Below are 1127657 nucleotides of genomic sequence, written 5' to 3'. Positions count from 1 at the left end.
TTGATCTTCTGGAAACAAACCGCCTTTGTCAGCTAAGCTTTTAATGTTTTAGTGTGAAGCATAGCAGTGTGGCTTTCTACATTATTTTTCTACCAAATAACAGTATGGACAATATGAAAATGATGAGAATGCCTCTGCCAAGTAGTGACCGTGTGACAGTAGCAGTACGAGTGCGGCCATTTAGTCAGGTTAGTGGTAAATGTCACATTGCCTTGTTGAAAATTTAACTGATTTTGATTTTATTAATTTTTTAATGATAATTATAAAACTTGTATTTAAGCTGCTTGTCATTTATGGAATATTAATCTTATTTAAATGAATTTGTTAATAAAGATCTAAATATAATTTAGTAAGCACTTAATTTTATTCCTTGGCACAAGTAGCACAATAAAAAAATTGATAAAAAGATAACACTGTCAAGTTAGTGTTTTTTTATACCAGTGCAATTTGGTAAATATAGGCATGTGATACTCTTTAATGTACCCCCCCCATAAAAGATCAGACAAATAGCCAATTCTAAATGAACTCTGTGTTGTAATGAATTCGTGAATAAGTGTATTTTTATATTGCTTTTCAACACTGTTAAAATATTTTTAGGATAGTTCATCAATTGTACTCTAGAACTTTATAGCAACCATATATCCATATCAGTCATTGGTAAAATTCTGAACTACTGACCCATTCAGCAAACTTTTTAACCAGCTGCTATGGATCAAACAAGATACTGAGAACACAAAGGAAAATGTTTTTATTCACTAGCAGCCTTAGTCTTACATAAATAAATTTGCTAAATAATCTTGTATTCAGTAGTAAGGAAATAATATACTCAGAAAAAGATCAGGTTTAGTGAATTCTGCCTGGACAGATCTTAAAGGTTTCTTAGATCTCAATAGAAACATTTGAGAGAGAATACTATAAAGAATAAATAAAATTTGGATCAGGACAGTGGTAGACAGAACACACAAAGACTTGACAAAAACTTCCTGATTGGGATACTATGTCGTGCTGATCCTGTGATGTGGGTCTTTCCCACTTTTATAACTTGCCTTTTCTTGTTCATCAGTATACTTTGGTTGCTATCAGATCTATCCTTTGCCTTCATAGTCATCCATGTTGTGGAAAATATTTCAGTAGTCAAGTAGTAATATAATTAGATGACTTCTAAGTGTAACAACTGTTGACAGCTTCTGAAGTAGCATGGTTTCTTAGGCAACTGATCAAAGACATGCCAAAGAATTAATGACCAGTAAATTTAAATGCCATCCCACTCCCCCAGAAAAGAAGAAAACATTTTCTAAGCTACTTAAACCAAAAGCAGTGTTCTCACAAGTCTTTCACTGGCCTCTAGTATTGCTAGAGTAACCACTTGCAGGTTTTAAATAAATAATGAAAAGGATTTGGAGGAGTAGGTGCTAAAATGTTTCTTTTCTAACTTGTTTCTCTTTGGAGAATGCAGGACATAGAATCCAGGACTTGCCACATTCCAGGTTAAATGCTCTGCCGCTGATCCCATCCTACTCAGTTGTTAGGTATTTACAGAAATTTTAAAAAGGTGGCTGTAAGTTTTGCTATCTTATCCAAATTCACCACTGGAGGTGGTTAGCTGAGGTTGGAACCATAGCAAAGACAAGAGGATGAATTCAAGGCAATTTGAAGGAAAATAGTTAAAGTCTCATACTTGGAAAACTGCAATACCTCCTATGTGAACTTGGAACTCCCAATTAATTACCTGGCAATAAGAAAACTGAAAATCAGTGTCTTGTAACTCCTTGCTCAAAACCTTCCAGTTGCTTAAAAATTCAGTTTTACAGTTTACAAGGGCCGGGGTGACATATGCTGCCCAATTTTCTAATTCCATATTTAGTCTTCATTCAGAGAACCAATTTGATCTTTAAAAAAATTTTGTTTGTTCTATTTAGTTATATGTGACAGCAGAATGCATTCTGATTTTATACAAATGGAGTACACCTTTTCATTTCTCTGATTGTACACCATGTAGAGTCACGCCATTCGTGTATTGATGTCTGTCTCATTCCACCATCTTTCTTTCCCCCACCTCCTACCTCACCTCATTTCCAACTACACAATTCAACATTCCTCTATTTGAAAACCAACTTTATGAAGCCATCTTTCAAATACTCTGGCAATTCGATGATTTTTAGTATAGTCAGATAAAATGCAACCATCACCTCAGTTCTAGAACATTCCATCATCTCCAAAAAGAACCTATGAACCTATGAAATCTACTAGTTCCCCACCTGTAAGCAACTACTAAACTACTCTTTGGTCAATTTCTTTGTGCTGGATATTTCCTTTGGGATCATACGTAATCTTTTGTGACTGAATACCTCACTTTTTTTGAGATGGGGTCTGGCTAAGTTAAACAGATTGATCTTAACTCCTGAACCCAAGTGATCTTCCTACTCCAGCCTCCTGTGTAGCTGGGAATGAAGGTGTGTGCTACCATACCCCACTCAAAATTGCATTCTTTTTTTTTTTTTTTTTTTAATTCATTTCATTGTAAACAAATGGGATACATCTTGTTTCTCTGTACATGAAGTAGAGGCATACCATTTGTGTAATCATACATTTACCTAGGGTAATAGTTTTTTATTCATTCTGTTATTTTTTTCTTCCCCTTCACCCCTCCCACCCCTCATCCTTCTATACAGTCCCTCCTTCCTCCATTCTTGCCCCCCTCCCACCCCCCATTATGTGTTATCATCCGCTTATCAGTGAGATCATTCATCCTTTGGTTTTTTGAGATTGGCTTATCTCACTTAGCATGATATTCTCCAATTTCATCCATTTGCCTGCAAATGCCATAATTTTATTATTCTTTATGGCTGAGTAATATTCCATTGTGTGTGTGTGTATATATATACCACAGTTTCTTTATCCATTCATCAATTGAAGGGCATCTAGGTTGGTTCCACAATCTGGCTATTGAGAATTGAGCGGCTATGAACATTATTGTGGCAAAATTGCATTCTTTATAAAAATATTTTGTCATACAGATATATCAAGTTTTGCTTATCCATTTATCAGTTGCTATACTAAATTGTTTTCACCTTTTGACTATTGTAAATAGTCCTCTAAGAAACTTTTCTGTAACGTTTTTGTGTGGATCTATGTTTTTATTTCTTTTGGTTTTATACCTAGGCATGGAATTGGTGAGCCATCGAGTAACAGTTTAATTAGTTGAGATCCTGCCTGGTTGTTTTCTAGAGCAGCTACATCTGTTTACATTCCCACCAGTTGTGCTTGAGGGTTCCATTTCTTCACCTCTTTGCCATACTTGTCGTCTGTCTTTTTGATTATATTCATCCAAGTCAATGTGAAGTGGCATTCCATGGCTTTTATTTGCATTTCCCTAGTAACCAATTATGTCAAGCATTTTTTTCATGTGTTTAATGTCCATTTGTTTATCACTCTTGGACAAATTGTCTATTCAGAGAGACTTTGCTTATTTTTTATTGGGTTATCTATCATTCACTCATTTATTCATTAATTCATTCAGACACACCTGTGTTGCCCACAGTGCTGACCTCAAACTCTTAGGCTCACATGATCCTCCTGCCTCAGCCTTCTGAGTAATGGAGGAAATAGGGGCATAGCTCCCATAACTGGCTCTTTTATTAACTGACCCTATAGATTCTGGATACAATTCCTTATCAAATAAATGATTTGAAAATTGTCTGCTTTCTGTTAGTTGTTTTTATTTTTTCCATATTTTTGGTGGTGCCCATGGAAGCATTGGTGGCTACATTGCCACCCCTTATTTTTTATTTTGAAACAGCCTTGATAAAATTGCTGAGGCTGACATTGAACTTGTGATCCTCTTGTCTCAGCCTCCCAAGTACCTGGGATTACAGCCTGCACTCCTGGGAGAAACAATTTGACAAGGTTCAATTTATTTTAGGGTTTGTGCCTTGTTGGAATTTTGAATCCTTCACCCCATCCAAGGTCATGAAACTTTGCTTCTATTTTCCTATAAGGGTTTTGTAGTTTTAACTCATTTAGGTCCTTGATCCATTGGGAGGTAATTTTTGTATATAGTTCAAGTTCATTCTTTTGCACATGAATATCTAGTTCTGGTACTATGTCTTGAGAAGGCTATTCTTTCACTATTGGATGGCTTGGGTAGACTTATTGAAAATCGGTTGATCACAAATATCTGGGTTTATTTCTGGACTCATTCCAGATAAACTGTGTTCCAATGTAGTGAAGGACCAGCTTAAAATCCAAGAAAAGGGCAGATCCTTAGATCCTAATTGCAGAGTAAAATGCATGATCCTGGGCAGCAATAAGACAAGTGGATCCTCTAATTTGGTTCAGAGAAAGGTGTTTATCAAGCGGTCAAGACAAATATGACTTCATCAGAGCTCGAATGTACCTGGTTTATCTTAAACTAATATCAAAAACCTCAAGCAAATTCTTGGCACCAAGGGCACAGGGTCCTACATACCCATGCTGGGAAACCTGACCAAGTTTGCTCAAGGGCAATCATGGTGATTACAAATGGTTTTGATTATAGTATGCTCAGAAACTAGGGACAACTAACCAGTTTTGCTCAAGTGAGATCATATTGGTTATAAAGTGATTTTGTTTAGGATATGCTGGGAAACTAGGAAAAACTAACAAGTTGCTCACTAAATCCCTACATCCAACTCTTCAACCAGCAATTACAGTTTCATCCCCCACCTTTCCACAGTGTGCCCTGAGTCTTTAGTTATTAAGTATTAATTTGGTGGTATGCCATAAGACCATTTACCCAATTTGTAAGCAAAGTCCACAGCAATGGTAGAGGCACATGCACAAAGAGACAATAATTATGCAAATGATTATTTTTTCCACCATGAGTTCCAAGAACCAACGAATAACCTACTATGTTTCCTGGGGACAGGATCAGTTTGGTTTTCATGTGACATGAGGTGTATGACAGGGTATACAGATTTTTGTCTTGATAATAGCATGCACTCCAGGGGAAACAAAAAAGACATAGCTATGGCAAAAGAAAAAATGTTTACTGGGGTCTTACAAGGGTAAATCTGTACTGTCCATCAAGATAATCCTGGTGGCATCACTTCTGGTAGACAACAGGGCAGCAGGCAGCAGCTGGGGTTGGTGTGCTGATCAATAGGACAGGGTCTGATTCTTAAAACTAACAGCAAAATGGCACACCAGACCATGAGGCCAACTCTAGTGCCCAGAGCTGTTTTCTTTAGCCAACTCAGGACATAAGTCTGACCACAGTTGGAGAGTCCAGAAGGATCAACAAGAATCTAGTTGGGAGGGCCAGATATCCTTCATACTGTGGTAAGAAATAACTGACCCCTGCAGGGGAGGTCAAACCACTCGTGTTGCACACTTGTTCCCTCCCCCAGATTTAATGGTTACCGTGTACAAAATGGAAGTGCTTTCTGTCAATCCTGGCTGGCAATATAGCGTCTGAATATACAGCTTGGACATGGGTAGTTTTGGGGCAGGGTCTGGAGCTTCTAGGTGCTAATAAACAGCAGAAATGCCAGCTGTATAGGCATTAAAACTTATTAACGCTTCTCCAAAGGACTTAAGCAAGCAAGGTGACTTTGCCTAATATGGTCCATATCTGTGTTTTAACAAGCTATTTCTTTCCAACCAACTTTGCTGCCTAAGCACTTTGACCCCAGTAACACTTTACCACTGGGCTACCTCCCCAGTTCTTTCTAAATTTTATGTTAAGACAGAGTCTTGCTGTTGCTGAAGGTCTCACTCAGTTGTGGAGGCTAGTCTTGAACTTTTGATCCTCCTGCCTCTGTAATCCCAGGTTGCTGGAATTACAGGTGTGTGCCATTGCACCCGATTCAGGGCCTATACCTTAAAGCATTCACCTCCATTGTGGGAGTTCAGTCACGTCTGGTGTGGATGAAGGAAGGGATAACTGTCTGAGGATGGCACTGGCTATAAATTAATTACTAATAAACTTATTTAATCAATAAACACAAGAGCCAATACTCTTTTCAAATGGAAGGGGGTGTGGCAGATTGGGCCATGCCAGGTCTGGCCTCTAACAAGATGGAGAACCCCACCTTCACCTTTATTTAAAGTCACACAGGTAAAGGGGCCCAAACTGGGAGGGGCTTCTTCTGTGAGGGACAGAATGGGGTGGAGTTAGGGAAGCCATTTGCTTAGGGAATTAGCACATCCTCAGATGGTGAGCCACTCCATACAAGGCCACTGACTCCCCAGCGATCTGAAACAGTCTCCCATGACTGCTAATTCCTGGGAGTCAGACCTCTGTATCTCATGGCTCAGCCAAGTCTGATTCTGCTAGACATGGATGGTTCCCCACACTCCATATTTCCAGAAGTCCCAGGTTTTTTTGTTTGTTTTGTTTTGTTTTGTTTTTGTACCTGGGATTGAACTCAGGGGCTCTTGGCCACTGAGCCACATCCCCAGCCCTATTTTATATTTTATATAGAGATAGGGTCTTACCACGTTGCTTAGTGCCTTACTGTTGCTGAGACTGGCTTTGAACTCATGATCCTCCTGCCTCAGCCTCCCAAGCTGCTGGGATTACAGGTGTGCGCCACTGCACTTGGCAACAAGTGCCTGTCTTGATGTGGATACATGATAGAAAGTCAGTTGTGCCCTGGTTCGTGTGACTATTTCCCACATTTGTTGCCATATCATGGCTCCCCAGGGAGGTTTTCCCAGTATAGACTTGTCATTGTGACACCCTTATATAAGGAAGGCCTCAGTGAGAGCAGGAGACAGAAATGTATTAGGTAGACAGGATGAAGGGTCACCCCTCAGGTGTTTAGAAATGGGGTAGATAGCTCATGACCAGTGACTCCATTGGAGCCTGAAGGTATGCACTGGAACCCTGAACCAGTTCCTGAAGTGAAACAACACATAATCAATACCCTGATTGGACAAGGGATACATAAAACACCAGGTGCCCTGGTATGACTGGACTGGAAAACCTCACTTCTTTAAAATCTCTGACCTATAGTCTTCAAGGCCACCTAATTCCCCTGTAACATTATCAGATAAATCCCCAATCACCACCTGTTGGCAATCCTTGGGACCTCTCTCCCAAGAAAGAGATCTTTTCAGAGATCCCAACTCATGCCATCGGCTAAGAAGATGACATCTAATTGCCTCAAAATGCCTGATAAGAGCTCTTTCTTTCTATTGTTTTAATAAATCCTGTTACTTCACTCACCCTTCATGTCTGTGGATCTCATTTTTCAAATTCACAAGACAAAGAACAAACAAATCCTCGTGTCTCATCAGTATGCTGCATAATTGTCTGTACAAACCACCAGCAACTGTGGCTCAGAGTTGCTACCAGCCCAGGGCTCAGTCCATTGGGTGCTCTGAATTTGTATTGATACTCAAACCAGTATCAGTGGCAGGTTGCACCTGCAGCAGCAGTCCAGACTCAGACCAGCCTCTCGCTGCTGGATCCATCTGTACAGCAAACATTTTCAGGTATGGTCCAAACCCTACTGAAGAGATTTATAGGTACTGGGTGGCCACCTGGAGTGGGGAGGTGGTTTCAAAAGTAACTGAGCCCAATGCTATCCACCACTCAGGAGTTTATAAAAACTTTTGGAGAGGACACTATGTTGAAGATACACATGCACCATACACATGTTGAAGATCTGCACCGTTGAGGCTGATGAAAAAGGCCATCCATCCACCCCTTTATAGGTAGGTCAGGTCTCACTGGGACTGGGAGAGTCTTAGTCAGTGGCACCACCTGTAGTAAGTCTCTCTACACTGCTAGAAATTGCTTTGCTTTTCTAATGAGGGTTATCTAGTTTCAGCTCCCTTCCAGAGCTGTGACCAAAAATATAGAGGTGACTTTTGTCCTTGTTCTTTTCAGAGATCCCAACTCATGCCATCGGCTAAGAAGATGACATCTAATTGCCTCAAAATGCCTGATAAGAGGGTGCATGGGCTGTCAGTCTTTGCTTTCACAAATGCTTCTTGCTGAGGAGCATGCCACTCCCTCCCATGTGGCTCCATTCTTAATCTGCTGGTGCTGGAGTGTAGGCTTCGAGTTATATGAGTAATGAAAGACGTCCCATAACTCAGGAGTCCCATAAAAGCCTCTACATCCCTTACCATATGGGGACTTGGAAGATTTACACCTTCTTCCACCATGCCCAAAACCAAATGGTTCTTTTCCTACCTAACCACCCCCAGGGACTTCTCAGGCAGTTCAAGTCCCTAAATCTGGTTGGATTGACAGCCTACCCTTCATGTGGATATGAGTACAGGTGTTCTATTCTGTCCTCTATGAGATTTTAATTTTCACCATTAGTATGGTAGCATCAATAGAATGGAAGCAGCACTGTCAGCAGGGAATGAGAGTGAGCCCTGAGTCACCACATCACAGCAAATAGTTGACCAAGTGGAATGTCCATTGTTTGCCAATTGAAGACAAACTGGCTCTGGCATCAGATTGTAAGGGAATGCTGAAAAAGGCATTAGCTAAGTCCAAGACACCATGTGCAGGGCCAAGGAAGGATGTGATTTTTTTCCAGTACCCAAGTAACAGGTGCAGCAGCATAGATAGGAAATACTTTAATTCCCTACAGTTGACAGTCTTTCTTCAAGTCCCATCTGTCTCCTTCCCACCCAAATAGGGTTAATCTCAGCATGTCCACCTGGCAGCTTGTATGGCCTTGTATTTACTATTCTAATAGGGGTGGGAAGGCTCAATATTGACTTTACTACCCAAATTTTGTGTATGAATTCCTACACAGAGACAAATCTGTAATGTCTCTCCTCATAGAATGTCCACCCCTAAAATGTTTGGGGGGAACAGGGAGATCAGTACCAAAACGGAATGTTGGGTACCCTCCCACTATCTAGATGTAACAAATATGTGTTTTACTCTGGAGATCTTACCCCAGATCTAACAATAACTTTTTCAACCCAAAAGCATTCTGGGTTGCAATGTATTCATTTATAGTGTCCATATCTATCAGAACGATGGCCTCATCCTTGTTCCCAGAGGGCCAGTAAATAGTTGGTTCCACGTATGGCCCCTGATTATCCCTCATATCCCTCACTCTGGGGAAAACTTGGCCCCACCCCTAATGACGAGAGGTGGGAGGAATCCATCCTAAATTTTTATCTTTTTGTTGTTGTTGTTGTTCTTGTTGTTGCCAGGGATTAAACCCTGGAGCACTTAACCACTGAGCCACATCCCCAGCACTTTTTGTATTTTATTTTGAGACAGGGTCTCACTGAGTTGCGAGACAGGGTCTCAATGAGTTGCTTAGAGCCTAGCTAAGTTGCTGAGGCTGGCTTTGAACTTGCGATCCTCCTGCCTCAGCCTCCCAAGCTGCTGGGATTACAGGCATGCACCACTGCGCCTGGTCCATTTATCTTTTTCCTAAGGGTGCTGGCATGAAGTTAATCATGCCACATCTGCTTTCTAGTTATTTTGATTTTTTTCCTCCCATTTTTATTTGTCCTTTTTGTCAGGTTTTATGACAAGTGTACCTGTACCATCCACATTGAGTCTCTCCTGGGTCAGTGATAGCTTCTTCACATCATAAACATCCAGTCTAAGAAACAGGTTGAAGAAGAAAAAAAGAGGACTATACTGTCCTTAAGGGACATTTTAAAACAGTTTGGTTTTCATTCTGGCCATAAAAACAATTGTATTGGGTCCTTGAAACCTGGGTGTGTAGATGGCATCTCACATGTCCTATTCCCATGGAATACTTTGCATTTACTCAAAGCATTTCCATGTGGTGGGGGGGGGGTAGTTCTGGCAGATCTCTCTCAAGCCCAAAACGATCCAATCAATAAGGCAATAAATTTCCTTGGATCTGGTGGCATTATGTAGACTCTGCCTACATAATGGGGCAGGTGAGTGGTAATACTACTTTTTCTCAGCTTCATTTTCCACCAGAGAAGTGCCATAGACTCCCATGTCTCAGGGTGTCACCATCTAGGCAGTCACTCTCATGGGACAGTTATTTAAGTTTTTGACACATCCAGCAAATCTGCAGCAGTATGATCCTCAGTACTCATAGTTTCTTGAATGGGAGTTAGATCTCCTGCATCTGCATATTTTGTGCTTTTGCTTTGTATGTGTTAATTATAATAGAAAAGCGAGGCTCATGGTTGTTGGGTGGGGGCGGTCCATCCGCTATCATTTAAATCGAAGGTCCTTCTTCACTACGCTCCAATTTTTTGCATCCCATTCTGATTGCAAGATAGTAGCTCACATCTGTTTCCTCTTCCAGTTCTCCTCCCACCTGCCCAAGCTAGGGTTTCTATCTTGGATCCTGATCTTCCATTTTCTCAGCCAGGTTAGAGGCAAAGAGAGAGGTAGAGAGATGCATATCTCTTTCAAGATGTAACTCTTCTAAATTTTTATCCTCTTTTCCACAGCCATCTGGGTATTGGCTCACCAAACAGCCCACATCAGCAGCTGCCCCCTGGCAGTGGCATGATACCATCCTTCCTTGCAAATGGGATAAGTGGCATTCCGCAAACTGCTGCTCCAAACCCAGGGCACAGGTACTCATGTGGAAGCAAGCACCTACCATATAGACCACCTCTTCCCACACAGAATTAGATGGCCCACCTGAGACGTCCCCCACAGAAACTTCCTTTCCCTTGCCCATTTCCTTAGTCTCCTGGATGGCTTGCCAATTTTTCCAGAAAACTCCAATCCTAGTCCATGAGAATTGTCCGCAAGGTTCCAGGAGACCAAAGAAAGAAGACAAATCCAGGATTGTACAGAACGAAAATTATTTGTCCAGGGTAGCAGCAAGACCAGGGGGCCCCTCAATTTAGGTCAGAGGAAGGGAGCTATAAAGTAGTCAGGATGAAATTGACTCCATCCAAACTGGGAAGAATGGGATATACCCAGTTTATTTTGAGCTAATGTCAAAAATGGCAGGCATGTTCCTGGCCCTGATAGCACCAGGGACTGGTCATAAAGCTCCACACACTACTTTAATAATTCTGTTTATTTTCAGTATGCTTGAAAAATTTGTAGGAAAACTCCACTAGGATTACTCAAGGGCAATCATGGCCATTACATCTCAAGATGACTGTAGTCATGTCAAGCTGACTCCCTACGATTCTCACTTACACTACATTAATAGGATTACATTGTCGTTTGTTGTTGTTGTTATTGTTTTCAGTGCTGTTGACCAAACACAGAATCTCACACATGCTAAATAAGCACTCTACCTCTGAACCACATCCCCATCCCTATTACATTAGCCTGTATATCTACCCTTGAGCCATTACCATACTGCATTAATTACTATTGATTGGTAGTAAGCTGTGACATCAGAAAATGTGAATTCTTTTTCTTCTTTCAAGATTGTGTTGCCTATTCTGGGTCGCTCACAATTCCATATGATTTTAGAATTATCTTGTCAATTTTTACAAAGTTATCAGTTGGAGTTCTGATAGGAATTATACTGAATCTGTACATCCATTTGGAGAGTATTGACATCTAAACAATGTTGTCTTCTGATCCATGAACAAAAAAAAATTTTTTTCCAGTTTGTAGAGCATGAATTTCTTTCAACAATGTGTTTCAGTTTTCAGAATGTTTTACACTTCTTTTGTTAAACTTATTCCAAAGTATTTTATTTTGATGATAGTGAAAATGGAATTGTTTAAATTTTTTAGATTATTTAGAAATACAGTTAATTTTTTTGTATAGAAAATAAGACATTATTACTGTTTTTGTTCTACAGTTGCTTTTTGTATATTGATTTTTTGTGTGTGTGTGTGTGTGTGTGTTTGTATATTGATTTTGTATCCTGAAATTTTACTGAATTCATTTATTAATTCAAAGTTTTCTTTAGTGGATTCCTTAGGATTTTCTATCTATGAGAACATATCATCTACAGAGATAGTTTACCTCTTCCTTTCCTATTGATGCCTTTTATTTCTTTTTCTTATGTAATTGTGCTGGCTAGAATCTATAGTATAATGTTGAAAAGTCAAGAATAGAAATCCTTGCTGGGTTCAGTGGCACATGCCTATAATCCCAGCCATTTGGAAGACTGAGGCAGGAGAATGGCAAGTTTGAGGCCAGTCTTAACAACTGAGTGAGACCCTGTTTCAAAATAAAAAAATAAAAAGGGCTGAGGAGGTAGCTCAATCACCCATATCACCATGGGGTGGAAGAATAAAAATCCTTTCTTGTTCCTGATCTGCAAGGGGTAACATTCAGTCTTGACAATTTTGCATGATGTTAGTGTGACTTTTTCATTGATGCCTTTTATCAGATTGAGGGAAGTTCATTTTGTTCCTAGTTTGTTGAGCATTTATGTCATGGAAAGGTATTGGATTTTGCCAAGTGCATCTATTGAGATGATAGGTGACTTTCACTTTTTTATTCTTTTGATATATTACATTAAATCATTATTTCAGAACATACTTAGGATTTATTTTAATCAGGTGTGCTAAGGTGATAGGCACAACTGCTTTACAATTCTCTAGACTTCAGAAGTGGACATGCCAAGTCAAGTGTCAGACAGAAAGAGCAAAGGAGGAATCATTACCCAGAGCCTTTACTGTGGTTTCCTTGGGAAGAATCAAGCAAGGCAAGGCATAATAGGCAAAAATGAACAAGTTTAGGATTAGATAGTATGAATAGTTTGATGGGTCCTGGGCTACAGTGTGGTCTCAAAAAGAGTTCGAGAGCCTGGAGGTCCCTAGAGATTCCATTTAGGTATTTCAGAGAAATAAGGTAAAAGAATTGAGGGTGAGTAGGACATACAGAGTTATTGGGAGTAGCCTGAGCACCAGGGTGTGCATATGGCAGAGGCATTTCTGTGAGATGGAGAGAGACAGTTTGGCTCATGTTCTGAGGTCTTTTCCCCAAAGACCTCAGATCGAACCAACTTCATCTCAAGATCCAAGATTTATCAGGTGAGGGCATCCTCCATCATTGGCCAAGTCAGTCAGAAACAGAAAGACAGATGGTGGTTGGTATTTGGAACCCCTGAGGGCTGTTGGGGTCAGACTCTGGACATGAGACCTTGTGCAGCAGCAGGGAGTCACCCAGTCTTCAGCCTTCAATTGTCTCAAGCCTTCCTCTGTCCCATGCACCAATTCTCTCCCACAGAAAGGAAACTGAAGCAAGTCAAGACTCACATTCCCAGTGCCACTTGCTGCCTGCCCCAGGAAGTCTGTCACCTGAATCTTAAGACTGGCAGCTGTGGTAGACATTTTTAACTACTGACAGGTGCCTGGTATTTAAAGACAGTTTGTCCACTAAGAAAGGCCAGAGAAGAGAAATGAGAGCTCCCTTGTCTGTATTACTCACCCTTCTGTAGATCCCAGATGGGCCCCCACCAAGGTAATACAGCGGGTGGATGGGTGGGCTCTCTGTCTTATGAATTTGAAGAATGAAGTTCATGGACATAAGAGTGAGAGAGAGAGCAAAGTTACAGGATTTATTAGAGTAATAGAAAGAAAGAAGAGCTCTTGAGGAGAGAGGAATTTTTTACTGAGGAGAAGAATGTGAAAGGTTGAGCAGTTTTGTCAGAGAGGAGGTCTGGAACAGAGGTTCTGGCCCGGAACAGGGGCTTGGACACGGGGAACCTCAGACCATTTGCCATTGTGGTTTTCAAGGTCTTGGAGAACTTGGAAGTCAAATGTGCTGTTTTCAGGCCAGTGACTGTTATTGTCCAGCTTGTATTGGGACCAGGCAGCATTACAGAACACCAGTCTTTCAGATTCTACTGAGTCTTAGAGACCCAGGGCCTGAATGCTTTGGGGAGGGTACCCCAAGGGAGTGGCTCATGAAGGTTTTGATGGGGTCTGGACCATGCTGGAAGAAAATGGATTGAAGAGTCCTCAAGGACTCTGGAAGAGAGAAAAGTCAAAATCAAGGGACATCCCCACAAGAATTTGATTTCTTTAAGGTCAACAGGCAATCCATGGGCATCCCCAAAGAAAGCAAGTCATTGCCACCCAGTGGTGCAGGGGTTTTTCGTACCCAGCACTGGGATTGCTTAGAGGAACAGTATCTGCAGAGAGAAACCATGGCAGAGATTTCTGGAATCCAGAAGTCAGAGGGGGGTCACTCACCAAATTGGTGATGGCAGGTGGTGGATGAGAAGTCCAGCAATAGGAGTGGTCCTTACTGGAGCCACAGGAGGGTGAGGTGGTAGAAAGAGGAAAGAGACTGGATGGAGGCCAAGGGAAGGCCCAGAGGGGCCACCCGTGTGGGAAGCTCAAACACCAGTCCCAGGTTTTGGCAGCAAATGTAAGAAAAGAACCGAATGAAGGAAAGCAAGAGAGGACAGGCAGCTCAACAGAAACACAGGTTTATTTGGGACAAACCTGCGGAGGGGGGCCCATACTGAGACCTGTTTTCTGTTTATAGCCTGGGGTAGATACGGGGGCATGAGGCAGTGGGGGGATTTTTTGCAGTTAGGCCGTTGCTAGGGGGTTGTCAGGGAAGGGTCCTTTTGGTTGTCACTGCCATTCTTTGAGGTGGTCACTGTTCCATGTTGAGGCAGGTGTTTTCAGAATTCCAGTCCCAGGTAACAAGTTCCTTTCTTTGCAGGATGATGGAGTTTTTGGGGTTTAAGGTCAGGCTGAGTCAGGGTGACTGTGAAGTGCCTCCTGTTCTAAGAGGATACGGTATTGCCTGTGTCAAGTCCTCCTAACAGGTATATGAAAATTAGTTGGGGATACATGGGTTTTGTATTTGATTGAAAGGGATTGAACCCCCAAGTGCTTAAGCAGTGAGCCACATCCCCAGCTCTCTTTATATTTTATTTAGGGTCTTGCTGAGTTGCTGATGGCCTTGCAAAGTTGCTGAGGCTGGCTTTGAACTTGCGATCCTCCTGCCTTAGCCTTCTCAGCTGCTGGGATTACAGATTTGCACCACCATGCCCAGTTCGAATACAGTTTTTTTAAAAAAATATATTTTTAGTTATAGATGGACACAATACCTTTATTTTATTTGTTTATTTTTTATATGGTGCTGAGGATTGAGCCCAGTGCCTCATGCATGCTAGGCAAGCACTCTGCCACTGAGCCACAAGCACAGTCCTCAAATAGAGTTTTTGTTGCTTATTTTTCTCCCCAGTGTATGGAATTATACTTTCCCATTACTTACACACCTCAATTTCTTTGAAACTGAAAATTTTAGATATTATATTGTAGCAACTCTGGTATCCAGAGTCTCCTCCCTCCCCTCTATGGCTTGTTATTTTTGTTTGCTTATTTATTTGTTTAATCACTGGCTGTGCTATTTTAACAAAGAGTCTATTAACCCCTCTCCAACTCTGCCAGTCATTTCTCCCTGGGCAGACACATTTTTGGGATAACAATGCTTTGGGTAGGGCTCTTTCTTTCCGGGACATGGTGTCTCATCCACAGCCCAGTGATGCCAAGGCAGTGGGTAGTTTACAGACAGGACAAAGGAAGTGCCTGGAGGTAGTAGGGGAGACATTATTTCTTGGGAAAAGCTTACAAGAGATCAGTGACTGCTCCAAGAGGAGTTCAATTCAGGCTGACAGACAGCATTTCTGTCCCTCATGGTGCTTTGCCAAGCGGTGCCTCTTTTCCCTCACAGTGTTTTGTACGGTGGCGGCTGGCTGGATGGGTGACACATCTCCTTTCCAAGGTATCTTCATCAATCCCCACTCAAAGAGGAATTTTATATCTTAGACTGCAGAAGCAGTGACATCATCTGCATTATCTTGTTTAGTTAGCTTGTATGGTCAGCATCCCAAGGAACCACTGTCCTGAAGTACATGCAAGAAAGTCACTTTCTACAGATAACACTAACTTGCCCTAGTTCCCAGCATGCATACAGAGAGCCAGTGTCTTTCAAGAGAATATTTATCTGGACTTTCTGGTTCAGGCTTGCTCTCACCATTCCCTTAATTTGTCTAGGCTTTTGGGAATAGAAAGGGGGCATTCAGGGACATGGTGTTTTACTGTCCCTTTTTTCAGGAACGATATGCATACCCAGCTGTTATACTTCACTACTGACTATTTACTCGGTTGTTTTCAACAATGCCCTGGAACATAAATTGCTTTACAAACTAATCAAATTCTGCTTCCTTTGAAGGAACAGTTTCTGAGAACAGTGTTAGATATTTTTTTTGAACTCTCAGGAGGCAACTTTCTAGCTATCTTCTTCTCCAGTTTTCCCCTGAAAATTAGAGGGCATATACTTTTACCAGTATCTTGCCTCTCTTCCAAGTTGTCTTTCATCACAAAGATGTGTTCTCATCACAAAGGGGTGTTCTCGAGAGCACCCCTAAGTTTGAACTTCTCCAAGTTTCCTTACCCCACAACTTATTTTGGGAAGAAATGTTAGCCTGTTTATCCTCCCAGGCAAAATCTCCAAAGCAGGGCTCTGTGGCATAGAGAGTTGCTCCCTGCCTAACACCTGTGCCCCGAAGCTGAGCACGTGGTGGAGGGTTAGAGGTCAAATGATTGGGTCACGAGAGCTTTCACCTAATCATGGCAATAATCCACCTGATTGAGTTAACTGGGTGGTGACTGTGGGCAGGAGGGTATGGCTGGAGGAGGTGGGTCATGGCGGGTCAGAGGGTGGGCATACCTTTGGGGTGTATATATTTTGTCCTTGATGAGCAGAACTTGGTCTCTCTGCTCCCTTGTTGTCATGTACTGAGCTGCTCTCCTCTCCTGTCACACTTGATGTTCTGCCTCACCTTGGCCCAGAGCAGTGAGTTGGTCATCTATGGACTGAGACCTCTGAAACTGAGCCAAATAAACTTTTTCTTCTTCTAAGATAGTTAGTGTCAGGTCTTTTGGTCACAGTGGCAAAAAAGCTGACTCAAACAGAACAGAAGCGGGGCCTTGGCTATGATTAACCTGATCATGTGGTTCAGAAGCTTGTGGAAATGAGGAATAAAACTTTCCTCTTCTAAAATTGTTCTTGTCAGGTCTTTAGGTCACAGTGACACAAAAGCTGACTAAAACATGAATTTGGGTAGATTTTGTTGAATACATGCTTATTCATTTATTGTTTACCCTTAGGACCATTTCCAAAGACTTTAAGTGGTAGTTTTTTCATTTGATTTTTCAATAGCTTAAACTATGTTAGAAGTTGATCTCTCCAATGCTGTAGTCATTGCTATTAATATAGCTAGGTGTTAAAGATCCAGCTATTCTCAGAAAGATAAATATAACCAGAGACAAGCCTTTCAAATCTTTGGAGGGAGCACAGGAACAACTGTTTGTCCTTAGAGCTGCTAAGAATAACACATTTAGAGAAAGAAACTGAATGAATGTTAAGTTACTGGCTTATCAAGACTCACAAAGTGAGTAATGTGGCTAACAAAAATTATCATTGATTCTGAATTTGTAATTTGATTATAGAGAGAGAAGAACTCTGGCAGCAAATGTGTGATTTCCATGCATTCCAGGACCACCACCACTATCCAAGACCCTAAGAACCCAGAACATGTGAAGACATTTACTTTTGACTTGGCATATTGGTCTCACAGTGGATTTCAAAAGGATAAAGATGGTGTCCTCATTTCAGCTGATCCTACTAGTAAATTTGCAGGCCAGGTAAACTGCTTTAAAATAATTTCAATGGCAGAGTTTTTTTTTTTTTTTTTAATTTTGTTTTGTTTTGCTTTCTGATGTGCTGTTATACTGTGAGCACTACAATAATTTTTATGAAAATGTAAATAAGTGATTCTGTATGAGATCTTCATTTTAAAATTCATTCCTTTTTTTCAAGATTAACATGACATGGGCTGGGATGTAGCTCAGTGGCAAAGTGTCTGCCTTGCATTCGTAAAGCCCTGGGTTCAACCCCCAGTTCCAAAAAAGATAAAAAGATTAACACAAGGGCCAGAAAATGCACCTATCGCATAACTATTTTTTAGACATTCAAATCTGTTGTCAATATATTGATATATTTTTAAGAAATTCTATTTCGCCTCCCTGAGCTAAGCAAAATAAGGAAAACCTGTGAGGCACTCAGCATCTGAGAACCTGTTTTTTTGTTTTGTTTTGGTGCCAGGGATTGAATCCAGGGGTGCTTAACCACTGAGTACCTATTTATTTTATTTTATTTAAAAAAAATTTTTTTTGAGACAGGGTCTTACTAAGTTCCTGAGACTGGCTTTGAATTCACAATACTCCTGCCTCAGCCTCCTGAGCTGCAAGGATTACAGGCGTGCACCACCATGCCCAGTCTGAGAACCTGTTTTATTGAGCATATATTATGTGTCATGCACTGTTTTGTCACAGAGGTGCTCACATTTTCACTTTGGAGCAGGCAAATAAGTTCATTCAAATATTATAGGATCTGTGATAAGAATATGTATATGGAGGGTTGGGGGTGTGGCTCAGTGGTAGAGTGCTCACCTAGCACATGTGAGGCACTGGTTCAATCCTCAGCACCACATAAAAATAAGTAAATAAAATACATTTTTTTAAAAAAAGAATGTATATATGAGATATAATAGGGTTCAAAGGTGAGATGGTTCTTTCTGGCAGAGGGTATTGGGGAGGTTATTAAAATTATGTTTGGGATCTGGGGTCGTGGCTCAGTGGTAGAGTGCTTGCCTAGCATGTGTGAGGCACTGGGTTTGATTCTCAGCACTGCATATAAATAAATGAATAAAATAAAGGTTTATCAACATCTAAAAAAAAAGTATGTTTGGACTGAGTTTTGAAAGACACATAGATAAGAGGAATGCTCAGAAAAAATGAGAAGGGAAATGACAGAGCTTTGGTGAACTGTGGGGACTATCTCAAGCATACGGGTAGTTGGAGTTATATAAAGAACAAGGGGGGCCCTCCCTCCAAACCTTATCATCATATCAACAGGGATTCAAAACCCCACTTATAACCATATTTTAATACAATTTAAAATTAAAAATTCCTCACTTCTCACTTGGCTTACCATTCCATATTGAACCAGTTTTATTCTTTCTAGAATATAAAACCCTGTATTAAACTATCTTTAAGAAAGAAATAGTATGTCACCTAAAATAATCTGCTAATAAAATCTACATATATATCATAAAAAAATAATATAGGGGAACAAAAAATACTTAAAGAAATGATGACTGAAGCCAGGTGCGGTAACACATGCCTATAATCCCAGTGACTTGGGAGGCTGAGGCAGGAGGATGTTAAGTTCAAAGCCAGCCTCAGCAACTTAATGAGGACCTAAGCAAGTCAGTGAGACCCAGTCTCTAATAAAATAAGAAAAAGGGCAGGGGATTGGCTCAGTGGTTAAGCACCTCTGGGTTCAATCCCTGGTACAAAAAAAAAAAAAAAAAAAAAGAAAGAAAGAAAGAAATGATGACTGAGGTTTTTGTCAAATTTGATGGAAGCTATAAACCACAGATCCACAAAGTTTAATGAGTCCTGAGTAGAATAGGATGTGGAAAAGCATAATGAGTTCTATTTTAATTAAATTGCTATAATCAGTGATAAAGAGAAAAATCTTCAGAACAAGAGAAAAAAGAGGAAGAGGAAGAATGACAGCAACTATATCATCAGAATGAGGCAAGCCAGAAGTCAGTCAGGGACATAGTCAAGTACTAAAACAAATGAACAAACAGCTCTGGACCTGGAATTCTCTACTCAACAAAATTATGTTTTTTTCTAATTTTTAATTTATTTAAAAGACAACTGACAGTTGAGTGTGGTGGTGCACACTTGTAATCCCAGCCGCTCAGGAGGCTGAGACAGGAGGATTGCAAGTTCAAGCCTAGCCTCAGCAAGTTAGCAAGCCCTAGCTCGAAATAAAAAATAAAAAGGACCATGGATATAGCTCAGTGGTAGAGCATCTCTGGGTTCATTGCAATCAATTGATCACTCAATCAATCAGCAACACAAAATAATAGCAATGTCTATGGGGTTTATAACATATATAAAGATAAGCTATGACAATTATACCCAAAAATTGAGAGGTAGTAGACTATATTGTTTAAGATTCTGTCCTATATGTGGGGTGATAGAGTATCTGAAGATAGGATATTTTAAGTTAAAGAAATACATCATGACCCTAAAGCACAGGGTCTTAAACTTTTTGGTTCATGATTCCTTTTTACAATTTTTAAATGATTAAGGACTCCCAAAGAGCCTTTCTCTTTGTGGGTTATATCTATCACCATTTACAGTATCTGGGTGGAATGTTATCTCACAAAAGCCATATCTCTCCAAAACCTCAGAATGTGACCTTATCAGGATACAGGGTCAGAGCAGATGTGTACATAATGATTGGGGTGGGCCCCTAATGCAGTATGACTGGTGTCCTTAAAAGGACAAATGGGTGACTTGGGCACATAAATAGAGTACCACGTGAAGAAGGGATTGGAGCTGCGCAGGCAGGGGAGGGGAGGTGGTGGACAGCAAAGGCTCCACCAAAAACTTACAAGGGAGGCTCGGAACAGCTCCTCCCTAAGACATTCTAGAAGGAACAAACCCTTTCAACATTTGGATTTCAGTCTTCCAGCTTCCAGAACTTGAGAGAATAAATTTTGTTATTTTAAGTCACCCAGTTGAGCCACTTTGTTACAGAAGTCCTTGCATAGGAATACATGGAGAAATTATTAAAAATATCTATTAATCAAAATATATAAAAATTCCATTATTAGTTAACATAAATCATGTAAAATAACATTTTTGTAAGAAACTTTTTTTTTATCCAAAACCATGCAGAAGAGGACAGCATTGCTTTACATTTTTCCAAATGTCTATAATGCCTGGCTTCATAAAAGACAGCTGGATTCCCCATCCTACATGTGATCTCTTACAACACTGCATCATGCAGCCTCTGGAAAGTTTCATTGTACACTCCATTCTACATTCATGAGAGAATGCCAACATGAATATCATTACAAAATCTCAGTTCACAAACTCCCTAAGAGGATCTCATACATCCCAGGATATTCTTTGAGATCTGCTGCCCTAATCAATAAAAAATAAAAACAAAAATATAACTAACTAATGAGTCAACTGTTGGGAAATGTAATTATGAAACATTCTCAATCTAAAGCATGGCAGGAAAAGAGTGGGGGTGGGTGGGAGAGAATATGGGGTGAGTAGAATATATGTAACAAGACAGTAGATTTAACACCAACCATATAAATTATTATAATAAAAATAAATAGTCCAAACATGCCAATTAGGAGGCAAGGATTGTTAGATCAGATAGAAAAACCAGGATCCAACAACACCTGTCTACAAGAAACCTGATTTAAATATAAAAAAAGAAAGAGATACATGCCATGCAAACACAAAGAAAAACAAAATAAGGCTCTCTTCCTCTGGAGATAACCTCCTTTCTCCCTAATACAGAGGTATTAGTCAGGGTTCTCTAGAGGAACAGAATCAACAGGAAGTATGATTACAGAAAGGGGATTTATTAGATTGGCTTACACGACCAGAAGCTGGATGGTCCACAATGACAGTCTGCAGCTCGAGAGATGGAAGAACCAGCAGATGCAAAGTCCAAGAGGCGGAAGCCCCAGAATAAGAAGGATCAACAGTGCTACCCTATCCCGAGACCAAGGCTTCTAGAAACTACCTGGAGAATCGCTGACAGAGTCCACTTGGGAAGAATGAAGAAGTGAGAGGCGATATCCTCAGATGATTGAAGCAGCAATCAAGAACCCATTCAAGAAAAGTTGAGCTTGCATCTGCATCTGCTTCCTTGTCCTTCCAACTTGTATTTCATCCAAGCCACCATCCTACTGGGTGGTGCTGCCCATGCTTAGGAAGGGTCTCCACTTCAGTTCACTATCCCACATGCCAATCATTCCTAGACACGCCCTCATGGACACACCCAGAAGCCTCTTAATCATCAGCATCTCTTAATCCAATCAAGTCAACAATTCAAATTAACCACTGCAACCTCTTGTTTTAGAGCAAAGGCATCTCTCTTGAGATTGCTCCCATTCTCCCTTGAATATGTATCTACTTTCCTAAATAAATCTCTGTTTATCCTTTGACTGGAGTATGCTGAAATTCTTTTCTATCATATATGCCAAGAACCCTACTGGTCCTGAGTCAAATTTCCCCTTCTCTCTGGAAATGCCTTGGACCCTTCTTCAGAGACGTCTTCTCCTGTGACACTACACTGGTTCTGTTGATTGTGGAGATATAGATGAGAGGATTCACATATGAAAGAAACCATGCATTTCTTATTTTCTGAGTCTGTTTTTTTATGATCTCCAGTTCCATCTATTTTCCTGCAAATGACATGATTTTGTTCTTTGTAACTGAATAATACTCCATTGTGTATATATACCACATTTTCTTAATTTATCAATCCATAATTGGGCACCTGGCTTGATTCTATGTCTTGACTATTGTAAATTGTCCCACAAGAAACATGGTATGTAACAGGGTCCACTTCATACTTTGAATATAACACTGCTGCTCTGGGCTTATTTGAAAACTGACATTTTTCCCCCTTCCTCTTCTCCCTCTCCCTCTCTCCTTTTCTAGCCATGGGAGAAGGAAGATTAATCTTCTTCCCATCCTAACTTATCTATCCTTTGACTCATGGGCCACAGGGGTGAAGGAATCCAGCCTTCAGGGTTCACCTGGGGGTCTGAGAAATGGCTCTCTCTCAAGGCTACAAATGAGTTATGACTCCAGTCATGGCATAGCAGGAATATAGCCTTTGAATGCCTTCTGTAAAAGTCTCTGTTTCTGCTGGCAGTTAGAATTATAGCTTTTGGCATAGGAGTCCCCTGTGTTTTTCCTTTGCTAGCAAAACAATAAAATTTCTTTTTCCTTTTTCTTAAAAAGAAAAGAAAGAAAGAAAGAAAGAAAGAAAGAAATAGGAAAGGCTACATTTACCTCACACCAAAGGAACTGCAGAACAAGAAATATTTCATAATGAAGAAACCATCTTCTTAAGAAGACGAAACGACTCTGAAGGGGTGGGCACCTAATAACTGAACTTCAAAGTACGTGAAGCAAAAACTGATAGAAGTGGAAAAAGGAATAGACAAATCTATGATGGTGCTTGGTGATTTCATACTCCCATCTTAGTAATTGATTTTTTAAAAACCAAAGTCAGTAAAATTAGGGAGGACTGGAACAATACTATAAACCTACTGGACGATTACATCCCACTCCTGACACACCCCTTTATGGAACTTTACATGTCCCTCCTTCCTTCCTTTCTGTACTGGGGATTGAACCTAGGGGTGTTTTACCACTGAACTACATGTCTAGTCTTTTTTCATTTTCATTTTTATTCCTGGGGCCTAGAACTTGGGATCCTCTTGCCTCCGTCTTCCAAATCACCAGGGTTACAGGTGTGTGTCACTACACCCAACTATACGCACTCTTTAAGCACACATGCAGCTTTTATCACGATAGGTCATATTCTGGATCATAAAACTAGTCTCAATAAAAGATAACTGAAATCACAAAATATATTCTCTGACCATGGTAGAATTAAATGAGAAAGAGACAACAGAAATATATTTGGAAAATTCACAATTACTTGGAAAATGACAGTCTTCTAAATAATCAAGGAAGAAATCACAAGGGAAATTTCTGTGGGTTGAATGTGTCTCCCAAAGTTCACAGGTTGGCAATGTTATCCCCAATCCCAAGTGTAGAGAGGTGGGACCTTTAAGAAGTGAGTGGTCATGAGGCTTTGCCCTCAAGAATGGGTTATCATCATTATTGTGAGAGTGGGTTCCTGATAAAGGGGTAAGCTTGACCCACTTTCCTCTCTGACCTTCCACCATAAGATAATGCATCAAGAAGGCTCTTGCCAGATGCATTGATCATGGACTTCCCAACCTCAGAACTGTGAGTCAATAAATGTCTGTTCATTAGAAATTACCCAGTCTGTGATATTCTGTTATAGTATCACAAAACAAACTAAGACAGAAATTAGAAAATATGAATGAAAATGATGAATGAAAATCAGAACATCAGAACATCTGTCATTGGGATGCATCTAAAACAGAACTTAGAGGAAACCGGATAGATTAAAACTTTTATTAGAGGGCTGGGGTTGTGGCTCAGTGGAAGAGCACTTGTCTTGCATGTGTGAGGCACTGGGTTTGATCCTTAGCACCACATAATTAAATAATATAAAGCTATTTTGTCCATCTACAACTAAAAAAAATTATAAAAAAACTTTTATTAAAGAAGAATATCACAAATTAATATTGTAAGCTTCCACCTAAGAATTTAGAAAAAAAAGAGTAAACACAAAATAAGCAGAGAAAGTAAAAAGATAAAAGCAATAATTAATGCAATGTAAAACAATAGAGAAAAAAATCAGTGAAATAGAAATCTGCTTCAAAAGATCAACTGATAAAACTTTAGCCAAACTTATCCAAAAAATATATAAAGAGTGAAGAGGAAATGAAAGCAGGACTTTACTATAGATCTTACAGATATTGAAAGAACAACTAGGGAATATTATGTACAATTTAATGCCCATACATTCATCGACATAGATAAAATGGATACAAGACACTCAAGTTCACTCAAGTGACCCTATATCTATAAAAAAAATTAAATTTATAGTTAAAAACTCGCCAAAGAAAACTCTAAACTCAGATGCCTTTGCTGGGAAATTCTACCAGAGAAATGATGGATTGTGGTTGTTGTTTTTAATCTTGCAGATGATTAAAAAAAAAAAGAAAAAAGGAACCCTTTCCATCTCACTTTTGAAGCCAGTATTATACTAAAACACCCAATGATATTATAAAAACACTACAGACCAATATTTTTTTTTGAATATAGATACAAAAACCATTAATGCAATTTTAGCCAAGGAATTCAATAATATATCTGAAAGATAAAACATGAACTACCAAGTGGGGTTTTCCTTAGAATAGGAAATTGAATTAACACTTGAAAGTCAGTGTAATTCATCATACAATCAACACAGGAGAAAAAAAAATACATGATCATATACAGAAAATCACTTTACAAAATTCAACACCCAATCATGATTTTTTAAAAAACCCAGCAAACTTAAAAATAGGAGAAATCTTCCAAGAAATAGAACTTCCATGAAAAATATGGGTTATGTCACATTTGATTGAGAAACAATGTATTCTCCCCAAGGCTGGGAACAAGGAGAGGATATTCATTCTCTTCATTTTTATTTTCCATTGGTTTTAAGTAATTTATAGATCAGATCTTTTGCCATTAAAATTTGACTTATTTTTCTTTTTAAAATAAAGTTGTAAGAATTTGTTATATATTTGGAATACTTAATCAGATATTTGTTTTGTGAATGTTTTCTTTATTGGTGGCTTGCCTTTTCATTTGTTGTTTTCATAACAAAGCCTTATTTATCAAAATATTTCTCTGTGCTTTATGCTTTTTGTGCCCTAATATATTTTTGTCAGTTCTGAGATCACAATAATTTTTCTTATTCTTTCTATAGAGGTTTTGTAATTTTAGCTCTAACAGTGATGTCTATGAACCATTTTAAGCTGATTTTATATGGTATGAAGAAATAATTAATGTTTCTCTGGTTCCCCCATATGAATATCCAGTATCTTTGGCATTATTTATTGAAAAGTACCTTATCACCTGTATTAGTTTGCTAGGGCTGTCATAACAAATCATAGTAATGTATTGCTTAACAACAGGGATATTCTCTAAACAAGGTGTCATTAGGTGATTTTTTTCATTGTGCAAACAGCATAGAGTGTATTTACCCAAACCTAGATAGTCAGTTACTATAGTGTAATTTTTTTTTTTTTTTTTCTGTTCTGGGGATTGAACCCAGGGCTTGCACATGCTAGGCAAGTGTTCTACTACTGAGCTACATTCCTTGAATCTTTCTAAGTTTTATTTTGAGATAGGGTCTCAAAATATTCCACTTCATTAGCACTTAGGGAAATGTAAACTAATACATCCATGAGAATGACAAAAATTAAAAACTGACAATACTAAGTGTTGACACACATGTTGAACACCTGGAACTCTCCTACAGTGCTCATGGAAATGCAAAATGGTTTAATGGTTTTGGAAAATAAGGTGTTTCCAAATTTAAGCACTTAACCACACAATGGTAGGAGAAATAAAAATGTATTTCCTCACGTATAACTGTATACAAATGTCCATGGCAGCTTTATATATAATTATTACAAACTGAAAACAACTCTAATTTCACCAACTTGTGAGTGAATAAGATCGTGATTTTTTTTTTTTTTGGTACCAGGGGTGCTCAGCCATTGAGCCACATCCCTAGCCCTTTTTTGTATTTTATTTAGAGACAGGGTCTCACTGAGCAGCTTAGGGCCTTGCTAAGTTTCTGAGGTTGGCTTTGAACTCATGATCCTCCTGCCTCAGCCTCCAAAGCTGCTGGGATTACAGGCATGTGTCACCCAGCATCAGGATGTATTTATAAAGTAGATTACAATTTAGCAATAAAAAGGAAAACACTGATTAGGTACAACAACCTGGGTGAATCTCAGAAGTAACATACTTAGTGAAAGAAATCAAATACACAAGACTGTCCACTGTACAACTCTACTTCTCTGGCAATTACAAACAAAAAACAAACAAAACTATAATTTCAGAAAGTAAATCAGTAGTGGTCAGTGGCCTCTGGTGGGAGAAGGGGCCTGACTGCAGAGTAACACAAGGGAACTTCTTGGAATGATGAAAACGAACAAAAATGTGTAGATCGCAGTGGTGGTCACATGGCCCACTACCTATGTTAAAACTGATCAAACTGTATACTTAAAATGAATGACTTAGTGAATATTAACTTTACTTCAGTGAAGACCTTAAGAATTATAAGGAAACCTCTTTGTCAACAACTTATCCAACCCAAAGTGAGTTTTTGTTGACCACTGACTAAGACATTGTAGAATTTTTGTTTCGTGTGTCTATTGGAAATTTCTCCAGAGGCCCATGTGTTGGACAGTTGGTCCCCAGCCTGTGGAGCTATTGGGAAGTAGTGGAACCTTCAGAGGTGGGGTCTAGTGAAAGTAAGTTGGGACATTAGGGATACTGGAATCCCAGAACCTTCTTCTCTCCCTGTTTGCTTCTTGGTTGCCATAAAGTGAACAGCCCTCTTCTGCCATACACTCCTGCCATGGGCCCAAAGAATAATGCCAACTGACCATGGTCTGAAACTGAGAAAACAAACCTTTTCCTCCTTATAAGTTGGTTATCTCAGGTATTTTGTGGCATTGATGGAAAACTAACATAATGAAATATAGTATAGGAAAATATTTTCTTTATTTGATTATAGAATGATGAATGGGAAGAAATTAGAAATGTAGTGCTGAGAAGGAAAGACAGCAAGCCAGTTACTAAGCTTAGTAATCACTCCTTAGTTTTGGTTAAAGTAGACATCCATTATGAAAACACATTTTTTCTGATGAAAGTATGGCACAGCATTCTGGTGAACGATAGCTGAAATTCCACATTTCAGGCCTGAAGCTCCACTAATTTTTCTATTTCTTTCTCATGAAAAACAAATATTATAAGAAAACTGGCTATTTTCTATTGTCCTAATGAAAAGCACACCAAGTTGATATGTACATATTTCTCAGAAATAAAAGTTATATAAATTTTTTTCTAGTAAAAATTTTAACAAATGGAGCATATGATTCTTTTTTTTTTTTTTTTGGAGCATATGATTCTTCCTGTTTTATTTTTGATATTAGATGGTATGGAGAAATGTACCTAAGATAAGAAAATAAAGAACCTAAAATAACTATTGCTGGCAATGGATATAGCCCAGATAACCAAAGAAGCTAGACCACATCCCCTGTTGCAAGCAATTGTGACACAGGTATCTATCTCCCACTTAAAAAAAATTTTAAAGATCCATACATTAGTCAGTTTTCTGCACTATAATAAACACCCAAGTTATCAACTCATAAAGAAAAAAATATTTATTTTGACTTATAATTTTAGAGATTTCAGTCCACTGGTCAGTTGGGCCCATTACTCTTGGATCTATGGCCAAGAGTAATGGGCCATAGATCAGGGCCCATCATGGCAGGGAGCAAGTGACAGAACAAAGCCACTCACCTCACAGCCAGAATGCAAAAGAGAGAAAGAGATCAAGCTCCTACAATTCCTTTAGAGGACATTCCCTAATGTCCTGAAACTTCCCATTAGGCTTGACCTTGTTTTTTACTTTTTATTCTTTTGCATTGTTGGAGACTGAACCCAGGGCCTCACATATGCAAGGCAAGTGCTCTTCCACTGAGCTACATGCCCAGCTCTAGGCTCCACCCCTTAAAGGTTCCGGACCTCCCAATAGCACCAAGCTGGAAACCAAGCCTTTAGCACATGGATCTTTGGGAGACATCCAAGACCCAAACTACAGTGTGTGTGCATGCACACACATGCTGGAGAAATGCTTCAGAACCACTGGGTCTGATGCAAAAAGAGTTCACCCATAGAAGGCTAAAATTAGTGTAGGTTACTTTGTGATATTATTATTTGGGTTACAGAATAAAGAAATAGAAAATGCTTTGATGGGTCTGGGTCCCTTGAAATTTTTTGTTTAATTGCTCAATTTCAGAGACCTAGTCTATCTCTTGTAAAGGCTACAAAATAGACAAATTCATTACTGATGGATACTACAAGCCAGTTCAAGGTATCCATGATGTGGCCCATGCATGTGAATGTGCAGTGTCTTCCAAACTGACAAGGCTCTTTTTCCAAGTTTGCTTTGCTAGCTCTAAGCATCTGAGTTGTGTTTCAGCAGATCATATACTAATTAAGGTGGAGTTGCTTAAAACAAGAATATTTATTAGACATTAAGAGCACTGTCAAAGTAGGAACATGTAAGTAAACATGCCACAAGCCCGTGCTGACATGACACCTGTGATCCTCTTTCTAGAGAGACGTTTTCCATGACATCGGGAGGGGAATCCTGGACAGTGCATGGCAAGGCTACAATGCTACTCTCCTGGCCTATGGTCAGACTGGCTCTGGAAAAAGCTACTCCATGATTGGGTTTGGTGCAAACAAGGGTATTATTCCAAGTGTGTGTGAAGAGCTCTTTCAAGCAATTGAGAATCAGGGGAGGAATCAAGAGTATCAGGTATGCATTATTCTAGAATACCTCCTTCAAAGAATGACACTTTTTCTTTTGTCATTTTGAACCTCTCCCCCAAATAGAAGTTATTAGCATCTCTGTTTTAGAATCATTTTAGAACATTTTAGAACAATTTATGTGTGTGTGCTGGGGTTTAAATTCAGCTACATAGTTCTACAACTGAGTTATATACCCATCTCCAAGGACATGTATTTAAAAAACAATGGGTATTCTAGAAGCAGACAGAACTGATAACACTAATAACGGGTTACTCTTTTTTGGGGAGTGGGTACCAGGGATTGAACTCAGGGGCACTTGACCACTGAGCCACATTCCCAGCCCTATTTTGTATTTTATTTAGAGACAGGGTCTTGCTGAGTTGCTTAGCATCTCAGATTTTGCTGAGACTGGCTTTGAACTCCCTGAGCCACTGGGATTACAGGCGTGTGCAACCATGCCCGGCAAGGGGGTTACTCTTGAGGTTGAATCAACCTTAGCTGATTCAAGTCTATAGTTTCCTTTGCTCCTCTCTTCTACCACGGTTGTGGCTGTGTTCTCATCTTATTTGCTTTATTATTTATTTTGATGCTGGGATGGAACCCAGAGTCTCATGCATGTTAAGCACTTGCTCTACCACTAAGCTACACTTCCAGTCCCCCAAATGTGACTTTGTTGATTACTTGTGCCATGTAAGTTCTTACTTGCCCTGGCATGGAAGACCCAAGACTAAATTTTAGGTTCACTGAAGCTTGGTGGCATTTTCAAGATGCAGTGTAACTGGTAGCATGCTCAAATTTAGAACATGACAGCAAAATGTCAACAAATACCTATCTGCATAGTCTGTGTCTCTGCTTTGTGTAACGGCAGAAGAGATTTAATTGGTGTTATGAAGATTCAATATTGCATTCTTTTTTGTCTTAATTACGTTCTGATTTTGAAGGTAATATGTTCAAGTTAGAAATTACATAATCTCTTCAACCTAACTAAATAGCATTAACATTTCAGTGTCTCTAATTCTTTTAATTAAAAGTATTTCCAAGGAATGCAAGTAGAGTTTAATTTATTTATTTATTTATGGTACTGGGGATTGAACTCAGGGCCTAGTGCTTGCGAGGCAAGCACTCTACCAGCTGAGCTATCTCCCCAGCCCATAAATAGTTTAAGAACTTAAATACTCAAGAGAAAGGAAAGTATATGTCCACATAATTTTTTTTTATATCAGGATTGAACCCAGTGGTGCTTAACCACTGATCCACATCCCCAATACCTGCTTTTTTTATTTTTTGTTTTGAGACAGGATCTTGCTAAGTTGCTTAGGGCCTAAGTTGCTAAGGCTGACTTCGAACTTTTGATCCTCCTGCCTCAGCCTCCCAAGCTGCTGGGATTATAGGTGTTCACCACCACACCCAGCTCCAAACAAAATTTGAACATGAATATTCCATAGCAGTATATTCACAATCACCCAAAAGTGGAAATAACCCAAATGTTCATCAAATGATGAGTAGATGAATAAAGTGTATCCCCACACAATGGAATATTATCCAACCTTAAAAAAAAGGACATTCTAATGCTTTTACAACATGGACAACTCTGGAAATATTATGCTAAGGGAAAGAAGACACAAAAGGTCAAATAGTGTTTGATTATATTTTTATGAAATGGCGACAGAAAGAAGACTAGTGGTTTCTATGGCTGGTGGGGGAGGGGAGACAGCAGAAAATGGGAAGTGATGGTGATGGACTTCATTGTTTATATTCTAAATATAGGTTGTGGTGATGCTTGCACAACTCTGCATTCCCGGATTGGTTCCTAGACCACCACCACCACCACTTCCCTGGATACCAAAATCTGTGGATATTCAATAACATATAAAATAGCACAGTATTCACAGATAACCTTTGTGCATCATCCCAGATACTTTAAATTATCTCTAAATTACTTATAATACCTAATACAATGTAAATAGTTGTTATACTTTATTGTTTCAGGAATAAGAGGGGAAAGTCTGTACATGTTCAGTAAAGATATTTTAAAAACTGTTTTCAACCTACAATTGGCTGAACCAGCAGATACAGAATCTGAGTTTGGCATGTCAGCTATATCCTAAAAACCACTGGATCATACACTTCATTTATTTATTATTATTTTTTTGTTGGGGGGTGCTGGTGATTGAACCCAGAGCACTGAGCTTCTTTCCAGCCTTCTTTAAAAAATTTTGAGACAGGGTCTTGTTAAGCTGCTGAGGCTAACCTTGAATCCTCCTGCCTCAGCTTCCTGAATTGCTGGAATTATAGATGTGCACCACTGTACCCAGAGGATTATATACTTTATTTTTATTAGAGCTTTATACAGTAGTTGGATTCATCCCAACAAAATCATACAAGCATGGAATTCAATTTCAGTTCATGATACCCACCTTTTTCTTCCCATTCTCCTTCCTCTACTCAGCTAAACTTTTTTTTGCTCATCTATTTATTTATATTTGATTGGTTCTTTTTCTTTATATATAAAGGTTAAACTCCCCATGGAATATTTATATGTGCATATGATTTTTTTTTTTTATTGTAAACAAATGGGATACATGTTGTTTCTCTGTTTGTACATGGCGTAAAGGCATACCATTTGTGTAATCATAAATTTACATAGAGCAATGTTGTTTGATTCATTCTGTTATTTTTTTCCCTTCCCCCCACCCCTCCCACCCCTCTCTACCCTCTATACAGTAGTTCCTTCCTCCATACTTGCCCCCCTCCCTAACCCTAACTCTAACCCTTCCCTCCCCCCCATTATGTGTCAACCTCCACTTATTAGCGATATCATTCGTCCTTTGGCTTTTTGAGATTGGCTTATCTCACTTAGCATGATATTCTCCAATTTCATCCATTTGCCTGCAAATGTCATAATTTTATCATTCTTTATGGCTGAGTAATATTCCATAGTATATATATACCACAGTTTCTTTATCCACTCATCAATTGAAGGGCATCTAGGTTGGTTCCACAGTCTGGCTATTGTGAATTGAGCAGCTATGAACATTGATGTGGCTGTATTTCTGTAGTATGCAGATTTTAAGTCCTTTGGGTATAGGCCAAGGAGTGGGATAGCTGGGTCAAATGGTGGTTCCATTCCAAGTTTTCTAAGGAATCTCCACACTGCTTTCCATAGTGGCTGCACTAATTTGCAGCCCCACCAGCAGTGTATGAGTGTACCTTTCTCCCCACATCCTCGCCAACACCTGTTGTTGCTCGTATTCTTGATAATCGCCATTCTAATTGGGGTGAGATGGAACCTTAGGGTGGTTTTGATTTGCATTTCTCTTATTACTAGAGATGTTGAACATTTTTCCATATGTTTGTTGATTGCTTGTAGATCTTCTTCTGTGAAGTGTCTATTCATTTCCTTAGCCCATTTGTTGACTGGACTGTTTGAATTCTTGGAGTAGAGTTTTTTGAGTTCTTTATAGATTCTGGAGATTAGTGCTCTATCTGAAGTATGATTGGCAAAGATATTCTCCCACTCTGTAGGCTCTTTCTTCGCATTACTGATAGTTTCCTTTGCTGAGAGAAAGCTTTTTAGTTTGAATCTATCCCAGTGGTTGATTCTAGCTTTTATTTCTTGTGCTATGGGAGTCCTGTTAAGGAAGTCTGGTCCTAGACCAACAAGATGAAGATTTGGACCTACTTTTTCTTCTATAATCTGCAGGGTCTCTGGTCTGATTCCGAGGTCCTTAATCCATTTTGAGTTTAGTTTCGTGCATGGTGAGAGATATGGGTTTAGTTTCATTCTGTTGCATATGGATTTCCAATTCTCCCAGCACCATTTGTTGAAGAGGCTATCTTTTCTCCATTGCATATTTTTGGCCCCTTTGTCTAGTATGAGAAAATTGTACTTATTTGGGTTTGTGTCCGTGTCCTCTATTCTGTACCATTGATCTACCTTTCTATTTTGGTACCAATACCATGCCGTTTTTGTTACTATTGCTTTGTAGTAGAGTTGAAGATCTGGTATTGCAATACCCCCTGTTTCACTCTTCCTGCTAAGGATTGCTTTAGCTATTCTGGGTTTCTTATTCTTCCAGATGAATTTCATAATTGCCTGCTCTATTTCTGTAAGGTACGTCATTGGGATTTTAATTGGAATTGCATTGAATTTGTATAGCACTTTAGGTAGTATGGCCATTTTGACAATATTAATTCTTCCTATCCAAGAACATGGAAGATCTTTCCATCTTCTAAGGTGTTCTTTAATTTCTTTCTTTAGTGTTGTATAGTTCTCATTGTAGAGGTCTTTCACCTCTTTTGTGAGATTGATTCCCAAGTATTTTATTTTTTTCGAGGCTATTGTGAATGGGGTAGTTTTCCTAATTTCTCTTTCTGAAGATTCATCACTTATGTATAAAAATGCGTTGGATTTATGGGCATTGATCTTGTAACCTGCTACTTTACTGAAATCACTTATGAGTTCTAAGAGTTTTCTGGTGGAATTTCCAGATTCCTCTAAATATATAATCATGTCATCAGCGAACAGGGATAGTTTGAGTTCTTCTTTTCCAATTCGTATCCCTTTAATTTCTTTGGTTTGTCTAATTGCTCTGGCCAGAGTCTCAAGAATGATGTTGAATAGAAGTGGTGAAAGAGGGCATCCCTGCCTTGTTCCAGTTTTTAGGGGGAATGCTTTCAGTTTTTCACCATTTAGAATGATATTAGCCATGGGCTTAGCATAAATGGCCTTTACAATATTAAGGAATGTTCCCACTATCCCTATTTTTTCTAGTGTTTTGAGCATGAAGGGGTGCTGTATTTTATCAAATGCTTTTTCTGCATCTATTGAAATAATCATGTGATTCTTGACTTTAAGTCTATTAATATGGTGAATTACGTTTATTGATTTCCTGATGTTGAACCAACCTTGCATCCCTGGGATGAAACCCACTTGATCATGGTGCACTATCTTTTTAATATGTTTTTGTATGCGATTTGCTAAAATTTTGTTGAGAATTTTTGCGTCGATGTTCATTAAGGATATTGGTCTGAAATTTTCTTTCCTTGATGAGTCTCTGTCTGGTTTAGGTATCAGTGTGATATTGGCTTCATAGAATGAGTTTGGGAGGGTTCCCTCCTCTTCTATTTTATGGAATACTTTGAGAAGTATTGGAATGAGCTCTTCCTTAAAGGTTTTGTAGAACTCGGCTGAGAACCCATCTGGTCCCGGACTTTTCTTTGTTGGTAGGCTTTTGATGACTTCTTCTATTTCAGTACTTGAAATTGGTCTATTTAAATTGTTTATGTCCTCCTCATTCAGTTTAGGCAATTCATATGTCTCTAGAAACCTGTTGATGTCTTCGAAATTTTCTATTTTGTTGGAGTATAGATTTTCAAAATAGCTTCTAATTATGTTTTGTATTTCCATCCTGTCTGTAGTGATATTTCCTTGTTCATTCCGAATTTTAGTGATTTGGGTTTTCTCTCGTCTTCTCTTTGTTAGTGTGGCTAAAGGTTTATCAATTTTGTTTATTTTTTCGAAGAACCAACTATTTATTTTGTCAATTTTTTGTATTGTTTCTTTTGTTTCAATTTCATTGATTTCAGCTCTGAGTTTAACAATTTCCTGTCTTCTACTACTTTTGGTGCTGTTCTGTTCTTCTTTTTCTAAGGCTTTGAGCTGTAGTGTTAGGTTGTTTATTTGTTGAGTTTTACTTCTTTTATTAAATGCGCTCCATGAAATAAATTTCCCTCTAAGTACTGCTTTCATAGTGTCCCAGAGGTTTTGCTATGATGTTTCTTTGTTCTCATTTACCTCTAAGAATTTTTTAATTTCCTTCCTAATATCTTCTGTTATCCATTCATCATATAATAGCATATTGTTTAATCTCCAGATGTTGGAATAGTTTCTGTGTTTTACTCTTTCATTTATTTCTAACTTCAATCCATTATGATCTGATAGAATACATGCTAGTGTCTCTATCTTCTTGTATTTGCTAACATTAGCTTTGTGGCATAATATATGGTCTATTTTAGAGAAGGATCCATGTGCTGCTGAGAAGAAAGTGTATTCACTCTTGATTGGATGGAATATTCTATAAATGTCCGTTAAGTCTAAATTATTGATTGTGTTGTTGAGATCTATGGTTTCTTTGCTCAATTTTTGTCTGGAAGATCTGTCCAGTGGTGAGAGCGGCGTGTTAAAATCACCTAGTATTATTGTGTTGTGGTCTATTTGGCTTCTGAAATTGAGAAGGATTTGTTTGACATACATAGATGAGCCACTGTTTGGGGCATAGATGTTTATGATTGTTATATCTTGCTGATTTATGCTTCCCTTAAGCAGTATGAAATGACCTTCTTTATCCCTTCTGACTAACTTTGGCTTGAAGTCCACATTATCGGAAATGAGGATGGATACTCCAGCTTTTTTGCTGAGTCCATGTGCATGGTCTGTTTTTCCCCATCCTTTCACCTTTAATCTATGGGTATCTTTTTCTATGAGGTGAGTCTCTTGCAGGCAACATATTGTTGGATCTTTCTTTTTAATCCAGTCTGCCAGTCTATGTCTTTTGATTGATGAATTCAGGCCATTAACGTTCAGGGTTATTATAGAGAAATGATTTGGTTTCCCGGTCATTTGGTTCATTTTTAAAATTTTGTTTATTTATTTGTTTGACACAACTTGTTTCCTCCTTTATTTGACAATTCCTTTAGGATAATTCCTCCCTTTGCTGATTTGCTTCTTTGTTTTTCATCTCTTCCTCATGGAATATTTTGTTGAGAATGTTCTGTAATGCTGGCTTTCTTTTTGTAAATTCTTTTAGCTTTTGTTTATCATGGAAGGATTTTATTTCATCGTCAAATTTGAAGGTAAGTTTTGCTGGGTATAAGATTCTTGGTTGGCATCCATTTTCTTTCAGGGCTTGAAAAATGTTGTTCCAGGACCTTCTAGCTTTTAGGGTCTGGATTGAAAAATCTGCTGATATGCGTATTGGTTTCCCCCTGAATGTAATTTGGTTCTTTTCTCTCACAGCCTTTAAAATTCTGTCTTTATTTTGTATGTTAGGTATTTTCATTATAATGTGCCTTGGTGTGGGTCTGTTGTAATTTTGTGTATTTGGAGTCCTGTAAGCCTCTTGAACTTGATTTTCCATTTCATTCTTCAGATTTGGGAAATTTTCTGATATTATTTCATTGAATAGGTTGTTCATTCCTTTGGCTTGTTTCTCTAGGCCTTCCTCAATCCCAATAATTCTTAAATTTGGCCTTTTCATGATATCCCATAGTTCTTGTAGATTCTGTTCATGATTTCTTACCATCTTCTCTGTTTGTTCAGCTTTGTTTTCAAGGTTAAATATTTTGTCTTCAATGTCTGAGGTTCTGTCTTCCAGGTGTTCTATCCTATTGGATATGCTTTCTATGGAGTTCTTAATTTGGTTTATTGTTTCCTTCATGTCAAGGATTTCTGTTTGGTTTTTTTTCAATATCTCTAACTCTTTATTGAAATGATCTTTTGCTTCCTGTATTTGCTCTTTTAACTGTCGATTGGTGCGATCAATCAATGCTTGCATTTGCTCTTTCATCTCATCATTCAATGCTTGCATTTGCTCTTTCATCTCCTCGTTTGCTTCTCTGATCATTTTAATTATGTACATTCTGAACTCCTTTTCTGTCATTTCTTCTGCCATGCTGTCATTGGGTTTTATTGATGTAACATCTAGATTTGTTTGCAGCATTTTCTTTCCTTGTTTTCTCATGTTGTTCAGATATCAGTGGACCGCTGAGATATTGCAGATTTCCTCTGTTGATTTACAATGACCCTGAAGATTTCTATATATATCCTCTCTTAGCCTTCAGTAGGCTGAAGTCTTGGAGGAGGTTGATAATGCGGTGCTCCACAAGGAAGCTGCCTCTCTAGGAGTGGTGGCCTTCAGGTGGGGTATATTCCCTGCTAGTGGGCAGAGGTGCCTCCACTTGTTGACCAATGGTCATCCAAAGGGGACCTAGGCTGTGGGCTGAGGCAAGGCCTGTTTGGGCCTGAGTCTCTGGTTTTACCGTCCTTGTGGGAAACCTCACCCAGCAGGGAAGACTCACCCGGTGGGGAGGTCTCGCTGGTCAGTTTCCTCCTAGAGGTTCCCCTCAATTTACAGCTACTGCCTGGGCTGGGCTGCCTTCCTCTGCAAAGTTTCCAGGGGCCCGGCCCTACCTCCTGGGCCTGGGAGCCTCACCCTTCGCAGATGAATCTCCTTAGGCTGCCCCTCCTCAGAGAATTTGCCCATAGGCCTGGAACCTTCGCTCCGCCCTAAGCCTGTCTCTGTGCGGCTCTTCCACCCAGAAGCCTCCTAGATCCTGGGACCCTGTTCTGCACCTAATCGCCTGGCTGCGTGGCCCCTCCTCTGAGCAGCCACCTGTGGCCCCGAACAATCGCTCTGAGTCCCAGAGACCCGCCACAGGCCTCTTCCTCCAGACAGCCGCCCAGTATGCCAGTGCGGTCACTAGGAGTCCAAGAAACTCACTTCGTGCCTCCTCCTCCCACCAACCACCCGTAGCCCGGGGCAATCAATCACTCCGAGTCGAAGTGACCCTGCCCGTTCCTCCTCCTTCTCCAGATAACCCCCCGGGTGTTCAGGAGCAGTCCCTCTGAGTGGCTCTGAATCCACGTGACCCGCTGCACGGGTCCTCTGGGCAACCGCCCGGAGCTCTGGTGTGGTCCCTCAAGACCAAGCGTCCCACCACGCTTCTCCTCCAGGCAGCCCCCCTGTGTTCAGGAGCTGTCACTTTAAGACCAAACAACTCACCACTCGCCTTCTCCTCTGAGCAGCCGCCTGGAGCGCTAATGCAGTCACTGCGAGTCCAAAGGACCCGCCGCGCTCCTTCTCCTCCTTCTCCTACTCCTCCGGGCAGGCCCCGGGGTTCAGAAGTGGTCAGGGTCCAAACAGCTCGCCACGCAGCCCCTTCTCTGGCAACCGCCTGTAGTTCCCGTATAGTCACCCGAATCCAAGCGGCTGCTCCTCTTCCTCCTTGTCCTCAGGGCAGGCCCCGGGGTTCAGAAGCGTCGTTCTGATTCCAAACAGCTCGCCGCGCGGCTTCTCCTCTGGCAACCGCCTGCAGCTCTGGCGCAGTCTCTCGGAATCCAAGTGGCCACGCTCCTCTCCTCCTCCTCAGGGCAGGCCCCGGTGTCCTGAGTCCACACAGTTCTCCCCGCCACTCCTCCCCCGGGCAGCCGCCGGAGCCCCAGTGGCTGCTCCGGGTCCCAGCGCTGTGCCGAGCGGCCTCCTCTATGGCGCTCCAGCGGGGGGAGGGGCGTCTCGCCGGCAGTTCTACTTCACAAAGTTTCCTGCGTTCCGGGACCCCCGTCCCATCCGGGATGCCCCCCCAGGGGGTGAGAGTCACCCGGCTACTTTGAGTTGGTCCCAAGCGTCTCAATATCTCCTCTCTTGAATCCTGAGTTCTGGAGCAACACGTAATGCAGCCACCCTCTAGGCCGCCATCTTGAAAACCCTCTGCATATGATTTTTTAAGAAGTGATTCCACATTGGCTCCCCTCTCCTAACCCTGTGCTCTGCCTCTCAATCTCCTTCTATATTACTGATCTTCCCTATATATTTATGATACCCTATCCTTCCCTCCTCCTTTCTTTTATTCTATTCTAGTTTCCACATATGAGAGAAAATATTTGGCTTTTGAGTTTCTAAGCCTAATTTAATTTCACTTAGCATAATTTTCTCCATTTCCATTCTTTATGGCTAAATAGAACTCCATTGTGTATGTGTGTGTGTGTGTGTGTAAATTATAATTTCTTAATCTATTTATCTATTAACAGGCATCTGGGTTGATTCTACTGTGAATTGTGCTGCTATAAACATTGAGGTGGCTGTATTGCTGCAGCAGGCTGATTTAGTTCTGTTGAGAAAATACCAAGGAGTAGATAGCTGGGTCGTATGGTAGTTCCATCCTTAGTTTTTTGAGGAATATCCATACTACTTTCCAGAGTGGTTGCACTGATTTGCAGGCCCACCAACAATGTACAAGTGTACCCTTTTATCCACATCCTTGCCAGTATTTATTATTGTTTGTATATCTTGGTCATTCTGACTAGAGTGAGATAAAATCTTAGTGTGGTTTTGATTTGCATTTGCCTGATTGCTAGAGATGTTGAACATTTTTTCATATATTTGTTGGCCATTTGTGTTTTTTCTTTTGAGAAGTTTCTGTTTAGTTCTTCTCCACATTTATTGACTGGGCTTTTTGTTCTGGTGTTAAGTTTTTTGAGTTCTTTATATATTCAGAACATTAGTCCCCTATCAGAGGAGTAGCTGGCAAAGACTCTCTCCCATTCTGCAGGCTCTCTTTACATTCTTAATTGTTTCCTTTGCTGTGCAGAACCTTTTTTAACTTATCTCATTTTTTGATTCTCTGTTTTATATCTTGTGCTTTGGGGATTTTGTTAAGGAAATCAGTGCCAACACCAACATGATTGTTGATCCTATGTTTTCTTCTAGCATTTGCAAGCTTTCTGGTCTAATTCCTAAGTCTTTGATCCATTTCAATTTGATTTTTGTGCAGGGTAAGAGATAGGGATCTAGTTTCATTTTTCTACATATAGCTATCCAGTTTTTTTTAGCACCATTTGTTAAAAAGGCTGTCTTTTCTCCAAAATATATTTTTGGCACCTTTGTCAAGTATCAGATAGCCGTAAGTGTGTGGATTTGTCTCTGTGTCTTCTATTCTGCTCCATTGGCCTTCATGTCTATTTTGATGCCAATGTCATGCTGTTTTTGTTACTACAGCTCTGTAGTATACTTTGAGGTCGGGTATTGTGATGCCTCCTGCATCACTTTTCTTACTTAGTATTGCTTTGGCTGTTCTGGGTCTCTTATTCTTCAAATGAATTTAAGGATTTTTTTTTTCTAGTTCTGTGAAGAAGGGTTATATACTTCAAATGGGTGAATTGTACAGTGTGAATTATATTTCAATAAAACAGTTGTTCAAAACTCCTAAATAGTACTGAGCAACTTATCATGGGAAACACCATCCTCCTGCCATCCCCTAACCCCCCTTCCCTATTCCTTCCCCAGTACCCATCTCCAACTCCTTATCTGTGTGCCCTACTATCATTATATTTTAAAATAATGGTGGTTCTGCTCTTCTTTGATATCAATTGGGACAATATCTAACATTTTTCTACTATAGTAGTGCAGAATTTAACTTTGCCACACCAATGGCCACCACCGTGATCTTTTTTCTCCCACATATTTTTATATAGTTGTTATACTATATGGTTAAATCCATAGTAATTAACATTTTAACAGTGTAAATATTGTCTACTGTTTATCCAAGTAATGCATACATCTTTTCTACACTTCACTTTTCTTGGAGTTTTTAAATGCCTTTGCCTTTTTAAAAATTATGTCTAGTTTTCCATAAATATTTGTCTCAGAGATCCAAATTAGTGTCATGGGCCTAGTAACAATATTTTCCATATACTCAATTTATTGGTTCTCTTATTTTCCTTAGGTCTCCTTCATTGGAAGGATTCTGTTCTCCTGCTAAAATTTGGAGCAGTACTTCTCCAGGTCTGCTGTGAATCTGCAATTCTGGAACTTCAACATTCTCCTTTGCTGGCCCTTGTGCCTCCTACATACACTATATTCCCCTTTCTTGGTTTATTTATCATTTTCCTCAGAAAAGATGGACCAGAGGTACATTTTTTGCATCCTTGGCATAGCTGAAAGTATCTTTTCTGACCTCCATGCTTGGTTCAAGTTTACACCAAATAGCATTCTTGCCAAGGATACTGAAAACATCTTTCCATTGTCTTTTAAGTTTCAATGTTGTGGCTTAGAAGTCTGCTGCCACTCTGATTTCATTCTTTGTTGATCTTTTTGGTGGTCAGTTTCCAAAAGTCTTGAGGATCTTCTTTTTATTCTTATTCTTCATGTTGGACACTCATGGGACCCTTTTCAATGTGAAGATTCTTATCTTTCGGGAAGCTTCTCTAATTTTTTTCTCTTTATTTCCTCCAGTGTTTCTTCCTCTTTTTTTTTTTTTTTTTTTTTTTTTTTAGTGTCAATGGAACTTTATTTTATTTATTTATATGTGGTGCTGAGGATCAAATCCAGTACCTTACACATGCTAGGCAAGTACTTTTCCACTGAGCCACAATCCCAGTCCTCCACTGTTTCTTCTGTCTTGTTTCTAGAAGTTCTACTTTGGCTTTTAATCTCTTGCATTCTAGTCTCATTATCTTTTACCACCTATTTTCCACTTCTTGGCCTTTTGTTCTGCATTCACCTTGACCCTTTTCTTTTGGGGAAGTGGGCAGGGCTGCAGATTGAACTTAGGACGCAGGATGGTCAACTTTTTTTGTGTGTGTGGTGCTGAGGATTGAACCCAGAGCCTTGTGCTTGTGAGGCAAGCACTCTACCAACTGAGTTATCTCCCCAGCCTACCAACTTTTTAATGAATAAGGGTGGTAAACTTCAGACCTTTTCTCTAGACTAGAGCTATTCTGATTCCTTCAATCCTGCTGAAGAAGTTAAAGTTTGGCTAGCAATATCCAGTAGGGTCCATGTATTCAGATTGAGGGTACACAATTGAGACAGACCCACATATATATTTTTTGAATCTGTTTTAAATTTATATTATATTAAGAGCCTCTCTAATATCATTAAATTATTTGATAACCCATTGCATGTTGCAATAGAGCTTTACAATATTTAATATTATTTTTTCTTTGTTGGACATTATTAGACATTTGAGATATTTGTGTGTATAAATATGTATGTGTGTGTGTATATATATATATATATAGTACATATGTAGATTCCCCCACTCACACATCCCAAAGATTATGGTTTCAAGAGAACATTTACTTGTGCTCTTCTCTATGCAGGTTACTTTCAGTATGCTGGAAATTTACAATGAACAGGTAATACAGATTATGTTTTTTCTTTTTCTACTCTATTTCCCCTTGGTTCTGGGGCCTTGTGCATGCTGAGCCCTTGTTTTACCACTAAGCTACATACTCAGCCTTACAGATTATATTTTCTCACATACAAACCTTAGTGATTCTTCTTCCCATCAGCCCTTCCTTCTGGTATTGACTACCCAGCTCTACCCACCTCTCCAGCTTCATCCTAAGCTTTATCTTCATATGCACAATTCTTCAGTCACCCAGAATTATTCCTCCTTTCCAGAACACGTCCTTCTAGACATCTAGCCTTTCTATGACTGCAATACTCTTCCTGCTTTTTCTGTCCCCAAAGAAACCACTCAACTTCAAGGTCCAGCTTGAATGCCAGCTGCTCTGTATATACTGAGGTCATTAGTGTCAATCCACATGATGTTGTGTGGGGTCAGCAGACTTTATCTGCAAAGATCCAGAGAGTAAATCCTTCGGGCTTTCAGTATCTTACTGTCTCTTGAAATTATTCAACTCCGTTGTTGTAGAACAATGAGAACCATAACAACACAGAAAAGATGCAGCTGTACTCCACTGAAACTATTTATAGACACTACAATTTGAATTTCATGCCATTCTCATGTGTCACAAATATTATTTTTCTTTCAGTTTTCCCAACAATTTAAAAATGTGAAACACCAAAAACAGTTGGTGGCCTGAGTTTGCCTCAAACTGTACAAAGCTTGCTCCCTACTGGAGCAGTATACAGAACGTGTTTTCAAATCCCAGCTTTCTCATCTTCTAGCTGGGTGACTTTGGAAAGTGACCTTATTTCCAAATTCAGTTTGCTCATTTACAGATTATGTAAGAAATACTAAATTTTAAATTTCCCTCTGGTTGTTGTTGGTGGTGCTGGGACTGGAACCCAGGGTCTTATACATGCTAAGCATGTGCTCTATCACTGAGTCATACCTCCAGCTTCTAAATATCCAGAAAAAACTAAATCTTTAGTTTTGCATTCAAGTGTTTTTTTGTTTTGTTTATGCTTTTGTTGCTGTTGTTAATCCTGCTTTTTTCTTTCAGACTCGTTGCATGCAAATATGTAAACAAATTTCTTTTTAAAATTTAACCTTTATTTTAGTCACTTATTTTTATGTGGTGCTGAGGATTGAACCCAGTGCCTCACCCATGCTAGGCAAGTGCTCTACACTGAGGTACAGTCCCAGCCCTGTAAACAAATTTTTATGATTTTTGGATAACAATTTCCCTATGAGCATATTTCTATCCCATTGCAGGACTTAGCTTTTGTGTGTGTGTGTGCTGAGGATTGAACCTGGGGCCTCACACATGCTAGTATGATACGCAAGTGCTCTATCACTGAGCTACTTCCCCAACCCAACCCAATTTTTTGTCTAGAATGGTGCTCCCAAGCTGTTTGCTGAAAGGATTGTTGGGGGCTGTGCTATGTGGGCTGCGTTGGGATGGCGCCTGGCGGCCAGCCGGAGGTTGTTTTGATCACATCAACAGTGAGGAGGTTGAGTAATATAAGCACACCCAGGTGATTTATCATTGGCTGTATTTAATTAAGTCCATGCACACAACGTGTGCACAGATGTTCTCGAGTGCTCCTGATCCTTCCTGCTCGTTTTAACCTTTGCCGTGATAGGGCAGCTGGCTCCTCGCCTGATCTCAACTGGCATGGCCCCGCCCTCCGCCTCCTGGAGGGAATATAAGCGGGCAGTAGGCAGAAGGCAAGAAGCAGCAGCTAGCAGTAAGAAGAAGCAGTAAGCAAAAGAAGCAGTTAGCAGAGAGAGTAAGCAGCAAGCAATAAGAAGCAGTGGCAGAAGGCAGATCGTAGAACAGAGAACTGAGAACACACCTCTAGGTCATAGATCACAGATCGCAGTACGCGGGACGCACCTCTAAGAAGCACCTCAGATAGTATGCACCTTTAGTTCACAGGATGCAGGACGCACCTCTAAGAAGAAGCAGCAGAACTCTAAGAAGAAACAGATCTCTGATAAGTGTAGCAAGCCTGTCTTTCTCTAAAAACTTCCTCTAAGCAAAGTTTCTCTTCCTCTAAGCAAAGACTATCTTCCTCTAAAATCAAGCTCTTTTTCCTCAATAAGCTAGGGAATAAGCAAACAAGCAAGGAAGCAGCACAGGAATAGAAGTAGTTTATTTCCAGTCCACCTCCAATAAATACCCGCGCAATTGTTGTTGCAGGCGGTGACAAAGGATAATTGACAAATATATCTATAATTGTATACTTGTTACAGGCAGAGACCATATCTTAATAGTTTTTGTGTAACCTCCCAAACTACCCAAAGGCCTCACCTATTTCCTTTATTTCCAAGCTCATAGGGGAAGAATGGAGAAAACAGCATCTCCCCAGGTTGCTCCCCCTACTGAGTCTTATTTATGATATAATCTCTTTGGAATTCCATTTTCTTATCTCTAAAATAATAAAATTGGACATTCATAGAATTTGAGACCTGAGGACATCCTAGAATGTTCAATTTTCTTATTTTAGAGGTCTCATATTCTATGACTCTTTGGTACTTTTCCATTAGGTATTTCAATAACCAAAGAAAGTTTATTAAATATCTTTCATGTTTCATATAACATAGTATACTCTGAAGACAAATAAAACCTATGACATGGTCCTTACCATGGAGAAATTGAGTGTAATACCTTATACCTACCTAGAAAGTAACACATGTGCTGTGTGGGTATGAAAAGAGAGGGGCATAGGAGGATAACTACTATCCCCTTTTGGTTTGGTGGTGTCAACAGAGGAGTTAGCCTGAGTTTTGAAGGATATTTATGAGTTTGGTGAGGCAGAGAAGTGAGAGGATGGGAGGGGTGCAGAGAGGGGCACGTTAGGCTCAGGGATCAGCATTTAATCATCTACTCATAGTATAGATCAGTGGTAGAACACTGGGCTAGCATGCATGAGGCCCTGGGTTTTATCCCCAGCACCTCAAAAAGGGGGGAAAAAATCCCACAAAAATTAATATGTGAAAGTGCATGGAATTCAAGGGAACAGAGTGTCTCATGTAGACAGAGTGAGCTGCATGGTAGGCGAGAATGGGGGAGTTTCCTAGAATGAAGCTAGAGATAGTTGCCAAAAAGTCAAGTGCTTGGTCTAATAGGTCATGGAGAGTCAACAGATGTTGTTTGTTTTAGTTTTTGTTTTTGTTGTAGATGGACACAATACCTTTATTTTATTTATTTATTTTATGTAGTGCTGAGGATGGAACCCAGTGCCTCACCCATGCTAGGTTAGCGCTCTAGCACTGAGCCACAACCCCAGCTCCTCAAAGGAGGTTTTCAATAGGGAAATAAGCCAGTCGGGTTTAAGCAGAATGTAGTTGGATATAAGGGAATGCCGAGTAGAGCAGCGAGGGGATTTAGGGAGCCCTCAGATGCCTGCGTGACAAGTATCGTCAGTTCTTATCTCCCTCAACTGGAGGGTGCTGGGGCCAGGATCCACCCTGTTTCTGGGTCCCGGTACTTTCATCAAGATAAGCCTATCTTTTTTGCTAGTAAACTTTAGTCATTCACATCTTAACCCTGAGATGCCACTTCCAAGAATTTACAGTATTTGATGGAAATGATGGAAAAGGCTTCCTGGCTAAGGCAGAAGTTGTCTCCATGGTGATGTTTCGTTATCTGGCAACTTCTGTCCACTGTTTTGCTGGCCCACACTTCAGTCTGTGATGCTGCCTTGACTTTAGGACTTTGAACCACAGACGCCACTGCTGGGGAACAGTTTAGAGAGGATGTAATATGTCTCTCTCATATGAAGAGGGAAAACTGGGAAGATGAGGGACAGTCCAAGGATCTTGCAGTTTGGGAGCAAAACCAGGACTGTGAACCCGGATGCTTCTGATTTCCAGCCCGGCTCTCTCTGCACCTTGACTCTACTTCCTCTGGGCTCTGGCTCCACCTGGCTCCCACAGCAGACCATGCTTTGCTTTCCAGCTGCAGCTGTTTGGAGAGACAGGTGACGTGAGCATTGATCTGAGGCCACGTCAACAGATGGCACCACACAAATCTCCAGTAATAAGATTCCCCCAAATTATCCATAGTCTCTTGTCTGGCTCAGCTGTGGCGAATACTGTTTGGATTGAATAAACTTCCCTCATTAAGGAGAGGGTTCGGGGTGGTGGTGTTGAGGGTAGTGTGACTAATCTGCTCTTCTGCTCTATCGGGTACTGCCTTGCATGTTACTAGCTTCCGAGGGTTTTTAATTTCATGTATTGCTGTTCTTGTTCAGGTAAGACTTCAGTACTTTTTTAGTACTGGGGATTGAACCCAGGGGTGCTTACCCACTGAGTCACATCCCCAGCACTTTTTTGTATTTTATTTAGAGATAGGGTCTCACTGAGTTGCTCAGAGTCTTACTAAGTTGCTGAGACTGGCTTTGAACTTGCAATCCTCCTGCCTCAGCCTCCAGAGTCGCTGGGATTATAGGTGTGCACCACTGTGCCTGGTGACTTCAGTACTTTGTAGTACAGAATTTGTGATAATTCAGAAAGAGACTAGAATTCTTTTTAGCCTTTTTGTTTTAAAACTGGGAATTAAACACAGGGGCCACCTCCCCAGTCATTTTTAATTTTTTATTATTTTATTTTTTGGTACCAGGGATTGAACCCAGGGGCCCTTAACCACTGAGTTACATCCCCAGTCCTTTTTAATTTTTTAAGAAAATTTTTTTAGTTGTTGATGGGCCTTTATTTATATGTGATGCTAAGAATCAAACCCAGTGCCTCATGCATAAGAGTCAGCACTGTACCACTGAGCCGCAACCCCAGCCTAAATTTTTGATTTTGAGACAGGTTCTCACTAAGTGGCTTAGGCCTCACCAAATTGCTTTGGCTGGCTTTGAACTCAAAATCCCCTGCCTCAGCCTCCCGAGCTACTGGGAAGTCACAGCACCCAGCTTTATTTTATATTTTATATTTTATATTTTGAGACCGACTCTTGCTAAGTTGCTTAAGGTTTCACTACATTGCTGAGGCTGGCCTTGAACTTGCAGTCCTGCCTCAGTCTCCTGAGTTGCTGGGATTACAGGTGAGCACCACAGTGCCCAGCATATGGTTTGTTTTTGTGTTACCCATAAAGGAACTGCTAATCAAATACAAGAGTAAGCAAGATTTGTAGGAAAGGATTGCTTGCTTAGCATGCATGAAGCCCTGGGTTCTATCCCTAGCACCACAAAAGAAAAAATTATATTTTTAGGAGAATATTCATTCTAATAAATGTGTTCAAGTATAGAATTTTAAAAAGCACCTACTTATATCAGACAACTATGGATATTTAATGTCTATTTCTGCTACAGAAGCCATTCCTAGGCCCTTCTGCGTATGCATTAAACATTACTTATCAGCCCAGTTACACTGCACTCAATGAGCATTCCCTGAGTGCTCACTGAGATCTGTTTATAAAACGATACGACTCCACCCTGAGGAATTTGCAGTCTGGTTGGAGTGCTTAGATACTTGAAAACAATATGACTTTCTAAAATTTTTAAAAAAATATAATTGTAAAAATTAGGCTTCTGAGCTGGGCACAGTGGTACACACCTGTAATCCCAGTGACGCAGAGGCAGGAGGATCACAGGTTTGAGACCACCCTCAGTAATGTAGTGAGGCCCTAAGTAACTTAACGAGACTCTGTCTCAAAATAAAAAATTAAAAGGACTGGGGATGGGACTCAGTGGTAAAGTGCTTCTGGGTTCAATCACTAGTACAAAAAAAAAAAAAAAAAAAAAACCAGACTTCTGATTTCACTAATTACAAGCAGGAAGGTTTTTCTCTCTTTTTGCTTTCCCATTTCTCGATTTCTTACTTAGTTCAATTATGAGGTTCTCTGGTACCTACAGAATTTTTCCCCCTGTGTTAGGGATTGAACCCAGGGACTCTACACATGCTCGGCAAGCATTCTAGCACTGAGCTGCACCCCATCAACACCGTACAGAAATTTAATATTAAATTTATTCATTTATTTATTGAGTCCTTACAACATGTAGGCATAAATACAACAATGAAGTAAATAAAGATTCCTGATTTCTTGAATTTTACATTCTTTCTCTCCTCGCCCCCACCCCCCCAGATAAGAGATTTGCTGTCTAGAACCAAAAAACCTGGTGGGTTAAAAGTCAGGGAAGACCAACAGCTGGGCTTTTATGTGGAAGGCCTGAAGACTGTGCCATGTGAGAATTATGCACAAATTGAAAAGCTGATGGAACAGGGAACAAAAATCAGGACCACAGCTTCGACCAACATGAACGCCAGCAGCAGCAGATCCCACATGGTCATCACTGTTCAGCTCAAGCAGGTGAGGTTCAGGAGAACACTCCTGGTCTTGACCTCCCAGCAATGGTGACCCGGGGAGGGTTGCCAGTGGCATCATAGGCTGGTGGATATTATGGGATTCTTCCAGATTTGACCTGTGGATTCAAGTGACAGCTTCCAACCCCAGAATATAGGGTCAGAAGCAGGAAAAAGTGAGGACCTGTTCTTCTCCTGCCCACCCCTCACCTCCATTCCCATGCCCCACCCTGCCCTAGGTGAACCTAATACTCATGGTGGAGCAGTCCTCCACCTACCAGATGCCCACAGTGCCCAGAGGACACTGCTAGCTGGTGTCCTGCAATTAAATCTCATGCTCTGAGGAATTAATTTTGACCCCAAGTTGATCGAGGAGTAAATTGTGAAGATATGGCCATGACTCTAGTTTGTCATGGAGAATTATGTTAGTAGCAGGTCTATACCTCCCAATAAAAGGACCAGCCTTTAGATCCATGAGCCGAGGGCGTAGCCACATACTGAAGTACTTTCTGATACTTGGATTAATTCTTTGAAACCAGGTAATCCACATACCAGGTAACTCTCTACTTACTAAAGTCTTTGATCAACTAGAATGGACTTTTCTCCTCTGTACTCCTAGCTGGGTATCAGGGACTGATCTCTACAATATCCCATTTGATCTAGGAATGCCAATTCCCAAGTCCCCAGGGAACATTATAGTTAGTTATGATTGTACCAATTCTATCCTCAAGTCACAGTACCAGCAATAGATAAAGTAGGCATCAATGAAAATTATCTTGCTCTTAGCCATGAATGGTGGACAAACCATGGATTGTGCATAAGTCTGACTCTTACTGACCAACTCTAAGACTTGGAGAAAACATCTCCCTAACCTCAGTTTCCTCATCTTTAAAAGGGGATGAATCTCTCTCTTCCCACAGAAGTTGGGAGACTCGAATGAGATACTATTTTTTTAAAGAACTTCATAAAATTTTAAGTGCTAGTCACTTGATTTTACAATGTTCATAAAATTCATAAAGTTCTCATATGGTTTGCCATGCTAATTTATTTAACTTCATATTTTAGGAGCAAGAGAAGAAATCAGTCACAAAAAAAAACAAGAGAAGAGATTTAGAGCCATGCTGTTCAGTGGGGTCAGCAGTACCAGGAACACCTCACGGTCCATGCCAGGCATGTGCTAGGACCTTTGCATCTATTACCTTGAATCCCTGTGACAGCTCAATAATGGGCTACTGTCACCATTTTACAGGTTAAGTTCATGTCACCAGCAAGAGACTCTGTAGGATTCTAAAATGTGTGTTCTTTCCACGATAGGACCACACAATCCTAAACAGTGACTTACTTTGCAATTTTCCCAGTATTTTGCATTTTAAAAGATCAGTGACCGTAGATATATCAGAGCAAACATTGACGTCTAGTATTTCCTCAGGAACAGATTTGCAGAAATGGGAAGGGGCAGGTGAGATGCTTGGGCCTGGTAATGCAGTACTGCAAAATGCCACAGTAAAGAGGATGGCCTTGTAAATGGCTAATTTCATTTTTTGGTTGGCGTTGCTTTCTTCGCCTCCCCCTCCTCCCCTCCCCTCCCCCTCCCCCTCCTTTGTGTGAATACAATTACAAGAACCGTTTCAGCAGGTGGACAGGGTTGACTTCCCCGCCGGCACTCTTAACAGCACGGCCTGTGTGTGTCCCTACAGGTTTTCCTAGACAAAGCCCTCACCAAGCAGTCCAGTATTCATTTGGTGGATTTAGCTGGAAGTGAAAGGCAGAAATCTTCAGGATCTGAAGGAGACAGACTGAAAGAAGGATCACGGGTTAATTTAAGTTTAACCAGTTTAGGAAATGTTATCAGGTACGTAACCAGAGGACAGGGGTTTGTGCCATAAAAATGACCTCATGTATAAAACGCGGGGGCTGGCGTGTGGCTCAGGGGTAGAGCCCGCTTAGCAGGGGCACGCCCTGGGTTCAGTCCCAGCCGAGAACAAATACATGAACAGAATGAAAGATCAGTTACAGCCCTGGTTCATGATTCAGTGTTTTAGTCAGCTTTTTGGCTGCTGTGAACAAAGGACCTGATAAGGAGGATTTTAGAGAAAGGAAAGTTTCTTTGGTGCTCATGTTTCAGAGGTCTCAGTGCATAGATAGCTGACTCCATTGCTCTGGGCCTGAGAGCAATTATGGCAGAAGACTGTGGAAGAGGACAGCAGCTCAGGACACGGCACCTGGAAGCAGAGAGAGCAAGCTCTGCTCACCAGGGATACAATATAAACCCAAAAGGCACACCCCTAGGCACAATTGCCTAACCACCCAGTTAATCCATACTAATGGATTAAGCCATTGGTTAGGCCACACCCCATAACCTAATCACTTTGCCTCTGAATGTTCTTGCATTGTCTCACACATGAGCTTTTGGGGGACACCTCATATCTAACCCATGTACTTAATGTCATCACTTATGCCTGGCCCTATTGTATGTAACAAAAATAATAACAGCACTACCAACCTCAAGAACTAATTGGCACAGGATTCTTCTCCTGATCTCCCCTTGTAAGTATCCACTACTTGAATTTTATGTTCTGTCCCATTCTTCCTCTTTTCTTATTATATGTAAATACTATGACTTAGTGACCAAAGCAGTGTGATAAATAACCAAGAGCCACATAAACCTTTCCTGCTTTATTTTTCTCAGGTATTTTGTTACAGTAATGGAAAACTAACAGAACCACCCAGGTAGAAATGCAAAGTATTTCAAAACCCTAAAGTCTTCTTTATACCCACCTCTCCTTCCAGCAGAAATTGATCTTTGTCATCAGATTAGTTTTGCCTAATTTTCTTGATTTTTATATAAATGAGATGATTTATGAGGTACCTGACTTAGGTATCTGACTTCTTTTACTAAGGATTGTGTTTCTGAGATTATTCAAAGTTGCTGCATGGAGTAATTATTCTTTTCATTGCTCTGTAGTGTTCCATTGTGCAAATATATCACAATTTATCCATTCTCTTATTGATGGATAGTTTGTTTCCAGGTTTGGGCTATTTTTAATAAAGTTGCTATGAACATTCTTGTACACAGTACTTTGGAAAAGTAATCACTCATTCTTCTTGAATATGTACTCTTGGATATGTGCTGAGGAGAATTGCATGGACTTGCTTTTAGACTCATCTTTTTGGAGGGCAGTGGTTCTGGGGATAAACTCAAGGTATCATACATACTAAGTACACACTCTACTATTGAACTATAGCCCCAGCCCTAGACTCAACATTATTAATAATACCTAACCATATCATGTGTAACTAATTTTTTCCTATTCTTTCATGAAACTTCATGAGATTCATTCATGTTATTGCATGTAGCAATTATTTTTTTATTGCTGTATAGTAGTCCACTATGGGAATATGCCACGATCTATTTATTTAGTCTCCTACTGATTGGCATTTTGATCATTTTCAGTTTTTTTTTTTTTTTTTTTTTTTGCTATGATAACCAGTGCTACCATGACCATTACTGTACAAATTATTAGTTACTAATAAGTTCAAATTTCTTTTGAGTATAGACAAAGAATTGAAATTGTTGGGTTATAAGGTGTGCAAATACCTAATTTTACAAGATGATGACAAATAGTTTTCTAAAGTGGTTGGACCAATTTATATGTCAACAGGAATGTATAATATATCCTGTTGATTCACATCTTTTCTAAGGCTTGACATCATCATATATCCTGATATTTACCAATTAAGTTGGTGTAAATATATCTTATTGTGGTCTTGATGTTTTGGGCAACTAGTAAGTTTGGGCATCTCTTGATATGTTTATTAATAATATGCTTCCTCTTGAAATGCCTATTATTTTTGCCATTATTTTATTGAATTATTGTCTTTTTATTGATTTGCATTCATTCTTTTCATATTTTATTACCTTTTCTTTCAGGCCCCCCAAAACAAAATTTTAGATGGGTAGAATTTTCTTTCAGATCGTTAAGGATGTCATTCTACTTTTTTCTTTTTAAACTGGTTGTCTAATGGCTGTTACCCTCAATATGATCTGTATTTTTTCCCTCTAGCTGCATTGAAACTATTTTTGGTGATATCCAACTTGACCATGTTGTATCTGAGTGAAAATTCCATCCTCCTTGGAATACTTACCTCTGTAGATTCGCGATTTTCTTCAGTTGTGGAAAATTCTCAGCCATTAACTCGTGGACTTGCTCTGCCCATTTCTTTCCCCTTTTCTCTTTCAGAACTTCAGTTAACTGTTTGGACCTCCTCACTCTTTGCCCCTGGTTCTTAACCGTTCTCTTATTTATCACTGAAGCACTGGGCTGCAATCTGGATTGTTTCTTCTGAACTCTAATTCACTAATTCCAACTATAGCATTTCTAATTTGCTATTAAACAAATCCATGATTTTTTTTTTGTTTTTGTTTTTTAAAGATTTTTTTTGTGTGGTTGTAGATGGACAGTATGCCTTCATTTGTTTATTCTTATGTGGTGCTGAGGATCAAACCCAGTGCCTCACACACGCTAGCCAAGCGCTCTACCACTGAGCCACAGCCCCAGTCCTCCATGGCATTTTTAATTTTGAGTGTTTTTTCTTTTCAAAAAGATCTGTTTGTTTCTTTTCCAACTCTGCTGTGTTGATTTCCTTCCTTCCTTCCCTCCCTCCCAACCTCCTTCCTTCCTTCCTTTCTTTTCTCTTTTCTTTTTTTGTTCTTTCTTCCTGTTCTTTTCTTTCTCTCCTTTTTCTTTCTCTCCTTCCTTCCTCCTCCTCTTTTTCTTTCTCTCACTTTCTCTCTCCCTTTCTCTCTCTCTTCTCTCCCTCCCTCCCTCCCTCCCTCCTTTCTTTTCTTTTCTTTTCTTTTCATTTCTTTCTTACTCTCTTTCGGAACAGGGTCTTGTTTTGTTGCCCCAGGCTGAACTTGAACTCTGGATCCTCTAGCCTCAGCCTCTCAGGTAGCTTTGTGTTATATTAATTTCATAGATTTCTTTTTCCCTTCTTGTGATTTTAATTTCTTACAAATGGGATTTCCTCCCTCCTCTTTTCATTCCGCTCGATGCCAACACTGCCTCCCCCTCCCCCTTGACACAGGGTCTCACAATGTTGCCCAGGCTGGCTTTGAACTCTGAGCTCAAGTGATCCCCTCAACCACCTGAGCAGGTATGCACCACCACACTGGCTCAACACTGCTTCCTTTGTAGTCCCCTGGAGCGGAGTGAGGACTTGTCATTCCCTCTCACCCTAAGGCTGCAGTCATAGGAGGACCTGATTCAAGGCTTTTAAGGCAGTAGGAGAAAAAGATGAGAAGAGGACTTCAAACCGCTTCCCAAACCTGTCCTCCCCTTGCCTGGCTGCCCCATTTTCCTTCTCTATACACAGATTGACAATAAAAGCCTGCGGTCTCTTCAGGCGTTAGTGGGTTGGTTTCTCAGGTCTGGGCTTCCCATTCTCTGCTAGGGTTTCTGCAAGGCTGACTCTGGACGGTCAGTGGCCCCTGCATGTTAGCTCTCTTGCTCTGGCATCTTTGTACATGAGGTGTCTGTCTTAGGTATTATCATCAGATTTATGGAGCCAAAGGGGATTTGAGGGCTTTTCTGAATTATCCTCAGGATAACTTTTTTGATCTCTTCTTGATACCTTTTTTTTAATTCACCGTCTTATATTTTCTTTTGCATTCAGTGCTCTGGCTGATGCGGCCATGGGGAAGAAAGTCTTGCACATTCCCTACAGAGATTCTGTCCTGACCAAATTACTCCAGTCTGCTCTGGGTGGGAACAGCAGAACTACTTTGGTAAAATTACTTTCCTACCACATTTTAATCTGATCAACTTTACTGTTATCATTGTTATTTGTGGGGGTCCTCTCTGCCACGTTCTGCGTGGAGGAGAAAAGGGATAACTGCTGGAGGAGGGTGTGGTGGTTTTTCTAGCTATTACCCTCAAAAAACTTATCTACTCAATAAACATACAAGAGCCAAATATCTTTTCATATGAGAGGGGCGTTTGATGGGTCTGGCCATACCCGCTCTGGCCTCTCAGAGTCAGCCAACTCTCCTTTATTTATAATATACAGGTAAAGGGGACAAGGACCAGGAGGAGCTTCTGTGATAGGATAGGGTGGAGTTAGGGAAGCCATTCTCTTAGGGGAAAATTCCAGAAGACAGCGCCACATGCTTCCCTGCAGTTCCTAGAAGCCAGGCCTCTGCATCCCATGGCTCAACCTAGTCTGTCTCTGCTAAATAAGGACGGCTTCCCACAGTTATTGATGTTGTTATTGTGATAAAAATTATGCTCAATACATCCATAATACAGCACTTGACCCACAGAATGGCCTTACATATTACCTCATGACTCCTGGTGCCCTTTCTACTGCAATGTTCAATAAAGCTTCTATGTTACTAATTTTATTTATTTATTTACTTTTGGCACCAGGGATTGAACCCAAGGGCACTTAGCCACTGATTCACATCCCCAGCCCCTTTTTATTTTTTAAGACAGGGTCTCACTAAGTTGCTTAGGGCCTTTGCTAAATTGCGGAGGCTGACTTTGAATTTGCGATCCTCCTGCCTCAGCCTCCCGAGCTGCTGGCATGTGCCACCACACCTGGCTGTCCTAACTTTAATTTTTTATTTAATCTTTTCTGTAGTTTTCAGGTTTTCTATAAGGAACGTACATTATTTTTTGTTTTGTTGTTTTGTACTTGCTAAGAAAGAGCTCTACCACAGAGCTACGCCCCTAGCCCAGGACATGTATTACTTCTACTATCAGAAAAAAACCAATGAATACAATTTGGAAAGGAACACACTAGTGACGCCATGATATTCTCAAGGAGCCGTCATTGTGTGGCGAGGTTGGGAATGAATTTGTGATAGTCACAGGGCAGACTCACAATCTGGAAAGCAGCTGAATCTGTCATGTTAGCAAAGGTGCCAGACAGCGCAATATGTTTGCCATGTGGGTGGGACAAGAAGCCAGGGCTCGATGCTCTTCTGCTGCAGAGAGGGACAAGACTAGGTGAGCTCTGCCTCCAGCAGGGTCCTGCTTAGGAAAGAAATGCTCCCTGCCGGGACCTGTGACCAAACCAAAGTTGTCGTGTAAACATCCTTATTTTTTATCACTTAATCTGGCCTATTTTTATTATTTACTTACCCATTATTTGCAGGGCTGGGAAGTAGAACCCAGGATCTCTCATATGCTAGGCAAGTGCTGCTCCCTCAGCCCTTAACTAATTTTAAATATTTCATTTTAATGATTTTCTGGATACCAGTTCCTGTGGGCCTCAATGGGACATCCCCCGAGAACCTGGAGGAAGACCATGTACATATAAGCCAGGGATGTTGCTCAGGGGAAGAGCGCTTGCCTAGCAAGCTCAAGACCCTGCGTTCAGTTCACTCAAAAATACCAAACAGAACAAAAACAAGGCACATAAGGCATCCTCTGAATGCTAGACTGCAAACTGAAATCCAACAGGTCTGAGCAGGTGTGTCTAAAGTCACGACAGGACAACAGCTACGTGTGCAGATCTTCAAGGCTCGAGCTGCAGGGTTGATAAGGACACGAGGACAGTCTGAAGGCATCACAGTGGGGTTTGTGTTGTTTCAGTGTTGGGGATGGAACCCTGGCCTCCTGCCACAGGCATGACCACCGAGCCACACTTACTTTCTCTGTTGTAGTATTTTAACTAAAAACTGGGGGGTGCGGGGGGGGGGTAGGCCAGAAGTAGTCATGGATCATTTCAGGAAGCAACACAGAATCTGCAAGACCCACTTCTGAGCTCTAATGTCACCACGGTACTAGTCCCAGTTGCAGTGTGGATATCCTAAAACCTAATTTCCTTCCTGTCTAAAGTGGAGTTAATAGCCACAGAGCACATGGCTGTGATGATTAAATGAGGGGATGCAAATGAACAAGTTTTAAAAGCTGTGACTTTTCCAGGTGCACACCTGTAATCCCAGAGACTCAGGAGGCTGAGGCAGGAGGATCACAAATTAAGGCCAACCTGAACAACCTAAGGACACTCTGTCTCAAACTAAAAAATTAAGAAGTCTGGGGATGTAGCTTAGTGGTAAAGCACCCCTGGGTTCAATGCCCAGTACCAAAAATAAATAAATAAATATTTTTAAAAATAGAAAAGACTGGGGATGAGGCTCAGTGGTAAAGCGTCCCTGAGCTCAATCCCAAGTACCAAAAAAAAGAAAAGAAAAGAAGAGAAAAGAAAGAAAGAAAGAAAGAAAGGAAGGAAGGAAGGAAGGAAGGAAGGAAGGAAGGAAGGAAGAAAAATTGGTCCTTGAGGGCTGGGGATATACTCAGTTGGTAAAGTGCTTGCCTTACAAGCACAGGGCCCTGGGTTCAATCCCCAGCACTGCAAAAAAAAAAAAAAAAAAAAAAAAAAAAAAAAAAAAAAAAGAAAGAAAGAAATTGATCCTTGAGTTAATACCCCATGTGACTTTGCAAGACCCTGTTTCAAATCAAAAATAAAAAGGGCTGGGAAAGTAGCTCAGCAGTAGAACACTTGCCCTACATGTGCAAGACCCTGGGCTTAATCTCCAGTAACATACACACACAAGCTGTAAACTATATGGGATTATTCACCAGCCTCTTAATGCTCTGGATCCTGAGCTGCCAGGTCCACAGGCTACGTTCTGTCTCCATCACCCTCGGTGATGACACCTATCTCCATGTCCTCAAAACTTTTGTTTTTTGATTTGAAAAGTCTTTTCTGAATTCTAGAACAATTAATCCAAAATCAATAGTCAGACTTGAAATCATATAAATGGCGGTTTGGGTGATGCCACATGCTGGGAATTCTGTCTTGATAGCAAAAGAAATGAAACTGAGCCACGCGTGTGAATATGTAGGCAAAGTGCTTTTGAGGCCTCCGCTTAGGAAGGGAGACACAGTTCCAGTTCCAACAAGAAAATGTCAGAGTGGCTCCCTGAAACAGAAGCAGGAGCCAGTTCTGGGAGGCTGCTTGCAGGAATGGGCTGGGGTTTAGGAACGTGAACTGGCTTTAGGTGCACTTGGCCTTTTCTCTTAGTACCATTGCCCTGATGAGTTCAGTGAAAGCACCCTGGCTCCAGTGAGCCCCCTTGCACATCAGTGCACCTTCAGGATGGATAAATGGGGATCCATCAAACTGTGAATGTGGGAACTCTTAATGGCTGTCTGGCTGTGAGCCAAGACCCAGGAGTACATTAGCCGTTTGTCCCTATTATCTCACAGGGACAAACAAATCCTATTGATCTCTGCAATGCTAACTTTCAACAATCATTCAAACCTTGAGAAAACTATTGGGGATTCAATGCTGAGAGCAGTGTGGTTCTGAGGTCGGCAGCACAGGTGTCAGTCAGTCATGGATGGGTTCAAACCCCAGTCCAGCTTGGCTGTATTAGTTTTCTCAAAGCCTAGTTTTTAGCGTTGTCAAGTTTGAACAATAATGTAAACTACAAGATGCAAAACTGTTCTGTGAATGTTAGCTGTTTTAATAATATCAATAATAATAAACCTTGGTATAAATAACAAAATCTGCAAGGAATGTTTTTACAGATTGCAGCCATAAGTCCAGCTGACATCTGTTATGAAGAAACTCTATCCACATTAAGATATGCTGAAAGGTATGCTTATGAATATTTATTAGTCATAGTGGTTCTAGATCCTAAATCTGGTAACTTCTTCCAGTCCTCTTTTTTTAAAATCTTTTTTGTTTTTTTAGTTGTAGATGGACACAATACCTTTATTTATTTATTTGTGTAGTGCTGAGGATCAAACCCAGTGCCTCACGCATGCAAGGCAAGTGCTCAACCATTGAGCTACAACCCCAGCCCTCCAGTCCTCTTTTAACTGATGGGTTGGCCTTTGGGGGTAGGTCTCCAGGGAAATAACGACTTGTGAATAAACGATTTGTGAGAGAGGGATGAAAAGAAATAAAACAAATGATGAGAGAATTGGGTACTGAAGTCCAGAGTGTCATTATGTCACTGAAGTCAGGATGGGAGAGGCATGAGTGCCAATCCTGATGTGATCAGGCATTTGTCTCCCTGTAATTTCCTGCCAGACATGGCTGTTCACAGATTCCTCCTACAGGGGGAGAAAACAGCGCCAGGCTGGGGATTTTTGTGCTATTAATAAATGAGGATGAGCTCTGTAAGAGACGACTCTGTGGGTTTGGAACCACTTGAATGCATCCACACTCCTTAGTGTGGGGGTGAAGACCACAGGTGATCATGTATGAACCTTTCCTGGCAAAGCTCTTCCTGGCATATGAGCGACACTCAAAAACTATAATTATAGCTGGCTGTGACAGTGCATATCTGAAATTCCAGTGACTCAGGAGGTTGAGGCAGGAGAATTGCAAGTTCAAGACCAGACTGGGCAACTTAGACCCTGTCTCAAAATAAAACATAAAAAAGGTTGGGAATGTAGCTCATTGGTAGAGTACCTTTGGGTTCAGTTTCCAGTACTGCCAAAACAAACAAACAAAACTACTTAAAACTATAATTATGATTGTGCCACCAAGTAATTTCCTCTCCTAGATTTGAATGACACTTTTTTTTTTTTTTTTTTTTGCATTACTGGGGATCAAACTCAGGGCCTTGTGCTTGCAAGGCAGGCACTCTTCCAGCTGAGCTATCTCCCCAGCCCTGAATGACAAACACTTTCATTCCCATTCTTCATTGCTGGGCCTTGATATCAATTTACACCATTAGACGTTTTCTTCCAGTATCTGCAAACGGTCTCAGATCTTTGACTAAATTTTGGCTTCAGCAGCATCTAGAATGTTCTCTCTATCAGTTGCCAGCAGTTTTTATGTGAGAGGATACAGGGTGCAGAAGAGAGAAAAATGGTAGCCAGAGGCCTGAACTCTGATCCCACACAGATTCTGTGACTTGGGCAAGTCTAGTTATAACTCTGTATTTCCATTACTATTGTGTAAAATGAAAGAAGTAAGACTGCCAGATTAAGTAAATAAAAATACAAGATGCTGGCTGGGGGCATAGCTCTGTGGTAAAGCGTAAGCTTTGCATGCACAGGCCCTGGGTTTGAGCCACAGGGTGTGAGCATACACAATACAAGATACTCAGTTGAAGTTGAATTTCAGATAAAGAACAAAGGCATATTTGAGTGTAAATATGACCCATGCAATATTTGAAGCATTTCCTGTTTTCTCTGGTGGCACTGGAGGGGAATGAACCAGAAAACCTAAGTCCCCCCTAGCCCGGGGCACAAGGCAGAGCAGTCACTGACAGCCTCCAGGGTTTCAGTTATTTCAGCAGCAGTGACCTTAATGGAACAGATTCTTAAATTAACCAAGTGTGTTCAGGCTCCACAACACTCAAGGACCGAGCACCCAGCCATGACTCAGCTGTACATGTTTACTGAAACCATTCAGGTTACTGAAGTCACTTTTGGTCTTAATGGTTTAGTGGAACAGAACATGGTGAAATCTATAGTCACCAGGGGGTGAAAATCTCCCACTGGGGGATCTGAGCACACCTGGTGGTGCAGCTCAGGTGCAAAGGGGCCTGAAAGTGTGTTCATCTTTACACAAAAGGGCTAAAAAGGTCCGGAACAATGCTGTGGTCAACACCTGGTCAAGAGCAGAGAACAAGACGCTGCTTGGATGTGGAAACTCTGGAGCAGCAGGTAAACTGAGTGAGGAGGCAAGCTTAGTCCACACCTGGAGCAAGAAGGAAGGATCTGAGCAGACCGGGTCCAAGGGTTGGGGCTGAAGGGAGGGAGAGGCGGGCCTGCGCGCTGGGCCTGGGGATGAACTCTTGGGTTAGAATCTAAGGGGAGACCCGGGCAGGTGGAGAGCAGCCCTCTAGGACTTTATTCAGGATATTTTGGTTCAACCTTTAAAAATACCATGACTATGTTTTGAGATCAATGTAGACTCAAATAATGGCCCTGCCTTTTAAAATTGTAATTTTGAGTTCTTAATTTCTGCCAGGATACTATTTTCCTTACCGGGTTTAGAAGGTGGCCACTTGACATTGCATGCAGTTAAGTGAGGCCAGAAGCCCAGGAAGCATTAGCAGCAGCCACCTCTTCTGATTCAGTGTCTAGCCCCAACTGCTACACACCCGTCACCAGTGGGTGGCTCGGTCTGACTTGCTCCTCCCAAACAAAGTCCGAGTCCTGGGAGGCGGGTGGGGGAGCAGTCCGTTTTAAAGTGCCCCAGGTGATTCTAATGTGCAGTTATCAAGAACCACTGCTGTAAGTTCTCAGTTTTCAGTTTGGCATCATAATATATATCATATTATGCCCATTCGTGATTTAAAATATGATGGATAATATAAAGATAAAATAGAAATCTGGAGCAGTACAATCAGTAAGGTGTTCAGCATCAACCCAGCAATATCAAAAAGTTCAAAACTTTCTGTGCTCAGTACTCCCAAAGAGTCACCATCCTGCTCTGGGCACTTCATCCCTGCCCCTGCGGATCTCTCTGGTAGCGACAGTGCTTTTTCCCACCACACATCCCCACCACACAGCTCAAGATCTGGCACAGACAGCTCCACTGGGCACCTCTCCAGGCTTCCATGGGATGGCTCACTTATGGATTCCACTTCAACAAAAGTCCTTTCTAGAGTGAAGTCATTACATATGGCTGGTTCACGTGTGGCCATAAATCACTAAAACAAAAAATGGATGAGCTTACCTCTGGCATCTAATTCCCATTATTCATAAGCACAAACAGAAAAATACATGGAAAACAACAAAAGATAAATCTACGATCTTCCTCAGTCCTTGGCCTTGTGGGAACTTGCTGCCTTGATAGTATAGAAGGCCTATATAAAGAGCAGATAGACTCCTGAGCCTCATGCCTCCCTTGAGGGGACCTTCTTGCTCTGTGGCACTACACATTGTAGGACTTACCAAATGAGCTCTTCACACATAAGTGCAGCTCCGCTTTCTACTCTTGCTCTCCATTCACTGAGAGCCCAGTGAGACTTACTGTAGCTCTTCTGTGCCTCACCTTTGACACTGGACACCTGGTGCTTAAAATCCCTCCCTCCTTCCAGAGCAGTCAGCCTGTTTCCTGGCAGATCACCAGCTGGGGACCTACGCTATTCAGGAAACCTGGGCACACCTGTTGGAGCAGGCGCGGAGAGAATGGGAGCAGCAGTATGCAGCCATTGCCCAGGTGAGGCCCAGCTCTGCCCTACCCTGGATATTGTGTGGATATTGTCAGCCCCAGATTGGGGTGGGGGACAGTGAATTAGTGATTCAGTGAATGTGTAAGATGTAACATGTGACATATGACCTCTCGTATCATCCTTGACCAAGCTGGCGGGAAGTGGCAGGGCATGAAAGGAAGGGAGGCAGAGAGGCCTTGGTGCCTATTGAGTGAGGCTGGGGATGGAATTTAAGGCTGTTGGTAATTAGAATTTGGGGGGACTTTGAGGGATATGAGTTGTCCTTTAGGGACGGTATGGCATGACCTGAGCTGTGAGTCTCCCTCCTGGCATTCACTGCCAATATCAGATCATAATGGCTATGAAGCAATATAGTTTTTGTTATTTTTCTCTGTTGTGGTTTGTGTGTGTGTGTGTGTGTGTGTGTGCGCGCGTGCACATGCGTATGCTCGTGTGTGCTAGGGATTGGAGCCCGGGTCTTGCAAATACTGGGCAAGTGCCCTCCAGTTGAGCTACACCTCAGCCCCTAGGCTGTGGTGCTGTGATACCAGTCTCGTTCATGGCGAGGGATGCCTTTGCCACCCCCACTCCCCAGCACCACCTCCGCCACGACCTTGTTCTCCACAGCCACGAGGCTCTGGGCAGATCCCAAAGACATGAATCAGACCTGGAACACCTGGAAGTGGAGGGAGAGCCCAGCCAGACAGTGGAAGTGGAGTTGGGTGGGGCTCTGTGACTTCAGGAGGCCAGATCAAGCTCAGGACCAAGGATTCTTAAGGTGCCAGCATAACTGGGGCACAGCCAGAAGCCCTATTAAAGTCACATCCTGTGTAAGGGGTGGCAGGGCAGGTAACTCTTAGGTCTAGTAGGATCTAGAGTTCAGGAATACAGGATTTTGTGTTCTGTCTGAAGAGTAACAATTGGAAGGATTTTTTATTCTCTCTACTCTTAATCAGAAAGGATTTTGAAATTTGAAAGTTTTCTTTGTGCGGGCTGAGTTGATTTCACTTCTGCCTGATAGTCAATCTTCAGTCACCTTAACAGTAATCAATACTTGTATTAAATAATAAAATGCAAAAAAAAAAAAAAAGGATGAAATGCACTGAGGTAACCAGGGGAGGGTTAATGCAACATGCCTTTTTTTTTTGCCGTGGACAGCTGATGATCGATTCGCTAGCCAGCTGGACTTAGGAGAATGAGAGGTTTAATGGAGACTCAGGGAAGGGTCACCACCCTGGAAACAGGGAGTTGGGGGATTTCAGGGACCTGAAGAAATAAGGCGGGGCAGAAGTCAAGGTGGGAGGGGGCTGGTGTGGGGAGGACAGGGTCCGAGACCAGCTGTGCCTTGGAACACCCCTGTCCAGAAGCATTCAGGCTGACAGCTGACCTCACTCCTGCAGTCGGCAATGCGCCACCTGGCTCAGCCTTCCTCCCTTATGAGTCAGTGTGACAAGCTAGGAAGACGTGAGAATTGCATAGAAAAGGAGCATTGCTCTCTCAAGTGGCTGGCCCTGTCTGGTGATGGGGAACCTCTCCATACCTCCTCCAGGAGCGGCAGATGGTGAAGACCCTCCCTCACCTTCTCAACGTCAATGAGGACCCACAGCTCACGGGGGTCCTCAAGCACTTCATTCACACGGGTAAGCGCTCTCCACCTGCCCTGGCCTGCTCCTGCTTCGTGCCCCATGGCAAGTTTCCCTTCCGTCTCTTTTCTTATTTTCTTCCTCTACTTTGATTTTTCAATTTTGGAACAATATAGATAACATATAATTCACCATTTTAAGCTGCTCCAGGCAGGTTCTTATCACCACATTTTTATTTAGTGGTTTCCGAGGAGATGGCAACCCTTGAAATGTCTTTGACCCAAACACTGAATAATTGGAATACCACACCCAAGGTTGGAGTCCCCCTGACTTTCTTCTCCCTGGCTGCTATGCACACCCAAGATAGGTGTGCAGGCTCCATGCAGAATGTGGTGGGGGGCTGAGGCCAGGCTACTCAGAAGCTGGAGGTGACATCTTCTGCTTGGCCCATAGGATCGACCAATCACTAGACGGAAACAAGAGCTTGATGCCAGGCTTCAGTGCATCTTCTAAGACCAAGATTTAATGATCCTGGAAAGGTGAAACTTTCAAAAAGTCAGGAATCCCATCCAAAAAAAAAAAGGAAGAAAGTAAAACAACTATCCATAAAACAAGGTCATGTCCAATGTCCAAGTACCATTGTGATTAACAACCCTGGTTGAAAAATCCTTTCACATTATCCTACTGGAGAGAAAATGTCATGGGCAAAACATCAAATATGTTAGGGTCAAATCCAGACCATTTTGCAAATGAGCTATCCTCTTCTTAGGTTCATGTGTCGCTGGTCAGGCTGCTTCAAATGCTATCATTCTTCAAGGCTTGGGGTAAGTTTCTGTGCATTGTGCAGTTAAACATCAAAGATTAAAGAATCTGGACCTCTAAATCCAGAGGAGATTCCTGAAGGTCTTCTGATCATGGGCAGGCCAGGTCCCCATCCTACTGGATAAGCAGGAACAAGGAATTTCCCCAGACCTCTCTGTAGAAATACTCCAACACCTACGTAAGAAAGTCGTTGGGAGTTTGTATTTTTTCGCTGCAATCCACTGTGCTGTGCTCTGTTTCCCTGGCTCCAATCTTGAGAAAAAAGGAGGATGTCAGTGGCTAGATCTTGTATAATAATTCTTCACAAACAGAAATAAGATCTGACCAGGAAACAGAGTCAGAAGTCCAAGTCCAAGGTCTTACCTCCACAGATAAACACATCTTCAGATCTCAGTGTTTAGAGCCCTCACCTACTGGAAAATGGAAAGCTGGACTTTGGGGTGCCCCTCTCCCTAAGGACTCCCTCAGGAACCTCCTGCTGAAGCCTGTGTGTGTGAAACCCTAGGGCAGGTTTATATAGTCAGCTGCCCCCATAGCTGTCGCCTCTCTGGTTGGGACATCACACTGGGGTTCTGTCTCCTGCTTCTAGAACCACTGTGTCCCAACTGCCCACAGGCCTTAGCCAGGAGAAAAAGAGGACTCCCTGGTCATTTCTTCCAAAGTCCCTCACCCCTCCTGAGCAAAGCACAGGGACCCTATGAGACGAGTGTAGGGGGTGCTGACCAAGGGCCTGTTGGCACCACCTCACTGCACCACCAGCCTTCTCAGGGCTTCTTCCTAGGGATTCCCCTCTCCTCTCTTTGCAGACCTCTTCCTTAGTCCAATACACAGGTCTGAAATTGGCTGAATTCCATTGATGAGCTGAAATCAAAATCTTCCCCACAAGACTCCTGGGCCTCATGCAAACAAGGGATGTGGATTGGACCTGTGTCTCTGCATCGAGAACATTCAGCCTCAGATACCCAGCCCCAAGTCTTGTAACATAAAGTCCAAATATGTATGGATAAAGACCCAGAATCAGAACTAAACTTACCTGTATATATGTAAGGCTCATTTTGAAGTCACTCTCCCAAGTGTCTCTTCTGCAATTTCTTAAAAAAAAATTTTAATATTTTTTTTCAGCTGTAAGTGGACACAATACCTTTATTTTATTTTTATGTGGTGTTGAGGATCAAACCCAGTCCTTATTGAGTACAGTGTGACATTGCAATACTTGTATATAAAGGCTAATTGATATAGCCTTCACCTCATCCATATATTCCTTTGTGTTGCAAACATTAAAATTCCTCTTTTCTAGATATTTTGAAATTAGTTGCTGTCACCTTCATTATCGTCCTGGGCTATAGGCCATTAGAGTTATTCCTCTTGTCACACTGGGCCCCACTAACCATCTCCCTCCCTCCCTCCCTCCCTGGCACCCCTCCCAGGCTCTGATAACCACTATTTCACTCTTTTTTGAGATCAGTTTTTTAGCTTCCACATAAGTGAGAGAGGATATGATATTTGTCTTTCTGTGCCTGTCCTATTTCTCTAAGTAGAATGTCCTCCAGTTCCATCCACATTACTGCAAATAATGCAATTTCATTCTTTTTCTATGGTTGAATAATAATCCCTCATATGTATTTACCACTTTTTCTTTTCTCTTAACCTTTATTTTATTTATTTATTTTATTTGGTGCTGAGGATCGAAGCCAGTGCCTCAACCACTGAGCCACAACCCCAGCCCCCCTTTTTCTTAATCTGTTATTTGTTGATGGGTACCTAGGATGATTCCATATCTTGGCTACTGAAACATTTCTGTTTTCAATCCTCCCCCCACCTCCCTTTCCCCCACACTGACCTGTGAGCTTTTGAGGACTGGTGATCTCTGTGTCTGTAGGCTCCTTGCAGCTCTAGGCCCTCAGCTGGGACTTGTTTCTGTTAATAAAAAAAAAAAAACTGCTTTGCTGTCTGCCACTCCCCACATCCTTAAGTCAGGGCCCTTCCCTCTATTCCCACTTCCCTTGGGCCACAGCACTCAGGAGGCCTAGACAAATATTTGGGTATTGTGCAAATGAGAGAGAACAAGCTCAACTGTTTACAATAGAAATTCACTGGATGACTGAGACTCACTCTTGTCTTCATAGAATTTCAGATAAACACGCTTCCTTTACGAATATGGATGGTAAAGTGACAGTCACTCCACACAGCAAATGCAAGGTCATCGTTAATGGGGTGCCCATCACTTCCAAGACAAAGCTGCAGCATTTGGTAAATTTCCTTCCGGGCCACAGAAGTTCCTAAGTCCTGCCTGAGAGCTGGCTGAGGGGCTCTGGACAGAGCGGGGTGTGTCCCACCTTGTGGGCTTCTGTCACTGCCTCATGGCAATGACTTGGGCATAGTTTCCAGAGCGATAGATTGGTCCTACCTCACTATGTGTTCTTGGATAAGTCACTTCAACTTCTCTGGATTTCATCTATAAAACAAGGGCTGAGCTGAACAATTCCCAAGATCCCTTACAATTCTGACATTTGAGATTTTTTAACCGCCTAGAGGGGACCAGACAATCTCTTGAAAACGTTGGTCCCTCTTCATCTCCGCCCCACCACTCTGGTCAGAGGCTCTGCTACCACCATGGCACCACGGAGGCTCCTATAGCCTCTCCAAAGCCCTCTCCCCACTCCAATCCATCCTCTACCAATAGCCACAGACCCTTTTAGATCGGTAGATTGAGTTTGGTCACTTCCTTCTGGAAATCCTCAGCCTCCTCAAGCCTCGGTGTCCTGCACATGTGCCCTGCTCATGCTGACCTGCTTTTGGTTGGCTCTGGAGTATCCTTATCTGCCTCACTCAAACTGCCCACATGTAAAGTCTCAACTTTAAAATTCTACCTTCTGAGAGGACTTCTATAATCCCCAGTCTGAATTAGGGCCCTTAGACACTGTGTAGAAGCCCCTGCCCCCACTTTTTTTTTTCTAAACAGGTTATGAGTACACAGTTTTTCCATAAATCTTACAAAAGGGTTGAGTCTTTTTGGTCTTCACTGACTCCCCTATGCCTGGTGGGAGGCAGTACTCTTGCTGTGGATGAAAGCAAGATGGCACCCTACCTCCTCCAATATAAGGCTTTTTCCTGTATGGGGAATTTTCAAGGTCATCATGTTCTTAGATTCCTCTAGCACAAGGGGCATGGGGCCATGGCTCCTCCTGGAGCAGGCTGACTCACACCTTGCAGCCTCAGGTGAGGAGAAGGCACACCCTCCCCCTGAGCCTCTGTCTCCTCCCTAGGATCGCGTTATTTTGGGGTCCAACAGTGCCTACCTCTACATTGGATTCCCTTCAGAGCGAGGCAGTGAGGACTTGAACAGATTTGACTATGACTTTTTCCAGTTGGAGAGGGCAGCTGCAGAGGGAGTGAGCATGGACAAGCTGGGTAAGTGGCCCCTGGATTTTTTGTGAGTTGATCTGAAAGCAACTCTTTTCACTGTGTGCTCTCCTGCTTTCCTTAAGAAAATCATATTTTATCTTGTCAGAGTAATGTACTGTACAGAGTTAAAATATCATTTCCATATAAATATAGAGTGAGTCTGTGTCAAAGATGTCATTAAACTCTCAGGAATAAGGGTACAGACCACTCAAAGGGTGATAAAGAGAGTGGTATATATAGAAAAGGACAAAAGAAAGCTGAAATGAAATTTCTGGTTACCTACAGCCAACTAATGATGTTTAGCCCCAACCAGGGGCCTGCTGGGACTATAGAACTTGTGCCCCAGTAGTTAGGGATCTTAATTGGGACCCTTCATCTGAATATATGGTGAGGAACAAAATTCAGGTCCTGGCTTTGAGGAAATAATAGCTGTAGGTTTCTGAGTCAAAGATCTCCTAGGGTTGGGGTGTGGCTCAGTGTAGAGCATTTGCCCAGTATACACAAGGCCCTAGGCTCCATCTCCAACACAGCAAAACCAAACAAACAACAATTTCCCTTTCCCCAGCTCACCCTACCCTTTGTTGCCCTGCAATAATCAGATTCCTCATACATGAATGCATTCAGAAGCTCTGCTTTCTGCCTGCTCCTCTCTCAACAGGCCTCAGATGGAAGCTCTTGAGCACCTGCCTGTGCCTCCCTCTCCAGTCCCTTCACTGTGTTCAGGGTAGGCTGGACCCACTGAGGTCTTCATAATGTGCTGGCTTCCCAGAGGAATCACCTATGCTTTGATCACCTTAATGAACAGCAGATGGAGAGTAGTGGGCTACAGCTGTACCTATGCAAAAGTTCCTCCCTTTTCCCCACACCAATGTGTTTTAATTAGAATTTTAGCAAAACAAATTGATTTGAGATTCACCTCTTTGTTCTTCTTTTGCTGAAATTCTTGTCCAAAATCAAACCAACAAGGCCTGGACAATCCACCTATTCACTGGTTTGTTCACAATAACTGTGCAGTTGCCTTCCCAGCACAGGGCTGGTGACACGGTGAAGTTAAAACAAACCACCCAAATATAACAGAAGCAAAAACAACTTACTTGCTGTATGCTGAAGCTTTGGGATAAATCCCCAGACCTTCCTTCTAGCCAACCAGATTTTACCCCCGCCCTTGCCCCTGCCTGGATAGTTTGGAGTCACCTTGGGTCAAGGGCCTTGAGATCAGCAATGGGAACTAGAGGCAGAGTGCTCCTGTCATGGTGCAGCCAAGATCCCTGGGTTGAGATCAACTCTGTGAATGGATGAATGAAAATACAAATTTATCCACAGTTGGAAAATTATCACAGAAAAGTGACATTTTCTTTTCCATTCTGGCTTTCGCTAGGTGCAGGGAGCAATAGAGATGGCCAAGTAGACCCTAGTGTCCTGGCTGTATTCCAAGACTACATCAAACTCATGCCACTGGTTGCAGAAGCGAATCAAATGAGTGAAGAACTGAAGAAGGTAATTTATCTAAAGCCCAAACACAGCACTGTGTCAGGTCCCGAGAGGACCTTGAGGTCTGCAGAGATGGGGGGTTTCCCCAAGATCACACAGAGAGCTGGTAACAAAAACTGGACTAACATCCAAGCCTTCCCACCAGCCTGAGCACCATTCCTGCCACACCTGTCCTACGAGGGCCACCAGCACCCAGACCAACATGCTGGCTATAACCACCCTACTTCTGATTGTCCTGGTACCTCTTTTGGCACCTTGATGACTGCTGTGCCACAGAGAGGACCTGGCCGGGCTAGCTCCAGTGACAGATGCCAGTCATGGGAACCTTGTAAAAGCTTTAATCACATTAGTAAGTATTATAAGTGTTAGTTCCAGGATGTGGTTGAGAAATCCCAGTGTTCTGTCACTTCTCTTAGTAGGAATTTTAAGCAGCAAGAGTTGAACCATGTTCTTTTAAAACACCCAAGTGGGGGAAGAATGAAAAGAAAATTGCAAAGAGGGTGTGGGCTGATAAATGAAGGATTATTTAGTGAGAATGTTTCTTTTACTAGGAACTTAAAATGGAATTGAAGGTGAAGAACCTAGCATCATCAGATTCCATGGGGTATGAGCTACAAAAAGAGGTCATGGTGAAGGTGACCAACCAAAGGACTCATGAGGTGAGGCTGCATCTGTGGGCGGCTGTGAGCCTCCACAGGGTTTCTGAAGAGCTTTTCTAGGGACACAGGTGGTTTTTGTTTTTGTTTTTGTTTTTAACCAACAGCAACCAGTAGAGACCCCAGTGAAGGGGCAAGCTGTGTTCCAAGTATAAGTGGGGTTCTGAGGGACCCTCTTCCATGTTCCCTCACCTGGGTCTCTCTCCCACACAGTGTCAATTCCCAGGATCTTTTCTAACCAGCACCTCTGAACATTCTCCATTCTTGCTTAGCATGACTCAAAAGCTTTAGTGCCTTAGGGAGCCTGAAAGTTCATCCAGCTGGTAATGGGGTCCATGTCTCTGTGTATGTGTGCAAGTGTGTACGTTCGTGTGTGTGCAAGTGCACGTAAGAGAGATTTACCATCCTGAAGCAATGATAAAATTCACACTTTCCTAAGACTCTGGAAAAGTCTATTTCACCTATTCCAGTGACTGATCCATTCCCATGTTTGACACTGCTGTCAGGTAGGTCTTTTTTAGGAACTTGAGATTTTCTTTCCTCTCCCTCCTGCTGTGGAGCCACCTCTAGGCTTTTCTCCAGACTAAACATCCCTGTCCTTATCTTCCATTAATGGTATAATAAATTTTCACAAACCCAAATGTATTACTTTATTGTTCCCTCACCTAGAAGTCCAACAGGGGTCTCACTGGATTAAAAGCAAGGTGTGGGCAGGGGCATTTTGCTCTTGAGGTTCAATGGGAAAATGTGTTTGCTTTTTCTAGTTTCTAGAGACCACCAACATTCCTTGGTTCATGACTTCAAAATCAACACATCAAGTCTCTCTGACCCTCTCTTCTGCCTCCCTTTTCCACATTTAAGGCCCTTGTGCGTACACTGGGCCCATCTGGGTTCCAGACTAAACTCATTTTAATTCAGATGATAAGCAGACTTAATTCCATCCGCAACCTTGGTTCCCCTTTCCCATGGGTGGTAACACATTCACAGGTTCCAGGGATTAGGATGTGGGCATTTTGAAGGCCACTCTGTACCACAAACCCCAAACTTTCATTTTTCTTGGGAGGGTCTATTTTCTGATTCCATCATTTCCTCTATATCATTTCCTGGGCTCAAGTGACTCAAGCAATGCGTAAGTAATGGATCCAGCATGGATGTGATGTTTTTGAAGGACCTTACCAAAGCTAAGTTTGATGGAGTGGTATGTGGTCTTGGGTACCCAAAGTCAGTGCACTGGAGGGAGCATGCTGGGAAAAATCAAGCAGATGAACTGTTGGAGCAGCAGATAAAACTAAATATTGGTGACCTACCTTGTGTTTGCAGGTGTGGATTTGGTCAAAATCCAAGTTTATCAATAGGAAATTCCTAATGGAGGAACTTTACCAGCGCTTTCTAGATAGAGAAGACAGCCATGTGGCTCAGGAAGATGACCCCTTCTGGGATCCTGTGGAGGTCATCCACTTGGGCTCAGCCCACGTCTGGCTCCAGTCACTTGCTTACTGCATGAAGTTCGAGGAGCAAGTGGAGTTTCTCAACTGTGATGGACTGGAGGAAGCAGTATTACACATCCACATCGCCCCCTGCTCCCCAACAGGACAGTGGGTGTCTCTTCCCCTACTCTAGTTCTGTCTGAGTCAGTCACAGAAAATTCAGAGCAAGTCTGAGTTCTCCTGAGAGGGTGGTCAACTTGGTTCCTGAAGGGGTCATTCATGAGACAATGAATGAGTTCATGAATTTATGATTTGGCCTCAAGGAATATGATTTTTGCCTTGGAAGCCAAATCAACTTCCCTAAAATGCCAGCTGCATTTGAGACAACTCAGCACTGCCCTGGGGAAGCAAAGGAATGAGGAAGATATCCCACAAAGAGGCGGGTGTAAAAGGAGACTTGGACAAAAATCAAGACCTTTGTTGACCCTCAGAGGAGAAAAGCCATTGTGCTGTGGGATGTTCTCACCCACAGCCCTCTCCTGGCACCTGTGAGGTCTGGCATCCACCACACACAGGATGCTTCTCCTATGCTGTAGGCCCATCCTATTGATGAGCCCCTAGAGTCAGAAGTAGAGAGGTGATCTTCCAGCATACTCCTCCTTCTCCTTGGTAGAGGTCTATTTCTTTGGTCCTTTTCTCAAGGTGGGAAGTAAGATGTCTGGCCTTCTGTGCTATTTTCTAAACTTCTATGGGTACAAGTTTGCTTTAGACAATCAGTTCTGTACTAAACTCTGCTATGCTTTTACTCTTAGGACATCTCATCTGTTTTTTATCTTTAGGTCTTAGGCAGTTTATACAAAAGCTGTAGTCTTTTAAGTAATCCTAATCAGAGGCTGGCAGAGGGGCGTGGCCTGGATGCCAATGCCCTCAGAGCATCCAGAGTAATTGCTGAAGAGGAAACTAGCTCAAGAAGGGAGTAAAATAACCTCAAGGTTCTGTGGCCAAGAGACCAGGCTGACCAACTCAGAGTCCTCTGGGACTCCAAGCAACTTTCTGGTCATTTGGTTACCTTGACCTTCTAGGCTGCCTTATGGTTATATTGCAAATCAATAAAGTGACATTCTAGTTTATAGATCTAGTTTATAGTTTACAGACTTTGTAAACTTAGCTGATATGAGAAGTCCCTGTTAGAAAGTTGTCCATATTAGTTTCAGACCTTGTAGGCTTGAGGTGGACTCTAGACTACAAGAAATTCACCAGTGCCAAAGGCTGCATCTGTGCTTTTTCCTTCTTCCCATTGGGGACCTACCTGAATTTTCAATTAAGTTTAGTACTGAAATCTGTATATCCCCATTTCATGAAGTGGTTGGTTTTGTGGTGCTGAAGCATAGAACCCAGAGCTTCGTGTGTGCTGGGCAAGTGCGGAAGCACTGAGCTACACCTCCAGCCCTGTGACCTCCTTGAAATCGTCCATATCTTACCTTAAAGCATCAGTATAGAGTTGACTCCTGTGTCTCTTGAATGAATTCTACAACTGGTAATATTACCTAGCCTTCCTTAAATGAAATTAGCTATCTCCTAAGGTTTCTATTTCACTCCCTGTACTTAACAGTGCCAACTTGCTTGGACCCAGCTTAACCTGAGATCAATGTCCACCTCTTCTGTTTGTAGAGTATATGGCGAGGAAGACATGATTATTGATCCTTTTGAGCTGCTGGGCAAGAGGATGGATTTCCAGATTCACATTGTCCAATGCCTTGGTGTCAAGTGGCTAAAGGAAGATGCAAAGCGAGGCATTCAAATAGGGTACTAGCCTGTGCCATAGAACTTCTTGCATAAGCCACCTGTGTGGCTTCTGGAGGGAGGGAGTGTTTTCTCAAGTTTTAAAACTGAGTTAATCATGTAATTTACTTAACTTTGCTGCATTACAAAATGACTACTTTCTCCCACCTATTAAACAGAGAAGTCAGCCATACATCCCTCCAGGTCACTGAGCTGTGGTCATTAGGTACTAAACCTTTTATGTGACTGAAACAGTTGAGTCAGAAATTTTATTTATCAGCAGGAATATCCTGCAAACCTGTATTATTTAAGTAAAATGTTTTTGTTAGAAACAAAAGAACTGTGTCTTGGTATGGCAAAGGCATCAGATATGATCAAACTAGGTGAAAAGGATATTAAAAGATGAGGTAATAAAGGGTTACTCTGAGGAACAAAAACCAACAAACCACCCTGCATGGAAAATTAGCAATTTTAGAGTCTCTAAGTAGAAAATATTTATTGAAATTACTTTTCCTTTTTATTAGTCACATTGTGAAAATACCCACATAGAACAACTGAGATGTTGGAGGCAGCAATCATGAGGCTCGATTATAGTTCATCTTTCTATCTAACTCATGCATGGGTTATGTCTGGGTTCATCTGACTCTTTCCTTTACAAATGTGTCCCTTCTGGTTTTAAATTATGTTTTATATTCTTTTTTTCAGGTATAGAATTTATGATCTTCCAAACACTTTATATACCAAACCCATATGGAAAATTGTGAATCCCCAAATTGAAGAGATTGTACAATTTGCAGCCTTAAATGCATCTCAGGAGTTTCTGAATTATTTACAGACAAATGCTCTCATTGTTGATTTGTGGGGCCTTCAAGGTACCGTGTTTACTTCCTCTTTTGCATGTGCACTGTTCAATCAGACATAATATCAGTATGCCCAGTGCTGCAGAAGAGGTAAAAAAGGGAGGCCGTCAGGGTCTTTATAGCAGTGGGCAGGTGTCATCTTCCCCCCTGGGCATCTGGGTCCTAGTCCAGCAGGTAAGTGCATGGTTTAGCATCTCACTCAACACTAGGACTGGACAACTTAGATTTCCTTTCTTTGATGGTGTCTGTACCACACTACAGAAGGCTGTGCTGAACTGAGCTGCTCTCAGCTGGACTTCATAGTCACAGGTGAAGGCCACATCGTGGTAGATACCAAGAAAATTTCCAATGTGAAGAATACGAGCCAGGTGTGTACGTGTGAATTGCAATGGGCATCAAAGGTGACTAGAAAAATCTCAGGAGATGGCCATCTAAGGATCATTAATATTCTTCCTCAACAAAATTTTTCCTGGTATACTTGGGTACCTTCCTTTAAGGGGCTTACAAACCCTGCTCACCACCTCCCCATCCCATTTGTTTTATCTGCCGTAGTAAAAATTGCCAGTCTCAAAGGATCTGCAGGTAATTCAGCTGAACTGACATGTCTTTTGTAGACACCATCAGATCAGATGTCAGAACTTTATCTGAAGGTGCTCAAGTTAGAACAAGAGACGGAATTGCTCAGAAACATTAACAGAGCCCTGAGAGAGGAAAACGTATTTCTCAAGGAATCGCTGGAGAAAATTGGTTCTGGTCAACAAGGTGACAGACTGGTCCAGTTGTGGTTGTTGAGCTTATCCCCAAACTCCAACACTTGTGTGTTTGGTCTTTCTAAGACATGGCCTTTGTTGTCAGGGTGCTGGGGATGGAACCCAGGGTCTCCCATGTGGTAGGCAAGTACTCTACCACTGAGCTATACCCCCAGACCCATCTCCACTTTTAAATTTTCAGGCAGAGTCTCAAAATAAAAATTTGCTAAGGCTGGCCTAAAACTTGTGATCCTCCTGCCTTAGCCTCTTGAGTAGCTGGGATTACAGGTGCCTACCACTTTGCCCAGTTAGACACAAACTTTTTCATTTTTTTTTATTAATATATATATATATATATATATATATATATTTTTTTTTTTTTTTTTTTTTTTTTTTAGTTGTCCATGGACCTTTATTGATTTATATGCGGTGCTGAGTATTGAACCCAATGCCTCACACATGCCAGGCAAGCACTCTATCACTGAGCCACAACTCCAGCCCTCATGTTTTAATTCATATTTTGTACCATAAACAAAAAACACAGGACATTTTTTCTTCTGTTTTGTGAGATTTCTTTGCATGGGTTCAGATTGGTGCCACGGATATGCTGATAAATGCAGATATGGAAGAATGCCACCAAAATAAGTAAGTGTAGATATCTGTATAAGTAAATTAATAAATACTTTTCTTCCTCAAGTCCACAAGCCTTCCAATACCCTGAAGGTAACTAGGATGACATCACAATTGCCATCAGCCAGAGAGATTAATCAAATGTGCACTCAGCAAGACAGCTGCGACAAAGAGTTTGCCAAAGCTCTTAAGGTGTTTTACCAAAGCATGAACACAGCAAGAGGACAGTTTCTCAGACTTAGGCAGTATAAGCCTCCTGTAAGTAGCCAGAACCATGGGAGTAAAAGAACTATCTTTCCATTAAATTATACATTTGCTTTAAATGCATTTCCTCAACCTGAGGACGAGTGTGTGTAAGCAGAGAAAGTAGAGGCCTTAAAAGTGTGGACCTCCACTCTCTCAGGTCTCCATCCACCTTTGCTCTGGCCTTTATTTTACTGCACATCTGGCTGGTTCCAGGCAGCTATGGTCACTGTAAGACTGCTATTCATTCACTTTACAATATATAGAATCCCAGAAATGCAAGTTTGGTTTATAATTATGAAACCAATGTAACTCATCACATAAAGAGATTACAATAGAAAAACAATCTGATTATTTCAACAGATGGAGAAGCATGTGAAAAATATTCAGCATCCTATGAAGATAAAAATTCTTGTCAAACTCAGAATAAACTGGACATTTCTCAGTTTGATATAGACAACCTCAGGCAAGCACATAGCCTGATACTCAGTGGTGAATTACTGATAGCTTCCCCTGTCAGATCAGGAAGAAGTCAGGGATGCTGGCCAATGCATGTCTGTACTTCTAAGTTCTAGCCAGTGTACTGAAGCAAGAAATAGAGAGTATAAAGACTGGGAGGAGAAAAAAGGATTTTCAATAGGAGCATACATTTATGTAACACTTTCTAAGCATTTTACATTTACTGAGTGGAGTCTCATAGTCACTCTGAGGTAGATATTATTAGCCTTAGTTAAGACACTAGAAAGGTTATGTAACTTGTTTAAGGATACACTTACAGCAAATAGCAGGGCCTAGATGCCAACCCAGCCAGTGCTGCTCCAGTCTTCTCCTTGCACTACCCAGTGCCGCCTCCATTATTACTCCCAGATGGCATGCTCGTTTAAATAGAAAACCCCACAGAATTTATACATAAATTAACAAAATTACTCAATTGCTTGTTATGAAATCAATATTAAGTGTATTTGAATAAAATAGTATCAGCCAGAAAAAACATTTTAAATAAATGATGCCATTTATAATTGTATTAAATATATGAAATATTTAGGCTCCTTCCTAACATAAAATATGCAGGACTTCTATGGAGAAAATTTTAAAACTCTCCCCAAAAAATGGAGAAATAGGCCATGTCTCCATGGTTTGGAAGATCTGCTACTGTAAATCTGTAATTCTCAAGATTCAAATGTAATCCCAAGCAAATGTAATGGAACCTGACAAAATGATCTATAATTTACATGGAATTGCCAAAGCAAAGAAAAGCCAAGACAAGACAAAGAGCTGAGAAAAGGGTGGAAAGACATGCCTTGCCTGATAACACCTTATTTTATAGTCACTTAACCAGACAGTGAGGTGTTGGTAAAATACAGATAACAAAAGAAAATAACAGAGGCCCATTCTGTACCAGAGATCTGACACAGACTGAGGTGGAGCTGAAAGATGTGTGTGGCAGCATGGATCTTTCCATTAGATAGTGCTTGGAGAATTAGGAATTTAGGTGGTATTATGGTTTGGATCTGGGTTGTTCCCCAACCCAGATGCTAAGTGCATGGGTGCTGTTGGGAGGTGGTGAAACCCTTAGAAGGTGGGACTAATGGACGGAAGTTGGGTCCCTGGGAGAGTGCCTTTGAAGTGAATATTGGGACTTTGGCCCCTTCTTCTCTCCCTCTTCCCAACTACCATGAGGTGAATAGTCTTCTGCCACATGCTTCTTTTGCCATGATGTACTGTGCCACCATTGGCCCAAAGCAACAGAGCCAAGTGACATGGACTGAAGCCATGAGCCAAAATAAACCTTTCCTCCTTTCAAGCTGTTTATCTCTGACATACAGAATGCCAGTGCCAGAAAGTCAGATGAAGAAGTGAAACTCAATGCAGTTCTAAAGCTACACTCAGAAATCAATTTTAGGTGCAACTAAAGACACAAATGTGAAAAGCCCAATGCTAACACTTTAGAAGACACTTTGGGAGACTCTTCAGGATCTCACAGTGGAAAAGGATTTCTTAACATGACAAAACCACCTAGTTTTAAAGAGAGGCTGACAGATTCACTACATTGTAAACTCTGCCATCAAAAGAACACCAAAATGAAAGCCAAAAGGGGTGGAAAAAGTTATTTAAAACACACTTAATGTACAATGAACTAATATCCAAAATAAAGAACTACTACAAAACAAAAACAGATCTAGTCAACCCAACAGAAAAAAATGGTCAAAAGACTTAAACAGGAACTTCACAAATGAGGAAATCAAAGGCCAATGAATATATGAAAAAGTACTTATGCTCATTAATATACTGGGAAATACTATAACCATGATGAAGTACCATTATAAACTATTCATACTAGTAAAAGTTGAACTAGCAAAAAATCTGCATCAAGATTTGGTAGATATGAAGCAACAGAAACTCAGGCATGGCTGGAGGTGTATAATCAGTACAACCACTTAAAAATTATTTGGTACTAGCCTAATAAGTAGAAGATACTATGCCCAAGAAACCTGTAATTTGACTCTTCCTTTTTCTATGAAAGAAACTGGATCTACAGAGAAGCAAGCCCTAATTCTCGGGCAGAGATTCTGAGTATGGTCCCCTAACTAGCAGCTTCAGCATCACCTGGACTCTTGTTAAAAATGCAGATTCCAGTACCCACCCCAGATGTACTGAATTATAATCTCTGGGTGTGGGCCTAGTAACCTGTTTTAACACCCCCCCCCCAAGAGATTGGATTAAACTACAGTTTGAGAACCTACCACAGTAAGTCATTTGATAGACGTAAGAAATTAACTCTGTGCATCTAAAGAGGCACTATTTATATACCCTTCTTGAAAGAATTGATAGTTATTCAAATTTTTGTTCTGTGTTTCAGATGAGGGCCCATTTGTGAAAAGTGACAGGAACCCTTGCATACATGTACTGGCTCCTCTTAACACCATCTTCCATAATAGCACCAACCAGACACATCCTTAACGTATACTCACAGAAAATGGGTAAATTATGGCACCATCTATTCTGTGAAAATAAACCATAGCCACATGCAACAAGGACGAATCTCAACCACCAATAAGGGATAGATACCTTCAAGTCACAAAAGATGACATCCAGCATGATTCCAAAAATGTTTAAAGATAAGTAAAACATACTTTTTAGGGATGCATTCTAGGTGGTGAAAGTTTTCAGAAAGGCAAGAAAATGATAAATGATTGTCACAAAAATCAGGTTGGGATTGTTTCTGGGGGAAGGGAAGTAAGCGTGAAAGGACCACAGCAGGCCTGCCTGAGCAGGTGTGCTCACTGTGACTCGACATGGACATACATTTCAGGTCCTCTTTTATATGTATAGCTCAGAAGAAAAAGGAAACAACTGGCGAGATGAACAATGCCATAGACAAATTTAAAATGAAGCCCCAGCCTGAGAGAAACAACTTGTATTACAGTTTGAATATTCCTTATCCGAAATGGTGGGGACCTGAATTACTTCAGAATTCAGCGTTTTTAGAATTTTGGAATATTTGTATATTCTTTACCAGTTAAGCACCCTGAATCTGAAAACTCAAAATCTGAAATGCTCCCAAATCCAAATTTGAGTATCAATCCTTACTTGTTTATTTAGTTATTTATCTTTTGGTACTAGGGATTGAACCCAGGGATGATTTACCACTGAGCTACGTCCCCAGTCTTTTTATTTTTTTTAATTTTGAATCAGTCTCTAAATGAGTTGCTAAGGGTTTTGTTAAGTTGCTGAGGTTGGCTTTGAAATTGTAATATTCCAGTTTCAGCCAGCTAAATTGCTGGGACTAGTAGGCCTGTGCTACCATGCTGGCAAAGCCATATTTATCAAACATTAGTATTCAGAATATCTAAATAATTACTTTTAAAATAAGACAAAGACAATATGGAATACTCATTAGAAAAAAATGGGAAAATCTTAACAGGCATTTTACTAATCAGTTAAAAAAAGAAAAACTAAGAGAAAATGCCATATTACAGACGACCTTCTGCACGTTTCCATGTTCAGAAGTCTGACCCCATCATTTGTCACTGACACTGTAGCTCACAGCTAATCCAGACTCCCATTTCAGTAGTACCTGCTTATTTAGGGTGGGGGATACATCAGCAAACCTCTACAAGTGGGAGAACCTCTTATACCTATTACTTCCTTTGCAAAACCTCAGAACTTCCATAGTATTAAAATAATATAGAGCATTCCAATCTGAAATGTTGGAATTGTCTCATCAGTTTTCCCTATTGGCAGTTAACTACAGGGTCATTCAGGCAGTCTTCCCTAAAGCAGGTTGCTCCTACCTAGGTAACTTACCGCCTCTCCAAGCTACTTTCAAATGCAGTTTTCCAGCCCAAAGGGAGAAGCTGCTGGGCACCCAATCAGATGCAAATTTTTTTATTCTAATGATATGAAGTCTACTATCATTTTTTTCCTTTCACTTATTTTTTAGGAAGATGATCAAATGCTTCGACCATTTGTACACCAACAGTCACAGATGTTAAAGGATCTGGGGGACCTGCTTGAATCCAGCATGTGGAAACTGAAAAATGATGTTGCTCTTATAGTGAAAAAGAAGAGAGAATATTTATTATATATTAAACAGTGAAGATACATCAACTGAAAACTGTGAACATTTAAGCTTGGTAAAGATAATTTGTGTAGCTAATGAACTTAACCCATGTATTTCCCACTTAACTTTTATCATTTTTAAGAAAAACTCCTTTCAGTTGGATTCTTTTTTGGTACTTGAGATTGAACCCAGGGGCACTTAACTACTGAGCCATATCCTTACTCCTTTTAATTTTTTATTTTGAGACAAGGTCTAAGTTACCTAGGGCCTTGCTTAGTTGCTGATTTTGAACTTGTGATCTTCCTGCCTCAGCCTCCCAAGCTGCTGAAATTATAGGCATGCCCCACTGTAACCGGCAAGTGGAGTTTAAGTAATGTAAAAATGAACCCATTTGCAGGAAGAAGGTGAAATGGAAGAGACCTGAAGTGAATGGTGATACTCTTGACCATTCTGGGGTACTGGAAACTCCTGATAACAACAGTATGAGGATGGTGACTGAACAGTGCTTACTGTTTGCCATGTACTAATCTAAGTACTAAACATCTCTTAGCTCATTTAATTCTCAAAATAATTCTATGAGTTAGGGTAGAAAGTATTACTCCCAAGAATTTGTCCCTTTCCTTGGTGTGAATGTAAATTGGAACAGCCATTTTTGAAAACAGTATGGAGGTTCCTCAGAAAACCAAAAACAGAATTACCATATGATCCATCAATCCCACTACTGACTGTGTATCAGTATGAAATCAGTATGTTGAAGAGCTAGCTATCTGCATGCCCATGTTTACTGCAGCATTATTCATTACAGCCAGAATATGGAAAGAACTTAAATGTTCATCCATCCACTGATGGAGTTTTAAAATGTGTTACAAATACACAATGGAATACTATTCAGCCTTAAAGAAAAGGGAGATTCTGTCATTTGTGACAACATGGATGAATCTAGGACATTATGTTAAGTGAACTCAGGTAGACATAGACAGATAACATGATCTCCTATGTGGAATAAAAAAAACTGATAGAAGCAGAAAGTAGAATGGTGGCTACCAGAGGCTTGGGGGAAAAGAGTGGGTGGGGAAAGGGGGACAGACCTTGGTCAATGGATAAAAAGTTAGAAGAAATAAGTGACTGTTCTATCCCACAGCAAACCAACTATAGTTAATGGTAATGTGTATTTCAAAATAGCTAAAAGAAAGGGTCTTCAAATATTCTCCCCACAAAGAAATGATAAATATTTCAGATGATGGACATGCTAATTCCTGATTTGATGATTCCACAATGTATACCATGAACCCCATAAATATATAATTGTCAATTAAAAACAAAAATTAAAATTTTAAAATTAAATTAAAAAAAAAGAATCTCCCTTTACAAGTTAGATACCCTCCCTTTTGTAAAAACAGCACAGAAGAGTCTCCTAACATGAGGAATAGTTCTATATATTTTATGCTTCTTAATAAAGAGTAGAAATTCCATAAAGGGGTGGCTGTTTCCATAACATAATAAACAACATGAACTATGTGTGTTTATTATATGATTATTATTTTTACTGTCTTTTTTATTGGTGCATTATAATTATACATAATAGTGGAATTCAATATACCATGTTTACATATGCACATAACATAATTTGATCCATCTCATTCCCTAGTACTTTCCCTTCCTCTACGAGATTACTATAAAAGGAAAAATTCTTTGCCTTATTTTAGGGCTTCAATGCAAAACCTAGTTAAAATACAAAAAGTAAATTAGAGTAAAGTTTAAATAGTGAAGATCAGTAGAAACTTACAAGTTGTATTCTTAAAACTCACCACAAGTATAGACCCAGGGAAAGAACGACAAACCCAATTATTGGCAGTAAACAAGTCAGACCTTGTTAAGTAGCACATACACAAATAAACTGGCAGGTCCAAACAAAAAAAAACATCATTCAATTGAAAACCCTTTATTATTCAACTTAGGTAAACAGTTCAAAATCAGTGTAGATGGGTGAAAAACTATGCTAAAATAGAAAAAAGTGCAGTTTCATTTAGCAAAAGCTCACACAATATGCAGAGAAACTCACTAGAGGGTGAGATTCTATTCAACACCATGGCAAGCAAGGCAGCAGTTACTGCCCTGGCTGAAAGCCAGCCCTAGCATCCTCTCTAGGAATGCAGTCAGCAACACAGACAAAGATACCTCCTCCACCATCTGACCTGCCAGTGAATTCATAAAATTTACCAGGAACATTTCAATGAAAAAGTCAGTCAAATGTTCGTTTTTTTCTCACATGCAAGAAAATCATAAACATCAGCTGAGATTTGAAATTTAGAGTAGGCTAGTACAATTTCCTGCTTTTAATGTGTAGGTATTTTAGATTTGACAATCTTTTCCACATATAGTCAGATAGGTTTATAGAAGAATTTCAAATATCAAATACAGAAGCCATTAATTCATGCATTTTATGACATCAGCTAATTCTTCAAATGTTTAGACTTCGGAGCTGCTAATGACACTAAATTCAATACCATGCTGGCCAAGTCTGTCGATCAACTTTGTTCTGGAGAAAGCTGCTCCAGGTGTGAAGACACCGCCCCTGTAAAACAATAACAAGAGAAAATAGTGCAGATAGCTCCTTTTCAGCCCTCTGCTCTATAGGACCAGCTAGCCAATCACTACAGAACTCCTAAAAAGACTGAGTCTCCATTCTATCCTGGCTACTTTTGGTTTCACTCCGAAAATCAGCAGAATAAGCTAACAGCTATCATTCAAGAGAAACTAATGGCCACAGTCAGTCCTGTGGAGACAGGTTCAGTTCCTGTTTACTGTTTCAATGCTACTTCTGTGCTCGAGGGGCATAAGGCGAAGCTTTATCAACCTGTGTAACTGCTGCTGTTTATAGTCTTCAGACCCAAGAGAATTAAATATAGACCTCAATGGAATAAATTTAGATAAACAATTATTATAAAAGTATAAACAGGACTTAAACTGGATAAAAAAGTTTCTTTAAATATAATGGCTAACATTTTAAAAAGTACCACATATTTTCAAAGGGAACACAGTATTTGAAAAAATTTAATAGGTTTTACTATATACAATATTAAGTAATAAAAATCAAATTCATATATAATAAAAACCTAATTACTTAATATTGTTTTAGGTTATGCCCAATTTACCTCTTAGCTGCAGGCCTATCCTCACTTGTAAAGTTAGCCTAACTGAAGATAAAAGCTAAATGCTCCAGTAAGAGTACATCTGATAACCATCTAGCCAGGATCCATGACTCACACAATCACACCTGGCCTCAGTCAGGGCTCCTGCAGCCTGCCAGCTGGGTATTACTCAACACTGATGAGAAGCTCCTATTTACACTATTTAACAATAGGAACCTTTTCTGAGTGGCTAACTTTGGACTTGAGCTATGTTTATAAGGAACTAAAGCCAACCCACATGGCTCTCAGACTTTTCAGTCTCCTCTCATTTATCTCTGCAGTTATTCCCAGAGACTGGTAAGAAACTGTCCTATTTTAATTAACCTTTATCTTTGTAGACCCAAAGCCTGAAAATCAAAGCAAAATGAGCTAAAACATAATACAGATTAAAAAGATATCTTCTAACTAGAAAACCAAACTTACGCCTTGGGAAGATCAGAGGCATCGTTTAGAAGAGTCATGGCTGCCTGAACCATGGCTATGGGGGTAGTCACATAGCCAGCCTCTGCAGAAAAGGGTTGATCAAGAAAAAAAGAAAGGAAAAAAAGTGTTCATGAAGTCCGCATTCAACAACACCCCAAAATCAGATATTTTATATCTAATTCTAGGTACACTGAATTTTTTCAAAAGATACTCTTAAACACTTACAACAAAAATAACATTTACTGTACAGGTTGGAGATCCCTTATTCAAAATGCTTAAGACTTTGTGTTTTAGGTTTTATATTTTTTCAGATTTTAGAATATTTGCATATACATAATGAGCTATCTTGGGGGTAAGACCCAAGTACAATCACAAAAATAAAGATATAACCTAAAGGTAATTTTAAACAATATTTTTAGAACGTCTGCATTTTGATCACAACCCATCACATGAGATCAGGTGTGGAGTTTTCCACTTCTGGTGTCATGCTAGCACTCACAAAATTTCAGATTTTGGATCATTTCAAATTTCAGATTTTCAGATTAGGGAATTCCAACCTGTATTTATTTTTTATTTTTTGGCAGTTCTGGGGATTGAACCCAGGAGTACTCTACTACTGAGCTATATCACTGCTCTTTAGTTTTTTAAGTTTTGAGACAAAGTCTAGTATATTCAGTTGCTGAAGCTGGTCTCAAATTTGTAACTGTCCTACCTCAGTCTCCTGAGTAACTAGGGTTACAGGCTCAACCGTCTTATTAATTGTATTAAATGTTAGAAAGTGTATGTACTAGGTGCTTTTTTATTCTATTAAACTCAATTTTCGCAACAATTATATGGAGTTAGTACTATTTTTGTGTATGTGTGTGATACTGTGGATTGAACCCAAGGCCTCACACATTCTAGGCAAATGCTCTACTACTGGGCATTAGTACTATTTTTATCCCTATTTTACAGATGAAAAAAATTGAGGCTTGGTCACTTAACCTTGTCCCAACTCACAAAGTTAGGCAATGGCTGAGCCAGAAAAACCCCCAGGTAGCTAGTTCCAAAGTCTTCACTCTTGCTCATTACAATATACTGCTTCTTGACAGTCATAGAAATCATGATCACAGATTTTTTTTTATTCACTCTATTAATATATCAAACTGATCCCCATCTGCATTCATAGTCCATTAACAAAAACAAAACAAAAAAACTCTCAATATCTTAAAGAAAAACAACTGACTACAAACTGGATTACTTAAAAAGAAGTCTATAAGTTAAATGGGACATTAGTATTTACATTTTTGTCAAATAATAAAAACAGTTAACTTTAAAACCAAGTGGGAATTTGAAAAGGGGGCAAAATACAAACACACTGATGTCTGGCTTAATTAAAATCCCCTGTAATCTATCAGAGACAATGGTAATTGAATTTATACTACAATTCATAAACAGGACATTTCTGTATAGTCCTCTAAAATTTACAGTAAAAGTTCTTTGATTGGGGGGGAATAGATCCTTTTAATAATCTATTAAAAGCCAAAACCCTTCTTTGAAAAGTGCTCACATGCACACATTTTCCAGAAAATATATGTGTTCAAAGACTCCAAAAAAACCTGGGATCACAGATTTGACATGTTAGATTGCGTAATTATGAGGCTAAAACAAGCAAAACATCAAGTAGCATCTTTTCTTGTTACTAATTTAAATTTGCTATCCTGAATTATTGAATGGTAATAAAATAAAAACAGGGAAGAATATACTAATAAAATTGGCTTATACTAATTTCAATCCTTCCATTAACAGAATAATTCTAAATTACTTAAATACTTTGTACAAATGGATTTCTAAAACAACTAAGCTTTAAAATAAAGAAGAGATTGTAATACATATCACTTTATAGATTAAGACAATGTAAAACACCTAAGCATTATTAAGTCATATGTGAAATACCTGGTCCTTTCACCTGAGTACAAATTTTGATATTTGGTTTGGTCTTATCAGTACTAATGCCTTGTTTGTATCCTTGACCAAAGAACGTCAATGTAAATGATGAGCCATCGATCTGCACAAGAGAAGGCAAAAGACTCGTTTAATAAAGGAAATGTCATTTCCTTCTGGACCATAATAAAACCTACTATTCTACTTCATATGAGACATTTTCAATAGATTTAAAATAAATAAATATTTTATCTACCACACTATCTTGCAATCCTTTAAGCACTGGCAAACATGAACTCTTTGAAGTTGTAAGTTTTGATGACTGGTATGAAGTGGGGTGGGAGAGGTGATGAGCAACAGGGATGAGATAAAGATGACTCTTAGGTTGCAGCTTGAAGAATGAGTGCACCATCAACATAGATGGTTCAAGAGGAACCGTGGGAGGAGATTTTTATGGAAGTGTGTGGAACTTGGTTTCAGGTATCTCAGGTAACAAGACAAAATATCAAGGAGGTAATGAAAGTATGAGCCTGAGGCCCAGATATACCATTGCACCACTTATATATAAAAATTTGATTCAAAAAATTAAATTCTAGAGCACTTATCCTAGTGCACTTATCCTAACATCTTTTACAATCACTAAATTTAGGAATAAGGTATAATGAATTCAGTCATAAGCAAATGATTTTTATTAAATATCAATTAAACGTGAGATACTACATATATTAGACCCTGAGATGTAAATAAACTATGGTCTTTGCCTTTCCTGGAATTTACAATTCATTGAGCAAAGAAATACATAAGCAAATTTTTAAAAATATATATTTTTTTAGCCAGTGCAGTGGCACATGCCTGTAATCCAAGTGGCTTAGGAGGCTGAGGCAGGAGGATCTTGAGTTCAAAGCCAGTCTCAGCAAAAGTGAGGTGAGGGCTGGTGATGTGGCTCAGTGGTCGAGTGTCCCTGAATTCAAACCCGTGTAACCCCCTCCAAGTTGTCGATAGACCTTTATTTTATTTTATTTATTAATTTATATGTGGTGCTGAGAATCGAACCCAGTGCCTCACACATGCCAGGCAAGCACTCTACCACTGAGCCGCAACCCCAGGCCCTAAGCAAATTTAATAATATGAGACATGAACTAACAAATGCAGTAAAAGTTCAAAACAGGGCCTTATTAAATCTCCTTTTGCTGAGGGCAGAGTTTTAAAATATATGCACACACAAGTTTATTACACAGAAAAGTAGGGTATATTTTAGAAAAGAGAAATCATTATTTAAAGGCAAGAAGGGATCCAGTAGCATGGTGATCTAGAACCTACAATTTAAGAGGTGCAGACAAGACCAGATGGCCACTCAAAGATTAGAAACTATAGAAAAGCTATGAAGCATCAGTCCAGAAATCAGGACCTGAGCTATCCAAAGAATGAAAAAGCAACTCACAGAACAAGAGAAAATATTTGTGACCCTTATATCTCATAAGGGACATATAGAAAAGACCAAGAACTCCTAAAACTAAACAACAACAAATAATTTAAAAATGGGCAAAAGGATTTGAATAGACATTTCTCCAAAGAAGATAAACAAATAGTCTATAAACACATGAAAATATGGTCAACATTACTAATAATTAGGGAAATACAAATTAAAACCACCATAAGACCCTTACCTATAAGACCTCACACCCACTAGATGGACTATTATCAAGTGAGAGAAGAATGGAGGAACTTTAGATTATGTAGAAGGAAATGAGAAGGAGCGGGGATATGAAAGACAGTGAATGAGACAGACATCATTACCCTATGTACATGTATGATTACACGAATGGTTGTGAATCTACATTGTGTACAACCATAGAAATGAAATGATGCACCCCATTTGTGTACAATGAATCAAAATGCAGTCTGTAAAAAATTCAAAAATAAATAATTAAATTTAAAAAAAGGAAGGGCTATTATAAAAAAAAAAAAAAAACCCAAAACATATGTTGGTGGAGAAATTGGAACTCTGGTATACTGTTGGTAGCCACTACAAAAAAGAGTTTAGTGGTTCCTCAAAAAATTAAAAACAGAATTAATATATGATCCTGCAATTCCATTTCTGCATATACACCTAAAAGAATTTAGACCAGGGCATTGAAAAGACTGATGTATACCCATGTTCACAAGCAGCACGATTCACAATAGCCAAATACTGGAAGCAACCTAAGTATCCATCCACAGATGAATGAACCAACAAAATGTGGTATATACCTAAAATGGAGTATCATTCAGCCTTAAAAAGGAAGGAGATTCTGACACATGCTACAACATGGATGAACTCAGAGGACATTAAGCTAAGTGAAATAAGCCAGACACAAAAGGACAAATACTTTATGATTCCATTTATATGAGGTACCTGGAGTCATCAATGGCAAGTTGAATGGTGGTTGTCAGGGGCTAGGGAGTCAGGGTGATGGGAGATATTATTTGATGAGTATAGTGTTTCAGTTTTGCAAGATAAAAATAGTTATGAAGTTGGATGTAATGATGGTTGCACAAAAATATGAATGTATTTAATGCCACTGAACACCTAAAATATTTAAAATGATAATTTTATGTTTTGTGTATTTCACCACAATTAGAAGAAAAAGAGGGATAAGGGGCTGAACCAAGTCAATTGTGATGGGTTTAGATAAAAATCTAGAATGCCTATGTTTCTGGTTGGCAGATGCTGCTGCCAGATGGAAAATATAGGAAAAAGGCAGTGTGGGGGAAAGAAGTTCAGATTTGGGATTGTTGAAGTGCCCATGGGAAATCCGTCTAGTAAAACAGACGGCTGTGTCAATCAGGAAATGTAAATGTGTTTGTTAAGAGCTCTGCTGAGGGCTGGAGTTGAGGTTCAGTGGTAGAGCACTTGCCTGGCATGTGTGAGGCCCTGGGTTCAATCCTCAGCACCGCACATGAATAAATAAAATAAAAGATCCATTGGCAACCAAATATATATATATTTAAAAAAATATATATATATTTAAAAAAAAAAGAATTCTGCTGAGATCACCTAGAGTGAGAGAGAAGTGGGCCAAGGATGGAGCCCTGGGATGATCAATATTTAAGGAGTAGAAAGGAGATGAGGATATAGCATAGCAAAGGAGGAGGAAGAGAAAGGAAACTTAAAAGGACAATTAACTCGCAAGCCAAAGGAAGTAAGTATTCTAAGATTTCAAAGAAGGACAATAATTATGTCAAAAATAATACACATTAAATAAGGACTAAAAGCATTCAATGCATTTAGCAGATATAAAGTCAATGATGGGAGAAAGTAAGAATAGGAAAAGGGAGAATGAAATTGACCAAATTATGCTATATATATGTACATACACCACAGTGAATTTCAGCTTTATGTATCTCTATAAAGCACCAATGAAAATAATGATAAATAAATAGAAGGAAGGCAAGGAGAGGAGAGGAAAGGGTACAGTGGAAGGGAGGAGGGAAGGGAAAGAGGAAGTACTGGGGACAGAAATGGAGCAAATTATATTCCATTCATGTATGATTATGTCAAAATGAACCCCACTATTACAACTACAGTGCACAATAAAATGCACAACTACAATAAAAGCATTTTTTAAGAAGTCAATGGTAACTTTAGTAAGAGGATCACAAAGGGTGAAGGAAAGGCCCAGGGCTCTCTTAGGATGGAAAAGACATTGACATGTTTTCAGAATGAGAAGAAAGAACCTGTAGAGTGGCAGGAAGTAGAATCTAGAGGAAAGAAAAGGACAATCAACTGATGAAGTCAGGAGGGAATTTGATCAAAAGTAGTCATGGCTAAGACTCAGGAATTTAGGATCCACCACATTCTAAGTGGGTGAACTTAGACAAATAACACCCTCTGTTTATTTCTTCAACTATAAAAGTGATGATAATAATACCTCTACCCCAATGGCTGCTGGAGAACTAAATGAGATAAAGAGCTGTAGCCCAGTGGCTGCAGCACAGTTAATGCTTACACTGTTATAAGAAAGGTGTACAGGAAAATACTTCTTCCAGAAAAAGTGAAGGTGATGATGGGAACAATGATGACAGGTCTGAGGGCAGAATTCAAGAACACAAGAGATGCTCTCAATTCTTTTAGTGAAGTGGGACAGGGTAGAGGTTTAAGAGTTGGGCAGACTTCTGAAAAATGCCACCAATGAAAAGTACAAGAATCAGCAAGTGATGCTAGAATTCCACAAGAGGGTAAAATGAGAATTTATGGTGGGACCATCTGCTTGGCAGTGGCATTTCTCCCCAGAAATGCCCAGAGTAAAGGAGATGAAAGATAAAGGACCCACAGCCTAACTCAGGGTTGAAATTTGTTACACTAAAGGTAAAAAAAAACAGGCAGTTGTACTGTTGAGGATGTTGGACACATGATAATTCACTTTATCTGCCTTGGGAGTTCAGGGCATATGGAAAAGGAAGTGAAATATGGAGACAAGAAATAAAGGAAAAATGGAGAGTAAAAATATTTCGGATCTCTATGAAGTAAAGATAATACACATTCTGGAGTCAGCTGACTGGGTTCTCATCCCAGCCTGGCTATTTACTAGCTATAGGACCATGGGCAAGATTCTCAACCTCTATGTACCTTAGTTTCCTCATCTGTAAAATGGGGAAAATAATAATAAAACCCACTTACAAGGTGAGTATAAGATTAGGTGATCTATAAGAATTTAAGGGGCTAGGGCTGTAGCTCAATGGCAAAGTGCTTGCCTAGCACATGAGAGACACTGGGTTTGATCCTTAGCACCACATAAAGATAAACACATAAAATAAAGGAATTCTGTCCATATACAACTACAAAAAAAATTTAAAAGAATATCTGAAACATAGTAAGTCCCCCACCAAGTCTTACATATTGCTGTCACTGTGCTGAGGAAGAGTAAAAACAAAATAACATGACAACTTTTTTTTTTGTTTGTTATGGTGCTGGGGTTTGAACTTGGAGCTTCTTGTGCTAGGTGTTATGGTTTGAATGTGAGGTGTCTCCCAAAGCTCACGTGTGAGACAATGCAAGAAGGTTCAGAGAAGAAATGATTGGGTTATGGGCTCCTTAACCCATTCTGTGAGATTAATTGAGTGGTAACTGAAGGCAGGTATGATGCGACTGGAGGAGGTAGGGTATTGGGGGTGAGGCTACGGGGTATATATTTTGTATCTGGTGCACGGAGATCTCTCTCTCTCTCTGCTTTCTGATCATCATGTGAGCTGCTTTCCTCCACCATACTCTTTTGCCATGTTGTTCTGCCTCACCTCAGGCCCCAATGAATGGAGCCAGCTGTCTATGGACTGAGACCTCTGAAACAGTGAGGCCTTAAACTTTTCCTCCTCTACAGTTGTTTTGGTTGGGTCTTTTTAGTCACAGCAGCTAAAAAGCTGACTAAAACACTAGGGAAGTGCTCTACTACTAAGTTACATCCCAAACCCAAAAACAGAATAAAGAAAAATATTATTTTTGAGACCTAGATACAAAAGAAAGGATTACCTGTTTTTGTGTTGGACCTTGTTTGGAAAAATAACCAAAGGAGAAGAGCCATGGGAACTAAAGGAAAAAGAAAAAACAAACCCTCAGTGATATTTTTAAAAACTCATGAGAAATACTTCTAAAGATTTAATTTCATAAAATTTTACTTACTTTTATGAGAAGTTGTCTTCCAATGCCAAACCTCACAAAAAATAAAAAGAAAAGTCCTGCAAACATCAGCTTAATAACAGAGGTGATGCCTCCCACCGTTACATAAGCAGCATACTGAACCTAGTTTGAGAGCAAAGTTAGAATGTTACCCCTACATTTTAGATCAAGTACTGTAAGAATATTAGCTACTTTCCAAGTATTCTCAGTCACAAATATGGAAAAAGCAGTTTCCACTTTATCAGTGCATTAAGTTCTGAAAGCTTGTTCAGAAACCAGACACCAGGAGCACTTTTTCCCCCTGATTCTGGGGATTGAACCCAGGGTCTCATGCATGCTGGGGGTTGGGGAGATTTTTGAAAAAAGTCATTAATGAAAAGTAAAAGAATCAGAAAGTGATGCTGAAATTCCAATAAGGAGTAAAATGTAAATTTGTGGTATGACCACCTACTGCTGAGATATACCCTTAGTCCTCAGTGCCTATTTCTTAAAGAAACTGTCACAAGTGGTAATTAGCATCCCCTACTTAAAGAAAAAATCCACATAATTCATAATCTATCTGGGTTTAGCAATGATATGTTCCAGAATGGAAACTCCACTTACAACTCCTATGAGAAAATAACCTCCACTTTTTAACCTGAGATACAGTTTCCTCTTGAAGTCTCAGCAGTAGGAGCCATTACTTCTCTCACCAAAAGGAATATAAAGGTACTCCACAGAAAGCAAGGAGAGGACAGTGAGGGGGCGGTCCTGGATACCTTCACAAGCCATTGTTGAATGTGATCTAGCAGCTGAAACACTGAGCAGGGACTGTTATATGTTTATGATGCCAGAATTTTCTGTGCTGAATTTGCTGCTGTTATATTACATTAAATGGTATTTAATAAGCTAGATTTGAATCAGGGGGCAAGGTTATGACCACACCCATAAAATGCAAAATGCTCAACCTTGCAATTTTGTATATTTCTAGAAGGTGAAACATGCATTATTTAGCTCTCTTTTTTTCTTTATAAACGTAAAAACCTTACATTAAATAGATAGGGGAACTATAACAAACACAGAATACTCTTTATTAATAAATAATCCATATTTACTTACTGGTGATTCCTCTAAAACTTCATGCAAGTAACGCTGAGTCCGCTTCACAACGGACATATCAGATCCCAAGAAAGGAATGGAATATGTGTTGAGTTCTCTACAATAAGAAATTGGCCACCTGCAAAGTAAGGCACACGAATATTTTGCATTTCCTCCAACTACAGTGACCACAAAGTCAGCTGGTAATTTTTTTCAATAAAAATATTAATAACTTTCCTTGAGGCAATTAATAACAATAAAGATAGCAGGTGTGCTTTTAATTAAAATTACTTTTGTAGTTTCCCCCTTGTTTTCTACACCTATAATGAAACAAGTAACAAGTGAAACTGTACCATGTACATGTAAGTGCAGTTTGAACTTTTAATACACCAGTCTCCCTAGACATTGATTTAGAAAGCTTTCTTTTTAACAGTGTAACCCTAAATTCTTATCTGGTAACATTCTTACATATGAGTACATCTAAGTGCTAGGTATGACATTGATTAATTTACATTAAGATCATCACACTTAAAGAAGTGCTGAATAAAACTTAACTGACATTTAATTTTGATATTGATAGTGAGATGGCATCAGAAAATTCATTTTTAAAAGTATTATTACATGTAAAGTACTTAAGCTTAGGATAATGTGTTAATTACATTTTATCTTTGAAAAGAATCCTGAACTTAAATACAAAATAATCTCCAAGCTTTTTTTAATAACGCATTTTATTAATGGCTAACCCCAAAACAATATACTTATACTAAATAAAGAAGAGAATTTGAATTAACATACCTTTTTTTCAATTTTGGACCAATGAGTGGGACAGGTTTCAGATTTAACGAATTTCGTAGTTTTCTCAAACTACTCTGAGCTCCAAAACCATAAACTGCTGATTTCCAGGTACCATCATGAACACACAATCCCTAATAAAATATTTCAAGAGTTAAATATATCTTAAGGGGTAATTACTGAAAGATAAAAACAAGTGACTTAAAACTGTTATAAACAACATTTCACTTCTAATTGTGCAAGACAATTCCTTATTTTGATCATCTTGAGGTGGATTTTCATGACCAGCTAAGCAGCAGTAACACTCATTAGCTTGCTCATATTCAAAATTTACATCAGAACTTTCTTCTTTCCTCCTACTACTATTCTTGCTCTTGTAAATAAGTAATTTAGTTTCACTTTGTCAGTTTTACTCAGCTAAAAATCTCTACTTTTTTGAAATAGCCTCTCCAATCTTATCCCTATCCTATGCTGATCCCTCAAAATTTCAAGATACATTCACATGTATATTTATGCAACATATGCAACATACTGTCCATCTATCCATCCTCAGTTCTCCATCTACCTCCATCACCTTATTGCAACCCTAAGTTATACACCTGTCTTCTCACAGAACTCTTTTTAAAGTAAGTTTCTTAAAAAATTTGAAGTTCACTAATGGGATTTATATTTCAGGATATTTCCTCAATTCTTTGGTTTATTTTTGATATAGAATCCTTAGTATGTGCTTGATCTTACCCAGACTCTGAATCACTCACTTGTTATCTCTTTCCTGACACTCTTAGTTCTCAGTGCCCTTTACTCTTCAAATATAACTATGCCTTCCTTAACCTCCCCCCTCTGACTGCAATGAGAAATGAGTGGAAGAAAGGAAAGTACATCATGAATGGATACTACATTTTAACAAATACTTTTTCTCTTTTGAGATGATGTTATGGTTCCCCCTTTAGCTTACTAATGAGGTGAATTAGAGAGACTAGATAAACCAACTTGGTCAAAATGTATTATTCTTTTTATATATTACTGCTTTTAATTCACTAATATTTTTGGTTAGGGTTCCACTTCTATGTTCCTATGGGATGGACTGAACTTTTTTTCTGTTCCAGAATTCAAGCCTAACCTAGAACTGAGCCATATCCTTACTCCTTTTTAAATGTAGTACTTAACTACAAGTTAGGCACCTAATAAAAATACACTAACTTGTACTAAGGTAATAGTTTTCTTGACCAACAGCAATAAATGAAAAATGCTTTAATGTGGGAATCATTCTAACACAATAAATTATGCAGATTTTTTTTTTAATATGTAGGTTTTAGCCAGGCATAGTGGTGCATGCATGTAATCCCAGTGGCTCAGGAGGCTGAGGTAGGAAGATTGCAAGTTCAAAGACAGCCTCAGCAACTTAGCAAGGCCCTAAGTAACTCAGTGAGACCCTGTCTCTAAATAAAATATAAAAAAGGGTTGGGGATATGGCTCAGTGGTTAAGTGCCCCTGTGTTCAATCTCTAGTACCAAATAAATAAATAAATAAAAAATAAAATAAATATATTTTAAATACATATTTTAAGTCAAAATAATTTAGTGTCTTTACTTTTTAAAATTAAATATAGTGACAAAAAGTAAAAATTACAATTAATCTAAATCTAAAGATTTAATTAATCTAAATCTAAAAATTATATACAACAAATCTAAAAATTTAATTAATCTAAATCTTTTTTTTTAAGAGACATGCATCATTTCTAAAATGTTTTTAATATTATCTTGAAAAAAACACTTGACAAACAGAAAAACTAACCTCAGGTCCTGAATGTATAGTAAGGAAACTTTCCACAGCAGTCAAAGTACCTAAAAGAATAGGAAAATGGTAAAACTAAAATCAAACAAAATCTAAATTATTCTGCAAGGATAAGTAATAAATTATTCATTTAGGGGCCAACTTTTACTATGCCTATAGCTAAGATAGTCAGAAAATCTGCACAGATATCAGTTTTATGATTTTATTATATGCATAATTAAGAAGCGGTTAAGACCAGGTTAAAACTGTCAGAAAGAGTGTTGAACATAAAACTAACTGCTAGTACTGACAAAAATCTTTTTCATTATTTAAACTGACAATGCTAAGAAACTTCCCTAATAAGCAACAACTTAACTCACTCATTTTGAAAAGCTCATCACACAGTTCTCAAAATCAGATCTATGGAAATTATTCCGTATTCAAATAAGCATTCAAGGGCTCATTAGTAGTGGTTTGCAACAAATGTTTAGCAAAACTATTAGAGCACCCTTGGTGATGGCTTATAAAATATTTAAAAATAAGGTTGTGAAAACAAAATATATATAAAATAAGTATAAAATAAAAACTAAAAACCAAAGCCAAAAAAGGTAAGAAATCAACTATATTAATGAGAAGACAAATACACAAGTATAGTGTTTAAGTATCTGAGTTTCTTGAGTTTAATGCAAAACCAAAACAAAACAAAATCGGAGAGCTAATTCTCAGAAATTGGCAAAATAAAAAATATCATCCCTTAAGAAACAGTTCCTGGTTTTAATTCCAAGAGAAAACTTTATAATTCAGGCCTTACAAAATGAACACTGAGCAAGGTAACAAACACATTATCAACAAAGATGTTTAAGATGTTACAGCAGAGCAGAACTATGGCCACAAAAACGATCACTGACAAAAATCAATAACAGATTATTAAAGTATAACTCACTGAAGATGTTTCTGAGGGCTGCTAAGAGAAAGCAGCCCAGGTATTTGGCTGTGTTATCTAACCCTAGCCACAGAAAGTACACAAACCGCCTATGGCATGTGTAATAAAATGTGCACCACCGTATCAAACGTCACCTCACGTACTTGTTAAAATGCTCACTTCTAGGTTTTTAGAATCTGAAAGTTTGTTTAAACAACCTCAGAGTACTATTTCTCTCTTCAGAAGAAAAAAAAAACCTATTCAAAATTAAAACTATTACATAATTAGAATAATCTCAATAACAAACATATAAGATAATCATGAAGAAAATTTCTGACCTTCAGACTTCAAATTTTTTTTTTCTTTTTCTTATAGTGCTGGGGATTAAACCCAAGGACTCATGAATGCTAGGCTACATTCCCAATGTATCTATTGCTTTCTGATCTTTATTATGTAAAAAAGTATTCTTTTCCTAAATTCCTAAAAATCCGAAATCAAAAAAGGCATGAATTTTTAAATTCCAAATCACATACTGAAATGGGCTTTTCTCCTCTAATCCTCTGATGTGATGACTATTGCTTCCTTCATGTCCTGACCTTGACATATCATTCTTTTTAAAATGACCACTGGGGCTGGGCACAGCGGCCCACACCTGTAATCCCAGAGGCTCGGGAGGCTGAGGCAGGAGGATTGAAAGTTCAAAGTCAGACTCAGCAAAAGCAAGGTGCTAAAAGCAACTCGATCAGACCCTGTCTCTAAATAAAATACGAAATAGGGCTGGGCGTGTGGCTCAGTAGTTGACTGCCCCTAAATTCAATCTCCAGTACCAAAAAAAAACTATTTATAGCATAGCATATTCTTTTTTTTCTTTTCTTTTTTTTGCAGTGCTGGGGATTGAACCCAGGGCCTTGTACTTGTGAGACAAGCACTCTACCAACTGAGCTATATCCCCAGCCCCAGCATATTCTTTTTGATTCTAATTTCACAACAGTGATTTTTAACTTTTCCTTGTATGTGCTATCTCTGTTGGGCTTTGGTTTCTTGTTAACTTTTTAAATATAAACCAGAACATTTTCCTTCTATTTTAAGTTCTAGAACAGTTTATATAGCTCTAAAGTTATCAGTTTCATGTCATTTTCTAAATGAACACCTTTAAAATATGCATGACATTACTATAATATTGACGATTCTCTCCCATCTTAAATAATTGTCAACAGTTTGTAACAGGATTTAAAAGGTACCAAACTCTATGTTCAATGCTGGGTATTGAACCCAGGGTCTTACACGCATTAGAAAAGCACTCTACCACTGAACTGCACCATCAGCCCAAAACCTTTTAATCATAATATTATATGTAAACTGTATTAATTTATACACAAGACTGAACTTACAGTAACAAAAAAATTTTAACAGACATTTTACAGAACTATAACTGAATTTTGAGAAGGGATAATTCCTCATTTTTGAACACTTAAATTACTATCCACACCTCAAATAATAGTGTCAAAAGGATTTTATTGAAAGTGTGGCTATATTAAAAACAAAGCATGTATTTTAATATTGCCCATTTATAGCTATGTTTCTTCTCCCAAGTAGATTTTAGTTTATCACAACTATAAACTTGAAGCTCTTCTCTTGTTAAATTCAAGTACTGCTTATTGATCAATAATTACCGTTCATTTGATTTCTGGTATATATTACTCCCAGATCTGCTGGAATGGAATCAAAGCCACTGCTGCCAATGATATAAACCCCCTTTTCAGCAGCTTTTTCATGATACTTCCAATACATTAGTTCCAGAAACTAAAAAATCCAGGACAAGAATTTGAATCAGTTTATAGAAACACCAAGACAAATATTAAATGATTCATCCTTAAAGACAAAGAAATTAAACTGAAAATGCTAACCTATAGGGCTTGGTAGCAACATATTAAAGTTCATACTTAATTCAGATTTTCTTAGTTGTTACCTAATATCTTTTTTCCATTCCAGGATCCCATCCCAGATGCCACATTACATTTAGTTGTCACATCACCTTGGGCTCCTCTTGATTATGACAGTTTCTCAACACTTTCCTTGTTTTTGATGACATTAATTTTTAATTTTATTTTTAATAGACACAATTATTATACATATTCATGGGATGCAGTGTGGCATATTGACACATTTATACAAGAAACAATGATAAAATCAGGGTTAATAGTTTATCATTGCCTCAAACAATGAGTACTAGTTAGATATTTTGCTGAATGGATTTTCTAAGGGAACTTACCTCTTGCTTTTCTTGCAATTAAACAGGGGTTATGGGTTTTGGAGAAAGACCACAGGGCTAAGATGCAATTCTTACCATGTGTCAAGGCTATATCCTATAGACATGATTTACTAGTGTTGATATCGACCTTGAAAACCTACCTAAGGTAGTGTTTGCCAGGTTTTTCCACTGTAAAACTATTTACTTGTCCTGAGGGCAAAGTAGCTACATAAATCATTTAAAATTCTTCTATCTCTTCTTATCACTCTGCCCATTTTTAAACTAGGTTATTTGTATATCCATTATTGACTTGTAAAAGTTCTCTCTATATTCTGGATTTTTATTATGTTTGGTGGAGTGGGGGGGTTGTTTTTGTTTTTTGCAGTGCTAGAGATTGAAGCAAGATCTCACACATACTATGCAAGCATTCTATCACTGAGTGCCCCCCAGTCCTATTAGGTTTTGATATTACTTTTATGGTAGTTTATAAGACAACAGAAGTTTTTCACTATTTTCTATGCTCTGAGTTATTTTAAATAACATAGGAATTGGTTTTTTAATTCATGTTTCCTACTTCTTCCTGAATCAATTTTGGTAATTTACAGTTTCCTAGTATTTTCTAATATATATTATCAATTGATAATCTCTAAGTACAGATTATATTGGCATATTAATGACAATAATCAGCAGAGACTACAGAGACATGTGAAGTTACCATCTTAAAGATGATAGTATAGCTTAGTGCCAGTTAGCATTTGGCATCCTGTAGTTAGGTAAACCTAAAGTCCTAGTTCTTCAGAGTTATGTGACTTTGAGCAAATTACTTAACCTTTTAAGCTTTAATTTCTTCATCTATAAAAGAGAAATGAAGATAAAAACTACTTTATAGCTAAGTTATGAAAAATATACCTAACATTTTTAGCACAGGGTTGGGTGTCTGTAATGACTGTGAATATTTATTTATTCATTTGGTACCGGGGATTGAAACCAGGGCTTCTTGCATGGTAATCACATGACCAACAACTCTAGCCCCTTATTTTCAATTTTTAGGTTGAGGGGGTTTTACATTTATTTTTCTATAACACTGTAAAGGTACCTAATTTTAAAAAAGAAATTCATAATGAAGAAGTTTAAAAAAGTAAGATTCTGAGAAACACATATAGCACACTATTTTAATTAACTCAGCTTACAGCATTCATTAACTAAAAAAAAAAAATCAGCATATCCATATACAAATGAAATAACTGAGGTGGTCAAGGAAAAGAAAAAAATTCAAGAAAATTAAAGCTAAGACCTTACCATCAGTGCTCTCCTTTAAGCTATCAATGGAATACTATCTATAATACTAGAAAGGAATCAATGACTTCAAAATATCACAAAATTATACTAAATATTCTCTACTGCATTAAACAGAAAATCACAAGAATTTATTTCTACTTTTTCCTTTTCATTTTACATACCTCAGGTTCCCCAGAGATGTCGATACAGCTAGTTCCATTTTCAATACATGCTTTTACTACAGGTTCTCCATAAAATCGATACTGGGGGAATAAAGAAAAACAACAGGTTACTCTTACTTGGCAAGCTTTAACTGAAGCAAAGGCCATTTAATCTTGAAAGTAGTTTTGATAATCACAAAATCAAATGTGAATAAAAGAACCTAAAAATAAATTGAAAAAATAAAACAACAGCACTATACCACAACTATGAGTATAAATAAATATAGGCATGATGGAATTACACAGGAATGTATGCTTACCTCTAATTGAATTTTTTTAAATATATTTTTTAGTTGCAGGTGGACACAATACCTTTATTTTTATGTTGTGCTGAGGAATGAACCCAGGGCCTCACACATGCTAGGCAAGGGCTCTAACACTGAGCTACAACCCCAGTCCTCCTGGAGGATTTTAAACAGAAGAGTGGAGTAAGAATTAAAGTACAGACACACCTTAGTTACCCTGCCTGCAGCATTACAAAACAAAACTGGAGACAAAGAGGAAAGGATAAAGGAATGAAAGGATGAAGCATGAGAAGACAAACTGGAGGCAGGTATGAAAGGATGAAGGGTACAAGAAGCATAAACTCCTCTTTTTTTCTCACTCTTGGCATCCAAAGATGGAGGAAGACCATTTTTTACATCTAGCCATTGAGAAACAAGGGACACTTAAAAGATAGGGTGCTGCAAGGTTTTTACCTAATTCTTTAGCTCACTTCCACAGCTCCCATCTGCTTATTAGTAATGGCAGATAACACTGAAATTACTGGACTGGAAGAAGCATACTCCATTCCAGGTCCTCCTCTGCCACTTACCAAGGATGTGAAACTCTTTGAAAAACTTAACTTCTGAGAAAATGTGGTATAATGAAACAAATGAGGGTTTTAAGGGCAGCAAGACTCAAGGGGTTACACCCTGAATTCATCATCTACTCACTATGTGAATTTACAGATCATTTACATGGACTATTACATTAGTAAATATACATTTTAAACATACATAAAGTAGATTTTAAAAACAGATTTTTAAGAAAGTCAACACTCTATTTTATTTCTTTATCCAATGGAATGTCTTGGGTAATCCTCAATTTTTACCCATATCCACTTTAAAACTCATTTAGAGCTATCTTTGGTCTGTGCTCAGTTATTTCACCCCGAAGTTCCTCAAGTTGGCCACTAATCCACCTATCCTAGATCACTGGGTCACACGCTGGTTACTCAGTCCCACCACAGGCCTCCTCAACCAGGTTGAAGTGGATTGCAATAACTTACATTTTAAATAAGCCTTACAGGTGATTTTTACATATTTTATCACTGCCCTAGATATGCTCCTGGAGAATTTCACTAATTCACCTGACTTAAATGACAACGGGTATTATGGTTTGGATATGAGGAATCCCCCAAATGTTCCTGTATTAACGCAGGAGGTGAAATTATTAGATTATGAGAGCCATAACCTAATCAGTCCAACCTAGTATGAATGGACTAAATGGGCAGTAACAATAGGCAAGTGGAGCATGGCTGGAGGAGGTGTGGGTCACTGGGAGTGTGACATCGAAGGGTTCTTCTTCCCTGCTGCTCCCTCAACTTATACTCTCTCTGCTTCCTGGCTGTCATGAATAGAGAAGTGCTCCTCTACGTGCCATGATGTTCTGTCTTACCATGGGCCCAGAGCAATGGAGTTGACCCATCAGCCTAAACCTCTAAAACCATGAGCCAAAATAAACTTTTCCTCCTCTAAGGTGTTCTGATCAGGTTTTTTTTTTTTTTTTTTTGGAGGTTTTTCTGTGAAGGTATTTATTTTTTATTTTTTATTTTTGTTTTTATTGTAAACAAATGGGATACATGTTGTTTCTGTTTGTACATGGAGTAACAGCATACTATTTGCGTGATCATACATTTACATAGGATAATGATGTTTGATTCATTCCATTATTTTTTCCTTCCCCCCAGCCCTCCCACTCCTCTTTTCCCTCTATACAGTCCCTCCTTCCTCCATTCTTGCCCCCCTCCCACCCCCCATTATGTGTCATCATCCGCTTATCAGTGAGATCATTCGTCTTTTGGATTTTTGAGATTGGCTTATCTCACTTAGCATGATATTCTCCAATTTCATCCATTTGCCTGCAAATGCCATAATTTTATTATTCTTTATAGCTCAGTAATATTCCATTGTATATATATATATATATATATATACCACAGTTTCTTTATCCATTCCTGATCAGGTATTTTGATCACAACAACAAAAAGTAGACTAACAAAACAGGTGTGCTGGTGATTTCAACACTCTAGAGCTGCTCACAGATGAGGTTTTCTTATTTAAGATCAGGACCAGCCAGAGCATGGGACATGTGGCATGATTCATACTAAAACTAGTTTCACACTGAATACATTTTCCCCTCCTTCATTTTCTGTTTGCCTTGATTTACTCACTTACTTAAAGAAACACAATAGCCTGGCACGGTGGTGCACACCTGTAATCTCAGCGGCTCAGGAGGCTGAGACAGGAGGATTGCAAGTTCAAAGCTAGCCTCAGCAATGGTGAGGTGCTAAGCAACTCAGTGAGACCCTGTCTCTAAATAAAATACAAAAATAGGGCTGAGGATGTGGCTCAGTGGTAAAGTGCCCCTGAGTTCAATCCCCAGTACCAAAAAAAAAAGAAACACTCTTATAGTACAGTTTCCTATCTTAATGCAAGGTATCTATACATACCTTAGTTTCAACAAGCTTAAAACCAAATCCATTATTTTTCCTTAAACAGGTTTATCCTCCTCCACTACCTACCTAGTACATGCTTCAGAGTGGAGTGGAGCTCTAGTTCAGTCTGCCTGGGTCCCTCTCCTAACATCTCATGTGCAGAATGAAGGAAGATCCAAGATGAAATTTTTCAAATGGCTGAATAGCACAGTGATCTAGAGCATGAACTTTAAAATCAGACCAGATTTAAATCCAGAATCTGCACTCACTAGTTGTGTGACCCTGGGTAAGTCATTTTAACTCTCTGAACATGGAGCTCATCATAAAAAAATAAAAATAATAACAACACCTACTTCACTGAGTTGTTCAGATGATGACATAAAAGCATACAAAGAGCTTAGCATAGTGCCAGGAGCATAGCAATCAGATTTTTGTTGTTGTTGTTGTTGTTGTTGCTATTAATGGCATTCACTCTGCATACAATTCTCAGGTTAGAAACCTGGAAGCTGTCTTTCAAGTTAACTTTTCTGGAAGTCAGCAAATTTTACCAAATCAGTTTCCTAAAAATATCTTAAATCAGTCATGTCCTTCTCAACATCCAAATCTTAGTCTAGACTGTCACCTTTCATCTAATTTGTTAAAAAGAGCCCTTAGCTGGTTTCTCTATAGCCAATCTAGTCTCACTTCCAATGATATACCAAAGTGGTTTTAAAATCAGATGTCACTTTTTCTTTTGTCCCCCATAATATATTCATTCTTCACTAGGCCAAGTACAGTGGCACATGCCTTTGTAATCCCAGGATTCAGTAGACTGAGGCAGAAGGATCTCAAGTTTTAGCCAGCCTCAGCAACTTAGCAAGACCCTGTCTCAAAATTTAAGAGATAAAATAAAAAGGGCTAAGGATGTAGCTCAGTGGTAAAGAACCCCTGGGGTCACAATCTGAGTACCCTCCCATACACACACAAAAAAATTCCCACTAGCTCTCAGGTGCCTATATTATATAGTGTAAGTCTAATCTTCTCAACATTTTGTGAAGTTCTCATGATGTCACACCACAGCCCCTTAATTCCACGTTACAACAATCCTAAACTTTTAATTCCCTACATGCTGCTGCTTCAAACCTAGTATTTACTTCTACTACTTAGAACATTTTCCCTCTGCTAAACATCTGCCTAACTCTCAACCCCTGCAGGCTCAGTCTTAAAGACTCAGTTTCACTTCTCAAGTCTCAACTAGTGAGCCAGTCTTTCAGCTAGTCAGTTTCTCTACAAGTACTGGCAAGCTGCAGTGAAGCATTAATAAGCCTTTAAAAGTAGCAGCAGTTCCTTACAGAAACAGTACATATTTTCCCATTTGCTACAATCCACCCATTCCTTTCACTGTATTTTGTCATACCTTGCCCACTTCTCCACTGGATAATCTGAGGCTGAGACTTCCCACTATCTTATCCCTATTTTATTATATCGTTATATTTTTCTTTACTTAGTGCCTTGTGCTTGTATGGGGCAAGGGGAGAAAGAATAACAATCCTTGATCTCAGCAGACATCTGTTACTATGAAGCCAACTATCTTACAGCAATCCTGCTCCCAACATTTCATATTCCAACCCAGAGGTTCTCCAGGGCGTGCACAAAATGATCAACTGAGTGTGGAAGTAAATATCAGAACTTTAATTCATGCTAATTTTTACAGGAAACACAAAGAAAAAATAAGTTTTCATTAATAGTTAATATTTGAACTGACAATAGCACATTCTCTGTTGTCAAGTGTTGAATGTAGGATACAAGGGGCATCATGAGAAGCCTGGAGAGGTTCACAACACTTAGGGGGCCACAATGGTACCCCCATTCATTTATTCATTTTCAGCATATTACAACCTACTGTGTGTTTACTCATAACCTGCAGAGAAGAGTTTCTAAGATTTGAGCTCTGAAACCTCAGACCTTTAGAGGTAGGAAGACAAAAAGGTCCAAAAGAGAAGAGAGGTGAAGCTGGTAGACAGGAGGAAAACTAGGTGAGAATCCATAAATCCAAGTAAAGAAAGGAGGAAATGATCAACTGGCTCATATGCCAAGAGGTTTAAGAAGAAGGCTGAGAACTGACGATTGGATTTGACAGGGTGGGACTCCCTACTCGCTCAAGTAGGGAGGATAAAGCTGCTAGAGTAGTTTAAAATAAACTAGGAGGCAAGAAAGTGGACATAGTGAGTAATGAAAATTCTTTTAAGGAGTTTTGCTCTATAAAATACACAACAAAATGGAGTAGTTGGAAGGGTTTATGGAATCATGGAATATTTTTAAAGATGAAAGATGTAATTACATATTTAAATGCTGATAGAAATAATCCAATACAGATGAAAAATGTGATAAGTAATCCAATAAAGAAGAAAGAAAATTATAAACATAAAGCCTTGGAATACTGAGCCCAATAGGGATAGGAGCAGTTTGGGTACAAAACAGGTAGATGGGTAGACAGGTATGCAGATTTAGTGGGATAAAGATGAAGAAATTCTGTCCTGACAGTTTCTGTTCTCACAATAGAGAGAGAGAGAGAGAGAGAGAGAGAGAGAGAGAGAGAGAGAGAGAGAGACACACACACACACAAGAGTCAGTCATTAAATAAAAATGAGGGGAAAGAAGATATGCTCCAAGCATGAGGGAAAAGAAGTTATAAACCTGCTGCTACATAGAGTAGGAGAGAGAACAGCCACAGAAATGTAGAACTGCTGGGGTGCAGAGTCCCACAAAAGGCTTCTAACCACACATTTGAAGCAAGACCAGTCAACATGGGGATGTGTTTTTATCCATCCACATTGGATTACTCATGTTAAGGTAAAGAGTCAGAGAGTTAGAATAATCAAGGTTGGGGCTTTTTAAGAATAGTGAAGAAAGAAGAGCAAGGGAGCTGGCTGAAGGTGTATATTACAGAGTAATTCCAGCAATGGACCTAAAGGGCATAATCCAAGCTAGTTATAAAAAAAAATCTAAATAAACACTATTTCAAATACATATTTATTTAATAACAATACAAAAACCCTTTTTGCTTTCAATTAAAAAATTATTAATGGTATTAGGTGTGGAAGCACATGCCTATAATCCCAGCAATTTGGGAGGCTGAAGCAAGAGGATGACAAGTTCAAGGCTAGCCTTAGCAACTTAGCAAAACCCTGTCTTAAAAAAGAGACGGGGGAGCTGGGAAAATAATTCAGTTGGTAGAGTGCTTGCCTCCATGCACAAGGCCCTGATTTCAATCCCCAGCACCATTTATAAAAAAAAAAAAAAAAAAAAAAAAAAGGCTGGGGATGTAGCTCAGTGGTAAAGCACCCCTGGGTTCAATTCCCATTACACAAAAAAGAAAGTTTTCACAGTCGAAATGCTTAGTTTTCAAATGTCTTGCCAATTGTGATGGCTTATTCAGATCAATCAATAAATGTCATCATCACTCACCTTGATACAGGCCAAAAATCTAGAAGTCATCTTGATGCCTCTTTCATATCTAGCACAATAGCACAAGATAGTCTCTTTTCAAAATATACCGTGAATTCAAGCACTTCTTATCACTTCTATTGCTACCCTGGAGCTTAGACCATTTCACTGATTGTCCCTATCTATTTTTCCTCTCAGATGCCAAGGAACTTCAAAATTAAATCAGATCATGTCCTTGCTTTCAACAAGGACTTTCAATGACTCCTGGTCATACTTAAGAGGAAAATCCCAATCCTGGGAGCTATAAGACCATTCAACCTAATTCTCTGATATACCACTTCAATCTACCTTCACCTCTCTGCCCTACTCCAGGGGGCCCAGCCTATATCTTCTCTTACATGCCTCAGTTTAACTAGGCACATTCTCATCTCAGGACCTTTGTACTTGCTCTCCCCAGAATATGCTTCTTCTTGAATACTGTTTAACCTTTTACTTCATTCCAATTTTTACACAAATGTCATTTTTCAGAGATCTTTCCTGACTATCCACCGAAAAGAAATTGATGAGTCAATCTCTCTTTTTTTTTTGGGGGGGTGGGGCACGGTTTACCAGGGATTGAACTCAGGGGCACTCAATTACTGAGCCATATTCCCAGCCCTATTTTATATTTTATTTAGAGACAGGTCTCACTCAGTTGTCAGACTAGCTCAAACTTGCAATTCTCCCATCTCAACCTCCTGAGCTGCTGGGATGCATCACCATACCCAGTTCACTATTATAATCTTATTTTTCTGTCTGCCCAACAAGAATGTAAGTTCAACAAAAGATTTTATCTTGTTTACCATTATATAACCATTGCCTAAAATAGTGCATTTTACATACATTGAGCATTCAATAAATATTTCTGAATAAATAAACATCTTTTTTAGTTTCTATTTTGTATGTTTCTTAACAAATTTCTATACAAAAATATAGTAATATAAAAATAAATTTGGGGATATACACATTTACTGAAGAGGCATATTAAATAAAAAAAAAAAGGGGGTGGGGGTGGGGAGTCTAGCCAATGTAGCTGTAACCAATGAACAAAGCAGCACATACTCCCTGAGTACATGCCACTGAAAGCTTGTCACTCCCTCTCCCATGGTGCTCCTGTCAGGTCCATTTGCTCCTCACAAGAAGAAAAAACTCCCCGTAGTGGGTTAAGACCTTGACCAATTTTGTCCTCTGACCTTATGTTCCTCTGGAATATAAAATACCAGCTTTTGCTAGAAATGAATGGATTGTTTGTTCCAATACAAAGGGTTGATTACTTACAGGTCCTACGCAATTGAGGACAACTGTTGCCTGTTTAGCCATTTCATCAAGTGAGGCTGGGTTAGTGATATCACAAATTATTATCCCAACTTCAGATGACAGTGTCGGTCTTCCTAAAATAAAAAACAAATCATTTAGAGCACATCATAGTATAATAATAGATTTTAATATTAATAGCAAAATTGCTAAATATACTAATATGCTGAAAGCTAAATCTCCCTCTCAAACTAAAGATAATTTTTTTTTTCAATCAGGTAATTTAAAAGGGTAAAGGCTATAAGGAAAAGCAGAGTTAATACTAAGGATTACTAAATAAAATTACTAATCTTTTAAAAAAGCATATAACAGCAATGTATAAATGAAAACTGTGTAACATGGCAATTTTATAATCAAATTTGGGTGCTAAGTAGATGACTGTCCTGACTCTCCACCAAGAAATTTATATTATAAAAATAGTTGCCCATCAATTACTGAACAATTATAATATGATCAATTACAGGGAGTAGGAGCCTATCAATCAACACCATAAGAACAAAAGAGGACTCTGAGTATATATACTTTCTAAAAATTCAGTCTCTATAAAAGCACCCAGATGCATAAAAATAACTGGAATTAGCTGAACCAATAAAGCAATGCAGGTTTTGACAGGTCTAGGTGTATTCCCTATGATAAATTGATTTGGGCATTGTAAATGGTAGGCTAGGCTGTACCTGCATCATCTTGTTAAGCAGGAAAAAAAAAAAAAATGGAAAGAAACATTTTAATAGTGAAATTATCTCTTGGAAAAATAAAGCCCAAAAGCTCTTTGCTGAAGATCTGGGTGTTGATACTAGCAACACTAACAGTTGTAGGAGAATTTAGCCTACTTGCTCTCTTCTATATATAACCACGACCAAAATATTCTATATTCCTACTAAAAGCAGGTTCTGTGTGGATTATAAGATCAAACAGAAAGAATGTAGTATACCCAAAACTCTACAGGTGCTATTTGACTGAATAAAGTGAGTCTAGAGTAGAGAATTAAAGGCCAAATTTCAAGGTTATCAAGTCCTAAGTTAGGTGTCTCCCCCAACTACAAAGACAGGGTCTGAGTGTCCCTGTCTCCTCTCTCCAACCAGGTATCCACCGCACCTGTGACAGGATCTAGCATGGGAACGATCACTCAAGAATATAAATTGAATGGGCTGAAAGAGTAAATAAATGTCCAAATCAGAAATACAAAAAAAAAAAAAAAAAAAAAAGTATTTTAAAGAAGAATATAAGATTGCTGGACAATTCTTACAAGCAAAAAATACATTTAAAAACAGCAGCAACTTTATGAGACTGTCTCAAAACACACAAACAAAAAATAATGAAAAGGCCTGGGGATGTAGTTCAATGGTTAAAGCACCCCTGGGTTCAATCCCCAGCACCAAACCAAACCACCAAACAACCAAAAGCACAAAAAATAAAAATAAGGGGCTGTGGGTGTAGCTCAGTAACACAAAGGGTGCTTAGCATGCACAGTGCCAAAATAAAAAATAATAATAATAAACAGAAGCACAACAATCATATCAGTAAAATTCTTAAGCTTTTTCGCCCATAACGAAAACATAAAGCAGATGAGAAAAATCAATCTTAAAGAAATCAGTGCCCTGTCTACCAATCAACCAGGTGTCAAGAAACCTCCAGACCCACCAGGTACCCCCGGCTGTAGAATGGGGTGAAGCAGAGTAAGGAACAACTAAAGTTCTTGACTATTTTGACAGTGATTCCCCAAACTGTGGGAGAGATCCAGAAGTGATGGGGAATGAAATTTTTAAATTGTCTCTTTAATTTAAGGCTGGTGGAAAGCCAGGACAATATATGAAACATTCCTCTCCCACTCCTGTCCTCAAGCAGGGCTTGGGGTAGATGCAGGGAGCATCCCTGGAGAAAAGCTCCGTTCAGACGACTGAAAGTCCTCGGCCCTGCTTCCGGGCCGGGCTTCGGGAGCTCCGAGGTGAGGCCGAGCCCCGGGGCCGCGCAGCCCGGTCCCATCTCGCCCCTTTACCCAGCTTCAGTGCAGCCCTCTCCAGCACTCGTTGCAGCTTCTCCCGGGAGCGGCCCGCCACCGCCCACGGCAGGCGGGAGCTCCGCTCTGGGGACGCCTGCTCCCGGGCCACCTCCTCGGTTACGAACTGGCCGGTGAAGCCAGAGGCGCCGAACACCACCAGGTGGAAAGGCCTTTGCTCAGTCGCCATGACGAGTCCACAGCGAGCCGAGGCCCGGGGCGGGCTGAGTCCACCGCGCCTGCGCTTCAAGCCACGACCCCAGTACCGGGCGCAGCAACCGCCGCGGTCGTGGCCGCCGTCGCCGCCGCCGCCGCCGCCGTCGTCGCCAGCGCGCTGCTCCTCCTGCCTGCCGCGCGCGGGCCACGCCCACGGCCACGCCCACTCCGCCTCGAGCCGGGCGCGCAGTAGCTGGGCCTCCTCTCGCCCTCTCACGGCTGCCTCCGGCTGCGGCTCTGGTGGAGGATCGTCTTCTGGGGCTGACAGGAGTGGACGGCGGCCCATGGCTGCGTCCCGTCGTTTGTCCAGCACTGCTCTGACTGCCCGGGGCGCCGCATCTCGCCTTCCCGGAGGCTGGGGGCGGCGGCGTCCGGTTATTCTCGTTGCACTAGGGGGTTGCATAAAGAGAGTTCGAGAAACCCGGGTGAATGGAGGGCATCGCCCACGTCAGGAACGTTTAAGCTTTGAAGAAAGCACGTTTGCGGGGGGATGTCTGCGAAGCCCGAGCGGAGGTGGAGGGCGAAGGCAAATAAATAATAGGAACGCTACTGGCGGTACAAGGAATGCTCAATATTACCTCCACTTTTCTGTTATTAAATAACACATGGAAGGAGCCCGTTGATTAGGTTTCTATTCCGGGTCCGACAGACCAAACCGATATGAAGTCATTCCTCCTGAGGAAGTTAATTTGGGAGTATACCCAGAGAGTTTCAGTGGATTAGACTTTGTTCAATGTTAGGCTGGCAGTCAACCAATTCAGCTGTGGGTTTTGCCTCATTTCCATTTCCTATCCATACTGCCAGATTATCTTACAGCTCTGCACTTCTTAGAACCAATTCTTTTTCTGAGGCTGCCCGATTTGTTGTTGGGTTGGCTTGTGTTTTGTTGTTATTTGTTTTTGCTTGAATTTAAGTTTTTTCCCCCCCCTGCTTTAATACTGTTATTCTTCCATCATATCATGAAATACCTGACATACTTAGAAAAGGTTTATTTTGGCTCAGTTTTGGCGGTTCCAATTAAACTTACGGTGGACCCATTCTTTGGACCTCTAGTGGGTGTGCTTGATGTCAATGGAGGAAGTTCCTGGGGAGCAAACTGTTCATGGCCAGGAAACAATAGAGGAAGGGGCTAGAGTCCTATATCCCCTTTTGAGGCCAGCCTCCTCCAATGACCTAAGAACTTCCCATTAGGCCCCACCTATTAAATAATGCCACCCTGGAGACCAAACTTTTAACACATGGGCCTTTATAGGATATTTGGCATCCAAACTGTAGCACACTGTAAGTATAAAACTATTCTAAAAATTTAAATTTATTATTTTATTTTGGTACTAGAGGAACCCAGGGGTGCTCTACCATTAAGCCACATACCCAGCCCAGCCTATAGTCTGGCCTAGAATTTACCATTCTCCTGCCTCAGCTTCCCTGGTAGCTGGGATTACAGGTGTGCACAACTACTCTTTTGGCAGGCTAAAAATAGTCTGTGTGCATTTGTATCAGGTACATGTAAATAAGTCATTTCATTTAATGACATTCAACAAGCATTTCCAGGGAGCCTACTATGTGTTAGGTCCTGAAGTGGACACAAGGAAGATAACGATTAAAACAAGGTCATTGCTCTCCCTAAGAGGGGGTTAAATAGCTGCATTGCAGTACATGTAGCAAATGAAGAAAGGAAAGAAGATCCTTGTCTCAGGCTACACTCTCTTCATGGTACCCAATACTATGATCCTTTGCATGTGTGGTAATTGATATTGTTCACTGAAGGGGGAAGTATTCCGAGAAGAACTTGGAATTAATAGGACTTAGATATAGAAGAATTGAGAGAGGGATAAATATTCATTTGTTTGAAAAATATTTATTAGGTATATCTTATATTCTGAACCAGGTATAGAAAACAGGGCCAGATTTTGAAATAAAATGATATGTTAATAAACACTGTCAAGGCATTAGATAAAAAAAGCATCCATTGCTCATTTAAAAAATTCTCATTAAAAGAGGAATATATGGTTGCTTTTTTAAATTACAAAATTTCCTAGTCAAACAAAAGAGGTAAAGCAAAAACCAAATATGTATCCACCACATAGCTTAAAAAAATATTCCAGATAGGCTTTCAGTGCCCAGCCTTGAACACGTTTCCTTCCTTATCCCCCAGGAAGCCCACTTGCCCAAACATGGTGTTTATCATTCATGTTCCTTTCTTTCTACTTCTGCTATACATGTGTGTATTTCTAAACATGATAATACAGTTTTGAATATTTTGGATGTGTTATAAATACTAATCCTTCTGCAGCTTTTTTATTTGGTCATGATGCTTTTAACTTATTCCCAAATGGTTCAGACCAAAAAAAAAAAAAAAAAAAAAAAAAAGATGTGTGTGGTATGTATGTAGAGAAAGGGTATAATACACACATTCTAATAGTGCATTCATATAATACAAGGAATGCTACTATAAAATTTGTGTACATTTCTCCTTGTGCACATGTGCAGTAACATACTAGTATGTATTAGGAATGAAAATAGTTGGTCCTAGAATATGCACTTTTGAGATATTATCAAATTGCTCTCCAACAAAATGTACTAATATGCACTCTTAGCAAGATACAAAAATTCTGTTACTTTACGTCCTTGCCAATAATTGGTATTGTCAGACTAAATTTTTGTCTGTCCAATAGGTATAAAAATGGTAGGTATGTCCAGAGTTAATTGGTAGGTACTAGGAATAAAATACTGGAGATATGCAAAAAACAAACTAAATCCCCTGCCTTCATGAAGTTTACATTCTTATCTGACATTTCTTCTAACATACTGTCATTGGATTCTATTACTATAGAATCTAGATTTGTTTGGATCATTTTCTTCCCTTGTTTTTTCATGTTGTTCATGTATCTTCCCCTCTAGCGCTGCAGATCTGAGGTATTGCAGATTTCCCCCTATAGGCTTATAGTGGCCCTATAGGTTTCCAAAACCCTTTCTTTAAGGGGAGATCAATATTAGCAGTGCCCAATTCAGACACTATGCAATCCTAGACCAAATAGCCCCTATGGGGACAATAACATCATGTAAATAAGGGAGAAAACGCCTCTGAGGGAACAGGTAAACAGAAGAAAAGAAAGCAAGAAACGTAAAGAAATAAAAACTTAAATTTTTTTTTTTAAAAAAGGAGAAAAAAGAAAATCTACTGTATAATAGTCATATACTAATGAAACCTCCCAGTGTTCAATAGCCTGATGAATAAGAGGTACCTGACAATGAGCTTTAAGCCTCCAGCAGGCTTCTTAGGATGGAATTTGCCCCACCCGAAGATCGGAGCTACGGCTTCCAGGATTATCCAAGATGGCTGCTCTGGCCTCCAAATGTGTTGGCAAATGGGGAGCTGCAGCTCAGGGGTGGACGGTGGTCAGCTGGAGGTCCTGGAGACAGGATGCAGTTGGTCCGGCAGTGGTCCTGGAGGTCGGGTATGTTTGGTGTGGTTGTGGGATCCAGGAGGCCGGGTGCAATCAGTTGGTCTGGGTTCCCGGTGATAGGGCACAGTCAGTTGGTCTGGGGGTCCTGGCGGCAGGGAGCAGTCAGTTGATGTGAGGGCCCCAGAGGCAGGGAGTGATCGGTTGGGCTGAGGGATCCTGGAGACGGGACTCAGTCAGTCCGGCCAGGGGTCCTACAGGGCCTGGCTGTTCAGTTTACATTCTTATACAGTAAACATCCAATTAAAAAAACTTACAGATATGCATGTTTGTTAAAATATTTATGCAAGAATGTTCATTGCAGCATTCTTACAAAATACTAGAAACAACCAACATGTCCTTAATCAGAGCGTGTATGAAATAAATTATGATATCCTGTCTATTCAATAGAAACTATACAACTATAAAAAATAAGGTTGTATTACTACATAAGGGCCACAGATAATGCAGCCACCAAGATCATCAATGAGGTAACCAAACCCCTGGCCCACCACATCCCTGTGGAGAAGATATGTGAGAAGTAAAGAAGGATTGCCAGATCTGTGAACTAAAGTATGACAAGCAGATCAACCTGAGCACAGTGGACCTGAAGAAGCTCTGAGTGATAGAGCTGAAGATCTTGGATGACTTGCAAAGGTTGTGCAGAGAAGTCTGACTACATCCGGAAGATGAAGGAACTGATGCCTAAATGTGCCCCCAAGGCAGCTAGTGCTTGGACTGATTTGTAGTCTGCCCCATCCCTGCCACACCTGAGGGGGAAAAAACAGTTCAGATGTAGCTTCCCAAAACAGCCTTTTTGAAATTTATTTTTTTAAGTGGGCTCCTGACAATATCAGAGTGAAGCTTGGAGCTTTCCTAATGATGCTAGCCCTGTGGGGAGATTCACTTCCTTCTATTGATGGTTTACTTTAGGACTTCAAAGTGTGTCTGGAATTTTTTTATTAAAGGAAAAAAAAAAGAATAAAAATGAATAAGGTATGTCTGTGTATAGTGAAATGGGAAAGCATCCAAAATACGTTGTAAGTGAAAATAAGTTTCCCATGAGCCAAATGAAACTCATTACTTATAAAGTAAAAAAAAAAAAAAAAAAAAAAAAAAAAAAAAAAATCCTAACAATAAAGGGGTATAAATATGTTAAGGTGAAAAGAATGTGCATGTAAACACACAAAATGTTGAGATATATAATAAATGTTAAAAAATAATAGCTGTAAAATACTTAGAAACATGGCTTGCAATAGTAACTGCTCAATAAACATTAGCTATTATTAGTAGTAATAGCAATTACTACTAGTGGTTTTGTATAATTTATGCAAAAGAAAGAAAACTCACCCTTTTACCTTTCTGTACTATTTGAACTTCTGGGGTCTTTTATATACAATAAGTATATATTACCTTTATAATAATTTTTGAAAAGGAGTAGGGGCTGATTTTACAGGAGGTGAAAATTAGCTGTGGGAATTATTCCTCAATATCTATAGTCCAGCCATTGAGGTCATGTTCCTGTTACCACCAGGGAACATTTTTTTTTTTGGTCTATTTAACAATATGAATGAATTTCATAAACATGAATCGGAACTGATCTGAGCAAAGAAAGTCACTGTGTTAATTTTCCATCACTGTAACAAAATATCTTCAATAATCAACTTATAAAGAGAAAATGGTTATTTTGGCTCAGTGTTTTAGAGGTTCCAGTTCCAGTTAGTTCCACTACTTTTGGGCCTGTGATGCAACAGCACATCATAGAGTAGCACATGGCAGAGAACACATATCATGAACCAGAGGGCAAAGAGAAAGCAAGGGGAAAAACCCTCTATCCTCTCCAAGGGTACACACCGAATGACCTAACTTCCTCCAACTAGGCTCTTCCTCTTAAAGGTTCTACCACCTTCCAAGCATCATTCTGGGGACCAGGCCTTTTTGTTGTGGTGGTGGTGGTGCTTGGGAATGAATCCATGTCTCACAAATACTAAATATGCTATACCACTGAGCTACAACACAACCCCATAACCAAATGTTTAAGTCACTTTTCCACTGCTGCGACTAAAAGAACTGACAAGAACAATTTTAGAAGAGGAAAAGTTTATTTGGGGGCTCATAGTTTCAGAGGTCTCAATTCTTAGGCAAGACATCATAGTGGAAGAGTATAGCAGAGGGAAGCAGCTCACATGATCAGGAAGCAGAATGAGAGTGAGAGATTCCACTCATCAGATACAAAACATACACCAAGCTGGGTGTGGTGGTACACACCTGTAATCTCAGTGACTCCGGAGGCTGAGGCAGGACAATAGCGATTTTGAAGCCAGTCTCAGCAACTTAGCGGGATCCTAAGCAACTCAGGGAGACCCTGCCTCTAAAAATATAAAAAAGGGTTGGGGAGGTGGCTCAGTGGTTAATCACCCCTGGGTTCAATCCCCAGGACGAAAAGGAAAACAAAACAAAACAAAACACAAAATATACTCCAAGCACACCCACGATGATCCACCCCCATCAGCTGCATCCTAGCTGTCTTCAGTTACCAATCAGTGAATCCCATGAGGGGGGTTAATTCACTGATTGTGTTAAGGCTTCATGATCTGATCATTTCCTTCTAAACCTTCTTACATTTTTTCACACATGAACTTTTGGGGGATACCTAACATCCAAACCATAACACCATACTTGACCCTGAGAGGACATTTAAGACCCAAACTATAGCAGACAGATAGCGTACACCCATATGATTCCATTTATTTAAAGCTCAAAGCAGGCAAAGCCAACTCATGGTGAAAGGAATATTGGGAGGTGTGTTAGTTTGTTTTGTATTCTGTAACAAAATACTTGAGGTTGATATTTTATAAAGAAAATAGATTTGTTTAACTCACAGTTCTGGAGATTCAAAAACATAGTACCAGAATCTGCCACATCTACCAATGTTCTCATGAAGGATGGCATCACAATTCGAGACTGCACGTGGAAAAGGGATCGTGTAGTGAGAAGGAAACAAGAGAGATTAAGGGGAGGTGCCCAGACTGCTCTCAAGAATAAGAATGCACTCCCATTTGAAGGCGTTAATCTTTCTGCAAGGCCTGTCACATCCCACTAGTCCCCACCTCTTTAAGTGCCTACAACTCAACACCCTGGGGACTAAACTTCCAGCATATGAACCTTTGGGGGATAAACCATAGCAGAAGGACCTGCTTTTGGGTTGAGCAGTTCCAGAGGGTCTGGCTCTTCTTAAAGTAATTCTCCATCTGGAGAACTTCCAAGAATTTGTTCTCTCCAAGGATCACATACATAGAGGTTTGTGTCAGCAGCAAAGCTAGTGCCAAGGTGACAGACCCCTTTTCCTATAAAAGAAGACAGAGTTGGTTCATGGCCAAGGTTGTTAACTGCCATCTTCACAGAGTCACAAACTGAAGCTCCAGAGTTAAGGGTGGGATGAGGGGCTTGAGAAGAGGGAATGCCTGGAACAACAGCTGTGAACGTTGGATAGTGGACAAGGTTCTCTCCCTGACCAAACTCCAGCCAGGCTCAGAGGAGCCCTCTTCTTCACTGGGCCTCATCCTTGGCCTATAAAAGCTTGAACAAACACTAACATAGTTTTTTTGTTTGTTGATTTGTTTGGGGTGTTGGTTTTGGCAGTACTAAGGATTGAACACAGGGACTTATTCATGCTAGGCAAGCTGTTCATCCACAGTACCCCCATCCCCACTCTTTTAATTTAATTTTGAAACAAGGTCTTGCTAAATCTAAGTTGCCCAGACTGGCCTTGGATTTCTAATCCTCCTGCTTCAGCCTCCTGAACAGTGGGAATTACAAGTGTGCACCACTATGTCCAGCTCCTAACATAGTTTCTAAAAATGAAGTCCCCTTCCTTAGGATAATCCTGTCCACCCCCCCTAAAGTGGCTGCCTGAGAAAACTCAAGGTTACCCAAAGAATTTACTTTTTTTTTCCAACCAAGAACTGAAGCTAGGGTTTCTGTCTCCCAGCCTCTGTGGGGAATGTAGGGGCCTCACTTTTGGTGGAGTGAGGTACTTGTGATTGAACTCAGTGGCACACAACCACTGAGCCACAGCCTCAGACCTATTTTGTATTTTATTTAGAGACAGGGTCTCACCAAGTTGCTTAGTGACTCATTGTTGCTCAGGTTGGCTTTGAACTCAAGATCCTCCTGCCACAGTCTCCCGAGCCACTGTGATTATAAGCATAAGCCACTGCGCCTGGCAGCTTCAAATGAACTCTTGGAGCTAGATGGATCTTCTTTTCACCTCTCTGATTTCCTATGTCAAAGACTGACAGAGCTGGACACTAAGTGGTAAGGACAGAATTTAAAAATTTTTTTTGTTGTTGCTTGGGGCCAAATCTAGGGCCTTGTGTATGATGTGCACTCTACCACTGAATTACACCCCCAGCCCATAAAGATGGATTTTAATCAGTATTATACTATTATAACAGTATGATAAAAGAGTCTAGCCTGAACTGAGTGGAATGTGGAAAAATTATAAGAAAAAATTAAAAAAAGGGTGGGGGGAGGAATCCGTCCATGTGGTTCCAAACTATTGCAAGGTCAAGGTCCTGGTCCACCAGTACTGACTGGTGCTTATGAAAGTGAGGCTCCTGGGAGACCAAGATGGTGGACTAGCGGGTGACTGCATCTCATGTCGCTCCAGAACTCAGGATTCAAGAAGAGGAGGTATTAAGAGAATCGGGACCAACTCAGAGCTTCCAGGTGAGTCTCTCCCACTGGACAAGGCTACCCCGGACCAGGGGGCAGGCCCAGGCCGCAGGCAGCTTCTCAGAGCAGGGTCGCCCAGCGAGAGACTTCCATGCACAGCTAGGCTCCCGCCAGGCCAGGCTTTCCCACTGAGGTGGTAGAACCAGAGACCCAGGCCATGACCAGCTGTGTCCCAGCTTGTAGTCTAGCCCCCTTTGGCTGACCATCAGTCAACAAGTGGAGGTGCCTCTGCCCACTAGCAGGGAATATAACCCACATGAAGTCCGACACCCCTAGAGGGGCTGCTTCCTTGTGGATCACTGCATTATCAAGTTCCTCCAAGAATTAAGGCTACTGAAGGCTAGGAGGTGAGTTATTGGAAATCTACAGGGACACTATAAGTCACCAGGGGAAATCTGCAATATTTCAGAGTTTCACTACTAGAGGGGAAGATAACTGAGCAATATGAGAAAACAAGGGAAGAAAATGTCCCAAACAAACCTAGATGCTACATCAATAAAATCCAATGACATCATGGCAGAAGAAATGTCAGAAATGGAGTTCAGAATGTACATAATTAAAATGATCAGAGAAACAAACGATGAGATGAAAGAGCAAATGCAGGCTTTGAATGATTGCACCAACCAACAGTTAAAAGAGCAAATGTGGGAAGCAAAAGATCATTTCAAAAAAGAGTTAGAGATACTGAAAAAAAAAAAAATCCTTGAAATGAAGGAAACAATAAACCAAATTAAAAACTCCATAGAGGGGCTGGGGAGATAGCTCAGTCGATAGAGTCCTTGCCTTGTAAGCACAAGGCCCTGGGTTCGATCCCCAGCACCCAAAAAAAAAAAAAAAAAAAAAAAACTCCATAGAACAAAGTTGACCAGAGAAGATGGTAAGAAATCATGAACAGAGTCTATAAGAATTATGGGATATCCTGAAAAGGACAAATTTAAGAATTATTGGGATTGAGGAAAGAACAGAGAAACAAACAAAGGAATGAACAATCTATTCAATGAAATAATAACAGAAAATTTCCCAAATCTGAAGAATTTGGAATCTGAAGAAATGGAAAATCAAGTACAAGAGGCTTATAGGACTCCAAATACACAAAATTACAACAGACCCACATCAAGGCACATTATAATGAAAATACCTAACATACAAAATAAAGACAGAATTTTAAAGGCTGTGAGAGAAAAGAACCAAATTACATTCAGGGGGAAACCAATACAGATATCAGCAGATTTTTCAACCCAGACCCTAAAAGCTAGAAGGGCCTGGAACAACATTTTTCAAGCTCTGAAAGAAAACGGATGCCAACCAAGAATCTCATACAAAACTTACCTTCAGATTTGACGATGAAAAAAATACTTCCATGATAAATGAAAGCTAAAAGAATTTACAAAAAGAAAGCCAGTACTATAGAACATTCTCAGCAAAATATTCCAGTAGGAAGAGATGAAAAACAATTATGTAAATCAGCAAAGGGAGGAACTACCCTAAAGGAATAGCCAAATAAGGGAGAAACCAAGTTGTGTCAAAAAAAAAATGAGCCAAATGACCGGGAATACAAATCATATCTCAATAATAACCCTGAATGTTAATGGCCTGAACTCATCAATCAAAAGACAGACTGGCAGATTGATTTAAAAATAAAGATCCAACAATATGCTGCCTGCAAGAGATTCATCTCATAGAAAGAGACACCCACAGACTAAAGGTGAAAGGATGGGAAAAATGATATCATGCACTTGGACTCAGCAAAAAAGCCAGAGTATCCATCCTCATATCGATAATGTGGACTTCAAGCCCAAGTTAGTCAGAAGGGATAAAGAAGGACATTTCATACTGCTTAAGGGAAGCATAAATCAGCAAGACTTAACAATCATAAATATCTATGCCCCAAACAGTGGCTCATCCATGTATGTCAAACAAATCCTTCTCAATTCCAGGAATCAAATAGACTACAACACAATAATACTATGTGACTTTAACACACCTCTCTCCCCACTGGACAGATCTTCCAAACAAAAATTGAAAAAAGAAACCATAGATCTTAAAACACAATCAATAATTTAGACTTAACAGACATTCATAGAATATACCATCCAACAAAGAGCAAATACACTTTCTTCTCAGCAGCACATGGATACTTCTCTAAAATAAATCATATGCCACAAAGCTAATGTTAGCTAACACAAGAAGATAGAGATGCTACCTTGTATTCTATCAGATCATAATGATTGAAATTAGAAATAAATGACAGAATAAAACCAGAAACTACTCCAACACCTGGAGATTAAATAATATGCTATTGAATGATGAATGGATAACAGAAGACATCAGGGGGGAAATAAAAAAATTCTTAGAGGTAAACGAGAACAAAGATACATCATATCAAAATCTCTGGGACATTATGAAAGCAGTACTTAGAGGAAAATTTATTTCATGGAGCGCATTCAATAAAAGAAGAAAAAAATCAACAAATAAACAACCTAACACTACAGCTCAAAGCCCTAGAAAAAGAAGAACAGAGAACCACTAAAAGTAGTAGAAGACAGGAAATAGTTCAATCAGAGCTAAAATCTATGAAATTAAAACAAAAGAAAAAAATTGAAAAAATTGACAAAATAAAAAGTTGGTTCTTTGAAAAAATAAACAAAATTGATAAACCCTTAGCCACACTAACAAAGAGAAGGAGAAGGAAAACTCAAATTACTAAAATTCGGAATGAACAAGGAAATATCACAACAGACAAGAGTGAAACATAATTAGAAGCTAATTAGAAGCTAAAACATAATTAGAAGCTAAAACATAATTAGAAGCTATTTTGAAAATCTATACTCCAACAAAATAGAAAATCTTGAAGATATCAACAGCTTTCTAGAGACATATGAATTGCCTAAACTGAAAGGAGGACATGCACAATTTAAATAGATCAATTTCAAGTAATGAAATAGAAGAAGTCATCAAAAGCCTACCGACAAAGAAAGTCAAGGAGCAGATGGGTTCTCAGCCGAGTTACACAAAACCATTAAAGAAGAGCTCATTCCAATACTTCTCAAAGTATTCCATGAAATAGAAGAGGAGGGAACCCTTCCAAACTCATTCTATGAAGACAATATCACCCTTTTACCTAAACCAGACAGAAACACATGGAGGAAAGAAAATTTCAGAGCAATATCCTTAATGAACATCGATGCAAAAATTCTCAACAAAATGTTAGCAAATTGCATACAAAAATATATCAAAAAGATAGTGCACCACGATCAAGTGGGTTTTATCCCAGGGATGCAAGGTTGGTTCAACATCTGGAAATCAATAAATGTAATTCACCATATCAACAGACTTAAAGTCAAGAATCACATGATTATTTCAATAGATGCAGAAAAGCATTTGATAAAATACAGCACCCCTTCATGCTCAAAACACTAGAAAAAATAGGGATAGTGGGAACATTCCTTAACATTGTAAAGGCCATTTATGCTAAGCCCATGGCTAATATCATTCTAAATGGTGAAAAACTGAAAGCATTCCTCCTGAAAACTGGAACAAGGCAGCCCTCTTTCACCACTTCTATTCACTTCTGGCTAGAGTCCTTGAAACTCTAGCCAGAGCAATTAGACAGACCAAAGAAATTAAAGGGATACGAATAGGAAAAGAAGAACTCAAAGTATCCCTATTTGCTGATGATATGATTATATACTTAGAGAAACCAGGAAATTCCACCAGAAAACTTTTAGAACTCATAAGTGAATTCAGTAAAGTAGTGGGATATAAGATCAATGCACATAAATCTAATGCATTTTTATACATAAGTGATGAATCTTTGGAAAGAATAATTAGGAAAACTACCCCATTCACAATAGCATTGAAAAAACTAAAATACTTGGGAATCAATCTCACAAAAGAGGTGAAAGACCTCTACAATGAGAACTACAGAACACTAAAGAAAGAAATTAAAGAAAACCTTGGAAGATGAAAAGATCTCCCATGATCTTGATAGGAAGAATTAATATTGTCAAAATGGCCATATTACCTAAAGTGCTATACAGATTCAGTGCAATCCCAATTAAAATCCCAATGACATACCTTACAGAAATAGAGCAAGCAATTATGAAATTCATCTGGAAGAACAAGAAACTCAGAATAGCTAAAGCAATCCTTAGCAGGAAGAGTGAAACAGGGGGTATTGCAATACCAGATCTTCAACTCTACTACAAAGCAATAGTAACAAAAACGGCATGGTATTGGTACCAAAATAGAAAGGTAGATCAATGGTACAGAATAGAGGACACGGACACAAACCCAAATAAATACAATTTTCTCATACTAGACAAAGGGGCCAAAAATATGCAATGGAGAAAAGATAGCCTCTTCAACAAATGGTGCTGGGAGATATGGAAATCCATATGCAACAGAATGAAACTAAACCCATGTCTCTCGCCATGCACGAAACTAAACTCAAAATGGATTAAGGACCTTGGAATCAGACCAGAGACCCTGCAGATTATAGAAGAAAAAGTCGGTCCAGATCTTCAACATGTCGGCTTAGGACCAGACTTCCTCAACAGGACTCCCGTAGCACAAGAAATAAAAGCAAGAATCAAAAACTGGGATAGATTCAAACTAAAAAGCTTTCTCTCAGCAAAGGAAACTATCAGCAATGCGAAGAAAGAGCCTACAGAGTGGGAGAAAATCTTTGCCAATCATACTTCAGATAGAGCACTAATCTCCAGAATCTATAAAGAACTCAAAAAACTCTACACCAAGAATGCAAATAATCCAATCGACAAATGGGCTAAGGAAATGAACAGATGCTTCACAGAAAAGATCTACAAGCAATCAACAAACATATGGAAAAATGTTCAACATCTCTGGTAATAAGAGAAATGCAAATCAAAACCACCCTAAGATTCCATCTCACCCCAATTAGAATGGCGATTATCAAGAATACAAGCAACCATAGGTGTTGGCGAGGATGTGGGGAGAAAGGTACACTCATACATTGCTGGTGGAGCTGCAAATTAGTGCAGGCACTCTGGAAAGCAGTGTGGAGATTCCTTAGAAAACTTGGAATGGAACCACCATTTGACCCAGCTACCCCACTCCTCGGCCTATACCCAAAGGACTTAAAATCAGCATACTACAGAGATACAGCCACATCAATGTTCATAGCTGCTCAATTCACAATAGCCAGACTGTGAAGCCAACCTAGATGTCCTTCAATTGATGAATGGATAAAGAAACTGTGGTATATATATACAATGGAATATTACTCAGCCATAAGAATGATGAAATTATGGCATTTGCAGGCAAATGGATGAAATTGGAGAATATCATGCTAAGTGAGATAAGCCAATCTCAAAATACCAAAGGACAAATGATCTCGCTAATAAGTGGATGATGACACATAATGGGGTGGGAGGGATTAGTGTTAGGGTTAGAGTTAGGGTTAGGGAGGGGGGCAAGAATGGAGGAAGAAAGGACTGTATAGAGGGAAAAGAGGGGTGGGAGGGGTGGGGGGAAGGGAAAAAATAACAGAATGAATGAATCAAAATTACCCTATGTAAATTTATGATTACACAAATGGTATGCCTTTACACCATGTACAAACAGACAAACAACATGTATCCCATTTGTTTACAAAAAAAAAAAAAAAAATTAACACCAAAAAATAAAAATAAAAAAAACCCCAAGGAACTGAACTGACACTTCACTTCATAGAAGAAGAAACACAAGGAAACACAATCAACAAACATATGAGGAGGATCCAAGATGGCGGACTAGAGGGAGGCTGTGTTCCTTGTCGCTCCTTAACGCCTGTTTCAAGCAGAGGATATCTGTTTCTTGGTGAGGCAGTTCTTGCTGCTTATCGATTCCCTGGTGTTTACCCCATTTGTCCGCTGTGATCACCTGCAGTCTGCTAGCATATCGACGCCTTTTTTGAGTGCAGATTGCTCACTGTCAGGCGCCTATCATCCCCCATTTGCCTGCCTCTTCCCTATCCATCGCCTGCCCTACTTCTATCCATCACCCAATGCACGAGGTTCACCTCCCGATCGTCCGAAAACAGTCAGCAAACTGATCGCTGACCACCAGTGAAGCACCAGCTGCCTGATGTTGCCTGGAAGTTCACTGTTACAGTACCTGCAGGTTTGGTTACACGTGGCTGCCGTCATTTTGAGACAACAGCCAGGCCCCATAGGACCCCTGGCCAGACTGACTGACCCCGTCTCCAGGATCCCTCAGCCCGACCAATCACTCCCTGCCTCACATCGACTGACTGCTCCCTGCCGCCAGGACCCCAAGACCAACTGACTGCACCCTATCACTGGGACCCCAGACCGACTGATTGCACCCGGCCTCCAGGATCCCACAACTACACCAAACACACCCGACCTCCAGGACCCCTGCCTGACCAACCGCATCCCGCCTCCAGGACCTCCAGCTGACCACATCAACACCCTGAGCTGCAGCTCCCCATTTGCCAACACATTTGGAAGCCAGAGCAGCCATCTTGGATACCCTGGAAGCCATAGTTCCAATCTTTAGGTGGGGCAAATCCCATCCTGAGACGCCTGCTGGAGGCTTGAAGCTCATTGTCAGGTACCTCTCCTGCATCAGGCTACTGAACACTGGGAGGTTTCACTACTATATGACTGTTATACTGTAGATTTTCTCTTTTCTCCTCATAGAAAAAATTTAAGTTTTTATTTCTTTACTTTTCTTGCTTTCTTTTCCTTTGTTTACCTGTTCCCTCAGAGTCTCTTTCTCCCTTTTTCTCATGCTAATATCCAATTTCTTTCGATTACACTCTCATCCTTTCTACTATCTAGAACTTCTGTATAATATTTTCTTATCCCTTTAACAGCCACATTCTACATCCCTCTGCATCCTCTTTGTCCTCCATTAGAAACTGCAGACCTTATTGCAAATCTGTTTGTTTTACTGAATATTTCAACTCATTCTGTTTATTATGACAACTTTGTTATTGTCCTCATAGGGGCTATTTGGTCTAGGATTGCATAGTGTCTGAATTGGGCACTGCTAATATTGACCTCCCCTTAAAGAAAGGATTTTAGAAACCTATAGGGCCACTATAAACCTATAGGGGGAAATCTGCAATACCCCAGATCTGCACTGCTAGAGGGGAAGATACATGAACAACTTGAAAAAACAAGGGAAGAAAATGATCCAAACAAATCTAGATTCTATAGTAATAGAATCCAATGACAGTATGTTAGAAGAAATGTCAGAAAAGGACTTCAGATTATACATGATTAAGATGATTCGTGAAGCAAAGGATGAGATAAGAGAGAAAATGCAGGCAATGAATGATAATACCAATAAGCTGAAAGAGCACCTGCAGGAAGCAAAAGATCATTTCAACAAAGAGAGATTCTCAAAAAAAAAAAAAAAAAAAATCGGAAATCCTTGAAATGAAGGAAACAATAAACCAAATAAAAAACTCAATGGAAAGCATCACCAAAAGACTAGACCACTTGGAAGACAGAACCTCAGACAATGAAGACAAAATATTTAATCTTGAAAATAAAGTTGCCCAAACAGAGAAGATGGTAAGAAATCATGAACAGAATCTCCAAGAACTATGGAACATCATGAAAAGACCAAATTTAAGAATTATTGGGATTGAGGAAGGCACAGAGATACAAACCAAAAGAATGAACAACCTATTCAATGAAATAATATCAGAAAATTTCCCAAGCCTGAAGAATGAAATGAAAAATCAAATATAAGAGGCTTACAGAACACCAAATGTACAAAATCACAACAGATCCACCAAGGCACATTATAATGAAAATGCCTAACATTCAACATAAAGATAGGATTTTGAAGGCCATGAGAGAAAAGCATCAGATTACATACAGGGGGAGACCAATACGGATAGCAGTCGACTTCTCTTTTTTGCAGTGCTGGGGATCGAACCCAGGGCCTTGTGCTTGCAAGGCAAGCACTGTATCAACTGAGCTATCTCCCCAGCCCTCAGCTGACTTCTCAACCCAGACTCTAAAAGCTAGAAGGGCCTGGAACAACATATTTCAAGCTCTGAGAGAACATGGTTGTCAATCAAGAATCCTATACCCAGCAAAACTAACCTTCAGATTTGGAGATGAAATAAAATCCTTTCATGATAAACAAAAGTTAAAAGAATTTACAAATAGAAAGCCTGCACTACAGAATGTTCTCAACAAAATATTCCATGAGGAGGAAATGAAAAACAACAATGTAGGTCAGCAAAGGGAGGAACTACCTTAGAAAAAAAAGCCACTCAAAGGAGAAACCAAGCCAACTTAAAAACCAAAAATAAGCAAAATGACTGGGAATACAAATCATATCTTAATAATAACCCTAAATGTTAATGGCTTGAACTCATCAATCAAAAGACATAGACTGGCAGAATGGATTAAAAAGAAAGACCCAGCAATATGCTGCCTGGAAGAGACTCATCTCATAGAAAAAGACATCCACAGACTAAAGGTGAAAGGATGGGAAAAAAACCTACCATGCACATGGACTCAGTAAAAAAGTGGAGGTTTCCATCCTTATATCAGATAAAGTGGACTTCAAGCCAAAGTTAGTCAGAAGGGATAAAGAAGGACATTTCATACTGTTTAAGGGAACCATAAATCAGGAAGACGTAATGATAGTAAATATTTATGCCCCAAACAATGGTGCATCCCTGTACATTAAACAAATCCTTCTCAATTTCAGGAATCGCATAGACCACAACACAATAATTCTGGGTGACTTTAACGCACCACTGTCACCACTAGATAGATCTTCCAAACAAAAACCGAACAAAGAAACCATAGAACTCAATAACACAATCAATAACCTAGACTTAATAGACATATATAGAATATTCCATCCATCAACGAGTGGATTCACTTTCTTCTCAGCAGCACATGAAACCTTCTCAAAAATAGACCATATGTTATGCCACAAAGCAGCCCTTAAGAAATGAAAAAAAAAAAAAAATAGAGATACTGCCTTGTGTTCTATCAGATCATAATGGAATGAGAATAGAAATCAATGACAAAATAAAAAACAGAAATTACTCCAACACCTGAAGACTAAATAATATGCTATTGAATGAAACATGGATAACAGAAAACATCAGGGAGGAGATAAAAAAATTCTTAGAGGTCAATGAGAATGACGATACAACATATCAAAATCTCTGGGACACTGTGAAAGTGGTACTAAGAGGAAAATTCATTGCATGGAGTGCATTCCAGAAAAGAGTGAAAAGTCAACAACTAAATGATGTAACATTACAGCTCAAAGCCCTAGAAAAAAGAAGAACAGAATAACAGCAAAAGTAGTAGAAGACAGGAAATAATTAAAATCAGAGCTGAAATCAATGAAATTGAAACAAAAGAAACAATTCCAAAAATTGACAAAACAAAAAGTTGGTTCTTTGAGAAAGTAAACAGAATAGACAAACCCTTAGCCACACTAACAAAGAGAAGGAGAGAGAGAACTCAAATTTCTAAAATTCGTGATGAAAAAGGAAATATCACGACAGACACCACTGAGATACATAACATAATTAGAAGCTACTTTGAAAATCTGTATTCCAACAAAATAGAATCTACTGAAGACATTGACAAATTTCTAGAGACATATGCTCCTCCCAAACTGAACCAGGAGGACATACACAATTTAAACAGATCAATATCAAGCAATGAAATAGAAGAAGCCATTAAAAACCTACCATCCAAGAAAAGCCCAGGACCAGACGGATTCTCGGCCAAATTGTACAAGACCTTCAAAGAAGATCTCATTCCAATACTTCTCAAAGTATTCCAGGAAATAGAAAAAGAGGGTACCCTACCAAACTCATTCTATGAAGCTAATATCACCCTCATAACCAAACCAGGCAAAGACACATCAAGGAAAGAAAATTTTAGACCAAAATTCTTGATGAATATAGATGCAAAGATCCTTAACAAAATATTGGCAAACCGTATCCAAAAGCATATTAAGAAAATCGTGGGTGGGGGGATGAGAAAGTATGCATAGAGAAACACTCTGTGCCTTTAGATTAGTTCCGATTGTCTAGACATTGTTATATGTGCATTTTAGTTAGTATTGTTGGGTATTAAAGGATAAGTCCTAATGCCCAAAGTTTGTTAGAAGTAGCAAAATAATCCCTATATAAATATTCTTGTTAGTTTTTAGGAAGAACTGTCTTCTGGGAATGACCCTTGTTAATCCACCTCTTGGAGTTAGGGGTAGTCCTGAATTTAGTCACTGAAATGGTGCTGAGGGAGAAGAGGAAGGGTGAGGGGATGTGCTCTTTGCTAGTAGCTCCATATCTGGAAGGCAGTTTTAGATTATAACCATAGATCTATATGCATTTTTGGTAAAGTCCTTGTGTTTATTGTGCACAAAGTTCATACTTTATTTCACAACATCTAAGCTTTCTAGCTGTCCTGAGGGTAACAGTGAATCATATAAAGTAGAGCTAGTGAATTATAATTGATAGAAAAGATGCATCTGGGACATGGAATTGCTTAGTCTCTGGGTTATGTGTATCAGGACTTGCTCGTTAGGCTGGCAGCAAAGGGGCACAGGGGCGCACACAGGGAAAGACAGGAGCAAGTGCTCAAGGATTGACATTTCCATGTGAGCCACTGGTGTGTGCATCTTCTGGCTGTACTATAGGAATACTTTAATTCACTGGGAACATGCATTCTTGCTAATACTTTAGTAGGAATCTGGTAATGAAACAAGCTTGGTGTATCCTGTTGCTTTGTCTCATTTTAAATTGAGCATTAAGGGAATGCATTATTTTAGTTGTAACTCTGCAAATATGTCTATCCTAGAGGCCTGTTGCCATTTCTTCTTCAGTGAAATTTTTGTCCCCAAGAAAGGATAACAGATTGAGTTGGTATAGTGTATTCTTGGTTATCAAAAATATTCATGTAGTTTTGGGATTTTGAATTGGTGAATATTCATGATGTGTGGAAAAGCATGATACACACTACAATCTCAATCACAAAATGGGATATTGTGTATGTATATGTACGACCTGGAGGGACACGTCCAACTAAGCTGCTTGTGACTGGATGACTTTGTTCTTTGCTTGTGTTTTTGCTTTTCCTGTAATGCACACATTAACATTTTAAAAATAAATGCTATTTTAAAAAGAAAAGAAAAGAAAAGAAAATCATGCACCATGATCAAGTGGGGTTCATTCCTGGAATGCAAGGATGGTTTAACATCCGTAAATCAACAAACTTAATCCATCATGTCAATAGACTTAAGGATAAGAATCATATGGTTATTTCAAGTGACACAGAAAAAGCGTTTGACAAAATACAACACCTCTTCATGCTCAAAATGCTAGAAAAAATAGGGATAGTAGGAACATACCTCAACATTTTAAATGCTATTTATGCTAAGCCCATGGCCAAATCATTCTTAGTGGAGAAAAACTGAAACCGTTCCCTTTAAAAACGGGAACAAGACAGGGATGTCCTCTTTCTCCACTTCTATTCAACATTGTCCTTGAAACTCTAGCCAGAGCAATTAGGCAGACTAAAGAAATTAAAGGGATACAAATAGGAAAAGAGGAACTTAAGCTGTCACTATTTGCTGATGACATGATTCTATATTTAGAGGATCCAAAAAACTCCTCCAGAAAACTTCTAGACCTCATCAATGAATTCAGCAAAATAGCAGGCTATAACATCAACACGCATAAATCTAAAGCATTTTTATACCCAAGCGACGAAACAGCTGAAAGGGAATTGAGGAAAACAACTCCATTTGCAATAGCCGCAAAAAAAAAATAAAATACTTGGGCATCAATCTAACCAAAGAGGTGAAAGATCTCTACAATGAAAACTACAAAACATTGAAGAAAGAAATTGAGGAAGACCTTAGAAAATGGAAAGATCTCCCATGTTCTTGGATAGGCAGAATCAATATTGTCAAAATGGCCATACTATCAAAAGCTCTATACAGATTCAATGCAATTCTAATTAAAATCCCAATGATGTACCTTACAGAAATAGAGCAAGCAATCATGAAATTCATTTGGAAGAATAAGAAATCCAGATTTGCTAAAGCAATCCTTAGGAGGAAGAATGAAGCAGGGGGTATCAGAATACCAGAACTTCAACTATACTACAAAGCAATAGTAACAAAAATGGCATGGTATTGGCACCAAAATAGATTGGTAGATCAATGGTACAGAATAGAGGACATGGACACAAACCCAAATAAATACAATTTTCTCATATTAGACAAAGGGGCCAAAAATATGCAATGGAGAAAAGATAGCCTCTTCAACAAATGGTGCTGGGAATACTGGAAATCCATATGCAACAGATGAAACTAAACCCCTATCTCTCACCCTGCACAAAAATCAACTCACAATGGATCAAGGACCTCGAAATCAGACCAGAGACCTTGCACCTTATAGAAGAAAAAGTAGGTCCAAATCTTCACCTTGTTGGCTTAGGATCAGACTTCCTTAACAGGACTCCCATAGCCCAAGAAATAAAAGCAAGAATCAATAACTGGGATAGATTCAAACTAAATAGCTTTCTCTCAGCAAAGGAAACTATCAGCGATGCGAAGAGAGAGCCTACAGAGTGAGAGAATATTTTTGCCACTCATACTTCAGATAGAGCACTAATTTCCAGAATATATAAAGAACTCAAAAAACTCTACACCAAGAATACAAATAACCCAATCAACAAATGGGCTAAGGATATGAACAGACACTTCACAGAAGAAGATGTACAAGAAATCAACAAACATATGAAAAAATGTTTACCATCTTTAGTAATAAGAGAAATGCAAATCAAAACTACACTAAGATTCCATCTCACTCCAATTAGAATGGCAATTATCAAGAATACAAGCAACCATAGGTGTTGGTGAGGATATGGGGAAACATTGCTGTTGAGGTTGCAAATTAGAGCAGCCACTCTGGAAAGCAGTGTGGAGATTCCTTAGAAAACCTGGAATGGAACCACCATTTGACCCAGCAATCCCACTCCTTGGCCTATACCCAAAGGACTTCAAATCAGTATACTACAGAGATATAGCTACATCAATGTTCATAGCTGCTCAATTCACAATAGTCAGACTGTGGAACCAACATAGATGTCCTTCAATTGATGAATGGATAAAGAAACTGTGGTATATATATATATATATATATATATATATACAATGGAATAATACTCAGCTATAAAGAATAATAAAATTATGGCATTTGCAGGCAAATGGATGAAATTGGAGAATATCATGCTAAGTGAGATAAGCCAATCTCAAAAATCCAAAAGACAAATGATCTCACTGATAAGCGGATGATGACACATAATGGGGGGTGGGAAGTGCAAGAATGGAGGAAGGAGGGACTGTATAGAGGGAAAAGAGGGATGGAAGGGGTGGGGGGGGGAGGAAAAAATAAAAGAATGAATCAAACATCATTACCCTATGTAAATGTATGATTACGCAAATGGTATGCTGTTACTCCATGTAGAAACAGAAACAACATGTATCCCATTTGTTTACAATAAAAATGAATTTTAAAAAAACAACAAACATATGAAAAAATGTTAATCGGCTCTAGCAATTAGAGAAATGCAAATTGAAACTACTCTAAAATTTCATTTCACTCTAGTCAGAATGGCAATTATCAAGAATACAAGCAATAATAAATGTTGGCAAGGATGTGGGGGATAAGGCACATTCATACAATGCTGGTGGGACTGCAAATTTGTGTAACCACTATGAAAAACAGTATGGTTATTCCTCAGAAAACTTGGAATGGAACCACCATTTAACCCAGCTATCCCACCCCTCAGTTTATACCCAAAGGATTTAAAATCAGCATAGTATAATGACATGGCCACTTCAATGTTTATAGCAGCTCAATTCACAATAGCTAAACTATGGAACCAACCTAGATGCCCCTCAACAGATGAATGGATAAAGAAAATGTGGTATATAGACAAAATGGTATATTACTTAGCCTTAAAGAAGAATGAAATTATGGCATTTGCAGGTTAATGGATAAAACTAGAGAATATCCTGCTAAGTGAAATAAGCTGAATATTTTCTCTGATAAGCAAATGCTGATCCATAGTAGGGTTGGGTAGGGAAGAAGAAGGAACTTTGGATTTGGCAGAGGGGAGAGAGGAGAGTAGAGGGGGCGTGGGGGTGGGAAGGTTGGTGGAATGAGACAGACATTATTACCTTACGTTTGATTATGCTGGTGTGACTCTGCACCATATACAGCCAGAGGAATGAGCAGTTATGCTCCATTTGTGTACAATGTGTCAAAATGCATTCTACTGTCATGTATAACTAATTAGAAAAAATAAAAAACATAAATCAACCGCAGGTGGGTAGCTCAGTGGTACAGCACTTGCCTGCTACCATGCTTGAGGCTGTAGGTTCCATTCCCAGCACCACGAAAAACAAACAAGCAGTCATAGAAGACTCCAAGATATTTGGCTGAGCAACGGCAAGATTGGAGTTGTCGTTAACTAAGTTGGGAAGGCCAAAAAAAGACTCAAGGTTTCTGGTGGCTGGGAGTGTGGAGTGAACATTGGTCAGGTTATATCTGGGTGTCATAAAACCATTTGTCATAGTTTGGATCTGGGATGTCCCCCAAGGATCGTGTAGGCAGTGAATTATTGGGAGGTGGTGAAAACTTTGAGAGGTCACTCTTAAATAGGATGTCTGAAGGACGTATTTAGTAAGCAAGCTATGCTACATACAGCAAACACATTTATGTCTTTCCATAATGTCAGAATTTATTGAATAACAATAAATTCATAGGCTACACCATTTTCAGCAGTGATGATTCACCAAATACTTGTGGGTTACTGATAGTCATAAGCTGGACAGTCACAAGTTCTTTTATTCCAATCTCAACTACTAATATCGAAAAACAAGTCACACATCACATTTTACACAATTACACATGTAAGTTACAGAAAGACTCAGAAGGCGTTAAGGCCATAGGGGTTCAGGAGGGTGAACTGAAAGCAAAGGCAGACAGTAGATATGAATGTGAAGAGTTACTGTAGGTGGTCGAATAAGATTGTGAAGAACTTGTTCAGGGTGTAGAAAGCTCAGGAACCTATTCTAGGCCAGGGGCCAAACAGATAGCAGTTTCAGAGTGTCAGCTTGAGATGACAGTTTGGAGTAGGCCGTGCATGGCTGTCATGGAAAGGAGAAACTGTGCTCTCCTGATGCCCAAAGACAGAGATTCAGATGTTCATTGCTGTGATGATTTTCCTGAACAAGACCTTTGAAGAATGACCAAGCAATAAGGTCAGGATACGGCCATGTCCAGACTCAGGGTGCTCCTCCTTTTATGGGCTTTATTTGTTGATCTGATATGTTTGATAAACTCATGGGCCTGGATTTTCCTATAGGAGTTTGATATGCCTATGCATCCATGTGCTTTTGATTAATTCAGTACATTCACAGGTGGTCATTCTTATTAGTATAACATTTATCAGTTTGTGCCTTATGATTGTGCTAGGCAGATGGTTGTTATTTACTCGTACAAACATGGTGTAGAGTTGTTCTACCTCAACACTTATACTCAAATGGAGTAACTCATGGCAAACTACTGCTTTATAAAATGGAGTAATGCAGGGTTAGGCACAGTCTGAGAACTACTGTTTTATTCATCATGGAGTAACTCAGAGCACAGCCTGCGCTCCACAGTATATCTTGTCCCTAGATCCTTCCTCTCTCTGCTTCCTGGCCACCATGTGGTGAGTAGCCTTCTCTGCTACACAGTCCTACCACCATGATATTTAGCCTCACCTCAGGCCCAAAGCCATGGAGCCAGCCAACATGGACTGGAATGTCTGAAACCATGAGCCAAAATGAATCTTTCCTCCTCTTAGCTGATTTTCTCAGGTGTTGTGTCACAGTGATGGAAAGCTGTCTAACATGCCTTCCAAGTAGGAATTGCCAAGCAAGCAGTTTGGAATTCTTCTGTCTCACCCACAGTCCAGTTGTGCCAGGACAGTGGGGTAAATTGCAGGAAAGTCAAAGAAAGTGTCCAGAGACAGCATGGAAGACATACAATTTATTGGGGAAAGCTTACAAGAGATCAGTGGCTTCTCCAAGATCTGTGATGATAAGCTGACAGCACCTCTGTCCCTCATAGTGCTTGGTGCAGTGGCAGATAACTAAACAAGTGAGACTTATCCTTTCCATGGTGCCCTTAGTTTTGTGCCTGTCCCCACTCAGAAAAGGGTTTAATATGTTAGGCTGTAGAAATAGAGACATCATCTGCACTAACTTGCTTGTGTAATCAACATCCCAAGGAACAACTGTCCTGGTATACATGCAAAAAATTAGCTTTTCTCAAATAACATTAACTTGCCCTAGTTCCCATAAGAGAAAGTCATTGTTCTTTAAGAGAATATGTATCTGGATGGACATTCTGTTCCAGACTTATTCTCGTTGTTCTTTTAACTTAGCTAGGTTTTTAGGAACAGAAAGAGGACATTCAAGGACATGGTCTTTTACTGTCCCCCTTTTCTTTGGGAATGATACATCAGTGATACACCAGTCTGAGAGACTGAAGATTTGAGCTTTCCTGGCCAGGGAGGTCCTTCAGGAGCTTAGTAAAGGACTTATCAATCTGCTTCAAAGCACAGAACTCTGGCCCGGGGTGTAGCTCTGTGGTAGAGTGTGTGTTTAGTGAGCACAAGGCCCTGGGTTCCACCCCAGTACAAATAAACAAACAAACAATAAATTAATAAAACACAGATTTTAAGTCATTTACATAAAGAATAACAGGAGCAGAGATGCCTGAGCTGCTGGTGAAGATGAATGAACAGGTACAATCAACTGCATATTTGGAAAAATAAAACTTTATTAAATTAAAAAAAAATTAAAACAAGACTGATTGGACATGGCTGCATTTCTTTAGCCACCTTCAACTGCACAGGTTTGGCACTGAGTTACCAGAGAGCTTGATTCAAGCAGGATTAGGCTTAAGCCCATGGTGTGGTGCAACAAGAGGTGCTATTTCTGGATGCACTTGTCTCCCTGATGAACAGAGGATTCGTGTTTTGTTTCATTGACATTTTTTGTTGCTTCCTTTCTACCACCTCTTATGTTGCCTATAGATCCAAACAGTAAACACAGAGAAATTTTATTCTCATTTAGTTGGGAACAAGTAAAATATCAAAACCTAATGTGTAAATTCAAAATAGTGCAAAAGTGAGCAGCTGCTATATCATGTATTTGGAAAAAAAAATGTATGTGCCAAGAAAATAACAGAGGTGCTCAGGGCTCCAGCTCTTTGAGAGGAAAGAGATAAAAATGGCATCATCAAGCAAAGTAAATTCAGTTTGTTTTAGAGCATCGACTATGTATAGATTCTTTTAAGTCTATGATCAGATTTCTCAACCTTGTCATGACTGACATTTGGGGTCAGATATTTCTTTGCTGTGTAGAGCATTGTAGGATACATAGCTGCATCCCAGACTTTTACCCGCTACATACAACGGCAGTCCCCAGCTGTGACAACCAAAAATTTATCCGGACTTTGAAAAATGTCCCTGGGAATGGAGGAGAGAAACACTGCCCCCTTTGAGAAACACTTTGGCCACCCAACCCTTGTTAATGCTTAGCAAGACAAGGAGTGAAAGGGTTTGGTAAACCCACTCACTGGTTCTCATTAGCAGTATCAACTCAGGTTTAGCCCCAGGAAGGAATGGGAAATCAAATTCATTGGAAGTTTATCATCCTGGTATATTTGCTGAACCCATGTTCTTTACCATATGGCACTCCAAATAAAATGTGAATACTTTTCAGGATAGGAAAAAATACACTAGGAAATTAATTAATTAATTTTGCAATGCCGGGGATCAAACCCAGGGCCATGCCCACTCAAAGTGAGCATTCTACCATGGAGCCACATCCTCAGTACTATCTCCCTTGTCTGAATAGACCTTTCTATGTGGGGCTTGTTCCGCTCTGCTCCCTGCTATGTCTGGCCGCCAGTGCCTGCATGGCAGTCTGTTTAGTTCAAGGGTGCAGGCTTAGAAAGCCCACTGTGGCCACACATCCTGCCTTCCTCGGGGATTAAGCTGGTTCTTTTGATTTCTGTGTGCCTGATTCCATTACTGACCTCCACATTAGAGTCCCGTTTGGGCTAGGAAGAGAAAGTTACCTATTGGGTTTCTTTAGCACCAACATAAATCATACCATCTTATCAGGCCATTATACATCTGTTAAGCCCATTAAGTCTTATTCATTTTTATGCCTTCATTCAAGAAAATGTATTGAGCATCTACTCTATGCCAAGCCCTGTTTCAGGCACGGAGACTACTGTCCTGAACAAAACTCCCAACAATCTGTGCCTAATAAAGCTTTTTTTCAGTTAGTAATGAGAGAAACAGAAAAAAAATAAGATATATAATACAGATGATGGAGGCAAATGGTATAGGGGGAAATTAAGTGGGTAAGAGAGACAGAAAGTTCCAGGAGGAAGACTTATTGTGTGTTAAATAGGGTAGAAGTCAGGGTAGAGTTCACTGATAAGGTGATATCTGGGCAAAGTCCTGGAGAGGGTGAAAGAACAGAGTTCTGAGGTTGGGCCTCATTGATGGTGTTTCAGAAACAACAAGCACCAGGGTGGTAGGACAAAGTGAGCCATGAAGAGGGAAGAAGAAAATGAAGTCAGAGGGAGGTAATGGAGGTCAGAGGGAGGATTTCAGCTGTTACACTGGGGATCCTGGAGGGAGATTTTGCATGGCAAAAGTAAAAGATTTTATTTTCAGGACCAAAGTTAGGGACATTATGAACATTTTCAGAACATTAACATGGTGTTTTCCTTGTTCTAAAACTTACGAAGTATCCTAATCTGCTAAGAAAACAACCTTTTCTATAATGTCACTTAACTCTAAAACACTTAATTCATTCATTCATTCGTTTTTTCATTCCTTTGTTAATTTCTTGCTAGGTTCATGTATTGGAGGCCTGGTCCTCAGTGTGGCAATGGGAAGGTGGTAGGACCTTAAAGAGGTGGAGTCTAGTGAAAGGTGCTTAGATCATTGGGGGAGATGCACTCAGAAGGGATTAGGGAGCCCAAGTAGAACCCCTGAGCTCTCAGGGATTCCTAAGCTCTCAAAAGATCACATTGTTTTAAAAAGCAAGCCAATCTCCAAATTGCTTCCTGGTTTCCTATTTCAAAATGCAATCTTTACCTTCCTATATGCTTCTGCCATTATACTGTTAGGCTCTTACCATAGGCTGAACTGCTGGAACCACCCAATCTTAGACTTTTAGCCTCCAAAACTGTAAACTTAATAAACCTCTTGTCTCTACAAAATTAGCCTACCTTGGGTAGTTCATTACAAGCAATGCAAAACTGACTGGTACTTTCCTTAAATCAATGTCTTGCACCTTGTGGTAGGCCCCAGGATTGCAAAGAAGAAAAGTCAGACCTAGTTCTTGATCTCATGGATTTCTAGTCTAATGGAAGAAACAATATTAGTAAAATTTTAAACTGTCAAAAGAATTATGTGCCAGTTGTGGTGATGCACACCTGTAATCCCAGCTACTCTAGAGACTGAGGCAGGAGGATCACAAGTTCAAGACCAGCCTGAGCAACTTAGTGAGACCCTGTCTCAAAATAAAAAATAAAAAGGACTAAGGATGTAGTTCAGCGCTTGCTTGGTATGCAAGAGGCGCTGGGTTCAATCCTTAGTGCTGGCACGGGGAGAGGGGGCAGGAGAGGAAGAATTACACCCATGTCCCCGACCAAGATTTATACCAAGTTTTTGGTCCCTTCTGATCCTTATAAACATACACCCATGGTTTGTACATGATTAAAATGACAATGCAGGTGCTGGGCACAGAGGTGCACACCTATAATTCCATTGATTTGGCAGGAGAATCACAAGTTCAAGGTTAGCCTCAGAAACTTACTGAGACCCTGTCTCAAAATATTTAAAAAATAAAAAGAACTGAGAATATAGATCAATTGTAAATCACTCCAGGTTCAATCTTGAGGACTAAAAAAAATTATAATGTAAGTACAATTTTTGTGCTCTACATCTTTCTCCTTAACCTTGTTAAGAATATATTTAAATCTTTGCAACATGATGTTTTAATATACACATACATATCCTTAACATTTTTGATGACTACCACATTTTATTCCAGTGTATTAAAAAAATCATATACTAATTATAGAACTTAAATACTAACCTATAAACCTACATTTATTTCTACTAAAACAATGTCATCACATGTGTTTTTTATAAAATGTTTTATAAAGTGTTTTTATAAAATGTTGTTAGGGTAAATTTCCAGGCCTGAGATTACTGAATTAAAAGCTCTTGATATGTGTCTTATATCTGCAGTGTGTTTTTCAAGGATGCCTAATGGGTACGGCTTAGACTGGTCTCTGTATATCAGTACATGAACCTGAAATGCTCTTCTAGTCATTGCAAAGGTAGAGGTCTGACAAAGAAAAATTCTGGTGAGAAAATATGGTTTTCAGAATTTACAATCAGATCCTGTTTTGATAAGGAGGGAGAGAAAGTAGCGTATTTCTTCACAGATAAATTGTAGCAAAAAGCAATCTTTTGAGATCCTAAACAAAAAATAAATTTTGACTCTTACGTCTATGTGGTAGAAAAGATTTCCCACAAGATATTTGGGTATTGTTTGAAATTACTCAGCCTGCCTGCAGCAATCTGTCACAAATGCCTCACTATAGAAAGAGCTTTGTGTGTGTGTGTGTGTGTGTGTGTGTTGTTGGGAAATGAACCCAAGGCCTTGCACATGCTAAGTGTATGCTCTACCACTGAGATATGCCACCTCTGATCCAAAAGAGCTGATTTTAAATAAATCTTTTAGAGAGAGGGTGTTATGGTTTGAATGTGAAGTGTACCCCCAGAATCTTTCGTGTTACTGCAGAAATATCCAGAGGTAAAATGATTAGATTGTGAGAGTTGTAACCAAATCAGTCAGTTCTAGTTTGAATGGACTAACTGGGTGGTAACTATAGGCAGAGGGGCATGGCTGGAGGGTCAATGGGAGGAGGGTAATCTGGAAAGGAGTATCTTCCCTTTGGTCACTTCTCTCTCCCTCTCTGTTGCTCCGCAAGCATGAGGTGAACATCTTTCCTCCAACATGACCTCCCACTGATGTGCAGCCTCACCTTGGACCTAGAGCAATGGAGATGGCTCACCATGGACTAAACCTCTGAAACTGTGAGCCAAAATAAACTTGTGCTCCTCTAAGTTGTTCTTGTCAGATACTTTGTTCACAGCGATGCAAAGCTGACTAATACAGAGGGAAAACAATCTTACCATTATGATGTTGTAACATTACATTCTTCTTCTTTTTTTTTTTTTTTTTTTTTTTTGTTTGACAGGTTTTCTTTATTTTGGTTTTTTTTTTTTATTGTAAACAAATGGGATACATGTTGCCTCTCTGTTTGTACATGGCGCAAAGGCATACCATTTGTGTAATCATAAATCCACATACAGTAATGTTGTTTGATTCATTCTGTTATTTTTTTCCCCTTCCCCCCACGCCTCCCACCCCTCTTTACCCTCTATACAGTACTTTCTTCCTCCATACTTGCCCCCCTCCCTAACCCTAACTCTAACCCTAACACTAACCCTTCCCTCCCCCCCATTATGTGTCATCCTCCACTTATTAGCGATATCATTCGTCCCTTGTCTTTTTGAGATTGGCTTATCTCACTTAGCATGATATTCTCCAATTTCATCCATTTGCCTGCAAATGCCATAATTTTGTCATTCTTTATGGCTGAGTAATATTCCATTGTGTATATATACCACAGTTTCTTTATCCACTCGTCAATTGAAGGGCATCTAGGTTGGTTCCATAGTCTGGCTATTGTGAATTGAGCAGCTATGAACATTGATGTGGCTGTATCTCTGTAGTATGCTGATTTTAGATCCTTTGGGTATAGGCCAAGGAGTGGGATAGCTGGGTCAAATGGAGGGTCCATTCCCAGTTTTCTAAGGAATCTCCACACTGCTTTCCAGAGTGCCTGCACTAATTTGCAGCCCCACCAGCAATGTATGAGTGTACCTTTCTCCCCACATCCTCGCCAACACCTGTTGCTTGTATTTTTGATAATCGCCATTCTAATTGGGGTGAGATGGAATCTTAGGGTGGTTTTGATTTGCATTTCTCTTATTACTAGAGATGTTGAACATTTTTTCATATGTTTATTGATTGCTTGTACATCTTCTTCTGTGAAGCGTCTGTTCATTTCCTTAGCCCATTTGTCGATTGGATTATTTGTATTCTTGGTGTAGAGTTTTTTGAGTTCTTTATAGATTCTGGAGATTAGCGCTCTATCTGAAGTATGATTGGCAAAGATATTCTCCCACTCTGTAGGCTCTTTCTTCACATTACTGATAGTTTCCTTTGCTGAGAGAAAGCTTTTTAGTTTGAATCTATCCCAGTTATTGATTCTTGCTTTTATTTCTTGTGCTATGGGAGTCCTGTTGAGGAAGTCTGGTCCTAGGCCGACATGTTGAAGATCGGGACCTACTTTTTCTTCTATAATCTGCAGAGTCTCTGGTCTGATTCCAAGGTCCTTAATCCATTTTGAGTTGAGTTTTGTGCAGGGTGAGAGATATGGGTTTAGTTTCATTCTGTTGCATATGGATTTCCAATTCTCCCAGCACCATTTGTTGAAGAGGCTATCTTTTCTCCATTGCATATTTTTGGCGCCTTTGTCTAGTATTAGAAAGTTGTATTTATTTGGGTTTGTGTCCGTGTCCTCTATTCTGTACCATTGATCTACCTGTCTATTTTGGTACCAGTACCATGCCATCTTTGTTACTATTGCTTTGTAATAAAGTTGAAGTTCGGGTATTGCGATACCCCCTGCTTCATTTTTCCTGCGAAGGATTGCTTTAGCTATTCTGGGTTTCTTATTCTTCCAGATGAATTTCATGATTGCTTGCTCTATTTCTGTAAGGTACGTCATTGGGATTTTAATTGGGATTGCATTGAATCTGTATAGCACTTTTGGTAGTATGGCCATTTTGACAATATTAATTCGGCCTATCCAAGAACATGGGAGATCTTTCCATCTTCTAAGGTTTTCTTCGATTTCTTTCTTTAGTGTTCTGTAGTTCTCATTGTAGAGGTCTTTTACCTCTTTTGTGAGATTGATTCCCAAGTATTTTATTTTTTTCGATGCTATGGTGAATGGGGTAGTTTTCATAATTTCTCTTTCTGAGGATTCCTCACTTATGTATAAAAATGCATTGGATTTATGAGCATTGATCTTGTAACCTGCCACTTTACTGAATTCACTTATGAGTTCTAACAGTTTTCTGGTGGAATTTCCTGGTTCCTCTAAGTAAATAATCATATCATCCGCAAATAGGGATAGTTTGAGTTCTTCTTTTCCTATTCATATTCCTTTAATTTTACATTCTTCTTCTTCCTCATGTTTATTTTCTGAAAATGTTCAACCCCATAGACAGATTGACCAAGAAGAATATAACGAACAAACATGTACTTTTCTTGGTTCACCACTGAGCCACTTTTTTTTTTTTTTAATATTTGCAGTTGTAGATGACATGATATCTTTATTTTTTTATATGGTGCTGAGAATTGAACCCAGTGCCTCACCCATGCTAGGCAAGTGCTCTACCACTGAGCCACAGCCCCAGCTCCATAGCCACTTTTATTTTCTATCTCCATATGGAGATTTTTGTTGAAGCATTTGCAAGTAACTTGTGGACATAATGACCTTAACCCCTAAAACTTCCCGCATTTATTTCCTGGAAACAAAGACATTCTCCTAGATGACCATGACACCATTCCCATATCTAAGCATTATTATAATAATATTAGCAAATATTTGGGACACATTCAGATTTCAAATTGTCTCTAAGGTAACTCATAGGATTTTTAAAACTCAAGGATGCAGTCTGGGGTTGTGGCTCTGGTAGAGAGCTTATCTAGCAAATGTGAGGCACTGGGTTCACCACCACATAAGTAAAATAAAGTTATAAGAAAAATCGATGCAATGAAGGGTCATGCATTGCTTTTGGTTGTCATATCTCTTAAACCTACCTTTTTAAAATTTTTTTCATGACATTGATATTTTGAAGAGATTATACCAGTTGTTATGTAGAATGTTACACAATCTGGATTTGTCTAATTGTATCCTTGGGATTAGATTCAAGTTAAACACTTTTGGTGAGAATACCACCACATCAGTGACTTAGAATTCTAAGATGATCCTAAAATGACCTTTGATCTTGTGTAATCTCCTTCCCTTGAAAGTGGGAATAACCTGTAGATATGATGAGCTATCAAAATTCCTCTGATTATGTTACCTCAGGTGAAAAGTGGGACTTTACAGATGTACTTAAGGTCCAAATCAATTGGCATTAACTTGGGGAGATTGTTCAAGTGACTTTTAAATCCTAGAGGTCTAGGGATCAGAGATGGGAGAAGCCAGAGCACTGAATCCCAAGAAGGGTTCATGCGTTGTTGCTGGCTTGAAGACAGAGGAATCCACGTGACCGAGAACTCTAGGAGTTGAAAGCCAGCAGAGAAACAGGTTGACCTCAGACCTGTTGGATTCTGTCAATAAAAACGAGTTTCAAAGCGAATTTCCCACAGAACTTCCAGATGAGAACACAGCCTGATCCACACTTTGATTTAGGCCTTGTGCTCCCCTGAGCAGAGCAACCAGGTATTTTGGGCCAGACTTCTGACCTGAGAACTCTGAGCTGATAGATGGGTGTTGTCTGAAGGGGCTAGGTTTGTGGACATGTGTCATAAAGCAATAAAAAGAATCATACTCTAGTCAGTGATGCCATATGCTTTTCATTGTCATTCTGGCACACAGAAAGGAACCTGCTGTCAGTTTGACTCATTATGTATGATGCTAAGTTATGTCTTAGTTATGGAAAACTTTTTTCTTTGTAATGAAAAGATCATCTGTCACAAAGAATTTAGTGGTTGGGCAATGACTTTCTGTTCATAACACCCGTTAATGATTCTTACTTGAGTCAATTATTACATTAGTATTTGCAAAAAATGATTTTTAATGACTTTCTTGTTCTATCTTTCCTTTTACCTTAGCTAGCATTTTTCTATAGAGATATACATTCTTCCATTTTAAAAAAATTACTAAAGATTTGTGAGTTACTTTTTAATTAATATACCATAATCCATTATAATCCTTTTTAAATGCTCAAATTATCCCAAATTTGGCCAAAGTCAAGTCTTTTAAAATTATATCGGTTTACTTATATTAATGAGATAAATTTTGTATACAATGAAGTGCACTAAACTATACAAGGGAAATTTTTTAAATTCAAAAATATGTGTAACTGATCCAAACAAGACATAGAATATTGCCATTATACCAGAAACGTCTGTATTGTCCTTTGTTAGTCAATCCCTCACTCAATGGGGAAACTCCAATTTCTCTTACCATAAATTAATTGTGCTTGCTCTTCCCAGGTCCTTCTCTTGTGTCCCATTAGCCTTTGAGCATTCCCTTCCTTTCAGGTGCAGACAGGTAGTTCAGGTTCACCTTGCTTTTTCTCATCTGCAGCCACAGAATTGGCCATTTCTTTAAGGACCGTCCATTCCTTTTAATGAGAAATGGCATTTAGAATCCAAGAGTTGAATGTCCTTTTTTTGATTAATCAATACTTTTAAGACTTTTCAATGGATATAGAAAACTGACAGAAAATTTAGAAGTACCTTAAAAGACCAAATGAAAATAAGTCGTTTACCTGATGCTACATTACCCTGATAGTGTTTATTTTCCACAAAAATATTTTCCTAAATAACCCCAATAAAACTATCAAAAATCAGGAAATTGACAATGATACATCATTACTATCTGATCCTAGACTCCATGCAAGTTTGACTGATTGTCTCAATAATGTCTGAATCCAAAAGGCTCAAGTTTCAATCACACATTGCATTCAATTGTCCTGAATCTTTGGTTTCCTTCGTCTAAAATAGTTTCTCAGTTTTTTATTGACTGTCAGAACCTTGACACTATTGAAAATTGGAGACTGATTGGTTTCCCTCAGTACTGATTTGTCTGATGTGTCATTAGGGTTAGATTCAGAATCTCAGGTGATGTCAGTGAAAACTGAGAAATGAGAATTTCCAAAAATTCTCTCCTCCATAAAAGCATCAAGAAGGTTGCCAAAACTGTCAGAATATACTTTTTCTTGAGTCTTTTTGTTTTCTTTTTTTTTCTTTTTTTTTTTAGTGGCAGGGGCGGGTAGCAGGGATTGAACTCAGGGGCACACAACTACTGAGCCACATCCCCAGCCCTATTTTGTAATTTATTTAGAGACCAAGTCTCACTGAGTTGCTTAGCACCTTGCTTTTGCTGAGGCTGGCTTTGAACTCGTGATCCTACCTCAGCCTCCCAAGCCGTTGGGATTACAGGTGTGCGCCACTGTGCCTGGCTTTCCTGAACCTTTGAAAACAATCAAATACTTGCAGCAACCAACAGATTGTTTATTCAGGAAAAATGGTGGAATCTATATAAGTACTGTAAAATCTGTGGCATTTTAACTTATCCTATTCCAATTCCCTCCTTTCCAGCTGCCAATAAACTGGAGTGACAGTGAAAGTCAGCAGTGCGGCAGTCACTAGAAAAGGCAGAATGGGATTGAAACTTCTGCAAAGGCTTCTTCTCAGAGAATTGTCATTATTTTACCTGTGTGGTGTGGGAATACCTCACTTACAAGGCTGCTTTTCTTTGAAAGACTAGGAGCTCACCTACTGGGAAATGACTCTGGAACAGTCTGAAGGTGGTGGATAATGATTTAAGAAAACGAAGTGTAACTGAAAAGGTTAAAAGGAGAAGTTGGACAATGAGATGCCTGAGGGGGACTTTGAAAGCTTTGACCTCTTCTAGAAGGCCACACACATGCACAGGGCAGTGCACATGCCCAGAGAAGTCCCTAGATCTCACCTCAGACTGACTTTGAAGCTCCATGCCAGCAGAAAGTGAATGTTAAGGTAGAATTATAAACTGTCATGCTGAATGTTCAAGTTAAGTCCCAAAGTCCCAACATACACATCGTAGCCCTCAACAAAGACTGGAGGGTTTATCCATTCCAGGCATGCAAGAAATCTCTGTCTATTCAGTAGCTGACCACTAAGCTAAAAAACAGAGACTTCTGATAGTCACACTCAACAGAATATAGACCTTACAGAATTAATTCAGAAAAACTACTAAATAAACAAGAACAAAGAGCAACCACAAAAAGCCCTGGGGAGGGACAAGAGTCTGATTTCCAGAAAGGCCAAAATATATTATTTTAAAACTCCAGATTTCTGCCAAAAATTATGAGACATAAAAAATTATGAGACATCAGGAAATTTAGTGCATACATGGGAGGGAGAAAGCCATCAATTGAAACCATCTAGAGAAACCCAGATACTGGACTTAGTAGACAAGGAATTTAAATCACTTCAAATAGTTCAAAGAACTAAAGGAAACCATTTCTAAAGAACTGGAAGAAATGATGAAAAAGATGTCTCACCAAAGAGAGAATAGCAATAGAGGTCATAAGTATTTTATTATTTTATTTTTTTTTTTTTTTGCAGTACTGGAGATTGAACCCAGGGGTGCTTTACCACTGAGCTACATCTCTAGTCATTTTTATTTATTTTATTTTGAGACCGGGTCTTACTAAATTGCTGAGGCCTCAAACTTGCAATCCTTTTGCCTCAGCCTCCCAAGTCAGTGAGATTACATTCATGTACCACTGTTACTGGCTAAGAGACAAAAATTATTTTGAAACAACCAAATAAAAATTCTAGAGTTGAAAAATACAGTAACTGAAATGAAGAATTCAATAGAAGAGCAAAGAAAATAAAATCAAGTATCACAAGTACATTTTATTGTCATGGCTCTTTGGTCTTCCCTCATTTTGAACAGTTCCTCAGTCTTTGTTTTCAGTAAGATTCACAATGACTACAAGCAAATTACTTTGTAGACCATCCATCAAATAGGTTTTTCTCATATTCGCTCATGAATAGTTTTAGGTTATGTAATTTGCCAAAAGAAATACCAGAAAGATGTTTTCTTCTCCATGCTTCATTTTAGAGGCACCTGAAATTAATTTGTCCCATTAATGGTAACATTAGCTTTGATCACTTGGTTAAGGTAGTATCTGCCAAGCTTCTTCACTTTTCCATTTTCCTTTTGTTAATAAATACTTTGAGGGCTGGTACTGTGACTCAGTGGTAGAATGATTGCTTAGCACACATGAGACCCTGGTTAGAGCCCCAGAACTGCAATATAATAATAACAACAACAACAACAACAAAAATTTCAAAGCTATGTAAATATCTCAATGCTCCTCAAACTTTCTCCCACTAGTTTCAGCATCCTCTGATGGTTCATGCCTGAATTCATCATGCCTGCAAAGGTTGCTAAATGGTACTTTTCTAATTTCATCATTCTATCTCCGTGCATTAGTTGTGTTTCTTCCATAATACACACACATACATATGTTGCTTACATTATTGAGGCAGGGGCAAAGTTAGGCAGTCAGCGAAGGTAATCAATGATGGGGGGCAGGAGGGTGGTGTCTGGTTATCAAAGAGAAAAAAATGAGTTGCTAATGGTTAACCTCTATGCTTGTGCTCCTAGTCATGTAGAGGGAAAAGAATGAGAAGACAATGATTGGAGCAGGGGCTTCTGGGGTCTATAAGAATGCAAGTCCCACTCTTCCCTTGGGCCTTTGGCTCTGATGCCCCCTTCTCTTGGAGAAGTCTGCCTCTATCACTGTCTTAAATAAACCGTGCTTGATATGCTGCCTCCTTGTTTCTCAGGTGTTCATTCAGGGAACAAGAGCTCATTTCTGATCTCAACTGGACCAGTATCAGCACCATTATCAATCTGGATTTATAACTTTATATTTATTCAATGGGTTATAATTTTTTACTGGCATTATTCATTTTGATATTAAAATTGTCCCAGATTTAGCCAGTGGGAACATCTTCAGACCGGCTTCTGTGTTAATAAGGATATTTTTTGTTTTGTTCTGTTTTTTTTTTTTCACTGTTCAAAGTTTATTTGATATTTCAGTTGATATGACACATGGATAGCTGGTTGCATTGTTCATTTGTAGATCTTTCTTTTTACATTATGTAGAAATGTACACTACAAATACATATAATACACAAAATAAAATCCTTTAGAACAGTTATACACAAGACATGCAATATTGAATTTAACATTGGATCCCAGGATGTGATTGAATGAAAAAATAAAAAGTTGGACTAGGTTATGGTTGATGAAGTTATATATACACATCGGGTTTAAAGGGTAACTGGAGTCTGTGCAACATTGGCAGTGGTATCTCAGAGATGGTGGAACTATTTTACTATCTTACACTATTTTAGGGCTACACAAGTTAAGTACCATCCAGCGTCAGGATATCTGTAGGGTTTTATAAGCCATTCCTATTTCTAACTTTAGGAAATCGATGTTTTTCCCAAGCCATCTGCTTTAATCACAGATCAGATAAAAAGGACAACATGCACAATCTCCAAATAAAATCCTGTTGTATCCTAGACAGTGAAGTGGTATGACATTAGAAGCCTTTAAAATTGTAGCTCTTTTTGAATCCCCCAAATTGTATCTGCGCTCTTCTTCAAACGAGCCTCTTCCTCAAGAGTCAAATTCACCTTCACAATATCTGAGATTCCATTTTGTCCCAAGATGCAAGGCACATTTAGAAAAACATCATCCTTTATTCCATAGAGACCCTTAATCATGGTGGAAATTGGATGCACCTGCCTAAGATTCTTCATTATACTTTCTGCCAAATCTGCCACCATCAGTCCAATGACCCAGGATGGCCTTTTAGTTTGATCATCTCATAAGCACTATCAACCACCTGCTTATGAACCGCTTTCCAATGCTCTTTATCTGCATCAGTGCCTAAAGCTGGGTGCAGATTCTTCGAGGAGACACCAGCAACATTCACTCCACTCCATACAGGTACACTAGAGTCTCCATGCTCCCCAAGAACCCACCCATGACAGCTTAATGGGTGAACTCTCCACCTTTCCCCCATCAGATAACGGAACCGGGCTGAATCCAGATTGCAACCACTTCCAATAACATGGTTTTTGAGAAAGCCACTTATCTTCCAAGCCACATAGGTCAAGATATCCACTGGATTGGAAACAACAAGCAATACTAGGAATGATGAATTTAAAGATGTTCACATTATGCTGTTCCAAACTGAGACGGCTTTCTCCCTCTTGCTGACATGCCCCAGCTGTGATAATAACAAACTTGGAGTTTGCAGTCACACTATAGTCTTTGCCAGAGACAATGTTTGGTGTTCTAAGGAAAAGGCTGCCATGCTGGAGATCCATCATCTCTCCCTTCAATTCATCTTCCATGACATCAACAAGAACAAGTTCATCTGCCAAGTCCTTCATTAAGATACTGATGGCACAGGCCATGCCAACAGCACCAACCCCAACAACTGTAATCTTATTCTGGGGAACCTGTTCTTCCTTAAGAAGATTCACAATCAGCTGATCCTTGAGACTTGCCATCTTGAACTTGGAACCAAAAGGAATTGGGAGTGCACGTTGAGAAGGCGTCTGGGGCACGCAGCAATGGAATCCATACTCAGCAGCAGCATCTCCAGCTGTTTTGTTCTGTTTTTAAGAATCTTTAGCCCTGAAGTATCACCACAATTAATATTAACAATAATTCCTTAATATAATCTCATGCCTACTTCATGTTCAAATTTCACAGTTGTCTCAAAATGTCTTTTTAAAAATTATTTTGTTTAAATCAGGATCAAAATGTGTGTTTATCTTGTAAGCCTCTTTCTTTAAAATATTTTTTTTAATTATCCATGGACCTTTATTTATTTATATGAGGTGCTGAGACTCAAACCCAGTGCTTCACACATGCTAAGCAAGCACTCCGCCATTGACCTTTGACCCCAGGCCCTTTTAAGTCTCTTTAATCTACAAAATTCTTTCTACCCTAACTTATTTTCATGCCATTTATTTGTTAAGGAAATCACATGTGAGCTAAATAATTTTCTCTTCCTTATAAAGTATCCTACCACAAGTATTTTGTTATAGCAACAGAAAACGGACTAAGATACTCTGTTAAAAAATCACTAAATAGGGGGCTGGGGCTGGGGCTCAGTGGTAGAGCACTTGCCTTGCACCTGTGCAGTACTGAGTTCAATCCTCAGCACCACATAAAAATAAAGAAAGAAAGGTATTGTGTCCATCTATAATTTTCTTTATAGAAAGAAAATTCTAAAAAAATTCTATAAAATTCTTTTAAAGAAAAATTTTTTAAAAATCACTAAACAGCCAGGAGTGATGGTGCACAGTTGTAACCTCAATGACTCAGGAAGCTGAGGCAGGAGCATCACAAGTTCAACGCCAGCCTTGGCAATTTAGTGAGACTCTGTCTTAAAATGAAAAATAAAAAGAAGTGGGGATGCAGCTCAGTGGTAAAGCCCCTCTGTGTTCTTTGGGAAGTCATGCTTATCTAGCAGAATCAGACAGTTCCCTGTCTAGTTTCCCTTTGAAAATGGCACCCCTAACTCCAACCTACCCTGTCCATCACAGAAGCAGCTCCTCCTATTCTGGGCCCCTTTACCTGTGTGTCTATAAATAAAAGAGAGTTGGGCTACTCCATGTTGTCAGAGTCCAGAGCTGATATGGCCAGACTCGTCATGCCCCCTCTCATTTAAAAAGAGTATTAGCTCTTGTGTGTTTATCGAGTAGATAAGTTTATGGGTAATTGATTGATAAATAGCTAAAATCATCCTCCAGCAGTTAACCCTTTTCTCATCCACACGGGATGTGACTGAGAGACTCCCACAGTGTTCAATTCCTACTGGGAAAAAAGAAAGAAAAGAAAAGAAATCACATCTTCTGTCCCAAAGAATTTCTCACATTCTGAATTTGATTGATTACATCCTCGGTATGTCATCTAATGTTTTCCTTTATTCTCCTTATTTCCTGTAAACTGGCTATATTCAGTTCATACCTTTCAATGTGAATACTTTATACATGGTGCTGTGGGACTCCCATTTTATCACATCATCTGGCACATTATGTCAGACTATTCCACACGCTGTGATGCTCAGGCTGATCATTGGATTGGGGTGAGGCCAATTTGATACCTCCATTATGAAGTTTCTTATTAGCTTTTTGCCTGATTAAAAAGCACTGATATTTGTTGCCTAAAACCTGTATTTCATTAGCATTGTGGAATGACATTTTAATAATTCCATTGTTCCTTCTGCATTTATTGGCTGAATTTTTTGTACAGTGAACAAAATTTCTTCATCAATTATTTACTTTGAATTATGGCTGATAAGCAACAACAGGAGAATTGCTAAATCCCCTCCTTTTCTCAAACATTAGGATAATGATGTCCAATGAATAGTTTTAGAATTATTGTAATCTCATTTTTCTTGTTTTACTACATCACAATCAAAATCTTTTTCTTTTTTTTGCAGTACTAGGAATTGAACACAGACCACTGTGCATGTTAGACAAGCACTGAGCTACATCCCCAACCTCACTTTTCACTTTATTTTAAAATTTTGAGACAGTATCTCTCAAAGCTGCCCTTGAACTTGTGATCCTCCTGCCTTGACTTCCCAAGTAGCTGGAATTACAGCAGTGTACCAACACTCCTGATTATTTAGTGATTTTTTTTTTAAGCAGAGTATCCTAGTCTGTTTTTTGTTACTATAACAAAATACTCAAGACTGGATGCTTTATAAGAATAGAAAAATTATTTAGCTCACAATCTAAGAGATTTAAAGCTCAAGATTAAGCAGCTCCAAGTGTTCAGCTTCAGGTGCAGGCCTCTCTATCTTTGTCACAACCTAGCAGGGAAACAGAAAGGGAAACAGCCACATGCAGAAAAAAGCCAAGTACACAGGGTTACCTTGTTTTATTACAACCCATTGACATAAGAATTAACTGCATGGACTACATTAATTTCTTCCAAGGGTAATCCTCCAATGACCTAATTACCTCCCACTATGCTGCACTTCTCTCTCTCTCTCTCTCTCTCTCTCTCTCTCTCTTTGGTCTTCCTGAGTTACTTAGGACCTTGCTAAGTTACTGAGGTTGGCTTGAACTCACGATCCTCCTGCCTCAGCCTCCAAAGCTGCTGGGATTACAGGCATGTGCCACTGTGCCCTGTTAGGCTCCACTTCTTAATCTCTCTTATTGCCACAATGGGAACCAAGCTTCCAGCACATAAACCCTTATATCCAAACCACAGCACAGATAATGATACGATGTCTGGGATTGCTTCAAAATAATCCAAGACATATATTAGCATCAAAAGTTAAGACAACTTTGCATACCCTTTTTTTTATAAGCTGGAAAAAATTTTATGAAAATTAAAATATTCCCAAGATGAACAAGGAGCATAAATATATGACATCTAATAAAACATACTTATTTAATCATGTATTGACTCCATCTAATTATACACCCACATCTAACCGTCAGACACACTATTTCTGCAGTTGCCATCTGTTGCCTGCACATGCGAGTTGCCAAATTCCATAAGTGGTGTGACTCAGAGTCACTGGGGAAGACCTCATTTGGGTTGCCTGACAATGACCCCATCTTTGCCTTCCAGGAGTATGTGCAGGAGTCCAGCTTCCCTCACCAGACCTAGGTTTGCTCTCCTGTGGACAGAACTTCAGCCTATCTATCGTTTATGACTAATCCAGTAAGTGTGGGGTGTCACTGGAGTTAAGCCTTCCTCTGTCCTGTTTCTTTCCTTTCTTTTGTTTTTTCCTTTACTTCTTTTTTAAAAATTTATTTATTTTTAATATTTTTAGTAGTTGTTGATGGGCCTTTATTTTATTTACTTATTCAGTGCTGAGGATTGAACCCAGTGCCTCATACATGCTAGGAAAGTGCTGTACCACTGAGCTACAACCCCAGGCCCTCCTTTTCTCTCTTCTTCCCTCCCTCCTCCGCCTCTTCCTTCCTTCCTTCTTTTCTTCCTCCCTCCCTTCCCTCCCTTTCTTCCTCTCTTCCTTCCCTTCTCCCTCCCTCCCTCCCCCTCTTCCTTCCTTCCTGTGCTGGTCTAACCCAGATCCTTGCTCATACTAAACACTCACTTCACCACTGAGCCCCAGCCCCAGCCCCAGTTTCTCCTATTTCTTGTATCTTTGGTCTCCCTGTCTCTCTGGCACATATACAAATGTAAATTTTATTTCCAAATTAGTTCTTTATTCATTTTTTTCTTATATTTTATCTAAACCCATTAACATTGATGCATACAAAATTCCAAATTCTAGTAGGGAAAAAAAAAAAAAACCCCACAAATTACTGCAAACCAGAACACTTGAAATTCTGTCATCACACAGATAACACAACCTGTGAAACAAAATGATAAACACAATGTGTGACTTAGGAAATTCATGGGACTCTGGAATTCATGAAGATTATTTAGTTGCCATTTTTGTTTTGAACATAAAACATTTCAAGTCAAAAGGAAATCTTTAATTACAACCTCCTGGGGTTGGTAGTCAGCCCCTGTTTTGCAGGATGGAGGCTCTAGCTGCTGTTTGGAACTTGGTGTTTGATTTGAAAGGTCTCTTCTTGCTTCTCCCTTTCTGTGAAGGGCGGGGCTTGGTTTCAAGGTACTGAGTAATCCCATCAGAACAGGAATTTGGGAAAGTCACTAGATGGAGCTCGTCGGGTTCCTCCTGCCCAAAGGCTGTATGTTTGTTTTTTTTTGTTTTGTTTTGTTTTTTTTCAGTACTGGGGATTGAACTCAGGGCCTTGTGCTTGCAAGGCAAGCACTCTACCAGCTGAGCTATCTCCCCAGCTGTATGTTTTGATTGGCTTGCAGGTACTCTCCAGATGAAAGCCCCCCCTGGGTATTCTCATAATAACTCTTCCCACTGTTTTGGCTATTATTAGTGACTTTGTCCCCCACAGCGTCCTTAGCCTGAGCCCTGTTTGAAGCCTGGTTTGTCTCGCTCAGCCCAACAAACCGCGTCTGTGTTTCACTGTCTTCCTGAGGTCATCCTCATAAACTAAGCATATTTTAGACCCACCGAAACATTTACCAAACACAAGAGTCTGGTTAATCTTTGCCTCACTTATAAATGTGCTACCATGAAAGGAACATTGTGGGACCTGGGAAAGCCACCGTTGCCATTTTTCTTCTTCCCAGCTCATCCACACAACATTTTATGTGTGTGTTAAAGGAGGAACCTGTGGGGAGCAGGTCGTCTGGCATTGTAAACACTTATTAATACCTATCAATCAGTATTATACGAAAGGGTTTGCCCTCCTGGGGCTCCTCTCTGAAGTACCTGGGTGTCCAAGGCAAATAGAAGTGTCCACTAAAATGGGTGCATTGCAAGAGGTAGTGAGAGGCAAAACTGGAAAGGTAGAGAGTGAGTAGGAAAGGAAGAGATGCCCATCCATGGTGGTGTGAGCCTCGAGTGAAAGATTACATAAAGGAAATAGTAAAGAAATATTTTACCATCATCTAGCCCACGAGGGTCATTGGTCATTGATGGGTGTTCTAGTCAACTTTCCATGACTATGACAAAATACATGAGATGATCAACTTATGAAGAGAAAAATGTTTATTTTGGCTCGTGGTTTTAGAGATTCAGTCCATGCTTGGTTGGCCCCATTGCTTTTCAGCCTGTGATGCAGCAGCACAACACAGTGGGAGAATGTGGTGGAACAAATCTATTTACATCACAAGCCAGGGAGCAAAGGAAAGTGAGAAGGAGGTCCCACAGTTCCTTTCAAGGGCACACCCCCACTAGGCCTCACCTCTTAGTGCCAAGCTAAGGACCAAATCTTTAACAAAGGCCTTAGGGGAACATTTCAGATCCAAACCATGGCAATGGGTGAGAATGAGTTCCAAGCAAGAATGAATGCCCAGCAAGAATAGGCATGATAATGATTAGGGATGATTACTATTCTCTTCTGTCCTTGGCTCATGCAAATCTACCAGATCCCACCTACTCCCATCAGAATCAACAAGAAACTGGTGGTAAGTTTCATGGCTATATTTAAGTGAGCCCCTGTTACATTTTCTGGTTATCTTAAAACTTAAATCACAAAATAGGCCACAAACATCTATTGCTATATGAAAATATATAAGAATAAGAATAAACATATGATTTGCTTCCTGGATTGTGAATAATGACTAGATTTGGATGGGGTTGAGGGGGCAGCCCTGGCACAAGGACTGACTTTGGGACTGGGCTTCCCTTGTGACTTCCTGAGCCACGTTCTCAGACAGAAGGTGGCTTATTTCTGCTGGGTGACATCCTTGCCTCTGGCTGCAGGTCTATCTTCTGCCTGCCCAGGGGCCCTCCTCCTTTCTGATTCTGAGGGATGTGGTCCAAGCAAGTTTCCTGGGTATTGTGACCATCACTATGAATGTGTTCATTCATGTTAGATGGCAGGTGCAGGAGTTTTGCCTCCGTTCTTTAACAATCAGCTGATGAAAACGGGTCCAGAGAATCTCTTGCCTTTCTCCAATGACAGTAAGAATTCCTGGTTGTATAAATTCCATTCAGATTTTTGACAGGATTTTTCCACATCCCCGAAGGGAGTGGGGGAATCCTTTTCACCAGCATTATTTTCCTCCAGTGAGGCTAGGCATCCATAAATTTGAGACTGTTCACCCCGACACACACATACATACACCCCTACTTTTAGCCACTTGACCTTCCCGTCAAGTTTTCGGCCCGAGGCCAGCCTGGTGCATTTCTCATTAATAACCACGAGGTGGCGCTGCTGGGCTCAAGGCCGGAGCCGACGCTTTCGATTCCCCCAGGCTCTGGGCACCAGGCCCCCGACCGTATCCTCACCTGGCGGTTAGTGCTCCGATTTAGTCATCATTTTTTCCATCTGTTCAACAAACATTTCCTGATTGCTACCAGGAACCAAGAATGGAAAATGATTAAAACGGACATCGATGAGTGTAGTTGTTGACCATCTACCAGCGCTTTCTCTATAGCTTCCAGGCCCCTAGGTGGAGCAGGAGAGGGGGGCGGGAAACTAGGTCTTGACGGATGGGTGGGGCTTACCGTGAGTTGGAATTTGGAGAGGTTTGCAGGTGGGAGCAGCCCAGCCAAGTCAAAGGGTGGGGGAGTAGCGGGGAATGAGTTTTTCTGGACCTCAGCCTCTTCTCTCTGTAAGGCAGGGCTGGCTTTCCTCCGCATCCCCCTGCAGCTCTATAAGGGCCTCTGTGGCACAGGTGTGGCCCATGCCACCGGCTTCACCAGACTGTAAGCAACAGCCAGGATGCCCGCTTCTTCATGGGCGCCACAAGTTTTTGCCCTCTTTTGGCTGCAAGGTGCAAAGTGAATGCTAGAGACCACGTGACGGACAGACCTGCATTTAAAACCCAACTCCACCAGAAGCTGTTTCAGTGACCTTGGACAAGTCACCTCTTCTGGAAGATGGAATTCATGATACGTGCTTCTACCTGGGAGGATATATTCTGCAGAGTTTAAGGACCAGGCCACCTCTGTTGAAGTTCAACCTTGGCCACTTACTAATGGTGTGTCCTCAGGAAATCACTAGATTCCACTGAGTCCATTTCTTCAGCTCTCCTACCAGATATACAACCTCATGGAATTAATGGAAATTTAAATAAGGTGGCATTTTTAATCCAGGACCTGGAGCACAGTGAGGCTGGTTATTGTTACTCCCACCCCTTACCTCTCACAGCATTTGCTAATACAGCTTAGCGTTGTAGCCTGTCTCCTACTGCTTAGGGATGTTATGTTTGTTGGCCCCGTCTCCACAACAAGTTTTAAACTTCATAAGGTCATGGATCACGTTGCCTAGCACCATGCCCAGCACACAGTAAGCACAGAATAAACAACTTTCTATGCCAAACACGAAGACCGAAATACACAGACCTTTGATCCAGTCAATATTTTAGAAGCTACTTTGTTCTTACTTACAAATTCTGGAACTTTTGCTTTGCAAGATTTAAACTTTCTATACAATGTTCTGCACATGAATAGAACAATGTTCTATACAATGTTCCTGGGGTTAGTGATCCTTTGGATAATTAAAATAGTTAATCTTTATTGAATGTTTACTATGTGACAACATGATTTACAAATATTACCTTATTTAATCTGTATAACAGCCACCAGAGGTGATATATCATTATTCTCACTTTGCAGACAAGGAAACTGAGGCTCAGGGAGGTTAAGTAATACAACTCGGAAGTGGGAGAACTAAGATTTAAGTTGGAGACTTTCTGATATTGGATCTCTTACCCATGGTCACCTTATACTGCCTCTCAAGTAATGACATGCATGCAAACACTGAGTGCTTGGCACACAGTAGGTACTCAGTAAAAGTTGACTCTCTTCCTTCAATCAAGAGGTGTATGAAGAAGGGAGTCTAGGCTGAAGCAGGCACTTGAATGGGTGAGTAGGATGGATATATAATCTTACCCCTGCCCTCAGGTACTAGACTATCCAGTCATAAGTTCTATGTGCTGTGGAAAGCCACTGATGCTTGGGAATTTTCAAGCTAAGCATCTGTAAAAGTTTTTCCTCAGGAAAGATGTGAGAAAGGGGGCTTTGCAGTTCCTTATCCAAGCAGGCAGTGCCATATGCACTGATGTCCTTGCAAGGCACAACATTCCTAAGAGGTCATTTCCCAGGGGAGGACATAGAAAGATCTTATGGTTTGGATATGAGGTGCCCCCCAAAAGCTCCCGTGTTAATGCAGGTGTATTCAGAGGTGCAATCATTGAATCGTGAGAGCTGAACCTCAGTCAGCTCCGAGTCCATCCTAGATTGAATGGACTAACTGGGTGGTAACTATAGGCAGGTAGGACATGGCTGGAGGAAGTGGGTCACTGGGGCCAGGTCTTCAAAGGGTGCATCTTCCTTGCAGCCTCTTCTACTTGCTCTCTCTGCTTCCTGGCTGTTGTGAGGCAAGCGGGTTTCCTCTGCTGCTACCCTTCCACCCTGAAGTTCTGCCTCACCTTGGACTAGGAAGAGGAGTCAGCTGAACCTCTGAAACTGTGAACCCAGGTAAACTTTTCTTCTTTAGGTTGTTCTTGTCAGGTATTTTTGTCAGAATGATGAAAAGCTGATTGTCATTGTGGGCAAGGAGAAGGCAGAAGTCCTTGAAGGATTTAGGAACTAACCAGGAAATCCCAAGAGACAAATCTGTGTCCCTAACACTGAAACCCACAACCTATGATATGTATGTGCAGGAGCAAACTCACAGTCAAGAATTGGTCTTTGGAATTTCTTCTTTGGGGTGGGGGGTTGGGAAACCACATGAGCCTGCAAAGGGAACCTATTTGTGAAACAAAGATGCAGAGCTATTTTGAGCCACCATCCTCAGGAATCATGATAGCTCAACTTGTGTAACTGGAACTAGGTCACCAAGTAATCTCATCAGAGTCACAAGAAATGCATCTGGGAAGAACACCAACTCAGGAAGAAGAGAGAGGACACACTGCTTTGCCTCTTGTTAATCCGCCCACATTACCGCGGAGAATTGAAAATACCAGAGATACAGGTTAAGTGGACTATGCCTTTCATTTTTATAAATTGGCTATAATCTGGTCACCAAAAAAAAAAGTAAAATTACCAAGTCCCCTGATTCTTGTTTTGGCATTATCATAGCTGCTGATGGTAGTCATGGAAACCAGCAGAGGTGTCAAATCTCGGCTCTCACAGTCAGAGGAGGACCTGGTGTGATTCTGATCTGAGCTTTTTTAAAATAGAAACTATCTAGAACCTGGATAAACAGGCCTCAAAGTTCTTCCTCAAAGTTTTGCCTGGCTTGGAGATGGTATTTCTGTTTGTCATTTCTGGTTACACAGAAACTAATAATGCATCAAGAATTAGTTCTGCTGAAGTCCATAAAATGTTACATTAGTTCTCTTTTCAGTTGCCAGAGGCAGAAACTTAAATCAAAATAGGTTAGGTAAGAGAAGGAAACAAACAAACGATTGGGAGAAATAGTCATTGGCTTATATGGGTGGAAGGAACTGAAACTGGGCTGCCAATATTTAGGGGCTCAGCCACAGTTTGGATCTGAAGTGTCCCCAGAAGGCCCATGCATTAAAGGCTTGGTCCCCAGACACATGCTATTGTGAGGTGGTGGAACCTTTAAGAGATGGGGCCTAACGGGAGGTCTGCAGGTTATTGGGGGTGTGTCCTTGAAAGGGACCCCCACCCCTTCCTCTTCCTCTCTCTTTCACACTGGGCCATGAGGTGAGCAGACCTCTGCCACCACACATGTTCCCCAGGATATACTTTGCCTCCCCAGGCCCAAAGCAATGGGCCCAACTGATCATGGACTGAAGTCTCCAAAAATTGTGAGCCAAAATAAACCTTTCCTCTTTTCAAGTTGATTATCTTGGGGATTTGTTATAGTAACAGACAGCTGAGGAACAGACTCAAACATGGCCCTAGGGGTCTCCCTGTTTGGCCACCTCTCATCTTGGTATGCATCACACTCTCAGGCTCTTTCTTGGCATAGTTTTCCACAACACTGTTCTTCAGTCTCACAGTCTCACAGTCTTCCTGCTTTAGTTCAGGGTAGAGAGGCTGCCTTCGAGAGGAAAACATCCCAGGTGGCTTCTGATCACCTCAGCTTGGAAGAGCTGCCTGCGCCTGGCCCAGGAGGGAGTACGTGAGGAAGGTGGCCAAGTCCTGAGATGAGATGAGCCGGCCACCCATAATCACCTGAGTGGAGTGGGGAAGGGTCGCTCCCTTCATGCTCAAGACTTCTGCCCAAGGCTCGTCCACTTCATCCAAATTTGCTCTCAGGTAGCCAAGTGTTGTAAACGATCTAAAATCAAATTCCAGGGCTGGGACTATAGCTCAGTGGCAGAGCACTTGCCTGGCACGTTTGAGGCACTAGGTTTGTTCCTTAGCACCACATAAAAATGAATAAATAAATAAATAAATGAAATAAAGGCATGATGTCCATCTGCATCTATAAAAAAGTAAATAAACAAAAAATCCTGACTGTATATACAGACAATAGCTAAATACATTATTCTTTCCCAGGAGCACGCATGTATATAAGTCTGAGTTCAATCAGGACAGAGAAGGCACATAGTAATAGGAATAAAGTTTAATATGAAGAATTTATTTTTATACTAAAAAAAAAATTTTTATAGTGCTAGGGCTCAAACCCAGAGCCTTGCACATGAAAGGTAAATACTCTCTCACTGAGCCATAACCCAGCCCTGAGGAATCACTGGCTATAATAGAGGGTTACAGTTATGAGGGATTGGCTACTAAGAAAGAGAACTCTGATATGGAAACAGCAGATGTAAGAGCACCCAAGCACCACGCCCACCCATGGTGGAGAGCCGGACCTGTGCAGATGTGATTCACTAAATGGTAAAGAATTTGTGGTGCCACGTGGTAGAACTTTCTGGAAATCTGCTTCTGAAGTGACCAGGATAGTGGGCAGTTGCTTCCATCTTCAGAAGTGCTCTGCTGTGTAAAACAGCACCAGGGGTGAAGAGGCTTCCAGCTGGAACAGGGGAGGTGCTGTCTCCTGGGCGCTGCTGGCTGCCATTACTGTAGGCACAGGCTGGTGCCAGAGGAACTAACCAGTGAACATACTGCAACTAAGAAGCAAGTAAATCTCTTTTTTCTTCTGTGGCATCTTTCCTCTCCCTCCGTTGACAAATATCTCAATGCCAGCTAACACAGGGTGGGGGGCAGGGGACATTTAAAGTACCAGATCCATTTTCACAGGGTAGTCCAAAAAGGTGAATTTGGAGCTGAGTTTGTAAATTGATACGCTGAACAATATCTAAGACTAATACTCTCTGTTGGAGAATCCAGATTTAGATGCTACAAAACAGCCAACAGGGATTTATCATCTATTATGTGTTACGTTTAGATTTTAATATAATGGGAATAGGGAATCATAGCCCATTTTTTGAGCAGTAGTGTAATGTGATGGGCAGAATTCTACAGCATAGAGAGATTCCTTTTTAGATACTTAAAATCACTTTGTACACCAGGTGTATTGTTGTGCATCTGTATTTACAGCTACTCCAGAAGTGGAGGCAGATCTCCTCAGGTGCAGGAGTTTGAGGCCAGCCTGGGCAACATAGTGAGTCTCCTTCTCAAAACCAATAAAACAAAACAAAAAATAATAAACAAACTCATGGTAGAGGAGATTATGCTTCCTCTCTAGTAATGTGTTGGCAAAAACTAAATAAGAATGAAATTCAGGGCTTGCCAGGTGTTGGGAACAGATGTTTGCAAACACAGCTCTCACCTTCAGTGCAGGAATTCAGTCTTTATAAAGAAAAATAATAAAACAAGAGACTTCTGATGGCATCCTTTAGTCAGTAACCCAAAACCTCTGAATATATTGTTCAAGAAATAAAGAACCATCTATTCAGTAATATTTATGGTAGTATGAAAGAGAATTATAGCTGGGCATGGTGGTGCACACCTGTAATCCCAGCAGCTCAGGAGGCTGAGGCAGGAGGATCTCAAGTTCAACCCAGCCTCAGCAAAAGCGAGGTACTAAGCAACTCAGTGAGACCCTGTCTCTAAATAAAATACAAAATAGGGCTGGGGGTGTGGCTCAGTGGTTGAGTGCCCCTGAGTTCAATCCCTGGTATCCCTCCCGCAAAAAGACAATTATAAAAAGGTAGAAATCCTAATCATCTAGTGAATAGAGAACAGTTACATAAGCAGAGATACATTGACACGATATCATATTATCCCACAATTTACAATGATAAATGTGGGGCTGGGGATGAGGTTCAGTGGTAGAAAACTCGGCTAGCACAGTGGTGGAAAATTGGCCTTTACACTTGGGTTCCATCCCTAGCACCTCAAAAAATAAGTAAAATAAAATAATAAATGTGGCAGCTATATGGAAACAGAAACGTGAAAACGGATTAGGCAAAATGAAGAAAACAAAACAGAAAAGTATTTACATACCATGATTATAACTATGAACAAAACCCTTTATACACAGGCAAGTGAATATACTAAAAAAAAAAAAAAAAAAACACTCAATTATATGCTTTAAATTGGTAAATTTTATGGTATATGAAATTATTTCAAAGTTTTGAAAAAGACTAAACGACTCTGTAGAAATATATAAAACATTTCTTTACTTATGTGTTCCTTCAGAGTTGTCTAAACCTGAATAAATTTTTTAAAATTTTTGTTTTAGTTGTAGGTGGACACAATATCTTTATTTTATTTTTAGGTGGTGCTGAGGATTGAACCCAGGACCTCATGCATGCTAGGCAAGCACTCTACCACTGAGCCACAACCCCAGCCCTAAATTTTAAATTAAAATTAAAAAAAGAAAAAGTTTGATTCTGTAGTCTCTACCCTAACTTACTGAGATGTTCTCACCATACAGCACTCAATGGGGTCACTCTGAGTTTACAAGGGGTCTTCCACTCCCATCGGGTGAGAAGCCAGGCTGCAACACCAAGTCCAGAACCCTGCTGTGAGAAGAATTCTCTGAGGCACTTGGATGAGCAATGGTGCTTTGAACCTTTAAGGGTTCATTTCACTCATGGTCTGTCCATCAAGTGTAGTGAGGAGCCTGGAATTCACACACATGCAGAGTTTCGACCTCCATGCTAAGATAAGTCAGCGATCAGGCTTCCAACCCACCCAGGATGAACCTATCCCCAAGTGCACACCTGTGCTTGGACGCAAGTCGGGAGGTCTACTACATACATTTTTTCTGGATGTCCTCTGGAGACTGGGACACCTTTTGTTGGAAAGTACCATTCTCTAAAGTTGTCCTGGGCAGGGAGAAGGGGACAGGGAAGAGGGTGGTGGGGTAGGAGTGGGGGACACAAATTAACTGCCGAAGTCAAATTTCAGAGTTTCTACCTCCCTCAAAACTTCATTTTCTTTCTTCCAGAATGTTGGCCCCATTAGTAGGGTAACCATACATCCAAGTTTGTCTGAGACACCCCTTTTTAAACCTACAGTGTCCTTGCATAATTATAATAGCGTCCTTAGTGACTCTCCAAAGCTCTTGGTGGTAAGATAAATTAAAGGTCATCTGACCCTCTGGTGGTAACTATGGCTCAAGTTAAGTCTGCCCTCTAGTGGTAAGAAAGGCTCATTGCCCTTCTCCCAGTCAGCCCTGGAGCAGGTGGCTTTGGGGACCCCAAGCTTGAAGGGGTAATAACTGTGATTACCTGTAGGGTGTGAGGGGGAGGAGAGGAGATGCTACCCTGGGATATGGAGCTGGAGCCTACTTCTGGCAAATGTCTCTGTCTTAGAGCCCCTCAATCCCCAGGGGGGGCTGTCAGGATTATTAATAGACATCCCCCAGGAAGGAAGAGAGCTAGTTACAAAAACAAAACAACCAATCCTCCAGAAATGTCTAATTTAGTCAGGACCTAGAAACATAAATGACAGTGCAACATAGTATATACCAAGTCCATGTAGGCATATATTCATTGAATCATTAATTCTTTCAACATGCATTGAAATATCCCAGGCTAGTGCTGGGGATAGACGGGTCAGTGCTATATACAGGAGGAATGGTACATGATAAACCAGAGTGATGGGTGGCTCACTGGGTCCGTGTTAGTCAGTTTTCCATTACCATAACAAATACTTGAGATAAATCAACTTGAAAAAGGAAAAGGTTCATTTTGTCTCATGTTTTTAGAGTTTTCAATCCATGACCTATTGGCCCTATTGCTTTGGGCCTAGAGTGGCACAGTACTTCCTGGTGTGAGCCTATGGAGAAAGAGGCCTGTTTACCTCAAGGCAGTCAGGAAGCCAAGAGAGGGGAAGAGGAGGGGATTGGGGAAGACCCTTGATAACATGCTTATCTCTCACCAGCCTTAAAGGTTCTTCCACCTCTAGATAGCACCAGGCTGTGGACTGAGCCTTTAACAGATGAGCCTTTGGTGGGGGGGTGGCTTTCCAGATCCAAACTCCAGTAGGATCTAATTCCAAACTTGCTTGAAATGCTTTTACAAGCCCTCTTCATTATTTTTAAATAAGAGTATATAGCATTTGCCTCAAGGTTCTGACCAGGGTGCTGGAGAGGGTTGAGTCCTTACTAGTTTGCAATGAAAGAGGAGACTCTGGGAGAAGTGGTGTGGGAGTGAGAAGAAGGGACCCAGCTGGATGGGGAGCTCATGTTACCAGGAAAGCCTGCCTTGTAAAATTCTTAAGGGCACTCCTGATCTTAGAGCTCTCTGAGTGTCTAACATGCCAAATATACAGTAATAATATCTGAGGAAATGAACAAATGAAAGAATATTCCTGCAAGGCCAAAATATTAACTAAACCCGACTTACGCCAACTGTGAGATTTAGGAAGTGAGGGGGCTGGGAAAGGGGTCCCCATCTAGCTACTAAGACATTCTGAGGTCTCTCCTAGGCATTTACTCCTCCTGGAGAACAAAAATCCTGCCCACAAAAGATGTGTTGGAAACTGGTGGTCACTGCCACATAGGGGCCAAGGTCATGTTTGAGTTCCAATTCTGCACTCCTGGCATAGGAAGCAGTCAGTGTCTCTGTGCTGAACTAGACAGAGAAGAGTCTCCCCCAAGAGGCCCAACTTAAGAAGGCCAAACTTAATGAGAAATAATGCTCCATGAATAAAAAAGATCTACTCTAAGTGGTTCAGATGGAATTACAAGAATCTTTACCCAACTTTAATGCTGATTAATGAGTTCCCTGGGCTGGCCAATAAATGGATAAAATTCAAAGACCAAAGCTACTACCTTGGGGTGACCTTTCTCCAGGGGACAGTCTCAGGTTTTACATTTGCATGATGGTGTCTGCTGTCTTTTATAGGAGTCACTGTTTGAGAGCTCCTTACAAGTCCTCTGAGCCAGGTCTTATCCACTCCCACGTTCCACCTACTTCTTTTCCCAGTGATGCGTTCAGCTTTGCCCTAGATGGAGATCTCCGTCACTCAGCATGACCTCAGGCATCATCTGACTTCTTCTGGGGAAGGACCTCTCCTCTCTGCCAAGATCAGTGCCTCTTCCTCATCCTTCTTCTCTGGGAATCATGCTCCATCACCACCTCCTCTCTTCCCCTCAAGCCCTTCCCACACTCCTCCTCGAATCCCCAACTCCAGTTAACCTGTGAGTCCCACCAGTTACCATCCCCTTTCTTTTTTCATTCCAAACTCCTTAAAAAAAAAAAAAAAAAAAAAAAAAAAAAAAAAAAAAAAGTATCTTGTTTGATGGGAAAATTAAAAAAAACAAAAAGATATAAAAAGGAAAAAAATCGAATGTTCCACTACTGTGAGACAGACACTGTTAACTACCACTAAGCTACAGCCTCAGATCTTTTTATTTTTTATTTTGAGAAAAGGTCTTGCTAAGTTGCTGAGGCTGGCCTCAAACTTGCTTGTAGCAACTTGTCCAGGATTACACGGCAGGCACAGAAAGGAGTGAGGCCTTGAGCTGGATCCTTGTGATGACAGCCCATGATTTATGACATGATCATTGCCGTGCAAGCTTACATATCCTACCTAAATCCTCCCGCACTGGAGGTGGGATTTTGAGGTTCTGTTCTGCCCAAGTCAATTAGCATAGCTCTTTCCATGTAATTGGGAAACTAACAAATATTGTTTGAAGGATTAAAAATGAATATTGAATGAATAAAAGAGACAAAGCAATCATAATAGACTACTTATTTCTGTACTAACATATTATCCCCAGAAAATCCAGTTATCCTATTATCTCTAGAAAATCCCCTTTTCCCTTGGGTATGTGAACATACCTTATTGTGAACATTCATGGTTTAAATGCATGTGTACACGTGCACATGCTTTGACTGTTCAGTTCAATATTAAGGTTACTTGGATTAAGCAAAGTATATACAATAATATCCGTAGTTACTGGATTTAGGACAGAATTACTTTATTTTTTAAATTTTATTTTAGGTATTGGAGATTGAACCCAGGGTCTCATGTGTGCTAAACAGACATTCTACCACTGAGTTACATTCCCAGCCCTGGCAGTATGATTTTGAAAAGGTTACTAATTGGCTTCTTATTTAGTAGTTAAAATTCTGTAACTCTATGATTCTCCTTTGATTTAACCTTATCTTATGTAGTTAAATGTTGGGAGCAGTGAATTGAATCCGTCTTTGAACTGACTGGTGACAGGATCATGCCTGAGCTGGGAACTCCTGGTGCAAAGGCACAGTTGAGACTGCTCAGTTACTGTGGTGATGCCCTGCTTGCCAGGGGACTATCAGTCTTGACTCTGAGTTCATGCCACCAGCCGCCAGGAGTAAAGAATTATAAGCACAACATTGATAATTGTAATTGAGCTGCCCAGAAGTCCATCCTTAACCCTGTTTGCTTTGAAGACTTTCACACACACACACACACACACACACACACACACACACACAAAAACAAAACAAAACAAAACAAAAAAAAAACCTTTGATGTTAAAACCTAAATAATAAATAGCTAGCTAGCTAGCTCTGGGTTGTTCATCCCACACAGGGGATGGAGAACCACCAGGCCCCAGCTTTTTCTCTATGTATGTCTTTTTGCCTTTTCTCCATCCCAGATTGCCCCTTGCTGGTATTCTGAATTAACAGCTATGCAGGTTGTGGCAGTTAAATGTTGAATTTGGTCTTTTATAATAACATGGGGATGGATGTGTGCTAAAGGATACTGAATGCCTGGGGTACAGGAAACCTTGGGATGTTAAGATCTTGATGTAGATTGGGACTCTGGAGGGCATCCAGTCCTTCTGATCTTAGGGTCAGAAGTGATTAGATGTGGATGGACTCAATACCTTTATTTTATTTATTTATTTTAATGTGGTGCCGAGGATTGAACCCAGTGCCTCACGTGTGCTAGGCAGGCTCTCTACCACTCAGCCACAACCCCAGTCCCATGACCTTAGGGCTCTTGATTTCACTCCTTCACTCATCCCTCATCTTGCCAACAGTTTTTCTTTGAACATCCATTCTTTGAAGATGGCCTCATCTTCAGAGGATGCCTATTCCACTTCAGGCTGCTTTGCCCAATTGATGAAAGCTATGTAGATTAGCCAAAATATTTGTCCAAATTCTGAAGGCAGATTTGCAAGTCCAACATGACTAGCCCAGAGAACTGGCATGTTTTCTGTGCATCTGGGGCGCTGCCCCTGAGCTGGAGTTTAGTGTGCAGGGTGTTGATAAAGTGTACCTCTGGTATCCACACCCTTGACAAAGGGGACAGAAGCAGGACTGGGCAAAGGAAAAACTGGACTGCTGTGCAGGCCCCAGGACAGCTTCAGCCAGTTCACAGAGATCTTAGAGCTTGAAATCTCTTAGAGTTGTTCTGATTTGGGCTCAGATGGCTAGGCCTTGTGACCCCTTATTGGTGTGGGCTTCTCTGAGAGTGGTGTGGCCTTGGAGAGACAGCTCTCAGAAACTGGGGCAATGCCCAAATCCTCTAGCCAGAAGGCACTGCAGCCTCGTCTTTGAAATCTCTTATTTGGGGAAAAACAATGTGAGCTTGCCATAGAGCTTATTTATGAACCTAACTCACAGAAGGTCTATCTCCAGGAATTATTACAGGCAAATGATTACAGATCTAGGTCACCAGCTACCCTCACCAAAGCAGGAATTGTGATTGCTGACAACACCTTGAAGGGAGCTGGGCAGCCCATCACTGTGTCACCACACCATTCTGGTTTATACGTGTTAAATTAGTGCAATCTAAGTCATCTTATTAGCATATGGAGTCACATGTCACTATTGGCTTGTGATGACTGCACTCTAAATCCCTTAATTCTTTTTCACATATGCAGAAATTTTTTCAAGATTTCTAGAGAAGAAGCGACCTGGACTTTGCCTGGACAGAGGTCCTAGAAGTCCACTCTAGCTTAGGATAAAAATAAAAATTTTCTTTGTCATCCATACATAGTTCTACACTGATCTTCATCAAGTTCCTTTAAAATAAAGTAATAAAGAGTATTTTTTAGGTAATTTATTGGAGACTCTGAAGGGGAAGCTGCACTAGATTTCCCTTTAGAGATTCCCCCCACCCCCCTCCAAGGTGAAATAAATTCCACTCACTGAATGGGATTAGGAGCAATTTTCTTTTACCTGCTATGCTGGCATTCCATGAATAATTGAATTAAAGAGAAATCATTTTTCAAGTTATTCCTGTGATATTTAAGACATTTATTAGTGCTGAACTGCCTGATGGGCCCTCCATCAACCTGGTTTTATGGGAACAGAATCTGAAAGACAATATTCCTGCAGTAGTAGGATTGGAGCCAAGTCAAATGCTCCCAAACAGCATCAATCCAATGAACTGGAAGAAAACAAGAGGAATAAGATATGCTGAGCATCGGGCCCAGAGTACAGACCATGCAGGGAAGCAAAAGTCCAGAGAATCTGGGTCTTTCAGATAGTGTGCTTACAACCACATAGGCAGGAGGGAAGAAGAGTTCCCACCTGCCTCTCTTCTAACTTGCACTTTGTTTTTGAGTTTCACATAAAAAATATTTTTTTAAGCCTCTATTAAAATTAAATCCTAAAGATTAAACAACCATGCCTCATTCTCCCCTCTTCCCTCTTTCCTTTCTCCTTCCTTCTCTAAATGATAGCAACATAGCAACAAAGACCCAGACACCCAGCTTTCCATGCAGACTTACCTTCAAGCTAAAAAGCTAAAGGATCGAGGGTGGATGCATGTAAGTTTTGATGATGTGATTTTTTTGTTTTGTTTTGTCCTCAACCCTGACTGGTGGAGAGAGCAGGGGTGCCTAGCTCTGACTGGTAGAGAAGATGGGGATGGGGAAGGGCCCTGATTGGTGGACAGAGGAGGTCAGGCTCCGATGGGCAGGGAGTTTCCCTGGTACAAATTAGGTTCATTTCTGCAATTCAGTTTAATAATTCTTGTTGCCCTTTCCAAGCCTCTTTGGGCCCCTACTGTCTTCCAGTCTGATCATATCCATAGTATAAGCGGGCTGAGTGCCAGTCTCTCCCTACACAGCTGGTTCTTGCTGAACCTCACCTGTGATAGGTCAGTCCCTTCAAGGCAAAGGATGAGGGGAGACTCCTGGATTTGGGGGCTTGGTAATGTAAGGCTCACTGGCTCCAGAATATAGGCACCTTGTTGGAAAGTGGGGCCTAGCTGGCCCTCAATAACCAACTGCAGCCTGCTCCAGGTAACTTGGTGAACATAGAAAAGATGATATATTAAAAATCATGTCCAACTGTCTTGAAATATTAGGAAATATGGAAAATAATGCTCACTCCCTTATCACTGTCTGCAGATTTAAGGAATGTTGCTAAAGAAGACTAAAGATCCACTCTCCAATCCCTTGTTTCCAATTGGTTTAAGTGTCTTTTAGAAATTTCAGAAGTAATTGTTGAAGACAGACTCTGTGCTCTTTCCAGCCCTGGCTTCCAGTCCCTTCTCTGTAGGTGTCCCCAGATTGGTATACCCACAAAAACCCCTCCTTGTAATTAAGTGAGGTAAGAGTTATGGTTTCAGAAAAGCATATAGAGTAGAAAGACTGAGGTTGCTCTCTTGTTGAGGTCTTCTGAGGCCCTGACTGTATACTTGTCCTTATTGGATTTAAAAAGTGATTCATTTTTACCATAGAAATCCATAGATGAACTGAAAATACTGCTGGAAAAAAACCAATACCATTAGAAATATGACTTGGACTAGGTAAGGAGGGAACCCCAAGAGCATCTATCTCATGAGGAGCTGCAGAAACACCAGTGACTGCAGGTTGCACATTCACTCTTGAAGCTGAGACAGTCAGCACATGAGGTCACAGAAGGCCTGCTGTGCAGCGTTCCCTGAATACCTGCCTCTGGGCAGCTGGGAGGGAAATGCAGGCCCTGGGAAAAGGTCTGTTGAGGAAGGTAGGGCCCATTGTCCCCAAGATTCTGCCCTCTCCCAGGCCTGTTTTGGACTTTGAGAATTTTTGTTCTTTTTGCCTTTTCAACATTTTCCTCTTGTGCTAATTTTTTTTCTTTTTCTTTTTCTTTTTTTTTTTTTTTTTTTTTTTTGGTACAGGAGATTGAACTCAGCTCTACCACCAAGATCTATCCCTGATCCTTTTTGTTTTTGTTTTTGTTTCTTTGTGGTGCTGGGGACTGAAACCCAGGGCCTTGTGCATGCAAGGCAAACACTCTACCAGCTGAGCTATATCCCCAGCCCTATCCCTGATCTTTTAAAACATTTTTTTAAAAAATTTGAAACAGGGTCTGGCTAAATTGCCCAGACTGACTTTGAACTTGTGATCCTCCTACCTTAGCCTCCCTGGTCACTGGGATTATAGGCATGTGCCACCACATGTGCCTGGCTCAATGTTAAGTTATTTCAATTACTGATTCCATAAGTGTTTAGGCCCTGCCAGAATGGTAACTAGCAAAAAGAAAAAAATACTCACACCCATATACTCATCAGATTTCTAAATTTCTGTGTCCTTCTTTGCTTTTCCCTCTGTTTTTACTTACTTGCTTTTTTTCCTCTGACACACCCAGGATGCTTTGCAGACGTGCAGGTAAATGTGACAGGCTGTATTCTCCATTGAAACCTGCTTTTCCTTCACACAATGGCCAAAGAGCTCCCGGGGTGGGCACTTCCAGGTGACACAGCACATTCTTCAGCAGGAGCCCTGTGTCATGCCCTCTCATTGCCTGCTCCCCGCTTCCCTTCCCTTCCTGCCCTTTACCAGTTCATCACTCTTTGCTGAAGGGAAGAGACCAGATGGGGTTTGGCTACGGCTAAGACTAATGCACTTCTATTTATGAGTAATGATTTTAGTACAAAATGGGATTTGCTGCCCTGAAGAGAAGGTCAGACAGGCAAGTCCAGAACTCACATGAAGAGCTCATCTCACCCAGTGAAAACAGAAGGGCAGAGGGGCTCAGTTGATGGTCAAAACAGTGAGGACAGAAAGCTACCCCTGGGAATACAGTGAACTGAAAAGTCATCTTTTATCCACCACGAGAGATTGAGTGTCAGCTGGCTGGGTGCAGCCAGCAATCTCATATCTGGAACAAGTTCTGAATAAAAACAAGATGACCTAAGAGTTTAAACAAAATGGGCATGGCAGGCTATTTCTCATATTTGTGCTTTTAGTTGGTGCTGCCTGAAATCCGGGAGCAAATTACACAATTTTGTGGATTTTGACCCGTGAGTCTGCCGGGTACTATAGGACAAATGGCACACAGAACCACATCTGAAAGGTTTTTAAAATTTCCAGTACCCCAGCACCACAAAAAAAAAAAAAAAAAATTCCAGTACTCAGTTATTTGCATTACATTCCAGGCGGTGATTAATTTTTCATTTTTGTGAAAGATTAAAAAGAGTTTACATTCTACAGAGCTTGGAGTACCACAAATAACAACCTGTTCTGACACTGTCTTACCCCTTGGCAGACTATTGTTCTCACTGCTGTGTGGATGCCATGTCTTCTGTATGCAGACCACGACAGTGGCAGGAAATCCGGAAAGAGGAGCTGGAAGCTGCTTCCCAGAGCTGTGACTGATCCCCTCTGCTTCTCTGGCCCTCAGTGTCTGTATGGTGCTAATAGGATTCCCAGATTTAGCAAACAAAAAGCCAGGATGCACAGCTATATTTCAACTGCATATAAACAGCAAGTACTTTTTTGTATAAGTACGATCCATGCAATAACTAGGCATCTGTGTTTCATCTGGCAACCTCCGAGAGTGTGTACATGGGTGGTCTGCCAGGGAAGCCCTGTGCCTTCTAGGGATCCCTCGAAAAACCTCCGAAAATACAGGATGACATGCAGACATGAAGTAGTTGCCTCTATTGTCTTTTTCAAAATGTAAGACCCAGAGTCACAGTGATCAAAGGAATGAAGTTCTAGGTAACAAAAGAGCAGGAAGAATATCCAATCTTTTCTTTCCTGCTGGGAATGGAATCCAGGGCCTTGGGCATGAGAAGTGCATGTTCTACCGCTGAGCTATGCTCCCAACCCCTTGTAGGTATTTTCAGTTTCTCAATTAGAAGTGGTAAGTCTTTCATATCTGTTGTTGTTTTTTTAAATTGCAACATGCCTTTATTCATAAACTTGCATACCAGTTTCTTCATCATTGTTACAACCAGAATGTAAAGATCCTTCTGAACTGTGTTTCTCTGTCAGAGTTACACATGATTGCATAATCTGTGTTGGGGATTTTGACCGTAAGTAAGTCACTGAAACTCCATGAATCTCAGCTCTATTTCTGACACAACAGGGCAAATTAGACAGTATTTATCTGTATAATAACATAATTTCAAAGGACCAGGTAATGTTTAGCCACAAGATCTGTTGCGCAGATGATTTCAATTTACAGAGAATAGACTCTTTCCCAGGTCACCTTGTGAATGGAGGACACATAATAAAAAATACTCTCCCAGTGCCAAACCTTCTGGAACTGCAGCATTGTTTGGGTTATGTATTGGTGACTCTCGAGAGTAATACTCTCTGGCTTTCTGCTCTAGTAGCTCTGCTGTTCCTGGACTCTTCCATTTTATGCTCTTTCCTTGACACCTGCTAGGGTTTCTGCTCCTTCCTATTGCCAGAGCTGGATGCAGATTCTGCGTCCCAAATTCAAATTAACTGAAAGATGACCTGCTTGGGCATAAGCCATCTACTAACACTCCTGATTCTATGTTGTTCTGGAGATATAAACTCCCCAAATAACTCATTCTCATCTGGTCACTATTCTCCCTCACATTCAAATTTCAAGGAGAGTATCACACTAAGGCACAGATACCCCGATCTAACCACCTGCAGCTAGCCTTGCAGGACAGTATCACACCAAGCACTGCATCTTCTTTTTTAAAAACATTTATTTATTTATTTATTTTGCAGTGCTGGGGATCGAACCCAGGGCCTTGTGCTTGCAACGTGAGCACTCTACCAACTGAGCTATCGCCCCAGCCCTATTTTTATTTTTTAGTTTTAGTTATATGACAGTAAAATGCATTTTGGCAGAATATACATACATAAAATATAACTTATTCTATTCAGGTTCCCACTCTTGTGGTCATACATGATGTGGAGTTAACCTGGTGGTGTATACAGACACAAGGCTAGGAAAGTTATGTCCAGTTAATTCTACTGTCTTTCCTATTCCCCTCCCCACTCTCTTCCCTTTATTTCCCTTTGTCTAGTCTAGTGGATTTCTACTATTCTTCTCCCTGACCTCTCTTGTTTTGGGTTAGCATCCATCAATCAGAGAATGTTCGGCCTTTGGTTTTTTGGAATTGGCTTATTTCACTTAGCAAGATATTTTCCAGTTCCATCCATTATTGGCAAATGCCATAATTTCATTCTTCTTTATGGTTGAGTAATATTCCATTGTGTATATATACCACGTTTTCTTTATCCATTCACCCATTGAAGGACACCTAGGTTGTTTCCATAGCTTGGTTATTTGAGTTGAGCTTGGTGAGTTGAGCTACTATAAACATTGATGTGGCTGCATCACTGTAGTATGCCGTTTTTAAGTCCTTTGGGTGTAGACTGAAGAGTGGGATAGCTGGGTCAAATGGTGGTTCCATTCCAAGTTTTCTAAGGAATCTCCCTACTGCTTTCCAGAGTGGCTGCACCAATTTGCATCCCACCAACAATGTGGAATTTCCCCACATCCTCACTAACATTTATGGTTACTTGTCTTCTTTATAACTGCCATTCTTACTGGAGTGAGATGAAATCTCAGTGTAGTTTTAATTTACATTTCTTTAATTGCTAGAGATGGTGAACATTTTTTAAAATACTTTTTGATTATTTGTATTTCTTCTTCTGTGAAGTGCTTGTTCAGTTTCTTTGCCTGTTTATTGATTGGGTTATTTATTTTTCTGATGTTAAGTTCTCTGTATGTCCTGGGAATTAATGCCTTACTGAGGTACTGGTGGTAAAATTTTCTCCCAATCTGTAGAATCTCTGTACACATTCTTATTTCCTTTTCTGTGAAGAAGCTTTTCAGTTTGATACCATTCCATTTATTGATTCTTAATTTTACTTCTTGTGCTTTAGGAGTCTTGTTGAGGAATTTGGTTCCCAAGCTGACATGTTGGAGAGTTGGGCCTACTTTTTCTTCTAGTAAGTGCAGGGTCTCTGGTCTAATCCACTTAGTTTTGTACAGGGCAAGAACCGCATCTTATGGAGTGGCCACCATCCATGACAGACTTTTCCTTAGAAGGGAGCTATGGGCACAGTGGGTGTCTTCAAAGTCTGTGGATCAAGCAGTAGATGCCATCTCTTACCTCTGTATACAGCCTCACAGAATTCCCATCCAACCCAATCCAACTTCACCCACCAAAAACACGAATCCAAGTTTTCTTTTCTCAATGAGGGTAAAAAAAATACTTCTGGATATTCAAAGAATCAAGAGGGGCCAGGCAGCCAGGTGCAATGGCGTACACCTGTAATCCCAGTAACTTGGGAGGCAGAGGCAGGAGGATCTTGAGTTCAAAGTCAGCCTCAGCAACTTAGGGAGGCCCTAAACTCAGTGAGACCCTGTCTTCCTCTCTCTCTCTCTCTCTATATATATATATATATATACACACACACACATACATATACATATATATACATATACACACTGGGGATATGACTTGGTGGTTAAATGCCCCTGAGTTCAATCCCTGGTACCAAAAAAAAAAAAAAAAAAAAAAAAAAGAAAGAAAAAAAGGGGCCAGGCATGTTGGCAAATGCTTATAATTCTATAGTCCTGGTGAGTCAGGAAACTAAGGCAGGAGGATCAAAAGTTCAAGGACAGTTTGGACAATTTAACAAGACCCTAATTCAAAATGAAACTCTAACAGATGGCTGGAGATGTAGCTCAGTTATAGAGAGCTTTGCAGCATGTGCCAGGGTCTGGATTCAATCTCCAGCAGTGAAAAAAAGGGGGGGGGGGCTTTTAAAGTTTGAAGGTATCTTAGAAATTGTATAGATTAGGACACTGAAGATGAGGTTGAACAGCTAGTTAATATTATCTCATTCATCATCAAAATTCCAACCCAAGGGACTTCTTCCCTTCATTGTCTCTTAAGTACCACTACTTTATTCCTATCCCAGTAATTCAGGTTTTCATTCAGGAAAAAGAAAGAGGATTATCTATTTTTACAGTCACTTTTGGACCAAGTTCCCATCCAGATCAGAAGCTTAGGCAAGGATTTTCTTCTTTGTTTGGTTTATACAGTCTTGTCAACCCCCAGTCTTGCACTTGGAAAATAAGAACCAGCCATTTATGGGCTGTCGCCATTCTGATGAATGATGTAAGCCACTTCTGTTCCCTAAGTGCGTATCTCCTTCCTGACCTTTGATCCAAGGCAATTAAGAATAGCAATGAAGTCATGAAACCTCACTTTTGATCAATGCATTCTGACCAGAGGGAGATCAGATTGTCCTTACACAATACCTATAATTAGATTGAGTTTGAAATTTGGACTGCTGCATCAAGCAGAAAAAAAAAGCATAATTTTAAATCACCAACTCTACATCTCAAGGAACTGGAAGGATCTCAAAGCAGTGAACAGAATTAGAAGCATTTTGAACTGGCAAGTTTATTGCAACACTGTATTAGCAGTGAGTTGAATTGTTAGTTCTCACGCAAATGAGGGTTGATACTTGGAGGTCACCAAAAAAGATTTTATTCCCCCTCAGTTAAGCAACAATAGTGAAAGGGAATAAGATGTTGTGAATGACAGTAGGGGTGTCCTTGTCCCTCCTATTACCTTGAGATGTAATGCTACAAACTGGGAATATTTTTTGACAACTTTATTGAGGTATAATTTCTGTACATAACTGCTTCCATTTAACGTGTTCAATTTGATGAGCTTTGAAACATGTATCTGTGAAATTCTCAGCACAACCAAGATATGTATTGTCATCAGTCTCAAAATTTGCCAAGTACCCATTATGGTCCATCTTCCCTCCAGCCTCATCCCTCAGGGAACCATTTCTGTCTCTGTCAGTATGAGTAAGTTTGCATTTTCTAAAACTTTAAATGGAAAAATGTGATATGCAGTCTTTTGTTTCTGGCTTCTTTCACCCAGAGTACTTATCATAGCGAGATTATTTCACGTCACATGTATATCCATGACTGACTTATTTATGATCACATCTCACTTGTATTGCTGGCGGTCATTGGAGAGTTTTCAGATTTTGGTTATCATGGAAAAAACTGCTATGGACACTTGTGTGGACTTTTTTTTGTGCGGACACATTTTTATCTGAGGTTAAGAACTTTGGTGTAGAATTGCTGTGTCATGTGGTAGATGGTATATCTAACTTCAGAAGAAACTGCCAAACTATTTTCCAAAGTGGTTGTACCATTTCATATTCCCACTAGTTGTGTATGAGAATTTGCCTTACATTCTCGCCAACACTTGGTAGTGTGTGTGTGTTAAAATAAATGTTATATAAAATTTGCCATTTAAACCATTTGATAGTGTAAAATTCAGTGGCATTAAGCAATTTAACATTGTGCAACCATCACCAATACGAATTTCTGAAATTTTTTCACCACCCCAAGCAAAAACACCGTAATAATTAAGAAATAACTCCCTTTCCTCAGATGCTAGAGCTTCTAATGTACATTGTCTCTTTGAGTTGGCTTATTACAGATATTTTATACAAGAAGAATCATACAATATTTATTCTTTTGTGCCTGGTTTATTTCACTTAACATAAATTTCTACCACTGAACTACATCCTGAGTTCTTTTTATTCTTTACTTTGAAACAGGGTTTAGCTAAGTTGCTCAGGTTGTCCTTGTACTTGCAATCCTCTTGCCTCAGCCTCCCCAAGCAGCTGGGATTATAGGTGCATGATTCTGATTTCCTTAATGACCAGTGGGTGATAGTCAACATTTTTTTTTTCATTTGTTTACTTTTCATTTTTACATCTTTGGAGAAAGGCATAATTCAGTGTTTTCCCCATTAACAGTAAACAAATTTTTATATTATACATTCTAGATATAAAACACTTACTAGATATATGATTTGCAAATGCTTTTCCCCATTCTTTGGGTTTTCTTGAAAATATCCTTTTGATGTGTGTGTGTATACACACACACACACATATATAATCTTTTGTACTGGGCATTGGCCCCAGGGGCACTTAACCACTGAGCCACATCTCCAGTCCTTTGTTTTATGTTGAGACAGGGTCTCACTAAATTGCTTAGGGGCTTGCTAAATTGCTGAGACTGGCTTTGAACTTGTGTTCCTCCTACCTCAACTTCCCAAGTCTCTGGGATTATAGGCATGCAACTCTGTGTTTGGCAATAAAAAAATTTTTGATGACATCCAACTTATCTTTTGTGTCATATCCAATAATCTATTGCTAAATCCATGGTTAGGGAGATTTATCCCTATGTTTTCTTCAGAGTTTCAAATCATATTTAAGTTGTTGGTCCATTTTGGGTTAATTTTTGCATATGGAAATCCAGTTGTCCCAGCATCAGCTATAGAAAAGAGTATTCTCTCCCCATTGAGTGGACCTGACACCCTTGTCAAGAATAAATTGGGCAAAGAAACACGGGTTTGTTTCTGGATCTGAATTCTATTATAATGATTTGTCTATCTGTATGCCAATATCACACTGACTTGATTACTATAATATTAAGTTTTAAAATTTGTAAGTTTGGGTAATCCAATAGACTCTTTTTAAAAAATATATATTTTAGTTGATGGAACTTTATTTTTACTTATTTACTTGTTTATATGCAGTGCTGAAATTGAACCCAGTTCCTTACACATGCTAGGCAAGTGCTCTACCCCGAGCTACAACCCCAGCCCCCCAATAGGTTGTTTTTCAAGATTATTTTGGTGACTTGGGTCTCCTTTCAGGGCCATATAATTTTGATAATTAATTTTTGCTCTCCTGCCCCTAACTCCCTCAAAAAAGCTGTTGGAATTTCAATCAAGAATGCACTGAATCTATAGATTGCTTTGAATAGTATGGACATCTTATTAACATTGTCTTCCTAAACATGAATGTGGGATAGGTTTTCATATATTTAAATAGGTTTTAATTTCTTTAGCAATGTTTTGTCGTTTTCAACATAAGACTTATACCCCTTTGGCTAAAATTTTCCTTATTCTATTCTTTTTGATGCTATTATAGAGGGAATGGCCACCTTAATTTCCTTTCTGTATTGTTAACTGCTGATGTATAAACATAAGTTATTTTTCTGTATTGGGCTCATACCCTGTGACTTTGATGAATTTGTTTACTAGCTCTAGAAAAGCTTTCTTATGAATTCTTTGGGACTTTCTCTCTCTATAGCAACTTGTCTGTGTAGTTTTACTTCTTCCTTTCCAATATGGTAAAAATGAGCATCCTTGTCTTCTTCTTGATCTGAGGGAAACTTTCAGCCTTTAACCATTATATTAAGTTTTTCATAAATGCCCTTTATCATGTTGAAGAAGTACCCTTCTATTCCTAGCTTAATCATGAAAGGATGTTAAATGTCTTTTCTACATCCCAAGAGATAATCATGTGTTTGTTTTTTTTTCCTTTGGAGTACTGGGGATTAAACCCAGGGGCACTTTACCACTGAGCTACATCCTTAGCCCTATTTATTTTTTTGAGACAGGGCCTTGCTAAGGTGCTGAGGCTGGCCTCAAACTTTCAATTCTCTTGCCTCAGCCTCCCGAGTTGCTAGGATTACAGATGTGCACCAGTGCACCTGGCTAATTATGCATTTTTTCCTCGTCTGTCAACGTTGTGTTGATTTTCTTATTCTGAACTACTTGCATTACTGAAGTAGTGTTAGTTTTTAGTCATTCTAGTCAGGGTGTAGTAGTAGCTCATTAATTTGTGTCTTCCCAATGACTAACAATAATCATCATCATTTTACGTGCTCACTGATGGTTTCTGTATTCTCTTTTGTAAGGGTGTTCAGAGTTTTAAAGGTGTTATAATACTGAGTTGTATGGATCTCTACATATTCTGAATATAAAGTTTTTACCACATAAAGGTATTGCAAATAGTTCCTCCCAGGCATCAATTTGCCTTTTCATTTTCCTAAGCATGTTGTTTAAAAAGCACATTTTAAAGTCCAGTTTATCAATTGTTTCCTTTTATCGTTGTATGTCTTATATTCTAAGATTTTTTTTAAATATTTTTTTTAGTTGTAGATGGACACAATACCTTTATTTTATGTATTTATTTTCTTTGTGGTGCTGAGGATTGAACCCAGGGCTTCATAAGCACTCAACCACTAAGCTACAACCCTAGCCCTAAGATTTTTTTTTTTAACTAAAGGTTACAAGCATTTTCTCGTTTTATGGTTTTACCTTTTACATTTGGATTCATTTATTTCAAATTAATCTTTGTCAGGTTAGGGAGAAGTGTATGTTTATTTGTTTCCCAAATGGAAAGGCAGTTTTTCTAGCAAGCTGCATTCTGCAGACTTGTTTATCATGGAAGGATTTTATTTCGTCGTCAAATCTGAAGGTAAGTTTTGCTGGGTATAAGATTCTTGGTTGGCATCTGTTTTCTCTCATGGTTTGAAAAATGTTGTTCCAGGCCCTTCTAGCTTTTAGGGTCTGGATTGAGAAATCTGCTGATATCTGTATTGGTTTCCCCGAATGTAATTTGATTCTTTTCTCTCACAACCTTTAAAATTCTGTCTTTATTTTGTATGTTAGGTATTTTCATTATATGTGCCTTGGTGTGGGTCTGTTGCAATTTTGTATAGTTGGAGTCCTATAAGCCTCTTGTACTTGATTTTCCATTTCATTCTTCAGATTTGGGATGCAGACTTGCTAAATGCATTCTACTAGCATTTTGTAGATGCCTTGGGATTCTCTTCATAAATAATTATGTCATTTGCAAAAAGTTTTATTTTTTTTTTCCCTTTCTAATTGGGATGCTTTTTCTTTTTCTCGCTATAGATCTCCAGTACAATGTTGAATAGAAGTGGTCTTTCCTTTGTTCCTGATCTTAGAAAGAGAACCATGTGGTCTTTCTCCACCAAATATTTAATATTAATTATTGATTTTTCATAAATGTCCTTTATTAAATTGTGGAAATTAGCTTCTAGTTTGTTTTTTCATATGAATGATATAAATTAATGCATATTCATTGACATGATCACATGGATTTCCTTTTTCAGTTTGTTAAAAAGGTGAATTATATTGAGTGAATTTTGAATATTAAACTCATTGTATTCTTGAGATAAATCTCATTTGATTATGATAGTCTATTGTCCTTTTATGTATTTTATAAAATTGACCTACTATTTTGTTAAAGATCTTTGTGTCTAAGTTCTTCAATGAGATTGGTCTTTGTTTTCTTACTGTCATTGTCTTGTTTTGGTATTAGAATAAAACAGGTCTCATAAAATGAATTAAGAAGTGTTCTCTCTAAAAAAAAGTATTTTGTAGGATAGGTATTATGTCTTACTTAAATGATTGACAGAACGTACTGGTGAAGCCATCTGGGACTAGTTTTCTCTGTGTGAAAGTTTTCAATTCAGGGCAATTAAAACTTTCAATTTCAAAGAAGGCTCTTAAAGAGATGATTTACACTGCTGGAAAACTTGCCAGCTATTAACGCCAGAAGTACTAACTACATGTGAAAAGTTGTAATTACTAGATCACAATTATCAGACCTCTGGCTGTGAGAAATGATTCCCATCAAAATTACTATCAAATCGCTGTGCAGGTGGCCTAAAAATTTTATGTTTATTCCTAATAGTACATGACACATGATAGGAAAGAATGAGCTCCACCCCTAGAGTGGCATGCTCTCCAGTGTCTTCTTTTTATTCCCTCTTTGAAAATACATTTCCCTTACCAGGTGCTAAATCTTGTAGCCGGTACCATTTCTTTTTTCTGGAGCCCCGCATGCTCAGAGCTGGGAACACTGCACATACAAATGCCTGTCGAGTGACAAACATACACTCATGGTTCTGCACTGATCTAAGAGAATTTGGGAATAACTCTTCCTTAGCCAGAGAGAAGAGATGATCATATGTCATACCATTTTTCTCAGTAGCCTAAACTCAGGAAATTTAAGTAGTACTGGAATTTCATAGGGAAACTTTGAACTCACTGTAGCTTTTAAGGTACAGTACATGAGGTTCAATAAATGCTCACCTTTGAGATTGTTGAGATAGATAACACTAGAATTTTGCTATAATTCTAGAGTTGTTCTTATTCTTTTTGAAGGTTAAGGCAACATGAGAGAACAGAAAGTATAATGGTTTTGGAGTTATAAGACCTGGACTTGAGGGATATGTGTTTACTGTGTTTACTAAGCATTAAATGAATAAATGCTAAAATGCTACAAATAATGCATAAAGTAGTATACGAGAATGAGTTAATATTAATTGAGCCCAAAGAAATGAACAGTTATACAGGTCACATCAGCAGAAAGTTAAGAATTCAGTCTCTCTTTGGATTGGGAATATATGCCAAGGCGAGCTTCAGTCAAATGGGTTGACAGCTAAGGGATTTCTTTGTTCTTCATCTTCCCTCTTTTTCTCCTCAACTCCTACTCCTTTCTTTACAAGCTGTTCCTCTCATCCCATATCCTCCTGGCAATCCAGCAAGACCCACCTCAGGTCTGTCCTTACAAAACAAGGAAGGCCCACCTTCAAATGTCAAATTATCTCCACATTTAAGATACAAATTCACAGCTTGATAAAGTAAACCTCGGAGGATTTTGATTTTCAAATCTGAAAGAATGTATTTTTAGAGTGGATTTCAGCTACTGTGTCAGGCAGACGGGGGAGGCATTTTAGAAGCAAAGGAACCTTAGGGGGTGATTAGACTTCCCAAAATACCAGTGGGCCAGATCAGTTCCTGAAATTACTTTACTTGTGCTTTAAAGCACTTTTTCTCAACACCCAAGGGTTCAAATAAATTCTCTGAGACACTTCATTGGTGTAGATTTTAAATTACAAGCTCGATTTGATACCCTCAAATACAGTTCTTAAGGAAGATTAGTGATTAGTTACAAACAGTTGTCAGTACTTTCAAATAAGAGGAGAAATTACATTTCAGTAAAACTGGATAAACTTTTTACGCATAACAATCCTTTCATCACTGGATGGAATTACTCCAATTCATGCAATAATTTACTGTTACATTTTTTAAAGTTGCCCTAATTTTTTCTAAGTGAGATTTCATGCCTATTTTAAGTCAAGATATCGATATGCTCCTGAGCTCACCTCACTGTCTCTGGGTAGTGGTGAAGATATTCGTGGTTTCTTGAGGCATAACTGGGAGCCCTGATCAGCAAGGTATTATCTCAACTCTTCCATTGCAATGGGAAGGTTCCTAGGAAAGCCCAGGTTTCAGAAAAAGTGGCCTACATTGCAAATATAACATCAGATATTATAAAGGACTCTGACAGTGACATAAAGAGGTGAACTGGAGGTAAACTTTAACTTCTCTTGACATAAAATCGGCAAAAATAAGGATCATCAAATTCCTGCGACTAGAAATTACGAGGGTTGCACAGAAGAGGTTTGTCTATGACAGTAGATCTTGTGAGCGGCTTTTATAGAACCACTTAAGATAGTACCATGGACGTGTTACATATTTTACATACAATTTGAATACAAAGTCTTAAAATTTATAATACATCATTAAAATAATCTTCTAATAAAATCAGCCTTAAGTATAAGGAATCTAAATTTCAGTATCTTGTACACTTCTAAATAAATATCTTTGATCTATAACTGTTCAAAATATTACAGTTTATGGTGACATGATAGACAAGTCAGACAGTGTTATATATAAGTAAAAACAAAACATCAATTAAAAAAAAAAAGCCCCAAAACACGCTGAGCTGAAATTATAGAAAATCAAAACACTAAGTACATAATAATCAAGAATTTAGCATTGGGATAACCAAATGCATGCTTAGCAACACACTTTCAACTGATAAAAAGCCCTTTAAAATTCATATAATCTAAATAAATAAGCAAAAACACAAAGGGACGTACTGTACCAGCCAGTAACAACTAGAAAGCAATTTCTCCCTTTTTCTTTCAAATGATCCTAAGAGGAAAAACAGGAAATAATAATCACTTGCTAAAAAACTATAATTCATGTTTTTGTTTTTTAAATGCTGTCTAGAATATAAAAAGTCAAAGCAAGGCTTCCTAAATGTTAGGCCACCTAACTGACAGATTTAAACAAAAATCATACATTTGCCTATTTAAGGTATGATTGAATTTTCGCTTAATGACCCCACAATAGAGTCTAAATCAAGCCCATGATATGAATGCATATTAAAACACCTGAATGCACGATCTGTTAATACTGAATTACATATGGTGATTTAATTTCACTTGTCAAAGGATTCGTTTACTTTGTGTGACCAGAATTAAAACATCTGTAGCAGGAATTTTTATCTTATTTATGTCCATATTCTGGTTTTTAGAATCTCAGAATATAACAGATGCTCAATATATGTTTGCTGATTTGTGTTGATTTCAGTGTTCACCACTTCAGGAAGCACTGAGTCTGTGATCAAACTGTTGTCTGAGACTCAGAGGGAGCTCTTTGATTTTGCCTTCAGGCCTGTGATTAATTTCTGGCTAGTCAATCAAGTTAACTGCCACAGATCTGTCACAGTTTCTCATTTCAGGGCCAACATTTCTACAATTCATCTATTCTACAGCTAAGCCTTCTTCAAATATTTGTGCCTGCACATCATAGTCAAGTTTTAAAAGAATAAAGATAATCTCTGTTACTCTATGTTGGATATTTGCTTATGATGACTGCTTGAGACACGCGTGCACACATGCACACATACACACACACACACAACCATTTTACAAATGGAGAGCAGAATCTGGAAATAATGCAAATTATTATACATTGCTCCCAAAGATAACTAAAAAACAACATTGGAACCATAAGGAACACTGATTATAAACAAACTTATTGCGTGATGGCTAGAAGCAATGCCTGTGGACCAACAAATGTAAACCAGAGGTGTCCTTTAACCATTAGCTTGACAGGAGAAAGAAACAGTGTGGTTATGAGACTGCCCCTCATAATCTGCTCAGTGTACCTCATTGCACTAGGAAGCAGTGAGGAGATGGGTACCTCTCCAAAGATGCTTATATCAATATTGCCTCATTATGCAGATATTCTAACAGAGGTCCTCTGGATTGCCATTTAAAGTTGCTGTTTCAGGTGTCCTTGAGTCCTCACTGGGTAGGGGGAATGTTTTAGAACTCTGAAATAAAAGCTGTTTAGAAAGTTTCACATCTTTCATTCTCACTGCCATTGTGACTGTCCCCCTTGAGTGCTGCTAGGAGAGGTAGATCCAGTGTTTAAGTTCTGCCATTCCCTGGAGTAACTTGGTGTAATAGAAGTCCATGTTGTCTGCAAAGTCTGTACAAACAGGTGACTCCATGTCTCCAAAAGTGCAGTATAATGCGGTCCCTCCAATGCTAAGGAAAACTGTTGCTATGCACAGCAAGATCAATAAAATACAAGAGCCACCTCCAACTTCATCTGCAAACACAAGAACAGAGTGAGGTTAAATTGTCATCAAAATGGAAATCTTAGCATCTGCTGTCTTTTCACTGATTAAGATAATGAGATGTTTCAAATATTAAAACTCTAGAGTTAGGGCTTTTAGACAGAAAACATGTGTATTTAAAAGCCCTATAAAGGTCTACTACCTTTACAAAGATTCATACTCATGGAGCTTGTGAATGCTGAAATTAAAATCAACTCATTTATACATGAATATAAATTCCATCAAAAAGAAGAAAAATGGTAATATTCCTCAGATGTGGTCATGATGTTATTTTAGAATACGCACCATGGCCTTAATTACAATGTCTTTGGAGTTCATGTCATGGGACCACCTTGAATGAAAATCAATTTTATGTAAAACAATGAAAATGTCTTTGGGTGGGATCTCCTTTACATCCTAGTCAGACCCACTTTTGTTCTTTTTTTTTTTTTTTTTTTTTATTGTAAACAAATGGGATACATGTTGTTTCTCTGTTTGTACATGGCGTAAAGGCATACCATTTGTGTAATCATAAATTTACATAGAGCAATGTTGTTTGATTCATTCTGTTATTTTTTCCCTTCCCCCCACCCCTCCCACCCCTCTTTACCCTCTATACAGTAGTTCCACCACTTTTGTTCTTATATGGTGGAACAGAGAAGTTCTAACCTTGTTGTAATTTCTTTTTATTTTGCTTAACAATTTTGGTAGATTTGTTTTTAATAAAAATGTCCACATTAGTTTTTCTATATTGGAGAACATAACTATTCTTTGGTTGAAAAATCCTAATGATCATTCATAATTAAAGAAAAATAAAAATATTTTGGGAAGACTAAATAATTTTATGATCTCCAGCACAATGAAGGTGAATGTGAACTTTTTTTGGAAGGTAATGTGGCAGTATCTATTAAAATTTAAAACTAATGTACATTCCATCCTGGTTACTTCTGAGAGTGACACAGGGTTAACTGAATGCAATGCTGAGACCACTGGGGAAAACCAGCACTGTCTCAGGCCAACAGTGATATGTGGTCTCAACATTTAGCCCAGTAAATCACTTTTAGGAATTAGCTCACAGATGGACACAGATGGGCATAAAACATAAAAACATATATACAAAATTGTTCACTGTAACAGAATTTGCTTAGCAAAAAGTTGGAAATAATCTGGTTGCTACATGGGATAGTTTAATTATGAGATATTTATATAATGGAATACTATATAATTATTTAGTGGAATGAAGTAAATTTAATACGCTCTTTCATAGAAAGACATACAAAATTCATTGGGCTGGGATGTGGCTCAGTGGTAGAGCACTTGCCTAGCATGTGTGAGGCACTGGGTTCAATTCTCAGCACTCTATATAAATAAAAAAAAAAAAAGGTCCATTGGCAACTAAAAAAAAATTAAAATAAAAGACTCATTGTTAAATTTTAAAAAGAAGTTATATAGCAATATATATAGAACTCATTTGTGTTTAAAAAAAAAAAGGACACAATGTATACACACACACATATGCACACATACACACAATGTGACTTGAAAGAATGATAAGAAATTTCAACCAGCACTTAGGGAAAGGGGGAGAAGATTGTGGGACTTATACTTTTTCTTCATTACTGTCTGAATTCATGATTAGCATATATTATATTTATGATAAATAAATTTTATAAAATCTAATTGATACTAAATATACTTTATATGAAAGATTTTACAATAATATTAATATATTCTCCCTATAAAAATTTGAACACAAAGTAGCTAAGAGTCTAAGGAACTGTCCCTTTTTCTCCTACAATCATATTCTCCTCCCTTTTCAGAGTTACACACTGTTAAATATGGTGTGCATCCTTCCAAATCAGATACATGCGATTTAAGAACTTTTATACAAATAGTATTATATAATCATACAGCTTTGCGATTTGCATTTTTAAATAGTTCGTTTTTTGTTTATTTTTCTTGGCAGAACTGACAATTGAACCCAGGGCCTTATGTGTGCTAGGAAAGTCCTCTACCACTGAGCTATACCTGCAGCTCAATGCAAATAAAAAAAATGGAATTATATCATTGATATTGTATTTTTTTTAGTTTTGGTCAGTTCAATCTTTTTCTTTCTCTCTCTTTTTAAAACACTCCCTTATTTAATGTTTATGCATCTTCCCACATTTATCTTCATTATCATTTACAGTCAGTCCTCCCTATCTGTGGGTTCTGCATCTGTGGATTGACCAACCATAGATGAAAAATATCTGAAAAAATAATCTACTCTGTGCTGAGAATAGACTTTTTTCCTGTTATTATCCCCCAAACAATCTGAATAGCAATTATTTACATTGCATTACCTATTATAAGTAAAAGAGATGATTTAAAGTATATAGGAGAACACGCATGGGTTATATACAAATACTGCACCATCTATGTAAGGGACTTGAATGTCCACAGATGATGTTATCTTCAGGGATTCTGGAACCAGTCTTTCAGGATATGGAGAGAATGACTGCATTTATATACGGTGCAAACATTTGAGCATAGTTTAAATGTTTAAAAATACCTCTTCTGTTTGTTTTATCTACATGTGCTAAAATAGTTTAGAGCAGAGCTGTGTAATGTGAAAACCATGAGCTGCATGTGGCTGTTGGGCACTTGACATGTGGCTGGTCTGAACAAATATGCTATCAAGTGCAAAATACATACTAGATCTGGAAAACTTAGTGTGAAAAAGAGAGGTAAAGTATCTTATTTTTTCATATTGCTCACATGTTGAAATAAATATCAAAACAATTTTTTTTGGGTGGGACTGGGGATTGAACCCAGTAATGCTCTACCACTGAGTTACCCTCTCCAATCCTTTTAACTTTAAATATTGAGACATGGTCTCATTAAGTTGCTAAGGCTGACTTTGAACTTGTGATCTTCCTGTCTCAACCTCCCCAGTAGCTGGGATTACAGGTGTGTGCCACCAGACCTGGCTAAAATGGATTACTTTTTAAACATGCTATTATAAAATTTCAAATCACATGAGTCTCACATTATATTTCTAGTGAATAGAAATGATTTAGCTGGATGTGGTGGTGCACACCTGTAATCCAGCAGCTTGGGAGACTGAAGCAGGAGGATCATGAGTTCAAAGCCAGCCTCAGCAAAAGCAAGGTCTAAGCAACTCAGTGAGACCCTGTCTCTAAATAAAATACAAAATAGGGTTGGGGATGTGGCTTAGTGGTTGAGTGCCCCTGAGTTCAATCCCCAGTACTCTGCCCCCCACAAAAAGAACTGATTAGAGGAAGAACTTCCATTCAGGAAGATTTTGGCAGAAGGTGAGGCTTATTCCTATGTACTGTGTAAGCTACACAGCTTTGTAATAAATCATTACCAGCATCAAGTATTTACACAAAATTTTCATAACTGTCAAAATGACTTCATATTCATTGTCTAATGTTTTTCAGTTCTCATAGAGGTAGAGATGCAAATGTTATTTTTTTTTATTTTAAAGATGATAAATCTGAGTCTCCCACAAGTTAAATGACTTAGTCTGGCTACTAAGTGAAATAGGGACTGAGAGCTACAAATCCAGGGTTCCTCCTATTAAGCAGATTTAGTGTAAATTAGCACAAACAGGACCAAGGCACTATACATGGAAAAGATTGTGACATGTGACAGTAAAAAGCAAGGTGTGAGGGTACAGTGAGGGGTTAGAAAAAATTAGTTCAAGGTCCTACAAGCTTTATAGTTGTAAAAATTTTAAATTCTATGTTATCAATTACATCACACTTAGGAAGCATACCTAAATGTTTATGGTATCACTTCAACAATACAGTTGTTTTATAAACATGAGAAGCACACAGACAGGTTCTAGGCCACATTTCCACTCACTCTTATTTATCTGTGCTTCAGGTAAGCCTATTTGTGAAACCACAAAAGGTAGCACTATTTGCTAGGGAAACCACCTTAAGCATAAGTCCAGGAGGAAAAAGTCAAATCATAGCAACCATTTTAAATTGTTGCTCTTGGGAGACATTATTTTCTACATAGTAAAGAAGAAATTGCTGAAAAGAATATACTCGTGATTCATAAGTATTTTTCACAACTAAGTAGGAATATTAATTGGCCATTGAAAGAAAACAAAAATAGCAAGCTCATTTTTTTTTAAAGATACTGAAGAAAGAAATTGAAATGAGCTCTCAACATGGTAGACTATCTATGGAATCCAGAGACCATGAGTTGAATTTTGTAACTTGCTCACTTATTTGAGCAAAATGCTTCAAAATAATATATGATGATGGTTTAAGTTTATATTTTGTATTTTTATTTCTTAGCAAATAAAGCAACTAAGTTCATATATTCTTGTACATATCCTGTCAGAAGCATCACATTATCAGTAATTGATTCTTCCAGCAAACACTGACTGTTAACACTTTTAGTAAAGGGCTCAGCAGTTTACCTGGATCCAAGTTATCATCTATTTCTTGGAATCTCACTCTTCGTTTAGATGATTTCTGCTGCATTTGGGCAGGATGATCTCCTACAGAGTCATTCCTTTTCTTTAATATAGAGACCAACCCTTCAGCAGGAACAACCTGCCAGAGATGGGAAGAATGATTTGTTATGTTAAGGTGGGACATATCATGATATTTTACATGTAACTGTAAAAAAGGCTAATTCAATTCAACAGACATTTGAATTTTTATATCAGGTATATCCAATTCCTATGGAAAAAATCATAATCATCAACATGTAACAGGATAAAATTTTCTGTTCCATGCAGGTAGCTGACAAATCCCTGACTCTTCTTCCTGACCTGGAACTTACTCAAGGGACAGGCAGGAGGTCTGGAGAACTCCATTAACTACCTTGCTTGGCAGTTTAACTTCCCCTTAAGTTATCTGTACAATGATCACTTACAACCCCTGTTGCTTAATGCTGGGTTTTGCTTTATAATGGATGCTCAAACTCCATCACAGCTCTTCTAATTCACCAATAGTTTTAAAGAAAAAAATAAAGAAATAAACTTAAAATATATTCAAGACCAAGCTTTTAACATCAAGTGAGATTTATCTTCAATTTCTCTGAGAAAGTATGTATTTACTAAATAATGTTCTATTTTCAAAACATATTAGGGACATCTCTAGAACTTCCCTCAGAGCTAGTCTACCACGGATATATTATTTTATGTACATAAGTCAGCAAACTATGGCCAGCAGGCCAGAGGATCACTATGTATTTTTGTAAATAAATTTAAATGGAATCCAGTCCAGCCCTTCATCTACATATTGCCCATGGCTGTTCTGGGGATATAATTAATGGCAGAATGGTAGTTACATCAGATCATAAAGTCTAAAATATTAGTAATTTGACCCTTCATGGAAAAAGTATACCAACATCTCTTCAGGTCCTCACCACTACCCTTTTCTATGTTGTCTTCTAGTTTTCACTTAGGTACCTCTCTCCTCTCTCCTGTTTATGTTCTACTTCTTATTTAAAAGCAAAACCAAAAACCCTTGCCATTTAGGAACTAAAAATTCCAAGATGCAGTGAGAGACAAGAGGATCAGTAGGAAAGGCCAGGCTGGGAGGCGGGAGGCCTTCACATGGGCTCCCAAGCAGCAGACTCATCCACAGAAGTTGAATTGTGTGCTACCTGCTTGTTCTGAGATACAGGTGATGACATAGGTGGCCATTGTGGGCCTAACACTGTGGATGTCAGCAACTTGCTGGTATCAGATCACTGGAAGCTGAGGATTGCCTGTAATGTCATTTATCTGATCAATGGCATAAAATACTTAATATAATTTCCAGCTCTAGCCAGCAATCTCTGATTATTTATGCTATGCATAAATATTATAGATTGTATTAGATCTTTTTATAACTCAGGGCTTTTAGGGGTAAATAATTCCACATAGTCTTCTACAGAGCTTCTCTGAACATGGGTCTACAGAAACCATTATGTCAAAAAAAAATCAATATTCAGCAATTTATTCTTTTTTATGGGAAATATATATTTAATTTGTCTTTGTTCTGAGAAAACTAAAGTACTTTAGTGACATTAGGAATAGTCTTTCAAAAATAGGGCTGAGCATGCAGCTAGCTCTAGCTAGCCCTAGCATGTGAGAGGCCTGGGGTTCCGTCCCCAGCCCCTACACCCAACCACAAAAAATTTCAAATCTTTCTTTACAAAGAAGCAATATTAAAGAGCACTTTCATACAACAAAGAAAAATTATTTTATAAGCACTGTGCTGAAACTAAGAGGGAAGAAATCCTGAAGAGATTCTTTCTAAAGAGCAAAGGATGGAAAATGGAAATTAATTAAAATGAATACATTACTACTAAAGATGCATCATTGAAGCTGGGCTTGGTGGTTCATGCCTGCAATTCCAGCAATTTGGGAAGCTAAAGCAGGAGAATCCCACACTTAAGGCCAGGCTTGGCAACTTAGCAAGGCCTGTCTCAAAATAAAATATAAAAAGGACTGGGCATGTAGATCAGTGGTAAAGAGCCCTTGGACTGAATCCCCAGTACAAAAAAAAAAAAAAAAAAAAAGTGAGGGGACTCATAGATTCATTCAATATCTACTTTCCCATAAAGTAAATATGTACATTTACCAGAAGTAAATTTACTTACTGTGGGAGTTTTTGTTTCATTGTGCTTTCTTCCCCCACATTTTTAAATTGATGTATTATGATTATATATGTTGATGGGATTTATTTGTTGTGATTTTGAAATAGGGGTCTTGGTATGTTGCCTGAGCTAATCTTCAATTTCTGGATTCAAGGGATCCTCCTGCCTCAACTTCTTGTGTGGTTGGAACTATAATCATCTACTACTGCACCAGGCACCACGGGAGTTTTTTGGTTTTGGGCAGTGCTAGGGATTGAATCCGGGGCCTCATCTCTGGTAGGCAAGGGCTCAACCACTGATGAGCCCTAAAAGCTCCAACCTGGGAGTTTTAAGGTGTTCTTTTAACTTAAAAAAAATTGGATTAAGAATAGTTCTAAGAACTGTGATATGTGTATACACACACACACACACACACACACACACACACACACACACTGGAATATTACTCAGCCATAAAGAATGATAAAATTATGGCATTTGCAGGCAAATGGATGAAATTAGAGAATACCATGCTAAGTGAGATAAGCCAATCTCAAAAAAAACAAAGGATGAATGATCTCGCTGATAAGTAGATGATGACACATAATGGGGGTGAGAGGGGTTAGTGTTAGGGTTAGAGTTAGGGTTAGGGAGGGGGGCAAGAATGGAGGAAGGAAGGACTGTATAAAGGGAAAAGAGGGGTGGGAGGTGTTGGGGGAAGGGAAAAATAACAGAATGAATCAAACAGCATTACCTTATGTAAATTTATGATTACTCCATGTACAGAGAAACAACATGTATCTCATTTGTTTACAATAAAAAAAAAAAAAAAAGAATAGTCCTAAGGATGAGCTCCAGAGTGGCATTACTGTTATATCTCTGTGATATAAGTTTATGCAAGAAATAAACACAAACCATAAATCAAACAATATTGTAAGTATGAATAAATGGATACTGATAGACTGAAAAAAGCTCCTGAAGTCCTCTGGAAAGACACAGAATGTGCCACTTGGACCCAGAGCTGGTCTGATGCAGCTGGTCTGATGAGTTAAGGTTCCTACCTTAGCTCTTGCTCAGCTTTGTGGGGTGTTTTGTTCTGGAAGCCATGCTGTTAAGGGATAAAAGCCTGATCAGGCAATCCCACCTTATTCACTAAATAGGCAATAAACTTGGATAACTTTTTTAAAAAGGAAAGAGGCAGAGCATGAGAAATTACATTTGTGTGGGATCAATCAACATTTTGTTTTGTCTTATCCTTCCCTTCATCCCTTAATTCTTTGTTAAAAAATCTAACCCCATATTTTCTTTCTTTTTTTTTCTTCTTTGTTTGGCGGTGCTGGGGATTGAACCCAGGGCCTTGTGCTTGCAAGGCAAGCACTCTACCAACCGAGTTATATCCCCAGTCCTCATAGTTTCTTTTTTTAAAACTATAAAAATCCTTTGTTTCAGGAGCGCCTGCCCCAGTTGTCCTAAGTGAAGGAGGGTGCTCTTTTCAGGGATCTTCTCTAGGTTTTTTGTTTTTTCTTTTCTTTTCTGATTTCAGGTCTTGTAGATGGAGAACAAAGGATGATGGGACCAAGCTGAGGCAAAAAGATGCCCACCAACCAGGAAACTCTTAGAAATCAGGAGGCTTGACAGGATTGGTCATTACTCATTTTTGCAAGAGTCTGGGACAGAGGACCTACCCCTAACATAAAACTCTTATTTGCCACATTGGGATAGAGCTGAAGAAACTATTTTAGTGGGTGAAGCTTGCATTATTCCATGGTCGAAGGGCAAGAAAACCCAAACAAGGTCATGGTCTTGGTTTAGGATGTCACTAAAGTATGTCAAGCTTTTCTAAACAAATTGAACTACTGATTTAGGGCACCCTCCAAATTATTCTTGAGAAAACATTTTTCAACCAGGCTTGGTGGTGCATACCTGTAATCCCATCTGTTCAAGAGGTTGAGGCAGGAGGATTGCAAATTTGAGTACAGCCTGGGCAACTTAATGAGATTTGTCTCAAAATAAAATTTAAAAAATTTGTTTTCTTTTGTTGTTGTTACCATAATGTCAGTACTAAAAGTAAAGTTTGATTGATTAATTGATTTTGTAGGGCTGGGGATTGAACCCACCACTTTATGCATCCTGGGAAAGATGAAGAATTTTTAAATCTCAAAAACAGCTTTAAAACTAAATTTAGTTTCTCATTTCAATTAGCAAATTGCTTCCCTACCCAAACAAAATATGCCAAACCCTTGAGAACAAAAAGGATGTTCTTATTAAGAACAAAAAGGATGTCTGAGCCATAATTAATGTAATTGTATGAATAAATGCAGAGCTTTAAAAATCCATCTGGCTAAGTGCCCATATTTGCAAATAAACAATTCTTTGGCACTTGCCCTCAAATATCAATGACCACCTTAAATACCATTATTAGAATGAACTGGTTATAAAAACAAAATTATTTTGCAACTTTACTGGAATAGTAATTCCTAATATGATAAGGAAAACATTCAGAACACACTACTGTTAAACTCATTGCTCATAAGATTAAAGGAGAAAACAGACACCAAGTATTATTTTAATGATACAGGCTTAACTTAATCCAGACCCTCAAGGCTGGTAAACTTTGACCAAGAACATATGCTTGGTTTCCAACTAAACTGACAACATTCATAAACTATATTAGTATATTACAAATACCTTAAATGCCAATGATTTTTCTGCAGAAGCACTTTCAAAGTTACATCTAAAATTCTTCTCTAAAACAACAAGTGATGAGTTGGGGGTGTAGGTCAGTGGTAGAGAGCTTGCATAGCAAGGGAAAAGCCCTAGTTCCATCCCCAGCAGCACCACAAACAAACAAACAAACAAACAAACAAACAAACACCAAGTGATTGTTTCTGCTTGCTCATGTAGTTTTAGGTACCATGTAAGAACTATAAATTAGTGAATGTGTACACTGTATCTTTATATATCACATTCAATCTTCACACCTCTCTTTTACAGGCATTATCAGCCCCATTTTACAGATGAAGAAGCCAAACTTAAAAGAGCTAGAGTAACTTGCTTAAGCTTGCATTGCCCAGTAACCAGCAGAGTTTGAATATAAATTCAGGATTAAATCTCTTGCCATTTCCCTAATGTAAAAATATCTTATTTTCTAAGACTATTCAAATTTTGCTTTGTGCCATATCTTTTGATACAATTAAAGTGAGATGAACAGAACTTTCAAATAAGACTAGTGAGGTTATACCTTTACCAAGAATTCTAATCTTAAATATATCTTCATTTCAGATATTTAAACTGGGCTGGAGGTATAGACCAGGAGTAGAGTGTTTGCCTCACATACATGAGGCTGTGGGTTCCATGCCCAGTATATATATATATAATATATATATATCTCACATACACTTTTTTTTTTAAAGAGATATTTAAACAAATGGCGAAAATTGTCAATCTAGAGACATGGAGAAAGGGATGATTACATGAAAGACCTTTTGTGGAAAGAGATTAATGTCATGACCATTACTACAGCAAACTGAAAGTAGTAATGATAGCTGGACCCAAGGATGCCAGCTACATGAAAGAAAACCATCTTCAGAAAGACCAGGTGATCATCTCAAACCCACAACCTTGAATTTTATAGCACTGCAATAGAAAAAAGTTCAAAATGGAAAAAGTCAAATTATGATGAAGTAAGTCAATGTGGAGATTTTTTTTGTTTAAAATAAAATAGGGAGTTTAATAAAGTAAATTTCTAGATTAGGCACTACTTCATATTTTTATAATTTGTTTTACTTGCTTAAAGGGACAATTTAATAAATATAAGATAGGAAAAGAAATGGTAAAAATATCAGCTACTGCCCACTTTTTAACCTCCACAAAGCTGTTTAAAAAATTATCAAGTTATTTTGTTACCCTGCTGAAATTACTTGATAGCCCTTACCAATATTTGAAACTACATTATTTTTATGTGAACTTGTTTATTATGTGTCTCTCCCTCTAGAAAGTAAGTTTCATGAGAGCAGGGACTTGATCTGTATTCACTGCTGTTTCTCTCTCCAGTTTCTACTAGATAGTAGGTGTTCAATAAATATGCCAAAGAGTAAATGAACACGCAGATGAGGAATTTACATGAGAAGTATCTACCAAACTTCTTTGAACAATGTAAGTTTTCCTTGAAAATAAAACAAAACCTATTTTTAAGGGTTATTTATTGTCCTAAGTGAACTTGGGGGAAAAAAGCCTTATTGGATACAGTGGTTGTTACTGACAATGCTCTAGCTGAGCATGGTGGCACATGCCTGTAATCACAGCAGCTTGGGAGGCTGAGGCAGGAGGATAGAGTTCAAAGCCAGCCACAGCAATAGTAAGGCACGAAGCAACTCAGTGAGTCCCTGTCTCTAAATAAAATACAAAATGGGGCTGGGGATGTGGCTCAGTGCTTGAGTGCCCCTGACTTCAATCCCCGGTACTTCCCAAAAATAAATAAATAAAAAGTAAAAAAATAAAAAATAACAATGGTCTATGTTGGCTTGTACTTTACATGCTTAAAAGACAGGACCTAGATGTTGAGGGTTGGGAAGAAACAGATGTGGGAAAGAGGTTCACCACTCCAGAACAAAGTGACATAATCTGGAAGGCAAGGAGCAGGGGTGGCCATGTGCAAGGTGTATATGGGGAGCTGAGAGGGGACAGGTGATTGAAACATAGGCTGAGACCAAGGCACAGTAGCAGATGATGTTCGACAGGTAGAGTGGACCAGATTACCAAGAGTCTCAAATGTCAAGTCAAAAGCACAGCCTGAAGCTATAGGGAGCCAGGGGAAGGGACTGACAATGTGAAAACTGGTTTAGAACAGGAGTTTAAACAGGCTATGGGTTATGGGTCAGATTGGGACCCTTGGGTGTATTTGATTTAATCATAGTGTTTTATTTCTAGACCAGACATGGAATCTTCCCTGTCAACTGTACATGTAAGTCATTTCATTTCCTCTATTACCTGGGTGGCCCCTTGGGTATCAGTTTGAGACCCCAGGTTTACACAGTTATAATGTAAAACTATTTGAGTAGGAAAAGATAAAATGAAGGATGCGGCAACTCGTTAAGCAGCTATTGAAAAAATCCAGCCAGAAGCAGTAAAGATGTAAATTTTAAAAGTAGTTAAAATGGAAAAGGAGCTGGGTTCAAGAAACCTGACAATTAAGATGTACATTAACTAACTAGAAAACTTAAGAGTAAGATAAAAATTGAAAGGGAAAGATGACACCATCTGGCATAAATTAAGAAGCAGCAATCCCTGGGTCTTCCCCTGGGGGCTCGTTAGACACCTACATAAACCCTGGGTCAACCATGTTCCACGAACTCTTTTATATTGTGTTTCTTCTATTGTAAGGAAGCTGGACTTACCCTGCTGCCCTTGAAAGAGCTACTCTGGGCAGAACCACCAGGATCGCTGTCTCTAACACCTTTCTTTATCTAAGACCCACGTAACAGTTACCTACACAATTTCATGAAACGCCATTGCTTTCTGCTAGCTATCTTAACTTGGTGAGGGAATTCTACAACAGCTAATCTTACAGTAGTTTCCCTGATCCCAGTGATCTAACCAAGAGACAACTACCCAAAGTAGAAGGCTTTGGGCATGAAGATTTAATTGGAGAGCTTTGCTGAAGACAAACCCAGCCACAATTTTGGAGGTCATTTTTCACCCCCACTACAGAGTTGGGGATGTAGAGCACTTCCTTAGCAGGTGTTGAGACCCTGGGTCAGATCTTTAGCAGCACAAAAATACAAACAAAATAGTGGAGATGTTTTTAGTTCTCCACAAGCTTTTGTGAAATTTATTTTATGTTATATGATGAATCTCATTGTTTAAAACAATACAACAAAACAAGTGCTTCCACTGGGCTGGCAGTGGTTATCAAAACCAAGTTCAGCCAAAGCTGAGCAATGCAGAAGAACAAGAGACTAGAAAAAAGGGGAAAACCAGTGAAGAAAGAACCTACTAGTGTGGTCTACGCCAAACACAGAGGTAGAAAAAGTTATAAGCAAAGTGGTAAACTGTGAGGTGAATGACGGGAGTAATGATAGGAAGACTGGGAAAGAGAGCGGAGGACCGATAGGGACAAATAGCATTATGTGGAGACGAGCAAGCTTAGGTGCCTAAGTGGCTCCCAAGGGCATGAAAATTACTATTCCAACGTTTAGTTATTAAGAAATTATGGGTGGGGGGGGGAGGGAAAAGATAACAGAATGAATCAAACAACATTACCCTATGTAAATTTATGATTACACAAATGGTATGCCTTTACTCCACGTATAAACAGAGAAACAACATGTAACCCATTTGTTTACAAAAAAAAAAAAAAAAAACAACAGAAATTATGGTCACAAAAGGAGGGAAGCATACAAAACATTTGAGAAACAATTGCACTAAAATTAGGCAACTGTGACAGCCTAGAGAGAATCCAGAAAGCCAAGGACTTTATATGACCCCTTACTATATCCTCAGCACTAGACAGAGACTCTTAATAAAATTTTCCTGAAAACAAAGTGTTTGGATTAAAAAGTTATATGTTTGTACTTAAATTTAAAAACATAGAATTTAATTTTTAAAAATTGAAAATTAGGTTTGGGGCATAACTCGGTGGTAGAGGGCTTGGGTTTAATCCTTGACATCAAAATATAAAATAAAATGAATTATAAGTTTGTGCTGATAAGCAAACCCACTGACCTGGATATTTTAATACAAACCCTCGTTCTTTTTATTTATTTTTTGTATTTGTAGATGGACTGCATGTTTTTACTTTTTTTACGCAGTATTAAGAATCAAACTCAGTGCCTCACACATGCTAGGCAAGCCCTCTGCCACTGAGCTATAGCCCCAGCCCCAAACCCTCATTCTTAAGGCATTAAAACTTAAAGCATTAGTGATTTTTAGCTCTGAAACTTCAAAACTTCCTCTGCTGACAGTTAAATTTAATAAAGTAAACCGCTCAAAATAGAGAAGGTATTAAGTAGTCAGAAAGTAAATGTTTAACCATCTATTCAGCATTATCATAAGAAAGTAAACTAGTGTTGCTAATCATGTATATCTTTTGGGGTTCTTTTTGTTAATATATATATTTGTTAGATGTTGATGGACATTTATTTTATTCATTTATTTATATATGGTACTAAGAATCAAACCCAGTACCTCACATGTGTTAGGCAAGTGCTCTACCACTGAGCCACAACCCCAGCCCCATCTTTTGGCGTTCTTAAAATAGCCTAACTTAACAGACCAATAGAATTTTAGGAAAGGGGTCATTCTGTATTAACTTCCCAGAAAATAACTTCTCTGCTGCTATTTAGAAGAAAAAACAGACACTGTGTTATAAGTATGAGGAAGGAATATGCAATTTAATATGCAATAGTAAGTAATAATTTGATAACACCCTGTACCAAAGATCTGGTTAAAACAAGCAAGACAGTGAATATTGGGTCAAGCACTTTATCATAAGCTCTATTAAACTTATTTAAAAATTACTTACAAAATTGTGGTGAAATAAATAAGTAAATAACATAAAATTGCCATTTTAGCCCTTTTCAAATATACAACAATTCAAAATGTTGTGTAACCATCACCACTATTTCTAAAAATTGTCATCACCCCAAACAGAAACTCCACATACCTTAAGCAATATTTAATAATTTTTTAAAGAGAAAATCAAGAAGCAAAACTCATAGTTTATGAACAACTAGCTGTAAATTACAACTGAGTGGTCTGGTTAAAAGAAATAATGAACACTGGGCCAATGCTTTACAAATCTACCTAATTTTGCCAAAGGAAAAAAAACAACCAAGAAGAAAAATCATAATTTGGAGAACTGACTAAAATGGCAACAGAGGAAGCTAGTAATGAAGCAGTTAAATTATCTCAGAAAGCTTTTCACAGAATTCTATTTTCACATATATTTTGTTATATATACTTTTGCTTTGCTACTTTTTAATTTTCTTGGAGATAATTTTTTTCAATGATAATGCTGAGTTAAAATATAATGGTTATATGGGACATAAAGCCAATTTGAGAAAAAATTAGGGTTAAGAAAAAGACAGGGGTTGGGGTTGTGGCTCAGTGGTAGAGCACTCTCCTAGCATGCATGAGGTCCTGGGTTTGACCCTAAGCACCACATAAAAATAAAATAAAAGGTATTGTGTCCACCTATAACTGAAAAAACAAAAAAACAAAAAAAAGAAAAAGAAAAAGAAAGGCAGCTCAGATCCTAATTTTCAGAAAAGCAAGCAGGTTTAGAAAGGGAAAAAGCAACTCCAGGAGACTGAGGAACTTGTGGGATCTGTACTGAAACTAAGGCAAACTCTTCCCATCGCACCAGTCTTGGTGAGGGGGCGATAGTTTTGGTATGGCTTTTATCTTTCCTTTTTCTGAATGTCTTTATTGTACTATCAAACAAAAGAGAATGATCACCTTTCCTTGACCTTTTTTATTCTCTCCCTGCAACTTAATAGCTTAAAAATTCATCTACTACCTGCCAGTCTCATTATATTTTAAAATGCTTCCTTCATCCTGTTAGACTGTTTTAGAGAATTCTAAAAATATATCAACAAGAGGAAGAAAGTTAAGTATATACTATATGTAATCTTCTAGATGTATGAGAAGAAACATGAGGTTTCCTTAAAGAATATGACTAATCTTGTCTTCATAATAATTACTGGGTATGACGAATAAAACCCACAGGACTATGAAAAAATGATGTTCATAATAATGCTCACTGTATCTGGAGACGTGCAATATAGCTTCTTCAAGATAAACATCACGATTACAAGTCGTTTTATTCAATACATACAAATAAATAAAGATAGCAACAATTAAAAGTTAATGTTAACTAAAATTTTTCCCTGTTTCAAACTGTATTTGAAAACTTAAAAAAACAAAGCAATATTTTGTACATGTATCAGCTTTTAAAATTATATTTTATTTTATCTCTAATTTACCTCTGCAATCTCTATCCTTTTGGCAAGATCATCAAGAGAAAGACAGCTATCATCAGAAGGCAGATTCTCCTGTAGACTATAGGATGCTTCCTCAGGAGAAAGATCTTGAAGGAGATCAGAGTCCTCGTCTTGGTTGTCGTCTTCAGTATCTTTTAAGCATCCTTCCAAAAGGCTGTTTAAATAGTCTTCTGTTTCCTTATTGACTTGGTCTTCCTTATCTCCCTTTTCCTCAGGGGCCATATAAACTTCTGGAAGCAGTGTACTTAAGTCAGATATTTCATTCTTTTCACAAAGTACATTCTCTGAGCCCTCTGAGTCAGTCTGGCCCTGTGGCAATTTTCCATCACTGTCTGTGAGATCAGGTTGCTGCAGCTCATTTAATTCACTGCTCTCAAGTTGGTCCTCCGGCACCGCCTCAGAAGCATCCTGAAGTGGCAAATGGAGTTCTTTTCTTTTCGACTGTGAATATCTTCCCTCAGAACTCAACGCAGGAGATATATGGTCGCAGCCTGGTAAGATCAATGGCTCTCTCACTGACCCCCCAGAAGGTGACACCTGAGGGTCTTCAGCAATGCCCCCTATTTTAGCCACATCTGGTTGGTCCTCTGTAGCAGCTGCCTGCAAACGGCTGTCATTCTCACAGGCATTCTCGGAAGAGTCTGGCCCTGACCTACAGCTCCAGGCTGTCTCCGAGGGCTGGGTGTGGAGCTCCAGCTCTGCGGAGCCAGCGCTGCAGAGCGGCTCCGTGTGGTCTTTCCTTGCAGTTACTGGAAGGCCTGGGGAATTTGCCCGTCCATCCATCTGATTACAGCTGGGACTGCTCTCCTGAAGATCTTCTTTAGGTTGGCTTTCTTCGCTTGGTTCCATGCCAAGACAAGTGTCACTCTCTAAAGAACAACAAGAAGAAAAAAAGCTGTTTTAAAATTCCAAACAATGCTTTGTATAGAAGGGAAGAGAAAGGATGTCTGAATAACATGGAACACAATATTCTAACCTCTCAAACAGAAATTCTATCTGTTGCATTATAATGTTCTTAGGACATACCCAAAACATTCAGTAAATAATCCTTTACATATAAAAATTAACAGAGATTATCCAAAATCATGTTAAGGTGAATATTCAGTCATCAATATAATTGAAAAAGTAATGAACCTTTTTAACTTAATACCCTTAATAAATGGTATTTTGAAATTACAACTTCTTAAATCAGGGCAGCAAAGGATAGCAATAAAAGAATACATTAGGGCAAGAAGTAGAAACAGGTTTGAATTTTGACATCTCTTTAAATTTTTATTGAAATAATACCAACTTGAATATTTTTTCTTCATAATGTGATATGTATACACAGATATAAAGAAAAATTATATTATGTCATTTGCAGGAAAATGAATGGAACTCATTATGTTAAGTGAAACAAGTCAAACAGAAGGTCAAATGTCATATGTTTTCTCTCATATGCTGAAGCCAGAGAGGAAAAGGGAAAAGAAAGATGGTGGTGGTGGTGGTGGCGGGAATCTCATGAAAATCAAAGGAAGATCAGTAGAGGAAAGGGATCAAGGAGTGGGAGGTGGAGATGGAGGTGGGAATTGCTGGGGAGAGATATTGGTCAAATTATATTGTTATACTAAGTGCATGCACAAACATGTAACAACAAATCCCTTTATTATATACAACTACAATACACCAAAAGAAATGTGAAAAAATATTTTTTTTTCAAGATGAAAGATAAAATAATAATTTTATTCCATTTGCTTTTTCATTTATGGGTAGTTTATAATTACAACCGACTAACAACTGAGGCCACTACCATACCAAAGAAAAGGGATTTTTTAAATGCCATGTTAATATTTCAAAGAATCAGGGATTGAGGCTGGTAACCTCCCTGGAATTCCGAGAGGAAACCCTTCAGTAGAGTCTGTAGCACCTCCTCCCACACCTGACTTGAATATCATACCAGGATCCAGAGAAGGAAGAGAGGCCACCGTATGAGAGAGTCCTGCATTCCTTATATTCCTCTACCCCAAAGTATCATTCAGTTTAAAAGACTGGACATTTCATTCCCCACAAGTTTTCTGCTTCGCTACCGAGCTTGCTGGCTTGCCCCTCCGTTAAAGACAGGGTGGTAGAGAACAAAGGTGGGGTGGGCACAGTCAGGTGGAAAGGGAGCCAAGCTCCTCTTCCACAAGTTCCCAGTGCCCACAAGTTCAGAAGATGCCCTTCAAAGCACATGCACAGGATTCAGAGACTAAATGAGATTGGAAAACATATTTCCCAGGTACTATTAAAACACAAGGCAGAGAGACCGCTACATCAGAGGAACAGTCTATCAAGGTGCTCAGCAACTTAGTGAGACCCTGGCTTAGAGTAAAAAATAAAAAAGACTGGGAATATAGCTCTGTGGTATATCACCCAAATTAATCCTCAATACCAAAAAAATAAACACAGAAACAACCCCTCCCTGCCCCCCCAAAAAAGCACCCCAAAACCAAAAAAAGTCACAACACCATAAGGGAAAAGTTACAGCATCAGTCTAAGAAGTCATTCTGAATAGGAAGTGAGTTTATGGACTATCATGACTGGACAAAATACAACTATTTCAAGTACTGTATCTAGTGAATTGAGATATCACTTAAGTGGTAAAAAGACACAGGTACAATGCATTTACAAACTAATGAGGAAATGGTTGCTCCATCTTCAGAAATACAAAACATTACACACACGCACACATACATTAAGATGCAAAGGGCAAGAATTATATGCTGCATTTGAAAAGTCATTCATATTGCTGACATTTCTCTTAAAAACACATTATCAGGCTGAGGCAAGACATCCTCCTCCAGAACTTAATCCACAACCCTTCAAAAAATGGTTGTTAGTAGGATGTCTGGATTGTTGAAGCCTTTGATAATCCCTACTTCCTACAATTTACTCAGCAAAAGCACGCTGTGCTCAATTAGAAACCAGAAGATCCAGGTTCTAGCTATGAAGCAAAGCACCCAACTATTGACTTTAAACTTGGCACATCAGTTTCTTCATCTGTATCACAGGCGTCACAGCAGAGAATAAGCTAGTGCTGAGCAGCAACCAGTGCTGAGTCTTAAACTCTAAAGAATAGCCTGTAATGGCACTTTTCCTAATGTATAAAATATGTAAACAGATCCACATCCAAACTAGGTGGCTATTTGGGGATTTTCCCCCTATTTAAGACTGTTATAAAGGTTATTTTACTATGATTTCTGATTGAAAAAGGTAGAAAACAGAAAACAGAGTACACAGGGGTGACTCAAAACAATATCTCTGACTTGTCTCATAAGAGAAAGGATAAATATCTAAAAAAATTAAAAAGTACCATTAAAGAAGAAATGGCTACTTGATGGCAGCATCTTATATCTTTAGGGCCACTTGCCCAAAACACATTATATCTCCTTTTCAATATGAGGGCTCTCAGGCCCAGGAACATAAAGTTCAGAAATATAAATTAGTAGTGAAATCAGACACCAGAAGGAAAATCACCCTAAACTTATTTATTTTTATTTTCTACAGTTTTTATAATGACCAACATGTATTTAGAAAAAGTCTCTCAAAATCTTTTGACAAAAGGCACAGGGTTGATATAAAACACATCATAAATGCTTTAGAAGTATATATACACAAATTATATGTTAGTCAACAAAGAAGAGACAAGGATAAATTGCTAGAAATAAATCATCGAGACACAGAACTTTTAACTATCTAGATTTACAGAAAGATTTCTGGTACCATCCATTCAGTGCTTGTTTTTTAAATAGAAAAGACATCTAAATACATCAAAAACAAGTCCATTTCACAGCACTTTTGTACAGTCTTTTTATATTATGGTAAAACACACAAAACCACCTACTGAAAACACAGAAATGCTTTTATGTTTTTATAAGAATTTAGATTTTTATAATATCTACTACTGGGTAACTAAAAATGAAATTACATCATAAAAAATCTTGCTTTGCTGTTTTCTCTAAGAGAGACATATGCACAAAATGTAAACAATAATTTTTTTCATAGCAATTCAGATGTGACACTTAACAAAATATTAAAGGAAATGGATATCTTTTACATCTCTCCCTAACTTAATTTAAAAACATACCTGACTCTTTGGTTGTAGCTCCTCTTTCCTTTGGATCTTTGGACACTATTAATTGTGTAAAGCATTGCCTTCCCAGGGACTTTTCTATAGCTGCTATCTAAAAAGTTTAAAACAACAACCAAATAAAACACAAAAAAACATTTTTGGAAACTGTTGCATTAAATTAGAAACCTGAAATAACTTGAGAAATGTTTCTTTATTTTCTAAAACAGTCCATACAATAGACATGTGACAATATTTTTCCCATAAATATTTTTAAAAGAAACAAACTTACCTTGTGTTTGGATAAAAGAGGACTGTAGAAAAAAGAAAGAAAAAAATTTTTTTTAAAAGTACAGCATGCTTCTAAACAAATGTCACTGAAATGGCTATAAAAAAATACAGCTTCTTGGGTTCTAATATTAGCACAGAACATTTCCATGGCTGAAACATTACCACTGGGTTACATCGTTCAAAGTACAGCTATATCATGTGTTAAACTCCTTAGATAGCCAATTACTGCTGAAAACCCTCAAAGAAGCTACAAATGCTGAAATCCAGAAGTAAAAACAGAGTGTTAACCTTTTGCTAATAAGGTATTTAAAGATAATTTCACACATGCATTTTTAAAATCTCAGTTTATGTCATAATCTAAAATAGATTATGGCAGAAAATGATTTGTTAGAATTATCCATGGAAACACATTACCAGAAAAGTAACTTTTCAATATTAAATTTTAGGTAATACCCAACATAATGGGATATATGTATATCTAACAAAGGCATGAACAAAAATACATAACCACTTTATTATTCACAATGTTCAAAACCCAGGAGCAACTCACATGTCTATGAAAAATACAATGGACAAACTGTTGCACAGACATAGAATAAATCTGCACTGCAATAAAGCACAGCAAACTGCCATTACATGTAACATGTAATGCTGACACAATGATGGGCACAAGAAGTGAGACACAGCAATCTATATTCTGTGCAACTCCATTTATAGGAATTACAGAATAGTCAAATAGTTGGAGAACTCAAGAGAGTGGTAACCATGGTGGAATGGGGGGTATGGACAAGGTACTCGCATGACAGAGCTTTCTGAGAGGTTCATTACATCTTGTGAATCTTGGAACTTTGTTTTGAGTGGTAGTCATGTAGACATATAGGTATATGGGAAAAAATGTATCAAGCTTGTATGCTTAACTGTCTATAATTTGAGAATAAAGATACCACATATTCTGCTCAAAATGTTTATGAATACTTAAAACATTTGTAACATGTTAAGAAGTTATTAGTTCCATAGGAAGGGCAGTACTTGGGAATTTTTTTTCTTTTCCTTTTTATTTTACTGGGGGATTGAACCCAAGGGGTACTACTCTACTATTGAGCTATAACCCCAATCCTTTTTATCTTGAGACAGGGTCACACTAAATTGCCCAGGCTTGTACTGAACATGTGATTCTCCTGCCTCAGCTTTCCAAATTGCTGGTATTACAGGTGTGTGCCACTGTGCCTGACATACTATTTGAAAGTTTAAAAATGTTTATTTTAAAGACTCCATGATTTTTAAATGTTATAAGTTTGAAAGTTAACTTATTTAACTTGCTAGGAAATTTTGCTATAACCCAGAATCCTTTAAAATACTTTTTAAAAACTCTTTTTTAGTTGTAGATGGATACACTACCTTTATTTGACTTATTTTTTATGTGGGGCTGAGGACTGAACCCAGTGCCTTAGACGTTAGACAAGTGCTCTACCACTGAGCTACAACCCCAGCCCTGAAAATACTGTTTTAAACACAGAAAACTGTTATTGTGACAGGTGAATGAATCTAGAATCATTCTTCAAAGGCCATCTCCAAAACAATCAGGTCCCACAGCAAGTTCTCTATCTTCTGCATGAGCTAAAGCAACAATTACTTAGGAATGTTTCATTATTAACAAACAGAGCTTGTGTTTACTCTTCATGAGTCTGAGAGAAAAGGAGAAAAAGTTATTAACAGAACAGAAAGTCTTTTGCCTTCATATTGAGGACTCAAGTCCTAAACCCCTGAAGACTGTACTGAACACTATCATGCCCCCTTCATGTTCAGAACCTGGGTCTTCAAGTAATGGATTAAAAAAAAAAAAGGATTAATAAAGAAGTCCTAATATAAAATTAAGTTCATTTGAATTGACTGATCTTTCACCCAAAAGATGTCAAAATTAGATGTTATATTTAAAAATATCTAATGAGAAGAATATTTTGAACCTATGTGAAATTGACTGTTTACTTACTAAGTTCAATGTAAGAACCAGCTAAAAGTTGAGAAAGAAACCTAAAATTTTATTACACCCATTTTAATTTCTGTAGTTGAAAGTATCATTAAACAAAGGGCCTTGTATTCCAATACTCGATACAATGATTCAACATTCTACTGTAACTCATTGCAACTAAATTCTGACATACTTACTCTTGGTGTGTTGTGCAAAATTTAGCAAGCCGTTCAAAATCTTCACCATTAAATCCCTTTTCTGAATTCCTTACTGGTGTAACCATATGTGGTTGTACAGTTTTCCATTTTGTTTCTAAATTTAAAATATTTGTTAGTCACTGACTCTTACAAAACTTACATAGGAGGAAAAAATGTTAACTGAACCACTGCTAAAATTAATATGCAAAATTATCTTCTCAAACAACCAAAAAGTTAACAGAAATAGTCAAGTTATTATTTCACAATATAAATAAACATCCCAGAGACTGAATTAGCCAATACGGCATGCGATATGATCAAAAGAAATAAAAATAATAATAAAAAATAATAAAAAAGTGTTCTTTTCTTAGCACTAATAAAAAGAGTAATATACAAAGAAAACAATTTTCTCACAGTAAAATAGGCATGGTAAAAATGCCACATTCTTTGTAAAATCTTTCCTTTTTGTCCCCTTCCCATCCCCCATGACACTGTGGATTGAACCCAGGGCCTGATACATGATGGGCAAACATTCTATTGAGCTACATATCCAGTTTATCCTTTGCAATATTAACATGATTGGAAATTTCTGACTTAAAAGAACCAGATCTATTATGTTAACTTTTTCTTTTCTTTTTTTCCTGGGGATTGAACCCAGGGGCACTTTACCACTGAGCTACATCCCCATCCCTTTTTATTTTTTTTGAGACAGGATCTTGCTAAATTACTTAGGATCTTGCTAAATTCCTGAGGCTGGTTTTGAACTTGCAATTTTCCTGCTTCAGTCTCCTGAGCTGCTTCCATTACAGGTATGTACCACCGCACCCAGCAAATATGTTAACTTTCCAGATATCAATTTGTTAGATTACAGATAGTTCCACAGTCTGTGTTGGTCTGTACTTACCCCACTGTTCTTGAATTGCAGAAAGATTAGCAAGCAATTGCTCATGATATAATCGTTCAAGCTGAATGAATTTCATTGCTTTCTCATCTGAATAGAAAATTTGAGGAAAACAGAAATCCAGACTGTTTACATTAAACCCCATGTTTGAAAAACAATGTCTTATAGAAGGTAAGAAATCTGGAACCCAAAAAATGAGAGGACTCTAAACATTTTTAAATTTAAACATTATCTAAAGTAATACTTCTTGGTTTTGAAGTAGGTAAATTTTATTCTAGCATATTATGCAATAGCTACATAGATTCCATATCATCAGTAAACAGCAGGAATTAAAAAGGTTTTTATTCTCAAGGAATGTCTGCTTGCTAACATATTTCTAGCAGAGTCAATTAAGTTATTTAATTGGATATAGAACCCACACGGAACCAGGGAGTTTTGTTTTCCTTTTAAAAATTTTTCTCCTTAAATTACTTTCTGTAACTATGTGACCCTCTAGTTAGGTGTTTGTTTCTGGTTTCAACTAACCTTTATCCTTGACTTATTTATCATTGAATGCTTTTCTCTTATAAGACCAAAGGACTACATGTCCAGACAATGGTAAGCAAAAATTATATGAATCTTTTCTAAAAATTTTAATTACCACAGTGATTTTCAAAATTATCATGTGATTCCACTTTTATGTAGATCTTTATGTATAAACTTTTGCCTTCCTATCTGTATCACAAATATTTGCATCTTCTGTGGTCAAGATACACTATACAACTTTTTACCTTCCTCTGTGCAATGTTCAAAATGTTGACCCAGAAAAAAGGAAGAGAAAAACTCACAGTTTAACTTTCTGTCCTTCCCATAAACACTCAGAAGTTAAATTCTTCCTCTCTGTTGTTGTCTTAAAGATATCCCCGGGATCATAAAATAGGCCCAGAAGAAACAGGAACAATTTGTTCTTTCCCTGCCCATGACTTAAATATACCAGGTTTCTCAAATTTTATTGAACATAAAAACTATCTGAAAAACTTGTTAAAATACTGATTGATGGTCTGACCCCTCAGAGCTCTGATTCTGAGGCCCATGAACTTGCATTTCTAGGAAGCTTCACAGGCAGGGCTGCTGCTGTTTCTGTACATTGCTTTATATGAGATATTAATTATTTCATTAAGAAGAGGCGGGCAGGGTGGGAGGAAAGAGAATAAATGAATGTGTGTGTGTGTGTGTGTGTGTGTGTGTGTGTGTGTGTGTGCGTTCCCTCTTCATTTCCACTAGAGTTCTAACAGGGAGTAAAGTACCATTGTCTGAAGTTATACCTCAGTTAATATGACAGGGTTCAGGACAATAACCGTTTATCCTCAATCTGGTCAGAAATGTGAAAGTCAATAAGGTTAGGGAAAAAAGTAAATGACACTAACGGGAAAGACCAGATACTCAGGGCACATTCTGTCTCGACAGTATACACTAGGCCAGCCCCTCAAAAGAAAAGCAATTTTTATTCTGTTCATTACTAGTGAAGAACTACTCTTTCCTTTGCAGCTATATACAGTCATGCACCACATAACAATATTTTGGTCAACAAGGACCTAACAACACAGTAGCTGTCATAGTATGACATTTGCAGAATGACATAATCACCAAATGATGAATTTCTTAGGACATATTCCCACTGTCAAGCAACACATGACTCTAGCTGTAATAAGATAGTCATGAAATAATGTGTAATATATCTGACATGCTCCACCATACAAATATTACTTGACTTGTATGCCTGCTTAATTTAAAAGAAAATACAAAAGCTTTTTACATTTTATTTCAGCAACATGTCCTTTTTCTCCTTACTGAATATAAATATTTAATTTTGGTAAAACTAGTGTTTATTCATGGAAGGTCAAATTTGGATGATTTTAAAAATTTTCTGGACTGACAGATATTTCCAGAACCTTGCTTTCTGAGGTAGTTAGATGGGTACCAAAATTGTCAAAACCCACTGAAACCATATGATGTATACTTTTTATTATGTAGACCCCTTTAAAAAAGTGGATAGTTCTATAAAGGTTCTATGAGTTTCTTCCTGTGATTAAGAAAGGATACAGTCCTCTTCCTGGAAATAGGACTCAGCTATCTGTTAAAAACAAGCAAATGAAAAACAAAGTCAGAGAAAATTAAATTACTATTTGGGTATAATGACAAATTTGGAAGAAATAAAATCTTGAAACTCTGAATGTTTCTGATATGAAATTAAGAAAGCTCTTAACTACATTCACTAGTTCAGAGGAGCTTTCTTGGCACAGGAAACAATTCTGAAGTCTAACACATTTCAAGCTGAGCAAGCATAGGCATTCTCCAGGCTTTACAAAACACATTCATTCTATTCTATTTAGAGTCAGAGCAATCTTCTCTCATGAGAAAAATGCTATAGAAGCTTAAAGAGGTATAACACAAATAAAAAGATCATTCTATTTATTGTGAATTAAAAAGCAAAAATGCCACATCATGTGAGGTCTTTACATGCATTCATTTCATTTTTATTTCACCAACTATCAGTGGAAGACCTCATGGGCACTAACTTTTTGATTCTGTTTTGATATTAAACAAAAGGCCAGGCCAGGCCAAGTGCTCACAGTTGAGTAATGATGTTTGGAATTATGTACACAGTGCTGCACATTGTACAGAACACTAGTTAGAGTTCAGAGTCATGTATGTTGGCAATTGGCTGTAATCCCAGCTACAAGAATACTCTCCTACAAACCTATGAGACCACTGTCCACTTGGAGAAATCATAGCTTGATAAAATAATATTATTTAGAATATTTCCTATACTCAAATTTCTCCCAGGTTGCTCCAAAAACAGATGCATTGAATGGAATAAACACATTCCAGCATCAGTGTTATAAGAAATGTGCTTTGTGACAGAGCCTTGTTTGCCCTTTGTGAATAGATGATGATAATACTTAATGCTCTAGGTTGTTTGGAGGATAAAACAATATGAACTGTGAATGCTCTTTGAAAACTCAACCTACTGAGCAAAGGCTACCGAGACTGAAAGATTAGAAGGCTGCCTCAGTGCTGGTGCTCCTCAATCAAGACAAGTCAGTAATGCTTTAGGGGTCAAACAGCACTACATGTTTTCTCAAAGGCCTTCCTCAAGTTCACAAAGGAGGTAATAGAAATTTGTAAAAATATACGTTTTTCCATACTGGGTCTATTTTTTAATGATTTTACTATTTAACTTTTTCTCACATAAAAGTTAAAATGATACATATGTAAATGAGTAAAAAGCACAACTTTTTCCATTCCCCACGTACCAATTATTTTTATTTTTAGTGAAAATAAAATGCAGTTCACAAATATTTTAATTATTCCTGAATGAGCTCTTATGTAAAAAGGTTTTCCACTCACTGTCCTAAAGGCTGCCTAGTTTCCAGGCTGTCCATTTTCCAATTTACCCTCCTAGTCATCAGACTAGATTCCAGTTCTGGATTTCATCAGATTGGATTCTAAAGTTCAAACTGGATTCCAGGGGGCTGGGGCTGTTGCTTAGTGGTACAACACTTGCTTAACATGCACAAGGCCCTCCGTTTGATCCCTAACACCACAAAACTAAAACTAAAACTAAAAAAAAAAATTCAATCCTGGAATTTTCATTATTAATAAAACTCCCAGCCCCTCAAACTAAGGTCACCAGCTACTGAATCTCACTTGTCTCTTTTTCCATCTTAATCTCCAGCAATGTTCCAGCTGTGTCTTTCACATGCTGATGTCTCCTGGTACCAGCTCACTGTGTCATCTGGTGAGCACCTAATCATCCTGAATAACCCAGCCCAAGAACTACCTTCTTTTCCCTAGTGCTCATAGGACAAAGTCAATCACCCATTTTGTGCTGCTAAATCTTAAACATGTCTACTCTGACATTTAATACAGAATTCTACACTTAGGTACCTTTCTCCTATTCTCCAAAGCTCTCTTAAGAACATTCCCTGCTAAGTAATCTTTCCTTCCCCAGTGTCTGGCATAGTTTTGGCACCTCATCAGTGCTCACTAAGCTCTTTTCACACTGATTTCTATATCTCTACAGCTTAATCACTAAATAAAAGGTGTTAAACATTATCCAAATGATGGATTATCCAAGGTCAAAGTGTGGTCACTAGTCAATAATATGCCAAATTTTCCACCAACCACTGATCCAGGGTCATCTTCACCTGGATTCATCAACCATGAGCAGGAGAGAATCAATTATAGAAAACTAGATGATTCCAAATGTTGGTTTCAGAATTTAAGTGAGGCTGAAAGTGAAGGGTTTAATGTAGTACCTGATGAAGGCAAAGAGGAAGTGCTCTTGAATCCAACTGCTCAACTTCACCTCGGATAAGTGAAAACAGAGATTGCAGAACTAGCTTTGGAGTTTCTGGTTGGTCATTAGCATTTACTTCAGTAGCCTCTTCACCACCAACAGCATGTTTGGCTGCACTTAGTATCTTTTCTTCCATCAAAGGTGCAGTATCACCTGAAGAATATGGAACATTTTAAAACAATTATGCTTATTATTCATAAAACTCTCAAATAAAACTGACTATATGAAAAAAAAAAAAAAAAAAAAACCCAGGAACCACAAGTTATTGACTTTATTAAGCCTGACACTTATGGCCACTATTAACATAAATATAAACCATTTTTGCAGAATTATAATTAAGGGTATTAACAAAAAGGGAACCAAAGAAGCTGGGAATGGTGGGGAATGCCTATAATCCCAGTGGCTCAAGAGGTTGAGACAGGAGGAGTTCAAAGCTAGCCTCAGCAATGGTGAGGTGCTAAGAAACTCAGTGAGACCTGTCTCTCAATAAAATACAAAATAGGGTTGGGGATGTGGATCAGTGATAAAGTGCCCCTGAGTTCAATCCCCAGTACCAAAAAAAAAAAAAAAAAAAAAAGGGAGTCAAAGAAAAATATGCAAGTTAAAGCCTGACCCAAGGGCTGGAGTTGTAGCTCAGGGGTAGAGCACTTGCCTAGCATGTATGAGGCACTGGGTTTGATTCTCAGCACCACATAAAATAAATAAATAAATAAAATTAAGGTATTGTGTCCATCTACAACTAAAAATTAAAAAAAAAAAAAAAAAAAAAAAAAAAAACCTGACCCAAAACTTGATTCTCCCAAAGGAAAATTAGATTACTTATCATTTGAGTTATGGCTCACACAAAATAAAACAGAACTGAACAGGAAGATAAATGAAATAGTTAGAGATGTTGAGCTTTTCTTTTTAAACCCCAGTCTGATATAATATTAGAACTATGTCCAGATTCCAGGAGAGTAGTGAGAATTCAGATGCCAGAGCCAAGAGCCAATAACATATTTTTCCGGATAAAAATGGGCTAAATAACAAACTTTTGAAAAAAAAAAAATCACTAAAAACTAAATGCTTGACCCATAGCTCCTAAAATGCACGCTCATGTGCACACATGCGCACACACACAAACAATTAATCAATTAGTTCACCCATCTCCAAAATATCAGTATCGGTTCTAATAGTCATAGTCAAATTAAAAAGATTATCTGCCTGTGTATCTCCAGCTAGTTTGCATCAGAAAGAATCTTTCTCAGTAATATGGTCTGTATTTACCACCATCCAGGCTGCGTCCTTTGACAGAGTGCCCAGAAGCCAGACTGCCTGCTTCTGCCCTCCAAATAAACCCAGTATTTGCCTTCCAAATAAACTCAGACCGGTCCATTCTTCATCTTCCTAGTAAAATACTCAGTGCATTCCTGAGCAATTACTGATTCTAAAAGTTGGACTATTTCCTTCCCGTCATGCCTATTCATGTTCTTCCCTAACAAGCTCTATACTCTTCAATATAACATGAGTTTAAGATCAATTTATTTCCTTCTGTATTCTGTAAGTGGTCTTATACTATGCAGGACAGCATTACAGTAATGGGTGTGAAATCTTGTCTCTAATAAACAGGGGTTAATTTATGAATGATGCCATCCCGATTACATTCAAGGCAGTGTCTTTCAGCACTAAAATTCCAAGTGTTGCACAGTGTAGCATGTCTTAAAAAAAATCACCTATAATAATAACTTATATTTTTGGGGAATTCTTCTACACTTTGTCAGTTGGTCTTTAGATATACAAGGCCCAGTGATGACTCCCCATTTTGTAGAGACAGAATTTATAAAAACATAGTGATTCTTTGATTTTTTTCCAATTTTCTAACCACATGGTAACAGGAGCAAAAGTGTAGCACTGTGGTGCTGGACAAGGTGGCACACACCTGTAATCCCTGCAACTCCACAATTTGAGAAAGGAGGATCTCAAGTTCAAGGCCAGCCTCAGTAATTTAGGGAGGACCTAAGTAACTTAGCGAGACCCTGTCTCAAAAAATAAAAGGAGCGGGGGACATGGCTCAGTGGCTAAGTGCCCTAGGTTTAATCCCTGGTACAAAAGAGTAGCAATGTGAGAATGGAAGCTTTCTGTAGATAACTACAAAGAAATGAGGAGAACTATAGTTTTCTTCCACTTCCCAGTCATGGTACTATGTTCAAGACATTCAGCTTCATAATTACTGTGAGAAAGTCAGCTACTCATGCACTATTCTTTTTGATTAAATTTGCCCCATATGGTTATCAAAAAGTATTGTATGATGTTTATTTGTTAAAAAAAAAAAAAAAGGCTGAAGTTTTAAAATGTTCATTTTCACCAACGAGGAATTAAATAAAGCCCTTTAAGTCAATTACCAAAAGAGAAAGAACTCTCAAATGTAAAGAAAAAGGAAAGGAATTGATGATATCCTTTTCTAAAGGAGGTTAAAAAATATGGTTCTGAATAAACCTGAATTTGATTATCTCAGATGTCAGTGTATATTCATTATGGTCAAGTTTGCTGGTAGATACATTTTCTCTCTGAATTACCTCAGTAAGCAATGTTACTGATATGTACTAGTTATAAACAAGCAATACACCATTAAATAAAAGTATGTATGCTAGGTACAGTGATGCACACCTGTAATCCCAGTGCCTGGGGAGGCTGAAGTAGGAGGACTGCACATTCGAGGGTAGCCTCAGCAACTTGGCAATCCCCTCAGCAACTTAGTGAGTCCCTGTCTCAAAATAAAAATAAATAAAAACAAACAAAAAAACCAAAAAAAAAAAAAAAAGGGCTGGGAATGTAGCTCAGTGGTAAAGCACCCCTGGGTTGTATTCCCAGTAATAAAATAAACAAACAAATATGTAGTTAAAGTAAAGACATTTGAATAGAAAGATGACTCAATTATAAAATACAATCAAGATAAGTCCCAAAAGTCTACAGGAGTCTAGGATTCTAAGAGCAACAGAAGGCTAAGATGGGCAATTATAAAGAAGATGCCTAGTGTGAGGAGGGAAAAGAAAACACGACCTTCACCTATGTCAAGAGGCCAACAAAATTTACCAGACTAATACCACAGAAGGATTATCTTCCAGGGCTTAAAGATCATGAGCTTCAGAGATAAATGAACTACAACACCACCTTACCTCTTAAGATAATGTTCTTTGCTGGGACAGAGTATGTAATATAAGTCACAGGGCACTGGAGCAGGATCCAGGGACTTGAGTTCAGTCATTATTTTTCCATGGGACCTTGGATATATTACTCTTTTCTATTTTTGTACTAGGGATTGAACCCAGGGGTGCTTAACCACTGAACCACATCCCCAGCCCTCTTTGTATTTTATTTAGACACAGGGTCTCACTGAGTTGCTTAGGGCCTTGCTAAGTTGCTGAGGGTGGCTTTGAACTCAAGATCCTCCTGCCTCAGGTTGCCAAACCACTGGGATTACAGGCATGTGCCACTGCACCTAGCTGATATATTACTCTTCTGTGCTAAAGTTTTATTACCTATAATGAAAGGACTGGCCAGGTGATCTGTCAAGTTTCTCCTAGAACTGACTGTCTAAAACATTCAAAATCCCCATAAAGATTTTGGTAATTAAAAAATATAAGGGCTGGGGATATAGCTCAGTTGGTAGAGTGCTTGCCTTGCATACACAAGGCCCTGGGTTCGATCCCCAGCACCGCAAAAAAAAAAAAAAAAAAAAAAAAAAAAAAAAAATATGTATATATATATATATATATATATATATATATATATATATTTATCTATGAGGTTGGGGTAGAGAGCTTTAGTAAAGTATGGAGCCCTGGAGCCCTGGGTTCCCAATCTAGCACAGAAAGAAGGCAGGCAAAGAGGAGAGGAGAAAGAAAGCAAGGGAAGGAAAATGAAGAAAATAAAGAAATGCAGACTACCTTTATGAACAAGCTTCAATAATTATTTAAGAAAAATGAAGGTAAGTTTACACTCCCTAATAAAAATGTCTTGAAGTTCTCCTACCAATATACTTACACGCACACACCACTGTTCCTCCTCTTTCGGCCTAGATTGTTAATTGATTGAACAGTAGCATACAATATTTTTCAGGCAAGAAAATATACTGAATGGTCTTGCAAAAAGAGTTCCACAATGGGTGTGGTGGTGCAGGGCTATAATTCCATCCCAGCAACTCAGGAGGCTGAAGCAGAAGGATGGAGAACCTTAACAATTTAGTGGGAACCTCTATCAAATTTTTTAAGAAAGGTCAGCGGCAGAGCGCTTGCCTAGCATGTATGAGGCACTGGGTTCGATCCTTAGCACCACATAAAAATAAACAAATAAAATAAAGGTATGCTGTCCATACACAACTCCAAAAATTAAAAACTAAATAAATTAAAAAAAAAAAAAAAAAAAAAAAAGAACTGGGGAATGTAGCTCAGTGGTAAAGCATCCCAGTACCAGGTGGGGAAAAACAAAAGAGTTCCATAACATTTCATACCAAAGAGTAGATTTTTGTTATAACTGTGCCAAACCTTTAGGAATAGAATTCTATTGTGGCTTAAACAATCACATAAATTGTTATACATGCTGTTAAACACCAAGGACACATTTTACCCTAGGTAAATATAAAATAAAACAACATTTAGCCATTTTCTAGTTTTATGGAATTGTATAGTACTAAAAATATGGCCTAATTAGTTTTATGGTAAAGAATTCATACTAGAAAACTATTGCTCAAGAGTGAGAAGAATAATATGAAAATCAGGGCAGCCTGCTTCCACTGCTTATTTTATGCACCTTTAGCAAGTTACATAATCTCTTTGATCCCCTAATTTCTTTCTCTGTAACACGGGAAAAATAACATCTGCCTTATAAGATTATTGTAAGGATTAAATGAGACAGTGTGTACAAGAAGCAGGTGTGCTCTCAATCCTCAGCCTAAAAAGAGGCTCCACTGTCACTTGAGAGAAGAAGGTCACAGGATTGTTAAAGACACTTCTGAGATAGTTCAAAATTTTTTTCAATTAGAAGAAAAATTTTCAGAGGCAAGGATAAATGAAACTAATAAAGCTTACACTCCTAAAGTCACAGAATAGGAACTATAAGAAATGTGTTGGATTATTAAAATGTTTAGTTTATTATTCACCAATACTATTGTTTTGAACATGATTGAACTTGTTTTGTTTTTTATTTCTTTCTTTCTATACAGTAATACACTAAATGGAAAGGCTTGGCTTCTTTTACTCAGTAAGATGCATTGAAGTTTCTTCCACATCTTCTCAAAATCTCATTTCTTTTTAATATTCCAGGAACTTCTTTTTTTGGGTAGAGGGTACCAAGGACTGCAACAAGGGCACTCAGCCACTGAGCCACATCCCCAGTCCTATTTTGTATTTTATTTAGAGACAGTGTCTTACTGAGTTGCTTAGCAGCTTGCTTTTGCTGAGGCTGGCTTTGAACTCTTGATCCTCCTGCCTTAGTCTCCCAAGCTGCTGGGGTTACAGGTGTGCACCACTGTGCCCAGCAGGAACTTGTTTTTAATAAGGGTAATAAAAAAAAATAAAACACCAGCATAATCCTGAGCACTTACACAGGCTAAAATGTAGTGAACTGGCACCTTTATGATGTACTAAAAGATTTTTAAATAATATTAATAAAGTATTCACAATGCAACATGGAAATCTTAGTATTTTTCCATGTGAATTTCAAAATGATTTTGATGTTCTTATTCTTGATGCCACGAGTCTTTTTTTTTTTTTTTTTTTTGTGGTGCTGGGGATCGAACCCAGGGCCTTATGCCTGCAAGGCAAGCACTCTACCAACTGAGCTATATCAGCCCCCACATGAACCTTACAAAAGTTTTGCTTGAAAAAAAATGAATCTACGACAAAATATAATTTTATTTCATGAATTAGTGTTAAAATTTCTTCTGATATATAAAAGGTTTTTTGGGATGGGCACAGTGGCACATGCCTATAATCCTAATTTGTGAGGCTGAGGCAGGAGAATCCTAAATTTGAGATGGCCTTAGTAATTTAGTTAGGCCCTAGCTCAAAAAATAAAAAGGTGTAGGGCTGTAGTTCAGTGATAAAGTATCCCTGGATTTAGTCTCCAGTTCCAAAATAAATAAATACATAATAAAAGATTTTGTTAGATTTATAGATATATTTACAGTTAAGGAAGAAAACCAAATTAAACCATAAATTGCCACACATAATTTCCCCTTTATTGTAAGATCTCATCCAGTATAAATGAAGTTTGCTATTGCCACATATGAATCCACATAGCTGGACAGAAACAAAAACATTGTGTTTATCTTCATCTGTGAAAACCATACAAGTTATAGTTAAAACTATTCATTAAGCAATATGGTGATGCTACTTATAAGTACCTATAAACAATAACAGGCACATTCATAGGCCCTAATTTAATTTAGCTTCATACCTGTCAACTTCATCAAGCACTAAAATGGATGCAGCTTACACTACCAAGTGAGGTTCTATTTATTTTTTAAAAATTATTTGTAACAACCTTGGACCAGAGATTGTAGGAATTACCTTGACTGAGATAATTTATTCAATCTGTCATACCATCTGAATTCTGTGTCAGTTCTGAAACATAACTGAATCCATCCCTGATGTGGTCAAGAGGCACTGTGTGGAAGAATATCAGAATATCCTTTAATGACCTTTATCTTGAAACACTAGGAATGTACCCTGATGTTCCTGCTCCTTTTCATAATTTAGCACTGATTTGCCATCTGTAACTATAACTAAGGGATAGAAACATTTCTCTTCAAGATAGAATGATGTGACTAGATGACTGAAAGGCAAAATCTCATAGGTGGTACTTTAGGCATTAAGTAATCAAGAGAATGAAAAATTATCACAGACAAAACGGGATTTTGAAAGATGTCATAGAAGACATCAGGTCTAGGTCAAGACAGTGGCTATAATTATACTTATGATGGGGGATGCTGACAACATAAGCTAAGCTGATAGGGAGTTTGGGGACAGGGACAGGGTTAATTTTAAATTTTGTACCCTACAACTGTGTAAAAGCACACCATTCCATAAGTAGGATTTAGGGGGGGTGGGGAAATCTGCCTTTGTTCATGATGTTCCCTCTACTTTGACTGTCAAGCTTTTAGACAGCAAGTGTCTGAGTCACCATTGTAACCTCAGGACTTAACACAGTGCCTGACCCAAAGCATGTTTTAACACTTTTGGGGGGAAAAGGTGTTGCTATGCATGATGAAGTGCATGTACAACAGACCCATGTATACTATATCATTTGAGTCTCATAACTTTATGAAGCAAACATTAGAAATTACAGATGAAACAATTTAAACTCATCAGAGATTAAATGAGAGAAAGCATAGGTCAGACTGCCTGGGTTTGAATTCCAATTCTACTGCTTTTAGCCAGGGCACCTGTAATCACAGATATTTTGGGAGGCTGAAGCAGGAGGAACAGGAGTTTGAAGCCAGTCTGGGCAACTTAGTAACAGCTTGTCTCCAAATAAAATTTAAGAAAGGGGTCGGGGTGTAGCTCAATGGCAGAGTCTTTCATATCCAGGGCTCCTGGTTCGATCCTTAGTACTGCAATAAAACCAAAAACAGAACAAACAAAAAAACCTATTGCTTTTTAGCTCTGTGGTTCTGAGTAAGGCAGTCTCTTTAAACCTTAATTTCCCCATTTGTTAAATAGGGATACTACTTTATTGTCATACGGACTCTGCTAGGAAATTACATTTAATAGGAAAGTAGAAGGTCCTTCTATTTATTCACACTTTTGCTATCTCTCTTCTTTCAAATATAAATACCAAGTTTGGAACAGAAAGGTATTTGGAAACAAAACACATTTACTGCTTTTATTAAAATGGGTTGACTCATGTTTAATGAAGGTCCCTTTTACTGAAATGAAGATAGATCAAATAAAGAATCTGAAAGTTATACCGTCAATCACAGTTACTGAAACAAACCAAACTCCAACACTTTCCTTAAGAGTGAACCATCCACCTTTTCTTTGATCATGTTTTGTCTTGCTGAGGCCGGCAGGCAGGAATTGTTCTGCACAGTTACCAACACACCCAAAGGAAAAGCATGTGCAATAATTAGGTGGCAAATTGTGACAAGTCAAATATAAAAAAGAATTCCTTTAAACACACTTTAAATTTCAGCAAAAATGAGATTGTATGGTGTAACATAGAGACCCACAGTCTTAAGTCATTGTCTGAGATCAAATCCTCAGAGTATCAATGATTAGCAATATGACAACAGGCATTTTATTTAACACCTTTAGGTTTCAGATTCCTCATCCCTAAATTGGGGCTAACTGTAGCACTGCTTCATAAGGTTATAGTATGGACTGAATGAGATAACTCTTATAAAGCATGTATCATAGTGATAGCACATAGTAAAAAATAAATGCTCAAGAAATTCTATTTTTAATTCAGTAAACTATAATCAAATTAAACTCTGTGTGTTCCTAAGTTGATTTTTAAAAATATATAACACAAAATTCAACATTTTATCATTTTGAAGTTCATAATTCAGTGGCATTAAATATATTCACAATGTTATACAATCATCACCAATGTCTATTTCCAGAACATTTTCATCATTCCCAAAAGAAAATTTGCACACATTAAACACTAACTGCCATTCCCCTTCCCCTTCAGCTTCTGGAAACCTTTTCTACTTTCTGTCTTTATGAATTTGCCTATTCTAAGAATCAAATATAAGTGGAATCATATAGAATCTGTCCTTGTGGTCTGGCTTATTTCACTAAGCATAATGTCTCAAGGCTTTTGTATGTTCTAGCATGTATCAGATGACCATTCCTATTTAAAGCTAAGTAATATTACAGTGAATACATATAAACCACATTTTGTTTGTCCATTTATCCATCAATGAAAATCTGGAATGTTTCTACTTTTGGCTATTGTGAAAAATGCTGCTATGAATCTTGGTGTTCAAGTATCTACTAAGTCCTGGCTTTCAGTTCTTTTGGATATAGCTAGAAGTGGAATGGATGCATTATATAGTAAATCTGTTAATTTTTTGAGGAACTTTCCAACTGTTTCCCTGGATCTCTATGATTTAAAAAATATTTCCGTTACTGTCTTGAGACTTCAACATTTGTGCAGTTTTTTTCCTCTATCTCTAAAACAGATACTACGACTTCCCAAAGATTAATTGTTTGACACTTCTAAATCAATGGTATTCTTACCAAAAACATGCTATTATACAAAAATACAACAGTAGTCCATCAATATAATTGTTTCTGAGCACAGTTCTTGCTATGAAAGTCCTAAAATTTAAAGTCCTTGAGTGACATAAGCATAATGGTAGAATAAGCAGCTCCAAACACATGTCTGTAGAGAAGTATAACAAACACCACAACTGTCAGGACTTTGTCATAACTCTGGAAAACCAAGATATATACCAAAGTGACCACTGAATCAAGAAAAAGACTTGTAAGAATGGTAGGAAAGTTCTGAGTATTTTTACTGGCTCTTGCCTTACCCCTCCCCAGTGCAACAAACCACTCCTCAAGCTTGGTTTGTAGGGGAGAGTAAAACTCAGTTGTAAATCATTGTGTTTGTCCAATCTAATCTATCTGGAGCTACCTGAAGGACTCACACAAAGTGTTTGCCTCTGTCACAAACTCAGAACCCTCCCCAGAACAGAATAGTAGTAGGCATTGCTGGAAAATACTGTCAGGTAATTGAAAAAAAACCACAGTGACTGGAGCAAAAAAAAAAAAAAGAAAAAAGATTCAGACATAAAACAAACATTTAAAGCCAGAGAAGAAAAGCCAGGAAGAAAGTAAGTTCCCTTAGTAAACCTGGGTATTCAAAAGTGTTGTATGTACTAGGGAGGTTAGAAAGTCACACTTGTCCAGGACCACATTCATGCTTAAAAAAAATCTGAGAAGAACCTGAGTTTTCTTCACTGGACAATCTGCACATGCACGGCAAGCAGGAAGTGAAAGCTGAGGCAGAGTATAAACAGCCTGGCTATGTGTTAGTATCTGAGCACAAGCCACTCTGTAAAGACCGGAAAAGGAACATAAGCTAAGACTTCGGCAATTAAGAACAGCCAAACCTGAGCAAGGGGAGAACCTGATTTCCTACCACATTATAATATTCAAATGTTCAGTTTCCAACAACTGGACATCACAAAAGTATACAAAGATACAGTAGAGAATAGGCCATTCGAGGAAAGAAAGAAAATAACAGAAAACATCCCTGGGGACAACTTACCATTGGACTTACCGACGAATGTAAACCAAATGTCTTAAACATGCTCAAAGGAAATCAGGAAAACAATGTATGAACAAAATGAGAATATCAAACATAGACAAAATATAAAAAGGGTATAGAGATTCTCTTTGGGGTGACAGTGGCGAAAGCTATGCGACATTATGAATGTAATCAATGCCACTGAATTGAACACTAAAATATCTCAAATAGCAAACTTATGCTATGTTTCAATGTAATAAAAAATTGTAAAAGAAAAAAATGCTTTCAGTTCTGATTTTATATTATAGTTGTTGAATCACTGCATAACAAATTCTTCAAAGCATCTTATCCATTAATGTTGATGCCTATCTTGGCCATAATTTGGAAGACAGATCAAATGTGAACTTTAAAACATGGTATTATATAGTTGTATGCTAGGCTCTGTGCCTTGCTCCTTTTTCCTTTCATTTCCTCACTCTAAGGTACTAGTTAATGCCATGAAATAAAGGAGAATGCTATCTCCAGTGCTTGTCTGAATACAATGAAGTGGGAAAAAGGAAATATCCCTTACTTCTCTACAGCAGACACCAGTATCAAGACTGAGCCAACGTCTTTCTGACCTGACCTGGGGTCAAAGGGATGTATTATGTAATTAAGGCATAATTACCATCCGCTCCACGCTCCACGTGGCACATTCTCCCATGTCCTCAGGCTGCAGCCTCCCTTCAAAGGGAGCAATGCAGTGCTGTGATTCAGAGTTGAAGCTGGAGTCAAGCCGCCCTATTAACCCAAGGTAATCCACTTGACTCTCAACCTACCTCCTCATAAATTAATGGCAAAGGATAAAGGAGGATAACACAAAAGTGTGCTCAAAGTGGCCACACTGTTCTATCGATTGTGTTCAGTCAATAGTTTCAATGTCAGTACAGGGATGAAAAAACAAAAACAGCCACTGGGCTTTATTTTGGGAGGCATCTGGGAAATTTCTATTAATACTTCAGAATGGTTTTGAGGAACAGGACTCCCCTGAGGCGGAATGACCACAATTCTCACTAGCTAAGTTACCTACTTTTTAAAAGCTGTCATAGCAGATTCTCCTGAGCAACACAAAACCTTCAAAAGAATATTCTAATTTTGCTCTTTGGTAGGGTGTTTTTCTTGAGTGGAAAGAGCAAGCCCTTTTTATAGCCTGCTTGCTTTGCAGCATACTTAAAGGGGAAGAGCTCTAATTACTCATTAGAAATTTAAATGAATCACTCTGAAACCACTGCCTATAAGCCAACCTAAGTATTTAAGTACACCTCTGCCCCCAGCCAGACTATCTTGAACCCAAGAACTTTATTTTCTCCTTTTAAATAAAAAGCATCATTAAGTTAGAAAGACACACTTGAATCCTAAATTCAGTATTGAGACTTTATGAATACACAGTGGATTTGAAAAAGCATTTCACAAAATGAACTTCAGGAAACTAGACAAGAGAATTTAACAAATGCATGCAGATAAGGGTTCCTACAGGCTAATGTTTAAGACCAGTCTCCCAGGCTGGTGTTATAGCTCAGTTGGTAGAGTGCTTGCCTCACAAGCACAAGACCCTGAGTTCAATCCCCAGCACTGCAAAAAAAAAAAAAAAAAAAAAAACAACAGTCTCAGGTAACTCCAAGGCCCTTCCAAACATTCTCCCATTTCACTACTTTCTAGAGCTTGCTCCAGACTGTTTTCACTTTGTATTCAAGGCACGATTAGTACACATAAATATTGCTGGGAGTTAGACTCTAAATTATGTAGCACATGCCAATTAGCACAAATGTTTGGATTCCCTAATTTTCCTCTTCAAAGTTGATTTACAATTTAACACATTTTATTAAAAATAAAAAATATGCAAGGGATTTTCCCAAGCATGCAATTAGTTATGCTATTTCTTAAACTTCATATCTAGTCCACAAACAACTTCAGCACCAAAGTTTCAAATGAAATAAAACATCTCTTGGTTCTTGAGAATAAAAAATAAAACTCTCAAATTTTATGTGACATTATAAGAAAATATAATCTTACCTCTGAAAATACACATACTTTGTTTCTCTAACAAATATAAAGGCATATATTTAAATTAAAAACTTATAAATAGCATTTACTTGTGGAAAAAGGGAAGTCTAACAGTCAAAAGAAACCAAGCTGTGAATTTTTCCTTAAAAGAGTTTCCTCTCTCACGTGTAATTCCAAAGACTCTTCGGGAGGCTCGGCAGAAGGATGGCAAGTTCCAGGTCAGCCTCAACAACTTAGTAAGACCCTGTCTCAAAATTAAAATAAAAAGGACTCGGATGTAGCTCAGTGGTAGAGCACCCTGGATTTAATCCCCAGTACACCAGTCCACTGAAAAAGGTACTGATAATACTTGCTTTGGCAGCTTATATACTAAAAATTGGAATGATACAAAAAGATCAGTAGCATGGCCCTTGCTTATAGTTGACATGAAAATTTGTGAAGTATTCCATATTTAAAAAAATAAAAGCTACTGACATCAGGGATTCTCTGTTAATGAAACCATATGAGAAAGGAAGATTTAGAAAACTTGGGAGTTAATTCTGAATTTTCAATAAGTTGAAAGAAAAGCACAGAAAAACATTATTCAACGACATTTTATTATATAGTTTACAGAAAATTACATGACATCAATTTTATTATACCAGTAATCTAAAATTTCTAAAGACCCTGTTTCTTAATATCACCAGACCAATTACCACCACATCCTGTTTTTTTCCTTTTGTTTTACTAAGATATAATTCACATGATATATGATTCACCCATTTAAAGAACATAACTATTTAAATGGTTTTACTATACACAGTGTGTACAACCATCCATCCCTACAGTCAATTTTAGAATGTTTTCATTGCTCCCCAAAGAAACCCTACATTCTTCAGCTGTCACATCCAATCCTTTATTGCCCCCAACCTCCAGCCCTTATGTGGCCAATAATCTACTTTTTGTCTGTATGAATTTGCCTGTTCTGGATATTTCATACATGTGGCTTTTTTCACTAAGCAGAATGTTTTCAAGGTTCATCCCTGTTGTAGCATGTCCTCCTATATTATTTTTACTGCCAAATAATATTCTATTGTAGGCATAAACACTCTCTACCTGCTTTTGTGTGCCTTTATTTTTCAAATGTACACTCCTATGCTTTTTTCAAATTAGAGAATCAGATGTATATAATAACTCTGAAAAGAAACTTAATTAATTACAGTTTTGATCCTATAAGTGAGGCTTAGGAGGGTTTTATTTATTTATTTATTTTTGAACAAATGAAGATAAGACATTGATTTTTTTTTGCAGGGATCATGATCCAGCAAAAGGAGACTATTTGGAAAAGTAGTAACATTGAAAAGTCTGCCTCTAACAGGAAAGAACTGAGAAAAGCCAAATTCCCTGAATATCCCATTTAAATGTATGCTTCCCTTGAGCTTTCATTAAGCTGAGTTCTATGAAATCAATAACAAAATATTCTTATAGTCTATAAAATACTCCTTTATCTTAAAGAAATATTCATCTATTATTCATCTATGTTTACAGGTAACTATGAATACTTAAATGAAGCTGCTGATGTTAATTTCTTTCTTTTTCTTTAATGGGAATTGAACCTGGGGCCTCACAATGAGCACTCTATTACTGAGCTACATCTCTGGCCCTTTTTATGTTTATATTGACACAAGGTCTTACTAACTTACTTACTTGTCTTGAACTTGGGATCTTTCTGCCTCAGTCTCCCAAGTAGCTGGGATTACAGATGTGGGTCATGAGCCAGGCTGAGATGTAAGTTTCTTAATTTTTCTTCATATATAATATCAATACTTAAAAAAAGCACATCCTATTATCGGGACTTATGAAGAATGCTGGTCTTAGGACAGAATTTGAAAGACTGAACTGATGTAATTCAGCAATCACTCAGTAATTTTTAAACCTTATCTCTATGTAGATATCAAATTTTAACAGCATGACAGAAATCTTGGAAAAATAACTAGATAAGGAGAAGAAAACTGCCTCACTGGCCGGTCTGTACATACCATCATCTCCCACCAGCAACCTCAGAACAAAGCACTCAGAAAACAAAACAAAACAAAACCTGTGACTAGAACTGCCTCTCAAAGGGCCCTTGCCACAATATGAGACACTGACATTCTCCTGTCAATTCCATTTCTAAAGTTTGAGTCTACTTTTCTTCAGCCCCACAGCTACTCCCTCAGTACAGATTGCCAGGCTCGCTTGCAAACACCCTTAACTGTTTTCTTGGCTCTGATCTTAACTGTTCTGATCTATTCTCCTCATGGTAAATGAGCAATCTTTCTAAAAAACACAACTTATATCATGTCATTGTTTTGTGAAGGCCCAAATAAGCTATTTTAATACAAAAAATAATTCATGATTGAGGCCTTGTTCATGTCCTGAGCCTCAGCATCTCTACATACTTCCCTTTTGTTTTAGTCAGCTATTTCGCTGCTGTGGCTACATGATTGGATCAGCACAATTATAGAGGAAAGGTTTATTTGAGGGCTTATCATTTCAGATAGTCCATAGAAGTCCACAGAAGGCTGGCTTCACTCCTCTAGGCTCAAGGTGAGGTTGAACATCACGGTGGAAGAGTGTGGCAGAGGGAAGCAGCCTGCATCATCAAGAAGCAGAGAGAGAGTCTCCACTCACCAGATACAAAATATATGCCCCATAGCCACGCCTCAATTCCCACCTCCTCCAGCCACACTCTATTACTTCAATTAATCCCATCTGGGATTAATTCACGGATTGGGCTAAGACTCTTACCACCCAATCATTTCTCCTCTGAACCTTCCTGCATTGTCTCACATGTGAGTTTTTGGGGGACACCTGATATTCAAACCAAAACACCCCTGAATCACCCTTTCCTTTTATTCTCCTCCAGCCAAATGAATATTAACAGTTGACAAAACATAGGATGTTCTCTCCTTGTTTTTAGTCCATGGTGTGCCTGTGACCTCTAATGATTTCATTCTTTATTCCATTTTCTGTACTTAACTGGGATTTGTTTTATCTCAGCCTAGATACTGAATCCTTCTAGAAGCCTTTTGTAACTCTCCTTGGACACAGTATTTCCATAGGCAAGTGCTTGCTCATCCAGTTAAGACTCTCATCTTGCTAGACTGCACTTTTTAGTTACTTGGTTCCCTCACTTAAGTTCTTAAAACTGAAAGGCAGGCTCACCACTGGTTTTATAGTGCTCAATATACTATGCTCAATAAATATCTGTATGATCTTACAAAGCAATGTAATAAAACATTTTATAAAGTGAAGAAACTGTTAGGTAAAGTCATCACTAGTACACATTAATTAAAATCATTTTGAGGTGGACAGAGGGACAGAATTACTTCCAAAGACGATGGTGTCCCAATCCTCAGAACCTATAAATATTTTATATTGTATTGCAAAAGGGAATTAAAGAAGCAGATGGATTTAAGATGGCAAATCAGCAGATCTTGAAAAAGGGAGATATGACTCTGGACTATCTGGGTGGGCCCAACATAAACACAAGGTTCTGAAACATGGGCAAGGGAGGCAGAAGTGTCAGTTGGCCACAGTGACTCTCCAGGGCTGGGGATATGGCTCAGTTGGTAGAGTGCTTGCCTTGTAAGCACAAGGCCCTGAGTTCAATCCCCAGCACTGCAAAAAAAAAAAAAAAAAAAGAAGGACTCTCCAGACCACTGCTGGCTCTGAAAACACAGGAAGGGCTCCAGAAGCGGAGGAATGTGGGCAGCCTCTGGAAGGTGTAGAAGGCAACTTCTCTGGAGACTACAGAATGAAATGTGGTTCAGCTGACAATTTGGTTTTAGCCCAATGAGAACCATATTCCTGACCATTGGAACTGTAATAAATATGTTATGTTTTAAGCCACTAAATTTGTGATAATTTTGTTATGACAGCAATAGAAAATGAATGCATTTTAAATATTGGTTTTTTTTTTTTTTTTTTTTTTTTTTGAAAGGAGTTTTGGCCAGTTGACCTTAATGTTTCTTCTCATTCTAAAATCATTTGGCTATTTATGAATCAGGAAACCTTTTATTGTTTTTATGCATGGAATAGCCACCTGATAGGATCTGTCTTCATTGATCAGGCCCTCGATGAGGAAAGAATAAAGTCACTTCTCAAAGATATTTAGTTTTAAAAAGCTGGAACATATAATAGGAGCAGAGATAAAATAAATCAGGACTTCAGAATTTTAAAAGTATACAGTCTGTAAGGAAGTTAAACTGTCCATTTATTGACCTAGTAAAACAGAATATATTACCATCCCCAAACCGCAAACATAGCCCCATCAGTTCTCTTATGGGGTCTTATCTAGGTGTTACATTTTTAAATTTGGATGTACTTAGATAGGCTATGTGCACTCCTGTTCACCCCAGTCCTTGCCAATTGCAATGATCTCAGTCCTAGCCAGATTGCTAGTACAGATGTTACCCAACTGATTCCATTAGGTATAAGAATTTGGAGGCCAGTTACAAAGGATCTACTATGGTCAAAACTAGATATGTAAAATGCAAATATGCCTGGGGGATTCATATTTTATGGTATTACCAGTTATTACTTTAGACAACAGTTAACATGCCAGAAGGCATATCATACTGAACATTACCCAAGGATAGAACAGGAAATGTGTTTTTAGGGGTACACATTAGTGGAGAGGGATGGGGACAGGAAAGCCTGAAAAGAATATTAAAAAGATCCCCAGAGATAGAAAGGTACTGACAAAAAAGGTAAGATGGATTTTAATGCCACTTAAAAATCAGTTTGTGACACAAATAATGATAACAACTACCACTCAGAAGCAGTTGTGTTTTGCTGGGTATTTTACAAATTGCTTTACATTCAGGATTGCCATTTCAAGGACAATCCTGCAAGATATGTGGAAACATCCCTCCTTACAGATAAGGAAGAAAATTAGTTCCTTCTCTAAGATTACATAGGTAGGGAAAGGCAGAGTCAAGATTCAAACCCAAAGTCTTTGCTTTTGTAACTCAGAAGTCTGACCGTAGGCCACAGATCCATTAGGTTTATCTTCCACTAGCTTTGTGCCCTTCTTGTCATGTCCTGGCTGGTCAAATTATGAGAAATTCTAGTAAACAAGACAGGGCACCAAACTGTGGCAAGTCAATCTGGAAGGGTCTTCCTTTCTCACTCTTCACGTGCTGTCTTTCTGTGGCTTCCTCCCATTTACTGAACTGTTTTGTCAAATGCTTAGATACTATGGTGACTAGAGCTGAGTAAATAACTAATGTTGGTATGGTAACCATCAGACACTTAATCTGAACTTGCCTCTTACAATCATACAAAATTTATGGGCTATTGGTAGCCAGGGGCTAAGGACAGGGAGGATGAGGGAATGACTGCTAATAGACACATGGTTTCTTCTCACCCCCCATTTTTTTTTTATTAGTGCATTATAGTTGTACAGAATGGTGAGATTTATTGTTACATATTAGTTCATGCACACAATATAACAATATAATTTGGTCAAGATCACTCCCTAGCACATGGTTTCTTTAAAAGGGGATAAAATGTTCTGGAATTAGATAATGGTAATAGCTGTACAACCTTGTACTACAAGCGCTAAATTGTACATTTTTAAATCTGCTTTTTTTTTTTTTAATTGTACACTTTAAAAAGGTGAAATTTAACTGTGGTGCCACATACCTATAATCCCAGCAACTCAGGAGGTTGAGGCAGGGGGCTTGCAAGCTCAAAGCCAGCCTTAGCAATTTAGCAAGACCCTAAGCAACTGAGTGAGACCCTGTCTCAAACTAAAATATAAAAAGGGATAGGGAGTGTATGCTGATCCATAATGGGGGTGGGCAGGGAAGAATGAAGGAACTTTAGATTGGACAGAAGGGAGTGAGGGGAGGGGAGGGGCATGGGGGCGAAGGACAGTGAAATCAGAGGGCCATTATTACCCTATATACATGTATGATTACACTACTGGTGTGACTCTGCACCATGTACTGCCAGAGAAATGAGAAGTTGTGCTCCATTTCTGTACAATGTGTCAAAATGCATTCTACTGTCATTTATAATTAATTAAAACAAATTTAAAAAAAGGGATGGGGTGCCCCTGATTCAGTTCCCAGTACCCTCACCAAATAAAAAGTGGATTTTATGGTATGTGGATTACATCTCATAAAAAAAGAACTATAACTATAATCTAAGAGTCAGGTATTCACAAATGCTGAGAAATGTATGAAGGAATTTATAACTCATAAACTTGCTGTTGGGAAAATAAAATTGTGTAGCTAGTTTGAAAAAGTTTGGGCCAGGTGAAGTGCTTGCTCCACACCTGTAATCCTAGTGATCAGGAGGTTGAGGCAGTTAAGTTCAAGGTCAGCTACAGCAACTTAGTAAGACTGTCTTAAAATTTAAAAATAAAAAGGGCTGGAAATTAACTCAGTAGTAAAGCACCCCTGGGTTTGATCCCCAGTACAAAAAGAGAAATGAGAAGTGGTTGGGGATGTAGCTCTGTGGTAGAGTTATTGCCTAGCATGTGTGATAACCTGGGTTCAATTCTCAGCAAAGCATAGCAAAAAAAGAAAGAAGTTAAGGTCCTCCAAAAGTTAAACATAAAGTTATCATATGATCTAGTTATTCCATTCTTTTAATACATAACCAAGAAAAATGAAGACATCTGTCTATACAAAAACTTGTACATAGAAGTATTATTTGTAAGAGTCAAAAAATAGAAACCACCGTAAACCATACATCAATTAATGAATGTATACATGAAATATGGTATATTCATGCAATGGAACATTATTTGGTCATTAAAAAGAACCAATGCATATTACAACATGGGTGAACCATAAAAGAGTATATCAAATGAAGCCAGTCACGAGGGACCATCTATTATGTGACTTCATTGATATAAAATTCAGAGTAGGCAAATCTATAGAAAAAGAAAGTAGATCAGCAATTGCATAGGGCTGAGATGGCTCAAAGGAAATGAACAACTGCTAATAGGTACAGGGTTTCTTTATTGTGGTGGAAAAAAAAAAAAACACTAAAGTTGACCGTGGCAATAGTTGTACAGCTCTATAAATACACTAAAAATAATCAAAATGTACACTTTAAATGAGTGAATTGTATGCATGTGAATTATACCTTAATAAAACTGCTAAAATTTCATACGCTAATTTCTATTAGTTTTTAAGATAATATTTTACCTAAAGCTTTACCAAATTTTTCTATAGTGAAAACTGCATGTAACACAGTTTGAATGCCTGGTTAGTTGACTATATCAAGAGGATTCAATTCTCTTAAGGGAGGGGAAAAAAGAAAAAGTAAATAAAGAAAAAAGCCCATAATATAATGTCAACTGGACTTCCCTGGGGATAAGCTCAAGATTTTAGCTCATCTATACTGACGCTGTCTCCAGAAAACCTGAAGTAACTTGTCTCCTAGTACCATTGCCATATATATATTTTTCCAGTACTAGCCTTTGCACATACAAAAAATTATTACTAATAAAACTAAGGGAGAATAAGAGTAAATTAATTTATATTTCCATAAAAATATTACAAGAACATCTACATACAATTTTTTTCTAGTTTAAAATTGAATATCATGTCTTACATATTATTTCACATCTGAGAAGCTATTCTACTATTACATAAGTACTCATCTGTAAAATATTAAAACTTACCTAGGATCTGATAATTTAACAGCAAAATGGACAGTAAAGGTGAGTAAATATCTAGACTTCTTTGGATTGCTAGTTTTAATATAGAGAATGGAAGCAAGATGGCAAACACAGGGGGCTTTTGTAGTACTCCAGTCAAAGGTAATGTTAACTATGGCAGTGTATATAGGAAGAAAGAGACCAGGAATGTCATAGGGAAACACAGTCACCTGGACTTAGTGACTGGATACATACTGAGAGAGGGCAAACTTAGATGATCTTTCCAGGATGGGCCTGGCAAATAACTCTGAGGAGAGCTCCCCAGGCCATTTTAAAGATTCCCTTTCCAGGTCCTTTTCAGGTCTAGAAAGGGATGGTTCTGTCTCCCAATAATCCTTCCTTTCACTTCCTTTCACTCTTGCCTACTTAACATGTTCTTTCATTTAATAACAAAATTAAAAAACAAAAACAAAAATGTACCCCTTAAATAGAAAAAACTACAGAAGATGTACTCAAGGTGAGTCACCAAATTTTAAAAGAGTAGAGACTATACTCTCTCTGTTTAGAAATCTAAGAAATTTATGGCTTAGAAAGGAATTTTATAGATTTGTATATATGAACACTATCATTACACAGAGGACGACAATGAAGTACAGGAGGGCTCACTCACACCAAGTGACCCTAGGGTCAGAAATGAGTCTTGAACTTAGGTTTTACAATTCCTGATTCAGTTTTCATAATCTCTAGTTGTTTTTGTTTTTGCTTTGGTACTAGGTATTGAATTTGGGTGCGCTTTACCACTGAGCTACATCCCATCCCTTTTTTTTTTTTTTTTGAGACAGGGTCTTGCTAAGTTGTCCAAGCTCACCTTGAATTTGGAGATCCTACTGCCTCAACCTCCTGAGTAGCTGGTATTACTGGCAAGTGCCACGGTGCCAAGTTTCTTTACTCTCTTAAACTCACTTTATATATATGTATCATTTTACATATAAATATGACAATTTTATATATAATAATTTAAAAAATAAGGTGTTCAAAAACTATTCCTAAATTTTACATATATTTCAAATGATAATGATTCTATATCTTCTCACAGTATAACAAATACTAACTTTAAATTATATAATCACACCAAGGGAAATGAATAAAGTCATGGAAGAGAAGAATAAAAGGACTCATAATCTTGAAGTTCTGACTGATCCTTATAGAAATGCTGCTGGGTATCTTAAAGACATCACAAGATCAGATCAGAGAGGCAGTCAATCTGCCCTTGAATGATGGTTATAGAATAAACCCATTTATATACATATTTCACTATGTACACCATCTGTTTATCCTTAGATCTATTAAGAAAATGCTTTTGTATTCCTTGTCAAAATTATCTTGTCTTTTTTTTGTTTGTTTGTTTTATTTTTGGAGATCACTGGGAATTTAACCCAGTTCAATTTTTATTGAACAGGAGCTCACTAAATTGATCAGGCTCACTTCATACTTGCAATCCCTCTTGCCTCAGTTTCCTGAGTTGTTGGGTATACAGGCATGTTCCACTGTACCTGGCAAAAATTATCTTAAGTCTACTAAGGAGCACACGGATGTGAAAAGCCAAATTACCAGTTACATTAAAACGTTATGAAATTACCTTATTGAATAAATAAAAACATACAAATAAAAAAAAAACAGGTTATGACTATACTTCTAATTAATTAGCCAAAGAAGTACAAGACAGCATAAGAGACAGTCCACATTTTTTTATATATATACTTCAAGTGGTCAATGTACCTTTATTTTTTATTTATTTATATGTACTGCTGAGAATTGAACATAGTGCCTCACACGTGCTAGGCAAGCGCCCTATCACTGAGCCACAACCCCAGTCCAACAGACAATCCACTGTGTTGACTAGAGCTAATGCAAAGCTGCACTAGACTAAGGAATCCCAGTCTAGGGCATACCAGTACTCTCCAGTACTGCATGTTTCTGATCAAAAATAGTAAGAGGCTGCCTTTTTCAGAGGGTACCCTGTGACTCAGGCACAAAAGTCCATAGTTTTAAACCTTAAAATGCCAAACTACATATATCAAGTGAGTAATACTCTGAGTTATTTTGTCACCAAAGAAATACAGACAATTAAAACCAGATGTGATATGAATCTACATCATGTACAACCATGGAAATGAAATGATATACCCCATTTGTGTACAAAAAAACCAGATGTCTTATTCAATGGTGGCATGAGAAGTATGTTAATACATGTTCATGTATATTATTCACTTACAGAGTGAGATAAAAAGATCCTATAAAGAGATCTTACTAGCATATAAATTCATAGGTGAGAGATCAAAGCCATAGTGATGGCAGAAGGAAATTTTTAAGGCTTATATTGGTAGAAAAGGATAATTTATAAAGGAAGGAAACTATATAAAAAGTACCTAGTATGAAAACACACACAAAGAAAGTCAATTTCAGGACACTTACTGAAGTAAAAGACTGGGATCAGTCATAAGGAAAAGTAAATAAATTATGATACACCTAAATGAAGGAACACTGTGCAGACATATCACATGCATGTAATGCCACAGTTTGATCAACATGTGCTGTTGTGAAACAAGCTCTAAATATATTGAGAAGAAAAGCAAGATGTAAGACAGTGTACACAGTATAGGATAGGAAGGTTTATTTTCTTTAAATAATAATAACAACATAAAAAAATACCTGGTGGTATCTTCTTAACGGTGCCTTTTTTGGTTCTTGTACTTCTTTTTCCAGCTGCTTTTTTGTCCTTTCCAAAGAATGCCTGTTCATCTTTGGGGCCTTCACTCGGAGTGTATTCTGAGTTCTCGCTTGCAGCTACTTCACAGCCGGACATGCAGCTTTCATTATTATTGAGACTGTCCTGCTCGAACACTTCGGTTTTTCCCATTGTGCTGTCACTGCTGGTCAGAAGCTCAGGCCCATCCCCATCAAGTTGATTTTCATTTTCATCTGACACAGAAGGTAAGCATGTTACTCTGCTTTCCACATTGTCACCAGGATGACACCCATCTTGCGGTTCTAACTGCAGATTATATGTAGGAGTATCGCTGTCATCCATTAGCACATCCTTTGTTGAACCGTTTAAAGTTTCATTAAAAATCCTTCCATGTCTACAAAGACAAAGAAAAAAAAAAAAAAAAAAACTACTTCATTTTCCAACCTCCGGTGATTCAAGGTGATCTCTGATTTTCCTCTTCTCCTGAGTCACTTCACTGTGAATTAAGAGAAAAAAATTACTCGAGTTAATTTATATATATATTTTAGATGTTGATGAACCTTTATTTTATTTGTTTTTTTATAAGGTGCTGAGAATTGAACCCAGTGCCTCACACACACTAGGCAAGTGCTCTACCACTGAGCCACAACCCCAGCCCTCAAGTTCGTTCTTACTCCCCTTTTTACACTTACAAGCCCATCCCAATCTCACCTAGTTCTTGCTTCAATACGATGGTTCCCAACCTTGGCAGCTCCTTACAATTACCTGATGAGGCTGCCCAAATTTATCCTAGACCCACTATATCAGAATCTCTAAGGACTGTACACATACTGACATATTTTATTTATTTTTTTATATTTTTGTCTAGGTGATCCTAATGTGTACCAGGTCAGGACAGCTGACTCAGTGAAAGAAGTTACTGGCTAAATAGGTCATTTGCTAAAATCAGTCACTCATGTTAGCCCTGGATACTTACTAGAAAAATGAAAGCTACTTGTATAAGTTCTTCTTTGGCTAAGCAGTAGCACTTTTTGCGAACATAAACATTTAAAGATACAGTATTTATTATTAAAAAATTTAGAAAAATGGGGAAAAATTCACGTAGTATATGTTTACATTATAGTCTCATTTATCAAGAGGTATTCTAACACACACTGGCAGTTCAAATACAGGGTCCTACTTGTATCTGCAAAGTAGGTCACATGCTATAGGGGCCTGCCACAGTGGAAGTAGAAAGCTGCCTTTAGAACCCCAAACAGTAACCATCACCTCTTGCTAAGTCTCCTTCACACATTAGAAACTGTGCCAGGAACTTTACATACCTGATTTCCAGTCCTCAAAACAAGCCTACATAGTGATAGTCACACTATGTTTTAGATGAAGAATCTGAGGCTTGGAGAGGTAAAATGACTTAAAAAACCAGGTCTTTCTGACGTTGGAGCCTATGCAGTTCAGCATAATGGCCAAGAGTAAATGCAGACCAAGGTTCAAATTCTGATTGTCATTTAACAAGCTGTACGTGCAATGTTAGGCAAGTTACCTAGCATCTACAAGCCTCAATTGCCGCATTTGTAAAACCACAGAAGTGTGATATCTTCCTCAAAGTCATTTTTTAATACATATTTTTTAGTTGTAGGTGGACACAATACCTTTATTTTATTTTTATGTGGTACTGAGGATCAAACCTTGGCCTCACGTGTGCTAGGTGAGTGCTCCTCCACTGAGCCACAACCCCAGCCCTCAGGGTCATTTTTTACATAGGTAAAGTACTTAGTGAAGTGTATGGTCACAATAAATGCTCAATAAAATTATTGCTTCACAATAAATCTCACGTATTGGCATTAAGCTCTGTTAAGTTTACTCAAGTGGGTCTTAGCCTTCTGTAGGTTCAGAAAGAGCTTTTCTAAAAACCCAGAAATGATCAAGTTCTTAATGATAAACTGATGCTAACCCAGCATTTGAGAAAATATTAATGGGGATATTTCCTTTTGTCCCTGGAATGCTTAAATGCCTATTCTGAACACTCTGTTTCAGATGACTAAGATATTTAGGAATTAGTGATTAAGGTTTATAGATTGAGTATAAAATTATAGACTATGTTTACAGCTTTGTTGAGTGTCATGTTCTAGGTCCTGAGTTAAACTATTCATATCAACAGTTTTATTTAACTCTCACAATTACCCTAGCAGATAGGTAATTTCAGCCTTGTTATAGTGACAAAAAACCATGACTTATATCTTGTCAAGTTATTCATAGAGTGTAAGTTTAGAAATGGAATTTGGAGCAGTTATTATCTTGAGATCACATTCTTAATCTTTATGGTTTAGTAACAAAATGGAGAGAACAGTGAAGAATATTTCACTTCAATCCCAATCAAGTATCAACCCTACAGCAGAGACTTTTCTAATGACCAAAAGTTCCAGTGGTTCTTCCCAAGAAAGTGCTAGATCTACATATGACTATTTCCTAAGCACCTCACCCTTTTCTGTTGAGAAATTCTTGCTGGTAGGTTGGGTGAAGGGAGTATATACTTTGTAAGTGAAGTAGCTATTCCCCATAAAGGAGGTGTTTCTTTCTATGGACCTCAAAAGAGAATTTGCCTCTTTTATGATAACATAAAAAATTTCAAAAAGAAATTTTATAAACTACTTTCTAACATTGATTTTCATATTCTTTCTAAGGTATGAGTATGCTGTAATTATTATTATTACTGTTTTTTTTTTTTTTTTTTGGTAAGACACCTATCAATGCATTAAATCCTGATTCAGCAGGCACTTACCCAATTTATCTTTTCTGATTTCCCATCCCCAGGATCATAAAGTTCCCTTCTGAAAAGGGAAAAGTCAGATGCATAGATTTCTCTGCTCCTTGTCTGAGAGGGAAAGGGACCCATTGAACAATATTTGGCTTCTACTGTCATTTTGAACACATTTACACATTTCATTAGAGCATCTTAATTTAAACAATAGGAAAATTTTTACTTTTTTTTTTTTTTTTTAAAGAGAAGATCTCAACTAGGCTGGTCTCAAACTCCTTGCCTGGCGTCCCTGAGTAGTGGAACTACAGAAATACCACTGTAGGGCTGGGGTTGTGGCTCAGGGGTAGAGCACTTGCCTAGCATATGTGGGGCACTGGTTTGATTCTCAGCACTGTAAATAATAAATAAATAAATAAAATAAAGGTCTATCAACAACTAAATTTTTTTTTTAAAAAAGGAAAGAAACATGCCACTGTATTCAGCTATTAGAATATTCTTTTTTTTTTTTTGTGGTACTGGAGATTGAACCAGGGTCTTGCATGTGCCCCACAAGCACTCTACCACTGAGCTACATCCCCAGACCTTTTTTGTACTTTGAGACAGGGTATTGCTAAGTTGCTATGTTAGCCTCAAACTTGTGATCCTCCTGCCTCAGCCTTCTGAGTTACTGGGATTATAGGTGTGTACCATGGCATCTGGCTAAGATAAACTTAATGAAATTTCTAATAGGTAGTGTCCTACTTCTTTAGGAAACAGTTATAAATAAAATGTTACATTTGTCTCTTCCTCCTTATTCTTCTCTCCCAGTACTACATCAACAGTATTTTGATAGGCTGATATTCTAGTAGACCTGCATCTCTCACTATATTAAAATACTTGGGCAAGAGAAAAATCACAAGGAGAAAAGGCCCCTTGTTAAGTAACAGTATTTCAAAATATATGCTAACATTGAATGGGACCTGAGGGTTCTTAGTACAGTTGAGGTTGTATTCAAACTTATTTTCTCTGTGTAAACAATTTGGCTATTCTGGAAGAGTCTCTGTATCTAAACCAATTCCTACAAAAGAAACAGTGACACACTGAAACCACTGCTACAGCACTGACTCTAACATATTTTGCCTTTTAAAAGCATGATAGTGAGTACTTCCCAAGTTTCCACACTCTTGTGGCAAAATAGTATTCCAAATATGTACACTGTATAAAAGTCATTTGACATGTTGCCTGTCTTCAGAATTCAAAGCAAACATATTCCAGTGACACTTATAAAAAACATGAAAAGCCATACAACTTTGAGGAAGACATATGAAAATAAAGAAACAAGTTTAAATTAACAGACTAAGAAAAAGAAATTTACAATTTATCAAAAGTGTAATCTCAGGGCTAGGGATGTGGATTAATGCCAGTGCTTCCCTGGCATGTAAGATCTTGGGTTCCATCCACAGCACCCCCCCCAAAACAAAACAAGTAAACAAAAAACAAGAAGCATAATCTGAATCTCAAATAGGATTTGACTTCATTTTGCATACATTTAAATAAATGTGTGGTAAGATTAAACATCAGGTTTAACTAAAACTTTAACAATTAACTTACAAGAAGGTTAAATGTATACTATTGCTTTATTTATTTATTTATTTATTTTAATATTTTTTAGTTGTAGGTGCATATGGTATCTTAATTATTTTTTTATGTGGTGCTGAGAATTGAACCCAGTGCCTCACAGTGCTAGACAAACACTGTACCACTGAGCCACAACCCCAGCCCCTATTATTTATTTTATTGAAATGTTTTAAGGAGACTGTAAGTGCCATTTTTCCTGGAATTCATGAAAATCATTCCAAACTACTATTTTTTTTACTTTTGAAATTAGCCAAGATCCTTCTTTCTTTTTAATTTTTTTTTTTTTATAGTACTAGATGGACAGAATGTCTTTATTTTATTTGTTTATTTTTATGTGGTGCTAAGGGTCAAACCCAGTGCCTCACATGTGCTAGGCAAGTGCCCTGCCACTGAGCTACAGTCCCAGCCCACCAAAATCCTTCTCAAGAATTAAGACTGGGGCTGGGGCCATGCATGGTGGTGTGTGCCTATAAATTCAGCAACTTGGGAAGCTGAGGCAGAATTGCCAAGTTCAAGGCCAGCCTTGGCAACTCAGTGAAAGCCTATCTCAAAATGGAAAGTAAAAACTGCTGGGATGTAGCTCGGTGCTACTGGAAGGTTCATGATCTAGTAGCCTACCCCCTTTATAGCTCAATGGCAGACTGCTTGCCTGGTATACATGAGACCTTGGGTTCAATTCCCAGCACTGCAAACAAACAAAGAATTAAGACTGAATTCCAAAATATAAATGTGGTCATTTAAACTCAAATAAAAATTTAGAGGAATACAATGACCAAAATGATAATTTCAAATTTATCTACTAGTTAATTCAGAATTGAGGAAGAAAGTCACCTCACACCTAAGTTGTTCTATTTATTATAGTGATTACATACTACTTTACACTTATTTTACCATCTTAGACACTAGCTACCTTTTAACACCACTTGCATCTCATTGCTAAATCCATAGTTTTCTTTGATTAATGCCATCTTTGTTTAGCAACACATACCTGTAGGCAACATTCATTATAGCAGCAATCAAAAGTACACATCAGCTGGGTGCAGTGGAGTATACCCACAGTGCTAGCTACTCAGGAGGCTGAGGCAGGAAGATCAAAAGGTTCAAAGTCAACCTCAGCAACTTAAAGAGAGGAAGGAAGGAAATAATAGTAGAAGGATGAAAGAAAGAAGGCAGGCCAGCCTCAACAACATGGTGAGAGAAGGGAATGAAAGAAAGAGAGGAAGGGAATGAAAGAAGAAAAAAAGGAATAATACTCAAAAATTTTGTGACTCAGAAGTAATTCATTTTTTCATTGAAATCCTATACACACAAAATATATACATATATATTACTAAAACAAAGGTTTCCTAAACCTTACACATGTGGAACACTGATATGTTCTCTACTCCATTCAATAGTATTTCGTGTATTCTTAAAATGCTGATCCTAGATCTACTAGATTGATTTCATATCCCAGTAGCGGGTGTTGGCCACAGTAATATGCTAAAAGGCAGTTTCCAGGAATAACAGTGTCTCAACCTGAGGACCACCAACTGAGGGTCAGAGAAAGCTGCAATTATCCCCACATCATTTCCTGAAAATAATGCAGAACCTATGAAACTCTAGATATAAACATCATTTGAAATGCAGTCCTCATAATTTTAATACAACAATGTTTATCATGCTTCTCACTTTAAAACTTAGCTAAAAGACTACCCTTGATTCAGGGTTCCTTAGCTGGCTACTTCCGTTGTCAATTATATCCTCCACCTCTGTCATCCAATATGGTAAACCAATAACCATATGTAGCTACAGAGGAACTGAAATATAAACTCACACTGAGGGACTGGGGATGTAACTCAGTAGTAGAGCACGTATTTTGCATGTGCAAGGCCCTAGGTTCAATCCCCAGTACAGCCCAAAACAGATAGATAGATAGAGATAGATAACTCACACTAAGGAAAAGATCTGTTAATTTTATATAATTTTAATTAATTAAAAAATGAAAAGACTTAAACATGTTTGGAACAACTCTAGCATGCAAACCTATTTCACCTATAAACTTTATGAAACCAAAATACAGATCAAAACTAGGTATAGCTGTGCAGCTGACCGCCTGCCCACCACAGACTGACAGTCAAGAGGAGCCTTCTCAAATCCAGGAAGTCATTCCTCACCTGCACTCCACTTCCCTCAGAACTCTGAATGATCTTGTACAAAGAATTCCAAGCCCAAGGTGCAGGTAGGTGACATATCTGCTGAATGGCCAAAGGAACCATCTTGCAAGACCAAATTGCTGGCTTGTTTCAGCGCATGTGCTTTATGGTGTGGTGCAGCTTGACAGATCATTGCTGTGAGTTATTTCTGAGAGCCTTTCAAAGAGGAAGGGGAGAGCAAGGGCCTTGCACTGGGCTTCTGGAGGCCTATGTCCTACCCAGGCTCCATTATAGGGTTAGACCCCAGGGGGCCAACAGTGTGCCTGTCTGGGCCTCAGTTTCCTCACCTATCAAAGGAGGGATGGACAACATCATCTCTGAGGTTCTCAGATTCTGTGAATGGTATCAGATTCTACCATTATTGCATAGTGAGAATTTATGACAGATTATTTTTTATCTATTTTTTTGCCATGAGTGAACCTGGGGTGATACTAATCATGTAAAGTGAGAGTTCTAAGTATTATTTTCAGAAGAGAGTAGGAGGGTGAGTTGTTTATATTCACACTGCACTTTATTTTTCCAAGAAATCCATATCTTTTACATTTTTATGACAAATCTCATGTGGACCAGTGATAGTATATTACTGTTCAGCGCTCTGAACTGGGAATATCCGTGGGGTGGCTCTATTGTGTTTTATCTTTTAATATTAAGTGCCTTTGGCTCAGAGAAGCAGTTATAAGCCCTATTTCCTCCTCTCCCCAAAACCTCTGGTGAATGTGAAATATGTATTAAATGGGGAAACCTGTTTAACTCTGAGTATAGGAGAAGAAGAAGAAGGCCTTGGATTAACCATATTCAGGGCATTCTGTATTTTGTAACAGAGAACTGGGAAATCTTGCTGGTTATGGAATATCAGATGCCTGAATCATGTACTATGTCGAATAAACTGGTGTCTGCTAAATTAAAAAAAAAAAAAAAAAAAAAAAGCTAGGTATGTGGTGGGTACCTATAGTCCCAGCTACATGGGAGGCTGGGGCAGGAGAATTCTTTGAGCCCAGGAGTTCAACACCAACCTGGATAATATAATGAAACTGTCTCAAAAGTAAACAAATAAATCAAGGACTTCCAATGAAAACTGTGTCCAAATTGAGATGTGCTATATTTATAAAATATACACCAAAGGTCAATGAATTACTATGATTAAAGAAGAATTGTTAAAAATAAAAATTTTAATTATTTATTAAGTGTTAAAATAATATTTTTAATATAATAGGTTGAACAAAATATTATTAAAATTAATTTAAAGGGGTTGGGGGTATAGCTCAGTATGTTCTTAGAATGTGAAAGCTTTGGGTTTGATCCCTACCCTGGTAACACACAATTTAATTTTACTTCTCAAGAAGTTTTTTTAGTGTGATTACTAGAAAACAATATGACGTATAAAACCCGCATTTTATTTCTATTGGGCAATACTGCCATGACGTTGCCTTGCCATTGTTACAGCAGTCAAAGTCATGGCTCCTGGTTAATCACCCCATGCCAGATTCTTGCTATACAAGTTATGCTATAAGCATTTCCTGACTACAGACATTATAATTACTGTAATTCAACAATGCACATACTTATTGGAGGAAACAGATACAGCATGCCTTTAAAATGAATTTGTATTTATTTACTGTTTTCAGAATGTAAAACCCAAGGTTAACGCAGTCTCTTTTTTTGTTACTTCCTCATATTCAAAACATTCCTGGCACTTCATAAAAGTGGAATAACGATTATAACTGGTAAGACAGCCTTTTAGTAACCTTTCTAAATACTTGGGGTTTTTCTACATAATTGTATATTACAAAAGTACATCAGGGATAGGGAGTATATAGCTAAGTGCCACAGCACTTGCCTACCAAAAAGGATGCTATCCCCAGCACTGCAAAGAGAAAGAAAAAGAAAATTTAAAAAAGGAATAGAAAAGAACAGTAAATGAGAGATTGTTTTAATATTTCTTTAGTAAGAATGAAAACCTACTGTCATAACAGAGAACTCTTTCTTTCTTTCTTTCCCTCCCCTGATCCTCTTCCTTCCTTCCTTGCTGGAGATTGAGCCCAAGAGTGCTCTACCTCCACCCCTTTTAACAAAAATTTTCTTGTGAGCTAGGTGAGGCACACCTGTATTCCTATCCACTCAAGAGGCTGAGACAGGAGGATCACAAGTTTGAGCCCAGCCTCAGCAACTTGGTGAGACACTGTCTCAAAATAAAAATTAACTAGGTCTGGGGATCTAACTCAAAGGCAAAGCACCCCTGGGTGAAATCCCCAGAACAAAAAAAAAAAAAATTTTTTTTTGTAACAGTGTATTGCTAAATTGCCCATGGTGGCCTTGAACTTAGCCTCCTAAGTAGCTGAAACTACCAGTAAGTGTTACCTTGTCCAGCAAGAATTAATCCTTAATATAGAAAAAGAGAGGTCACAGAAATTTATGGTATAATGTGAGAAGGATAAAAATAAGATAAAGTATTATATATATTATATAAATTTTAATATAAAAACATAAGAGGAAAGCAAAAAGAAATGGGAAATGATTTAAAAAAGGAAACATTAAATATGGATTTTTATTTATGCAGAGAAAACACTCTTAAAAATATAAAGAAATTAACTGAAACTATGTGACTCATATGCTTAAAACAACCTTGGACTGATAAATGGAATGAAAGGAAGCAAGATTTGTTTCATTCTCCTCAGCCCTCCCTTTCGTCAGAAAGCTCTGCTCAAGACAGCTTACACATATGAGTTCATAACTCATTACAAAAATGGACATGATAGCTCAAAGCCTCATTGTAGGTACAGATGAACAGTGCAAAGATACAGGAATCTCTCCTTTCCCTCCCTCATGTACAAAGATATACACAAGTTTTATGTAAAGAAAAAAAAAAAAGAAGCAAGTCTTTAAAACAGTATGTTTTCAAAGACATATCTTCAGGCATTCAGAAACACGCAATCATGGAAATACTTTCTAATATATATTTTTTAAACTAACAAACATCATTAAGAAATTTGCCTACATCAGGAGACTAAATTTATGCTTCAAAAAAGTACAATTTCTAGTTTTCACTTGAAGTCAAAGGGTGGAAAAATCATAGCACATGAACTTATTGGTGGCCACACAACCATTTTCTTTAGTTAGTTTCACAGAGTTAAAAACACATACATAGAAGGAATTCATCAGTTTAGGGAAAGAAGTCATCTCCCCAGGCCACACATATTGAGCTTATTTGGAGTCTAAGTCCCTTTTGTTACAAAACATACTGCAGTCATATTTTAAGCCACAAACAACAGTATCCAAGACTTGAAAATATTTCTTGGTTCCAAACCATAACCACACTTTTTAAAACAAAAATATTGTTTATTGCTATATTTCTACCACATTTCTTCATGGAAACCAGTTTTTGTTTTATTTTGACACAGGGTATTTCTATGTTGCCCAGGGTTGACCTTTAACATTTGAGCTCAAACATCCCCCTGCTTCAGCCTCCCAAGTAGCTGGGACAACAGTCACATACTACCTGATTTTTAACTTATTTTTTGCAGTGCTGGGGATCAAACCCGGGGTCATACATATGCTAAGCATGTGCTCTAACACTATGCTATATCTCCAGTCACATCTTACTAATTTTTAAACCTCATTTTGCTATATGACTAGTCATATAAAGAAATCTACCTATAATCATTAAATATACACAAAATTATATGTTTTGTTTTAAAAAGTTAATTCTTGAAAACATAAATGGCAAAATCAAATAATTGATTAGAACCTTCCTTTAAGAGGTCTAACCAGTGCTTGCTACAGCAGCACATATACTATACTAGAACTGGAATGATACAGAGAAGATTAGCATGGCCCTTGCAAAAGGTTGACCTGCAAATCTGTGAAGCATTCCATATTTTTATGAAAGACCAAATATAAGATTTATTAGGAAAGATGAAGGCTTAGAGATCCAAACCAAAAGAATGCACAAACTTTCCAATGAAATAATGCCAGATAATTTCTCAAACCTTGAAACTGAAATAGAAAATCAGATACAGGAGGCTTACAGGACCCCAAATATACAAAATTACATACCTACACCAGGGCACACTATTACAAAAATGTCTAACATACAGAATAAGGATAAAATTTTAAAGGTTGCCAGAGAAAAACAACAGGTCATATTTAGAGGGAAACCAATCCTGATTTCTCAGCCCACATCCTCAAAGTTAGGAGGTCTTGGAATAATATATACCAACCTCTGAAAGAAATGGATGCTAGCCAAGAATTCCATACCTAGCAAAATTAAGCTTCAGAATTGACAAAGAAATAAAAACCCTCCATGATAAACGTTAAAAGAATTCACAACTAGAAAGCCTACACTATAAAACATATTCAATAAAATATTTAATGAAGAAATGAAAAGTAGAAGTGAAAACTAGCAAAAGGAGGAACTACACTAGAAGAATAGTCAATCAAAGAAGAAACTAATTCAAATTTAAAAACAGAAATAAATCAAAATGACAGGGAATAAAAATCATTTCTCAATGATAGCATTCAATATAAATGACCTAAACTCATCAATCAAAAAGAGACTCACCTCTTGGAGACCAGAGGCAAAGACATTCACAGACTGAAGATAAAAGGATGGGAAAAAAAATTATCATTCACATGGATCTCATAAACAAGTAGGGGTTTCTATTCTCATATCAGATAAATTAGAATTCAAGTCAAAGGTAATCAGAAGGGACAAAGAAGGTCATTTCATATTACTCAAGGGAATTGTACATCAATAAGACATAACAATTGTAAATATTTATGCCACAAACAGTAGAGCATCTACATATATCAAAAAAACCCTTCTCAATTTTAAGAATCAACTAGACCACAACACAATAATACTGGGTGACTTTAACATGCCTCTCTCACCACTGGATAGATCTTCCAAACAAAAACTACAAAGAACCTATAGAACTAAACAATACGATTAATAATTTAAACTTAATAGACATGTAGAATATTTCATCCATTAATGTCTGAATACACTTTCTTTTCAGCAGCACATGGATCCTATTCTTAAAATAGATTATATCTTAGGCTACAAAGCAATTCTGAGCAAATACAAAAAAATAGAGATAATACATTGCATTCTATCAGATCACAATGAAATAAAATTAGAAATCAATTTACAAAATAAAAAATAGAAGCTACTCTAACACCTGAAGACTAAATAACATGCTACTGAATGACCAATGGATAGCATAAGAAATCAGGGATGAAATTTAAAAAAAAAATACTTAGAGGTAAATGAGAGTAGTTCATTTTAAAGGGATACAAATAGAAAAAGAAGAGCTCAAACTATCCCTATTTGATGATGACATGATCCTATATTTAGAAGACCCAAAAATTCAACCTAAAACTTCTGGAACTCATAATCAAATTCAGCAAAGTAGGAGGATATAAAATTAGTACCCATAAATCAAATGTGTTCCAATACATCAACGATGAATCAGCTGAAAGAGAAATTAGGAAAATTATCCCATTCACAAAATCCTAAGAAAGAAAGAAATAAAATACTTTGAGAATCAATCTAGCAAAAGAGGTGAAAAGACCTCTACAATGAAAACTACAGAACATAAAAGAAAGAAATTGAAGAAGACATTAGAAGATGGAAGATCTCCCAAGCTCTTGGATAGGATAATTAATATTGTCAAAATGGTCATACTACCAAAAGTGCTATACAGATTTAATGCAGTTCCTATTAAAATCCCAGTGACATTCTTCATAGAAATAGAAAAAGGTGTCATGAAATTCACTTGGAAAAATAAGAGGCCCAGAATAGCCAAAGCATCCTCAGAGAGAAAAGTGAAGCAGGAGGCATCATAATACCATAATTTAAGGAGGCCTTAAATTATACTACAGAGCTATAGTAACAAAAATGGCATGATATTGCCACAATACCAAGACTAGAAGACCAATGGTACAGAATATAAGACACAGAGACAAACCCACATAAATACAGTTATTTCATACTAGACAAAGGGAGCATAAACATGCATTGCAGAAAAGATGGCCTCTTCAACAAATGGTGCTGGGAAGACTGTAAATCATATGTAGCAGAATGAAATTTAACACCCCCTCTCTCACCCTGCACAAAGCTCAACTTAAAGTGAATCAAAGACCTAGGCATTAAACCAGAGATCCTGCACCTAGAAGAAAATGTAGGCCCTACACTTCAACACGTTAGCTTTCAACTTTCTAAATAAGACTCTTAACATGCAAGAAGTAAAATCCAAGAATCAATAAATGGGAAGAATCAATAAACTAAAAAGCTTCTTCACAGCAAAGAAAACAATCAAGAATGTGAAGACAGAGCCTATAGAATGGGAGAAAATCTTTGCCACCTGCACCTCAGATACAGCATTAATCTCCAGGTCATAAAGAACTCAAAAAACTTAACACCAATAATAATAATAATAATAATAATAATAATAATAATAATAATAACCACCCAATCAGTAAATGGGCAAAGAAACTGAATAGGCACTTCACAGAAAAAGAAATAGAAATGATCAAGAAATATATGAAAAAAAATGGTCAACATCTCTAGCAATTAGAGAAATGCAAATTAAAACTACACTGAGATTTCATCTCACTTCAGTCAGAATGGCCGTTATCAAGAATACAAGTAACAATAAATGTTGGCATGGATGTAGGGAAAAAGGTACACTCATATATTGTTGGTGGGACTACAAATTGGTGCAATCACTCTGGAAAGCAGTATGGAGATTCCTCAGAAAACTTGGAATGGAACTACCATTTCAGTAAGTTATCCCATTCCTCAATATATACCCAAAGGACTTAAAATCAGCATATTACAATGACACAGTCACATCAATGTTTATAGAAACAACCTAGATGTCTTTCAGTGGATGAATGGATAAAGAAACTGCGGTATGTATACACGATAGAATATTACTCAGCCATAAAAAATAATGATTTTGTGACTTTTGCTGGGAAATAGATGGAACAGGAGACCATCATGCTAAGTGAAATAAACCAAGATCACACTGCTAGGATGTAGCAAAGTCAGGATTCATACTCAGTGTCCCCATATCCTTAACCACCATAATAATTTTTATATTAATTTTAAAAATCCACTCTCAGATATATATGTTGTAAACACAAAATTGTTACCATTAAGGAAAATTTCCAATATCTTGACAGGTTTTTCAGACATACAGAATTTAGAAAAATAGATTAAGAAGCAAAATTAAACCTATCAATAAGATTATTTCCTGTAAATATGATGGACTAATTTCTTTGAGTTTACATGTTAGGTTATTAAACATGCCTGTTAGAAATAATCATCAGGTATTTGACATTTACCCCAGTACATATGGAAAAATTTCCATGAGGCAGGTCACACATATTTAGTGAACCAACATTACAGCTAAAGAGGAGGGAATAAAAAGCAAGAGTCTCTAAACTTTGATAGTGTGTTTATAGGGAGCAAAGACATTGCTCATGCATTGTTATGTATATATGTCCCTAAATGATACGCACATATACTTTACTAAAATGTGTATGTTTTCATTTGAAACATATGCAAAAATAAACATTAAGAAAAAGATGAACAGAGTTTTACCTCTGGTGGGCAGACCAACTTGGTTTAGATACATTCTTCTGCTGATAACAACCAAAAAATCCGGCAGAAAGCTTCACAATGCTGGCCAGAAAGGCTGAGCAGAGCTTTCACCAAACTCATAAGGCTGACAAACCCCCCAGAATTCAGGGCCTGCTAAGAAGATGGGGTTGGGGGTAGATTTTCAGGTGGGAACCTAAAAGATCTTCTCTATGATGACCCAAAGCACACCAGCCCTCACTAAAGACCAGCAGAATCATTTCACCTTTGAGTTAAGGTGATCTGCCTTAACCTGGATGCTTGCCAGAAACAGTAAATACTCTTTGGAAAGAAGGTAGAAGAAGTAAGAACAGGTAGGAAGAAGACAAATGGAAAGAGGGACTGTAGTTTTATGTCTAAAAGTTTGATGAACCACCTCACCTTCACTCCCAAGCCTGTTTTCCTCCAGCACTGAATTCTTAAAAGGTCCAATAAATCTTAGAGTACTTAAGCCAAGTTAATTAGAGACTATATACTTTGTTAGGTTATAGAATGTATTTTTAGACTGATTAAAAGAAGCCTAGAGAGAGAGATTGTTAAGAGACCCAGGATGTGGGTACAGTTCATGTACTATTACAGATATCAAACTCAAGATTCTAAAAAGAACCAGCCCACTGTGGTTCATTCTGTGCTCCATGATTCAAAGAACTGAGTTCATTACGCTTATACCACCACAAGTACCTCTCATGTTCGCCATTTCCAAAGTTTCTTTTAAAAGCAGGTTGAGACCCTAAAAGAAGTTTGGCTTACTCTGGAGTGCCTGCTTTTTTGTTTGATTTCCTAAATAAATCTCTGCTTGTGCTTTTTTTGGGTACTGGGGATTGAACCCAGGGTTGTTTTACCACTGAGCTATATCCCTAGTCTTTTTTAACTTTTAATTTTGAGTCAGGGTCTCACTTAGTTGCTGAGGGTCTCACTGAATTACCAAGACTTGGCTTTGAACATGCCATCCTCCTATCTCGGCCTCTGGAGTCTCTGTGATTACAGGCCTGCACCACCCCCCTGGCTTTGCACCTATTTTGATGTGTCCTGAAATTCCTTTCTTCCACATTAGTTGATAATCAGCCAGGGCTAAATTGAAGTCCCCTTCTCCCTTCTTGGGACCTCCTAAGACCCTCTCTGGTTACTGGAAAAAAAAAAAAAAATCCAACAACAGTTCAAACTATTGCCACAAGTTTTAATCTATAATATCCTGTATATATATTCCATACCAGTCAGGCATATAAGAGATCAAGTTGTTATTAAAAAAAATTGAAGAAACAGACTCATAGGAGATGCATATATTGGAGAAGGGGTGGGGTAGATAGTATGTTGGGAGGAAGCCTTGGGAAGGATATAGAAAGTGTAAAATAGCCAGTGTGGAAAACTGAAACAATTAGGGCTACTGCCCACCTTCTCCTGAAATAATAAATCCATAGTAGGCATTCTATTTGGTTATATATATTATCTTCAAATCAATCTCACAGAGCAAATAAACAACAGCATAGCATCTTTTGTTCATTTTTATGTGAGTATAAAGTATCAATAGGCATACCAGAATTTTCCAGAGTAATGGAAAGAGGATTCTTTAGTCAATCCCAACAATTTACATTTATGTTTTCTTTATTTTGCATAGTTCTGTCATTCTTCTTCCCACTTCTTTATGTTGACAACTTAATGCAGTTTCTAAAACCTTTGCTTCTAGTTTATTTTACTCAAAAGAGAGGGTGGGGAGAGGACTGAGGTTATAGCTCAGTGGCCAAACACTTGACTAGCACATGTGAGGCACTGGGTGTGATCCTTAACACCACGTAAAAATAAGTAAATAAAAAAAGGCATGCTGTCCATCTACAGCTACCAAAAAAAATTTTTTTTTTTTTTAATTTTAAGAAGGGTGGGATGAGGTTGCTGGGATATATATAGTTCAGTGTCAGAACACACAATATTAGTATGCACACAGCTCAAGGCCCTCAGCAACACACACACATCAAAAAACCAGAAATTTTCCTAAAATGACAGTGCCTCTTTTTAACCTATCTCAAATGCTTCATCATTTAGAGACATTTATTTTCTAAAATGTCATTTTTTATGTTGATGTCATTTCAAATTTCATTTTATTTCTCAGCAATTTAGGACTTTTCTACCACAGATAGAAAACAAAATTCTTAAACCTATGTAAAAAGGCCAACATACTGACTTCGAAAAATCAGAAAACAAGAGCTCTGATGTTATCTTATCTGTTGGGATCTAAGAGACCTTCTAACTTTAACATTTGATTCTAATTTAGTTCCCAAGTTTTCTGTCATTTGTCTTTTACTGCTTAAAGTCTAAAACAAATATCACTTTCTAGTTCACTGAGTATATGAATTCCAATTATTTGTTATGTGCTTTAAAAGTATTGCTACTGGCAAATTCACACATCTTTTGCCACCCTTTCTGTCTACCTTTCCTTATCTTGAAAAACAATAATACAATGTTGTTTTTTGAATGAGAACTTGATGCTCCTGCCCCAAATCTAGAACACTGGTTTTGAACTGGTTACACAATACAGGTGATAATTTTTTTTTTTTTATTGTAAACAAATGGGATACATGTTGCCTCTCTGTTTGTACATGGCGCAAAGGCATAAGATTTGTGTAATCATAAATCCACATACAGTAATGTTGTTTGATTCATTCTGTTATTTTTTCTCCTTCCCCCCACCCCTCCCACCCCTCTTTATCCTCTATACAGTACTTTCTTCCTCCATACTTGCCCCCCTCCCTAACCCTAACTCTAACCCTAACACTAACCCTTCCCTCCCCCCCATTATGTGTCATCCTCCACTTATTAGCGATATCATTCGTCCCTTGTCTTTTTGAGATTGGCTTATCTCACTTAGCATGATATTCTCCAATTTCATCCATTTGCCTGCAAATGCCATAATTTTGTCATTCTTTATGGCTGAGTAATATTCCATTGTGTATATATACCACAGTTTCTTTATCCACTCGTCAATTGAAAGGCATCTAGGTTGGTTCCATAGTCTGGCTATTGTGAATTGAGCAGCTATGAACATTGATGTGGCTGTATCTCTGTAGTATGCTGATTTTAGATCCTTTGGGTATAGGCCAAGGAGTGGGATAGCTGGGTCAAATGGAGGGTCCATTCCAAGTTTTCTAAGGAATCTCCACGCTGCTTTCCAGAGTGGCTGCACAAATTTGCAACCCCACCAGCAATGTATGAGTGTACCTTTCTCCCCACATCCTCGCCAACACCTGTTGCTTGTATTTTTGATAATCGCCATTCTAATTGGGGTGAGATGGAATCTTAGGGTGGTTTTGATTTGCATTTCTCTTATTACTAGAGATGTTGAACATTTTTTCATATGTTTATTGATTGCTTGTACATCTTCTTCTGTGAAGTGTCTGTTCATTTCCTTAGGCCATTTGTCGATTGGATTATTTGTATTCTTGGTGTAGAGTTTTTTGAGTTCTTTATAGATTCTGGAGATTAGTGCTCTATCTGAAGTATGATTGGCAAAGATATTCTCCCACTCTGTAGGCTCTTTCTTCGCATTACTGATAGTTTCCTTTGCTGAGAGAAAGCTTTTTAGTTTGAATCTATCCCAGTTATTGATTCTTGCTTTTATTTCTTGTGCTATGGGAGTCCTGTTGAGGAAGTCTGGTCCTAAGCCGACATGTTGAAGATCGGGACCTACTTTTTCTTCTATAATCTGCAGAGTCTCTGGTCTGATTCCAAGGTCCTTAATCCATTTTGACTTGAGTTTTGTGCAGGGTGAGAGATATGGGTTTAGTTCATTCTGTTGCATATGGATTTCCAATTCTCCCAGCACCATTTGTTGAAGAGGCTATCTTTTCTCCATTGCATATTTTTGGCGCCTTTGTCTAGTATTAGAAAGTTGTATTTATTTGGGTTTGTGTCCATGTCCTCTATTCTGTACCATTGATCTACCTGTCTATTTTGGTACCAGTACCATGCCGTCTTTGTTACTATTGCTTTGTAATAAAGTTGAAGTTCGGGTATTGCGATACCCCCTGCTTCATTTTTCCTGCGAAGGATTGCTTTAGCTATTCTGGGTTTCTTATTCTTCCAGATGAATTTCATGATTGCTTGCTCTATTTCTGTAAGGTACGTCATTGGGATTTTAATTGGGATTGCATTGAATCTGTATAGCACTTTTGGTAGTATGGCCATTTTGACAATATTAATTCGGCCTATCCAAGAACATGGGAGATCTTTCCATCTTCTAAGGTTTTCTTCAATTTCTTTCTTTAGTGTTCTGTAGTTCTCATTGTAGAGGTCTTTTACCTCTTTTGTGAGATTGATTCCCAAGTATTTTATTTTTTTCGATGCTATGGTGAATGGGGTAGTTTTCATAATTTCTCTTTCTGAGGATTCCTCACTTATGTATAAAAATGCATTGGATTTATGAGCATTGATCTTGTAACCTGCCACTTTACTGAATTCACTTATGAGTTCTAACAGTTTTCTGGTGGAATTTCCTGGTTCCTCTAAGTATATAATCATATCATCCGCAAATAGGGATAGTTTGAGTTCTTCTTTTCCTATTCGTATTCCTTTAATTTCCTTGGTCTGTCTAATTGCTCTGGCTAGAGTCTCAAGAACGATATTGAATAGGAGTGGTGAAAGAGGGCATCCCTGTCTTGTTCCAGTTTTTTAGGGGGAATGCTTTCAGTTTTTCACCGTTTAGAATGATATTAGCCATGGGCTTAGCATAGATGGCCTTTACAATGTTAAGGAATGTTCCCACTATCCCTATTTTTTCTAGTGTTTTGAGCATGAAGGGGTGTTGTATTTTATCAAATGCTTTTTCTGCATCTATTGAAATAATCATGTAGTTCTTGACTTTAAGTCTATTGATATGGTGAATTACATTTATTGATTTCCGGATGTTGAACCAACCTTGCATCCCTGGGATAAAACCCACTTGATCGTGGTGCACTATCTTTTTAATATATTTTTGTATGCGATTTGCTAAAATTTTATTGAGAATTTTTGCGTCAATGTTCATTAATGATATCGGTCTGAAATTTTCTTTCCTCGATTTATCTCTGTCTGGCTTGGGTATCAGGGTAATATTGGTTTCATAGAATGAGTTTGGGAGGGTACCCTCCTCTTCTATTTCATGGAATACTTTGAGAAGTATTGGAATGAGCTCTTCTTTAAAGATTTTGTAGAACTCGGCTGAGAACCCATCTGGTCCTGGACTTTTCTTTGTTGGTAGGCTTTTGATGACCTCTTCTACTTCATTACTTGAAATTGATCTATTTAAATTTTGTATGTCCTCCTCGTTCAATTTAGGCAATTCATATGTCTCTAGAAACCTGTTGATGTCTTTGAAATTTTCTATTTGGTTAGAATATAGATTTTCAAAATAGCTTCTAATTATGTTTTGTATTTCAATCCTGTCTGTTGTGATATTTCCTTGTTCATTCCGAATTTTGGTGATTTGGGTTTTCTCTCGTCTTCTCTTTGTTAGAGTGGCTAAGGGTTTATCAATTTTGTTTGTTTTTTCAAAGAACCAACTATTTATTTTGTCAATTTTTTGTATAGTTTCTTTTGTTTCAATTTCGTTGATTTCAGCTCTGAGTTTAACTATTTCCTGTCTTCTACTACTTTTGGTGTTGGTCTGTTCTTCTTTTTCTAGGGCTTTGAGCTGAAGTGTTAGGTTGTTTATTTGTTTATTTTTACTTCTTTTATTGAATGCGCTCCATGAAATAAATTTTCCTCTAAGTACTGCTTTCATAGTGTCCCAAAGATTTTGATATGATGTTTCTTTGTTCTCATTTACCTCTAGGAATTTTTTAATTTCCTTCCTAATATCTTCTGTTATCCATTCATCATGTAATAGCATATTGTTTAATCTCCAGGTGTTGGAGTAGCTTCTGTGTTTTACTCTTTCATTTATTTCTAACTTCAAACCATTATGATCTGATAGAATACAAGGTAGTGTCTCTATCTTCTTGTATTTGCTTACATTAGCTTTGTGGCATAATATATGGTCTATTTTAGAGAAGGATCCATGTGCTGCTGAGAAGAAAGTGTATTCGCTCTTGGTTGGATGGTATATTCTATAAATGTCCGTTAAGTCTAAATTATTGATTGTGTTATTGAGATCTATGGTTTCTTTGTTCAATTTTTGTTTGGAAGATCTGTCCAGTGGTGAGAGAGGCGTGTTAAAATCACCTAGTATTATTGTGTTATGGTCTATTTGGTTTCTGAAATTGAGAAGGATTTGTTTGACATACATGGATGAGCCACTGTTTGGGGCACAGATGTTTATGATTGTTATGTCTTGCTGATTTATGGTTCCCTTAAGCAGTATGTAATGTCCTTCTTTATCCCTTTTGACTAGTTTTGACTTGAAGTCCACCTTATCTGAAATGAGGATGGATACCCCAGCTTTTTTGCTGAGTCCATGTGCATGATATGTTTTCCCCCATCCTTTCACCTTTAGTCTATGTGTATCTCTTTCTACGAGGTGAGTCTCTTGCAGGCAACATATTGTTGGATCTTTCTTTTTGATCCAATCTGCCAGTCTATGTCTTTTGATTGATGAGTTCAGGCCATTAATATTCAGGGTTATTATTGAGATATGATTAGTATTCCCGGTCATTTGGTTCATTTTATTTATTTATTTATTTTGAGACGACTTGGTTCGTCCTTTATTTGACAATTCCTTTAGGATGGTTCCTCCCATTGCTGATTTGTTTCTTTGTTTTTCATCTCTTCCTCATGGAATATTTTGCTGAGAATGTTCTGTAATGCTGGCTTTCTTTTTGTAAATTCTTTTAGCTTTTGTTTATCATGGAAGGATTTTATTTCATCATCAAATTTGAAGGTAAGTTTTGCTGGGTATAAGATTCTTGGTTGGCATCCATTTTCTTTCAGGGCTTGAAAAATGTTGTTCCAGGCCCTTCTAGCTTTTAGGGTCTGGATTGAAAAATCTGCTGATATCCGTATTGGTTTCCCCCTGAATGTAATTTGATTCCTCTCTCTTGCAGTCTTTAAAATTCTCTTTATTTTGTATGTTGGGCATTTTCATTATAATGTGCCTTGGTGTGGGTCTGTTGTAATTTTGTATATTTGGAGTCCTATAAGCCTCTTGTACTTGATCTTCCATTTCATTCTTCAGATTTGGGAAATTTTCTGATAGTATTTCATTGAATAGATTGTTCATTCCTTTGGTCTGTTTCTCTAAGCCTTCCTCAATTCCAATAATTCTCAAATTTGGCCTCCTCATGATATCCCATAGTTCTTGTAGATTCTGTTCATGATTTCTTACCATCTTCTCTGTTTGTTCAACTTTGTTTTCAAGGTTAAATATTTTATCTTCAATGTCTGATGTTCTGTCTTCCAGGTGTTCTATTCTATTGGTTATGCTTTCTATGGAGTTCTTAATTTGGTTTATTGTTTCCTTCATTTCAAGGATTTCTGTTTGGTTTTTTTTCAATATCTCTAACTCTTTATTGAAGTGATCTTTTGCTTCCTGTATTTGCTCTTTTAACTGTCGATTGGTGCGATCATTCAGTGCCTGCATTTGCTCTTGCATCTCGTCATTTGCTTCCCTGAGCATTTTAATTATGCACATTCTGAACTCCCTTTCTGTCATTTCTTCTGCCATGCTGTCGTTGGGTTTCATTGATATAACATCTAGATTTGTTTGCAGCATTTTCTTTCCTTGTTTTCTCATATTGTTCAGGTATCAGTTGACCGCTGTGATATTGCAGATTTCCTCTATTGTCTTATAATATCCCTGAAGATTTCTATTATATCCCCTCTTAGTCTTCAGTAGCCTGAAATCTTGGAGGAAGTTGATAATGCAGTGCTCCACAAGGGAGCTGACTCCCTAGGGGTGGTGGCCTTCTGGTGGGGTATATTCCCTGCTAGTGGGCAGAGGTACCTTCACTTGCTGAGGAATGGTCATCCAGAAGGGAAGTAGGTTGTGGGCTGATGCAAGACCAGTTTGGGCCTGTGTCTCTGATTTTACGGTCCTTTTGGGAGAACCTCACCCAACAGGGAGGAGTCATCCGGTGGGGAGGTCTCGCTGGTCGGTTTTCCTCCCAGAGGTTCCGTTCAATTCACAACTACCGCCTGGGCTGGGCAGCCTTCTTCTGCAATGTTCCCAGGGACCCGGACCTACCTCCTGGGCCTGGAAGCCTCACCCTTCGCAAACAAATCTCCTTCGGCTGCCTCTCCTCAGAGAAGCTGCCTGCAGTCCTGGAGCCTTCGCTCCGCCCCTCAGTTTGTCTGTGGGGCCCTTCCACCAAGAAGCCATCTAGGACCCTGCTCTGCACTTTTCGCCTGGCTATGCGGCTCCTCCTCTGAGCAGCCACCTGGAGCCCCTTACAATCGCTCCGAGTCCCAGTGACCCGCCACACGCCTTTTCCTCTGGCAGCCACCTGTTGTTCCGTGCGGTCGCTCTAAGACCAAGTGACCCACCACGCACCACTTTCTCCACCAGGCAGTCACCCAGAGATCTGGTGCATCACGAGTCCCAAGAACTCACTGTGCACCTTCTTGTCCCGACTGCCTCCCGTAGCCCTGGTGCAGTCACTTCGAGCCCAAGCACCCCACCGCGCTCCTCCTCCTTCTCCAGACAACCCCCCTATGTTCAGGAGCGGATGCTCTGGGACCAAACCACTCACCACGCTGTTCCACCGGATAGCCGCCCAGAGCCCTGGCGCAGCTGCTCCAATTCCAAGCGACGTGCCGAGCCCGTATTTCTCCTTCTCCTCTGGGCAGCCCCCTGTGTTCAGGGGTGGTCACGTTCAGTCCAAACAGCTCACCAAGCACCTTCTCCTTTGGGCAGCCTCCCAGAGCGCGGGTGGGTTGCGCCCAGTCCAAGCGCTGTGGTGAACAGCCACCTCTCCAATGCTCCCAGCTGTGTGCGATCACTGCTCCGACGGGGGGAGGGGCGCCTCGCCGGCAGTTCTACTTTGCAAAGATCCCTGCTTTCGGGGCTACCGCCCTGTCCGGGGGCTACCGCCCCGTCCGCCTGCCCAGTGGGAAACACTCACCCGGCTGCTTTGAGTTGGTCCCAAGTCTCTCAATATCTCCTTTTCTTGAGTCCTGAGTCCACGCTGCTCCTCCAGATAGCCGCCCGGAGCCCTGGCGCAGCTGATCCAATTCCAAGCGACGTGCCGAGCCCGTATTTCTCCTTCTCCTCTGGGCGGCCCCCTCTTCAATGCTCCCAGCTGTCTGCAATCACTGCTCCGGCGGGGGGGAGGGGCGCCTCGCCGGCCGTTCTACTTTGCAAAGATCCCTGCTTTTGGGGCTACCGCCCCGTCCAGGACTCCTGCCCCGTCCGGGACGCCTGCCCAGTGGGAGGCTCTCGCCCGGCTGCTTTGAGTTGGTCCCAAGGCTCTCTATATCTCTTCTTCTTGAGTCCTGAGTCCTGGAGCAACACGAAATGCAGCCACCCTCTAGTCCGCCATCTTGAATCCCCCCGATAATTCTTTTTTTTAACCTTGGGCTCTTTGCAAGAAAGTACATACCTGGCAAGCATTAAAGGTTTGACATGAGGCCACAAATGAAACAAAGCAAATAAATCTCTATGTGGAAACCAAACTTTGACCTCAGAAGTTCAGTGCTTTAACTGAGCTAACCAGATGTCAATGTAATCAACTGTCTGCTACCGACAAGATATGCTTATTAAATACAATGCGGGTAAAGAGAGAAATAAGACATAAGCTGCCCTTAAGAGTTCATACTGAAAAAAAAAAGTTCATACTACACTGTAGAGTTAGCTAATAAAGAGTTTATACTTCTAATAGGAAATGAACTGTAAGATATATTTACAAACCATTCCCTCACCTTCCTTCCCCCCCAAAAAAAATCTTTGCTACAAAGAATGTGATAAAGGACAGCTAAGCTATTTGTGCTTATGGAGAAAGGGTAATATGTGAATATTTAAGAATATTATAGAAAATAGGAGGAAAAAATGGGGATGAGAGATGAAAATAAGTACTGAAGCAAACATCTTGTGAGTTTAGACATAGAAAAAGTAAATAGAGCATATGTGCACCAATAGATAGGAAGCAATAAAAAAACAAAACCGCCAAATATCCATGACACCACACAGGAGACATCAAATATTTATTAAGGTAATGATATTCATGAGGTATTAAATCAGTCGCCACTGCTGACATCCATTTCTAGACCTATATGACATTTGAAAAAGAAACAGATGAATCCATAGCTGCTCACCATGCTCACAGGCAAGGAACAGTACCGGCAGGTGTATTTGGCCTGCATTTTCTGAAAAAACACATGAGTTATTGGCTCCAAGCACCTTCAGTCTGTTTAGCTGCCTTGCTCACCTCAACTCTTGTCCAAAATATTGGTAAGGAATGCTGATATAGCAGAAAGGGAACACAACGTATGAATATCGTGTCACTCAGCTCTAAGGTGGTATGTTCCTTCCACTCTACTTGAACCCTACCTCAAGTACATGGAGAGACAATTTCAAGAGAAGAAACATGAACAAAAGCAAGAGGTGAGCAAACAGGGTGTGAACAGCACTAAAGAGATGTACTATGGAATAAGAGTGCTGAAGGAATAGGTTAATCAATGAGAATAAATTATGTGTGGCTAGATCATGACAAAGGAATTTCATACCACCTGTTGTGAAACATCAGTTTTGGGAGAGGGGGTATAAACAGTCCCAATATTTAAAATTCTTGCATTCATAGAAAATTTATTCTATCAAGACACTATGAAAGTTTCTAAACACTGAACTTTTTTTTCCTCTCTCTCTCAACTTCTGGAATGATCTCAATGCACATAGATAACAAATAGTTGATGAACTGTCACTGGATCAAGGACAAGAATGTGAGTGGCATTGACTTACTTTCTGTGATTGGGATCAAGAAGTCATTAAAAGCTGGGCATGGTGGTACAATGCCTGTAATGTCAGCAACATGGGAGGATGAGGCAGGATTTCAAGTTTGAGGACAGCTTAGGCAAGGTAGCAAGACCCTGTCTCAAAAAAAAAAAAAAAAAAAAGGATTGGGGATATAGTCAGTGGTAGAACTACCTGCCTAACCTAGCATGCACAAGGCTCTGGGTTCCAAGATGTGTGTGTGGGTGTGTGGGGGCGCGGGCAGCAACAGCTGCGGTAGTCATGAAAGGCTTCCAAATATAGAGGGCAGAGTAGCAGACATGTACTTCATGCAGACAAATCTGATGGTAATGCACGCAATGGATTACAGCAGGAGAAACTGGGCTAGAGTGATGAGATGTGAGAAACGAAACCCTGATCATCTAGGATGAGAGTGATGGGAACATAAATGAAAAAGAGTATGGAAGTGGAATTTACAATTTGGAATACTGTGTAGATGTGGAAGGCAAGAGACCATCAAGAATCCAGAATACCTTTCAGACTTTGACCTGAGGTCTGGGAGACTGAAGTAGAGGGAAACAGAGAACAAAGGAGGAGGAACCAGTCTATTTACCAAGCATCTCTTGTCAGTCACAGCTTTATTAGCTGTTTATCCCAGCACCTTTAGAGACCTCTCTATCCTCAAGTGTACAGAAATTGATGGTAGAAGATAAACTACAGCAGGCAAAAGAGAAGACAGTGGAAGAAACTGTTTACTTTTTGATTTGTGTAAAGGGTAAGTAAATTGATGACTCTTAGTGTCATATCCAAATGTGTGCTATTATTATTTTCATCTTATAAAAATAAGTACACATAAGATATTAATAATTCCATATTTGACTGATATATTAGATCATTAGATAGCTCATCATTTGTCTGTAAATTAATATTTGGTGGATGAAATGTAATCACCATTTTATCTGTACAATATTTCTTTTTTCCTACAGAATCCAGTTCAGACATGAATAAAAATAAGATAAAATATTAGTGGGCTACTGCTAAAGGGAATCAGCTAAGCAAGTAATGTTCCTTCAAACTCATAAAGAGTACATCATCGATTCATTTATATCATTTTTTGTGAAAACTTATAAGAAATGTAAAACTGTAAAATGCAATGTCCTCTTGCACACATAAATAGTTAGCAATCAAAGTGGTATACACTTAAGCAACTGTGTTTTTTATAAGGACCCAGAACAAGTTTTCTGAAAGATCAGAATTAGTTGGGGTACACTATGGGGTACTGATGATTTGTCCAATGTGATTATCACCATATCCACATGTGGTACTGGGTGGGGAGGAAAAGCATACAATTAAAAGGAAAAAACAGGACGGAAACAGGGCATGAGGACAGAAGGTCACCCGAGGGGGCATCAGTATGAGTGGATATTTTGATGAAGTGATTTTTTTTTATATGCTATAAAGAAACCTCCAGGAAAGTTCTTAAACTTGAATCCATATAAACTATGCCTAATCTTCAAAAAACAATAATCCAGTTAGCAACAGTAATAAATGAAAAAGGGACTAAAAGTGTAGTTTCTTTTCATGTGGAATTCATGAACTATTTGAAAGCCTACCATGCACAACGTACTACAGAAATTTATAGAATCCATTAAGAATGAAAATATGTCTGAAATTCTGATTCAGGTTCTCAGGAATTCGCCTTTGTGATCAGGGAAGAACAATTTAACAACCATTCTTATTTTTCTCTCTTGTCATTAAACTAAATTTAAATATTGGTAAATGGCAAAATAATATCTCACTATTGTGGTAAAATTATTAGGGATTATTTTTAAAGTGTACTCTGAATTCTAATACTTCTATGCATTCACATAATTTCTGACTGAATATACTTTAAATGTAACATCAGCCTTAATATTTCCATGTCAAGAGTAAAATCTACATATAAGCCTTGAAAGAAGTTGAGAGGTTTATTTTTTTAAAAAGGAAAATATCAATAAAAACAAGTAGATGGTAATGTTGCATCTTAATTTACAAAATTTTAGACATTTAGCACAAGTTTACTACTATTTTCAAGAATCTAAGTTCCCATCATTCATAGGTGATAGAAATTCCATTTCAAAACTACAAACTAACAGCAGAGATAGGATAAAGCAACATGAAGGGGAGTCGTTCCTTCCTCAGTTTGAATACAGACTACTTTGCTTGCCAGCTGTTCAAATCTATGAGCCTGGGGTCATTTGTTCTAAGAATGAAATGAGATAAGATATAGGAAACTGCAAAGGCCATCCAAAAAGATAGAATGCCCTTGCAAATAGTCCTGAGATGTCAAGACATTCGAAACCCTGTGCTTAGATTTAAAAGTCAGCTATTTGACCAGAGTTATTTCTTGCCATGTAGTCTAAAGAGAAATATAGTTTTATTTACTGTACTTAGGACTCATATTTGAGTATTTATATTTCATCAATTCTGAAAAACAATTAGCAAGTATCTCCTTAAGTAGTCTCTCCCCTCTTTGCGTTACTCTTTCCTGTAACTCCCATTAGCTTTTCTTAGTCGGACTCAGGCCCCAACTTCACAAATATCTTCCATTTAAGTACTACTTCTTTCAGTCATGAATAAAATTTGCTACGTAATTTGTCCATTTACTTTATTCTTATGACTATCTTTTATTTCCAAAAGTCATATATATTATTATTTTAAAGTCTTCAGTTTTTTAATTGTATCGTTACCATTTCAAAAATTTAACATTTTAAAGTCAGAGTATACTCACTTTTTAAAGTTTTTTGAAGTTTTTTGAAATATGTTGTTTCTTATTTCCATCAACTTTTCTTTTTTATAACTACCTTTTTTTTTTTTTTTTTAATTACTAACTCCTAATGAGGGGCTTTATCTGTGGGATCTTGCATAAGCTGACTTAAGAATCATTCCTCACAAGTGCTTCTGCTTAGCACCCCAGGTGTGTTGCCAGGAAGGGCCACTTTTTATACTACATATGAACCTCAAACCTTAGGTTTAACAGATCATGGTTACAAATAATCAGGGAGGTCTCTCTTCAAAAGAATATCCAGGATGAGACAGAAAAATAACTCCTTTTTCTACTGGGAATATTTGATACCCGACCCTAAATCTATCACTTTTGAAAACAGATCTTTAAGGCTCCTACCATGAACATGGGCTCTGTGTCTCAGTGTTCTATGGGGTTCCTTGGCTCATATTCAAGGCCTCCTTTTCTATTCTCATGTGGCAGTTAAAAGTCAAACCCAGTGGAGCTGGGAATGGTGGTACACGCCTGCAATTTCAGTGACCAGAAGGCTGAGGCAGGACGATTTTAAGTTCAAGGCCAGCCTCAGCAATTTAGTGAGATCTGGTCTCAAAATAAAAACTAAAGAGGACAGGAAATACAGTTCAGCGACAAAAATGTCCCTCAGTTCAATACTCAGTACAAAAAAAAAAAAGAAAAGAAATTCAAGCCCATTGGACAAATACCCTCATCCTATTCTCCTAAAATAGCTGTTGATAACATTCAACCTTTATTGAACATTGCTTCAATGCCAGGTACTGTGCTAACACTTTACAAATTTCATTTAATTCTCACAGAAATCTTGTGATTTTCCCCATTTTTAGGGACAGAGAAACAAAGAGAGAAGTAACCTGCTCAAGCTTATCTACTAAGTAAACTACAGATCTGAACCCGCATCTGTCTGAATTTGGAAAGTGCCCTGTTAGTCACCATATACTGCCACTTCTCAAAAGGTCTTCCTAGTGCCCAGGGTGGTGCTAGAGGCATCATGGTCACTCAAGGAATGTCTGTGGAATGACCAGGAATCTATAAAACTACCATACGATAAATGCACATTTTCTGGTAACACCAATTCATTCCAAAAATTGAGGTTGCGGGGCAGACACTAATTTTATGTTCAAACAAACATGCTACAGAGCAGAACATAAAGAATGTAAAATTTGGGAAAATAAAAACTTCTTTAGGTTCAAAGAAATTATTTTCTGGAAACACTGAAGTTTAAGTCTACTGTGAAGACTAATCACAATAACACAGTATGAGACTAAAAACAAACATTTATATGTTGTTTACTCTGTACTATGCACATAGTATCTCATTTATTTTCACAATAATTCTATTAGGTATCTATTATGAGCACTATTTTATAGATACCAAATGGAAGCACTAATAGGTTAAGTAATTCATGCAAGGTCAACCAATTCTCAGAATTAGGACTTTAAACCTAGTTAGATCAGCTCCAGAGCATGCACTGTCTCTGATAGAGAAGACTCCATAAACATGGTGGAATCAAGTGAGGTATTAAAGAAGAGGAGTTTGGACAAGATAGAAGAAGCAGGAAGGAAAATTGCCACAGTATTACTTAGCCTTAGACTAGTCCAATCATAATGTGAGGCATAGATAAATACAAAATTTACATTAAAACGTTTTCAGAAACTTACTTCTTAAATGAAATAAGCATTATAATTGTTTCAGTATCCAGTGGATGCTGTCTCAAATTTCCTTATTTATTGCTTTATGGTTTATTTCAAGTTATTTCGGCACATATACTGTTATTTCCCAATCTGAATAATAAGCACTGGAAGCAAGTGAATGTGTCTATTTTTTTTTTCTAGTCCTTACCACAATATAGCCCTTAGCACATGAGGGGTGCTTAATAAATGCTTGTTCAAATGAACTACAACAATAAAGTTCTTCTTTATTCTTCTTAAAGGATACAGATACAGAAAAAACATATCACTTAAAATAACAGAGTAGGTGTTGGAGAAGATGTGAGGAAAAAGGTACACTCATACATTGTTGGTGGGATTGCAAATTGGAGCAACCACTCTGGAAAGCAGTATGGAGATTCCTTAGAAAACCTGGAATGCAACCACTTTCCACTCCTTGGTCTATACCCAAACGACTTGAAATCAGCATACTACAGTGACACAGCCACATCAATGTTTATAGCAGCTCAATTCATAATAGAAACTTAGATGCCCTTTAATAGATGAATAAAGATATAGATGAAGATAAAGACATCTATATCTGTTTATTCAATAGATGAATAAATAGATATAAAGTTTCTTTATCAATAGATAAACTGTGGTGTGTGTGTATATATATATATATGAATATTATTCAGTCATAAAGAAGAATAAAATTATGGCATTCCCAGGTAAATGGATGGAGTTGGAGAATATCATGCTAAGTACAATAAGCCAATTCCCCAAATCCAAAGGCTGAATGATTTCTCTGATAAGTGGATGATGATAGATGATGATACATAATTGGGGTGAGGATGGGGGTAAGGCAAGAATGAAGGAAGGATGAATTGTGCAGAGGAAAATGAGGGGCACGAGGGGGCAGGGGGAAGGAAAGAGAATGAGACAAACGTCATTACCCTATGTACATGTATGATTACACAAACAGTGTGACTCTACTTCATGCACAACCAGAGAAACGAAAGTTGTACCCCATTTGTGTACAATGAAACAAAAACAAAAAAAAAAAACCTACAAATGGGGCTGTGGTTGTGGCTCAGAGGTAGAGCGCTTGCCTAGCATGGGTGAGGCACTAGGTTCAATTCTCAGCAACACATATAAATAAATGAATAAAATAAAGGTCTGTCAACATCTAAAAAAATTTTTTAAAAACCCCACAAATACTATCTGGTAGGAAACAGAAATACTGTGGAAATGTCAAAGCTAAGGGCATTTTTGCCAGTGGAAGAGTAAATAAGATAAGGACAAGTCAGCAAATTCAAAAAAAAAAAAAAAAAAAAAAAAAAAAAAAAAAAAAAAAGCAGCATAAATTAGTAAAATAAACAAATAAATATATTAAATTAATGGGCTTACTCTACTTTCTGACATAGCAATGTAGAAAAATTGTGAGTCTGTAATTATAAATACTTGGTGCCTGTGCTTATGCATATTAAAAGATTTAAGTTTCAAAAACTCAAAGAAAATAAGGAACTGTGGCTGGGGAGATAGCTCAGCTGGTAGAGTGCTTGCCTCGCAAGCACAAGGCCCTGAGTTCAATCCCCAGTACAAAAAATAATAATAATAATAATAAGGAACTGTTTTAGGTTCTTTTCTAAAATGGAGGTGAGACAAATGGAATTAGACCAAGGTCAAATTTATTTTAACCTAGGCTTTCTGCTTTTGTTTCTTCAACTACAATTTTATTTAAAGACTCACCTGCTCACATTCTTTGTTTTTGTTTTTGTTTGTTTATTTTGGTACCAGGGATTGGAACCAGGGCTTAACCACTGGAGTCACATCCCCAGCCTTTTCTATGTTTTGAGACAGGATCTCACTAAGTTCTTAGGGAGTTGCTAAATTGCTCAGGCTGGCCTCAAACTTGCAATTCTCCTGCCTCAGTCTCCTAAATCGCTGGGATTAAGGGCATTTGCCACCCTACCCGGCTTCACATTCTTAAAGAGGTTTCCCCACTGTAGAAAAGTATGAAGGATAATTCCATGCCCATAATAAAGACAAAATGAAAACCTAGGAAACTAATTCCAGGCAGAATTATGACCACCCTTACTGAAATTAAGAAAATATTTTATTAGTAGGATGCTCCAGAGATTTTAAGGGTAAAAGATTAAAATAATCGCATACTCTGAGATGCCCAAGTGAAAATGGAGACATAATCTGAGAATCTGAATAATGGTATAAAACAGTGATTGAAGTAGAAGACATCATCCATACTACTGAGTTTTAGAGGTAATTTTAATCCAAAATTCAGTTCAGAGGCTGTGGTAGAGCGCTCACCTAGCACGTGTGAGGCACTGGGTTTGATCCTTAGCACTACATAAAAATAAATAAATAAAACAAAGGTATTATGTCCATCTATAACTAAAAAAAAAAAAAAAAATTCAGTTCAAAAACAGACCCAGAGGTTGGTTAAAGGATCTAGAAAGAGAATGGAAATAAGGAAGTAAACAGGAGGCTATAAAGTGGGCTGGTATTGCTCAGTGTAGAACACTTGCCTAGCATTTTGCAAGGTCCTGGGTTCTATTCGCAGCACTGCAGGCTGGGGAGTAGTCATAATAACAGTGTAACAGGATTTGGTTGTACAGTTTAAACTTCTATTTCATAAGAATAGTCAATTCTGAAGATTTTTTAAACACAAAAGCATTTTCACCTTAGTCTTTCTTCCTTACTAAATGGACAATGTTCACCTTAGTAACTATCCAAAAAGCTATAATTTGGCAATATTCCATGAAAAAAAAAAAAAAAAAAAGAAGAAGAAGAAAGAAAGAAAGAAAAAAGAGAGAGAAGAAAAGAAAGAGTGCAGGACAAAAGGAGAATTAGGTTTCTGAAAACCTAATTTAATAATTAAAACTTTAAAAAGTAAAAACATGTTGTAACAGGACTTCCAAATGTTTCCACTCTGGCGCTTGCCTGAATTTGGGAGCCAAGTTTCTATGAATTTCTAAAGGCAACGTTAATGTCCTTTATCAAATATTCACTGAGTGTCTGATAAGTACATACTAGCAGGCTCACTGCAGTGTCTGGTAGGGGAGGATGAAAGAATTAAAAGCTGTAATTTGTGTCCAGGAATTCTCTACTTGAAGAGACAAAAGCACATGTACAAAAAAACCACAATAAAAGGCAAGTTTTTATAAAGATTAAGAATAAGGAGGGAAAAAGTGATCAATCTTATAAAAACTAAACAGTGGACTACAAATATTAGTATCTATATTCTAATCCAATTTCTATTAATTACTTGTTTGAAGAGCTTGGGCAAGACACTTATCCTCTGTGAACTTTAATTTCTTCAGCAATAAAATCAAAGGATTGGATAGAGATCTGTAAGGGTCCTTTTAAATCAAAGCATTTATGCCACTATTTCCTTTGAATGGCTCTACAAAACAAATAATTATGATGGTCTTTAATCAATAATTTATTCTATTTACTTATAATCTCATTTAAAGAGGTTAAAACAATTCTTATGTGCTTATAACCCTAATAAAACCATCTTAAACTATAACGAAATGACGAAAGCAATAAAAACATCAATAAAATTAAAATAACATTAATTCAACATGATACAGCTCTGTAAAAATTAAAGTTCTGTTCACAAATTGAATATGGTGGACAATGTGACTGCACAGGTTATTGCCTGTTTGGCACCTTGCTTATCACCGGCATGTGAGGACCCAACTCTGCCCACTAGTATTTTCTATTGACTACTGAAAATTTTTGTTTTGAAAACATTCTACATTATGATGTTGGCCCAAAGGCATAATTTATTAATTTTACCACAATGTTTATAAACAGAAATGGAAACTCAGGCATTGAAGTCTCATAGTAGAAGGTTGTTTTAAGATATTGATCTTGACTATGAATACGCTTGTATTATTTTCTTTCAGTTTATAATTGAGGTGGAAATACAGAATTTAAAAAATTCTAGTAACTTTTCTTCTTTTTGCATGTCTCTATATTTAGCACATTTCCTATAAGTCTTGTATTTTTCCAATTGAGTTTTTTTAAGATAGAATTCATATACTGTACAGTTCACCAATTTCAAATGTACAGTTCAGTGGTAGCTTTTAGTATATTCACAAACTTGTACAAACTATCATTACAAACCATTCGAGAATATTTTAATCACCCCAAAAAGAATCCCTTTTTCCATATATCCACTAGTAATCACTTCCCATTTTCTTGTGCCCTCACCCTGCCCCTAAATACCAAAGAGTTATTCTACTTTCTACCTCTGTAGATTTACCTATTCTGGCATTTTATATAAATGGAAACATACAATGTGTGGTGTTTTGTGATTGGCTTCTTCCACTTACTATAATGTTTTCAAGGTACATCCATGTTGTATGGACTGTTTGTATATACTGTTTTCCAAGGGGTCATATGTGTTACATCCCTGCCAACAGTACAGGAGGATCCTTATTTCTCTGCCTCCAAGAGTGAAGTGTGTGGTTTCAATTTGCATTTCCCTTTTGGCTAATGATTTGGAACATCTTCTCATGTGCTGACTAACCATTTGTGTGTACCTTCATTGGAGAAATGTCCATTTAAAACGTTTGTCCAGGGCTGGGGATATAGCTCAGTTGGTAGAGTGCCTGCCTTGCAAGCACAAGGCCCTGGGTTCAATCCCCAGCACCGCAAAAATAAATAAATAAATAAATAAATAAATAAAACCTTTGCCCATTTTGAAACTGGGTTGTCTTACTGAATTATAAGTTGTATTTTTATACTTAGAATACACTTTTCAAAAAACACTGAAAATGTTAATATTGTTTTAAAATAAAATGTGTAAATATTGTGGGTGGTATTAGTGGAAAAAACCTTCCCGATTCCTGATATCTCTTTACTAGTCCCCTAAGGTGGAAAGGTTTATCTGATTGGTAAATTTGGTAATACCTAAGGCTAACCAACTCAGCCACCTTTTTTCTTCCTCTAATGAGCCTGTCAGTAGAAAGCACATTACTCTGTTGTGTTGTCTTGGCTGGTCAGGCCTCCTGTGTAGGAAAAGACATAGAGGAAGTTGAGAATGAATCACAATAACAGGAAAGATTAAATATATGGAAAAGGAGAAAAGGAATATTTAGAGGAACTGGGCACACCAGGCTGATTTCATGGAAGAGGTGTAAGAAGTATGTGGAGACTTGCCCCTCAATTCACACCGCCCCTACAATTCAAGTTCTTAGAACTGTGAGGATCATGTCACTCACTCATACAGTCCCACTCCCAAGCCTTTCTTCAGTTTCTCAGCAAACCATCTCCCTAACTCTAGTCTCTAGTAGTCTTCTATAATCCTGTTCCCTAACTAAAATAGGCAATTCATTCAACTCTCAAACTAAAAAGAATTTTTAAAGATGATAATATGCAATACTTGTGTGAGTACAATGAAATATATGCACTATCACACGCTGCTCAAAAGAAATTGACACAACTTACTGGAAAATGGTTTCACAATATGTTACAAGAATATTAAAATAATTAAATATTTTCATTTACCCATCTATTTACTTATTTTACTTATTTGTTTGTTCTTGTGCTGAAAACTGAACCTGGGGCCTCAAACTAAATTATTTTATTTTGTGAATTTATGTTAAGGAAATATCCTAAAGAACAAAAAGGAAAGGGAAAAAAAGAGGGGTAGCCAATATGTACAACAATGAATGTGGAAGCATTATTTTTTTAAATATATATTTTTTAGTTGTAGGTAGACACAATACCTCTATTCTATTTTTAGGTGGTGTTAAGGATCGAACCCAGGGTCTCACACGCGCTAGGTGGGTGCTCTATCACTGAGCCACAACCCCAGCCCCCTGGAAGCATAATTTTAAAGGCTAACTTTGTTTCTGGTACTGCTCTATATATTCAGTACAAACTACCTGAACCAATCTTTACAGGTATTATCTTTCTCATTTACAAATGGGAAAACTAAAGGGAAAAGTAGTTAAATAGCTTGTCCAAGGTTGTTGGTGGCACTGAGTGAAAAACTGGAAACAGCCCAAATGTTCAATAATAAAGGAATAATTAAGTAAATTAGCTTATGGTCCAAACGTTACAAAGTCACAAAAAAAGGTACATCATTAAATAAAAAATGAGGGAAATAGAAACCAAAATTAATCATGAATATAATCTCCACTACGGAAACACACACACTTCAAAGAGAATGAAAATATATACACCAAAACATTTATAATTTGCTGTTGGCTGATGGAAGTACAAGTGATTTTCATTTTTGTACCTTTCTGTATTTTGCCTATCTAAATATGTGAAATTTTTATACTCAAAAAACATACAGCATTGGTCAAGTACACAGAATGTTTTTTAAAATCACTATGAAAGCTAAATATTAATATTGTTCACTTCTTTAGAAAGAAAATATCCAAATAAATACAAGGTTATAATGAAAATGTAGCAAATAAAAAACATATCATTTACTAAGGGCTTTCTACATATCAAACACTGAAAGGCAGGCACTTTCACATGAATTATCTTATGTAATATCTTTGAAATTTTCTTTTAGACTGAGCATTTACCCGCCATTTTAGGAACCACTCATTGCCACAGGGCTCTATTTTAGAGCATAAAAGAGTCACCCCATATAATTGCCATAACCTACAGAACCAGGAATTCCTACAAAACCAGTTCTCAAGGGCACAAAGTGGAAACCTCCATGAGAGAACTGCAGAGAGTTTGGAAATGAACTCATCTGAATTGTTTCAGAACTTTGTCCTACATGTTTACAGAATCCTAAACCAGAAAGATGAACATTTAAAACTCTGGTAAAATTAAGAAGTAAAATTCTACACAGTAGTAACAATTAATTATAAATTACACTAACCAAAATAGTTACATGTATTTTCTTTCCTTTCCAGAAAACACTTAATCATATCTACCTAAAGTCATTTATCACTTCAAGAGAGAAATTTATATAGATAGATATATTATATATACACACATATATGTGTGTGTGTATATGTATTTAGGACTTGTATTTTTCATCAACTATTCAGTGGAGGGCTTATACAAAGTGCTCTGTGTGGCACTGAAAATCCCACAGTACTTAGCATAATGCTGATTATCTATGGGGCTCCAACATTAGCCATCAAGCTGACAGAAACTAATGCTGGGTTCAGAGTCATTCACAAGCCACCATACTTCAAAATTATTCACCCAAGTGGCAGATTTCTTATATATGTATGTTATAATATATAAGTTTCTATGGATCATCAGTTCATTAACATGAACTTCATAATTCAATTAGGATAAAGAATGTAATATTCCATACGGCAAACAATTTTAACATTATATAAAAAAATCTAAGCAGGTCGGGGGGCGGGGGGCGGGAGGAAAAAGAGGAGGGATAAGAGAGGACCATGAACTAAAATCCATTTCCATGCATATATGAGTGTATTGGGATGAGCCCAACTACTATGTATAACCATAAAGCCCCAATTAAAAAAATAAATAAATAAATAAACTGGACTTCACTAGCTCACTTCCTACTTGTCTTTTGAACAAAAAGCAAAAACGTATTAGTTCTACCATTTCAGAAGTTAAGAAATTTTTTAAGTTTAGGCTAATGTTACTTTTAATTAAACAGTCCCATCATCTCACATATCCCTTTCAATCCATTTTGCATATAGATGCAAGAAAGATGCAAGAAAACACTTCATTTCTGTTTCACATAATATGAACAGTTACATCATATATGGAATGAATAATTCTCCATTGTCTCAAAAATCTATAATGTCACCCTAGTCTTATGGTTTCTGAGCACCAAAATAAACAATTTATTTGAGTCACTCAGATGAGTCTCAACATCCAACTACCAATAACTTGGATCTGGCTCTAAACTCTATCATTTACTCACAATCCCTTACTTAAATTACCACAGCTGTTCAATCACAGCAAGAACTCCAGACTCCTACCTTCTTTTCTTTCTTTTTCATTTTAACTATAATAGACACTTTCTGCCATTACTTTCTTCTATATCTAGTGCTGGATCCATATCATTTCTCTACTTCCTTAAAACCCCCAACCCTAATCAGCCTAGTCACTTTCTCTACCATTATACCCAATCTGTCATCCATTGCTAAAGAAAATCACAACTATGTACATTAATGCAGTGGCCATGCACCCTCAGTTACAGCCTCAATGTTGGCTAGATAACCTTCCCTCATTGAGTTCCCAGAACTAGATACCCCTCCAAAGCTACCTTTACCATAAGTCTCCAGACTTGTCCCCATTTTCTACCTGGACTCAACAGTCTCAACTGGACATAGAGATCAACAAACATCAGCTGGTAACCAGTATCTCCCCCTCTCATCTAGAATGTCTCTACCTGCTCTTCAGGGGTAATCTTCCTAGTTGCACCCATTTTCTCAACCTTTTCTATTTCATCAGAAAGAATCTTTATATAATCAAACCTATTCATGGCTCATTTCTCTTACTGGTAAAGGCAGCAAAAGACACAGGTCTTTCTCTTTTATCCTAACCTCAGGTCTGTAAACAACTTTTTGGACTTCAGCAAAAACTCTACCACAGGAATTATTCGCCTTCCCACCCATAAAACACAAAAACAACAAAAAACAAAGTACCCTGCAAGATTGCAGATAAATACAAGGAAAAAATCCTAAAGGCCTAAAAGACACAAGATATCTGAAGATTTTTTTTTTAAAGAATCACTCTGAGCCTGGTGTGGTGGTGTACACCTGTAATCCCAGCTACTTGGGAGGCTGAGGCAGGAGGATTGCAAGTTTGAGGCCAGCTTGGGCAATTTAGTGAGACCCTGTTTCAAAATAAAAAATAAAAAGGGCTGAGGACCTGGTTTAGTGCTAAAACGCTTGCCTAGCATACACAAGGTACTGGGTTCAATCTCCAGTATGGAAAAAAAGAAGAAAAGAATAAATCACTATGTTTTCTTATAAAGTAATCAATTAAATTATTTTTGTTTTAAATAAAATTCTACTAAAAGTGAAGCATCCATACAGGGATCTTTAAAAACTGTAGCTGCTTAAGAGAGATTTAGGAAGTATATGTAATAACCAAGTAAACACAAAATAATTCTGTAGTTTTTGCTGGGCACTATGGCACACACCTGTATTCCCAGTGATTTGGGAGACTGAGGCAGGAGGATCCCAAGTTTGAAGTCAGCCTTAGTAACTAAGGAAGACACTGTCTCAAAATTGAAAATAAAAAGGGCTGGAGATGTGACTCAGGGGTAAAGAGCCTCCGGGTTCAATTCCAAGTACGAAAATAAAAAAGGAAAGAAAATCATTAGTTCTTTTCTTTTTTGGAGGGTAATGGACACTAATGAACAACTGGATAAAACCTGAGAATTTTATTCCTAGAATAGTAGATACATACTAACATTAATTTACAAATATAATTCGGGGAACCTATTGACCAATGACGCCTATTCTTGGGCTATAGGTTAAAAACTCCGATTATTCCAAAAAATTTTTTCAAAACAAAACCCCTTTTCTAGTAATGCTGGGAATTAAACCCAGGGTCTTAGACCGACCTGCATGTGCCATATCCTCAGCTCAAGAAATTATTTTTAATGCATACCAACTGGTAAGCTACCATCTTCCATTCCTACAACATAATATCTAAGTAAATATATACAATATTAATCCTTATTTTGATCTTATGTTTGAGATAATGGTGGCATACTAATTTATATCTCCAACACCTTGAAAGTTATTAGACAGTCAGAAAGGGAGATAGGTGTGAAAGTGAATATACTTTCCTGAAATGAGTCATCCAGGAATGCATATTTTGATGTGGTTTTGGGAAAAGAAAACATTGTAGAGTAAGGGCAATCTATTTTAGATTAGAAGGTCTAAGAAAAGGATAAACCAACAATTTTTATCAAGGGAGGGATGATGCCTTCCAGTGCTCAGAAGACTACTGGTAGAATACATTTTTTTCCCCCAAAGATGTGTGTATAGTACCAGTACACTGAATTTTCCTTGTACTCAATGTTTCTTCTTGGCTAATTCATCACATATTGATTGTCAGTAGATTGAGAGAGATCAATGGATTCTGTTAACATTTCTTCTGTAATTTTCCTTATAGAAAAAATTAATTTTTAAATCTTTTTTTTCTCAAGATTTATTTACCTTTTTCTCTTTGGAGAATTATTAGTTTTATAAAAGGAAAGTAAAAAGAGGAAATGTGAAAAGAATAAGTCTGTGTTCCTACTTCCTCCTTTCCTTTCAAGTGTACAAAAAGTCGTAACTTGTTCCCACCTTTAGATTTTCCACAAATGGCAGAAAAATAGAAAAAAAAAAGTGAGGGAAGGCAGAATATCCTATGGTGGTATTCTGGATCTCTTTTTAAGTACTCCAAAGAGTTGAGTAAAATGGAAACTCTCCAAAGTACATAGTTTTATACAAAGTATTACACAAGTACATGGAACCTTTAGTTATAAAAAAAAATTCTTAGAATATCTGTTTCCTCAGCCTAGATAAAGTGTTCCTGGAGCAGAATTTTGCTTGTAAATTTCTTGCACACATAGTTATACTCTTTGAGGTTTGCAGGGAAGGTGAGCCATACATAAAGGCAAACCTCTGCTGGGGTTCACTAGGCTATCCCTAGGTTTTCTCCAGATACACAGCTAAAGAGGAGGGGGAAACCCTGTAAGTATAAGAAGGCACAAAACTAATCTATCAGGTGGCCTCTTGGTTGAACACTTTTTTGTCCTAATCACAAAACATTTATTATATGACTAAAAGAAAGACACATGACATTTTTCTAATTTTGGCTTTTTACAGTGTTTACCAAAACCTCAGGTATAACTCTAATCGACATGGCAAAGAACTCCACACAAATCTAAAAACAGAGCAAAAAGAATCTTGGGGGCGCTGAGAGTGGCTGGAGATACAGTTCAATGGTGGAACACTTACCTGGCCTTGGGTTTGATCCCTAGCAACAAGGAAAAAAAAAAAAAAAAATCAAACAAACCTAGGAATTACTTTGTAAATAGTTGAAAATAAAGTCTAATGGCTGAATTTGGATTATGATGCCACAAAAGAGTACACATAAAGTCTTTTTCAGAAATTGAAATTTCCTAATTTTTCTAATCAGCGTAGTTTCTAAAAACTTCCACTCTTCTTTTTATCTGAGTTGAATATGAAGGGGGAAATAATGTTGGTCACTTTTTATGAATCCTTATCCAGCTTAAGTAAACCTTTTTCATGCTCCACAAGTGAAAAAAATTTTTTGAATAATTTTTGCAGTTTCACAAGGTAAACAGATAATTCCTCTAGGCTTCAAAAAATAAAAAAAAAAGATAAAAAAACATTTTCAAAAAATAAGTTCCCATTGAAAAATCTTAAGCAATGATTTTCAATTCATATAAAAATTCTATTTAAGATTAAGTTGTATAGTGGTAATAACTATACTTGTAGAAAATAATCACAAGGATAATGTATGCATATCATCAAAATAGAACTGTAAGTGGTAAATTTAGCTTAAATTGATACTCTCAAATGTCCAGGAACAAGAGTATTCTATGTCTTATATTTTTTGTACTGGGGCTCTACTTTTGTGCTACATTCCCAGCCCTTTTTATTTTGAGACAGGGTCTGGCTAAGTTGCAGAGCTTGGCCTTGAGCTTGAGATTCTTCTGCCTTAGCCTCCCCACTAGTTATAGGCATAAGCCACCATGCCAGTTGAAGTTCCTATATTTTAAATTAATTATTTCCTTCAAAATCTTTAAGTATTTTAAGAGGTTATTGTGCTTTCAACAAATTAAAAAACCACGGTTACCTAATTCATTGAGTTTTCAAACATAGCTAATATAGAAAAAGTATAATTATTTAATCAGACTATAGTTTTCCAAGAAAAATTGGGTAATTCTCTTAAATTAAATTACAGATATGACAATTACAAAGTAATGCTAACTTCTACAATCACTTAGATACTGCTGAATAAAATGTCAAATGCCTAAATATTCATAAAGATTACTAAATTTACCACTTTCTATTTCAGAATTCTTACTAGAGAGTTTGGGAAAAATCTTGATTTGTATGCATTTGACAAGCAGACAGTATCTTTCCTTTCCACATGGCTAATGATGATGAAAAGCAGGAAGTTCTAAGAAATGTCAGGATGCAATGGTGGAATGGCAAGAAGTTTCTATCTTCAAATAAGTTAAAAAAGTAGAATCTCAGGCTGGGGATATAGCTCAGTTGGTAGGGTGCATGCCTCACCAAGCACAAGGCCCTGGGTTCAATCCCCAGTACTTCAAAAAAAAAAAAAAAAAAGTAGACTCTCAAAATTAAGATTAAAATAATTAAAGAAATCTAAAGCTACAAGACTTCAGAATTTTTTAATGATGTATTTTTTTTAAATATATTTGTTAGCTGTAGGTGTACATATGCCTTTATTTCATTCTTATGTGGTGCTGAGGATGGAACCCAGTGCCTCACCTAGGCTAGGTGAGTGCTCTATCACTGAGTCACAACCCCAGCCCTAAATAATGTACTTTAAAGACTATTACATATAAATTATTTCAATTATTTTTTAAACCGTATTCCCTAGTTAATAGGAAATATAATCTTCCCATAAGACTCATTCTTTGGCATTCGACCCAGGGCCTTGTGCATGCTAGGAGAGAACTATACCACTGAGCTACATCCCCAGGCGAGTTACACATATATTAAATTACAATTTATCAATGAGAACACAATCCTTTTGGAAACTCTTTAAATCTTATAAGGGCTTTAAATTTTTTTTTTAATTTCACTGGGTGCACTCATGCACACCTATAATCCCACTTACTGGGGAGAGTAAGACTGGAGGATGGGAAGTTCAAGATCAGCAACTTAGCAAAACATTGTCTCAAAATAAAATGGAAAAAAAAAAAAGTGGTAGGGTGGGAATTTAGCTTAGTGGGTTCAATCCCCAGTACTGTAAAAATAAAAAATAAAATAAAATTGCTATACTATAATTATTCTTCCTCAAATAATTAAAATAAATTTGCTACAGCTAATTTGAAATCAAGAATTAACAAGCCAGATACGGTGGAATCCCAGCAGCTGGGAAGGCTGAGGCAGGAGAATCGCAAGTTCAAAGAGAGCCTCAGCAATTTAGTGACGTGCTAAGCAACTCAGTGGGACCCTGTCTCTAAATAAAATACAAAAAAGGACTGGGAGTGTAGTTCAGTGGTTAAGTGCCCCTGCGTTCAATCCAGTATACTGGGGGGAAAAAAGAAAAAACAAAAAACAGGAATCAAACAACATTGTCATCCCCGCCCCCCCCCCCATTCTGGGTCTTGTTATGTTCCCCAGGCTGGTCTTGAAGCAATCTTCTTGCCTCATCCTGCCCAAATAACTCAGACTACAGGAATGTGCCACACTTGTTTTCTTTCATTAAAAAAAAAAAATGGTACTGTCTATATTTAAGGTATACAACATGATGTTGTAAGACACATAGTAAAATAGTTATTATAGTGAAACAACACATTCATCATCTCCCATAGTTACCCATTTTCCTCTGTGTGGCTGAAGCAATTATAATCTACTCATTTAGCAAAAATCCTGAATACAATGCACTATTATTAACTATGGCCCTTATGTTGTACATTATATCTTTGTACCTGTTTCTTCATCTTCTATATTGTCTTCTTTGTATCCTTTCACCTACTTCTCTCCATTTCCTCCATAACCCTGACCTGGTATTTTTTTTCTTATTCAACTAAAATTATACTAATGGACAGTCATCTAGTTTTAAATGCAAATGAAAACACTATTAGCCTACAGAACATGCCCATAGCCCTCAAGAAATATGTAACCAATATCCATACTCCCCTCCAATTCTGTGTTTGATACTCTAACATTTCACATGTTGTCTTACACTGTGTCAGGTCTATAAAGACTAGACTTTATGGTCTGTTTACTGACCAGGTAATTTAAAATTTATTTAATATTATAAAGGTTAGGAAGAGGGCATATTTCTTATACTAAATTACAAATTTTAATTAGGCCTTCAGGCTAATTTTAACACTAAATGTAGATGTAACACATTACAGCAAAAGAAGTGCAGGGGAGTTTATTAGAGCATAGGGGTCAAGATAGGAACAATGATGGATCTGACTGATCCCCCATTGAGGTCAGCAGGCTTCAGGGTTATTTTTTTCAGCTCTAAACCACAAATGGCTTCATGCAAATCACCATTCCCTGCTGCATAGAGTAAGCTACTCTATGCACCTAGACTATATGTCAGTAGCTTTATAAAAACTGCCATATTTCAGGTTCCCAGAACTAAAATGAAACTCTTTCCTTCTAAATCTTGCTTAAAAAAAAAAAAAAAAAAAAAAGTTTGGAGGGCTGGGGTTTTGGGTCAGTAGTAAAGCGCTTGCCTAGCATGTGTGAAGCCCTGGGTTCAATCCTCAGCACTGCATAAAAATAAATAAATAAAATAAAGGTAGTATATCTATTTACAACTAAAAAAAATTTTTTTTTAAAGTTTTGATTGTTCCCTTGATAAGAAATACCATACTATAGAGAAATACATTCCTAAAACTCTTAGCCATACCAGAAGCTGGTTCATAAAATAACAACAGCAGGTAAGCTATCTGTTTACAATAAAGTTTAATCTTTTGTAGGGTTCTCAAGTTCTCCCTACTTAATGCCAATAAGATTTAGTAGACAAAGATTATTAGTATAGTGCCTTGACACACTGTTGACATAAAGATGTAAATAACATAACACCATCACCCTAGGAAATGACTGAGCACTGTATTCATCTTATGATCCTCATTAAACAAGTACTGGGCATCAGTGCTCACTAAATAAGCGTGGAACTCAGTGTTAACACAGTAAACACTAAGAGGAAGAGAGTTCTTAGAACCCTCTTCCGGCATAGAGCTTTCTCAGTTTGAGTATCAAAGTACTTCAAGAAAAGGAGTTTTTAATTAACCCCACAGAATCAGATTCTTAGGGTGGAAAGGTATTTTAAACATCAAATGGCAATGCTATCAATAAATGCTACCACAGGCTAGAGAGGCAGTTGAGTGACAGAGTGTTTGCCCAACCTGCATAAGGCTCTGGGTTCAATCCCTAGCACTATAAATAAACAAACAAACAAACCAAAAATCAGATATGGTGTTACCAAATGAAGTAGTCATTAACCATATGTGACTACTGAGAACTTGGACAGTAGCTAGCTAGTCTGAACTGAGATGTGCTATAAATGTAAAATATACACCAGAATTTGCAGATTTAGTGTAAACTCATGAAAAACCTCTCATTTTAAACTTTGAGTCCATTTTGAAATTACATACATAGGGCTAAATTATATTATTACAATTTAATTTTGCCTATTTCTTTTTAATTTGTGAATATGACTACTAGAAATTTTTAAATTACTTCTGTGGCTTGCAGTATAGTTTTTTTTTTTTTTTTTTTTTTTTTTTTTTTTTTTTTTAAACGTTTACTGCTGTAGAACTGCAACCTTGATTCTGACAGCAAACTGGAATTGTCACTTGGTATTTCCCAGTTACAGATGTGATTTAGAAGATAAATGAAAAAGCAGTTTGAAGTAATAAGAAAAATAACTTCAAGCAATCATAAAAATACTCAGTAGGATAACTTAGTCCTGGCACCATTTGAAAGAAAGATTACTTCAAAAAGGCAAAAATAGCACAGGGTGCAAAACCACACAACTTAAGAAAATAAGATGAAAAGTAAACTAACCAAAATTTACTAATAAAATAGGTCTAAAAGCTAATTATAACACTCATCTTTAAAGTGAAATGGACATTCCTTTCATTTTTAGTACCTAGGGTCTCAGGAAAAAACAAAGATTCTGTTATTCAAGTACTTTCAACCACAAACAAGTGAATCATTAATAGAATAAAAAAGGGAAATACTTGTAACCTAATTCCCTTTCCCCAAACCAAAAGAAAATAACAGCAGTAAAAGCAAAATTAGAAAATTGTTTCTTTAGGATTAAGTAGGCTCACTTTGGTCCACAAACATTACAAAATAAGAAAATGTATTTTGTATTTCCACCTGTTCATCTTACATATTTGCTTTTCCCCTTACAATGTTAATTTTTAAGTATTTTTATTTTTTTTTGCAGTGCTGTAGATGGAACCAAAGACCCTGAGCATGCCAGGCAAGCATTCTACCACTGAGCGACACATCCAGTTTTAAAAAGCATATTTTTAAAGTGATAAATTCAACATTACATTTCTTTGAGTCAATCATATACTTCTCTACCATAAGACATCTTTCCGCTTTGATTTTAAAATATTTAGGCCTCCAGGGCACTTGGCGAAAAAAAAAAAAAAATCAGCGTTTTTCTGAATCTATGAAAATGTTTTTAAGAGAAGGGGGAAAACTTTCTCCAGTGTTCAGCTGTGGCAAAAGGCAAAAGGTTCTAGGAAATTTTCAATAAAAGAAAACTTAAGGAAATTAAGATCAATGAGTGAATCCCCAGGGTTTCCACAACAGTTGATTAGATACTTTCTATGGTATCAAAACAATCGAATAATCTCCAAAAGGTCCTATTTAGTTGTCAATTCTTCATCAGTTGGAGTTTTATCAGTTGAGGATAATCTTCAGACTATTTTCTAGGTGACACATTCCTCTGGAACCTTTTCTCTATGCATTTAAATACCAAGCTCAATTATGCTCCCAGTAGAGTAAGCAGAAAGGATTGTACATACTTTAAACTAAGGAGTTGATTGGTTGCAGTTTCCTGCCTTGGTGGTCAAGCTCTTTCTTATGATCCTCAGTGAAATTACACTAAAAAAATCTACCAACAGACAGCCAAAATTTCCATTAGAGCATCCTATTTTTAGTCTTTGGAACTGGTCTTTTAAATTGCATTCTATAGTACAATGTGTTTAACTTTACTCAGTAAATAAATAAGCTTTCCAAGATTTTCGTTCTTTTGAGCTTAGGAAAGAATTTTAAGCTTATAAATCTTAATTTTTCAATCTTAAAACTTAAGATTGAAAACACTCTTTCAAACATGGAAAATTTAGGTAAATACTGGCCCCGGCGGAAACACCAGGTGGTTCCTGACCACTAAAGTGGCGGTGCGGAGGGAGCAGGTATGGTGAGGAGGAATAAAAAGCATCCACAAGGGTGGAGATACCAGGCAGTAGGCAACAGGACAGAAAGGGACAGAGACATAGTAGAAGCCGCAGGCTCCCCAGGGAGCCCGGCGAGGAACGATTTCTGGCGCTAATCCCCTAGGGAGGGAGAAATTGGCGCGATGCGCAGGAACAGAAGACCCACATTGGCTGGAGGAAAGAGGGGGAAAACAGGCTACCGGGGAGGGGGCGAAGGTGAGGGAACCCGGCTACACCTCAGTGCGAGGGCAGAGGCGGCGCTGCTGGAGGACAGCGCAGAGGGAGGAGCGAGGGGCTTTCGAAAGGCTTTCCAGCGGCGGGTCCCTGCATCCCGTTCTTCCTCTCCTCACCTGGGAATCCGAGGCAAAAGAAGGACTACCGCTGGGCGCCGGGTCTGTTTTCAGCCCCACTCGCTGACATGGCGGCCGAGGAGCTGTCACTGAGCTTGCTCGGGTCTCCCGCGGCTCGGGTGGATTAGACACCTCTTGCCTTTCCGCCCCGCCTCCCTCTGCGCACCCCTCCCCGCTGGCCGGCTGGCAGCCCGAGACCGCGGAGCATAGAGCACGAGCGGCTAGAGAGGAAGCGCCGAGGGCGGATAACCATAGAGTATGAGCCCGGACACAGCCGGAGAGTCAGTCTCTTTCCTCATCCGTCCACTCACAATCCTCTGGCGGCTGAGGCGGATCGGAAACGGAAGTGAGCGAGGACTGCACCAAGGATCAGACGTTCGCATGCGCAGATTGTAATGTTTACTTCCGCCCGGCCTAGATCGGTGGCGAGGAGGGTTTGCACGTGTGATGCTCTGCACAGGGCTTACCCAAGTAGATCCTAGTTGATCTTTGAGGCCGACCTTAGAGGCGAAGATGTGGGGCCCAGCTACCGGCATTGCTCCGCGACTAACGTCAGTTTGGGCGGGCGCTGGTCGCTTTTACATTTTGAGGTCAGGAGCAACTAAGCGGAAGGACTTTCAGGCGAGGAACCGCCGTGAATTGTCTGACTTCCACCCACAGCCGTTACCCTATCCAGATTTGGGGGACTCTCCCTGGTGGGTGTCCAAGTGCCGCTTAGAGCCCGGGCGTTGCATAACTAGTCGGAAATCGGCTGAGACCTTGGTGCAAATCCTGCGGGAGAAACGAAAAAATCCTCGGCAGCTATTCCTGGAGTGCAATCCAGGTGAGTACGGCTGGATTGCATTTTCTTGGATGTTCTCTTCTGCAAATTTTTATTGACCAATAGTGGGGTGCTATTTAAGGCACTGCCCTTTACTTCAGGCCGCTTTCTTGGAAAGATTGCCTACAACATACGTATATGAACTGTATTAATAATAGCATTACAAAATATTTCTGTAGCAGTTGCACCTTATGCAATATTTTAAATTTTGCTCATAGCTTTCACTTCTCCCTAAAACAGTTGTGAGCTCAAAGTTTATCTTATCCTTCTTGAGCATCTATTATAGACCATAGCAAGATGCGGAAAACACATGATTTGTAGACTTTTTGAACGTGTTTTAAAGCACCATTTCCTATCATTGAATGCCAGTTCTGTTTAGGCTCGACATTATTTTTGATAGTTAGAGCATCCACGTAGTCCATGAGTAAGAGGAAGGCTAGAGACAATCTTTTCTTTTTTTTTTTTTTTTTTTTTTTTTTTTTTTTGGTGGTGGTGTTGTTGTTTTCTTTTATTTCGTTTTTTCCTTTTAAGGAAAAGTGAAACGTGATTAACAATACAAAATTTGCAGTCACTGACAGGATGGATTCAAAGCCAGTTGGAATGTTGGAGTCAAGTAATTATTTAATCCCCACTTTCCTTATATGTCAAAAGGACATGTTGGGGATGTTGTGAGAATTGAAATTATACAGTACTTGTATAACAACTATTAAGTGTTTGATATTAAAAGAGATTATATTGTTTACTTTGCACATAAACTTTCTCTTCTGTTAATATATTAGGGCCTGGAATCCTGACTCAAGCATTACTTGAAGCTGGTGCCAAAGTGGTTGCCCTAGAAAGTGACAAAACTTTTATTCCACATTTGGAGGTACACTTTTTTTTATCTAAAAATAATTTTTTGTTCAGTCTGCTAACTTTGAGTAGTTCAGGGAAGTAGAATTAAATACATTATTTTTTATAGAATCTCCTTTATGGGCCATGTCTTACATACCTTGTTTGTTATCCATAATGAATAAAACACACTAAGTATTTGGTGCGTGTTAAATGACTAAGAGTTTGATAGATCTGTGATTTGTTTCTAGTTCTAGTTCTTAATGGAGCTCAGAAAATGATACCCCCAAGTACAACATTTTGATCTGCTGAATACTTTGAAATAAAGGAACATTGGAAGCCCTCAGAAAGAGCATCAGTACTAAGAAAAGGTCTCTCTGACCTACTCCTGCCCTCCTATACCTTGCCCCTCATTCTTCCCCAAAAGGAGTCATAGAAATTAGAATTCCTTTTCCCCAAGGCATCATAAAAACTAGACCTACTTTCCTCAAAGCAAGCCATAAAGCCTAAACTAACTGTAATTTTTCCCTAGCTTTCTGTTTAAGAACTGACTGTAAAGCAATTTTCTGACCTGCCTTGTTTCATAGTAAATCATGAAACCTCATTTTAGAAGGAATCTTGAACCTATATCCAAGAGGAAGAAACGCCACAGAGAGAAGCCAAGAAACTGAACAGGCAGGGCTTGCTGAGTTCCCCTGCTTCTGTCTATTACATTCCATCACACCCTTTTTGTCCAATCTCATCTCTCTACATCTGTCCATACTTCATTGAATCCAAGCATAAAAATGGGCAGGTTTCCTTGGATCTTTGGGTCTCATTATAAAGGATCTCATGTTACATAAAATTTCCTTACATAAATTTGTTGTATTTCTCTTTATTAACCAGTCTTTCCTGATAGAAGTTTAGGCTATGAATCTCAAAATGGTGCGGAGAAAGGGACCATACCTTCCCACTCATACATTCACCAACAGACAAACTGACTGAATAAAACATATAGTTGGTATCACTAGTCTTTAGTAGTCTGTGCTGTGCCTCTGCCTTCTGTTAGTTCAGAATCTAACTGGAGTGAATGCTAAGATTAGATTAATTGGACTATGTAAATTGGACTTAGGATTTCAGAGGCAAGAAAGATTTGGTATACTCAGGTACAGTTGCATAGAGTGCAAGTCTTATGCAAGTGGATATTTTAGTAATCCTGACTCTTACGTAGCAGACAAGTTCACATAACAGTAAATGCACAGAAATTCCTTGCATAATTAGCCAACCTTCCCCCCACCACATCTCTCCTTTATAAATTTCAAGATTCAATTTAGATCACTCCTACTTCTCTAAGCCAACTTCCTGAAACCATGTAAAGTGAATGACTTTATCTTAAAGTTTGCTATGTGAAAATGTCTGCAAAATTTAGTTATTTAATTTTTTTAAAACAAAACTTTAAACATTAGATTATTGTTCTAGGCTGAAGGGAGGTGTGTGGCTCAGTGGCAGAACTTACCTAATACGTGCAAGGCTCTTGTTTCTATTCCTAGGCAATTAAAAAAAAAAAAAGGTTATTACTATTCTATAACTGACTTGAAAATAATCTAGGATTTTAACCAGGTATTTCATTGATGCCAAATCTGTTGAATTTTAAAAACAAAGGGAAAAAAAAAAAAAGAGATAAAATTGTTCAGACTTGGAGTGTAGCTCAGTGGTAGGGTGCTTACCTAGCATATCTGAGGTCTAAGGTTTGATCCCTAGCACTGTGCACCACCCTGCAAAAAAAAAAAAAAAAAATCACAATTGTTCAAAGGTTTAATGTCATGAAATGTGATTTAGCAAACATAGCCATTTCCAATTTCAACTTGGAAATTGAACGCAGTATATTTTTCTTGGTTTGGAAAAGGCCTACATTTGAAGATTATGTGTTCATGAAATAATTAACATGGCATTATGTCTGTTTCTATTAAAATTTTGTAATCCAGTAACACATGGTTGCTTTTTTGTAAGATCTTTACAGATAACAAGTTTAAATTTACAAACAGTTGTTTCAGTGAAAAAAAAAAGTAGGAATTTTTAGGACTAGAGAATTTTTGACACACAATAACTCTTACAGAAATATCAGTAATAAAATGTTTCTGAGGCTATATATGTAAAACATCAGTGACTAAATACAGTTTTGCTTTTTTTTTTTCATGCACTTAGAGAAAACATTTGGACTTTGGTTTTTTGGGCTTGGCCTATTTCACTTAGCATGATATGTTCCAACTTCATCCATTTACCTGCAAATGCCATAATTTTGTTCTTTATGGCTGAGTAATATTCCATTGTGTATATATACCACAGTTTCTTTATCCATTCGTCAATTAAGGGACATCTAGGTTGGTTCCACAATCTAGCTATTGTGAATTGAGCTGCTGTGAACATTGATGTGGCTGCATCAATGTAGTATGCTGATTTTAAGTCCTTTGGGTATAAACCGAGGAGCGGGATAGCTCGGTCAACTGGTGGGTCCATTCCAAGATTTCAGAGGAATCTCTGTACTGCTGTCCAGAGTGACTGCACCAATTTGCAACTCCACCAGCAATGTATGAGTGTGCCTTTATCCCCACATCCACATCAACACTTATTATTGCTTGTGTTCTTGATAATAGCCATTCTAAGTGGAGTTAGATGAAATCGTAAGGTGATTTTAATTTGCATTTCTCTAATTACTAGGGATGATGAGCACTTTTTCATATATTTGTTGATCACCTGTATATCTTTTTTTTTATTATAAACAAATGGGATACATGTTGTTTCTCTGTACATGGAGTAAAGGCATACCATTTGTGTAATCATAAATTTACATAGGGTAATGTTGTTTGATTCATTGTTATTTTTTCCCTTCCCCCCACCCCTCCCACCCCTCTTTTCCCTCTATACAGTCCATCCTTCCTCCATTCTTGCCCCCCTCCCTAACCCTAACCCTAACACTAACCCCTCCCACCCCCCATTATGTGTCATCATCTGCTTATCAGAGAGATCATTCGACCTTTGGTTTTTTGAGATTGGCTTATCTCACTTAGCATGATATTCTCCAATTTCATCCATTTGCCAGCAAATGCATAATTTTATCATTCTTTATGGCTGAGTAATATTCCATTGTGTGTGTGTGTGTGTGTGTATATATATATATATATATATATATATATATATATATATATATACCACAGTTTCTTTATCCATTCATCAATTGAAGGACATCTAGTTTGGTTCCACAATCTGGCTATTGTGAATTAAGCAGCTATGAACATTGATGTGGTTGCATCTCTGTAGTATGCTGATTTTAAGTCCTTTGGGTATAGGCTGAGGAGTGGGATAGCTGGGTCACTCAGGATTGCTTTGGCTATTCTAGGTCTTTTGTTCTTCCAGATGAATTTCATGATTGCTTAATCTGTTTCTATGAGAAATGTCATAGGAATTTTATTTGGAATTGTGTTAAATCTGTATAGTGCCTTTGGAAGTATGGCCATTTTGATAATATTGATTCTGCCTATCCAAGAACATGGGAGTTCTTTCCATTTTCTGAGGTCTTCTTCAATTTGTTTCTTTAATGTTTTGTAGTTTTCAGTGTAGAGATCTTTCACCTCTTTGGTTTGATTGACTCTCAAGTATTTTATTTTTCTTGAGGTGATTGCGAACAGAGTTGTTTTCCTCATTTCCCTTTCAGATGTTTCATCGTTTATGTATAAAAATGCTTTAGAAAAAAAAATGCTTTAGATTTATGCGTGTTGATTTTATATCCTGCTATTTTGCTGAATTCATTTATGAGGTCTAGAAGTTTTCTGATAGAGTTTTTTTTTGGATCCTCTAAATAGAGAATCATGTCATCAGCAAATAGTGACAGCTTGAGTTCCTCTTTTCCTAATCATATCCCTTTAATTTCTTTAGTCTGTCTGGCTAGTATTTCAAGGATGATGTTGAATAGAAGTGGTGAAAGAGGGCATCCCTGTCTTGTTCCAGTTTTTAAAGGGAATGGTTTCAGTTTTTCTCCATTAAGAATGATGTTGGCCATCGGTTTACCAAAAATAGCCTTTACAGTGTTGAGGTGTGTTCCTACTATTCCTATTTTTTCTAGTGTTTTCAGCATGAAGGGGTCGAATGCTTTTTCTGCATCAATTGAAATAACCATATTATTCTTATCCTTAATTCTATTGGCATGATGGATTACATTTATTGATTTACAAATGTTGAACCAACCTTGCATTCCTGGAATGAACCCCACTTGATCATGATTCAAGATTTTCTATCTTCTTAATATGTTTTGAAAAAAAAATGTTTTGGATATGGTTTTCCAGGATTTTAAGATTTTTGCATCTATATTCATCAAGGACATTGGTCTAAAATTTTCTTTCCTTGATGTGTCTTTGTCTGGTTTGGGTATGAGGGTGATATTAGATTCATAGAATGAGTTTGGTAGGGTTCCCTCCTTTTCTATTTCCTGGAATACTTTGAGTATTGGAATGAGTTCTTCTTTGAAGGTCTTGTAGAACTCGGCTGAGAATCCATCTGGTCGACCAGGCTTTTCTTGGTTGGTAGGCTTTTGATGGCTTTTTCTATTTCGTTGCTTGATATTGATCTGTTTAAGTTGTATATGTCCTCCTGGTTCAGTTTGTCAATGTCTTCTGTATTTTCTGTTTTGTTGGAATATAGATTTTTTGAAGTAGCTTCTCATTATGTTATGTATCTCAGTGGTGTCTGTTGTGATATTTCCTTTTTCGTCACGAATTTTAGTAATTTGAGTTTTCTGTCTCCTTCTCTTTGTTCGTGCAGCTAAGGGTTTGTCTATTTTGTTTACTTTTTCAAAGAACCAACTTTTTGTCAATTTTTGGAATTTTGTTTCAATTTCATTGATTTCAGCCTCTGATTTTAATTATTTCCTGTCTTCTACTACTTTTGGTGTTGTTCTGTTCTTATTTTTCTAGGGCTTTGAGCTGTAACATTAGGTCATTTAGTTGTTGACTTTTTATTTTTTATTGAATGCCCTCCATGCAATGAATTTTCCTCTTAGTACTGCTTTCATAGTGTCCCAAGATTTTGATATGTTGTATCATTGTTCTCATTTACCTCTAAGAATTTTTTTATCTCCTCTCTGATACTTTCTGTTATCCATGCTTCATTCAATAGCATATTATTTAGTCTCCAGGTGTTGGAGTAATTTGTTTTTTATTTTGTCATTGATTTCTAATTTCATTCCATTATGATCTGATAGAACAGAAGGCTGTATCTTTATTTTTTTGCATTTCCTAAGGGCTGCTTTGTGGCATAACATATGGTTTATTTTTGAGAAGGTTCCATGTGCTGCTAAGAAAGTGAATTCACTTGTTGATGGAATATTCTATATATGTCTGTTAGGTCTAAGTTATTGATTGTTATTGAGTTCTGTGGTTTCTTTGTTTAGTTTTGTTTGGAAGATCTATCCAGTGGTGGCAGCAGTGTGTTAAAGTCACGCAGAATTCTTGTGTTGTGGTCTATTTGACTCCTGGAATTGAGAAGGATTTGTTTGGTGCACATGGATGCACTGTTGTTTGGGCACAAATATGTATGATCGTTATGTCTTCCTGATTTATGGTTTCCTTAAGCAATACGAAATGTCCTTTATCCCTTCTGACTAACTTTGGTTTGAAGTCCACTTTATCTGAAATAAAGATGGAAACCCCCGCTTTTTTACTGAGTCCATGAGCATGGTAGGTTTTTCCTCATCCTTTCACCTTTAGTCTGTGGATGTCTTTTTCTTATGAGATGAGTCTCTTGAAGGCAGCATATTGCTGGGTCTTTCTTTATAATCCATTCTGCCAGTCTATGTCTTTTATTGATGAGTTTAGGCCATTAACCTTCAGGGTTATTATTGAGACATGATTTGTATTCCCAGTCATTTGGACTTATTTTTGGTTTTATCTTGACTTGGTTTCGTCTTTGAATGTTTTTTCCTTTAAGGTAGTTCGTCCCTTTGCTGACCCACATTGTTTTTCATTTCCTCCTCATGGAATATTTTGCTGAGAATATTCTGTAGCACAGGCTTTCTATTTGTAAATTCTTTTAACTTTCGTTTATCATGGAAGGATTTTATTTCGGCTTCAAATCTGAAGGTTAGTTTTGCTGGGTATAGGATTCTTGGTTGGTAACCATGTTCTTTCAGAGCTTGAAATATGTTGTTCCAGGCCCTCTAGCTTTTAGAGTCTGGGCTGAGAAATCTGCTGATATCCATATTGGTCTCCCCCTATATACAATCTGATGCTTTTCTCTTGCAGCCTTCAAAATCCTATCTTTATTTTGTATGTTAGGCATTTTCATTATAATGTGCCTTGGTGTGGACCTGTTGTGACTTTGTGCATTTGGTGTTCTGTAAGCCTCTTGTATTTGATTTTCCATTTCATTCTTCAGGTTTGGGAAATTTTCTGATATTATTTCATTGAATAGGTTGTTCATTCCTTTGGTTTGTATCTCTGTGCCTTTCTCAATCCCAATAATTCTTAAATTTGGTCTTTTCATGATGCCCCATAGTTCTTGGAGTTTCTATTCATGATTTCTCACCATCTTCTCTGTTTGGGCAACTTTATTTTCAAGATTAAATATTTTTTGTCTGAGGTTCTGTCTTCCAAGTGGTCTAGTCTGTTGGTGATGCTTTGCATTGAGTTTTTAATTTGGTTCATTGTTTTCTTCATTTCAAGGATTTCCATTTGTTTTTTGTTTTGTTTTTAATCTCTCTTTGTTGAAATGATCTTTTGCTTCCTGCAGTTGCTCTTTCAACTGCTTATTGGTGTGATCATTCATTGCCTGCTTTTGCTCTCTTATCTCATCCTTTGCTTCATGAACCATTTTAATTAAGTATAATCTGAACTCTTTTTCTGGTCTATTTAAATTGTTTATGTCCTCCTCGTTCAGTTTAGGCAATTCATATGTCTCTAGAAACCTGTTGATGCCTTCAAAATTTTGTATTTTGTTGGAGTATAGATTTTCAAAATAGCTTCTAATTATGTTTTGTATTTCAATCCTGTCTGTTGTGATATTTCCTTGTTCATTCCGAATTTTAGTGATTTGGGTTTTCTCTCGTCTTCTCTTTGTTAGTGTGGCTAAAGGTTTATCAATTTTGTTTATTTTTTCGAAGAACCAACTATTTATTTTGTCAATTTTTTGTATTGTTTCGTTTCAATTTCATTGATTTCAGCTCTGAGTTTAACTATTTCCTGTCTTCTACTACTTTTGGTGCTGTTCTGTTCTTCTTTTTCTAGGGCTTTGAGCTGTAGTGTTAGGTCGTTTATTTGTTGAGTTTTACTTCTTTTATTAAATGCGCTCCATGAAATAAATTTCCCTCTAAGTACTGCTTTCATAGTGTCCCAGAGATTTTGATATGATGTTTCTTTGTTCTCATTTACCTCTAAGAATTTTTTAATTTCCTTCCTAATATCTTCTGTTATCCATTCATCATATAGTAGCATATTGTTTAATCTCCAGATGTTGGAATAGTTTCTGTGTTTTACTCTTTCATTTATTTCTAACTTCAATCCATTATGATCTGATAGAATACATGCTAGTGTCTCTATCTTCTTGTATTTGCTAACATTAGCTTTGTGGCATAATATATGGTCTATTTTAGAGAAAGATCCATGTGCTGCTGAGAAGAAAGTGTATTCGCTCTTGGTTGGATGGTATATTCTATAAATGTCCGTTAAGTCTAAATTATTGATTGTGTTATTGAGATCTATGGTTTCTTTGTTCAATTTTTGTCTGGAAGATCTGTCCAGTGGTGAGAGAGGCGTGTTAAAATCACCTAGTATTATTGTGTTATGGTCTATTTGGTTTCTGAAATTGAGAAGGATTTGTTTGACATACATTGATGAGCCACTGTTTGGGGCATAGATGAACTCTTTTTCTGACATTTCTTCTACCATGCTGTCACTGGATTCTATTTATATAGAATCTAGATTTGTTTGGATAATTTTCTTCCCTTGTTTTTTCATGTTGTTCATGTATCTTCCGCTCTAGCAGTGCAGATCTGAGGTATTGCAGTTTCCCCCCTGTAGGCTTATAGTGACCCTATAGGTTTCCAATTCCTTTTCTTAAGGGGGAGATCAATATTAGCAGTGCTCAGTATAGACAATATGCAACCCTAAATCAAATAGTCCCTATGAGGACGTTAACAATATTGTCATAATAAACAGAATGAGTTCAATTTTTATCTTCAGTATAAAAATAGATTTGTAATAAGGTCTGCAGTTTCTAATGGAGGACAATGAGGATGGGTTGGGTATAGTATGTAGCTGTTAATGGAATAAGAAAAGACTATATAGAAGTTTTAGATTATAGAAAGAGTGAGAGTGTAATCAAAAGAAGTTGGTTGTTAGCATGCAAAAAGGGAAAGACTCTGAGGGAACAGGTGAACAAAAGAAAAAAAGAGCGAGAAAAGTAAAGAAATAAAAACTTAAAATTTTTCAATAAGGAGAAAAAAAAAAATCTACACTATGACAGTCATAGAATATTCAAACCTCCCAGTCTTCAGTCCTGATGTATGAGAGGTACCTGACAATGAGCTTCCAGTCTCCAGCAGGTATCTCAGGATGGGATTTGCCCCACCTAAAGATGGGAGATATGGCTTCTAGGATTATCCAAGATGGCCACTCTGGCTTCCAAATTTGTTGGCAAGTGGGGAGCTCCAGCTTGGGGTGTGGGTGTGGTCGGCTGGAGGTCCTGGAGTTAGGGTGTGGTTAGTCTGGTTGCGGGATCCTGGAGGCAAGATGCAGTCAGTTGGTAGGGGGTCTTGGTGGTAGGGTGCAGTCAGTTGGTCTGGGGGTCCTGGTGACGGGGAGCAGTCAGTCGGTTTGAGGGCCCTGGAGTCAGGGAGTGGTCGGTTGAGGTGAGGAGTCCTGGAGATGGGGCTCAGTCAGCCCGGCCAGGGGTCCTACGGGTCCTATTTATTGTCTCAAAATGGCAGCAGCCACGTTTAACCAAACCTGCAGGTACTGTGACGGCGACTGGCGAACTTCGAGGCAATAGCAGGCAGCTTGTGCTCTACTGGCGGTCTGCAGTCAGTCTCTAAATCCAGGTTTGTTCCAGTTCAGGCTTTTTTTTCCCCTTATTACCACTGGCACTAACTTAAACTTCTAACCAGGGCCTCACATGTCATTTTGGGTGAGCCCATCTGTTTGCCAGAATAAAACGAGAAATATGTAAGTAGAACCTTTGCAGCCCTTAATCAAGGAACAAAAGTGGTCCTCTTAGCAAATCATGTTTCTAGCAACCTAAAGTCTCTCAAGTTTGCTTCTAAAAATGATTTTCAAGGATAATACTTGATTCTGGATTTATCTAACTTTAAGTTCCCTCCCCCACATTCCTCTAGTCCTGGAAATCCACAGTAACAATGTTTTAGGCAGCAAGTTTATTTTCCTATCTGAATATACTAGACATCTTACACATATTGCAAATTGGAATTGTGAAAAAATTGTTACAGAAATATTTGTCACGTTCAGTTAACAAAATACCAACTTTTGTGGTATACCCTAATTTCAGCAGGGATAGGGCACAGTCTTTTCAAATCATGCAGCCCTAGAACTTCTTTAGTTACTGGCCCAAGTAACTAATTTAACCTTTCAGAATCTATAAATCTTTTTTTTTTTTTTTTTTTTTTTAATTTTAGAAACTGCATTAGATGGATACTTTATTTTGGGAAATATAAATGAACCAATAAATCTCACAGGGAAAAAAAAAATTGAAACAGACTACTGAATGGGAAAGTCATAAAGAAGGTAATCCCAGAAACCGGGGACTCAAATGTTTTAGTAGTGAATTCTTTCAAACTTTCAAGGAACAGAAAATTCTGATGTTATTTAAACTGATCTAGAACTTGGAGAAATAAACTTATACCAGCATTTACTGAAACCAGCAAAACACAATTACAGACATGACAAACTTCTCCTCCCCTTCCTCCTCCTCCCTCCTCCTCCTCCTCCTCTTCCTCCTCCTCCTCCTCTTCCTCCTCCTCCTCCTCTTCCTCCTCCTCCTCTTCTTCCTCCTCCTCCTCCTCCTCCTCCTCTTCCTTTTTGGTACTATTTTCCTAAGTATTTCCTTTTCCTTCTGGGGAACAGTTCTTCATCCCACTGGATTGGATTTACCCTCAGGGTTCCAGAGTGCTCCTTCCTTTGGCAGGATTATATACCCCTATCTGTTGGGGCCAGGAGTAGTCTTGTCATTTGTCTTGGCCAGTGAAATAAGGGCAGAAGTGACATCATACAACTTAGAAGCAGAAGCTAAAAATTCTGTTCATGATTCACCATATCCTCACCTCTGCCAGGAGGACCAAGGGCATGCCAGATTAGCTGCTTTGTCCATTTCCTCTCAGAAGGAAGAAAGATGGCATGGAACAGGAACATAGCAGACCCTTGCTGGACATGGGATATGAGCAGAAATTAAACGTTTCACACTATCAGTTACTAAAATTTGGAAGCCACAGGCAATGGTACATGCTTGTAATCCCAGCTATTCAGGAGACTGAGGCAGGAGGATTGCAAGTTCAAGGCCAGCCTGGGCAACTTAGAGAGATCCTATCTCAACATAAAATGAAAAGGGCTGAGGATATAGATCAGTGGAAGAGCACTTGCCTATCATGTGTGAGGTCCTGGACTCAATTCCCTGTCTTTTTTTTTTTTTTTTTTTTTTTTTAAAACAAATGGGATACATGTTGTTTCTCTGTTTGTACATGGCGTAAAGGCATACCATTTGTGTAATCATAAATTTACATAGAGCAATGTTGTTTGATTCATTCTGTTATTTTTTTCCCTTCCCCCCACCCCTCCCACCCCTCTTTACCCTCTATACAGTAGTTCCTTCCTCCATACTTGCCCCCCTCCCTAACCCTAACCCTTCCCTCCCCCCCATTATGTGTCAACCTCCACTTATTAGCGATATCATTCGTCCTTTGGCTTTTTGAGATTGGCTTATCTCACTTAGCATGATATTCTCCAATTTCATCCATTTGCCTGCAAATGTCATAATTTTATCATTCTTTATGGCTGAGTAATATTCCATAGTATATATATACCACAGTTTCTTTATCCACTCATCAATTGAAGGGCATCTAGGTTGGTTCCACAGTCTGGCTATTGTGAATTGAGCAGCTATGAACATTGATGTGGCTGTATTTCTGTAGTATGCAGATTTTAAGTCCTTTGGGTATAGGCCAAGGAGTGGGATAGCTGGGTCAAATGGTGGTTCCATTCCAAGTTTTCTAAGGAATCTCCACATTGCTTTCCATAGTGGCTGCACTAATTTGCAGCCCCACCAGCAGTGTATGAGTGTACCTTTCTCCCCACATCCTCGCCAACACCTGTTGTTGCTCGTATTCTTGATAATCGCCATTCTAATTGGGGTGAGATGGAACCTTAGGGTGGTTTTGATTTGCATTTCTCTTATTACTAGAGATGTTGAACATTTTTCCATATGTTTGTTGATTGCTTGTAGATCTTCTTCTGTGAAGTGTCTATTCATTTCCTTAGCCCATTTGTTGACTGGACTGTTTGAATTCTTGGAGTAGACTTTTTTGAGTTCTTTATAGATTCTGGAGATTAGTGCTCTATCTGAAGTATGATTGGCAAAGATATTCTCCCACTCTGTAGGCTCTTTCTTCGCATTGCTGATAGTTTCCTTTGCTGAGAGAAAGCTTTTTAGTTTGAATCTATCCCAGTGGTTGATTCTAGCTTTTATTTCTTGTGCTATGGGAGTCCTGTTAAGGAAGTCTGGTCCTAGACCAACAAGGTGAAGATTTGGACCTACTTTTTCTTCTATAATCTGCAGGGTCTCTGGTCTGATTCCGAGGTCCTTAATCCATTTTGAGTTTAGTTTCGTGCAGGGTGAGAGATATGGGTTTAGTTTCATTCTGTTGCATATGGATTTCCAATTCTCCCAGCACCATTTGTTGAAGAGGCTATCTTTTCTCCATTGCATATTTTTGGCCCCTTTGTCTAGTATGAGAAAATTGGATTTATTTGGGTTTGTGTCCGTGTCCTCTATTCTGTACCATTGATCTACCTTTCTATTTTGGTACCAATACCATGCCGTTTTTGTTACTATTGCTTTGTAGTAGAGTTGAAGATCTGGTATTGCAATACCCCCTGTTTCACTCTTCCTGCTAAGGATTGCTTTAGCTATTCTGGGTTTCTTATTCTTCCAGATGAATTTCATAATTGCCTGCTCTATTTCTGTAAGGTACGTCATTGGGATTTTAATTGGAATTGCATTGAATTTGTATAGCACTTTAGGTAGTATGGCCATTTTGACAATATTAATTCTTCCTATCCAAGAACATGGAAGATCTTTCCATCTTCTAAGGTGTTCTTTAATTTCTTTCTTTAGTGTTGTATAGTTCTCATTGTAGAGGTCTTTCACCTCTTTTGTGAGATTGATTCCCAAGTATTTTATTTTTTTCGAGGCTATTGTGAATGGGGTAGTTTTCCTAATTTCTCTTTCTGAAGATTCATCACTTATGTATAAAAATGCGTTGGATTTATGGGCATTGATCTTGGAACCTGCTACTTTACTGAATTCACTTATGAGTTCTAAGAGTTTTCTGGTGGAATTTCCAGGTTCCTCTAAATATATAATCATGTCATCAGCGAACAGGGATAGTTTGAGTTCTTCTTTTCCAATTCGTATCCCTTTAATTTCTTTGGTTTGTCTAATTGCTCTGGCCAGAGTCTCAAGAACGATGTTGAATAGAGTGGTGAAAGAGGGCATCCCTGCCTTGTTCCAGTTTTTAGGGGGAATGCTTTCAGTTTTTCACCATTTAGAATGATATTAGCCATGGGCTTAGCATAAATGGCCTTTACAATATTAAGGAATGTTCCCACTATCCCTATTTTTTCTAGTGTTTTGAGCATGAAGGGGTGCTGTATTTTATCAAATGTTTTTTCTGCATCTATTGAAATAATCATGTGATTCTTGACTTTAAGTCTATTAATATGGTGAATTACGTTTATTGATTTCCTGATGTTGAACCAACCTTGCATCCCTGGGATGAAACCCACTTGATCATGGTGCACTATCTTTTTAATATGTTTTTGTATGCGATTTGCTAAAATTTTGTTGAGAATTTTTGCATCGATGTTCATTAAGGACATTGGTCTGAAATTTTCTTTCCTTGATGAGTCTCTGTCTGGTTTAGGTATCAGTGTGATATTGGCTTCATAGAATGAGTTTGGGAGGGTTCCCTCCTCTTCTATTTTATGGAATACTTTGAGAAGTATTGGAATGAGCTCTTCCTTAAAGGTTTTGTAGAACTCGGTTGAGAACCCATCTGGTCCCGGACTTTTCTTTGTTGGTAGGCTTTTGATGACGTCTTCTATTTCAGTACTTGAAATTGGTCTATTTAAATTGTTTATGTCCTCCTCATTCAGTTTAGGCAATTCATATGTCTCTAGAAACCTGTTGATGTCTTCGAAATTTTCTATTTTGTTGGAGTATAGATTTTCAAAATAGCTTCTAATTATGTTTTGTATTTCCATCCTGTCTGTTGTGATATTTCCTTGTTCATTCCGAATTTTAGTGATTTGGGTTTTCTCTCGTCTTCTCTTTGTTAGTGTGGCTAAAGGTTTATCAATTTTGTTTATTTTTTCGAAGAACCAACTATTTATTTTGTCAATTTTTTGTATTGTTTCTTTTGTTTCAATTTCATTGATTTCAGCTCTGAGTTTAACTATTTCCTGTCTTCTACTACTTTTGGTGCTGTTCTGTTCTTCTTTTTCTAGGGCTTTGAGCTGTAGTGTTAGGTTGTTTATTTGTTGAGTTTTACTTCTTTTATTAAATGCACTCCATGAAATAAATTTCCCTCTAAGTACTGCTTTCATAGTGTCCCAGAGATTTTGATATGATGTTTCTTTGTTCTCATTTACCTCTAAGAATTTTTTAATTTCCTTCCTAATATCTTCTGTTATCCATTCATCATATAATAGCATATTGTTTAATCTCCAGATGTTGGAATAGTTTCTGTGTTTTACTCTTTCATTTATTTCTAACTTCAATCCATTATGATCTGATAGAATACATGCTAGTGTCTCTATCTTCTTGTATTTGCTAACATTAGCTTTGTGGCATAATATATGGTCTATTTTAGAGAAGGATCCATGTGCTGCTGAGAAGAAAGTGTATTCACTCTTGGTTGGATGGAATATTCTATAAATGTCCGTTAAGTCTAAATTATTGATTGTGTTGTTGAGATCTATGGTTTCTTTGCTCAATTTTTGTCTGGAAGATCTGTCCAGTGGTGAGAGCGGCGTGTTAAAATCACCTAGTATTATTGTGTTGTGGTCTATTTGGTTTCTGAAATTGAGAAGGATTTGTTTGACATACATAGATGAGCCACTGTTTGGGGCATAGATGTTTATGATTGTTATATCTTGCTGATTTATGCTTCCCTTAAGCAGTATGAAATGACCTTCTTTATCCCTTCTGACTAACTTTGGCTTGAAGTCCACATTATCGGAAATGAGGATGGATACTCCAGCTTTTTTGCTGAGTCCATGTGCATGGTATGTTTTTCCCCATCCTTTCACCTTTAATCTATGGGTATCTTTTTCTATGAGGTGAGTCTCTTGCAGGCAACATATTGTTGGATCTTTCTTTTTAATCCAGTCTGCCAGTCTATGTCTTTTGATTGATGAATTCAGGCCATTAACGTTCAGGGTTATTATAGAGAAATGATTTGGTTTCCCGGTCATTTGGTTCATTTTTAAAATTTTGTTTATTTATTTGTTTGACACAACTTGTTTCCTCCTTTATTTGACAATTCCTTTAGGATAATTCCTCCCTTTGCTGATTTGCTTCTTTGTTTTTCATCTCTTTCTCATGGAATATTTTGTTGAGAATGTTCTGTAATGCTGGCTTTCTTTTTGTAAATTCTTTTAGCTTTTGTTTATCATGGAAGGATTTTATTTCATCGTCAAATTTGAAGGTAAGTTTTGCTGGGTATAAGATTCTTGGTTGGCATCCATTTTCTTTCAGGGCTTGAAAAATGTTGTTCCAGGACCTTCTAGCTTTTAGGGTCTGGATTGAAAAATCTGCTGATATGCGTATTGGTTTCCCCCTGAATGTAATTTGGTTCTTTTCTCTCACAGCCTTTAAAATTCTGTCTTTATTTTGTATGTTAGGTATTTTCATTATAATGTGCCTTGGTGTGGGTCTGTTGTAATTTTGTGTATTTGGAGTCCTGTAAGCCTCTTGAACTTGATTTTCCATTTCATTCTTCAGATTTGGGAAATTTTCTGATATTATTTCATTGAATAGGTTGTTCATTCCTTTGGCTTGTTTCTCTAGGCCTTCCTCAATCCCAATAATTCTTAAATTTGGCCTTTTCATGATATCCCATAGTTCTTGTAGATTCTGTTCATGATTTCTTACCATCTTCTCTGTTTGTTCAGCTTTGTTTTCAAGGTTAAATATTTTGTCTTCAATGTCTGAGGTTCTGTCTTCCAGGTGTTCTATCCTATTGGATATGCTTTCTATGGAGTTCTTAATTTGGTTTATTGTTTCCTTCATGTCAAGGATTTCTGTTTGGTTTTTTTTCAATATCTCTAACTCTTTATTGAAATGATCTTTTGCTTCCTGTATTTGCTCTTTTAACTGTCGATTGGTGCGATCAATCAATGCTTGCATTTGCTCTTTCATCTCATCATTCAATGCTTGCATTTGCTCTTTCATCTCCTCGTTTGCTTCTCTGATCATTTTAATTATGTACATTCTGAACTCCTTTTCTGTCATTTCTTCTGCCATGCTGTCATTGGGTTTTATTGATGTAACATCTAGATTTGTTTGCAGCATTTTCTCTCCTTGTTTTCTCATGTTGTTCAGATATCAGTGGACCGCTGAGATATTGCAGATTTCCTCTGTTGATTTACAATGACCCTGAAGATTCCTATATATATCCCCTCTTAGCCTTCAGTAGGCTGAAGTCTTGGAGGAGGTTGATAATGCGGTGCTCCACAAGGAAGCTGCCTCTCTAGGAGTGGTGGCCTTCAGGTGGGGTATATTCCCTGCTAGTGGGCAGAGGTGCCTCCACTTGTTGACCAATGGTCATCCAAAGGGGACCTAGGCTGTGGGCTGAGGCAAGGCCTGTTTGGGCCTGAGTCTCTGGTTTTACCGTCCTTGTGGGAAACCTCACCCAGCAAGGAAGACTCACCCGGTGGGGAGGTCTCGCTGGTCAGTTTCCTCCTAGAGGTTCCCCTCAATTTACAGCTACTGCCTGGGCTGGGCTGCCTTCCTCTGCAAAGTTTCCAGGGGCCCGGCCCTACCTCCTGGGCCTGGGAGCCTCACCCTTCGCAGATGAATCTCCTTAGGCTGCCCCTCCTCAGAGAATTTGCCCATAGGCCTGGAACCTTTGCTCCGCCCTAAGCCTGTCTCTGTGCGGCTCTTCCACCCAGAAGCCTCCTAGATCCTGGGACCCTGTTCTGCACCTAATCGCCTGGCTGCGTGGCCCCTCCTCTGAGCAGCCACCTGTGGCCCCGAACAATCGCTCTGAGTCCCAGAGACCCGCCACAGGCCTCTTCCTCCAGACAGCCGCCCAGTATGCCGGTGCGGTCACTAGGAGTCCAAGAAACTCACTTCGTGCCTCCTCCTCCCACCAACCACCCGTAGCCCGGGGCAATCAATCACTCCGAGTCAAAGTGACCCTCCCCGTTCCTCCTCCTTCTCCAGATAACCCCCCGGGTGTTCAGGAGCAGTCCCTCTGAGTGGCTCTGAATCCACGTGACCCGCTGCACGGGTCCTCTGGGCACCGCCCGGAGCTCAAGTGCGGCCACTCAAGACCAAGCGTCCCACCACGCTTCTCCTCCAGGCAGCCCCCCTGTGTTCAGGAGCTGTCACTTTAAGACCAAACAACTCACCACTCGCCTTCTCCTCTGAGCAGCCGCCTGGAGCGCTAATGCAGTCACTGCGAGTCCAAACGACCCGCCGCGCTCCTTCTCCTCCTTCTCCTACTCCTCCGGGCAGGCCCCGGGGTTCAGAAGTGGTCAGAGTCCAAACAGCTCGCCACGCAGCCCCTTCTCTGGCAACCGCCTGTAGCTCCCGTGTAGTCACCCGAATCCAAGCGGCCGCTCCTCTTCCTCCTTGTCCTCAGGGCAGGCCCCGGGGTTCAGAAGCGTCGTTCTGATTCCAAACAGCTCGCCGCGCGGCTTCTCCTCTGGCAACCGCCTGCAGCTCTGGCGCAGTCTCTCCGAATCCAAGTGGCCACGCTCCTCTCCTCCTCCTCAGGGCAGGCCCCGGTGTCCTGAGTCCACACAGTTCTCCCCGCCACTCCTCCCCCGGGCAGCCGCCGGAGCCCCAGTGGCTGCTCCGAGTCCCAGCGCTGTGCCGAGTCCCAGCGCTGTGCCGAGCGGCCTCCTCTACGGCGCTCCAGCGGGGGGAGGGGCGTCTCGCCGGCAGTTCTACTTCACAAAGTTTCCTGCGTTCCGGGACCCCCGTCCCATCCGGGATGCCCCCCCAGGGGGTGAGAGTCACTCGGCTACTTTGAGTTGGTCCCAAGCGTCTCAATATCTCCTCTCTTGAATCCTGAGTTCTGGAGCAACACGTAATGCAGCCACCCTCTAGGCCGCCATCTTGAAAACCTCTATAAATCTTATATATAAAATAAGAGATGCTAATATTTCCCTGTATAGGATCTTGATTAGGATTAAATAAGATAAACTTATGTAATGTACCTTACTGACTATGAAAAACTCAAGGGTTAATTTCCTCTGTCCTTTTTGCTTCCTGTTTTTGACTCTTAAATGCATTCCAATTGAGTTTTTAAATGTGACCTCATAATTATTGTATGAATTCAGTTATTTATTTTGGAGCTTTGGCTATTATTGTATTTGAATTGTGAATGGTTAATTACAGGTGCTGAAGCAAAAATGCATGATGTTCCCTCAGAATGCAAAAATTACTGAGTAATAAAGTGTACTTCTAAAAAACATTTTCATCAAAGCAAAATTAATTAGCTTTCTTTACTTGAAACGTATCTTTTTTATACCTTGTGAGATTATCTTACTGCTATACATGTTGGAGTTTAAAAATCATCATATGCTTTACATCAGTGTTGTGTTCTTTTGGCTTTTGCAACACTGCACTGTTCAGGTTTCCTTACTTATTTCCTTGTGTTATTCTTAGGTTCTTGTCGTTAGACTTTGGAGTTACACCATCCTTAGGTTTAGTCTTCTGTATTTCTCCTTGGGGATCTATACTCCTGGCTTTAATTATCTTAAGTCAAATTCTCCCAAATTTATACTTGCAGCCTGGACCACTCCACTGAACTGCTTTTTCAGATATACAGCTTCCTACCTAGCATCTCCATTTGGATTACTTAGTAGACATCTCAAAATTAATATGACCAAGTAGATATGATTTCTACCCCCAGTCTTTCTTTTAATCTTTGTAAATGATTCCCTTGGTGGAGTGATAATTAAAATTTACTAGATTTAGGGTTGGGGATGTAGCTCAGTTTTAGAGAGATTACCTAGCATGTAATCCACAGTACCACCAAAAAAAAAAAAAAAAAAAAAGAGTTTGAAATAGAATACTATTTATAGGCTGAACTCTAATGCTTAAGAAAAAGTTGGTTTTTAAACTGATTACTTTAGATTGTGAAATTGTTTTAAACCTTGACAAATACCAGTAGAATTTTCTGTATATAAAAACCACAATGTGAGCCTGTGGGTATAGCTCAGTGGTAGAGTGCTTTCATAGTACAGATGAGGCACTGAATGTAATCTCCAGCACATTTTGAAAATTAAATAATAGCAAACCTCCATGTACACCTCAAAAACGTACTGCTTTCTTCTAGGTGATTTTTCTGTAACTTCAAATTAAGTTTAATGGGCAATGAACAAACTGAAATATACTGATTGTCTTCCATTGGACAAGGTCTATGGTTCCTTCTGTCTTTGAAAATGTAAATGAAAAGTTAAAGATATAGATTCACCTACCCAAGGAGCTTTAAGTTCACTTGGTGGATGATTGACTAGATTCCCTTAGGGGAAAAAAGATACTCTCTTGACTCCATTTGCATTTCGCTTTAATATTTTAATTGTTTTCCCCTTCTATGAAACATATTTTGTTTCTTCTTCCCATGACCATAGCCGATGACTCACAGCTGTGTACTCTAGTCCAGCTGTGATCTCAGAATCTTGGCCCAATGCTCCAGGTAGCCACAACTAAGCAGTTGATAACTAAGATTAGTGTGAAGAAGCTTTTGAAGAACTGAAGGCATTAAGATAAAATAAAGAAAGTAAAAGGATAAAGGATTGTTGAAGGTTTTGTTGTTGTTGTCATTATTTGTTTTTTGTATTGTGGGTTTGAACCCAGGTCCTTGCTCAAATTAGGCAATTTCTGTACCACTAAGCTATACCCTCTGCCCCCGTTGAAGATTACTTTTGTTTGGGAGTGGATTTCTTGGTAATATTGTCACACTTTGATCACTTTTAGGCGTTGATTTTTATTTTCTGTGTTAAGGTGTAGGTACACTATTAATATTTTCCTTTTTCTTTCTTTCTTTTTTTGTTTGTACTGGGACTCGAACCCAGGCCTTTACCACTAAACTCGATACCTCGCCCTTTTTATTTTTTATTTTGAGATAGGGTCTTGCTCAGTTGCTGAGGTTGACCTCTAACATGTGATCCTCTTGCCTCAGCCCTCTGGGTCACTTGGATTACAGGTGTGTACCACTGTTCCTGGGTGGTAATATTTTCTTTATGGACGTAGAAATATTTTTTTGTAAGAAAGTCTTCAAGTCATTTTTTATATTATTTTTCTAAGTAGATATTCGAATTATTACAATGTCTATGCAATATTGAAATTTCTTAACATGTTATCTCTTTGTTTCTAGTCCTTAGGGAAAAATATGAATGGAAAACTGAAAGTGGTTCACTGTGACTTCTTTAAAATGGATCCTGACAATTGTAAAATAGCAAAACCACCTATTTGTGTTTCAAGTGAGCTTTTTAAAGATTTAGGAATACAAGCAGTTCCTTGGAAAGCAGGTAATTTTTTCATTCACTAAATCAAATGACTTATAATTTGCCAGCTCTCTTTGGCAGTATACCTGGTTTGTTTACATTTGGGTACAGTTTCTATTGTACAGTTCATGAGCAGCTTCTCAGTTGAATATGACATTTTCTTTCCCTGGACACAACTATTTTATATCCTCAAAGGTCAACCTCCATATTGGGGAAAGATACTGTGGCTTAGTTTTAATTTAAATCAATTTAAAATTAACAGTGTTAACTTAGTTTGCTTCACTTAAATGTGGTCACAAGAAAGAATGTTAAGAACTTTACCTAAATCTTTTTTCCTTATATTCCTAACAGGTATTCCTTTAAAAATAATTGGAATCTTGCCATTTAGAAGTGAAAGAAACGTGCTTTGGAAACTTTTATATGATCTATATTCCTGTACTTCTATATATAGATATGGACGAGTAGAATTAAATATGTTTGTCAATGAAAAAGAATACCAGGTAACTTATTAACAAATAACTGATTTTTTTGGTTTTGTTTTGTTTTCAAAGAGTTCTGTGATTTTTCTTTGTGAAGTCTTAGTCTGTACAATTTTAATTTATGGTTCACAACTTAAGAGTACAAAGACTAGAAATTTCTGTAAAGCAGTCTTCAGATTTGTTTTTTTTTTTACAGTTTTTTAAAATTATGGTAATATATACATAATATAACATTTACTATTATAACTATTCTAATGTATACAATTCAATAGCATTAAGTAAATTTGGATTGTGCAACCATTATGTCCATCCATCTTTAAAACTGAAACTCTATACCCTTAAACACTGACTCCCCATAACTCTCTTCCCCCAGCACCTAGTACAATTATTCTACTTTCTGTCTCTGAATCTGACTTAGAGTTATATCATATTTGTCCATGTGTTTGGCTTATTTCACTTAGTATAATGTCTTCAAAGTTCTTTGTGTTGAAGCATGTTAGAATTTTGTTCCTTTTAGGAATAATATTCTACCATTTTGTACAAACCACAGTTTGTGCATCTGTTCATCTGTCAATGTACACTTGATTGCTTCCGCCTTTTGGCTATTGTGAATTGTGCTGGCATGTACACAAGTTGACAAATATTTCCTCAAGTCTTTGCTTTTAGTCTTGAGGATATGTATCCAAAAGTAGAGTTACTGACTCATACGGTAATTCTGTTTTTAATTTTTTTAGAATGTACCATTTTACTTTTCCACTAACAGTGCACAAGCGTTCCAATTTCTCCACATCCTCACCAATGCTCCTTTCACGTTTTTCATGTATGCATGCATGCTTCTGGGGATTGGACCCAGGGTCTTGCCCATCATGCTAGGCAAGTGCTCAATGAGCTATATCTCCAGCCCTTCTCTAATTTTACTTTTGACACAGGGTTTCATGATGTTGCCTAGACTGCCCTTGATCTTGCAGTTCTCCTGCCTCAGCCTCCCTCCTGTGTCTCCTAATTATCTAGGATAACAGGCAGGCACCATTGTGCCTTGGTTGGTTATTGTTTTTTTATAACATTTGTCTTGATGGTATGAGGTAGTATTTCATTGTGGATTTGATTTGCATTTTCCTAATAATTAGTATATTAAACATCTTTCATTTACTTATTAACCATTGTATACAATTCTCTGGAGGGGGGTGGAAGGGGGACAAGAATGGAGGAAGGAGGAACTGTATAGAGGGAAAAGGGGCTGGGAGGGGTGGGGAGAAGGAAAAAACTATTACCCTATGTAAATGTATGATTACACAAATAGTATGCCTCTACCTCACGTACAGAGAAACAAGATGTATCCCATTTGTTTACAATAAAATTTAAGATAAATTTAAAAAAAGAAGATTCTCTGGAGCAGAGTCTATTGAAGTCCTTTGCCCACTTTTTTTGTTTTTTGAGGCGGGTACCAGGGATTGAACTCAGGGGCACTCATGACTTTTGAGCCACACCCCCAGCCATATTTTGTATTTTCATTTAGAGACAGGATCTCACTGATTTGTTTAGTGCCTGGATTTTGCTGAGGCTGGCTTTGAACTTGTTATCTTACTGCCTCAGCCTCCTGAGTCACTGGGATTACAGGCATGTACCACTGCACCCGACACCTTTGCCTATTTTTTAACCAGATTCTTTCATTTGTTACTGAGTTTTAATTGCTTACTAAATACATGATTCATAAGTACTTTCTCCCATTTTGTGGGTTGCCTTTTTGCCCTGCTGATAGTGTCTTTGATGCTTAAAAGTCTTTGATGAAGTCAGATGTCTTTCTTTTTCTTCTTCTTTTTCTTTTTTTTTTTCATGCTAGAGATTAAAAGCAGGGTCTTGGGCTGGGGTTGTGGCTCAGTGGTGGAGCACTTGCAGGGCATGTGTGAGGCACTAGGTTCAATCCTCAGCACCGCATAAAAATAAATAAATCAACACAGTCTCACACTCTAGGCAAGAGCTCTGTCACTGAGCTACATTGTCAACCTTGTTAGTTTTTGTTGCCTGTGTCTCTGGTGTCATATCTAAGAAATCACTACCAAATCCATTCTTGTGAAGCTTTATCCTGGGGTTTTCTTCTACCAGTTCTTCAGTTTTAATTTAGGTATTTGGTCTATTTGGAGTTACTTTTTGTATAGGTGTCAGGCAAGTGTACATCTTTATTCTTTGCATGTAGATATTTAGTTTTCCCAGCACCATTTATTGTTAAAAACTCTTCTTTTCCCCATTCAGTAGTTTGATACTCTTGTCAAAAATTATTTGATCATATATGTGAGGATCTCTTGGGTTCTCTGTTGGTTTGTCTGTTGGTTTGTCTCCCCCACATGTCCCACGTGGCTGAGGAAAAGGGTTCCTATCAGAGGGATGGGCTGTCTGTAAACTAATCACTAAGAAATTTATTTAATAGAAAAAATGACAGGAGACAGAATTATCTTTAAAATGGAGGCATGACAGGTTGAGCCATCCAGAAGGGTCTGGCTCTAACAAAATGGACGAACCCACGTTTCCTTTATTTATAGTTGTACAAATCAAAGGAGACCAGTGGGAGCTTCTTCCATGAGAAACAGGATGGGAGGTGGAGTTAAGCAAGCTGTTTCACTCTAGCGGGTCATTCCCACATCCAGGGCCTGCATACTCCTGTGGTAAACCACTGCACAGAAACCACATACTCCAGGCAATCTGGAACAATTTTTCATAATTGTCAGTTTTTGAGAGCCAGATTTCCGTGTCTAATAGCTCAACCAAGCCTGGTTGTATTTGCAGGCCATGGATGGTGCTCCACATGTTTGTATGATTGTGCTTATGGCAGTATCACACTGTGTTATTACTGTAACTTTGTAGTAAGTTTTGAAATCAGGAAATAAAAGTCCTCCAACTTTCTTCTTTTTAAAGATTGCTTAGACTATTCAGGATCCCTTAAGATTTTATTTCGATTTTAGGACGGATTTTCTCTTTCTGCAAGAAATACTTGGTAAGGATTGTATTGAATCTGTACATCACTTTGAGTAGTACTGACATCTCAACAATATTAAATCTTTCAGTACATGCACATAGAATACCTTTCCATTTATTTGTGTATTCTTTCATTTATTTTAATAATGTTTTGTAGTTGTTGGTGTATGTCTTTCACCTCCTTAGTTAAGTCTCAGGGTTTAAAAAAAATTTTTTTTAAAATAGTTGTAGATGGACACAGTACCTATATTTATTTTTATGTGGTGCTGAGAATTCAACCCGGTGTCTCACATATGCTAGGCAAGTGCTCAGGTTTTTAAAATTAATTTTGGTAGTATTATAAATGGAATTTTCCCAATTTCCTTTTCTGGTATATAAGTGTATAGCTAATTTTTTTAAAATTGATTTTTATTGTAAACAAATGGGATACATGTTGTTTCTGTTTGTACATGGAGTAACAGCATACCATTTTTATATTCATACATTTACATAGGGTAATGATGCTTGATTCATTGTTATTTTTTCCTTCCTCCCACCCCTCCCACCCCTTTTCCCTCTATACACTCCCTCCCTCCCTCCATTCTTGCCTCCTCCCATCCCCCATTATGTGTCATCATCCGATTATCAGGGAGATCATTCGTCCTTTGGTTTTTTGAGATTGGCTTATCTCACTTACCATGATATTCTCCAATTTCATCTATTTACCAGCAAATGCCATAATTTTATTATTCTTTATAGCTGAGTAATATTCCATTGTATATATATACCACAGTTTCTTCATCCATTCATCAGTTGAAGGACATCTAGTTTGGTTCCACAATCTGGCTATTGTGAATTGAGCAGCTATGAACATTGATGTGGCTGTATCTCTGTAGTATGCTGATTTTAAGTCCTTTGGGTATAGGCCAAGGAGTGGGATAGCTGGGTCAACTGGTGGTTCCATTCCAAGTTTTCTAAGGAATCTCCACACTGCCTTCCAGAGTGGCTGCACAAATTTGCAACCCCACCAGCAATGTATGAGTGTACCTTTTTCCCCACATCCTCACCAACACCTGTTCTTGCTTGTATTTTTGATAATTGCCATTCTAATTGGGGTGAGATGGAATCTTAGGGTAGTTTTGATTTGCATTTCTTTTATTACTAAAGATGGGGAACATTTTTTCATATGTTTGTTGATTGCTTGTAGATCTTCTTCTGTGAAGCATCTGTTCATATCCTTAGCCCATTTATTGATTGGGTTATTTGTATTCTTGGTGTAGAGTTTTTTGAGTTCTTTATATATTCTGGAGATTAGTGCTCTGTCTGAAGTAATGGCAAAGATATTCTCCCACTCTGTAGGCTCTCTCTTCACATTGCTGATAGATTCCTTTGCTGAGAGAAAGCTATTTAGCTTGAATCTGTCCCAGTGGTTGATTCTTGCTTTTATTTCTTGTGCTATGGGAGTCCTGTTGAGGAAGTCTGATCCTAAGCCAACAAGTTGAAGATTTGGACCTACTTTTTCTTCTGTAATCTGCAGGGTCTCTGGTCTGATTTCAAGGTCCTTGATCCATTTTGAGTTGAGTTTTGTGCAGGGTGAGAGATAGGGGTTTAGTTTCATTCTGTTGCATATGAATTTCCAATTTTCCCAGCACCATTTGTTGAAGAGGCTATCTTGTCTCCATCGCATTTTGGCAACTTTGTCTAGTATAGGAAAATTGTGTTTATTTGGGTTTGTGTCCATGTCCTCTATTCTGTACCATTGCTCTTCCTGTCTGTTTTAGTGCCAATACTATGCTGTTTTTGTTACTATTGCTTTGTAGTATAGTTGAAGTTCTGGTGTTGCGATACCCCCTGTATCATTCTTCCTGCTAATGATTGCTGTAGCTATTCTGGGTTTCTTATTTTTCCAGATGAATTTCATGATTGCTTGCTCTATTTCTGTAAGGTACATCATTGGGATTTTAATTAGAATTGCATTGAATCTGTATAGCACTTTTGGTAGTATGGCCATTTTGACAATATTAATTCTGCCTATCCAAGAACATGGGAGATCTTTCCATCTTCTAAGATCTTCCTCAATTTCTTTCTTCAGTGTTTTGAACTTTTTATTTTAGAGATCTTTTACCTCTTTGGTTAGACTGATTTCCAAGTATTTTATTTTTTTGAGGCTATTGCAAATGGAGTTGTTTTCCTCATTTCCCTTCAGCTGTTTCGTCACTTGCGTATAAAAATGCTTTAGATTTATGCGTGTTGAATTTATAGCCTGTTCTTTTGCTGAATTCATTGAGGAGGTCTAGAAGTTTTCTGGAGGAGGTTTTTGGATCCTCTAAATAGAGAATCATGTCATCCGCAAATAGTGACAGCTTAAGTTCCTCATTTGCTATTCATATCCCTTTAATTTCTTTAGTCTGCCTAATTGCTCTGGCTAGAGTTTCAAGGATAATATTGAATAGAAGTGGTGAAAGAGGACATCCCTGTCTTGTTCCCATTTTTAAAGGGAATGGTTTCAGTTTTTCTCCATTAAGAATGATGTTGGCCATGGGCTTAGCATAAATAGCCTTTACAATGTTCAGGTATGTTCCTACTATCCCTATTTTTTCGAGTGTTTTGAGCACGAAGGGGTGTTGTATTTTGACAAATGCTTTTTCTGCGTCAATTGATATAACCATATGATTCTTATCCTTAAGCTTATTGACATGATGGATTACATTTATTGAATTATGGATGTTAAACCATCCTTGCATTCCAGGGATGAACCCCACTTGATTGTAGTGCACAATTTTCTTGATATATTTTTGGATACGGTTTGCCAATATTTTGATACGGATCTTCGCGTCTATATTCATCAAGGATATTGGTCTAAAATTTTCTTTCCTTGATGGGTCTTTGCCTGGTTTGGGTATGAGGGAGATATTAGCTTCATAGAATGAGTTTGGGAGGGTTCCCTCCTCTACTATTTCATGGAATACTTTGAGGAGTATTGGAATGAGCTCTTCTTTGAAAGTCTTGTAGAACTCGGCTGAGAATCTATCTGGTCCTGGGCTTTTCTTGGATGGTAGGTTTTTAATGCCTTCTTCTATTTCATTGCTTGATATTGATCTGTTTAAATTGTGTATGTCCTCCTGGTTCAGTTTGGGAGGAGCATATGTCTCTAGAAATTTGTCAATGTCTTAGGTAGTTTCTATTTTGTTGGAATACAGATTTTTGAAGAAGCTTCTCATTATGTTATGTGTCTCGGTGTCTGTCGTGATGTTTCCTTTTTCATCATGAATTTTAGTAATTTGAGTTTTCTCTCTCCTTTGTTAGTGTGGCTACGGGTTTGTCTATTTTGTTTACTTTCTCAAAGAACCAACTTTTTGTTTTGTCAATTTTTTGAATAGTTTCTTTTGTTTAAATTTCATTGATTTCAGCTCTGATGTTAATTATTTCCTGTCTTCTACTACTTTTGGTGTTGTTCTGTTCTTCTTATTTTTCTAGGGCTTTGAGCTCTAATGTTACGTCATTTAGTTGTTGACTTTTCATTCTTTTCTGGAATGCGCTCCATGCAATGAATTTTTCTCTTAGTACTGCTTTCATAGTGTCCCAGAGATTTTGATATGTTGTATGATCATTCTCATTGACCTCTAAGAATTTTTTTTATCTCCTCCCTGATGTTTACTGTTATCCATGTTTCATTCAATAGCATATTATTTAGTCTCCAAGTAATTTCCCTCTTTCATTTTGTCATTGATTTCTACTCTCAGTCCATTATGATCTGATAGAACACAAGGCAGTATCTCTATTTTTTTGCATTTCCTAAGGGCTGCATTGTGGCATAACACATGGTCTATTTTTCAGAAGGTTCCATGTGCTGCTGAGAAGAAAGTGAATCCGTTCGTTGATGGATGGAATATTCTATATACGTCTATTAAGTCTAGGTTATTGATTGTGTTATTGAGTTCTATGGTTTCTTTGGTTGGTTTTTGTTTGGAAGATCTATCTAGTGGTGACAGCGATGTGTTAAAGTCACCCAGAATTATTGTGTTGTGGTCTATGTGGTTCCTGAAATTGAGAAGGATTTGTTTGATGTACAGCGATGCACCATTGTTTGGGGCATAAATATTTACTATCGTTATGTCTTCCTGATTTATGGTTTCCTTAAGCAATATGAAATGTCCTTCTTTATTCCTTCTAACTTTGGTTTGAAGTCCACTTTATCTGATATAAGGATTGAAACCCCTGCTTTTTTACTGAGTCCTTGTGTGTGGTAGGTTTTTTCCCATCCTTTCACCTTTAGTCTGTGGATGTCTTTTTCTATGAGATGAGTCTCTTGCAGGCAGCATATTGCTGGGTCTTTCTTTTTAATTCATTCTGTCAGTCTGTGTCTTTTGATTGATGAGTTTAGGCCATTAACGTTCAGGGTTATTATTGAGACATGATTTGTAGTTCCAGTCATTTGGCTTATTTTTGGTTTTTAACTTGGCTCGGTTTCTCCTTTGAGTGGTTTTTCTCTAAGGTAGTTCCTCCCTTTGCTGACCTACATTGTTATTTTTCATTTCCTTCTCATGGAATATTTTCTTGAGAACATTCTGTAGCACAGGCTTTCTATTTGTAAATTCTTTTAACTTTTGTTTATCATGGAAGGATTTTATTTCGGCTTCAAATCTGAAGGTTAGTTTTGCTGGGTATAGGATTCTTGGTTGGCAACCATGTTCTTTCAGAGCTTGAAATATGTTGTTCCAGGCCCTTCTAGCTTTTAGAGTCTGGGCTGAGAAATCTGCTGATATCCATATTGGTCTCCCCCTATATACAATCTGATGCTTTTCTCTTGCAGCCTTCAAAATCCTATCTTTATTTTGTATGTTAGGCATTTTCATTATAATGTGCCTTGGTGTGGACCTGTTGTGACTTTGTGCATTTGGTGTTCTGTAAGCCTCTTGTATTTGATTTTCCATTTCATTCTTCAGGTTTGGGAAATTTTCTGATATTATTTCATTGAATAGGTTGTTCATTCCTTTGGTTTGTATCTCTGTGCCTTTCTCAATCCCAATAATTCTTAAATTTGGTCTTTTCATGATGCCCCATAGTTCTTGGAGTTTCTATTCATGATTTCTCACCATCTTCTCTGTTTGGGCAACTTTATTTTCAAGATTAAATATTTTTTGTCTGAGGTTCTGTCTTCCAAGTGGTCTAGTCTGTTGGTGATGCTTTCCATTGAGTTTTTTATTTGGTTATTGTTTCCTTCATTTCAAGGGTTTTTTTTTTTTTTTTTTTTTTATAGAATCTCTGTTTCTTTGTTGAAATGATCTTTTGCTTCCTGCACTTGCTCTTTCAGCTTATTGGTATTATCATTCATTGCCTGCATTTGCTCTCTTATCTCATCCTTTGCTTCATGAATCATCTTAATCATGTAAAATCTAAAGTCCTTTTCTGACATTTCTTCTAACATACTGTCTTTGGATTCTATTAATATAGAATCTAGTTTGTTTGGATCATTTTATTTCCTTGTTTTTTTATGTTGCTCATGTATCTTCCCCTCTAGCAGTGCAGATCTGGGGTATTGCAGATTTTCCCCTATAGGCTTATAGTGGCCCTATAGGTTTCCAAAACCCTTTCTTTAAGGGGAGGTCAATATTAGCAGTGCCCACATCAGACACTATGCAATCCTAGACCAAATAGCCCCTATGAATACAATAAAAAAATTGTCATAATAAACAGAATGAGTTCAAATATTACCTTCAGTAAAACAAACAGATTTGTAATAAGGTCTGCAGTTTCATATGGAGGACAAAGAGGATGCAGAGAGATGTAGAATGTGGCTGTTAATGGGATAAGAAAAGAATATACAGAAGTTTCAGATAATAGAAAGGGTGAAAGTGTAATCAAAAGAAATTGGATGTTAGCATGCAAAGAAGGGAGAAAGAGACTCTGAGGGAACAGGTAAACAAAAGGAAAAGAGAGCAAGAAAAGTAAAATTTTTCATTAAGGAGAAAAAAGAAAATCTACAGTATAACAGTCATATGGTAATGAAACCTCCCAGTGTTGGGTAGCCTGATGCATGAGAGATACCTGACAATGAGTTTCAAGCCTCCAGCAGGCGTCGCAGGATGGGATTTGCCCCACCTAAGGATCGGAGCTAAGGCTTCCAGGATTATCCAAGATGGCCGCTCTGGCTTCGAAATGTGTTTGCAGATGGGAAGCTGCCGCTCAGGGTGTGGCCATGGTCAGCAGGAGGCTCTGGAGTTGGATGCGGTTGGTCAGGCAGTGGTCCTGGAGGTCGGGTGTGTTTGGTGTGGTTGTGGGATCCTGGAGGCCAGTTGCAATCAGTTGGTCTGGGGACCCAGTGATAGGGTGCATTCAGTTGGTCTTGGGGTCCTGGCAGCAGGGAGCAGTCAGTCGATGTGAGGGCCCCAGAGGCAGTGAGTGATGGGTCAGGCTGAGGGCTACTGGAGACGGGGCTCAGTCAGTTTGTCCAGGGGTCCTATGGGGCCTGGCTGTTGTCTCAAAATGGCGGCAGCCACGTGTAATCAAACCTGGAGATACTGAAACAGTGAACTTCCAGGCAACAGCAGACAGCTGGTGCTCCACTGGTGGTCGGCGATCAGTTTGCTGACTGTTTTTGGAAGATCGGGAGGTGAACCTTGTGAGTTGGGTGACAGATAGGTGTAAGGCAGGCGATGTACAGGCGAGAGGCAGGCAAATGGCGGATGATAGGCGCCTGACAGTGAGCAATCTGCACTCAAAAAAGGCGTCAATATGCTGGCAGACTGCAGGTGATCACAATAGACAAATGGGTAAACAGCAGGGGATCAATAAGCAGCAAAAACTGCCTCACCAAGAAACAGATATCCTCTGCTTGAAACCAGAGTTACAGAGCGACAAGGAATGCAGCTTTCCTCTAGTCCACCATCTTGGATCTCCTGTATAGCTAATTTTTGCAGATTGTTTTTATATCCTGCAACTTTGTTGAAATTATTTGTTCTAAAAGGATGTTTGTTTTTTTGTGAACTCTGTAGGGTTTTAGACTTGTTGAAGGACAAAATTACCACAGTTTAGTTTAACGATCTCAGTCAACTTTATTTTTTATTCTAGAATTCAGCAACACTTATTTCCATAAAACAAATGTTTCAATGAGCAGAGCTGGGAAATTTGGTTTTAGAGACAGAAAAGGACTGACAAGCAGAAACAAAAAACAGAAAGCTAATTGGTCATTTCAGAGTTACTTTTTCTAATGAGGGAGGGACCAAAAGTTAGAACTAAGAAATATAACTAATTGGTTAAATCTGGTTGCTTCAGATTACCTTTTTAATGTTAAGAGTTAAGATTTATCATGCCAATTGAAAACTAACCTGTTTGGTAAATTTGACTCCTACCTTTCTAATCCTGATTTATTGGAAAATCAGATAAACATTTTATTTCCATGTGATCACATGGAACTTTAGTCTAAGTGATTCCACTTTGAATTTTTAGCTTACTATATTGGGGCTTAGTACATGAGTTTACTCCAAAACAATAGCTTCCTGTAATTTTTACTTAGCAAACTTTTACTTTTTCTGTTGTTATTGTTGTTTTAGTACTAGGGATTGAACTCAGGGACACGCTACTACTGAGCCACATCCCCAGTCCTATTTTGTATTTTATTTAGAGTCAGGGTCTCATTGATTTGCTTAGCATCTCACTTTTGGTAAGGCTGATTTTGAACTCGCCATCCTCCTGCCTCAACCTCCTGAGCCACTGGGTTTATAGGCATGCATCACGACGCTCAGTAAACTTTTCTTTTTTATTCTCTGTAATGTATAGGCCTAATGGAGTCCTTTTTATTGCTATGGGAGTAATGTTTCACTTCTGTTAGAATACTTGCTAAATGTTTCATCTGTTGATCCAATATGATAGGAAGTGCTTATTTGTACATAAAAAAGAGTTATGGGTTTGGAAGTGGTGCAAGAAATGAAGCAATGATTTACTCACATAGGTAGTAAATAAATATTAACCATGAAAGAAGAGCAGAGGGTTCATATCTGTGGTATATACAGTATTTAAACAAAAGAATGAAAAAAATGGGATATGCTTCATCATTTTATCTTGCTACTAGGAAAATGTTCTAGTGGCATGCTTTTACAATGTATTTTTTAAAAAAATACAATTTCCTTTTTCCTTTCTTAATTTCATTCACTGAGATAACGGTCTCATCCTTCTAGTATCAGTATTAAAATTCTTGACTCAGGCCAAGAGTGATGGCACAGGCTTGTGATCCTACTGTCTCTCAAAGCTGAGGCAGGAGGATCACAAGTTCAAGGTGAACCTCAGCAACTTAGCAAGGCCATAGCAACTACTTGTCTCAAAATAAAAACAAAAGGGCTGAGATGTAACTCAGTAGTAGAAAACCCGTGTGTTTGATCCCCAGTACTAAAAAGAAGGAGAGAAACTCTCAACTCAAAATTTAAGAGCCCACCTGATATATATGGCACACCAATTCTCCATAGAATATACTATATAGTATATATGTCAATGAATTATTCATTTATTAGCTAATGTTTTATGCTATACTATGTTACAGGATTCAAAAGACAGGGATTTTTTCTGTTTTGCTCACATCTTTAGCTGAATGATTTAGCTTTTATACACTTTGGTTTTTTCTTGAATGAGATTTTGTCCTTATAGATCACATAATTAAAAGAAATTAGTCCCTCCCCTGATCCCCATGGGGCCCCACACACTGGGGATTGAACCCAGGGGGCACTCTACCACTGAGTGCCATCCCCAGTCCTTATTTTGTATTTCAAGACAGTATCTGACTGAGTTGCTGAGGCTTGCTTTGAACTTGGTATCCTCCCCACTTGGCCTCTGAAATAGCTGGGATTACAGGTGTGCACCACTGAACCCCACATAAATAATTTGAATTTTAAGTGTACCTGATGACATGTTTTCAAAATGAAAGCATAAAAAAAAATTGTGGTTAAGATTTTGCATTTCTACAGCTGCATTTGTGGCTCAGTGGAAAAGCGCTTGCCTGGGATATATGGGGCACTGGGTTCGATCCTTCGTACCACATCTGAATAAATAAAATAAAGGTCCATCAACAACTAAAAAAAAACAAAATATAAATATAGATAAATAAATAAATATTTTGTGCTTCTCATTTTTCCACTTAGATACTTTTTAGGTATTACTATTAAGATCTAACATTTGATTTTGATTGATTATAATAACATAGTTTTATTTTTCTTTTTTAGACTCTAACGGCAAATCCTAGAAATCCAAACTTCTATCACGTATTAAGTGTGCTCTGGCAAGTAGCCTGTGATGTTAAGCTTCTGCATGTGGTGAGTAAAATTATATACTTCAAGAGATAATTGCATTATATTTCAGAGAGGTTATTAAGTAGAGGTTATGAACTAAAGATTACTTTAAAGGATTAATTGTATTATTTTTCTTACTGTTGATGGTTATGGGCAATCTGTGAAAGATTTTTTTGTGACAGATATTTATATTTTCTTGTCATAAAAATAATTGTAAAAATAGGAAGCATATTTCTAAAAAGGAAAAAGAAAGAAGAGATTGTAAAGAAGAATAAAATTATAGCATTTACAGGTAAATGGATGGAGTTGGAGAATATGCTAAGTGAAATAAACCAATCCCAAAAAACCAAAGGCCAAATGTTTCTTTGATAAGTGGATGATATACATAATGGGGATTGGCGGGGAGGAAGAGAAAAATGGAGAAACATTGTGTAGAGGAAAATGAGGGATACGGAAGGGGGCTGGGGGAAGGAAAGATGAAATGAAACAAACATCATTACCCTATGTCCACGTTTGATTACACAAACAATGTGACTCCACATCGTGTACAACCAGAGAAATGAGAATTTGTACCCCATTTGTGTACAATGAATCAAAAAAATTAAAATGAAAAAACCAACCACTATAATTTAATTTTTTTTTTCCTCTCTCCTTTTATAGCATTGGGGATTGACACAGGGGCATTCTACCACTGAGCTACATCTCCATGCCTTTTCTTATTACTTCTTTGGTATTTGAACCCAGTGGTACTTTACCACTGAGCCCCATCCCCAAACCCTTAATTTTTAATTTTGAGACAATGTTTCACTAAGTTGCTCAGGGTCTTGCTAAATTGCTGAGGTTGGCCTTAGCAAAAAATTATGATCTTCCTGTCTCGGTCTCCTGAGGTTCTAGGATTATAGGGGTGAGCCACCACACCTGGCCCTTTTATTTTTTTAAGTCAGGGGTCTCACTAAATTGCCAAAACTGGCCTAGAACTTTGGATCCTCCTGCCCAGCTTTCTGAGTCTCTGACATTACCAGTGTGCACTACTACACCCAGCTCAATCACTGTTATTTTTAACCCAGAAGTCAGTGTTGATGCGTGACCTGTTTTTAGTTTTATTTTTAATAATTTCTGTGGTTTTCTTTTTATTGATATAGTGGAATATGCATGTGGGGTGGGGGAGTGTGTATTTAACATAATAGACAATTGTTGTAAGCTTTTTTCCTTTGTCACCAAACATTTTTCTTAGGTTTTTAATGGGTACTTAATTTTTCAATATAGAGCATACCCTTTTTTGGTTTATTTCCTTAAGTAAGATTAGAGTTGTCTAATAAAAATGTGATATGAACCACTTATGTAACTATGTTTTTTAGTGACCACATTATAAAAATTTAAAAAAAAATAGGTGAAATTAATAATGTATTGTATTTAACCACCTGTCAATTCAAATTATTATCAGCCCAGTATATACTCAGTATCTTAGTTATTACATAGTTTACATTTTTTGTGTTTTAGTAAGTCTTTGAAAATCCATATGTTTTATACAATTACAACCATTTCAATTCTGGGTACATTTTGAATGTTGAATATCTACATCTTGCTAGAATCTCACATTTGATATCAGAGGGCTAGTCTATGAGGGGAAAATGATAAACAACATTTCTTTCATATATACATAATTTGCCCATTCTCTCTCTGTTTTTTTTTTTTTTTTTTTTTTTGATACCACAGATTCAACATAGGGGTGTTTAGCCACTGAGCAACATCCCCAGCCCCTTTTATTTATTTACTTTTTTATTTTGAGAGAGGATCTTGCTAAGTTGCTGAAACTGTCCTCAAATGTGGGATCCACCTGCCTCTGCTTCCTGAACTGCTGGGATTACAGGCTGACCATTCTCTTATTTATTTCAGTAGAACAGATTATCTATCAAGTAATTTTTATAGGGTATAAACAGTCATCTGTGTCCTGCAGGTTCTGCATCCACAGAGTTAACCAACTGCAGGAGGAAATATTTGAAAAAAAAATTATGGCTCTACTGAACATGTACAGACTTTTTTCTTGTCATTATTCCCTAAACAATACAATACAATGAGTATTTACATCATATTAGCTATTATAAATTATCTATAAAGATGATTTAAAGTACAAAGGAAGATGTAAGGACTTTTGGATCTTCAGATGTAGGTTTTGGGAGGAGATCCTGGAACCAATCCCCACAGGTACCATGGAACAACTGTAGTTATAGATTTTATAAGGCCTGTGTGTTTCTAAGAATGTATTGGTTTAAGTTTTAAATTTTGCAGCGTGTGTCTCCACATAGTCTTTTCCCTTCTTTTGTCCAGGAACTTGGTAAGCCCTTTTATCTGCATATTTTTAGTTTGGGAATGTTATCTTCTTTCAGTTGAGCTTTCGTTCCAATTCTTTTTCCTCCCCAAAACACGTAGGTTGAATCTCTGACCTTTGTTTTTGGTACCTCTCATGTTCTCATCATTTTTCTCAAGTTCCAGAGTCTTTTTACACTTAGTCTTGACATCACTATCCTGCTTTCTGCCTGCACTGTATATTGTAATCTTGGTCTTATAGTTCTTGGTTTGTCTAATAGCCTTCCTTTCCCTGTTCTTCTCATCTCATCAGTTGGCTTTTAATCTCAGCCTCCTCTGTCCTCATAGCTTTCAGCTAGTGTCTTCATAAAGGCCTCCTGAGGACTTTGACTTTCAGGTTAATATTTCCTTCTTCCTCTTCCTTAGTATTTGTTTTTGAAGGTCCTGTGTGTTAGTTAGGTTTTCATTGCTGTGACCAAAGTACTTGACAAGAACCAACCTAGAGGAGGAAAAATTATGGGTAGTTCACAGTTTCAGAGGTTTCATCCATGGGCAGCTGACTTCATCGCTGTGCACATGGCAGAGGAACGTTGCTCAGTTTATGGCACCAGGTAAGTGTAGAGTGGGAGGAGCCACGGGGACAAGATATTATTCCTAAGGGCACACCCATAATGACCCACCTTCTCCAGCCATGCCCCACCTGCCTACAGTTACCCCCCAGTTACTCCATTCAAACAGAATAGACTGATTAGTGTACAGCTCATAATTTATTCATTTCACCTATGAATATCCCTGTGTTGACACAAGAGCTTAACGTCCTGTATTAAATTTTGCCATTTATTAACCTTGAGAAAAGAACTCTTTCTGTACAGAACATTTTTTCAGCACTTGCTCCACTGTAAATCTACAACTACAAAGCAGACATTTTACTCATTCCTCAGGGTAATGCAAGTTTTCCTCTACTGTGGCTTTGGCAGACAAGAATGAGGTGTCCTCTGCCCCCACTGCTATACCCTAAACTTCTGTGGCTTGACCAACATGGGACTGCGTTGCCTGCTGTACACTATTCCCAGGGCTTTGCCTTTCTCTATTTAAAATGATGTTACTAGAACTGCTAGGAATTTAACAGATGAGTAACAATTGCGTTTTCATTCCACTTCCATGCTACTACAGTTCATACTAAATTGTCACTTCTGACAGTAGCCTTTCAGATCTTGTGTTTGATATTGTTTTAGTCTTTTAAGTTTGTGTCAGATGCTCTTCTATCCCACTCCTATTTTGAAATTTTATATCTATATAGATATGTATTTTTAATACAGAATTATTTTTCAGTTGTGTTTTTAAAAAAATCATACACAAAATTATACATGCAAATGTTACATAGAGCTGGGCATGGTGATGCACACCTGTAATCCCAGCGGCTTAGGAGGCTGAGGCAGGAGTATAGCAAGTTTAAACCCAGCCTCAGCAGCTTAGCAAGGCCCTACAGCAACTTAGGGAAACCCTGTCTCTAAATAAAACATAAAAAGTAGGCTAGGGATGTGGCAGTGTTTATGCCTCTGGGTTCAATCCCTGATACCAAAAAAACAAACACAAAAAAGAACCCCAGGAGGGAAAAAAAAATGCTAGATAGAAAAAATGTAATGATTTTTTTTTTGTGATCTCTGTGATATTTTATTTGTATTGTTTTTTCTATAACAAATAGTTGCATAGTGTCAATATGTTTCCATAAAGTTTTTTCCGTAATTAGAATTATTTCTTTAGTGATAGAGATATAGAAGTAGAACCACAGTATATAAAATTGTTTTTTCAAAATGCTTATATTCCCTCATGGTCAAGTGAATTTTATTTATTTATTTATTTATTTTAATTGTAAACAAATGGACTACATGTTGTTTCTCTGTTTGTACATGGTGCAAAGGCATACCATTTGTGTAATCATAAATTTACATAGAGTAATGTTGTTTGATTCATTCTGTTATTTTTCCCCCTTCCCCCCACCCCTCCTACTCCTCTTTTCCCTCTATACAGTCCTTCCTTTTTCCATTCTTGCCCCCCTCCCTAACCCTAACTCTAACCCTAACACTAATCCCTCCCTCCCCCCATTATGTGTCATCATCCACTTATTAGCAATATCATTTGTCCTTTGGTTTTTTGAGATTGGCTTATCTCACTTAGCATGATATTCTCCAATTTCATCCATTTGCCTGCAAATGCCATAATTTTATCATTCTTTATGGCTGAGCAATATTCCATTGTATATATATACCACAGTTTCTTTATCCATTCATCAGTTGAAGGACATCTAGGTTGGTTCCACAATCTGGCTATTGTGAATTGAGCAGCTATGAACATTGATGTGGCTGTATCTCTGTAGTATGCTGATTTTAAGTCCTTTGGGTATAGGCCAAGGAGTGGGATAGCTGGGTCAACTGGTGGTTCCATTCCAAGTTTTCTGAGGAATCTCCACACTGCTTTCCAGAGTGGCTGCACTAATTTGCAGCCCCACCAGCAATGTATGAGTGTACCTTTCTCTCCACATCCTCGCCAACACCTGTTGTTGCTTGTGTTCTTGACAATCACCATTCTAATTGGGGTGAGATGAAATCTTAGGGTGGTTTTGATTTGCATTTCTCTTATTACTAGAGATGTTGAACATTTTTCCATATGTTTGTTGATTGCTTGTAGATCTTCTTCTGTGAAGTGTCTGTTCATATCCTTAGCCCATTTGTCCATTGGATTATTTGTATTCTTGGTGTAGAGTTTTTTGAGTTCTTTATAGATTCTGGAGATTAGTGCTCTATCTGAAGTATGATTGGCAAAGATTTTCTCCCACTCTGTAGGCTCTTTCGTTGCATTGCTGATAGTTTCCTTTGCTGAAAGAAAGCTTTTTAGTTTTAATCTGTCCCAGTTATTGATTCTTCCTTTTATTTCTTGTGCTATGGGAGTCCTGTTGAGAAAGTCTGGACCTAAGCTGACATGTTGAAGATCTGGACCTACTTTTTCTTCTTTAATCTGCAGGGTCTCTGATCTGATTCCGAGGTCCTTAATCCATTTTGAGTTTAGTTTCCTGCATGGTGAGAGATAGGGGTTTAGTTTCATTCTGTTGCATATGGATTTCCAATTCTCCCAGCACCATTTGTTGAAGAGGCTATCTTTTCTCCATTGCATATTTTTGGCCCCTTTGTCGAGTATAGGAAAATTGTATTTATTTGGGTTTGTGTCCGTGTCCTCCATTCTGTACCATTGATCTACCTTTCTATTTTGGTACCAATACCATGCCGTTTTTGTTACTATTGCTTTGTAGTAGAGTTGAAGATCTGGTATTGAGATACCCCCTCTTTCACTCTTCCTGCTAAGGATTGCTTTAGCTATTCTGGGTTTCTTATTCTTCCAGATGAATTTCATAATTGCTTGCTCTATTTCTGTAAGGTACGTCATTGGGATTTTAATTGGGATTGCATTTAATCTGTATAGCACTTTAGGTAGTATGGCCATTTTGACAATATTAATTCTGCCTATCCAAGAACATGGGAGATCTTTCTATCTTCTAAGGTTTTCTTTAATTTCTTTCTTTAGTGTTGTATAGTTCTCATTGTAGAGGTCTTTCACCTCTTTTGTGAGATTGATTCCCAAGTATTTTATTTTTTTCGAGGCTATTGTGAATGGGGTAGTTTTCCTAATTTCTCTTTCTGAAGATTCATCACTTATGTATAAAAATGCATTGGATTTATGGGCATTGATCTTGTAACCTGCTACTTTACTGAATTCACTTATGAGTTCTAAGAGTTTTCTGGTGGAATTTCCAGGTTCCTCTAAATATATAATCATGTCATCAGCGAACAGGGATAGTTTGAGTTCTTCTTTCCCAATTCGTATCCCTTTAATCTCTTTGGTTTGTCTAATTGCTCTGGCCAGAGTCTCAAGAACGATGTTGAATAGAAGTGGTGAAAGAGGGCATCCCTGCCTTGTTCCAGTTTTTAGAGGGAATGCTTTCAGTTTTTCACCATTTAGAATGATATTAGCCATGGGCTTAGCATAAATGGCCTTTACAATGTTAAGGAATGTTCCCACTATCCCTATTTTTTCTAGTGCTTTGAGCATGAAGGGGTGCTGTATTTTATCAAATGCTTTTTCTGCATCTATTGAAATAATCATGTGATTCTTGACTTTAAGTCTATTAATGTGGTGAATTACGTTTATTGATTTCCTGATGTTGAACCAACCTTGCATCCCTGGGATGAAACCCACTTGATCATGGTGCACTATCTTTTTAATATGTTTTTGTATGCGATTTGCTAAAATTTTGTTGAGAATTTTTGCATCGATGTTCATTAAGGATATTGGTCTGAAATTTTCTTTCCTTGATGAGTCTCTGTCTGGTTTAGGTATCAGGGTGATATTGGCTTCATAGAATGAGTTTGGGAGGGTTCCCTCCTCTTCTATTTTATGGAATACTTTGAGAAGTATTGGAATGAGCTCTTCTTTAAAGGTTTTGTAGAACTCGGCTGAGAACCCATCTGGTCCCGGACTTTTCTTTGTTGGTAGGCTTTTGATGACTTCTTCTATTTCAGTACTTGAAATTGTTCTATTTAAATTGTTTATGTCCTCCTCGTTCAGTTTAGGCAATTCATATGTCTCTAGAAACCTGTTGATGCCTTCAAATTTTTCTATTTTGTTGGAGTATAGATTTTCAAAATAGCTTCTAATTATGTTTTGTATTTCAATCCTGTCTGTTGTGATATTTCCTTGTTCATTCTGAATTTTAGTGATTTGGGTTTTCTCTCGTCTTCTCTTTGTTAGCGTGGCTAAAGGTTTATCAATTTTGTTTATTTTTTCGAAGAACCAACTATTTATTTTGTCAATTTTTTGTATTGTTTCTTTTGTTTCAATTTTGTTGATTTCAGCTCTGAGTTTAACTATTTCCTGTCTTCTACTACTTTTGGTGCTGTTCTGTTCTTCTTTTTCTAGGGCTTTGAGCTGTAGTGTTAGGTCGTTTATTTGTTGAGTTTTACTTCTTTTATTAAATGCGCTCCATGAAATAAATTTCCCTCTAAGTACTGCTTTCATAGTGTCCCAGAGATTTTGATATGATGTCTCTTTGTTCTCATTTACCTCTAAGAATTTTTTAATTTCCTTCCTAATATCTTCTGTTATCCATTCATCATATAATAGCATATTGTTTAATCTCCAGGTGTTGGAGTAGTTTCTGTTTTTTACTCTTTCATTTATTTCTAACTTCAATCCATTATGATCTGATAGAATACAAGGTAGTGTCTCTATCTTCTTGTATTTGCTAACATTAGCTTTGTGGCATAATATATGGTCTATTTTAGAGAATGATCCATGTGCTGCTGAGAAGAAAGTGTATTCGCTCCTGGTTGGATGATATACTCTATAAATGTCTGTTAAGTCTAAATTATTGATTGTGTTATTGAGATCTATGGTTTCTTTGTTTGGAAGATCTGTCCAGTGGTGAGAGAGGCGTGTTAAAATCACCTAGTATTATTGTGTTATGGTCTATTTGGTTTCTGAAATTAAGAAGGATTTGTTTGACATACATGGATGAGCCACTGTTTGGGGCATAGATGTTTATGATTGTTATATCTTGTTGATTTATGCTTCCCTTAAGCAGTATGAAATGTCCTTCTTTATTCCTTCTGACTAACTTTGACTTGAAGTCCACATTATCTGAAATGAGGATGGATACTCCAGCTTTTTTGCTGAGTCCATGTGCATGGTATGTTTTTCCCCATCCTTTCACCTTTAGTCTATGGGTATCTTTTTCTATGAGGTGAATCTCTTGCAGGCAACATATTGTTGGATCTTTCTTTTTAATCCAATCTGCCAGTCTATGTCTTTTGATTGATGAATACAGGCCATTAACATTCAGGGTTATTATTGAGATATGATTTGGTTTCCCAGTCATTTGGTTCATTTTTTAAATTTTATTTATTTATTTATTTGACACGACTTGGTTCCTCCTTTCTTTGACAATTCCTTTAGGATAATTCCTCCCTTTGCTGATTTGCTTCTTTGTCTTTCATCTCTTCCTCATGGAATATTTTGCTGAGAATGTTCCTAATGCTGGCTTTCTTTTTGTAAATTCTTTTAGCTTTTGTTTGTCATGGAAGGATTTTATTTCATTGTCAAATTCGAAGGTAAGTTTTGCTGGGTATAAGATTCTTGGTTGGCATCCATTTTCTTTCAGAGCTTGAAAAATGTTGTTCCAGGCCCTTCTAGCTTTTAGGGTCTGGATTGAAAAATCTGCTGATATCTGTATTGGTTTCCCCCTGAATGTAATTTGGTTCTTTTCTCTCACAGCCTTTAAAATTCTGTCTTTATTTTGTATGTTAGGTATTTTCATTATAATGTGCCTTGGTGTGGGTCTGTTTAATTTTGTGTATTTGGAGTCCTATAAGTCTCTTGAACTTGATTTTCCATTTCATTCTTCAGATTTGGGAAATTTTCTGATATTATTTCATTGAATAGATTGTTCATTCCTTTGGTTTGTTTCTCTAAGCCTTCCTCAATCCCAATAATTCTTAAATTTGGCCTTTTCATGATATCCCATAGTTCTTGTAGATTCTGTTCATGATTTCTTACCATCTTTTCTGTTTGTTCAACTTTGTTTTCAAGGTTAAATATTTTCTCTTCAATGTCTGAGGTTCTGTCTTCCAGGTGTTCTATCCTATTGGATATGCTTTCTATGGAGTTCTTAATTTGGTTTATTGTTTCCTTCATTTCAAGGATTTCTGTTTGTTTGTTTTTTTTTTCAATATCTCTAACTCTTTATTGAAATGATCTTTTGCTTCCTGTATTTGCTCTTTTAACTGTCGATTGGTGTGATCATTCATTTGCTCTTTCATCTTATCGTTTGCTTGCCTGATCATTTTAATTATGTACATTCTGAACTCCTTTTCTGTCATTTCTTCTGCCATGCTGTCATTGGGTTTTATTGATGTAACATCTAGATTTGTTTGGGGCATTTTCTTCCCTTGTTTTCTCATATTGTTCAGGTATCAGTGGACTGCTGAGATATTGCAGATTTCCTCTATTGACTTATTATGTCCCTGAAGATTTCTACTATATCCCCTCTTAGCCTTCAGTAGGCTGAAGTCTTGGAGGAAGTTGATAGTGCGGTGCTCCACAAGGAAGGTGCATCTCTAGGGGTGGTGGCCTTCAGCTGGGATATATTCCCTGCTAGTGGGCAGAGGTGCCTCCACTTGTTGACCAACGGTCCTCCAAAGGGGAACTAGGCTGCGGGCTGAGGCAAGGCCTGTTTGGGCCTGTGTCTCTGGTTTTACTGTCCTTGTGGGAAAACCTCACCCGTCAGGGAAGACTCACCCAGTGGGCAGGTCTGGCTGGTCAGTTCCCCTCCTAGAGGTTCCCCTCAATCGACAACTACTGCCTGGGCTGGGCTGCCTTCCTCTGCAACGTTCCCAGGGGCCTGGACCTACCTCCTGGGCCTGGCAGCCTCACCCTTCGCAGACGAGACTCCTTAGGCTGCGCATCTCCTCAGAGAATCTGCCCACAGTCATGGAACCTTCGCTCCTCCCCTAAGCGTGCCTCTGTGCAGCTCTTCCACCAAGAAGCCTCCAGGTCCTGGGACCCTGGTCTGCATCTAATTGCCTGGTTATGCGGCCTCTCCTCTGAGCAGCCACCTTGAGCCCCGTACAATCGCTCCGAGTCCCAGCGACCCGTCGCACGCCTCTTCCTCCAGACAGCCGCCTGGTGTTCCGGTGCGGTCACTAGGAGTCCAAGCAACTCACTGGCACCTCGTCCTCCCGCCAACCGCCCGTAGCCCTGGGCAGTCACTCCGAGTCCAAGTGACCTGCTCTGTTCCTCCTCCTCCATGTAGTTCCCCTCGTGTTCAGGAGCAGTGGCTCTGAGTCACTCTGAGTCCAAGCGACCTGCTTCACGCCTTCTCCGGCAGCCACCCGGAGCTCTGATGCAGCCACTCCAAGACCAAGGGACCCACCACGCTCCTCCTCCGGGCAGCTCCCCCTGTGTTCAGGAACGGTCACTTTGAGTCCAAACAACTCACCACTCGCCTCTTCCTCTGAGCAGCCGCCTGTAGCTCTGGTACAGTCAGTCTGAGTCCAAGCGACCCACCGCACTCCTCCTCCTCCTCCTTGGGGCAGGCCCTGGTGTTCAGTAGCGTTCGCTCCGAGTCCAAACAGCTCTCCGCGCAGCTCCTCCTCTGGCAACCGCCTGTAGCTCTGGTGCAGTCGCTCCGAGTCCAGGCGACCCGCCGTGCTCCTCATCCTCCTCTGGGCAGGCCCCGGTGTTCAGGAGTGGTTGCTCTGAGTCCAAACAGCTCTCCTCGCAGCTCTTCCCCTGGGCAGCTGCAGAGCCCTAGTGGTTGCTCCGAGTCCCAGTGCTGTGCTGAGTGGCCTCCTCTACGATGCTCCCAGTTGTCCGAGTTCACTGCTCCAGCGGGGGGAGGGGTGTCTCGCCGAGCAGCTCTACTTCACAACGTTCCCTGCGTTCCGGGACTACTGCCCCATCCGGGATGCCTGCCCAATGGGAGAGACTCACCCGGCTGCTTTGAGTTGATCCCAAGTCTCTCAATATCTCCTCTTTTTAATCCTGAGTCCTGGAGTAACATGAAATGCAGCTACCCTCTAGTCTGCCATCTTGAAACCTCCGTTTTTTTTTTTTTTTTTTTTTTTTTTAGTTGTCAATGAATCTTTTATTTTATTTATTTATATGTGGTGCTGAGTATTGAACCCAGCACCTCACACATGCCAGGCAAGTGCTCTACCACTGAATCACAACTCCAGCCCCATGACTCTTTTTTAAAAAATTGACATGAATGTCTTTGTGAATCTTAAATGTCTCAAATATTCAAATCAGTGAGTAATAGACTTTTACACCAAATTAAGGGGAAAAAAATCCTTGCTACTGATCTGATAGCCCTTAAACTGCCAATTCTGTCTGTAGTATGGAAATGTTGACTGTTAGGTATAACTTAAAATTGTTTTGTGGTTCGTAAGCATGATGATTGAGTTTTCACATCATTATGTGAGACATGCCTTCCTCAAACCTTATTATACTGTCCTGCATACTATTTGACTTAAGAACTTATTTGCATGATTACATTAAGGTTCTCTCTCTCTCTTTCTCTCTCTTCAAATTGGGATTGAACTCAGAGCCTCATGTATGCTAGGCAAATGTTCTATCACTGAACCACATTCCCAGCCCATAGGGTAAATCTCTTTTAAGTAAGAGATAGAGTTGTGTATGTTATTAAACTATCACTTATTTTTCCTAAATCCGATTAGACTATGACCTGGATTTAATTCATTCTGTTGTTTAAGCATGATTTTTTTAAGGCCATAATAATTTGGGGAACTTTGACCAAAAAGAACTAAAAGAATATTGTTTTGTTTTTCTTTTTCTTCCTTTAAGGAGCCTTGGTCATCATTTGATGTATGTCCCCAAAGTGAGCCTCTGGAAAAGCTAAAACACAGGGTAAGAATAAATTAATAACTTCTCATTTTTTCCTCTTAAAATGGAACATCTCTCATTTTCTTTAAGATTATCTGATTTTCTGTATTTCTTTAAAGTTTAAATTTGAAAACAACTACAAATGTATTTTAAACATGTCTAATTGTTAAAATAAATTGAAGTTATTTTTGAAACAGTTTTATTCATCAGGTATTCAAATAGTAGATGATAACATAGTAATAAACTTAAATAGAGGATCTGACTTCTCATGAAGATACAGCTGGGCATGATGGTACACACCTATAATCCCAGTGACTCGGGAGACTGAGATAGGAGAATTCCAAGTTTGAGGCCAGCCTCAGCAAATTAGCAAGGCCCTAATTAGCAACTTAGTGAGATCTCATCTCAAAATAAAAAATAAAAGGGCTAGAGATGTGGCTCAATGATAAAGCACCCCTAGTTTCAATACCTAGTACCAAAAATAAAATGAGGATACATCTCAAATTTGTAGAATATAATTATTTTCATGTTCATTTAATATGATAAAGTCAAATTTTATATCTTGTTAATCAATCAGAAATTTGTAATAGTGATGCTTCTCTATGGTTGAATTCACCAATAGGTTCCTATTGGTTCTTGCCTAGGAATTAGGGTTTTTTGTTTTGGGAATTTTTGTTTTTGTTTTATCCTGTCTAAAGAACCAAAGTGGTGATGTTATAAAGTGGTCCTCTGATCAGTTTATCTCAAGGCTACTTGTGCAATTCTAATAAATTAGCTGATGTTTAAAAAAAATGTTTATACTGAATTCAGAAGTTCCACTTCAGAATTTGATGTTAGTGATACCCTAACACCAGCTTCTCAACTCAGTCTTAAGATCCCATTTGTTTATTTTACCCCCCTCACTCTTCCCACTAAATGAAAAAGAAATTACCAAAGAGTCTGATTGTAGAGTGATCTTACCATGGTGATCTCAGTTATATTTCACTATTCATAAAACATAATTTATATATCCTCAGTTGAGTAGGAATAATGCATTTTAACTTAGGTACCATTAAGAATTTATTCCAATGTCCAAAATATGAACAAGATTGTAAGACATTTCTCCCTTTTTCAATAGGATCAAAAGCTAAAAAAATATGCACATATAGGGATGAAGATGAAGATGAGAATTTTATTTATATATTTCACCTTTATCTAAGTTGTTTGAGATATTTCACTTTAAACAAAATTTTTTGGTTGTAGATGGACACAATGCCTTTATTATATTTATTTGTATGCGGTGCTGAGGATCAAATCCAGTGCCTCACATGTGCTAGACAAATGCTCTACCACTGAGCCACAACACCAGCCCTGAGACCTTTCACTTCTTAATATTCTATTAAAGATTGTAAGTCAGCTGGATGCCATGGCATGCACCTGTAGTCCAGTTATTTGGGATTTGAAGGCATTCTTGAGCCCAGGTGTTTGAAGCCAGCCTAGGGAACAGCATGACCTTGCCTTAAAAAGAAAAAAAGGGCCAGGATTGTGGCTCAGTGGTAGAGCACTTGCCTAGCATGTGTAAGGCACTGGGTTCGATCCTGAGCACCACATATAAATAAATAAAATAAAGGTCTATCAACCAATCAAAAAAAATGTTTTGGAAAGGAAAGAAAATTTGAAAACAAATTATAAGTCAATCTTTTTGTGGTATTGGGGAATGAATCCAGGGCCTTGTACATGATAGGCAAGGGTGTTACCTAACCCCCTAACCCCCTTCTAAAATGTTTTCTTTTGAGACAGGGTCTCAGTAAGTTGCCCAGGCTGGCATTAAACTTGGAATTGTGTGTCAGCCTCCTGAGTAGCTAGGATTATTAGGCAAGCACCACCACACCTGGTGTCAGTGATATTTTCTTATCTTTAGATCTGATGATCATGGTGGTATGCTTTGAATATAGTAGGGAATTGTCACTGTTTCTCAGATGCTAGCCAAGGACCCAGACTTCTGAATTACATAGTAGATTTTATATCTCCAGCCCATGGAGTGACGTGATATGGTTCAGTTGTATGCTGTGCATATAGTGGGTTTGCACAGCAGCTGAAGGATACAGAGCTGGGGGATCACTTTTTTAATAGGAAACATTAAGCAGTCCTGCTCTTTGTCCTGGAGAGAGACATTGTTTCATCTAAGGTTGCTCAGTGCACACAACTCTGAGAGATGACCCAGATAAAGAAGAGTGAGGGCTTTGTATTCATGCCTTCGTGTCCAAAGAGAAAATCCAGAGACTCTTCAGGGACTATGACGGTTGCATTTTCCAACAAATAACTTGAAGGAATAAGTGAACAGTGTTTTCTTTGTTCTGGTAACATTTTATCATTGACACAGTTTATTTTCCCTTATCTCTAGGAACCATTCGAACCAATACAACAGAACCTGTACTTTATTCGAATGACTCCTCGAAAAAGTTTATTTACAGAACACTTGACTCCTCTTAACTGTGATGTATTTTTTCATATGGTAAAGCACTGTTTTGGGAAGCGCAATGCTAAACTAGTAGACCATTTACAGTAAGTACAAAAATAAAAACAAGTACAAAAGTAGCAATTTATTGTGACAACTTTATGTTAGAACTCTGTTTTTCATATCTCGATTAAATATTTCTGAAAAATACTTCCTTCTCCCTGAGGGACATTTTGAGTAAAATATAATGATATTTTCTACATATCCTCCCACTAAACTTCATTTACTTTCCTTCTTTGAAAAAGCAACCAAGAATGCCCACAGATTGTTTAATCTTTGTCAAAGTATAGGCCTGGGGCTGGGATTGTGGCTCAGTGATGGAGTGCTCAACTGGCAGGTATGAGGCACTGGGTTTGATCCTTAGCACCACATAAAATAAAAATATAAATAAATAAATGTACTGTGTCCATATACAACTAAAAAAAAAAATATATATATATATATATAGGCCTGGATGTAACCTATAGGAACAACTCACTTTTCACCATGAGCTGGAATGGAGGGTCAGAATTACTGTTGGCATACCTGCCATCTGCTTCTTCTCATTACCTGTCTTCACTGATTCTATTTAACCACAGTAAGGATGAGTCATTATACCACTCTGATCTTGCTGTAGAGCAGGTTTTATGTTTCCATCTAAATATTTATAAAAATTATGGTGTTATTACCTACTTTGTATCTATAATTTTTATATAGGGTTAATGTGTAAAGTTGTACATTACACCTTGTATTCATCATGCCATATTCATTCAGAGTATTGTCAGAAGATGAGAAAAATGTTAAAATAATTATTTTAATGATTTAGTATATAACTCCGAAAGAACTGTTGACTGTGTATTATTTATGTTAAAATCAGGTGCTTTAACAAAATAAAAAGTGTTGAAGGAGCTCGGGTTGTGTCTAAGTGGAAGAGTGCTTGCCTTGCACACAGGGGTTAGGGATGTATCTCAGTGGTAGAGTGTCCCTGGGTTCAATCCCCAGTACCACAAAAAAATAAAAATAAAAATGAAAATGTTAAACTGGCAACAGGGGTTAGGGTTTTGGCTCAGTGGTAGAGTGCTTGCCTAGCATATGTGAGACACTGGGTTCCATCCTCAGCACCACATAAAAGTAAATAAATAAATAAAATAATGGTATTGTCTCCATCTACAGGGGGGCAACAGATCAGTAATATTTTTTATCTTGCCATTTGTGGTGGTGGTTATTTTGAAAGCAAACATCAAGAAAATAGAAAAATAAGGAATAAGTGGTAAACCATGGTGCAAAATGTTTAAAATTCCCTTGGAGATTGGTAATGTTACCTATATTGTAGAAATATTTTACATAAAATTATTTTTCTAAAATTATTTTTTTAATTTTTTTTAGATGTTAATAGATCTCTATTTTATTCATTTATTTTTATGTGGTGCTGAGAATTGAACCCAGTGCCTCACACATGCTAGGCAAGCACTCTACGGCTGAGCCACAACCCCAGCCCCTAAAGTTGTTTTCTTTTTATCAGAGGTTTATTGATGGTTTCTTGCTAAGCTTATGTGTGAGAAAGTTTTCTACTTTATGATTTATTCACAGTGATTGCTATGTTAAATGTGAAAAATTCCTAAGCAACTTAGCAAGATACTGTCTCAAAACAAAATACAAGCCCGGCACGGTGGCGCTCGCCTGTAATCCCAGCGGCTCAGGAAGCAGGAGGATTCAGAGTTCAAAGCCAGCCTCTGCAAAAACTAGGAGCTAAGCAACTCAGTGAGACCCTGTCTCTAAATAAAATACAAAAAGGATTGGGGATATGGCTCAGTGGTTACGCACCCCAGGTTTTAATTCGTGGTACCAAAAATAAAAAATAAATAAAATAAAACATAAAAAGAGCTAGGGAGATGGCTCAGTGTAAAACACCTCTGGGTTCAATCCCCAGTACTCCACCACCACCCCCCAAAAAATGTAAAATGTGATTCCCTCCTTAAAAATTACCAGCTTGTGCTGTTTGTACTTGAGCTTTTACATGAACTGAAATGGAGTTAGTAATATTTTTGCATGGCTGCAGGGATGTAGCTCAGAGGTAGTGCTTAGCATGCATGAGGTTCTGGATTGAATCCAAAACTAGAGTAAGAGAGTAAAAAGATGAAAGAAGTAGTCAGAATTTTTATTTATTTCTGGCAGTGCTAGGTATCAAACCCAGAGCCTAGGGTTTGATATACTAGGCAAGTGATCTCGCAGTGTGCTATACTCCCATCCCCACAAAAATGTTTTTTTTTTTTTTTTAATTTTATCATTTTTTTTTCAAAATGTATTTTTTTAAAAAAAGAGTTAAAACTAGAATTTTATATAAGAATTAACTACAATGATATATGCACCAAATATAAATAAATAAATAAATAAATAAATAAATAAATAAAATAAAGGGCCATTGACAACTTAAACAAAAAAAGAATTAACTACAATGAGGCATGGTGGTGTGCACGCTTATAGTCCCAGCCACTCGAGAGGCTAAGGTATGAGAATCTCTACTTCAAGGCCAGCCTTGACAACTTAGTGAGACGCTGTCTCAAAATAAAAAATAAAAAGAACTGGAGATGTAGCTCAGTAGTAGAGCCCCCTGAGTTCGATCCCTAGTATTTCCCCCTCCCCCAAAAAAGAAAAGAATTGATATTGATAAGAATATGCTAAAGCCTAATCTGCTCTTTTCATTACAGGTGAGCTGTGAAACATTAATAACAAAATTAACATGTTATGTTCAAGCTCTTAAACTAAATAAGCTTAATGTATTTATATATATGTATGTGTGTGTACATACATGTGTATGTATATGTATATACATATATGTATTTTAAATTGGGGTAGAGACTATCTTTATCAATATTAATTGACAGTTATTATGAAAAATAATTAAGCACACTTTGTATTTCTTTTGCAGTTCATTGAGTCCAGTTGATGCCATGCATATATTGAGGCAAATAAGAAAAAATGAAACAGTGAAAATAATTAATATGTATCCTCAAAACTTTAAACAACTTTTTCAAACTATAGAGTGTTCAGAAGATTATGCCTATAAATGGATGTATAATGAGAGCCTGGAAGACTCAGCCATGTAGGGAAACAGATTTTCGGGATGTTAGCTGAAGCATTTTATTTGTAAACTGTGATACAAATGAAAAAGAACTAAGTTTGGAAAGCTCATATCCTTTCAACAAGATGTGTTCTTTTTGAGCACAGACTAGGCAAATAATCTCTTCTGTTGCTGATACCATTGATATCAATGATGGCTACTGTTTTTTTTTCACAACTGAATAAAATGAAAACTTCAGTTAATTGTGTATTTCATCAAACTGAATTTGTCTTTTGAAAAAAAAAAAATCCTATGTACTGTAGGTTTGGGATTGTAACTCAGTGGTACATGACATGCTTAGTATCAGCAAAGCCCTGGCTTTGATCCCAAGTACCAAAAAATAACTTCTTATGTGCTGAAATACTGGTAGGTACAGGTTATTACCAGTTGAAATTTAATAGTTTAAATATTCCACTATGACCTGTCCTGATTTTTGCATCTTCCTGGTGGGCAAAAGAGTTTGAATATTATTAAGCTTAGAAAGTAAATTAAACTAATTTAAGTGGTTTGTTTTACCTTTCTGGTTGCTGAAATGTAAGATCAAATTCTGTGCAATGAAATTATTTAAATTTTAATGGTTTAATTATTTTTAGAAATTAAAATATTTTAAGTAACATTTTGTGAGTTGTTTTATTTTTAAATACTTAAACACTAGATTGATCCCAACTTATTCTCCTTTAGTTCTGTTATGTATTGTCAGTGTACTTTCAGTGAACAATCTGTAATTTAGAAGTCGCTTGCATTTTAGTTCCATCTAGAAAGCTCATCTGAAGGCAGATCTTTACATGACCCTAAGTGGAATTAAGAATATTTTCTTAGATCAGTGAAGAAGATTCTGTATTTTAGCTGAGACATTTCTAATCTCAGATTTTTGTTCGATATTGTAAAACTTTATAATACCTAAATCATGTTATTAATAAGTAATTCTTTGTGGGGCCTGTTCTTAGTAACACAACTAAACCAGTTTTCCTTGACTTTTGTACTATTGTCATTGTTTGCAGTTTAATATGGTTGGAAATTCTGAATCTTTTTTTATCTTGTAATTCCTATATTGCCGTTATATAATCTGCCTAATGTTCATAATGTAATAGTCTTCTCACTGTTTCTTGCCCAGCCTCAACTTCTCAAACATCTTAACTACCTTTCTTTGTCATCCAATCCATCTTATCACTGCCATATTAATCTAAAACATTTGTTTCATCACAGACTCAATAATCAGTGCTGGAGTTCAGGAAACCTTGGTTTTCAAGTGGGTATTGTTATATTTTGAATATAAGATGTCCTTCAAAAGCTCCTGTGTTAATGCAGAATATTCAGAGGTGGGATGATTAGGTTATGAGAGCTGCAATCTAATCAGTCCATCCTACTTTGAATGGACTAAGTGGGTGGTCACTGAGGTAGGAAGTGGATCAGTATGGGTGTGCCCTGGAAGGGTTCTTTCCTGTGGTCCTTCTCCTTTTTCTGCTTCCTGGCTGCCATGATACCAGTAGCACTACCCTCCTACTCTGCTGTGGTGTTCTGCCTCACCTTGGGCCTAGAGCAGTGGAGGTGGCTGACCATGAATTGCATCTCTGGAAATTGTAAACCCAAAATAATTTCTTCCTCCTCCAAATAGTTCTTGTCAGGTATTTTAGTCATAGGGCCATAAAATGACTAACCCAGGTAATAATGACACCTTTGTCATGGATTACTGTTGGGAATGAATGAGTTAAGAAAGAGCTTAGGAGAAAATCTGGCAAAGCAGGGAGCTACAAATGTTGGGACAATGTATTTTCTTCCCATACTCCCTTCTATGTAGGCTCCCATGCTATCTTCATGTTGCATCTAACAGACTTTGAAATTAAAGTTATAAAAAAAGGAACTTGGATTGGGGGGATGGCTTTGTCATAGAATGCTTACCTACCATGCCTTAAAGCCCTGAAGTCCCATCCTCAACACAATAAGTAAATAAATAAATAAATATAAATTTACTGTCCATTCACTGAAGGATGTAAATAATTAATAAAGCCCAGCATATAATTGCCCCAAGAATATGAAATTAAGCTCCACTTCCCTGTTACATATTAAAATCTAGAGAAGTCAAGAATGTCCAAAGCCTTTGGAGGGATTAACTAAGGTAACCAAAACTTTGCAGTCCTTTACAGTTAACCACCAAGAGGTCAGTACCACAAAACCAAAAAAGAAAGTGTGTGTGTTTATACACATTTATGAATAAAAGGATTGAAAGATGAATTAATGCTTTCCAGGTGCTATATACTCTGAGAAATCACAGTCACAGTGTCATATAGAGTAGAATAAAAGACTGAAGACAGACAAAAGATCTGTAGTAATTCCTGTGGACAATCACCAGGGAAGGGGAATTTGGAGGAAATGACATAGGACCTAGCTTCAAATTTGGAACCCAAATTTACAGCAGTGTAACTATTGTATACCATTGTGTGAGCAATGGAGAATATAATAAGATAGAAGTGCATGAAAAGGACACCTTTCAGTTTGTGTATTTTAATGCACTTATTTAGTTGTAAGCTGAAAATTTTTTCTGGCATTCAGGATCTTTCAGACTGGATGTGGCCAAACCTCCAGTTTGGGGTAGAATAGTTAGTCGACTTATGTCCCTAAATCCGCTATTTATGCTGAGGCTACAATTTCTGTGGGCACAGTGACTCATACCTATAATCCCAGTGTCTCGGGAGGCTGAGGCAGGAGGATTTCAAGTTCCAAGTCAGCCTCAGCAACTTAGCAAAGCCCTAAACAAGTTAGCATGACCCTGTCTCAGAATTAAAAAAAAAAAGGGCTGGGGATGTGAGAAGTGGCTAAGTGTTAAGTGCCCCTGGGTTCAATTCCTAGTCCCAAAAAAAAAAAAAAAAAAAATTAGCGCTTCTCAAAATAGTTTACCAAAAAGGGCCTTTTCATTTTTGCTGGTGATTGAGATAATGGATAGTTGCTGTTTCATTTGGATCACCCAAACCTAATGAATTTAACAGACTGTTCAAATGGAGTATTGAGAATCTGGATTGGTATCTCTAAAGAAAAGTTTTCCTTAGAAAAATAAAATATCTGCCTACACAGTTAACTATAGAGAAGACCATGATGGCTGGTGGTTGCTTCCCAGCAGAGCTAAGGGCTTGAGTTATTCCAACAGGAGTCTCTTTCAGTGGTATTTAAGAATACTTAGTTTTTGTAATACTGATAATCTTTCAATAAGCAAATAAGATGCTTTTCTCCAGAATATATGAATGCAATTAGGGTCAATTCAGAAACTGATTTATGCTAACAGGTATTGCTGTAGTTTGATCTTGAATGTCCTCCAAAGGCCCAGCCATGGGCACTATTGAGAGGTGGGGAATCCTTAGGAAGTGAAGCTTACTGGGAGCTTTAAAATTCCATTCCTACTGAGTTCACTGGGGATGTGCCCTTGTTTTAGTCAGCTTTTTCACTGCTGTGATTAAAAGCCCCGACCCAGAACAATAGTAGAGGAGGAAATGTTTATTTGAGAGCTCACTGTTTCAGAAGTCTTAGTCCATACAAGATGGCTCTATTCCTCAGGGCTCAAGATGAGGGAGAGCATCATGGCAGAAGAGTGTAGTGAAAGGAAGTAGCTCATATGATCAGAAGGCAGAGAGAGATCTCCACTTGCCAGATACAAATATATACCCCAAAGCCACACCCCCAAAGCCCCATCTCCTCCAGCCACACCCCACCTGCCTTCAGTTACCACTCAATTAATACCATCAGGTGATGAATTCACTGATGGGATTGAGGATCTCATAACCCAATCATTTCTTCTCTAAACCTTCTTGTTTTGTCCCACACATGAGCTTTTGGGGAATACCTCACATCCAAACCATAACATTCTGCCTCTGACCCCCAAAAGCTCACACTCATCTGACAATGCAAAATACATTTAGTCCATTCCCATAGTCTCAACAGTTCTGAGATTACTCAAAGTTCAAGTCCAAAGTCTCTGAAGCTCAAGGCAATTGCATTGTGAGCTCATGTAAAATTAAAAGCAGTTTACAAGTATCCAGTGTATAATGGTACAGAGTAAACATTTCCATTCACAAAAAATAGGAGCACAGAAAGGGACAGGACCAAAATTCAGCTAGGCAAACAAGTCCTGTAGTTCTGTGTCTGGCATCTGGAGCACATGACACATGTCCTCTCCAAAGGGCTTGTGTAATTCTGCCCCTGTGACCATGTTGGTTACAGCCCAATTGGCCTGTCTTTTGGCTTGTTACCACCTGATTTCTGCAGCTTTCCTAGGATGATGTTCCATGTTACTGACATTTCTTAATCTTGGGGGACTCCACTATAGCTTTGACTTCCTCCTCACATCTCCACACATTGCCCTTTCAGGGGGTGTCCACAGGGACTCCGATCCTACTGCACTTTACCTGGCCTCCCAGACTTTCCTTTGAAATCTTGGTGGAAGCCTCCATGACCACCTAAACTCCAGCATCCTGCATTCCAGCAGAACCAGCACTATGTGGTTGATGCCAAGGTCTGCCACCATCTTAAGCCGTAGCCAAGCCTCCAGGGACCCTGGCTGCAGCAGCCTCTGAGTGCCTGAGTAGATGAGCATTTGAAAAAACTTCCTAGGCCCCCTTGTGCAAGAAGGGTACCCCTGTTCTCAAGATAATTTTTACTTTTACTTCTTTGAGTCTGAGTGTGGTCTTGCCAGCTCCTGAGATGCCCTTAGGCCATCTTATCAGCTCTGGGCAAAGTTTTTAGCATTTCTCTAGTGGCAGTAATATCTTTAACAACTACAAATTCCTTAACCTCAGTTTTACTCCCGCCTTTCAAGTTCAAGGTTTTCAAATCTTGGGTCCAGGGTCCTACTGGCATTCTGGTCTTCTGAGCTCCCATCAGAATCGGCCATTAAGCTCCACTTACAATCACCTAAGGCATTTCCAGCATGCACTGCTACACATCTCTAAATTCCTCCAACCAATTCCAAAAGCTCTAATAGGTTCTGAACCACATGATCAGATTAGTCACAGCAAAGACCCTACTTCTCAGTACCAATTTCTGTTTTATTCATCTTTTTCCACTGACCTGACCGTGGAATAATTGTAGAGGAGGGAAAGTTTATTTGAGGACTCTGGTTTCAAAAGTCTTAGTCCATAGAAGGCAGGCTCCATTCTTTTGGCCTCAAGATGAGGCAGAACATCATGAAGAGTAGTGGAAGGAAGTGGCTCACATGATGGTCAGGAGACAGAGAGAGATCTCCACTTGCCAGATACAAATATATACCCCAAAGCCATGGCCCCAAAGCCCCACCTCCTCCAGCCACACCCCACCTGTCTTCAGTTATCAATCCCATCAGGTGATGAATTCATTGATAGGGTTGAGGGTCTTGTAACCCAATTATTTATTCTCTGAACCTTCTTGCATTGTCTCACACAAGAGCTTTTGGGGGACACCTGGCATCCAAACCATAACAGCCCTTAAGGGAGATGTTGGGACCCTTGTCCCCTTGTCTTTCTTTTGGGGCCAATGGCCTTGATGTGAGAATTTCCTTTGCCAGTCACTCCATCCATGATGTTCTGCCTCATCACAGACACAAAAACAACGGGCCAACTCATCATAGACTGAAACTTCTAAAATTGTGAACCAAAATAAAACTCTCTTCCTTATAAATTGATTTATCTTAGGGATTTTTTTATAGTAACAGAAAGGTGATTAACATAGGTATGTTCTGTATTAGTGGGTTAATAAAAAAAGTTCATGGCTTCAGACACAGTTGGGGGTTAAAAGGCAGGGCTAGAGGATAAGACTGGTCCCATAGCTGCTGGCCAGAGCAGAGCCCAGGAAGGGGAAGGTAGAATTAGAAGATTATGTGATGTTGGGGTAGGAGGATTTATGTCGGTGACTTTAGGTTTCACTGTAGGTATAATTATGCAAAGCAAAGAACCTAAGAAAGAATTGCCAGAGAAGGAACTGAAAATCAGATTTTATATGAAAGCACACACTTTGATTCTGAAAGAAATTGAGCAACCTTTGTAAGATATGGAAATTGACAAAATAGTTTGACCTGGGAACAGGGAGTGAGGAAGAAGGTAACACATTGATAACATTGATCCTTTTCCAAAACATCCTTTCCCAGTGACAGGACAATCCCTGGGAAGAAGCAAACATCATCCAGTGACAAGACAATCCCTGGGAAGGAGAGATCTATCAAGCCTAAAATGGCAGTGTCTGGGAGGAAGCCAAAGCATTGATCCTTCCCCAAATAAAGCCTTTCCCAGTGGCAGTACAATGGGACCCTGAAGAGAAAAAGATAAGCACTAAATGCTGACCCCAACCCCTCCATTCTTCCCCAAGTAAAAACATTGCCCAGTAAAAACAAACTTCAAATTCTCACAAACCTGTTTCATGCGTGCCCAAACTGACATGCTCTGTCAATAATTAAGTCATATCTCAGTGTAACCTATATAAGCACAGATTTCCCCTTTGGCCAGTGGCTCATTTTCCATCAGGAAAGTGGGTCCACCAGATGCATGACTCCACTACTGAATAAAGGCTTTGCTGATCCCTGAAGTTTACACCTGGTGCGGTCATTTTGTGTATCATCAATTGAACAATTTTGAGCATAGAAATCCAAAACATCTCCCTCAAGTCAGTGTGAATACCATTGGGATCAACCACATAAAATACATACAATAAAATCAAGTAAATAAGAAGAAGTTTGTGTTATTGTGAAACATTACCATTTGTTTTCTGATAATTAAATTGTAGAATGGCATGTAACAGTTTACTTATCTGCTTTTGATCTGTACAGAATCAAAAGAATTTAATCACATTACTTCCTTATCTGCGAAATTCTATAATTATCTGACAAGTTATTTAAAATGTATCTCTTACGGAGAGGAAAATTTCTTCTTGGCCCATCACTTAAGGAAAATCTTGGAGAATGAAAAGTTAACAGAGAAAGTAAAAATAAGGAGTCATCGCCGTGGCTCCAGGTGTACCTTAATCCACATAAATGTTCAAAGCTAAACAAATGCTTTGAAGCCAAACATTTTCCTTTTTGTTTGAACTAATTTGGGATGGAATTCTACCACATTTTTACCAAGAGTCCTGATACAAACACTATTTTAATAGTTCTCATCGATAACTAATAATAGTTAATAATAATAGTTATCCCCTTCTATTACTGCAAGGACTTTCTGAGTGTAAGTACTAAAATTACCATGCTCCTGAAGTGATGACTCTAGTTGATAACATCTAAGTCTCAGGACTGGCCCTTGGGATTAATAGAAAAGGAAGAGCTTGAGAGTTCCATGCCCAGTGAATATGTATTTGCTAGATTCTAAGACTTGAAAAATTCTAGCTTCCTGATAATACATGTACAAGACTTTTGAAATAATTCAGTAATTCTTGATTAAATGTTCACTCACTTTATTACTAAAACTGCTGGTGGTTAATTCCATATGAAACATTTATAGCTACTATTTAATTTACCTCTTGCTAATAAAGCAGAGAGTTAAACATACAATTAGGGTTTATGAGGCACCTAGGCACATCATTCCTTATTCTTGGTTTTTATCTGCTCATTAAAAGCAAGGATGTGAAAATCTGTTAGTAGAGTGAGAAAACATTGATTTTTGTGTATATTTTTAATAATTTAATTTAGATCTTTTGTAAAGTAATGAAGAAGGGTTTTCATTACAAACATTAAACATTTTCCAGGACTTAAAGATGGTCCGTTTCAGGGTCCTATCCAGGATTTCCTTATCTATTTTGTAGAGACTTCTGGTCCAAATAGTATGAGCCTCTCTTAACATTCCTAGTTCTCTTGGGTTGTTTCTGTTTTTGATTACTGTGAATAATACTGCTGTGGACATTGGTTTACAAGTATCTGTTCAAGTGCTTAATTTCCATTATTTTGAATAATGTGGAGCTCCATGCCCAGCATCTCAGGAGTCTAAGGAAGGAGGACTGCAAGTTTAAGACCAGCCTTCCCAGCATAGTGAAACCCTGTCTCAAAAGAAAAATAAAAGAACCTTGTACAATGGCCCATGCCTGTAATCCTTGCAGTTAAGGAGGCTGAGGCAGGAGGATTGCAAATTCAAGGCCAGCCTCAGCAATTTAGGAAAGGCCTAGAAACTTACTGAGATCCTGTCTCAAAAAATAAAAAGGGCTGGGGATATGGCTCCATGATAAAGGGCCCCTAGTTCAATCTCCAAACCAAAAAAAAAAAAAAAAAAAAAAAAAGTAAAGAAAGAAAAGAAAAAGGATATGGGGGTAGGGGTGTAGCTCAGTGATAGAGAGCATACTTAGAATAGGCAAGACTCTGGGCTCTAGAACACACATGCATATACACACAAATCAATGAGTACAAAGTATAAAAGTAAATATTGTACAAAAGAAAGTATTTAGAATAAAATAATCACAAAAATTACAAGATTTTAAAAGCTGACAAATACTACAAACATCACTAAAATTCAGAAAAATATCTTTTATTTTTTATGATACTAGGGATTTAACCCAGAAGTTCTACCACTGAGCTATACTCCTAGCCCTTTTTTAAAAATTTTGTTTAGAGACCAGGATGCCCTAAAACTGGTGATTCTCCTGCCTCAGTCTCCTGAGTAGCTGGGATTATAGGTAGGTGCCACCACAACAGGCTAGAAAAATAACATTATTATCAATAGTGATTGAGCTCTGTTACACATTTAGCTGTATATTTGTGATTGCCTCTTTATAAAACAGTAATTTTATTCTATCAGTTTCCATAGAAAGAAGAGATAATTTTTATAACATGGTTGATTAAAATTTTGTGGATATTATTATTGAGTTCAGAAAAACTTAATATGCATGAAGTCCTGGGTTTAACTCCCAGTACCAAAAGAAAAAAAATTGGTAACAGTGCTCTAGAGAACCAGATCACTAGCTGACAGTGATGTGAAAGGGATTTACTTTTCTTTAGATATCTTTCCTACCTTAAAAGTTGTATATTTGGGCTGGGAGTGGTGGCACATGCCTGTAATCCCAGTGACTTGGAAGGCTGAGGCAGGAGGATTGCAAGTTGAAAGCCAGCCTCAGCAATTTAGCAAGACTCTAAGCAACTTAGTGAGAACCTGTTTCAAAATTAAAAATAAATAAATAAATAAAAAGGGCTGGGGATGTGGCTCAGTGGTTAAGCACCCTTGGTTCAAGCCTTGCTACCCACCCCCCAAAAAGTTGTATATTCAGAACTGGCATTAAGTAGGAATGTTGCAAAATTCAGCTTTTACCTCCATACTTGACCAAAATACACTATTCAGTTTTGTCCTTGGAATCCCAAAACTTGCTTGTGATTAATGATTATGTGAATTCATGGGTATAATTACATCTATTAAATGTAACTATTTACACAGACAAGGATGTTTTAGGATTTATTGTTAATATCCACATACTCAGTTTCCAGTTTAGGTAACAATTCTAGAGTCAACTTGAGATGAAAAGTATCTTTATATGTTTTCTATGTTGAAGTACTGTCAGTTGAAATATATAAATACTCATTATTAAATATACATTCATATATAAGTATTATATATGAATATTATACTATAATATAATTCATATATATGACTATTATATTATAAATATTCATAAATATACATTCATTATTTCAGTGAAAATTACTATAATAATTGAGTGTGAAAGCTGTTAAAGTCATGTACAGAAACAAGTAACCATAAACAGGGAAACAGACTGAGAATTAATACAATATTAAGAGTATGATACCTACATGATTTTAGAAAAATAAATCCTTTTTGACTAAACAATGTTTATAAAAATTAATATGAAGCAAAATACCATAGATTAAATATCTCTACTCTTTGTAGGGCTATTTGGTATACTTAGGTCTCAGAATATTAAACAAAACACTTAACATTTCAGAATATTAAACAAAATACCTTTACAGTTATATTCACTCAAATATTCATTGAGTACCTACTATAAGCCCTCAGGCACTGTGCTAGTTCTGGATACAGCAATAAGCCATTGACATCAATGTATAGCTAATGGGTAAGACATATACTAAATGACTGAAATAATGGCAACAATAAGAAATAACTGCAAATCATTATGAATTATAAAGACAAAATATTGTTTTGCAACAAAATGGCACTTGGAACCTAGCGTGGATGGAGTGTTCTGGGAAGGTTCTTTTTTGTTTGGTTGGTTTTTTAGTTGTAGATACCTTTATTTTATTTATTTATTTTTATGTGGTGCTGAGAATTGAACCCAGTGCCTCACATGGGCTAAACAAGTGCTCTAGTGCTGGGCAAGTGCTCTACCATTGAGTCATAATCCTAGCCCAGGAAGGTCCTTTTAAATAGGACAATTAGTAGGGTCTAAGCTTATTATGAACTGAAGTGGAAGGAATTAACCATGAGATGGGATGTACATGGGTGTGCATACTCACGTGCAAGTGTGTTTTATGCCTGGGAAGGCCCTGAGGTGGGAAAGACTGTGGCACTCTTCAGGAACTGAAAGAAGGTTAGCACAGTTGGGCATTGTGAGAGGGCGAAGACTGATATGGTTTTGTATTTGTCTTGCAAACAAACGAATAAATAAATAATAAATTCTATGACTGATTTAAGATAGAAGTTACTAGAAGGTTGGGATTTTTGCACACATAATTGCCAGGAAGGCTAGAGAAGTAGGTATGGGATCATGAGGTCTATATATCCACTGAATTTAAGCCGCAGAACTGGTCCAGTGAGGGCATGCTGCTGACACTGCTAACAACCAGAATTGCTGGAGCTCCTTCAGCCCTCACAACTCTGCAGTGGGTGGGTTAGATGGGCAAATCCTGGGTCTTGTGCCTGCATCTTTACTGCAAAGAAGACTGGGAAATGACAATATCGGTATAGCTTCTTTAACACAGACTGAAAAAAAGTGACTTAACAAGCTGTCTCTGTCATGTAACAGTCCAACAAGGTGAACAGTCCAGAGTGTAGGGTGCTTTCCTGTTGCACCATTTTCTGTGATATTGCTTTTTTCTTCATAGTGGAAGATGGCTCATCATCAGCCCTACATCTAAGCTTTAGACAATAGGAAATGAAGCAGAGAACAGGCTAGGAGAAAGACTGAATGAGGGGGACACTCCTCTAAAGCTTCAGGACAGTTGACTTTTAGGGATGAGGGATGGAGGAATAAGACATACACTAGGGAGAATAGGTCATATCTGGATATCCGGAATCACTTCTTGGAACTGGCAAGACTAGAACATTCCATCTAACATTTTTTCCCTAAGAACTCTGTCTCACAGTCCTTAGTAACTGGGGACCTGGTTCTTGGGAACTCCTTATGATATGCTATTTAGTTCAGTAAACAATCTTTTGATTTCTTCTATGTATCATGCTTAACACTAACCACTAGTATGAGATAATTATCCTGGTAGCTCTGGTAGCATTCGGTATGCAGGCATTATATATTATAAACTTTTAAGTCTTAACTCAGTCTAATGATTTTTTACATTTTATGGTGCTTTAAAGATTTTTCAAATTCTTTCAAAAGATTAATCCTCATCACTCTTTAAGGTATTATCATCTTCATTGTATAGATAATAAACAGCCTTAGAAGTTACTTGAGGGAGGGTTTCAAGATGGCGGACTCAAGGGTGGCTGCATTTCATGTTGCTCCAGGACTCAGGATTCAAAAGAGGAGATACTGAGAGACTTGGGACCAACTCAAAGCAGCCGGGTGAGTCTCTCCCGTTGGGGAGGCGTCCCGGATGGGGCAATAGTCCTGGAACGCAGGGAACTTTGTGAAGTAGAGCTGCCCAGTGAGACACCCCTCCCCCCGCTGGAGCAGTGAACGCGGACAACTGGGAGCGTCGTAGAGGAGGCCGCTCAGCACAGCGCTGGGACTCGGAGCAACCACTGGGGCTCCGGGCAGCGGCCCAGAGGAGGGGCTGCAAGGAGAGCTGTTTGGACTCCGAGCGACCACTCCTGAACACCGGGGCCTGCCCAGAGGAGGAGGAGGAGGAGGAGGAGGAGCAGCGTGGCGAGGCGCTTGGACTGGGAGCAGCTGCACCAGAGCTACAGGCGGTTGCCAGAGGAGGAGCTGCACGGCGAGCTGTTTGGACTCAGAGCAACCATTCCTGAACGCTGGGGCTTGCCCGGAGGAGGAGGAGGAGGAGGAGGAGGAGGAGTGCAGCGGGTCGCTTGGACTCTCAGTGACTGCATTGGAGCTCCAGGTGGCTGCTCAGAGGAGGAGGCAAGTGGTGAGTTGTTTGGACTCAAAGCGACTGCTCCTGAACACCGGGGGGCTGCCTGCAGGAGGAGCGCGGTGGGTCGCTTGGGATCGAGTGGCCGCACCACAGCTCCGGGCAGCTGCCCAGAGGAGGCGTGCAAGGGGTCACGTGGACTCAGAGCGACTCAGAGAGACTCAGAGTGACCGCTCCTGAACACCCGGGGGGCTACCTGGAGGAGGAGGAGGAACGGGGCAGGTCACTTGGACTCGGAGTGACTGCCCCGGGCTACGGACGGTTGGCAGGAGGAGTAGGTGCACAGTGAGTTGCTTGGACTCCTGGTGACCACACCGGAACACCGGGTGGCTGTCTGGAGGAAGAGGCATGCGGCGGGTCTCTGGGACTCGCAGCGATTGTACGGGGCTCAAGGTGGCTGCTCAGAGAGGGGCCTCATAGCCAGGTGATTAGGTGCAGAGCTGGGTCCCAGGACCTAGGAGACTTCTTGGTGGAAGAGCCGCATAGAGACACGCTTAGGGGCAGAGCAAAGGTTCCAGGACTGCGGGCAGATTCTCTGAGGAGAGGAAGCCTAAGGAGACTCATCTGCGAAGGGTGAGGTTCCCAGGCCCAGGAGGTAGGTCTGGGCCCTTGGGAATGTTGCAGAGGAAGGCAGCCCAGCCCAGGCGGTAGCTGTAGATTGAGGGGAACCTCTAGGAGGGGAACTGACCAGCGAGATCTCCCCACCAGGTGAGTCTTCCCTGACGGGTGAGGATTTACAACAAGGATGGTAAAATCAGAGACACAGGCCCAAACAGGCCTTGCCTCAGCCCGCAGCCTAGTTCCCCTTTGGATGACCGTTGGTCAACAAGTGGAGGCACCTCTGCCCACTAGCAGGGAATATACCCCACCTGAAGGCCACCACCCCTAGAGAGGCACCTTCCTTGTGGAGCACCGCGCTATCAACTTCCTCTAAGACTTCAGCCTACTGAAGGCTAAGAGGGGATATACTAGAAATCTTCAGGGACATTATAAGTCAATAGAGGAAATCTGCAATATCTCAGCAGTCCACTGATACCTGAACAATACGAGAAAAGGGAAGAAAATGCCCCAAACAAATCTAGATGTTACATAAATAAAACCCAATGACAGCATGGCAGAAGAAATGACAGAAAAGGAGTTCAGAATGTACATAATTAAAATGATCAGGGAAGCAAACGATGAGATGAAAGAGCAAATGCAGGCACTGAATGATGAGATGAAAGAGCAAATGCAGGCATTGAATGATCGCACCAATCGACAGTTAAAAGAGCAAATACAGGAAGAAAAGATCATTTCAATAAAGAGTTAGAGATATTGAAAAAAAACCAAACAGAAATCCTTGAAATGAAGGAAACAATAAACCAAATTAAGAACTCCATAGAAAGCATATCCAATAGGATAGAACACCTGGAAGACAGAACCTCAGACATTGAAGACGAAATATTTAATCTTGAAAACCAAGTTGAACAAACAGAGAAGATGGTAAGAAATCATGAACAGAATCTACAAGAACTATGGGATATCATGAAAAGGCCAAATTTAAGAATTATTGGGATTGAGGAAGGCTTAGAGAAACAAACCAAAGGAATGAACAATCTATTCAATGAAATAATATCAGAAAATTTCCCAAATCTGAAGAATGAAATGGAAAATCAAGTTCAAGAGACTTATAGGACTCCAAATACACAAAATTAAACAGATCCACACCAAGGCACATTATAATGAAAATACCTAACATACAAAATAAAGACAGAATTTTAAAGGCTGTGAGAGAAAAGAACCAAATTACATTCAGGGGGAAACCAATACAGATATCAGCAGATTTTTCAATCCAGACCCTAAAAGCTAGAAGGGCCTGGAACAACATTTTTCAAGCTCTGAAAGAAAATGGATGCCAACCAAGAATCTTATACCCAGCAAAACTTACCTTCGAATTTGACAATGAAATAAAATCCTTCCATGACAAACAAAAGCTAAAAGAATTTACAAAAAGAAAGCCAGCATTAAGGAACATTCTCAGCAAAATATTCTATGAGGAAGAGATGAAAGACAAAGAAGCAAATCAGCAAAGGGAATTATCCTAAAGGAATTGTCAAAGAAAGGAGGAACCAAGTCGTGTCAAATAAATAAATAAATAAAATTTAAAAAATGAACCAAATGACTGGGAAACCAAATCATATCTCAATAATAACCCTGAATGTTAATGGCCTGAATTCATCAATCAAAAGACATAGACTGGCAGATTGGATTAAAAAGAAAGATCCAACAATATGTTGCCTGCAAGAGATTCACCTCATAGAAAAAGATACCCATAGACTAAAGGTGAAAGGATGGGGAAAAACATACCATGCACATGGACTCAGCAAAAAAGCTGGAGTATCCATCCTCATTTCAGATAATGTGGACTTCAAGCCAAAGTTAGTCAGAAGGGATAAAGAAGGACATTTCATACTGCTTAAGGGAAGCATAAATCAACAAGATATAACAATCATAAACATCTATGCCCCAAACAGTGGCTCATCCATGTATGTCAAACAAATCCTTCTCAATTTCAGAAACCAAATAGACCATAACACAATAATACTAGGTGATTTTAACACACCTCTCTCACCACTGGACAGATCTTCCAAATAAAAATTGAACAAAGACACCATAGATCTCAATAACACAATCAATAATTTAGACTTAACGGACATTTATAGAATATACCATCCAACCAAGAGCGAATACACTTTCTTCTCAGCAGCACATGGATCCTTCTCTAAAATAGACCATATATTATGCCACAAAGCTAATGTTAGCAAATACAAGAAGATAGAGACACTACCTTGTATTCTATCAGATCATAATGGATTGAAGTTAGAAATAAATGAAAGAGTAAAAAACAGAAACTATTCCAACACCTGGAGATTAAACAATATGATATTATATGATGAATGGATAACAGAAGATATTAGGAAGGAAATTAAAAAATTCTTGAGGTAAATGAGAACAAAGAAACATCATATCAAAATCTCTGGGACACTATAAAAGCAGTACTTAGAGGGAAATTTATTTCATGGAGCGCATTTAATAAAGAAGTAAAACTCAACAAATAAACGACCTAACACTAAGGCTCAAAGCCCTAGAAAAAGAACAGACCAGCACCAAAAGTAGTAGAAGACAGGAAATAGTTAAACTCAGAGCTGAAATCAACAAAATTGAAACAAAAGAAACAATACAAAAAATTGACAAAATAAATAGTTGGTTCTTTGAAAAAATAAACACAATTGATAAACCTTTAACCACACTAACAAAGAGAAGATGAGAGAAAACCCAAATCACTAAAATTCGGAATGAACAAGGAAATATCACAACAGACACGATTGAAATACAAAACATAATTAGAAGCTATTTTGAAAATCTATACTCCAACAAAATAGGAAATTTTGAAGACATCAACAGGTTTCTAGAGACATATGAATTGCCTAAACTGAACGAGGAGGACATAAACAATTTAAATAGAACAATTTCAAGTAATGAAGTAGAAGAGGTCATCAAAAGCCTACCAACAAAGAAAAGTTCGGGACCAGATGGGTTCTCAGCCGAGTTCTACAAAACCTTAAAAGAAGAGCTCACTCCAATACTTCTCAAAGTATTCCATAAAATAGAAGAGGAGGGAACCCTCCCAACCTCATTCTATGAAGCCAATATCACCCTGATACCTAAACCAGACAGAGACACATCAAGGAAAGAAAATTTCAGACCAATATCCTTAATGAACATCGATGCAAAAATTCTCAACAAAATTTTAGCAAATCGCATACAAAAATATATTAAAAAGATAGTGCACCATGATCAAGTGGGTTTCATCCCAGGGATGCAAGGTTGGTTCAACATCAGGAAATCAATAAATGTAATTCACCATATCAATAGACTTAAAGTCAAGAATCACATGATTATTTCAATAAATGCAGAAAAAGCATTTGAAAAAATATAGCCCCCCTTCATGCTCAAAACGCTAGAAAAAATAGGGATAGTGGGAACATTCCTTAGCATAAAGGCCATCTATGCTAAGCCCATGGCTAATATCATTTTAAATGGTGAAAAACTGAAAGCATTCCCCCTAAAAACTGGAACAAGGCAGGGATGCCCTCTTTCACCACTTCTGTTCAATATCTTCCTTGAAACTCTAGCCAGAGCAATTAGACAGACCAAAGAAATTAAAGGGATACGAATAGGAAAAGAACTCAAAGTATCCCTATTTGCTGATGATATGATTATATACTTAGAGGAACCAGGAAATTCCACCAGAAAACTTTTAGAACTCATAAGTGAATTCAGTAAAGTAGCGGGATATAAGATCAATGCACATAAATCTAATGCATTTTTATACATAAGTGATGAATCTTTGGAAAGAATAATCAGGAAAACTACCCCATTCACAATAGCCTCGAAAAAAATAAAATACTTGGGAATCAATCTCACAAAAGAGGTGAAAGACCTCTACAATGAGAACTATACAACACTAAAGAAAGAAATTAAAGAAAAGCTTAGAAGATGGAAAGATCTCCCATGTTCTGGACAGGCAGAATTAATATTGTCAAAATGACCATACTACCTAAAGTGCTATACAGATTAAATGCAATCCCAATTAAAATTCCAATGACGTACCTTACAGAAATAGAGCAAGCAATTATGAAATTCATCTGGAAGAATAAGAAACCCATAATAGCTAAAGCAATCCTTAGCAGGAAGAGTGAAACAGGGGGTATTGCAATACCAGATCTTCAACTCTACTACAAAGCAATAGTAACAAAAACGGCATGGTATTGGTACCAAAATAGAAAGGTAGATCAATGGTACAGAATAGAGGACACGGACACAAACCCAAATAAATACAATTTTCTCATACTAGACAAAGGGGCCAAAAATATGCAATGGAGAAAAGATAGCCTCTTCAACAAATGGTGCTGGGAGAATTGGAAATCCATATGCAACAGAATGAAACTAAACACATATCTCTCACCATGCAGGAAACTAAACTCAAAATGGATTAAGGACCTTGGAATCAGACCAGAGACCCTTCAAATTATAGAAGAAAAAGTCGGTCCAGATCTTCAACATGTCGGCTTAGGACCAGACTTCCTCAACAGGACTCCCATAGCACAAGAAATAAAAGCAAGAATCAATAACTGGGATAGATTCAAACTAAAAAGCTTTCTCTCAGCAAAGGAAACTATCAGCAATGCGAAGAAAGAGCCTACAGAGTGGGAGAAAATCTTTGCCAATCATACTTCAGATAGAGCCCTAATCTTCAGAATCTATAAAGAACTCAAAAAACTCTACACCAAGAATGCAAATAATCCAGTCGACAAATGGGCTAAGGAAATGAATAGACACTTCACAGAAGAAGATCTACAAGCAATCAACAAACATATGGAAAAATGTTCAACATCTCTAGTAATAAGAGAAATGCAAATCAAAACCACCCTAAGATTCCATCTCACCCCAATTAGAATGGCGATTGTCAAGAACACAAGCAACAAGAGGCTTTGGCGAGGATGTGGGGAGAAAGGTACACTCATACATTGCTGGTGGGGCTGCAAATTAGTGCAGCCACTCTGGAAAGCAGTGTGGAGATTCCTCAGAAAACTTGCAATGGAATCACCAGTTGACCCAGCTATCCCACTCCTTGGCCTATACCCAAAGGACTTAAAATCAGCATACTACAGAGATACAGCCACATCAATGTTCATAGCTGCTCAATTCACAATCGCCAGATTGTGGAACCAACCTAGATGTCCTTCAACTGATGAATGGATAAAGAAACTGTGGTATATATATACAATGGAATATTGCTCAGCCATAAAGAATGATAAAATTATGGCATTTGCAGGCAAATGGATGAAATTGGAGAATATCATGGTAAGTGAGATAAGCCAATCTCAAAAAACCAATGGTCGAATGATATCGCTAAGAAGTGGATGAAGAAACATAATGGAGGGAGGGAGGGGTTAGTGTTAGGTTAGAGTTAGGGTTAGGGAGGGGGGCAAGAATGGAGGAAGGAAGGACTGTATAGAGGGAAAAGGGGTGGGGGGAAGGGAAAAAATAACAATGAATCAAACAACATTACCCTATGTAAATTTATGATTACACAAATGGTATGCCTTTACGCCATGTACAAACAGAGAAACAACATGTATCCCATTTGTTTGCAATAAAAAAAAAAAAAGTTACTTGAGATTACATGGTGGAGCTGGGACTAAAATCCATGTTTTTGGAATCCAGGTCCACTGTTGTTTTAGTAGTTGAAAACCACTTTTGAACTATTCCAGTAAGTCTCAAAAGTCTCTCTCTCCAGTTTGCAGGAATAAAACTAGTTTCATAGTACCTGAATATCACCCACAGTTTTACTTACTAATATTACTGTAATATTAATACTAACATTATTACAATATTACTATATTGTAAAATGTTTATAAAGAAGAAATCTAGCAGCCACTTTTTAAATAAATAAATAAATAAATATATATATATATATATATTAGTTGTAGTTAGACACCATAACTTTATTTCACTCTTTTTTTTTAATGTGACTTTTAGGGATGAGGGGTGGAGGAATGCTTTGGATCAAACCCAGTGCCTCACGAGTGCTAGGTGAGTACACTACCACTGAACCACAACCCTAGCCCTAGCAGCCATCACTTTAACCAACTGATCAAACTTTTTTTTTTTTTTTGGTGGGGGGAGACCTACGGGGGATTGAACTCAGGGGCGCTCCATCATTGAGCCACATCTCCAGCATTATTTTGTATATTATTTAGAGACAGGGTTTCACTGAATTGCTTAGCATCTAGTTTTGCCGAAGCTGGCTTTGAATTTTCAATCCTCCTGCCTCAGTCTCCCCAGTCGCTGGGATTACAGATACGGACCACCACACCCGGCTTCAAAATTAATTTTATTAAAAGTGGGACAACCTGATATTATGCACCTTCTGACATGAAGTGAAGCAATATGAATTGAATACTATCATTCACAGTATTTTTTTTTTTTTTTGCAAAAAAAATATTTCACTTGAATCAAATGAGGTCTCTAGATTCTAGCATTAAACTTAGCCTGCAGTATACTGCACTATGGGAAATACAGAAACAAGTCAAATGACTACATGAAATACAAAAATCAAATACTGAAAACAACATTTTACAAGGTTCCTAACTTCTACCCTTAGGGATTCAATATCAGGGGGAAAAAAATGATCTTTCATTGGAGTCTTGTTAAAGACACCGCATTCTTTAAGTCAGTGTATTTTTTGTTTTCTGGTATAATTTTCTTAGGTGTAATAACGACATTGTAGTTTTATAGGACATCGCCGCCCCGATCCTTTATTTATTATTTTGCGGTGCTGGGAATTGAACCCAGGGCCTTTGTACATGCTAAGCAAGAGCTCTACACTAAGCTACACCCCAGCACAAGATATTCTTATTCGGTGAAAATGAATATTAAAATATCTATGAAATGTTATGATGAAACGTATTAGTTATGAACTCTTATAATGTCTGTAACTTTGTTTCCAAAGGTTCAACACAACAACTTTGAAATGGTTTTAACAATGCAAGCAAATACACATAGATGGGTAAAGTGAGCGACCAGAAATGGCAACAAGAATTGTTTGATCCACGTGGAGGGTATACAGGTGTTCACCGCACTGTTCTTTTAACTTTTCCGTCTGCATTAAAATTATCATAAATTGCTGGAAGGAAAGAAAGCTCCCTCCCTTGGCAGAGCCGTCTGCAGCCGCAGGCCGGGAAAACCGTAGGAAAGCCCTGCGCAGCCGCTCCCGCAGGACCCCGTCTGGGCATGCTCGGAGGTCCGCCGCGGCCGCCCCGCCCCTCGGGCGTACGTGTGCGCAGGGCGCCTGCGCGCGGGTTCCGGCAGCCCGCGAGAAGCCAGCTGCGGGATTCGGTAGACGGCAGAGGTGCAAGTACTGCGGAAGGATGGAGCCGCTGAAGATGGAAAAGTTCACGACCGCGGACAGGGGAAACGGGCTGCGCGCTGTGGCCCCGTTACGACCCGGGGAACTGCTCTTCCGCTCGGATCCCTTGGCGTACACAGTGTGCAAGGGGAGTCGTGGCGTCGTCTGCGACCGCTGCCTCCTTGGGTACGTATGGAGCGCCTTGCTCACCTGAGTCCCGAGCGGTGCAGGGTCCAGAGTGGTGGGAACGTGGGGCGGACTAGTTCTCGGAGGACTCCGCCTGCTCCCAGCTGTACACGAGCTCGGCGGTTCTGTGGAGATCACGGGGCCCCACGCGTGTTCCTGCGGGCAGATCCCCTCTGACAGGCCCCGCCGGGACGACCCCTTGCGCTCCAGCGGAGCAGATTGAGGGATTCCAGCCTCTGCCTCTCTGCAGGGCGAACGAAGCAGGACCGGTTATCCAGGCTACTCTTTCCACCTCAGGGTTGCAGTAAGAATTGGGGGAGCCAGTGTTGCAGACTTCAGGGGAAACGTTGACTGTGCGTAATTTTGCTGGGGAACAAAAAAAGTCTCTGTCGTGTGCGACAAGCTTCTTTAGGGCGGCTATGGAAATCTTAAGTGTCCGGGGTGGGTGTGAAGGAGCAGGGCTGTGTATAAAGCAGTCTCAGAGTTGAGGCCCCGCCTGCAAAGAACTAGGCTTGGAGAAGGCAGAAGAATTTTAAGTGTTTATGGTGCACTCTTATGGTCTAGATTTTGTGTGGCTCGGGGATATAAAGATGAATGGGATATCCTTAAGAATCCTTAGGGGGCAGGTCAAGTGATAAGAGTTACAGTGTATCAGAAGGACTGAAAAAGGACTGCAAGTGAAGTATTGTGGTAGCCTGTTACTGAGATTCTACAGTGTGCTTTGCCAATTAGTGACAGTGCAGGCAAGTCTAACTCTTAAGCAGCTATCTAGTTGTGAGAATTCATGTAGTGTTTTGCAAGCCTGGAAGCACTGTGCTGGTTTCAAGTGCTATGAGAAATTAATTTATGGAAATAAATATACTATACATTTAGTCATAGGAACTGCAGTCAGTTAAATATTATTAAGCTTCTACCATGCACAAGGGAGAAGAACTCTGTTTGATATGGTCAGATGATTTTGAACCTGGCTTCTTTTGCAGATTATCAGACTGGAATTGGGATGAATGGAGGCAGGAAGGTAATCAGTAGCTTTACCATTAATCTTATTATGTTCTTATTTGGTTCATAATTTAGGAATATTTGAGTTGCATTTTAGTTACCAAATAATTGTATCTGTTGTCTTCTGAAGTAATGATGACAACACAGACACAAATCTGTTAAGGAGAGAGCACCTTGAAGTTTTTATAAACTGCGGGCTTGAAAGTAATTCATTCTTTTAAGACTTGACTTTTTATGGGAGTCCTCAGCATTTAAAGTCATACATTTCTGATTCTTATTCAAGCAAATTAAAGAAGGTAGGACTGTTTTAACCTATTGCATCCTTTGGAGTGTATACTGAATTTGAATATAGTTTAAAGCAGAGCACTTACTGTTTAACTGATGGAGAAGACACAGTTTAGTTCTTGGAACAGAAAAGTTTTGGAATGATGAAATGGTGACAAATGAGTAACTGAAATATCGGAACCGAACTTGTCATTCTTTGCCATTTCTGCTACCTGTCACTCATTTTTCTTGCAATAACTGTGGTGATTTAAGCAAAAAAGAAATTTCTTCAAAGGGTATTGGAAAGTTTTAAGCATTACTTTATGATCTGGAGAAACCTGGCTCTGAAGTGGGTAGGAACTATGTCAGAATTGCAGCATAGGAGTAGTTGGGTTGGAGTCTGGGAATATATCACTTCTGTTGCCTGGTAAAAATGATTCTGCAGCATGTATCACCAATATCATGGAAACTGAACCTTGCTGCTGCTTTTTGGAATACTGATTGTTACTATAGAGTTGCTCTTTCAGTCATTCTTCTTTGTGATATTAACTTCTGATTCAAAGTCCTCTGTTGTTCTTTTGGATTGGCTGAGTTTAGGTTAGCTGCAAGGGAATTTGAGAAGGTGAGTATTTTATCTTTTTGGTTTTAAGATGGGAGGCAGGCTCTACTTTCCATGAATATTCATCTAGTTGGGAAATCAACAAGTGTAAACATAGACAAAGGGATGAAGATTAATGCCAAGAATCCAAACAAAACAGACTGAATAGATGGATTCTTTGTGCTTACTAACAGATAGTTGCTTATTAGTTATTTACACAAAAAATATTTTTTGCTTATTTTGGGTTGCCAGGATATCTATCTATCTGTCTGTCCATCCATCCAACCTGGCAACCATCTATACCATAGTTCACTTGTGTTATAGTGGGCACTTCATTGAACACTTCCATTTCGGTGGTTGTAGTGTTCTCAGGTGCCTACTTGGTAGTCAGTGCAGCCTGAAAATATGCTGCATCTATTTCCTACCACTCCGACACTTGACACGGTTCTGTTGGAGTAGAGGACTCAACACTTGACACGGTTCTGTTGAAAGATCATTCTCCCTCTTGGGGGCCATAGGATGTGGCATGTTTCCATGTGTAGTTGCTTTTTAATATTAATAATCGATATATCATTAGAAACTTATTGGAAAAACATTGGGAAGTTTTTACTGTATTGGGACAAAATAGTACACAATAAAAATTTAGTAGTAATACATAGATAAAATATATGAAAATAAACAATTGTAACTATGCTCGAGTTAAAAGGAGCCTGTGACTACTTTAGTATAATAATTTCTAAATATAGATGGATAAAGAGGCAAATCCTCTGAGCTTGGATGTGGTGTTTAGCCTTTGTTGCTTTCCTAGTTTTTTTTTTTTTTTACAGGTTTCATTCACTTTATTATTTTTTTAGTAAAAACTCTATGTTGTAGCCACAGTTGGAGCCTGGGTCCTCTATACAGAGACTCTGGTGTGGGTTTTCACAAGATGGTCAGTGAATTCCTGATAGGAAGACTTGGTGAACACAGTTTCTTTCCAGAGATCAGGAGTCAAATAGCTGTATGTCTTGGAGATGGCATCGAAGGTGGCCTTAGCGAAATGGCCCAAGGTGGCAGTGCAGCCCCCAGCAGAAGTATAGCAGTCATCAGTACCAGCCATCAGCAGCAGCTTCTTGGGCACAGGGGCTGAGACAATGCTAGTACCTCTGGGGGCAGGGATGAGCCGCACCAGCACAGAACCACAAGGTCCAGTCACCTTGTGAGGGACAGTGTGGGTCTTGCCAATCTTGTTCCCCCAGTAGCCTTTCTGCACAGGAACAATGGAGAGCTTGACCAGGATGATGGCCCCTCGGATAGCAGTGGCTACCTCCTTGGAGCACTCTACTCCCAATCCAACATGACCATTGTAGTCCCTGATAGCTACAAACACCAGCACAAGTCTGCTTCTGTACAGGCATGATCTTCAAAACCTCATCCTTGAGTGACGCCCCAGGAAGAAGTCGATGATCTCAGACTCCTTGATAGGCAAAGAGAAGAGGTAGAACTCCTCCAAGGACTTGATCTTCATGTCCTTGACCAGGCAACCCAGCTTGGTGACCGGGATCCACTCCTTGTCTTGGGCCCCAGCCCCGACCTCCAAGACCGCTTTCGAAGCCTCTGTGGAAGCTGCTGCGGCCACCCATTCCAGGGCCCCTGGGCCCTCCCGCTGTACTGGTGTCATTTGCCATTTGGTGTTTTCCCAGAGAAGAAGTGCTTTCCTAGTTTTAATAATTGATTCTAGAGATACTTTACATAATAAAAATATTTGGGTTAGTCAATATAATTTGTGTTTTTCCTATGTTTAGTCTAATTCTTTGAGAATCAAAATAAGATTGTAGTCTGCCATTAAATGAAATAGAATAAATATTAACTATAAGTTGATTTCTTTGCCCTTTGTTAATAGTAATAAAAGCTTTTCACTGTTAAACACTGGAGTTCATTGTGGGGGTGATTTCTCAGAAAATCTAGTGATGTGTTTGTTCTGGAGGTTGAAGGTTGGCACATCGTGGTGCCCTCAGTTTGGCTGGGGGACGGGGTTGTTTTGGTCTGGCTGGGAAATAAGGTTGTTTTGGTCTGGGCTGTCACACAGAGGGAATGTGTACTTTGGGAAGAAGCATAGGTTGTACTTTTGAAGGTTTTTTCTTTTTTTTTTGAACTAACTGCAAAATGATACAATCATTACTAAAGAAAAAAATGTAAAAAAAGGCTGGCAGAAAAATAAATATAGAGATTCACCCTCAGAACACTTGGTGTCTCTGTTGTTTCTCCACTGTGCCAACGCCTGCCATCCACCTAGGACGCCAGCAAAATATTGCTGGGGAAATGTTTGTGCATCATTTCGTCAAGTTTTCCACTACTTTTGAATGCCCATCATTGGGATTAAGTGTCTTTGTTGCTTCTCTTGTAGGTAAAAATTTGTCTCTTTATTGACTGTCAATTATGAAGTCCCTGAGACCAGATAATGCATCTTTCAATTATTGTAGGCCTAACACTTAGCACACAGTGTGCTCTTAGATGGTAGTATAAATGTCTAATAGAATTTTTCTGCTAACTGAAACTGCTCTTCTATTGTCTTGTATATAAAATAAGTAATGGAATAAAAATGTTATGTACTTTATGGGTTGTAGCCCAGTGGTAGAGCGCTTGCTTAACCCATGTGAGGCACTGGGTTTGATCCTTAGCACAGCATAAAAATAAATAAAATAAAGGCATTGTGTCCATCTACAACTAGAAAATATATTTAAAAAACTCTTATGTACTTTGTAACAATTAACAGTTTCATGGTGTGGGGAGGGACACACCAAAATAGAACTAAGGAGACATTTGTTGTGATTCCTTCATTCGTCTCTGAAAATGATTGTTACAGTGTTATACGTGCTTCCCTTTGCTCTGGGACTCTCCATCCCCCCCAGGGCTCTTTTGATTGATGCTTTAGTTCTGCATTTTTTTTTTTTTTTCTTTTTGGTGCTGGGGATCAAACCCAGGGCCTTGTACTTGCAAGGCAAGCACTCTACCGACTGAGCTATCTCCCCAGCCCCAGTTCTGCATATTTATTTTTGATAATGGAGAAACTTGAACCTGCTTCATGACTTCTCTTGCTTTTTTCTCATTAAGGTATGGCTTCTGGTTTTTCATGTTGTGAGTGGAGAAGAAAATGAAGTATATAAGTCAGAGAAAGACTAATTGACAATGACATTGTGACATGAAATCATTTATATTGTCCTGCTGTCATATACATTTTTAGTTTGATGGAGATAGAGAAGATCATTCGACAAATGGGTTAGGTATATTTTCTATTTGGTAAATGTAGGACATAAAATTTCATTGTTATTTTTGTGTTTGTAGGTCTCCTTACCCACTGAAGTAGTAACCTAAGTCTAACTTTTATATCCTTAGTATATAAAGCACATTGTAGATGCTAATAATTGAATTTTTAAAATTTTTATTTATTTTTTATTTTTTATTTTATTTTATTTTATTTTTTTAGTACTAGGAATTGAACCCAGGGGCGCTAAACCACCAAGCCATAACCCCAACCCTTTTTATTTTGAGACAATTTCTCACTAAGTTGCTTAGGGCCTCACTAAATTGCTGATGCTGCTTTGAATTTATGATCCTCCTGCTTCAGCCTCCTGAGCTGCTGGTATTACAGGCTAATTGTTGAATTTTGGAAAGGATAATATTTTGGGGAATTTTAAGTCACTGTGTTTGTCTTTGGTTTTCCAAAGTTCCAAGTTGCCTATAGCTTCCATATCAAGAGCTACCACTGGCAAATTCTGATAGTTTCTTCTGAAGAGTAATGAGTATATTACATTAAACCTGAGGTTGAGACCTAGTACCTCCCAGGAGGAAGGAGGTTTGCTTGGAAGTGAAAGGTCCATCCTTTTCAGCCCTGGTGGATTGTGGAAAAAAGGGGAACAGGTAGGGAAAGCAAATTGTGAGAATTACATGTTTGGAACTTTCTTGTCTGGTTAAAGTTCTGGGGATACAAGGGGATTGTTAAATGGACAGTTACCAGTATGAACAGGTGATTCTGTTCCTTTTTTTTTTTGGTGGTGGCAATAGGGATTAATCTCAGGGTTCAATTACATGCTAGGCAGTTGCTGTACCACTGAACATTCCCAGCCCTCTTACTTTGGGGCTCTGGAGAGGGGATAGCTATGAAGGTTAGTGATAACACTGAGGCATAGCAGTGATAGAAGGAAGTGGTTAGATAGAGGAGTCTGTGGAGGTGGTATGGGTGCTATGAGGAAGGTGGAAGAGCTTAGAGTCCAGTCCAGCCATAGGACTTGACTGTCTCCTTGCAGGAGAGACCAATGAGGATCTAGAGACACCCCATAACGTATCATCAAGGATGTCTTATAAGATCTTGGGAAAAAAATTTACCTGAAAGCAGCCATTTAAACAGTCCTGGTAAGGTGTTTAACTTAGTCTGAATATTAACGGGAAGAGATTGAGGCATTATTTGACAAGTTTTAAGTTTCCTGCCTCTTTATTAGGGTATATTTTAATGAAGAATATTAGATTAGTTATTGAATGAACAGCACATGTAAAGGAGACAGATTAGATCAATTATAGAAAATAAGGTAGCTACATTTGAGTTGCAGTGTGAGTAAATGTGAACAGGCAATAAAGGAACATTAGGGTTTATCCTAATGTAAGATGTTGGAGTTTGTCCTGTCAAAGGACTGAGCCTGGGGTAGAGGCAGGAGGAAATAGCTGCATGTCTTGGGTAAGAAGAGGTTCCATTGAAGCCATAAGCAGTGGTGGAAGATTTGAGACAAACAGGGAAGTGGTTGCTAAGTAACTTGGCCGTAGAAGGTTTGCAATAATCTAGGAGAGACGAGTAAATTGCCTAGTGAAAGATATGGTCATTGGAAAGTTCTGAGGGTCCATTTAAAACTGGTGTTCATTTATTTAAACTAAGGAATGCTTAAGAAGGTCATGCTTTTAAAATATTCTCTCCCAATGGATAACTACTTGGCTCTGAGAATTGGATTTACCCAGGATTTCAGGTTAGTGTGATGAATGAAGGGGGGTTAGGTATTGGAGGTTGTAGGTAAGAGAGAATGTAATCATCGATCATGGCTTCTAAATTAGGGAATGAGGTCCTGAGAAGGGTAATAGTGAAATGTGGTAGAATCCTTGGATTAGAGGACCTGTTGTGGTCAAAGATAAGGTAGAATGGTCAGAATGGGTTGACTTGACATATATGCTTTTAAGTGGTGTATGTATTGATATATTAAGGAATAGCAGAAAGTGGCTGAGGTCTGGAGTAATAAAAAAATTACATTTTTTTTTTTTTTTTGTGGTGCTGGGGATTTGAACCCAGGGCTTTGTGCTTGCAAGGCAAGCACTCTACCAACTGAGCTATATCCCCATCCCAAAAAATTACATTCTTATAATCTCAGAATCTGAGAGGCTGAGGTGATAGATGAACTTTCTGAATAAATGAAGTTACCAAGAATGTTAGATATTGGGGTGAATAGTTCAGCAAAGGCAGAATTCTCATGTTGGCTTCTTGATCCAAGATAGAGTAGTAAGAACCAAATGGACACTGAAAGCCCTCCCCAGACTCATATAATGAATAAAAGACATTACTTGGATTGATGACTGATTTTGGGAAATATGTTAGTACCAGGTACAAGTCTTAGAGACCTTCCTGGGGAAGCCTGAATGTCAAAGGAGTAGTGAAATCATTTCATAGGTAGAACTTTGAGAGATGGCTTGAAGCCATGATTTGCACATTCCTGGGTAGGCTAATGGTTTACCTGAGAGTCGTAGACTTTGAAATGAAATAAGGTAGAGGAATTGAGAATAAGGTGTGTTGGATGAGGATCTGGATATGACTTCATTATTCTTTTTTTAGCTATCTAAATACTCAGACTTTATTCTATGCATTTGTCTAACTGAAATTCATGAAAGCAGTTACACATTGTGTACTACATTTGAAAGTGTAAAATATAAAACCATTTTTTTAGTTTTCTGATATCATAATAGAATGGAACAGAAAGGAGTACATAAAAAGTAAAATAGCAAGTAGAATTTTTTGAACTTTTAATTTGCTGATCACATTTAATATTTCCAGGATTCGTCCTGTGCCCTTTACCCACTGAGAGAATGAAAGGAATCACCTCCGAGGATGTGGGGCTGCTAGTCAAGGGCTATAGAGACAGCTGGGGCACAGCTCCCTTTCTTTTCTAGTCCCAGAAACCCATGAGCTCTAACAACAGGGACAGCAGGGATGGGGACATGTTCAGGGCCAGTCCATATTGGCAGGAAGGCACTGTCAGTGCTGACAGTTATGGCCTTCTAGTGGTATAGTCCTGGTCCATCAAGGACTTGGGGTCTTTCCACGCTTAGGAAGGCCAATGGTCCTTACCCTGAATGCTTTGACACTTCGCCATATCTTCTGGAAATACTTCTTGAATCAGCAGGCTTTTAAATTTCTTCATTGTGTCAATCTTGCCTTTAACTTGCCCACTTTTGGCTAAAGCCCTCTCGAGGCATTCTTTGGTGTAGAGTTTGGGGTTTCACCTTGATCTATGTATTCAAAAACTTCTAGAGGTACAGTAATAGCATGAAGCTGTTGACTGTACTTATCAATATCCCGTAAGCCAGTAAAAAAGTAATTCAGCTTTTGGTGGAGCTTGTCCTGGCTGCTGGACTGGAAGTCAATGACAGTGATGCCAGGCTGCTGAATGTTCTCCAGGAACTTCTCCAGGTGCACCTCCAGGTGGTTGAACTTCTCTGCCATTGGCCTGCCTGGACCCCATGGCGCAGCCACAGCCTATTCCGTGGTAGGTGCTTCGTGGCTCTCCCACTTCCTTTCCGTTTTTCTTTTTAAGTGGAAGTTATAATTCCTGTTTCTTTTATTTCTTCCTTTTCTTCTGCAAGGAGGTTTGGGAAAGAGCTGTAGGGCTGAACCCTGAACCTGAAATCATTTGGTCCTGTGAATGCCACAGCAGAGGATGTTCTTAATCGAACAGCATCACCTGCTTGGTGGATAGCAATAAGTTGTTCTCTTTTTCCAGACAGCCTGGTGTTTTTTCCAGAGTGGGAAAGGTATAGAGGATGGTTTCTGGAACTCAGTAGCGTAGCCATCTCCTCACTAAAGCCATTGTGGCTTCTGTTGGTACAGAGTATCTAGTTTGCTACCAGTAGTAACTGATCCTGGATTCTCCAGATGGCCACACACCTTCAGGATGAACCAACCGCTGTCTGGTTTTTGTTTTATACCCTTTTGTTACGCAGCAGTCAGTGATTTGTTCTCATTGGAATACTCATTTCCACCCCGCCCCTGCACTTGGCTTTCTCTTCTCTATGTGTACTACCATTTTTGAGATCTACTGAGTATCTTCCGTAGAGCTGTTATTCCTTCCAAGGTTGCCACTGAAGCTCACAGGAAGAGAATTGAAGCAGTGGGCTATTTATTGTCTGTGGTTTTAGCTGCTCTTAATATACACTGTCATTTGAGGCTGCCCCTGTGCACTCTAAAAAATAATGAAATGAATGTAATAGGAGAGATTAAAAAAATGCTACTGAGGATGCTGAAGAGGTTTTGTTTATGTGGGTTATGTCTGTTGATATTTATAGTATAAAAACTGCGGGGCACGGTGATGTACACCTGTAATCCCAGCAGTTTGGGAGGCTGAGGCAGGAGGATCCATAGTTCAAAGTAAGCCTCAGCAAAAGTGAGGCACTAAGTAACTCAGTGAGACCCTGTCTCTAAATAAAATACAAAATGACCTGGGGATGTGGCTCAGTGGTTGAGTGTCCCTGAGTTCAATCCCTGGTAAAACCCCACCTCAAAAAAAAAAAAAAAAAAGCAACAACAACCAAAAAACAAAACAAAACAAAAACCCTTAAAACTGAGAAGTTTTGAAATACATTTAAAAAAATCAGTATATTACATTTTAATAAAAATTTTAAAGGAACAAACTATTATCTAAAATGAGAAAATTTAGTGGAAAAGGTATATTTTTACATTTTTTCATCTCTCTCTAATGTCTGGCTTAATAGAACACACTTGGATCCTTGGAACTGCTTCTGCATTCAGTATATTGCAGAATTACATATCAAAAAACTTCTGTCTAGTTGTGAGAAAATGAGAATCAAAAAGGTTCTCCAGGGAAGAGAGAGGAAAATACTTCCTAAATAGCTAAGAAAAAAGATGTGCAAATATAAGCTGGTAAAGAGCTCCCAGTGAAATAGCTGGGTTCCTACCCAGTTAGTAGTCAATGGCGAAATGTTCTACTGAACATCTGCCCAACCATCCTCAGTGATCCTGTGAAGGCTCACCCTGGATGCTTTGGTACTTAGCCATGTCTTCTGGAAATACTTTAGAAAGTTCTTCACATGCCTTGCCTTTTTGGTTTTTTCAGTGCCTCACTCTCGAAGGTGCTAGTCCAGGACCACTGGGTATTTGAGGAAAGTCTCCAAAAATAATATTTTTTGTTAAAAAAAGAAATAGAAAAAGATAATAAAATCCTTGAGCCAGGTGCAGTGGTATGCACCTGTAGCCCCAGTTACTTGGGGGACTGAGGCAGGAGGATTGCTTGAGCCCAGGAGTTTGAAACCAGCCTGGGCAATATATCAAGACCCTGTCTCTTAAAAAAAAATTCTCAGGATATTACTCATGGAAATTGAAGAATGTAATAACTAAAATGAAAACGGATAAACTGAATGTAATATTGAGGAAGTCTCCCTGAAAGTAGAACAAAGAGATAAAAAATTAGAAATGTGAGATAGAGGATCCAAGATGACATACTTGTATAATGAGAGTTCCAAAGAGAAAACAAAGAAAATGGAAGAGCAGAAATTATCAAAATATTAATATAACAAAATTTCACAGCAGGAAAAGACATGACTTTGAAGACTGAAGGAATCTGTAAGTGCCCAGTATAATGAAAACTGAAAATATGGAGAGAATTCTAAAAGCTTCTAGTGACAAAAAATGGGTTGCATAAAGAAGAATTGGGAATCAGAAAGATGCCAAACATCATACCAGTAACCCTGGAGATGAAAGGCAAAAGAGAAATGCCTAAAAATTCTGAGGAACATTATTTCCCACCTAGAATTTTATGTTGAACTAAACACTAATGAAGTAGGCAGTTAAATCTTGTTAGACTTGTAGGTTTTTAAAAATTTTGCTATTTATTTTACCTTTTTTGAAGAAACTAGGGGACAGAGTTTCATGAAGTGTGATTTTAAAGTAGCTATTTGGTCAGACAATAGAAAGTATTTTTTCAAGTTACTTTCACTCAATCAGCAAAATGTTAGAAGTATCTATTTCTTCCTATTCCCACTGCCAATGGTATTTTATTAAAAATCTTTGTAAATTCAGTAGGTAAAAATGGTATTCTCTTGATGTTTAAATTGGCATGGTTTAATAAAATGAGCATTTCCCCCACATGTCTTAACCACTTTTATTTATATCATGGTATATTTTTTGCTGAATTTTGTATTAGAAGGACCTTAGTATCCCTCCCCAAACGACTGGCATGTGTTATAGTTGTTGTATAATTATCTTTTGTAAACTAGATGATGATACATTCTTTTTTTGTGGGGCAGGGTGTACCCAGTATTGAACTCAGGGGCACTTGATCATTGAGCCACACCCCCCAGCCCTATTTTGTAGTTTTTTTTAGCAACAGGGTCTCACTGAATTGCTTAGTGTCTGGTGGTTGCTGAGGCTGGCTTTGAACTTGCAATCCTCCTGTTTCAGCCTCCTAAGCTTCTGGGATTATAGGTGTGCACCACCAAGCCTGGCTTCATTGTGCATTCTTCTAAATGATTCTTTCAATTGATTTATAATTTACTAGATGTATGAACTTACTTTTCAGTGTTCTTCATAACATCAAGTAAAGTCATTAAGAAAAATAACTAGGTTGCATATTTTCTGAGAACTTGCATACAAAAGAATATGTACTTGTTTAACAAAAATTTAGGATATGCCTAACGTGTCAGGAATTTATTTTTCTATTTATTTTTCACCTGAAGGTCCATTTTTTTTTTCTGTAGAGCAAGTCTGACTTTTTTGTTCCTTTGTAGGAAATCTGGTTTTGTGTTATTATTAAGAGTTTTGTTTCTTTACATTTGAAATGTTAACATTTTACTGGGCTGTGTCCAAGTGTGAATTTCCTTTGATATATTTTGTTTGGAAGCTGATATTAAAAAATTACTGAATCCACACAATGAAATGCACTTTAAAAAGATAAAAACTATCTTCATATTATGAAAATAGTTCTGAGCTTGTGGACCTCCTCCTGAAAGGGTTTGAGAGATGATCCCCAAGGGGTCCCTGGATTATACTCTGAGAATCACTGTTTCAGGAAAAGGAACTTACCTTTTGTATCATTTTGAGATGTTGGGATTTGTTCTTTTGTATATGTTGGAATTAGTGAATAATATTGGTTCTGGTTTTCTCATAGCCTACTAGGATATGTGGGACCAGTTAGGGTGACACATACAATTTTTCCTTCCCTTATACAAACTATGAACTGATATGACTTTCTAGTATTCAGTGGAGAGATGTTCTACTTAATTTGAGTTCTCTCTGCTTCCTGTCATGAGATTAGCTTTCCTTCTTTACCCATCTGTCATGATGTTCTGCCTCATCTCAGCTGCAGAGCAATGGAACCGTCTGACTACAGACTGAATCTCTGAAACTGTCCCAGGGTATCCCGAAGCTTTCATCAAAGTCTTCTCAAATGAAATGACAACAACCCATGCGAAACCTGTATTATATATGAGCAAATAGTCTTTGGATGGTGTTATGGTTTGGATATGGAATATCCCCCCAAAGCTCCTGGGTCAAGGTAGGAATATTCAGAGGTAAAATGTTGGATTATGAGAGCTACAATCTAATCAGTCCATCCTAGTTTGAATGGACTAGTTGAGTGGTAACTTTAGGCAGGTGGGGTGTGCCTGGAGGAGGTAGGTCACTGGGGGTGTGCCCTGAAAATATTCATCTTCCTTCTGGCCCCTTTTCCTCTCTCTCTGCCTGTTTTCTGGTTGCCATGCCATACCCTTCCTCCATGATATTCTGCCTCATCTTGGGCCCAGAGCAATGGAGTTGGCAAACCATGGACCGAACCTCTGAAACTGTGAGCCCAAATAAACTTTTCTTCCTCCAAGTTGTTCTTGTTGGGTATTTTGGTCACAGTGATGAAAAGCTTAATAACAGATGGTTGTCCTTTGTCTTCATCTGCATAAGCATTCTGAATTTGTAAAGAGAAGATGAAATTATGAATACAATAATAAAAAATAAGAATACTACTAAAAATCTGTATACCCTTTACCATGATTATTAACATTATACCTCATTTGCATACTTCTTTCTCTTTCTCTTAACCTTGTACTCTGCTTGCGTGTTTCTCTCTCTCTCTCTCTCTCTCTCTCACACACACACACACACACACACACACACACACACAGACACACACTTTATTCTTTCTAAAGTTATAAGTTACATAGATCTTGGCCCTTTATCCCTAAGTATTTCAGCCTCTTTATCTAAAGAATAGGGATGTATCATATATATCAGATTCAGTAAATTTAACATTAATACAATACTTTCCCATCTGTATTCCAGTTTGTCAAGTGAATTGATAATTTTATGAGTTAACTTTTTTCTCCTTTCAGTATAGTATCCAGTCTAGGGTCAGGAGTTGTATTGAATTGTCATATCATTTTGACCTATTTTGATATGGAACATTCCCACAATTGTTTTTTGGCATGTGTAATATCTACTTATCTGAAGTGCACAGTTTCCTCTTCTTTTTTTTCTTTTTAAATAGAATGTTCCCTATTTTGGATTTATGTAATGTTTCTTCATGGTTAGATTCAGGATAATATTTTTTTAATAAATGTTTTTATTTGTTCTGATTTCTTGTACATTACAGTAGAATATATTTATACATTTTGATAGATCATACATAAATGGATATAATTCTATTTTTCTGATTATACATATTGTAGGATCACATCAGTCATTTATATACATGACAAAATAATGTTTGTTTCACTCTAATATCATTCCTACCCCTATACCCTTTCCCCTCCCTTCACTCCCATATACCTAATATAAAGTAACTCTGCTCTTCCTGATTCCCCCCATCTTATTGTGAATTAGTATCCATATATCAGAGAAGACATTTGGCCTTTGGTTTTTGGGGTTTGTCTTACTTCACTTAGCGTGATATTCTCTAACTCCATCCATTTACCCACCAATGCCAAAATTTCATTGTTCTTTAAAGCTAATATTTCATTTTATATATATATATATATATATTTATTTATTTATTTACATACACCCCCCCCCATTTTCTTTATGTATTCATTGTAGATTCAGAATATGTGTTCTCAACTGGGTGTTACATGAGTGATATATCCTCAAGGTGTCATCTAGCTACCTTCCATTAATGGTGTTAATTTTCTTTTTTCTTCCTCCTCTTTCTTCTTCTTCTTCTTCTTTTTTTTTTTTTGGGTGGTGCTGGTATTTGAACCCAGGTTCTCAATGCATGCTAGACAAGTGCTCTATCACTGAGCTACATACCCAGCCCAATCACATTAATTTTGATCATCTAGTAAGGCTATATAGTTTCTCCACTATTAAGTATTTCTCCCTCTTGCAAGTAAAAATTGTGGTGAAACACTTTAACATCATGCAAATAATTGCTCTTTAAAAATTTTCCCAGATTTATCATCCATGGGTAATTCTTTGCTCATTGAATCTTTGTTATGACAGTTGCAAAATGCTGATTTTTCAAAAATCACTATCCCCAGTTGTCATTCAGCTCAGCATTCTACCATAAACAATACTCCTCTCTTTTCCTTTATTATTTATTTATTTTTATTATTAGTATGGACTCTTGAATTTCCATTTTTCAGTGGTTTATAATTAATTATATTCCTCATTATTTTGGTACTCTAATTGACCTAAATTTTGTAATATTCTTCAACCTCTTTGTTTCTTTTTTAAAGCATTTCCATGCTTTCCTTCATGACAAATGTTCCAATCTAATTCTGTTCTTCTTCTGCCCCAATTTTTGAATCAGTATTCTCCAGTATTCTTTTAGTGAAGAATAATATTAGAGACTGAGATCTGAGGGCTACCGCGATGTTTTTGCATTTTGGCCCTTTTAGCAGACAAGGGAAGTATGAAAGTATATGCATACATGTACATGAATATATGCAGACATTGTAGAAGTCATGAGTTCACACCAGTCTTTTCATTTACAGATGTCTCTTCAGTATTCTTGCCCCATTCTGTAATTATATGTCTTTTCTTCATCAGGGAGAACTGCTGCCCTCAGTATCTTCAGCCTATTTGCTAATTTATTTAACTCTGTAGAGTATAAAATGGTTTAGAATTGCTTTGCCCACAGCACAGCAAAAAGAACCTATTCAAAACTGTTCAGACTTTGTTTGCCATGTTCCCTTTTCCTTTATTCTACCAAAGACCACAGTTGTATAGTTAAATACTGTGTTACATTTTGGATTCTTTCTGCAGTATAGTTATTGGTATTCATTTGAAATAGAGTTAGTTCATTTGTTTCATTTTGGTGTCCGTTTTAGCTTTCTGCTCGCAACCACTGAGCCACATCCCCAGCCCTATTTTGTATTTTATATAGAGACAAGTCTCACTGAGTTGCTTAGCACCTTGCTGTTGCTGAGGCTGTTTTGAACTCAAGATCCTCCTGCCTCAGCCTCCTGAGCCACTGGGGTATCCTTTTGGATTCAATTTATTTTTTTGAATGTGTAAAACATTAACATGCTTCCAAAATATAAACCAAAAAACAACAACAACAACAACAACAAATAAAACCTCTTCCATATTCAAATAGCTTCTCTTTCCCCACCCTGGTAGGTAACCTATTTCATTGTTTTCTGGGGTCTTAGTCCATTTAGGCTATGGCTTGTAAACAACAAATTTATTTCTTACAGTTTTAGAGGCCAGGGAATTCAAGATAAAGGTACTAGCAGATTTGATACTTGTGAAAGCCCATTTCTCACAGATGGTGACTTCTAGCTGTCTTCACATAATGTGCCAAAGGGGCAGGCAGCCTTGTTCCCTGGAGGCATTTTTTACAATAATGACACTAATTCCATTCATTAAGACTCCATCTTCATGACCTAAGCATCTTCTAAAGGTCCCAACTATTAATACTATTGCATTGGGGATTAAGTTTCAATATAGCAAATTTTGTGGGGATACAGCTATTCAGACAGTTGCATCTGGCTTATTCTTTTTTTTTTTTTTTTTTTTTTTTCTTATTCTTTTTTATTTTATTTTTGAGATGGAGTTTTGCCCAACCTGGCCTGGAACTCCTGAGCTCAAGCAATTCTCCTGTCTTAGCCTCCCAAGTAGCTGGGACTAGGCATGCACCATTTTGCCTGGCCTTTTTTTAACCCCCATCAAGATATGCAAATATATGTGTATGTTCTTATTTTCCATTCTTATACAAAAGGTGGCATACTGTATTTGCTCTTTTGTACTTTTTTAAATTTAGTGTCTATTGGAAATCACTTCATTTTCAGTTCATAATCTTTCTTTTCCTTCTTTAAGCTCCATGTCGTTCATTTTGTGTTTTTTATTTCTTTTTTTTTTTTTTTTGGTATTGGGGATTGAACTCAGGGGCACTTAACCTATGAGCCACATCCGCAGCCCTATTTTATATTTTATTTAGAGACAGGGTCTCACTGAGTTGCTTAGCACCTTGCTTTTGCTGAGACTGGCTTTGAACTCTTGATCCCCCTGCCTCAGCCTTCTGAGCAGCTGGGAAAACGGGATGCCACCGTGCCTGGCTGTTTCTTATTTCTTATGTGTGGATATTTAAGTAGTTTCTGGTATCTTGTAATTGTTCCTATTGCCATAGCAAATAACCATCTATGTATTGTTGTAGTTATATCTTCAGGGTAGATTCCTAGAAGTGGACTTTTTGGATTAAAGGGTGTATACCTATGTGGAGTTGTACCATTTTACAAACCCCCTAGCAGTGTGTGCAAAAGTTATTTTCTTTTTCCTTAGTTTTGAAGCCTTATTGTATTGTTAAACTTTTGAATTTTTGATATGATGGGTGGGAAGTGGAATCTTAGTGCAGTTTTTATTTGCATTTAAATTCATTATGGGAGAAAAAGAACTTTTCGTATGTTTAGTGGCTATTTTATATCTTTTTGTGAATTGTGTATATTTATCTTTTGCCCATTTTTCTATAATTTATTTAAAACATTTTTAATTGTCAATGGACCTTTATTTTACTTATTTATTTGTGGTGCTGAGAATCGAACCCAGTGCATCACACATGCCAGGCAAGTGCTCTCCCTCTGAGCTACAACCCCGGCCCTATTTTTCTTTTACCTTTGTTTTATTTATTTATCTATATGTGGTGCTGAGAATCGAACCCAGTGCCTCACACATGCCAGGCAAGTGCTCTACCACTGAGCCACAACCCCAGCCCGCCAGCCCTATTTTTCTATAAATTTTTGCCCCCAGATTTTAAACTTACATTTTTTATCAGAGATATTAGCATTTTATCTTTGGTAATGATGGAAATATTTTCTCTCAGGTAGTAATTTGTCCATTGGCTTTGAATGTGATATGAGAATTCTCCCATTTTTTTCTAGACTTGTTTATTTCAAATTTTTATGTTTAGATTTCTGATTCATTTAGAGTTCATGTTTATGAATGATGTAAGAAATGAACCTAATTTTATCTTTTTCCATGTGCTTACCCAGTTGTCCCACTAGCATTTATTGAAATGAACTGGAAATAGTTCAGTGGTAGAGCAATAGCGTAGCATGCATGAGGCCCTGGTTTCAATCCCCATTACCATATAAAACATAAACAACAGCAACATCAACAAAAGTTAAAAAAAAATAATATATATATATATAGAGAGAGAGAGAGAGAGAGATAGAAAAGGTTATTTTTGAGTCCGTGTATTGCTCTAGTGATCATGTTCTAGATCATATACTAGTTGGGTCTGTTTTTGCTTTATTCCATTAGTTAGCCTATTGACATCTCAAATAACACCACAGTTTTTATAGAGAATTATGGAGTATTTAATTTCTATGAATACTCTTTTGCCTCTTCAAACACATAGTACTATTCATTTTCAATTTTATGCCTCTAAGTGTATTTTCTTGGCTAATTTTATGGAGTAATGCCTCCTGACAATGTTTAATAGTAGTGAAGATAGTGGATATTCGTGTGTTCTTGTCTTCTAATAAGATACTAGCTTTAGGATTTAGGTACATATATTTTATTATGTTAAGGAAGTATTAATTCATTTCTGTTTTCCCAAAAGTCTTACTAATAGTAGGTGTTGGGCTGGGGATATAACTCAGTTGGTAGAGTGCTTGCCTTGTGTGCACAACGCCCTGGGTTCAGTTCCCCAGCACCCTCCCCCCCTGTACCCCACCCCCACACAAATAATAAAAGAAAAAAAAAAAGAGAGAAGGTGTTGAAACCAGGCAGAAGCCTGTAATCCCAGTGATATGGGAGGCTGAGGCTGGAGGATTGCAAATTTCTACCAGCCTATGTTGACCTTTTCCAGAAAGGCATTTTCATCATCTATGGAGATAGTCATATGACTTATTAATATCCCTTCTTAAATTTACTTAAGAGAGGCTATAAAGCAAGTTATATGAGTTTCCTTATATTTCAAGCTTGCTTGTTTAGGAAAGGGCATCACTGAAATCAATCTGTGTTTCAGAATTGTAAAATATTAATCAATGTGGTCTTTATGCAGCTTATGTTCCCTACCCAGTCTTGCTAATGGAATCATGGGGTGGAATGTTTGAGTTGGATGGGATCTCAGCATCTAATTCAGTGCCTTCAGACAGGAATCTTCAATGAATACGAAAGTGAGTGGGCAAAATATGATCAGAAGTAGATATTTACAGTTTCAGAAACCCCTTACTAGATACTTATTAAAGTACAAGGGAAAAACAGTAATTTTACACTGGGCAGATACTACTTTAAGTGATCAAAGTTATTATCAGCAGTAATAGGACAAATCAATATCATTTGCTACTGAGACAGATACAACATCCCTTCTGTGATGAACATATATCGAAATGCATAATCTGAATTTAATCATGAGAAAATATCAGAGAAGATGAAAATGAGGAATAGTCTGAAAAATAACTGGGTAGTACTCTGCAAAGTAATCAAAATCATGGATGACAAAGACTGAAAAACTCTTCCAGATTAAAGGAGACCAAGAGAGCATGCCAACTAAATGGAAAATGTGATCCTGGATTAAAAATAGGACTTTAATTGGACAATTTGTGTCACTGAATAGAGTCTGCATTAAAACAATGTTAATTTGATAATTATTTTGTTATATGACCTTAACATTTGGGAAATCTTTGTGAAAGGCAGATGGGAATTCTTTGTACTATTTTTACAATGTTTTTGTCAGTTTGAAATTATTTGAAAATGAAAAGTTACCAGTAAAAATAATGAAAGATTTTTTTTTTTTTTTAATTTTGGTACCAAGGATTGAGCCCATGGGTGTTTTTACCACTGATCCATATCCCTAGCCCTTTTTTAATGTTTTATTTTGAGGCAGTGTCTCGCTGAGTTGTTTAGGACCTCACTAAGTTGCTGAGATTGGTCTTGAACTTGCAATCCTCCTGCCTCAGCCTCCCGAGCTCTTGGAATTGCAGGCGTGCACCACTGGTCCTGGCTCTGGTGAAAGATTTTTATCCTTATAAAATATATCATGGGTGAAGTGACCTTTGTCTGGGGTTTGCTGTGAAATAATATAATTGGGAGGTATGGGTGAAGGTATAAATTATGTAAGGTTGGCCATATGATGATGATTTAAAAACATTTTCTTTAGTTGTTGATGGACCTTTATTTTATTCATTTATTTATATACAGTACTGAGAATTGAACCCACTGCCTTACACATGCTAGGCAAGTGCTCTACCACTGAGCCACAACCCCTGCCCTGATGATGATTTTTGAAGCTGGTTGATGAACACATGTGGTTCATTATATTTTTGAAAATGTCTGATTAAAAGGAAAATAATAGAAAGAATAAAAGGGCTATACTCAAGTATCTTGTCTTCTTGAGTGGTTTAAGAATGAGACACTAAAATGTTTTTGGTTAAAAAACACCACCAGGCATTTGTGCAGACTCTTACATAGTGGGTATCTATGACAGTCTCCCACTGTCAGGGCTATTTTCTGGGGTCAGTCAGTTTTTCCTAAAGGAATATATCAGTCAGATTTTGATCAAAGAAACAGAGCCCTTGAGTGATAAGGGATAAAGATTATAGGGATGAGGCCTTAAATTACTGGGGGAGTTGGTAAAGATGATGCTGCCTGTACATTATGTGGTAGACCTGAAGTTATATAAGATAACAGAGCTGGCAGGAAGGTAATCTGGATGTCAAATAAGAGAAAGCAAAAACAAAACAACAACAACAAAACAAACAAAAAACACAACAAACTGGAATGCCATTGGAACTAGTAAAGACAAACTGGAATCTGTGTCTGTCTCATTGCTTCCTGGCTCCATGACATCAATAGCTTGCAGAAATTTCTGATGTTCTTTGCCATTGAACTTTTCATGTACTGGACCCTACAACTTAGGGAAGGTTAAAGAAGGAATCCCGAGTGAGCTAGAAGAGCAGGGGGCCTGGCCACTGTTCTCTGACAATAAGGCGAGCAGCTGGATCAGTGACATTGTATACAAGCTGCAGCAGTACCTGGCATTCTATACAAACTGTCAGGACATAGTGACAGTTTGACTTGTCTTCCAAATCGCACACCTGGACTTATAGGGAGAGATGCTGGGTTTATGTAGTTTTTGCTTGTTCTGTTGATATAGAAGCCACAACAGTTCTTATGTTGTCAACTATACAAACCTCATTTAATAATACTTTTAACTGTACTTAAAGACAATGGCAAAGATCCTCTCCTACCTTACTATCCTTTGGACAACCAAAAACATACTAAACTCCACCCCAGAAGAGTATAAAATCTCATCATCTGTCTTTGGGTGAGTTTATTCTTCTTAGAGCTGAGTCACATTCTCCCTTTGATATTCTATAACTTTGGGATCCATAATCTACCATCATTCTCCAAGATCCTTTGGTCTTCTGCATTGGTCAGATAGGGAAGTTACTATTTCTTTATTTTATTTTATTTTTTATATGGTGCTGAGGATTGAACCCAGTGCCTCATGCATTCCAGGCGAATGCTGTACCACTGAGCCACAACCCCAGCCCTGGAAGTTACTATTTCTACATCTCTTAAGTCATCAGTGGTGGATTTAACCTTTCCAGAAATTATATATTGATTTTGATTTGCTCTTTGGATAGGTTAAGGCAGTTTTAGTGGCTTGCGTTCAGACTTTTAGATTGTAATAACCATTACTCTGTGGGTAAGAGAACAAGTGAAGGCACTGTCTTTTCCTACTGTGTAGTCTGAAACTAGAGACCATAACTATAGGATGGGCCCTTTGAATCCACTGTGATATGAATCTTAGACCAATCCCCAGTGATCCCTTGATTTTGATAAGCTCCTATTACTGAGAGGGCAGCCAAAGTATGATTTTTGAGTTTTCAGGAATTACCTGTAGTTCACAGCCATTGTCTAGTGCTCTCCTGAAAGTCTCGTTATATCCTTTGCCCCAGTGCCCAAACATCCTTGTAAATGGCTGTAGACTTTTGGGAAGCAAAGGAGAAAGATTTATAGTACATACATTGGGATGATGGGAATGAAAATAGGCCCAGAAAGAAGTTATGTACAGGCAAGGCTTTATTGTGGGTGAGGAGGTGTCTGCTCAAGCATGAAGGAAGAGAGCACTGACTGAGAGTGTTCATCCAGCTCAGATGAAGGACACAGATGTACAGCTTTTATGGCATATGCAGATAGGCAGGGTTTCAGTCCCTTGATGTCGTCATATGGAAAGCTGGGTTTTAGTTGAGCCTGTGTTCTTCTTCATCTTGCTTCTTCATGCATTGTATGTCTTGTTACCATCTTAAGTCTCCATCTGGGGGCGTGCCAATAAGGTAAAGGTAACTGCAGGTTCCTTTAGTGAATATGTATGCATGTGGCCCTCACCAGTTGGAATTTTCCTCTTGTCATTTGGAAGAGTTCACAGTATTCTTTTCAGAACAGGGCAAACTGTTGTCCTATTTCAATGGGTTTGATTTTAGGAACTTTGTTGATCTGCTTCTGGCCTTTTTTAGTATTTCTGCTGACCACAGTCTCCAAAGTGAGCTGACTTCAGTGGCCTTGGAGACTGGTCCACTTTAGGTTTGTCCTAATATATCTGTCAACCCTATAAGGCTGAGAGCTGGTTTGATTGTCTCACTTCCTTCTGAGAGATTTTTATTCCCTTAATTTTAAGGGATGCTATTTTAAGAAATGTTGGGGGTCCCTGACTATTCCATATGTATTCGTCTGTGTGGTAGAGTTCTTCCTCAAGGGAACCTGACCTTCCTTTCATTCATGAGGCTCTGGGTCTGTGAAGTGGCACAAATCTGGGAATTGGTAGAGGGGGCATGACGTTTTATTCTGGTGATGGAAGTCATGCTCTGTTTACCAATTTTACAGCTTTTCTGCTAATACCAATAAAGTAAGACTCTAGGAATTGCCCATCTTTTAGTTCAAAGGGCACTGTGATCAGTAGCAAGCATCAAAGATCTCTGCAGTTCAAACCCTTCTGGTTACTGTTTTGGCTGCCATCCCATCTTGCCTTTGAGGATTAAGTACTAGGACTTGGTACTTGCCATCATGGGATCTCATCATCTTCTGCTGAATTCAGGAGCACCATTTGATGGCAGGCATTTCTACTTTTATTCCTGGCCCATTGAGAATAGCCATCATGGAACTCTTAAAGGAGACCAGGTCTCCTCTCATGAGTATTCTCATAGAATGGTTAAGGGATATTTACGTATTAAATCCATTCCAGCATTTTGGTCTCCCTAAACCTTTAGATACCTTCTTCTTCAGTATGCCAAAGAAGTTCTGACATTTTCAGCTTCATTCAGTGTTGTCTCCTTTGGTTCAACCCAACTGCTTAAGTCAATTTATTAATGTACCTATTTCAATAAATCCAGCATGTTAAATCCTATTCCAACATTCAGAATCTGTTCCTATTTGTGTTCCCCAAGTGTCTATTGAGATAAACTGGCATATTCTCATAATTCTTTTGGTATTTCATGTATCTCATGCTTCACACTTTTAAACTTAGGTTGTAATGACAAGTGAGGTGGTGGGGGTGGTCCTTGAAGAGTTTCAGTAGTCTTCTGCAAGGCAGTGGTATAGCTAGGGGAGGCTGTTGCTAGTTTTTCAGGTAAAGGAAGACCAGCCTTTTCAAAGTGCTTCTACTGGCAAAGGCAATTCAACAGAATTTAATCACAGATTTAGAGTTTTATTACCTACCAATGTAAGAGTTAAGCACGTGAGGTTGGAAATTCAGCTTGCATTATAATTCAGTCCTTGCATCTCCAGGTGTTTAGTCTGTCTGTCAGTATTGGAGCCTTTAGCAACAGAGTTATATGCTGTGCCACAGACAGTAATTTTCTGTTTGATTTCAAGATATCTCTAACTTTTCTGTATATAAAACTGAGATGAGCTGATTTCTCTAAGCACTTTTAAACCAATTCTTCACAGCTCAATTATTTAAAAAATATTTTTAGATGTTGATAGACTTTTATTTATTTTTATTTATTTTTTAGTTGTAGATGGACACAATACCTTTATTTTATTTTAATCATTTTATGTGGTGCTGAGGTTTGAACGCAGTGCCTCACACATGTGAGCACTCTACCCCTGAACCATGATCCTAGTCCCCATATTTTATTCATTTATTTATATGTCGTGCTGAGAATCGAACCTAGTACCTCTCACATGCTAGGCAAGCGCTCTACCTCTGAGCCACAAGTCCAGCCACAGCTCAGTTATTTGATGTTTATTTTGAGATTCTTTTAAGATTTCTGTGATTTCACTTTACTTTTAAGTATACATATACTACACATAAAGTTCTTGCAGATCATTTTAGGTGATTTCCCATATTTATCTGGGAAATTGCTGTTGAGGTCTTAATTAAATGTGATGCTCCCTCTGGTGGACACATATGTGAAAATCACATAACAGTTTGCAAAGAAGTAGTTTAGTTTTCAGCTATTAAAGCTTACTAATATATTAAACTTAAAAATTGTATGGTCCCCTTAATGAACCTTCTGTCCAAACTATTTTTGGCCTCTGAAACTTACCATAACTCTTATTTTGAATTGGACCAAAAAAGGCAAGAAAGTCCAATTTTTTCATAAATATCTATGTAACTTTCATCATAACAAAAAAGCATTGGTCAAATTTATATGGTAAAGGTGGATTATTAATAATGTCCATGTTTTTCACAAAGTCACAATGCATGTTTGAAATTGGTAGCCACATTTGAATTTCGTATGATCTGGGGAAAACCTGTGCTTCTTGGTCCTCTTAGAGTGGGATTTATTACTGTGAAAGGTTTTGTACAAATGATTTTTCCCCCTAGGTTTTGCTATAATAATTATTTGGTAGAATGAAAAAAATGAAGGTGACTGTTCGTAGTAACATTATCTTTCATTTCCATTTAAATCTTGGAACACGAATGCTTACTTTCTCAGCAGTGCAGAAAACACCTTAGACATTTAATTAGTTGATTGATTTTTAAGTTTTTAGATTGTTATTTTATTTTTTTTGGTGTTGATTAAACCCAGAGCGTCACACATGCTAAGTACACTATCACTGAACCATACCCCAACTCAGGCATGTCGTTTTATTTATTTATTTAAAAAATATTTTTAGTTACAGATGAACACAATACCTTTATTTTTTTTTTCATGTGGTGCTGAGGGTTGAACCTAGTGCCTCACATGTGCTAGGCAAGCACTCTACCACTGAGCCGCAATCCCAGTCCAGGCATGTTATTTTAAACATAGAAATAGACAAAGCTAGTATTCTACTTGTTCAAATACAGTAAAATCAAGAAATTTTCTTTTTTAAAATTAAGTTGTTGTTCCTTTACTATTATATATATCGCCTATTCATATTTACTTTTAAACATTTGGAGCATTTACAGTTTTAGGTTAACCTTTTAAAAATTCATTACCAAAGTTAAGAGCATGAAAGGGATAGTTCTTGTTAGGCTTTGAGGAAAAAATAAATAAGAGAAACCACAGGGACACACAACTAGAGTAATAGATTGAAATATTTCACTGCATAAGAGTTAAAAAATCTTTATGTGTATGTGAAAGAACCATCCTGTGGAAGAGCCAAGAAAGTGAAGAAAATATTTGTACCATAAAAAGGAATATGTACTTAATATATAAAAATTACTCACAGTAATAAAAAAAAAAGCAGCTTACTTCTGAAGTAAGATTTTTTTCTCTTATGAACAATTAAGAAAATTTTTTTTTCTTTTGAGTTGATGGTGGTGCTGGCAGTTGATCTCAGGGCCTGTACATGCTGGGCAAGCACTGTAGTACAGAGCTACACCCCAACCCCTTGAACAGTTTTGATCTTTAATTTTCTCTGAGACATTCTCTTATAATTAATTGGCTATCAAAACTGATACCCTGGGGAGTTTTAAAGAAATACTCATGCACCAGTCATGGTGGTGCATGCCTGTCATCCTAGCGACTCAGGAGGCCGAGGCAAGAGGATTGCAAGTTCAAAGCCAGCTTCAACAAGCAAGGCCCTAAGCAACTTAGTAAGACCCTGTCTCAAATTAAAATATAAGGGCTGGGGTTGTGGCTCAGTGGAAGAGCGCTTGCCTAGCATGTGTGAGGCACTGGGTTTGATTCTCAGCACCACATATAAATAAATAAAATAAAGGTTCATCAACAACTAAAAAATACTAAAAAAATTATAAAAAGGGCTGGGGATGTGGCTCAGTGGTAAAGAACCTCTGGGTTTCATCCCTAGTTCCAAAAAAAAAAACAAAACAAAAAAAAACAAAAAAGACCCCAAAAAACCACTAATGCCTGGGTCCTTCCTCCAGAGATTCTGATTTAATTTGTATAGAGTATGGCTTGAGATCCTCAGGTTATTACAGTGTACAATCTGGATTGACAACTACTATCTTTAATTTCCATTTTAACTAACTCCCCTCTCTGCATCTATATATTCAAGGGCTAAAGGGAGATCTCCACAGCTGGGTTTAATGAAACTACTTATGAATATTCACTAATAATTCTGAGTGTTGAATTTTAAACTGGACACATTAGCATGTTCTGCTCACATTTAAATGATTGTCATGTAGGACAAGCATGGATTATGTTGAATTTTAATTTGAATGGTTATTGTGTTTCTTATAAATGTTTGATGAATATCTAAAAATTTAATTGTTTGCCTTTTTTTTTTTTTTTTTTTTTTTCAGTGCTGGGGATTGAACCCAGGGCCTTAGTGCGTGTGAGGCAAGCACTCTACCAGCTGAGCTACATCCCCAGCCCAATTCTTAGCATTTTTAAGCTATTGTGTTTACCTCTTATTAGGAAGTAGATGTTAATTAGAAAGATTTGTGATGTACAAGTGATCAAGGAAAGACAATGAGTGAATATTTAGGTAACAGTTTATATAGTTATTTGATTTTTTAAAAAAATATGTTTTTAGTTATAGATGGACACAGTACCTTTATTTTATTTATTTTTATGTGGTGCTGTGGATTGAACCCAGTGCCTCACATGTGCTAGGCAAGTGCTCTATCACTGAGTTACAGACCCAGCCCCTGTAATTTAATTTTTTGACTCTCATTTTGTACATTAACTTTAGATGGTGAAAACTGAAGCATCTTTTTTTGGGGGGGTGGTGGTGGTGCTGGGGATTGAACTTAGGGCCTTGTGCATGCAAGGCAAGCACTCTACCAATTGAGCTATATCCCCAACCAAACCTGAAGCCTCTTACAAAAGGACTTTCTTAAAGTCTATGAATCATTGGTTTTCACTCCTCATACAAATTTATCTATAGAATTTTATAAACATATCCAAATGTCTGGGAATATCCCCTAAAGCTCTTCTAGTTCATTCATCCATTTCTTCCTTCCTTCCTTCTTTCCAGATGAATTCTTGCTATGTTGCCCAGGCTAGTCTTGAACTTCTGGACTCAAGTGACCCTCCTGCCTCAGCCTCATGAGTAGCTAGAATTATAGGTATGCATCATCACCCCTGGCTAAGATCTTATAATTTTTTAGTTTCATAGGCAATGCTGATGCTTAGCCACAGTTGAGAACCTTTGGGAAAGAAAAAAAAAGTACAAACATGGTAATAGTAAAATAAATATGGAGGAATGACTAGGGAAGTGCTTATAGATTGTGCAGTAGACTATTTCGACCATAGTCAAGTATTTTTTAGTGTAGAAGATTAGAGTTTAAAGGTTGGAATAGATTCTAGAATACAGAAAGCCTTGATGGTAGGGCTAAAGAATGTGAACTTCATTTGGTAGAAATTGGGGAACCTGTAAAAATATTTTAGTAGCAGTATGAAATACATAAAATTATAGATTAGTGGAGGGGTACTGATTTGGATGAATTTTGTGATTAGGGAGAGTTGAAGATTCCAGTTAGCAGAAAACTTGCTTTACTGTGTGTGATGTAAAGAAGACCTGAGCTAACAGAGGCAAAACTTCTGGAACAAAACAGGTCCTTTTGAGAGAATAGTTAACTCAGTGTGTTGACTGATTAAAGGGCAAGGAAGATGTGAGGGTGCTTGCTGGGTTTGAAAAAGAGTTGTTGGAGTGGTGGTGATACTACTACATGTGAAATCATTGGTGTGCTTGAGATTCCAGGTGGTAAGTTAGGTGATGGGGAAACACTGCCAAGGACCGTGCTTAGTAGAAAACACCAGTACTGGGAGACAGTTAGTGGACTTTAATAGTGCCTTTTTTTCCTGGCCTTGTTTTTGCTTTGTAGGTGAATGAGGTAAGTAATTTAATCTGAGTCATAATTTTATTATTTTTGAAATGAGCCCTTGAAGTGGGGACTTGATTGAATGATTTCTAAACATCCTTTTTAAACTTTCTACAACCTTGAAGTTCATTTCTTTATTTGCCACCATTGCTGCTACCTCTTCCCCTGTTTTGTAACAGCTTTATTGAGATGAAATCCATTTACCATACTGTTTACTTATTTAAGGTGATATAAAGTAACACTAATTTTTTTTTGTATAGAAACATCTTTTAAAAATTATTTTAAATTGACCTACAGTGATTATACATATTTATGCAGTACAATGTGGTTTTTTTTAAAATTTATTTTTATTGTAAACAAATGGGACACATGTTGTTTCAGTTTGTACATGGAGTAACAGCATACCATTTGCATATTCATAAATTTACATAGAGTAATGATGTTTGATTCATTCCATTATTTTTTCCTTCCCCCCACCCCTCCCACCTCTCTTTTCCCTCTATACAGTCCCTCCTTCCTCCATTCTTGTCCCACTCCCACCCCCCATTAAGTGTCATCATCCGCTTATCAGTGAGATCATTCCTCTTTTGGATTTTTGAGATTGGCTTATCTCACTTAACATGATATTCTCCAATTTCATCCATTTGCCTGCAAATGCCATAATTATATTATTCTTTATAGCTGAGTAATATTCCATTATATATATATATATATATATATATATATATATACCACAGTTTCTTTATCCATTCATCAATTGAAGGGCATCTAGGTTGGTTCCATAGTCTGGTTATTGTGAATTGAGCCGCTATGAACATTGATGTGGCTGTATCTCTGTAGTGCTGATTTCAAGTCCTTTGGGTATAGGCCGAGGAGTGGGATAGCTGGGTCAAATGGTAGGTCCATTCCAAGTTTTCTAAGGAATCTCCATACTGCTTTCCAGAGTGGCTGCACTAATTTGCAACCCCACCAGCAATGTATGAGTGTACCTTTTCCCCACATTCTCGCCAACACCTATTGTTGCTTGTGGTTCTTGATAATCGCCATTCTAATTGGGGTGAGATGGAATCTTAGTGTAGTTTTGATTTGTATTTCTCTTATTACTAAAGATGTTGAACATTTTTTCATATATCTGTTGATTGCTTGTACATCTTCTTCTGTGAAGTATCTGTTCATTTCCTTAGCCCATTTGTTGATTGGGTTATTTGTATTCTTGGTGTAGAGTTTTTTGAGTTCTTTATATATTCTGGAAATTAGTGCTCTATCTGAAGTATGAAAGGCAAAGATTTTCTCCCACTCTGTAGGCTCTTTCTTCGCATTGCTGATAGTTTCCTTTGCTGAGAGAAAGCTATTTAGTTTGAATCTATCCCAGTTATTGATTCTTGCTTTTATTTCTTGTGCTATGGGAGTCCTGTTAAGGAAGTCTGATCCTAAGCCAACAAGTTGAAGATTTGGACCTACTTTTTCTTCTATAAGATGCAGGGTCTCTGGTCTGATTTCAAGGTCCTTGATCCATTGTGAGTTGAGTTTTGTGCAGGGTGAGAGATAGGGGTTTAGTTTCATTCTGTTGCATATGAATTTCCAATTTTCCCAGCACCATTTGTTGAAGAGGCTATCTTTTCTCCATTGCATATTTTTGGCCCCTTTGTCTAGTATGAGAAAATTGTATTTATTTGGGTTTGTGTTCGTGTTCTCTATTCTGTACCATTGATCTACCTGTCTATTTTGTGCCAATACCATGCTGTTTTTGTTACTATTGCTTTGTAGTATAGTTGAAGTTCTGGTATTGCGATACCCCCTGTTTCATTCTTCCTGCTAAGGATTGCTTTAGCTATTCTGGGTTTCTTATTCTTCCAGATGAATTTCATGATTGCTTGCTCTATTTCTGTAGGGTACATCATTGGGATTTTAATTAGAATTGCATTGAATCTGTATAGCACTTTTGGTAATATGGCCATTTTGACAATATTAATTCTGCCTATCCAAGAACATGGGAGATCTTTCCATCTTCTAAGGTCTTCCTCAATTTCTTTCTTCAATGTTTTGTAGTTTTCATTGTAGAGATCTTTTACCTCTTTGGTTAGATTGATTCCCAAGTATTTTATTTTTCTTGAGGCTGTTGCAAATGGAGTTGTTTTCCTCATTTCCCTGTCAGCTGTTTCCGTCGCTTGAATATAAAAATGCTGTAGATTTATGCATGTTGATTTTATAGCCTGCTATTTTGCTGAATTCATTGATGAGGTCTAGAAGTTTTCTGGAGGAGGTTTTTGGATCCTCTAAATATAGAATCATGTCATCCGCAAATAGTGACAGCTTAAGTTCCTCTTTTCCTATTCGTATCCCTTTAATTTCTTTAGTCTGCCTAATTGCTCTGGTTAGAGTTTCGAGGACAATGTTGAATAGAAGTGGTGAAAGAGGACATCCCTGTCTTGTTCCCGTTTTTAAAGGGAATGGTTTCAGTTTTTCTCCATTAAGAATGATGTTGGCCATGGGCTTAGCATAAATAGCCTTTACAATGTTCAGGTATGTTCCTACTATCCGTATTTTTTCTAGTGTTTTCAGCATGAAGGGGTGTTTTATATTGTCAAATGCTTTTTCTGCGTCAATTGAAATAATCATATGATTCTTATCCTTAAGTCTGTTGACATGATGGATTACGTTTATTGATTTAGGGATATTAAACCATCCTTGCATTCCAGGAATGAACCCCACTTGATTGTGGTGCACAATTTTCTTAATATGTTTTTGGATACGGTTTGCCAATATTTTGTTAAGGATCTTTGCATCTATATTTATCAAGGATATTGGTCTACAATTTTCTTTCCTTGATGTGTCTTTTCCTGGTTTGGGTATGAGGGTGATATTAGCTTCATAGAATGAGTTTGGTAGGGTACCCTCCTTTTCTATTTCCTGGAATACTTTGAGAAGTATTGGAATGAGTTCTTCTTTGAAGGTCTTGTAGAACTCGGCTGAGAATCTGTCTGGTCCTGGGCTTTTCTTGGATGGTAGATTTTTAATGGCTTCTTCTATTTCATTGCTTGATATTGATCTGTTTAAATCGTGTATGTCCTCCAGGTTCAGTTTGGGAGGAGCATAAGTCTCTAGAAATTTGTCAATGTCTTAGGTAGTTTCTATTTTGTTGGAATACAGATTTTCAAAGTAGCTTCTCATTATGTTCTGTATCTCAGTGGTGTCTGTTGTGATATTTCCTTTTGCATCATGTATTTTAGTAATTTGAGTCTTCTCTCTCCTTCTCTTTGTTAGTGTGGCTAAGGGTTTATCTATTTTGTTTACTTTCTCAAAGAACCAACTTTTTGTTATGTCAATTTTTTGAATAGTTTCTTTTGTTTAAATTTCATTGATTTCAGCTCTGATTTTAATTATTTCCTGTCTTCTACTACTTTTGCTGTTATTCTGTTCTTCTTTTTCTAGGGCTTTGAGCTGTAATGTTCGGTCATTTAGTTGTTGGCTTTTCACTCTTTTCTAGAATGTGCTCCATGCAATGAATTTTCCTCTTAGTACTGCTTTCATAGTGTCCCAGAGATTTTGATATGTTGTATCATCATTCTCAGTGACCTCTAAGAATTTTTTAATCTCCTCCCTGATGTTTTTTGTTATCCATGTTTCATTCAATAGCATATTATTTAGTCTCCAAGTGTTGGAGTAATTTTCTTTTTTTACTTTGTCATTGATTTCTACTCTCAGTCCATTATGATCTGATAGAACACAAGGCAGTATCTCTATTTTTTTGCATTTCCTAAGGGCTGCTTTGTGGCATAACATATGGTCTTTTTTTGAGAAGGTTCCATGTGCTGCTGAGAAGAAAATGAATCCGCTCGCTGATGGATGGAATATTCCATATATGTCTATTAAGTCTAGGTTATTGATTGTGTTATTGAGTTCTATGATTTCTTTGTTTAGTTTTTGTTTGGAAGATCTATCTAGTGGTGATATCAGTGCGTTAAAATCACCCAGAATTATTGTGTTGTGGTGTATGCGATTCCTGAAATTGAGAAGGATTTGTTTGATGTACAGGGATGCACCATTTTTTGGGGCATAAATATTTACTATCGTTATGTCTTCCTGATTTATGGTTCCCTTAAGCAGTATGAAATGTCCTTCTTTATCCCTTCTGACTAACTTTGGCTTGAAGTCCACCTTATCTGATATAAGAATGGAAACCCCCACTTTTTTACGGAGTCCATGTGCATGGTAGGTTTTTTCCCATCCTTTCACCTTTAGTCTGTGGATGTCTTTTTCTATGAGATGAGTCTCTTGCAGGCAGCATATTGTTGGGTCTTTTTTTAAAATCCATTCTGCCAGTCTGTGTCTTTTTTTTTTTTTTTTTTTTTTTTTGGCGATGCTGGGGATCGAACCCATGGCCTGGTGCTTGCAAGCAAGCACTGTACTGACTGAGCTATCTCCCCAGCCCAGTCTGTGTCTTTTGATTGATGAGTTTAGGCCATTAACATTCAGGGTTATTATTGAGAAATGATTTGTATTACCAGTCATTTGGCTTATTTTTGGTTTTTAAGTTGGCTTGGTTTCTCCTTTGAGTGATTTTTCTCTAAGGTAGTTCCTCCCTTTGCTGACCTACATTGTTTTTCATTTCCTCCTCATGGAATATTTTGTTGAGAACATTCTGTAGTGCAGGCTTTCTATTTGTAAATTCTTTTAACTTTTGTTTATCATGAAAGGATTTTATTTCATCTCCAAATCTGAAGGTTAGTTTTGCTGGGTATAGGATTCTTGATTGACAACCATGTTCTTTCAGAGCTTGAAATATGTTGTTCCAGGCCCTTCTAGGTTTTAGAGTCTGGGTTGAGAAGTCTGCTGCTATCCGTATTGGTCTCCCCCTATATGTAATCTGATGCTTTTCTCTCGCGGCCTTCAAAATCCTATATTTTGAATGTTAGGCATTTTCATTATAATGTGCTTTGGTGTGGATCTGTTGTGATTCTGTGCATTTGATGTTCTGTAAGCCTCTTGTATTTGATTTTCCATTTCATTCTTCAGGTTTGGGAAATTTTCTGATATTATTTCATTGAATAGGTTGTTCATTCCTTTGGTTTGTATCTCTGTGCCTTCCTCAATCCCAATAATTCTTAAATTTGGTCTTTTCATGATGTCCTATAGTTCTTGGAGATTCTGTTCATGATTTCTTACCATCTTCTCTGTTTGGTCGACTTTATTTTCAAGATTAAATATTTTGTCTTCATTGTCTGAGGTTCTGTCTTCCAAGTGGTCTAGTCTGTTGGTGATGCTTTCCATTGAGTTTTTTATTTGGTTTATTGTCTCCTTCATTTCAAGGATTTCTATTTGTTTTTTTTTTTTTTTTTTTTTTTTTTTGAGAATCTCTATCTCTTTGTTGAAATGATCTTTTGCTTCCTGCAGGTGCTCTTTCAGCTTATTCGTATTATCGTTCATTGCCTGCATTTGCTCTCTTATCTCATCCTTTGCTTCGGGAATCATCTTAATCATGTATAATCTGAAGTCCTTTTCTGACATTTCTTCTAACATACTGTCATTGGATTCTATTACTATAGAATCTAGATTTGTTTGGATCATTTTCTTCCCTTGTTTTTTCATGTTGTTCATGTATTTTCCCCTCTAGCGCTGCAGATGTGGGGTATTGCAGATTTCCCCCTATAGGCTTATAGTGGTCCTGTAGGTTTCCAAAACCCTTTCTTTAAGGGGAGATCAATATTAGCAGTGCCCAAATCAGACACTATGCAATCCGAGACCAAATAGCCCCTATGGGGACAATAACATCATGTAAATAAGGGAGAAAGCGACTCTGAGGGAACAGGTAAACAGAAGGAAAATAAAGCAGGAAGCGTAAAGAAAGAGAAACAAATATTTGTTTTAAAAAAGGAGAAAAAATAAAATCTACTGTATAATAGACATATACTAATGAAACCTCCCGGTGTTCAGTAGCCTGATGTATGAGAGGTACCTGACAATGAGCTTCAAGCCTCCAGCAGGCGTCTCAGGATGGGATTTGCCCCACCCGAAGATATGAGCTACGGCTTCCAGGATTATCCAAGATGGCTTCTCTGGCTTCCAAATGTGTTGGCAAATGGGGAGCTGCTGCTCAGGGGTGGACGTGGTCAGCTGGAGGTCCTGGAGTCAGGATGCAGTTGGTTCGGCAGTGATCCTGGAGGTCGGGTGTGTTTGGTGTGGTTGTGGGATCCAGGAGGCCAGGTGCAAACAGTTGGTCTGGGTTCCCGGTGATAGGGCACAGTCAGTTGGTCTGGGGGTCCTTGCGGCAGGGAGCAGTCAGTTGATGTGAGAGCCCCAGAGGCAGGGAGTGATCGGTTGGGCTGAGGGATCCTGGAGACGTGACTTGGTCAGTCCGGCCAGGGGTCCTACAGGGCCTGGCTGTTGTCTCAAAATGACGGCAGCCACGTGTAATCAAACCTGCAGGTACTGTAACATTGAACTTGCAGGCAGCAGCAGGCAGCTGGTTCTCCACTGGCAGTCTGCGGTCAATCTGCTGGCAGCTGTCGTATGATCGGGAGGTGAACCTTGAGCGTTGGGTGATGGATAGGGGTAAGGCAGGCGATGGACAGGCGAGAGGCAGGCAAATGGCGGATGATAGATGCCTGACAGCAATCTGCTCTCAAAAAAGGCGTTGATATGCTGGCAGATTGCAGGTGATCACAGCAGACAAATGGGGTAAAGATCAGGGGATCGATAAGCAGCAAAAACTGCCTCACTGAGAAACAGATATCCTCTGATTGAATCCGGCATTGCGGAGCGACAAGGAACGCAGCCTCCCTCTAGACCGGCATCTTGGATCCTTAAGAAGTTGGAATTATTAAAACCTGGGAGCTGGAAGAAGGGACTCCAAAGGGCGGGAACCCCAGAGTCTCAAGGAGGGGCGCTGCTCTACTGGTGCCCACGTCTCTAGAGTCTCTGGGGTGGCACGTCATGAGGCCGGTTGCATAACTATCAGAGAAACTGCAAAACTGCCTCCCACTGCAGGCAGGAACTTCCCAAATATGAGAGGGTGGAGGAATCCAGAAAATTGAGTGGAAGCTGTAGGGGGCTGGACCATTAGTAGGAATGGGGGGGGGGGGGATCCTGGAGGCGGAGTCATAAGTAACACTAATTTTTAGGTAGAGAATTCTGTGGTGTAGGTACATTCAAAATGTTAGGCAACCATTACCATAATCAATTCTAGAAAATTCTCATCACCCTAAAAAGAAATGGTATACCTTAAGGCTGTCTTGTATTCTGAGCAAAGGAAGACTGTTTAAACCTTTGAATTTAGGTTTTCCTCCCCCCCCCCTTGGTACTGGGGATTGAACTCAGGGACACTTGGCCACTGAGCCACATCCCTAGCCCTATTTTGTATTTGATTTAGAGACAGGGTCCCTCACTTTTACTGAGGCTGGCTTTGAACTCACGATTCTCCTGTCTCAACCTCCCAAGCCACTGGGATCCAGGTGTGTGCCACTGCACCCTGCTAGGTTTATCTCTTTACCACCTACCTTCCTGAGCCACCTGGCCATGACTTCTGATTCTAATTGATATCTTGCTATGCTGACCCAGTAGGTGGCAGTGTGGGAACACCAGGTAGGAAAAGTGACCCAGGACTTCACCTGTATTTTTAGAAGCTAGCTGTACACAATTACATCTACTTGTAGTAGTAGGTGTAGATGTTGTCTCTGCATCCACAGAAGACTATAGACTGAAAGTCTCCTACTTGGCTATTTTGCTAATGCAGAATAGTTTTTACCAGGTGACTGTTTCCCACTTATCTAAACCAATCTTCAAATATCTGTCTGGTTTCTATCATTTGTTGACTATAATAACCCCGTTATCACTGTTACTGTTGCTTTATGTGAGAATCACCTGCTTAGAATTCAAGCCATTTTTTTTCACTTACCTTTTTGACCAAGTACTTCCTTGGGTTTCTTTCTACCCATTCCATTGCTTTTCCTTTTTCCTCTCAGATATGAGTGATGGGCCTTCTCTTAGGATAGTGATTTTCTACTTTCACTATAGATTGAAATCTCTTGGGGAGCTTTTAAAAGCCTTTTAAAAGTAAAAGGCTGTACTTTTTAAAAAAGTTTTTTAAAAATTTTAGTACTGGTGATTGAACCCAGGGGCGCTTAACCACTGAGCCACACCCCAGCCCTTAGTGTGTTTTATTTTGAGATAAAAATAAGTTTATCTCAATAAGGCTGCTAAGTTGCTTAAGGCCTTGCTAAGTTGTTGAAGCTGTCTTTGAACTTGTGCCTCAGGCATGCGCCACTGTCCTGACTCTAAGACTACACTTAAGATCAATTAAATTGGAATTGTTGGAGGTGGGACCCAGGCATCATAATTTTTAAGTCTCTAATTGTCTACTAAATATTTTCTGTCTTCCTTTATCTTTTATTGTAAGAAAAATAAGTAATTTAAGTAGATTCACTCCAAGTTAATAATTTACTCAGATGCTACCCATTCTCCGAAGTGGTATATGATCTCAACTTTGTTTTTCTCTCATAATTGTTTATTGCCAGTTCTTTTCATTCTTATTTAGAAATGTCACGCATATCTCTTTCCTCCATTTTCACTGCCACTATCCTAATGCGGGGTCTCATTTTGATCAGTGCCCTGTAGCCAGACACCACCATGAGCACACCTGTAGTTCAACAAATTGGGTTTATTTGTTCATGGCAGTGAGAGAACCCATACACTGAGGAGACTTGTGGGATGTCTCTGAGGATGTCAGAAGAGATTCATTATAGGGTTTGGCTTATACTGGGTGATACTTGGAGGGTTCAAGAAAGAAGGGTTTTGCTCTAGATTGGTTGTTGTCAAGAAGTGGGGGTGGTTGTACAATTGGATTTTTTTTTTTTTAACTTCTTTTCAGCACTGGGAATTGAACCCAGGGGGTGTTCTACCACTGAGCTACATCCCCAGTCCTTTATTTTCAGACAAGGTCTTGCTAAGTTGTTGAGAATCTGACTGAGTTGCCCAGACTGAACTGTGATCCTTCTGCCTCAGATTCCCAAGTAGCTGGGATTATAGTTAATTACCACCGCACCTAGTTATGTCTGGGTATCCTAATAAATCTTATCTAGTTGGTAAGAGGAACAAAATGAGGCTAAAATTGTGATTGATAAAGAAGCATCAGTCGCTTATATTAGCCTGATGGGGGATGCTTGATCATTTTTGTTTCTTGGACAATGTTCATAATTTGTCTCTGTTCAGATGTTATTACAGAATGGTCTTATTTTTGTCTTGATCCATCAGGTCACAGAGTGGCCTTGTCTGATGTCAGTGTTCTGGTAAACTGTTTATGCTCATCAGAGGGACACATGACCTCCCTGTGATGGCATGGCCATCTTGAAGCCAAACCTGCCTACCTGATAATATAATATCAGCCCAGTTCCTAGATGTTGAGGGCGATTCATTTGTTCTCTCTCTTTTCCTTCCTTCCTTCCTTCCTTCCTTCCTTCCTTCCTTCCTTCCTTCCTTCCTTCCTTCCTTCCTTCCTTCCTTCCTTCCTTCCTTCCTTCCTTCCTTCCTTCCCTCCCTCCCTCCCTCCCTCCCTCCCTCCCTCCCTCCCTCCCTCCCTCCCTTTCCTTCCTTTGTTGGGATTAAACCCAGGGTACTCTACCACTGGACTATATCCCCAACCCAGTTTAACAGTATGTTTAAAGTCTCTAATATTTTTTATGGACTTAGCTTGGACTTTTTCTTACCAATATTCATTTTTTTCAGTCTAATCTTTTCACTGAATTTCTTGAACTTCACCTTTCTGTATCACAGGTTTATAGTAAAACCTTTCTACTGTTAGTTCTAGTCAAGGTGTACAAGTCAAGTTGGCAGATGATTCCAGAAATCTATTTGTAAATGCTCAGACTTATTTTGAATGAAATTATCCACATAATAACTACCTTAATGATTAATTTATCAGCAACAGATCAAATAAATGGATTTAATTGTAATTGGGAGTGCAAATTACATAACTTTTAATGAGCAGAATTTAATGAGTAAGGCATTGTGGAAGATAGTTTATTGGGAGGTCTGTGATTCATGTGACTGTTATGCCTCAGAAATGCTAGAAGACAGGTGGAACTAAGAAAACTTTTTTTGTCTTGTGTGTTGGGGCATATCTTATTATTTTCCTTTATTCTTTATTTTGATGAACACACTATTTGATTATCCAGTTTCTTTAGAGTGGGGCTTCCCCTTGCATGTACTTAGAGCACTATATCTTTATCCTTCTCATCACATTGTATTTCTTTTAAGTCAATATACAGTCAATATATTAAGCACTGTGTTTTACTTAATTTTAAATTTTTTTATTGTAAACAAATGGGATACATGTTATTTCTCTGTACAGGGAGTAATGGCATACCATTTGTGTAATCATAAAATGACATAGGGTAATGTTGTCTGATTCATTCTGTTATTTTTTCCCTTCCCCCACCCCTCCCACCTCTCTTTTCCCTCAAAACAGTCCTTCCTTCCTCCATTCTTGCCCCCCTCCCTAACCCTAACCCTAACACTAACCCCTCCCACACCCCATTATGTGTCATCATCCGCTTATTAGCAATATCATTCATCCTTTGGTTTTTTGAGATTGGCTTATCTCACTTAGCATGATATTCTCCAATTTCATCCATTTGCCTGCAAATGCCATAATTTTATCATTCTTTATGGCTGAGTAATATTCCATTGTATATATATATACACCACAGTTTCTTTAGTCATTCATCAATTGAAGGGCATCTAGGTTGGTTCCACAATCTGGCTATTGTGAATTGAGCAGCTATGAACATTGATGTGGCTGTATCTCTGTAGTATGCTGATTTTAAGTCCTTTGGGTATAGGCCAAGGAGTGGGATAGCTGGGTCAAATGGAGGGTCCATTCCAAGTTTTCTAAGGAATCTCCACACTGCTTTCCAGAGTGGCTGCACTAATTTGCAGCCCCACCAGCAATGTATGAGTGTACCTTTTCCCCCACATCCTCACCAACACCTGTTGTTGCTTGTATACTTGATAATTGCCATTCTAATTGGGGTGAGATGGAATCTTAGGGTGGTTTTGATTTGCATTTCTCTTATTACTAGAGATGTTGAACATTTTTCCATATGTTTGTTGATTGCTTGTAGAGCTTCTGTGAAATGTCTATTCATTTCCTTAGCCCATTTGTTGATTGGATTATTTGCATTCTTGGTGTAGAGTTTTTTGAGTTCTTTATATTTTCTGGAGATTAGTGCTCTATCTGAAGTATGATTGGCAAAGATTTTCTCCCACTCTGTAGGCTCTTTCTTCCCACTGCTGATAGTTTCCTTTGCTGAGAGAAAGCTATTTAGTTTGAATCTATCCCAGTTATTGATTCTTGCTTTTATTTCTTGTGCTATGGGAGTCCTGTTGAGGAAGTCTGGTCCTAAGCCGACATGTTGAAGATCTGGACATACTTTTTCTTCTATAATCTGCAGGGTCTCTGGTCTGATTCCGAGGTCCTTAATCCATTTTGAGTTTAGTTTCGTGCAGGGTGAGAGATATGGGTTTAGTTTCATTCTGTTGCATATGGATTTCCAATTCTCCCAGCACCATTTGTTGAAGAGGCTATCTTTTCTCCATTGCATATTTTTGGCCCCTTTGTCTAGTATGAGAAAATTGTATTTATTTGGGTTTGTGTCCGTGTCCTCTGTTCTGTACCATTGATCTACCTTTCTATTTTGGTACCAATACCATGCCGTTTTTGTTACTATTGCTTTGTAGTAGAGTTGAAGATCTGGTATTGTGACACCCCCTGCTTCACTCTTTCTGCTAAGGATTGCTTTAGCTATTCTTGGTTTCTTATTCTTCCAGATGAATTTCATAATTGCTTGCTCTATTTCTGTAAGGTACATCATTGGGATTTTAATTGGAATTGCATTGAATCTGTATAGCACTTTTGGTAGTAAGGCTATTTTGACAGTATTAATTCTGCCTATCCAAGAACATGGGAGATCTTTCCATCTTCTAAGGTTTTCGTTAATTTCTTTCTTTAGTGTTCTGTAGTTCTCATTGTAGAGGTCTTTCACCTCTTTTGTGAGATTGATTCCCAAGTATTTTATTTTTTTCAATGCTATTGTGAATGGGGTAGTTCTCCTGATTATTCTTTCCAAAGATTCATCACTTATGTATAAAAATGCATTAGATTTATGTGCATTGATCTTATATTCCGCTACTTTACTGAATTCACTTATGAGTTCTAAAAGTTTTCTGGTGGAATTTCCTGGTTCCTCTAAGTATATAATCATATCATTAGCAAATAGGGATAGTTTGAGTTCTTCTTTTCCTATTCGTATCCCTTTAATTTCTTTGGTCTGTCTAATTGCTCTGGCTAGAGTTTCAAGGACTCTAGCCAGAAGTGAATAGAAGTGGTGAAAGAGGGCATCCCTGCCTTGTTCCAGTTTTTAGGGGGAATGCTTTCAATTTTTCACCATTTAGAATGATATTGGCCATGGGCGTAGCATAGATAGCCTTTACAATGTTAAGGAATGTTCCCACTACCCCGATTTTTTCTAGTGTTTTGAGCATGAAGGGATGCTGCATTTTATCGAATGCTTTTTCTGCATCTATTGAAATAATCATGTGATTCTTGACTTTAAGTCTATTGATATGGTGAATTAAACTTATTGATTTCCTGATGTTGAACCAACCTTGCATCCCTGGGATGAAACCCACTTGATCATGGTGCACTATCTTTTTAATATGTTTTTGTATGTGATTTGCTAAAATTTTGTTGAGAATTTTTGCATCGATGTTTATTAAGGATATTGGTCTGAAATTTTCTTTCCTTGATGTGTCTCTGTCTGGTTTAGGTATCAGGGTGATATTGGCTTCATAGAATGAGTTTGGAAGGGTTCCCTCCTCTTCTATTTTATGGAATACTTTGAGAAGTATTGGAGTGAGCTCTTCTTTAAAGGTTTTGTAGAATTCGGCTGAGAACCCATCTGGTCCTGGACTTTTCTTTGTTGGTAGGCTTTTGATGACTTCTATTTCATTACTTGAAATTGGTCTATTTAAATTGTGTATGTCCTCCTCGTTCAGTTTAGGCAATTCATATGTCTCTTCGAAATTTTCTATTTTGTTGGAGTATAGATTTTCAAAATAGCTTCTGATTATGTTTTGTATTTCAATCATGTCTGTTGTGATATTTCCTTGTTCATTCCGAATTTTAGTGATTTGGGTTTTCTCTCGTCTTCTCTTTGTTAGTGTGGCTAAAGGTTTATTAATTTTGTTTATTTTTTCAAAGAACCAACTATTTATTTTGTCAATTTTTTGTATTGTTTCTTTTGTTTCAATTTCGCTGATTTTGGCTCTGATTTTAACTATTTCCTGTCTTCTACTACTTTTGGTGTTGGTCTGTTCTTCTTTTTCTAGGGCTTTGAGCCGTAGTGTTAGGTCGTTTATTTGTTGAGTTTTACTTCTTTTATTGAATGCGCTCCATGAAATAAATTTTCCTCTAAGTACTGCTTTCATAGTGTCCCAGAGATTTTGATATGATGTTTCTTTGTTCTCATTTACCTCTAAGAATTTTTAAATTTCCTTCCTAATTTCTTCTGTTATCCATTCATCATATAATAGCATATTGTTTAATCTCCAGGTGTTAGAGTAGTTTCTGTTTTTTACTCTTTCATTTATTTCTAACTTCAATCCATTATGATCTGATAGAATACAAGGTAGTATCTCTATCTTCTTGTATTTGCTAACATTAGCTTTGTGGCATAATATATGGTCTGTTTTCGAGAAGGATCCATGTGCTGCTGAGAAGAAAGTGTATTTGCTCTTGGTTGGATGGTATATTCTATAAATGTCTGTTAAGTCTAAATTATTGATTGTGTTATTGAGATCTGTGGTTTCTTTGTTCAATTTTTGTCTGGAAGATCTGTCCAGTGGTGAGAGAGGCGTGTTCAAATCACCTAGTATTATTGTGTTATGGTCTATTTGGTTTCTGAAATTGAGAAGGATTTGTTTGACATACATGGATGAGCCACTGTTTGGGGCATAGATGTTTATGATTGTTATATCTTGTTGATTTATGCTTCCCTTAAGCAGTATGAAATGTCCTTCTTTATCTCTTCTAACTTTGGCTCAAAATCCACATTAGCTGAAATGAGGATGGATACCCCAGGTTTTTTGCTGTGTCCATGTGTGTGGTATGTTTTTTCCTATCCTTTCACCTTTAGTCTATGGGTATCTTTTTCTATGAGGTGAGTCTCTTGCAGGCAGCATATTGTTAGATTTTTCTTTTTAATCCAATCTGCCAGTCTATGTCCTTTGATTGATGAATTCAGGCCATTATCATTCAAGGTTATTATTGTGATATGATTTGTATTCCCAGTCATTTGACTCATTTTTGTCTTTTGACATGATTTGGTTTCTCCTTTATTTGGCCTTTCCTTTAGGCTAGTTCTTCCCATTGCTGATTTGCTTCCTTGTTTTTCATCTCTTCCTCATGGAATATTTTGCTGAGAATGTTCTGTAATGCTGGCTTTCTTTTTGTAAATTCTTTTAGCTTTTGTTTATCATGGAAGGATTTTATTTCATCGTCAAATTTGAAGGTAAGTTTTGCTGGGTATAAGATTCTTGGTTGGCATCCATTTTCTTTCAGTGCTTGAAAAAAGTTGTCCAGGCCCTTCTAGGTTTTAGGGTCTGGATTGAAAAATCTGCTGATATCCATATTGGTTTCCCCCTGAATGTAATTTGGTTCTTTTCTCTCACAGCCTTTAAAATTCTGTCTTTATTTTGTATGTTAGGTATTTTCATTATAATGTGCCTTGGTGTGGGTCTGTTGTAATTTTGTGTATTTGGAGTCCTATAAGCCTCTTGAACTTGATTTTCCGTTTCATTCTTCAGATTTGGGAAATTTTCTGATATTATTTCATTGAGTAGATTGTTCATTCCTTTGGTTTGTTTCTCTAAGCCTTCCTCAGTCCCAATAATTCTTAAATTTGGCCTTTTCATGATGTCCCATAGTTCTTGGAGATTCTGTTGATGATTTCTTACCATCTTCTCTGTTTGGTCAACTTTGTTTTCAAAGTTAAATATTTTGTCTTCAGTGTCTGAGGTTCTGTCTTCCAGGTGTTCTGTCCTATTGGTTATGCTTTCTATGGAGTTTTTAACGTGGTTTATTGTTTCCTTCATTTCAAGGATTTCTGTTTGTTTTTATTCAGTATCTCTAACTGTTTATTGAAATGATCTTTTGCTTCCTGTATTTGCTCTTTTAACTGTCAATTGGTGCGATCATTTAATGCCTGCATTTGCTCTTTCATCTCTTCCTTCAATGTCTGCATTTGCTCTTTCATCACCTCATTTGCCTCCCTGATTTTTTTAATTATGTACACTCTGAACTCCTTTTCTGATATTTTTTTCTGCTGTGCTGTCATTGGGTTTTATTGATAGAGTATCTAGGTTTGTTTGGGACATATTCTTCCCTTGTTTTCTCATATTGGTCAGATATCAGTGGAACTGTGAGATATTGCAGATTTCCTCTTTGGCTTATAGTGTCCCTGTAGATTTCCAGTATATCACCTCCCAGCCTTCAGTAGCCTGAAGTCTTGGAGGAACTTGATGATGCAGTGCTTCCGAAGAAAGCTGGTACTGGGTCCAGGGCTGGCGGCTGGTTCTGCATGGAAATCCTCTCGCTGGGCGGTCCTGCTCCTAGAAGCTGGCTATAGACAGAGCCTGCCCCTGTCTGAGGGAGTCAGGCTGCTAGGGGAAAGCCTCTCCCTGTCCTGCCTTGGTCCCAGAAGCCGCCTGCAGGCCGGGGCCCGCCACTGGGTTCAGGGCTTGGGGTTAGCTCTGTGCAGAAAAGCTCTCACTGGGCGGCCTGCTTCAAGAAGCTGGCTGTGGATCGAGCCTGCGGCCGGAGGGAGCAGGGCTGCTTGGGGAGGAGCAGGGCTGCTTGGGGAAGTCTCTGGCTGCCCTGCCCTGGTTTCAGAAGCCGCCTATGGGCCGGGGCCGCCACTGGGTCTGGGGCTTGGGGTTGGTTCTGTGCGGGAAAGCTCTCACTGGGCGGGCGTCCTCCTAGTTAGCTGGCTGTGGATGGAGCCTGCCGCTGGAGAAAGCAGGGCTGCTTGGGGAAGACTCTAGCTGACCTGTCCTTCTCCGAGAAGCTGCCCCTGTCCAGGTGCCCCCCCGGGCTGAGCTTCACTCGGTGGGAGAGACTCACCCCCGGGCTCTATTTTGGTCCGAGTCTCTCAATGCCTCCCCTTCTTGAATCCTGGGTTCTGGAGCTACGGGAGATGCAGTCACCGTCTAGTCCGCCATCTTGGGTCTTAATTTTTAATTTTTGAAGTAGGATCTTGCTTTGTTGATCAGACTGGTCTTGAACTCCTGGGCTCAACCTCCCAAGTAGGCTCTCAAGGAGGCCTGCACCACCACACCTGGCTCTACATTGTGTATTAGTTAACAATTATTCATTCAAATGAATAATAGTTTTCTTGGTTCTCTGGAAGCACTGGGTGTAGAAACTGTCTCTTGCTACTAATGTGTACCCATTCATATGTTCTTCCTTTTGTAAATTCTTTGGTATGCTTCTAGGCCAGTTTTCTTCATTTTCCTTTTATTACATGTAGAAAATTTTATTTTGTTATCTTGGAAGTGCTCTGCCTTCCTTGTAGGTCCAATTTTGAACAATGATATACTTCTTTAAGTTTTTCCTCCTTTTTTCATTCATCCTTCCTTCTCTCTCTCCTTCCATGCTGAGGATTGAATGTTAGCCCCTCTCCTTTTTAAAAATGTTATAGTTTGGAGAACTGCATAATTGCTATGTTTCCAATACTTTGATCATTGATGAGAATGAGTATGATGTATAGATTGTGGGTACTTACTTTTTTTTGGATGACATTTTTTGGCAGGGGTGGTTTGTTGAGCACATACTCTACCACTGACCTACACTACTGACCCTGAGATCTTTTCTAAAATGATATTATTTATTTGCTTGTCTGCAGGTATAGTAACAAGTAGCATTGTACTTGGATCAAGACAACTTAGGTTAGAGTTCTGTTTTCATTTGCCAGATTTTGACCTTGGGCAAAGTCACTTAATCTCTTTGATTTTCATTTTCCTTATCTACAAAATGGGGGTAAAAATTCCTACCTATACCATAAGATCGTTGTGAAAATCAAATTATATAACATACCAAAGCATTAAAATAAATGAAATGTATTATAATAATCATCATGCTCATCCCTGAAATAGTTTTTAGAAATGAAAGATCAATAAATTCAAGAGTTGAAATTGGGTTTTGGACTTTCTCTTTTTGACTGAAACATTCAGATGTTAGTGTAGATACTTACAGATTAATAATATTTACAATGTCTGTTGGGTAATAAATCTATTTATTAAATATTTATTTATGAATAAATAAATATTATAAATAAATAAATCTATTTATTAAATATCTATTTATAAATAAAGCTATTGCCCATTCTAGAGGGGCTGCTAATACTTACATGATATCTACTGAGGAGCTGTGTTGTCAGATTTTGGGTCAGGTTCTGGTTATGCCATTTACTAATTTTATCAACCTGATGAATTACTAGCTGAACTTCACTTTGTGTCTTCATTAATAAAATGAAGTTAATAATAACGAAATCACCTGTCCTATAGGGTTAGTAAAAGAATAATGAGATAGTCTATGATAAAGTGTTTAGCATCCAGCATAAAGCTTGGGACTTGTATATGATTGGTAACTAAGCAGTGATGATGATTGTAGTCGGTAAAAGAATGATGAATGGAATACTAGCTGTGTATTAGGTATGGTGCCAAGGGCATTAATGTGTATTATTTCATTTAATCTTGCAAAATCTTGTGAGGTTTTTATAGGTATTATACTTACTTTATAGATAAGGAAACTGAAGTTTAGAGAGGTTATAACTTGCCCATTGTATGTAACTAACTCCACCTGAATTCAGAGTCCATGATCTTTATTGTTAAACTTTTGGTTTCTGTTGGAAACTTGTCCAATGTCAACAGTAATTGTATATTCTGTGATGCTATAAAGTTAATAATGAAATAATATCTGTCTTAAGAGATTTAAAAATGTACAGGCAAGATTTAGTCTATGAATAAACCCTACCTGGTAATGTGTTGCTAGTCCAGTAATTTAGATATTTATGTTGAAGTTATATGCTTTAGTGTTTTCTTCAGTATCTTTAAAATTTCCTTATGACTGGCATTTGTTAAAATTCTGAAAAATTATAAATGGTGGATTTATTAAAATATGAGTCATTTGGAATTAATCACAAAATTACTTGGATTTCATTGTACAGAATGTACTTTCCTTTTATTAAAAAAGGCCACAAACTGTAGAGTGATGAGAGGGAGGACAGAGATACTGATTACTATGTTTTCTGTGAATGTTGCTTTCTGGTAGTTTTTTCCCTATGCTGTGCCATCTCAGTTATTCTGTGCTCTTTTTTAAGAAAGCTGGTGCAAGCACCAAATTTGTATCAGAGAACATAATTGTGTAATTGCACAGCCCTGCTTCCCTTAGAGACTTCCCTAAGCCTTCAAGTCAGCAATAGAGGTAACTCAATGCTGTTCTTCCAAAGAAATTCTTTGGTTTTATTTTTAGAGAAAGAAGTTCTCTAGAAGAAGTCTTTATATTTGCACACAACAGTGCTTTTGGTAAATGTGTATTTAAGAGGAAGAATAACTTACTTTTGAGGGCTCAGGTTTTGATGTTAGTATTGAAACACATTTTCATGCTGTGAACGATAACTTGAGATAAACTGATACTCTGGTGTCAATGGTTGTTCTTTTCATTACCATTTTAGTATGACTCATTATGTAATGCTCTTTAATGTTTTGCCTGAATTAATGTGAATGTTTTATGAGAAATCCAGGTTTTAGGGACTTATCAACAGCTTAACTCTTAGCTTAATGTTCAGACTCATCAACTGAGGTATACATATCACCAAGGGGGAAATCCTCCTTTGATTATTTTAACTTTGGTAAACTTTAAAAGGAACATTAAAAAAGTCATCTGGGTACAGTAAAAAAAATAGTTTTGTTGCTGTGAACAGTAAATCCTTTCTAAGTCTGCAACTGAGTTTTTGTTTAGGTTCAAGAGAGGAATATTGGGATCAACCTGGTGGTACAAGGCCATATGCTCCAAGTCATAAAAAAGCTAAAATTTGGGTTAACTAGTTTTATCCCTTTGGGAAATGTGTTTGTAATTGTAGACTCAGAGGTTCCCTGGCCCATTCTTGTGTGTGGTGTAGTGTTTTCCTATCTCTACCCTTTACTGGTGGTTTTCCAGGATCTTATTTGACATTTTCCCAACTGAGAAGTTTGTGGCTTCGATTTCCTTGTATCTTAAATTGGAGCAATTTTTGTCTGTTGCTGTATCCTAAGTTGTTATGTTTGTAAAATATGTAGAACATATTATCTTATTTTATTGGCCCAGATTATGTGTCTGTTAATTCAAAGGGTGACCCCTTTTTTTTGAAAAAAGCACTTGTACTGAAAAGTGGGTAGCTGTTTGTATTACTGTTTTTCTGTTGCTGTAAAGAAAAACCTGAGACTGGTTATTTTATAAATAAAAGACGAAAATTTCTTTAGCTCAGTTGTGGAGTCTTCAATTCATGATTGGGTTGCCCTATGTGGTCTCTGGTCAGGGACCCCTTGGTGGGTCACGTAATGGTAGATAGCATCATGGTATTAGTATGTTTTCTGTGAATGCAAGAGAGCGAGGTCAGATGGTGAGACAAGAAACCAGAGACTAGAGCCTGGTACTGTGGCACTCACCTATAATTCCAGTGGCTTGGGAGGCTGAAACAGGAGGAGCACAAGTTCAAAGTCAACCTTAGCAACCTAATGAGGACCTGAGCAACTCAGTGAGACTCTGTCTATAAACAAAATACAAAAAGGACTGGGTATGTGGCTCAGTGGTTGAGTGCCCCAGAGTTCTATCCCTGGTACAAAAAAAAAAAAAAAAAAAAAAAAAAAAAAAAAACCCAAAGATTGGGAGGACTAGGTTTATTCTTTAATAATAGCCCTCTTGAGAGAATTAACCAAAGGTCCCAAGGGAACTACCTTAGTTCATTCCAAGTGGAGTGCCCTCATTGACCTTTAACAGGCTCCACCTGTTAAAGGTTCTACCACCTCTTAATATTGTCACACTGAGGACCAAACTTCCAACATATGAACCTTTTGGTGACACACTCAACAGGTGCAGGCATCCCCAAGTGAGATTTATGGATAGCCCACCATGGCTACTGATTTGAGGTGAAGGAGAGGGCTTATAATGGCATTGATCTGGACCAGAAGAGGGATAGGATGACTTTCATCAGCTATTATAGTTCTGGAAAAAAAAATCTGGAGGATAAAACACAAGTTTGTACCACATGGATTATTATGTGTGTGATGTATGTAGATACATGATGGGCCAATATATGGAGTGATAAGAAGTACCCAGTATGCATCTGTAGCATTGAGAATTGTATCAGTGAGGACTGTTGCAGCATTAAATAAGATGCCCTTGAATGGCACCATTATTATAAATATTATAGGTTGTGGGTTGACTGAGCATTTCTTGGCAAACTAAAGATCACTTTGATGATAGAAGTTATGTAATTTAAAATAATCTGTATTAGGATTCTCCAGAGAGAAACAGAACCAATTTGTGTGTGTGTGTGTGTATGTGTATGTGTGTGTGTTGAGATTTATTATGAGCAATTGCCTCACACAATTATGGAAGCTTGGAAAATTCTATGACCTGCTGTTTACAAGCTGCAGACCCCAGAGTGTGAATGGTGAAAGTCCCTGTCCAAGAGCAAAAGAAGACTAATGTCTCTTAGCTTAAATAGTCAGGCACTGAGAGAAAAATTCAGTTTTCTTCTACCTTTTCATTCTGCTGGGACCCTCACCAGGTTGTGATGCCCACTTACACTGAAGAGGACAGTTGTCTTTCCTTAGTCCACTAATTCTAATGCTTATTTCTTCCAGGAACGCTTTCCTAGACATTGAATTGAAGGTATTTGGGCAGCTTTATTACACTCATCATCTGTGTGTAGCATTCTTTTTCTGTTGACTATTTAAAAAATTGAGACCTAAAGAGATCTTTCGGAAAAAATAAAAAGCCAGCTGCATCACATTGAAATTTGCCTTTATTTTATCAGAAGATCTCAAAATATCAGTGTGAAGGAGGGCAGAAGATTGATTACCTTCTGTGAATTTTCCTTGCTGGTAAAATTTATTTTTGCTGTGCAGTGACATTTTGTAAGAGACCTGATATGAGAGCCACTGTTGTAACAGAGAACGTAGTTATATCCCGTCTCCTTTTTCTTAGAGTATACAGATTTTTGAAACATTTTAATATCATAAAAAAAGTTGATATTTGTTGAAGCTATTTAATGAGTACGCAAGGGTGCTTTATACTTCTTTGTAAGTTTCAGTGTTCTAGTGTGGAAAATGCTCTATGAAACTTTTGAATCTGTGTGTGAGAGAAAATCTCACATGGAGTCTCAGGAGCTAGACTTCTGACTCTTACTAAAAATAAGAGGAAGGGGGACATGGGTTGTAGCTCAGTGGTAGAGTGCTTGCCTAGCATGTGTCAGTATATATCTCAATACATTTATTATAAAAACTAAATTAAAAATAATGAATAAGAGAAAGAGACTTGGATGTAATGATACTTAAAAATATAGATGCTCAAGGATCACAGGTGAATAATTTATACAATATTTGACATTAAATCATTTTTCAGTTTTTATTGTGAGTCTTTTACCTGCTGGCCACCTTTTTAGGTACTGATGATATAGCAGGGAACAAAGTGGATAAAAATAAATATCTCTGCCTTGTTGTTGGCTTGTTTCTTTTTTTTTTTTTTTTTTTTTTTTTGTACTGGGAACTTAACTCAGGGGCAATTTACCACTGAGCCACATCCTCAACCCTTTTTTATTTTTTTATTTTTATATATGCTACATCTCCAACCCTTTTTATTTTTATTTTTATTTTTGAGATGGGATCTTGCTAAATTACTGAGGCTTGCCTTGAACTGGCGATCTTCCTGCCTCAGCCTCCTGAACCACTGGGATTATAGGTGTGCACCATTATGCTGGACTCTGCCTTGTTCTTGATGCATGTCAAGCACATTATGTGCCTTTTTACACCTAGTCCACAATGACTAGTACAGTGCCAGATGGCAAGATGTACTCTTGAGAAGTGTTAAATGAACAACTTTATAAGTGCTGTTTTTATCCCTTTTTGATAGTTGAGGTGACTGAGGCTTAAAGTAGTTACTATACCAAGAACACATAGCTATCAGTGACAGAGCTGGCTCTTGAACTAGGTCTTTCTGCCTGCAAGCCCATGGTCCCTCACTATCTCTGGGAGAGAGGGCAGGTGTGCACAAACAAGCAGTTGAGTAACTAGCATCATTTTCTAGTGGGTCATAAACAGCTATTAGACTAAGAAACTGGGAAGACCTTAGAAGCCAGTCTTCTCAGTCATCTTTGTCCTTGTGATACATATGTATTTCATAGATTACCTAAGACTGGCTTTATGTTTTTTTTTCTCTGATAGTTAAGATTTAATAATTGGTTGTATTAGTGTAGTACCAATAGTGTAGTGCAGATCTTTGTGCCTTCTTATTAGAGATACATTCTGAGTATATGGGGAATACTTATCCCAGATAGGCAATCAGTAACTCCATATAAGAAAGGAGAAATCCTAGACTTTGAAGTCAGAGCTGAACTCAAATTGTTTACTTTCCCAGTTACTGTATGACTTTCAATAAGTTGCACAAGTTTCATCAGCTTGCATTTTTTCTTTTATAAATGGTTCTGTAATATATATTGCAACATTAATAACTATGCAGTGGAGTGTTTATATGTGCAAATGAAGGACTTATTGGCTTAGAAAGTTTAGGTAAACCTGCCCACAGGTCACACAGTCACTAAGGGCAGTTGTAAACTCAGATGTAAATCTAGGTGTGCATAATTACAAAGCCTGTGTCTATTTTCTGGTAGAGATGCCATAATAATAGTTCTTTTGTAACTTCTCCTTAAGTAGTTTTTCTAGGTTTCAAAAAGAATATTAGCATATAGTTATGTTAAGAGGTAATTTATCAGTTTGGTACCTGTTAGAGAGCCTATTATAATTAATTTAGTATTAGTAAGACCAGAATTTAATTTTAAAACCTAATACGTTCTTTAATTATGTTTTTTGCAGGTATCAGATAAGGAGGACAGGCAATGCACAAACAAAGAAAACCGAATAGTCCTTTATGGATTAAGATCTAAGGTTTCAATTCTGTGAAAATTTTAATGACATTGACATAGGTGCATTAAAATGCTTCAGAAATCATAATCTAGAGCTTACATATATCATTATATTAATTACGGTTGTATTATAATCATATTATTATTATTGTAGCATGTACTATATACTGTAAGTTTTCATATGTGTTCCATATCTGGGACGGTGTTGGACAAAATGGATTAAAGGGACTGAGAATTTTTAGAAATTGCTTGAACTTGAGAAAGAGATTTTAAATGAGATTTAAGTGTATTAGGAATTAACCATATTTTTAAATGTTGGTTTAGGTTTGACAAACAAATCAGTTTCAGTTCACGTCAAGATGTCATGTTGTTTTTAATAGAGAAGCATAACTCGTTGGAACAATTTCTTTTTGTAATCCCTCCTTTAAAAAGTTGCTGAGCTTGAGTGTTGCAGAGACAAGCTGTCTTGTACAGCTTTTTGTGGAATATTTGAGAATTGACTAGTCAAGAGTTTTGTGTCTTACTGGTGTGTTTGTTTTTACATGTAATGTTCAGTCACATGCCAAGTTTAAAATCTTGTCTGGAAAAAAACAAAAGCAAACCCACTTTGTTTTCTTCTGTGTATTTGCATAGGGAGGCTTTTGCCCTTAGAGTAGAAGGGATATTGCATAAATGAAGTGTATTTTTACTGGGTCTTGAACTTCATAGTACATTGAAGCTCTTCATATAGGCTGAAAACAGTACCTTGGTTCAGTATTTGAAGATACAAATGCTTTTTGCTTGTTACTATGTTAAAAATTATCCTCTTCTTAGTGCTTAGTTGGGTAGTATAGCACAGTGGTTTAGAATTTTGTGATCTATTAGCAGCATCAGTGTAACTGTATGCATTTTGGAAATGTAAATTCTCAAGAGTAACTTAATTAGAGCCTACATTCTAACAATATTTCTGGGTGATTTGTGTGCATGTTGAAGTCTGAGAAGCACCAACTGAATCTGAGCAGTACAGCCAGATTACCTAAGTGTAAATCCTAATAGAAAGTCACACTAACTTGGTGACATTGAACAAGTTATTTTACCTCCTGCATCTCAGTTTTCTTATCTGTTAAACAGGATATAATGATACTTATGCAGTACTTATAGGAATATATTTCATAGGAAGTACTCTATTAGAATTAGAAAGATATTTTAAAAATATAAGGTAACTGAATAGAGTAGATATATAATTATAGAATAAATGCCTGTGTTTTTTAGAGTGAACTGTAGTATTAAATTGGTGGTAAAGCTAAGAAAATAGCTTTAGAATTATATACTAGCATTATCTTTCTGGATTACATTTATGTATTACCTGTCATAGAATGACAAAGGGAAAAGCTGATTTAAGCTATTGCTTCAAAGTTAACACTTTCAATGAACTATAAATCACTGCACGATTGTAGTTGAGGATTTTACCATTTTTGTCAGAAGTACCAAAGGCAGTACCTTAATCCAGCAGTATACATAAGACCAGTTTCATTAGTTACAATTCTAGCACTGAGGCTCAGATCCTTTCCCATCTTGCTGCTTGACTGAACTACAGCAACTCTTTGGAAAGAGGGTGGGAGGGGGAGAAGAAAGGAAGCAGGAGAATGACCTGCAGACAACAACTCCCTCAGACTCCTTTATTATCTATGGGAGAAAGCTACCCACTTAAAAATTTAGGTAAAAACAGAACGCACTCTTACATAGAACTATGGTATGTGTGCATATGGGTATGTGTATGTATATATATGTATATGTGTGTGTATATTTAGAGAGTCTGGCTGAGTTGGTTAGGACCTCGTTAAGTTGCTGAGACTGGCTTTGACTCACTATCCTCCTGTCTCAGCCTCCTGAGCCACTAGGATTACAGGCTTGCACCACCACACCCAGCTACAATTACAATATTTTGTATTGTATTCTAATAGTATTATTTAGGTGTTAATTGCCATCATATATAGGATTAAGTTAGAAATAAGTCTTTCATAGCTTTCAGTAGTTATAAGGTATACTGAAATTGAATAGCCCTACAGATTTGTTTTGACGATTAGAATTTCAACTTTATTAATGATAAACATGATTGAAAAACATGACTTCTACAGAATTAGGCAACAGAGGCAAACTTACTTAGTCTCATGGGAATGCTGAATGCTTTTATGAAGCTATACTTTGAGTGTGTTGCTTAAAGTTTCATGTGTTAATCTCCAGTAGGGTAACATTGAAAGGTGGTGGGACCTTTAGGAGGCGGGAACTAATGTGAATTTAGTGGGTCGTTGGGGACACTGTTCTTGGAAGGGGTTTGTAGTTCCTGCAGGACCCTGAGTTAGTTAGCTTGAGAGTGATGTATGGATCCAGCCTGACATGATTGCCTGCCATGTGAGCTTGGACACATTTCAAATTCTGTAGGATAAACAGAATTATTAAGATAGCTGAGCATTTCATGCCAGTCGTTGATGCCTAAACTGTCTCTTAACTGCCACTTGACATGTTAATAGTTTTTGAGAAAGTCTAGGTACATTCCTGTTGGCCAGCGAGTAACCTTTGTCTAACTTAGCGCATAAACCCTTTCCTCTAGCCTCAGGGTGTGGGAATCATCCGTCTTGCTGCTGCTCAAGATAAACCTCTGTCCATAAGTCCCTAACACATTGCATTTTGTGAAGTCCTAAATTTGTTTGCCTCTTTGTTTACCTCTTTTTTGTTCTGTCAGTACCTTCGGCCTTTGGCATCTGGTCCTTGTACATCAGGTTTTCCTGGAAACAAGCCAGCTGTTACATGAGTGAGCCTGATCCCTGAGTCACTCTCTGGCTTCCTGTCTTATGATATGGTCTCTCCCTCTTGCCTGTGCTCCTGCTGTAATGCCATCTGTCATGATGTGAAGCAGTCAGGGGGCCCTCATTAGAGCTGTTTGGACTTTCAGCTTCCCAAACTATGAACTGGATAAACCTCTTTTCTTTGTAAATTACTCTAGCTCAGGTATTTTGTTATTGTAACAAAATGGACTGATATAATACACAACCATAGCCCTTCCCCTGAGTGACAGAATGTATCTTTTTAAAATTCATGACATGGAGGATCCCCCCCGCCACGAAATTTTTTCTGAAGGGATTAAGCCATGTGTATTTAGCTTCTCCCAAGTTCAGCAATCTGATGAGTCATAAATGGCTTTTTAGATTACTAGTATACGTTGTCTCTGTTATGGGAGGGAGGCCATTTTAGTATATAAAAAGCATTTTCAAACACTACAAGATCTATTATAAAGTCAGTAATATTCCTAGCTAGAAGCAACTCAACTTGTAAAACCATGTTTTTAGAAAAATGGTTCTGAACTAAGCCTAGAGCATTAATTTACAGAGCTAGTCATAAAAGACATTTTTTTCTCTTTTCTCTTGGAGTCAAACAATACCCGTCAACAAAAGTAATAAGGAACCAGGGCATTTTTCCTATTTAAAAAAAAAAAAAAAAAAAAAAAAAAATATATATATATATATATATATATATATATATATATATATATAAAGCCAAAATAAATAATAAGTCAGAGTTATTCTAAATATATTCTGGACCCAAACTGCAAAAGTATTTATCTCTAAGGTATGAAACCAGTTAACTTAGTTCAGTACTGGTTTTCCTTATTGCTACAACATAAACCATGTAAAAAAGTGAACTAAAAACTAAGATAAATACTAGCTAAAGGAATGAAAAAGATTAGAGAAGACCAATTGACTACAAATGTATGATGTTTTAACAGTCAAGTTGTAGAAAGCATGGAAAAATCTTTGAATGGAATTGTTTAATTCTCTATATTGAAACAATCATTAAGTTCTGCTAGCTGGCCTTCAAACAGCCTGAATTTGTACAATCCTCTGTTTTCCCTGCAGCCAACTTCATTTAAACTGAAAATGTGCACATATACACCTGCGTATATGCATATATGTGTGTGTATAAATGTATTTTTATGAGAAGAAATGGACCAACAAAACTATATACACTATATTTGGATTTTGGATAAATAAACCTAAAATATTGTAATCTCTTCTGTTGCAAACTTTAGGATTTCTCTAAGAGTAGAAAACAGCATTAAAACACAAAGGGGTAGATATGTCTGTCCCCCAAGAAGAGTGTAGGAGTCTTGAGTTAGCTTTATTGAGTGTAAAGAAACAATTTTGATTTTTAGATCAGAAATGTTGTCTACATGTCATGTGTGCTACCACTTTATTTCCTTTCCTTTTTTTTTTTCCCCCTGAGCAAACAACTAATCATGGTATTTTTTTCCCCCACAGTGCCTGGAATTGGCCTAAGGATCTTTGTTGATACCTTTTTCTTTCTGGCAGACCATTATCAACTGATCACTGTTGGGATATAATATGAAACCCACTTATACTTACTATATAAGTGAGGGACTTGGGCAGCCTCAGATCTCCCAAACTTCGTTTGTCACCACTGCTTGTAACTCACAAATTTTTACATCTTTGATCCTGGTTATAATAGCTAGATTCAAGCTCCAGACTCTGTTCCCTGTGGTGGGTAACAGCTGGAATCTCTATTCATATTTTATGGCTTTAGCTGTTGCTCAAGCCTCTCTGTATATTTGTTGTTTGGGGATTCTTCAGAAATGTGGATAGAATTTATACTTTGAATTTGGGGCACATTCTCTCTCTGGGTCTCCCTTTTCATTTCCTCCCTTCAGTTTCCAGCTTCTGTGGTTATTCCAAACTGGTTTTCCAAGGCAGAAAGACTATAGGTTTTTATCCTAGTTTCATCTGCCCTTGCTTAGTGCAGACTGAGGCCTGATCTCAGAATAAAAGTTGTTCAACTACCACCACCACGGAGGACACCTGGAAATTTACCTGGTGCCATTCCCTTCCTCTAGGTGTAAGCTGCTTTCCTCTCCCTGCCATCTCCCCCTTCTTCCTCAAGTTTCTCTCTGCTTTTGGTTACTTTCCAGTGCCTTCACATAATTTTAAAATTTTCTCAGAGTTTATAGATGCTGTTGGCAGGAGGTATGGTCCATATAGGAGCCATTACTCATCACTTTTCATTTCTTCTTCTTCTTCTTTTTTTTTTTTTTTTTTCTTAAATTAAGTTGTATGTGAGGCTGGGGCAGGAGGATCGTTTGAGCCCAGGAGTTTGAGACCAGCCTGGGCAACATAACTAAACAAACAAGTTATAGAGGTGTGACTACCATGCCATAAAATATATCCTCCGTGTATATAATTCAGCATATTTTTGTTGTATTAACAAAATTGTGCAACTGTCACCACCATCTAATTCTAGAACTTTTAAAAATCACCCGGACTCATGAGTAGTCATTTCCCATTCCTCCCTGTCATCCAGTTCCTTGCAGCCAGTAATTAGTCTGTTCTTTCTCTATGGCTTTGCCTATTCTAGACATTTCATGTAAATGGAATTATATTATCTGTAGTCTTTTGTGTTATCTCATGTTTTCAAAGTATATTCATATTGTAGCATGTGTCAGAACTTCATTCCTTTTTTTAAAAACTGAATAATATTCCCTTGCATGGCTATATCACATTTTCTTTAGTCATTCATCAGAGCATTTGGGTTGTTTCCATCTTTGAAATATTGTGAATAATTCTGCTATGAATGTATAGGTTTTTGTGTAGACTTAATGTTTTTAACTCCAGAATCCATAACTTTCAAGTCTTTATCTATATCCCATACACCTCTCCTGAGCTTTAGATTTGTTTCCTGTCACCTAGTGGGTATCTTAGATGGCTCATAGATACCTAAAACTCTGTCTAAAATTTAAGTCATTATCTTTTTCCTCACCCATACCATCTTCTCCTTTCTTATCTCAGCCACTCAAGCTAGAAGTGGGAGTATCATCTTTTGTTCTTCCTTCAGTATAATCCTTAAAAGGTTCTCATGGTTTCTTTTCATAAACAAATTCCCAAATCTTCCTCTTTGTTCCACCCCTGTTGCTACTTCCTATTTAGTTCTCATGATAACATTTTCTGCCATTACTGCACAGTTGCTTAATTAGTCTTCCTAATTCCATTTTTGCCCTCTCCAATTCTTTTTTCCTACATCTAGAATGGTTTTTCTAAAAATAAAAATCTGAATATGTCACTCTCTTGCTTTCAACCTCTTCTATAAGTTTCTGTTACTTGTGGGATAAAATAAGGCAAATGTGCCTTTTTAGCTTTCCAATTATATCTATTGACCCTCTTTATCCCCACCTTTGTCTTTTGACCAGATTGAATTACTTTCAGGTCTATACTTATCCTTGCATCTGACTTTTCGCATTTACTTGTTCTTTTTGCCTTTCTTCTTCTCACCCCTACCCACTTTGCTTTACTGATTTCTGCCCATCTGTATTAGCCCCTTCTCCATTGCTAGAACAGAATACCTGAAGGTGATTAATGTTTAAAGAAAAGAGGTTTACTTAACTTACAGTTTTGGAGGCTAAAGGGAGTGATGGCAGCATTAGCTTGGTCTGATGAGAAACTCATGAGGATGACATGATAGTTTTGGTATGTGTATGAGGAGAGATCACATATCAAGACAGAAAGCCAGAGAGTGGGGAGGGGCCAGTCTTTATAACAACCTTCTGATTACTAACGGGAGTTCCACAGGAACTACATTAATTATTTCTCATGTCAGCACCCACCTCCATGACCTCTTTTTAGGTTTTATCTTTTAAATGTTCTACCACCTTTCACATTGCCACAGTGAATATCAGGCTTTTAACCCATGAAATTTAGGGGACAAACATCATCCAAATCATAGTAATATCCTTTATAAGTTTCAATTTTCCTGTCACTTGCCACTTCTTCCAGCATCCTTACTTATTAACACATCTTCCTGTGTTAAGTGCTAGGTTCTTCTGTAGCATTCTTTATTTCTCTCATCATAGTACACTTTATAGTAGGATTTCTTATTCCTTTCTTTGTGTTTTCCACCATACTGGGAACTTCATGAGGAACTGTGTCAATTTTACTATTAGAATTCTTAGCTCTTAGTGTAGGAATCAGTGTAGCAGGCACTCAGTAAGTACTTGTGTAAATAAATGATTAAGATTATGTTGGTGTAGATCATAAGTTTAATCAATATATATTTAGTAATTGTCCACTGTAGACAAAGAACAATGTGAGATGTTGGCTGGGATATAAAAAAGGGGGAAATCAAAATGCTAGACTCATTGACAAACTTACATAGTATTTATAGAAACAAATGAAATGAAACAGGTGATAACTATCATGAATGTTCATTCTTGTGGTTCAGACGGTAAGTATAGTTCACAAATCCACGTGATTACTGGGTATGAGTATATAGAGATATATATGTTATACAAGTAGATTCTAATTCAACTGGGGAAGAATTATAACCAAATTTGTGAATAACAATACTTGCTTACAATTAGGAATTTGAAATGACTCCTACTAGCCATCATTACAAGATACTGTAATGAAGGTATTTATTATGGTTTGAATCTGAAATGTCTCCCAAAGACTCATGGATTGAAGAAGAAGCAAGGTTCAGAGGTGACACTTTTGAGAAGTGTTTGGATCCATGAGGTCTCCTACCTTACCAATAGATTTATCTGTTGTGGATTTGTATGGACTATTGGGAGGTGGTGTAAACCATAGGAGGTGAACCAACTTGAAGAGAGTCGATGCTGGGGAGCTGTGCCCTTGGGGATTTTATCTTGTCCCAGCCCCTTGTTCTTTCTTTGCTTCCTGACCTCTCTCTGATACCCTGACCATTTGAGCATTTTTGCTCTGCCACATCCTACCCACCATGATGTTCCATCTGACCATAGGCCCAGAATCAACACAGCCAAGTGACCATGGTCTGAAACCATGAGCTAAAATAAGTCTCTCCTCTTTTAAGTTGTTTTTCTTAGGTATTTTGTCATAGCAATGGAAAACTGAGTAACAGTATTACAACTTTTTCATTACAAGGAGTTACATGAAAATATAAATTAAATCAAGAAAGTGTTTTTCACAAGGTAGTTCTTCAGTATTTTCAGGGTTTTTTTAATGTGAAATTTAGTAGTTTTCATCTTTTTGGAAGGGAGTTCAAATGATTAATTCAGGCAGCTAGAGTGTATTCAAATGACATTGTTAGAGTTGGTGATTGTAATAAAAGTAGTGAATTTTCTAACCCAGTGAATTTCACTAGGATGTAGTGGTATTCATGAACCAAACTCTGGTTCTGAAAGGTTGTGAAATGTTTAAAGCATGTTGGGTGCAGGAATTGAGAGATGAATACAGATAAGCAATTACCTTTAAGCTGAGCAGCAGCACTTGTACAATAGAAAGCATCTGAATTCATGTATCTAATGGGGGAAAACTTTGCTAAAATGAAAGAATGTTTGTTCATTGAAGTTATCCTTTCTGTACATTTGTTTCTTGTAAAGTTTAGTGTATGACTAAGTAAGTCCTTTACAAGGAAACCAGTTCTTTGGATTTTGACTGCAGTAACTGTATTATCCTTGTGCCTCCAACTGCTTCTTTCCTCTTTTGTTCCTTTGTAAGTTTTAATAGTTTCTGCTATTTACTTTGGATCTGTCTGTCCTTGTCACCTCCTCTTCTTCCCCCCTTCCTCCTCCTCCTTCTCTCCCTCTTCCTTCCCCCACCAACCTTTTAACCACTGAGCCATATCCCTAGCCCTTTTTATATTTTATTTAGAAACAGGGTCTCACTAAGTTGTTTAGGACCTGCTGAGTTGCTGAGGCTGGCTTTGAACTTGTGATCTTCCTGCTTCAGCCTCCTGAGCCTCTGGGATCTGCTACTACTTTTATGTTTGATCTTTTTCCTCTTTTGCCAACTGTACATTGCTTGTACCTGTGTGTTTATTTCAGCCAAGAAATATTTACTGAGCAGTGTTTAGATATTGTGCTAGATATGGATAATTGTGGGAGTCATGGGAATGGATGAGACAGGTCAGGGAGACTTCATGGTGGAGAAGAGATTAGGTTTGGGGATTGAGCCTAAGTAAAAAAAGATTATGAGGTGACAACAAGAGCAAAACATTAAGGATATCAGGAGATGATTATAGACACTGGGAGAAGACAGGATTTTAAGAAGGAGGAGTGGTTTCCGGTATTTATATCCTTGAGAGAAATCAAGTAACATGAGAATAAAAGAGGGACTGTTGTTTTGGACTTGAAAATTTAGAGGTTACTGGTGACTTGGTAGGAAAATAATTTCTTAGAGATGGAGTGGGGAGCATTAAGTAGGAGGGAAGGGGTCAGGTTTGGTGAAGATACAGATGATGTCTGGAGGAAGTGGGGAGATTGTGTGGGAATTCATGCCATCTGACTTCTTTTGAGGATGCATGCAGATGGGGTTCGAGTTGTACTCTTAAAGGGAATGGAAGAGTTTACAAAATAAAAATGTCTTGTGTCCATGGAAGAAATACTAGAGCGTTTGGAGTTCAAAATAAGCCATTCGTATTGTTGTTGAGGGTGGTCTTGAACTTACAATTCTATCACCTCAGCCTCCTGAGTTGCTGGGATTATAGGCAGGTGCCTCCACACCAGGCCATTTCTATTTTTTGTTGCTAATAGGTCTACCTCAGACTAGGTAAATTATAAAGTTTATTTTGGCTCATGGTTCTGGAGGTGCAGGTGATGGCCTTCTTGCTGGCAGAGGCAGCACTCATAGGTATGTCTATCTCTTTGATGTCTTTCTCTTTTTATAAAGCCAGTCACAGTGGTGGAGAATGGGGGATGGGGGAGGGTTCCCACCCGAATAACCTTGTTTAATCCTAATGATTTTATTTAATCCTAATGACTTACTAAAGGTACCACTTCTTAACACTCTAAACACAGTACTTGAATTAAGTTTCTACCCTCAGCCATCTCTTAAGATACTTCCTATAAATTGATGACTCTCAAATATGTATCTCCAGTTCTAACCTTTCCTCTGAATTCCAGGAAATAATAAACTACACTGTAGTGCAGTGAAATCCCAGAATAGTTGCTTATAACATCATGTAATTCAGTCAGTTCAAATTAAAAGAGAAGGTCATTAGTTTCCGAGTCTAAACATGGACTGAATGAGAAAAAGTCCACCAAAAAACATAAAGGAGAACAAATTCTAAAGGGGGAAATAGTATCATAAATTGTGATCTAAATAGGAGTAAAGCTAAAATATTGTGTGCTTTTGAGCAGTTGGTAGTGGAACACAAAGGAAGCTGCATTTAATTGTGGCATTATGAACTTTGTTTTCCCTCCTCCCTCCTCCCTTCTCCTGCCCCCCACAAAAGGATTATGCTGTTACAGCTGCAGAGAATGAAATGTAATCTTGATTTACTATTTGCTTCTTTGGTGAGCAATGTTCTTCATCCGTTTTTACCTTTAGAATCATCCTTGAGACCAGTGCTTCTAAAAGTTTGCTCCCTTGAATAGCAATATCAGTCACCTGAGAACTCTCAAGGAGTGCCAAGTCTTAGGCCACACCCCAGACTTAATGAATCGAAAACTCTGCTGGTCTGGTCCATCAATCTGTATTTTAACAAGTTCTCCAGGTGATTCTGATGCACAGTATGATTTAAGATCCACTGCCACAGACAGTGCATGGAGGCCTTATTAAATTATGGTTACATCATGCAATGTGAATTATAAAGCTCCATAATGTAAAAAAAAAAAAAAAAAAAGATACAGCTGACAGAGATTGGGAGAGGATATAAAAGAATGGTTCTGGGTTCTTTTTTTTTTTTTTTTGGGCAGTACTGGGGATCGAACATCAGGGCCTTGTGCTTGCGAGGCAAGCACTCTACCAGCTGAGCTATCTCCCCAGCCCCGGTTCTGGGTTCTTATGTCTTTATTTCGTGAAGAGGAATAAAAAGAGTATGTAATTAATGGAACAGAAAAATAGGAAATAGGATTGAAATTTTATCCTAAAAATAACCTACAGGAGTTCAAAGCTACCCTCAGCAAAAGCTAGGAACTAAGCAACTCAGTGAGACCCTGTCTCTAAATAAAATAGAAAAAAGGGCTGAGGATGTGGCTCAGGGGTCAAGCCCCCCCATACCAAAAAAACCAAAAAAACCCCCCAAAAAAACAGGTAACCAAAAGAAGAACAAAAACTAGTGGGATAATTGAGGTAGGGTTCTGGAGCAGTATAACTTGCTAAAACATGTCTTAATAGTAATGTCTAATAGGTATCTAAAATTGCTAAATGAAGAAATAATGGTAAAAGTTTATTATTTAGAAATTTGAGAGAACCCAATAATAAAATGGTTAACTATGTTTGCCTTTGGGGAACAGGACAAGGAAGCCCTTTTGTACTGTTTGACTTTTTAACCATATGGTATATATTACTTTGATTAAGAGTTTGAAAAACAAAATGTGCTTCCAGCTATTGTGGAAGCATATCTACTAATTCAATTGCAGAAGGGCTACCTGTCATATTTCTGGATTCTTTTTCACAAGGCCAAGAGCCTCTGATTATTATAATTGAATATGTCACTTTCTGTATTGGTGCTAGGTGAGGGGATTTGTGGGAATGTGATGTGTGTGTTTTTCTGAGGCCCTTTGTGATCTGTGCTGGAGTGGCGGGCAGTCAACCTATGGTTTGTGTTCTTCCCATTTGAAAAAAAAAATAACTTGAAGATCATTGAGAATCGTTGGAAAACTAAGATCAAGTATTTTGATTGAATGTTTAAAATACTTTTATAGACTCATTCAGAGCATGATATATCTCATATAATACCTTCTGTAGGTTATTGTTCCCCAAGATTGGGCTGAATATTCTCCACTTTTTATATTTGAGTTGTGTTTCCTGCTAATTAGCTTTTAGAGGCTAATGAGACTAGAAGTCAAATTTGGTACCTTGCAGTTCTTAACCTAGTTGACTTAAAGAGCAGTTTCCCTGCATATTTATAGTCTTATTTTTATTCAAATGTAATGATCTATTTATAGACAAGAGATAAAATGTTTTAATCTTACTCAGGGGATCCCTGATGAGCCCCAAATGAAATCAAGCAGAACAATAAACAGCACCAGTGCATAATTGCTGTGTTAGCTGAAGCTTTAATCCTCTCATAAAATATTTATCTGTTTTCTGTCACATTAATTTTTAGATATTTTTCATTGGAAAGTGTATTTTGTTAGCTTTCTATTTATGGTTGAAATTAACGGTGAAGTGTAATGTAAATGCATTCTTATTTTTGAATAGGTTCTATAATTGGTCAAATTATTTTTTAAAAAAAGCTTTATTTTGAAATTATCTCAAAATTACAAAAAAGTTGGATGTACAGAGAACTGTCATATGCTCTTTATCCAAATGCAATACATTTAAAAAAAATTCTTATGTGGGATTCATATTTATTTTCTATGGACATCCACATACACAATTATTAATTTTTTTCTGAACCATTTAGAGTAGACTGCATAATAAAGTTCCTTTACTTAATCCTTAAGTGTGTGTTTACTAAGAACAAAAAACTCCAGGTCCTTCAGAAGCAAAAGACAAAGGATTTATTCTGGCCAGGGCTGGGGAAGCAGAAAGCAAACAGTTCTGCAGTCTCCGACACCCCCTGGGGGTCGACTGCTGCTTAAAAACTGCAAAACTACAAAAGGGGGAGAGAGGGTGGCAGTTAAACAACCATATGAGTGAGAATAGCCAATATTTTTCTTTCTGTGCTTGGCTTATTATGTTGTCTAGTTCCATAAATGGTGATGAAATTGATAGGATTTCATTCTCTTTTTCAGTTTTTTTTTTTTTTTTTGCTTTCCCATATTTTTTTAATTGCTACATTATAGTTGTACATAATGATGGGATTTGTTGTTATCATTCTCTTTTTAAGACCAAGTAATATTCTATTGTGTTTATATACCACATTTTCTTTGTCCATTCATCTGCTGATGGATACCTTGGTTGATTCTCTATCTTGGCTACTGTGACTAGTACCACAATAAACATTAATGTGATGTTGAACAGTTTTTCATACACTTATTTGCCTTTTGTTTATCTTTGAGAAATGTCTGTTTGTTAATCAGATTTGTTTTTTAACTGTTCAGTTTTTTGAGTTCCTTACATATTATATCAATCTCCTGTTGGATGAATAGTTTACAAACATGTTGTCCTATACTGCAGGTTGTATCTTTTTTTTTTTTGCTTTTTAATTGGAGAGTTTAATCCACTTACATTTAAAGTGATTTCTGATGAAGAGGCAATTTGCTATTTGTTTTTTATGTCCCTTAATATACTAAATTTATAACACTAATTTGAATTTATACAAGCTTAACTTCAATAACATACAGAAACTTTGCTTCATTAACAACTTTGTCTCCATCACTTTAAGTTGTCATAAAATTACATCTTTTAACACTATGCATATAATCTAATACTAATGCATTAGTTTCAAATAATGTAGAAAACAAGTGTGGATTACAAACCAAAGTTACAATCATATTAAGACTAACAATATTTTATTTAAATATATTTATTAGTCTCAAATTATTGCAATACTAGGTTTTATAATTACTCATGTATTCACCTTTACTGAGATCTTTATTTCTTCATACAGTTTCAAGTTACTGTGTAGTATCCTTTCATTGCAGCCTGCAGGACTCCCTTTAACATTTCTTGTAGGGCAGGTATAGTGGTAACAATCCCCACCTCCCTCTACCCCAGCTTCTGTTTGTTTGGGAATGTCCTTCGTCATTGAGGACATTTTCTATAGATACTTGGTTGACTTGGTTGCTTTCTGCTACTTTCAGCACTTTGAATATATCAGCCCACTGCCTCTGGCATCCAGAGTTTCCTACTGAAAAATCTTACTGAGGGTTATGGGTATGAGCTAAATTAAATCCCTAGCATGCCCCCAGAAAAATCTTACAGAGGAGCTCATGTTCATGACAAGTCTTTTCATTCTCTTGTCTGCTTTCAAAATTATCTTTTAGCCTTGCATGATAGTAGACAGCTGTAATTCCAGCAATTTGGAAGGCTGAGGCAGGAGGATTGCAAATTCTAGCTAGCCTCAGGTCAATTCTCAGTACCACAAAACAAATAGTCTTTCACCAGTAACATGTCTCAGTGTGAATCTCTTTTCTGTTCATCCTAGAGTTCAGTGAACCTCTTGGTTATTTATATTTATATCTTTTATCAAATTTGGACAGTTTTTACTACTATTTCTTCAAATATTCTCTTTGCTCATTTTTCTAGATACTCCCTCATAATGGTTCATATTTTTCTGTTCTTTGTATGCCTTGTGATTCTTTTGTTCAAAATTGGATATCAGAATCCAATAATGTGGTAACTCTGGAAATTAAATTCTCCTCCTTCCTTGGGGTTTGCTGTTTTTGGTTTTTGCTTTTGTTTTGACTGTAGAAGCTATCTCTACACCAAGGATCAGCCTGAAGATCTTCTCAGGTCTTTTCTGAACCTGTGACTTCTCCTGGGCACACAAAGCAACTTTTTAACTTCTCCCATATATTTGGTTGCTTTTTGATATCATGGTTTTCAATGTCTGTTATCCCAGGTACTCAGGAAGCAGAGGCAGGAAGATCTCAAGTTCAAGGCCAGCATGGGCAATTTGGTGAAACCCTGCTTAAAAATATACAAAGGCTGGGGAAGTAATTCAGTGGTACAGCATTTGCCACTGTATGTGCATGAGCCTCTGGATTCACTCCAACACCCTCCCCCCCGCCCGCCCCCAAACCAAAACCTAAACACTTGTGTATCAAATGACATTTCCAAGAATGTGCAAGACAACCTCATGATATAGGCACCAGTACCCAGTTCCTGACCAATCTCGGACAAGCTTGCATCAAAGTCCTGAGCCAGCCCGGATTCAATCATTTCATCGACCAGACGCAGCTTCAGATCCCAAGCCATCCTGGCCCCTTCCTTACCCCCAGAGACACTTTGTTTTACAAAGACGCAGAGTGTAATTCTACCTGACAGGGGTAGGACAGTAGAAAACTCCAAACCAAGATCACACACACAGTGCCCATCAGCCACCCCCAAGTTTGACCAGCACCCGTTGCACAACTAATCTCCCGTACCCTTGGCTACTCGCTCTTGGCCGTGCCCTGGTTTCCAAAATCCCTCCCGCCCAGTTCTCAGGAGCTTAAGGCCCGCTTTGCTTAACTATTCCAGACTTCCCATAGACAGCCCAGGACTCCCACACTCCCACTGCTTGGGCTATCTAGCCTCTGGAGCTCGCTGGCGGTCGCTCACTGCCTTCCACACAGACCAGTAGCATGGACTGGCAACCTGCACCATGCTCCTACGTGGCTTTTGCACCTTCCCGCCCCGCCCCCTCTGTCTCCCGCCCCTCCACCCAACCCCGCCCCTTAATGCTGAAAGCCTGCTGCAGGTTGTATCTTTATTGTTTAAAAAAAAATTTTTTTTCCTGCATAGAAGGTTCTTGGTTTGTTAATTATCTCATTTGTCAGTCAGTTTTGTTTGTGCTTTTGGTAGTCTTATCCAAAACAAATGTAATTGCTTATCCTAATGTCTTGAAGTATTTGTCCCTGTATTTCCCCCTAGTAGTCTCAATTTCAGTTCTTACATTTAATACTTTGATCCATTTTGAGTTGATTTGTCTATATGGTTACAGGGAGGAATATGTGGTTTCTTTCTTCTGAGTGTGGATATCCAGTTTATCCAGTGCCATCTATTGAAAAGACTATCTTTTCTTCAGTATACATTTTTGTGTATATTGTTGAAGGTCAGTTGGCCTAGATGTGTGGATTTATTTTTGTGTTTTCTGTTCTCTTCCTTTGATCTGTGTATTTGTTTTCATTTCAGTACCATGCTGTTTTGTTTACTATAGCTGCAGTATGCTTTGAGGTCAAATATTGTGATACCTCCAGATTTATTCTTTTGCTCAAAACTAATTTGGCTGTTTGGGATCTTTTGTGGCTCTTTCTAATTTTTTGATTGTTTCTGTGAAGATGCTATTGGTATTTTGTTGGGGCTTTCATTTAATCTGTAAATTGCTATGGATGGTGTGACCATTTTAATATTAATTCTTCCAATTCATAAGCATGAGATGTCTTTCCTTTTTTAATTGCCCTTCAATTCTTTCATCAGTGTTTTATAATTTTCATTTTAGATGTTATGTTAGTGTTGTGTTTCTGTAACAAAATACTTGAGGTAATCAACTTTAAAAGTTTTATTTTGCCTCCTAATTTAGGAGGTTTCATACCATGGCTGGTTGGCCCATTGTTTTGAGGCCTATAGCAAGGTAGTATATCATGAGGAGAGTGAGTGACAGAGGAAGCCTTCACTTCAAGGTGTCCAGGCAGTGAAAAAGAGATTCTTTTATCCTATAGAAGGTCATACCCCCAGTGATTTAATTTCCTACTAGGTTTCACCTTTTAAATGTTCCACTATCACATAGTAGTGCCAAGTTGGAGACCAGACCTTCAACACATAGGCTTTTAGGAATATGTCAGATCTAAATGATCGCAGAAGTCTTTTACTTCTAGGGTTAAATTTATTTAGTTTTTTTTTTTCTTTTAGCTGTCGTGAATATTAATTTCTTGATTTCTTTCTCAACCAATTCATTATTGGTGTATTAAAAAAAAGAAAGCTATTGATTGCAACTACTCAGGAGGCTGAGCCAAGAAGATTGCAAGTTTGAGGCCAAGCTGGGCAACTTAGTGAGACTGTCTTAAAAATTAATTAATAAGAAAAAGACTCAGGATATAGCTCAATGGTAGAGTGCTTGCCTAGCATGTGCAAAGTCTTGGGTCCAATCCCTAGTACCAAAAAACAAACAAAAAAAGGTACTAGGTTTTGTGTGTTATTTGGATAGCCTCCAACCTTATTGAATTTATCAGTTCTAACAGTTTTGTTGTTTTATTTTGGGAGGGGGTGGATTCTAGGTTTTTCTATGTATAAAATTGTGTTGTCTGCATCCCAGGGGTAATTCATCTTCCGACTTTCCTATTTTAATGTCCTTTACTTCTTTCGCTTTTTGCTCTAAGACTTGTAGTACTATGTTGACTAAGAGTCATGACAGTAGACATTCTTTCCTTGTTTTTAATCTTCAGGAAGTTACTTTTATTTCTACCCCCTCTACTCAGTATCTTATTGGCTGTGATACACACACACACACACACACACACACACACACACACACCTTTATTGGGTTGAGATATGTTCCTTCTATAACTAATTTCTTGAGTTTATTTTAATCATAAAGAGATGTTGAATTTTATTGATTGCTTTTTCTGCATCTTGAGATGATCATCTAGTTTTTGCTGTTGTGATATATTTTATTTTTTACTTTGCATATGGTGAACCATTTTGTATCCCTGTGATAAATCCTACTTGATCATGTAAAATCTTTTTGAAAGGCTATTGGATTTGGTTTGCTAATATTTGTCAAGAATTTTTTACATCTGTGTTCATCAGGGATATTGTTCTGTAGTTTTGTGTTCTTGTCCAGATTTGGTATCAGGATAATGCTTGCCTTGTAGAATGAATTTGGAAGGTTTCTGTTTCTTTCAGTCATTTGGAATAGTTCGAGAAGAATTAATGTTTGTTCTTTAAAAGTTTGGTAAAATTTAGCATGAAACCATCCAGTTGTGGGCTTGCTTTTGTTGAAAGATTGTTTTATTACTGATTCAATCTCATTACTTGTTATTGATCTTCACGTTTTCTGTGTCTTTATGGTTCATTTTTAGGAGGTTATATGTGTCCACAAATTTATCCATTTCCTCTAGGTTTTCCAATTTTTTTCATATAGTTATTTGTAATACGCCTAGTGATCCTTTGCATTTTTGTGTATCAGCATGGCTGTTTCCCAGGGTTGTGGAATGGATGGGGAGTGCTGCCTGTCTGCTTCTTGGGGCCTCTATGAGTCAGCTGCTTAGGGTGGGCTTCTTGCATCCTACTTCCTGAGATGTAGCATGACTGAATGGGAACACCTAGATGCTTCCTATGTCAGCAGAGGGGTAGGTGGGGCTGTCTGGCTGCTTCCTGGGTTCCTCTGCAGGCGGAGCTATTCTGTGTGGCTCTTCAGGTGTCTCACAAGACCACTGTAGTTGGGTAGGCCACCCTGGTTGACCAGCCTAGGTTTGCCAATTAGCTGCTTGCTGTTTTATCATGCTCTAGGTGGGCAGGGTCTCAAGATGGCCCATGCAGCAGGGTGCTGGATATGGGAGGGACAATGTGGTCTGGGCTTTTTCTCCTGGCATTGCAGTGGCAGGGTAACCTGACAGTTCTCCAAACTAGGCTCAGGACCTGTGAGGCTCATAGACTTCTCTAGCAATCAATGCTTCAGGTGTTCTTGGTGCCCATGGGAACTTCTAGGATCTTCCTACCTACCCTGTCTCCCGGTGGCGTGAAGTTCCTCTTGGTTCAGGGTTGATTTCAAGAGATGGGATGATAGGTACTGTGTGCTTTGTTTCTTTCTTTTTAAGGCCATGTGTATCTTTAGGTTCCACAGGTCTCTGCCACATCCCCACTGCACTCTGGTGTTCTGACTCAAACACTCTAGTGAATTAACTATTGTTTTTCTTTGGTTTAGATCTTTTGTTGTAGAGGGAAGCATTCAAGCACCTTTGGTCAGCCATCTTGCTGACATCACCTTTGTCTTAAGTTTTTATGATGGATTTAAAAAAATTTTTTTTTTTTGGTGGTGTTGGGTATCAAACCCAGGACTTTGCTTATGCTAGTCATGCACTCTACCACTCAGCTATACCTCTAACCCTTATGATGGATTTTAACATACCAGTATTTTATGGCATTCCACATTATTCACGTTGTTTTACCCAGTATCTGGAATGGCATGTGCTAGGTGTTCAGAAAATATTCCTGTTGGCTAATTGAGAGTATCATCACATCCATTGTCTGATAAAAATTAACAGTCTTTCAATGAGAGAATAAACATGTTTGAATTAATTGCCCTTGAAATGAAATCAGATTCTTAGGTTCCAGACACTTGGAACATATGAGAAGTATCAAAATGCCCAAAGCCTGGATGTTCTATGCAGTTACATTCTTTTGAACTTGTCTGTTTCAGAAGTTACCTTAAGCAGTTTATGGTCACAGCTGCCTTCTCCTTCCTGGTCTTCTTTTCTTCAGGCTAACTTGTCATGACTTGTAGCTGATAGTTGGCCTGATGATGATTGGAGTTAGCATTCATTAAAATTGTAGTAGAAACTTACTGAATTTATATTTAGCTAATTAAGAGTTTATAATAATTCTGACATGCTGGGTTTTTTTTTTTTTTTTTTTAACTGTTGAAGGCAAAGAGGAAAGGATTTGCTTAGCTAATTAAAACCATAAACAAGAAGGAATGTTTAATCTATTGGAGGCAAACCAACAACTGTTTTCAAGCACTTGTAAAATCAACACAAACTAGGGCTATGCCAATTAAAAATTTTTTAAATTAATTAAAACGCTAATGGATTCTCTAAGGCCCTCTTCCTTGGCATTTTTTGAGATTATTAGGAAGCAGGGACCTATTCATATTTTTCAGATTCTTTGTTCATGACTTATATTAAGATATATGTTACATTATTATCCAATACATATACATGTAACTGAAACAAGTCATAGAAAACAATATTAACCTTTTTTCTTATGATGTACTATTTTTATTTTTTAACATTTCAAATATTTAAAAGTGCTTCTGGAACCCAATAAATCAATTTTACAAATTGATTAAGACCTGCAGTTTGAAAAAAAAACCCACTGCACTCAATGATTAGTTTAGTTATTTGTTTTTCTTTTAGAAGGTGCTAGTTCAGTGTCTGGCACTCAGTAGGTGCTCAGTAGATGTTAAATTGGCTGGCATGATGATTGGAAAAAGGAGTAAGATGTGAAGTAGAAATTCTGAGAGTAGTATACATTTTTGCTTTTGAAATTCTTGGGTATGATAAATGTAGCAGAGGCAAAGCACTGTTGGTACTTGAATTTTCTTTCTTCTTCCTTCTCTCTCCCCTCCCTCTCCCCTCCCTCTCCCCTCCCTCTCCCTTCCCTCTCCCTTCCCTCTGCTTTCTCTCTCCCCTCCCTCTTCCTTCCCTCCCCTCCCCTCCCCCTTCTCCTTCTCCTTCCCCTTCCCCTTCCCCTTTCCCTTTCCCTTTCCCTTTCTTTTCCTCTTCCCATTTCCCTTCCCCTTCCCTCTCTACCAGATAACAGAAACCACTATTAGCTAGCTCAAGCAAAGAAGAATATGTTAAAAGGATTCCATCTTGCAACGTGGGGAAGAATTGAAACTGACCATCAAGGGCCCAAGTGTATCACTCTGTATTTTTTCATCTCTGTTTCCTGTTCTTGTTTGCTTCCCACCCCTACCCCAGGATGGTTTCCTCTCAGTCCACACAACAAACTGTTTATTTTCAAAGCTTCTGATTGATTTTATATTTCAGGTCCAGCTTTTAATATTGCATGTGTCTTGCGTGTGGTAGAATAAATTAGTCTTCTATTCTGTACTGTATGCTAAGTAGTCTCAATACATTCTAAAATCAGTATTCTAATGGCTTTGTTTTACATTTTTGGTCATATAAACACACATTAAATGCATAGTTGTATATTACATTCATTGCTTGCAGAAGTATTAAGTGATCACACCTTCACAACACATGTTCCTGGCACTAGGTTAGCCTCCAGGATGGTTACAAAGATGAATGTAGTGTATTTTGAATAGCTTTGCCACTTGTAGGTTATAGCCCTGTTCCAGCAGAATATACCAAGTCTTGCACAGATGACTGTGTTCATGATGTTAGGTCAAAACAGTTTTTAGCTTTTCTGTACCTCAGTTTCATGTCTGTTTGTCCTTTTTGTTTTCATTTTTACCTCTGTCTTTCTCATCCAGAATGCAGATCTCAACACTTTGCCTTTTGGTTCACTTTTTGTATTCTACATGTGGACTTCTGTCTTTTGTTTGTTTGTTTCTTTTCTTTCTAATATCAGTCCTTGTAGTTTGACTCAAACACTGGTGCAGTCAGGGGTCTTTACTAGGCATGGCTTGGCCTTCTGAGCCTTTCTTGAACCAAACCAGGAAAACAAAACTGGACCATAAAATATGGTTCCTTCTTTCTTTTTTTTCTCCTGGAAATACACAGATTGATAGAAGTGATAAAATCACACATTTTTAATGCACTGTGATAACTGTCATAGTTCAAGTTTGAACAAAGCACCATAGGAATGCCAGTGTGTGTCTAGTAGTAAGGCATCCGGGAAAACTTTGGAAAGAACCAGTAAATGAATGGGGGCATCTGGCATTGTTAATGAATAATCTTACTGAAGAAGGAACATTGAGTTGGCTTCTGAAGGATTTGTCATGTTTTGGATTGGGCATTTTCACTGTAAGAACAGCTTGTATATAAGAAATAAGTTATAAATCAATGGAGAACATTTGAATGGGAATGTTGTGTTGATTACATGGGAGAGTAGCTGAAGGGATAGGATTTGGAGTTTGTTTTCTTTCTTTTTAAAAAGTATTTTTAGTTGTAGATGGACACAATATCTTTATTTTATTTATTTTTACATGGCACTGAGGATCGAACCCAGTCCTCATATATGGGAGGCAAGCACTCCACCACTGAGCTTGGAGCGGCCCCAGCCCTTGGACTTCATTTTCTAAGAACTATATAGGGTTTGTAGTGGAAGACTAATGGGAGGAGATTTGTTCTTTTAAAGGGTAAAGTGTTAGCCTGGAATGGCAAGAGATGGTCATTTTAGACATGAATTAATTAAGATGTTATTTTAGTTGGGTATGGTCGTACATGATTATATAATCCCAGTGACTTGGGAGACTGAGGCAGAAGTATCACAAATTCAAAAGGCATCCTCAGCAATGTAGTGAGGCTCATAAGCAACTTAGTGAGACCCTGCCTCAAAATAAAAGATATAAAGGGCTGGGAATGTAACTCAGTGGTAAAACACCCCAGGAAAACAGAACTGGACCATAAAATATGGTTCCTTCTTTCTTTTTTTTCTCCTGGAAATACACAGATTGATAGAAGTGATAAAATCACACATTTTTAATGCACTCAGTACCCCCCCCCCCAAAAAAAAAAAAAAGACTATTTTAGAAGTCTTGAAGTCTAGGCAAGAGATGAAGATTCCATCTAAGGCTATAGTAGTGAGAGTGAAAAAGAACTTAAATTTGATCTATTTTAGGGAGGTAGACTGTTGAAGGGGATTTGCTCCAACATATTTAAATCAGCCATTCCAATTCAATGTCCCAGGATGGAGGTTAATAAAGGTGAGCCCTGGGTATACCTTCCCCATCCACCTGTGTCCTCTTTCATGATTCTGATCCTGTGTATACCTGGTTAATCTTTCTTTTTTAAATTTTGTTTTAGTTGTAGGTAGACACAATACCTTCATTTTATTTTTATGTGGTGCTGAGGATCGAACCCAGGGCCTCATGCATGCCGGCGAGTGCCCCACGACTGAGCCACAACTCCAGCCCCTGGTTAATCAATTTTTTAGCCCTGCTTCCAATTTTACAATCTTAGCAATTGTTCCTCAGACCCAGCTACAAAATTTGGTATATCTTTTTGGCTTTGATTATTACTTACCCTCTAGTGCCACTTATTTGTGGGTGCTTTGGATACTAAAACAAACTCTTACAGGGAAGATGTCAGTCATAATAAGTGGTGATAAATACTTTAATGGAGACATTTAATGGATAGAATACTGTGAAAACTAGGAGGGGGACTGCCTAATGCCACTGTGGTCAGTTTGGGTGGGAGAGAAAATGCTTTAACTCGATGTAGGTGGATGTCCCTGTAGGGACAGGAATAGCAACAGAACCATGTCTTGGTCCTAATTATAGAGATTCAGTTGATCTGATACAGGGAGCCAGCTTGACATTTAAAAAAAATTTTTTTTTTAAGTTGTCGATGGAACTTTATTTTATTTATTTATATGTGGTGCTGAAGATCGAACTCAGTGCCTCACACATGCGAGGCAAGTACTCTACTACTACACCACCCCAGGCCCCAGCTTGACATTTTAAAAGGGACTGAGTTGATGCTAATGTGTAGTCAGGGTTGATAATCAATAATTCAGGAGAGAGCTTTTTCTGGAGAAGGTGGAGCATTAGATACCTAGTGATAGTGGAAGCCTTAGATATAAATCAGTTTGGGAACAGGCAGAATGAATAGAATATTGAACCAGACGCAAAAACATCAGGGAATGCCAACACAGTACTAGAGAACAAGGAGCTGCTGGCAAAGGAGACCCTGCAAACACATTTCCTAAGTCTTAAATGCTCCTTATTAATTTAGGTTATTGGCTGGGATTATGGCTGAGTAGTAGAGCCCTTGTCTTGCATTTGTGAGGCACTGGGTTCAATCCTGAGCACCACATAAAAATAAATAAAATAAAGGTATTCGACAATTAAAAAATATTTAAAAAATAGGTTATTGATGTAAATTTTGCACGATTTTCCCCTTTATGAACCAGAGTGGATTGAATATCAGGACATGCCTTAAGTGCTTGGTTCACATATGTATTGTTGATGGTCAGACTGATACAACTGATATTAATCATTGATGTAGAAAACATGAACTTTCTTATCAGCAGCTAATACCCGTATCTACTTTCAAGTTTATTTGCAAGAAGAATGCATGAAAGCACCAATTTTTGAGTCTGTTTTATTTTCTGAATTCAAAGTCACCTGTCATTTTTGCCATAAATTCTTTGAGGCATGAAATAGCCTGCCAGTTGTCTATTGCTCTCAAAGTTAATGAATGGTTACCAATTTATCATGGGTAATAACCTAGCTGCAAATTGTAAAGAAGACATTCTATCACTTCCTAGCATTTTTTGCCTCAAGGCAGTGCCTGCCTTTTCTATACTTCCTGCCTTTTCTACAGCATTTGGAGGCCTACTGTCCCTCAAGCTTTTAATAGAGTACATTTCTTACTTGGAAACCTCTTAACATTTGGTAATAGCTCAGTGAAATATTAGCTGTTTCTGTCTTGCATTGTGTCATAGATAATGTGTAAGTAAAATTTCTTGACATAGGATTGTAAATAAAATCTCTTGATGTATGGTGAACCAGTGTGGCATTTTAGTTGGATGTATTTGATTCTCATTTCCAGTTCATATTCCACTCAGTACATACAAGTGTGGCAGTTAATGATTGGAAAAGCGGGACTGTTTCAAGGAGCCTTACTTTTAAAAGGCATACTTCCACCACTCCCTGAATGGAGAGAATTCCTCTATACCATGGATTTCTTTCAGATCAGATACCTGGACTCGGCCATATCTTTATGTAAAACAAACAATAACTGTGGTCCATATTTTATTCAGTTTTGCATTTCAGGCACTGAGTATAGTATGGTAACTCAGTAAATACTTGTTGAATTAATGTGAACCATCACCCCACTTCTTTAGGTATAAATTTGTTGTATTTTAGAGTGGTTTATATTAGGAATAAGAGGTCATTGATTTAACCCCATTCATGACTTTTATTATAGCAGTGTGAATAGAGGTAAGTATGCAGTTACATGTACTTATTTTTAGTTCCATCCTCAATTTCAGTCCCCGTTCTTCCATTGTTTGAGAGCTGCCCTCTAGCCCCGGTGTGCACGCCTATAATCCCAGTGACTTGGGAGGGTGGGGCAGGAGGACTGCAAGGTCAATGTCAGCCTCAGCAATTTAGTGAGACCCTATTACAAAATAAAAAAAAATAAATAAAAAGGACTGGGGACGTAGATCGGTAGTAGAGTGCTCCTGGGTGCAAGTCCCAGTTTAGGAAAAAAAAAAATAAAAGAAAAAGAAAAATAAAAAAGTAGAACTACCCTCAAGAGTGAGCTTGCTTCTAGTCCTGGTCCTTATATAATAATTGAGTATTTTTATCTACTTCATTTTGGCTCATTTGGTAAGAGTCTAGCACAGTGGTTTGTGTATAGTAGTGATTAAAGTAATTAATGAATATACTGAAATAGGAGTATAAACATTATTGAGATTTGTTTGGGGCTATAGTGTATTGTCTGTCGGTCTCTCATCAATTATTGCCATTGTTATTGACTGTACTTGTTTACATTTTTTAAATTTTTATTTGTTTTATTTAAGTTATACTTGACAGTAGAATGCACTTTGATTTTTAAAAGCCTCCAGAAATTCTGTTCTGACGAATTACTTCATAGATTCTTATTCTAAAATATATGTGGTAAGTAGGAGAGAGAATGCCCTCATTAACTTGCCACATTCATTTCTTTTCACATATTGCTTTGTGCTTTTTTCATACGTTTATTTTGTCTCACCAAGCATATATAATAAACATTTCTCTTGATGGAACCTTATCTACATTTTATTATAACTGCTGCAGTTACACACATAGTAGGAACTCCATAATTATTGACCAGTTGCTTGACTGACTGATGAGTTAGGAGGCTACCTGAGACAGTGAGCGCATTTTCCTGCATCTCAGTGCACAGCAACATCTGCTTCTTAATGGATGTATGTTTGTCTCATAAAAATATTTCCTTGAATGACTGGGTATGGTGCTGCACACCTATAATCCCAGTGGCTTGAGAGGCTGAGGCAGGAGGACTGAAAGTTCAAAGCCAGCCTTAGCAACTTAGTAAGGCCCTAAGGAACTCAGTGAGACCCTGTCTCCAAATGAAATATGAAAAAGGACTGGGGATGTGGCTTAGTGGTAAAGCAGTGAGTTCAATCCCTGGTACTCCCCCAAAATTTCCTTGAAGGAATCCTAGTTTTCTTGTTAATTTATTTCATAGTTTAATGTTCCATATTTAATGGGCATTTCTCTGTTTATTTAGTCAGGACTTCTCTGTGTGCAGTGTGAACCATTTCCTCACATATGCCTGGTCTTCCCTAGCTCGTCTTTGAAGCAGCTGCTCCCATCTGGGCGTTGTCTGCTCACCTATAGTCAGGGTGTTTCCCTGGGATAGGAGATCCACTTGTTCTGTCACACCCCTTTTTGCCCCTTATTTGATGCAGTTGATGCTGTTTCGTCAATGTGGGCTATTGTGTGAGTACAGTTGGGGTTTACAAACACTGGTGGAAAAGCTTCTGTGTTGTCTCCATGCTCTTGGTCTGGTAACCCAGGGATTAAATTTGTTGAAGGTTGGTTTAAGAGATTGGGTGTAAGTGTTAGTTGACACTTGTGTGCACTTACTTCAGTTAGGTGGCGTGGGCCTATCCAGCGTTGGTTTGCTTCCTGCTCTGGCACTTTACTTCGGAGCCTTAGGACATCTTTGACCAAGTCCACACTTGGAATACCTCCTTTTCTATAATTTTGGAGTTTATGTTTACCAATTAAACCAGTAGAGTTGTAAATTTTTTTAAAGTAGGAACTATCAGTTTATTTTTATTTCCAGTTATTTTAACTTGTTTGTTACTAGTGAAAATGGCATTTTAAAAAATAAAATTTGTTTTTATTGCTTATATGTAAAAGTACTGTTTTTTTTTTTTTTAACATGTTTTTAATCAGCCAGTGTACTGACTTGTTATTTCTTACAGTATTTTAGTTTTTTCCCCTTTGAGTTTTGTAGGCCCAGTCTGTCTGCATGTATGGATTCTTTTTGCCTCCTTTCTGATGGAGAGTTTCATATAGCACGGTGGTGAAAAGCATTGGAAAAGTGACTTTGGAATCATTGCTTGGATTTTAAACCCATCTCTATCAACTTGCTAGCTGTGATTCTGGGCAAGTTACTTATGTTCTCTCTGCCTCAATATCCTCATCTGAAAAAATGTGATTGTGATAGTATCGCCTTGTAGGATTGTTATAAAGACTGTATGAATTAAACAGTTTAATGTTTATAAAGTGTTTAGTACAGTGTCTGAGATATAGAAGACACCATAAAATGTTTCATAAATAAAAAGCTATCTTTGCCCTTGCATTTGCTAGTACTTCTTGATCAATATTTTAAAATGATGGTGGACTTTCTTTATTCCTCCCAGACTTCTAGAGGAATGTTTCTCTGTTTTCTTTGTTTAAAATACTGTTTCTCATAAAACATGAGAAAGTTATGGAGTAATATCAAATTTTGTGTTTTTCAATGATATTAACCAGATATTTTGCCTTGCTCAGTGTTAAAACTCTGGAGTGGTTTTAAAATTTTGTTTGTGTGCCTATTTCATATCTACTGGGACGATCATATAACTTTTTAAATTATTATTTAAATGTTTAGATTTCCTAATATTGAACTATCTTTGCGTCACTGGAATGAACACTCTGTGCCTGTAATTTATCCTTTATTTAGTGCACTTGGGAGTTCTCTTTGGTATTACAGTTTCTGTATTAAAATTTTAGGTGAGATTTGGTATGGTTTTGTTTGTTTTTGTAATAATGGTAGGGATCAAACCCAGGGTCTTTTGCATGCTAGGCAAGTTCTTTGTCACTGAGTTACATCTCCAGTCCTGATTTCTTTTTTTAAGTCTTTTAATTTTAATTAAAATTTTGCAGTGCTGGGGATCCATTCCAGGGCCTTGCAGATGTTAGGCAGGTGCTCTGTCATTGAACTACAACCCAGCCCCAATTTCTATTTTTCACTATTTATTATTTCTTTGGGGTGCTGGGTATTGAACACCAGGGCCTCCCGTGTATTAGGCAAACACTCCTAACACTGAGCTATACCCGCAGCTCTGCTAGTAATTTTAAATGTGTACTGTCAAATTTTGGTGTCAGTGTAATGCTGTAAATATTTGTCAGTTTTCCTTCTTTCTCTGTACCCAAGAAAGGTTAAAATTATATTATCTATTCTTTTAGAATTTCAAAGAATATAGGGCTGGGATATAGCTCAGTGGAAGAGTGTTAGCCTAGCATCTGCAAGATTCTGGATGACTCCCAGCATTGCCAAAAAAAAAAGAATTTAAAGAACGTTGAATTAGGATGGGATCTGAGAGATTAAGTTCAGCTGCCTTAATTTTGGGGAGTGGGTACCAGGGATTAAATTCAGGGTCACTTGACCACTTAGCCAAATCCCCAGCCCTATTTTGTATTTTATTTAGAGACAGGGTCTTCCTGAGTTGTTTAGCACCTGGATTTTGCTGAGGCTGGCTTTGAACTCTCGATCCTGCTTCAGCCTCCCGAGCCACTGGGATCTCAGACTTGTGCCACTGAGCCAGGCTCAGCTTCCTTAATTTTATAGCTGAAAATGAGTGACTTGCTTACAGCTGTATAGTAGCCCATCTTGAGAGTTAGGGGTTGAGGTGTTGCTTTGCAGGTGAGGAAATAACATTTATTGAATATTTACTTAGATGTTTTAAAAACAATATCATACCAGTTGATTGATTGATTGATACTAGGGATTGAGGCTAGGGGTGCTCTACAACTGAGGTACATTTCCAGTCCTTTTTATTTTTATATTGAGACAGGGTCTTGCTAAGTTGCTGAGGCTGGCCTTAAACTTTTGATCCTCCTGCCTCAGTTTCCTGAGCTGCTGGGATCAGAGGTGTGGGTCACTGCAACTGCTAGTATTATGCTTTTGATGTACTCCTTAAATGTGGGTTCTGCTTATTTGATATCCAAACTCAGGACTTTTTTTTTTTTTTTTTTTTTGTGGTGCTGGGGATCGAACCCAGGGCCTTGTGCTTGCAAGGCAAGCACTCTACCAACTGAGCTATCTCCCCAGCCCCCTTTGTTGATTTTTTAAAAAACATTTTATTTTTTAAAAGTAGATTTTATTTTTTAGAGTGGTTTTAAGTACATAGCAAAATTGAGAGAAGACAGAGTTCTCACATACCTCTGCTCCTATACACCCAGTCTCCCCCTCTATCTGCATTCCACACCAAAGTGGGACATTTGTTATAATTCATGAACCCACATTGACACATCATTGTCATTCAGAGTCCATACTTCACATTAGAATTCATTCTTAATGTTGTACATTCTGTAGGTTTTGACAAGTGTATAATGACATGTATGGTAGTTTCATTGTCCTAAAAACCCTTGTGCTCTGCTTGTTCATCTCTCCCTCTCCCAAATCCTGGCAACACTCCATCTTTTTACTGTCTCCATAGTTTTGCCTTTCCCTGAATGTCATATATTTGAAATCATACTGTGTGTGTGTGTGTGTGTGTGTGTGTGTGTGTGTGTATGTAAACTCACGTCTTTCACTTAGTAGTTTCACTTAGTAGCATTAAAGGTTGTTCTATGGCTTTTCATGGTTTAATAGCTCATTTCTTTTTAGTTCTGAATAATAATAGTCCATTGTCTGGGTAAAATTCGATTCCTTTTGAGTGACTGAGTGTCTTCCCCCGAATCTCGTCGTCAGTGAGCAAATAAATACTTATTGAAAGCCAGCAAAGTGTTTTGCGACTCTCCTTGGCTCTAGTTCTGCAGTGATCAAAACAGACAAGAAACTTTATGGAAACTGGCATAGGTTCCGGAACTCAACGAGTACCTGCTAAATGTTTTGCTTGAAATCTGTTTGCTCTTGGCCCCTCAACCCATTTGGAGATTCTTTGTTTTCTTTTGGGACTTCCAAGTGTAGTAATGTGCCTTTATTTCCACTAGGTGGTGGTAGGGTCATGTATACTGTAGAGTTTGCAAAGTAATTTGAGTCACTAATTGTTTGCTTATAAACATAGTTCTCTTTATAAGGTAAAATTAAATATTTATAGTAATTCACTGAAATGTAGTCATTAATTAAAATTGGAACTTTTAAACACATCTTTCAGAATAAATCCCAATGTGAATATCTCAAATTCTTAAGTTTGTCTTCTTTGTTTTAACAATGAAGCATTTATTGATATCTAGCTATAAGCTAAGCATTGTCCTAGTGTTGAGGATTCAGAGTTGAATGTGATTTCCTGTTTGTCATAATTTAATGAGGAAGAGAAATGAAAAGTGACCTATTATATACAATGAAATGCAAGGGAAGACTTCAGGCATGCCCTGGCTGCAGACTGTGTGTGGAAGCTGTGAGCAGGCCAATAGAAACACAGCATGCTTTGTGATTAGTTAAGGGTGCATTTTGGCTTTCTCTGGTTGGTCCTAAATTAGAAGTAGGAGCAAAAATAAGGGAAGCTGTCAGTTATTAATCAAGCTGTCAGTTGTGGGGATTATTGTTTGCCTCCTAAATGACCCTGATAGAGATAGCAGTCTGACTTCCTGGATTGTTTACTCTTGGCAGTGAATTGGCTGCTTGGGCTTATTGCTGCAGGTTATGGGTCATAGTTATATTTTTATATATAGTCTGGCCATTGCCCATTTGTTTGTTCAATCTCTCAGTCATTGTGCTGGGAATGGGTATTCTTTGCTAAAGGATTGATTGTAAAATATGTATGTAAAGCATTATTTTTCTAGGGTAACAACAATTTGGCTTTTGAAAAGGGAACAGAAGAGAAAGAGGAGAACATTCCTTGGACATCTATTTTATCGTAGTCTCTGAGTATTGGTTCTCACAGTGTGGTGTCAGGAACTACTAGTAGCTTTAGCATCATATGGATCTTGTTTGCAATTCTAATTATCAGTTCTTACCACAGACCCACTGAATCAGAATCTCTGCCAGTGGGATCCAGCACTTGATGACTTAATAAACCTTGAAGGTGACTCTGATACATGCTACAATAAAGAGTAATTGCATACTCTCAAGGAGACCTAATAACAAGTTAGACTTGTGTCCCTATTTCTCGGTTAGAAAAATGAGGTTCAGATTAGCAACTTGCTCTGCAAAGTACAAGAAATCGTAGATACTAGATTGGAACACACACCAATCTAACTGAACACCCAAACTCAGGTGAATTTTATGTTATTTGATCTTACTTCAACAATAAACAAACAAAAAAAAATCTTTATTGTGTAAAAAATTAAAAAAAAATCTTTATTGGTTTCTTAGTTAATAAAGTCAGTGACTTGACAAGAGAATTTTATTTTCTTGTAGTTCTAGAGGCCAAAGGGTTGAAATAAAGGTTTTGGCCACACTGCACCTTCTAAAGGCTCTCCTGGAGGAGCATCCTTCCTTTCCTGTTCTGTGACTTCTAGCCATCTTTAACATTCCTTGCCTTGAGCTTCATGACTTAGGTCTCTGCCTCTGTTGTCACATGACTTTCTTCCTGTGTCTCTGGGTATCATTTAGATTTAGGACCCACTTTGAGCAAAATATGATCTCCTCTTTGCTAATTTGTGAAGACTGTTTCTGAAGAGTTACATTCTGAGGTTCCAGATGGACACAAATTTTGGGGGGATACTATCAGCCCCCTGCAGCACCTTTGCAGAAAATTGCCTGAGAGTATTTGAGTCTATTTCTGGACACAGTGTTCCATTGATCTGTATGTCCATCTTTATGCCAGTACTGTGCTGTCATGTTTAGTGTAGCTTTATGGAAAGTTTTAACACCAGAGAATGTGAGTCCTCCAACTAAGTTTGTTGTAAAAATTGTTTTAGCCAGTTTAGGTCTTTACTTTTCCATATGAATTATTTTACATTCATTTTGTCAACTTGTAAAAAAGACCCTTCTGGGGTTTCAATTTGGATTGCTTTGAATTCATTGACCAGTTTGGTTTCTTAATAAATAATATTTAATCTTCTAATTGATCTGTTTTGGTCTTCCTTTCACTAGTGTTTAATAGCAGTTTGACATGGCTTGTAGTTGCTTAACTCCATTCTGTCCCCATCTTCATGTGACCTTCTCTTCTTCTCTTGGTATCTTCTTTTTTGTGGTGCTGAGGATTGAACCCAGGGCCTATGCATGCAAGGCAAGCACTCTACCAACTGAACCGTATCTGTAGCCCTCTTGGTGTCTTCTTATGCCTCTTATAAAGACAGTTGTCATTGGATTTAGGTCCCACACAGATAATTCAGGATGATCTCATTATGAAATTATTAACCTAATTACATCTGCAGAAATCTTTTACCCAAATAAAGTCACGTTTACAAATTCCAGGAGTTAGGACATGTCCATATCTTTCCAAGAGCCACCATTCATCCCACTTCAATAACCACACTCAGTCCCCTTATCTAAAAATGTTTACTTTATGGTAAAAATACAAAACTAAAACAAACCATGTTTACCCTCTAAATGAGTATCTGAGTTTGTTAGGGTTCATTCTTCTCTGATCTTATCTCCTGCAGCTAACCTCAACTCACCATGGACTCTTGCCATGCTGCCTTCTTGCTCTTTCTCAGATATGCATGCAGGTCCTTTGTACTGTTGTCATTGCCTTGATCTCTTCTCCAGATGCTTTGAGCTCTGTTCCCTTATGTTCATATGGGTCTGCCCAGTGCCATCCTCTTGGAGGGGATGCTTTGTCTACCCTGTCTAAAATGTCAACTCTCCACCATTTTCCATCCCTTACTGTGCTTTAATTTTCTTCTGAGCACTTATCTACTATCTGACATACTGTAGAATTATTATTATTATTTTTATTGTAAACAAATGGGATACATGTTGTTTGTCTGTTTGTATATGGGTTAAAGGCATACCATTTGTATAATCATAAGTTTACATATGGTAATGTTGTTTGATTCATTCTATTATTTTTTCCCTTCCCCCCACCCCTCCCACCCTTCTTTTCCCTCTAAACACTCCTTTCTTCCTCCATTCTTGCCCCCTCCCTAACCCTAACCCTAACCCTGACCCTAACATTAACTCCTCCCACCCTCCCCCTTATGTGTCATTATCCACTTATCAGTGAGATCATTCGTCCTTTAGTTTTTTGAGATTGGCTTATCTCACCTAGCATGATGGTCTCCAATTTCATCCATTTGCCTGCAAATGCCATAATTTTATCATTCTTTATGGCAGAGTAATATTCCATTGTATATATATACCACAGTTTCTTTATCCACTCATCAATTGAAGGACATCTAGGTTGGTTCCACAATCTGGCTATAGTGAATTGAGCAGCTATGAACATTGATGTGGCTGTATCTCTGTAGTATGCTGATTTTAAGTCCTTTGGGTATAGACCAAGGAGTGGGATAGCTGGGTCAAATGGTGGTTCCATTCCAAGTTTCTGTAGAATTATTTGTCTGATGTTTTTCTTAATGAACTATCATGTAAGCCCCATGATAGTAGGTGCTGTGTTGTTCATTCATATATCTCCAACACCTAAAAAAAATCATCTGATGTGGAAGTGGTGAGCAAATATTTTTGAATTGAGGTAAATGAATAAATGGATGAGTGGATGATTTTATTCAGTAGAGAAATAATGTTTAAGAAAGGAGATGACTTTAATCACATGGTATTAAAATCCAGTCTCTAAAAAATAGCAGCTTGAGGTGAGTCCTACTTGCCAAATTTGGGATGATTTGAATATTAAGAAAGAATAAAGCACTTAATTGATTGGAACTTTTATTTTAGCTGTGCTGGGTCTTTTTTTTTTCCCTCCTTTTTGTTTTTTTCTTATTCTTTATTTTATATAATATGAATACCTGATCAATTAACATCTTTTTTTTAAACTTGAATAAATTTAATGTAATTTAAATCATACAGAATAAGTCACCTCACAAAATGAAATCAAATTAGAGATCAAAAACAGAAGTTTTATAAAAAGAAAGAAGTTTGAGAAATTCACATATATGTGGAAATTATATGCATACCGATAAGTAACAAATGTGTTGAGGAAAAATTACAGGAAACATTATTTCTAGGTGTGTCCTTGAGGGTGTTGCTGGAGAACAGCATTTGAAGTGATAGCCTGAGTAAGGAATATAACCCTCATCAATATGGGCAGAAACCACTCAATCAGCAGGGAGCCCAAATAGAAGGAAAAGGCAGGAGAAAGGTGAATTTGCTCTTTTTGAGCTAGGACATCCATCTTTTTTTTTTTTTTTATTGTAAACAAATGGGATACATGTTGTTTCTCTGTACATGGCGAAAGGCATACCATTTGTGTAATCATAAATTTACATAGGGTAATGTTGTTTGATTCATTCTGTTATTTTTTCCCTTCCCCCCACCCCTCCCACCCCTCTTTTCCCTCTATACAGTCCTTCCCTGTGCTGGGTCTTGAATTGAGGGCCTTGTGCATAATACAAGTACTTTAACATTGAGCTACATCACTAACCTTAAAACATTTGGAGTAAGTAAAAATCCTTGGACTGGGGAGATAGCTCAGTTGGTAGAGTGCTTGCCTTGCAAGCACAAGGCCCTGGGTTCAATCCCCAGCACCACAAAAAAAAAAAAAAAAAAAAAAAAAAAAAAAAAAAAAATCCTTTAGTGCATGACAGTACTTAAAAAGGGTAGTAGAACTGGGAAAGGTGAGAGAAAAATAAGAAGCAAATTTCTATAATAGAAAGCTTTCTAGTAAGTATAGATGAATTGTAGAAAACCCATCATTTTGTAATCCTCATTGTAATAGTAGATTCAAGCAAGGATCACAAGTGGATGGAGATCATTGGGTGAAAAGTTGTTGGAGAGCAGGTTTTTATGCGTGGTGCCAGGGTTGCAGGGAAACATTACCTTTGCAGTGGAGTCATCTGATGACTACCACTAAACTGATCCTGATTTGTGCCCCTGTTGTGATGCAGTATTAAGTATATATCAACTGTGAAGTATTCTTGGAAAAATGTTTTTGAATTTAAGCACACTTGACAAGGTAAATGGCCACACAGGAAAACACTCACCTAATTTCAAGATAGAAGACCATTTAATCAGACACTTTTCTGGGAATTTAAAAAAAGTCATTGTAGGAAACCAGAAGATGTGTGTATGCATGTGCCTGTTCTTTAGACAAAAGGAAGCTGAAGAAACATAATTACTAGTTGTGATGTGTAAGCTTAGATTGGATCCAGACTGAATGGGGAAGTTATAACAAACACTTTTTTTCACCATTTGGAGAAATTTGAACATAGACTGCATACTAGATAGTGTTATGTGTTGTGCGGTAATATAAGAGATTGTATTATCCCTAGGACTCACATGCTGAAGTTTTTAGGGGTAAGATTTCTGTATCTTTCAAGTGTATGAGCACAGGACACACGTATATATGTGTATGGAGAGATGACATGTGTCTAATTATTAACAAATGTTCAATCTGGGGGAAGGTATGTTGGTGATTATTGTATTTTTCTTCACTTTTAACTTTTCTATTTGGTAAAGTGGAAGAAGAACAATCCTTTTAAGAAGCTGGAAGTAAAACAGTAGAGGTCAATAATCCAAGTGATTATTACATGGCAATTAATTCCCCAGAGAAGATGAGACTGTGAAAGGATGTTGAATGAAGAATTGACTAAGCATGGAGCTGACCTGTCCACTGTGATTTATGATATAAGTTTGTCCTGCTAGCTCTTCTCATGTGTGTACTTCTATAGACTATAAGGTTGAAAAAGAAATATTGGAAAGACAATCATCCCTTGTATTGAGATAATCAATCTTAAAGACAGGTGAAACAACTTCAGGTATGTGGCTTGTGGGCCTGTCTGTCTGTCTCTGTTTCTGTCTCTCTGTGTTCCCTCTCACATTCGAGAGGAACTTGGGGGTGCTGGTTTTGTTTTCAAATATCAAATATTTTTAAATATTTTCACCTTCTTAATTTTATAGCCTAAATTAATTTTTCTGTCTTAAACTATTTGCATTAAAATATTGATTTTATAAATATTTTTTCTCATATAGGATTTTGTTACTCAGTATTAAGAAAGTTAATGGGACCAATATAATATAGTGATACCATCTAATTCATTTACTTATTCATCTACCCCATTTCTCAGAAAAAGGTAAAACTTTACAGATTGCCCTACAATTAAATCGAGTTTTCAAAGGAAACGTAATGATAAAGCATTTAACATTTTAATAAACTTCGTTTGTAGGACTTGGTATTGCTTCTTGGAAGCCATATAGCTTAGAATATAAAACTTGTTCTAAGTTATAGTGTGATAAAATTAGATAGGATGCCATTTCTAAATTACTACATTATTGCAATAATAGAAAATTTCTTTTAAGGAAAACAAAGGTGTATGTGGGTGGGATCTCATGAAAATCTAAGGGAGACCAGTAGAGAAAAAAGACCAGGGGAGGAAAAGGAAAATAGTGGGGAATTATATTGTATTTTGTGCATGTCTGAATATGTAACAACACACCCCACTATTACATATAATTTTAACATACCAATAAAGAATATGGAGGAAAGAAAGAAATAATCCAGACCCAGAAAGTCAAGGGTTGTATGTTTTCTCTCATATATGGAAGCTAGAGAGAAAAATGGGTGGGGGAGGGAATCTCACGAAAATAGAAGGGATACCAGTAGAGAACAGGGATTAAGGCTAGGGATGGAGAGGGGAATGGGGGCTATGGTGGAATGAATTAGACCAAATTAGACTGTGAATATATCCCAATGAAGTCTATTATTTATAATTATAATTCACCAATAAAAATATTTTTTAAAAATATAAAATGCTTTTGGACAAGAGAACTAGAAAATTCCTTTTAAGAGTGCAGTTTCATCAGATGCCTCAATTTACAGACATTCATAAAATTAATGTCATATGTAGCAACCTAGATCATAAGATATTTCAAATGAATTTTTAGAAATGAAACTTCTTATAGAGATTTGTTGTAACCTTGAAGAACTTATTTATTTTGAGTAGCTTTAGAAAAATGGCACCTGTAATGTCTCTAATATGGAGGTTCACTTACTGAAGATTAGTACTTTTTTCTCTATCTGGTCACCAAATTTCATGGATAATATTGCATTTTTATTTCTGACTTTTTTTTATTGTAAACAAATGTGATACATGTTGTTTCTCTGTACATGGAGTAAAGGCATACCATTTGTGTAATCATAAATTTACATAGGGTAATGTTGTTTGATTCATTCTGTTATTTTTTTCCCTTCCCCCACCCCTCCCACCCCTCTTTTCCCTCTATACAGTCCTTCCTTCCTCCATTGTACATTTTTTGAAATATTGTGTTTATATATATATATGTATATATATATATATATATATATGTAGTAAACGGTCATGCCCTTTTCTTACTAAACTACTGTTTCTAAATTTGTCTTTAGGACAAATGAGGCAACACATTTTCTCATGGATTTAGCATTGTGTCCCTTGATTCTATGTTTATCAGCTGTTGACTGCATTTAGTAGTGATATGTTGTGTTTCATAGTTTGACCATGATTTTGGGCTCTGCTCTCAAAAAAGCAATGGGATACTACAGTGTCCTTTTCTCTATCTCAGTATTTGGTCTTTAGTTTTAGAGGCAATTGATATATGTACATCTGGGTTTTCCTGACTTACCTGAGTAGATGAGAAGGTAGAGATTAAAAAAAAACAAAAAACAAAAAAACCTGTTTGAGTAAAGTTTTATGAAATGGAATTAATTGCTTGGGATTGTGAATGAACCTGATCTGTGTTAACAGATGTAATTCCTTTGTATGAGTCATTAAGTTAATTCTTTCATTGCTTTTTTTTTTTCATTGCTTTTTCATTTTTTTTTTTTTTTCGATGTCCACTCAAAGGCAAAGCTCCAGGCCCATTTGAGAAGTGAGAATGTTTGTGGGATTAAGTCTAACTTGTTCAGGCAAATTAAGCTTTTTATCTATACTAAACTCTCTCCGATAAATGACTCCATGCTTGCATAAATTAAATTCCAAATCTCCTGATTTGCAGAAGACAATGTTGTAGGGGTTTTCTAACTCAGCCCTCTTGGGTTTATTTATTTATTTATTTTGTTAACTGTGATGTATGTTATTAGACTCTAAGCACTTTAAGCACAATTAGAAAATCAGCTAGAGTTTTCAGAGCGACTTAAAAATACCAGAATTTTGTTGATGCTGTTTATTCCTTGAGTCAGTATTAAGATGGGAAAATTTAGACGTTCTGCCCTAAACTGTACTCTGATTGTAGTTATGTTCATGGAAGGCAGGTTTTAGGAATGTGGGACAGGCTTATAACTGAAAATATATATGTCTCCATTTTTGTCTAAGTGACTGGGTGCCCCTAACAAACATGTTAGATTTTGTGTTGAGTGCCATGTTCTTTAGTCTAATCCTTACAGTTCAGTGAAGGGCTGGCAGTTGTCATTACCGTCATCACCACCACCATGACCACTTTGTGATAAGCCTTAAGGAGATAAAGAGATTCATTCGAGATCACATGAGTAGTAAGTGACAGAACTGGAATCCGTACCCAGACGTAATGATTCCAGAATCTAAGCGCTGCACCCTGAATTTAGATATCCTAAACTTTCTCCACATTGCCCTGTATCTTGATTCTGTTTCGTGCTTAGAAAATTATGATTGACAGCCTTTGCATATTATGTGCCTGGCTTTCAATTTTGAGTTCAGCTCTCTGGGGTCTGTTCCTGGAGTAATCGTTTTCATACTGGGGTAAATGTATGCTTGGGGGCACATGAAGATTTTCCAAGGGTTTGGCATGCCAGTATAGTTTCAGTAGAATTTAGATGTCCATGTTTATTCTTTCCTAATAGTTGTGAGAGCATCTGCGGCAGGCCAAGTCTCTTTTCCTACTTCTCCATTGACAAATTGCTTTTCTTTCAGGTGACAAAGATTGTCAGTCATGCTTCTCACCCAGCAGGATTCTTGCAATCATTGATTGCCTCGGGGAGTAAAAACATGCAGTTCACCCAATGAAGGGACTATTAAGAATTCTTAGCTTCTCAGTGAGAATTTGAAAATAGTCAAGTGAAGAGAGCTTTGGTCAGAATGATAACTATTTCTTCCAGGTAGCAAACACAGGGTGGAACTCTAGGCTTTATTCTCTCTTTTAGAATCAACTTGATTCTTGTGTCTGTGGTGAGATTAACACATTTCTTTGAATTGAATAATTAATTTTCTGACAGAAAGTAAGTTTGATTTTATTTATTGATTTGACAATGAAAATAGGCTTAGCAATTAGATTGTTCAGAGGTCATATTCCATCAAATAGATGAGTGAAATCTGTAGTTCTCAGAGTTGTAATATTAATATGTGTAAATTACACATACACTATACTGGCAGTTATATCCTCTTGCCTCATTAAATTTATGATAATGATTTAAGATGTCAGCCAAAAAGTGCCAGAGGAGTATACCAATTTTCAAAAACTTTTTAGGAGACGCACAAGTAAAAACTGAAGATAGTGTTAGGTCACTGTGCCAATCTTACCTGTCCCCATACCAGCCTGATGTTCCCTTGTCCAAGACTGGCTAAAATCCCTGATAGTCTGGGGGAGAAGTTAGGACTTATTTCTTCCAGGTGTTTAAAAATTAGACCGATATCTACTTGTTATAGCTTAATTACATTAATCTCAGTGACTTGGTCACTTTTCCTTACAGATTGCCTCTTAATGTTCTGTGTGCATTGTCTCTATGGACGCTGCCTTTTAAGCAGTTCTATTCTATAGCTTCTTTAGTAGATTGAGATTCAACTTATATAAATTCTGACTACATATTAGTTCTGGAGAAGTTGATGACTTTTATAATTTACTTGTAGGAGAAGGAAAAACGTCAAATTTGAGGATAAAACTCCAAGGCATTAAAATATATTAACATTTATTATGATCTTATTTCCCTGGTGAAACTAGAGTCCTTGATTGGCAAGAGAAAGTTGAGAAAAATTCTTATGCCAAAAAATGTGTAGGTGAACCAAAATGTTACTTAAATATAAGAAGTGAAAGGGTAAAAGCCCAAACAGCCAAAAGTGATACACAAAACCTATAGTAAACAGAATTGCCTTTATTATTATTATTTTTTTTTACATATAAATAAGAAAAATAAAAAACAGCAGAGCTTTAAGCCTAAAACTGGTACCTGAAACAGCTTGTGTGGGAAGTTGGTAGAAAAAAATTCAGAAAGTTTGGGCTGGGATTGTGGCTCATTGGTGGAGTGCTTGCCTAGCATGCATGAGGCACTGGATTTGATCCTCAGCACCACATACAAAACTAAATAAAATAAAGTTGCCCTGTGACCCTAAATATCATCAAATATTAACATGTACTTTGTTCATCAGTGTAGTGGGCATTACAATATCTTGCCCACAGGCTTTTTGTGAGAATGAAATAACTTATGCAAAGTGCCGGTATAGTACTTGACAAACGCTATGTACTCCATTTGTGGTAACTATTTTTACTAGTGTTAATTTTGAATGATATTTAGTGACATGGGGCAAAAAAATCATATTGAGCAGGAAAAAGTAAATTTCAAATCAGTGTTCAGGGCCTTGAGAATAAACTTGTACTTACATATTTTGTGTGTATTAATTTAACAGTGATTGTCTTTCCAGGTGAAAGGGTAATTTTCTTCTTCTTTTTTTCATTATTTGGCAATTAAAAATATAAATATAACAAAGTAAAACTTTATTTTTTGTTCTTTTAAAGAATGTTGTTGAAAGCCATCATAATTTTATGCAGTAATAATGTTTAACTAGTTCCAGCCAATGGTTAAGTTTAGGTTACCTCCATTTGGGATAGGATTGGTTTGATTTACAGGATGACATTTGGTTGTGGGGCACTGATGATATTTGTGGGAAAAGAATTATAAGATGGCTTATCATTGTAGACTTCAACCAAAATCTATTTTGAATTAAAAAAAAAAAAATTCCTGAACTAAGTTGCTATGTTTGAATGTGGTTTGCCCTAAGATTTGCATATTGGAAGCTTAGTCCTCAGTGTGGTGTAGAGGTAATGGGCTTTAAGAAGTGGAACTTATGGGTATAGGTCATTGGAGCACTGCCCTCAGAAGGGATTAAGGCAGTTCTTGTGGAACATTTTGGCTAGTTCTTTCAAAAAGGTTGTTTATAAAAGGAGGAAACCTGGCCCCTTCCTCTCAGAAATGAAGTTACTGGATCATATGATAATTTTTTAAAAAATATTTTGAGAAAACACTACACTGTTTTTCAAAACCAACAGTGATTCCAGTTTTCCTACATCCTCCTGTTGATTTTAATTTTTTTTTTTAATAATGCACTCTGGTTGCATTTATGTGTCAGTTAAGTTTGTATGTATGTATACTGTTTTAAGATTTTTGTTGGATGCTCTGAATGCCCTCTCCCAGTGTTTCTTAAACTTGTCAGACAATAAGAATTGCTTGGAGTAATGGCTACAGACTCAATGAATTAGAATCTTTGGGGTAGACTCCTGGAAATGTGTATGTTTGACAAGCATCCCAAGGTGATTGTTATAACCAGGCAAATATTTGTCACTTCTATTGGATCTCTCTTTTCCACAATTATTGGTCAGATAGGTTTTTATAAACCATCCAACCATCTTGGAGATTCACAATTAACATTCATTTATTCAAGGATATGTAGGACCCCTCTGACCTTGTGTCTGTTTCATTCAGCATTTTCCAACGTAACCATGAACACTTTTTTTGTGTGTGTGGCATATCATTTAACTTCTTATACTGTACACCATTAATCTGCAAAACAAAAGTTTGGTATTTACTGACATAGACACATGTTTCTCAACTCTCATTTATGAAAATTTTAGCATCGATAGGCCTTGCTGGAAGTGGTGATATATAAACTTACTCAGCATATTCAGGCCTTACGTATTAATTAATTCTCTGTGATAGATCCATATTTATACCACAGTCTTGTCTGCTTAAAATTAGTGGGAGTGGTTCATTTTTTTGTGTGTGTGGTTTCCCAAGCTTGTTTAAATTATTTTAGTCTTAAATTTGTAGATATTAATTGTAGCCTTTTCGTAATGAAACACAAGGATTATTTATAAATGTGAGGAAGAAATAAAGATTACATTTTGTGACTGTGGTAATGACAGTGAGACAGATACCTCATAATGTTCTGTAACTAATAAAAAAGGAAGCCCAGCCTGATATTTGCAAAGCAGAAAAATTGTAGGTGCTATCCAGAGCTATACTGTTTAGCACAGTAGCCACTAGCCACAAGTGACTATTTAAATTAATCTAATCTAAATATAAAGTTCATAGAAAAAGTTCTAAAATTTATTTTGAAAAATAAAAGACCCAGAATGGACAAAACAATTCTGAGCTAAAAGAGCAATGCTGGAGGCATCATAGTACCAACTTCAAATTATACTACAGAGCTACTGTACTGTGTCGTACTGGCATATGATAGCACTGGCCAGACACATAGACCAGTGATACAGAATAGAAGACACAGAGACAAACCTACACCATTATAGTCATCTGATCCTTGACAAAGGTGCCAAAAACATACATGAGAGACAAAGACAGCCTTTTAAAAAAAATGGTGCTGAGAAAACCAGTTATCCATATGAGACTAGATCCTTGTCTCTCACCCTGCACAAAAATCAACTCAAAATGGATCAAACCTAGGAATTAAATCAGAAACTATATAGCTCTTAGAAGAAAACATAGAATTACGTATAGGCACAGGCAACTACTTTCTCAATAGGACCCTTAAAGCTCCGGCAATAATGCCAAGAGTTAATAAATGGGATGATATCAAATTAAAGCAAAGGAAACAAGAATATGAAGAGAGAACCCTTTAACAAATGAGAGAAAATTTTTGCTAGCTACTCTTCTGACAGAAGATTAATATCTAGAATATATAAAGAACTTGAAAAACTTAACACCAAAAAAACAGATAACCCAATTAACAAATGGGCAAATGAATTAAACTGATACTTCTCAAAAGAAGAAATGTAAATGTTCAACAAATATATGAAAATAATGTTCACCATCATTAGCAATTAGGGAAATGAAAGTCAAAAGTGCACTAAGATCTAATACTAGTAGAATGGCAGTCATCAAAAATATAAATAATAATAAATACTCTAGATGATGTGGAGAAAAATGAACATTTTTACACTGTTGGTGGGATTATAAATTAGTATAGCCACTATGGAAATCAGTATGGAGGTTCCTTAAAAGATTAGGCATGGAACCACCATATGACCCAGCTATACCACTCCTTGGTGTTTATCCTAAAGAATTAGTCAGTCACACTACAATGGTACATGCATACCCATGTTTATAGCAGCACAATTCACAATAGCCAAACTATGGAACCAATCTAGGGATCCATCAACAGATGAATGGATAAAGAAAATGTGGTATGTATACACAATGGAATATTACTCAGCCATAAATAAGAATGAAATTATGGCATTTGAGGAAAATAGATGGACCTTGAGACCATATGTTAAGTGAAATAAGCCAAAGTCTGAAAAGGCCAAGGGTTTTATGTTTTTGCTCATATGTGGAAGCTAGAGAGGATAAAGGAAAAGAAAAAGAAAGTTGGGGCTATCTCATGAAAATCACAGGGAAATTAGTAGAGGAAAGGGACCAAGGAGTGGGGAGGTAGAGAAAGAGGGGGAAAGTATTGGGAAATGACATTGGCCAAGTTATATTGTTATTTTGTGTGTATGTACAAATTCATGACAACAAATCCCATCATTATGTACAACTATAACAAACAAATAAAAACATGGAAGAAATTCTGAGTAACAGAAAGTTGAGGGTCATCTGTTTTATCTAGAGAGGAAAAAAGAAAAGGAAGGTGGGAGATCTCATGAATATACAAGGGAGAATAGTAGAGTAGAGAAAAGGAACAGGGGATGGGGAAGAAAACAGAAAATACTGGGGAATGTTATTGGCTAAATTATGTTGTTACATTGTGTCCATGTACAGATATGTAACAACAAATTCCACCATTATGTACAATTATAATGCACCAATAAAAATATGAAAAAAATAAATAAATGTAAGTTTGTTACCTTCATTGCATCATCTATATTTCAAATGTAAGATGGCCATATGGCAAGTGGCTTCTATCTTGAACTGTACAGATACAGAGCGTTTTGGTCCTTGCAGCAAGTTCTATTATATAGTGCCAGTCTAGAGGTTCTAAAACACTATTTGGGTTTGTTGTGTGACCTGGATCAGGTAAGTATGCCCAAATGGCTGTGTGTCTGTTTTGGAAATGATTTGCTTAATAAAACCATGAAGCCAGAAAAAAAGCAAATTTGGATTACAAAATAAACCTAACCAGATTCCAAAACAGATACAACAGTAATGGTATACTCTTCAAAAAACCCAAGCACCCCCACAAGAGTTTTGTTTATAAACTCATCAATCCTTTTAAAAGCTTTTTTTTTGAAGTAGTATGTATATACAGAAAAGAGCATCTATCAAAAGTTCCAGCTCAGTGGATTTTTACAAAGTGAGCAATCCAGCATCACCAGCACCCCATGTGCCTCCTTCCTTACATGTTCAAAGTATTGTAAAGCTTGCTTATTTACTAATGATGCATTTTCACTTATAAATATTAAATGAATGTGAGATACTACCATAAGAACATTTCTGTTATGTATGAAATTAAAATTGAATTTTGCAAAGGCTTCCCCCAGTCCTCTATAGTAAATACTATCTTCAATTTGTGAAATAAAATATAAGAGCAGTATTTTAATTTGAAGTGCACATAATAGAATAATTATGCAATACAGCCTTTTAAATTTTTTGAATTATCTCTTATAAGATGTGAATATAATAAGCAATGGAAACATCTGTAAATACTTGATAAATACTTCCTTGAAAAAAATTTGTTTTGGGGATCAAACCCAGAGTCTCATGCATACTAGGTAAGTTTTTTTTAATATATTTATATTTTTATATATATATATTTATATATATTTTATATATATTTTTAAAATATTAAAAAAAACTTTTTAGATGTTGATAGGCCTTTATTTCATTCATTTATTTATATGTGGTACTGAAGATCAAACCCAGTGCCTCACACATGCTAGGCAAACACTCTACCACTGAGCTATAATCCCAGCCAGCACTTTATTGAGTATTTAATACCTGCTGTCCAACAGAAGGGGACTTGCTTTTGGGAGACATAGAAATTATCATTTTGTGAATATGTGTAAATCAACAAAATATCCATTTCATTTTCACTGAAGAAGAAAAGCCTACAGAATTATCTTTAGATTTAGAATTATAAGTATTTAACAAAAAGTTATGACAAGTTGGAGTGATTAGAAAGTCTCCCCAAAAGGGACATTAAAAATATTAATGATTTTTCTGGTTGTAAAGCAAAGCTTTGGGTCTTTTTTTTTTTTTTAATATTTTTTAGTTGTCAATGGATCTTTATTTTTATTTATTTGTGGTGCTGAGGATTGAACACAGTGCCTCAAACATGCTAGGCAAGTGCTCGCCCATTGAGTCACAACCCTAGCCCAGGATTTGGGTCTTGATGATGTTGAAAACCCCAGCATAGGTAATGGTTTGGTTTCTAGACTCTTTCTTTTTCTTTTTCTTCTCCCCCACCCCCAGTACCAGGGATTTAATTTAGGGGCACTCCAGCCCTGAGCCGCATCCCCAGCTCTCTTTTGTATTTTATTTAGAGACAGGGTCTCACTAAGTTGCTTAGTGCCTCACTGTTGCTGAAGCTGGCTTTGAAATTGATATCCTCCTACCTCAGCCTCCTGAACTGCTGGGATTACAAGTGTGCATCATTGCACCCGGCTAGACTCTTTATTTCTTAACCTATATATTTAACTTCAAGAATAGGACTTAAGAGGAAAATAATAATCATGGGAGTATTTTTTAATTTCAGCAACTTATTTTATAGATATTTCATATAACATCTGTAGATATAGTAGATGTACTTTCTTACATACAGGCGGAGTTTCTTTTAAGTTTTATACCTTTGTAATGTTAATGGTCTGTAGCAAACATTTACTAGTTATTGTAGACAGTGTTGTGTTTTTTTTTCCAGATTTTTTGAACTAGAAGTCACAAAAATACATTTAACATTTCATCTTAGTACACACACACACACACACACACACACACACACCACGTTTACAATTGAAACCAATAAGTAGTACCTTATTACCTGCAACTCAGTATATATTTTATTCCACCTTGTTTGTTCACTTAAAAAAATGAACTGGTAATGTCCTAAATTGTTTTTACAATGGGCTGCAACTTGCTATCTGAAGATCTTGTTTTAGACTAATCACCAAGTCTGAGGTCGAAGTTCAGTAGTTGCCAGTTGAGGGACCTGATTCTTTCATCTCATGTGAGGTTGATGTGGGCGCTCTTCCTCACAGTCACTGTTGGCCAGCCAAATGCAGGTTTGCCTTTGTGGGTAAATGCACACGTCCCCTTTTCTATCCTGTGGTTATTGCTTCCTAATCCTCCTTCACTCCCAACTTCTTAAAGCCTTGACAGGGGTTCACCTCCTTTAGCTGTGTGTTTATCTTGACCCTGGGGAAGCGCTACAGTGAAGAATTCCACTCAGAGAATCTGCAACCTGGCTTTCAAGACCACTTTCTTTATATTTTCCCCCCACATTAAAAAAATTCACAAACATGAACGTCACCATTTTAGCCATTTGAAAGTGTAAAATTGTGTTTTAGTACAGGATCTCAGTTGTTGCCCAGGCTAGTCTCAAATTCCTGGGCTCATGTGATCTCCCTGCCTCAGCCTCCTGAGTGTGGGCACTTTTTTCAGTTTCTTGGTAGTGACCTTTGATGCACCAAATTTTGGTGAAGTCCAGTTAATTTTTTTCTTTTGTTATTTGTGCTTTTGGTATCATATTATAAGAAACTGTTGTCTAATCCAAGGTCATGAAGATTTATGTCTACATTTCCTTCAAAGAATTTTATAATTTTAGCTTTGAACATTAGGGCTTTGATTCATTTTGAGATTTTGAGTTGTTTTTTTTTTTTTTTTTTGGTCCTGGGTATTAAACCCAGGGGTGCTTTACCCCTAGGCTACATCCCCAGCCCTTTTTATATTAGTGTGTGCACATGTGCACACACACACCTGAAACCAGTATAATACCTTATTACCTTTATTTTAAGACATTTCTTTGAACATTTCTTCTCCTGTAAAAAATGTGCCACATCATTGCATTGTGGGAATTTCATGATTATTTCTAAGGTGAGGATACAGGACAGGATTTCTAGGCTTTTCCATAAAGTAAAATCCAAGGAAACAAATTGTTGACCTATACCAGGAAAGCAATTTTCTCTGAGTCTGAGTTAACTGCATTTCTCAGTGTCTTGCTCCATCTGTCTCTCATCATGCACCCATAAGCTTGTGGCTACAAAGTGCTCTTGATGTTTGAAAATTTATTTACTATGTGTGGGTTTATAATAGAAATCTGATCATATGACATTTGCAGGAAGAAAGATATAAATAAAAGACAGTATTTTACTAACTAGGTTTTATTTTCCTTTTGTTGACATCGTTTATATTTTGGCAAAAGGGAGTTGGATCTCTTATAGAATTCCCTCTGAAAGTTTGCCAGACTCAGTTCACTGTCATTTTTAGTTAAAAAGATTTTCTTATTTTCAAACTTAACATATAACCCCTGTCTTGCATAGCAGATGGGAAAGATCATTTAGTTGCTATAGAGAAGTACATGATTTTTTTTCTCTATTTGATCTTTGATCTTAAGACAACTTTTAACACTAGTAATGTCCCAAGAGATTTGAGAAAATATTTTGTGAAACCAAATTATGGGGACCATGAATACATAATCGGTGTTCTGAAAGTATTCTGTCAAATATGAAGCAAATGCTTTTAAGAAATCACTATCAGCTGTTATATGTTTTTTATTAGGTTGGGTTCTTAGTGTAGTTTATGTCTCAAATGCATTATTGCAATTTACTTTTGCATTTATTTTATTTTTCAGGAAATAATGAGAACTTTCTTGATGGTGTATCAACAGCTGGGAAAAATCACATGAATGAGCAGCCAAAACTTTTCAATTAGACTTTAAGATGAAATAGTAGAATATTTTAATTTGGAATTTGAAAAGTTGCTTTTAACTAGAATTTTCAATAAACCTTAAATTTGTTTCAGTCTTACCTCTTAGCAAACAATTTCAGTTATCAGTCACAAAATTGTGATACAGAAAGAGCATGACTTCTAAACTTAAAACCTGAAAAAACAAAACAAAATAAAAGCTGGACAACTACAGGATCATGACTATTTTTGAACCCCAGAGAGCTCAGATAAGAGGGTGGCCAATGAAGTAGAGGTTTAAGGAGGGACAGATGCCTATAAGGAGAGACCTGGGGCAAACACAGCTGGACTTGTAAGAATTCAGCTAGACTAGTTAAACAAATTGATGGATGCTGTATGTAGGCTGGTAAGAGTGCAGAGTCCCTGGTAGCTGTAGATGGAGGGGGGATTCATACTCATTTGTAGGCTTTTTCTCCACAGGCTGTACTAGGTATTCCCAAAAAAAGACAGGTATGATTCCTGAGACAGCATCCTTCAGTGGTTCAGGGATAAGAGAGAAGAGCAGCTGCTGCAGATGGGTCAGTAAACTTTGCCATGGCCCTTCTTCTTATCTTCTCTTTCTTCTCTGTTGCATGAAAGCAGGAGAAGGACAAAAAAATCATTGTTAAAGGACTTGGGGTGTGACTCAAGGGCAGTGTTTACTTGAAGGTGTAAGAACCTGGGTTCAGTCCCTAGCTAAATAAATAAATAACACTGTTACCTTTAGTGCACTGATGAAAACCCATTGTACCTGGGAGAAGGGACTAGAGGCAAACTTGTTGGAGTAGGCAAGTTGGGTCCAGAACCACAGCTGGGGTATGGGCACAAACATTGGTCATATCCCTGAGATTCAGCCATATAGTGACTGCCTGAAACTGGTGCTTAATCAGAGCAACAGAGAAGTTCCTATTCTCATCTCCTATCCCCAAAGTAGTGACAAGTGGCAGTGGACTACTGCTGGGAAGTGTCCAGAATATGTAGATTCTTGCTGAGGCAGGATGCAAAGGGAAGATCTAAAGCTGAAGGGATAGCAGATGTTGAGAAAACCTATAGCAAACCAATGTCCACTCTAAACATAAATTATCACTAGAGAAATTTGAAGACTGTGCTGAACTGAGAATAGCTACATCCATGATAAATCTCAGACCCAGCCTACCTTTGGACTCAGTTAACCCCATCGAATGGCATGCCTGTTTCTAGGCATAAAAACCATTACCTTCGTTTTTACTATCCTTTGCAAGATATCTGCCTTTCACCTAAATAGGAGGCATACAACCCCCCCCCCCCAACAAAACAAACAGCAACAACAAAAACTTCCAACACTGCCATGAGACAAAGCATTCAGCAGATTCAGGTACAACACAGATATTGGAATTCTCTGATAGGGGAATAAAAGTAATTGGTCAGTATATTGAAAACTATAATGAAAAAGATGAATATCATAATAATTGGATAATTTTAGCAGAAAGAAACTTCCAGAAAGTTTTATAGAAATACTAGAATTCAGAGATAGTAACAGGAACAAAGAATATCTTTGGTAATCCTGACACAGCCTAGGACAGGATCAGTGAATTTGAAAATAAGTAGTAGAAATTACTAAAAATGAGAAATGAGGGAAAAAAACTAAAAAGAGTATAAACAAACAATAGCAACAAAAATGGAACAAAGCATCCAAGAGCTATGGAACAGTATCAGTTGATCTAACATAAGTATAATTGTAATACTCAAAACCATAATGGAAAAGACAAACTATAGGGAGAGAAAACTGACAGGGTTGCCAGGGTTTGAGGATGGGGAAGGAATTCCATATGAGGGAACTGGGGGGTAATGGAGCTATTCTGTATCATGACTGGCTGTAGGTTCCTGACACTATGCATTTATCGAAACCTGTAGAACTGTATTCCTTAAAAAATGGACTTTACATAAAAAAATTTAAAAATCAATTAGAAAGTGAGGTAAGCCAAAACAGAATATAAACTATTACTCAGAAACATAACTCTATTACAGATGAATAACAACTTTACTGAAGGGAGTTGGGGGAAAATGAACTAATTAATGTTGGAAAATAGTATTTGGATTGGATATTATAAGACTAAACATAAAAGAGCTACACACAAGTATTGGACTTAAGTTAGTAAATTTCTTTCTTACAGAAGTATGGATTAACTGTTCTGAAATTATAAATTAACTAGAGTTGAAAAAATAAGTACAGTAGATAACGAAAGGTAAATTTTTCACTGTCAGAGAAAGAAATTACCAATAAGGAAAGGTGACAGGTAAGAATGAACCCTGTGGTGTTTTATCAGTATGAATTCATTCTGAATATTTTAGCCATCTAGTCAAAGAGATACAGAAATAAATATAGATGTGTGTGTATACATGGGTTCTGTACATACTTATTATCTCTACCCACTGTCAGGGTCTAGAAGCAGATACCCCAGTGACAATGAGTATACCTTGGTTATAAATATCATTCTCTAATTAAAGAAATCATGGTGTTCTGAAGAGATTTCAGGAGTTGGACAAAGAAAACACAAGATAAGCCTGTAGCATCTTGTAGTGCTAGAAACAAAAGAAGTTCTTAAAAAGGGATGGTATAAGTCAGGTGCAGTGATGCACATCTGTTGTCCTAATTACCGAGGAGGCTGAGGCAGGAGGATCCAAAGTTACGACTAATCTGGGAAATTTACAGAAATCTGGTGTCAAAATAAAATAAAAAGGGGTGGGAGTGTAGCTTCGTAGAGCACTTTTCTAGCATGAGTGAAGTCCTGGGTTCCAACCCTGGTACTGCGGGGGAAAAAGATGGAGCATGTCAGAAGAGCACAGGACCCAACATGAGAGAGCTCAGTGGCCAAAATTGGAACAAGTTGAGCAACAAAACAAGTCACAGTAGTTTTGGATTATAAACCATAGAGTAAAATAAAATATCCATGAGTTCATACTGGTCTAAGTAAATAATTCAATGAATGATAGGGGTAGCATATGAAAGAATTTTAATTAGTAAGTATAGAAGGAATGAGGGAATAGAAAATTACCATTAGAACACTGTAGTAGTGACTATTACAAGTGTAATCCATTAGTGGTATTAAGGTTAGTGGATGAAAGTTTGAGAAAAACAGGATATTTGCAGTCTCTAGTTTTTCTCCTAACATTTTAATTACAAAGGAAAGAGAAATTTTACAGTCATGGAGAAACCTGGCAAGTACCACCCTAAGAGAAGAGCATATCACCTCTGTGGTATGCCTGCTAAAATGCATAACCCAATAATCTATTCCTGAGAAAATATCAGGTACACCTAAAATAACTCACCATGACTCTTCAAAAGTTACCAAGTGCTGAAGGCAAAGAAAGATTTAAGGATGGTCACAGATTGGAGGAGATTAAGGAAATAGAATACCTACATGCACTATAGAATTCTGGAACAGAACAATTATTGGCAAAATTTATTTGGGTGAAATATGAGTAGACTGTAGGTAGACTTGCATCAATGTTTGTTCCTTAGTTTTGATTGTTACATGATGGTTAAGTAAGATGTTGTTAGGGAAAACTGACTGAAGAGTATGGGGGATTTCTCTCTATATATTGCAACTTTTATATAAATTTAAAATAAAAAGTTAAAGGAAAAAATGTAGACTTTTTTTTTTAAACAACTGCCTGAGATAGTCTATAAAAAACAAAAATTCTGTCTTCCGTTGCTGTAGAGTTAAGTCTGAAAATTTTAGTTCACTTTTTCTTAAAGCAAGGAAGAATGATTCACAAGTAGATTTTCTCTTGAAATATTTTAGGGCCTTTACATTTTATCTCTGAAATGGGTAAAATTGCATATATAATTTTTTATTTACTAAAAACTTGTTTTAAGGGTTTAAAAAAAAAATTGGCCCCTACTTCCAATCCTTTTTTTTTTCATTATTGATTCAAATATGCTGAGTAACAGCAATGCTGAGACCCGTGGTATGGACACTATTAAGGTTGGTGCCTGCCTTTAACAAACATGAGATCCTTTGGGGAATGAAGAAAAAACTGTAATAGAGAAAAGCTCAGTGTCGTGTGGGATGTTCTAATTAGTGTAGTTTCAATGAGCATGTTTCCTTGTATTTTCTACTTGGACTACTTCTGTAGATTTCAACATTGTTTACTCCTCACCCCCATCACCACATTCAAGATGTTTTGGAATTCTCAATAGTTCCTGATAGTTTTCATAACCTGGGAGTGGTGGTCTTTGTTCTGGCTTTGCCTTATCTGGTGTTGGAGTTATTCAGAATACCTCTTTCCTTAACATACTATATAACTGAAGAAGCTATGAAATACTAATAAAAGAATTTCACTGAAAATTATGCTGCTTTGTTTTGTTTGTTCCCTGGCCTATTCATGGAATAAAAAAGTAACATGATATTTGTTGATCCTCTTTTTAGAAAAACATTGTGTTAGTCAGTTCTTTGTCACTATAATTAATATGTCAGATAATCAACCTATAGAGAAAAAACGTTTATTTTGGTTCACAGTTTTGGAGGTTGCAGTCCATGAGTGATCAACTCTGTCCTTTTGAGCCCATGAGGCAGCAAATCATGATGGCAGCATGTGGCAGAGCTAAACTGCTCAATCCATGGCCACGAAGTGAAGAAAGCAAGGAGAGACCCAGTATCACACAACCCTCAGTGACCTTAAGACCTCCCATTAGGACACATCAGTCAGTGGCATCACTCTTGTGACCAAACCTTTAGCACATGGTCCTTCAGGAGACATTTAAGATCTAGAGTCTAGCAAATGTACATATGATACATCATGGCAAAAATTTTGCAGTAATTTCAGATAATCAGCAATGCCTTCTAAAGCTTTTCCATTGACTTAGGTAAGGAAGCAGGTTTTGGCCCCAAAATGAAGTATCAGTTTGTCTTTTTTGGTTTAGATATCACATTAGTAAATAATTTTAGGGCATATTTATGATAACTCAAGAACCCAAAACTTACCTCCCCGCTGCAAAAAAAAAAAAAAAAAAAAAAAAGGTTTTGTAAGGACGACTGTGAAGGCATGTAGCAAGATCACTGTAACGTAAAAGGCTGCCTTCAGATTAGGAATACATTAGAGAATGATCTCTCATTAGTTAAGCAGCCAAGACAAAGCAAGTGAGTGCTCTTTTCATTTTCACTTTCCTTAAACTGAATGAGCAAGGGATAAATGAAGGATGATAGACCTGGGGAATCCTTTGCGTTACTCTTGTGTCTCATCTGCAATTATGCTGAGAGAGCAAATTCTTTTTTTCTCTCTCTTCTCAATGTCTTCCATTTGTCCTTATGCTGTTGCTGTTGTGTTTGTCTAATTTGGTGTAAGATGTGGTTAATGTTTTGATGCCAAAGAAGTTAGGCTGAATTCAGAGTTCACAAGTGTTTATTAAATGCCTGCTATTACAGACTCTGTACCATCCACTTTTCATATACTTTATCTTGTGATTTAATTGAATGAACTTTTGAAGTCCAGCTGGGGCACAGTACCATTTCATTTTGGGGCTGAATTACCTTGAGAGAAGAGGTGGTTAGTATTTTAAGAGTTGCTCATGGGATTATGGAAGGTAGTAGAAGAACAGGATATCATTTGTATGAAGTAACATACATGAATGTCATTAAGACTAGCAGGTAAGGTTGTCTGTGTGTTTTGAAAGTTACCCTTAGTGCTGAATGCTACTGATGACACTTTTGTTTACACACAACCAGAATGAGCTTACATTTTAAGATGGAGTACTCATCTATAGAAATAAATTGTTTTATCATTAATCAGCCTATGATGAAGGCAAAGTAGGCTACAGCTTGCAATTGACTTGCTTAATGGTAATATCTTGAATTTTATTGTATGAAATTCTTTTCATTCATCATTTAATTTGTAAGGCATTTGAACTACTTTTGAGTTCAGTTAGTCACAGATGATGCTTTTGTTTGCCTTCTATTTCTTAGAATGTTTTAAAAAAATCTGAAGTAGTTATTTTATTACATAGTGAAGTCTGAAACCTGACAACTGAAAATTTTCTTTTAAAATGAACATGAGTAAACTCATTAAAAATAATCTCTTGCTGTTTTCTGACTGTATGCAGATTATATATTTTGGGTTTTTGATATACTTATTTCCTGAATGTTCTCTCTGGCTAGGTGCCCTCTAATTAACTTTTTAAAAAGAGCCAAACACTACCACCTCCTTACTTCTTTTAAAAATCTCCGAATGAGAACAAGCAGAATGATTAACTTTCTAATTGATGTGTAGTGGCATAGTTGTCTAAAATACTTTCATTAAAGCAACTTAATTTTTTAAAAGATAGCCAAGTTAAATATGTAATCACTCTGCAGAGTAATTAAAATGAAAGAATGGATGTAATTAGAAATTGTGTCTGTCTTTTATAGGGTGCCACATAACTGATAGTCCTGCTGCATACATGCAGTTTAAAATAAAGGTTCTGATAGTTTCCTTGGAGAAAGTGCTAGAGGAGAGAGTACTTTCACACTTACACAGTAGTCCAATCTGAGTTTGAGGTAACTTTTATATTTGTCTTGTATCTCATCTGCAATTATGCACTGAGGTTAAAAAATGTATGCATACCGACTTCCACAATATATTTTCTCCCAGATTATAGCCATAGATGTGGGTTTTTAGAAATGGAATTACTTTCTCAATTCCTATAACTTAAGAAACTTTTGAGTTTTTTAATGACCCCTTTTATTACAAAGTATAGAGGACTTTCTAAGTAAAGACGAATTGAGTAAAAATAACATTAGCAATTAAACTTGGTTGCCTAGAGTCAGCTTGAACAGGTTGTGGCAGAATTAGAGAGTAAATTTATATAGCAGATGTACATAAATTTGCCCTTTTTAGAAAGAGGTCATACAAAAGATGGGACCTTATTTGCATACCTTTCATCCAATTTTGCTGAGTAGTATGTTTGCTAGATTTTTTTATGGGGTTCTTTTACCCCAAAAGTTAGCATTAAATTAAAGCAAAAGATTAATTTTCACAAAGTGATTAGTAATGCTTGTTAACTTTGAAAATCTTTTTTATGTGTGATTTACAGCTCTTTTTATTTAGGGTGAACATCTCCAGATTGGATTCAGCCTATTCTTTGCAGATAACTCTTTTCCTTTTCTTCTACCTTGTGACTTTTCCTGTCCATTGGTTACCTTCTTCTCAGCTCAAGGGCAGTCTTTCTGACCTCCCTGTGTATACATCACCCCAGAGCCTGCTAGTTCATGTCTACTGCTTTCAACCAGGTCAACCAGTAGCCTAAATCCTAGGGTATATGTTTCAGTTCTGTCTTTTTCCATCTTGCTGTAGAATTTGTCAGTGTTCTCTCTTTTTCTGATTTTCCATTTACATATAAGTTTGCTGCTTTTTATTTTTCTGGGCAAGCCTCTTCTGCTCATTCCACTAACATTGGTGATCCTTAGATTATTTACCTGGGTTCTCTTTCTTGGGTGTCAAATACTCCCTGGGAAATGCCATTTATTTCAAAGCTTCACCTATCATCTAGTCTTGATGATTCCCACATAAAAAATCTTAGTCCAGATATGTCTTTTGAATTTCAGCCTCATGTTTAGCTGGCTCTGGGCAGTACCTATAAGTGTAAAGAGTTACTAGAATGTCCTGTAGACCCTTTAAACCCAGGGTCTGCAAACAGCTCATTTGGGACTTTTTCCCTACCTCTCTGGTAATGTCATTTCTCTGCTCAAACATGTTCAGTTGCAGACTGGGGCTGTAGCTTAGAGGCAGAGCACTTGCCTAGTGCGTGTGAGGCACTGGGTTCAATCCTTAGCACTGCTTAAAAATAAACAAAGGCATATTGTTCATCTACAACTACAAAAAATTTTTAAAAATGTTCAGTGGCTCTTCTTGTGCACCAAATGTTGGCCTCCAAATGTATTTATAGCTGCACATTTCATTGTGCTACAATATAGTCTTTGCTCTAGTTAAACTAAAATACTTGACTTTCTATATGCTCTAACCCACCCGTATCCCTGCTACTTTTTTTTGCTTCATGATTCTCTCTCTTAAAAATGATTCCTATCTCTTGGAGATGCTCAAACATTTCTGAGGCCAGCTTGATACTGAAACTTTGCTTAATAAGTAAATCTATGTAAATTTGGGAACTTGTATGTTTTATTGATATCTTTTTAATGGCATCACCTCATTCTTTTGATTCTTGAGTTGTCTTATATTCAGCACTGTACTTGTCTTACCTCCCCTACTAGCCAGTTAGATTCTCGAGGATTGGGATTGAGACATTTTTCCTTATGGAGCCCAAATTCTGTGCTTTGCATGTGATGGGCAGTCCTCATCTGCAGTGGTGTTTGAGGGATGGAAGAGTAATGCTGCTTTAAAAAAAAGTTATTTTTAGTTGTAGATGGACAGCATGCCTTTATTTTATTTGTTTATTTTTATGTGGCACTAAGGATCAAACCCAGTGCCCCACACATGCTGGGCAAGCACTCTACCACTGAGCTACAGCCCCAGCCCTGGAATAATGCTTCTGACAACACTTTGAGTTATCATTTAAGTTCTGGGAACACAGTGGAATGATTTCTGTTCATTTTTCGGGCTGTATATAGAGTTAGACTAGACTCATGCTAGATATACATGGGGTAGCACTTGTGGATATTTAGAACTCTTGATGGCACCGATTCATTTTTTTTTTTTTTTAATTCTAAGATGAACATTTTCCTTCACATTTTAATATTTCTGAAATTTGGATATATCTTAAGTTAATGGCTTCTTACAATGAAGCTGAAAATGCTATAGACTACTAAAATTTTTTCTTCTTTTTTTTTTTCTGGTGCTGAGGATTGAACCCCAGGACTTATATATTTTAATAGTACCTTTAATAATGACTTGTCATTCCCTCCAGAGCATCTTAGATTTGTTGAATTTTAGTAAATCATATTGTAAGTTACATAATGATTTCCATTCCTAGGGTTGTATCACCCAGGGCTATCACTGGTTGCAGTGAACTTTCTTTTTGTGACACTTGGGACTGAACACAGGGTCTTTACCACTGAGCCTAGTTTCAGTGACTTTGTGGTTTCTACTCCCTACTTCCTCCATCCCAACCTTGTTACCCGGCAGTTTTGCAGCTTTAGTGGGGTGGACTCCCTTCACTCCCATGCCTGTGGTGAATTCTGGTTCATGTAGGTATGGTTAACCTCATCTCCTATGTATAGTAGTTGGCTCTGTGGTAGGTATAATAACTATGTGTGTCCAATCAAAGTGAGACTCAAGGCTTTTGTTTAGTGGAAGAGATGCTTGCTGACTCCTCTTTCACACAAGAATAAGTAGTATGTAGCCCCAGAAGCTATCAGCAGCTATGATATGAGTGAGCAGAGCCAGCCTGAGCTTCAGGCTAGCTGTGGCAGAGAGCGGAGCCATAATTGGAGAGAAAGGAGCTACAGTATGAGAAACCATAAAGAGGCAGCAGAACATTAGCAATTCAGAGTGCAGGCTCTGGTTCATTCTACAAGGGCTTGAATACCAGCTCTGGCAGGTGCTCATTGTAGCCCTCTGAGCAAGTATGGTAACCCAACCTCTATATGTCAGTTTCCTTATCTATGCAATGGGGAGCTGTGTGAAGGTTTAAATAGGTTAAGACATTATTGAGAAAGCAGTACCTGGAACATAGTATTTCCTGTTATTACTCTTGTTGTTGTTACTAACTCTAAAGCATACCCTGCCTCTGTACTTTCTTTTATTTTTCATGTAAGTCTTCTTTGTTATTTACAACCAAACACCATCTTAACTGGGTAGAGTGGTTAGTTCAGAACTCAGAATAATTTGAATTTAACTTCAGTGTAAATATAAGTAGTTTGACTTCTTCCAGTTACATATTATATATTATATATACAATAGGTTAAAGGAACTCTAAGAACGTGAGAATTATTATTGTGGTTGTTGTTATTTGTTGTGATGCTAGAGATTGTACCCAGTGCCTCATGCATTCTAGGCAAATGCTGTACCACTGGGTTGTAATTCTAGCTTGAGAATTAATATTTTATACTTGAATCGCATCTAGGAATGATCAAGTTGGTCCTAGGGCTTTTAGGAAAGCTAACTGAGATGCCTTCCTTCCCCCTTACTTTAACAAATAAGCATTAATAATATTGGCTTTTGGCACCTGCACTGTAAAGAGGTTTTACAGTGGGACATGATAGCACATGCCTATAGTCCCAATGACTTGGGAGGCTGAGGCAGGAGGATCACAAATTCATGGGCAATGTAGAGAGGCTCTACACAACTTTCTAAGACCCTGTCTCAAAATTAAAAAGGGCTAGGGATGTAGCTCTGTGGTAAAGCACCCCTGGGTTCAATCTCCCAATATTAGGGGAAAAAAAAATTAAACATTTTTTGTATTTGAAAGTTTCATTGACAGGAAGCAGCTATTTTCAGTGACTTCCTGTGTCATGCTGATATATCTATTTCATGTCTGTATTTGGAATCCCTCTATAAGTTAAATATTTAAGAATATTTTAACCTTTTAGATATACCTCTAAATTTTAATTTCTTGAAAATGGAAAATCGTCTTTTATTTTGTGTATATGTGTGTGTGTGTGTGTTCCTGGAAGTCAAACCTAGAGCCTTGGATATGCTAGGCAATCATTCTACCAGTGACGTCCCCTCCACTCACCCAGCTGAAATTTTTTTTTTTTCTATTTTAAACTACATTTTGTTGTAATGATATTACAACAGTTAACCCCTGGTGAACATACAATCACTAATGAAAATATTTCTTTACAAAATTCCTTCTAACCAGGTATGGTGGTGCACAACTGGAATTCTAGTGACTCAGGAGAATCACAAGTTTAAGGCCGGCCTCAGCATCTTAGGGTGAGACAGACCCTCAGGAACATAGCAAGATCCTGTCTCAAAAAATTAAAAGAACTGGGAATGTAGCTCAGAGTTAAAGCGGCCCTGGGTTCAAATCCCAGTAACAAAAATGAACATAAACAACAACAACATAAAACCCAGAAAGAAAAAAACAAAATCTTCCATGTAGACTATAACTTATGCAGTTTTTCTCTGTCGATTTAGTGGAAAAAGAATAACCTTGGGGAAGAAAAACTCTCCTTTATTGCACTTACTTTTTAAAATTTTTCATTTTAGAAAAATTTGAACTGACAGTGTGTTTTGGGGAGATTGTCTGTTGGGATTATATGTTGCCAATTATTTTGCTCTTTAACTTACCTAAGAATATGAGAAAAAGAACTATGCCATTTTGATAAAGACTTAGAAATTAGAAAAATCAATGTGTTCCAGTATGACATTTGCTTTCTGTAGCTAGCTTCCTTCCTTCTTTGTTTATACATAATTGCACAGCTTAAAGATCTAATCACCTTGTTTATGGTCTAGTAACCTCTCTCTTTCCATGGTAGATGTTAAAAACAGATGCTCTCAAAGGTGTTCAGTAGTTTCTGAAAAAAAAAAAAAAATTTTTTTTTTGGTGCTGGGGATTGAACCCACGGCCTTGTGCTTGTGAGGCAAGGACTCTACCAACTGGAGCTATAACCCTAGCCCTCAATTTTTTTTAATGTTATTGTAATACAAGTATTTAGGTGTGTAGAGAATTTTATTTACAAAGAATTTTGTGTCTTTGTAGGATATCTGAAAAGTAGATAGGGCAGGTGTTTTCATCCTGTTGTAGATGAAAAAATAGAAGCATTTAATTAGCACAAATTTGGATGATGACATACATAGAAATGTGATATTTCTCTCAAAGTTTAACTATCAACTAATAATCATCTCATTGAGTAGTTAAACACTTGCAGTATTTCCACAAAGGTCAGGAACATCGTACTAGAGGTATTAACAAATGCAGTTGACAGAAGAAAACAGAGACATTGTAATTGGAAAAATATTTCTATTTTTGCAGTTGATATGGCATTTTATTTTGAAAACCATAGTAAATCAATGTTAAAACTTGAACCTCAAAAATATTATGCTACATGAAGGAAACCAGACACAAAATATGGAATATTATATGATTCCATTTATGTGAAACCTCCATAATAGGCTATAGAAACAGGAAGTGGGTTAGTGGCTGCCTGGGGCTGGGAGGTGGGGATGGGACAGGGAAAGGGAGTGACTCCTAATGGGCATTAAGGTTTCTTTTTAGGGTGACGAAATTTCTAAAATGAAATTTTGGTGATGCTGCACAACTTTATACTAAAACTTGTTGAATTGTACACTTAAGGGTGTGTGTGAATTTTGTGGTATGTAAATGATTTAAGTAAAACTGTTTATAAAATAACTGAATTGATATGATAATTCATAAGGTAATAGTAATGATAAAATGAACATTCAAAAGCCAAAGTCTTTCACATATACAATAACCAGTTAGAAGATAAAGAGGAAAACTCCATGAACAGTAGCAATAAACATTAAAATACTCATGAATTAAACTTTTAAAAATATACAGAATTTTTATGAAGAAAAGTCTGAAGTACTTCTGAAAGACTTCTAAGTAGAACTGAACAAACTAAAGGCATCTCCTGCTCTTAGACAGAATGGTATTATGAAGGATGTCATGGAAATAACCCAGGGTTTGAGTGTGAGTAGTTTATCAGGGAGATGATATCAGGACCATCATCTCCTGATAAAGGAAGGGGGACGTAAGATGGGACTGGATAAAGCCAGTACAGGATGTGTTAATGAGCAGGCTACCCCTGTTGGCAAGTGGAGCTGAGAGTTCTCCTACCTGAGGGCAAAGAAGCTGGGGTATTTATTTTTCATTTCCTGTCCAGCTTTTGTGCCTGTTTTTGCCTAATGTTCTTACCTGCCTCAGGCAGGCTCCCAGCCAGCCAATTCTCTTAAGGCTGAGGGTAGCTGTGGCCTGCCATAGGAAACCGTAGGCTTGTGAGGGAACAGTGTGGTGCTAAACTTACTGTTGTGAGGGCATTCCAGAGATCTGTGCTTTTGAGATGTAGAAATACCCTAATTCACACCACACTGGGAAGTGGACATGCTTTGAGATCTTTGTGCCAGTGATGATGTTATCTCCAGTACCAGGAAGGCTATGGTCTTCTCTGAAGGGGATCTTAAGTGGGGAGAGGATGCATTTGCATTTTTGTGTGTGTATTGAAGAGTCAGGGGCTCCTACATCACCTGGGCCTAACAAGAGATACTCTACCCATTTTCATTCAGAAGTCTGGAATGGTTTTTGGAAAGAGAGTTGAGCTGTTCTTGCTATGACCAGTTTTACATTGAGCCTGAGGTTTATACTGATGAAATGTAGTCCATGGGATACACCAAAACATTGATAAGATAATTGTTTATTTTTTTATTAGTAGGTTTTGAGCAGGACTCAAGTGATCTTCCAGCCTCCTGAGTAGCCAGGAGTAGAAAGAAGCACATGCCACCACACCAGCTGTTTATGTTTAAAATGCAAACTATATATGTTACTTCTTTAGACTCTGCCAATACAAATTCTAATATATTTAATACTTTATTACTATTATCACTGTGAAATAAGTATAATTGCATTTTTTGCAAATGTATGTAACAACTTCTGATCAAGAAGCTGTAGTACATAAGATACATAGTGGTGCTCTTAGTCATCTTTCTGTACATTATTGACATATAATGTTAGGGTCTTAAAATAGTATATTTCCACTCCCCCATTTTTGATGCTATTTTTATCATACATTTTACTTGTACATGTTATAAACCCCTTAGTACATTTTCATTATTTTTGCTTTAAATAGTAAACTATCTTTGCACTAAAATTTTGAAATGTGAAAAAGTTTTATATATCTGCCCATATGTATTACATTTATAGCACTATTCTGTGTGTGTGTGTGTGTGTGTGTGTGTGTGTGTGTGTGAGAGAGAGAGACTTTATCTGGATTTTCCACTGGCTTACTTCAGCTTGAAAAACTTTCTTGAAAATGTTTAGTTTTGGCCTGCCACTAGTCTATTCTCTTTGTATTTGTCCAAAATATTTATTTTTCCTTCACTTTTCTCTCTCTGTCCCTCTCTCTTGTAGCCGAGGATAGAACCCAGGGCCTCTCATATGCTAGGCCCTTCCTCTATGGCTGAACTGCAGCCCCAGCCCTACTTTCATTTGTTAATGATATTTTTGCCAGGTATAGAATTTGGGCTTGACTTCTTTCTTTCTTTCTTTCTTTTTTTTCCATTCAGCACTGAAAATATGGTTTATTTTCTTATGGTTTGCAATGCTTTTGAGGCAGTTTCATCGGCAAAGTTTTTATAGAAGTCTATAAAATCTTACATGTCCTGAAACTTTGGGACTAATTTCATTTTCTCCTCCATCTTTTCTTCCTCATTTATACCTGCTTGAGATTTTTGCATTTATTTTGCCATTTTGGTGGTCTGTCTTTGGAGACTACTCTTCTCTCAGATATAGCTTAGGCTCTCACTTCATGCAGACCATCTTATGAAAAAGCCATGCTATTTTGTATGTAATTGAAATACATTACATTTTTTTCTTTTTGACCCTGCTTTTTCTCCATAACACTTATCACTTTGTGGTGTACTGTGTTTATTTAAAATATTATTATTATTTGCCAAATTTTAGATCAAACTAGGAAGGGAATTAATTTTGTTGTTAAGTTCTGGAGCAGTGCCCGACACATAGTAGGGATTCAATAAACATTTTGGGCATGAAAGGAAGAAAGACAGTCTTCAGATCATTAACTAGGTAGTTGTAGAAATTTTGGGGACTAAAAAGAGCTATCTTATCCTGTCAAAGGAGAAAATTACAACAATTTAAAGTTGCTAATTAGCTTTATTTTCCATTTTAGAATTGGTGAACACTTCATTCCATAACATAGTGTTCCTATGGACCGAATAGAAGATGTTGATTTCATAGATAAAGAGAGGCTGAAGAAGGTAGAGCCAAAAGAATAAAAAGCAGAGTGGTCACTATATCAGTCAGTTTTACATCAGTGTAACAAATACCTGAGCCAATCAATTTATAAAGAAAAACCTAAGGTTTACTTTGGCTCACAGTTTTGGAGGTTTCAGTTCATGATCAATTTGACCCCTGGGCTTTGGGCTTGTGGCAAGACAGTGCATTGTGTAGAGAACATGGGGTGGAGCAAAACTATGGAAAAATAACTGTTAACATCAGGTTACTTCAGATTACCTCATTTGTGTAAGGATTAAAGCAGAGGGGAGCTTCATTAACATGCCAACAGAACTAGCCTATTTGGGAAATTTAACTGTTACCTCTCTAATACTGATTTTGGGAAGGTCAGATAGACAGCTTAGTTTCACCTTGCTGCATGGAACTTTAAAATGAGTGATTCTGTTTTGACTTTTAGTTTTGGCCTAGTATCTAAGCTGAGTGCAAAATAACAACCTACAATTTTCATTTAATAGTCCTTAAAATCTTATTAACTATAAAGGTACTTATGGGTTCACTGTATGGAACCCAGTAGTCTTTGTTACTAATTCTCCAGTAGACCATGAGTAGATGGTCTGATAAATGAAGAAATGAGCACGATAAGTGAAGAAATGGGGCCAGGCAATGTTTTAAGTTCCTCCCAACTATAATACATGTATTTATTTAGTTAATTGTAAATAAGTTCCTAATAGGGTCTCCTTCTTAGTCTTCCCTTCAAAAGTCCATTTTAATCAAGTTAAGTGTACAGTAAAGAGATTAATTATGTTACTTTGCTATGCAAAAACTTCTGTTGGTTTTCCATTTTCCTATATACTTTGATCATCTGCTTATCATCAGAGAACTTCACAGTGTCATGCTGTCCTATCTCCAGTATTCCATATTATAGTTGTTTAGTTATAATGCTTACTTTTATGTATGGATTCCTCTGGGCTGAGGGACCTCTAGATAACTGGTAAAAAATTATTTCTGGGTGTGTCCGTGAGAATATTTCAGAAAGAAATATTCTTAATATTAATTCTGAACATTGGGGAGGATGGCATAAAGACAAAATGTCTGTTATTAGGCATGAAGGGCAGGTGCCTTACATGTGCTAGGCAAACACTTCACCACTGAGCATTTGCCAACTTTAAAAGAAAATTAAGTAGAATTACATTCTAATATAGTGAATATATAAACCAGTAATGGTTGTTATTATCGTGTACTGTATATTATTGTATTGCTATACTTTTATGTGACTGTCAGCTCAGTAAATCTGTTTATACCAGCATTACCACAAACATGTAATTGGTTGGGCTCTATGAGACCTTATGTAGGCTATGGCATTATTAGGTGGCAAGAATTTTTCAGCTCCATTATCTTATGGAACTACCATTTTACATGTAGTCTGTTGCTCACTGAAAGTTATGTTATAACTGTATATCTATTGATTTTAGTTCCGTAGTACTTAGCATATCCCCTACAATGTGTCCCATATATATTCCACATTTTCTTTTCTCTTTAGTTGTTGGTTTTGTTCCTTCTGTTAGAAATTCCTCTCTCCCATTCCTGTTCCGTCAGAATTCTACCTGTCCTTTATGCCTAATAACAGACGTTATGTCTTTTTGCCATCCTATGTAGTGTTCAGAATTAAATGTTGTTATTTCTTAATCTGAACTTCTGTAACACTTTTTGAAATGAAATATTATATTTAAATGTTCCTAAAAGGGAAGAGAGCCTCAAAATCTTCAGAAATTAAAAATTAATTTCAGTTTTTTTTAAAAAATATTTTTTAGTTGTAGATGGACATAATTCCTTTATTTTATTTATTTATTTTATGTGGTGCTGGGGATTGAAACCAGTGCCTCACATGTGCTAGCAAGCGCTCCACCATTGAGCTACAACCCCAGCCCTCTCACGCTTTCTTGACATAAGCAAGTACATTGATGTAGTGTAATAACATCGACTCTAGGGAAAATTGTTAAGCCAACAAAGTTTAAGTTTTTAACCTCCTCCCAACTTTTTTTTTTTTTTTGGTACTGGGGTTTAAACCCAGACATGCTTAACCATTGCACCACATTCCTAGCCCTTTTTTTGTATTTTTCAATTTAGAGACAGGGCTTCACTAGGTTATTGAGGCTGACTTTGAATTTTGGATCCCTTTGCTAGCTGGGATTACAGTCTCCCTAGCTGCTGGGATTACAGGTGTGTGCCACCACGACCAGCATATCTTTTCTCTTTGAATGAGCATTGCCTACTCCTCAGTGTGGTGCTCTGTTCCTCATGTTGCACTTGATGTGTGCACTTTATGTAGAGGGTCTTCCTTCCCATGAGCAGCCACCTGGTATATAGGCCTTTCCAAGGTCTTCTACACTAAAAATTCTGTTTCTTTTTCTTTTTTTTTTTTGGGTGGTACTGGGAATTGAACTGAGGGGCGGGGGGACTACCACTGAATCACATCCCAGTACACATACCCACCCCACGTTTTAAATTTTTTGAGACAGAATTTTGCTAAGTTACCCAGGCAGGCCTTGAACTGGTGATCCTCCTGCCTTATCTCCTGAGTAACTGGGATTATAGGAGTGCACCACTGCACCTGGCTGTTTGTTTAAGTCTTAATCACCTCATATTATTTTCAAGTACTTCTAAATTATTTAAGACCGTTTTATGTACTTTAACATTTATTTACTATTTTAAATCCGATAAGATTGCCTTATATACACCCTTGGACTGTCTGACTTTCAGTAAAATAATATTATGTTAGGACTGTAGTTTTTAACTCATCTGCCTTCCATTTCCTTCATGGATTTGAGTTTCACCTTTCTGATGTTATTTTATTTCCTTTATTACTTTTTTTTTTTTTTTTTTTTTTACAAAGGGCTTCTCTTGAGATCTTTTTATTAAAATTCTTTTGATAACTTTTATTGGCTTTCATAATCAGTAAGTATCTCTTTTTCAAAGAGAAACATATCAGGCCAGTTTCTGTTCTTTATTATAAATAAAAACCATGTATCTACTTGAATCTACTTTAGCCTTATTGGTAATTTTGTTTGTTTAATATAGTAAAATCGAATGTAATGCTGATACAGGTTAGAGTCTTCTCAAAATTTGTTGCTTCATTTACATAGGATGTGCTAAATACAGTTAGTAATTTCTGTTACTCGTTATTTAGTGACTCAAACAGAATTGACCCTTACTATCAGATGTAACAATGTAAACATTAGAGAAGAATAGTTTATCTCTGTGTATATTATAATTGGACAAGACCATGTCTGAACTGCCTAGAATATCTCTTATAAAAATAGGCTTACTTCAGAACCTGGACAAAGAAAATAATAAAGTTCATTGATTAACTTCCTTTGTCTCCTCACATTAACACATTAAGCTAGTTATCTTTCCTGCTAATGATTTTTGCCCTTCTCCATGACAACTTCTCTTATGTAACGCATGCTGAACTTTTAATGGGCACTACTCTTGTTAACATTCCTATTTTAATTCTCCTTCTGAAGATTTGTTACCTTGAAAACTTTTGCTTGATGGGAATCTAAGAACAATTCTAAGATCAGATGCTTCCAGGCAACTGAATTGTTCAGCCTTATAGGAAATCACGCAAAGCACGAGACTGTCTTCTCTGTTTGTAAGGATGATTCTAGATAGGGTCATGGATTGTTGGATATAAAGCTGTGCTTCTTCACACATCCTCTCCAACCTGTTAAATTATTTATAAGTGAACTTTGGATGACGTGATTTCTTATCAACCCTAGTCTGAATTGTCACTGACCACAGTGCACTACAGGCAGTAGGTGCTTAAATATACATTAGTTGCATGGTTTTGAGGTTACTGTGCTTTAATGATTCCGTTTACTTCCAGCCTCATGATGCAGGAGCAGTCTCTAGCATTCTGGAGTCATTTTCTTTTTGTTGTACTTTCTGAGAAACTTCAACTGTATCTTCGTAAATTTATTGAGTTCTTCATGTATTTCTTATTGATGCTTAAAACAAATCACCATAAATTTACTAGCTTAAAACATCATCAGTGTATTGGCTTACAGTTTTGGAAGACAGAAGTCTGAATTGTGTCTTGCAAAGCTGAAATCATGCTATCATCAGGCTGCAATCCTTTTGGGGGCTCTAGGGTAGAATCTCCTTCCTTGCCCCTTTCAGCTTATATTAGCCACCTGCATGCATTTCTTTTCCCCAATCTACAAGAGCAGTAGTATACCATCTTCAAATTTCTGATTCTTCCCTCTTCCATCTTTGAAGGGTTCTTGTGAGGACATTTGACCTACATGGATAATCCAGGATAGTATTTTTATTTTAAAATTAGATGATTAGCAACTTTATTTCCATCTGCATCCTTCATTACCTTTTGTAATGTGGAGACATATTAGTAGGTTCTGGGATTAGGGGATGGGTGTCTTTGCAGGGCATTATTCTGCCTATTACAGTTCACTTCTGCCATGTTGCTTTTAATTTCCAGGAATGTTTATTTTCTCAATTTTTAAAAAACGATTGCACTAACTTACCTCCTTAAGGGTAGTATTTGTTTTTATTATTTTCAAATTTCTTCCTCTTATGTTGTTTCTTGTTTAGAAAGTTCCTTTTTTCTTTTGTTTGTGTTGGTCTCTGTCTTTCCTATTAGTGGGTTTCCTTGTGTCTGAAGATCTTTGATTATCTCTTCTTGAAGGATGGAGTGCTCTTGAAGCCTGGTGAGCATGAGCATAGGCTGTTGAGTAGAAGAAGCTGTCCAGTAGAAATATGTAATTTTAAATTCTCTGATAGCAACATTAGAAATAAATGTTAGATTAATTTTAATAATTTTAAAATTTAACTCATAATGTAAAAATATTATTTGCACATGTAAGAAATATAACACTTATGCAGGTATTTTACATTCTTTTACTAAGGTTTTTTTTTTTATTGTAAACAAATGGGATACATGTTGTTTCTCTGTTTGTACATGGCGTAAAGGCATACCATTTGTGTAATCATAAATTTACATAGAGTAATGTTGTTTGATTCATTCTGTTATTTTTTCCCTTCCCCCCACCCCTCCCACCCCTCTTTACCCTCTATACAGTACTTCCTTCCTCCATACTTGCCCCCCTCCCTAACCCTAACTCTAACCCTAACACTAATCCTTCCCTCCCCCCCATTATGTGTCATCCTCCACTTATTAGCGATATCATTCGTCCCTTGACTTTTTGAGATTGGCTTATCTCACTTAGCATGATATTCTCCAATTTCATCCATTTGCCTGCAAATGGCATAATTTTATCATTCTTTATGGCTGAGTAATATTCCATTGTATATATATACCACAGTTTCTTTATCCACTCATCAATTGAAGGGCATCTAGGTTGGTTCCACAGTCTGGCTATTGTGAATTGAGCAGCTATGAACATTGATGTGGCTGTATCTCTGTAGTATGCTGATTTTAAGTCCTTTGGGTATAGGCCAAGGAGTGGGATAGCTGGGTCAAATGGAGGGTCCATTCCAAGTTTTCTAAGGAATCTCCACACTGCTTTCCAGAGTGGCTGCACTAATTTGCAGCCCCACCAGCAATGTATGAGTGTACCTTTTCCACCACATCCTCGCCAACACCTGTTGTTGCTCGTATTCTTGATAATCGCCATTCTAATTGGGGTGAGATGGAATCTTAGGGTGGTTTTGATTTGCATTTCTCTTATTACTAGAGATGTTGAACATTTTTCCATATGTTTGTTGATTGCTTGTAGATCTTCTTCTGTGAAGTGTCTATTCATTTCCTTAGCCCATTTGTCGACTGGATTATTTGAATTCTTGGAGTAGAGTTTTTTGAGTTCTTTATAGATTCTGGAGATTAGTGCTCTATCTGAAGTATGATTGGCAAAGATTTTCTCCCACTCTGTAGGCTCTTTCTTTGCATTGCTGATAGTTTCCTTTGCTGAGAGAAAGCTTTTTAGTTTGAATCTGTCCCAGTTATTGATTCTTGCTTTTATTTCTTGTGCTATGGGAGTCCTGTTGAGAAAGTCTGGTCCTAAGCTGACATGTTGAAGATCTGGACCTACTTTTTCTTCTTTAATCTGCAGGGTCTCTGATCTGATTCCGAGGTCCTTAATCCATTTTGAGTTTAGTTTCCTGCATGGTGAGAGATAGGGGTTTAGTTTCATTCTGTTGCATATGGATTTCCAATTCTCCCAGCACCATTTGTTGAAGAGGCTATCTTTTCTCCATTGCATATTTTTGGCCCCTTTGTCGAGTATAGGAAAATTGTATTTATTTGGGTTTGTGTCCGTGTCCTCTATTCTGTACCATTGATCTACCTTTCTATTTTGGTACCAATACCATGCCGTTTTTGTTACTATTGCTTTGTAGTAGAGTTGAAGATCTGGTATTGAGATACCCCCTGTTTCACTCTTCCTGCTAAGGATTGCTTTAGCTATTCTGGGTTTCTTATTCTTCCAGATGAATTTCATAATTGCTTGCTCTATTTCTGTAAGGTACGTCATTGGGATTTTAATTGGGATTGCATTTAATCTGTATAGCACTTTAGGTAGTATGGCCATTTTGACAATATTAATTCTGCCTATCCAAGAACATGGGAGATCTTTCTATCTTCTAAGGTTTTCTTTAATTTCTTTCTTTAGTGTTGTATAGTTCTCATTGTAGAGGTCTTTCACCTCTTTTGTGAGATTGATTCCCAAGTATTTTATTTTTTTCGAGGCTATTGTGAATGGGGTAGTTTTCCTAATTTCTCTTTCTGAAGATTCATCACTTATGTATAAAAATGCATTGGATTTATGGGCATTGATCTTGTAACCTGCTACTTTACTGAATTCACTTATGAGTTCTAAGAGTTTTCTGGTGGAATTTCCAGGTTCCTCTAAATATATAATCATGTCATCAGCGAACAGGGATAGTTTGAGTTCTTCTTTCCCAATTCGTATCCCTTTAATCTCTTTGGTTTGTCTAATTGCTCTGGCCAGAGTCTCAAGAACGATGTTGAATAGAAGTGGTGAAAGAGGGCATCCCTGCCTCGTTCCAGTTTTTAGGGGGAATGCTTTCAGTTTTTCACCATTTAGAATGATATTAGCCATGGGCTTAGCATAAATGGCCTTTACAATGTTAAGGAATGTTCCCACTATCCCTATTTTTTCTAGTGTTTTGAGCATGAAGGGGTGCTGTATTTTATCAAATGCTTTTTCTGCATCTTATTGAAATAATCATGTGATCCTTGACTTGAAGTCTATTAATATGGTGAATTACATTTATTGATTTCCTGATGTTGAACCAACCTTGCATCCCTGGGATGAAACCCACTTGATCATGGTGCACTATCTTTTTAATGTGTTTTTGTATGCGATTTGCTAAAATTTTGTTGAGAATTTTTGCGTCGATGTTCATTAAGGATATTGGTCTGAAATTTTCTTTCCTTGATGAGTCTCTGTCTGGTTTAGGTATTAGTGTGATATTGGCTTCATAGAATGAGTTTGGGAGGGTTCCCTCCTCTTCTGTTTTATGGAATACTTTGAGAAGTATTGGAATGAGCTCTTCTTTAAAGGTTTTGTAGAACTCGGCTGAGAACCCATCTGGTCCCGGACTTTTCTTTGTTGGTAGGCTTTTGATGACGTCTTCTATTTCAGTACTTGAAATTGGTCTATTTAAATTGTTTATGTCCTTCTCGTTCAGTTTAGGCAATTCATATGTCTCTAGAAACCTGTTGATGTCTTTGAAATTTTCTATTTTGTTGGAGTATAGATTTTCAAAATAGCTTCTAATTATGTTTTGTATTTCAATCCTGTCTGTTGTGATATTTTCTTGTTCATTCCGAATTTTAGTGATTTGGGTTTTCTCTCATCTTCTCTTTGTTAGTGTGGCTAAAGGTTTATCAATTTTGTTTATTTTTTCAAAGAACCAACTATTTATTTTGTCAATTTTTTGTATTGTTTCTTTTGTTTCAGTTTCATTGATTTCAGCTCTGAGTTTAACTATTTCCTGTCTTCTACTACTTTTGGTGCTGTTCTGTTCTTCTTTTTCTAGGGCTTTGAGCTGTAGTGTTAGGTTGTTTATTTGTTGAGTTTTACTTCTTTTATTAAATGCGCTCCATGAAATAAATTTCCCTCTAAGTACTGCTTTCATAGTGTCCCAGAGATTTTGATATGATGTTTCTTTGTTCTCATTTACCTCTAAGAATTTTTTAATTTCCTTCCTAATATCTTCTGTTATCCATTCATCATATAATAGCATATTGTTTAATCTCCAGATGTTGGAATAGTTTCTGTGTTTTACTCTTTCATTTATTTCTAACTTCAATCCATTATGATCTGATAGAATACATGGTAGTGTCTCTATCTTCTTGTATTTGCTAACATTAGCTTTGTGGCATAATATATGGTCTATTTTCGAGAAGGATCCATGTGCTGCTGAGAAGAAAGTGTATTCGCTCTTGGTTGGATGGTATATTCTATAAATGTCCGTTAAGTCTAAATTATTGATTGTGTTGTTGAGATCTATGGTTTCTTTGCTCAATTTTTGTCTGGAAGATCTGTCCAGTGGTGAGAGAGGCGTGTTCAAATCACCTAGTATTATTGTGTTATGGTCTATTTGGTTTCTGAAATTGAGAAGGATTTGTTTGACATACATGGATGAGCCACTGTTTGGGGCATAGATGTTTATGATTGTTATATCTTGCTGATTTATGCTTCCCTTAAGCAGTATGAAATGACCTTCTTTATCCCTTCTGACTAACTTTGGCTTGAAGTCCACATTATCTGAAATGAGGATGGATACTCCAGCTTTTTTGCTGAGTCCATATGCATGGTATGTTTTCCCCCATCCTTTCACCTTTAGTCTATGGGTATCTTTTTCTATGAGGTGAGTCTCTTGTAGGCAACATATTGTTGGATCTTTCTTTTTCATCTAATCTGCCAGTCTATGTCTTTTGATTGATGAATTCAGGCCATTAACATTCAGGGTTATTATAGAGATATGATTTGGTTTCCCGGTCATTTGGTTCATTTTTAAAATTTTATTTATTTATTTGTTTGACACAACTTGTTTCCTCCTGTATTTGACAATTCCTTTAGGATAATTCCTCCCTTTGCTGATTTGCTTCTTTGTTTTTCATCTCTTCCTCATGGAATATTTTGCTGAGAATGTTCTGTAATGCTGGCTTTCTTTTTGTAAATTCTTTTAGCTTTTGTTTATGATGGAAGGATTTTATTTCATTGTCAAATTTGAAGGTAAGTTTTGCTGGGTATAAGATTCTTGGTTGGCATCCATTTTCTTTCAGTGCTTGAAAAATGTTGTTCCAGGCCCTTCTAGCTTTTAGGGTCTGGATTGAAAAATCTGCTGATATGCGTATTGGTTTCCCCCTGAATGTAATTTGGTTCTTTTCTCTCACAGCCTTTAAAATTCTGTCTTTATTTTGTATGTTAGGTATTTTCATTATAATGTGCCTTGGTGTGGGTCTGTTGTAATTTTGTGTATTTGGAGTCCTATAAGCCTCTTGAACTTGATTTTCCATTTCATTCTTCAGATTTGGGAAATTTTCTGATATTATTTCATTGAATAAATTGTTCATTCCTTTGGCTTGTTTCTCTAGGCCTTCCTCAATCCCAATAATTCTTAAATTTGGTCTCTTCATGATATCCCATAGTTCTTGTAGATTCTGTTCATGATTTCTTACCATCTTCTCTGTTTGTTCAACTTTGTTTTCAAGGTTAAATATTTTGTCTTCAGTGTCTGAGTTTCTGTCTTCCAGGTGTTCTATTCTATTGGATATGCTTTCTATGGAGTTCTTAATTTGGTTTATTGTTTCCTTCATGTCAAGGATTTCTGTTTGGTTTTTTTTCAATATCTCTAACTCTTTATTGAAATGATCTTTTGCTTCCTGTATTTGCTCTTTTAATTGTCGATTGGTGCGATCATTCAATGCTTGCATTTGCTCTTTCATATCATCATTCAGTGTGTGCATTTGCTCTTTCATCTCATCATTTGCTTTTCTGATCATTTTAATTATGTACATTCTGAACTCCTTTTCTGTCATTTCTTCTGCCATGCTGTCATTGGGTTTTATTGATGTAACATCTAGATTTGTTTGCAGCATTTTCTTTCCTTGTTTTCTCATATTGTTCAGGTATCAGTGGACCGCTGAGATATTGCAGATTTCCTCTATTGACTTACAATGTCCCTGAAGATTTCTATATATTTCCCCCCTTAGCTTCAGTAGGCTGAAGTCTTGGAGGAAGTTGATAATGCGGTGCTCCACAAGGAAGCTGCCTCTCTAGGAGTGGTGGCCTTCAGGTGGGGTATAATCCCTGCTAGTGGGCAGAGGTGCCTCCACTTGTTGGCCAATGGTCATCCAAAGGGGACCTAGGCTGCGGGCTGAGGCAAGGCCTGTTTGGGCCTGAGTCTCTGGTTTTACCGTCCTTGTGGGGAAACCTCACCCGGCAGGGAAGACTCACCCGGTGGGGAGGTCTGGCTGGTCAGTTCCCTCCTAGAGGTTCCCCTCAAGTTACAGGTACTGCCTGGGCTGGGCTGCCTTCCTCTGCAAAGTTCCCAGGGGCCCGGCCCTACCTCCTGGGCCTGGGAGCCTCACCCTTCGCAGATGAATCTCCTTAGGCTGCCCCTCCTCAGAGAATCTGCCCGCAGGCCTGGAACCTTCGCTCCGCCCTAAGTGTGTCTCAGTGAGGCTCTTCCACCAAGAAGCCTCCTAGATCCTGGGACCCTGCTCTGCACCTAATCGCCTGGCTATGTGGCCCCTCCTCTGAGCAGCCACCTGGGGCCCCGTACAATTGCTCTGAGTCCCAGAGACCCGCCACATGCCTCTTCCTCCAGACAGCCACCCAGTATTCCGGTGCGGTCAGTAGGAGTCCAAGAAACTCACTGCGTGCCTCCACCTCCCACCAACCACCCGTAGCCCTGGGCAATCAATCACTCCGAGTCGAAGTGACCCTCCCCGTTCCTCCTCATTCTCCAGATAACCCCCCGGGTGTTCAGGAGCGGTCGCTCTGAGTGGCTCTGAATCCACGTGACCCGCTGCACGGGTCCTCTGGGCAACCGCCCGGAGCTCTGGTGCGGCCACTCGAGACCACATGACCCACTGCGCTTCTCCTCCAGGCAGCCCCCCTGTGTTCAGGCGCAGTCACTTTAAGTCCAAACAACTCACCACTCGCCTTCTCCTCTGAGCAGCTGCGTGGAGCGCTAATGCAGTCACTGCGAGTCCAAATGACCCGCCGTGCTCCTCCTCCTCCTCCTCCTCCTCCTCCGGGCAGGCCCCGGTGTTCAGAAGTGGTCTGAGTCCAAACAGCTCGCCATGCAGCCCCTCTGGCAACTGCCTGTAGCTCTGGTGTAGTCACTCTGAATTCAAGCGGCCACGCTCCTCTTCCTCCTCCTCATCCTAAGGGCAGGCCCCGGTGTTCAGAAGCAGTCATTCTGAGTCCAAACAGCTCGCCGCGGAGCTTCTCTTCTGGCAACCGCCTGTAGTTCTGGTGCAGTCACTCCGAATCCAAGCGGCCACGTTCCTCCTCCTCCTCAGGGCAGGCCCCGGTGTTCTGAGTCCACACAGCTCTCCTCGCCACTCCTCCCCTGGGCAGCCGCCGGAGCCCCAGTGGTTGCTCCGAGTCCCAGCGCTGTGCTGAGCGACCTCCTTTACGGCGCTCCCAGTTGTCCGAGTTCACTGCTCCAGCGGGGGGAGGGGTGTCTCTCCGGCAGCTCTACTTCACAAAGTTTCCTTGGTTCCGGGACCACTGTCCCATCCGGGACGCCTTCCTAACGGGTGAGAGTCACCCGGCTGCTTTGAGTTGGTCCCAAGTGTCTCAATATCTCCTCTTTTGAATCCTGAGTCCTGGAGCAACATGAAATGCAGCCACCCTCTAGGCCACCATCTTGAAACCGCCCCTAAGTTTTAATTAATCGATTAATTTTTGTGATCCTGGATGGAACCCCAGGACCTCACATATGCTAGGCAAGCACTCTACTCTTTAGCTACATGTCCAGCCTCTACTAAGTTTTGAAATCCAGAGTGAATTTTATATACTCGCCCTACCTCAATTTGGACTATTTACATTTCAACACTCAGCAGCCACATGTTGCTGAGTGGCTGCCATGTTGGACAGTGTAGGCCTAGAGCAGTTAATTTGGGGAAGACCTGGGCTGCTGGATTGGGCTAATCAACTTCCTAAGAAAAATGTTTTCTGTCTTCCTTGAGTTTATAACCTGGCCACCATTGTTATGGGATCCAGGTGTAAGAAGGGTGGGAGCCCAGAGTAGACTTTCACTCACCCTGGTTTTCAGCCCAACAGCCTTACACTTGGCTATGCCTCCACCCTCCATTTATAGTCATTGTGGTTAACCCTCTTCAATCTTGGGCAGTTCAGCTATGAGGAGTCAGGGAGGGCTCTTGGCTCCACTGAATTATTTGTTATTCTTTCAACAAATTTGGTTTATAGCATTTCTCCAAGTTTTTTTTTTTTTTAAACATTTTTTCCGCTCATAGTTTTAGAAATCTACTAATCCTTCACAATTTGGAATCTCAGGTTAAACTGCACCCTTTTTTTTTTTTTTTTTTTTTTTTGGTCCTTCTAAGTGTCTCTCCAGGCTATGTAAGCCAGATTCTACAATTTTACTGTTACAGTCTTTCTCAGGTTTTTTTAAGTTTATTTTTTTAGTTATTTATGAATATTCTCACAGTGCCTCCTTTTAAAACATCTTATTTTGGTGGAATTTTGAGAGAAAGCACTGATCTAGATGCAGGTTTTTTTCTGTCTTCCACTATCAGCCCCTTTACATCATTTTTACTGCATTTCAATTTGTTCTCCTGGGGAACATTTGGCCTGCTGATCTGTCTGTGCTAAGCAGAAATCTGTGATAAACCTTTGTTAGCATGGGCATTAGCCCTTATTTACTCACTTACTGAGTCCCCTTTATGTTCCAAACTCTGGGATTGTAGAGATGGATACAATCCAGAATTTGTCTTTGAAGGGTCTCTTATTCTCGTGGAGGAAGAAGATGTTCAAAGGACAAAGAGGAATAAACAGCTATTGGTGTTTTAGAAGCATGCAGAGGCAGCAGCCTAGCTTCCCAAGGCTAGCTGCTATTTTCTCATTGCTCATCTAGTCTTTGTTCTCTCAGCATTACTTGTCTTCCCCTGCTTCATTATTTTAAGACTTTAAATTGACTAATATTCATCTCAGTCTCCCACTTCAGGTTAGCCAGTTCCTCTCCTAGTGTAGAGTTTCCCTAGAGCTGTTCACTTTTTGATCCTTCTGTTCCTTTGACATACCTCACATGTCTCCATCAACAGGCACAACTCTGAGGAATGCCATTCAGGGCTGACTCGTGGGCCCTGGACTAGTGGTGTCCCCTGATCCACCATCTGTGAAGTCATAGTTACTTTGATAATTCACATATTGAAGGAAAAGTTGAAATTTCTTATCCCAATAATTTATATATATTTTTTATTGTGGTAAAATATATAACATAAAATTTGCTATTTTAACTAATTTTAATTGTACAATTCAGGAGCCTTAATTGTATTCACTGTGTATGTATAGCAACCATCACCACTGTTTCCAAAACTTCTTCACTTTTTCATCACTGAACAAAAATTCTGTTGCCATTAAAGCACAGCTCAGCATTTCCTCCTTTCCTAGTCCCTCTACCCTCTAACCTACTTTTTGTCCTTAGAGAATTTGCCTCTTCTAGATATTTCATATAACTGGAATCATATAGCATTTGCCCGTTTGTGTCTGGCTTATTTTACTTCACATAATGTCTTTAAGGTTCATCTATGGTGTAGTGTGTAGTAGAACTTCAGCTATTGGTTTTTGATCTTGGATAGCTATACTCATTTTCACTCAAAACATTTGTGTGATTTTCAGTTCAAAAATAAATTTTTTATTCCTCCTTTTTAATTTTATATGACCTTAACTTTTTAGCTTTTTTTTTTTTTTTTTTTCCTTTTCACTTTCCCCTGTGGATACTGTAATAATTCTGGGTTTGTTGATTTATGCTGATGAATAGTAATTTCTTAAACCTATCCTGGCATATAGGGTTCATTTTTCATGGAATTTGCATAAAAATAATGGTGGTGAATATTAATCAGCTAAGAATGTAGACCTGAATGCTAAGCTTCAAGAAAAAAAAAAACTTAATTAGAATACACAAGTTAGATTTGTGGTTCCTCTGCAGAAAAAGTGTTTTGTAGCTTAAAATTTTTTTGTGGTTCTAATGTATACATTGGTTGGTGCTGCATGGATGAGAAATTGGGGGTGAGATGAGACAGAATCAGAGATACTGTAATCAAATGAAGTTCACAAGATTGTTCATTATTATCAAGGGCTTGTTTTACATTGAATTAATATTGTTTTCTCCCAGGACAAACAAGTTTTTATTCAACCAGTTAAAATAAGTATATTTCTTGAAAAATTTGTATGTGAAGCATTACATGGAATAAGACATAGGAGGTACAAAGAATTATTAGTTTTCTAGGAACTTCCTATCTCATGTACTTACCTGTGGAGAGTTTATACCCAAATGGGTGCAGTTCAGGACATAAATATTTTCATCACAAATATGTGGAACATTAACAAACACAGAATTAAGCAGTGCATCCAGACCACTGTAAAATTGATATTGAAGTTTGAGTAATAGCTAAATGAACTACATAGACTAATGGTGTTTAATATGTTTATTTTAAATAGAAGAATCCTTTTTTTGGGGGAAAAAACCCCAATCTTATATTGAACTGAAATATGTAAAAACAGTGAACAACGTTTTTATTTATTTTTATTTTTTAGTGCCAGAGGCCAGGTTCTAGACCCAGTTTAGGTAACTGTTTTATGACTTGGGACTATTTACCTCAATTCTAGGTCAATTTTCTTATTAGCAAATAGGACTAATAGTGGGACTTTTTGTGATGATTAAAAATAATGGAGTAGATAAAGCATTAAAATAGTCTGGAATATTCTAAGTACCAAACACATTTTATTTACTAATACTGCTCTCGTAGTAGATGAGGACAGGCAGGCACACAGCATTTTCCTCCCTTCCCACCTATGGATCCTGACCCTAGAGAAGATAGATGCTATTTGAGTTGAGAGAAGAAAAAACAGTCACTTAAACTGGGACAGGAGTCTTTGGCCAAAAATTACTGACATAATACCTGTGTTTCCAGTTCCAAGGGTTATTAGTTTTATTATTATCTTTTCTGTTTAAGAATAATAGGAACCATATCCAAACTGAAATAGCCTTAAACTAAGGCAGTATTTGTAATAGCTTCTGTGCTCTCCAGGATCTGCCCTATGTGGATGTAAGAAACCGGATCCCAGTTTTCAGAATGACTTACCTGATCTAGATGTATATTTATTTTCACATAAATATTTGTATACAGCGTCATATGTGATTAAAATATGTACATAAAGAACTTTAAAATGATGGAAATGAGAGTTATTTTCATAACACCACACATTATAAATCTCTGGGTTCTCAACCCTAGAAACTCATGATAAATATTAACTATTGTGAAGAAGAGAATATTTTTGGCTGTATCTGGATCCTGTGTCCCACATGGATGAGTTGAGATATCTGATTCTTGCTTGAGAGCATTACTAACTTATTAGATGATGTTCATTGTTTTTCCCTACATATTTTGCAAGAATAAACTTCAAATGCCACTCTTAAAAATAGATTTTCAGATCTTCCTTGATTTATGATAGGGTTACATCTACACAGACTTTTGCAAGTTGAAAATATTTTAAGTCTAAAACCCATTTATAAAGTACATCTAACCTACCAAACATCCTAGCTTACTTAGCCCATTCTATCTTAAATGTGCTCAGAACACTTACATTAGCCTGTATTTGGGCAAAATCATCTAACATAAGCCTATTTCATAATAAAGTGTTGAGCATCTCATGTAATTTATTAGATACTGTACTGAAAGTGAAAAATAAAAAATGATTGTGTGGTTGTGCTTTTTGTACCATCATAACAGCAAACGTTCCTTCCTAACTTGAGCCATTGTAAATTGGGGCTTGTCCATTTTAAGAATATTTTGCTTTTCTCTGCCTGTCAAATTTCTCGCTGCTGGCTTTATTTGTAAATAACAGTATGTGCTATCTCAGCCTTGGTGTTCTCGCTCAAAGGACTGCATTCTGTTTCACATTTAATAGCTTCTTTTCTCTGACTTATTCTAGTGAGGGGAGGGGCTTGGAATTGAAGGAGAAGATGGACTTGAGCAAATCAGATACAGGGATACATTTCTGTGGTGCACCACCCCCTCTACCCACAAATAGCTATGATAAGGAATCACTCTTTATTCAGTGCACATTCAATATTTATATTAGCACATCAAAAGAGGATACTTAATTCTTAAGGTTGATAGTTATATTTTTAAGAGTTTTAATCATTTTCAGACTAAAATAAAAAATTGCACTTTGATTTGCTAATGTGTGCCCATAGTAGCACCCTGTCCTACTGTTAAATAAGAAAACCATTCTGTTGGGAATAGAACGTTGTAATCTCATCACAAACACTTACCGATGATAATTAGCAATTTACCCATTTTTTGCCTAGTGAGTTTTTTAGTCCCAAAAGGAAAAGTTTAGAGAATAGGTTCTGGAATCAGATTACACGAGTTTGAATTGTAAGATGCACCATTTGCTATGTAATTTGGGGCAGTCTAACTTACTTTTTTGGGGCTAAATTTGGTACCTACCTCATATGGTTATTATGAAGAGTAAATGAGATACTTAGCACAATCTTTGGTATGTAGTTAGCAATAGTTATATAATTATTGTCAAGAGACAGCACAGTGTAATGGAATTAGACACACGTGAGTTCTAATCTTACTACTGGGATGGGACTGGGGTTGAGAGTATCTCTGTACATAACTTTGAGCAGGCTAAATTCTCTATTGATTTTATCAACCTATAAATTATGTTTAATCTTCTTTATTAGGTAATTAGGAAAATCTGGTATATAGCAAAATTCATAAACTGCTACTATATTATTTTCTTCTCCCTGGAATGAAAATATCAGGGGATACTCTCTTTAATACATGTTAAGTAGTGGTTTGTTTAGTTTTATTGGAATCTGATTTTTAAAGTCTGCCCTGTTTTTTTGTGTGTGTGTGTATTTTTTTTTTTTTTTTTTTCTGAATTGCAAGAAACAAAGAGAAGACGCTGAAAAGAGATCATGTATTAGGGGGCTTTAAAGTTTTATTTCCAAATAATTAAGCAATGTAGTTTTGTTTTTATTAGAAGTATGAGGTAAGAAACTAAAGATATGCCACCTAAATCAGGGGAAATCAAATATGGAACATCATGTTTTGTCTTTGATTTACTGATGGAAATATCAGCAACATTTGAAAAATATATTCAAGCTGAGAAATGGCTATAGGAACTTCCCAAGAGATTGTGAAAGTCATTCTTATTTACAAAGATGTTGAGAGGTTTGAGATGATTTGATGGCAATAAGCCAAGATCATGAACCTTTTCTGTGGCCTCTTGAGAATGTGCTAAGAATGATAGTTAACTCAAAACCAAGTTGGCTCAGCCAGGGGGCAGTGATAATGGAAAGGGGATGAATAGTGTCTTCTATGCCTTGAAGACTTGCTTCGGATAGGTATTAGGATGGTAGGGGCCATGACTCTATGGAGAGTAAACATTTTATTTTTCTTTCTGTTTATCAATACTCAGTCAGAATACTGGTGTTAGGGAAACAGAGCTCAGATTTTTCTTTAAAGTACAGTTAGGAAATAGCAATAGGCTAATCTGGTTTTATTTTGTAGATCAGTAGTTATATTTTTAGAGATATGGAGCACATCTCACCAACCCAGTTAAAAAAGTGTCCTCTTTTTATAAATATGGATTTTAAATCTCTCTCTCTCTCTCTCTTCTTCCCTCCCTCCCTCTCTTTCTCTCACTATCCTGAATGGAAAGTCTTAGATATTGTAACTTCTTATGCATATAGTTTGAAAATATTAATGCCCCAATGATAGTATAAAGAAGAAATAATAAAAAGTCATTTGTCACAAAATAGTGTATGTCATTTGCTATAATCTGAATGTTTGTCTCAACTAAAATGTATATAATGAAATCCTGACTGCTAAGGTGATGGTGTGATGAAGATGGTATCAGGAATGGGCCCTCACCAGATACTGAATATGCAGGCACCTTGATTTTGGACTTCTTAGCCTCCAGAACTGTGAGAAATAAATTTCTGTTATTTACAAGGTATCTAATCTATGGTAGTCTATTGTAGCAGCCTAAGACATCACTGTGCATAATCGTTTAGGCACTAATAGAAGTCATGAAGAATTACTGTATAAACAAACAGCTGTAATGGAGACTGATTCGGATATTTTGTATTCATGATTCAAATAGCATGACTATTTTCTTAAATGATGAACACCATTGGTAAAGTTTTGGAGAAAAACGTACTTATTTCCTTCAATTTACCTGGTAGTGACAATCCTAGAAAAATCAAGATATGTTAAGTACAATAAAACAATACAAGAATGACTTCTTATATGTAAAAAGGGATGAAATTCTAGCCCTAAATGTCCCAGGTGGGCAATCTGTTTGGTATTGTGTCATGTACCGTATGATATAAACATCCTTGTCTCCTTTAGAGTGCATGCCCAGTGTGCCCCCAGGTCACTGCGTAAACCAAACTATCCTCACAAATTCCTCACCTCTTAGGGACAGTCCAAACCTTTCTGAGAATCAGAGTTTGATTTTATCCACATTTTGTAGGGAATTTAGTCAGAAGGCAGGACATTGATAGCTGCTATTGTCAAATTCAAATCCCCACTCAGTGCCCCTCTCTGTCATAGTCAATCCCATTAATTCAACTGTTTCTAATACTATTTATTACCTAGTAAATCCCTTGGGAAGGTTTCATTTGTTTTGGAGGGGGAACTTCTGCCTCTTGAGGCAGTATTGTATAATGACAATGAAGAGAGATACATCCATCTGCCTGTGTTGTGAATCTAGTCCTGCCTCTTACGTGCTGTGTGATCTTGCATGAGTTACTTAACCTCTCAGAGTTTTCATCTTATCATGGAAAAATAGATTGGTATATCAGATACCTTCCATATAGGATCGTTATGAGGTTTTAATAAGCTGGCACATGTAATGTGTTTTGGATAATGTCTCACACAGTACAGTGTATATAGTGCTTGACTGGCTTATTGGAACAGTAGGGCAGGAACAAGCTTTAATATTAAAGAGATGATAATTTTTTTTCATAGTGTTTATCAGAGTTCAAAAAAACAATATAATTCAGCAATTTAACATCATGCTTTTCTTTTGGTAAGGATAATAATGGCTAATAGCTAACAACCATATACTTCTTACCACTTGCTGAGCATGAGATTTGCAAGCACTGTATCATTTAATTTTTAAACAAAACTATGAGATAGATACTATTAATATCCCCATTTTTCCACATAGGAAAGAGAGAGAGGATGAATAAGTAATAGTCACAGCTGAGTAATCCAGAGTCCATACTTCTAGTTAGTGTGCAACAATAAACACTAGAGAGAAGCCTCAACCATCCAAGCCTGCAAATACTCAGATTGATTGTGCTGGATACTAATCCTAAACATTTCCTGGTTGACTAATATTTTTATGTTCAGCACATTAGCGGAGGTTTTGTTTTTATTTAAAAAAAGTGGATTAGTGTCTAGATCAGGACTGTCCAAAAGTAGGTTGTTGAGCAATTGAAATGTGGCTAATGTAACTGAGGAATTTAATTTTAAATTTTATTGTGTTGGAGTTTAAGTTAAATATAAATAGCCAAACATGGCTAGTATTGGACGGCACTGGTGTAGATCAAGTAAAGAGGACACAAAGAGAAAGTGCTTGAGGGGCTTACCTGCTGTAGTTTTGTTGTCTGTCTCCTGGACTTGCAAAATTCCCACTCTGAAGAGGAGTTGAACTGGAGCCAGAGTTTGCTAGAAGTTATAGAAATACTTACAGGTGATGGGACCCGTTTTGCCTTTTTGGATATAAAGCCCCTATAGCCTGCCTTTAGGAGCATCCTTAGTCTAGCAGGTGGGTGCCTCACTAGAAGCCCTTTAGTGTGCTCACAGGTCATCAGCCTCAGCATCCCTCAGCATGGATCAAGGCACCTTTAATTATTGCAGCATATGTTTCAGACTCAGGCTGGAGGAAATTTATTCCCCTCAGTCTGAAGTCAGCACAGATGGGATCTTGAGCCAAGGCCTCAGCACACAAGAGCTAAATTGCTAGCCCTTCCCAGCTGCTGCTATGCTGCTGACCTCGACAGCTGTGGTCGCTACGGGTATGTGTAATGTTTTTATAACAAAAAACTAAAAAAACAAAAAAAACAAAACCATTTATGGCCATAATTGTGATTTGAATCCAAGGTAAATAGATGCAGGGTAACATGTTGACTACCCCTATTTATTTAAAAAATTATAGTATTGAAACAACAGTAGGTTGTTTATGTTTGGTGTGTTCACATATAGACCTGTATACATTCAATTCAGCAGTGTATCCAAACATGAATACATTTCTGTGAAAATGTTGACTTTGACTCAGTGTATCTGATATGTTTTCATGCTTAGTTTTATCACAATTTTATATATTTTTAAATATATATATATATTTTACATTTGAGCTCTGTCAAATGGTCATCATTGCTGAATGTAGACAAGGAATTTTAAGAAACTCAACCTTACGTTTTTAAGACGTGACAATATAATTAATTAATTCATTTTCATTGCTATGTGGTACTCCACAGTGTAGCTTTTCCCACTTTATCCATTTTTATGTCATTTCTGGGTTGTTTTCTAGTTTAACATTTTCAGAATAGTTAATATTTTTAATTGGCATTATTTTTGGAAAGTAGCATGGATAAGGGCTAAATTATTTATATCTCATAGAAGGAGGGACCTGAAGGAGAGTTACCAGGAATAGGATATACAACATTTAAAATATGGAGAATTTGAGGGAACTGATCTATAGTATTTTCTGAGTTCCTGCAACCATTACTTATGCTGTCTCATTTAATTCTTCTGTCATGTCAAAGCTCTATTATCTCTACTTAATAAGTGAAAAAAATGAACCTACTGAAAGAAAAAGAATCTTCTCTAAGATTATACAGCTAAAGAAGGTATATTTGAATGTTCAACCTTCATCTCTCTGATCTGAGTCTTATGTTGTCTGTACATGGGCTCACTAGAACAGTCAGGGTTACGAAACCATGAGAGGACAAAGAGTGTAAATGAAAAGAGGTTACCGTAGGCTTTGTCACGTAAAACAACAAGGCAAATGTACTGTAAGGGAAACCTGAATTCAGGGTATGTCAAATGAAAGAAAGTAAAAGAAATTTTAGTTTAAAGAATCCTGCATATCACTTTCCAACAAAAATTATTCTGACACTACATTCTGTCTTGGATTATAACTTATTCAGCTACCTGTAGTCGTTACTTTTCTAATGATTTTCCTTCAGTCAGAGATGAACTAAAAAATCCATGATCTCGGGATCACTGTTAATCAGCCAGTATTGGAAGACACTGGCCCTGACTTATCAACACTTTGCCTTATCAGCCTTTGTTTTGAAATGGAGTCTTATTATATTGCTGGACTGGCCTTGAACTCTATTCAAGTGATCCTTCTACCTCAGCCTCTCTCATAGTTGGAACTACAGGTGTGTGTCATGGTGCACAGCTGTTGTTTTTAAGGTGAATCTTTATGTGTTTAGGGTAGAATGGGATGCCCATCTAGCAAATGAGAGAACTTCATTTTTTTTTCTAGTCTATAACAATTTTGACTGCTACTAGTGCAGTCTATAATAGAATATAAGTTTATGACCAAAATTTATTTCCATGATTTTAAATTATTGACTGCTGTTGCTAGGTTAGGACTCAGATATAGCCCGAATGATTGTGCAGCTGAATAGAAGAAAATTTCTTTATGGGATGGAGACTGGAAATTGGTATTGCTCTGTGCAAGTGGCTATTGTCCTTGCTCATGTTTTATTTAGGTGTTTAGCAGTGCTGTTTGAGTTTCTAATTAAAATTGTGCCTGCTCTTCAATTGTTTATGAAGCCTCACATAGACTTAATCATTGGATCAGCTTGATGAGAATTTGCAAAGGTAATCTTTATTGCTTTACATAGTGGTTTCTAGCCTCTATCGTGAATTGAAGGAGAGCATTGATTCATAAGAACATTACAAATAGCTTCATGATCATTGGAGTATATTGAGTTGAGAATGAAATGCAGAAGGCTATTACAGATACTCTGTCTTTATTAACCTCCCTAACCCTTCCGTTTAGTTTGATGGATAGAGGGATGTGTGCCCCGAAATCACAGAGGCATCACGTGCTCAGTTGTGGAATCATCTTTGAAATGATGATGTTAATCATTTTAGCAGATCAAGACTCAGTTTAACTGGTTTGAACAGTTTTGCTTCACATTTTATTAAGGGATTTTATACATTTGGACAGTTGGTAATCAGCAAATCTAATACTGAATTTATTCATTAGGATGAGAAAACATCTGTATTATGATACATATTAATCTCATGTTATTGTTTCTATGATTATAATAAAAATATTACAACTCTGATTTATACCATTCTTTTGGAAAAAGAAAGATGAAGGTAGTATGTATTGTTTAGAGAGGCAGTTCTTATCCTAGGATAAAATGCATTATGAACATCTTGAAATACCTTTGAATTAATGGGGATTTGCATGCAGTTTACTGAGATGATTCCAAACTTCATATGGTTATTAATTACTATATATTTTAGAGCTTAATATTATTAATGTTTTCTATTTCAGTGATTCTCCTTGGTTACTTAGAAATTTTCTTTCAACTTTCAAAGGAAGCTTTGCTTTGAAAATGATCATCAGATTAATTTAGGGCTATATGAGTCTTAAGATACTGTGGCAGGAGGATCTTGAGTTCAAAGCCAGCCTCTGGAAAAGCAAGGTGTTAAGTAATTCAGTGAAACCTTGTTTCTAAATAAAATACAAAATAGGTCTGGGGATATGACTCAGTGGTTGAGTGCCTGATTTCAATCCTTGGTACCAAAAACAAACAAACAAACAAAACTGTGATCATGTTTAGCTGCCCTGAACACTTTTGTGAAAGTTAAAATTGTGTTAATTATGTATGACCAGTTTCTTTTGGTTCATAAACTTCAGATTTTATGAACTCTTGGTATCTGAGAAATGTAATAGTAAAAAATTTTTCCTTTCATACAAATGTTTTTATTTTCCAGAGAATATATACCTAAATACCAGGTAATCCATAGTCCTTTTATTTGTGCTAGGATAATGAAATAAAATGCCTCAGGTCTTTCATTAAATGGTTAATACTGTTTTCTATAACTGTTTTGTTTTAAAAAGAAAATCTCAACTTTTTTTTCTTATATATTCTTAGTTGTAGATAGACAATTTTATTTATCTATTTTTATGTAATGCTGAGGCTCGAACCCATCGTCTGACATGTGCTAGGTGAACACTCTACCCCTGAGCCACAACCCCAGGCCCTCAACTTTTCTATCTGAGCTGTAGGAGCCCAAGAAAGGTAAAGAAACTATGCTGTATCAAAAAGAGGAAGTCATGTCACGGTTAATCACTGATGCTAACCATAATATTGTTTCTTAAAATTATCTGAATACCTCAAGTAAGTGTATTTATGTTTTTTGTTGTTGTTGTTTTGAGGTGCTGTGGATTCAACCCCAGGCATCACTCATGCTAAGCAAGCACTCTACCACTGAGCCATACCCTTTGCCCCTCAAGTTAAAAAAAAAAGGAGCGGGGGTTGAAACAAAATGTTCAAATGAAGTGGTAGTGGGTTAGCTGTAAAGATTTTTGTGTATAGCTCCTAATATACAGTGTTTGCGCCTTGTGAAATTTTTTCCTGGCTAGACAAAGCCTTGTGAAGACAGGCACTATTTCTTTTCTGTGCTTATTTCTTGCTGCCTGAGATGGTATCCGCCTTAATAAACAATTGTTAGATGAATAAATGCATGAATGATTCATTGATGACTGTATCTTAAAATTAGTCATGTAGCAACTGAGCATTTTTAAAGGATTATGTATCTTAAATATTTAGCTTTCGATCTTTGATATTTTTTGAAAAGTGGTCTAAGAAAACAACAATGAAAGTTGTAGCTTAAAAACATGACTGTAATCTTAATGATCTTAATGAATGGCTTATTAATGTTCCAAGTTTTGAATATTTGGATATGATGAGAGCATAACAAATTCAAAATTGCAATTTACTGATTTGTTTTTAGAATCAGAAATTTCTCTGCTTCAGTTTTATGTTTGTCCATGCAAATAATTTTAATGTTAATAATAATAATTTTAATGTTTTGATGTTAACACCTCACATTTGTGAACAATGACAGTCTTGTGTAAAATCTCTATAATGAAATTTCCAGGAGAGCATATTGCTATAAATCCATTAATGCGATGGTTTACTTTATGGCTTGTTGCATATAAGAGCCTGAAGGGTAGTATGTGTCTTTCTCATCTTCATTTCTTTTTCATAGCACCATTTTCAATAGTAGTTTAAAAGTACATTAAAAATTTGTGTAAAGAAATTCTCAAGAGAAAAATTTATGATTGTCACAAGACTATTCCCTTATCGTATGACAAGTTATGATAGGCAATTGACCATATGTTAATCAGTTTTTTAACTAATAGTAGAAAGAGGGCTGGGTATTAGATCTAGCTTGATTTCATCTATTTTACACAGCTGTGTTCAGTCCTAATTCTTTACTTCTCTGTTTCATTGGCCTCTGTGAGTGACCTCACCTGTTTTCCTTCCTCTTCTATGTATATTGCATTCTAAGTTTTGTCCTTCAAATCTCTTCCTCCTTTTGGCTTCTGCCTATTTAATCACCCTAGTCCCTAGTGTCCCCTTAATGCTCTGTGCTTCAGTGATTCTAGACTGCTTACAATTCCCTGAATGTACTAAGCACCTTTGCACATGCTTTTTCCCTTCTGCCGGGAATATCCTTTCTTTTCCTTCTCAGTCTGGTGAACTCTTTCTTACCCTTAAGAATCATCCCTAGTGTCTCATTTGTGAATTTTTTCTTAAGCTAGGTTTATTGCCACTGCATCTTACAGATATCTCTATCATAGATGTTACTGTACCTTATTATAGTATATATTTGTGTGTGTTTTTTTCCTACTGGATCATGAACTACATGGGGACATGGCAGTAATGAACATGTATTGTTTTTGATGATGAATAAGTTGAGGATTTAGGAGTTTAGAATAATTCCTGTGTTATGAGATGCTTTTCTACCTCAGACCACAGAAGGTACCATCTGAAGTAGATAAGGAGATGGCAGAGCTAGTGTATTCTGTTCTAAACATTTTTTGTTCTAAACATTCTTAAACAGGCAGATAAGAAATTGTACAGCTTTCCCCAAAGAACATAAATTATAAGGATTTCAAATAACCTGCAGAAATTTGAGATCAGTGTCATACTGTTTACCTTATCTTCAGTCACAGTGGTAAAGAAATAGTTTTGCTGCATAGTCACTTGATTGAATATGGTTTTTGTACTTGAGTATATGAAAGCACTGGTCATCTTATAAATATCAGAATAAACTGAGGTTACATAATAGGACTTTGGTTTTATTGAAGTTACCCTGTGTTATTTTAATATTCTGGAAATGGAGGGTTTGAGTGTGTTGATGATGTAAATCCAATTCTAATTCCGAAGCTCCCTGATGATCCAAATAGGGAGCAGAAACTCAGAGAGCTTTATGGTTCAATATGTAATTAGTAAGTAAGCCTGTGGGAACAATAATCTTTGAATAATATAACGTGTCAGTTGGGAAGTTAAAACTAAAATTCCTAAAGCATAGAAGATTGAAATACAGGGAAGCCTGTTATACCAGTGGGATATAGATGTAAATATACCTATAAAGCTCATTTTGCAGAAGTTATATATCTCTATCAATTATTTATGTACAAGCAACTCCTACTTTTACCCCAGTCTGGAAGTAAATAATATGTTCTCAAAGGCTCTCTCATCTTTGGAGTATGTTCCTGAGGTCCCCTGTATTACATGAGATCAGTAACCCTTGCCCCCACACTGACTCTTGACCATGCTTTTCCTCCAGACATTTTCCTTTTTCTTGGTGGACTGCCTCAAAACATTTTACTTATGTCGTTGGTCAAATCACGTTTTGCAAGCCATGTCTACCCTAGTCCGTAGACTCCTGACGTCTGATGTTTTTGCTCTTATTCTTCAAGTGGTGTCAGAGCATAGAGGCAGTGATTGGAGTCTCCTTCCCTGTCTCTCAATGCTGGTCCCTGTGCAGCAGTGATGCACATAATCCATTTGTGAAAATGGGGGAACTTTTTAAAGCCACACTGACAGCCAGTGATTTGGTCCTGTCTACTTTTAGAGAACCCCTTAGGGCAATTCAAATGACTCTTTGAAAAGAGTCTATTTGTTTCAGGCTGAAGGGAAATAGAAAAATAAAACATTTCCCCATAGGACTGCATGAGTGATGTTGTCATTGAGGTTATTTGTAGAGTGTTGAAACATTTCAGGGATGGAGCAAAATGACACATTTTTGTACTTGGACTTTGTGTGCATGGATTTGTATATTAATGTACTTAGTACACCTTATTCCATACAATCGTTTTAAGATCTGTGCTGTTTGTTTGTTTCTGTGTGCATGGGGATAGTGATATAAATGCAGTCTTCTGTTTGATCGATTAAGATGGTGTCTTGTTGTGATGCCCAGACTGACTTTGAACTCTTGGGTTCAAGTGATTCACTTGCTTCAGTCTCCTGAGTAGCTGGGACTACAGACATGTACCACTGTGCCTGGCTCTTCTACTTTAAAATGGAGAGAATTAGAGCCCCTTTTTTGGCATTATGGCCAGCTCTCCTCAGTGATTCTACATGTCAAGTAACTGGATTACCTCTCTTGCATTATAAAACATAATCTAGTTGATTACTGCTGTGTTTACCAATCTCCTTAAAGCAATAGGACTTAGACATGAGAACCTTGATATCAGTGATTTCTTGCTTTGGAATATTCTGATCTGTGTGTCTAAAGCCATTGTTCCTGTGAAATACAAAGCAAGATTGCAAAGCTTGGTGGAAATGATGGAGGCTCGGCCTTTGCCAATTATTACTTCTTAGGAGCTATAGGGCCCTACTGTGGTATGTGGAAACACCCTAGTTTTGGTGTTCTGACTTCAGGTCTTTTCTGCAGTCAGGTTTGTGTGCAGTGAGGTTAAATTTCCTTTCATTATGAAGAGGAGGTACATGGGAGCTCTCTCATGGTGCATACTGGTCAGAACAGCTGTGTGGATTCCATTCGTCAAGAAAATCAATATTCTTGCAGGTTTAGACATGTTGGAAATCTTTGGTCTCATGAGTTACGTGACACACACTTATGCTATATGAGTTACTTGTCTAATATCTTATGTAAATAAATGGTAAGAATGATAAAAAAAACATGTATTTTTTGCCCACTAATGTGTCCCTTCCTGAAGAATAAAGGTCAAGTTATTTATTACTGGGTGGCACTGGGGAGATGTATTGTAACTTATTAGATTTTCCTTGCTTCCTATTTCTGTGCAATAAAAGCAAAGTTAAGTAAAACAGAATTCACATAGAAAACTCTATTTGCAGCCACTAGTGCAGCTTTTCAATTTTTACTACAGGATGTCACCAAAGTATAGAAAGTTCAGAAATAAAATAACTGTTCCTTTGAAATTTCTTTACTATCATAATTTTCTTCTCAAGCTACTTAGCTTTTAAAAGATACAGAAATAGACAAATACTTATTAAAATTTATTGCCTTGATTTAGATATTTAGATGAAGTCCTTTTTGAAGATGAGCTAATTATGGTGCTTTTGCTAATTTTGTGGTGTAAAACAAATCTAGAGCACAGAATTACGTTGCTTGGTTACAAATTCTGCTTCTGCCATTCAGAAACAATATCATAATGGACAATTTTCTGACTTTTAAAAGTTAACTTTTTCATTGAGATAGTCACATTTCATATAATTCACCCATTTAAATTCTTTTATTATTATTTGTTGTATTTTAGTATAAACTCAGAATTGGGCAGCTATCACCAATTTTGGAACATTTTCTTCCACTGACTGTCCCTCTCTAATCTGCTTAGTTATATGGTAACTCACTGTTTAACATTTTGAGGAATCGCCACATTGTTTCCATTGCGTATTCTTGCCAGCAATGTGTGAGGGTTCCAGTTTCTTCTCATCCTTGCCAATACTTGTTATTGTTGTTATTGTTTTCCTTATAGCCCTCGTAATGTGTTTGAAGTGGTATATTTTTTAGTTTTTTTTAGTTTTAGTTTTTTATTTCTCTAATGATTACTGATGTTGAGCATCATTCACATTCTTATTGGCTATTTGTATACCTTCTTTTTTTAAATTTATTTTTATTGTAAACAAATGGGATACATGTTGTTTCTGTTTGTACATGGAGTAACAGCATACCATTTGCATAATCATACTTTTACGTACGGTAATGATGTTTAATTCATTCTATTATTTTTCCTCCCCCCCACCCCTCCCACCCCTCTTTTCCCTCTATACAGTCCCTCCTTCCTCCATTCTTGCCCCCCTCCCACCCCCCATTTTGTGTCATTATCCGCTTATCAGCGAGATCATTCTTCCTTTGGTTTTTTGACATTGGCTTATCTCACTTAACATGATATTCTCCAGTTTCATCCATTTGCCTGCAAATGCCATAATTTTATTATTCTTTTTATCTGAGTAATATTCCATTATATATATACACCACAGTTTCTTTATCCATTCATCGATTGAAGGACATCTAGGTTGGTTCCACAGTCTGGCTATTGTGAATTGAGCAGCTATGAACATTGATGTGGCTGTATCTCTGTAGTATGCTGATTTTAAGTCCTTTGGGTATAGGCCGAGGAGTGGGAAAGGTGGGTCAAATGGTAGTTCCATTCCAAGTTTTCTAAGGAATCTCCACACTGCTTTCCAGAGTGGCTGCACTAATTTGCAGCTCCACCAGCAATGTATGAGTGTACCTTTTTCCCCACATCCTCTCCAATACCTGTTGTTGCTTGTGTTCTTGATAATCACCATTCTAATTGGAGTGAGATGGAATCTTAGTGTAGTTTTGATTTGCATTTCTCTTATTACTAAAGATGGTGAACATTTTTTCGTATGTCTGTTGATTGCTTGTAGATCTTCTTCTGTGAAGTGTCTGTTCATATCCTTAGCCCATTTGTTGATTGGGTTATTTGTATTCTTTGTGTACAGTTTTTTGAGTTCATTATATATTCTGGAAATTAGTGCTCTATCTGAAGTATGGGTGGCAAAGATATTCTCCCACTCTGTAGGCTCTCTTTGCATTGCTGATAGTTTCCTTTGCTGAGAGAAAGCTATTTAGTTTGAATCTGTCCCAGTTACTGATTCTTGCTTTTATTTCTTGTGCTATGGAAGTCCTGTTGAGGAAGTCTGGTCCTAAGCCGACATGTTGAAGATTTGGACCTACTTTTTCTTCTCTAAGGTGCAGGGTCTCTGGTCTGATTCCAAGGTCCTTGATCCATTTTGAGTTGATTTTTGTGCAGGGTGAGAGATAAGGGTTTAGTTTATTCTGCTGCATATAGATTTCCAGTTTTCCCAGCATCATTTGTTGAAGAGGCTATCTTTTCTCCATTGCATATTTTTGGCACCTTTGTCTAGTATGAGAAAATTGTATTTATTTGGGTTTGTGTCCGTGTCCTCCATTCTGTACCATTGAGCTACCTGTCTATTTTGGTGCCAATACCATGCTGTTTTTGTTAGTATTGCTTTGTAGTATAGTTGAAGTTCTGTTATTGCGATACCCCGTTTCATTCTTCCTGCTAAGGATTGCTTTAGCTATTCTGGGTTTCTTATTCTTCCAGATGAATTTCATGATTGCTTGCTCTATTTCTGAAAGGTACATCATTGGGATTTTAATTGGAATTGCATTGAATCTGTATAGCACTTTTGGTAATATGGTCATTTTGACAATATTAATTCTGCCTATCCAAGAACATGGGAGATCTTTCCATCTTCTAAGGTCTTCCTCAATTTCTTTCTTCAATGTTTTGTAGTTTTCATTGTAGAGATCTTTTACCTCTTTGGTTAGATTGATTCCCAAGTATTTTATTTTTCTTGAGGCTGTTGCAAATGGAGTTGTTTTCCTCATTTCCCTGTCAGCTGTTTCCGTCGCTTGAATATAAAAATGCTGTAGATTTATGCATGTTGATTTTATAGCCTGCTATTTTGCTGAATTCATTGATGAGGTCTAGAAGTTTTCTGGAGGAGGTTTTTGGATCCTCTAAATATAGAATCATGTCATCCGCAAATAGTGACAGCTTACGTTCCTCTTTTCCTATTGGTATCCCTTTAATTTCTTTAGTCTGCCTAAATGCTCTGGCTAGAGTTTCGAGGCCAATGTTGAATAGAAGTGGTGAAAGAGGACATCCCTGTTTTGTTCCCATTTTTAAAGGGAATGGTTTCAGTTTTTCTCCATTAAGAATGATGTTGGCCATGGGATTAGAATAAATAACCTTTACAATGTTCAGGTATGTTCCTACTATCCCTATTTTTGCTAGTGTTTTGAGCATGAAGGGGTGTTGTATTTTGTTGAACGCTTTTTCTGTGTCAATTGATATAACCATATGATTCTTATCCTTAAGTCTGTTGACATGATGGATTACGTTTATTGATTTACGGATATTAAACCATCCTTGCATTCCAGGGATGAACCCCACTTGATCGCGGTGCACAATTTTCTTAATATGTTTTTGGATACGGTTTGCCAATATTTTGTTAAGGATCTTTGCATCTATATTCATCAAGGATATTGGTCTACAATTTTCTTTCCTTGATGTGTCTTTTCCTGGTTTGGGTATGAAGGTGATATTAGCTTCATAGAATGAGTTTGGTAGGGTACCCTCCTTTCCTATTTCCTGGAATACTTTGAGAAATATTGGAATGAGTTCTTCTTTGAAGGTCTTGTAGAACTCAGCTGAGAATCTGTCTGGTCCTGGGCTTTTCTTGAATGGTAGGTTTTTAATGGCTTCTTCTATTTCATTGCTTGATATTGATCTGTTTAAATTGTGTATGTCCTCCTGGTTCAGTTTGGGAGGAGCATATGTCTCTAGAAATTTGCCAGTGTCTTTGGTAGTTCCTATTTTGTTGGAATACAGATTTTCAAAGTAGCTTCTAATTGTGTTATGTATTTCAGTGGTGTCTGTCGTGACATTTCCTTTTTCATCCTGAGTTTTAGTAATTTGAGTTTTCTTTCTTCTTCTCTTTGTTAGTGTGGCTAAGGGTTTGTCTATTTTGTTTACTTTCTCAAAGAACCAACTTTTTGTTTTGTCAATTTTTGGAATTGTTTCTTTTGTTTCAATTTCATTGATTTCAGCTCTGATTTTAATTATTTCCTGTCTTCTACTACTTTTGCTGTTATTCTGTTTTTCTTTTTCTAGGGCTTTGAGTTGTAATTTTAGGTCATTTAGTTGTTGACTTTTCACTCTTTTCTAGAATGCGCTCCATGCAATGAATTTTCCTCTTAGTACCACTTTCACAGTGTCCAAGAGATTTTGATATGTTGTATCGTCATTCTCATTGACCTCTAAGAATTTTTTTTATCTCCTCCCTGATATTTTCTGTTATCCATGTTTCACTCAGTAGCATATTATTTAGTCTCCAGGTGTTGGAGTAATTTCTGTTTTTTATTTTGTCATTGATTTCTATTCTCAATCCATTATGATCTGATAGAACACAAGGCAGTATCTCTATTTTTTTGCATTTCTTAAGGGCTGCTTTGTGGCATAACATATGGTCTATTTTCGAGAAGGTTTCATGTGCTGCTGAGAAGAAAATGAATCCGCTCGTTGATGGATGGAATATTCTATATGTGTCTATTAAGTCTAGGTTATTGATTGTGTTATTGAGTTCTATGGTTTCTTTGTTCGGTTTTTGTTTGGAAGATCTATCTAGTGGTGACAGTGGTGCGTTAAAGTGACCCAGAATTGTTGTGTTGTGGTCTATGTGATTCCTGAAATTGAGAAATTGTTTGATATACAGGGATGCACCATTGTTTGGGGCATAAATATTTACTATCATTATCTCTTCCTGATTTATGGTTCCCTTAAGCAGTATGAAATGTCCTTCTTTATCCCTTCTGACTAACTTTGGCTTGAAGTCCACTTTATCTGATATAAGGATGGAAACCCCTGCTTTTTTACTGAGTCCATGTGCGTGGTAGGTTTTTTTCCATCCTTTCACCTTTAGTCTGTGGATGTCTTTTTTTATGAGATGAGTCTCTTGCAGGCAACATATTGTTGGGTCTTTCTGTTTAATCCATTCTGCCAGTCTATGTCTTTTGATTGATGAGTTTAGGCCATTAACGTTCAGGGTTATTATTGAGATATGATTCATATTCCCAGTCATTTGGGCTTATTTTTGGCTTTTAACTTGGCTTGGTTTCTCCTTTGAGTGGTTTTTCTCTAAGGTAGTTCTTCCCTTTACTGACCTACATTGTTATTTTTCATTTCCTTCTCATGGAATATTTTGTTGAGAAAATTCTGTAGTGTAGGCTTTCTACTTGAAAATTCTTTTAACTTTTGTTTATCATGGAAGAATTTTATTTCATCTTCAAATCTGAAGGTTAGTTTTGCTGGGTATAGGATTCTTGGTTGGCAACCATGTTCTTTCAGAGCTTGAAATATATTGTTCTAGGCCCTTCTAGCTTTTAGAGTCTGGGTTGAGAGGTTGGCTTCTATCGGTATTGTTCTCCCCCTATTTGTTATCTGATGCTTTTCTCTCACGGCCTTCAAAATCCTATCTTTATTTTGAATATTAGGCATTTTCAGTATAATGTGCCTTGGTGTGGATCTGTTGTGATTTTGTGCATTTGGTGTTCTATAAGCCTCTTGTATTTGATTTTCCATTTCATTTTTCAGGTTTGGGAAATTTTCTGGTATTATTTCATCGAATAGGTTGTTCATTCCTTTGGTTTGTATCTCTGTGCCTTCCTCAATCCCAATAATTCTTAAATTTGGTATTTTCATGATGTCCCATAGTTCTTGGAGATTCTGTTCATGATTTCTTACCACCTTCTCTGTTTGGGCAACTTTATTTTCAAGATTAAATATTTTGTCTTCATTGTCTGAGGTTCTGTCTTCTAAGTGGTCTAGTCTGTTGGTGATGCTTTCCATTGAGTTTTTTTTTTAATTTGGTTTATTGTTTCCTTCATTTCAAGGATTTCTGTTTGTTTGTTTTGAGAATCTCTATCTCTTTTTTGAAATGATCTTTTGCTTCCTGCAGGTGCTCTTTCAGCTTATTGGTATTATCATTCGTTGCCTGCATTCACTCTCTTATCTCATCCTTTGCTTCGGGAATCATCTTAATCATGTATAATCTGAAGTCCTTTTCTGACATTTCTTCTAACATACTGTCATTGGATTCTATTACTATAGAATCTAGATTTGTTTGTATCATTTTCTTCCCTTGTTTTTTCATGGTGTTCATGTATTTTCTGCTCTAGCAGTGCAGATCTGGGGCATTGCAGATTTCCCCCTATAGGCTTATAGTGGCCCTATAGGTTTCCAAAACCCTTTCTTTAAGGGAGATCAATATTAGCAGTGCCCAATTCAGACACTATGCAATCCTAGACCAAATAGCCCCTATGAAGACAATAAAAAAATTGTCATAATAAACAGAATGAGTTCAAATATTATCTTCAGTAAAACAAACAGATTTGCAGTAAAGCCTGCAGTTTCTAATGTAGGACAAAGATGATCTAGAGGGATGTAGAATGTGGCTGTTAATGGGATGAGAAAAGTATATACAGAAGTTCTAGATAATAGAAAGGGTGAGAGTGTAATCAAAAGATATTGGATGTTAGCATGCAAAAAAGGGAGAAAGAGACTCTGAGGGAACAGGTAAACAAAAGGAAAAGAGAGCAAGAAAAGTAAAGGAATAAAAACTTAAAATTTTTCATTAAGGAGAAAAAAGAAAATCTGCGGTATTACAGTCATATAGTAATGAAACCTCTCGGAGTTCGGTAGCCTGATACATGAGAGGTACCTGACAGTGAACTTCAGGCCTCCAGCAGGCGTCTCAGGATGGGATTTGCCCCACCTAAGGATCGGAGCTAAGGCTTTGAGGATTATCCAAGATGGCCACTCTGGCTTCAAAATGTGTTGGCAAATGGGGAGCTGCAGCTCAGAGTGGACGTGGTCGGCTAGAGGTCCTGGAGGCGGGGTGCAGTTGGTCAGGCAGGGCTCCTGGAGTTCAGGTGTGTTTGGTGTGGTTGTGGGATCCTGGAGGCTGGGTGCAGTTGGTCTGGGGGTCTTGGTGATAGGGCGCAGTCAGTTGGTCTGGGGGTCCTGGTGACAGGGATCAGTCAATCTATGTGAGGGCCCCAGAGGCAGGGAGTGTTCTGTGGAGCTGAGGGTTCCTGGAGACGCGGCTCAGTCAGTCTGGCCAAGGGTCCTGTGGGGCCTGGCTGTTGTCTCTGTATACCTTCTTTTAAGAAAAGTCCTGTTGTTTTAAATGACTTTTTTTTTTTTTTTTTCAGTATACTAATTTTAAAATATTAGCAAAATGAATACTTTCCTGATGGAATTATGAAGATTAAAAGAATTAATATATGTAAAATGCTTAGAGGAATGTCCAGTACATAGTAACTGCTCCTTTATTTTAGTTATTATTGTTGCTATTATAACAGTTCTTCATGCATTTAGTGCTTCCTTGTAACTTAATTTCTCTTTATTTTCCTCAATTTCTCTGATGGGAATTGAAAATAAAACTTAACTTTGTATTCCTAATTGTACCAACCCTCATCTTTGTTGTATATGTTCAATTGTTCATTTGTTTCAAGCATTTATTGAATGCCTGAAAATACCAAAGAACAAGAGCAACAACAAGAGAACCTCCCTGCTTCCCTTTGAAGTCTGGAGGCAGAGATGACAGCGTAAGTGAAACATTCAGAAAAGGCATTGTAGACCGATTGAAAGATAATTTGAAATTTCTCCTGCAAATATTAGTGTTCTGGAGAGTGAAAGGATTTGTTCAAACAGAGCAATTTGAAGCACTGCATCTTTAGGGTAAGATGAGAATCATAGGACTTCTGCCCTGTGTACTGCTGAGAGGGGCTGGGGTGGAGGAGCGTCAGCCAGAGGGGGAGCAACACTCCACAGAAGCACTCTCTTGCTTCCGGACTGTTAATCTTCAGACCTTTCATTCTTCCCTCCTTACACGTCCAACTTTCATTATGCAATGTCTTCCCTTGCATTATCAAATGTTCCTCTTTATCTTTAGTAAATATTACTGTCTCTAAGTCTGTTTTATATTAATAAAATCACTGGAGTACTTTTTATGGGGGGGGATGCTTGTTTTCGGTACCTGGGATTGAACCAGGGATTCTTAACTGCTGAGCCACATTCTTATCCCTTTTTATTTTTTTTGAGGCAGGGTCTCACAGAATTCCTGAGGGCCTTGCTAAGTTGCTGAGGTTAGCCTTGAACTTGGGATCTTCCTGCCTTAGCCTTGAAAGTATTGGTATTACAGTCATGCACCACCACACCTGGCGGGATCACTCTGCAGTTACTATTGTGTTTTGTTTTTAACTTGTTTGTATCTTTCAATCTAGTGTGTGTCTTCATGGAGAGAGAATATAGTTGGATCTTGCTTTTTAAATCCAGCCTGACAATCTGTTCCTTTTGATTAGAATGGTTGGTCCACTCACATTTAATTTATATGGTTGGGTTTATGTCCACCATTTTTCATTTTGTTTTCTATAATTTCATTTCTATCTTTTTTCTTCCTTTGTTCCTCTGTTACTGACTTTTGTGTTAAATAAATGTTGTTTGGATTGTATCATTTTAATTCATTCATTGTTTTTTCTGGTCATCTTTTTAAAATTTCTTTTAATGGTTGCTCTAGGACTATACTGCCCAATATAGGAGATACCTCCTTTATGAAGCTGTTATGAACTTGAAATGTGACTATTAATATAATTTTTGCTAAAGCAAAATATAAACCATGTTTCAGAGATTTAGTATGAACTACAAAATGTCAAATATTTCATTAATAATTTTCATTTGTCGTAATATTTTGCATATCTTAGATATAAATATTAAATTTTCATGTTTCAAAACAACTTTAAAAATATATCGAGATAATTTAAAATTACATATGTGACTTACATTTGTAGCTTTTGTTAGATTTATGTTGGCTGAAACTTCTTTAATAAGGATCATAACATTCATCTTGAACACATAACAACCTATTGCAGTTCAGCAGTAACTTATCCTGGTAAAATATAGCAACTTGGCTCCCATATAGCTCCATCCCCTACTCTTTTTGCTATTTTTATCATAAAGACTACATATATGAATGTTATTAATCTTGTAGTACATACTTTTTACTTTAATCTTAAGATTAAATGTGTATATATGTGTGTAATTTTTTTCCCAAAAAATAATTTCCAGTATTCTTTATTCCTACCTATGATATTGGTACTGTATGAACTGTACTCTTTGTGCTACTGGACTTCCTATATGTCCTGTTTAATGTAGACTGGGTCTACTTGCAATGAATTTTCTCACTTTTTTGTTTATCCCAAGTTGGTCTTTTTTATTTTTCAGGAATAGTTGCCTATAGAATTATTGGTTGACACTTTTTCTTTTTCCTTTCAGCATTTTGAGTATGTCATTTTACCACCTTTCTGCTTGCCAAGGTTTCTGTTGAGAAGTCAGTTATTAATTGTATTTTTGTTTTCCTGTGTATGTAGTCATTTTTGTCGTTGTTTTTAAGATTTTTCTTTTGTCTTTTGTCACTGATTTCAACAGTTGGACTATGATATATATAGGAATGGTTTTCTTTCTGTTTATCTTAAATGGGCTTCATTGAGCTTCTTTTGTACATTAATTTTTTTGGCAAACTTGAAAAGTTATAGGTCATCTGAAAACATTCTTTTTTCTCCTTTCCTTCTGGAGTTCTCATGATAAATATATCAATAACTTGATGTTGTTATATACACACGTATGAGGCTTTTCCAGTATTTTTCTCTCTGTTTTTAACATTAGATAATTTTTATCTGTTCTCAAATTAGCAGTTCTGTTTTCTGCTATTCAGTCTATTATCGAGCCTACCTACTGAGTTTTTCATTGTGGTTATTATACTTTTTTAGAATTTATTTTTAAAAATAGTTTTTTGCTCTTCTGAATTTCTTGTTGAGTCATATTTTCTTTTAACTTTCCAAATATACTTTGTAATTTCTTTGAACATAGTCATTTTTGATATCTGCTCTATTGCTACATCTAATATCTCGGTCTCCCAGAGTTTGTACCTATTGCTTCCTTTTTTTCCCATGTAAGCATCATATTTTTGTTTCTTTGTATGCTTCAAAATATTTTGGATATCAGCTGGACAGCTTTGATAATATATTTTTATCAATTCTGAGTTTATTTATTTTTTGTTTTATTTTTATGTGACTTATTTTTGTTGATTTTTGCTTTAATATCTTGCTTGAACTATAATTGCAATTGTAATGGTGAGAGTAAAAGTCAAGGTGAGGGGTGTGAATCCCATGTGAAAGGGAGGCACCATGCATCCCTGACTTCCTCTCAAGTAGAAATTATCTCTTTCTAGAACCTAAAGTGGCCTGGACTCTCTGCCTCCATGATCCAAATTTAGGTAGATGAGTCATGCAGAAGATGTTTTTCTAGGCAGGGATGGATGGTAGGGTGTATGGTGTTTGGTCAAAGACCTCAGTTCTTTTGTTGTTGTTGTTTTAAATTGGCTTCTTAGGGGCTTCCTCTATGCCTGTATTATTAAGTGATGGCCTAATGATTTGAGTTGAAGAACTATGATCCCCTGAGTCTTCCACCCTCTGCCAGTAAACCTCTATATGGGTGAGTGAACACCTTCAAAAGTTACAGCCAATTCTCAAGACTGAATTTTATTTTGTCAGATTCTCTTGGGTTACATGCTTATATTATTAGTTCTGTTTTGTGTTTTGTTTTGCTTTTTTTTTTTTTTTTGGTATTTTAAAATTTGTTCTTATTAGTTATACATGACAGTAGAACCTATTTTGATATATTTACAAAAAACATGAAATATATTTTATTCTAATTAGAATCCCAGTCTTGTGAATGTACATGATATTGAGATTCATTGTGGTATAGTCATACAAGTACACAGGAAAGTTATGCCTGATTCATTCTACTTTCTTTCCTATTCCTATCCCCCACTTTTTTCCCCTTCATTCCCTTTTGTCTAATCTACTAAATTTATATTCTCCCCCATCCCTTGTTGTGGGTTAGCATCTACATATTATAGAGAACATTTGACCTTTGTTTTTTGGGGGAGGTTTTTTGGGGGGACTTTTTTTTGGGGGGGGCTTCTTTTGCTTATCTCAGTAATCTCCATATCCATCCATTTACCAGCATATGTCATAAAGTCATTCTTCTTTATGGCTGAGTAATATTCCATTGTGTATATATACCACAATTTCTTTATCCATTCATCTGTTGATGGGCATATAGGTTGGTTCCATGGATTAACTATTGTGAATTATGCTACTATAAACTTGATGTTGCTGTTTCACTGTAGTATGCTAATTTTAACTCCTTTGGATATGTATGGAGGAGTGGGATAACTGGGTCAAATGATGATTCTGTTCCTAGTTTGTTGAAGAATCTCCATACTGCATTCCAGAGTGGTTGCACTAATTTGCAGTTCTACCAACAGCGTATGAGTGTATCTTTTCCCCCACATCCTTGCCAACATTTATTGTTCCTCGGTTTTTTTTCTTTCTTTTTTTTTTTTTTTTTTTGTGGGGTGGGTACCAGGGATTGAACTCAGGGGCACTCAACCACTGAGCCACATCCCCAGCCCTTCTTTTCACATTTTATTTAGAGATAGGGTCTCACTGAGTTGCTTAGCACCTCACTAAGTTGCTGAGGCTGTCTTTGAACTCGTGATCCTCCTGCCTCGGCCTCCTAAGCTGCTGGGATTTCAGGCATGCACCACCACACCCAGCTTCCTTGTATTCTTAATAATTGCCATTCTGACTGAAGTGAGATGGAATCTCATTGTAATTTTAATTTGCATTTCTCTAATTACTAGAGATGTTGAACATTTTTTCATGTTGACTGTTCATATTTCTTCTTTTGAGACATGTCCATTTATTGATTGGGTTATTTATGTATTTATTTGGATGTTAAGCTTTGTGAGTTCCTTGTATATCCTTGAAATTAATGCCATATGTGAGATGCAGGTTGCAATCATTTTTTTTTTTTCCCATTCTGTAGGTTCTCTCTTCACAATTTTGATTGTTTCCTTTGCTATGAAGAAGCTTTTTAGTTTGATTCCACCCCATTTATTGAATTTTCATTTGACTTCTTGTTCTTTAGGTGTCTTGTGGAGGAGGTTGGTTCTGAAGCTGACATGTTGGACCTACATTTTCTTCTAGTAGGCACAGGGTATTTGGTCTAATGCCTAGGTCTTTGATCTACTTTGAGTTGACTTTCGTGCAGGGTGAGAGATAGATGTAAAATTTCATTCTGCTAGCTATGGATTTCCAGTTTTCTCAGCACCATTTGTTGAAGAGGTTATCTTTTCTCCAATGTATGTTTTTGACACCTTTGTTTAGTGTGGGATAACTTTATTTCTGTTGGCTTGTCTCTGTGTATTTTATTCCATTGGTCTTCATGCCTGTTTTGGGGCCAATACCATGCTGTTTTTGTTACTATAGCTCTGTAGTATAATTTAAAGTCTGGTATTGTGATGCCTTCTGTTTCACTTTTCTTGCTAAGGATTGCTTTGGCTATTCTGGACCTCTTATTTTTCCAAATGAGTTTTCTGACTGCTTTTTCTATTTCTATGAAAAATGTCCTTGGAATTTTAATAGGAATTGCATTAAATCTGTGTAGCACTTTTGGTAGTATGGCTATTTTGACAATATTATTTTTAAGGACATGATTTCACTATGTTTCCCAGGCTGACTTCTAACTTCTGGGGTAATGTGATCCTCTTGTCTCAACTTTCCAAGCACCTAGGACTGTAGTCATCTGCTACTGTACCTAGCTTCTCAGTTTCTTAGCCAAGGATGTTTCAGCCCTTTCTGTGACTCTTAAATTTTAGTTTTAGCTTATCTGCCACTTGCCCCAGCTTGAACCATAACCTTAGGCTAGCAAAGATACTGTTTTTTGTCATTGTTGTTGTTGGGTGTAGTGGTACATGCCTGTAATCCCAGTGACTGGAGGATTGTTCAGTTTGAGGCCAGCCTTGGTGATTTAGTGAGGCCTTAAGCAATTGAGCAAGTCCCTGACTCAAAATAAAAAATAAAAAGGGATTGGGGTATGGCTCAGTGGTAAAGTCCCTCTGGATTCAATCTCTAGTACCAAAAAAATAAAAAATAAAAAAAAAAGACATAGTTTTTCACTGTTTGTCTCCAACCTTATTTGGCATTTCAGCTGGAAAAGACCTCAGTATTGCTCCTCACCCCCCATCAGGTCTATCCCTTTTGGTAGTGAAGACACTGGCCTTTGTGGATAGCCTCAAGCTTGTTAAAGTGCAGTTCACATCCCAACAGAGGCAGTGTAGGCTATAAGCAGCCCAGGGTAAGAAGACTGCCCACAGACTTCTACTGTTCTTATCTCAACCTCTAGCTCATTTTTAAGAATAAATACTATTCAGTTTATTGTCTGTTTTTGTTCTTTTTTCTGTGTTCTGAAATGTTATTTTTAATATAACTTTATCCAGTTTTACCCTTGTCATGTACAGCAGTGAATGACCTCTTCACAGCCAGACTAGATCTTTCCAGAACTTACTTTTCCTTTGTCTTTTCCTCCTCCAAGGAACCTTCCTTGTCTCATACTTCTGCTTCTCCTTTGGTTCTTCTGCTTTTTCTTCTGGTAACATTTAAAGCTTTTTATTGTCAGATTACTATTTTTCTTTATGATAGACTCTAAACTCTAGAAAGGCAGGTGCCTTTTAAAATACTGCATTTCTTCTTAAACCCGGTGTCTGGCACACAGTAACATATCTGTTGAATAAATAAATGTTAAACCGGCATTTTTTAAAAAATAATTTTTTTTAGTTGTAGATGTACACAGTATCTTTGTTTTGTTTATTTATTTTTATGTGATGCTGAGGATTGAACCCAGTGTCTCACACATGTTAAGCAAGCACTCATTGAGCCACAATCCCAGCCATAAACTGGCATTTTGGATCTGGTTTTAATAATATTTTACCTTCAAGTGCTATTGAGGATACATTGGAAAAATAATAAGAATCGCCTCAAATTATAGAGGGCCGTTTATGGGGCCACTTGGTACATTAAATATTTTGTATATTCTATTTCATTTACTCCTTAAAATGAAGTTAGATTTATTGCCTGCATGTTCCAGAAAAGGAGTTTGGGAACAGAAAAGTTAACTAAATTATCCTGACTTACATAGATAGTAAATGTGATGCCATGATTCTTACTCTTGATTGTAAAGCTTGTACTCTATACCATATGTTGTAACAGATTGTCTCATGCAGTGTTTACAGTATCTCTGGTTATTTATTCAGAGAATTCTTTTCATGTATAGGCTATTTCTAATTGCTGAACATGGGTCATTTCTGAGCACTGCTCATTAGCTGTATGCAAGCCAGTTTGTACGCTCAGCTTTCTACTGCTTTCCTTCTGGGTCCTCGAGAGTCATGTGCCATGCATAGTTAGTGCTCTGAAATGATATTAATTTTTTGCTTCGTATCTGAAAGACACTTCTCATTGTGCAGTTCTGCTTTTATGTTCTGTCCACAAAGTGGTTGGTCTTTTTGACACAGACCATTAGAGTATGTGGTATTCACATCATACACAAGGAGAATGGGGACCTTTGTAATAATGTGATCAGTTGCTCCCTGTTTCACTCATTCAACCTGTTGTTGGTAGTGAGCAAGGGGTAAGAGAGAGTAGTTTGTTGTTCCTGGGTCAGTTTCAGTTCTTATGTGGCCTGTTAGGAATACAAGTGACTGGACAATTTTTTTTTTTTTTTTAAATACAGTAGTCTTACTATATTCCTGGAATTCAGGCTGGTCTTGAACTCCTGAGCTCAAGGGATCCTACCTCAATCTCCCAGGTAGCTGGGAATGCAAGGTATACCGTCATGTTGGACAGGCAATTGCTTCTTTATCAACTCTAGCACCTCTTTGTTCCTCCTGCCTCCTAGATAAAAATGATTCAAGTGTCCATTCAACAAATAATCTTTGGTTTCTGACAACAGTAAATCCAGAGCACTTCCTTTTTCTTTACCCCTCTTATATCATAGCACATGCACAAGCCCAAAGGCAAGTTCACTCTAACTGTCCTACAGAAATGCCCAGTTTCCCATGGTATTGTACTCTTCTTTTTTGGCAGCAAGCTCATAAACCTAACTGGTGGTCTTTAGGCACTAGATTTTAGCATCCCTTCCAAAGATGTACATATTCTTCTGCTTTTCTACTCAAAATGTGGTTCATGGAAAAGAAGCATCAGCGTCACCTGGAAACTTATTTGAAATATAGAAAAGCCTCACTCCCCATCAAGCCTCACTCCCCATCTACTGAATTAGAATCTGCGTTTTTAATAAGTTGCCCAAGTAATTTGGGAAGCACTATCTACTCAAGTCTTTTATTTACCAGCCCATGTCTATTTCATTTATTTTCAAGGACAGTACTGTAGACAGGAGGGGCCTATTATTTGTGTAGCATTCTCCATTGAATCTTTAAACTCAGATTGTTCTTTTTCTTTTGTATTAAGGAAAACATTAATGGTGTTTAAGTAAAGAGGCTGGCTCCTTTCTTTCCCAGGAACATGACATAATTCAATATATAAGATTTTGGAATGAAAACAGTTTCAGTAAGGCATTAAGCTCCTAATATTTATTAAATACTTCTTTAAAAATAAAATACTTTAGGGCTGACGATATAGCTCAGTTGGTAGAGTGCTTGCCTCTCAAGCACAAGGCCCTGGGTTCAATCCCCAGCACCGTGCCAAAAAAAAAAAAAAAAAAAAAAACAAAAACCAAAAACAACAACAATAACAACAACAACAACAAAAAACTTTCAAGCTTATAGTGCAAGGTGAGTTTTAAATGATAAGAATAGATGGAAATATTCAGGGAATTTGTAAACTAGTTCTCTGTCTCAAATTTTTTTTGGTTATTGTTCACTGTGATCATTTTGTAAACTTAAGGTATTTTATTTATACACAGAAGTTAAATAATTTACCTGTTAAATTCAGTTTGAAGAGAAAGGATAAATTTTCAATATTTGAGCACATGAGAAAAATCCTTCCTTGTAAGATTTCATCCAATAAAATGCCAAGACAGAAAATACCTGAGCTTTGCCCTGCAGAATCTTATTTACTTTTTTTTTTAAATGAGTAAATGAAAGATTTCTTTATTAGAAATTTTGTCAGATTTTTATCATTCTGTTTCATGGGCAAAAGTATATAATGTCCCATGACTGAATTATTTCTTTGATGGGAAAGAAAATGAGCTTTATATAGCTACCTCAAGTAAAGTCTTTTGATAGCTAATAAGTGGGAAGATCAGTTACCTGCTTTAGTCTTCTATTACTGAGCTTTTAACATATGTTTTAAATTTTAATTTCTTTTGTAAACCAAGTTTTCTTTTTTTAAAAGTATTTTTTAGATTGTTTTGTTCATTTATTTATGCGCAGTGCTGAGGATTGAACCCAGTGCCTCACACATGCTAGGCAAGCACTCTACCACTGAGCCAGAACCCCAGCCCACCAAGGTTTCTTAATGATAGTAATGAGTGATTTTTTTAATTGATACACACATGTACACACAGACATACACACACATATATATATATACACACACACCCACATAAAAGACTATATTAAGTGTAATCTTATCTTGTTCTTCAGTTGTATTTTCTTTCTGTTATATTTATCTTTGCCTAGAACATTACAGGGATTAATTTTTATAAATTTAGTTTCAGCTTACGTATGGCATGAAACTTGAAAGGTTATGAGAACTGATCTGAGAGAAAGATGAAAATGCACGTTATCTAGCCTGAGAGAAAAAAGACATCTGGAAGGTAATTATCTCTCAGGGTTCCATAGTATAATATTGGTCCAAAAAGATATGTTTTATTTTCTATTTTACCCAGAGGAAAATACATTTTTTGAGATACCTGTATAGTGAAAGCACGTCACGTTTTTTGTTCATTTCTTTTTGACATCACCTTCTTTATCGGGTTATCCTATTGAATGCCTATAGGCACTGCCACATGTTAACTTTCCAACATCAATATACCCACCATTCCAGATCATTTAATTTTGTTTAATGTTTTTATCTTTCCCTGGACCATGAATTTTTCTGCTATGTCTTTTGCTTTCTTTTTTATGTTTTGTAGATATCAAGACTAGAGTAAGAGTAAAGGTAGCAAGCTTATCACATGTGACAGGGCAGGAGAAACAGAGGTGTTAAAATTGCCTCTGGCCTAGGAATAGAAGCAGAATTTTCTTAGCTCTGATAGACTAACTAGACAGGGATATGTAGGCACAGGGGCCAGGGGAAAGATGAGTGGAATGAGGAGACCAACAGCTGGGATGTATGTGTAGGGGTCCTTCTGGGACTGGACTCTGAATGATGATCAGATATAACCTTTCACAGGAATGGTTTTGTGGTTTGAGGAACTGAAATAACTTTCCATTCCAACTCCATAAGGAATGAGTGTTGAGTATATGGATGGCAGTTCTTTATGTAAAACTCCATGAACTTTCTTACAAAGAAAGACTGAGCTGTCTAAATCATTCATCCATTTACCGTCTATTTATAGAGCATCTGTTAATTGCTTGGCTATATAGCAGGTGTTAAAAAAAAGAGAAATGGGTCCATACTTAGAGGTAGTAAGGTAATGATCCATAAGTAAGTCACTAAATATAACTCAGTGAAGTAGAATCTACTGAGAAAGGACTCCTCTGTGACTTTAGTTTATCTATAAATTTAAATGTTCAGCAATGCAAGATCTTATGGCAGCTCTCTTTTGGGAAAAACCTAGGTACTTTGAAATATTCATTGTAAAATACATTTTAAAAGCATTTTACTTTTTACTTGTCACTTTGATATAAAATTACTCCACTGAGGAGGAACTATGACCTTAAAAGCCAGTTTGAAAATTTTAAGAGTACTAAGTTATTAAGAAAATAGTAAATGTTTGATACACTGTCTGTAGTCCTGAAAGCACTATTTTCATGACTCTGCAGTGCACTTTGGCCTTTATTCTTGCTTTCCTTTCCATCAATCATGACTCTTTCTCTTGTACCTGATGCCACTATTCCTTGGCTATAAAGGAGTTTACCCTTATCTGTGGTTTTGCTTTCTGCAGTTTTCAGTTAACAGTTAACCATGGTCTGAACATTTTAACTGGAAGATTCTAGCAATAAACAATTCATGTTTTAAATTACTTGCCATTCTGAGTGGCATGCTTAAGTCTTGTCCCATCCTGCTCTGTCTTACCTGGGATAGGAATTATCCTTTTGTTCAGTGTATCCAGGTTGTATATGCTATCCACCCATTAGTCACTTAGAAGCCATCTTGGTTATCAGATTCACTATTGTGGTATCACAGTGCTTACATTCAAGTAACTCTTACTTTGCTTACTGTTTGAGTCAGCTTTTTCACCAACAGACCTAACAAGAACAATTTTAGAGGAGGAAAAGTTTATTACGCACTCATGGTTTCAGAGGTCTCAGTTCATACACAGTTAACTCTATTGCTCTGTGCCTGAGGTGAGACAGAACATCATGGTGGAAGGGTGTGGAGAAGAAAAGCAGCTCAGGACATGGCGAAATATACAAAATATAACCCCCAAAGACATGCCCTGGTGACCCATCTCCTCCTCAGCTATATCCTACCTGCCTACAGTTAATACCCAGTTAATTCATTCAAGTGGATTAATGCACCGATAAGGTTAAGACTGTCATAACACAAGTCATTTCACCTCTAAACTTTCTTGCATTGTCTTACACACAAACTTTTGAGAGACATTTCATATCTAAACCATAACAATGACCCCAAAGTGCAAGAGTAGTCGTGCTGGCAATTTGAATATCCCAAAATTCTTCACGTGTTATATCACGAGAAAGGGAAGCATGAGTATAGAAAGGAATTTGGAGACAGAGAGAACATCTTCAAATAAGTTTTATTGTAGCATACTGTTAAAATCGTTCTATTTGTCATCATTATTCTTTTATTGTACCTGATTTAGAAATTAAACTGTATCCTAGGTGTTCATATAGAGGAGAAAACAGTATGTATTGGGTTTATAACTAAATTTTATAGAGAAGAGGTAAAGCCTCTTGATATTTTGACCATCTATATTTTAGGCATTCACTGGGGTTTTAGAACATAGCCTTTGAGGATAAGGGGGTGAAGCTACTATAATATCACCTTTTATCATCTTTACTAAAACCAGAGACACTTTAAATTTGAAGCTTCATATGGGTGAAATAAATTAGATCTTTAAAAAGTAAATTTATGTAAAATGATGACTATCAATTTTTAATTTTAATTTAAGTATTTAGATTGATTATAATCCTCTACTTCTTTTGATTAATTTATTTTTGCTCATTTTGATGTAATGTAATATTGTATATGTTCATATGTGTGAGTGTGAGTATATTCTAACCTAAATTTTATAGAGCAGGGATGAAGCATCCTGATATTTTGACCACGTTTCATAAAATAGCATCATGATAGTTTTTATTTTATGTCATATGTACTATGTTGAAATTTGTTGCCTATATATTGTGGACAATATATTTTTAAACCAAAGATGCTTCATATCCATAGTAACTGCCTGTAATTCCATTTCAGATATGGCTGTTGATCAACCAGTCTGAGTTCACTGGTCTTCCTGATGGTATAAGAACATTTTCAAATCTTCTGTTTCAACTTCATTACAGCTTGTGTATGATACTTTACATAGAAGTATTGATAATTTTTCTCTTTCCCACTCTGTCACCCATGTTTTTAATCACTTCAGTTCCATTCTGTGTTTGTTTTATCATCTACAGTTGATAAAATAATGGAGTATTTAATTATCTCCCATTTTGCATCCATACACACTTTGGGTTCACTAATTCTTCTAAATGTTTTCATCTCTAACACAACAGTAAGAGATCTTACTGCACTGGAGAGCATTTCCAGGGACTCCCTAAAGTACAGTCTGTTTTCTGACTATTCTTCATTTATGTCATAAGTGAATCCTCCTTTTCTAGTGACTGTGGAGACAGAAGGTAGAGAGTGTTGTGAGGGAAGGCTGACCACCATTGCCAGGAGAGGAAGAGAGGCCCAAGTGAGGTGTGGTTAGAATCTGTTGAGGTGGGATTCAGCCATTATGTAGCAGTTCTGTTGCTGTCCTTGTGAAGGCGGCAAAAGCCTGTTTTACCTGAGGAGGAATATGGTTTTCTTGGCTTTTGTACATTCTCTCCTGACATTAGAATAGAGCTGAACTAGTTAGAGGAATCTACCTAATAATGTTGTCTCTTGTGTTGTTTTTTTGTAGAGGAGATGTAATTCACAGCCCTACAATTTACCAATTTAAAGCCTGCAATTCATAGACTGAGGACGTAGCTCAGTGATAGAGCACTTGTCTAGCATGAACAAGGCTCTGGATTTCATTTCTACCATGTCAAAAAAGCACAACCAAAACAAAAAGTACAATTCAGTAGTTTTTAATGTATTCAGAGACTTGAGAAACCATCATTGCAACCATTTTTTCTTTTTTTTTCTTTTTTGCGGGTTGGGGAATGTTAAGGGGAGGAGTACTATGGATTGAACCCAGAGGCACTTTACCACTGAGCCATATCCCCAGCTCCCCTTCCCCTTTTATTTTGAGAAATAGTCTCACTAAATTGCTTAGGGCCTTTCTAAGTTGCAGGGGCTGACTTCATTGCTCAGCCTCCCAAATTGCTAGGATTATAGGTGTGCACCACCACACCCAGCCATTGTGACCATTTTGAGAACATTTTTACCATTCCCCAAAGAAATTCTGAATATATTGTAAACACTTTACATTTTCCCCCAAATCTCCTGCCCTCTGACCCTGGAACTCACTCATAGATTTGTGTATTATGAACATTTAATTTTAATGGAATTATATAATATGTGATCTTTTGTGATTGCCTTTCACTTTTCACTTAGCATGAAACTTTCAATGTTCATCTATTTTGTAGTATGTATCAATATTTCATTCCTTTTATGGCTGAGTGATCATCCATGACTATATCACATCACCCTCTCCTGGCTGCCTGTTTCTCATGCCCTAATTGCTTCAAGGTCTAGAAATAAATTGCCCGCTCCTTGGAAGCACTTGCCACTCTATTTCTCATCACTGCACCTCCAGGTATTCTTTAACGTTCCTGACTCTCTCTTCCATCTTCACTACTCCTGGCAGCATTCTTAGTGAATTGAACATCCACCTCCCACATGGCCTGTCTTTTCTCCACTTCTAATTATCTTTACCTTTACCTCACCTTTGCTCCCCTTCCCCAGGGGCATACCCTAGAACTTGTGACTGCCAATAACTATCACTTCTGACATCTCAGTATCGAACTTACTCTTGTCCAACCACTACTGGGTCACAGGTGTCTAGACTAGTACCTGATGGCACATCACAGGTGTCTGGTGAGCATCATTGCTGTTCTGCTACTGCTATAGCATCAGTACTTTTTGTTTTTGTTTTTTTGTTTTTTGTTTTGGTGCTTTTGAGCAAAACCAGAGCTTGTGCATCCTAGGCAGGCCCTCCACCACTGAGGTACATCTCCAGCCCTTCAACAATCCTTGGAAATAAGAATTATATTTTATTGGTCCCTATATCCCCTGAACCTGCCATGGTCCATGGTGCAAAAAGATCCTAATGATACTAATGGACCCAGTAAAAAAAGAGCAACAATAGGAAGGATGTGACAGTCACAAGAATATCTTTAAAACACATTTGAAATTTGCCATTTAAAATAACATAATTTCAAAAAAACATTTAAGTAATGACATTTAAAAAATTGTTTTCTTTCTCATTTTCTCTGGCAAAATAGATGTTTTAATTTATTGCTTTTAGGATTCTTTTGTTTAGTCAAGGTTGGTCAGTTACAAATTTCCATCTTCTGAGGATTATTATAAATGAACTATAAGCTGGGAGATTGCTTTTCAGTGAAATGAGCTAGTTTACCTGAAAAGTTAATTATTTTTTCCTTTCTTTGTGGAAATGCTTTTCATACTGATCTGATGGGTAGAGGAGAGCAGAAAGTTGATGCTTTAAGATTTTCTCAATCTTCTCTGTAGAAGAATAAAAATAATTAATGCCACTATATTATTTCTGGATCTTTTTTTGAGACAAGAGAAAAAAGTGTAAAATTTTTTCTAATTAGGTGGGGATATTGATTTTGTGAAAAATTTGCACAACTCATCAGGCATGTTGGCACATGCTTGTAATTGCAGCGACTCAGGAGGTAGGAGGATCCCAAGTTGTCAAACTCAGCAACTCAGTGAGACCGTATCTTAAAATAAAAAATAAAAATGACTGGAGATGTAGCTCAGTGGTAGAGTGCTCCTGTGTTTAACCCCCAGTAACCTACCCTCCCAGAGGGAAAAAAGAAAAAAAGGATAAACCAAAACTTGTACAACTCAAGGTGATCAATAAATTTCCTTCAAACACTAGTTTCATTGTTATTTTTTTCAGATTAAGAAATAATTAATAATAAGTTATATATCCATTACTATTTTAGTAAATAACTTCCACTTACTTTATTATTATACTTTGATTTGGTAATTTTTCATATTTTTTTAAATTGTAAACAAATGGGGTACAACTTGTTTCTCTGGTTGTACATGAAGTAGAGGTGTACCATTTGTGTAATCATACATTTACATAGGGTAATGGTGTTTGATTCAGTTATTTTTCCTTCCCCCCACCCCTCCCACCCCTCTTTTCCTTCTATAAAGTCCCTCCTTCCTCCATTCTCGCCTCCCTCCCATCCCCCCATTATGTATCATCATCTGCTTATCAGCGAGATCATTCGTCCCTTGGTTTTTTGGTATTGGCTTATCTCAGCATGATATTCTCCAGTTTCATCCATTTGCCTGCAAATGCCATAATTTTATTATTCTTTATAGTCGAGTAATATTCCATTGTATATATATATACCACAGTTTCTTTATCCATTCGTCAATTGAAGGGCATCTAGGTTGGGTCCACAATCTGGCTATTGTGAATTGAGCAGCTATGAACATTGATGTGACTGCATCACTGTAGTATGCTGATTTTAAGTCCTTTGGGTATAGGCCAAGGAGTGGGAAAGCTGGGTCAAATGGTGGGTCCATTCCAAGTTTTCTAAGGAATCTCCACACTGCTTTCCAGAGTGGCTGCACCAATTTGCAACCCCACCAACAATGTATGAGTGTACCTTCTCTCTTCACATTGCTGATAGTTTCCTTTGCTGAGAGAAAGTTTTTTAGTTTGAATCTATCCCAATTATCGATTCTTGCTTTTATTTCTTGTGCTTTGGGAGTCATGTTAAGGAAATCTGATCCTAAGCCGGCATGAAGATTTGGACCTACTTTTTCTTCTATAAGGTGCAGGGTCTCTGGTCTGATTCCAAGGTCCTTGATCCATTTTGAGTTGAGTTTTGTGCAGGGTGAGAAATAGGGGTTTAGTTTATTCTGCTGCATATGGATTTCCAGTTTTCCCAGCATCATTTGTTGAAGAGGCTATCTTTTCTCCATTGCATATTTTTGGCCCCTTTGTCTAGTATGAGAAAATTGTATTTATTTGGGTACTTGTGACCATGCCCTCTATTCTGTACCATTGATCTCCCTGTCTATTTTGGTACCAATACCATGCCGTTTTTGTTACTATTGCTTTGTAGTATCGTTGAAGTTCTGTTACTGCGATACCCCCTGCTTCACTCTTCCTGCTAAGGATTGCTTTAGCTATTCTGGGTTTCTTATTCTTCCAGATGAATTTCATGATTGCTTGCTCTATTTCTGTAAGGCACATCACTGGGATTTTAATTGGGATTACATTGAATCTGTATAGCATTTTTGGTAGTATGGTCATTTTGACAGTATTAGTTCTGCCTATCCAAGAACATGGGAGATCTTTCCATCTTCTAAGGTCTTCCTCAATTTCTTTCTTCAGTGTTTTATAGTTTTCATTGTAGAGATCTTTTACCTCTTTGGTTAGACTGATTCCGAAGTATTTTATTTGTTTTGAGATCTTTCCATCTTCTAAGGTTTTCTTTAATTTCTTTCTTATTAAGGTATATGAAGGGCTTAGGTATATGAAGGGCAGACAATAACCAGGAAAATATTCCAAATGTTATAAATAGTATAAAGTTTTGAATTTCTAGAATTTCAATATATTTCTATCCAGTACAGAGATAATTCAAATAATATCTAGAAACTTTTTTTGAGAGTTTGTCCTAAAAAAAACTTAATAAAAAAATAATAAAGATGAGAGTAATATTTCTGTGAACCAAGAATGATTATTTAATTCTCATTACAATAATGTAATCTTACAGAGTTCAGATTGGGTATCCGTTATTCCAAATCCTTAAGGTGAGAAGTGTTTCAGATTTCAGAGTTTTTCTGTTTTTGCAATATTTGCACAGATTTTTACCAGTTGAGCATCCCTAATCTGAAAATACAAAATCTGAACCGTTTTGAGCATCTTACTGGCTCTCAAAAAGCTTCAGATTTTGGAGCGTGTCAGAATTTGGATTTTTGAATGAGGGATGCTTGAGTATACTGTTATTTATTCTTGTTTTAGTTCAGTGGTTTAGAGAATTTAAATTGCTTAGTATCTCACAGCTACTAAGTGGCAAACAAAAAAATCAATTCCAGGCCATTTGGCTCTACTTATCAATGTTTTAACTACTTTAGTATATTCTCTTAGACTGACTAGTTGAGGAATGAATACAGATATGGTCTGAGAGAAATTAATTTACAAAGCATTCCCTCAACAAGGGATTCAATTCGGTGAGAAAACTCAGTAGATAAAGGACAGATGATAATAACAGGTACTGCACACAAGAGAAATCATAAATGTTGAATGAACATGAAAAGATACTCCAACTCTGGCTACCTCTTGGGAATGCCCAATGAAAGCAAAGTGAGATAAGACATGGGTTTAAGGCAGCCCTCATTATACTGCTGTGGAGTGTAAATTCCTAAAACCACTTTGGAGAACCATTTGTCAGTATATAAAATTGTTCGACTGTGCCTCTCTACAACATAGTGATTCTACTTCTAGGGATACATACTCCAAAGTACTGGAGTCAGAGTAGGGCCTGGGGACCTCTGGGGATCCCTGAGGTCTTCTCAGGGATCTTGTGAGAACTGTTTTCATAATAATAGTTTAGTATTCTTTGTCCTTTTTCACTCTCATTCTCTCATGAGTGTATAGTAGAGTTTTCTCAGAAGCTACATTGCAACAGATTCAATGCAGAATCATCAACGAGAATTCATCTGTCTTATATTAATTCAGGCCTTAAAGAGATATGCAAAAGTATAAAGCAGTGCCTCTGAATGCACTAACTTATTTTTGTTTTGGAAAATGCAGTTATCATTCATAAAAATATTTATGCCAACATGTGGTGGGTTCATTATTTTAAATGAATTAAGTATTTTTGAAGTTTCTTAATTTATTCTCTAATACATAAATGTCAGTGAATACAATCCCCAGCCTGGGATCCTTCAGTAATTTTTAAGTCTGAACTGAGACTAAAACATTTTGGAAAACCATTTATTTTGTGTACAATGCAAGTATGTGTCATCGTAGTATTGTTCATAATAACAAAAATAGTAATCTAAGGTCTATCAATATGGTCATGGGATCAGTTCCATCAATATGGAATGATAAGTTGTGATTTAACATAAAAATTTATTTTAAAATTAAAATAAATGCGTGTGTATATATTTGTATCTGAATCAGGCAATATGTTTGTCAGACTATACCACGTGTCAAATGGATTTTTTTTTTACAGTGTTAGCTTATTTATGTTTTAAAATACATAATAAAATTAAGTGCAAACTTTATTTAGGATTACATTTTAGTCATTTCCTATTATTGCAAATCTGTTAACCTTAAAGGGAAGAAATAAAAGTGGAGAATAACATATGACTAGAACATACAATAAGCAGTGTACATATGACTGGGCATTCTAGAATAGAACATCTGTGTTATTTTAGTAGCACATACAGTTTGGTGAAATGGAAGGAGCATCATTTAGTTACATCTTTATATGTCTACTACCACTGTAGTGACTTAAGTAAATAGTTAACTTATTTTTCTTGTCCAAAAATTGGAGACTGGCAATTTGAGGTGACAGTCTTTCTATCTGGTGACATTCATTCTTATGCTGTCTGTGCTGAGAAAGCGGAAATAGATCAAAAGCCTCTTTCTAGATATACAGTTGAATCTTGTTATTCCCAGTAGTTACGTTTTGTAATGTCACCTCAAAAACTGAATTAGCCAATACTGAATCATTGTTCCTAGGAGATATACTGGGTTAAGTTCTTGTGAATCTCTTCTCAGAACCCATTTGTGAACTGATCAATACATAACCACATTTTATGAGTGTTTCTGTGTAAAGACACCTTTTATTGTTGACTCGTTAACACTGAATTCATGGCAGGGAGCACTCTAACTCGTGCAGCTTTTCTAATCCCTGTATTTCCTCTCAAAGGCACATCACAGCCTTTTTGTGCTTTGGAACCCTAGACACCATGACACTTTGCTTAGGGGCTATTTTAGGCAGCAAGATTCCCAACAAAAGTGAGAAAAATGTGGCACTCAGAGGACTGTGGAAAGGACTTTTACAGTATGAAATCTGAGACAAGCAGGTGGTATTCCTTGTTTGACCTCAGATGGGAATGTTTGCATCAGGTGATTCAAATTTTTTGCCTTTCTATGCATGCCCAAGACTGACTGCAAAGGTGCTGACTACTTTGGGGTTATAAACAAAATTATTGATTTGGGGGTTACAAATGAAATTGAATAAATAGGTCAGCTAGTCTGCTCTCTACTACTGAAATGAAATACCTGAGATAGTTAACTTGTGAAGAGAAAAGGTTTATTTTGGCTCATAGGAGGTTCCTGTCCACAATTGATTGGTTCTGTTATTTTGGGCAAAGTGTGTGGTGGTGCAAAACTGTTCACATCATCAGCCAGGAAGTAAAGAAGTCAAATCAGAGACAGGGATTCCACAATGCCCTTTAAGAGCATGCCCCCAGTGACCCAAAGCCCTCCTGTTGGATCTCACCTTTCCAAGATTCTACTGCCTCCAATAGCACCACATTCAGGACCAAACCTTTTAACATATGGACTTTTGCGGGAGCATTCAAGATCCAAACTGTATTTACAAATATGGAGTCTGTGAATAAGAGAAATAATAATATGTACTTTGTGAGTCATCAACCAGAACTGGTACAGTTTGCATGTTTCTGCATCAGCCAATAGCTGTGTTGTAATGAGGTTTTTTTTTTCTTTTGTTTAAGTCAGTTATGATTTATTCCCCTAATTCTGGCACCCTACTGTTCCTGAAATGGAGAGCTTTGTTTCAACAACCTACAGTTCTCTTACTGAGGAAGAGTTGGGTGTTGTTGGGTAAACAGTGGACACTTCCCTGCCACATGCCTAATCAAGTGCTTGGGCATTTGGAAGGGGTCTGGTACGTTTTTGTTAAAAGAATAAATCAGTAAATGAATGGTGGGTCATTTTATAGAATAGCCTTTGATTTGTATTATCACTTGTTAAAGAGGTCTCCATCTGTGTCTAAGTTTTTATTTTTATTTATTTATTTACTTATTTGGTACTGGAGATTGAACCTAGGATCTCACATATGCTAAACTCAGCTCTACCAGTAAGCCACACCCCAGCCCTGTCTATAAATTTTTTAAAAGAAGCATTAGACGAAGTAGAAACTTCTGTTCAGAAAGAATCTAAATAACCCAAATTTTGTTAGACAAAAATTTTCTTCCTTTTAATATCTGTTCCTTTTCTGAAATGGTTTATTGTCATATTGTGGAGGACATTAAATTCAGAAATATTAATCATTTGTATATCATATAATGATGCTCATTTCATTATTTTAAGATGTTGGCTTCTCATGTTATCAAAAACTAAGAAATGAAAAAAAAACTAAGAAATGCTTTATTTTATAAAAACCATTTTGCATCAAATGTCATTTAGAGATAAATTAGATTAATATAGTATATTTTAATATAAGTTAAACTTATATTTAGTTGTCAGTGGATCTTTTAATTAATTAATTAATGCTGAGGATCAAACCCAAGGGCCTCACACATGCCAGGCATGCACTCTACCACTGAGCCACAACTCCAGCCCTTAATTTAAGTTTTGATTAAACAGAGTATATATTTATATTTGCCGTCTCAGATATTGAAACATATTGAAATTAAAGTTGATTTCCTATTTGTCGCTTTCTGTTTGTGACCCCAAACAATTTAAGATTGTTGAATAACACATATTTACTTTTCTATAATTTTTATGTTCATTTGATTATAGAAATTAAATGATCTTGTTATAAAAAATGGAAAATGTTTGAAAAAAGAGGTGAAATTACTGTAATTCATATACTCGAAAAAATTAAATTATTTCTTTAAAGTATTTTTCCATAGTTTGAAAAAACACTTTTATAAAGTATGTGTAATGTGAAAAAATAGTTTCAATATTTTAGGTAGCTTTTATTTGTATATTTAATATTAGAATAAATTTAGGGACTGGGAAATATATTTATTGCCTGAAGTTACAGAGCAATAAATGAAACAGCCAGGGTTCAAGTACAGTTCTCCTAGAATGTTTTTTTTTTTTGCAGTTGACGTTCTGTGTTCCATACTTCAGAACATGTTAAGCCTGAGCCCAAATCTTAGGGAAATTGAAAACATATATTTTTAACTTTTTGATGCACTTTCATATTTTCTTCTTTGTAGGTTTTAAAAAATGTTCAATCCTGCTATCTCACCTTTCTGTACCTCCTCTAAACAAAATTTCTATTTCTAAAAACTCACCTACATGGAAAAAAGCAATATGATAATCTGATTAAAGTAATTCATTCTAAGTTGCAAATGACTTGTAATCATAGCCTTTTGGAAGGATGTCTACATTTCATAACAAGATATTCTCAAACTCAGATAGGTGTTAAGTAGAATGTGTGAGGATGATATTTGGGGGCTTCCTCTGTTGACCATGTTACATGCTCACTACAGAATGACAGAACAGGCCTCAACACCCCCCCCCCCATTTGCCCCTGCTAACTCTCTTTTAACATATATTAGCAGATGATGGATCTTTTTATAAGAATCAATAAGAATTAATTATAACATATTGGCAGGTGTATGTTTAATTCCATGTGTCTTAAGCACCCCCCACCCCCCATTTTTCTTCCTATTTTCTGTTTTTTCTATTCCCCATCCCCCAGGGCTAAGACTCAAACCCAGGTCTTCAAGTATGCTAAACAAGTATTCTACCACTGACCTTTACCCTAGACCTTCCTCCTCTTTTTAAGATTTCTTTTTTTGGGAACTAACTCAGCATGGTAGTCTTTTGTTAAGTGTCATTTTATGCTCCAAAAGAGTGAGTGAAAAGATACCCATAGACTAAAGGTGAAAGGATGGGGAAAAACATACCATGCACATGGACTCAGCAAAAAAGCTGGAGTATCCATCCTCATTTCCGATAATGTGGACTTCAAGCCAAAGTTAGTCAGAAGGAATAAAGAAGGTCATTTCATACTGCTCAAGGGAAGCATAAATCAGCAAGATATAACAATCATAAACATCTATGCCCCAAACAGTGGCTCATCCATGTATGTCAAACAAATCCTTCTCAATTTCAGAAACCAAATAGACCATAACACAATAATACTAGGTGATTTTAACACGCCTCTCTCACCACTGGACAGATCTTCCAGACAAAAATTGAACAAAGAAACCATAGATCTCAATAACACAATCAATAATTTAGACTTAACGGACATTTATAGAATATACCATCCAACCAAGAGCGAATACACTTTCTTCTCAGCAGCACATAGATCCTTCTCGAAAATAGACCATATATTATGCCACAAAGCTAATGTTAGCAAATACAAGAAGATAGAGACACTAGCATGTATTCTATCAGATCATAATGGATTGAAGTTAGAAATAAATGAAAGAGTAAAACACAGAAACTATTCCAACATCTGGAGATTAAACAATATGCTATTATATGATGAATGGATAACAGAAGATATTAGGAAGGAAATTAAAAAAATTCTTAGAGGTAAATGAGAACAAAGAAACATCATATCAAAATCTCTGGGACACTATGAAAGCAGTACTTAGAGGGAAATTTATTTCATGGAGCGCATTTAATAAAAGAAGTAAAACTCAACAAATAAACAACCTAACACTACAGCTCAAAGCCCTAGAAAAAGAAGAACAGAACAGCACCAAAAGTAGTAGAAGACAGGAAATAGTTAAACTCAGAGCTGAAATCAATGAAACTGAAACAAAAGAAACAATACAAAAAATTGACAAAATAAATAGTTGGTTCTTCGAAAAAATAAACAAAATTGATAAACCTTTAGCCACACTAACAAAGAAAAGACGAGAGAAAACCCAAATCACTAAAATTCGGAATGAACAAGGAAATATCACAACAGACAGGATTGAAATACAAAACATAATTAGAAGCTATTTTGAAAATCTATACTCCAACAAAATAGAAAATTTTGAAGGCATCAACAGGTTTCTAGAGACATATGAATTGCCTAAACTGAACGAGGAGGACATAAACAATTTAAATAGACCAATTTCAAGTACTGAAATAGAAGACGTCATCAAAAGCCTACCAACAAAGAAAAGTCCGGGACCAGATGGGTTCTCAGCCGAGTTCTACAAAACCTTTAAAGAAGAGCTCATTCCAATACTTCTCAAAGTATTCCATAAAATAGAAGAGGAGGGAACCCTCCCAAACTCATTCTATGAAGCCAATATCACACTGATACCTAAACCAGACAGAGACTCATCAAGGAAAGAAAATTTCAGACCAATATCCTTAATGAACATCGATGCAAAAATTCTCAACAAAATTTTAGCAAATCGCATACAAAAACATATTAAAAAGATAGTGCACCATGATCAAGTGGGTTTCATCCCAGGGATGCAAGGTTGGTTCAACATCAGGAAATCAATAAACGTAATTCACCACATTAATAGACTTAAAGTCAAGAATCACATGATTATTTCAATAGATGCAGAAAAAGCATTTGATAAAATACAGCACCCCTTCATGCTCAAAACACTAGAAAAAATAGGGATAGTGGGAACATTCCTTAACATTGTAAAGGCCATTTATGCTAAGCCCACGGCTAATATCATTCTAAATGGTGAAAAACTGAAAGCATTCCCCCTAAAAACTGGAACGAGGCAGGGATGCCCTCTTTTACCACTTCTATTCAACATCGTTCTTGAGACTCTGGCCAGAGCAATTAGACAAACCAAAGAGATTAAAGGGATACGAATTGGGAAAGAAGAACTCAAACTATCCCTGTTCGCTGATGACATGATTATATATTTAGAGGAACCTGGAAATTCCACCAGAAAACTCTTAGAACTCATAAGTGAATTCAGTAAAGTAGCAGGTTACAAGATCAATGCCCATAAATCCAACGCATTTTTATACATAAGTGATGAATCTTCAGAAAGAGAAATTAGGAAAACTACCCCATTCACAATAGCCTCGAAAAAAATAAAATACTTGGGAATCAATCTCACAAAAGAGGTGAAAGACCTCTACAATGAGAACTATACAACATTAAAGAAAGAAATTAAAGAACACCTTAGAAGATGGAAAGATCTTCCATGTTCTTGGATAGGAAGAATTAATATTGTCAAAATGGCCATACTACCTAAAGTGCTATACAAATTCAATGCAATTCCAATTAAAATCCCAATGACGTACCTTACAGAAATAGAGCAAGCAATTATGAAATTCATCTGGAAGAATAAGAAACCCAGAATAGCTAAAGCAATCCTTAGCAGGAAGAGTGAAACAGGGGGTATTGCAATACCAGATCTTCAACTCTACTACAAAGCAATAGTAACAAAAACGGCATGGTATTGGTACCAAAATAGAAAGGTAGATCAATGGTATAGAATAGAGGACACGGACACAAACCCAAATAAATCCAATTTTCTCATACTAGACAAAGGTGCCAAAAATATTCAATGGAGAAAAGATAGCCTCTTCAACAAATGGTGCTGGGAGAATTGGAAATCCATATGCAACAGAATGAAACTAAACCCATATCTCTCACCATGCACGAAACTAAACTCAAAATGGATTAAGGACCTCGGAATCAGACCAGAGACCCTGCAGATTATAGAAGAAAAAGTAGGTCCAAATCTTCACCTTGTTGGTCTAGGATCAGACTTCCTTAACAGGACTCCCATAGCACAAGAAATAAAAGCTAGAATCAACCACTGGGATAGATTCAAACTAAAAAGCTTTCTCTCAGCAAAGGAAACTATCAGCAATGTGAAGAAAGAGCCTACAGAATGGGAGAATATCTTTGCCAATCATACTTCAGATAGAGCACTAATCTCCAGAATCTATAAAGAACTCAAAAAACTTTACTCCAAGAATTCAAATAATCCAGTCGACAAATGGGCTAAGGAAATGAATACACACTTCACAGAAGAAGATCTACAAGCAATCAACAAACATATGGAAAAATGTTCAACATCTCTAGTAATAAGAGAAATGCAAATCAAAACCACCCTAAGATTCCATCTCACCCCAATTAGAATGGCGATTATCAAGAATACGAGCAACAACAGGTGTTGGCGAGGATGTGGGGAGAAAGGTACACTCATACATTGCTGGTGGGGCTGCAAATTAGTGCAGCCACTCTGGAAAGCAGTGTGGAGATTCCTTAGAAAACTTGGAATGGACCTTCCATTTGACCAAGCTATCCCACTCCTTGGCCTATACCCAAAGGACTTAAAATCAGCATACTACAGAGACACAGCCACATCAATGTTCATAGCTGCTCAATTCACAATAGCCAGACTGTGGAACCAACCTAGATGCCCTTCAATTGATGAGTGGATAAAGAAACTGTGGTATATATATACAATGGAATATTACTCAGCCATAAAGAATGATAAAATTATGCCATTTGCAGGCAAATGGATGAAATTGGAGAATATCATGCTAAGTGAGATAAGCCAATCTCAAAAAGCCAAAGGACGAATGATATCGCTAATAAGTGGAGGATGACACATAATGGGGGGGAGGGAAGGGTTAGTGTTAGGGTTAGAGTTAGGGTTAGGGAGGGGGGCAAGTATGGAGGAAGGAAGTACTGTATAGAGGGTAAAGAGGGGTGGGAGGGGTGGGGGGAAGGGAAAAAATAGCAGAATGAATCAAACAACATTACTCTATGTAAATTTATGATTACACAAATGGTATGCCTTTACGCCATGTACAAACAGAGAAACAACATGTATCCCATTTGTTTACAATAAAAAAAAAAAAAAAGAGTGAGTGAGTCATTTAAGATTTCATTAATGTTTGTTAATTCCAGGAGGACTTGAGGCAGCTCATAGTTAAAAGATAAAAAAGTGGGCTGGAGAAATAGTTCAGTGGTAGAGCACTTGCCTAGCATGCATGAAGCCCTGTGTTCTATCCCTGGCACTGCAAAAGAAAAAAAAAAATTAAAGCAACATACTTAACTGTGAAATAGAAGAGCAAATATTAAAAGCAGGCAGAATAGATGCTTCCAGACCTCTGAAATGAACAGATTACTTCAGTTAGAGAGTGAATTTGAAGGCTTGAGTATAATGATATATTGATCAAATGCTCTTCTGAATTTTACTTGTGGTACTTTTAACATTCATGCTCTGTGATATTTGTACTAGCAACACTTACACACTTACATGATGTTTTGAGTTCAGTCTTTGGGGAAGTCAAATTTATTTTCTTTTTCCTAATGTTTTAGTTATTTTCAATTTCAAGATTTACGGAAATGTATATGTTAAGATTATCAGTTGTGTTACTAGACTAGGCTGAAGAAGTTGCCTATTTAGAAACACAGGTAGTGTCACTCGAAAAAAATCCTTCTTACAATTTATTTTGGTCACAGATTTCTTTAGTCTGCTTTTGTGTGCTCTGCCTGAAAAACTCAAATGTACTTTAATACGTTATATTACCAGTTTTCAGATATTAGCTATCAAAGTGACCTACAACTTTGTACATTCTTATAGTGCAATATTGTTAATATACCAAGGAAAGTTTAGATCTATGCTTTTGTAAAAATGTTAATTTGCTCCTTAACTCGTTGTAGGTAGTACCTTGCATAAAGTAAACAGAATGTTAGGAGTTGAAATTATCTTGTAATGTTACTGAAAATTCAACAGTCTCCTGCGATTTTAATTTCCATAAATGGAACTGAAAAAACATTTTCACTGGGCATGATGACGCACGCCTGTAATCCCAATGGCTCAGGAGGCTGAGACTAGAGGATCACAAGTTCAAAGCCAGCCTCAACAAGGGCGAGGTGCTAAGCAACTCAGTGAGACCCAGTCTCTAAATAAAATACGAAAAAGGACTGGGGATGTGGCTCAGCGGTCGAGTGCCCCTGAGTTCATCCCCAGTACCCACCCCTCCAAAAAAAAAAAAAAAAACCAAAACATTTCACTGCTTCAAAGTTAGAGTTTCTTGAATCAGACCACTTTGCAGTCATTCTGATGGTATTAAAAATAATAATATTAGATACTTCAGTGAATGTAGATTTAGCAGTGAAACACAGGCTGCTAGTCAAAATTGGAAAGTGTAGCCAGGTGCTGTGGGTACATGTGGATTTCAAAAAGCCATACTAGGTATCATCTGTGTGAATGAATACAGATGACTAGATTTGTGGCATATGTAGATTTTGCTACCTTAGCAACCATGGAAGAGGCATACAAGAAACTTTTTTTTTTTCTGATATGGAATAGAAATAGACAAAATGATCTTGAGTACTTTGTGTACTCAGCAGCCTCAATCTCTCCTCTGTGCCACATGTTCTGCTTGGCACTGTGTTAGCAGCCACTTACAGATGATCATATAATCTGTGTGGCAGTTCGATGAATAGTCATGTATTCCTACTTCACAGTGGAGGAAACTGAGACTTAGTGATGTTATTGCACGGCTAGGTGGTGGGCATGGACTGCAGATTTTGAAAGCATTTCACTTCTCTTTCCCCTGCCACCCTCTGCTGTTTACTCTCTGTCCACTGGAAAGTGACTTTTCCTTCATCAGAATTTGGGTCCTCTGTCATCTATACTAAAAATACAGTTTTGGATTGTAGCTCATTCTGCAAGTGGTCATGTGTTGATCCATCCCCCTTGACTGTGATCACCAGGAAGCAGTGATGGTGTTGTTCTCTCTGCAGTCTTTCATCCAGCACCTTACACGATAGTTCCACAGTGGCCAGTCACTGAACACTTGTCAAATTAACAACTAGAGTTTGTGTTCATTAGTAACACAATCTCCGCAGGGACAGTAGCTTTACTTTAGGGAACTGAGGACACTGGAAAGGGAAATATCCAAATAGACCATCTGCCTGTCCTGACTAACTTGTCCCAAATATTTTGTTGTGCTTTTCCCTAAATGCTAATATGGATTTCAGTTGTTCATGTTTCTTTCAGGAAGGTATAATGCCTGTGAATGAATCATAGATTCTTTTCCCCTGAAACATCAACCATTGTTACAGTTTTGTGTTTTCTATTTTAAATGTTAGACATGTGAAATAAAATGATAAGAAATATAGAAAAATGAATCCAAATCAATTCTGTTTTACTGTTATGGTTCTGTATTATTTTGACTGCATCTGTTGCCTTCTATTGAAAACCATTTCATAGTTAGGTGGATGGTGGGTGTGAATATCTAATTTTGAAAAAGTTCTTTGGGCTCAAATCAATATAATTACTATCTGGAAACAAAAATGGAAGATCTCTTTGCTGTATTGCTTTGAATATTTATGCCAAAGGCAAATCTTCTAGTTAACCTCTTCCAGCATATTTTATTTGGTTAGAATAACAATAATCACACTACCCTGCTAGAATAACATGATTTTTTTTTTTTTTTTTTTTTTTTTTAGTACATGATTTTAATTGGGAAAATTTTATTTCTTTCAGAAATTTCTGTGGAGGAACAGCCAAATTCTTGGCTATATGACAGTATGACATTAACATTTCTAATGAATCAGGATTCTTATATTTCTAGGATATATACAAACAAAATAAAGAGATTATTTCTGTGGCCTGTTTTAAAAATAATATATAGACTTTACTTAGTTACTTTTGACCTTCTCCATTAAAAATGACACATTTTTCTCTTTGGAATTTATTCTTTTTTTGAGTATTTTTTTTAGTTGTCAATGGGTCTTTATTTTATTTACTTACTTATATGATCCAGGGCATCACATATGCCAGGGCATCACATATGCCAGGCAACTGCTCTACCACTGAGACACAACCCCAACCTGGATTTATTTTTAAAGAGTTTACCCATTATAGCATTCAGTATTCCTCATGTGCATTTTACCTCCCAAAAGCATCTTAGGTCTTAATTGTGTGAAAAATATTTTCAAAGGAATTCTATTCAGAGAACCTTGAAACTTGTTTTAAGGCATGTGGTATGAAATTAGACCTTTTCAAACCAACACTGTCTCTTTAGGAATTATAGGTGCAGGTTTTATTTAATATACCCTAGTCTTTTTTCTCAGTTCAGATTTCTTCTTGAAGATCCTATTGATCAACCACAAGTTAAATTCTGGTTCTTGAGATTTTTTTTTTTTTTTTTTTTTTTTTTTTTTTTTTTTTTTTTGGTACTGAGGATTGAACATAGGGGTACTTAATCACTGAGCCACATCCCTAGCCCTTTTTAATATTTTATTTAGAGACAGGGTCTCACTGAGTTGCTAAGTGCCTCACTAAGTTTCTGAGGCTGGCTTTGAACTCATGATCCTCCTGCCTCAGCCTCCCAAGCCTCTGGGATTACAGGCATGTGCCACCATGCCCAGCTGGTTCTTGAGATATTATAAAGTGTGTAAAAGATTGTTAGGCTTTCTGACTTTTTTGGGTTATATTTCATCTGAATGAGTGTGCCTCAGAGGGTAGGAGGTTGTAGTGCTGCCCTGAGGTATCACATCTTGTCCCTGGGCCCAGAGGGTCATGAAATATCCAGGTACCTCCTCTTGTGAATATTGCTGTTGAGGGACATTAAGTACTAGGCATACTGAGAAACTTCTAGAGGATAGTAGCTCTAAGAAAGCTTTAAGAAAGAGCCCTATGTAATAAGTATATTATATATGAATGTTTTATGAATGAATTTTTTTTGTCTGTAGGAAGTTTATTAAAGTGAGAATTTCTGCAGGTGCTAGGAATGGGAAAAATTGACAATCACTAAAATGTCTTTGTTTTCTATATCCTGGAACCTTCTCTTCCTCAATATGGGGGCCATATTGTTTTAGAACAGTGTTTCTAAAACAGTGGGATACCACCCCATCCTCTGACCCCCGCACATACCCAAGAAGGTTAGAGATGGTCTCCTAAATAGCACCTCTGTAGTTGAGATTTGGGGACCTATTGATTCTTTTTGATTTCTGAGACAATGGGTCCCTGGTACCTATATCTGGCTTCTTGTGTTGGTCAGTCTTTTTATAGCTATGGTGAAAATACCCAACAAGAACAACTTTGAGGAGGAAAAGTTTATTTTGCCTGAAATTGTTTAAGGTTTAGTCCACTGTGGGTCAACTCTGTTGTTCTGGGCTTAAGGTGAGGCAGAAGGTCATGGAAGAAGATTGAGCAGAGGAGCTCTGCTCTGTTCATCGCAGCTAGAAAGGGGTTGGGGTCTGGTAAGGGATGCTGGGTGGATGCACCCTTCCAGGGCATACCCCCAGTAACCCGCCTCTTCCAGCCATGCCCTTCCTGCTTACGGTTAACACCCTGTCATTCTCAGGGTGACATAATCAGGGTGACATAATTCTCAGGGTGTCATAATCAGGACCAACTGATTATGTTACAGCTCTCATAATCTAGTCATTTTACCTCTGAATATTCCTACATTTACACAGGAGCTTTTGGGGGACATCTCATATCCAAACCATAGCACTTCTTGATTTGTATACTGAAAGAACAATTAATTTTACTTTATTTTTTATTTCATTTCTACATTTCTGTAGCTTAGACTGTTAGAGAAACTAATTATGGCCCAGCTTATACTTGGAAGAGAGAACTTAATTTATCATGCTTCACTGTGTCTGAGACACTGAGAAATCAGAGAATTTTCTCTGATTTGGCACTCTGTTTTGGGGTAGTCAGAGTTTATATAAACAAGTGATAGGAATTCTTCTATGCTTTTTTTTTCCCCAAGAGAATGGTTTGTTAAAGATCCCATTTACTTTGGTAAAAAATGATTTTAATATCTTCTCTTAGTTGGAAGTAGAATTCTACCATTCATCTCTTAAGTGGAGGGGAAAAGGAGGTTAAAAAAAAATCACTTTTCTATGATGGATGCATTCTTACCATGTCTTTCTAGATTGCTTTTCATTGAGAAATTCCAGTTCTGGATGGACTCATGAGACAATCACTTTGCAAACAAGATGTTTCTGCAATCTGTGAGAATTGTACATTCATCACACTTTTCCACTCTTCTAGTATTGCCATACTTTGACTTATTATATGCACAACATTTGTCATCTTCAAATTTAGTTTGTATTTTTTGGTTGCACAAGAGAAGCAAAACCAAATAATTTTGGAATTGGAAGGAAACACCTGACTCTTATTTCCTTTGCAGTGCTGGAATTTCCTTCACATCATGTCTAGCAAATGTGCCTGTGAAGTTCCCCTTCAACATGTAAAGTTACTGGGAACTCCATGCTTTACAGAGCATATCATTTGATTTTTTTAACAGTTGTTCTTATGGAAAAAAATTTTTCAGTAAGATAAAATGTGCCTTTCCCCAACTTCCATTCAGTATTTCTTGTTTCAGCAGCAGGGACTACCTAAAATAAGCACTCTTTTTCCCAGAAGAGTGCTAATTATTTCTGGTTTTGATGTGACATTTTTTTGGTGCTGTTTTCAAGAAATGTGCTTTTCATTTGGAAATGACGTGCTGATTTTTTTTTTTTTTTTTTTTTTTTTTTAGAGAAAAGAATGCTTTCATAAAATGTCAGGCAGTTGTGTTTCTGCTACGTCCTTTCCCCTCTCACTATTTTCTTTGCAGGGACCCTTGCCAGGGTACTTAATCCTTGAGAAAAGCAGGAACTCTTCAAAAGGCTCAGTGGTTGGTCTTAATCAAGCACATTGGACTTTTTCTAAGATTCAGTTGACCTTCCTCCCCACCACCTCCTAAAACTTGTGACTTTGAATTTATTTTTTATGTTAAAAATCCCAAACGTTTAAATAATCTGTTAGGGAATTTCTCTCACACAGTAAATAGCAATTAAATTATTGAATTACTTTGCATCATTTATTGTTTAGTTAGCCAGTATTCTGTGTTAAGATGCATTCAGGTCTCTGGGTGGTAGAGATGGGAGGCAGGAGACCAGGCATTGATATTTGATTACTGTTCATCACCGATCTGTTTAGGTATTTTTATTCTGCCCATTATTTTTAGAACAGAGAAAAAATACTTTGCAGAGTTTGAGCTCTTTATTTCCAGGCACAGAAATAGCCTCTAAATAACTTAGAAAAGAAAAAGGGAAATGAGGGAAAATCTGAGAGGCTAGATCTGAGGAAGGCAGATTCCCGGGAACCCAGGTGATCTCAACCTTGGGTTTCAACATAAGGAATTTTCAGTTTTGGCCCCACACTCTATACTGGTTATCTTTTGGCAGTTTGGGGCCTCTTCTATTTATAGAACTGTAGGAAGCCCCAGTGGGTCTTAGTTTCCTCGGTGAAGATATTATGATTCAATTCAGATGTCTGAATCACAAGTGGGTTGTTCTTCTGTCTTTTTTTCTTTTGTTTGGCCCACTCATATTTTGGCTTTGTTGTAGATATTTTCCAGGGTGGAGAGTGGTGGTTGTGTTTTGCTGTCTTTGTTATTGTTCTTGCTTTGTTCTGTTAGTTGAGGAGAGTCAGGGAAATTAAAAATTGTATTACAACTGTCATGTCCCCAGAGTTCTCTCTTGTGGGTTTTAAAATCTCTGCTGTCTCTCTCTTTTTTTGGAGACATGGTCTCACTAAGTTGTGTAGGGCCTCAATAAGTTGCTGAGGCTGGCTTTGAACTTGCAATCCTCCTGCCTCAGTCTTCTGAGCCACTGGGATCACAGGCATGCACTACTACCCCTAGCTTTCTACTGACTCATGTATTCCCTTTTATTCTTAGTATGTATTTGTGAATTCTCTTTTTCTTATATAATCTTATAAGAATTATTGATGGTATTTGCCTTTCTGGTTTTGTTAATCCACTCAGTTGTATCCTGTGTTCCATTTTATTTAAAAAATATTTTCCTTATGGTTATAATTTCTTACCTTATGCTTTCCTTGATTTTCTATTATTTTAAAATTTAAGATATTGATGTGCAGGCATAGCATTAATTTTCAGTTTTCTTCTTTTTAAACATATAAGTTATAAATATTCTAGTAGGTACTACTTTAACTTTACCTATCAAGTTTGAGTATTTTTCTGTTATTTAGTCCTAGTATATTTTCTAATCTCTGTTGTAATTCTTCTTTGGTCCTTGAGGAATATGAAAGAATGCATTTAAATTTCTATGCATGTGAGATTTTACTGGGTTTCTTTTTGTTACAGGTTTCTAATTTAATTCCTTATGGTTGGAGAAAATGATCCATATTATTCATTCTCTGGGATTTTTGAGATTTGCTTTGTGTCCTAGTATGCATGAGCACTTTTAATAAATGGCTAATGGGTACCATTTATAGTATGGGTGCTTTTCATAGTAATAGCTAACTCCTACACGTTACTTAATGTATCCCAGGCACTATTTTAAGGTCATTACATGAATTAAATTATTGCATATTAATCATTTTTTTTTCTTTTTAGATCTGTCACTTGTGTTTTATGAATTTTGAAACTGGGTACATTTGTTACTAGGTATGTTAACACTTGGTAACTAGACAGTCTGTCATTGCATTTTGTCCTTTATCTCTAATAATGGGTTTGAGCTTAAAGTCTCCTTTTTTCTGATATTGATATAGTGACACAGCCTTTTTTCTAGTTAATCTTTGCCTGGCGTATCCTTTTTATCCTGTATTGTATGTCCTTTTGCTTGAAGTGTGTCTCATAAAGAACTTGTGGAGCTGAATTTTTTTCCAGTTTTATTTAGGAGTGGTTATATAACATGGTATTTAAAAGCAAAACATCAGGACAAGATAGGTTGGATTTGATTTGTTATCTGGGGTGTTGATATCTGGTAGATAAAGTTTAATAATTGCAGGGTGGGAGGCATTTTTTACTTTATTTAGACTTTTATTCTCCCATGTTTTATGTCCTCATCTTCACTTCTCTTCTGGTGTGTCCAGGTTCTGATTTTCTATCCTGTTCCTTTCAGAATCACCTGCCACATTCACTCTGTGGCATTTTTCCTGAGTCAATTTGAACTGTAATGTCTACTTTTTATCTTTGAAAGTGTATTGAAGTATCTCTAAAGTGGGCATAGTAATGCAAAACTTATATGACTATTTCAGTTGTAGCATGGATTACAACATCTAAAGAACATTAACCCAGTACTTGAACATCAGTATAGGCTTAGAAGGAGACATTCTGCTTTATTATTTATATATTACACTTTGACTTCTGGTATTCTTGGCCAATGTGAAACCATTCACTGTCTTGTTGCTATTGATGCTATCAGCAGATTTATTGTTTTTATTTTATAATTCAACTTTAAAATTTTTCTGCTTTTTTGTTAATTAGGTGATTTGGGGGAGATAACTTTGAAGTATCTCAAATCAGCATGTCTAAAGTAGTAATAAAATTTAATGGAATTTAAAAATCATTTCCCAGAGGGAGCATATTCATAAATAAATTATATGAAAAACGAAGACATAAAATTTTTGCATTTTATGGGTATAGAGTACATACAAGTTGAGCTTCCCTGATCTGAAATCCAAAAATCCAAGTGCTTTAAAATCTGAAACTTCTCATGTAGACATGATGGCACATGTGGAAAATCTCAAACCTGACTTCATGTGACAGGTTGTAAATTATAAGTACACTAAAAATGTTGTATAAAATTACCTTAAGCTTTTTATAAGGTGTATATGAAGCATAAATGAATTTTATGTTTATTCTTGGGTCCCCCAGGGTATCTCATTATGTATATACAAATATAATAAAGTAAAAAAAAAACTCCAAATCCAAAACAGTCCTGGTCCCAAGCATTCCAGATAAGGGATAATCGACCTGTATTTCCAAGTAATAGATGTACTGGATTTTGAATTTAATAAGGAGAGATTAATGTCTCTATGAAGTGAAGTCTTTTTGTCTAAATAGGAATCTATATTTTAATTAAACTTAGTTAACAAAAACCAGTGGTGTTGGTAATTGTATAACACTGTGAATGTACTTATTGCCACTGAACTATATGCTTAAAAGTGGTTGAAGTGTAAATTTTTTGTTATGTATATCAACCACAATTTCTTTTGGTACTGGGGATTAAACCCGAGGACTCTCACCTACTGAGTTGCATCCCCAGCCCTTTTTTGTATTTTATTTAGAGACAGATTCTCACTGAGTTGCATAGGGCCTTGCTAAGTTGCTGAGACTGGCTTTAAACTCTCGATTCTCCCATTTCAGCCTCCTGATCTGCTGGGATTACAGGTGTATGCCACTGTGCCAGGGTTATTATACCACAATTCAACACAGGAGTATTAGTCATTATTTAAATGTCTCACATTGAAGTTCATTTTCAGAGGGTGTGAAAATGTAAATCTTAAAGGACCATATGGAGTGAGCAGAACATGTTGATTTTTTATTTTTTCTTCCTACAACCTTATGTTTCTTACTCATTGCCTAATAAGGATTTTTTTTTTTTTTTTTTAACCACAGGAAGGAAAAGTTGATGAGATGTTCTCAATGCCGAGTTGCCAAATACTGTAGTGCCAAGTGTCAGGTAAGACTCTTCACCTATATATCAGTGAAAACTTCAAATTCTCTACTTGAAAATTTGTCCTCCATTATACCTGTTGGTCTATTTCTGTTTTAAATAATCTTTGACTCATTTTTACTTCTTATTTTTCTTTCAGTTTTAAAATTAATATGTGTACAGGTTGAAATGCTTAGAACCAGAAGTGTTTCAGATTTCATATTTTTTTAGTTTGGAATATTTGTATAGATTTTACCAGTTGAGCATCACTAACCCCCAAATTTGAAAATTTTCAGTTTGGGGGCATTTCAGATTTTGCATTTTTGAATTATGGATGCTGAACCTATATATGGTTAAAATAGATGCATGTTTGTATATATTTCTGCTTTGTGAAAATAAATGTGTTTTCCATCTTTATGCCCCCTGTTCTCAATCCCATTTTCTGTTAATTTTCTTGGATGTCTCTGCAACATTTTCTTGTGTTAACACATTTGAATATCTCTTTCCAATGTTTTAAAGAAATAAATATTACTCTGGCACAAATTCTTATATACCTCAATATTCTTTTAATTTAATAATCTATTTCAAGGAACATTTGTATCATCCCATATATTCCATTACATAGATGCATGATAATCATAATTTCTTTGTTAACGAAGGCTTCAATTTTTTGCAGTATTTAGTTTGCTGATAATGCATCCAGTATCCTTTTATTTTATTATCACACACTTCTTTAAATTAATTGTAGGATAAATTCTTCCTGGTTGTATCAGTTGGTGAAAGAATGTATGCATTTTGAATTTTTAAATATAATACCAAATTGCCTTCCAAGAGTTTAAATTAATTTATAATGAATACCATTGTTAATATCTTTGAAATTCCTTAAAGGACATATAATTAACATTCAACATGACCTTTTCTTCAAACCTTATAATTAATCATTTAATAAGAAATGTAATTATGCTCTAATGAATTATATCATTAAAAAGTCTAATTGGAAATTTTGTGCCTGTATCACAGAACTTGCCTGTACTTTTCATCCATCCTTCTTGTTTCTTATTTTGTTGTGCATGTTTACCTGCATGCATACATACATACCTTCATTGAGTTCCTTCCTTCTTTTAAATCTAGGCCGGGCTTATCTGAGAGATTTTCTGTTATCCTCTCCTTTGAAAGTAATTTCTTCAGACTACAAAGTGAACCCCCCCCCCCCCCCACCCCAGTGCATGCTAGGGAAGTTCTTTACCACTGAGTTGTGTCCCCTGTCCCCAAACAAAGTGATCTTACTAGAAAAGAAATAAAATACAAAAATATCAGGGGTTTGAAGTTCTAATGCTAATTCTGCCATTTGCTGGTTAAATTATCTGAGGAAAAACACAAACTCTTTAGGCCTCAGTTTCTAAATCTATGCTAATAAGAGCTAGTATTTATTAGACATCTATGCACCATTTAATTGCATTTAATTTTGTAAGAATCTTATGAGAATTAAGTACTATTACTGCGCTCATTTTACCAATAAGAAAACTAGAGGCAAGCAAATTGCTAAATATCCTATAATTTGAAGGCTTTAGAGTTTGGGAAATGAATCCCAGTAGCCCAACTCTAGATTTTTAGCTCAACTTCTAAATGTGAAGATTGCTCTTGTTCTACACTTCTGATTAGGTCTAGATTTTTATGATCTATCTTCTTTTTTTTTTCTAGGTTTTTAATTTTATTTTGATAAGGATGCATTCTGTCCCCAAAGAATACACACAAAAAAGTTAAAAATAGGTATTGAAAAATTTAACACTTCCAAATGAAAATAAGATAGGAAATGCTTATTTTCACCTCAATATGTAAACTGAATATTCTGTCAAAGAAAGATCATAGATTTACATAAGATCACTAGCCACAACAGTAACAAAAAAACAAACAGACAAAAAAAGAAACAAACCCCTGCTTTTTCTACAGAGTAAATTCCAGAAAGGCTGTTTTATGGTGATGTTTTAACTCTTTTATCCACGTGAAAGCTACTTGTTTGTCATAACTTTAGATTAAGCAGAATACATGTAGAACTGTCAAATTATCATTTTATCTGACATAAATCTTTTAGATGAACTTCCTTTCTAGTCTCAATGACCTAAACATTTACTTTTATTTTTTCCTTTTTTTATGAATATTTTTGCTCTAGTGCTACTTTCTCCTTTTGTAGTAAAACACTAGGGGTGAAAAAGGTCATTATCTGATTAGAATGAGTGGAGGGGGTTTGGTAGATGGGTATGTCATTTTGATTTATTATAGTGTACATATTTTGACTACATTTATCAGATGTTTACTATAGTATCAATAAAAATGTTATCATCAGATATACTGGGGAAGGTAATGGGGAAATAGGAAGGTGAAACATATAGCACTAGTGAGACTGTGCATGCATGTGAGTGTATGTGGGGGTGAGTGGTTTTGTATGTGTGTAGAGGTGGAAGTCAAAAGATTGGTCAGACCATATGCATTTAAACTGCTATATTTATCTCAACCTAAGATACAGCATTAAACATTGTAATTACTGTGGATAGCTACAAAGCGGTACAAAATTAAACTGAAAAACTGAACTATGAACAATAATGAAAAAGGAGACAAAAGCAAGTGGAATGGAAATTGATATTGAGAATGTGAATTTGTACCATAAAATCTATAATATGTTTACCCCAGGGGAACATAACTTTGGTTCACTAATTTAGCCTTTGATGTGTGGGGCTGTGGCATAACGAGTTGTCTGAGAGAGTTTTTGGGGGTATTTCAGGGTGTAATGTGTCCTTTGTGCTCATTGTTTGGCACCATTGCTGTCAGTATTCACATTTCATTTTTAAACATAAGCAACATAAAGACATATTTTCATTTTAAAAATTTACACTGTATATAATCATACAGAGTAAAAAGTTTCTTTTCCCAACTCCTGTTTTCTAGAGGTAATCTCTTTGTGCCTATTCTGTGAGTGCAGGATACATACTCAACTGTTATTCCATGTTTCATATAGTCTATGTATGTGTCTGTGTATCTGTCTATCTACAGCTGTGTAAGTATTGCTCCTGATACTGAAAAAATGTTTTGTTACTAGTGGCTCTTTATTTCTGTCCGTACCTTATTGTGAGATATCTGTCAATTTTCAGAGGACAAATCAGTATTATTTCCATATTAATGTATTCACAACATCCATATAATTATGGAATTAAAGAGGAATAGCAGGTTAAGTTTTCTTCTAAAAGAAATGTACGTAAAAGTAGAAAATTATAGCAATATTGAAAGCAAGTAAACCAATTTCAGGCAAATTCACCAGGTATTGTTTCACCTGTTCTGGATTTAAGTTGACTCATAAAATGTACATTTTCTTTTTTCTTTTACTTTTTTGTGGTACTGAGAATTGAACCCAGGGGCAATTTACCACTGAGCCTCATCCCCAGTCCTTTTTATTTTTTATTTTATTTAGAAACAGGGTTGCTGAGTCTGGCCTCAAATTTGTGATACTCCTACCTCAGTCTCCTAAATTGCTAGGAATACAGGCATGTGCCACTGTGCCCAGCTAATATGTGTATTTCTAATTGAATTAATTACTGAACCAAATGCAGTTTATATTCTTTTAAAAAGCACTATATTAGCAGAGAGAGACTATATTTTATGTTGATAATTAATGGATCTCTTTAAACGTGAATCATATTTTGGGCTTATATTTTATGCTTAGTTGTAGAATGATTTGATTCATTTTTGATGAGTAGAAAATTAATCCCAAATTAGTAAACATTTAACAGGGTAATTGAATAAGTTGTTTCCTGGAATAATGTACTCAAAGTGGTGATAATGAGGAAAGCTAAGCCCTTTGTTTATTTCATGAATAGTTCTCTGCCAGACTTCAGACTGATAGGATACACACTGATTTGTATTTCTTGATTCATTTTGACAGTGTCTTTTAACTGGTGCATTTATTCTGTTGACATTCAAAGTAGTTATTGATATAGTTGCATTAATGCCTATCATATTTGTTATTGTTTTCTATTGTTGGCCTTGCTCTTTGTTTCTGTTTTTGTCTGCACTATTTTTCTGACTTTTATGGTTTTAATTTAACATTTTATTTTATACAATTCCATTTTCTTTCTTTTACTGACATCAGTTATACCTGTTTTTTTCTACTTATATTAGTGATGTCCTGAAGTTCACAATTAAATTTTTTTTTAAATTTACAATGAATCCAAATACAATTTTAAGTAATACTTCTGTTGCTTCACAAATAACTGAAAATAACAAAATAATGCTAATTCCTCCTCCCATCTCTTATATCATTGCTGCCATTAATTTCACTTATATATAAGCAGACATAATCAAATACATAATTGCTTTTATTTTATTTTATTTTTTATTTTTTTAAGTACTTTTTTATTGTAAACAAATGGGATACATGTTGTTTCTCTGTTTATACATGGAATAAAGGCATACCATTTGTGTAATCATAAATTTACATAGGGTAATGTTGTTTGATTCATTCTGTTATTTTTCCTTGCCCCCCATCCTTCCCACTCCTCTTTTCCCTCTATACGGTCCTTCCTTCCTCCATTCTTGCCACCCTCCCTAATCCTAACCCTAACCCTAACTCTAACCCTAACACTAACCCCTCCCACCCCCCATTATGTGTCATCATCCGCTTATCAATGAGATCATTCTTCCTTTGGTTTTTTGAGATAGGCTTATCTCACTTAGCATGATATTCTCCAATTTCATCCATTTGCCTACAAATGCCATAAGCTTATCATTCTTTATGGCTGAGTAATATTCCATTGTGTGTGTGTGTGTGTGTGTGTGTGTGTGTATGTGTGTGTGTGTATGTATCTCACAGTTTCTTTATCCATTCATCAATTGAAGGACATCTAGGTTGGTTCCACAATCTGGCTGTTGTGAATTGAGCAGCTATGAACATTGATGTGGCTGTATCTCTGTAGTATGCTGATTTTAAGTCCTATGGGTATAGGCCAAGGAGTGGGATAGCTGGGTCAAATGGTGATTCCATTCCAAGTTTTCTGAGGAATCTCCATACTGCTTTCCAGAGTGGCTGCACTAATTTGCAACCCCACCAGCAATGTATGAGTGTACCTTTTTCCCCACATCCTCACCAACACCTATTGTTTCTTGTGTTCTTGATAATCGCCATTCTAATTGGGGTGAGATGGAATCTTAGTGTAGTTTTGATTTGCATTTCTCTTATTACTAGAGATGTTGAACATTTTTTCATATATCTGTTGATTGCTTGTAGATCTTCTTCTGTGAAGTGTCTGTTCATATCTTTAGCCCATTTGTTGATTGGATTATTTGTATAATTGCTTTTATTTTGAGTAAACTGTTATCAGATCGATTAAGAAAAATAAGTGTTTTATCTTTACTTTTTCTTTCTGATGCTCCTCCTTTCTTTATGTAATCCCAGCTGCCAACTTTTATCAGTTTCTTTCTCTCTACAGAATTCTTTTCACATTTCTTTCAAGGCAAGTTCACTGGCAATGAATTCCCCATATTTCTATTTGTCTGAGAAAGTTTTTGTTTCTTCGCTTTTGAAAGATAATTTAGCAGAGTACAGATTTGGAGATTGGTGAAGCTTGCTTGCTTGCTTCCTTCCTTTCTTTTTCTTGTAACACTTCAGTTATTTCACTCTACTCTCTTGCTTACCTTGTTTCTGAGAAGTTGAGTGTAATTTTTATCTTTGCTCCTCTATAGGTAAGGTGTTTGTCTTAGTATATTTTATGTTGCCATCAAGGTATATCTGTGATGAACTGATTTGTAAGGAACAGAAATTTATTGGTTCATGGTTCTTGAATCTGGAAAGTCCAGTATCAATGTCATCATATGGCAATGGTCTTTTTACTCCATTATCACACGGCGAAAGAACAGAGCAAAAGCAGACCAAATTCACCCTTTTTGTAATGGCAGTAATGCTACCCATGAGGTACCTCTGGCTCTTAACCAGTTAACCTCTTAACAGTTTCAACTGTTTGAACTATTATAATGGCAAGTAATTTTCTTTCTTTCTTTCTTTCTTTTTTTTTTTCGTGGTGCTAGGGATTGAACCCAGGGCCTTGTGCTTGCGAGGCAGGCACTCTACCAACTGCGCCACATCCCCAGCCCGCAAGTAGTTTTCAACACAAGTTTTGGAGGGGACTGATGTTCAGAACATAGCACTGTTTATTTCCTTTGTCTTCTTTTAGGATTTTTTTTTTTTTTTTTAATCTTTGATTTTCTGTAGTTTGACAATGAGAGTCCTAGGTGTAGTTTTTGAGGGCTTTCATCCCGCATGTGTTCTCTGACTTTTCTGGATATGTAGTAAGACGCCCTACGTTAATTTGGAGAAATTCTTAGTCATTATTGCTTCAACTATTTCACCTGTTCTATTCTCTTTTTTTTTGCCTTTTGGTGTTCCCATTATGTATTTCACATACCTTTTTTTAGTTGTCCCACGATTCTTGGATATTTTGTTTTGTTTTTATAAGTTTTTTTTTTTTTTTTCTGTTTTCCTCTTCTGATGGTTTTTATTGAGATATTCTCAAGCTCAGAATTTCTTCCCCTAACCCTGTGGACTCTCCCAGTAGGCCCAACAGAAACATTATTCATTTCTGTCTTGGCATTTTGACTAATATATATTTTTGGATTTTTCTTAGAATTTTCATGTCTTTGCTTACATTTAATATCTTTCTTGCATGCTGTTTTCTTTAACTATTAGAATGCTTAGCATATTAATCATACTTGTTTTAAATTCCAAGTCTGATAATTCCACCATTTCTGACATATCTAAGTCTAGTACTTAGCTTGCTCTGCCTCATCAAATATTATTTTTTGCCTTTTAGAATGCCTTGCAATTTTTTCATGATAGCCAACCATGATGTACTGACTAAAACGACATGCTATTAATAGGTCTTTATTAATGTGGTTAGGTCTTGGGGGTAGCAATGGTTAGGGGCTGTATTCTGGAGTTCTGTAATTAGGTCTTGGTTTTTGGTGAACCTTTGCTTCTGACCGTGGGCCTCACACCGTTAGTTCAGGATTGGCTATTTTGAATGATCCCAGAGTATCTTGGACTGTAAGGAGTGATTGCTAGATCTCTGGTACCTGACCCTGAGATGACAAAGGGGGAAGACTATTTCTTCTTTGAATGATAAGGCCGGATAGAAGAGGTGTGACTCTGAATTGTTTAGTTTACATATCAGAGAAATACTTTTAGGGAGACCTTGCTCTGTTAGAATTGACTGCCCCTGGGAGGAACAGTTTCTTGCTATCCAGTAAGGTATTAAAAATGTATAACATGATATTATATAGAAATAAAAAAATAAAAACAATGTTGAACCATAGGTGTCGTCAGTTGATTTTCAGCTACTATGCCAACATAATTCAATAGTGAAAGAATAGTCTTCAACAAATTGTGCTGGAAAAAAAAATCTATGCAAATTATATACATGTAAAAGAAAAGATATAAATTTTAAAAACTTCTGATTAGATTATAGGCTTAAACTTATAGGCTAAGCCTACAAAACTTTTAGGAGAAAATCTTTGGATATAAGGTATATAAAGTTTCATAGGTAGGATACGAAAGCATTGAGTATATAAGACAATTTGATAAATTGGACTTCATCAGAATCAATCCCTTCTGCCCTTTGAGAGATACCACTTTAAATATGGGAAGATAAACTACAGACTGGGAGAAAATATTCGAGCTTGAATACATGTGCTCTGTCACATTCCCTGTCCCAGGAGCTGTTGTGTCCAGATTGATTGATGGATTGATTGATGGATTGATTGATCGATTTGCAGTACTGGGACTACTTTAACACTGAGTTTTATACCGAGCCTTTTTTAAAAAATTATTTTTATAAAATTTGAGACAGGATCTTACTAAGTTGCCCAGGCTAACCTTGAACTTGTGAACCGTTGCCTCAACCTCCTGGGTTGCTGGGCCTATAGGTATGTGCCATCACACTTTGCATGTATCCATAGTTCTTAAATGTTTTAGTCAGCTTTCTTCGCTGCTGGGACAAAAGGACCCAACCAAAACAATTGTGGAGGATGAAAAATTTATTTGAGGGCTCACAGTTTCAGAGGTCTTAGTCCATTGAAGCCTGCTCCGTTCCTTGGGGCTTGAGTTGAGGCTGAACATCATGGTGGAAGAGTGTGGCAGAGGGAAACAGCTCACAAGAAGATCAGGAAGCAGAGAGACAGTTCACTTGTCAGATAAAGATATATACCCAGGGCTGGAGTTGTGGCTATGGTAGAACATTTGTCTAGCATGTGTGAGGTACTGGGTTCGATTCTCAGTACCACATTCAAATAAATAAATAAAATAAAGGTCCATGGACAACTAAAAAAAAAAAGAAGATTAAAAAGATATATATATACCCAAAGCCACACCCCACTTCAGTTACCACTCTGTTAATCCCTATTAGGGAATTAAATCACTGATTAAGACTCTCACAACCCAATCATTTCTCCTCTGAACCTTCTTGCATTGTCTCACACATGAGTTTTTGGGGTACACTTCACATCCTAACCATAACAATAAAGAACCAGTATTAAGATAATACAGTAAAATGAGCAAAATATTTGAATATTTTAAGAAGACTTACAGTGAAAGATATTCAACACCATTAGTCATTAGAGGAATAACAGTTATAACCATAATGAGATACTGCTATATTTTCACTAGAAAACCTGAATAAAAGAAAAGGGGAAAAAAAAAAAAAAGGATTTACCTTGCCAAGACTTTGCAAGAATATGGAGCAACTGAAACCCCCATCCAGTTAACGTAAAATGTTTCAGCTACTTTGGACATGTTTGGTAGTTTCTTAGTATGTTAAAGTTTAACTTCCACTGACGCAACAGTTCTCCTAGGTGTTTCCAGGAGTTACTAAAATATATTTCCACAAAGAAAGATTTGTACTTGAGTGTTCAGTGTTTCAAACCTGAAAACAACTAAAATATTATGCTGTAGGTAAATGAATAATAAACAAACACACATGCTGTACTGTTACTTGACCACAAAAAAGGGAGCAACTACTAATGTATGCAGCAAAATGAGTGAATTTCAAAACATTATATTGAGAATGAAGCTAGTTGGGAAGCTGTTCTGGGCTAGACAAAACTAATCTATGTTGATGGAGACAAGATTACTGGTTGCTGGGAACAGGGTGTAAATATAAAGGAACCCAAAGAAACTTTTGAAGATTAATGACATTTTTGTATCTTAATTTTGGTGTTGGTTATGCGGATGAAGTATTTAATTATCATTTAAATTGTATCTCCATAAGTTAAGAAAATATTTCTTATCAAAGAACCATAAAACATGTTGATTGCATTTCTTTCCTTGTTTGTGTGTGTGACAGTGATCAGAACCACCCACAAATGAGTCTAGGAAGGTGAGAACTGGAAAAGGAAGATCAAATAGGATGCGGTAGGTCTACAGTAGAGATTGCCCTAACATCAAATTCAACTCCGTTTTCTATTTGAACCCTCCATTACTTACTTTTGGTTAATTTTCTGTTTTTCAGCCACTTTTCAGTGTCATTCTCTGACATAATGTGTTTGATTCTAGATCTTTGCTGGGATTCTTCCTGGCAGGTTAGGTCCCCTCTCAGAAATGGCTCTGATGGCGACTGCTCTTCTTGATGGTTCCTCTTCCCTGCTTCTCTTCCCACCTGCTCTCTTGCCACCACTTTTGGACTTATAGATGAGATTAAACCAACCTCATCCCTTGGTGACCTGTCTGGTTCACTTTGAAAATTAAAATCTTGATAATTACTTGAGTTGGGGAAGTAAAATGCATGTGCCACTTCTGCCATGTTCTACTAGAACCTATTGGTGATAGTTTGATTAACAGAGAGATTTCTTTCAAATAAGTTCAAAAGTTATAGAAGTGAATCATTTATTTTGCTTTCCTTCTAAAATATATCCATTAAATCAAGCCATATTGATATGATTTCTTAGTAGATCAGAGTGGCAAACTTTCTGTAAAGGGCAGTGTATATTTTGGTCTTGTGGGCCATATGATTTCTGTCATTACTGTTTACTGTAGCATGAAATGAATGAATGTAACTAACGAGTGTGGTTATAGTGCAATAGAACTTTACCAAAAAGGTGGCAGAATGGATTTGGTTTGTGGGCTGTAATTTGCTGAACCCTGCCCTGGATGATGATTGACTTCTTTAGAGGCACTAATGTTATTATTGCCTCATTTTCTGTGGTTCCTCAGTTAACCAGTGGATTGTATTTTCCATTTTCCAAGAAGTCATAGTCAGTTTTTTTTTTAATCTTCATGCCCTATGATCATCCCTGTGTCTCTCTCCTTTTTATTAGACTCTATGTGTCTAATTTGAATAAGGCTAGTAGGAAGGCACGCTTGTTCTATATATGACATAGTGTGTAGTAAGCTTTTAAGTGATAAGTCTAATGTCTGTCACTGAATCTCTAGTGTGCTCTAAGGAGATTTTATGCAAGATTTTAATCATTACCTGTCCATCAGCTATAGCTGGTATACAGCCTGCTTAACCTTCTAGTTTTCTTTTCCCAGATTCCAGCTTTTCAGATCTTCATGCATCTGACAACCTGTAATTCAGTATTAGACTACATATGAAACATAAAAGAGAGATATGATTTTTTTTTGCTATCAGTAGTCTGGAAATGAATGGAAGATTTCCAGGTTTCTTTTTGTCTGCAAGTTGCATGGCAACTCCACTATCCTAAGTTTTGCCCATAGGAGACTCCTGTAGATGATTGTGAATGGAATGAATTATGAACATGTAAGGAAAAAAGTTATCATGTCAATATTTTAAAAGAAGATGTTAGATTTATTAATGGTTATATTGAATTGTTGAATAAGCTGACTCAAAATAATTCATTTTCTTTTCTACATATTTTAAACTGGTTCTTCATCCCTTATGACCTAAAATCTGAACAAAATACTATTCTATACTCTAGTGCTTCAAAGCCTAACCTGGGCAAGTAGGTATTATGACTATTATGATATTAATCAAAATACTATTTGTTTATACCACTTGTTAGGAATGGATATCACAGAATCATAGGATTTTAGTCATTGACAGGCTGCCTTAGAGATCTTTAAATTCAACCGTCTTACAGAGTAAATACCAGATAAACTTTGGTCATGAGTCAAATGTATTTAACCCAAATCATGTCAATATATGATGACCTCTCCCAACACTCTATCCCATATGATAATGAGTTACCCTTAATTGGGTGTCTACCCCAACCAATATTAAGTTTTAAACAGCATTTAAATGGGTTATTGAGTAGTATGTAGTTACTTGGTGTGTAAAGAGAAGAGGAACATACTACAGTAATAGTAGAAACTATTATTTTGTGTAAGAAACAAGAAATAAATTTCTTGTTCTATTGTTTCTATTGTAACATCAAACCATTCCTTTCATAATTAGTCAACCAAGAGCCTATCAGGTTGGTCTAAAAAATATTTTTTAGGGATTTTTCTTTCATTTCTTCTTTGGGATGGCTTTAATTTCAAACAATCAATGAATATATAGTAAATGTTATCTCCTAACTGGTACTGGTTTTAGAATAAATCATAAGATATCATATAACTTGTTAGCATGCAAGTTATACTCATTAAAGAAAACCATATACAAATAAATGTAAAGTAAAACAATTTATTGAATGCGTCTTTTAATTAAAGATTTTATTGGTATTAGAAAGAATTTATCAAAACACTTTTTTAACATTTAAAAATCAGTACATTTAAACAATGCTTTGAGTTACAATCAGGTTTTCAAAATATTAAAAAATTAAGAAGAGTATTTTTCTATTAAGCAATAATTTTGCTTTCTCTTACATAAAATGCTTTTTTTTCAGAGTCACAGATATTAAAGATAGAAAGATAATTGTAATTGTTTTTAATTTATCAATAAAATATATGTTCTCGGTAGAAAATTCAAATAGTAATGGGAAGATACAAAGAAAAAGACAAACAGCATTTCATATGTAGGAAAAACTGGGAAAATTAATGCTAGTTTTTCACTTACCTACTGCTTATCTACTGTGAGCATTCTGAAACTTATTCCTTTTCTATTTTTCTTGGGATTCAAACCCAGAGCTTTGTGAATGGTAGGTAAACTCTCTACCACTGAGCTACATCGTCAGACCTAAACTTACTTCAACATACCATTTAAGTGTTTTAGGATAAATTATTTTATGAATGTTACTTCTCTGCCAACAACATGTCCATTAAACTTTTAATATTTACTACCAAATATTAGTCAGAAAGATGGAGCAGGGACTATCATTGTAGCTCAGTGGTAAAGTGCTTGCCCTGCCTGTGTGAGACACTGGGTTCAATCCTCAGCACCACGTAAAAATAAATAAATTAAGTAGAATAAAGGTATTGTTTCCATCTACAACTAAAAATATTAAAAAAAAAAAGATGGAGCAATTACAATTCTACCAGCAAGTCTAGAGAGTACATATTTCTCCATAACACTTCTAAATACCGTTAATTTTATTCATCTTTATTAAACTAATCAGACAACCTGGTTATCTTGTTTCTGTTAGCATTTGTTTGGGCCCTGGTATGATTTGTGTAATTATTATTATTATTGTTGTTGTTGGTATTTTTGGTCTGGGGATTAAATCCAGAGTCTTGTGCATGCTAAGTATGCACTCTACTACTGAGCTATACCTCAGCCCTGGTTTCTCTTTTAATTAATTTTTAGTTTTCTATTCATGTTATTCATGGCCTTTACTTTTATTTTTTTCTTATTTTAAGACCTCTTTGTATATTGGACACATTGAAGAGGATGTATTTTATTTTCCCCCCAGTTTATCCTTTATTTATAAATCTTGTTTGTGATGTAGGGTTTTCTTTCCTGATGTACAAAAATTATTTAGTTAAACTTAATTTAATATATATGTTTCCCTTTATGGTTTTTGGATTTTTTGTCCTTTTTAGAAACATTTTTCCCTATCTACATATTATAAAGTTCATTCCTATATGCCAGTAGTTCAATGATAATTATCCAATAGTTTTATTGTTTCTCGTGTGTGTGTGTGTGTGTGTGTGTGTGTAAAATGACCAAGTTTGTAATTTAGTTTAGCTGAGTGGTTTTTCAACCTTACCAATACATGGAGTGCTCTGCAGTGATTAAAAACAATTCAAACACCTGATCCTATCTCATGGGTGCTGTTAGAATCTCTGGGTATGTATTTAAAAATATTTATGTATGTTTGGGATATATAACTGTAGTATTGTTCTAGATCTGGAGTTTTCAGCTCTTCTCAGACCCTACTCCACATTTTTATGATGTTTTTATTACCTTCTGTTTTCTTGAAATATAATTATGTAGGTAATACAGTCTACCTTGTTATATATTTTTATAAGGAGAAGGAAAATTAAAATGATTTGTAATAAAATAATAGGCATTTTGTTATGTAAATGATCATGTGTAATTAGACTAGAAGACATAATTACCTGCTCATAAACTTGCACCTATGCACAGAGTCATTGTGAGAAGGAAAGTACGTTAGAAAGTACGTTGTATTGGCAACTCAAACTCTACAGGTAGTGTTGCCTTCAGTGATGTGACTTTATAAACTGTTGACTAACTTCAGGTAAAGTTCTTGAAATACAATCTAGCCTTGTTTTACCAGAACATTCAGTGCCAGCAGGACTGTATAAAAAAAAGTCAAATGAGATTTAAGTCTACACTCAGGTAATTATAAAGAAGTTTTTCACCTTTAAAGGATATCTGGTAGGATATTTGAAAATCATGTAGAATTTGGAACCATTGTTTATTGTATGCAACTTTTTTAAACAGGATGTTTGTCATCTTGTTTCTTGCTTGTTAACTGTCCATCATATTCTACAAGATTGTCACAAACAAAAATACACCTGAAAATTTCCCACATAACCCTCAAGATTGAGTTTACCTACCTTGAGAACCCCTGGGGTAGTTAATTAGTTTATATTCTGAACTATTATAAATACTATAAAAGTTACAGAAATGTGTAGGTTCTGAAACTGATTCTTTTTTTGAGTTATAAATGTACTGACATGTGCAATTGTATCATCGGTGCTTTTATTTCCCTTTTTTTTCCATCTAAAGGTCTTGTCTCATATTGCCTTTGTATCTTTTTTTTTTTTTGTGCAGTGCTGGGGATCGAACCCAGGGCCTTGTGCTTGCAAGACAAGCACTCTACCAACTGAGCTATCTCCCCAGCCCCTGCCTTTGCATCTTAATGCAATATTTAAATTTATTTTGTCTCTCACGCTAATAAGTTTGTACTTATTGTATGTCATCGTTAATTTTCAACTATGAAGGCAGAAAACATCATAGCCAGGATTGTGAAGAAAAATCTTAATTACATCTGCACTGGCAGTAATGGGAGAAAGTGGAAAAGAAGTAAATCAAGAAGGTCTTCTTTTGAGGACATGGCAGACATTTAGGATTAATGTACCACTGAGGTCTAGACCAAAGGGAGTTTGTGAAGTACATATTTTTGATTGACAGCTTTTGCTTCAAAGTGACATGAAATTTCTTTACTTTTTTTGGTGAGTCGTTTCTGTGGTATGCATTTATTTGTATAAGCATATGTCATAAGCTTCTTCTTATGGTAAGAAGCTGAGCAATAAATCCTAACAATTAATGCTTTAAAAGCATGATTTTTAATATCATGGTAAGAAATGGAGTAGGCCAGAACTTGGTACTGTGAAACAGAACCGTTTCATATGGTATGATTACTTTCTATGTTTATAACTAAATGGGCCAATTTGAGTTGTAGATGAAAAGAATGAGCATCTTTTTTTTGCAGAAGCTAATGGGAAAATATTTGCTGCCTGATGTTTTCATGCAATGATGGAGAAATAGTCTTAAGGAACATTTGGTCTGGTTTCTTGTTCTTGTTCAGAAATAAGAGATTGATATTAATTATGATAAATATTTAATGTCATTTTTGAAGTAATTCTCTAAAATTTGAATATTTCATTCCAAATAATGTCATCTAACTGATCAGTTGGTTCATTATTTGGGGTATATTTTGCAGTTGTCTTATCTGGGTAAGTTAGTAGGAGGTTGTGCTATTTTAAAGTGGAAGTTTTAAAAAAGGAGTTATCAGTATCTATTATAGTTGGGAATGGGGTTGATTAAAATCTGTTCTTAATTTTTTCCCCCAAATAGCCTCTGCCTAATTTTGTTGAGGGTGATTATTGTTCAGCTGGGTGCGTACTCAAGGCATTCGAACAGATTTGAAGGTGTCTTCTCAGTGACTTTGTGGTTCATTCCCATTCCCCCCACTTAGTTTGTCCACTAAGAGCATCTTTCAGGTCTTACGGGTCTTATAACTTTTATAACCAAATGAAAACTCTTCTAGAAAAGTTATGATTCTCTCTTCAGTCTGTTTCTTGTCAGTGTAAAGAACCATGAATTTGTTTAACCTCTTCTCAAAGAAGACGAAAGTACTTTCTTTCTTTGAGTTGCCTCAAAGTACTCATATATGCTTATACAAACATAACTTCCCAAAGAATGGCAATGGCAATCGTGGGAAACTGAGTTAAATAATTCATACAGATTTCTTTAATACTTAATTTTTTAGGACTTTTAATAAGCTAAACATTTTTCTAGGTGGGGTCTGCATGATTTTGTGTGTTTAAAACATAATGAAACCATATATTTTGGCATGTTGGTAATTGCTTATTACTAATTCTAATAATTACTAATTATTAGCCCCTGAACATTTTCTTTCACTGAGTTATATTTTGATGTTATCTCTTTAAGTGATTAAATGCAGCTGTATAAAAGAACCTCATGGGTATAAACTATTGTTCTAGAATATTATCAAAGACATTGTCCAATAGGTTGATTAGGATTCTTGGAATAAATTTCTCCTGTGAATTAATGCTTAGTAAAGCAATGTGTTTTTCTTTTTTGTCAGAGGAGAATTTTATTAGGCATTATGCTTTCTCTTTTGCCTTGCCTGTATAGCAACTTAAATAAGTATAGTGGAAAAACATGGTGATTATTTGCATTCATGTTTAGTGTAGTAGGGATTTTTACTCTTCCTTCTTTTGATTAGGTTATTTGGTAGTTAGATCCTGGCTCTTGAGCCTTACTTTCTTCATCTCCCATATAGGGATAATATCTACCGTTTGAATTACTTGTGAAAATCAAATGACATGTCTTTTGTAGGCTTAGCGAAGCATCTGGCACATTTAGAGTGCTAAGTAAATGCTCTAATTTTAGCATTTTGTTTTTGTTTTTACATACTTAACTTCTTGTACTTCTTTATATTGATGCAGCTTAGTCTTGTTTAGAAATGAGTGAAGTGTAAGTTTTGAAAAAAAAGATTAAAGAGCAGGTTAAGAGGATGCCATAGTGGAAGCAAGGCAACCGTGAGTAGAGATAATGGAAGAAGTGATATAACTCTCATAGACAATTTTTTCAAACCCTAGGTTCTTAGAAGTACTAACCTATTTTGATTTTCCTAAACCAGGTGTCTTATTCTTAATATGGAGTGACTGTCTATTATTGAATCCCTTTTTAGTCAGCTAAAAGACTATCTTACATATTACTAAGTAAGCTCCAGTGGTAAGACTGCGGCTGTTAATGCCCATCCTTGATAATTAAATATTTGGCAAAGACTAAATCCTGAATCCTTTGCAATGTTAGAATATTACTTTCATTTTTTACTTTGTAGTTGTATTTTGGCAATTGAAATTAAATTAATGTTGATTCTCAGCATTCAAAATCAGTGTATATGAAAGTTAGATTTTATGTTTCTGATGTGCTCCCCTTTCCTGTTTTACAGAAAAAAGCTTGGCAGGACCACAAGCGGGAATGCAAATGCCTTAAAAGCTGCAAACCCAGATATCCTCCTGACTCTGTGCGACTTCTTGGTCGAGTTGTCTTCAAACTTGTAAGTGTACAACTCATGAAAGACATTTGAGTTTTAACTTACCAAAAGCATTTGCAATTACATTTATTATTAATATTTAAGGTTGAAATTGAACACATGTAAAAGGTAGAGAGTAAATTATTGCAGGTAGTATCTTAAGATAACCTTATTAGTCAAGGAATCATGGCAGTGAAGAAGTACACAACCCTCTTTAAAAGTCCTGTGATCTCCTCCTGGGAATGGAAGTGTGAGGTCCTAAATTCAGGCTATAAGTTGTTAGCAATTAATATTTGTTATACTGCCTTTGTCATTTTCCTGCCGAGCTAATGCACAGGATATGTATGTCCTTTTGGTTTGCTCTTCAGGTGAGATATTAATTAGATCATAATTAATATAAAATGAAGGGTACTTGTATCTTTTTGTGTAGCTAGGATTCATTGAAATAGTTTATTCAGCCCCTCTTCATACAGTGTCAAAAAGTTAGTAGATTTTGTGAAATCCTGTTCTAAAGAAGCCTTCCATTTGTTTGGCTAGGCTTTTGCATGAATATCTTTTCCAAATTATTACAGGCTCCATCTCTGTTCTTTCCTTTGTTTGTCAATTTTTTTTTCCACTCTAAAATTTATAGAGCCTTTAAGAATGTAAAAAGAGGTTTGCATTTGATGATTAACCTGGTGGGTAGAGCTACAATGCAGATTTTCCTTTAAAGTTGTTCCAGATTAGGTAATTCAACTATCAAAAATGATAAAGAGAAAGAACATATAAGAAATAGCCTTTTAATAGACTTTCATTTACATATGTAAAGGTATTCAAACATATTCCTTCATATATTATAGTGCTTCAGATTATTTTTGGTGTTTTCCCCCTTCACAGATGGAAGAAACTCCCTCAGAATCGGAGAAACTTTACTCATTTTATGATCTGGAATCAAGTAAGTGATTGCCTATCACCATCTTAAAAAGAAATTCTGGTCTAGGGTTGTAGCTCAGTGGTAGAGCACTTGCCTAGCACACGTGATGCACTGGGTTTGATTCTCAGCACCGCATATATAAAATAAAGGTCCATTGAGAACTAAAAACATATTTTTATAAAATCTGTTATTTGCTGAGCTGGTGGAGTGCTTTATTGATGGATTAATTGATTTTGTTTGGGATTGAACCCAGGGCCTCATTCATACTGAGTGCTTGCTCTACCACTGACCTGCACCATTCCCCAGTCTCAAACTGCTTTATTTTCAGTTTGGTTTTTCTGTCTTCTTATTATGTGAAACAAACCTAACAAAGGTTTCTGTTTTTATAAGCAACTGACACCATCATTTATTTAATTTATTCCAGGGTAGTTTGGGCCTTCCAGAAGTTTATGAAATACTATAAAGATGTCTAGGGTATTCAGGATTGTATAACCATTTGTCTAGTTGACAAAATTTTTCTTCTATTTCTCCTTCCCTTTTCCCCTTCATTCCTCTTCTTTTTTTTTTTTTTCCCCTGATGACAGAAAACAGTGATGTGATGAACTGGAGGGTTCCAGGGAGCTTTTAGGGTCACTGTTACTTTAGATAGTAAAGTTGAAGGTACAGATGACTTAGGCTCTATGACAGAGTGTTATTCTAATGAATTACCATGGCAGTAACCCGACTACTTGGAATGAATGAAAGACTTTCCAGATCTGACTGTCAAGTATGTATAAGGTTTGTTTTGCTTTTTGTACTGGCATAGATCCTCTTCATGAGCTCTCAAACTTGCCAGAGCTCATAGTATAAATTTTGCCACACAATTTAATATTTCTGAATGGAGACAAATAAAAGATGATTTAGTACACATTTATGCTTATGGGATCCTAAGTGCCAATAATAATAAATTATTATTTAAAAAATCATTGGGTCAATTATTCTGTAGAACAAGTAATTTAAAAAAAATATGCAGATCTGACATGAGCAGCAGAGTGTCTTTTCAAATTTTAATAGGGAACTAATTAGTCATTTTTACTTGTATTACTGCTAGGTAATTAAAACATCTTACAGTGAATTTCACTATTAACATTAGCCCTGCTCAGTAGTAATGTCATACACACTGCTTTAAGTGAAATGCTCTCAAATGTTATTAATTAAATGGCGCCTCTTAGATTTAATATGCAATTTGTGGTTTATATATTTTTTCTTTCACAGTGTGGATATTTAACCCAGGGATGACCCACCTCTGAGCTACATTCCCACCCCTTTTGTGCTTTTATTTTGAGGTGAAGTCTCACTACTTTGCCAAATCTGGGACTGGGGTTGTAGCTCAGTGGTAGAGCGCTTGCCTAGCATGTGTGAGGCACTATGTTCAATCCTCAGCACCACATATAAATAAATAAAAATAAAGGTTTATCAACAACTAAAAAAATATTTAAAAAAATAATAAATTGCCAAATCTGGCTTGCAATTTGCAAACATCCTGCCTCAGCCTCCTAAATTGTTGGGATTATAGGTGTACACCACCATGCCCAGCTAACTTGATTTTTAAGGGGGTCATATTGACTTTAGAGCCATCTGTTTCTTTCTTTTTTAAAATTTTAATTAACACAGCATCTGTTGGGTATTACACAGTAATCTGATGCATATATACAACATGTAATGATAAAATCAGGGCAATTAGATTTTGTGTCTCAAAAGTTTATGTGTTGGGACCCTTTGGACTATTTTTTCCTAATTATTGTGAAATAGTAAAAAATTCTGTGGATTATATTTACCCTATTATATTATTAAAAAACTAGTACCAGTTCCTTCTAACTATATTTCGGTACCCATTTTCTACCCTCTCATTATCCTCCTTCCCCTGCCCATTCTAGTCTCTTCTACTCTTTTCTTTAGATTGACCTTTTTACATTTCCACAAATGAATAAGAATGTGCGACATTTCGTTCTGTACCTGGCTTATTTCACTTAACATGATCTTGAGTTCCATCCACATTGCTAAAACTGACAGGATTTCATTATTATTTTTTAAATATTTTTTTAGTTGTCGATGGACCTTTATTTATTTTTTATTGTGCAGTGCTGAGAATCAAACGCAGTGCCTCAAACATGGTAGGCAATCATCTTATCACTGAGCCACAACCACAACTCCTCATTATTTTAAATGACTGAAAAACATTCCATTGTACCACATTTTCCAGTATATACCAACTTTCTTTATTCCTTGAAGGACGCCCAGGTTGGTTCTATGTCTTGACTATTGTGAATAATGCTGCAGTGAACATGGAGTGCTGCTGTTCTCTCTTTGATACAATGGTTTAATTTGGATATATATCCAGTAGTGAGATTACTAGATCATAAGGTGTTTTCTATTTTTAATTTTTTAGGAAACTTCATACTGTTTTCCATAATTGGCTATACTAATTTGCATGCCCACCAATGGTGTATGTGTTCCTCTTTTTCCACATCTTTACCAACATTTTTTTGTTTTGTTTCGTTTTGTTTTATAATAGTCAATCTCACTGTGGGTTTTTTTTTTTTTTTTTTTTTTGGGTTACCGGGAGATGAATTCAGGGGTCCTAGGGTGCTTTACTACTGAGATATATCCTTAGTCATTTTTATTTTTCTGCTTTTAATTTTGAGACAGGTTCTTGTTAAGTTGCTGAGCCCAACCTCAAATTTGGGATCCTCCAGCCTCAGCCTCCCAAGTCTCTGGGATTACAGGCATGTGCCACTGTACATGACTTTCATTGTGTTTTTGATTTATGTTTTTCTGATGAGTAGTGATGTTGAACTTTTCTTCATATACTTTTGGCTATTTTCATATCTTATTTTGCAAAATGCCTATTCAGATCCTGTCTCCATTTGTAAACCAAATCATTATACACACGCATGCGCACACACACACACACATAATTTTTTATTTTATTTATTTATTTTTGCTGTTGGTTTTGAGTTCCTTAAATATGGTGGATGTTAATTCCTTGTGAGATGAATAATTTGCACCTATTTTCTCCTGTTCTGTAGGTTGCCTCCCCACTATATTGATTGTTCCTTTGTGTAAGCAGCCTTTTAGGTTGTTGGTGATCTTTTTTGCTGATTTTTGCTTTTTGGGGGTGGGGGTGGTCATATCCAAAAAATCTTTGCCCATATCAATATCCTGAATCTTTCCTTTATGTTGTTTTTTTTTTTTTTCCTAGTGGTTTTACAGTTTTGGGTTTTACACTTAAGTTTTTGATCTGTTTTGAGTTGATTTTTGCGTATGGTGAGAGGTATGAGAGTAGTTTCATTCTTCCGCACACTGTATTTCAAGTTTTCCCAGCACTGTTTATTAAGGAGACTGCTTTTTTCCAATATATGTCATTGTCACCTTTGTTGAAAATCAGTTAATTGTATATATGTATATTCATTTCTTCTCTCTTCTTTTGCATTGGTCTCTGGGTCTGTGATTACTTTAGCGTTGTAGTATATCTTGAAGTCAATAATTGTAATACTTCCAGCATTTTTCTTTTTGCTCAGAATTTCTTTGACGATTCAGTTTTTCATGGTTCCATGTGAATTTTGTGATTATTTTTCTATTTCTGTGAAGAATCTCATTATTATTTTGATAGGGATTACATTGAATCTGTAGATTGCTTTGGGTAGTTTGGATGTTTTAGCAATATTCATTCTTTCAATTCATAAACATGGGAAATCTCCTATTTTGTGTCCCCTTCAGTTTCTTTTATTTGTCTTATAATTTTCACTGTAGAAGTCTTTCACTTCCTTGGTTGAATTTTGTCCTAGCTATTTTATTTTTGGTGTAGTTATTGTGAATAAGATTGCTCTTTTGATTTCCTTTTCCAGCAATTTTGTTATTGGTATATATAAAAAAAATTTATATGTTGATTTTTGTATTCTATAACATTAACCAAATCTGTTTGATCAGTTTTAACATTTTTTTTTTCCCCTGTGGAATCTCTCTTCAACTCAAGCAGCAAGAGAAACACAATTATTTCTTTCTTTTTGTGTTAAAGTAGCTCTACATTTGTGTATTCAATCTGAAAATGAAGTTGGGATTTCTTTGTTTGATACATGTTTTCATGATGAACATTCTATATAACAAATTTAATTTATTTGAACTTTGAATTTATTCTCACTTTTGATCTTTTTACCTTTCAGATCATAATGTTTATCAGTTTGTCATGACCAAGTTATAAATTTTTCATGGGCAAATCTGTTTAAATTCACTGACTTAATAAGGATTTATGATGGTTTGTGTATATGTACGTGATGATGTAGAAAACCTGGTGACATACAACCTTACTGATTTTGGTTTTAAATCTTTTTCATTTGTATATGTATTTATTGTGTTTTCAATAGGTGTTTGATCTTATATTGTAGATTAAGTTTGGTAGAATTTAATTGGTTACATATGTACTATGGTTTGTGGTTGTCAAAAAATAAAAAGATGTCAGAATTGAATGTAAGGCAGGAAGTATCTAGTTTAAGCAGCCAGCATTGAATACCTGAAAATTATCCATTAAGTTTACTTTGTGATTCTGCTGTTTATTTTTTTGTTAGATATTAGTAAACTTACTGAAGATAAGAAAGAGGGCCTCAGGCAACTTGCAATGACATTTCAACATTTTATGAGAGAAGAAATACAGGATGCTTCTCAGCTGCCACCTTCTTTTGACATTTTCGAGGCCTTTGCAAAAGTGAGTATTAAGTTTCATTTAATGCCATGAATTAGTCCTTTCCTTCTTCTTTTTTTGATATTATATCTTTAGATTTTATTTATTTATTTATAGTTCTTTACTTCTTATTATGCTGTTGGTTATAAAAATATGTAGAAACTTGATGGGAAATACAAGACCCTTAATGCCTTTTGTGAGTCCCCAGTTATTGGAGTCCCTCTAAATGTACTGTGTATACTGAATAATGAATTACTTTTCTGACTTACTATTATTCTTATTTTGGCCAGAGTGTGTTCATTAGCAACTCTTAAAGCATAATGTTAGTGGAAAGAGTGTGTTTTCTTTCCTCAAAAGAAAAGAGCATATCCCACTGTTTCTTACTAAAGGGTTAAAGTTTACCATTGTTTTCACTGAGTTTTATGATGTTGTTTCAACATTGAACCTGTCTTTGAAATGAAAAATGCATTGGAATCCATTTCTAATTGCGTGAACTTTAAATAGTATGAAAGCATAACCATTTTTGATTTAAAAATAATTGCCTAAAATTCTGTGTGTTTTAAATGACTAAAATCCTAGTTTAGTAATAGAAAACAGGTTTTATTTAGTATTTTCTTTGTGGCTGTCAGTAGTAGTTGCCTAAAGTGTTCTCTTTGAAAATGATTCTGAAAGCTTTACTTGGTCTTGGAAGGAAGAGTATGGTGATTGATTTCTCTTTTCTTTATGTATGGTCTGGGAACTGAACCCAGAGGTACTCTAACATTGAGCTATATCCCCAGTCCTTCCTATTTTTATTTTGAGATAGGGTCTCACTAAATTGCCAAGACTGGCCTTAAACTTGTGATTCTCCTGCCATGTGATAACTGTTCCTGTGTTCCTGGATTTAGTTTGTGACATTATTTCTGGTTTTGGAAAGAGTTGGGCTAATTACAAGTTTCGGTGTGATTTAATAATCATGAAAAATATCTTAAAATATTTTGTAAATGTAAATGTGCATTTACCAAATGTAAAATGTGAATTGCTGTCTTATTTTTCTCTTTCTCATATTAGTTGTTAAACTTTTTTTTTTTTTTTTTTTTTTGGTGGATTGAGTTCAGAGGTGCTGTACAACTGAGCTGCATTTCCAGCCCTTTTTATTTTTTATTTTGAGACAGTCTTGCTAAGTTGCCAAGACTGGCCTGGATCTTGGAATCCTCCTGCCTCAACCACCTGGGTTGCTATCACAGACGTGTACTGCCATGCCCAGTGTTAAACAATCTTAATCTTTTTTTCCTCCTAGAATAAAATTTTCTCCATGTTGTATAAGGGGGAAGTTCTGTCATTGTGATGAAGTGGGTAATTCTGACAAAGTTTTGATAGTATGCTACCTTCCTCCCCATTTACTTGTATTTGTTTTCGCTACTAGAACATACAGAGCTCTGAGGTTTTGGAGAGTAATTGGATTCAGATGTATCATTTCTGCCTTAAAATATAGTTTAGTAATCAGAGGAAAGCAGCATTAACCCATGGCTCCTGTATTTCTTTGTAAAAGTTTTGTTAATGTTTTGTCACTTGTAGTTATTTTGCAGCTCATAAATTTTTCTTTAAAAGAGATTACATTCTTCTTCCTCCTTTTTCTCCCTCCTCCCTTCCACTTCCTGCTTCTTGAGGATAAAATGATCTTAAGTCAAGCTAATTGATATCCTGCAAATCTTAGTGATAAGCTGCTGAGCTCAAAACATTGCAAGTGGGTAGAGATGCTCATCACTTGAGCATACTGAAAGTATATGGAGAGTGCCAGAGAGAGAATGTTATACTAGTCTCCTGCCTCTGTTCCCATTTTACTGTCATAGAATTAATTGAAGAAGAGAAATGGTCATGTCAAAGCATACTTCCCGCAGTGGCCACTTGTATATGTACAAACTGTCAGTTCAGGATAGTTTCATGTGGCCTGCCTTCTTCAGCCTAAGGAGCTTACTTTTGAATTTACACTGTGAAGAAAGTTGGCTTTACCTGTCCTCAATAAACAAGATCCTGTTTTCTCTTTTTCTTTTGGTCCCTCTCCTTTATATTCAGTGCAAGTATTAGAAATGCTAAGCTTTCATTTTAGCCCATGACATTGTCACTGAAGGCATATGGAATTCTGAGAACTTTTCTAAATTTGTTTCTATCCTAATTGTTTTTTGACTTTTTGATTATGGGTATCTCCAAATGTATATAACAATTAGAGGGAAGTATAATGAACTGTGATGTTTGCATCTCCTGGTTTCAGTAATATTCAAACTTGTGCTACAACTGGTATTTTTAATAGATTTCACACAGATATTCTTTTTATTTTGTTTTAAATTTTCACCACTCATTAGAATTAATTAGTCTTTTCTTTTTTTAATTTTTATTCTTGATTTGTTTCCAAGGATCGAACCCAATGGTGCTTAACCAGTGAGCCCATCCCCAGCCCTATTTTATATTTTATTTAGAGATGGAGTCTCGTTGAGTTGCTTTAGGAACTTACTAAGTTGTTGAGGCTCGCTTTGAACTTTTGATCTTCCCAAGCTGCTGACATTATGGGTGTGCACCACTGTACCTGGCAGTCTTTTGTTTTCAAGTTTCTTAGGGCTGGGGAGATAGCTCAGTTGGTAGAGTGCTTGCCTTGTAAGCATAAGGCTGGGAGTTCAATCCCCAGCACCGCAAAAAAAAGAAAAAAAAAAAAAAAAAAAAAAAAAACCCACAGAAGTCAAGTTTCTTGGTTCCCTGAGAAGTGTTCTAATGAATTCACTTAGTAAATCAGTGGACCTTTTTTTTTTTTTTACAGTGGAGGTAGTATATGCCAAGCACTCTTGGTAAGGATTATAGGAGTAGGTAGCTAATTTTAAATCTGGAAATTATCTATCAAGATAAATAAAAGCCTCAGCCTGTCAAGAGTCTTACTTAAAGATATGCATATCTTTCTTAAACTTGTACTTGACCTCAAAGGAAGGGGGTCAGCAGAGGATGAAAGGGTTTTAATCCTGAGAGCATGTTTCGTTCTTGTCTGAGCTGATGCCTTTTCTAATGAAAACCTGTGATTCATCCTGTGATTCATGCCTGGAAGGTAAAAACAAGAGAGTTTATAAACACTCTTGAGTTTTTGGTGGAAAAATAATGTGTCTTTTCTGTTGGTGAAGTTCTCAGCTCATTGTGCTTCTCCTGGTTTAGTCTTGGTTTTACCTGTAAAACTTCTGCCATTACACCGAAGACCATACTGTGTAGTCATTGTATGGGTTATTCTCACATGTTCTTCCATTTTGCTCACTTCTTAGCACTTTTTTCTTAGTCCTTAGACTCTCATTCCCCATTCCCACATAAACACACACATGAACCACAGTTGGGTTTTAGATTGTAGGATTTTTCTATAAATTTATTCTGTTAACTTACTTGACTGGAAAAGTTAAGTAGCAAGAGACGTGGGAAGGAGAAGTTTTTCTAGTGGTGATCAAGGAGGACCCCGCCTTGGAAGTAGAAATTGACATGAATTCCAGAAGAGAAGATGGTGTTGAGAATCAGTTACATACAGTGGTATAGAAATGCTGGTGGGGATCGAGGTGGTGCTGAAGGTTCTTCCCCAAGTTAAGGGAAAGGAAGTGTCACCTGTGGAATGCAGGTTTCATTTACACTTAATAATTCCAGTTGCAATGAAAGCTTGATGTTTAAAATACTTTGTGTTAGATGGTAATAGGAAATTGGTGTGTGTAGTGGTGCCTGCAGAATTTCTATAGAGGAGGATCTACAGAGTGGTGATCTGGTAGATGGATGGAGAGTCTGAAGAGATTTACTTCTGGTTTTATTTGCATAATAGGGTTTTCTTTCTTTCTTTTTTAACTTATGTTATTTCTCTCTTTCTTTTTAAACTTATGTTGTATTCCTTGGGAGTGTGTAGTTGAATGGAAATAAAAGTATTAGCGTGAGGAATGGAAGGCAGTAAATGCCACTGACAGCATCAAAGGTGTTCAAAGTGTGGGATGTGCACTGGTGGGTTTTTTAGTGAGACATGCTTATTTATATACTCATGAAAAATAAAGGCCAGGTTCATCTCTGTCAGCTCTTTTTGCATTTGTTTAGAGAAAATGTATGTCTCCAATCCTGTAAGTGCCTCCTCCTTCCCACTCTGCACTTTTGTTCCTTCCACTTCTATTTTCAAACATAATTTCTGGTTAGGTTTTGAAATGGATTTATTTTGGAATGACAACTGACATGATTTGATCTACTGATTGGGTACTAAACATTTACTACAGATATAGAAATTGTTTGTTCTACTAATCATAAATATTAACTTTAAGGCTTGAAAATTGTGGTTAGTGATAGGGCAGACTGAATGGGAGCTGAGTAGTATAATGGTGCAGTGGCTTTCTCCAGATAAGAAAGTGAAATTCTCTGAGTCTCAATTGGCTCATCTCTAAATGAAAATAATAATATTATCTACTTCGCAGATAAGAGTGAGGATTAACTGTAAGGTGCTTAGCTGAGTGTCTGACACATATTATTAATTTCTACTACCACTGCCTGACCTCCCGCTTTATTGGCACTGAGTATAAAACACCAGTGTTTTATGTCTCCCTGTGCTGTCATCTGGCAGAGAGCACAGTCTGTGGCTGATTGTAAACTGGAGTTTCAGTTGGTTGCTCACAGTTGTGCCCAGTGCTGGTGTCTCTTGAGATACCAAGAATTACCTGTCTTGATGCTAAGAAATTTTACAAACAGTAAATAACGTTTTTCCCTAGTAAGCTGTTTTGGTTTCATTCTATAGCTGTTGTGGTCAGAAATTCATTATTGCCTGCATTTGTAATAGTTCTATGATTTCAGAATAATTTCATGTAGAAAATGTTAAAGCTGACTTCCTATAATGAATGATATCTTTCTTACACATACATTTTAAGAGGGTGGAAATTAAATTATAAGATGGTTTTAGTTGTCTTAATTTGCTGAAGTGAAAAAAAATGTGTAGTATCTTTTCTATTCCACACCTCAAAACATTGATACATAGTAATTATACATTGATAATTATTGGTTATGCTTATTAATAGGCTAAACTTAATTTCAATAAACTGGTTTTGAGATTATTTTCTATGTACAGTAAGGAACTTTTAGGGATTATTTTACACTATTCTACAAAACAATCTGCTTTTTTTCTGGACTTACAACTTTCTTTTGTAAAAATGTACTTTGCAGACTGATTAGAAATGTGGTAAGATCTGAGCAATAAAATAGAAAATGGACTGGTTGCCTAGAAGGTTTCAAAAACAGACAGACATTAAGTTGGAAGCAACAAGAATAAAAGTGACCTTCTTGACCACAAAACATATGTCATTGTTAGCATTTCTAGAGCTCTGCAAAGTGCTGTTTAGTTTTACAGTGTTGTGCAACGGCCACAGAATTTTTTGATTAGAAATTCCACATCTGTTTGAGAATGTTTCCCCCCTTTTTCCTTCAAATGAAATAATAATTATCCTAGTAGCATGTTATTTTATTCTTTAGGGCACATATGTGACCTCTAGAGCTTGCCTTTCTAAAATCTAATTCTTAGTGGTATTAGCTAAGTTGGTTTTTTAATATATACTGTGGTTATATAGATTTGAAGGGGTATATTGGAAGATGTTTTTGTATTGTGATACTTAAATTTTATGCTATTTCATGCCGAGTAAATTCTTTTTCTGTGGGAGAGAATATTTATTGGAGAAGCAGTAGAAAAAAAATCTTCCAAGAATCTTCCTAATTTATAATATGAGAAGAAATAGTGATTTAGTATTTTTGAGATATGTTAGGAATAAGGACAAAGAAATCAATAATGATATTATATTTAAGATTATATACTTGAATTTGGCTTGTATGCATGCACCTCTAAGACCAAGAATGTTAATAAATAATTTGTGATATTCTGCCATAAACTAATAATTCTTGTGAAGTATATAAATTAGCATGGAAGAAAATTACCAAATAAACCTCTTTTGGTGTTCTTTGTCTTCTCTGGTGACCAGTGCACATCACTAAAAAGCAAGAAGGAAGTTGATCATGATATATTCAGCTTTTAATCTTCAAGTTTTAGTTCTATTGACCTTCTCATTCTAGATATGCTTGTGCCCTATTGCTTCCTTACGGCAGATAGTCTAATTTGTGAGCAGAATATTACCTCTGTTGTTGTTTTGAAAGGTCAGGAGTATGTGTGTCTGTCACTTGAGAGTTTCAAGTTCATGTAGGACCAAATTTTAAAGCCTTTTTGTTGATGAGCTCAGTTGGGTTTCACTACTGAAGCATGCTATAAAGTAGTAAAGAAAGCAATCTTTTGAATTAATAAAGTGATGGATTATCTAATTACAAAGTTGATGTGAAATGGCAGTATGATAACTTTGACTGCATTACTAAATGATCCCAGTGACTGATCAGATGTGCCTGGGTTCCATTAAGGAAAAATATGCCATTAAATATTTAATACTGAGAGCGAGCAGACACACCGGGATTGCTAACCTCCAGTCACCGGGGTGCATGTTATCTATATGTTTGGTGGTAACTACTAGATGAAGCATCTCTCTCGTCTGCTCAGAACAGCTGCTAGAAGGCTTAGTTATTGGGATTATACTTCTCTGCTGGTTTTAAGTAAAGCAGGCAAACAGCCAAGATACTTAACTGTACACAGATTCTGGCATTCTCATTATGAACTGATGATGCACTTATGATTTATATGTTTTTTCTTTATTACAGCAGATTGAGTCCCTAAGTAGATTCAAGAGACAGTTATTCTCAAAAATGATCTTCAACCTTCAAGTAAAGTGATATTTGTAGGACACTTGGGCTTTCAAAAAAAAAAGTTGTTGGAATTTTTAATGTTGATATTTATATATCATGTTTTTAATTTTCAGCCATTTGATTAATATTTCTCTTCATTTATGTGTAAATAACCCATGATGAGTTGGTGTATGTTTATTTCAGTTATAGATCAAATGCCAGCTAACTTCAGAAGTTGGGAAGGATAATGAATAAGTTTTTTTGTCAGCATTTTTATCTGTACCTGTGTTACTCAAGGTTAATTGCTTATGTATGGGCTAATGTTTGATTAAAAGTATTGATGGACAAACATGTTTGCCAGGGCTTGTTGCCTCATCTGTTTGAGTTTATAGGTTGCCATTAATTCAGATAAAGGTGATATTTTGAAAATGACATCATGTCATTGTAAAATGGTAGAGGTTACTTTCACTGTTTTGACTTTTCTTCAGTGGCAAAAATCTTTCCTGGGTAATCACTCAGGAGCTGCGTTGTATTTATTTTGAATTTATAGCAGCTTTCATGGTATGCAGTAGGTGTTTAATTGTTCACTGAGGGATACAACTTGGTAGGGATACAACTTGGTGGAGAACACTTTAGACCACAAAGTTAACACATAAAAATTGCACCCTTTTCTGTTTTGTGGAGAATACTTAGGTATTGTTAAAAATTTTGTAAACTCTAAGTTTAGAAAATAGGCAAAAAGACATCTTTAACATGATGGTAAAATTCATGGAGTTCAGTAAGCTAGTTGATAGATAATAGAGACTATAATTATGTTCAGTTCATTAGCAAATGGTGAATCATATTACTTACTGCAGGGTCTGGAAACTTTTTCTGTAAAGTTCAAATAGTAAATATTTAGGCTTTGTAGGCCGAGAGACCAAATAACTGCAGCATGCAATGAGAGCTCAATTTGTGGCAGTTTCTTTAAAAAAAAAAATGAATTATTTAAGGTTGACAAAAATATTCTGTATTTTATCATGTACAGCATGACAATGTGAGATATGTAAACCTTATGGAGTGACTGAATTGAGATCATTAATATATACGCGTCCTCACATATATTCAGCTCCTCAACTCTGCCATTGTAGCTTGAAGGGGCCCAGGGGCAATCAGTTAGTGAAGGTGTTGTAGGATTCTCTCATAGAGAGAGAGGACATGGGGGCCTTCAACAGGAAGCCATGTTTATCAGTGCCAGCATTGACTCGGTGGATTCATATCTAAAGGCCCAGCACCCAACGCAGGAGATGTTACTTTATATACCTCTTGTTAGTCCCTTTTTTCATGCTAGCTCTTTGTCTCCCAAACAAAGTAATGCACGTTCTGATTGGTCATTCTGTTTCCATACTATAGAGTTACAACAGTGTTACAGTAGAGTTGTGGAATGTGTACACTGAAATCGATGGTGCCATGTTATCTTTTCTTTGTTCTGAGAAAGTTCCTACCACAAAGGGCATGGCCCTGTACTAACTGAAGCTTTGTTTAAGATGCTAAACATTGATTTTCATATTGTTCTTACATATCGCCTAATATTCTTTTACAAAAATTTCTCCTACTATTTAAAAATGTAAGAAAACTTTTTTAACTTGTGAGTTACACAAAAGCAGATGATGGTCCAGATTTGACCCATGGGCCATTATTTGTCAATCTCTGAATTATCCTTTCTAAGCCAGAAGATATATTGCACACATTAGAAAATAGAATATGCTGTCAGGAAATTCTTTAATTAACAATAGGTATAGCTAATACTTTATCTTTTACCTTTTAACAAGTCATTAGTTCTGTAGTTTTATATTGCAAATCACGTTTGTAAGCACATGGTTTTTTGAATTTCTTTTTACTCCAGCATGTTTTAATTCAATAACTTCAATAATGTTTCAATTCAATAATGTAGAAGAGATGCAGTCATTTTACTAAAGAGAAAAAGAAATAAAATTGTCAAATAGAAAAAACATGTACTTTATTAATGTTCTATGTACTTAAAATTGTATTCTTATTATTTTTTTTTAGCTAAAGGTGTTTTATTTTGTTATTTCCTCTCAAAGTGAAGCATGCAGATATAGTTTTCTATTAGAAATAGTTTGTGTAACTTAGGTTCAAAGTTTTTGATTCAATTTTTTTCTTAGATTATGAATTATTGCCCAGAGATTTTTACATTGTGACTTGGTAATTTCTATTACAAATGAGAAGGACCTTTTGTAGGATAAAAAAGTAAATATGTTGCAGAGTTATTATATTAATAGTCATAAAAATTGTGATAAACTGCTCTATTAACTTTTGTAATAGGCAGAAATAAAGTGAAACTATTGAGGGAAGAAATCAGATAATTGCCATTTGATGTGAAAAATAAGGTGACTTGCCATATTAGAAAGGCAAGGATTTGAATTTGGGGGTGTTTTCTATAAACCAGATTAAGAATGTGTGTCCTGATCAAGGGGAAAGTAGTCTCTCTTTCTCTGCAAAGATTGATTTGCATTAAAATTTGAATGTTCAGTACCCAGTGTTACATGTTTAAAGAGACATAGTCAAGTAAGCATTCATTTATAAAGTATGATGAAGGACGGAAAGCCTTGACATATTGGGCACACTGATTATTTTTCAGCATTTGGAAGAGAATTATAATTAGAGTGTTTCGGGGCGTATCAGCCTGCCCTAGTTCAGTTTAAAGCCACCTCTCCCTGGAAGAGTTTAATTCAGCATTACAGTTATGTGCAGGATGAGTTGGTTATCTTTAGAAGTAAAAGGTAAGGCTAGATAATGTAAAAAGTGCTCTTTGAGTTTGTGAATCTGTGATATTCATGGTGTATCACAGAAGAATAGTAGTCTATTTTCCCTCATTCTCTTTATTGAAGTTCTACTTTTTCTTAATGGTTTGGCTCAAATCTTTGGTAAAATCCACTTGATTGGGATTGGTCTTTTCCTTTTATAAAATCAGTAGTGACTGCATTTTCTATGCCAACCATTTGGCAACCATAAATATTCTGTTTTTTTTTTTTTTTTTTTTTTTTTTTTTTTTGTAAACTGTATGTCTTTGTTTCCTAAGTTCAAACTTAGATTGTAAACTTCATGAGAATAGGAGTCATGTTCCCCAGTTCCTTCCTTAAATACAATAGAATCATACAATTTTAGGACTAAGAATATCACAGAAACTGGTCCTATACCCTGCCCACTTTTTCTCCTCTTTCTTTCCCCATGATGTATCAATTGCTGCTCAGAGAAGGCTAAATAGTTACCTAGAGATAGGGAAAAAGCTAGAGTTTGTCTTCTAAAGTTAGTCTAATATATTTTCTCTTGGTTGATGCCCTAGTGTTCAACTGTCTGATAAAATGAAGTAAAAATGAGATGTAAAAAACAGATGTTAAATTACAAACAGCTTTTCAGTAATATCTTATTCTTTGTATTGGAGATTGTTTATATAAAACAGAAAATTAATTAAGAAATTATGTAATAGTATTATTCTTATCAGAATTTGAAATTATATTGGGTTGTCTTTATGTTGATGAGTTTTAATTTCAGAGTTCTATATGTCTGTATTTAAAGGATTGTGGCTTTCCAAACCAGCTGGATACCCTTCCTTCAGATAACCTAGTTATAAACAAAATTTCTGTATTATAAATTGGCAACATTTGGATTTATCTTAGAATCTTCCAGTTTTAGCCCATGCTTACCACAAAGCCAATAGGTATTAGACAGTGACACTGATCTCTGTGTTATATTAATAGATCAAGGGACAATTGAGGAATTTATAATAAGTTTGTTAAGTAAAGGAAACAGAGCTTTACTTGGCTCTGTTAACTTCAGATTTCCTTCCCATTCCTACATGCCTCATTCTGTGTTTTGTAAGTTGTGTGTGAGAACTCTAATTATAAGCCTTAGGAGCAGAATCTAGAATGAGGGAAGTAAAAAGGTTTGATTATATTTCTCTAATTCTAAAATATTGTTGTAGGCAATGTGGTAAATTAATCAAGGAACCTGCTATTTTTATACAGGTAGTACATCATGTCTCATATACCTCTTTCTCTCATGTATTCAAAATCTACATAAGTGCTGGTTGAGTAGGGGAAGTTTTTCATAGCAATTAGTTCTGCACTGATGCCACCATAGGTCTATGTGAAAATAAAAGTAATTAATGGAATTTTCATGGTGTTAAACTTCCTTTGGAAATCTGAATTCTATAATCTTGAAGTACATTAATTATCTAAGAGCCCTACAGCCTGGGTCTGTATTGTTTCTAAGCCATTATTGGATATTATTTCTTCTATAATTCTATAGATATATTTCTATATTAAAACATTGTATAATGCAGTTGACTATACCATATAGAGAACAATCCTCTTTGACTTTCTTAGCACCTTTGTTTTTTTTCAGGGATATTTATTTGACCTTAATATTTATACCGATGGCATAGGCAAATAGTCCTCAAATATTATTGTGGAACAAATACTTGTAAAGAAAAGAAAAACACTGAAATTATAACATGTGATCAGATTGTAGTCCAGGGCACTACTTCAAGTTTCAATTGACATTTGGTTTTAGTTCTGATGTTAATAGGAAAAAAAGATCAAGGCACTGCTTATACACAGCTGTTTCATTTAGGTCTTCTGTATTAGAATTAGGACTATATATACCCTCTACAGAATTTTCTCTACTTTCCTTTCCTTCTCTTCCCCACTGAGTGATAGCACTTTGTTCACATAGCAGAGCCAGCACAGTATCTGGAGAGGACTGCATAACTTGCCGCTTGGTATCCTGGGGTCTTTTTTCTCTTTATGACATGAGAAGTTGGAAACATGTTGTTTTGGTGCCTCAGAAGTCTTTTGTAATAAGAGGTGTCTGTACTATTAATTTTTTTACTTTTCCATTTGTCCAAGATTCTATAGAACAATATGCACTCAAACCTCAAATATGCAGATCTTAAGTTGTGATATTGTCCAAACAATTTTTTTCCCCTGCAGTTCTGAGGATTGAACCTGGGGTCCTCTACCACTGAGCTATATCCCCAGACCTTTTTATTTTTTGATTTTTTAATTTTGAGACAAGGTTCCACTGAGTTACCCAGGCTGGTCTTAAACTTGTGAGTCTCTTTTTTGTCTCAATCTCTGGAGTTGCTGGGATTTCAGGCATGTACCATGATGCCAAACTAGAAATCTTTTAATCAATGTATGTGGCTTGATCTGCCCCTGATTCTCTTTCTGCCTTTCTCACCACTTTGTTTAAAAAATTGTCATTTACTGGTTCTTCTCTTATTACCTGTTAAATGACAATATTCTGCTCCCATGACTTTACTTGCCTGCCTGTGTTTTCAGAACAACCAAAGCTTCATCTCCAATCTTGATATTTTTTTCTGAGATCTAATCCCATATTTTCTACTTATTAATGAAAATCTTTATCTGAACACTGTCTTAACTTCAGGTTCATCATGTCCAATACTTAAGCTCCTCCCTCTTTTCCTCATTAAAACACTCTCTTTGCTGGGTGTTGTGGTGCATGCCTGTAATCCCAGCTACTCAGGAGGCCACGGCAGGAGGATTGCAAGTTCAAGGCTATCTTCAGGAACTTAGTGAGGTGCAGTCTCAAAATTAAATGAAAAGGTCTGGGGATGTAACTCAGTCGTAAAGAGCCCCTCAATCCCAGTATCAAAAACAAAACAAAAGAAAAAAAAGACAACAAAACACAAAAAACCCCAAAATACTGTTTCTCCACTTTTTCTCTTGGTATTGCAGTGTCCTTGAGTCAGCCATGCTGGAAATCTCTGGGAACCTCTGGTTCTCTCCGTATTGTATATGCTCTGCCTTTGCTGTATCTCAGTATTCTTTTCTTTTTATGTATATTTTTTGCTACTATCCTTATTAAGATCCTTTTTATCTCACTTCAGTGGCTCCTGACTAATCTCCATGCTTCTCACTTTTCCCCCCAATCTCATCTCATTTTTTAAATATATATATTTTTAGATGGTAATGGGCCTTTATTTTATTATTTATATGTGGTACCAACAATTAGAAATACTGCCTCACATGCTAGGCAAGCATTCTACACTGAACCACAACCCCAGCTCCTCATCCCATTTTTATATACTGGCACTAGAGATAAGTAAAAAGCAATCAAAAACCAAAACCCAGACCAAATTATTCCATCCCTTGCTTAAAAATATCCATTGACTCCCTACATCTTTGTACACAAGTGGGACTTTTAAATATGGCATTGAGGGCTTTATCAGTTTCATCTCATTTTTGTTTTTTCCTGCAGCTGAAGAGACTGTAAGTAACCTGAGGGGTATAACCACTTTCCTAGAGACTTGGAAAGAGACTAGTAAATTGCAGGAATTCAGTTTGTATGATTTTATTCCTTTACATTGTGTTGTCAGTTTATTTTTCAAATGATCGAAGCTTGAAGCTTATCTAAGGTAATGATGCCGTGACAATAGCAAATAAATGTAGTCAGAGTGAGTGCATTCTCTAGATGGGGAATTATCTTTAACAGGCTGAGATATTTTTGAACCAGTTTGTAAAGCTGACGTTCTACATGAGAACACACAAGGAGAGGTCATCAAAGCCAGTGACGAGTTAGCAAGGCCTGTTTATGGCTGGTGTTGTGTGTATAAGTATAAGCAAGGGAGGTGGAAATCATTGTGTTCCTTTGGCTCCTAAGTTAATGCCTGTAAGTCATTCTGATTTGGTAGACGTACTTCGGCTTTGAGTAATAATCATTAGTGGTAGTTGAGTAGGCTTCTGCTTTGTCAACACTGCTGGGTTTGATAATTAGATAATTATAAAGATGTGATCAAAATTTGGAAATCCATTCCTAGAAGACATCCATATGTGTTTATTAATGGCTGCAACTTCTAGCTTTTCTGTAGTGCTGCAATGATGGGACAGAGATTTTTTTTTTTGTTCTCAGTGTGTCTTCCTTATATCATTGAGGTTGGGATAAACATGTTTGTTACTTCCTACCACCTCAGATTCAACAAAGAGAATCTTTTTTATTTTTTTGATACTGGGAATTGAACTCAGGGGCACTCGACCACTGAGCCACATCCCCAGCACTACTTTGTATTTTATTTAGAGACAGGGACTCACTGAGTTGCTTAGCACCTCACTTTTGCTGAGGCTGGCTTTGAACTTGAGATCTTCCTGCCTCAGTCCCAAGCTGCTGGGATTACAGGCACCTGGCAGCAAAAAGAATCTTGCGAAGTCCTTTGCTTTTGTGGATACAAGGCAGTATGCTCTATGTACTTAAAAATAATCTTTTAAAAGTATTTTCCATAAAGGAATGTTTAAACTTGGGTGATTTTTGGCATGTGAAAGTTCATTTGAAAACAACTTCATGTTTTCATTTCCAAAATAATAAAGACCTCTCAGCAAGTGTGATTATTTGATAGGACACATATTTACTAGTAGTAATCAGCAGTTAGTTGAGTAGACTTCAGAGTTTTATTAAAGCCCTGACATGTGTCATTTCCTCTAAGCTCAGGATTCCTTTCCTTATTCTTAATCTTTGCTTGTATACTTCCCTCCATTCTGACTGGCAGATTTTTCTAACTTTTCATTCTTCAGGATGTTGCTTTTCTAGGAAGCCTTTCTGAACTCCCTTAGACATTGTCCCATTATGACAGGAATGGGAAAGTAGAAGAGTAAAATATAAATCGACAGACATTTCTCTTATTTTGCTCCTCCAGTGAGGTACAGTGTCATGATTTGGCTGGTTTGTCACAACAGGGTAGCCAAAATCTCCAGGCCATCAAAGTTTGAATAACTGCTGAAGATGAAGGGCAATGCCTCATATCCAGAGGTTTTAAATATCTTTCCTCCCAGTTCATTTAGTTTACTTTGTCTCTAGAGGTTATCTTATCTCTGACCAGTCTCTATGAAGAAATCAAAGAATAGATTTGATCATTATATGCCATATATATGTTTGTATATACATAAAGGCATTATGTTGTACTCCATAAATATGTAAATTTATTAAGTGTTGATCAAAAATAAAACAAAGTAAAGGATTAGTTAATTTTGAAAGAGTAGATCTTGTTCCTTAGAGCTGCCAAGTTACTAATAATTACTTCAAATTTCTTTATAGCAAAATAATAAGCATAGAATTAAATCCTATACTCTACAGCATATTTTTCTGAATATATTGCTTGACATTTTAATTTCTATAAATAATATGTCTAGTTATGTGAACTAGGAAAATGTGAAGATTAACATGGCTTCATTATGAATCTTTTTGTGAAAGGAGGTTTGTTTTAGTAAGCTCATTGCTCTGTTTCAAAAACCTAGATTTCCAGGCATGTACAGGCTGGTTTTGTCTAAAGAAAGTTACATTTGTGATTAGTTCAATTTGTTTTTTTCCTCTTTTCTGCAGGGAACAATTCTTTCTTTAATGGTTTTCACTGAATTCTTTGTGTCCATTTGCATTTATATTTCTAAAATTGGGTGGAATCTCTCTTGCTTAATTATACTTCATAGGAAGAGTATGATGAGATTAGCTCCTCAAGCCTTTTTGGCCATGAAGGCCATGTCTCAGCAAGTGCTCTCCTCCTTTCCTTAAACTTATTAATGTCCCAGGGAGCTTTTCTATGGGAAATACCTGTCCCATAGTTCAACCTGCTCTTTTCTCAATTACTTCAGCCAGTTTTTAAGAACTACAGTAGACACAGTGTAAGAAGCAAAATAGAATCCTGAAATTTTCTCCCTGATAAGTAGAAGAAATAAGGGTCATAGTCACACTGTTGTACATCTTTACACAGCCATTAATTCGGTCATCATGTATTTTAAGTATTAGAGCTTTTAGTTCTTCTCTCTCTTGCCCTTTTGGGGTAAACTGGCCAGTTCCCTGTACTGCAGTTTGGCTAGAGGAGTGGAGTCATCCAAGTGCCTGCTCTTACTTTATTGTCCGCGTGTATTTTGTATCTGCTTTCCCATTCACGTCATAATGTGATAACATGTTTTGATAAATGCTTTGTTTTGCTTGAATTTGAGCCTGTTCTGTGAAGTGGAAAGCCTTTGAGAAGATTGTAGGCCAGTATACTTGTCAATGTTAAATATTTTTTAATAAGTAAAAAATACATATTGGTTTTAGAAATAACCTTGACATTCTATTACTTATATTAATATGGAATACATGCTTTCTAAAGATTTTTAGTGTAATTAAACTTTTAAAAATCTTAGGCACATAAGTAGTTTTCCATTTTTCTAGATGGATACTAGTTTGGGTGCTTATTTTGATGTTTTAAAAAAATGTTGACATAACAGTTCTTTCTGTCTTTATTTTTAAGTGACAGCAGAATTCCAAGTATAAGAAAATGTGATTAATTCTCTCACTTTGAAGTCATTTAATCATTCTTTGCCTAACAGCTGCTTTCTATTCAGTACATTGAACATAAAATTCTGGAGTGCCTTTGTGCTATCATAAATTTTAAATGAGAACCATTTTTCCCCTAAGTATTGTATGATATTGCTGTTTTGAATTTGTCAGTGTGATAGGCAACTTTTCTAGAGATTGGTATTGCAGTTGGCTAAGAGGGCCTACTTCTGGGACTAAACTCTTTCCCCTGCACTGTATCTCACTATCATATTTAGTATTATATGTTAGCAGTAAAGAAGGGGGAGAATTGGTTCAACTTGCCATTCCTAAGCTCCTTTTATTTCTGTAGTATATTAGATAAATGAAGAAATAGGGTCAAGTTAAAGCAGTGGGATTTTTAGTTGAATATTTTAGGTGAGAAAGAACCAGCTTAATACATTTCATTTCAACAAATTCATATGGACTCTATCCATAGCACAATGTGCTAAAGTAATAGTTAAGTCTTAGTTTCTGTCACACATACATACGCGCGCGCGCGCGCGCACACACACGTGCATAAATATATACATACACATATGTATATGTACAGAAAGAAAGTTTTTTGAAAGCATGACTGTGTTGCTACCATCTTCATTAAAATTTTCTCTACTGTATGAATTAAAATTCATACTTAGTACATTATAGGCACTCAGAATGTTTCCAACAGAAAATGATAATGATGTTGAGGGTTGGGGTGGAAAAATATTTGATTTGGGCATTCAATGGAAGGTGTATTAGTTAATTTTGCGCAGTATAACAAAATATCTGAGATAGTCAACTGAGAAAATGTTTGGCTCACAGTTTTGGAGGTTTCAGTCCATGATCAATTGCTTTTGGCAAGGTAGCACATCATGATTGGAGCATGTGGTAGACCAAAACCTGTCTTTCATGGCCAGGAAGCAAAAAATCCAGAAGGCAGAAATTTAGATCCCCACAGTCCCCTTCAAAGGCATTCTCTCAGTGACCTAAAGACTTTCCATTAGGCTTCACCTCCTAAAAGTTCTGCCATTTCCCAGTAGTCCCATCCTGGAGACCAGTCCTTTGACACATGGGCCTTTGGGGGACATTAAGCATCCAAACTACAGAAGAAGGTATTTTAAATATGTGGAAGAGTCTGTGCTGACTTCCTAGAATTTAATATCCTCTGCTCCAGAAAGACCAATGCAGAACCCAGAACTTCAATGACTCTGAATCCCAAAGTCGAAAGCCACCCAAGGAGATTTTTGATGTTGGTTTATGCTAAATAGATGTGAGTGTTTTTGGTTAGGTGCAGTTGATTTGAGATTTTCTTTGGAATTTACAGCCTGAGGTTGTAGTGATTTTTGAAACCCTTTGTGAGTACTCTACATGCTGCTTGCTCTTCCTGATAGGAGTTTCCCAATTCATGATAGCCGTGATCTTCGAATGGAAAATTTGGCTGTGGGATTTGTATTTTATGTTGCTTTCTGTTTTCTATTTTTCAGGGTAAACTTAGAAGGATCTTTATAAAGACATGAAGAGAAAGCATATTTAGAAGTCTCAGATAGTTTGAATACCATGAAATTAGAGTTTTAAAAAGCATATAGCTGACATATATAAAAGAATGGGGGAATAAATTCAAGGGGGAATAAATTCAACATTGAATTTAGCAGTTAGAAAATCACCTTTGCTCTTTTTATTTTTCATATGAACTTAAAGTGTGAAATCACTTATTTTTTATTTCAGAATTAGAAATTGAGTGATTATACTTCTATTATTTTTTCCAAAATGGTAAGTTATATTGCTCCTAATAAAAAGCTGAGTTACTCTTTTTCATTTTTAGTGCCCCACCCCACCCCCAATTTGAACTCAAATCTACTTGTAGTGAATTGGTGTGTTAGGTAATTGATATCTAAATCAGCCAGTATGTTTTGAAATGGATCGCAGGCCACAAAGTCACAGTAATTTAGTATTTGGCAAACTTGTGACTGAGTTCTGTGATGACAGTGTCTGAATTGAGGGAGAAGGAAGGTCAGAATGGTTCTATCTGAGCAAAAGTTCGCTTTAGTTAATTTTTTGTAGAGCATTATTTAGTAATATTATACCCTAAAAGTAGCATACGAATTTAATTTTGGGAGTACTTATGCCTTAGTAAGTTAGAGGTGTAGGTTTATTTTTATGTATGATCTTTTATGTATTGTACTAAGGCACTGACATGATTATCGGTTGAAAAGCTCCCTCTGGACTGTGAATGTTGCTTAGTGATAGAGCACTTGCCTAGCATTTGCCAGATCCTTGGTTTGATCCCCAAACTTCAAAAAATTAAAATTAAAATAAACAAAAAATAAGAAAAGCCATATCTGTTAGTGATTTCATCATGCTGCTAAATTATTCAAGTTTTAGAATGAAAAATATAGTTTTGTTCAGTTCATGAAGCATTAAAATATGAAAAATATGTTTTTGAAAAAATATGACATTACAGCAAAGTTTTAAGATATAGTCAGTTGAATAGTTTTAACTCAGAAATTTGTATAAGCCTTCAGTTCTGTTTTGTAAGGAAGAGAGGAGCACATGTAGGTTTTGTGGTATCACCAAGAGGCTTTGCAGATCTCTGGCTCACCAATCAGCTTAGCTCTTTATAAGGCTAGGGGAATGAGAACTTCAGTAATTTGGGTTGGTCACGGTTGAGTGCTGCCATTAGCTATCAGGAGCATACTAAAGGGCTGCGCAGTATTATACTCATTTTTTAAGACAAGATAATAGTTGAAAATTGTAGTACAACCTAACTTTGTATACATTTGAAAGAAAGGAACCTTGGAGTATTTTTGATTCTTTTATATTAGATTTTCTAATTAAGAATTCTATGGCATTAATAAAAATCCCAACTTCATTTAGAAACCTTTCTTTTCTAAATATAACTATGGAAACCAATATGTTAACTTCAAATTATATTCTTCAAATAACTTTACTTCCTTTATCTTCTCTCTTTAATATTCATTTTTAACATTTATGAGGAAGTATCCCTTATCTGCATATTATAAAAGGGAAGCTGTCTGACTCGACTGTTAAATTTTTTGAATGTAATAAAGCTGTGAAATTACTATGACCCCTAATACTTTATGTTAAAAGGAGAATTTGTGTTACATTGAAGATAACAAGGAAGCTCTTATGCTGAGCCTTGTGCTAAAATGAGGTTTTTGTCATCCTATTAATTGTTGTTTGAGTTCAACATTGTTCTTGTGGCAGTTTTGTATGTATGTTCTTGTAAGATTTTAGCATCAAATGTGAAATGAAATCCATAATCATTGCTTTGGTAAGTGAAGTCCTTTGGAGTCAGGGATTATTGTGAGAGATTTGAGGCATCTTCTCCCATAGCTTTGAGGCAGCATCTGGGCTTCTTATATTCATGACTTCTTATGTCATAGATACGATTTATATTAAGTCATACATGCTCCTAACTTCAAATAATTGTATGGAACTTTAGCCTGTGTTCTGTGCCTATTGCTGGAATGCAAGATCAAGCGGGTATATGCTGGTGGTTCCAGGTGAGCTGAGCAAGGCTGCTCTTCATGGTGGAGGCCAGGAACATAAATTTCACAAAGATTAGAGTCTCACATGTGTTTAGTAGTTTTTAAACACAAACAGACAAAATACTCTAAACCACAATCCATAGAGACTTATCACAGGACTATTTTTCAGATAGAAATTTATTAATTTGTAGCTTATGGCTCAAAAACAACAGAGTCATTGGAAGAACATTTGAGTTCAAACTCAACATTACAGATTTCTACAGAGCTTGAATTGCAAAGTGGCATTTTTAAGGCAATGGTGATTATGTGATTGATAGGATAGATGCTTGGGAAGAAGAGAATGCTCCCAATTCTAGCAACGTTGTTGTTGGTGGGGTTATAGGCTTTAGGCTATGGTTTATTCAGCTTTGAGGGTAGCGATAAAAATCCTTGTGGTACATTTTTCCTCACTATTTTTTCCTGCTTATGTATTCATTGAAGTCTATTTTATCATATTTTCAGATATTTTCTGTTGCTGGTCATTTACTAATATTTAGAGAAATATGTACTTTTGTGGCATGTGTGCACATGAAATTCTTTCAAATTTATTATTTTGCTGAATATTTTGTAATAGGTTTTTTAATTAAAGTATGTTTTCTCATTTACTATGGCTACCTCCATAGCAATTTTTTCCAGTTTATTATGTTTTGCTGCATGCTTTATACAGATTTTTACTATTATATTTGTTTATATATGTGGTATATAGGACTTCATTTAAATGTGTTTTACATTGTGGCTTATTTTCTTAGTTACTAGCATTTGAAATATAATACTGTGGTTCTATTTACCAGTAAAATTTTTATGCCTTGCTCCCTATTGAGCATTTTCTGATCCACTATGCATTGAAATTAACTTTGTGATCTCTCAATTTATTTTTAGGATAGTAGATGTCAGTGCATATCCCTAACTTGTTATTTCCAACTTAATTTCAACTATAATTAACTATATGAACTTACTATAGTAACACAATAGTTAGCTTCCTTCTAACAAATCATTCTTGAATACATATATTATAAAATGTATTTTTCTAAGTTGTTTGCCCTAGTAGACAACCTCATGTTCCTTATGTTCCTTTGTACTTTCTATGACAGCAAATGTGATAGGTAAAACCTGAAGTTTTGTCATCAGAGTTCTATTTCAATTGCATAAGAATATATACTTCAGTGGAACACTATAATAATAATGGCTAACATTTATTGAGGAGTATATGTCATGCTGTGTTCAAATGTGCTTTGTAAGTGTACCAGTTGTCTATTGCTCCATAACAAATCAGTACAGTCTTAGTGGCTTAAAACAGCACCCATGTGTTATACAGAGTGTACCCACCAAGTGGAAGCAATCTTCAGCACTGTCTTAGAATTCTGTCAGCACAATACGTATCGACTGAATTGTTTCTCACAACCTTATAAAGTAACTGTTATTAACATTCCTTTACCAATGAGGATGCCTGGTCTAGAGTCAGGACTGCAGAATAGAGGAACCTGGATAGTAACTAGGGCAACCTGATTTGAGATAGGTTCTTTAATTATTTTAATGTACCCTGCAACTACAGCCATTGGACATTTCACTCAATGAAAGCTGCATTTATGATGATGGTCCCATGAGATTATAATGTAGCTGAAACATTTCTGTTACCTAGTGACATTGTAGCTGTTGTAAGGTCACAGCCCAATTCATTACTCATGTGTTAGTGGCAATGCTGGTGTAAACCAACCTTCTGCACTGAGGCAAACACAAGTGTAGCACGTACAGTTACGTATAGGACATGATGATAATTAATGACTGCGTTACTGGTTTATATATTTACTATACTGTACATTCATCATTGTTTTACAGCATAGTCCTTCTATTTACTAAAAACGTTCAGTATGCCCCCATTATGCTGATAATTTGCTTCTGTGCTTGATTTAATCTCATGTTGTTTTGTTCATCATGGCCCTAGAAGCAACAGGCTATCACTCACTCACACATTCATATATCCTGATGTGTAGTAGGCTAGCCCATTCCAGGTTTGTGAAGGTGTACTTTATAATATACATACAATGACAAAACTGCCTAACAATATATTTCTCAGAATGTTTCTCTGTTGTTAAGTGATACCTCACTGTATTCCTATAGTGGGAACTCAGTATCATAGCAGTTCATTCTGTCACTTCTCTACATGTCTAAAATTTCCTTTTATTTCATTATATAGTGTTCCTTTGAAGAAAACTAGTGTTTGTGTGTTTTTTAAATTAGTTTTTGATTCATTGTATACAAATGGGATACAAATTTCATTTCTCTGGTTGTACATGAAGTAGAGTCACACCCTTTGTGTTAATCATTCATGCACATAGGGTAATGATGTTTGTCTTGTTCTATTATCTTTCCTTCCCCCTCCCCGCCCCTCATTTCCCTCTACACAATTCATCTGTCCTTCATTCTTCCCTTATCCTTCCCAACCCCCCGTTATGTATCATCATCCACTTATTAGAGAAATCATTTGACCTTTGGTGTTTTGGGATTGGCTTATTTCACTTAGCATGATATTCTCCAACTTCATCCATTTACCTGCAAATGCCATAATTTTATTCTTCTTTATGGCTGAGTAATATTCCATTGTGTCCATTCATCTAATGAAGGGCATCTAGTTTGGTTCCACAATCTAGCTATTGTGTATTGAGCTGCTATAAACATTGATGTGGCTGCATCACTGTAGTATACTGATTTTAATTCCTGTGGGTATAGGCCAAGAAGTGGGATTGCTGGGTCAGATGGTGGTTCCATTCCAAGATTTCTAAGGAACCTTCATACTGTTTTCCAGAGTGGTTGCACCAATTTGCAACCACACCAGCAATGTATGAGTGTACATTTTCCCCCACATCCTTAACAACATTTATTGTTGCTTGTATACTCAATAATAGCCATTCTAATTGGGGTGAGATTTTTTTTTAAATTAGTTTTTAAAAAGTTATTTCCTGTTGCTTTGGTAGCATGTGTTTGTATTGTTAAGAAAACCTTTATTTGGGTCTATAATACCTTTATATGGATTTGAATTTACTTCTTTGACCATTGTATGTAGCCACTACGTGACAAACCTAACTGCCGGATCTTGTTCAATAGGCTTATTTATTTGGTTTGTACATTTCTGTCATTTCCTTTTTCTTTTTTTTTTCTTTCTCCATCCCCCTCCCTTAGTATTATTGCTTGTTAATACTTTTAAAGTCTGGATATAGCTTTTGGTTGAAAAATTTGTAGCTACACCATATCAGTTCCCATGTGGAATTAATTTTCCTGAGCTGGACATCAGCAATTCCTGTTAGTTAAATGTGAGGAGTCCAACCTGATCAACCCAAACTCCTTAACTAGCCCCAACCCATTCTATTCAGACTTAAAACGCAAATGTGAATGAAATATAACAGAAGTAGCCTTCTGTTTTCCTATGTCACTTATTGTTTGTGTAATTCTTTCCACCTGAATTCTCCTCTGTATTAAAACCTTATATTCTTCAGTGATGAATTTTAATTCCATCTTTCCATGAAAACTCGTACAACTTCACATGATAGAAAATCTCGTCCAAATTGGATGAAGGAAAAGGAATTTGTTGACTGTGAACAGAAAATTGCCTCCCTTTAGCATTGCCAAATCCGGGGACTGGTCTCTTTCCATTGGTGGGCTTTCTTTCCATGAGTTGTTCCATTCTCAGGCAAGGCAATGGGCAGAATTCAAGGTTTTCCTCCTCTTTGTACCTAATCAGCAGGAAAAATGACCTTTTTTGGTTGCTTAAATGTAATTCCCCAAATTAGCCTTGTTTGTATCTCATTGGCATTGGTTGGATCAGGTAGGCATTCTTGAACAAATTGCTATAACCATGGGCATGGAGGATTTTGATTTATTTGGCCTAGGTCACATGCCCGCCGTGGGAGTCAGTTAACCAAGGAACACAGACGCAGCAAATGAGGAAGGGACGATGATCTGAGGAATATGGAGATGCACACTAAATGACAAAAATTGTGCATGTCTTCCTTGCTTAGTCAGTGTCCCTCTCCTAAACTTCTCTAATGCTGATTACCAGCTGCACATATAGCATTCTGTTTTGTGTTGTAGTCATTTATATTTTCCCGTATTTGCCAGACATTTATGTACTGCCAATGATGTTATAGGCTTTGTGCAAAAGAATGACAATACAAAGATAAAAATACATGTCAGATGTGCTGAAGGGTTTACAATACAATACGTATGATTGATTCCCAACTGGATTGTTAAGGTTAGGGCATTCTGAAAATATTTTCCTGTCTTTTATAGCATGTAACTTAATCTTTTTCACTAAATAGGTTCTTTTTTTGAGAGTGGGGAGTGAATATTGGGGATTGCACCAGGAGTATTTTTCCCAAAGCTACATCCTTAGCCCTTTATATTTTTTTATGTTTAGACAGGGTTTCACTAAGTTACTGAGGATCTTGCTGAGTTGCTCAATCTGGCCTTGAACTTGGGATCCTCCTGTGTCAGTCTCCTGAATTGTTGGAATTACAGGTGTGTGCCACTGCACCTGGCAAAATAGGCTCTTGATAGTATAAATTTGTGCGTCCATCTTATTAAAACATAGTATCATTTTTCCAGACTTATTAGATGCGTGAATCTTCATTTGTGCCCCTGCACAATGAAAAGCATTGTCACTGCATTGCATTGTCCTCCCATGTCACTGCAGGAAGTTCACTATCTCTGTAAGGTTCCTGTGGGAGCTTGGTATTCTTCCAGTGCTCCTCTTAGTCTGTCTTGTGTCATGGTTGCTGGTTTATCTTGGCTCCTTTTAGAATTGGATATCTTTGGGAGCAGTGAATTGCTTAATAAGTGTTTGCTGACTTGAATCTGTTGACTGATGGAAATGTCTGGGCTTTGATCATTGGGACTAGTTTCAATTCTTTTTTCAGTCTGTTTACATTTTATTTGTTCATAAGACTTTGGCTAATGTTTTCCTAACATTCTCATTTATTTGTAATAGGCAGAGTTGGGTTTTGCTGTACATTCAGTTTTCCATATATACATTTTGGACCTCGTAGTATTTTAATACTTGTCACATGGTTATTATTGGTATTGATAATCAGAGGGGACTTGTATCTCTGGAAAGCTGAACTATCCTTAGGTTGGGTAGTGTTACTGTAGAAAGAAATGAACTCCGCTCACAGGGCAGTGTTTTCTATTATCCATTCCGAAGTTAATATCCCTTGTTTCTATTTTGTTTTTAATAAAACTTGGGCTTTGATTTCCTGAGGTCTTTGTAATTGGTAATGAAAAACCAAACTTGATTCGCTTTGAGAAGGGCAAGAGCCAGCCTTGGGTACTGGCTGTATGCCAGGCACTATGTGTTGCATATATTATATTTTAAATCTTCACAGCATCTTAAAATCTTCATCTTATCCCTGTATTACAGGAGGCAAATTCAGGCTTAGAAAGAGTAATGAAACTACCTAGGGTCACATAACTAGCAAATGGCAGAATTGGAGCCCTGACCTAGGTGTCTCTGACTTCAGAGTCCATACTCAACACCTAGAAAGTAGGCATAACAAATTGCAAAGTCATTTGCTACCTCTTACCTTTGCAGAAAAAGGTTGATGCACTCTCATTCTGGTAATACTTTATCAGAATTTGCTAGACTAATTTCCTTACCCATATTCTCAGGAAAGCAATTTTGTGTATTTCTTTAATATCTTCTGTAGTAGATTGTATAGACTAACTATCACATTACCTTTAATTCTCTATGTATCTCTGATCCTTCCATGCATTCAAAGCCATTGTCTATAACACATGCAAATATGTATTTTTTCAACTGTGTTAATAAATTTCACAACTTCTTTGGAATGTTTTTGAGATTGATAAAAAACTTTCCATGTATTATATAAAATTAAAATAATAAGTAAAAATACAGATCAGAACTTCAAGTGCCCCAGAAACCCCACTTCTTGGATGTCACACTGTTAACAGTTGGTTCTGCATCTGTATCTATATTTAGTATAGGCACACCTGTATACAACCATGTTTAATTTTCTTTTAATGGTTGTATACTTGTCTATTGTATGAAGACATGAAAATTTAATTGGCACCCTGTTAGGTTATTTCCAATTTTTTTCACTGCAGGGAACATAAGTATACAGATATATAAGAAAGTACCACTAAGCCACCAAAGTGGGTTTTTTAAATGTAGGATAGATGAATAGAAATGAAATTAGTGGTGGCAAATTTTGCCTTTATTATATATGTTGCCAGATTGTGCTCCAATATACATCATACTGAATTAAAAGCTTTAGCATGTGAGAGCATTGTTTTCTCACAACCTTGCCAACATGGGATATTGTTCTTTTTAATACCTGCTGATATTGTAAGTTATTTATATTTGTTATTTTAATTTTTATATCTTTAGTTATTTGGTTCTGGTGGGTTTTAAATCTTGAATTTTTACATGACAAAACCATGAGATTTTTAATAGTCTCCCTCTTTTACCTAGGAAATTTTAAAGCTGTGGCAGTTCTATCAGAACTGACCATTTTCTCTGGCATTTAAAAGTGCTGGCTTTTCTTCTTTCTTTATATGATGGAGGATATACAGGGGGTGTTATATAATGTTGGTGGTCCTGTCATCATAATTACATGATATCTTTTTGTTTAGCCTTAGTTTTAAAGGCATTAGGTTCAGAAAGTTTTTTTTTTTAATATGGTAGAGGTTTATCTTTTATTATTTTATTAGAGCAAAACTCTCTTATGTGTCTGATTTACTTGGAACTAAATGTGGCAGCTCCTGTATGACCTCTGAATTACACTGGAAATATGAGACAGGTCCTTGTACTATTCACAGCTTTTTTTTTTTTTTTTTGCATTCAAGTACTTTGAACTTATTCAATCCATTAGTTATTTGGTTTAGTCTATAAACTTTTCTGTACTTTTGGGTGATGGAAAAGTAATTAATAGTCAACATTTAGATATTTTTTTAGTTTACTGCCTTTGTCGTCCTTGATAGTATGCAGTTATGTTTTAGTGCTTTCTTTTCTTGGCTGCTGTAATAGCTGCTAATTATTATTTTTATGCCTCGATAAGTGTGTTCTTGTCTTTTATGAATAGTTCACTTTTCTATTTCTCTTTGGCTGTTGACAAAACTATTTCTGTATCTACAGGTTTAAATAGACAAAGGAGAAAGCTTATGTTGTTTATTGTCTTTCCAGAAGAGGGTGTAGTGAGAGAGGAAAAGACCAACTATACTGTCCCATCCCCCTCCATATTAAGCGTCTCATAAAAATTAAAGATGATGGAATATTCATCATACTGAAAAAACACTTACAGTTATAATTCATAAATAATATTGGCAATTAAATCCGAGATGTCCTGTTAACAGGGACCAAAGAATAAAGCTGTTTGCTTCTAAAATATGGAGATCATTGTCATATGAGACAAAGATGAATGGAGATAACACATATTTAGGACCCAAATGAAAGTCTTGGAAGGAAAAGTCCTTTAATTTAATTAGAAAGCATTACTAATCCTAGGTGGATTCGTGAGTACTCTCTGATTGATGGAATGATCTGTGATATTTACACATCAGAAAAATAAACTGTTCACATTTTTATACCTCAGAAATATTCTTATTTTGCCAAGAAATTTATTAATATGGCTAGAATTTTTTTGTAAAGGTAGGATGCAGCTTTTGAGTACAGGCAAGAAATTTCAAGTTTTGATCTTTAAGAACAAATACTACTGTTACTTCTTCAAAACAGAGTTATGCGTAAGCCAGAATCCCATGCCTTCATATCTTGAGGAGTCTTGATTTTAGCATTGAGAGCACAGGACAGAGTTTGATGCATTGTTTCCATTTTCACTCATTAACCCTGTGTAGATGAGTGATTTCACTATTAGACCTAGTCCCTTCCTAAATGCTGAGTACTCTTAGTTTTCCCTTCCTCTCTTCTGTTTGACCCACCTGAGGCATACATGTTGACTGTTCCCTTCATGGACACTTGCATGACTTAGAAGATACCTTTATATCATCTTGTTTGTTCAAACTCCACTGAATTTTAAATGTTGTTCTCACTCAAGGATTATCCTTGTTTTCTCCTACTCTTTTCCACATTGTTTTCTTCAGTGATATCAGACTTTTTTCTAGATGCAGCTGTTAACCAGCAAGTGAACCCTGGTCTCCCCAGTGCTAACCTGGTATTTCAACCAGTGTTTACTACACATCCTTATCCCATTATTCAGACTGTTTAAAGCTTGGATGATTATCTAGCCCCTTCCCTCAAATCTGTGTCACTCCTGCATTTTCCTTTACTGTTTTTATTTATTTTTAAAATATATGTATACTTTTAGTTGTAGATGGATACAATATCTTTATTTTTATTTATTTGTTTTTTTTTGTGGTGCTGAGGATGGAACTCAGTGCCTCACACATGCTAGGCAAGCACTTTATCACTGAGCCACAACCCCAGCCCTTTTACTGTCTTTATTATTATCATTGTCCATATAATTTTTTCAGTCTCGAACCTTTTGAATCTGTCTTAACATTCAGACACCTCCAGATTTTTAAAAACATTACCTAAATGAAAATACATTGCCTATTCTGGATATAGACATTGCTATTTATTTAAGTAGTATCTTATCTAAATTTAATAAAAATTGAAGCATATTGCTAAGGTTTGCTTTAATCTTTTCTTAAAATTTTTTTGGATGTTGATGGACCTTTATTTATTATTTATATGAGGTGCTGAGAATTGAACCCAGTGCCTCACATATGCTAGGCAAGCACTCTACCACTGAGCCCCAGCTCCAGCTCCAAGTCTGTATTAATCTTAACTGTGAATAAAAATATCTTCAGTTAATTCTTTTCAAATGAGTGAAGATAGTTCTTTGATTTTATGTTGCAAATAGAAGGAAAACTTTACTTTTCATGTAGAAAAATGTAATTGCACAGGTTTTAGGACTGTGTTTCAGAAAATAAATTAGTTATATATATATAAGTAAATATTTGCAAAATACATAATTTGAGAAGTAAATAATGTTACTTATACATAAATCTGCACTGACTGTAGAGGTTAAGGAAAGAGCTGGCTACTTTTTCTGTCATGAATGCTTACATTTTCCTTGCAAAGCCAATTTATTATTGAAGCTAAGGGAACTGCAATTTTTATTCTGGCTGTCTTTCAGGACATTCAGCATTCATGTGCTATTCTGTAAAATCATTACAAATAGAAATGACTTGTTTTCAGCTGAAGTTGTGAGGGGAAACATTACCATTCTTGGGCAGTTGTAGAAGCAAGTAATTGTAAAGGAAAGAAAATCTGTATGCTTTTCCTAGGCATGACTGAGGCTTTGCTGATTGTATAGAAATTATCCTTGTCTGCCTAAGCAGTCTGCGTGTCCAGACTTCACAATGGCCTAATTAATAACAATAACTTCCTTCCTTTTTTATTTAGAATCAATTTATGTTGAATATGCCCTTCTGATATTTTCTACATAAAAGTAGAGGTTAAATTATCCAAGGATGTCCTAGAGTGTAAAACCTACCCTCCTTACACATATACAGCAAAATAAAACACCAAAATCAAACCTTTGAAGTTTTCATGAGAAATTTACTCTTTTTAATTCATACTTTCTTTGAGGATTGATTTTGTTCTCCTTTTGATGAATTCCGACTTTCTTGTTTCATAGCTGTCATCTCAGTTGTTTAACGATTTATTTTTCTTGTTCAGAGAATTGAGTTTTCCAGATCATATGGCTATAGCTTGTATTGTGTCAAGGTCAAAATCTTTTAATTTTATTGATGGAACTGGTATTGTAACCTGAGGGTCTTCTGCTGTATATTTAAATCCTTTCATATTGCCTAAATACAGCTGTATGTTGGCTTCTGGTCCAGCAGATACTTTTATTAAATCCTTGGCTACATCTAGTTTACTTTTCCTTGAGAGAAATATAACAGAATACCACCAACCTTGTGATCACAAATAGATTGTTACCATGGCAACCTAACAGTTTTTTAATATTAGAATTTTCTTGTTAAAGCAAAACTTATGACACTGGGGACCTTTTCTTGACTGAAAACTTTATGCTGTCTCTTACAAGTGGAGTTACACTGTGTCCAATCAGAAAAATGTTTTTCTTTAGTTTGAAAATATTAATTTAAGCACTTTATTTGCTCATCAACTTATTAGCTGCAATGTTAAAAAGGCCTTTACTTTCTCAACTCTCTTGTCTTTGGGTAGGGTCTTTTTTTACTGTCAGGTACCAGTGAGATCTTAAGAGACATAGTAAAGGGAATCACATTTGTGTCTCAGACACCAAAACTTTGCCACCTGCTAACAGCAGAGTGGTCTTGGGGAAATTACATAGGTTCCACAGGACTGGATTTTTTTTTTTTATGTAGGAATATTAATCTCTATATTATTTGTGTCATGGGCTGTTTTTAATAAAGTAGTACATAAAATATTTATTATTGTTTTTTATTCAAAGAGGATAATGGGAATAACAAACACAGCCTACTGAGTTTATATATCATCTCATTTAACCTCCATGGTACCCCTGTGAAATAGATATATTATTCTCAATTTATGTATGATGTTTATAGGTAGAGAGCTCAATTGATTTGCCCTGATCATAGCTGTTAAATGTCTAGATGGACTTGGAACTGATGTCTGTTTCTCTCCACTGTTTTCCCTAAGTGATTCTTTTGCCTTTCACAGTAGCTGGCCCATAATACATTCTACCATGTGTTGAATAATGAATACTGAGGTGAATACTTCTGGGAAATGGTAGTCTGCTCTCAGTAAGACTGCTCATTTATAGATAAGTGGAGTCTGGTCTAGGCAAGAAATTAGGAATTACTAGGGCTAATTCTGGGACAGGGTAGACTCTAGTTGTTTCCTGTGTTTTTATTTTTACTTTTATATCAGTCATTCACCAGGGCTTTATCAGAACCTTACTAAGTGACTGCTATGTGCCTGTAATGTTGGTATGCAGAGATTGGTAAGCTAGTCTCTGCAGCCATTGACCTCGTAGACACTTGGTGTAATCAAACCTTTGGAAGATATACAGATTCCTTTAAGTATATATAATATTTATTTAAACATTTCCTGTATCATCAAGGTAGTTTTATTATTAAGACCTAGAGACTATTCCAGTCTTTGATTCTTTATTAGTAATCAAAAATAGCAAGAAGTATGTTATTCTGAGGTTCTGAATAAATGTAATTTAACATAGATAAATTATACCAGAGGCAAACATTAGGCCAAATTGTTATGTGTTATTGGAATGCCAGTTATTGAGTGACCATTATATGCTATCCACTTATATTTGGTTATAGTGAAAAACTATTGGTTAATTTCTTTTAATATATATAGTCATGGGTCTGTGTGGCATTTGGGGGACACTGCTGGGCTTTGAGTACGTGGGAGGTCATTCAACTCAGACTGTGGGAAGGTGATGGGAAGCACAAAATCTCTTAACTGAGTCTGAAAGGAGCAGCCAGGCAGGGAAGGTAGCATATGCCAAGTTACAGATATAAAAGCTGTTGCTTTTAGGAACTGCTGAGCAATTTAGCCTGGCCAGAGCATAGCCAGGAGGCAGAAAATTAGTGAGCAATGAGGCTAAAGATAGGCAGGGACCAAGGAGTTGAAGGAGAACCATTTAAATATTTTTAATTTGACAAGAGACATGGGATTTGGCAAGAGAGATTGGTACTTTAGAAAGTTCTTTTTGGCCTTTGATTGAAGGAAAGAAAAACTGAGATCAGGAATATATTGCAGTAATAAAATCAAGAAATGATATGTTCCTGCTATGATAGTTGTAGCAATGGGCACTGAGAAAGGAAGAAGCAAGGAATGGGAACAATTTGAGAAAGTAGAATTGTTAGCACTTAGAGTCTACCTACAGGGGGTTGGTAGAAAGACTGGAGTCACAGGGGTGCCTGTGCTTCTCAATTGGTCAACTTAGCTGACTGGCAGTCCCTTGCAGAAAGATAGTAAGTACATTATGAGGAGCAGACCTTAGAATTAAGAGAAAGGGAGCAGGAGGTGTCTGTATAGCTCATGCATTCCATTTTGGGCATGTTTCATATCCATGTTGGATATGAAACACTTGTGGGAGATCCAAGTCAGAAGAAGGCTGGATGTATGGGACTGAAACTTCCCAGAAAGAATTCAGAAGTGTATCGATGAGAGCTGATTCTGGGGAGGTAGCAGTATAGGAAGAGAGTGGAAACAGAGGCAGTAGGAGACAGAAGCCTTCGGAACAGCAATACTTAAGAAGCAAGCTGAAGAAGAGAAGCTAACAAAGATGATTGAGAGAGTGAAGTAGGAAGAGGACCTGGAGAGAGAGTTGGCATAGGAATTGTTGGGTGGGGGACAAACACCTCAAGGAGGTTGGCAGTTTGAAATACTCTAGGTCTGAAAAATGTTGGTTGTATTCAGCAATAGGAAATCCCTTTGGTGAGCTTTGCTGGAGCACCTTAGAGTAATGAGTGCTGGGTCTTTTAAAGAAACTTGACTGTGAACAGGAGAATAGGGCTTAATTAGAAGGGTAGGGGTAGAGTTCTTTGGTTCTGTTAATTTGTGTTGAAGAAATATGAGTTTGGAGTTCACAAGATAAAGATTTGAAGATAAGTTTGTAAGGGGTTATTAGTGATGGAGAGAGAATTCTGAGAAGGTTAAGAGCAGAGAAGTTACCCTTGAGTCCCAGGGTAGACACTTTTCCTCTGAGTCTGCTGTGGGTTGTTCACCTAAGTAGGCTGCAGAGATTCCTGGAGTAGTCTGACCAATTGGACAGCCACTTCTGCTCCATGTCCTCAGACTTAGAAGCACACATCCATATGCTAATTTGTGCCTCACATCACTTAGAAGTCAGAGTCCTTAGGTTTTTAACTTGCCTTCTGATAATGTCGTCACTTTAATCAAAAGTGTATATTGACCACACTTACATTAAAGTAGCCTTCTAAGTTCTCCAGGTGCTCTAGGGTGCCATGAACCATGAAAGGACATAGTGTATGTAAATGAAGTCAAAGAAACACATGATTCGTTGTATGAATTACACAACCAAACACAATTCCAAAGATACCTGGCAATGTATGGCTCCCCAGTGACATCGATCACTGGGTAGGAGACCTATACCTTTCTTTAGGGGATGATATGATATAGTTCAGAGATTTAGGATGTCTTTCCTCCTCCTTCTCCCCTTCCCCCTTCTCCTTCTCTCCCCACTGCTCCCCACTCTCTCCCCTCCCACTATCCCCTAGGCCTCCTGCATACTCAGCAATTCACCCACCCTGAGCTTCGTCTCCAGCTCATATAGTACCTTTACAGGACAGATGCAGTACGAGAGACAGGCATTTACCTATCTAATGTGGTGGTTTGGAATTGTTTTTGTTGATCCTCCTTGATTTCATCTGTAGATTTTCCCAACTCATACTTCTGTTTTCAATCTTAATTGTTTTTTTTTTTCTTCTTGTTTTGTTTTTTTCAGTGTTGGGCATGGAACACAGGATCTCACACATGATAGGGAAGTGCTCTTCTACTGAGCTGCACTCTAGCCATCAATTTTTTTTTTTTTTTTTTTTTTTTTTTTTTTTTTTTTAACCTGTATTTGTTATTTTGTATGTGGTGCTGAGGATCAAACCCAGTTCCTCACCTGTGCTAGGTAAGCGCTCTGCCACAGCCTCCAGCCCTCAATCTTAATTCTTAATATCTACTAAAATTATTTTCTTGAATAATTTGCAACATCTTCCACACATCCTGCCTAACCTCTCTCTGTCATTTGCTCAGTTTCTTGTGTTTTCTGTTACAGAGACTCCTGTTGTAGAATAACCCTTTTGCCCTTGAATGCTCTCAAGTAATAAGTTGATAATACTTGTTCATGGTGCTTTGTTTAAGGAAACCTTGTAATATGTCATGCCTTTTACTGTGTCACATGGTTTACTACAGCATATCCCTACGAAAATTATATAGTGCTGTGCTGGAGTGGATTATTATTAGCAATATATTTGCCCATATATGACAGTTATAGTAAGTTTGAGATGCAGACATATTGGATTGGTTGTGGGAGGTAGAAATGACTCCTTTACTACCTTCCTGAGTGATAATCAAATTCATTTTTTCCCAAGACCAATATTTCCTTCTTTCCATTGTAATTAGCTTCCTCATTTTGCAAGTTAACTGTGATTATAAATACTGAATACTTGGCATGTTTTCTCAAGTATGAAAATAAAAGCTTATACTTAATGTGTAAATTACAGCTGAACATAGGTCCATACATATGGTATTAGTGTTGCTTAAATCACTGGGACTTCTTGTCATTGCTGTTACAAATGTTCTCAAAGGGCCCTCAAAGCACTTCCTTTTCTGTCTTCTGTAAATAAATACATTTTTTAAAATGCATGAATTTCTAATTTAAGAAATTACTCTCTTGGATCCTTTGTTTAGAGGTCTACATATAAATAAACAGCAACAACCAGTCTGAGAAGTCCAGATGCACTGGGTTTGCTTAGATGCCTCATGGTCTCTAAACATTTGGTCTAGTGTTTCTGGCCAAAAGCCAGCAGCAAATTATACTTTCCATGCAACTCTTAGCTCACTCTCTCCCTTCTCAGAGCATGATCTGCAAAGTGTACTCATAAGACATCAAATTTGAATTGCAAATTTGTGTGAATATTATTTTACAACTAGTCAGGAAAGAAACCAAAAGGGAATGTTTTCCTAATTTGTTAGCAAGCTGTATATATAATTTGTAACTGATGCTCATCTTGACCATATAGTCATCAGTATTCTGTATATTTGGAAATGCCAGTACTCTCAAATTTTTTATTTTTATTAAAATCACTTAATTGACCTGTATATTTTCTGTTGTGCTTAAAACAAAAGCTTGTTTGATTTTATTGTTACAAGGTAACAAATAGCCTTATTTTTTTTAAATAGGGGAAAGTATATATTATTCTATTATTCTATATTGTGAAAAATAGCCGTTATAAAAGAAGTATATAACCAAAGGAGCTGCCTAGTATTAATTTTCTTTGCTTTTCTTTTGCTTTGTAACTGGTGATTGGGTAGTTGATAATGAAGATGTCAGGGTGGTAAATTATGACAAATATGTGTCAAATTATGTGTGTTTGCTTCAGAATAAAGCTAAATTTTTCCCTTGACCTGCCAGAGGAGAAGAGATGGGATAAGGAAACACACACACACACACATGCACGCACACATACACATTTAGTATTTTCTTCCCTTCATTGTGTGAGACATTGGTGCTTTTATTTCTTCTGGATTGCTCATTGTGGCATTACTTACTGATATTAGTAAAGCTGAACATTAGACATTTGAAAGAAAAGCAGTGGCATGAGGAATTCGCAACTGTAACTTTAACAGTGTGATGTTAAATCACAGTGTGATGTTCATGACTGTAACTTTAACAGTGTGATGATGATGTATCTGAAACTCTCACACTCTAAAGTCAAGCCTTGGAGTTTCTTTTTTTTTCTTTTTGGTACTGGGGATTGAACTCAGGGGCATTTGACCACTGAGCCACATTCCCAACTCTGTTTTGTATTTTATTTAGAGACAATGTCTCACTGAGTTACTTAGCACTTCACCATTACTGAGATTAGCTTTGAACTCCTGATCCTCCTGTCTCAGTCTCTTCAGTCACTGGGAGTGCCATTGTGCCCTGCTTGAAGATTCTTATAAGTGTAATTTGAAGGTTGGATAGATTTTTTTTTTTCATGTGTACTTCATTTGTGAAAAAACTTTTGTAGAGAAATCATACCTAGAATTTAATAGTTTAAGAAATTAACCATGTGTTTCTCCTGATGCCTCTTTTTAAAAAGATATTTTTGGTTGTAGATGACACAATACCTTTATTTACTTATTTTTATGTGGTGCTGAGGATCGAACCCAGTGCCTCACATGTTCAAGGCAAGCGCTCTACCTTTGAGCTATAACCTCCACCCCTTCTGTGATACTTTCTGCTGGAGAAGTTTCAGGTCTTCCCTTGCTTGGTGGAATGTGAATAGAAACTGAAGTGTGCAGTTCACATTTAATTTTTTATTTCATGTCACAACAGAAAATTGCTGAAAATTTAGGTACCTAGCTTAACTTACTTTCTTTCTTTCTTTTTTTTTTTTTTGTGGTACTGAGGATGAAATCCAGGGCTTCATGCATGCCAGGCAAACACTTTACCACTGAGTTACACCTGCAGCTGCTCTTGAACAATTTTTAATGGATGAAAAGACTATTAGTGGCAGAATATAAACTATGACATAACTTCTTTTTCTCCAGCTTTTGAGGGAGAATTGTCATGCTCTCCCTTGGTTGGTTCCCTCTGTTTATATGCTAATAAAAGTATCATTATTTTTTATCGCTTTATCATTTTTTTTCTCCTGTAGCCATATTTTTAAATATCATCCAGGCATTCCTTTAAAGTATGGAGGAGTACAGTTTTGGACCCGAAGGAGATGGCTTCTTTTAGATCAGTATACTTGATTTGCTAAGTTAGGATTGTTGTGGAGTTCCCCCCTCTCCATTATTGTGATAAATATATAAATGATTCTCACTGTCTGCCTTAATAATTTGGGAATTATTTTGAGCAGAGTGGCTCCCTGAGTTTATGGAGATGCATGCTCTGAATTACTGTTGAGTACCCTGAGTTCAAGTCCATTGCTAAAGACCAGGTGAAATTCTCTCTAGACATTAGCAACTATGAACAATCACATGTTTACTGAGCTTTTATTGTATGCTTTATGCTCTGCTAATCACTTTACTTGAATATTTTTGTAAGGTACTTGTTTGAGAACAGTATTAGTGTGTGGTAGGTTTACATACGTTCTAGATCTACAGTTTTAAAGTATAATTTTCCAGAAGTTAAAACCTAACTCTCACAGAAACAAAGAGTAAAATGTTTCAAAGATTTATTAGCTTATTAATGAGGAAACCAGGAAAGGTTAATGCTGGTTCCAAGAGTGTTGGAGGAACTTAAGTATTTAAAGGCATTTAAAGAGAATGATGTTAGAATAAGCCTACTGAAGACAAAACTGGTAATGTTCTGCTTGCAATAAAACCATAGCTTTTAGTTTTATTCCTGCTGGATGGAACACAGCCATTAACACTTAGTGTTATGGTGTCCACACTCTAATGAAATAGTCAATATCAAAGTCATGTGGGGACCTTCTTCTGGAGAATGAAATGATCTTGGGCGAGCCTGTTAAACAGTGCCCTGGTGTAACACTGGAAGGGCATGTAGCTTCCTTCCCTAAGTACTCTGTTCATATTTTGGATAACATTAATTAATGATGACTTATTTGTGTTCCATACCTAAGCTACCCAAACAGCCAAAGATGACTTCAGACTTTTAAATGTCAAACTTTGGGGGACTGTCTTTATTAATATTTTCTTATTGATTGATGTTTATGAAGTTTAAAATGACTGTTGCTTTTTAAAATGTGATTTTACTATATTTTGCAGAGATGTACAGCTACATTTTTATAATGGATGTTACTGGAAAAAAATTTCCCATTTGAATATGGAATTCAGAAATCTGATAATCAAACATGAAAAGCAACAACTGTACTTTTTAGTCAACAAAAATGGTATGTGCCAGGTTCTGTAGTAGGTGAATATATAGAGATCAACAAAAACTGTGTCTTTGTATTTACATTTATGTTGGCAAGTTTTTACTACATGCACATTTCTAAAATAGGATTTTTTTTTTTTTTAAAGAAATTCAGGGAGTTAGTAGAAGACAAGCACTAATTTTCTAAGAATTTGAGTACAGAATAAGTGTCAGTGTTTTGTCATACCCAGAAATTTGCATTGAGTAAAAATTTGGGTAAATAACTTACATGGCAAAATTTAAATACGTTTGAATTTCCTTAAGACAGTGGAAAATACTCACTTGTAGCATACATTGATAGGAACAGTGTGGTGATTTGTGAGTGTCAGATTTAAAAAAAAAAGTGCTGGCATGTGCTAGAAGGCAAGGTTTTATTATTATTACTTATTAAGTTTTATTGTGGGATGGAGGCTTTGCTTTAAATGCAGAGTCCTAAGAGGATGGAAATTCCACTCATGTTTCATGATGTTGGGAGAATTCACCTTGAAGACCAAGTGATCCTGGGAGTTTTAAGTGCTGCCCTTAGTCAGAGGACAGCTGAAAGACCTGTGAACCCAAGCTTTCTTTGTTCTGTGTTTGCAGCACAATACCAGCTCCTAGATGCAGAAATACTGCAGCTCTTGCCTATTGGGAAATCTTAATTTAACTGCAAAAGTAGCTGATATGCAGCCTCTGACAACCTTGTATGCCAGTTTGCAGCACATTTTTCAGTGTTGTTGCTTTTGTCTTGGATGATGTATTTACAAGTGACATGGAATGTGCTTCTTTACCAAAATTTCATTTCTAAGGGATTTGTAGTCTTTTTTTTCCAACCACTAATTTATAATGTTTAAGTTTTATATTGGTTGATTTGCTATTTTGGCCAATAATGATGTGCTAAATTTAAACACTTGACATTAGTCTGATGTACAGACTTCCTTTTGTTATTTTCCAATCATTTACTGTAGATTGGAATGTTCTGAATGATATGCCTGAAGGTTGTGGCTAGGTCACAGTTGCCATAGACCTGAAAACTGGAATGCACTGTGGTTTTTGTTGATAGGATTGTGTGCAGAGTGGGACATATAAATTCTAGAGATGTGGCATGCAGGGATCCTGGTAGATTTCTGTGAGTGCTTTTAAGTTCCAATAGAAATTATCTTGGACTTTTCATTTTGTAGGTGTGCCAATTATATTTTTTTTTCTGGTCTCACAGAAGCAAGTGTCATTAATGGATCAGCAAGACAGAATATTTGAAATTAGGACCTGACTGGTCAATTTGAAACCTCTAGTTCCCATACTAATTCATATACAAGTATACAACAATGAAAGCTTCATTTATGTATGAGCAAAGGAAAGTTTCCCATAGTGCTGATGATTGGCAGGAAGGGAAAGTGAGGAAAAAGGCAGAATGGACATATTTAACACATGCAAGCTCAGTTCAGCTAGAGTAAATATTCTGAAGTTCTGTCTTTTTGTTCAGGTTTGAGAGTCAAGGGTAAGAACTTGGAAAAGCAATAGTGTAGGGGTGGTGATAATGGTAGTAACTCAAGTTTAGTGAATACTTACGTTCCAGTAGGGTGCTAATAAGTGGTTTGTGATTGCTGTGTTTTATAGTGTAGGTGATCTTACATCTCATTTAGAAAGGTAAGTGACTTGCCCAAGATTAAACTTGCAGCAGTGCAGTCTAAACCCAGGCAGTCTTGGTCCAGAGCCTAGAAGCTTGTTCATGCTTATTTTCTGTGTGTGTTTTGTGGGGACAAGGGTGTGTGTAGTATATGCTTCTGCAATAAATTTTATAGAGTTTTAAGGTGTCTATTATTAAGCAGAAGAACCATTATTTCAATTGTCTCAAGTTTTTCTGTCCCAGGGTAGGTACGGAGAGAGGTTAATTCCAGACATTCAGGGAATCAATTTATAGCAGTGATTTGGTATAGGTGAGGACAATATAGAAAGTACTCACAATGCTATAGTCCCTGGTTATTCATTCTTTTGTGGGGGACAAAAGTTGGACCTTCACTTTACTTTAGATAGTTAACAACTGCAACAAACCAGATTGATTTATGATATTTTCTGGCAGTTTTTGTTGACTATTTAGTTATTTTAGTCATGAATACATTTTTACCATTTTTTCCCATAACATATGTTAGAGCAGAAGTCTCATCTGCTAGAAGTAATATTAAAAGTGCTTACATAACAATAAGTTGATTCAAAGATCATTTGTATCCAAACAAAGAAGTTTAGTTGCTGTATTCATTTATCTTCATCTGTCTGAAGTGCCAAGAAAAGAGGTATTGAAAAATAAAGGTGGGTAAGGAAAGGACAAGAAAAATATATGTAGTTGATTTGGAAGCATAAATTTTTGGATCGGACATTGTTCTTATCTGCATGGTTTTCTATCTTCTTTCCTACAGCCATGATCTGTATAAATTGATTTAATATATGTAGGTCTTCAAAACTGGTTTCACATAATCCACATCTTGCAGAAATATTTTTCAAATCAATTGATTTTTACCGGTATGTTACAAAAACAATGTAATTTATATTCTATCTCCTCTTCCCTGCATCCCTTGATTTCATTGAAGAGTGCTTGTGTGTATCATCATGCTCTAATGTAGGAATCCTTTTCCTGTGTGACTTTTAATTGCATAGTATTAGCCGTGTTTCTGTAGCATTTTGTTGATTCATGTCTTGGGGCTTCTCCTTTTCTTGTTTCTTCAGTATGGGTGTCTGTTTTTGGGAATCAAAGCTTTCTCCTCTTCACTGTTTTCCTCCTCTGCTTTCTCAGTGCTTAAGCACAGGTCATGCACATGGTGTGTAATAGTCATATTCATTCCATGGTGTGTCCACTTCAATATTCTAGGGACACTGAGTACCAACTATGTGCTAGGAACTGAGGATATGCTAGATATAGGGGATACAAAGATGACAATGACATAATTCCTCATGCTTAAGATGCTTGCTCTCAGAAGAGAAACATCTGTTCAAAAGAAAAACAGTGTAATAGGCTCAGTATTATGGCATAGATTTCCTCATCTATGAAGAAAAATATAAGCATAAGCATACCTGTCTCACATAGTTGTCAGGTGGGGTTGGTGCAATAATGTATGGAAAGCACCTGGCCACAGTCTCTGGAACACATTAGATTGTCAAAAAGGAACTCTCAGGAGCTGGGGTTATGACTCAGTGGTAGTACACTCACCTAGCATGTATGAGGCCCTGGGTTAGATTGTAAGCACCACATACACATAAAATAAAGGTATTGTGTCCACCTACAACTAAAATATAGCACATATCTGTATCTATATATCTATACCTATATCTATATATCCATATATATCTATGTGTGTGTGTGTGTGTGTGTGTATATATATATATATATATATATGGATGAGTGTGTATATATATATATATATGAATGAGTGTATATATATAATATATATATATAGCCCTAAAGACTAAAAATATATTTTAAAAAAGTAACCATCAGTATTATTCATAAAGTACAGTGAGTTCACAAAGATGAAAGGGAAAAAAAATTGTAGACTGGTTCAGGAATGAATCTCAAGCTACATAAGGCTTTGCCCACTGACTCTGTGGTGTCTAATCATATGCTAGAATTTAATTCTCAAATGTGTCTTTTCAATGACTGATAAATGCCTGTGAGTACCTACCTGCAGGGCGGGTACTATAGTTTAGAGCATCTTCTCTTCCCTGTGGTCTCTTGGAAATTTGTTGAATGAACAGATTTGTAGAATAAATTGGTAGGCAGTCCAGAGACATTTCTGTGGAAACTTAGTGTGATTTTTGTTGTGAGATCTTTGCCAGTAAAATAGGCAAAGCTCTGGGAAAGACATTCTTCCACTTTGCATTCGTATACTAATTGTCTTTTACCTACATCTTGTTTTGATGTGGCAGTCTGATCAGATTCAACTGGAGAATGCAGTTAGGTGTTGTAGCATCTGATAAATGCACAAACAGAACATGAAGCCAGCAGGGGTCAGTTTAATACCAGCTTAAGTTGCAAGCAAGCACAGCATTTTTTTTTTTTTTAACTTCTGTGTAAAGTGGAATGAGAATAGAAATTGGAAACTGTAAAGTGGAATGACAAAAGAAATGTCCAAGTGTAAGCTTTTAAATTTCAAGCTATAGTAGAAATTTGCCAAAAATTTAGGAAGATATCTTTAATAATTTTTAGTGGATGATAGACTAATGGTGACAGATGATAAATTGTGAAATATAGATGGTTTAACTCTCTTTTTTTTTTTCTCTGACCTGTAACATGGTACTTTAAGCCAAACTTATTTTTTCCACTATTTGTGTTAATGTATGTTAGAAGAAACCTGAAAATATGATGTGCTTTTCTTTGATCTTAATTTCTTTTTTTTTTTTGGGGGGGGGGGAGTTGCTGGGGATCGAACCCAGGGCCTTGTGCTTACAAGGCAAGGACTCTACTGACTGAGCTATCTCCCCAGCCCCTGATCTTAGTTTCTTGATAGTAGGCTTTATGAAATAATATTACTTTATGCCTATTTTTCCCTAAATGGGGAAGATAAACTAGTGCTAGTTTTAGTTTGCATATGAAATGTTAACATTTTATAGTTATATTTATATGAAACTGGGTATTAAATGATTACTTTTGGGTACTAATCTTCAACAAAAATAACCCACAGCTACTATACATATTCCTTTTTTATCTTAGTGAACTTGAATGGCCTTGTCTTTGCCACCTGGATGTATGGGGTTGACATTTATAAAACTAGGTTCCCAAATGCTGAGAATTAAATGGGTTCTGCATGCTAATCTTTGTTACTAAGAATAAGTACTCCAAGCAGATAAAATAATTGTTTTCTTAATGCCTAATGCACATTTCCCCCCAAGCTCCCTTCTACTTACTATTTATTCAGTGGGTCATCCATCCCACTACATCCTTGGCTTTATCCAACTGTGAATCAAAAATATTTTTAAAATATTGCATCATGTACACTTTGTTCTTGTTTGTTCCCAAATGGTACAGTGTCACAGCTATGTACATAGCATTTACATAGTTTCAGTTATTATAAGGAATCCAGAGATGACTTAAAAGTATATGGGTGTGATCTGAATAGGTTATATGCAGATACTATGCAAGTTGTACAAGGGACTTGAGCATTGCTGGATCTTGGTATCTTTGAGGGTTCCCAGAACCAGTCCCCTGTGGTATGATAGTGAAGGAGGACTATAATTGTTCAACTAAAGATTTTACATTAAGGGTTTAGAGTGGTAGACTGTGAGACTTGAAACATGTCTTTAGAATCATAAGCCTCTGTTCTGTGGAGAGACTGTCTGATGCATCATTAACAGACTTCCTCATGCCATTCATTTCCATTATATCACACTGTCTTTTTGTATGTGCATACTCTGGGCTTGCCTGTCAATATTTGAGTTTATTCATATTTGAGTTTATTGCTAAATATGTTACTGAGGCTAAGAAACTTTTTGTCTTGCATCCCACTCTCTTTAGCTGTAGAATAGAACCCATGCACCTAAAGACTAGTTGTGACAATCTCCTATCCTGGTTTAAATGGCTTTTGGGAATTGTTGTGAGTCATGTCCATCCACAGTGCCTTAGAGCCAGGAGGGTGTTTGTTATTTCCAGAAAGGAATAGGGTACTGGTTAAAAGACTATGGGTATTGTGCTCCCTGCAGTGCTCTTAGGACTGTTATGGAAACTGTGCCATATCCTGTTGGAGAGAAGCAGGTCACAGATCCTGTCCGTACTCAAGGGATCAATACCAGGAAACTAGAGGTAGGAACCATAGTGGGGGAACATCCTGGAGTCTGTCTTCCTACTCCCCCTGCCCCTGCTTTTGGATATGACATTAGAACAAACATAAGAGTGACACATAGAGGGAATTTTCCCCCTGGGTTTCACACTCAGAAGCATTTGTGATCTTCCAAGCTGACCTGAAACATCGAAATCATGTTAGTTGTTATCACTTTATATTTATCTCCTTTCTCATTTCTATTCTGGTATTTTTTATTTAAATAGATTGTGACTTTATATTTTTGAGTATTAGCAAATATACATTCCTGTAACTATCACCATTGCAATCAAGATACACAATTTTCTATTAGCCTACAGGTTGACATATGTCTCTTCCCACACCTCTGGCTGTAGCAACCCTTGATCTGCTTTGGTCTATAGATGGATTTGTTTTACTCTCTGCTTTTGAATTTCGTGTAAATGGAACCATATACTATAGACCCTGATCTGTATTGTTTCTCTTAGTGTGATGATTTGGAGGTCCATTCATGTTGTTTGTTTCAGTAGTGTATTCTTCCTTACTACTGAGTGGTGGTCTGTTGCATGGGTATAACAATTTGTTTATCCATTCACCTGCTGGTGGATATTTGTATTGTCTCTGGTGACTATGTATTATGAGTAAAACTGCTATGAATATTCATGTACAAGTCTTTGTGTAGACATATAGTTTCTTTCTCTTCAATAAATATCAGTAATGAAATCACTGGGTCATATAATATGTATATTTTTCAATTAACAAGATAGCTCCAAACTGTTTTCCTAATGATTATACTATTTTGCATTCCCATTAGCAATGTATGAAAGTACTAGTTGCTCTAATTCTTCACCAGCATTTGATATTATGTCTCTTTTTCATCTTAGCCATGCTAACAGGTGTGCAGTGTCGTCTTATTGTGGTGTTAATTTGCCTTTTTTGATAATGAATGATGACAAGTATTTTATGTAGGCTTACTGGCTACAGGTATCTTTTTTTTTCCGGATCAGCAAACTTTTCTTTATTCAGGGGGTGGGGGGTCTCAATCAGACAAACACCTGATGTGGCTCATTTTCAGGGGTAAAATGACTGCTGGCCATGAGCTTCTGTGCTTTACATAAAGCCTTAGCAGAGCTAGGCCATGGGAGGAGTTAGTTACTTTTGGCACCTCTTTCTGCAGGCAGGAGGCAGGGCCAGGTTTTGGGAAGAGTTTTGGTGGCGGGGTCATTTTGGGCAGGGTCGGAAGACAGGTAGGTAACCATGTCCTTCATTCTAGACTGTGAACAGGGTATAATGAATTGGGGATGTTGATATCACATCCTGCTGAGAAGGGGTGAAATTGGGGGGAATCCCCTTTCAGAATTCTGGGAGAGGACACAGGGATTCCTGTGGTTGGAGCTAAAGAGGGGTGTATATGGAAGGAGCTTCAGGGTAACCGCAGGCACTCTTTCCTTGTAGTTTTGGGAACTCAGATTGTGAATGCAGGAAAATTACTTTGAGATGTTCTAGGAAGTAGGTTTGGGCTAACTGGGTCACCTTACTAAGAGGCTGTTTCTCTCCAGAGAGATGAGAAGGGGCAAGGAAGTCCCTGGTCCATGAAGTTTTGCTTATGGTGGATGTGATGTGTGCCAGGCAGAAGGCAGCCTCTGATCCAGAGGCCTCATGCAGACAGAGAAAATTCTAGAGGTTTGTTGGAACAAGGAGGTTTAAAAGGAACCCCCAAAACATCCCGTTTCCTGGTCATTGAACCAAAAATGTAAGCACTCCAGCGCACAAATGACTGAGCTGGAGCCGGGGAGCAGGTCTGGGATCAGCAAGTTTCTCTTTATTTAGAGGCAGGGTCATTCAGACAAACATCTGATGTGGTTTATTTTCAGGGACAAAATGGCTTCACTTGTGTATCTTATGTGAAACCTTGCACTTCCTTGAAACAGATTGCATTAATCTGTGTTGACTTTCACATGTAGCACCTTCTTTTATGTATAGTTGCTCAGGTATCAATGTAGGAAACATACATTAAACACTCACCATGTATACCTGCCATTTCATACATTGGCTTGTGTATAAATTTTTGTATCAGCCCTCTGAGTTTACTACTATAATTATCCTCATTTTACAAATGGGAAACAGACCTAGAGACATTAAATAACTTACCTGTGGTGATACAGCTAATAAAAAACAGTATTCCAACTTGTACATCTGACTTTGCATCTATGTTCTTGGTCAGAATCAGGCAAACTGCAAATCCCTGGGCCAAAACTAACCATGCTCTTCCATTTGTATATTGTCTGTCTGCTGTTAAAGCATCAGAGTTGAGTAGTTGAAGCAGTTGATCTGCAGAGTCTGCCTTTTGTAGAGAGTCTGCTGACCTCTGCTCTGGTCATCATATTTTGTCCCCACTGTGTCTTTCGTCTTATCTTGTTTTAAGGAATGAACCCTTCTGACATGAAAGAAGCAGAAAGGGAGGGCACCAGCTCAGGTTGCCCCAAAATGTCTTCCTACCAAGAAAAGTGTTTTCTATTAAAAAAAAAAAAAGAAAGAAAGAAAAGAAAAGAAAAAAGTAAACAAATGTAGTATTAGTATCTGTCATGTAGTCTAGCTGTGTAAATATAAGAATGTAAACATAAATTTCATAAAAAGTAATATAATTTATTTTAAGTGCCAACTTAAATAGTATTTCTATGTTTTGTTTTATTTCTATTTCTAGAGCATTACTTCAAAAATCGAATTCTGATCTAAACGGGAACAATGTTGAGACCTTAGTTACTGACTTTCTGTGTTGGTTTGATTGACTTTCAGACTGTCTCTGTCTGGGATGAGGCGTTTTATTTCTCAGGGTTTATGGGCTAGTCAATAGAATGTGGATGAATTTGGACTGGATAGAGTGACAGCCTGAATTACTGAAAATCCTCAGTTATAGAATTTTTAAAAATCACTCTATTGCTTTCAATTATATATAGTAATATACTTATTTTAAAGCTTGAAATGAATGCATGTATTTGGAAAATAGGATTCATAGCATTCAGCAACAGTGGCTTTAATGCAGAGCCCTAGAATAAAACACTAAGTTGAATGTCATTGTGCTCACATTAGTGTTTTTTATTACATGACTCTGATTCTGCTCTTTCTATAAAAGTCATGCATTGTAAGAAGCCCAGATGTGAAGCTTAGAGTAATAAAACCAAAGAAGAATATATCAGAGATTTGTAAAACTTAGGTAATGTGGAAGTAATTAATCATTGGAATCATGATATATTCTCTGATGGTAACCTTAAAACTTCATTTTTGTGTCTAATAATTCATAGGACCCATAAGAAGAAAATAAACAATAATATACTTAGAACATGAGGAAGTTTTGGGGTTTCTGAATTTTCTGACTTGACCACACAGGATTATTCTACCATGGAATTATGAATCTGAGAAGAGTATGACATGACTAGAGGATCTAACTCTCAAACATCATATAAAGAAGTTAATATCAAAGTGAATAAGTAATGATTAACTTTATATTAAAAGAATTAGAAGAAGTGAACTCCAATCTAACAGAAAGAGGTAAAAGGTAAAAATAAGAACAGTGATAAATGAAATTAAGAATATAAAAACAATAGAGAAAGTCAATGAAATCAAAAGTTAGATCTTTGAAATAATCATCAAAATTGACAAATGGTCCACTAGATGGACTAAGAAAAAGAGAGGAGACTCAAATTACTAAAATCAGAAATGAATTTAGGGACATTAATAAGCATTATAAATAAAAAGTTTATGAGCGAGTACTGTGACTAATCAGATACCAAGAAATTGGATAACCTAGATGCAGTTGAAAAATTCCCAGGACCAAAATACCTATTAAGACTAAATATGAAGAAATAGAAAACCTGAATACACTTGTAACTAGTAAAGAGATTAAATCCATGCTAGAAAAATTTTCAATCAAGAAAAACCCTGAGTTAATAGCTTCACAGGTGAATTCTCCCAAACATTTAAAGAAGAACTAATACCAATTATTATGAGACTCTTCCAAAATTTTGAAGAGGAGGGAATACTTCCAAATTCATTCTAGGAGGCCAGCATTGCCTGTATACTAAAACCAGACAAGGCCACTATAAGAATGCTATATGCCATTACACCTTATAACCATTGATGTAAAAATCCTCAACAGAATACTAGCAAACCAAATTCAGTAGCATGATAAAAGGATCATGCATCATGACTGATTTATTCCTGAAATGGAAGGATAGTTCAATATATAAAAATCAGTGTTAATATACCACAGTAACACAATAAAGAAAAAAAATCCCACATGACCAATCTGAATTGATGTGGAAAAGCATTTGCTTCTTAACAACCTCGCATGACAAAAACACTTAAAAATCTGTAAATATAAGGAAACTACTACAAGAAAATAAAAACCATCTATGTATAGCCCACAGCAAACATCATACTGAATGATGAAAGAATGAAAACTTTTCCTGTAAGATCAGGAACAAAACAAAGATGCTCACTTTTCATCATTTCCATTCAATATAATACTGGAAGTTCTAGCCAAATCAATGAGTTAAGAAAAAGAAAAGGTATCCAAATTGGAAAGGAAGAATTAAAATTTTCTGTTAACAGATAATATGATTATATACATAGAAAGATATAGTTTCCACAAAAGCTGATAGAACTAATAAATTAGTTCAGCAAATTAGCTAGGTACAATAGTCAATACACAAAAGTTGGGTGAATTTCTTCTGGACACTAAAAATGAAAATTTGAAAATGAGATTATGAAAACAGTTCCCTTTATGATGACATCAACATGACCAAAAATGCTTAGGAATTAACCAAAAAAGTTAAGAATTGTACAATGAAAATTATAAACCATTACTGAAAGTGGCAACATATCCCATGCCCATGATTAGAAGATTTAATATTTTTTAAGGTGTCAGTACTTACCTAGCATCTACAAATTCAGTGCAATCCCTATCAAGATTCTAATGACATATTTGCAGAAGTAGGAAAAGCCATTTTCCAATTCAAATGGAATCTCAAGGGACCCTGAATAGCTAAAACAATCTTGAAAAAAGAACAAAGCTTACACTTCTAGATTTCAAAATTTACTGCAAAGCTGCAATAATTAAAAAGTGTGGTACTGCCATAAAGACAAACATGTAGACCAGTGGAATGGAATAGAGAGTCCAGAAATAAATCCTCACACAAGTGGTCAAATGATTTTCAACAAGGGTACAAAGACCATTCAATGGAGAAAAGCTGAGTTTTTCAATAAATAGTGCTTGGGAAAATTGGATATCCATATGAAAAAGGGTCAAATTGTAACCTTATCTAACACTATGTGCAACATTAATTCAAAATGGATCAAAGTCTAAACCTGAGATTGAAAACTGTAAAACTTTTGGAAGAAAACAAGAATAGTTTCATGGCATTGAATTTGGAAATGATATCTCAAATAAGACATTAAAGGAACAATTAAAAAATATACAAGTGTTTCTTCCTGAACAATTTAAAAATTTTTGCATCAGAAAATATTATTAACAGAGTAAAAAGGCAACATGTAGAGTGAGAGAAAATATTTATGTATCATTTGTTGGACTAGTGATCAATATCCAGAATATGTGGAGAACTCCTAAAACTTAGCAACAGCAAAAATCTGATTTGGAAATTTTTAAAAATAATTTTTAAAAAATTATTTGTTTTAATTAGTTATACATGACAGCAGAATGCATTTTGACTCATTGTACACAAATGGAGCACAATTTTTCTTTGGTTGTACAGGATGCAGTCACCATTCGTGTAATCATACATGTACATAGGGTAATAATATCTGTCTCATTCCACCATCTTTCCCATACCCTCTCCCCTCCCCTTCCTCCCCTCTGCCCAATCTAAAGTTCCTCCATTCTTGCCACCCCCTGCCCCTCACCCGCACCATTATGGAGCAGCATCCACTTATCAGAAAAACATTTTGCCTTTGTATTTTTGGGGATTGGCTTATTTTGCTTAGCATAATATTCTCCAACTCCATCCATTTACCTCCAAATGCCATAATATTCCATTGTGTATATATACCACAGTTTCTTGAGCCATTCATCTATTGAAGGGCATTTACATTGGTTCCACAGTTTAGCTATTGTGAATTGAGCTGCTATAAACATTGTGGCTGCTTTACTGTAATATGCTGACTTTAAGTCCTTTGGGTATAGACTGAGGAGTGGATAGCTGGGTCAAATGATGGTTCCATCCCCAGTTTTCTAAGGACTTTCCATACTGTTTTCCAGAGTGGTTGCACCAATTTGCAGTCCCACTGTAAGACCCCCCAAAAAGGAAACCCCAACTCTGTCCCATGGATGGACGGCAACCCCAATCAACCGCAGGAGGCGTCACTTGATGCAAACCGCAAGAGGTGTTTATTCCAGCGCGCTGGGACCCAACTCCAGGAGTCGAGTCCCTAGCAGAAAATCTTGTAGGTTTATAAAGGCAGAAACCACACATCGGGAGGGGTCGCACATGAAAGGGGGAAAAGGGGGACAAAGCTGCCGGGAAATTTCAAAGGGGGTCTGGGTTTGCTGACAACATGTTTCACAATGTTTTACAACAGGCTGTAGATTCTGGTCAATAGTTTCTGGTAATCCTACTGTTTGAGCACTATCTGGCTATCAGGCTCAATTTACTCTTTTACTCTCTGTTTGGGAACAGAGAACAGCTTTAAGGGCTTTGTTCCCATTACTGGGAGGGAAACCTTAGGGAGTTGAGATAAAACAGACAGCTTAAAAAAATGTCCATTCTTTCATTTCCCCATTTTCTTTTCTGGTAAGTTCTAATCATGGAACTTCTGTCTCTATATACTCTTCTCCAAAGCTATTTCCTTGGCAGCGGGACTGGTATTGTTGCCTGAGCATTAGTACCTGTACAGCACTTACTCTTTCCCTGATGAAGGTGACTAGGTGATTTCAGGCAGGCAAGAGCCCAGGGGGCGGGCCACCAATTAGCAGCCCCTTGTTTGCAGTCCTTGATAAACAGTCCTTGATAAAGGCAGGTAAATTTGGTAATCAATGGGCTCCGGAGATCCTTGACATTCCATTCTTCCAGGGGCAGTCTCCAACTTCCAGAGGCAGATGATTTTATGGCCATTTCCTCGATTTGACCCGATCCCCTATTTCTACACTAACTACCTGTTCCCAATTCTGGCTTCATTCCCCCCTCTAATCTCAGGAACTCCATGCTGCTGGGGAAGGAGGTCGATGACCGCTCTAGCTTCTTCGAGCTGGAAGTGGGTGGCGTGGGGCAAGCAGCTTGGAGTTCCTTTTCTAAAAATCGGGTCAATCAAGGGGTCCCAGGAAGAAGCCTGGTTGGGGAAGAGCAGGTTGTAAAGTCATCTGGGGGCGGCTGCTTCTATGATAGAAGAACAAAAAGACATGAGTACTGAAATGAGATTAGCACAAAGTAAATGTTGCAGCATCTGAAACATGCCACTGAGTATCATGAAAATGGCAGAAGTTAATCTCTCACCAGGAGGTGGAAGAACTGAGAAATTGTTCCCATAACTAGGCCTAGCAAAGGCTGGAGAGAACAAGGCCTTTATTTGGGGACTTTAACATTGTTATAGATGTCCCCAGAAAATATAGTTAAGCTACTTAATGTCATCTGATTTTGTAAAATATCCCTTTATTGGTATAACCTGTGTTTAGTAGAGATCTCTATACTTCTGTTACTTAGGAATAGATAATCATACTAGCAAACATAGATTAAGTCTACCTGTGTAGCTTAGGAAGGTCTTAAACTGACTAAAAACTTCTGACTCTGGCAGTTTCTCTTGATAGTTATCAGGCACATTTGCTGAAGAATCTTTCTTTCATTTGTAGCTTCCAGCCTTTATTCTAGTGGGCTAATATAAGTGTACATCTTAAGTTACATTTAATTATTATTTCCTTTAAATGCCCAAGAATGGCTATATTTTGGTTTTAACTGTTTTGCTGGGTATCTAAGATCAAGCTGGTCAAATTGACCTGGTTCCTGTCTTGTTAAAGAGTTAGCTGAGTTCCCACAGGGGTCACTCGTACAGAACTTAAGAGCGGCTCCTTAGCTCCACCAGTGACTTTGATTAGGCAGGGTCTCTTGATGAGGTGACTTCCTTTAGAAACATCAAGGGATGCTTCCCCTTTTCTATGACCCTCCTCTGCAGCAGATGCACTGGATAATTTTTCATCCTTTAGTCTCAACAATCTCCTTGATCAGGAGGTTGTGTGACCCAGACTTGCAACGCTCCTTAGAGAAGTTCTCTTATTCCCTGGGTTCAGGCTAACGTTGAGGGCAAGACCCAAATATGGACTTTTCTTGACCTCTGTATTTAACTCCAATTTCTAAGTTTGATCTTAATTATCCAGCAAGCCAGTCTCACCAGTCATAAATTAAGAGTAATGGGCTTTAACTTTAATGTCCATAACTTTACAGTTATTTACCCTTTTATCTAACTGGAGTCTGCATTAGTACTGGAAGTTACCACTATCTATTCTATAGGTGATGGCTTATTATCACAAGTTACCTAGGTTGTTTGTTCTTGGAGCAGCTACTTCTGCAAAACATTAACAGGTAACAGTTTTACAAAATGAAATTAGCAAGAGTAAAAATATATTCAGCTTGTATAATAGCTATCTTGAATTTTGATTGAGAACTACATTCTATCCCCTATTTGAGATCACAGTACTTTTACAACAAGAACCAATCTTTTGACTATAACTTTAAATAAGCTGAAGTCTGGCTTATTTTGGAGTCACTCTAACATGCAGTGAGATGGGAGGCAGAGCCTTATCTCAGGTAAGGCAGGGCTCTTTACAGATCTTAAGTGTTCTAATTCTGATGTTGATCTTTGCTTCTTTTCCTTAAATACCATTAAGTAGTTTACATATACTGTTTCCTGAGTCTATATAAACTTTATAATTAACACAATTTAACATAGTATCTAAAACATGAATCAAAGAAAGGCTGAGAGAGCTTTTAACTTTCCTTTTGTGTGATTAAGTGGCAAAATGTTTTCATGTTTCTTTCATATTTCACAATATTAACCTTTAAACAAATCAGACTCTAATGTTTAGAAATACATTTACATTTGAAATTCTTTATCCCAGTGTAAAAAGTAACAAATTTTACACATACCCTATTGATAGCAGGTCCTATAATAGAACATTAAATGATAGAAATAAATCCCCAATAAAATTTACTCTTTATAAGTTTAAGATTACCATTACAGACAAGTTTAATCTGGAGAATAGCAGAGCTTAATAAATTCCTTGCTTTAAAAACTTGTGGTCCTGAAAAATATGAACACATTTAATATACAACTAGTGACCATTTCACAATTACCTTGACACTTTTATCTTACCAAATTGAGTTTTTAAAGAGAAATGTAGACTCTGTAACATAGTACAATACTCTATAACAGTTGTTTAACCATAATTGTATACACTCCAATTTTTAAGACTAATTGTTCTAAAGAAAAAACTTAATAGACACAAAGTTAAGAGTAAATTAGTGTTTCAAATCCTTGTCATTTTACCATGTCATTTTACCATATAGATTAAACTTTGGTTTATATCAGAACATTAGTATTTCACCTTAGGAAAAACCTTAAATAGTTTTAGCTGTCTCACATACATATAACCAACTTAGTTACACACAAACTTGTTGAAACTTGCCCTTTACTTACACCGACTTTCTTAGCACTTACTTAGACCCTCATGTATTTCATCACACAAGCACTTTCTTACCCAGAAACATTTCCTTTTTCCTTTTACTAAATATATTTCCATACCCAGAACCTTTTATTTTCTCTTTCCTATTCGTTGTTCCTTTTTTGTTCACATTCTGAAACAACCCTTATGAAATTTCTGAATTTAGATAAATTACTCTATTTTAATAAGATTAAATATTCTGATGTTTGTAGTACTCTAATTGAAACACAGTTGAAACTTTTTGGGACCCTTTGTATATAGAATTGCACTTGTTAGGACATAACTCTTAGTAACCTTGTTTTTAGTTTAGTGATGACACAAAGCAAGTTTAAACCCTTTTATTTACCAACCTATGAAAACACCAATAATGTTTAAGTATGATACCCCATGGAATTTAAGGAGTTAAAAGTACTCGATGTTATTTAACAATTAGCATTTTAACTTTGTAAATTAATCAGATGTCTCTACAAACACATTAGAGTAATCCCATACATGTTGACTCTAATTCACTTATTCTGTTAAAAAACCAAGATATCAGACAAGTGTCCTGAACAGTATTTGCTGTCTCTTCCCTGTTGAAGAAAAGTCCTAGAAACAATTGATATTAGACATTTTATTAACATCAATATTTTATTAGCTTGACCACCTAGAGACTTGCAAGTTATTTTCAAAGACATTTTACTCTTATTAGTTTACCCAATTTGAACCTTTTTAAATCACGTGAATTAAAAGTATCTGGATCCATTTTTAAATTTTAATTTTAGGAGCGCTCAGTTTTGATATAGACAAAACATGACATCAGACAGCACAACATACAAATAACACAAAATCAAGCCCTTGTAACTTTATAGGTGAATCTCCATTGCAGTGTAACAGATGTTCAAAAACTCTAGTTGAATAAAAAATAGAACTGATCAAAAAATCATGAGCTCAAAAAAACATATAATTAAAAATATAGCATTTACTTTGCTGGAGTTTTAAAGACTTTTTTTATCTTTTCTTTCCCTGGGTTTGAGATCGGTCTCCTACTGAGCCTTTAGGCTTCTTTTATTTATATTTCAATGCAAGCCTGGACTGAGATCTGGAAGGATCTAACAGGTTTTAACAGAAACTCTGTGTCTAAGGCATTTTAGCCATCTCATCCAGACAGGTTGGATGTTAAAATTATGAGACCTTATTTTTCATTATTTTGAGACTGAAGCTACTTTGCTAAGTTACCCTTTAGGGCTGTCGGGAGGGGGAGTCCAGAGAAGGAACCTTTGGGGTCCACCCGAGAGTAGCCCGGTCCGAGAACCCCCCAGTTGTTCCAACCCTTCCTCCACCTTGTCCGCCACAAACACACAACAGAACCAGATACAGACGGGCGCCAATCTCTGATCCACCAATTGAACCCCATCAGCGCCCTTACCGACGGAGACTACCAGGCGTCCCTGGCTCTCCTTCCACCCTTAGGGCGTCCCCCAGGGCTGCAACCTGTGGCCCCCCAGGCACGTCTACCGGCCACTGTTCGGTCACTCTCACGAGTCACCGAACAGCTGCCACCGAAACCGAAAGCGCGCTCACAGAACCAGACCAACTAACAAAACACAAGACAAAGACAACTTCGGGGTACCCCTTCTTACCTCCAAGGTCGACTCCGCGGATGAGGGGGGGCCATCTTATCCCGGACGAGCCCCCAAAATGTAAGACCCCCCAAAAAGGAAACCCCAACTCTGTCCCATGGATGGACGGCAACCCCAATCAACCGCAGGAGGCGTCACTTGATGCAAACCGCAAGAGGTGTTTATTCCAGCGCGCTGGGACCCAACTCCAGGAGTCGAGTCCCTAGCAGAAAATCTTGTAGGTTTATAAAGGCAGAAACCACACATCGGGAGGGGTCGCACATGAAAGGGGGAAAAGGGGGACAAAGCTGCCGGGAAATTTCAAAGGGGGTCTGGGTTTGCTGACAACATGTTTCACAATGTTTTACAACAGGCTGTAGATTCTGGTCAATAGTTTCTGGTAATCCTACTGTTTGAGCACTATCTGGCTATCAGGCTCAATTTACTATTTTACTCTCTGTTTGGGAACAGAGAACAGCTTTAAGGGCTTTGTTCCCATTACTGGGAGGGAAACCTTAGGGAGTTGAGATAAAACAGACAGCTTAAAAAAATGTCCATTCTTTCACCACCACATTCGATCCTCAGCACTACATAAAAATAAAATAAAGGTATTGTGTCCAGCTACAACTATTAAAAAATTAAAAGGAAGACAATTCTGACATATGCTAAAACATGGTTGAATTTGACATGATACCCAATGAAATAAGCTAATCACTAAACGACAAACACTTCATGATTCCACTTGTGTAAGATACTTAGGAGGAGTTAAAATCTAGAGACTGAAAGAAGAGTGGGGGTTGCCAGAGGCTGGGGATAAGGAGGGTATGGAAATTATTAGTTTTTACAAGACAAAAAGAGTTGCAAGGAGGATGGGTGGTGGTGATGGTTGTCAAACATTATGAATGTTTGTTAACAATGAACCGTATGCTTAAATGGTTAACATAGAAAATTTTATGTTATGTATTCATGAAAATATGCATAATATGAAACTTGAAATAAATTAGTGTGTTTCAATCTAGGAGGACTTTCAATGCAACTGCAATTTGAGAAATGAATGGCTTGATACAAATGCATGATATCAAGAAAAATAAGTGCTTAATTTTATGCATGCTGTCAATATTTTAAAGAAAATTTAGTCAAAGTCTTTCTATAGGTAAGGCCGGGCTCAGAAATCAAGAGGGCAGAGTCTGGTAAAGCTCAATTTTGAACTCAAACTCATGCTTATTGTAATGTTATTAATTTATCCAATGAAGATTTATTGAGAGTGGCCTAACAAAAGATAAGATCTTTTCAAATTAACAAACTTGAGTGCCTTTTTAATTTGAAAATGCTGTCCTTGGCATTCTAGAACTTACTTTCCAGGAGTCTTCTTGAGGATGCAAACCTCATACACAGTCATACAGGAATAATATGTGACAGAAGAAATTCCAGGATCATAATGTAGTATGGGAGAACGAATATGAATTTCTAAAATGGATAGATTTGGGTTCTTATTCTTGACTCCATCATTTATCATCAATTATTTGTCTTCCAATCCTTAGGTTCTTGATCTAGAAAATGAGAACATATTATTAATATAATATGAAAATAATTATATTCTTATAAAGTGATAATATAGAAGCCTTTCAATAGTTATTGAAATGTTGATAAGGCTATTGCTATGTTATTAGTATGTATACTAGAGGTAGTGGGAGATCTGGAAAGGGTGATATCAGTCAGTTTGAGAACAGGGGCAACTGGGAAACTTCACAAAGGAGATAGGCTTAATCCTGAGCCTCAAAGGGTACATTTTGAGCCTGGTATTTTTGTGAGGGCCTGTAGTCCCTGCTACTCCGATACTTAGTACTGAAAACCTGTAACTTTTTTCTTCACCTACTTCATTAACCCAAATTATAAGGTTTATGGTGATGTTAATTAGAGTTTGGACCATTTTGTTAACAGTGATATGATTCCCAGTTAAGAATTAATATGTTGATAAAATATGTAAGAACTAATGGATAAGAGACTGGGGTTGTGGCTTAGCAGTAGAGTGCTTGCCTAGCATGTGTGAAGCACTAGGTTAGATTCTCTGCACCACATAAAAATAAATAAAATAAACAGCCACTGACAACTAAAAAAAATATGTTAAAAAAAGAAATGATAGACAAACAGAAGTCTCCAAAAAGCAAATGAAATCTGGTGTGTATCATTTTATAAAACCACATATCTGGGAATGGTGAATATGTGAGGTCTGCCCTCTCTTATGTTCATACGAATGGCAGAAAGGATCCTGCTTCTTTAGAGATTCATAGAACAAAGATGGAGGACCCTAGGTTTGGACTGGGAACCCAAGTTTGTTGAAACAGGGAGCTGGAGTTGTGATCGCATAAAAGCCAACTTTCAGTGCATCTAGTATCGCTGAGCATGCCACTTTGTGCTATGGTATGTAAGTGCAGCCTCCACCGTTGAGTTATAGACCAGGAAGATTTTTTTGAAAACCCTAAGGAAGAGTCAGAAAAAGCAGTCTGAGTATATATTAGCACAATGGTGGTCTGATCCTTGAAGACTGAGAAAGACTTCCATAGGCAGACAAGAGAGGAGAAGGAGGAACAGGAGGAGTGCCAGGTAAAGGCTTTCAATGTACATGCTCAGTCGTTGATAAGATAATTTCTATATACCAAGAACTATTTACTGGTGTTTGAGAAGTGTTTGGAAATTTCACAGTGCTTCCCCAAAGTATTATTCTTGTGAGATTATAGGTATTTGTGAACTGGGAATAATAAAACAGTAAACCTTTTTTTTTGTTTTTAGAATTGGGCCAATAATATGGACTTGCTGATATTTTTATCAACTGATAAAACTGTAACTCATCACCTTCAATTCATGTGTTGCATGTTTATTTGCTTTGTAGGTCATCTAGGCAATATTTGTAATTATGGTTCATTTTCTCCTTTTGGCTAAGTATCTACTCAACTATTCTTTGCTGATTTGTATACAACCTATGCAAATTTATTTTAATGTTCTATTTCATCTTTAATCAGCCAGCCCAATATTCTAATAAAAAGCTTCAAAGAGAATTTTATATTATCTAGTACTAAATATCTATTCTGCAACATTGGGAAAAGTAATTTGTCAGATTCATAAAGCTAGATATAACTACTCATAAGTAAAATTACCCTAAGAGAAGTTTAATTAGATGCTGTAGAAAATAAATGAGAAAAGAAAAAATACTATTTTTTTCAATTCATATTTTGTACTTGAGATTATACTTTAGTTTTGGTGTTTACTTGAAAAAGTGTTTTCTTTTTTCATTATTGTTTCAAAGATTATTTAATATTATATTTTCCTTAAATAAAATTATTACTAGGGACTTGAAGGGGCATTAATAAAATTATTTAGCACACACTTATTAACTATTCTAGACCAGGAACTTTTGAACATCCAAAAATTAGTAAGACTTCTGGAATACAAACAGTTTCCTATAATAAATGTATTGATACTTCAATAGTAATGTGAACAAAATAGCTTGAGAAAACAGAAAATGGGGTGGGAAAGAAAAGGCATGACATTCCCAAAAGAATTCTCTCCCTGTCTTTTAACAACAACAACAAAAAAACCTAAACCATTTATCATCAAATGAGGATTAGTGATCGTAATCCATATATTGCGAGCAAAAGTTTGTTAGAGAACTGTTATGTATGGTATGGATGGGTCAAAATGAAGAGTTATTAAGGGGGATTTGTGGGATTCCCTTTTGAAATTGGATTTTCATCCAATCCAACTGAAAAATTGAGTAGAGTCTTGAGGAACAAATGTTTACAATGTCAAAATTCCAAGGAGGCGAGTCAGATGCATCTTCTTTTTTTATAATAGCAAATATGTGGACTTCAAATGTTAAAAACACATGTGAAAAATGAGCTAATTCAGAACAAAAGATTCTCAAACCTAATAGCTTGGGACAGAAATCCATTTTCTTGTTAACTAGAAGAGTGTCGATGTAAGGGGATGGGAGCAGTTCTCAATTACTTTCACATAATTCTACTTTAAAAACGCAAGTACTATGGGTGTTTTTTCTGTTGATCCTTTGGTTCATGAAGATGCACTCAAACAGAAGGCTTATAGAGAGGCTAGACGATAAGTTCATTGATTAAGATATGAGATGGTCACTGGATGCCACTAACCATGACGTGTTTATTTCTCTTGCTGATTTGCTGACTTTTCATTGTTCTTTCATGTTTATATTGAGACCTCCTGACATCTTGAAAGATGTGTTCTTTAAGAATGAGGCCTGCAGGCTCTTTGGAATTTACCTCTTGACTCTTGCCACTGGTTCACACTTCATAAAACAAGAGTTTATTCTAACAAAGTAAAAGAAAACAGGACTGGGGAGATAGCTCAGTTGGTAGAGTGCCTGCCTTGCAATTACAAGACCCTGGGTTTAATCCCCAGCACTGCAAAAAAATAAAAAAAATAAAAAAAGTAAAAGAAAACAATATGCTGACCCATTGTCAATAAATAACCATGCAAAAGTAATTAGTTTCACAAATCAGAAGCACGATTGTTTCATTAAGCATATTTCTTTTTACACACATTTTTTGTGTAAAAATCACTCTCTTCTAGTTTTTTATTTCTTTAAAATAATCAGTTGAAAATTGAATTTCTCCATCTAGTAATAATATTATTTCTGTATGTTCATAGAATTGCAAACATTAAGTATCTAAATCTCTGTAAAGTGTTTAGAACACTATAAACACTCAGTAAATGATAATTATCATCATTACCACCACTTCCTTTCTTTGCTTACCTCCACTTTTCTTTCGCAGAAGACCCACTAGTAATAGAATGGTGTAGAAGAGTAGCCAATTAGATCTCAGATCTCAGGAATTTAAGAGGGCCTTAATGTTTTGGACAGAGAAGCATTTGATCTAGACTGCATACTTGTAAGTCTGTGGAAGTAGTTTGAACAATTCCCACAGAAGAATTATTAAGTCTTATAATAAAGGTTGTGGGAATAAAAAAGCTATTCCTTATAAGACATGACCTTAGAGTCTTGAGATATGAAAATAAAATTGGACAGAAAGGGAAAATTACCATATTTCATCAGTTCTAAGTTGCAGGTTTGTTTTTGCATTTTTTTTACATCTGAAGTTAATGTATGTTTTAAGTCAATGTCATATTGTAGTTTAATTGACACCACTTTTTCTTAGTAGTACGAAGCTCATAGTGTATCTTAAAATCAATCAGTTAGATTGGATGAATTTGTTGAATTCTTAACCAAGAAGGGCAGTGAAAGTATAGAAAAAGAAGTAAAGGTGAGACCTTGTGAAGAAGTGATAGGACTTCAGTAAAATTTGTGGTTCTGACTGGGGTCTAGCCCTCTAGTGTTACTTTTTCTGTGTGACTCATGTTCACATTTATCTGCTGCACCTTCCTCAGTTTTCTGTTTTATTTTAGGCTCAGACTTCTCATTTGGATTATTTTACTAATCTCTTACCTGTTTTTTTTTTTTTTTTTTCTCTAATTCATCATTTGAAATGCTGTAAGAGTCACTTTTTTTTTCTTCCCAGGACTGGGGATTGAACCCAAGTATGCTCCACCAGCCCTTTTAATTTTTTAGACAGGTTCTTGCTTAATTACCCAGTCTGGCCTTGAACTTGGAATCATCTTGCCTCAGCCTCCCAAATAACTGAGAGGTGTGTACCACCACACCTGCTCTAAGAGTCATTAAAAAAATAATTTCGATCTTACTGCTGTCATTAAAAATTTCTAAAAATTGCCCTTCTCTTCCTTTTGATCCCCACAATAAAATGGACATTGTTGTGACAGAAACATAATCTGGTTGGTCCTATTGCTGAATATGCCAAGTACTTGTCACTTATTTCTGGACAAGGCTCTCAACTTCTCTGAGTTTATTTTCCTAATTATAAGATCATAGCAGAGATAATTATTTATCTCAGAAGGTCATGATTTTTGTCAATTTGCAAAGTGCTTGCTACACAGTTGATATTTAATAAATATTAAATCTTTTCCTCAATTTCCTCATCAGTAAAATGGGGATGGTAATTTCTGCCCTACTGATCAGGATTGCTCTAATGATTGATGGAAATAATTTATGTGAAAGTACTTTTTAACTGTAAACTATTAATGTCAGTTGAAGGGTTTTTTTTTTTTTTTTTTGATTGAAACATTTTAGGCCTTTCATGAACTGTTTCTAAGGTTTTCTTCTGGATTAATTAATAAATAATTACATTCACTCTGCCCCCTCCACATGCCTGCCTGCACATCCCCAGAATGTGCCAGCTACTTTGACATGTTTTTTCTTTTATATGTTTATGCAGTAGGGGTTTTACTCTTCACTGCATTCCCTGTCTACAGCCATCAAGATCCAACACCAATATCCTTTTTCCAACTTCAATAGGAACAATTGTTTTTCTCTCTGTTTTTGATCAGAATTTATAGGAGTTTGACCTTTTATATAACATTGAAATTATTCTAATTCATATTAACTTAATTGCTTTGCTTTTTTTAATCCACTGAATTGAAGCTGCTTGAAAGTAGGTACATGTTTAATATAACAAAGCACCTTTTCCACGGAAATTGTATAACATGTGTTGAATAGAATTAGGTGCAGGAAGGCCAGCAAAAAAAAATACTTTTTGGCAGTGGGATTAATAATGGAAAATGTAGCATACATGGAGGTTTTTAGAACCCATTCATGTTGATTGGAATGGTCAGTGTGTTTGGGAAAGTTGTGAGAAGTAGTTTTGAAAGGTAGATTAGCACCTATTAGGTGATCCCTGACATTTGAGGCAGAGAAGGGCCCACAATATCAGGACAGTCATTTTTACTCCTGTAGCAACAAATGCCCATAAATGTTTATACCAAAATTTCAGTGTCTATAGGAGAGTTTGTCTATATGAAAACTCTGGTGTCTCCAGAAAGATACAAATGGAATTGCTGTGGTTGATGGAGGCATTGGATTTCTCTGTGCCTGGATGATCCCTCTCTCACATAATGTCATCTTGGCCCCACTACAGAACAGTAGGGACTTCCTGAAGTGGAGTTTGAAAACCAGGGTACTACTGTCTAGAGAGTTACTTCCTTGAGCTGTGGTTTAACATACTCAGAGTTGTTGCTCAGAGAAAAGCCTGGTTGTGATGTAAAGGAGGTCAGAGAAGGTGGCATTTTATTTCTTCTTTAAGTGCTTGGTTTTCTTTCTGTACTATCTTAGAATAATCACCATATTTCTGCGAAACAGTCTCTCCTAACTGCCTGTCCTCCAGATACTTCCATAGCAGTTGTTTCAGTCCTGAGTTCTTGGCTGGGGTATGGAATGCCTCCAGAAATCGGACCCTGTGAACAGTACCGCAGTCTGTTGGGAAATACCACTTCTCTTGATTAGAGTATACTTGTCCCAAGTCTTGGCAATTTTTCTTTTTATTAAAAAAATAACAGTATTAGTCCTGAGCCCTGCTACAGCTTGTGCTTTGTTCCTTTCTACTACTGCACTCTCAGAAAGATACTTAAAATGGGCCCTTGGGAAGATGACTGCATTGAATAATTGTATTCAGAACAATTGACATGCTAATTAAAAAGGAGATGAATGTCTCAATGATAAATCAAGAACTACTGGCTGATACACAATAGATTTTGTGTCCATTTTGTCTTCTCTCAGAAGCATGTATTATTCTAAGACTGAATTTCCTCCTACCCATATGTATGTTATAAAGCCCCCCGCCCCACACTCACACACAATAAAAGATATTTATTTCTTTTCTTCTTAGACAATGTGGTCTTTTTGGCTAGGACTCAGAAATGAAAAGCTTGATTTGTTGGTCATATAGACATTTTACATCCAAGGAATTAGCTTGGCTTGAAGTAGTTTGGAGAAAAAAGATTAATTGTGTGCCACCTAATAAGTAGGAATATAATTATTTAAGCCAGTGTCTATCTTACATTTTTTTATTTATGAATAAGAAGTTAATATAATTTCTTTTTCTGAAACATTTTTTGGTGTTCAAACTTAGTAATATTCGGGTTTGATCACATCTTTGGAAGGAATTGGTATTTTCTTTTGAAAATGAAAAGACATTGTTTGAAGAGAGTATAGAATGGGAAAGAAATCAATAATTTCCCTTTTCTTACTAAATTATATGGTAAGCATTTTGTATGCTAATATAAAAAAAGTGTGTGTTTTAAAGAGGATGTTATTCAATTAAAAAAAGATAAATCTGGTGGTTTTTCTGGAATCCAGTATTATGGAGATCAGCTCATTCAGCCGCTGGCATTTTCCTACATATTAAGAAGCTTTAAAGGTTAGAGAATAAAAAGGAGATCAGTGTCTATTGGGCTAAAACCCATGCCTATCAGAAGGTTTATTTCCTGCCCTTTGTAACTCTCTACTCCAACATAAAGCTAACATTTAATGAGTCCTGACTCTGACCTGAGTATGTGCCAACTATCTTATACACATCTTGTCATTTAGTCTTCACAGTAATCTCTGAAGTGTAAGGTTGATGCTGTTATAATCGTTTACATTTGTAATACAAATACTAAGGCTCAGAGAAGTGAAATAATTTGCCCAAGACAAGGTATGCTGTAGATGGCAGTCCTGGAATTCAAACCCATCTACTCATGCCTGAACACAAAGCAGTCCACACATTGCCTGGCTTCCAGATGTTCAAAAGCTTTGCCTTTTGTCCCTTATGATGCATCATCATTCCCTGTGTAAAAAAAGCACTAAAAGACTGCGTGTGTGATGCTTGCAGTTGAACTGGGTATTCAGATCTCACACTCGCACACTATTTACACACTTGTTGAGAAAATGAATGTTACGCTGCACCTTACTTCCAATTTGAAGCACTGGTATTTGCCACATATCATGGGCTTCCAGGATGCTCATAATTAGTAAAATGATTTCGCTTTTTAACATTATTCTTAATTTGTTTTATTTGAATTACAAGGTGTTTACAGGTAATATAAATCTGAACAAATATCTATTTAAATGTTTACTTTGTAGAAACAAGTAACCACATCATTCAGTGAACCTTCTTTAAGAACCTAATATGTCCAGATGAAGTGGTGCATGCCTGCAATCCCAGCAGCTCTGGAGCTTCAGGCAGGAGGATTACGAGTTCAAAGCCAGCTTTATCTAAAGTGAGGTGCTAAGCAACTCAGTGAGACTCTGTTTCTAAATAAAATACAAAAATAGGACTGGGGATGTGACTCAGTGGCTGAGTGCCCCTGAGTTCAATCCCTGATACCTGCCCCACCCCCACCCCACCCCCACCCTGCAAAAAGAAAAAGAACCTAAAATGTCCTAGGCTCTGTGCTGGGGGTACAAGGTTATATGGTACAGTATAAAGGGAAAAGAATTTGTGATATAGATAATGTGACAAAGTACAAAAGAAATATTTGTCAACTGAAAGGAAGAACAAAGTTGAAATTGTGGTCTAGTTATTCTGGGCAAATTAGTGTCTCTAAGTTTGTTTCTTTATTTGAAATAAAGAATAATGTCCAATTTAAGAGGGGTTGTCATTGAGGTTAAATGAGTTAAAATATGAGGCTATGTTCAGAATGGCATCTAGTACATATTGGATGATTAATAACTGTTAGTTCAAAAGTGATAAATAATTATTATCCCTATTCTTAAGCAGCATAAAAATTTAAAATGGGATTCTTTTTAAAAATTTTTTTTTATTGTAAACAAATGGGATACATGTTGATTCTCTGGACATGGAGTAAAGGCATACCATTTGTGTAATCATAAATTTACATAGGGTAATGTTGTTTGATTCATTCTGTTATTTTTTCCCTCTCCCCACCCCTCCCACCCCTCTTTTCCCTCTATACAGTCCCTCCTTCCTCCATTCTTGCCCCCTCCCCCCATTATGTGTCCATCTGCTTATCAGTGAGATTATTCTTCCTTTAGTTTTTTGAGATTGGCTTATCTCACTTAGCATGATATTCTCCAATTTCATCCATTTGCCTGCAAATACCGTAATTTTATTATTCTTTATGGCTGAGCAATATTCCATTTTATAAATATACCACAGTTTCTTTATCTATTCATCAATTGAAGGGCATCTAGGTTGGGTCCACAGTCTGGCTATTGTGAATTGAGCAGCTCTGAACATTGACGTGGCTGCATCTTTGTAGTATTCTGCTTTTAAGTCCTTTGGGTATAGGCTGAGGAGTGGGGTAGCTGGGTCAAATGGTGGTTCCATTCCAAGCTTTCTGAGGAATCTCCACACTGCTTTCCAGAGTGGCTGCACTAATTTGCAGCCCCACCAACAATGTATGAGTGTACCTTTTCCCCCACATCCTCTCCAACGCCTATTGTTGCTTGTATTCTTGATAATCGCCATTTTAATTGCGGTGAGATGGAATCTTAGGATAGTTCTGATTTGCATTTCTCTTATTACTAGAGAAGTTGAACATTTTTTTCATATGTCTGTTGATTGCTTGTAGATCTTCTGTGAAGTGTCTGTTCATTTCCTTAGCCCATTTGTTGATTGGATTATTTGTATTTTTGGTGTAGAGTTTTTTGAGTTCTTTATAGATTCTGGAAATTAGTGCTCTATCTGAAGTATGGGTGGCAAAGATATTCTCCCACTCTGTAGGCTCTCTCTTCACATTGCTGATAGTTTCCTTTGCTGAGAGAAAGCTTTTTAGTTTGAATCTATCCCAGTTATTGATCCTTGCTTTTATTTCTTGTGCTATGGGAGTCATGTTAAGGACGTCTGATCCTGGGCTGACATGTTGAAGATTTGGACCTACTTTTTCTTCTATAAGATGAAGGGTCTCTGGTGATTCGGAGGTCCTTGATCCATTTTGAGTTGAGTTTTCTGCAGGGAGAGAGATAGGGGTTTAGTTTCATTCTCTTGCATATGGTTTTCCAGTTTTCCCAGCACCATTTGTTGAAGAGGCTATCTTTTCTCCATTGCATATTTTTGGCACCTTTGTCTAGTATGAGAAAATTGTATTTATTTGGGTTTGTGTCCGTGTCCTCTATTCTGTACCATTGATCTTCCTGTCTATTTTGGTACCAATACCATGCCGTTTTTGTTACTATTGCTTTGTAGTAGAGTTGAAGATCTGGTATTGCAATACCTCCTGCTTCATTCTTCCTGCTAAGGATTACTTTAGCTATTCTGGGTTTCTTGTTCTTCCAGATGAATTTTATGATTGCTTGTTCTATTTCTGTAAGGTATGTCATTGGGATTTTGATTGAAATTGCATTTAATCTGTATAGCACTTTTGGTAGTATGGCCATAAAATGGGATTCTTTTGCATTATGAGATTGGACTTTGGTTGTCATATCTCTGAATTTGCTTTCAAGTTTTGTATGAGCTTCACTAATAATCTAAAGGTTCTTTTTTTTTTTTTTTTGACTCATGGAAGAAAATACACATACACAACACCTATGCACACCTCTACATCTGCGGTCATATTTATTTCTTCTCCTCTTGTTCTGTGAAAAAAAAATCACATAGTTTTCACTTAATACCATCAAATATTTTACATTTAGATGCTCTCTATAATAACAGAGTACTTGGGAAATGAGCAGAAGTAGCAGCATTATATTATTGAAGAAATCTTTGGATATAGAAAGAGATCTATAGCTCTTGGAATTGATTAGCTTATTTCTTCAACTCAGTGTGTTTTTTACAGATTTATCACAACTTTTCTTCTAATTGAGAAGCAACAGAAATAAAGCTGAATGATATCAAAGGGTTGTAATGTACAGGCAACCAAATGTCACTCCACTTGAAGACCTTTTCACTGTCTTTCCTAATGAGAAGAGAATAAAATCTCTTTAACTTTTCAGGCAACAGTGAACTGATTTGTTTTCGTTCCTGTTGGTGTTTTGTGTGTATGTGTGTGTGTGTGTGTGTGTGTGTGAGAGAGAGAGAAAAATTGCTACTATGAAGTTTTACAGAAGTAAAGTGGTTTTCACTTATTAAAATCATTTTTGAGCTCTCCCTATCTTCAGAGTTAATTATTTTTAAAATTTGATCTCCAAGCCAGGTGTAGTGGTACACATCTGTAATCCCAGCTGCTTTGGAGGCTGAGGCAGGAGGATCACAAATTCAAGACCAGCCTGGGTCTTAAGACCCTGTCTCAAAATAAAAAAAAAATAAAAGACTAGGGATGTAGTTGAGTGATAGGGTGCCACTGGGTTCAGTATTCAGTGCCACTAAATAAATGAATAAATAAAAATTAATCCCATAGTTTATATTGATGACCTTTGTATACACTGAATGTCTTAACTTGAAGATTATTATATCTTTACTAAAAGAAAACAAACCTATTTTCTGAAATTGTATTTAATTTGTTGTTAAAGCATAAAATAATATGACTATAAGTAGCAATAAAATACCAGGAAAATTTATTAAAATTTAAACTACTACTTTCAGGCTATTCTTGAGTTACAATTGAAATGTCAAATAACAGAAAATTTAAAATGCACACCTGGTTTACTATTGCAATCACAGTGTTAAATATTAAATGTTAATTTATTTCACACTGCTGGCAGGTTACAATGATTTGGTGTTTAATGAAAAAAATTTGTCTACTTGATGACTTTCATGTTCTATAATAGAACTCTGTGTTTATTTACCATAAATTAACAGGCTTTGTTCTGCTACTGCATGCTTAAATGTGGTTAAGTTATATTTGAATATACCCATTTCTGACACAATCTACATCTGAATTCTGTAACTCACATTCACAAATTCTATAACTTTTAAAAAATGTCATTTTCCTTCTGTGAATGAAATGATATGTAGTTAAGACAGACCTCATTAGACCTAGGTGCATTTTACCCAAATCTGAGTTTAATACATGTAGTAAAATCTTGCTATAAATGAATATGAAAAGAAAGCTGTTTTAAATAAAGGAAATGAATTTTAGAACAGAGTTAAAGATAAACCTTTAACAGAATAAATTTATTTTCATTGTCTTTAGGAGTCAATGTAGTTGTACATATGTGTTCAAGCTGTTTACTATCTGTGTGACCTGGGGAAAGTTTCTAATCTCTTTGTATTTTGTTTACTTATCTATAAAATGGGTATAAATAATAGTTTTTATCTGATAGTTTACCTGGAATTGTGCCTGGCACTTCACTAACACTACATAAGTGTTACATTTTTATCATTGTCACATATGGTGTATATGATCAGTCCTATAGGAGGACAGAGAAATGAGAAAACCAAACCATTAAAAAATCAATTGAGATAGTGCAGTGTTTGAGGGACCTGCTAAGGATGCAGGCTGATGTTGTTGCACTTGGCATGCATCCACAAATAACATTCCATGGAAGGTGTTTTATGTTTACAAATTACCTACAAATATCCCAAGGAAAAGTACCACCATTTGAAATCAGCTCTGCTACTTTATCAGAAAAAATGATCCCCCTGTGAAGCTCCTTCATCATGTCCCAACAACTCCAAAGCAGCAATATCCCAACTCAGATACACATTTTTCTCCCCTACCCAACTCTGTGTTGGTTCTGTTGATTTTTTTTTTTTTTTTTGCATTAAGAAATCACATCTGCAACAAACATTCAAACCTATATGTAGGGTTGAATGAAACAAACTCATTTTGACTCTAAAAGTGGTGCTGTGTATTTAGTGTTTTAAAAGAGCTTGATAGTTGACTTTCAGATTTTAATTTTAATTTATTAATCTCTTAAAGCTACTAATTATCACAGAAAGATGACTGCCTTTTAAAGTTTGACTTATGAGCGTTGCATTTATAGCCCCAAATTTCGTAGTCATCTTTAAAAGATGTACATCAAACTGAATTTTTCACCTTGTCCTGTTTGGGAGAATTCTAAATACATGAAAATAGCCTTAAGAAATGGAGTTTGAATTGTTATTTACTTTCTAACTCAGTAGACATATGGTACTCTGCTACTGTTTGAGCAGTGTTATAGCAGAACTGGCTTTTCTCTCCTTCCCTTCCCTCTACTCCTCTTCCCCTTCCTCTTCCAACAGTTCTGGGAATTGGACCCAGGGGTGCATTACCACTGAGCTCCATCCCAACCCTTCCCATTTTGTTTTTCATTGTGAGACACGGTCTCACTAAGTTGCTCAGACTGATCTCAAATTTGTGATCCTCCTGCCTCAGCCTCCTGAGTAGCTGGGTTTACAGGAGTGTGCCACTGCACCTTGCTTGGTTGGCTATGTTTGATGTTATCAGGGGTCTGCTTTTGTAATATTCAGGTGCTGTGTAAATATAAGGATGTATTACTGGCTTTCTATAAACTTATCTACCTGGTCTGGTAAAGATTTATTTTTTTGAAATAAAGTTTTCTCTTATCAAACATTTTGTGTCTTTACACCTAGCTCATGTGAAAAATTGTCTGCATTATGTACTGTAGTTTTACAGTCAGTGAAAATAATATTCTGAGCTTAGTTGTTTTCTTAAAGTAGACATACCATGACACCAAATTTTTCAAGCAGTAGTTGAAGATGAGAGTACTGGACTATGAAAATGAAGTTTCAGAGGAATCACAGTAATCATAGAGTGAGAATAGATTAGATAGTGTGGCCAAATGTGTAGAAGAGAGGATTAGAATCTAGAATCAGGAGGAACATATGAGTGTAGAGAAGTGCTTTTTGAATTTTAGATTTCATAAGATTTTTGAGACAGTTTGGTGGGTATGTATCTAAAGAGGAGGAGGAAAGGAATACATTTGAATTTATTCTGCAAGTACTTAAAATTATAAATGGACTCCATAATTGTATTGTGCCAGAAGATGGCTCAATTTGAAAGTAAGCCAACATGACATGACTGCCTGGGGAACTGTTCTCTGCAGAAAAGAGACCAAGTTTAATATTGAAAGGACAAGATCACCTATCTGAGAGGGAAATAACTTGAGAGTTCATACAATATCATATCTAAGAAACAGTTGCCAAAGCAGATAATGCAGTGAAAGGTGAGGGCAGTAGACTTAATGTGACCAGGTCTTATTAACTGATAAGAAAAACAAGTTTTAGAAATATATGTGTACACACACACACACACACACACACACACACACACACACACACACACGTGCACACACATTTTTCTCTTTTAAAGTGGAAAAAGAAGCAGTGTTTTCAGTGTTGGTATATGTAAAACTGTTTTGTCATGCTATACCATTCCCAAATATGAATTTAAACAAGGATTTTTTAATAGAGACTATTTTGTGAAAATATTTTATTCCAGTGCATTCAGGAAATTAAAACATAAAAAAAAAATTTAAAAACTGTAAGATTTATAACGGGTGGATACTTTTTTGTGAATTAAAATCTGAAATATTTAATAGTTTCCATGTTAATTTTGTCCTTTCTATATTCTATATACAGTATTGAACAATACTTTTAGTGTTGCTTTTAGTGTACTTCACAGTTTTTTATATCTTGTTCATGACTGAATTTGCTCCCCAGCAAAACGGAATTAGAGGTTACACAGCTTGCCCAAAGAAGTGTGGATGAGGTTACGCCATGTAGGTCTTTGGATCCTGAGTGCTAAAAAGTTAGTAAGGACAGCAGGAGCAGAAGCAAGGCCAGGGGCAGCTTTGACTTAGTGAAAGAAGTTTTTAGATGGTGACCAGTAATTGACATTTGACGAACTGTCGTGGAATAAGCTCATTAGGAAAACCATGCTGAAGAGACAGCCTTTATGCCCTAGTGGAAGCATATGCTTGGGGTGGAATTGAAGCTGTTTCCAGACTTAGATAAATTAGTTTATATATACTAATGTGGCCAAAATTACTCCCTACTCCCCCCCCCCCCCCCAAATCGTCTCTGTTTGGAGAGGTTTCAAGTTAAAAAGAAGAAGAGCAATTTTGAAATGAAACAGGAAGATTTGAAATCTTGGAAATCTTTTTCAAAATCCAAAAGTTAGTGTGTCAGAGCCCAGCATCTGTTTTGTGGCCAGACTTTTCCTGTCTGCATTATATTGGTTAGAGGGCATGATTTGATTATGTGGTCAGGAAAAGCCTGAGCAAAATTGTTAAATCATCAGTTTTTGTCTTCTTGGCTCCAGACTCATTTTCTTATGGTTGTTTTTCAATTTTGTGAAATAACTTACCCCCAAACTGCTCATCGGTGACTCAGTTTCTTACTCTTTGACTCAAATCTGTTCTCAAAGGAAGTGTCCCTCCCCACATTAACTGTTTCAACTGAGAAAACAAATCTCTTTCTGAAACTTTGGGTTTCATAAGGTTGTTGGGAGGGACCTTGGTGGGGACAGTAAAGCAGGTGAGGATATGAAAAAACATACAACTAAAGCACTGTTTGCTCTCCCTAATCCAGATAATTATTATACTGGTTCTACTGCTCTCTGGATTCTTTTGGACAGGAAAAACTACCCAAAACTTTTAAAGCAAATACCGTAACTTACCAGAAAAATTTGTTTTGTGAAGGCAATAGATGGCTCTTAGCTAGTAGTTTTTTTTTTTTTTTAATATATTTTTAGTTGTCAGTGAATATTTTTTTTATTTTTTATTTTTATTTTTTTGGTACCAGGGATTGAACTCAGGAACACACTGAGCCACATCCCAAGCCCTATTTTGTATTTTATTCAGAGACAGGGTCTTACTGAGTTGCCTACTGCCTCACTTTTGCTGAGGCTGGCTTTGAATTTGGGATCCTCCTGCCTCAGCCTCCCAAGCTGCATGTGCCACTGCATGCATACAGGCATGTGCCACTGCACCCAACTGTCAATTAATCTTTTATTTTACTTATTTATATGTGGTGCTGAGTATCAAACGCAGAGCCTCACACATGCCAGGCTAGTGCTCTATCACTAAGCCACAACTCCAGCCCCAGTTTTTGTTTTCTTTAAGAAGCCTTTTACTAAACAAAAGGTCATGTATTTTATCAAAAGAAATGAAACCCAAATTTTTAGAACTGTGCTTATAACACATACAGTTTGAGATCTGAGCCTGAGATACTTCCTTCTAAGTTATGCATGTTCTTTGAAATGCCTTTTCCTACTGAAGAGGAGCTCCTGGCAATTTGTTATACTGAGCAGGTAATTTTTCAGTGCAGTTCCTCTGGGGCTTAGTGCAAAGTCATACAATACAACTGACTACTGAGTAGTAACCTGAATTCAGATCAGGTGCCAAGTAAATTTACAACTCTGTAAACTTCACTTCTAATGAGGAAGTTGTTTACAAAACAACATTTGGTTTATGAATTGATTTAGCAGTGTGACGTATGATCTTTGTACTTCAACTTGTATACTTAACTGAAAAAATATGCTGAATGTTATTTTTTAAGAAACATTTTAATTATCTGAAGAATTGAAATTTGGATCTCTCTCCCCCTATGAGTCACAGTAATCATATTTAACAGTGTAGATATTGGAATCAGGCAAATTGGATTTGAATTTTGGCTAAAACACTGTGGCACATTTGGGCATTTTCTCTGTACCTCAGTTTCATATCTGTAAAATGTGGATACTAAAAATAGAAACTTGATGGGACTATTGTAGAAATTAAGTAAAATCATATATATACTATTAGATTTTATCATAAAGTACCCACTAGGTGATGTTCTGCTTGCATTTGATATATTTATGAATATGAGGCTTTAAACTTCTTTGACCATAACAAATATATGCATAACATAGAATAAGTTATACTTGCTTTGAAATTATTCAAAGTATTGTTTGAAATTCTCCATATGTGATAATGATCTTATTTTGGATTGGTGCCCTTTCTAGTATGACAGGAATTGTGGCTACTAAAATTGACTCAATTAGACTGTCTAGTAGGAAAATTTATATTTGTACTCCATAAAGATTCTCATTTGAATAACTAGAGCAATATCCAGTTCAGTAGAATTACATTTCTATGCTTATAGTTTATTATGCCTACAGTTCCTATTAAGTTTTATTTGATATAAAGGATGCTTTTTTTTTTTTTTTTTTTTTTTTTTGGTGGTACTGGGAATTGAACCCAGGGCCTTGTGCATGCGAGGCAAGCACTGTACCAACTGAGCTATACTCCTAGTCCTAAAGAATACTATTGAATGAGAAAATTCATATAATACACTTAAAATTCCTTGTATCCCTTCATTTGTATATTATAATAAATTTGTGTATGTATGTATGAACTATTTTGAATATCTTTATTATGTCAAAGTTTTGGCATTAGTAGGAATATAATCATATTTGTAGGCTGAGTAGTTGTGAGCTAAAGATGTACATTTTCTTTTTACTCAGAACTATAGTTATCAGGGAGTCTGCTTCTTTTCACTAAGTCAGGGCAGCTGTTTTTAGTTGCCTGCTTCCTGGCTAATTAGAGTCTTAAACTTGGTTCTTCTTTTTTGGTGACTGCCTACTTCTTGGCTTGTTCATCTGCTGTACACCACTCTGAAACAGCTTCCATCCTGCCTGCCAACATCTAGAGGGCAAGTGTTTCAAAGAGAAGTAAAAGTACCCCTTTACCTGCTGTGGCCCCCACTCAAGCTTATCTCAAATGAGCATCACATCCTGATTTTTTTTTTTTTTTGTCTTCTTAGAAAGATAAATATTTGTAATTCTTGAGAAAATAAATCATTTGTTTTCAAATCACATTTCTCTCTTGGATCAGAACTCCTTATCAATATTAATGCTCTGACTTGAGTGAGAATGCTAAACTACTATGTAATTCATATCAGGTGCAGGTGGTGACATGATCTTAAGAAGGTGAAGGCTGCATATCCCTCTGCTTGTTACACAGACACCCTCCCATTCCCTAATTGTTTAGCCATTTGTTTTATCTATAGTTAAAAGGATTGCTCTTCAGTCCATTTTGGTTCCTTACATTTGCTAGAAAACTCATCACCAAGTTTTCTTGTTACCAGTGTAGCTGTGCCTCTGGTTCTTTTCCTATTTGGGTAGTAAATTGGTAAGAGAAGTATAGTAACTTGTATATACCAATCTTGTACCATAGATTATAATAGTTCACCGTGGCACCTCGAGACCGTAGCCTTAAATTACCCTTCCAGTATTGGTTTCTACCATGTGACTTCATTCTCTTTCCATTCCAGCCACAGCCCTTTCCCTATCATGGTATGTTAATTAAGAAACATTGTATTGAAAGCAATAGAAACCGGCTCTGATTAGCTCAGATAAATAAGGAATTAGTTGGTTGAACCCTAGCATATTTTATAGGATCAGAGGGAGGAATTCCTTTGTGGTCACAACCTGTGAATGAGCTCATTCTCCAGAATATGCTACTCTGTGTGTGTGTGTGTGTGTGTAAGTAATATATATTACACATATATATTTATTTCCTATCTCTCAGTGTATATCTAGAAGTTGTATACTCTAGCATGTTCCAGAATATTTTTGTTCCTAGTTTTTATTCTTATTTTTAAATTTCACTTTGGCAATAAACACTAAAAGGAAAAATAAAAGATAGTTGCTACTGATTTGCTTTAGAAAACTTTCTGAGTCCAGGTTCTTAGACTTTTTGACCATAGCAGAATTTATGAAAAATCTAAATCATTAATGATGCCTGAAAGGCAGGCTGCCACACAAAGATGAATGCATCGCCTGTTCTGATAGCAGAATTAAAGAAAATTGAAGCTTCAGCATTTTGAAGATCATTGAGGTATTTTTGTATGTGTTCAGAATATTTCATGAATAATGTTGAGACAGAGTTCATATATACCCAATTCATGTTAGAACTGAAATGTCTTTCCATACAGAAAATTGTTTTAACTACATAGTAGAAGATATATTTAAATGTTTATAGTAGGCAATAGAAAACACTGGAAGAATTCAGTGAAAGCAGTATTAGGAGTGCTTCCTGCTCCTTTTTATGGTTCTGGAAATCACATGAAGCAAAAAAGAATCGTGATTATATATGCAGAAGAGCTGCTCTCATGGTGTATATTTTATATCTGCTGTAACAGACCAACACAGCATCTTTCACTGTCAAATTGAATTAGCTGTGGTTCATATCATGGGTAGCTTTAAAACTATTTTGCCATTAATAATAAGGTATTTAAAAATACTGTGATAAGTGATTATAGTATATACCATTGGTGCTTTCAGTTTGCTGTTTTGCATGCATGAAATCCCATTTATAAGGTAGCATTATCCAAAATGAATGGGGGAAAATGGCCTAGAAGATTAGGGCTTTTTTCATACTCAGTAGTGAAAACTTCATTCTTTCCAATGGTGTGAGTCAGCATTTCAGAATTAAATATTCTAATGTGAAGAGTCTCAAGGTGTATTTTTTAAATAGGATCACTCAAGAAAGTGAAAAAGTGCAGTGAATTTGCATTTAAGTGCCCTTGGACTCTTTCAGATGTGGGAGAGGTATAGCTACTTTATTAACTATAACCCTTTTTATATTTTATTTTTAGAGTAAAAGAAGAAAATGCTTTGTGATAGTGTTTCCCATCTGTAAGAGATTAATGAAATATATTTTTTTTTAACAAGGAAACCACTTAGCAGGTGCTCTTTTAATATATATTTTTCTTTTTTTTCTACAGTTACTCTTCCTCTAAACCACAGGGCTAGAGCATACTCTGCCATGACTGTCTGTTGAATCAGTGGTTGCCTGGACACACTTTATAAAATTGACACAAAAAAGCATGCATGTACAGAGTAAGAAGTTTTTATTGATGATGATTGGCTACATTTCAGCTTATATTCCACATTAGGTTGGAACATTTATTTTATCTTTCTAAAAAATTATCTTTAACCTCTAAATAAGGAGAAAGCATTTTTAAAAATGAGCATATAGTGCTTAACTTTAAGAAAAGTTTAAAAAATAGGTGATTGTTCAGTTGTAGTTCTTCCTGTAATGCAACAGACAAAACAGCTGAAGTAGATGTATATGTATACTGTAACCAAAATTCTAAGTAAATAAATAAGTTGCAGCATGGTATGGGTAGTATGATCTAATTTAGGCTAAAATGCTTTTATGCTTAAGTATATTCATGTGGGAAAAAGTCCAGAAATTTACTTTCAGTACTATTTATTTCAGTGCTCTGTTTTTAAAGGGTTGCAGGAGCTTTTTTTTTTTTTTAAATTGATTTTGCGGTTAAAACACTGAATGTAGATATTTTGAAAAATGATTTGTTCAAAGCCCAGAGAAGGGCAAGGACTTGCCCAACATCAGCTGGGAAGCTAGTGGCAGAGTCAGACCTAAAATTAGTCAGTTGGAGGAATGTATAGAATTTAGCTCTCCTCTTCAAATTTCTATCTGCCCTTCAAGTCTCCTCTAATAATAATAGTAGTAACAAAAGCAACAACAGTAATAAATTTGTATTAAATTTTTATGTAAAGTGTGAATAAACCCATCTTCGGGGGGAAGATGGGTTTCTGTGGGTATGGAAACTCAGTGGTTAATTGAGAATAGTCTTAGACAACAGGCACAGTTTTGATAGATATGAGGATGAGGTTGTGGTCAGAATTATTGGAGGTAGTACAAAGACATGAAAAAAGAAATTGTTTGACAAATGTAGTCTTTTTTGCTATTGCTCCTGTTCTGAGATTTAATTCATATGCAATTAATAAGTATGAAGTGATATTGAATTAATGTGGCAGTGGCTGGTTTATAATGATTTTTCTTGATATGTTAGTTTAATGGCTTTTGTCATGAAGTAGTAATAGCTGAATTTAAAGCAATTGACAGAAGAACACAGACAGCCTATCAAGGGAGAGGAATGGAGGAACACAACAGGGAGCCTGAGGTCCATTTTCTTGTTATCTTTTGTTTGGTTTCATCACAGTTCTTACCAGTCTGTGTTAATCAGCTTTCTGTGACTGTAACAAAAACATGAGGTAATCAACCTATAAAGAAGAAATCAACTATTTTGGCTCACAATTTTGAAGGTTTCAGTCCATGATTGGCCCTATTGCTTTTGGAGCAGTGGTGAGGTGGCACATTGTGGTGGGGAGTGTGTGGTGAAGCCTGAAGCAAAGCTGCTAATCTCACGTGGCCCAGGAAGCAAAATGAGAAAGCGGAAGACACCAGGGTCCCCAGATCTCCTCTGGGTATATGCCTCCATTGGCCTAACTTCCTCCCACTAGGCTTCATCCCTTGAAGTTTCCACTACCTCCTAATAGCACCGCAAACTGGGGACAAACCTTTAACATGTAGGCCTTTTAGGGACATTCCAAATCCAAACTACAGTACAGTTTTTCAGCATTTCCAAAACTTAGATGCTTTTCTTTTCTTTTTTTTTAAAGTTTTTTTTGTAGTTGTAGATGGACAGAATGCCTTTGTTTGTTTTTTATGTGATTGTAAGGATCAAACTCAGTGCCTCACACATGCTAGGCAAGTGCTCTGCCTCTGAGTTACAGCCCCAGCCCTAGATTCTTTTCTGATAGCCTTCTTTCATATTAACTTCACCTTTAAAACTACAGCTACATATTTACTATAGTATTTCTTTATTAAGAACTTCAGTAGGGGCTGGGGATATGGCTCAATTGGTAGAGTACTTGCCTCACAAGCACAAGGCCCTGGGTTCAATCCACAGCACTGTAAAACAACAACAACAACAAAAAAAAAACAAAAAACCTTCAGTATGTCTTTTTCAAAGGTGATGATATATATATATCTTTTTAATTTTAAAGGACTCTGGTTATAGTGTTATAGAGGTTTTGAATATTCTTCTGTGGAAGTCCTCATAGTGTAAGATTTTTACAGATAATAAGAATTTTCAGGACTGATATATCCAATTATAACTCTCTATAGTTTGTTGTATTAAGTATTGTTTTCTGTGATGATAGGAATGTTTTATGTATTGATTCCAGTATTATAGCCACTAGCCATTTGGAGCTATTAAATTTTAAGTTTATGAAATTTAAAAAAATTCAGTTCCTCTGTTACACTAACTATATTTGAAGTGCCCAGTAGCCACTCAGTGGCTTCTGATTCCTATACTGTGCAGTATAGCTCTAAAGAGAACTTGAATATGTAACAATTTATGAACCCCTTGTAAAGAACCCAGGAACCCTTTCCTCAGCATCCACCTGTTTAAGAGATTAAGAATCTGCTCTAGTAGAAAAATTCAAGTAGATGTTCTAGGACAGTGTGAGGCATATACAACCCTGGAGAGGGGAAACTCTGATTGGAAATGGCACTGTCATGAGTCTATGTTTCCTCTGAGCTGGAGATGTCTGTCAGTCAGTCTGTCTGTACATCTATCTATCTATCCATCTATCTATCTATCCATCTATCTATCTATCTATCTATCATCTATCTAATGTAATCTCTCCTCTCCCCAGAGCCTTGCTTTTGCCCAGCTGAGATCACAACTCTATTTACAGTTATGTTGAGTTAGGTCTCCCTAACCAGATTTTAAACAACTTGAAAATAGAGGCTGTATTTTATAATTCATCCTCTATAGTAAATAACATTTTAGTAAACACAGGAAGGACCTTCTTAACTGAAAGGCAAAATGTTATTTATTTTCCAGTAGAAATTGAGAATATTCTTCAATTTTGGTGAATTGGAAGGCATTACATACAGGATGTTAGGACAGAAACTAGTGTAGGACTTAAGACATTTTCCTGTTCTGATGGGTAAAGCAGTTTGAACTCTTTTTTTTTTTTCTTTTTTTCTTTTACGATTGTACACTTTCTGCTTCGACCTTACACTGAAGGGCAGGTGCTTACCCCGTCCCCATTAGTTGTTCTAAAGACCTACTATTTTTGGTACTAGACTGGAAACCTAATGAAAGGAAAACCACAAGTGTGGGTTGTAAGATCTGGTTTAATGTCATGCTTCATTTTGCATCCCCTGCCCATTCCCATCTTCTCCTTTTGAAGTGAAACAGTCATGTAGGTTGTATATGATTTTCCTTTATCAAGGTTTTAGTCACTCTTTTTGCTACTTTTATTTCCATTCAAATGTGTGTATTCAACATGATTCTGTATCCAAAATGTCTAGTTAGAAAGGCTGCTTATATAAGTTTTAACTTATTTACACGATTTTGTATTTTTAAATTAACATTTTTGGTGCATCATGGTTCACTGTGTCTCCTATTGAGCATTTCTTACCTTGCTGGTTAAATGCAATATTCTATTACAAGAACTATTTTAAGGTATTAAAATTTAAAATATATAGTGATATGGATATACCAATAACCACCACAGTGTGAATTGAGGGAGTGCTTTCCCTCTTTAAGTATGTTCTTTAAAGCGAGCAGCCATTGCTTTCTACTTCATTGTAATTCACGCTGCATCCAGTGCTACTGGAAAACTAATGAAAATGCTGGGACTACAAGGCTTTATTTTACTGTTGAGAATTCTCAGTGGTTATAGTATTATGTAGTACCTAATTCTCTTGATGTTGCCTTTTAAAAAAAATACTAATTTTTATTTTGAATCCAGTGATATGTTTCATTCATTAACCCTTTAACCACTGAGTAAGCTTCCTGTCACAAAAGAGCTTCCAAAGGAAGAACTACACACTGGATTTATTACAAATATAGATATTCTAATCATTCATGTATCTCAACAAATATTTGCATGTGGACATGTGTGCATATGTGTATATATATTCATATTCTCATTGGCATTAAAAACTGTGACTTTTAAGTCAATCTCTGAGAGAATCAAAGTGCTGGATTAAGAGAGAAAATGCTGTGTTTCTCCTACAATATGCTCTCAAGTGATACAACTGTTGCCATAGCAAAATTAGGTTAAACTTAATAAAATCTGCTCAGTGCTCCCAAGGAAAAACTAAACTAGGGCATAAGGATTTTAATGTCACTCATTCCCCATTTCATTTGATTGCCTCCCCTTAACACAAAATAAATATTGGGTGTAGCCCTCCTTTTGAAAAATTGATTTGCTGTGGGAAGTTGACTGGTATTGGATCCTGAGTATAATCTGTACAGATTTGTACCCCAAACAATAATTGTCATTCATGCCATGTTTCATGTGTCAAGTGCTGTATCTGATGAGCAACTGGAGCCCCAGATGACTAAGGCTGTTTTGAAATGTAAGGGATATTATCTCTAGTATATTATGAAACATCTCATGATCTTTTCATTTTATTCCCTTGCAATTTAAAGAAAGCAGTACTTTCTTTTTTCTGTAGATCAACCTGAGTGTGTGTGTATATATTTTAGTAGCATCTGAAAAACCAATTTTTGAAGTGGAATTTACAATTATGTCAAAACTTGTCTGAGCACTGTAAAAATGGTACAGCTGCATTTTGTACGTTATATTGTTCCTACAGTAGGAATATATATTAATTTATTACATGCACCTAATACTGATATGGATGTCAACTGCCAACTGACTATAAGAGCAGCTGTCTGAACAGCATCTCCCTAACACTCTGCATGTTACGAAAAAAGCAGGAAACAGGAGAGAAAACATATTTTTTGTTACTTGCTTTTGGGGTGCTAGGGATGAAACACTCGGCCTTGCACATGCTGGCAAGTGCTCTACCACTGGACTATATCCCCAGCCCAAACATAACTCTTCGAAAGCTGGAATGATTTAGAGTTTGAGAAAGACTGCTTTCAGAAATGAATGAATACCAGAATCTGCACTCATCAAAATTTGTGTTTAGTAGTGGACCAGGGAACTCACCCAGCAAGAGAATACTAAATCCCTAAAAATATAATTCTCTTGAATAAAACAGTTAAACTAAGTTGAACTATTTAGGCAAAAATATAGAAAAATAGTTATGTCAAAGTTAAGCTGAGTGACTAAGGAACATACCACCGTAAGATACAAATTTTTATATATACACATTACAACTGCACTTTCAAAAATGGTTGCCACTAACCATATTTGGCTGCTAACTTTAATAGAGATAAGATCTAGATGAAGTTAGTTGTTTTCAGTTGCACTAATCACATTTCAGGAGTTCTTACGAAATTAAGTGGTAGTCATAGGACATTGCTGCCATTGCAGGACATTATATAGGACAAGTCTGCTCAGTAAGACTCTCGTCTTAATTAAGAGAAGCAAAAGGATTTTTACAACTAATTTTTCTTGGGGATATAATTGTGAACTGAGAATCAAACACTGAAGCTTTCCCCAGCTTGGCTGTAAAACTTCTTTGTGGTACACTGGACTTATTGGATCTCTACAAATTTGTGTCCTACTTTTAGAAGTACACATGTAGTATTTTGTATGCTAGTGTAACTATTGAGCCCCTCTTTTCCCTTCTCATTCCCCCTAGATAATGATTTCTTTGTGTACATAGTTTAAATTTGTTAGCTTGTTGTTGTGTTGAATGTGTTTATGCTAACCTCTTTAAATCTTTCTTGTGGTTGTGTGCTCTTATGGCTTACTTTTTCTTTTTCTACATGTGTGTGTATGCACACATGTGCATATTTATGGGTGCATATATATGGATATATGTATATATATTTATGGGGGGAGAGAGAGAGAGATTATTATCCTGTATATCATAGCAGTTGGAATGAGAATGAATTGATTATTAGGAATACTTGGAAAAATGTAGAACATAACACGTAGAATAGCATGTAGTTCTGGACAAGGCCATTTCAAGTAGGAAATGTATTGCTTTCTAATGTCTTGGTGAATTATCAATTTAAAAAATCCATAGGCATTCCTTAGGTTAGTGTTTAAATACTTTGATATTGGAAATTGCCACAGTATTTGACAATTGCTTAGAAAATGTGAAGTTAATGCCCCATTTTGAGGTCTACATTCTTGACACCTAGAAAAATCTATAAGGCACAGGTTTTTAGGTCTCAAGATATTGATGTCTGTTTTAGATGTCACTGTGTTCCAGTAACATCATTTTCCACAAAACTCAATATTGAAAGGTGTGTTATTTTAACTTTGTGTCATCTCTATAAGATAGATAAACGAGAGTTATTAACATTACCCTTCTATGAAGAGAGTTCAAATTCTTAATTTCACTGGATTAAGTATATTATTTAGGGGCAGGTAGACAGGAGCTATGTAATACCTACTATCACAAACTCATTATGCAACAGGTTATTGCTGTTTGATTTAAATGAACATTAATCCCATATTTTTAGTTAGTAAGATAAATGGATTTCAGTGAGTTTTAGCAGAATGATAAAACAAGTAAATAGCACCAAATGTGTGTTCTAAGGAAAAAACCAGAATTTTTGTAGATGAGCAAGAAAATTCATTTGAAGATATTCTAACAATTTATTTCTGTAACTATTATTATAATTCACTTTTAGATTAATGAGACTTAGATTAGTAGTCGTAACTAATGTGAACAGTATTGGAACTATATTTGTAGAAATTACTTCAGCCTCTAAATTACTGTTCTTGATTTAGATTAAGTTATTTTAATTTCAAAATTTATCTAAAAACTTAAAAAATAATTTGGGTCAGAAATCGTACTTTACCCTAATTGTCAGGTATATCTAAAAAACAACAAATAAAAAAAATAAATCTCACTTCATTCATTGATCCATTTTGGTTTTGATATGAATCTGCCCATGAATGATGGGAACTTCTAAAAATAATAGAAACATCTAAACTACTATAGATAATAAAAAGGGGAAAAAGGTGCGTTTTTTAAGAAGATGAAAACCTGAATGTAGATAGTGGGTTTTATTTATTTATTTTTTTAATAAAATCTGATTGTGCTGCTGGAAAATACCTTTTTTTTTTTTTTCCCTAACTGAGAACCTCGTGGGTAAGGAATAGTAGTAGAATAGAGGTTTTGAACTTAACCAATGAACCCTAAATGGCCCCTTCCCCTGGTATAAAAAGTGTTACCAATATTAAGAACTTATGGCCATTTGGGATTTTTTTGTTGCCATCCACCTTGAACTGTAGTCCTTGGGACAGGGATGAGAGCAGGTCAGGTATCACCAGCTAGTATTAAAAGTGGCAAGAAAGGATATGTGGAGATTGAACCAGGTTCTTTATTTTCTTGTGACTCAAAGGTTGGAACTTTGGGTAGGATTATCACATAGTCTTATATTCTGTGAACTTTGTGTTCCCCTAATGATATAAGCCCAAGAGTTCTAAGTGAGAAATTATTTTAAAATGATAACATGGAAGCCAGTTTATTTGTCCTCCATTAGAGTCTTCTGAAGTAAAGGCTGAAGTAAGGAAATGAGGTATTATATAAATATAAATAACAGCATTGTGATGTAAAACCTAGTTTATGAAAATACTTATCCTAGATATTTAAATGAGATCTCCAAATTATTTGAATAATTGTATGTAAACTAATACTATTTTCATTTTGTGCATAAAGATAAAGGGGCCAGAGAAGTTAAATGATGTGTGCAAGATCAAATAACAAAGTGGCCAAAGGGACAAGTTCTCCAGCCTGGAAACTTAGGAAAGGGTTTCTTTTACTACCCAAAGTTGCTTTGTTTAGTGCATCGAAGGTCCTTGAGTTTATGAGTTGGGAAGAAAGCATCCAAGGGTAAAGAGTATTTCCTAAAATACAAACTTTGTTTTCCAATAGAAGAAAAGTGAAGAGTGCATCTAACCATGTGTTGCGATTGATATATATCACAACACTTGTTGAAAATGTTACCCACTTGTTCTGGGGTCTTCCATTATCATGAGGTATATGGTGATTTGTATTAACCTAATATTCTCCATGATATTTTGAATTGTTGAGGTATAGAATTTAATGTCGTTTACCTCATGCAATCATTAAATATTAATTGTTAATATTAATGAAAATATGGGAGACTAAACAGCTTCATCTAATAATTGAATCTTGAATTCAAGAATGGATTTTGAAACCAGGGAAGATGAAGTATATGATTTGTAAGGTTTTCTTGTGCCTTAAGATTCAGTAATGATAATATCTAGATATTTTTGTCCTAATATATTCCATATAAAGTATACTTAATTATGTTGCCTTTTCGTAGTATTTGTGTACATTCAGTTCACTCAGAGGTTGTTATGATGTTATTTTGAGTTACTATTCAGTGTTCCAAATGTGAATTACAAAATCAAAGCAGGTAAAGCTGTAGAAAAACTGGAAATCACTCTGCTTCCCAGTTGTACTCTAAATAATTCATGGGTGAAAGAAATTTGATACATCAAAGATTTGTAATCTGTAGGTGTAACTGATGACACAAGTGGTAACTACAGCTTAGGCCTTGAGTGAAAAACTTTTAGTAGGTTAATAAAATATGTAACCAGCATCAAAAGATGGACTCTGAGCAAACTATACCACTAACTCAATGTTTTATTTTTGTATAATTTATGATTATCCTTGCAGCAGTCATTGATGACAACATACTTTCTCATTAGATTAAATAAATCTGTAGTACATGGGCTCATCATTAACTTGTCTTTATGTAGATTGAAAAAATCTTTTAACTCATGCAAACTGTGCTTAGTGGGAAAGAGGTCTTTTGACAAGTTAATGGAAAGACTGTAGAATGCATTTCTAATACACTTAGGAGCTCAGTATCAGTGTGAGGTAACTAACAAGACCTTTCACAGATCATTTAGTCCCTCTTTTTTCTCTGTCAGGACAGTGTCTAAACCATTTAGGGAGACAGAAATGCTATACTTTGAGTTTGGTTTAATAGAGTAGATGTATGGAAGTTTATTTTAGGTAAGAGGAACCTTTCTAAACTAAATTGGGAGCCAAAGAATGTAAAAAAGAACAAAGAAATATATAATTAAAACTTATTTTGAATTGACTCATCATAGATTGACTTTTGTTATGGGAAATGGGATATCAGATTGATGAGGAAAACTTCTACATTTCCAGGTAGAGAATAATCTTAAATCATTTTTATTGTATTCTATGAGATTCTTTTTTTATAATATTGTGATACTTATAAAATACTACTAATTCACACATTTATGAAAATGAAGAATATAGTTGATCATTCTCAAAGCTCCTAATTAGATTTGAAAGCAAAATATGGATAGAGAGTTTGAACAAAAGAGAAATTGGATTTGAGATGTATATGAGTTGTGAATCCATATAATTTATTCAGGAACAATAATTTTTAGAATTAGACTTTAGCAGGTTGATTTGAATAGGAAAACAAAGAAGGTAGAGGACATGTTCTGTTTTTTTCAGTAACTTCTGTTGTCACCTACTTTAATCATGTGCAAGTATGTGTGTGTGAACCCAGTGATGCTCAACCACTGAGTTACATCCCTTTTTATTTTTGTATTTTGAGATAAGGTCTAAGTTGCCCAGGTTGGCCTCAAAATTTGTGATCCTCTTGCCTCAGCTTCCTAAGTAACTGGGATTAGAGGCATGCACCATTGCACCCTGCTTTAGAGAAACTTCTTAAAAGACTTGTATATAGTTACTGCCTGCTCCTTCTCACCTCTTCTTCCTCATCTTCCTTTCTCTTAGTCCATTCAAATGGAACTTTTATCCCCTACATTTTCCTGAAATTGTTCTTATAAGATTGTCCAAGACCTTTAATCTTGCCATATCCAACAACTGACCATTCCTTTTTCTGTAATAGACAGCCTTCTCTTGGCTTTCAAGACTCCTCTCTTCTCGTGTGTTCTCTTGATAGCCATTTCTTTTCAGTGTCTTTGGATGGGTTTTGATTCTTCATTCAACTTTTCTTTCTCATTAAACTCTTGTCTTAAAGGATTCTAATTTAATTCTGTGACTTTAAGTGCCTTCTTTTATACGAATATACTTAAAGATTTATGTTTCCAGCTTTCTACAGGACATATTCTCTTGGCTCTCTGAAAAGCACCTTAAATTCATCAGAGCCAGAGCAGAATTCTTGGTTCCCCAAATTGCCAGCTTCCTCTCTCATCCACCTGGCTCTGCTTCTATCTTTCCCACTTTAATAGTTAGCATTACCTTCTCTTCACTTGCTCAGTACAAAAATCTAGTCATTAACTCTTTCTGTCACCTTCCAGCACTGTCTAATGCCTTAGCAAGTCCAATTAGCACGTCCTCCAAAATGTGCCTAAAATCTGGCTCTTGCCCCCGCCACTGTAGTTCAAGGTAGCCTCATACCTCACCTGAACTATTATGATAGTGTCCTCACTAGTCTTTCTTCCTTCTTTTCCTGCTCTTCTCTTATCTTTTCAGGTAACAAGCACAGTGATCTTTTAAAAAGTAAAGTAGGTCTTACCTGCACCTTTCCCCAAACCTTCCACTGATTCCCATTATGCTTAGAATAAAACGGGAATTCTGCATTACAGTATTGACATATCAGCTCCTGTCTTCCCTCTCTTCATTGTCTTATACACCCGTCCCTCATTGTGTCTCTCCACACTGGAGTTCTGACGTCTGACATACCAAGTTCATTTCAAAACAGAGCTCTTGCTATTGCCAGTTCTGCTGCTTGGGAATGTGTAGGACTGAAGTCTCAGTTCAGATATCATGCTCTTGGAAAGGCCTTCCTTGACCAGTCTAAAGGAGCTCGCCAGTTCATCTGTGCAATCTTGTCTTTGGAGCATTTAACATGTTATCAAAAATTCTGTTGTTCATTTATCTATTTATTGTATCTCAGCTCCATAAGAACAAAACTATCAACTCTCAATCTTGTTTACTGTGGTAATGTACAAAATAAATAAATAAATAAATAAATAAATAAACAAACAAATAAATAAATAAATAAAAACCCTGTGTTTTGAATGAAACATATTTGAATGAATACTTTGAAAATAAAATGTTTTACATCCTTTTACAGATTGAGAAGTCCTTCAAACTCGAAGAATTTTTCAGTTCCTTTCAGTTTACAATAAAAACTGGTTTGGAAAATAAGTCAAACTGAATGTGTGATTTGATGATATTCATCTAAATGAAATTAGAGAATTTAACAGTTCCAGTACATTATAACTACTGGAGTTTTTTTATATTGTAAAGAGCCATTTAGTCTGTTGTGCATGTCAGTTAAGAGAAAACTTAATGGAGGAGAGGGGATCATCAAAGGAGTACTCTCATTAAAGTCACCTTAAGGTTAGGTCAACCCATTGTGTCTTCCATACTTACAGCACAGTGGTAGGTCCATATGAGAAGCCAGAGCTACTGGGTATCCTTTCTGATGACTGCATTTTCCATTCTATCCACAAAATGACAGAATGAACAAACATTTTGTGAAATGCTATGTGTAACCCTCAAGCTGGTGATACGGAGACAAGAAGCTAAAATCTTGGAGATTGGAGATGTCTGAGAGCTTTTATAGCAGAGTCTGTCTGTATAGTTGATCTGAGAATACTCACACCCCTACTTCCTGGTAACAATTCTGTCTTCTTTGCCTTTTGAGTCAAAAGGGGTGGTTATAATCTGCAGCCCTTTAGCCTCCATGAAACCAGTTTTCTCCTCATCCCTGACTATAGGAGACCCTTCATTGAAGAGTCTCCTGCTTCCCTCTCCAGAGGAATTGGGCAGAGTACTTCAAGTTTTTTGCCTCTTTTTGCTGGGAGCTCCAGGGAAGAATCTACAAAGCACCATTATTAAAAGCAGGGCGTCAGTGAATGAATATTAGGGTTGTCTGTAGTGATGTGAAGTGTACTATTTAACTGTAGAAAAGATGTGCATGTATTAGATGTCAAGATAGAGTATTATAGCATATATGGTTTAGCATCAAACTCATCATGGCCATTACTGGACAACTCTATCCCTTCTCGACTATGTAATGACCACTAATTCTCTTCCTTTAAGATTACTGTGAGAAGTCACTGAACTGTGATTATAGAATGTTTAAAGTTCTTTGCAACCTTCAGTTTATATCAGTTATAGATGTAAACTTTTCCCATAAATTTGAGTTATCCTTGACTCTTTTTGAAAGGAGTAATGATGAAAATTTTAATTTCTTTTTTTTTTTTTTTTTGTTAACTGGGATTTTATTAATTACAGATGGAAGGCTGTAGTCATTAAGAACCTAGGACAGGTACTCTTACTGGGAACTTTTTGTATATTTTTCAGAGGAATCTTGTGACTTATGTCTTATTGTGCCTGTTTACAAATGAGGAGATGGAAGCCCTCAGAAATTCAGTTACTTGTTCAACATTATGTAGCTAACGAGGCACAGATGGGTGCAAAGTCCCTGTTTTGATTTCTGAGTTCAGTATATTTTCTACAGCATGGGTTTCTTTCCATGCTTTATTCCTTCTCTGTAATACAGTTAGTAATAACTTCAAAAGTATCTGTTTCCTGGAACTGAGAATCACATGAATATGAGCACAATACCCAGACAAATTACAACTTCTGTTATGATTAAAAATAGCATTAACATTACCAAAGTGTTCTCTTAATTGTTATTTTATACTAAGACTTTTGAATACTCAGTGTAATTCTGTGAGGATTTCTATCTGCAACAGAGAATGTTTTTAAATTATTTGTTAGACTCCTTGTGGTTATGTTTGGGTTTCTTTGAGATTGAGTTTTACACCCTTCCAATTGTTGGCAAATACTCATCCTGGAGAAAAACTACCCATCTGTTCAGCTGCTAGCCAAAACATAGCAAACAGTGAAAACAGCAGATTCAGCTCTCACATGAATTAGGATGAGCCAGTGTAACAATATAAGTTATTTCCTAGTCAAAAGATGTGGAAATAGGTGCAGGTTGAGTACCTCAAATCCAAAGTGTTCCAAAATCTGAAATTTTTAAATGTGGACATGACTTAGAAAGTTTCAGATTTTGGAGCATTTCACATTTTGAATTTTTGAATTAAAGTTGCTCAATTAGTAAAGTTGAAACTTGAAAAATTAAAAAATCTGGAACATTCTGGTTTCAAGCATTTCAGGTAAGGAATATTTGACCTATAGCGTGAGCTTGGGAAAATGTAAGATTTTCATCATACAAAGTTATAGTTGGGTTTAGAGGAACATACATGCCTCAGATTGCTTTTTTAGATATCATTAGAGTTGGAATCAAATGAGCAGGGCTGGTGGGAGTGGGAAAAATCAGTAATTAGTTAGTTTAATCCCATACACCTTTTTTTTTTTTTAGTGACAACTTTTAGGCATGCTAGGGAGCAACTGATGTTTGTGGGATCGAAGTCTACTTGAGGTAGCTGGTCATTTACTTACCACAGTATCCTATATTTTCTTGAAGCATATGGACATTTTGCTATGATCTTCCTGAATGTTACTAGTTTCCTCTTTCTAAAGCATGTTTGCTGCTTACAGGACTAAACTAACTTCATACTTTTGGCCAGGATATCCGTGAGTATTATTGTTTTTTGTTTTATGAAATGATTTTAATCATTGAACACATAGAAAGTGTCCATAATACAAGCATATTACAAATAATAGTTAAGAAAGTGTGGCAGTCAACTAGTCTATGAAGTTAAACATGATCACTGCTTTTGAAGTACCTTGTACTCCTCCTTTATCTTACCTCCTTCCCGACCTTATGAAGTACATTGTGTTCTCATTTACTAGCTTTTCGTTATAATATTTTATGTATGTCAATGCTTGGCTTAGTTTTACATAGCTTTAATTTTATTTCAGTGAAGTTACATTGTGCTTTCTTTTCCTATTTTCTTTTTTGGCCCAGTATTCTGAGATTCACCCATGGTGATACACACAGCTTTATTTCATTCAGCTTCATTGCTGTGTAGTTTTCTATTATGTGACAGTACCACTTAAACCATTACACACTTTACTACATGAACGTTCATACACTTATCTCCTATTGAACGTACAGAGAAGTTTTCTAGAGTGTATAACTTGTAATGGGATTATTGGTCCATGAATCGGCTAATTTCAGTTTCACTAGATAAGGTCAAATTGTTTTCCACAGTGATGGCATACATTTATACTAAACGATCCATGTATCTGAGTTCCTATTGGTCCAAAACTTCCCCAACTTTTGATATTGTAGAAATTAAGGATCTTCGCCAATTTTTAAATTCACATTTGAATTACAATTATATTTAGCATTTCTTTTTTTCTTGGTTCTTTTTAGTTACAGATGATAGTAGAATTCATTTTGACATAATTACACAAGCATGGAATATATCTTGTTCTAATTCAGGTCCCACTATCTCTCCTTCCCCTTTCTTTTCCCCACCCTTTGCTCCCTTCCTTCTATTGATCTTTCTACCATTTACCTGTAGTTATTTTTTAAAATTGATTTCTTGTTGATACACACGATGGTGAGATTCACTGTGGAATATTCATATGTGTACATAGGAAAGTTATGTCAGATTCATTCCACTGTCTTTCCTTCTTCTATTGTCCCCCTCCCTTTATATTTTGCATTTCTAAAAGTTTTTTTTGCCTAGATATTAAAAAAAGTCCTAATGTTTTTAGTCTCATATTTAAACCTATTGAGTATATTTACTTTAAATTCTAATAATACCAAATTATAATCTTGTAAATTGATTCAGCTGAATGATATTTCTGCTGACACTGGTTCATTGGCCTTTGTTTCCTTGTTCTATTTAATTTTTTTTCTAATTGTAAGGTCATGCCTTTTTAGAAATTCTTTAAGAACTTGATTCAAGTTGTATTTATCCAGAGTGAATTTGATTTTTATTCTGTGAGCCAACTGAGACTTAGCTGTCCTGGATCTCCCTCCAAGATTAATTTCTTTGTTTGAGGTTTCTTTTTTTTTTTTTTTTTTTTTTATTGTAAACAAATGGGATACATGTTGTTTCTCTGTTTGTACATGGCGTAAAGGCATACCATTTGTGTAATCATAAATTTACATAGAGCAATGTTGTTTGATTCATTCTGTTATTTTTTCCCTTCCCCCCACCCCTCCCACCCCTCTTTACCCTCTATACAGTAGTTCCTTCCTCCATACTTGCCCCCCTCCCTAACCCTAACTCTAACCCTTCCCTCCCCCCCATTATGTGTCAACCTCCACTTATTAGCGATATCATTCGTCCTTTGGCTTTTTGAGATTGGCTTATCTCACTTAGCATGATATTCTCCAATTTCATCCATTTGCCTGCAAATGTCATAATTTTATCATTCTTTATGGCTGAGTAATATTCCATAGTATATATACACCACAGTTTCTTTATCCACTCATCAATTGAAGGGCATCTAGGTTGGTTCCACAGTCTGGCTATTGTGAATTGAGCAGCTATGAACATTGATGTGGCTGTATTTCTGTAGTATGCAGATTTTAAGTCCTTTGGGTATAGGCCAAGGAGTGGGATAGCTGGGTCAAATGGTGGTTCCATTCCAAGTTTTCTAAGGAATCTCCACACTGCTTTCCAGAGTGGCTGCACTAATTTGCAGCCCCACCAGCAGTGTATGAGTGTACCTTTCTCCCCACATCCTCGCCAACACCTGTTGTTGCTCGTATTCTTGATAATCGCCATTCTAATTGGGGTGAGATGGAATCTTAGGGTGGTTTTGATTTGCATTTCTCTTATTACTAGAGATGTTGAACATTTTTCCATATGTTTGTTGATTGCTTGTAGATCTTCTTCTGTGAAGTGTCTATTCATTTCCTTAGCCCATTTGTTGACTGGACTGTTTGAATTCTTGGAGTAGAGTTTTTTGAGTTCTTTATAGATTCTGGAGATTAGTGCTCTATCTGAAGTATGATTGGCAAAGATATTCTCCCACTCTGTAGGCTCTTTCTTCGCATTGCTGATAGTTTCCTTTGCTGAGAGAAAGCTTTTTAGTTTGAATCTATCCCAGTGGTTGATTCTAGCTTTTATTTCTTGTGCTATGGGAGTCCTATTAAGGAAGTCTGGTCCTAGACCAACAAGGTGAAGATTTGGACCTACTTTTTCTTCTATAATCTGCAGGGTCTCTGGTCTGATTCCGAGGTCCTTAATCCATTTTGAGTTTAGTTTCGTGCATGGTGAGAGATATGGGTTTAGTTTCATTCTGTTGCATATGGATTTCCAATTCTCCCAGCACCATTTGTTGAAGAGGCTATCTTTTCTCCATTGCATATTTTTGGCCCCTTTGTCTAGTATGAGAAAATTGTATTTATTTGGGTTTGTGTCCGTGTCCTCTATTCTGTACCATTGATCTACCTTTCTATTTTGGTACCAATACCATGCCGTTTTTGTTACTATTGCTTTGTAGTAGAGTTGAAGATCTGGTATTGCAATACCCCCTGTTTCACTCTTCCTGCTAAGGATTGCTTTAGCTATTCTGGGTTTCTTATTCTTCCAGATGAATTTCATAATTGCCTGCTCTATTTCTGTAAGGTACGTCATTGGGATTTTAATTGGAATTGCATTGAATTTGTATAGCACTTTAGGTAGTATGGCCATTTTGACAATATTAATTCTTCCTATCCAAGAACATGGAAGATCTTTCCATCTTCTAAGGTGTTCTTTAATTTCTTTCTTTAGTGTTGTATAGTTCTCATTGTAGAGGTCTTTCACCTCTTTTGTGAGATTGATTCCCAAGTATTTTATTTTTTTCGAGGCTATTGTGAATGGGGTAGTTTTCCTAATTTCTCTTTCTGAAGATTCATCACTTATGTATAAAAATGCGTTGGATTTATGGGCATTGATCTTGTAACCTGCTACTTTACTGAAATCACTTATGAGTTCTAAGAGTTTTCTGGTGGAATTTCCAGGTTCCTCTAAATATATAATCATGTCATCAGCGAACAGGGATAGTTTGAGTTCTTCTTTTCCAATTCGTATCCCTTTAATTTCTTTGGTTTGTCTAATTGCTCTGGCCAGAGTCTCAAGAACGATGTTGAATAGAAGTGGTGAAAGAGGGCATCCCTGCCTTGTTCCAGTTTTTAGGGGGAATGCTTTCAGTTTTTCACCATTTAGAATGATATTAGCCATGGGCTTAGCATAAATGGCCTTTACAATGTTAAGGAATGTTCCCACTATCCCTATTTTTTCTAGTGTTTTGAGCATGAAGGGGTGCTGTATTTTATCAAATGCTTTTTCTGCATCTATTGAAATAATCATGTGATTCTTGACTTTAAGTCTATTAATATGGTGAATTACGTTTATTGATTTCCTGATGTTGAACCAACCTTGCATCCCTGGGATGAAACCCACTTGATCGTGGTGCACTATCTTTTTAATATGTTTTTGTATGCGATTTGCTAAAATTTTGTTGAGAATTTTTGTGTCGATGTTCATTAAGGATATTGGTCTGAAATTTTCTTTCCTTGATGAGTCTCTGTCTGGTTTAGGTATCAGTGTGATATTGGCTTCATAGAATGAGTTTGGGAGGGTTCCCTCCTCTTCTATTTTATGGAATACTTTGAGAAGTATTGGAATGAGCTCTTCCTTAAAGGTTTTGTAGAACTCGGCTGAGAACCCATCTGGTCCCGGACTTTTCTTTGTTGGTAGGCTTTTGATGACTTCTTCTATTTCAGTACTTGAAATTGGTCTATTTAAATTGTTTATGTCCTCCTCATTCAGTTTAGGCAATTCATATGTCTCTAGAAACCTGTTGATGTCTTTGAAATTTTGTATTTTGTTGGAGTATAGATTTTCAAAATAACTTCTAATTATGTTTTGTATTTCCATCCTGTCTGTTGTGATATTTCCTTGTTCATTCCGAATTTTAGTGATTTGGGTTTTCTCTCGTCTTCTCTTTGTTAGTGTGGCTAAAGGTTTATCAATTTTGTTTATTTTTTCGAAGAACCAACTATTTATTTTGTCAATTTTTTGTATTGTTTCTTTTGTTTCAATTTCATTGATTTCAGCTCTGAGTTTAACTATTTCCTGTCTTCTACTACTTTTGGTGCTGTTCTGTTCTTCTTTTTCTAAGGCTTTGAGCTGTAGTGTTAGGTTGTTTATTTGTTGAGTTTTACTTCTTTTATTAAATGCGCTCCATGAAATAAATTTCCCTCTAAGTACTGCTTTCATAGTGTCCCAGAGATTTTGATATGATGTTTCTTTGTTCTCATTTACCTCTAAGAATTTTTTAATTTCCTTCCTAATATCTTCTGTTATCCATTCATCATATAATAGCATATTGTTTAATCTCCAGATGTTGGAATAGTTTCTGTGTTTTACTCTTTCATTTATTTCTAATTTCAATCCATTATGATCTGATAGAATACATGCTAGTGTCTCTATCTTCTTGTATTTGCTAACATTAGCTTTGTGGCATAATATATGGTCTATTTTCGAGAAGGATCCATGTGCTGCTGAGAAGAAAGTGTATTCACTCTTGGTTGGATGGAATATTCTATAAATGTCCGTTAAGTCTAAATTATTGATTGTGTTGTTGAGATCTATGGTTTCTTTGCTCAATTTTTGTCTGGAAGATCTGTCCAGTGGTGAGAGCGGCGTGTTAAAATCACCTAGTATTATTGTGTTGTGGTCTATTTGGTTTCTGAAATTGAGAAGGATTTGTTTGACATACATAGATGAGCCACTGTTTGTGGCATAGATGTTTATGATTGTTATATCTTGCTGATTTATGCTTCCCTTAAGCAGTATGAAATGACCTTCTTTATCCCTTCTGACTAACTTTGGCTTGAAGTCCACATTATCGGAAATGAGGATGGATACTCCAGCTTTTTTGCTGAGTCCATGTGCATGGTATGTTTTTCCCCATCCTTTCACCTTTAATCTATGGGTATCTTTTTCTATGAGGTGAGTCTCTTGCAGGCAACATATTGTTGGATCTTTCTTTTTAATCCAGTCTGCCAGTCTATGTCTTTTGATTGATGAATTCAGGCCATTAACATTCAGGGTTATTATAGAGAAATGATTTGGTTTCCCGGTCATTTGGTTCATTTTTAAAATTTTGTTTATTTATTTGTTTGACACAACTTGTTTCCTCCTTTATTTGACAATTCCTTTAGGATAATTCCTCCCTTTGCTGATTTGCTTCTTTGTTTTTCATCTCTTCCTCATGGAATATTTTGTTGAGAATGTTCTGTAATGCTGGCTTTCTTTTTGTAAATTGTTTTAGCTTTTGTTTATCATGGAAGGATTTTATTTCATCGTCAAATTTGAAGGTAAGTTTTGCTGGGTATAAGATTCTTGGTTGGCATCCATTTTCTTTCAGGGCTTGAAAAATGTTGTTCCAGAACCTTCTAGCTTTTAGGGTCTGGATTGAAAAATCTGCTGATATGCGTATTGGTTTCCCCCTGAATGTAATTTGGTTCTTTTCTCTCACAGCCTTTAAAATTCTGTCTTTATTTTGTATGTTAGGTATTTTCATTATAATGTGCCTTGGTGTGGGTCTGTTGTAATTTTGTGTATTTGGAGTCCTGTAAGCCTCTTGAACTTGATTTTCCATTTCATTCTTCAGATTTGGGAAATTTTCTGATATTATTTCATTGAATAGGTTGTTCATTCCTTTGGCTTGTTTCTCTAGGCCTTCCTCAATTCCAATAATTCTTAAATTTGGCCTTTTCATGATATCCCATAGTTCTTGGAGATTCTGTTCATGATTTCTTACCATCTTCTCTGTTTGTTCAGCTTTGTTTTCAAGGTTAAATATTTTGTCTTCAATGTCTGAGGTTCTGTCTTCCAGGTGTTCTATCCTATTGGATATGCTTTCTATGGAGTTCTTAATTTGGTTTATTGTTTCCTTCATGTCAAGGATTTCTGTTTGGTTTTTTTTCAATATCTCTAACTCTTTATTGAAATGATCTTTTGCTTCCTGTATTTGCTCTTTTTACTGTCGATTGGTGCGATCAATCAATGCTTGCATTTGCTCTTTCATCTCATCATTCAATGCTTGCATTTGCTCTTTCATCTCCTCGTTTGCTTCTCTGATCATTTTAATTATGTACATTCTGAACTCCTTTTCTGTCATTTCTTCTGCCATGCTGTCATTGGGTTTTATTGATGTAACATCTAGATTTGTTTGCAGCATTTTCTTTCCTTGTTTTCTCATGTTGTTCAGATATCAGTGGACCGCTGAGATATTGCAGATTTCCTCTGTTGATTTACAATGACCCTGAAGATTTCTCTATATATCCCCTCTTAGCCTTCAGTAGGCTGAAGTCTTGGAGGAGGTTGATAATGCGGTGCTCCACAAGGAAGCTGCCTCTCTAGGAGTGGTGGCCTTCAGATGGGGTATATTCCCTGCTAGTGGGCAGAGGTGCCTCCACTTGTTGACCAATGGTCATCCAAAGGGGACCTAGGCTGTGGGCTGAGGCAAGGCCTGTTTGGGCCTGAGTCTCTGGTTTTACCGTCCTTGTGGGAAACCTCACCCAGCAGGGAAGACTCACCCGGTGGGGAGGTCTCGCTGGTCAGTTTCCTCCTAGAGGTTCCCCTCAATTTACAGCTACTGCCTGGGCTGGGCTGCCTTCCTCTGCAAAGTTTCCAGGGGCCCGGCCCTACCTCCTGGGCCTGGGAGCCTCACCCTTCGCAGATGAATCTCCTTAGGCTGCCCCTCCTCAGAGAATTTGCCCATAGGCCTGGAACCTTCGCTCCGCCCTAAGCCTGTCTCTGTGCGGCTCTTCCACCCAGAAGCCTCCTAGATCCTGGGACCCTGTTCTGCACCTAATCGCCTGGCTGCGTGGCCCCTCCCCTGAGCAGCCACCTGTGGCCCCGAACAATCGCTCTGAGTCCCAGAGACCCGCCACAGGCCTCTTCCTCCAGACAGCCGCCCAGTATGCCGGTGCGGTCACTAGGAGTCCAAGAAACTCACTTCGTGCCTCCTCCTCCCACCAACCACCCGTAGCCCGGGGCAATCAATCACTCCGAGTCGAAGTGACCCTGCCCGTTCCTCCTCCTTCTCCAGATAACCCCCCGGGTGTTCAGGAGCAGTCCCTCTGAGTGGCTCTGAATCCACGTGACCCGCTGCACGGGTCCTCTGGGCAACCGCCCGGAGCTCTGGTGTGGTCCCTCAAGACCAAGCGTCCCACCACGCTTCTCCTCCAGGCAGCCCCCCTGTGTTCAGGAGCTGTCACTTTAAGACCAAACAACTCACCACTCGCCTTCTCCTCTGAGCAGCCGCCTGGAGCGCTAATGCAGTCACTGCGAGTCCAAAGGACCCGCCGCGCTCCTTCTCCTCCTTCTCCTACTCCTCCGGGCAGGCCCCGGGGTTCAGAAGTGGTCAGAGTCCAAACAGCTCGCCACGCAGCCCCTTCTCTGGCAACCGCCTGTAGTTCCCGTATAGTCACCCGAATCCAAGCGGCCGCTCCTCTTCCTCCTCCTTGTCCTCAGGGCAGGCCCCGGGGTTCAGAAGCGTCGTTCTGATTCCAAACAGCTCGCCGCGCGGCTTCTCCTCTGGCAACCGCCTGCAGCTCTGGCGCAGTCTCTCCGAATCCAAGTGGCCACGCTCCTCTCCTCCTCCTCAGGGCAGGCCCCGGTGTCCTGAGTCCACACAGTTCTCCCCGCCACTCCTCCCCCGGGCAGCCGCCGGAGCCCCAGTGGCTGCTCCGAGTCCCAGCGCTGTGCCGACTGGCCTCCTCTATATCTGTTTGAGGTTTCTTTGACCACAAAGATAATGTGGATTTAGGCTTTAAGCTTGGTTAGATGCCAGCTTCTGGTGGTGAGTCCTTTAAACAAATTATCTCCTTTCATTCAGTGCTAAAGTCTAGATTGGTGACATCTTTGCTGTGCCTTCTATGGAATACGTTTACTCTAATCTGAAGTTATTCTAATTCATGAGTTGTTCTAATTCTCAAAATATAGTCCTTTGGGATCTTAGGTCTATTGAGAAATTTGGATTGAGACTTCTCGATCTGGGCAAGGGCCAGCCAGCCACAGTATTATAGTCAGGTTTGGTGTTGCTGAGATCAAAATACCTGACAAAAAAACTTAAAGGAGGAAAACTTTATTTTGGTTCATGGTATCAGAGGTCTCAGTCCATAAAGGCTGACTCCATTGCTCTGGGCCCAAGAGGAGGAGGCAGCACGTTGTAGGGGAAGGGCATAGGGGAAGGAAGCTGCTCCCCTCTTGGCAGCAAAGAAGGGGAGACAGAGAGAGAGAGAGGGAGAAAAAGAGGGAGAGACAGTGAGAAGGGGGAGAGCACGCATGCCAGTCACAGGGAGGATATACTCTTCCAGGGCATGTCCCCAGTGACCCACCTTCTCCAACCATATCCCACCTGCCTACAGTTATTACCCAGTGGGCTCATTTGAACTTGGATGGACCATTTAGGTCATAGCTGTAACAGTCCAATCATTTAATCTTTGGATATTCCTGCATTAACACAGGAGTTTTTTGGGGAACACCTCATATCTAAACCATAACACATGCTTTGTTCCCGGGTAGCTGTCAATGTGGAAGTTAAGAGTCTTCCCATTAATTAAATGGCTCCAGTGAGAAAGCTCGCTCGAGAGTTTGCTTACCTCTCTGAATTTGGCTTTTACTTGAATGTAATCATCTAATATTTTTCTTTCTTATGAGTTATATAATGAACTTTACTTAATTTTTCAAACTTTTTTTAAAAATAGAATTTCTTTTATGCCTTTATTTTTCTTCTTCTTTAAAAAATGTTCCATCATGGAGAAAAGGCGAAGGGATTCAACAGAACGTATATTGCCTGGATTCATTCATTGTAGACATTTTGCTATATTCACCATGTGTGAAGGTCAGTTGCAGATTTTGGACACTTTACCCTGGATGCTTAGATCTTCTAACAAAAAGACAGTCTCCTTTGTAATAATGCCATATTACACCTTAGAAAGTTAATAGAACCTCTCTAATATTTTATTTACTACCTAATCCAGATTCACATTTCCCAAGACATTTTTAAATATCTTCTCTTTGTGACCCCCAACCCCACCACTTTGAGACTGCAAACCGTGCAATGATGCAGTTTTAAAGATGTTTACTTTTAGGTATGACTGTTTGGGCCGTTTGGTTCACTGTATTCTCAAATATGCAAATATACTTTGGCCTTTCTGGTGTGTGCATTCAGCTTTATTTTTATAAGTGCCCTGAGTGCTCCATCTTTTGCTCTTTCCTTGTGAATTCCTATCATTTGCAGTGTGTGTAGCTGAGAAAATATTTTTCTGTCCTTTAAGGACTTGTACCTCTCAAGTGGGAGATACATTAACTTTCACCTAAGTAATTACAAATTTGAAGTTTTTATCATGTAAGTGCACTAACCTTACCTAGGAGTCTACCTTCAATCTTCCTTAAAAAACAAAACAAAACAACAGCAACAACAACAACAACAAAATAAACAAACAAACAAAAAACAGCAAGAAAATTAGAACCAGTTTGTCTTTCTTCAGGTAACTGAATTATACTGACCTTTTTTTGGTGTCCTGTTCAGCCTGGCTGAATGAGGACAGAGCAGAATGATGAAGACTAAATGATTCAAGTTACTTTATGGGAGAAAACAAATATATAAAGATTTTTTCTTAAATGCAAAGCTATCCTAATATTGCTGCTCATTACTGATAACGTTCTGTAGGGCTTAAGACTTGATGAATTTAATGTTGCCTGACATATTTTTAAGATGACTCACAATTAAAAAAAATATAGTGCAGTTGAATAATAATAAGCGCCAAGTAAGAAATATGGGTATGCTGCCTCTTTGTGATGATCTCAAAGTTATTTATGTATTGAACTATGCAGGAAGCCCCCATGTTTGTATTTTTCTTTGTCAATGACTTCTCAGCAGCTCAGCAGGATTTTAAATATTTATATTTTATATTTTCCTGCACCTGCCCCATGACAATATACATACACTATGCAAACAAAGATGTATTTAGTGAAGAGCTTGTGAAACCATTTTTATTTCTGTCCTGATCCCTGTTGGAAATGAAGCTGCCTTTTCAAATACTGTTTAAGCATGCTATCTTGCAGTCAGTAATTGTGCAGATTATAATCATGAGCTTCTCTTCAACATGTGTATGACCATTGTGGTAATAACTGGTGAATCATTGCATTTTAATTTGAATGAAGAAAAACAGAAAACTCAGCAGAAACATTTTTTTAGAGAGGTAAAAATCTAAAAAAAAGAAAATTAAGGTATATCTGTGATTTTTAGCTTAATTGAAAGTGGAAAATGACTTTGATAATGGACTGTGCATGTGGTTTTATAGTACTGCTGATGTATACATTGTAACATAGTTTTTTAGCTGCAAAATGGCTTTTCTCCATTTCTTTTTGTTTTTAAAATTATTATTCCTTGGTACACAGGTTCTGTTTCTTGATCTTTAGTTTTTTGTTTTTTGTTTTTTTTCCAGTAGCTCTCTTTGAAAGGTTTCAAAATATTTTCAGTGATCAATATGGAAAATGTAGGATAGAACAGAAACATCTCTCTTTATGGTACAGTCATTGGTCTAAACAGATTCTTTGCCCTGCTTCTTGGAGATAATGTATTTTTAAAGGCTTTTTAAATTTCAACTTGCTTATAATGCCTTGATTTTCATCTTAAGTCATTTCTTAATATATTTTGTTCATCTTGTAATAAATAAACTGATGTTATGAACTTATACATGGTAGATTGAAACTTGTTTTCCTTTGTTTTATCTTATATAAAAATGACAGTTCTGCCTATTCTTTCTTTGGTATATTTTACCATCTTGGTTTATCATTCTAGCCCAGAGTGGGCACCTCACAGCTAGATTGCTATGACATTTGATACTTCTCTTTTTCCTCTTTGCCTCCCTTTTTCTAAAGAATAATAATAATAAAAAAATACCTCCCTATTGATTTGTGACCTAGGATGTGAAATATACTCTCTGACTGGATTTCAATTCCTCTCCCTTGTCTGTTGCAACTGTTTTTATAACTTGGCATTATGAAGGTAGCATTCTAGTTAGGCCAGTGCCTTCACTTCTCATAAAAAATAATAATAAAGTCTGATTCTGAAACAGTACCTAAAAGATTAAACTATGACCATGTTTTGCCTTTAGTGTCAGAAGGGAGCTTTTTTGGGGGGCTGGGGGTAACTTGGTGGTATAGTGATTGCTTAGCACATGTGAAGCACTGGGTTTGATCCTCAGCACCACATTAAAAAAATAATAAAATAAAGGTATAAAAATTTTTAAAAAAGGAGCTTTTGGTGTTACAAGAGTCACCTGACTGAGCAGGTTGTAGGAGTCAGTTCTGCAGAACTCTTGAGGGCAGTTCAGAAGAGATTATAACCTAGGAAACCCAGGGCGCTCTAGGAATGTCCTTCTTGGTGTAAGAACTCTTCTGTAAGAGAAAGCAGCAGGGCAAGAATGTTCTTCATTCATAGGCAGGTTAGATGTTGGGCTTTACTCAAAGCCAGTGACTCTTACAAGTCTTAAGACAGCCCTAGGGGTCATGGGCAAGTCATCAGGCTGTAGTGAGGGTAGGGCTGGGAGGGTCATATCAGGGTGGTCTGATCTTAACCTTTGACAGGATACTTAACCTTTGACAATGGTACTGGCCTGCAGTAGAGAGGGCATGGTGGGCAAAACAAACTAGGGATCTGAATGTTTTATTGCTTTGTTCTAGCAAATGTGGGGGCATAGGACTGAGAATGTTATATTAATTTCCATCTCCCTATTTCACCCATGTTCTTTTGAAAGGGGTGGCTCTCTCCTGTCCATTACCCCAAATACCACATGTACTCTAATGGCAGGAGCATGGACTTTGGGGGCAAACTGACCTAGGGTAACTCTTCTTGCTGATTCACTGGGTGACCCTGGCTAACTTAATTTACTATTCCTAAGTCTATTTTCCTCCTTTTATAATGGACATATTAATATATATTCTGCAGGTTTAAGGATCGAAAAGTCAGACCCCTGGTTTTGGGACTTAGAAAAGTGCTTTTATTGGAACCAATAATTAAAGGTAATTGAGGAAAAAGTATGTGGTATCTTGTGTATCTGTATGTATATAACATGAAATTTAGAGGAAGATCTAAAGAATACTGATTTCTATTGACAGGTTTCCCTTAATTTTGTTTACTTCTCTGAATTCATATTCCTTCAGTCTGGTGGCAGGGGGTTAGCAAGTTTGGATAGCAGATCACCCACCCAAGAAGGTACTACAAGCTCCTTTTGTGGTTAGACTGTTACAGAAGAGAAACTCCATGTCAGGGGGCCCTATATCTTCTGGAAGGACATGCAAGAAGAGCACTTACCCCAGTGTTTTCCTCATATTCCTTGAATGTCTTATTTACATTTGTGTGTCCTCTGCTTGGTACATATTTGTTGGATTGATATAGGGTATTTTAAGATTAAATTAAATTTTATTCTTTTATGATAGATGTCCTCTGTGAATGGATTGATCAAATTAGATCTTTATGGAAATGCAAAACTATTGATCTAAAATCCTTGGGAAACTTATATTACTCTATTATAAAACTTGTCAGTATGTAGGAGACCAGTGAGGGCTGACATTCTGAGGTAAAAGTACCAGCCTAATGTCTTTTGCAGTGCATCATGATATTCTATTATGTATGCATACATTTATTTTTAATTGACATATAATTGCAAATATATGTAATTTATGGGGTACAGTATGATATTTCAGTTCATGATCTTATCATGTGTAATGATAAGATCAGGGTATGTGGCATATCCACTATTCAAACATTTAGCATTTCTTTGTGTTGGGAACATTCAGTGTCCTCACTACTAACTATTTTGAAATATACAATTAAATGTTGTCAGTCATAGTTGTCCTACTGTGGTACAGAATATTAGAAGTTATTTTTCCTTTCCAACTATACCCCTGTTACCTGCAGCCTCTTGTGTTCACTATTCTGCTCCCTACTTCTACAAGTTCAATTTTTCACATGTAAACGTGAACCTGCAGTCTTTCAGTGCCTGACTTATTTCACTTAAAATAACGTCCTCCAATTTCATCCATGTTCCACAAAAAATAGGGTTTCATTTTTAATGGCAGAATAATATTCCATTATGTATAAATGCCATGTTTTCTTTATGCATTCATTCCTCTATGAACACGGGTTAATTTCATATCCTTATTGTTGTGAATAGTGTTAAAATAAACATGGGAGCGCAGGTATCTCCAACATACTGATTTCCTTTCCTTTGAATATATACCCAGCAGCAGAATTGCTGGGTCATGTGATATTCTGTTTTTTGTTGTTTTTTTTTTTTTTAAAGGAAACTCCATATTGTTTTTCATGACTGTACTAATTTACATTCCCACCAACCTTGTATGAGAGTTACCCTTTTTCTTACCCTCATAAACTTTGTTACTTTTTTGTCTTATTAACAGCCATTCTTACTGGGTGAGGTAATATCTTATTGAGCTTCTGATTCACTCTGATGACTAATGATGTTGAACATCTTGTCAATATTTTGTCATATGCTTGTTGGCCATTTGTATGTCTTGTTTTGAGAAATGTCCATACAGATCACATGCCCAGTTTTTGCTTAGACTCTTTTTTTTTTTTTTTTTTAATGTTGAGTTGTTTGAGTTCCTTTTATATTCTGGTTATTAATCTCTTGCCAGATGAACAGTTTGAAGATATTTTTCTCATGCATTGTAGGTTGTCTCTTCACATCTTTGTTTCCTTTATGCAGAAGCTTTTTACTATGATGTTGTCCTGTTTGCCATTTTTTGCCTTTGTTGCCTGTGCTTTTGGGTATGATATCAAACTTTTTTTTTTCCTCTAGACCAATGTTCTGAAACTTTTCCTTCATGCCCCCCCCCCCCCAAGTAGTTTTATAGTTTCAGGTCTTACATTAAATCCTTGATCCATTTTGAGTGGACTTTTCCTTATGGTAAAAGATACTGGTCTAGTTTCACTCTTATTCATATGGTTTTCCCAGCACCACTTGCTGAAGAGACTGTCCTATTTCCAGTGTTCGATTTTGGCACTTTTGTTTGAAAATCATTTGGCTGTAAATATATGGATTAATTTCTGTGTTCTCTCTTTCACTGATCCATGCGCCTGTTTTATGCAGTACTATGCCGCATTGGTTATTATAGCGTTGTACTGTGATTGAATGCCAGGTGTAGGGTTAGCTTCGTTCATCTTGCTTATGATTGATTTAGCTGTTCTGGGACTTTTTTGCTTCCATATGAATTTTAGGAGAGTTTTTCTATTTCTGTGAAGAATGTTGTTTTCGTCAGCTTTTTTCACTGCTGTGGCTAAAAGACCTGACAAGAACAATTTTACAAGAGGAAAAGTTTATTTGGGGTCTCACGGTTTCAGAGGTCTCAGTTCATAGACAGCTGGCTCCATTTCTTGGGACTTGAACTGAGGCAGAACATCATGGCAGAATTGTGTAGCACAGGGAAGCTGACCAGGACATGGCCACCAAGAAGCAGAGAGAGACTAAGCTCAACTTAAGAAGTATCTACCCCAAAGGCACACGCCCAGTGACCCACTTCCTCCAGCCACATCCTACCTGCCTGCAGTTACCACTCAGTTAATCCCTATCAGGAGAATAATGTGCTGATTAGTTTACGACTGTCATAACCGAATCATTTCACCTCTAAGTCTTCTTGCATAGCTTTTGGGAAACACCTCACATCCAAACCATAGCAAATGTCATTAGCATTTTATAAAGTTTTTATTAGTGCATATAGTTGTACATAATATTGGGGTTCATTTTAACGTAACTATATAAGCATGGAATATAATTTTCTCCAATTAGGCCCCCCTACTTCTTCTTTCCTTAGAAAGACCCTTTCCTCTAGTCTACTGGTATTTCTTGTATTTATTTATAGCATATTTTTATTTGAGTGTTATAATGTACGTAAAGGTGAAATTCACTGTGTTATATTTATATATGTACTAGGATAGTTTGGTCATTAGTGTTTTGGCAGGAATTGCATTGAATCTGTAGATCACTTAGGGTAGTATGGACATTTTAACAATATTCTTTCAATTGATGAACATGGATATCTTTTCATTTTTTGGTGACTTCCTTAAATTTTTTTTTATTGCTTTATAGTTTTTATGATAGAGGTCTTTCACCTCCTTGGTATTTATTTTTAGGTATTTGATTTTTTTTGGTAACTATTACAAATGGGTTGCTTTCTTAATTTCTCTTTCAGCTAGCTCAATGTTTATGTATAGAAATGCTGCTAATTTTTGTATCCCACAACTTTACTGAATTTGTTTATTGATTCTCACACTTTCTTTGGTAGAACATTCAGGTTTTTCCATTTGAGATCATGCCACTTGCAAACAGTTTAACTTCCCCTTTCCAGTGTACATGTGCTTTCTTTTTCTTGCCTAATTGCTCTGAATAAGAGTGGTCAAAGTGGGCATGTTTGTCTTGTTTCAGGGTTTTCAGAAAACATTTTTAGCTTTTTCCAATTTGATATAATGTTGGCTGTTAATTTGTCATATAAGGGTTTAACTGCTTGAGATGTGTTTCTAATATATACCAAATTTGTTGAGTGATTTTTATCATGGAGGGATGTTAGAGTTCTCTTGAACTTCTTTATGCTTCTATTTATTTTTTCATTCATTCTATTGATGTGATACATTTATTGATTTCCTTATATAAAATAATCCTGGGGATAAATCCCACTTGATTATAGTGTATATAATCTTTTTGATATAATGTTCAAATTGGTATGCTTGTTTTTTTGAGACTGTTTGCATCTACGTTCATTAGGGGTGTTGGGCAATAATTCATTCTTCCTTCCTTCCTTGTTTGCTTTTGGTATCAGGGTAATGCTAGTCTCATATAATGAGTTTGGAAGGACTTCCTCCTTTTCATAGTTTTAGAATAATTTTAGAAGAATTGATGTTAGTTCTTTAAAATTTAAGTAGGATTCAGAAATGAAGCCAGCACTACTATTTTTATTTTGTCACATCTTTAAGAATGTTGGTTGTTGCTATATAAAATGAAGGCTTTGGATTGTAGTTTACTCATCTTGTCTGTTTTGCAGATATAATCCACATTAACTGGGACATTTTTGTTATTAAACAAATATTTGAGTTATTACCATTATTTATATGACTATTTCTCTTGTGAATGGTACAGGGATTACATTTTACTTTTTATTTTTTTTGCCATCCATATAGATTTTCACATAGCAGATGCTCAATAAATGTAAAAATGTCATTGTCCACCTTGATAGATTCTACCATGTCCTAAAATATCTGCACATATACTTTAAGCCAACATCTTTTTTGGTTATAAAGTGTCACATTTTAAAGTTTCTGCATCTCATTCTTGTATTTGTGTGAAGAATCCATTTATTGGTAGGACATACTGACTTCTTTAAAATAAGAATTCTTGTCTCCTACCTCCATTCAGTTTCTCTTTTATGTACCTTTCTCCTTTTTTCTAAAGTAAATGTTGGTAGTCTGTGTTTTCATCATAAGCATTAAGTAATTTCACTCATAAGTTTTGTTTATCTGAAAGAATTCTGTATTGTGTTATCAGTGGAGATACATTGACTTTGTTGGTAGTCGTTAGGGAGAATATACTCAAGACAGGAGCTTTAACAGAATGTGAGATGTGTATTAAACCAGTTTGTGAAAATCATTTGCTTTTTGTGCCTTGTAGATCTGCATTTAGAATGATAATTCATGCTAATGGCTTTCATCTCCCATGAGGTTGCAGAAATCAATCCTAAAATGGCAGAATGAAAGTGTATAACAAATAAAGTCAATGAACTGTCAAAGAATTTTTCTTCATCCAACAAGTCCCAAAGCACACTGTGTTACACTGACCATCTCTCAGTCTTCTTTTCTGAGTTATTAGGGCAGTTTGGTTCATGATTTTATTTTTCCATGATAGAATAATTAACAAACATACTTGATAATTGAAACAGAAGGTATTTAAAAATAATACCTTGGAGCAGTGTCTCAGTCTTCAGGAAAACGGTGAAGAGGAAATACGGCATTGATTGCCGTTGCTAAGCAACTTGTTTTACAGCAGATGTGCCCCGGACAGTGGTGGTGTCTGCCAGCACACGATGCAGGGTGAAAAGCAGTACAGCATTATGATGTTGCTGAAAAATGAGAGTCCAAGCCCTGTATTTTCCCTTTCTTCTCTGTTTTCTGTAATCAGTATTTGAGAAGTTAAGATCATATGGTCAAATATATGGATGATGAGAAATTTGGAGCATAGTGAGGATTTTTAGAGGTCTGTGAACATATTTGTAGAATCAATTGTAAAAGAATCATAATTCCTATTTTCAGAAGTACTGTTAATTTTCCTATTCACCCTTTTACCATTTCTCCATTTCTCCTCTTATCCTATTCATCCTATTTTTCATTCATTCATACATATGCCCACATACTCATTTTCTAAATATTTAGGACACTGTGATGCTTTTAAGTCTGATATCTGCTGACTGTGTTGGTTGCATTGATTGTACAGTGTAGGTACGATGGTAGGAACCCTGGCAGCAGTGCAGATGTGATGTAAGCCTCCCTCCAAGCGCCATGACTGTGAAGCTTTAGGGCCTGTAGGAGTCTCCTGGGCAGCTTGTTAAAAGATTGCTCAATCCCACTCCTGGTGATCCTATTACCAGAGGTCTGAACGGTAATTTAGGAATATGCATTTTTAAACAAGCTCCCTGTGACTCTTGATACTGGTGGTACAAGGACTACTCTTAAGAAATATGGAAGTAGGTGGATTAGTGATTTCATCAGTGCTACTAGGCAAGATGTCACTTGTTAGTTTAAATTCATTAGTGAGCAAATGTGGTTTCATGTGTTCTATCTGTGCCTCTCCTAGCTTCATTCTGCAGTCTCTCCGTACTGAAATTGCTTTTGCTTGAACAGAGCAAGACAAGTTTGGGTTCTTTCCAGAACCTAGTCCCTGAATACTTCAGGAGGTTTTTGAAGCCCAGCATCACTGCTTGGGACTCGCCCACAAGCAAGAAATGGAACCACTTCAAAGTACATAAGCTTGATCCATGTATTGTGCAATACAGATCCCAAGGACTGGAATTTCACACTGCCTTTAGTTGAAAACAAAAAATAAATAAATGAGCAAATACTAGAACCAATCAAAGCTGATAACATTTCAATGGTCTGTCAAATTGTGAATCTGTACATCATGTAATAAAACTTTGCCTGCCAAAAATGTATTTACATAAATTAGCAAGTGATTGTTGCTTATATTATCTTTAATAGACAATTCTTTTTTTTAATTTATTTTTATTGTAAACAAATGGGATACATGTTGTTTCTGTACATGGAGTAACAGCATACCATTTGCGTAATCATACATTTACATAGGGTAATGTTTTTTGATTCATTCTGTTATTTTTCCTTCCCCCCACCCCTCTCACCCCTCTTTTCCCTCTATACAGTCCCTCCTTCCTCCATTCTTGTCCCCCTCCCACCCCTCATTATGTGTCATCATCCCCTTATCAGTGAGATCATTCGTCCTTTGGATTTTTGAGATTGGCTTATCTCACTTAGCATGATATTCTCCAATTTCATTCATTTGCCTGCAAATGCCATAATTTTATTATTCTTTATAGCTGAGTAATATTCCATTGTATATATATACCACAGTTGCTTTATCCATTCATCAATTGAAGGACATCTAGGTTGGGTCCACAGTCTGGCAATTGTGAAATGAGCAGCTATGAACATTGATGTGGCTGTATCTCTGTAGTATGCTGATTTTAAGTCCTTTGGGTATAGACTGAGGAGTGGGATAGCTGGGTCAAATGGTGGATCCATTCCAAGTTTTCTAAGGAATTTTCACAATGCTTTCCAGAGTGACTGCACTAATTTGCAACCCCACCAGCAATGTATGAGTGTTCCTTTTCCCCCACATCCTCTCTAACACCTATTGTTGCTTGTATTCTTAATAATCGCCATTCTAATTGGGGTGAGATGGAATCTTAGTGTAGTTTTGATTTGTATTTATCTTATTACTAAAGATGTTGAACATTTTTTCATATATCTGTTGATTGCTTGTAGATCTTCTTCTGTGAAGCATCTGTTCATTTCCTTAGCCCATTTGTTGATTGGGTTATTTGTATTTTTCGTGTAGAGTTTTTTTGAGTTCTTTATACATTCTGAAATTAGTGCTCTATCTGAAGTATGAGTGGCAAAGATATTCTCCCACTCTGTAGGCTCTCTCTTCACATTGCTGATAGTTTCCTTTGCTGAGAGAAAGCTTTTTAGTTTGAATCTATCCCAGTTATTGATTCTTGCTTTTATTTCTTGTGCTATGGGAGTCTTGTTAAGGAAGTCTGATCCTAAGCCAACTTGAAGATTTGGACCTACTTTTTCTTCTATAAGATGCAGGGTCTCTGGTCTGATTTCCAGGTCCTTGATCCATTGTGATTTGATTTATAGACAATTCTTTTTACTCCAGTTGTTTATTCTCTGAATCCAGTTTTGGTATCAATGAAGACCATGTGTTAAGATCCTGGTCTTATGCTATGTAGTAGTATAGATTAATATATGACTCTTACTAATTTGTGTAGTTCGTTAACTATTCATCTATTCAGCTAATGACTTATAGATGACTTGTACATTTAAAACTGTTCAAAATTTATTATGGTCTGTAATTTATCTTCACAATCATTTCTGACCTTGTTCTTGGTCCCTTACCAGAATGAAGGTATATGAGATTATATGAAGAAAATTATATGAAGTTTCCCTAACAGCATTAGTAGGGAGGTTTAAAATGTTGGCAGTAATCAATAGTAAAACTTAATTTATATACTTTATAATGGAGACATTTTTCATTACATTTATATTTTCCAAATTGCTTCCATTTTTAAATTAGTTACCCTCATTTCAGTCTACTCCACAGCAAAATAATATATTTTCTGAATCTAAACCATCATATATGCTTTGACCTTTAGCTGAATCCAGTAGTAAAGATCAAAATGAATTATGCTTGAGTGGAAGGGGATTTTAATGTTGCTCCATGCTTGGTTTTCCCTCATCCCACATGCTGTTTAATATTATTAATTCAGCTTGAATGATAATGAGTCAAAAAACTACTTTAGTTGGTTTTGGCTAATGCATTCTTGGATGTTATAGAAGTACATGTAACACCTGAGTGGTTCTGCATAAATAGCAATGCATTTTTATATTGTCCACGAGAGAAAATGCAATATGATTGCCTATAAGCAGCAGAGAACAGGTTTCTCGATATATGTTCTTCCCTTGCTGCAAATAAGTAACTTCCATTAGCCCTAATAGGGGCTGCTTATTTGCATCTAGGAATTTGGTATTTAGACTATGACAAGCACTGAATATTTGAGGAGTTATTACTGAACCTTTCAAATAAGTATAAAGGCATAAGTGACTTTGAGTATTAGAGAAGTGCAGTAATCCCTTAGAAATGAACTATTCAGAATATTTCACTCTATTATCAAGGAAGTATTAGTGAGAGGGGATCTGTCTACATGTTTAGATTCATTTCAGCTCAATAGTGTCTATGTACATTTTATAGTCATATCTGCTCCCTGGTAATGCCCTGCACCACAGGAAGTAAGTGGAATAGCTGCACACTTGTTCACAATGCCTGGGCCTTTCAAACTTGCTTTGTTTAATGTGCTAGCATTATAATGGTTTCTGCAGCAGCTCTGCTGTGAAAACAAAAAGTGCATACAGAGAGAGTGCCTGTCTTCCTGTTAGCCTATGAAGTAAAGATAAGTATCATTCTAGAATTATTTTATATTATGTAGCTACCATAGAGTATAATCTTACTTTATAGAGTAGATGCATTTCTAAAAAGTTTCTCATCACCTGAATTTTTGTGATTTCTCTTTATGTTTTCTTTTTTTTTTTTTTTCATTTTTTATGTTGTCTTTATATAGCTAGAGAGATGTTTATCTAGATGGAAGATCTTACACAAAGACATAGGCAATATTACATTTAAGATGCTCTAAGTCTCTTAAGACTTTAGAAATCACAGATTTTATAGGAGAATAATAATTTTTCAAATAGAACATCCCAGGAAAAAATGATTCAATAAACTGGGTTGGAGAGACACCTGGGAAGTCTTGACTGCATAGTCCTCTCTAAGCGCCAGTGTCATGGAGGGAGTGTACAGGTGTAATTGGGTTTAAATGAAGTCATGATTTGAGAAGTAGCATTACTTAACAGCTAGGCTCAGGACAATTATGGATCACTTGTCTCAGAAACTTGAAAATAACACCTTCCTTGCTCTGTATATTTAGCTCAAATTTCTATTTAAGTAAGCCTATGTAATTTAGACATGCCTCAATTTTTTCCTAAATGTGTATGCATAATTGATAGCATTAGAAACAGAAGTTTAAACTTGAATAATGAGTTAATACAAAAAGAACAAGCTACATTCTCGTACCAGCCTCTCTGTCAATTTAAAAATGCTATGATTTTCTCTTTGATTATAAAAGAGATATGGATCCTCATTTTAAAAATGAGGGGAAATCTAGAAAAGTGTAAAAATGTTTTCCATGTTTTAATCTGTAGCACATACTGCAGATATTTTTCTATGCTTATGATTTTTCTTTCTGTATAACAAAATTAGTATTCAATGGGATATAAAATTTTACATAGTGCTTTTAATTTATTATCTTAAAATGTTCTATTGAAGTGAAAAATTTTTACAAGTATGTTTTACTAAAAGAAGGTCTTTTTGAAAACGTGCTAAAATTAATATAGTTCTCTTTGGATTTCTTCTCTCCGATCCTGTGGTCATTATTTTTACTTAGAATATAGATGTCTTTCCTTTAGAGCTTTGGTTAGAAAAAATTTTCTATAAAGAGCCAGGTTCTAAATATGCTTTGTGGACCAAGAGGCAAAATTAAGAACATTATGAAGCTTTACATAACAGAGTGAAACCAAATTTCCAGAAAATTTTTACTGATGAAATTCAATTCCAATTCACAGATTAAAAGTTAAATCTAGGGGCTGGGGAGATAGCTCAGTTGGTAGAGTGCTTACCTTGTAAGCACAATGCCCTGGGTTCGATCCCCAGCACCCCAAAAAAAAGTTAAATCTATGAAATTTAAGAACGATACTTTTTAAAATTTGTATTTGCAAAATAAAATAATATTTTTAAAATTTCCTTTCTGTCCCATTTTGTGAAATTTAGTCTTTTAAAACCCATATTATTGTTAATCTTAATGTTTTTAATTAAATTTATCCTTTCAGTATTAAAATTTTTTTAAATACCTTTACAACTGTTGAGTTGATTAACTGTTGTTCATTAGTGTTATCATACTTCAAATTCCCAGTTTTTCCCCTTGCAAAGCTTATCAGTATGATAATAACAGCAGAACAGTCAACATTTATTAAGTACAGTTGGCCAAAATATTTGGAAAAAATCATACTCAACATATAGACTTTTTTGTTTTTCAATAAACAGTATAGTACAACATCTATTTTCATAGCATTTACATTATATTAGGTGTGATCTAGAGATGATTTATAGTATATGAGAGGATATGCACAAGTTATGTGCAAATTCTGTGCCCTTGTATGTAAGAGACTTGTGTATCTATGGATTTGGGTATCTGTGTTGGCTTTTCACACCAATTGCCCATGGATTCCAAGGGACAAGTATATTACCAAAGTCTCCTAAGTCCTCCATATAGTTTAATCTTCTCCATGTTGTTTTGAGGTAGAGTCCATTAATATCTCCTCCTTATACATGAAGAAATGGAAACACCAGAGGCAGAAGTAACTTCATGGTCACGAAGCTTCTGGAGACTCAGGACTCTGGTGAATTCATGTTTCTAGAGTCCATGCTCTGAAGCCTTACTCAACTATATGACAGCCTCACTCTATATGACAGAAAAGAAATTGTACATCATACATATTTAAGAAACGTAGGGATGCATGGTAAATCTTCTGAACCTTTGCATGTGTGACAGCCTTGAGTCTCAGCAGACCAACTTACTTCAATATGATACTGTTGAGTCACAACCTTTTTTCTTCATGAAAAAAGGCCAACTGTCTCTGTTGTGCCATTATTTTATAGAAAAAAGACGTCTAACCTGCCTCACTTCTGCTTTTTCACAGGCAACATGTAGTTTCCTCTCTACCTCAACCCTGCTTGTATATTCACAGAATTTCTTTAACATTAACATTTTTAAAAAGCCAGATTTTATCCAGGCATGATCTATTTTTAATTAAATTTGCCTAAAATAGTGACATACCCTTTGACGTTAAGATTAGATGGTTCTTTTGATCAGAAAATATGCTTGAATTATATCTTTATTACTTCCATTCCATTTGCTTTGGTTCTTCTCTTGAAATACCCATTATTCTCAATGGTTGGATTTCCATAATATAAAGACAAAGTCAAGCATGGAATCACTGAAAAAATATACAAAAAACAGATCTATAACTTGTTTTTCTCCTATTTATGTAGCATTTTTATGTTTTATGCCACAGCTTATTGTTTTATGTAGCGTCTCACCCATTTCCCCAACTGTGTCTCTGAGCTCATATGCCTTTGCTTAGAAAAAGGCATATTCTTTCCTGTCACTCTTCATTTTAAAAAATTTTGAGAATGCAAATTTGCTTCTGCTCTGGCAGTATGCATGTCTTGGTTAACTAGCCCAGTTAATGCAAAACATTACCCCTTCTCAAATTTACAGTTCCCAAGCTCTTTAATGCCTGGTTTCTCTCTGTCTTACTAATGGGATTCCTGTGAAGACTTGAGATTGAATAATAGATGTAGCTAAAAAGTGCATGTCTGTTCCAAAAGAAATTCTGAAATAAGAGAGCTTTTTGAAGCAAATCTTCCCTTATCAGGCACATACAATTTTTTTTTTTTTCACTTAGAAAGGAAAAAAACACAGTTCATGTCCTATAGTTGTTTTGTGTGTGTGTGTGTGTGTGTGTGTGGACTTTAGAGCTTTTCTTTTGTTTCTTTTTGTTTGTTTTTATTCTGAAACCTTCCTGAGTATCCCTTTGTATTTTGTGTTTTATATAAGTGTCCTTGATAAATATGACCATAAGTGGCCTTTTCCCTTTTGTCATTTTCCTATTGTATGGTGTTTTTCACCTTCATTTGGTAGCTCATAGTTCATTGACCTTTTCCACTTCTTATGCTGTGGTTTAGATGGAAATAAGAGGACATATACTTAAGAGTCCTGTCTTGGAGCTCTTACAGATCTTATGTTTTACAAAATAAGATTGCTATAAGGATATGGATCAGTGATAAAGATGAAAATGTGGAAGAGGAGCAAAGTGAATAAAAAAGAAAAACATCCATTCAGATTATAAGTAGTGAGGATCTGTTGGTGGTAAGGATTAACTGGAAAGACAGAAGTAAACATATGAGTGACTTATTCCCAGGAATTTACATTTTATGGTTTCATATGTAGTGTGGCCTATTCACATAGTTTGGGTGTGGCAGATAACTTAAATCTAATTTGTATGTCCATAACCATTTTCTTTATAGAAGTACTGCTCATTTTGTTTAGTTTAGGCAATCTGAAGTCCTGAGACCTTCCTTATGTATTATGGCATTAGTGGCATTCCCTGCTAATGCCTGGTAATGAAATGTTCAGGGAACTCAATTTTGTTTCTTTAGCCAGCTTCTGAATCTGCCAACATTTTTGGAAAATCATTATTTCTGAAAAGAAATTGAAGAATGAATATGGATTATAATACTATGAATTTGACACTTTCATAGTTAAATCAGTTGAAATGATGAAGTTTCTTAAACTGTATTAAAATGCAATATTCTAACACTATAGTTGGTAGGGTTTTAAGATTTTCCTAATCTTTTCTGAGCTTTATTAAACCATTACGTACAAAATGCTCTTTTTGCCATGGTATTAGTTATGTATTGGTCAGAGTGACAAATTCACTTGTCTCAGAAGATGCTGACTAGGAGTTACGCTCAGGCAGAGCCCAAATTGCCTTTATGCAGTACAGTGGATAAAAATCTAGAAATAGAATTGGTTATTGATTTTGCTTATTTTGCATTCGTGGCAAGAGAATAATACTTATAATCTTTGTTTCAAGAACATAAATTTGGTGCAAAGTTTTTCTCATTTTGGCATGATTTTTGGTACCACTAGAACTTTCCATGTAATCCCAACTCTATTTCTTATACCTCTGTGATGTTCTGCACACCTGCATTAAACAGGCAAGCACATTACTTTTAGTTAAGAGATAATTCAAAAGTTCTGTTATTTTCTCATGTGGGTTTATGGTATACTCTTTATTTCGCCCTACCATTTTGATGTTTAGTTATTTATAATCTGGACTCATTTTTTCTTTTGTTCATATTAATTTTAAATTGTTTCCAGTTTTTTGTAAAATATGTTTTAAGGCTATTCTGTCTCTTCCTATTTCCACAAATAACTGAAAATGTCCCAAGAATATTGTTTCATGAAAGATTTCTCTCTCTCTCTCTCTCTCTCTATCTCTCTCTCTCTCTCTCTCTCTCTCTCTCTCTCTCTCTCTCCCTCCCTCCCTTACCCCAGAGGCACTCGGGCCACTGAGCCACATTCCCAGGCCTATTTCATATTATTTATGAAATGGGGCCTCACTGTGTTGCTTAGCACCTCGCTTGGCTGAGGCTGGCTTTGAACTCCCAATCCTCCTGCCTCAGCCTCCCGAGCTGCTGGGATTACAGGCGTGTGCCACTTACTTCCTGTTTCTTGACTGTTTCTTAAAATGTTAAGCTTGCAGATAAATGACCATTTGAGTAAACAAGAGTTCAGAATCTTTCTCTTCAAAGAAAAATAGGGATTTTTAGCTCTCATTCCACAAAAGAGTACATACATGACAGGTTGGCAGGAATCTGTAAAACATTGAAGTAAATTAGTAAATTTAATAGGTGATGAACCTTTACTAAATTATTTGATCTTTCTTTTGCAATCCCTTCACTGTATTTGGATCCTAAAGAGAAAAGCCAGTTGTTTATTTAGTAATCATTTATTTGAGACCACACTCTATGCTGGGTATAGTGCTTAGCATTGGATGTACAGAGATAGAACACTCAGTATCTTTCTCCCTTCTGGGAGTTCACTTTGGAATTGGAAAGGATGACAGTTAAGACATGAGGACTAGCAGTAGCTTCAGTGGAATGGGCAAAAGGAATTGGTGCAAAGAAGCCTGATTTCAGAAACGTGAGGAATGAATGGCAGGTTAAGAAAGGTGGAAAGTGAGTTTAAGAGATTATAGTGGAAAAAGAGATAGTCTACCTCCACACAAATAAAATGGGCCCATTCACGGTTTTCTGTTTGTTACTAACATATAAAACTTGGAAAATTTCAATGTAAATACATTTCTGGGTTTTCTTAAGTTAGAACTGGATACCTGGAGATCTCTTTTCACATATGACTCTAATTAGCTGGGGAAGGGTAGTGGTTTCCAGCTTTAAATGAGACTTTTTCTTTCTGATTCTCTACCTGGCACCTCTATATTTGGGTTGGAGATTCTTAATTTAGGCTATTTTCACCTCTTGCCAGCAAAGGGAAGCAGTTAGATAAGGGAGAAGACCTGGACTAGGAATAGGGGAAACACCTGTTGGATGTAAACAACATTTGATCATGTTATTTATTGAAGTCAGGACCAAGTTAAGAGACCTGGGCAAAGGGGGAGAGTTGTGTGAGCTTAATTGTGTTCACCCAAAATCCATACATTGCAGTCCCAACCCTCAGTACCTCATAGTTAGAGATAAGGTCTTAAAGGAAGTGATGGTCTGATTCACTATGATTGGTGTCCTTATAAGAAGATGAATAGACACTCTGTATGTGAGCAGGGAGGGATGGACCATATCAAGAGGCAGCAAGAGGATGTTCTGCCAGCAGAGGAGAGAGGAGGTCAGGGGAAATCAAATCTTCAAACACCGAAATCTCAGATTTCCAGCCTCCAGAACTGTGAGAAAAATTTCTGTTGTTTAAGCCACTAGCTTGTGGTACTGTTGAGACAGCCCTAGCAAATTAATTCAAGGTGGTCCTGGAGGCAAGAAGGAGAAGATCACTGTTGGAACAGAGACTGTGGCTGTAGTTGCTAGATAAATCCTCAGTTTCTTGCATTTATGTGACTCAAAGCTCAAGGAATTTTTATTGTATTAATTTAACTTGAAGAACTGGTTAGTGGGAAACAAAGGCCTGGTGTCAGAGGAATTTCCTCTGAGCAAGAGAAGGAAGCATCCAGTGTAAATTTCCACAAATAATTTCTTTACTTTCTGTGGACAGAGGTTGAGAAGTGATTGGATTGCATGTGTTACCTTGGTATCATCATATTCTCTCACTAACTGTGGAGACTTAGATTTATATATAAGCAAGTATCATATGTGAACCAAGTGGGAAAAGATTTGTAGTATATTTGATTACATAATAGGAAAGCGGTAATTCTAGTCTTAAAGGAAGAATTGAATTTCTATGACTTTGCTTGGATTTAGTGCTTCAAATGAAAAAGTTTGACAACTTAAGAAAAGATGGTAGGTTGGAGGAATTAGGGAAAACAAGAAATCTTTGGAAAATCCTCTGAGGAAATGGGGTTCTAGTAAAACTCTTGTTGGCAGAATGAAGACCTAGCCTGGGATAACAGAAATCTTGTGACTGGGCTGGAAGAACAATTTGCACTAGGATTAGAAAGCTTGAGAGACAAATTTGTGCAGTCAGAAATTGCTTGTGTATAAATGAGAAATGGTACAGTTGTTTTGTTTTTAAATAGGTTTTTAAAATGTTATTGTATTTTTTATACCTTTATTTTATTTTTGTATTTTCATGTGGTGCTGAGGATGGAACTCAGTGCCTCACACATGCTAGGCAAGTGCTCTACCACTGAGCCATATCCTGCATGCCCAGTATAGTTGTTTCATCTATAAGAAAAGTAGTTTTATTAAGTTGTGTTTCAGGGACTGGGATAATACATAAAGTGACATATAGGTAACAGTGTGTTCATCAGCTTCCCATCACTGTGAAAAGATACCTGAGAAAAACAGTTTAAAAAAATAAATATTTATTTTGGTTCATGGTTTCGGTCAATGATTCTGGGCCTGTGGTAAGGCAGAACATCCCTGTGGGAAGGGCATGGCAGAGCAAAGCTGCTAGGAAGGTGGGGCAGTGAGAGAGAGAGACAGACACACAGAGACACTGAGGACAAGATATACCCTTCATTTCCCCAGTGAGCTACTTTCTCCCACTAGGCCCCACCTTCTAATGTTCTACCCTTCCAATGGCACTACCAGCTGGGTACCAAGGCTTCAGTACAGGAGCCTTTGGGGGACATTCTAGGTACAAACAATCAGTTACTATTTTTTAAATTAGAAATAATTCATATCATAAAAGTACATGGTAGAAATTATTAGGAAAAGGAATTAAATAAAAATCGTCCATCAACTATGTAAAAATACTGATTATTGTTATTTCCCGAGTTTTTCCGAAGTATGTGTGAATATAATCATTTAAAACTATTTTTTAATAAACCCAGAGGACCTGAAAGTGAGGTCGTGAGCCAGATGACTCTGCCTAAGGTGACATTTCTTGATTTGTAGGTGGAAAGTTTCAAGCTGCTGATGTTTTCATGAACAGAATCAGTTTCTGGGTTTTGCTTGAACATTATCATTCTTATTTTGCTGATATCTCCTCCTTTACCAAGGTCAGCAGGCCATAACAGCTGGTGCTGCCACATTTCTGATGGCCTAATTAAATATTCCACATAAAATGCATATGCCATCTGCTTAGGTTACAGATATAGTGACCCAAACAATAAGCTGAATTGTTTGTGTTTGTTAAGCTGATATAGGGTTGAACACACATTTTCTACTTGGTAGAAAAATGCTTGGCTTGCATTGGTTTAAAGATGCTCCTGCTAATGACCTCCTTTTAGTAGGACTGTTTGCCTTTAGGGATTCATGATTTTGTGTATGTGTCGGTATACTCACCTGGTGTCCCATGTCCTAATACCATACATACTGGCTCATAAACTTAGGCATTCTTTGCTTGTGGAGATATTTATTAATTTGTCTCTTTTTAAAAACTTTGTTGTTGTTGATGGACATTTATTTATTTATACGTGGTGCTGAGAATCAAACTCAGTGCCTCATACATGCTAGGCAAGTGCTCTACCACTGAGCTATGACTTCAGCCCCTTAATTTGTCTCTTAAGGATTGAATTTGTTCCCTTGACTTCTTATTCTATCATTATGCAGAGAAACTTCAGGTTTATGTACAAACTAATACCATTTGTGTTGAGTGAAAAGGATTTGGTGAATACAAATTGTGGGAAAAAAATAATATGAGGGTAAGATGTCCTTTGTTTCAAGAACTGTTCGTTTTCAAATTTCTTTTTTATTATTATTATTTTGTTTCATTGTACTAAAATGGGGTACAACTTTCTGTGGTTGTACACGAAGTAGAGTCACACAGTTTGTGTAATCATACATGTACATAGAATAATGAAGTTTGTCTCATTCTATTATCTTTCTTCCCCTGTCCCCCACTCCCTCCCCTTCCCTCATTTTCCTCTACACAATCCATCCTTCCTCTATTCTTGCCTAACCTGTGCCCCCCCCCCCCCACCGCCTCCATTATGTATCATGATCTGCTTATCAGAGAAATCATTCAACCTTTGGTTTTTTGGGATTGGCTTATTTAATTTAGCATGTTATTCTCCAAATCCATTCATTTACCTGAAAATGCCATAATTTTATTTTTCTTTAGACTGAATAATATTCCATTGTGTATATATACCACAGTTTCTTTATAAGAAACAGTTTCTTGATAAGAAACTGTTGTTGTTGTTGGCAGAGAGAAGAGAATGAGAGGACCTTTTAACTTCAGCTAAGGAACTTACACTCTGAACTTCAGTTTCAGTTTTAGTTAAATGGGCTGATAATACACATCTCTCTGTCTTGGAGAATTGAGTCAGATATATGAACAGCAGAATACCCAGTGTGTATCCTGGGGATTAGTTGTTTTTGTCCTACTCCCTGCTTCTATTACAGGGTACATCTGTCTGCTCGGCCACCATAACTCTCTTCTCTAGGAACAATACCCTCATGTGTGCTCTGGGTAGGTTGTCGGTCTTTGAACAAAGGCTTAACTGTAATTGTCAATCAAGGTCCTTCTGTAAGCATACAGCTCAAGCCAGGCAGTCACATGTGCCTTCTGAATTTTGAGGTGTATGGCACAATACTACAAGTGAGTAAAACAGAGTTCTGAAGGGAGTGACTCTCTAGTAGTAACTTCTGTTATTTTGAGCCCTGTAACTTCTCTGTTCTTTCAGTTTTCACAGTACTGGGTGTGGAACCTGGGGCCTTAGCATGCTAGGTAAGAGCTCTACCACTGAGCTACACCCACAACTTGGTTGACCCCAGCTCCTTTAACATGAGATAGCCAGGTTGGCTGTGTTGCTTTTTTCCTAAGTTCCTGCTTGATTAGGAGTAATTTCTCAAGCAGATTTTTTCATTTGTTAAATTCATGAAATACTAACTGGTACCTTTTCCTTTATGCATCCAGTGCTGGTGCTGGCATGCTTTCCAAAATGAAAACAGATTAGCTTTCCTCCCCTGATACTGTCAGTTCAGTGGCTTCACAGAGGGTGTGTAGTCCCAACCAAGCTCCACATGCAGAGTATAGCCTGAGGGTACAAATTTGCGTTATGTATAGTAGTGACAGTTAATCTAACTCTTAAATAGTTAAGAAATTTTAAGTTAAAAAAAAAAAAACCTTAGTGCCCATTGATTAAGAATAATCTAAAGAAGAGCTGATTATTTTCAACCTTTTCATTTACTTTCATTTGTTTCACTTAATTTAATCTTTTTATTTATTTAATCTGGTCAAGGAAAAAAGTCTTAGTAGTTTTATATTAGAAAGTAGGTGACACTATAAAATTCTGAGTTTTTGCTGAAAATTGCGACCTTTGGTTATTCATAGTGGTAATATTAATTTCTCTCTTTTGTGTTGCTACTACAGAATTCAAAGCTATAGATGAAGATCTAATACTTTAGAAGCATCAGCGGCATTGTTGCCTCGAGATGACAAGCCTTTAATGGCTATCTTAGATGCTAAAAGCCATTGCAATTGCTGTATGAATATTCATTTAAGAAGCATTCTTGGTAGGAAAGAAGTTATAAATCTTATTATATGTGAACTTTTAAAAATGAATAACATTTTTTATTGAAAGTATCTTCTGTTACTTTCATCAAATTCATTTTGCTGTTTTTTCTTTCAATAAGCTTTGCTTATGAAAATAAAATAGTATTTCCTCAGCTTCCTCTGAATAGTAGAAATAAACAAGTAGAGTTCATATCATGTAAAGTTGCTGACAGCTCTTAAAATCAGTCCTGCACTTTGCTCAGAGGCATTAATCACATTACTCGTTGCATCTGTTCTTGGGAGAAAGAACTCTCTTTGACTGTGAGTGGGGCATAGGATGCCCAGGGCTTTTTCCCAGTGTTATTCAGAGCACCAAGCAGGCCAGCTCATTAGTAGAAATGACTGCCTTGTGATAAGCTTAGGCTGATGGGACTTTACTGATCTTATTTTCTCTTTTTGGGAAAGCAAATATTACACTAGTTGTAACTAAAACCAGAATGGGCCCATGATGGTTATAAATGGTGTAAAGAGCAAGCACAAAACTAGTAAAAATTAGCTTGGATATTAACCTTGGATTCAAATCGAAGCTGTTTGATTCCAACCTATACTTTTAAATTTTTTTTAATTTGTAGGTGGATACAGTGCCTTTATTTTTTATTTTTATGTGGTGCTGAGGATGGAACCCAGTGCCACACATGTGCAAGGTAGGCACTCTACCACTGAGCTCCAGCCCCAGCCCATCCAACTTATATTTTTAATCACAGTGTCACACAAATATTTTTAAAATGAAACAAAAATTGTATGCAATATGACTTAATTTAGAAATATTGTATAAAAATTTGAAATAGATTTTTAATTTTAGAAAAGTTTAGGTTTAGAGCAAATTTGTGAAGATAGTGCAGGAAATCCTCCTATATACCTTGTGCCCAATTTCACCTATTAGCACCTTGCAGTGTGATACATTGTTATAATTAATGAATAGTACTGATACATTGTTATTAACTAAAGTCCATACCTTATTCAGATTTCCTTAGGTTTTCAACTAAGGTCCTTTTCCTGTAGCAGGATTCTACACAAGATACTATATTAATTGTTACGTTGCCTTAGGCTCCAGTAGACTATGATAGTTGCTCTGACTTTGTTTTGGTGATCTTGATGGTTTTATCCTTAAAACCAGCACTGGTCAAGTATTTTGTAGAAGGTTCCTTATAGGGAAAGAAAGTAAAATTTGTCCAAAGTGTTTTTCTTTTCTTTCTCCTTAGTGGAATTTTAGATTTTGGAGAGGAAGACCATACAGGGAAAACCATTTTCATCACATCAGATCAAGGATGGGCTCTATCAGCCTAACTTGTTTTGGATGTTGGCTTTGATCACTTGGCAGAGGTAGTGCTTGTCAGGTTTTCTCATTGCATCTGTTTGAAAGGATGTTACATTGCCTAGCCTGCACTTAAGGAGTTGGGAGTGATGTTCCACTTCCTTAAAGAAGGGAACTAGTACTCGTATAAACTTCTCGGAGCTCTCTGATCAGGATATTTGCCTCTATGATTCGTTTGTATCAGTATGTGCTTGTAGGTATTTATTTTATCCTTTGAGTTATTGCCTACTACCACAGTAAGTGGTTATTCAAAGTATTCCAGCTTTGGGCACTTGGAGTTCTTTCAGTTGACTCTAGTGCCCTTTTGGCATATTTCTAGGATTGTGGAGTTTTGTTTTGGTTTTTAAATGTCTGTCCTGACTTTCTGGCTCTATAAGATAGATGCTCCAGGCTCTGGTATATTCCTGCTTGAATCCTCGAAGCAGCTGTTCTTCAGTGAACCCTGGTTTCTTTTTCTTTTTCTTTTTTCAGTACTCAGGTGTTTTACCACTGATACACATCCCCACCCCTTTCCGTTTTCTATTTTGAGACACAGTCTCCCTAAGTTGCCGAGTCTGGCCTCAAACTTGAAATCATCCTGCCTCAACCTCCAGAGTTGCTGGGATTATAGGCATGTGCCACCATGTCTGTCTTGGACCATATTTCTTATATTGGAGAATGGTGTTAGAAACCAAGATACAAGCACTAGTTGCTTATTGGGTTTTTTTTTGCTTCTAGTCCTATATAAAAGTTCTAATCCTAATTTTTTAAAAAGCTGCTTGAACTTTTATACTGAGCAGTGCCATTTCTGTTAAATGTTGGAGCTTCCAAAAGCATTAGTTTTTCACTTACATTTCTTTGGAGAAAGAATGTTCCATTGCGGTTACAGTCAAGAATTGCCAAAAAAACAAAATAAAAATAACACATACTTTCTTAAGAACTTGTGTTCTTTTTTTTTTTTTTTTTTTTTTAGAATTATGTGTTTGTCCCATTAAATTTGCCTTTATCATTTTTCAAGGTAATTTTAGTAAATTTACACTGAACAGTGATGTTGTGGGTAATGATTGTGAAGACTGTCTTTTGTGTTTTCCCTTTTCTTGGATGGTTCTGGAGATTGAACCCAGTCTTATCCATGCTCTCTAAGTGCTCTGCCACTGAGCTGCATCCCCAGCCTTGGGTGCTTTCCTCTTAGAGTGGGCTTTAATTTAGATTAAAATTAGAATGCAAATAAGACAACAATTTCCTTTAACTCTTTGAAACTTTCTTTTTTGCTGGATGTTTACTATGTTAATTACCCAATTGAAAAATGGAATAGAGTCCAGGTGTGCATTTATGAAAATTTACCTACTGTCACAGAGGCCCAGTGCCTTGGTAGTACTGTCAGCTGTTAAAGGAAATCTAAGCATAATTAATATTTTGCAAGTATAGCTTTTTGTATGATAATGATATTATACTCATTTAAAAAAGTTTTTACATTCACTTTTAAAAACCATTAGATCATTTATCGACTTCACAGTCACACAAGACTTTTTTGTATCCTCACCTGAGGTAAAACCTCAACACACTGTTCTGCATTTTGCATGGGAGACAGACTTCATATGGGTCAATACATTTCAAGAAATTACAAGTATTGTTTTAGGCACCTAATTCACACTGTGACTAAAGGACCGGACCAAAACAATTGTAGCAGGGGAAAGTTAATTAAGTGCTCACTGTTTCAGAGATCTTAGTCCACAGAATGCTGGCTCCATTCCTCAGGACTCCAGATGAGGCTGAACATCATGGCTGGAGAATGTGGTGGAGGGAAGCAGCTCACAACTTGGTGATCAGGAAGCAGAGAGAGACTCTACTCACCAGAGACAATATATACCCCAATGCCCCACTTCCACCTCCTCCAGCCACAAACCCTACCACTTCGGTTACCACTCAGTTAATCTCTTTTAGGAGATTAAATAACAGATTGGGTTACCCATTCATTTCTCCTCTGAACTTCTTGCACTGTGTGTCACACATGAGCTTTTGGGGGGTACTTCACATCCACACCATAACAAGTATTATGTCATTTGTGCATGTTCTTGCCCTTTTTGACTCAAATCTTTGCCAAACATTCAGGAGAGGCTTAGATTAATAGGAGGTGAGAGCCTGGAGCTCTGTCAGCTAGGTGTAGTGCAGAAAGTTGTAGTGATGAGAATGGGTAACTGCGAGGGAGCTCTTGCAGAAGGCTGTGGGCTTCTAGTTCCAGCTTTAGTGGCAAAGAACCCTTATCATTCCAGAGAACTTAAATATAATTCTATAGACTGTGTGTGTGTAAAATCTATTTAGGAGAAGGCTTCTTAGATCACTGTTGTTCTGTAGAGCTTCCTGTGATGACGGACATGTCCTCTCTGATGTACAGCTTGGTAGTCACTGGCCATGTGGATCTGTTAAGGACTTGAAGTGTGGTGAATATGGCTGTGGAACTGAACTCTAATTTTATTTTAAATTTAAGTAGGTGCATATTGCTAGTGGCTCCCTTTTGAATAACATAGTTCTAAATGGCTGTATTTGTCACATCTCTATGTGTGATATAATATCTGTGAAAGACTGTTCCATGGTAGATGCTCCCCAAATGTTTATTTTTCTCTTTAGGAAGTGTGTTAACCCCAGTGATACTTCATTTAAATAACAACCCAGAAAAGTCTTTTGTTTCAACTTTTCCACTATAGCACCTTTTCACATGTACCTCTTAAATTTCTTGATAGAACCAAGAAGTCCGAGAACTATGGACTATAGAGAAGTACATGCAAACAGTACACTTGCCTTAATCAGGCACACCCCAAAATGAAAGACTATGTGTAATAAATGAATATCCATTTTGTTGCCCAGTATGGGATTGGGTTAGCATGATTTAGGGTACTTTGCTACTTTTAACATTTTGGGTGTATATTTTACCTCTTTGAATAAAATTTAAAATAAAATAAAAATTTAAAGACCACAGAGTTAAAAAGGAAGGAAAAGAAGGCCTAGAATTAAGTAAGATAAGAAAGAAAGGGAAGTACTGGGACATCCAAGAATACTGTGCCAGCTGTTGGCAGGTTGGTAGGACTGATGTGGTTTCAGCAGGAAATGTGCTGCTGTGTTGCTGGGCAGCTCCTTCCTGAGGCCATCCCTGAGAAAGCAAGAGAAAGCCAGTAGGGCTGGGTTTAATAGAATCATAGGGCCTTTTCACCCTTTTTACTGACTGTGATTAGCAGCTGACTTGGATCTGGTTTATAGTATGGGGAAGAAGCCTACAGAGAAAGTGGAGGGGAAAGCATGGAAGTGGTGGGTAGAGAACCTGAGGTGGCTCTGTGTCTCTGTGCCACTGACCAAACTGCAAAGCCATTGCTGGGTCTTCGTCCAAGGCACCTAATCTCGTGTGTTGCATTGTTTAGAGCTTTACTTGTAGGACCCATTTAAAAATGTCTTAAAAATCAACACATATATTTGTACGTAAATATATATGTATGTCTTAGTATATTAGTATAGCCCAATTTTGAGCTCCAAATAGTTGGTGATTTAACTCTTTTGGACTAGTCTTTTCATTGAACTCTTCCTGTGTGATCTTGTTATATTTTATTTTTTTTCATGTAATCATACATATATATAGGGTAATTCTGTTTCATTCTGTTTTTCCATCCCCACCCTCTCCCACCCATTTTTCCTCTACACCATCCAAAGTTCCTTCTTCTCTCCCCCCCCCCAACCCCTCATCATTATATATTGTCATGCACTTATCAGAGAAAACATTCAGCCTTTGGTTTTTTGGACTTGGCCTATTTCACTTAGCATGATATTTTCCAACTTCATCCATTTACCAGCAAATGCCATAATTTTACTCTTCTTTATGGCTGAGTAATATTCCATTGTGTATATATACCACAGTCTCTTTATCCATTCATCAAGTGATATTCCATTGTGTATATACACCACAGTTTCTTTATCCATTCATCAATTGAAGGGCATCTAGGTTGGTTCCACAATTTAGCTATTGTGAATTGAGCTGCTATGAACATAGATGTGGCTGCATCACTGTAGTATGCTGATTTTAAGTCCTTTGAGTATTAACTGAGGAGTGGGATAGCTGGGTCAAATGGTGGGTCCATTCCAAGCTTTCTGAGGAATCTCCATACTGCTTTCCAGAGTGGCTATACCAATTTGCAACTCCACCAGCAATGTATGAGTGTGTCTTTTTCCCCACATCCACACCAACACTTATTATTGCTTGTGTTCTTAATAACAGCCATTCTAATTGGAGTTAGATGAAATCTTAGGGTGGTTTTAATTTGCATTTCTCTAATTACTAGTGATGATGAACACTTTTTCATATATTTGTTGATCACCTGTATATCTTCTTTGTGAAGTGTCTGCCCATTTCCTTAGCCCATTTATTGATTGGGTTTTTTGTAAAACACCAATTTTGAGTTTTTGATGTTCTTTATAAACTTGGGAGATGAGTGCTTTGTCTGAAGTGTGTGTGGAAAAGATTTTCTCCTACTCCCTAGGCTCTCTTTTCACATTATCGTTTCCTGTACTGAGAAAAAACTTTTTAGTTTGAATCTATCCCATTTATTGATTCTTGCTTTCATTTCTTGTGCTATTGAGGTCTTGTTAAGGAAGTCTGTTCCTAAGCCAAATGATGTTATATTTTAAATGCTCATTTATTCTTCAAATCTCTTCTTCCTCACTCTCCCAGATTTTCTTCAGATATGTGTATTCCTACCAGTGGGACTCGCAGGTTGCCTTTGTCAAAGACTGCAGTACTGTGTTTTCTTATCTGTAGTTAACAAGTGAGGTATGAAGATAAGTATGAGCTAAGGGCATTTCTAATGAGAAATGTTTTTGTTTTAACATGTTTTATTGGGTCTAATTAGAATGTAGAATGAAAATCTTTTTTTTTTTTTTTTTTTTTGGGTAGTACTAAGGATTAAACCCAGAGGCACTCTACCACTAAACTACACCCCCAGCTCATTTTTCTTTTTAGATCTTGGCTAAGTTGCCCAGGTTAGCCCTGAACTGGTGATCCTTCTGCCTCAACCTCTTCAGTCACTGGGTTTACAGGCATGTGCCACCCTTCTAAATGGCTAGATTTACAGGCATGTGCCAATGTGCCCAGTTAAAAAACAATGTTAGTACTGTGTCTCAGTTTTCTGAGCATATTTTGTTTTTTATTTGTTCTACTTATCAGAACTACTCAAAGACTTTCTGTGATTACTACATTGAAAGCTTCCATGAAGTTCAATACCCAGGTCTGCCAAAACAAACAAAAAACAAAACCAAAAAATTTCTGTGATCACTTGGAATGCATCCTTTATAACCACATTTTTTAAAATTTTATTTTTATTTTCTAAAAATATTTTTTAAGTTGTAGATGGGCATAATATCTTTATTTAATTTATTTATTTTTATGTGGTGCTGAGGATTGAACCCAGTGCCTCATACATGTTAGGAAAGCACTCTACCACTGAGCCACAACCTCAGCCCCCCATTTTTTTGATTTTGACCTCACATTTTACTTTTTAAAATGAAATCATTGTACTCCTCATGCCTACAAAAAGTAAAGATCCCAGTAAGACTTTATTAGTCCCTCTTCCCCAAAAGAGAGGTAATCTCAAATTTATCCTTTCCTTTGTTAGTAACTAAATTGAAATAAATTTTAGTTTAGTGTTTATACTTTATACTTTAAATAATATGTAATGATTATGAATCTGATTTCTTTCCTTTCTAGCCCTTTTAAAATTATAATGAATAATAGTGCATTTTAACACTGGTAGGTACCATAATTTCAGATTTCAATTTATTTTTTAGTAATATTTACTTAAAAATCTGATTGACTGTGATTGTAGGCTCTAAAGAAAAACCACATGTAGCCTCATGTGTATTCAATTATGTGTAAATTAAAATCCTTAAAATCTCCAAATATAAGATTAATTTTCCCATAATAAAAAATTTTAGTGTTTTCATATCACCTTTATACTTGTCTTTGCAGTGGTTCTGAAATTTTAGAGTGCTTCAGAATTACAGATTTGTACTAAATCAGGGTTTCTGATTTAAGAGATTTGGGGTGGGGCTGGAAACTGCATTTTGAACAAGTTGCGGGGTTGCTCATACTGCTGGTCTGGGGTCCACACTTTAAGAATGAGTGTTGTCATATTTGATCCTCACAAGAACCAAGTGAAGAGTTGGACAACTACAGAAGAGGAACATGAAGTGCAATGAAAGTCATGATTTTTTTTTCCAGTAGCACATAATCAATTGATGGTGGAAAAGATACCAAAACCCATGAAGGCTGTCCTGGTTTCCTCCTGCTCATGACAAGAGTGCAGTTCCCCCAAAATGCTACTGTGGTTTCAAGTATGTTTGTTATTCTTGTTTCATTCTGTTCAGAGATATTTATGTTTTTAAATATCTCTACTATTCACATTTGTTCATATTTATTTGAAATTTTCTTCTGTTTCAGGGATAGAACTAATTTTTGTGACTAAAGGTAATATAAATATATAATGCCCTTTTGTAAAGAGGAAAAAGTAAGTGCATTTCACTTGTTGAGATCATTTAAGGTTAATCTTGAACCAAGACTATGGTTATTGTTTGAATGTGAAGTGTCCCCCAAAAACTCACATGTGCAGGAAGTGGGTGGAGGAGATGGGAATTGGGGTGTGGCTTTGGGTATTTATTTGTACCTGGGGAGTGGAGTCTTTCTCTTGGTGCTGATCATGAGGTAAGCCACTTCCCTCTGCTGCTTGCCTTCACCATGATGTTCTGCCCCACCTTGATCCCTGAGAAATGGAGTGTGCTGTCTATGGATTGAGACCTCTGAAACTGTGAGCCCTCAAAGAAACTTTTCTTCCTGTCTAATTGTTCTGGTTGGGTCCATTTAGTCACAGCAGCGAAAAAGTTGATCAAAACAACTATTTTGTTGTTGTTGTTGCTGTCGTTGTTTTGATCCCCCAACTTAGTGGTTTGACATTGCCTGTGGTAATGTCCTTGGTAGAATCATTATTTGTGAGTCTAGCAAGTGAGGGTGGATGATGAATAATCCAGGAGTAAAAATCTGAAAAACACTTCACCAGACCATGGCAGAAGAGCACCTCTGATTTCAGGAATATTGTTTTCTTTTGCAGCTTCCCTGGAGAACTAATGGCTTATCTCTCTTTAGTTGGGTCTGACCCTCTTAAACACTTGTGTGTAAAATCTTGGATATACAGACTGAACTATGAGGTGTGCTTTCTCCATGACTTCTCTCTAAACTAGTTCAGGGTAGTGAGTTTGTAGGGATTGTGGAATGAAACCTCAAATCCAGTGGCAGCCAGTATTCAGAACAGATATCTTGATTATTCCCTGGTGATCTTTGCTAATATGAGGAAATGTTTCTGCTCTTTTCTGAAGTTGTCTTTTTAAACTCTATTTTCTTTTGCTGTCTTCCTTCTATTCTACTTTGACCTTGCTCCTTTAAAACACCCTAATTTAAAAGAAAATAGTAAGAAAAAAACATAGGTGAAAAACAAATTGGACATATTGACCTTAACTATTGTTACGGCTTAGATGTGAAGTGTCCCCCAAAAGCTCTTGTGTGAGATAACACAAGAAGGTTCAGAGGTGAAATGATTAGATTGTGACAGCTTTAACTTTATCAATGGATTAATCCATTGATATGGATTAACTGGGAGGTACGTCACTGGGGGCCTGCCTTTGGGGTTTTTATTTTGTCAGAGATGGAGTGAAGCCATCTCTTTGCTTCCTGACTGTCTTGTTCTAAGCTGCTTTCTTCCTCCATACCCTTCCACCATAGCCCAAAGGAGTGGAGTTGGCCGTCTTTGGACTGAGAGCTCTGAAACTATGAGCACCAAATGAACTTTTCCTCTTCTAGAATTGTTCTTGTCAGGTCTTTCAGGTCTTTCAAAGTGAAAAAACTAACTAAAACAACTATCTTCTATTTTATTTACTATTTTGGGGGAGGGGGCAAAGAAAGCCATGATATTTTAAATTTAGTGTTATTGAGTATTAATTTAAATCAGTGTGCTTCAGCTATTTCTCCTCTTCTTCCTTGCTACTTAATTAATTAGCTTTCTTGAGATGGCGGTCTTCATGTGTTGCCCTGGCTGGTCTCCAAACTTCTGAGCTCAAGTGATCCTTTTGCCTCAGCCTCGAAATGACTGGGACCACAGGTGCATGCCACCATGCCTGGCTTTCCCATGCTTTTCAAAGCTCATGTTAAGGTCTCAGTATTTGCTAGGATCTGTACATGGTGCTTTACTTCATCTTTGCTTTAGCCTTAAGACATATTCTTTTGAGGAAACATACAATTAGTGTAATATAGGTGATGGAGACTTAATTATTAATCTTTGCATGTAAGGACTAGCCTATATTACCTTTGCTTTGAGATCATTACTCAAGTGGGAGTTATTTTTAATAACTAGATTTCTTGAGTAAGTTAGTGTTATGGTTTGAATATGAGTTATCCCCAGAAGCTCATGTGTGAGACAGTGTAAGAAGGTTTAGAGGAGAAATGATTGGGTTGTTGGAGTCTTAACCCAATCAGTGATTTAAACCCCTGATAGGGAATAACTGAGTGGTAACTGAAGAAGTAGGGTGTGACTGGAGAAGATTGGGATTGAGGTGTGGCTTTGAGGTATATATTTTGTATCTGGAGGGTAGAGACTCTCTCTGCTTCCTGATCACTGTGATATGAGATGCTTCTCTCCAACACCCTCTCCCACCGTGATGTCTGGCCTTACCTCAAGCCCTTGAGGAATGGAATTGACCTTCTATAGACTAAGACCTCTGAAACCATGAGCCCCCAAATAAACTTTTCCTTCTAAAATTGTTCTGGTCAGATCTTTTAGGCACAGCAGCAGAAAAACCGACTGAAACAGTTTGACTTCACAAATACAAAATCCTGACATTAAACTAATTTCCCCATTTTGCCTTGTTCTCTTTGTCCGTTCTTTTAAAAAAAAAAATTCTTGAAAAGAGAAGGACTGGGCTAGGGTTGTGGCTCAGTGGCCGAGCGCTTGCCTAGTATGTGTGAGGCACTGGGTTCGATTCTCAGTACCACATATAAATAAACAAAATGAAGGCCTATTGCCAACTAAAAAAAAAAAGGACTTATTTTCAGAGTTACATGAATCTCCTAAGCACATATAGCTGGTAAAATCTGGCCTTTGCTATATCTGGAAGTTTTTGCTTTAATCATTTGGAGCTTTGAAAGCAGCAAGTGATGGAGCTTCAATTTGCCTTAAAGCCCCAGAATGCTAAGATCACATATGTGCCAACAAACTGCATGGTTTCTTTTTCTTCAGTATACCCTTTGAGATATCTGGAAGCTTTCAGAAAAAGGCAGTTCTCTTAAATGAGGGAGATGACCATTTGAAGGGAGGTGTTGAGAACATCTTACTGAGTACATCATTTAAAATCACTTCCTTAGCTTCTCCCATGTCTTCAAAACATTTTCATTTCTTGTGTTTTTTTTAAATGCATCTATTTGTATGAAGATATATTCTAATAACATTTTCTACATAATAGTCACATGTAGAATAGGGATTGGTGATTATTATTAATGTTAACTATGTACTCAGAACACAGTACTTAGTTGAGGTAGTCAGTCAGTCGTTACTCCAGGACAGAAGAATTATTATTGACTCTTGCATTTTTCCTTTACTAGCTTAGTAGCCTTAGGGAAAATCATTAATTCCTTTGGGCTTTAGTTTCCTTTTCTATAGAAAGGTGATTCTAATATCTCTCCAGATATTTCTAGGAGTTGAATGAAATAGAGTGTATTGTTTAAGAAAGTTCCTCTGCAGAGGAGTGGGAATAAAGGCAGAACAGTGAAGTATCTCCCTCCTCAGAGCTTAGAGACAAATTTGTTTTCTGGAAAAATTATTTATGAAATCAAAACACAATGGCTAAAGTAACCTATAGGCCCTTAAAGAAACAGCGTAGAGGTAGGCCTGTAATGCAGCTGATACTCTTTGAAAGAGTATGGTAAACTCCAGGAATGTTAATAAGCTGTGGCAGTTTTGAAAAGTAAAGATATTACAGTATGTTTGTTTGGGAATGACAAAAACAAAGCAAAACAAACCAAAAAAACCTTTGGAAGTAGTAATAATGGTTTGAATTTAATTAATATCATTTAATTGTACAAAAATGTTTAAGGGCTGCAGAGATAGCTCAGTTATAGAGTGCATGTAGCATGTATGAGGCCTTGCATTTGATCCCCAATACTGAAAAAAATTTTTTTTATGTTACATATAAAGGATCAAGGAGGTAAATATTCACAGAGCTCCTTTGGGCATTATCAAAGCCAGTGGAAGCTGAAAATAGAACCATCCTACACAGATCCTGTGACAAGGAGATCCACTTTATGGAGTTAATCCAGAGATTATAAATTACACAAGGTCAGGAACTTTATCTCTCATGTTGACTGCTATATTTCTAATGCTAGGCCAGGACATGTTAAATTAATGAATAGCTTCCTGTCCTTCAAAGTTTTATGCATTCAACTCCCTGTGCTTGCTGTGATGCCAGACAAAACAATATTCTGATTATAATTTGGCATCATGTGCAGGAAGAGAACATGCTGATCAGAGGATGATGGTCTGATCCTTTTATTCATTAGCTTTTCATTGTATGTTGATATTTATTATACATACATTATTATACATGTACATATTATACAGTTGATATTTTCATTGTAAGTTGATATATATTATGGATTCCTAAAAATACAGAAAAAAGTCAAAATTTATTTCTTGCCTCTAAGAGGAGTACGTGATAATTTTTTATCATGGCCATTCATTTTTTAAAAATTTTCTTCTTTTTGATTCATCGCACACAAATGGGGTACACCTTTTCATTTCTCTGGTTGTACACGATGTGGAGTCACGCCATTCATGTAATCATACATGTACACAGGGTAATGATGTTTTTCTCATTTCATTATCTTTCCTTCCCCCCGCCCGCTCCCTACCTGTTTCCCTCCCCATGGCCATTCTTATCTAGTACATTGAGGAATGTGAGCTACAACAACTACCTTACAGTTTTACCTTTTGGTCTTACAATGTAAAGAGCTGTTCTGAAGGGGACTTACCAAAGATATTTCCATCAGTAGGTACTCACATGAAATCAATGCTTAATTGTCTCTTATTCTTTGCATTGTCATCATCTCCAACGAACGAGTTACATTACTGTGGGGTTGTTATTATTTGTTGTCTTGTTTTATTTCATAGTTGTCTATACAAACAGTGAGCATAAGCATGTTTGTTTCAAGAAAGATAAGTGAAAATTTAGTGGCCCCCTTTAGGGCTGCAGTTTTGCTTAAAGAATTAACTGAATCTGGAAGCGTTCTTATCTAACATTTAAGTTCCAAAACTTGTAGTTGGAATATGTGTTTTTCTTTCACAGTAGAGCTATTGAAACATTCCTTCAACTACTTATTTTATAGTAGCGTTTTCTGCAATGATTCTCTTGAGCATTTTAAGAAAAAAAATTGTGCCAAATTAAAAAAAAAAAATCCCCTTGCTTCCCATTCTTTTCACGTTCATGTCCTGTTTTTATTTGCCTCGACACAATACATGAGAACAATATCTTACAGTTGCTCATGAGGCTTTGGAGTCCTCATTTTATACCTTATCTATGCAATATTTCCATTTATTTCTCCTCTGACCTGAGCTGTGGGATTGGGATGAGTTGAACTGCTTCAGATATCACCTAGTTATTTAAGCACCTTATACCTACTTTGTATGTTTGGGTGGCAGACCATTTCTTCTCTTGTCTTTCCTTATTTTATGTTTTATTCCTTCAGTCACAATGAAAAATTGTTACTTTAGGCCTCTTATACATAGACTGTAAGGAATCTTTAGGGACATTCTCTTTGGTAAGGTAAATCAGCCAGTGATGTTGTGGAAGAATGTGAAACTTGAAATTAGAAGACCAGAGTTTATTTTTAAATACCACCTTTAATACTACTTAGATGTGGAACACTTTCTGAATCCATTGCTCTTGTGGGGTCATTGTAGAAACCAAGCAGGATCGTTTGGGGAGGAAGAACTCTGAAAGCACTGACAGTACGAGACCAACATGGGCATGGTTTTCATTGTATGTGAGGTTTTATATGCTGTGAAGTGAACTTGGGCTTTTTTTTCCTGAGACTTTTTTAAAAATCTTTTTTATTTTTACAAACACATTTTGATTCATTGTACACAAATGGGATCCAACTTTTCTTTTCTATGGCTGTACACAATGTAGATTCATACCATTCATGTAATCATATATACACATAGGGTAATACTGTCTGTTTCTTTCTACTATCTTTCTGTCCCCCACCCCCTCCCACCCCTTTTTCCTCTACACCATCCAAAGTTCCTTCATTCTTCTCTTCCCCCCACCAACCCCCCTCATTATATATTGTCCTGCACTTATCAGAGAAAACAGTTGGCCTTTGGTTTTTTGGGCTTGGCCTATTTCACTTAACATGATATTTTCCAACTGCATCCATTTACTAGCAAATACCATAATTTTATTCTTATTTATGGCTGAGTAATATTCCATTGTGTATATATACCACAGTTTCTTATCTATTCATCAATTGAAGGGCATCTAGTTTTGTTCCACAGTGTAGCTATTGTGAATTGAGCAGCTATGAACATTGATGTGGCTGCATCACTGTAGTATGCTGAGGCTTTTCAGACAGTTACCAACTGAATAAGAATTTTGAATTCTATTTTTTGACACACCCACCATGCTATTCTCTAGTTTCTGAGTACCTGTAATTGGTTAAGAATCTGTGAGAACAAAACTATCAAAGACTTTGAAACTTTGGGGAAGGGGGAGTGGCGTTCTGTCCAGTTCAATGAACTATGTTATCTCTACTTTTCACTGTCTTTGAACTGTTTTTAATTCATGATATGCTATAGGAAACAGAGTAAAGCAAATGATTCTTTTCTGTAGAAATGCTAATCATGTTTGGAGAATGCAATAGACTATTTTTCTATGTACAAGGATAGTTTTGCAGATCTTACATTGTGCCTACATTTTTTGGGGGGTGGGAATTGGGGATTGAACCCAGGAGTACTTAACCACTGAGCCACATTCTCAAAATATTATTTTAAAATATTTTATTTAAAATATTTTATTTAGAGACAGGGTCTTGCTAAGTTGCTTTGGCCCTCACTAAGTTGCTGAAGCTGACTTTGAACTTGCCGTCCTCCTATATCAGCCTCCAAAGCAGCTGGGATTACAGGTGTGTGCCACTATGCCTAATTGTGCCTACATTTTTTGATGCTTATGTTTGTTTCTTCTTTGGAGTCTTCTTTGAACTAGTTTTAATATTTTTTTGCTTCCATAGTTAATAAATTTAAAGAATCCTTTGCATTTGTTCATTTTTTAAAGAGTCATTATTTTACCTTTATAAAAAGTCATTATGATACAGTAAAAGGACACCTTTCTGGGGGTTAAGGTTTCCCCTTTTGTTACCTTAACCAACTCCCATTACCAAGTTATGGTTTCTTCATTAAAAAAAAAAAAGTACTGAGCCAGGCATGGTGGTGCATGCCTGTAATACCAGCAACTTGGGAGGCTGAGGCAGGAGGATGGTGAGTTCAAAGCCAGCCTCAGGAAAAGCTAGGTGTTAAGCAACTGAGTGAGACCCTGTCTCTAAATAAAATACAAAATAGGGCTGGAGATGTAGCTTAGTGGTCAAGTGCCCCTGAATTCAATCCCTGGTACCCTACCCCCCTCCCCAAAAAAAAAAAAAAAAAAAAAAAAAACCACCGAGATTTACCTAGATTATTAACTGTAGTGTATTTTTCTTTGATTTTTATTTTATGGTTTAATATTCTTTAAGCTTCAAGACTGAAGTTATGTCTTAAGTTATGTCTTCAAGATGTATGTCTTAAGTTTGTTAGTATCTGGGTGAATTGGCATGGAATCAAGAAACTTAAATATCTTCTTTATATAAGAATTCCAGTAGAAATTCTTCATACTAATTTGCCATACATGTGTACATAAATTAGCATTATAGAATATATTTTTTAAACAAATAAATTAAAACTTCATTTGGGACAACAAAATGTGAATTCTGTGTAATTTTCATACATTACACATACTTTACTTTTGATTATTTCAACCATTTAAAATGGTAAAAGGCTATTTTTAAATTCAAGACTGTGCAAGAGCAGGTATCAGGATGAATTTGACTTCTGGACTATGGTTTTCTAGTCTAGTCCAGTAACTGTTTTTATTTTATTTTATTTTTTTATTTTGATTCATTTTACACAAATAGGGTACAACTTTCGTTTCTCTGGTTATACACAAAGTAGAGTCTCACCATTTGCATAATCATACCTATATATAGGGTAATAGAGTTTGTCTCATTCTATTATTTTTCCTTCCCCCCACCCTCCTTACCCCTCTTTTCCTCTATATAATCCATCCTTCCTCCATTCTTGCCTCCCCACCACCCACCATTATGTAACATTATCTACTTAAGAGAGAAATCATCTCCCTTTAATTTTTTGGAATTGGCTTATTTCACTTAGCATATTTTCTAACTCCATTCATTTAGCTGCAAATACCCATAATTTTATTCTTTACATTTTATAGATATTTTATTTGGTGCTTCTATCTATTGAAACAAGTTTATATGATTTGAATTGCTTTCTACAGTTTTCAGGTACTGAGTAAAGAAAGGGTGAGCATTTTATCTGTAATGTGGATGAAGAAAAAGTTGTTTGCCTGTTAAATAGTATCTTGGCTCAGAACACACTATCAATGCTTATAGAAAATGTTGGCTGTTATTACAGTCGGTGGTTTTTAGTTAGTTTGTTTGTTAACCATTATTATGTTCAGAAAAGCATTCTGAAACACCTAGCCTCACAGGGCATTGCATTTGGAAATGTAAGAAACTAATTGAAATTCTTATTCTCGCTGTTTGGGTATCAGTTAAAAACTGATAGAGTCTCAGTCTTCTCAGCCTGCTATTAAAAACAAACAAACAAACAAACAAACTCCTGTTATGGTTTGGATATGAGGTTTTCTCTCAAAGCTCCTATATTAATGTAGGACTATTCAGAGGTGAAATGATTGGATTGTGTGAGCTGTAACCTAATCAGTCATCTTAGTTTGAACGGAGTGACTGTATAGTAACTCTAGGTAGGTAAGGTGTGGCTGGAGGAGGTGGGTCATTAGGGCATGTCCTGGAAGGGTGCATCTTCCCTTGTGGCCCCTTCCCTCTCCCTTTCTGTGCTTCCTGACACTCCCCTGAGATGAGCAGCTTTCCTCCACTGGGCCCTTCTCCCATGGTGTGCTGCCTCACCTTGGGCCCAGAGCAATAGAACTGGCCATCTGTGGAATGAGACCTCTGAAACTGTGAGCCCTAAATAAACTTTTCCTATTCTGTGTTGTTCTTGTCAGGTATTTTGTTTACAACAGTGCAAAGCTGACTAAAACAACCACATACTACGTAGCTTTAAAACCAAAATCTGTTTTCTCACAATTCTGGAGGCTAGAAGCCCATGATCAGTGTTTGGCCCTTGACTTTTTGTTGAGGGCTCTCTTCTTAGCTTGTAGACACACCTTTTTGGTAAGCCTCCACATGATCTTACCTTATGCCTGCATATGGAGCGAAAGAGAGCAAGTGAGCATGATGCAGTTTCTTCTGACAGGGACACTAGTCCTGTTGGATCATTATTCCTCATTTAACTGTAATGAGGTCATTTCCAGAGTGGCCCCATCCCCAAATACAGCCACACTGGGGTTAGGCCTTCAACATAAGAATTTTGAGTGGATGCAACCATTTCATCCATAGTAAGCCAGGACTTTGAAGCAGAAATCCCATGTCTAAGATGCAGAGTAGAGATGGCAAGAAGTGCTGTCCGCAGCAGAAATGAGGTCAGTGTTGAGAAAATCAGCCATGCCTTGGTAAGTTTTCTGCTAGTGTAGGTGTTCAGTTGGAAGATGGTAATTGCACTGGACCATTGCTGTTTCTCTGTTCTAAATTTTCAACTGTTATATTCCAAGTTTTTCCCAGTTGGAAAAATAGGCGATATACTTGCTTTCCTTTCATTTTGAATTTAAAGTCTGGGACCTTTTTGGGTCAATACATATTTTCAGGTTCTTTTAGCGTGTGTAACAATACCCTAGAAAGGTGAGTGTTTTATATTCTTCTAACTCAGTTTTTCCACCTGACTGCCTTTACTGGTTTGATGCTAATGGGAATACTGCCACTTGGGGAATAATAAAATGTGATCTTTGATGGCTCTTGGAGTGACTTACTTGGTTTAAAATAATCTGGTGTGTACAGACTGAGTAATTCAAGTCCTCTGGCTTTACTTTCATGCATAATGCCTTTCTCATCATTTATTAAAGCTAGCCTTTTCCATTTTGATAAGTATGTTATCACCTTGTAAATTCTTCCAGCAGTACTTTTCTGTTGCTAAGTATAAATGCTGTTGTTTCTACCCCATCTGCTTCTCCCTCTGTGTCATTTTTATAGGATACCTTAATCTGCTAATGTTACATGATATTAATTTAAAACAGCCAGCCAAACAGTAGAAACGTCCTCCTCACCTTTGATGAACTGACCTCTTTGCATCTGTTTCCTTTCAAATTCAGGTCAGAGAGTTCCATTTTCCTAACCTTTTGAGCTTGTATTTCATTTTCCTGATGTTTATAATTTAGCAGCCTTATTATTTTCAAGATTTGATACTGAGAACACCCAACTAATTACCACCCCTCCGCCCCCAGTCACACTCTTCTAGCTCAGTTAGGACTTTGATTTAATGATCTTTCCTGACTTCATGGGAAATGGTATCCCTGTTTGTATTTCCTCTACTTTTTTCACCTTGCTTCTTTCTAACCTTATTCTATCAATATTTAAGGGATTTAGCTTGTATATTTCTTGCTGTTTTCTCTTTTCAGCCAGACTTCTCATAGTTAGCTATGGTTAGAGCTGTGAAATTAAATGGCATCTGATGACTGTATTTGGATTTGTGCTTAAAAATGTTTTCTTTGCAGGGCTGAGGATTGAATCGAGGGCTTTGCACTTGCTAGGCAAATGTTCTACCACTGAGCTATATCTCCAGCCCTATGAAGACTCTCTTGATATTCTCTCCTTAGGATCTAGTTACTCCTCAAGCTTATAAGTTAGTCTACTTGAAAGGCACTGTGTGTAAGTTTCATCGCTTGCCCGGAATTATACTGACTTTCTATTATTTTGTTGATGACTTTCTCTATATGAAACACTTCATCTACCTGAATTTAAGGTAGATGTAGAAGGGATGAAGGTAAAATACTGGAGAAAAAGGTGATAGAGAAGCCAAGAGATGGGAGAATTAAGTGTGATGAAGGCTACGATGGTGGGAAAAGGAAGAAGAGAGAGAGTAAATAAGGTTTTATTTCAATGGGAAGTTAAAGAAAGACAATGTTTATGGACACCAGTAAGGGATATTTCTTAGTCTTAGAAGTTGTATTTATCAGCTTTACGTCACTATGACAAAATACCTGAGAAAATCAACTTAAAGGGTGAAAGTTTTATTTTGACTCAGGTTTTAGAAGTTTTATTTACGGTTGCTTGCCTCTTGTTTTTAACCTTGTGGCAAGGCAGAACATCATGGCAGGGAGGGCCTGGCAGCAGAGATATATTTGCCTCATAGCAGCCAAGAAGCAGCGTAATAGGGCAGGAGGAAAGTATGGAGGGAGAAGTGGGCTGGGATCCCAATGTCTCCTTCAAGAGCATGCCCCTAGTGACCTAATTTCCTTCCACTGGACTCTACTTTTTGAAGGTTCCATTGCCTCCTAGTAGCCCCACAGACTGATTACCAAGCCTTTAACACCTGGCCCTTTGGGGTACATTTCAGACCCAAACCCAAACAGAAGTTAATTTCTCTTAAAATAAAAACAAAGATAGATAGGTAGGTAGGTAGATAGATAGATAGATAGATAGATAGATAGATAGATAGATAGATAGATGAACTTGGTGAGATTTGTGACTGTTGCTCAAGTTTCTTTCTGGGTCCTTCATAATTAAGTTAAATAATTCCCTTTCTTTGAAGATCTCAAACCATTCTTCTTTTTATTTAAAAAAAATGCTCCTGTGAAATAAGCAAGGGTAATTTTCTCTACTTTATAACTGGAAAAATGAAGGTGCAATGTAGTGAAGGAAACCAGTATGCCAGCATTAGAATCCACTTCAACTCTCTAGACTTGGCTTTTGGGCTTTAAGCTGTGTGTGTCTGGAGGATATGTCATTTAGCTCATTGGCGCTTGACACAGAGGTCATGGAAGCAATAATAGAACTTAGGGACAGGTGTCCTTTCTCCTCTTGAACTCCTTTTAGGGGATGAAGCCCCAATCATCCCCTCATGTGTGTGCCTGTTTCATAATTCAGTGTCTTTAGTTCTTTTATAAAGAAAACTATAAAAATTAAGAAAGCTTGTATGCCTCTGGGGAACAGATATTCTGAGATCTCCTTTGTTTGTATGTGGAGGGAATCTCTGCTTGTCCAAAGTACAATTCATAAAATGTTTATAATTTGTATCATTTTCCTTTAATTTCCTTAGTCCACTATGTGGCAAATAGGATATGAGATATACTGTTTTCAGGGTGTAGACTCAGATTTGGGGAGTGGAGAAGATGTCTGTTGATAGTTTGAAATACTTTGCAATGATTTTGTAAGTAGACAGTTTTGAAATTCATATCACAGCTGAATATAATTTTAAGGACAGTTTTTTTTTTGTTGTTGTTGTTCTGCTGAAGAGGAGACCAGGGCATCTATTTGAAGGTAGGACATAGGGAATGTGCTGGAAAAACTTCTCTCTTCATTTTAATAATTTTTATTATAGTTCTTTTTGGTGTATTCTAGGTGAGACATTCATCTGCCTTGCTCTCTTGTGGTACTGCCTTACACAGCCCTTTTTCTCAGTGCAGTGAAACCTCTAGGAACGAGTTCTTCTCTGTTCACAAGAGTATTTGTTTGCACACCAAGTAGGCCCGTGGTTATTACCACTTCTTAAGGATGGGAGTGCTTGTGTAGAGATGGATGATAGTAATTTTCATAGCTTATACAATCACTTTATCTCTAGGAAACAAGTGGACACCATAGAATGCACATCTATAGTGGAATATGTCCCTTGTGTGGTATTTCATTGCTTTTGAAGGCCATCCCATTTCTTCTTGGGCCCTTTTATCTCAAGATCTGATGCTGTTCATTCTGGAGTGTGTTTGTAGAGGGAGACCTCTCTGCTGGGAACTAGCTGCAGCGATTGCTACCCATTCCCTCTGCCCACCTAGGTTCCAAAATCAGGCAGCAGGCATGTGTATCACCTGGAGATGTTTATAGCAGCTCAATTCACAATAGCTAAGCTATGGAACCAACCTAGATGCCCTTCAATAGATGAATGAATTAAGAAACTGTGGCATATATACACAATGGAATATTACTCAGTCATAAAGGAGAATAAAAGTATGGCATTTTGCAGGTAAATGGATGGAGTTGGAGAATATCATGCTAAGAAAGATAAAAAGAATTTTAAGAGGAATATCATCTAATCTTATTGTCTATACCTTTTTTCATGCCAACTTATACAAATAAAACTAAAAAAATTATAATACAATTTGGAAAAATATACGCTGACATTTGATGATATTAAGGAATTATTGTAATATGTTTAAGTAGAACATCAGGGTTTTAAAAACAACCTTAGTAGCAGATTAAATGATATGACAACTGGGATTTGAGTCAAAATATATAGGAAGGCAATATATGCGGTGTAAATGAAGAAAGATTGGTCATCATTATTTAATCAGGAAGACAGGTATATGAAGTCTTCTCCATACATGTATTTGAGTCAGAGATAACATGGCAGAATAGTTTTTAAAAAGAATTTCAGATGAAGGTATGCAATAAGACTTTGTGTACAATGAAAAAGCAAGGGAAAGGAGGAAAAGATATAAAGTACTTAGCCGAGTATCTGCTATGTTTGATGTTTTGACCACCCATGTTATTATTATTTTGTTTTCTAAAAAGAGATCTACATTTATTTATTTATTTTTAATTTTTAAATTTGTTCTAGTTATGCATGATAGTATATGCATTTATGCATTTTGAAATATCATACATAAATGGAGTATAATTTCTCATTTTCTGATTGTACATGTTATAGGATCACATTGATCATACAGTCATATATGTGCATGAGGTAATAATGTCTGATTCATTCTACTATACTTCCTACACCCATACCCCTCCCTTCCCTTTACTCCCCTCTACCTAATCTAAAGTAACTCTATTCTTCCCTAGCACCACCCTCTTATTGTGAATTAGAGAAAACATTCAACCTTTGGTGTTTTGGGATTGGCTTATTTGGCTTAGCATGATATTCTCCAACTCCATAGTTATTATTTTGAATTAACTTATGCATCTATCCATTTATTCATTCATGCAGTCATTCATTTGCACATTTTAGTAAATATTTACTAAGCATGTTTGATGCAACAAGCACAAAAATACTTCCATCAAGAACGTACCTTGAGCAGGGTCCCTCACACCCAAGTGTGTTCTGGCTTGTACACCTTAAATAGAGTCTCTGAACTGTATGGACCATGATGGCTCCCAAAGTAGGGAGTTTTAATTGGTGTCGTGTGGTATCATTCCTCAACATTCAAGTTCAGTCTTTAATATTCTTTTCAGGGTAGCTCTGACCATCTGTTCAGATTTTGCCTTTCTCTTGCATCATCCAACTCTTGAAGGTCATGGGTGCCTCCTACCTGATTGCAGAAGGTCCATCTCTGATCCTTGGCATGGTTCACTCAAGTGACTGCCAATTGAACATCCAGCTCCAGATTTATAACTGAGATCCTATGGTAAAGCTCCCTCCCCTGCCATTTCACCTTCAGAACTGTTGTTACACTCTGGAAGATTTTCCAATTACTACATCTAATTACAAGGAAGAATAAATTACTGAAGCAAGTTAAATTATCCTGTGTGTCATAACAATAATTAACGTTCAAATGGAAACTGCTGCCATTTTTGTAAACATCACTAAATGGAGGCAGCACCCCTTAGAAAATAGGAAATGTGAGAGTCCTCCCTTCCTGAAGCCTGGTAGAAACAAGAGTGCTCTGGGGGAATTGCTAGGCTGAGTGTTTAGAAAATTTGTACGGGTGAGATTGATATCATTGGAGAAATTTGAGAATCGTACCATTATTATGTAAATCCTTAGAAATAGCAACTCTTTGGTATACATATAATTGGTTGCTCTCTCCTCATGGCCCTAAATGTTTTTCTTGTCTCTTTTCTTCCATATTTCAAGAGGGTCTGGAACCTGACTGGTTACAAGAATTTTGTATACTAGACTTTATTTGGAAAGTAGTTCACAGCCTTTTGTAGGTCCTGTCTTTCAACAATTTCACACTCATTGCTTGCCCATCCAACACACTTGCCTTTGTCTTTCTACCATGAAAATGTTTATTCTTTTTCATCATGCTTCTTTCTACATGGTCTCTTGTGCATGGTTGATAAGTACTGTACCATTAACACTCCCAGCCATGTTTGTGTTTTTGAGCTTCTTTGTAGAGTAATTATACTTTTCTTACTCAATTGCTGTATTTTCTAGTCTAGTATCATCACATATAATGGTTAGTAATTTAATTTTGTTTTTTAGTTGTAGATGGACACAATACTTTTATTTTTTAATTTATTTTATGTGGTGCTGAGGATCTAACCCAGTGCTTCACATGTGCAAGGCAAGTGTTCTACCACTGAGCCAGGATCCCAACCCATAATGATTAGTAATTTTTAAGGACAGTGTTGAGTTGATGAACTCAAGGAGTTTAAATTACATAGAATAAGAGCTGTATAGAATAATAAACAAATGATGTGGAGGTACGGTTTTCCTCATTTGGTGAGTAGTGTATGGGCACTTAAAACTCATCAAGGTTTGGGTTGTCCATAGGTAGTTGGAATTATGAATTACATTTACTTATTCAGTAGACTATTACCATCTGTAGAATTTATTTAGATAGTTGGCAAGATAATTCTGGGTACAACTCTGGCATTTATAATATGAATTGTTATTTTAGTTCTTTTAAATTCACAAAGTTAAATGATGTTTGGATTATGAGTGATAGGATCAAATTTATGAAGATCACAGTGAAGTTGTAAATTTGCTCATAATGTAGATTTTCCCAAGTATGCCCTTTTATATTTTGCTGAAGAAAATTGCACATTAGCAGAGTGTATGATGGTTCAAATTACCTACTTCTTATATGTAGATGGATTAGGTGTTTTGAAAAGATTTGACCACATGGACATAAGCATAGATCTTTATATCCTTGGGCCAAATATGAGACTTAATGGTTCCTGTAATATTCAGATAGCAGGCTTGAAAATTTTTCAATTACACTTACTTTCTGTTTCTACTACTTTTCTTCAGTTTTGGTTAAGGTCGATGTAGTTTGGGAATTTGAACAGCACGTTTGTACCTTATGCATGGGTTCTTTAACTCAAGACCAATCAAACTCACTACCTAAAGGGAAGAGCCAGCATTTACCTGCATTATTGACAAAAGGCCAGTGTGTTACTCTCATTGCTTTGAAAATGTTTTCTGGTAACTGATGGCCAGACCATATATGTCATGTCTGATGTTTTGAAGAAAAAAAAATCGTACTTTCTGTTACAGTATGAGTTTAGATCAAAATGACATTTTGTTTTTCAATATTTTTCCTTCTCTTTTAAGGGCTCTGAAGAGCCAAATATCACCACCGAATTTGGGCTTTCCCTTTGGGGCTGGAGAATAATGGGAGGAAAGAGGAATGTCCTTTGGCAACTGGTATCTATAGCAGAGTTGAGGGAGGCTAGTATTGTCAACTGATCTCTGATTTTGGGGCTCCACATTTTGTTTCTGAGACTGAATATCACACAAAAATTAAGAATTATTTTGTGGTTATTGGTGAGGAGCTTTGGGTTGGAACTTGGAGGAGTTAATGAGAAGGAAAGCAGGGGACTGGAATGAAATAAAAATATCATCTCCTGATTTTGTGTAACATTAGCTTAGACTAGAAGACTTGACTCGCATTATCTTGCCGCTCTGAAAGAACGGTGGAAGATGTGGTAACTTCAGTCATTATAAATTGCTTTTTGTGGAGAATGTATTGAAGATAGGAGACTTCTTTGAATAAATTACATATTTGGAAAAGAGTTTTTATTCTGTGTAGTATTCAGTATAATGCATTTGGAATTCATGGTTAATTTACATGTTTCATTTACAATGTATTTTAAAGCCCTCCTCAATGAATAGTTGATAATTAGGTGATTGACATATTCTCCCACTTGACAATTACACATGCCAGTAAATTGCCCTGTGCTTTCCAGGAGCATCTCCAATAAATGTTTGAAACTTTGCCTAGCAAATGTTGTTCACCAAAATTGTATGAGATTGGAGGATACTGTATTTTCACAAATTGTGTGAGCACTTACCTTGTGAATATCCCTGTCTTCTTTCTGGTTTATGATGAAGTGCTTCAGATCTGTGAGGAAAAGAATAGTTCAAACTTAAACAGTTAGATGTGAATATTTACAGTGTTTTAATTCTCAGGTAGTGAAGTGGTTTTTTAAAGTTAAAGACTCTTCTATACTCTAAAAGTTTACTTGTGGGAAAAAAACCACAATTTTTTGCTTGATAAGGGAATAATTTTTTTTGTCTCAAAGAACAAAACAGTTATTTTACTTGAACTGTAAACTCTCAGTAATACTTTTTGTTTTATCTCAGCAATAGGAAAGTACTGTTATTATAATTTCTCTAACACTGTTGTATAAATTACATACTTATGTGATTGTGCAGTATTTTGTAATATTAATGTATAGAATGTACTTTATAAAATAAACTCCAATACTATTTTGTTTGTGAAATTAATGTTTATCTTATCAATATCCCTTCTACAAATAGCATAAAATTACTCCCTGATCCTTACTTACATTTCCCCCTTTACTCTTTAAAAACTGGAGATATAATTTTCAAACAGTAAGATGCCTAGATTTAAGTGTGTAATTTGATGACATTTGAGTATATACATACATATATATGTGCATTTGTGTAACCCACACTCTCATCAATACATAAAATACTTCCATGACCTTTGCAAGTATTGTAATATTTCAGGCACTCCTAATTCTAAGTGGTAGAAATCCACCCACTGTAGAGAGAAATCTTCATTGTGATTTATTGAATGCTTTCCAGGTGAAAGAATGATGAAGAAAGGCTGATACAAGTAATAACTAACGATTGTTAGACTCTACACTCTGTCCCACGTGCTCTCTTAACCCCTAGAACAGATTCACTATTGTGTTATAAATAAATAAGTGGCTTAAGTGTAAGCCATGTATAAGTGATGACACCTGTTCCCAGCCCTTCCCAAAAAATGTGATCCAAGAAATTGTGATTTAAATAAAAGGATAGGCAAAAATGAGTCAGGCAAGTTAAAACTAAAAGAAAGGAGAAATTGCAATATCTATGTCATAAATAGAATTCAAGGTAAAAGCATTTTAAATGGAAAAAGCTTTGTGTCTTTCGTTATAAAACCCTTTTTTTCAATTACCTTCTAAGCATTTACCAATGATAGTTCTTGGTTGGATGTAAAAAACTCTGGTTCTGTCCCATCCATTGATGTTAACTATTGAACCAAAGTAGAAATCAAAACATTTTTAAAAACCAGAATAAAAAACCATAAAACTTACACAAAATAAGTAGATTTGGACTCTGAGATTCATAATCTTAAAATAGTAATTTCTTTGCTGTGAAATCATAGAAAACTATTTTGTGGTTTAAAATAATTGAAAGGTTGTGGGAAAATACCATGTATTTTGCATATGAAAACTCTGAGAAGTCTTGAAATAAAGTAGGAAGAGGGCACAAATACCACCAGAAAGTACAAAGAAATCTACAAACTTCAAGAACTATGGAAGATTAATTGGAGATACATACTGTGTTTATAGATAAGGCCTAACATCATACTGTTGGCCCTATTTCCAAACAAAATTTTTGGGGGCACTTTTCCAGATTATTTTTTAATGTGCATTTAGAAGACTAAATCAAGATAGTATACCATACATTACACAGAAAACCTACAAAAGAAATATAGCAAGCCTGTAAATGTATGAAAAAATATATAATCTAACTGTCAAAGAAAGACGAATAGTGATATGCCATTTGGGAAAAACATAAATATTATTGCTCAAATCTTAGCAAGCATTTATTAAGACAGATACTCTAATATTACTACTGTTTGGGTAAAGTGATATATGTTTTGGGACGGAGAAAATTTAGAAATATACATCGAGTTAAAAATTATTAATTCATAGTGATTCTTGTGTGATGAAACTAGCAATCATACTTTTTAATAGAAGGGAAAAGTTGAGCAATGTACAGGAGTTAAATAAATAAAAAGTAAAGGTGTTAGGAAAGTTATGTGTAGCCTTCAGATATATTTAATAATATGGGAAAATAACTCCCAATATTTTAATTGGACATACTTTTTCGGGGATAGGGAAAAACCAGTATGCTAAGTTTTTCAATTTGGGATGATGCAAAATATATTTAATTCTGGTCTTTGGTAATTAGAAAATACACCAAAGTAGTTTTTTTTTTTTTTTAACTGTAGTTTTTATCAAATATATTTTTTCTCCTTTATATTATTTTATGGTTTCTAAATTTTCTAGAGAAGCACTTTAATAATGAACCTCAGACCTTTTGGTTTCTAATTTTCTATAATGGTCAGAGAAAAAAATGATGAAGTACTCAGAATCACACAAATTTTAGTTATCTAAACTTGAAAATAAAAATGGTTTTCATACTCTGAAAAATGAGTTTAAAGGTCCATTTTAAAACTGATGTTTCTTGTGGTATCTTTAAGAACTGAAACTCAAACCTGGGACTTCTGTGTTGTACATTATTATTCTGCCTCTTAAATATCTTCCTTTAATTGTGATAAGAGATATGCGAAAGCATTTTGTGGACAGATATGGGGCTTTCACTTAATTGCTGCTCCAAGAACATTATTTTGTTTTTCATAATTTGCCCACTATTAAGCCTGCCCATTTCTCATATATTATTAGAGGGTTTTCAGAAAAAGAAAGTCCTTTGTGCTGTGACTGCCTTTTACTACTTTTCCTTCTCTCTACTTAGTAATTTAACTCTGGCATTTTTCCTTTTAACCTACTTCTGACCACCTCTTCATTCCATCCATTAGTTCCAGCATTGAAAATAACCATGAACTTACCCTATGACCCCAGATCCTTGGCATCTGCCCTTTACAGAGTTATACTTTGCTATCCAAGTTAATTAGTATGGCAAGGCTTAAAATTGGTGGGTGAAGGGTATGTGGAGAAGAAAACATAAGTCTTTAGGAAACCCAGGCTCCCTGAGGTATTCAAGTGAAGAGAGGACTTTATTTCTCATTGAAGCATAGCAAAACAACAGAAGGAATTATAGTGCAATGCAAAGTATCAGTAAGTAATTTGGAACCCTTTACCTGGAAGAGCATTCACTCATCAAATACACGATAACATTGGAGCATAGGTGCCTTCGTATGTTGATAGCAGGTTGGTGTCATATGTTTTACTGAGCACTTCTTTCTAAGGACTGTGCCAAGCATAGTGGCAACAAGATAGAGTTGGCAGAATACACATGACCTAAAGACCTGAGCAGTTGGGTGGCTCGATATCATTTTCCTGGGTGCAAGGAATTCTTTTTCTGTGAACAGAATGGTATGATTCTTGATACTTCTCAACAATGTATTATGGTTTATTTTCCCCACTCATAGTGAGAAATAGGCATTCCAAAGAAATCATGTTATAAAATATAGCAACCTGTAAACTTTCTCCATCCTTTTTGCATTACAGAAATGTCGGATGGAGCAGAAGGATTGGTCCCTGTTTAATGTCCACAGTACTAAACTTTCTTCTCAGATTGAGTTCTGCTGTCTTTGCAAAAGTGTAGAAATGGTTTGTATTTTAAAAAGACATAAAATACCAGTATTTTGTATGGTGCTCTTCATTACTTTGAGACCAATTTGGTCTTGGCATGGAGGAAAATACTGTTATTTCCTCCCTGAAGTTCTTACTCATGTGACTGAATCTGGCAGAGGTTCTGGCATTTTTCCTATCCCTCTGGGGATACGTATGCAGTTATATGAAGGTGGTATCTATACAGGTATTGACTGAGTTTTAGAATATTTTATGGGTTTACTATGTCTCATACATTGTACATTACATTTATTAAATTATTTAATATCACATATCCATGAAGTTTACTATTTCTAAAATATTTTTAGTTGTGGATGGACACAATATCTTTATTTGTTTTTATGTGGTGCTGAGGATTGAACCCAGTGCCTCGCAACTACTTAACAGGTGTAGGATTTCCTTCTGTAGTGATGGAAATGTTTTGGAGCTAGAGTAGAGTGGTGGTTGAACAACATTATGAATGTCCTAAATGCTATTGAGTTATTGTTTTTAAAATGGTTTATTTTATGTGGTTTCAGCTCAGAAAAAAATAGAATGACCAAGATATCCCATGTCAACTAGCCCATCAATAGTAGTTTTTATGAAGCACATACTCATGTGTTATATGGCAGATAGCAAGTTAAACAAACAGTCATCAGCAAACATTACCTTGAGTACTTAACATGTTCAGAGAACCATGACTGATATGGTTTCTAGACTCTAGGAACTAGCCATCTCCAAGAGTGAACAGGGTACAGGTAAAATATGAAGCCTCTGTTGATTGAACAGACACTCAGTAAATAGAGGGCTTGTATATTGGGTAGGCCAAGGGGTAAAATCCCTTTTCACACAGTCCTCAGAAGGGAGTTACCAGACCTACATGCCTGTTCAGGCAGTGTGACGTTATCCTCCCTCTAATTAGGGTAGGTTTCAGTCATGCATACTGGAACAAATGATTCAGCTGAGATAAATGCTTCTGAACGAACCCTATAGAAGTATGTACCTTTTCCTTCATGAATGTGAAGGTAACACACCAGTATGTGGCCTTGGGCAACTATACCCAGGGGATTCTTCAGTTCAATAAAAGCCTTTGGTGTTCCAAGTTACTCAGAAAGGAGCTTTAAATGTACTCTGCATGCATCTCGATGGCATGCCTGAGGAGTTACAAGGAAATAGAACTTTGTAAAAGGAAAACCCAGACACAGTGAGGTGCAGCAGCTGTCCTGGAATCAGGGTATGGGTCACAGAGGATGACCCACTTTGCCCTGCATTCCTCGCCTCTGCTGTTCAGATGTGCACATGGAGAAAACATTCACTTATGTGTTCCTCTTAGGTTTCTGAAGCTGTTGGATTAGTGAGATCTGCTCTTCCAGCTTCCCCTCCCAGGCTTAGAATGGTAAATGGAAGTATTAACTTAAAAATGTGTGAATGATGGGGCTGGAGTTGTGGCTCAGTGGTAGAGTGCTTGCCTGACATGTGTGAGGCCCTGGGTTTGATCCTCAGCACCACATACAAATAAATAAAAGATCCATTGACAACGAAAAAGATATTTTTTTAAAAATGTGTGAATGACTGTGTTACTAAGCCCCCTCCCCCATGTTCTGCTTTCCTTCCTCCCTCCCTCCCATCTCCCTGATGAAACCCAGGGCCTCATGCATGGCAGGCAAGCACTCTACCACTGAACCATTACTTTCAGCTCTGCATTTACTTTTTATTGCTTAGTCCTACAAATTTTATATATTCCTTTGTAAGTAAATTTAACACATAAATATAAATCACTTTCTCTCCTTCCTGATGCCCATTCACTTTTGCTAGTTGTCAATTAACATAACCTAAATGAGCCTGAAAAAAACCTATGACCAATATCTGGAGGACTGTTCAGTTGCACTGCATCTGTCCTGGAAGTTGTCTTGGCAGATAGCCTTATGGCCTCAGGCCAGGAGGGAGAAGATTCTTTCAAGTCCTAATCGTCCACTTTCCTCACTGTCATCATTAGCATTTTTCTGAAATCATTAGCATTTTTCTCCCTTCGGCCATGTGGTCTCTGGTGGAAAATGTATCTCTTGATTTCTAGATTCCATGCTTTTTTATTTCGTGGGCCTCACTCCACCTGTTACTATATCTATTCTCCTTTATTTTCACTTTTCAGCCCTTAAATGTAGTGAAGCCTCTTCTGTCTTAAGAAGGAAGAAAGGGAAGGAGAGAGGAAATGCCTCTCTCTTCCCCTTTTCTCTGCTTATCTTTGAATTGGTTTCTTCTTTCACAAATAAACTGTCTGCACTCTTAGTCTTCACATCCTTTCATCACCTGTGTGCTGCAGCCTGTTGGAGCTGAGATCACCCACAGTCTCCGTGTTGCTAAATCCAGCATTCAGTCCTCTATGTATTTGACCTCATAGCATTGCGTATCCTCTGATCAAAACTACCTTACCAAAAAGCACTTGTCGCTGGACTGATGCTGAGCCATCCTGGTTTTCTTCTCGTACCACCATCTCCATATCTGTGGGCTCCTTTCTCCACTTCCTTTTTTCTTTACACATTTCCTATGGGTTGCCTTATAGATTCTAGAAGTGTCATTTACCATCTGTGTATAGCTGACTCCCAAACTGAGCCTGCCCCCTTAATTATCACTGCAGACCCCCACTAGCTGGCACAGAGCCTGGTGCATGGCATAAGTCTTTGTTAAGTGAGTGAATGCATTAGCAGATATGTTTTCCTACTAGTTCTGATCACTCTCCTCCAATTTTTAAAAAGTATTTGTCACTCTTCACAAGAATACAAACTTTATGTAAGCAGACTTATTCAAGGACCTGGGCCTGGTGCATGGTAGGAACTCATTCAAGGTGAGCAAATGAATGTGTTAGCCACCTGGGAAGATCCTGACCCCAGAAAGAGTTGTTCTTTGGGTCTGGCTCCCTCTTGCTAACTCTCCCCCACATACGTGTTCTTCTTGTAGAAGTGACTCAGACGTCACTGAGAACCATAGCTGCTGAGCTCATCCTTCACCCAATTCTACCAGTGTCACTACTGTGTTAAGTAGAAAGTTAGAAACTTTATCCCTTCTAGGAAACTACCTGACTTTCTTTGCTTCTTCTTGCCTTCCCTGTTCTTGTAGTCCTGGGGGAGAGGAAGAAATTAAGTATGAAAGACTTGGCTTGGGTTGGGGAGGGTTCTGGTAGCCTCAGTCTTTAAGGTGTTCCCTCCACCTTGTGAGAGCAGTCTTATTTTTATACATCTTCAGTTCTCTTAGCTGGGGTCACAGTTCAACCCTTTTCAAAGGGGTCTATTGGAAGAAACAAGCTCAACACTTTTTTAAAAAAATATTTTCTTTAGTTGTCAGTGGACCTTTATTTTGTTTATATGCGGTGCTGAGAATTGAACCCAGTGTGTCATGCATGCTAGGCAAGCACTCTACAATTGAGTTACAACCCAGCCCCTCAACACTTTTTGCACATTGAAATTTTATGATATGAGTTGACTCTGCTAGAGGGTGGGATGAAAGAGGAGACTCAGGAGAACTTGAACCAAACTCCAAATAGTGCCTTCTCTCCTGAGTATTCCTTTTACTATTGAGGGTCTCTTCTTCACATCTCTGAGTATCTGGATTTCTATTCGTGGAGCTTCTGATTTTCCTCAGACCCTCTCTCAGATCTCCTACGCATTAGGGTGCACCTAAGGGTGATTGTGATCCCCTGAGTGTGGGGAGCACTCTCAGTTGTATACCGGGGACCTGAGAGAATTCAGGTCTCAAGAGTATTTTTCTCCCATCTCTTGTTTATTTCCTGTTTCTCTTTTAATTGTACTTGTTCCTTTTATGAAGTGACAGCAGCTAAATTTATTTATCAAGATGCTTACATGTTCCCTTTTAAAGAGCATCAAAATGAATAAACATTGAATATAGAAAACCTAATCTAGATTTGTGTTTTTATTGAGAGTGGTCTAATTAAATAAACACAGGCTTAAGAAAAAAATCAACTACTAGGTCCTAGTATAGTAGTCCTAGTCCTGATTGCCTTTATTTTCAAGTTCAGAGGGATACAGGAAGATGAAGATTAGAATGGTCTTGTAGTAAATATGCAAAAGCCTATAAAATATATGTATAAATTGGCTTAAGAGCAATAAAATTTCTTTTCTATTTCATGAATGCTTAGCAGTGTTGTAAAGACATGAACATATTGTCATATTTCAGCAAGCTGCAGCCTTTCCACTTGGTATGCTTAATTATTTTCAAGGTCATTTCTTTTTATAAAATCAAGACAAGCTAGAAAATGTCAAGCAGCCTACAAGTATAGGATGAACTCCTGTTTTCATCATCATTTTATAGTCACGTATAGTTGTGGTTTTGAGTTTCCTAGTTATAACTAGTCATTGTGTTTACATGAGTCACAATAATTTACAGTATTAGAAACATGGCATCCATTATATTTCCAACCATTAATGTTCCAAGGATCCTTTCAAAGGAAAGAATTGCAAAAAATAATCGAAGCGTTTTGTGAGTATGAATATTTAAAGCTTCAAGTTAACAATACAGATGAAGGTGGTTGTATAATAGGCAGCTTCAATAATGTAATTGAGGCATATAGCTGAAAGGATTATGTGCTTAGCCCCTAAGCCACTTAGGATATGTATTAAATAAGCTGGGACTCTGCGATTTCAGCTGAAAATATTTTTTCTTTCTGCTAAGCAAATATCTAGGAATGTAACTTTCAGAATTATTATGTAGTTATATGGTACAGTCCATTTTCTGTTACAGTTGTCCTGACATACCAGTAATCTCTTTATATCTGGAACAACCCTCACATTTTATCATGCTTGGGGGTTTGAGATGATTCTTGGTTAGGCACCATAACCAAGAGATCAGAACTCAAGTCTCAGATTTTTGCAGCCACTAGCTGTTACAGAGTGCTAGTTATTTTGTAATAGGACCAAACTACAGATTTCTCAGTGATGTGAAATTTGAATTGATAGTTAATGCATACAAAAATATTCAGCATTCATATAAATAGGTGATAAGAATGTAAAATGATCCAACAGCATTCATACCTATTTTGTTAGTTTAAAAACTAGTGGACGTAGTGGGTTCAGGATTAGTTGACTGTAATCTTTGGAAATTTTTCTTTATGGCTTCTACCTAGGCTCTCTATGAAGCAAATTCCATTTGTCACCTCTGACTGGTTCTCACAAACTTATTTTCCCAGAATCTTCCTCCACTTTGCCTCATATGCTCATTAGCTTAACATAGTTCTGGAATATTCTTTGGTAGTACTTGAGGGTAAGATTCTTCAATTAGCCACTATGACAACACCGGCTCTTTAATTGATGGTTGTTTCTGTGTGGCATTGTTTCAGTCTCACTTTAGACACATTGCTTCCTCAGATTTAGCTTACCCATTAGTCCTTAGGGCCAGTGCACGAAGCAGCTCATTGGTTTGTTCAGCTGGATACAAATCAGCATGGTTCAGTCTTGCTTATCGCACTGGGTCCTGCACCAGAAGCTCACGGCTCCACCACACTGTCTTTGAAACTCCCCATAGTCCTTCAGTTTGCACACAGGCTGTTCCCTCTATTCGCAGTTCTCATGCTTACACTCCTGTAACTTACATGTAGGTGGCGCTGCATGGCACATTCCTGTTTCCAGAGGCACCCATCTTAATCCATATACACATACACTGGCAAGCTTCCCCTCCCTGACCCTTAATAGGTTAGGTTCCCCTACTAAACTGTTACATTCTCTTATAATTCCCTGTCATTTTCATCATAAGACATTTAACATAGCTGTGATTATTTCCATATTATTCATTGGTTTAAGTCCTCTGGGATAAAAGTAATGCTGGTTTTGTTCCCTACTGTATTCGTAGGACTTAGTACCTTGCCTCACTTGTACAAGGCTCAGAATACATGTGGAATTGAAAAAATGCTAGTGTATTCCAAGCAGCATTTTATTTTTGGTTTGAAGACTGCTGTTGGCTTAACTTGAGAATAGTAATATGAGGGTCTGGCTAGGGGCAAACAGAGCCAGAAATATACATTGAAAGCAAAAGCAGGATTTGGGAATATTATATTAATATTATTATTTTGGGTACTGGCAATTGAACACAGGGGCTTTTACCTCTGAGCTACACCCCCACACTTTTATTTTGAGACAGGATCTCAATAAGTTGCCTAGAGTATCAATATGTTGCTGAGGCTGGCTTTAAACCTGTGGTCCTCCTGCTTTAGCCTCCTGAGTTGCTGGGATTATAGGTATGTGCAATTTGGGAATTTATTTTCTTGCTTGTAATTTAAAATATACTTTTCTTTGGCATATCTTTATTTGATTATCTTTTTAGTGTTAAGGAAAAAAAGTTTTAAGATTATACCTTTGGGTTGGGATTATGGCTCAGTGGTAGAGCGCTTGCCTAGCATGTGTTAGGTCCTGGGTTCAATCCTCAGCACCACATAAAGTTAAATAAATAATATAAAGGTATTGTGTCCATCTACAGCAACAACAACAAAAAAAAAATTAAAAAATTTATACCTTTGACAAGAATTTATTGAAAAACTACTTTGTTGCAGGCATAGTGCTAGGCTCTGCAGATACATCTTTTGGGGGAGAGAGAAAAGCAAATTAATGATTAGTGTATTAGTTTGCTTTCTTGTTACTTTAATGAAATACCTGAAGCAAGCTACCTTATAAAGAAAAGTTTATTAAGCTCATAGTTTGGAATGTTGAAGGTTATGGTGCTGCATTGACTGAGCTCTGGCAAGGCCCTCTTTGGCTGCATCACCTCAAGACCCTGTAGTGGTGAGAGTGTGCATGGGAGATAGGGATCACAACTCACTCCAGGAGACCAGGGCAATGCCCCCAGTAACCTAAGGACCTCCTGCTAGGCCCCACCTCTTAAAGGTTCCACTATGAACATCACCACACTGAGAACCAAATTCCTGCCACAAGAACCTTGCAGGGATGAACAAAATAGAAACCCTAACAATTAGAATAGAGCATGCATGCCAGTGTAGAGGTATGCACATATTCAGGGAGCCTACCAGAGGTCATCTGAATCAGAAGTGAAGACAGGGGCAACCTTCGTGGAGGAAGTGATGCCTCAGTTGCTTTTCAAAAGACTCATAGAAGATATTGTCATGAAAATGGGCAGCATGGAAGAGCGGGCACCTGAAATGGAGGGAATGGTACCTGTGAAGATGAAGGAAACTGTAACAGCTTGGCAAATAACAGGAACTCCAAGTTGATCTGACTTATTGGTCCTCAGGGATGTGGTGAGAATGGCACAAGGTAACACTGGAGCACAGGTGGGGGCCAGTCGGAAGTACTTTCATACAAAATTAAATGAGTTTGATGTCCAGACGGAAAGCCACAGGGCTTCTGAGAAGAAATCTCTTGGGGAAAACAGACCTTTTTGACTTCAGTGAACATAGCCTGTCACACTTGGCAGCATGCAGTTGAGCTCCAGCAGATGCTTCTCCTGCTGCCTTTGCTTTGGAGTCTGTGTTGAGGTGCTGGGTGTGGACGGTGGTAGAGGGGTGAGGGGACCAGATGAGGTTCACTTGAAGCAATTGCTAGATCACTGGGCTCATGCCCAGTTAGTGCCTTGAGACCTCAACCAGCATGTGGAATAGTGATGTTCAGGCTGAGAGGAATAAGCAAACAGGCCCACCTTCCCTTGGCTGCAGCCCTAGAGAATGCCAGAGGAGTTCTGCTAGACCTTGTGGGGTTCTTTTAGACTCACCATTTCGTTTTAATCTTCCCAGATTTTTAAATAAGGACATGTCTTATGTGTGATTTGGGAGCATTCCCCCAGTTTCCGTCCATAGGAGTCACCTCCAGAAGGCTTACTCCCTGCGGGCCCCCCCCCCCCCCCCCCCCCCCCCCCCCCCCGTGAAGCTCGGGACACTTACTGTGTCAGGGAGTTGGTGATACTGTTCCCAGTCATGCAGCAATCAGGGAAGACTGTGAGTTTAGACAACAGCAGTCTTCATAGTTCTCTGCCTTTCTCCATTTTCCTAGATCTCTTTATTCTCAGATTCCTCGGGAAATTCAATTACCTTTTCTTCATTATGCAGAGCAATTTAACTCTCAAACATCCTTAGGCTCTGGGCCCACCTTTGCAAATTCAGAAGCTCATTAATGTTTCAGCACTGAAGAACTGGCAGGAGCTTTGAAATTTGAGCCTTGTCTTTTCTCCCTCCCCAGGTATCTCAGAGAAAGAGGCACAGTATGGATATTTATTTTTCCACTCATATGCATTTTTACATTCCCAAATCTGAGCAGCAGAAGTAGATTCATTCAGTTGCAGTTTTAAGAATTTTTTTCTTCCCACACTTCTTAGGTAGGCAAAGAGACACATGGCAATTCTTCTATCTAGAGCTTCCAAATACATGAAATATTAGAACAAATAAAGGAGTGCTTCTCATAAACGTGAGTGAATATGACAGTAGGTTAATAACCAGAATAGAGCTGGAAGGATGCTTTTTGTCAGCTCAGCACTCACAGGCATAATACTAAATCCAGGGGTATTAGGAAGCGGAAAACTGGTTACAAACATGAACTCAGGAGCCAGATCAACCTGGGTTATAGTTGTGCCTCCTGCCATTCCTAATTTTATGAATTGGTGAGTCACTTAACCTTCAAGTTTGCTTCCTTATTTGTAAAATAAAGGCAATACCTATTTTTTGGGGTTGTGGGAGATTGAAATGAGGTGACCTTGTTGCTGCATTTACCACAGCTAGTCTCAATGCCTGTGGCTCTCCTTTCACTGACCGGATTCCTGGGTTGTGGTCTCCTGGGTCTTTTACAGTCTAGTCATCTGGTTTACAAGTCAAGCCTGTTGTGATATCAGGGAATTGGCACTTGACATTGCTATGCCTAGGATACTTCCATAACTGCTCATCACAGACTAGTATTCATTCATGCTCTCCTCTTGGAAACAGTTTGTTTTTTTTTTTTAAAAAAAGGCTGATGCCAATTAAAATCATGAAACTTTCTGCTATAGTTTGTATCTTAAATACCCTCACCCCCAGGCCTATGTGGTAAAGGTTGGGACAGCAGCTCAGCATTTTTAGAAGGTGGCAGAACCTTCAAGAGGTGGGCCCTATTTGGGAGGAGGTTAGGTCATTGGAGTGTGTCCTCAAAAGGGATTATGGGAACTTGGCCTCTTCCTCTTTCTCTTGCACTCCCTGCTATGAGGTGAGTAGCTTTGCTATACCCTAAGTTCCCTTTATGATGTATCACCTCAGGTCCAAAACAATGGGGCCAATTGATCATGAACCAAAACTTCTGAAACCATGAGTCAAAATAAATGTTTTCTATTTATAAGTGGATCATTTCAGGTATTTGTTACAGAAACAGAAAACTAATATACTTTCCAAGATTTACTGTAGTTCAGAGTACATACAATGAAGGTTTATGGGCAGGACTTCTGGGAAAGCTGCTGTTTCCTGATCTTGAGGGACCGACTAGGCTGGATGAACCCTTCACATTTCTTCATTTCTCTTTATGAGAACTGAGGTACTTGTGAGAACTGGGGTAGCTCTCTCTAGTAAGCCTAAGGAGGGAAGCCACACACCAGGGGTGGCCAAGAGCAAATATTGAGGAGCTTGGGTCCCTACTGGCATTGTGGAGCCCCTTTGAGAGAAATAACCCTGCCTTTAGGCAAAGCATTTAATTTGTTATTCTGTTATAAGCATTTGAATTCAATTCTGTCACACATGGTTTTCTAAATCCCACCTTTTCCTTTTTTTTTTTTTTTTTTTTTTTAATACTTTTTAAAATGTCTGACTTCTCCATTCAGAGCTCATTCAGAATGTGATGGTCATCCCATCTAGTGCTGCCCTTCCTTCTGCACTCCTGTGATTATTTTATTGTTACCACATCATTAACATTATCTGTAATTATCTTTCTTATTTATTCACTTCTTTTAGTACTATGTGTACCTCTCCCTAGAGTTAAGCTCTTTTAGAATAAGGACTATTAACTGCTCTATTTATACTGTGAATTGTGTCTGATATAAAGTAGGTGCTCTGTAAATATTTCTTAAATGAATGTAAAATATATTATCTAGATGAAAGAGGGACTTTTACAGTTTATCCCAAAGTTTGTTGGGGAAAGGGAAAGTAAGGTGATGTTTGTGGTTTTGAACAGATTGTATATTTATATATTTTATGCTTGAGTATATATTTATATATAAGTATAATTCAAATCAATAAATTCAGTTCTTATGTGCCAGGAATTCTAGTCACAATAAATTGTTTATATTAAAAAACAGTTATAAATTCTGGGGTGTAGGTCAGTGATAAAGATTGGGCTAGGTATGTGTAAAACCCTGAGTTCAGTGCCTATCAATAAAAAGCAAAATAGGTATGAAGTCTATAGCTTACTCTACCTTAACTGGGTCATTCTAAAAAGAAAAATAAGAAGAAAGTGAATTTCCTCTCTTAACCATTATGTATTTATTTTAAATTATTTGTTCAAAATGAAACTTGAAACAGGTGGTAAACTTTCAAATAGAACTGCATTTTGTCATTGTAGAAATGTTCTATGTCTTACATATTTCAACGGATTCATGTCAAAATGTGCTATTTTACATGTCAAGATGGTCTTCTTCCCTAGCTGTGCATTTCAAAGGATGGCAGTACGTAGAATGAAATTTCAGTGTGAGACACATCAATTACAAACCAGCAGAGCTGTTTCATTTTTCATCAACAATGGAGAAAAAGAGTTGGGAGAATAATGAGTCTATTTTTTCCTTAAAGTAGCAGCATTCAGGATAAGATGCCTTTACTTAGAAATCTGTCACACCCTTGACTGCAGACCAGTGCAGGTTTTAATTATTCATTTTGAAACCTGTGCTTCTGTGGCCAGTGCTCTCTACTCTTTACTTATTTAGAGGTCTGTGTACCTCTTGGTTTGCACCTGCAACTGTCCCTTCAATCTGCCATGAATAACCAGAGGAGAATAGTCCATTAGCTAGAATAATTTAAGTGCCTCACCTTCCTGCAGTCTTCAATCTACTGGGATCTCACTGGTAACATTTCTTTTTAAGGCTCGCCTTTCATCTGAATCACAGGTCCAGATCCTTAGTTCAGTAATTCAAAGCTTGTGGTTCTGTGATGCTTGAGAATTTAAAAATCCCATAATATATAACCTAGTTTACCAATTTTCAAAACAGTTTCACTAGAGGTTGACATCCTTGCTGCTAGTCTCTCTTGCAATTAACCACAACAGATTAAAGCAAAACACCAGAAGGAAATGAACCTGTGAAATGACAGAGCTTATTGTTGTGGCAAGGGCAGACTCCATGCTTTATGACTGGCTGTGAGGTGATCCTACTATGGATAGAGAGTAATCCTAATATTAAAATAGGCCTTTCACATCTAACAAAGAACATGATTAAAAGGAATAGCTTGAGAGGGAATGTCTGTTAACTTCTCTTTCCTTGATCTACACATGATGTCTGACTGAATGAGAGCCTGTCTTTGAAGAACATGAGTTCACACTCTCTCTCTCTCTCTCTCTCTCTCTCTCTCTCTCACACACACACACACACACACACACACACACACAGAATTGGTATTGTTTCTTAAACCAGGAGGTAGAGTGTTTAAAAAGAACATGGGCCCTGGGACAAGTGGGCCATTTGCCTGTTGTTTGTCTTTGGGTGGGTCACTGACTGCCTCCCTACCTGCATTTTATAATCTGTGAACAGTTGGTAGTAAGAACTACCTGAAGGATACTCTGCAGACAGGCCAAAGCATAAGCTGCAAACAGGGAAAAAGTGGAGGCAGGCAGGGGACACCATGGGAGAATAGGCAGTTCTTGTTCTTTATCCAAGATGGTTTCATTTCTTGGATTTCTTGATAGGAACCCTAAATAGAAAGCCCCTTGATTCCAAATAGATGTAAGGCAAAGGTTTGACTTTTGCATGGCCTGCCCATGAACTTTTCTTCTTTGCCTTCATATCCTTAGGATCCCTTTATTCATGAGCGTGCCTACATTGACTTGTTTGTCCCGACCAGAGACCTGAATCATTCTTGTGTACCATCTACTTTCATCATCTACTCAGCCACTAAATATGGTTTGTTCCACCTTTTTTAAAATCTACTACAGGTCTAGTGTCCTTTCCTGAAATGCTTGAGACCAGCTGTGTTTCAGATCTTGGAGGTTTTTGGGTTGTGGAATAATTGCATAGACTTTACCTTTTGAGTGTCTCTAATCTCCAAATCATCCAAAATCCAGGACATTTCATATTTTGGATTTTCAAATTGGGGATACTCATTCTGTACTTTCTTTTCAGTATAGCACATTCCTGCTCTATCTTCAAATTCAGCTGAAACGTGACCTCTTTGGGGCAAGCATTCTGGAACTCTGTTTCTCAGTGTGATTCAGGTACCCCCATTCTTTACCCTCCCAACACCTCTTGGATATTTTAGAAAACAGCATGTCCTGCAAACATTAATTTGGTTTCTTCTACTAAACTCTAAGTTTCTTTGTGTTTGTATTTGGTTTTATATCTCTTAATACTTGGCACACACCTCACCCAAAATAGGCATTTAGTGTTTTTTAGAAAGATGAAAGAAGTAGATTTTATGTTGAATTAACATTGAATCATAATTGTGATATAAATACCAAATAATTTAGATTTGTAAACTTTAGAGGACTGTATTTCACCATATAATCATTGCCATCTCATTTTTGTATTTTCATGAGTATTCCCCTCTGTCCTAATCTTGTAACAAAGACGGTAGTAATAAATGATTTTAAGTAAAACTGGCACATTTTTAAAAGCTTTACATAATGGTTGTACCCACTTTTTTCCAAAAAAAGGTGTAAAATCTGTTACAGTTGTGTGGTGAAATACAGTATTGGCAGATAGCATTCTAAAAGTTTCTTTCTTTAGAACTTAAACTTTCTGCAGTGGTGCATACCCATAATCCCAAGTTCAAAAACAGCCTCAACAACTTAGTGAGATCCTAAGCAACTTAGTGAGACCCTGTCTCAAAATAAAATATAAACAGTGCTGGGGAAGTGGCTCAGTGGTTGAGCGCCCTTAGGTTCAATCCCCAATACCAAAAAACAAAAAAGCCCTTTAAACCTAAAAATTTAATTCCATGTGAGGGTGAATTGCTTATCTCTGTCCTTATCAACAACATCCCAGTAGGAAGATTTTTAAAAATCTTTTTTTCCCTCTTTTTCTTTTTTTGTTTCCATTTCTGAGAGTTCTGGGACAAAGAATGCTGTGATAGAAGGATATTAGCTCCATTTACCTGCATTGATGAATAGGAAAACAGAGGCTTTATCCATTGAAACAGTAGCAGCTACATTAGTTCCATGAGGTTAAAAGTAAAAGCAAAAATAAATTTAAAAAATTATGTCCTTGGCCCATAGTTCAAGATGAATGATTCTTGATATGTTTCAATTTTTCATGCTGACCCTGAGCATCTTTTGGGCAGGAAGTAGAACCTATTCACTTTCATATTGCTAGAATTTAGCACCATAAATGTTTGTTGAAACGTGAACCAGTAGCAAATGATGATACTTCTCAGCTTTATTTGATAATCAGACTATTTGGTTTGGTGACTTTGTATTATAAAGATAATTTTTGATTACAGTAGAGCAGAACTGGTTGGTCTTGAAATTTTACATTTTTCTTTGCTCAAAGTACATAATCGGTGACTGTATTGAACCATTATTTTGAAAATATAAAATTATGGAATTGAGGGATGAAGATCATCTGCTTCATATATGTTGGGTCCTGAAAGAGTTGGCATTTTCTGTGGAGCAAAAGCCAAAGATGAACCTGTAAGTTTTTTCTTTTTAAGTAAAATCACAATAATTGCCAGTATTGTTATTATTACTCAGTAAATATTTCAAGTTCTCTCACTCTGTTCATCTGGCATGGCTTATTTTTGGGTAAGGGGGTTTGGAGGGCAGAAAAATAATTCATTAATTTTTTTTAGTTCAGTGTACTTTTTATTTTGATAGTAATTATATTTGTTTAATACATTGTCATTATAATATATTAAGCATAGGAACAATAAACCAAAAGAGCTCTTTCTTTATTGTGGTGCTTTTCATTGCAAAATTTGTAGAGTTTTCACAGTTCAGGAAATTTTCCTATATAACTACTTTGAAAATTACAAAGTATTACTTTCCTGTTGTCTTTAAAGAAAAGAAAACACTGGGGTATGAGCATTTATTAAAAGGAGTTAGGAGGGCTGGCTATTGAGTTCAGTCTATAAGATCCTTATAACATCTCTGTTGAAGCTATGTGTAGTGTACCCTGAGCATCCTTGTGTACCTTGAACAGGTGTGTACTTTGAGGATTGCAGCCCTGGATCACTAGGAGTAATTTGCATTGTAGCAGATTACTCACCTAGAGCTCCCTGAAAGTAGTAGCAGTCAGAAACTTGGTCGTTTCACATTTCATTTGCCAATGAAGTTATTTTTAACTTTTTCAGTTGTTAGTGGAGATAGAAATCAGAGTGAAGGCTTTGATCATTTCTGTTGATTTAACCAGCAAATACAGGCAAGGTATTGTGTCAGATGCCTGGATGTAGAGAGCAAGCCATGCCAGGTTTTGCCTTTCATGAATTTGCAGAGTAGCAAAGTCATAGAAATGTGGAGAGGAGAGTCATGTAGAGGAGAGTAAGCAAAGAAGTTCAAAGTCTTCATTTTGCATTTAAGAGTCCACTAAAAACCAAAGCAAGCAAAGACTTACTGCTCAATGATACCACATTATGTATTATAAAAAGCTGGAGATTTGGGAAATGGAGTTGATAGTAAGTATAAAATTTTTTTTTTTTTTTTTTTTCTGGCAACGTGACTGTGAAGGGAGAAATTAAGTGTAATAGAAGAGAATGAGACTGAAGGATTTTGTTAAGATTTAGTAAGACTCTTCAACAGGATCTTAGAATGAGGAAAAGTAGTCAGTGGGGCAAGAATGAGGCTGCAGATAAGAAAGTAGGGCAATGGTTACTGGAGCAAGATTCATGAAGGAACAGGACACAGGAAAATGGATTATCAGTGTAGGACAAGGACAGTTTCTCTAGAGAATGGGGGAGGACATGTAATCTGGTGCACAGTGAATTCTGTGAGGAGTTTAATAAAACTTTTTGGCCCATGCCTCCCTCCAGGTGGGAATCATTGGCAGTCTTCACACAGGGAAGGCCTATTGGGGACAAGTGAATAGGCACTTAAAAGGAGTTGTGAAGACCTGTTAATATGATATAGTTCAAATTTTTGAAAGTTACTTTACATATGAAGGGCTTTCAGTCATCAGAGTCACAGCGTCGCTCAGCAGCAATTGAAGAGAGAAGAAAAATTTAAAATGGTTTTTTTAGTAATCTCAGGAAGATTCAAGATAATATGGATGGCATTATTAAAGCAAAAGTAGACAACTATGAATAAAGAACATTAGGGAGGGCTGGGGATATAGCTCAGTTGGTAGAGTGCTTGCCTTGCAAGCATAAGGCCCTGGGTTCAATCCCCAGCACCGCAAAAAAAAAAAAAAAAAAAGAACATTAGGGAGTTTGTTCATTCCTTTACACAGTCATAACTCTTATAAAGTTTGATCATGCATCATACATGATCATACATACATCATACATCTCAGTATGATCTCATACATCTCAACTACAGTGCAGAAAACCTGTAAATGCACAGTGAAAAGATACCTCTACCCCCAAATCTAACAACTTGTTAATTTAAAAAAATTATTTCTACATAACTCAGAAATATAACTTTAATGGGAAGAACAGAAGACATGCATGTCCCTTGATCTTTGTAGGGGTTTCAGATCATCTCATGCAAGGCCAGTGATCTTGGGGTTTAGTCTTGCTGTTTCTTTATGTCTTGTGGATAGCACTGGGAAGAGAAGCATGAACTGCATCATACACCAATGGTATGCACGCATCTTTTCCTCCAGATCCTTTATGCATTTCAATATTATTGAAGACACCAAAGGTACATTTTATAAGAATTTTGTCCATCAATCTTGAAAAATATTTTTAACTGACACATATTTGCACATGTATATTGGGCACAGTGATATTTAAATACACATATACAAGTTGTAATGATGAAGTTAGGGTATTTAGGGTATTTGTTCATTTATAATAACAAACCCATTAAATGTTAATGTAAATATGCTAATTAAAAATGACTTTTCAAAAATAAAGATTAGGTAAGTTGTATTTTTTATAATATTGCAAATCTCTAATGTGTACTCATCTCTTATGATACAACATAACATGCACCCTCTGGGAAATACCTCTGTCCACTCCCGAGATGAAGAGAGTGAAAAAAGTAAATTGTATCTTAGTATGATGAAAATAGTGTTGACCTCTCAGATCTTCTGAAAGGGTCTTTGAGAGCTCCCAGTATATACAATAGTCATCTTTTCCAAAAGAATCAATAAAAATACTTGATGTGAATTTCAGATTAATTTATCTCTGTAGTGATACACTCAAACAGTATAGCCTAATCAGCAAAATGAAATCTATTTTTATTCCGAAGCCTTTATTGAGAAAATATATATAATCAAATGAAATTGTTAATCCATTCTTTAGAATGAAATTATGTGAAATGAAAATGAAAATTTGTCTCAGTGCCTAAAACATAGTAAGTACTTTAAAAATATTATTAATCCCTTTTTTTCTCTCCTTTTTGTTGGTGGTGCTGAGGATGGATCCCAGGGCCTTACCCACTCTAGGCACATACTAGTACCACTGAGCTACATCCCAAGCCCTTCTCTTAATAAGCAGTTAGTCTGAGGTCACCTTATTCTCAAGGTACATAACTTTTACTTTAGCAGGTTACGCTAGTTTAGATGTGAATATAACAATATAGTATTCCTCATGCTGTGACTACATACACGATGGAAAATTTCTACAAGTCAGTTCTTTCCTTGGACTGTCCCATTGAGTACACCATTGCTCCCATGTTGATTCTTTAAGTTTTGTCTTTACTTCCCTCAACATCATCCCTGTCCTGCAGATGCAGGGTGGCCTCGCTGCCTTCTCTCTGTTCCATGTGGGCTGCCTGCTGGGGTCCTCTCCTTTTCCATTACTCAGTCACTTCCTTTTATCTATGTTTTCTGGTCCAATAATAAAGTGAGCTCTTTGCCTTAGGTGAACCTATTTTGGTTCATAGATTCCAAAGAAATTAGTTCCTAAGACAGCAGTTTTAGAGAAGCAATGCTTCATTTATTTTGTTTTGTTTCCCATTCCCCTGAGCATTGACCTCAGACTTGGATGTTGAGGTCATCTGCTTGAACTTCTCATCATTGCTTCTCCATTGTCCTTTGACTCAATTTTTGGGTACCTGCTTCTTTTTTTGGTGACGACTTTCCCCAGAAGATTCTTGGTTCTTGCCATCATATTACTGGAGGGCAGGTCTACTAGAATGATACACATGCCTAGATATATCTCAGCCCCTGGGAATGTACAGCTGGACTCTTGAACTACCTCATATTGCTTCGAATATACCTTCAGGGTTAAAACAGACCTTAAGGATATTTGTGCTTAAGTAGCCAATTATTTGCTTATCTAATTGAGTGATCTTTTAAAACATATCTACTGGTAGAATGGTGATTATAGGAATAAGATCAAAATATAATTATTTATTGGCTGTGTATCAAATGCAAGATCCTAGGATAGGTCCTTTTCAAGCTGTGTGTATATGTGTGTTTCCTTTCTTATAATAGGTAAGAAAGGAAGTTCAGGTAAGATTTTTTTTTCTGTATCACAGATGATAAAACTGAAGGTTGGGAAACAAAGATCCTTGCTTCATTGCACTAAGTAACAGAGCCAGGATTTTACACTACTTGGCTTCAAAACTCATAGTGTTTCTACTGTTATATCAGAAAATGTGAGTTAGATTCACTAACAACCAGGAATTCCCATTTATATCAGTCAGTTATTCAGTGCTATCAAAATGCCTTAAAAAAATCAATTTAAAGGAGGGAAAGATCTATTTTGGATTAAGTTTTAAGAGGTTTCACTTCAGGGCCTGCTGGCTCCATTGCTTTTAAGACCTGTCTTGAGGCAGAAACATCATGGCAGAAAGTCATGGCAGAGGAAGACTGCTTACCTAATGGTAGCTGGAAAGTATAAAGAGAGAAGAAAAACTAGGGACAACATATAGTCCTCCAGGGAAGGCTCTCAAGAACCTACTCCCTTCACCTAGATCCCACCTCTTACAGTTTCTACCACCTCTGAGTCATTCAAATTATGACCCATCAGTGGATCCATTAAGGAGGTTAGAGCTCTTAATCACTTTGTCAAAGCCCCACCCCTGAACATTGCTGCACTGGGGTCTAAACCCTCAACACAGAGCCTTTGGTGGTCATTCTAGATCTAAACCCTAGCACCATGCATTCTGCATATAAAAGGATATATTGACATAAGGAAAGGAGAGGGGAGGCTTGTAGAAGATTTTATGTGTATTAACTTCTGTACCATATCATTTCAACCTGGAGTCAAGCTTCTGAATAAGCCTTCTACCTTCATTATTTTTCAGGATAGTAAACTGGAGGCATCATGTTTAAAACATGTTAATTTTTTAGCAGAGTTCTAGGGAATAAGTAATTAGCCATTGGGATCTAACTATAATAACACGAATGGAGTTTGTTACTTCTGTCTCCCTCCTTGTGATTTTTTCCCTATATCCCCGCTTCTTTTGGCTTTCATGGTTAGATCATTTTTTTTCTTTCCTTGGATAAATAGTCTTAGTCTGTCTTCTTCCTGACTGTAGAGGAGAAATCCTTGGTTTGGGTTATGCTTGTCTCTTAGGAAGAGGGATAATTTAGTATACCCAGAATTAACATTATAGTAATTAGTCATTTTAACCAAAAGATGTAAAGTGTGCTTCATCCTATTTCCTTATTAGACCTGATTGCAAGAAGGGGATTGACTGTTTACCTTCTCCCAGTGGAAATTCAAAACAGCATTAGCTGACTGCAGACAGATGATGATGTTGAAAGGACCTAGGAAATGAAAACTGGGTATTCTGGACCCCTAATTACAAAAGGCCTAATTACCAGTCCACTCATTCATATAACGTTCATATTCATATTGAAATTTATGCTGTGTTCTGTTAATTCAATATAAAACATTTTGTTAGATTGACGTTCTGTGAGACCAGATTTTTACTGAGGTTGTAGGAATTGTTGAACATGGTATAATCGTTTTATGATAGCTAGGACAAGATTTCAAAATGATTTAGAGTGAGTGGTTTTAATCACAAACCTGTAGGAAGATGAATTGAACATTTTTTCTAAGTTTAATTATAACTACTGCTGTGCTCTTGCTGAAATTAAAGCTGAACTTAAGATTGGTGGATGACTTTTTTTTGTTGAATAATGTGTTCAGCATGAGTGAATTCTAGTAAAAAAAGACAAAAACCTCAAAATGAGTGAAATAGTATTAACTGCTTTATCAAAGTAATTTTCACCCCCACACTCACCTGAGAACTAATATATAAGCTCGGTGTGTCAAGACAGGGCAGAATGGTGACAACCTAATGGCCAAGAAATGTGCTGTTTGGAGAAAGGATGGAATATTATTTATTATGTATGTTTTACTCTCTTTGGGTAATGTTCCTTTATTTGGATGTTGAACTTGCTGGGGCAAGAAAAGACTCTGATGTTTTTCTTCTGAGATTGAGAGGATTATAATATTTGTGTAACGAATTTCGTGTTTATGCTACATGTTACTGTAGCATTTTCTTCATTAGAATTAGCTTCAGTGAAGTGATTTAGAAAGTGAAATTCTGTATAGCTACAAATAGGAACTAGAACAAAACCAGAAAAGTTAAATGAGCTCCTCATATACATGGAAGTAAATGGTTGATTCAGATAAAGAATTTATCAAATCATAAATCTCTTAGGATATGGATTAAATGGTAGTGAAGTCTTTGAATTAAATTGTAACCAAAAAGCTGTCTTTGCCTCTAAAGAAGCTTTGTGTCTTATAGTACTTTCAGGTTAGGAATTAGAATATTGATCTCTATTTGAAGACACTCAAGATTTGAAGTTAAACCTGGCTTGGTAGCACATACCTGTAACCCCAGTAACTCAGGAGGCAGAGGCAGGAGGTTTGCAAGTTCAAGGCTAGTCTGGGCAAGTCAGTGAGACCCTGTGTCAATAAAAAGGACTGGGGATGTAGCTTAGAAGCAAAGCGCCCCAAGTTCAATCCCCAGTATAAAATAAGGGGGGAGGGATTTGAAGTTAATTTTAATATCCTATCTACTTGACATATTTTGAAATTTTGTCTGATGTAGCAGAAAAATTCCTAAACAGAGTAATTTTTAAAATGTGATTACATTGGATTAGGGCAGTGAACACACTGCTTGTCTCAATAATGCTTCCAGCTTTTGAATTCATTAAAATAGTAAAAGCTTTTCTTTATCTACCTCATTATTTTTAATGCAGTTCCCTCATAGAGCAGACTTAATCCCCTTGTTGGCAGAGGCAGTTAAAATTTCTCTTCTGAAAGGAAACAAAAATTCACTTCTAGTTAATCTAATGCTTTTCTCTTTAGGATCTTTTGAAATGTCTCAGTGAAAACCAGACTGAAACTAAAAATGAGCATCAGTCATAGAGGAGCCAGAAGCATGGCGTGGCCCAGAGGCCCAGCAATGGCTCTTCTGGTCCCACATTCTACTTCCACTTCCTCCCCCTTTCTCCAGTTTCCTTTACAGAACCACTTCTCAAAGGACCCACTTCCAGTCTTCCCATTTAAAAAAATTCCTCCACCACCCTCTGTTTCTCTTGGGCTTTCTTTCAAGGTCAGGCATTGCTAAATCCAGTGCTTCTGCATCACATTGCAATTCAGTTGTACTGGTCCCATCCCCATCCTGGCCTCATCTCAATGGCACATTTGTGACAGATAGAGTATCACTTACTTATTAATAAATAAAGGGCCTGTCCCCAGGAATTGTTGGGGGGCTAGAATGGGAACTTCCCTTTCCATTTCAGATATCGCTAAATCACTTTCTCTTTCATGTGATCTGTGTATCATGCCTAGGACAATTACAGGCTTCTATGCCTGTAGATTTTTCTCCATCTGCTTCCTTTCATTCTTTTCCACTCCATAGTCTGCCTGTAAATCAAAGCATGGAATTATAACCCCAGAGCACATCCTGTTTCAAGTTACTTTCAACATGTAATAAAGGCATATTCTTCATGGGAGCTTTTCCCCAATTTTTCTTTCCAGTCTCTTACTCTAAATAAGGGCTGCTCCCTTGGCTGTACCTGTGACTCATGGCAGGTATCCTCTGAGGTGTGGGCCTTTCTCCAGCAATAAATCATCTGAGCTGCCACTGTGCCTAATGGGAGCCTTTCCTTGCCCTGGGAAATTAAGAGTGCAGGATCCTCTCCCTTCCCATAGGGTTTGCCCAGGCAAAGTTTGTTTACAGTGAAAAACTGCATCATGCAGCTCTTGTTTTAACCTGATCAGCAAACATATGGATTCAGATGGCAGCAAAATGGGATATTGTAAATACACCGGGTGCTTCTGCCACTAAAGCAGAGAAGTGAGAGTGAATCTAATTATTCTTGAACAGATTGTCCTTTGCCAAGCACTGTCACACCTATGTTCAGATTAACAAGAAAATGACTGTGTCTAACTCAGAAAGCCACACAGAGCCACACAGGCCTCTATGTTCATTTGTTCAATGATGAGGTGAACAATACCATCAAACTTCCTAAATTAGGAGCAGTTTGAAGGGGTCTTGAAAGTTTAAGCTGCTTCTTTCTCTTTTCTTTCCCATCCCAAATCCTTCCTCCTCCCCCACTACTACTTTCTTCTCCCAGAATTCTTTGTGCTCTCTTGGTAATTATAGGTTAATTGCATGTCTCCTGCTCTGACTGGTATGAGTGTGTAGTCCTCATTATTTAGATGGCTCAGACTGTCCATTTCCTTTCTGTTCTTCTCTGTCACAGTCTGCTTTCCTCACCCCTCTGCTCTTCTGGCCCCTATTATTCTGTCTTCTTGAAAGCTTACCCTCAGGATGGTCTCCTTCCAGTGGTTTATGCCTCAGCAGGCAGGCCATCAGCAGGGGAAAGCCATTTACGTTTATTATCTCTTCCTTAGTTGCTGAAGGAAAGATTTTGTCTCTTGTTATGAAGCTTGGCACTTGGCAGGGAAGAAAAGAAGGTTTGTGTGGACAGGGTTCTTTCTTAAAACCTTGACTTTACCCTGCATATGCAGTTAATTGCTCTTTTGAGATCTGGGCATATTCATTTTCCTTTCTTTTGATCCATTTACACTCTTGAAGTTTGAATTGATACTTAAATGCCTTGAGCTCTGGACTCCTCAAGAAATATTTGTTCGAAGAAAAGGTCAGAGGGTGAGGCAATGTAAATAGTTTTCTGTTGTTTAACCTGGGTTCTTCTAAAGAGTTCCTTATTCACTTCCCTGTTCCACCTGCATGCTGTTCCTCAGCCCTGTGTACCTTAGTCCCTCCTTATTCACAGTTTTACTTTTCAGTTTCAGTTACCTGTGATCTGAAAATACTCATTGGTTAATTTCAGAATAAACAATACACAAGTTTTTAAATTTCATGCCATTCCGAGTAGCATGGATCATCCATTTGTTCCACATGTTCTTCCCATCCATGCTGTGGACTCCACCTGCTTGATAGTCACTTAGTAGCCATGCTCTTTATCAGATCAACTGTTGGGGTGTTGCAGTTCTGTGTTCAAGTAACTGTTATTTTACTTAATAATGGCCCAAAGAGCAGTGATGCTGGCAGTTTTCTTATAGTATACTTTTACAATCATTCTATTTTCTTACTTGATGTTAATTTCTTCCTGTGCCTAATTTATACATTAAACTTTATCACAGGTATGTATATGTAGGGCAACTCCTAGAACAGGGCTCAGTACTCTCTGCAGTTTCAGATATCCACTGGAATCTTGGAACATATCCCCTGTGAATGAGAAGTGACTACTGTATTTTCTTATCAGAGCACATAACATACAATCTTGTAGTGTCCCTTCTCAGTTTCTCACAGGTATGTAAACTCCTTGAGGCCTGGGAAACCCTCTGCCTTCTTCATTATTGTCTCCTCAACCACAAACCCCTTAATCAGTACACCATAAATATTTAATAAATTCATATTAGTAAGTAATGATTGAGATCATTTTAAGATATTTAATAGCACAGGGTTAAAAATGAGCTTTGAATTCCAACAGACCTCGAACAAAATTTCCACTACAAGAATGGGATCAAAATTGTAATGGGTTGCACGCCATATGTGTATAATATGTCAAAATATACCCTACTGTCAAGTATATTTAAAACAAATTTTTAAAAGTCCCCCACTTCTACTCCTTAACATTGATGGGACTCTTAAGCTTTGCAAGCCTTAGTTCCTCATCTGTATCAGCTCTGATCTTATATTGTCACTAATTGGGAAAATAGCCACTAATACATACTGACCACTTGCTATGTGCCATTATGGTACTTAGCAGTTGGCACGGATTGTTTCATTGAACTCTCATGATGTGTAAAATGAAAAATGTTATTATTACCTCCATTTCTCAGATAAGAAAGTCAATTTAAAAAGCTTGAGCTACTTACTGAAGCTTACATACTACTTCCTTACTTACATAGCTAGAAAGTACAGTTAGTTAACATTGGGTCATCTGAATTCTCCAGCCTGTGCTCTTAAAATTGTAGGTTCCCTCAAGGCAGGAAAATTTGGTGAGACTATAACAGTTAATCAATAGCCACACTTTGGTAATCAAAACAAATGAAGAGCAGGAAGTGCACTTTATAACTTGTCTTTAATCCAATGAAGCTCAGATTCAGACAATGCCTTTTAATTGTCTAAGCACTTGGACAAAATTATTTAATTTGATTTCCACAACTCAGTGAGCCTTATTAACCTAATCTAATGTATATTAACTGTAAGCACAAAAACTGCTATTTATTGAGCAGCTACTCACTGCTAAACTCTACTTATAAAATTAATTTTAATGACAACCTTGTAAGTTAAGTGTTATGGTATTTCACTGCATAAATTTTGCCACTGCATCAATGTATAGTCACAAGTATTCCATGCATCCTAATCTTATATCAAAGAGAGTTTAATAACAAATGATTTTTAAATAATACTGGCACAAAATTTTTTTATAAAGCTTCACATAATTGTTGCATCCCCACTTTTTTGTCAAAGAATTTGTCATAAAATCTGTGATGATTATGCTGTGAAATCTGATAATATCACTGTCTTCATTTTGCAAATAAGAAACTTATTTCTTAAATAAGAAACTTATTTCTTAAATAAGTTTCTTAAGAAATAAGAAACTTATTTCTTAAATAAGAAAGAAAAGAGAAAGAAGCAGCTTAAACTTTCAAGACCCCTTCAAACTGCTCCTTATTAAGTTCAGAGAGGTTAATAACTTTGATCAAGGTTACATTGCAGCTACAGTGGCAGAACTAAGATTGAAATGCAGATCTGATTTCGAAGCCCATTTTCTTCCCCCTGCACACAACTAACAAAAGAATACCATGGCCAGAGAACCCAGGATGTTTGACAATGTGTGATGCCTCACAGTGAAACTACCATTAACACCAAAGAGAAGCTGCTGCCTGGAATAGCTCCAGTTTGATGTAGGCCAGTTTCTAAAAAGTTGAGTATGGATGACAATGTTATGAATGAGAAGGGAATCGTATTTCAGCTGATTATTTGTATTTCTACTTAAAAAACAAAAAGAAAAAGAAAAATATGTCTAAGGAACCTGGCACTCTATTAAAGGAACCAAGCCTAACTAAAAATTATTTTGTAATTTTTCAGTTCACAGGCATTGTTTTCTAAAAGAGAATACTGGAACACTTTTCAGAAGTCACCATCTACATCATTAACACACATACTACACATCCATGATTTCCTGATTCTGTTACTAGAATAACATCTGTGTGGTAGAGGCTGATGCCACACTATTTTTAGGCAGTTTAATGTAGATTTTATCATAATACCATGAAAATTACATTTGATTGTTACCACATATCCCATCCCTGGTACTGGGGATTGAACCCAGGGATGCTATATTGCCTAGCCACATACCTAGCCATTTAATTTTTTTTATTTTGATACAGGGTTTCACCAAGTTCCTGAGGCTGACTTTGAACTTGCAATCCTCCTACCTTAGTCTCCCACTTCACTGGATTACAGGCTTCCACTTCTCATGGCCCCATCGTGTTTGTTGTTATTGGTGTTGTTTGAGTCAGGGTCTTGCTATGTTGTACAGGCTGATCTTGAACTCCTAGACTCAACAGATCCTTTTGCCTCAGCCTCTCAAGTAGCTGGGACTAAAGGCACTTGCCTCCTCACCTGGCTTCCCATCATGTGTTTAAGGAACAATTGTTCCTCTAGTTAGTCTAATAGGATTCAACCTCCTGAAAGGCTTTTCATGGTTCTCATGCACAAAGCTTCACCTCTGAGATGCTATACATCATTAAGTGACATATGTGAGGTGGCAGTGAATTTTGGTAGTTCTGTTTCATGCTTCTGTCATCAGCCTGTGTGTATATTTGCAGGGGAGATTCTGTATTTCCTAGTCTTCAGTGAAGTAGGAACAGTGACTGTGTTCAAATGTCTTTCTATAAAAGTCAGCAGTATTCGAAAGGTCTTGTTTATGAAGGTTATTAGTTATGCAAAGTGGGCCTTTATGGATAGTTCTATGAAATGATTTCTATTAAAAAGAAGTCAGAAGATTGCCAGTCAGTGTCAGCTAATTAAATTATGATATGCTCCTGTCATTAACAAGGACTCTGACTGGAGGGGAGAAAAAGGATAAAAGCAGATTCTTGAAATTTGTTGATAGGGAGGGTATATTACTTTATCTATTCTCATATAAGTAGAAGAATAAAACAGCAGCTTCCCATTATGTATTTGAAATAGGGAACTCTGTTATTACTTTCTTCCTGGGTATAATTAATCAATTTCAGCTGCACTATTTTAGATGTTACAGTGAAATGGAGTTTCATTAAAAACCTTAGTTTAATAATAATGGGTCAATCATACTGACACTATTGCAAACACAAAAATGAGCTTCAAATACTGAAAGTGCATTCTTTCTTTAGTGTTTCCCTGAGAAGAAATTGAATTGCCAAGGGCTGTGTTAGACTTTTAAGGCTGGTTCCATCTCAGAATTTTAGTTCACAGGCTTGCATTGAAGAGCACCCAGGATGTGCAGCAGCATCATTTCAAATCTTCAGTAACACTCTGGAGGGTGAAGCTATCACCTCTTGTCAGCTCTACAGGGAGGCTGTCGATGAGGAAAGGAGAGCCTTGCTGGGCTGCAGTAAGTAGCTTATAAATACCACCGGGGAATGGAAAAGAAAATCTCCAGCTTTTCTTCCAGCTGAAGTCATAAATCTTTACAAGAACTTCTAGAAGCAGTTTTTTAATCATGCTGCTCTGTGAGAAAGAAAGTGCAAGGCTTTTGGAAAGTTACCTTTTCTGCATTAAATCAAATGTTCAGTACTGTGAAGCAATGTCCTTCTGTGGGGTTGTTAGGTTGGGCATCCCTCCAGGCATGTAGATAAATGATGTTGACTTCCTCACCAGATGGGGGGATCTGGAAGCATAGTGGCTGGGGAAGGTCTTAGACGGTCCCAAGCATAAATAAACAAAGTCTTTGAGAATTTAGACTGTACTAATTTGACATTTATGATGATTCATGTAGGGCTGCTTTGACTTCTTTTCTTTCAAAATGTATCATAAAGAAAACCTGCTTAGAATGCCATTGAACACAATAGACTACAAAGAAAATGTTTAAAACTAAGAAGGACTCCAATTTTAAAACCTTTCTGTGTTTCATGCAGTAGTATATGACTTATGAACAGTCCCTATTTAAGCAGGCCTGCAGACTCTACGTGATTGTCTAATTTGAGGATGCATGTGTGTATGTATTAAATATACTATAGCTATATTTCCTTTAAGCTATACTCCAAGCCCATTCTTTTGCCTGTTAACCCACATTAGTGAGTTTTGTTGCTTTGTGGGTGACAATTATTTCTTACCATGTGATGATTCCTTGGGCGGGGCTGGTTGCATTTCGAGTATGACTTACAGGGCACTTCCTACCCTCCTGCTTATCTCCATGAAGAAGCACCAAAGGCTGGAGCTAAGATGGCTAAGCTTCTGACTTCGTTTTCCCTTTCAATATAATATATGATATTCTGGCACATTTGTGTTTGTGGAGGCACACAAAATAACAAGTCAGTTTCTACTGATTACTCTGTCAGGTTGTGATGGGAGATTGAGCAGACTCGTTTGAGAAACGGAGGGCTATCCCTCTGGCAGTCAAAGAAAGAAAGAAAAAAACAGTTGGGTGTACTTAGTAGTTTGAGGCCAGCAGTGCCTGGTCATTTGCTACTGCTCTCATTCAGGTGTTTCTTATTTGAAGGTAATTTCTTAAATGAGAGAGTAAGGAAGAGGGACAGTGTTGGAAAACCAAGAATAGACCTTCGAATAATTTTTCAATTTTATGGGAGAATTAACTTTTTACAAAAGACCTTCATTCCTTCCAACTAAATTGTGAATGTACAACTCAATACTGATTTAAACAGTAACGAGTAGTATTTTCTAGTACTGAATCCAGGAGATATATTTATATAAACTTTGAATATTTTTATGTTGGTTTGCAAAATTCCGAACCATTTAATAAATTTAAGTGAAGTTTTTTTTGGCTTGTAAAATCAGATTAATCAATCAGCATCATTGGCATATTATCAGTTTTAGATATTAATAAATTAATTTGGGTGCTTGGACTTCATGACAATCATGTAAAGCTCAAGTGGTTTTTTGATATAGGAATCTTTTTTTTTTTTTTTTAGGAATCTGTTTTTTAATCTATATCAAAATGCTGTTTTGAGTAGTCTCATATCAGCAGTTTCTATATCAGTTGAATATTCAGATTCCCCGCCTTCCCCAGATTTGTTTTAAAGAGCATGTTCAGCTGGGTGTGGTGGCCCATGCCTGTAATTCCAGTGGCTTGGGAGACAGTCCGGAGAATCGAAAGTTCAAAGCCAGCCTCAGCAACTTAGCAAGGCCCTGTCCCAAATTTTAAAAAAATTGCGGATGTAGTTTAATGCCCCTGGGTTGAATCCTTAGTACCAAAAACAAACAAACACACAACATGTTTATGTTGTCACATTAGTAATTTGTAATTCTGAATCATTTCAGGAGGGCTATGACTGTATAAAGGACTTATCACAGTTTCTGGCACTACATAGCATGTTTAATAAACATAAGCTATTATTAGCACCCACACTGTGAAAGAGAAAACTGAGGACAGTAAATGAAAATATCACAAAAATATCCCATGTGGTTAGCTTTCCTCTGATGTACAGCAAGATTTCAAGATGCCTCCCCCATCAAGGTGTATTTAAAAAATTGAAAATCCTTTGAATACAGAACAAACAACACAAAATTGGAGATATAATTACTATTTATTTTGCTATGAGGCTTTTCTTTTTTTTTCTAATGCTTAATTTTTCTTTTTTTTTAAATGATTTATTATTTTTTTTTATTTTTTACAGACTGTATTTTGAGTCATTGTACACAAATGGGGTATGTCAACCCAGTTATCTCTTTTCTGTCTTGCTCTTCAATATGAAAAGAAACACCAAAGCAGACCAAAGTTTTCTGTTTACAGTAATGGGAAAAAATAAATTCCTTGCCCATGCCAAGATGGAGTTGTAACCGCCAATTAGAGACCAAGTGGGTGTAGCACTCCTCCCGGCCTGTTAATGCCTCTCAAGCATGGCTCTTTTCTTTCTTTCTTTCTTTCTTTTTTTTTTTTTTTTTTTTGTAGCTGTAGCCTTTCAACTTGCCAAACATTTGGTCATATGAAATAAATCCTGGTAGATGTTTTCAGAGTTTTCAGTGCTCTCTGAATACAGTGACAGCTGAGTATAGTATGGGGTACCAAAGAGAATGGATCAATTTCTGAACAAAATACTTTGGGGTTCATGTCACTGGTTCCTCATGTATTAGGTCTGGGTGACCTGAGAGATTTACTGCCCTATGACACTTCTGAGACTTCATTTTCCTGAAAGTCACCAGTTTCAAGGAAAGTTCAATAGTTGAATTTAGGGGCCACCCGAAGCCTTCTCATTTGGATGGCCCCTCACAGCACCTCTGTGTTATTTCAAGTTAGGTAAGACAACTATTGATCTCTATCCTGTTGAACTAGGTACCATGACCTGAATTTGAAAAGCATCTCCTTACAAATGGATTGAATGGCAGGGTTTGATGATTGAAAGTATAAGCTTTAGTTAACAGGGAATACTCTACTGTGGAACAGTTCATTCAGTGAAGATGGTAGAAACGTAAGGCTAATATTAGTATTATCACTTCTCAGTTCTGTTTCACAGTTAAAATGACTGTGAGTCTAATAACAATCACTAACATTTGTTTGTTATTCAGTGTGCTAAGTCTTTTTTTTTGGGGGGGGAGGGGTTTACTGGGGATTGAACCCAGGGCCTTGTGCTTATGAGGCAAGTACCCTACCAATTGAGCTATATCTCCAGCCCTAGTGTGCTAAGTCTTTTGCATGGGTTATATTCTTTCTTAGTTCTACAAGCACAATTGCAAGATGAGCACCATTAATATTTTTCCAGGTGAGGAAACTGAAGCTTAGAGAAAAATTTCGTGCCAAGATAATACAGGACCAAAGTAGTGGACCTAGAATTTGAAGCAAAAGCTTCTGATCTCAACAGCTCATCCTCTTATCTGTTTATAAAGCATTTCAGCAAGAACCTGATACTTGTACTTTGTTGACCAGCAAAACTTGTTTTGTACATCTGTGCATTCTCCATTTACCTTCTTGTTGTTGTTTTCATTTATCTCCTTTAAAAGATATCTTGGTGTTAGATATTATTCTTATGTAATCAAAGCATGATTTATCTATTCTTGCTTTGTTTTTTGATCACCCTTTAAACAATGAAAAAGATATCAGTGCTCAGTGAAAAGATAAGCTACTTCAATGAATAATGAATATTGGCAGTTCTGCTATATCTTTATGAGAATTGTCCATGGCATGTTTTAAAGACTTAATCAACTACTCTTTAGTTTCCAGCAAATTCTTAATCGAATTTCCCCTCAGAGAGTGCTGAAAAATTAAGACTCTTTTGAACATCAGTTTGAACAAATAAAATTGAAGAAATAAATCTATATTTAAGTTCTTCTGTAATACACCAATGTTAATCATTTTTTTAATTTCTCGATAATATTAGCACATGTCAAGAATTTTGAATTTAAATACAAAAATGATCATGAAATCAGAATTTGTTTTTGTTTAACAAATGTGTTGAAAATTCAACCACTCCAATGCTTTTATGCAGTTTGAAAGTTTTACTCCAAATAGAGAAGGAGAGTTTAACAGGAGAAAGAGAGTGCAGAGTACTCCAGATTCCTCTCATGAGATATGGAAGTGTTTTAAAAAAGCCCTGAAACACACACTTGAAAATAATCATTAAAGATTAGACAAAATAATCAGGAATGTTTTAGATTCTTGTTTTTCTGTCTGATTTTGAGTCATTCTATGTATTGAATACTCATGTTTGCCTCCTACTTTCATTAAAGATGTTTTTTAAGCCCCTTTTTTTTTTTTGGTCCCTTGAGAAAGACCCTTTATAAACATAAGGTTGAAAGGTTAATTTTAGGTCTTCCTTCTATTAAAAAAATCATACTTTCCAAGGAAGGTTAATCAGATATTAATACAATACCCAGTCAGTCCTCTGGAACCTGCTGAGAATTTTGCCATTACTTCTTATTGATTGGAGCTTGTTCTTTTCACTGATCATGAATTATTTATGAAGGATCCCCTCAGGGTATTCAGGCATTGTGAAGAAGATGAAACCTCTTCCTCTGAATGGCTAAGGCCAGAGGCTTGGTGACTGCTGACTGACTGTGAAAGCCATGTCCCCTGGGTGTCTGCTGTCTCAGCTACCCTGTAACCCTACAAAGTCCTGGGTTGCTGGGAGAAGATACAAAAGGGATTAGATTGTGTCTAGCAAACTTGATGGACCCGAACACTTTATAAAATATTTTTCACATGACTTGAGTATCCAGACGAGTTGAAAGAAATTTAGGTATGTTGGAAGGATTTAAGCCTAAAAAAATCAATTTTGTTGATAGTCCATAGGAATGGTAAAGCAACCAAACCCGTTTTTGTTCGTTTGTTTTTTTATTCCCAGAAGCTGAATATCATGAAAACAATTGTTTTAATATTAATATCTTTCATAAACAGTGTGTGGATGCATGGGAAGGAGGTGTAGGTCCTTGGAGTGTAGCACTTGGGGGCAGAGCAGGAAAGGGACAGATGAAGACTATGTACAACATCTGTGCTATTTGTAACTTTAGTCTCTTGGGCCATATTCACAGAACAAGGAAAACGAGCAAGAAAGATATTATTTTTGTTCAGCTAGATTTCATTCTTAGGAATATTTTTTAAAAAAGTTTTTCTTTGTTTTTTAGAATAAATCAAAGAAAAAATGTTTGGTATGAAGAAGTATATAAAGCCTAATGAAATGTCTTCTAAAATTCAGGGTAATAATAATCTCTGACAGGAATTTAGAGATTTGTTTACTTTAAAATGTGCTTCCCACTCTTATATATTAATATGCTATAAATACATGCATATATACATACATACATAAAATGTGCTGCCACATATCAAAGAGTCATCCCAAACCCACTAGCACAATGATATGTAAAATTTAATGGAAGTGTATTCTTAGTTGATCTTAAAATGTATGTGTGGGGGGAAATCAACTGAATCTAAAATATACTACTTACATCTAGGGACTTGCAGAGAAATTATGTTCATTCCTAGACAGAACCTGTCTCACTCTGTGACTTGTAGGAAAAATCATTTATGATCTACTGCTGTGGTAGCTAAAATGGGAGATTAGTTGTACACCATCTACTTAAACTATCTTTTGATCTGACCACTATATTTAGGTTGTTATAGTATCCAAAGGGAAGAGAAATAACTTAAACCTTTGCAGTTGGGAAATGAAGTTATACTTTAAAAAACTTAATGAACCTTGAAAATTGCTACTCACCAAGTGAAAGTAAAAATGCCACTTCAGGTAGGTAGAGAAGAAAATTGTCTTCTTTGCTACATCCTGAGTTCTGGCAGTATTTTTTTTTTTTTTTTGGCAGACAATCATTTATCTCCTGTTGAGAGTCTGCTGTGTGCAGATGTCCATATATGCATTTTGGGGGAGATAAATACAAAAAGAAAAATCCATATTAAGATTAAAGTATGGACTGGGGGAGAGCAAATGGGAAGTGACTGCTAATAGGTTCAGGGTTTCTTTCTGGAGTGATGAAAATGTTCTGGAATTGGGATGATGATTGCACAACTTTGGAAAATATAATAAAATCCACTAACCTGTACTCTTTAAAGCATGGATATTCCAGTATGTCAATTTTGTCTCAATTTAAAAAAAAAAAAAATTTAGTTGTAGGTGGACACAATACCTTTGTTTTTATTTATTATTTTTATGTGGTGCTGAGGAATGAATCCAGTGCCTCACATGTACTAGATAAGCACTCTACCACTGAGCTAGAGCCCCAGCCCTGTGTCAATTTTTTAAAAGCTTATTAGCTCCCGAATGCCTATTATCATGTGCATAACATATTTTGATCTTGTGTTATCAAAAACAGTAGTCTAGTTTGTAGTTCTTATATTTGTTGTAAAATTTCTGTTTCTTGTTCTCCCCTATTCCTGCCTGAATGATCTTCTTCAGTCACTTATCTTGTAATGAAAAAAACTTTGAGTGAACTCTCATTACTTTTAGGCAAATCTTTGCATACAATTGGGCATACTATGCACTTTTCAACTCTGAGGAATATGATATTTTTCTCATCTTTTTAGGATGGATTCAGATTCATTACCCTGGCATTAAGGACTGTCTTATGTTAGTTCCAGTCTACCATCCATCAGCTCCATTCATTTATAGGTTTGTTATGGGGTGCAACTTAAGAACAGACCAATCACCACTGAGAAGTCCAAATTTGAGAGTCTTTATTAAGCCGGCCAGCTGACTGTCTCACACAATGCCCCAAAAAATGGCTATTGGGAGAACAGCCCCCACCACAGGGTTGTAGGGGTTTTTATACCAAAAATTACATTAATCATAAGTGTCTGTTTCTATGATTCAAAATTACACATTAACATCATGAGATCATTGACAGGGAAGTGGGTCAAAATGACCCTTACCTAGGTACAAACTAAAGAATGGTTATTAACATCCACACAATCACTGTTCACATGGTACATTGTTTAGGAGCACTAGGAATCAAAAGAGAGCAATTTTTCTTTACATACGAATTATCATTCTGTATTGTTAAACATGTCACACTAAGTAACTGATGATGGGTACAGAGGCAGAGTGTTCCCATAGGAGAAGCTTATTTCCTACATAACATGGACTCTCAGAGCAAAATGGAGTCTGTTTAGTCATTTCCCTTATAGTCTGGCCTTTAACATTCTCATGGAGTCAGATCTGTCAGCCCATCACAGGTTCACTTATTTATTCATTTATTTTATATGTTCTTTAGTTCATTCATTCATTCTTTACTCTCAGTTCATTTGGTAAGCTATATTCCTTATCTTAAAGTTGTTTACTGCTTGGTGTGTTTGCTGTGCCAAGTCTGCAGAGTTGTGCAGAGACAATACTGTTCATCGCCCCAGGCTGCCTTCCATCTTCTTCCTCTAACTCCTAGATATTTGCAGGCTTCTGTTTATATCCTGTCTCTTCCATGCAACTTGTCTTTGCCATTGAAGAGCCAATATTTTCTCTTTGTAAGTGACCAATACATAACAAAGGAAATTCTTAGAGCCCAGATGGGAATGGCTAGTGGGTGTGTGTAATTGGGGGACAGGAAGTTGGTTCTTCCCAGCTGTTTCTGGGCTCCTCCATGAGATGTCTGAAGTGTCTGCCATTCTTTCAGCTTTTAAATCTGCATGATTGACCTCTGCTTTTGAAATTGTTAATGGACAGCAAACTCAAAAATGGAGAGCTGCTTATCTGAATAGCTAGTTTTTATGCTAGTGTAGGATAGTAACTACAAAGCAGGACAGAGCTTATGTAGTTACCACCGTTGGCCTGAGTTTTAAATTCTATAGAATGTATTGTATATGACTGTTAATGCTAGGCTTGGCAGATGTTGAGATGGTGGTTTGGGAACATGTACAACTACTGACATATTTGAGAGGATTTCAGGGCATGAATGACAGTGAACCAGTACCAGTGATTCTCTGATCTAACAATCCCAGGTTCTGTTAATCAGTGAGTACTGCTGGATTTGAGAACCCTCTTCTATTCTCATACAGTTTTCTTATTTGCATAAATTGCCCTGGTTTTGGGAAGCGTTACACTTAATATGCATGCATGATCCTTCAGACACTTTAAAAACAGCACAGAAAACTCTGTGGTAAAGGGCCAGATGAGAGTTAAAACTGGATGTCTCCTAGTCATTCCTTGTGTTATCTGATCTTATATTCTTCTCTTTTACTTACAATTTAATTTTGATTTGTACATGAAAATCATTTTAGCTGTTATTTCTACACTGTTTCTACATGTGTCAGTATAGGTGTGCAAGTAATTTGGTATGTGTGTGTTAATATCCAGGCTCATTTTAGTGGAGGAGCTTTAAGGTGATTGATGTTGGGGTTGCTTGTTGCCTCTGCATTATAAATAAGTTTATGTTCTCTGCCCAATTACTTCTGTTTTATTAGCATGGACTTGTCATGAGATGACTTAAGGAATGTTATTACAAGTGATAGTTTTATGGAAAATCTTGACACATGTCCTTAAGATGACTTATTTATGACCCCGTTACTTTTGAGAATACTTAAGTTATGTGAATTTGAATAACTTCCAAAGGTTCTAATTATAGGATTTAATTAGGTCATATATTAATTACTCAGAAACATTTTGCCTTAACTTATGTTACTAGGCACAACACCTGAGGCTAGATACAGAAGGACGAATGATATAGAGTCTTGAAGCTGTCCATAGAAGAGTAATGGAAACAGCCCTATCTTAAACAGTTTGAAATGGAAAGCTTTTAGGTGGATGACTGAGTCTTTGTTGCTCTTCAGTGTATCATAATAAGAGAAAGAACTATTTCTTGAATTTTTATGAACATGTTAGAGTTTTAAGTAATAGTAATTTTCTTGTTCTGAAATATTAATGTAGTTCTTTTTTTTTTTTTTTTTTTTTTTTTTTTGTGGTGCTGGGGAATGAACCCAGGGCCTTGTGCTTGCAAGGCAAGCATTCTACCAACTGAGCTATATCCCCATCCCTTAATGTAGTTCTAAGACAGAATCTCTTCTGCAATTTGACTCTCACTGCCTATATCAACGCTGAGGAATCAAACAGCAGCCCCTCCAGCACATATGTTCAATGTCCTTTACAGTTTGACCTTATACATTTTCTAGGGGATATAATTTTTAATATGCAAACAAGCATCCTTCAAACATAGCTGTTACTTAGTACTTAACTAAAAATTTTAAATGAGTCATAAAAGAGAGTAAAAAAAAGAATATTTGTATTTGGTAAACCAATTTCAAATGCATATGGTAAGTGGATAGATAGATGCCTAGTTACTTAAGCCCTCTAAAAGTCTAGTGTTCAAAGATACTGCTTATGTTTAAATAATATAATGTCCCTTTCAGAATTAACTAATAGTTTTTAAACTTTCTTTGGTTCACAGATACTTAACACTATTATAAGCATATATACATATAAGCAAAGAAATCTGTAATATTTCAAAGCATTCCTGGGTCCTAAAGCACATCAGTGGACCTGCTAGAAGCATATAGTTTGTTAATTTATCATATGAAAATTATTGGAGTATAATTTAAATGTTGCCTAAAAAGTCTATAAATTATCTGGATTATTTATAAATGTATAAAAGATCTAGCTGAACTGAATACATATTTATTAAGTGCTTATGTAACAAGCCCAATTTTAAATTACGTCTTAATGGGGTTTAGGTTGGATTATGCTTTTTTTCTTTTTCGATAGCAGGAATTGAACCTGGGGGTACTAACAACTGAGCAACCCCAGTCCTTTTTATTTTTTATTTTGAGACAGGGCCTTGCTAGGTTCCTTAGGGCCTTACTTAATTGCTGAGTCTGGCTTTGACCTTGCAATCCTCTTGCCTCAGCCTCCTGAGCTGCTGAAATTACAGGTATGTGCCCCCATACCCAGTTTGGAGTACTATTTCAAAAAAGGGAACATTTCCAAGGAAAGGCTATCCCTCCTGAAATGTCAGTCATATGCCACTTACAGAAGAAAAGGTGGGAAATGAAAACATCTTTCTTAATGTAATACAGAAAGTGACAAAGTGATCTGACATGCTTAGGGAGGTAAGTAGGAAATGTGGTTTGTAGAGGAAGATTAAAATGTCATTTTATCTGAAGGTTTCCTAGTCATTTCCGCAGGGATACCTTTGTGCATGGAAATGGTTTCTTCTTGTCCAAAAATATGCATTTTAAATTAGTTGATCATAAGAAGAGTATATTCTTTTTGAAGTATATTTAGCCTATAGATGCCAATGATTTAATTGCAATTTAAAAATGAAAACCTAAAGTTTAATTTTAATTATAATAGCCACAACAATTTAATTACTAGCTCAGCTGTGACTATTAAGAGTGAAGTAAGTTTTAAAGCATTATTTTGCTAGCATTTGAGTTCATATTGGTTTCTGTCTCCTTTACTTTTTCTAAAAAAGAATATGTTCTTTTATTTTTCCCACGGTGCTGGGGATTGAACCCAGGGCCTTGTGCTTGACAGGCAAGCACTCCACGAAAAAGTTGCCCTAAAAAGTAATATATTCATGAAAGCAAGAATTTCCTTAATTTCCTTGAGAGGATGTTTCTAATGTTCCTCAAGTAAAGCCACATTGCGGTGTGCCAATTGTGATGACACAACTTGAGGATCATGGTTTTAGACGAAAAAGCAGTTGTTACAGACCTTTCTTGTTTAAATTCTTAACTAAAGAAAACTAAATGAAGATATTATTAATAAATACTAAGCTTAATAAAACTCAGTCCTTTCTAAAGGATTTATTTTGCTTTATTTGGGGGGGTGGTATTTGGACCGGTTAACATTTTCAATAAATCCGAGAGCCTGGGAATGGAGTGCTCGTGATGCTCTACTTTTATATCAGTCATGCCATATGATTGATTGAAGTGACATGCTTTGGGGAGATTCTCTTCACTCATTAAATAAAATTTTCAGTTCAAACTGTTGAGTCTTGAGAATGTTTTATATATTCTAATCACTTGTCAGATATGTAAATAATTTCTTATAGTCTATATATACATTTTTTTTTGTTCTCTAAACAAGTCTTTTGCAGAGTAAATTTTTATTTTGGTGAAGTTCAGTTTATCAATATTTCCTTTTGTGAGTTTTGCTTTTGGTGTTGAGTCCAAGTGCTCTTTGTCTAGTCTTCGATCCCAGAGATTTTCTCATTAGTTCTGGACTCTTGTTCCATTGACCTGTATATCTACCTCTCTTCCAGTTACTATATAATTTCTTGAAACAGGGTAAACTAATTCTTACTTTATTCTTTATCATAATTGTTTTAGCTATTCTAGTTCCTTTGCTTTTCTAAATAAGTTTTAGAATAATCTTATCTTAGGCTACAAAAAAATTTTTTCTGGGATTTTTATGGTAATTACATTAAACCTGTATATATCAATTTGGAAAGAATTGACATTTTTACTCTGTTGAGTCTTCTACTGTGTGTCTGTCCATTTGTTTAGCCCTTCTTTGATTTCTTTCATCAGTATTTTCAAGAGTTCATCATACAAGTCTTATACATGTTTTTTTGGGCTACTGATAACTGTTTCATTCTTTCCTTAGTAATTATAAATGGGATTAAATTTTTAATTTGGATGACTACATGTTCATTGCATACATACACAGACACAATTGATTTTGATATATTTGTCTTGCATCTCACTTTCTTGCTAAATTCACTTATTCTGCTTTTTATTTTTGTAGATAATAAGTAAAGTTTGATTTTTTTCCCCTTTCCTATTTATGGTACAACTAGAACATCTAGGACTATGCTGAATAAGATATGTCCTTATATTCTCAATTTTATTATTATACATAAATGTGGAATTAGGGGTTTTGTTTTTGTATTTTTGTGTTTTGGTCCTGGGGATGGAACCCAGGGTCTTGTGCATGCTTAGCACATGCTCTATTGCTAAGCTGTTCCCTCAGCTGTTCCCCGCCCCCCCTAAAATGAATGCTCTTTAGCACATGGACACAGTTCCCCTCTATTCCTTTTTCTTTTTCTTTCTTTCTTTCTTTCTTTCTTTTTTTTTTTTTTTTGAATTGTTGTCTCTTTATTCAGGAATGGTGTTGAATTTGTCAATATTTCTATGTCAGTTGATATGCTCATATGATTTTTCTTCTTCAACCTTATAATATGGTAGATTACAGTAATTGATTTTCAGATATTGAATCAACCTTGCTTTGCTGGAATGAAAACTCCACTTGGTCACAGCATATGATTTGTTTTACATATTGCTGAATTATTTTGCTGCTATTTTGGTAATCATTTTCACATCTGTGCACATACATGTACATGAGATATCTTTCCAAAGCCTAGATAATTTTTTTAAAAAAATGAATTCAGAACCTGGCATTTAATATTGCTGAATGTAATCTTACCTCTTCAGGCCCATGTTCTAATCTTATCAGTGCTTTGAAAAGCTTTTTCAAATTTATAAAGTCAATATATTCACAGTTTTCTCAATTTTATATTTTCTTTAAGTACCTTCTATGATCAGCCATGTAGCTGATTGACATATTTAATTTGATTGCCCCAATTGCAGGATGTAATAACAATCCATTAGGGATGGTGCTAAAAATTGAATTCAGATATTTATCTATCATTGAGACTCTTTGAGTACATTGCAAATATATCATTTTCCTATGTTTTTTTATTTTACTCTGAAGTACACAAAAATTTTCTAGGTTAAATACTAGATAAAGATTATCTTCTGACCTTTAGCTTTATAATCATTTAAAAAGAGAATTTTTTATTTTCATATAAAGTATTTTAATGAAATCATCCTGTCTTCGTTTGGCCATTGTCTTCAAATATGCCCATTATGATATATAACCAGTTCTAGATATTTGGGGGGATTTATGTCAGAAATAATCATTATCCTTGTAAAAACAGTAAAATTATAGTCGAAACTCACCTTCTTTAAGAAATAATTTCTACAGTTAAAAAGGGAATGTTTGAATAGATACAAAATAATGTATAAGAATTATGGCTGAAATTTATTTTCTGTCACTGAAAGAGCAGTTTGGGGAATATATGGTGCCCCCTGTGTCATTTTTTAGTTAACTATGAAATAAAGTTCTTTCATTGTTATCCTGCTAGAGCAGGCATGGCCAGTCTTGTGATCAGAAACTGTGGTGATAGCATATGAAAGTATAGTTGCCCGAATCCTGTTTTTGACTGAAAGTCTCACCTTTTCCTCTTCCTCCTGATTGATTGATTGATGGGGAGTTGACATGATTCATTCTTTCTCTGATTCAGCGAACATTTACTGAACAATGATCATGTACCTGGTGCTTTCTTAGGTTCTTCTGTCAATCTGGAGATCAAGACAGTATCTTTGATTCATGTAGTAGGGGGAAGGAGGGTGAGGTTGGCAGGTGGGCCCCAATAATAATAGTGATGTTAAAATAAGCATAATTTGAAAGATAAAACCTGTGTGTGGTAGGAATGCAAACAAAGGAACAGGCAGTCGTGACTATGAGAATTGAAAATGTCTTCATATTGGGATGCTTATATACAAAGCTAATTTTAAATTTCAGTGGTAGACAAGTGGAGGGACTGCAGAAGCTGGATGAACTAAGCCTCAATGCTTATGGAAAGGACTCTAATCCCAGTTGTTGGAGCACAGGGTGGTTTGAGCTTTGCTTGGATATAGGAGACTGGAAGGGAAAGAAGAGGGTTGATTGTGGGGTTTCTTGGATGCTCTGATATGAAGTTTGGAGTTTATTGTGTAGTAAGTAGAGAGCTATTTAAAGTTTCTAAGCAGGGCAATAAAACAATTATAATGATTTAGAAAGGTAATTCTGGTAATAACATGAAAGATGGATCAGAGAGTCAAGGGAACAGAGGGAAGTCCAACTATCAGACCAGTGCAATACTTCAGTCAGGAGAAATGAAATGCAAAATTTGTCTCTTAGAATAAGATCATAACTATCTGAAATGCAGTGAATAGCATGTAGCTCCTGCCTTTAGTCCAAATAGCATTTTCTTCTTACAATTGGGAAGAAATTAAAATTCTCTGTTATATATAATTCTGTTATAAGAAGAGTGAAAATTAGATTTTTTTAAAACAAAAATGCAACATTTTCACTTAAAGATTTTAGCATCTTCTTAAATAATAAATATAGGTTGTAATTTTCTAAAAGCGATACAGTTTTTAATTTTAAAAGGGCAGACACTCTGTAAGAATCAGTGCATTTTAGCATAAATGGTTTTCCTGAAAGAGGCAGTTACTCTGAGTTATGTTTTTTAATTTTAAACTTTGGGTTTGGGGGTTATAAAGTGGATGTGGTACATATGTAGGAGCTCAGTTGAGAAAATGTTAACACTCTTAATAACACTGAAAATATGGAAAACTGGGAATACAATGAAAGATCAGAAAAACCTTAGTAATTTTGGTGATATTTTTTTCTACATATGCAGTATTAAAACTTTAATCCTAAATTGTCACCTTTTGGAGTGGTAGGCTCCATCCATTCATAACTGTAAGAATTCTGTGGTTCTAGAAATACCAAACAGCATATAAGCCACTGATAATGACTTGCTGTGGTCCTATGCCTACTTTCTAGGGGTGCTCTCTTTTTACACTTTCAACTCATTCTGGAATTATGGAATCACTTATGTTCTTATTTTTTATTCTTTCTGTCTATATATTTATAGAGGAGTCTCACTATGTTGCCCAGTCTGACCTCAAACTCCAGGCCCCAAGAGGGTCTCCTGTCTCAGCCTCACAAGTTGCTGGGACTATCAGCACACACCTCCTCTCTTTTTTAATAGGAGTTAACATAGCTACACTTGTACATTTAACTGCCATAACTTTACATTTTAAATGTACTTCAGATAATTCAGTGAAGGGCATGCTGAAGAATTATTTTCTACTATAGGATTCTTTGTCAAGAATTTAGTTAGTACACTGTTCATACAGACTAACAGGTGCTATGGAGTTATGTTCCATTTTGTTTTTAAAAAAGAGAGAAAGAAATGTATTCAGAACTTCCTCAATCCTGATGGAGAAATTATGCAAGGAGCATGAACAGAGGAGTCTTCTCCTTGGCAGCCTCTTTTATGTAACCTCTAGTGGGTCCCTTGACACACTTTACTTTCCTTATGTGCACGAGCACTTTATGCAGGTTTGATTAAACGGCAAAATAATAGCTGCAGACTGTCTTTGTTCCCTTTGGTCTACTTTGAATAGTGAACATGCAGCAGAAGATGCTGTGAGTTGAAAGAAAATCGCATGGAATGTCAAAAGGTTAGTCCCTCAAAGACAGTTTGACCAAATGAGAAAATATAAAATGTCACTTTGGAAAGTTGAGATCAACCATGCTCTCTGTTCTTAAATTTTCATTCTTACTACATTTGATGAATAAATTTCCTTTTGTCTCATGGAACACTTAGGTGCATTCTGTTTCAAAGATGTTAAGTCAACAATTACCTGTTAATGCTTTCATGACCCCCAAATTGAAGTATTCAGAAACACAGGTGCATTAAAACATTTTTTTTAAGGCTTAATATTTTTTTAGAGCACTTATAGGTTCACAGCAAAATTGGGAAAAAGACAAAGATTTCCCATATATCCCCTGCCTCTACATTATTTTTCATCTTAGAAATTTTTGCTAAGGATCTCAGTGAGCAAGAAGGGGATCAACAATGAGGCTGACTAATCCAGAGACTTCCTTCATCCCCTAAAGGGAGACAGATAATGTAGGGGTCACTACTAAGATTTTATTATAGTGATTATGAGATAGGTTTTCAAATCAAGCTGCCTTGGCTTGGTTGGGTGCCTGATCCACTGCTCACTAGCTGTGCCATATGGAATAGCTTTCTTCATCCCTCAAAACCCCAATTTGCTTATCTATAGAATGTGGTTTAATATTTACCTTACAGTAAGGATTAAATAAGATCCTCTGTATAAAGCATTGTCAGTATGCCTAGGCCCATAGAAAGCATTCCATAAATGGTAGGTGATGTTTGTCATTCTTTCCACAAATATATATTAGTTGCCTGGTATGTTCAAGACACTATTTGGGATGCTGGGACATGTAGTGAACAAAGCAGGTAATGGAAATATTATCTTAGTGATGGGAGACAACAATAACCATAATAAATAAATAATGTAGAATGCTAGGAATTGATAAGGGGTTTGGGACAAAATTGGACATCATAATATGGATCAGGAGTGGGAGTCTATGAATTGGGGCAGCTTGCATTTTTTTAAAATTGGGAGTAAGTTTAGGGTTCATTGACAAGATAATATTTGAACAATGTCTTAGAGGTTTTTGATATGTTATTAATTCTACCAAATAGAGTTTTTCTTTGTGCTTACAATTCTACCCTTACCACATGTAGTAAAATTTGTATTAATACTAATAATTAAAATTTAATATTAACAATAGAAATTATAATAAACAATGAGTGTACCTATTTTATCTGTATCATCTCTTCCCCTTTTCAAAATTTCACTACTTTCAATATTTCCCACTGCATTGAGTTTAGGGATTTTGGTCAGTTTAAAAATTATTTTACTGATTCAGGATTTCCCAACTATCTTTTTTCAGCTTTCTCCATCTTTCCAATGCAGTACCATCACACTGAAGAACCAGTATTTCTGAAAATACTTGGGATCATTTCAATTGAAGTTGTTGACAGTTGGTCTTGTCTGTGAATGAGAAACATGTGTTCATGCAGACTATGGTTGGATGTGTACTTGATTCAGGTGCTTGTGGGATTTATGGCATTGTTATCCCTTGCAGTGACTGAGCATTCTCAAAAAGTGGGAAAACCCACCTGTTCAGAGCCCAGTAATGCATTAAGATGTTAGTACAACGCTAGCATCACTTTTTGATACTTTTGCTCTATGCCTTTCTGTGTAGGAAAATTGGAATCACTCTATAAGGTTCTTCTGATGCATCAAAAGTAATGGTTACCAACCCTATTAGATTCAATGCCCTCTTTTCATAATATGTTTTAGAATGCCCCATTTATTTCTGGATTGAAATGTTTAGAAAATAAAATAATTCTTTATATAATTTAAAATTAAAATAATATTAAAATTGTAACAAAGGAAAAAAGATAGCTTTTAAAGCACTTTTTGGTGTAGAACTTTGTGACTGTTTTGGAAGATAAAATGAAGTAATTGTTTGGACCTATGTGTAATAAACAAGTTTGGATTCAAGGAAAGTAAGAGAATATTCAACTGAGTATTGGCAAAAGCTTTTTTTACATATTTAAAACTTTTAAATAAGGATTCAGTAAGTATACACATAAGCATACACAATATCTCCATAATTGTAACATCTACAAATGCAGATCATACAGGTGTGTTGTGGTGGTAACTTAAACATCATGAGTTGTTGACATGACTTTCCATAACTGTGAGCGGCTATTGGTACAGTTCCAAACAAAACAAAGTATAACTCTTCCTCTGCTTATATTTAAGGAAGTTGTATTCCTTCAAAATTCAGAGTGTGTTAAACTGTAGGAAATACTTGTACCTGTAAGTAAAATGGAGATAGGCTGTGGATTCAGAGTATTAGAAGTAGGATTTTTTTTTCATCTACCGGAAAGTCTTCTGAGATATCTGAAAGACATGCAGGATGCATCCCTTCTTTCAGAAAAATATTTATAGATTCCTCAAAGATTATTGTGTATAAAAGGGACACAATGCATAGGTAGTTGTCACTTCTTTTTACTACCATTCTCATTATAAAATTCTTGTTGTATATAGGTTTTATTGATGGATTGAATGACTGTTTTCATCTAAATTTTATCATGCTATGCCAGTGTTTCTTGGTTGGATCCCTGTCACCACTTCTGATCATGATAACATCGCTTTTACCGTTGCCAATGATGTTCTCTTTCTTTTATACCTTTTAAAAGTCTTTATTAACCTGTCTTTTATTATGTTAACCATGACACCAAAGTATGTCTTCATGAAGTAGACATGGTCTTCAGCCACATTTTTTTAATAGTTGTTGATTCAGTAGATTACATCTTCAATATTAAATAGCTTCAAAATTTAAAATATTTTTGTTTATTCCTTAGTTCTCTCTGGGTGCAAATCAAAAGGTATCTGAAAGACCTAGTTTCTAGAAAGCAAGCATCTCTGTTGTAGAAGCCTGTAGTATGGGACCACATTTACCATATGTGTATGAATGTGAGGTTGGACCTGTCTGAAGAAATTTGAAATGACAAATTCTTGGGATTAGATTAAAATGATGAAAGTTATTCATTATGCAGGAGTTTTCTGAGAGAAATTGGATGAGGATTCTACATTGTATGGAATGCTAAGGAAAATTATTAACATTTTAAATATGCTGTCATCAGCATCTCTGCCAACTAGAATAGCATTGCATGGTCATTGGGACATCAGAAATCCATCTAGGGCACCATGATCATATTTTGTTTAAAGTGGAAGATCACTTGTTACAGTGTCATAGGTGGCCTGGGGTGAGACCTGTCCAGGCTATGGTCTGTGATGACCATAGAGTGTATTCTAGACACAAGGCATATTCTAACTTGAAATATCATCACACCCTCTGTGTTACAGTTTTGTGTGTGTATTACATCGTAAATTATGCTCTTTGCGTCTCTCTCAAGTGCTTGTGCCACCTGCCTTCTATTGTAGTTAGTCTTTCATGTATCCAATTACCCCATCAGGCAGAAAACCTTCCAGCAGTTTGGTGTACATATATTGCCCAGCATAGGTGCTTCCCATAGAATTTACAAAAGATTAGTTTTAAAACTGTTGCTTCACAATAATAGCAATAGGATAATTCACCTTTAATTCAACAAATATTTATTTTTATTATGCATGAAGTATATTAAGCACTGACAGTAAAGTATATGCAAAGACAAAGCTTTTAATTTGAAAAGGCTCTTAAGTAGAGACACTGAAAAATAAAGACAATGCCATCTATTCATAGGTGAATAGAATAAGACAGTGACAGGGATGGCAGATGACCTGCAGGAAGCATTGATAGGAAGAAAGACTGATGGCAGCAGATGGAGAATTAGTTCCATCCTTTGGTGCTGGAGATGGTATTAAATAGTTTTTTGTTTTTATAAAATTGCACATTTCTCAAAAAACTAGAAAATTTGGACAGCATGCATTCCTTTGAAATGGTTTAATTAAGGCTTTTGGACTTAGTGTTCCAGCTTATATAAGAATTATACAAGAATGTAATTCAATTTTAATACCTTCGATTTTATTAGGAACAAAAATACAAAGATGCAATCCAAGGACTGGCACCATTAGGAAGGTCATAATTTTACAGCACAGAATGATTTAGGCTGTTGTATCAGATGGCTCTTCTTTTTAGGTCATCAGCTGCCCACATCATGAAATTCTCTTGATTTTGGAGTGCTTTGAATATATTTGTTGCTGAAAGTTCAGTCCTTCTCCCTAATGCCAATCGAATAACGAGGACACGGTTTTGAGGATCAGGAAAAGGAGGTTTATTGCTTTGCTAGCAAAGGAGAAACACAGGGACTCCTGTCCAAAGACTGTGATTCTGCCCATCAACAGGAACAGGGGGCTTTTAGAGAAGGGATGCAAAGGCTACATTCCATGTGCTCCCTGTTGAAGTTATGATTCACTTGTTAATTTGGGAGTTAGCTATTTCTGAGATCTTCTGGTACCATCCCCAAAGTCTGAATGACTTCATTCCTATGGTGGCTATGTACTCTAGGACAGATAAATCTGCCTAAAATGGAGAAGAAAGGTAATCTGTTTCCCCTGAGAGTAGGGTGGGGGCAAGATTAGGGAGGAGCAGGCAGAGAGGAAGAGAAAGAAACATCTCCATTTAAAAAATAAGTTGCAGTGGCAGAGCAGCAAGGGCTATATTCAAAGCATAAAGTGGACCACTGTTACATATTCATCTCTAATTATGTGACAGGTGCTTATGTATTCAAAATTTCCGATTTCTGTGGTATTTGAACTCCATAGTTGCCTAAATTTCTACTCAGTTTTCAGTGGGAGAACAGTGTGAAAGATGAGGAGAATTCATAAAGAACAATCTCTTATCTTCCCTTAATCTTTCTCTTTATACTTCATGGGTTATTGAAGTAATCAAAATAAAATGTAAAAGTCTCAAAGTATGTTTTCACTTGAAAGAAACTTCATGTGAAGAAACTCCATGGTCTGTAGATTTAAAATCAAGCCTCTTTGGGGAACCTGGGATTTGTGTGAATCCCATTGTATATTTCAGTACAGATATAAAAATAGCCTTGCACAGAGCGGGTATATTTGTTTTGTTTCTTTGGGACATCAGCTGAGCTTGGCCTGGTCACCACACCACTGCTATCTTATGTTTGGTTGCTGGGCTGTAGCTGTGTCATAAAGTGGGACTGATCAGAATAGTTACTTAGAGCTCCATGAAAGGGTTCAGCAATGAATTAAATAAAACATGTCCTTTCCTCAAGTATGTGATTTGGTTTTCAATCAGTTGGTGCAATTTTGGAAATTACTTGGCAACTGGGGATATTTCATTTACTTGTAATAAGATTAATATTTAGTGAATCATTTTTGAAATACATGACAGATGTTTGGAACCGCAGCAATTTGTCATTTGGCAGCAAGAGTAGTTTTTAGAATTCTTAGTACCGTCATATATGAAAACACCTCCATGAGGGTATGTGTCTGTGTGTGTTTGAGGTGAACATGTGCATATTCTTGATATTCTGTCTGCTTGAATTAGAGACTGTTAAATCCTTTTTATTATTTTTTTCTTTTCTATAGTACTGATTTTTCTGTACCATTAATTCTACAATTATGTTTGGTTTTGAACTTGGAGAGAATAAAAAGAGATTTTTCCTTGAAAATGGAAATATTTTTCAGTACCACTCTCATTAGACCGGTTTCTGGAATATGTTTTTCCTCCTTCCTACAACTGTCATTTTATAGTTACTGCACTGTAGGACACATCTTTATCCTTCCATTAAAAAGTCTGATATTAGCTGCTATTAATTTTTAAAACAGGAAAAAGAAAAGGGTCATCAGTGTCACTTCTCTGGGAATATGCTGAAAAATAAATATGTAGACCAAAAAGTATATTGTATCTTGTTGATCTTTTTAATTTTAACAGATGTGTTTAGGTGAATTTGGGGTTCTTTCATTTCCAAAAATTATAATTAAAATGAACAATAATTAGGAGAGCAGTTTTCCTTGGCAAAAATGTTAGAAATTTTAAAATTCATGATAATGCTGGAAAGTGAAAGATTCAAAACCGCAAAAAACAAAAATAACATTAAAAAATGACAAAAGAACTTCAGAATCAGTTTTCAAGACTCTGAATAGCTCCCAAATGGTTCTTTGTTGCTATACATTTACTAGGTGACTTTAAAAAATACTCACAGAACAAGATGAATCATGTATTAGGATGATGTCCTAATAAAAGATTACTTTTGTCTCTAGAATTACAAAATATTGAAAGACAACTACATAATAGGAACTGGAGATTGCAAACATAACATGATGTTCTATTTTAAAAGCTGTGCTCATATTTTCTAATTATGAGAATGTAACCTCCTCAATGCAGGGATTGTCTTACTCTTTTTTGTATCTTCAATGTAGTAGTATGTGATGAATGTGAGATTTTAAAAAAGCCTTTGTTCATTTAGTCAATTTTAATCAGCACTGAGTAAATATTTGTTGAGCAAGTAGTGTAAGCCAGGCACATTGCTCAGTGTTGGAGGTACTAACTTGTATAATACATGGCTCCTTCCCTTCTGGATCTCCCAGTCTAGGAGTACAGGCAGATGTGTAAATAACTAGCCCTAGTACATTATTCAGAGGTTTGTACAGAGGGTTCTGGAGGCACACAGGAAGTACACATTGGGTTGGAGATGGTGATTTCACAGAATAAATCACATTCATGCCTGGCTGACCTGTGATTCATTATTTATGAATCAACTATTTGGCCATCTAGTCAAGGTCATTGTGAGTCAGGAACAGTGCCAAGTGCTAAGAATATAGAGATGCACATGACATACTCCCTCCACTCCCCCACTCATTGATTTGTAGAAAGCAGACACACGTACAACATGTAGACCTTCGAGTGAGATGCTGCAGGGGGAGAGGAGAGGGACAGAAGAGAAAGGCCTCCCTAGGACTGGGGAAGAGAGAGCCAGCCAGACCATAGGGGAAGAAATCCTTGAGTTTAGGAAGGTGGCTAGGAATTAGTAAATCTTTAGTTGGTATTTTAAAGCCTGGTTGAATCTGATATATGAAAATTTGGTGCATTATAGGTGATATGGGGTATAAGACATGCTACTGCAAATATGACATCTTGATGTTTGAACAAATAGCAGAAGCTAAAGGTCACTCTCAACTTTACCTCGGTCTTCTCCCCGGAAGCATAAAGCCTTCATTCCTGAGGTATACTTTTACCTGGAGGGAAGGAACATCCTCATCTTGAAAGACAGACGCGAAGAACAAACAGGTCTTACTAAGCTTCTCAGCATTTATTACTATTTGATCCATTAGTTGACACCTACTTTGTCCAGTCGTACTTCCCTGTGGCTGCCCCTCTTTATCAAACCTAAACATAAATGTATAGTTTTGTCTGCTTCTTTGCATCTTCATTTCTGAAGGGCTCCCGTGTCATGCAAAATTTTCATAAATAAATTAGTATGCTTTTCTCTTGTAAGTCAGTCTGCATTTGTTGTAGAAGTCTCAGCAATGAACCTCGCAATGGGTGAGAAAAGAAGCATTTTCCTCCTCTGCTTAGAGAATAACATTATGAGGTAAAATTGTGTGTGGTAGGGGATGAAGCTGTAAAGGCAACAGTGCTTAGAACTTCTAATGGGTGATGGGAGTGTTGTTCAAGAGTTAGAATATTATTTACAACTTGTCTTTAGCTACAAGAAACAGACCCAGTTTCTGTGGTGTAAACATACAAGAGTTTACATCTCATATGAAAGAAGTCTCAAGGTAAGTATTCCAGGACCAGAGCAGCAGAGATCCAGGCCGCGTCTAGCTTTTGAATATCATGTTCTGAGTCCTGAATGGTAAAAGCTGACCGTTGGGGCACCAGGCATTACCTCTGTATTGAGGAAGAACAAAAGTCAGAAGAGCAATAGAAGTCCCATGCTTCATGCCTTTTAAGTAAGTTTCCCTGACATGTCACATGACATTTCTATTTACCACACATTAAAAAAAAAAAAAAAAAAAAAAAAAAAGTGAGGGTCAAGGAGGAAGAATGAATGGTTTGAGAATAACTTTCTTTCCTTGTCACCTAGAGGAGTTTCATCAGATTTGGATTTTTAAGGATTTTTCCTAGCAGAGGATTGAGGATTTCTTGTGGGTATGAAGCTAGCATGAAATCCACAGAAACAGACACTCCACCCTCTGTTTTTATAGAATTTCCTATCACTGACATTTTTGAGTATCAGCATAGCTGATAGTTACAACTTGGTTCATTTTGGTTATTGGGGTGCAGGTGTACAATGCATATCTACATATGTTACTCTCTGATGAGATGAAACTCAGGCTTCTAGGATGTCTCTAAGTGTCTTTAGTGCATCTGAGATGGAGGATGGAGTCCAGTGAAATCTGTGATTTCATTTTTTTGGGTGGACCCCCTCCTTGGGGGGGAAATCTCATAATCTGCTTTTAAGATCTCTTTTATCCCTAGGCCATTAGGGCAGCACTTATGATGTCTTTTGCTTCTGACTTTGTCTTTGCTTTAACATTTAGTTTTGGAAAAATAAACTGGAAGGTACAGTTGGATTCAGCTCTTCCCCCTGCCCCTTAAACTTTTCCTCTGTTATATATTTGAAGTAATTATCTATAAAATTTGGCAGTACTTCAGGTTTATATACTTGGTTACTGAAATGGTATTGGCATTTTCACAGTCACTACTGTTCTTCTATTCCCTTTTCTTTATTTGTTATTATCATGCTGGGCTTTGAACCCCAGACTGTGTGCTAGGCAAGTGCTGTATCACTGAGCTATACCCTGGCCATTCCTTTCCTTTTCAAGTTTATTATCAATATTATACAATTATTGTATTTACCTCCTGGGAAGGTATACTGTTTTGTACTACATGCAATGGTAGTGAGATGGGTAGAGGCATCAATAGTCATGGCATTGTGACTATTAGCTCATAAATGCCTACACAGAGAGATCCTACCATAGAATATATTCATTTGACCAGTGGTGAGAAATAATGTTATCCTGTTGCTGAAATGAAGGAACCAAATTTTTAAAGTATTTTAATGTTATTACTATGAAAGATTCGTGATTCATGAAGTTTCTGGCTGACACATGACAAAATGGATTTCTGAGAGTGAGTGTATGTGTTTGTTGGGGAAGACAGTGAGAGTGGAGCTTTGCTAGCACTGAGTTTGTACAGTCTGACACGTGATTCAGATTTCAGAATACACAAGAAATAATTTCTGCTTCAAAATGAAAAACTCCTTTTGAAAATGAGATCATCAAATCTCAATGCCAGTCTGGATTTTGCATTCTGTTCAGCCAAGCTTAGAGAGATTTTTGACAGGTCAGACTGCTTTCTATGTGCTATTTAAGCAGAAGAGGGCAGCAGAGTAACCAAGTAGAAAACCAGCATCCTTGTTTGCTTCCTTCTAATAGAAGCTGTTGTACAATATAAATCCTGTATACTAAAATAAATGAAAATCGAAGTTAAAATCTTGTATTTCAACCTAAAAATGATTAGAAGAAAGTTTAAAATAATGTGATTCACATTTCTACTTTTTAGTGTTAGCTCAGTTATACAGATGTTGCAAAGTGTATATAATATTTGTGGGTTTAGATTATATAATGCAGTAAACTTTTGATGGGGCTTGTTTTTTCACTAGACATTTTGTGTGTTTATAGAAAAGCAGATGCTCCATTGGGTTTTTGTGTTTTATTTTTTCCTAATATGTTTATTCACTGGAGTTAATTTTTAAGGAAAGTAATTTCAGTTTTTGTTAAAACAAAGGGAAATTAATGACTTTTGACTGAATTTTGGGCTTAGAGTCAGTGGTCTAGTTTTTTGTTTTAAAAATATTGCCTATGTGAACATTTTTTCAGTATTTGTTGAAAGGAACAAGATTTAAATCGAGGGACTGGTTTCATGTCCTTGACCTTTGAAAATGTGCTGTTTAATTAATTGAAGCAACACTATTTTCCTTTAAAGGATAATTTCAGTCATACTCCTGTGCCTAACTGCTTGTATTTACTGTGTATGGAAGCTATTCTATTTCTCATTAATATTCTGTATTTGTTTTTCTAATAATTAAGGCCAATAACATAGCGTAGCTGAGGGCTTCTCTCTGAAAGCCAATCTAGCATTTTGATATATTCTGTTTAAAATAAAGAACAGTATTTAGTGATTAACAGGTAAATAGTACTTGTTCTTCCTCTGCAAGGGAACCAATGAAGATGGAGTTGCAGTTCTGCTCTAATCCATTATGTGTCTTATATACAATAGTGGCAAATTTGATCTATTGATTTCTTTGTTGTAGCTCTGTTTTATAAGCTGTGAAATAAATGGTCTCAATGTGACTTATAAAGTGAGAAGTGTTAGTTATAGTCTAACGGTAAGGATGTATAACATGACCTACTAGTTTAGCAGAAAGTGGGGACAGGGAGACTCCGATTCTTAGGAGGCTTAGGATATATGATTATAGTTCATTCTTCCTGGAAGCACTTAGTGACTCATCTTGTTCATCTTCTGATCCTAGTCCTTCTCATTCTCTCCCTGTTTTATAGTGTTGTTTGATTAAGTGCTGCTACTTGTGTGGAAGTCAAGGACCTGATTTCTTCAAAAAGCAGTTACCTCTGCTGTCATCTATGACTCCAGATCACAACTGTACAGTGAAAATGTGCTGCCACCCGGTGACTCCATTCTGCTTTTTCCCTGCATATGTATTTGTCTTCTTGAAGTCATCCTTCAGATCAATGATGCTTTTTCTATTTGTATAAAAATATATTTTTCTCCCTGTTTTTTATTTTGGATATTGTCTATTGTTTTGCTTTCAAGTTCACTAACTGTTTTTTTTTTCCTGCATCATCTCACCTGCCATTAACCAAGTGCATTTTTTGCCTCAGAAGACACTGTAGTTTCATCTGTAGAAGTTTGAGTTAGTTTTTTTTTTTTTTTTCCCTGTGTATTCCATCTCTCTGCTGAACTTTTTGAATATCTGGAATACAGTTATGGAACTGTGGTAGTTCTTTTCATTCTAACATCTGTGTCAGTTCTGGATCTGTTTTTATTTTATTTTTGTCTTCCTCATGGATTGTATTTTCCTGCTTCTGTTTATACCTAGAATTTTTGACTGAATGCCAGGCATGATTTTCCATCTTGGATGCTGGATATTTTTGTATTCCTTACAATTATTCTTGAGTTTGTTTCTGCCTTCCATCTCCCTCTCCCCCTGTCTTTTTCTCTCCTTCCTCCCTCCATTACAGTTAAATTACTTAGAGAATTTTGTGTCTGGAGGTCTGATTTTTAAGATTTGTTAGGTGGTACCAGGGCACCTAAGATGTCTATAGTAATGCACATTACTGAGGTAAGAATGTCTTGGTATTCTATATTAATCCCTAATGAATGCTGAGGTTTTCTCCTCTGGATGATGGGATCAGGCACTACTTCTGACCTTGTTTGAACACCTGTTCCTGTTACCTATAATCCTTTCAGTGTTTTCTGCCCCCACCTTCTGTACAGCATGTGCCCATCAGTACCCTTTTGAATACTTATAGGTGGCTATTGGCAGACTATTGTTCTCTCTCTGTGCAGTTCTTTCCTGGGTATTCTGACCTTTGAACCGTTGCCTTCTTGGTCCCTCTGGACGCTTAACTTTGTTGCTCTAACTCAGGGAATCCTTCTGGCTCCACCTGGCTTCTATCTCTCTACACTGTGCCCAGAAATCTCTGGAGTTGTTTTGCTTCTTTCCCATTTCTCAGTGGTCTCTGTTTTGTTCACTATCATGAAAACCATTAGGTTTGGGTTTTTCATGTATAAAGGTAAATTTAAGTCTTATTATCTATCTTCATTGATAACTGAAATTCCTTTGTCTAAACTCCCAAAATGGTTTCCTGTCAGAACCCATTTGAATCTAGTATTTTCCCCCCTCTTCATAATGGAGTTACATTAGTGTTGTAAGTGTAAATTATAGGCTCCACCTGAAAAACTGCATGGCTTCCCTGAGAAATACTATTGCAATGCTGCTTAGTGGACTTCTCTTCCTTTTGTGGATACCTAAATAGGTTTATAGGTAGTGCTAAGAGGATGGCCACATTGGTGCTTGTTGATGGTGGTTGAGTGCAAAGTGGGTAGTCTGATAAGGAGCAGAATGAGGGGTCATTTCTGAGAAAATATGTTTATTGTTACTATATCCTTTTCCTAAATGGTTCAAGTATGAAATAGTAAGTGGTTGTACTTTTGAAGTCCTGTGGCCGGGCACCACCATACAAGTGCTATAGCTATAGGATGAGTGGGAAGCAGATACTCTTGCCCTCAGGAAGTTCACTACATATGGGAGAAATAAATATGCAAACTTAACATTGTCATACAGTGTAACAAGTGTGGCTTTCCTGGGCTGGGAGTGTAGCTCAGTAGTAGTCATGTTCAAGGCCCTGAGTCTGATCCCCATACCACAAACAGACAAAAAATATGGCCAGAAATACTCTAATTCCTTGTACTATTTTGACAAAAGCTGAACAATACCATACTGATGCTTTTTTGTACTTTGGGTTTCTTAGTGAAAACAAATCTATTTATCTAATAGCAGACCATTGAAGAACCAGGGGGAAATTAAAAAACAAAACCCAAAATAAACCCCACCAAAACACCATTTTAAACATGACCTCTTACTAAGAATGACTTTAGCTCCATGTGACACTTTTTATTAATTTAGCTAGTTTGTAGACACCTAACTAGAATTTGCTGTTTTTGAATTTTTCAGATTATTGATAGGTTTTATTTTATTTAACAGGGAAAAGCACTTCTAAGCCTTTATACTTAAAAAAATATGTTATTCCCATTGGTGGCACTGCTAGTGGAAAAAAGCAGATTGTCTCTTCTACTAAATATATTCTTTCTTTTATAAAACAATTCTAAAATTTTAGTTTTCAATCTTATTTTGACCTATGCTTCAAGTGACTGAATTATTTCTGTAAAACATAGTCACTGAGGCATTGTTGTCTCTAGGATAGCATTCAATGATAGTTTCTTTTCTTTCCCATGTATATTTTTTGAAGTATATTGGCATGTCCTTGTGTTTACTTTCCTTGTTTGGTCTTTTCGATACAAAAGCAAAATAAATACACTTCTCTAAGCTCGTTTTTTTTTTTTTTTTTTTTTTTTTTGGTGGGGGGTAGTATCACTGGAGATTAAACTCAGGGCACTGGACCACTGAACCACATCCTCAGCCCTATTTTGTATTTTATTTAAAGACAGGGTCTCACTAAGTAGCTTAGTGCCTTGCTTTTACTGAGTCTGGCTTTGAACTTGTGATCCTCCTGTCTCACCCTCCAGAGCTGCTGGGATTACAGGCATGTACCACTGTGCCCTGTTTAGGCTTGGTTTTTTTAAAAACACGTAATTCACAGTATAAATTTTTCAGTGATTTTCAGTGCATGGAGGAGGAAACTGAATTTAAGTTTAGTTCTGATGACTTTCTTGGTGGCAGACCGTGAGTACTAATCTGTCTGTATCATTAGGATTCTCTTTAGGAAAACCTAATTTAGAAGATTTTAGTAAAGACTTGATTTGGATGAAAGCAAATGAAATGTGAATAGTATAATTATAGAACCAAAATTTTAATATAGATTTGAAGAACACTTGGTCACTTTTACATTTCTTCCAACATTGACAAATATTGGACTTTCTCATAGCAGTCAATGGAACTTCTAGAGAGAACAGTTCATATTTTGGCAGCCCCAGGAAAATGGAGGTTGGTGCTCTTTCTCTATGGTAATTTATCTTATCTTTTAATGAATTATGAGGTACTTGTTGACTTCAGAATAGTTAAAACATGCCATAAAGTCTTAATCTATTGAAAATAAATAAATCATTCTATGAAGTAAACACTCTAGCAATAAGAAGGGTGCTTTAAGGAAGAGAGCAAATGATATTATATGAGTGCTGCCATTCCTGTTTGGTGGCACTTGAAAAGCTTTTATAGTTAACCCAGCTCTTTTATGTTTGTAGGGTATATAGCCCACTCCATCTAGGGAAAATATCCCTCATTTAAAAATCAGAATCCTCTCCAAAAGTAAGCATAATGAAATACAAGTAATATTCCTCCAAAACTGATTTCTGTGCAGTTGGTATAAACTAACATCTGGTTAATATGCAGCTCTTGAAGGTCAGTCATAAATGAGTTTTTGCATTACCCATAAACTGAGTAGACCTACAGCCAGTTGTACTGTCCTCCCACTGTGGTGAAGTAGTTTAGGGGAAAACACTGTAAATGGTTTGATCCATATATGAGGCTGTGACTGTGATGCTCTGTGAACTAACATAATGCTGTGGGATGCAAAGAAGTTGTGCCCATTTTGGCAAGTACCAAGCACTGTTATGTACCCTTGTCAGAAAGAGCTCAGAAGGAAGAAGGATGCAGTTCAGTCTCTTACTGTGTAGGCTCAGTATCACATGGGTGAACCCAACCTTTCTGATGAAAAAGAAGAGCCTATACAGAGGAATGATACACACCTCACTTAAATTCTTTTTGAGCAAAGATAACTAGATAGAGAATATTACAGCAAAACTAAAGGTCCTTCAGGCTGTACTCAAGTCTGTCATCTTGGACATTTTTGTGTCCTTTTGAAAGGACCACTGATTGCTCATTATGGCTTTAATCAGTCCCATAGCTCCACATGAGTAGCCATTGAATTCATTTGCTTTTGAGGCAAATGAGGGGGCACTAAATTTAGTAGACCTTAAGTTAGGTTGACACTGGTAAGACTAATTACTGTATTTGGGATTTCTTGCAGGAAATTCCTAGCAAAAGCATATAGATTCCCTTAACTGAGAAAAATATAAATGCATGAATTGACATCTTTTGAATATGAAACTTATTTTTTTTAATTATTCATTTTTAAATTTTTTACAGACTGCATTCTGATTAATTGTACACAAATGGGGTACATCATTTTGTTTCTATGGTTGTACACGATGTAGATTCATACCATTTTTTGTAATCATACATGTACATAAGGTACATGTCTGTCTCATTCCACCATTTTTCATACCCCCCCTTCCTCTCATTTCCTTCTACATAATCTAAAGTTCCCCCATTCTTCTTTCACTGCCCCTCCCCAGCCCCATTATATATCATTCTCCACTTCTCAGGGAAAACATTCGGCTTTTTTTGGGGAGGATTGGCTTATTTCACTTAGCACGATATTAAGGTGGGCATGAAAGCCAGGGCATGTTTCCATCATGTAATTCCCATGCTCCAGTCAGATACTGTGCATGGGTCCAGGTCTTTGGTAAGGCTCATTGGTCATTTCTTATGCATGTTACATTAGTTTCTGTTTGTGCAAGGTTTGTGGGATTTCTCTCATGTCCTATTGAAGGGTTTCTTTTTAATTTGTATTTGAGAAGTATCTAAAATCCTAACTTTTCTTAATGTTCATGGTGGAAACTCTTACATGAAATTATTGTACTTAAGAATTAGAAAGGACTAAAAGATCATCTGATTGGACTCTTTGGAGATGAATAGACTGAGTCCCCAAAGATTAACTGACTTGCCCCAGACCACACACCCAAGACAGAATGTGATTTTTTTCTAGACCTGTGACCATTATTCAGGGGCATGAAATTCAAAGTTTCCATCTACTTGCTGCCAAGGTCTGCCACTTCGGAGAGTTTGTCTGCATTGGAGTAGGGGTATGTTGCTGAATGAAAAATAGCATGGATATGTGACTGAAGAGACATTAAGTATTTATTGTGGCTGCAGCTGAAGTACCAGTTGTTTTAATCACTGTCACCATTGCTCATTTTGATCTTTACCTGCATTCTAATTTAATTCTGCCTTCCTATAACATATGATTGGGAACTGATAGCCATCAAGGAAGGTACTCACTCTTGAGTCCTTGCTGAGACTTGGCTTCTTTCTCTATGCTCCTAGATAGCAAAATGAGATTCTCACAGTAGCAGGGGTTGTGTTCCACCTGAGCAGCCTCCCAAGTTTGTTCCTGTAGGCCCAGGAGTAATTAATTTTAGTGAAACAAACTTGGAGGCCAGGCAATCTGTAACCACTGGTTTGGTAGTGAGAACTAGGTCAGAGGCTTCTCTTTATTTTTTGATGAGAGCTCAGTGTTTGAGGTTGTTGATGCAAACTGAATTTTTAAATACAGGTTAATGCCTTTCCTGGAAGCCAAAGGCAGTTAAGAGTTTTTTTGTCCATAAAGAGATTTTAGCTGCAGAGGATTTTTGTTTGTTTGTTTGTTTTTGCTTTTGTTTTAAAGTTCTTCAGATTCTTAAGAAACCTTGTGTTTATTTTTTCTAACAAAATCTGACCTTAAGCTTAAAAATAAGTTTGTTAGATACCAACCTTGTATTTCCTTGAGCCAGCTTTGAACTCTGAACCAACTGCAAGCTGCAAAGTGACTGCTCTAGGGCCACCCTTCAATAGGTTGGTACAGCTGAATGGCGAGGAATCCATTTATGTATTTAAAAAAATGTATGCAGGCTTTTCCCAAGATTTTACCAGTATTTCTTTATCAGGTCCAGTATAATTTTATCTTTGTAATATAGTGCATCCCAGCCTAATAGGCAGTAATTTCCTTTATTAGACTTGCAACTACAATGGGTGAGTTCATTTCATCAGATATGTTCTTTATATCATGCATTGTGCTGGGTTCTGGGAGATAATTAGGAAATGGTTCCTGAACTCACTGAGCTAAAAAAGTGAGGAAAAAAGAAAGAAAATCACACCAGTCTACTGAATGCAGTTTTACACCATAGGCATATGTTACAGAGGCATAAAGCAAAGATGCTGCCCTGCCTGGAATCATAGAAGACCACACAGAAGAAAGACAGTGCAGAAGAAGAGAAAGAGAAAGAATTAGCTGGGCAAAAACAAGGCAAAGGGCCTTCTAAGAAGTGGGAATAACTTGTGCAAAGTAGCAGCCTGTGGTAGTCAAACTTTCATTGCTGGGACCAAATTACCTAACAAGAATAACTTAGAAGAGGAAATCTTTATTTTGGTTTATGGTTCTAGAGGTTCAGTCCGTGGTCAGCTGTATCAACTACTCTGGGCCAAAAATGAGTCAGAACATCACGATAGAAGTATAGCCACATGTCCAGCCTGGGTGAGGAAAAGGGTTTTTGTCGGAGGGATGAGTCGGCTGAAGATTAATCACTAAGAAACTTATTTGATAGGATAACCACAGGATACAATTATCTTTTCTAAATCATAGGGGGTGTGACAGATTGAGCCACGCTAAGATCTGGCTCTATTAAAAATGGAGGAGCCCACCGTCCCTTTATTTATAGTCGTACAGGTAAAAGGGGGACCAGGAGGAGCTTCTGTTAGGAACAGAATGGGGTGGAGTTAGGAAAGATATTTGCTGCAGTGGGTCATCCCAGAAAGACCTGCAAATTCCCAGCAGTGAGCCACTGCATAGACATCACATACTCTACATGATCTCGAATAATCTCTCAATGATTACCAGTCCCTGAAAGCCAGATTTCTGTGTCTGACAGTTCACCAAGCCTGGTTTCAATCACTGGTCACAAATGGCTCCACACTCAGAAGGTGTGATGGAGGAGCTCTGCCCCATTCATGGTGGCCAGGAAGCAGAGAGCTCACAAAAGGGAGAAGGGGCCACCCTCAGTGACCCACCTCCACCAGCCATGCCCATCTGCCTACAGGTACCACCCATTTAGTCCATTCTAACTAGGATGGACTAATTAGATTGCAGCTCTCACAATCCACTTGTTTCACCTCTGAATATTCCTGCATTAACCAGGAGCTTTTGGGGGTCACCTCACTATCCAAACCGTAAAAAGGCTTGAAAGATTGGTCTGTCAGCACTGGATTCAGTGTGATTGTCTTTGTCTTCAGTTGGTTGGGGGAATGAAGCTAGTATTTGCTGGCTGGGATGAGCTGTGCTAAGTATTTGGAACATCATTCTCTATCAACAGGAACTACTGGAGGCTTCTCACAAATGGAGTGAAATCAGTTTCATGTTTGAGGAAAATATTTTAATAATTAAGTGGCGAATAGAATAAAGGGAAATGGAAATGGGGACACTGGGAGGTATTTATAGTAGAAGGTAAGTGTTGGCATTCAGTGATTGTGATGTAAAAATTGATTTGTATATTTAAGAGGTAGATCTGGAAGTCAGTACAGCAAGGAGTTCAGAGAAGGTGAACTTGGAAAATTGATTAAACACAGTTAGCATTGCTTATGGGAGGGTCTCATCTCTTTGTTGAGATTGTAAGTAGGGTTATTGTTTTCATGGGTACCTGCATTCGTAGCATAACCTGCACTCTTCTTTGGCATAGCTCTTATGACTTTATATGGTTACTATAAGTTCCTTCCTTGAACTGTAAGCTCTCCGATCTTAGAGGCAAGTTGTATTGGTGGTGCCCCCTCCCATCACCTTGTACAGAGTTTGGTATGTAGTAGATGTTCAGTAAATATTTGAATATTTGGATGGATGCATCACCCATCAATAAATTTATTCTATTGAATTCTTCTTTCTGTTCAAAATCACTTTTATTTCTTGTCAGAAACAAGAGTAATATAATTTCATCATATGGTTATGTTTCTTTGGATTTTCATTTTTTGGAAACTAGTCAGACTTAGATTTGGCTCCTTCCTTGGTAGCAGCTTAGTAAAGTTCTTATTTAGAGATTACACGATAAAGTGTGTATGTGTGTGTGTGTGTGGAAAATGTATATGTATATATTCTATTTAAACTTTGGCTATTTGAATCCTTGGCTCAGTGATATAAATAGTAATTCCTTTCTAGATGTATTTATTTGAAAGATTTTTTTTTTTTTTTTTTTTTTTTTTTAATACACTCACTCTTGTGTGTCTGGTGTTGAATTAAACATACTTAGGACTTCCAGGGGGGTTTTCCTGGCATTGTCGCGCAGCTGGAGGTCTGGTGGGCTTTTGTAAATGGCATTTGGAAGAATGTTTAGTTTGCCAAAGCATTAGCAATCTTTTCTATTGTTTCCATCTGCTTTTTGTCTAAAGAGACAAGTGTTGGGATTTTGTTTATTTAATGGACTTTGTTTGAATTAGCTAATTCAAATTCAGCTGAGTCCAAAATTACTAAGGGAGGACATGAACATTTGCTTCAAGGATTTTACCTATCGATTTCTTGTTGGGGAGTGAAGGGTAGGGGATGAACAATCACCTCTGTAACCATCAACCACCTGTATTCTGAGTTTTCTGTGATAAAATCATAAAAATAATCTCATGAAGTTGCCTGGTTTGGGTATAAGGCTGCATATTTAAAGAATGATCTGCAGTGAGATATGTTCCTTTTTTTGTTTGTTTTCAAAAGTAGGGAGAGAAAATAGACATATTTACATTTTGAAAGTTTTTCATTAAGTACCTGTTTTGTGCCCAACTCTTGTATTATTTTTATTTCACATTAAGAGCTATTGTCTTCCTCACTATACTGTTAATAACAAAGTTTCAGGGGCTGGGTATAGCTCAGTGGTAAGAGAGCTCACTTGGCATGAAGGGCCTTGAGTTCTATTTCCAGCACCATCCAAACAACAATAACAACAGCAAACCCTTAGTCATAAACAGTGGCACATGCTTGTGATCCCACTGACTCAGGAGACTGAGGCAGGAGGATTGAAAGTTCAAGACAAGCCTGGAAACTTAGCAACACACTGTCTCAAAATAAAAAATAAAAAGGGCTGTCGGTATAGCTCAGTGTTAGTGTGCCCCTGAATTCAATTGCTGGCACTAAGAAAAAAGAAAGACAAACAAAATAAAACCCACAATGCTTAAATATTCCTTAAAATTCCCTTAGGTGTTATTCCCAGAGGTGGTTTCAACCCAGGTCTCCTGACCCATGGCAGAAGCTTTGCACTGCCTCCATTCCCTCCCTGGCTCCATGTGAGCTGGAGATCTTCCAGATGCTTATAAAATTGATGAAAATGGAAGGTGAAGACTTGACCTCAATTGGAAGAGGTGACAATTGTGCTGTGAAAACCAACCAGAGGGGGTATGTTTCAGTTCTTCTTTGCTAACTATGGAAATCACAAATGAATTATGACACCTCGGTATATTAGAACTTCTCATCTCAGAAAGTTAATGGTCTTTGCGCTTCTCCTCTTCAGCATGATGTATGTAACCACTGATTAGCTGACTCACTTGGTACAGTTGGCAGATGTGGGAGTAATCAGTTTTACTTGCCTTGCTGTTTAAAAATTGCGATAATTTTTGCACTCTCATAGTGAAATGGATGAGTTCAGATATGGGTTCAGGGAATATCTGTATTAAACCAATGCATAAGTGTTTTCACCTTCAGTAAATTTAATTCCTGGCTTCAGCTTTAGACCACAGTAATCTTAAATGAGACGTTTTGTTGCATGCTAATAAGCTCAGGGATTTTATCTGCTGCTGTTACGGTCTTTTGAAGAGGATGCTCCCATTGCAAAAGATGTCTGCAATACAATGAATGGCAAGGAGTATCTGGAGTATTTCCGATTGCTTAAACCTATCTGAGGTTTATTAATTTTCTGGATATGGGTTAACATGGTTCCATGAATAGGCACAAGGCCTGGAGAGTAGGATTAGGAAGGTTTCCAGGGGCTCTGAACTCATGTCAAGCAAAACTGGCATGCTAGGCAGCTAAGTCAACTGAAGAGGGAAAAGACCTCGAAAGTGCTTTATCTCACCACATAACGTTTGTAAATTTTACTCAATTAATTTACAGCTGCAGGGCTCGTGAGGCTGAAATTAAAGTTTTGTAAAGTTTCAATAAGGAGGCAGCCAAACAAGTTTGATTAGCAGTGGCTGTTTTGGTAATGAGTTGGCAGCAATGTAAAAATAGAAGGTTTTGGGTTTCAGGAGGCTTGTTGGCATGGTCGTGCCCATTACATTAACTGTGGGAAACCTGTATTTTCCACCTGTCATCAGAGGCATTCCTGTTCTCTGCTGTGCCTTTTCCAGACTGACCTCTAACATTGAAATAAGCATCTTTCATAATTAAGTCTCATCAGCCCCGTATTCTTAGAAAGACTGTTTTGATTTGTGGAAATCATTTACCTGTGCTGCCTTTTTCTTTCTACATCCTTACAGCTTGGTCTGTAATTTTTATTTTCAAGTTGTGGGCATTTGTATAGTGTTTACCGAAGTTGAAGCAGTAGATGTCTCTTTATGTGGAAATAAGGTTGGCCAGTCATGGCTGAAGGGGTCACAGATAGGGGCCCAGAGCAGGCTTTCACATAATATTAAATAGACTATTAGATTGCAGCCTTCAAAGTAACAGTTACCATCATTAATTTTTAGAGGGTTTTCTTTTCTTTCCCTCCCTCTTCCCTCCCTCCCCTCCCTCCCTCCTTCCTTCCTTCCTTCCTTCCTTCCTTCCTTCCTTCCTTCCTTCCTTCCTTCCTTCCTTCCTTCCTTCCTTCCTTCCTTCCTTCCTTCCTTCCTTTCCATTGCCACCTAAACTTCAACAGGAAGGTTTCATACCCTTAAATAAAATTTAATAGTGACAAAGATTCTTTTCTTGACCAAGCTTCAGTCAGTCTCCTGAACCTTCTGCTCAAACAAGGCCCACCGCTGTGCTTCCTTGTAGAATCCAGTTTTAGGAAGAACACTGCTATCTCAGTTTAGCCAGAACTCCCCCTTCACAGTCCTCTGTATCTGATCATCCTCTGCATCTCATGGTTCCTTCGCCTCAGCCATTCTCCAGGTGATGTCTGAGTACCCTGGCCTATCTTTGGTAAGGATCCTACTAGATTGGTTTAACCCCTTCCTCTTACCCCTGATATTACTTTTTAGTCATTTTCTATCCTTGGACACTACCCTGATCCTTGCCTATAACTTCCCACTTGCCAATACTGTATTCAGAACTGAGACCTGCTCTATATTCCTAGTGCCATAGTCCTGAGTTAAATCTCTATTTTCCACCTTAACTACTGTCCAGCTCTGATTTGCTTTGATAGTAGCCTATTTAAATTATACTGGAGAAGCTGTCTCTGGAGAGCAAAGAGGGACACAAGAATTGGGAAGGGTTACAAAGGTGGCTTCCTTCTGTAATGTTTTATGTCATGGAAAGGAAAGGTTTCCAAATATGAAAGGAAATATGAAGAAACTAGTTGTGGAACATGGAAGTTCGTTATTCTGTTATAGTGCTTTTCAAATTGTCTCTAGTGAAAGACCTTTTTCATTTCAAGTCTATGGTGGACCAATATGTGGTCCTCTTGCACTGTGATTATTCTGCAACTCTTGTCCCACATGCCAGTAAGCACATTAGACAAGATTCAAATCTGTCAGCCCCCCACCACCACCACCTTACTGTGAGACAGACTCACTGCTCATGCATTGGGATATGTCAGCCACGTCAGGCTACTGTAAAAGTTCCTGAACTTATTCTTTTTAAAAAAACATTTTTAGTTCAGTAGTTGGACACAGTAATTTTATTTATTTATTTATTTTTATGTGGTGCTGAGGATCGAACCCTGTGCCTCACATGTGCTACGCAAATGCTCTACCACTGAGCTACAGTCCCAGCCTTTAAACTTATTCTTAATTTTAGTTCTTATTTCACAGTGGACCCATAACAGGTTTCTGGTCAGGCACTCTGTGTAGCTCTGTTAACATCTTTATGTGCCACAAATATTCCATAATAAAAGGGTCTAAATCATTTTGGACATATTTACCTTTTCAAAGTATTTTATTCTAACTTATTTACTTATTCTGCATATTTGTTCCCAGAGTGGCTCATTCTTTTATTCTACAGATGTGTCTTGATCTTGAAGCTGTTCTGGATGCTCCCAAAAATTTAGTGGTAAGACCTTGTTCTTCCTCTGAGGGTTTGTTACGTAATAAAGACAGCTTCATTCAGCAAACATTTTTTGGATCACTTGTTTTGCTTCAGGCTTTATCTTAGGCAGTAAATATTCAAGCATATGTAATTCCTAGGCTTTTCTTTCAAGGAGTTTCTATTTTCTAGTGGGCCTAGATCCAATATTTTGTAAGTCACATCAGGTTTATAGACCACATGCTATGGAAACCCTGAAAATAGCCATGATTTGTGATTTGGCAGGTTGAAATGTTTTGCCCAGGAGAAACATTTGAACTGCATCTTCTGAAAGGATGAATAGGACATCTTTGTTGCTGTTGTTTGTTTGTTTTTAAGTTGACAAAGGGTTAAAGTCAAAGCAACAGTGTGAGAAAAACTGGAGAAACTCAGCCCACCAGAGCTTGATGGGAAGTGACAGACAGGTTAGTGAGATTCTAGCATGCAGCCTGGGAAGCAGGTGAGAAAGGCAGGGTGGTGCAAGATAGTGTGGGCCTTCAAGTTCAGACTAATCTGAACTTAATCACATGAGAAGATTTTAAAGAATGATCAGGTTTTGGTTAGGGCACAGGCAGTATAAAAAATGGATCATATAAAGGGAGAGACTAGTGGAGGGAAGACTAGTTAAGAGGTAGTTAAAATAGCCTAAGTGAAAAATAATAAAGATGAACTGTAGCATCAGCTCTGAGAATTTAGAGGAAGGAATACACCTAAGGACTATATCTGAAATGGAAGTGAAGGAATGGTGTATGGGAAGAGAGAGGGTCTAGGTGATGGTCCAGTGCTTTTTTACATGGACAGACTAAATCACCCAGAGAGGGAAACTTTTCTCCATGGATGAAGATATAGATAATTTTTCAGCTAAGAGGACAGAGGATAGAAGTGTCATTTTGAATGGCCTTGATACTCTCAAAATAGTAGATGTTAGTTCAGAAAAATTAGAAGTAGTATAAAAATGGAGGACAATGGGACAAATATAAATTTGCCTTGGGGAATTTAACACTGTGTTCTTTATTATTGCAGCTAGGATATTTAACTTAATTTCCTGTTATAGACCTTTAGCTCTCACTGTTGAACTCCACATGTTCATTCATTATTAATTTTTTTTAATTGAAGACTTACCATGTGAGAAACCTTAGGTTATGAGCTTGGAATGTAAATGTAAGTTGTAAATCCTGCCCTCAAGAAGTTAGTAGTATGGTTGGAGTAGGTGAGCTCACAGGAAGGATAGCTAATCTTGTTAAGAGTGTGAGGCCATGAAAAGCACTTGAAGAGGTGAGTGTGATGTTAATTTTATGTGTCAACTTGGCTGGGTTAAAGGATGCCCAGATAGGTGGTAAATCATTGTTTTGTTGTGTCTATGAGGGTGCTTTTGGAAGAGATTGGTATTTAAATCAGTGGATTAAGTAAAGAAGATCCACCAATGTCCAATATGTTGAGAGCCCAAATAGAACAAAACAGTAGAGGAAGAGGTCAGATCATTCTCTTTCTCATCTGATATGAGATATTGAACATTGATCTTCTCCTTCCCTGCCCTTTGACATTGGTTCTCAGGTCTTCAGACTCTGGGCCTCACACCTGTGGGCAGTCTCCTTTCCCCTCTTCCAACTCCTTTTGTTTTTGACCTTGGACTGGGAATCACATACACCATTAGCTACCCTGCCTCTCAGGCCTTGGGACTTAGATTACACCACTAGCTCCTCTTTAATCTTTTTTTTTTTTTTCTTTTTTCCTGTGCTGGGGAGTGAACTCAGGGCTCCACACATGCTAGACAAGTTCTGTGCCATTGAGTCACATTCTCAGTCCTTAGCTCCTCTTTATCTAGCTTGCAGATGGCAGTTATGGTACTTCTCAGCTTCTATAATCACATGAACCACTTACCATAATCTCTGTGTGTGTGTGTGTGTGTGTGTGTGTGTGTGTGTGTGTGTGTGTGTGTATCTCCTAATGATTTCATTTCTCTGGAGAACCCTGATTAATACAAGTTTTGAGAGTAGTCTTAAGGGATGAGAACAAGTTAGTAGCTGAAAAGAGGTAAAAAGAACTTTCCAAGAAGAGAGAGGTATAGAGGATAGAGGAAAAACTAACTGGGCTAGATTCTCAAAGTCCCAGTTTTACACATGAGAACTTGTGGTTGAACAATCAAGAAAGAGCCACATAAGGATTTAAGTGGAGGAGTTAGCCAGTCAGCTTTCATTTTAGGTGGATTGTGCTGGCCATACCATGTGGAGAATGCAGATTCTACCCCGGGGCAGCTAGAAGACAGTGTGTTGTTCAGGGAGAGATGATTGGGGTCTGAACTAGATTAAGCAATATTGGGAATGAACTAAAGAATTAATAAATACAAGGTAAAACTGACAGGAAGTGGAGATTGATCCAGATCAGAAAGTGAGGGAGAGGTCATGCAGACTTGAACTTCAGCTGTTTAAATGATACAGCTGCCTCACAGAGCCAGCGACAACCATGTTGGGGAAAAGGGTGATCAGTTCACTGTTAGACACAATAGGAGGTGCCAAAAGATGTCTAGCAAATGATTAAATATTCATGTGCAAATGTGTGTAGAAAGGTGCAGGGCAAGAGGACTTTGGAAGTCACCATGATGTAGGATTAGATAATAAAAATAGACAGTGGAGGTATTTATACAGGCTAAGCTAAGAGAATTTCAAGCAACTACATTATGCTTCATTCTTTAGTTAAAATTTACCAACAACCACAACACATAGGAAATAGGGCTGCTTTAGGGCACTAGGTTCAAAGGACAAAGGAAAACAATTTATATTTAACTGAATGATGTTTATATTATGGTTATCTGTCAGGATGCACAGATGCTAAAGAAAGATGGGAACCTGATCCTTTCTTGAATTGTTGAGCTGAAGGAATTTTTTAAAAAGCAAGTATGACATAAGTTGAATAAAAGAACTAAGCTGCATATTAATATAATGTATACACCATAAAATACCATTTTAGATGTACAATATGTACAATTATTAGTGGGTCTTGCTGTATTGAGCCCTTGGGCTCAAGCCATCCTTCTGCCTCAGCATGGGACTAGAGGTGTATGCCACTGCACCCATCTCAATTTAAATGAATTTTATGAAATTTGCATAATTTGTGTTTTTAAAATTTTGTGTATGTAATAACTGAGGAAGTGGATAGTGGTTAATGAGGCAGATTCCCTTCCAGGTGAAGGATGGAGATGGAAATGGGTAGAGATTTAAGGAGCACCCACTTTATGCTACATAATGTTCTGGAAGAGGTGCAAAGAAATGGGCAGAGTCCCATGGGAGCTTTTTAAGGGGAATAATACCCTATCTTCATTAAACTATCCATATAAATGTCATACTGTGATTATGTGTTTGTTGGTTGACTTTAGCCCTAAACTGAAAGGTATAGAGTCAGATTTGCTGTTTTAGTTAGCTTTTTCACCAATGTGATCTAAAGACTTGACAAAAACAACATAGAGGACGAAATGTTTATTTGGGGCTTGTAGTTTCAGAGGTCTCAGTCCATAAATGCCAGATTCATTGCTGTGGGTCTGAGGTAAAACAGAGCAACATGGTGGAAGGGTGTGGAGAAGGAAAGCAACTCAGGACATGGCAATAAAGAAGGAGAGAGAGCTCCACTCACCAGGTATATATATACCCCAAAGGCACTTCCCCCCCCCCATGTGACCCTCCTCCTCCAGCCACACCCCACATACCTACAGTTACCACCCAATTAATCCATTCAAGCAGATTAATGTACCAGTTGCCTTAAGGTTCTCATAACCCAGTCATTTCACCTCTAAACTTTCTCACATTGTTTCACACAGAAGTTTTGGGGAGAACACCTCATATCTAAATCATAACACTTGCATCACAGTTATTTTTGTTTTACATATGTTATATTTGGCTGCCATTAATTGATAATATGATTCTAAGCAGAACCCACTCTAGCAGTTCAAGAAATTGTGAACAGAACTTCACATATTATAAGCTTCTTAATCTGGAAAAAAGTATTAATGTATTACTAGTGATACATAGTTATTGAAATGAATTTTAACAGTTTACCTAGCTTCCAGAAGAGACAAACTTGGTAATCCCTTTATCTCAGCCTGGTGTCCTAAAGCTTAAGTTTCCTAGCAGTTTTTATTGATATTGCTTTGTTTTGTTCTTTATCCTCAGAGCCTGTTTTCCTCCATGATAATATCCGTAAGACTGTGTGGAAAAAGAAGTTGCTTAGAGAATTGAATATTCATAGTCTTTTTTGTACAACTTTTATGCAAAGTAGGTATTGGGTTTGTTGTGGATCTTCTTGTAGGGGTTCATATTTGTTTTCTCAGAGGGTCATTGTCCTAGGATATTCATGGATGCAAAAAATAAAAGTCAAAGAAAATTGGGTTTGCAAAAAGGGATCTTGTTCACAGCTCAGTGGGTGGGTGTCCTTTGTCTTGGGAGGATGGAGACAACCTTGAATGTTGAACTAGACCACTAGTCTGTGGAGCCAGGTTTGTCCTGAGGGACAATAAGCTGGTAGATGGGGAAGCAAAGGCTGCAGGCCACTTTGTGGAAACAGTGGGTATTGGTGTGGGATTGACCCAGGTGGCGTCTGCCACTGTAGGTACATGCCCAGTCAGGAAGCCCATAGACCTGTGATTGACTCCTGAGTAAGGGAATCTGACTCATCACATTGGTAAGCAGTGTCTGATTTCTTCAGTATCAGTACTGTCTGGTTTCTTCAGTATCTTCCTGGAACTCTTAATCAACATTTCTGCGCGGTCAGTTAAGGGGCTATGAAAAGGTTATGCTAATCTAAATATTATCTCCAGTAAAACAATTAGGCAGGGCAACGTGTTAGGTAAATGTAACCTAGTGCATCCCAGAGATGAACAGAATTTATTATTATTTTAAATTAGCCACTCCAGTTTTTCTTTTCTTTTGGCATGGAAAATTGAGAGCTGCTTATCTGTGCTGGACTGTCTATAAATACTTCTTAGGTACTGTACTGCTAACGGTTATTTAATGATTTAATCAGAAAGGACTGGCTTTGGATTTCTGATGAGGTAATGAGAATTGGCATTTAACAAGTTAATTGGAATTGGAAAGAGCTATTAAAAGGCCATGAGAAGGTCTTTCATGAAACCCTTGAATATGCTTCAGTCTGAAGATCTTATTAAATTATGCTAAGGGTGTATTTTCCTTTCACTTTAAATCACCCATTAGGATCATGTAATCAGCTTCCTGAATGTTGCTTCAGATGAAATTATTATTAGCATCATAATGTTAGAATTTTAATTTTTTCTCTTCAGTTGTCAGTAGTGAATCAGTGTTCAGTAGATGGCAGTTTTTCTTAGCCCTCTTGCGACGAAACCAGAATCAGTTAAAAAAAATTTTTTTTTTTACATATTTTTGGGTTTAAAACATCATTATTCTGCATATTGGTGATACCTCTTAGTACTCAGTTTCAGCATTTGCTCCATTCATGTTGAAAGCAGGGTTGTTTCTTTTGAACAGACAGCTTTGCTCTATTCACGTGCCACACAGAAATCAGTTTCTTGCCACAGAGAAGCAGATGGAAATGATTGAATTCCTTCCTTCCTTCTTTCTATCCATCCATCCATCCATCCATCCATCCATCCATCCATCCATCCATCCATCCATCACTGAGCTATATTGACAACCCTTTAATAAGTTTTTATTTTGAAACAGGGTCTAAGTTGCTTAGGCCGACCTCAACCTTGTGATCCTCCTTCCTTAGCCTCCCAAGTGGCTGGGATTATGGTGTGCCTCAGCAGCCAGGCTTCATCATTCCTTTATTAACTGTTTATTTCACAGATAATCATGGGACAAAATAATTTTTTCAAAATAAATATTCTATTGAATTTATTCTTAAGAAGTAACTTTCCTGTTAGATCCAAGGCAAACTTAGGATAATGTTTTTTTGTTACTCAACTCACCAGTTTCATAAAAGAAGTATATTAAAATTGCTAATTGAAAATTATTATAGGTCTCTAGCATTATTTAAAGATTGAGACTGGTTAGAAGAGGTTGGCTGAATAAAGCATAGGGTAAAAGACAATTAAGAAACATTTTGTTAGCTGGGTGCGGTGGCGCACGCCTGTAATCCCAGTGGCTTGGAAGACTGAGGCAGGAGGATTGTGAGTTCAAAGCCAGCCTCAGCAATGGTGAGGTGCTAAGCAACTCAGTGAGACCCTGTCTGTACATAAAATACAAAATAGGGCTGGAGATGTGGCTCAGTGGTAAAGTGCCCCTGAGTTCAATCCCCAATACCAAAAAAAAAAAAAAAAGAAAAAAAAATTTTTTTTTGTTGCTATAATGACCAGAGATTCTACTTTTCTTTGCTCAGAGACAACCAGAAAATAGTTCGACAGATGACATTTCTGTTGTTTTTGGAACTTCTTTTCAATATTTTAACATGTGTTTATGTATAATACTCAAAGGATTAATTGTGTGTATGTGTGTGTGTGTGTGTGTGTGTGTGTGTATACACATCAAACTGGTTGTACCTTCCTCTATATAGTAATTATGTTTTTGAAAAGTTGAGTATGATAAAATTTTTGTAATTTAAATACCAGTTTTATAGGACCAGGGAAGCTATCCAAAGAAATACAATCTCATATTCTCAGTAAGAAACATACTTTTGTTTTTTTAATGTAAAATTCAGAACAATGTAGATACAATTTAACCATGCACAAATTCTATTCTAATTTTGCATTATCTAAGCATGCATTTATTTTGTAGATGAAATAAAATATTATTGGGAAATTTGAAAAGAGATTCTTTTGAAGAAACTAATAGCTTCTATTTGGCCTAATATACTTAAATGTTCAAATAGTAGGCTTTTTCTAAATCCACAAAATGTAAAATATTTTCTTCTAAAGTCCATGGTTAGTATTTTTTTACTTTCTTGAACTCTCTTAACACAGTAGGATCTTAAATGTGCAGAACATCTGGAAACTCAAGTGATTCCCACAGGGCTTTTGTCTTAGGACTCAGGACTTTCTTAGCTTGACAATGACAGAATAGTAGAATTGTACCTATTGACATGCAAGTGGCAGATGAATGTGAGGTTCCGTAATTTCCCAACTGAATCCATTTTCTTACTTGTGATTTTCACTTGTGTACCAAATTATAGCACTGTTTTGAGTGCATGTGTAGATATAATTTTCTTCAGTTTATTACTGATTTTTGAGGACATGTATTTATATCTTGTTCATCTTTTTATGCAAATAAAATAAAAAAACCAAGTCTGAAAGTAATTTATAAATAAGTAAACACAGGAAAGAAAAACAACAATAAAACCAATACTATAACTTTTAATGATGGTGAAAATCAATTTGGTAAATGTAATGCCAATAGCTATCTCTGAAATAAGATATAAACTAATTCACACCAAATAATTTCAATTACAGGATCATACATGGGAAGAAAATATGTGCTTGAAGAAAACCAACTAGATTTGGAATTGTCACTAAGCTTTTAATTTATTTATTTTACTTGTTCTCTTTAGATTTTACAGTAGAGTGTATTTTGACATTATATATACATGGAGTACAACTTATTCTAATTAGGATAGGATTGTCATTAAGAAAGTCAGTGCAAATGCTAAAGTGCCATGGATCAATTACACCATACATTTCTCCAGATCATAGTGGTATGGTGATGTACAAGTCTAACTTGGGCATGAAGCAGGGCAAGCTGTGTGGCTGGGAGTGGCACAGCCCTCCCAGCAGGAAGTACTGACTGGGCACTAGGGTAGCCTGGAGGTAGATGTTCCCCCTATTTCTGCTCAGTGCTTGGCACAAATGAAGTGACATAAAATTAAAAGGCTTGAATTGAAGAGAATTTTGTTCCTGGAAAGAAAGTATAAGGAGACCAGAGCTGTTTCTTTGCTTGAAAAACTCTTGTTTTTTATGTTTTATGCATCTTCCAAGAAACAAATACTTTGTAATTAAAGAATATTTATCAGGACTCATGAGGCAGTTTCAATTTGATGTCCATATCTAGTACTTCTGAATCTTAGATTCCTGGGTTATTTATGAGGAAAAGAATCAAATAAATCAAAGACTTGGATGAACAGTGCCCGTGACTAGAAGAGAGCCCATCATTTCCTTGTCTTAGATGTGATGGGCAGATCATTTGGCTTTTGCTCTAAGTGTCTCTTCTCATAAACTGTACTTGCTGTCATATAATTGGACATGGAGTTAAAAGGATAAACATTTGCAAGAGCCATAAATTCTTTTGTTCAACAAAAGCTGGTTTAGGTATCTTTTTCATGTACATTGTTATGTTAGTCCAGTAGATTCTTATTACTTTTTGATACTAAGGCTCAGAATTATGTTGTATTCTAGTTAAGCCTTCATGGACTGGCTTGTAAGTACTCAGATTAATCAGTATATCTAAAAGAATTCCCATTAAGTACGGTAGATTGAGATTGCCAGATGTCTTATGTGGAACAAAGATTATTGCTGTTTAGAAGATTTAAACCTCAGATCTTCGTTCTTCCCACTGTCATAATTTTCTGAGTGCTGAGGCACTGCAGATCTTGTCTTTCTGTTTCTTCAGTTAGGCTTTTTGCCAGGAAAAGGGCCTGGACAAGTGGGTAATAAGAGACTTTCTGCACAGCGCTTCTGCCTAGCCTACTATTGCCCTCTGAGAAAGAGCACTTTAGGGTTTAGTATTTCAGATAGTCTGTTCTCCTTGGTCTGTTTGCTATTAAAAAAAAGCAAGCTCTAGACACTTGAGCAAAGAGCAGTCAGCCTGATTGCATATACATACACCATAGCAAGCTATTCTGCATTCTTTTTTTTTTTTTTCTTTTCATGCTCCTTAAGCAGAAAATGCTAATGCTTCCTTTTGTTATATGCTACTTATGTTTACTCCATCCTCCTTAGAATTGCATTTCTAGTATTCATATGGGAAAATGTTTTATATAATTTCCAATAAGTATTACAGTATACTATAACATTTAGTATGGTTAGTTAGAAGGTGTTTTTGTATGAGTAGCTTATTTAAAGGAAATTTTAGTACTGGTCCTGATTTTTATACTGGTGTATAAAAATAAAAATGGAATTGAAGTCTATGTTTCAGATCATTTCTTCTTTAAAGGGAAGCAGCTGGGTCATGCAAGCTTGGCTATTGGCTTAATTAATTTGTTGATTTTGGAGTCATAGGCTACATTTCCCTGTGTCTTTCATTGTTAACTCCTGATGATGCATCAGTACCCACCTCAAATATCCAAGCTTTTGTGCATTTTTTTCCAATTCTTTAGGCACGAATTTGTCTTCCTAATTTGTGCTTCCAAAGAACCTTGTACATAACTTACTGTTTTATAATTACTGTTCTGTGCTCACTCCCTCATTGTATCCCACTGTATCTTAGTAATTTCTGCACTCATGCCTTGCTGAGTATCTGGCATATAGTGTAAGTTCAATAAGAATTTGCTAAATGAATTATTAAGTAACTAAAACATACAAAAGACTGAGCAGTACTAAGTGAAGGGTGACTGATAACGTACAATCCAACATGCTTAAAAAGTCTGGAAAGTTATGGATTGTAGAAGGCGAAGTGCTCTGGAGAAGGTCCATCTAGAGGAACCCCAAATATCTAGACACACATGCTACATCATGATTATAAAACTTATATCTGTAGTCTTATACAGCTGGCAGAAATGCCAAGGATGTGGGCCTCTGTTTCAAGTTTACTTAACCTGTGGAAGGTTGCCTAGAGCAGATTGCTAAGTCTCCCTCACAGAGCTGGTGTGGATTTAAGTGATGGAGCGTACGGTAAGTCCCTTCCCTTTGTTCATTAATTCTAATAGAAGATTATCAACAGCCTTCAAGGTAATATTTTTCTGTGACCAGAAATGAATGTTAGAAATACCGAGTAATCCTTGGAGTCTCTTTCAAGCAGTTGCCCCTGTGAAAGGGGCTGGAGAAGTTCTTGTAGTAAGTATAGCTCCTCTCCCATGTCCACCAAAGTTTGGAACTGACTTCCCTCACGGTCAAATGGGTTTTTGTGTGATAGTCCTGGCCCTGTCCTGATGGGAGGGGGTGGTGGGACACACACCACACATACTTTAAGCAAACAAGCAATTTGTATAAATTCTTTTCTTTTACAGAAATAAATTTTAGTGGGGAAAGGGAACAGGTCAATAAATGAGATTTTTTAAAACATATTTTAAGTATTCAAATCAGCACAGGGACCCTTGATACCAGTTTAGAATTTTTTGAATGCTAATATACTTTCTGTTGGAGTTTTAAAAACAAAGTAAAACTGGGCACAGTGGTGCACACCTGTAATCCCAGTGAAGGAGGAGACTGAGGCAGGAGGATTACAAGTTCAAGGCCAGCCTCAGCAATTTAGTGAGTCCCTAAGCAACTTAGTGAGACCCTGTCTCAAAATAAAAAATAAAACGGGTTGGGGTTGTGGCTCAGTGGTAAAGCACCCCTGGGTTAAATCCCTAATAACAACAACAAAATATATATGTTGCTCAAAGGTATTGTTTTATAGTGTTAGAAGCTTGAAAATTTTAATGTACAGTGTTGTTTTGTAGGGAGTGGAAATGTATTTATTGCTGGTTCTCTGTACTTTCCTCTTTTTCTGATAGATCTTGGGAAATTTTAAGCAGCAATTTAAGTTTGCACTATACCACGTAAAAAGTTTCAAGTAATTAGAGCATTTTTCCTTCCTCCTTTAGACAAAAATAAGCACTTCAAATGACCCCAACCCTGGGAATGTAAGATTATGCATTTTAATTAACTAAATTTATCATAAGTAAATATAATACCACACACATAGTCTTTAATCTAAATTGACTCGTTGCTTGAAGCAAGATTTGAATGGATAACATGCATAATAGGACAAAATCTTTTATCTTTTATAATGTAGATGAGTAAAAACTACATATGATTTTTAAAGAAAAGATTGTATTAAATGATTAGGAGATATACCCAGGTTTTTCTGTTTCTATGATTATGACCAACTTTGCTGGTGATGAGTAGTGATAACTTGGTTAAGACACTATTCTTTTGTCTCTTTAGTCTTTGTGCCCAATATAAAGGTTATAGGTATTGTAGAGATTAATGTTTATATACAGATTCTGTGACAGTATTAAAAGTAGCATTTGAAGCACAGGATTAATTTTCCTGATGCAGACTTAGCACCAAGCTAATCATTCATGCCTGTTGGCACTATATTTAACTCAGTGAGCTCATACTTTTCCAAGAACTATTAGGATTTCTAGTGAAGCGTCAGTCACACACAGAACTTTGTCTAAACCACTTGAATATGTTTAAAAAGAACTGCCTTTAAGTATGCCATGGAAATGCCAGAGCACAAATCAACAGCATATTCTCCTTGACCATTGGAGAAAAAAGCTGCAGCCAAATTTAAAGCACATTTTCCCAGTGTGATTCCAGACTGATTTCAGTTCTTGGCTGACATCAGGGTTTTATTAGAAAAAAGTTGCCGTTCTCTCAGCTTCTCCCATGCCCATTTAATGACCTACTCTTAGCTGTTGCTGAGAGACTGGAGGAGAAAAGCTCTTGCATGTGATTATATGGACTGTCCCTTGCTGCAACTCGTTTCTCCCCTTTTCAGGACACATGGAGTGATCTCACCAGGGTTTTAATGGTTGTTGCTTTTGCTGTTCATATACATCTTTGTGGATTTTTGTACATCCTTTCTATTTTATTTTACTGTTTTGTTTCTTAGCTGCTTAAGGGTGGGTTTGAGACAATTTCACTTTAATCTTAATAGTAGTTAATTCCTCTTTAATGATAGATTTTAAAATGGACCCTCAGAGCCACCTCCTAAGGTTCCAGAGGAATAGAGGGAGAAAAAGAACAGGAAGAAAACTAACTGGATATTTTTAGTCTTAGCCATTTGTGAAACATAAAGAAATTTCTTTCTCCTGCATTTCCCCCAGTCTCTCCTGTACAAAACACCTCTCCACCCTGAAAAAGGGCACTGAGTCCAGACCATGGTCTTCAGTACGGCATCTTGGGAGTATTGAGTGCCTTGGAGGGTGAGGAGAGGCTGTCTGTGTGTGTCACTGGTGTCTGGGATGGCAACAGTTGCTAAGGGTCTGTCAGTTGTGTCTACTCTGGGTTCATGCTGCTTAAGATGAAGAGGCAGTTCTGCCAGAGACTTTTGGTGGAGTAGTCGGAATCTTGTTTTCATGAATCTTGTTTTCAAGAAACGTTAAGATGAAATCGTGATCAGGTGAAATGGAAATATTTTTGGAAGCTGAAAGTTTCAACAGGCTTCTGGAAAGTTTATGAATGTTTAAATGATCCTTTTGGGAGGTCTTAAAGAAGCAATGTAAGTGATTTTAGGCAGTTTAAGTTACTTTGGAAATATAGATGGATTGGATATATAATTTTTTCCAAATAATCCTTTGATTTAAAATTTATAATTAAAATAGGTATTTAGAAATACATAAAACATTATTCATGGTCATATGGAATATAACTTCAGATGCTTAATATTTGGTTTGTAGGAGAAAGAATATAGTAGGGAAATGTAACCTTTATGCTTGAAATTTCATATAATAAGGTCAAATAATCACTCACACAATAGTCAAGGGATCCAAAGTCTCTGAAACTAAAAATGTGGTTAAAACTCCTTTGAATATAGTACATAATATATATGTACTATAGTATATATGTATATAGTCATGCACTCATATATATTCTTAAAAATAAACATGTGACTTCTATCCACAGAAATTATATAAACTTTCTGAAATTATTAAAAATGGAGTGCAGTAAAGGAAAGTATATTATAGCCTATACAAAGCCTATTCTCCATTTTGGGATATTCTACTGAAAACAAAAATAAGTAATAGTCAATCTCCTCAGACTTACTTCTATAATAAAATAAAATTTATTTGTGGAATTTCTGTCATCCTCTTAACTTTGGTGCCAGAAGTAATAAGAAATTGAGAACTGCTGAATGTTAAGAAGTTGAGAATATGTGTTTCCCTGTCCTTATGTGCCTTTATGTGTGTTACATTCTGGACTTTGTCAGATGGGTGTTTGCTGTTGAAAGTTGCATGGTCACTAGCTTAGATAGTGACAGTCTGCACTGGAACCTTCAGAAATCAAGACAGCTCAAGTGTCCGAAGGTTCCGTAGAGGAACAAGAGCATAATATTTATTCTGAACCGGTGGATATTTGATTTTTTTTTCTTATTAGATCTCTTTTAGTTAGAAAGTCAGTATATAAACACATTAAAATGATAGTTTGTGTTATAAGTTTAAATTTAAGCATTTGGTTGCTATCACTTGAATGGTAGTATTGGGAAGCTGTCATGATTAACATTTGGAGGGATGATAAGAAAGGGGCTTCAGTCTTTTTAAGACTTCATGTTAAATCCAGAATGGACCTTATGTATTATACTTTACCTAAACTGATAAGCATGGCAGTGTTGGAATACTACTTCATAAATTTTGTTTGTTTTACTGGTTAAAAATTAAAATGAAGAGGCACAAGTGGCTTCACACCATATTTGCAGATAAAGTTCCTATGTTTCTGATAGAAAATATTTGTCTCAGTTTGATTTTAATTGCTGTAACAAAATACCTGAGTCTTGGTACTTTCTAAAGAAAGATGTTTGTTTAACTCACAGTTCTGGAGGTTCAAGAGCATGGCACTGACATCTTCTTGGCTCTCACAAGGGTCTCATAGTGGATGTCTCTACAATGACAGGAGTACCTTAGAGTAGCAAGTGACATGTGCTGAAGAAGATCACATGGTGAGACAGGAAGCAAGAGGCTACTCGGGAGTGGCTGGGCATAATCTTTGAATAACAAGCTCCTCTCACAGGAGCTAATCTACTACTGCAAGACACTTTGCATTAATCCATCCATAAGGTGGAGCCTCCACAACCTGATGCCCTTTTCCAGGAGCCCCACCTCTTAAAGACTCCATCACCTCAACACAGCCACATTGGGTACAAAGCTTCCAGCTCATGAACCTTTGTTGGAACAAACCATGTCTGAATATGGCAATGTTCTTTATTTAGAGAACATTGTCATAGATATTATGGAAAATGGCAACCCTTCAGCTCTCTTAAGAGCCTCTGGGATTTTTTTTTTCTTAATATTGTTTCCCGACTATTTGAAGTGGAGAGGCACCGACTGAAGTCAGTAAATCAGGAAAGCTTTACTGATTCAGTCAACAAATTTTTATATGCTCTTGTGCTGAAACCCAGAAATATAGATGAAGCTTTCCTGGTTTCATGAATCTTGTAGTCTCAGAGGGGAGTGAAGCTGTTGTGTAAGTGGTAAAAAGTAGCAAGAGATGCTTATTCCCTTAGAACAAAAGTAACAGAATGAATCCAGAAACAATTTTTCATGTTTGTAGATTTGATGGCAAGAATTTAAGGGCACTTCTAACCAAAAGCTCTATTTGCTTTGAATTACAGAAGGAATGTTCATCTGCTGGAATTTTTGGGGGGTAAAGGGTGAATTTGGAGTTTTGGAGAATCAGGATAGCCACAAATGATCATTAGAGAATGAGGAGTCTAGCATAAGAGAAAATTTAGGGTCAGTTGAGAGTGGTGTCCATGCATGCATAGTGGTGCTGAGCTTCTCAGTCCTGTCCATTTGGCCTGTCTTCACTCAGTAGTCAGCTGTAAGCAGGGATAAGAAATGCTTACTTTGCAGTCACATGAAGGATTGATACTGAGACTCTCTCCATGTTCAAGTTACTGTATTTATTCTGGAATATACAGGAGACTTACTCCTTTTTTGAAAGCATTTGACACACAAGAAATTTTTACTAGCTTATTAGATCAGTTAGGTTGACAAAAATGGTTTAGATTGACATTGAGTGTACCATAGAAACACCCATTTTTTTTTTTTTTTTTTTTTTAAAGAGACTTCTTTCCAAGAAATAATGGCTAATGATACTTTCTTTTAGAGCTGGGGTTAGTTTTAGTTTATTACTCTCATGCAGGTGCAACTAGGACCTCAGTCCCAGGGGTGCTGTCCTCAGGGGAGGGGCTGGCAAGCCACTCTAGTCTGCTTTCCTTGAGGCCTTTCCTAAGAAAAGTTTGTTACAGCTTGTCAGTTTATGAAGAAAATCATAAACTAATGCAAAGTTCAGATCTAGAAATCAGTATGTTGAGAGGAATTTTAAGTTGTATTCAGATGTTCTCACAGGTTGAAATCTACCTAAAAGAAAAGTAAAGGTAATAATTCTTAGGCTATATGTATATTTCTTTTCAAATAAGTTGCATGCATGTTGTTCCTCTCTTTGTGTTCTGCAACATCCTTTTTGATTTTGCATATGCACACGTGCTCATTTTTATTTTATGTAAAATTAGACCTTGTGCCAACACACAAGTATAGCTTATTGCCATATCAAAACATGACTAAAAGTTGATGAAACTGAGAACTTTTGATATCTGTTGGTTCTATGTGTTGCTGTAAAGATGCAAATATACTGAATTATCTTTACCATTTGAACGCAATGTAGAAATTGTTTCATGTTTATAGGAACCAATAATAAAGAGTGAAAAGATGTAAACAAATGGTGCTATTGGCATGTTATGCATGTTGTGTTCTTCAGCCATATGAGAAAAGGAGAGAAAAACTTCCCCAGTGCCATTGTGGAACAAAATCACATTTGCTTTGATGGGTTTGATAAATGTTCGTGGCAGTTCTGCTACATTTCGATTCTGCTGTATTTGAGTCTATTATTATCCCAGTCATCAAAATATTTCCAACTCCAATGTTGATTTAATTTCCAGAGCTGGGGATTTTAGGCCTTTTATTCATTTTGCTTGTTTTTTACAGTTTTGTATTTCACTCTCTTCCTTCTTCTTCTGTTTTGTAAATGTATATAGTCCCTTCATGTCACTATTTTTGCCATTCAACTCTGTTTCCATGGCTTTTGTGCATAGTGACAAGCCTCATAGTGTTCTCAAGGTGGGTATTTGTTACAAAATGACCTACACAAATTCTCTTTTCTTTCTTTCTTTCTCTTTCTTTCTTTCTTTCTTTCTTTCTTTCTTTCTCTTTTTTTTTTTTTTTTTACTAATTATGTGTAAATATATCTGTAGCCTCCAAAAGTTAGAGCTAAATGAGAACTGGAGGTCTTTTCGCCTATAAGCACAGTTCCAGGCAGCATGTTAGGATGAAATCAAGTCTCAGACTGGCTCACCCAGAAATGTAAGCATTTTTGCAAAGCAGGCACAAAACTGCTCTACTACCCTGTTGTGTGAACTTATTGAAAACCCTGCATCCTTGTCCTTTTAGGCACTTAAATAAGTACCTCTCATGGAAAGACTGACTCAAAGCAGATGAAACAGAATTTTAGCTTCAGGGTTCATTTTACCTACTTGTAGTTGGCTGAAAAAAATCCACAGTGTCCAGTACCATCATATTATTAAGCCTAGCATGCCTTTTAGAAGCACATCCTATTAAAGGTGTCTCTGTATTATCCAGTAGAATACTTTGAGAACAACAGGAGGAGCTGTTAATAATAATTATGCTGGGATGCATGATATTAAATGGGAGGGACTGTGGCAACCTATGGTTCCTACAGATTGACAAATTGGAACCTATAGTTATGGTTATTGTAGCCATTGGGCATGTTGGATTCTCAGACCCTGTTCATGTAAAGGCATTTAAACAGCCCTTGTTTCATAAGAAAGAATTATTTCTGTAATATATAATGCAGATTAACTAGACCTTTAAGGTTGATCAGATACAAAGATATTTGAAACCTTTTTGTAATGTAGGGGAGAAAAAAAAATTTCCCCATCTTGGATTCATGTGTGGGGCTCCTGTAATAAAAGACTGATTAACCTAAGAAAAGCATACAAGTTACTTACATTTTATGGGACTCGGGAACCTTGATAAGGAAATGAGGACTGGAAGAAACAGTTAAACCTGAATGTTTTTTGTAGGGTTGGTGGAGAATGCAGAGTAAAGGGGAAATATGATAGGGCAAAGCAGGGATGAGGTAAGTATAGTAAGCTGGGGTCCTTTAGCAAGGCCTGTTTGTTCAAATTCTCTTCTGTGTCCCTGTGTGTTAGAGGAAAGGATGCTTCTTTCTGTGTCTGTGGAGGCCACCTTTTATATGAGGGTCTTCTGATCTGTTAAAATGTTCTTCCTAAGTTTTATGACCTGTTTCAAGGAGGAGGGCAGAAGAAAGATCAGAGTGGCTTTCCTGCTTCTTGTCATTTTCTCAAAATCCTTTATCTTTAAATATCCAATATGCCAAGATGCCGTATGTTGGAATAGCTATGTCCCGAACCCCATCAGCTACCTCTGGGTTTTGGGCATGCAATAAAGCATTTCAGATGAGAAATAACCACCCCTAGAGTAATTTTTCATTAGGGTACTTGAGGTATTAACTAATACCTTTAGGATATGAGTTAAAATGAAACAAAATACATATAAATCACATTGTAAATTCTTAAATATTAGCATATTTAAAATGTATTATAGGCAGTGTAACAGTGTTAACTTGAAATAAAATCCATTGTTTTCAGGAGAAAATGCAATATTCTTTAGGATCTAACTTTTAAAGATGCATTAAAAGGAAAATACAAGTAGATGCAGCATTTAGAAACAATGTGTGCTCTTTTCTTTTATGTATTCTTATGGGTCCTCTAACTATAAAATAATAATGTGCATCTTTGCAGGTAAAATAGTGTGCTCTTAAGAATATGGATAGTCATTGATAATTTGTAATTATTTACTAGATTTTTTAAACTACATAATTCAAAGGTAGCACTAAAGGATCAATAATCAGCCTGTTGAAGAATGAATAATGCAATCAATTTACATTTCTTTTGTTGCAACTGATACAGCAATAACAATTTGTCTTCCTTGTTCTGAAGGCATCTAAGAAGAAAGTATATAAGCATTTTAATGTGTGAAAGTATATTTTTCAAAAAATGTAAAAATATTATTCTCATACAAATACATAGGAAGCACATGCCATAATTTTTTTTTTGGTCTGATGAATAAGGGAATCAATAGGATAGTAAAGCAGGCACATCTCTAGAAAATTCTACATGTTAAGTATTTATAGACACTGAGAGAATGCTGGAATAAGTTTGTAAGATTAGCTACTTGGTTAATGATCAGGGTGATAAAACTAGTTATTTTGGCTTATCTATCATACAAAAATCATTTACACTCTTATGGATAAAAGTCTGAAAGTTAGTATGTCCTGTATCATTCTGATCTTGATAGATAATAAGTAATAAATCAAACAGTGCTATATTATTTCAAATTATAAAGTCATCCTTCAGTGGGCCTGTTTAAATAGTGGTCCAATATTGACATTGAAAGGATATTATTCTTTCGATTAATTTCTACATTTTTCATAATATTGATAAAAAAAGGTTTTATTTGGTTTGACTTTGGTTTATGTTGAATTATACAATTATTGAGCAAATACCAAATTGTGACTTTTGTATGTATATTGTGTTTTGTTTGCATGTTAATTTCTTTGGACTAAAGAGTGATTCTTTGGATCTAGTAAGAGAAGGGACTCACAGTTTCAGTTTGTCTTGATTTATCAGTAAGACCAACTGTGTTCTGATTTGGAGCTTTTATTTTGGATGAAGAAAGTTCCTTAAATATCCAGGAGGCCCTTAGGCCACCTTGGAGAAGTATATCTATTTTATTTTATTTTATTTTATTTTTTAGCAGGGGGAAAGTTGTGTTCAGTTCTGAACTGACATGCTAGTAATTAAAAAAATTAAAGTGAGGACAAAAAGAAATCAATCCTTATATTTAATTGTACTTATACCTTGCAAAAATTGTCTTCTTTTAGAGCTTGAAAGAAAAACGCCTTTTTAATGCAGAGAAAGAAGTCTTTCAGGTCTAAGATTTTAGGCTTTGCTTAGGTAGGAGTTGAGGTTCTGAATTTGGATTATAAGGTAACCACACTCTTCCCAAGTAGAAACCAGCTGACTCTGTGTAGATGACACTTTTCCTTCATCAAGGTCACGGAAATTAAATTGTCTCAAATTTTCCTTGCATTGGGTTGCATTATTTGTTAGACTGTACTAATCAAACAAATTGGTAACTTATTTGCATTGGTGATAGACTTCTCTAAAAAGTGTTCCAATGTGTTTCTGATTGACACACACTAATTACCTATATGTGAAAAATATTCCACATTCCAAAAATAGGCTCTTCAGCCATGTAAGCCTTGATTCTTTCATCCATTCAGCAACTGCTATTGCCAATCTATTAATTCATTATCAGGCATTGTTGTAGATATTGGGAAGACAGCAGTGAAGAACACAGGGAAAACATTCCTGTCTTTAACAGAGTTTACATTCTAATCGAAAAGACAGTAAACTAACATAAATAAAATCTTGTGGTTTCTTGTGTAGAAGAAGAAACCCTGAACTTGGACACCAAGTTGAAGGTATCTTATTTTTTACCCCTCATCTGGTAAGAGGGAAAAAATCCTGGGTAGTCTTTCTCTTTACAGTAGTAGTATTTAGATTCTCCAGCTTTCTCAGTTTTTTTTTTTTTTTCCCTTCTTAAATAGGAAAGAAGTTTTCCTATAAATATAAGGTTGCCCTAGGACATTAACTGAAGAGTTGATGAGGAAAGTAAATGAGAAATTTAGGAATCCTAAATTAAGGATAAATAAAGAACTTATTTAGGATAAATAAAGTTGGGTTGTCATGAGCAGCACTAATCTTTCTAACTGCCCCAAAGTGTTCAGAAATTAAGCCCCCTTGCATGTTATTTTTTTTTAAACTTGCTCTTCCCTTTCCTTATTCTAATGTGATTTTCTAGTCACTAGAAATCACATTTTTTGGCTGATAAAAGTCATTTAAAATTAATATCAATATTTATGATTTTGTGTGAAATATTTATTTCATTTTGTTCTTTCATGAGACAGATTTTACTTCCTTGTTCTAGTACTAATATTCCCTAATTTGTTTTCGGTTGTGTTTGGTTTTGTGTGGAAAATCAGAGTTTGGAATGAGGATTTTTTTTTTTTTAAATCATAAATTTACATAGGCCAATGTTGTTTGATTCATTCTGTTATTTTTTCCCCTTCCCCTCCACCCCTCCTACCCCTCTTTTCCCTCTATACAGTCCTTCCTTTCTCCATTCTTACCCTCCTTATCTCTAACCCTAAACCTAACCCTAACACTAACCCCTCCTACCCCCCATTATATGTCCTCATCTGCTTATCAGCGAGATCATTCGTCCTTTAGTTTTTTGAGATTGGCTTATCTCACTTAGCATGATATTCTCCAGTTTCATCCATTTGCCTGCAAATGCCATAATTTTATCATTCTTCATGGCAGAGTAATATTCTATTGTATATATATGCCACAGTTTCTTTATCCATTCATCAACTGAAGGGCATCTAGGTTGGTTCCACAATCTGGCTATGGAGAACTGAGCAGCTATGAGTATTGATGTGGCTGTATCTCTGTAGTATGCTGATTTTAAGTCCTTTGGGTATAGGCCAAGGAGTGGGATAGCTGGGTCAAATGGTGGTTCCATTCCAAGCTTTCTGAGGAATCTCCATACTGCTTTCCAGAGTGGCTGCACTAATTTGCAACCCCACCAGCAATGTATGAGTGTACCTTTTCCCCCACATCCTCGACGACACCTATTGTTGCTTGTGTTCTTGATAATCGCCATTCTAATTGGGGTGAGATGAAATCTTAGGGTAGTTTTGATTTGCATTTCTCTTATTACTAGAGATGTTGAACATTTTTTCATATATCTATTGATTGCTTGTACATCTTCTTCTGTGAAGTGTCTGTTCATTTCCTTAGCCCATTTGTTGATTGGATTATTTGTATTCTTGGTGTAGAGTTTTTTGAGTTCTTTATAGATTCTGGAAATTAGCGCTCTATCTGAAGAATGAGTGGCAAAGATATTCTCCCACTCTGTAGGCTCTCTCTTCACATTGCTGATAGTTTCCTTTGCTGAGAGAAAGCTTTTTAGTTGGAATCTACCCCAGTTGTTGATTCGTGCTTTTATTTCTTGTGCTATGGGAGTCCTGTTAAGGAAGTCTGATCCTAACTCAACAAGTTGAAGGTTTGGACCTACTTTTTCTTCTATAAGATGCAAGGTCTCTGATCTGATTCCGAGGTCCTTGATCCATTTTGAGTTGAGTTTTGTGCAGGGTGAGAGATAGGGGTTTAATTTCATTCTGTTGCATATGGTTTTCCAGTTTTCCCAGCACCATTTGTTGAAGAGGCTATCTTTTCTCATTGCATATTTTTGGCACCTTTGTCTAGTATGAGAAAATTGTATTTATTTGGGTTTGTGTCCATGTCCTCTATTCTGTACCATTGATCTACCTGTCTATTTTGGTACCAATACCATGCCGTTTTTGTTACTATTGCTTTGTAATAGAGTTGAAGATCTGGTATTGCGATACCCCCCACTTTGCTCTTTCTACTGAGGATTGCTTTAGCTATTCTGGGTTTCTTATCTTCCAGATGAATTTCATAATTGCTTGCTCTATTTCTGTAAGGTACGTCATTGGGATTTTAATTGGAATTGCATTGAATCTGTATAGCACTTTTGGTAGGATGGCCATTTTGACAATATTAATTCTGCCTATCCAAGAACATGGGAGATCTTTCCATCTTCTAAGGTTTTCTTTAGTGTTCTGTAGTTCTCATTGTACAGGTCTTTCACCTCTTTTGTTACATTGATTCCCAAGTATTTTATTTTTTTCGATGCTACTGAGAATGGGGTAGTTTTCCTAATGTCTCCTTCTGAAGATTCATCACTTATGTATAAAAATGCATTGGATTTATGAGCATTGATCTTATAACCTGCTACTTTACTGAATTCACTTATGAATTCTAAGAGTTTTCTGGTGGAATTTCCAGGTTCCTCTAAATATATAATCATGTCATCAGCGAACAGGGATAGTTTGAGTTCTTCTTTTCCAATTCGTATCCCTTTAATTTCTTTGGTTTGTCTAATTGCTCTGGCCAGAGTCTCAAGAACGATGTTGAATAGAAGTGGTGAAAGAGGGCATCCCTGCCTTGTTCCAGTTTTTAGGGGGAATGCTTTCAGTTTTTCACCATTTAGAATGATATTAGCCATGGGCTTAGCATAAATGGCCTTTACAATGTTAAGGAATGTTCCCACTATCCCTATTTTTTCTAGTGTTTTGAGCATGAAGGGGTGCTGTATTTTATCAAATGCTTTTTCTGCATCTATTGAAATAATCATGTGATTCTTGACTTTAAGTCTATTAATATGGTGAATTACGTTTATTGATTTCCTGATGTTGAACCAACCTTGCATCCCTGGGATGAAGCCCACTTGATCATGGTGCACTATCTTTTTAATATGTTTTTGTATGCGATTTGCTAAAATTTTGTTGAGAATTTTTGCGTCGATGTTCATTAAGGATATTGGTCTGAAATTTTCTTTCCTTGATGAGTCTCTGTCTGGTTTAGGTATCAGTGTGATATTGGCTTCATAGAATGAGTTTGGGAGGGTTCCCTCCTCTTCTATTTTATGGAATACTTTGAGAAGTATTGGAATGAGCTCTTCTTTAAAGGTTTTGTAGAACTCGGCTGAGAACCCATCTGGTCCCGGACTTTTCTTTGTTGGTAGGCTTTTGATGACTTCTTCTATTTCAGTACTTGAAATTGGTCTATTTAAATTGTTTATGTCCTCCTCGTTCAGTTTAGGCAATTCATATGTCTCTAGAAACCTGTTGATGTCTTTGAAATTTTCTATTTTGTTGGAGTATAGATTTTCAAAATAGCTTCTAATTATGTTTTGTATTTCAATCCTGTCTGTTGTGATATTTCCTTGTTCATTTCGAATTTTAGTGATTTGGGTTTTCTCTCGTCTTCTCTTTGTTAGTGTGGCTAAAGGTTTATCAATTTTGTTTATTTTTTCGAAGAACCAACTATTTATTTTGTCAATTTTTTGTATTGTTTCTTTTGTTTCAGTTTCATTGATTTCAGCTCTGAGTTTAACTATTTCCTGTCTTCTACTACTTTTGGTGCTGTTCTGTTCTTCTTTTTCTAGGGCTTTGAGCTGTAGTGTTAGGTTGTTTATTTGTTGAGTTTTACTTCTTTTATTAAATGCGCTCCATGAAATAAATTTCCCTCTAAGTACTGCTTTCATAGTGTCCCAGAGATTTTGATATGATGTTTCTTTGTTCTCATTTACCTCTAAGAATTTTTTAATTTCCTTCCTAATATCTTCTGTTATCCATTCATCATATAATAGCATATTGTTTAATCTCCAGATGTTGGAATAGTTTCTGTGTTTTACTCTTTCATTTATTTCTAACTTCAATCCATTATGATCTGATAGAATACATGGTAGTGTCTCTATCTTCTTGTATTTGCTAACATTAGCTTTGTGGCATAATATATGGTCTATTTTAGAGAAGGATCCATGTGCTGCTGAGAAGAAAGTATATTCGCTCTTGGTTGGATGGTATATTCTATAAATGTCCGTTAAGTCTAAATTATTGATTGTGTTATTGAGATCTATGGTTTCTTTGTTCAATTTTTGTCTGGAAGATCTGTCCAGTAGTGAGAGAGGCGTGTTAAAATCACCTAGTATTATTGTGTTATGGTCTATTTGGTTTCTGAAATTGAGAAGGATTTGTTTGACATACATGATGAGCCACTGTTTGGGGCATAGATGTTTATGATTGCTATATCTTGCTGATTTATGCTCCCTTAAGCAGTATGAAATGACCTTCTTTATCCCTTCTGACTAACTTTGGCTTGAAGTCCACATTATCTGAAATGAGGATGGATACTCCAGCTTTTTTGCTGAGTCCATGTGCATGGTATGTTTTTCCCCATCCTTTCACCTTTAATCTATGGGTATCTTTTTCTATGAGGTGAGTCTCTTGCAGGCAACATATTGTTGGATCTTTCTTTTTAATCCAATCTGCCAGTCTATGTCTTTTGATTGATGAATTCAGGCCATTAACATTCAGGGTTATTATAGAGATATGATTTGGTTTCCCGGTCATTTGGTTCATTTTTTAAATTTTATTTATTTATTTGTTTGACACAACTTGTTTCCTCCTTTATTTGACAATTCCTTTAGGATAATTCCTCCCTTTGCTGATTTGCTGCTTTGTTTTTCATCTCTTCCTCATGGAATATTTTGCTGAGAATGTTTTGTAATGCTGGCTTTCTTTTTGTAAATTCTTTTAGCTTTTGTTTATCATGGAAGGATTTTATTTCATCGTCAAATTTGAAGGTAAGTTTTGCTGGGTATAAGATTCTTGGTTGGCATCCATTTTCTTTCAGGGCTTGAAAAATGTTGTTCCAGGCCCTTCTAGCTTTTAGGGTCTGGATTGAAAAGTCTGCTGATATGCGTATTGGTTTCCCCCTGAATGTAATTTGGTTCTTTTCTCTCACAGCCTTTAAAATTCTGTCTTTATTTTGTATGTTAGGTATTTTCATAATAATGTGCCTTGGTGTGGGTCTGTTGTAATTTTGTGTATTTGGAGTCCTATAAGCCTCTTGAATTTGATTTTCCATTTCATTCTTCAGATTTGGGAAATTTTCTGATATTATTTCATTGAATAAATTGTTCATTCCTTTGGCTTGTTTCTCTAGGCCTTCCTCAATCCCAATAATTCTTAAATTTGGCCTTTTCATGATATCCCATAGTTCTTGTAGATTCTGTTCATGATTTCTTACCATCTTCTCTGTTTGTTCAACTTGGTTTTCAAGTTTTAAATATTTTGTCTTCAATATCTGAGGTTCTGTCTTCCAGGTGTTCTATCCTATTGGATATGCTTTCTATGGAGTTCTTAATTTGGTTTATTGTTTCCTTCATGTCAAGGATTTCTGTTTGGTTTTTTTTCAATATCTCTAACTCTTTATTGAAATGATCTTTTGCTTCCTGTATTTGCTCTTTTAACTGTCGATTGGTGCGATTATTCAATGCTTGCATTTGCTCTTTCATCTCATCGTTTGCTTCTCTGATCATTTTAAATTATGTACATTCTGAACTCCTTTTCTGTCATTTCTTCTGCCATGCTGTCATTGGGTTTTATTGATGTAACATCTAGATTTGTTTGCAGCATTTTCTTTCCTTGTTTTCTCATATTGTTGAAGTATCAGTGGACCGCTGAGATATTGCAGATTTCCTCTATTGACTTACAATGTCCCTGAAGATTTCTATATATATCCCCCCTTAGACTTCAGTAGGCTGAAGTCTTGGAGGAAGTTGATAATGTGGTTCTCCACAAGGAAGCTGCCTCTCTAGGAGTGGTGGCCTTCAGGTGGGGTATAGTCCCTGCTAGTGGGCAGAGGTGCCTCCACTTGTTGACCAATGGTCATCCAAAGGGGACCTAGGCTGCGGGCTGAGGCAAGGCCTGTTTGGGCCTGAGTCTCTAGTGTTACCGTCCTTGTGGGGAAACCTCACCCAGCAGGGAAGACTCAGCCGGTGGGGAGGTCTCGCTGGTCAGTACCCTCCTAGAGGTTCCCCTCAATTACAGCTACCGCCTGGGCTGGGCTGCCTTCCTCTGCAAAGTTCTCAGGGGCCCGGCCCTACCTCCTGGGCCTGGGAGCCTCACCCTTCGCAGATGAATCTCCTTACACTGCCCCTCCTCAGAGAATTTGCCTGCAGGCCTGGAACCTTCGCTCCGCCCTAAGCCTGTCTCTGTGCGGCTCTTCCACCCAGACGCCTCCTAGATCCTGGGACCCTGCTCTGCCCCTAATTGCCTGGCTATGCGGCCCCTCCTCTGAGCAGCCACCTGGGGCCCCGTACAATCTCTCTGAGTCCCAGAGACCCGCCACACGCCTCTTCCTCCAGACAGCCGCCCAGTATTCCGGTGCGGTCACTAGGAGTCCAAGAAACTCACTGCGTGCCTCCACCTCCCACCAACCACCCGTATCCCTGGGCAATCAATCACTCCGAGTCGAAGTGACCCTCCCCGTTCCTCCTCCTTCTCTAGATAACCCCCCGGGTGTTCAGGAGAGGTCAGTCTGAGTGGCTCTGAATCCACGTGACCCGCTGCACGGGTCCTCTGGGCAACCGCCCGGAACTCTGGTGCGGCCACTCAAGACCAAGCGACCCACCACGCTTCCCCTCCAGGCAGCCCCCCTGTATTCAGGCGGTGTCACTTTAAGTCCAAACAACTCACCACTCGCCTTCTCCTCTGAGCAGCCGCCTGGAGCGCTAATGAAGTCACTGGGAGTCCAAACGACCTGCCGCGCTCCTCCTCCTCCTCCTCGTTCTCAGGGCAGGCCCCGGGGTTCAGAAGCGTCGTTCTGAGTCCAAACAGCTCGCCGCGGAGCTTCTCCTCTGGCAACCGCCAGTAGCTCTGGTGCAGTCACTCCGAATCCAAGTGGCCACGCTCCTCCTCCTCCTCCTCAGGGCAGGCCCCGGTGTCCTGAGTCCACACAGCTCTCCTCACCACTCCTTCCCTGAGCAGCCGCCGGAGCCCCAGTGGTTGCTCCGAGTCCCAGCGCTGTGCCGAGCGGCCTCTATTTCTAATTTCAATCCATTATGATCTGATAGAGTACAAGGTAGTATCTCTGTCTTCTTGTATTTGCTAACAGTAGCTTTGTGGCATAAAACATGGTCTATTTTAGAGAAGGATCCATGTGCTGCTGAGAAGAAAGTGTATTTGTTTTTTGTTGGATGGTATATTCTATATAAGTTGGTTAAGTCTAAATTATTGATTGTGTTATTGAGTTCTATGGTTTCTTTATTCAATTTTTGTTTGGTCGATCTATCCAGCGGTGAGAGAGGTGTGTTAAAATCGCCTAGTATTATTGTGTTGTGGTCTATTTGATTTCTGGAATTGAGAAGGGTTTGTTTGATGTACATGGATGAGCCAATGTTCGGGGTATAGATGTTTATGATTGTTATGTCTTGCTGATTTATGCTTCCCTTAAGCAGTATGTAATGTCCTTCTTTATCCCTTCTGACTAGTTTTGGCTTGAAGTCCACGTTATCTGAAATGAGGATGGATACTCCAGCTTTTTTGCTGTGTCCGTGTGCATGGTATGTTTTTTCCCATCCTTTCACCTTTAGTCTATGGGTGTCTCTTTCTATGAGTTGAGTCTCTTGCAGGCAGCATATTGTTGGATTTTTCTTTTTAATCCAATCTGCCAGTCTATGTCTTTTGATTGATGAATTCAGGCCATTAACATTCAGGGTTATTATTGTGATATGATTTGTATTTCCAGTCATTTGAGTCATTTTTGTTTTTTGACATGATTTGGTTTCTTCTTTATTTGGCTATTCCTTTAGGCTAGTTCCTCCCTTTGCTGATTTGCATCGTTGTTTTTCATCTCTTCCTCATGGAATATTTTGCTGATAATGTTCTGTAATGCCAGCTTTCTTTTTGTAAATTCCTTTATCTTTTGTTTATCATGGAAGGATCTTATCTCATTGTCAAATCTGAAAATAAGTTTTGCTGGGTATAAGATTTCTGGTTGGCATCCGTTTTCTTTCAGGGCTTGGTAAATGTTGTTCCAGGCCCTTCTAGCTTTTAGGGTCTGGATTTAAAAATCTGCTAATATTCTTATTGGTTTTCCCTGAATGTAATCTGATTCTTTTCTCTCGTGGCCTTTAAAATTCTATCTTTATTTTGTATGTTAGGTATTTTCATAATAATGTGCTTTGGTGTGGGTCTGTTGTAATTTTGTATATTTGGAGTCCTATAAGCCTCTTGTACTTGGTTTTCCATTTCATTCTTCAGATTTGGGAAATTTTCTGATATTATTTCATTGAATAGATTGTTCATTCCTTTGGTTTTTTTCTCTAAGCCTTCCTCAATCCCAATAATTCTTAAATTTGTCCTTTTCATGATATCCCATAATTCTTGTAGATTCTGTTCATGATTTCTTACCATCTTTTCTGTTTGGTCAACTTTGTTTTCAAGATTAAATATTTTGTCTTCAATATCTGAGGTTCTGTCTTCCAGGTGTTCTATCCTATTGGTTATGCTTTCTATGGAGTTTTTAACTTGGTTTATTGTTTCCTTCATTTCAAGGATTTCTGTTTTTTCTTTTTTTCAGTATCTGTATCTCTTTATTGAAAGGATCTCTTGCTTCCCGTATTTGCTCCTTTAACTATTGATTGGTGCGATCATTTAATGCCTACATTTGTTCTTTCATCTCCTCGTTTGCTTCCCTGATTGTTTTAATTATGTACATTCTGAACTCCTTTTCTGACAATTCTTCTGCTGTGTTTTCGTTGAGTTTTATTGATATAGTATCTAGGTTTGTTTGGGACATTTTCTTCCCTTGTTTTCTCATATTGAACCGATGTCAGTGGGACTCTGTGATATTGCAGATTTCCTCTATTGGCTTTTAGTGTCCCTGTAGATTTCCAGGGTATCACCTCCCAGCCTTCAGTAGCCTGATGTCTTGGAGTAACTTGATAATGCAGTGCTTCTGTAGAAAGCTGCCCCTAGCCCGCTACTGGTTCCAGGGCTTGGAGCTGGCTCTGTATGGAAAGGCTCTCACTGCGGGGCCTGCTCCGAGAAGCTAGCCTCGAAAGGCACTTCCCGCTGGAGGGAGATGGGCTGCTAGGGGTAGTCCCTGGCTGCCCTGTCCTTGTCCCTGAAGCAACCTGCACCCCTCTACATCTAGCCTATTCTCCTTTTTAATTTCAGCGTTTCTCTCAATCTCCACTACCAATACCTCAGTTCAGGCTACAATTATATAGCATCAACCTTTGACTTGGTATCTATGCTTCCATAGATTCCTTGCTTTAGCCAAAAATAGCTCTACAGCACCTTGGTGGAAACTACTTCTCTTCTTTAAACCATCTGGTGATTCCCTGTTGCCTTCAAATAATACCCAAGGCTCTTTCCTTTGAGTAACAACAAGACCCTCGCCCTCTGTTTTCTGCTAACCTCTCTAGTCTTTCTGACTGTGTCACTTTGTGTAGGTGCTCCTGCCATACTGAGGTTCTCCAGCCTTGCTGTTTTCTGTCCTGTGACAGTACCTGAATTGCCTCCTTTCCACTCTCTGTTCACATTCTTCAGAGCTATACCTTTTTTTCCAGAGCTTTCCCGGGGCTCTCCAGTCTGGGTTAGATGTCACTCCTTTATGCTACAATTGTGTCCTGATTCTTTCTTCCCAGAGTTAGGGTACTTTTCCTGTGGGATTGATGGGAATACATATCACCTGTTACTTATCTGCCTCTTCTGGTTTTTTGTCATATCTTTGTGGTAAGGAATGGTATCACGAATTTTTGTAACTCTAGAAACTACTATAGATCTGAGATGTAGTCTATAGCATATATTTGAAAGATGGATGGGCTTCACCAAAGCAAATTAAATATTAGAAAATAATGGATAATGGATTGAGAGTAGAGGAGAACAGATTAAGAAAGAGTGCATTTGTCATTGCTGTTGTTAGAAATTGTGGATAGCAGGTCGTGCCCTCCTCTGAGTTGCTCCATGTTGTATAGAACAGAAACACACCACTGAGTCACTACATTTTATAAAGCAGCAGTTTGCGTTAGCTACTCCCCCCCGCCCCCGCCGCCCAGTACTAGGGATTGAATCCAGGAGCACTTACCCACCAAGTCACATCCCTAGCCCTTTTTTCTTTTCATTTTGAGATAGGATTTTGCTAAGTTTCTGAGGCTGGCCTTGAGCCTGCAATCCTCCTGCCTCAGCCTCCCAATTTGCTGGAATTACAGGAGTATGCTATAACACCTGGCTGAGCTACTTTATTTTGAGTGCAGGTGCTAAGGCAGAATAACTTGGTAACTTGTCTGGGTAAGTAGATAACCACCAGATGTTGAACACACAGAACATCTTGTAGGTTGAGTAACCTTCAACTGTAAAGCTCAATCTTAAGGCACAAACTGATGAACATATTAACTGTTCTAGTAGAAGATGACCCCCTGTGAACTTATCAAATTAAATCAGAAGCACATGGATGCACGGACTTATCAAACCCATATCAGAGGAACTAGGCCCATGAGCTTATCAGATGAACCAGACCACCAAATGATGCTACCCCCTCACCTGAATCATCAAAAAAGAGGCATCAAAGACAGTGGTACAGTGGCACACACCAACCTGTCAGTGATAAATTCATCATGAGGTTGAGAGATGACAAACTCCTGACTCTATGCCCAGGGCTTCAACTAGTTCTGTCTCTACTTGACATGTCCCACTTCTAAACTGCCTGCCATCCAGACCCTCACCAAGAACAAGTTCTGTGCCCTGAACACCTTCCTGAACAAGTTCCTCTGTGGCTGACTGGTTCATAGTTCTATCTGATCACCATCAGCGACTTGTATATTTGTATCTGCGCTCTGTGTTTGCTCTTGGCAAGACCCCTTGAAGTCCTGTGTTCTCCTTAACCCTTTTGTAGCTTTTCTGTAACTTATATATCATTGTGTGAAATATGATGTGTGACTTGATGGTTATAAATACTAGAATTTGGAATGAAATGAAAAGAACTTGTGACTGCCTCAGTTATGACACCAAGTGAACTCTGAGTATTTTGGTGATTTAAAACTAATAAAAGTTATGTAGCTTATGAATTTATTATTATTCAATAAGTTCTAACATTGTGAAAAGACAGTGTCTGGTCTATGTTAATGACACAGTTCACTCATGACTGTAATAGCTATGATTGTACTGGGGAACACTGGGAATTAGGGATATCTGGGTCCAGTGTGATATTCGAGACATTAACTTCATTTGTTTTGTTAAACGTTTTTCAACAACTTTGGTTTCAAGATCTAATTGTCTTTTATTAATAATACATGCATTGGACAACATCTCATCCAAAAATTTACAAAAGGCCCTCTGATGAGCTGAGCACAGGAGATGGACTTTACAGGGAGAAAAGGGTGAAAAAAGCAAAAAATGGAAGAGAAATTGGATTACTCATTTCAAAGTTATTTTTCCTTGTTGGGAAAAAGAAGAGGGAGACCTCCTTAACATGCTGGCTAAAACTGACCTCTTTGGGGATTAGTCTGTCATCTCTCTCATGATTTCTCAGAAGGTTAGATATATAACTTGATTCTGGTGTTGTGATCTGGAACCTCAGCATGAGTTATTCCATTTAGGTTCAGTCCCTTGGGTCCTCGTGCAGGATCTTAGTCTACACGAATGAGTTCCCTGTTTAACACTTTTTCCTTAAGTTTTCTAAGAGTCAAATTAGGGTAACAATAGTACAATTAGGAGTGTTTGGGGGTAGGAAGATGTGAGAATGGCTCAGAATAAATTTGCCCCAGGTATTTCAACAGTAAGAAAACTTAAATCACTTCAAATCCTTGGCAGAGTTGTGTGTGTTTGTATATGTATTTCTGTGTGTGTTTTGTTTTATGAAGGATACTTTAAAAGAAGCTGCTAAGATGTACTTGACTGAACATCAATAATAAGATGGTGAGTCTTATTATTAGTAAGATTTTTATTTGAACTAATTTTGAAACTTTTAAGAAAAGAAGATAATAGGTCTGTTTTCGTTCTGTAAGTCATTGTTTTCTTTTTAAAAATAAGAATATCACCAGAGTGAGAAAGAAAAACTGGAAAATTGACAAAAGTGATTATGCATTAATTATTACCACACTAAAAAATTTTCTTTCAGGCCACTGGTATTATTTTATACTATTTTATGGAATACTAGATGGCAGGTATCCTTATTACAGCAAAGAATAGATAGATTCATTTTCCAGCCTTTCCTTTTCTTATTATTTTAAAAGTATTCTTTCATTTGTGTATTGAGTATAGACTAGAGACCCTGAATTTGGTCAGTCAATCACAGGCTCCACATACTAACTAGATCCAGGCACAGTATGTTCCTTTTCCCTGCTGCTTGGGAAATTTTTGTTCTCTGCAGCTTCTTGGTTACACTGCACTGTTCTACTTTTAGCTTCCTATTGCTACCTAAGAAATTACCACAGACTTAGTGACATATCATGTGACTAATGATTCTTATAATTTGAGAATTCAGAAGTCCAAAATTAGTCCCTGGGCTAAAATCAGGGTGTAAGCAGAACTGTGTTCCTTGAAGAGGCCTTAGGGGAGAGTCTGTTTTATTGGCTTTTAAAAAAAATTAAATTCACTCTTTTTAGATATACATGACAGTAGAGTATACTTTGACATATTATCCATTCATGGGGTATAACTTATTTTCATTAGGATCCCATTCTTGTGGTTGTACATGATGTGGAGTCTCACTGGTCATGTATTCATATAGGAACATGGGAAAGTTGGGTCCGATTCATTCCACTGTCTTTCCTATTCCATACCTGCTCCCTCCCCATCGTTCCCCTTTGCCTAATCCAATGAACTTCTAGTCTTCCCCCCACCCTTTCATTGTCTTTTCTGTCTTCTAAAGGCTGCCCCAATTTTATGACACATGACCTCATCCTTCCGTCTTCAGAGCGAGCAGTGTCACTGCCATCTCTTGCTTCTTTCATTTATGGCTACCCCTTCCACTTATACAGACCTTTGTGGTAATATTAGGATCAACTGGATAATCAAGGAAAAACTCCCCATGTCAAGGCCAGATGATTAGCACCTGCCTTTTTTTTAACTTTTAAAAAATTTGTTCTTTTTAGTTATACGTGACAGTAGAATGTATTTTGACATATCATCCATACATGAAGTATAAATTCCTATTCTTGTGTAGAGTTACACTGATCATGTACTCACACATGAATATAGGAAAGTTATGTCTTACTCATTCCTCTGTCTTTCCCATTCCCATCTCCACTCCCTCCTTCCACTCTGCCCTGTCCAATCTGGTGGAACCCCACCCCTCCATTGTGAGTATGCATTTGCAGATCAGAGAGAACATTCAGCCTTTGGTTTTTTGGGACTGGCTTATTTCACTAACCATGGTAGTCTCCAGTTCCATCCATTTATTGGCAGATACTGTAATTTCATTCTTCTTTATGACTGAGTAATATTTCATTGTGTGTGTTTGTGTGTGTATGTATATACATGCCACATTTTGTTTATTCATTCATCTGTTGTAGGGCACTACATAGCTTGACTGTGGTGAATTGTGCTGCTTTAAACATTGGTGTGGCTGCTTCACTATAGTATACTGATTTTAATTCCTCTGGGTATTTGCTGAGGAGTGAAATAATAGCACCTGGTTTTTATTTGAAACTTCAGTGCTCCTTTTTCATGTAATTTAATGTAATCAGTGGTTCCAGGGATTTGGGCTTGAACATCTTTGGTAAAACTGTTATTTTTCCTATCATAGCACTTTAGGGATGTTTCACTGTCTTGTGGCCTCCATAGTTTCTAAGGAAAACACACTAATATTTTTTATCATAGCTTCTGTGGATAGATAGGTAGGTAGATAGAGAATATGTTTGTCTCTGACTGCTTAAGATGTTTAAGGATGACATATAAGTGGGTTTTAAAAAATTTATCCTATTCATGGTTACCAATAATTTTTAAAAATATTTATCTTTATTTCTTTCCCCAAGTTTAAGAAAGTTTTGGTTATGTTTTCAAGTCATTTTTTTTTTCTGTCCCCTTATCTCTTTTCTGTTTTCTTTCTCGGACTTCATTTATACACATGCTATACTTCTTGATACTGTTCTTGAGGCTATTTACAATTTTTTTTAGTCTTATTATCTCTGTTCTTTAAGAGTGGATTATTTCACTGACTTTTTCTGTTATTTCCAATCTGATGTTAAACCATCCTACACTTTTTAAAAATTATAGATATTGGAGTTTTCAGCTTAAAATTTTAAAATTTTTCTTTGGGCTCTTTCATGTTCATTTTTTTAAATACTTTTTTAAATTATTTTCCTATTCATTTGCTGCAAGCATATTTGTCTTTCCTTTCTTAGGCATAGTAATAAGCTTCATGTAGTTATTGCATTATCTGGATCATTTGGATTGGTCTCCCTTCATTTAATTTTTAAAATTTTCCTTGAGAACAATTAACTTTTCCTCATTCTTTTTTGTCTAGTAATTTTGGATTTTACTCAGAACATTTTTAAGATGTGTTTTGGGATTCTGTTTGATTCCTCTGAAGAGTATTGATGTTAGTTGGTTTGCTCTAACAGGCTATTAGCTTGGCTGAATCCATGGCCCCAAATTTTTACCCCTGTAACAGGTGAACTGCAACTGAAATAAGCTTTCAGTTCTTTTAGACTGAGCTGGGCTGCTTGACATCTGCCTAATGCATATTGATTTCAGGGATCACCCAGAGGTTCAGGCAGAGTTGATGCACCGAATCAGGGTGTCCTCTCTGTGACTCTGACTGGTATTTTTCCTCTGAACTTTCTTCAAACCTGGAAACTGCAAGTTTCTATTCCAGTTTTAGTTGCCCAGCTAGCATAGCTGTACAGCTCTGGCTCAGCCAAAATGACTTTCAAAACAGAAAATTCACTGTGATGGGTAATTTTGAATGTCAACTTGATTGAATTGAAGGATGCCTAGAGAATTTTGTAAAGTATACTACTGGGTGTACCTGTGAGAGTATTTCCAATAGAAGATTGGCATGTGTGGAAGACCCATCCTTTGTGGGTGGCACCATCTAATAGGTTGGGGGCCTATACAGAATGAAAAACAAAAACAAAAACCAAAAAAAAAAAAGGAAGAATTGGAAGCTTACTTTCTTGCTCACCTCTCTTTGCCCCAGCTTTTGTGTGTGATTTGGTACTGTTGCCCCTGGACATTATACTCAAAGTTCTTTAGCATTTGAATGTAGACTTACATAGTGCCCCTTTTTTGCTGCTGTGACCAAAAGACCTGATAAGAACAATTTTAGAAGAGGAAAGGTTTATTTGGAGCTCTTAGTTTCAGAGATCTCAGTCCATGGAGAACTGACTCCATTGCTCTGGGCCTGAGGTGATACAGAATATCAGGGAGGAATAGTGCCGTGGAAGAAAGCGGTTCAGGACATCATGATCAGGATGAAAAGAGAGCTCTGCTCATCAGGTAAAAATTATATACCCCAAAGGCAAGCCCAAGGTTTATTTGTCTCTTTGGACAAGGCAATAAAAAAAGATAATTTTTCTTCTCTTTTTTAAAATTTTCAAAGTACATTTTATTCAGAATTAGCTTAAAATTCTCAAAAGTACTGTTAAAAGTAAATGCTCTGGAGCTGCAGACCACTTCTTAATTTAGTGTGATTCTATTTAGATATCCTTCTGGTATTAATAACCTCGATTAAGATCAATTTATTATTTATTACAGTTTATTTCTCCTTGGGAAATTGTGCCTGAGATTCGGTGCTCATAAGATTGCAGAAGAATGGTGCTGTGTTTTAGGACCTTTAATAGCATTTGGCATAGTACTTACCTAGGGCCTCTAAGGACTATTCTTAGTAATTAATACTTAGTAATTAATTACAGTAGGATAAAAATAATCTGAAATTTAAAAATGTTTATAATTGCAAAAAGTATATCAAAACATTTCATTAGAAATACAAAACATTTCACACAAAATTGAAATTCCCTTTGATCACTGTTCTTAATCCTTATTCCTCTTGTCATACCTGTTTTACCCTCCTGCCCATAGTAGGTAACTATTACTAGCCTTTTTTCATATATTCTTCATGATCACACACATGCACATACATACACATACCATGAAAAGAATTGTTTTGATAAGCAGCATCTTATTGTGTACATATCAGCAGCATTCTTATTTTTACATACTAATATATCTTAGATATCTTTCCATGTTTATTACATTCAGATCTACTACATTTGATATTATACACTCCAGTGTTTCTGCTGATAGAGTTAATTTATCCTGTTGTGATCTCCTTAAGAAATCCTTCAACTTGTATTCCTAATTGAACCAGTAAAGCCTCATTGTTTTGAAGCCTACTTATTTGAAATATGTGATAATTAGGCTGAGCATAGAATGAAAATTTATGGTTGCCAATTAATGATGTTAAAGAAAAATTTTCCCAACTAAAATTAAATAGGGTTTAAACACCAGATTTAAGTGTACAGATTACATACCAGTTTTTATCTGTTTCATTATCTAACAAAATAGTAGCTTGTCCTGTTCAATCTGAGCATTTGAATGTGATAAAAGTTACATTCCATTAAAATAATTCTGTAATCAGATTCATCACTCTTAGGACTCTGCTTATGTGAATTTGGACATGGTCATTCCCTTCCCATTTTATCCTACTTCTTTACTTTGTTCTATTGCTTTCTCATTAGTGCCGCTCTAGATCCCTGAGTCAGGACTTTAGGTCTTGGTGAGGAGTACTACCCTTGTGCAGATCATTGGTTCTTCAGGAGGGAATCCAGGAGCATTCTCTTTCAGTGTTGCATTAACCTGAAACTTTTCATCATTTTGGGCGTTGGTTTTCAAAAGACAGAATAGGAATTGAGGGTGTGTATTAGTCAGTTTTTTGTTGTTGTGACCAAAATACCCAACAAAAACAACTTAGAGGAAAACTATTTTGGCTCATGGTTTCAGAGATTTAGTCTGTGATGGGCCCACAATGGGACAGAACATCGTGGTGCAAAAGCATAGCAGAAGGAAGCTGCTGAGGACATGTCAGCTGGGAAGGAAAGGGGTAGGGGAGAGGTGGGGGAGCTGCTGCAGGGAAGTTGAACCCTTGTGACCTGCCTTTTCCAGTCATGCCCCACCTGCCTACAGTTACCACTCACTTAACCCATTCAAACTCATGGATGGACTGGTCAGGTTTCAGTTTTTATAATCTAGTGATTTCATCTCTGAATATTCCTGCATTAACACAGAAGCTTTTGAAATGGATGCATTTTTAAGTTCTCTTTCAGATCACTGCAGAAATACCAATATGTATTTCCTGCTAAATATTGTGAGAGTATAATTGGACCTGATCAATATTAAATACTTCTTCCTTTTTCTCCTTCTTTGAGAATTAGACTCATTTGTGACATCTTTTTTTTTCCCTTCCATAAAGAGGTAAGGGGAATGTTACCAGTTCATTCCTCCGGATTGACAGAGTAAAGAAGAGGACCTGAAAGAGTGCGATTGCTGTGGGGTTAGACTTTGGCAGTCCTCCCCCATCCCCCATCAGTGTTTAGTATGCCTCTTTGGTAGTCTTTGTGACTCCAAGTCCCCAGACCTCTTGGCCTTGAAGATGGTTTTGAAAGAGGACAGGGCTAAGAGATGGCCACCTCATCCATAGGCATGCTTCAGGGAGGGTGGGGGCAGGGGCCTGCTGTGATTAATTTTATTTCCCAGGAGGCTACACATAGTACATCGGGGAAAATGATGGCTTCAGAGGCTGTATGTAATCTTTGCCTGCCCACCTAAGCATTCCTGGGAAGAATTAGAGCACTTCCTGTCCTCTTCCAACCCCAGTGGAACTTCAGCCCTGGGAGGTGACTGGAGTGAAGAGAGAATGCCGCTGCCTCTGCTTCAGGAATTAGACTGTGGAAAATGTTGAATTCTTGTTTAAAGGAGCCAGCAATGTGAGAAAGCAGCACGCTGTGCTGGGGAGTAGCTCAGTGGTAGTGTGCTTGTCTAGCACGGGTTGGATGGATCCCCAGCATGGGGCAGTGTGTGGGGGTGGGTGACTAGGGACTGAAAACAAAAACTATGTTTCTTTCATGCTGCTTTGTTTCCTGAGTTGGGATTGTGTTTCTTAGTTTGACTTATTAATATTAAATAATTGTAAAAATAATGCATTCATTTAGGAACTCGTCTTATGTTTAATTTCTGGCAACATTTTTTTGCCTGAAATGTTTAGCATGGTTTATTGTCAAGAACAAATACCATGCATTGTGGGTTAGTAGATTAACATCTGCAGATAGGCCTGCTCTCAAGATTTTTAAAAATCCAATTTAGGATCATAAAGATCTTGATGGTATTCTTTTGTTTTATGTGAAATGTGTTGGCTATGAATGTTGAGTTGAAGGTTATATGACATGAATCTTTCTATCCACAGAAGAAAATTTTCATACCTTTGACAAATCTCACAGTTGGTTTCCTTTTATTACAAAATGAAACATTTTGATATAGACTTCTATTTCAAAACTTTCCTTTTCATGGCAGAGCTAGGGGACATAGCCCTAGTGTCATGATAAAGAATATAGAGTCCAAAACTGACCAACAAGCTGTGTGACTATGGGCAAGTTACTTATGATCTCTGTGACTTAGTTATAATATCTGAGAAATGGATATATTAGCTCAAATAATGTTGACTTCCCCCATTTTATTTTAAGGTGAGAAGCACCCTTGTCTTCTGTGAACAGAACCTTGTCAGGGATCCTTCTTCCTCCATACTGATTTTTGGTAGTTTCAGTTTTGAAAGGGAGATCATCTTTGCATTTACTTTTCCAGCAGAGTCATCAAGATGAGGCATTGACCCTTTCCCTACTACATTACCTGTGAGTGGTAATTCTGAATTGATAACTTTGCAAATGTGTGGCTGTTTTACCTGCAGAAGTAGTGTCCTGCCAAGAAGTCAGATTCCATATTAAGGAGGAAAATGCTTAGTTTGTGACTAATGAGAGATGTACTTATTTTTGTTGTTTGTGTGTAGTGCTGGGATGGAATTCCTGGTTTCGCAGGTGTTAGGTAAGCACTCCTACCACTGACTTTCACCCTAACCTCTTATTGTGGTTGTTAGTGTAACAGTAACAAATGCTTTTGTAGTGCAGTACTCTCGATAATATACTGATGTACATTATTATACTTTTGTGTAGAGGTGTGGACACTGTGGCTAGGGATTGGATTGGTAGCAGGTTGCTGGTTTAAGGTGCTCTGTTTTTACCCTCATATGCTTCTTGAAGCTTTTCTGGTTCCTTCCCAGTCACATCTTCCTCCAGAGAATTGCATTGATCAGCAGACATATCGAGTTTAAACGTTTAGTTTTGTATTGTTGCTTCTTGTTTTTATTTTCTGCTATCATCTGAAGAAGCTTCCTTACAAAAAGAGATATAACACATAGAATTGAGGGGACCATATAATATATACCCTTTTAGTGAAAAGCAACTGTGAAATGAAAGCTTTTTACTACTTGGGTGTTCTTTTTTTGCTGACTTGTAGTTTAATTTCCAGTGTCTAGACTTAATAGTCTTAATTTAAACACAAGTCATATAAACGAAAATCATCTGGAACTGATTTTTTTCTGCACTAAACACTTCATTCTGATCCCAGTTTCCAGGAGGCTCCTTCCTCCAACCACACCTCCAGATGAAAATCACTTAATTAACCGAAGAAGATTTAACCATCCCTAATTGCTTTTGTAAATAGTCACAAATACTGGATTCACTTTTGTTGAGAAGTGACTAGCTAGTTGCAGACCACAGATTCAAGCTCATGGACCCTCCTCACAGTCTGGTTCAACCCAAATAGGGTCTTGCTAAGGCCTACTTGTTCTCTTCCAGCAGCACCAGCCCCAAAATTTTGTGCTGGAATGTGTGGCCTTGGTAACTGTGGTTTTCCTGCCTCATGAGGCTGACTGGTCTAGACCTTTCTGTGCATGTTGCACATACAGTAGCATGCATCACAGAGCTCCAATTTCTCCTCCAGTTTGTTGCTATGTATCTGTTTTGCATTCAAACAAAAGAATAGAATAGATTTAACTCCAGTCATTATACAATTATATGTGTCTTGCAAATAATCTTTCTTACTAGATTCATGTCCAGGAGCAAGTTGTCCTAAGTAAAGTTTTTTGAGCTTTACTTTCTTTGGAAAGCCCCAGGGCTGTGCTGCGGGAGGGCATTAGTGGATGGAGGAGTGTCTATTATTTGTACCAGGAGACACAAGTCTGCAGAGCAACATTAAGATTTAGAATTGCAAGAAGCGAGGAATCCTGACACACGGGTGATAAAACCCTGTGACTGGAATTTTTAAATCTTTTAGTCCAGCTATTAGAGGTAAGAGACTGGTAGAGGGAGTCTGAGTGGATGAGGGAATGTTTGGCTTACTTGCCAATCAGATAGTTCCATCTCAAAATAGTGTTCCAATTAAGAAAAAAATAAACCCATTCTCCCCCACTGGCGGTCTGTGTATAGATAGATACAGACACTTGTAAAAACAGACATTATATCACAGTGTGATGCATTTCCACATTGAAATAGAGTTTCCATTATTTTATCACTGAGGATAATTATGATCTTTGTGACACTTCCAGTCCTTCTTCTAACTGTCTTAATTGAATTCTGTTGTCTTCATATGACTGTTTTAGTGATTTTAAAAGGACTCTACCAGCTCTTAATTCATCAGAACTTTTACTGACTCACTCCAAAAGTTTGCTAGTTCAAAGAAAGACTATTCATACTGAAATAAAGTTTTGAATTCTGCCACTCTCATTTCCCATCCCAGACTTTAATTACAAAACCACAATCACACCAGATAGTAAACCCTAAATATTTAAACATTTTCCCCAGCAGGAAGACAGCAGCACATAAAGCAACACATAATTATACTGAAAGATTTATTTGTTGCTGACCCAGGAAGCTATGCCTCAGTGCTTTAGGATGATGAAGTCTGCCCTGCCCACCCTGAGGGAGCTAATGAATTAGCGTAAATACCTGTGAGTGGGTTAAGTACACTCAACAGGACAGATGACAAAAAAAGAAAACTTTAAGCAATTAATAAGGATTTAAAAACCTTGATCTGTCAGAATTTCTGGAACTCATTTGCTTGTAAATTTAGAATTTAGCTCAGATTTTATTGAGCAACAGTAAAAACAGTAATGTAAAAAACATGAAAAGACTAATTCTTAGTCCACAGGAAAGAACAGTTTTCAAGTGCTGTCTAAAATGTCTTGTATATATTCAAATTGTTGAGAAGCTAATTATAAATCTGTTAATTCATTAAAATTAAACCTTTTAGGATATCCACAAGCCACCTTTTATAACTTTTTAAAATATATATATTTTAATTTTGGGGTTGCTAGTCATCTTTTAGTAGACCAGTTTGAATGACTGTTTATGTACTTGAGATAAATTGAACTGAATTTCCTTTAAAATTTTAAATCTCACAAGGAGTTTTCATCTAGTAATCCAAAAGAGTAGTAAAAGCTAGTATTAAATTTAGACACTTATATGGTAAGGAGCTTTAACTCTTACAAAGCAAATTAGTGACAATTGTCTCATGCCAGGGAGCTTATAAAATAAAATCAGATATAAAGGAGAAAAATAAAATAAAAACTCAATTTAAAGAAGAAAAAAAATGTCTGATGTCAGTCATAAACATTCTTCATGGATATGTGAGATGCTGGGTATGGAAGTTGGGCCTAAGGCATGCTAGGCAAGTGCTCTAGCACCCAGTCTCATCCCCAGCCCCCAGATATTCCTGCAATAATAAAGAAAAGGCAAAAGGAACAAAGAGAGTTTACTCTTTAAGGAGGCAGTAAGTTTCCTGAGAGCAGGAACTTTGCCTTAATTATAGCAAATCTATTAACACCTAGGGAAGTAGTGTGTTACTCAGGATGTTGTCAAGGAATGTTTGTCAAATCAGGGTGCAGGGGAGGAATTAACAGGACTTTGAGAGCATTCTCACATTTGAAGTACTAATAATTTCTGGTGTGAATTTGGTGATAACAGTGTTTTAATATTTAATATTAATTTGATTTTTCTATCTGGTTATGAACTTGAATTTTATTTAAAGGTGATGAAACAAATGAAGAGGATTATGTGTTTATATGTATTAGAACTTGAGCAAGATTTTCTTATAGTCCACCTAAAATTTAAAATTCCCTTATCACATATATCTGGGATTACCAAAGCCATAAATTTTGGCACGATTTCTCTGTTCACTCCAAAATTACTTGTTTGATTTGCCCTTGTGTTCCTTTTAATACATTTCTCTGTAAATAACTCATTCTACACATAGCTTTTCAGTAGCACATTGAGTGGATAAAGCAAGGTGCAAGATTGGACTCACTTATTTGATCCTCTTTCCTAAGCCCTGGGAAGAAAACATGGACATACCTATGTGTTCCTTTATTTAGACTCACTGAATTGCATAGTGCTGAGCTAAGACCAGACAGGAACTATTTCCTTTTGGTATGCTATGCATTATAACAGTTCAAATTCCTCCAGGACTGGGATACCAAGAAACAGAGAGAAAAATGAAATTGTGCTTTCATTTATCTCTCTCTCTCTCTATATATATACACACACACACACACACACACACACACACACACACACACACACCCTGCCTTGATTCAAAAAGAATTGATGCTTTGAAAAACATGAGTACCACACACTTACAAAGATAAAAAAAAAAAAATAATAAAGTATAAGTGAAGTAATCAGCATAAGAGGTTAGGAAAGTGAAATCAGAAAGTGGATTGATATACCAGTGACAGGCTGTGACAACCTTCAGAGTCACAAAGAAAGGCCCCACATCCAACTGTTAGCTTTTGAGTAAAGCCAGTCCAAAGAGGATAAAGTAAAGAATGCAGCAATTCTAGTGTCTGGGTCAGAATTGGCTTAGTCCTCTTGCAAGGCTGAGAGATGGAGCTGACCTCAGGAGAACCCTGCTAAAAAAGTATGACATTCATCAAGTCAACAAATATTTATCAAACCTGAACAATTTATCAGTTACCATGCTGGACACCGAGGATATTCAGTCCATACCTTTAGGAATATAGTTAGTATGTGGTGCAGTGCAGTGAATTCCACAGAAAGCACCAAGTGAGGTATTTAGATACCTAATTCAGACTGAGGGAGGTGGAGTTTCTGGGGATGGTTTGAGTTGATGCCTCAGCTAAATGACAAATGATCCATACCTTTTAACCCAGGCAAAAGTCAAAAAGCATTTTAAGTAGAGAGGGTAAGTGGCACTGTAATAGGATGAAACAGGTAAGAAAGCGTGATGCCTTCTGCAAAACGTGTATGATAGTTCAGTTTGATGAAACAGAAAGTACAAATGGGAGAAAACATTGAGAAATGAGAGAAATTAACTGGGGCATATCAGAAAAAGGCTTCTTCAGGAGATTGGGGGCAGTGAGAAACTGCCCTTCAGCAAGGGAGCAACTTGTGGTAGATGGACTGGAGGATGGGCAGGGAGAGAGGAGCTACAGCAGTGATTCAAGTAAGAGAAGATCTGGCTTATAGCAGTGAAGGTGGGAGGGGAGGGAAGGATATACACACAAGTTATTAAGGGGCAGAACAGTGGGATTTGGCCTTGAAGATATGAGGGAAAGAAGGAACTGACATTATTGGTTTTCTGGCATGGTTACTGGGCATCAAAGAGTTAACATAGGAAGCCTAGACTGTTATCCTCAAGAAGGCCTGCTTGCAATGTCAGCCTTTGGCTGGCATCTGGTAACTTAGATTTCAGGAGGGTTCTGCCACTAACCTGCAGGAGTGGTTTACTGTGCCAAAACTGTATAAGCAATGTGGTTTGTGCTGAACGTGCGTTGTTTTTCTGGGAGTCTAAAACTCAACAGGCTGCCTATGTGATTGGCCTCCAGTAAAAACCATGGGCACTGAGTCCTAACGAGTGTCCCTGGTTGACAGCATTCTGCATGTTCTCACCCCTGCTTGCTGGAAGAATTGAGTACCTCCTGTGGGACTCCACTGGGAAAAGATACTTGAAAACATGCACTTGGTTTCCCCCAAACTTCTCCCAGTGCACCTTTTCCCTCTACTAACTTTGCTTAGTATTCTTCATGTAATAATTTATAGTCATGAATGTGATTAATATGCTAAGTCCTGTGAGTCTTCCTAGTGAATCATTGAAACTGAGAGTGGTCTTGTGTTCCTCCTGACATGGTCACCAGTTGATATAAGTGATTAAGGACCCAAATGGAACAGCTGGCTTGGGAATGGGAGCAGTGGTAACATTCTACTGTAAATTTTCTAATTAAATTGCCTGTATTGCTTTACTTGAGTTATTTTGAACTAATATTTAGTTATTGATTGTATGTTGCCTCTTCCAAAATTAATTTACTAGGAAAATCTATTTTTTAGCATAACTTCATTCATTATTTCATTCAACAAATATTTGCTGAAACTTTATTGAACATTTGACTTCATTTAGGCATTTTAAAGACCTTTAGTGATGCTTAAGAATATGATTAATTATTTCACCTTTGAAATATGTGAATATTTTTGTCATTGAGACATTACTCAGTGTGTTCCATTGTTAGTGGTCAAGATGACTGCTATATGCAACTGAGAAAATTGTACCTAACTGAAAATGGGCAAACAACATATTCCCAGTTCATCGTGGCTTTGGCAATTTCTCTCTTCTTTTGATAATTACAATATGTTGAAATATCTTACAATATGTTTAAAATTAGACCATTTCACTGATTTAGGAATTGTATAATATGCCATTATTTTCCATGAGTGCTGTAAATTCAACAGGTTTTCATACCACTCCCCAAATTTTTTCTTGAAGAAGGGTCAAGTCACTCTCAGATGGTGGACAAAAATGACCCCTAAATCAATGACCAACCTCTGTATTGTCTCAGAGTAATTCTCTTTGGATATTTTAGATCCACTTGTGCACAGTGAATAGGGATGATCTTTATGTTATAGTAAGTCAATGATGTACATCACATGTAGGTGAACTAAATGTCTTTTATTATTCTCTGTTCCAAAGAGCTGCTCCTCATTTAACTTGCACTGAAAACCTATGGAGTTTTGACTTGAGGGGATTGAGATCCTAAAGAAATAACACCCAAATAAGTCAGTTTAAGTAAGGGAAAATCAACTTAGTTTCTTCATTCAGATTTTTAGAATCTAATATTAGGTCCTATTTTTCCCTCAATGTAGAAACACAGAAATTTGGTTTCTAGTTTAAAAACTCTAAGCAGCATGGCCACTTGCTCTAGCAGTGCACATCTTCATAATAGTGTACCAGTCTGTCAAGTCCATCAAGTCTATTCTTATTTTGTGGCAAATGAATCAAAGAGTTCACTTTATACCATTGTTTCTTTGGTTTTGTTTATTAGTGCTTATTTTATTAAACTTAATATGTTTAACCACTATATTGGACTTGATGTTTTTGTGTTTTGGGGTACTGGTAATTGAACCCAGGGGTGCTTTACCACTGAGCTACATCCTCAGCCTTATTTATTTTTATTTTGGGACAGAGACTGCCTAAGTTACTGATGACTGCCGAGGCTAGCCTCAAACTTATAATCCTCCCATCTCAGTCTCCTCAGTCTCTAGGATTACAGGCATGTGCTGCTATACCCAGCTACATTTGGTTTTCAAAGAGTATGTTGGCACTTTTTTTCCAGTAGATAGATGTTTGCTGAAATATTCAAATGGTACTCACTCACCTCCACTCATATCTTATTACAACTCTTATCATCTATTATTTTATCATTTAGAATTTAAAAGAGTTTTAAATGTTTTTTCCGCAATAAAACCAGGATTTTGGTTAGCATAATTGCTGAGTAGGCAGCCAATAATGCCCACTAGGCCAACTGTATTCTCAGTAGCAGTGGGTGAGAGTGACCTTCTCCGTAGGTTTTGATTGTCTGACCTCACAAAATACCAGGAAGATACAGTGGGTCCTGGATGTCTGTCTCTGTGGGGGCTGAGGGATTACATCAAAGCTCAGATTTAGAACTCTTTCTGCAAATGAGGAAAAAATAACAGGCAACTAAAATGTTTTTAATAAAAATGATGCCTGAAGGAGCAACTGTCATGACTGAGAGACCATAAAAATGTACTAAAAGAGTATTAAAAACGAAACAAAAATCAGTTTCTCTTTACTGTTTTTTTCTCTATTTCCTTATTTCTAGATATCAAGTAAGGTATTTTGCTACTTTGGGAATGCCATGTCATTTTTATCATTAAGTAAAAACATTCAGAATTAAGATATGATTAGGATAGCGTAAAACTTTATGAAATATTCTCTCATGAAAATGTATAGAACTCTTAAATCAGCTGTTTAAAATGAGATACTTATATCTGGCAGTTCTTGTCAGATATGTAATCTTTTAAAAAGCAACTTTTTTTTTTTTTTTAAGTTTAAAGCAATATATTTAGTGATTTCTGGAGTGGTTCTATTGGTTAACACTGACAAATTTGAAATTACAACTTAAGTAGTTTGTACTGTCTCTTCTGTTTTAACTTTCATATTAATGTTTAAATGCCTTCTGTTTTAACATAAATGGATTTTGCTTAACAAATATTGATAGTAATTAGGCTCTTACCAGTTTAAGCTGGCTTCTGCAAGCAACACATTTCTTCTTCATTAGTTCTCCTAATTGAGTTCAAGAAAATGAAATATTATTATGCCACAGAATAATTGTATCTTATTTGCCATTTTAAAGTTTTTTTTTAGAAAAGTTTAAGATGTTTTAAAGGGAAAGGAACTTCTTTTTTCCTTAAATCCACCTATCCCTTAGCCTCAAGTCTGATTATTTCTGATAACTTCTGAGATATATTGCTTTTCACTTAGATTTTCATACTATGCAGTACTTCGATGTGGCAATGGTTGGTTCAACTGACTTGTTAATAAACTGTGAGTAAATGATCCTTATGCCAGTGGAGTAGCGGGAGATGAAACACCTCCACTTAATCAAATATCTGTATGATTTTAAAAGCAATATGATTTTAATGTTTTCTCATTTAAAATTCCATTAATATATAATATTTATAGTCATTTAAACTTAGTTCTTTCTTTTCCTAAGTGCATGCATTTTATTATCCCAGAAACTTCTGGTTTAGATAACCTAGCAAAAGCATGCCATCTGACATGTCAAGAATATCAGACTCGAAGGATTCAGTGCCTTTGTCATTGACTTTTACCACTAGTGATTTTGAAGTTCATTAGCAATATAGTCACGGGTAGGTAAGTAGACACATTTTTGTTAACTGTAAGAAACACAATTGATATGTTATTTTTATTACACTTTAAAGTCCTTCTTGGTACTATGTAATTTTGAAAATTTCCAACAATTTTTGTTTCCTTGATAATAATAGTTTTGCTTTCCTGAGCTACATTTTAAGTTCTGTAGAACAGCAAAATGTTTTTATACAGTCCTTCAGACTGCCAGCTGTTATACTTGGCTATAAAAAGGCTTCCTCAAGCTTCCTCATTCTGGCTTTTCAAAGGGAATCTTCCAAGTGTTTGAAAAAGTGTAAAATTTTTATTTCCCTAGAAAGAAAAAGGCAGGGGAAAGGCCCAATTCTGCCAAAGATAAATGAATCATTTATTATTTCATAAGATAATGTACTGCTTCAGGTTACTGCCTGGGATTTACATCCATCATTCATAATTTCATCTACATATTTTTTAAAAGATATTTTTGAGAGATTTTAAGGTCACAACAAAACTGAAAAGAAGGTATAGAGATTTGACATATCTGCCCCATGCATGCAGAGTCTTCTCCATTATCAAACCACCCCCAGTGGTGCATTTGTTACCATTGATAAAACTGTACTGACAGTACTATCACCCGAAGTCCATAATTTACCTTAGCATTCACTCTTGGTGTTGTAAATTCTGTGTGGGACAGATGTATGTTGACATATATCCACCATTGTATTATCATATACAATAGTTTGACTACCCTAAAAATCCTCCATACTACCATCTGTTCATCTGCTTCCCCTATAATCTCTGGTAAACATCAATCTTGCTGCTGTCTCCATAGTTTTATCTTTTCCAGAATATCATAATAGTTGGATAGCCTTTTAGATTGTTTTCTTTCACCTAGTCATATGCATTTAATGTTCCTTCAGGTCCTTTCATACCTTGACACCTTATTTTATCATGGTTTCTTTATCCATTCACTTACTGAAGGACATCTTTGTTGCTTCCAGGTATTAGCAATTAGGAATAAAGCTGCTATAAACATTCACATGCAGATTTCTGTGTAGAAATGAGTTTTCAACTCTTTGGTAAATAGCAAGGAGTGAGACTGCCAGATCATGGGGGAAAAGTACATTTCATTGTACTTCATTGTGTGAGAAACCACTAAGCTCTTCCAAAGCGGATGTACCATTTTGCATTCCCACCAGCAGTGAAGTAGTTTCTGTTGCCCCACATCCTCACCAGCTTTGGTGTTTTCAGTGTTCTAGATTTTGGTCATTCTAATAGGCATGTAATGATATCTCATTGTTTTAATTTGCATTTCACTGATAACATATGATGTGGAATGTCTTTTCATATGCTTATTTGCCATCTGTATCCATTATACATTTTTAATGCAACAACTATATTTGAGGAACAGTAATGTATTTGAAGGGAGAGAGGATGGGAAGAGGGAAGGAAGGAAAACATCTGGGAATCCAAACTACTACCTAAGAAAACTAACTAGCGTTTTCTTTTTCTTTCTTTCTTTCTTTCTTTTTTTTTTTTTTTGTATGCAACTCTACTTATATTCATTGTTTAATTTTTTTTTTTCATCACAAAAGCCCTTTGAGGTCGATGCAGTTATAATCTCAATTTAGCAGTTGGAAAACAGATAAGAAGAGATCATACGAGGTGCAGCACCAGGGTGGGAAACTGCAGTGTGACTTGGGAGTGTGAGCTCTTAATCTCTACATTCAACTGTTGAGTGAAGGAGAAATTTCTAAAGACAAAGTTTGGAAATGCTTTGCAAGAGGTCCTTGAATGTGAATGGAAGTGCCTATTTTTCAATGTTATTTTGACTGATCATGCACAATTCTCAGGACTTTGCCTGTCGTTATTTCCCCTGGTGTTTATAGGCTTGGTGAAATTACAGGAAGAAAGTTTCAGCCATGCACATCTGTGAAGACTTCTAGCCACAGATGGTGGTGACAAACTGAGCTTCATCATTTACTCTATGTGACCTAGATAAGTTACTTCACCATGCCAAACCTCAGTTTTCTCATCCATAAACCTGTAATACTGCTACTGGAATAACAGATGAAATTGACTTTCTTTAATTTATTGAACAAATGAGTTTTTCTCTTTTTCACTTTCTTTTCTTCCCAATGAAAAGAAAACTAGTAGACTTGGTAAGATGAAATAAGAGAAGGCAGGGAGGAGAGACATAAATTATATTCTTGCTAATTTGCTGGTGTCTTTTTTTTCCCCTCATCAACTTTATTGAGCAATAATTTTATACAATTAAATGAATCTATTTAATTGGATGAGTTTTGACAGTTTCACACACCCTTGAAACCACACAGTCACGATTAAGACACAGAATATTTCCATTACTCTTAGAAGATTTGGAAGATTCCCTGTGCTATTTAGGGTTTTGTTTTGTTTTATTCTGTTTTGTTTTGACGTGGGGTCTTGCGATGTTGCCAAGGCTGATCCTGAACCCCTAAGCTCAAGGAGCCTTGCTGTTTTAGTCTCCCTAGTAGTTTGAACTACAGGTACAAGCCACTGCACCCATATATATACTAATTTTTTCAATTTTGGTAAAATATATATAACATGACCCTTGCCATTTTAACCATTTTAAAGTAAACAGTTTAGTTTGGGGCATATGTATATTGTCATAGAACCACCACTCCCACTGATATCCAGAACTGCTTGAAATAGAAACTTTAAATCCATTCAATAGTCATTCCCCATTCCTCACTCCAACCTCTGGCAACCACAATTCTATCTTTTATCTCTGTGACTTTAACTATTTTAGGTATCTCATATAGGTGGAATCATATCCGTCATTTTGTGTCTTTTTTAACCTACCATAATATCTTCAGAGTTCATCATTGTGGTGTTTATCAGAAATTGCTTTATTTTTGAGGTTGTATGTATATCTATATGTCACATTTTATTCATCCATTGTTGACAGATAGTATTTGGATTATTTCTACCTTTTGACTGTTATGACTAGTGCTTCTGTGAACATAGCTTTGCTGATATTTGATTGAATCTCTGCTTTCAGTTCCTTTGTTTTTATATGCAGAAGTGAAATTGTTGCATAATACAGTAATTCTGTGACTCATTTTTAAAGGAAAGTCCAGACTATTTCCCATAGCAGTGGTCCTATTTTATGTAACCATCAGCAATGCACAAAGGTTCTACTTTTTCTATGTCCCTACCATCATTTGTTGTTTTCTGTTGTTTTGAATAATAGTTATCCTAATGAATATGAAGTATCTTATAGTTTGGGTTTGCATCTCCCTAATGATTACTGATGCTGAGCTTCATTGCATATGCATAATAGTGGCCCTTTGAATGCAGTGGTTCTCCCTTTTTCGTAGGGGATGCCTTCCAAGATCCATAGGGGCTACCTGGAAAATCCCCAGGGCACGTCTGAAGTATAGTAGTACAAAACCCCATATGAACTATGTTTTTTCTATACATACCTATAATGAAGCTTAATTTATTAATTAGGCACAAGAAGAGGCTAACAGCTACCATAATAAAATAGAACAATTTTAACAATATACCACAGTAAAAGTTATGTGGATGTAGTCTGTTAGATATCTTACTATAGTTTCACCCTTTTACTTAAAGTAAGCACTTTATGGATTCTCTTATCCAAATTGCCAGCATCACTACTCTTATTTTGGGGAGCCATTACTGGGGAAAATAAAGGTTACATGAACATAGGTACTATGTTCTCACCAATTGCTAAGACTGGGTTTGAACTTATGATCCTTCTGCCTTAGGCTCCTGAGCCACTGGGATTGCAGGTGTGCATCACCTGCCTGACTGTCTTGGCTTTTTTGAATTTAGAAGAGTTTTTGTGGTCAAAAACTTAGACTCCTCATCAGAGTCTAAGGGCTCTTCCTCACAGGCAGGTTTTTTTTTATTTTTATTTTTTTCCTTTTTCCTCTTTTTTGGTCAGAGAAAGAGATCAAGGTAACTTGTCAGGGTCTCTTTCCTCCTCTTTGCCACTCTCCTCTGGGTCAGCATTCTCAGGTTCTTAGATAGCTGCTATTTGATCTTTTCCAGATATTCATTAGTATTCTGTTCAGTCAAGTTGGAAAGACAGATATGAAGCTTAAAATCTGGTGTACAGTATTTTTGAATTAGTGGTCGTATGGAAGCTCATTGGAGATCTCTATGTCCAGGGCCACAATTGTTAAGTATGTCCAGCACCCCCTTGCAGTGTCAGCACAGACAGGTTGAAGCTCTTGACAGATTCCACACACATGGCGTATACTTTGATAGTCAGATGAAAGCAACCTAACTGTTCCTCAGATAGGAAGTCTGAGTCACATGGTAAGACCACCACATTAGGTTGGAATACCTTCATTACTTTGGTTGTGACCAACCTGAAAATGACCTCATATGACTCAACATCAAGCCCATCTTGGAGCTGGTAGTGATAACACTGGACTTTGCCAGTCCCAGGACTCCACAGAGTCCCAATTCCAGGGAAGTACTGTTTCTGTTTATGAAGGGTCACAGTTATGAGTGGGTCTGTGCTGTGGAAGACCTCTTCCATCCATTGCCATGGTGAATATCAGTGTCAATATATAGCAACCTCTGGTGGTGCTTTAGCCGCTCCTAGATGACCATGATGATATGATGGTATTGTTAACCTAACAGGAGCTAGATATCTGTGAGTTGTTTGCATGCAGTTCACAGTGATGTCCTCTGCTGCTTATTAAGTTTCACAGCACTTGACATGGAGCCACCTGTCAAAACTCAAATGGGCTATCAGATACTGAACAATGTTCACCAGCGTAGAACTTCTGCATCTGATGGCCATCTTGGACCTATCTGGACAGATGAAGCACAAGAATTTGATGTAGTTTTTGGCTTTGTGAGGGTGATATATTTCCATTTTTCAGTGGAGACTATAATAGCACACTAAGAGTCATGCAAGAGGTAAGAGGGTATGAAAAATGGTGGAATGAGACAGACATAATTACCCTATGTACATGTATGATTACACAAATGGTATGAATCTACATAAAAAAGGAGTCATGCAGATTCAGTGAGGTTTCTTTGGGTGGCCTTGTCCGTGGTAGTAACTTCCCAACATCTCCATCATAGTAGTAGCAGACTTTTTTTTCCTGGTACCCTGAGCATATGCCATACTGCTTACCTCTTGACCCTCTCATCAGTCTATCCATCTGCCCTTCCCTGTTTTTCGTTTTATTTAAGAACTATTTTCTTTTGGGAAGTCACAAAGGTTCTCCTCTAAGAGTTTTGTGTTTAGCTTGTACATTTAGATTTATAATCCATTTTTCAATTAACTTTTGAATATGACATACGATCAGAGCTGTTACTCACTTATCATTCAGGTATCCAATTGCTCTGGCATCATTGGTTGAAGATACTTTCTTTTCCCCATTGAATTATGTTATGCATTTTTGATTGAAATCAGTTGACCATATTTGTTATGGTTTAGATATGAGGTGTTCCCCCATATCTGCTTTGTTAATGCAGGAAGTAAAATGAGCAGCTTATAAGAACTGTAATCTAATCAGTCATCCTAGTTTGAATGGACTAACGAGGTGGTAACTGTAGGTAGTTGGGGCATGGGTAGCTGGGGTGGGTGACTAGGAGGGTGCTATGAAAAGTTCATCTTCCCTGTGGCCCCTACCCCTCACTCTCTGCTTCTCAGCTGCCATGAGGTGAGTAACTTTCCTCTGTCATGCCCTTCTGCCATAATGTTCTTCCTAACCTTGTGCCCAGAGGGATGGAGTCAGTTTACCATGGGTTAAATCTCTGAGCTCAGAATAAACTTTTCATCCTCTAAGTTGTTGTTCTTGTTAGGTGTTTTGTTTATAACTATGAAAAACTGACTAATATAATATTTGTATAGATTTGTTTCTGGATTCTGTATTTAATTCTTTCTTTAATGCCATACCATCTTGATTAGGGTAGCTTTTTGGTAAGTCTTGAAATCAAGTAGTAAATGCTCTATAACTTTTTCTTTCTTTTTTTAAAAATTGATTTGGCTATTTCAGGTTGTTTTCCTTTTATATAAATTTTAGAATCAACTCGATAGTCTTTTTTATAAAGCTTACTGTTATTTTGATTGCAATAGTTTTGATTATAGATCACTTAGGTGAGTTTTGACATTGAACTATTAAATCTTCCAGTCTATGAACATGGTATATCTCTACATTGATTTAGAGAGGTTATTTAACTTCTCCTAAATATGCTTGTCTTTCTGGATTGTGATTTAATTTTTTGAACACCTACTGTAGGCCAGACCAAATCCTAAATACTTTTCACTTAATCCAACATAATTACCCTATAAATATGTACTGTTTTTACTGTGTGTCGATGTTGCAACTGAGTCACAGGGCTAATAAGTGTTGCAACCAGGATGCAGAAGAGATTTACTCACTCCAGAGGCTGGGCTCTTCATCTCTAGTAGTCAAGATAATACATTTGGGACACACATAGGTACAGATATGAGAAACTAAGCCATTGTTATATGCCTGCTTCTTACCTCCTATCTTCCTGCAACCAAAATTAAATAAAGGACCTGTCTAAGTGGATAGATACATCTGTGGGTGAATAGCTTGATCTTTAGTTCATCATCTTAGATTCAGAGTGAACTTACTTATTATTAAAAAATCATGTTGGGATTATCTCTGAAATACATTTTAATTTGTCTTAGTTTTTTTTTCTCTCTTGTGTCTTATTTAGATACCATCAAGCGTAAATATGTCTTATATAACCAGCATTACATAAGGAATCACTAGAATTCCCCAGAGTTGTGTAATCACATGCCATTCTATTGATGTGTCTGTCACCTGACACCATCATCATGCCCTTGTGTGAGGTCTCACAACATGGCAGACTTGGATTTCACCGGATAAAAGTTGTCTGGAACTTTAGTTGTGCCTAATGGTTCTTTCCTTCTCCTTTTAAAAGACAAGAAAAATGAATGGGCTGTTTTATAACCCCTTTTCAATCCTCTGATCTTCAGAGAGGAAAATGTTAAAAGGCATGGTGCAGCTGTTTTATGTTGCAGTTTATAATCTAATTAAATGCATTTTATCCAGATCATTATGGACTTCATTAAAGCTGGACTTTTTATAAGAAAGATGATGAGCTAGATTTATGCAGAATCATTTGGGTCTTTTAAATTTTGTGATCATGCCAACAGTGCCTGATGAAAATAAAAATTCAGATCTGCCTTTCTGATTTAGTTGGTCATTTATTTTCAGAAAGTTCTTCCTTCCAATTTTGCTCACTTCTGTGTGCATGTAGTGTTCAGAATAATTAATAAGAGAAGTTTGTTGTTTAGAGAGAGTATCATTTGAGAATGGTATTCTGATACATATGGGAAATAAAACATCTAAAGTAATTGGCATGATCTAGGTCAAGAAAGATGAAATTACATTTTCCTTGCTGTGTTTTTTTAATACTATAGGAGAAATTAGTTTTATGGCCTTCAGTTTAACTGCTAATTTTTCCAGCATCAGTGATAAGTATCTAAGTTAGAAATGGATTAGCAAAGGGAACGTGACTCGTGTTAGTCTTAGTCACATCATTTATGCAAAGATTTAAGAGTAATTTTCTTCTGTTTTAGATTATGACCAACTTTTGTGTGATTCCCTAACCTGTCATATTTTTAAAAATTAATATTAAGCTGTGGTTAGCAAAAAAAAAAAAAAAAAAAATCCTATCCTTCCAAAGAATTGTACTTGAAATATCTTCCTCTTTATAAGTTTCTATTTCTGAATGAAGATGTGTTTGTGGTCTTCAATTTGCTCATTCTTGTAGCTCTGATTATATAATCCTAATGACTTTTATGTTTTCTCTCTAATTGGACAATTTATTTTGTCTGTTTACTTCTTGGTTCTAAGCAATTCTGAGTTGTTACTCAATATGCAACATTATTAAAATGTAATTTCATGGTTAAAATTTAGTTGAAACATTAGTTTTACCCAACTCCTTTAAGTCATGAAACCAGTTCCTCTCTTGCTGCTTCCTGGTTTGTTTACATACATGTGTGAAACCATGTAATCATATAGACACACCATGCAACTGTACAACGTAACAAAAAACCTGCAACAACCTCTCAGTGTTCATAGTTTCCATTCTTAATTACTTACAAAGACCCAATTCGCTATGGTCATATCTCTCAACTCCTTATCTTCATGTGTAGCCTACGAATTCATATTGCTATTTTTGAGTCTGTACATTGGACCTGACACTCAAAACCACTTCTTCATACACGTCTTTGCTCCCTTCATCACTAGTGATTAAGATTGTTCCTCTAGGTAGATCTGCCTACCTTAGATTATTCTAGGTGAACAGTGACCCAATCTGGCATGACTTTGAGACCCTCATCTTTTGTCCAGTTTCCTATGCATTATGCCTCTTCTTTATCTAGTCACTGTCTTGACAAGTATATGGTACATTGATCCTCTGACTTCATAGCAAAAATTATCTCTATGAAGTAAGTGTGTCTGTGTGTGTGTGTGTGTGTGTGTGTATGTGTGCACACGCGCGTGCGTGTATATCTGCATATCTTTTATACTGAGCCTACCTGGCTGCAGATCATAATGGGGCTACTACTTTAGGACCTTCAGATGATGCTCTTAATTAGAGAAAGAAAGAAAATTCTGGACCTGAATCTGGGTCTAATGAAAGCCTACAGTGAACCTCTGATCTTTCATTTTGAAATGAAAAGAATACTGCCTTATAATTTATGACTATAATCTATGCTCTGTGGAAAGCTGTTTGTTACTTGTATTAAAACATTGACTACTTGCTCTCTAATATTGTTTTCTGTACTGATATTACAATCAACTTCTATTTGATGTTGTCCAATATATACTCCTTTTATCTGAAAATTCGTGTGGTTTTATCTTGTTTGAGGCCAGTATTTGCCAGTGAGATATTTAAGTGGTAATTAATTTCTGAAACATTTATAGGGGTTATGCATTGCCTAACTTCTCCCAAGAATTTGTGAGCCATTCATTGAGTAGGTGTGAGAAGAAGGTCAGGTTTATATATTAGAAAATGTTAATTTACAGTGTAGCTTTATGTCTTCTGCCCATTTTACATTAAGTGCTAATTTGCTTCTCAATTAACGTAATAGGTAGAGTTCTAGCTCAGTTCAGCTAACTTTTATTAAGTACCTACTGAATGCTTTTCAGTCTTTGCAAATGAAAGACTCACTAAAGTCACACCACACACACATGAGGGCAATTTATTGTCAGGATACCTGTGGTCTGCAACTAGAAGTGGAACTTAGTCTCCTCTATAGGAACATGTGTTTGTCTATTTGTTCATGTATTTTGTATATTCTTCAATCATACCTAATTTTTTTCATGTTGAAGTTATATTTTTGTTAAATTTATCCTATTTAGTACTGCTACTTTTTATATTTTTCATTTGAATTGCTACCTATTTATTTTAGTATCAAGGTAGTGATTTTTACATAATTGTTTTCATTATTCATCTGAATAAATTTGCTTATTAGTTTTAGTATTTTTATTACAGTTTGATTTTCAAAATATGTAATTTTATCTGCAAGTGAAGATACTTGCTTCATATATATGTATATATACATATGATATATATTTTAAGTAATTTCTTCTTAGGCAGAGCCTTCAAAGCAATATTTAAGAGTTAATGATAGTTACCCTTGAAAACTTCTCATTTTAATAAAAATGGCTTTAACATTTTACAACTTTGCATTATATTTGGTATTGAATTTTACTAAATTGTCCTTATCATATTTAAGCAGCCTTCATCTTTTCTGTTTAAGTATTTTTACTAGACTTCTTTATTGATCTCTTTTGTTGTTACATGTAAATACGAGACCTCATTACCTCTTCAGCATCCTTGCTCAGAGTAGGGAATTCTTTATAAAATTATGTCCTGTGAAGAGGACTGGACATTAGTTTGCATGTGCTTTGTTCTCAGTGACCCGTGACCTCTAACCTCTCTGTGAAGCATGAGACAGAGCCCCATTCTTCTCTAAATTAGTTCTATTTTTGTGTACTTACAATTTTTGACTCTATACTACCCATTTATATGAATTCTTTTATACTGGCATTGTCAACTGGCTTGTGTACATTTCTCTGAATACAAAGTACAGATTCTCATATTTCTGTTTTACATGGAGTTCTAAGTTTTATTGTAATATGGACACCAGTGTATTCATCCAGAATATGCTCAGGTCAGTATATATGGATATGGACTTTCCTAAGTTATCTCCTATAAACTGAACCATGAGTCATAAATTTGTGCTTAAAAATTTAATCCAAATAGTGCATTTTTTCCAGCACAATGAATTCCCCTTAATTTAGACATATACACTGTGAATCAGCCCAGATTAGGTGTGCATTTAATTATTTATGATACTATTGAATTAGAAGAAAATTTGAATAGATGTTATTTTGTGGAATGATTTCTTTCCATTTTTACCATTAAGTCTTGGACTAAACATGTTACAAAAGACCCTCATTGAAGTCTAGGAGAAAAGCCGAGTACACCAAGAAGGACTTCCTCATCTTATCAAGAACCACTAAGGATACTGCATCAGTGATAGTTAATTCTGGCTATTCCTAAATGAGTGTTCAAACCGTTTTGCCTTTACCTGAAGGTCCTAGAAATTGTGGGTGGGAATATTTCTATAGTCTACTCTGTACTCAAGATTTTTGCCTCTGGCAGAGTTCTAACTCCAGTGTTCATAAGAAATGGGAAAACACACTGTAATGGCTTTGGGCCAGTGCCAGGGAAAAACTACCCCCACAGACAATCACTTTCCATTATCCTTACTGCACATATGATACATTATTCATCATTTTCTAAGCATGTTCATTATAAATGCTGTTTAATCATATTTTAAAGGTAAACAGCATTTATCAAATTATCAACCAGTATCTCACTCCAAGTCTACCCTGATTCTTCCTCACAAACTTGTGCCCTGCAGGAGAACATGTGTGTTTATTTTTTGTCCCATTATCTGTCCAAAGAATTAACCACACTTGTATCCTGATGAATTAGTTCCTATATTTCAGGCCATCCCCAAAATTAAAATAATTGTTGTTTTGGTAATGTTGCTCCTATTCCAAGATATAATTTAAATATGTGCAGTACAACTTTTCTTTTCTGGATATCTGGTGAATTCAAGCATTTTGTGTGTAGAATACGAGTGTCTAAATTTCTGCTTGTAGTTCTTTACATAGTAATGTGTACTTAGGGAATATTTGTTTAATCAAATGACCACAATGCATGGCAAGACTTTGGTATATTATGTACTTCTTGTGAATTACGAGAAAACCTCAAATTTTTTTAATTTTCCTTTGTCTATTTTTGACATTAAAGATAGTGGAGGCATTTACTCTGTGGACTAGACAGAATGAAGGTGGTGTGTATGTCTGTGTGTGTGTGTGTGTGTGTGTGTGTGTGTGTGTATGATGGCATGTGTTTATTTGTATGTAGTTAAGTTTGGGGATAAAGCAGGGAAGAGAATGATAGAAAAACTTCCCCATGCAGTTTGTAAATTTTATTTGGTCATTCCATCCATGAGATTTTTCATTTATCCCACAGAACGATTTATTAATAGAGCAGGTACCATTCAGAGCCCCAGAGATAGCCTGAAAGAACTTAATCCAGCAAAAGGAATGCAAGGGAAATAGGTGGTTTAAGACTGATAAAGGTAAATGTAGAGTTCCTGGGGACAGGAGTGAAAGACAAACTGAATGGAGTTTAGGAAAGCTTTTAACAATTGAGTTTGGGGCTCAGTCTTTAAGATAAAGGAAGAAATAAATTGCCAGAAAAGGGAAGAAAGGGTTTCTATGCAAAGGAAACCGCATAAGTGAATGATAGATGAATGTAGCTTCAGTTTCTTCTTGAGGGATAGGAAAAACATTTAACTTAAGACATTAAGGTGCCTATTGTAGAACTGGCTCATTGATAATGTTAAATCATTTAGTATGAGTAGATAATTGAACACTATTCACAAAGAACAAAAATTCAATTACCGTGGAATATTTTATGGTTTGAAATGTGCATCAGTTGAAGCCGCCATGCTCCTTGTTGCTTAATTTACAGTTAGGAATTTATAATTTGTCTGAGTGTGTGGTTCTTTTAAAAATTTAAATTAACTTGTTAACCAATATTTAAAAATTGTACATATTTAATGGGGTGATGTGATGTTTTGATATATGTATGTATTGTTTAATATTTAAATGAGTTTAAACACTTATCTCTGACAATTTAATCATTTTTATGGTGAAAACTTTCCAGTTATTTTCTTCTTTTTGAAATTTACAGTTCCTTATTGTTATCTGTAGTCATACTCCTGTGCAACAGCACACCAGTATTTCTTGCTTCTAACTGTAACAAAAATGTTGACCACTTCATAAATTTGAATATCCTGCTTGTACAGGGACCATGTTAATCTTCTCTGTATCATTTCAATTTTAGTATATGTGCTGCCAAAGTGAGCACAGTATATGGTTATTTTAAAAATCATTTGTAGTGCTAGGTATTGAACCCAGGGCCTTGTGCACACTAGGAAACACTCTACCACTGAGCTACACTCCAGCCCTGTATTTATTTATTTTTTGGTACTGGGGATTGAACGCAGGGGTACTTTACCACTGAGCTACACCCTCAGTTCTTTTTGAATTTTTTAAAATTTTGAGATGGGCAAAAATTTTTTTAAATTTTGAGATTTGACCCAGCTCTCCCACTCCTTGGCCTATACCCAAAGGACTTAAAATCAGCATACTACAGAGATACAGCCACATCGATGTTCATAGCTGCTCAATTCACAATAGCCAGATTGTGGAACCAACCTAGATGTCCTTCAGTTGATGAATGAATAAAGTAACTGTGGTGTATATATATATATATATATATATATATATATATATATATATATATATATATACAGTGGAATATTACTCAGCCATAAAGAATAATAAAATTATGGCATTTGCAGGCAAAGGATGAAATTGGAGAATATCATGCTAAGTGATATAAGCCAATCTCAAAAAAACCAAAGGACGAATGATCTTGCTGATAAGCGGAAGATGACATATAATGGGGGGTAGAAGGGGGGCAAGAATGGAGGAAGGAGGGACTGTATAGAGGAAAAGAGGGGTGAGGGGGGAGGAAAAAATAACAGAATGAATCAAACACCATTTACCCTATGTAAATGTATGATTACACAAATGGTATGCCTTTACTTCATGTATAAACAAAAACAACATGTATCCCATTTGTTTATAATACAAATAAATTTTAAAAAATAAAATAAAATAAAAATTTTGAGATGGGGTCTCACTAAGTTGCTCAGACTGGCCTTGAACTTGTAATTCTCCTGCCTCAGCATCTCTCTCTCCTTATTATAGTCTGGTAAATTGCCTATGAATCCACTGTACTCTACATTTTTTCTTGTCATATTAATTTATTTATCTTAATTTTTCTCAATTGTCACAATATTTACTATATATCTGTGAATACAGGTCATCATCTTATAAATATTAGCTCTGGTGAAGGCCAGAAGTGCAGTGGATGATCTATGTAATGGCAGAGTTTAGAGGGAAGTGACTACCTATTTTCTTTCTGACTGTGCATTCCAGAATATATAGCTTTTTGTAGTTTGAACACAGGCATTGGAATCACATGGGCTTAGGGGGTCACATTCTCAGTGTTATCAGTTGTAAGACCCAGGACAGATTTCTTTTGGACCCAGTTTCTTCAGCTGTGAAATGAGTCGAATAAAACCAGCCTTGTGGTGGAAGGTGTTAGAGAAAGTTTGCCCAAAATACCTCATAAATTAGCTCAGATAACAATGGCTGTTCTTATTGTTAGTTTTATCTAGACCATGTAAATTATGATTAAAGCATATGTTTTTGGTTATACTTTTTTTCTGATATAAAGATTATATCCTATCTAGACTGAGTTAGGTATAACTCCTGAATTCACTATGAGAGGTTGTTACCTAATTCTCTTCCACAACCAGAACTGATAATTTTTTTTGATACATGCAGTATATTGGACCACTGTGAGTATGAATAGCTTGATTTCTCTGCCTTATTTAGAGAGTAGGTGCCACACAGATTTGAGACTTACTATGTGCATGCTTGGGGCCCTGGCAACACATGGATACATACACAGATACCAGGTGTGTATACTCTTCTCTGAAAGAAAAATTCAACTCTGAATAAGCTAATCATAAACTTAGTATTAGAAATCATAAATTTTAGTATTAGTATTCTAAAAAGATGTTCTGTTAATTTCAACAGTTGCAGAGTTTTGTCTTTTGATATTTGGTATTATTGATATTTGTTTTGAAAAACATACTGGGGAGAAAGAGTGAAGAACATCAAATCTTTTCACTTTGTGGGAGTTTATTCCCACCTTCAGGGTGATAGGTGTTCCTGTTTTTGTCCTACCATGGAGTTCCTTAAAAATTATACTTCAGAGAGAAAAACCATCTGTCTTCCAGTTGTTTGCCATTTGTGCAATATTTTGCATGATTTTCGAACAGAATTCCAAGCAGTAAACATTAAGATGCAGTAGAATCAGTGAAGTACAGACCATAATATTTTAGAGCTCTATAGGAGCTTTCCTAAGAATACAGGAATTTTCAAAATATTTTAACATGAAATCCATATTTCAAATGAAAGAGGATATAGGAACTTAGCCAGTCATCCTGGTGAGGTCATATAGATTCTTGCTGGCTTATGCCAGGAGAAAGGGAACCCTCAAAATGGATTCCTCTTCCTTAGGCCCCCTTTTCCATCTGTTGGACCTGAGAGGAGGTTCTGGGGAACTGGGTATATATCTACAGGTTTAACACAAGCCAGTTGAGAACCTTGACACCAGAAGAATTTATCCCAGCATTACTACATGCAGATGGTGTTTCTCTTTGGGGGCTGGATTTTGGATAATTTAGCAAATTCCTACCAAAAAGCAATGTTCAGAGGGCAGTGTCAGCTTTATTGGGGTATTTCTTTTGAGAAGTGAAACACTGGGTCAATGCCATTCCAAGCCCAAGATCATACTTGTATAAGAAAAAAGATGAACAGCAGCAATTCTTTTATTTATGGTTGTGAAGCACAGGAGGTGATTTATAAAAGCTGGGATGGTGGGGAGTCAGAGACAAGAAGCTTTCCTCTCAGTAGTTTTGCTGTTTCTTTAATTCCTCTTCTTGGAGCTAATTAATTCCACTTATCAATAAATTCATTTTAATCTTTGTATGTTAATAATAGTCCGATTGAGAATATGGTACAGCAAACATCCAAAAGAGCACTGCATTAAACATACATTGATTCCAAAAGCAAACACTCTTTCATTGTAGGATCTTGTAAGGTTGACTGAATAAATTCAGTTTAATACTACCCAGGAGAAGTGTCTTTTTCTTTTTTTTTTTTAATTCAGCCTCCGTAGAGACTATCAAAAATTGCCAATGCCAACTATATTGCAAGTCGTCACAGTGGGGTACTGGGAAAAGTTTTCAATTAGCAATAATCGTGCCTCAGATAAACCTCATTGGCTACGATGCTGCCACTGTGCAAAGCTGAAAAGTGTCTTAATTTTAGACAGTCACAGATCACATTGGACGTTATGTGTAACTTATATTGAGACAGTGACGTTGACCCTGAATTGATGTTGTTACTTTGCCAGAACTTGGAATGAATTGAGGCTCAACCACTCTTTTCTTCTCCTTTCTCTTATTTGTTCATTTATTTTTGTTGTTATACTGGGAATCAGGCCCAGGGCCTTGTGCATGCCAGGCAAACTGTACCACTGAGCCATATCCCCAGCCCCTCATATCTCTTTTAATGTAATGGTAAACTGTTATGAGCTCTCAGGTTTGGCCTGTGTCTTTGAAATATAATAGAAGTAATTGGCAAAGAGAGAACTGAACCTTGACCTTACCTCCCATACAATATGACCTAATCAATTGAGAAAACTCCTATGGTGTCATCTGTTTTGATGGCTCAGCTTTCTTTACCTCCACATAAATGTACTTTGACTCAACTACACTGTCACCAGTTACGAGTACTCTTAATCCCAAGTGGCCTTTTTGCACATTAGATGCTTGGTAGAATTTATTGAATCAATTAGTAAATGGAGACTTGAAGACTGACCAGATTGTGTCAGTTTGAGGAATTCAGGAATAGTAACGACATGGTTGCATTTCAGAGGCTGCCTGAGATCATCATAGATGTTGTCCTAGATGTTGAGCCATGTCTTTCTTCTCCCCCAAAGCTTATATTTACCTTTACCACTTTAGTTTTGTAAGCTGGCTTTTATGAATATGCATTTTCTAATATGAATTCTAAAGACAACATAATGAGATGAGGTAGGTGTATGTCTGCATATGTATACCTGTGTTTACTTCTGGATGAACATATAAATAAAATATAAATTCGCATATGCATGTCTATGTAGAGAAGGGCTTCTAAACAGGAATAAATTTGTTCTGCCATGGACAGAGCAGCCTGCTACAATTTCAAGGATCCTTTTTTATAATAACTCAAGTGAGAAATTTCAAATTGCTATTGCCTGTTGCTATTTGTATTCCTTAGGATGCAAATCTATGCTGAAATCTCTGAATTTCTATAGTCTGTGGTTTGTTCCTTCACCTATAACTGTGTCTGCAGGAGAAAGTAAGCAAAACTCATTATGACTTAAATAACTAGCCTCCAGTGAAGAAATGAATGTCCAATTTCCTCCCAGAGAAAACCTACCCTAGTTTATGTAAATAATAGGTATTTAAGTTGGTAATGTTTTACTTCCCCTGTTTCTGCATACAAAATTCTTATAAAGATATTTATTTTTAACTTCTAGAAGGCAAAAACTAAATTCACTACAAACTAAACCTAGGAGACTTTCAATCCTGGGGCAGAATCATGCAGGAATCAAAGTGTGGGACTGAAATGGAAACACCAGGTGTAGCAGATGTCACCCTGTCACTGATGTTGAAGATGTTGGGGATGGGTATGCCCTAGTTTGATTTTCAAACAGTACTGTGGGCCTCCATATTATGGAAATTTTTTGGAATATTTACTTCAATATGATATAGGGAACTTTTTTCTGGAGTCCTTAATAGAGACTAAGTAGAGAAATTGTTTTTAAGGTCTAGAATCAAATGACCTGAGAGTACCTGGGATACCTCAGGAGTAGAAACTTCTGCTGTAGCCAGGTTGACTCTGTTTTATGCTTTACTCTTCCATGGATGGTTTTCCTTAAGAAACAGGTTTCACTAATTAAGTCTTAGAGGGCAGAGTAGTGGTCTCATTAAGAAGACACCTGGACTAATGGGTACATTTAAGGTATGGGTCTTTCTTTTCTCATGGTTTTCTTAACTCTGTTGTCTAAGTGAAACATAAAAACTAGAAACCATAAATAGCAGATAAATTGCACTATGTTAAAATAAAAATTCTAAAAAACTTTGCATGACAATACCTCTATAAGGAATGTTAAACACTAACTGGAAAAAAAGTATTTGCATAGAGAAAGAATAATTTCCCTAGCACAGAGGTTGGCAGCTACAGGTCAAAGCCCAGATGGAGCCAGCTGCATATTTTTGTAAATCACGTTTTATTACAATACAACCACACTTGTTCTTTTGCGTATTGTTTGTGGCTGCTCTTACCCAGTGGTGGCAGAATCAAGAAGTTGCAACAGAAATCTTTTGGCCCACATATCCAGAAATATTTACTGTCTGGCCCTTTACAGGAAAGTTTGCCAAGTCTTGCTCTAAAGAAAAATGAACTGCTTTAATTATCAATCAACATGAAAATATCAACAACCCAATAGAAAAACAGGCAAGAGATATGGTATGTTAGTGTTTCAGCAAAACAAAACAAAAGCAGACATTCTCTTCAGATGGTTCAAATGAGGAGATGTAAATGAAGGTTAACATATAGAGGCAGGATTGGATTCAGGGACAAAGACAGAATGATGTGACAGTCCCACACCAGCAAGGTCAGGAAGCCAACAGAAGCCTTGGGATTGGAGCTATAAAGAGAGAAAATGGTGTTATTGAACTCATTTGAGAACTGTAGTGGGGGAGGACAGAGGAGACTATAATCATTGAAGCATGGAGCCACTGTGAGAAATTGACATTGAAAAAGAAAAAACAAAAAAACAAAAAAAAAAAACAGAAATGGGAAAGAAGTACCTTTATCTTTCTCCTCCCACCCTCCAGTCTCCTAGTGGTGCCTCCCAGAAGCTACCAACTAAGAAAACCCAGGTGATACTGTCTTCAGGAATCAGCCTCCTGGAATACAGATGAAAATAACCTCAATTCAGTATAATAAAAGCAATGCAAATGAAACACTACTAAAATGTCACCTTGTACTACTTAGCTTGGCAAAGAGCAAAATATTTAATAGCATCCTGTGTTATAGGGAAACAGGTATTATATAGGTATATATATGTGTGTGTGTATAAAGACAGTGTCCCTCAAAATGATAAATGCATATACACTTTGACACAGCAATTATATTTATAGGAATTTATAATACAAATATTTTTGCAAATGCATGAAGGAATAAGTATATGTCTATTAACTGCATCTTATTTTCTGAAAGGAAAAGAATAGAGATAACCTAAATATCCATCAATAGGGGACTAGTCTTATAAATGATGCTATATTCATTCGTGGAATACTATGAAGCCATACAAAAAGAATGAGGAAACTATGTCCTCGTGTGAAATTAACACTAAATTATATTGTTAAGAGTACAGAGAAAATTTATATCCCTTCTTTAACCATTTCTTAATCTTGTCCTATTGGTGTTAGTCCCAGGTACTGTTTCTTAAATCTTTGTTTTCCTCAACATTGTTTTTAAAATGCCTTAGCATTGTACTAGCTAATTCAGGCTGCTCCAGTCTGTGAGTCTGAAGTGTTGAAACTTTTGGTTCACTTTACATATATACTTTAGTTGTTTGGAGCTGTGTCTTTTGAATATTTATTTTGACATGGAGCAAGCTGTATGTTATCAACAAGCAAACATTTGGACAATCAGAGGATCAAAATATAGGAACAAATGTGAATTTCTCAAATCTGTCTCTTTTTATTTTATTTTTTTCTGGGCAAGATTTGCCTGAAGTGGAAAGAACTGAATATGGATGAGCGCATGTTGCAAACTGATTTTCAGCCATAATTGCTTGAAGTAAGAAAATAGGCAAAGAAAGTAGATTGGGAATATAGGCAATCAGAGATGAGATTCTTACACCTGCCAGATACCATGTGTAGCACACAAGCATCCACAGAGAAATTGAAATGCTGCTATCCTGCGACAAGAGGTTCCAATTAATGTGATTCGTATGCATCTGTCTGCCAGTAGCTCACCTCATGAAACGACTGTCCTGTCCTGCTGTTCGGAGTCAGTCAAAGTGCTCATTTAGTGAGCAGCACAGGAGGCATCTTGGGAACTGTGCTGGGGGGGCTGTGACCCTCCTTCCCTTCCATTTACTTCAAGTCAGGAATAGCAGCTTACAGGGAACACATCTAGCTGGAAGGCTTGTGACAAGGTGGCATTTATATAGTCAATGCCATTCTGAAAGCATATGCTCCTCAAATACGAGCTACAGAGTAGGAATCTAATGTAGCAAATGCCAGGTTTTGATCACTAAAATAAAGACATATTTACTCTATTAATTTTGGAGCAAAAAAAAATTTGGACAGTATGTGGATTTTTTTTTTTTTTCAGGCCCTAATTTAGAATTGAAGAATTTAAACAGGACCACCGGATACTTAACACATATACCCTGAGGCAGTGATCTGGAAAGGTGTTGGGTATTTACTCTACTAGAAACATTGCTTCTGATTTTATTTTCAAGACCAAAACATTATGATGCTTCATACTCTGTATATATTGGGATGTGTGTGTGTGTGTGTGTGTGTTTAGTAACCAGGAGCTTCCCTTACTCATGGAGTAACCAGGAGCTTCATAAAGGTTAGGTCATGTGGCATGGATCAGGCAGCAGGAGCATGGATCTCTGGGAGGTGTGGGGTTACTCTGCAGCATCAGTACTAAGGGTTGCCATGTTCCTTCAAAAGGTCAAGGTCACGCTCCTGCCAACAGTTCTCCACAGGGTTCAACAGCGCAGTGTAGAGTTGGCATCCTCCTCAGATGCGCCCACTTCTCTCACTCATTCCCCAACCCTGTCTAGCCAGGAACCCAGAATCCCAGACCACACTCACCTTCTCCTTTCCTGCAGGTCTTGTCATGTGGCTGGTCTGCTCTCCAGTTCTCTGAATCTTCATGTGTAAGACTATTCCTTTCTTAACAAGGTCTGAATTTTGAGCATTTAAGACCAGGTTTTACCCATTCCATTTTTTTCTTCATTGTGCTTAAAAAAGAACATACTAATTAATTTTTGGCCTTGATTCTTCTCTTTTAACTGTGACTCTTGGCCAACTGGATCATAGTCCTCTGCATCCTGTTCAACTAATTCACATTTTTGGTAAAGACATTTGGTGGTATCTGAATTGCACAGTTTTGTCTTGTCACTGCAATGAAATACCTGAGAAAAACAGCTCATAGGAGGAAAAAATTATTTTGGTTCATAGTTTCAGAGGTTTCAGTTGGTGGTTGACTGACTTTATTGTTTTTGGAGCTATAGTTAGGAGGGCATCTTGGCAGAACAGCATGGCAGAAGAAAGCTGCTTACCTCATGGTAGCTGGATGGAAAAGGATGGAGGGGATGAGGACAAAACATACCCTTCAGAGACCCGCTCCCAGGAGACTTCCTCCAACTAGGTATCACCTCTTAATAGTGTCACTGACACCCAAGCCTTTATATCATGATCTTTGAAGGACATTTCAAATCCAAATCCACATGGGGATGTGGAGTTAAGCTGTGGCATGTTAAATCATACACATTTCCCCCAAAAGTCCAGATTTCCAGAAAAGCTAAATGTACTAGGAAGTGTTTGTATTGTGAACACACCATTGTTGTGGAATTACATTTTCATTTGATCCACAAACAAAAATTGACTGGAACACATTCCTTCTGTCTACATCTTCTTAGTGTTAAAAAAATAAAAAAAATAAAATAAAAAAGAACATTTAGTGAGACTCTGCTATTGCCAAGAACTGACTGTGCCAGGTGGTTTTCCATATATTTAATAATTATTTAATTACTTCTTCCTCAAATATTATCTAATTATTGCTGTGATCTTCTGAAATACATATTATTTTCATTTCTTTGAAGTAAGCCTTTGAGATATTTACAGATTTGCATGCTGTTTTAAGAAATAATTCAGAGAGATCTGTCTATCCTTTAGTTTCCTACAATGGCAACTTTTTTTTTTTTTTTTTTTCCCAACCTTGTGCTGGGGATCAAATCTAGAAGCTCACACATGGTGATTTTACACTCTACTACTGAGCTGCATCATAAAACCAATGGTAACATCTTGCAAGACTGCAGTACAGTATCACAATCAGAACCAGTTAATAAATAGACATTTCTATCACCACAAGAATTCCTCACGTTGCCCTGTTATAGTTACACCACCCTATTTTAACCCTTCAGACCATTTGTATAAATTTGTCTTTTTGAGAATGTTGTATAAATTAAAAATACATGTTTTGAGATTTGGTTTTTTGTCTTAGCATAATTCTCTGGAGATTTATCCAAGTTGTTGCATGTATCCTTTTTAATTGCTAAGTACTAGTCCATAGTAGGGATGGACCACAGTTCAACCTTTTGCCCATTGGCAAACATATATGTTTTTTCCAACTTTTGGTTATTATAAATCAAGTTGCTCTAAACATTCATGTACAGGTTTTATGGAATAAAAGTTTTCATTTTCTTTGGCATAATCAGGAATTGGGTTGTATGACAGGTTCATGTTTAATATTTGTTGTGGTTTGTCCCTAAGCTTCATGTTGGGAGTTGACTCCCCAGTGTATCATTGTGGGAAATGATTGAACCTGTAAGTGGAAGGGCCTAGTGGGAAGTCTTTCCATCATTGGAGTGTGTCCTCAGAGGAGTATGTCCCCAGCCTCTCTGGCTTCTTGTTTTGATACATGATCCTTCCTCTAGCATCTACTGTAGCCATTGCCATCTACCATGAGGTGCTTTGGCCAAAGTGGGGACCCTCATTAGAACCTGTGCTGTGCTATGAGCTAAATAAACCTTTTTTTTTTTTTTTAAATAGATAGCTTACCCCAGATATTTCATTGTACACAAACTAATACAGTATGTAATGTTAAGTGATCCTCTGAAGTATGCATTATTTTTTTATTATAATTATAATTATTATTATTATTACTCTACAGATGAGGAAACTAAAACTCAGAGTAGTTAATTTGCCCAAGATTAGATAGCTAATAAGAAGTAGAACTTAGGACTTGATCTCAGATCTGTCTGACTCTCCAAATCTACAGTCAAGTCCTTTCAATCAAGGACTGTGTTATGATCTGTATCCACCTCTGGTTTTCTGTTTTCACCTGATCTTGAATCACTAAAAATGAGGAGATGATTTTAGGGCCATACTATTGTGTATGTTTTTCTCTAAAAAGAACAGAAAGAAAATATCAGTATAGAAGACATCAGAGAGCTGGTAGATTATGATCACATTAGAATTACTAACATTTTAATACAAAGAAGTGTTCTTTATGATCCTATCTTTGTTTACAGACTGAGGAACAGAAACAGTTGTCCAGTGAATTAAGGGAAGTGCCAGTATTCAGCTATAAGCTAGAAGTTCTCCCCTTTTCTGTCTGGATGTAGTTTCTTTTTTGCCTTGGACAGCCTTTAGTGCTGGACATGCAGCTTGATAGCTGGTGATCCTCTGAAAGACAGATGCTTTCAATTATTGCTGTGTTTGTGGGAAAGATATGGATACAGAGTGAGACATAACTAGGTGTTGGATGATCTGATCATGGCAGGTACTGCAACTCTGATGGTCTTTATGGTTATGGAGAAGGACTATGGGGAATTGCAGCCCCTTCCCATAATCTAAAGGGTTATTTCTGGGTGACATCTTGACAGGAAGATGTCCTGTGGGAGAAGAATGCTCATTCATTGTACCTGACCAACAGTTAATAATTAATACTTAATGCCTAATAAGTAGAGTGATGTTACCTGAACATTTTTATGGAACTATTGGCTTTTTTGTTTATTCTTTTTTTTTTCCTGATAAGAGAAGAGGGTTTTATTAAGCAGTTTGAGAAAATTACAGCCACAAAATTGCACATTGCTGCAAGAGTGAAAGGGTCTTTTCAGCATAACTTTAGAGGCTGTGTAATTTATGCCATTACAAGAAATATCCCTTCTGTTTCAGAGATTTTGCACACAAAGGCAGGGTATTTAGCACTCTGCTTTCTGCAGCCTAAATATTGTTTCTGAATTAAAATGGCTGATTTCAGTTTTGTCTCTGTAGACTACAATGAAGCTAGCATGAAAACAACCTACTTTTATGTTCATAGCAATAAAGCCTTTTCAAAATCAGCTTCTTCATAACTTAACTTCTTTTTAACCTGAATAAAATGTGTATACCCAAAGGTCAGTATTATTTCCATTATGATATTGGATTTTTCCAGTTAATATTTCACTCAGTTTCTGATCTCAATGTTTAATATTTCATAAACCCATAAATAAGATTGCAGAAGTTAATCTAAGCTGTTACTCCCTCTTTTCTTGGCAAATAGATAATATGCTACTAAGATTGTTTAGTATGATCTATTATGATAATTATCATATCAATGATCTTCCTTGTTTTTGTGAGTTCCTATGAGGAACCTAGATAATGAAGCCTTAATACATTATTGCTAAAAGTATATAGAAGAATAATCAAACCTTTCATTTTATTTATAAGAAAGTTGCCTACCCGGCAGGTGATCCCATGTTTAGTTCTGTCTGGGAATGAGGAGCTTATTCTGCATCAGTGATTTTTCAAACAACATTGTGGGGAAGCAGGCCCCCCACCTCTCGAGAAACACAGACCTACCCATGCATCCTCACTAAACACACACACACATCACAGCCTTGCTTCTTCTGTATCACACCACTTTTATTTTTGGATTTTGTATTTGGGGGTTTATGTAACATTAGAGGGTCCACTGCAAGAAAAAAAAAATTTAAAAGGGTAGTCAGGATGCTCAGTAAGGCTTCTTAGAGCTATGTCATTAATGATAAATAGTAAATAAGACATAATTTGTGTGTTTTTATGTGTTTATGATCTATATAGCAGGTTTGCCAACCATGGAACTTTGAGAAGTTTATTTTACAAGATTCTTTTTAGATTACTTGAGTAACTGGCTACCTAGAATGTAATTGTAGAGATCTAAGTAGCATGCCCTATAGAATTCTGATTTTTATCTAGAAGATTAGTAAAGATGTATGTAAAAAAAGAAATGTCCAACCTGTCTTCTCCCAAAGACAAAGAGTAAAACTATTATTTTGTTTAGCTGAGTGTGTTTCAAGGTTTTCTGATTAAACCCTGTATTTCTCTGGATGAGTAGGTATTCATAAGGCATTGATTTAAATGAAATTTCTTGATCCAATAGTTCTTTACACTCTCTAGGACTTAGGGAAGACTAGAGAAAAGACTATGGTTTTTGTTGTTGTTGTTGTTAAGTTACAGGCTCTTTGACCTAATATATTTCTCTTTGTGATTTAGTCAGTTCCAGAGATTCATCCTCACAGTCATCAATTCCTCTTTCCATTTGTAGAGAGATATTGTGTTTCTATGTTTGGTGGACATTTGGATGGAAGGAGAAGAGCCTGTCCAATGCACACTCTCTTGTTCAGGGTGGTTTTTGTTTTGTTTTTGGTACCGGGATTGAACCCAGGGGTTCTTTACCACTTCCCCAGCTCCTTTTATTTTTTATTTTGAGACAGGACCTCACTAAGTTGCTCAGGCTGACCTTGAATTTGTGATCCTCTTGCCTTAGCCTCCCCTTCACTGGGATTACAAGTGTGTGCCACCTTTCCTGGCTCTGGATCTGTTTCTTTTCATTTTTTCTGGTGCATCATATTTCCCATTTCTTCTTTCTAGGTGTTGTCCACAAAAATATTCCTCACCTTTTGTTGTTCAGGCAGAAATTATATTGAGTTTTTCTTCCTTTCCTCTTTCTCCCTCCTTCCCTCCCTCTCTCCCTCTCTGTCTTTTGAAAAAGATAAAGTGTAAGCTATGTTGTGTATCTGTGATACTATCCTAGAATAATTCCTAGATTCTCTCTTCCATATCATATTACTAAAAGAATCTGATGCAGTAATTGAAAAAGTACTGAACTATGACACAAGACCTGATTTTAGTCTCAAGTTAACCCCTCAGTCACCTGGCTCAAGACATTTGCTGTAAATGTAATGGCCTCTATATTTCTTATTTTATCCATTCCCCGCTGGATAGTGATAGTCATATCATAACTTCAAAGTTATAGTCTGACATTATTCTCTTTTTGCTTTCACTAGTCAATATTTGCCATTCACAGAAGTCTGACACAGTAGTTAACAGGTATTATGTGCATAATAGGTGCCAGTCAACATTTTTGTTTGTTTGTTTTGGTACTAGGGATTGAACCCAGGGGGTACTTAACCACTGAGCCACATTCCCCAGCCCTTTAAGAAATTTGTTTTATTTTATTTTTTATTTTGAGACAATCTTGGTAAGTTGCTGAGGCAGGCTTTGAACTTGCAATCATCCTGCCTCAGCCTCCTAGCCACTAGGATTATAGGCATATGCCGCCATGCCTGGCCCAGTTGGTGCTTTAATAAAAGCAAGGATATGTTGCAATTTATATCATCCTGACAGTAATTCTATGCAGGGATTCTGAGTTTAAATAACTCACCCAACATAAATCCCTAAAAAGTGGAGAGCCAAGATTTGAACCCTGGCACCTTAGCTCCTGGATGTGTTCTTTCATTTTTGCTCTGCTATCTGCCTGTCTTGTTTCAAAGTTGAAAGCTATTACTTCATTTTCTAAACGTGTCTAGCTTCCAAAGTGAAAAAATTCATTTTCAGCATCATCCTATACAGAGTGTGTGTGTGGAGGGGGGAGTACATATTTTTCTTTGACAGACCTAAGTAGTGATTGCTTTTGAAAATGACAAAGAATGATACTTTTCTAGTAGAATAGTGGGGCAAGGGTAGGGGAAGCGTTTCAGGCAGTTTCACTTGGCCATTTTCACACATCCAATATTCTCTATCGTGTCTTTGTATTCTTAATCTAGCAACAAGACACTATTTGTCAGTTAGCACTTGCTATGTTATTGAATCTTCTGTTTTCTAGTTGCTAATTTTAAGGACCACAGTTACACGGAGACATACTTTCCAACATCCATCAGGACCCTCAGCATAATTTCTTGAGATTCTTCTCTTTGATTAGGAAGAATTTGCTTTCTAAGTAAATGCTTCTTTAATTCCCAGCACTTGTGTCTGTTGGCTGTTCTCCTTCCTGGGGGAGACTGAATCCCAGCCAGTTACCCAGTGAGTTAGTCAGGAACAAAAACCTGCATGTGACCTAAATGGGAAGGCACACCTGGATGGGGTAGTTAAGAGAATGTACTGCTGGAGAAGGGGAGTGGTATGTTCTGTTGCTGCTTCTAAGATTTGCAGGCTAATATGTGCCCTCAGTCATCCTACCTCTTTATGAGAAAATTCTTCACATAATTAAAATTTAGATGAGAAAATTTGGAGTTAAGATTGTTAGTATTGCTATTTACTGTTGTGAAGGCCCCGTGGAAAGGTTACATAGGAAAACTTTTTGCTCCCTGGCCATTCCTCATTTCCAAGGGGATAATATGTGTCCCTGCAGACATTCCAGGTGTGTGCACACAAGGACACATGGAAAGCTATTCACTTATAACTATCTACAATTTATAATTTACATGTTTTATTTATAGTGATTCATGATCATATTATTTCTTATGCTAATAGATACACATATCTCTTTTTTAAAAAGTTCACAAATATAACAATAATAATGTAAAGCCAAATAATAATTACTAGTGTTTATTGAGCTTTTATTATGTGCCAGGCATTATATGAAACCCTTAAATTACAAACGAGGAAACTAATTTTCAGGAATATTACCTAACTTGACCAAGGCCACACAGTTTGTATATGGCAGAATCAGGATGCAAACCAAGGCTGTGCACTAGAGTTCATGCAACTGATCCCTGACAGAGACATCATCCTCTCACTTTTCACCAGAACAAATACTTCTATAATGAACATCTTTGTACATAAATGCTTGTGAAAGTATTTAATGTTTGAGAACAACTTGATTTAAAAATGATTTTAGTCCATTTTGACTTGTGCAAAGAAGTCATAGCCTGTCTCTAGAGGAGCTGATGCCTTAGGCACAGTGATGTATCATCTTGATAATGACAATGAATTTCAATTCTCCTGTTACTTAATTAGACTTTTATTTATTTAACAATAGGCCAGCCAGTCTTCAGCTGCCTTCATTAGTTTTTGCCCTCAGTTTCTGCTGGTGTCTGTGTGTCTGGCTTTCAGTGTCCTTCAAATTAGCAGTGGGTTATGAAACAATTTGGGGTTCCCTCAGGAGTCAAATCTTCAAAGAGGTCACAGATAGAATGTAGAAATAACACAGCGCTTACAGAGTGAGGTGCTGATTTCAGTCTCATTGAAATGCGCAGTTCATTTTTCCATTTTCCCATTTTCCATTTGAGTGGGTTTTGATTTGCTGAAAAATAAATAAAAGCACATAAAAAACTTGATCTGTGAAATTTTTGCCTGTGTGCTAAGAAAGCAATAGAATTGTAAACCTTAGATGGCTTTTCATCAATGAAGTGATTAATTACTACATCAGAGAGTATGGAGGCTGATCAATAATATAATGATGGATAGGTGAATTTCCTTCCTCCCCAAAAGCATCTCCTGGACCTCTTTCTTTCCTCAAATATCTGCAATAGATCTTTATACTAGATTGGGTGACTGGCTGACTGACTGGGCAGGTATTTTTGAGGTTGAATGAATCTAAGTCCAATGGACTTCAGTTCTGAGTCTCCAATTTCTTGACCAGAGACTGCTAAGGATAGTGTGGGATCAGAATATGCAAGCTCCACCACAAGAAGACACTCTAAGTAGTTTAGGGGGTGCTGGAGATTGAACCCATGGCCTCACACATGCTAAGCACTGAGCTACACCCCAGCCATAGGAATTTCTAAACATGGTAGAACTATATTTTGCAATAAAATAGGGGGGAAAAACATAGTGGAATTCTGTAACCATGTCATAAGGCTGCAAAGCTCTTCTTCCCTGTAATCTGTGGGTAGCAGCAGTGGCAGCAGAAGGGATCCTCCTGACTTTTGTCTAAGGTGAAGAGAAGAAGAGTGAGAGAGAGGGGAGATTCCATCAGAGGTTGGCTGGGTATACTATGTTCAGTTTTCTCAGGTAAGTTGGTAGCTACCTAGTGATAGTCACATATTTCTGCTACTAACATTGAGAAGAGTTACCCATTATCTTAACAAAGCAAATTATGTTCCCTTTAGCTTTTACTTTTATGATCAAATTTGTCACTGACCCCTATAAGCCTATAAAGATTTGTACTGGAAACTGTGTAAATGTTGAGTCAGGGACATGGTCATGCAGTCAGACCTGGTAAAGAAGGGGTTATGAGTTTAGTGCCATATGAATGAGAAGTTTTACATTAAACCAAGTTATATAAAAGTTGGTGGTTTTTTTTATGTTCTTCCTCATTAAAAGTAACAGTTTTTAAGCATAAAAATATAACCTGAAAGAAACCATAATGTTTTGGGAAGGATGGGAATCAGAGAGACAGAATAGTGGTTAAGGCCATTGGTTTTTTATAGTCAGACTTTCTGATTTCAGTCCTGGTTCTGGCCTGGAAAGCATTATTCAAACTCCTAGACTTCAGTTTCCTTATTTATGAAATGGAACTAATAATAATAGACATATCTACTTTGTAGATTGTCATAGAATTATGTGAGATAACACATGTAAAGCATTTAGAATGCTGTCTAGCACATAGTAAGCCTCAATAATTGTTAACTACTACTATGATTATTGCTGTGACTTACCATATGTTAATATTTTTCTTTCTAACAGACTCCTTTCTTGTAATGAGTTGGGAAGGAGCCTAAATCATTTGAAATGGAGTGGCTAATATTTCAAATGCCTTAGTGCTTATAGGAAAGGAAAGAAAATTTACAGAATACATTGGCATTTGAAACTGAACTAGACCCAAGAAGAGTTCTCTTCCTTGCATCCATTTCCGTTGTTTACTAGGGAACCTAAATCTCAGGAAGCCTCCCTAACGTGTTTAGCAGTTTCTCACTGCAAACCTCAGGTTCTGAGAAGACAGTTTTACCTGTGGTACTTCTTAAAAGGTATTGTGTAAAAAAAGGAAGGCAGCATAGATTTTTTGCGTTTGGCTGTTCGGCTGTAGATAAGTCTTATTGGATTCAGCACTTAGCTTATTCCTGTGCAGTGATGGTAGAAAGTAGATGTCAACCCTGTCAGTAGGATAGGATTATGTTCAGATGGAGCTGGGACAAAGACACTATTAGACACTGCTCTGATTGGATAGAGGCGGCTGTGAAATCCCTTGGTTCTATGAATTGAATACTAGTGAAAATGATAATAAACTATTCTGGCAGGCCAATAACAGTCCTGTACACAAGAAGATACATGTTGAGTGTGTGGCGAGAAAAATGTTTTGAGACCTCCTTTCTTTCTAATATATCTTACATAGCTTGTAAATATCTTCATGTTATTCTGCTCTGTAAGTATTTTCTTTCAAAGTCCTGAATTCCAAAAAAGTAAGGATTTGATCTTTAATACTCTTCTTTAATTTTAAAAATATGTATTTTTTCTGTGTGTTTTTATACGTGTTTATATATTTATTTTTTAGTGCCCTCATTTTGGCTTTATAAGGATTTAACAAAATTAAAGTATTCGTTGTCTTCTTTTTCCTCTGGCATTTAGGACAGTACAAATGTACCCAGACAATCTAGATGTGAATTTTTGGCAAGGACAAAAGCAAACAACTTTATGGATCAGATGTCACTTTGTGTTGGGTTTTTATGACCAGTATTAGTAAATCAAACCTAGGATGTTGGGAAAGTTGTTGCCTATGTTAACAATATTACTTTCTAAGCCTTTTCTTCTCCAATGTCTTATTTTAGAAGAAGTCAAAAGAACAACTATAAGCAGTACAGAAACTTGAGAGCAGGCTTTGGCAATATTGACATTTTGGACTGACTAGGTTTGTTGTGAGGCTGTCCTGTGCATTGTAGGAGGATTGTCAACATCCCTGACCTCTGCCTTCTAGATGCCGATCACACTTCCCCACCCAGTCACCACAATCAAAAACATCTCCAGGGCCAGGTGCAGTGGTACATGCCTATAATCCCAGCGGCTCCAGAGGCTGAGGCAGGAGGATGGCGAGTTCAAAGCCAGCCTCAGCAAAAGCTAGGTGCTAAGCAACTCAGTGAGACCCTGTCTCTAAATAAAATACAAAATAGGGTTGAGAATGTGACTCAGTGGTCAAGTGCCTCTGAGTTCAATCCCTGGCACCACCCCCTCACCCCCCCCCCCACTCCAAAAAGAAAGTCTACAGGCATTGTCAAATTGTGGTGGGTGGGAAATGACTAAAATCCTCCCAGATTGAAAGTCACCAGAGTAGAGAGTGAAGGATAAATGCAAAAAGCTCAAAGAAAAAATGGGGCTCAAAGGCAGCAGAAAAGCAGCAAAGGGTTCAGCCTTTCTAAATCAATAAAATAAAAGACTTGTATTTTAAAATAAAAGAAATTAAGAATGAAAGATATCAAGAAATTATTTGCAACACTTAAGGCAAAGAATTAATGCTTTTACCAACAGAGAACATAAACTAATCTTAAGAATTGACACAATCCATATAGGTAAATAGGCAAAGCATGTTTCAAGCACAATTTTCTCGTAAATATAATGGCAGACATGTAAAATATTCAAGGTCATAGAAGTGATAATGTCTCTTGTTCTTATGGTTCTCCATAGTTCAATCCAAAAGTCATCATATGAGGCAGGGCAAATAAGGAGCCTTGTTTGGGAATGGGGAGGTCCTAGGAGAGAGAGGAGCTACAATGGCCCGCAGCTGGTTGTCAACTGAGAGAAAAATGAGAACATTCATGGGTTCACCTCTAGCATGACAGAGATGTGGCTTATTCGGGAAAGGAAGGAAACTAGAATTAACCCCATTCATTGGAGCAACTGGTGTGGACCCATAGTATTCAGTAGAGGGAAAGAGATGTATAGAAATAAGAATAGATGTGAATCATAATGTATGTGTGTATAGTTCCTTGCTCTGCAGACCTGAGATTAGTGATATCTAGTATAGACCTATTCTTAAAACTTTGTTTTCTAAATATTCCACTTAACAGTGCTTCTTATAGAAATGACTGATTGATTTCTACATGAAAATTATATTAAGTAGGAAAATACTCAATGAAAGATGAGAATTTATTGAAAGGACATGGGAACCAGTTTGAAGAGGCTCTCACTAGCCAAACTGGGGCAATCTGAGATTCAAAATAATAATATTAATAGATTATAACTCATTGAGTAAAATAGGAATTCATGAGTCAATACTGATATGAATAAATCAGTTCTCAAAATCTAAGTTTGATGAGGAGTGAGCCTTTTGCAGTCTCAGAGTAACTCCCTCAATACCAAAATGTTTATTAATTACAAAGGGAAAATGAGTAGTTTCATGGCAAACCTTGACAGATACCATCTTCAAGAGATCAAAGTTAATAGCAACAGAAAGAGGACTGATTAGAATTATGTACTGCCTAATAGGGTATAATGAGAACATAGTATCATTACTGTGATGTTCCTGCCAAAGATGCATAACCTGAATCTAATCATGAAGAAACATCAAGTGAACCTCAATTGAGGAACTTTATAGAAATAGCTGGCCCCTACTCTTTAAAGGTAGTAAACTCATGCAAGTCAAGGAAACATAAACTTTGATTCTGAACTGGATCTGTTTGCTGTGAAAAAAGATCACTATGGAATGGTTGTTGAATAGCATTTAAGTGTTAGATGGTAGTAATGTGTCAGTGTTACTATTTTCACGATTGTATTATAGGACACTGTCATTGTCATAGAAATATACTTGGAGGTGATAGGCTGTCGTGTTGGCAGCTAATTTTTAAATTGTTCAGAAAAAATAAACTATACTGTTCTTATAATTACTCGTAAGTATGAGATTCTTTCAAAATAAACAAAATTTAAAAGTTAATGGTGGTCATCTTGATAGTCTTATACCTTGCTGATTCCCTTTGCATAACAAATTGACAGTATCAGAAGCCTTAAGAATGTTCATAATCTGAAATCTGTGCATTAGGTTCTAAGTGAGCAAAAAGAAATTGGAAAGACACTTGAATTAAAGTTATATTAATAATTGTATATGCAGTGACCTAACCACCTACAAAAATATAGACAAAGAACTGAAATCCTCTCCCACCCCACCATTCTTAATGTTAGAACCAGAAGGCACCATGTCTCTGAATGGCCTCACCTTGGCTAAACATTCTCCTGTTATTTCTTTCCCGTGTCTGTTTTATTTCCACAAATATAATTCTAGTTTCTTTGTTTTCTATTCTGTCCTTCCCCTTCCTTTCATCCTCCGTCTGTCCTTCCTTTTTTTCAGCATAGCTAGCTCATTGTGCTCCCTCACTCTGCCTTGGTTGCAGCCCATCTCTGTCCCTCTTCCATAGAGACTCTGCCTTCTTCTGTCTCACTAGTAGAATTTCTTCTGTTGAAGCTTTTTTTTGCGGGGCGGGGGTGGGGGGCGGGCAGGGTACCGGGGATTTAACTCAGGTACACTCAACCATTGAACCACATCCTCAGTTCTATTTTGTATTTTATTTAGAGAAAGGGTCTTGCTGTGTTGCTTAGTGCCTTGCTTTTGCTGAGGCTGCCTCAACCTCCCTAGCTGCTTTGAAATAAGTGCTTTTATGCTATGATGTTAGCATAATGTTTCCTTTCCCTTGAACTATGCTAATTGTTTATAAACCTGAGGTTAATGCTTTTGTTTCTAGTCTGTGTCTGTCACAGATAGGATCAGTCTGGCCCTGTCCAGCTGGAGACTCCAGCTTTCACAGTAGCGGGGATGTACTTGGGGTTCTGGATCTTAGACTTCAAAATGCTGTCCATTTCTTCAAAAAATTAAAAGTAGAATTATTGTAAGATCCAGCATTCTACTTTTGGGTAGATACCCAAAGGAATTGAAAGCAGGGACTCCAACAGATGTTCACACACCAATATTCATTAGCAGCATTATTCATCATATCCCAAAGGTAGAAGCAACCTCTTTGTCCATTAGTGGATAAATGTGATATATACAGTAAATGAAATTCAGCCTTAAAAAAGGAAATTCGGATAGAGGCTACAACATGGGTGAACCTCGAAGACATTATACTAAGTGAAATGAGCCAGACACTAAAGGACACACATTGTATGATTCTGCTTAGATGAGGTAAGTAGAGTAGACAGATTCATAGATGCAGAAAGTTGATTGGAGGTTTCTGGGGCTAACGAGGAGAAGGGAATGGGGAATTACATTGAATGGGTCCAGAGTTTCAGTTTGGAAGATGAAAAAGTTCTGGACATGGTTAGTGATGATTGGTTGTACAACAGTGTAAATCTTAATCACTTTATAGATGTTTAATCTCAGTTAAATTTTTAAAATGCTATTTAGTTAATAAAAGAGAGAATATTCTTTAATCAGTAAAAGGAAATTTTTTTCAGATTGTTGAGTTTGGAATCTGCTCTTTAGTTTTTAGTCTGTGACTAGATTTGATATCTTGTACTTTAATAGGAAATTAAAAAGCATTATTGAAGTCCAGAAGACTTGAAACTAGCTTTTATTAAATGCTATAAATCAATAATGCCTTTAAGAAAAATTTGCAATAGTTTTTTGAAGGTTGTTATTTTACCATTTGTCATATAAAGAAATTGAGGTTCAGAGAGGTTAATAATGTGCCTGAGGTTAACCAGCTAGAAAGTTTTAGAGTCCAGGTTAAGTCTACAAATCTTGGTTCACAGTTCATGCTGTTTTATGAAACACTACTTCCTCCTGAAACCTCTGCACTGCCTGATCACCAGGAAGTCACAGTGACTGCACTCCATCATTTGTTACTTACAACAAATTTTTTCTCCTAACACAGGCTTACTAATGAAAGCCATATCTCTCCAATACATTGAATTCTACTTGATGTATTTTGATTTCCCCCTTTATTCTTTCCTTTTTTCTACTTATAAAATAATGAAAAGACAATGTACAATGTACACCAGAAAAGGCCTCTTGGAATTTTCCGCCCCCTATTCTCTGAAAGCAAGACTATGGACATTTGATGGTATAAAACAGGGACAGTAGGAGAAAACAACATCAGCTCTTTGTAGCATAGCCTGTGGTTTTCAGTGTAATTTTTCTCAACCCACTCATCTACGTTCAGACATGTTTTTGAGCACTTCTCCAGACTCTGTCATACCTGGCATGTCCCTTTAGGTTGGTGATTTGCCCATCATTCAGTTTGATCTCATCCTGGCTGTATTGGCTGGATTTGCATTGTTAAATTACCCTAATAAAGAATGCCCCACAAATTCAAAATTAAATAAATGTAATATATCAAATCAATAGCTGTTACAGCCTAGAAATCATATAGTACCTGCTGCTACATGATAAAATTACACATGTGAATAAAAAAATGAGAGTGGGTATTGAATGAGAGATTCTTGACACGGCAGTTTTCTCGTATTTAAAGCACACACAAAAAGTCCATGAAATGTAATCTGTCTTCCTGGCACATTTAAAAGACAGTTTTGAATTCTGTTTTCCTTGTGGAAATGTAATTCCTGTACCTATTCATTCCTTCCAGATATTAAACATGCTCTTTAGGGGTGGAAGGGTGAAGACAGTGGTTACTAAAAATGGGCGGTAAGGTGTGTGTGTGTGTGTGTGTGTGTGTGTGTGCGCACATGTGAACATGCATGTGTTTTCCCTTGATGTGAATTGATAATGCAACAGCTTCCCCAGTCTTGGATTTCAGTCATTTGCTTAAAACATGCCATAGGACCTTGTGTCATGTGTGTCCTCTCTTATGTGCACACTGGAGGTGGATGGGTGATAGACATGTATATGATAATTGAAGATCAGAACATATGCATTGGAGTCTGTTTCCCTTCTGCATTTTCCCTGCTGCGGTGTTTCTGTAAGGAAAATAACTCCTGCCTGTGTGTGGATGAGTGTGTGGGAAGAGGGAAGGTGGAAACTGGTAGATCTGCATTTTCACAAATCCTAACATTTCCCTGCTTACATTTGCATTTATCACGTATGAACATATGTACATGCTGTCAACAGAGGTGATTATAGAAACTGTGAATGCCCCCTGGAAGGTGAAATCACAAACTGCAGAGGTTTTCTGCCAGGGAAAATGTAGAAATGACAGCACCACCTGTTGTTTAAACCAGAGAAGTGCTTCAGGTTCAGTTGCACAAATACCAGGACAAATGCTAGGAGATTTCTCTTCTCTACTCATGTGGAAACTGCAACTCCTTGTTTATAATTGCATACACTTACTATAAAATGGGCTATCTGGTGTGGGTCTTCAGTGTGCACAGGAAGATAATCTATGGAAGACACATATGGGAATCCTTGTTGACATTATATGTAGGCTGCAACACTTTCATACATACAATGGTGTCAGGGAACTCCATTTTGTAAACCTTTTTCTCAAAGAAACGAGAGAGAAAGCTCTTCCTTAGAGCTGCTAATGACAGATGAAAAAGTAGGAAAGTGTTTGGGACTATTGTTAATGGCTTGCTTTCTGTTATCCAATAAGGAATTGATAGCCAATATCAGTTGATAATGATATTGACAGTTAATACGAGTTGCTTCTATTGCTATCCACACTTGGATTTCTTTGGGCATCAGAGAGTTGCTCTGTTTTGGGGAGCTCAGCCCTTCTGTGGGGAGAAAAGGATAGCTCTTGGGGGCGTTAAGAGCTGGTGGTGTTTGTGTAGCAGAACAAATGTGAACTTTGAAGGAGGGGGTTTCCAACGCACAATGTGTGAGTGTGCGGGTTTGCGTGAGTCTCGTAAGTTATCAAACCACCTTAATTGCTAGAGACCAGTGCCCCCTTTTAGTTCTAGTTCCCCCATATGAATTACCATGGTATAATCAATGGCTTCAACAATTAGAGAACACTGTTGAAAACCAGGTAGCTGGGTCAGAGGGCAACTCAAGGCCAAGCAAAGGGCAGCACCTCACAGGATCCAGGCTCCCAGACTGTTGCTGTGTTTTTAGACCATTTCTCAACATTCTGATATCTAGGGGGTGTGGGCTGGGGCCTTTGCAAATTGGAATTCTCACTCACAGCCTGCATGGCTTTCTGAGTTCTTCCTCTTCCTTACATTCTCTTCTAAATTTCATGTGCACACAGGTCAAAGCTACACCTCACTTTCTGATCATGCTACAAAAGCACACAAGTAAACTTTATCTTATTGAAGATTGAAACCACCAGATGATTTTTGATATTGACATGTGTAAATTTAAGAAACTGAAAGCTCAGGCAGAATAGTGAAAGAAAATGTGGAACCAGTGTGAAGTTATAGATGGGAGGCAGAAGACATTTGATGTGTGGTTCTCAACCTTTGACAAGTTCTAGTGTGGTTCTCTCCTATAATGATATGGGAAATTCAAGTCAGATCAGAAGATTTTGAGGTTCCTTCTACCTATGGTTGTGTGTATGTGATTATGAATTTATGTTGCTAATATACTATTAGATCTCGTATTTATAATAATATTTAAAATTCAGGTTTCTAATCTAAATGCAGTAGTAGAAATGCTCTCCATGGATCACAAGACGACCTCTCCAGTCCTCCTCTAGCCCATGATATGGCAGCTTGTATCTTAGTTCATTTTCTGTTTCTGTAACAAAATATCTGAGTCTGGGTGTTTTATAAAGAGAATTATTTACCTCAGTTTTGCAAGCTTAAAGTTCAAAGTCAGGCAGCCTCATCTCTTTGGCCTCTGATGTGGGCCTTCTGGCTGTGCCATAACGTGGTAGCTGATATCATGTGGTGGGAATGCACGTGAGAGAGATCACATGGAGAGAGAAGAAGCAAGAGGGAGCAGTCATGGGGCAGGCTTACTCTCTTACCAACCTGTGTACTCTGAAGGAAACTCATCCACTCCTGCCAGACCTAATCCACTCTGAGAAGCCAGCATGAATCCCTTCAATTACCATGTAGTCACCTCTTACCAGGCCTCATCTCTTGAAGACCCCACTACCCTTCATTGCCTTTACACTGGGGACCAGGCTTCCAGCACATGGACCTTTTGCGACACAAACCACATCCAAAGCATAACTGTTATACCTGTTCTTCTCAGGAAGGGAATTCTTTAAAATTCTCATAGATGATATAAACATAGCTTTCCCTGGGGAAACACTATCATCCTTTAACCGTCTTGAGCCTACTATTTAAAATTTTCAGCCCATAGCATCTAAACACATCTAAACAGATGGTATCCATCAAGAATATATCATATTTAATACCTGATACCTTCTGCCAGTTGCCCCCTCAGAACAGTTTAGACCTGTAAACCTTAATCATGGATAATTCTTTTTAATTCAAGAAATGTTTTAAGATGAGAAATGAACTCTTCTTTCTCTCTCCATTTCTCTTTCCTACTTGGATTTTCTCCATGTCACTATTCATGGCAAAGATAATTCAGTAACTGCTTGCCAAAAATGCACTCAGATTTCTCCTGCAAGCACTTAGTTTTTAAGTAAACTGAAGTAATAGGAAAAGAGTTTATTGGAGTATGTTTAGACTCTCTTCCTGGCATCCCTGGGCTCTTGGATACACGTCGATCTGGCTGCTTGCTTTAGCAGACATTTCTTTTCAGGATCTGAAGCTAGGTACACCTCTTACTTGTGAGTGCACCATGCCAGGGCTTGGGTCTGTCTCTGGCTTGAAGTGTGTTAGTACACTGGTGAAAGGAAGGAGAAAACAAGAGTAGAGGTCTGTTTTTGTTAAGTTCATTTTTTATCCTGACTCATTTAAGTTGTTGCCCCTAAGAGACAGAATATAAGTATTGTGATTCTCATCAGAAAGCTAGACAAAAGAGCGTAACTCTATATCATTTGCACTTATTTTTTAAATAAATATATATTCAAGTTCTTATTAGTGAGAATAATACCAAGAAAGTTTTATGACAAACTTTACAATATGCATAATTGTATATGGCACAATGTCACCTCTCAGTAACAACTTCTTCTTCATACTAGGTATCCAACATGGGGTCCCGAGAATACTCTCGAGGTAGTATAATCCCCCTCTGTCTTTTGCAGTACCAGTGTTTGAACCTAGAGGCACCCTACCACTGAACTACAGCACCCACTCTTTTTACTTTTGATTTTGAAACAGGGTCTTGCTGTCCTGGAACTTTCAATCCACCTTCCTTAGCATTTCAATTCACTAGGATTACAGACAGGCATCACCATGCCCAGCAAGTCTCTTTTTTACATAGTGAGAATACCAAGACCTAATCACAGAGGCTGAGACTTGCCTTAAGACACTTGCCATTTTTATTATTGAAAGCATGTGGTCTAACTTGTAATCTGAGATACTTCTCACTGAATTAGATATACATTTTTTTTTTGCTTTTTTCTTACTATATTATATATACAAACAAATATTGTTTTGCTTTATTACCCTTTCATGCGTATTTGTGTCTGTGTGTATAAAGACATGTTGCATAGTAATCAAAGTTCCCATTAAAAATGTGTATTCATAAATATTTCCATGACTTAAGAGAAAAGTGAAATCTTGCAGTTTTGTTGAGAATGCATTAAAGTTAAGATTGTGGAATCTTCTCAGAAATAGAAAAGACACTTTAAATGAAAGTAGGAAAGAACACTGTAATTAAGACGTCTAGTTGCAGACTGTTCTACATTCAGAAAAACATCTGTACAGACCATCTAAACTTTCTATAAGTGTCTTCCCCTTTAAAAGGGTCTGTAGAGTATTATAACTTAGTTACTACAGCCCAAAGCATAGTGAACATCGTGAAGGATACTGCATTGAAGTACTTTGCATATGGTTCATATCTGGTCCAATTTCATATACTCCTCTATACTCTATTAATTTGGCCACTTAAGTTATGAGTAGTTAACAATTACTGAGTAATGGCTGTGCACAGGCCAGGCATTTCACAGTGACCCTCTTTTCCTTGTTTTTCAGCCAAGGGGAGGAAACTAAGGCTTAATCACTTGCCCAGAGTCAGACTGCTAGCAAGTGGCATGGCTTTTGCTTGAACTTGAGCCTGTGAGGCCAGGACCTAATTCTTCATCTCCATCCTTGAATGTCTCACATGGGGAAAGAGCTGTGTGTCTCAGAGGATCGACCCACATCCTGCAGGCCTAAACAGAATTAATCCTGTGGTTTAAAGTCTCAACAGGGATGCTGAGGGCAAAGGAGAGGTGCTTATTTTTAAAACAAATGACTTTGGCATTTATAAAAACACAACTGAGGGAACTGCCAGCATGGGCTGTATGTGAACTCCACTGCTCTTTCCCTGTACTATAGCCCTTTGCTGCTGCACAGTCCCTCTTGTGACTTGAGAGAGGGGAGGAGAACTTGAGAGGTGCAGCTGCTCCCAAAGCACTGTGGTTACCACAGTCTCTAGTGTTTACTTTTCAAAATTTGAAAACTAGTGGTGGCATTCACATAGCCCTTACACCCTCTGGGATCCTGGGAGACTTGACAGCACAGAAATGTTCAGGGCCAAGCTGGGGAGGAGAGTGCAGCCTCCTTCCAGAGACGCAAGCTGAGCCCGTCCTTATGAGTGCTGGGCTTCCCAGAGGCCCACCTTTATTTCTTACTTATGCCGAGTTACGGGTTGGGTAAAGAATACTTACAGGTCCTTCAGGGAAGAGGTAACTGATGTTTTCCCACCAGAGGATCCAGGTGTGTGGGGGACAGGGCACGTTTCTCAAAGGCCTTTAGAATGCCAAGCAGAGCGTGAGTGTCATCATTATCATTGAGGTTCGGAACCTCTGACTAGTTGGCTCTTCTTCTACTGCCCCGTTCGCAGGCAAGGAAAGGTCAAGAGACATGAAGGGAACCTTCCCTTTTGTCACTCAGCTTATAGTACCATTGGCGACTCCTGGACAGCTGTTAACCTAGTGTTACAGAGCTAAGGCCTTCTGGGAAACTGAGGCAGCACAAATACCCCTCTTTCAAACCCTGATTCTTGAGATCAAGTCAGAAAGATTTCAGACATGTTGCTAAGAGTAACAGGAATGAGTTTATTGAAGTGATAGGAAAAGGGAAAGGGGACACTGACACTCTCAAAGGAGAGAGTGGGTTCTCTCAGAGAGGAGAGGGACAGTATACCTCTCCTGCACTTCAGTTTTATTGGGGACCCCAGAGAAGTTTCCAAAGAATCCCACCCAGGTCCCACCTGACAGCAGGGTGACATCAAACTTTCAAGTCCCCACTGTCATAATTTTAGGTTACCTTGGCCCTTGCTGACTGCTTCTTATTGGATTCTTTTTTTTTTTTTTTTTTTTTCTCTTATTGGATTCTTAACCATAAATTCTACAGATTTTATAGTTAGGAGAAATTATCCTTATCTCCCAAAGTTCTGGGACCTGGTCTGTGAAAAGGATCATGAAAGAACCCCTCAGGGTAACTTGGGTTTCTCTTATTGATATTGTTTTGGGGCCTGCATTCTCCTGCAGATAACAGGCAGTTTGCTGAGGAATGTGACATATCCTGTCCACTTAAGCCAGGCATGACTGAAGGGAAATTGCTTCTTGGAAAAGAAAGCATGGGGGTCAGCACAGTGGGCCCGTTTTATAGAATTATTCCCTTAACCTCATGTTCCCACCGCTCACAGCTGTCTGTCCCCTATCACTAGGATGGCAGTTCTTCTATGGCATCACTGTGTTTTAAGTTCCTAATGGGTAGAACTTAGCCCTTTTACTTTTCTTTTTTTTTAAAATAAAGTCATCCCCTTATACATGGGGAACAGCTTGCTCATTGGCTGACTACTGTAATGTTTAACATTTCATCCTGGTTCTGTTCTAACACATTTAATCCTATTTCTCACTTCTGAATATAAATTGCCCTATGATCTATTTCTTGTCAGACCCTTCTGGCTTTTTTTCAGTTCTTTCCTTTTCTTCCCCTCTTCCATTTCTCCTACCACATAAAACCCAAAATGCCAGATGAATGAAGCTGCTTTGTTAATGTGCTGCCATTTCCTTAGGGCATTTATTTGGATATTTATTGCTACCTATTGTTGAGTGTTTACTCCCCCTTTTTTCTGAACCTTAATGAGATTTGGGGTAACTATCTTGAATTTCCCATCTTAACTAGTTTACTAAAATAAGTCAAGTTAAGTTTAAAACTCCAAATCTTGTATCTGATTCAAATCCCTCTTCAGATTGTAGCTTGGACTTAAAACTCCAAGAGTTTATAGTAGCAGGCCAAGGGGTCTGCCTTTTCCATACCCCACCTTCATTCCATGCTGGAATACAGTGCCTGCACTGTGGTGGTCAGTAGGAGATGTGGTACAGGATCAGTGACATTTTTCTTTGTGGGGATGGTGCTGGTTGTTCTTCTGCTCCTTGGCCCTCACTGTGGCAGGTACACAAATGCTGACGGATGCATGAGTGGTCTCTCCTCTCCCCACCCTCACTATTGTGGAACCTCTAGATGTAGAAACTCTGGCCCTGGCTCCAGTGGGTGCTTCTGGAGTTAGGCTGCAGCAAGATGGCTAAAATCCAACTCACTTCTGTGATATCCATTTGTCCCTTGGCATACACAAGCATTTGTGACAAAGAAGGTGGTGGCATGCAGCCTACACCACTGCTTCCCGGTCATCCCTCCTGTTCTCTTATTCCCTGCTCCAGTGAGTTCAGAAAGTAGGTCTCCAGTAGATGACTGCTCAGGGACCTGTGTCTAGCACCAGTTAGTAAGTGCTGTAGATCTTTCTCTTCTGGGAAAGGAAAACAGTTATTCCCATCTTCTACGGAATCACTTTCATCTTGAACACAAACCTCCTACGGGCCAAAGACAAACTCACACCCTTCAAATCCTTGCCATCTACAGGTTGAGAAGGATGAATGTGGTCCTGGGGAATGATGGCTGACTTCTGCTTGATCAGCCCTGGGGGAGGAGGTCTGGCACCAATTGTTGGCAGTTTCTCTTAACACTCTCTTTAATATATGGGGATTTTATCAGCATTTTCCTCAGCTTTGGGCATTAGCCTCAGTTCCGGACAGATAGGGGAAGTACATCTCAGCAGTATATAACTATGACAGCAGGTAGTATAGGCAGAAAGATCAGGAAGGAATCATCCAGCTCCCCCAAACTCCCAGACTTCTCAAGTTCTGACTGTGTCGTTTCTTGAATTTCATAGTGTTCATTGTTTTTGTGTTCCAGAGGCTTCACACTTCTTTATCTAGTTCATTGTCAAGTCACCAATGCCCCTGCCTTTGTGTTCTTTGTTAAGTACAGTGAAAGTAGATGTGGGGTCTACATGGAGAGCTCCTTGGAGAAAACTCACCTCTCTGCTCTTTGTGCTCCATCTGCATTCTTGGTGACCTGAAAGATAAGCATTTTGTACATGAGACTGGCAGTGTTTGGCACCTGTCACCTATTTAAGTGTGGATTCACACATCAGGAAGGCTGTACCTGAATTCAGTTTCCTTTTGATTTGTTTTGCTTTTGCTGTGCTGGGCCTTTATAATGCTTGGCAAGTGCTGTACCACTGAGCTACACCCCCAGCCCTATTTTTTTTTTAAAGATATCTTGAAAGTAATCAAAATTGTGGGTGGATTGCTTATCACTTTCCAGTTTCCCTGCACATTTTACAAATATGTGGGAAAAGGCAGATGTGAAGGCAGGCTTTTCATGTCACTACCTAGGATTTCCATCTGGTAAGCAGGGAACAGGCCTAGCTGCCCCTGGGTGGGAAGAGGCATATAGGTGGGTCCAACCTGAACATTCCTGAGCTGTTCCTCACTACAAGTGCTATCTCACAGTCCTACCCCAGCCCTCTGACACCCTGGCCCAGCAAACATGCACTTACGCTCCTTAGGGATAAGGTAGTATAGCAAGACTTGTTTTTCCTACAAAATATATTTTTACTTCATAACTTTAAATTTTACTTGGGGCACCATTTAATATTATTAGATTTTTTTTAGCAATGGGGATATACTTGTGCTTCTAACATAAACACCCAAAAAGCACAATCTTTATGTTTTTAAGCCAGTCTTACAACACTGTAATATAGTTGATCCCCAAGTGTTCAGTCAGGACCTCCCCTTTCTCCTTTTCTCTCACCCTTTCAGTAGCTACTTATCTTCAGCATACATAAAACCTATTCACAGAGCTTGGGAACAGCTGGTTTCTCCAGCTCCACATCTGCTGAGGCCAGCTCAGTATGGAGGGGCTGTAGGTAAACAGGTTTAAATATCAAGGAATGTGTGCTCAACCTCCAGCCAAGGCTGTGCCCATGAGCTGGTGCTGACAGTCCCTCATCCAGTGACGACCAGTGGTCGTGACACTGCATGACTGATTAGAGGCTGAAAGGCTTGGCTTCTTCTGTGTTTCCTTTCTTCATTGCTTTTGCAGTTTCTGTGGGATTCTGTTTGTGAGAGGATTCAGTAGCAAGCAAATACTTCCTTTTACTTTTACGATATCGTTAAGAAGATTCCTATTTATGTCCTCAAACCCATCTTTGCGGACTAGTTGCAGAAAACTGAATCTACCAAAGTTCCTTGTCATTCCAGCAAGGACAAGAAATGAGTAGAACACATCGAGTCAGTTTTGATCTTCTGTGCTCCCACCATCCAATTTTAGCTTCGTGAAAGCCCTTCGTAGAGATCTATGACTGTCTGCATTCTTAGATGTGCAAACAGTGTTCAGGGAAGTTGCCTATACACAGACAGCTAGTTAGCTTAGAAGCCAGAATTGAAAGTCAAATCCAGATCCAAGTGAAGCACTTGTTCCACCATATGTGATTGCCTCAACAGTAAGCTTTGCTTTGCTACTATAGTCAGTCTCAGGCCATGGGAATATTTTAGATTCGCCCTATCAGGGTAATGAAAGAAATGGCAAAAAGACAGGAAGAACCCATATTTGTGAAACCTTTGTCTCAATTACCATTCTCAGTGTAACTCTTCCCCCTTTAAATTTTAAACTGTCCCCCATTTGTTTATTTTAGCAGTCTGCATCACATGGATCTCCAGGGATCAGTGTTTACTTGCTCCCCATTTGATGGGTTGCCCTGCCCCAGCTCCACCCTATAGACCTCCCTCACCCAGTCCTCAACCCTACATAACCCTTGGTGTAGGCATCTATTCTCTGGGCCCCTAAGGATAGAGCCTCCTGCATGAGGGAGCTGGATGAAAGCCTGGGAAGGTTACTTTGTTTAGATTCTTTCCTTGAAGTTCCCTTGGAGAAGGAACTGGGCTGGAAATCATACCAGAGCAGTTGTGTTTCATAGTTACAAGGTAATCGGGAGACTGTAATTCATGGCCATTAAATTGCTTCCTTTGAAGTATAAGAAAAACCAGAACAACTTTTATGGCCTTTAACCCACAGGATTATAGTACACATGAATTAAAGTCAAGTCTGTTATGAACTCTTCCAGGTACCGTGGCTGGCAGGATTCCATCCTCACCTCAGTGCTTATTAATTGGTTGACTTTTAAGTGAAAACTGGGGTGGGGAGGTATCAGAACTTTGGAAAGGTTTTCTTCCCTCTCATGTTTGCATTTTTTAATAAAACAATCAGAGATGAGAAGTCTTACTATGGTAACTTTAACTACAAATAAGATTTATTATTTCTTTGCTGAATCTCTTCAGGAAAGGGCAGCAGAAAAACAATCAGTATATGCTTAGAACTTTCTAAATGTCAGCACTGTGCATTTTGCATACCTATTTTCATGTAATCCTCACAGTGATCCTCTGATGTGTTACCATTCCCATTTTACAGATAGGAATGGGACAGGGCGGGGTCTCCCAGTAAGTGTTGGTACCTGAATTCCAGTGGCAATCTAAGCCAAATCATGTGCTTTTGTCCCCACCCTATGTTGCTTCACAGAACTTACACCCCAAGACACAGAAGAATCAGGAACACAGTAAGAGCCCCATATCCTGGTATGATCAGTTGTACAACAAATCATAGACATTTACATTATTGTATTTGTTCTTGAGAGAGTTTCACGGGAAAACTACAGAGAACACAGAAAAAAAAAATGCATATTAGTATTTAATGACTAGATATCTGATATATTTATATTTTATATATAACAATAGTGTATCACAACTCTTTCTGTAATTTAAAGAGATGCTTAAAATAGATATCATTAGAAAAACTAAGATATGCTGGGCACGGTAGTACACACCTGTAATCCCAGCAGATTGGGAGGCCGGGCAGGAGGATAGAGAGTTCAAAGCCAGCCTCAGCAAAATCGAGGTGCTAAACAACTCAGGGAGACCCTGTCTCTAAATAAAATACAAACTAGGGCTGGGAATGTGGCTCAGTGGTTGAATGCCCCTGAGTTCAGTCCCTGGTACCCTCCCCCCAAAAAGAAAAACTAAAGTAGTTTTATAGTACTACAAAAGTAATTTTTCTTTCTTTTTTTTTCTGTATTTTTTTTAGGGGGCACTGGAGATTGAACCCAGGAGTGCTTTATTGCTTTATTACTGAACTACATCCCCAGACTTTTTTGGGGGCACCAAGGATTGAATTCAGGGGCATTTGATCACTGAGCCACATCCCCAGCCCTATTTTGTATTTTATTTAGAGACAGGGTCTCACTGAGTTGCTTAGCGTCTTGTTTTTGCTGAGGCTGGCTTTGAACTCTCAATCCTCCTGACTCAATCTCCCCAGCCACTGGGATTATAGGTGTGTGCCACCATGCCCAGCTCATTCCCAGTCTTTTTAATTTCTTTATTTTAAGACAGGTTCTCACTAAATTGCTTAGGGCATTGCTAAGTAGCTGAGGCTGGCCTTGAATTTGCAGTCCTCCAGCCTCAGCCTGTGGTCACTGGGATCAAAGGCATGTGCCACCATGTTCTGTCAAAAGATAGATTTTTCTTTAAAAGGGCAATGTATTACTATTTGAAAATCTCATTGATAACTGATTAAAACAAGTGGAGGAGGGAACCTCTCGGAACATGAGCTGAAAAGTTTGTTCCACTTGCTCTGAGAGTAGGTAACCCATAGGCCATAACACCTATGAACTTTAGTTGTACCTATTGATTAGTAACACATACTATCAGCTGTATTTATTGCCTGGAATATTTAGAATACAGAATCAGTCCTAAGCAGATCTGGAGAGGCCGTGATAAGTTCCACCACTCCACTAGATGGCACTGCGGTAGCATAGATACACCTGATGCCCCCACCAGGGGTTTGAGAAGTAGATAGGAACTTTCTTTTGGAATACCCCAAAACTCAATGAAGTGTGAATAAAAGCCCCATGGTATGATAGAACCTTTCACAGGTCAGGTCCTGCTTCCAGTTCTGTGTGTGTACACATCTTCACTTGGTATTTCTTTGCCCCATCGGAATACCCCAAAACTCAATGAAGTGTGAATAAAAGCCCCATGGTATGATAGAACCTTTCACAGGTCAGGTCCTGCTTCCAGTTCTGTGTGTGTACACATCTTCACTTGGTATTTCTTTGCCCCATCATCTCTGCCTCTTTCAGCATAGCTCTTCCTAAGTCCTGCCTGCCAGTCCTTTCTCCCATAACCTTCCTCTACTCTCCCCTACTCTTCTTTTTGATGAGTGTAGAACACCCTGACATTGTGCATGGGAAGCTGATATGAGCCCAGCAGCAGGATCAGATGAGGGAGTCTACTTTAAGGGAGCTGGTCTTCTTGACCTCTGGACTGGAGTCTTTCCTTTCACCTGGCTAGTCTAGTCTCTTATTGCTTGTCCTTCATGTGAGTTTGGTGCTGTCTCAAAAACGATGACTTTGGTACGAGCAAGTACAGTCATAAAAAGGGAAAGTACCCTGCAGTGGGAGGTTGCATATGGGATCTTCTTGGGGATCATCCAGAACCAGAGCTGAAAGGGAGCTTGCAGAGATAATTGCTTGTTTTAAAAGTGAAGAATGAAAGTTCCAGAGGATCTTAGGTCTCCTCCAGGCCACTTAGTGCTCTGTGCTGAGTAGCTGCCAGCACCCCAGGAGGGACCTGTCATGTAAAGGAAGGCACCATCTATTGGTATTATTCCTTGTAGGCTCTGAAGTTCTGAAGGTTATCAGTCAGGGGTGTGACCTCTGTGTGACTTATTTGGAGTTCAAAAAGAGGATCATGGAAAACATTTAAAATACTTTCAGTCTTCCTCTTAAGATGTTAGTCATTGCTGTATGGGATTATTATTGTTTCCATCTTCAAACCACAGCTTGCAAAACCAGGGATCATGTGATGAGAAATAGGCAAACTTCTTAGCTTTTAGCCAGGACGGCTAACTTAAAACTTCGCATCTCCAGAACATGACTATTACTTACATCCTGGGTTTCTATAATGAAACTAAACACACTCTTCCATAATACCCAACACCAACATCCTAGAGGGTTGAAGGTGGGTTGGCAGGAGGAGAAAATGCTTATAGGACTCAAACCTGTGATAGGCAGGCATGTTTGGACTTGCCTGGCATATTTTTCTTTTTGGTGCAACTTGTCTGCTGTTGACATAAATCTTCCTCACTCTTCAGATGTAACACCTTTGGGGATTTCATTTAATTCACACTATGAAGTTATAAGAAGTTCAGGTGAATAGGTTGGAAGGCAGCATTTGGAACTGGCCCAGTACGACCCTAAATATGGTTCTGCCTGGTGATGTTTGGAGTATCATTTGCATTAACCTTTCTAGCCTTCTCCATCAGAAGTGCAGGACACTTGCCCTCTTTCAGAAGACTTGGGTGAAGTGGTGGAAATATGTTGTTTATTGGGTGTTTGAAATTTAAGTACAACCTTACTCAGATGAAGTAAAGCAACGCCTAAGTCACCTGGTTACTCATCTATGTGGGATGTGGGATGTAGATTGTAGTGTGTTTCCCAACTCTTTATATATCACAAGCCTCAGATATGGATTTAACAAATATTCACTGATAGTAGGTTATGCTAGAATGTCCTTTGACTTCCAGAATCCTACAGTTCAATAGACAAGATGAGTTCACTGAATAACCAGTGATCAATGTCAGACTTGTAGCCTGGTATTTGAGTTCTTTGTTATCTCAATTAGTGAATACCCTGAAGGTGAAACTCCTTAATAACTGTTTTGGCTTTTTGCAAAATAAAAGACCAGCATTTAAATATGTGTATGGTGGTGGCAGGGAGAAAGGGAAACAGGGAAGAAATCTTTGTTGTCCAAAGAGGGTTTTCAGGGTTTGAAGAATTTTCATGTCATGTTTGGTTTGGGGGCATGGTCGACGCTATGGGACATTGTAGAGAGAAAGGGAAGGTGGGAGCCCACAGCCCTCCTAACCACACCGGGAGAGAAGGGAAAGAGGTAACATCCTGTCACTTTCTCCGCATCCTCTTTCCATTTCTTCTTCCATGTTTCTTTTTTCTCCTCTTCCCTCTTCTCTTTTCCCACCTCTTCTGGGAAGAGTTAGTGGTGTGTGTGGGAGGTGGGGGGGAACTGACTCTTATCAGGGTCCTGCCTGTGTCACTATCTGGTTAGCTTGAGGGTAGGAAACAGGGTGGAGTACAAGGAACCAGGTAGCTGTCTGTATATATTTTTCTACAGCCTGGCAGTCACAATGCCTTCATTGAAAAAGCAGACACCAAGATTTACATATCTTATCATTATCAAGAATTTTTATTCAGATGAATTAAGCAAGAGAAAATGTCTTCAGTTAACTATTACTGAGTGCCAACTAGGAATGGAGAACAGTCACACCTTATCTTGTGTATCTCTCTTGACAGCCCTGGGAGGTAGGTAGCTTGTGCTTGTTTTAATAGCAGAAGAACTAGGATCCACAACATTAAGTGAACTGGCCAGTGCATTGACTGGTGTCTAGCCAGTAGTCAACCAATGGTAAATGAAGAAGTAAGTAAAGTAAGTCATTGGGTCAGGATTGAAAACCAGGACGTATAACCCCAAATCTAGCACTCTTATTTGTTTTTTGTTTCTTTCTTTCTTATTTGTTCTCCTGGATGGGACTTGGATGAGTCTAAAAGATTGATAGCATCCTATATTATTTATTCAACAATTAACATTGACTTTGAAATGAGGAAGAAAGTGAGTCTCAGTAGCCTTTACGGAGCTTCCTTTTGCTTTACCCTATAATTGTTCATACGTTCCTATGCTTAACTTCCTTTTTTTCCTGACTCACTTTTATATCTTTTATACTAGCAAACAGGTTGGCTGTGAAAAATATAGTTTCAGGATCTAGACCCAGGTGTACATCCAGGCTTTGACACTTCCTACCTGTGTAATGACCTTGGGCAAATTACTTTACCTCCATGGAACTCAGAATCATTAAAATGAGAATAATAATAGAACCTATCTCAAGGGGTTATTGTAAAGATTATATGACTTAATATATGTATAGCAGTTAAAACAGCTCCTGGCACAGGTAATATGTAAATGTGGTCAGTGAAGCACTATTAATATTATCCTTATATCATTATCTTGTGTGGGAATTTTTCTGCCTTTTTTTTTTTTTTTTTGTAAACCCAGGACTTTGTGCATGCTAGGTAAGTGCTATACCACTGAGCCACACTTCTTTGACGTTATGTCATTATTATATAATCTCTCTTTGCTTTTTCTTTTAAAGTTTTTTTTTTTTTTTGAATGTGTATGTAAACATATTTACCATTTTAACCTTTTTTTTTTCCTTCCTGGTGCTACAATTCAACCCCAATCCTGACACATGCTAAGCACATGCTCTACCACTGAAACCACATTCCCATCCCCCATTTTAACCATTTTTAAGGGTGTGATCCAGTGACATTAGTTACATTTCACAGGGCTGTACAACTATCACCACTATATATTTCACTACCCTACATAGAAACTCTGTCCCATTAAGCAATAATCCTCCATTCCCTCCTTCTCCAGCCCTTGGTGCCATGATTCTACTTTCTGACTCTGAATTTGACTACTCTAGGTTCTTCATAGAAGTGGGATTGTGCAGAATTTGTCCCTTTGTTTTGGGCTCCTTTCTCTTAGCATATAGTGACTTCCAGGTTCATCCATGTTGTAGCTGGTGTCAGAAGTTCATTCCTTTTTGTAACTGCTTAATATTCCATGTGTGTACCAATCACATTTTGTTTATTCATTTGTTGATAAACATTGGTTTGTTTCCAATTTTTTGGCAAATATTCCAATATGATTGAATGATACTTCTGTGATCACTGATGGGCAAGTATTTGTTCTGTCTGCTGCCTTCACTTCCTTTGGGTATATACCTAGAGGTGGAATTGCTGGATCTTGTGATAATTCTGTTTAACTTTTTGAGGGACTGCCAGACTGTTTTCTACAGCAGCTACCTCATTTTGCATTCTTACCAGCAATGCACAAGTGTTCCAATGTCTCTACATCCTCACCAACATTTTTTTTTTCATTTTTTAAAGAACAGCCAACTTGGTGGGTATGAAGTGATATCTCATTGTGATTGTCACTTTAGTCTTTTAATAGAAATATTAACTGATAAATAAAATGAAGCAGATTAATAATAAAAATGAAAGACATCAAACTCTATTTCAGATATGAGTCCTTAGTTAGGTTGCTCAATAAGAATCATGTCTCTGTGGAAGCTGTCAGGTTCCCAAATCCTAGGAGCTCAGAAATGAAGTTTCATTGTACCTTTGACCCAGGGTTAAGATCTCACATCCTTTCCAAAGTTGGGTAAGGGATGAGTGGAACGTTACCTAAGTAGGGGCTGTTGGCAGGAAGATATTACCTTATCTTCATTTCTACTGATGAAACCCAGTGAGCCAAGCCCTGGAGGAGCCAGCCGGTGACTGTACTTTGGGAATCCACTGGCTTATTCACTGGCAGCCCTGCCCCACCTGGCACAGCATTTTCCCTAGAGGAACACCATGCTTTGGATTTCCTTGTCCACAGATTCTGTTATTGTCAAACCTTTCAGACAGGATCAGAGAGTGTTTGGTTTGTCTGCAGACTGCCAGAATAGTGCCTTTGCTCTTGTTTGTGCATCCACCAGAGGAAGGTGTCATCTCTTCACTGTGGTTTAGGGCTTGTGGGTATGCCCAGTAATGGCTGGTCCCTCTTCCAGCAGTTCTCATCACTCCCTGACTCTCAAGGTCTCTGTCCTCACCTCTTAGCTTGGTGCTTCCTCCTTTGTTGTCAGTGCTGTCAGCTGTCTTGAATTGTGGTTTATTTCCTGGTGCTGAGATTCTGGGGCTGGGCTGGGCAGTCATATGGGGATGACTGTGGACTGCAGCCCTTGCTTACCTGTGCTCCTTGCATAGCTGAGGGACCCGGAGGAGTCCCTTACTGCACAGCCCTGCTCCCCTTGGTTTTGTTATGGAAAATAATCCCTGCCACTACTGATTCATATGAGGTGAAAGTTCACTGCTCACCAGAAACTTCTTGTTCATAATCACCACCAAAAACTTGTCGAGGAAAAAGCATGCTGTCTTCAGTGTCTCTAAGAGAACAAATGTGCTCAGAAAGCTTTTCCATAAATCCAGTCCAGAGAAAGATGCTCACACTTCTGCCATCACAGTGAAGTTGATTCTCCAAGGTTGAATCCCTCAGCTAGATCCCCACTCTTCCAGTAGCACTCAGGTAACTCAGTTGCTCTAAGGTGTCTTCCTTTCTCCTTTTATTCCTTTTACTTCTCCATTTAAGGGGAGCTCCCCATATTTGACATCATTAAATACATGAATTAAATGCCCAGTTGTTTAGAGCCAATGTGTCATCTCTTTGATTAAGACCCATGCCCTGAACTGAGTTCAGAAGACCTGAAAGAGTCAGAGCAGACCGGGTTACACCTGTGGGAAGTGTTCCCTGCACACATTCTTGAAAACAGACATGTGGCATGTGTTCTGCACCAGCTGACATAGTCTCAGTGCCAATTCATAAATCAGAACTTTCCTGGGAGATAGGTCATGTGAAGGCTCCAGAATCTGAGGCATACTCCTTCATACAAAGCACAGAGGCATCGTGTTAAAGAATAAGAAGAAGCTGGAAGAAGTTTAAACCTAAGGCTAATAAGCAGATTCCTTTCTCCCCCTTCCACAGGTTTGGGCTTTGTATGTCCCTGAAGATACCCCAAGTTTGAGACACCCTACTTTGTATTTTGTCTGTGGAAGTAGAGGTCTTCCATCAGTCACCATTTGTTAACTATTTGTTGCCTGCACGTGTTCCCGTTAGGTAACTAGATAGATAAGGCCCTGGCCTAGTGAGTCTATTTGTTCCATTTTCAAGTAGTTAGATCTCAGTGTTTAAAGGAACCCCCATATCATCTTTACTACTTTATTCTGTGAAGAAAAGTTCCGTTCATCACACACTAGACCCCTAATCTCAGCCAGCCAGTTAGCAGGCATGGGCTGTTGATCATTACGGTCTGGGGAAGCTGTGAACTGCTCTGGACAATTCATCACCCATAGACCAACAGGTTTTCATTTAGCATCTTCTCTCTGCCTAGCAGGACACAGAAAATAATTTCAGAATGTACACCCTGCCGATGCTCTTTTCATCAGAGCAGCATGTTATATATGCTTATTTTTTTAAGGCTTATAAAATGTATTTAACATTCATTACATGGACCATTGTTAACTGCCAGCAAGTTATTAGGTATTGAGGAAATTAGACATTGCAATGGGTATAAATCTCAGTCCAACAACTCCAATGTACACAAAATAATATTTGGGTTTTTTTCTACAAAGCTGCTCAGTTTCGGACTCTGATTCTGTTTTCCATCGATGTGGTAGACAACTTAATATTCCCTCTTGAGTTCTGTAATCATACCCAGGACCAGGCTGTTAGGGGCCTCTCAACCTACTCTGCATCTGACGGTGCATAGGACAGTGGCTCTATAATTCTTCCCTGTAAGGGATTGTATGTGTCTCTGCCTACCCACATCCTCCTCCTCAGGAACTCTCCTGCTGCCTGAGAGACAATGCTGCCAGTAGTCAGGGTCAAAGCTCCTACTCTTGCCATTCTCCTGGACTCATTGGTCCCTTCCCTTCCCCCACCCATCTGATAGTTAGCAGGCGTGTCTGCTTCCTGCACTTCCACATACCGCCCTGAGGCACTGAGCAGAGAGCTCCATGAAAGAAAAAGAACGAGACAGTGCAAAGACATGTCTCATGATATCATCCAGCCCCGTAGTTCATATTTGTATAGTCCATAAAGATTTACCAAACATGCACGAATGGGCTTAGATTAAATACTTAACTTTCAAGTGAGAGACCTACAGACAAAATAATGAAGTAGTGATAGCCTCAGAGTTTGGACCTGGTTGTTTCTGCTGTAGCCAGGGAACTTTCTGGAGAACAGTGCTTCTCCTCCTCAGGAAGCCCTCCTGAGGTACATGAAACCACCTCTGATGTGTAGCATTAGCACACTATATAGTTTGGTTGGCAATGGAAGCATCTAGGAAAAAAGTGTGCTTTATTTATTTACATATTTTAATTTTTAAAAGTAAGGCCTTACCTGTGCCTTTTTTATAGGATCTTTAAGTTTCTTCATCTTTTGTTTTCTAGATCTCACTGCCTACCACCTATTACTGTGATCTATGGGTAATTATGGGAAGTGGTTGGTGAATTAAACATTACTTAGCTAAGGGCACAAAATTTCATTTTATGACTAGGATCTTCCCCATTTTTGAATGAGGCCAAAAATGCCTGTGGAAGTCTGTGGCTCTCCACCCAACTTCAGATCATGCCTTATTTTCAAGTTTCATGTTTTAAAGTTAACAGTTTCTTTTAAGCAGTACATTCATTGCTGGACATAGTGGCACTTGCCTATAATCCCAGTGACTGGCAAGGCTGAGGCAGGAGGATAGCAAGTTGGAGGCCAGCCTAAGCAACTTAATGAGACTGTCAGCTACTCAGCAAGACCCTCTCTTAAAATAAAAAAATAAAAGAACTGGGGGTATAACTTAGTGGTAAAGCACCCCTGGGTTCAATCCCCAGTACCAGTTGGAGAAGAAAAAAACAAAACACTGTTCAGTTTGAGTTTGGAAAGGGGCTTATATGAATATGAAAAAATTAGCAGTCACCCATATGGCAAAGTCAGTGTGTAAGTTTTCTTTTGCTGTTATAAATTATCACAGACACAGTGGCTTTAAAACCTGTAAACTTATCATGTCACAGTTCTATAAGTCAGAAGGCTAACACAGGCCACACTAGACTAAAACTCAAAGGTGTCACAGGACTGCATTCCTTCCCAGAGGGTTTAGGTGAGGATTCCCTTCATTGCTTTTGCAGCTCCTAGAGGCCACTCCCTCTGTTTCTTGGCTGGGGGCCCCTTCCTCCAGACTAAGATGATTCAGCTCAGCCAGGTATCTGGGCTGCAGGAAATATCCTACTTATACTTGTTCCTGAGAATGTGGTTGAGTGTTGGAATGCAAGTAACAAATCTACTCCTTTGTGTTTGTGTTGAAGATTTCCTTTCTAATTTTACAGCCATTGCAAACCAAATCGGATCCAGAAATTTCATCCAAGGTCCTTGTAGAAGCAGGTGGAAGTGGGACTGTGAAAGAGATCTCTCACCAGTTTTTTTCACTAAAAAAAAGCAAAATACAACAAATGTAGAAGAAATACCACTCAACTCCCTCAGGAATCTAGGATAATGTTAGAATTTATAGAGTTGTGAGGTGTTATTGGTCATAAGATGTCTTTTATTTGGTGTGCATAATACTTTTAGAAATTGAGTTTTTATGCCTTAGGGCAGAGTATTATAGGACCTGAATTTTCTACCTTTATTATTAAAACCTTGGTTTTGTTATTTGTGTTGAGCTCTGAATATGTGTAAGGAAATTGGAAAAGACTAGATTACCACCTTCAGCCCCATAGACCCTACTATACCTAAATTGAACTGTAAGCCTCTGGAGGATAAATATAAAAACAAAACACTTGTAATTGAAAATTGGCACTGTAAGATGGAGAATATATTTCTCTGATTCCTTCCAGATACAAGGTGTAAGACACCTAGCAGGCTAAGGCAAAAGCTCTTGCATCTTGATTTTCTTACCATGTATCCGGCTGACCCTTCTGGTAGCATCGAATGACTTTGTGGTTGGTTGGTGCAAGCCTGCTGCAGGTCAGACCCCGTGTGAGACAATGAGTGTGCACAGCAAGCTAGCTGGGTGCTACTCTGCAGCTCAGTTTGCCTGTAACAAATAATGCCAAGGGGTAGTGACAATGTCCTCAGATGCTCACAGCCTAGTTTAGAGGGAGATAGAGGGATAGGCATGAGAAAAATTCATAGTGAAATTAGGAATGAAAAAGAGAAACAGTAAGTGCTGGGGAGTGCAAAGGAAGCTTGCTAACTGGTTCCTCAGCAGAGGAGGCGTTCCAATTGGGCCCTACATGTGAGGAGGACTTAAGAGGAGAACAGGGACAGAGTGTTGCAGGCTGAAGAAAACAGGCACCATTAAGTGTTGTAAAATTTAAGACTGGTGTTGATTATATAAATAGTCTAAGAAGTCATGGAGTCTTAAAGTTGGAAATGATCTAAGTGGTTTTATCTGACCACTTCCATCCAGGGGATTCTAAGTTACAGTGTTGTCATTCTTGGTCATAGGAAAACAACCTCAAATCAGCTTAAGTGATAAGATTAAGGGCATTTATCAGTTCACAAATCTCGAAAGCACAGAGTTTGGTCAAGCTTCAGGTAGAGTTTGAAAAGACTCTTGGTAACAGAATGGCTGCTGAGTGTCAGGTCTCCTGTTAACATACTACACAATCTGGAAGAAGAGATACTTCCTCCCAACTGTCAAACAAAAGTCCTTGGGTTCGTTCTGATTGGCCCAATTTAGGACACATGCCCAGCCTCCCTCCCAAGCCAGACTCTGACCAGAGGAGCACCATCTGCTGCTCATTGACCACAGCTCTGTGATTGCCCACTGCTCAGGCAGTGGGGCCAGTTGGAGCCTACTGTTGAAATCTGATTGATTTGAATCTGATTTCCTGTATCACATAAGCACTCCAGTGGGTGGGCCAGTGGTGGGAAGAAGGAAGACGGATACTGCAATACTGTCCACTCACAGAAGCCAGGTGGGTGGTAACTTTCAAGAAGACAGATGTCACTTGCTGTGTATCTACCACATGCCAGCCACCGTGTCTGGCATTTTATCTAATTATCTCTAATTCTTAACAACAGTTCTGTTTAGTAAGTATTATTTGGTAATTTCTGGTTCAGAAAAATGAGACTCAGAGGAGAAAATAACTTGAGAAGGCTGCACACCTGACATCAGCCAAATTGGAGATGGAACTGGCAACCTCTGTTTCCAGAGATTGGGCTTTCCATTCTGTCTTGATGTAACTGCTGCCATATCTGGGCAGCTCTGATTGTTAAGACTGGCGTGTGTGTGTGTGTGTGTGTGTGTGTGTGTGTGTGTGTGTGTGTGTGAGAGAGAGAGAGAAGAGAGAGAGAGAGAGAGAGAGAGAGAGAGAGAGAGAGAGAGCGCGTCTGCCTCTTAGTAATTCTTCCGCATTTATTCTTCTTCTGAACTACAGAGCAGTGACCTCAAACCTAGCAGAGTATTGTAAAAATACATTTTCCTGGCGTCCACACAGGAAATAAGAAACTGAAGATGGGATCTTGGAAACTTTTTTTTTTTAAAGTTGTCCATATAAGCTAGGGATTTAGGACAAAGAGCAAGATATACAGAGTATTAAAGGGAATGTCCATGAGCCTTTGAGACACAGAAAGCACAGTGATAAATAGTGAGCAAAGGGCCCTTGGCTTGTGTCCTTGTAAAATGAGGGAAATACACAAACACAGGGAAAACTGTCGTGAGATTTTGCGGCTCTGACCTGGCTCCACTTCCAGTCCAGCCCCTAATATAACTCTTCTATAAATATTGGACCCCCAGCCCAAGGCCAGGCTTCTTACTTTCAAGACAGCCCACATTCTCCCTTGAATGTGTATTTGCTTCCTAAATAAACCTCTGTCTATGCCCTTGTCTGGCCCATGATGAAATTCTTTTCTGCCATGTGTGCCAAGGATACCACTGGTCCTGAGTTGAAGTCCCCATCCTCTCTGGGCACTCCTTAGATGCTTCTCCAGAGACGTCTCTCCTCCTGTGACAGAGAGACTATAAATTCCAAATCTGTGCAGACAGGTTTGGGAATCCCTGCTTTAGGATACAAGCAATCTCTTCCATCTTTCACATTACAGACCTTTACATACTAAAACCTGCTTCCTAGATTTTGGTGTGACTAAGAAGTAGGGCTTGGAATGGGATAGACCAAGTTCAAATTTCATCTCTATTATTAAGTCATATGGTATGTTGGGCAAGTCTCTTAATATTTCTAAGCCTTAACTTTCTTATTGGTAAAGTGGGGATGATGATATATAACATTGTTATGAATAAGTTAAGAAACATGTCAAGTTCTAGTATACAGAAAGGTTTTAGTGGTTATTTCCTGTTATCAAAAATTGTCAAACTTCCCTGTCCTTTCAAGCTCTCTTTTTAGTGTTTTCTGGGTCCCTATCTTTTTTCTCTAATTTTTGATGTTTTCTAACTTTTCTCTTGAAATGTCATTCCCCTCTACTTTCTAAAAGGGTAGGGCGGGGGGGGGGGGGGCAGATGCTAACGCAAAACTCCAGATGTGTGACCACATTGGTGCATGGGACTGTACATCCTGTGGTCTGAGGGCAAAATTTCTGTGGGTATAGATGTTCTCTGGACATAAAACATCTTGGAATGTCCCATTCTCATTTAAGTTCTTTTCTCTTGGGAAATTTTCAGTGAGTGATTACAGGAACCTCTGCAGTCTGCAAGATTTTCTGAACACTCTTCAACTTAGTCTCAGGCCTATGCTGAAGGCATGAATTCGAGTGGCTTTCATCATAAAAGTGGGTTGTTTCCAGGACTACCATGATCCATTTTATCTAGTAGCAATCTGTCAGCATTTCCCTATTCAGCCACCAGTGATGACTAATTTGAGATGAGGACATTCTCCAGCAGAAAGCTGACTTGCACTATAACCTGTACACTGACATTTATATAAAATGCACATATGTCCATTTGATTATATTTATTTTTGAGATCTCTTGATTCTCAAATGTGCATTTATTTGCTGTATCTACCTGAACCAATTTTCTATAAAATATCTACAAGGCAAGACTGTGACTGTATTCAGCATGATGAGGTCTAGGACAGCCTATCGAGGCACTCAGCATATTCTCTTTGATGACACCACGTTATTGCCATTCCTGCTGGTGGTGTGGGTTGGCTCCCTTTATGCCGGAAGAACCAATAGTGAACAAAGGGAGAGTTTCTATTCTTTGATGGTGTACAGGATGGGCTTTTCAGGGCAGCAAATTCTTCACTGAAGGCCATGAAAATGCCAGAATGCTACAAGTTTTAGTTAGCTAATTGAGGAATTTTCTACTGGCCTTAAAATTTTATGTAATTTTGTTTATGGCATCATAATAGTACAAAAGCAGTTGTGTTCAGTAGGGGGCTGTCAATAATCTATGAAATTTGAACCAGGAATAAAAGCACAGTTGCATATGACAAAAATGTATTTTGGGGTGACTGTCTTTGATTAAAATGTCAATACAAAGGCAGGTACTCATAGGAAATGGAAAATACCCAAGTGTTAACTTCTTTTATTCCAATGACTGGAGGAGGAAAAACTGGTAAAATGAGAAAACTTTTCCAAAAAATCTTTTAAAGGATTTCTGATCAGCCCCAAATTCAAATTCAACAACTCCTCCTCAATTCCTTGAATAAATGAAGAAGAGATTAAACATGTTCCAATTGATGTGAAGTAAATATATGATGTTGGTTGTCTAAAATTTAGTAGGAGCAAAGTTAAAAACTAAAAATGATCCTGAAATGTTTATAATGTACTCCTTTAATAACTCCATCAGGAGAGTGTGTCCCCTTGTTCAGAGTCTCTACTATATGTTATTTAAAAATAATCTTAGTACAGCTCATATTTTGAGCCAGGTATTATCTCAGCACTAAGGATTCAAGGATTTACCTTTGAATAGTACAGTGATGGTCTTATAGACAGATAATTGCTTTAATGGGGGCAGATTTTAAGTGGAATGGGAGCCAGAAAGGGGCCTAAATCTAAGAGAAACTGGGGAATGTTTTAGAAAAAGAGAATACTGTTGCAGGGATTTTAATGAGAAATAATTTTCCAAGCAGAGGAAATAGAGTATATAAAAGTTTTTAGATACGAGAGAATGTGACTTATTTGTAGGTGTAATTAAATAACTTGGTATTGTTGGAGCTTAAAATATGAGGAGGTGACTAGAAATGGGGCAAGACAGAAAGGGAAGGGCCAAATATTGAAATATGAATGTCTAAGAAGAATAGAGGAACTTTAGATTATGTAAAGGGAAATGACAAGGGAGCAGGATTATAAAAAATGGTAGAATGAGACAGGCATCATTACCCTATGTACATGTATGATTATAGGAATGGTATGAATCTACATTGTGCACAACCATAGAAATGAAATGATGTACCCCATTTCTGTACAATGAATCAAAATGCATGAATTAAAAAAGTTAAATAAATTTTTAAAAAGTAGAAAACTTTATTTCAGTGCTAATGGGAAGCCACTGAAGAATTTTGTATGGAGGATTATGTAAGATTTCATCATTACTGTATCTGCAATGTAGAGATTAAAGGGAGAGAGACTAGGAGAGACCCTAATAATGCACATTACATTGGTTCTAATGGAATAATGTTGACCTGTATTAGAGCAGCAGTCATTGAGATGGGAGCAAAGGAACAGATTCGAGATTGACTTGGGAGGTGGATTGGACAGGACTGTGGTTTTTATTGGGCTTAAGAGACAAGGATTGGTTTGCATAAATAATTGGAGGAGCCATTTCATTAGGTAGAAAATAAAGGAAATGGAACAGGAGTGAGACGTTAATGGGATAATTTTAGGCATTGATGACTTGGTGCCTGTTGGACAAATGGAGATTATAATTTGAAGCTGAAGAGAGGTGTAGCTTTGAAAGTCATCAGGATATAGACTACAGTAGGAAAAACAAGCATGGATAAGAATTCTCAGGCTCTACATGTAGAGTGAGAGGAAGAGCTAAGGATAGGGCCCAAGGGATTATCAAACTTAAGTAAATGATGAAAAACAAATGTTCCAGAAAAGGAGAGCAACAGATACAGTGAGAGGTGGTAGGAGTCCCAGGATGGAAAGACATTATTAAATCCAGGCAGGGAGGGAATGCTGTGGGGGCAGATGAGCAGTGCTAGACCTTGCAGAGAAATTGAGTCCAATAGGGTCTTCAGAAATAAGTTCCTGCAGTGCCATAGCGTGTGCCTCTTCTTACTTGAGAGGGCAGATGTCAGATTGCAGAACAGGGAGGAGCAAGTGGTAAGGAAGGAGGTAATGTATGGAGACAACTCTCTTAAGAATTTGGATGTGTACAAAAGGATAGAGAAATACTCTGTGTCCATTCCCAGTAAGGTCAAGGGAGATTTTTGTTTGTATTTTAAGATGATGAGGGCCCAGGTAGGTAGTGCACACACCTTGCACAGGGAGTTAGTGGGGATGCACTTCCACAGAGGACAGGTGCAAATAGATTCATGGCAGATGTTTTTGAAGTTGATAAAGTTTACTTCAACGATTGTATAATTTTCTTTCTAAAACAGGAATCAGATTTGTCCTTTGAAAGGGCCTGGGATAAAAGTAGGGTTGATGGACTCCATTAAAATATAATTCACATTTAAGGTTTTGGAAATGTTGCCTTCCAGTTGAATTAGAAATGCTTCAAACTGAAACATTCCTTTCTTTTTCTCATCCCTTATTCCATTCTTTGTCCTGGCTTTCTCACCAGAAGCAAACAGTTCCACTTATTGACAACTGATTCCTTCCAACCAAATTATAAATAATAAATAAAATAAGATAAATAATCATAAAGTAATCAAGTCAAGTGTTTGGAGTCTCAGTCCTTAGACAGTTGGCTGCTTTTCACCATTGATTAGCTGTCTTAATCATTGGATACTCTCAGTAGATTGCTGAAATCACATCATTCAGAACCAAAATAAGCAAAAAAATTTGAGCAAGCATTCATCATATTGTGAGATATTTGTGGATGTGAAATTTTGTTAACACTCCCACACAGATGGTTGGAAACAATAAGAGGAAAATAGTACATGAATTTTAAGGAAAAGAAGTCAACCTAAAAATTTCTGTGGGCATCTATCTGGTCCCAGGTTCCAGTGGGCCATGTGCTGCACTTTTGATCTCGGGTGTGTTTCTTATCTGATCATAAAAATGTGGTCATCATTTCATTTTATGATTTCAGTATTGTCAAGGACTTTGATGAAGAAGTAGCACATCCGAGTGTCTGGTTCTTATGGAAAAATGACAAATCTGCTGGGATTAGCCATTAGTTTTTTTTTTTTTTTTTTTTTTTTTCCTTTTCCTTTCTTTTAATGAAAATGTATTTACAATGTGTAGTAATTCTAACACAGGCACATAAGCCCCAAGGGTGAGTCTGAAGAGTTGCAACTGAAAACAATGTCCTGAAAGCTGCAGCAAAACAAGATAGGCAAGGAAAACAAGATACCTACTTGTGTGAGACCTTCAACATCAGCGTTCTCAGCTGGTGACTCAGGAGCAAAGGTTGAGCTGCATGTCACCTGCCATCATGCAGAGCCCCAGCTCTTCAAAGATTCATGGAAGAAATGTGTGGCTGCATCTCTAAAGGTGTGACTGCAAAAGAAAGAAAGCCAAGCTTACTTCTGAATGAAGTCCAGTGAGTCACTAGTCTGAATTGTGGCTCATCCTATGAAATAAATAAACTTTCTTAATATCATAAAAACCATTTGGTGAATCATGCACATTTTCTGTACTACCTGGGTTTTTTTATGGGGAACATGAATTAAATGTGAATTGGGTGGGCTTAGAAGGGGAAAAGTAAAAGAACACCAAAAATTCTTATTTTGTTTCTTATTTGATCAGAAGTGGAGATAAGATGTTACTTTTAAGTCTAAATATAATCGTATAACTAGGTAAAACTCTTCCCACTCGTGTGTGTGTGTGTGTGTGTGTGTGTGTGTGTGTGTGTGTGTGTGTGTGGTGGTACTGAGGATTGAAGTACAAGGCAAGCACTCTACCAACTGAGCTATATCCCCAGCCCTGTTCTCACTATTGAAGATGAAATTCAGTATTATCCAAAAAAATTATAAGGAAGAATATATCTTAGTTATGTAAAGAGTTACAGCTCCACAATCACTATAGAAAGAAGATTGCTTGATGTTCAGGGTCCCAGTGACCATGGGTGTGTCCAGAGCCAGCCAGGGAGGGCTGGGAGAGTCTCCCCGACCAAGCCTGTTTGAAGACATGTGCCTGGAAGCAATAGTTCTTTGGGTGCAAGGAAAGTATAGAATGAGACAAATAGTATCAAATTCTTCCTTTATGCTACAAGTTCTATGTGATCATTTTCCAAGTCAAAGGACAACTTCTTCCTTTGAATTTAACCATAAACAACTTTATTGGAGCCAGAACTTACACATGCTTTTAATATGAACACCACGGATCATTTTCAGAAGTATCTGGTGGGTTTTTTCTTTCTTTCTTTCTTTCTTTCTTTCTTTTTGTCATTCTTTACTTTTGTTATGGTAGAATGGATTGAACTTTTTCTTTCAGATCTGGAAAAGAATTTTTTTTTTTTTTTTCACTAGGTACCTTGAGTGTTTGTGTTTATAAATGTTTGGCTCCTGACAGCTGTTTTGGGTTCAACTGTGTGAGGCAACCCTTAAATTTGAAGTGCTTTGCAAGTGTTTATTCCCTTAAAACATTTCCAATGTAAATGTATATACATAGAAAAAGGATTTTGAAAGGTTCTTCTTAGTTAGGTTTAATCTGTCCTGACAGCACAGTATTATCGAATTCTTAATGATTATGTCCTAGTTGTTTGTCCAGTCAGTTAGTTAGTTAACCAGGGGACATCTAGTGACAGCACCAAGGTCCTCATGATTTGATCTCTGAGAGCACAGAGCTTCTGGACCCTGTTCTAGCCCAGTGGACATGACACCAGCATTCTGTGCTGTCTGTTCTGCCCATCTGAGAACTCAATATTTATTTGGCTACATATTCATTCTTTACTTAGAACCTTATTGAGCACCTGCTGTTAACCAGATATTCTTCTAGGCATCAGTGATGTAGGTCTCAACCAGAGACAAGATATTTGTCCTTTTAGAGCTCAATATTTAGTATAGCCTCAGTGGGAGGGTCCAAACTTGGGCTCAGCACACTTTTCTGACAAGGGCCTCTTAGTAAACATTTTAGCCTTCCTGGATTTGTTGTCTTTGTCCAATTATTCTGTTCTGCCCTTCTCACACAAAGATCCCATAGACAAGATGTCGTTGAATGGATAGAACTAAATAACAATAAAACTTCTTTTGCAAGAACAGGTGGCTAATGTACCCCACGCTATAGTTGTGAACCAGCTGCTGGTCCAATAGATAATGCCAATCCAGAGGGGCTGCATTCATGTCTGGACTAGGGTTTGCTTTCCAGACTGTGAAGCATCTCTGTAGTCAGCATGGTGCAGCCATAGAGAATAAGTGCATTTCCTAGCTTTTGCTGTTTATTGCAAAATTAGTGACTGCTACATTTGTCATGTTCTTGAATTGTGTTTCTCCACCTTGAGTTTAATAGGTTTTCCCATAATTCTCCATAAGAAATCATTACCCTGATTTGTTCTCCATGTCACGTGTGTGTGATAAGCAGAAAAGAAACAGGCAAACCCAGATGTTTAACTTGGAATGAAGCATTTAATTCTTGCTTCCATCCCAGCACTGCTGATAGCCTTCCAACCGAAAGACTTCCATTTGCTCTTCAGAGAACCACTTACCTGATGCTGGGCATGGTGTATGGCATAAGACTTGGGTCCTGCCCTCAGGAAGTCTCACAATGGCAGGAGTCAAGTGAAGTAAATTCCTGCCTTTATTTCCCACTGATATTTAATCACCTGTCACATATATGCAAAGGAAAATACAGTGACCGGGGCCTAGCCTTGTCCTTGTTGAGTTTACTGTAAAGCAGATGGAAAACACTGCACAGTAAAATGCAATGAGGGAGCCCCACTGCTTGTGTTGCTGAGTTCTCCCTTCTCTGTGTAATTCAGAAGGCCTCCCACTGTACCACGCATTTTCATTTGTGAGGCAGATTATGGTACTGTTGCCACTTACAGATGAGGAAACAGAGGCACAAAGTGCCCAATGTCTTATACCTGGTGAGTGGCAGGGCTAGCATATGAACCTCAGTGACAGAGATCTGACTGAAGAATCTGTGCTCCACCTCTGGGCCATTGAAGATAATTCTGTTCTCTATGAGTGTTTGTGTGCCTCCCCCTCCCCACCAAACAAACAAACAAAAGAACCTTAAGAGCATTTAAATAGTAAGCACTGAAATTTCAGGCAGTCTGACTGCCAGGGTAAGAGACTAGATCTGGATTTGGAGAACCCAGGGTTTTTGTTTTAAATCTGCTTTGTGATGCCCTAGTAGTTTCTTAGGACTTCTATAACAAAACACTACAAATTGGGTGCCTGAAATAAACCCAAATTGATGATTTTTCACAGTTCTGGATAGGAGTGTGAAATGAGGTACTGGCAGGAATCTGTTCCAGCCTTCCGTCCACCTCTGGAGACAGGGACAGTCGTTGGCATCACTCTGATCTCCGTGTCTGTCTTCATCTGGAATTCTCCTTGTGTCTGTCTTCAGGTTGCTGCCTTCTTGTAAGGACATCAGTCATACTGGCTTAGGGGCCCACTCTATTCCAATATAACCTTATCGTAACTGATTACATGTACAATAACCCTATTTCCAAGTGAAGGATAGGGGAATTTGATTTTGACATGTCTTTTCTCCTGGACTTCATTCAACCCATAACAGAGCCATTAGAGAGGATAAGACATCTTTCTTCACCCTTATTCCATCCCCATTATTTTACTGTAGAAGAGATTCACAAATCTCTGTTGCCACTGACCTTTAGCATTTGAGTTGCATGTTCCTTCCTTCAAGAGTTTTTGTAGGTAGTGGTGAGTCTTCCAGATTTCCTTCAGAAAGAAAAGAAGAAGCTGAGTCTGTTCTTTTCACTGAATGTGAGTAGGAAGTGGGAGTCTTTTGGCTAGAAGCAGGCGGGAGAGGGTGGCACAGGTAGCAGTGCTGAAGAAGTGATCTGTCTCATCACAAGAGACCAGCCAAACCCTAAAACACCCACCTGAAGCTTCCTTCAGGGAAGTGGGACAGTGAGGAAGCTTTTGAAATAGTTCTTGCTCCCTGCCTTCTTCACCCCTTATTTTTTTCCAGTAAAGATGTCTCCTTTCCACTCCTGAGGTAAAAAGCCACACTCCATAAAAATGGCTCTTTAAGTCTGGAGACACAAAGAATACCTTGAGAATCAAATCAGCTCTATAAATGACGAAAATGATAAAGAGCAACTGGAGTACTTATTTTTTATAGGACTATTTGGTTGAATTTTAGTTTATTGCAATTGTGGTTAATCTCTACTTATATTTAATTGCCTGCAGACATTAGGCAAACATTTTCGAGCATCTTCTATTATGTTGGGTCCATGAGAGGAATGACGATGGGTAAATCATGATTTTTTGCCTAGAGGAGCTTATAAATTAGAAGGGGAGAGAAGATGCATAAATAATAGGACCAGGAATAGGTCAGGAAACTTAGAAAGTTACCACATTGCTCTGGATGTTCAGACTTAAAAGAGTTTGTTTTGTTAGTCATTCTACCAGTATTCACTGAGCTCTTACAGGGAACCAGCCACCCTGCTACATAAAGATTATAAATGGCAGTGTGACATGCAGGGACTCTGGTATGAGACTGTTTAGGCTTGCACTGGCTAGGTAGTACTGGCTGTGTGACCTGAGGGAGGTACTTTACCTCTGTGGCCTCACATCTTCCTCATCTGTGTAATGGGGAGAACATTAATATCTACCATACGAACACCCACACATAAACGCTAACATATAGATGGAGAGATTGTGTACATGTGTGTGCTTACCAGCCAAGGACACTATAAAATTAATATGTTGCCTGCCTTTCTGGAACTTCCCTTTGGAGATGTTAGTAGCAGATCAGCAATTAAAACACTGAGACATTACTACAAATTGCCATAACTGCAGGGCAAATAAAAGATTATCTTGCAATGGAAAAATAATTAAAGGGGGAGTCTACTTTAAATTTTGTTTTCAGGGTTGGGCTCCCTCCAGAGGTGATATTTAAACTGTGCCATGAGGGAGCAAGTCTAGAGACAAGAAGGAAGTGTGGGGTGGCTGTTGGGTAGTAGACAGAGGCAAGATCAAGCAAAGCCTTGTAGGCTGTTTGTAGGAGTTCAGATTTTATTCCAAAGCAGTGGGAAATACAGGTGTGACTGAATGTAATTGACATGTTTTCAAAAAGATGATTCTGATTCTATGTAGAGAATTGATCTGAGGGACCGAAAATGGGAAAAAAGTCTGAGGCTACTATGGTAGCTCAGGACAGAAGGCTTTCACTAGGAGGTTGGCATGGGAGGTGGAAAGAAAGAGATTCAAGTGGGGTGTGATCATGTGTGCCTGTAATCCCAGCTACTGACACAGCAGGATCACTTGAGTCTAGGAGTTAGAAGACCAACCTGGGCAACACAGATCCTGTCTCGAAAAAATAATAGTGGGCTCAGTGGTGCCTGCCTGTAATCTCAGTGGCTCAGGAGGCTGAGACGCGAAGATCGCGAGTTCAAAGCTAGCCTCAGCAATGGCAAAGCACTAAGCAACTCAGCGAGACCCTGTCTCTGAAATAAAATACAAAGTAGGGCTTGGATGTGGCTCAGTGGTCAGGTGCTCCTAAGTTCAATCCCTAGTACCAAAAATAGAAAACAACAACAACAACAACAAAAGGAATCAATTCAAGGTACATTCTTGGGGCAGAATTATCACAATTCTCATGGACAAAATGTTACAGGTTAGAGAAAAAAAGAGGAAGGTTCCAAAATATCTCTCAGGTTTCTGGCCTGAGCATTCAGGTTGATGAGATGGGAGGGAGGGAGGAATAGGTTTGGGGGCAAAACTTAGTTATGTTAAATTTGAAAAATATGATTTAAAAAGAGATTTATGCTCATTGTAAAATAATCTCATGTAGCCTCAGAACTAGACGTTCACAGTGTGAAGGAGGATTCCGAGAGATGTGGGCAAGAGGAGAGATGGTGCCTGAACCCATAGCACCATCTTTTAGTAAAAAGGTCTGAAGAAAGGCATGGTTTGAGTTTGGAACTTGATTGAAACTATTTAGATCTGTAAGTGCTGGTGTTAATGATGATGATTTTGTTAAAATGTCAACAACTTTTATAGAAAGACTCTCAACTGAGAAAATACATGTTTTCTCTGTGATCCATAAAAAGAAAAAAAAAGTGCAGTGGGGGAGTCCTTTAAGTAGAGCTCCTTATTCAGATCAAAGATGTCACTGAGAGAAGTGTTCCTTAGCCAAAGCTAACTGCATTTGGGGTGGCCTATCCTACTTGAACAGTATCTGGTTACATGAATAGCTGATGCATGGACTGTAACTCTTTTCACTGAAAAATAAGTCTGATATGTTTCTTCTCTTTCTCTTGTCACCACAAAGTTAATAGTCATCGATCCCCTCTCTCTTCCCCTTCCACAGGCCACAATATGTTACCTATTTCTCCTTGGTTGTATTTGGATAAAATGCTTACAAAACAGGAAAGGTTTATGTCTATACCTTGCAGATACCTGGTATGTAGTTGGTGCTTAATAAATACCTGCAAATTGACCAAGTACCCTGTGTACAACATTATATGACCTCCTGAAATTCCTTCTGGAGCTGTATCTACAAACATTCCTGTTGTAGCCTCAAAAATACACCCAGTAAAAGCAACAAATATTATGGTATTTTATCCAAATGATGCATCCTGCAATAGGTATATGCTTAAGCTCTTTCAGCTACGTTGAAGATTTTGTTTTGTTTTTCTCCAGAACCATCCATATTTCATTACTTTTCCTCTTTATAGCTAAAGGCAGCTGTGGAGTCTGTGGCCATGGGGTCATTCATCTGTGTGAAAGCATAGATGCTTTGCATGATAAATGGGACAGTAATTATGGTGGCAGCAGCAATGGAATCATCATTCATCTATTGAGTATCTACTTAGTGCCAGCCATTGTGTTGGGTAGTAGTACATTCCACTGGTAAAGGTAAGACCAGACTCCTATAACAAAAGGTGGAACCATAATTCAGCAGCTTTAGAGGAGACAGACATTTCTTTCTTCTTTGCCAATAGTTCAATGTATGTGCCAGGTAGGTGGATGGCTCCCCTTCATTCCTATTAGTCAGGGCCCAGGTTTTTTCCATATTTCTTCACCATCCCTTACAGACTTATCTTCAAGGACTCCATCCAGTGAGAAGAGAACAAGCACAGAGGGGCCAGCCCAAAGTCCAAGGAATAGACCCAGGAGTAGTTCCCAGTGCTCTTGTTACTAGAGTCCTAGACCAGAGGCTGGGACTGACTCTGGGGAGTCCCAACAGACCGGATCCTGCAACTTGCCCCAAAAACCAAACAGAAAAGGTGATAATGAAAAGCAGGAAAGGAATTTATTCAGGATAGCCATAAGAGGAAAGTAAGGGAGACCAAGTGTCTTCAGCCCAGTCATCAGGGGTATCAACAAGAGCTACAGGTTTAAAAAGGGAAGGAACAGAAGCAGAAGCCAAGAAACCTACATAGTTAAGCAGTCGTTGTCAAACTGTGGTCCCATTGGTCATTATCTCAGTTCTGGTTTCATGAGGTTCTGCTGGTTCCAGGGAAGTCTTTGCCACTTGAGGGGACAGTTCAGTTACCTTCATGAGCTGACTGCTTCTGCTTAGGGGGGCAACCTCAGAACCCATCATGGGCTAATTGTCCCTGGCATTGTAAGAGTGATCTTCCTACAAGGCTTCCTATTCTTGAAATCTTGAAAATACCTTAGTTACTCTTATCTTAGTGTCTTCAGTCTTGAAGGGGTATGGGAGAGACTAGGTAAATTTAGCACTAATCAACCATGTATTACCAGTTTTTAGGCAGACACTCCCTGAGTGATTAGCACATCTGTATGCAGAGTTGAGCTGCAACAGATACAAAATGAAGGCAGAGATGTCAAGCTTTTATGCTGCTTTTGGTTACCCACCAGACAGCTATAGGCTCAAGTGAAGAGTCAGTGCTTATAGCAAAAGCAGTCTGTAAGTCCTTAGTCCTTATTACACTCTCAGAGTTTGTGGGAGAGAATTCACTCATGGTCGTGCTTGATTCTAGGGGTTGGGAAGATGTCCAGATGTTTCAGGCCTATGCCCTAGGAGCAGGGGCAAAAACATGGGTTGGTAGAGAACTAGTGATCTGGTCTGGGTTTGGGGTAGAGCACTTGCCTAGCACATATGAGGCACTAGCATAAAAATAAATAAAATAAAGGTATTGCATCTATCTACAATCAAAAAATATATTAAAAAAAAAAAAAGAGCTAGTGATCTCTGCCCCTTCCTGCAATGTAGTCCTTATTCTACACATTTTGTAAATGAGGAATTTGAACTTTGAGGAGTTGCCCTAGATCATCAGGTTGTATGTAAGTGGGTGGGGTACAGGTTCTAACCCTATTGTGTCTAATTCCAAAATCTGTGCTCTTTCACCACCACAATGCCATTAAACACTGTCGTTGTCATAGAGTCTGTTAAAAATTTCCAGTGCAACTTTGCATACGTTAACTTGCTTATGGCTTCAGTAGCAGGTGTCCAGCCACCAAACTGGACTTTCCTAGCCAGTTCAGGGCATTTATGACCTAGTAAAAAGATGAACATTTTGTGCAGTGCTAATGAATCAAAATTGGTTTCCTTTCTTGGTTCTCTCAATAGATAGAGGTGAGAACAAGAAAATAATCTGGTATTAGGGACTTAATGAGACATACCAGGGCATAGCCTGGGTCAGATATATTCAGATCAGTGCCCTCTGTACACCTGGTGTGGTTATAGAGGAATCTCTTTTATTTAGCCATTTACCAGATATATGACTTTGGACAAGTTTCTTAATCTTCCTAAGCCTAAGACTGTTCATCTCTAAAGTAGGTCTGACTAAACCTTCTTCCCAGCATTGTTTCAAGCATTAGTGGTCAGGTAAGTAAAGTGCCCACCACAAAGTAGCATCTAGTTAAATGGTAGGGTTATTAAAAGATGAAAATAATCCCAGCAACCATGAATTGTGCCTGCTATGTGCCAACCACCAAGGTGGGCTCTGGAGCGTCAGTTATGAAAGATAGACTCCTTGAGAGCCTCAAAGATATTTTTAGTTAGAATGACAACTGATACTCAGGTTCCCTCAGGAGGAATAACCCAGTCTAATCAAACCAGAGCTTGTGCTCTGTTAATAGATAGTGTAAACTGGAATGGAACAGAGCCAGCTCGGGTGCAACGAGGTATTCAAATGAAACACTGACGTTTTTATATGTTGTTTTAATAGTCCTTATGATAAATGTCAACAAAATAATACTTTTTAGAGACACTTGGTTTTTACACACACTTTGAGAGGTAATAAAATCTCCCATTAATGCTAATAGCATTCTGACAGAGCGAAGACTTAGTGGTGTGACAAAGAGTGAGGCACCTTGCTCTTTTCTTAATGTACTCTGAATTTCAAAATAACACAAAGGAATGCTCTCAGTATTTATTCAGGGATTTGTGTGCACATTTAATAGATACCATTTATCTTTAGCAAAAGGGAATCTATATTCCTGGTGTCTTTTTTCCCCCTCGGTTAGTTTGGATTTCCTCAAACCCCTTTGCCCTTTGAAGGGCTGTGCACTATTAAGTAAATGAACAGAGTGTAGTTCTGACTTTGTGCTGACTGATTTACAACAGGATGGAAAAGGCAGTACAGAAACAGGGTCAGACAAAGAACCAGCTATGAGCTCAGCTGACTCCAGCAAGGGAGGCTTTGCTTGGTGGCTTTTTCCCCTCTGGTAGAGAGAAGTCTTGGCTGAGGTCTCGAAGCATGTGTCCTATAAGCTGGCAGAACATTGTCATCATTATTATTGTCAGTGGAAATTGTGCAATTGTCATGATTAATACTGGCTGTTTTTGTTATGTTCTGTCTGCTGAGTAATCATTAATTAGATTATTATATTTCTCACAACAATCCTGTGTTAATTTTAATTGATACCAGGCTCTCAATTTCTTAGTTTAAATAAGAAACCTAGCTGTTACTCTTATTTTATTTTGTCTCTCCTCCTGCTTCAAGAGAATTCACAAGTTCTTGTGTTTTGGGAGAAAAATAGATCAGTTTAAACAATACCAGGGCAATACATTATTAACTTAAAAAAATTAGAATTACACACTTTTTAAAGATTTCTTTTATAGGACACAAGCAGCAGTCCCTAACATCTGGAATTCTCACAGTCTTATGGTATTATCAGGAATGGGAAGAAGGAACTCTTCCTCCTAAAGTCAGTGGAACTAAGCCTCCATTGGTGAATAGTAAGAAAAAAAAAAAAAAGAGCTAGATCCAAGAAGGCTGAAATTCACAACATAGGAAAGACATGGGTAGCATGGAATTGTGAAATGAAATATGCGAAGTGTTTTGTATCTGCAGTCTATGCTTTTGACATACGTATCATTAGATTTGTAGGAGAGAAATTGTTTCAAAAGGGTTGAATAGCCTGGTCCAAGGTCATGAGATCAAAAGGCCTGCAGAGCTGGGATATAGCCCACATGTATCTGACTTTCAAGTTCATATACCCTGATTTGCCTCATGCTGTTATTTACATAAAATGTTTGGGAGCAAAAATTTGTCCTTGAACTTCCTTCACCCCCTGCCTGGGATGGTGTCCTTATTCAATGTAAGGTCAGTTGTGCATCTTTTTGTTGAAATGAAAAGTTCTAATCATTCCTTCTTTGAAAAAAGAAAGTTTGGCCTTAAAGGATGATTGTCATTTCAGTAGTCTGATCAAGGGCATTTCTAGTGGACACAGTATAGGCAGAGACACAGAGCCAAGGACTCGCAGCTGCGGGGAGGATTAAAGTGCTCGGAACTGTGGCCCAAGAGCGTTCCAAAAGCAGCATAGAGATGTAAACAGCAGTAAACCCTGGGATCTGTCAGGTAGTGGAGAAACCTAGATTGTTGTACATTTGGTTCAAGAGCCATTAACTTTGTCACAGATATTTCTCAGGGAACTGAATATATATATATATACTGTTCTGGTGAAGGATGCAAGGTTTGGGGAAGTTAAGGAGCACCCTCGACCATAAGCTCATTGCTCAAAAATTAAAGAGTGACTAAAATGATGAGTAAACAATGGAAATATGGGAAGATTAGTTTTGTAGTTGTCTGCATTTTACTTAGCCAACCATTCCACTGAGACTCGACTTCTCCTTCGGCTGTTTGGGTAACTCAGTCACAAATGGAACTGTTTCTGGGAATGATCCATCTACTTTGTGTTTTAACGCACTGCCGTTACCCCTCTGTTTGGTTTTGATCTGTTACTTTAAGAAGAAATTCTTGTGTTATACCTGCCCCCTGATCTCAGGGTCCCAGGAAGTCTGCGTCACACAGGTTTTCAGGAACCATCCAATGCTTCCATAAATGTCCTCCTGCTTTTGGCTTTTCTAAGATGGCTTGTTTAGATTCACTACACAGATATTGATCACCAGCTATGTGCCTGGAATTGTTTTAGGAGTTGATAGAGAAAGTCTATTGTACAAATAAGCATTGGGAATATTAAACTTTCCATCTTAGTCATCTGGTAACTTGTCTATAGCTTTAAAAACAAAAAAAAAGACTCTTCCGGAAATATGTAGTCAAGTTTGAAATGGCCGCATTCTTACCAAACAGTGGAATATATTATTAAGTTATATAAATAGAGACAATATAGCACTTAGAAAACTACATATGGGTAAGAATTATGGTAGAATAAGGGCCTTTCTGTTTCTTTCTCTAAAAATTGTCCATCAACCTAGGATGGCAAGGAGAATGAGGAGTAGGAACACAGTCCTACTTTTGACGATACCAAGAATTGTCTATAGCATTAATCCTCAACAATAAAAAGAAAAAGCAGTTGGAGGTTTAAACTAACAGAGCAGAGCTAGGTGAGCACTCTGTGCCTGCAGGCAGGCTTCTGTGGAAGCAAGCTCTTCCTGCAGAACTCTGGAAAGGCTGACACTAATGAACCTAGGTGCTAAGAAGGATGGGGTGATGTATGGAGCTTAAGCAAAGAAGTGTTCAGAACACTGCATAAAGCCCTTTCCTAAAACCAGGGGTGGTGCTGCCTCACCTGCAGAGTAAAGGTTTCTGAGAGAGACCCCAGGCCCCAGCACAGCAGAGGTTGGAAATGAGGAGGAAATAGTGATTACATCTGAGAGTGTCTCCTTGAAGTCCAGACTTTAGCATCTAGGGTTATGCTCTGCATTGACTAAAACAGTTTGGTGCCTACAAAAGAGATTGGAAGGAAATGCACCATAATTTTAGTCACAATAGGACATCTGTTGATGTTCTTCACATTCTATTTAATGCATGTATCTTCTGTCCATGCTAGCAAATAGTAAAATAATACAGAAAAATAATAATTTTGATAAAGAAGAAGATTGATATGCTCCCGAAAAATCAACCTGATTTTTAGAAAAATTAATAGACCTTATATTTTAGAGCAGTTTTAGATTCACAGCAAAACTATGCTGAAAGTACAGTTATTTGCTGCATGTTTACCCCTTGGCAGCTTACAGCCTTCACCATCATCACATCCCACACCACATAGCATGTTTGTAATGGTGGATTAACCTACATTGATGCATGGTTGTCATCAACGTTATCATCATGGACCCGAAGTCCATAGTTTACATTAGGGTTCACTTTTGGTGTTGTACATTCTCTGTGCTCTGCCCACTCAACCCTCCCTATTCCCCTGTCAACCAGGGATCTTTGTATTGTCTTCATAGTTCTTACAGGATGTCATATAGTTTAAATCATATAGTATAAAGCCTTCTCAGATTGACTTCTTTCACTTAATAATATGCATTTAAGTTTTCTCCATACCTTTTCATGATTTGAAACTTCATTTCCTTTCAGTGATGAATAATATTCCTCTATCTAGATGTACCACAGTTTATTCATTCACCTACTGAAGGGCATCTTGGTTGTTTGCAAGTGTTGACAATTTTTTTTTTTCCTTTTGTTTTGTTCTTATTTGCAGGACTGGGGATTGAAACCAAGGGCACTCTACCACTGAGATACATTCCCCAGCCCTTTTCTTATCTTTCATTTTGAGACAAGGTCTTGCTAAGTTGCTGAGGCAGTCCTTACCATCCTCCTGCTTCAGCCTCCCAAGTGGTTGGGATTAAAGATGTACATCACTACACCCAGTATAAATTTTGGAATCTTGAATAAAGCTGCAATTTATGTAATTCCATTTTCTCTCCTTTCTTAACATATCAACTGTATTTATTTTACTTCTTTTAGTGTTTTACTTACAGTTGGCAATACATACTTATAACTACTCCAAGTCCACTTTCAAATAACATTAAACTTTTTTTTTTTTTTTGTACCAGGGATTGAACCCAGGAATGCTTAGCTACTAAGCCACATCCCCAGCCCTTTTTATGTTTTATTTGGAGACAGGGTCTCACTAAGTTGATAAGGGTCTTGCTAAGTTGCTGAGGCTGGCTTTGAACTTGCAATCTTCCTGCATCAGCCTCCCCAGCTGCTGGGATTACAGGCATGCATCGCTACACTTGGCAACATTAAACTTTTTTATGGGTAGTATGAATATCTTATAATGACAAATGTCCCCAACTCCTCCCTCATGCCCCTATATTATTGCTAACATTCATTTCACTTATACATATGCATAAATATGTACGCATAAATAAATAATCTGTTGCTTTTATGGTTTCAAACAAATTTTAGTGTTAGGTTTATTAAGAATAAGAAAAAAGTACCTATTTGATCTCCACTTTTTCCTTCCGTAGTATACTTCCTTTATTTGTGTATACTCAAGTGTCTATCCTATATTTCTTTCCTTCTCTCTGAATAACTTCTTTTTTTTTTTTTTTTTATTGTAAACAAATGGGATACATGTTGCCTCTCTGTTTGTACATGGCGCAAAGGCATACCATTTGTGTAATCATAAATCCACATACAGTAATGTTGTTTGATTCATTCTGTTATTTTTTCCCCTTCCCCCCACCCCTCCCACCCCTCTTTACCCTCTATACAGTACTTTCTTCCTCCATACTTGCCCCCCTCCCTAACCCTAACTCTAACCCTAACACTAACCCTTCCCTCCCCCCATTATGTGTCATCCTCCACTTATTAGCGATATCATTCGTCCCTTGTCTTTTTGAGATTGACTTATCTCACTTAGCATGATATTCTCCAATTTCATCCATTTGCCTGCAAATGCCATAATTTTGTCATTCTTTATGGCTGAGTAATATTCCATTGTGTATATATACCACAGTTTCTTTATCCACTCATCAATTGAAGGGCATCTAGGTTGGTTCCATAGTCTGGCTATTGTGAATTGAGCAGCTATGAACATTGATGTGGCTGTATCTCTGTAGTATGCTGATTTTAGATCCTTTGGGTATAGGCCAAGGAGTGGGATAGCTGGGTCAAATGGAGGGTCCATTCCAAGTTTTCTAAGAAATCTCCACACTGCTTTCCAGAGTGGCTGCACTAATTTGCAGCCCCACCAGCAATGTATGAGTGTACCTTTCTCCCCACATCCTCTCCAACACCTGTTGCTTGTATTTTTGATAATCGCCATTCTAATTGGGGTGAGATGGAATCTTAGGGTGGTTTTGATTTGCATTTCTCTTATTACTAGAGATGTTGAACATTTTTCCATATGTTTGTTGATTGCTTGTAGATCTTCTTCTGTGAAGTGTCTGTTCATTTCCTTAGCCCATTTGTTGACTGGATTATTTGAATTCTTGGAGTAGAGTTTTTTGAGTTCTTTATAGATTCTGGAGATTAGTGCTCTATCTGAAGTATGATTGGCAAAGATATTCTCCCACTCTGTAGGCTCTTTCTTCACATTACTGATAGTTTCCTTTGCTGAGAGAAAGCTTTTTAGTTTGAATCTACCCCAGTTATTGATTCTTGCTTTTATTTCTTGTGCTATGGGAGTCCTGTTGAGGAAGTCTGGTCCTAGGCCGACATGTTGAAGATCGGGTGAATAACTTCTTTTAACATTGCTTGCAAGGTATTTGTACTGGCAACAAAGTCTATTGATTTGTTTTTGCCCATGCTTATCTTATCTTTATTTCTTCTTCACTTTTGAGGGCTAATTTTGCAAGATTCAGAATTCTTGGTTGGTAGATTTCTCTCTCTCTCTCTCTCTCTCTCTCTCTCTCTCTCTCTCTCTCTCATATCTTTAAATATTTCACTCCTCTGTCATCTTGCTTGTGTGGTTCTGAGAAGAAGTCACAGGTCCTCTATAGATAACTTTTTTCTCACTTCCTTTAAATTATTTTAAGATTTTTCATTTATCTTTGATTTTCTGAATTTTAAATATATGCTTAGTGTACTTTTTCTGACATCCTGCCTGGTGTTTTCTAAAGTTTGTTGCATCTGATTTGGTGTCTGACATTAATTTGGAGGAAATTCTCAGTCATTATTATTTCACATATTTATTCTGTTCCTTTCTCTCCCATCTTTTTTCTGGTATCTCCACAGCATGTATGTTATACCTTTTATAGTAGTCTATAGTTCTTGAATATTTTGCTCTGTTTATTTCAGTCTTTGTTCTCTTTGGCTCTCCCATTTTAAAGTTTCTCTTGTCATATATTTAAACTCAGAGATTCATTCCTCTGCTCTGTCTAGTCTACTAAATAAGCTCATCAAAGGCATTTTTCATTTCTGTTATAGTGTTTTTGATCTCTCACATTTCTTTTTTATTTTTAGAATCTTCATTTTTCTGTTTAAATTCCATTTTTTCTTAGATATTGTCTACTTTTTTCATTAAAGCCCTTAGCCTATTAATCAGTTTTTTTAAAAAAAATTATGGTCTGATAATTCCAACATTCCTGCTATATCTGAATATGATTCTGATGCTTGTTCAGTATCTTTAAACTGTGGTTTTTGCTTTTCAGTATGCCTTGTAATTCTATGTTGACAGGCAGATCTTCTGAAATACTGGGTAGAAGGAACTGCTATGAATGGGCCTATGATAAAGCATGGGGTGTGAGGAAGCATTGTGTGGTACTATGACTAGGTCTTGACCTTTCAGTGAACTAGTGTCCTGGACTGTGAACTTCATCAGTCCGTCTTAGTTTTTATCTCCTTGGGTGGTTCAGCATGGCTGGAGGGGGCTGAGCTTGGTTGTTCCCCTAACCCCAGCAGAGTAGGCTTTGGTTAAACAGTTTCTCCTGAGGTCAGGATTTATTAATAACAGGATGAATGTGCTGGCATTTTTCAAAATTATACCTTTCCCCTCCACCTCTGTGAAGCAGAGGGGATTTTTCTTCAATATTAGGTCTGAGAACCTAATAGAACTCTTGGTTATAAAACTCACAAAAATGTGTTATGTTCTCTGGAGTTTTCAACTCAGAGACTTGTCCACATTAAGCCTCCAACAATTTGTCAGTTATAGTTTAGGTTTTCCTATCCTGGTACTGGTTCCTGTGGAGGTTTCTGTCACTCTGTTTTTGGTGGCAGCAGTTTTTCCTGTGACCTCATGTCTCTGATAGATCTTAAGAAGAGTTATTGATTTTCCAGTTTGTTCAGCTTTTTGTGTGTTGTTAGGGTTGAGTAATGACTTCTAAGCTCCTTACATGCCAGTCTGGAAGCCAGAAGTCTCATCCTGTTTGTAAAACAGGACTTGAACATTTTTATTTTTCTTAACACAATGCTACCAACAGAAACCATGTGGCAATCCAGTGGTTTCTAGTCTTGTAAGAACTTATAAAGAAGAACTTCATGTCCTACCCAATAAAAGTTCCTTGGTTCTTTTACAGTTCACGTAAAATTCAAATTTCTGGCAAAATAAAAAACTATTGCCTTCCTTCCTTCCTTCCTTCCTTCCTTCCTTCCTTCCTTCCTTCCTTCCTTCCTTCCTTCCTTCCTTCCTTCCTTCCTTCCTTCCCTCCCTCCCCCTCCTTTTTTGATTACCTGTTTAATGTATCATACCAGAAATAAGCTCATGAGAGGCATTATCAGGGATACTATGTGATTTTTTTTTTTTCCTGTATGGATAGTTCTAGAAATTTAGTGAAACACAGAGATGATTGGTTTTGCAGCTATTGAGGTCAAACCGTGGCTCAAGATTTTGTGTCCCTGTTTTCTCTTTACTAATTAATATGACCAATATGCAGGGTTATGTTTCTCTTTCTCTTCCACCTCATCTGGCTGACATGTTGATAGGAGCTTGGCCAGGCTGCCTGGCAATGGGACCTAAAGCCATATGGTTTGTTCAGTTGGAAGAGATGTTTGGGGATGAAGTAACCACGTGGACAACAATGAACAAGGTTTTCAATTACAGAGGCATTGACCTTTAGGAGGAGCTTAGTGATTATCTAGACCTTGTCCTTAATTCCTAATTTTAGGCTGAACACTAGGAAAATTCTGTTTCTGACAGGAGGATTCTCTAATCATTTCATGTTTAGTAATTTTGCAAGATAAATGATAAAATAAGATGAGGAATACCTGAATCAGTGAGTCCCAAGGGTAGAGGAAAAACAAAGAAATGAGGTTTGTTACTTGCAGTCTTTGGAGCTCATCATGAAGTCAATGGTAGTTAAACTTTTTTTTCCCCCTCTCAATTTAACACCAACCATTTCTTCAGCCAAATGGTGGGTAACCTCATATGCAAAGCAACTGGCCTGTGTGGGGAGCTATGCGGTATGGTTTAGTGAGTGGGGGTGGACTCTAAAGTTAGGCTCCCTGGGTGCTGTGGGCCTCATTATCTTCATTTGCAAAGTAAGGATAACCATTGTAACTACCTGTTATGGCTTGAATATGGTTTGCATTCACCAAGGATCCCCTGTGACTTAAGACTTGGTCTTCAGGGGGATGCTTTGGAAGGTGGTAGGACTCAGAGAATTGTCATCAAAGCCTGAGTTTGGCTCCTCTCATCTCACTGTGACCCTGGTTCACTGCACATATACTCTGCTGTCTACCATCTCCCAAAGCCAGAGCCTGTGTCATATCATTTGGAATTTTAGGCTCCACAACTGAACTAAATAAGCCTCCTTTTCTTCGGAAGTTATCCACATCATATACTTCATTACAATAAGGAAAAGTTAATATAGTACCTTATAGGGTTGCTGTGAAAATCAAGGAGACAGTGCCCAGCTACTGTAAACATGTAATCCATTCATTCTTTCATTTATTCATTCAAAAACTTTCATCAAGCAACTCTCTATATTCTAGGCCCTGTTTTGAGCATAGGGATGTGTCATTAAACAAAACAGAAATTCCAGCTTTCACGGAACCTACATTCTCATAATAAATGTTAATTATAGTAAAGTGTGTTTAGGAGAAATAGGTTCCCTATTACTAATACTTCCTTTGTCTCTTTGGCTCCCAGGGTTCCTAAGAGTTGAGTGTGAAAACCACCACACTAGGTCATGCATGCATCTTAACATCCAGGACATTTCTCAGATTAGAAAAAAAATGGAATTATATGAGAATGTTTACATTTTCCATTACCAACCTAAACTCTTCCACAAATGACAGGTAGGAGGCAAGGGTAATTCCTGTGTTTGGATTCCAGTTTGGAGAGCTAATTAGTGACCACCTTGATTGCTTACACCTCTTGTGTCCTGCAAAGCACCTTATGCAAACACAGAATTTAGGGTGAAAGAGTGAGAAGGAAATTGGGATCCAAAGTGCTGACAAGGTAAAATGTGTTCTTTAAAAGACTTAATCCCCCTAAAAAATGATGTTGTAACCCAGATACCTTCTTAGACTGATGTGAGTGAAGTGGAAACCTTAAGAAACTGTTCAATTGAAAATTATGTTCCTAGCAATCAGGCCTAACTTTCTTTATATCAGAAGAGTGTGTGTGCTGAGAGGGGTGCAAGAGGAACGTCTTTGTTGTAGTGTCTGGGAATAAAGAGTAGATAATAAAATCTGTTTAAGGATTTGTGTGTGCTCTGCATTTCCTTTGGAATTTTTAAAGGCAACTTGTAGAATTCTAACAAATTGAGTTGGTTTTAGAGGTAGGTGGTTAGATTGTTTTAATTGCTGCTCTTTTGAGCGGCTGCATACCACACAGGAGACCTTGGGCATTCAGAACAGGTCCTAAGACAGGCAGGAATTCTGAAATGTAAAAATACCTAATTTTTCTTTCCTTTCTTCTTGAAAATGTGAAGTATAACTGGAAATATTTAGTAACTCCTCCAGATAGAAATGATTCTGTATATTCAGGATTAAAGTAATTTGTAAAGCTAATTTCTACCTGTTTTTTGTTGTTGTTGTTTTTGTTTTTTGTTTTTTGAAAATAGATTCTTTTTATCTCTAGCACTATCATTTCATTTTCATGTCAGGATCATTTTCATGTCAACATCATTTTCCTGTCAACCAGAAAATGTTTTTGTCACTTTAGCCAAGTTTCTACTTTCATAACAAAGAGCCAAGAATAACAAAGCCGTGTGATTTGCAGGCATTAGTTAATAGACATTTTTTTCCTTTAGACATCACGCACACAATAAGGGGAATTCAAATATGTTTCTTAATAAAATAACAAGCAATTATATTATTATAGACCTTCAGCATCAACATCAGATATGCAAGAGCTAGATTTATGAATACTAAGCAAGTAGTTTAGTTCACTGATTAAATTTTGTAAGTCAATACTGATTTCCCTCTGGACTCAGATTTTACCTGCATTATTTTGTTCATTTTTTTAAAATAAATTTCCCTGTCCAGGCGACTCATATGGAAAGTATATTTACTCTTTTTTTTTTTTTTTTTTTTTCCTTCTTTGTGCATATGCTCTGTTGTTTAGAGAAGCCACTAGGACAGGGAGGCCATTGTTGGTGAAAGTCGGGCTGCAGGGGCTTTTCAGCCTCTGCAAATGATGAGGAAACAAACAAGATACTTTTATTAGACTTGGTGTTGGAAGATGTTTTAGAAACTATCTCATTGGTGACCTCCTCCCAGCTCTCCTTCCACATTTTATTTTATAAAAAGGGAAACTGGGATGAACTGCCTTATCTCCCAAAGTCACACAACAGAGTCAGGACTAAAACCCTGTTTTCTCATTCACATGTCTGTTATTATTATTGTACTATGCCAATTTCTGAGATATTAATTCATCTACTTTATGAAACCTTGATTTGGGCAGTCTGGAACCATAGAATGCAGAACTAGAATGAATATTATGGGTCCTGCAGTGCTCCTCCTCAGTGTGAGACTTCCTTTAACATTTCAGGCAGAAATTTTCTAGCCTCTGCTTAAACACTGCTTCATGAGACAGCCTGCTCAAGACTGTCTCAAAAGACTTTTTGAAGGGTGATCCCAGATACACTATGCTGCAATTTCTCTCAGTTTGTCTCCATTCTCTTCTTTGGGACCATGGAGCACCTAGCACCTATGAGGTATCAGTCACTGTGCCATATGTAGAACTACAGAGTCAAATAAAATGTAGTTCCTTCCTTCCAAGAGGAAGCTTAATGGGTAGTGGGAGAAATAGAAAAGCGAATCAACAATTTATGGTTCAGTGGGATAAGTACTATGGGAGGGATAGGGACTTTATGATGGAGGAGGATTTAAGTCAGACTACAGGGTATGAAAAAGCACACCATGTTGGAGGTGACCCTTGAACTAAATTTCGGAATATGAGACAGATAGATGAAGCAAGGCAAAGGACATTTCACACAAAGGAAACAGCCTATGGGAAGGCATCACCAACTTTAGAGAATAGTGCAATGTTCTGCAGGGCTGGAATAAGGGAGATTTGTTACCAGGGATGGAGGAAGGCTGACAGGATCCAGATTATGAAGGGTGTTAGTTGCATCATGTTTGATTGTATTGTGAGAATATTAATTTATAGGTTCAGCCCTTTTACGATGCTTGAACTTATCCTGCTTGGAACTTAAGGATCAGAAAAACCTAGATTCAATTTCAGATACCACCGTGAAGCTTCTCTGAGCCCTCATCCCCTACTGCGAAGCTTCTCTCAGCCCTAGTCCCCTCTACTATAAAATGAAGATGATAGTTACCCCTCCCAACTTCTATAGTGATGAAAGACTATGTACAAGCACCTAATATGGTACCTGGCTCTGTGTAGATAGCAAAAAAAAAACAAAAAAACAAAAACAAAAAAAAAAAACAACTTATGTCTCCAGCTTTCCCTAAAGCCTCTATAATAGTTAATGTTCAGAGTCCCTACATTGGCTACTGTGAACTCTAACATTAGGCTGAGATTTTTCTTGCAAGGATTCTATCATTTTTTAACCTGACCGCACAATTGCACATTTTGGAAATTAAGTCCAAAATAAAGTTTACCTTTATTATTTCCTAAGGAGTGTGAGAGAGAAAGTGATTAGGAAAGTAAGTTATGACTTTTCCAGATATCCTGATTTTAGCAAACTAAGAGTCAAATGATAAAGATTGTTGGAAGAGAAAGAAAGTAGAAAAGTTAGGAAACTGTTGAATTTGATTGATGCGTATGGAGGAGACAGTATTGATATGACAGATAAATTCTGATTGAAGTAGGGTTTTGAGTGTACTCAAGTACAGAAGCAATGTATCTGGAGCAGAGGGTTTGCATTAGTCAAAAGAGATGTAAGAAATATAGCAATGCTAAGAAGGATCCAGGGTGCAAAAGAAAGTTGAATTCTTTGCAATGAAGCAGTAGCTCAAATTAAAAAGGAAAACAAGGCATACCCCCCAAAAGTTGAGGTTAGAGATTGAGAATGACCACTTTCCAAGGAGGAAAGAGGAATATGAAGAAGGGAATGAATTCAGTGAAGTGATGGGAAAGACAAAGGGGGGTGTGTGTGAATTTTTATACTAATAGACAGGTCTGAATTGTGACCATGGGAAAATGATGAAGTCAGAGGGAGGTGAACCTCTGTGAATAATACTCAGTTTCATAGAAAAAATTTGTCCATAGCTGACAGTTTTCTGTTTACCTTTAATTCTTTTTCATAATTTTCTATACCAATTCTTTTGAAAGTAATTGTCTACTGCTGCAGATAAACACATAATCATTTGGTCTGGTGTGATTTGTCTTTCCTTACATCATCACTAGCAGTAACTATCCTGCAGATTAGTTTCTATTTCAGTGAAATGAGAAATAGACTAATAGCTCCATGGGTTGGTGATTATTTTCCCAGGGGTTTGGTTCTTTTGAGGAGTTAGCATCAAGTATGTTGAAAAAACAAGCAGAGTAGCTGAACTGCCTTAGAACGGGTGTGCAGTGTTCAAACCAAGTGATGGTGGAGTGAGAGATGAGCCATTGCCCAGAAGAATATCATTGAATGAAGTCAGAGCTTGAGATGGGAAGGCAAGCAAGGAAGGCAAATCAAAGAGTTCTTACTACCATCTCCTGATCCTTCGCAGGGAACCCTAGCAGGCTCATATCCAATGGAGGGGTAGTAGAGGAAGAGAAAGGGAGAGACAAAATAGATAGGGAGAGGAAGAAAGGGATACTTGGGAACTTTAATATTTTCTAGGGCTCAAAAGTAAATAGGTGGACTAACCCCATAAAAAAATAATGCTCTACCTGCTTAGGTTGGGATAGGCACTCAACACATTACAGATGCCATTTTGTTCCCTCACGTTGTCTCAGCTTAGAATATCTGTCCATCCACTGTGAGCCTTGTGAGCCTTGGGGCTAACCTGTTTTTGTGGATGAAAGCCTAAGATATTTACTGACTATCTGAGCATGTGCCAGGCTCTGAAGAGGAGGCAACCACAATTAATCAGACAGACATATGGCACTTTCCTCAAATCTATTTATTTAAAATATGCGTGTGTGTGTGTGTGTGTGTGAGAGAGAGATACTATGTGCCATAAACATGAAGATGCTAGTATAGAAAATGTCTTGATTTACTTATTTAGCTTCCTGATAATGAACATTTGAGTCATTTGCAGGTTATTTTTCTTTTTTTTCACTTATTACTGTGGACATTCTGTTCATTAAGTGCCTCTTAGAACACATTGGCAAGAGGTTCTCTAAGCAAAAGTGAATAAACTAGACCTACATGTACATATTTGAACCTTAGGAATATAATGTCGAATCAAAAAATTAAAAGCAAGTTGTATAATGAAAGGTGCAGTAAGTAGGTTTGCACATATAGGAAACCAAAAGCATTCAAAGCCAAACATAAAATGTACTGTTTAGGGTTACATGCATGTGGGAAAAGAGTATTATGAAAACAAGGGAATAAGAAACACCAAATCAGAATAGTCATTACTCCTGGAAGGTGTCAGGGGAGTGAGATGGATGGAGCACAAAGGATATCAAACTGTTTATCAATACTGGAGGTAGCTGAAGTTGTTTCTTCAGGGGGTGGTAGGTAAATGGAACCTTGACGTGTTATAAATATGATAGCATAATAGAACAGTATAAATATAATATTTATGCTATAAATATGTTTAATTTCTCTTTTAAAATAATTCTTAAAGGGAAATATGGATCATGACCTCAAGGAATTCACAGCTCATTGAAAAAAAAAGAAAAAAGGCATATAAGCAAGTAAATGCCAAGGAAGTGCTCAGGAGATGTGAGTCGAGGTTCAGTTATTTGTAATTCAGTGGTAGAGATTGACTTTTTGGTGATTACCTTCTATTCAAGGCAGAATGTGGTAAGTGGGATAGTTAATGTTTGAATCATGAGAGTATGTCGAAATACATTAATGGAATGTTAGGAAAGAGACATATAATCTTAATCTTAAAGGATGAGTGAAATTATGAGAGCTAGATGGTGAGAGAGGCATTTTTAAAAGAGGAGACACTTTGCAATACCACATGAGGGCAGGACATGACTGAGAAATGTCAAAGAAGACAGTGTAACTGAAATACATAGCGAGTGCCGGACACAACAGAAATATAGGCTGGGGTAGATTATGATGGCATTTTAATATCAGCCTAAAAAGCATTTTGTCTTCATTCTGCAAACAATGGGTAGAGCTCATATGTCTCTTTGAAGAATCAGATTTGTTCTTAAGAAAGATTTAGCCCGTGGTAGTTTAAAGAATGGTTTGGGGAAAACATGAGACCAGAGAGACTTTTTCTGCATGTTGCAATCGAAAGATCATAATGAGTAACAGCAATGGAAATGGAAAGGAAGGGATAAATATGAGAGCGACACAAATGTGACCTGGTAGGTAGCTGAATTTGAAATGAATGACCACTTTCTTTATCTTGTCCTTTCCTTACCTTTGTGCCTTGTGTTCCTCATTGCCATCTTTGTCTGTCATCTTGATCTGTGTGCTATGTACTAAGGAAAGGGGGCACCGACTGTTTTTAGCGACCATCTTTAAATCTTTGGAAAAAATTAGCAACGTTTGAATACTACAAATGTTTGTACCTGGGCAAGCAGTATAAGGACTAAGGAAGAACAAGCTTTTCCTAATTACAGTGTTGATTCTTCAGGATATTTACATGTTATTAAGTAGTTAACATGTAAAAGTACGTAATATACTTACATGTCAGTTTCTTTTTGCTAAAATGTACTGTGTCGATTTATCTTTTTAAAATATTACTCAGGCTGGGGAGATAGCTCAGCTGATAGAGTGCTTGCCTTGCAAGCACAAGGCCCTGAGTTCGATCCCTAGTACCGCCAAAAAAAAAAAAAAAAAAAAAAAAAAAAAAAAAAAAATACTCAGTAAAGAGAATTATTGTATTAAAAATGTTAAACAGAAAATCCTTTTATTTCAGTAAGAATTGGGCTGAGTTTCTGTTGTGCCTTAGTAGGTGCAATTTACAAAATACATTTTTATTTTTCTGCTGAACTTCCTAGGCTTCTTTTGTGAGATGTACTGTGGTTGAAGAAATACAAATGGTCAAAAATATTTGAAAAAATGGTCAACATCTCTAGCAATTAGAGAAATGCAAATTAAAACTACACTGAAATTTCATCTCATTCCAGTCAGAATGGCAATGATCAAGAATACATGTAACAATGAATGTTGGCCAGGGTATGGGGGAAGAAAGGTACACTCATAAAGACTGCAAATTGGAGCAACCAATCTGGAAAGCAGTATGGAGATTTCTCAGAAAACTAGGAATGGAACCACTATTTGACCCAGTTATACCACTTCTCAGTAGATATCCAAAGGAGTTAAAATCAACATACTACCATGACACAGCCACATCAATGTACATAGCAGCTCAGTTCACGATAGTTAAGGTATAGAACCAATCTAGGTGTCCTTCAATAGATGAATGGATAAAGAAAATGTGGTATGTACACAGTGGAATATTACTCAGCCATTGAAAGGAATGACTGTGACATTTGCTGGTAAATGGATGGATCTGGAGACTATCATGCTAAATGAAATAAGCCAATCACAAAAAAAAAACAAAGGTTGAATATTCTCTGTAATATGTGGATGCTAACACACAAGGGGTGGGGGGAGAATAGAAGTTCAATGGATTAGACAAAGGGGAATGAAGGGAAGGAAGGGGAGATAGGAATAAGAAAAACAGTGGAATGAATCTGCAGCTTTCCTATGTACATATATGAAAACACCATGGTGAATCTCCATATCACGTACAAACACAAGACAGGGATCCTAATTAGAATAAGATATACTCCATGTTTGTATAAGTATGTCAAAATATACCCTACTTTCATGTATATCTAAAAATAAAATTTTCTTAAAAGACAAAAGACTCATTATGGAACATAATTTGTAAAGTATATGTGGGGTTTTTGTTATTATTACTGCTTATTTTTAAAAAATAAACCCTACTTGCTAGCTGTTTTTCTTGAGATTTGCTTCCCCCTCCTTCAGAGTAAAATCCTGGTAAAATATTTTTAGTTAAAGATTTGGTATAATTGGTATACATATTAATATGTAATCAAATTTTCCAATGTGGTAAATTTACACTATAGAAGAAGGGAAAAAGAACAAGATAATCTTCTCTTGCTTTGTTTCTCCCGATACACTGATAATAATTTGTATTATGACTAAAGAGATCTAACTATCTTGAATTCCTCTTTGGGGAAAATAACAACACTTTACCCACTTATTTACCCATTTATCACTTTCTGGGATGTTTGGGGAGATTTTATGATTACATGCTTACTGAGTTCCTTTGTTTTAAATTCTTACAGCCTCCTGCTCAGCCTCTAATTGCTACCTACTCTGTCTGATAATTACCTTTCTGCTGGAAATCTAGTGTCTTACTGCAACTAAAGATATTTAGTGTTCATCTGGGTACAGCATCTGGATGTGCACCATCCCCTGCTTAAGAAAGAGTGGTTGGATTGTTCAAAGACTTTCACTGGGACTCCACACTTTATATGCACTTGAGGTGTTTGGGAAGTTCAGGTTCATCTTTTTAGGAAGAGTTTTTACAATTCTGCCGCAGTGCACAGCACTGCTGTATCTGCCTTCAGCTTAATGAAAACCTGATCTGTCTATGTTACACTATCAAACAGCCATAGTGCATGCTGACTTCCTTTTTTTTTTCTTTTTTGGCACAGAATGCTAGCCACCCTGGGAGCAGGGAGCATGCCTTTCACTGGTTATTAACTGCATTTGGGGGGCTAGAATCACAGTCTTCTCAAGTTAGTTTGATGAGAACAGTGGTAATAATAGCACCCATCAATCAATATTTAATGTTTACCTGAGGTTGACTCTTTATTCATTTGTTTCTGATGATCAACTTTTTGATTTATTCAAGTTAGGTTGATAATGGACTGAACTATCATCAGGCAGCTTCATAAAATCATTGTATCTTTTTTTCTGTTCTTGTCAATTTTTTCCTTTTTTTTCATGATAATTCAAATATAGACTGACAGTAATTCCCATGCTTCTCTTTTCTCCTGGCCTTTGGAATTTTTTTGTTGTCAACTCATTTATTCTCTTAATCCTCTTCTTTTCATGTCATATTTCTTTCTGTTTCACTTTTGTTCTATTTCCCAGTGATCCTTACATTTCAGTTTTTTAAACTCATCTATTATTGATAATGCTTGGTTTATTTTTCCCCTTCAGATAGGCTTTCCAATAATAACCTTTTCCCTCAGCTTTATTGAGGTATAATTGGCATACAAAATAATCTTTACTCAGGGGTATTTGAAACCAACATTTCTTTTCCTGTCATTGATAACTTTTTTCTTTTTTCAGAAACAGATTAATTTTAATTTGGACTATTATGCAATTCATTGTCTTTGAATTCAAAGTTGGGAACCTCACACATGCAAATTCAATTATGTTTGCTGTTAATTATCAAACTCTCCTTCCTTTAGCAAATATGTTCTGCTTTGCATTTAGATGTTGGGGGAAATGAGTAGAGAATATGTGCAAAATAAAGCTGGAGGGAAAGAAAGGATCATTTGGAATTTTATTTTTTATTAAAAATAATTAAATCTGTGTAGCTCAAGAAAAGGAGAACTTGATTCTCTGTGATATTAAGCAGGGTAACTGGTTGAATCTCACAAATTAGGAAGTTCAGATGTTTTCTTGGCAAAGACAGCACTGAGTGATCATTTAAAAGGGCAATATCAATGAAGAGTAGGGGGTTTGAATGGTCAGAAGAAATGCAGCAAAATCAGACTCAATAATTAGGCATTTTGTATAGTCATAAAAATATTTTAAAAGTTATCTGAAGAATACATGTGCCAAGGATGCAACAACTCTTGGCCACCACTGACTCTGGCTGGTGTTTTAGGTCACCCACTCCCTAGGTTTGCAGGTCTTGAGTGAAGCAAAAACAATGTATCTCCCTGCTTTCCTTCGTTATCTTGTATAATTTTTCTGTAAATGTCTTTGTGTGTCCTTCTGCAGTCCCCTTACATGTTCAGTGATCTTGATTCTCTATAACAAATAGCCATCTAAGATGCCAGAGTGTTCAGTACCTAGCCCTCCAATTGTCAGGCTAATGATTAATGACTGTGAAATCCATCCCCCACTTCTCTACACCAACTGTCCACAAAAATGCATTCACATGTAATAGGTGGAAAAGAAATGTGAACTTGAATTTTAAAATAACTAATTTAAATTCAGTTCCAAGGGAAATTGCACCGCTTAACTCAGTATGGAAAGAAGATGTGGAAACACATGTGCATTTAGTCACCTCCAGAGGGTAGCCACATTTGGCAAACCCATTGACTTGGCACAAGCAGTGTAACTTTATATTGGGGTCGTATTTTGGGTTTTGAGTGACTTATGGTAGTCTGTTATATGACAGCTGACTCAGACGATGGTGAAAACAGAGAACTCTGGAGCTGAAAATGGTGGTGAGTGCCCTGGGTGATGCTAAGAGGCAGGAGGAGGGCCATGCAACCCAATCTGCTCAGTGGGCCAGATTCCAAGAGACGGGTGGTCAGACACTCAGGGCCTAATGTGACCACAGTGACAGAAATGTCCTGTATTCAGATACCACTTATGCAGATTACAACTTTACATTCTTCTAGAAATCTAGATATGTGTTTGGTGATATATATTTCATTAATTCCAAGATTCCCAAAATTGGAATCTGTTTTACAACTGATAGCCTGACAGAGTTCAATTGTTAATGATTTTTCTTAGTGTTCTTAGCATAATGATGCACCTTCCTATTAAGTGTGTCTCCAGAGTTGATACCAGGAGTCTGAGGTCTACATGTCTTTTCTCAGTTAATCCTCACAATACCTCTGGTTTATCACTTTTTGGTCAATTCTGATTAGCTTTATTTCTGGGCTCTTCCTAATCAAAACCAATTAGCTAATGGTATAGAAATGCAGGCTCAGTATACCATCGAGCACATTTCATCCCATGTAAAGCAATTTATTCCCTAATGATTTTATATATGAGGAGGTAGAAACAAGAGGAAACAGTTGGGTTTCTTTGGGGAGGAGATGGGCAGAGGGTTCTTTCTGTTTTGTCTCTGATCATTCCACGTGTGAATGACCATACATACCATGACGAAGTGTCAGGGCTTCATTTTCTCTTTATTTTTTAGCCACTTGCTCTTTTGTAACTGATTTATCTTTCCAGCCTGCTCTGGGGATGAATATCCCTCTCTTTGTGGTGCTAATTTGGGAATGGTGGCTGCAGTTAGACAATGGGAGAGTAGAAAATTGAGAAGTCATCCATTTTACTTTCCGCCTCCCAGCTGGTCTTCAGTAATCCTCAGCAGTCCTTCCTGTGGATGATCAGAGGACCCTGGAATAGCAGTGGACTCGTGTTTCTAAATTGATCTGACAGGTTAGAATGCCACCCCACATTATTGTGACTTATATTTTGACAGAATGACTTACAAAGAAATATGACCAATAGTCAGGAAAATCATCTTCGGCTGAGAAAGGCTAAAGTTTGTCAAAATGAGAGAGAAACATGACATTTTTTTCATTGCTATTGGACTTACTTGGAGAGTGAAATAAGATAAAATGGTGAAAAGGACAGTTTTTCTTCCTCCTCTGTTCCTAGTGCTGTGCAGGTATATAATTGGCCCTTAATGAATGAATAAGCAAGTCTCTTTCTCATGGCCCCAGGGTACAGCACCATGTCTGCTGAGGAGGTTTTCTTGACAAACTAACCTTTAACCTTTGCTGATGTCTGAGATCATGTGACTTTGTAGCTTATTAAAGTCCGTTGAGTTCTTAGCCTGCCTTTCAAGAAGAGAGAAGACAGGGTGCCAACAGTCCTTTGTTGAGGGGCTTGGAAAACCAGAGGACATAATGAATGTGCAGTGCTTCATAATGTCAGTGGGGTTGAAACAGATGTTCTTCTCTTGGGCAAAACATTTCAGGTTTTGTGAGGATGTTTGCTTTGATGAAAAACAGTGTGTTTAATGGTGTGACTTTCAGGTAGCCTCAGCAAGTGGCGGAGGAGTGCTTTGAGGACAAGTGGGTACACAGCATCCCGAGACACTCCCTGCTGTCCTCTCCAGACTTGCTCTTGCCTGCATCTAGCCTTTCTCATGTCTCCTTTCTGGTTCTTCAGAGAGAAAATTGTGATATTTTAGGCAGTACCATCTTTTTTGTGGGGCTTTTCGTCTCCTTTCCACTCTCAATGACATGGAGTGGGAACAGGGCACATTATAGAGGTTTGTAAGTCTTTCAAACCAGGGAGAATTTTGTTCTCTTCCTGAGGCTAAACTTATTATGTCCCCTCCTTTTACTTCTTAGTGTGATGTCTGATATTATCAGATGTTACCACCTTCAACTTTTGAAAGTCTGGGTATTAAATTTATGCCAGGTCTCTTCAATCTAAGGAAAAAGAGAAGTGTGTAGAATTTAATATTAAGTTGGTATTTCTCACTAAGACGCATAAGGTATGGGAAGTTTGGGTTAGACTTGTGGTTTAAGAGTCCAGGTACCTCCCTTGGCAGCCCTTCTCTAAGGAGATTTCTTGCCCCAGCCAAGTTAATGACCTGTCTGCTGGACACTAGAACAGTGTGCATGTGATTTTTTTTTTTGACTGATATTTCTGTGTCGCCTATTAGTCTCAGACTTGGTAAAAGTAGGGTTCTCATTACACTTTCTATAGCTCCAGAACAGGGCCTGTATAAGTCACCGAATGAGTGTTTGGAAAAGAGAGGGGGAAAGAGAGATGAAGAGAATCTTTTTTTTTTTTTTTTTTTTAAAGTAAGATCAAACCCAGGGCCTTGCACTTGCTAGGCAAGCACTCTACCACAATATCTCCAGCCCTTTTTTATTTTGTTTTGAGACAAGTTCTCCCTAAGTGAGTTGCCCAGGCTGGCCTCAAACTTGTGATCCTCTTGCCTCAGCCTCCCTAGTAACTGGGATTATAGACCTGCACCACCTCACCCAGCCCAGCAAGCATTTTTTTTTTTTTTTTTGAGTACTCAGTGTATTCAGTAGTCCAATATGTGTCCCCCTGCCCCCAGTAATTTTAAGAATAAAATAGAAGTTCTACCCTCTTAGAGCTCAAATATAAAGAAATAGGTGTCCTATATTGTACCAAATGCTGAAGTGGATGTGTGGGTCCACACATTAGATGGGTAGGTCTAATAAAGGCTTCCCCCAAGAGGGGACTTTGGGCCTGGACCTCAAAAGAACAGTGGTAGTTTGGTGGATGGAAAAGGGAGGAGGCCATTCAAAGTTGAGGGATCTGCCAGCCCTGCAGAAGAGTAGAAAATTCAGAGGACAGCATGAGAGGGTAGACTCCGGAGAAGAGAAGGGAAGAGCTGGGACCAGGGAAGCAGATCCACACTAAGCAGACTGCCTGTCTCCTGTAGGCAGCGGATTGTCTGTCTTTTGAACCATCCTTCTGCAATGCTTTCTTACTCAGGAGAATCCTACCACCCAGCCAAAAAGTCATCAAACTTTACTTTCAGCAATGCCCATTACCAAGGAGAAGATATATTTATCTACTTTTCCAAATTACCTCCTCCTTTCACATTCTGCTGAATTCAGAGTAGGGGAGGGGAATCTCTCTTGTGGGTCCCTGTGGGGAATCCCTGAGGGGGTGCTGCTCAGTGTGCTGGTGTTCTTTCTCACCACCAACTTAGGAGAAAGCTTGGGAATAGTGCCCTGTATGTATGCATTAAGTGACTGGTTTAAAATGATACCAGCAGAGAGACAAATGATCAAATTGTGTCCTTGTATGGAAGACCCCCTCCCCTGGCTGTTTTTTGTACCCGGCCTTCTGTAAGAGTGGCTGGAGGAGGAAGAAGGAACAGGGTAGGGCAGGGACAGAAGCCATGGTTTCTTTATTTTTTTTATTTCCTTCCATATTTCTGAAAATAAAGATGTGTGCCTTGAGCAATGATAAAAGGGACCGTCTGCCTTCAGCCTAATTTCTTGCACACTTTGCACCCCATAATTAAAGCTGTGACTCTAATCTGATCCATATGATTTCTTCCCTGACTCCTGCCCACTGGACAGTGTCTAGGTATTGGGTCTGCATGGGCAGCCAGAGGACTGTCCTGCTGAGGTGGCCCCTGCCTTTCTGCAGCAGCCCTGGGTCCTAGTCCTGAAAATACCTTCATGTGTGTTGTACATGAGTCATGCACTGTTCATGTATTAGAATGTGAAATACATGCTTCTGGGTTTCACTCCCAAGATGTCAAGCACCATCAGTACGAAAAGCCCTTGCCTATCAACCATTCTCTGGAAGAGAACATTCACCTTAATTTCTACATAGCAAGGGTAACCGCAGAACAATCTGGAATTTATCTTTCATTTGGGAATTACATTAAGCAGTTGTCGGTGATCAGTCTTAACTTTCACGTGGACCATTTTTCTGTAGTTTTCTTTTCTCCATTAGCTTGATGGGGAAATGCAGATGAGCCACACTCTGTTACATTCAATTCAATCTCGAACAGGTGATGTATACCACCTAGCACACTGCATTTGGGAACTCACAGTACTGGAACTAAGACAAATTACAGTGAAGAACACTGGCATTGCCCCAGGGTGGATTTTCTACATCAATTATGTGCAAAGAGAATAATGAAACTAGATTATCATGTAAGGGAACATGTTTTGGGAAATCGAAGCTACACAAAAGAATTTTTAAGTGAGATCTATAGGAGAAAGTTGAGTTTATTGTGATAAACTTTTGGGGTAGGAACATGTCTAAATGAAATTTGTAAAAGAAAAGACTCTCATTGGAAGAGCTATAGAAACCTACAATAATATATTATAATAAATTATTTAAGAGTAGCATAGTAGTTCTGAGCCTCAGGATGTGTGTGGGAGGAAGATTAAACAATGAAAATTGTGTTACAGAGCTTTTTACTTTATTCATATTTGACAGACATCTATAGTAAGTGCTTTTTCCATCAAATGATTTTAAAGAGGCGAAATGCCAGGTAATAGACTCAGAAAAAGAACAATGGACAAATTTGTGAATATCATTCCTGTTTAGCTTTCTATTATCAAGGACAGTTTTTTAAAGTATAGTAAGTTCTGTGGTGAGTAAAACCCTTAGGAAAGGAAAATGTGGGTGGGTTTTAGAAAGTAAGCAGGTTATCTAAAGAGGCTCCATTTGCTCATGTTTGGTACTTTGACCTTGGGAGAGATGTAAAATAGTAAGCATGGTTTTCTGATTGTTATTTCCTCACTTATGATATTGGCCTTGATGTTGATTTCGACCTTGGCAAGTCATTGTTGACTATTCTGTATGTCCAGTGTGTGCTGCATATCTACTTGTGGTCAGGGCTTGCAAAGTGATAGACATCATTGCAGTTGTGGAAACAATTGAGCGAACCAGGGACACATGTCTAAGTATATTGTTATATGGACTGGGATGAAGAAGTTTCCTTAACTATGAATATTTTATTTTACTTTACTTATGTGATGAAGAAAATTCGTAAAAATTTTTAACAATATTTACATATAAAGAAAAATATGTAGAGGTTGGGGCTTTAGCTCAGTGACAGAGTGCTTGCCTAGCATGTGTGAGGCACATCCTTAGCACTGCATAAAAATTAATAAATAAAAGCATGCTGTTTATATACAACAAAATTTTTAAAAAGGAAAAGAAAAATATGTAAAGAAATTATATGAAGAAAAAATTAAAATTTTCCCATTTAACAAATGGTCTATGTTGTTTGACTTTTTAAATTTGTTTTATACCAAATAAACATTATTTATCAACACAGATTTTTAAGTCATCTATTTTTGCTTTAGATCTTAGGTAGCCTCTTATACTCATGATCTGAGGTTCAATGTTCTTACAGGTTTTCTCTTTAAGAAGCCAGCTAGGTTATGTTTTATAATTTTCACATTTCTTTTTCCAAATGATGAGATAAGAGAAAGGTTTTAGGGGGCTATATGTAAGCACATTTAAAATAACATGCTGGAGACTAATAATCTTTATGTCATCTGCTAAAAATAAAATTGAGTATTCATTATATGTTCTCTTTTTAACATTTTAAAAATACTAACGAAGTCTTGAGATGCTTTATGAGAATTTTAACCAGATAAATCATTATGTGAAGCATCTTGAAACAAATTTATAGAATTATCATTTTTATATTCATCCTTATTTTCCAGCATTCCTACTTTCTATATTAAAATTTCTTTGACTTTTTAATTTACCAATAACAATTGATGGGGAACAATGTAGTGTTTTGATATATGTGTTCTGTGTGGTATATTACATATTAATATAATTTGATATATGATTTAATCAAGCTAATTAACATGTCTGTCATCTCACATCATTTTCAGGGGGAATGAGACATTTGAAATTTACCAGTGGAAACTTCGAAATATATATTATTATTACTAATAGTCACCATGCTGTGTAGCAGTTCTCAGAAACATATTCCTCCTCTGAAATACGGCACCTTTTGACCAACACCCCCCTTCCCTCCACTGTTATACTACACTATACTTCTATGAGTTTGACTTTCTTTTTTGATTACATGCGGAAATGAGATCATGTGGTATTTGTTATTCTGTGCTTGGCTTATTTCACTTATCAGAGTCCTTCAGATTCATCCAGGTTGTCACAAATAACAGAATTTCTTTCTTTTTTTTAAGGCTGAATAGTATTCCATGTGTATATATACCACATTTTCCTTACACATTCATTCACTGAAGAACACTTAGGCTGATTCTGTGTCTTGGCTCTTGTGAGTAATGCTGCAGTGAACCTGGGAATGTAGATATCTCTTATTTCCATTCTTTTAAATGTATGCCCAGGACCGGGATTTCTGGATTATATGGTAGTTCTATTTTCAGTGTTTTGAGAGACTCTATACCATTTTCCATAATAGCTGTAATAATTCACATTCCCACCAACACTTTTCAGGGCTTCCCCTTTCTTCATGTCTTCACTAACATTTCTCTTCCATCTTTTTGATGTTGGCTGTTCTAATCGGTATGAGGTGATAGCCCATGGTTGTTTTATTTTATTTTGTTTGTGTGGTGCTGGGTTTTGAATCCCGGGACCTTGTGTATGCAAGGCATGCACTCTACCAACTGAGCTATATCTACAGCCCTCATGGTAGTTTTAATTCACATTTTCTTAATAATTAGTGATGTTGAACATTCATTCATGAACCTTTTAGTCATTCTTTTATCTTCTTTTGAGAAATGTCTGTTTAAGTCCTTTGCCACCCTTTAAGTGGGATTGTTTTCTTGCTACTAAGTTGAGTTCTGTATGTATTTTAGATATTAGTCCCTTATCAGATATATGGTTTGCAAATATTTTCTCCTCCTTTGTAGGTCATTGCTTCACTCTTTTGATACCTTTGTTGTATAGTTTAATTTGATGCAACCCCACTGGTCTGGTTTTTGCTTTTGTTTCCTGTGCTTTCAGGATCATATCTACTTGCTGTTTGTCTTTACCCAGTGGTCCATTAGGTTTGCAAATTAAATCACATGTGACTAAGAAACAATAGAAAACTCTGTAATGTCAAAGCACCACAGAGAGGCTGCTTAGAGTCAATAAGCATAGTCCTTTGCACCTTCGCCTTAAAACATGTTCACTGATGGAACGTGAAAATTTTCTAGCAACTTCTTGATGAAGACAAAATGTAATTGTTTTAGTTATCGAGTTTTAAAAATTGAAATAGAAACAGATGCCATTATAAATCTTCTGGAAACATTTCTGTTAATTCACCAATAATAATTTATGGAGTACAAGGCAGTGTTTCGATATGTGTGTACCATCATCTGGGAAACACTGTCTCTTCTCTCCTGAGCAGACCTTCCTCCCCAGTCCCAATCTCTGTCATTGTTAATTCTAGTTTGGAGATTTCATCCTCGGGACTAGCAAAAGATTATAAATGTGTGATCAGGAGAGGAAGTAGAAGATTAGGGGAAGCCTAAACTGAGTCCTGACAGATACATAAATATTTGACACACAAATAGTAGAGATTGGGGAGAAATTTCAGTTTCTTAAAGTTGAAGATTCTGAAAAAAGAATCCGCATTTAATAAAATGTCATACTTTGTGGGAGGAGAAAAAATATACCCTGACTAAAATACTTATTGTGCTTTTACAGTTACAGAATTATGAATTCTAGATCTAGAGGTGATGTGGACAATTATTTTCCATGAAAATTTCTGCTTTTCATATCTACCAGTTCTTCATACTTCCATTTCTTCAGTCCACACAGCTTAATGAAACTCGGTGCAGTAAACTTCTGAAAATTTACCTGTAGTCCCTCTAGCCAGTGAACTCTCTATATCTAAAATCCTGTGTGCCAAACATTCTACTCATGAGGTAAATAGAGAAATGAAGACAACATGGATGGTCATTGAGGAAACCAATTTACATGTGAGTTCAGAAACTGAGTTTCCTTCTGTGTGTTTTAGATTTTATTATGTGTTTTGAAATTGGAAGAATTCTTCGACATGGGCTTTATGTCAAGTAGGTCATTAGAGGGAGGGGACTGGGAAGTAGATGGGTCTGTTAGGATGTAGAATGACTATTGTGGTTGGGTTGTAAGTTTTCTTATTGCTGTTCAGCTGCTCAAGGCAGTGGTACGGTGGTGACTTTTCCTGTGTCTCAAGTATCTCAGTTTATCTGCTGCCACAGGAAAGTCTACAATTCCATAAACTTGAGGGAAAATATGAAATTTGAACATATGGTATATAACAAGAGTAGGTATGTCTCTGAGGTGTTCAGTTTGTGTTTGGTATTGATTACTATTTGTATCTACTCTCCAGGGGAATTTTCACCTCAGAAGGCAAATATTGGATTCTGCACCTACCTGCACCAGATGACATAGAATTTGACTTCATAGAATATTTTAAATTTCACTTTGGTTGTTTTCATGAAATATAGGGGTTCAGTGACCTTGTACTCACTAGATTTTCTTCGTTGCATTATAATGATACCTAACGGTGAGGTTCATTTCAATCTATTTGTAAATTCATATAACCTAGTTTTCTTCATTTTAATTCCTAGTACTTTTCTCTCCCCCACTTCCCTCCCCCTGATCTCCTTCCTCTTCTCTATTGGTCTTCCTTATATGTATCTGCCTGTCTGTTTGTCTATGTATCTATCTTAATTGGTGCATTATAGTTATATGTAAAATTGGAATGAATCATGGTATATGCATACATGTACATAGTGTAATTCTCCAGTTCTTCCCTTTTCTCTCCTGTCCTCCCTCCCCCTTGGTCCCTGCTTCTACACTACTGATATTCCTTCTATTTTCATGAGATCCCCTTTTTCGTTCCTTTTTTCCTCTCTAGTTGCTGTATATAAGAGAAAACATTTGTCTTTCTGGGTCTGACTTATTTCACTTAACTTGATGTTCTCCATTTCCTTCCATTTACAAATGATATAATTTCATTCTTCTTCAAGGCTGAGTAGAACTCCTTTGTGTATATATAACATTTTCTTTATCTGTTGGTCTATTGATGGATACCTAAGCTGGTTCCATAACTTGGATATTATAGATTGTGCTACTATAAACATTGGTATGCATATATCACTACAGTATGCTGATTTTAGTTCTTTTGAATAAAGATCGAGGAGTGGGATAGTTGGGTCATATGATAGTTCCATTTCTAGTCTTTTGAGGAATCTCCATACTGCTTTTCAAAGTGGTTAACTTATTAGATTTTAGATTATTGTCATCTAGCAAAGCTGCAATATTATAAAGAGTTTTTTTTCCCAGTACTGGGCATTGAACTCAAGCATGTTCCACCACTGAGCTACACCCTTTGCCCTTTTTAGTGTTTATTTTGATTCAAGGTCCTACTAAGTTTCCCAGGCTGTCCTTGAACTTGAGATCCTCTTGCCTTAGTCTCTTGAGTCAAAGGGGATACGGGCATGCACCGCCGTGCCCTTCAAGATTGTTTTAAAGGAAAAATTATGAAGAATAAACATAACTCACATTTAATAATAATGAAATAATTTATATGTTCTAGTTTCATGCCATGAAAACTATTTTTAAGGTAATACTCATGCTTCATTTTTAGAAAGAATTCTTTTTTAATATTTTTTTAGTTGTAGATGGACACAATACCTTTATTTCATTTATTTAATTTTATGTGGTGTTGAGGATCAAACCCATGCCTCACACTGGCTATGGAAGCATTCTACCACTGAGCTACAACCCTAGCTCCTAAAAAGAATTCTTTAACCTAATTGCCTTTAATCAAAATAATCTCATTGATATTCTTTTCTAAACATGTCTTTGTGTGAAGTATTTATTCCTTCATTGTTTACTGTTGGCAATTTTCTTTAAAAAACTGTTAATACAAAGTTAATACTTAAAAAATGCTGAAAATTTATTTTCGGATTTTATTTCCATTGTTTTACTTCTTTATATAAAAAACAGTTCCTTTCAACTTCATTGCTTGAGCATGCGTGGACATATTATCTACCTAGTCTTTCATTTAGAAAAGAAAAAACCTGAGAGTCGCTTCACACCCATCATGGCTATCTGTGGCACATGTTAAAATATCTTCTGTGAAGTTCTTAATTGAGGTAGTGCAGAATGGAACCAGTAGTCTCAATAACAGTGAAAGTAGGCAAAAAAACCACCCTTTCTGTTCACTAGCTCAAGACTAACATATACCACTCAAAAATAATAGAGATGAGGAACTTGTCTGGAGTTTGTTCAGTTGACTTTAAAAACACCCTATTTGTACTGTGGAAGTGAGTAGAATTGAAAGATGAGATGACAGATTGATAATAGTGGAAAAAGAAAAAGGAAAAGAAAGAGCAAAGTAAAAGCAAAGTAAATAATAAAAGAGAAATTGCAAGAGATACCAAAGAGAAGGAGAGAAATATGGAGAGTGTCATTCACTGACTCCTTCAATAATTCTTTTGGCAAATATTTACCTCGTGCCTAGTATATGAGGCCCTTGGTAGTAACAAGAGAATCCTTGTGCTCATCTCATGAATTAGACTGTTATCTCATCCCTTGAACTAGTAGACAAGAGGGTGAAACAAAAGACAAGCTGGACTAGAAAGAATGTACGAAGAGATATGACCAGTAAGTACCATACAAAAATGGGACACCTAAGGGCAGGAGGGATGGAAGATTGACTTCTATCCATTCCCATTCATGGCCCAGAACTCTACCCATCTGTTTTAATCAGATTTTTTTCCTGCTGTGACTAAAGGATCTGGTCAGCAACTGTAGAGGAAGAAGAATTTATTTGAGGATTCACGGTTTCAGAGGTCTTAGTCCTTAGAATGCCAGCTCCATTCCTCCAGGCTCTAGATGAAGCAGAACATTATGGTGGAATAGCATCACAGAGGGGACCAGCCCACAAGATGATCAGGAAGCAGAGAGCGACTCCACTCACCAGATACAAACATATACCCAAAGTCACACCCCATTTCCTACCTCCTCCAGTCACACCCTACCATTTCAGTTACCACTCAGTTTATCTCTATCAAGGAATTAAATCACTGATGGGTTAAGACTCTCACAACCCAGTCATTTCTCCTCTGAACCTTCTCGCATTGTCTCACACGTGAGCTTTTGGAGGGCACCTCACACCTAAACCATAGCACCATCTCTCCTCCTTCATATCCAAAGGGTCCCTATGATTTATTTCTGGCATCTTCCATGACCTGTTTTGGATAATGGTCTCCTGGGGATGCTGAGGACCACATCCTTGTAGCCATCTGTCTATTTGAAATAGGTCTATTTGTGTCTTCTGTGTACCAGGCATTGTGCCAGCCATAGTAATAATGAAACACCATCTCTACCCTCTGAGTATCTTACAGTCTGGTTGTGTATGGTGGCAAGTAAATGGGTAAATAATGATCTGGTATGACCCCTGGTACTAAAGGAATGAATAAAAACCATCGAAGTCTAATGAAGAGAAAAGTTTTCCCAGAGGAAGATACCACCACATTGACATTTTCCCATTGGCTCTTCCTCTTTAAAAACGCCATCATATAAAACCCATTTTTGAAAAACCTCTAATTTGCTTTATAGCTCAAAAAATTAATTTTGATTTGATTCAAAAGTTAGCAAATTAGATCTGTTTGATACAGTTTTTTGATGGTGGATTACTTCAGCTGAAGTTCTAGTATGCTTTAAAATATGTGCTAAAATCCATAAATGCATACCATATCCATTTTAAAATGTTTATGATTTTAAAAAACAGAAACTGTCCTATACTTTTATCACCCATTTTATATATATTTGTGTGTATGTGTGTGTATGCAATATACTGTTGCAGTTTAATGCAAAACAGATGCCCATAAAGTAATTTAAGTGGTATTTGTTTTATATATATATATTCTGATTGGAAAATGCAATTTTATTAGACTTTTACAGGAAGAATGCCAAACTGTGATAGGTTGCACTGGATTTCTGTAAGAGCTATTTGGTGCAGTGGAAGAGCCTCAGAGGATGGAACACTTTCATATTTTGTGTTCTTTCATTTAAACCTTATTCAGAGGAGTTTATTGTTACTGCTTTTTCCTTTAAAGAAACTTTATAACAAGGCAGCATCCATTTGTGAGCACTGGTTCTTCTCAAGTCTGTAATGGTCTCTTCTACTTTCTTTTTGATAGGTTTTATTATGTTCCATCCTAAATTTACATCCCCACCCCTAACTGTCCCCAGAACTCCATTGGCTCACTCTTAGGCTTGACTTGGGCCATTTCAGATTTAACATGATTAAGACAGAACCATTGGACATCCTCCTGACTCCCTGCGACCGAGCCCATGCCTTTTACATCCTTCCTTGTCTTCATAAGTGGCAGCTGTCATATTTTACTTGTTTAGGCCCAAACTCAAGCATTATTCTTGGCTCTTTTCATTCCCCACAAACAACTCAGCAGCAAATTCTGTTGGCAGTTCTAACCAACCTGTCCCCACTTTTGCTGCTACCAACATCCAAGCCACCATCATTTCTCACCCGGGCTATTCAAATGACCTCTTAACTGTGTTCTCTACTCCCATCCTTGCCTTTTAATAGCACATTTTACCCAAACAGAGTGATCCTTTCAAAACAGAAATCCACTCACTACTTGGCTTGGAATCAATCCAGGGACTGTCTGTTCACAATAAAATCCAAACATGGCTGTCAGACCCTATATGATCTAACTACCTCTCTGATTTCATCTTACCCCTTTTCTTACCTGCTCTGCTATGGCCACCCCAGCTTTCCTGCTGTTACTTTGGGTACCCATGAACACTCTCACCCCAGGGCCTTTGCACTCACTCCTTCTCCTGACATGAACCTTCACTAAAACCTAAGTGTGCACATGCTCATTTCTCCTGTCCCTTCAGGTCACTGCTTAAATGTCACTTTACCCTAAAGAGCTTTTTTTACTTTTTTTCCCTCTTCCTTTTACTTTACCTTATTTCTATCTTTAGCATTTATCCACATGTGATATTTTTCTGTTGTTGGGTTAAAAAAAAAATCTGTCATTCCACAGAGCTTAAGTTTTCTTAAGGCAAGTACCTTGTTTTCTTCTTCACTGCTCTTCCCCTAACATCTGTCTGGGGCAATATTGTATGGCCAGGACCTACATTTTCTCATTCCAAGTTCAGTGCTCTTTCCATGATTCTGTGTGGTCTTTCATACAGTGACCTTACTGCACAAATGAACACAGTGATCCTTCCTTCCTTGTTTGCCTGGTACTGGGAATTGAACCCAGGGGCTTGCAACATGCTAGGCAGACACTCTACCTCCAAGATCATCCCCAGTTCTTCTGAATTTTATTTTGAGATAAGGTCTTACTAAGTTGATCCAGGCTGACCTCCAATTTGCAATCCTCCTACCCCATTCTGCAGAGTAGCTGGGATTACAGTCATGTGTTACCACATGTCTTTTATTTCTTTTGCTGTATCCCTCAAAGGATAAAGGACACACAGCCAGCGAGTGGTCCCATGTGCCTAGTACATGTGGTGGCCTGACTGAATGACTTCCTGTGCTTGTGGTCTGTGATCACTTTGGGTCATAAAATCACTCAGAGTGTGCTTCACTCTTTGCAGGACTAAAAGGCTGCTGTAGTTTTCAGACACAGTGACCTTTGGAAACTGTAGGCAGTTTGAAAAATATAGGTAGGAGTACAGTTCTCAATAAGTAACTTACTTGCATTCTGAATTTTGAGCATTTCATGTAATTGTGTAACTTTTGTGAATGGGGGTGGTGAGACCATAGTTAATTGTTTCTGGGATGATTCAAACCTGCATTTCCTCCTCCCAGAATGTTAATATTTCTGCACTTAAACACCTGGTGTCTTCATGGGGAGTGTGCCCCGGAATTCTTTTGCAATTCAAAGAGCATCCATATTCAACTTGGATCCTCCAAAAGAACTACTGAAAGGCTCCTATGTTTTATTTTCAAAGTTTTTATTTTCTTTATTTTTTGTTTTTAGCTGTAGATGGACACAATACCTTTATTTTATTTACTTATATGGTGCTAAGGATCCAACCCAGTGCCTCACACATGTGAGGCAAGCGCTCTACCACCGAGCTACAACCCCAGCCCATTATTCTCTTCTTACTGAAGTTTCTTACATGCCTTTAGTAATACTGATTCTCTCCTCCTTGTTTTTGCAGGTGATCTGCAACTCTTTCACCATCTGCAACGCGGAGATGCAGGAAGTTGGTGTTGGCCTGTACCCTAGGTATGGTGGATGGTATTTCATTGATTGGGAGACACATCTTTAATTCCTACCTGGCTCCCCAGCCCTTTGGAATTAGAAAGGCTGTCACAGGAGCTGATTCAAGAGCCAAACACAATACCTAGTAATAAATCATAAGATGTAAAAACGTTAAGTCATAAAACTTAGGTACCACATTATATGTTGTAGTAATCATGAAGAGGGAACTCTTAGACCCAAATTCTTGTTCTTAGAGGGGTTTGGGAAAGGAAGTTAGGATTGTGGGTGCTTACTAACCATGAGGTTGAGGTTTGGTTTTTCCCTCACACCTACCCTGATCCAACCTTCTGGGCTAAAGCACAGGGTTCTTTCACCAGATTTGTACATGTGTGTACGTGTTTAATTTTGTCTTTTGAACCTGTTCACTCAAGGAAGCAAGAAAACTTTCAAGGTTGGGCCTCTGCAGAGCTCTCTGCAGCTGTTACTGTGTTTACCTCTCTCCCCGAGTTACTAGACTGTCCTTCCACAGTCACTCCTACTTTCACTTTGTTTTCATTATTAGGGCCCACACATAAAATAATCTTTCTTATAATTAACTGTGAATCTGAGAATTGAGGTTCTTATTTCTTGCAAGTGCCATTAGATGTCTGCTAATTGATAGTGGTCTGCTCTATTGATAGTGGTTCCCGAAAAGCAGGAACATAGGATGGTTCAAAGCATGGGCTCTGAGTTAGGCCACTTGGTTCAAATTCAGTCACTGCCTTATAAGTGATCCTTATAAAGTTGTTGTGATGATTTAATTTAAAAAAAAAATACTAAAGTGCTTTCTGCAAAGTAAATGTTCATTCTGATTATCACTTTATGGTGGCAATGTAAATCCATTCCATTTTTCAGATGGCTAAAAAAAAAAAAATGTACCTCCAAGGTCATAAGATGACTAGGCTGTGCCTCAGAATGCAGCAGGATCTAGATAGCAAGAAAGCCTTGGCTTTCTATGTAAGAGTAAGTCCTTATAGTTATTCTTCAGTGTGGAAGACTAGCAGAGGCCACCATTCCTCCAACAGAGCTCAACAAATGAGACCCTCTGTGGGCAAGGTCGGTAGAACCTTGGCTGTGATAACTGCTGCTGCATCTTAGAGATGATTTCTTTGCCGGTTTTTCTCCCATCTTCATGTTGGTTACCTTATCTGCTGATCTCTAATGAAACTACTACCTCCTTATCCCTATCCCCCAAAAGACTTTAAAATAAAGTTTTATTAGCCAACTTGTCTAATTAGCCTCCATCTTGGGAAGCATTTTACTTCATATGAGGTGGGCTAGTGACATTTCTGTGAATGCACCCAGAGTCTTTAGCCCTCAGTGCCCTCTGAGCCTTACCTGTCTCTACCTGCACCAGCCTACAGAATCTTTTGCTACATGACATTCATTAAATGTAGCTATTAGACTCTTTCTGCTGAGCCATGATGGTCAACCTTGTTTTAATTTTTTCTTTCCTTCAGTATGTCATTGCTCAATCACAGCTGTGACCCCAACTGTTCGATTGTGTTCAACGGGCCCCACCTCTTACTGCGTGCCGTCCGAGAAATTGAGGTGGGAGAGGAGGTAAGGAGATCTGTGTTTCCCACTTTGCAGTCTTTTTCCATTAAAGAATCTTTCAGTGTGGCCATTCCTAAAACCATTTGTGCTTGAGGTACAGCTTTTCATTGTCCTTCTGCCAATGAGAAGATATGTAATCCAGTTACCTCTGTCCAGCAACCTATCATATCCCAACTATGGATGGCCCTTTTTTTCATTTGTCATATTTCTGGATGATGATAGTTCTATTGCATGCATATGAGAGGTGTTTGTGTGTGACAGAGGGTGTGCGTTTTATGCACATGCACAGGAGTCATTAAATCTCCTCAGGGGCAACAGCTCAGCAGCCTGTCACATTCCTGCAAATGGTCATTCTTCTATGGGCAGGGAGAGCAGCCCAGCTGTGAATAGGATGCTCAGGATATACTTTTTCTCAAGGCTGCTATCTGCAGTTTGAAGGTAATTACACATTTTAAATCCCATGTTAAGAAAGCAAACAGGTCTTACTCTTTCTGGCTATCATTGGGCCTTCACAAACCCATCAGAATCTCTGGATGATTATTTAAGCAAAGATGCAGAGGGAATGGAGGACTAGAAATATGACCTCCAGCAGTAAATTGTTCTTGACCCCTTCAGTTTTGTAAACTTCTAATCCAGCCTCTTTTGACGAGGAATCTTTGCATAAGCCTGAGGTCCCTCAAGATGTCTGCAGATGGGCTGTTCCAGCGCTACTTGAACCTGATCTGCGTGGAGTTACTTAGTTACTACCTGTGCTTAGTTCTCGGTTGTAGATATTTATGTTTTGTGGGACCCAGTTTCCTTCCACCTTCTAATTTTCTAAAGTGGATATTTATTGTAAGGAAAACAGAGCTTTTATTGCACTTACTCAGCATGCAGCCCATAAAACCTAAACTCAGAGGTATCATATTTTATGAAGACAGGGATTTGGCTTTGAGAAGATTCCCTCCAAACTGATTTTCAACCAAATAAATTTACTCTTACACAGTAACTTGCTGAATTTCCAGTTTTAAAACCAGTTTACTAAGTATATCAGGCTGTCTCTCTGTCAATGATATGGAGAATTTGGATTTAGTTTTTTTGGGCCATATGTGACTTCAAGGCAGGTAAGAAAGTGAACTACCATCTATTTTTGGCACTATCAATTTAGAGGCTGAAGAGTGGCTGCTACTGTTGATGATGGTGGTGGTATTTTAGTAAACTTCAAACAACCAAACAAGGACTTGGGATAGTTCAGTGGTAGAGTAATTGCCTAGCATAGCTTGGGTTCAACCCATGAGGTCCTGAGTTCATTTTTGAGCGCAACATCCAAACAACTTGACAAGCAAACAGAAAAACTTTTAGAAATGATTAGAGTTCTCAGGAAAAAACAAACAAAAAAAAAACCTCATATCTTGTTTTTTAGCCATAGTTAACCAGTTATTCTTCTTGTTTGTTTTTCACATTGTTGAAAAAACACCTTGTCTTTTGGTGCTTATTTCACTTTTTCACATCAGTTGACTTCTGTCTCTGGAGCAACAAGCAAATCTTTCCTTTTGCCTAAAACAAAATATTTCTGCTCAGCATTAAGCCCTGCAGACTCAGATATTTTTCTCTGGGGTACTTATCAAGGCTTCTTCTCAACAGCAAGAGAATTCAGTCCATAAGTCCTTCTTACATCAGCTTTTTGCAAGAATAAAAATTTCATGATCCTACTGTATAGACATCGTGGTGAATTACATTCCTTTGCTCAGTTGTTCTTCTCTCTGTCCACCATTTCTTCCTGTCTTAATACCACATATCTGCCAAAGCCTTTTCAAACACCATCTCCTCTATAAAGCTTTTCCTGACTTCCCACATTAAGGAAAGGTCTTTTCCTCAGTTTTTCCTTTTAGTGATTATTAATATATATTTGGCATTTATTCTGGCTCTTTTGATGATTTCTGTATTCAACTATAAGCTGCATGAAGACACACAATTGGGTCTTGTTTGTCTGTGTATCTCCTAGCACTTTACCTTGTACTCCAGAGGCATTCGATACCTTTGTTGATTGAGCATACTTTAAAGACCAGCAGTATTTCTCAGTAGGGCACAATTGGCATTCTGCATGGAACAGTTCTTCATTGTGTAGGACTATTGATCACTCAAGAAGATTTGTGTCTCTAGTCCCTCCTCAGGTACTGCCTGTAGCCACCAACAACAACCAAATTAACATTGTTTGTGTACATTTAAAATTGACCCCTTGGGGGCAGAGATAGGGAGAGGGAGAACCAAGGGAAAAGTCATTTATATTAATTATACAAATCATTGGGACTCACTGTGATATTTCCATACACGCATCCATCACTCATTCATTTGTCCAACCACTCTCCTTCTACCTTCAACCTCCCCTCCCCTCCAGCATGCTTCTCAGTCCCTAAAAGTTCCTTTTAATTTCTGCCTCCCACCATCACCCCTTTCCCTTCTCTGTCTCTAGTGATCACAGTTATATTCCATTCTTCTACAAGTTGGCTTATTGGTTTCCTTAAATGAATGAGAGCATGTGGTTTGTCTTTCAACGTCTGGCTTGTTTCACTCAACATATTGTTCTCCGTGCTGCATTCAATATAGTGTTGCTGTTAGTGACAGGATTTCATTCTTTTTCTTGAATGAGCAATATTCTATCATGTAAATACACATTTTCTCGATCTGTTCATCTGCTGAAGAACATCTGGGTTGATTCCATATTTTGGCTCTTGTGAATAGTGTGGCAGTGAACTTAGAAGTGCAAGAATCTTTTTGGTGTGAAGACTCCTTTGGGTATATACTCAATGGTGTGGAATTGCTGGGTCATTTGGTCATTCTGTTTATTTAAGAGGAATCCCTGTACTGTTTTCCATAATGGATGTACAAATTTACACTCCCACCAGCAGTATTTAAGAGCTCCCTTTTCTTTTCATCCTTGCCAGCATTTTTTATATCTTGCCTTTTTGGTGATGACTATTCTAACTGATGATGATTTGCATTTCTGTGATAATAAGTGAAATTGAGGTCTTTTTATTTTTGGTATTTTTGGGGTATTTGATTGTCTTTTGAGAAGTATCTGTTTAGGGGTCTGGGGTTGTAGCTTAATGGTAGAGTGCTTGCCTGGCATGTATGAGGCCCTGGGTTTGATACTCAACACCACATATAAATAAATAAAATAAGATACATTGATGACTAAAAAAATTTTTTTTAAAAAGGAGTATCTGTTTAGTTCTTTAGTCTACCTTTTAAGTGGATTATTTGTTTGCTTTGGTATTCATCTTTTTGAGTTCCTTATATATTTTGAATCCTTGTCAAATGTACCATTTGCAGATATTCTCTCTCATTGTGTTGGTTATTTCCAAATCCTGTTGATCATTTTCTTTGCTGTGCAGTGAACTTCTTACTTAGTTGTAATCCCATTTGCCTATTTTTACTTATATTTCTTGTGCTTTTGGGGTCCTATCTAAAAAAAAATCATTGCCTACACCAATGTCTTGAAAGGTTTCCCCTGGTTTACTATAGCATTTTCATAGTTTCAGGTTTGAGATTTAGGTATTTGGTCCATTTTGAATTGATTTTAATGTGGGATGTCTGTGATGTAAGGATCAGAATTTGGGTTTCATGAGCAAGGACTAGGCAGTAACTTAAATATAACATGTTAACTTATATTTGTTGAGGAAATGAATGAGGATTGCTAAAGAAAAAACAAGAGGGAGAATGGAATCTTAGAGCTATTTTTAAATCACCAGTAGTCTGTAGTTGTGTCCCATGGCTTCTGGAAAGAAGGAGCATGAAAGCAAGCCTGTCCCTACTTTGAATTGGGAACATTACATTCCTTACACAAATAGAACTGGAAAATTGCAGCAGATTCCACAATATCAGAGTGACCTTGACCATTTCTTCCCCTTGGACTCCACATAAAACCATCCTTTGGACCACCTTTTCCCTTCAAACCAGCACCAATTATAACACTTTGAAATTTAAGGATTGTCATTCTGAGTTGTTGAGTCTCCTGTTTTGTTTGTTTGTTTTTGTTTTGTTTTGTTTTATTTGTTTTGTCTCCTGGTTCAGCCTCCTACACAGAGATGTTTTTGATATAGTTACACAGTTCCTGTGCTCAGTTCCTGTATGGTTGCTTCCATGCCGATTGCTTATAGCTGCTGCTTCAGAATTGTGTTAAGCTGTGACATACATCTGATGGCCTGGTAGTCTTACAAAACAAGAGACAGAGAAAACTGGACAGTCCAGGCCACTGTCATGGGAATTCCTGGTTAAAAGAACTTGTAGGTGTTACAACTACCGCCATTGGCTGTCAGCATTCTCTGGAGTAATCATCATTTGGGAGAAATGTGATTTGCATGAATTGAATATATGAGTATCCCTCAAATCAATCTTAATCTACAGTGTTTTTGAGATTAGAGCAGTCTGTTTCTTTGCTTGGTCATCTTATTAAATTGTTTAACAAATTCACTAGTGCTTACTGGGTGATAGAAGCTGGAGTTGCAATTCCAGAAACTTTGAAGAATTCAGAGGTGAGTAGGACCTGGACTTACCTTCAGGAGTTCAAGTTGAAGAAAGTGACATAGAATAGAAGACAACAATACAATGTGAGAAGAACAATGGTATCAATGTGCACAGGGCTTTACAGAAGTCAAAGCAGAGCACCCAGTGTTGTAGGGAACAGGAGCAGTTAAGGAGGGCTTCCAGAGAAGTGAGTCCTGGATCTAAAAGGATCCATAGAATTAAAGTCAGGTAAGACAGAGAAAGGCATTCTAGACAGTGACACAGAGGTCAGAAACAGATGGTGAGTTCAGGGAAGAAGAAGCGATTCATATCTGTAGACCAAAGAATTCAGATGTGACCAGATCGGTGTGACTTGGGACAGAGGATCTGAGAAATATAATGTTTAGAAACTCAAATTAGCAGGATTTGTGAGACAAAGAGAAGAGACAAAACTGACACTCAGACTTGAGTTTAAAAAGATATGAGATTTTTCAAAGTCTTTTTGTTTTTTTAGTTCAGAGTCAGTATTAGCAGAAAAAATTGTTAACATAACAATATAATTCCAGAAATAAAAACAAAGTCTAATATTAATTTGGCCATATTATCTACTCAGTTGTAGATGGGAAAGGTGGTTTCTTTTTGCCTGAGATTTGAATGTAAGCAACATATTCAAGATCCAGAAAATGTCTTTGATAACTGTAATGTTGAAAATTATCTACAAAAAAAAGTTCTACAAGAGCTGCTGTAAAATTACAGAGCAGTGGTCAGTGGCGTTAATATTTTAATACAGCTTTGTTCTATCCCATTAAAGCATCAACTGATCAATGACCAAGTTTTTAAAAGTACATTTCTGCTGAATGAGCCCTATGTTAGTGAGCAGATACTCCATTAAAACTGGTGAATCATTGAGTCTTTAATAGAGGTTCTTATCTTCAACTGATAAAATGATTTCACTGTCATTACCAGTTCATAATTTGGCTGTGTTTTCCAGAATGTGCTGCCATAGAGCCCCTCAGCTTTGATGCAGTTGGTATTACTTCAGTGGCATGAAAGAGGCACAAAGGAAAAAATAGATCATACTCTCTGAGGGAATGAGGCAGTCCTTGTTGGACAAAGCATATTTAAGCCAATCTTGAAGAATAAGTGTGGGGAACAGGCACTGGCTAGCTAAGGCAGCAATACATAGTTACATGCTAGTGTCGGGTGCTTTATTTCAGGATTTACAAATGTGCATAATGGTGACAGGCTGTAAGGTATGGGGGAAGATGTTGAGACTAGAAAGCAAATCTAAAAGTAGCAGAAAGTCTTGTGTGACTTTATCCCACTGGCAGAGAGAAACCTTCAGAACTCTTCATGTAGAGAAATGACAGGTTCAGATTGGATTTTAGGAAATTCTCAGAGCACTTTAGAAGAAGGTAGAAAGAAGGCAGCAGGGAAGCCAGTTAGAAAGTCATTGCATAGTCCAGGCAACAGTCACAGACAGTTACAACACACCAAGGGAAGCTGTAAGAGTCTATTTATTGGGGTTCAATGAAATAACTAGTCTCCTGTTACCAATTCACTACCTGGCACTATCACTTGTGAGTTTTGCCTTTGTAATAAAGTTTTGGGAGTCAAGCACCCTGGAGTCAGTGGCTTCACACTGGGCATGTTGTAATCACCCAATAACGGCTGTCAATTGGTCTAGTCTGATAGTGGGGCGAATGACTAGGAGCCATTTGGCTAGAATGAGAACTAGGGTTCCAGAATTAACCCACAAGAAAATATAAAGAATTACCACCTCACCTCACCTCACGTAGAGAAACTGTGCCCTGGAGAGCCTGAGGATGTAAGATGAATATATATACATTCCCAAACTACCAATAGACTTTGCAAATAGTATGCTGAGGATTTTGTTATTTGGATTGTAGAACCTGGAGTTCTCTAGAAATCAGAAGAACTTACCTAACATCATGGCCCTTTGCACCTCAAAGGCAACTCTGGCTTCAAATCATGATGCAAGAGGAAGATTCAGGGAATGAAAATGTGACCCGTTCTCTGCTGAAGGAGCCCAGTTGCCACAGAACACTTGAGTTCTTCAATTTGAGCTTTTGGTTGCAGCTTCTATGTACTAGGCTCTTCCACAGCCTCCAGGCATATAAGAAGCAGCTGTTACTTTACAAAGAGCATCAGGCTTGAATCAACAGTTACCAGTGCAAATTCCAGCATTACCTGAACCCACACCTTTACTGGTGTTTACAGAGCCACGTGGCCTCTGCAGGTGCCCAGCACATAGTTTGATATTCAGTAACATCACTGACTACATTTTGTAAGGCAGGTACTCTTGTTCCTACATGTACAACAGCATGTTATAGTTGCTCAACAGGTGAAGTATCTGTAGACAGCTAGCCAGCCAGGTCAGTCTGTGGCTTCTGTCACCCTGGTGATGGCTGTGGTACCTCCAACAGGTCTGTCTGGCCAGGCCTCCTCCTCCCTAGGCTGCTTTTGTAACACCTTCCTGAAGCTGGTTTCTGTTAAATAGGATGGCCTTCTCTGCCCCACTGTGAATTTCAACAAGTAAGATCATGTTGGGTAGACACGAGATGCTTTCTTTTAAGAAAAACCACATGGAATGTTTTCTCTGGGGAGTTGTCATCTCCTTCAGTAGGTAATCCTGCCTTCTTCCTCTTCTACAATATTCCCTTCTCCCCCCATAATTATTTTCTACATTTGAAAGCAAATAAAGAAGTAATTTATACAGTATGGTACAAGCTGATATATGTTACAGGGTTGAAAGAAAAGGGGAAGGGATGAGGGAATTAGGAGTGCTGGGGTGGCGTGGAAATCAGGCCGTTATTTTAAATAGGGTGATCAGGTTAGGCCTTGCTGAGAAAGTGAGATTTGATCAAAACAGAAGGAAGACAAGGAACATCCCCATCATGGATCTGGGAGAAGGGCAGAGGAAACAGCCCATGCACAGGCCTTGAGGTGGGCATGTGTGTATGTAGGGGAGAGCAAGGAGGCCAGGGTGGCGAACAGTGAGAGTGACAGAAGAGTGAGACATGAGTTTGAGAGAGGAAATGGGATCAGATTATGTGAAGCCTCTGCTTCTCTAACTACCTGTGATGAAGGACCCTCATTTTTTCCTAACATATTACAGACCAATATGTTTATAAAATTTGTTTAAAATGAATTAGTAGGAAAATGAAAAAAATTTAAAAACATAAAAGCCCAGCATTTTATTATTAAAATCACAAAATTATTCTTACCAAATAGTGTAGAAGTTTCTAAATGTTGACTTTGCATTTCTTTCTGGACTCATAGCCCACACCATTGACTAGCACCAGTCCAGGGACCACACTTCGGGTTGCATTGTGGGTGTCCATTGTCATTGTTTGTGTACCCAACAGCAAGAAAGCACTGATTTCACCTTTTGATGAATTACTCTGGCAAGAGGATGGAGTGCAGGAGACTGAGGGAAATAAGCAGAGAGACCAGTCATGAGCAAGAGATTTTGGTGGCTCAAATCACGATGGTAGCATTGGGAAAGGTAAAAAGTGGTTGGTTCTGGACATATTTTAAAGATAGACCCAACAGAGTTTCCTGGGATCTGAATGGCATTGTTAAGAAAAGACCCAAGTCCAGGATGACGCTGCGGTTTCAGCTTGTGTAATACAAAAGAAGAGTCGCTGTCACCTGAGACTGGGAAGTTTTTGTGATGGAACGGGTAGAAGGAAACCAGGAGTTCTATTTGATATAGTTTAGATTTGATTTTAAGTACATTGGGGATCTAGTTAAGTGAAATAAACATTTAATTGTCATGATGTTGCCCGAAGACCAGTGATTTGAAGTGAACTCTTAGGCTAGAAATCTGAGGCCTTCTCTAATGTCTTCTCACTTTGGCCTTTCCCCTTCCAAGGCAGGAATTAATGATTGTCTTTGAAAGGACCCAAACAAATCAGCTTCGAAGCCTCCATCATTGATTGCACTCTGACATTAAACACTCCTCTCAATGGAAATTATTCCACATACTTTACCTAGTACAAAAGAACTACCTCCTAATTTCAAAAACACCAAATTTGGATGACCTCAACTTCCATGAGGTGCCTATGGAGTTGATTAGGATTTATGAGCAATCTGACTATATCATCTGCCACCTGTTTGATTGCCAGGATGAATTTGGTTTCTCTGATTACCAATGATTATAGAATTTATGGCTAAACTTTAGTAATACCAAGCATATAATAATTCCTGATATTTTACTGTTTTTTTTTTTAAATGAAAAAAAGGTAAGGCATAAAAGTACATAGAGGTCATGAGCCCAATTCTTTAAATTAAGTATATGATGCATATATGCTTACACTTACAAGGACTGAAAGGAAATACAATAAAGTTTGACATGTAATTATTTGTGTAAGAGACTACAAGAGGTACTTTCTCTTACACACATTGGTGTGTAATAAAATAAATTTTAGTCTAATACCTATTATTAATAATAACTGTTAGTTAAAGTAGATGAGCATAACAACCATAAGAACTCTTTCCTCTCTTGGGTGTCCACAGCTCACCATCTGCTACCTAGATATGCTGATGACCAGCGAGGAGCGCCGAAAGCAGCTGAGGGACCAGTACTGCTTTGAGTGTGACTGTTTCCGGTGTGAAACTCAGGACAAGGTATGCTGTATGGAATCAGATTTCAGTACTCCTCAGTCAATTCCTTAATTATCTTTTGGAGAACTCTGCTTTTACTTCATTAATCCCAAAGTAAAAGGCCTCAGTGCGTAGTAGGGAACAGAGGTAAATAGCATTGAGCTGCATACATTTTATTTCCTGGAACTTTTTTCACCTACCAAGCTGATATTTAAGCCCTAGTAAAGATGTATGGAGCTTCGAGTACGGTGGGAATATACATTAAACATGTGATTAAAGGATATGGAAGACCAGACCATATAGTAAGAGGATCAAATTATATTATGATTGATAACAGTCATTGTGATAAATATGCCAAATTGTATCTAGTTTTTATTTCTTTAAAAATTGTCACACAAAGGCTTTTTACCACCGCACTTTATCAGATTGAGATCACTTATCTAGCAACTTTTACTTTCTGAGGAAGGAAGAAGAGCCAAAATAAATGCTATGAAGATTATTAAGGAAGTGTTCTCCTACTACTCATATGCTTTCCTTATTTGAACCTACTTTTAGTTTACACACAGTCAGGTTATCTGATGAAATCAGTTTTGTCAAGTGTTCTTACTGTTAGATTTCATTTGTAATCACTATCTCATTTAATGTCAGTACTTAAAAATAAATTAGGAAATAGAACTCAGGAAGGTTCAGAGATATGCCTCTGGGATAAAAATGAAGAAAAAAGTAGCAGAACCAAGTTTGACACTTCAGTCTTTTAACTAAATTGAATACTTCTTGAACTTACTCAAAACTACCAATAACATCAGTGCAGAAAGATAATTGCTCTCACTTCTTGAGAAAGGGCCATTAGCTCATCCTAATGCTGCAGGAGTCAGGGAACATAATTAGTTTTGCATTAAAAGAACTTTGAGAAACAATTAAGTAGGAAAAGTTGAATCTACTGCTGATAGCTCCCCAAGCATGGATCCACTTTAATGTTAGCCTTTCGCCACTGGCAAGCATACCAGAAATCATAGCACACACCCCCATACTGTAATCCAGAATGACTCCAAGCAGGTATCCCACCAGCATTCTTGGCACTTGGACTTAACTCCTCTTAGGTGCCTTAAGTGTGGCAAATCTTTTAAAAAAAATTCCTAAATAAATGAATGACCATGTTTTATTAAAAGTTGAGGTTATAGCTAGAAACAGTGGCACACATCTGTAATTCCAGCAGCTCTGGAGGCTGCGACCAGAGGATCAGGAGTTCAAAGCCAACCTCAGCAAAAATGAGGTGCTAAGCAATTCAGTGAGACCGTGTCCCTAAATAAAATACCTGATAGGGCTGGGGATGTGGCTCAGTGGCTGCCCTTGAGTTTAATCCCTGGTACCCAAAATAAATAAATAAATAAAAGTTGGGGTTATAGCTTAGTGATAAAATGCTTGCCTAGCAAGTGTGAGGCCCTGAGTTTCATCCCCAGTACTGAAAAACAAAATGAGGAGTCAGTGGGGTGGGGAGGCATGTTCACTTTTGCTTTATTATAATAGCTAAGATCTGAACCATAATAGGAAAAGAAAGGGTTTGGCTACAGCTAACAGTTAACCTATCTAGAACTGTCTTTAGTAGTTGGGTCGTATTTGTCTTAGGAGTTTGGAAAGATGATCTAAGATGAGAGTAGCTACTCATCATAAACCCCAAGCCCTTTTGTCTTTTTTCTTAGCCTTTCCTAGCGTGTAACTTTTGTCCTCATGGTCACAGATGACTGCTGTCCCCACCCCCAATCACTATGTCCAGGCTCCAGACAGGAAAAAGAATGGATGATAAAAAGGCAGAGAGCAAAAGGAAGTCAGTCCTCCTGGAGATCTTCCTTATCATTTTATTGTTCCAAACTCTGTCACATAGCCACCTATAGTTGTAGAAGAGCTGGGAAACTAGTTTACCTTTTCAGACTTGGTACAAGTGAAAGACAAGCAAGAGGGGTGCCAATGACTTTGAGAGAGCCAATCCACATTTTCTATATTCCTTTGAGACTATTTTCTTTACTTTCTTACTCTGTTAAACTTAAGAACTATTGGATGTTGTATGAGTCAAGGTTCCCCAGAGGGAAAAGACAGCAGGATACACCAATACAGTCATGTGTTGCTTTATTGTGGGGGAAAACATTTTGAGAAATGTGTTTTTAGGCATTTTCTCATTGTGCTAACATAGGGTAAGACTACATATTGTTTTATAGCAAAATTTTTTTGTAAGTAGAAGGAGTATACTCTAAAATAATAATAAAGTATAGTATAGTAAACACATAAAGCACTAGCATAGTCATTTATTATCATTGCTGTTTTGTACTATACATAATTATGATATACCTTTACACAGCTGACAGTGCAGTAGGTTTGTTTCTACCAGCATCATCACAGACATGAGTGATAGGTTGTGCAGTAACATTATGATGACTATGATGTCACTAGGACATAAAATCTTTTCAGTTCCTTTATAATCTTGTGGGACCACCAGCTTATACATAATCTGTTGTCTACCAAAATATCACCATGGAGCTCATGACTGTGTGGTGTGTTTGTGTGTGTGTGTGTGTGTGTGTGTGTGTGTGTGTGTGTGTGTATATTGGGGGAGAGAGAGTATTGATTGGTTAATTCTAAGGAATTGGATCACATGATTATGAAAGTTAAGAAGTCCCAAGAAGAGCTCATTCCAATACTTCTCAAAGTATTCCATGAAATAGAAGAGGAGGGAACCCTCCCAAACTCATTCTATGAAGCCAATATCACCCTGATGCGTAAACCAGACAGAGACATATCGAGGAAAGAAAATTTCAGACCAATATCCTTAATGAACATTGATGCAAAAATTCTCAACAAAATTTTAGCAAATCGCATACAAAAACATATTAAAAAGATAGTGCACCATGATCAAGTGGGTTTTATCCCAGGGATGCAAGGTTGGTTCAACATCCGGAAATCAATAAATGTCATTCACCATATCAACAGACTAAAAGTTAAGAATCACATGATTATTTCAATACATGCAGAAAAAGCATTTGATAAAATACAGCATCCCTTCATGCTCAAAACACTAGAAAAATTTGGGGTAGTGGGAACATTCCTTAACATGGTAAAGGCCATCTACACTAAGCCCATGGCCAATATCATTCTAAATGGTAAAAAACTGAAAGCATTCCCCCTAAAAACTGGAACAAGGCAGGGATGCCCTCTTTCACCACTTCTATTCAACACTGTCCCTGAGACTCTAGCCAGAGCAATTAGACAAACCAAAGAAATGAAAGGGATACGAATTGGAAAAGAGGAACTCAAACTATCCCTGTTCGCTGATGACATGATTATATATTTAGAGGAACCTGGAAATTCCACCAGAAAACTCATAGAACTCATAAGTGAATTCAGTAAAGTAGCAGGTTACAAGATCAATGCTCATAAATCCAATGCATTTTTATACATAAGTGATGAATCTTCAGAAAGAGAAATTAGGAAAACTACCCCATTCACAATAGCATCAAAAAAAAAAAAAAAATACTTGGGAATCAATGTAACAAAAGAGGTGAAAGACCTGTACAATAAGAACTACAGAACACTAAAGAGAGAAATTAAAGAAAACCTTAGAAGATGGAAAGATCTCCCATGTTCATGGATAGGCAGAATTAATATTGTCAAAATGGCCATACTACCAAAAGTGCTATACAGATTCAATACAATTCCAATTAAAATCCCAATGATGTACCTTACAGAAATAGAGCAAACAGGCGGCGATCCAAGAAGGCGGACTAGAGGGTGACTGCATCTCCAGTCGCCCCAGAAATCAGGATTCAAGAAGGGGAGGCATTGAGAGACTCAGACTAAGATAGAACCACGGGGTGAGTCTCCCCTTCCCAGCGAAGCTCAGCAGGGCGGCAGGCCCGGATTCGAGTGGCTTATTAGAGTGGGACAGGGCAGATAGCGTCTCCCCCAGGCAGCTCTGTGCACTCTGGCGGTGGGCTCCGCCCACAGGGACAGATCCTCCAGCCTCTGGGAACAGGCCCCCCAGTGAGAGCCCTTCTGCACAGAAGCAGCACGGCCAGCTCCGGCCTGCCCCGGCCAGCTCCGGCCTGTCCGCAGGTTGCTTCAGTGACCAGCACAGGGCGCCAGGGACTTCCCCAAGCAGCCCAGCCCCACTCCAGCAGGAAGCGCCTCTCTAGGCTAGCTTCTCAGGGCAAATCACCCAGTGAGAGCCTGTCTACACAGAGCCAGCCACAAGTCCCCAAGCCAGTGGAGACCTCCGACCTACAACCAGCCTCTGGAACCAGGGCTGTGCAACAAGAGACTTCTCCAGGTCTCTCTCCCTGGAACCAGTAGCGGGCTAGGGGCAGCGTTCTTCGGAAGCACTGCATTATCAAATTAATCCAAGACTTCTGGCTACTGAAGGCTGGTAGGTGATACACTGGAAATCTACAGGGTCACTATAAGCCAATAGAGGAAATCAACAATATCACAGAGTCCCATTGACATCTGACCAATATGAGAAAACAAGGGAAGAAAATGTCCGAAACAAACCTAGATACTATATCAATAAAACCCAATGACAGCACAGCAGAAGAAATGTCCGAAAGGGAGTTCAGAATGTACATAATTAAAACAATCAGGGAAGCAAACGAGGAGATGAAAGAACAAATGCAGGCATTAAATGAACGCGCTAATCAACAGTTAAAAGAGCAAATAACGGAAGCAAAAGAGCATTTCAATAAAGAGTTAGAGATACTGAAAAAAAAATCGGAAATTCTTGAAATGAAGGAAACAATAAACCAAGTTAAAAACGCCATAGAAAGCATAAACAATAGGATAGATCATCTGGAAGACAGAACCTCAGATATTGAAGACAAAATATTTAATCTTGAAAACAAGGTTGACCAAACAGAGAAGATGGTAAGAAATCATGAACAGAATCTACAAGAATTATGGGATATCATGAAGAGGACAAATTTAAGAATAATTGGGATTGAGGAAGGCTTAGAGAAACAAACCAAAGGAATGAACAATGAAATAATATCAGAAAATTTCCCAAATCTGAAGAATGAAATGGAAAACCAAGTACAAGAGGCTTATAGGACTCCAAATATGCAAAATTACAACAGACCTACACCAAGGCACATTATTATGAAAATACCTAACATTCAAAATAAAGACAGAATTTTAAAGACCGCGAGAAAAGAATCAGATTACATTCAGGGGGAAACCAATAAGAATATCAGCAGATTTTTCAGTCCAGACCCTAAAAGCTAGAAGGGCCTGGAACAACATTTACCAAGCCCTGAAAGAAAATGGATGCCAACCAAGAATTTTATACCCAGCAAAACTTACTTTCAGATTTGACGATGAGATAAAGTCCTTCCAAGATAAACAAAAGCTAAAGGAATTTACTAAAAGAAAGCCGGCATTACAGAACATTCTCAGCAAAATATTCCATGAGGAAGAGATGAAAAACAACGATGTAAATCAGCAATGGGAGGAAATAGCCTAAAGGAATAGCCAAATAAAGGAGAAACCAAATCATGTCAAAAAACAAAAATGAGTCCAATGACTAGGAATACAAATCATATCACAATAATAACTGTGAATGTTAATGGCCTGAACTCATCAATGAAAAGACATAGACTGGCAGATTGGATTAAAAAGAAAAATCCAACAATATGCTGCCTGCAAGAGACCCATCTCATAGAAAGAGACACCCATAGACTAAAGGTGAAAGGATGGGAAATAACATACCATGCACACGGACACAGCAAAAAAGCTGGAGTATCCATCCTCATTTCAGATAATGTGGACTTCAAGCCAAAACTAGTCAGAAGGGATAAAGAAGGACATTACATACTGCTTAAGGGAAGCATAAATCAGCAAGACATAACAATCATAAACATCTATGTCCGGAACATTGGCTCATCCATGTACGTCAAACAAATCCTTCTCAATTCCAGAAATCAAATAGACCACAACACAATAATACTGGGTGATTTTAACACACCTCTCTCACCGCTGGATAGATCGTCCAAAGAAAAATTGAGTAAAGAAACCATAGATCTCAATAACACAATCAACAATTTAGACTTAACCGACTTATATAGAATAGACCATCCAGCAAAGAACGAATACACTTTCTTCTCAGCAGCACATGGATCCTTCTCTAAAATAGACCATATATTATGCCACAAAGCTACTGTTAGCAAATGCAAGAAGATAGAGATACTACCTTGTACTCTATCAGATCATAATGGACTGAAATTAGAAATAAATGACTGAATAAAAAACAGAAACTTCTCCAATACTTGGAGATTAAATAATACACTATTATATGATGAATGGATAACAGAAGATATCAGGAGGGAAATTAAAAAATTCTTAGAAGTAAATGAGAACAAAGACACATCATATCAAAATCTCTGGGACACTATGAAAGCAGTACTGAGAGGAAGATTTATTTCATGGGGCGCATTCAACAAAAGAAGTAGAAATCAACAAATAAACGACCTAACACTACAGCTCAAAGCCCTAGAAAAAGAAGAGCAGAGCAACACCAAAAGTAGTAGAAGACAGGAAATAGTTAAAATCAGAGCTGAAATCAGCGAAACTGAAACAAAAGAAACAATCGGAAAAATTAACAAAATAAATAGTTGGTTCTTTGAAAAAATAAACAAAATTGATAAACCCTTAGCCACGCTAACAAAGAGAAAAAGGGAGAAAACTCAAATTACTAAAATTCGGAATGAACAAGGAAATATCACAACAGACACGAGTGAAATACAAAACATAATTAGAAGCTATTTTGAAAATCTATACTCCAACAAAACAGAAAACCTCGAAGACATGAACAAGTTTCTAGAGACATATGAATTACCTCAACTGAACGAGGAAGACATACACAACTTAAATAAATCAATTTCAAGCAATGAAACAGAAGAGGTCATCAAAAGCCTACCAACAAAGAAAAGTCCGGGGCCAGATGGGTTCTCAGCCGAGTTCTACAAAACCTTTAAAGAAGAGCTCATTCCAATACTTCTCAAAGTATTCCATAAAATAGAAGAGGAGGGAACCCTCCCAAACTCATTCTATGAAGCCAATATCACACTGATACCTAAACCAGACAGAGACTCATCAAGGAAAGAAAATTCAGACCAATATCCTTAATGAACATCGACGCAAAAATTCTCAACAAAATTTTAGCAAATCGCATACAAAAATATATTAAAAAGATAGTGCACCATGATCAAGTGGGTTTTATCCCAGGGATGCAAGGTTGGTTCAACATCCGGAAATCAATAAATGTCATTCACCATATCAACAGACTAAAAGTTAAGAATCACATGATTATTTCAATACATGCAGTAAAAGCATTCGATAAAATACAGCATCCCTTCATGCTCAAAACACTAGAAAAATTTGGGATAGTGGGATCATTCCTTAACATTGTGAAGGCCATCTATGCTAAGCCCATGGCCAATATCATTCTAAATGGTGAAAAACTGAAAGCATACCCCCTAAAAACTGGAACAAGGCAGGGATGCCCTCTTTCACCACTTCTATTCAACATTGTTCTTGAGACTCTAGCCAGAGCAATTAGACAAACCAAAGAAATGAAAGGGATACGAATTGGAAAAGAGGAACTCAAACTATCCCTGTTCGCTGATGACATGATTATATATTTAGAGGAACCTGGAAATTCCACCAGAAAACTCATAGAACTCATAAGTGAATTCAGTAAAGTAGCAGGTTACAAGATCAATGCTCATAAATCCAATGCATTTTTATACATAAGTGATGAATCTTCAGAAAGAGAAATTAGGAAAACTACCCCATTCACAATAGCATCAAAAAAAATAAAATACTTGGGAATCAATGTAACAAAAGAGGTGAAAGACCTGTACAATGAGAACTACAGAACACTAAAGAAAGAAATTAAAGAAAACCTTAGAAGATGGAAAGATCTCCCATGTTCTTGGATAGGCAGAATTAATATTGTCAAAATGGCCATACTACCAAAAGTGCTATATAGATTCAATGCAATTCCAATTAAAATCCCAATGATGTACCTTACAGAAATAGAGCAAGCAATTATGAAATTCATCTGGAAGAATAAGAAACCCAGAATAGCTAAAGCAATCCTCAGTAGAAAGAGCGAAGCAGGGGGTATCACAATACCAGATTTTCAACTCTATTACAAAGCAATAGTAACAAAAACGGCATGGTATTGGTACCAAAATAGACAGGTAGATCAATGGTACAGAATAGAGGACATGGACACAAACCCAAATAAATACAATTTTCTCATACTAGACAAAGGGGCCAAAAATATGCAATGGAGAAAAGATAGCCTCTTCAACAAATGGTACTGGGAAAACTGGAAAACCATATGCAACAGAATGAAATTAAACCCTTATCTCTCACCCTGCACAAAACTCAACTCAAAATGGATCAAGGACCTCGGAATCAGACCAGAGACCCTGCATCTTATAGAAGAAAAAGTAGGCCCAAACCTTCAACTTGTTGGCTTAGGATCAGACTTCCTTAACAGGACTCCCATAGCCCAAGAAATAAAAGCAAGAATCAACAACTGGGATAGATTCCAACTGAAAAGCTTTCTCTCAGCAAAGGAAACTATCAGTAATGTGAAGAGAGAGCCTACAGAGTGGGAGAATATCTTTGCCAATCATACTTCAGATAGAGCGCTAATATCCCAAATCTATAAAGAACTCAAAAAACTCTACACCAAGAATACAAATAATCCAATCAACAAATGGGCTAAGGAAATGAACAGACACTTCACAGAAGAAGATGTACAAGCAATCAACAGATATATGAAAAAATGTTCAACATCTCTAGTAATACGAGAAATGCAAATCAAAACTACCCTAAGATTTCATCTCACCCCAATTAGAATGGCAATTATCAAGAACATAAACAACAATAGGTGTTGGCAAGGATGTGGGGAAAAAGGTACACTCATACATTGCTGGTGGGGTTGCAAACTAGTGCAGCCACTCTGGAAAGCAGTATGGAGATTCCTCAGAAAGCTTGGAATGGAACCACCATTTGACCCAGCTATCCCACTCCTTGGCCTATACCCAAAGGACTTAAAATCAGCATACTACAGAGATACAGCCACATCAATGTTCATAGCTGCTCAATTCACTATAGCCAGATTGTGGAACCAACCTAGATGCCCTTCAGTTGATGAATGGATAAAGAAACTGTGTCATATATATATATATATATATATATATATATATATATATATACACACAATGGAATATTACTCTGCCATGAAGAATGGTGAAATTATGGCATTTGCAGGCAAATGGATGAAATTGGAGGATATCTTGCTAAGTGAGATAAGCCAGTCTCAAAAAACTAAAGGACGAATGATCTCGCTGATAGGCGGATGAGGACATATAATGGGGAGTAGGAGGGGTTAGTGTTAGGGTTAGGGTTAGGTTTAGGTTTAGGGTTAAGGAGGGTCGTAAGAATGGAGGAAGGAAGGACTGTATAGAGGGAAAAGAGGGATGGGTGGGGTGGAGGGGAAAGGGAAAAAAATAACAATGAATCAAACAACATTGCCCTATGTAAATTTATGATTTTTAATTAAAAAAAAAAAAAAAGAAGTCCCAAGATCTGCAGTTAGCAAGCCAGACACAGGAAGCAGTGGTGTAAGTTCCTATCTAAAAGGTATCAGGCTCAGGACCCATGAAAAGCTAATGTTTTAGTTTCTGTCCACAGGCAAGAAATGGCCAGTACCCAGCTCAAGCAGTAAATCAGAAGGAGCTCCCTTTTACTTGAGGGAGGGTCAGCCTTGTTAGTCCATTCAGACCTTCCAGTGATTGAATGAGGGCCACCCACATCAGCGAGAACATTTCCCTTTACTGGGTCTGTGGGTCAAATGTTAATGTTGAATGCCCTGTGACCAATCAAGTTGACACATAACATTAGCCACCACAAATAGTGTGTTAGAGATGGGCCAAATGGCATTACAAAAATAAGTACTTGATTACTCTGCAGGATTCTAGTTCATTCTGTATCTAACAAACTGAGTGGTCTTAGGCAAGTCATTCAGCCTCTTTAGATATGTTCTATCATCTGTTATATAAGGAATTTTGAATAGAAGATCTTCATACCCCTTCTATCTCCATTATCCTGTGTTTCTATGAAATGTTTCCCAGTGATAGGGAGCAGGGTATGTGCTTAGATGGGAATATAAACTTGGTTTACAGTTAGTTCATCAGTTTCAAGTTTCTACTTAATAGAGAATATTTTCAACTTTCCATTTAACTGAGAATTTTGTTCTGTTTGATGATATGAACATCCCTTTGGAAATCTCTATATTGTTGTTTTGCTTAGAAAAAATAATGCAGAATTAAATCCAGCTTAGTGCATTCTCCAAATATTATAAATCCAAAATTTAGTTCAGTCAAAATTAGTTGTACTTCAGTTCCTTTCAAGCTTATTTTTCTGCTTTTCCTGGGAACCTAAAGAATTCACCTTACCAGGTCTCTGTATCAAGCAATATTTATTATGTGTCTATATCTGCATTTTAGTGGGATTTGTATCATGTTTCAGGAAGGTAGGAATCCTTGTAATAGTGGGTGTAATTTGCATGTGTGGAATTGCCATTTGTAATCAGCAGCAGCCTAACTTCTGGAAGAAATAAAACTTACCACCTAAGGGGAGATTCTGAAATGATTTGCGCTTTCCTATGGCTTGCTTAGGTCAGAAACAAAGGCAGTACAAGCAAAACAGACCGAATGTAATTGTTTCCATAAGTTTCTAAATAGTACACAGCGTGCTTCCCTTGATGTCACATGCTTTATTTCTGTATTTACTTGCCACGTTATTTCTCTAGGCCTGCTGTATTTAATTCTCCTTTTAAAGTATCATGTCCATCAGTCAGTCTACTCAAAGCTCTGTTGGCTTATTCCTAGATTATTGAAATAACCCTAATTGTTCTCTTAGCCCTCAATTTCTTTCCTTTTGTCCACCCACACACTATTTTAGAGTAAACCTTCTCAAATACCAGTTTTCTTTTCATTATCATTAGTGTTCAGGATACACTCAAAACTTTTAACTTGGCATTTACTGTCCTCCATAGTCATAACCCCAAGATCCAAACCTTTATTTCTTCTCTTTTTCAAAATAACCAACTTCTTTTATCTAATTGTGCCCTTCCCCCATCCAAAAGATTCTGAAGTAGTGCACACACATTTATGCACCCACAAACACATGCACCCGTATGTAGGTGTACTTGTATACCTTTGAGAAATAAAACTTATTTCTCAGTTTGAGAAATAGAAGTGACAAGAAGTAAGACAAAAATAGGTTAGTATCCAAAATGTATGCCACATGGTCTTTTTTATAATAGCCAAGGTGAATCACAGAATTACTCTTTAATTTCTCAGCAACCAAAGCTAAAAACCTAATTTCAAAATTCACAAAAGCCAAAGAATTGAACATACATGTACCCCTCAGCCAAATTATACAGTGGGGCCTGAAGCACTCACAAAATATTCTTATCAGACTTCTACAAGTACTGAAATAGCCGGGTTTTATAATCTTCCTCAATGTGGCTGATTGACATAAATTCAAGTGATAACTTAATAAAAGAACTAATAAGAAGGGTTGATGCAATCTGAGATCATCTCTCTCTCTCATGGTTTGCTTTATTCCAAGAATAAAATTTAGTCTCTATAGGGGAAAGCCAGGACTGCATATTCTTCCAGTAATCCTTTGTTAGTGTTATTTCTTGCAACTAGGCTTTTACATTTTTAAAATCATTTTAGTTTTTTATTAAAGTGATATGCATATGTAGTTTGAAAAGTCAAAGTCTTATCACACAGTTGAAATCATGAGAATCTTTCCTTCTGTGCTCCTGGTCAGGTCCTGCCCCCTAAATACAAACCCTTTCTGCCCTTGGCATTTCCCCTCATGTTTCTAAAATTAAAGCTCAAGTCAGGTGCTAGGGATGTTCTTTGCTACTGGAAAGTTTTGGAAGTTTTTACTATTTTTTATTCCAGGATTTCAAATTCACTTTTTTCCCTATCTCTCAGTTTATGTCTTATTTCTATTTTTGTTTTGTAACTTACTTCCCTCTTTGCATGCCATTACATTAGTTATCTATTTGAGAAATCTAATCATGCTTCCTTTTAAGTCTTAGTTCCATAAAGTTTATTTTACAGAGGGAGATTGTGTCCTAAGGCTTTTTGGTGGTTTTCCTCCTTAGCATTGCATTTCACTAAGTGTTCTGGAATTGTGTATGGCAGACTCATTTTCAGTGCACAGTTTTTAGTTTGTTCTTTCTTCGGTGCTCTACCCTTCTTCCTGGTAGTCTGGACTCCCCAGACCCTTTAATCTCCAGTTCAAAATTGAGATTTACTAGTATTCAGATGTCTTGCACCCCAGTGATGTGGAGACTAGTGCAGATCTGGGGATCTAGGCTTTTTGGTTCTGTATCTTCTAACCTCATGTTCACAGTTACGTATTAGTATTTAGTCCAATGGAAACCATTGACCTTGTTTTTTTCAGCCTCTTTTTACAAGCAAATTAGCCTGTCCATTTCCTGGCTTAAGCTTTGGGGCTGACTCTACTCTCCTTTCTTACAGGAAACCTTTTTATAACCACTGGAACAGAACTTGTGCCCCTCCACTGCCTGCTTCCAGACCCCAGGCCTTGTGTTTTACTTATTGCTTTGCATCTTTCTTCTTTCTGGACCAAGGAGGTGATTATCTTGTTTTTCAATTGGCAAAGCTATTTTTGGTTCTTCTCTTGTTATATTTTACCTATCATTATATGGGTTTGGAGTAGAGGGGAGCATTTTGAGGTCTGAATTTCACAGCATCTTGACTGGAAAGTCTGCAGTTTGCCTTTCAAATACATAGGTAAAAATCTGAGTCTTTGGAGGAAAGGAAAATGCAAGGATAAACAATGATGTAATTCTCCTGAGGGCTTCCAAGCATGTGTGCACCTTTCACCTAGCCCCAGTCTGTCTGCAGAGCAGGATCTGTATCTCCTTTTATCACAGGGCCTTGTGTAGAAAGAGAGTTCAGTAGAGTCACTCTAAAAAATGTTCAGTAAATGGTTCTGGTGTGGAGGAGCCCTTATAAGCTGCTTATTCCCTGAGGCTACAATTCTAAGCCTACTTCCTCTTATTTTCTTCTATACGACTGAAGCTGTGTTAATTATTATCTTTGGTAATTATTTCAGTTTCTTTTCAGAAATCCTCTTTTGTAACCTGGAATTGCCTTCTGTAAGTCCCTCTGAAGACCTCCTCCAACACCTATGGGTTACAAAACCCTGAGAGTAGCCCAGAATTCTACAAAGATGGTGCTTGCACTGGAGCTATGGGAGAATGGCTTCAATTCCTTTAGGTTTCATGCCTCAGGAAGGCTGTAAGTGTCAGAGTGAAAGCTGGGAAAGGGAGCAGGCTGAACCCAAGAAAGAAGCAAAGCTTGTCTGAAGAAGTAGTAAAGAAATGTTAGAGCTTAAGCTGTATTCAAAGGAAAGGAGAGCTTTCTGCCCAAGAAAGTTTTATGGTAACTTGAATCTATTTGAAATATGAGCAATTACTTAAAGGTCATTAGTAAACCAAGATTTTTTTCTGCTGCCTTCCGCTAGTTTGCTAAATTAATTGTGAGCAGAACTGCCTTGTGGCAGGATGATGAACCCAACCAGCTCAGAATTGTTTTATATTTCAGGTTTTAACAATGTAAGCTGAATGTGTTTCCTGTTTCTAAGGTTTTCATCATAACCAAAGTATGTTATCTTCAGGAAGATTAGAAAGTTTTAGCAGGAAAGTGGAGAGAGAGAGAGAGAGAGAGAGAGTGTTTTCCCATTTGTATGAGTTTTTAAACGGCCAAAACCTAAGTACTGTCTGTTATCTTTATCTTGCTTCTCTAAATGACCAGAAGAATGGTTTTCCCAGGAGTGAATGCAGGGCTGGCTGGCATTCATGTTAAAATGAGGAGAGGAGCTTATTGACTTCATAACCACATAATCCCATCTGTAATGTTGCCACCAAACACTGGGAGAGGCTTCTGGGGAAGGTACAATGGGCTGTGAAGTTGGCTGGGAAATAAACAATGTAGCTGTTGTGTTTGCCTTGGAATCTGCTCTTCACCACATCACAGGATATGGTGCTTGGGCACTGCCTTCTCCCCAGAGCACAGACAACTGGGCCCCCAGGCTTCTACATTTGGCCCTGTTTTGTCCAAAAGTCCACTTCTGGGACAAGAACTACATATGTGTGGTGACATGAAGGCCATTTTACCTTTCTAATTGTTGCACGAATGTTCTTTTCTCCTGAATTCTGATCTATACAAAGCTCCAGCCCAGGGGATAGACCACAGATGATGTAACAGAGTAAATATTTTTATAAACCAAGCACCTTACAGTCCCCAGTGCATGGCCTGCAAGAGTGTTCAAGAAGTGTTATGGAATAAGGTGACACATCCTCAAAGAATATGATAAATTAGAATGCCTGCTAAAGTTTTAGCAATACTTATTATTTACTAGGTATCCTGAGTCCCTTATAGGCCTCCTCTTATTTAATCTCTACGGCCTTATGAAGGTACCACATAATATACCAACATATATACATTGTATAATCATGTAAAGCATATCCAGCCCTCAAACATGTATCACTGCTTTATAGCAAACATTCAAATTGCCTTTTTCAAGCTTTTTGAGATATATGATACACAATCACTGTCTACACTTACCCTGCTGTGCAGCAGCACATCAAACTTCTATCTAACTGTAACTTAGCACCCACTGATCAACATTTCCCCATCCCTCTCTCACCCCTGCTCTCCCCATTTGCTGGCAACTACCATACTACTCTCCAAGTCTATGAGATCAGCTTTTTAGATTCCACATGAGTGAGATCATGTAGTACTTGTCTTTCTGTGCCTGGATTATTTTGCTTAACTTGATGATCTCCTGTTCCATCTATATTCTTACAAATGGCAGGATTTCCTTTTTTTTTTTTTCTTAAATGACTGACTAATATTCCATGGTGTATGTGCACCACATTGCCTTTATCCATTCATGAACAGATGGATGCTTACGTTGTTTCCATTTCTTGACTTGTGAATTTGTTGTGGTAAGCATGGAAGTACAGATGTCTTATTGACATACTTATTTCATTTCCTTTGGATACAGACCCAGGAGTGGAATTGCTAAAAGATAGATGAACTATCAGCAGTATCCAAGGGGCAAATTTATATTTCCATTTCATTTGAGTAAATATCTAGGATTGGAATTACTAGGTCATATGGTAAATATACATTTAACTCGTTAAGAAATTGTCAGACTGTTTTCCAAACTAACTACCATTTTGAATTCCTACTAACAATGACTGAGAGTTCCAGTTATGCTACATCCTTGTGATTTCCTTTTTCCTTCTTGTGCTTAGATTTGAGCCCAGGCCCGTGTACATCCTAGGCAAGTACTCCTCCTACTGAGCTACATCCCCAGCCCCAGCCCCTTCAGTTCTTAATTTTGTCAGATTTTTTTCTTGTTTTTGTTTTTGCTAGGCAAGGACTTGCTCTACCACTGAGCCACAACCCCAGCCCTGTTTTTAATCATTCTGATGGATGCATGGTGATTTCTCATTGTGGTTTTAATTTGCATAACTTTAGCCCTGACCCATGCCTATAATCCCAGCAACTGGGAGGTTGAAGCAGGTGGATCAGATCACAAGTTAAAGGCCAGTCTGGGCAACTTAGTAAGAACCTATCTCAAAATAAAAAATAAAAAGGACTGGGAGTGTAGCTCCGTGGTAGAGTGCCCCTACATTCAACCCTGGTAATGTGCGTGCGCGCGCGCACACACGATTACATTACCTTAATAAATAATAATGTATTTTTTCATGTGTGTGATTTTTCGTTCTTATTTAGTGAAATATTTGTTTAAATCTTTTGCCTATTTTAAAAAAAATTGAGTGTTTTCTTATTGAATTGTGAAGCTTTTTTATTCTGTATACTAATCTTATCAGATAGGTATTGTATGTATTCTCAATCTATGGCTTGTCTTTCATTGTCTTCACAGAGTCTTTTGAAGAGCAGAAGTTTCTATTTTGATATCGTCTAATCTAACAGTATTTTTTATAGATCAGTTTTTTGATATGATATCTATCTCTTTGCTTAATCCAAGAGAACAAGATTTTTCTCCTATATTTTCTATTTAAAAATTTTATAGTTCTAGGTTTTACACTTAGGCCTTTGATCTACTTTGAGTTAACGTACATCTATGGTACAAGTTTCATTTTTTGCATCTGGTTGTCCTATTATTCCAGTGCCATTTGTTGAATCAATAAAGTCATAGGATAACATTGAAAGAGTGCAGAGTTTGGTATAGGAGAAGTTGGGTTCCAATCTTGGAACATCAATTAATTAATACCATAACTCTAGTAAGAAAGAGGAGATCCATGCTAGGGAGTGATATTGGCCAAATTATTTTGTTATATTGTGTGCATGAATATGTAACAGTAAATCCCATCCATATGTACAACTGTAATGCTTCAACTAAAAATTGTGGAGCTGGGCATGGTGGTGTACACCTGTGATCCCAGCAGCTCAGGAGGCTGAAGCAAGAAGGTCACAAGTTCAAAGTTAGACTCAGAAAATTAGTGAGGCCCTAAGCAACTTGGTGAAACCCTCTCTCAAAATAAAATATAAAAAGGGCTGGGAATGTGGCTCAGTGGTTAAGTGTCCCTGTGTTCAATCTCTGGTTAAAAAAAAAAAAAAAAAAAAAAAGAAAGGAAGAGAGGGAGAGAAAGAAAGATGAGAGGGGGAGAGAGAGAGAGAGAGAAGGAGGAGGAGGAGAGGGTCGAGGGAGGGAGGGAGGGAAGGAGGGAAGGCGGGAAAGAGAGAAAGGGAGGAAAGGAAAAGGAAAGCATAGATCCCTGCTGTGGGTAACCAAGCACTTGATGTAGTGGAAAGAGCACATGCTTTCCAGGCTGATGGTGCTGGTTTCTGCCACTTACTAACCATTTGTCATTAGCAAATTTCTGTATCTTACTTTTTTCTTCTGTAATTTGAAACTAATCCATACCTGGCAAAGTTGCTTTATTTTCAATTAGATAATGTATATGTAGCTTGGGAGCTGGTAAATGCTCAGTAGTGGCAACATTTATTGTTCTCAAATTATCTGGGGGGAATAATCTATTTGGAAAGTTTCAAGAATTAGAGCATCCTTGGTTCCTATCATCTGCTGATCAATCTTCTTGATGGCTTTTTAAGTCTTCCTGCTTCTACCATTTAACAATCTCTGCTTCCTTCCCTACTTTTTGCCTTTCGTGGGCATCTATTGATCATCTGTTGGGGTACTTGGAGCTTTCACTTCTGTGTTCTCCTTGACATGCTCCCTCTCCATAGCCTGGGCTCTTCCTCCTTAGAAGTGAACTGACCTTGTCTAAACTTTGGGACTTCATCACCCCTACAGTTCCTGACATTGCACTCAGTGGAATGGTGTATGCTATACATGTAGTACAGGGGAGGGGCTCTCATGCTGAGTAAGAAAACAGCATGAGTGGCACTGTGCAGAGTTGAAACCAGGTCATTTTTTTGCCTCCCCAGCACCATCCCTGGACAGAATGGATGTCATTCTGCACTCTCTTTTCTCAAGTTCTCTCCCAAATGAGAGGGATGCCTCTTTTAAGATTTGTCATGTAAGAATTGTTTTCCCTTTCTGGGTGAAACTGCCCTTGAAATCTTTGCTCACAATGAGACAGAAATGATGGAACATTCATGGAACCAATTAGATAAGGGTTCTCTTGCCATTTATTCCTTGTTCATTATAGCACAGTGGAAGGAGGGAGTCCCCACACTTCGTGTTGGCCCTAAGCCTGAAAACAGTGGTCACAACAACTTCAGGGGTCCAGGGTGGGTGGAGAACAGCTCGCCCTGCAGTGGAAGTGGGCAGCACAGGGCCCTAACTTGCACCAGCCTATGTAGTAATAGTGGGTAAGATGTCCTAGAGTCAAGGGTGGGAGGAGGGGGTATTCTAACCTCTTAGGCTCTTTTACTCTATATAGAAATTAAGAGTACATAATACCATTCAAAAATTACTTTATATTCATTTTACTTGAAAAATACACTTCTAGAATTGGGGATACAACTCAGTGGTAGAGTGCTTATGGTGTCCCAGATTCAATCTCCATTGAACAAAAAGTTACATTTCTTTCCTTCCTTCTTTCCTTTCCTCATCTATTCACAGGACTCTGCAGTGAACATGAAGTCTGACACTTTCAGTCCATGGTCCCTACCCAAATCCCTTATATTTGTCATACTTAACTTCACAAACTTTGGAATTCTATAGGTCTTTGCACACAAGTTCTAGTGATACCTTCCTGTTGGAATATGGGCAGAGGCAAAATAGTGAATTTCACAAACGTTGGGGTTCACTGTTGCCTAGCCAGAGGCAGTCCCCTGAATAGACTTTGCCTCCTGGGAGGGATGAAACTGGGGAATTGGTGGCACTGGTGAGCTCCAGGAATATATACAATGCAGCTCTGTGAATTAGGGACAGTGGGCTACCCAGTGTGTTTCCACTTTACTAGGCCCCTCTCCCAACGTAACTACTGAGCTCCAGGGAAGATGGCAGATGGAACTTGTATAATTCTCCACTCTCTCCCCAAAATCTGTTGAAATAACATTCACATTGGGCTCTAGCTACATGCCGATTGCAGGCCTAGAGCATGCTTTTCACTTGGATCCATAAATAGATTCCACAGAGGCTAAGTGGTGTGTCAGGAGTCATTTAAACTGGATTAGCTGAAAGAAGCATCTAACTCAATACCTCCATTTTACATAGAGGACAAATGGCTTGTGCCACCCAGTAATTCAGCCACACTGGACAGTCAGACCTAGCCAATCCAGATCTTGGACTTCTGGAGCAGTTCTCTTGCTGAAGCACTGTGGGTACTTTACATAGGTGTGAAGGAAAAGGTGAAAGGTAAATGAATAAATTGTTCTAGAGTTTCTCTGTTGACTATTTTTCTTGAACATAAACTCTATCTGCTTACTCCTCTTTTTAAAGTACTTAAAATATTATTTCTATCCAAGCTTATTTCTTATGCCCTTTAGATAGCAGAACTCCAGGAAGCTCATTTGATCTTACCACTGAATAATTTAGCCAATTTTAATTATAATGTCTGTTTAAGACCCTAGACTAACATTGGCTAATGATTCTACCACCCCTGGGGAAAATCAGACCAGGTCCGTGTCTTAAGAAGAGACTAAACCCTTAGCTACTGTGGGACATCCAAAGAACCCCCACGTGTCCCAACAAGGTCTATGATTAGGATTAATATAGCCTGAGCATAAACCTTCTGGAAACAAGTTTTCCAGTATTGCTTAGCGCTTAAACAGACCGAAATCTCTTTTTGTGCTTATTAAGCATCTATAATGGTCATATTTAGTTTTTTGTCAAACCTGCTTGAATTTCTCCTTTCCTCCCTCATTCCCGTCTTTCTTCCTCAAGTGTTTTGTGAGGTGAAACTGGCTATGTACTTGCTCTGGAGATCCTAAGATAAAAAGATTGCCTCTTCCTGCACGTGGCTTGTGTTATGTAGAGACAAATGCCTAGGCACACAATTTACTTCATCATAGCAATTATCTTAATTACCTGCCTGAAGCACAGTGGGAGTGGAAAGAAAAAAATCTCCTTAGTCAGGCAGGGAAGACTTCACTAGGAGACGTTAGACCTAGACATAAAGACTATATAGGTGTTTCCAGTGAGAACAGTTTGAAAGGAACATTTCAGGCTGGGCACACCCTCTGTGAAATGTCTCAGAGGCTGAGAGGGACTGTAAAGGGGAGTCACACATGATTCTGAATTACTGGAGGATAAAGGTTGGTAAAGCTAGTGGTGATGAGCGAGGGGCAGGAATGCCAGGCAGAGTTTGGATTTTTATCACAGATGAATGGGAAGCCACTCAAGAAGGGGAGTGTTGATTTTTGACCAATGGCCAAGACAGTAAAACTGTAGAACCACAAGAAGTCAGAAAGAGTTGCACAAAGGAGAATCCAAAATGCAAAAACCAATCAAGGAAACCATTATGCCCAGAAGAAGGGCTTTCAGAGAGCTATTTTTACATATCTGTGATATAGTGTTCTTCCTCCCTAGCAAAGAATGAGGTGGTATTGGGTCCAATTTATCCCCAGAGATATGACATATCCTTTGTTTCAAATACTCATCTGCTTTCAGGCTGTATCAGGTGCTTCAGCTGCAGATTAGAGTGTTTACCCATTGTCCTGGGTGTTAACTGCTGAGGAGAGGTGTGTTGGCTGTCCATTAGCTGTGCTTCCTGGTAGTTAGGATGCTGGATTTTCCTTTGCAGGCTTCAGCCTGTCTTCTGTTTTCTTCTCTTTCAGCTCTTATTGCTAAGTCATTTGCAGACCCTGAGAACCCTAAGAAGTAAAGAGAGATATAGGCTCTTTTGGTCTCTTGTTTAATATGTAAATTAGACTCCTGAAATTATTAAAGGCATTGATAATGCCTTCTTCTCTATTACATTAGAACTTGAAAACTACAACTAAAGGCCCATAGAACAGTTGTCTCCATATTTGTCAGTAAGCTTCTTGATGCAATAAATATTCTTATCCTTAATTTTGGAGTCATTTTGCTTTTCTCAGAATTCAGTTAATCTTGGCATTTCTTCAATACCTTCTTAAATGCTAATTTCTTTATTTATTGTGCCTTTTAAAACAGAACACATAAAGTCACAACCAATTAATAAATTGTGTTTTCTACAATTGAAATAAAAGCACATTAATTATTTCTGAACAATTAGGCTGCATTCAACATGGGATAACAAACAGAGCCTCAGATGGGGGAAATTGCCCTAGTTTGACATCATACAAACGAGTATCAGCTTTTTTCCAACAGCTTCATGTTCTGAATAAGGTCAATTAAAATCATTGCACAAATTGTGAATACTAACTTCCTTAATTTTATACCACTGCCTTTCAGCTCAACAAATGACCCAGAGCAGTGTTCTTTAGAAACTTTTTTTCTGCACATGTACTATAACTATCTCCAGTGATCCTATAACTTTAAAAGGGACAAAGAAAACTTCTAATGTGGTCACAGAAGCACCATAGTAAAATAAGACTGTAAGGAAAAAGGCAGGAAACAGGAACTCCAGCCTAAAAGAGAATGGGGGTCTTGGGTAGGCAGGGCGAACTACAGTTTTCAGGCTTCCTTGAATTTGAGGGGAAAAAGGCTTAAATTGTGGGTATTTGGATTAGATGTACTGATCGAGAGGACTTGATTTTATTTATTTAAGATTGGATGGCATTTCCTCTGTGGAGGTCTTCCAAGAATAGAATCTTTCCCATAGGTCTGATCTCTGAATTTATAAAAAGATTCCCACCCCTTCAGTTCTAGAATCCTTTGACTTGACTGAATAAGTCCATGGGTAAATTATATGTTTCAGAATTAAAAACAAAAATCAGACATTCTACCACTGAAAGAAACCTTTACCCTATAAAATTAGATGTTTTTAAATCACTTGTTCTGGGTTTGAACCCTTTCCATCTTTTTCTGTTGCTTCTCATGATAATTAACCAACAAGCATTTTTTGAATTCCTGCTGTGCACTTAAAAAAAATCCCATGCCATCCAGAGCTCCCTGAAAAGCAAGCTAAAATAGGCAACAGTAAGAAAAGGACAAAACCTGTTAGATTTTTGCCTAACTTCTTGTAGTATCAAGCCAACTGACTATAACATGGACCTGCATGGATAAAGCCTACTTTAAATTGTGGATAGTGAGAAGCAACAGATGTTTAATGGTTAGAAAGAAGTAATACTTTTCTAACACTGGTACTTTAAAAGGAATAAATTATTACTCAGGACACAAACTTATTGACTTAAATTCTGTGTTAGTTAGCTTTCTGTCACTGAGACAAAAATAACTGAGATAATCTTTCCTTATAGAAAGGAAAGATTTATTTTGGCTGACAGTTTCAGAGGTTTTAGTTCATGGTCACGTAGCGCAGTTGCTTGGACCTGTGGCAGCACAGTGCATCATAGTGGAAGCACATGGTAGAGTGAACTGCTCACCTCATGGTGACTAGAAGTGGAAGAGAAAGAAAAAGAAGGAAGGAAGGGGCTGGAATTTCAAATCCCTCAAAGGGAACACTCCCAGTGACCTAACTTCCTTTTATTGTACCCATCTACTAAAAGTTCCAGCACCTCCCAATAACTCCAAAGCCAGTGACCGACATGTGGGTCTTTGGGGACACTCCAGATCTAAACTATAGCAAGTCCCAAGTCCCAATGTCTTTTTTTTTTTTTTTTTTTTTAATGTTTTGTTCTAATTTTAAGGAAGAGAGGTGAGAGAAATTAAAAATGAAAGAAAGGAGGCAGGCAGTTTTGTCCTTTAACCCCAAATATATAGAAAATAGCACAAATGTTATAGAGTGTCTTGGGTTTCAGACTTTCCTTTGAGCAGTCTCAGGGTTTGAATAAGATAGTAATGTCCAGTCTATTTAGAGAGCACCCCTCCATCTTAGTGCTGGGAGCCTACTTTAGATGTTATCTCAACTTTTCCAAGGTAATCTAAAACCACTATATAGTTCGGAAAAAAATTAACTGTTTCCACAATGCTGTAGGTTTGGCATCTAGTTACCAATGAAAGACAGAGGGTTTTTAATATTAATTGCAGAGCTTCAAGGGATTGTTTATACCCTTTTCACATTTCTTTTCAACCCTTCAAGATTGAATAGACAGGTTTAAATGGAAAAATCATTAATGTTGTCAATTATGGGCAATTACTGGTTATCAGTCTTGGTTTCTCTAACAATCACAGTGCTGCTATAGTAGTGAGTGGAGAAGCACAGCCCACCTCTCTATACAGTGTGTTCTTTTGAAAAACAGTTTGCCCATATAAGTCTCTTTATTGATTGAGCCTTTCATGGTACCACAAGCTCATCTCAGTAATTTTTACCCAGGAAAATTACTACTCCTGCCATCCAGCCTTTCAATTAAGTATGCTTTGCTATGAGATGTATCATTTAGATTTTTATTAATTTAAACATTTTATGTCAACAGAAGGTAGATCATTATTAACTGGTGCAATGTGGCATCTCACAAAATACATACATGTCATAGAAAAGTAATTAACTCCCTCATTCTATTGCAGAACAGATGTGTAACTGAATAAGAACCAGGACCCAGGGGTACTCTTGTGCATTTATTTATTTTTTAGTCATTAAGTTGTCGTCTCAGAGACTTCATTGCAAGTTTCTCAAACTTTGTTCTCTCAGCATTTTCCCAGCACCACCAATGATTGAAAATAGATTTTGATCCATTAGCCAAAATTATCAATTCATCCTTAGCTCATTGTAGAAACTTCAAGTGAGAGATGGGCTCTTTATTCTAGTGAAAGAAAGGATGACTAAAAGAGTTGAGAACACTTAAGACATAGAGAGATTCTGTTGAAAACCTGGAGAATATGTAGCAGCAGCTGTTTGGAGGCAGCAGAGTTTTGGGTTAACACATGAGCTGAGTGTTTCCCAAGCAGCCAACTGGTAGAGAGAGGTAAGTGGAGACCTCATCACTGACAGAAGACTGCCATCACTTCTTTCTTTCCTCTCTCCCCTTCCAGTAACAACTGTGATTCTGTGAGTATTCCTCCAGCACCATTTTCTCTTATCTGACTGCTGTAAGAATGTCATAAGTGATCTCCAGGTTTCCACTGTGCCCTCCAGGAATTTTGTTTTGCATAGTAGCCAGAGACTTTTCTTCAGCATTCCCCACCCCCACGTGGAGTTCCACCTCTCCTAGAGGCCAGCAGGTCCCTGTGTGGCCCCAGGACCTTTGTACTTGGCTCTCTTCTGCCTGAAATGGTCTTCCTGTAGCTTGTGCTGGCCTCTTTATCATTCTTCACTTCAGCTTCACCTCACATTCCCAGGGAGATACCGTCGACCACACTGTGAAAATCAGATGCCTCTTACTTTGTTCTTTTCTGGTACATCTTTATTATGGCACAAACATTACATATAATTGGTATTCGATACCCACCTGCTTACTCGTTAAAAAGTAAGAATGACCTTATCCGTCTTGTTCTCTGGTGTATCCTCAATACCCAACACAATGCTTAATAAACTTGTGTTACTGAGTGAATAATTGAGTAAATATTATCACTAGATTAGCACTGAGTTACGCTGGACAGGATATTCTAAGTTTCTCTGTTGCTTGATGCTTCACAATGACTTTTACTCATAGACCAGTTTCACGATAGTATATATGCATTGACCACGACTCAGTCCACTTTCCCACACCAAGACTTACACCATGCATTGGAAAGACAGGATGTATTTTTCCAGCTATCCTCTTAATAGAGATGCTCCACTTATGTAGGGCAGGCATCCTCTCTATAGTATCTCTGCTGCGTGTGTATCAGATCCATGTAGACATTTTTAAGGAGATCTCAGCACACTGTCTTTGAATGATCTTCTGATCATTCTTCTCTGGGGCAACTGTATTGTAAAGTTAATTAATCTCATGCACTGAAAACTGCCTCTTCTAACATATTTCAGTGTCCTAGTTCTGGTCCGTGGAGCGATAAAGAAAGAATAAATAAGCTCCTTATTCCATCTTCCAATACTTGAATTAGTTGAGGCAGCATGACATACCAAAAAGCACTCAGGCTTCACATTATACAATTAGGAGCTCAAATCCACCTCCAAAACTTTCTAACTACTTAAACTTGAGGAATGTACTTCATCTTACTCAACTGCAAACTTGTACACTTTTGGAACTGAAGTGGTTTTTTTAACTTACACTTTGAGATGCTTAAATGAAGTAAAGCATTCAAAGTAATTAGCACAATAAACTTAAATAAATGTATTATTATTATTATTATTATTAGACCTGCAGCTACTCAGTTCTGCAAAATTTAACCTCATCTGTAGAATAAGGAAAATGATTCCTATTGAGGACTGGGGCAAGGTTGACATAACAGTTAATCTTAAAATGTGGTTGATATCCATACCTGCATTCTCATTTTCTTAGCACAAAATATCATGAAAGACTGTCAAATCCTTGTTGAAATCAAATGATATTAGTGCTTTTCATCCAAGACACTTGGACAGTCTCCATTGGGGGGTGGGGGGGAGAGTTTAGATTGTCAGGATTTGTTGTTGGTACTCCTATGCCGTCTCCAGTGAATATACTTTCTGTCTTAGTAACCATTACTCAAAGACAGAATGATAAGCAGCCTGCTTGGAGGCTTCCATTATGCATATTTTATGTGTGTGTGTGTGTGTTTGTGTGTGTGTTATTTTTAGTTTTTGGCTTTTTAAATTTGTTCTGTTCATTTTTTTGTTATTTTTAAAATTTGTTCTTTTTAGATATACATGAGAGTGGAGTATATTTTGACATATATACATGGAGTATAAATTATTCTAATTAGGATTACATGATGTGTAATTAGGTTGTACATGATGTAGTGTTACACTGGTTGTGTATTCACATATGAATATCAGAAAGTGATGTCCAATTCTTTCTACTGTTTTTCCCACCCCTTCCCTTCCCTTCATTCCCCTTCATCTAATCCAATGAACTTCTATCCCTGCCACACACCTTATTCTGTGTGTGTGTGTGTGTGTGTGTGTTTGAGACCATATTTGCTACCACTGTGGTCTTCTGCCACCACTTCCTCTTGGTTCTTCAGAAAGGAATGGTAAAAATTTCATAACCATGTTTACAAAGTTCTTTTGCTACCCTGGGTTATAGTTCATCTGGAATTAAAGACATGAATTTTTTTATAAATAAAAAAATTCTCGTGTCTGAGAATAATTTCCTTTAGGATAAAGAAAAATAAACTAAAAAGACAAGCATTTTTCTGTTCCCACTTGCTCCCAGTGGCAATGGTCTCCTGCGTGCTTTCTTCCTTGTTGTAGAAGCCACTGCATTCTTCATTAGCCTCAGTCATTCAGCAGGGCCTACCTCACACACTTCTCAGAGATGATGAATGTCCTCTTGCTATCCGCTCTTGCCTCTTCTGTAATAGCATAGCTCATGTGTGGGCATGGTTACTACGAGTAAGTTGTTGTGCAAAGCCGTTTGCACACATGAGCTGGTTTGGTCATCATACCAGCCCCCTGAGCTAGGCACTCTGGTCTTATTCCTGCTGGGAAACACTTGCAGCTATCTTGTCTTCAGTGTTGTCAGATTTTGTTCTAGAAGGTAAACCTGTGCCCTTGCACAAATTAGCAAACAAAAAACAAAAGTGCATTGAAAATAAACGTAGGGCAAGCAGTTCTCACATGTTATAGAAATGTCACCCGTTCTTCCTGGAGGTTAAACAATCAACAAGCAAATACAAATTAGTTTCTCTTATGGTTTAGAGCTGGAATGTTCCCCAAGGGCTCATATATTGAAGGCTTAGTCTCAAAGCAGCAATGTTCACATGTATGGTTTTGGGGAAGTGATTGATCATGAGGACTCTGGCCTTATCCATTGATGGATTAGTAATTTGATCACATTAGTGGGAGAAGGGAGAGACTTCAGTAGGTGGAGCCTGGTTGGAAGAAGTAGGTCAAGGGGGACATGCCCTAGAAGGGTATATCTTGTCCCCACCTCCCCTGTCCCTCTGCTTCCCAGCTGTTGTGAACTTTCCTCCACCTTCCCCTGTGATGTTCTGCCTCGTCTCAAGCCCAAAATGATGAATCCAGCTGACCATGGACTATAACCTTTGAAATTGTGAGCCAAAATAAGTCTTTCCTCCTTTCTGTTGTTCTTCTCAGGATTTTGTCACTTCAAAGAAGAGCTGAATAACACAGTTTCATAGACTAATTGTAATTGAAGAAAAGGAGAGTTCTTTGCTTTTTTGAAAATCTCACTACACTGGTCTCCCCTCCTCTGTCCAGCCATGTGTTTGCTTTCCACCAACAACCTCAAACACATACCCCCACCAACCTGGCCCCACTCCTCTGTCAGCTCCTGCCTTTCCTTGCCCCAACCATGGATGACATCAGCAGCATGTTCCTGCTGGTCTGGCACCTGTGAGGCAGAATGATGCTGGTAAAAATTCCAGGATCCTGCAGATGGACACTGCACTTGCACCAGGTCTTCCTTCTGCTGGGCTCTACCTTGCCAAGTTGACCTGAGTGTCCTCAGGTGGCCCCTTCCCCATTTTCCATAGCACTCCCAGACCCTCACTACTGCTCCATCCTCCTGTGTGCCTATCCTCTCTTGATGTCAGTAGATCAGTAATAAAGCCCATGAGACAGAATGTAACTCTCTACTGCAGCCACTTCCAGGTGCAACTGCATCTGCTCCTATCCTCCTCTCTCTTCCTTTTGTTGCAGAAGAAGTGGGGGCCTCCTTGCCAAAGCCAAGTCCCGGCTAACCACTACTACCTGCTTCCTCCTTGGACTGCCTCCTCCAGCTACTCCCTGTCCACTGACTCCTGCCCTATGGCAGGAACATGTTCATGAGGTTCCTGTTGTAATAAGTAATAACCCCTCAGCTTTGCCTCTAGCCACTGTTTCTTTACCTTCACTGTATGAAACCCCTTGCAAGAGTCATCTATACATAATGACCCCATGTCTTTGTTTTCTCTTAATACCCACTGATGGGCTTTCATCATCTTCATCCACTGAAACTTCATCCCCTAGCGTCAATGGTGAGCTTCTGATTCCAAGTCCAGTTAAGCCTCCTTTGAGTCTCTTCCACCTTGATCCTCCTGATGCATTCCATCCATAAATCCCTCTCTTCTTCCTTTAAGGAATACTCTCCCACTAGTTTTTCAGCTTCCTCTACTCCTCCCCAGTTGACCTTTTAATGTTGGAATACTTTCTCTTGGATTGGCTGATCTCTACCCCCATATCTTCAGATTCTGCCTATATGAAATTGATTTTCCAAATTTATACTTCTCACCTTTGCTTGTCTTCTAGTCTAGTTTCATATTTCCATCTTCCTAAGGGGGGCATTTCTACCTGAATTCTCTGCAGACATCTCCTATTTGGCATTTCTAAAAGTGAGCTGCCCTTTCCTAAACACCTCCTTTCTTTAATCCTGATGTCACCTAAAGGTTTCACTGTGCACTTAGTCCCTGGAGCCAAATGGTTGGCAGCTGTTCCAGTGTCCTTTTCCTTTACCCTCCACAGACAACTTACTCCCCAGGCATCATCTTACTAGCTCTTTGTAGTTGACCCCTTCCTCTCGCTTTCTTTTTGTAAGGCTATTGCCTTGTTCAGTTTCACATCAGCTCTTTCTGAATTGTTGCAATGTCTGCCTAACTGGTTGCTTTAATCAGATGAAAATACCTGATAAGAACAACTTAAAGGAGGACAAGTTTATTTGGGACTCACAGAGATCTCAGTCCATTGATAGCTGACTCCATTACTCTGGGTCCAAGATGAGACTGGACATCATGATGGAAGGACATGGCAGAGAAATGCTGCTCAATTCACAGAAACCAGGAAACAGCGGGGGAAGCGTCCTCAGGAAAGATGTAACCTTCTAGGACACCTCCCCAGTGCCCCACCTCCTCCAGCCACACACACCTCATCTACCTGCAGGTACTTCTATTCAAACTAGGCTGTACTGATTAGGTTATAGCTCTTGCAGTTCAATCATTTCACCTGCATTAACACAAGAGGTTTGTGGGGACACCTCATATCCAAACCACATTCTTTCTGCCCTCAATTTCTCCACCTATAAGCGTATTTTCTACATAGATATTTGAAGAAAAACAGTGTTTAGACTTGAAATCCTCCCATATCTCTATGTTATCCACACAGGATCAAATTCACCCTATTATCTGGCCCCTGCCCACCTCTTCATTCTCATGTCTAAACCTTTGTCTTCTCTTTTTTTCCCAGCCTTATGTTTTCAGGCCTGTGAACCTATTCTGAACTAGGCCTCCAGGTTAGTAGAGGGAAGGCTTCTAAGTGTGTTTGAAAAAGCAACCTCTGGGCAGCAAGTGACTTCAGACAGTGGGGCAGCAGACAGAGCTCACCCACCCTCCCATACCACTCCTGCCAGGCTCGCCGTCCCCCCATGGCCCTCTGTTCCCTTGTGCTCTTCCCTCCTTCTGCACTTGCTGCCCTTCCTGCTTTTCTGCTCTAGGCTCGTCCTTCCTGAGCCTTCAAGACTGAGCTGGACACTTTCCCCAATTCCCATTTGGACAAAGGGCCTTGCCTCTGTGCCCCCACTGTCCCAGGGCTGGTCTCTGTCACTACATGCCATATTTAGAAATAGGACACTTACGTGGTTGTTTTAAGCACTACCTGGTAAGCCTTCCAAGGCTGAGACCTCTTCTCATCTAAATCTTTGCAGTTCCAATGCCTGGTCCTCATGTACATTTGGGAAATGTTATGTATTAAACTAAAGACCATCTTAAGGGCCTAGTATTACACACAGTGCTGTGTACTTGATCACTTTTTATGTCTATTATAAATAAGCTGATTTATGCAAAAGCAGAGAACATGGGAGGTGCTATTATAAATTGAGTAGACAAGAAAAAGAAAAAGCCAAAACCATAAGGACTTGCAACAACGCTTAATGGCATTGCTATGAAAAGTGCCAGCATGGTCACAGAGATTGGGAACAAGTGAGATAGCAAAGACTAGGCTGGAGGTCCTTGGCCCTGACTGCACATTAGAATCACTTGAGGGGCTTGTAAAAAATACAAATCTCTGCCTGGCCCCCAGAGATTCTGATATCATTTGCCCAGCTGGGGCCTGGGCCTGTTTGTTTTTAAGTTTTCCAGGTGATTCTGAATATATAGCCACTTCACTAGACCCCAGAAACAAAGAAGAGAGTGAGCTGGAGGAACAATAGGTCTGCAGTCTGAAGGAAAGTCAGAGCCCTCAGTGACCCTTTCGACACATTCCTGGGATGTGTGTGTGGGTGAATGTGAACATGGGTGTCCAAGTGTTTGTGCATTATTGGCAGGGTGAGAGAGGAAGTAAGCCCACTGCAACCTCCGGAGTGAATTAAAGCCTCTGATATATAAAAATAAGCAGATCCAGAACAATCCAGCCCCCATTTGTGATAAGAAACTGAGTTCTTCTCATAGGAAGCTTTCTGACTGAGGCCCTGTCTATCCCCTATTCTTACACAAAGACAGATTTTATATTTGTTTACGTCTAGAAAAGAAACCTGTACATGTTCTAGTTTATGAACATTTAGTAACATTAAAATCTTATTTCCAAACAATCTAGAAAGTTACATAGTAAAACAGAAATATTAAAGACAATGACTGAGGTGATATAATTTTGACCCATTAACAAATATGACTACAAAAGAAAATAAAAAGAGTGATCAAGAGATAATTATTTCATAAATCCTTTGTGGTTGGCATCATAACATTCCCAGGGGCAAACAGAAAACACTTGGGGGAGAGAAGAGAGAATCAGGTCGTCTCGCACATCCTAAATGCCATTGTGGACATCCAGAATTTAATAAGGACCTTATCAGATATCAATACTCTGATTATAGCTATACCTGTACTGTTTGAAGCAGATTTGAGACTTGATGTTGCTAACATGCTGGGTTCCAATGAAAGATGTCAGGGGCTCTGGCTTGGTGAGCAGTTTCTTGGGAGTGGGAATATTCTGTTATTTTTGAGCATATACTTTTAATTCTCCCCATGATTTGCAGCATGCTGGTTCTATGTGAAATCACTTGCCCCTCCCTGAACTTCTTTCTCTTCCTGTGAAGTGGGGACATCTCTGCTCATCATCTGGTAATGTTTATGAAGCTCCATCAGACCTCTGTCTGGAAGACTCTGTTAACAGTAACGCATGCTTGGTTTATGAGATGGCTACAAGAGAATGGAGGTAGGGGCAGGGTGCCAAACATAGCCAATGCTTTTATCTTTGACATTACAAAGAGGTCCCCTGGCCGAGGGCCAGAGTTTACTGGAATATAAAACGCAGACATGTGCTTTCTGTTGGTGGGGCGCCAGGGGGAAGGCTCGGCATGCAGTCAGCCAGCACTTTGCTTCCATGGGATGCACAATTGCCAGGAAGAGCATCTGAGTCCTGGTGGTTTTGTGCAGGATCTCTCATGGGTATAAGGCAGGGCAAAAAAGAGCCATACCATGCAATCCAATCACCTGCCCTTTCCTCCCAAACCTGGGAAAGGAGCAGTCCCTCTGCCAGATCTTTAGCCCAGGAACCATTGCCCACTGGAATGACCCATGCTGCAGGGTCCAGGAAGGGGTCACTGTGTGGATTAATTCATCAGCTATAGAATTGTTTTATAATAATTGAGGGAACATTGGCCTCTTTTTGCTGAGAGATAAAATAGCATTATAGGTTCTTTTTTAAAAGTAAAGCTGCAGTATTAATTTCTTCCCTTAAATTGTGCCATATTCCTTTTGAACTTTTTGCTCATTTGACACATGAATCTGATAAGATCCTTATTAAATTTTGGACATGCTACCTTACTAAGCAGTAGTAAGATCTGGGGAATTTGTGTGATTCAACTCTGAAAAACTAGGAGAAGCTATTGGAAACTACATTAACTGATGGTAAGAGACAGGTTCTGATGTCAAATTAAATAATTTTCTTTGGTTACCCCTTTGTTTTCCTTCTTTAAAAGTATGTCTAGACTTGTATCTCAGGACTTGTTATCTGAAATTGTTGGTGTGGACTCTGACTGAACTGTTCTCTTGGTTTAGAACCACAGATTAAATAATCTGATGTGCTTGCTTCAGCAGATAAGCAAATACCATGTGATTGCCTGAGTTTGGAATGTTGCCCATGGTAATCATTATGCATCCAAATGTTAGAGGGAATCTGTGAATTAAACAATCATTGTCAAACTCTTGCGTTGGCTAAGTGCAGGACTGTGTTGGGTATAGTTTTTGTTCAGTCCTGTATAGTCTGTGCTTTGGTGACGGTAGTGTATATTTGAGAACACTCAAAATAGAATGAAGGGAAAATAGATAAAGGAATAAAGAGGGTTGCAATTTGTTTGTACAGCCACAAATCCCAAAGTCTCTCCTATCACAATTTCAGGTTTCTCCTCATGCACAGCAGACACCTTCTACATAGGTGACTAATGGAGTGGAATGATTAGTTTCCATCTCCATGGTAACCTTAATCAAGTTCTCACCTGGGGAAGCTGAGCCAGGAGGCACTGTTAGCCTCTGGGTCTCAAGCTGACCAGCAGCAAAACTGGGTTTGGGGTCCAAAAGGCTCAACTCTACTTTCATGATGTCGCCTACCACACACTCCATACACCTGAAGCTTGGAACCTCAACCATACTGTGTTCATCCTATTTTTAAAAGGAGCAACCATATCTAGGTTATCCTAACCTTCACTATTTGGACATTGCCCCTTAAACCTAACTTGAATCTTTTCTTCTGATTAAAGCATTTTCTTCTCTGTTTGCAGAAGAGAGTGAAAGGAACTGTCCCAGAAGAGAATAACAAAAGATGGAGGTGTGGCAGACTGGCGGAGATGAGGGCTGGGGTTTTGGTCTCTATTAAAAGAAATCCTGCCCTGAAATTTGTGGCTATTCTTTATCTTAATGGCTTTTGCCATTAGAACAATTTTCCCTTAAATCTTTGCATTTTTCCCAGAGTCTCAAACCTCCCACCTTGTGATGTTTACACAATGAGATTGGCAGGACTCTGCCAGGAGTTGTATGAGTTTACAGCTGCACAAACCATCCATTTGATAGTCTCTCCACAAATGTGAAAAGAATTTGCTTGTATGTGCTTTTGCAAGCTGTGCCAGTGGCCTTCTGCTTCCTATAATCCCCATTATGTGTTCTCAGAAACACATCTTCGTGGGATGGGGGAGGGCACAAAGAGACATCTCCTTTCTAAATGTCTTTATGTAACATTTAACTGCCTTTGTGTATCAACCAGCCATGCCAGTTTTCTACAAAATGTTGCAGCCAGCACCACTGACACAGGTAGGCCCTGAAACTGCCCCACATGTGTAGATGCTAACAGTTTTTTAATTCTAAGTTGACCTGATTCTATGTGAGCAAATGAGCTTATTTCTCTGAGAAGCAGTTTTATTAAATGGGATGGGAATACCAGCACACAGAGAGGGAAGGTGTTGAGGTTGTACCTGGAAAAGGTCTTTGGTTGTTCTAGAAGTTCTGATTTCACACCTGTAATGCTATTGGCCTTTTCTCAGGTCAAGAAGGGGGCATTCCTCTTCCTTCTGGCAAGTCTGTGTAGCTGGAATTTTAGCCTTGAACCCGTGGTTGGTTTGCATAAGTGTCCTTGTAGAATTTAGTATTTGCAGTAGAACCCTGTTTCTACCTAAGAGATAAAGCCAAATGAGCCTTTGGCAAGGCTGACAGCATAAAGTTAAATGGTGATTAAACAGGATTGTACTCCTAGTGGCTTGGGTTGTTTTGTGAGTCCTTCTCCTCAACATTGTGTTTGTTTGGGTGGGGCTTAGTGTCCCCAGTTGCCCAAGTGTTTCTCAGTGAAGTCCAAGGCAGGGATAGGCCTGGGCCACCTGGAGGAAAAGAAGAGGGCTATAGAGGACTCTGTTCTGGAGTCAGCCAGCACAGGGAAAGGGGTTGGAGGTGGGCTCTGAAACGTGGACTCTTAAGGGAGTGAGTAGTTGATTGGACCCAGAGTTCAGAGCTCTGCTTCCTCGTTCTTGTGGGCATTTATTACAAGCCTGGAGATCTCACAATTTTATGAAATAGCTGAAAAAATAACCTGTGCAGAGCAATTTTATGTAATTTGTGGACCGATAACAGCATTTGGATGACATCTTTTCATCTGCATCACAGTTATTCTCATTGCAACAAGATGATAAAGCAAGCATGGACTCCAGTGGAAAGTGCACAGGGATTGTGCCTGTGGATATCTTTGTTGTGGTTCTTGGTGAATGAGTTTGTTGGATGGTTTAGTTGCAGAAGAGCCTTCCAGGGAATGGGAATGGAATGTGCAGAGATGTGGGGCACGGCGTTGCTGGTTCTTGATATTTTGAAATGTACTCCCTCCTCCTCTAGGATAAGCCTGCTTTTCTCCTTCCCACCAAGCAAATCTGATTCTAGTCAGCCTGTGTTGGTGCCCTCTGCAGTAGGGATTGAAAATTCAGACCAATGTGACATCCATGACATTAGTGTTTCTATAAAGGTACAAAGGAAAGGGTTAGAGGGCACATCTACTCACAGGATTATTTCCAAAGAAGAGATTTCAGGGAGGTTGACTTGCCAGGGTCACATAGTTATAGAGCAGTGATTCAAATTCATATTTTATGACTTTAAATCCAGTGTGTTCACCAGTTCTCCTAATTATTGCATGCATTCACTCATTAATTTCTAATTAGAACATGTGACAATTTAATCATGCTGCAAGTTGAGCACATTCTTCTTTTTCCTTCTTCTCCAGCCTGTAGTTCCCATTATACCCATTGACTGGTTTGTGTTTGATACAATAGTGAATGCTCTATTTTTAGCCACTATTTTTCCACTTTATGAAAGAGCCATTTTCCCCTCAAGTTAAATCTGAAATGCTTTCGGTTGTTTTTGCCAAAGGAAATGGAAATTGGTTCCATAAGAGATGTTTCCTGTTAATCATAAAGGTTTTGAATGATGTTGTATATTAATCTATTAGTCCCAGTATATTATCCATGAACCAGAATACTGCAAAGACACTGCAAGTTAAATTTGTTTCCCTCATGATTTTGAACTCCAACTCTTTCTAATCTTTCTCCTGAGTGCAGACACTGTATTTGAACCTCATTCTACTTTAAAAAAATACATAGACACTAGACACTAGAATTATTGAATTATAAATGTTCATTAATTTTATTTCCCATCTTATACTCATCTCTCTCCAATCCAATCTAATTACAGTTCGCATGAGGATTGGGTAACAGGAAGTACTGGAAAGCAGATTGTAGAAAGGAGATTGCCTTTCTTCTTTTCCTTTTCTTTTAATGAGAGCCATCTGAAATTAGCCCAGTATAAGAGTTTCAACATCAGATACTTGGGAGCCAAGTGAGCACATCTGTTTGAGTGTTCCAGATGCAAGATGGATCTGGATGGATGCATTTGATGCAACCTGATTGGAGCCGGTGGTCACTTTCCCAGCGATGTGCTCAAGCAGGTTTGCTGCATCAACCTTACGTATTGGAGAAACTTGACTCTCTAATTCACAGTAACTACTGGCACCTGGTGGGTATTCTGCCTACTCTGAAACCCAAATGAAGCATTGACCAGTTGAATGTAATTGTGTTGACTGACACCCTTTGATGTGGTGGTGAGATTTTCTCATATCATCTGGTACCTATTTTTACAGTTAAAGAAGTCATCCTACAGAGTACTGATTTAGCAACTATGTATGAGGGAATGTAGATGGCCTCACTGATCCATTCAGGATAGATGTAGCCAGGGACTTCTTGACCAAGAGAGCCACAAGAGACTTAGGATGATATCTTAGATAGAAGCCATGGGAGTTAATTGAGCCTACTCCTCAAAGAGCCCTTGATACAGTTGTCAGAGAGCATGGATCCTGAGCTAGTGTGGGATTCTTATGCTGGGCGAAGGGGTCACATTTAGGTTCTAAATTATGACCAGTGTCTGGGCATTTAGCAAATACCCTACAGCTACAACAGAAACACTGTTTTCCAACATAATCATCATGTCGTAATATTAGAAATAAGTCAAAGTAGAAGTGTGATGTGAAAAGAACAACTCTCAGTTTTCCTGATTGGAATTCTTAATGATGTTGTAGAATTAAGGGTTTTTATCTTGTAATACTGTTACCCATGGATTGTGGAGGATCACTTGCCTTTCCTTGCTCATTCACTTTATCACCAACATTTACTGAGAAATTTACATGCTGTTACTGGGCGTATGGATATGATTAGGTTGAGGTCTTTCTGAGAGTACTGGGGCTAGTTGGGGAAATAATCAGGTAGATTTTAATAATATCTCTATGCTGAAAGAAGTTGCAGAATAGCTACAGTGGCTCAGAAGGGCCAGACTAATGCAGAGAACAGAATTAGAGCTTTCCTGGTGGCCCCTGAATTGTAGGTTGAGTTGTAAAAGGACAAGTGGGAAGAAAGCCAAAGCAGTAAGGGAATGACTGGTGACCCAAGGAAGAGCTAGAAATGGTGGTGCCATTCCTGATAGAATCCACAGGAAAAATGTTCCAGATGGAAAAGTAGGAAAAGTAGGTATGTCAACAATGGGACAGACAGGCATGGGTGGAGTGCAGGTGGAGCTGAGGGTTAAGGAGTGGGATGAATGGATTGGGAGTGGATGTGAAAGGAGCTTGAATGCTCAGAGAGAAAAGGGAAAAAATATGGAGAACAGCTGGCACAGCTGGGCCTAAGCAAACTTCCCATGTTACTACTGTTTACAATGAAACCTTGTTGTTTATGGACTTTTCTGGAGCCATGTAAGAGAGTGGTCACTAGAGATGAAACTATACAGATTCTGCACTGCTTAAATCTCTAGAATGGTCAAGTGGAAGGAATATCAACCAGTCTCATTTTGGAGATGAGAAGCCGAGGGTCAGGAAAAGGAAGGCTTTCCTAGGGACATTTAGCAGGTACAGGCAGAGGTGCTGATAGTGCCAGAACTAGTATGCTCTTAATTCTCTTTATCCTTACTCAGGAGAGTGAACTTTCTCAAGAATCCTTTGACATATTATATCTAAGTATATAATATATAAGAAATTACATAATATAATATTATTATATAATAATAATATATATAATATTATATATATATATATTTTTTTTTTTTTTGGGGGGGGTACCAGGGATTGAGCCCAGGGGCATTTAACCACTGAGCAACATCCCTAGCCCGTTTTATGCTTTCTTTAGAGATTGGGCCTTACTTAGAGCCTTGCTAAGTTGCTGAAGCTATCTTTGATCTCATGATCTTCCTTCCTCAGCCTCCTGAGCCACTCGGATTACAGACATACATTACAGAATGACTACAGACATTCGTCCTTTAGTTTTTTGAGATTGGCTTATCTCACTTAGCATGATATTCTCCAATTTCATCCAGACATCATGTACCACCACACTGAACTTTCTTCAGCTTGTACTCTGAATTATTTTTATCATTTGTAAAAAAAAAAAAAAACAAAAAAAAACCTTAATGGTTTGTTTTGTTGCTTTTTTTTTTCCTCCTTTTTTGTGGTACTGGGGATGGAACCCCCTGAGCTACATCCCACAGTAGTACATTTTGTTTTTAAAATATGTAAGTATAACATGAATGTTTTCCATCTTCTAAAGACAAACCACAGGACTGACCTGTTCAAGAACCTTTTACATTTACTAGTAAAGCTGAAATTCAAAGAGGATTTGTTTTTCCTAAAATAACTTTGTCCTGAAGGATAGCAAGTGTCTTTGGATAAGAAATAATGGAAACAAGGACATACATTTACTAATTTCATAACTCAGGCTATGAAAAAGAACATATTAGTTGCAAATTGAAAAGATTTAAATTATGCTTCCCTGAGTAGTTGTTCTATTTATATGCACATGTCCTGTTCATATACATATGGAACTGAATGTCCTCCTCCAGCTAGCTGTGGGGAGAGGTGAGACAGACCCCACCCTAGGCATAGGTGGCAGAGAGCCACTGGAGTGGGGAGGTGGGACCCAAGTTTGCAGGGACATTTACCATAGAGGATCACTCACGGGAGCTGATGGTTGACTGTGAGTGTAGCTTTGTCTAGCTACACTACAAAGTCCTCTCCTCGCTATTATTTGAGTGTTTGAAAGCAATTTCAAAGCTTGCCTGCTCTCCCGTTAAGTAAATAAAGGCTTAGGTCAACCCCAAAGAACAGCTAATTAGATTATGTTCACTGGTAGCAGATTTAGTTGTGAATATAATTCCCATAAGAAATTGTTCTGAGCTGTGGGTTCACCCTACTTGGTGGACAAATATGAGATTTGCCAGGAGACTACACGTTGGGGAATCTTACTGTCCTTTTTGAAGTGCTAGTGCCATTAAGATCTTAGGGACCATAGTTAAAGATATTTTGAATTTATTAACTTAAAGATATAAGTTGCACCTTTTAAGTAAGTAAGCCCCAGAGGAAAACAAATCAGATTGCATGGAAATAAGCTAGTGGAGAGAGCATGGGCTCTCTCTTTGAATCCTACCTTTGGCAATTAGGGGAAGAAGGACATCTGGACCGGTCTCTTAAGCTTCAGGATTATATTCTGCCTTATTTGTAAATTATATGTGTCAATACACTACAAGAATATTGTGAGGAATAATTGAGATACAGTTGAGAGACCTCCAAATAATTACAAAATATATGTTTTCTTCTTCCAGAATGATTCTGTAGACATTTAGCTGGGCATTTGTTGCACACAAGGCACTTTGCGAGGTATTTGGAAGAGGCAGAAGCAAAGAAGGATAAGACCTATATTTAACTCTGGAGCTTACGCTGAAGTGGGGAAGATAGGAATGCGTGTGAACTGCAGCCTACCTGCTCTGGCCACGTGGCCTCCCTGCTGTTCCTGGAACATTCAGGCTGTTCCTCCCTTTGCACCCTACACTCTGCCCCGCTTCCCAGGCCTCTTGTCTCCTAGTCATTCACCTCCTGCAGACCTATACTCACATATTATTTTCTCAGTGAGACCTTGCCTGATCACTGTTTAAAAATTCCTTGGTGCTATTAATCTTGATCCATCTTCTTCATTTGATATTTTTTCTCTGCTATAATTAGTATGTTTGTGAGTGTGTGGATGTATGTGTGTATTCTGTCACCTGTGTTCCTTTTATATTTTCAGTGTAAACACTATGACTACTTTCTTCACTCCTCTATCCCCTTGCCTACAACAGTGTCTAGTAGGCCCTCAGTAAATGATGAAATAAACTAATTTCAATTAGAGAGAGACATGTGCAAAACTCCAATGGTTATAAGTAGTACAGAAGGTGTGTTAGAGCCTGGATTAGTTTTTTGCTGCTGTTGCATCAAATGATCTTAAACTTGGTGGCTTAAAACAATACAAAAATCTTACACTTCTGTGGGCCAGAAGCCTGAACAAATCTCACTGTGTCAGAATCAAAGTGTCAACAGGGCTGCTTTCCTTTGTGGTAGCTCCAAGGAAGAATCTGATTCCTTGCCTTTTCCAACTTCTGGAGGCCCCATATTCCTTGGCTTGTTCTTCCCTCCATCTTCAGAGCCAGCCATGGTTGACTGAGTTCTTCTCATATTCCATCACTCTTGACTTCCTCCTCTGCCTCTGTCTTCTGTTTTTGTAGGCCATTGTACTCATGCCCACTTGCAGAGTCCAGGGTAGTTCCTATATTAAGGTCAGCTCTTTAGCAACCTTAATCCCATCTGCAAGTGAATTCCCTCTGTCTTGAAACCTAATATAGTCACAGTTTCTGAGAATCAGAATGTGGACACCTTTGAAGGACCATTATTCTGTCTACCATATGGACTGATAAGCAAGATATTTCCCTTAGAGCCTCAGGTTTTAACTGCCAGTATTAAAATATGAAATGGAAACATTAAATCATGAATGACTGATTGTTGAATAAGGAGAATGAGGTGATCAAACTAAAACTTCAGGCCATTAAATCGACTTAGAGTGGGGATTCAGAGGGAGACTGATGCCTGCCTTCTCAAAGACATTTGATTACCCTTGCCTTTCTATGTACAGAAAACTGAGTATGAATTTAGAATTTCCTAAAAATAGGGTGTATTTATGGTGTCTTTTTAAAAACTATTGTGTGTTGCTGTGTACAGCACACATGCATAGAGGCCATAAAACCCTGGTCCACAGGCACACTCCCACAACACTCACATCTCCTTGTATGTACAGCCACTGCCTCACCTACTGTTGGGATCTCACTTTGTGGTTCTCTTTTTCTCCATCTCAATACACCTGAGGGATTAGCATCTCTCCACTAGCAACACAGACTTCCTCTGGCAGTGACTCTCACAGGGACAATTCTGTTCCCACAGTACGCACATTCAGGATCTCTGGGGAAATGCACATAGTATGAAAAATGTTGTCCTCCTTCACCTTTCCTATCACCCCACACTGGCCATGATTGGGCTTCCTGGGGTGGTTCTCCCCCTGACTCCCATGTAGTCATGTGTCTGTTGAGCATTTCCTGCCTTTTGAGTAACCTCTTTAAAGCAGCAGTGTCCAGCAGAACTCCCTACAGTGACAGCACTGCCCAATATCTGTGCTGTCCAGTGTGGTCACCACAATACTTGTAGCTGTTAAACTCTTGAAATGTGGCTGGGACAACTGAGGGGCTGGAATTTTTATTGCATTTAATGTGACTAATTTAAATGTAAATAGTGTGCTGGAGTTGTGGCTCAGAAATAGAGTGCTTGCCTAGCACATGAAGGTACTGAATTCAGTCCTCAGCACCACATAAAGATGAATAAATAAAAAGTATTGTGTCCATCTACAACTAAAAAAATTTTTTTAAACATAAATAGCCACTTGTAGCTACCATGTTGAAAAATGCAATTTTAAAGAATAAGACTGGCTGAACATGCTAAGGAGTCCATAATGGTGTCTACAGGAAATCAAATGTGACAAGAACACAGCCTTTCAGAATCAAACAGACTTGGCTTTACATTTTGGCTTCATGCTTGCAAGGTTTTGGCAAGTCACATAATCTCTCTGAATCTGGTTTTTAGATTTAGTGTAATATCAGGAAAGGGAGTAGCAGATGCCCTCTGACCTGGAGGGAAAGAATATTTAACCTCTAAGTCGTTTGGAATTATAGCATGGTGGTAAAAATCAGATCTACTTTCTGTTGGTTTTATTTTTATTTTTCAATATTCTAAAGAGTAGGTACCCTCTCATTGCCTCACCCAGGGTACCCTATGCCCATTCCCTACCTGTGTAACTGCATCAGGAATGATCTTATATACATAAGAGAGATATGTGACGATAAAATGGAGCAATATTAATAAAGCACTGGTACCATGATCCATGGTTTTTAGTCATTTGTTCAGTAGGTACTGGTTGAATACCTGCCATGTGCCCAGCACAGTGCTAAATACTGGAGATAGAGTGGCATACAGAAATGTCTCCTTACCAAGTGGGAGAGTAGACATTTAATAAAAGGTAGTCATGACTTTATTTTGAATTGCCTTTTTAAAATAAATGGCAGGTTGGTTGTTTTGTTTTTAGTTTTTGTGGAGCTTGGAGTTAGTTTACATGAATCTGGTTGTATGTCTCTTTCTTTATCCTAGCTTGCTTAATAACATCATACTTGATAAAGTGCTATCTGAAGGCCCCCTAGCAAATAATTATTATTATTATTTTTTTTTACTTCTTTTCCTTCAGGATTTTTAAAACTCACAGTTTTATTAAGAGATAATCTACATGTAATACAAGTAATTAAGTTTAAAGCATACTATTCAATGGTTTTTAGTCCTTCTAGATGTTTTAGTCAGCTTTTCGTTGTTGTAGCTAAATCACTTGACCAGCCCAACTGTAAAGGAGGAAAGGTTTATTTGGGGGCTCACGTTTTCAGAGGTCTTAGTCCATAGAAAGCCGGCTCCATTCCTCAGGGCTCCAGGTGAGGCTGAACATCATTGCAAGAAAGGTAGTGGAGGGAAGCAGCTTACATCACCGTGATCAGGAAGGAGAGAGAGGGAAGGAGGGAGAGAGAGGGAGGGAGAGGAAGAGAGAGGGAGAGAGACACAGGGAGGGAGACACAGGGAGGGAGAGAGAAGGAGAGAGGGGGAGAGAGGGGGAGAGAGGGAGAGAGAGGGAGGGGGGGGGGGGGGGGAGAGGGGGAGAGGGGGAGCAGGGGAGAGGGGGAGAGAAGGAGGGAGGGAGGGAGGGAGAGAGGGAGAGGGGGAGAGGGAGAGAGGGAGAGAGGGAGAGGGGGAGAGGGAGAGGAAGGGAGGGAGAGGGAGGGGGAGAGAGACTCCACTCTGAAAATACAAAATATATACCCCAAAGCCACACCCCAATTCCCACCTCCTCCAGCCACACCCTACAACTTCAATTAATCCCATCTAGTATTAATTCACTAATTGGGTTCAGACTCTTACAACCCAATCATTCCTCCTCTGAACCTTCCTGCATTGTCTTACATGTGAGCTTTTGGGGACACCTCACATCCAAATCATAACACTAGAGTTGTGCAGTCAACATCAGAGTCAAGTTTAGAACATGTTTTTTATCCCAAAAAGGAAAACTTACCCATTAGCAGTCACTCCCCAGTTCCCCACTATGTCCTCACCCTATGCAACCACTAATCTCTCTTCTGTGCATTTGCCTCTTGTGAACATTTCATATAAATGGAATCATACAACATGTAGTCTTTTTTGATTGGCTTCTTTCATTAGCATAATGTTTTCAAGGTCCATCCATATTGTAGCATGTACTAGTCCTTCATTTATTTTATTGTTGGATAATATTCCATTGTATGAATATTTTATTTATCCCTTCAGCAATTGATGGAAATTTGAATTGTTTCCACTTCAACTGTTATGAACAATAACAGTGAATATTTGTGAATGTATGTTTTATTTCTCTTTGTTATATATCTAGTAGTGGAATTGTTAATGTGGTAACTAACTGGTAATCTGGTAGCTCTGTGTTTAATCTTTTGAGGAACTGAAAAGACTGTTTTTCAAAGCTGTAGTGTTTTATATTGCTGCAAGCAGTGTATAAGCATTTCGGTTTCTCTACATCCTTACTGATACTCCCTGTTATTTTTTTTATTATAGCTGTTAGCAGGTATGTAATAGTATCTCACTGTGATTTTGATTTGTATTTCCCTGATGACTAATGATGTTAAGCATCTTTTCTTGTGCTTGTAGGCCATTTGTATATCTTCCTTGGAGGAATGTTTGTGCTTTCCCCATTTTTTAATTGGGTTGTTTTTCTTTGCTCTCTTTTAATTTGTCCTGACCAGGATGCTGATATGCTAACTGGTGATGAGCAAGTATGGAAGGAAGTTCAAGAATCCCTGAAAAAAATTGAAGAACTGAAGGCACATTGGAGTATCCTTTCACCTGTGGATTGGTTAACTGTTGGCATTGCTTCTTTATTGTTGGAAGCATGGTGTTAATGAGGTCAAGGGCTGGGTTTGAATTCTCCATAAGTTTCTTTCTGTTCCAGGGCCACAGGCTGTATCTCTAACCCCAACCAATGATTTAGGTTAGTGACTGGGGAAGATCCTGGTAAGATCAGCATGAGTACCTTGCTGCCATTAGATGATATGCCCAGTAAGAGTAGGAGGGCAAACAGTAGTTTCTTTATATGTAAAAGGTAACCAATTCCTAAATTCCCTTCCTCCCATGGCCACCTTCACCTCTAGGAAAGAACAGAATCCTAATAATTTAATGCCATTGACCTGCAGACCTAGAAGGTACATAGTAAATCAGCCACAATGACAGCAGCAATGGGCGGTGCTGTACAATAAATTCTCTGAGCATTAATAGTACAGACCATGAGTGGGTCAAAGTTCAGAGCAAAGCTCAACTCCACTGAGCTTCCCAGCTCAGGGACAGGATTTGGATAGGTGGAGACTGAGAAATTCCCAGTAGAAAATTTCACTTGAGCAAAAATGTGACAAAGGGAAACCACAGATAAGAAAGAGATTGAAGGTTGCAAAAAGGTCATCAGCTAAGTTGTGTTAATTATATCCCAGGCACTGAGAAAATCTGTAAATGAGGTTTCTAATCTACAGACAATGATTTTTAAATAATTTAAAGCACAGGAAAGGTAGGTAGGTGGATGTTTCTACTTTGAAAAGTAAAATATGTAATTTTAGAAATCTATACTCAGTGAGTTTATTAGCAGTCTCACTGAAGAATCTAGGATTGATTTTTTTTTAAAGGATAGAATTTTTTTAAATATTTTGTTTTAGTTGTGGGTGGACACAATACCATTATTTTATTTTTATGTGGTGCTAAAGATTGAACCCAGGGCCTCACGCATGGTAGGCAAGCACTCTACCACTGAGCCACAACCCCAGCCCCTAAGGAATAGAATCACCTGCAATCACCAGTACATGTTATGGATTCATTAAGAGCAAGTTTATTTCTAAACTTCATGAAGGACTTGAAAAAAAGAAGTGAAGAAATTTATGTTAGATACTGGCAGAATCAGTGTAATAAGTATACTGAGAGAATGATGCTGACTGGGTCACTGTGCCCTTGGAGTGCTCTGTTCCCATCTCAGTCCTCCTCAACCTTTATTTCAGTGCCTCGAATGACAATAACTACACACAGGTTCATCAGATATGTAAAGTTGTGTAGATGGGAAGAACAGCACAGGTGCAATGAGAACCTCAAGAGCCTAATCCATCCCTGAAAAGCTGAATGGTGCCTGAGCTTCCAAAGATGAAATTTGACAGGAGTGTATGTAAAATCTTCTCTTTGGGTCAAAAAGTTCAAGTGTGTCTGTATGCTGAAAACTGAGCAGCAGAACTTGTGAGAGGTCTTTAAGCTCTGATAAACAGTGAGTACTAATAAAATGTAAGAGTATGATATAACCCTCCAAAAGACAACTTTGATTTTACGTATTCATAGAAATGTAGAGTATGTAATGAGAAAGGGAATAGCATTGGCCTGATCATATTGGAATAGGACATATTAAGAGGGATGCAGAAAAATTGAAATAAGCTCTGAGGAGCAGAAACAGAGCCAAGGTGGAATTTGAAACCCCATCTATAGACAGAATGGAAGACACTGACTGGGAGAAGAGCCAGCTCTGGAAGCAAGAGGTGCACTTTCATGTACTCCAGGAGCCATTCCACAGCAGAGATGGACACTTGTTCTCTGTGGTCCCATGCAGAAGGATCAGGGACCCTGAATGACCCAGCTACAGTTCAGTCTCAGCTGGACAAGGTTTTACTGAAAACTAACTCTGTGCCGGTTATAAACTAAAACTAACTCTTGCAAGTTATAATCCAGGCTGAAGTTAGAAGACACAGCCATGCATTCACAACTGTCACACAAAGTGGGACAATAAACATGTAGATTAATGCATGCTATAGTTTAGATGTGTGTCCTCAAAGTTCCATCTGTACAGGCTCAGTCCTCAGCATGGCTGCAGTGGTGGGTGCTATGGACCTTTCAGAGGTAGGCCTATGACAAGTCCTCAGATCACTGTGGGTGTGCTTTTAGAGGAGATTGTGGCATCCTGCTCAGACGTGAATGCTCACTCTGACCTGTGTTGCTGCCATTTCTGTCCCTCACCAGCAGCCACCCAATGGAGCTGCCCAGTCTTGGATGTGAACCTCCAGAACCATGAGTTTGAATAAACCTGCCTGTGTCAAGTATTTTGTTATAGAGATGCCAAAATGACTAATACAGCACATATTTTTGATAAAGACCTACACACACACACACACATTTATAGGAGCATCAGCTCCTATAAGAAGTCAATTTTTGGAGGTTAGAGGTTTTACAGAGTCATGTCTAGGAGGAGGAAGTGGCATTTACCAGGCCAGTTGTGGAAGAGGGGTTCCAACAGAGGTGCACAGAACAAAAAGGCGTGCTGTGGAGAGACGTGTGGAGAGGAATGAGTGGAGAGGAACATGGCAAGGCCTCAAATGCCGCACACAGGAGAACAGAGTTTCTAGGTGAGGGGACCCTGGGATGGTTTTACACAGCAGAGTAATACAATTAGGTAAGAGCTCTGTGGTCTGACAGTCTTCGAGTTTCAAGAGGTTGATTAATTCCCAAGTGAATTGACTTGGCTCCCTTTGCTGTTTTCTCCTAATCCTCTTATGGTTATTTAAAAGTAAAAAGGTAGAAAGTAAAAAGGTATCTATCCTGCCCACTGGTAATCTATTTTCTCTGAATGGACCACCTAGCTCTCTTTTGGTCCAGGGCTCCCTCCTCATTGGAATAGAGTGACTTGTAGTAAACATGCAGATGCCAGGGACTGACTCCTTGAGCAAATACATGTCGGCATTAACTTGGAGAAAAAGCCTCTTAGTTTAAATTATTCTTTTTTTCTCTCTCTTTTGCTCGCACTGGGGTGTTTTCCAGGAAAGGTTTTGCCTCATTTGCCAGGAGATGATTGCCAGCGTTGTGGAGGGGAATTGGCACGCAGTCCTTTCCTGCTCATGGGGGGATGCAGTAGATCTATTCTTGTGAATGGCTGCAGGACATCACATCTGGTTCCAGCTGCTAAGGCTTGTCACCTCAAGCCTCTGTAGAATGAGTTGGAACACAGAAATGAATACGCAAATAACAGTACAGGTCATACAACACAATGTTAAAATAAGGTACAAGTCTCACCACAGAAATGTCTAGTGTTGTATAAGAGACAAGTCATTCCTCCTGACAGTTTGTCAAATATCTGATGCTGGAATGAAAAGCCACAGAGGTTAGCCAGGCAATCTGTTACAAAATCAGTGCTTTGCCTAAGATATACTCTCCCCCAGCCTCCAGGGGACACATTCAGCAAACGTTAAGTGTCCATGTCAGATGAATACAAAAGAAAATCACTAACTCATTTTTCTTCAATAAATGTACCTCTTCTGGGACCAGAGTCAACTCCTTAGAGCAGGACTTGTCCTAAAATAATAAGGGTATGACATAAAGGGCCCTCAGTCAGGCTCCATGGCTCTTCAAATTCCCACTAAGGAAGTCATGCCTTGGGGTAAGGAGTTCTGCCTCAGCTGAAAGGAAATATGTTTCCTGGGAGTCTTCATAAAGATATTGGTGCCCACTCACACAAGCAGTTTGATTGGTTTAGTAAAAGCAGTGTTGAAGTCTTGAGAAACAGTGTCTGGAACCTATGGACACTAGAAAGGTAGATTCTGATACAGAAACAAAGGAGCGTGTACCCATGGGCTGTCTGCTCAGGGTGGGGCTCACTGTATCAGGATGTCAGAGAAGAGGGCTGGAGTTGGGGTGAGGATGCAGCACAGATCACTGGATTGCAAAAAGACTTGATCCTGTGGGAGTGGAGAGGAGGAGTGGGGGAAGTTCCATCAAACCAGTTCCTGTCTCCTTTCCTTAAATCTAGTTTTGCTGAGATGTCATGACAGAAAAGACAAGAGGAATGCAGTAATATCTGCATAGCATGTACTTTGAACATGCCACTAGGGGTTTTCCCACTGTGTCCATGATGCCCAGAGCTCTGGCTCATGGTAGCACACATGAAGAATCTCTTCATTTTATATACAGTATTTTATTGAATAATTACAGTGATATTAGGCATTTCTATTTCTGGCCTATCTCAAAGCCCTTGGACTTTCTCAGAACCTCAGATCTGACAAATGACAGAACTGGCTTAGATTTGAATCCAGCCTTATCTCTGATCAAAGGCTGTGCCATTTCTGCTATTTCTGAGATCTTCAAACATTTTCCCCCCACTGGAATCCCAACATATGAAAGCAAATGAATGCAGAGCTGGGGTGAGAGAAGGGCCAGTGCCAATACACTGTCTCCTTGGCTCTGCCAGGCCAAATGTAGAACCATAGCAGAGAAGCTGTGTGAGGTCCGAGGGTCCCACATTCCCACCTTGGACTCTACTCCCGAGCTAATTCACCTGGGAGAGGTTCAAGGCACACTCACTACACCATGTCTTCTGTCCTCTCACTGTTTCTGACTTTTTCTGACTGAAAAGGTAAGGTTAAAAGCTGGTCACAGTGGCACACACCATAAGTCCCAGCTACTCAGGAGGCTGAGGCATGAGAAACAACTTGAGCTCAGGAGTTCAAGACCAGCCTGGACGACATAGCAAGACACTAATCTTGAATGAATGAATGAGAGAAAGAGAGGGAGAAAGGGGTCACAGTGAAGCTCCATGAGGTTCAGTTCCTGACTCATGGTTAATCAGAAAGACTGAGTTGCTCGGAAGCTGGTACTGGGTCCCCTTGTCCTCATTAAAGTATCACTTCCCCTCGCTTGGTTTATATGAGTAAACTGTGTTTTGTTTTGTTTTGTTTTTAATTTTTAATTTTTTTCTTTATTGTAAACAAATGGGATACATGTTGTTTGTTTGTACATGGCGTAAAGGCATACCATTTGTGTAATCATAAATTTACATAGAACAATGTTGTTTGATTCATTCTGTTATTTTTTCCCTTCCCCCACCCCTCCCACCCCTCTTTTCCCTCTATACAGTACTTCCTTCCTCCATACTTGCCCCTCTCCCTAACCCTAACTCTAACCCTAATACTAACCCTTCCCTCCACCCCATTATGTGTCATCCTCCACTTATTAGCGATATCATTCGTCCTTTGGCTTTTTGAGATTGGCTTATCTCACTTGGCATGATATTCTCCAATTTCATCCATTTGCCTGCAAATGCCATAATTTTATCATTCTTTATGGCTGAGTAATATTCCATTGTATATATATATACCACAGTTTCTTTATCCACTCATCAATTGAAGGGCATCTAGGTTGGTTCCACAGTCTGGCTATTGTGAATTGAGCAGCTATGAACATTGATGTGGCTGTATCTCTGTAGTATGCTGATTTTAAGTCCTTTGGGTATAGGCCAAGGAGTGGGATAGCTGGGTCAGATGGAGGGTCCATTCCAAGTTTTCTAAGAAATCTCCACACTGCTTTCCAGAGTGGCTGCACTAATTTGCAGCCCCACCAGCAATGTATGAGTGTACCTTTCTCCCCACATCCTCGCCAACACCTGTTGTTGCTCGTATTCTTGATAATTGCCATTCTAATTGGGGTGAGATGGAATCTTAGGGTGGTTTTGATTTGCATTTCTCTTATTACTAGAGATGTTGAACATTTTTCCATATGTTTGTTGATTGCTTGTACATCTTCTTCTGTGAAGTGTCTATTCATTTCCTTAGCCCATTTGTCGACTGGATTATTTAAATTCTTGGAGTAGAGTTTTTTGAGTTCTTTATAGATTCTGGAGATTAGTGCTCTATCTGAAGTATGATTGGTAAAGATATTCTCCCACTCTGTAGACTCTTTCTTCACATTGCTGATAGTTTCCTTTGTTGAGAGAAAGCTTTTTAGTTTGAATCTATCCCAGTTATTGATTCTTGCTTTTATTTCTTGTGCTATGGGAGTCCTGTTAAGGAAGTCTGGTTCTAGGCCGACATGTTGAAGATCTGGACCTACTTTTTCTTCTATAAGATGCAGGGTCTCTGGTCTGATTCCGAGGTCCTTAATCCATTTTGAGTTTAGTTTCGTGCATGGTGAGAGATATGGGTTTAGTTTCATTCTGTTGCATATGGATTTCCAATTCTCCCAGCACCATTTGTTGAAGAGGCTATCTTTTCTCCATTGCATATTTTTGGCACCTTTGTCTAGTATGAGAAAATTGTATTTATTTGGGTTTGTGTCCGTGTCCTCTATTCTGTACCATTGATCTACCTTTCTATGTGGTACCAATACCATGCCGTTTTTGTTACTATTGCTTCGTAGTAGAGTTGAAGATCTGGTATTGCAATACCCCCTGTTTCACTTTTCCTGCTAAGGATTGCTTTAGCTATTCTGGGTTTCTTATTCTTCCAGATGAATTTCATAATTGCTTGCTCTATTTCTGTAAGGTACACAATTGGGATTTTAATTGGAATTGCATTGAATTTGTATAGCACTTTAGGTAGTATGGCCATTTTGACAATATTAATTCTTCCTATCCAAGAACATGGAAGATCTTTCCATCTTCTAAGGTGTTCTTTAATTTCTTTCTTTAGTGTTGTATAGTTCTCATTGTAGAGGTCTTTCACCTCTTTTGTGAGATTGATTCCCAAGTATTTTATTTTTTTCGAGGCTATTGTGAATAGGGTAGTTTTCCTAATTTCTCTTTCTGAAGGTTCATCACTTACGTATAAAAATGCATTGGATTTATGGGCATTGATCTTGTAACCTGCTACTTTACTGAATTCACTTATGAGTTCTAAGAGTATTCTGGTGGAATTTCCAGGTTCCTCTAAATCATGTCATCAGCGAACAGGGATAGTTTGAGTTCCTCTTTTCCAATTCGTATCCCTTTAATTTCTTTGGTTTGTCTAATTGCTCTGGCCACAGTCTCAAGAACGATGTTGAATAGAAGTGGTGAAAGAGGGCATCCCTGCCTTGTTCCAGTTTTTAGGGAGAATGCTTTCAGTTTTTCACCATTTAGAATGATATTAGCCGTGGGCTTAGCATACATGGCCTTTACAATGTTAAGGAATGTTCCCACTATCCCTATTTTTTCTAGTGTTTTGAGCATGAAGGGGTGCTGTATTTTATCAAATGCTTTTACTGCATCTATTGAAATAATCATGTGATTCTTGACTTTAAGTCTATTAATATGGTGAATTACGTTTATTGTATTCCTGATGTTGAACCAACCTTGCATCCCTGGGATGAAACCCACTTGATCATGGTGCACTATCTTTTTAATATGTTTTTGTATGCGATTTGCTAAAATTTTGTTGAGAATTTTTGCATCGATGTTTATTAAGGATATTGGTCTGAAATTTTCTTTCCTTGATGAGTCTCTGTCTGGTTTAGGTATCAGTGTGATATTGGCTTCATAGAATGAGTTTGGGAGGGTTCCCTCCTCTTCTATTTTATGGAATACTTTGAGAAGTATTGGAATGAGCTCTTCTTTAAAGGTTTTGTAGAACTCGGCTGAGAACCCATCTGGTCCCGGACTTTTCTTTGTTGGTAGGCTTTTGATGACTTCTTCTATTTCAGTACTTGAAATTGGTCTATTTAAATTGTGTATGTCCTCCTCATTCAGTTTAGGCAATTCATATGTCTCTAGAAACATGTTGATGTCTTCGAAATTTTCTATTTTGTTGGAGTATAGATTTTCAAAATAGCTTCTAATTATGTTTTGTATTTCAATCCTGTCTGTTGTGATATTTCTTCGTTCATTCCGAATTTTAGTGATTTGGGTTTTCTCTCGTCTTCTCTTTGTTAGTGTGGCTAAAGGTTTATCAATTTTGTTTATTTTTTTGAAGAACCAACTATTTATTTTGTCAATTTTTTGTATTGTTTCTTTTGTTTCAATTTCATTGATTTCAGCTCTGAGTTTAACTATTTCCTGTCTTCTACTACTTTTGGTGCTGTTCTGGTCTTCTTTTTCTAGGGCTTTGAGCTGTAGTGTTAGGTCGTTTATTTGTTGAGTTTTACTTCTTTTATTAAATGCGCTCCATGAAATAAATTTCCCTCTAAGTACTGCTTTCATAGTGTCCCAGAGATTTTGATATGATGTTTCTTTGTTCTCATTTACCTCTAAGAATTTTTTAATTTCCTTCCTAATATCTTCTGTTATCCATTCATCATATAATAGCATATTGTTTAATCTCCAGATGTTGGAATAGTTTCTGTGTTTTACTCTTTCATTTATTTCTAACTTCAATCCATTATGATCTGATAGAATACATGCTAGTGTCTCTATCTTCTTGTATTTGCTAACATTAGCTTTGTGGCATAATATATGGTCTATTTTCGAGAAGGATCCATGTGCTGCTGAGAAGAAAGTGTATTCGCTCTTGGTTGGATGGTATATTCTATAAATGTCCGTTAAGTCTAAATTGTTGACTGTGTTATTGAGATCTATGGTTTCTTTGTTCAATTTTTGTCTGGAAGATCTGTCCAGTAGTGAGAGAGGCGTGTTAAAATCACCTAGTATTATTGTGTTATGGTCTATTTGGTTTCTGAAATTGAGAAGGATTTGTTTGACATACATGATGAGCCACTGTTTGGGGCATAGATGTTTATGATTGCTATATCTTGCTGATTTATGCTTCCCTTAAGCAGTATGAAATGACCTTCTTTATCCCTTCTGACTAACTTTGGCTTGAAGTCCACATTATCGGAAATGAGGATGGAAACTCCAGCTTTTTTGCTGAGTCCATGTGCATGGTATGTTTTTCCCCATCCTTTCACCTTTAGTCTATGGGTATCTTTTTCTATGAGGTGAGTCTCTTGCAGGCAACATATTGTTGGATCTTTCTTTTTAATCCAATCTGCCAGTCTATGTCTTTTGATTGATGAATTCAGGCCATTAACATTCAGGGTTATTATAGAGATATGATTTGGTTTCCCGGTCATTTGGTTCATTTTTTAAATTTTATTTATTTATTTGTTTGACACAACTTGTTTCCTCCTTTATTTGACAATTCCTTTAGGATAATTCCTCCCTTTGCTGATTTGCTTCTTTGTTTTTCATCTCTTCCTCATGGAATATTTTGTTGAGAATGTTCTGTAATGCTGGCTTTCTTTTTGTAAATTCTTTTAGCTTTTGTTTATCATGGAAGGATTTTATTTCATCGTCAAATTTGAAGGTAAGTTTTTCTGGGTATAAGATTCTTGGTTGGCATCCATTTTCTTTCAGGGCTTGAAAAATGTTGTTCCAGGCCATTCTAGGTTTTAGGGTCTGGATTGAAAAATCTGCTGAAATCCGTATTGGTTTCCCCCTGAATGTAATTTGGTTCTTTTCCCTCGCGGCCTTTAAAATTCTGTCTTTATTTTGTATGTTAGGTATTTTCATTATAATGTGCCTTGGTGTGGGTCTGTTGTAATTTTGTGTATTTGGAGTCCTATAAGCCTCTTGAACTTGATTTTCCATTTCATTCTTCAGATTTGGGAAATTTTCTGATATTATTTCATTGAATAAATTGTTCATTCCTTTGGCTTGTTTCTCTAGGCCTTCCTCAATCCCAATAATTCTTAAATTTGGCCTTTTCATGATATCCCATAGTTCTTGTAGATTCTGTTCATGATTTCTTACCATCTTCTCTGTTTGTTCAACTTTGTTTTCAAGGTTAAATATTTTGTCTTCAATGTCTGAGGTTCTGTCTTCCAGGTGTTCTATCCTATTGGATATGCTTTCTATGGAGTTCTTAATTTGGTTTATTGTTTCCTTCATGTCAAGGATTTCTGTTTGGTTTTTTTTCAATATCTCTAACTCTTTATTGAAATGATCTTTTGCTTCCTGTATTTGCTCTTTTAATTGTCGATTGGTGCGATCATTCAATGCCTGCATTTGCTCTTTCATCTCATCCTTCAGTGCGTGCATTTGCTCTTTCATCTCATCGTTTGCTTCTCTGATCATTTTAATTATGAACATTCTGAACTCCTTTTCTGTCATTTCTTCTGCCATGCTGTCATTGGGTTTTATTGATGTAACATCTAGATTTGTTTGCAGCATTTTCTTTCCTTGTTTTCTCATATTGTTCAGGTATCAGTGGACCGCTGAGATATTGCAGATTTCCTCTATTGACTTACAACGTTCCAGAAGATTTCTATATATATCCTCCCTTAGCCTTCAGTAGGCTGAAGTCTTGGAGGAAGTTGATAATACGGTGCTCCACAAGGAAGCTGCCTCTCTAGGAGTGGTGGCCTTCAGGTGGGGTATAATCCCTGCTAGTGGGCAGAGGTGCCTCCACTTGTTCACCAATGGTCATCCAAAGGGGACCTAGGCTGTGGGCTGAGGCAAGGCCTGTTTGGGCCTGAGTCTCTGGTTTTACCGTCCTTGTGGGGAAACCTCACCCAGCAGGGAAGACTCACCCGGTGGGGAGGTCTGGCTGGTCAGTTCCCTCCTAGAGGTTCCCCTCAATTTACAGCTACCGCCTGGGCTGGGCTGCCTTCCTGTGCAAAGTTCCCAGGGGCCGGCCCTACCTCCTGGGCCTGGGAGCCTCACCCTTCGCAGATGAATCTCCTTAGGCTGCCCCTCCTCAGAGAATCTGCCCGCAGTCCTGGAACCTTCGCTCCGCCCCTAAGCTTATCTTGTGCGGCTCTTCCACCCAGAAGCCTCCTAGATCCTGGGACCCTGCTCTGCTTCTAATTGCCTGGCTATGCGGCCCCTCCTCTGAGCAGCCACCTGGGGCCCCGTACAATCGCTCTGAGTCCCAGAGACCCGCCACACGCCTCTTCCTCCAGACAACCCCCAGTATTCCGGTGCGGTCACTAGGAGTCCAAGAAACTCACTGCGTGCCTCCTCCTCCCACCAACCACCCGTAGCCCTGGGCAATCAATCACTCCGAGTCGAAGTGACCCTCCCCGTTCCTCCTCCTTCTCCAGATAACCCCCCGGGTGTTCAGGAGCGGTCGCTCTGAGTGGCTCTGAATCCACGTGACCCGCTGCACGTGTCCTCTGGGCAACCGCCCGGAGCTCTGGTGCGGCCACTCGAAACCAAGCGACCCACCACGCTTCCCCTCCAGGCAGCCCCCCTGTGTTCAGGCGCTGTCACTTTAAGTCCAAACAACTCACCACTCGCCTTCTCCTCTGAGCAGCCGCCTGGAGCTCTAATGCAGTCACTGCGAGTCCAAACGACCCGCCGCGCTCCTCCTCCTCCTCCTCCTCCTACTCCTCCGGGCAGGCCCCGGTGTTCAGAAGTGGTCCGAGTCCAAACAGCTCGCCACGCAGCCCCTCCTCTGGCAACCACCTGTAGCTCTGGTGTAGTCACTCCAAATCCAAGTGGCCGCGCTCCTCTTCCTCCTCCTCGTCCCCAGGGCAGGCCCCGGTGTTCAGAAGCGGTCACTTAGAGTCCAAACAGCTCGCCTTGGAGCTTCTCCTCTGGCAACCACCTGTAGCTCTGGTGCAGTCACTCCGAATCCAAGCGGCCACATTCCTCCTCCTCCTCCTCAAGGCAGGCCCCGGTGTTCTGAGTTCACACAGCTCTCCTCGCCACTCCTCCCCTGGGCAGCCGCCGGAGCCCCAGTGGTTGCTCCGAGTCCCAGCACTGTGCCGAGCGGCCTCCTTTTCGGCGCTCCCAGTTGTCCGCGTTCACTGCTCCAGCGGGGGGAGGGGCGTCTCGCCGGCAGCTCTACTTCACAAAGTTTCCTGCATTCCGGGACCACCGTCCCATCCGGGATGCCTCCCCAACGGGAGAGAGTCACCCGGCTGCTTTGAGTTGGTCCCAAGTGTCTCAATATCTCCTCTTTTGAATCCTGAGTCCTGGAGCAACATGAAATGCAGCCACCCTCTAGGCCGCCATCTTGAAACTCGTAAACTGTGTTCTTTAATGTTGTGGTTCACCAAATCAGAATACCTTTATTTGGTTAAGTATAGGTTTGGGTCACTTTTGCTTTATAATAAAAATTAATAAATATAAGACCCAGTGGAAATGAGTTTCTTTACGTTGCCATCCATAGCGTGTGCCTGTGAGTTGTGTGTTTGGTTTCACGTATGTCCCAGACTCAACTGGCACAGAAGCACACATGTTCCTCCTTTTGCAAAAGGAATCTTGCTAAAGTGTCTTTAGCTTCAGATCAACTTTTAAACAGAAGCTAACAGAGTAATGAATAATTGTAAATGGAACTACATCCAGTTTAATAAACAGCCTCATTCGCTTCATGACTAGTTGTAAGGAGAGTACATGTTGGAGTGTGAAGAAAGAACTGTTCTTTGGCAATTTTTATCTTCCAAAGCACACGCTTGGTTAGAAGATGGTTTGTTGATGTAAACAGAATTTGTTTCACTGAGATGCCACTTACGTGTTTTTGTTTCTCAAGAGTGTTTTCATGCAGCTCATCTGTGCGAAATATTGGGCACTCCCTTCCCTCCTGCGCCTGGGTGCACTTCAGCCTTTTAGAGAATCTCATTTTGCTTTTGTTTTTTCTCCATGAAGACAATGAATCCTTAACTAAGGTTAATAACAGAGTGGGAGCAGGTTCTGGCCATGTGCCAGGCGATCATAAGCAGCAACTCTGAACGGCTTCCTGATATCAACATCTACCAGCTGAAGGTGCTTGACTGCGCCATGGACGCCTGCATCAACCTCGGGCTTTTGGAAGAGGCGCTGTTCTATGGAATTCGGACCATGGAACCCTACCGGTGAGTCCCAGGGAGAGAGCCAGAGTATAGTCTAGAATGCCTTCTCATTGGGCAAATGATCAAAAGTATGGAGTCTGTCCAATTGCCATTCCCATATCAGGGGTTCCTAGCTGCTTCTTTGTATATAACACCAAACCCCATTTTATTCATTCCTTTCTGCGTTCACCTGTGTGCTCATTTGTGAAGTGAAGCTCCTGCTGTGTGTCAGGCACAGTGGTTGACAGAGACTAAATTAGACACTGTTTCAATGTGGAGCATGGTACAGTGTGGTGCTTGCAGTGACAGAGGCAAGAACAGCATGCCAGAGAGCAGCACATGGCTTGGAACGCTGTTATTAGCCTCTTTTGGTTCCGGTGAGTATGGCTGTGTGGACCTTGGGTCTGGCCGACAGTAGTGATGGTACTTTCCTTTTGTCAGTCATTATGGTTCCCAGAGTGCTTTCACTTGAGTCTTTTGCCCTCACAGTCACCTTATAACCCGGGCCTAAAGCTAAGACACCACCACCCTGCTCAAGCTGTCATTGAATATAATGAAGCAACTGTTAGTAATTCACTATTTCTTGACTGGTCTCAGCTCCTCTAGATTAAGGGGAGGGTGTTTTGCCTCCATATGTTCCTGTAACTCAGTGGAGCTTTGGGACGGAGGGCAGAGTTGGAGTCAAGGGCTGATGGGTTGACTCTACTGGGAGAGGTTCCGGTTTGCCAGGGATTAAGAATACAGGTCTGGAAGTTGAAACCAAGATCAGTTCAAGGAAGAGGGCACAAAGACATATGAACTATAATCTGAGGTTGGAATAACCCAGTCTCCTATAAAGAACAAGGTCACTTTTAATAAGGTGCCTTGAAAGTCCTTGGGACTGTGACTGGTGCAGTCCCTGGAGAGCAGGGTCACCATTCTGGGAGAATGCTCAATTTCCCAGCTCAACAGATCATGGAAACACAGTGTCAGCCCAAAGGAACCAAGCAGAAGGAACATCCAGGTGTAGACCTCTGCAACATGGAAAACAGGCACCAGAGTGGCTCTAAGTGAAGCAGAAGGTAGGAGGGGAGACAGTGCCCTGTGCCCTCCCTGTTCCTGCTGGAGGAATTGCCTCAGGGGATAACTTGGGACGGGACCACATTGCCAGGATCTGTACTATAGGAAAAGAAGCAAGTCCAGGGTTTAGGATATTAGTGCAGACAAAGGTAGGAAGCCAGAAATGAAGCACTTGGTCAGAAAGCCAGACCTGGGCCAGGAGCTTGGTGTAGGCAGAGAGGAACCTGAAAATGGCAAAGACCCCATTAGCCAGGTGGATGGCAGAGGTCCATAAGCCAGCTGAACCATTTGCTGTGGTACCACTGTGACCCTGAGGGAGTTTTCAGATTTTTGTAGGTTGTTTCCTTCACTGCCTTGAGGGTGAACAGCTTTGGAATCCAGACTGTGAGTCAGCTTTAATCAAACTTATAAGAGATTGCCTTGAGGGCTAAGACTGAGACTTTCCCATGAGCAGTGAAATATCTATTCAATATGATGAATCTTGTGGGTTCTCAGAAAATATGAATTGAATAGAGAGATAAAGCTTCATTCTCAGAGCCGTGGTGTCGCAATGAGAGGCAGATCAGGGATGGTTGGCGTTAACTCTCTGAACTCTTGGCCTAGGAAGCCAAACCGCTGTTGGGTGAGTGGATGGACTCCAGCCAGGAGCTGCAGACTGAAAGGCCTCCTTCCTCCAGGGCCCCTCAGCAGCTGTTGGCCCCACATTCCTGGCTAGTGCTGCTGACTTTTCCTGCCCCATCTTCCCTTCCTTTTGACATCCAGGCTGCTTTGCTCAGACCATGCTGAAACACAGCAATTTTAAATCAGTGCACACTTACGTGAAGAAGACCACATACCTTCAAGGATGCCCATTCAGCACCTATTTTTGAATCCTACCAAGGCTTCTGCAAATTACTTATTCCTTAATTAACTGGCAGTCTGACTGACTGACTCTTGAGTCAGACAAAGAGGTCTTTCTTATAGATGAGGTGCAGTCCTCCAGAATGTACCCCATAATGTTTGGAAAATGTTTGGGTATATATTTCTGATTTTTGGCAGGTCCCATTATCTCTGTAAATGTGTATTCTGTTCTTAGGCCAGTGACAAATTTCCCAGCCTCCCTTAGTTTCTCTTCCCTGGGGCTTGTTAAGGAGTTACTGAGCAATATGCTGCATTGATCCACTTCAAATGAGTGAAGGTTGAACCATTTGCTGTCAGAGTTGTAGTAGAGGAAAAGACTATAAATAATCCAGAATCAACAAAGTTAGGAGAAACAGGAGCAGTAGGTGCCCTCGTCCTTTGTCCTCTTCCCTTTAGCTCAGGCAAAAGTGAAAATGAGGATTGTATACACATGGGTCAGATGCCCTATATGTGCTCTAGCAGTCTTAGAATGTAAGCTAGTGATGTGGAAGCTGGCAGTGGTGTTTGTCCCTCTTGTGTGCATGAGAGGCTTCACACTGTGCTATCAGCCATCTCCATGGGCGCCCTGCAGCTGGTTCAGGTGGGTGTTTTGCTTACCTTTCTCCAAGGACATGGACAGTTAGCTAGGCATGGGTTACCAGAAGGTGACTGCATTGCCAGATGCTATAACAGTTTTACAATGTTAATATACTGTTTGCAATACCTAGATTGAGGTCAGTTCTCCAGCAAGCACTTTGTCACTCCTGACCTTGGCTAAAGTTTAGCTGCTGACCTTAAAGGACATAGAGTCTGTATTCCATTTTTATCCAAATCATTGCTCTCAGTATTCTTCTTGCTACTCTGTCATTTACTTTTACTCAATGGATTTTACTCAGTTTTATGATGCAATTTCATATTAGATTCTTTATGTTTCAAAAAGAAAATTGGAAATAATTCATGTACAACAAAATGTGTAGTCTTTAGTATTAGCTGATAATATGTCTTCTGAAAGTGTCTGCATATATGTGTCTGTGGTGGTATATACATACTGCTGTGTCCTTTCACATTATACACTTTAAACATAATGAAAATGATTTAAAGTTTTCATAAATTTTATTAAAAAGTTTAAGTCAATCAAATCTTAATCACAAAATGGATCAGGTTCTAAAAGTTTGCCAAAAGATGTTTAGTATTTGGAATGCATGTGTTTTCCTCTTAAAGATAGTGTTATCTATTATGGGAAGTTTCTATACCAGCCCAGAAAAGTCTACTCATCCTACAATATCACCAAGGTATGCCGTAAATTTCAAAAAGACAGAGAAAAAATACAAAAGCAAAATTGAGCACAGATTATTTTAAAATGAAGTTGCATATTATGTTGAATATTAATTAAACTTGACCTTTCTAGGAACTAGAGAGTGGTAAGGAGATACAGAGTCCTTTTCAGGTGTAAGGACTTCATTCACACACATTCTGCTTATTTTTGTTGTGAGAATAGTTTATACTTCTAGAGAAGGGTATTTTCTAAAGGACAGTGTGTTATCCATCACTGTAACAAATGCCTAAGATAACTGGCTTATAAAGTGAAAAGGTTTATTTTGGCTCAGGGTTTTGGAGGTTTTAGTCAGCCCTGTTGGTTTTAGGCCTGTGGCAAAGTAAACCATCATGGTGGGAGAATGTGACTGAGCAAAAAGCTGCTCACCTCGTGGCATGGGAGTGAACAAGGAAAGGGAAGGGGCTGGTGTCCCACAGTCCCCTTCAAGGACACATTCCAATGCCAGAAACTTTCCCACTGAGCCCCATCTGTTAAAGTTCCCACTGTCTCGTTAGCATCACCCTGAGGACTGAGCCTTTAACCCACGTGCCTTTGAGGGACTTTCCAGACCCAACTATAGCAGTTAAAGGTAAAACTCACTCTCATCTTCCAGACTCTTGCCACACTCCCTAAAAATAACTAATGCTAGAGGTTTCTTTCCTGAAATTTTGAGGGGCGGGGGGAAGGGGAGGAAGGGAGAGAGAGAGAGAGAGAGAGAGAGAGAGAGAGAGAGAGAGAGAGAGAGAGAGAGAGTGATTGAAAATAAATAAGTAGTCCTGACATTTTCCAGGATCTCTCAAAGAACGTAAACAGTGGTTTTGTTTGTAATGCACTACATTATTTCTTTAAAGCCCCTTTCCCCCCTCTTCTTTTTACTGTTCACCCAGCTACTCTCACATACCCTCATAACTCTTCCCTTCAAAACTGTCCGCATAGTCACTTATACTTCCTCCTCCTTTCCTTACTTTCTGCTTCTCATCTTTTTAGCGAAAAACTCAGTCCCAATCTGTTAAATATGCCTAGTATGGTGTCAAGTGGGGGAGTAGAAATGAGAGGGAATAAAGAGAATGAGAAGCTAAGAATTCTCCTTATGAGGAAAAAGTGGGATCGTTCTCTAGTTCATGTCTATAACTTGCTTTTTTCACTTTTCAGTAGACTGTAGCTACCTATGTACCTCATTCTTTTTAAAAGACATAATATTTCATCTTATGAGTATACCATAATTTTATATCAATCTCTTTTGTTTCCACCTTTATTTAATGTGTCAAACAATGCTATTAAATTAAATTACAAACACCCATAGAGTGGGGTGTGGAAGTATAACTCAGTGGTGGAACTCTTACCTAACATGTGCAAGGCCCTGGGTTCAGTCCGCAGCCCCACATGCACCAAATGAACAAACAAACAAATCCATGTACTTGTATCTTTTTGTACCAATGTGACTGCATCCATAGGGTAGACCATATGATAGATTCCTAAATGTTAACTTGCTCTATCATAAATTATACTCATTTTTAAATTTGGATAACTGTCACCAAATTGCACCCTCTGCCCCACGAAAATATTACTCTTTCCTTAAGAGAATATGAGAAAGGATGACATCCATTGATTTTTATTTTAGCTGATCTGAATTAATTTCAAAATATATATGAGCCTTCTCTTGCTTCTTCATCAAAGCCTGCAGAGGAGGGTGAGGTTTGTTGATATTGATATTATCCATAAGTAGTATTTTTGTAGCCAGATGTAGTGGTACACACCTGTAATCCCAGGTCTCAGGAGGCTGAGGCAGAAGGATCACAAGTTTGAGACCAGCCTGGGCAAGTTAGCATGACTGTCTCAAAATAAAAGGTGTAGGCATGTGGCTCAGTGGCAGAGCACCCCTGGGTTCAATCCCTAGTACTCCACCCACCCACTCAGTAGTATTTTTGTGGCAATGGGAATGACATTTTTGTAAGTTACCTGGAAAGAAGCAGGACAAGAATGGTGAAGGGACTTAGTCAAGTTGTGGCTGCATCTGTTAATGGTGCTGTGGTCAGAGAAGGAGGGTTGTGAAGGAAACTGAACGAGTAAGATTTCATCTCAAATAGGTTTTTCTACTTTGCAGTTAGGAAAAAAAAATGTAGTTGGCAGTTTGTGGACATGATATGTTTACAAGTCAGGTGTTTGTAACTCAGATTGCCAGTAATTACATGGCAACTGCATCAGTTTTCATATTGCCAGTAATTTTTTAACTTTTTCCCTGGAAGCTTTGGCAGATAAGTTGATAAAATGTAAGGTTTCATCACAGCAGAACCTTGTACTACTGTTTTCAAGCTGACTTTTCTTCCAAAGGCCTACAATTGCTCTTTTGTGGGTTTCTGTCATCAATCATTTTGACTTCCTAGTACAAGAGCCAGCAGGACTTGCCAGGTGCACCTTGGAGTGGGGAGACCTGGAGGAGGGATGGGTGCAGTCACGCACACAGCGCTCATGGTTGCTCACCTCTCCCTGCTGACCTGATGTGGTTGGATTGCTGTCTCAGGATGCTGGTGTCTGAGTGTCTGTCTTTGGAGCTCATTTCTAGGGGACAGGCGGGGTCCTTAACTGTTGCTCCTAGTTTAGAACTTTCCCAGACCAGGCTCACAGAGCAGGAGCTGGAGAATGAACCACAGACATTCTCTACCAGGAGAGGAAATAGCGCCTGAACTTCATCCAGCATTCTTCACTTATGTTGTCATTCATCTTCCTTGGTGAGGTTTACAGAATTATTTTACCCAATGATGAACATACATTTTATTCTCTATTTATTGATGTGAACAATAATCCTTTAGCCATTTTCTCATTTTTTTTTTCCACATTGTAGTTTTCAGTTAAAGTATCTTTGGTGGTAGAACCTCTATACCAGAGTTTGGACCCTGTGTGTGTGTGTGTGTGTGTGTGTGTGTGTGTGTGTGTGTGTGTGTGTGTGATACTGGGTTACCTGGCATATCTAATCAGGACCTCTTTCCACTTGCTGTCATTTCTGTAAGTTTGGTTTCTTAGCCACAGCCCCTTGTCTTGACACTGAGACAGTGATTGCGCCTACACAGCAGAGGGACAAGGGGTTCGGCAAGGCTCAGGAATTTTTAATCTTTAATATATGGTTCTTTAATTTAATAATTAAATGGTTCTGAAGGGTAAGAGAGATTCTTTTTTTTTTTTTTTTTTTTTTTTTTTGTGGTGCTGGGGATTGAACCCAGGGTCTTGTGCATTCGAGGCAAGCACTCTACCAACTGAGCTATTTCCCTAGCCCCAAGAGAGATTCTTAATTCAGAATCTAGAAATACAGCAAATGCAAACAGCAAAGAAGAGAGAAGAGCAAGGAGGAGGAGCAAGAGGAAGAAGAGATGACAGATGACAGTGATGATGACTACCATTCAGTTACATAAATCATATTAAGCCACTACCCGAGCTCAGGCCTGATTACCTGTGTTTTACTGGTAGGGATGATCTGGAGCTCATAGAAGTGTTTTGAGAAAGGCTGAGGGAGAGAATTATGAACAATTTCTCTGGTTGCATGTGTCTTGGGAAAACAGAAGGAAGACCCCTCTTTCTCCAGCAACCCACTCCTTGAAAAGTACCTTGCTTCCTTTAGCCCTAATCGCCTTACTTGAGGTGCTACCTAGACATTTGGGCAAAGATTGTCACCTGCCTGTGCTGGGTGTTTCAAGCCCTGAACTAGTAGCCTGAGAATGACCCAGCTTTGCAGTCTTTGTTGGAAGAGAAATCAAGGATAATCTATGCATGGAATTGGCCTAAATCTCTACCCTTCAGCCCCTCTTAGAAAAAAGGAGGTACGTTGCCACCACCCCACTTATTCTGAATGCAGCAGCCTTCTCCCATCGCTGCCACCTCACTTCTTGTCTTTAATCAAGTGCTTCACATTCTGACAGAGCTCTGGGTGACAGCAGACAGGCCTCAGTCATTTGGAAGCTTCATAGACTTAGGCTTAGTCCAAGTTGGCTATTTCCTATCTGAATTAAGGATGAAAAAAAAAAAAAAGGATGAAATAAAATGAATGGGCACTGCCGATGTATGTATGGAAAGGGGAGGTGACACATATGTCACCACCATTGTGCTGAAGAATGTGGACAAAGCCTGTGCCCCATCACCACCTCCTGGACCTCACAACTCCATGGTGTTTATCACTTCTGGCTACTGGAGGGTGACTCCTGGAGCCTCTTTCAGAGGAACCCACCTTCTTCCTCACTCTAGATCATGTTGGAACATCCTCCCTGAACTTTATTCCGTCGACTCCCCCGTGTCTATATATCTAATATATAGACCATAACCACTTTATTTTCAGATAGGAAAGTTAAGAAGCTGCTTGTTCCTTCCCTGGCCATGTTATGGTTCCACTTTGAAGTTGTCTTCTTGCCCCAAGTCTGTGTGTGTGTGTGGCAGGGGGTCTTTAGGAGATAAGATATCTGTAGGAACCCTAATATTATCCAAGAAGTAGCAGAGGCTTTTTATATGTGCCTTGGCTAGCAGGAGACATTGGTGTGCCAATGCCTACTCACTTTCCCCGCTTACGGCATGGCCTCCTGGATGTACAACACCATCACTGATTTGACTTTTTTTGTATGTTCACCGGCATATATGAGCAATGTATGTGCTCTCAGAACTGACCTCTAGTCTTCCTATTTATTAAAAAAAAAAAAAAAAAAAAAAAAAAAAGCATTTCCAGGACCCAGGAAACACCTACCTTTTCTGGGTCATCATCAAATAGTGAAAAACAGAGCTTCTGATACAAAACCAGGATTAATAATCTCACATTATTGCACCTTTCTGTTAAACTTGAACCCAGATCACAAACTACACCAGGATCTCCATGCCAGGTGACAATCCTTTTTCCAGTGGCATATCCATGGAATATAGTTACCCTGTACACAAATGACACTGTCCTTATGGTGATCACACCACGTCTCTGAATGGAGCCCCTGTCCACACCACTTCTGCCCCACTCATTTAACAAGGAAACACATTCTGTCTTCATGGACTACCCAGCCACCCAAGTAGTTGCTTTTGTTTTTGTTTTGTTCTGTTTTGTTTTGAAAGGCAGTTGTTAAAGGCCTATCCAAAAATCATATTCACTTATCTACTATAAAAGTACCTGGAGAAGCTGCTTGTAAGATCTGGTAAGAAGTGTATCAACCAGCATCAAGATCTAGGGACATCACTTAAGTGACAGTGCTATTGGGTACATATTCTGGTCCATATGCTTCACTAACTTCTGCTGGAAGTCAGAGGATCCCCTCAGCCTCTTCTAAGTAGTTGGAAATCTTCCTGTCTTTTTTTTTTTTTTTTTTTTTTTTAAGTAATATGTAAGTATCCTTCACCAAATCCTGCTCCTTTTGACCCTCTAAGCCTCTCCTTCCATCCTCAAGCTCTCCCTCAAGGACCATTATCATGGGTAAATGCTGGACTCCCCATAACAGCACTTAGTCTACTGGGAGAGGTTTAGACCAGGAATAGAGCTGCTAGAATCTTTCTCCTTTTGGATAACTCTCTAGTTCAAGTTTTTCTCTAACCTGAACGGACTCAGGCCTGTGTCTCCCTTAGTAGCATATCCAAGGAAAGCAGAAGGCTCCATCCACCTATAGCTTTCACCCAATTTGTGGATGTTCATGCTATTTAGGTTTTCTTTCCCTAAACTCTGGTGCTTCAGGTGCTGACTCCAGGAGCTTGCTACAGAATCCAGTAGTTTTCCTGCCTGGCCTGTTCTCCTGGGAGATCTTTTACTCTGGTTCATGTCCTTTACCTGTGCTCACTGTGTACACTGTAGATCCTCCCTTCCTAGGACAAGGATGCCAAATCCTCTTTACCCCCAAATCCCATAGCCACAGAGCAACCCATCCATTTCCAACCCTCCGTGGCTCCTGAGCTACCAAGTCAGGTCAGAACATAAGAAATACCTTTTTTTTTTTTTCCTGTTGCATTTGCCCAACTCCCAGTAGACAACCTCACTGTGGAGCTAGGAGAAAGCCACTCTCCCCACTTGGGGCTAGGTCATCTGCACAGGAAAACATTAACTGTTTTGGTGTTCACCAGTAACTTAGCAGTGTATTTGCTCTGAGAAATGACCTCTAGTCTTCCTGTTAATAAAAATAAAAACAAAATTTTAAAAATTTAAAAATGTTTTCCATTCCAGTTTATAATTTTCTTTTACACTTTTACAAGCTCTCACTGAACACTTTGACTTTCCTGACAGAAAGTCTTCAGTTTCTTATTACAACAAATTATACCCTAAGCAGCAGGATATCAGATCTTGAGGAATCTTTTGGGATGCATTGAATATCTCCTGTTGAATCAGTCTCCTGCTTGGCTGCCCCTGCAACCATAAAATGACTATCTCTTTTCCTTTTCTCACCTCCTGGACAAGAAAATAAGAAGGAAAAACTCCATTTTCCCCTGTAGAGAACCAACAGAGAATTATACAGGACTGAGAAATGGGAAATGATGGATGTGATTTTGAAAGACTTAAAAAATAATTGGTTAAAAGACATTGGAGAACTAGGGGTGTTGTTCAGTGGTGGAATACATGCTTTGCATGTGTAACACTTTGGGTTCAAACTCCAGCCAAACAAAATGTTATAATTTCATATAAAATACATACTTTGTGAATTTAATCACAATTACATGCTATTTGTATATTTCAAGTGAAGTCCTAGGTGAGTTTTCAGAAATTCTCTAAGGACAGATGAATGAACCTTCAATTAAATTGCACAAGTAAAACTGATTTATCCAACCTCATAAATCTGGTCCCTTATAGAGAATGGCAATAGTATTTGCAAAGAACAGCAAGAGGTTCTTGAAAGAAATGAAAAATGGTGAGTAAATGTCTCCCCAAATTAGGTTTCCTAGTTTTTGAAACAGCCATGTTATTTTGAACAAGAAAAATATTCTCTGACCTACTTAGTAGAAAGCTATTGAGCTTGTGAAAGCATACTGATTGGAAAAACAGTTAATATTCTCTTTGTTCAATATATTCAAGGGAGGTGACCCAACAGGTATTAGGAAAGAGAGCAGGAGGCTGCAGCCCCCAAACAGAGAAATGGGGGCTCGGGAAGCAGCGAGGAAAGTGGAGACAGCATCCTGCTCTGCACAGAGTGAAATGGATGATGGAAATTGCTCTTGCTGCACAAAGGACACCAATCATACTAACACTGCCCTTCAGAATTAAAGAGGAACAAATCTGCTCTCACTTATAATGGGAAATATCACCGTAATGTCCTCCCCAAGTAAGATAAATTGGGTTCAATAATCATAAAAGCATCTGCCAGCCATTTGTTAACATCACCTTTCTAGAGAAATAGGTGAAAGGACTTTAAGAACGCTTCTCTGCCTTTTGACTTTCTTAAACTGAGAAGTAATTGCTGTTATTTATTAAGAGCCTGCTGCAATCTGGGTAACTGGTTCATCTTCTAATTCTCACAGCTGTAGAGAGGATGAAGTTAGCCTGTCCTGTCTTCTGGAGGAGGAGGCTGAGGACTTGCTCACTTCACAGTAGAGTCATGGTTCAAACTCAGGCCTCTGGTCCATTTATTTTACTTTGGTTATAATTCTTCAAAAATGTTTTTTGAGTCAAGACTGTTAACTGCACTGCAGAAAGCTGTAGTGGTCTCTCTCTTGCCACATGACTTAATCAAGATTTTTTTCATTACAAGTGACAGAATTCCAGCTCAGTGCCTGCACACAGAAGGGAGTTTGCTGCCCACATAGCTGCACAGCCAGGCACAGTAGATCTGGAGGGACAGAATCCAGGGAAGCAGTCTGTTTCTCTCCTGTCCCCTTCTTGTCTCCCTCTTCTTCCTTCTCTCCCTGTATCCTTCTTTCTACTCTGTTTATTCCTCAATTTTTTCCTCCCCTCTCCTCCAATCTTCCTATAATGCAGTAGGGAAGATGGCTTCTAGCTGCCCTCAGTTTGCAGGTTTTTAAGTCTATAACAAAATAAAAGGTTTTGTTCTCTCCACCTTTGAATTTAAAAGTATGCATTTTGGAGGGCTTGTTTGGCTTCTTGGGGGCTCTTGTCCCCATTGCCTGGACCAAGGGAGATGAGGTGCTAGCAGCTGAGCCAACAGCACAGATTTGGAATGGGGGCAGTTCTTCAGAAGATTTAGGATAAGTGGATGATTGATAAACCCAAGGAACAAATGTCTACTGTGCTGTTGTCCTCCAAAATAGTCTAGTGAAATTTTCAACTCAAAAAAGATCCTCCTGGTGTGGTGGCACACACCTATAATCCCAGTGATTTGGGAGGCTGAGGCAGGAGGATCGTGAGTTCAAAGCCAGCGTCAGCAAAAGTGAGGAACTAAGCAACTCAATGAGACCCAGTCTCTAAATAAAATATAAAATAGGACTGAGGATGTGGCTCAGTTGTCAAATGTCCCTGAGTTCAATCCTGGGTACCCCCACCCCCAACCAAAAAAAAAAAAAGATCCAGAGGCTAACACAGAAGTCTGGACATGGAGGAGAAGGCAACAGCTCTGCACCATCAGAGTTATGCATTTGGATGAAGTTCTGCAGAAGCAGGTTCCTGCACAGCAACAGGACCCACTAGAAACAGAATACAATTGACTGCTCAAGAGGAAAAGATGGATCCAGGAGGCAGGCAAGGCCATGTGAGGCCAAGAAATTGTGCAAGGACCCAGTGTAACTGATGACAGTCTGACAGATCCTGTGAATACCCTCTAGTCCATGTGTGTGTTACCTGTTTCTGGATATAGAAGACTGCATCCATTACAAAAGTGCACCTTGATTTTCAGCAAGGCATTTCAAGGAAAATATGAGCTAGTGAGGTTTATTCATTCTTTTTAAGCAGCAGTTTCTGAACCATAGTCATTAACAAATTGATACACCCCTTTGGGAAGATGAATAATGGGAGGCCTCAAAGCTCCATTTTGGGGTGAGGTTTTGTTTTTGGTTTTGTTTTGTCATATGTCAATATTTTAATGAAAGACTAAATACATAGAAGTTTTGCATATCATATTTGCAAGTCCTTCAAAGGTGAGAGGGAAAAATACTTTAGGGGACTGAATCAAGTTTAAAATTACCTTCTTAATCAGGAACATTTGGTTAATACCAACAAGATGAAGAAATCTGAATTGAGGACTTATAGGTGACAGAGTAAGATAACATAGATGAAATCACTTTGTTATATATGTGTATGTGGATGTATTTATAAACACTCATGTATAAAAGGTATGTATTTCTAATCAGCTGCATGGTGTGTTTTTAAGTTGAAATAGTCTCTTCTAGAAATGAAGACCTTTTAAATTACAAAAATACCTAGATCTCTAACTTTACTTAGGATATTGGAAGGTGTGGCCCATGGCTGCATATCCCCCAAACAACAATAGCTGTGCGGGGTAGTAGCAGCTGCCTTTATTTATTTATTTATTTATTCATTCATTCAAAAGAATCATCATCACAAGTAGATAAAAGTACAGCTGGCCTTATGCCTACAGTTTCTTACAATCTCTTTTATCATGTCATCTTATGCCACTTTCTTTTTCTTTCTTTCTTTTTTTTAACCTGGCTTGTGCTCTGCTGATTTGCCAGTTCCCACTACACCCCTACCGCTAGCTTTACTCACCAAGAGCCTGTCAACCCCAATGGGTTTGTAAGGATGTGATCCCTGTGCTAATGTTGTTTTCTGCCCTTTTAATGCTCTGTGGCCATCCTCACCGTGGCCCTTGCGAGTAGGAGAGGAGTGAGATGTGGAGGCAGTCTGCATCTGGCCGCCTTAGACCCCAGAACAGAGGAAGGCAGCACAGACTTCATTCTCACCTAGGAGTTTGCCATGAAAACATGTTCTTATGGTAAAAACTAATGAAAAATGTGGAGCTACTCACTATTGGAAGTGGATGAATAGACAATAGAGTCTTAAACAGATTTATAGAAATACAACATCTGGATAAAGTAGTCTTTTCTCATTAGTTCCCTCATTATCAGTTTCTGATCCATATCATCATCCTCTGTTCCCCAGGGCCTGCACTACCAGCACTACCAGCACCTGCCACTGTTCCTCATTAGTCATGTTTTCCAAAGTGTGTTCCGTGAGGAACTTAAGTGTTTAATTCCTAGAAATACAAAATTAAGGCTGATAGGCCATTGGAGGATTATGGGGAGTGGACTTCAAATGCTTGAAGGTTTAAACAAAGTTAAAAATGACATTCAGAAACATTAAAAAGAAACAAGAGGCAACATAAATAATCTCATTTGTGGGTAGTAATTCATTTGTATTAGTTTATACTCTACTAACTTCTTGGATGTTCCAGTATTCTTTTGCCACTTGCACTTTCCTATCAAAGCTTTGAAACATTCCCAAGTCAGTCACAGTGTCTTTAATCTCTGTGACTCTGGAGGCTAAGGCAGGAGGCTCTCAAGTCCAAGGCCAACCTCAGCAATTAAGTGAGACCTGAGGCTCAGTAGTTAAGCATCCCTGGATTCAATCCGCAGTAACAAAGAAAAAGAAAAGCATCTCATTACAAGTATTAATTCTTGAAGAAAAAAAAAGACAGAAAATTTGCTAAAATCAGCAAATTAATGATTCACCAGAATGATCTTCCAGTGACTTGATCTTCATTCAAATGAAGTTAAACTGATTTCCTTTCTTTGGAACTTTTTATGATTTTTAATAACAATGTATATTTTGAATCTCTAGAAAGGGTCTTTAGAATAAGTCAGCAATTTCCAAATTTGAAATTTGAAATTTGAAAACCAGGCTCCACAAAGGAATTAGTTTTGCAATAACATGATTTCTCAGTATTCATGAGGGATTGGTTCGAGGACCTCCCCAAATACAGAAATCCACAGATGCCCAAGTCCCCTGTATAAAATGGCACAGTTTGCATAAAACTTACACATATCTTCCTATATGCTCTAAATCATCTCAATATTACTTACAATACCTAATACACTGTAAATGACATGCAGTTATTATACAACGTTGTTTAGAGAATAATGATGAGTGGGGGAAGTACATGTTCAGTGCAGTGTTTTTTCTGAATATTACCCTGGGATGGTTGAATCCATGGATGCAGACCTGTGAATGAATATTGACTGCTAGTGTACTTGGGAGTGGCCTTGAGGACTGGGCTGTCTTTGGTGTTTCCAGGATCTGTATTTAAAAATCCCATCTCAATTAGATTTTAAAATATACATGTATTTTACATTGTATTTCAGCTTTGAAATAAAAAGCAACAGGGTCCTGCCTTGCCTCTCCACTTTCTGGCTTGCTTTCTAGCAGAAATTTTTTTTTAATTTGTTTTTGAACCATTTCTGTTTTCAGTGCTTCTGATAGTTACATTTAAATCTCTAATTAGGCTTGTAGCTACTAAAATTATTTCTAGCTATGAAAATGAAAATCTAGTGTAGACTATCCTCTTTTCTCCTATCTCTTCTCTCCCTTTCCACTAAAAAAAAAAAAAATCATTATTTAATTATTTTATTGGCTGCCTATGAAACCCCAAACAATATATTCAATTTCTTTCTTGTTCCCTCAACTTTAGGCAGTATCTCTTGGTTTTTTAACTAAATTAAATAGAAATTTAGTACTCTTGTTCTTGTTAGAGAATTTGAAAATGAAGTTCTCAATGCAAAATCATTTTCCATGACAGTATAAAAACCTGTTACCCAGTCTTCTAAGATCCATTGTTTCTGAAGCTAGTTGCATTTTGGTTCCTTCGATCACCCATTTTTATATTTCTGTAAGCTTATAGAATCTATTCCTTGATATTCTCAAAGTTCACACTGATGTGTCTAAGGCTTGGGGTTTTTTTTGTTTTGTTTTTTTCATGCTAGACCATTTCATTTTAAAGGCTTGTCTTCTAAGAGCTCTGGGAAATTTTTTCTCTGTCTTTTCACTTTTAATTTCACTCCTCTATTTTCTCTGTTCTTTATTTCTAAAAGTTCTGGTTTGTCAGATGTTAAACTTCTGTGTTTTCATGTCTTGGACTTTTTGCTTTATATTCTAGAAGTTATTCTCAACTTTATCTTCCAGACCTTTAATTGAATTTTTACACTTGAGCAATTTTTTTTTAAATATAAAAGAATTCAGTCTTACTCTTGGATAGTTAATTTTTTATAACTGCCTTTCTTATTTTTTTGATTCAAGATCTTATTGAAACTTAGAAAGTTCTTTTCCATTTTCTGAATGATCTTGGTTTTCTTCACGTTCATGCTCCCCCTTCTTATTTATTGTGATCTTCTTCTGTTATAAACTTCTCTTGAATTTTAGATGTTTCTTGGTTGTCCATTTATATTTTTAAACAACTTTATCAAGAGATAATTCTCTTACCATATAATTCACTCACTTAAATTACAGTTCACTAGTTTTTGGTATACTCACAAACTCACCAACTCAATTTTAGGACATCTTTATAAGCTACCCACCCCCAAGAAAACCCCATATCCCTTAGCCATCTCTCCCAAGTCTTCTCCCACATGCTGCCCTTCAGCCCTGTGCAACTACTGTCCATTCATTTTTGGAAGAGATCACAAAGGCTGTCTCATGACTCTGGGGGTTTCAGAATGTAAGTCATTAAGAAGATAATGGCTGGGAAGGAGGAGAAAGCAGAAGTTGAGACTGAGTAATGTGCATGTCCCAGAAAGCCAGGTGTGGGATCAGAACCTTGGAGAACCCTGAGAGGTAAGCAGGCAGGCCATTCTGTATTGATTTGTTTCACTTCTATATTCAGGATTCAGAGGACATCCTGCCATAGATGATGGTGTAATGTCAATAGGCTTAGGTTTCGTAATTGTAGCATCAATTCTTGTTCAAGTTTTATCTCCTGCTCCTAGCAAATAGGCACATGTTAGGAATCACATAGTTGTAAAGCAGCACTATGCATTTATATATGCTTCACAGTGTGCACATTTATACACTTACCTCTTATTGGATATAGCCAGGTGTGCAAAGCGAATTCACTGTGGCACAAATGAGGTTTAAACCACAAGGCCCTCCACTTGCATGAGCCCTTTTCAAAATTCTGTTCCTAGTTCTGTATTTATTGGTTTTCCACTCTTTTTCTGAAATAAGGCTTACAGATTTCTATTTTGCAGTGTTGGATATTAGACAAGCTGAACCTGGATCTACCTCTCTAGATACAGCAGGAGTGTTTAGTCTCAGTTTCAAACTATAAAAGCTGGAGTTCTGAGCTGAGTGCCTTGCCTAAGGCCATACTTGCAGTGTCCCCCAAAACCCCATTTTTGAGACAATGCAAGAAGGCTTAGAGGTTAAAGGATTAGGTTATGACAGCCTTAACTCAATCAGTTGCTTAATCCCCTGATAGGGATTAACTGAGTGATAACTGAAGGCAGGTGGGATAACTAGAGGAGGTGGGTCACTGGGTGGGTAATGTACTTTTGGGGTATGTATATTTTTCTTGATGAACGGAGCTTGCCTGCTCTCTGTCTCCTTCCTGGTGTGATATCCTGAGCTGCTTTCCTCCACCACACTCTTCCACCATGCTGTTCTGCCTCACCTCAAGCCCCAAAGAATGAAACTGGCCTCTCTGGACTGAGACTTCTGAAACTGTGAACCCCAAAATAAACTTTTCCTCCTCTAATTGTTCTTGTCAGGTTTTTTGGTCACAGCAGTGAAAACAATGTACATGTAGTAGCTGGCAGAACATTTTACACCTGAATGAACCAAACCTGTCCTCCCTGTACCCCTAAGATGAAGGGAGGGCTTCTAATTGACACTTGTACCCAAGGCACCAGCACTGGGGCAGTGTAGGACCTGGACTCTGCCCAGGGTGTCCCTGGTGATGACTGTAGGTGTAAGGCCACTGTCCCCCTAGAACTCACAGGCTGCCTCTCTTTCCAACAGAAACCAAGCAAGGAGCTTACACACCCTCCCTCTCCTACCTACACATTTCAGTTTTAGTTATGAAATACCTTGGGAAGAATTTTTTCTGAACAAGAAAAATAGAGTCCTCCTTTCCATTCTGTTTCTGAATGAGACTTTTCATCTCATGTTGTTTCATGGTCTTAAAATAAAATGTAAGATCTAGGAGGGAATGAAAAAAGAAAAAAAAAAAAAAAAAAAACCTAGAGATCATGCTTTCAACTGCCAGCTAATTTGGTGATACTCCCAGGTGGGAAAATCAATGTCTGCCCTGCAGAGGCGAGTCGTGCATTCCACTGTGTCAAGCTGGTAACCCTTTCTTCTTTGAAAATTAACTTACCCTCCATGCTTTTCAACTTTTCAAAGTAGTATATTTCATGCTTGCCTTTTCAGACACCTGTGTGTGTGTGTGTGTGTGGTGAGTAGAAATCTGAGCTGGTGGTACCTGGAGGAGATGGTTCCAGGCTGTTAGATGATTGAACTGAAGTCTGGCGATAGACCAGAGTCTCTGGGTGTCTTAGGGCTGAGTTTCCAAAGGCCTGAGAGTTCCAAGCTTATGGGGAAATTGGCCCGAGTGCATGTTTTATACTCACTAGGACTTCTTTATCTTGATATTATAGATCTAGCATCACTTTAGGTGGGCTCTTGAGTTATGTTAAAAAATGCACAGGTTACTGAGGTTTCCTTTCATCCGTGTTTCTTCCCTACATGCTGAGGTACGTACATCTTCCCTGATGTGACCGAGGACCACCTATAAACCCTCGTGGGCAATACTGCTCACTAATGCATTAAAATACTTGCTTCTCACTTGGAAAACCACCACTGACCCAGCTCCTCTACCAGCCACACAGCCTTCCTTCCAGGGATTTTCCAGAACCAAAAAGGGTGCATATCTTGAAGCACAAGGGAATTTTGTATTCTGGAACCCTGCTGCATTATTATAACAGCATTCCTTTTGATTGATCAGTGATTATGCCATATTATACTGCTGGATACACACACACACACACACACACACACACACACACACACACACAGGACCTCATACTTACTAGGCAAGTCTTACCACTGAGCTGTACAACTAGTCCTTACGCCATAGTATAAATAACGAAGTGTTAAAACATTAAATAATGAAATTGTAGGTATTTGAAAAATCACCTCCATCCCTGACAAAGTCTGATCATTTGGGCCTGTTGAAATGGTCTATAGGCTGCTGTTTGATGCCCTGGTTCCTTGGCAGATCAGAAGCAAAGTTGTCTGTTTGAAGGTTGAATTCCTTTGCTTTGTCAAAGTTTCATCAACATTGGTGACAGGAAAGACATGAGATGAGGTGCGGGAGCCATCCCTTAGTCCAAGTCAAGACCTCAAAGTGAACACAGTACCAGTCCCCGACTGGGAGTGAGAGAGTGCTTTCCGAGTTCCACTTCCTTATAAGAGCATATGTAAGCAGTGAAGAATGTATGCCATAGGCGAGTCCAGCTTTCATCTGTCAGCAGCATGAAATGTGTAGGACAGTGCATCGACTAGAAATACGCACCACAGTGAGGTGCTCAGCAGCAGATGGAACATGTAAAACCCCACTGACTCAGAGCAGTTGCGCCTTAGGTGGCTTTTGGTTGAGCCTAGAATTAACCCTCATAAACAGATTCCTCTCTCAGGAAGACGTCTTACAAGAAGAATGTTCTGCACAGCCAACCCCAAACTCAATTGTGCATTCATGGCCAACACAAGGCCATGTAGAGGATGGAAGTCCCAGTGACTATGATGGGGGCGGGCACCAGAAGTCCAGGGTTCAGCCTTGCAGGACATCAGTTTCAGTTTCTTCTCAGCTCTTGGTAAGCCAGGCTGTGCTGGACTGAATCAAAGCTTTGGCTTCGTCCTGTCTCATCTCTGTAAATCTCCTGGCTTTATTTGTATATAACCCAAACAATGTTATCCTTCTCCCCTGGTCTCAGAAGTATTTAAAACCAACCAACTTGGCCAGGATTTGTCTTTGCCAGAGGGTATTTTTCCCAGTGGCTTGGGAGATTCCTCTGTGGGAGTTACACCCTGAAAAGTGGCTAAAGTTTGGCAGGAGTTGGGGACAAGATAGAATAAGATGAACAGCTGAGGTCTGTTACTTAGGCAGAGGTTGACTTAAGTCCTAATTTCATTGATCCTAAAACCAGGCAAGTCTGATCACACTTGATTGGGGGTATCCCCACCTCCTTATTCTGGATCATTCTTCTTATACCTCCCTTTGCTTTTACCTCCTGCAGAGGTTGCTCCTCTACCGCTGCTAGGCTAAGGCCTTGCTTTTCTCTCCCTGTGGCTCCTTCTAAAACTCCATTCTCAGATCCATCTGTCCCACTGGGTTTCTTGACTGGCATTCCTTAAGATGGCTTTTCTAGGAATGTTTGTCTTTTAAGAAAGGTCAAAGCCTTTAGCCGAACTGTGGAAGCTCTGATAATCACTAGACACTAACTAAGGCAATGAATTGATGGAACTTGAAATCAGTGCTTATTAATCTACCCAATTATGCTTAAAATTCACAAGGGTTTTGATCTTTTGCCTTTTAAACCCTTTCTCAAGTGCAGATTGGACACAACTAACAAAGCAAGTTTTGACTGCCTTCTTGATTCCTACCTGTGGGTAGTGTAGATGCTAACTAGCTATGTTGGCAGAAAGAGAACAGAAGGGAGAATGTCCATCCTAATACTTTTGAGAGGATGAGAAACCATGACGTCCTGGAGAAATTCAGGATTATTCAAGTGAACTCATTTGGAGCACTGTCATCTGTCTTTTTTCTGATGAAGCTCTACAATCCAGAGACTACTTTGAAAGGCTCCTGCCCCTTGAGCTTGTACTGGAGGCTTTCCCAAGGATGGAGTTTAAGAATACCAAGCTTGTGCAGAATTTTGACCAAACCAGTCAGAGTCAGCCATGAAAGGATCAGCAGTGAAAGGAAATTCCATGCTTATTCACAATCTCTCTATGCCAAGTACTGACTCAAATGCTTTAAACAAATTATCTTATATGATCCTTATAATCTCTTTGCCAAGTAGCTAGTGTCTCCCATCTTACTGCTGAGAAAATTAAAGTTCAGAGAAGTTAAGAAACTTACAGTAACCAGGATTTGAACCCTGGTCCGTTTGACTCTGTTTCATAAAGCTCTGTCTCATGCAGAGCTGGGGATATAGCCCAGTGGTAGAGGAATTGTCTAGCATTCATGAAGTCCTGGGTTTGATCCTTGGCACCAAAAAGGAAAACTCCCTTACCATGCCATCTCCTATCTTTTGATACAAGATGACAGATTTTTAAAACTAAAATGAATAGCTGTCCTCATTTGTCTCTAAGCTCACCTTGTCTTAAAATTAAAAAGGCTCACATTCCTCTAATGTGGGATTTTTTCCCCCCAGAGACTCATTTGTGAGTTGTTTATTTGATGGATGACTCTATACACTTGTATATGCATGCTACATACCAAATGCTATCATTTAGTAAGAAAAAAATGTAGACCTGTGTCCTGAAAGACCTTGTCAATAGCCAAAGCAGATCCTGGGTCTAAATGACATTAGCATTACCTTCTTTGGTCTCCTGCTTGTGGGCTGGGCTGGCAATTACTTACTATGTCACTGTGATCTCCTCAAAGGGAGATTGCTCCAGTGGGGCCACTCAGAACTGCAAAATGAGATCACCTAGGGTGTCTATCATGATTTGGTTCCTAAATTTCCAGCTTACCAGCCTGCCAGTATCACATTCTTCTAAATGGTTAAAGATCCTGTGTCTGAGAACTGAAGTCCATTCTATCTGAGTTTTAGATGAGTCCTGGCAGTTAAAGGGCAGAAAGGTTAGTGGGGGCTGGGGTGCAGTATGTCCTCATTCACAGTGGTGCAGCAGGCAGTTATGATGTGACTCTTGGGGAGGGGGAGAAGGTCATTGTTTGAGTGCTTGGCTGCCCATTTAGACCAGTTTACTCTTAACACAGTGACAAGGGTCAACCACTACCATTGGACTGTCAGCATGTCTGTCTACAGCTTGCAGAAGAGCAAGCACAACCTTTCCCGGGTGTATGAGAGGTCAAAGAAATCCATTTAAATGCATCAGAATTGTGGCCAAGGATGTCAGAGGTTGTGAAGAGCATTTCTGTGGAAGGAATTTAGCCACGGTCGGCATGGGGACTACATGCACATTCAGAGTGTATCTGATTCAGTGTCCTTCCCCTCATTTCTCATTTTCCCAGAGAGGGTTAATATGTTCAGGTGAAGAGAGGTCTCTCAAGTCAAAGGGCTTTATGATCAAATTAATTTGGGAAACAGTTGATTACCCAGAGACTTTGCAATATACTTCATTCTAAATTAAAGAGCACATCTTTTTATACTTTGGTGTGTCTAAAATGAGAGTCTTTGGATTGATGTCAGAAACAAGAATGGGAATAGGATGAGGCAAGTGAGGTACATGGGGTGCAAGGTTCAGGCAGGGAAGACCCTAAGAATGACTATATCTGGTGCCCCACTTGCCTCACCCACCAGTGGGTGGGGTTGTCCCCACCTGCACAAGAGGCAGGCACTTAGCCCATCTTCGCAGAGATCTGTTCAACTGATGACACCTTAAGTGAGTTTTAAAATATGGAGCCCAGTGGGACAAGGTGACGAACCCCACCTTAAACATGTGGTCAGGTCAGCATCTTCAGTGATAAGATGTGATATCCTCTCTGATATGATGAGAAGGGCACCTAACTCCCTGGAACTTTTTACAAAAGCCTGTTACTCCCATTTAGTCTGGAGGAAAAAAAAAAACAGAGAGAGAGAGAGAGAGAGATAAACCCAGATCAGGGTAGATTGTGTAGGATACTTGGTCACCAGTCCTCAAGACTCTCAGGCAAAGACTGAGAAACTGAAGCAAACCAGAGGAGGCTAGGGAGACACATCATCTGAATGAAAAGGACTCAAGAACAGAAAGAATACGTTGGTAGACTCACTGGTGAGATTCAAATCAACTCTATAGTTACTACTAGTAATATACCAACATTAGTTTCTTAATGTAGACAAACATATTCATGTAAGATGACAACAGAGGAAACTAGAAACTCTCTGTATTATCTTTGTAATTTTTATTGTAATCTAAAATTATTCCAAGGCATAATATGTATTTTTAAAAAAATATTTTATATATAAGCAATGTAAAGATAAGTTTTCTGTCACAACCCAGAAAGTAATTAAAGGTAACTGAGACTACCAATCCTCTAGGAATCATAGGAGAAAGTGGCATGACAGTTCTTAAAAAGCTGCTTCCTCCATTATGAAGAACCACCATTGTTCTTCATCTTCCCATCACTATGACAAAATACTTGAAATAATCAACTTAAGGGTCTGGAATTCCAATATTCTTCTTCAACTATGTAAATATATACCACATTTTCTTTATCCATTCATATGTTGAAGGCACCTAGGTTGGTTCCATAGCTTGGCTTTGTGAAATGTGCGATAAACATTGACATGGGCGATCCAAGATGGCGGACTAGAGGGTGACTGCATCTCCAGTTGCTCCAGAACCCAGGATTCAAGAAGGGGAGGCATTGAGAGACTCGGACTAAAATAGAACCACGAGGTGAGTCTCCCCCACCTGGTGAAGCTCGGCCTGGGAGGCAGGCCGGATTCGGGCGGCTTATTAGAGTAGGGCAGGGCAGCTAGAGTCTCCCTCAGGCACCCCTGAGCACTCCGGCAGTGGGCTCCTCCCACAGGGCCAGATACTCCAGCTTCTCGGAGCAGGCCCCTCAGTGAGAGCCTTTCTGCACACAATCAGCTCTAAGTCCCTGAGTCAGAATGCTGCGAGCTCTGGCCCACCCACAGGTTGCTTCAGAGACCAGGACAGGGCAGCCAGGGACTTCCCCAAGCAGCCCGGCTCCCTCCAGCAGGAAGTGCCTTTCCAGGCTAGCTTCTCGGAACAGACCGCCCAGTGAGAGCCTTTCTACACAGAGCCAGCCACAAGTCCCCAAGCCAGCGGAGACCTCCGACCCGCAAGCAGCCTCTGGGACCAAGGCAGGGCAGCCAGAAACCTCTCTAGGCAGCCCTGCCCCTCCGGCCGCAGGCTTTTTCAACAGGGTGATCCAAGATGGCGGACTAGAGGGTGACTGCATCTCCAGTTGCAACAGAACCCAGGTTTGAAGAAGGGGAGGCATTGAGAGACTCAGACTAAAATAGAATCACGGGGTGAGTCTCCCCCACCTGGTGAAGCTCGGCCCGGGTGGCAGGCCCGGATTCAGGCGGCTTATTGGAGTAGGGCAGGGCAGCTAGAGACTTCTTCAGGCAGCCCTGGGCACTCCAGCGGTGGGCTCCTCCCACACGGCCAGCTTCTCGGAGCAGGCCCCCCAGTGAGAGCCTTTCCACACAGAGCCAGCTCTAAGCCCTGGAACCAGTAGCGGGCTAGGGACAGCTTTCTTCGGAAGTACTGCATTATCAAGTTACTCCAAGACTTCAGGCTACTGAAGGCTGGGAGGTGATACACTGGAAATCTACAGGGACACTATAAGCAAATAGAGGAAATCTGCAATATCACAGAGTCCCACTTACATCAGACCAATATGAGAAAACAAGGGAAGAAAATGTCCCAAACAAACCTACATACTATATCAATAAAACTCAATGACAGCACAACAGAAGATATGTCAGAAAGGGAGTTCAGAATGTACATAATTAAAACAATCAGGGAAGCAAACGAGGAGATGAAAGAGCAAATGCAGGCATTGAAGGAGGAGATGAAAGAGCAAATGCAGGCATTAAATGATCGCACCACTCAACAGTTAAAAGAGCAAATACGGGAAGCAAGAGATCATTTTGATAAAGAGATAGAGATACTGAAAAAAAAAAACAAACAGAAATCCTTGAAATGAAGGAAACAATAAACCAAGTTAAAAACTCCATAGAAAGCATAACCAAAAGGATAGAACACCTGGAAGACAGAACCTCAGATATTGAAGACAAAATACTTAATCTTGAAAACAAAGTTAACCAAACAGAAAAGATGGTAAGAAATCATGAACAGAGTCTACAAGAATTATGGAATATCATGAAAAGGCCAAATTTAAGAATTATTGGGATTGAGGAAGGCTTAGAGAAACAAACCAAAGGAATGAACAATCTATTCAATGAAATAATATCAGAAAATTTCCCAAATCTGAAGAATGAAATGGAAAACCAAGTACAAGAGGCTTATAGGACTCCAAATATACAAAATTACAACAGACCCACACCAAGGCACATTATTATGAAAATACCTAACATACAAAGACAGAATTTTAAAGGCCGCGAAGAAAAGAATCAAATTACATTCAGGGGGAAACCAATAAGAATATCAGCAGATTTTTCAATCCAGACCCTAAAAGCTAGAAGGGCCTGGAACAACATTTACCAAGCCCTGAAAGAAAATGGATGCCAACCAAGAATCTTATACTCAGCAAAACTTACCTTCAAATTTGACGATGAAATAAAATCCTTCCATGATAAACAAAAGCTAAAAGAATTTACAAAAAGAAAGCCAGCATTACAGAACATTCTCAACAAAATATTCCATGAGGAAGAGATGAAAAACAAAGAAGCAAATCAGCAAAGGGAGGAATTATCCTAAAGGAATTGTCAAATAAAGGAGGAAACAAGTTGTGTCAAACAAATAAATAAACAAAATTTTAAAAATGAACCAAATGACCGGGAAACCAAATCATTTCTCTATAATAACCCTGAATGTTAATGGCCTGAATTCATCAATCAAAAGACATAGACTGGCAGATTGGATTAAAAAGAAATATGCTGCCTGCAAGAGACTCATCTCATAGAAAGAGATACCCATAGACTAAAGGTGAAAGGATGGGAAAAAACATACCATGCACACCGACACAGCAACAAATCTGGAGTATCCATCCTCATTTCAGATAGTGTGGACTTTAAGCCAAAACTAGTCAGAAGGGATAAAGAAGGACATTACATACTGCTTAAGGGAAGCATAAATCAGCAAGACATAACAATCATAAATACCTATGCCCCGAACATTGGCTCATCCATGTACATCAAACAAATCCTTCTCAATGACAGAAATCAAATAGACCACAACACAATAATACTGGGTGATTTTAACACACCTCTCTCACTGCTGGATAGATCGTCCAAACAAAAATTGAATAAAGAAACCATAGATCTCAATAACACAATCAACAATTTAGACTTAACCCATAGACTAAAGGTGAAAGGATGGGAAAAAACATACCATGCACACCGACACAGCAACAAATCTGGAGGCTAAGGGGGGATATATATAGAAATCTTCTGGGACATTGTAAGTCAATAGAGGAAATCTGCAATATCTCAGCGGTCCTCTGATACCTGAACAATATGAGAAAACAAGGAAAGAAAATGCTGCAAACAAACCTAGATGTTACATCAATAAAACCCAATGACAGCATGTCAGAAGAAATGACAGAAAAGGAGTTCAGAATGTACATAATTAAAATGATCAGAGAAGCAAACGATGAGATGAAAGAGCAAATGCAAGCATTGAATGATCGCACCAATCGACAGTTAAAAGAGCAAATACAGGAAGCAAAAGATCATTTCAATAAAGAGTTAGAGATATTGAAAAAAAACAAACAGAAATCCTTGACATGAAGGAAACAATAAACCAAATTAAGAACTCCATAGAAAGCATATCCAATAGGATAGAACACCTGGAAGACAGAACCTCAGATATTGAAGACAAAATATTTAAAACTTGAAAACCAAGTTGAACAAACAGAGAAGATGGTAAGAAATCATGAACAGAATCTACAAGAACTATGGGATATCATGAAAAGGCCAAATTTAAGAATTATTGGGATTGAGGAAGGCCTAGAGAAACAAGCCAAAGGAATGAACAATTTATTCAATGAAATAATATCAGAAAATTTCCCAAATCTGAAGAATGAAATGGAAAATCAAATTCAAGAGGCTTATAGGACTCCAAATACACAAAATTACAACAGACCCACACCAAGGCACATTATTATGAAAATACCTAACATACAAAATAAAGACAGAATTTTAAAGGCTGTGAGAGAAAAGAACCAAATTACATTCAGGGGGAAACCAATACGGATATCAGCAGACTTTTCAATCCAGACCCTAAAAGCTAGAAGGGCCTGGAACAACATTTTTCAAGCCCTGAAAGAAAATGGATGCCAACCAAGAATCTTATACCCAGCAAAACTTACTTTCAGATTTGACGATGAAATAAGATCCTTCCATTATAAACAAAAGATAAAGGAATTTACAAAAAAAAAAAAAGCCAGCATTACAGAACATTCTCAGCAAAATATTCCATGAGGAAGAGATGAAAAACAACGATGCAAATCAGCAACGAGAGGAACTAATCTAAAGGAATAGCCAAATAAAGGAGAAACCAAATCATGTCAAAAAAACAAAAATGAGTCAAATGACTGGGAATACAAATCATATCACAATAATAACCCTGAATGTTAATGGCCTGAACTCATCAATCAAAAGACATAGACTGGCAGATTGGATTAAAAAGAAATATGCTGCCTGCAAGAGACTCATCTCATAGAAAGAGATACCCATAGACTAAAGGTGAAAGGATGGGAAAAAACATACCATGCACACCGACACAGCAACAAATCTGGAGTATCCATCCTCATTTCAGATAATGTGGACTTTAAGCCAAAACTAGTCAGAAGGGATAAAGAAGGACATTACATACTGCTTAAGGGAAGCATAAATCAGCAAGACATAACAATCATAAATACCTATGCCCCGAACATTGGCTCATCCATGTACATCAAACAAATCCTTCTCAATGACAGAAATCAAATAGACCACAACACAATAATACTGGGTGATTTTAACACACCTCTCTCACTGCTGGATAGATCGTCCAAACAAAAATTGAATAAAGAAACCATAGATCTCAATAACACAATCAACAATTTAGACTTAACCGACTTATATAGAATATACCATCCAACAAAGAACGAATATACTTTCTTCTCAGCAGCACATGGATCCTTCTCTAAAATAGACCATGTTTTATGCCACAAAGCTACTGTTAGCAAATACAAGAAGATAGAGGTACTACCTTATACTCTATCAGATCATAATGGATTGAAATTAGAAATAAATGACAGAATAAAAAACAGAAACTCTCCAATACTTGGAGATTAAATAATACACTATTATATGATGAATGGATAACAGAAGATATCAGGAGGGAAATTTAAAAATTCTTAGAAGTAAACGAGAACAAAGACACATCATATCAAAACCTCTGGGACACTATGAAAGCAGTACTTAGAGGAAAATTTATTTCATGGGGCGCATTCAACAAAAGAAGTAGAAATCAACAAATAAACAACTTAACACTACAGCTCAAAGCCCTAGAAAAAGAAGAGCAGACCAACACCAAAAGTAGTAGAAGACAGGAAATAGTTAAAATCAGAGCCAAAATCAACAAAATTGAAACAAAAGAAACAATCAGAAAAATTAACAAAATAAATAGTGGGTTCTTTGAAAAAATAAACAAAATAGATAAACCCTTAGCCACACTAACAAAGAGAAAGAGGGAGAAAACTCAAATTACTAAAATTCGGAATGAATGAGGAAATATCACAACAGACATTAGTGAAATACAAAACATAATTTGAAGCTATTTTGAAAATCTATACTCCAAAAAAACAGAAAACTGCGAAGACATCAACAAGTTTCTAGAGACATATGAATTACCTAAACTGAAGGAGGAGGACATACACAACTTAAATAAATCAATTTCAAGCAAATAGAAGAGGTCATCAAAAGCCTACTACAAAGAAAAGTCCGGGGCCAGATGGGTTCTCAGCCGAATTCTACAAAACCTTTAAAGAAGAACTCATGCCAATACTCCTCAAAGTATTCCATAAAATAGAAGAGGAGGGAACCCTCCCAAACTCATTCTGCGAAGCCAATATCACCCTGATGCCTAAACCAGACAGAGACACATCGAGGAAAGAAAATTTCAGACCAATTATCCTTAATGAACATTGACGCAAAAATTCTCAACAAAATTTTAGCAATTCGCATACAAAAATAAATTAAAAAGATAGTGCACCACTATCAAGTGGGTTTTATCCCAGGGATGCAAGGTTGGTTCAACATCTGGAAATCAATAAATGTCATTCACCATATCAACAGACTAAAAGTTAAGAATCACATGATTATTTCAATAGATGCAGAAAGAGCATTCGATAAAATTCAGCATCCCTTCATGCTCAAAACACTAGAAAAAATAGGGATAGTGGGAACATTCCTTAACATTGTGAAGGCCATCTACACTAAGCCCATGGCCAATATCATTCTAAATGGTGAAAAACTGAAAGCATTCCCCCTAAAAACTGGAACAAGGCAGGGATGCCCTCTTTCACCACTTCTATTCAACATTGTTCTTGAGACTCTAGCCAGAGCAATTAGAGAAACCAAAGAAATTAAAGGGATACGAATTGGAAAAGAAGAACTCAAACTATCCCTGTTCGCTGATGACATGATTATATACTTAGAGGAACCTGGAAATTCCACCAGAAAACTCTTAGAACTCATAAGTGAATTCAGTAAAGTAGCAGGTTACAAGATCAATGCCCATAAATCCAACGCATTTTTATACATAAGTGATGAATCTTCAGAAAGAGAAATTAGGAAAACTACCCCATTCACAATAGCCTCGAAAAAAATAAAATACTTGGGAATCAATCTCACAAAAGAGGTGAAAGACCTCTACAATGAGAACTATACAACACTAAAGAAAGAAATTAAAGAACACCTTAGAAGATGGAAAGATCTCCCATGTTCTTGGATAGGCAGAATTAATATTGTCAAAATGGCCATACTACCAAAAGTGCTATACAGATTCAATGCAATTCCAATTAAAATCCCAATGATGTACCTTACAGAAATAGAGCAAGCAATTATGAAATTCATCTGGAAGAATAAGAAACCCAGAATAGCTAAAGCAATCCTCAGTAGAAAGAGCAAAGCGGGGGGTTATTGCAATACCAGATCTTCAACTCTATTACAAAGCAATAGTAACAAAAACGGCATGGTATTGGTACCAAAATAGACAGGTAGATCAATGGTACAGAATAGAGGACATGGACACAAACCCAAATAAATACAATTTTCTCATACTGGACAAAGGTGCCAAAAATATGCAATGGAGAAAAAATAGCCTCTTCAACAAATAGTGCTGGGAATATTGGAAAACCATATGCAACAGAATGAAACTAAACCCCTATCTCTCACCCTGCACAAAACTCAACTCAATGTGGATCAAGGACCTCGGAATCAGACCAGAGACCCTGCATCTTATAGAAGAAAAAGTAGGCCCAAACCTTCAACTTGTTGGCTTAGCAGACTTCCTTAACAGGACTCCCATAGCTCAAGAAATAAAAGCAAGAATCAACAACTGGGATAGATTCCAACTAAAAAGCTTCCTCTCAGCAAAGGAAACTATCAGTAATGTGAAGAGAGAGCCTACAGAGTGGGAGAATATCTTTGCCATTCATACTTCAGATAGAGCGCTAATTTCCAGAATCTATAAAGAACTCAAAAAACTCTACACCAAAAATACAAATAATCCAATCAACAAATGGGCTAAGGAAATGGACACTTCACAGAAGATGTACAAGCAATCAACAGATATATGAAAAAATGTTCAGCATCTCTAGTTATAAGAGAAATGCAAATCAAAACTACCCTAAGATTTCATCTCACCCCAATTAGAATGGCAATTATCAAGAACATAAGCAACAATAGGTGTTGGCGAGGATGTGGGGAAAAAGGTACACTCATACATTGCTGGTGGGGTTGCAAATTAGTGCAGCCACTCTGGAAAGCAGTATGGAGATTCCTCAGAAAGCTTGGAATGGAACCACCATTTGACCCAGCTATCCCACTCCTTGGCCTATGCCCAAAGGACTTAAAATCAGCATACTACAGAGATACAGCCACATCAATGTTCATAGCTGCTCAATTCACTATAGCCAGATTGTGGAACCAACCTAGATGCCCTTCAGTTGATGAATGGATAAAGAAACTGTGGCATATATATACAATGGAATATTACTCTGCCATGAAGAATGATAAAATTATTGCATTTGCAGGCAAATGGATGAAATTGGAGGATATCATGCTAAGTGAGATAAGCCAATCTCAAAAAACTAAAGGACGAATGATCTCGCTGATAAGCAGATGAGGACATATAATTGGGGGTTGGAGGGGTTAGTGTTAGGGTTAGGGTTAGGTTTGGTGTTAGGGATAAGGAGGGTGGTAAGAATGGAGGGAGGAAGGACTGTATAGAGGGAAAAGAAGGGTGGGAGTGGTGGGGGGGAAGGGAAAAAATAACAAAATGAATCAAACAACATTGCCCTATGTAAATTTATGATTTTTAATTAAAAAAAGAAAACATTGACATGGCTGTGTCACAGTAGTATGCTGATTTTAACTCCTTTGGATATATGCCATGGAGTGGGATAACTGGGTCATATGATGGTTCCATTTCTATTTTTTTGAGGAATCCCCATACTGTCTTCCAGAGTGGTTGTACTAATTTGCAGTCCCATCAATAATGTATGAGTGTACTTTTGCTCCACATCCCGGCCAACACTAATTATTGTTTGTGTTCTTTATAATTACCATTATGAATTTAGTGAGATAAAATCTCAATGTGGTTTTGATTTATATTTTCCTAATTGCTAGAGATGTTAAACATCTTTTTCATTTTCTTTTTTTGGCCATTTGTATTTCTTCTTTTGAGAAGTATCTGTTTAGTTCTTTTGCCTGTTTATTAATTGGGTTATTTCTTGTATTTTTGGTGTTACGTTTTTTGTGTTCTTTATATATTCTGTGTATTAATGCTCTGTATGAGGAGAAGGTGACAAAGAACTTCTCCCTTTCTGTAGGCTTTCTCTTCACACTCTTGTTTCCTTTGCTGTGCAGATGATTTTTAATTTTATAGCATCCCACCTGTTAATTTTTAGGTTTATTTCTTATGCTTTATGGGTCTTGTTAAGGAAGTTGGTTCCTGTGCCAACATGCTGAAATGTTGGAACTACATTTTCTTCTTGCAGTTACAGAATTTCTGGTCTAATTCCTACGTCTTTGATCCACTTTGAGTTAACTTTTGTGCATTTTTAGAAATAGGGGTCCAGTTTTGTTCTTCTATATATGGATATCCAGTTTTCCCAGCACCATTTGGTAAAAAGACCATCTTTTCTCCAATGTATGTTTTCTGCATCTTTGTCTACTATCAGATAACTGCATTTATGTGGGTTTGTCACTGAGTCTTCTATTTTATTGGTCTTCATGTCTGTTTTGGTGCCAGTACCATGCTGTTTTTATTACTGTAGCTCTGTAATATAATTTCAGGTCCAGATTGTGAAGCTTCCAGCATCACTCTTTTTGCTCAGTATTGCTTTGGCTATTCTGGGTCCCTTATTTTTCCAAATGAATTTTAGAACTGCCTTTTCTAGTTCTGTGAAGAATGTCATTGATATTTTGATGAGTATTGCATTGAATCTGTTTAATGCTTTTGGTAATATGGCCATTTTGATGATATTAATTCTGCCTATCCAAGAACTTGGGAGGTCTTTCCATATTCTAAAGCCTTCTTCAATTTCTTTCTTCAGTGTTTTATTTCTTTATTTCTTCAGTGTTTTCATTGTAGAAGTTCTTCACCTTACTCATTAATTACCAGATATTTTTCTTTTTTTAAGGTTATTGGGAACAAGATAGTTTTCCTAATTTCTTTTTTTCATCAGATTCATATTGGAGTATAGGAAATCTATCAATTTATATACGTTGATCTCGTATCCTGCTACTTTACTAAATTTGTTTATTAGCTCTAGAAGTCTTTTGGAAGAATTTTTTGGGCCTTCTGAATATAGGATATCATGTCATCAGCAAATAGAGATAATTTGACCTCTCCTTTTCCCATTTGTATTTCTTTAATTTCCTTCTCTTGCCTGATTGCTCTAGCTAGAGTTTCAAGGACTGTGTTGAGTAGGAATGGTAAGAGTAGGCATCTTTTGTGCACAATAAATTCTTAATAAGTTCTTGGGGTGGGGAAGAGTAGGCATCCTTGTCTTGTTCTTGTTTTAGAGGAAATGCTTTAATTTTTTTCCATTCAGTCCAATATACCCTTCAAATATATAGCCCCAATGACTTAACTTTTCCCCACTAGATCCCACCTGAAGGTTCTACCCTCCCTGCCCCCCAGTAATGCCATAAGCTGGAACCTAAGCTGTTAACACACAGGCCTTTGGGAATGTTCAAGAGTCTCTCCATCTCCAAGCGTCTCTGTCCAGAGCTTCCAGCATGTTGGTACAGATTGAACATCCACATCTGAAAATCTAAAATCTGAAATGCTCCAAAATCTGAATCATGCAGACATGACATTCCAAGTAGAGAATTCCACATCATGAAACTTTGTTTCCTATACAAAATTGTTAAAAAATATATTGTATAAAATTACTTTCAGGCTATGTGAATAAGGCATATAGGAAACAAGTAAATTTTGTGTTTAAACTGTCATTACATATTTGCAAGTTTTCTAAAATTTGAGAAAACCCCAAATTCTAATACTTCTGTGTCGGAGTCTTAAGCCCCCTTGCTCTTCTCGACCAGCAACAAGGGAAGGGGACACTCCCCAACAAGGTCAGACCGGGATAGGTAGGGCCGACTGACCGCCCGCTCCCAGCCCTCCAGACAGAGGACAATCAGACAGTCAGGGAGACCCGTCACAGCAGGAACTCGTTTATTGAGGAAATCACACAGCTTTTATGTAGGGTGGGGGCTAGGCGGGAACCAATCAGCTTAAAGGTCAGCAAGGCAGGGGGGTTCACGCAGGCGAGAGTCCCATTGGACTATATGGCAAGCACGAGCTGATCACGTTTGGGGAACTGTTGTTAACCAATCCCTGACGGTGGTCCGGTTTTGAAACCGCTTTTGAGCCTTGATTTTGCTCACTTGCCAGGGAGTAAGGAGTCAGCCTGAGTTAGTTAACATCTCATTAGTCCCAACACTTCTGGTCCCAGCATTTCCAAAAAGGGCTACTCAACCTGTATTTCCTATTTACCTGTTGTTCAGTTAAAGATAAAATATAGACAACTATAAGCTTATCAAAAAAGAAAGACATGAAACTTGAATATTATTTTATAAAACTCAAAATTATGTCATTCTAAAATTCTAATCAAGATCACAAAAAGTTTGTAAAATTGTCACTGTGATATGTAATCCAACTTCAGATGTTCAAAAGTAACTTAGTAAACCTTTAGACTTTGAAGGCAAAGAACAGTAATATGCAAACCGTAACTGAGAGACTGAAAAGAGTATTTGGTGTTTATTCATGTAGATAAATGTAGGTTCATACCACTTAGTTAAAAACAAAGCTACATACTTGTAATCAGATACGCCCCCCCCCCCAAAAAAAATTTCCCTGCTATTCAATCAATGGGGAACTTGCAGTTGACTTAGAATCCCAGAAATGAGGCAGGAGGGAATGCAGTTTCCTAAACTTAAGAGCCCAAGGAACCCTGGGGTTCCATAGAACACAATTTGAGAAAGAGTGCTGCAATTTATTTGTTGCCTATCCATTCAGTAAAGAATAAATTCTTAGCCTGAAGACTGTCAAGATTGCAGCCCTTGGGTTTGAGGGGGCATGTGCTGCATGGGCGTGTTTTATAGAGAGTTTCTAAACCCAGAGGGGCTCCCCATATAAATGAGCCTTGATGAGTGAGACCTAACCTATTGATTGATTATCGAGCCAGGCATTAGGTTCGAGGAAACAGACCCCCCTTCAGACTAAATGTGCTAAGGGTTCCCCAGACCCACCTGTTCATTTGAAGGTAAGTCTAAAATGTGAGGGGCTGGATACAGTGAGCGAAAGCCTTCCTTCCCTCTGTTCTCCAGGAAAGACCATAAGCCTTCTAGGAAGCTGACATCTGTCATCAAAAGAGGAAACAAACTACTCTTTTTCACCCTGGTTTAGCTGATGCCTGGCAAGGTTTCCAATTCAAAATTCCCTAGTCCTGGGCCATGCTTCTCCTCCACGTGCACAGGCACCCACATACTTGGAATCCTTGACCTCCTCCAGAATCAGCACTGCTTTTCTCAGGGCCAGCTTGATAGTGGTTTGCCTGTAAGGCCTTGCTTGTCAGTGCTTTCCATTCTCTGGTCCATGATGGGTTAAAGTGACATTTCAGCAGTTCCTCTCACAAGGGTTTTATTAATACAATCCCCTGCTCCAGACTTGACCTTCAATCACTGGAAAACAAGAAAACATTGAAAACAACTTCAACTAAATGAAAAATACTCCACTGGACTAGGTCCAAACGTCGGCAACCTTTGTGTGAGTGATGTAGAAAAGAGGTCTGCTTGGCAGGTACATTTCTAGCTGATGGAAACTTCAGGTTGTTAATGGCTCTTCTGGGACATGGTTGTGGGAGCAGAGTTGGCTCCTGCTGTGGCAGAATAACAAATGAGAGAGAAAATTACTCAGGCACATACTTTGCCCGAAAATAGGCATGGGTGGAGGGTCCAAGAGAAGCCCTAGCACTTATCAGATGTCTCGGCCAAGTGTCAGCTCCTTCCTCCTGGGTGCAAATGAGGAAAGACATTTAATTTCTTGCTATGTCTATGTCACGGCTAGCACTCCATCATCGTCGATGGAGCAGCTACATTTTAGCCAATACATCATTTGGGGTCCTGAGTGTACTTCTGTTGTGAAGAACAATCCTTCATTAGTCTCAATAAGACAAGAGAACTGATGGTATAGAAAAACAATGACTGAGGCTGGATCCCTGCTAAAATACAGTAGAGTGCCATTCACACAAACACATGGAACCAGACTTCTGAAGTTCAAGTGCTGTTTACTTGAAATTAGCTCAAGTTTGGTTAAAAAGCACATGTAATTTGAATGAGGTCGTTGATGCTGCTATTTGTGGTGAGAGAAACCAGTCCAACACTTGTGATCTAAAGAGGGGAGTGGACCAGGGGCTTGTGCTAAGAGGCCACCCATCAAGACTCTACATCTTGCTCTAAATGCTGGTTCTGAAACTCAGTACAATTATTATTGAGAGCGGGGTGATGTTTGGAGAAGAAAAAGAAATATGTCTGCTATAGGTTGAATCTTAAATGTTCTCCAAAAGTGTGTGTGTTAAATGTTTGGTTACCAGTGTGTGGCACATTTGGGAGGTATTGGGACCTTTAGTGAGGCCCAATGGGAGGAAGTTAAGTCCTGGGGAAAGGGTGTGCCCTTGAAGGGGATATCAGGACTCTGACCCCTTCCTATTTCATTCTTTGCCTTCTGTCCAGCATAGTAAGGGTTTTTATTTTATTTTTTTCTTTTTTTAAATCTTTTTTTAGTTGTCCATGGACCTTTATTTTTTGTTTATTTATATGCAGTGCTGAGAATCACACCCCGAGCCTCACACATGCTAGGCAAGTGCTCTACCACTGAGCTACAACCCCAGCCCTGAGGGATTTTTTTCCACCACATGGTCCCGGTGTACTATGCCAAAGACCCCAAAGCAGTGGGGGCCAATAAACCATGCACTGAAACCTCCAATAAACTTTTCCAATAAAGTTGATTATCTTAGGTGTTTTGTCGCAGTGATAGACAGCTGACTGAAACACTTGTCTTCTAGTTTAGAAGTGTCTCCCACTCAAATGAAATTTCAGTGAAACCACATGCAGCATGTGCCAGTCTGGAGAATTCTAAGTCTTATCAGTGTCTGGGTGGTTGTCTAGAAACATCTGTTCTAAGTTTTCTTCTCTCTACTATAGTCTGGGCAGTGTTCATTGATTACTTCCAGTCACAAATTTTTGGTCCCAAAAGTCCCCCAGAGGTACATTCTCTATAGGTTTACAGAAGATAAACAAGTTGTGCCCAGTTGTCTGCTCTCTCACGTAGCTGCTAAAGCCATCTTTCACTAGCTCTCAGGATATATTCATAATAGGTTATGCATCATCTTTTCTTTTTGTTCCTTCCTTCCTTTTGTTTTTTTGATAGTTTTTTTGAGGTACAATTCATATACCCTACAATTTACTGTGTACAACTCAGTGGCTTATGGTACATTTGCAGAGTTCTCCATTTTACATTTTCATCACCCCTCAGCAACCTCAAATCCATTAGCAGCCACACCCCAAACCCCCAGGTCCCCAATCCCTAGGCAATTGGTAAGCTACTTTCTATTTTGAATTGCCTATTATAGATACTTTATATAAATGTAATTATACAATATGTGGTCTTTTGTGATAGTTTCTTTCACTTAGCATATTTTCAGGGTTCGTTTATGTTGCAGTATGAGTACTTAATTTCTTTGTATTATCAAATAATATTCCATTTTATGAATATACCACAGTTTGCTTATCCATTTATTAATTGATGGACATTCAGGCTCTTTTTATCTTTTGGCTAAGAATAATACTGCTGTGAACATTTGCACACAAATTTGTATGTGCAAGTATGTTTTTTTCTCAGCTGTATATCTTGGAGTAGAATTATTTGAGTATATGGTCACTATACATCTAACATTTTGAGGAACTGTCAAACTGTTTTTAAAGTGGGCATAATTTTACATCCTCATCAGAAATATATGAGGGTTGCAATTTGTGCCTATCCTCACTGCCACTTCTTATCTCTCTTTTGATTATAGCCATCCTAGTGGGTATGTAGTAGTATCTCATTGTGGTTACTTTTCTTTTTTACTGTATTTTTATTGGTTCATTAAAATTATCCATAGCAGCAAATTTTATTGTTGTGTATTCATACATGCATATGATATAACAATGTGATCTGGTCAGTATCATTCCCCAGTAGCTCCCCTTGCCCTCCCTGCTTTTCTTTGCTCTCTCGGTCTCCCTTCTATTTTTATGAGACCCCCACCCACCACCTTTCTTTTCCTTTTTGCTCTCTAGCTTCCACAAGAGAGAAAAAAACCAAATCTTAACTTTCTGAGTTTGGCTTATTTCACTTAACATAATGCTCTCATTTTCCTGCAAATTACATAATTGCATTCTTTTTTATGGCTGAATAAAACCTCAGCGAATATATATACCACATCTTCTTTATTCATTTATCCACCGATGAACACCTAGGCTGGTTCCATAACTTGGCTATTTTGAATTGTGCTGTTTTAAACATGAGTATGCATATATTGCTATAGTATGACTTAAGTCTTTAGAATAGACATCAAGGAATGGTATAGCTGAGTCATATAATAGTTCCACTCCTAGTGTTTTGAAGAATCATTGTGGTTTAAATTTGTATTTCCCCGCTAGCTAATGATATCAAGTGTCTTTTAATGTGCCTCTTGGCCATTTATATTTGTTCTTTAGAGACATGTCTATTCAGATAGTCATCTCATATTTTAATTGGGTTTTTTGTCTTTTTTTATTAATTTTTTTAATTTTTACAGACTGCATTTTGATTCATTGTCAAAAATGGGGTACAACTTTTCATTTCTATGGCTGTACACAATGTAGATTCACACCACTCATGTAATCATACATACACATAGGGTAATACTGTCTGTTTCTTTCTACTATCTTTCTGTCCCCCACCCCCTCCCACCCCATTTTCCTCTACACCATCCAAAGTTCCTTCATTCTTCTCTTCTCCCCCACCCCCCCTTGCTATATATCATCAGATATCAGAGAAAACTTCCTTAACTAGACCCCCCCCATAGCACAAGAAATAAAAGCAAGAATCAATAAATGGGATAGATTCAAACTAAAAAGCTTTTTATCAGCAAAGGAAACTATCAATAATGTGAAAAGAGAGCCTACAGAGTAGGAGAAAATCTTTTCCATACAGACTTCAGACAGAGCACTAATCTCCAAAGTTTATAAAGAACTTAAAAAGCTTTACACCAAAATTACAAAGAATCCAATCAATAAATGGGCTAAGGAACTGGGCAGACACTTCACAGAAGAAGATATACAGGTGATCAACAAATATATGAAAAAGTGCTCATCATCCCTAGTAATTAGAGAAATGCAAATTAAAACTACCCTAAGATTTCATCTAATTTCAATTAGAATGACTATTTATCAAGAACACAAGCAATATTAAGTGTTGGTGTGAATGTGGGGAAAAAGGCACACTCATACATTGCTGGTGGGGTTGCAAATTGGTGCAGCCACTCTGGAACACAGTATGGAGATTCCTCAGAAAACCTGGAATGGACCCACCATATGACCCAGCTATCCCACTCCTCAGTTTATACCCAAAGGATTTAAAATCAGCATACTACAGTGATACAGCCACACCAATGTTCATAGCATCTCAATTCACAATAGCTAAATTGTGGAACCAACTGAGATGCCCTTTAATTGATGAATGGGTAAAGAAACTATAGTATATACACACAATGGAATATTACTCAGCCATAAAGAAGAATAAAATTATGGCATTTGCTGATAAATGGATGAAGTTGGAAAATATCATGCTAAGTGAAATAGACCAAGGCCAAAAAACCAAAAGCTGAATATTTTCTCTGATAAGTGGGTTATTCATCTTTACATTACTGAGTTGTAATAGTTCTTCATATATTCTAAAGACAAGTCTACTACCACATATATGTTTTGAAAATATTTTCTCCCATTGCATAGGTTATCCTTTTTCTGTCTTTGAAGCATAAAATTTTTAATTGTAATGGTGTCAAATTTACTTATTTTCTCTTTTGTGGCTTGTGCCTTTGGTGTCATATTTAAGAAACCGTTGCCTAATACAAAGCAGTAAAGATTTACTCTTGGTTTTGCTCTTATATTCAGGTCATTTCTCCATTTTGAGTTCATTTTTGTATGTGGAATTAAGTGCAGGCCACCCCTACTTCATGTGGATTGTGGCTTTGTTAGGGACCATTTGTCTGCACAGCTGCATTCCACATCTGAAGGGCAGGTGTCAGGAGAGCACAGAGGCTCTTACACCTATTAGAGCAGCCAGGCTAACAGGTACACTGGCGGTTTACTCTCTTCTCCTAGGCCTCTTTAAGTACTGACCCCTAAGAGAAACCAGCATCTTCTTATAATCATTGGCCACCAAATGTTGCGGTATTTCAGTGCCCAGAGCAACTCAGCAATGTGTAGTCTGGTGTGACATGAAGGACGTGAAACTTTGGAGTCTGACAGAGCTGGTAGTAACTCCTGCTGCTCCCACTTACCAGCACAGTGATCTTTACAAGTTGCTCACCTTCTCCAAGTCTTCATTTTCTCATTGATAAAATGGGGGTGATGATATGTGCTTTGCAAGATTTTTGTTAAGAGTAAATGAGATGGCAAGTAAAATGCACAGTGCGTTGGAGCCTGGCACATAGTAGGTGCTCCGTAAATGGAGCCCTACCTTTGCCCTGCCTCTGTGCAAATTGTCTCATCTTTCAAAGGGAAGATAATTGGAATATAAGCTCCAACGGAGCATGAATTTCCCCTGCTTTGTTGAATCTTCTACCCCTAGGTCCTAGAAATAGCACCAACACAAAGTAGGCTCCCAATAAATATACATATTGATTGAATAGGTATATAATATCCCTGTTATTTAATTTCTAGAATTATTGTAAGGATAAACTTTTTTTAATAATGTATTCAAATATTTCGTGAACTATGAAATGCTATAGAAATGTATGCCTTCCTTTGTTTTTAGTGAAAAGAGATTCGTGGGTAGCTGTAACAAGAAAGCAAAGCTGCAAATGAGGTGAATATGTATTTTCTAGGAGGTGTAATTTCATATTCAAGGTACTAAAGAACCAGCGATCCTTTAATAAAGTTAATTTATTAAAGAATTTTGAGGTCATAAAAAGTTAATGCAGCTCTCCAGGTTTTCCCACTCCACCTGGAGAGATGAGCACTCCCCACTGCCCTTCTTGAGAACAAGCATGTGGAGGTGGGAGGGGTAAAGGGGAGGAACACAGAGACTAGCTTGTCTTTCAGCCATTTAATATCTGGATAAGGACTAGGAATTTGCACTATTCTTTATTCATTTCTTTCTGTTCAATATTCCTTTTCATCTTTTTTCCCCTGTAGAAATAAAAAAAAATAGTACTTTCATATTGCCTTCAAATGACTGAATGTAGAATTTAACTTCTCTTTCCTTGTGTCTGCCCACTTTACAGCCTTAGGGAACAACTCAGATGCCAAGGAATTATAAAAAAAGTCCTGTTTAGATGAGGATCAGCAGTGGGAGAGACTAACCAGGAAGCAGATGACTGTGTTCTGGACCTGACTCTTCATGAATTAGTTCTGTTACCCAGAAAAGTTATTTTACATCTTTGGGTCCCATTTTCTCATCTAGAAAGTACATGTGTTAAGTCACCTGCTCCCTAAGGGCCTGTCCAGGTCACATGTACAGGTTACTTGGGGAGGGTACAGTATGGGGAACAGGGAAATAGGGCAGAAAGCCCTGGGCCAGGAGACATGAGTTTCAGGGCTCTACCCTGGCTGTGTAGCCAATGGTCACCTCTCTCCATGTGCAGATCATCTCTGGAGTCTCATTGGAAAGCAATGGAGAATGATGTCGGCAGCAGGCTGCATGCAGTGGGGTGTGGGGGAACCTCAGAGGTCCAACTTGCTGCACTTTGGAGTCCTGTGACTTTGAACTTGTTGCATAATCTCTGTGGGTCTCAGTTTTATCATCTGCAGATCACTGTAATGACCTTGAAGTGTTGCTGTGAAGACTGAGAGGAGCAATCAGCACAGTGTGAGGGCCCAATGGTAGCAGTATGGCTGACATACTGTTAAAGCTTTTCTGTGAATGAAGCTGAGTTAAAAACCAAAGGCCAAATGTTCTCTCTGATAAGTGGATGCTGATACATAATGGGGTGGGGTGTCGGGGGTAAGGGAAGAATGGAGGAACTTTGGATTGTGTAGAGGGAAATGAGGGGAGGGAAGGGGGCCAGGGAAGGAAAGATCGTGGAATGAGACAAACCTCATTATCCTATGTGCATGTATGATTACACAAGTGGTGTGAATCTACATCTTATACAACCAGAGAAATGAAAAGTTGTACCCCATCTGTGTATGGTGAATCAAAATGCAGTCTGCAAAAATAAAAAATTAAATTAAAAAATAGGGGATTCTAAGGAAGCAGCCCTGCTGAAATAAGGCATCTAAAGAAACCTGGAAGAATATATAGCCTGGTGGAATATTATACCTTGTTAAGAAAGAAAGCAGACCAGATGAGAGGGTGCTTACAAATCTCATCCCAGTGACTCCCCAGGGGTAAGAGTCTCCTTCTCGATCTGAGAGGCAGGAACAACTGCAGATAGATGTGAGCCTAAAGGTGGGGAGCCTTCTAGAGTAGTGTGTTGGTGGCTGCTGTAGGATTCCAAGACTAGGAGAGTAGGCACATGGTGCTGGCTAGTGGATACTAGCTCAGATTACTAGGAGAGACTGTAGAATTTCTTCCTTCAATGTCTGTCTTTGGGCAAATCCAGATATGTCTACGCTGCTTTGGTGGGGTTGTCCCTGGGGGTGACATATCTGGATCCCTGCTGAGCTCTTTTGGGGTCATTTTCAGGGATACTTAATTAATGCTTGGCTCACTGTGGAGAACAATGCTTTCCTTTTGCTTGTCCTTTCATCCGTTCCTGTATCCATTTGTTTATACAACTAGCCTTTAGCGCATGCCCACTGTGGAAGAGATACCTGGCTCCAAAGCATGTCCTCTTTCATGCCATTTGCCTAAACGGTGACTTAAATTTCCATCAACTGCCAATTGTGGGAAATGCCAGGTAACTTGCAAGAAATATCTCCATTTCATGTTTGTGCCAAGTACTAGCATCTGTCCTTACCCACTGCAGGGATCTTTGCTTAGTGGCATGGACCCTGGTGCTTTCAGACAGTTCTCACAAGTTGATCGTGTTTACAGGAGACAGAACCTACACAGAGTGGGACAGGAAGCTGGCTTATAACAAAAAGAGTGGCCTGGGCTTTAGGTTCCTAAGTGCAAAGAGCTACTGTCTTGCTGTCATTTTGGCCGTGTCACGGCCTGCACATTGCGGCTTTCTGGCAGCATACTGCTCTCCCTTGCACAGTCAGCTGTGGGAAGATGAATCTGGGAACCTTGCCACCCCACAGAACCTGGTACCCTGCCAGAGTTTTTGGTACAGTGCGGTTTTTTCCTGGAGCAAGTTTGGTAATGAACCAGAAAAATTCTTCCAATTTTCTTTCCTCATTTGGCATTCCTGCCATTTTGCCTGTCCTCTCTTCTGCAGACTTAGACGGCAGAAATTCCTGTCTTACAGGCTTCCTTGAAAAGTCACCCAACAACTGAAGTGGATGGCTTGGGGGAGAAAGATGACAGTCAACAAGGTAGAATTTGGACCAGTGAGAGTTTCTTGAATGAATATCTGTGAAAACTGTCCATATGACTGAATCTGATAAATCCTACTGAGACTCTCGGATGAGTGGGAGCTTTGCTGGGACAAAGCAGTTGGCCCAGGAAATTGCGATAATGTACAGGACCAACTTTCAATGTTTGGGTTTAAAGGATATGGGCTTCTCCAGAAGCCTTCAGCCTTTAGAAAAGGAAAAAAAAAAAAAAAAGTGTGTTTTTAAGACAGAGTGCGGGAGGGTAACGGCAGAGTGAGAGGGAGAGGAAAAGAAAAAATTGATTTTGAAATTGTGTTGAAGAAGATAGAATAATATTTTAGTCCATTTTGTTTCTACAGCAAAATACTGGAAACTGGGTAGTTTATAGAGCCAAACAGGTTTCTTTTGGCTCATGACTCTGGAGACTAGGAAGCTCAAGAGCATGGCACCACCAAGGGCCTCATGCTGCTTTGCCCAATTCATACCAGAAAGTGGAAGGGCAAACAGGTGCATGTGGAAGAGACAAACCATAGGGACAGATTTGCTTTGTAACAGCTCATTCTAAAGATAACAATCCCATGAGAAAGGCATAAATCTATTTTGGAGGGCTTGGTCTCCATGACACCAACCCCTTCCACTAGGTCCCACCTCCCAAATCTGCCACATTGAGGAATTAAGATCCCAACACATGAACTTTTGGCAACACACTCAAATCACAGCAAAGAGAAAGAGGATGTGAATCAGATCCTCTAAATGCCATTCCTTTGATTCATTGTGTTCCCTTTTGTACTTTTTTGTTCGATTCTATTCCTCTGAAGTCAGTGGCTTCTATCAATTGATATGTCACATCAAAGAACTGAGCTTTCTATCATCAGGGTTCTTGCACCTATAGGATGGTAGACAGAAAATGTAATAATTAGGGGGGCAGACTGAAGACCCCTTTGCTGGCAGTGTCTGAGCACTTTGCCTCCCCAACCCTGGGCCTAAAGGAAAAAGAACAGAGAACATGTTATCATTTCTCAGTTCTGTTTATTAAGTACTCACTTGGACTCAGCCCTGTTTTGATAGAGATTTGAAGAATGTCTTTTATAGGAGGATTTTTTTAAAGATAGGTTTTATGCCGCATGTGTAAAAATGTCTCTTGATCAGAGTTCAGAGAGGCCATGGAGAGCCAAACTCAGATCAGGCCAAGTGAAAAAGCCATGCTAGACGGGGAATAGATGGAGGTCAGCAGGATGGCCGCAAAGAATGATTGGCAAGTTCTCATCCTCATCTGGGAAAGTAAGACCATGGTGTAAAGGACATCACAAAAGTACAGTGGCAGCAGTGAGCTCCTGGGACCAAGGCAACAGCCAGAGGCTTGCTGGCCATAGCTTTTTCTATGTAGGTGAAGAGGACCTCTCATTATACATTTGACTTGGATCAGGTTATATCTGGCTTTTGCAGTGGCCCAGCTGAATTTCACATTGTGTCAGTCTTCCCATTCTGAAATGTGTGTGCTGTGTCTGAAAATCTCGCTCAGTGGAGCTTGCATAGAAAACAGCGCAAGCCCCACTCCCTTCGACTGTTGTGATAGTGACGGCTCGGTATTGCCTCCATCACACTAAAGAGAGCTTTCTCCTGGGAGTGTTTGAATGCTGTCTGAACTGAAATGACCTTGATTTGCTCTTCTTCTGAGTAGATGCTCAATTGGAATCCCCTGAGAGAAAATTCTTGATTTCTTGAGATATTTAGGAGAGGCTGACTATGGGGAGCATTAGGTTCAGATGTGAGGGATCCACCAAAACTCAATTGTGAGACAATGCAAGAATTTTCAGAGGTGAAATGATCAGATTATGAGAGATGTAACCTAATTGGTGAATTAATTCACTGATTTGGATTAAGGGATGGTTTAGGGCAGGTAGGGTGTGATTGGAGGAGGAATGTCTCTGAGAGTGCACCTTTGGGATGTATATTTTGTCCCTGGTGAGCACAGCGTTTCTCCTCTCTCTCCTTCCTGGTTGTCATGTCCTGAGCTGCTTTCTCCTGCAAACCCTTTTGTCATGGTGTTCTGCCTCATCTTCAGTCTAGAGCTGTGAAGTCAGCCAACCATGGACTGAACCTCTGAAACTGTGAGCCAAAATAAACTTTTCCTCCTCTATTTTGTTCTTGTCGGGTCCATTGGTTACAGAAACAAAAAAGCTGACTAAAACAGGAAGGAACTCGTGTATCTATTATGTTGTTCCCCATGAACTTCATTGGACACACTGACCCCTCCTTCATGCCTCCATGTTTTGGCCAAAATATTCCTGAGGTACCTGGCCCATCTTCTTCCATGGAGTCGCATTGCTCTATTTAAAAGCAACTTACCTATTCACTAGAGAAAGTCAGCATTTCCCAACAGGTATACTATGTGCTTGGAGAGGAGCTTCTGATGAATTGGAATGATCAGAGGATTTAGAATCGTAAGACCCAAGTCCAAGGCCTGAACTATGCTGTCTACTAATTGACTATAAACATTTTTAAGACACAAAATTTATGAGTTTTGAGATCAGGAATCTGATTCCTATATCATAGGGTTGATGCAGTAAGACCATGGCCATGGAAAAATCTTTGTAGACTACTAAGTACAAAAGAAATTACCCTTATCTCTGTCCTCACCTAAGAAGAGTGTTCTAATGGCTTCGAAGAGGAGAGTCACCACTCACAGAGGTGTTGCAGGTACGGGGTTGCTTCTGCCATCACCAGCAGGCTACTGTGGAAGCCTGGGACCTGATATTTCCTTGGCCTGTGATGTTCAACTTTTAATATGTGGCAGAATCACTTGGGGACTAACTATGCAGATCTCTAGATAATAGCCTTCTAAAACCTTGTTGATTGATCTGGGACCCAAGTGTAAATAGCTTCCCAACTTTTCTGAGCAGGCTACCCATAAGCTTCACTTGTAGAAAAATTAGAGTACACAGCTGAGACTGGGTGACCATGGAGTTACTTGCATGGGTTTGAAGTAGCTCACAACAGAGTGGCATCTGTGTGCAGCCCTGGGAGGGAGGCAGGGAACTCTTCTTGCTGATTTGACCAATAGCTCTGCTTGACTGTACTTGGCTCTGTCACCACAGTGTCCCATTTGTTACTAATTACTTCCTGTGTGTGTTCTTGGATATTTTTCCTGGCTAGGATGTTTGGTGTGTTTTTCTTTTTCTTTTTTCTTTTCTTTTTTTTTTAACAGCTGTAAGAAACAGTGCTGGGTTCCCAGATTTCTGTTGCAGGTTTTGAATCTGTAGCTATAGAAGGAAGGCTAGAGCACTCCCGGAAGGCCCTACTGTGAGGAAGATGTCTTGGAAGATTCCAGTGGAGTGTGATGGAATTCTTTCTGAGAATCTAGACACTAGGAAAAACATATCTCCTGGAAATTTCAAAGTTCTGTCAGGTGGAAAGTCCTGAGCTCATTAGAGCCAGTACAAGCTAAGTGACCCCAATCTCTTTCAAAGGAGTGCTACTCAGCAGTGCCAGGCACAGAGCACAGGAGACTAAAATGGTGTTTGAAGAAATCTCTGTGGCAGCACCCACTGCACGGGCACCAGGGTGGCATGTGTTCAGCACTTGCAGGATAAGACTTTAAAATGAGTACATGGTGTAGTGCTCAAATTCTTTTTGCCCCCAGTTAAATGAGAAGATCAAGAAGTTAGGAATCTTCTTTTAAAAAGCTGAGCCTTGCCAGGCTTGGTGGTATGAGCCTGTAATCCCAGCTACTGGGGAGCCTGAGACAGGAGGATTGCAAGTTTGAGGTCAGGCTGGGCAACTTAGTGAGATCCTTGGCAATTTAGTGAGATTCTATCTCAAAATAAAAAGTAAAAAGGGCTAGAGGTGTGACTCAGGGTGAAGCATCCCTGGCTTCAATCTCCAATACCAAAAAAAAAAAAAAAAAAAAAAAAACTGAGCCATATCTGTGCTTATACTTACTGCTGCCTTACATATTTTTTCACCTTAATTTTCTAATATTTCTATGAAGGCAATGGTTTAGATAATTGTCTATTCTATAAAATGACACTATTAGTATTTGCATTCAAAGCAGGAGACTCTCAGAACTCCCAAGTCCTTTTCCTCAGAACCACATTTAATAGGTTTTTTTTCATTGTTGTTTTTATTTGTTTGTTTGGTACTGGGAATCGAATCCAGGAGCGCTTAACCACTGAGCCACATCCCCAGCCCTGTTTTTAACTTTTTATTCTGAGACAAGGTCTCACTAGGTTGCTTACAGACTCACTAAGTTTCTGAGGCTGCCTTTGAACCTGAGACCCTCCTGCCTCAGCCTTTGGAGCTGCTGGGATCACAGTCGTGCGCCGCTATCCCCTGCTCATACTTAATAGTTTTTCTAAGAGGCATGTTTACTGCCTGGCAAGACAGTAGTAAGTACTCTAAATTTGTGTTCCTCTTTGTAGCTTCCCAGTACATGAGGATAGCAAGAGGCCTTCTGTTTTTCTCCTTTTTTTCCCCCTAAATATAAGTTATGTTGTCATATTGTTTTTATAAAAAAATGAAAAGGTGAAATAATTAAGAATTTCACAAACTATCTCATCACTTAAAACCAACTACAGTGAATACTTTAGCTTATTTCATGCCAGCAATTTATCTATGCATAGATGAGCTTCCATGAATTAACGCAAATGAAAAAGCAATTTAGATGCTTAATAATTCGATGCCACTTAAACTAAATTTTGCTTTTCTCATAACACGTCCTCCACCAGTCCCAGGTGTTGATGGTTTTCAAGGCCTTTTTCAGCTTCATGGACATACTGGGATACTTTTCCATGGAGCTCCTTAAAGTCACAAGAAACTCCTTGATATGCAGGGCTATTGCCCACCTAATCTTTATCCTTGCTGTAAAGGTCAAGTAGATTAGTTAGACAGGGCTTGCCCTTCTAACTCCTTGTTGGTTATCTCTTTTTAGATAATTACTGTGCGTGCACTGCTCCCAAATGCCCTGAGGCTGGGGAATAGCTTCCTTTCTTGCTTAGCAAAACTACCTATTCAAAGGAGGCATAGACTACCTCCCTATTCAAAAACTGCATACATTTAACTCTTATCTTGAGACAGCTACTGAGCTTATACCTGAAAAAAGGTTTGCTCTGTGCTATGCGTGTACCCTTGTAAATTTATCTTACAGAACATTTTCAAATGAAAGAAGCTATGTCTGTATGATTTTTCTTCCTCCTCAGATGTATCTTCATTCCTTGCTCAAACCAAACTCTTAGGCTTGCCCACTCTCAGTTTTAATTTTATCGAAGAAGAAAAACAGCTGCTAAGTTTTATATCCTGATGACTGTTGAAGTGCTTATCTCTCACCCCACCCTTCAGGGTGAGCCCCTCCCCTTTCCCGTGTTTTTTTATTGGTGCATTATGATTACACATAGTGGTGGGATTTGTTGTTGCATCTTTGTTCATGCACATGATACAACAATATAATTTTGCCAGTATCTTTCCCCAGTATTTTCCCTTTCTTCCTCTCCTCCTTTCCTCTAATCCCTTTCTTCTAATCTACTGATCTCCCTTCACTTGCATGAGATTCCCCTACCACACACCTTTCTTTTCCTTTTCTAGATTTCACATATAAAAGAAACCATATGACCCTTGACTTTCTGAGTTTGGCTTTTTTCACCTAACAAAATAGTTTTCAAGTTCCAACCATTTCCCTGCAAATGATACAATTTTATTCTTCTTATTGCTGAATAAAACTCCGTTATGTATATATACAGCCTATTTTCTTCATCCATTTATTCACTGACAGACACCTAGGCTCATTCATATTTTGATTATTGCAAATTGTGCTATTGTAAACATGGGTATACATATATCACTATTGTAGGATGACTTAAATTCTTCAGGATAAATACCAAGGAGTGATACGGCTGGTCATATTTGGTTCCACTCCTAGTCTTTTGAGGAATCTCATACTGATTTCCATAGTGGTTGTACTAATTTACAGTCCCATAACCATGTACAAGTGTTCCTTTTTCTCTACACCCTCTTTAGCATTTATGATTGTTTGTATTCCTGATGATTGCCATTCTGAGTGGAGTAAGATGAAATCTCAGGATAGTTTTTTTTTAAATGTTTCTTTTTTATTTATTTTTATTTTTTATTTGTTATAATTAGTTATACATGACAGTGGAATGCATATTGACATAACATACATAAATGGAGTATAACTTCTCATTCTTTTGGTTGTATATGATGCAGAATTACACTAGTCATATAATCATATATGCATATAGGGTAATGTCTGATTCATTCTTCTATCCTCTCTGCCTCCTTACCAGCTCCCCTCCCTTCACTCCCTTATGTCTAAGTCAAACTACCTCTGTTTTTCCCTAGTGGCCCCCCATTGTGAATTAGCATCTGCATATCAGAGAAAACATTTGGCCTTTGGTGCTTTGGGATTGGCTTATTTCTCTTAGCATGATATTCTCCAGCTCCATACATTTATCAGGATAGTTTTGATTGTATTTCCCTAACTGCTAAAGATGTTGGACATTTTTTCATATATTTTTTGATCATTTGTATTTCTTTTGAGAAGTGTCTATTTAGTTCATTTGCATACTTATTAATTTTTTTGGTGTTGAGGTTTTTTCGTTTTAGTTTTTTCAATGTTTTGAATTAATAATCCCATGTCAGAAGAGTAGCTTGCAAAGATTTTCTCCCATTCTGCAGGTTCTGTCTTCACATTCTGAATTGATTCCTTTGCTGTGAATTAGCTTTTTAATTTGACGCCACCCTACTTATTGATTTTTGGTATTGTTTCCTGAGCATTAAGGGCCCTATTGAGAAAGTTGTTGCCTGTACCTTTATGTTGGAGAACTGACCCTATGTTGTCTTCTAGGAGTTACATGGTTTCTGGTCTGATTCCTAGGTCTTTGATCCATTTTGAGTTGACTTGTGCAGGGTGAGAGATAAGGATCTAGTCTCATTCTTTTACATACGGATAACCAGTTTTCTCAGCATTATTTGTCAAAAAAGGTGTCTTTTCTCCAGTGTGTTTTTAGAGTGCCCCTTTTCGATTCCTACTCCTGGGTGAGTTGCTTATTGCTGACATAGGAAGAAATGTTCTCAGTCAGGTTGCTCCAAAAAGGTGAAAGTTCTGTACACCTGCCTCTCAGACTTGAATTGTCAGTAGTTATATTGGTTACTAAGTAAGAAACAGGACGATGGTGGTTATCACACCCTGTCACAGAGCACAATAAAGTATGTTCAAGAGTGGTGTTCACTTATTCCCACATCCACTCATTGCTCAGCAATTGAGGTAGCTGGTGGTAGGGGGAGGGGACTGCAAGGCTGGGAGCCACCCCTGGATGAGGGGGCTGACTCCTGCACTCCTGAGCACAAGGCTTCCTCTCCTTGTTGTTGAAGAGTAAAGCAAGTCGCCATCTCAGAGACACAAAATTTTAGAATGATGAGCTGTAAAAGTCCTCTAATCTATTCTTAGGGTTTTCTAGATGAGCAGAAAGGCCCACTGAGCTAAAATGACTTGCCCACCCATATGACTGACCAACATGGCCTGCTGCTATATCCTGTCAGTGAGCTGAATCTGTGTGCCAGAAGTCAAGTCATTCTCAAGCCACTGGAAATAATTATGACCTGTTTCCAGAATGAAATTTCATATCCCTATAGATGGAAAATCCATTTTGAAACAACTCCAACAAAGAAGCAGAAACATTTTCTGAACTAATGGGGATGTAGTAGGAAGAAAACGGGCTCCAGAGTCAACACAATCTCATATTCAAATTCAGGTTCTTGTGTTTACCAACTGGTGATCTGAAGCAGGATAAAAATTCCTCAGAATGTCAGTTTCCATCATTTGTAAAATGAAGGCAGTAACAACGACTTCAAAGGATTCATCAGAAATATTAATGGATAACATTTGAAGAGCACCTGTACAGAATGTCACATGATTTTGAACATTGAAGAAATAGTGGTTGTTAGTCACTTGTGATTAGGGATGTGTTCACTCTCCCCATTTGTGTTAAAAAGAACTTTCTCCAAATACAAAGTTTGTTACCAATCTGATAGAGAGGCAGGAAATGGAACTGTGGTTGAAAAGGTGAAGTGACAGGAGCATATTATACCATTAACTTTTTCAGAAACTTCTGGTCAGGTGTTTTTCCAAATTCTGAAAATCCTAAGTCCCAGTTCTTTTAAGAAATAATGTTAAAAGTACAGTGTTAAGAAACCCAAGACTTTCAACATTTCAAATCTGTCTGGGAGTGCAGATACTAAAAGCATAACAGATATTTAATGGAATCTGTCTTTTTGATGATAATTACAGCATTCTGGAAGTAGGCTTTAAACACATCTGTATACATGAACTGCTACTTCAAAATTACTTGCTTCAAGGGGGCATTCAGTATCTCACTAAACTTTCAAGTTAGATAACTACTGTTTAAATTGATGGCAGGTGTTTGGTCTATAAATAAGAGTTGTACTTTGCACTTTAGCTCTCTGTTTACCTGCTGCACAGTGCTCATCTGCATCACACCAGGAAATTGGGATGGTCATAGGAGTATCGTCAGTGATACGGCAGAATATGACAGCTGAAATGCAGCTTTCTAAATTCTGAAAGGCCCTCATTTTCCTTTCAGGGTCAAGAGACCTTTCTTGAATTGGAAGATACACCAGTGAGTCCAAGGTGGGGTGTGTGTGAAAAATCATATCAGAAAGGTAATGAGCACTAGGGACTTTAGCCAGAATACCTGATAACCTCAATAGCCACTTAAGATCTTCCCTGTTTTTGTTTTGTTTTTCAGTTGGCCTTAATATAGCAATTGCATTTCCTCACTCTCCAAGCCATGTAGCTTTGGCAACTGTTTTAAGTCAGCTTTTCACTGCTGTGACTAAAAGATCTGACCAGAACAAGTTTAAAGGAGGGAAAGTTTATTTAAGGGCTCACAGTTTCAGAGGTCTCAATCAATAGAAGGCCAGCTCCATTCCTCAGGGCTCCAGGTGAGGCTGAACATCATGGTGAAGTGTGTGGCGGAGGGACACAGCTCACAAAGTGATCAGGAAGCGAAGAGAGAGTCCACTCACCACATACAAATAGATACCCAAATCCATGCCCCAGTTCCCACCTCCTCCAGTCACACCCTACCACTTCAGTTACCAGTCAGTTAATCCCTATCAGAGGATTAAATCACTGATTGGATTAAGACTCTCTCAACCCAATCCTTTCTCCTCTGAACCTTCTTGCATTATCTCACATGCGAGCTTTTGGGGGACACCTCACATCCAAACCATAACAGCAACCTCATTCATTCCTTTGCATATCATGATATCATTGTATTTCAGTTTTCCATTGAGAAATGCTTTGGAAACTGGTCCTTTCTCCACAGTTCCCAGTTCAGGTGTGTCATTCATTTTGATACCATTGGGGGCTTATACAGGCTGGGCATGTGAACTCTAATGAACTTTCCCTTTTCTAAGCTCTGTGAGCTGCTGCTCAGGTCTATCACTATACAACCCCTACATGCTCCTGAAAATGGCAGGCCATCAATAGCACGATTCAGAGGGATGCCTAGTTCTTGAATTATCCCCACTAGCTTGGAAGGGGAGGCTGAAGTGGAGACAGAAGTTTTGATGAACAACTGGGTAGATGGTGCTACAGACTGATTTCCTGACTGCTCACAGATTAGTCTTGTCAATAACAGTCCCATCTGTCCAAGAACCTTACATTTCTAGAAGGGACTAGGGGAGATTCTGAAATGGATGCTCCAAGCCAGGACAACACAGTCATAGGTGTCTTTCTCCAGGGAGGGCTCCTCAGCACAGGTTGCTGTGCTGCCAGCACAACTCATTGCTCAGGACCTCAGGTCTGGGTTCTGTGATCGCCTCGCCCAGGTGTTGGGTAAAAGGCCTCAGTGTGCTACCTGGCAGGGAGGTAGTGTTTGCTCCAAAAAGCTGCTCCAACTTGGAGACTGCACTGTCCCACGATAAACTCACAAAGCATTGTCAGGAGAGAAAGGGCCTCTTTGGCCCGGGGAGCAGGGAGACAGTGACGCTTGAGGAAATTGGCTTCCAGTGATGAGATGTATGTCTCCCAGTGAGGGTTGCTTACCTAGATCTGTGCCCCCTGAGACCAAGTCTTGGTTCCAGTGGCAAGTTGGACACACCCATTCAGCTACCTTGAGGTCTCATGATCTTGGGGCTATGGGAGAGACCCTCTCCTCTGTAATGAAGACTGCATAGTCGACTCCACATGCTCACAAATAGGACGTTGCCAAAGGCATATAGGAGCTTCTGCTACCAGCCTCTGCTTCCTTGTCACTAAGGAGTCATTGCAAAACAGTGTGGCTCTGGGAACAGCCCCTGTGTTGGTCCTGCTTGGAGCCTCTTTTCAGTGCCCCCTGCTGGTTCTAGTCATGGGAGGATGTCTTCTGCATCACTTCCTGCCCACAGTAAGCTTGGTCTTTACTTGGTAATCTAAAAGGCGGCTTCCTGGTGTTGCCCCCTTTTCCCTGTCTAACCTGAGCACTTTGTGTCTGAGGGACTAGCTGCCACTCTCCAAGGATGTCAACAGCAGGCACCCTGAGGAGGCAGAGCTCGGAACTCTGCTCCTTGGTTCTTTTGAACCTTCTGGGAAGAAGGGCCTGTTGAGGGGGCGGTTCTCTGTAGGTTGGTACTCCCAAGCTGGGGTAGAAATGATTGATCCCTTAGGAAGACACATGTAAGTCCCCCCAAAACTTGATGTGGCACCGTGCGTTGGTGCAGGTTCACTGTAGAGGATTGGAGAAACAAAATGGGTGCACATTTGGAGAACAGAAATGTGGCAGATGGTTCTGCACAGATTTTTTTCTTCTCTTATTTGCCTGGCAGATGAAATTGTAATCCATTTACCAAATGATCACTGATAACAAGGTCCACACTTGTGATGTATTTGATGTAGTGAGCAGCGGGAGCCAGGGGCAGTGCAGAGCTCTGGGTTATTTGGAGACTTCATGAAAAGTTTTATTTTCGTCTTGACCCAAAATTTCACAATCACTACCTAGTTTATCTCCATGTAAAATATCCTACACTGGGGTGGGACAGCATCCCCATCCCCAAACAGAAGCTAAAAAATACTGCAGTCCCAGTGGGGACACACACATACACACACACACACACACACACACACACACACACACACACACACACACACACACATCAAATCTCCAGACCTTTAGCAAGTTTAGAAGGCCAACATGCTGAGCAAGGTGAGAAGTGGTCAGCTTTGCCCCCTCCTCATGCCCTGCTGGCACCAGCTTACTGCTCCTTCCTGAGGCATTTGGTTTTCTGATACAGTGAAAACCTTTGAAGGTTAAATTTGTATCCTTTTAAATTCTCACCAAGACTCAATTTCCATTTTTGCGGGAGACTTGTGTGATTGTGTTACTTCCTCCCCCGTTTCCTTTCAAAGTGATGTTTTAGAATATCATGGAAGCATGTTGGGGGTATGTATATCTGGGTGGGTGTGTGTTGTGTGTGCCCTGAGGGAGGGGGACACATGCCATAGTGGTGTCTAGCTCTGAGAAACCAAAGAAACAAGTGTGGCATCTTTGGATCTGATTTAAAATGTTAAAAGAGAGAGAGAAACACCCCAGCCAAGAGCCTTTATCTGTTTAATGTAGCAGAACTCAACTGCAGGAAACCCGTTTCTGTATTAGCATATCAGGGAAATGTGCTGTGCAGCTGCCTGGGAACGGCCAGTTTATTATTGCTGGGGGCCGTCCTGGGTTATGATCTGGAAGAATTTGAATCACCCTTTACATTTTTTTTCCCTCTGTTCTCATTTTGATTTTGGCATTGGCAAAGAAGAGAATACTCCCTAGAGATTCAATTATTTCCCTTCAAAATTCTCTTGGAATCATAATGACTATTAAAAATTGAAGGCACCCATATCTCATGCTATTCAGCTTAACTGGTAATTAAAGTGCAATTAAATTTTTCACGGTGTAGATTGTGTCTGTTTTTTTCTTTTTTCTTTTTTTATTTAGGGAAATTACAAACTCTGGGCCCTTGAGAATTACGGGATTAATCTGTAGACATTTAATAATTCAACTTTGATCAGATGCAGTCACCGATGAGTCTCTGGAAAGAGAGGGATTGTAAAGTATTGTTCTGTTATTAATGGTAAATTTTAATTTTATTTGGTTTCTTTGAAATCAGAAAATAAGTACTAGTCCATGAAGGAAAAGCTGTTTCTGAGTGCAGTTTTTAGTTGGCTGTGATTGTTCTCACTAATGTGTGCCAGTAATTATCTCTGTCCTGCCAGCCTTTCTTCCCTCAAGTAGCTTAGTGCCATTCGGGGTACATTCCTGAGCTGTCACCAGTGAAGAAAACATCACCATTTGGCCAGGAGTTGGGAGGCTGAATTTGTTGGACCCTTTCTGGCCTTGGCCAAAAAAAAAAAAAAATTTTTTTTTTTTTTCTCTTCCCCTCTCTTCCTTTCCCTCCTACATTTTCTTGCTTTTTGTAAGATGTTTTATTAATCTGAGGTCAATGACCCTACAGAGACATAGTCTTCTCCTGTGTCTTTGTGCTGCTGAGGACAGTGACCCTTTTCAGTCTGGCTGGAATTGGAAGCAAGGGCTGCCCACTGTAGAACAGGAGCAGGACCTGCCACTCACTTCCCAGCATCCCTAAGGCCTGTGCCATGTGGCAGTCAGGTACTAGGTGGGAGGGAACCAGCGTGGGCAGCAGCAGCTTGAGGATATCCCACTTGAGATTGGTGGCAGAGGTCAGCTTCAGGTCTTTCCCTCAGTCATGATTCATTTCTAATTCTTGGGAAGATATGCCTTATCATTTTTTTAACCCATTCTAAAAATTAATCAGTGTTTACCGCAGCTCAGCTCACAACAGCTAAACTATGGAACCAAGCTAGGTGTCCTTCAACAGATGAATGGATAAAGAAAATTTTCTTTATATACATGAAATGGTGGCATTTGCCAGTAAATGAGTGGAGCTGGAGAATATCATGCTAAGTGAAATAAGCCAGTCCCCAAAATCCAAAGACTGAATGTTTTCTTTGATATGCAGATGCTAATTCACAATAAGGGGAGGGGGTGCTAGGGAAAAATAGAGTTACTTTGGATTAGGCAGAGGGGAGTAAAGGGAGGGGAGGGGACACAGGAGTAGGAAAGATAATAGAATGAATTGGACATTATTAACCCTATGTTCATATGTGACTACACGACCAGTGTGATTCTACATCATGTACAACCAGAAAAATGAGAAAGTATACTCCATTTATGTATGATGTGTCAAAGTACATTCTACTGTATAACTGATTAGAACAACAACAACAGAAAGATGAAACATAGCATGTCAGGATGGGAAGTAGCTCAGCTTGCCTAACATGTGCAAGGCCCTGGATTCCAACCCCAGCACTGGAAAGGAAGGAAGAAAGAGAGAGGAGAAAGGAAAGAAAGGTAAATACCACATGTCTCACACTGTCAGATTGTAAGTTAAGTAAATGAGTGCACTGTAGCATAACGATTAAGGATGTAGGTGTTAGAATAAAATAGGTCTTGCTGCAACTCAATTGCTTTGAGCTTTTTTTTTTTTAACACTCAGACATGTGATTGAAATTGAACTTCCTTGAATCTTAATTTTCGCTTTTTCTTTTTTTTTCCTTTTTTTTTTTTTTTAATTGGGGATTGAATCCAAGGACACTTTACTACTGAGCTACATCCTCACTCCTTTTTATTTTTTATTTTGAGACACGTTCTTGCTAAGTTACTTATGGTCTTGTTAAATCGCTGAGGCTGACCTGGAACTTGAGATCATCCTGCTTCAGCCTCCCTAGTTGCTGGGATTACAGATGCACACCACTATGCCCACCTGACTAGGTTTTGCATTTCCTAAAGTGGTTTGTTAAAAGAACCGGTACCAGCTTCATAGGGCTGTAAGGATTAAGTGAGATTAATCTTGGCAAACAAGTGGCATAAAATAAGCACTCAACAAATGTTAACTGTTATTGTTTTTGTTATTGGTTAATGGGACAGCACCAACATTCCTTCTTATCCTTCCCTTGGCACATCTCCACTGCATCTCCACTTTGGAGTAATTTGGAAATCCTTCCTAGTTCCTCTCCAGAAAGGAATACTACTACTTCTTTCTCTTCCTTTGAACTTTTCTATGAGTAGCAAAAAAGCTGAAGAACTTGAAATACTCATTCTTTACTATCTCCCCAATAACTAATATATTCCATACTACTTCTTTGTCTTCCTTTGGATTTTTCTATGAGTAGCAAAGAAGTTGAAGAACTTGAAAGATTTGATCTTTACTATCTCCCCAATAACTAACATACTCCTGGCACAAGTAGGCACTCCCTAGGTAATAGATGGCTATAGGGATGAAAGAAATGCCTAAAATTGATTAGATAGAAGGGCGGAAAGAAGAGATTCATTCTAGGTTCTTTGTCCTTCCATCTCAAGTCATGTGCTACATATACTGAAGTGGTAGTAAGGAACACAGAAATATATTTTATGTTAAAGCTGCAGATTCTTCAAGTAATGGGCCCAAGCCTAGAGTCTGAAGGCATATCTGTCAGGTAAGGCACTGGGTACTGCATCTCATATTAGCTCACAGGATAATGGCTTGATATATCATCAGTCTGAGTGAGAACAGTACACAATTTTCTTTTGGTTGCCTGGAGCTATGGATGGGGTGAGCACTGAATATTGATTTTTCAAATGGCTACTAAAAGATGGTAAAAGCCAACTATTTTTTGGTTCCAACTTCTCTCTTGCCCATGCCACAAAATTTGGCAGCAAATTAAAATTAACATTTCTTTGCTGGAAATAAGTTAATTAGAAGAATTTCCTGCAGAATTTCTGCAGGAAAATGTAGGGCACAGATGAGCAGATGGCCATGTACATTGCACATCAGCAAATATTTATTCAGCCTAGAAAAGAGACAAAAATGATTTGAAACATTGAGTGCTACTCTTTCTTTATTATTACAATCTGAGAATATTCTAATAATTTTAATCTTATAATAATTTGATCATATAACTCCAGTTTCAGCTCCTGGCTTGTGCAATTTTACATAGTTCACTCAGTTTTCATATTTTTCTTTTTAAGGGCATAATTAACTTTCTTCTATCTTATATTCTTAAGGTTTGATTATGAAGCAGCCTGACTCTTTCCTTCTCTGCTTTAGACAATAATGTACTGGTTAAATGTGCAGAGGTGAGAAACTTTCTTTATGTCTCCTGTTTTGACAGGAACCTTTTTCTTTCTTTCTTTTACCTTGAATCTTAGATAAGCAGTTCATTTCTGCATGTTTTCAACTACCTGGGCCTTGACCCCGTGACTTTGTGTGTCAGACTAAAAGCCTTAGCTTTTTTGAATTTTTGATATGAAATAAGTCCTTCCTGTTATGATTCACCTCAGTGTTTTAAGACAGTTTAGTCCGGTATCATAAGCTTTTTCTTATGTCGTTAATAACCATGAATGTATGTATAAATATGTGTTTCAAGAAAAAGAAATGTGTTGGCTCATGTATGAAAAGTCCAGAAATGTTTGGCTTTAGGAATAACTGAATCCAGGGTTCCAAAGAGACAATAGAACATCATCTCTCTCCATCTTTTTGCTTCTTGTGTGGCTTAATGATCAGGTACATCTGATTTTAGAAATTTATTAAAGTGATGGGTTTTGCAAGCTTGTCATTTTCCTGCCAATCTTTGTTAACTGTAGAAGTGATGAATTTGTTCTTTTTCATAAGAACCCTCTCCTGATTCTAGATCTTCCAGAAGGTACTTCTACAGTTGTCCCTTTGTTATGCTTAGCCTCTGTGTGGCCCAGCTTTGCATTTGGATTGCCATCCATCTTTCCTGCTGTCACAGCACTCAGAGGAAGACATGTCAAACATGTCTTTCTTTGGCCATTGGGGTCTTTGTAGATTTTATGGAATGGAACTTTGTATGGAACTGTTGATGGTCAACCTCTCCTTACTGCTGAATTGGCAAGTTTACAGGAGTCAGCCTAAAGTAGCAGGTTTGGAATGGCAGCGTTTTTCAGTACCAGTTGTATCTAGGAAACCCTGCATAAACTGGTATTTTTCCCCTGATTTTATGACGTTCCTTCCTGGAGCCTCTCCTGTACCTTGATGCAGTGTATAAGCAGTTGGAGGCAAATGACACAGCGTTTAAGCTTATGGAAAGCCATTCATAACTGCGTCCCTGACCCAAGATGACCATCTTTCATGTCACCATTGGAGATTCCAGCATGCCTCTCTAGAATTTCACATTAAATTAGGTTCTGGGACTCATATAATGAGGAAAGATAGGTGACATTTGCAAAAGCCATCGAGCTACTCTGTCAGCCCTGCCAGCCTTGCACATTCGGGCTTTCTAACTTAACTCTGGCACTTTCGAGGGACAGGGAATATCCACAGATTCCCAAAAGGCTGTCTGCCTGGGTGTCAAGGCAGTTGACATATCACAGAATCTCAGAGCTACAGAAGACTTCACAGAGGATCTAACTGCAGCCCTCTCTAGACAAGAGTGCCCAGTTTCAGAGAGTTAAGAGAAATTTGCACAAGGTCAGAGCTAGGAGGAGGCTCCAGGTTCCTGCTTCCTAGGCCTGTCTTCTTCCTCTCACTCCATTATTTCAGACAGCAATGCTTGCCTTTCAGAGGGGGCAGTCGGATTCATTCTTCATCCTCTTCAGTTTGCTTTTGTCGTTTCCCAGCAATCACAGAATTTTAGGTCATGGATAGGCCCAGGAGGGAACATTGGAAATCTTACTAGCCAGTTGTCTTGGGAGCTCAGAGTTAGATCTCAGTCTGTAGCCTAAAGCCACTGACCTAGGATATCTGAAGCATAATTAATTCTTTCTCTGGTGCAGCAATACTTCTGTTGTAGGAGGCATACAACATAAAAAAATAATAATGATCTTTTAAAAAAGCAACTAACTTTTTCAAAAGAGTAAAGGAATAAAATAGTTGTGATATTAATAGTAAGCAGCTATTTTCATAATTTGTAGTAAAACCAAACTAAGAGATTCACCTTGTGATTTGGGGAAGAGGGGAGGTCAGTGTTTGGTCCTCTGATTAGGACATATGAGTGAGGAAAAACAAAACAAAACCAAACACAAAACATACAAATCAAAACTAAACTTTGAATAATGTCACCAAATCATGTTCCTCCAAAACACAGCAATGTCATTTGCAGTGTCAGTATTTCTCAGCAATTATAGTAATAGCTTTGTCATGGAAACTGTTTTTTTTTTTTTTTTCCTTGTGTTGTAATGGTAGTTTGCTAGCTAAGGTCTTCCATGGCCTCATGGCAGTTGTTCTTGCTGAACTTGTGGCCATCAAAACTTGAAATAGGGCTGGGGAGATAGCCCAGCTGGTAGAGTGCTTGCCTCGCAAGCACAAGGCCCCGAGTTCGATCCCCAGTACTGCAAAAAAAAACAAAACAAAACCTTGAAATAACTCTATCTTGGGGACACTGCTATGTCATCTCTCTCCCATTCTGTCTTCAGTAATTTTTTTTCCTCATATGTAGGTTTACCCTGAAAGTAACTCAATTATAAAAGAGAACGCTGTGGGATGCATTCGCTGCCATGTTGACACCTCCTGAAGGCAGTTCTCAGGGAACCATTGTACTGAACGTGCAGCCTTCCTTGAACCTGGATTGACCGACTGGCATAGCAAAGCCTTGGACAAGGTGCAAATGACATTGCTATGTTTTGGAAGAATATGATTTGGTAACATTACTCAAAGTTTATTCTTGGTTGTGTATTTTGGTTTTGGTTTGGTTTTGTCACTTGTCTGTTTTCTTAATGTGTTGTTGTGTGGATCTTTAGAGTTATTTTCTTGGAACTAAATGCAGGATTCCCCATTAATCTGGCATAATAATAGTTAGTCTTAGCCCATTTCCCCAATGTGAGACCTTAAAAAATAATACTGCTTCTATTACTCTGTGTGTGAAGAAAGATATATGACCTCATGGGTTCACTTTATTCACTCATTATTATTCACAGTAACTGAGATAGAAGTCATCATCCCATTTTATAGATGAGGAAATAGAGAGTCCAGTGGATTAAGTATCACAGCATAAATATAGAGGTATTATTCTTTCTGTGGCACTTCACAGCAGCTGTATGTTTGATAAACATGTCAAATATTTTTGTCCAAATCATGGCAAAAAATGTTGAATAAATCCAGGCCAAGGCTGGCTTGCTTCCAGTGCCCTTTAGCCAAAGGGAGACGTTAATCACCATCTCTGGGAACCATTTTTCAACCACTTACTAATCTACCTTGTCAAATCTGATACTCTGTTTATTGACATTATTATCGTTTTTGAAAATTCTTTTACATATAAAAGTATCAAACACATTTTTTAAAGTTTAGCTATTTTAAACATTTGTAATTGGTTCTGGTATAATATGTAGCACACCCAAGCAAAAATAAACTTTTTTAAGATCATGTTCTCTAAGTGGGGCTGTTTATTGGGTTCATCCACCAGAAACTTGACTTTAAAAGCCAAATGAGACCCGATCCATTCTGTTCTCCTGATGTAATAATACCTAGAGGGCTTCTTCAACTCAGGATTTTATGTGATGAACTAAGAATTGAGACTCAGTATACCCCACACTCTCCACCTACCCACCAGTAGGCCCTGCTGTGTTCTGTTTCTTCCCCATTGGAAAGGTAGTATTAAAAGCAGCTCTATCTTCAGGCAGCCTGAGTCCTTCCCAGCCCGGGTGCCTGCCCTGTACCTCTCATTCTCCCTAGGTGGTGCTAGAATACCCAATTCTTGCTTTAGGGCCCTTGTCACTAATTGCAAAACAAAGCCTTGGTCTTTTCTGATGCACTTTTACAAAACTACTCTTTAGGAGCAAAACCTTCAGCAGTTGTGACAATCCTAGGTATCCTCTTTCTCAACCAGTTTGATCTACAAAAGTATATTGCTTGTTTGTGGAAGGACATCTGCACAGGAGGCCCATGTTTTTACCTATAGTTCCTGAGTCTGCATTCTTACTACCATTCATTCATTCATTTCACAAATATCTAAGTATTTATTGAATAGCTCCTGTGTGCCAAACACTGTCATATGTAGTATTCTTTTTTTAAAAAAAGGTACATATGAGCCTTGTCAGTACACAGCTCATTCCGTAGTGTGAGCAACAACATTAGTGACATGATTACCAAAATATAATAACACATAGTTATGAACTATGAGAAGAGCTAGGAAGGAAGGGTACCCTCTTATGGGAACTTCAAAAGAAGGACTTATGGAGCTGATGCTGTGGCCATGGCCTGCAGTAATCAGTGCATGCTCACTACCCATAAGAATATGAAAAAGAATTATTTTTCTATGAAAAAGCAGGGCAACTGGGTTAAGGGGAAGCTTCAAGATGACAGGCTTCTGCTGCCTCTCCAAGCAGAGGGACTCGGAGACCATTCAGCAGAAGTAGTAGACAAAGACTAACCAGAAGAAGGAGGAATTCAAGTGCTTGGTAGCTTTGTGTCCAACCCTATTGCCCTTTGCCAGTGTGCCTACAGCCAGCCCACCATATCTGTGTCTTGCTCACAGGTGCCAACACGCATGGCAGGCACTTTGCCCCAAGTCTGCAGAGGGTCCCTGTGTTTCCTTTCCTTTCAGAAGCCTCTCTGCCTGGGGCACTCCTAGAGGCGAGGGGATACTGCTTTCCAGTGTTTTTTATTCATGTGGGGTATGCCCAATTTCTGTTTTGCAGAGAGCACTATTCTGAGGGAATTTGCCAAGGGCTGTCCAGCCTAGGGGAAAACTCATGCTGGCCCCATGGCGTGCAGAACATTCGCAAAGACCAATGTAGTGGGAGCAGGGGAGACAAAGGATGCCGGGCAGCACAAGTGGCCCAAAAGGAGACTGGAGAGGTGGGCATACACTTAGTCCAAGTGCTGCACGGCAGTTTTCTCAGAGTCTTGTTATTAAGAGTAGTCACATTCTTGGGTGGCTCTGAGGTGCTGCCAGTTGCTCGCACCATTGGTGTGAACTCCAGCGCCACAGCACGAGGCAGCAGGTGGCCTGTGCCACCAGGTCAGGAGAGGCTGCAGGAAACTTTCTCTGGCTCTCTGGTTCATTAGCAGGCATCAGAGAGAAATTAATCCAGGTCAGGACAGGTGCCTCTTCCATCAGTTCCAGCAGCCAAAATGTGAGAACAATATGCTGTGCCCAGTTTACTCACATGATTAACGTTATTATGCTTTACAGCAAAGCATGAAAACATTCATTTGCATAAGTTCACTCATCATTTAGTTGGCTTCAGGATAACTAAATTTCCTTTCTGTCATAAAAACTCATGAAGTTTTTATTCTGTTGAAGAAAGGGACTTGTGGAGTGGAAGATAGTCCCTCCTGCTTATCATGATGGTCTATTGAGCCTGTGAATGTGCTTCCAGATTTGGGTTCCTAAAAAATTGAGGGGAGGTCCCAGGGGAGGAATCTAAATCCAGAAAAAGGGGTTTTTCAGTAGGACATGGCAGACCCCCTGCGTGGGCACTGCAGTGCTCCTCTGCTGCCTGTCCTCTTTGTGTGGGTGACCTCCAGGTTGCTGTGCTCCTTGCACACCTGTGTGGGAGGAGCAGGGACTGCTGGATACTCGGCTCCCTCCAGAGCTCTCTGTGACAAGTCTGCACAGGGAGATTGCCTACACAGCCCTGGTTCCTCCCTGGGAATGTGCATCGTTCCCCAGAGGTATAGGCAAGTACTGTGACTATGGAAGGTTCTCTATGGAAGGCAGATACTCTGACTATGACTGGGGATGGCTCTATTAAGGGTATGGAGGGAGCAGCAAGGAGAGAAAGGCAAAGAGTGCATGATGGATGGATATTTGGATTTTAGAAAAGTAGCAAGGACATCATCAGACTGCAGTGAGTGAAGTGGGAAGTAGAGAGAGCAGGGCATGATGGAGACACTAAGGCACAGTCCCAGGGCAGTGCACAGAACAGGACTGGAGGACTGACTGTGATGTTGGGGGCAGCAAAAGAAAGAGATATGGGAGAAGGGAGAAAATAGGGAGTAAAGGCATGCTGATCTGAAGAGATTCATACAATGCAATGAGGAATGAAGCTTCGAGTGGCAATCTAGTGAGAAAAAAGCAGGGACTCGGGGGAAAATAGCAATGCCTGGGTAGAGATGATTGCCCTGCTGTTGTTCAGCCTCATTCAGAACAAGCCCCACCTGCAGAAAACACATCTGGACATCAGAAAGAACTTGAGCCCAAGATCCTTGAGACTTCTGTACTCTGGAGTGGGCAGATTAAGAATCTGGCCGCCCTGAAGCATGGAGAAGACTCAGTGTGTTTGTGTGTGTGTGTGTGTGTGTGTGTGTGTGTGTGTGTGTGTGTGTGTGTGTGTGTGTGTGTGTTGGAACACATGTTGAAAGTTTAGAGCTCCTCAGTCATAAGACTTCAGACTGAACTTCCCGACAGACTGAAGCCCTCTGATTTCCACTGGAAGGCTCCTCCTCTGGAAGGTCCAGCCGGGGCTGAGTGGCACACACAGGCTCTGCCCAGTGATGTCACTGCCAACATGGGTAGAGGGTCAGAGTGAGGCAGCTGGGGGCTACCATGATTGCCTGCAGCAGCTTAATCCAAGAATCCTTTGTGGTTTTCTGGAATTTGAAATAGCCAGTAATAGCCAAAGGTTGTATTTTTTCTTTTTTCAAAAAAGTAGGAATGTTTCTACTTTCTGGACTTCAATTCATTTCCATTGGAAAATACTAGACAATGTAATGAACACGGCTTTATCTTGTTTCTGTGCCCCAAACTACAAATCTCAGATACTTAGCATCCTTGAACCCATATCATGAAAAGCCTTACAGCTTTTGAAAATGGAATTCCCCAGAACACACAGGAAACAGATTATGAGTAATGAGCCTTGACAATCTCTTGATCCACCTTTTTTTTTTTTTTTGGAACCCAAAACCAATCTAGAGGACCCCTCTTGGCATGATTTTGAAAGTCTGCCAGTAGAGGGCATTTGCAGTAGACCTGAAATCTCTTTAGAGTTGGCCATTTCCTATACTGACATAAAGTAAAGCCCTGATCAAAGGAATATATACACCAAATCCCCTCATAGTCTGTATCCTGTAATTTGGTACTTGAGTAGAAATTCCTTGTAGTAACTGTTTTGAAAACGTTTCACTCGTTACTACCAAAGAAGCCATTTCCTCAGTTGCCTGATTCTTAAGTACACAATCTGGTACAGATATGTCTCTTCCTCTCCTTCTAAATGCATTATTTCTTAAGGACTTTGCACCTTAAATTCTGACCCCTCATTTTTGACTGACTAATTGGAATAGTGATGCCTTCTGCAGAGTGTAAGAGATGACGAGAAGGAGACTCAGAGTCACCTCTGTCTTTAACAGATCCTTGCTGTATGATTGATCCAGTTGCATGATGATCTAGTTGAGGTACAGGAACTAACTGCACATGCAGAAGCTGCAGCTGTGTGGTGGAGTGTGACTGTGTTACACTCTTCCAAATTTCCAGCAGAATATGCAAGAGTTTTGTGCATATCAAATTTCATTGATCTGGCTTCACTGAGTTTGAATTTATGGTAATTTAGAGAGGGCCAAGGCTGATGTTCACGTTTTCAGTGTCTTTAGAGGGAAAAAATGTTGCAGAAGAAAATGATGAATACATAGGAAATGATAGAGGAAGTGCTGCCCATCCACACTGCTCTTACAGCATGTTGTCCTAAACAAACATAGTTAATCATAGATAATCCCTTACTGTTCATTAAAGCTGGTCCTGCAGAGCCTCTTTTTGGCAGTGTTCTATGAGCCATTACTCTGTGTTATTGTATGGGTTTACAAGAAATCAATTTCCATTTTACTAAAAGAATCTAGAATTTCAAATTTCCATCCATGTGGATGTTTCTTCATCCCAATTAGTTCTAACTAGTTAGTAAAGTTTTATTGTATTTTCTTTTTGAAGAAACTACTGAAACAACAGAATCTTTGATTATTGAACATAGACTCTTAAGTTCCAGATAATTCCATCATCTAACTCCTGAAAAGGAAATCAGAATTTTCAACCCAAAAAGAATGCTTCCCTTCTCACTGGGGCATGCCCATGTGGACACTTACGTTTGTAGGTAACTCTGCTGTCAGTGTTAGCCGGACAGGTACGTTTTATCCAAAAAAGAAAAAAAAAAAGGTCTGTAGCTACTCTGGGGGATGTTGTGACTTTGCAACTTTGCTATGAAGAAAATTAACTAGATACATTAAGTGCTTGAGAGGTGGGGCTGCTAAGGTAGAGTGATCAGTAAAGGACAGTCTTAGAAGATGATATTCAAACTGAAATGTAATAGCTAAGAAGAGTATTTGGGGAGAAGAGGGAACCCAGCAATTTCTTACTCCCTAGGCATGCATCTGGTCCTGAGGTAGGAGAAATCTGCATTGACCATAGAACTGAAGAGCTGCCAGTGGGTGACTGGGACATTTGAACCAGTGTTATGAGGAGAGGTTGTGGAGGTAGTTAGGGGACATCTCAGTGAGATGACATTGTTAAATCTTGCTTTAAGCCACAAGAGACAAAGTACATTGACAGGAAATTGAAAAGACATAGCAAAGCCCAAAACTAGATAAACATCTCTGAGGCTCAGAAGAAGAGAAATGCAAGACAGGGATGGAGCCGAAGCCCCAGCTGCCTGGCTCTGGGATAAGGCTGGCAGAATGACTGACAGCTTGGCTTCTGCAGTGTAACAGGGGCCAGGTAGGTACTCTGTGAAGCGGGAAGTAGAGTCAGGTTCTCTGCTTAAAACCAGGACTGTTTATAAGTGAGAGGGCCATCCTCACTCTCAGCGGGAGGCTTCTAAGTGCCTGGAGCAGTGGCTTATAATAAAGCTCAGTGTGTCTGTTGAGGTTTAGGATCCCAGACACAGGATCCTGACCAGGGCCAGAGCCAAGCCACCTCCTGGCTCAGTGACTAGATTTTTCAAAATCCTTGTCATCAAGGGTAGGATCCCTTGAGCCACCATTTAAGATTCTGTTCAAGATGAGGAAATAGAGCATCAAGAAAGAGAACCAATGAAATCTACAAACAGATAATAAATTTACTCCATATAGTAATAAAGTGACAGAATAAAAGTTTTAAATATATTTCCAAGCCTTAGAATAAGGGAGCAACAGTGTCACCTGGGGTGGGAGACAAACACAAATGAAATGGGAATTGGAGAATAGGAACAGAGCCATTTGGAAATCTCAGAAATAAAACTATAGTAACTGAAATAAAAAGCCAATAAAATATATTGAAAGAAAGTACGAGGGGCTGGTGTTGTAGCTCAGCTGAAGAGCACTTTTCTAGCATGTGTGAGGTACTGGGTTAGATTCTCAGCACCACATATAAATAAATAAAGATCCATTGACAACTAAAAAAAAAGTTTTAAAAAAAGAGATAGTACTGAAGAATTTACACAGAATGCATCTCAGAAAGAAAAAGAAATTGTAAAAATTATGAAAGAACAGTTAAAAAACATGAAGCATATTTTGAGACTTTCCAATAACTTCTAATAAAAAGAGATTCTTAACAAAAGAATAGAACAAATGGTAAGCACATTTTAATTTTCCAGAGTTCAGAAAAGACATGATCCCTCCAGTTCAAGCATATTGCCTCCCTAAAAAGAGCCCTAGGCATGCATACACTGTGGTGAGGCCTCAGAACACTGAGGACAGACAGACAGCTCGACTTTAGTCCAGTTCTCTCCTCAGCTGTCATCCATGCCAGAGCCCATGGGAGAATGTCTTCAGTGTCTTGAAGAAAATAATTGTCAAGCAAGAATTCTGACTGTAGCTAGACTTCTTTCAAGAGAAATAAAGAAATTTTAAGAAGTACAAAGAATCTTGCTAAGAGAATTATTAAAGAATGAGTATTGCAAGGACAGTAAACTCAGAGGGAAGTTATAGGATTCATGAAATGATGGTGAATATTAGAAATTGTTGAAATGTCAGGAAATATAACTCACTGTTGAACCTAAAAGTAACTACACTTCCCATGTTTAGACCAAAAGATGAAACTGAAATTCTAGACAAAAAATAAGGGTGGTATAAATTCATATATACTGCCATAAATGTATATGGATTATGATTAAATTTAAATATTAAAATATTAAATTTAAATATTAGATTGTCAGGTAGGTAAGAAAGGAAGGAAACAAAGGAAAGCCACATACTGCTTTAGAAGAAAACCACACCAAGCGTTTAAAAATGAGATGGAAATAGATATATTAAGAGAATACTAACCAGAAGAAAACTGGGCTAACATCATCTTTATCAAATTATAAAATTTAGGACAAAAACATTAGTAGGGATAAAATTCTGTGTACTCATAAAATAGAGAGGAAGGCAGGACCAGGCCATGTGAGGCCTGTGGGCTGTGATGAGGGATCTCCATATCGTCCTAAGCATGGGCAGTCGCTGAAGAAAAGAGCTGTGTGGAAGTAGGGCTGGGGAGGGTGTGGAGGACTCTGGTGGAGCAGCAATCAGAGGTTCTTCTCTGGACGCCAATAGGGACTATTTGGAGGCCATGACAAGCTCTGGTGCGATCTGCTAAGGGGTGAAATGAGATGTCCACCTCTGTGTGGCATTCATTATAGGGGACAGCATGAGACTGAGAGAGGCAGAAAGCAAGCCATAAAACTGGTAGGGAGAAAGTTGCTGTGACCATTTTCAATTTGTCATGAGACTTGACTAGAAAGCTAGCCAGATTAGCACCACACAGTCTCCACCCCTGGGAAATGTGCAAATGAGACTTCAGATGAAAGAAGACATTCTCTGACTAGAAATGCAGTCGGTTGGGTGGGGGGTGGGTTGTAGCTCAGTGGTAGAGCACTTCCCTAGCACCTGTGAGGCACTGGGTTCAATCCTCAGCACCACATAAAATAAATAAATAAAGGTATTGTGTCCATCTACAAGTAAAAAAAAAAAAAAGCAGTGGGGATGCATAAGGCCATGCTTCTGCAACTCAGGTCTTTATCCAGGAATATTATTTTTAACACAGTGTTTTACAACTGTGGGAGTGAATTTTGCCATCACTTTGACCCTGGGGGGCAGCAGCTACCAAGATGAACAAGTGGAGCCAGTGTGGAATCCTGAGAGGGCTTCACAGCCTTCCAACTTGGATTTCTTCCCCAAGGACCTGCCTCCCCTCCTCTCAAATCCTGCAGGTCACTTCTGCCCTGACAGCTGCTGTTAGGGCCACTGTAAAGGGGCTGTGTGCTAACTGTAGACAATTTATCTGTTTAACAAAACAGATATTAATGAAGTCTTGGCTGACAGATATATTGATAGACTCACTATGCTCACCATTAGTCTGACACCCCCCAAAAATGAAAAATAAATGGAATGTCAAGATTTCAGTCCTTATTGAGAAGAGGAATTGGCAAATTGTGAAAAACTGAACAAATATTCCCTAAAGAAATGAGCAAATATATGAACTACCATGAAACACCTGGGACATGGTCAGTCCTCTTATCTGTGTTCAAGAGCAAGTCCAGAAACATGGCACAGATAGAGGTCCATGTGCACCCTTTTGGGTAGGAATTTACATATACCATGCACAGACAGACACACACACACACACACACACACAGAATATCAGGTGATTCTGTGTCATTGGGCCTAACAGTGAACACTAAGAAAGTATGAGAGGAGGGCCTACAATGGAGGAAGAAAGAAAAGTGATTCTAGAGAGAAATGAGTGGGGAGGGGAGGAAGAGAGTAACAGAGTCAAGGGTGGCCTGGGAGAAGCTGATTGTCCTGCCAAAGCTACTCCACTTGGGCTTCTTCAGTGGTTTCCAAACACATTTGACCTCTGGGCATCAGAAACTGGCCGGAGGCTACACAAGACCAGGATTTCTGTTTCATAAGTTAAATTTCTGCAGAACAAATGCCTACTGATACTCACGTGAGTGTGTACAAGTCCCCACTCCTCCCTCCTTAGTTTCATCCCTCCCTCTTTCCATTCTTTCCTAAAAGATAAACTCATTACCTAGAGAAAATGGTAATCCATCTGGCAGAGCCGTGCTCCACAGCCCCACTCAAGAAAAACACAGACAGTGAGCACATAAACCTCGGTTACCAACAGAGACACAGTGTCACCGTGCCCTGAGTTTGGGACTCCTGCCGTTTCCATATGCTATTTTGCAGTGTCGTGGAGCTTAGCAGGATAAACCAATCCATTGCATTAATAAGCGTAGCAAGTAGTACTTTGGTGCCCGTGAGGGATTTGGAAAGGCTTGCGCTGTGCTTGCCAGACCTCTTTTCCTAGGTGAAATAACAGGCTCCCTTCTCCCCAGCTGATTTCATTCCCCATAAAATGCCCAAAGCAGTTAAGTAAAGTCATCCCTTGTGGATGAGGAAGAAAGTGGCCAGACTGAGGAAATGACTGAGTTCTCAGATACCAGGGAGGCCTCAGCTTGTCTACTAGGGATATAACTTGCCCATGGTACCACTTACTGTGGACACAGCCTGGGTGAGCGCCACTGAAGCCTCTTTCTTGCTCCCCATTTCCTATGCTTTATTTCTATGACAAGGACCAAATCTACATCCTTAATTACAGAAAGGAGTCATTTATATCACCTGCTTTTATTTTCCCTGGGTTTTTGAGGTAAGTGTAATACTTTTCAACTGAAAAATAAAGTTTTCTTGGGAATGTAGGACAAAATGGAAAATTCATTCATTTCATAGCAGGAACTAATGGAGCTGATGATGAGATCAAACAGAGTGCCATCCAGAGCCTTGGATTCAGATTTGCTCCTGCAGCTCTTTCAGCTTTTGGCTGATCAAGAAAGCTGTGTAACCATCTTTCCCCAAATTAGCTATGTCCTTGCAAATGATTCAAGTGGTGGACCAAAGAACCATGGAGTCACTCACCTTCCAGGGTGGCTAGTCTGTGGCAATTCCTGCTTCAATTGTAAGGCTGCCCCTCTGCCTGAAAGAGACTTTCTTTATGTGTTTGTGGTTTTCTCTCATTTTTGGAAAGTATTCACATTTATTGGGTGCTGATTGCATACCTGGTATAGAAAGTACAAGCACCCTCAAAACCAAGATCCTGCCCTTGAAGAACTTTGCTGAACTTACCATGACCACGGGGCCCTTGTTTGCACCTCATGCATGAGTAGGTGGCAAGAGGGGGTTCTGTTTAGTGTGACCCCACAATCACCAGGGTTGACTCAGTGATTCCAGCATATGGGGTGCCATGCTATTCATTTATCACTGCAGTGTATAACCCTTATTCTATACCCAGAATATTCTGAACTTTCTTTATAACTGGTTGAATGAATGAACAAATGAGCAAATTCTCTTGGTGTGTCTCTCCTAGAGTTATATGTCACATTAAAGTTGGGGATTTTCTTTGGTGAAGTGATATGGAACAATGCTTTCCAGCTAGAAAGTTCTAACCTGTGAAATTCATTAACCAGAGAGCACCCTTGTGCCAACAAAGCTAAGAGAAGTCAGCTATCAGTGTTGAGTGAAATTGGAAAGTGATAAAAATGGGCAAAATATAGAGCTTATAAAGTTGTTTTTTCTTTAGATTTCGTGCCAGTATTCAGTGTTAATGAAATTTCCAGTAAATAGACCATATGCAAATGTAAATAAAAATAATCTTCAAAGGTCAACATCAAAGATTTGAGGCCATTTCTTTTTTGTAGATGAAGGGTGACCCCATTTATAGATAAGGGGTGATGGGGGCATCTGTCTCATTAGGGAGCTGCCTATGGAAATATCTTTGAAAGGACTTAGATCACAACAGGTATTCGGGTCCCAGAAGGTGGCACATTATCATGGACTGGACCTAATGCCACAGGGTACCTTGTCAAACTTACGATTAATTAGGAGGTCTTCTGCGGGCATTCTGGACTCCAGTAGCTCCTGGTGCCACATTTCAAGTGGCGCTCTTGACCTCACCTTGGAGGGTATTTCCATGATAGAGAAACTTAGGGACTGCTGCTGTGAGCACAGCCTCTCAACCTCCTCACCCAGTCCTCCTCCTGAAAGGATGAAAGAGCAGGCCCAGTTTCTAAAAGCTGTGGATAGTAATAAAAGATTCACTGTTTACCATAAAATTAGGATGATGCGTAAGTTGGACTGTCCTCTAGTTCACTGTGGGATCTTATTCTGGACTTTAACATGACCTACAATTGTTTCCCCCTGGAGAGTAGAACTAAAAATGGAAGGGAGTAAAGAAAGGGGAGTGATAAAAAGAACACACAAGTAGAAGCAGATGTCAGGAATCCAGTCACAAGTTTAGCAAACACAAATTAAGCACCTTTTGTGTACCAAGCATTATGCTGTATCTGCAGGACACAGAGTTTTCTGCGTAGCCTAGATAGACCTGGGGCAACTTTGCTAGACTGTTTCATCATCCGTAAAATGACAGGGTTGATGTAGGTGATCTCTGGTTCCTTCTAGCTGTAAAGAGTGTATGATTCATTTTAATAATTGTAAGCAAAGCACCCCCTGCTCCTTTACTGCATAGGCATGTGCCAGGAATGACCTGACTTCCCTGGTCATACGGAAGGTTAATAGAGGTGGAAGAATGCAGACAGCAGAGCTCATAGCACAAATCCTTCCAGATACCAAGATATTAGAAAGTACTTAAAATCAGCATACCACAGTGATGCAGCCACATCAATGTTCATAGCTGCTTAATTCACAGTAGCTACATTGTGGAACCAACCTAGATGCCCTTCAATTGACCAATGGATAAAGAAACTGCGGTATATATACACAATGGAATATTACTCAGCCATAAAGAAGAATAAAATTATGGCATATGCTGGTATATGGATGAAGTTGGAAAATATCATGCTAAGTGAAACAATAGGCCAAGCCCAAAAAACCAAAGGCCGAATGTTTTCTCTGATAAGTGCATGACAATATATAACAAGGGAGGTTGATGAGGGAAAGAGAAGAATGAAGGAACTTTGGAAGGTGTAGAGGAAAATGGGGTGGGAGGGGTGGAGGATGGAAAAACAGTAGAATGAAACAGTATTACCCTATATATACGTATGACTACATGAATGGTGTGAATCTACATTGTGTACAACCATAGAAATGAAAAGTTGTACTCCATTTGTGTATAATGAATCAAAATGTGTCTGCAAAAATAAAAAAGATTTTAATTTAATTAATTAATTAATTTTTTAAAAAAGAAAGAAAGTAGAAGAAATGCGGGGAGGGTGCCCTAGGCCTCTTCCTCCTTTCCCTGTTCACTGTGGTAGAGTCCGACCAGTGGCTTCAAGCCCTTCTGGTATTTGCTTCACAGGGACTAAGCAATGTTGTGGACATTTTCAATAGCAAGCTTGAGCATATGATCTGTACATCACTCACCCCAAAAGTTGACAGCATTTGTCAACTACCTCACATGTGAACCTCAGCTCTCTATGGTCAGTTTTTCAAAATCCTGCAAAGCACTTGTGATCAAATTATATTTTCTTCCCACCCATGGAAAGCTATCACATTTCAAATTTTACCCATTACCCTTCAAAATGCAAATGCATTTCATCTTTGAAATTATCAGTAATAATCTAAGAAGATCAATAAAGGAGGCCTTTCTAAAGGAAGCCTGGAAATTTTGATGGATAAAGAGGAAATTTGGGGAAAGAGGGTAGCATTTGTGAGCCATCAGTGAGAAGGCCATTGGTAGGTCCTTTTGTTCAAGTGAAAAAGAAAAATTGTCCAGAAGTAAGAGGGATGAAAAGAGAATGGACAAATGATGCTTATTTCAGAATTTTGAACTGCCCAGCACTGGGGCTTCGCTTGATGAGTTGATTATGGAAGAACTTGCCTGGGTAGGAACCTAAGAATCAAAAGTAATGGGAGCTACATGTGAATAACAGCCACATAGAACTTTAGAGAAAGGGGGACTGAGTTTGTTTCCCTAGCAGCATAAATGAGACACACACACATCTTTTTTTTTTTTTTTTTTTGGTTGTTGTTGTTTAGCAAGAATAGCTATAATTTGTGCAAGTCCTAAAAGTCTACTTCTAACTGTAAAAATATTGAAATATCCAGTACATAGCAGCCCAAAGGTTCTGCCCATGACATGATGTGTGATTTTGAAGAGTAGTGGAAATGGAGCAAGGGATCGTAAAGATACTGCTCTAATGAACACAATTCTGTATGCCAGACGTTTTTCCTGCTAGCAAATTATATTACTCCATCAACTTGGTAGAACATCAATAACGTCTTCAGAGAATAACTTGTGGGAGCTGAGTTACTCTATGACAGGATTTTTGAAGACAATGTAATTTGGCATTTCTCAATTTCCTTTGATTTTGCACAGAGAAAATGGAAGTCTATAATAAATATTTTCCACAAATGGTGTTTTAAATGGAAACACAGCTGGTAGGAACAGTATTCTGCTATTTACTTGGATGCTGGATTTCAGGTTTTCTCTGAGAAACAGCCACGCCAGCATTGGTTTCACGTTTTTCCAACATTTTGTTTTCTCCCTAGTTAAGTGATGGATTTGGTTCTGCCTGTGGGCTTCTGGTGCAGGATGCGGGGAGGGATATAATTCCAGGCTGCTGGAATGTTTGTAGATTTAAATTATATTAGGCTGTTGAAATTGATTGGAAATATTTTAGTTGCCCTTTAAAGGAGGTAACACAGTGAAAGCTAATCATAAGCAAAACTATGGATGGGTAAGGTTTTAGTGAGGCAGCAAGAGAGACTGGAAAGAGCACAGGCTCAGGGAGCAGCTGCTGGGTTCTGATCCCAGCTCCCTGGGGCACTTACTAGTTACACGGCTCAGAGCAAACCAGATAGCCTCTTGGAACCTTGGCATCCACATCTCTATAATCAGGATAATAAACTACATAGTTATAATTAGTAAGTGAAATAGTGATATGAAATTGTTTTGTGATATGTAAAGAAAGAACTTATATGTATTATGTTTATTAGCATAGTGTTCATTGCCTTGATATCCTACCCAGCTTTTTGTCACCTTCTTTATCTCTTAATGTTCTGTTGCCACCATTGTTCCAACCCCACCAGTCAATTCAGTACTTATTCTTGGTTCTCAACTGTCAATGTAAAGTTTAGATAATTGATGGGCTGTCTAGTATCTCCAAGAGATATTGCCTTTTTTTAAAAAGCAAAACTTCCTACAAATTGAAATAAATATAATAATGGAATATGTACATCCTAAAAGGCTCTGTAGAAAATAATGGAGGATGAGACTAGGCAAAAGGATCTCCATGGTGAGGAATCACCTGCCCAGAAGGTGGGAAGAGGAGAATATATATGAAATATTTGCTATGTTAGCCTTTTGACTCCTTAGGAGGGCATATGCAAAAGGCACATTAGAAAAATTGTATGTACAAGTAGAACTGTCTAGGTCAGTAATGAGACAGACTTCACCTGTCTTGAGACACCCCCAGCCATTCAGATCACCCTTGCTGAGGTTTAGAGGAGAGATATCCCTGCTTCTTTAAATCTCTGACCCACAAAATATATAAGCATCAGAAAATGGTGGTTGCTTCCAGAGCAGTAAATTACTGAAACAACCATTTTCTATCCACAAATACTTATATCTTTCCTGTGTTATTTCCTTACTAGCCTTTCTAAGATACAGTGGAAACCTATGTATAAGGGAGACAATGTGGTGAATGAACATACCCAGAGGACTCAATAGTAAACTGGATGTCTAAACACTTGAAATTAGTTAATGTGACTCCCCCAGTTTTATTCTTCTTTTCCAAAATTGTATAAGCTGCTCTAATTCTTTACCTTTCCTTGTGAATTTTAGCGTAATCATGTTTATATCTTGTTAGGAATTATTTAACCTATAGATCAATTTGGGGAGGGTCATAAATCAAACTTCATTGACTTTTTAATACATGAATTCAGTATGTCTCTCAGTTTTATCTAGATCTTAGATTTCTTTCTCTCCATTTTGTTTAGATCTCTGAATTCTTGTTTTTTTTTTTTAGTTTTGAGCTTCAAGTACTGTGTATTTTTAGATTTAAACATAGTTCATTTTGAGTACATACCTAAGTAATTTTAAGTGGTATTATGTCTTTGGTTTTTGTGTATTTCATACTGTGTATACAATTAAGTTTTGTATGTTTAATTTGTATCCTCTGACTTTACTGAATTCACTTTTTGGTTCTAGGGATGTTTTCATAAATTCCTCGAGATTCTTTATTATCAGTCATGTCACGTCACCTGTAAATTGGGACAGTTTCTTTCTTCCTTTCTAATCTATAACCCATTCTATTTTTTCCCCTGACTCATCGCACTTCAAGTACTATGTTGAATAAGAGTAGTGAAAGCAGACATCTTGCCTTTACTTTAGTTTTTGTGAGAAAATATTCAGTCTCAGTGTTTGCCAGTGGACGCAGTATACAAATTACCCTTGGCCCAGTGTTCTTTGAATTTTCTTATCAGATACTGCACAACAGATTGATGTATTCATTCTACAGTCAGTTCTCATACTATAGTATATTTTCATCTATTGGGAACTAGTGGACTGAAATGATATCTTCTCTTATCTTGCCTCTAGAACATGAAATAGATGTAAGCATATCAAAAACCAAACACCCCAAAATGCACTTCTGTAAAAGCTCTTCATATCTCATTCTTCTCTTACCACGTTATTTAGGGCACTGACTTGTGCCATTATCCACTGTGATACACCTAATCTTCTACTCTTGCCATGTCACCCTCTTCTCTAACCAGTTATTTCCCATGAGTTGCAGTGACTGAATGGGCTGAGGAGAGACAGGGGCCAGGATGACTGACTTCAGCTGCTACAGAAACCCGCTTCACCCAGCACACAGAAAAGTTGCACAGATTCCTGCTTGGTCAGTCTTGCATTTCTGGTCCATGATTCAGAGGGTTCTTACTAGCACAGTCAAGCAGGCAGGTGTACCCACAGAATGTGTCATTGTGCATTGCACTCAGCAAAATTTTAGCCCAGAAAACCTCCTGGACTCTGGCATTAGTTAGTTTCTTTAGACTCTGGCATTAATCCTAGTTATAGGTTAAGTTGTCTTTTTTTAAATTGTCTTTAAAATTTTTAAAAATATGTTTGTATGTTTTGATATTGTAATAATAAAATGAGAGTGTTATACTGGAGGTAACTTAACTAAATGCCATTTTAGCTATAAATACTGTTTTAGTCAGCTTTTTTGCTGCTGTGACAAACAGACCTGACAAGAACAATTTTAGATGAGGAACAGTTTATTAGGGGGTTCATGGTTTCACAGGTCTCAGTCCATAGACAGTCAGCTCTGTTCTTCGGGGCTCAAGGTGAGGCAGAACATCATGGTGGAGGAGTGTGGCAGAGGGAAGCGGCTCACATGATGATCAGAAAGCAGAGAGAGAGAGAGAGAGGCTGCACTTGCCAGATACAAAATATATACCCAAAAGCACGCCCCCCACAATGAATCATCTCCACCTCCACCCTACCCACCTTCAGTTACCACTCAGTTAATCCCATCAGGGGATTAATTCACTGATTGGGTTAAGACTTTTAAACCCAATCATTTCACCTCTGACTGCTCTTGCATTGTTTCACACATGAGCTTTTGGGGGGCATATAATGTCAAAACCATAACAACCACGAATGTTTACCAATTTTGTCATAGGTGGCCATGTTCTCTTGCTTTAAATTTCCAATGTGGCAACAGGCCATTAACTATACTTTCAGGGGGAAAAAAATAGCAAAGGTTTCTCAGGGACATCAAATTAAATGCAAATAGTTTTACTATTGCCAAGTGCTTACATTCTTGACTCATTTCCTCTTTGACAAGGACAAAACAAACGGGGTTCCCAAAGGAGAAGAACCCTTCTTTTCACAGACATTTACTTTCCCCTCATCTCCTTTCCTTTCTTCTTCCCTTTGAAAAATTACTGCTTGAGCAGCTCTGATGGCTATATATAATGTCTGCATTACTGAAAACTGTTAAAATCTTGCAAGTTGACAAGCATGAAGAAAGATTAGTCATGGCTACAGAGACTCTTCTAGAAACAAGATTAAAGGACTAGAGTGAGTTGACCTCTAAGCAGGGATTTGATTATATAATTAAGCATATGAAATGCATATACTTTTCTGTAATCTCAAAGGAGTGATGTGTATTTGGGTTTGGATGGAAGAGTAGCTGTGTCTACCTGATCCTCAGTAGAGTCAGCAGTCCATTAGCACAGAGTGCTCTGCAGACACAGCTATCAGAAGGACATACTTTCTTTTCTAGCAACTATGGAACCCGGGAGAGGGGAGATCATTAGAAAGCACATACCTTTTAACTGTTTTTCAATTATGTATTTTTAATGTAAAAAGGCCAGTCTTTATCACATGGGAAAATGCAGTGTTTAAAAGAAGAATCCATTTTCATGAGAAATGGTAAAACTGGACAAATACTTTGGTGTTAGACAACCACTGGTTTAAATTCCTCCCAGCTGCCCAGTGCTATAGCAGTTAGCAGATTATACTGGGATGAAATCATACCTCTGATAAATCAATTTAGATATGAAGGTAGATTCATGGTCTATGGAGACTAGGAAAGGTAAGGGGAAGAAGGAGAGAAAAATCACACAACAGGTATCAAGGGATAGTTAAGTAGGAGTAATTATTTCTTATGTTCTGTGGTACAGTAGAATAACTGTAGTCTACAGTAATTCATGATATATTTCAAAATAACTAGAAGAATCTGAAGCTTCCCAACACAGAAATAATAGAAACACAGCATTTGTCATAGAAATGCTGATTACCCTGACTTGATCATTGTGTTGAATTATCAGATTGTACCCCCTAAATATGTACAAATATGTGTCAGTTAAATTTTTTAAATTGTAGCTCTGTCACTTTTGTTGAGTTTCTTAATTGCTGAAATGGTGGTAGTAGTAGTACCTATCTCATGTTTCTTTAAGTTTTTTCCATAGGTTTATTGAAGTATAATATGCATGCTATAAAATTCAGCCATTTTAAGTGTATGATTCTATGAGTTTTAGAAATTTTAACAGTTGTGCAAAGAGCACCAAAATCCATTTTTAGAATACTTGTAGCATTCCTAAAGTTTCCTTATGCTTGTTTGCAGTCAATTCCTGCTCTCATACCTGCTTACTATCTATAGTTTTGCTTTCGTTAGAAATTTTATACAAATATAATTGTACAATATATAGTCTTATTTGACTAGTTTCTTTGACTCAGCATGTTTCTGAGGTTCATTCATGTCGTAGCATGTATCTGTTCCTTTTTATTGTTTAGTAGTAGTACATTGCATGGGTGTACTACATTGTATTTATGCGCTCACCACTTGATTATTTATATTATTTCCACTTTTTTGGCTATTATAGATAATGCTCCCGTGAACTTTCACATGGAAATCCTGTGTGGACATGCATGTTCATTTCTCATCAATGATAGTAGTAGAATTCTAGGACATAATATTTAACCTTTTCTGAAAATTGAGATAGGACTGGGATGCAACTCAGTGGTACAGTGCCTGCTTCTCATGTGCGAGGGTTTGATTCTGAGTTTGATCTCCAGCACAAGAGAGAGAAAGAGAAAGAGAGAACTCACATATCTTGAAGTTCAACCATTTCAGTTGGGTCATTTGTCTTTGTTTGAGTTTAAGAAATTGCCAAAATGATTTCCAAAGTACTTGTACCATTTTACTTTCCTTCTAACAGTCTGAGAGTTCCTGTTCTTCCACATCTTCATCAACACAAAGCCATAGTAGCCACTTTCAAATGAAGAGGTGCTCCTGGTAAAGCATTTTCCTAAAGTCTAATTATACTGATTATCTTTTCCTGTATTTATTTGGTAATTTCTTTGTAGAAAAGTCCATCTGAGTCTCTTGTTAATTGTTCTTTTCCTTTTTTGTCTTCTTACTGAGTTTTAAGAATCATTTATATATTTTGGATACATCTAATATCAGATATGTATTTTACAAATAATTTAATCTCGTCTGTCAGTTATCCTTTCATTTTAATATTTTATAGACCAAGTGCTCTCAATTTTGATGGAATATAATTTGTCAATGTTTTTCTTTTGTGAACCATATTTTGGTGTCACATATAGGAAATATTGCCTGACTCAAGGTCATGAAGATTTATAATATATCTTCTAAAAATTTTATAAATTTAAGTACATTCAGATCAGTAATCTATTTTGAGTTCATAACCTCATAATAAACCTTGGTGTACCATATGAAGTTCAAGTCAAGGTTCATTTCTCTTCCTAGACCAGACTAGACATTTTTCCAAAGAAGATTAAAAAAAAATGACTTAACAAGGATGCTCAACATCATTAGGCATCAGGTAAATGAAAATCAAAATCATAATAATGATGATAGCCATCCTAGTAATATAGCATCTCTCTGACCCTGTTTCTCTTCTCCTATTTTCTCTGATCACAGTAGCAAATAGTTCTCCATTTTTAAAGTTTGTGTGATAAGATTGGGTTCACCTGGATAATCCAGGATAATTTCAATTCTTTACGTCCTGAACTTTCAGCACATTGGCACAGTCTTTTTGCCATGTAAAGTCACAGGCTCACAGGTTCACAGGTTCTGGGGATCAAGGGGTAGGCTGATCTTCCTACCAAAGGGAGAAAAATGTGCTTGAAAACTGAATATTTTAAGTAATGCATTATATTCTGCATTCTGCTTTGTTGTTCTGAAGGTGATCATTTGTGGTGTGTTGTTTTGTAACGTCCTTAGACTTAAACTTCGGTGTGTGTTAATATTTTTTTTCCTTGGTATTTTACTCTTTTTCATATTTTTAATCTGGTTTTCTAGAGATCTCTGTGGGTCTGCATAGCTTAGTGGTAATCCAATGATTCAGATAGAGGTGTGGCTCCAACACCTTGACCTGTAAGCCTTCTGCTTTGTGCTGGTCATTTGCATATAAGAAGTTAGATTGAGGCACTGAGTTTGGACGCCATCGAGCGGAGCTAGCCGGCCCGCCTGACCTCCAAGCTGAGGTCAGATGCCATTGCTCAGCTAGTCGGCCTGCTGACCCCCATGCCAAGGTCGGATGCAATCGCTGAACCTGTCTACCTGCCCCCCTACTGTTGAGGGACACTGCACTTGCCTCTGTGCTTACTCAGCGCACACTCGCTGGGGCTCCCCAGCTTCTTTATAGGCTGATGCAGGGATTTTGAATTATTCCTGAGGGTGTGGCCACCATCATTGGAACGGCGGCTCCCTTCCTGAGACTTAGAGGCCCTTTGACAGGACCCAGGATTCAAGAGGAGGTATTGAGAGACTTGGGACCAACTCAGAGCAGCCAGGTGAGTCTCTCCCACTGGGCAAGGCTCCCTGGACAGGTCAGTAGTCCCAGAATGCAGGGAACTTCGTGGAGTAGAGTTGCCCAGTGAGACTCCCCCACTGGAGCCGTGAACCCGGGCAACCGGGAGCATTGTAGAGGAGGGCCACACAGCAAGAGGATTCAGCGCAGAGCGAGGGTCCCAGGCCTGGGCAGTAGGTCCAGTCCCCAGGGAATGTCGTAGAAGAGGGCCGCTCAGAGAGAGAGTCCCTAGCAGGGCTAGGCCCCCCAGACCACGTGGTAGTTCTGGGCCCCAGGGAACTTCGCAGAGGAGGGCTGCCCAGCAAGAGTCTCAATCGCAGCGCTAGGCTCCCTGGCCCAGGAGGTAGGTTCAGACCCCTGGGAATGTCACACAGGAGGGCTGCCCAGCCCTCCTGGACTGGACTAAAGGGAACTTCTCAGAGGAGAGCTGCCCAGCGAGACGTCCCCACCCGGTGAGTCTTCCTGGCTGGGCAAGGCTTTCCCACCAGTGTGTAAAACCAGAGGCACAGGCCCAGACCAGCCATGCCCCAACCCGTAGTCTAGTCCCCCTTTTGATTGACCATCAGTCAACAAGTGGAGGCACCTCTTCCCACCAGCAGGAAATATATCCCACCTGAAGACCACCACCCCTAGAGGGGCAGCTTCCTTGGGGAGCACTTCATTATCAAGTTCCTCCAAGACTTCAGGCTACTGAAGGCTAGGGGGCGAGTTATTGGAAATCTCTTAGTCAATAGAGTTTCACTACTAGAGGGGTAGATACCTGACCAATATGAGAAAACAAGGGAAGAAAATGTCCCAAATAAACCTAGATGCTACATCAAGAAAATCCAATGAAAGCACTACAGAAGAAATGTCAGAAAGGGCGTTCGAGTGTACATAATTAAAATGATGAGGGAAGCAAACGATGAGATGAATGAGCAAACGCAGGCTTTGAATGATCGCACAACTCAACAGTTAAAAGAGCAAATGCGAAAGCAAAAGATCATTTCAATAAAGAGTTAGAGATACTGAAAAAAAAAAAAAAACAGACAGAAATCCTTGAAATGAAGGAAACAATAAACCAAACTAAAAATGCCATAGAAAGCATAACCAATAGGATAGAACACCTGGAAGACAAAACCTCAGACATTGAAGACAAAATATTTAATCTTGAAAACAAGGTTGACCAAACAGAGAAGTGGGTAAGAAATCATGAACAGAATCTACAAGAATTATGGGATATCATGAAAAGGACAAATTTAAGAATTATTGGGATTGAGGAAGGCACAGAGAAACAAAACAAAGGAATGAACGATCTATTCAATGAAATAATATCAGAAAATTTGCCACATCTGAAGAATGAAATGGAAAATCAAGTACAAGAGGCTTATAGGTCTCAAATATACAAAATTACAACAGACCCACACCAAGGCACATTATAATGAAACTACCTAACATACAAAATACAGAATTTTAAAGGCTGCGAGAGAAGAGGCTCAAATTACATTCAGGGGGAAACCAACACGGATATCAACAGATTTTTCAATCCAGACCCTAAAAGCTAGAAGGGCCTGGAACAACATTTACCAAGCCCTGAAAGAAAATGGATGCCAACCAAGAATCTTATACCCAGCAAAACTTACTTTCAGATTTGACGATGAAATAGGATCCTTCCATGATAAACAAAAGCTAAAAGAATTTACAAAAAGAAAGCCAGCACTACAGAACATTCTCAGCAAAATATTCCATGAGGAAGAGATGAAAAACAATGATGTAAATCAGCAAAGGGAGGAATTATCCTAAAGGAATTGTCAAATAAAGGAGGAACCAAGTCATGTCAAAAAAAAAATGAGCCAAATGACCAGGAATACAGATCATATGTCAATAATAACCCTGAATGTTAATGGCCTGAACTCATCAATCAAAAGACATAAACTGGCAGATTGGATTAAAAAGAAAGATCCAACAATATGCTGCCTGCAAGAGACTCATCTCATAGAAAGAGATACCCACAGACTAAAGGTGAAAGAATGGGAAAAAACATACCACGCACATGGACACGGCAAAAAAGCCAGAGTATCCATCCTCATATCAGATAATGTGGACTTTAAGCCAAAGTTAGAAGGGATAAAGAAGAAGATTTCATACTGCTTAAGAGAAGCATAAATCAGCAAGATAACAATCATAAATATCTACGCCCTAAACAGTGGCTTATCCATATACATCAAACAAATCCTTCTCAATGACAGAAATCAAATAGACCACAGCACAATAATACTAGGTGATTTTAATACACCTCCCTCACCATTGGACAGATCCTCCAAACAAAAATTGAAAAAAGAAACCATAGATCTCAATAACACAATCAATAATTCAGACTTAACGAACATTTATAGAATATACCATCCAACAAAGAGTGTATACACTTTCTTCTCAGCAGCACATGGATCCTTCTCTAAAATAGATCATATTTTATGGAACAAAGATAATGTTAGCAAATACAGGAAGATAGAGATACTACCTTCTATCAGATTCTATCAGATCATAATGGATTGAAATTAGAAATAAATGACAGAGTTAAAAATAGAAACTACTCCAACACCTGGAGATTAAAGAATATACTATTGTATGATGAATGGATAACAGAAGACATCAGGAAGGAAATTAAGAAATTCTTAGAGGTAAATGAGAACAAAGATACATCATATCAAAATCTCTGGGACACTGTGAAAGCAGTACTTAGAGGAAAATTTATTTCATGGAGCGCATTCAATAAAAGAAGAAAAAAATCAACAAATAAACAACCTAACACTACAGCTCAAAACCCTAGAAAAAGAAGAACAGAGCAACACCAAAAGTAGTAGAAGACAGGAAATAGTTAAAATCAGAGCTGAAATCAACAAAATTGAAAAAAAAGAAATAATCAAAAAAAATGACAAAATAAAGAGTTGGTTCTTTGAAAAAATAAACAAAATTGATAAACCCTTGGCCACACTAACAAAGAGGAGAGAGAAAACCTAAATTACTAAAATTCGAAATGAACAAGGAAATATCACAACAGACACGAGTGAAATACAAAACATAATTAGAAGCTATTTTGAAAATCTATACTCCAACAAAACAGAAAATCTTGAAGATATCAACAGCTTTCTAGAGACATGTGAATTACCTCAACTGAACCAGGAGGACATACACAATTTAAATAGATCAGTTTCAAGTAATGAAATAGAAGTCATCAAAAGCCTACCAACAAAGAAAAGTGCCGGACCAGATGGGTTCTCAGCCGAGTTGCACAAAACCTTTAAAGAAGAGCTCATTCCAATACTTCTCAAAGTATTTCATTAAATAGAAGAGGAGGGAACCCTCCCAAACTCATTCTATAAAGCCAATATCACCCTGATACCTAAACCAGACAGAGACACATTGAGGAAAGAAAATTTCAGACCAATATCCTTAATGAACATTGATGCAAAAATTCTCAACAAAATCTTAGCAAATCATGTACAAAAATATATTAAAAAGATAGTGCACCACGATCATGTGGGTTTTATCCCAGGAATGCAAGGTTGGTTCAACATCTGGAAATCAATAAATATAATTCACCATATCAATAGACCTAAATTCAAGAATCACATGACTATTGCGATAGATGCAGAAAAAGCATTTGATAAAATACAGCATCCCTTCATGCTCAAAACACTAGAAAAAAGAGCGATAGTGGAAACATTGTAAAAACCATCTATGCTAAGCCCATGGCCAATATCATTCAAAATGGTGAAAAACTGAAAGCATTCCCCTTAAAAACTGGAACAAGGCAGGGATGCCCTCTTTCACCACTTCTATTCAACATTATCCTCGAAACTCTAACCAGAGCAATTAGACCACGGAAATTAAAGGGATACGAATAGGAAAAGAAGAACTCAAACTATCCCTATTTGCTGATGACATGATTATATATTTAGAGGAACCAGGAAATTCCACCAGAAAACTTTTAGAACTCATAAGTGAATTCAGTAAAGTAGTAGGATATAAAATCAGTGCTCATAAATCTAATGCGTTTTTATACATAAGTGATGAATCTTCAGAAAGAGAAGTTAGGAAAACTACCCCATTCAAAATAGCCTCAAAAAAAAATAAAATACTTGGGAATCAATGTAACAAAAGAGGTGAAAGACCTCTACAATGAGAACTACAGAACACTAAAGAAAGAAATTAAAGAAAACCTTAGAAGATGGAAAGATCTCCCATGTTCTTGGATAGGCAGAATTAATATTGTCAAAATGGCCATACTACCAAAAGTGCTATACAGATTCAATGCAATTCCAATTAAAATCCCAATGATGTACCTTACAGAAATAGAGCAAGCAATCATGAAATTCATCTGGAAAAATAAGAAACCCAGAATAGCTAAAGCAATCCTTAGCAGGAAGAGTGAAGCATGGGGTTTTGTAATACCAGAACTTCAACTATACTACAAAGCAATACTAACAAAAACAGCATGGTATTGGTACCAAAATAGACAGGTAGATCAATGGTACAGAATAGAGGATACGGACACAAACCCAAATAAATACAATTTTCTCATACTAGACAAAGGGGCCAAAAATATGCAATGGAGAAAAGATAGTCTCTTCAACAAATGGTGCTGGGAAAACTGGAAAACCATATGCAACAAAATGAAATTAAACCCCAATCTCTCACCCTGCACAAAAATCAACTCACAATGGATCAAGGACCTTGGAATCAGACCAGAGACCCTGCATCTTGTAGAAGAAAATGTAGATCCAAATCTTCAACAGATCAGCTTAGGAACAGACTTCCTTAACAGGACTCCCATAGCACAAGAAATAAGCACAAGAATCAACAACTGGGATAGATTCAAACTAAAAAGCTTTCTCTCAGCAAAGGAAACTTACCAGCAATGTGAAGAGAGAGCCTACAGAGTGGGAGAAAATCTTTTCCACTCATGCTTCAGATACAGCACTAATTTCCAGAATATACAAAGAACGCAAAAAAACTCTGCACGAAGAATACAAATAACCCAATCAACAAATGGGCTAAGGAAATGAACAGATACTTCAAAGAAGAAGATCTACAAGCAATCAGCAGACATGAAAAAATGTTCAACATCTCTACTAATAAGTGAAATGCAAACCAAAACTACCCTAAGATTCCATCTCACCCCAATCAGATTGGTGATTATCAAGAATACCAGCAACAATAGGTGTTGGCGAGGATGTGGGGAAAAAGGTACACTCATACATTGCTGATGGGGTTGCAAATTGGCGCAGCCACTCTGGAAAGCAGTGTGGAGATTCCTTAGAAAACTTGGAGAAGAACCACCATTTGACCCATTTTCCCACTCTTTGGCCTAAACCCAAAGGACTTAAAATCAGCATACTACAGTGACACAGCCACATCAACATTTATAGTAGCTCAATTCACAACAGCTAGATTGTGGTACCAACATAGATGCCCTTCAACAGGTGCATGGATAAAGAATCTGTGTCATATATACACAATGGAATATTATTCAGCCATAAAGAAGAGTAAAATTATGGCATTTGCAGGTAAATGGATGGAGTTGGAGAATGTTATGCTAGGTGAAATAAGCCAATCCCAAACACGCAAAGGCCAAAGGATTTCTCTGATAAGTGGATGATGATACATAACGGGGGTTGGGGGGAGATAAGGGAAGAATGGAGGAAGGATGGATTGTGTAAAGGAAAATGAGGAGCGAGGAAGGGATGGGGGAAGAAAAGATAATAGAATGAGACGTCATTACCCTATGTACACATATGATTACACAAACAGTGTGACTATACTTTGTGTAAAATCAGAGAAATGAAAGTTGTACCCCATTTGTGTACAATGAATCAAAATAATAATAATAAAAAGTCCAAGAAATTAAAAAAAGAAAGTTAGATTCAGAGTTCTCAAACCTCCTTTTGGCTTTTTGTTTGTTTGTTTGTTTCCAGGTTCTCTTAGATCTCTCTTATCTACATGCAATTTCCCACTACCTGCATAATATGGAAAACTTATCTCACCCCTTCTAAGACTCACTCAGGTGGGAATGGTGTATGGGAATAACCTTAAGTGAGCAAACCACAGAATCCTGAATTTCTTACCCTAAGCTATAGCTATTTTAAAGCAAAATCACTTCTCAGGTTTTTATCTATTTTTATTCAATTTATGATGCCATAAAGTAGTTGCTTTGGGCAATTTTGTTTTATCCTTGGTTTTTGCAAAGAAGTTCTAACCTTTTCACATCATCGTTACCAGAGTCTACTTGGGTAATATCATTTTGAGAAAAAAAAAATGGGCTTAAACAAATAAAGTCCTTACAGCAGTGCCTAACACATAGCAAGTGCTTTAACCAAATTAACTGCTATGGCCATTGCCATTATTCTTATTAATGATAAAACATCCAGACAGTCACACTTTCAAGACATATTCATAGTTATCTGTTATAAATATTTTTGGTAAAGGATCCTCTCTAGCCTCTTTCTTTAGGACACTTCTTTACTATAGGACAGGTATCAGCAACTTATTCTGTAAAGAGTGGGTAGTAAATAGTTTAGGCTTTGCAAGCCATAGCCACCTACTTAATTCTGCCACTGTAGCTTGAGAGGAGTGGTAGACAATATGCAAATGAGTGGGCGTGCTAAATCCCAACTTATTTACAAAAATAAATTGAGATTGGGATTTGGCCTGCCAGCCATTGTTTACCAACCCCTGTTCTAGACTCACTTCCTCATATTTTATACCCAAACAGTACCAACTCCTTTGCCCCAACAGGTTTTATTTTTCTTTGAAAAATCACCAAAGAAGGAAATATCTTTGCTTCCCAGCACCACAGTGCAATGCTTCACAACACCTGTGCTCTAGAAGCCCATGCCAAGACTTCTTCAGGGTTTATGGGTTCTTGCATTTTTGGCATCTGCAGCAACTAATTTCAGTAAAAGTGCCCTTGTGACTGAAATACATGTCAAAACCGCACATATATGTAGTATTTTTAGATACCATTGTAGATACAGCCATATATAACTTGAAAGCTTAAAATATATTTTATCTTCTAATTAAAATTCACTTGTGGAACTTTTTATACATTTTTTAATTTTTATAGCTTTCATCTTTCTTCCAAATAAGGGAAAGGTATTACATGTTTTTAAAAACCATGGTGTTCTCTTCTCACTGATTTAACACTCAACTTTTGAGATCATTAAATTCCTAGATTAACCTTACTATCCTTTATACATTGGTTTATACCCAGAAATTAAAATAGAACATTAAATCAGCTTTTGAAGACTGTATAAAATCAAATATATATGATGAAGAGTGTATGAGTCATAGATGAGTTGTATAAGTAATTATAAAAAAAAGATGCATGCAGGCTGGGGTTGTGGCTCAGTGACAGAGCACTTGCCTAGCATGTGGGAGGCACTGGGTTTGATTCTCAGTATCACATATAAATAAACAATAAAGTTCCATTGCCAACTAAAAAATATTTAAAAAAAAAGAAAAGATGCATGCAACTATTTCATGTTCTTTCTGGCTATAGATGTATTCTAAGTACCTTATAACACTCAAGTACTGTTTTTCCCTGCTGATATATATATGCTATGATATTTTAATTTTTACTCTATTTCTAACCCACAAAACATTTTTGTCAGTATTCATAGATTTGCCCACCTTGAACATTCTTTTTGTCTTCATTTCTTCTTCTTAGACTTTTTATCTATGATCACTTGGTTTCAGTCAAGAATCTTACAAATTTTTCATCCCAAACAAGTCAATAAGAAGGGAAGATTTTGCATTAGAGTCCAACACGTTGGCTAGACACTGGGTTTGCTGGTCTGTCCAAACCCCACAAAGCCAGTGAAGGCAGAGGCTATAACCTGCCAGTGACCAGGTCATTCTGCTTGCTTCTTGAGTGTTCCTCTATTCCCTACTATCTTGATAGCATTTTGTTGATTTTAAAAATATATTAGCATTTTACATTATTTTCTGAGAGAGCATCAGTAGCCTGCTGTAGTACTAGAAGCAGAATGCCAACCAGTGTTCATAAATTTGCACTAATAATTTAACTTTTAAAATGTTGAAAATAAATTATAAAATTATACTCACCAGTCCTTCTTGGGAAATGATTCTAGAATGGTATGACCATCTGTATGTTCATATATTTAAGGACTTTGGTGCATACATTCAGAACTGCAGAAATGTTTTTTATTGCCTACAAGATGAATAGACTACAGAAGACAAATGCAAATATTATAATGAAAATCCCATTACCATTTTTTTCTCAAGGACTTAATAAGCTAAATTATGATTATTTGATTATTGTATAATTTAGTTGTAGGGGCTGACCTTAAAATACTTCAAATTATCATCAAATTTTTTACACAGTAATAAATGATGCTGTTAAGATATGAAACAGGAGAAATCCAGTGACAACATGATCACAGTTCTGAGGATGAAAAAGAAAATTGTTTACATGAAATAGAATATCATCCTGCCTGCCTGGAGGCTTCCGACCAGTTCCTGCAACTGCCCCTGCTTAGGGCCAAGCTGCTTGTGAGCTAAGCAGCACATGAAGCAGGTTTGGCAAAGGGATGAGGCTATTTTGCCTACAAGTCCAGCATTAAATGAAAATAGTTAAACATTTAATTTGAGAGTTACAAATATAAGCAATGGTTTCTCTGTTCATTTTCTGTAAAGAAAGATCGAAGCCCAAATTTTGTGGTTCAGAATTGGTTATCTCTATCTGCAGCTTAAGACTTTTCCTTTAAGGAGGCCATCTTGGCTCCTCCAGCCTCAACTTGTATCTAAAAAGAAGCAAGGAAACGTAAAGGTGACCCAAGTACTGGCCTGGAGATACAGCTCAGTGGTAGAGTGGAGGAAGAAGGGGAGGGGAGGGGAGGAGAAGTGAGGGCTCGGGAGGGAGGGATACAGTTGTATACATTTCCAAGTGTTCTTGTCACTGTTCTTACCATTTGGCTAATGGTGAGGTCTTGAACCCAAACCTCCTTTCTCCTTTAATTTACATACTATGTTTCACTGCTTCCGGATCTGCTTTCTGTGCTCCTGAGCCTAAATTATATGGACATTTAGAATAAACAAAGTTTTTTTTCCCTTAATATCTGATTAAAGATTCTTTTTAAAAATGGATAAATAACTCTTAACAGTCAAACTTGTGAGAATAAGAGAGCCCTGCCTTTTGAGTGAAGGACCTATTTAGAAGAAATTGTTAAGGGAAGTGTTAATCTTTTTTTTTATGGAAATGATACTGCTTACTCATTTTATGGGGTTAAAAAAAAACTCATTGTAATGTTGTGGGGTCCAGTTTTAATGTGTGGCACTGTTACTTTGTTGTTCTTTTGTTTTTTCTCATACTCAGGTGCAAGGAGGAAGATGGGTGCAGATCCATCTTTCTCAGTGATGGAGATCATTAGCACATATCATGGACAGAGCAGGAACTGAGGGTTCAGTCTGGGCTGGAACCCAGTTCCTCTTTCAGAAACAAGTGAGAATTCATGACCCCAATCTCTCTGTCCCTGTCACATCAGCAGCAAGGAAGGAGTAGAGGTGATGGAGAAGTACTGATTCATCTCCCACCTGGGAAACAGCACCTTTCCAGACTACCAGAGTGGGTAAATTAAGGTCATGGTTAAAAACTAGTTTTTTTGAGATGGTCTGTCTTTTCTTTCTTCAGTTTTGTTTCCTATTAGGATTTTTTTTTTTTCAAACTAGCAACAACAAAATGTATTATATTACAAATAAAGATGCCCTACCACAAAAGCATAAATAATTTTCATGTATCAGCTGCTTTAAATTAAACAGAACCCAGGGAGCAACAGCAACAGATGATTCTCTTTGCTTTTTCATGTGTCTTTTTGTCTCAGTTACCCATGAGTTCCAACCCTTGATTTAAGACCTAAAGCAAAGCTCAGTGTTATACTCCATGTTGAGTGTAAGCTGCTGCTACTTCTGCTCTTATTCCATCTATGAAGTCAGTGTCTGTTCAATTCTTGAATATGGTGTGGAAGGCGACTCTGCACTGCTCATTGGGCATTATCATTGCATTTCTACATAAGGCTCAGAATTTAGTAAAATTCCTAAATCTTTTGAAACTTGAGGCAATTATCTATAGGAATCCCTCCTTCTCTCTGTTACTTTCAACTTTCAACAACTAGTTTTATCACCAGGTTAAATCATGCAGTTACAAAATAGTTAAAAATTTCTGGCAGGGTATATTGATTTTTTTTGAAGTTCATTCTTACATAAATAATATGAGTATTTCACTGCAGCACTACTGTTCAAAGGACCCTGGTCAAATAACTTCCAAATGAAACACTCCACCCAAGGTTGTCTTCAGCCCACTGTCAATCTGGATACAGAGTGTATTCCTTTAAAAGAAGAGTTATTTCTAAAGGTGAAAAACTGAAGTCCAATGCCCTGCTTCTTTTTAGTTACACAAAATTTCAAACATATATAGAAATAGTGTAATACAGTGAACCTTCATAAGTCCATCATCTAGTTTCAGTAATTGTCAACATTTTGTAGCACTGACTTTATCCCTCACTTTCCCCCTATTTCTTCCCTTTGCTGAATTATCTTTACATGGTTCTATATTAGTGACTTTCATCAGTTTTGAAAATTCTGAGTCATTATGTTTTATATGTTGCTTCTGCCCCATTCTCTCCCTTCTCTCATGTGAGTGCCCAGCTAACATGAATGAGATCTGTGTCCCTGTTTAGTTTTCATTCCATTATCTTTCCATGTTTTATGGTGGTGTATTCATTTGTGCCACCTTCCAGTTTACTAATTCATAACTGTGAAACTGTGAAACTGTTGAGTTCTTTGGTTTTCTATTTTTCAGTTTTGGAATTTCTATTGGTTACTTTTATGTTATTTCTGATTTCCCTGCTAATATTCTTTCCTGTTATTTGTTATTTTCCTGTTTTCAAACATTTATTGTTATGTCAAAGTGTATAAGAGTCTCAATATAGGTACCTATAGGTCTGTTTTATTGTCTGTACTTTTTTGTCTTGGTTTTCATGCAATTGTTGACTTTTTGTTTGCTTGGCTATGATTTTACTGAATGCAAAACATTGCATAGAAAAATTAAAGAGATAATTTGAGGTTTGGTATAGTGTTATCCCCTTCAAAGAGGTTTACTTTTGCTTTTGGCAATCAGGGTAGAAACATATCCCCTTGATATAATGATGCTCTGAATGTGATTCATTCTTGATGATAGATGGTCTATTTCTGGCTTACTCCACTATTCCTAGATCATAGTCCTTTGGGATTCACAAGTGAAAGCCAGAGATGTCTGCCAAAACACCTTCTCATCCTACTTGAGCCTTCGGTTCCAATTTCTGTGTCTCCTTTTCTATGAAACTACCAGAACCTTTGCTCAACTGATTGGCCTATCTGTCTCTACTTTCAAATCATCAAAGGGAAAAGCAGCAGTGAATATAAGGTTCTCTTTCCTGAGCATCTATTCTTTCCATGATTGTGACTCTCCAACTGATGCCTCAGTTGCTTTGTGATACCTTCAAACAGATTTATTTTTAAAAAATTTATCTTTCTTTTATTGTTCTTAGCAGGAATTCATCTAAAGCAGCTAAACCACCATTGCTGAAAGCATAAATTCTGATGAAGATGTGTAATTCAAGCCTCAGACATTATCATTTAATGCATGTGTATCTCTGAAAAATGTGATGTTTTCTTATACCTACAATGCCATTTCCTATTCATAATTCCTTGATTATTTCAGAAATGTCTTTTTGTTTGGGTTACAATGTACAAGGTCTATTTACTATGTATAGTTATTATGTCTCTTAAGCCTTTTAATCAAGATGGCTCTCCTTCCCCAGCATCTTTTTCTCTTCATGCCATTAACCTATAGAGGATCCTAGGTTAAGGTCCTATAGAATTTTTCATTGCTGGAAGCAGCTGGCTGCTCTTACTTGTTCCTCTGTAGTTGTTTGTCCTATGAAGTGGAATTTGATTTTATGGACTCGAGTAGACACAGTTTGATTTGGTAGATTTGGTTTGGTTTGGTTTGACAAGGATGCTTTGTAGATATTGTGCAAAATAATTCCTGTTGCATCACATTAGCTGGCACTTAATGTCTGGTTGTTCCATTTTAGTGATGCTAAATTGGTTAGGGGGTTCAGATGATAACAACCTAATCCCACCACTGTGAAATTCTCCATCATGCTTTTATCCAATGGTTTTCATCTAGTGATGCATTTTCCCTGGGTCAATTATTTCTTAAGGAGAAGATGATGATGATTTTTCTAATTCCATTGCTATTACATATTTATTCACTAAAATTCACATAACTAGAGCTATTTGGTTACTCTGAAATACAACTTAAACAGGCATGTTAAGCTTTCCTTTTACGTTTAATAATGTGTTTGGTATCAGATTTTTGAAAATAGTCCTGAATGCTAAATACCAAAGCTGCTATCTGTAATGGAGCAAAATGACTGGTCCTTGTATCATATAAAAATCTCAGCAGGATCAACAGAGGCACTGCCATCAGGTATCTCTTCTCTACAGCCTTTTAACTTGAAATATTTTAATTCTCTGATTCTCCGCCTCTTTGTAAAATAGGACAGCAAGACCTTCATGCCTGTGAGTCAGTGTTAAAGCTTCTATACATGCTTAAAGAGTTTTTAAACTCTTTCCCTTTTATGTACTTATTCGCCTCAGATGCACCAAAAGCAGTTTTCCCATGTGATTGTAGTAGAATACCTTGCTAAATAATTTTGCTAAATAATTTTGTCATTACCAATTTGCTTGGGGTGTGTGTGTGTGTGTGTGTGTGTGTGTGTGTGTGTGTGTGTGTGTAGACATTTCCATTTCTGAATCTTGGAGCCAACTCTGACTCCACTGTACCCCAGCAGGTCCTGAGGTTCTGTTGAATCAGCCCTATAACCTGTTTTTTTCTTTTCTCATTGCCACCAAACGTCTTTGAGTCCCTTTGCTCCTGGGCTCTTTTCCAATTTTGTTTCCCATGAAATATACTCATCCCTATTTAGTGCCTCACCTGCAAGGGGAAGGTCCAGCTTCCTGGCTCCGCATGCTTGCCTCTGCACAGCCTGGCTTCCAGTGCACCCTGTCTCCAGGCTCCTCTGCTGGTCAGAGCAGTGTGCTCGCTCACGCTTTGCATTCAGCCCCCGGAACCATCGCCAGAGCAATCGTTACTCCCCACAAGGTTGAACCAGGATCCCATCACCTCCTCTGGTCCAAACCAGCTCACCTCTGCTGCTCCCCCAGTAACCCTGGTCCCCACTGCTCCCCAAGCACCCATTGTCTGTGCCATGGTGTGGCAGCTCTCATGCTCCTCTCCCTATGGTGTTTTAATTTGCCTCATGTCACTAGGTGCTTACCAAGAGCAGGGATTCGCCTTGGACTTCTCCTGAGTACGTACAGCACTGGGCCTAGAACTGGGAATCTCATAGGTGCACCTTCCCCTCCCCTTCTCACCCAAATCCCTGTGCAGTTCCTTCTCTGGTTCAGGCTCTCAGCTTGGCCTTGGCTCCTCACTGTCCTGGAGTTGAATACTGCTTGCACACCCTCCTCTCTCCTTATCACTGTCATACACGGCAAAGTTGATAAAAAGCCCGCACTCTTGGTGGGAATTTCTCCCAGCAGGAGTGAGCTCCGCCAGTGTTCCTTGGGTGCTAATCCAGCACATAATCATGATTCTTATTCCATATGTCAGCTGGACGGCCTCCAGAAACAAAGCAGGCCCCAAATGACACCCCTGCCGGAGCTGTGAGACTGCTCCAGGAATACTCATGTAGAAGACTCTGCCTCCCCATCCTTTCCTGATGAAACTCCACTTCATTTTTTAATATCTTTCAGTGACCGAGGCAGGTACCTGTCACGGCATAATTATGCACCACTCTCTCTGTCATCATAGGACTGAAGATTTTCTTTCCTTCTGCTAACTGATGTGACAGACACCCACTTAGTGGAGAGATTATTAGTATAAAATTACTTTTTGGCCCTTAAATTTAATTATGCCACATTCATAGCAATAAAATAAAATCCTGAATCCAGGTGTGCTTTTCAAGGAAAGTGTCCAGGGCAATTACCTTCTGATAATGGTGTCCTGTGCTTAAGCCTTTTGTCTGGGGATCTTAAAATCTTTTCCATACAAGTAGATAATGATGTTCGTTCTGTGAGGGGTGAGAGGTGAAGTGATTGACCTCTTAGTATTCTCAAGAGATGAAGAAAAATCCAGGACCCAGGTGTCTCCTTTGTTTTTCCCCCTTCCCTCTGCCTTTTTAGTTTCTGAAAAAGAGGCCTGATCAACCTTCTATTGATTTAAGTACTTTCCTCCCCAGTAGTGCCTTCCACTCTTCTGAGAGCATGGATGAAAAAAGTCTCTGTATCACGTTTCATGGGAAGAGGTGAGGATCAGGGAGAGGGAATGATTTGCACAATACATCTTACACAGGCAGCCGAAGTGTGGGGTCCATGGGCTCATAAATGAAGAGCAGGGGCAACAGTGTGTGGACCAGCACAGGCCTTATCTAGTGATGGCTCTCAGTCTTAAGGACATCTGGGGCAGGTGCCTCCTGTCTTTGGGGAAGCAACATTTAGACTGTGCCCTTGTGTTTTCTGCCAGTTGAGATGTACTTCCTTCCTCCCCACACAGCATGTCTGAATCCTTCAGAGCCAGTTTAGGTCCTGTTCCCTCCTCCATGAAGCCTTTCCCAGTCCACCCAATTATCATGGCCTCCCTCTTTTCATAGACTCTTGTATCAGTTCCTCACTTCAGTTCAACAAACATGAACTGAATGCCTGGCATATGCTAAGTACACCTGAGTTGGGGACTAAATCAAGATCTGTCCTATAGTATCGTTTTAACTCTTGTATGAATGTCTTTTGTCTGATGAAATTACTGGGCTTTGAGGGAAAAGCACATTGGTACAGTGTGTTGTTTCGCCCTGTGATCCCGCATATACAGCAGAAGCTGAGTATTCTCTTGGAGGATGTGGGAGCCAGAAAAGACTAAACTGTTGAATCCAGTATAGTACATTCTTATTGAATTGAATTGAAATAATATAGCTTTTCTCGGGGTCTGGAACATAGCCCTAAGTCCTCATTTTTTGGTCCACTATAGTACTGTATTCTATTCTGTTATATATAAAAGAAGTCAAGTATGTGTTGAGTTCCACCTACATACATATTGTGGAGAAGGGTGCCCCAATCAAAACCATTTTAATCCAATGTGATAATAAGCTAAATATGTAAGTACTGTAAGCAAGGGGGACTGTGGTGAACTCTACAACTGAGATTCAATCAAAGCATTTTTTAGATTAAAGGGGAGGTGTGGTAGCATTTACTTGGGGAATCATAAAAAGTTTCATTCATTTATTCAACAAATGTATATTGAAAAACCATTATCTGGTCCAGGGTTGTGATAGTGCTGGAGCTTACTGGAAGAGTATTAGTACCTGGTTTCCCTCCCTTCTCCCAGCTGTAAATACAGAGGTCCAAACTTTTCTTTCTCTTCTCTAGTGTCTATTAGGGAGGCATTCCAGTCCTGTCATTTCTTTCCCTAATGCAGATGGCATTCTGGGTTGCTGAAGAGCATAGCCTGTGAATTCCCCTGGGTTCTGCGTTCTCCTGCATTGCAAAGCTAATTTTCTTTTCAGTGGCTCATTAACATTCACAACCAGCATTTGCTCCCTCTTTCAGTCTCCTGATGAAATGCTGACTGGGAAGGTGAGAGCTACTGACACTGTTTGCCTTTTGGTTTCTTCCAGGATTTTCTTCCCAGGAAGCCACCCCGTCAGAGGTGTGCAAGTAATGAAAGTCGGCAAACTGCAGTTGCATCAAGGCATGTTTCCGCAAGCAATGAAGAACCTGAGACTGGTGAGTGCATCCAGGTTTTTCTGCCTCATACACCTCTTTCTGGCTGTTACTGGGCCTTTTCTTGGTAATTTCTTTTAAACAACTCTGTTTTTAGCAACATGTAACTTGCATGCACACGCATACCCAAGGTGTGCTGGTAAATATTTAACAACCAGCTCTAAGAAAGGAAAAACTGATCTGTGATGTTCTCCAGTTTCTGTGGTATAAATATAACCAGTGTGATTGATTTTAAATTACCAACATGAGTCAGCCTGCTCCCAAAGCTCATGACACTTCTAACAGTCACTCTTGTAAACTGGTGCAAACCAGCCAGAGCATCCCTCTGCACATGTACCCCACTCCACTGTGAACACGCCACCTCTCTGCCTGCTGTACACAGTACATCTCTTTGCATGGCAGGCAGGACCATTGACCATCTGATCATGGACTACTTTGCATGCTGCATCCCCTCCCTGCAACACACACACACCAGTCACACTGTGCTCCTCATTATCACCTACCCTGACCTGCCAACTCCTGGGTCTTTACAAAGCTCTTTTCTCTGCCTTAAATTCCCTCCCCAACAACTTCCTCCCTGGGCCTAGCAGAGCTCCATGATCCTTTAAGGCCCAGCTCCAGTTTTCTTCTTTATTCCCACAGATCTCTGCTCACTCAGCCTGTGGAGGACACTTTCCATATTGTAGTAGGCATACCTGGAGACACACCCTCCCATCCCCAGGAGCCTGTGAGGTCCCTGTGGTTGTCTTTGTAACTAGCTCAGTGCCATGCATGATACCCAGAACCTAAGAAGTACTCATAGTCGGGGAAGAGGGGAAGGAGAGAGAAAAGTCAGTCAGTACAATCTTAGCAATAACTGTTGAGAAACTATGTTGGAATACCTTGTTGAAGAATGACATTTATTTTTGCCCTCTTAGGGAATTTCCTCTGCCCAGAGGGGCCTGGGTTCTTTGCTTTCCTGCCCTTTTCTCCCCTGCAGAATCTCCCAACCCATGGCTCTCTAAACATCAAGCTCATATGCTCAGCTGGTGGGTACTCATGTGCTGGTGGTTACTAGGGAGACCTGGCATATGGGGTTTTACAGGGAGTATTGACCCTTAATGGGGTCCTCTGGACCACAGTGCCCTTGTCTACAGAAAGCTGTGGTGGGAGGATGGGAGACCTGCATTAGCAGGTCAGAGAGTATCCAGAGGCTGGCTTAGCCCATAACATGGGCATTTTTAGATGAAAAAAATGACAAATACCCAAAGGACTCTTAAAAATAAGATTCCCTAATGCTAATTTTTGTTGAGTACTAGCCATGTTGTCTGTTCCTGATTTCTACTGAAATCAGCCCATAGTCAACAGGAACAACACGAGGATTTCTTGAAGGCACTCAGCTCATCATGTTCTTTTTACTTTATATGACGGGTTTTCCTAGATTGGTGGAAGAACACTTAGCAGACTCTTGTAGTCTCAGGAGAACTTTCCATTTCTGGTTTGGCAAGTGCTTCCTAACCAGTCAAATCAGCTAGGCAGAAAATTCTTATTGAGGATCTGCTGTGTGAAAGTTTCAGCAGAAAAATAACTCTGGAAATTTCCCAAATACATGATATACTCAACCTAGGGTCCATGCAAATGGGTGTTTTAAAAGTGATCATGGTAATAATCCTTTATGTTTACATGGGACTGGAAATGATTAGTACCACTCGTACGTGGTCTTACTTGGGCCTCATGACAGACCACAACCATATGAGGTCAGCAGGCCAGGCATTTTCAATCTCATTTGAAATGTGAAGGCATGACAGCCTGGAGACATGCAAGAGCTTGTCTAAATCACAATATTCAGAGCCAGGTCTAGTTTATTCAGTTTAATTCAACATGTGTTGATAAAATGCTTCTATTTCTCTGAATAAGACCCAGTATTGTCCTTACAATTTAATGGAGGAGACAGGCATGTGAACAAGTCATTAAACCCAGGCTACAATCCAAGACTCCGTTCTTTTCCTCTAGACTTCCAGTTAAATAGATGCGGCTGGCTAGTTATACTTGATACACAAAAATCCCTTCAAGTCTAGTCAAATTCCTGATGCCAACTCAGAGGAAAATGTGGGAGAGGAATCAGAGAATATTTGGATCTCTGGTGTTCTTCATGTGAAGCTTGAGTCCTTGCCATCCCATGCAGAACTCCTGAGGGAGGGATCTGATACCCTCAGCTGCAAAGACAGACGAAAAAGCCCAGCAGGCTTCTCAGTGCAGGTCTATGGGGTGACGTGGCCTGGGCCAATAGTGTGGACCAGCACTGGCCCTGCTGATGGCCTCCTTGTTGCCCTTCACCCCTTACACCCAGGTCTGTCCTTGTCATCCTCATGCCCTTCTTGTGAGGTTCCCTCACCTCACCAAGAAGCTTCCCCTGGTAGTCATCTCCTACTCCTCAAACCAAAGATAAGTTCAGGCATGGACCCTAAGAACTGCTAATGAGACATTCTCGATTTTCTGTCATGAGGCCTGTGCTTAAATTGAACCTGAACCTGGAACTTCCTATTTGACTCCAGACAAATCTCTGAGCCTCTTGCCCAGTTCTGATTATCAACCAAAGAGCAAATGTGTACCCCTGGCAGTGTGGCGTAAGAAAAAGAGTGCCCACATTTAAAGTCAGTAGATTCAGGTCCCAAGTCTCACCATTTACCAGTTTTGTGACTTGAAGTAAGATACTTAATAATCTCTCTGAATAGAATTTTAGTTTTAAAATTAATACTCTCTGGGTGCCTAGCACACGTGAGGCACTGGGTTCAATCCTCAGCACCACATACGACTAAATAAATAAAATAAAGGTACTGTGTCCATCTACAACTAAAAGTATTTTAAAAATCTATTTTTAAAAAATTAATATTATCCTACAGAGTTATTTTGAGAAGTAAATGAGGCAATGTGTGAGACTATGCTTGTCAATCTCAAGCATTTGGAGACTACGAAGAATTATTATTGCCGCAGAAACTCGTTCTGATTGCTCTCCCCCAGCTGGTTCCTTTAGTATAACTTGTGTTTGTAGTTCATGGTTATGGCTCTACTCTTGAACAGTTGTGCTTACATGGCGGCTCCTCAGCAGCTCACCAAGCTGTGTTATTTCTGTAATACGAGGGGAAATTCCTCAAGGGACCCTTTTTTATCTCCTGGTGCCACCAGGCAAACACAGTCACACATGCCCCAAACACAAGTTCTATTCAATCATGCTTGAATGGGTGGTTTTCTTAATGGATAGAGGACTTTAAAAGCCCCACCCTGGCACTGTTTTTTTAGCTGTCTGTGGCATACTAATCTTTTGCTGAGCATTTGCTAGCAGAGGAGTGACCTGAGCATGCCCATCAGTAGGAGAGCTCATATGACCTGTGAAACCAGATACAGTTCTTCCCTGCAGAAAGCCTCAGTCTTGAGTCTTCTCAGGACTCAGGCAACCTGGAGAAGGGAAGGGGAAGCTATATTCTTTGCCTTTTGAAACTGTTCTGCTCTCTCGATGGGTACCCCTGGGTATTCTTTCTTGTCTTAGAATCCTGGAAGAATGAAACAAAATAACTTGAATGAGTTTTTCAGAGCCTGAGTATGGAACAGAAATGAGAGAAGCTTCAGAAACAGAAATCTGTTATAGATTCAATTAGGGCCAGCTTCCCCAGGAAAGGAATCCACTTAGCCAGCTCTGATTTGGTTTAGCCTTTTATCTCCACTGGACTCAGCTGAAATTCTTGTGATTGCACCACAGGACAGGCCTGGAGTCCCTCCTGCTTTCTCTTATCTCTAATCTGTTTTCATTTCTTCCCATATATTTCTTGGAAGGATTTTATTTGCTGCTAACTTGACTTCTTGAACCTCAAGGACAACAGACCCCATCTGGACTGTCTTATCAATGAGACTGTTTCTTTTCCATGAAGTCAGGTTGTAAGATTAGACTTCTTTTTCCTCAGTAACTGTTTTTTAAAATTTCAAATTTCATACACTACACTTTTTCCCCTTCTCAGTTTTTTTTATTTCTTTCTTCATTTTTCTTGTTTTAGGTACTGGGAATTGAACCCAGTGTTGCTTAACCACCAAGTTACATCCCAGCCCTTTTTACTTTGAGAAAGGGTCTTGCTTATTGCTGAGGTTGGTCTCAGATCTCAGCCTCATCACTGGGATTACAGGCGTGTGCTACTGTACCTGACTCTTATTCACATTTCATTTTGAGAATCTATTTAGTTTTTCATGGGTCAGTAGAAGAAATGCAGACTACAAGACTCATTGGTTTCTCCTTTTGTTGATGCAGTTATCAGCTACTCCTAATAACTGGGGAGAGTTTAAAGCACAACTACACTGACCTCTACTCCAGCCTGAACCTTTATTTCTAGCCACTAACAATGGCTATTTCTAGCCATTAACAATAACATAAAGCATGCAGTTCTATTTTTCCATCTCTTTTTCTTCTCTTTAAATTTTTTTATTACTACATTATAGTTATACATAAATGGTGGGGTTCACTTAATTTTGACATCATCACATGTGTGGAGTATAATTTGCTCCCATTACATCCTCTTTCTACCCCCTCTTCCCTCCCCCTGTTCCCCTTCCTCTACTCTACTGGTCTTCCTTCTGTTTATTTTTTTTTTTAATTGGTGCTTCCAATTCCTTAATTTGATATCACATTTAAAAAAAAATGATATGCACTTTAAGGCATGGATTAGTTGAACCACTTATGGCTGCAGGTGATAAAAATACAATTTGAACTTTCATAAGGGAAAAACAAAGGGAAAGTCTAGACCCATGTAAAGGAAATATCCAGAGTTACATCAGCTCAAGGCATGGTTAGAACCAGGTACATTATCTGGTCTTCAGCTCTCTCCATCTCTACTTAGCTGTCATCTGTGTTGGCTTTATTCTCTTTGGGGTGGCAAGATGGTCACCAATAGCATGGGGCTTACATTCTAAAGAGTTTGGGACAACCGAGCTGCAATCAATTAAGTAAGAGGAAAAGAATCACATGTTAGGCTTCCAGGATACAGTAACTATTCAGGGGACCCCCATATAACCAAAAGTAGACTTAAAAAGGGAAAAAGATGGAAGACTCACAAGTCTTGATTTCAAATTTTGCTACAAAACTACAGTTATTAAAACAATGTCCTGACACATCAGTCTATAGAATACAATAGAAAGCCCAGAAATAAACACATATATGAAAAAAAAAATGATTTTCAACAAGGTTGCCAAGACCATTTAATGGGGAAGTACAATTTCTTCAACAAATGGTTTCAGGTAAACAAGACATCTACACAACAAGAAAATCAAAATGGCAGGAAACCACCAAAACATACCCATACTAACACCGAATGTTAAAGGTTTCAACTCCCCAATCAAAAGACATAGATTGGAGAGGTTTCAAGATGGCGGCCTAGAGGGTGGCTGCATTTCATGTTGCTCCAGGACTCAGGATTCAAAAGAGGAGATATTGAGACACTTGGGACCAACTCAAAGCAGCCGGGTGACTCTCACCCGTTGGGAAGGCATCCCGGATGGGACGGTGGTCCCGGAACGCAGGAAACTTTGTGAAGTAGAGCTGCCAGCGAGACACCCCTTCTCCCGCTGGAGCAGTGAACTCGGACAACTGGGAGCGCCGAAAAGGAGGCCGCTCGGCACAGCGCTGGGACTCGGAGCAACCACTGGGCTGGCGGCTGCCCAGGGGAGGAGTGGCGAGGAGAGCTGTGTGGACTCAGAACACTGGGGCCTGCCCTGAGGAGGAGGAGGAGCGTGGCCGCTTGGATTCGGAGTGACTGCACCAGAGCTACAGGCGGTTGCCAGAGGAGGGGCTGCGTGGCGAGCTGTTTGGACTCAGACCACTTCTGAACACCGGGACCAGCCCAGAGGAGTAGGAGGAGGAAGAGGAGGAGCGCGGCCGCTTGGATTTGGAGTGACTGCACCAGAGCTACAGGCGGTTGCCAGAGGAGGGGCTATGTGGCGAGCTGTTTGGAATCAGACCACTTCTGAACACCGGGGCCTACCCGGAGGACTAGGAGGAGGAGGAGGAGAAGCGCGGCGGGTCGTTTGGACTCGCAGTGACTGCATTAGAGCTCCAGGCGGCTGCTCAGAGGAGAAGGCGAGTGGTGAGTTGTTTGGACTTAAAGTGACAGCTCCTGAACACAGGGGGGCTGCCTGGAGGAGAAGCGTGGTGGGTCGCTTGGTCTTGAGTGGCCACACCAGAGCTCCGGGCGGTTGCCCATGGGACCCATGCAGCGGGTCACGTGATTCAGAGCCACTCAGAGCAACCGCTCCTGAACACCCGGGGGTTATCTGGAGAAGGAGGAGGAACGGGGAGGGTCACTTGGACTCGGAGTGACTGATTGCCCAGGGCTACGGGTGGTCGGTGGGAGGAGGAGGCACGCAATGAGTTTCTTGGACTCCTAGTGACCGCACCGGAATACTGGGCGGCTGTCTGGAGGAAGAGGCGTGTGGCGGGTCTCTGGGACTCAGAGCGATTGTACGGGACCCCAGGTGGCTGCTCAGAAGAGGGGCCGCATAGCCAGGCGATTAGGTGCAGAGCAGGGTCCCAGGATCTAGGAGGCTTCTTGGTGGAATTGCTGCACAGAGACTGGCTTAGGGCAGAGCGAAGGTTCCAGGCCTGCGGGCAAATTCTCTGAGGAGGGGAAGCCTAAGGAGATTCATCTGCGAAGGGTGAGGCTCCCAGGCCCAGGAGGTAGGGCCGGGCCCCTGGGAACTTTGCAGAGGAAGGCAGCCCAGCCCAGGCGGTAGCTGTAAATTGAGGGGAACCTCTAGGAGGGAACTGACCAGCCAGACCTCCCCACCGGGTGAGTCTTCCCTGCCAGGTGAGGTTTCCCCACAAGGACGGTAAAACCAGAGACTCAGGCCCAAACAGGCCTTGCCTCAGCCCGCAGCCTAGGTCCCCTTTGGATGACCATTGGTCAACAAGTGGAGGCACCTCTGCCCACTAGCAGGGATGATACCCCACCTGAAGGCCACCACTCCTAGAGAGGCAGCTTCCTTGTGGAGCACCGCATTATCAACTTCCTCCAAGACTTCAGCCTACTGAAGGCTAAGGGAGGATATATATAGAAATCTTCTGGGACATTGTAAGTCAATAGAGGAAATCTGCAATATCTCAGCGGTCCACTGATACCTGAACAATATGAGAAAACAAGGAAAGAAAATGCTGCAAACAAATCTAGATGTTACATCAATAAAACCCAATGACAGCATGGTAGAAGAAATGACAGAAAAGGAGTTCAGAATGTACATAATTAAAATGATCAGAGAAGCAAACGATGAGATGAAAGAGCAAATGCACGCACTGAATGATGAGATGAAAGAGCAAATGCAAGCATTGAATGATCGCACCAATCGACAATTAAAAGAGCAAATACAGGAAGCAAAAGATCATTTCAATAAAGAGTTAGAGATATTGAAAAAAAACCAAACAGAAATCCTTGACATGAAGGAAACAATAAACCAAATTAAGAACTCCATAGAAAGCATATCCAATAGGATAGAACACCTGGAAGACAGAACCTCAGACATTGAAGACAAAATATTTAACCTTGAAAACAAAGTTGAACAAACAGAGAAGATGGTAAGAAATCATGAACAGAATGTACAAGAACTATGGGATATCATGAAAAGGCCAAATTTAAGAATTATTGGGATTGAGGAAGGCCTAGAGAAACAAGCCAAAGGAATGAACAACCTATTCAATGAAATAATATCAGAAAATTTCCCAAATCTGAAGAATGAAATGGAAAATCAAGTTCAAGAGGCTTACAGGACTCCAAATACACAAAATTACAACAGACCCACACCAAGGCACATTATAATGAAAATACCTAACATACAGAATAAAGACAGAATTTTAAAGGCTGTGAGAGAAAAGAACCAAATTACATTCAGGGGGAAACCAATACGGATATCAGGAGATTTTTCAATCCAGGTCCTAAAAGCTAGAATGGCCTGGAACAACATTTTTCAAGCCCTGAAAGAAAATGGATGCCAACCAAGAATCTTATACCCAGCAAAACTTACCTTCAAATTTGACGATAAAATAAAATCCTTTCATGATAAACAAAAGCTAAAAGAATTTACAAAAAGAAAGCCAGCATTACAGAACATTCTCAACAAAATATTCCATGAGGAAGACATGAAAAACAAAGAAGCAAATCAGCAAAGGGAGGAATTATCCTAAAGGAATTGTCAAATAAAGGAGGAAACAAGTTGTGTCAAACAAATAAATAAATTAAATTTAAAAAATGAACCAAATGACCGGGAAACCAAATCATATCTCTGTAATAACCCTGAATGTTAATGGCCTGAATTCATTAATCAAAAGACATAGACTGGCAGATTGGATTAAAAAGAAAGATCCAACAATATGTTGCCTGCAAGAGACTCACCTCATAGAAAAAGATACCCATAGACTAAAGGTGAAAGGATGGGGAAAAACATACCATGCACATGGACTCAGCAAAAAAGCTGGAGTTTCCATCCTCATTTCTGATAATGTGGACTTCAAGCCAAAGTTAGTCAGAAGGGATAAAGAAGGTCATTTCATACTGCTTAAGGGAAGCATAAATCAGCAAGATATAACAATCATAAATATCTATTCCCCAAACAGTGGCTCATCCATGTATGTCAAACAAATCCTTCTCAATTTCAGAAACCAAATAGACCATAACACAATAATACTAGGTGATTTTAACATGCCTCTCTCACCACTGGACAGATCTTCCAGACAAAAATTGAACAAAGAAACCATAGATCTCAATAACACAATCAATAATTTAGACTTAACGGACATTTATAGAATATACCATCCAACCAAGAACGAATACACTTTCTTCTCAGCAGCACATGGATCCTTCTCGAAAATAGACCATATATTATGCCACAAAGCTAATGTTAGCAAATACAAGAAGATGGAGACACTAGCATGTATTCTATCAGATCATAATGGATTGAAGTTAGAATTAAATGAAAGAGTAAAACACAGAAACTATTCCAACATCTGGAGATTAAACAATATGCTATTATATGATGAATGGATAACAGAAGATATTAGGAAGGAAATTAAAAAATTCTTAGAGGTAAATGAGAACAAAGAAACATCATATCAAAATCTCTGGGACACTATGAAAGCAGTACTTACAGGGAAATTTATTTCATGGAGCGCATTTAATAAAAGAAGTAAAACTCAACAAATAAATGACCTAACACTACAGCTCAAAGCCCTAGAAAAAGAAGAACAGAACAGCACCAAAAGTAGTAGAAGACAGGAAATAGTTAAACTCAGAGCTGAAATCAATGAAATTGAAACAAAAGAAACAATACAAAAAATTGACAAAATAATTAGTTGGTTCTTCGAAAAAATAAACAAAATTGATAAACCTTTAGCCACACTAACAAAGAGAAGACGAGAGAAAACCCAAATCACTAAAATTCGGAATGAACAAGGAAATATCACAACAGACAGGATTGAAATACAAAACATAATTAGAAGATATTTTGAAAATCTATACTCCAACAAAATAGAAAATTTTGAAGACATCAACATGTTTCTAGAGACATATGAATTGCCTAAACTGAACGAGGAGGACATAAACAATTTAAATAGACCAATTTCAAGTACTGAAATAGAAGAAGTCATCAAAAGCCTACCAACAAAGAAAAGTCCGGGACCAGATGTGTTCTCAGCCGAGTTCTACAAAACCTTTAAAGAAGAGCTCATTCCAATACTTCTCAAAGTATTCCATAAAATAAAAGAGGAGGGAACCCTCCCAAACTCATTCTATGAAGCCAATATCACACTGATACGTAAACCAGACAGAGACTCATCAAGGAAAGAAAATTTCAGACCAATATCCTTAATGAACATCGACGCAAAAATTCTCAACAAAATTTTAGCAAATCGCATACAAAAACATATTAAAAAGATAGTGCACCATGATCAAGTGGGTTTCATCCCAGGGATGCAAGGTTGGTTCAACATCTGGAAATCAATAAATGTAATTCACCATATTAATAGACTTAAAGTCAAGAATCACATGATTATTTCAATAGATGCAGAAAAAGCATTTGATAAAATACAGCACCCCTTCATGCTCAAAAACACTAGAAAAAATAGGGATAGTGGGAACATTCCTTAACATTGTAAAGGCCATTTATGCTAAGCCCATGGCTAATATCATTCTAAATGGTGAAAAACTGAAAGCATTCCCCCTAAAAACTGGAACAAGGCAGGGATGCCCTCTTTCACCACTTCTATTCAACATCGTTCTTGAGACTCTGGCCAGAGCAATTAGACAAACCAAAGAAATTAAAGGGATACGAATTGGAAAAGAAGAACTCAAACTATCCCTGTTCGCTGATGACATGATTATATATTTAGAGGAACCTGGAAATTCCACCAGAAAACTCTTAGAACTCATAAGTGAATTCAGTAAAGTAGCAGGTTACAAGATCAATGTCCATAAATCCAACGCATTATTATACATAAGTGATGAATCTTCAGAAAGAGAAATTAGGAAAACTACCCCATTCACAATAGCCTCGAAAAAAATAAAATACTTGGGAATCAATCTCACAAAAGAGGTGAAAGACCTCTACAATGAGAACTATACAACACTAAAGAAAGAAATTAAAGAACACCTTAGAAGATGGAAAGATCTTCCATGTTCTTGGATAGGAAGAATTAATATTGTCAAAATGGCCATACTACCTAAAGTGCTATACAAATTCACTGTAATTCCAATTAAAATCCCAATGACGTACCTTACAGAAATAGAGCAAGCAATTATGAAATTCATCTGGAAGAATAAGAAACCCAGAATAGCTAAAGCAATCCTTAGCAGGAAGAGTGAAACAGGGGGTATTGCAATACCAGATCTTCAACTCTACTACAAAGCAATAGTAACAAAAACGGCCATGGTATTGGTACCAAAATAGAAAGGTAGATCAATGGTATAGAATAGAGGACACGGACACAAACCCAAATAAATACAATTTTCTCATACTAGACAAAGGTGCCAAAAATATGCAATGGAGAAAAGATAGCCTCTTCAACAAATGGTGCTGGGAGAATTGGAAATCCATATGTAACAGAATGAAACTAAACCCATATCTCTCACCATGCACGAAACTAAACTCAAAATGGATTAAGGACCTCGGAATCAGACCAGAGACCCTGCAGATTATAGAAGAAAAAGTAGGTCCAAATCTTCACCTTGTTGGTCTAGGATCAGACTTCCTTAACAGGACTTCCATAGCACAAGAAATAAAAGCAAGAATCAATAACTGGGATAGATTCAAACTAAAAAGCTTTCTCTCAGCAAAGGAAACTATCAGCAATGCGAAGAAAGAGCCTACAGAGTGGGAGAATATCTTTGCCAATCATACTTCAGTTAGAGCACTAATCTCCAGAATCTATAAAGAACTCAAAAAACTCTACTCTAAGAATTTAAATAATCCAGTCGACAAATGGGCTAAGGAAATGAATAGACACTTCACAGAAGAAGATCTACAAGCAATCAACAAACATATGGAAAAATGTTCAACATCTCTAGTAATAAGAGAAATGCAAATCAAAACCACCCTAAGATTCCATCTCACCCCAATTAGAATGGCAATTATCAAGAATACGAGCAACAACAGGTGTTGGCGAGGATGTGGGGAGAAAGGTACACTCATACATTGCTGGTGGGGCTGCAAATTAGTGCAGCCACTCTGGAAAGCAGTGTGGAGATTTCTTAGAAAACTTGGAATGGACCCTCCATCTGACCCAGCTATCCCACTCCTTGGCCTATACCCAAAGGACTTAAAATCAGCATACTTCAGAGATACAGCCACATCAATGTTCATAGCTGCTCAATTCACAATAGCCAGACTGTGGAACCAACCTAGATGCCCTTCAATTGATGAGTGGATAAAGAAACTGTGGTATATATATACGATGGAATATTACTCAGCCATAAAGAATGATAAAATTATGGCATTTGCAGGCAAATGGATGAAATTAGAGAATATCATGCTAAGTGAGATAAGCCAATCTCAAAAAACCAAAGGACGAATGATATCGCTAATAAGTGGAGGATGACACATAATGGGGGGGAGGGAAGGGTTAGTGTAAGGGTTAGATTTAGGGTTAGGGAGGGGGGCAAGTATGGAGGAAGGAAGTACTGTATAGAGGGTAAAGAGGAGTGGGTGGGGTGGGGGGAAGGGAAAAAATAACAGAATGAATCAAACAACATTACTCTATGTAAATTCATGATTACACAAATGGTATGGCTTTACGCCATGTACAAACAGAGAAACAACATGTATCCCATTCGTTTACAATAAAAAAAAAGAAAATTCACCATAAAAAAAAAAAGACATAGATTAGCAGATGGATCAAAAAACAAGATCCAACTGTATGCTCTTTACAAGATACTCATCTTATAGGCAAGGATACCCACAGGCCGAAGGTAAAAGAATGGAAAAACATATTCTGTGCAAACAGACTCCAAAAACAAGTGGGATAGCTATTCTTATATATGGTAAAGCAGATTTCAGGCAAAAACTAATCAGAAGAGACAAACAAGGTCACTATATCCTGATAAAGGGAACAATCCAACAATAACATATAACGATAGTAAATATTTGTGTTGCAAATGTCAGTGTACCCAATTACAATAAAAAAATATATACTGCATGATAATAAATCTCAGATAGACCCCAACACAGTAATACTGGGTGATTTCAACACACCCTTATCACCAACAGACAGGTCATTGAAACATAAATCAATAAAAGTATTTCCAATCTAAATAATATTATAAATCAAATGGACCTAACAGACTTTTGTAGGATACTTCACCCCAATACAACTGAATTTACCTTCTTCTCAGCAGCTAGTGGAATTTTTACAAAATAGACCAAATTCTAGGTCACATAATAAATCTTAGCAAATACAAAAAAAAAAATCAGTATAATCTCATGCATCCTATCAGATCATAATGAATGAAACTAGAAAACAATAGCAAGAAAAACTGTAGACACCACATAAGCATAGGGAGATTGACAGTACCCTCTTAAATGAAGAATTGATCAAAGAAGAAATGAGAGTACAAATAAAGAAATTCTTAGAAATGAAGGAGAATAGAGATAAAATTTATCAAAATCTCTGGGACATATGAAAGAAGTTCTAAAAGGAAAATATATAGCACTGAGTATCTATATTTAAAAAAAATAGGTCTCAAATAAATATGCTACACTCCACCTGAAGACCTTATAAAAAGAAAAACAACCTAATTTCAAAATCAGTAGAGGACAGGAAATAATTAAGATTGGAGCCAAAATGAATGAAATTGAGAATTAAAACAATACACAGAATGAATGCAACTAAGTTGTTTCTTCAGAAAGATAAAAATGATTGATAAGCCCTTAGCCAAACTAACCAAAAGAGGGAAAGAGAAGAACCAAATCAATAAAATTAAGAGATGAAAAAGGAGATATCACCACAGACCCTTTTGAAATCCAGAGAATCATCAGAACCTATTTTGAAAATTTATACTCCAATAAACTGGAAAATCTAGAAGACATTCACGAATTTCTAAATATACATGACCTGCCCAAATTAATGAAGAAGACCTAAACAGACCAATTTCAAGTAGTGAAATTGAAAAAGCAATCAAAAGCCTTCCAGAAGAGAAAAGCCCCAGGACCAGATAGATTCTGCCATTTTACTTTTTCTTTTCTGCTCTTTGCTTTTTTTCTTTCTATTTTCCTATTCATGAATTTCTGTGGGATATTTGAACATTAAAATTTTTTCTTAGCGTTTTCTAGTTAAACATAGTAGTTGAATTCATCCTGACAAAATTATACATGCATGGAATTTGATTTCAGTTATTGATCCCCCTCTCTTCTCTCCCTGCTTCTCCTTTCTCTACTCTGTTAGACTTACTTTCAATCACCTATTTATTTACATTTCATTGCCCTTCAAATTTATCTTGTTCAATCTCCTCATTCAGTTGAGGAAACTGAGTCTCAGAAAGGAGGTAGGACTTCTTTAGGGCTTCTTAGGTACTTAATAAATATTAATCAAATCATTGAATTGATTCATTCATCAAACATAATGACACAACATTAACTCTTTTTGTGTAATAGTTCTAGCCACTGGGAGGCAGAGACCTGAGCTTTCCACATTTGTAACCCTTCTTGAGGTTTCCCTAGGTGGTCCTAGACCCTCCCTCCTCTGGGCTCCAGCACTTTGCATCTTCATTTACCACCTGATGTCTCACTGTGATGATCTGGGAGTCACATTCTGTTTCTCTTGACAGTGACAGAGCTTCTTCCAAAACAGGGGCCAAGTCTTCATCGTCATAGCTCCTCAGATAATACTGAGTGAAACAATGGGCAGATGTTTTCTTCAAGGAAATTCTGCCTCCCGGGAGGATCAGTCCCTCCAGTGGACTCTCTACTTGGAGAGTTAGTTATTCAAGGTTTGGAGTGGAGTGGGGTCAGCGGGAGTGCTGCTCAGCTCAGATGGGTCACCAAAATTTGTAGGGTTTTCTGCTGCCATTGTAAAGAACTTTTTATGGCTCTGGAGCTGCTTAACCCATGCAGCTTTCGTTACTTACATTGCCTACGTTGAATGCCCCAGGCCACCTTCCCATACCCCAGGTGCTTCTTTCATCCTGAGATGGGCACGATAAAAAACTTGCTTCCATGTTTCCCTGTTGTGATCCGATATAGGAGATTCTTGTCATGCATACATTTCTTTTCCTTCTGATTTTATATCCATATTTAAATCATACTTGGGGAAGTCATTTATTAGATTCCTCAGGCTCATGGTAGAAAGTATATGAGATCCTTGATAAGCTTAATATCTTTGTATTAAAAATTAATATGAAAGCTATATTGTTTCTAACTTTAAATCATAATTCAATTTAATTCATTTTACTTAATATATGGTCACAATTCTAAAATTACTTAAAAAAAAAATAAAGATGTGATGAGATTGAAATCAGTTCTAGGGACCCATTCTTTATTCCTTAGTGAAGCATGTGCCTGTCACATGGCAGACAATCTATGCTGCCATTTCTCCTGTGACATTTAGAATCTGTACATGGGTGCAGCAACTCCCCCCTCAGAGGCTTCAGATGAGTCCTCTGTGAAAGATTATGTGCAGGCTCTTTTTAAATGCTACCATTAAAAAATAAAATTTAATGGAAAGAGATAAGTTTTTCCCAACACATGCACGTTGCAATTTTATATTTCCTTAATCTGTTTTATATGTTGCTGCAGGAAATTAAACCAAAATTGTCCTCTCTGACATGTGCATGTTTGGCATTTGGGAGGCTGAGAGAAAGGAGACAGAGCTACTGGAAACAGCTGCTCTGGTTTGTCAGATTTATTGAACTGTAATGTTTTTGGTGGGGTGAGAGGAAGCACTTCTCATTTTCTGGCCGGGCTGAAGAGCTGTGCACAAGGCCACTTGGGGCTTTCTTATTGTTTCACACAGAGCTGCCTTTCCCCGTTCAATGGCAGGCACTGTCCAGGATAAGGACCAGATGTCCTCCTCCATGGCCAGGTCTGAGTTGTAGCCTCCTGTCCACCCAGAGAGTCACATCATTCATACACACACACATGAGAGTCACAGACCTAGTTGCACATTACTGAATTCCTTTTCTTCTTCTGCCCATAACTCAGAGAAAAAAACACTATTTATCCATCATATCTACATTTAGTTTTATTTTCTAGGCAAATGATGTAGATTATTTTTCAGCCTCTTCAGTCCTCTGCCCTTACACCCATTTCCTCCTGCTTCTAGCCACCTGGTAGACAAAATCCTCAAACCTGAGCATCTCTCTCCTACTCAGCATGCTCAGGGACTGTCCCTGTCATACCTCCACTTCTAGTTTTACAGCCACCACCAAGTAAGAGAGCACAGAGCATGGCCAGCAGCATTTTGACTAAGAAGACCCCTGTGGCTTCTCACAGAAGTCAAGTGCAGAAGTCCCAGGGTTCCTTCCCTTGGTCACTGCAGATTGTTCACAGTGGAGGTCACACAGTGTGGTTGTGGAATGGATGCTAGAATGAGTCCTGAGAGCTGGATGGTCCTGAGATGTCTCAGTTCAGGCAATCTCGGGAGCAGTTCCTTTGGTAACTTGGGGTGTTGGACCGGATGATCTCCACAACTTTGCCTAAGGAAGCAGCCTGAGAGGTAGAGGGTTAAGGCAGCGTCCCCACCTAGCTGGGGCACTTTAACTCCAGAGTAGCCCTTGTTGTTCAGCCTGTGAGTCAAAGCATAAAGAAGCACAGATCCTTCTGCAGGCTGAGAACATGGAGAAATGTAACCCAGAGGCAAAGCTGCAGCTGGTTGAAGGTCTCCAAAGAACACAGGCCAGGCACTCGCCAGCAGAGGGCGCTGGTGCGGGCAGCAGGGAGGTGTGCCCTTCCTCAGGCCTGGCTTTTCAAGATGGAGAGAGGTGTCCCTTTCTGCAAAGCACCTTCAGGTGGTGCTTCTGGTCCATTCATCTTCCTTTGCCAGATTATAAACACATCTGGTACTGTTGAGTAAAAGGGAAGAGAACTTCCAAGGAAGCTTTCAAGTAGGAGAATTCCCATGAAGGCTCTCTGATCCATAAACTTCTACAATATCGCTGTCACTCAGACCTTAGGATGTCCAGAACCATGGAGTACCCAAGGCAGTGTGGAGGAATAGAGAATAAAACATGAGGCATGTGCTCCCTGAAAGGCATCAGACATTTGTTTTCAATCTGCCCCGAGCAATCTCAGCTTGGGGGGCAACTCCCAACTCCTCCTTCCCACTCCAAACTACCACCTGCCTCCAGATTTGTTTGCCGATACTGTGCACCTGCAGAGCAGACCCTCTGGGGGTAATAAGGTCCAGCCCCAGCCTCCTCCTGTGAGCCTGACTACCAGTATGCAGCTGGATTCCAGAAGCAGAGTTCTCTTCCAGGCTGGGAGACCCCTTTGTTCCCTTTTTCCCTTTGTGTTTTCTTTTCCTTTCTGTGCACCCACCTGTAGTCTCCCCCTCCTTCCCACTAGATGCTTGTTTTCCTTTCTCGCAGCCTAAAGGGAACATTTTTAAGGAGGAAAACAATGAAACCAGGAACACAGGCTGAGAGCCCCAATCAACATGAATGCTTTGCTTCTTACAGCCTCAGTTTTCTTCCTTTGTCTAAATGAAAGGATCTCGACTATGAGACCAGCAGGGTGTTTTCCAGCGTCCAAGTCTCAATGACTTTTTAAAGATGTTCATACCCAAGAACTTCATTCCTAGGAATTTATCTTAAGCAAACATTTAGCAAAAGCAGAACAAACAAAAAAAGTCAGGCTAGAAGATATGCATCATATCATAAAAAATTAGAAGTGATCTAAATTTCTGAGAGTAGTTTATTAAATGATGGTCTGTAAACCTGATAGAATTAATTGTATACAACCATTAAAATTGTAATTAGGCTGACTATAAATTAACATTGAGTAATGAATAGTAACTATTATTTGTTGACAGTTACTTTCTCAATTGTTCTCAACTGATAGGGCATGCTAGAGTCTCCTGGAGCCCAGGCCCAGCTCCCAGAGAGCACTTTACAGTAGATCGCACATGGGGTCTGGGCGCTGGTCTTTTTTTGACATTTGCCTGTTGATACTTCTGCACAGTCAAGGCTGAGAGCCCTGGTACTATGTGCCATGGTACTCTGCTGGATGTTTAACAGTCACCAGAGTCATGTCTGTACAGGCCTCCAGAACACATTCCTATAGAATATGATGACTTCTGGTATCCCTCCCTCCCCCAACCCCAGCCTGCCCACCTCCCATTTGGGCAATGTAAGATGATACTGTTTAATCTCTTATTTATTGCAAAAAATTTTTTGAAGGTGTTCTGGCTATTTATGGCTCCATAATGAACTCAAGTAGAGTAAAACAACAAAATTATGTTCACAGATTCCGTGGGTTATAAATCTGAACAAAGCACAGTGGGAATGGCATTCTTCTTATCTACAATGTCTGGTGCTTCATCAGCCTGACTTCTGGCTGGGCACTGGAATTACCCACAAGCTTCTTTATGCACACATCTCATGCCTTGGTTAGGATGACTTGAGGGATGGGCTCAGCTGGGACCGTCAGCCAGAGCCACCTACACACGGTTTCTCCACATGGCTTGGGCTTCCTCACAGTATGGAGGCTCATGGTTCCAGGAATAAACACACTAGTGAACAAGGCAGAGGCTTTATGGCCTTTTAAGCCAGTAGCTTTACTTCCACTATATTCTCTTATTGAAGTAGTCACAAGCTCAATACAAGTGTGGAAATATTTTGGAGATATAATTGACAAGATTTAGTAATGAACTAACATGGAAAATGAAGGAAGGGCTCATTGAAATGCCAGTGTCATTTTTCATATGATATGAAAAGAACAGAAGAATATATGTAGATAATAATCACAGTCCACATGGATAAGAATTGAATGCAGCATACAAAAGAGAAAAAATATGTTAAGGAGGTGGCATGGTATTCCTTCTTTCATGTGACTTAATTGTTTTAGTAGTATACGGTTAAACTCCTCTGAGTTGCCACCTAAACCTCTGCACTATAACAGGTCCTGGGCCCTGGCATGACTTGAGCAGTGAGTCTGTTTCCAAACTCTACGTTAAGATATCAGCCTTGTCACTTACATTCTGACTCAGGGAACCACAGTGCTTCAAGCCTGGAGGAAACCTGTAGGTCTGCCAGACCCTGGCATCTTGGGGAAAGGAGGGGAGCACGCAGGGGCTCATCTATTTGGGGGTCTCATCTGTTCTCTCTCCTTTCTCTTTAGGCTTTTGATATCATGCGAGTGACACATGGCAGAGAACACAGCCTGATTGAAGATTTGATTCTACTCTTAGAAGAATGTGACGCCAACATAAGAGCAGCCTAAGGGAGCCCGAAGGAGAGAAAGATGGCTTATAACTATCAGGTGCCTTGTTGAGGCCACACGATCTGTACTTAGTCTTCTGTGTGAATCTTCCTATTGAAAATGCTGTTTTGTGTTTATGTAGGTAAATAAAGGCAGACATTTGACTTGTCAACCATAGAATAACTAGTTGTAGAGAAGCACGGTTACAATAAATACCAAAAAAAGTTAATTGAAAATGCCGTCTGGTAACTTTTTTTCTTTGTTTACTCATTGGTGAGTTTAATGTTTAAGATTTCAATGTTCAAGATAGAAAATCTGATTAAAAGCATGACAGAATAAGTTCCAACTTTCTCTTTCAACATATGTGAACATGATTGAATAAAATATCACTATTTTCATACTTGCTTCCAAGCACAAACTTACTGTCCATTTTGGCAAGAGGTGGAATTTTGCTATTGCTTTATGTTATGTTTCTTATCGGTTTTGCAGAGGGAATTGAATTCAGAGCCTTGCATGTGCTAGGCCAACATTATACCCCTAGCCCTTGTTTTATGTTATTTTCTATTCACAGTATTGTCCATATTAATGGGGCTCAGTGTGATATTTCAATACATGCATATATTGTGCAGTAATCAAATTAGATCCTCTCCCTCACCCCCAGTTTCCAGCCTCTAGAAATTACTATTCTACATTCTGGTTGACTTTTTTTTTTTTTTTTTTCCACTTCCACATATGAAATAAAATGTGTGATATTTGTCTTTCTGTGTATTACTTATTCCACTTAAAATAATGCCCTCCATTTCCATCCATTTTCCTGCAAATGACAGGATTTCATTCTTTATGACTGGATAATACTCCACTGTATATGTATATTTCATTTTCTTTATTTGTACTTCTGTTGATGGGCCCCAAGGCTGATTCCATATTTTAGCTCTTGTGAATAGCATCACAATAACATGGGCATGCAGGTATGTTCTGGTTTGTTGATTTCATTTTCCTTTGGGTATATACCCAGAAGTAGGATAACTCGGTCATATGATAGATGTATTTTTAGTTTCATAAGGAACCTCCATACTGTTTTCCACAGTGGTTATACTAATTTACATTCTCACTAACAGTGTATAAATATTCCTTTTTATTCACATTCTTGCCAGCACATTTATTTTTTGTTTTGTTTTTATAATAGCCATTTTAATGGGGGTGAGATGGAATCTTATTGTGGTTTCAATTTTAATTTCCCTGATGACTAATGATGTTGAACATTTTTTACCATCTTTCTTGGCCATAAGTATTTCTTCTTTTGAAAATTCTCTGGTCATCTTATTTACCCATTTTTAAACTATAGTACTCATTTTTAATAGTCTTTTTAAAAAAATTTTTTTAGTTGTTCATGGACCTTTATTTTATTCATTTATTTATATGCAGTGCTGAGAATTGAACCCAGTGCCTCACACATACCAGGCAAGTGCTCTACCACTGAGCGACCACCTCAGCACCTTTTAAGTCTTTTTTCTTTTTTTTAGTTTCTTCTATATTCTGGATATTAACCCTTTGTAAGATGAGCAGTTGGCAAATATTTTCTCCCATTCTGTAGGTTTTCTATTCACTCTAGTTGATTATTTCTTTTACTGTATGATTTTTAGTTTGATATAATCCCATTTATCTATTTTTGCTTTTTTTCTTATACTTTTGGGGTCATATCCAAAAGCTCACTATACCAATGTCTATAAGAATCATTGCCAATACCAATATATTTCAGGTCCTACATTAAGGTCTTTGATTTATTTGGAATTGATTTCCATGCAGGATAAGAGATAAGGGTCTAGTTTCAATCTTCATGTAGACCTCCAGTTTTCCCCTCACCTTCAATGTGTGTTTTTGGCGCCTTTGTTGAGAATCATTTGGTTGAACATCTATGGGTTTATGTCTGGGATCTCTGTTCCATCCCACTCACTTGTATATCTGTTTTTATGCTAGCACTGTGCTGTTTTGGTTACTCTGCCTCTGTAATATGTCTTGAAATTAGGTATTGTGATGCCTCTGACTTGGCTCTTTTTGTTCTAGATTGCTTTGTGTAGAAGCAGAATTCAGAGACTGTTGTTTTTACTCTTTGTAATAAATGATGTTTGTGTACATTGTTTCCAGATACAACTTGAACACAATGATGAATATCCTCCATCCTAGAAAGAAGTCATTTTAGGTGTTACTAGGACAGATAGGAAGTCTTACTGCCAAAAAAACAAAAAAAAAAAGTTCATCCGAATATCTCACAGTTCTTGTTCTCTTTCTCATGAGCTTTTTTATAATTCTTTGGGCGTGTTATCCTCTTTTTCCTTAAAATTTTCTTTTCTGTTAATTCCCCAAATCCATGGTTTGATGTACGGACAAAGCCCCATTGTCCTACAGTAAGCAAGGTTCAGAATCCCCTCTCAAATGAGATTTGCTCTCTTTATTCCTCTTTTCTATTTCCCAATTCTTTGACCTGCTTTTTCACTTTCTGCTTTAGACAAACACCAAACAAAACAAAACCTTTTCTTTTCCTCATCAAAATGGTCTTTTTACCGCTCAGTAGTCCCTCATGCCTAGATGAGACTCATGCAACGAAAGCCCTTGGATCCCTGCAGCTGAAGCCCTTGGAGCCCTGCAGCCAAAAGGATCCTGAGAGGGCACAGGACAGAGTGATGGCAGGATCCAGAGCAGCAACCCACGCTCCTTGGTCCTACTTGGGTGCCCTCCCCACCCGTCACATGAGAGAGAGGCAAAGTCCTCCGGCCCTGTGGCTGCCATGTGGCAGCAGGAACACACACTCAGGATGGCATGATGTCTGCTGGAGTTTGAAGGAACTGATCTTACTTTGTAGCAGATAAAGCTGAGAACTGAACACTGGAGTCTTCTTGGCCTTCTTGCCTGGCAGCTACTGAGATATCAAAACATGCAGGATATTCTGCATGCTGATAAGCAACAAGGCCTCTTCATAGCTTGCTTCTGCTCCAGCTACCATCAAGCACAACTCTAAAGCACACCACATATTTAATAACCACAATAGCACAACAAAATTGGTATTTTGAAGCCCGATTTATAAGGGAGGAAACTGAGGCCCACAGTTGGGTGTTCTGGAATCCCTCTTGATTTACACAGTGACCTTGAGAAAGGGGCTTAGTTTCAGTCTTGGGGAGACCAGTTCCACCCAATTCAACAAATTCATATTGAATGGTTCCTGTGTTTTTAGCCAAAGGGAACACATGGGCCAAATCACACATGCCCCCATCCTGAAAACACACTGTCTAGTATGGAGCTTTTATCCTTTAGCATTTACTGCATAACAAACTACCCCAGAACTTAGTAGCTCAAAGCAATGTTTATCTATCTCATAATTCTGTTTGAGCTAGACAGTTCTGGTTTGGTCCAGGTGTGACTGGTCATGGGAAAGTTCACATTGCAGCTGCTGATAGATGAGCTGGGAGCATTGGGGTGACTGGGCAGGTAGCTCATCAGGTGACCCAGCCTTGTTCACATGGCAGCAGAGTTCCAGGAAGAGTAAGTAGGAAAACCCTAATGTACAAATGCTTTTCAAACCTGCTTCTGTCACATTTACCAAGATCCCATGGGCCAAAACCTACCTCAAGACCAGCCCAAAATCAAAGAATGGATAAACACTCCTGTTCTCAGTAGGAAAAGCTACAAAGTTCCACTGCAAAGACATGGATACATGCAGGGGAGGAAATTGCACAATTTACCATGGTGATCCTTGAACTCTTTAGGTGTTACGGAATAGTTAGTGAATTTGATGAAATCTATAGGTCATTTTTCTAGAAAAACGTATGAACAATTTGCTTTTGGGACCAGGGATTCTCAGACTCCCAATATGGCCCATCAGTGGACTCCCTGGGGTCCTTTATCAAATGAAAAATAGACTTGCCACATTTCAAAAAACACGCGTGGTAATTGTGCTGGAGACTCATTTTGAATTCATGGGGGAATCACAGGCCCTCAGAGAAGGTAAAGGTAGTAGCTTACATGCCAAATGGGCAGAGTGTGCTGATAGAATGCTGTGTGTGTTTGCCAGTTTTCTGAATGAAATTTATCAGTCACTGATGATCCTGGATTAAGAGATTTGCCTTCACGCCTCTTAGAGAAAGAAATGATAGACTTTTAAATCCCTCTCAGCTGGTTTGCAGTTTTCTAAGAGGAAAGAGCTCAGTTTGCATCAACTTTTATTACAAAGCCAACGTTTAAGTAAAGGTAAACATTTACCCAACAACTTTACAGCAAAATAATTTTGGAGAAGGGAGAGAGGGACAGGGAACATAATTTAAAATCCATGTCACCCGTGGCTGACGATTTATTGCCACCCGAGCCTCCACGACGGCTATTTCATTAATCCACAGTCATTGTAGCGGCATGCTTTTTTCACATCAGTAACTTGACGCCATTAGTCGCTCCTCTGGGATGAGAGCACATTTAAACTGAAAATGAACACGCTGGGCATAATTTATAGCCATGCCATATGAATGCCAAGAGTGCGGGGGAGGAAGGCTGCCCAGGAAGCCTGCTCGCCATGGAAGCTCAGGACCTGCTTCCCTCAGTCAGGCAAGAGGACCAGGCGGGCAGGAGGGCCACAGACCCTGAGGGAGCCAGACAGCCACACACCACAGGGCCCCTCAGTCAGACTTCACTACAGGGATGAAAGAAATTCCATACGTGCGGGCCTGACCCTGAGTTTTATGTCTTGAAAATTCTATTCTGGTCCAACTAGGAGTTGATGTGATGCTTCCTCAGAGGAGCTCCCTGGGATTCTGCAAAGAGAAGATTCCGGGCATTGTCTATGGAGCACCATGAAATCTTCAGGGCAAGCAATCATTGGTGGGAGCTGCAGGGAGACACTGGACCCCTCCAGTTCCCTGAGGTCTGTCAGAGATCAAACTAATCCAAGAGAAGATTCAGCAACACCCCAAAATTGGTCTTAGCCCTTAATGTTTTGAGCTTTATAAGTATCAAATGCTGTTGGCTCCCTGTCAATATGTTCAAAACCAACCAAACTACACTGAAAAACAGATGCTTTGTTTTGGTTTGGATCTGGAACATCCCCCCAAAGTCTCATGTGTTGAAGGTTTGGTCTCCGGTGCAACAGTGTTCAGATGCGGGACTCGGGAAGTGATTCAATCACGAGGGCTCTGACCTCATCAGTGGATTAATCCACTGAGAGCTTAATAATTTGGGAGGTGGTGGTAAGTGCAGGAGGTGGTGCTGAGCTGGAGGCGTAGTCACTGGGGTGTGCCCTGGAAGGGTATGCCTGGTCCCCAGCCCTTCCTCCCTCTCTTCACTTTGTGATTTCCATGAGCTGAGCAGCTTTCCTCTGCCCCACCACCATGATGCTTCTCCCTTGGGGTCTGTCCACCACAGACTGAAAGTGAACCAAAATAAATCTCTCCTGCTAAGTTGTTTTCCTCAGGTGTTTGGTCCCAGTAATTGGGACAAACACACTGACTAACACATTCCGCCTTCCACATCTAGTTCACACAATCATTTTCCTTCTACTCTGCAGCACAGCAACTCAGTCATTGACTCTCCTCCTTTATCAAGGGAATACATTCTATTCATCTTCTGAAGTGCTCTAGTTTTTTAAGCTTCAGCCATTTCTATTTCTTATCCATTCGCAGTACCTTTACAGGCTCCCAGCCCCTCATTCCTCTGCCTCTGCAAAGATTCCTCACTGATCTCCTCTACCCTCCCTCCTCTCCTTCTCCCTCATAACTGCCAGAGGAACCTCCCAGAAACACGGTTTCATCATTTCCTCTTGAAACACCTCTGTCCAGATCTTAGAGTGGCTCTCCATTGCCACTCGAAATCTAAGTTTCAGGCTGGCTTCCATAGCCTCAAACTCCCGAGCCCTTCCTGACCTCCATGTGAACCCAGCACTCCAGCAGGACTAGCCTCCCTACCCAGACCCTCCTGCGTTATGCCCCCTTCTCTGTCATTTTTTGTTTGTTTCCTACTGACAATTTTATTTCTCCTCCACATACCTAAATGTTATCCATTTGTAAAGGTCCAGCCTATGCCCCCTTCATTTTCTTTTTTTTTTTTCTATTCAAATGAGTTGCAGTCTATAACTATAATTATTATTTTTGGGATGCTCATGATGTACCTCACCTTTGCCTATTGGGATCTTCACATTCTTAATTTAGGACCTTTAAGATAGCAAATGCTCCTTCAATGATTGGGAGGGACACAAGATGGAAATAGAGGTTTTGTACTTACAGATCCTGGGGGCTAACAGCATGCCTATAGGCCACACACAGGGAAGTTAGGGAGACATGGAGGGAGAGAGGCGCTGACCTGGTGCACTTGCTTTTATTAGGATCCAAGGTAGGAACATAGCCAACAGAACAGGGTAGCGAAGGGGCAGTTTAAACCAAGTAGCATGAAATGTGAAACAAACCATGCAGAACCCTTCCCTGGGAGGAAGTGTCATCTCAGAATCCTGCTGACTGTAAGGACAAGGTAAGTTTGGGATGAGCACTATCTGGCCTCTGCGGTGAGGCGTGATGAGGGGAAATGACCAAAGCCAGGTAGGCAAACACAAAATGGTCCACAAGGCAGCAAAGGTCCTTTGTCCCACGTTTGCCTGTGATTTTGGAGATACCTTTTGACTCTTGGATACAGCAGGGAGTTCCAGGCCCACCTTGCACTCTCCTACCGGAGACCAGTGGCCTGCCATTCTCCAAGGAGCCCCGGTGTCTTCAGTAATAATTTGCTTATTGCGACTAGATCGCCATTGCTTCCTAGGCCTTTTAAAAATCATGATATGATACCACAAATTAAAATCTAGCATCCAGGGATGGTCTTCCTCTTCCTCTTCCATATTTGTGCCTCGTCCTGCATGCAAAATAGTTTTGAAATTCCTGTAATACAACCACCACCAGTAGCAAACTTAAGAAGCAACATTTAATATTCCTTTCCAGTATCCTTTTTCCTTAAACAAGAAGTTGCATACTTAGAATACTACATTTAAAAGTAACTAATTATTCCTTTTTTCTGATTATGTATTTGATTTGATAGTCAATTAGCTTTGGTTTATTTTTATTCAAATGTAGGGTTTCATTGCCATTGATTTATATCAGTATAAAAATATCAATACAAATACATAATATACATTATATTTTGCTTTACAAAAATACTATGATGAATAAACTTGGGTAAATGTTTTTCATACTGCTAGAGATGTAGCTTCAGGATAATTACCTAGAAGTGAAGTTACTAAGACAAAAGATAACTGCATATGCCATTTTATCAGATTCATCTCAAAATGCACTGTATAACAAGGCACATTTCCCCCTCTGGCTGGTCCTCAAGGTGGTGGTCCAGCTTGTGAATTTGTTGCTGAGATGATAAGTGAGCAGTGGTATCTCAGCATAGTTTAAATTTGTATTTTTCCTACTAGTAAAGTTGGGTATTTCTCAAATACTTAAAAGCCTTTTATCTATCTTTCTGTGAATAAACCTTATCTGTCTTTCTTTTGTCCATTCTTCTTTCACAGACTTTGGTGTTTTTTCTCTCTTTGTCTTTAACTCTTTATATCTTAGGGAGCTTTCCCCTTTATCTGTGATATTTAATCTTCCATTTTGTCATTTTCTTCTTCTTGTTGACTTTGCTTTAATATTTTGCTTTGTGTTCTTTGGATAACATTTTCAAAAACATTCCTTCAGCATTCTACTCCGTGGTAAACCATGGTCGCCTTGTAAGGTTAAGCACCACCAATCTCCCTCATACTGTCCTTGATTCTCAACTCTTCATTAGTTGAGTTGAGATAATAAAATTCTTCATCTTCCACCCATTCAATGACCTACGTGTCTTTAGCCATCATCTTTCTTGATTGTTTTTGTTTGTTTGTTTGTTTTGACCTAGTAAAGTGAGTCAGTGTTCAAATGTTACTTCTGAACTGTCTGGGACTTCAGTGGTCTTACTTTTCTGGGTTGCTGCAACCCAGAAAAGTCTATTTTCCTTTAGACTAGATATTATAGTTACTGGGATATACTTTCGACAGCCCGGTGGGTTCAGGTATGGTCTTCTTTTACTCCATTGTACAGCGGCAATTTGATAGAAAGATCAGTCAACCCCACCAGAGCAGTGATCTTCTTATTTTCCTGTTGATTAGGAGGTTTTAAAATGGCCAGAGGGCAGTTTCAACTCTGTAATAATGGAAGCCAAGGTTGTATTCCCTGGAGGGATCATTCCTTTCTTATAAACCAAGATATTTAAGCCAACAGATACAAAGGGTACAGGGATATGAAGCAAAAATTCTGCAAATGCATCATTAATTGTAATCACAAGAAGCATCCCTATCTCCTCACCTTCTAGAACATGTATTCTGTCTATAAGAGAAACAGCTTCACATATCAGATGCTGATTACAAGCTTAAGCCAACCCTGTAGGACAGCAATCGACCATGGAAGGTAGTCTCCCAGCTAATGACAACTCAGTTTTATCCTTCTCCCACTCCTTCAGGCCAGCTGCTTATGAGTGAAGGGATACCAGCATGACCCGTGAATTCGGTGACCTTGAGTTATTGCTGCATTTCTGCTATGAAATTAGTTCCTTGTTCCAAAGTTGTGTTAGGAGGAATACCACAACCTCCTCTGGATTTGTTTTACTTCTTGAATCTAAAGCTTTGTCACTAGAGGTGGCTCAAGAAAGTATCAGTGGATATTCCGATTAGGACAAGAGTGTCCTTGATGTATATGACAGAAAAGAATCTCAGCATGCATCAACTATTGAGTGAGGCACAGAGATTCAACTTAAGAAATCAAGAAATGCACTTTCAAGGGAGAATGTGGGCTGTCTTGAGAGTGAGACATTCATTTGAGGTCTCAGGTCCTTCTTTTGAAGGAAACTTGGTGAGGGGTGTGCATGGGAAGGTATGTGGAGATGATGTCAGTCTGGTGATTACAAGATGTTTTGTGATAGTCTGGCAAGTCTCAGGATCCTTAGCTTGACATCATCTCCATTTTCTGATCAATAGATAACATTGGAAAGTACCCTATATCATAGGTTTCTGGGAAAGTACCTTATATTATAGGTTTTGTACCTCTCTTTGTTCAACCTGTTCTAAAAATATGTGTATTAGGGAGCTAAATAACAGGGCACAGGGCAATTTTCATGAGTGGGTACATTCCCATTAACTGTTAGCTTGTGAATGGAGATATGTAGATTTCCTAGAAATCTGGGAGTGACAGGCCTGGAAGAGAGAACTGGCTTGGGAAGTGAAGCTGAGAGAAACTGCAGAAGAGGCTTTCAGGTCAAGGCCAGAGTCTCCCTGCCTTCCTTTTGTCTCTGCCTTTTATTCCTTTTCTGTTTTACCTCAACTTCATATCTTTCATCAATTCTGGAAAATTTTTAAAATATATTTCTTCAAATATTACTCCATTTTTTTCAATTTTCTCTTTTCTAGAATTCATAATGGGATCTTATATATAGTATAGTTTCATGCTTTTTTCACATCCCACCTCTTTACCTCTGTCCTTCATTCTGACTCATTTCTTTGGCTCTTTGTACCAATGAAATTTTCACATATTGAATTTGCTTCGATGTTACCTACTGAGCCTTTCATTTCAACTATATAATTAAAAATTTTATTGAGACATTATAATATTATGTAATAGTGGAATTCATTGTTATATACATGATTTTTGTTTTTAAACATTCTGTCTGACTTTTCTGCACCTTCTATTTGGTTTATTTCCTATATTTTTAATGGTTATCTTCAATTTTTAAAATTTTCTTCTACAAACATTTTGGGGATGGCATAGTTGTCTTGTTTATTGTGTGTGCTCTCTCTCCCTCAGTGAATATCCACCTTTGTTGTGTGATTTGTAATTTGTACTTCTGATTATTAATTTTCAATGTGCCTAGTTTTATGTATACAGGTATATGAAATGGAAAATGGGTAGTTTTGCTGTTTTTTCTATCATTGGAATTTTTTCAGCAGCCTTTGATAAATATATATATTATTTTTTCTAGTTGTGTATTTCTGTAGTACATTCTAGCATAAATTCAGAGGCTAAAATTTAAAAAATCAATTATTATATATACTTTTTTCCTTCCACTCAGAACTCTGATAACAACCATGCTGTCTTACACTCTGTAGAGGGAAAGAAAACAAAACATAATCCACTCCATTAGCATCACATGAATAATAAGAGTTTCAGAAAGAGAGAATAGAGACATTGGAAGAAAGTGGGTCTGTACAGAAATAATTGCAGAAAAATAATCACAGAACTGAAGGACATAGTTTTCCAAACTGAAATGGATCTAAATTATCCAAAATCAAACCCACATGAGGACATACTCCTGAAATTTCAGAACACGGCAAGCCAAAATAAGATCTTAACAGGTTTTCATAGAGCAAATGAGGGAGAGTTTTTTAAAAGAAGAATGCTATGCTAGAGTTCTCAGAAACAACCAGTAAATTTAGAAGACAGTGGAGAAAACCTTTAATATTCTGAAAGAAAATCATTTACATCCCTGGAATTTTAAAGATAATGCCAGCCTCACACATGAAAAGTAAATGTAGAATAAAGATAGTCTCTCAAATTTTTCTTCCCATGAATACTCCCAAGAAGCTACTGGGTGATAAAAAGACCTTTGCAAGCAGAAGCACCATTATGAATTTAGAGAAAACTGAGAAAAGAAAAAATCTTAAAAGCCACTAGAGAAAAAAGACAGATGAACTTCAAATGCCTGCTGGTTAGATTCATAGGTTATTTTTCATCTGCAATACTACAAGTCAGAAATAATCAAATAATGTTTTCAATTGATGAAAGAGAATAACTGCGGTCCTGGAATACCACACATTGCAAAAACACCTTTCAAGAATTAGGGTAGAGCGAAGGCATCTGAAAACAAAACTTGAGCAAACTTCTTAGTAACAGACCCTCACTGAAAACAAATGCTAGGGGGTAGGGGTGTAGGTTTAGTGGTAGAGCACAAGGGCCTGAATTTGATCCACGATGATGATGATGATGATGATGATGATGATGATAGCTAAAGGATATACTTTAGGCAGAAGGAAAGTGATCACAGGCAGAAGGTCGGTGCTGCAAGAAGAAATGGAAGGGAAAGGAAACGGGCAGCCAACCCTGCAAGCCATGCAGTAGCTTCTGGGTCCTGGTGACACTACTTTCTACTCTTCATTTCTCCAGGCTTAAAAGTAGAAGCTACTTTCTGCAGTTACTAAATTTTGGATTACCACCTCTTTCTCTTTCTAACTTCCTGACACTTTTATCAACAGTTTTCAGTATTGAGTTCCTCTTCTGTTTTCCAGAATGTGTATCAACATGATTAATAGCTTGAGTGTGAGGTTCTAAGAAATAGACTTGGGGTTCTGGGACACTGGGTTCTTTGAGATTAAATGCAGTGAAGACCTCATTGTTGGTGGAAAATAGATTTTGTTAATCCATACAGAGTAGTGGCATCATGATTATTATGATGTGTGCTTACTTGGGATAAAATACTGTGAAGGAAGGTTCAAGAAGTTGCTGGAGCTGAGGTTGTGGCTCAGTGGTAGAGGGCTTGCCTAGCATGTGTGAGGCACTGGGTTCAGTCGTCAGCACCACAGAAAAATAAATAAACAAAATAAAGGTATCAGGTCACCTACAACTAAAAATTAAAAAAAAAAAAAAAACAAAAAAAAAACAAGAGCTGTGTTTCATTTAAAAAAAAAAAAAAGGAAGCTGCTGCTGCACTTGGCTGGTACTGTAGTAATGACTATAAAGATCGTTACCAACCGTGCTGGAAAGATCAAAGGGAAAGAATGAAACAATGTTCTAAACATTGTTGTTCAGTTTTCTGTTACTATAATAAATACCTTAGATAAGCAACTTATAAAGTAAAAAGGCTTATTTTGGCTCAAAGTTTTAGAAGTTCCAGTCCATGATCAGGTGGACCCATTGCTTTTAGGCATCTGTTGGGGGTAAAAGATGTCAATTGTGGGGAGCAAGTAGTGGATCAAAGGCACTCAGCTCATGGACAGGAAGCAGGAAGAAAAGAAAGGGAGTGGGAAACTTGGGTCCAACAATGCCTTTAAGGGCACACCCTCAGTGTCCCAAAGACCCATCTCTTCAGATTCTACCCCTCCTAATAGCACCAACCTTGAGAACATGCTTCCAATACATGAGCCTTTGGGGGACATTCAACATCCAAACTACAGATCCACACTGCCCAGGATACAGTCAGGGGAGTAGAAAATGTCCAGAGTGGCCCCAATGTTTAGAACATTGTTTCATTCTTTCCCTTTGTTTTTTCTAATTGTGTGTAGAATTTGGAGCCCCACCTCGTACATAAAAGGTACGACCACAGTAGGGAAAGAGCCATTTTCAGAGAGGGATTTTTGTGTGTAATTGGATGAATATGAACACCTTGAACTCACAAATTTCTTTGAGCCTTCCTAACCATAGAAAGCCATACCTTCATTCCTCCTCCCTGTCCCTGTCCCTTGATCAAAGAAGACCCTGCAGCAATGTCACCAGAAGCAATCAATACATGAGGGACATGCTTGTTCTTCTCCAGACCTTCGTCTACCACCTTCATTGTCTCCAGATGTGAAACTCATTTCAGATTTCTAACACCTCATGAGGGTCACCTCAGGAAGAGACGGTTTATATAACATCTGGGATAGTATAGAAATTGAGTTTAGAAGCCTTTAGAGCAAGGATCAAGCCGAACTTATCAATATGGGTGCACATGCCAAAAAACTGTGGATCTAATGTTTTAGCCTGAGCACTTGGAGTGACTTTAATATTTTTCTTGCTTGACTGAACCCTAGGCTCTGTTGTCTTATTTAGTAAAACTGAGGTGTCAGAACTTGCCTTGTGTGACAAAGGGAAAAGAATCCCAAGACTTAAGGAGATAGACATGTTGGAATATTTAATCATGATTGCCTTGTGCTCACAACCACCCCATCTCCATGATATTTCCTAGGGATACTCTTGTTGCTAATGTACTGAAAATGCTTTAGTGAGGGGAGCAGCAACATCCCTGGAGAGCTCCGAGGTGGCCGTGCTCTTCAGAACTCAGGGATAAGGCAGGGTGGGGGATTGCAGCACTGAAACGGGTTCTCCAGTGTCACTAGGAATGAGGAGATCCCAGAGGAGCAAAGCTTAACCTCCAGAAACCAGTGGGAACAGTAATTAGAATGTATAGGTTAGAAAGAATGTTTTGACTTCAGAAAATTTTTTTTTTTCTCTATCAATTTGCAAGGACACCTAGAAACAGTTTGCTTTTACATGGTAGAACCAACAGTACACTTTCACCATATAGCCTCAGGACTATTTAAATTCTGCCAAAATCTGTTCGTCACAGATATTTACCATCTTGACATCCCATAGAACATCACTTGGCTCTGCTACATTGATGGCATCATGCTAAACTGACATAGTGAACAGTAAGTAACAAGTACCTTAACCGATTTGATAAGACCATACCTGCCAGACTCCTCATGCAGAAGTGCAGTTCGTGATAATCCTATGGAATGGTGGGTTATTCCCTTCTGAGTGAAAGATGGAGTTGCTGCACCTTACAGAATCTACACGAAGAAAATGGCAGAGCACTAGTGGACTTCTTTAGATTTTTCAGATGGTATATACTATTTGATTGTGTCATTCTGATCCACTTACTGAGTGACATTTAATGACAGGAAGATCCCTAGGATTTTGGAGCGAAGCCACTTCCTCTTCTGGAGGTAATTCTTTATAGAAACAGCACCTGGCTTGCAACAGAGCTGCCCAACATGAAGTGAATGTTACCTAATTCATCAGGACATAATGTTTAATGTATGAAGAATCAATCTATCACCAAGTGGGAACAGTAAACAGAAATCAGGAACAAGTGAGTCATGGAGCCATGAGTGAGTTGCATGAGAAGTGGCACAGTCCTCATGATACCCATTCTACTGCACTACTGTCTTTAACCAGTTCACTCTTTTGGCCTCATAGGAAAAAAATTTTCAAAACTGGGCAGTAACTGTAGGAAGGTAGGGTGTGGCTGGAGGAGGTAGGTCGCTGGGGGTGGCCTTTGGGTTTTTTAATTTATTTATTTATCTTTTTTAGTTATACATGACAGTAGGATTTATTTTGACATATTATACATACATAGAGTCTATCTTCCCATTTGTGTGGTTACACACAAATGGAGTTACACTGGAGTTACACTGGTCATGTATTTATATATGAACACAGGAAATTTATGTCTGATTCATTCTACTTTCTATTCCTATCCCTGCTTCCCTTCATTCCCCTTTGTCAAATACAATGAACTTGTATTCTCCCTGCCCCTTGTTTGTTAGCATCTGCATATCAGAGAGAACATTTGACCTTTGGTTTTGGGGGAATGGCTTACTTCACTTAGCATGATATTCTCCAGTTCCATCCATTTACTGGAAAATGCCATAATTTCATTTTTCTTTATGGCTGAGTAATATTCCATTGTGTATATATATCACATTTTCTTTATCCATTCATCTGTCAAAGGATACCTAGGTTGGTTCCATAGTTTAGCTATTGTGAATTGAGCTGCCATAAACATTGACGTGGCCATGTCACTGCAGCACGCTGATTTTAAGTCCTTTGGGTATATGCAGAGGAATGGGATAGCTGGATCAAGTGCTGGTTCCATTTCAAGTTTTCTGAGGAATCTTCATACTGCTTTCCAGAGTGGTTGCACCAATTTGCAGTCCCACCAGCAATGTATGAGTGTACCTTTCCCCCCACATCCTCACCAATATTTATTGTTACTTTTATTCTTAATAATTGCCATTCTGACTGAAGTGAGATGAAATCTCAGTGTAATTTAATTTGCATTTCTCTAATTGCTAGTGATGTTGAACATTTTTTCATATACTTGTTGACCATATTTCTTCTGTGAAGTGTCTGTTCAGTTCCTTTGCCCACTTATTGATTGCGTTATTTGGGTATTTTTGGTGTTAAGTTTTTTGAGTTCTTTATATATCCTGGAAATTAATGCTCTGTCTGAGGTGCAGGTGGAAATGAATTTCTCCCACTCTGTAGGTTCTCTATACACATTCTTGATTGTTTCCTTTGCTGTGAAGAAGCTTTGTAGTTTGATACCATCCCATTTATTGATTCTTGATTTTACTTCTTGCATTTTAGGAGTCTTTTTGAGGAATTCAGTTCCTAAACCAACATGATGGAGATTTGGGTCTATTTTTTCTCCCAGCAGGCAGAGGGTCTAATGCCTAGGTCCTTGATCCAGTTTGAGTTTTGTGCAAGGTGAGAGGGTTTCATTTAATTTTGCTACATATAGATTTTCAATTTTCCCATCATTGAAGAACGTCAATACAAATTGCATTAAATCTGTATAGCACTTGTGGTAGTATGGTCATTTTGACAATATTAATTCTGCCTACCTAAGAACACGGGAGATCTTTCCATCTTCTAAGGTCTTCTTCAATTTCTTTCTTTAGTGTTCTTTCTTTAGTGTTTAGTTTTTATGATAGAGGTCTTTCACCTCTGTTGTTGGATTGATTCCCAGATTTTTTTTTTTTTGAGGCTATTGTGAATTGGATAGTTTTCCTAATTTCTGTTTTAGTTGATTTATCACAGATATATAGAAATGCAATTGATTTATGAGTGTTAATGGGGGTGTTAAATTTATAGCCTGCCAGTTTACTGAATTTACTTATGAGTTCTAGCAGTTTTCTGGTGAAGTTCTTTGGGTCTTCTAAATATAGAATCATGTTCTCAGCAAATAGGGATAGTTTGCATTCTTTTCAGATTCATATTCCTCTAATTTCTTTCTTTGCTCAAATTGCTCTAGCTATAGTTTCCAGTACTATATTGAATAGAAGTGTTGAAAAAGGGCATCCCTGTCTTCTTCCAGTTTTTAGAGAGAATGCTTTCAATTTTTCTCCATTTAGAATGATGTTAGCCTTGGACTTAGTGTATACAACTTTTATATTGTTGAGGTATGTTCTTACTATCCCTAGTTTTTCTAGTGCTTTGAACGTGAATGGATGCTGTGTTTTGTCAAATGCTTTTCCTGCATCCATTGAGATAATCATGTGATTTTTGTCTTTATTGAGTGATAAATTACCTCTATTGATTTCCATATGTTGAACTAATCTTGCATCCCCAGGATGAACTCCACTTGATCATGGTACACTATCTTTTTAATATGTTTTTGTATGCAATCTGCCAGTATTTTATTAATAATGTTCCTATGTTCATCAGGAATATTGGTCTGAAGTTTTCTTTCCTTGATGTGTCTTTGTATGGTTTTGGAATCAGGGTTAATAAAGCTTCATAGAATGAGTTTGGAAGGATTCCCTCCTTTTCTATTTCATGGAATAATTTGAGGAGGATTGGTGTTAGTTCCTTCTTTGAAGGTCTGGTAGAACTGGGTAGAGAATTTTTCTGGTCCTGGGCTTTTCGTTCTTGGTCAGCTTTTGATAGCATCTTCAATTTCATTGTTTGAAATTGATCTGCTTAAATGTTCTATGACCTCCTAATTCAATTTGAGTAGTTCATACAGCTCTAGAAATTTGTTGATGTCTTTAAGATTTTCTATTTTATTAGAGTATAAATTTTCAAAGTAGTTTTTTATTATTATCTGTATTTCAGTAGTGTCCATTTTGATAATTCACTTTATCCTTTTTCATCAGGAATTTTAGTAATTTGTGTTTTCTATTTCTCTTTGTTAGCTTGGCTAAGGGTTTATCAATTTTATTTATTTATTCATGGAACCATTGATTTTTTTCAATGTTTGTTCATTTCAATTTCATTGATTTCCACACTGATTTTAATTATTTCTTGTCTTCTACTGCTTTTGATATTGATTTGTTCTTCTTTTCCTAAGGCTTTTTGACTTTGTATTCTTTTAATGAATGAGCTCAATGCAATGAATTTTCCTCTTAGTACAGCCTTCATAGTGTTCCAGAGATTTTGATATGTTGTATCACTGTTCTCATTTACCACTAAGTATTCTTAAATTTCACCCCTGATTTCTTCTGCTATTCTTTGATAATTTGATAGCATATCATTTAGTCTCTAGGTGTAAGAGTAGCTTCTATTTTTTATTTTATCATTGATTTTTAATTTCATTCTATTATGACCTGGTAGAATGCAAGGTATTATTTTTATCTATATCTATTTTATCTATATTTTTGTATTTGCTAAGAGTTACTTTGTGGTCTAAGATATGGTCTCTTTTAGGGAAGAATCCATGTTCTGCTGAGAAGAAAGTGTATTCAGTCATTGATGGATGATATATTCTATGTATGCCTGTTTGGTCTAAATTATTAATTTTATTTTTTAGCTCTGTAGTTTCTTTAGTTTTTGTTTGGGGGATCTAACCAGTGTTGAGAGAGATGTGTTAAAGTCACACCAGTGTTATTGTTTTGTGGTCTTTTTAATTCTTGAAATTGAGAAGGCTTTGATATACATAGATGCTCCATTATTTGGGTATAGATATTTATGATCGTTATGTCTTGTTGATGTATAATTCCCTTCTTTGTCCCTTCTGATTAACTTTGGCTTGAAGTTCACTTTATCTGATATGAGGATAGAAACCCCTGCTTGTTTACTTGACCCATGTGAGTGATATGTTTTTTTCCTGCCTTTCACCTTCAGTCTGTGGATGTCTTTACCTATGAGGTGAGACTCTTGAAGACAGCATATTCTTGGGTCTTGATTTTTAATCCAATATGCCAGCCAATGTTATTCTTTTTTTTTTTCCAGCTTTAGAAAGAGGTCAAAGTACCTGTATTTTTAATAATTTCTTGACAAGGTAAAATAATTTTATATTACAATCCAAGGCTGGTAAGGTGAGGAGGCAGCAGAACAATTGAACAAAAAGGGAAACTGAGAAACACATGGTAGGCGGAGGGAAGGGTTTTACCTGGAAAGGATGGGGGGTGGGGGTAGTAGGGCCACTGCCCAACTAAAATGCAATAGGTTTGTTACTGAACACTATTCATGGGAAGACAGCATCCCAACTCCTTTTCTACAGAACACTGGGAATAACAATGATGCCTCCCAGGTAGAAGTATGATTGGGGGTTGGAAGACAGAGACAGGGAAGAATAAAAGTCAGAAACAGACACTGAGAGTCACTGGCAGACTGACCACAAAAATCAACTCTCATTAGTGGGAGAATAAAAAGCTGGGGGAAGATGCAGGTTAACAAAAAAAAAAAAAAAAAACTGTAACAATAAATGATATCTCTGGAAGGTTCAAGAGAAAGGCGACTCTTCTATGGTTTTGACTTGCCTGGTGTACTTCCACACACACACACATATACACACAAATGACTGCTTTCCCCAGAAGCACATACTATAAATAAGAGAAATATTTCCCAAAGGAGCAGCAGCATCTGGACCTCAAAGGTGCAGACACCCGACCCCAATGTACAACTGGCCTGGGAAAAAGCAATTAGGAGTGAGAGGTCCAGCCATTGCATAACACAGAAAGGATCAAGTTAGAGAGGAACAGGCCTAGACCAGCCCTCTGATCTCCACTCTCAGTTCTCCAACTCACCCTGGGCACCAAGCGGCTACAATATCAGGAGGGAGGATGGGCCCAAGACTTTTCCCTGGGTATATATGACAACTAAGACAACTATCACCTCCTAAAAAGGGTATGTGTGGAAGGAAGAGGAAGGTATGCAAGGTATTGGAGTAAGAAGGGGTGTATGCAAATCCATGTGTGTGTTCATCACACATACACATGTGTATGTGAAAACCCCAGTTATAAAATATCTGAGGATGTTAAGGACTCTATTGAAGGCCTAAGATGTTCTTTGTCATGATTGGGTTCAAGGTGGGATGTAAATAAATGGGAAACCCTAAGTTATCACCAGGGCAACTGTGGCAGGGAGGATCCAATGTCCCACAGATACAAGACACACTAGCCTTAGAACAGGAAGGGGAGATGATCCCCTAACACACACACACACCTCAGTTCCTAAAAAAAAAAAAAACCTAGTATTTTCCCTATAGTTCCCTCAGCTTCTAACCAACCACTCAAAAGACAGAGAACACAAGGTCTGACAAGTAGAGTAAGAAAGGGGAGAGAGAAAACACAAGTGTTCTTGTGCCAATATTCTGTACGCATAAACCTGGGAGTTCTCCAGAAATTAGGGCAGGCTGAGTGTAGGGTACTAGGGAAGGAGACAGAAAAGTTCCTGAGGCCTGAAAAAAGAGGTAAACACATCAAGGAACTAGATGAGAGTTTCATTAGACTCTAACTAAAAACAGAGAGGTGTGATTACTATTTCCAGCTAGTTTCCCCATCACGATAGTCATGTAACAAACCAAGCAATGTTGGTCTTGAGCCAGACTCACAGAGTCCCCTGGCCCTGACCCTGGCCTCAGTACAGTGTCTCTGCATTGCTGCTCTGGGGCTGTTTTATCTTCTCGATATTTTTCAGGATCATGTCATGTAGAGTGACATATTGATTCCTCAGCTCTGCTATGATGAGATGAAGGCTGATGTATTCTTTCTCATCAATCTCTGTCATGGTGCAGCGATAGTCCTCCACATGGGGATATTTAGCTATTTTAGAAACCAATTTGGCTCTTGTAATATAATATCTAGAAATCTGGTCCAGATAAAATGTAGCTTCACTCTCAACAGTTCTTAATTCTGCAACTGTCTCCTCCTGAATAGACATCCCAAAGTTGTTCCCATCTTCTATCCTGGGAATCAGGAGCTGTACCCACATTTTGACTGTGTTACATTTCTCAGTCAGCAGTCAGATCTCAGGTTTCACTTTCTCAATAATGTCTACCAGCTGCTGGTTGCTTTTTAACATCCCATTAGGCATCACAAACACCTTGGTTCCTTGGAACGCCTCTTCGCACTCATCTAACCTTTGCTTCTTGTAAGTGGGACCATCCAGTCCATCATGGCTATTGGTGAGAAGAATGAGATCAGGGACTGGGAGATTCATGTCCGAGTGGATCTGAGTTAGGTCATGGATATTTAGGATTGGTTCCTTCAAAAACTATCAAGTTCTAACAACTTCTTTGGGAAAAAATTTGCCACCAAGTCTTCTGCCTCACTTGTGATCCACTCCCTGAAGAATCAACCTTGAGCTTCACTTCCCGATCCACTTTCAGCAATGAGGCTGGGCCGGGCCTGGCCATGTCCGCTCTGCTGGAAACCAGAGGTGCTGTGGACTCCAGGGAGGGGGCCAGAGGGACCTGAGGAATCTTGGCTGCCCTTGGGACCCCGCTGTGCTCTCTGGCTTTCTCACTACTCGCTTGTTCCCTCCCTCTGTGCCTCTCGTATGTCTGGTCACCCGCCTGCTGCCTGCTGCCTCCAATGTTATTCTTGAGAAATTATTGTTCTGTAGTTCAGGCTTTCCAGTTGTAAATTCTTTTAACTTTTGTTTATCACGGAAGGCTTTGATTTCACTTTCAATTCTGAAGCTTAATTTTGCTGGCATCCATTCTCTTTCAGATCTTGGTACATATTATCCCAAGACCTCCTAGATTTGAGGGTCTGGGTTGAGAAATCTGCTGAGATCTGGATTGTTTTTCCTCTAAATGTGACCCATCATTTCTCTCTGGCAGCCTTTAAAATTCTATCCTTACTCTGTACATTAGGCATTTTCATAATGTGCTTGGTGTGTGTCTGTTGTAATTTTGTATATTTGGTATTTGATTTTCCATTTCATTCCTTAGGTTCAGGAAATTTTCTGATATTATTTCATTGAAAGTATTGTGCATTCCTTTGGTTTCCATCTCTGAGCCTCCGCCTTTCCCAATAAATCTTAAATTTGATCTGTTCAGGTTATCCCATATTTCTTGGATGTTCTATTCATGGTCTCTTAACATCTTTTCTCCATGATCAACTTTATTTTCAAGATTATATATTTTGTCTTCATCACCTGAGACTCTTGTCTTGCAAGTGATCTAGACTGTTGGTCATGCTTTCAAATTAATTTTCAATTTAGTTTATTGATTCCTTCATTTCAAGCATTTCTGCTTGATTTTTTTTCAGAATCTCTATCTCTTTATTGAAGTGATCTTTCATTTCCTGTATTTTCTCTCTGATTTCACTCCATACATCATCATTTACCTCACAGGTCAGTTTAACTATGTACATTCTAAATTCCCTTCTCTAACATTTCTTCCAATGTGATGTTGATGTATTCTGTCATTGAAGTATCTTGGTTTGTTTGGGGTGATTTTTACCCTTGCTTTTTCATGTTATTTGTGTGTCTACCCATCTAACACTATGGATCTGAGGCAGTAGAGACTCTACCTTCTGGACTTAGAGTGTCACTGAAGGTTTCCTGTACCTCACTGTTTAGGGGGAGACAAATAATAACAACAACTAATTCAAACAACATACAGCATTAAGCCAAATAGTTCCTGCTATGATGTCTACAATATTAATTGTCACAATCAACAGAAATGATATGGTCAGTTATTGCCTATAATGAAACAGCAAGTTTGTAAAAGAGTTTACATTTTTGAATGGTGGACAGGGAGAGAATAGAAATGATATGGAATGTGATATGTATGAGGGAGGAGGAGAGAAGATAGAAGTAAAAAAATTAAAGGAAAAGTGAAAGAGAACAATGGAGATTGGCTGTTAGAAGGAGAAAAGAGAATCAGGGAAAACAGATAAGTGAGAGAAAAAATACATATAAAGTAAAAAATTTTAAATATTAAACATGAAAAATAAATAAAAATAAAAGAATGCAAAACAAAACTGAAATCCAACATCCTACTCCTAAAAAACTGATCCATAAAAAATAACTGACTTCAAAAATGCTATAAGTGAGAAAAAACAAAATGTGAATATGTATAAACATCCATGAACCATTATGGTCACAATTAAACAGATAAAAGAAAAAAAGGGGGGAAAATATCTTGTGAAAAGTTAAAAATTGTTTTCTGTTGGAGTTCGAAAGATTCTCAGCTTCCCTTCTCATCAGTGTTAGGTAGGGTCTGCTGGAGTGTGATATTTACTTCACCCTCAGGGTGGGATTACTAGAGTGAGAGAGGTAATCTGGTAGGCAGAACTCCGGGAAGCAGGGTTCAGGTTTAGGTCTGCTCCACGCTATTTGCTGAATGACAACTGGTCTGGAGATTTTAAATCAGTGCACCTCCAGGGCCAAGCAATTGCCAGTATGTGCTGCAAGACTGCACCCCAGAGATCTCTCCTGGGTTCTACTTGTGTGGTGAAGGAGCGTTGTCTTTGATCTCTATACTCTCCATACCCAGACATGCCTCAGGCCTCCCAAAAATGTGGGTTCCTTTAATTCTCTTATCCCTCCACTTTGCTTATGGAAAGACCACTCTATTTTGTGCCTCTGGCTGTGGCAGTGACTGTGACTCTGGAGATTTCTTCCTTATTTTATTATATCCAAACTCCAGAGTCCCTGATCTACTTTGAATGTCCAGTATTAAATTCCAGTGAAGTTTCTCACCTCCCACTTTTTTTGTTCACCCACCTTGCTGAGAAATTGCCTATCTGCTTTCTAGGTTTCATGCCACAGAACAGCCAGGAAAGTGATGGTCTGTATCCCACCATCTTGAAAACCTCTGGAAATTCTGAAGACCAGTTGGCAGAGGAAGAAAAATAGTAGGCCTGGTTTGCAGACTGCTTTTCATGGTATTCTGTACTTAATGCATACAGAATTGCACTGATGTAAATGTTAAAGGGTCAAGGGTATTCCTATAGACAGAGTAAAGCATCCCCATAGGCAGAACACCAAGTTTGCCAAAAGCAGAGGCCAACCCCCAAATTCCACTATTCCCTAGTGAAACCAGTCTGCCATCTGGAAACAGACTAAGATGGATTATACTGGATACTTTTCATTATGGAATGGAAAATTATTTGTCCTTACTGTATGTGGCAGGGGAAGACACACATGATGTGTATACATCTTCTCTGCATGTGTATAATGAATCTTCCTCTCCACAATTTCTCTTCCAGAGCCATGTTCATGTATTTACAGAATACCCTATTTATTTTCCTGATATCCTATGTAACATTGCTCCCAGCAGAGGAACTAATTTTACAGCAAAAGATAAAATATGACAGTGTGCTCAAGTCTATGGAATTCCCTGGGCTTTTCATATAACCCACCATCCACAAGCAACCGTACTGACAGAATAGTGGTATGGTCTAAAGAAGTTTCAATTATGACATCAGCTTAGAGATAAGCCTAGGATATTGAATATTCTGTTATGACTACTGTTTGTGCTTTGAATCAGTGACCAGTATATGATTCACTCTTAGAAGATAAGACTATGAAAAAAAATACGCTGTCAAAAAATATATATAAATGGGGCTGGGGTTGTGGCTCAGTGGTAGAGCGCTTGCCTAGCATGCTTAAGCCCCTGGGTTCTATCCTCAGCACCACATAAAAATAAAATAAAGGTATCATGTTCACCTACAACAAAAACAAACAAACAAAAAATATATATAAATGGAATATAAATGGAAACCCTCCAGATACAAAAGACTAGTAGTATCCAGAATATTTAAAATTATACATCAAGGAAAAAAGGCAGATAAATCAAATTGTGTAAAATTTTTAAAGGAAGTAGGGGAAATCCAAATGGCCAAAAGTTAACCTGATCAGGTGCTCAACTACACTAGTAATCAGGTAAATGCAAATTTAAATAACAATAAGATATTACTGGACGTTCATCATACTGGAATTTTTTTTTAATCTAACAGTACAGGGGCTAGGGACATAGCTCAGTGGCAGAGCACTTGGTTAGTATGTGTGAGACCTGGGTTGCATCCCCAGCATTACATACACATACAAATCTGACAATACCAATGTTGAGCAGGATGTAGAAGAACAAAAACTATATGAGGGAGTAAAATTCATGCAATCACTTCAATAAGCACTCTGTCATTCTCTAGTAAAGTTACACTTAACTTTTCCACATCTTTTAATTTCAAAGCATGATATGTTTGTCAATCAGATTTGTGTTTTGTAAGCAGCATAGAATGTTTTAAAAATCTGGTCTCATAATCTTTTTTTTTTGTCATTTCTCATCAAATTTAATGAGATAAATTAAAATTGTACATTCAAGTAATATGACTTTCACCATCATCACACTTGAATTTTTTAAAAATTTATTTTTATTGTAAACAAATGGGATACATGTTGTTTCTGTACATGGAGTAACAGCATTCCATTTGCGTAATCATACATTTACGTAGGGTAATAATGTTTGATTCATTCTGTTATTTTTTCCTCCCCCCCACCCCTCCAACCCCTCTTTTCCCTCTATACAGTCCCTCCTTCCTCCATTCTTGCCCACCCACCCCGTTATGTGTCATCATCCGCTTATCAGCAAGATCATTTGTCCTTTAGTTTTTTGAGATTGGATTATCTCACTTAGCATGATATTCTCCAATTTCATCCATTTGCCTGCAAATGCCATAATTTTATTATTCTTTATAGCTGAGTAATATTCCATTGTATATATATATGCCACAGTTTCTTCATCCATTAATCAATTGAAGGACATCTATGTTGGTTCCACAATCTGGCTCTTGTGAATTGAGCAGCTATGAACATTGTTGTGGCTGTATTTCTGTAGTATGCTGATTTCAAGTCCTTTGGGCATAGGCCAAGGAGTGGGATAGCTGGGTCAAATGATGGGTCCATTCCAAGTTGTCTAAGAAATCTCCACACTGCTTTCCAGAGTGGCTGCACCAATTTGCAACCCCATCAGCAATGTATGAGTGTACCTTTTTCCCCACATCCTCTCCAACAACTATTGTTGCTTGTATTCTTGATAATTGCCATTCTAATTGGGGTGAGATGGAATCTTAGGGTAGTTTTGATTTGCATTTCTCTTATTACTAGAGATGTTGAACATTTTTTCATATGTTTGTTGATTACTTGTAGATCTTCTCCTGTGAAGCATCTGCTCATATCCTTAGCCCATTTGTTGACTGGGTTATTTGTATTCTTCGTGTAGAGTTTTTTGAGTTCTATATATATTTTGGAAATTAGTGCTCTATCTGATGTATGAGTGGCAAAGATATTCTCCCACTCTGTAGGTTCTCTCTTTGCATTGCTGATAGTTTCCTTTGCTGAGAGAAAGCTATTTAGTTTGAATCTATCCCAGTTATTGAGTCTTGCT

The 1127657-nt window shown here is 37.9% G+C and overlaps 5 protein-coding genes, 2 long non-coding RNA genes and 5 pseudogenes across 16 annotated transcripts in view; 4 read left to right on the top strand and 8 right to left on the bottom strand.

Annotated features, from left to right (window-relative positions):
• Positions 1-17213: 17213 nt before the first annotated feature.
• Positions 17214-81559, top strand: LOC306641492 (kinesin-like protein KIF28). Its single transcript, XM_079106618.1, has 23 exons — positions 17214-17277; positions 17366-17556; positions 28823-29026; positions 41900-41935; positions 48029-48253; positions 49944-50098; positions 53923-54034; positions 57789-57856; positions 59794-59885; positions 61268-61389; positions 62931-63021; positions 63734-63788; positions 65913-66036; positions 67053-67197; positions 68570-68688; positions 69234-69341; positions 70659-70933; positions 72437-72571; positions 73253-73419; positions 73669-73775; positions 74022-74169; positions 74854-75044; positions 79474-81559. The coding sequence occupies exons 1-23, from the start codon at positions 17271-17273 to the stop codon at positions 79627-79629; spliced, it is 3033 nt and encodes a 1010-aa protein (XP_078962744.1). The 5' UTR covers positions 17214-17270; the 3' UTR covers positions 79630-81559.
• On the bottom strand, positions 48234-65882 carry LOC306641516. Of its 2 annotated transcripts, XR_013758181.1 has the most exons (4): positions 65627-65882; positions 64820-64877; positions 63323-63495; positions 48234-48365 (listed from the first exon to the last, which is right to left on the bottom strand). It is a non-coding gene; the product is annotated as an uncharacterized lncRNA (long non-coding RNA). The 2 variants fall into 2 exon arrangements; XR_013758182.1 differs by lacking the exon at positions 48234-48365 and having other exon boundaries at positions 63165-63495.
• Positions 81520-108929, bottom strand: SCCPDH (saccharopine dehydrogenase (putative)). The gene is made up of 12 exons (XM_079106628.1): positions 108571-108929; positions 106539-106651; positions 99059-99139; positions 97021-97150; positions 94447-94496; positions 92656-92786; positions 91882-91999; positions 90787-90906; positions 90637-90693; positions 85143-85254; positions 83208-83289; positions 81520-82168 (listed from the first exon to the last, which is right to left on the bottom strand). Exons 1-12 carry the CDS (start codon positions 108758-108760, stop codon positions 82063-82065), a joined length of 1290 nt encoding a protein of 429 aa, XP_078962754.1. The 5' UTR covers positions 108761-108929; the 3' UTR covers positions 81520-82062.
• A 24906-nt stretch (positions 108930-133835) lies between these two features.
• LOC306641517 lies at positions 133836-155067 on the bottom strand. Its single transcript, XR_013758183.1, has 3 exons — positions 154100-155067; positions 142447-142606; positions 133836-134101 (listed from the first exon to the last, which is right to left on the bottom strand). It is a non-coding gene; the product is annotated as an uncharacterized lncRNA (long non-coding RNA).
• Positions 146027-153975, bottom strand: LOC306641502 (L-lactate dehydrogenase A chain-like; annotated as a pseudogene). The gene is made up of 2 exons (XR_013766842.1): positions 153723-153975; positions 146027-147699 (listed from the first exon to the last, which is right to left on the bottom strand). The product of XR_013766842.1 is annotated as an L-lactate dehydrogenase A chain-like (transcript).
• A 24739-nt stretch (positions 155068-179806) lies between the features above and the next one.
• On the bottom strand, positions 179807-279682 carry CNST (consortin, connexin sorting protein). Of its 2 annotated transcripts, none has more exons than XM_079106622.1 (11): positions 279531-279682; positions 232509-232939; positions 209832-210025; positions 207613-207643; positions 205534-205620; positions 204630-204744; positions 202465-202486; positions 202191-202287; positions 198068-198954; positions 186931-187066; positions 179807-182485 (listed from the first exon to the last, which is right to left on the bottom strand). In XM_079106622.1, the coding sequence occupies exons 2-11, from the start codon at positions 232885-232887 to the stop codon at positions 182280-182282; spliced, it is 2154 nt and encodes a 717-aa protein (XP_078962748.1). In that variant the 5' UTR covers positions 232888-232939; positions 279531-279682; the 3' UTR covers positions 179807-182279. The 2 variants fall into 2 exon arrangements, with proteins under 2 accessions (XP_078962748.1, XP_078962749.1); XM_079106623.1 differs by having other exon boundaries at positions 232509-233041; positions 279531-279677.
• Positions 279683-279937: 255 nt separating this feature from the next.
• Positions 279938-331854, top strand: TFB2M (transcription factor B2, mitochondrial). Its single transcript, XM_079106636.1, has 8 exons — positions 279938-280353; positions 281130-281218; positions 301046-301199; positions 301527-301675; positions 313816-313905; positions 325603-325665; positions 328025-328185; positions 331047-331854. The coding sequence occupies exons 1-8, from the start codon at positions 280044-280046 to the stop codon at positions 331222-331224; spliced, it is 1194 nt and encodes a 397-aa protein (XP_078962762.1). The 5' UTR covers positions 279938-280043; the 3' UTR covers positions 331225-331854.
• A 19505-nt stretch (positions 331855-351359) lies between these two features.
• Positions 351360-1103277, top strand: SMYD3 (SET and MYND domain containing 3). 3 transcript variants are annotated; one of them, XM_079106633.1, is made up of 12 exons: positions 351360-351604; positions 535122-535185; positions 551980-552087; positions 552940-552997; positions 557581-557717; positions 920615-920682; positions 922158-922260; positions 931282-931392; positions 974218-974305; positions 986848-987022; positions 1083509-1083617; positions 1102440-1103277. In XM_079106633.1, exons 1-12 carry the CDS (start codon positions 351441-351443, stop codon positions 1102539-1102541), a joined length of 1287 nt encoding a protein of 428 aa, XP_078962759.1. In that variant the 5' UTR covers positions 351360-351440; the 3' UTR covers positions 1102542-1103277. The 3 variants fall into 3 exon arrangements, with proteins under 3 accessions (XP_078962759.1, XP_078962760.1, XP_078962761.1); XM_079106634.1 differs by lacking the exon at positions 351360-351604 and adding an exon at positions 533143-533165; XM_079106635.1 differs by lacking the exons at positions 351360-351604; positions 535122-535185; positions 551980-552087; positions 552940-552997; positions 557581-557717 and adding an exon at positions 850234-850363.
• Positions 354285-356371, bottom strand: LOC306641503 (small ribosomal subunit protein uS5-like; annotated as a pseudogene). Its single transcript has one exon. The product of its transcript is annotated as a small ribosomal subunit protein uS5-like (transcript).
• LOC306641508 (mediator of RNA polymerase II transcription subunit 10-like) lies at positions 358838-365290 on the bottom strand (annotated as a pseudogene). The gene is made up of 2 exons (XR_013766841.1): positions 361281-365290; positions 358838-361236 (listed from the first exon to the last, which is right to left on the bottom strand). The product of XR_013766841.1 is annotated as a mediator of RNA polymerase II transcription subunit 10-like (transcript).
• Positions 1103278-1120280: 17003 nt separating the features above from the next.
• On the bottom strand, positions 1120281-1122689 carry LOC306641661 (proteasome activator complex subunit 3-like; annotated as a pseudogene). Its single transcript has one exon. The product of its transcript is annotated as a proteasome activator complex subunit 3-like (transcript).
• Positions 1122690-1124116: 1427 nt separating this feature from the next.
• The window catches only part of LOC306641401 (small ribosomal subunit protein mS31-like), a 5725-nt pseudogene continuing 2184 nt past the window's right edge, over positions 1124117-1127657 (top strand). Inside the window, exon 1 of the transcript in view lies at positions 1124117-1124129. The product of the transcript in view is annotated as a small ribosomal subunit protein mS31-like (transcript). The remainder of the gene's footprint in view (positions 1124130-1127657) is intronic.

The sequence above is a fragment of the Sciurus vulgaris genome (assembly GCF_902686455.1).
Source record: "Sciurus vulgaris genome assembly, chromosome: 12".
In the NCBI taxonomy this organism is placed as follows: Eukaryota; Metazoa; Chordata; class Mammalia; order Rodentia; family Sciuridae; genus Sciurus; species Sciurus vulgaris.
Note: the sequence above shows the minus strand (reverse complement) of the source record. Positions and strands in the feature narration are given on the sequence as shown.

Excerpts from the sequence above, each read along its gene's own strand:
- LOC306641492 (XM_079106618.1), top strand. Across the intron at positions 54,035-57,788 it reads GGAACAGCAGAACTACTTTG|ATTGCAGCCATAAGTCCAGC; the intron begins GTAAAATTACTT and ends ATGTTTTTACAG. Across the intron at positions 59,886-61,267 it reads TGGAAACTCTGGAGCAGCAG|AGCAGTCAGCCTGTTTCCTG; the intron begins GTAAACTGAGTG and ends CCCTCCTTCCAG.
- SCCPDH (XM_079106628.1), bottom strand. The coding sequence starts at position 108,760 with ATGGCGACTGAGCAAAGGCCTTTCCACCTGGTGGTGTTCGGCGCCTCT. Across the intron at positions 97,151-99,058 it reads ACATCTCTGGGGAACCTGAG|TTTCTGGAACTAATGTATTG; the intron begins GTATGTAAAATG and ends TGGATTTTTTAG. Across the intron at positions 94,497-97,020 it reads TACCAGAAATCAAATGAACG|GTACTTTGACTGCTGTGGAA; the intron begins GTAATTATTGAT and ends CTATTCTTTTAG.
- CNST (XM_079106622.1), bottom strand. The coding sequence starts at position 232,887 with ATGGATGACAGCGATACTCCTACATATAATCTGCAGTTAGAACCGCAA. Across the intron at positions 198,955-202,190 it reads AGCTACAACCAAAGAGTCAG|AGAGTGACACTTGTCTTGGC; the intron begins GTATGTTTTTAA and ends GTTGTTCTTTAG. Across the intron at positions 187,067-198,067 it reads AAAGGATAGAGATTGCAGAG|GTTGTTCCTGCTGAAGGGTT; the intron begins GTAAATTAGAGA and ends CATCTCTGGCAG.
- TFB2M (XM_079106636.1), top strand. The coding sequence starts at position 280,044 with ATGTGGGGCCCAGCTACCGGCATTGCTCCGCGACTAACGTCAGTTTGG. Across the intron at positions 325,666-328,024 it reads TGGAAAAGCTAAAACACAGG|GAACCATTCGAACCAATACA; the intron begins GTAAGAATAAAT and ends CCTTATCTCTAG. Across the intron at positions 328,186-331,046 it reads AAACTAGTAGACCATTTACA|TTCATTGAGTCCAGTTGATG; the intron begins GTAAGTACAAAA and ends TTTCTTTTGCAG.
- SMYD3 (XM_079106633.1), top strand. The coding sequence starts at position 351,441 with ATGGAGCCGCTGAAGATGGAAAAGTTCACGACCGCGGACAGGGGAAAC. Across the intron at positions 922,261-931,281 it reads AAATTGAGGTGGGAGAGGAG|CTCACCATCTGCTACCTAGA; the intron begins GTAAGGAGATCT and ends GGGTGTCCACAG. Across the intron at positions 974,306-986,847 it reads AGAACTGAAGGCACATTGGA|AGTGGGAGCAGGTTCTGGCC; the intron begins GTATCCTTTCAC and ends GGTTAATAACAG.